Here is a 1,153,433-nt window from a genome sequence, read left to right as displayed (position 1 = left end):
AACCAGACTGAACCCCTCTACTGCATCATTACAAAAACCAGTGAAATCTCTTCTCATGTCTCAATTCACATGAACAATGTATATAACTCGTAAAATAACTTTTGGTTTGTGTGGGACATAATTATGTCTCTCAATGCTTCTTTTGCTCAAATATATGCCCTTCTAAAGCACTCAGATATCGCGCTATATAAAAACGTCAAAATATAAAATAAAAAAAATCACACTTTGAGGGGTGGCAGAACTTTACATCTCATGGAGGGGATGCAATAGATGACATCATACATTATAATTCATCAGACCCCAATTGGAAGGGATGGTTAGTGTGGTCTACAGACTTAAAGAGATATCAAACAAGATTCAGGGGTAGCACTGAAGGGTTTAGTATCCATAGACCAGACCAACACTATGTACAAAGAGAACACCTGGGGGTGGTGACATCATACAGTGCTGGGAAGTAATGCCTCGATTTGCTAAAAACCTCGACACTGCCCCAGGTGAAACTGCACTTATCCTCACGATCCGATGAGGTGGATTTAAGGGATTTTTTATTAGGTCCCCAAAAGCCACGTCAGAAGCATTTCTAATACTCTGTCTATAATGAAATCTGGAAAATCTCTCAACAGGAAGCTGCGGCGAGACTTCGTGAAACAGATAGGATTAACTTAGAAAAGGCGTTAGCTGCAGTTGACAATGATATGACTACATTAACATCCAGGATTTATTCACTGGGCAACGTATCTTCTGCAATAGATGTACTAGAACAGGATTTGTCCATACTACAGCACAGACAGTCTCAGCTACGTTCTATTATGTTGTTAAGCTGGACGCTTACAATAAAGCGTTTTGGTTATGTGCCTTGGTGATTTAGCAACAGTACGTCCTTGTTCTCTGCATACAATCTAACTAAAAAAACAGATAACAATGGCATAAAGAGGAGCAAAATATACAATGCTGCGTGTTGAAAAACGAGACCAATTACCTTTCACTGTGGCAGAGTCACAATCCACAGAATGGTTAATCCATGGCCATATAACATTACCGGTCACAACTTAACAGTTTCAGTATTGCCTAGAACAACAACAGGCAGATGTGAAGCGATGGGTAGGGAATTCATCAAGGAATCTTGGGATCTGCCATATAGATTTCGGTGCAGGAGTGGGGGGCTTGGAAGTGTTTCTAAGGGGTACAAACTGCGAGAACGGTTTGAGTGGATCTTTCATATGCCAGGAGATCATGCTTCATGGGGCCTGCAATGATTTAGTTGCAAACTTATCCTGTCACGGGAAAGGGTCCCGGCTGCTGTGACTAATCCGGGGTTCAAGTTGCTTTCGAATTGGAGTTTCTTGATGCTGAATGATCAAGGTTGTTGTGGGATGCTTCCAGGCATTCCATACCTTGTTTCCTTTATACAGTTTGATACTCGGAGCAGAATGTAAGCCATGCTTTTACAAAAAAACGAGCCCTTAACCTCCGCCGAAGAGACTTTTTTTTTTTTTTTTTTTTTTTTTTGAAACCGTTTATTACAAGACTCAAAAAATTATACAGGTATGGGCCTACAACCTTCCGGCCGGCCGCTAGCAATAAAAGGAGCATACAGTATACATTTCTAAAACACATGGTGCTGCGGCCGAGCATATACAGGAGATAGCATCGTTGCGTGCCACACTATGCAGACCCCATTATACGGTTCCATTTTAAGTATAAAGCACAACAAACACAAACAAACCCACAAGGCAATCCTCAATCGGAATAACAATACGTGCTCCCCTAGAGGGGGGATTCTAGCCATCCATAGGAATCTCAAGAGGGGGGGGAGAGATCAGAACTAGGATTGGGGACACCCAATGCCCAGGTACCGGGGGGATGAGTTGGCTAAGGGGACGGGGCCGGCGACGGATCAGGCAATAGGGGTGGAGCACAGATGCCCCCGCGGTAGGTGTTCCAGGGGCCCCACACTTTCACCCATGTCGCAGGCTTACCTCTCGCCACATACACCACCTTTTCCCGAAACATGCACCAATCCATATGTTCCTTCCAGGCCGAGACTGTCGGGGGGTTCTGAGATCCCCACAGCTGGGCAATATCACGCTTGGCAACCATATACCCCAGAGTCACCCACCACGTCTGCGGCACCGAGTAATCGGTAGGCTCCCACACATTCAACAGGCATCTCCTCGCTTCGGGCAACAGCGCCACATGCGTGACCACCCGCAACACCTCATGCACACCTCGCCAGAACCCCTCCACTTGCGGGCACTCCCAAAGGATATGCAGAAAAGTCCCCAGCGCACCACACCCACGCTTACACAAACCGTCCTCAGCATAGCCCATACGCAGGAGCTTTGGCCCCGTCATATAGACCCTGTGGAGTATCTTGAGCTGGACGAAACGAAGGCGAGCCGGTATGGCCACCTCTTTCGGGGAGGCCACCGCGGAGATCCAGTCCTCGTCGTCCAGCTCCAGCCCATCGGCTACCCAAGCCTCACGAAGGGCAGTAAGCAAGTCTGAGCGATCGTTGATCAGTTTTTTGTAGATCAGTGAGATCGTGCTGTCAGGGACGTGTCCATCCAGCACTCTATCCTCCAGGGGGGAGCACTCCGGGATGGAGGCAACATCCGGAAAGACGGAGCCCAGCGCATGCCGGACCTGCAAGTACCGAAAGTACTCGCTGCCCTGCAACTGAAATTTCGTCTGCAGCATCTCGAACGTTTTAAATCCTCCCCTCGTCCAGAGATCCCCCACTCTGCTGATGCCTATTAAATCCCACTTCTCAAAGCCCTTCGAGGTCCACAAGGAGCCCAACCGCTCAGATGCGTATAGTGGTGACGCCCGGGTCAAACGGTCCTTCCACCCCATTGCAGCATTGGCCGCGTGCCACACTCACACCATGACACGCGTGGGGCCCGTCAGGCGAGCGTCGGGCGCGCTAGAGTAGAGCGCTCGATTATAGTCACCACCTGGAAGTAGCAACCTATCCATTTCATACGCCGGGTTTAAGGCTGGCCCATATAGGCCCTGATTAATTGCAGCTAGCTGGGAGGCCCAATAATACTGTTTAATATCCGGGAGGGCAATCCCCCCATCATACCAGGGGAGCGTCAGCTTAGCCAGGGCAATACGTGGCCTCCCGTCCCAGAACAGGCGGCGCTGCAAACTCTCCACTTCGCGGAAGTAGCGCGCTGGGACGAGGTCCATCGTGTTCTGCAACGCGTATAGGAAACGCGGCAACGACATCATTTTAAACAATGCCGCCCGGCCGAGCGGCGAAAGCGGCAAACGCCGCCAGCGCGCGACATCCTCTTTCAGACGCTGGAGGGGGGAAGCAAGTTCCGATCATACCGAGCCTCCGGGTCTAGAGTAATGAAGACACCCAGGTACCTAAATCCCTACGGGGCGACCTGGATCGGACAGCCCCGCGGGAGGATAGGAGCCTCCCCAGAGAGAACATACACACACGATTTAGCCCAGTTGATGACCAGACCGGAGTTACGACCGAATGAATGCAGAACATCAACTAGTACTATACCGAAGAGACTTTTGATCTTCAGGTCGCAAGGTCCTCAGCTGAGAAACAGGCACTAGTAAGAATGAACTGCCCTTTCCATTTCACAGAAATGGTACAATGTATCTTTAACATGTCTGATACGACTGGTATAGTACACCTATGTCAGACCATAGGTTCTGGACTCTTGAGCACCTTTCAGACAGTCTTCGGAGTTATTCCCAACTTCATACACTCCGTATTCTGAAGCATTTTTGTAGGGCTTCCGCCGATACTGTTCCTAATAGCAGGTATCCTGATTGTCATTTTTCTGCTACGCAATGGACATTCCAGTCACCAAGGAGATGGAAAAAACGCTCTTGGAGAGCCGACACCATGACCGCATGATATTCCATCTGGGCACACCTCCCCTTCGTGAACTGAGCAGGTCTTGGTTCCTATCATTTAGACCAGTCAGGATTGACTGTGTTCCGATGCTTGTTTTGCGTAAAAGAATGCATGTTGGATCTCTAACACTTCCATCGGTTGCGCCACCGGACGTTGATGCTTTACTGGACCCGAAAACAGCCCATGTTCTGCTGTGTCATCAGCGTATTCCAATGTTGATGTCTGCATTCTTAGAGCCACCACAGGATGCTCCAGCTCTTGTTGGTATGGATACAGGCTCCTCTACAAATACTCAGGCCTTGGATTTCACACAGGCTTTCCCAGCATCGGCTGAGGATAATACAGAAGATCAACTGTGCTCGATTGACCTGATCTGTGAGGTGTTGCAGTGACCTCCATCTGCGATGGCAAGCAACAGTGATGTTGCGTCTCCCAGCCGGGACACACAAACATTTGGCTCATCATGTGCTGGGAAAATTTCGACCTTTTTTAAAACAATCAACTTTGGAATTGTAAACAATAATCACTTTTGCTGAGCTGCATGGCTTACAGTCACTCATAGTTGTTCGAACTAAATAAATGAACATATTTCAGTAAAGACTAATATCGCATCAAATATAATTTTTTAGCATTTTTTAGACTTTTTTTAAGTACTATTTTTTATGGATTTATTAGTTGTATATGTACAACACCTAGAATTACATTAGAATTTTTAGTATGTCGTCCAGTCGGATGAGGAGTGGGTGTTATTTTCCATATAGGTACCCCAATATAGGCTCAGGTAGCAACCTAACCTTTTACCTATATTCTGCCGTACCATTACACTACATAACGGTTCTTGGGACTGACCTTTTACCTAGTTACGGTACTGCTTACAGGACGTGGGGTTTTTCCTGAAAACTAGCTTCATCCATTATGCATGAGGATTCTGGGAAACTCAGCAGAACTACCATCTCTTGCACGTAGTCAAAAAGTGTATACATAAATCTTTTCATTGCTTAATGACTCAAATGAATTTCAATTTAAGTAACAACAATTCCAATTGAAATGACATCATATATTGAACTGTGTTTAATACATAGTACAGAATCGCGAACTGAAGTACAATCATCTTGATTCAAACTTCACTCAATTGTGTGATGCCCTATGCATTTTGGGACAAATCATCCCTTCTTCAGGGGACACTGTGAAGATAAACAAAAGGTAACCTCTAATTACTATCACATATCTGTAGACTGTAAACAGTAGCTACCCACTTATCTGACACCCCCTACTGGGCGAATCAACAAAATAAGAAAATCAGAGTTAGTGTCATGCAGAACCCCTCCATGCATACTAAACTTTCAGAAAGTAAAAATTACAAGACTGCTGCAATCAGTCACGTCAGTATCACATATAACAAGTTTACAGTGCTCAATGGAGTGTGAATCGTGGTCACAAAGATACACTCTCATACCATTCAACTAAAGGTGCTCGCCTAATGTAAACAAAAAATGTGAATAACAGTAACATGTGGAGCATAACTCGTGCATAAAAAACATGCTAAATGTGCGTTTAGGACCGGGTGCCGGTGCCGACCGATACTTACTGTCACAATTGGACAGCGTAAAAAATTTAGTAAACAAAGTTCTCCTGAAAACACAACCACATAAACATAGGTTGTCAAAATAATGATGTCTGCTGGAGAGATAAAATACTGTGCATAACCATTGATGAAGATAGTGCTCGGAAAGGGAGTTACCTTGCTGTGTGTCCGCTGAGAAAAACTGAGCCTGTGAGCATAGAGCAATAAATGAAGGATGTGCCAAATATCAACGAGAGTGTATCTCAAATCGGATTGTGCTTACCGGAGCTGAAGCGCGTCCTTAGTATGCCTGCTGCGAGTGAACGAATCATGGGAAAATGCCAAGAGCCATCTCCCGGATATAAACGAAGGTGTCTCCACGTCATCATGTGAAGCGTCACAAGATGTGTGCTCCACCCACAGATGAGAGCCATCTGCCGGTAAGGGAATCTGCGGCTGCCATATTGAATGTGTGAAAGAAACAGTGGATAAATGTGAAAAGGGCACCGTGTCTGTATCAAACTAGCCACACTAAACCTAAGGCCATATGTAGAAAAAATAGCACAAAGAAAACCACCACTGAAGTTATTAAAATAACACAAAAAACGATCACAAAAAACTGTGCAATGTAAAAGTCAATGCGCCAGTCATCAACACAAACGTGAAAAAAGTGACTCGAGTCTAATAGAGTGAAAGTGCAACGATGCCCTGCTAGTTGAATATATGAATAATCATTCAGAGAAAATTGCATGGTGAGAATCAATTGAACATAAAAAATTTCAACAATAATGTCAATACCACAGGACCATGAGATTGTATTCAGTCTAACATGGATATCTAGAACTATACAAGTTGACTTGTAGTCACAGACAGCGATGTTCTAGTTTCTAAAAAACATTCAACAGTAATATCGATACCACATCACCATGATATTGAGTTAAATCTGACATAAATGTCTAGAGCCATACAAGTTGACTTGTAGTCACAAACAGTGTAACCTACAGTATGCCACAGATGTGTGGTAGTGTTATTGTAACTTGAGACCCAGGGACATCATGGCATTACATTTTTTTATCCAGAAGACTTCCTTTTGGGACAAACGTTTGCTAGGGTCTGAAGCCTCTTTGAGTTGTACTTTTTCCAGAACCAAAAATCGTACTTGAGTGATATTGTGACCATGTTCCCTCCAGTGAACAACCAAGTTGGAATTGGTGTTTGTAGTCCAGATGATGCTTTTATGTTCTACAATCCGTATTTTTACTTTTCTTTCGGTTTTCCCTATACAAAGAAATCTACAAGGACATTTAATGCAATAAATTACTGTTAGAACTGGGGGTCTCTAGTTGGCAATGGTATACACCTTTCTCCAAATAGGGACCCTTGCGTCTAAGTCGGGGAAAGGGGATTACACTACTGGATAACCCCTGCTCACCCCCTTGGTAGCTTGGCACGAGCAGGCAGGCTTATCTCAGAGGCAGTGTTTTAAGCATTTGTGAACACATACGGTAATACAGTGAAACCACTACAGATGGACACCACACCGGGTTGTAAAAAAATAAGTATTCTTTATATAGACGTATCACAAGACCACAAAAGACAAAAATCCACAATACTGTAATCACAATTAATACTTCACGATGGTAGAAGTAATTCAACAATAGGTCATTCACTTAATCAGTCTTTAGCAACAGATAACCCCAACTGGAGTTATCAAGACGTCGAGGTCAACAATTTCCCAAAGTACGGCGCAGACCGCGAGGTGTGCAGCGTCGGGCCCGAAGTCAAAACAGACTCCCACAGAACAGTACCTTGGAAAGCGAAAACAAAGACAGCTCACGGCGTCGGGGAGATGCGGTGTCGTTGGCGCGTTGCAGCGTCGGTTCATTGCTTTGGGGGAGATGATGCGTCGGTTTCCTGGATGCTTGCGCAGGCAGGGGAGGCTTCGGTTCCTGACCGGAGAGGAGGTGACGTTACGTTGGCGCCGAAACCACAGTTCCTTACGATGTCACGGTGTCGATGAGTTCTTGGCCACCGTCGTCGAGGATCGGCTCCGCGATGAAGTCGGTTTTGGAGTCGATCCGGCACAGCAGCAGGCATTGGTCTACGTGTACAAGTAGGAGCAGCGCTCACGACTTCAATGCAGATTGCGGCGATGTTCGCTGGCATTGGTGTTGCAGATTCCTTCCCTAGCGACTGAAACAGTAAGTTCCAGAAGCAAACAAACAGAAGGGATGAAGTCTTTTGTATCCCTGAGACTTCAGACAGGAGGCAAGCTCAGTTCAAGCCCTTGGAGAAATATTCTGCAAAATGATGAAAGTTCTGTAACAGTTCCTTCTCCTTTCCTCGGCAATGAAGACACCACTGCAGGCCAATCCAACAACAGCACACTGGCAGAGGGGCAGTCTAAACTCCTACTGCTTCCTTCGGTTCTTCTCCTCAGCAGAGGTTTGTCATGTGTTCCCAGGAGTGATCTAACTTCTTGGGGTCTGGGTCCCCATATTTATACTCAGAAATCCTTTTTCCTTTGAAGGCAGAGGGTCCTATACCCGGTCCAAACCAGTTCTGGGTGCATTCTGCCAGTGCGCAACTTCTTCCTTTGTCAGAGTAGGCCAGGGTCATCCGACGCACCACAGGAGGTGGAGCCAGCATTGTGGAAGGCAGGCACAGTCCTATTCAGGCTCAGGTGCTACTCCTCCCACCACTCCTCAGGTAGATCAGCCGATTCAGCCTAGGACTGACTCACCCTGTCTCCTGGAGCCCCCCAGACCCTGTCACTCACAAATCCAGACATACAATACACACGTTAGCAGAGGCGGCTGGATGGTTAGGTAAGAAAATACTGAATTTCTAAAAGTGGTATTTTCAAACACAGAAGGTTAAAACCAACTTCACTAAAAGATGCATTTTATCATTCTCTTGAGGCATACTAAACTTGAATCTCTACCTCGTCCCCCAGTCAGTTAGGATTATAAGATGTTATAATCAATCCGCCCATTCTGCCCTATGGGGACAGGTAGCCTTGCAATAGTGAAAAACAAAATAGGTTGTAATTTTTCAATCAGGTCATGCCACACACATCAGGGCATGTCCTACCTTTTACATACAACGCACCCTGCCAGTCGGCCTACTACAGGGGGGACTGATATGTAGAATAGGGAAGGTTTAAGGACTGTCAAGTGGGTGCACTCGCCAAGTCGACACAGCAGTCCCAGACTGCGTATGGGCTCTGAAAATGGCAGACCCGAGTTACACTTTACGGGCTGCTTCGGTGGGTGGCACAATCGGTGCTGCAAGCCCCCCAGCAGCATTTGATTTACAAGCCCCGGGCACATGCGGTACACGATACGAGGGTCTGACAGTAAATCAAATAGGTAAATCATGGAGTCACTAATCAAAACATCAATTTACAATAGGGAGAGCATACGCACTTTAGCACTGATCAGCATTGAAAAAGTGCCCAGAGTCATAAAACCACCACCACCAACAGGTCAGGAAAAATACAGGCGGAAGGCAAAAAGTTCAGGGATGACCCTGAAAAAAGGGCCAAGTCCAACAATTACGTTGGTAGTATTGCAGTCTGATGAGTGTTTCAAATTGATTATTTTTCCTGTTCTGGGATGGGTAATGAAATTCTGCTGGATAACGTTGTTGCAATTAATGAAATTGCTAAATTTTTTCATCCCAACATGTTTGATGCTGCATTTGTTTTTTTTTTTAGCAGCTAACAGCTCCTTCAAGTTATAGCTTCTGGTATAGGCAAATAGTGGACGTTCAAGAAAAGAATTACCAAAATCTGGTTCATGTTGTAACAATTCCCACCTCTTCCTGATGACCTTTTTGATGCTTCTGGATCTTGTCGAGAATTTAGATACAAAAACCATACGGTTGGTGACAGATTTTTGTTTAGTGATCAGTAATTTGCTGCGGTCAATATTTTGGATGCGTTCTTCTGCTCTACGTACAAATTCCGGAGGGTACCCTCGTTGATTGAATCTTTGCTTAATACGAGTGATATCCTGATCATATTTCTCTCTGGTTGAAGCAATCCTTCTAGAGCGCAACATTTGCGAGTATGGTAAATTCTGGACCAGATGAGAAGAATAAAAGCTTTGAAATAACAGTGTATTGTTACGATCAGTAGGCTTGACAAATACACTAATATTTATTTCTAGATCATTTTTCTCAACTAGAACGTCCAAGAATGGTAGCCATTGAATGGGCTCTCCTAAAACAGCCTCACAAAGATTTTCTATTGGAATTACTTCAATTCTGCTTGAAATACAGCTACGTTTGCTGGGGTAAAGAATTCTTTGTACAAATAAGTGAGACCTCCATGGGTTTTGGGGGGGCTCCCCCGTATGTGAACATTTTTATGGCTGCTTTGAACAAGAACACATCTTTGAAAATTCCACATGGAGTGAGCATCTTATCATGTATTGTCGATGTATCGATGATATATTTTTAATTTGGTCTCACACAGAAGAATCTTTGAAGAACAACATTAAGCTCTTAAACATCAAAAACAACAGGATTCAATTCACACATACTATCAGCAACACCCAGCTACCATTCTTGGACGTTCTAGTTGAGAAAAATGATCAAGGAATAAATATTGACCACAGCGAATTACTGATCACTAAACAAAATTCTGTCACCAACCGTATGGTTTTTTAATCTAAATTCTCAACAAGATCCAGAAGTATTAACAAGCATTGGCCTAGCCAATAGGTCTCGCCTTCGGGACCTTATAAGTGTTTAGCCACGCAGCACATTATCCCATTAATAATCCGGCCACACAATTTTACGCCCTATGATGTTTAAGGATGCAAGCCCTGTGTGTCATGGACAGAAACATGCTTTGTAATGTACCGTGGTAACACTGGGCTGCAGAAGTCAGTGCAGACTATCAGTCTATGCAGTTCGACCATGTCTCTTAAAAAAACATATCTTCCACTCATGTGGTAAAATGCAGGCGTGTGCAAATGGTGGCAACACATCATACTTAAAGTGCACCAGCCAGAACATGTGAAGTGTTCTAGAAGAATCCCCCAGCAGGGACCTGTCAAGAGCTTCCCCATTGCTTAATGAGCTGACAAGTCACTAATGGAACACACTCAGCTCAGCTCCTGATTTAGGTGTGTGCCAAACCATCATAATCAGGGCCCCTGGAACTGTGCGGCAGGGTACGGCCAAATTATGCAGCAGGGTTGACTAAATTAAGTGGCAAGAAATGGAAAATTATGTGGCATCATCCGGCACATTTTCTGATAGGATTAGTTCATTTTTCTGTCATTGTTTTACACTTGTTAATGCTGTCTGGACATAGGTAGCACCTACCTACTACCAGTTTAACACCCAGACACTGATCATACCTTTAACAAAACCAATACACACTGTGTTGGGAGTAAAAGGCCGCAGTTTAATAAACAATTTAATTCTCATGGCCCCCTTGCATGGCAAAGATTTATTCACGTGAGGTGCTGGCGATGAAGTAAGTAATGTGTTTTTTTAGTCCAAGTTCCCGAAACCTGTATTGGGCTGACGTAGCTATTGCCCCTTTAAACACCAATTGCCCCTTGCCTTTTTCCCTCAACAGCACATCCACAGCCCTCCACAAACCATTTAGAGCAAGGAGATTAAACATGTCACGTTGCCACCCACACAACACCGCACGCAGCCGCGTAATTAGTAATAATGCAGCTCAACGAGGCAGCTTTATTAGGCCGGGCAACAGAGTAGAATGCAATAAACAGCAAGTGATTTTGCGCTACATTAATACAGATAATGCGCTAAACTGATATATTCCACCCAGCAGCTGTGCAGCGACAACTATGACTGTGTAGCGCACTGCAGACATTTTTTTAGCAGTTTTAGAAAGCGCAAACTCAACACGAAGGTATCAGAGCACTTTACATGAGCACCAGTTGCATTACAGATGGACGCATTCATTTTTAGGCGCGGGGAGATTAAGTTATTTGTCCAGAATCACAGGATGTTTTCAGTCTCCAGCCAGACTCGAACCTGGTCCCCCAGCCTGAAAGTCGGCCGCTCTAGCCGTTAAGCCACACATTGCCAATGAGTGGGAAACTTGTCTCCTCTCGGCGCCTGCCCCACATTCATGTTGGCACCCAACCCCTGAGAGTAAGAATGATAGCAGTTTGCTGTACAAATGTTGGGAACAAGACATGAGACCCCGTCATCTAGGATATAACATTTTGGCCTGAAATGCTGCTGACATTTGTGTTTACTGTTGCCCAGGATGAATACAACAGTCTGTAACACTCACATCAAATTGCAATCAGACAGAGGGTTCCGATTTGAGAGCACTCCAGATGTACCATGTGGTGTAAAGGGCCTAGGCTACTGTCAGCAGTGCAGCTGCTGTTTGCAGTGGTGCTGTGCCCCCATAGCGTGAGGTGGCAGTGCACTCTGATTCTTTCTGTCCTTTACTATCCAACTGGTGGGAGAGCAGCTTTTTCCTTGCGTACGGGCTATTGGCGTCCTTGTTACTCACTGTCTGGGTTAAAGGTCACAGGGAACTAGGGGGCCATGCCCTCTCATAAGCAGACATAGATATGACGTGCTTCTTGATTTTGCTTTTAAAATCAACTACAAAAATTCTAACTCAGCAGAAAGGAAGGAGAAGGAAATGTCTGGATCCAAGTAGGCCTGGCGTTAGTGGCAACGCAGCGATAAACCTATGGCTGCAGGCAGCGCAGACTGTCAGTGTCACATATACGAGCCGCGCACTTTGAAACCAGTACGCCAGTCCGCCGTTAGTTAAATAAAAGGAGGAAAGAGCAAGACGCAGCTTAGAAAACGCATGATGTCTGCTGAGCTGAAACAAAGCACACATGTCTTTAGCAAAATCACATACACAGTTTTAAGACCAAAGAGAGAGTATGTGAGCAGATATAAACAAACATACAACAGCTCATGCCAAGAGAAAAACAAACCAGCGTGGCCGTGCGGCGACCGCGCTAATTAGAAACATGATCCCGAACAGATGGCGCCCCTGCTGGTAACCGCAAGCCGTAGGCCGTGGGCAGATACATTTACTGGGAAAGGTGGGACATGCACCAACCTTTGCCCAATTGCGTGCTATCTTTTTGGAAAGATGCACACAAAGCCCAATAGAAATAATGGTGAAAAAAAACCACACGAACAAGCATGTGAAAAGTCCTGAGTGATTCCAAGAGGTTGTTTTCCTGGAGCAGCGCAAACACGCTGTGCTAGGCTCGACCTAAAAATCAGCTTTAAGCACGCCATACCTTGTAAAAACAATAAGGTGCCGATCACGATCCGGTAAAACAATTCCCTGTGCGACTCGTATCCGGGCTGGGGGGGGTACGGTGCGTACATGCGGGGGCTGGGGGGGTACGGCGCGTACATGCGGGGGCTGGGGGGGGTATGGTGCGTACATGCGGGGGCTGGGGGGGTACGGCGCGTACATGCGGGGGCTGGGGGAGGTACGGCGCGTACATGCGGGGGCTGGGGGGGGTACGGCGCGTACATGCGGGGGCTGGGGGGGGTACGGTGCGTACATGCAGGGGCTGGGGGGGGTACGGTGCGTACATGCGGGGGCTGGGGGGGTACGGTGCATACATGCGGGGGCTGGGGGGGGTACGGCGCGTACATGCGGGGGCTGGGGGGGTACGGCGCGTACATGCGGGGGCTGGGGGGGGGTACGGTGCATACATGCGGGGGCTGGGGGGGGTACGGCGCGTACATGCGGGGGCTGGGGGGGGTACGGCGCGTACATGCGGGGGCTGGGGGGGGGGTACGGCGCTTACCGGGCCACCTACTCTGGTCGTTTCGCGCCGTACTTCGCATTTGCGGCACTTTTTGGGTGCCGTGAAAATATTGCCGTCCGGACTGCTGTCGGTTCGAATCGTAATTCCTGGGTCGTGAAACGCTGCCTAGAAGCGTCCCGACGTCACGTCGCAGCATTCCCGGATCACATTCGTATGCATATTTTCGTCGGTCGGTGTTTTTTACAATTCGTACGGAAATGGTGTTTCCGTGCGAATCGTAATTCCATGTTTGTAATGTTTTACAACCGGGTACGAGTCGGACGGAGAATACGCTCCGACCGACGGTTCGTACCCGGTTTTTACCGGATCGTAATCAGCACCTAAGAGTCTTTCTCATAACATAATGAATCAGAGTATTTGAAAAACACCAAGCCTCACCACTTATGGAAAAAGACCTTGCTGGACACAAAAGATCTATCCAACTATGATAATTGCTGTGGGTGTTATAGAAATAGTAGTTACAGCACATTGAGAAATGTATCTAGAAAATGAATATTGCTTGCTATAGGTACAAACCTGACACCAGCAGAGGTAAAACGGTGTTAGAGACAGACAAGTGTGCTATTTTACTGGAAGTGATGCTCAACTTGTTAACCACCTTCAAAACCATTGAAAACACCATCTTGCTGGACAAGATTAAGGCAGCCGCAAGAGTCTCTGCGGAAGTCAATATTTGACTTTCACATTTCTCTGGGATTGAATGTGGGCAGTATTATGTATGGCATGTTCTGAAACTCCTTTGGTTACATCTGTGTGTGTGGTTCCAAATAGGTCATTGCCCTTGAATCAGCAGTTCAATATGCAGTTGCAGGAGAACACTTAATAGGATGGGGAGCAAAGCATTCAATAATTTTCTGACTCTCTGATAATTTCGTTTAGGACCTGAAGCGCTGTTAGGGTATTACTTGGCAAACCCTTAACCTGAATAAGATGGAATATATCATTGTGTAGCCAGACAAAGTCATCAGGAGTTGATCAGAGGACTTTGGAATGTTCCGTATTGATGGATGCTAGATTATGAACTTTAGAAAATTTAAAATCTCTGCAATTGGACTAGTTCACAGGCTCCCCGTGGACCATCATCTATGTAAATGGGTAAAATAATGTAGCTATTGTGTTGACTTTCATAGTAGGTTTGACCTACTGATACACAAGATTGATAGAGATACCCCAAATTGGATAAAGATTTGAATATGGATGAGACGTCTTTCCAGTCGGGGTACCCGCAAATGTCTACTCCAAATACGGAGCTTGGTATCACACATCTTTATCATCTGTGTGTAACTACGAACTCAACATTCTAAAGTAGTCTTCACTGCAATACAATCTATTCATTACGTCATAGTTCTACGGAGTTCATCAGGAACCAAAAGGGTTCCATCATTGTTAATTGCAAGACACTATAATGGATAGCTAAAGTTTTTGAACAACTGAAAAGGCTGCTTAAATGAGACAAAGAGACAAAGAGACAAAATTCAGTGCATGGACAGTTGTTGTATTTTCAATCAGGAACCCTTACTTACATTGTGGAGACAATGCTTAAGTCTGCAAAAATAGCCTGTGAGCTCGGGTGAACTTCAGTAGACAGTTGGCAGTTTGATGTCTATTTCAAAATTCTACTGAGTGGGTATGATACCAGACCATCCTAACCAAAATATCGTTAGACAGCAATACTGTATCCTGTATATAATTGACAAATATCTATCTCCATTGCAATTAACAGTAGAACATCTACACCCAATGGGTCAATAGGTTTTGTACACGATGTTTCAGACACACTATTTCTGCCATACAATGTTTTTGCTAATGATGTTCTAAAATACAACCTGACCAGATGTAGCAGATCCCACTTAATGGTAGAATTGAAATGCTGAACATCTCCCTGTGCAGCTTAGGCTGGACCAGAACGTAAAATCATTTAGAAAAAAAAAGAATAAAAAGTTTTTTTAAGCAATTTAGGCACCTGTCCTTATTGGGCCAAACCATTGGCTGCCATGCGACAACAAAGAAACAAACATCTGACTTAGGTCAAGCACTTAAAATTCCATTAATCATCCAAATAGGCATACGAGTGCAACAACTTCCAGTATCCGCTGTTTACAGATTTTACAAAAAGTCCACAAAAAGAAAGGAAGGTGCACTATATCACAAGTCATACAAAGCCAACACTTGTAGTAGAAATCGTTTTCTTCTTTTATTTGTAGTCTTGATTAAAAGACAGGCACACAGCTGTGTGCCTGTCTTTTAATCAAGACTACAAATAAAAGAAGAAAACTATTTCATTGGCTACCATGCCATCATTTTGAAAAATGCAAAGTACTAACCTAATCTAAGCATAACCTGTGATAAATGAAAGATGGCTGCATCGATTCCTGCCACTGGTGATAAAGAGAGTGTGTGCTCATAGTACATCTTGAAAGCACTGCAGATGAACTATGAGAAGTGCTTGTCCTGTTGGGAACAGCCATTGACACTCTTGTGCCTTGTAAAATTCCATCTGCCACATATTTGTGCATACGCATGTATGTGTATACATGTGCAGGGATAACAAAATTAGTCCTGATAACAAATACGTTCAAAACAGTGTAAAAATAAACAGGTGAGCATAGCCAGAGTACAAGAGTTGGGTATTCCAGGGAATCTACTTCATTGGTGGGAGGGGCAGTAGAGTCAAACTAAAGAGGATGGGCAAATGAATTCATAGGGGTCATTCCAGTAGAGCATTGAATGTTGATGAGTGCAAGAGGGTGGCGATTTGGTCTTTGGTTTAGTAAGCGGTTAGCACGTGGTGTAGACTGGAAGGAGTAGACGAGGGACTCGATGAGCATGATTGGGCTTTGAAGCAGAAGATGATGTTTGCAGCAGGGAGTGCGGCAGCAAATTGAGCCACAATATGCCACCAGTTGGACTGCATAGAGCAAGGAATCGAGACACCAGTGTACTGTCCAGACATGGTAGGAGGGGCATGGATTCAAGCTTCACGTCATGGATTACAAAAAGGGGTCCTGAAGCTGAGCCGATAAGGCAAGCTGTTTTTCACAGGAGTATTTTCGGGAAACACTTTTAATTACAGTCTTTTCACCCTTTTCTACAGATGTATGAGTTTGCACAATGTGTTGAAATGTAAGTATGCATTACTTTATTAGTATCTGTAAACAGAAATCTTTCTGAGAATAGGAAGAAACGGAGAGCTGGACTGAGGAAGTCAGCGAAAAAGAACCTTGTATATAACAATGTAACGTCATCCTGTATTTATAGTATTCCCTCGGCTGAGACCAAAATACATTTTCTGCAGTGGTATTTTGGCATCGCATGATTTCAGACCTTCACATTGTTTCATGGTTTGTTTCCTGTTTAACAAGGTCTTTTCAGGACTGTGAATTATGTTACTTCCTAAGGATGTGCCTCCCAAAGGTCATCACTTCAGCACTGACTAACTCTTAGTTTTCAACATGTGAAGGATTGGCAAGAAGAATGTGTAATTTGCAGTCTGAGCTTGGTATTTTTCATAGGTTCTCATTAAATATTCAAGGGCTCGATGTATCAGAGATTTTACCCATTCTGGGTCAATGGAGACATTTCTTGATACATATGGGGCTCAACTTCCAAGTGGCATTGAATGGCCTCTTTAGAAGCTCTTGCAGACAATGGGCAGTAGATGGAGGTCAAGTACAGTACAAGAACATGACCTAGAGCAGGCAAATGCAAACAGCTCTCTACAAGCACTCGTGAATGTGCTGGCATCGTGCTTGTGCTTGTGCTGGATGCCAGCTCGAGCACGAGTGCTTGAAAAGAGCTGACCAATTTCTAGAGGTCATCTCCTAGTGCAGCGCATGCGCGCTGCCTAGGCAAGACCTAAAAAGGTGATCAGGAAGAGGTGGGAATTGCTACAACATGAACCAGATTATGGTCATTCTTTTCTTGAACCTCCACAATTTGCCTATACCAGAAGCTATAACTTGAAGGAGCTGTCAGCAGCTAAAAAGAACAAAAGCAGCATCAAACATGTTGGGATAAAAAAAATTAGCAATTGCATTCATTGTAGCAACGTGATCCAGCAGAATTTCATTACCCATCCCAGAACAGGAGAAAGAATCAATTTGAAACACTCATCAGACTGCAATACTACCAACATAATTTATTGCATTAAATGTCCTTGCGTATTCCTTTATATGGGGAAAACCAAAAGAAAAGTAAAAATACGGATTGCTCCAGACTAAAAACACCAATTCCAACTTGGATGTTCACTGTATGGAATATGGTCACAATATCACTCAAGTACGATTTTTGATTCTGGAAAAAGTACAACTCAAAGAGGGTTCAGACCCTAGCAAAATTTTGTCCTGAAAGAAGTCTTCTGAATAAAGACATTTAATACCATGATGCCCCTGGGTCTCAATGACAAATTGGACTTGAGTTGTTTCTTATAATAACACCCATGAGAAAAATACCTTCTCTTACCATTCTATTTTTCAAAATTTCAAGATTTACTACCTCACACATCCATGCTCATCACTTTTGTTTTATTATATTCACCTCATGTTTAGCACAGTGGACATGTTGTTACAATAACACTACAATTGGAAAATTCCACACATCTGTGGCATAATGTAGGTTACACTGTTTGTGATTACAAGTCAACTTGTATGACTCTAGACATTTATGTCAGATTTAACTCTATATCATGGTGATGTAGTATCGATCTTACTGTTGAATATTTTTTAGTAACTAGAACATCGCTTTCTGTGACTACAAGTCAACCTGTACAGTTCTAGATATCCATGTTAGACTGAATGCAAACGTATGGTCCGGTGGTATTGACATTATTGTTGAAATTTTTATGTTCAATTGATTCTCACCATGCAATTTTTTTGCATGACTATTCATATATTTAACTAGTGGGGCATCGTTTTACTTTCACACTATTAACTCTATTGTTTGTTTTGATGACGGGCACATTAACCTTTCCGCCGCACAGTTTTTTTGTGATAGTTTTTTTGTGTTATTTTAATAACTTCAGTGGCGGTTTTCTTTTTGCTATTTTTTCTACATGTAGCCGTAGGTTTAGTTCAGCTAGTTTGATAAAGACATGGTGTCCTTTTCACATTTATGAACCGTTTCTTTTACACGTTCAATATGGCCACCGCAAATTCCCTTAACGGCAGATGGCTCTCATCTGTGGGTGGAGCACACATCTTGCGACGCTTCACATGATGACGTGGGAACACTTTCGTTTATATCTGGGAGACGGCTCTTGGCATTTTCCCATGATTCGTTCACTCGCATCAGGCATAGTAAGGACACGCTTCAGCTCCGGTAAGCACGGCCCAATTTGAGATACACTCTTGTTGACATTTGGCACATCCTTCATATTTACGTGCACTTTCATTTATCTCACTATGCTCACAGGCTCCGTTTTTCTCAGAGGACACACGGCAAGGTAACTCCCTTTCCGAGCACTATCTTCATCAATGATTATGCACAGTATTTTATCTCTCCAGCAGACATCATTATTTTGACGACCTATGTTTATGTGGTTGTGTTTTCAGGAATACTTTGTTTAGTAAATTTTTTACACTGTCCAATTGTGACAGTAAGTATCGGTCGGCACCGGCACCCGGTCCCAAACGCACATTTAGCATGTTTTTATGCATGAGGTATGCTCCACATGTTACTGTTATTCACGTTTTTTGTGTACATTCGGCGAGCACCTTTATTTGAATGGTATGAGAGTGTATCTGTGACCACGATTCACACTCTATTAAGCACTGTAAACTTGTTATATGTGATACTGACGTGACTGGTTGCAGCAGTCTTTTAATTTGTACTTTCTGGAAGTTTTGGCATGCACGCAGGGGTTCTGCAGGACACTAACGCTGAATCTTTTATTTTGTTGATTCACCCAGCAGGGGGTGTCAGATAAGTGGGTAGCTACTGTTTACAGCTACATGATAGTAATTAGAGGTTACCTTTTGTTTATTTTCACAGTGACCCCTGAAGAAGGGACGATTTGTCCCGAAATGCATAGGGCAACACATAATTGAGTGAAATTTGAATCAAGATGATTGTACTTCAGTTCGCGATTCTGTACTATGTATTAAACACAGTTCCTTAAATTGAAATCCATTTGTGTCATGAAGCAATGAAAAGATTTATGTATACACATTTTGACTACGTGGTTCCTTTGTGTGTACATGATGTAACATTGTGTTATTCATGGTCAAAATTGTCATATAAATTGTTTAAGCATCTTGTTCAGTAGTGCACACAGTGACTTCAGGCAATTGTTCTGCTTGATCCATTATTTTAAGAACCTCTGAGGGTACATCTTCGGGTATATAAACACCATATCTTGCAGAGACAGACAGAGGAGAAAAGGACTTCCTACTGACACACTGATGCAAGACGCTGAGGTTTCTGCACGCAGACACTCCAGCTCGCAGTGGCCTGACATTATTGCGGGTTGTCCATCTCGAGACCAAGACGTGGTCTCACAGCCTCTCACTTCAGGTAATGGTGTTGACTTTATCTGAGGGGATTCTTAGCTACACAACCTCATACATGCTAGGTACACTTGGGTACATCTAGTTAGGGTTGCATCGTAGGAGTACGCATTATTACTATCATGCATTTGTATACCTGCCTGTATTAATTGTTTGACAGACGCTTATTCTATTGCGCACTCGCTGTTGTTGGCGCTGCTGCTGGCGCTTCGCTTTTTAAAACTCCTGATTTTGTGAATTTGTTTTATTTTACTTTGCTGCACTTCTTCCCTGTTTTTAGCAGGGTCTTGCCCCCTTCCTCATTCCGCATATAATTGGCTCCCTCACCGCCGTTTTGGCGGGCCTGGATCCCGGGGGTGATTCACTGTGGGCGCCATTTTGGGTAGGGCTGTAAATGTAGCTTCGGGCGCCATCTTGGAGCGTCCTCGCGCTAGGATTGGTGAGCCTACTTAATGCTCCCCTCTCCCGCGCAGCGGGACGCGCAGGTGAGGACGCCGTCGCTTAGCCGGAGTCGTGCCAGAGTCCTACCCGTCTGCGCTCGTCCGCGTCGAGGCAGCGCGAGGCGGGGCAGGCTCTGTTTTTTGTCGCGGTGTTGCTTCGCCGCTTCTGGCAGGTATGTTGTCTTACACACGGTCCGAGCTGCTGGACATAGGGCAAATGTCCAGAGGATGTGTCTGTAAGCCTGTGGACCCTTTAGTCGGCCCTTACAGCTGTGCCTGCAAAGGCTGGTCACTTAAGAGCCCTACTAAAATCCGTTCCTTGGAAGATGCTATTCCTGTTACGCGAACGTGTGTTGCACCTCGAGATCTTCGTATTTGGTGTCTAAACATTAGATCGCTGGTAAAACACCACCTGTCCATTTATGATTTGCTTGAGAAAGAGGACCCCGATGTCTTTCTAATGACAGAAACCTGGCTTCAGGATTCGGATTCTGCCATATTGAATCTTGCATTCCCTCAGAACTATACCGTCTTCACTTCCAATAGGACCACAAGAGGAGGTGGTATTGCTATGGCAGTCAAATCCTGTTTTCCAGCTGAATGGAAACCGTCGGGACTACCTGCATGTGAAAGTGCTATTTTCAAAGTCGCTTTTTCCCATCAATTCACTTTTAGTGGTATGCTCATTTACCGTCCTCCCGGCAATGATTCTGTCTTCAGGTCCGCACTGGCCGATATGGTCAGTCCTATAGCACTCGGTTGTGCCAATTTCAACATCGTGGGGGACCTCAACATCCATTTTGATAATGGGTCATCCACTACTGTGAGCACTCTGCTGGCGAACCTTGAAGCTCTTCAACTCACTCAGCTCGTCACCCTTCCAACCCACTCAGGGGGCCATATTTTGGACCCCTTCTTTTCCACACTTGATGGGGTGAGGTTGTCAGATCCGAGGCTGATGGGGTGGACTGATCATCTGCTGGTAGAAGCCTTTTGTCCGGTCCACGATAAGCCTTTTATAGCTGTGGACAGACCTATTCTAAAAAGGCTTTGGCACAAGCTTAGGCTTGAAGAGTTTTATAGCATACTGGAACAGAAACCTCTGAGCACCTTTATTAATGTGGAACAAGGTTACCAACAGTTCTGCGCTTGGATCACCGATGCCCTGGACTCTCTCATACCTCTACGGTGGTCGAAAGGCCGGACAAAAACACCTAGTCCTTGGTATAATGAGTCACTCGCAGAACTGAAAAAAGCTTGCCGAAAAACAGAGAGGGAATGGAGAAGATCCTATGACCCTGCTCTGAAAACTCGGTACTTTACTGAGCTGAAGTTCTACCATAGAGCTATTTGCAGAACACGAGCCGCATTTTACGCTCAAGAATTTGCTACCAGCCCCAACCCATCAAAACTGATCTTTAAGGTACTGAAGGACCTTATGAAAAACAGATCCACCTCAGAGGTGATTTGCACAGACTCCCATTGTGATAAGCTGGCCTCCTTTTTTGTGGAGAAAGTGAAAAAAATCTACCAAGGTTTTGACACACTCCACCAGAACCGAGAGGTTATTGTCCCCGATACGATGGGATATGAGACCCTTGCTATGCTACCTGAACTGACTATTGAGACCTTTGACAGGCTTAGCCTCAGGGTCAAGTCAGGTTCTCCCTCGGACCCGTTAAAGCCAGCCTTTATCAACACACTTTCCCCACTGTGCCGTGACCCCATATTGAATCTTATCAATATGTCATTGTCCAACGGAACGGTACCCACGGCATGGAAACAGGCAGTGGTTACTCCCATACTAAAAAAAGCCAACTCTGACCCCCGGTTGCCAGAAAATTATCGACCCATATCCCTGTTGCCTTGGATTGCCAAAGTAACAGAAGCCCACGTCAACTCTGTTCTGTCTGAGCATCTGGCTCGCAACCAGATATTGGATCCCAGTCAGAACGGCTTCCGGTCGGGACACAGCACCGAGACGGCATTACTCTACATCACGGAACATCTTCGCCAGGTACTGGACTCAGGTCGTACTGCAGCGCTTTTACTATTAGATCTAAGCGCTGCCTTCGATACTGTGTCCCACCATATACTGATCCAACGCTTACAGGAGGCGGGAGTGACTGATCTCGCTCTCCAGTGGTTTCGGTCTTTTTTATCGGATCGATCCTTTAAAGTGGCTATACCACCTGGCCAATCCACCACTTATCCCCTGGAGCTGGGGGTACCACAGGGATCCTCGTTGAGCCCTACTATGTTCAACCTCTATGTGAAACCGCTGGCTGGTGTCGTCAAACAGTGGGGTCTTACGATGGCCTCATATGCGGACGACACACAGCTAGCGGTGACACTTAGTGGAGACCCTGAGGTGGAGGCCCCCAGATTCCGAGCGGGTCTGATGGCAGTAGCAAGCTGGCTTCGCACCAACTGCCTGCAGTTGAATGCCACCAAAACAGAGGTGTTGGTACTAGGGAAGCACGCTGAGCTATGGGGTAACCAGTGGTGGCCATCAGAGTTGGGTGTCACTCCCATTCTAGCTTCTGGAGTGAGAAATTTAGGCATCTGGTTGGACTCTGCGCTCACTTTCAGGGACCACACCAAGAAGGTGGCTGCCACGTGCTATGGCATTCTGCGGGGAATAAGGCCGGTTTTAAAGTACTTTGATCCCCCTACCAGACAGCTTGTGGTCCAGGCCTCTATACTATCTCGGCTGGACTACAGCAGTTCACTGCTGTTAGGGGTGAATCAAGCGGAGGCCTCTAGGCTCCAAAGGGTACAAAATGCCGCGGCACGGGCCATAGTGGGCCTCCCTAGACATTGCTCAGTGTCTGGTACCATCACGGCCTTACATTGGCTCCCGGTCAGACAGTGAATCCAGTTCAAAGCGCTGTGCCTGACCTTTAAAATTTTGAAATCTTCTTCGCCGCTGGCACTTGCCAACCTACTCACGCCCTATATTCCTTTGAGATCCTTGAGATCGGAGGGACTTCATCTGGCTGTCTGTCCACGCTTTAAATTGAGCAGTATGGGTGGCCGCTCCTTTAGGGTGCTCGCGGCAGGTTTATGGAACTCGCTTCCGGTACACATCCGAGCTCTTGAAGACCTGCTCGCCTTCAGGCAGGCGATTAAAACTTTCCTGTTTCCCGTGTTTGTTTAATTTCCTTTTCTTTTATTGTGTGTTATGTTATAGTGTCTGTCAAAGCGCCAGGACGCCCCTTTGCTGGGGCAGCTGTGCGCTATAAAAATATAAATAACATAACATAACATAACACTATGGTAGAAATCTACCATCCTTTTATTCTGTTGATGCTTATAATCACGTATATCTGTTTCGGTCTAATGGTTGTTTCAGCAAACCTATTTTACACTAGGATGATGCTGGTTCAATAAATGCTTATTGAAAACATCCCCACAGTTTATTCTCTTTATCTCTCTGAGACAAAGTGAGTATGAGTGACTGAACGAAAGTAATGCACTGTTTCCACGATCCCTGATGAGACAGAGTTGTCATGTTCGTTAGTTGCCAAGAACTATTCTCTCCTTGGTAAGAGGGGTTTCTAGTGGCACTGTGAGCTAGCTGGTATACAGGCAAACATATCTGGTGGGGGTGTTTAGAATCAATCTGGACTCCAATCCCACAGTCTATGTTGTCTAAAAGCGCAGATCCTATATAGGTTCATAGGAACTACACGACAATTACACATGTATGATTCATTGTCTGTGTATAATGTGTGTGCGATGTAAAGTGCTCTGACACATTACACTGGTATGAGGAGTGCTATAAAACAAATAAATTGCAATTGAGATGGGGGCTATGGAGAGGTGAGGGGCACTGTTGGAGAGTGGTAGTGAGGGACTCCGTGGCGAAAGGAGGTAATTGGGAGGGAGTTGAAAAAGATTACTGCACCGGTGCCACCAATGCTAAAGCCGACCCTGTCCCAGCGTACACTTTTCACAGTCACAGTGCATGTGTGTTTGCCGTTTCAAACCACACAGAATAGTGGATGCCTCTCTGCCTCCTTGTCTCCCTTTCGATTTGCAAAAGATGAGTAATGCAATGCTTGCTTTGCAATTCGAAATTTTATTTGTGAACCCCAAAGCATTTTTATGCAAAGCAAATTCTGTCTTTGCAAACAGAGCATCGTTTGAGAATCAGGACCCTGGTGCCTGGGAACTGGCAATTGAGCTTCATTAACCAAAAAAAACAAGCAGGACAGCAAAGGTGCAGTTAAGGGCTTGAATGGGAACAAAAACAAGCCCTGGAAACGTTTAACACCGGTCCCATATTGTACTAAAGGAACGGGCAAAGCAAGTGAGATCTATAGGAAGGTTTGCAGAGAGAAAAATATTCCATCCCAAAAGAATTTTTGACATATGGAACACTTTATAGTTAAGTATCGGGCGTGTACCTCAGGACTGCACTCCTAAATTGTGACCTGCTTCCACAGTGGCGTAGCCAGCACGTCATGGATGGTCCCTATGGTAAGGATGGAAATGCCCCCCGCCCCTCCCCTAAAATCAGGGTTCAGTGGTCACCTCGGGCATCTGGACCCCAGAGCCATTGCACCTCCTGTACTAATGGAGGCCCTGCCCCTGACTTCCATGCTAGTTTAACACGTGTGGTGTCCAACGGAAGCGATTTCTGCTGCCCATCGACATCCTGTGACTTAAGAGCCTCGCCACTACTCTCCATGGTGCTGAAATATGTTCTGAAATATTTGTGCAGTATTCCACAACGAAAGAACGTCTTTATTTTTAGGTGAAAGAAAATCTCTGGCATGCTTGGTCCTTGTAATGTTGCCTATTACTTTCTCAGCACAAATTTCACTAGTTACAGTGGTAAAATACCTTACATTTGCTATCAAAGGAACAGTATTGCACTTAAAATCTCAGTAAATGCCAGAAGACCAACAAAAGTTTCTTTATTATTGATTCTCTAATGAAACCTCATCAGGGTAATAAGGGAGTGGGGGCTGCAGCACCCTCCCCGCCCTTACTTCCAGCACTGCTGAATATCTTATTTGTCAGTAGGTAAACAAAAGTATTCAAGACGTCATAGTTTCTTTCGATGTGAAGTGAATAATCCACTCCTGTGATGAGACGAATGGTGAGATGTGTATATTCTTTATTTTTAGATCAGCCATATTTGCCTTTTTTATGTAGTACCTTCACCAAGAAAATAAGGTGTTTGATACATCAAAAACCACACAATGCACTTCGGACATCAGGCGTAATGCTCAATCGTTGCACACTTATACAGAGAGCTAGGAAGCAAGGGGAGAACTTAGAGAGCGCTCATGGGTCGGCATTGAGGAAATGTGCCAGTCACACATATGTGACTGACAAACCATACAGCACAGCTGACTTCAGCTGGGGAACTGCTGAATTAGTTCAACCCTTCACAGTTTGGCACAGTGTTCAGGACAATAAATTCTCATTTGCAGCAAATCGTGTCATTTCGATAGGAACACTGACTGAGCATATATGTTGAGAAAAGGAGACGGTGCACTTATAATGTGACTCACCCAAACAAGACTCTAACTGAAATGTCCTTCCTAATCCTAAGCCATTGCAAATAAGTCCAGTTTTCACCTCGTTTTTACCTGTACGTGTCATAAAGTGATGTTCGCAAATTGCCATTCTGAGGTCTTTTACATCATGGTACAGGCCACTAATTCCCTGACAAATGTCCCTAGCAATCGGTTCAAACTTTAAAAAACGTGTCGGAACATGGCAGAAGAAAGGGTTTTAAATACTTGGCCAGGAAATAGGGAGCTGCGTTATAGCCCATCACTGTGCATAAAACGTCATAAAAATGTATGCTGGTCTATTCAAAGAACGGGTCTTATATACAACGGCATATCCGATCCAGCTCAGGAAGGCAGCGCTCGTGCAGGGTATTGTCCTCCAATCACAGAGTTTACAAACCCATGATTCTGCATGTGGAATGATCCATTGTTAGCCAGAGTGACATGAGGGCATCGTCCACATTGCAAGTAAAGCCCAGTTTTAGCTCTAGTACTCACAGTGCCCTAGTAAAGTGAATTGCTGGATTCAGCTTAATGTCATAGAAGTACATAAAAACAATAAGTGCATCAATTAAATATCACTCCAAAAGCAAATACATCAATATCTAGTAAACATAATGAAAACTGGGTGTTATGTAACAGTTAAGATGGATGCAATTCATGGTTATTAAACCTCAGTACTAGTTCTTGATTGCTAGTTCCTAGTCTCGTATATAATTTATGACTGTGAAGCATTCTTTGTAAGGCCCTCTCTATAATACTAATCCTTCCAGAGCAAGGAACAGAAGCAAACATCCTGCGCGCCCGATCTCGAGAAGGGTACAAAAAAGCATAACGTGTGTAGTGCTCTGTGCAGAAGTGTGGTTGCAGGGACAGTTTGGAAGTTTAACAAACCATGTTCCCTGTGGAGGAAAAGCCAAGAGAACGTGCACTGTGCCTAGACGGAGACGGGTGAGGAAACATCTATACTGGGTAGAACGAATCCATATCAGATGATGTTCCAAATCTATAGTAATACTTAAGAAAACATACTGCACTGCCGTCTGCATAGTTTCTGCCTTGGGTTACCCGATATTGCGCCTAAAATCAAAATACAGTTTTCAGACTTTCTCTTTTGAACTTACTTAAATTGAGTCTGGAGTACTAAAAAGTTCTGAAGCTACTAAATCAGTAAAGGGATGTTTCACATTGTGTATCCAACGTCGGCCCCTCTATTAGAGCAGAGGAGTGTCGTTCCCCTGCTGCCTGCGCCGCTGCAAAGGTGAAAAATAAAATAGTAATACAGTTAATTTATCACCATTTTATTTTAAGTTTTCCGCAGCTGAGCCGTGTTTGGGGGCGGGGCCACTGCTGCTGACTGGCAGGCAAGAGGGTAGTGGTGCTCACTCCACCTGTTTACACTGCGCATGTCATTTTGGTCGGCTGTCTTGCAACAGCCAGCCTGACATGCTCAGTCTAAACCTCTCCAGCCCGCTGTCTGACAGCTAAGTGGACAGCAAACACAGGAGCCTTAAGGAGCATCGAGGCAGCCTGCTCCAGCCAATCCTGGCGCTGCTCTGACGCTGCTTATCTGCAGCATGAAAGCAGCATCTGGAGTTGTGTGGAGAATTGCATTGCTGCAGTGAGAGCGCCAAGGGACTCATGAGGACCAGAGGAGACAAGCCAGCAGAGGTAAGTGCATTTTTCTTTTCAATTTTATTTCATTTTCAGCCTCGTCCTCAGCACCAGAGCAGTCAGTTGTGGTTTGGTATAATCACTGTTTATAATGACCCATGACTGACAGCCACATGCAGCTAGTACTCTAAATATTTGTGTGGTTGCCTCACCAAATGTTTAGGGTACCAGCCGCCACTGAGTGTAACCAAGGAATCTTAGACACATTTTTCAAGGGAAATGCAATCCTTTAAAACAAGCCTTCAAAAAGCTTCTTCAGGGCAACTCTAAATCTTAAGCCATAATAATAAAGGAGCTATTTATATTCTATCCTCCAGGTAGCTCATCCCTAATTCCTTATGACAAATAAAGGATGCAGTACTTTTGGGGGCTGTAAGTTGGGGGCTGTAAGGAGTTTGGCTAGGAACATATTTTCAATCATCTGAATTTTTTCAGAATGTTTATATACCCATATTTCTGTCCCATAGGAACCCACTAGGATCTTTTTACATTTATATATTTGCAGCATTTCCTTTATAGGTTTGTGGCCTTATTTGGTTGTCAATTGTAAGGAAGTGGGTTTCTGTTGCAGTAACCCTCCCACTTTTTGCCTGATAACTGATGCACTTTTCCTTGTTGTGCCCTGGGCTCCTGCCAATCAGGTGCCCAGGGCCTGTGTTCCTTCCCTAAAAACTGCCTAACAGCCAAAACCCAATTGGCATCTCTGGGCACATGTCAGCCCCTGGTAAATGGTACCCTAGGTACCCAGGGCCTTGTGACCAGAGAAGGCCCCTAAGGGCAGCAGCACTTATTGTGCCACCGTAGAGGCCCTGTACCCTGACACACACACACTGCCTTTGCAGGCTGAGTGTCTTGGAGCAGAACAAAACAAAGAGTCGACATGGCACACATCCCTGTGTGCCATGCCCACAACACACACTGCCCTGGCATACCTCAGTCACCCCTCTAGCTGGGTACCCTATGCCAGTGGCGTGGGCACAGGTGCATGAGCCCTGTGCCCCTACAGTACCCAGGTCCATTCCTGGGCACTGTAAGTGCAGTGCTGCCATTAAGAGTATATGGTGCTGGGAGGTCGTCAACACGAACTCCACAGCACCATGATGGCTACACTGAAGACTGAGAAGTTTGGTATCAAACTTCTCAGCACAGTAAACCCACACTGATGCCAGTGTGGGATTTACTGTAAGATGCATGACAGAGGGCATCTTAGAGATGCCCCCTGAACCTAACCTACGATCCACGTCTTGTCTGAGGGGCTGCCTAGGTTGCCACACAGCAGACATGTTGCTGGACCCCTGGGTAGAGAGCCATCTGCTCTCCTGGGCTTGCAACAATGCACATCCTGGGTGAGGTGCGAAGTCTCCTCCCCCAGGATGGGCAGGGGAAGCTTCAAAGGCATTCCGCCTTTGTGAGCTTTTCCTGGCCACTTGCTGTACTCAGCAACTGGCCCCTACCGGTTCTGACCCCCACTCTGGCGGGAAGACTGGCCGGAAACCCCAAGGAAGGAAAGGGGGTGTGCCAGCCTCTGCCAACCCCACCCCTCAGGTGGGGGAGGCGAGGTGAAGCACATCTCCGGTCTCTCGCCATCTTGCAGATGGGAAGCCCTGCCCTAACAGGACTAGGCTACTGCCCCCCTCCCACAGGAGAGTGGCAGGATAGGGGGTGTTCCCACCCCTGGGCAGGGACCCATTGGTCCCTGCCCTTTACCTACCTGTAACGCCCCTAAATCTAGTATTTAGGGGCACCCTGAACCTTCCTTCCTTAGATCCAGATTCCGAAACAGCAAAGAAGATCAAGAAGAAAGAAGACATGCCGTGCCGTGCAGCTGCTAACAAGAGGAAGACACCAACTGCTTTGGCCCCAGCCCTACCGGCCTGTCGATCCTCGAACCTGCTCCTGCTAAATCCTGGCATCTCCCGTGGCCAGCCTCACAAACCCCGGAGAACCTGGCTACCTTGTGACTCTGAGCATCTGGGACTCCCACGAGCAGTGGCACTGCTCCAAAGCAAGTAACTGACCCCTGGCATCAGCCAGGAACCACGAACCCTGCACACTCTTCACCCGCCAAGCCTGGCCTGTGCTGGAGTGGACAAAGACCACGAGGATGTCCCCCCAGCGACTTTGAGCCCGAATCCGGCACCCAAGGACCCACCTCGAAGCTCCTGACGATGCCTGCAGCCTCAGAACCAGGGACCCCCCCAACCACAATCAACAGAGGGTAAGATTTCCTGACACCAAAAGGCACCCCTGCACCCGGCGCCCTACGGCCCCCTTTGCACAACTCCTGGGTACCTACCTATCCTCTAACTACCCAACTTACCTCTCGAAGTGGTGGTCGCACCTGAAGAATCTTCGTCCCCGAGCTTGCAGCCTTTCTTCGTTCTTGAGCTTCTCTTGCAATCCATTGAGCGCCCGACGGCTCAAAAGCACCCTGCACCCAGCCGCCCGAGTGACCCTGGCAGTGCAACTTCTACTCTAACCTACTTCCCCATTTGCCCTGAGCAAGTGACCAGGAGCCCAGCTCCCACAGCCACGTGGCCTGCTAGCCAGCAGCCACCAACCACGGGCCCCCTGCCTCCCATAGGATAACATTGGGCCTACCTCACTCTGCACCCGGCTGCCCCTGTGCCGCTGAGGGTGTAACAACTGTACTTACCTGACCCTGGGAGACCCCTGAGTCTATGCCCAGCACCTTAACTCTGCCAGTCGAGTACTTATCCCAAAAGCCGATAACTCACTTTTCTTCCATAGGGTAACATTGGCTGGTGTCACTTGGAAATTCTTCTAAGTGTGGAGTTTCTAAACTTTAAAATATTCACCTAAAATCAACTGAGTAACGAAAACGAAAATACTCACCTGCTATTAGGAGAGATCCCAGTGCTGGATCTTGTAGCACCAGCACTGACCCTGAAAAGTAATTACAACCATACTTACTGCTAACTCAATTTTCTTCCATAGCAAACCATTGACTGTTTTTCTGTGAAATTTCTTGTGTGTTGATTTTTGCAAACTACAAATATACTTTAAAAATCATACCAACTGTGAAAACGTAATTACTTACCTGTTTTAGATAGATGTCCCAGTACTGAGCCTAGGAGCCCAGCACTGGATTACAAAAGTAACGAGAACATACTTTACCTGCAACTTGAATTTCCTTCCATAGGATAACATTGCCTGGTTTTTGCTGAAAACGTTTCTAAGTGTCGGTTTTGCAAACTTACAAATATTCGTTGAAAAAATCGCCTGTATAACCTAAACGCATTCTCTCAACTGCTTACAGGTGGTACACTGGTGCTGGATCCAACACTGAGCTAGAAAAAGTAACAATAACCCCACTTACCTGGTAAGTGAATTTTCTCCCATAGGATAACATTGGTGATTTTATTAGAAAAAGTTTCTGTCAACTTTTAAAATACCAAAATATTGCTTAAAAATCACCACAGTAACTAAAACGTAAGTACTCACCTGTTTCGAGGAACTGTCCCAGGACTGAATCTAGGATCCAGTCCTGGAGTTAGAAAAGTAATCCAAAAAGTAATCAATTGCATTTAACTTGAAATTCCCATTGAGCTCAATGTATTATTGTGTCTGAAATTGTGTTGCCTATTGCAACAAACGGTACTGATTGCAATTAAAAGTCAATTGCCTATGGCAAAGTATTTAACTGAAGCATCTCATTCTGAGAAAGTATATTTTGATACATATTGTTGGTTCTAAAATAAAACAACCATATATTTTTATATACAAACCATTGGCCTAGAGTTCAGTTCTTGAGTGTGTGAGACCATTTGCTGACTGAGTGTGTACAACAAATGCTTTACACTGTCCTCTGATACTGTCTTACTGCTCGACCAAGCTACCACTGTAGAGAGTAAGGTTATATCTAACTTTAGCCTCTGCCAAACCTCTGGGGACTGTGGACTCTGTGCACACTGTACCTATTTGGGAACAGTATATACAGAGCCACTTTCTCACACCAATCTAAACATTGCGTTGTTGCCCCGTGTAAGGGATCTCTGGGGGAAATAACTGTTCCCATCTCATATCTGATTCAAATGTTTTACATTTTTATAGGACCAGCTTTTACCTAAACAGGTTCATGACCATCAATGGTGTGTACCCTTGATTTAGTATCTTTTGGGCCCCTAATCATTGTGAGGGACTTAGATAAATTAACTTTTAAATAAAGATCATTCATAAAAGAAGTAAAAACATCTAAAATAATCTGAAGGCTATTGTTTTGCATATAAAAGAATTGTTAGAGGGCTGTTACCAACCTGTGGCAAATCCGTCCCCTTGTTCAGCATATATTTTTCTATATCATTTATATAATGTAAAAACAGATAGAGTACCATGATCCACCCTTGCCTCGCTGCCTGTTTAGAGTGTATAAAGGGTGTACACTCCCCAGTCCATAGTGTACCTTTACCGTTGTCTCTTTATATAAGTGCCTACGTCTATCCACTAATGAAACGTCATCTCCCACAGTGCCCTTGTAAAACAACTTTACCTTGAAAGTTTCAACATTGTTGGCACAACATATCAGGTGTTTACACATAATTTGGCCCTTTGACCCCTAGCCACCCTCCACTGCTTGATCAACCACATCCTGCTTCCTGGCTATACTGATCAGAAGGCTCTATGTGGGCAACGCGATGTTCCTGCTTTCGCTCCTGGTCCAATCGTTTGTTACATTCAAACAAGCATTCAGTGGGCTTCTCTTGCTGCATAGGTAGGATCCCAGCCTAAGAGCATTTCAGAATTGGAGGACCACAGTGAATTGCACAGTTCTTCCCATCAGTGTCCAAGAGGAAGAAGATCTGAGGGGGTTAAGGGACTCTGGTAACACTAGATCTCACGAACCACGTATTGCTCCAGTGAACAGACATATGGTGATTGATCAGACGCATGAATGTGCAAGTTCAGGCCCATGTACCATGTCGACCCAATTGCAAGCGATGATATCCATGTTCCTTGTACTGTACTCCTTGTTGTTTATTTCTCTACAGCTTGAACTACTGTACCTGTACTTGACTCACACCACTGACTTTGGTCTTCATTGAACTGAAATCACAGTTTGGGAAATGCCTGATTGTTTCACACGATTATCCTGCTCTGATGTTTATGGTGGCCCGTAGTTGTGCAGCACTAGGTATTAACTACACCACCTAGAGGAAGTTTTCCAATGTTGCTGTGATCTCTCCACTGCACAAAGCAGCAACTCTGCAGGGTCTCATCCCGATGAGTGGGTTTGGTTCCCATTATCTATGCTAATTCAGTTTGGGCCCATAAACAAAGATTCTGTTTTGCAACAGCAGGGACCCAAAGAAAGGTGATTGCAGAGGGGTGATAGTAATGCCATTGCAAAGGGGATAATTAATCTTTCAGCGGTTGAGGCTCTTTAAGAAGTCATAAATCACTTGCTGGGCATCTGCCCTAGAAAGGTTTGCAAATCCACTCTGGTTTACTGCCTCCTCAAGGTGGTGGAGATGGGGGACCTCTGAACAGAAAGGACCTGAAACATCCTTACCTGGCACTAGAAAGCAGATCATGTCTACCCCACAAGCGACAGCCTTGAAATCTACAAGGTATTGGCGACTGCTGAGGGCCAGTCCTCTCCATCACTGAGGTGTCGGAGATGGAATGTGATTTGTAACATATTTGAGCAGCAGTATTTACCTCTTCTCCCAACTACCAGAAAGAAGTCCTACACTAGAGGCTATTTATTTGCATTATATAGAGAATAACCCCTATTTTAGCCAATCTCAACACCTTATGATTAAATCAGAGTTACTCTCTTCCTTCAATCAACATCTGCGGTCGAGTGGTAGAGATGAAAGAAAATCTGAACTGTGACCACCAGACCAGTACAATAAGTATTGATGAACTGTACCTCAAAACTGAAAACCTCCAAAATCGTCAATACTGGGGAAACCTATGTCTGTCCAGTTTTAAAGAAGAAGATGGAAGGGTCGGTTGTGGAAGCATTTGTTGTTATTCTGTCATTTCGCTTGGGACAACTGGTGTATTCTTTGCTGCTGGTGGCTGCCTGACGAAGCGGTTTTTCCCATGGCAGAGCTTGAGTTGGCTGTGCTAGCTTGAAAATGAGCATGCCTGACCTATAAAGGAGGTGGGGATGGAAGCCTTTGCCCGGTGGGATATCTGCCAATTGTTGGCAGATGCCTCAATACTGCCAGCCTCTGTAGAATCTCATTGGTTCTCGGAAAAGTTCTGTCCTGTCTGTAATGTGTACGGTGTATATTGGTATTGGTGTTGTGCCTCCTTTAGCGTTGGGGAGACTTTTGCATACAAAGCTTTCTTGAACGTATTGCTTTTGGAAAGGCATTCTGGTGCCCCCTTGGTCTTTGTTTTATCAGCACAGCGTTCTCCTTCAAATTCTAAATAGTTTTCCGTAATTTAGCAAAACTATTCGTAAATCACTGTAACTTTTTACCCAGCATTAGACCAAGGCCTTTAAAAAATAGCCACAGAAATAATGCACCACACTGCTATGATAAAAGCAGGTTTCATCCTATATGAACCTCCTGAAACGTAATCATGCTTAATCAGAAAAAGATCAGCTAGTGTGCGCTCCTGGGCACGGCCCTGCATCAAGGAATCCAACTCAAAACTCGAAGTGTAATTGGCTTGGAAGAATAAGTGCTTACTCGGAAATATAGACAGGGGCGGTAAGATACGTCACAGCAAGAGCGTTACTAACACTTCAATAGAAAGTGAAGAAAGACACTGCCAGCCAATGCCTCAGAATCATATTATCGCATAAAACAATCTGATTCCTATAATGTGGCAAAGGTTTGTAATTAGTTATCATTAACATGTCCTAAAATAGTGCATCTTTTAAATAATAGCACCAGAGCTGACTCGTCTATTCATTAGAGTTATTATAGGGAGATTCAATCACCGCTGATTGAAACGTTAATTGCGCTGTACATGCATGGCGCATGAATAAATACCTTTCACTAGTTCGCCTGCGTATGTGGCTCTAGGCGCTGAACGGCTAATTACCGCTGAAGGAGGAAAAGGGATCAAGAAAAGTGAAAACAAGAATGCAAAAATAATGAATGTCAGGAAATAGCTACATTGGAATATGATAGTTCGAGAAGCAAGAAAAGAGGTAACTCATTCCGAATTATAGGGGCCTGGTGCGAAAGTCCTCCAGAATTATGATGCTTTGTCAAGTGGATAAAGACCACTATTAGAAGAGGAAAATGATCAAACTGTGTGAGAGCGAGTAGGCTTAACCTGGAGACACTATAGTGCGGCTCATTTTGGAGGCGCCTGCGAGCCAGACAAAGTCAGGTGATGCAGCCAGACTTCCACTTTCGGCAAATGCAGGAAGTGTTGTGTCCAGGAGGTGTGATCATGCACCCCGAAGCCTGCAGTTAGCCTTCCGCCCGAGTCTTGAGCTGCGGGTTGCTTTGGAACCAGGCTCTCCAGCCGAGGTGCACCAGTGTTGGTTCTGGATTTCTAGGATCATCAGTGACTGTGTCAATGAGTTCCAGTAATCTTCATTGTTTGAACATGAGTCTTATGAGGATACCCTGAAACTAGAGGCGGGGATCTGGCTCTCCTGGACCTATGCTAGACGCCCCTCTTAGAACGGGCTTTCTTAAACTCTAAGCAGGAGGCTGTTGGCACAGGCTTGACACCACAATCACTGTGCATCTGGTAATGAAAGACACAAAAAAATAAGCTTTTTCAAATGGAAGACATGAAAGTAAACATTTTTGGCATGTAATTTGCCGTGTGCTACAATTTTCTGATATGGTCTTTGCTTATTGAGCTGCATTGATTGAAGAAGCAAAGTCCAGAGACATTCTTTTTCAGGACTCATTTGGAGGCAAACAAACATTTTTGGTTTAGCTCAGCCCAGTTGTAGCCATGCCAATTGCCTTTCTCCTCAACTCTTCGGTGGAAGGCACAAAGATTGATAGCCATCCTGATCAGATGACCTATGCCGCTCGTGAATCTCGATGTGTTGTCTGCATATGAAGGGTCTTGCACACCCCACTGTGGAATGAGAAACACGGCCTAATGCGCACATTAAAGAGGCAATGTGATAGAATGGAGTCTGAGATACCCCACAATAGATCTCTTCAAAGGATGCAATAGGGTGCCAGAAGCTTGTGGTGGCTCCTCAAAGGAGAGATAACCTAGTCCAGGAACTGGCGGTCCTGGTCATCCCTAGTGTGGTTTCTACGTATTCAGTCAACACGGGGTGATCCGCAGCGATGAATGCAGGTAACATTGAGCATGGTGAGGCTTCCACGCTGGGTGCCGAGTGCACTGTGCAGTGCATCCAGCAGGATTCTTTATCCTGTGCTCACACTGGTGCTCTTATTGGGCTGCTCCTAGTGAAAGGCTAAGGATTCGAGGCTGAAATTGCTTCACTCTCCCCTTGTCCTGTAATTTGTTTATAATGGGCAGCCCTTCCGCAGGACAGTAATTCCTGGCATCGTTTGGGTCCAAACTGGCTATTTAGGTCCCAGATTGGTCTTTTTTAGGCACGTGTGTGTGTGTGTGCTTAATCACAATTCAAAACGAAGATCCAAAGGAGACTATGATCGTAATTTTTACATATTTTAAAACCTATCTTTATGATAACTGTTTGGTTTCCATACCTGTTAATGCTAAGCCTTTTTGCTTTTTTATTTGGATTCACGTTTTAGAGGTGCATTTGGTAATCATTTAACTTGAGCTCTTAAGCTTTTCATTTACTTTTAAGGTTCCGAGTACATCCCCGCTTGGCATAAGAAACACTGTGAGATAAGTAAATATGTGGCGATGGCACAGTGTGTGACCCGTTAACCATGGGGACATTTGCCGAGCCGTCTGACCTTTCATGGGACATGACAAGTTCGGTTTGTAAGCCCTTCTGTTTAATGAAATGCTTTCCGCCCTCAGGCTTCATTTTATTCTTTTCATTCGTGCCAAGCAAGCCTGATCGAAAAATGCTTCACTCTCAGCTACATTAGTGGTCAAAGTGAACGCTTTCCAACCTTGTGCCTATGGCAAAGTCGCCAATCAGCTGGTGGTTTCTGCCAAGGGCAGTGGGGCCCCCTATACCCTCCGTAAAAGCAAAGCAATCATAGCAGTGTTGTATGCTGTTTTTAATTTTAAAAAAGACCACCTTTTAAGCTTTTTTAATGCGGGACACTGTTTGCTCCACTCACCCACACTGGCGTTGTTGCTGCACATGTGACGTGACTCTCACGGCGTGCGTTAACTAGGTTGCTCCCCTGGGCTGGCCCAAAGTTTGATTAAAGTATTTGCCGGGCTGACAATCTCACAGCCCTAAGACCTGTGAGGTCATCAGCTCAGCAAAGGCCAGGCATCAATGCCCGTCTCCACGCCCTGATGGCATGGAAGTAAAGTTAGCCCTGGGCTTTTTAGAATCAAGTGCTGTATGCTAAGCCTCTGTATCAATCAAGGAGTGGAAACATTGGGAGGGAGGGGTGGGGGGGAAGCAGGCCACTGACAAAAGACTTTGTGTGAAAAAGGCCGCTTTATTGGAACAGGTGCACATTACAATTTTAAAACCTTGGCAAACAGCCTTCCAAAACTAAACCTCACTAAATACAACATATACCTAACCCCACCCCCCTCCCCTAAATTTTCTTCAAACCCGCCCCCGCCCGTACATTACATCAATATCAAACATTACATTCCTGTATAACCCATCAACAATCTCTAAATCCAAACCTTCCGATAACCAAACTCCCCTGCCTGCCCCTTTACAGCTATCGATCAACCAAACTGTGTAACCGAGCTAAACTTACCCAACCTATCCTTTCCCTGCCGATAACCCAACTCAACAAATAAATCAACCAACCTCCGGCAAAAATGTCAAAATTCGCATAACCCCCGCACTGCACCTGCTCCAAGCGACAAATACATAGCATAAAACAAACCCTTGCGCACCTGTCCCAAACAAAACCACCTGAAAACTCTGAAAGAAAAACAAAAAGAAAATAGAAAACTACAAAAGGTAGACACCGAATAGAACATTTTTTGTTTTTTGTGGGAGGGAGGGAGGGGGACAAAAAACACACCATCTAAATCCCAGCCACCAGGTCACCACAAACTAAAATGGTGGCTGGGAAGGGGCGCCAAAATCCTTTATAGCTTGGGCTATATTTTGGCTATATTTGGGCTACAAAATTTGTAGCCCAAACGCAAAATGGCCGGCGCAGGGCCAGCCACGCCCCCCCACACACCCCCTCCCAAGCCCCCCTTGGGAGGGAGGGGTGGGGGGGGAAGCAGGCCACTGACAAAAGACTTTGTGTGAAAAAGGCCGCTTTATTGGAACAGGTGCACATTACAATTTTAAAACCTTGGCAAACAGCCTTCCAAAACTAAATCTCACTAAATACAACATATACCTAACCCCACCCCCCTCCCCTAAATTTTCTTCAAACCCGCCCCCGCCCGTACATTACATCAATATCAAACATTACATTCCTGTATAACCCATCAACAATCTCTAAATCCAAACCTTCCGATAACCAAACTCCCCTGCCTGCCCCTTTACAGCTATCGATCAACCAAACTGTGTAACCGAGCTAAACTTACCCAACCTATCCTTTCCCTGCCGATAACCCAACTCAACAAATAAATCAACCAACCTCCGGCAAAAATGTCAAAATTCGCATAACCCCCGCCACCCAGAAAGACAGGGGGTGGTATATCCCCTAACCACCCCATCTTTCTGCCCCCCAACAAAGAAAACTTTTAACCCCTAAAACCATGACTCTGCACGTGTACGCACCAAGACAGAACCTCCCTAATTCCAAGCAAATAAAGGTCCATGCCCAACCTAGACAAATGTACACCATCACCCCCAACACCATCACCCCCAAAAACTCCACCGCCTGAAAACGAATATCCTTGTGAGTCACTCTCCCACAACCCAGATTGCGGCAAAATCTGGAAATCTCTGCATTCACCTTCTTCCGAGACCTGTCAATGGCTCTGGGGTTCAACGCCCCTCTCCAAACCCTCCGCGGGACCAATTCCGTCCAAAGTACATGACCACCCGACCAATGCTCCTACAACAAAACCAAATCCCTCTGCATTGCCCGCAACAAGACCACCCCTTTGACGCCACAACGATCATTCTCGCCCCAGTGTATCCACGGAATATCCGAGCATTGACCTCTCACCATGGCATTGTTCAAACACGGGATATACTCCCTCCAAAGCATTCCCCCTTTACCTTTCCCTATAATCCGGAAAAGGCGCTCATTAAATCCCAACATTCCCCCAAAATAACTTTTGCACGCTTGTACATGTGCCCATTTGATGAAGGAATGCCCCACAATCCACACCGTCAATTCCCCCACGTGGGGCCCAGCCACAGAACCTGAAAAGAGAAACAAGAATGAGACTCACAAAAAGAGGGTTGACGCATGCGCTTCCGCTGCATTAGCTCTCACATATTTATGGAAACAGTGTGATGACCAACGCCCTAGACGCATGGCGTCACCCTGGGACCAACCCCGGTTATGCGCTGCAGTTGCCGCCCTGATCCTAAAAGAATGAGTCCCAAACCGAGCCCCATCCAAACCAATCCTCTGTAATCCTTTGCGAAAAACCATACGCAGCTGATAATCCGAGACACGAGAGCCATTCATATGCTTGAAAACCAGATCCCTCCCATAGGATCTTCCATTGCTTTGCCAAACGCAGTGGACAAGTACAACTGAGGGTTCCTGCCTCTAACCACACCCCCTTACCAACACCCCACTGATCCGTTTTTGCACTGGACAACCAAATGTTCAAACCTGTGTCCGTAAAAAACACCTCCTGCCAACAAAGCCCCTCTTTACTTTGGTCCCAAGAAGCTCCGAAACCCGAAAGGCCCAAAAAACATAAAAACCATAAGGGTAGCAAACAACGATGCCTCAAAATCATCCCTGCAGACTACAGGCAAAACTTCCAACAAACGTGCTAACGTCTGCCAAGAAATAGGTGAACGAGACACAAGAGCCCCTCCCCGCTCCCTAGCCCAGCCCTCAAGCATCCTCCTTCCTTATTCCCCAGCAGAAGGGGAATATCCCCAAAACAACTTACCCATAAAGGAAATACCCGCCAACTTCCCAGCAATAGTAAATCTAGACAAACCTTTCTAAATGAGGTCCAAGATAAACTGCACAACATCTTCTGAACTGTGCCAAAACTCCTCCCTCTTACAAGCTCCCGACGCCAAAAATTCCCTCCACGCCAAAGAATAAGCAACACAAGTGGAAACAGACAGAGAACCTACCACCAGTTGAAATACCCTGCGTTGCCGACATGCCAAAGGTGCTCCGGCATCGGGGTCGGTGACTTGTCCGCCCCCTCGGCCAGCCCATGGAATCTCCCCCACTGTGAACGCGACAAAGCATCCACAATGTCATTGTCCACACCTGGTACGTGCAAAGCCCCGAATGAAATGTCGTAGCACAAACAGCCCAGCACAAACACTCTCAACAATTTCAAAATCTGCTCATCCCTTGCTGACTGCCTGTTGACTATATGCACCACTGCCATATTGTCTACACGGAAAAGCACCTTCTCATGCTCCAGCTCTTTGCCCCAAATGGTCAATGCCACCAAGTGCGGAAAAAGCTCCAAAAAAGTAATGCTCCGCCCTCCATTCTTCCAATTCTGCGGCCACTTCTCTACACACCACCGCCCTTGCCAGTAAATACCAAAACCAACACTGCCTGCCGCATCCGAAAACTTTTGCACATCCCACTGTACATCCTCGTCCCTAGCCAGTGGTACTCCGTTAAGGGAGTGCAAGAAAACAGACCACCTGCGCAGGTCCACCTTCACCCCTGCTGACAAGCGCACGTGATGGTGAGGCAAATGCTGACCCGCCAAAGCCCGGCCCAGGCGCCTGCAGAAAATCCTACCTGCCCTGACCACCCTACAGGCAAAATTCAGATGACCTAACAACACTTGAATGTCTTTCACTGTCACTTTCCACTTAGATAACATCCCGTCCCATAAAGCCAACATTCTGCATTTTTCATCCTCAGGCAGACTGGCCTGCATTGCCACTGAGTCAAGCTCAATACCCAAAAGGATATAACAGTATCAGGCCCTCTTGTCTTTTCCGGTGCTAGCGACACCCCAAGCTCTTCCATAAGCTCATGAAAAGTGTCCAGAGCATGCTGGCACTCCGAGGAGCCCGGGAAACCCACAAAAAGAAATCATCCAAGTAGTGCCCACTGGTAAGGCCTTGTCCACATACCATTTGCCTTCAAATTGTATCCCCAGCAAATGCCCATCATCCGGATGAACCGGGAGCAGCTTAAAAGCCGACTCGATATCACACTTTGCCATGCCTGCAGCTGCGCCCGCGGTCACTACAAGTGACATGGGTACATCAACTGGGGAATATGACACCGATGCAGCATCTTCATCAATAAAATCGTTGACTGATGACCCTTCAGGCCATGACAAATGTATCAGCCGAAAGTGCCCTTCCTCCTTTTTAGGCACCACACCAATATGTGAATTGATTAAATTGTGAACTGGCCACTCATCAAAAGGGGCCTGCCATCCTCCCCTCCCGCACTTCCTTGTTCGATTTCCCACGCACAACCAAATTATGCTCTGATGCAGATTTCAAATTATCCGCCACCCAATTAATTAGCGTAGGAGCCCTTTGGCCCAGAAATCTGTGCTCCCCTACCCCCCGTCCACCCTGAGATTGCTGCGCCTTGCCAGACATCTCTGCGCCTGCCTGCTGCCCTTGCTGTCCGCCGGACGGTCTGGTGTCCCAACAGTTAACGAGAGGATGTCTGTTCCCGCACTAGAGCACTCGTGTCGGTATTTGCAAAACTCCCGTGTGCATAAACCCTTGTTAAAATCCCCACATGCCCCAAATCCAATCCAATCCAATCCAAAAATTCTTTATTTCGGTCATATAGACCATAAAAGACACAATAAAAACATTACAGACAATAAAACATTATTAAAATACATTTGAGTAAAAACGACTCTCCCAGCAATGAATGAGTTAAAATTACATTTAAAAGATTCTTTAAAAAGTTCAGGGAGCTTCAGACAATTTTTTCCTTCTAATCAACCAAATGGCCATAAGAAATTTGGAAACAGCAAACACAATGTGGCCCAGGGTACTAGTTTTCAAAATCCTGTATGCTTGTGCAAACTCTCTGAATCCCAGGTTCTTACAGATTGGCGCTATCCAATATTTTCTGGGCCTTTGGTATGCAGGGCACACAAACAAAATATGGGGGTCATCTTCCACATGGTTGTTACAGCAAGGACATATTTTATCGCCCCCATTTGACCACTTCGAAGTGTATGAATTAATAGGTAGTGTGCTATACCTCCACTGAACATACAATTTCCTTGCCAGGATGGGAAAGATAAAATCCATAAAAGGTTCGAAAACATAAGAATTTTTGGATTCTAAAAATTGCAGGGTTAAGGTGCCACTATTTTGAGCAGCCGTCAAATGTGCAAGGGACCTGGCTTTATAGATTTGTGCCAGAGCCTTGCGCGAAATTGCACGGCAGCCTCGTACAGGGTCCTCCCACAGAACGCGGAGATTAATGCCAGACAGTTCGTTTTCCACGAAGGTGAGCCAGGGGATTTTACCGCTAGAATTTAAGCTCATGACATGGGTAAGATCCTCCCTATAATGATGGAGTTCGTCCGTAGACCAGAGCCTGTGCCAGAACTTCACTGGCTTTGTCACAAGCTCCTCTGCGATAGGGGGGAGACCCATGTCCATTCTCAAAGGCTGGAGTGGCGTGGCACTTGGAAGGGCTAGAAGGCGCCTTAGAAAGCTATTTTCCACTATTGATAGACCCTTCACCGTTTTATGTCCCCATAGCTCACTGCCATACATGGCCGCTGCCTTGGCCTGGGTCTTATAGGTTTCAAGGGCCGGGCTTATGGGCTTGAAGGAAGAAGTGTTAGCCACTTTCAGGATTGCACCCGAGAGTTGGGATAGTTTAGCCTTGGATCGTACTATCTGTCGGTCCCATGCCAAGTTTTCCTGCAATATAACCCCCAGATATGTGAAGGTGGACACCCTCTCGAGGCTAATGGTCCCCAGGGTAGGATTAGGCCTAGTTTTAGTTGGTGGGTTAAAGATCATAAACTTGGTCTTCTCTGTATTCACCTCCAACCCATGCTGGTGGCAGAAGAGACCAAAACCATCCAGGATCCTCTGGATCCCCATTGGCGATTTTGAAAGGAGGAGGGTATCATCGGCGAACATGATTGCCGGAACCCTCCTACCTGCCAAACAGGGGGCGTCGTTATCCTTGACGTTTTCCAGATGTGAGATGACATTATTGATGAATAAACAAAACAGGGTCGGTGCCAAGACACAACCCTGCCTCACACCTCGGCACACAGGAAACCTGGATGAGAGTCTACCATCCTTCCCACACCTAACTTGCGCATAGTTGTTCTCATGCAGCCTGACCAAGATGTTAAGTAGCTGGGGGGGAATACCTAACTTCTCCAACACCTCCCAGAGTTTCCTGCGCGGGACTAGGTCAAAGGCTGACCTCAGATCCACGAAGACCATGTACAATCTCCCGCCCTCGATCCTCACCGTCTTCCAGTAGAGGAGAACTAGGCGGAAGATCTGGTCCATGGTCGATGTGTTTCTCCTGAAGCCAGCCTGCAAGGGACTCAAGATGTCATTTTCCTCGACCCAGTCTAATAGGTGGTTCAGAATGAGGCGCGCAAAAAGCTTCTGGGGAACATCTATCAGGCTGATAGGCCTATAATTTGCAGGACTCAAGGGGGACCCTTTCTTATAAATCGGAACTATTTCAGCCCCTAACCAGGAGAAAGGGATCGCCATACCTCCCAAGATGGCATTGAAAAGGACTAGAAAGTACGGGGCCCAAATGTCAGGGTGATATCTGAACAGATCACCGGGTAACTTGTCCAGCCCCGGTGCCTTCCCCAGCGCTAAGCCCTCCAGTGCCAGCTTCACCTCCCCCAAAGAAAATTCCAAGGCCACATCTGGCAGGCAGGGGGACTCTACCATCATCCCCTCCGGCCAGAGAGTGGATTCTTGATATAGAGACCCAAAATGAGCCTCCCAGACAGAGGGGGCAATATTGGGTTCTACTGCAGACAACAAATCCCCTGTTCCATTGTTTACAAGAGCCCAAAATTTTCTAAAGTCTTTAGATTTGAGGGCTCCAGACAGGTCATGCCAGTGATTCCAATCCCACTCTGCCCTTGCGTTGGCCAGTGCTGCCTTGTACTCCCTCCTAAGGGCAGCGATCTTCACCTTATCACTACCATCTTTAATTGCAGAAAGTAGCTCAGACTTAGTTTTCCTACAAATGGAGGTATACCAAGTCGGAGCACGAGCCTTTTTCCTTCTAATGGGCAGGGCCGGGTTGAAGACATCTGCGAGGTCCCTTACTAGGGCCTGGTGAATACCAGATAGCCTCTCATTATAATCTGCGGGTCTAGGTTGGTTTATGAGGGCGTCCACCTCCTGGAACCTAGGGAGTGCTATACCATAGAGGTTTGTTAAAGCTTCTTCTTTCTCAACTATCTTCCCCCATTTCACTCGACGCCTGCTTGTGGTGAGTAATATGTCTCCCTGATCGATTGCAAGATCGGTAGTTGGCGTCCTTAACGTAGGGGCTGGGTGCTGGATCTCCAAGGAAAGGGCATTATGGTCACTGTCTGTCCTCGGGATCACTCTAAAATCTAAAACTTTAGGCCACAGGGAAATATCTATAAAAATGTAGTCCAGCCTTGACTCATGGCCCTTTTTGTTGAAGGTGCACACCGAAGGAGTGTCAGAAGGGGTGCGCCCATTACACGCCCTTAGTGCAAAATTCAGGGTGAGAGAAGTAAGTTGTACTGCCAACGGAGACCAAGCTTTGGGGTGAGGTGATGAAGAAGGAGGGACTCCCCAATGGTCATCCTCGGCAGTAAAAGCACCCTCCATTAGGCCCTCCAGGGGTTCAAAGTGGCAATTAAAATCTCCTCCCATCACTATTTTCAAGTTGCCTGTCAATTGCCCCAGAAAAGATGAGAGATCAGCCAACGTGGGAGATTCTTTGCCCACAGCGACAGGTCGAGAGTAGACATTAACAATAGCCCACGTGCTTTTGTCAGGCCAACTGAGGAGCACACACTGTATGTCCGGTGAAAGTGTATCCATACCAGCCACCTGGCACCCAATGTGGCTCGCCACCCAGATTGCCAAACCTCCCGAGGGTCTCCCTCTCCCATTCGATCTTGCCGGGATTTCAAAAATGTCATATCCCCTCCTAACCTGAGGCGCCCTGGCCCATGTCTCTTGAAAGAGGAGTATGTCACCTTTGCTAACCAAAGTTTCCCACTCTGGGATATTCACCTTACTGGAGATGCCAGCTACATTCCAGGACAGAATGGTCAAACCTGGGCCTTGGAGTTGGGGACCAACTTCACTAAGTGCAGACGGGATATCAAGTGCAGAATTACCCAAGTCACCCAAGCCAATGGTAATGGGCGGCCGAATGGGTAATTCAGCGTGCTCCACCAATTGCTTTGCAGCAGCAGATAATGTATTTGGTGGATCCTCATCTAACACTTGAGTGCTTCCCAATGTGGTCCCTCCGTCTTTTGCAGGGGCCAGGGACCTTTTTTTATTTACGGGATCGGATGTACCTTCCCCCCTGAATGAAGACCCATAGGCAGAAATTATCGGGTGTTGCGGAATGACCCCCCTTATTGGTCAATCTACTAGGTCCAGACAAGAGAATCTATTCTGAAGGACAAGATTACCATGGACAGGCAGTGAATTATACTTGGGTCTGTACCGTGAACCGTCTACGGCAAAGCCCACTCTAGTCCAACTCTGTTCCCTCCCCACTCCTAAATTGGAAACATTTAGATAGAAATGCGAGAGGGACACTACGTCTATGTTGGATTTATCCGGCCTTACCAACCAGTTGCAAATGTACGGAGCAACTAGTGGGCTTTTGAAGCTAATTATGATACAGTCCCCTGCCCTATTTTTGGGGGTAGTTCCAATCCATGGGATCCTTCTGACCATCAGCACATCACCTTTGATGTTAGAAGGGAGGGGCCTGTTAATATTCAGCCAGCTAATTACTTTATTACGAAGTGAGTCCTGTGGCTCTCTGATGCCACCAGTGAGCTCAGGAACTCCCACCATAATCGCTGTATAAGGCACAGCCTCGGGGGGCAAATTAACCGCCCTACGTCTACTATTAGGACTCATAGGGCGATCAGTATAATCATTATTGGCTCGCCCCCCACTCGTTGGGAGGGATGGTGTTGGTTGTTTAGATCTTCTAGGTGCCGGAACAGGGGGCCTAGGCAGTTGTAAAGGGAGCAATGGGGGAGCATGGCTACTTGTAGCACTATCTTGTGCCCCGACCGGGACCTGTATGCTTGTTCCAGCAGTAGACGGTCCAAACCCTGCAGAATCCAGGGGAGCCGTCTGTGCACCTGGACCCAACCCCCTGCTAGGACTGATCCTATTATGTGCATCTTCTAAAGCCTTAAGTCTATCAACTATGGAATCCAATTTTGCAGACAGAGGCTCCAACATGCTCCTAAGGATATCCCTAAAAGAGCCAATCAGAGCCTCTGCTGCATTTGGAGGATTTCCTCCGAATACAAACGGGGCAGAACACCCAGGTACCACTTTAACTAATGGCGGATCTGAATGATCACAGCCAATTCCTGGGGAGATAACCACGGGAGAAGCCGGAATGGCAGAGCTAGCATCTGATATTGGGTTAATTTTATCTACTTTGGCCCTTTTTGCCCCTCTTAGTTTCCTTAACCTTTTCCTTTTTAAAGGGTGGTAGACTCTCCTGCCTACGGGATCAGTTGGCGCTGCAACCTGCCCTTCATCCTGCACTTCAGACATTTCCGCACAATTAATATGCGGAGTGGACTCCGCCACCCCCGAGGGACACAGAGACTCACTATCCCTCAATAGATTGGAAGGGGTCCTAAGTTGTTGGAGGACTGTCTCGATTGTCTGGTCAATACTATCCATGAGAGATAGATGGGTGGCATCAAAAGGTGTTGGAGTACTAATATCAATGGATGAAGAGTCCGAGGGGACCATTGATACTGACACATTTTCCACACTTGCCTCAGGGAGAATGACTGGTGGTGTGCGGCCTTTGCTAGCCGCAGCACTAGTCTTAGGAAAGAATTTGTCCAATGTGCTAGAGCACTGTTGGGCAGCCTTACTCCTGGATACTCTAGTGGCCATGGCGGGCGGGACAGTCAAAGCCACAGGCTAATGGAGTATAAAAAAGAGCCTTGGGATGATGACAACGTTAGAGAGGGGGCCCGGTCCGGTCTCTGCCGGCCTCTAACGGCCTAAAACGGCCCGCTCTTTGCCCGCGCTGCGATCCGCGCTGCGAATTCGCGTGGACTGAGCTAAGTAGTGAAGGGGGCGGGGCTGCCAGAAGAGGAACAGGTGAGCTGGATGAACGGAGCGGAATGCTCCCAGGTCCTCGCAGTCCCGGTGAGTTTGGCAGTTCAAGGGCCCCACAAGCAGCGTAGCGTCCTGGGCAGAGAGAGCAAAAGGAAGACCCAACCTTCAGCGCACCAGCCGAGCCTTTAAGTAGTGGTAGTGATGAAGCCTGCGAGCGGCTCCCGCGCAGTGGGGGCCGCGAGGCGTGGCGTCGGACTGATCAGCGGGAAGAGGAACAGGTGAGCTGGATGAACGGAGCGGAATGCTCCCAGGTCCTCGCAGTCCCGGTGAGTTTGGCAGTTCAAGGGCCCCACAAGCAGCGTAGCGTCCTGGGCAGAGAGAGCAAAAGGAAGACCCAACCTTCAGCGCGCCAGCCGAGCCTTTAAGTAGTGGTAGTGATGAAGCCTGCGAGCGGCTCCCGCGCAGCGGGGGCCGCGAGGCGTGGCGTCGGACTGATCAGCGGGAAGAGGAACAGGTGAGCTGGATGAACGGAGCGGAATGCTCCCAGGTCCTCGCAGTCCCGGTGAGTTTGGCAGTTCAAGGGCCCCACAAACAGCGTAGCGTCCTTCTCGCTGCTGACTGCCGCACACACGTGTGAGCAAATCCAGTTTGTGACGCGGCTGAGCCTCCCACCCCACCACGGGTGGGCTTTCCCTGAATGGGCCGATAAACTAGAGGCAGCCCACTAGCTGTAAAGAAGGTCTTACCCCCTGGCGCCGCCCCCATGGTATGTTGCCACAAATCCTTATCCAACTCACCCCATTTTGCCTCTGAGTCCCAAGCCATCCGAGCCCTGAACTCTCCGTCATACTGTGCCCATGCAAAACCACTACCTGTAATCTGGGCCTTCCGTATGACATCCATATACTTAAATATAGCCACACAGCGCTCAGGGAACTTCTCGCAGTACACACTGGCGGAAATTAAAAATGCCGCTGTCCAATTCTCAATTGTCAACGGTACTTTAGGGCGCTTGGCCAATTCATACTCCTCCTCCTTAGAGCCCCTTAGATCTCACCTCCCTGTGCAAAACCTTCAAAATCTCAACATATTCCCCTTTCCATATGCGCTCCTTTGTTGCGAGCATTAGGTGTGCGCCTAAGGGCTTACTCACCCCCATATAAAGGAGCTTTTGAATTGTCAAGTCGTCACTTACCAACGGCTCCTTGCCACCCACAGCCACTGTGTTAGACCCACTCTCCACTTTAGTGTCCAAAACCACTCCCCATCCTCTGTGCATACTCCCGGGTCCCTTACGTACCTACCCTTATATAATCTCCCTTCCGTCCCACCCCCACTCCCCCCCCCGCCGACCCCACAGACACCATAATAGGTTTGGCCCATGTTAATACGCTCTCACCTGGCTCTAAAAAGGACGCTCGGACCGACTCCGATCTCCGCGCCGGTCTCTCATAAGATTCCCTTCCAGGAAGAGCCCTCACCGATGGGCCGCGCTTTCCTTTGCCTTTCACCACCACCGGCTGCTTTAGGGGTACCGCTCCCTTGGAAACCTGCAAAAACTACAAGAAACATGAGAGGGCCCTCCCTCCTCATAATCCCGCAATTCCCCTTCCACAGGGGTATCCTCATCATCATCAAGCAAGAGTGGCTCTTCCACCTGCAACACCTCATCAAAATCCACCGTGTGGGCCTTACCAGACCCCACATGACCTGTATGACCACTTTGCGGGGGAGCCGACTGTACACGCCGGTCCTACCCCCTCCGATGACTGGCATCACAAACCATTATATCTCAAAAAGCTGTCCACCTTGACTGTAGTGACGTTGGGGCCAGCGAGGTCGCGCCGGACCTTCGTGCGCTAGCCACGACGGGATCCACCATGCGGGCCTTACCAGACCCCACATGACCTGTATGACCACTTTGCGGGGGAGCCGACTGTACACGCCGGTCCTCCCCCCTCCTATGACTGGCATCACAAACCATATATCTCAAAAAGCTGTCCACCTTGACTGTAGTGACGTTGGGGCCAGCGAGGTCGCGCCGGACCTTCGTGCGCTAGCCGCGACGGGATCCACCGCTGGTACGGATGTGCCGCGCCAGGCCTCACCCTCCCTTCTCCTCGGCGCAAATGGGCCGCACCTCGCCCTACCGAGTCTGCTGCGCTGCTACGCTTTTTGTCCTGTAAAGAAAATAGTGGACTGGTGTGCTGGGGCCCTGCAAGCTAACCAAACCACTTGCCTCACGACCACTCGGAAAAACCTCCCTTCTGCCAACTTCCAGAACCCCCCGCATGAAACACAGCGCCCGAAAACGGCGAAGCCCCACCTTCCTCATCCCCACTCCAAAAGAACACCGCCCGAACCACCGCAGACGCAGAACCCATGTCTCTCGGAACCCCGCGAACCCGCGAGCCTCCTGCCCCAACGCGATCCTGACCTCTAACACCAACCCCTGCCCGCACCCCTATATCCAAACCCTCGCCGCGCCCCTGAACGTGAAAAAGCCCAATGCCACCTCCCCGCCAAGGCCCCGAACACCTACAGACCACAAGGGAAAATATGTCCAAACCTTCCCAAGCCCTGTCCCCCCCAGCCGGCTCCAACTCGCCAAAACCAAACCCTCATCCCCACTACCGCCCCCACCTGCCCCTACCCGACCCAGACCCTCCCCAAATACCGTAGAATGCAAACCCCCCCACCCAAAGACACCGAAGCCTTAGAACCCCCGAGTTCCCTGGAAGAAAGTAAAACCTGCTGGGAACCCAACCCCCCTACCTGAAACCCACTCCCCCTCGCCCAAAGAGCTCGCTCCCACAGACCCCAACCCTCCCCTCAAAGATAGAGGGGAAGAAAACAATAAAGGACTCTCACCGCCCACCACCCCCTCCTCACCAGCTCTGTCAGCCATGCCTAGCACTCCAAAATCCTGCTCTTCTCCCAAGTGCCCTGAGAAAATCCCCTGCAACAAACCAATACTGGCCAAGTGGCTCCTTACACCCCCCACGCGGCCGGTCCTGCCACCTGCCTCACTAAAAACAAACGCGCGAGGGGAAACTTCCCCCCGCTCCACAAAACTACCCTCATGACACGCTCCACCGGCACCCTGCATCGTGACACCTCCCGCCTCCTTTTTAACGCGCAAGAAGAGGAACGCTTCTTTGACACACGCCCTCCCCCGCGCCTGCCTCTCGCCGCGGGGGAGGAATACAATCGCACCGCTGAAGCCGTCTCAGACGCCACTAACTCCTCACCGTGCCAGATCTCCCGACCCTCCCCTCTCACTCCTCCCACCTCACCCCCCGTCGCCCGCACCCGCGGCTGCATTACAAAAGCTGGGGCCGTCTTTTAAAATGCTGGCGGCCCCGCTCACTCACCGAGGACAAAAAACACACCGTCTAAATCCCAGCCACCAGGTCACCACAAACTAAAATGGTGGCTGGGAAGGGGCGCCAAAATCCTTTATAGCTTGGGCTATATTTTGGCTATATTTGGGCTACAAAATTTGTAGCCCAAACGCAAAATGGCCGGCGCAGGGCCAGCCACGCCCCCCCACACACCCCCTCCCAAACCGCCCGGGGGGGGGGGAACTCCCTGCGGTCGTCTACCCCCCCCAAACCCCCTTGTCACCACACCCTTTCCTAAATCGTTACTGGGTGTAGGGTGGGACTCCACCCGGTAAAGCTCTGGGAAAGGTTGTGGCAAGCTGGAAGCCAAGAAATTGAGTCTGTGCCGACTCGACTGACAGTGAGGCTTCATCCCGCGCATGGATCTGTTAACCCTGGAGTGGACGCCGTTGTAAGAACACTGCGTGTGTGTCTGTGTTGAGCCAGCCATATTATTTACTGCGTGCTGTCAGCTAATCCTAATGGCTGCTTGCACACAACACTGCAAGTTGCTGCCGGGACTCGTAGGTGTCGTGTGTGGTGGGTTTCACAGCCAAGGTAAGAATAAAAAAAAAAGAAAACAAGCATTTACAATGCATCGGTCTCGCCTCTGGGACCTTATATGTATTTATCTATGCAGCACATTAGCCTGGGTGCCGAAACACCTACTATTCTTTAATATGGAGGGAAAGTAAGCGCCAAACTGCGTGACACACCAGGTATGGGAACACATGTAGAGAAATATTGCATTTCAGCGGGGAATGGTATAGTCCAAAGCTCTGTTTTTAATATAAAAGCAGGGCCTTCTGTGGCGATATCACTGAAAATACAAGCCTTGGGGGAAATAAAAGAGATGGCAGCAGTGGGAAGCAGGGGTCTTATGACACAGACTAAAAGGGGGTTCTTGGAGGGGAATCTTGGCAGAAAACACAGCAAATCCTGGCAGAAACAAAAGAAGGCAGCTGGGTGGAAAGCGTCGAAGGTGAGGCCCTGCAAAACATCTTAGATCTGTGCTTAAACTCATATTTGCAGGCCATTTGCTCTTGATGAATAACTCTACTTTCTGAAGAGTTTCATCCAGTGCCATGGCGGATGCCCATTCATCTTGTGAGATGCTGCCACTGCACATGGAGACGGCATCTACTAGAACAACCACACGATCCTTATGAAAATCGTCTTCACCTTCACTACAATCAGGTAGGGCAATCCGTGAAAGACAATCTGCTTGGACGTTTTTTCCTCCTTGAATGTATTTGACACTGAAATTATACTCTTGTAATTTGGAAAGTAATCTGACAAGTCTTGCAGAAGATTTGCCTAATCCATTGCCAGACAGTAGGGATACTAAAGGCTTGTGATCGGTGAAAACTTCACATCGAGTTCCCCAAATGTAAGTTTTACATTTTTGAACAGCCCAGACAACGGCAAGAGCTTCACGTTCTATTGTGCTGTAGTTGCATTCAGTGGGTGTGAGAGTACATGATGCAAAAGCAATAGTGTTTTCTTCACCATCCACCCACTGCCCAAACACAGCCCCAAGGCCTTTCTGACTTGCATCTACAGCCACAAAAGAATTTGCGTTGGGAACAAAAGGATGTAGTGCAAGTGCATTAATAACTAGAAGTTTAACCTTTTCAAAAATGTTACGAAGAGTGTCACTCCATACAAATTTCAAATCACTTTTTTCCGTAGGATTTTTAAATTATCCCTGGATTATAATCATATATGTATATATGTACTTTTCACTTATTTTTACAAAACAGGAAATCCCGTCACGGAACAAGCAAGAGCAACGCCTACTTGCCTTCTTTTATACAACAAAATCATAAAGATTTTGATAAAGAACATTTACAGTGCATAAACAAAACATAAACACTTGTACTTTTTTTCAATACATAAACCTTATCGTTTGTAAGATCCAATATACAAATAACATCCTGGAAAAACATCAGGCAAAAAGTAGTTCCACTAATTTTTCCAATAAAGAAAATCCAAGGACTGGTTTTACTTTTCTGTCCTCATCCTTCACTACTGTATAAGCCAAAGAGAGGTCCAGAAGTTGTTAAGAACTCAATGATAGAACCCTTCTCAGTGAGCTCTATAGTGTCCAATTTTGGGACCTAACTAATACTTGGTTCTTAAAGGAGCTTCTAAAAGCCAACGTGTTTCGACCTTCTAGGTGGCACGTCTTGATGAGAAGGTCTTCATCAGGGAGAAATATTTTCAAAAGGGACTTGTGTATCTAAGTGAAATGAAACATAAAAATAAAGAACATATCAAAATTCGCATCTTTTGAATCGGGGCCGGAGAGAACCTCTGTCTTATGTTGCACCAATTCATGTTTTCTTGTCTCTTTTCAAATGGGGAAGGCTATCTGCTATTTCTCCTTCACCAGCATTCCAGACAATGTTGGGCGAATCCTGTCACCTCCGCATACTTCAGTCGTAATTGACGTACTTCCTATTGCTCGTGAAATTGTTTGGCGGGCAAAGTTGTGCACTTTAAAAGGTTTCACAATTTTGCCCGCCAAACAATGATACCTTCACTCTGAAGATTGGACAAAAGCAATTTTAGTTCCTCTCTGACACTAAGAGGCACAGGTCTAACCTTATGTACAATGGGAGCAGCATCTTTTTAAAGCACGAAGTGTGTTCGTAACCTTTAACAGAACCACACAGCATTTTTAGACACACTGGGAAAACATTGTACTAGGTTTGCAACAATGGGGTCCGGTTGGTTGATGGATAGACTGCTGGAAGAAGATCACCTAAAATGATGGGAGAATTTTGCCCAGGACGCACGATGATGCCTAGGAGGGCTAAGTCCTTTCATCCTTTGATGTCTTTCCCTTTGACTGCCACATACATTTTAGTTTTAGCAGATCTGCCTAAACACTCCACTTTGTCCCAAAATTAGCCTAGTAGATCGATATCTTGTTCCCCAAAGGCTTTGGGGTTTACATCAGGAGTAAGAAGAACCATGTCATTAGGCCATATTTTGTCAAAAGTGCCATCTGATAGGATAGTAATGGGAGCTCCTGAATCAGACATAGCTAAAATGGTTTTACCATCAATGGAAATGTCAACCAACGGTCCTTTAATAGGTTTATCTGAAAATTCAGGGATGTAAACAGTGACAAGAATGTTATCAAATTGGGAAGTATAATCTTGAATGTCAGGAGTGTCTAACGAAATGTTAGAGACTTTAACTCTACTGGAAGTAGTGCTGGGTGTAATATTCATCCCACCCCTACACACACCTTGAAAATGTCCAAATCTTCGGCCCTTAACACACATTTTCCCTATAGCTGGACAATTAGGATTGTTTCCTATGTGGTTCCTAGAACCATTTCGAAAACAAATCAATTGGCTTCTAGAAGGTTGACTCTTGGGAAACCTTTTATCAGAGATTTGTTTAGCGTTGACGGCATAAACAACATTATCATCGGAAACTAGATTCCCAGCAGAAGAAGGTAGGGACCATAATATGATTGGAGTGACCAGACAAAACTTTGGATGTACGATTGACCTCTCAATGCTTTTGGCAATGACAATTGTCTCAAGTAAAATAGGATTTCGAGAGGTCAAAAGACGCTCCTGAATTTTCTTGGAGTAGCAAGAAGACAAATTGGTCCCTTATGTAGGTGTCGACATTGAGACCAAATTCACACTTTTCAGCCAAAACTCTCAAAGTTGCTACATAATCGTCTACTGATTCTTGAGAGAATCGTTTACACATTGCAAAACTAAACCTTTCTAATAAGACACTTGTGGAGTCAGAATATTGTTTGGCCATGTGTAATTTAGCTTCAATAAAGACATTCCATATAGTATCCTCAGACATAGGTGCAGGATAGCGTGGAAGATTGTTGAAAACTCTGCGGCCAGCTGTGTCTAGATGATTAAGTAATAAGACTAATTTCCGTGAGGGAGAGTAACCATCAGCGTCAATTGCAGTAAGATAATTTTCAAAATCTCCAAGCTACTCTGTCCATTTCAAGTCAGGTTTGCCTGGTTTTTGTAGAAAAGACGCAGATTGAATGACTCCTTGACTGAATGCCATAGTGAGTGAGCAACAAACACAAAGTAAATAAAATAGTACTGGAGAAAGTAAATGGTGTGTGAATCACCGAAGTGTCACACAAATGCACAAAAATAGTTGAAAGAATAAATGACAAGGTTCAGATTCTCCTAAAAATGAAAAGTCATGTACTAGTAAGTAAACTGACTCACTTGTGGAGTGTAAATGTGAGAGGAAAGGTGTGCAAATCACTGAGTGTCGCACCGCAAGTGGTGGTCTGGTTAGAAGGTTGGTAGCAAGTACAATTTTGTTTAAGTTGAATGAGGTGTGCGAATCATCGATCGTGGCGTCGCATGGAGAGAGAACAGCTGTTGAAGGCAAACGGAAGAAAAACCATACCTGACTGATCCAAAATGGCCACCGTGCATGTGACGTGAAGACGTCTCCCACAGTACACAGCGGCAGCTCTTTCGTGAAGCGGTGGCCGGTGACGTCAGGAGAATGAGGAACAGAAGACAGAACTCCACGACTGCAGGAATCAAAAACGCTGAAGGTAGGAGCGAGCGAGCCAGGCAGGCGGTGATTATTTGAATCTGGGCGCGAGTGCACCAACGGAAAGTAAGGTTGGATGCAGCCTAAAAAACGAATTCTTTGACCCACCTTGTGGCAGAGCTCTGGAGAAGGCTGAGGTCGACGTTAAAGTACAAGTAGTGCAGTAAGGCAGGCCGGTGGGCTCCAGCGGTAACGCAAAGCAGTGTAGAGAGACGGCAGCAAAAGTACCCCTCTCCTGGTACCAAATTGTGGTGCACTGGAAAATAACAGGAACACTCGGAAATGTCCTCTGCTATGTCCAAACATTGCTTTATTTGAGTACAACAAATAAAGATATAAAGTAGGGAGCCCACGACAGGACCAGCTGCACAAACAGGAGAAAAGCAGCGACTGACAGAGCCAGCATAGAACGAGACATAACACAATACAGGTTCTATGAACAACATTCCAAAAGTTAAAGAAAAAGTAATTTAATAACTTACCACAGCACTGAACAGGACAGAAACTGCAGTAGAGGAGGGTGTACAGTGTTGATTTAGTAGTGGACAGAGACCGGAGTAAACTAGGGTAGCGAACGGAAGGAGGGCGTTGAAGTAGAGACGAGGAGGGCTAGTGTCTCCCTCACTATGCCGGGCAGCTGGAATGTGTGCGCTGCTCATGGCTCCGAGACAGTGGCTGACACGGTTTGCTTAATAATTAGAGCCTTGTACACATTTCTGCAGGACAGACCGGTACAGCGCAGGCGGTGTTTATTTAATCGGGAGCCGGTGAAATAACTGCCGTTTCATTGTCAGTTTACTGATGTTTGCAGCCCTGTTGTTTGGGCTGTGAGAGGCGCTATGTGGGCAAGTTCTGCCGGACCCCCGCCCAGGGAGCACTGCACCGGCTCCTATTAATGACTGCAGAGCCTTCTGTTTATCAAAGGACCTGAGGGGCTCTCCTTCCCCCACTCTTCCTCCCACCCTCCTTGCCCTCAAACTAGGTTTTAAAAGCATCCCTGTGAAAACAGGAAGAGGGTAAAATGCAAAGGTCAAATCGGAAAACACAACGGAAAAGGCCTAGAATCGGGCCCGTGGTAGCCACATGCACCTCCTAGTCTTTTGGAATGAAACTAAGGACGGAAAATAAAAACAAGCATTGGAAAACGGACTACCATGAGAGTGCTCCAGCGCAAAAACCCTAGCAACGGGGAAACAACCCATACCAATATCCTCCCTGCGTTACAGACCCGACGTCACACTAACTCATTCACACATACAGTCATTGGCGGGGACCATAACACCAACACTCACACGTTACTTCCACACCAGTCTGCACACACAGGAGGGATGAATGATTCAAGCACCGGACATGAGAGGGGTACACCTTATAACCTATAGGGAAGGAAAAGTCATTTACAAATATACATTAATGCCCTTTCGCCTATAGATACTTAATCCCAAAACATCAAGGCACTCCTCCCACTTCGGTCGATCGGACCAAATTAATTGGATTGGTTGATGGTGATTTAGAACCAGCTAAAACACATTTTAAGACTTCAGAATCTATCTCTTAAATGAAACTCATAACTCATAAATTCTCGTTAATCAATAATTGTTTATCTAAAATTTCATAATGATTTTAATATGCATTTGTCTCGTCAAAGTTTTAGAAAGTTTTATACCAAATTTTTTGTAAATCGCAGAACATCATATTTACCTAATATGGCTATTTGGAGTGCTCTAATTCATTGGTTCTGCATAATTTGGTAGTAAATTGTCCGAAAGCAGGCCAAAGCTCAAAGTTCTTTGCTCAGCACGCTACAGTCCCAAAGATCGGCAAAGGACCAGAGACGTGCAAGCATCTATCGTTACCCATAGATTTAGGAAAAGTTCGCAGTCATCAAATGATCGGGCAGCATCCAGACCTTCAAGAATTCAAGAGAACGCTCAAACGAAGCAAGGCAACGTAAAGCGACGTGACCCGAAAGTAAGAGCGAAGCGAACCAACCCTCTCTATTCTATTACTTCTTTTATAATTCAATGAAGTCAAGAAGATACAATATAATATTTTAGGACAGTCGTGATTGGCTGGTTGAGATCGTCCGATGTCAGTTTTAAGTTTCCAGTTCAGTTCAAGGGGTGAGGTCATGAGTATGTCCAAAAGTCGGCTTGTTCCGGTTTATTTTAAGGTTGATTGTTCTCTGGTTTTGACAGACATCCCACTCTGTCCTTGTTCGTGTACATAGTGAACAAAGGTCGTGACGAGGTTTAGGAGAATTCTTGTGTCTGTGCAGCTCACTCCGCACCTCGTGGGACTATGGCCACATCTTCGTGTGGTGTTACCGGCCATCTTGGATTTAGGCCCAAATGCTAACTTAAGTGAAACAAACACAAAAGAGTAATTAATATAGAAATAATTAATCTAATGTTAACCCCTTACTAATCCCTCTATGTGCTTGTATTTATCTAGCGTATAGCAACATTTAAAGCCATTATATTCACCTTTTTGGTCCTCCTCTTGGGCAACATTACAAAAGCAACATATAACATGCAGTATTCTATTTACCACATAAACTACTGTTAATAAGCGTACAGATTTTAGTTATACAGGTTATTTTAGCCATGCAAATGACAATCCGACGTATAATTCGAATTTGAATAATGTTGGTTAATAAACATGTAAACTCGTTTAATAATATTATAGTTAATAGATTATTTAATTAGTATTTTCATGCAGAATAGAGGAGGTATACAAAATTTTGCACTACCCGCTCCATCAAGAGCACGCACCATTTAGGCTTGTCGAATGGCTTAAATACCAAACTGCACTACTGGAGCGACAGCGTCTCTGCCCACACCAAAGAAGCTGTGTCCGGGACCTTTTAATGGCCAGTGGAATTTCATTTATTCGCACAAAGAAAAAACACAGCGGTTCTGTGTTATTAAAAGAACCTATTTAATAGGCGTTACATGTTATATTCATCAGAAATATTTAAAACTCCAAGTATGTTGACTTGGAATCGCCCGGACCCATGAGCTCTTGAAACAGAAGCTCTTCTGCCTTGCATTAACGTTTTGTGAAGCTGGAAGTGTAAACAAATTGCAGAGGATTCGTTTGCTAACTACAAAAGCAGTTTCCCTAAATTCAGCTGCCCTTCACATTTTTTGCCCGCCCATTCCTTGTGTGGCCCCACGGTGCTGCAGTGGCACTAGAAACACACTTCCGCCCGGTATTCTGCATATCAACGGAAAATATAATTGCAATGCCCAATGGGCTTGCAAATTGTATGCCACTGCATTGTCCTTCATGGTGTTGCCTGTCACCATTGCACTTGAGTAGGTTAAAGGGGTGCTCAATGACTATGCTCACCTTGGGGTTCACCAGCCATTTAAGATAGGATGTGGTCCGCTTGCTAGATTATTGACTTTGGTGCAGGAAACCAAGGTTCGAGCCTCGGGGTCGCGTCCACATCCTGTGATTCTGGGCAAATCACTTAATCTCCCTGTGCCTAAATGTGTCCTTGTGTAACGTAACCAGTGCTCATTTAAAGTGCTCCAATACCTTCGGATCGAGTGGGCGCTATATAAAACTGCATAAAAAAAACAACTAAAAACCAACATGGCCTGTACTGCCTCGGTGAATGGATCGCCATTAGTGGAAATGCACCTCGCTTGCCGATCCAGGCGTAACCAGCCAAACGCGAATGTGTTGCGGCATGTACAGGATCATGGGCTAAGTGGTCGCAGCACCCTATCTGGCTCATTACTTGACAGTAGCAAGGCTTCCCTCAGATCTGGTTGCTGCCACTCTGTTCTTAACCTGGACATCAGGCTGTGGAATGTCTCGAAAAGATAACCTTTCGAGGCATTGGGATTTGATTTTTTATTGTTTTGCTTAATATATTTCATTTATTTATTCCCGAGGGATTTTAAGACCTGCCAGGGATCACTTTGTACCGTCGACGCCGGGAGTTGACCTTCGTTACCTGGTCTCCGAGTACCCTACTCTATCTTTTCTGCCCTGGAAGGAGGAGCTTCGTGCCACGTCAGATATCAGCAATTATATACTAACTGCCTACATAATCCTTGGAATGCATTGTTATACGTTGTGTGAGTCTGGGACGTGTTTGCGCCGGTAGATGCAAGTATCCATGAAATCATTTAGCATTCTGCATAGAGAAGTGACCTGTTTTTAATTGACCCCACATTGGTCAACAGACCCATCCTTACCCTAGCAACATTCAGACTGAAATCAGACTAACCACATTTTTCTTAATCCACTGCTGTAACCTTGTGACTGACACAGTGAAGTTAATGAACCCAATTAACCTCCCCTGATGCCGCAGCATAAAAAACTTGTGTTCCGTTGACTTTCGATGACAAACCAAATTGTCCGTCTACAGGACCCAAACCCCAGCGGGAGGGAGATTGAAGTCTAAAATATATATTTTCTCTCCTTGACATTCCATATCTAAATATGTATATATATATATATATATTTTTTTTTTTTTTTTAGAATAGGCGATCTGCCCAGCATCACAGGATGTTTATCCGAGGGAGGGACTGGAGCCAGGCTCCGGGTTAGCAGCTGTGACCCTTAAGGAAACTGGCATCCAATTAATCCGTTGGCCCCTTAGGGTAACAGTTTTGCCCCGAAGGTTTCCTTGCCCGCGATAGCTGATCAAATGAACTAGCAACCCAACAGCAAAAGTGCACAAATGCTCCTGATGGGCTTGCCCCCACGTATACTCTATTATTTGCATATCAGACACCGCGCCTCTACATCACTTTTTGGCCTGTTACAACAAGCAGAGCAGTCATCCTACGGTTAGCCATAATTCTTACTAAGAGAAGAAACTTCAAAAACAAGTCCACAAGAACCAACACACTGCAAGATAAGTATTAAAGTGTGGCTTTATCATGAATATCAATTTACTTAAAAACTATACCACTTACTTGACAGAGACTCACAAGCACCTACTCTGCAGAGACACAGCAAAAACCAACGATATCCCATTAGAAAGAAAAAACAAACAAAACGTACTCACAATGCAACACAATACACATCGAGCAAAATTGCAGAAAGATTTTCACACACAATAAAACAGAAGCTAAACATACTGCTACTATTACACCGTTTATAAAAAACACATTCATACAGGGAAATGATACTCATTTAGAGTGAATAGTGCAAAAAACGTTTCCTTAACAAACACATGCAACTACACAAAGTGCAGAACTACCAGTGACAACACCACAACCTGTAACATCAGTGTAGGAATCCAGGAGGTCATGTAAATTATATATACGGATTTATTGAGCGCAGCACAGTAACAGTGAACTGCAACAGGCTAACTGAACCATTGGAACCTTTGTCAAGACAGCGCCATTGCAATAGAATATATAAGATTTAAAGCAGCATAGCACAGGGTTATCTTAGGCAAGAAGAAGATAGCAAATAGAATGTAACACATCTCAATCCTTAACAGAAAATTAAAAAAAGAACTGAACATAATCCCACATTTTCACAGGAGGTTTAACAACTATGTCTCCCATCTTCACTCTCAAAGCCACAGATTCTCACATAACCGATTAATTCACACCATAATCAGAATCCTCAATGCTGGGATCAACATATTGAAGCCCTCCATCAATCGGTCCAAACTTTCTCACATTATGCTGATCTCTGACCTCACTGTCTCCATTGGTACAATCAGGACATTTGACAACTCTCCTTACATTCCAGACTGTTACATCTTGGGTCACTACGCTGTTTATGTTAACCTTCACCTCTTTAATAGGGCAACTATACTTAGAAGGCCCTTTAACTCTCAAACCCGGTTTAAGTTTTCCTACCCAATCGCCCACCACAAAAGTGGGTACCTTCACTCTCCATTTAGCATTGTACACTTCTTTAATTCTCTCCTGTTTCTGTTTCACTTTCATTGATATGCCTCTCACATCATGATTTTTCATACCAGGTAATTTCCTTTTGATCCACCATGGACACGACTTAGATACAGGCTCTCTTCCTTTCAACAAACAGAACAGACTCACTCTAGTAACAGAATGAGGGGTGACGTGATACATCCACAGCCTCTACCTTTATATGCTCTTCCAATCTCTCTCAGAATTCCTTGCCCATTCTACTCCACCCTTAAGTGCACAGTTACACCTCTCAATCTGGCTATTACCTTGTGGTTCATACAATGCTGTGGTAAAATGCTTATTACCACAAACACTCAAGACTTCCTTCATCTAATTTGATCTCATTTGATCTCAATTGAACTCCATTGTCCATCACCAATATTTCAGGACTGCCTTCACGAGCAAAAACGTCCTTTAAAAACTCCACAACAACCAAGGAAGTGGCCTGAAAAAAACAAACGTAACTTCTGGCCTTTTGGAGTGTTAGTCAATGACCACTAAGGCAAAACGTGCATTCTGTGGTAAAGAGTTGTAAGGTCCGGAAATATCAAATCCTATTTTCTGCCACGGTAATTTTGGCCACGATACAGGTTTAAGTGGTGCAGGAAAAGGCTTTAACATCTTGTCACTCATAATGCACTCACTAAATTCCCTCATAACTCTGTCTGCCATCCTATCCATACCTGACTACCAAATGTTCACCCTCATAAGTCTCTTCTTAGAGGATATACCACGATGACCTTCATGCGCAAGACACAAAATTTCATCCTGCATGTGCTCAGGAGGTACAGATTTACCCTTCTTAAAAGTGAACTCTCCCTCCACTTCTAAGTCACACACAACCTGTTGAAATGGTCTCAATTCAACAGGTACTTCTTTCTCCTTGAGCCAACCCTCCATGAGGTATTTTCTTGAGCAACTTCCAATTCTCCTCCCACAGTTGTTCAATTTTTTTCAGAGATGCTATTAATCTCTTCTGACACAAAATTAATCACATAGGCAAGAATCTCAACCCCTTCATCACACACACTCGAAACTTCATCCCCTTGACATGGAAGATAAGAGAGACAATTAGCAGTCACATTATATCTTCTTGGGATATATCCCAAACAAAAGTTGCACTCCTGCAATTTGGACGTGAACCTGGCTATACGCGCGGTAGCATTCCAACCTCCACCCGGTGAAAGAATTGATAGCAAAGGCTAGCGATCTGTTCTGAGAACAAATCTACTTCCCCACAGATAATTCTGGAAATCTTCTTTGCCCCACACACATTCCAAGAGCTCTCTTTCAATTACTGAATACCTTCTCTCCGTATCACTGATGGTACGGGAAGCAAATGCAACGCACCATTCACTTTTTCCTCACTTCTTTGACAGAACTCCATTAACACCGTACAGACTGCCATCCACTGTCACAATGCACATTTTGCTTACACAAAACAGCTTCAATGCTGGAGCTTGTACAATTTCAATTTTGATTAGTTGAAAAAGAAATTGTTGTCTCTCAATCTAGCAGAAATCAGACTTGTGTCTGGTAAGTTCCATAAGGGGCTCCATTTTGGTAGCAAAATTCTTAATACATTTACTGTAGTATTAAAATAGCCCAGCAAAGGATAAAAGTTTCTCTTTATTATCGGGAGACGGAGCCTTAACTATTGCATCCACCAGTGATTTTTTGGGAACCACTCCATCACCAGAGAGAGAGTTTCTCATGTTTTCAACAGATTCGCAAAACATTTTACACTTGTTCTATTTATGCGTTAATCCATGCATTTACAGGCATTTACAGACTTCAACAACATGTACCTTATGTTCTGTGTGGTTACGAGAAAATACAAGTATATCATCTTGAAAACACTTTACAAAAGCCTCAAGATCCTTGAAAATATGGTACATAGCTCTTTGAAAAACTGACGCCGCAGAGGTTAAACCAAACAGCATCCTCTTGTACTGGAACAACCCTTGCGGCATAAGGAAAGCAGTAAACTGTTTAGAAACATCTGTTAATGCTATCTGTTTAACGCCCTGAACGTCTCAGGATCGTTTAACAGACACGACAATGAGGACGCAACCACTAGTGAAGGGTTAGTTGTTTTAATGAAGGCAAATATAATACAAAGAATAAACAAAAGTTATAGTCACTGGAATCCTCCAGGCTAAGTACGTTACCAGCCCACAGCACGGATGGTCCTAACCGTCCTCTGCATAGACGCCGGTCCCGGCGTATGCCAACAGAGGGCAGAAATGAAATGGCCGACAATGCCAATCGGTAGGCTGTGAGGGGCACGAAGAGTGTTGGGGAGAATCGAGGAGTCAGGGAAACACCCAGCCGGGGTCTCTACCTGAAGGGAGCAGCCGCTCAACCTCTTCCTCAGACTGCACCGGGACGCGGAGTCACCTCCTGGTGATGCGTCACCGATACCCCAATCACAAGCAAGAAGACTGAACCGAGAGCAGCCGCTCGATCGATCCTGTGGACTTCCGAGTCTGTAACGCGGCAAACACCTCCTGGTGTGCGTTACAGCTGGCAATCCCTGTGTCTCTGGTCGGGCTGGGAGTTACGACTCCAACCAGCAAAAGCGCCACTGCGCTTGGACTCAGCCGAGTCAAAAAGCGAAGCTCAATGGTTGACCGGTAGAGCTTCCGGGTCCTTCACAGGTGACGATGGGGCAAGACACGGCCCAGGGAGTAACGACTCGACCTACCTCCGTTCTTGCCTTACTGGAGCACCACTCCGGAACACTGCTCTTCACGAAGCAGGTACGTCGGTGTGAACACAATATCCGACAGCGTTGTACCTCCCGGTTCCTCCCTTTATAGGGCGTGTTTTCCTTGAGTTATGTAACAGCTCTCCTGTTTACATAAGGGCGTGTTTCCCTTGAGTTATGTAACAGCTCTCCTGTTTACATAAGGGCGTGTTTTCCTTGAGTTATGTAACAGCTCTCCTGTTTACATAAGGGCGTGTTTTCCTTGAGTTATGTAACAGCTCTCCTGTTTACATAAGGGCGTGTTTCCCTTGTATGACAGGAATTCTTGACAGTACATCCTCCCTCTCAGCGGCTCCCCACGGGTCCAGCGCTGGCAGGAAAACGCCGATGGAACAAGGAGACCAAGCGCGGAGCATGAACCCCTTCAGCCGGTTCCCATGAATGCTCCTCCGGGCCATAGCCTTTCCACGCAACCAGGTACCACAGCTTCCCCCTGCGCCATTTGGACGCCCGTATGCCCGACACTTCATACTCCACCTCCGACTCCACGCATACCGGCCGAGGTGTCCCAGACGGCTTGGAGGGTGCTGGTTTGAGCAATGATACATGAAAGACAGGGTGTATCCGCAATGACTGGGGCAAACACACCTTCACGTTCACGGGACCCATACACTTGGTAATTCGATAGGGGCCCATGTACTTGGGATGGAACACACTGTTCTTTCGAAACCTCATGTTTCTTGTGGATATCCAGACGTAGTCTCCAGTGCGGTACAGTGGCCCGGGCCTTCTCTTCCTATCTGCCGCAGCCTTGTATCTTCTCTTGGCCTCTATTAGGACAGCCCTTGAGCGCATCAATGTGTCTTTTATGTGTGCCACCCTGTCCGCTGTGGCGGGAATCCTGTCCTCTCTGAACGGATGTAGAAATGGCAAGAACCTGGGATGTTGGCCATAGTTGCTATAGAACGGAGATGACTGTGTGGAGCTGTGAGTGGCGTTGTTATAGGCTATCTCTGCAACCCATAGCAAGTCGACCCATTCTTCCCTGCCCTGGTCCACAAAACATCGCAGATACTGTTTGAGCGTTTGGTTCAGGCGCTCGGTTTGGCCGTCCGTTTGAGGGTGGTAGCTGGTGAACAGGGCGGTCTTAACATGCAGCGCAGTGCACCAAGTCTTCCAGAATTGCGCAGTAAACTGCGACCCCCGGTCCGACACGATCACCCCAGGTAATCCATGCAGTCGTACCACATTCTTTAGGAGTAGTGACGCCAATTCCCCGGCCGTAGGGACTCTCTTGCAGGGGATGAAGTGCCCCATTTTCGTCAAGTAATCCACCACCACCAGTATTGCCGTCATCCCCTGGTCTACCGGTAGGCCCACCACGAAGTCCAGTGATATGCTATCCCATGGTCTATCCGGGGTTGGAAGTGGATGTAAGAGCCCTTGGGTTCGGCCATGGTCGGCCTTCATGGTAGCACACGTAGGACACTCCTGTCCCCACCTCCTGACATCCACTCTCATGGTTGGCCACCAGAAATGCCGTCCCATGCTAGCCACCGTTTTTTCAAAGCCCAAATGACCTGCGCATGGAGAGTCATGGCACCAGATGAATGCTTGTTTCCTTAGCCTAGGCGTGGGTATCAATAGGCACCTGCCCTTCAGGGGTATCCCGTCCTTCAGCTGCCATTCTCTGTGACTGAGGAGCCACCTCCGCCATGCGAATGACCTGATCCCTCTCTTTATTCCCCTCAGGAAAGTATCCGGTTGGATAACCCCCAATACCATCCTCGGGGAAATGATGGAACGCTCGGTCGCAGGCAATGGTTCCTTAACTGCAGATTGACGGGACAGGGCGTCCGCCTTTCGGTTTTCCGTCCCCGGCCGATATGTGATGCGGAAGTTGAACCCCGCAAAGAAGATCATCCACCGCAGCTGCCTGGGAGAAAGGTGTCTAGTGGCCGTCATGAACTGTAGGTTCCGATGGTCCGTGTACACCGATACCACATGTCTTGCCCCCATCAACCAATGCCTCCATTCGGTGAAGGCGTCCTTGATTGCGAGAAGCTCCTTCTCCGCAATATGGTAGTTGCGTTCGGCGTCGTTGAGTTTGCGGGACATGTACGCAACGGGATGAAGCACCCCTGTGTCGTGGTTGCGTTGGGACAAGATAGCCCCCAGCGCCACATCCGACGCGTCCGCTTCCACCACGTAGGGGAGATCCGGATCGGGGTGAGCCAACACCGGCGCCTTACCAAAGGCGCTTTTCAGGGCCTCAAAGGCTTTGTTCGCTTCAGGGGACCAGACAAACTCCTTGGACTTCCTCAGTAGCTGTGTGATTGGGGCCACCACTCCTGAAAATCCATCTATGAACCGCCTGTAAAAGTTGGCGAAGCCTATGAAACTTTGGACGTCCTTCACGCTTTGGGGCACCGGCCATTCTTTCACCGCCTTGATCTTTCGTTCTGCCATCTCCTGTCCCTCTGGACTCAGCATCACTCCGAGGAATTCCACGGATGTGACGTGGAAGTCACACTTGCTGAGTTTACAAAACAGCATGTTTTCCCTCAGCTTTTGGAGCACAGCTTTGACGTGGTGTACGTGCTCCTCCACACTGGACGAATAGATGAGGATGTCGTCGATATATACGACCACGTAGATATCCAACTCCTCTCTGAATACCTCATTCAAAAAGTACTGAAAGGCTGCCGGGGCGTTGCACAGACCGAACGGCATGACGAGGTACTCAAAAAGGCCGAACCTGGTCTTAAAGGCGGTCTTCCACTCGTCTCCGTCCCTCATGCGCACCAGATGGTATGCCCCTTTCAAATCCAACTTGGTGTAGATACGAGCTTTCTTGACCTGTTCCAGAAGTACACTGATGAGAGGCAAGGGGTACCGATTTTTTATGGTTATCGCATTCAATGCCCTAAAGTCCACACAGGCTCTCAGCTCCCCATTAGCCTTCGGGATGAAGAAGAGTGGCGAGGCGGCCGGAGACTTGGACGGGCGGATGAATCCTAGCTTGAGGAGTTTATCCAGGTACCCCGGAGATGCACGTTTTCAGGCTCCGTCAGGGCATACAGCCTGCCGCTGGGAACGCTGGCCCCTGGCACCAGGTCGATCTGGCAGTCAAACTGTCTATGTGGTGGTAGCACTTCCGCCTTCACCACATCAAATACATCCTCAAAACTGTGATAAGCCTGGGGGAGAGCCACATCTTTTTCTGCCGCTGTAGCCACCGTCTGACTCCCGCTCTCATCTGCGTCAAGGGATTCCGTTCTTATTCCACAATGCAGGATGCAATACGGTGACGTCATTTCGATGCGATGTGTTGGCCAATCCACAAAGGGGTTGTGTTTCTGTAGCCACGGCAATCCCAATATGACGCCATATTGGGGCGCTCGGATGATGTTAAAATCGATTTGTTCCAAATGGTTCCACCCATATCTCATCGGAAGGACCCCCGTGTGCTGCCCGATGGGCCCCGTCACCAATCGCCTTCCGTCTACAGCATAGACGTCTTCGGGTACAGCTTTGGGAAGAAGCACTAGCCCTAGCCTGCATGCCTCGTTGTGGTCCATAAACATGCCAGTGGCCCCTGAATCCACCATGGCCACAACGGGTATCCACTGGTCATGCACTCCCACGTGCACCGTGATAAACAGGTGTCGTTGTCCCTTAGTGACCGAGTTGGAAAGTGAAGGGATGGATGAGTGACTCCGAGATGCCCCTTCTCTGGTCTTGGAGTCCTCTAGTTTTCCGCCGGTATGTCCACCACGGCTGTTACCGACCGGTTGGCCCGATAACGTGACGTCTTCGGTTTGGCAGGGCATTCACGTACGTAGTGGCCTTTTATGCCACAATATAGGCACAATCCTTGTTTACGGCGTGACTCTTTCTCCGTGGCTGTGAGGCTCGCTCGTATTGCGCCGATGTCCATGGGTTCTCCCTTGGATGCGGTGGAAGTTTCAGGACTTCCCACCGTCACATAGGATGGAAGGGATTTTCCTTTTCTCCCATGATCCCCCTTTCTTTCACTTAGCCTATGTTCCAGCCATAATACCAGGTTGATAAGGCCCTCACATGTCTTGGGTTGAGGGTCAATATGAGCCACGGCGTCCTTGAGCTCATCGCACAGCCCTTGATGGAAGAGCGCCGTCTGTTTAGCAACAGGCCACTTGGTTTCCGCAACCAGCCTTCGGAACGCGTTGAGATACTGCATCAGGTCGTTGGATCCCTGTCTCAACTCAAGCATTTCACGGTCCGCCGTGTACGAGTCAGCCCTTCTGTCGAATACCTTCAGGAATTCCTTGCGAAAAGCACCCCAATCACATAAGAGGGGGTCGTCCCTGCTCACCAGAGGTACGGCCCATTGTGCCGCGTTTCCAGCCAAATAGGATATAAGGAAAGCCACACGAGCCTGACTCGTGGGGAACGCCTTTGGTTTGCACGATAAATGTAGCGCCACTTGTGTGAGGAATACCTGCACTGTGTTAGGATCCCCACTGTACCTCTCTGGTGTCGCCAAGGGGATGGCTACCGGCATTTCCACTACTACCGCAGGGGTCTGATTCGTGAGGGAGGTGCTGGGCGTGAGCGGGTCCAATTGGATAGCATCCAGTCTGGCTTTTACATCGGCTGTTTCTTGCCTAGAGGCAGCCACTTCAACTTGCATGGCCGCTAAAGCAGCCAGCACATCATCAAGTGTTGCCATGTCTGTTATCGACCGGGAGACAGTTAGTGTTATTAAGGTCGGATATTTTGTAACGCCCTGAACGTCTCAGGATCGTTTAACAGACACGACAATGAGGACGCAACCACTAGTGAAGGGTTAGTTGTTTTAATGAAGGCAAATATAATACAAAGAATAAACAAAAGTTATAGTCACTGGAATCCTCCAGGCTAAGTACGTTACCAGCCCACAGCACGGATGGTCCTAACCATCCTCTGCATAGACGCCGGTCCCGGCGTATGCCAACAGAGGGCAGAAATGAAATGGCCGACAATGCCAATCGGTAGGCTGTGAGGGGCACGAAGAGTGTTGGGGAGAATTGAGGAGTCAGGGAAACACCCAGCCGGGGTCTCTACCTGAAGGGAGCAGCCGCTCAACCTCTTCCTCAGACTGCACTGGGACGCGGAGTCACCTCCTGGTGATGCGTCACCGATACCCCAATCACAAGCAAGAAGACTGAACCGAGAGCAGCCGCTCGATCGATCCTGTGGACTTCCGAGTCTGTAACGCGGCAAACACCTCCTGGTGTGCGTTACAGCTGGCAGTCCCTGTGTCTCTGGTCGGGCTGGGAGTTACGACTCCAACCAGCAAAAGCGCCACTGCGCTTGGACTCAGCCGAGTCAAAAAGCGAAGCTCAATGGTTGACCGGTAGAGCTTCCGGGTCCTTCACAGGTGACGATGGGGCAAGACACGGCCCAGGGAGTAACGACTCGACCTACCTCCGTTCTTGCCTTACTGGAGCACCACTCCGGAACACTGCTCTTCACGAAGCAGGTACGTCGGTGTGAACACAATATCCGACAGCATTGTACCTCCCGGTTCCTCCCTTTATAGGGCGTGTTTTCCTTGAGTTATGTAACAGCTCTCCTGTTTACATAAGGGCGTGTTTCCTTGAGTTATGTAACAGCTCTCCTGTTTACATAAGGGCGTGTTTCCCTTGAGTTATGTAACAGCTCTCCTGTTTACATAAGGGCGTGTTTTCCTTGAGTTATGTAACAGCTCTCCTGTTTACATAAGGGCGTGTTTCCCTTGTATGACAGGAATTCTTGACAATCTGATGATAAGCTGAATGGAGTTCAAAGGTCAAAAATACCTTGGCCCTCTCCAACATCCAATCAACCTCGTTAATGTTTTGTAAAGGATGACTGCTTTTGTCCTATTTTCTTGCCAAAACTATGGGAGAAACCCACTCAGAAGATTCCACCTCCTCAATAATATCCTCAATAAAATCTTGTAATAATTTTCCAAGATCGCTCACATTCACAGGAACCCACTTGAGTTTCTGTTTGACAGGTACAGACCCTTCCTTTACTCTGATTTTATGAATAAAACTTTTAAGTTTCCCAAGACATTCAGAGAATACTTTGGGGAATTGGCTGACAATTTCATCTTTGTTCCCACCTTCAGGTACCACCAAACAGGATCAACTTTCCTAGGATTAACAACTATTCCTACACTCCAGTGATCCTTCCAACTCAAAATATTTACTCCTTTGGCTGCCACATACAACTTAATGTGAGCAACACATCCTTTAAATTCAACATCACCCTCCTTATACCCAAACATGTCAATCCTGGACCCATCAAATGCTCTTGCTACAATGTCAGATTCTTCAAGATCTTTCAGGCATAACAAACCTTCAAAACAACTCAAAAAATATTTTTGAGTGACTATCATCCAAGGTGACCAAGAATCCACCATAAGTTCCACATTGACCTTTAAAATCTGTATTGTACGTTTAGGTGGCTTAGGACCATCTAAATGCTTATCATCCTCTCCAGCATCACAAATAGACAACACTATGCCCGTAGAGGTCATACAATCATCATTCCCTTCACTCTTAATGCAGGAAACTTTGCTCTTCTTAAGGACACCACTTGTATTTCTTTTGGGATCTCTACACACAACAGCAAAATGTCCAATGCGCCCACATTTCTTACATTCTTTACCCAACGCAGGACACCTAGGAACAATTGCCCCATGATTAGCAGTTCCACACCTGAACCCATGAAAGTCTTTATCAAATGTTGTATATGCTTTTTGTCCACTGTGCGAACCACTAGACTTTACACTGCACACATCCTCTATTGCTGCTCTGTTATCTTTGTTAAAAAATGTCATCCACCTTTCAGATTGCTCCATAGCCTTAGCAGTGCTGATGACATCATGTAAATTGGAATCATCCATAATCCAGAATTGTTCCTGTACTTTTTTACTCCTCACATGAACAATAATTTGATCTCGGATCATTTCATCTGTAATTGGACCCAAATTGCAGTTCACGGAAAGAGCAAATAAACCTGTAAGAAAGTCGTCAAATGTTTCACCATCTTCGTGGGCCCTAGTACAACATTTAAACCTGTTTAATGCAATACTGGATGTAGCCTTAAACCTAGTCTCAATCCGTAGCATGGCTTCTTCAAAAACATTCCTGTCTCCACCTCCTTCAGCTTGTGGAAGGGTTCTAAAAACAATTTGGCCTTCTGAACCCAAACAATGAAGAACATTTTTTTTTCCTCTCTGCTGCCAGTCTTTTGCCATCAATTGCCTTAAGGTATGTTAAGAACTCCTCCTTCCATGTGGTCCAAGGGATAGGAGGTTCCCCTTTTTTTGAAGAAACGTGAAGGGAGGGTCAAATTGCATAGTCACATGGAGGATAACAACAAAATCACTGTTTTAGACTGAAATTCACAGAATACATTAGAGCCAAGACGAGAGAGAAAAAAACCAAAACCTTGCTTCTTTGCAGTTCCTCTTCAAAGTACCTTCTTAACTTATGAAAATTGTAGTTTCTGTTTTTCCTTCTAATCTTTTTTACATATGTACCGGTAAAACATTACGAAGAAATCTGAACTCGGAAATGGAAACAGACGTGTGCATAAGGGAACGTGATCACGTCGGCACTCCAGATAGCACGCAAAGTAGAACAATATACAACATATTGTGAGGTAGAATTTTGAGACACTGTAAGTGGTCAGCTGGGCTCACGTAGATATACGCATGTGAGATGTAACTAGCGAGGAGCGTGTTTAAAGAATGCACGCGGAGGAAGGCTTGTGAGCAAACTAAACGAAAAGGTAAGGTTTGAATAATGCCGAGATTGAGGAAACAGCAAAATAAGATAAATGTTCGCAGGCAAACCTTGCAGTCGTAAAAAGGAGCAAAAAGCAAAGTCTCAGTATAGAAATCCAACCGGGAATCCACAGCGTAGGAACAGGAACAAAGAGGTTATTGTAGGTTCTTGAAGATGAAGACAAAATTGCCCTTGTGCTGCAAAGAAGGTAAAATAATTCTCTTCAAGTCATCGCCATCGCCAAATTTGTAGGGAATCAGGAGGTGATGTAAATTATATATAAAGGATTTATTGAGAGCAGCACAGTACCCAGTGAACCGCAATGGGCCGATTCTCTAGCTAACTGAACCATTCAAGATTTTGCCAAGACAGCTCCATGGCAATAGAAAACATAACATTTAAAGCAACATAGCACAGGGTAATCTTAGGCAAGAAGAAGGTATCGCAGATGCAAATAGAATGTATTAGTCAGTCAAAAGAGTAAAAACTTTGAACAAGAATAAAAAGGAGAAATAAAACATTACAATCACAAATAACAAGAAATAAAATAATTAACATTATAAAACGCTATGTCACTACCTAAATGTCAGTCCACAAACACTGCCAGCCGAACTCCAGACACACACACAAAAACTTTCCTACTGTTTAGTGGTTTTCTTCCCCCCTTGGGGCAGATGGGCCTACAAATATGGGCAATCTGCCACTAAGGGGGACAGAAAAACAGCCAAAAATAAATAATAACTGATGGCCCATTCCTTTGGGGCAATCCTTACCCAAGGGACCACCCCCAAACCTAAATACATACATATTCCTGGTGCTAGTGGGTTTTCTGCCCCTCTGAGGGCTGATGGGCCTCCAAATAGGGCCGATCTGCTTCCAGAGGGGGCAGAAAATGTCCCAACGTCATTTACAAACAATAGGGATGATCCTCACCCAATGTTCCACCCCCAAACATAATTACATACATATCACTGGTGCTAGTTGGTTTTCTGATCCACTGTGAGGGCAGATGGGCCTCCAAATAGGGCCGATCCACCCACAGGAGGGCAGAAAATGCCCAAAAGTTATTTTTAAAAATGATACCTCCAATGTGTGCAGTCCTTGTCCAACGAACTGCCCCATGCATACTGTTACAGTATCCCTGGTGCTAGTGGCCGGGGTAGAAATTGGCCAAAAGTACATAAAAAAATGATTAGCCCCCAAACATTAAAGAAATCCCTGGTGCTAGTGGGTTTTCTCCCCCATCTCCCGGTGGGAGATGGGCCTTCAAATAGGGCTGATACGCCAAAAGTTGTTTAAAGTAAATAAACCCCAATGGGGGTGATTCTTGCCCAATGCAGAACGCTAGTGGTTTCTTCTGCCCCCCTGGGGGCAGATGGACCTTTTAAAAGGGCCATTCTGTCCCCAGGGGGATGGGGGGCAGAGAACATCCGACACAAAATGCCCCCTTTTGGAAGTGACCCCTGCCCAAGGGGTCACTTCCATTTACTAAAAAGAAATCCCTGATGCTAATGGGGGCATTTCTACTGCATGACTGCAACCACATGCACGATCGTACAACGGGCAATGAGACATTGGGGGAAAGGAAAAACTGTTTCGTCTCATCTAATGCCTCTGTGCACGCCGAACCCCCCAAGCAGGAAAATCCTACTTGGTTCTTAGACGCACTGGAAGCAAATGGCTTCTAGTGCATCCGGCTGCTCTTCATGATGTTGGCGCTTGCCATGCACGCTGACATCATGGAATTGCAGGGGGGGTTGGGGTGGCAACGGAATCTCTTCCGCTTCCATCCCTGTTTGAGAGGGTTACATGGGCGGCCCATGGGGGAGCGCCAGTGCTTCCCTCATGGGCGGGTGCTAGGATGGAATGGTTCCATCCTCACCACATGCCAACAGTGGTTCAAGATGGAACCCTTTCATCATGCGCACCGAAGGGGTTAAAATTCACTGTGTTATTTACTGCTTGGCAGATTGAGGGCTCCTGCCAAATGGGTGGTAATTCTGTCCAACCTCTTTAGGGTGCATAGCCATGCTTACACTCAACTAGGGTGGTCGGTACATCTGTCTATTTTTGGTAAATTCCCCACATCCACCAAATTTTAAATAATCCCCTCCTTGTCATGATTTCCACGATTTTATAGGTGCTGCTTTTTCCACTTCTGTTAATGATGAAATGGGCAAAAAATTAAATCAAAGGTTGCTTTGTAACTACTTACTTTAGACAGCAACATCCTGAGCAGAGGTAAACCTATTAGGGACCAAGAGTATCAGTCTAGTAGTTACTAACTCTCCTTTGTACACGTTTTCAGAGTGGAACTAGAATCCATATCACCTGGATGCAGGTATCTATCTCATTAGCTTTTCCCTTCAGTCTCTGCTTTGTTTCTCATGTACTTACTAATCTCCTTGTAAAAATATTGAAGAATAAGGTAGTTAATGCATAATGGTCCTGGTGAGGATACCTATATGTAACCTGCAGATTACTGCTTCAAGTTCAAGAAATCTCAGAGAAAACTGAGGTCCTCGGACCCTGCACCTCCGCCTGGAACAACACCTGGTGGCCCTCCACCCTCGGGAGCCCACCCACCCCTACAGACCACGCTCGGAAACTCGGCATCATCCTTAACTCCTCCCTCTCCATGAATCACCAGATCAACACCGTTGCCTCCACTAGTTTCAACTTCATATGGATCCCCCCGAGTGCAGAAGGACAGTCACCCATGCACTCATAACCAGCAGACTGGACTATGGCAATGCCCTCTACTCCGGAACCAACAACTCTTCTACACAAACTCCAAACCATCCAGAACGCCGCAGCCAGACTCGTCCTCGGGACACCGCGCCACGAGCACATGACCCAACATCTACGAGACCTCAACGAGAGATAATCCTTCCACGTACCTGAGAGAAACCTCTGCTCCGCCGACCTCGCCCTGGCAGAGGTCCTCCGCATCGCAGAAACAGAACCGGCGGGAAAGCGTTCTCCTACATCGCAGCCAAAACCTGGAATGAGCTCCCTGTGAACATCAGACGCTCCCTGCACGCGTTTAGGAAGGACCTCAAGACCTGGCTTTTTGACTGATCAGGAGCCGCTGCCTCCCCACCTCAGCGCCTTGAGACCCTCACGGGTGAGTAGCGCACTATATAAACCCCTGATTGATTGATTGATTGAAGAAGGATCAAATGCTTTGAATCTTCTGAAGTTACTAAAATAAGTGTTATTAAATTGGGTCAATGTAACGCATACTACAGAACTCACCGCGCTCTGTGTTATGTTTGATGCATGTAAATGCTGTGTATTTTAAATATATTAAAACCTCATTATTAGCACAATTATCGCACAAATAAATTCTGTACTAAAATATCAAGAATTCTGAAAGATATAAATTTCTGCTTATGATCTTTCATTATTACAGTTGACATCTGAGCTCCCAGGCTAATAGTTTAAGCGCAGATCAACAGCAACGCATGCGTATTTCATCCACTTAATATTTTCAGTAATAGGTCTTCCAGTCTCTCACTTTTTAGCTCATACTTTTTAGCTTTAACTGTTTTAATCTGTATTAACCCTTTAAAGGAAATCTGTCTATTCTGTTTGAGCTCCGAGCCCTGTACCCCGGAGACTGTGACGACAACTGCTGCATCGCCTCCCCGAGACACACGGAAGGACACTTCGCCTGCCACCCCTGCAGGTTCATCTGTAGCACTGAAACCCTCACCGAGCCTTCAGTTCCAACCTCCAATCCTTCAGAACTGCTCTAGTGCATGCTGCACGCCTGTTCCCTCTGCAAGCTTTCCACCGAAATCTGGGACAACATCACCATCTACAGCCCTGACGTGATATTCATCACCAAGACCTAGCTCACACCATCCTCCGCACCTGACATCGTGACCGCAACGCCCCACGGAACACCTCAACTTCCATATTTGAATCATCCCAAACGCTACCATCAGAGGAACCCATGCCTGCAGACCCCCACTTGTACAACACCATCTCTCAGCTCATCGTCTCCCTGGCAATCGACTCCTAGCACTACATCTTTCTTGGTGACCGCAACTTCCACCTTGACGACCCCAATGACACCAACTCCGACAACCTCTTGGAAAGCATGAGCAACATTAGACTCACACAACTAGTCACCAGCCCCACATACCGTTTGACACGACACACCTTGGAACCTATCTTCACGACGAGCAACAGAATCAAATTCAGCCACACAATCAAGCTCATCTGAACGCACCATAGCATTGTCCACTTCTCCATTGCAGGTGCACTACAATTCACCCCCACACATGCACACCGTAATTGGAGCAAAATCACTGAGTCCCATTGGACTACTGCCCTCAATGCCACCAGACCCTTCACCACCAGCAACCTGGAGCTAGCCGTCCAAAACATTTCTGACTGGATCTACAGCTGCACCACTACCATCACACCTGTGAAAGCAACTAGCACCAGGAAACCCTCCAAGCATGTCAGCTGGTTCACCCCCGAGCTCTGCACCCGCAAACATGAGTGTAAGCGATTGGAGAGCCAGTGGTGATCCAGCAGCATACCTGCAGACCTTACTTCCTTCAAATCTGCCCTCAGCAACTACCACCGCAGCCTCAAGGAAGCCAAAAAGGATGCCCTAATCACTGACATTGAAGCCAGTGCCAATCACACAAAATAATTCTCCTGCCCTTCGGCCACCAAGACCACATTTCGCCATTCTCAAACCCTCTGCAACTCCCTGGTGAACTACTTCCACAAAAACATAGCAGACCTCTAGAGCAACTTTGACACGCAGCCTAACAATCTCACCCACTTCCTGACTCACGCCAGCAACTCCTGCAGTCACCTCACTGAATAGACACCACTCACCACGCCAAACACCACAGTGATCAATGCCTCCATACACTCTGGAGCACCATCAGACCTCTACCCCACCACACCTTCAATCTGCGACAGAAGGAAATCAGCAGCGCCCTCACCGACATCCTCAACTCATCCATCACCACAGCCAATTTCCCTGATACCCAGAAACACATGGAGGTGAACTCCCTCCTGAAGAAATTCTCTGCCAAAAACTCAAGAATTACCGCCCTACTTCACTGCTCCTCTACACAGTCAAGATCCTGGAGAAAGCCATCAACAGCCAGCTCATAAACCACCTGGAACAACTCAATCTTCTCGATGCCAGTATAGCTTACGCTTCAACCACAGCACCAAGACCGCATTAAAAGTCGCAAGCAACGAGATCAGATCCATCCTTGACTGTTGCGAGACTGCAGCCTTGATCCTCCTCAACCTTTCAGCAGTCTTCGACACAGTCTCCCACCACATCCTCATTACCAGACTTCACCACGTTGGCATCAGAAGAAAAACCCTCAAGTGGACCACCTCCTTCCTCACAGGATGCACTCAGAAAATCCGCCTGCCTCCTTTCGACTCCAAACCCAAGACATAAACTGTGGAGTAACCCAAGGCTTCTCCCTCAGCTCCACCATTTTCAACGCCTACATGACTCTACTGGCAGACATCGCCTGAACCCACAGACTTGTTGGAATAGGTGAATACAAAGTCAATAGATACCATGATATGTGCAGGCCTGATAACGGCAATAACAATAAATGCAATGCCAATGCATGCCATAACCTGTGCCCCCATGACCATGCCAATACCTATCTATGTAATATCAATGTATGCCATAGCCTGTGCCGGCACAACAGTGCCAACGCTGGCAGTAACTATGTCAATGTATTCTATAATCCATTCGTAAATGACAATGTTATTACCAGTAAGAACAATGTTAACGTACGTTATGACCTATGTAAGCTTAACCACCTTAATGCCACTAAGGACAATATTGATGTACGCAATGACAACTGTTTGCACAATGTTAAGAATGTCAATAAAAATTATACAAGTTACTGCCATATTAGTTTCAAGAGTTCTAATGAACTCTCATCATTGCTGTTGGATTCACCCAAGGTGATCTTCCCTGGCAACTCTGAGTCAGCGATACGTTATTAGGGAGGATCTACGACCCACACCTATTGAATGCCAGGTCACTGGTTGGGGTTTCTCTTAACCCAAATACACATGCGCACACAGGGAAAACCCTGATCGATCCCGCAGATAGTCACACCACAAACAGGTCTGAGGCAAATGGCCCCAATAAAACACATTTGGCCAAATGCTCACATTCCTCAAAAATACCACTTGTAAATCGAAACAATCAGCTAATCAGAACATGAAATGCACACCACACAGAGTGCTCACATGCTCATGTTGGATATCAGGACACATGCATACTAGTTCACACATGCCCGCTCTTGTTAATTTATGACTGAGATGCTGTTTGGAATGTAGAAATAGTTTTATTGTACCTCATAAACTTTATATAATGACGACCAAAACTTTGTACACCAGGAGACTTTGAGCAGACGCACTCTGTCGAGGCTCTCCCGGCTGCAGTGTTTAATTAAACCAACTTGTTCCTGTTCTGCAAAACGCCTCTTGTCTTTTCATTTATTTAAGATACATTTATTTTCAAGCTGCAATTTGACGAGCCAGATAAGAGAGATTGGTTCGCTGAGTCTGACTGCTGTCTATGTAACAACCCCAGCCCAATCGGATTCACATCTGCTCAGAAAGATCGGCGAGCAGATGCCATAATTGATTAGAAGTTCTGCTGAATCCTCGGGGTGGAGGTCAGTCCAGAAACAGCCATCATAGGGCAATAGACTACATCTAATCCTAAATCTCAGTATATGGCGTATGGTAAACTAGGGCAAGCACGCAGATAACATTTTGTATTTCCCCTAGTCAGCACACAAGGTGAAGGTAGCTACAATTTTTGGTATTTGGTCCTGGGTGTGGAGCACAGGGTACACTGGGTGTCAGTAAGGGATAGCCTGGCCCACTAGGCATGGAACAGATGGTCCGCCTCGTGCCTGGGTGTCAGTAAGGGATCACCTGGACCACTGGGTATGGTGCCAAGTATAGAGCTAACATCTCAACCTTATTTTATTAGTCACAAATGTTTTCTTGGTGCTATTAATCCCAACAATAGTAGCGTCCAAAAGAAGTGAGAGGTGTTACCCTTTTTCTTTCCTCTTGGACCACTGGGCATCAGGCAGTTGATTCGCACAACCGCTGGGTGTTGTATAGGGTGTTTTGGGAAATTAGGGAAAATTTGGACCTTGGTGAATCAGGTGTAGCATCTGTCTGGCTGCAGGGGGACGATATTTATCAGGTTACTCCTTTTTTCTCTGCTCATTTTGTGTCCACTGAGCCAATATTGACAGTAAATGAGGCTCACTTAGCTCCGCACAATACGCAGAGCATCCCCTCTCCTCCGGCTATAGGCCTGAGGAAGGGGCCAAGTTTGTTCAGACAAAATAACTATTTTTGTTCTATCAAACCTTTTCTATTTTTACTATCTTCAAAATTTTTCCTATTTTTGCATTTATTGATGTTGTGGTGCTGTTTAAATTTTCCAAAATATGCTGCATGTTTAAATATTATGCCCTGTTAGTGAAACTATACTTTTTGAAATAAAATGTTTTTCCAAATCGGACGTTTATGACTGCTAGTTTGCTGCTTCAAATCAACTCCTACTGCTCTGAACTAAAAATTGCATTCTGTTTCAGGTTTTCACTATTTCATTACATTCGTCTTTTGTTTAGTGTTAAATGTCTATTGTTCAATGCATTGATTGATTATTTTTTATAGAGCTTGTGACCAATAGATTGTTTTCGGTACTACCTCGTGTATACTGTTCCCCAAAATTTGCGTAGAATTTGTAATTATTTAAATAATTTCAAAATTGCAAAATCCTTAAAACAAGTTTCCCAATCCGCTATGGAGACTCCACTAAGCCACATGGAAGCATGGTTCCCCACCCAGGCTAGGAAACTAGAGAAACACTGCCGCCAGTCCATACCAAAGCCCATGCAGTTCCATGGCCTGAGGGGGGAACGTTCGACACCAACACCATAGAACATATAAAGACACACATACCGACCTGGTATACAGGCCATGAGAAGACTACTACAACTATGGGCCATCTTTGAGGTGTCCCTATCCTATAAGACTATCCCAGAGTCTGTAAGCAAGGCATCTGCACCTTCCCCCACCATACACTAGTAGGGATGTGCTCTAAATGATGCTAGACATCTTAGTCGCTGATGTGCTGGGTTACACCAATCCAGCGGTCAAGGAGGCTGCTGGACCTCCCCAGATGGGAAAGAGGCTCACAGGTCCAACCAGCCCGGGCACAGTCATCCCTGGCACAGTCCGGTTCCAGGCCTCCTTGGGGCTTGACCCCTCATTCATCGGTTGCGACCCCTCCGGGGCGAACTGAACATCGAGCACATAGTCCTGAATGCTCCACCGGGTGCCAGTGGGAGATTTGTGGCCCTATTAGAAAGTGATTCAACCATGGAGGGGAAGAGTGTAGCACCACTCCTGCAAAGTCCAACTCCGAAGGGGGAGCTACAGGCTACACTTCATCCAGGCAGGCCCACAGCCCGGAGAAAGCATCAGAAAGTAAGGTTGAAGCCAAGACATTGCCTAGGATAACAGCACATAGCATGGAGAGAAGTTGGCAACCCAGGTGGAAGTTAGAGAAAAAGCAACAGTTAAGGATGGAGAGAAAGAGAGAGCTCTCGCCTGGGAAGCCGTTCAAGGAGGGGGAAACAACTCTCCCTCCCCCAGAGGGAACAGGAGCTCAGCCTTGATCCCTGCATAGAGCTAGGGATGAGCCAGAATGAATGACTTTAATCAAGCCACACACATCATCGGCTGTCGGCAGAGGATAGGGAGGGACCAGGAAATATGTAGTCAGGAGAGCCTGACAGAGACACATTTCAGAGCAGCATGGCACCTTTACGAGTGCACTAGGAGAACAGCGACAAGGATGTCTGCCACTTCCCCCAAATGCACTGGTCAGACCCGCCCCTAGAGAGATAGTATCAGAATGGAATAGTACAGGATTAGTCCCCACATGGCATCCAGGCCCAAAGCCCAGCACAGGACAACACACACACATCACATAAGCAGCTTCAAGGGAATCAGACCACAGCCAACCCACCCGGTGGGTGGCCTAGCACATGTCAAGCTCTGCAACAAACAAGGAATTCAGTCCAACAGGGGCCGGACCCTCAGCCACGTCAAGGTGGGGTGGCTGGGGTGGCAGTGCCCTAGCACAGTCACAGGGTACAAATGCACTATATGTCCAAAACCATCCCCCTAAACGACCTATCCCCTTCATACCACTCCCAGCCACACTTCATTACCTGCCTTCACCTTAAGACTTCAGAACGGCCATACTATGTAGACTGGGAATCCATGCTAGAGTTTGCATCCAGGCACCCAGAGGGGGGCCCAGGGTCTCCCCATTGCTGCTGGTCCCCCGGGAAAGAGTTGGCTCACCATGCCCCCAGGGGTTGGGCAGGCTGATGCTGGAAGGTGCATAAAAACAGGCACCCAGGACCGCTCACCTAAGTCCAATTTTAGGTAGGCTGTGTAAGTCTCAACTGCCTCAGGGTTTACAGCCAAATGGAGGCCCTCCTTTAGTTCCAAAATGAGACGAATGCCCCAGCATCAGTGTCAGGAGCCGGGTTCCTCACCACACAGAGGGCTGAAATGGCTACAACAGCAGCACTATTATCAAAACTCCTAAAGAATCCAATCACACAAACCCAGTCCATAGGAAAATCCATCGAGGATGTTAGTGCCACCTCCATCAGGCCAAGCACATAAAGTCCCAATGAGATATCTAACACTTGCTGAAAAAACACTGCAAACCAACATAGTTCCAGACATTTTGTCCTGCAGGTTCCAACCGGATCCACACACAACCTTCCAACCACCTTCAGTATCATTTGTTAAAATTATCAAGGCCCAAAAGCATAGTTAACCGCCGATCGGGACCTGCATAAAACAGACCAAGGTTCTCGACCCTTCTGGAACAAGAGCATCACCCAGTAGCTCAGCCTACTTAGAGACAAAACCTCGTTCTACAACACATGCTGAGAAGCACACCTTTCAACAGAAACATAAGCCTAAAATTTATCATCCGCCTCTCCTCACAATTGCACAGTCCATGTAGGTCAAAAAAGACACCCCTGCACTGGTTTAAAATCGTACCTTTAAATGGAGCATCCTGCAGGAAAGATAACTGTCACCACTGTAGCAAGGAGAGGTGGCGGGGAACTCATAATACGAATAGCATTAAAACAGTTTAAAAGTCACCATTTCCCCAAATATTATAGCACTCACTAAAATCAATTAAACCTTACCATTCCACTAAAGTTTTATTAACTCCTTCCAGTACCACTAGTAAAAATGCACGCTCAGTAAAACCATGGAGCGTATAGTTTACATAGTTTATAAATGCAGGAATGTTCCAAAACTGCCCAATAATGTGTTTTTTTTCAAGCTAACCTACAAAACGCAGCTCTTATTCTACAGGTCTGTGATCAAACTGCAAGTGCACCAACACTGCCACAGCCAGCCATTTCTTCTGTCAAAACTTTCAAAAGACTTTTCACAAGGCCAATCGTTCAAGTAGCACAGATTCATAACTGACTTTTGCAACCTCGCTTTTAGAGACAATTTTCTGAACCGCACCAAGACAAAGACACCTCTGGGCACCCAGACAACAGACGACAGGTCCAGATGACAGACAACTCTCCTGAAGATGATCCTACAGCCTGCGAATGCTTTCTAAGTTACGTATTTTTCTACATGCTTTCCTTAGACGGGGCGCACTTGAACTCCTCCATAGCCAAAGGTACGCTTATACTTGTGAGCTCCACCTGTACATTCTTACAAAAAATGCTCAGAGACCTCCCTCACCTCACATACACCTACACTGAACCAAACGCTAGTATTCCTCATGCACTACACGGCGCACTCCTACACAAAACCTGGTATCAACACATCACTGATGTCGGCATACAAACTACGAACCGGTCATGTTATATCTAGTCACTTATACCTCACACCGTAGGCACAGACAGGCTTTACTTATCACAGGAGATAGTCACCGAAAAAGCAAAGTGCCTCGTCCACCGGTACTTATGTAGGATCAGGGCAAAGATCCAACCCAATAGAGTAGAACCCCAGAGGACACTGGGAAACATATCCCGGTCTGAGACCAACCCCACTGCACTGTAGCTCATTATCGAGCCAAGTGACACCCAATTCGATGTAGACTGGCTGCGCAGAAAGGGTACCATAGGGGAGGACACATACAAGACCTGCAATGAGGCATCTCCACATTGATGGATTTTTACTGGCAATGCGGCGACCTTGCCTACACCCAGCTTGTTCACGTATGGCGGGGCCTCTGCACCTTCATGACCTTACACACCCCCCACCTTGGTCATCCCTGGAGAAGATCTGTCCAAGCTGTCTCAACAACTGTTAGAAAAGAAAACAACTCTGTTGCATCAGGCTCAAAGGAGAAGAACTACTTATTATTATGGCAAGAACATTTCAGAAGACTTTTAACTGTTCGCAGTGACTCAAGTAAACACCAAAGGGTCCATACCCTTCTTTACCATGCAAAAAAACGCAAAAGCCTGCCGGTTACAGATAGCCAGGTGGGAAATGATGAAAATGATAAATAATACTGAGCTTGGCATAAACACTATCAAAGAAGAACTAAGGCCCATCCGCCTCATGGAGATGCAACATTGATATCTGTTGGACTTGATCGCGATGGAGGATGGGGGCTGTGCCAAGATTGGTGAATCCTACTGTACTTTTATTCCTGTAAATGGCATGGACAATGGGACATTGGCTCTTGTCATCCAAGAACTGCATCATCTGCAGCCGAGGAAGGTGCCCTGGAGCAGGACTGGTTGCAGAATATCTTTTCATTGGTCCCCTTATGGCTGTACAAACTATTCACATCATTAATTTTGGTTCTCGTTATTGTACTTCTGTTCTGTGGTTTCCTATATGTAGGAGTTTCCTGCTATAAAAAGGCAGTCCTCAAATTAAGTAGTATGCACATAGCTAGGGAAAAAGTAACAGACACTACAAACACTTTCAAATAATGTATCTGTCATGATATATGAGGATAAAAGAGTAGTTGAAGAATCAACTAGAGGAGGGAATGTTGGAATGGGTGAATATGATATCAATGAATGCCATTATATATGCAAGCCCGACAATGGCAATACCTATAAATGCAATATTAACGTATGCCATAGTTGTGCCCGCACAGCAGTGCTGACACCGGCAGTAACTGTCAATGTATTCCATGATCCATACGCAAATCACAATGTTATTGCCAGTAAGAACAATGTCAATGTACGTTATGACCTATGATAGCATAACCATGTTGATGCCAATAACAACAATATTGATGTACGCTATGGCAAATGTATGCACAATGTTAAGAATGTTGATAAAAATCATACCAGTAACTGCCAAATTAGTTTCAGTAGTTCTAATGAACTCTCATCTTCACAGTCGGATTCACCCAGGGTGACTTCCCCATCAACCCTGAGTCAGCAATAAATGGTTAGGCTTGACCTGCGAGCCACACCCTCACCTATTAAATACCAGGTCACATGTGGGGTTTCTCTTAACTCAAAGACAAATGCCTGCTCAGGAAAAACCTGATCGATCCCACAGATAATCACACCACAAACAGTTCCGAGGCAAATAACACCATTAAACACATTTGGCCAAAGTCTTGACTTTGGAAGTTTGGCATAGAAAGATAGTAAGAAAGAAAAGAAAGTAAGTAACTTTGGACTTTGACCTGGTCTAGTATGACCAGATACCCGAGGTTGAGGCTTTGTGCTTTTTGGCACATTTTTAATTCAAACTATAAAAATTCATATATTTGGATCTACTTATGGAATTTTTCTCGTGTTGTTTTCACTTCAAAACTGTATGAGTTCTGCATAAATACGTTACAAATCATCTTGAAGTTAAGCCTTACAGCTTTGTGCCATGATACCAGAGGGTTAAGAATACATTTGTTTAATTACTTTAGAGGATTGTGATTATTGTGTGAGGTGCGTTATCACTACCTCAATTAAAAATCTAATTTCTTACAAAAACCATAAACCTATATCTATACCACTACAGATTCCATCAGGTAGTCAGTTGAAAGCATCTTTATTCGGATAATCAAACATCCATATAAGAAAAACCACATTAGGAACACATAAAAAAAATAAAGTTTAAATATGGAATAAAACACAATTCATCACACACAAAAGTGACATATAAAAGCACTACAGTTTCAACGGGGCAATCTTGACTGAGAAACATTATAGCGATTAGCGAACAAACACAGTTCATTACACACAAAAATAAAAGAACCCTATGGCGGCATGTATAATCACTGCAATTTCAACAGGGCCATCTTAATCAGAAAATATAGTATACCAGGCCCGAACTCCCTCTTTAAGAAAAGAGCCTACATATACGTTTGCCTCATCATCCGCCATTTGTAAGGGAAAACTGAATGCCACCTTAAAATCCCTGATATTGTGTGTTTTTAATGAGCGGAAGTAAAAACTGCTTTGTATACCTTAAATAAGATTTGCAAAAAAGTGCAAAGTGCTGCATGGACTGACCAGAACTTCCATCACAGGGGCAAGGGCATGCATCAAGGTTTGCTTGACAACGCAGGGGAAAGCATAATGACTAATTTAATGTGTCAGCCCTAAACCGAAAGAACAAACTGTTCCCAGCGTCCTCTTGCTGTAAAGAGGGAGGTGGTAGGAGGGCTGACCACTGTCATGTTTAAATAAGCTGTCCCTGTTGACTCCTCCCACCCCCATCCATGTTCAATCTAGTGGTACCCTCAAAATTAAACTAGGTTAGCTGTACAAATTTCTTATTTACATTCATAATATTTTGAGGGTCTGTAAAAACACGCAGTAAGCCAGTCTTTCGTAATACATACTCCACAGCTGCTAACCATGGAATTTGGTGTACCCTTCTGCACCCAAGAAGACAGTCCTTAATAATATCCCTGGTTAAGGATGCGTCTGCATTTTTTCATACTGCTAACTAAATTAATGCACGGCATGCTCTAATGTGATCTTTTATATATGGTAAGCCACGTTCTTCATGGCAGATCACATAGGAGGATCAATCAATCAATCAGGGGAATTGTAAGCACTCTGCTCACCCTTGAGGGTCTCAAGGCGCTGAGGGGAGATTAAGGGGGGGTCCGCAGATCTGTTAGCCGAAGAGCCGGGTATTGAGGGCCTTCCTGAAGGTGTTCGGGGAGGGGTCGCGTCTGATGTCTGCCGGTAGTTCGTTCCAGGTCTTGGCTGCAATGTGAGAAAAGGATCCTCCACCTGCTCTGGCTCTGTGGATGCGCAGGGTTTCGGCCAGTGTGAGGTTGGAAGATCTGAGGTTTATTTTTGGTAAGTGGAAGTTGATTCTGTCGTTAAAGTATTTGGGTTAGTAGTTGTGTAGGCATTTGTAGGCGTGAGTAAGGATTTTGAAGGTGACTCTTTTCACCACAGGGAGCCAGTGGAGTCTTCATAGGTGTTGGCTGATATGTTCGTGCCGGGGGATGCCGAGGACGAGTCTGGCGGTGGTGTTCTGTATGGTCTGGAGTTTGCGGAGTAGGGAATTGTTGATGCCGGCGTAGAGCCTGTTTCCATAGTCCAGTCTGCTGGTGATGAGTACGTGGGTAACTGTCTTCCTTGACTCAGGGGGGATACTTTTTAAGGTCTTGCGGAGGATGCAGAGGGTGTTGAAGCAGCTGGATGTGATGGCGTTGAGCTTCAGGCAGCTGGTGGTCAGCCAGACTGCAACAGCTTGCATTCCTTTCTGGAAGTTGAGTTTGGGGGAGGTGGGGTCTTTGATGAGGGAGAGGATGAGCTGGGTGTTGTCGGCGTAGGATAGGATTTTGAGGGCGTGTTGTCGTACGATGGCTGTAAGGGGGGCCATGTAGATGTTGAAGAGGGTCGGGCACAGCGATGACCCCTGTGGGACTCCGCAGGTGAGTTTCGTGGGTTCGGAGAGGAAGGGTGATTGTTGGATACTTTGGCTTCTTCCGGTGAGGAATGATTGGATTCAGTCCAGGGCTGTTCCTTGTATGCTGGCGTCGTGTAGTCTGGTGACTAGTGTGCGGTGGGAGATGGTGTCGAAAGCCGCGGATAGGTCGATTAGGATGAGAGCTGCAGAGTGGCCTTGGTCCAGGAGGGTGCGGATGTCATCTGTGGTGGCAAGCAGAGCGGTCCGTTGCTGTGGTTGCTTCGAAATCCGGATTGGGACGGGTCTAGAACGGCATTCTCTTCGATGAATCGAGTCAGTTCCCTGTTGACTGTTTTCTCTGCAACTTTGGTGGTGAAGGGGAGCAGCGAGATGGGTCGGTACTTCTTGAGGTTGGTGGGGTCAGCTGTGGGTTTCTTGAGCAGGGGCCTGACTTCTGTGCGCTTCCAGTCCTCTGGGAAGGTGGCTGTTTGGAGGGTGGTGTTGATGGTGCATTGTAGTTTGGGTACAATGGAGGCCGCGGCTCTGTGGGAGATGTGAGGAGGGCAGGGGCCGGTGGGGGCCCGAGTGGATGCCTTTCATGGTCGAGGCGGTGTCTTCAGTCATGATCGGAGTCCAGTTGGAGATGGTGGGTTGGCTGGTGTCTCTGGAGGGCGGGGGGGTCAGCTGTGGCGTTTGGTGGGTGGCTGACGAAGTTGTCATAGAGGTTTTTGATCTTGAGGTGTAAGTGGGTTCCAAGCTTGTCGCAGAGGTCTTGGGATGGGGTGATGTCTGTGGCTTCGCTGTGTGGGTTGGTGAATTCCTGAATGACAGTGAAGAGTTCCTTGGAGTTGATGGAGTTGGCGAGGATTTTGTTGTGGATGAAGTTCCTCTTGGTGGTTCTGATTTGCTTGTGGTCGTCTTTCATGGCGTCCCTGCAGGTGGAGTAGTTTTCGGTTGTCTTGGTGTTTCTCCAGTTCTTCTCCAGGCATCTGCAGGTGCACCTGGCTTCTTGGAGATTGGTGGTGAACCAGGCGGCTTTCCTCTGGCGCTGTTTGTCGGGGTTGCGTAGAGGGGTGTTAGACCTGGCATCTTTTGGCGTGGTTACCCCTGACTTTTTTGCCTCTACCTCCTGTATTTTTGATGCTATGCTGGATGTCGTTTTTACTGGTATAGATGCTTTGGGTACTTTGCCACTGCTGATCAGTGTCAGGTGCAAGTGCTCCCTAGGGAAATTGTGATGTAATTGGCTATACATGTTTGGCATATTTGTTCTCCCTGCAAGGCCCTAGTAAAGTGCACTGAGAGTGGCAGGGCTGGTAGTACCCATGCTACTAGTGGGCTGCAGCACTGATTGTGCCACCCACAGGAGTAGCGCTAAAATGATGTCTTAGGCCTGCTTGCAGTGCCTATGTGCAGTCCAGGACTGCCATGTCAACCTGGCCAGTGCAACCACTGACCAGGCCTTATCCTTCCCTTTCTGTACATGTCAGGCATCTCTATGGTGGCCCTAGGTACCCCCCTGGGCTGGGTGCAGTGTATCTGAAAGGTAGGGCATGTACTGAGGTGTGCAACATGCCCTGGTAGTGAATTACAGCCATTTTCGTTTTTCACTGCTGAGAGGCTATCTTGCCCATAGGTCAGAATGGGGGAGGCTGTTTACATGCCTATCTTCCTCTAAAGGCAAGATAGAAAATCCAAGTTTGGTATCTTTGTGTTCAGAATTTAATTATACATCTTTTTAGCAAGATGGTTTTTAAATTCACTGTGTGAGAATAGCACTTTTTAGAAAGTAGCTATTCTCCTGTTTAACCTTCCTGTGTGCCTGTGTGCAGATTGGCTGACTGGTGTCATGTGATGGGCTAGGTGACTCCTGGAGTCTGGATGAGTCAGCAGCAGGGTGAATAGGGAGATCTGCTCTAGATGGGTGGGAGGAGTAGCCCCTGGGTATGAATAGGGCTGCCTCTGCCAGCACAATGCCGGCTCCACCCCCTGCTGGCCAGGCTGAGGACTCTGCCTCTGTCAGCACAAAGAAGGCTCCACCTCCTGCTGAGCGTCTAACGACCCTGCCCCTCACTCTAAAAGGAACCAGGTGCTTCAGGGCAGAGCACACCCAGGAACCGGTTTGAGCAGGGGAATTCCCCCACTGAAACAAAGAGAGACAAAGACTTGGAGGGGTATAAGAAGAGGACCCCAGACACCTAAACTTTAGATCACTGTGGAACTAAGAAGGAACCTCTGCCAAGGAGAAAGCTGGAAGGAACTGAAGAGGAGAAGACTGCCTGCTTGCTGTTTTGCTTTGCTGCCAAGGAGAGGGGAAGGACTTTGCTGTGTCCCCTTCTTTTGATTCTGATCTCCAAGGGCCTGAGGAGAGCTGGCTCCCTGTTTAGAAGTCCCAGGAACAAAAGGACCTCACCACCAGCTCCCCTGGAACTCTGCTGAGGGAGTTCTCACCTGCCTTGGAGTGCTTGCCTAGTCTTGGGGCCTCAGGAGGTCGTTTTGCTGTGTTTGGGAGCTGGAAAGCAGAAGCGTGAACAAGAGTAACTGGTACCCATCGCATCATCCATTTGAGGAACGCATCATCCGGTTGCGAGTCGCAAGGGCGAGAGTGCGAGAAGAATTTCATCGCAGCGTCATCGCAGCACCCGGAGTCCCCGCATCGCCGAGTGCGTCGAGCATCGTCCCGGTGCGTGAAGATTCCTGACGCTGCGAGTGTCATCGCAGAACCAGTTTGCGGGCCACACCACTGTCAGTGCGTGAAAGTATCCAGTCGCTGCGTGTGTCGACGCAGAGTCCCGTCCCGTGACGCAACGAGGGTTGCGGCGCCAGAAGTCAGCGCTGCGCCGCACATCGCGCCGCACCGAAGATCGTCGCATCGTACCTGTGCGTGAAGCTTCCTCCTAAGAAACCTACGCAACGAAAGCCAAAGTCATCGCATCCTCCCCCTACAGATCGGAGCCGGCGCATCCACCTCTGCTGCGTAAAGCAGGGCTGCTGCAAAGCCTCCCCAAGGTCTCAGGAGTATCGCATCGCCTTTGCCATCTTCATTGTTATAGCTTTTGGGAACCTTAGCGCAACTACAGGTACTGTTGGGCACGAAAGTGTCACATTTTGTGCATTGAGAGTCGCATTGTGCAGGACACTGATTTTTACATCCTGGAGTACTCTCTACAAACTCTTGAACTATCTTTAAAGTAACCTTTTTAAGTGTATGCTGGTTTTTCTGTAGTATTTGGTCTTGTGAAGTTTTTAGTAAAAATACCTTATTTTTCTAAAACTGGTGTGGAGTAAATCTGTGGTGTTTTCACTGTGTTACTGTGAGTGTTGGTACAAATACTTTACACATTGCCTTTGATAGCCTAGACTGCTCAGGCCAAGCTACCTAGAGGGTGAGCAGGGATTATCTTAACAGTGTATCCCCCTTGCCCTGACTAGAAGCAAGGGTCCCTAATTGGACAGTGGTACCTACCCTGCCAACTAGAGACCCCCAGATCTAACAAGGGGCAAGCTCGTCTGCGCAGTTGGAGATCCAAATGTGGAGTTCTCTGGCTGCGATGTTAGCGTCGGATGCCCAGGTGTGGTTGTCTCGGGTGAGTTGCAGTGCCTATGTGCAGTCCAGGACTGCCATGTCAACCCGGCCAGTGCAACCACTGACCAGGCCTTATCCTTCCCTTTCTGTACATGTCAGGCATCTCTATGGTGGCCCTAGGTACCCCCCTGGGCTGGGTGCAGTGTATCTGAAAGGTAGGGCATGTACTGAGGTGTGCAACATGCCCTGGTAGTGAATTACAGCCATTTTCGTTTTTCACTGCTGAGAGGCTATCTTGCCCATAGGTCAGAATGGGGGAGGCTGTTAACATGCCTATCTTCCTCTAAAGGCAAGATCGAAAATCCAAGTTTGGTATCTTTGTGTTCAGAATTTAATTATACATCTTTTTAGCAAGATGGTTTTTAAATTCACTGTGTGAGAATAGCACTTTTTAGAAAGTAGCTATTCTCCTGTTTAACCTTCCTGTGTGCCTGTGTGCAGATTGGCTGCCTGGTGTCATGTGATGGGCTAGGTGGCTCCTGGAGTCTGGATGAGTCAGCAGCAGGGTGAATAGGGAGATCTGCTCTAGATGGGTGGGAGGAGTAGCCCCTGGGTATGAATAGGGCTGCCTCTGCCAGCACAATGCCGGCTCCACCCCCTGCTGGCCAGGCTGAGGACTCTGCCTCTGTCAGCACAAATAAGGCTCCACCTCCTGCTGAGCGTCTAACGACCCTGCCCCTCACTCTAAAAGGAACCAGGTGCTTCAGGGCAGAGCACACCCAGGAACCGGTTTGAGCAGGGGAATTCCCCCACTGAAACAAAGAGAGACAAAGACTTGGAGGGGTATAAGAAGAGGACCCCAGACACCTAAACTTTAGATCACTGTGGAACTAAGAAGGAACCTCTGCCAAGGAGAAAGCTGGAAGGAACTGAAGAGGAGAAGACTGCCTGCTTGCTGTTTTGCTTTGCTGCCAAGGAGAGGGGAAGGACTTTGCTGTGTCCCCTTCTTTTGATTCTGATCTCCAAGGGCCTGAGGAGAGCTGGCTCCCTGTTTAGAAGTCCCAGGAACAAAAGGACCTCACCACCAGCTCCCCTGGAACTCTGCTGAGGGAGTTCTCACCTGCCTTGGAGTGCTTGCCTAGTCTTGGGGCCTCAGGAGGTCGTTTTGCTGTGTTTGGGAGCTGGAAAGCAGAAGCGTGAACAAGAGTAACTGGTACCCATCGCATCATCCATTTGAGGAACGCATCATCCGGTTGCGAGTCGCAAGGGCGAGAGTGCGAGAAGAATTTCATCGCAGCGTCATCGCAGCACCCGGAGTCCCCGCATCGCCGAGTGCGTCGAGCATCGTCCCGGTGCGTGAAGATTCCTGACGCTGCGAGTGTCATCGCAAAACCAGTTTGCGGGCCGCACCACTGTCGGTGCGTGAAAGTATCCAGTCGCTGCGTGTGTCGACGCAGAGTCCCGTCCCGTGACGCAACGAGGGTTGCGGCGCCAGAAGTCAGCGCTGCGCCGCACATCGCGCCGCACCGAAGATCGTCGCATCGTACCTGTGCGTGAAGTTTCCCCCTAAGAAACCTACGCAACGAAAGCCAAAGTCATCGCATCCTCCCCCTACAGATCGGAGCCGGCGCATCCACCTCTGCTGCGTAAAGCAGAGCTGCTGCAAAGCCTACCCAAGGTCTCAGGAGTATCGCATCGCCTTTGCCATCTTCATTGTTATAGCTTTTGGGAACCTTAGCGCAACTACAGGTACTGTTGGGCACAAGAGTGTCACATTTTGTGCATTGAGAGTCGCATTGTGCAGGACACTGATTTTTACATCCTGGAGTACTCTCTACAAACTCTTGAACTATCTTTAAAGTAACCTTTTTAAGTGTATGTTGGTTTTTCTGTAGTATTTGGTCTTGTGAAGTTTTTAGTAAAAATACCTTATTTTTCTAAAACTGGTGTGGAGTAAATCTGTGGTGTTTTCACTGTGTTACTGTGAGTGTTGGTACAAATACTTTACACATTGCCTTTGATAGCCTAGACTGCTCAGGCCAAGCTACCTAGAGGGTGAGCAGGGATTATCTTAACAGTGTATCCCCCTTGCCCTGACTAGAAGCAAGGGTCCCTAATTGGACAGTGGTACCTACCCTGCCAACTAGAGACCCCCAGATCTAACAAGGGGCAAGCTCGTCTGCGCAGTTGGAGATCCAAATGTGGAGTTCTCTGGCTGCGATGTTTGCGTCGAATGCCCAGGTGTGGTTGTCTCGGGTGAGGGTGGAGTTGAGTTGTTCATCGGTCACCTTGCTGGGAGGATGATGTAGTGAGCAACAGCACCTTCCTGCAGGATCTTTTTTCTTCGATCTATAAAGCGTTGCAGTTGGAGATACCCCATATCCTCTGTACGTTGTGAGAGGAGTGCATTGAGTTTTGTAAATATGCAACACAGGGCCAAGAGTTCCTTTTCCTGGCAGCTGGGTTAGATTACATAGTGAGCCAAATGCTGTAAACAACTTCGACCTAGAAATATGAGGCATCCATGACCCAGAAAATGGAAAAAGTGTGGGTGCATCTTAAACTATTAGTACCTACAAAAAACGTTGCCAACTGCGTGCTCTTTGGACTGCATGCCATAATGTGGGATTTAACAAAGTTGGTTTGTTAATCCAAGGAACCCATAAAGTTCACAAAGGTATACACCAGCTGAATAAGAGCTTTTGGTGTTCTCACCGTCAGCACTGTGTCTTCAGGTAAAGGAGAGAAGAGCGTGGTAGCCCTTGGATTATGGGTAGATCTGGGGTAGCAGTGACTAAAAAAGGGTGAAGCTTATTAAATAATAATGTAAATAAGAGGTTCCAAAACACACCCTTGTCTCTCCCCCAGTAAAATACTTATATCATTGGACACCTTTCCATCTTTACTTATTCTAACTCTAGCCTTTGAGTCTGTGCAAATACACCATAAAGTGTACCGGTGCTTTGTCCATCGCATAAGAGAGGAGATTTTGGCACAACTTAGAGTGATTGATGCAGTCAAGTGCTTGAGACAGGTCCATAAATGCCAAGTATAAAGGGGAACATTTAGTACAGGATATTTTCCAATAATCAGTGACAAATTTAGACATTTCTCAACAGTACCCAACTGGTTTCTGAACCGGTATTGGCAAGGGTACAGAATAGATGTTTCCTGTATCCACTAATTCATTCGTTTATACAACACCCTCCCTAACATTTTAACAGGTGTGCCTACTGGGGAGATGGGCCTGTAGCATCCCGGTGGGAGGGATCTCCCTTCTTTAAGATGGGTATAATAATTGAGGTTTTCCAGGACTCCAGTAGTGAGGAGTTAACCAAATTGTTTTAAAAAAATCCAGGTTGCATTTTCTAAGATCAATAGTTAGCCCGTCTGGAACAGGGGCCTTAACACACAAACTCTGGCTAATGGCATCCTCTACTTCTCTCAGAGCTACTTGAGTACCTAAGCAATTGTTAACAACCGGAGATGAATCGATATCAGTAGGCAATGGTGCGTAGATTTTGGAGAAATGGGACTCCCAAGACTCAGTAGATATATGACAGCTAATTAAGCTCATAGTTAGATTAATTCTGAGCATTTCTGTCTCAGCTGACAAAAATAGTTTATTGTTCTTTTGTCTGCTGCTACTGCACGGACGTCCCATTGCTGTGTTAACACTTCCCTGCATCACTTGAGAATGACCTCTTTATAATTCCTTTGCAAGTTGCCCACCACTGAGAGAACTCTGGGCTTTGCCACAGATCATTCTCGGTTGAACTACCTAGGTGTGTTAAGTGGGGGGCGAAGTGTCTCGATAGGGCTGATCCTACTCTTCTCCCCAACACCTTTCCTCCCCCAGTCCCTATCACTCCTTTAACTCAGTCTCTATCTAACATTGAAAACTATCTCATTTCCTTGTCTTCTGAACTCTCCCAGCTCAGGAATGTTCTGAACTTGTCGTCCGAACTTTCTCAACTCAGGAAAGATTTTAACTCCCTCTCCTCTGAAATCCACCAAAACCACGTGACTTCCCCAAGTCTTGACTCACCAAACCCCTCCAAAGTCCAACATTGGAGAACCGTCCCCCACTGCAACTGTTCCCATATGCCCCCGTGCCACATACCACCTCTCCCCCTCTGACCTCCCAACCCCTGTAACTCTTACCTCCCTAACTATCCAATCGACCCCCCCACCCTCCACCCTACCATTCCTGTGATCCTGGGGACGAGCAGAACACCTTCTACCCCCACCTACCCTAGACCCCATCACAATTTACTGGTATCCAACCATGCCCTCCCCACTCCACCATCCCTGTGATCCTGGGGATGAGCAAAATCCCTTCATCCCCATCTCCCCCAGACCTCCATCACAACTCTCTGCCATCCAATCCTGCCCTCCCCCATAAACAACCCCTCGCATGCATGCTAGTTAACTGCCGCTCAGCTGTCCGTCATGCAACAGAAATAGCTGAATCTATCTACAGTGATGATATTGACATCGCCTTCCTTACGGAAACCTGGCTCAATGACCACTCTACATCCATCCTTGACATCCTCACCCCCCCGGATACTCCATACTCAGAAAAGATAGACTAGATAAAATTGGAGGTGGTCTCGCCATCATATTTAAAAACCATCTTCAACTTACGCTTGTTAAGAACACTGATCCCACCACCTTTGAATACCTTGATGCAGAACTTATAATTCAGGGCGCCCCTCCTCTTCGCCTACATAATATCTACCATCCTCCTGGCGAATCCCTTCCCATCGCTGAGGAACTTTCCAACCTCCTCACCCAATCCTCACTTTCCAACTCTAAGAATCTCTTCCTTGGAGACTTCAAGCTCCACTGGAATGACATCAAAGACCCTGCAACTAATCTTCTCTTGAATCTTCTGGAGATCAGTGACCTTAAACAAATCTGTCACTCTCCAACTCACTCCAAAGGGGCCACTCTTGATGCCATCATCACTAATGATGATTTGGCCTCCCTTTCCAGCTTCATCCCCATTGACTGGTCTGACCTTCATCTCATCCTCTTCCAGATCAATACTACTGCCCCCCCTTACACGCCAAAAGCATCAAACACAAGAAACTGACCAGAAACCTTCATCTTATCCCACCCGGCGAACTTGAAAAGAAAATCAAAACCCAACTCCTGCTAGCTCCCTTCTCCCAAAATGCCAACACCCTCACCAAACACTTTAATAAATCAGTTACTGAGGTCCTAGACCAAGTGGCCCCCCCAAACTTAAAACCCAAAGAAACATACCTTCCAAATCCTGGTTCACCCTGATGTCAACAACGAAAGACGCTCCCTTAGACATTCTGAAAGAACTTGGAGGCAACACCCATCCCCCTCCCATCTAGCCCTCCTCCGAACTGCTAGGTCCAACTACAAAAAACACATCCTCAATGAAAAGTACACCTTCTTCCGCACTTATAAGGCCAAAAATAAACCTAGAGATCTTTTTATCATCTTCAAAAATCAAACATCATCTGCCCCCCAAGAGTTGACGGCCTCTATTGAGAAATGCAAAGAAATTGCAAAGTTCTTCTCTGATAAAATCACCAAAATAGACCAATCCTTCATCTTAAATCCGCTTTCTCCTAACGCACTACTACGGGCCAGGACGGACCTAGGGCCTGGGACTTTGCCAGTTCTCGGAGGTAAGCCCATTAAATATTCTAAAGCAGACTTAGTTTCGTTAAAGTCTCCTGATTCACGACACTGCCCACATGGCATTAGAACCAATGCTCTTTTTATTCCTTGTGAGTACTGCCTCCTGAGGAGCCAGGCTATCGATAAACAAATCCATGTCAGAGACCCTTGTAGATTAGGACTACTTAATTGTAGATCTCTACCAAAACATTCGTTACAAATCTCTGAGCTGATTCTAGATAAGGGTCTAGATATTTTATTTCTGACCGAAACCTGGACGTCAGCTTCCTCTAACTTTGACTTAGTCAATACTCTGCCTGCAGGCTATCTGATTCACTGCCTCCACAGACCTCAAGGAAAAAGAGGTGGTTTAGCCATTATTTACAGGAACAAGTTTTCATGCCGAGTAGTTAGAGGTCCTATTTTGGATGCTGAAAGTGGTCACTTCCACATACAGCTCTCTCCGAACTTTTCTCTATCTGGACTATTAGTCTATCGCCCCCCTGGGTTGATTAAACAATTTCCCAGTTCTATTCTGGATCACGTCCCCGTCCTAGCAACATCCTCCCCTAATTTTGTACTATTGGGAGATTTTAATCTTCATTTTGACTCGGAGGATAAGAGCTCAAATGATCTCAGATCTGAACTTGGATTATCTCATTTTAACTTACTTAACCTGGAACCTACTCATGTGAAAGGCCACCTGTTGGACTGCGTGTTTTCTAACACTGGGCACCTTCATATAGGTTCCCCTTTTCCCTTGCCTTGGTCGGATCATTTCCTGTTGGTAGGGGAGCTTAATGTTAGCTTGGACCCCTTTCCCTCCCACCATCAGAAGCCCCCCCCCATTCACAAGAGGATTTGGTCCCAACTCCCTATTGATGACCTTTCATGCTCCCTTGCTGAGACTATACCACCCCCGGGTCCCGGTCCCCTGGAAGCTGATATTGCTTTTCATGACTGGCTCTGTCAAGCCTTAGATGCTGTTCTGCCCACCAAAAAATGCATAAACAAAAACAATAGCTACAGGTCGTCATGGTATACTCCAGAACTGGGGCTGATGAGAAAGAACTGCAAACGGCTTGAACGGGAATGGCGGAAGGACTGGGCTGTTAATAGTAAAGACCACTACCGTGAAGCCATGAGATCTTATAAGGCGGCACGCAAATCTACTAAGGCCGTCTATTTTGAGGATAGAATAAATAAGGCAGGCAATTCTTCAAAGGAAACATATAAGATCCTCAAAGAGCTTATCACGGTTCCTGATGAATACAGGCCCCAGCTAGGCCCGCAAGGCACAAGGGTTCGCTCTCCTGTAACGGAATCTATAAGGAAGTTGGCACGGAAACTGCAAAGTACAAAAACAGCATTTATTAACCCTTAAGGGTGGTCCTACAATCCACACAACACCCTTCAGTATTGCATGGAGTAGCACACAGAACTTGCGTACACAGTCCCCTTTTATACACAACAGAGGGGCTCATAAGTGGGTGGATACAACATGAGGCCGAAGAACATTACCATTTATGGTCATTCTCGATACTGAATCAATACATGGGCGGAGCCAACACACTCCTTGAGCCCGCGAAACACATGGTCAAGCAAGGCTAATTATAACAGATGTGGTCAAGTCTGGACATGCGTCAGATGGACAAGAGAGAGCTATTTATAAACTGTTACTAGGCAGATTACAAGAGCAACTAACACAAAGGTCGGACTCTCCTCGTGGCGAACACGTGGCACATGATAATACAAAATGGATTCCGAACTTCGGTCAACATAACGGAGAAAACATGATCTAAAGGGAAAGCATTAATGTCTTTAGTAAATGCTTAATCACATTGCTGTTTTAATTTACAACAGACGACCCTTTCAGCATTTACTGAAGACATCCGGTTTCCAAAAATCATCATATATGTCAATTATCATCATTCCTTTAACCTCTTTAGCTAGACGCTTCTGATGAGCAACATCGGCAATAGCTTTCTTATCCGGGATGCAGAGTGAAATGCATACGGAACAGAACAATGGTCCACATTGAACACACATACAGAAAAAGAACAAAATTGCTATAATAATACAAAGACCAGTTAAGACCTTCCATCCCCAGGCAGTAACCAATGCCCAAAACCATCCAGAAAAGGACCAAGTGCCGTTTTCTGTGTGGATTTCAGCTGCTATTTTATGCAGCTTGTTAATGGCGTTATAAACGGATGGCGTATGATCAGGTATAAACACACAGCAACTACTTCCAATAATTTTACAGGCTCCACCTCGATCAGCTAGCATTACATCTAATACCATACGATTCTGCAATGCAACAATCCTAGTTATTTGTAACTCTTCCGTAAGATTCCCAAGAGCAGCAGCAGTCTGATTTGTCACAGCTTCTACCACTCTTGTTAATCTTCGGATCTTCCTACTATTCAAAGCGGCTCCAACAAAGAAAAACAGTCCTAAGTTAAAATCAATATACTGCTGCAAGCTGGTATCAGTCTGATCCACATTATCAATCGATAAAGTACGTTTATACCTATTTACAGTCACATTATTCAACAATTTCAAATCCTTATGGTAAGATGCTGGTGCTAGGAATACAGGAGGTAATAGGAAGGATACATAACATACCCCAGACCACCCAGCCGGCAAACGGTAATAACCTTTATTTCCGCACACAAAATAGGTATTATGGGACGCTAGGAAGGTACTGTTATTCAATCCATCAATGTTCAAGACAGTTAGGCAATCACTGACACCAACAGGGATAAAACCCACACTCTGGACACACAGGTCCGCTTGAGCCTGTGCCACTTGGATCACGAATTTGTCCTTCCCCACAGTGTCTCTGGTGTTCGTGAAGATATAGGGAATGGATTCATTGTCTGGTCGGTACTCTTCCCATTCCCAAATTGTCCCATTCGCTTGCGGATATCCATTTTTATCCTGATGACATTCTTTATTAAGTCTGAAAAGCAATCGCCCCACCGTCGGTTTCCGAGTGGCAAATAGTAAGGTGTACCATGCTCTACAAGAGCCATTATGAGAGAAAGGAAGTGGTATGAATGGCGTACCTCCTTTCTTCTGATGGGCCGGCATCATCCCACATATCCAACAGTTCGTGGCGTTCGTAGCAACATGGGTATGATGCAGCATCTGAATGAAAGTGTTATTCAAATAAGACTGTCGATGCTTCAACTCTTGATACGGCAATGTATAGAAGTAGTGCTCCGCAGGCACCGGAGTCGTCAACACAAGTGTTTTCCGAGCAGGAGTTACCTCCTCTACAAACCATGTTGTTATTCCAACAATAGCTACTGTTAGCATGAACCCCAACGCACAAAGGATTTTCTTCTTCTCCATGTCAAAGGAAACAATACCCTGATATCTTCCTGAAACTAAAAAGTCTGTCAGAACTCTTCCCCTTGGGCAGCGGTTGATTTCTTCACCAGCGGGCCAAGACGGGTGTCACTACACTAATGCAGGGCTGATCCCCCCCCCTTGCCTCATCGGCTCTCCGTTTCACTAACCCAAGGGCCGTTCTGACAGTATGTCCCGGTACTGGAAACCTCACTTCCTCGGTCGAAGATGATATCGCCTTCCTCCAGAAGTCGCGTGGTCCGGAAAGAGCTCCTCAGTGTCACCCGGCTCCGCAGCACGGCCTGTCTCTGCTGCCAGGATTTCTCGTTGATCGGTCAGCACGGCAGACTCCACCAATCCGGGCGGTACCTTTCGACAGTGCAAGGAATGGATCCAATTCTTCCTGTTCGAGACTCGCACAGCCGTCCTCGTTGCAAGGAGGACTTGCTCAGGGCCCACCCATCTCGGCTCCAAACTGTTCGTTCTGTCGAAGACTTTCACCATGACATGGTCACCAGGCCGGAGACCATGTCCTTCACCGGTAGACCGATCAGGGAGCGCCTCTCGGACCTGTTGATGAATAGAAACCAAATTATCCGTTAACTGTGCCAGATAATCGCTCATCATTACACAAGGTACATCATACACAGCCTTAGGCCTTGGTGGACCCCAAATGTTCATTGGGCGTCCAAATACTATTTCATACGGCGTAAGGCCGGTTCGAGAGTGTGGCACTGATCTAATTGATAATAACGCCAGTGGCAGGGCGTCTGGCCAAGTCAGATACGTTGAAGCTTGGATTTTGGCTATCTTAAGCTTCAGTGTACCGTTATACTTCTCGACTAGTCCTGCAGACTGAGGGTGGAACACGGCGTGGAACTTCTGAGTGATGCCCAGGCCCTTCAAGACGTACTTTATAACATCCGCTACAAAGTGAGGCCCATTATCACTCCACAGAAGTCTACAGACGCCGTATCGAGGGAAAAACTCTTTTAGCAGTAGCTTCGCCGTGGTCATTGCAGTATTGTCTTTCGTAGGGTACGCCTCAACCCATTTACTGAAGGCGCAAACCACTACCAGAACATACTTCAAATTGTTACAGCGCTCAAGCTGGATATAGTCCATCTGCAGAACCTCAAAGGGTGCAGTGGGCGTCGCAAATCCTCCTGCTGGAGTTCGAATACCCTTTCCTGGGTTATACTTCAGACAGATCATACAGGTCTGCACCACCCTCTTTGCCGTGCTAGCAATCTCTGGATGCTCCCAGACTTGGGTAAGCAATTTCACAATTGCAGAAGCTCCAACATGTGCTAGCCCATGTGCCATCTGAACCATAGGTTGTACGAAAGCCGTGGGTAATTTCCATCTATCCATCTGCTTACTTCTCCAACAACCCTCATCATCCAACTCTCCCTCGCTAGCCCATTGCTCCCGCTCTTTATCGGAAGCGGTCCGTTGCATTTCGCGCACTTCCTCCTTCGCATCACGCCATCTTTCCACCTGTGACTTTACTACATACATGGCAGTAGCACCGGGCTGCATCGCAGTCTCCCGCGCTACTCGGTCTGCTAGCGCATTCCCTTCTCCAACTTTATCAACTACTTTCCTATGGGCGCTACACTTAACAATGGCAATTTTCTTTGGGTATGTCAATGCGGTTAAAAGATTGTGAACTAACTCTCCATGCATTATCTGCACCCCATGTGACGTTAGAAACCCTCTCTCCTTCCAGAGTAGGCCGAAGTCGTGCGCTACTCCGAAGGCATAGCGGCTATCTGTGTAAACATTCACACACAATCCTGTACTGAGCTCACATGCTCGTGTTAATGCTATCAGTTCCGCTGCTTGAGCTGACTTCTGTGGTATGCGTGCTGTCTCCACTATCGTTTGTAATGTGGTAATTGCATATGCTGCTGAAGTCGTACCATCTGGTAGCTTCAGACAGGATCCATCCACCCACAGTTCTCCATCTACATCGGAAAAGGGCGTATCCTGGAGATCAATACGACCCTTTGTTTGTTCCTCAGTCACAAGAATACAATCATGCGCTTTCCGCGCCTCAGGCTGAGTTTCGGAGTATGGCAACAATGTTGCCGGGTTTAGTGTTACGCACCTTTTCAACGTAATATGAGGAGCCAAAAGCGTCAACTCATATCCCGTCAAACGGGCACTGGTCAAATGCTGCGTCTTTGTTTGGTTAAGCAGGGCATCAACAGCATGGGGGACTAATACCAACAGCTTATGAGATAACACAATTCCCTCGCTTTGGCGTATTGACACAGCTGTCGCCGCAACCGAGCGAAAACACCCTGGTAATGCTCGGGCGACAGGATCAAGTACAGCCGAAAAATATGCACAGGGGCGCTGCTTGTCGCCGTGCATCTGCACTAAAACTGACAATGCACATCCATCTTTCTCATGCACATACAACGAAAAGGGTTTTGCATAATCAGGGGTCCCTAACACTGGTGCTGAACAAAGGGCCTGTCGCAGTTGCTGAAAAGCAGCATCACACTCATCTGACCAAGGGATTGGGATAGGCGTATCCTTTGTCAAAAGGGCTAACAATGGCTTAGCTATGTGTGAAAACCCCAATATCCACTGTCTACAAAAAGAAACAAGGCCCAAAAATGCACGCACATCCTTCTGCGTGGATGGTCTCGGTGTGTCCAAAATTACTTGGATACGATCCGGTGTGAGTGCACGTCCCTCCTTAGACAAAAGGTGACCCAAATAAGTCACCTTTGGTCTACAGAATTGCAATTTCTTCCGAGATACCTTATGATTGTGGGATGCTAAAAAGGAAAGTAAGGATAGCGTGCTTCTCTCACACAATTCCAGGGTGTCAGCCGCCAACAAGATGTCATCGACATATTGAATGAGGGCGACCCCCTCGAGTAAAACAAAGGAATCCAACTGTCGTTTCAAAGCCTGACTGTAAATACTAGGGCTTTCTGTGTAGCCCTGAGGAATTCTACAAAAACGATAAGATCTATTGTTTAATGTGAACCCAAAAAGAAATCGGCTATCGGGGTGAATGGGAATAGAAAAGAAAGCATTTTTCAAATCAATCACTGAGAACATGGTCGCCGTAGGCGGGACCAAGGTAAGCAACGTCGTGATATCGGAAACCACCGGGTACTGAGGTATCACGATCTTGTTTACCTCCCTCAAATCAATTATGAACCGATAGACCTTTGCATCCGTGTCCTTTTTCAGAATAGGGAGAATCGGACTGTTACAGATATTATAGGGAACTTCTTCCACTACTCCCACTGCGATCAAATCTTGCACAATCTGTATGAGAGCGTCCTCGCCCTCCTGGGAAATACGATACTGCGGGAGGCGCGGTAACACCGCCCCCTCCTGGACACTAATGTGGACCGGAGGAATCACCATTTGTCCCACATCTGTGTCCGAAGTCGCCCATAAAGCTCGAGGGAGGGTGGCCAACAACGCATCCTCTGATATCGTACACATCCGCCCTGACCGGGGGTAGTTGTCATTTAAGATCACCCTCACACCCTCAGGGGAGCAGCGGATCGTAGCCCTAAAGTGCTTTAACATATCAAGGCCCATAATGTTATCCGGTGTATACGGAGCAAGCAGAAACGGACAGGGCGCAGAAAAAGAATCAACCTTAAATGTAAGGGGCTGTGAAAGAGGGCTTCGGGAGAGTGTACCGTCAAACCCTACCGATGTAACCACTGAGCCGGATGGGGGAGCCCCCGGAACCAAGTACCTAGACAATGCACTACGTGTCGCTCCTGTATCCACTAGGAACTGATCAGTAGAACCTAAAACCTCAGCCGATACATAAGGACCCGTCTGATCGACCGGCACCTCAACTGATTCAGACCCCCATCCAACGCATTCCTATGCATGCTGAGAATCATGATATCCTGATCGATCAATCTCCGATACGTGATACTGATGCTGGCGATCGAAAACATTTGAGCTATCTCGGTGCTGCCCAGCGGTATCGAAACGAACATGATCGTTAGAATTCCCTCTAAAGTTCGAGGAACCCCCTCTACCTCTCGGGCCACCCGGAGTATGCCCCTGACGCGAAGCACGCAACACTGGGCAATCCCTGGCCCAATGGCCCAATTGCTTACAATACGCACACTGGTTCCTATTCAAATCAGATCGGCCCGAAGGGGGACCATAAGATCCTCCCCTTCCTCTATTATTACCCCGTCGGGGCGGGCCATATACTTGTGCCAACATTACCTTAGTCTTAAGGTCTTTCGATTTCTTTTCCTCCTGGCCCTTCGCCTCGTGCTCCTGACGCTCATAATACTGAGCGATAGTCAGAAGGGCCGTCGGCGTCGCGGAGGACCAGGAACTCTCGCTCGCTTTTAAACGGGCCGCAACTGCCGGTAGCAGATTAGCCACATATTTGTCCGCGAAAAGGTGGCGGCCCGTGTCGTCAGTAAGCGACTGGCCACTAAAATCATGAAACGTTTCCTCAAAGCGCGTGAAGAAATCTGCAACTGACTCGTCAACTTTCTGTTTACATGCAGCTAACATATTCCAGTCAATCTTTTTAGGGGGAATAATTGTTTTCAACTTAGCCACAATAGCAGCAGGGAGATCTAAAATATTCTGGGGTGGTTTCTGTGCGGGCTTCCTCTCCCTGTCTTCATCCTCAAGCTCAGACCACCGGGCCTTGAAGGCAACCGCATCATCCACCTTTCGGACAGACCGCCACGTGTCCGGTGGTAGAATAAGACCAAAGAACAGGTCTATATCCGCTAAGGTCATAATGCAAGAATTCAAGGCCCCCTCGACTTCTTCATAGAAGGCCGCTGGATTCTTGCGGGGGTCAGGCAATGCATTCTTTAACGCCATAACATCGGCCCTATGCCATGGAGTATAAACCCAATTATACACAAAATATCCCCTAGCATCGGCGGAGTTAATGTCCGAGCTAGTCCCCGCTCCTTTAGGAGGAACATACAAAGGCGCCGCCTCTCGCATTGGTTTAGCATGCACTACGTCATCCTTATCTGACTGGGAGGTGGATGAGTGGCCCCCTGCTGCAAACGAATCCGACTGCTTCTCCTCCTCCGTTTGTTGGCGTGCTTTCTCTCTAAGGGCCAGCACCTCGTCCCGCAAAGCGAACAACCGCCGAGCCGCCTCAGGAGCCTTAGGGGGAGAAAAAACACCATTACGTAATGCTCCGGCATCCGAAGACACTTCGTCAGGCTCAAGGACACTAGAATATTTTCGGAAAGCAGCAATTACTTCATCCGCGAAATGAGACAGAAAATACACCCTCTCTCTATCTTGCCACGACCCCCAAGTATGGAACAACTCCTCCTTAGACATCTTGCCCTTAAGTGCACGGAGGGAAAGTTTCCGAAGCTCAGCCATATGCTCGGCCGATAACATGGACCGTGTGTCTACCTTACCCGAAGCCGGGCCAGAATCTTGCGGCCGCGGAGCAGATGCGCCAACATAAGGGGGCGGAGAGCGATCTAGCAAATAAAAATCATCATCAGGATTATTAAGGACAGGATAAAGTGGCTGGCGAACAACATATTGACCCGAAACTTGTAGCCTACGCTCTTTCTCTTGTCTGTCCGCCTGCTCTTTGTCCTCCCAACGCTTCGCTTCCTGTGCTCGCACATGATCATTCTTCCGTTGGTCTTTATCATACAGCGCTTTCTCACGCTTCTCTCGCTCACGCACTTCCTTCACCCATAATCGCACACACTCAAACATATCCTGACGAGCACGTCGCTTACACATACACTGTTCCACATACTCAATCTTACGTATATCAAACGATCCATACAAAGGCCATCGCAACTCAGGATCCTTCTTCGTGTATTTCCTCCATACTGTGCTGTACATTATGGAAGAAAGACCATGCTTCACATACATATCCCTATTAGGCGTCCCCTCTGGGGGAGCTGGAGCAGATTCCTCGAGGTTCAACCGGTTTCCAAAACAGCAGCACCACTTACGGAGTGCGCTGAAAGCAGGCATGCTCAGAAATAATGCAAAATATGCAATATTATAAAAAAAATGGCGCTTAATCGTCGCGCCGTTCAAAGTTACACAGCTCTGGAGAAATCTCTCCACATTACCTGCCTATATGTGTTGCAACGCATATATTTTCACAAAGACAAATACAAAATATGACTAGTCATCATCAATCAAACTCAAATAGCCAACCCAGGCTTCAAAAACTCGGAGCAAGTACCGTACAACGGTTCTTACCAATCAAGAGTCCAGATTCCAACTGCCAAGCTCCACAATCGCCCAAACGGCTCTCACGGCAGGACCGACAGAAGAGGTCTCAGTCGATGACCGGCGCCACCCAGACGGTCAGCTCGGAAGGGAAGGAAGAAAAACCTCGGGATGCCAGGGCTAAGACGCCGCTGGCAGTGATCACGTCCCCGGCCAAACTCCTCACCTTCGTCGCGACCAGTCCTTCGAGCATCCGAGTCGCCGATGAGCGCCACGTGACGGGCGCCAATTGATGAATACAGGCCCCAGCTAGGCCCGCAAGGCACAAGGGTTCGCTCTCCTGTAACGGAATCTATAAGGAAGTTGGCACGGAAACTGAAAAGTACAAAAACAGCATTTATTAACCCTTAAGGGTGGTCCTACAATCCACACAACACCCTTCAGTATTGCATGGAGTAGCACACAGAACTTGCGTACACAGTCCCCTTTTATACACAACAGAGGGGCTCATAAGTGGGTGGATACAACATGAGGCCGAAGAACATTACCATTTATGGTCATTCTCGATACTGAATCAATACATGGGCGGAGCCAACACACTCCTTGAGCCCGCGAAACACATGGTCAAGCAAGGCTAATTATAACAGATGTGGTCAAGTCTGGACATGCGTCAGATGGACAAGAGAGAGCTATTTATAAACTGTTACTAGGCAGATTACAAGAGCAACTAACACAAAGGTCGGACTCTCCTCGTGGCGAACACGTGGCACATGATAATACAAAATGGATTCCGAACTTCGGTCAACATAACGGAGAAAACATGATCTAAAGGGAAAGCATTAATGTCTTTAGTAAATGCTTAATCACATTGCTGTTTTAATTTACAACAGTTCCCACTCCTTCAACCTCTCAGGTGGTGAATTCCAACAAATGTAATCAGTTGGCTCAGTTTTTTGACACCAAAATTCGGAATATCCTAGCCAGCCTTCCCCCTAGTGCAGGAATTATGGCCATGCCTCCTCCCGAGGGGCCCTCAGCTGCGATGAGATTAGATTTAATATCTCCCATCTCAAAGGAGGACTTTTGTAAAGAGCTCCTGGCACTGAAGAGTGGCTCCCCGTTGGACCCCATGCCTATTCGGTTTCTCAAACAACTTGTGGACCTTATTGCCGGTCCTGCAACTGATCTTCTGAATGCCTCCTTTTCCCAGGGCATAGTCCCTCCTAGATGGAAGCAGGCTATGGTCAAGGCTCTTTTGAAAAAGCCTGACCTTGACCCTGCTGATCTGACAAACTATCGCCCCATCTCGCTTCTGCCTGGCCTGAATAAGATCGCGGAGAAGTTTGTCAACCGCCAGCTCTCCGGTTTCCTAGAAACTAACAACCTACTAGGTCAAACGCAGACTGGCTTCCGCCCAGGCCAGGGAACAGATTCAGCTCTGATAGCAATGATCGAAGAAGGCAGAGTTATCTTAGACTCAGGTGGATCGGCCGCAATGGTCCTCCTGGATCTAAGTGCTGCTTTCGATACGGTGGATCATAACATCTTGATCCACCGTCTAGGAAACATGGGAATAGGAGGGTCGGCTCTTCAGTGGCTTCAGTCTTATCTGAGTAACCGTTACTATCAGGTCTGCGATGGCCATTTTAGATCTTTGCCTACCCCCCTCCGGTGCGGTGTCCCGCAGGGCTCGTCATTGAGCCCGACGCTTTTTAACGTCTATATGGCCCCACTGGAGGAGGTGGTGGCCCCTTTTGGGGTCACAATGGCAACCTACGCGGACGATACTCAACTGTTAGTTTCCTTGTCCCTGTCGGAAACCCATGGAGCGAAATTTGCTGCTTGCCTTACCAACATCATGACATGGATGTCGGACTCCCGGTTAAAACTTAATGGGTCGAAAACGGAACTAATGCTCCTTGGCAATTTATGCTCTTCACTGCCCAAATGTATGTGGCCGGTCAGCCTGGGCGCCCCCCAAACCCCTAAGAGCGCTATAAAAAGTCTCGGGGTATGGCTAGAACCCGAGCTCTCTATGATCACTCAAGCCAAACGAGTGGCAGGGACATGTTACGGACTGCTCCGGTCAGCCCGAAAAGTCATGTCGCTCCTCCCAGACCACTCCAGGAGACTATTGGTTCAGGGATTGGTGCTTTCTAGGCTGGATTACAGTAATGCCCTTTTTCTGGCGGCACCTGAATCGACACTGAATGTTCTTCAAAGAGCACAGAATGCAGCTGCACGGATGCTCACTGGTTCAGCCAAAAGCTCCTCTGCTCGGCACGCTTTGAAGGCTTTGCATTGGTTACCTATCAGAGCGCGCATTATATTTAAATCCCTCTGCATAGTGTTCAAAGCCTTACAAGGATCAGGCCCCCCCATTCTAAGAGATCTGGTCCGCCCTTACAAACCTACGCGAACTCTTCGCTCTGAAGATGGGAATCTAGTAATGATACCAAGAGCAAAAAAGGCAAAAACAGGCGGACGCCGGTTTTCTATTAATGCAGGTCAACTATGGAATGCTCTTCCGTTGGTCTTGCGGAAAGAACCCACTTTTGCAAAATTCCGGAAAGCATTGAAGACCCATCTCTTCCCCTTGTAGGCTTCTCTAAGTGCTGGGGTAATGGCTCATCATATTGTCAGCGCTGGGACGCTCAAGGGCAGCCATGCGCTTTAGAAATTATTTTTCATTTCATTTCATTTCATTCATATGACATTTCTCCTGAATCTCCTTCCCCTTCAAATCCTCCACCTGTCCCTGCGCTTCTCTCGTCCGGTTCCCTCCCACCTAAACCCAACCCTCATCTCCCTCAGCAACAAAAAAACAATGCCTCCTAGCATAATTTTTACCCTGTCACCGAACACGAAGTCTACAACATCATCGCAAAGCTAAAACCACCCTCCCACACCAAAGACCCTCTGCCCCCTAACCTTGTCCAAGACCTAAAATATGTCATTGCCCCTTTCTGGACCACAATTATTAACTCCTCTCTGGCTACAGGGTGTGTTCCTGTCTCCCTCCAACTGGGTCAAATCACATCCATTCCCAAAAATCTTAACGCAGATCCCAACGACCCAAATAACCCCCGACCCATCTCTAACCTTCCTCTTCTCTCCAAAGCCCTTGAAAAATGTGCCCTACTCCAACTTGGTAATCACATCAACACTTTTGACCTCTTTGACTCACTCCAATCTGGCTTTAGAAAAGGTTGCAGCACAGAATCTGCCATACTCAATATAGTGGACGACATTCATCATTCACTCGACAAAGGTAAATCATGCCTTCTCATTCTCCTCGACCTTTCTGCTGCCTTTGATACTGTTAACCACTCCGCCTTACTAAACACTTTTAAAGTCCACTTTGGCCTTAATGGCCTTGTCCTCAACTGGTTCACCTCCTTTCTCCAACACAGAACCCAACAAATCAAAATTGAGAACTGCCTCTCCAACCCCACTCCGATCTCTCTCGGTGTCCCCCAGGGATCCATTCTCTCTCCTGCTCTCTTCAAACTCTTCATGGAACCACTCACCCTCATTCTCAAACAAGCAGGAATAAATTACCACCTGTATGCCGATGACACACAACTTTACTATAAGATTAAATCCCACTCCGATATCCTTCACCTAAATGACACCCTGACCAAGATCCAATTATGGTTCCACCATAATCATCTGAAACTCAACCCTAAAAAAACTGAAAACATTCTCTTCACGCCTAAAAACAACCCACTTCCCATACAAGATAGGATCTCTGACCTTGATGCGCTCAACTGCTCTCTCACCACTTCTAATTCAGTTAAGTCTCTAGGCATCACCATTGATAATAGCCTTACCCTCACCTCCCACATAAAAACCGCAGCCAAAGGAGCACTCTTCACTCTCCGTCATCTCAAGAAAATTAAGCCCTTCATCCCGGCTGATGACTTTAAAACTTTTGTCCAAATGCTGGTCCTGTCGAGAATAGACTATGGCAACGCTATCCTCGCTGGAACACCTAAAGTCCACCTCGCTCCACTCAAATCTGTGCTCAACCTAGCAGATTGTCTTATCTCCGACTACAAACGTTTCGATCACATCTTCCCCACCCTGAAAACCCTCAAATGGTTACCCATCGAAGGCAGATCCACCTATAAGATCGCATGTATCACGCACAAAGCCCTTCACCAAAACACCCCAAGTTACCTCTCAGATAAACTCCACAAAGCAGGCTGCGCACCACTGACGATGAACACTAACGCCCTCACTCTTATCCCCCCCCCCCGTTTAAGAAAAAAGGCACTCAAGTTCGCTCCTTCTCCGGTAACGCTCCCTCCATCTGGAACTCCCTGCCTAAAGACATATGCTGCAACCCCTCCTGCTTCAACTTAAAAAAATAACTCAAATTGTTGCTCCTCAACAAATACTGGGGCCCTTAATTCCTACCCCTGACACTGATCTCAGGCGCTGCGACCACGTCATGTCCCCCTCTACTGTCCTCCAGTTATTTCTCCTCCACCTTCTCCTACCAATCCACCCTCCCTCACACTTCTCTTCCCCCCTCCCCTCTCCCTGCTCTCTATATCTACTTATGACTCCAAGCCTTATGCACGACCTCCCACTGATTTACTACTCCTGTTAGTCAAAGTCAAAGTCAAAGAGCTTTGTTTCGATAAAATTATATCATAAATGCATTGGTATATGGACATATAAAGTGCAATACATCAAAAGAGCGGGAAAGACTTCATGTCTCCAAGGTACAGAATATGACAATTTAAAAAAAAAAAAAATGTGCATTTAAAAGTCAATTTAGAATATATTCATTAAAACATTTATGCAATAAAAACATGTTAAAAAAGAATTCATTGTTGTAAATGTAAACATTTGGCCCTAATGTTCCAAGACCACCCAAGGAATTTTGCCACACCACAAACTAGCACTGGGCTGGTGTCGGAACGTAATATTCTCAGTGCAACCCGGCAGTTCGACGTGCCCAGCAATCGGCATACAGGTCCCAACCATCGACTTCTTGGCTTTTTGTAGGCTGGGCATTCGAACATGATGTGTGCCGTATTTTCCACCAGCCCACTACAGCTCAGACAAGTGGACAGAGTTTGATGGGGTGGCTTCCATTTGCTCATGTACTCGCGGGTTGGCAATGTGTTGAGTCTGAATTGGATGTACAGTGATCTGTCTCTGGGCTTCTGTACAAAATCCAGATACGACTCGAAGCTGACAGCCTGTTTATGCATAAAGAAAGCTTCAGTCAGGCTGCCTAGATTGGGACTACTAGATTCCTGAATGTCTATCCATGTCCAATGAGCTTTCTTCAAGACTGTCTTGCTCAGAGGTACACCTTGCTCCCAAACTTCACTAAGGCCTAGCGACAAGAGAGATTTCTTAATACAGCGTAACCAAGTGATTTTATGGGACCCCGGGGAATTTATTATTTCTCTTAGACCCTCAGTATATTTTGCTAATTCGGGGGTACGCCAGAATCGAGCCCAAAAAGCAGGGGACGTAATCTTGCCATATCTTTTATCGTGCGTCTACCCAAACCTCTAAAAAGGGGCTTGAGTGGGGTTCCCCTTAGGAGTGAAACCAACTCTCTCATAAATTTATTTTCTGACCTGGAGATGTCCTCGAGATTGTCGAAGCCCCAAAGTTCGGCTCCATACAGAGCCGAACCTACAGCTTTAGCCTGGTAAATCACCAACACGGGAGCAATTGTTCTGCTAAGCGAGGTGCGATGTTCTTTGCTAATTGTTTCCGCTGCCCGTTTATGATTTAGCAGCATTTTATCAATATGGGGTCTCCAGCTCAATCTATCAGAGATTCTTATACCAAGATAGTCAAATGTTTTGACAAGCTCCAGGGGTGCACCATCAAGCTTAAGAGTGACATTAGATGGTTTTCGTGAGCTGAATGAGAGAAGCTTGGTTTTTAGGGTATTAATACTCAAGCCTCTCTGGGTACAGAACAAGTGAAACCTGTCCAAGAGCTTTTGAAGTCCTACTGGGGTTTTGGAGATTAGCAAGGTGTCGTCAGCAAATAATAATGTGGGGACTCAATCACCAGCCAATGACGGGGTGTCTGCAGGGACATCTTGTAGGAACTTCACCACCCCGTTTACAAACAGAGAAAAAAGGGTGGGGGCCAATACACAGCCCTGTCGGACTCCCCTGTTTACAGGGATCTTTGCAGTCTTCTAAGTCTGGCTACCCCATCTCACCTGGGCATAGTTGCCTTCATGTAACCGGACCAGGAGGTCGAGAACAAGAGGGGGCAAACCCAAATCCCTCAAGACCTGCCATAAGCGATCTCGGGGGACTAGGTCGAAGGCGGTCTTCAGGTCTATAAACGCCAGGTGGAGGCTACCCCTACCAATCAAAACCACCTTCCAATATAAGAGGAGGAGTCTAAAGACCTGATCGATTGTACTTGTGTTTGGTCTGAAACCCGCTTGATAGTGGGAGAGAATATTATTCTCATTAACCCATATCAGGATTCTTACTAGGAGGACCCTGCCAACGACCTTCTGACCAGCGTCAATGAGGCTGATGGGTCGGTAGTTGGCAGGGTCCTCCCTGGAACCCTTTTTGAATATTGGAATCACCTCTGCTCCTTTCCAAGATTCTGGAATGGACGACCCCTTAGAGAGAGCATTAAGAAAAATAGCAAAATACTTTGCCCAATGTTTGGGGTCCGATCTATACAGGTCACCAGGGAGACCGTCGGGTCCAGGAGCCTTTGCTGGAACGATTTTATTGATGGCAATCTCAACTTCCACCTCTGTGAAAGGATCATGTCCCTCGGGAATGGGGGTTATCATTGCAGTAGATACAGCAAGCCGGGGGCTTTGGGTGTCTTCCCCAGAATAAAGTTTCATAAAGTGATCGAACCACTCCTGGCTCGTAATATGGGTAGGGATTAGATCGGTGTCACAACCTCTTGAGTGTCTGCAGAGGTTCCAGAAAGCATTTCCATCTTTGGCCAGGCTCGCAGCTTTGAGAGCCAACCAACGGGATTCCTCCCAGGCTTTCTTGGCTCCCAGGACTGCCTTTCTATATTCTTTCCTGGCAATTCAGACTTGGTGGCAATCACGATTTTTGACAGCGAGTATTAGATTATTCTTTGTTTGCCTGCACTCGGTATTGTACCAAGAGTCTGGAGTTTTATGCTTAATGGAATTTCTAAAGGAGGTAGGTGCCCAAAAGAGGGACCCAATCATCTCAACGGTATCTTTATAGATATTCCCAGCCCTAAGATACCCATCTGTATCATCACTTACTCCCTGAAGTTCCGTAATTGTATTAAATAAAATCTCCTTGATGGTCAAAAGTTTCTGGTCATGGGAGGAGATTTTAGACCATTTAAGGTGTCTCTTGGAATTTGATGGGGTGACTTCCTTGGTGGACATGATAGGTCTAGTATCAGAGCTTAATGGGTCAGGACACCAAGGGCTCTTTAAGGTCAGACACAAGGGGTTATGATCACTATCGACAGTGGGAGTTATGACCAAATCCACTGCGTTTGGCCATAGTCTACGGTCGATCAAGATATATTCAATTCGAGTAGGGCTGGAGACTCTATTAGCACCTTGAATGTGAGATGGCAATCGGCCATTGGCGGCTCTCAAGCCATGTTCCAGTGTTAGTGCATTTAATTGAATTGCCATTTGGGTCCATTTCTTAATTGGGGGTATTGACAAAGGTGGTATGCCCCATTGTGCATCCTCAACCTCTATCTCCAATAAGTCTTCAGAGGCCAGGGGTTCGTAGGTGCAATTCAAGTCGCCTGCTACTAGAATGAGTGGGAAAAATCCTTTACCACGCAACCATTACAACGCGGTATGGTTACATCGTGGTTTTAACTACGCAAGTCGTTACACCGACTTGCACTGGAGGGCGCTGTAGGATAAGGAATAGTGTGAATTACTTTCCAACACCTTCCCTACTGTACTTAGACTGGAGTTGGAATAGTAATTCACACTATTCCTATGTCCAGCGCCCTCCAACGCAAGTCGATGTAACGACTTGCGTTGTTAAAACCGCGATGTAACATACCGCGTTGTAATGGTACGCGTTGTTACATCATACATCCGAATGAGTGAATCAGATAGACAAGAGGAAAGAGCGTCTCCCAAAGTTGTAATAATCGGCGACTTACGGCCGCCATGGGTACCTCGGATGTAAACATTAAAGAGCTCGATGACGTGCCCACCTTTTGGCCCTCTCAAAGATAGATGAATCACGTCTGGTGATATAATAGAAAACTTGGAAGCCCTACAATTAAGTGCAATATTCACCCATATTATAAGCCCTCCTGAGGGACGTCCTCGTCCAGTGGATATAGCTGGGGCACAAAAACAGGTATAGCCAGATTTGTGCAAGGGAACCAGGCTCCAGGTCTCTTGAAAGATACATATGTCGTAAAGATCAATGTATTGGTTCCAATCTGGAAGAGAAAGTTTATCTCTAAAACCAGCAATATTCCATGAGATTATTTTAAATTTATTATTTGATGAATGGAGCGAAAGGGTGGGCAAGTCAAATGGTGGGGATTCGATCTCAGGGTCCCCATGGTTAAAAGAGACAATGTTGACAGATGGGCAATGAGTCAATTCTGCAGTGGCGCTAGGAGAGCCGCTGGTAGGTATAGACGTTTTTTTAGATGAATTAATGACAGGTGTTAATCAGTCAATGTTATCAAGAAGAGATTTATCAGTTTTCGTTAGATCTAGAGTCCCACCCCTTATCCTAGTTGTGTCAGGAAGGGTAGGGGGGAAACGCCTGAATTGAATAGAGGATGAGTCTGGAGAGGATGATCTGAATTCAAGTGCTAAAAGTCCCTCTGCCACTGCATAGCTAGCCAGGGTGAGCTCAATGGTAGCTGTGTTGTTATCAGCTGATCGTCGTCTATGGGCTCTAATTATATCTTCTCTTATTAGAGACCGGCAACCCCTGGTATGGCGTATCCGGTGGGTGACCTTGTTTTTTAATGATTCCTCATCCTCACGCCCATTTGCCTTGGGGACGCGAACCCTAAAAACCGTAGGGTTATCATTAACTTGAGGAGTTTGTGTTTTATGCTGCAATTGAGTTAAAGGGGAGACAGAAGCTCTGTGGCACGGATTAGTCAACCTAAGATTATTATGAGAAGTTGAAGCCACTTGAGGCTTCATTGGAAGAGTGCCAGGAGTAACCCCAGCTCTAAACAAGGGATTGGTGTTATTCCTGCCGCAAAAAAGTAAAGCGGCAGGAGAGGCCGTATTACTTTCATGGCTTGAGTGAGTTATTTGAGTCGGTTTGGATGTTACGTGGGGAAGGGAATTATCGGTGTAAGTGTTCAGAGGGGAAAGATGTTTTTGTTTAACAATAGACATCAGTTCCAGAACTACTTTCCTCAACTCGGCAATTTCTTGTTTTAATGAATAAATGCTGTCGGCGATTTGCCCCTCACCAATTGCCCCCCCCCCCCCCCGTCAAATTTCTCTCGAATTTCCCTTTCTTTATCCTTCAAGGGCCTATTTTGTTTTTCTGGGTCTGTAGGTAGGTTAGTTGGTACAAACATATCAGGGTTATCAGCCAGTGCCGCATAGCGGTTGTTACAAACAGTAACAATGGGTTCAAGGGGGACTGGATTCACAACAGGGGAAGTAGAAGATGGTGCATCTAAAGTTGCTAATGGATTACTCGTATCACTCGGCCGGTCCTCAGATTCGACAGCTAATTGATGGAGAGGAGCTTTACAAAACATTTGCGGAATAGTAACAGTGCCAGCATGACTTTTGATCATGGACATATTACTTGCAGGTAAGTGGGGAGAAGCATTTTCTAAGATAAGTTCGCAATCATTAACCAATGTGTCTATACGATCCAATGTGGTGGCAGATGGCGATTTTTTCGAAGTTCTTTTAGCCTTCTTCCTTTTGGCTACCCCACCATTGCAAGTTGTAGACCCTCCATTAACATCAGGTAATTTTCTCTTGCCCATCGCAAAGGATGCCAATGAGGGGGGTAGGGTAAGAATACGGAAGCGTCAAATCAGACCAATATTACGAACACAAAGCTAATGTGGAATCTCACAAATAGTCCCCAAAACAATTAATGTACCTTTGGTCACGCATATGAGTTTCTCTTAGCGGGGGCCGTGTACACAAACACTGTTGAGTGGGACGAAAGGGGGGTTGCCCGACCCGGCCACCTCCGGCCCCTGAAAGCCACAGACGGGCCGCCCTTTGCCCGGGCTTAGCCCGGCACGACCCACGCGCGATCCCGCGACGTGGAGCCTGTTGGTTATTTATGGCACCTCCGGGCGCGGGTACAGCAGTGCAGAGCAGGCTGGGAGGTGTAGTCTCCCTTTCCCTCCACTCGGCGGCCACTGGATGGACTACTGCGGCGGCGGGAGGGGGGATAATAGAGTCAGCAGCTTGCAGGTAGGTTTCGCCCAGGGGAACACAGGGGAACACAGCCAAGCTAGAGCACTATTGTTCAGGCGTGCAATGCAACTCCACTTCGGATGCCACGTCAATCGACACAGGTATGGACAGGCGCTGCAAAGCTCCCAACAGTCTTTGTCCCAGAATATGGATGCCTACAAGTGAAGCTGATAGGAGTGTAGGACTGCAGTGCCGCAAATCTACAAGGTAAGTCATCACAGACCTGGTGCATCCACCCCGGGTGCAATCTGCGCTCTAGCCTTGGTATAATAGGTCACCAACCACGCGTGCCCAGTGCAATCTCAGACACCTGCTCTGAGAACTGCAATCCTAACAGCAAGGTGGACGTATTGGTGGCAGTATTGCCAATATCTAACCAGCACATGGAGGTCTCCCAACTCCAGTATTGCAAACAGGCAGAAGAATGTGGCAACAAGCGAGGGGCACTTGAGCGTGTGGTTGGTGCATGCACGCCGAGCTGTGTGTCTCCAATGCTTGGCAGTCAATATGCAAGCGCGGCAGTGATGCAAAGTCAGCAAGGGTCAGGGGCACATCCCGCAATTCCCCTAACGCCTACTCACGTCTTCCCCTCCTTTTTCTCTTCTTCCCCTCCCTTTTTCTCTTCTTCCCCTCCCTTTTTCTCTTCTCTCTCACCCCCACCTACCCTCCCTAACCTAAGTTCTCACTATCCACGTTAGCTTAATATAGTGTTCTGTAAATAGCCTTCGTATTTTATTCTGCTTTCTTTGTTATATTGGCTCTTGTTTTGCTCAAAAGGTTTTGAATACTGTACCTCCTCACATTCCTGTAAAGCACTCTGATACCCCTGGGTCTAGCCAGCGCTATAGAAAACCTTTAAAATAGAATAGATAAATAAATGTCTCCTGGAAGATTTCTGTAAGTACTTTAATTATTTCATTGGGAACACTAAAACCAGACTTAACGAGTAGTGTTGGCAAAACTTTGGGCCTCATTTATGAAAAGTGACGCATCGCTGCGAGAAAACAGCATGCGTCACTTTTCATTGCATCTTCCTTGCGACACCAATGATGCGTCATATTTACAGTATGACGCATCATGTCGCAAGGAGTTACAGATACGTCAGTATTTTTGACGTATCTGTAGGTGCAAAAATGATGCATTGCTGGAGTGTGTCACAAAAGTGACGCAACTCCAGCAATGGGTCATTACAAATTGGCAAGTCCCATGTGAAATGTTCCTGCGTCAGTCTTACGCCTGCCATGAGGCAGGCATAAGATATTGACACATTTGCGTCCTGCGTCACTTCTACAACCCTTTCTTGCGTCGGAACGCCCCCCATGCATACATTATACCTGGCGCAGGTATAATGTGGCGCAGGGGTTTACAAAGTAACGCATCTACCTAGATGCGTCACTTTGTAAATATGGTGCAACAAGGCTAATTTTTTACGCCGCTGGTGTGTCACAAAAAGTGACGCACCAGCGGTGCAAAAGTGACGCAAGGGCTCATAAATAAGCCCCTTTGTATTTATGTAGTAGCTTATTTTCTGTGCATGCGGAAGACCTGAATTATATCCAAAATTATGTCTGTCGTTTGCTCAGAGGGGAAAGATGTTTTTGTTTAACAATAGACATCAGCTCCAGAACTACTTTCCTCAACTCGGCAATTTCTTGTTTTAATGAATAAATGCTGTGGGCGATTTGCCCCTCATCAGTGAAGGAATATCTGACTCAGAGTACTTCTCGTTGATCTGTTTGAATCTATGTTTCCCCCGATTCCTCCACATTGTTAAGAGGAACCACCGAATGATAGCTTGGGGGACTGATGTTCCACAGAACCGGATCTCTGCATTAGTATTATTGTAAACAATCTAACTGTGTGTGAAGGCACTGTCTCATAGAAACATCTTGTTCAGTCCCAAATAATTAAGGTTTGTATAATTTATTTATTATAACTGGATCTAGCCTTGTTCTTAACTAGTCTCCTATTGATTCTGCTCCCACGCATACAGGATATACATCCAATTGCTTTTATTTACTTTATCCACTCCTATATATTAGTGAAACTTCATTATCTTAACGTTAGCCGCTCCATCATATCATATGATGAAGACAAGAATCTGTAGGCAAGCTGTAAAGTTGTTGCACAAGGTGGATATGAGAATATATATTGAAATTACACTGTAAAAACTAGTCTCTCAACCAGAATGGCAGGGAGTGAGAGCGTGTTAGCTACATTACATGGTGTCAATGGGTTATCTTCCCTGACATAGAACATGCATCAAACGGATACCAGGACACCGCGAGTTCACAGAGTGGGTCCGATATACTGAAAGAAGATAAGTGGAATGTTTAGTGTATAATATTTGTTGTGAGAATCCTTCCCTAAAAGGACGGTGACCCTCAACGTCCTTTTTAGAGAACCCAGCACACAAATGTAATAACTGAAATACCTTAGAATACGCCTATTTGGGGCATCTGTTTGATGCATGTTCTGTAAAAAAACCTAGAGCATTGATGTAAATGATTGAAAAGAAGTGTTGTAATTAAATGGTATGAGAAAAGAAAATTGAACGACGTGTCATAAATGCATGGGGGTGGGGATGTTCCACAAAGTGGCCGCAGAATGAGATAAGACCCTCTCCAACTTGCCTTCGCATTACCTTCACTGGTTTGTTACCTTCCATTATAAAAGTAACAAGGTTTGGGGGTAATCAGAGCTAGTGGACCTCTGTCACACAGCTGTGCTCCTAGTCGGCGGCTATCAACCGCTAATTTGATTCTTTATTTTCTGCGATAGCGAAACTCATACCGCAGCAGTAACATTCCCCTCTGAGGGTAGTCCTGCCCAAGGCTGTACGGCCTGAGTGGCAGCTCGTGATTCGTGGGCGTTACAGAGTTATTGAAGCTCAGAGGGTTGACGCGACTAGGCATCCAGGGGAGGCAGTGTCTTTCCAAGCATGATGTTTCCTCTTGACATCAAAGTGCGTTCTGAGGATATTCGTTTTCGTAGTTGGTAAAACACGGAAATATACATTTGAAGTGCCAATTGGAAGCAAGAGATCTCTCGGAAGCTAGCCCTGTTCAAGCACTCAGTCACCAGCCATTTTATTTCGTCTGTTCTGGTATGACCCTGTCTGTGTGTATCTGTAGTGCTGTCCAACCAGGCTAGTAGTGCTGCTGCTACTGCCACTCACCAGTCTGAGCTCCTTTTAATGCTTTGGTTTATATCCCAAGCAGTCCCACCGCCTCGAACAATTGCCAGGTTGCGCTTTCCACGAAGATTTCTTTTGGTAAACCCTTTCCCACAGATCTGCATATCTGTAAACATTCTGTACAATCGTTTAAAATTCCCGTTCATCTGTATTTTTTTTTATCGTCCTCACCTTGCAATGCTTTCAAATGTAATCAGCAAGGTGCATCTCGGCTTATATGACGATATAATGCGCATAACCTCTCTAAAGCCTTCATGGCAATATCTAAGAGCTAAAATAAGTAAGATCTGAATGGAAGATCATGAATATTCATTATTTTCCAATAAAGGTTTGATTTTTCCCCCGAATGGAATGAAAATAAAACGTACATTTTTAATAAAAAATAAGGAAAACATATGGAAGATGATCCAATAAAACTAGGGAGACTTAGCGTCGATGTTTAAAAACCTGCAGTCAGCTCTTCTTTTAATCTTGCTTGTTCCCAAGGAAACAACGATTTCAATCAAAGAGCAACCTACAGGAACAGGAAGTGTAATCGACAGCCACCTATGTTGAACAATCCCTTTTTGTGTTTGCACAAAGTGCTATTCTCAAAGTGCGAAGCCTCAAAGTGCGATGGCGCACACATGTAAAGCTGAGAAAGCTGTGTACACCTGATCATCCCGGTCCTGAAGACTTCCAAAAGTGGGGAAAGGATCCGATGCAGCTGAGGGGAAGCAATTGTGTTCCCCACTGTCAGTCAGGGGTCAGGGGGCAGCGGGGAAGAAGAAATCCATGGAGTGTGACGCCTCTTCCAGGCCTGGTTGTAGATTTGAAAAATGTACACCCTTCGACATGTTCAGGAACCTTTGTACTTTGTTGCAGATACCCTTGACAATGTGGTCGTATTTACATTCGATCAACCATACTATTCACACAAATGTATACATTTAAAAAACACAATTTTCTTAAACTGGCAATAAATTATATCTTCAGCCCGGGTTTTCCTAGGCTGCATTGGACACCATATGAACTTCTTTGCGTTTAGTTAAATTACTTTGTCTTTATTATATCTCGAAGATAAATTCAAAGTGCACAGAGATTTCTATGGCATACCATACCTTTGCAATCTATTGCCGCAAAGAAGCTGATGTCATTGAAATTATATTACTGCGCTGAAAATGAAATTACAATTTTATGGAGAAATAGAAATAATGACTATGGTGTTTCAAATATGGCCTGAGTATATTCAGCGCAACCATTTATGCAATAGGGAATTGATACAGAGCTGTAGCACAAAATGATGAGCATGTGATGAATCCCAAAGTCTTCCATATTTCATAGATATTCATTGACCTTGGACTGAGCAGGGTTCCCTTGGAGGATTGGGGGACACGTGGAAGTTGGGGGGGGGGGGGGGGTCACTGTGCCATAGAAGCCCCCTGAATATATGGCCACAGATATGTGGGTGAAGAGATATCTTGAGCTCTAATTGCCTCATAAAGAATGGTGACATATTAGTGAGGGGAGAATAAGATCTTAATTCCAGTTTCTTTTAATATTATTGTGAGCATTTACTACTACATTCCATATTGCCTCACACTACCCACAGGCGGGAATCGGAACACTTTGCAGTTAACACCTCTTCCCTGGTACTCAGAGTTCGGGATGGGGAGTGGTATGGTTATAAAATGGCACAAAGATGCATGTGTTCACAGCAGATATGAGGTGGAGATCTTCAGTTTACTTGAATATTTGTTTCAGGCATCAGTGGATCAGCAGAATACTTGCAGCATACTCCCAAGACTGATGTCAGAAAAGAAAGCGAGGCTCTCAGGATGAGATCAGAACAAGGGCTTGGTTTTAAACCTTTTGTTTCTTTAGGTAAATCAATAACAAGCATAGAAGTGCCACAATTTAGTGAAGGTTAACAGTATAATTGGCAACTTTGAACTCGTTTGCATTTTTAGGAGAGGAGGATGAGTTGAATATCTGTTTCTCTAAACAGTGCAAGGGAGAACATTGGGGAAGGTTGCACAGGAAAATAAAAACGGTGCATAGCTTTAACTGTTTATGGCAGGCTGTTTTCATCTGGATCAAGAAGAACATAGGAAAAAAGAAAACCCTTTACACAACATCTCTGCCTTGAAAGAAAGCAGGTTATGAGCAAAGTAAGTGCCCTGCAAGGGAAAATAATTTGTAGCAATAAAACATGTTTGATGGGGAACACATGCTACTCCATTAGAAACAGATTTCAAGGACAATCACAAATATGTCACCAGCAGCTATAGACCCAAAGCAATTTTATACCAAATAGATGGTGAGAATAACAAAAGCATATTACAAATGAGTGGCATGATGGTACAGTGCTCAAATGTGTCACACACGGGAAACATATATATGTACCATAAATCAAAAGAACAAATATTTCTTGACTTTTCAATACATTATATGGCCGGGAACATGAGCATCTCCCCAAAAAATATCCGCCCTTGTATCGTATGGACCAAATCTGTGAGACTAGGTCAGCCAAAAAGAGTTCAAATTGTTGGCATTTTGCTCCAAAAACAGAGTGTATTGAATGCTGTTTTCATCAGGACCGCAGGTCTAAGATGTTTGTGTGTCACTTCAATATCTTGTATGTCAGGGTGAAGCAGAGTGTAAATCTAGAAATAAAAGAGCTCAGGAATTAATCTACACTGAAAATCTACGGCATCAGGCTGGTAAAGCACAAAAGGTAATGTATTCTATCCAAAAATACCAGTCCAGAGGAACCAGAGGGTACATTGCTGTCTAATCAGAAATACAAGATTATACAGCCAACGCAAAATCAATAGACATGGACCACCATATGGACCATAACCCCGGGTGGGCTCAGAAGAATGTCCCCGTCTGGGTGTGTCTTGCTTGATCGACTGCAGAATTCCCTAACCTACGCTGGTTGCGTAGGCAATTGAACCACTCCACCAAGGACCACTTACTTTTGCTAGGTGCTAAGCTGAGGCCTTCATACCTCCTGAAATCATGGTTTTTTTCATTAGTTGAAGTGTGACTGAGGTATGTGAAAAAGCAGCTACCATTGAGCACGGTAAGCTCTCCCCCATTATTTAATTTTTAAACCTCTTACTGGTGACATTGTACTTTGCCAAGGTTTCTATTTGATTATTGCTCCAATATGTAAAAGTAGTATCATTTATAATTGTGGCCTTTGCAATTATTGTAGTTCAACAAAGGTTTTATCTTCTATTGTATCCAGTAGTGAATCAATCTATATTTTTGTGTTTTGACAATATACACACACTGAATCACAAACAAAACACACATTTCTATCAAGTCATTACAATGAAAATGTAATCACAGGCGAACGCGCTTAAGCTGACTAAGGAGATTGAAGTACAGATCGGAGTGCCTGGTAAAGGGCTCCTTGTTACATTACTTGCTGTATGTTTAAAAACGGTTGATAATTTGCACTATATTACTCGATGTACTAGAGAGCACCTGGTAAAGGGCTCTGATGTTTTTAGATTGATTTTAAAATTGCATCTTTGCTCTTTGTTTGAATCACCTGCACACTGATAGAACACTCACCCGTTATCCTCCCCGGTCCAGCACGGATTGTTCCATGTTGTCTAGAGGGAGGCGCTGCAAACCGGAAGTGAGACTTGACCGCTTCCCTCCCAATCCCGACGGGAGGTTAGCAGTCCAGAGCTCAATCTATAAAAGCTGATGCCTAGTCAGACGCGCAACGGACACGTGCAGCGGGAGCGCCTCTGGCGCGCCAAAGGCGTGCCTAAGGCAAGCCTGTCTGCGCTCGTCCGCACCTGGACTTCGCCTGGAGCAGGAATCCCTGCCGGTTTTGCCCATTCTGAGTTTAAACAGGTGAGGGGTTCTTATACTTATACGAGTAGAGAGTTGGTTGCGATCAGGAACGTCAATACAAACATAGAAATACCAACCTGTGCCTGCCCCACCCCTACTGAAGTATTTGGATCTTTTTCCTGCAGAAACTGTAAATACCAAAGCGCTCTAGTCCACTCCAAGAGAGCTAATACTAAGCCAAAGCAGAGCATAGACTCTGTTTCCCATCCTACAGAAAATAGGCACTCTGCCAGAGCAGATACCAGCAATGACTGGAACTGTCTCCTGGCCAATGTAAGGTCACTGCCCAAACATGCTGCTAATATATGGGACCTGCTGTCTTCCAACAATCCCCACATAGGGTTCCTAACAGAAACTTGGATTAAACCTCACCCCAATCCTGACATAGCAGTAGCACTCCCTGATGACTACCACATACTAAAACTAGATAGACCACATAGGACAGAGGGAGGAATAGCCATAGTTTATAAAAACTCAGCTACGATTTCCGTCCTAGACCAAGTAAGCAACGATCAGTTGGAAATACTGGTTTTTAGCATGAATTTGCACCACAACCTTAACTGGAAAGGAGCCATAGTCTATCGCCCACCAGGACCACTAAACAATACCACCTCACAGCTTATTGAACTTATTGCCCCACGTGTCATTTCCTCCAGGAATTTCCTTCTTCTTGGAGATTTTAACATACATAGTGAAATTCAAGACAACCCGGAAGCCTCATCGTTTCTGACTGAACTGGCTGCACTCAACTTTGCTGTAATAAACAAAGATGCAACCCACCAGGTAGGGCATACGTTAGACATCATCTTACCTAACTCTCTTGACATATCCTATGTTGCCACGACTCCTCTGACCTGGTCCGACCATTCTATGGTCGAGTTTCGTATTACCAACCACAAAGCTCACCCCGCTCCCAAATGCTATCCAAATAAAAGCTATAGAAAGTGGAATATAATTACACCAGCACACTATGAAGGTGCATTTTGCCCACCTCATCACACGGAAATGGATAAGGTTGAGAAACGCCTAGCCTCCTTCACCGCTAGCCTACTTGCTACTTTAGATAGCTTAGCACCTCTGAAACAATGCCTTACGATAGCAAAACGACGCCAGGCCCCGTGGTACTCGACCTCCTGCAGCTAGAAAAAGGCTCATGCAAAAAACTCGAACGCCGTTGGCGTCGCTCTCAAAACCCTTCAGATAAAGACAAATTTATTACCACCGCAACCTAAAAAATGCAAGGAAGACCCATATCGCAGCCTCTCTCGAACAAGCTGGAGCTCTCAGAAATGCCTCTATCAGATTCTAAAAACCTTCATGTAGGAGAGTAGGATCTGCACTTATGTTGCCCTCACTTTTTTTCTGATGTATACACTGGTTTCTGGCTATAGTCTGGCTGGGTCCCTGCTAATCAGGGCCCAAGTCTCTCTGTTCTCTCTAAACAACTTTGAGTGCATACTAGATGCACTAGTGATTGGATACTGTGGTGCCCTATGAGCCCCTAGTATATGGTACCCTAGGTACCAAGGGCATAGGAACTTCACAGGCCTACCAGGGGCTGAAGCATGTATTATGCCAGCCCTGGGAAGCAGACTAAATCTGACACCACAGGCCTGCTACTGCAGCCTGGGTGAGGTGGTGTTAGCACTCCTCACTGAGGTATAGGTACCTATATCTCACCATACACACACATATAAACCTATCAGTCACCCCTAAGGCAGGCCCTATCAATCCTGAGGGCAGAGTGCTTGGTTTACAATGTGAGAGGGTGCCTCTGCCTGAGCAGGGTACCTCTGCAGATGGCAGGGTCTATTCCTTGTGGCTGTTTTTGGATGCGGTTAAACCATATACTCTTAAGTGCATTATAAATGCTAACTTTGGAATGACTGCATCAAAACATGTCGTGTTTGGTGTCAAACAACTTGGAATCATACCCCCACATCAGTTCATGATGTGGGAGCATGATCCCACCCTTCTAGAGGGGACGACATGTGCCTACTGTGGTAACACAGTAGAAATCTGAAAGAGCCCTGGCATCACAAAATGGATGCCACCAGCACAGACACTGGGCTGCCCTCCTGCTGCTGACTGAAACTCGCAGTGGAGGAGGCCCAACAATAGGCATCCTGTCACAGGGAGGTGTCACCACCTTCCGGACAGGATTTAGTGTATTGGGGCTGGGTGGGTGCACTCCTAGAGTGCTTTGAAGTCCTGCTCTGGGGGAGCAGTAGGCTCCTCTGTGCATATGCCAGCTCAAACCGGTTCAGGGGCTGCCTGCCCCTGCTCGGGCGTGAAACTGGACAAAGGGAAGTGGGTGTAACCACCCCCTACCCTGACCCTCCCAGTGGAGTGGTCATAGAGCTAGTCCCTCTCCTATCTTCAGTATAAGATAGGAAACCTTGCCATTGCAAAGTAGATAACCCTGGACGATGCGCTACAAAGAAGAATCCTGGCCCTTCGACGTTCCACTACCTTTCGAAGACAGAAGAATCTCCCTTGGAGTCAAGGAGTGACTCCCCTGCTTGGCAGGCACCAAAACTTGAATCAATGGTCACAAACTTTCCCGCTCCCGGTGGAGTCAGATGTCCCTGCAGCCCCGGAAGTAGATTTCCTGACTTCTCGATGGCCATTGAGGCGAGTGGACCCCACGAGTGACGAGGAACAGCAATGCCCGGGTACCGTGTACTATTGTCAAGTGCAACCCCTTCACGACAATCTATTAACTTGTGCTTTGGACCACTTGTGGCCCAAGCCTCCAGCAGGTTTTGCAGCGAAAATCAGAGGCCTACCCCATCCCGAGTGACCGTGGGCTCCTGTGAAGCATTTCCTCAAGAGGCGCCTTTGCGATCCCTTGCCCATTAGCTTGTGGGCCCCCCCGAAGACTTTCTTATCAACTAAAAGGGCTCCTGTGGTTGCTCCAGGACTGCCCTCACTCACCCTTGCTGGGTGAGTCCCTCAGATCTTGCTGGTCTGCACCATCGACTTTCTTCACTCTACACAAGACTTGCTGTTGCCAAGGCTTGTTGGCTCCAATCCGATTGCCGACACTGCCATCAGCTGCAGACCTTGTGAGACACTCCGAATCCAGCTGCTGGTCATTGTCAATCTCTCCTGGACTTCGTGAGCGAAGAGTCAAAACACCCTTGATCACCTGATATCACCCGACATCCGTGGGCATCCATCTTCCTGGCCCCGGGTCACTGGCAAGTGACTGTGAACACAGTCCCTTCAATTTTCAGGTCTTCTACTTCTTGAATCCAGCCTTGGATTCCACCGGACACTTCTTCAGTCTTCGCAAGCAGCAGATCTTCTTTGGTCTCCATAGAAAACGGCGACGCGACCCGACACCAAAAGACACCTATGCACCCGGCTTCCCTGGGTGAGGTAACTCGTGCACTCCAGTGCCCTAGTGTGTGTTGGCCCTCGAATTACTTACCTTGTAAGTGGCTTGCTTGTAGACTTCCTCGAAGTACCCTAAAACTTTAAATATCAAACCGTGACTTGCTCCATTGTAATCAATAGGGAACCCGCGGCTGTGTTCACACACTGCATGCGCCTCCCGTGGGTCTGTTACTTACCTGCTTTCACTGCAGTAGTGAAGCCCCAGCGATTCTACAGGCCCTAGGCCTTGTCATTCTGCAAGTCGATTTTCCTACACCTCTTTTTGAGTATATGGTCTGGTACGCCCCTAGGGCCCCAGCCATATTTGTGCTTAACTTATTGTGAAACATTGATATTTGAATGTGTTCCTGGCTTCTAATCTCATAAAGAGATTAGTAGAGTGTGTCTAGAAATAAATACATATATATTTGATATATATACCTGGGTGGTGTCCTTTCATTTGGTAATTCAAGAGATTATAAGGTAAAACAAGCTGCTTTACATTCCTCTGAGACTTAGCCTGAAGGCTGCTCTCCACAGCTACCACTAGGATAGCTTTCTTTAAAAGGTTGTCTTAAACCTACTACCATAAGAGTCGAATTGGACTGGTGCAAGGTGGCCACTATAACTAGTGACCACCATATGCCAGGCCAACTTCTCACACTTCACCAATCCTTTGGCCTGCGACACGGCATCAGCACCATCCCAAACGCTGTGCGATAACATTGCTAGTCATTTCACTAAGAAAATAGACATGATCTATAACAAAATCACTTCTACTATAAATCCCCAACCTAAATTAGGAATTGAACCCCTACACATCCCACCGGTAACCAGCTCCTTAGGAAATTTCCCACTACTCACAATAGAAGATACAGAAGCTCTCTTAAAAGGCGCAAAATCAGGCTCCCCATTGGATCTGATACCTGCAAAACTAACTGCCACCTTGGCCAAACAGCTCGCCGACCCCATTTGTAATATTCTTAACAGCTCCCTGAAGGAAGGAACCCTCCCTCCTGATTGGAAAGCTGCACAGATAGTTCCGATTAAAAAGAACCTTAAAATCTCACCGGACGAATTAACAAACTATCGATCCATCTCGCTCCTTCCCCACCACACCAAAATTTTAGAAAAAACATTAATCACACCTTTCCAACTTCATTGAATCCACTAACAGCCTAGATTCCTCACAATATGGATTTCGCCCCAGATACAGTACTGAGTAAACCTTAGTGGCAGTAACGGACAACATCAGGATGCTGTTGGATAAGGGTTAGGCGGTGCTTCTGGTGCTGCTTGACCTTTCCGCAGCATTTGTTAGACCTGTCAGCCCTTTGGCTGTTCCCTCCTCATTTCTATTTTTCTTTTTCCTCCCTTTACCCTCTCATTTTCTTTTCTGGCCACTAATTTTTATTCCTTGGTGTTGATGTAGAGGCTCTGGGCGCCCGTTCTGACTAGCTGAGGGAGAGGCGCAAGGTGCTTCACTGAAGAGTCAGGGAGAAGGAGGTTAGTCTCACAAAATGGTGGTTCCAACTGTCACCTCAGCACCTGGGCCATAGACTGCCATGAGAGGTTCCGGAACCTACTGGGCCACTCTGGCCAGTCAGGCCCCAGGTGATAAATAGAGGTGAGAGCGGGACGGCCATTTTAGGACTTAGGTGAGCTGTGAGGTAGACAGGAGTAAGGCATCTGAGTAGAGAGGTGGCTGCACTAGATAGGGAATTGACAGGTCCTAGGGTCTGCGCGACTTCCCTCATCAACTGACATCACCCTCAACCTGCTGACCGGTCCCTGAACACCGCCGATAATTCTGGGGGCTATCGTTACCTCGGGGCCCTCAGTGTGGACAGGAAACCTGAAGGAGGACTAGGGGAAGAATCGCTGTCCGGGACTACCTTGGCCCTATTCCTGGTGTTGTCTGGGGTTCTGAACCCCTTTGGCCCCAGTGTCTGGCCCCCGTCCCTGGCTGTAGTTGGGGTAATCGTGCTCAAGAATGCAGAGACTCGAGGGCCTAATCACCAGCTTCATGTGAGTCGGCTCCCTTAATTTCTGCCCCTCCTGACTGAGCCCAGCCTGGGACGCTCACCGTCGCGGTACCGGGTCCGTGGGGTTGCCTGTGGCCCCAGGGAGAGGCCTGGGATCGCCGAGAGGTCTGAAGTGGTGACGGGACCCCGTGGTGGACGCTGGCAGGCATCGCGTCTGGCGGCTGAGTAGAGACCCTCCTCCAGGAAGTACGGGGCGGATTCGGCATTGAAGCCGCCGTCTTAGTCACGTGAGCGGGGCAGACGCCGAAGCGCCGCCCCGCTATTGCCAGCTGGGAGAAGAGGCCGTGCCCCCGCAAGCCGCGCTGCTACTGGCGGCTGCGGGAGCGCTGAGCTGAGGACGCGGAGGAGGATCGAGACCGCGCCTGGCCTGCAGAGTCGGCTAGGAAGGGAGACCAGCGGGCTGTGGGGAGCGTAGGAGCGATGCCCTCACCAGCGGAGGAGAAGCACCAGCAGGGTAGTCCTTCGGGGAGGTGGTCGGTGGGTGTGCCCTGTTTTCGCCTTCCCCCTTTACGAGATCTTCTTGCCAGCGCGGTGAGCCCCGTCTGCCCCGAAGAGGTGGGAACTCGTCTCCATTTCCTGTTGAACCTCGTGAAAGGAGGACACCGAGGAAACAGTAAGCTGGGCATAGCAAGAAGGGGGGAGAGCACTGGAGGGCACGGGAGAGCACATGAGAGGACGCATCTACGGACAGATGATGTCCTTTTAGACCCGATTGCCGGTCCCTGGGGAAGCCAGGTTCGAGGTTATAAATACCGGTACATTGTCATAACCACACGTGACACTGAAGTCTACGTAGCAGAAATCTCAAGCATAGAGCTGGAAATAGCAGTGTAACCTCCAGTAACAGCAAAAGCTCATGTATAATGTTTCAATGTAATGGAATAATTTCTAGTGATAAAGTAATCTACATGTAAACTGCCTAGATGTATCCGATTGATTGCCAGCAGCAGAGTAAATCTCCAGCTTAGCACCTAAATGTAATAGATTGATTACTAGTGACAGTATAAGAGTCAGAAAGTATAGCCGCTAGGGAAACCATCTGTCAGAAGAACACCGTGTAGACCAAAGGATTCTCTGAAATTGTGGAATTTGTAAAGGTTGTGCAGAGCGCTCTCTGGAAGGATCTAACTTAGCGCTACTGAGTCAAGGCAGGATGGGAATCTAGGGGGTGTTTAAGTAGCGGCTGTACAAAAGTAAAGAAGGGAGTGGTACTGTCAAATTAAATGCAATGTAATGTTTTACCCTGAAATGTGAACCTGAGTAACCACGTTTAAGAAGGAAAGATAAAGACTTCTGGTAAACTTTATAATTATCCGGTGTAGTGTCATTTTTAAGTGGTGTGGCGTTAGGGTGTGAGTTGGGTGTGATGCAAACACGATGTGCCGTATTGGGATAAAAGCCTTTTGATCTGAGCCAAGCTACTTCAAGGACGTTAGGTCCAACAAATTGGTGTTCAGCGGTGGGATCCTGAGTCTGTGCTAGCATCCACTCATTAGCAGTTTAGCGCGCGCCACACCCTACACCTGATTGTTTTTATTGGAGTTTTCTCCAGGTTGTCTCCCTGATTGGAATTTTTCAAAATTGTCCTATCCTGTGGTGTACTTCCTCTTAGAGGAAGGGTCTCCTATTGTGAAGTTCTTTTCTGCAGTGTTGGATCCCACCTGGTAGGATGGAGTTTGAGTTGGGTAGGCTGGAAGAGTATACCGTAACCCAACTAAAGGAATTCTGCCAGGAGAGGGAGGTATTTTTCAAGCAGGGGGCGAAGAAAATAGAACTCCAAACTAGCTTGAGAGCCTGGGTTATGGCCCACCCTAGCGGAAAACGGGAGGAGGAGGGATCAGGACCGGACATTACGGAAGGGACCGAATTACCTTTGCCCCCTGAGAGCGGCAACATGGACGTACGACCTAGTGCCCCTTCAAGAGCGGGTAGTAGCGCTTCAGGGGGGAGCCTGTCTTCAGCTGACTTAGTTGACAGGAGGGAGGAGAGGCAGTTCAGAATGGATCTAGCCCGCTTGGAGAAATAAAGGGAGGAGAGGAGGTTCCTCCATGAGCTCCATTTAAAGGAATTGGATCTCAAGGCCCTACAGTTTGGAACCCCCAGCAGTCCCGTTGGTGGCAGCATACATAGAGAGATCACCAGGGAGCCCAGACCCTATCTGCCAAAAGATGTAGTCGCCAGCTATGGTGTCGGGGATGACATTGCTAAATGGTTGGCTGCCTATGAGGTCTCCTTACGAGCCCATGGGATCCCCGAAGCTCAGTGGGGGGGTGGTATATAGGTATATGCCTCCGATGGGGAGGGATGCCCTGTTAGCTCTGGAGCAGCGAGAACAGACCAATTACCCCACCATGAAGGTCGCCCTAATTAGAAAGTTTGGGCTGACCCCTGAGAAATACAGGCAGAGATTTTGGGGTAGTCAAAAGCTGGCCACCCAAAATTGGGTGGTCTTCCTGGACTACGGCAAGAAGGCCTTGGAGGGCTGGGTACAGGGCAGTAAGGAGAAAGACTACGAGGGGTTGTATAACCTGATATTGAGGGAGCACCTCCTCGAGAAAAGCTTTCCCGAGCTGCGTCAACACCTGGTGGACAGCAAGCTAACTAATCCTAGGAAGCTTGCAGAGGAGGCGGATATCTGGGCAAGTACACGGGTATCCTCAAAAGGGACTGAAGGGAATTTCCAAGGGACTGGACAGGGCGCCCCCCAGAAGAAAGAGGGGGGAGACAAAAAGAAGGAGTTCGCTAAAGGCCCCCAAAAGAGTTCGCAAAGAAAGGGATTAGGATTCCCTCCTAAGGTTGGCCCCCACAAACCCCCTTATCCTGACCGTGGTCAGCAGCCTAGGGTTGTCTGTTGTTATGAGTGTGGTGAGATTGGGCACTACAAGGGGGATGCCAAGTGTCCCAAGAGACCACACCCTCCCATTGGAGGAAAGACCCCTGGGGTGGCGAGCGTAGTGCTCGGGGAGGAGTTTCCCCTAGATAAAGGAGGTGAGTGGGCAGGGCTAACCTTAGTGTCCCTAGGGGATTGCGAGATGGTTCCTAAGACCCATGTGCCCTCTAATACTAAAAAGTACAGGCAATGGGCCATCATCAATGCCCAAAGGGTGGAGGCTCTGAGGGACACAGGAGCCAGTATGACTATGGTAAGGAGTCAGCTGGTGTCCCCAGAGCAGGTGGTTCCCAACGTAGTCCACCCGGTTGTGATGGCTGACAACCGAGAGGGTCACTATCCGGTGGCCCAGATTCCCTTTGAGTGGGGAGGGGTTGCGGGTCCTCTACAGGTTGCGGTAAGCCCTGCCATGCCGGTCGACTGTCTGTTGGGAAATTACCTTGAACATACGGCATGGAAGGAGGTCGAGTTCAAGGCTCACATGGAGATGTTGGGGACATCCGAATGGACTTGTGCTAATACACGGTCCGTGACTGCCCGAGGGGGGAGTTCACAGAGGTTGGAGCCTGGAATAAGGGCCCAACCAGCTGCCAAAAAGGGTAAACGGGGCCAGGGGAAACCTACCCCGGCATCTGCACCTCAGAAGGTGGAGGGGGCAACTGAAGTGGTCCCGGAGTCCACAGAGGGGGATGTGACTTCCCTGGAGGGCTTACCTACCCCTGCAGAATGGCAGGTGGAGGGAGGACCTACTAGGGAGGAGTTTTGTCAGGCCCAAAAGGAGTGTCCTACCTTTGAGGGTTTATGCGTCAGGCCGAAGCCCAGGCAGCGGGTAACGATTCGGGGAACTTCCACATATACTGGGAAGATGGTCTCCTTTACAGCGAACCCAAGGCTCCGGTGCATGGATCATCCCGGGCCTTGGTAGTTCCCCAGCGTTACCGAGCCTTCCTTTTGGGATTGGCTCACGGAATACCCTTGGCAGGACACCTGGGACAGGATAAGACTTTTGCTCGGCTTGTCCCTCATTTCTACTGGCCTCAGATGAGGATTACGTCCGACACTTTTGTAGGACGTGTGTAACCTGCCAAGCTAGTGGGAAAACAGGGGTGAAGCTGAAGGCTCCCCTGGAACCACTGCCTGTCGTTGGCATCCCCTTTGAAAGGGTGGGCATGACATTGTTGGTCCATTGGATCCACCAACGTCTGCCGATCACAGGTTTATCCTGGTTCTGGTGGATCATGCCAACCGGTACCCAGAGGCTATCCCTCTGAGGACCATTACTGCACCTGCGGTGGCACTGGCTCTGATGGGGATTTTCACCCGGATGGGGTTCCCCAAGGAAGTGGTGTCAGACAGAGGTACCAACTTCATGTCGGCATATATGCGGGCCATGTGGAAAGAGTGTGGAGTCACTTACCGGTTCTCCACCCCTTATCACCCCCAGACCAATGGTCTGGTGGAAAGGTTTAACAAAACCTTAAAGGGCATGATCCAGAGTCTGCCCGAGAGCCTGCGGAGGAAATGGGACGTCCTCCTACCTTGTTTGCTGTTTTCCTACAGGGAGGTACCACAGAAGGGAGTGGGCTTCAGCCCCTTCGAGCTGTTGTACGGTCACCCTGTTCGTGGACCCCTCAGCCTGGTGAAGGATGGATGGGAAAAGACTCCCAGAAAACTTCCCCCGGATGTGGTGAGCTACATGGCTCGGTTATGGAAGCAGGCGTCTGAAAATCTAGAAGCCAGCCAGACGGTCATGAAGGAATGGTATGACCAAAATGCTCACCCGGTGGAGCTGGAGCCTGGCCAGAAAGTGTGGGTTATGGAGCCTGGGGAGCTTAGTGCCCTCCAGGATCGCTGGTCAGGCCCCTTTGAGGTGATTGAGAAGAAGGGTAAGGTCACATATGTGGTGGACCTTAAGACCCCCAGGCAGCCCCATCGAGTGCTCCATATCAACCGCCTCAAACCCCACCAAGAGAGACCAGAGGTCACTTTGATGATGGTGACTGATGGATCAGAGGAGGAGGACAGTGAACCTCTTCCTGATCTGTTTGCGTCCCAGGAAAAGGATGGTTCAGTGGAGGGATTGATCCTTTCACCATCCCTAACTCCCGAACAGCGGAGAGACTGCCGTCAGGTTTTAGAGCGGTTTGCTTCCTTGTTCTCCCTGATCCCGGGAAGGACTCATCTGTGTACCCATGACGTGGACACAGGGGACAGCCCACGTGTGAAGTCCAAGTCCTACCGTTTGTCGGATAAGGTGAAGGCTAGCATCCATGGAGAAGTCACCAAGATGCTAGAGCTGGGAGTGATTGAACCTTCAAGCAGTCCCTGGTCCAGTCCGGTGGTACTGGTACCCAAAGCTGCCCCGCCGGGCACCACACTGGAACTCCGGTTCTGTGTGGATTACAGGGGACTGAACTGTGTGACAAAGACCGATGCTCATCCTATCCCAAGGGCGGATGAGCTCATTGACCGGTTGGGAGCTGCCCAATATCTGAGTACCTTTGACCTTACATCTGGGTACTGGCAGATCTCCCTGACAGATGGAGCAAAGGAAAGGTCAGCCTTCTCCACACCTGAGGGTCACTACCAGTTCTGTGTAATGCCCTTTGGGCTCAAGAACGCCCCTGCCACTTTTCAGCAGCTGGTGAACCAGGTCCTCTCCGGGATGGAGGCCTTTTCGGTTGCGTACCTGGATGACATCGCAGTCTTCAGCAGCAGCTGGGAGGACCATTTGTGTCACCTTCAGGCTGTCCTTCAGGCTTTGCAGCAGGCGGGTCTAACGATCAAGGCCAGTAAGTGCCAGATCGGGCAGGGGTCGGTAGTGTACCTCGGTCACTTGGTGGGTCGGGGAAAGGTGCAACCCCTCCAGGCTAAGATTGAAACCATCATGGCCTGGGAACCCCCCAAGACTCAGACGGAGGTCCGAGCCTTTCTGGGCCTCACTGGCTACTACCGATGCTTCGTCAAGGGATATGGTACTATCGTGGCTCCCTTGACTGAGCTCACTTCTAAAAAGCACCCTCGACGGGTAATCTGGACCGAGGCGTGTCAACAAGCCTTTGACACCTTGAAAAAGGCAATGTGTGCGGCACCTGTCCTCAGGGCCCCTGACTTCTCCAAGGAGTTCATCGTCCAGACGGATGCGTCGGAGCATGGCATCGGGGCAGTGCTGTCGCAACTCAATGAGGAGGGTCTGGACCAACCGGTGGTTTTCCTGTCTAGGAGACTACTCCCCCGGGAACAGAGGTGGAGTGCGATTGAGAGGGAGGTGTGGGCTCTGAAGAAGCTGCGGCCATACCTGTTTGGCTCGCACTTCCTGGTTCAGACTGACCACCGGCCCCTCAGGTGGCAGATGCAAATGAGGGGCGAGAATCCCAAGTTATTGAGGTGGTCCATCTCACTTTAGGGTGGAACATCGCCCAGGAGTGGACCACGCCAATGCTGACGGTCTCTCCAGGTATTTCCGCCTTAGTGAAGAGAACTCCCAAGGGATTGGGTAGCTCTCCCCACTTTCAGCTGGGGGGGACGCGTGTTAGACCTGTCAGCCCTTTGGCTGTTCCCTCCTCATTTATATTTTTCTTTTTCCTCCCTTTACCCTCTCATTTTCTTTTCTGTCCACTAATTTTTATTCCTTGGTGTTGATATAGAGGCTCTGGGCGCCCCGTTCTCACTAGCTGAGGGAGAGGCGCAAGGTGCTTCACTGAAGAGTCAGGGAGAGGGAGGTTAGTCTCACAAAATGGTGGTTCCAACTGTCACCTCAGCACCTGGGCCATAGACTGCCATGAGAGGTTCCGGAACCTTCTGGGCCACTCTGGCCAGTCAGGCCCCAGGTGATAAATAGAGGTGAGAGCGGGGCGGCCATTTTAGGACTTAGGTGAGCTGTGAGGTAGACAGGAGTAAGGCATCTGAGTAGAGAGGTGGCTGCACTAGATAGGGAATTGACAGGTCCTAGGGTCTGCGCGACTTACCTCATCAACTGACATCACCCTCAACCTGCTGACTGGTCCCTGAACACCGCCGATAATTCTGGGGGCTATCGTTACCTCGGGGCCCTCAGTGTGGACAGGAAACCTGAAGGAGGACTAGGGGAAGAATCGCTGTCCGGGACTACCTTTGCCCTATTCCTGGTGTTGTCTGGGGTTCTGAACCCCTTTGGCCCCAGTGTCTGGCCCCCGTCCCTGGCTGTAGTGGGGGTAATCGTGCTCAAGAATGCAGAGACTCGAGGGCCTAATCACCAGCTTCATGTGAGTCGGCTCCCTTACTTTCTGCCCCTCCTGCCTGAGCCCAGCCTGGGACGCTCACCGTCGCGGTACCGGGTCCATGGGGTTGCCTGTGGCCCCAGGGAGAGGCCTGGGATCGCCGAGAGGTCTGAAGTGGTGACGGGACCCCGTGGTGGACGCTGGCAGGCATCGCGTCAGGTGGCTGAGGAGAGACCCTCCTCCAGGAAGTACGGGGCGGATTCGGCATTGAAGCCGCCGTCTTAGTCACGTAAGCGGGGCAGACGCCGAAGCGCCGCCCCGCTATTGCCAGCTGGGAGAAGAGGCCGCGCCCCCGCAAGACGCGCTGCTAATGGCGGCTGCGGGAGCACTGAGCTGAGGACGCGGAGGAGGATCGAGACCGCGCCTGGCATGCAGAGTCCGCTAGGAAGGGAGACCAGCGGGCTGTGGGGAGCATAGGAGCGAGGCCCCCACCAGCGGAGGAGAAGCACCAGCAGGGTAGTCCTTCGGGGAGGTGGTCGGTGGGTGTGCCCTGTTTTCGCCTTCCCCCTTTACGAGATCTTCTTGCCAGCGCGGTGAGCCCCGTCTGCCCCGAAGAGGTGGGAACTCGTCTCCAGTTCCTGCTGAACCTCGTGAAAGGAGGACACCGAGGAAACAGTAAGCTGGGCATAGCAAGAAGGGGGGAGAGAACTGGAGGGCACGGGAGAGCACATGAGAGTACACATCTACGGACAGATGATGTCCTTTTAGACCCGATTGCCGGTCCCTGGGGAAGCCAGGTTCGAGGTTATAAATACCAGTACATTGTCATAACCACACGTGAGACTGAAGTCTACGTAGCAGAAATCTCAAGCATAGAGCTGGAAATAGCAGTGTAACCTCCAGTAACAGCAAAAGCTCATGTATAATGTTTCAATGTAATGGATTAATTTCTAGTGATAAAGTAATCTACATGTAAACTGCCTAGATGTATCCGATTGATTGCCAGCAGCAGAGTAAATCTCCAGCTTAGCACCTAAATGTAATAGATTGATTACTAGTGACAGTATAAGAGTCAGAAAGTATAGCCGCTAGGGAAACCATCTGTCAGAAGAACACGTGTAGACCAAAGGATTCTCTGAAATTGTGGAATTTGTAAAGGTTGTGCGGAGCGTTCTCTGGAAGGATTTAACTTAGCGCTACTGAGTCAAGGCAGGATGGGAATCTAGGTGGTGTTTAAGTAGCGGCTGTACAAAAGTAAAGAAGGGAGTGGTACTGTCAAATTAAATGCAATGTAATGTTTTACCCTGAAATGTGAACCTGAGTAACCACGTTTAAGAAGGAAAGATAAAGACTTCTGGTAAACTTTATAATTATCCGGTGTAGTGTCATTTTTAAGTGGTGTGGCGTTAGGGTGTGAGTTGGGTGTGATGCAAACACGATGTGCCGTATTGGGATAAAAGCCTTTTGATCTGAGCCAAGCTACCTCAAGGACGTTAGGTCCAACAGCATTCGACACCATATCCCACCAAATTTTACTCAGAAGACTGGGTGACATAGGCATCACAGGAAAAGCTCTGAAATGGTTAACCAACTTCCTATCTGACAGAACACAGACCGTTAACCTAGGCCCTTAGCACTCTAAGACCACCAAGGTTACCAAGGTAGTACCACAGGGCTCATGCTTGAGCCCTACCTTGTTTAACGTTTATGTTGCTCCCCTGGCAAGACTATTGAGAAAACTGGGCTTCATCCCTATATCATACGCAGATGAGACCCAGTTACTCCTCTCACTTGACAAATCCAACCCTAATATTCAAGTCACCTTTGGTGAAGGAATGAAATCTATAGCGGAATGGATGAAAATGAATTTTTTCCAACTGAACGCCACCAAGTCCGAGATAATGCTATTTGGTGATGCCACTGTGAAATGGTCGCATAGTTGGTGGCCAGAGGAACTAGGTCCCACCCCATGCCCTAAACTAGTGGTGAAAAACCTTGGAGTCCGACTGGACCAAAAACTCACCCTGGGAGACCATGTCTCTTCTACCATCGGAGCCTGCTTCCATAGCCTTAGCATGTTCAGAAGAGTTTTCCCTTTCCTACCACTGTTTTCGAGGAAAACTTTGATTCAGGCACTGATTTTAAGCCACTTAGACTACTGTAACACGCTGTTGATCTGTATTTTCTATTTTCCTTTCTTTCGCTTCTCTTTCCTGACAATCTATCTTCATTTTTATATATTTTTGTCTTTTTTCGTATCTTATACTTGCTTTTCTTATTGCTTCTACCTTTATATTGGCTATTCCTTTTTTCTCTACTCACAACCATGTATTGCTTTTCATCTGCTATTCAATGTTGTTGTTCTGTTGCGACTGGTTTTTTAATAGTTCTCATTACCTTTAGGATTTCAATATATTTTAACTACTGTTGTTCTTTGCTTCAAAGATATATTTTTGTGTCTATATTATAGATGGCATTAAGACTTATTGCTTGGAATGTTAAAGGTTTAGGCTCGCCAATAAAACGTCAGAGAGTATTAACACATATATTTAATCTAAAATGTGATATTGCTTTACTGCAGGAAATTCATATTCTTGATAAAGAAATATCTAAACTTAAACAGCAATGGGATGGCCAGGTCTTTGTTTGTCCTAGCACTGAAAAAAGAAATGATGTAACCACTGGATGTCATAAGCGTTTGGATATACTAGTGATCACACAAGATACTGATGTGATGGGCAGATGGGTTTCTATTACTTTGTTGATCAATAAAATCCCCCATGAACATTTTTAACCTTTATACACCCACTTCCCCAGACAACACTTTTTAGCCTGACATCCTGTCCACATTAAGGTCTTACAAAGATAAATATTTCGTAGTTGGTGGTGATTGTAACATGGTTTTTGATCTGATCATTGACTGAAATTCTAAATCTAAATTCATTCCTTCCTTTATGCACTCTGTTTACATCTGCTATTCAACAAAGATCTCTAGTAGATGCTTGAAGACTATGTAACCCTACACTTTTAAAATACACATTCTTGGGGACGTGGCCAAGATGGCGAGCGGGTAAGACGTGCTTTACATCGTCTCCCCGCTCCCGAGCTCCCAACTTCGTCCATTCCGGCACTGTACAGCCCCCGAAGGTCCGGGAGTAAACAGGGGACGTGTCTCCAGCCCGACAGCCATACTTGATGCGGTGAAAGTGGAGCTGGAGGCTGGGCCCAGATGGTGAAGCAACGGAGACTGAGCTTTACCGCCTGCCGCAAGTTAGTACATGATCATCCACTGTAATCGGCAGCCCGGGGTGAGGAGGTCAGTGGGGAGCCCAGCACACACACCACTGCGGCAGCGCGAGGAGACCCAGAGGAGCACGGCCCAACGGAGCTTCGGCCAGGCACATTGGCTGGCGCTCGTGGGGGCAGGATCAAGTGGATGGGCTGCCCCAAGCCCTACCCCGGTGAATTCAGAGCACACAGACCTCAGCAGCGAGGCCGAGGGTGGAGCAGGAGACGGCTTGGGGCTGTGCCCACCGCCGGGAGAAAGTACCCCGCACAAGCATCCACATCCATACAGGAGGATATGCAACCCCTTCCATTGAACATCCAGCAAAAAGACAAAGGGCGGCACACAGGGTCTTAGAGGCTGGTACGCAGTTTTACCCCCACCTGTTGACGCCGTGAATCAGAGGGCCCTGCTTTTAAGGTAAAGCCCGTTGGCGGTGCGGATTGGGGGAGACTGGGCCCTACCGCAAACCCCAAGGGTGTGTAAGAGAGACTGCAATGATCTGAGGCTCAAGGTGAGGAGCTTGGTGGGTCACCCCTGTGCGAGAGGCAGGGCGAGGCCCAGGGCCACGCACGGGGCCCCTGATACAATATAGTAGAAGTGGGCCTAGGTGGCGTGGGAGCGCGATAGCCTGCGGCACAGGGGCACCGGCCAGGCACTCGACTGACACCCGACATACCTTCATAGCTGCACCAAGATCCGCACAGCGGCAGATATCAGCGCACAGCAGGCGCACGCATCGGCCAGGAAGGCACCTGGCAATGCGCCACATCGCTACCGCTGAATGGCCTGATGCTGATGTCCAATTTACACGCATTATAGCGGCACGGCTGAAGTGAGGCCTGGTGGATGGTGAGGGGCTCCGGCGGAGAAGGCTAGAGCAGCGCAGCGACCGGCTCATAGTTCGGCCCAACAGATGGAGTGCGGCTCAGGCGGAAGCGGCAGGAGTGGCCAAGGAACGCGGTGAGGCCCCGGTCGGCCAGGTGGGGTACTGGCCAGACGGTTTGGCTGGTGCTCCTGGGCCTGAGTAGTGGAGTTTGGTGGAGTGGCTTTGTGAAAGGCCAGGCTAGCTGGGTGAGCCTTGTGGGGCCCAATACTACGAGTGAGTAGACGGAGGGGGCCCCGGTCTGAGCGCACATTGCGCACATTGCCTCACAGTGATCTACCCAATGGGGCCCATATCTAGAGTCTCAGTTAGCAGCCGGTAGAAGGCATTACAAGCAGTTGACCCTTGTTGGACTAAATACCTGCTTACACCGGGAGGGGCTTTGGCGCAGCTGATGAGGGGTCCCAGCTGTTGCTTAGCACGACGGAGCATCACACAGGATGCAGAGAGACTGCTCGGGCCCGCAGCGCTGGGGCCGGAATGGGTGAACGTCGGAACTGCCCTGGGGCGGAAGATTGCTCCTAGAGCGGGATTTCTGCCCTAGCTGTTATTGCCTACTTCCAGACTCTAAGCTTGAGCCACATAGCTGGTGGAGGGCGACACCACCCACAACACGCGAGTTGAGCAAAGGGTGAGGGTACCTCTTGCTTCAGCCTTGAGGGAGTGAGGCTACATTGCAGTACCTTCCAGAGGAGTACTGTTGCCAGCCCTAGGGCGATCTGCACCTCAGCACACATGGACAGAACAGGGCGTTGCGAGGGAGTGAGCATTAGCCTGAATACAGTGGGTGTGCGGGGACCCCCAGACCTCAAAGCCTACACTATCAAAATGTCCTCAGTTTGGGTAAAACAGACAGAACGCTGAAAGACTTGCTAACCAAGCCCCCATCAGCAGACGGTGGAGACGACAGGTCTTCCCTCACAAAACAGCTCTCATCAGACTCGGAGGGAACAGAGGCCCCGGTCACCCGCTCCTTTCTAGAGACTTTATTCACCACTCTAAGGGAAAACTGTTGGCCCAGAAGATCAGGGATAATCCCACAATTCTGGGTATCCCGTTCGGAGGGAAAGACATGCAATCAGCCTTTATGCTGATGACATCATCGCATCCCTCGAGGCGCCGGACCTATCGGTTCCGGCATTTCTACAGGAGCTGGAGTTCTTTGGCCAGGTCTCGGGATTCCGGGTCAACGTGGGGAAATCGATGGCCCTCTGGCTGAATCAGCAAGGGACAACATTTCAACCGAGAGGGAACACCTATGTGGGGGTACAAGTCAAGACATCCATTCCATATCTCGGTATAGAGCTGACCCCATCCGTCACCCAAACGGTCAAACTGAATTATTCCAAATTATCCACCCAGATCACTAAGGAATTGCAGCAATGGAAACACCACCCATTGTCACTCCCTCTGGAAGGTCCCGTTCCTTAAGAGCACAGACCGGCCCTTAAATTTGCGGGGATCGCCCATTACACACACACAACACAGGGTTTGTGATGGGGTAGCCATTAAAAAGAGACTGACATCCTTCCCCTTGCCCATGACCCCCTACTGGATAACAGGGACTATACACCGGGACTGGATGAAAGAGCGTTTCCAAGGTGGCAGAACTCTGAATGTAAAGCGGCAGGGCACGTCTTTGACCTTGACACGATTATTTCATTCCCTGACCTTAAAGTGGATTATGGCCTTCCCGAAACGGAGCAGTACCATTATCTTCAACTTAAGCACAGGCTTCTCCAGACAGAGGTACACCCAAAGGTGATCAGGAAACTCACTAAGTAAGAATGATGGCTCATAACCAAGACAACAGATAGGAAAATGATCTCGGAATTAAATGACATGATATGCCCGCAAGCGCCCGAGGAGCCCACGGCCAGTCAGGAAAGATGGGCAGCCGAACTGGGAAGGGACCTCACCAGCAAAGAATGGAAAGAGATCCACTATCGAGCCAACCACGTGGCACGTAACACCGCTAGCAGAGAGTCTGCTGTTAAAATAGCCATGTACTGGTACCTGACACCAGCCCGTCTAAATAAGGGGAACCCGGATCGTAGCCCGACCTGCTGGCGGGGGTGTGGAAAAAATGGCACGCTGGTCCATTTGCTTTGGGAGTGCAAGGAATTAGCAGACTATTGGCAGGTGATCCTAGATGACATAGATAGACAGTTTGAAACGCAAATCCCGAGATTTCCGGTCTATATACTGCTTGGGCTACCTAACCCCCTGACATATCCATTACGATCTAGGAGGGGGAGACAGATGGGAATAGCGCTGGGAGCATCCCTCCAAAACATCCTATCACACTGGGGAACACAGATAAAACCGACCTACCTACAGTGGTTGCACAGGTTGTGGTACATTTTGAGGATGGAAAGGATACAAGCGTCTCTCACTAATTCCACGACCACCTTTAACGAAATTTGGAAGCCAATAGTCTTGTTGCTAGCTACTGAAATGAATGAGATTACATGCCCAAGATACCTCCGCCTTCTCTGGCTTACAGCTCGGGATACAACGCCTCTGTCCTCATGAATGACACACTAGCTCCTGCCAGCTATAACATTCTATTTCAATTAGTCCTCAAGCACACCAGTTTGTGGGTGGGAAGGGGGGGTTCTGTTGGGGTAAGGTTTTGGTTTATGTTTTCCTTTTCTTTGACATTGCTGCATACTAACGACTTCTAGAGCTGCGGGAACATGCAGAGACTCTATGGACTACCTCATTGCTGATGGCAGGACTTACTAGTATGCCATCCATGCAATGTTCGAGGATTTATACATGTATGGCCCTTACAGGGCGGTATTGCTGAGATGTTGCCACTTGATTGATATGTCTGTTATTTCATGGCTGCAGAATGTCAATAAAAACAAAGTTAAACCTAAAATACACATTCTTCTCCCCTGCACATCTTTCCCAATTTTGACTAGACAATCTGTTTCTTTCTAAATCGTTTGCACACACATCACTAGTTCTAGTATAGTATCCATATACAATTCAGATGATGTCCATGTCATTTTGGACTTGGATCTTTTTCCACCTACTCAAGGTACTAGAAGGTGGTGATTTGACAATTAACTATTATTGGATCCCAACTTTAGTCAAAGTTTCAAATCTTTTGCTAATACCTTTTTTCTTGAAAATGAGAACCCGACCATCTCTTTCCATTTTTTAGGGGACACTTTTAAAGCTGCCGCTAGAGATTTCATTATTTCTTTTGTATCTTGTAAAATGAAAGCATTGCTTAATCAATTGAAATCACTTACAGCTCGTATTACACAATTAGAAAAATCAAATCTCCACAATAATTCTAAAGCTTGTTAAGAAGAACTTATCAAATCCACATTCGTCTTTAATAAACTATCCATAGAAAATGCCAATTAGTTTTTACTTAAATCCTCTGCTAAATATTATGGTGATCACAGTCTCCTCTCTCCATCTTTTTCTCTACATCAAGGGGTTTGACAATGTTGTAATCTCTCTTCTCTTCTCTTTCTTCTTGCCCTCGAATCCTTTTTGATTAAGATTTGTCTAAACTCTCAAATTAAAGGTTTTCAATATGGTGATAAACAGTTAAAACTTTCAGTTTATGCCGATGATATTTTACTTTTTATTTCACAGACTCAAATTTCGTTACTGCCCTTTTTATCGGAACTAATCTTTTTTGCCTTAGTATTAGGTTAAAAATTTAATCCGGACAAAAGTAAATTCTTCCGTTAAATAAACTAGGTTTACATGCACATTTTATTTCTTCTCCTTTTTGGTGGAATTCGGATAAAAGTAAATATCTCGGTTTATGGTTTAATTGCTCTATTAAGGAGTCTGTTTCTCTTAAGGAATTATACATGTCACTGAAATACCTCACATCCCAATGGATTCCTCTATTTCTAGCTTGGTGGGGTTGCCTAGATACTATAAAGATGATGTTGGTACCTTTAATACTTTCTTTCAAATAGTCCTATAAATATTCCTTACTCTCAACACAAATTACTTTATTCTAACTTATCTAAATTCTTATGGAATAATAAAAAAGCTTGCATGTCTCTTCATAAACTCAAAAGACCTAAACATTTAGGGGGAGTAAACTTTCCAGATTACCATTCCTATCATACAGCATTTTCCCTCCAACAATCTTCTTTATTACTACAAGAGGACAATATATCCAACTTACCCTTATGGACAAATCTTGAAAAATCCTTTGTTCAACCCTTTTCTTTTAAAGAATTTTTAACTTTTGCACATAGACCTCTATCTTTATCCCTTCATATTTATAAGAACACATGTAAAATTCTTAAACCTATTTTCAACTCTTATCAAGATGCTAAAGAACAATTTTTGCAATCTTCAATATGGTATAATAAATTTCCTAAGATAAATAACAAAATTATATTCTGGAAGGAATGGCATGCTAAAGGAATTCGCTTGGTTCATCAACTTTTTCACAAAGATAAAAGTATCTCTTCTATACTGCTCAAGCACGCTTCTCACTACCTTCCTCCTGTGAATCTCAATATATATCTTTAACCGCACTGATCCAGTCAGCTTATAATCAACTTTTGTCTTTTCCTATTTCTGCGTCTTCCAACCCTACTATGCTCTCACTTTTAACTAGCTCTCCTTTTGCAATCTCAACTATATACACATATAACCTCTCCTCCAGATACTTGGACTAAAACAGAGGTGGAATTTTCTTGGGAATCTGACTTCCAGTCCTCTTTCTCTATTTCTTTTTGGGATAACATTTTGACTGAAATAAGTAAGTCTTCTAGAGCAGCTAATACTACTCAGACATTGTTTTTCATTTATAATAGGCTTTTGTATACTCCTCTTTCATTGTATAAAGAAACTCTACTCTTTCCTCTTCCTGTTGGTCATGCAATGGTATCACAGCAGATTTAAAACATATGCTATTTGAATGTTCCTATACTTACAACTTTTGGTTACAGGTCAGGCAACAAATCAATATTATTTTTCGTACACAAACCCCCTTTCATTTTATTAATGTTTTCCTAGGTAGTGTTTCTAAAGATTATGCTTTCATCCCTGTAATTTTCACATAATTGAGTTACTTCTTACAGTTGCTTTTCAACAAATTACAAAGGCATGGAAGGATTGTACTAAGGTGTCTTTCCGTTCCTGGTGGTACGGTGTCCTCTATAATCGCAGACTAGATAAAGCATTTGTTACTACAGTGTCCTCCGCTATCAAATGAGCTATCCTATGGTGACCCATAACTCATTTTTTTTAAAATGTCTGCAAATAAAACAAGTTTTCATAATTCCTGTATTGAAGCGCCTAAACCCCCATGAATTACTTTTTCGATTTACTATATTGTATTTAGTAATTAACTTTCTATTTATTCTTACTCTTTGCTATTTAATTGTTATTATACAGTGGTTCTGTATAAGTGGATATATATGATTGTCACTTTTTAGTTTTCTCTCTCTTATCTTTATTCCTTCTCTAGTGATTTAATGACCTTGTATATATGGATTTTATCTTGTGTGTATTTACATTGTAACTTTCTATTATAAATAAAATCCTTTCTTTAAACTAAAAAAAAAAGATCATTTTAGAAAACAAAAAGTAGTTATTTAGGGAATTAACAATACATTTATCAATAGTAAGTTAAAATAATGCAAGAGGATCAGAGTAAGGTCTACTTCCAAAGTAAGTAACCAGGAAGAATCAAATATAGTTAAGCAAACCGACTGACAAAGAGTCTGCCTCCAAAGAGTCTGTCAAAAGCTCCAGCTCATCCCCCTAAACATAATCTTTTATAGCGTTTTAGACACAGAAGCCACACTGCTCGTGGTACAAGATGGGACAGTTGGGTTGTACTAGCAATGTAACATTTTAATAAGCCAGTGAACATTTTAATGCATAAGATACATTCAGTAAGATACATCTTGCAACACCACTTTAACGCATATTGATGAATGAGGTGTGCCCAGGAATTGAAATTATATGTTTATTTGATACACAAATGCAATAGAAAGTTCAACGAATGAATGGCCCCTAGAGAGACTCAAGTATAAGACTTGAAAATTACAAAGCAAGGAACACTTCGAACATGACTTCTTCAAGAGGACAACAGATGAATACAGATATTTTTTGCTAAGTAAACAATGTCATGAAATTGCACTGATTTTCTGAAATGTAAAAGCACACAGAAACTCAGGCATGTGAAAAAAGCTCCTGCACATAAAATATAAGTGCACATTTCTTTTTGCAAATAGACATGAGTGCAAGCTGTTAAGGCCTAGTCTTACTTATTGCACCACACCTAAATTAGTGTTAGTGTGTTTTTATTAATTAGACAATAATGACGATCACACCTGGCTTCTTTGGAAGCTTCAGTCTAGTATAGGATAAGTGCAACAAGGAAATGATGTGAAATACAAAACATGGATGCGAAATGCTCTACCCTCTACTTTGTGACTATCCGTTTCAATGCCTTTTAATTTGGTTTTTGTAACATGAAAGCATTTCGCTTTAGGGACACGTGTGCTTCCTTTTCTGGGTCTTTAGTGACTGTACTTGATTCCCATAATACTAATTTGAATACCATTCATGAATGCTGCACCATGGGGTGTTTATAATTCGCTCCTAATAAATCGTGAGCATCCATAGGACAGTACTAGCTCATTTCCCTGCAGCAATCTGTGATTGGATTTTAATTTAGTATGAATCTATTGTTTATGTACCTATCATGCTGCCCAATGTGTCCTTCCTTCTGGTTTTCAATACCTCTTTCTATTTTTATCTCTTAGATTTCCACAACCCCTCTATCTAGGTGCTGTCATTGTGCATTCAGAGATTGTCACTATCCTTTAATCCACCCCTGGTACCTTCTTCCACATTCACCTGCAAGCAGCAGTCATTGCTGCACTGTGAAATATTAGTCTCCTGCATTGTAGGCAGCCATCTCCAAACCCTTCTCCCTTGCAGTATACTATTCCTTTTTCAGCGAAGATTTTACAATTACTTTATCCCTCTCCACTCAGTGACCCTACCATACCACTTTGTTGCTTTTTTGTATTTCCTGTTCAATTTGACACAGTTACTTCGCTTTTTAACATCGTTTAAACTTTGCGTTGTCTCATAAAACTTGACATTTTTGCTGCACGGGCTTCCGGACTGCTGCAGAAGCTGCATCGACATGGTAAGCTTTGATTGCTCCATGTTCCTGAATTCTTTTTTGTCCCGGCGGCCCTTTCGGCCTGGGTAAGCGTTCCTTGCTCCCTTAAGTTTTACCTACCACTTCCCTGGGCCCCGGACGAACGCCGGTCCAGGCTGGATACTGCATGCATGTTTTGCACAATCAACTTAACTCCTTCAGTCCTGGTTCGGCTTGCCCTGGCCACTTACACTAATGGACACAATTGTGTTGCCCTGATCCTCTTTCATTGTCACCTGAGATCTCATATGGGCCCCCTTTACATTCTCAAACAAACACATCCTGAATGCCTCTCCTCATTTCAAGTGAGGTGCAGACTCTTCAGTGGTGCCCCTGATAGTTTGGACATATCCTAGGATAAGTGTTTGATTCATGATTATGGCTGACTTTACAGGCGGCTCTTCACTTCTGTATGTGCGGTGTGAGTTGAGTCTCATTTAACAATCTGAGGGCACATTCTCATACGTGCCCACTCTTGTACTCCTTTTTTCCTTACCTCTATGGTTCCTTCTTCTCGTTTTCCCCTGCCTAGGTATTATTCATCGGATTGAACTGTAGGTATTCCTTACCAACATGACCCCGTCTCTTTGGCATACTCATGTAACATATTAGTGGGACTCCGTCTATGACATTCCCGGAGAGGGCTCCCTTCAGGGCTCTGTTTTCTTGGAGGCTGGAGCTTCTAGTCACAGAGGACTGGTGCTTCAGAGAGAGTGGGACCTCCTGAGATGATTTGTTTGTGTGTCCGGTACATGGCCGAACCCGCATAGAAACCCTTGTGAATTATGCAAGCCAGATCCTATGTGCTCCTGGCCTCATTATGGAGTCAGCTGAGTAGGGTCAGAATAGGAGTGATATGCTTGGATTTTCTTGGACGATAACTGAGCAGGCTGCAGAGTTGATAGAATAGATTGCATGAACACCTGAAAGTAACCAAGGCAGCCAATGGTCTCTGGCTGTGTGACCCCCCCTGCTTTAGAAGCTTCAGTGAGGGTACAATAGTTGATGGGCCTCTTCTGTCTGCAACTCGGCAGACAAACACTCATAATCAATGTGAAGCAGAGTGAGTGGATGGATGGAGGAATAGATGAATGAGTGAAAGAGATGGTGGATGGATTAGTGAAAGGGTGGATGGATGGATAATTGAAAGGGTGGATGGCTTATGGGAGCAAGGATAAGTGAATGAAAGAATGGATGGAAAAGCGAAATTAATGGATGCGTTGATGGAGGGGTGAAAGTGTGGATGGATGAATGAAAGAATAGATGGCTGAGAAAGAGTGGATGGATGAGTGAAAGGTAGGCTGGATGGATGAATGAAAGAGTGGATTAGTAGATGAACAAAAGGATGGATAGGTAAGTAGATGGATGAGTGAAAGGATCGGTGTAAAGTTGAGTCAGTAGAAGGGTGAATAGATGGATAAGTGAAAGAGGTGGATATATGATGAGAGGAAGAATGGATGAGCGAAAGGGTAAATGGATGGAATGAGTGATGGATGGATCAATTGATGAGTGAAAGGATGAATGTGTGAATGAAAGGGTGGACAGGTGAGTGAAAGGGTGGATGGATACATGGATAGATGAATGCAGGAAAAGACGGATGTAAGGATTGAGGAGTTTTATGAATGAACGTATTAGTGAAAGGGAGGATGGATGGATGAAAGGCTGGTAGATGAATGAGTGAAAGGGTGTGTTGGAAATGGGATTTCTGGTTGGCTAAGGCTTGCGCCAAAGCCAGGCAGAAACCACCACTCTAGTCAGGGCAAGGGAGTTACACGCCAAAGATAACCCCTGCTCACCCCCTTGGTAGCTTGGCACGAGCAGTCAGGCTTATCCCGGTGGCAATGTGTAAAGCATTTGCGCACGCACACAGCAACAACATCCCAGGCACACCACAGAAGGAACTCCACACAAGGTTATATCAAAAATAGCCTTTGTATTCTCATAACACATTTGAATAGTAAACACATAATATACACGGTGCCACCTGGCCCTAGAGTATATTTACAAGGGATTATTTACACCTGACAGGGCCAACTGGACCACTGTCAGTACCATCACAAAGTGAACTTAGTAAATGTAGAACTTATCAGAAACATAGAACACAACCAGTAACTACTGGTAATCAATGTCCTTAGCATAGGCCTGTAACATAAACTACATTATGCACAGCATCACATCAGGCCCGAATGACATTCTGTGCCGACCTCACCAGCATAAACACATTATGCAATTCTCTCACAAGTCTAAACACATTAGACCCTAACCTCCTAAGCATAACTCACATTAGGGGCATAAATCAGACAGTGAAACATAATCTCACTAGCATAAACCATAATATGCAGAACAACCTCATAATCATAGGAACACATTTAGAGGTATAGAACAGGGTGCGCAAATCATACTATAGCCATCACATTTCCTTGCACCACATAATTCACATTTTAGCACATAGTCTCCTACAAAGACCCTAGTGGAGGCAGTAATCACATTAGGGCCTGGTGCCCTTTTTACCTCCCAGTCCCCCTGGCCAACTGCCATCTCAGAGGGGCTCAAACTCCCTGTGTCCAGAATGTCAGGGCTGCCGCTTAGCAGCTGAATCCAATTGCGCCACTGCGCAAACCTAAACGGTGCAGCTGGCACTAAGTGCTGCGCGGCTGTGAAGAGAAGGGACAAATTAGTGCATTTCACTCCTAACTTCAGAAAACATGCCCCCAAGAAAGAATAGCCTAAACGGTGCAGCTGCCCACTACTTGCTGGGCAGCTGTAAATATCAAATAAGGAGCACGAGCACCGACAATGTGCTCTGATCTGGGAGCCCCCACTGGGCTCTTGGGACTGGAATCACCCCCACGATGTTGCAGCTGCCCTCTAGCAAGCGGGGCAGCTGTAAGTTAAAGTAGGGGCTTGGCACCCAGGACCCTCTGGCCCCCACAGGGCTTCTAAATAAACTTTGCCCCCCTGTTGGAGCCACGCAGGCTCTAGAAATAATTAGACGAGACGTTGGAGCCACATAGGCTCTGCAAATCACAGTGCCCCATGTTGGAGCCACGTAGGCTCTGAAACTAACACGGCCCACGGAAGGGGAAAAGCATGGGCCCCTCTCGGCCCTTTTAAAATAATTATCCCCATTGATGTAGCAGCCCTCTGTCAAGAGGGGCTGCTCTGGAGAGAGGCACCGGCGTGGTGCCTTGACTTAGCTTCCCCTAGCCGGCTTCACTTACCGGCTCCTCCTGGCAGGGACTCCTCCATCTGTGCTTCGCTGCCCGCGGGACTCCCTCTTCACTACGGGAGTCCCGCCCTGGGCCGCGGCAGCCCAGCTCTTCACCCGGGCCCCCTCCTGGGACCCAGGGCTTTCTACAGCAGCTACTCTGCCCGGCAACACCATGGGAGCCCCGGCCATTTCCTCAGTACTGCCGCTGGCGATGCCATGGGTGCGGGGCTTCCCTCCCCACGTCAGTCATTCTGCTGCCTGACTTCAGGCTCGGTCCGGCGGCGGTGATTTTTCCTTTGTAGAATGCGGGGTGGGCACCCGCAAAGGAGATAAGGCATCAGCGGGGTGGGCACCCGTAATTGATATCCAGATAAGCGGGGTGGGCACCCGCTGAGAGCACCACCACGCGGACAAAGCGAACATAAAGTGGGGTGGGCACCTGCAGTACATGGACAGAATGGGGGAATCCCTACGTCAGGATTCCCTCGGCGGTGATCACAGCCCAGCGCTGCCAGGGGGAGACAGAAGCGCTCCCAAAATAAACAATGTGCACTCCATCAGCTGGGCTCCTTCAGAGACAACGCTCCTCAGCTATCACAAAGGTGCTTCACAAAGTAAAGCCAAGCGCTCCTTCCTCCTGGGGGAAACACAACCAGATTCAGGAGCCACAGCTCCACAGCAACAGTCCAGGAGGGATTCAGGGGCATAGCAGGGCCCAGGGGCCAGCACACAGGGCCCTCCAGCAGGGAGGCAGCCCCCATGGCGGTCCCTCCTGGGCCCTAGCAGCAGCAAGCCCCCTCCGTCAGGAACAAAACAGGAACACTGAACCATTTCATGGGGACACAGCCCCTATATTTATATTACATTTTCCCTTTGTCTACAACTGTAGGGCAAGGGTAGAACCAGATACAACTGGTTCAGGAGCACTTTGTTTTGATCCACTCCCCTCTCTATTCACAGGACAGGCCAGGGACATAAGACGCACCACAGGAGGTGGAGCCAGCATTGTGGAGGGAAGGCACAGCACTCTTCAGGACCCAGGTACAACTCCTCCCTCCCATCTACATGCAGATCTCTCCATTCACCACCGGGCAGACTCACCCTGGCTCCTGGAATTCCCCAGCCCTATCCGCTCCGGTCAATCACAAGCCAGACATGCACTCCACATCAGGCAGGCAGGCACACAGTACACAGAAAGGCCAACTTCTAGAAGTGGCACTTCCCCACCAGCCACCATAAATCTGCGCACACCATTGCGCAGCATTTATTCTCACGAGTTCGCACATACTAAACTCCACCCTGCACTCCACTTACATCAGGAATTACCATGGACACACATATCCCCCATCCATTCCTATGGGAGGGCAGGCCAATCTCATCACACGCACTCAGAGAGTGCACGCACTTTACACTGGACCCCAGTGCTAAAGTGCTCAGAGGCCTAAAATCACCAACACCAGGTTACAGAAAAAGGCTAGGAGAACGCAAAAAGTTTTGGGGTGAACCTGCAAAAAGGGCCAAGTCCAACAGGGTGACTAGATGCATGGATACATGAAAGGGTGGATGACGATGGGAGGGTGGAAGTATGAGTAAATAAAATAATGGATGGATAAGCGGGAGGGTGGATGAATGGATGAGTGGATGGATGGGAGAAAGGGTGGATGAATGAGTGACAGGGAGGATGGATAGACAGAGTAAAATGGTGGATTGATGGCTGGATGAAAGGCTGGAAGGATGAATAAGTGAAAGGATGACTGGATGCATGGATAATTGAAAGGGTGGATGATGATGGGAGGGTGGATGGATGCATAAATAAAATAATGGATGGATAAGTGAAAGGGTGGATGGATAGTAGAAAGGGTGGATGAATAAGCAACAGGTAGGATGGATTGATAGAGTAAAATGGTGGATTAATGGAAGGATGGATAAGTGAAAGGGTGAGTGGATGGATAAGAGACAGGTTGGATGAATGAGTAGAAGGGTAGATGGATGAGTGAAAGTATGGATGGATGAGTGAAAGGGAGGGTGGCTGAATGAATGGATGGGTTTGATGGATATAGGTTTGGAGACGTATTGATAGGTTTGGATATAAATGGGTGGACAGATGGATGGACAGATGAAATGATGAAATATTGAGTAGTGGATGAAAAAATGAATGGATGACCGAATGTAAAAGTGAAATAGTTGATATCAAAGGGTGCATGGAAAGAAGAAAAGATTAATGGATAGATGCTTAGATGCACGAGACAAGAGAACTCTTATGGAGAGGGTCATGATGACTTGCTTCACTTGCTTGGTGCCAAAGGAACTTTATTTCAAAGTTAGGGCTACTCCCTTCCTTATAAATCCATCTGCACTTTTGCATTCATGGAAATAAAGTCAGCCTTGCAAAGCTGGGCAGTCCACTGGTTCTCTGAGTATTTGAGCTCAGCAGAGAAACAATACAGCTTGTTGTATGCCAGGGCTAGATGTGACATTAAATGTCAGTTTCAGATTTAATCTACCCTTGGCATTCACAGCAGGTGGCGTCACCAACTTGTGTTGGCGACAGGGCCCGATTGCCAAAGGAAGATGAGTGTCATGAGAGAGAGTGGATGAAGAAGCACTGTGAGTGAATCTAATGGAGTTAAGAAGACACCATCTGGGCAGGCAGCATAGGATGCAGGAAGACACATATCAGTGTCTTCCCAAGACCATGAAAAAATAACAGACACTCAGTTTTCTGACAATTGCCCACTCCGTTAACTTAGATCAAAATGCACCAGTTCTAGGGTCTCGACCTCCAGATATGGGTAGAAATACAGTTTTGTCATATCGATGCTTTGAAAAACTCAGCCAATTGTGAGAAAATCCCTCTGGAGCCTAGGAAGAAGCTCCAATTTACATTGTGCAGGAGACAGAGAATAGAAGCATTATTTTTGGCAGATGCATACATGGCGAACTCTACCCGAAGGTAATGGAGAACTTTACATGAACACTAGTTACATTACAACTTTACACAACAGCACATTCTTCTTTTTTAGGCACGGGGATATTAAATTATGTGGCCAGAATCCCAGGATGTTAGGCCGATGCCGATACTATAACTGGGTTCCCGTTTCAAAGTGGGCATCTCTCTGGCCGTTATGCCACATCCTCCCACATAAGTGGGGAGTATATGCAAATCTTTTCAATATTAAATGGCCAATAGAAGTGACATGCTTGTGACTGCAAATGTTTGAGGCATGGGCAGTGTAGGCTCTGGGCCGGGGCCCAGCTTTTCTGGGGGCCCACTGATAGATCCAGCTCTGTTCTGCAGAGTCTCTTGCCCTTATCACCTTTAATAATTCTGAAGCAGATTGTTTTAAATACTGTTTTCCTTTCATTTTATTTTTACTGTACGTGCTGTGTGAGAGTCTATTACGGACATTTTACAGCGAAAGTGTTTGTTTCATGCAACATCTAAAAAAATGGTTTAATTTAAACAAAAACAGGACCTCACATATGAGAAATGGAAGGGTGTCACATACATTATTTGCAGTAATATTAGTGAGCTGCTGAGGTGTTACAATATTGAAAACACACATCGCAATCCCTGAATAGTACATGTAAACTCATTCAGAATTTGGAACAGTGTGCCTGTGCACTGCCAGTAACCTGGCCAAAGAGGGCATGAAAGAGCTGAAATTGGATAGTAAATACAAAGCTGTTCCGAATAGGGGCCCCCAAAATATGTTTGGCCCTGGGTCTCCAAAATCCCTAAAATTTCTCTGATTGTAATCCTGGGCTCAAATCTCTGCCTAATGTTGTGAGTGTGTTTTGAGTGGAAGGGCTGAAGCAAGAGAGGAGTCAACAGATTCCTATAAAAGGAAGCAGAAAGCAGAATTGAGTGTTCAATTAAAACTTTCTGGTTCAATAACATATGCTCTTTGATTGATGTAATGGTATTTAGAATGGCACCACATTTGCACTATTGCCACTGGCAAAAGAAAGAGGCCGGTCTGGGATGGTAAATGGAATAGCCAGAGTCCTATTGTGTGGATTTTAGAAACATCCAGGAATCATGTGTTTCAATCCAAATTTTAAAAAAACATATTGCATTTTAAGTACTCCGAGGAAATCACTTGTAAGCCATCAGTGGGTTAAAAACAAGATTACGTTATAGCCATCAAATTCTTCCACAGTGTGAACCCCCTTCTTCCTGTCTTCAGCTGTCGTGCCAGCCTCGTGTAAAAAAACAAAAATATACATCCATATTTACAAACGTAGAACTGATTATGGTCTACCCGCTTTTTCCATTGGTCTATTCAACTGTCATTCACATTTAGCTTCCACACACCACAGCACAGGGTAACAGGTAGCCCACTTCAGCAACTGACTCTTGCACTGATCACATGTGTGCATCCACTATAGTTTACTTTAGTAAGACTCTCTGCTTTCCATTGTTTATGCCTTTTTGCTTTTGTTATTCTTATGTATTTAAACCATACCTTCAGCTGCAGTAATTCTAAGCCAATAGTAACTTTTCTTCGGATCAGTAAGAATCATTCTTCCCGGTGATGTACTTTAAAACTAAAAAGGGATTTACTCAATATTCTAAGTTAACCAGCTGTTTAGGAAGCACTCATACTGTTCTGTTCAGACTATATGAGATGGTTCATTTTTTTCAATGTAAACATGTTATTGCAGGCATATGGCTGCCGCATTTAGGCAGCAGTATTTTTTTCTTCTTTCTGTTTTCTGGAATATGCTTGGAATAACAATGTACCACGCTGCTAGGCTAGATCTATTGGCTTTGCCAATGAATGTTTTTACTAAATCCCACTTGACATTCTTTCTCTAAAGCCTGTCACTCTTAGAAAAGAAGATACTTGGGAAAAAGACGAATACTCCTCAACTTTCAAAGCTGACGTAAGTCGCTGATGCTCACAAATACGTAGGTCACTTCCGGGCATGAAAGCTTTTTTATCAAGTTTACTGCGTGCACTTATTGCACAGTAAATATCCCTGTACGTCACGGGAAGGCTTCCAGTCTCAGTGTAGCTGCGTATGGCATCACGTCACTCCGCATTCTCGACTCGTTTGTCCTCCTGGTTAGGTTCCTTCTAAAGACCTATTTGCACGCATTTGCCGACTGATTGTGTCAATCAATCGCATTACTTAATGCACAGTGTTGCGCTGCTCTCGCCTCCCGTTTTAACCTTGTTTCACGTTACCATAGAGATGGGGCTTGCATCAGCAGACCCACACACAGTGATGATTAGATCCTGTGGAGACATTTCTGCTCGCATTGAGGCTTTAAATATAACCATGATGTGGTCGATCTTTGGGGATAATTTATATTGATAAATAACACAACATCAAAAGAGCACTTTTAAGAAAAAGTATCCGTTTATTTAGACATATATAAAATTATGTTTCTCTATACCTCTTGGAAATAAGTAGGCCTGGGCAAAAATTTCGTTCCGTTCGCGGAAATTGCGATAATTTGACATTTTTGCGTTCCGCGGAGAGCGCGAAAATGTCAAAAATTCCGGTTTCCGCAGCTTGGCGATAATTTGTTTCTTGCTCGCGCTGTAAAATGATACATTCTGGCGCGCGCGCGATCGCCTTACCTGAATCCCTGCGTTCGCCGACAAGTTTTCTTGATCCGGTCGCGTTCTCCATGAGATGTTGTATTGTTTTTAGCCATTTGCGCTGTCTCGCGACAGTTCGCGCCCGCAGTGACGTCATGCGTCGCGCGATCACGTCTTTCTTCTCGCGATCATGCACCGCGAGAACAACTCAAAACAAGATGGCCGCGCCCGCAAGCAACCACATGGGTAAGTTGGCGACCCGCAACCATGCAGAAAATCTCGCGAACATGCCGGAAAAAAACTTCCGCATCTTCGCGATATTTCTGCTTGTTTGCGATAATTTTAAACATTCTCGCGATAATTTGCGAAGGTTAATTCCGCAAATTCCGCCCACCCCTAGAAATAAGTCACTTTGTATCGGAAGGAAATCACTCGCATCGTTATAAGGGAAGTAACCTCTTCTCCTGGTCGTGCTTAAGGACAAAAATCCGACCCCTTTATTCATTTACCTTCTATAGTATCTTATATCGGTTTCAGCTCTAATGACTGCCTCTCTCCTTCTTCCCTATGCTGACCTCTGCTTCACCAGCGCTGCCATTGCACAACAGCAACTGGTAACTGACGGTGCACGACAGCTCAGTGCCAGCAAGCTATGTCCGAGAACAATTGCATTTACAGTACAGAGTGGGACATAGCCAGTGGCGGCTGGTTGCATTTGAAAGTGGTGAGCCGTGAAAGTTTTGGAGTGGTGCATCATTAGGGAACAGAGCGAGTGAGCACAACTGTTATAAGGGTAGCTAGGGGGGTTTCTCCCCCCCCCCCCAAGAATTTGTTTTTAAAAAAGAGTGTGCAAATTGTGCATGTTAAAGTCAATATTACAATCATGACGGTTCATAAAGCAATTTTGAAAGTGTAGACTTGAAATATTGAACAGAGAGCATAAAGTACGCACTCAGAGTATGCAAGTGTGCGGCCAGATTAAAATAGTTTATGATGATACTGTGTCACTTGGCCACGCACAGTATGTCTGATGATCATGTAAGTTGCAGAAGAAGCTTCGAAATTAAAACCATGATGATACTTTTATTTACGGATGCCCTCATTGGCTTCAAAGTGCGCAGACTAAGCCAGTCACAGATTATTTTTGAACACACGTGTGCGCACAAATTCGGATTCAAACATGAAGCGTCTCGGCTGTTTGCAAATCACAACCAAAGAAAATGTTTCTGCATTTTACTAGTTTGATTCACACTAGTAAAATCAAAAACATTTTATTTGATTTAATTTACAAACAATTTACAAACAACAAAGATGCTTTAAATCCCGTTTCATTCTCCACTGATTTTATATTCCGAGTGATCGGATTTCCTTTGGCAGCGGACAACAACAAGCACTGCACCATTTTTAATTATTTTCACCATTTAGGATTTTACAAAGTGGACCTTAAAACATACATGATAGTTGAACAATAGGTAGGCCCCACATAGTTCAAAACTCGCCACACTGATAGCATACAATTAAACGCACTACTGCAAGAAGCCAGGCCACACATCTTCTACCTTGCTCTAATTATTTTTAATTACACCCGTAGTGTCTCCAACTGGGCGACTTCGAGTGCCAATGCCACTGCTGCCTTCCAGTAAGGTCAGGATGGAGCAGGAAAGGTAGGACTCGTCTCTGCCACTCCTTCTTGCGTAACGAGAAGGCAGGAGAGGAATTGAAGACAGCAGTCTGCTTCACCCCTCCTATAGCCCGTCCCCTCTTATGATGAGTGTTTAATTGTTGACACCCACCACCTCGTTCTTCCTATCAGCCTGACACTCCCCCTGCCATTGAAATGAATGGAGTTCTGTGAAATCCTCCCAGGGCCATTGTGTAAGAGCCCAAAAAGAACCCTTATTCACAGCATTGAAAGTCGGCACGCCCTCTGCCATGATGTCACTGCTGTAGCTTGTGCCTGCTGGTCGAAGAATAACTCGCCCAGCAGGCATGCACAGCAGGACCGTACCTCTGCAAAGTTCCTTAGAGCTCCCCTATTATAAATATGAGAGCAGCAAGCAAGTAGGAAACAAGTTTCAGCTGCTTGGCGTTTTGTAATTATTTTCTAGTCTCTCCCCTAAGTGTGGCAAGGCAACTCCCATTTGGCCCATTAACACCAGCTGCCCCTGGACATGGCAGCTCTACAGTTAAGGATGAGATTACATTTCTACAAGCTTCTGACTGGCAGAAAGTGTGCTTCTGCAGAAAAAGGATTATTTATTATATTGGACTTTTTGCGTTTTGTAAAAAATATTTTAAATACAGTACGGCTGAGTTGGTTATGATGAAAACCCAGTGATCAAGGCTTTATGAATAATTGGTTCACTGGGAAACGTTGTGTTACTTACTATAGGTCTGTTCTGTTTATTATTAAAGTTATGACATTTATTGTTGAACCCATATGCTAAAGTCAGCAGGCAAGGGTTAAGATTTGCATTGCCCTAACCCTTCTTTAGGTCTTCTAAGGAGGGACTGCATGTTGTTTTGTCAACTGTAAATTTGTACATATTTGCAATTTTATGCCTGGTGACTTTCTTGTGAGAAAGCTTATGGTCAATAGAGTATGCCTTAATTGTTTGGTGTTGCTAAGTCAGTCATAAATTGGTTCATTGGGAAAAGATTTTTTAGTTGCCTTATGTCTGATCGGATGATTATAGAAAGTTATGGCAAAGGCAGAAGGCCTGATTTATTTATTGTGCAACTCGTATGTAAAAGGCAATAGGCTTTTAACGCCTTAACTGCTGGGCCTTTTCCCCAGAATTGCTGAGCCCTTGTTTGGATATTTGGGGTAGTTTGTGCTTATGGCTCCATAAATGTTACTCCAGATAAGGTATTCACACCAAATTTGTGTCCTTTTTCCAATATCTTGTTGATTCTAAAGGTACCCATGGTTTGTGGATTTTCTTGAAGGGGAGCAAGAAAATAGACAATTTTAGTTTTGTTTGTGAAAAATAGGATAAAAGTGCTCTGAATAAAAGTGTCTGTTTTTTCCCACTGAAAATGGAATCAACAAACAGTTTGCTGTGCTAAAGTCACCATCTTCCCAGCTTTCAAGGAACATGCAGAACTGAATAAAAAAACTTTTTTGTTGACCAGTTTTGGCATTTTTCAGAGAGGTAGCCCATTATTCCTATTTTTTTGTGCTCTCATTCTACTTACAGTTCGAGGGGAAAACAGAGTGAAACCCATGGGTGATCTAGGAAAGCCCATAGATTTCTGAAAAGTAGACACATTCTGAATTCAGCAAGGGCTAATATGTATAGATCCCTCAAGGCTTTTCCAAGGAAATTAACTGTTTAAATAAATACATTTTGAAAATGAGTGGAAAAAAAACATGGCCATTTGTGATAATGTTTTAATTTGTAACATTTTGTCACAATGGCCGATTTCCCAAAAGCAATATACCATTGTGTCCGCTAGACCCTTCTAGTTGTGGGATTATATATGGTTTGTAGGTACTCCAAAAACCCAAGGTCCCCAGAGCCAACAACTGAGCTGATTGCACAATGGTTTTTCATTGTGTACCAAGTATAGACCAATTTACATGGTGTAATGTGTATAGTGAAAAGTGGGTGTCAAGGAAATCTATGTATCTCTGTAATGGTCACAAGATATAGAGTTCAGAAGCAGTGGTAATTGGTACATCGCTGAATTTGTGGGTACATGTACTAGCATATGATTTAAAGGGTATTTTTCAAAATATCTTCTTTCTTACAACACTGGCTTATATTTGGAAGACACAAATGCTTTGAAAGCCTATTGGTAATAACAAATATTCTACTATTCTATGCTACCACGTCTTTTCCAATAAAAATGGTAGCTCACTTGTGTTGGTAGGCCTAGTGTTTGTGACAAGAAATGGGCCAAAACACAATATAGACACATCATATGTTTCCTCTGAAAACTGACCTTTTTTCCAATGTGGATAGTTGTGGATTTTCGACCCTAGCTCAGTCGGCACTTAGGGAACCCTAGCAAGCTTGCCCATTTTTCAAAACTAGACAACTGGGGTAATCCAGAGTGGGATGACTTGTGTGGCTCTTACCTGGTTTCTTTTACACAGAATCCCTTGCAAACCCTTTACTTTTTGACTGTGATTGAAAGTTTTGGAATCTGTGGGGAGCCACAAACTTCCACCCAGCATTCCCCTAAGCCATCTTATAAAAAATATACCCCACTTGTGTGGGTAGGCCTAGTGGCTGCGGCAGGAACAGCCCAAAATGCAACTTGGATACATCACATTTATTTACTCAAAACTGACCCTGTTTTTTGCAAAGTAGGTATCTGTGGATTTTGCGCCCTAGCTCAGGCCGCACCTGGGGAAACCAAGCAAACCTGTATATTTTTAAACCTAGACAGCTGGAGAAGTCCAGAATGGTGTGCTTGCATGAATCACATGAAGTTGTCTTACTCCCAATCCTCAAACTTTGCCTGAAATGAGGCACACTACCCTGGAATCCCCTGGTTGCCTAGTCTAGTGTCTAGTCTAGTGTTCAGAACTATCTGGGTCTGTTAGCTTTTTCTAGGTGGCGGGGTATCCAAGCCCAAAAAGTGCAGCTGTCCACCATTATAAGTGGGATGATATTGAGAGTTAGCAACACTCTCCTGTACCCATAAGTAAAAATAACACCCCAAATAATAAAATGTCCTCTCCCTTGCCATTGGAATGGAATGCTTTAGTCCACAGGGGAGCAGAAAGACTGTTGAGGTTTTAGGGATGACAGTGGGGCCTGATGTTTGAATGTGCAAGACCCACCACAATATTTTATTTAAAAATAATATATATTCCTGCCGTACAGCTCCCCAGGGGCAAATTGGGGCACACCTCCTGTCTGCCTGTGATGGGTGGGGACACCTGTTTGCCCATTTTAGGGTGGGGTGTTGCCAGTGCAAAAGTGCAATGTCACCCACTACTATCTTTTGCATCAAAGGCAAAATCCTTGGTGCCAGGTGGATTTCCTACCTCCCCGGTGCAAATTTGGGGCAACCTCCCCTACTGGAACAAGCTTCCTATCTGACCCCAGGGGGCATAAAGACACTGTTGAATACATTGGGGCAGGGATACGGCTCAATTCCGGGGTAACCCTCCCCATCCTTTTATTTATTTTTGTGCCATTGTGAAATCCTTGGTGTCTCGTGGGGTTTCTGCTCCCAGGGAGGGGAGTTGGCAGATTGGGGATGAATACCCTATCCACCTCTCAGGAGGGGCAGAAAGTCTATTTGGTCCAGGGGAGGGTGGATAGGCCCAAGCCCGGGGGTTATCCCCCCAAAAATTTGCATGAGTTTGAATTTCCCTAGTGTCTAGGGGGATTTCTGCCACACGCCAGGGAACAGATTGGGGGGTTATTGCCCCATCTGCTTTGAAGGTGGGCAGAAAGACTGTTGTCCATTTACTTGGGGTGAAGGCATGGCTATGCCCATACTGGGCCACCTCAACCCTATATTTAAAAAAAGGTGTATAGCGGACTTTCTGCCCCACCCTGGGGGGCAAATCAAGGGTAATTATACCATCTGTCTCCCAAGGGGGACAGAAATACAACTGCCCCATTTAGCTGGGGTGGGGACATAGCCATGCCCATGGTGGGCTGCCAACACACCTATGTTTAAAAACAAATTTCCTGCATTTAGTGGGCTTTCTTTCTCTCCCGGGCAGATTGGGGGTAATTACCCCATCTGCTCCTGATGGGGTGGCAAAAAGACTGTTGCCCCATTTCCTTTGGTGTGAGGACATGGCTATACCCCTGCTGAGCAGCCCTCAACCCTATATTTAAAAAAAGAGCAATTGAATATGGTAATTACCTCATCTGCCCTCTGGGGGCAGAAAGTCTATTGCTCCATGGAACTATTGCCCATGGGGGCATTGCCATGACCTTGGTGGGCAGCCCTCACCCCTATATTTAGAAAAAACTTTCCCTGGGGTCTAGTGGGATTTCTGCTCCTCTGGAGAGTAAATATGAAGCAATTACCCTCATCTGCCTCCCAGGGGGAGAAAGGCCATTTACTTGGGGTGGGGGCATGGACGTGTCCATGCTGGGCAGCCCCACCCCTATATTTGTATAAGGAAAAAATACCTGCTATCTAGTGGGTTTTCTCTTGCCTCAGGAGGGCAGATCAGGGGTAATTGCCCCTCCATGCCCCCACAGGGAGACTGAAAGACTGAAATAATAAATATTCCCTTTGCCCTGGTGGGTAGTGGGTGGATCCCTGCTTGACGATTTGTCTCCCGTGGAGATTCCCAATCTGAAATCTACTGAGCAGATGTCCCATTAGGAAGGGGAGATTCTACCTTTTCCAACAATACCTCTCCCATTAAAATCAGTGCTGGAGAGCTGAAATATGCCCCCGAGCACTGGTTGAGTGAAAATAAAATTAGCCTTTCAGCTTGTTTTACTTTCACTTTAACTGCAACAACGTCAGTGTATCCTACGTGCCGATTGTCCTTGCAGGAAACAAAAGAAAAAACAATCAGGCTAATGAAAAAAAAGAATAAAGGACTCCCTTTGGTGCAGCACCGAAGGGGTCTTTCTAACCCTCAATTACCGACACCCGGACTGGGAAGGAAGTGCGGCTGCCGGCCACACTAAATGTGTTAATGGTGGATTGTTTTGACTAATTTTTTTTTTAAACCTGTAGACATATATTTTATTACAGTGGAAGCTAAACTCTTTGGTGTTGCCTACCCTCTCTGCCAGACCGTGGGAAAGAAGATTTGCACCATGGAAATCCTTCATGGGGCTTCTCAGGAGGTATCTAAATTATTTTGGCAACTTTTTTTGTTAGCTATTGGTGTATTAAAGAACTCTTTTGATCTAGCATGATTGCTAGTGCTATCTGCCAGGCTCTTGTGGTAAAAATCTTTTATACACACACACACTCACATACACACACAGTCACACAGTCACACACCCTCAGACTCACACGCTCACACTCTCTCTCTCTTTCTTTCACTCACTCACTACCTACTGGCAGTCACCAGTAGGTAGTTATAGTTAGGACCATGTTTCCATAGAAAAAGCAGTTTTTGACATGCCTTTATGTTCGGTGCCGTTTCACAAAAGTTTCCCAAAAAAGTGCCATAGTGAGTATTGTTGAGCATTGAACGTTTTGAGGTGATCTGTCCAGCGGGCACCAAGAAAAATAGGTGTAAAAAGAAGTGCATTTCCCATGTTAATTCACATAGGATCTTTAGACATGCTTGAGCCCGAACCGCTGGACGGAATTACACTAAATTTGGCTGAAAGGTAGATTTGGTTACGCAGATTGTGCTTTTCATTATTTGGTGTAAATCCATTCAGTAGTTGTTGAGAAAGTTAAGAAAATACAATTAATGATATCTGTGGCTGTCACATCTTTGCGAAAAATAACGAGTTTGTGCAGGGAAATGCAAAGGGAGCAGGATAGGAATACCCTAAACCCCAAACTAATTGCTATGAAATTGCGATATTCGCAAATTCTCAGGAAAAAAAAGTGCGGGCTCCCACACTTTCTTTTAAATGACTCCCAGGTGTGCCAGCTCCCGGGGGCATAACATGAAAAGAGGAAGGGGTGCTCAAGGCCACCTCCTAGGGTTATGAAAGCCCCAGGGACTGCCAACACCAAGGGGCATAACTATTTATGTCTGTAGGGGGTGGTCATGCAACACCCCCTGTGCCCAGGGGACCGCCACCACCCGAAGGGGCAAATGTATAGAAAGGATGTGAGGGGGCCTATGTGGCCCCACTGCTGTCTTGGGGACCGCCACCTCCCCGGGGCTAAAAATGAAAATCATGCAGGGGCCCACTGGGCACCTTCTCAGCCCCTGGAACTGCCATCTCCCTGGGGCAGTCCATTCAAATTCATGGGTGGCATGCCCCGCATAGCCCTAGGGACCATCATCTCCCTGGGACTTTGTACTACAGTGAAGGAGTGCCACGCAGCCCCCGTCGTGGAGCCATGGATGGCCCTCTGGACCGCCACCCCTCAGGGCCGGCTCCAACTGTCTCCCAGGGTGCCCTTGCCTGGGACTTAGCTGTTTGCTGTGCCTTGGCAGGAGCTTTAACCACTGCTGCCAAGTCACAGCAAACACTCCGCTTTCAGCAAGTGAGAGCTGTAAAAATGCTCTCGTCTGTTTCCCTGTCTACTGTCAAGTGTGCAGGGAAACAGACACATTGCTTTCACACACAGGGGACTGCATGTTTAGCAGCTCCCTGTGTGTGAAAGGAATGCCGGCTCCAGCAGAAGTCAGAAGCCGGCTGGGACCGTGAGGGCCTTAAGGCTCTTGCCGCAGTCCAGGGGGAGAGGAATAAGGAGGCAAAATAAAGGTCAGAAACAAGCGGCAAGATGCAGCATAAAGATCAGCAATGAGCAGAAAGAGGCAAAATGGAGGTCAGAAACGAGCAGCAAGTGTCAGAATAAAGGTTAGAAACTAGCAGAAAGAGGCAGAATAAAGGTCAGCAACGAACAGAAAGAAGCAAAATAGAGGTCAGAAATGAGCAGCAAGAGGCAGAATTAAGGTCCACAATGAGCAGAAAGAAGCAAAATAAAGGTCAGCAATGAAAAGAAAGAGACAAAATAGAGGTCAGAAACAAGTAGAAAAGGCAAAATAAAGGCCAGCAACAAGCAAAAAGAGGCAAAATAGAGATCAGAAGCAAACAGTCATTCACACACCCACAAACAGTATTCACACACCCACTGACACACTCATACACTCAGTCACACACTCACTCTAAAATGTTACAGGTAGGAAATCAAATTTAAAAAACCTTAGAAATATCCTTAAAAAGCCAAAGGTTACAGGGACGTTAAAGTTAGGACATAGAATAAAAAAAACACCTTAGAAATCAACTGAAAAAACAAAGGTTACAGGGACATTATAGTTAGAAAATATAATTTAAAAAAAACCTTAGAAATTCACTGAAAAAACAAATGTTTCAGGGGCGGTATAGTTAGGCTCAGATTTCACTCATAAAAAAACAGTGAAGTTCAACAGTTATAGTTACCAGAGCTAACTAGAACATACGCCCCTGCAATGCACTGCTATTATCCTCACATATTACATCACTCATGAAATGGTTAGTGACATCACTGTGGCTTCTCAAATGACATCATTGACATCATCCACAGAACCATTCAGACACCCACTCACACCCCATCGAACCTCTCATACACCCACTCCCACATAACCCCTCACATGCCCATTCACAGACCAATATCAGTACTCACACAACTGATCACTCATCCATAGAGCCACTCACACACCCACCCACTCATACAGCCACTCACACACCTACTAGCTCACCCATACAGCCACTCATGCACCAACTCAGTCACCAATACAGCCACTCACACATCCAGTCATATAGATTTAAAGGCACTTACACACCCACTCATACACCCTTACAGAACCCTGACAGCCACTCACACACCCACTCAATAACCCATTCAGAAACTCACACAGCCACTCACTCACCCATACAGGTACGCTGCCATTCACAATACAGCTACTTACATACCCACTCACTTACCCATACAGCCACTGGCACAGCCACTCACTCACCCATACAACCACTCACACATCCACAGAACCACTCACCCATTCACACATCCATACAACCACTAACACACCCTTACAGCCACACACAAATTCACTCTACAATACAGTCACTCATACTCACTCACTTACCTATATACACACTCAAACAGCTACTCACTCACCCATACAGCTACTCACATACCCCCTCCCTCACCCATACAGTCATCCACACAGCCAGTCACCCATACTGCCACTCACACAGCTATGCAGTAACTCACACAGCCACTCAATCACCCACACAGTGCCACTCACACACCTACACATACACCTATGCAGCCACTCACACAGCCACTAGCTCACCTTTACAGCCACTCATGTACATACTCATTCTCCAATACAGTCTCTCACACAGCCACTCACTCGCCCATACAACTACTCACAAACCCACTAACACATCCATACAGCCACTCACATAACCATAAAGCCACTCAAACACTGATAGTCACACAGCCACTCAGATGTGATATGTTAGAAATAGTATGACTAATTGCTAGTACAGAAAGAATAGTAATTGAACTTTTACTGTAGCTTTGTATATATCTTTGCCTCAGAAGCATTTATGAAACACACTCGCAGGATGATGTCATCAGTGATGTCACTGCCTGTCATGAGTGACGTAATATGTGAGGTCATAAGCAGTTTTTTTTCTGGGGCATAAGTAATAGTTAGCTCAGGTAACTATAACTGCGGAATTTCACTGGTTTTGTACAAGTAAAATCTGAGCTGAACTATAAAGTTCCTCTGTAACCTTTGTTTTTTTCAGTGAATATATTTATGTATATATATATTCACCGGAAACAACACAGGTTTCAGGGACGTTATAATTAGTTGGACATTCACTCGTACAAAACCAGAGAAATTCGACCATCATCACTGATGACATCATCCAGTGACTGAGTGTTTCTAAAATGTTTAAATATGTTTTATATATATATGCCAAGGTGTATTGAAGAATGAGTGGGTGCACAAGTGTCTGAATGGATGATTTAATAGGTGCATGACTGACTGTATAAGTGAGTGATTAAACGTGTCTTACTAATACATGGGTGACTGAATAATCTGTATGAATGTCTGTATCAGTCTGTCAGTTGGTGTGTAAGTGGCTGCTTGGGTTGGTGAGTAGCTACATGAGTGTCTATATGAGTTTTGATTGGTTGTCTGAGTACCTGAATGGGTGCCTGAGTAGTGGGTGGGTGGGGTGTGTGTGACTCCCTGCATGGATGTGCGAGTGGGTGATTCACTGGGTGTATGGGTTCAAGAGTGCATCTGTGAGGGGCTGTATGCGTGGGTGAGTGTGTGTATGGCTGTGTTGGTGAGTGAATGGATATCTCAGTGGTACATGTGTGAGTAGCTACATATGTGAAAGGCAGTATATGTGAGTGTTGGAGTAAATAAATGATTATATGTGAGAGTGAGTGATTGTGAGAGTGGCTGTATGGATGAGTGTGTGCTTGTGTCAGTGATTGTATAAAAGAGTAAGTATGTGCTAGTATCTATATAAATAAGTGAGGTGGTGTGTGTATAACTGTGTAGGTGAGTAAATGGGAGTATGATTGATTCTTTGCATGACTGACTAGCTGTGTGAGTAACTCTATGGGTGAGAGGCAGTGTGAGATGTATATGATAGTGGCTGTATTGATGAGTGACTGCATATATGAATGACTTTACGTATGAGGGAGTGGATGTGTGTGTAGACCTAGGAATCAGTGAGTGGGTATGTTGTAACTGGTATTGGTGTGTCGATTTCAAGAAATGAGTGACTGTATGGATGAGGGAGTGGATGTGTGTGTAGACCTAGGAATCAGTGAGTGCGTATGTTGTAACTGGTATTGGTGTGTTGATGATTTCGAGAATGGGAGTCTGTATTTTAAAGTGGGTGTATCAAAGGTTATGTTAGGCTGTGAGGAGGTGCATCAGATTATCACATGGATGATGTCATCATTGATGTCATTTGAGATGTCATTTGAGATGTCATCATTGATGTAGCTCACCATGTCATGAGTGATGTAATATGTGGTTTCATCAGCAGTGCATTGCGGGGCGCGAGTTAGAGTTAGCTCAACTAACTATAACAGCCGAATTTCTCTGGTTTTGTACTAGTGAAATGTCCAACTAACTATAACGTCCCTGAAACCTGTGGTGTTTTCAGTGAATTTCTATGGTTTTTTAAGTGCTAATTTCTAACTATAACGTCCCAGAAGCCTATGTTTTTTTCAGTGAATTTTTAAGGTTTTGTAAATGCTAATTTCTAACTATGCCTACATAGGTTGGGCATGTGCAGAAAGAGGTCAAAAAGCACAGAAAGAAGCAAGAGAAGTGCAGAGAGAACCAATAGAGGTGCAAATAGATGCACGAGAGGTACAGCAAGAGGGAAAAGGGATGCAGGAAAGAGGCAAGAGGGGTGCAGAAAGAAGCAAGAGCAATGCAGAAAGAACCCACAGAGGTGCTGAGGGAGGCAAGAGGGGTGCCAAAATTGTCAAGAGAGGTGCAGAAAGAAGCAACAGAGTACAGAAGGAGACAATGGAACTGCAGAAAGAGGCAAGAGAGTTGCAGAAACAGGCAAGAGAGAGAGGTGCAGAAAAAGGAAACGGGTGCAGAAAGAGGCAAGAGAGGTGCAGAAAAGGGAAGAAGGTTGAAGAAAGAGGCAAGAGGGGTGCAGAAAGAAGCAACAGAAGTACAGAAAGAAGCAAGAGAAGTGCCGAAAGAAGGAACAGAAGTGCAGAAAAGCCAAGAGAGGTGCAAAAAAGAGACAAGAGAAGTGCAGAAAGAAGCAACAGAGGTTCAAAAAGATGCAAGAGAGGTACAAAAAGAGGGAAGAGGGATGCAGAAAGAGGCAAGAGCGGTGCAGAAAGAAGCAAGAGCAGTGCAGGAAGAACCAACAGAGGTGCTGAAGGAGGCAAGAGGGGTGCCAAAACCTTCAAGAAAGGTGCTGAAAGAAGCAAGACCAGTGCAGAAAAAACCAGCAGAGGTGCATAAACAGAAAAGAGGGATGCAGAAAGAGGCAGGAGAACTGAAGAAAGAGGCAAGAGAATTGCAGAAAGAGGCAAGAGAGTTGCACACATAGGGAAGAAGTGTGCAGAAAGAGGCAAGAGGGGTACAGGAAGAAGCAAGAAAGGTGTAGAAAGAAGCAAGAGAAGTACAGCAAGAAGCAACAGAGGTGCAGAAAGAAGCAAAAGGGTGCAAAAAGAGGCAAGAAAAGTGCAGAAGGAAGCAACAGGTACAGAAAAAGGCAAGAAAAGTGCAGAAACAGGCAAGAGAGTTATATAAACAGGCAAAAGAGGTACAGAAAGAGGGAACAGGGTGCAGACCAAGGCAAACGAGGTGCAAACGATCCAACAGAGGTGCAGAAAGAGGCAAGAAGGGTGTAGGAAGAGGCAAGAGAAATGCAGAAAAAAGCAAATGAGATGCAGAGAGAGGCAATAAGGGTATAGAAAGAGGCAAGAGAGGAGCAGAAAGTGGCACGTGGGGTATAGAAACTTTCAAGAGATGTGCAGAAAGAACCAACAGAGGTGCAGAAGGAGGCAAGGGGGTGCAGAAAAAGGCAAGAGAAGTCCATAAAGAGGCAAGAGCGTTGCATAAAGAGGTAAGAGAGGTGCAGAAAAAGGGAACAGGGGTGCAGACAGAGGCAAGAGAGGTACAGAAAGAACCAACAGTGGTACAGAAAGAGACAAGAGGGGTGCAGATATTTGCAAGAGAGTAGCAGACAGAAGCAAGAGCAGTGCAGAAAGAACCAACAGAGGTGGAGAAAGAGGCAAGAAGGGTGCAGAAAGAGGCAAGAAAAGTGCAGAAAAAAGCAAATGAGGTGCAGAAAGAAGCAAGAAGGGTGCACAAAGAGGCAAGAGAGGAGCAGAAAGAGGCACGTGGGGTGTAGAAATTTGCAAGAGACGTGCAGAAAAAAGCAAGAGAAGTGCAGAAAGAACCAACAGAGGTGCAGAAGGAGACAAGAGAACTGCAGAAAGAGGAAAGAGAAGTGCAGAAAGAAGCAACAGAGGTGCAGAAGGAGACAAGAGAACTGCAGAAAGAGGCAAGAGTTGCAGAAACTGGCAAGAGAGGTGCAGAAAAAGGGAACTGGGGTGCAGAAAGTGGCAAGAGAGGTACAGAAAGAGGGAAGAAGGGTACAGAAAGAGGGAAGAAGGGTGCAGAAAGAGGCAAGAGGGGTACAAAAAGAAACAATAGAAGTGCAGAAAGAAGCAAGAGAAGTGCGGAAAGAAGCAACAGAGGTGCAGAAAAGGCAAGAGGGGTGCAGAAAGAATCAAGAGGGGTGCATAAAGAGGCATGAGGGATGCAGAAAGAAGCAACAGAGGTGCAGAAAGAAGCAAGAGAAGTGATAAAATAGACATGAGAAATGCAGAAAGAAACAAGAAAGGTGCAGAAAAAAGGAAGAAAAGTGCAGTAAGAGGCAAGACAGGTGCAGAAAGAGACAAGACATGTGCAGAAAGAGGCAGAAGAGGTGCAGAAAGAGGCAAGTGAGGTGCAGACAGAGGCAAGAGGGGTACAGAAAGAAAAGAAGAAAAGTGCAGAAAGAGGTAAGAGATGTGCAGATAGAGGGAAGGGGTACAGAAAGAGGCAAGAGAAGTGCAGAAAAAAACAACTGGTGCATAAAGAGGCAAGAGAAGTGCAGAAAGAGGCACAAGAGATACAGAAAGAGGGAATAGGGTTACAGAAAGAGGCACAAGGATTGCAGAAAGAGGCACAAAAGATACAGAAAGAGGGAAGAGGGGTACAGATTGAGGCACAAGGGATGCAGAAAGAGGCAAGAGGGGTACAGAAAGAAGCAACAGAGGTGCAGAAAGAGTCAAGAGAAATGCAGAAAAAAACAACAGTGGTGCAGAAAGAGGCAAGAGAAGTACAGAAAGAGGCAAGAGAGGTGCAGAAAGAAACAAAAGAAGTGCAGAAAGACAGAACAGAGGTGCAGAAAGACGCATGAGGGGTGCAGAAAGAAACAAAAAGTAGTGCAGAAAGAAGCAACAGAGGTGCACAAAGAGACAAGAGGAGTGCAGGAAGAGGTAAGTTTGGTGCAGAAAGAAGTGAGAGGTGCAGAAAGAAACAAAAGAAGTGCAGAAAGAAGGAACACAGGTGCAGAAAGAGGCAAGAGGGTGTGGAAAGAGGGGTGTGAAAGAGGCACGAGGGGTGCAGAAAGAAGCAAGAGAGGTGCAGAAAGAAGCAACAGAGGTACAGAAAGAGGGAAGAGGGGTGGAGAAAGACGAGCGGTGCAGAAAGAAGCAACAGAGGTGCAGAAAGAGGGGTGGAGGAAGAGGCAAGAGGGGTGCAGAAAGAAACAAGAGAGGTACAGAAAGCTGCAAGATAAATAAAAAAAGAAGCTACAGAGGTGCAGAAAGATGGAAGAGGGGTGAAGAAAGAGGCAAGAGGGGTGCAGAAAGAAGCAAGAGAGGTGCAGAAAGTAACAAAAGAAGTGCAGAAAGAAGGAACAGAGGTGCATAAAGAGGCAAGAGAAGTGCCGAAAGAGGCACGAGAGATACAGAAAGAGGGAATAGGGGTACAGAAAGAGGCACAAGGATTGCAGAAAGAGGCACGACAGGTACAGAAAGAGGGAAGAGGGGTACAGAAAGAAGCAACAGAGGTGCATAAAGAGTCAAGAGAAATGCAGAAAAAAACAACAGTGGTGCAGAAAGAGGCAAGAGAAGTACAAAAAGAGGCAAGAGAGGTGCAGAAAGAAACAAAAGAAGCGCAGAAAGACAGAACAGAGGTGCAGAAAGACGCATGAGGGGTGCAGAAAGAAACAAAAAGTAGTGCAGAAAGATGCAACAGAGGTGCTCAAAGAGACAAGAGGAGTGCAGGAAGAGGGAAGTTTGGTGCAGAAAGAAAGAAGTGAGAGGTGCAGAAAGAAACAAAAGAAGTGCAGAAAGAAGGAACACAGGTGCAGAAAGAGGCAAGAGGGGTGTGGAAAGAGGGGTGTGAAAGAGGCACGAGGGGTGCAGAAAGAAGCAAGAGAGGTGCAGAAAGAAGCAACAGAGGTACAGAAAGAGGGAAGAGGGGTGGAGAAAGACGAGCGGTGCAGAAAGAAGCAACAGAGATGCAGAAAGAGGGAAGAGGGGTGGAGAAAGAGGCAAGAGGGGTGCAGAAAGAAACAAGAGAGGTACAGAAAGCTGCAAGATAAATACAAAAAAGAAGCTACAGAGGTGCAGAAAGATGGAAGAGGGGTGAAGAAAGAGGCAAGAGGGGTGCAGAAAGTAACAAAAAAAGTGCAGAAAGAAGGAACAGAGGTGCAGAAAGAGGCAAGAGGAGTGCAGAAAGAGAAGATGGATTCAGAAAGAGGCACAAGGGGTACAGAAAGAAACAAGAGAGGTACAGAAAGACGCAAGATAAGTGCAGAAAGAAGCAACAGAGAAGCAGAATGAGGAAAGTGGGATAGAGAAAGAGGCAAGAGAAGTGCACAAAGAAGCAACAGACATGCAGAAAGGGGGAAGAGGGGTGCAGGAAGAAGCAAGAGAGGTGCAGAAGGAACAGAGGTGCAGAAAGAGGCAGGAGGGGGCAGAAAGAGAAGAGGGATTCAGAAGGAGGCACAAGGGGTGCAGAAAGAAGCAAGAGAGGTACAGAAAGACAGGATAAGTACAGAAAGAAGCAACAAAGGTGCAGAAAGATGGAAGAGGGGTGCAGAAAGAAGCAAGAGAGGTGCAGAAAGTAACAAAATAAGTGCAGAAAGAAGGAACAGAGGTGCAGAAAGAGGCAAGAGGAGTACAGAAAGAGAAGAGAGATTCAGCAAGAGGCACAAGTGGTGCAGAAAAAAGCAAGAGAGGTACAGAAAGATGCAAGATACGTGCAGATTGAAACATCAAGATGCAGAAAGAGGGAAGAGGGATAGAGAAAGAGACAAGAGAAGTGCAGAAAAAAGCAACAGACATGCAGAAAGGGTTAAGAGGGGTGCAGAAAGAAGCAAGAGCGATGCAGAAAGAAACAAAAGAAGTGCAAAAAGAAGGAACAGAGGTGCAGAAAGAGGCAGGAGGGGGCAGAAGAAGTCGGCAGAGGTGCAGAAAGAGGCAAGAGAGGAGCATTAAGAGGCAAGAGGGGTGCACAAAGAATCAAGTGAGGTACAGAAAGAGAAAAGAAAAGTGCAGAACAATAAAGAAAGATGCAGAAAGAAGCAACAGAAATACAGAAAGAGGCAAGAGAGGTGCAGAAAGAAGCAAGAGTGGCTTGCACACCATTAGTACCAATTTAACACCCATATTTAGCAATAAGTAACACGTAACCATTTTAGGTTTACCAAGGGCCTCCCACCATGCTGTAACACTTGTCGCTACATTTTTGGTAACGTTTGAGCCATTTGAGCTAGAAACAAGGCTTTATTTGTTCAAATCTGCAGATTAAGCAGCAGCAGATGATGGATTATGTGGTTTATGTGGCACATGTATAATTGTGCGAAAGTCAGTGCAGCGGCATAATTCCAGTGGCCCTGCTCATACCTCTGACTAGGTCCAGAAGTGCTCCTCAGTGATTCCTTCTTTTTTTGTCTCATTGAGTTCATAGTTTAGCGTCTATGGCCACGAGGAAGAACAAACCTGAGGTTACCACTCCACAACACAGACTAGCGTACAACATAATTACTCTCAATAACACATGATCCCACTCTACATAATTCCTATACACTAAATACCACATACTTTCTATCCACATAATTTCACTGCACAACATACCACATAATTCCACTACACACAACGTCTATCCACTCCACTCCAAAAAACATTAGTAAAAAACATTTACATTTACAATGCCAATATCTCTAACTCTTGCAAATGCGAGACCTATTAAATTACAAAGGCTTCTTTAACTGGCAGTCACATTTGCTGAGTGTTGGAGAAAGGGGGCTGGGCCTCCAACCAGAACTCAGGAATTCTGCTGCATAGGACTTACAGGAGGTACCAGGAGGGCTTCTTGCCCTTAAAGTTCCTCAGGAGTAAAGTGGACTTCATCACCCAACCAGTACTGTGCCAGGAGGCGTGATGGCAGAGTGATGGATAAAGGGGGGCATGGCCTCTGAAGACCTCCTAGCAATTCCACTGTGTGGGACTTAGTGGAGGTAACAGGAGGGGTAATTGGCCCCCAAGGACATCCTTGGGGGCCATCTACCCCTCCTATTACCTCCAGTAACTCCCACACAGCAGCATTGCTAAGTTCTCATAGCCGGCCATGCCCCTTTTCCCCACCACTCTGCAAACTCGCTCCCTGGTGCGCTCTTGGATGGGGATTAAAGTCCACTTCGCTGCTGGGGATCCTTAGGGGCCAACTAGCCTACCTGATACCTCCAGTATGCCCCAGATAGTGTGATTGCTGATAGGCGGAGACAGACCACGCCGCCTTTCTCCACCACTCTGCAAACGCACCTCCTGGCGTGCTCTTGGTTGGAGGATGAAGTCCCCTTGCCTCCTGAGGGTCCCTGGGGGCCAACTAGCCCGCAAGGAACCTCCAGTAAGCCCCACACAGCCGGATTGCTGAGAGTGGTCTGAGGCCATGCCCCCTTTTTACACCACTCTGCAAACGTGCCGCCTGGCACACTGCTGCTCAGGGGATGAAGTCCACTTCAGTCTTGAGGTCCTCAGGACACAAGAGGACCTCATCCTCCCACCATCAGTGCGCCAAGAGGTGCGTTTGCAGAGTGGTGTAAAAAGGGGCATGGCCGCAGACCACCTCTCAGCAATCCCACTGTGTGGGGCTTACTGGAGGTACTTGGTGGGCTAGTTGGCCCCTAAGGACCCTTAGGATTCAAGGGGACTTAATCCCCAATCCAGAACGTGCCAGGAGGCGCATTTGCATAGTGGTGCAGGGAGGCGGCGGGGCCTCCGGCAAGATGCTGGCTTCTGCTTTTTTTTTATTATTAGAAGGGGGCTGTGTGGCCCCCCTTCTTTTAACATTATGTGGGCCCTGGGGCCCCATGGCCCAGGGCCTGACCTATTAAAAAAAATACAGAAAGGGGGCCCTCCTCGCGGCCCCCCTCCTGAGGCCTTTTTTGGCCCCGCAGGCCTACCCTCAGGGCTGTGAATAATTTTTTGCTTTTTCCAAATTTTATTACGGGAGGGGGGCTGGGTGGCCCCCCTTCCCTGGGCCTCTTTTGGCTTCAGGGACCCCATCACCTGAGGCCTGCCCTGCTTTTAAAAAAATAGTTTTGCAGGGGGGCTGTGTGGCCCCCTCCTGGGCCACTTCTGGCCCCGCGGACCCCATCCTGAGGGGCCTGGCCAGCCTTTTGTTTTGTTATTGGGAAGGGGGGCTCTGTGGCCCCCCTCCTGAGGCCAATTATGGCCCGGGGACCCCATCGCCCGGGGCCTGGACTCATGTTAGGGACCGCGTGGGGAGCCCCAATGCCCCCACGGTCCCAGCTAGCTCCCCGCCTCCTGCGGGAGCCGGCACTGATTTTGGACAAGGGAGCTGTTAACATGTAGCTCTCCTTACCCAAAAGCAATTCTGCTTTGCTTCCTGGAAGCGAGAGCAGGTTTCCTGCTCTCACTTCCATGAAGTAAGCAGAGTTTGCATTGACAGGGTGGGATCATTGCAAACTGCAATGTTCCAGGGGTAGCAGGTGGGGCACCCCGGAACATTGCCAGAGCCGTCCCTGGGGGGTGGCAGCCCCCAGCAATGGAGGGCTCTAGGAGGGGGGCTGCGCGGCCCCCCTCCCAACATGCACATTGCCCCGGGGAGGTGGTGGTCCCCGAGGCCAGGGGTCCGCAACGGACCCTTCGTATCTCCATACAGGGTGCCCCGGGGAGGTGGTTGTCCCCAGGGCAGTGTGGGGGGTCTCGAGCCCCCCACACTAATTATTTCTAAAAGCCCTGGGGAGGTGGCAGTCCCTAGGGCTTGGGGGGTCCGCGAGGCCCCGCCTATATTTTTGGAATGCCCCAGGGAGGTAGTGGTCCCCAGGGCTCTGGGGAGGTGCCGGTCCTCGGGGCTGCAGAAGGGCTGAATGCCCCCCGCACATTATTGATGAAGCCCCAGGGTGGTGGTCCACGGGCTTGGGGGGGCCGCGAGGCCCATCCACCCTAAAATAAACAAAGCACTGAGGAGGTGTCGGTCCCTGGGGCTGCAGGGAGGCTGCTTGCCCCCACACATTATTGATGAAGCCCCGGGAGGTGGCGGTCCCCGGTGCTGTGCTAATTAATTGGACTTTGCCCCTGGGTCCTGGCCCACCCGGGGGCATAAAAAAACGAAGTGCAGGAGGCCACGCTTTGGTTTAAAAAAAATATTTCGGCCAGATTTGCGCACCCAACGTGACTCTGGCCGAAAAGATATTTTAAAATAGTGCTTTTTGGAGCAGGTCTAGGGGGTCAGGGAGTTTCTACCCTGCCCACTTTTCTTGTATTTTACCTTGTTTTTACTGTTTTCTTGTGACTCGGTTTTACCGAGTCAAAGATGGATACCAACACTTCCTGGTTTAAAGTGTTGGCAGTCAATGAAAATGAAGCTGGTGCTCGGGAGGGTTCGCGAACCCTCCTCGGGCCAACAGATATCGATACTTTTTGTCTTTGAATTTCTCAGGAACTACTGAATGGATTTACACCATTTGAAAAAAAGGTTGCTTTCTAAACCAAGACCTACCTTTTTGCCAAATTTGGTGTAATTCCGTTCAGCAGATCGGGCTGTAGCTTTGTCTAAAGTTCCTATGGAAATGAACATGGAGAAAACGCATTTTGGGACCCCCCTTTTTTCTCGGCCCCCGTTCAATGATTCACCCCAAAATGTTCATGACAGGAGCTGACCTGAGTGAACCATTAGTTTTGAAAAGTTTGCTAAGATTCGTCAAACGGCACCAAAGATATTGGCAAAAGTATAAACACTTTTTGAATAAAAACTGGGTCCTAACTATAACTACCTACTGGCGACCGATAGTAGGTAATATGTATGTATACACACACACACACAGACACACACACATATATATGTATATATATATATATTTTCATTTATTCATAGAGGCTTTTTTATTTAGCCCTGCAACTAGCCTTTTCAGTAACATTCACATTTCTTTCTGCCCAAGACTGCCTAGTGCTTTATTACCCTGCTTTATCAACATTTTGCATGGTCACATATGCACATCCACCTCAAAATTAATGCACTGCAGTGCTTGAGCTCGTGGGTGAGTCAATAAGTTTTCCTTGTTCTTCTTTTTAGGCTCGTCTGGGTTGGCTTGGACCGGTCCACGATTCTGGCCGGCACCGGAAGGCACCATGGTGATCTGAGGCATGTGATGGATGAGGGTCTGTACACTGCAGACCTTTTGTGGCACCCTCATTACAGGGCTGATCCGTCCTGCCTACAACTGAGTTCTATTGTTCAGCTCACCTAAGGCTCAGCTCAGCTCAGCTGAAGGGGTGCCCAAGGCTCCTTCTTCTAAGATGAATGTCCTGGAAATTCCTGGCTATAGGATAATGAGTATCTTTGTTATTGATGGCTCTCATGTTTTCCAAAATTCTTTTTTTGACCATGAAAGTAGTGCAACCAATATACCTCAGAGCACATGGACATTCAAGGACGTATATCACAAAGAAGGATCTACAAGAAAATGTGAGATCTTTCTTTTCGCATAGTCCCTGGGTGTCATATACTCCTTTTTCCTGTAGCTTTTGCCCATACTTTGCAGTGGCCACATGGGAAAAAGCCTTGTAGGTTGTGGTCTTTTAGCTGCTCTGTGAGAGTGATATCACCATGTACTAGGATATCTCTCAAACTGCAGCCCTTTCTGTAGGTGACTCTTGGTCTATTGTGTATTGTGTGTCCTTTGATGGGATCACTGGTCAATATGTCCCAATTCTTGGTAAGGAATTTATGTATCCCTTGTGAGTTGGTGTTGTAGGTAAGTATGACCCTGGTGCTGTTGGAAATGTCCTCTAATTCTTCAGTAGGATGCTCTGCTAGCGTGTTGGCTCTGGTGGCCTTGCTGGCTTTAGATATGGCCTTACAGTATGACTTTGTTTACTACTTGATTTGATATATACTCTTTGTCCCAAGCACACACCCAGGCTCATTACAAATTCTCTCTGGGTCCTCCCTCAGACTGACGCTTGTCAAGTCCACTAAAAAAAACAAAGGCTAACGGGATTTTATAGTTCAGTGAAAATCTCACTTACAGCAGAACATTTTAAACTAAACAACACTGAAATTCACCAGTTATAGTTAACTGAAGTAACTATAACTTGAGCCATACAGTAACTATAACCCGCTTCCTCACCACGAACAGTGCTGTCATAAATGATGTAATTTCAGATGTGATCAAAGCTGTCCTTAAACAAGTTAGGAGTGATGTGATATGTGAGGGTTTAAACAGTGCATGGTGCGGTCACGACAGAAAGACAAAAAAAGTATTGCAATTTAACCATGGGGAGTCACTTTGGAACTACTTACACACAAGACCCAGGGGTTCAGGGTACCCTTACCCTGCCCCCTTATATGTTTTATTTAGTTATTGCCTAGGACACAGGGACTGGGATCTAAAATGTTGAGCTCAACTTTTTCTTCAGGTTGCAGCGAGTCCACCAAATCACGTAGTCTGAGCTTGTGGAACTGGAAATCCTTGCATTTCTTCCGAGAAGGCATAGTGGCCTGAAATATACATATATTTTAAGCCTTAATTTCCCCAAACTACTTTTTGGGTATAGATCTAGCTTTCTGCATTCAGTCATTTATTTTTAGTCACTGTTAATTTTTCTTATGGAAAATTACATGAGGAAAACATGTTTTGTGCACCCCTCTTTTTCTCATTCCACCCTTTGACGGATGACCCTGAAACTTTCCAGGAAGGAGCTGAGGTGGATGAGACTCTTTGGGAAAGTTTTCAGAAAATTCATCAAACTGCACAAAAAATATTAAGAAACAAAAAAAATTCCTTTCTAATAGAACCTTGGTCTTAACTATAACTACCCAGCAGCGACTGTAGCATTCTCTCCAGCCTGGGTACCGGCCAATGACTACACCGCACATGAAGTTTAGAATTAAGCATCTTTATTTGTCTGCATGTAACTGTTCATTCAACATTCTAAACCACCCTGCATTGCATTCCACACGAACACTTACGTCACAGCTCTTCGGAGTCAGTCATGGCTAACTCGCAAAACAAAGCAAACACAAGGAGATGATGGACGGAGCGCTGAAACCTTTCAGACATTCACCACCAGTCATAGATCTGGGTTGAATCCATCATCATTCTTTAAATCACTTCGTCACCCCAGTTCAGATCCAGCCATGTGCAAATCAGTCTTGACCCTGTTACTCACGAGAACAGTCCAGCCCGTACTGCCAAGCCAGGTCTTCCGTGGACCTGAAACAAGCCTTCTGGGACCGGTTTCGGGGTAACACCCCTCATCAGCCAGGCTAGCTTGAATCCATTGGCAACGTGAGCAAGGGACACACGTTGAAACAGACCAACATATGTTGACAAGGTTGGAACGTACCTGCTATTTTCTTCCAGTTCCAACTGACAATGACCTTTATTCAAATCAAAGCAAGAGAAGACTTTTGCACCATTTAATTGCTTTATGTCAGCAATGTGAGGACCTGGGTGTCATTCATGTTCAATGGCCTTGTTTGCCTGACGCTTGTCAACGTATGTGCGTACAGCTCCTTCACTGTCCTTTTTTGGCACTACCATTATGGGAGAAGCCCATGGCGTTGGACCAGCACAGCGCTCAATGATCTCATGCTTAAGTAGTGATTCAAGTTCTTTTTCAACAGCTCCTTGAAAATAATATCAATTTGTCTGTGTCTTTGAGAAACAGTACGGATTTTCTCATTAATATGCTACTTTACTTTCATAGTCTTAAGCATTCCTAAACCATGAAGCACCAAAGTGAATTGTCTTACTATTTTGTGGTGAGCATTCATGTTGTAGTTCGCAGAAATCAGTAGCTGGGCTGAAGATGAGTAGACAGCCACTTGGTACGGTATCTTGAAGCACATGGGTGCATGCTGGCACTTTAGTTTTTTTATGTTTCATCATCGCTACAAATGATCCTTGACTTTCTAAGGCATCAGTGCAGCCCATGTATACACTCTGTTTTTCGATTGCGGTAATGGAGACAATTCATTATACTTCTCTGCAGGCATGATGTTTATTGAAGCATCACTGTTGATAAAGAAAGTCATCGAACAACCATTTTCTTTAAGTGTAATCTTCGGACAATGTTTAAATAACTTTGGCGCATTGGCATGTCAACTTTTCTTTGACTGACATTTTTCTTCACATGCAGCCAGTCCAATATGCGCACGCTTTTCTGAGGTAGCATTGACATGGCACAACCATGTTCACTTTCAATTGATACTGATAAAGAAGAACTGTTTGATGATGATTTAAATGACAATCGACTTTGTTCAGTGTCGATTTGTCTTAGCTGATGTCATCGCTTGGCCTTGTCGGCATGCATCAAACATTGCCTCTGGAATGTTCTGGTGGCCAGTTTATCTTCACGCTGTGACGCACTTACTTTTTCCTTTACTTAGCAAACAATCACAAAATGGTTCTCCTCCCCAAACCCTTTACATATATGTCCAATGGTGGGACATTTACATTCATGTGGAAATGAAGATCCACATCTAAAACACAACTTCTTTTTATGTGTAGACATTACTTTGTGTCCTTCAGCCTTTTGCTTTGACTTACTTTTTACACTCATGACTGATTCATTCTGGGTACCTCTGGCTTCCACATCAGCAGCTTGTCTATCAGCATGCTCGTCAACTTTGGCAGCCATTAACACTCGCTCCAGTCTAAGGATTTCTCTTGGCATTCGTCATCTGAATGAATCTGACGAGCATCCATCAATAAATCTAAGACACATAGCTTCATCATCACAAATTCATTGAACTTAGTGTTTGACTATGTCGAGCCCCTCCACATATTCATCAATGGTTTCAGCAACTTTCTGTTGTTCTTGACTGAAAATGTATCTTTCGTAATCAGCATTCGGCATTGGATTAAACTTGAGATTTAAAGCTTCTTTAATCTTACGGTATGTAACTTTGTTGTCAGTTCGCATTTTATTTGACTTCTTTTACACCATCACCAGAAAGATTTTTGAGATACTTGATAATCTTTTTGTTATCAGTCTCTTCAAGTGCATGAATTAGATCATCAAATTTCTCTATGCAAACAATCCGATTTATCACCAATATTTTGATTTTTGGTGGTATCGAAAGGTGGTGGTGATTTAAGGGACACAGCAGTGTTGTAGATTAGTGTAGAACTTACTCAGGTGGGAGGTACCATTCTTTTTGACACTGTTTGATGATCTCAGTAGACTTGTTTGTCCAAACTATGTCTGAGGCCTTGTAATGTGCTGGTCTCGGGGTCATCTTTAACATTGACTAGAAATATGGCTTCTTTCTGAGCTGCCATCTGAAAAATGCCCCTATTCCAAGAGTTGCTCTCTGCTTGTTATTCATCGAAGATTTGTGAAGTTGTTCTGAGCCCACTCAGCAGTTTTGGTGGTCAGTTACTTCGGGTATGGACGGCTCAGCAAGCACAACCCTGGGCACGTCTCCTTGAGCCACTTCAATGAGTGGAGTGGTACCATGACTCTGTTTAATAGCTTTGGTAAGTCAATAATTTTTTTTCCCTGAACGTCAATTTGCACTTTCTAACACCTGGTTCATATCCGCCTTGCAATGCTTCTGTACGCAGGGTTATTTTGCAATTTTTGATTCTCAGTGGCTGCTTTTTGACAATTGGGCTGTACCGCCTTCAGCATTAATGCTTCATATGACATATAACTTTATCTTGTGTGGCAGGCAAGTACCTTTATATATATTGCCTGACCAGCAGGTTCTTAGCCAAGAATGTGTAGATTCTCTGCAATGCTTTCGTTATCTTCAACTACTTCACAGTGGCTGGAGCTGCGCTTTGATTCTACATGCATTAAATGTTGATTCCATACTTCAATGATGGCACATGTGGCACGCACAAGCAGTTTGCTTGGACCACGCAAACTCTCTGAGAGGGCACTTTCAATCTTCAGGTTACTTACCCCCTATCTCGTCACCAGTTGTAGTGTACTCCCCAGCCTGGGTACCTGCCAGTGACTACACCACACACAGAGCTTAAGATTACACATCTTTATTCATCTGTGTGTAGCTGCATATTCAACATTCTAAACCAGCCTTCACTGTATTCTGCTGTAACACTTACATCACAGCTCTACACAGTCCATCAAGAGCCAAAGTGTTCTGTCATTGCTATCTTGCAAAACACTACAGGGACCAGCACTGGCTAATATATATATTCAATGGAAAAACCAAAGGTTACAGGGACGTTATAGTTAGGCAGACATTTCATTTGTACAAAACCGGAGAAATTCAGCCGTTATAGTTAGCTGAGCTAACTATAACTCGCACCCCGCAATGCACTGCTAATGACCTCACATATTACATCACTCATGACATGGTCAGTGACATCACTGATGACACCTCAAATGAAATCACTGATGACATCAGTGATGACATCGTCCACAGCATCTCTGACGCACCCACTCACAACCCTAGAGAATGTTTTATACACCCACTGCCACTCCCACACACACGCATTCACAGAGCCATACCAGTACTTACACACCCACTCACTGATTCATTAATCTACACACACATCCACTCTCTCACCCATACTGCCACTCATAGACCCACTCACACACCAATACAGCCATTAACATATTCACTCATACAGCCATACAGATGCTCACACACTGAATGAGTCCTCCATATAACTACTCACACACCTAAACACTCACCCATACAGTCAACCATACAGTCACTTACTCACCCAAACAGTTACACACCCACCCACATTCTTACTCATACAAATAGTAACAAGTATACAGTATAAGTTATACAGTCACTGACAGAAGAATGCACACATCTATATAGCCACTTTCACATTCACTCACTCAGTCACTCATATAACCTGTCACTCACGTATACTGCCTTTCACAGACTCAGTTACTCACCCATACTGACACATGTGCTCAATCACCGACACAGTCATACAGACACTCACTCTCCCATACAACTTCCCACACACGCAGCAGTACCCCATACAGCCACTGATCACTGATCCATAGAGGCAGTCACACACCTCCTCACCCACAAACACAGACACCCTGACAACCATAGACATAGTCAAACAACCAATGAATCACTCATATAGCCATTCACGTATCCACTAACATACTCATACACACACTTAAACATCAAGTCCTTGGGGACCAACTACACCTCCTATTACCTCCAGTAAGTCCCACACAGCAGGATTGCTGAGTTCTGATAGCAGTCCATTCCCCCTTTGTCCACCACTCTGCAAACACACTTCCCCTCAGCACTGCGTGCAGCCCAGGAGCTTGGCAGCAATTAGAGAGCAGGCACAATGGAGACAGAAAGGGCAAATTAGAGAAATAAAGGAGCAAATTAGGAACAGTAAGGGCAACATTAGAGATCTCCAGTGTGCAGATATCAAGTGTGGGGTTTGCAGGCAGGCGAGCGGTGGAGGAAGGCCTCTGTCTTAGTGCTGAGCAGCAAAGCGGCCATTATGGGAGGGAACTGCAGCAACATGGCCTGCTCAGCACCACATGAGGGCCGACCACGAGCCGGCAGAGCCGGGGGGGCCGCGGGGGTGCACTGACCCAGGAGGACCCATACGATCAGGCAAAGGCAGCAATGAAAATCTTTAGAAGCATTAGTATTACTGTAAAAAGTACAACAGAAACACTACTAATAATAGTAATAATAATAGCAGTAGTGGTACTAGCATTGGTTTAAAATGTGAAACAAGACCAACAACACTAGTGTCGCTACTGATGATGATAATAATAATAATAATGATAGCGCTTTGTCAGCATTTTTCTGCGCCCAGGGCCGGACTGGCAGTTCCGGGCACCGGGCAATCCCCCGGTAGGCTGGATGGGGTGGGGGCCGGTTTTAAGACAGGGGGCCGGTTCTGTTGCTGGGGGCCGATTTGGCCATGTCGGTCCGACCGTGCAAAGTAAAATCAAACATAACATTGCATTAAGCACAACTCTCCGTGACGTGAGCAGTGACCTGCCAGCCGATTTCAATTTCATTTAGGCAGCAGCAGGCAGCCTACAATACTTGACTCATTATAATTTATTTAAAAAAACACCTGACCATGTGATCATTGATCATGATGAGTGAGGTAGACGTGCGCAGCGCGCAGATGTCACCCCCTCCACATCTGCGTGCCGTGGTTTTAGTTAGTTGTGGGGTCTGCTGCCTGGTGATGCTCATGCGCATTTGGCTTGCGCATTTAAAAGTGAGCCTGACTCTCTGAGGTGAGGTCGAGGAGGCGAGGCAGGCATCTCAGAGGCCAAGGCGGGACAGGAAAAGAGCGAGGCACCCCATAATTGTATTCCCCCTGTCTGGACTGCCGTCCGCAGGTGAGCACGTCCAGTCGTGTAAATTGCATGCAATCCTTAAATCCTCCTGCTCCTGGCCTGATCTGATTCATCCGCTGTGGTGGCCGCGGCCTAGGCCCTTGCCCCTTAGGCCCCTTTTGTTTTTAATTCTTTCTGGCCCGGTCGCAAGTTCCGTCACGTGGCAATGTCTGTTGAGAGTCGCAACCAGGCGACAGTGGTTGCCAATGCCATGGTGGCACTGTCTGTGGCCAGAAGTTGAATTATCATGGCTGCGTGCTAATATTATTGAAACACCGCGTGCTGGCTTGGTTTTCCTGTCGAACTTAAGTAAGGGTGCATTGTGCAGGCCCAGGGCATTGTGACATAGGAGATTGGAGGGTTTAAAGAGAGTGAATTGTGTACCAGTTGTCGAGCTCTATTAACTTGTAATTAACTCCTTAGTATTGAATGCGTACAATAAGCAGGGCTGTACATTTGTGGTCTCCCATGCCCAACAATTTTAACTCCTCCATATTCAACATTTAAAATTTAGTCTAAACATATAAATAATGCGTGGATTAGCAGAAGCCACATCAGGTGATAGCTTCATAACTCGTTTGCTTCTATTGATAAATGCTCATTCAAATACTAGGCTCCTCTGCGCTAGTAACTCGGTTTCAAAACCTAATGTACCATCAGTAGCATTCTGCAAATACTGAAAACAACTTTTATGGATGCTTCCACCCACCACGTTGACAACATTTACATTAAAGGTGGGCTGGTTTTGTCGTCAAATATTGTTAATGAAAATGTGCTCTTACCGGTGTGATCTGGGTCTACTGTCCTTATATACAGCAGGCTGGTGCTGGAGCTAGTCTGTGACCTCAACAAAAGGAGCGTTTTCTCTATTCTCAGATAAAACTGCATCACATTACTGATTCTTTATTGTTGAGGGGGAGGTCACCTTTTTGTCCAGCTGGTATTGCCTTTGTTTAGAGGTAAGGATTGGAGCTTCAGCAGAAGGAGCGGATTATGTTGGCAGGACCGCCTCGTCATTACATAGAATTATCTTCCACTGTGAGAGAGTGGACACGTTTGTCAGGCCCAGCCCACAAACTCGATCTAAGCAAAGTTTTTAATCAACGCCTCCATTTTGCCTCCATCTAATTAAACAACACTATTGGAATTAGCATGTGGATATTCTCTTTACTAGAAACAAGTTTCACACAGATGTGGCACTCCTCGTTTTATGGCCTGTCCTCCTGAATTACTGAACCTGGAAAAGCAAAAGGGGCCTAAGGGGCAAGGGCCTAGGCCCGGCCCAGGAGTCGGACGGGACCCGGTCCAGTCCCGGACCTCAGAGGGGGTGATGGCTAAGTTTGCGCTGACGCCCGTGAACATTTGCACGTTCTGCCTGAATTCAGTTGTGCCACAGTCTACCCTACAACAGTGGGTCATTGAGGATGGGAAAGAGTGTCGAAGGAAGAGGAAACAAGAGGAATAAGTGAGAGAAGGAATGGAATCAAGTAATGGGGTGAAAGGAAGGAGGAACAAGGTTAAGGGAGGGAGGAATGAGAGAGCATTAACCAGGATAAGAATTAAGTAAAGAATCTTAGGTGATCATGGAGAGATGGTAGGGAAGAGTGAAAGGGAAAAGAAAGGAACACAATGAAATGAGAGGGAGATTATATTTAGGACATGGGTTAGAAAAAAGGAGAGACAAGGAGGATAAGAACTGAAAGGATAAGAAGGCAGAGGAAAAAGAGAGGTAAATCAAATGGCAAAAAAGGTTTAAGAATGGAGAATTTGACATCAGAGTAAAAAGCGTAGACGGCAGGATTAGGAAAAAGAGTAGCAAGGGAAAGAAAGGTAACTGGGAGAATGCCCTTCTTTCTGGGAAAGAACACATTTTTCAAAAAAGCATGATAAACAGCTAGATGAAGATTATTGAATCTGGCTGAAAGTACTTGAACAGGAGTGAATGTGAAGAAGCCAGTGACATCTCATAGATAGGAAATGTGTTTAATAGCCAAAGTAGTGCAGTCAGAACATCCTATTATATCTGAGCTAAACTTGCAGTTGCAGTTTAGGGAGATAGTGGTCTTGTTGTAACTGGTGCTCATCAGTGAGACACTAGATGCCACCCCCAGTGTATTTATTAAAATTAAGCGTAGGCAGACAACTCCGTTTCGCCCACGGAATGTGCGGAGATTTGCCCTTCCGCCTTCCGCGATAATAGGTGGAGAAACAAGGCAAATCTCTGCACACTCGTGCATAACGGAAGTTGGCCGCCCGCCCACAGTCTTAAATACGTTAAAAAAGCAATTTTTAAATAACCTTACCTTATCGGCGGCGTCCCCGGGCTTCGATCCTTCTCCAGCGTGTCTTCTTCTGGGAACTGCGCATGCGCATTCCTCAGCAGGTTATTTAACAATTGCTTTTTTAATGCGGGTGGGAGGCAGGCAGGAGGCGGGATGTGCGTAACGGAACTATGCGGAGAGTGTGGAGATTGGTTCCATCTCCGTGCCTCTCCGCGTAGGTCCCTTACGCACATTACGCCCACCCTTAATTAGAATGCAAACAGAAAATAAGATGTATACTTTCTAACGCATTCAATCAGAAGAATGGTAATCAGAATAATGGTAATAAAATTGTTCATAAAATGTCAAATTCATACTATGAAATTCATTTTTCTATTTAATTTTAGTTCAGTTCCACAAGTGTTTATCCACACTGAAGTTGCGACCATAGTTTTTTTTAACATCTCAGTGTACAAGTTCATGACATTTAAGACAACAGCTAACATATGTTTCGCAAAAGTGTAATACTGCTTTCTCAGGGCTCTTTCTCTCAATTTGGAAAAGTTACTCTTTCCATCTATTTATCACATATTGTGTTCCAAATTAAAAATATCAATGTATCTTGTTAGGACGGATTATTCTGTTTTATTTATTCGTTAAGTGTTTTTCTTGCCCAGCATTTACTACAATACCTCTTTCTTCACAATACACGCACCAGATTTACCTCGCTTGGTACTGCCTGTGCATATTCTCTACCAAATAGAAGCAGTCTCTACTGTATCATACCTGTAATATAGCATGAGTTCCTTCCGACCTGCAGCATGCCTGCTGTTTGGTTTACCCCACTACTTACCAGTATTCATCGTAGCTTGCTGACTGTACAGTTGTACATGACCTGTGTGGCTACCCAAGGCCATCTCAGCCTACTGCCTGTGCAAATGCATTCTTGCCTGTCCTTGATGCGCCTCTTTCCATAGCCTAACACAGAGTCAATTAAAGCTGTCTCTAGGCCAGACTTAAATAAGAAACACAGATGTGCCTGTGGTGTTGGAAGGCTGTCCACATTTCTGCCGAGCCCATAGCTTTTTCTGATATCCTTGGAAACCAGTCATCATCTTCACAAGGAGCACAATGGAGGACATGGTTTTTCCTAAACTGGAAACAAAGCAATCCCCTCTTTCCAACCAGACCTGTTCTACCATTTGTTGGTTTAATGGTCTCTGGTTAGGCGGGGTTTTGCATGGCCCCAGCTCAAAACCCTCACAGTGCGAACTCAATGTGCGCCCTAAATACAATGAGCTCACTGATGGTGTGATAAACATGTAGGATTTTCCTTGCTTGGCACAAATGTGTGCATAGGCCGTGCGATTATATTATATGATGGTGCACTGTTTTATTTTGAACCTGCGAGGGCTTTATCTTGGATATACTGTGATAAAGCTGTTGGGCCAAACTCTTACAATGTTCTTCGCATACATCTTTGTCCTCTCATCAAAGCTCATCCATCTATCCATCCATTCATCCATATATCCATCCATTTAAATGGGATTACTCTCCATAGTCCCCTCCAGGTTCTTTTGAGATTCAAAAGGCTGCGCACATGCGATGCACATTTAAAGCACAATCCCTGTCATAAAGTGTCCAACAAGTTGTCACACAAGTGAATTGTCACATAAGTGGCGTGCCCTTGAGGACAACCTATGCTTCATGTTCACGGTTTGGCTAAATGGTTGGTGGGGTCTGTATCTATTTTCTGCTGATACAATGGCAGTGGGATATGCCAATTATTAACTCTTCAAAGTAAATGGACATACAGATCTGCTAATCTGCTTCACATAACACTCTGAATACTTGAAAAGAACTTTAAAGAATATGCATCGGTAAACTCTCTCCTGTGTTAAACATTCAAAATTATACTGGGACGTCATGGGGAGATGCTCTTCAAGGATGGTGAGCTGTAGCACTAGTCTTCCACAGGCCTCCCTTGTGAAGTGTTTTTTAGATACATATTGTTCATACTGACTGCTGAGACATGGTTAGATAAGTCCTTGTCAGCCTAAGATTTCTCCAAATTAAATGCAGGTTTGATCTGCTTTATTACATCAAAAGCCATTTTTGTTGGCCCTTAGGGCTCAGTGCACTTTACCACCGCTAACCAGTGCTAAAGTGCTTGCGCCCTTTCTTTAAACATGGTAAAATTGGCACATTTAATTTACTTGTAAGTCCCTAAAAATGTGGTTCTACATGTACCCAGGGACTGTAAATTAAATGCTGCTAGTGGGTCTGCAACACTTATTGTGCCACCCACATAAGTAGCCTATTTAAACATGCGTCATGGCCAGGGCCTGTCACTGTAGTCTGCCTATGCAGTTCTAAAACTGCCATTTTGACCTGGCAATTGGAACCTTTTGCCAGGCCTAAAAATATTCCCTTTTACTACATATGTCACCAGGATGTCACCACTAGTGTAGTAGTGGTTGCTAACAGTTGCGCTTGTTCGCTACACACCATGTGAGCCTGGTCTCACTTTTACTTTGTTCTCTCTGATTCACTACTCGTGTCTATTTTTGGTGCTCTCTGTAAGAATGTTAATGGGTACATATGACTGGGTGGGTAACCTGGTGCTCTTTAAGGTCATCATCTACTATTTACTGTGCTTTGAACATTGATACAATTGAATATATAATGAAAAATGTGCTGTAAAATTCACCATTTTGGTCTGTCTTTTTCCAAAATTTTCTTGGGGGGAAGAACCCCCCCAAACCCTCCTAGTAGCGGTCGGGCTCGCTCGCTACGTTCACTCACTTTGCGCCGGATGGGGGCTGGTCTGGCAAAATTTGCCAGGGCTGCTTTCAGTTCCCAGTCCAGCCCTGCCTGCGCCCTTTTTATTTCATTTTTGGAAGGCTCCACTAATAATTCGTAAATTATTTCCGTGAACCTAAACTCTTACTTTCTGCACACGTGTGTTTTGGTTTGATGGAACTTGCTTGGCGCGGCGTGACAGCCAGCCAGCAGAAGTAGACAGTTATTTTTGTATTGCTTACGGCTCAGCTTCGAAAGGGCCATTGTGTATCTGCAGCTGCTGCACCCTGGGTGGGTGTCCCGGACACTGACGGGTGTGAAAAAGGCTCTGCGGTCTGGTCAGGGGCGAAGGAGCCCGGCTAACAGCTCCGTACTTTGCATTTCTGCGAATTTAGTTACAGGTATTGGCTTGGGTGCTCTCCCACCTCATGCACATGTGGCCTGAGGCTGGATGAAGGGAACATTGTGGCCTTTTTTGGGTGGGCCGGGTGCTGGCGCGTTATTGTCAGACATGGAAATGCCCGACTTTAAATATTGCTAGGATTGAATGCGGTGGAAACACAGCGCTAGCGCACAAGAGGGTTTGTTGTTTTAATACCTTCAGTTCCATTTTATTCCTCACGTTGTCCTTAGCAGGGGCACTGTACAGACCAGGCTGTGCCAGGGCTGCGCACACCTGAGACCGCATGTGTACACTTCTCCTGCAACACTTGTTACTTCCTCTCAGAAGAGAAACAATGCTGTTCCGTTATTAAGTTAAAAACGTTTTATTATTTATATAACACGGCACGCGCCTCCTACGGTGACCCGGAGGCGGAAATAGAGGTCCATAATTATAGTATGGCATAAGGGACACAAGCAGGCACGGACCCGGGGTAGAAACTGAAAGGACCTGACGCCGGACACCTGCACCCAAAGCAGCACAGCATGAGCTTGAGCAGAAGAGAATGTAGAATTCAGGCCTACTACTGCATTACGTTGGGGAAAATTGCCTAACTTTAGGGCAGAACACTTGCAGCATTAGGGCACAAACAATCATAGCAACAGGGCAGAAACATTTACAGCATCCGAGCAGAAATCTTAAAGTCCGAACTTGGGCACAAACCTGCACATTAGTCGGACTGAACAGTAATTGGGTAATACCAGACATAGAATCTGGACCGAAGAATAGGGGGGCAGCTCCTCAGCGCTGGGGTAAGTTAGACATGCACCCTACGAAGCAGGCACACAGTGCCTACCTTAACCATTCACATTCATAGTTCAGACTGAACAAAAATCAGAGTCAAGGTAAGACACAAACTACTCCTGTATAAGTTATCTTTTTTCGAGTGTTCGAAAGTCAGTAATATGCAAATCCCACCAAGGGCACAGCATGTTGCAGCCAAGGGGCAGTTCACATCGACAGGTGTGTCGTAAGAACGAAGAACATATCTTTATCCATAGCTCTCGTTATCAACAATATTTTCCCGTACGCTATACATATACCATTGTATTCGTATGTTTTCAGGAATTTGATATAGCGCTCACTAAGCTTCCAGGAACCCATGGCGCTTGACAATAAACTTCCATCTGGCAGTAGAAGCTTCTCAAGCGACAGCCACTGGACACAGAGCAGTGCCGTGCATTGAGGCGCAAGGTGAGAAAACATTAAATGACATCAGGGAACAAATGAGACACTGAAATTAGACGGTACAGTCAGTGCACAGGAAGGTAAGGTCATTTCCCGGAAATAAAAGTTATTTTCACTTGTGTATTGAAACAGGGAATCGAACCCAGGTCTCTAGCATCTGTTACTAGCCCACATCTCCATATGTTTACACATATAATTCGTTAGCTTCTTTAATTATATATTTCTGAGCAGCTTGCTCCTACTATGGAAAGTTTTTCTTCCTGCCTCCTGATGAGTGCTCTTGGGCACAGTTCGGAGAAGAAATCACTGGTAATTATGTGCAGTCTAGAGTTTCTGGGTTATTTAGATTTTCAACTTGAAAAGGGCACTTAGTTAAAACGAAATGAGAAAATAAAGCCCCGGGAAGGTGGCAGTCACCCCAACTGCGGGGGTGCCCAGTGGCCCCTGCATTTAATATACAAAGCCTTGAGGTGGTGGTCCCCTGAGCTGAGGGGGCCCGTGTAGGCCCCCGCATCTATTTTAATCATTGCCCCGGGACCTGGCCAACCCAGGGGCTTAAAGAAAACAAAGCATATGAGTCTGCATTTCGTTTCTGTTAGGTCGAGAAATCCAGACCTTTTGTAACTTCTCTAGTAGGCTTAAAGCCATCCCCCTACTTGCCAGTGGTCTGTCCTGCCTCTTTGTCCCTCCTTTTTCCCTTCTGTTCCTCCCAGGCAGCATGGACTAAATCCTGTCTCATTCTGCTATGGTCCTTCATGTGTTATCTGGGAGACTATTTTTTCTTTGTTTCCTGGTCTGTTACTGTTTTTCTGTGTTCAGTTTCAACACCATAGCAGCTTAAATGTAAATATAGCCTTCCTCTCTCCCACCGTCTCTTAATTCTACAGTTGTATTAGTGCTACCTCCCCCGCTGTGCGTCCTGCTCAGTTGATTGTATTTATTACGCATTGTTTGCACTTTTCATGTCCACTGACAGTTGGGCTTCTCTTTGGTAGGGTGTTTGTTTTGTTTTGGCCTTTCTTTTTAAGCGGATTGGGCTTGTTAACGTTGTGTCTCCCACTCCCCTTGTGCTTGGTGCTTTTTTCCCCATCTCTCACCACTCTAGCTATTTCAGAAGAGCTGCAGCCTCCTAGGAGCCACCATTATAACTGAGCTCGGCTTGTGAGATGTGACTATTTCTGTCTGAGAAGCTGCTATCCGAGACAGGGGTGGGGGATAAGAAAGAGCTCTCCGAGATGACAGAATTGTGCAAGAAAAGGGAGGAGCCTCAAAGGGAACCGAAAGGCAGCTGCTTCACGAAGCTTCACAGGATGCCAGTTTTCAGCCTGCTTCAGTTTCTTTTCTCTGTGTTCTGTTTTTTTACTGCTTTTCCTGCTATTACCATACCTAGGTTCGGCATCTCTTCTTCCACCTGCTTTTTTTAAATAGTTCCAGCGAGCGGAGCACTGGTTCCCTGCAGCACTTCTGTACATAGTGTCCCTTTCTTGCCACCTACAAGTGGCTACATGTGGTGCTCGACACGCCTGCTAGTCCAGGCTTTTTAGCCAACACCACTGTCCACATTGGATTGTCTGAGCTCATGCTAGCCGTGTTAGGGGAAAACACTACAAGGCCTCGTTACTTCCCCCATTAGCTCCCTGCCCTCCTCTTATACGGTCTACCTCCCAATCACAACCTGCCCAGAAAGGAAATTAAAACTTTCACAGACACGTTACCGAGGCGACTAATGGGAAACTTTATAATTTCCCATGTTTAAAATCATTTCACCTTATATGAAACACACTTGAAAAGAAAAAAAAAAGAAGTCTTTCATGGCAGATTCGAACTAGCTACTTAAGAATCACTGTTTCTCTCTTACAGCCCTCCGCTCTACCAACTGAGCTATTGTAGGTGCTGGAGGTGAGCCTCGGCCTCTCATTATTCATCTCATTACTGCACAGATTCACTGATAGTTTGGAAGTATTTCACCTCGGACATGCACACACTGTTCACTGAGCACACACTGAGAGGTGCAGAGAAAAGTGTTCGGCTGTTTTTATGCGCTATAAATACCAGCCGTTACTGCAGCACAATTTAAACCTGGGTAAGGTTGGCACAAAATCTGGTAGACAAACTTATGCAACTGAAATACAGATGACCTCTTCAGTTTAGAACAGCCACATTTGTAAATGAAACTAAATTATCCCTCAAGAAATTGTGATATCCCAGAACCATTGACTACCAGGGGTGAAGTCAGGACTGCTGGCTGGTGATCCCACTGGAATATTCTTTTTGGGCCTCATATAGGTAGCTAAATACCGGTCGGTAACGGCCGAAATTCGGTAAAAAACCCGTTACCGACCGGTATTTAGGTAGTTGAGATGTAGGAGGCCAAAAACCCATATTCGGTAAATATGAATCGGTAAATACTGATTCATATTTACCGAATTCTAAAATACCGATTCAAATTTACCGAATACATATTTTCCGAATCGGTAAATATGAAGTGGTAAATATCAAGTGGTAAAACGGAAAAAGATATGTAGGTAAATTCGGTAATTAAGAAATCCATGAAAATCGGTAAATAAGAGTCGGTAATTAACACTGATAGAAAGCAGGTGGTAAGCATCAACAGTGCATATAAGCAATCCCAAAATGCAACAGCGTGGTCAACATGGCCTCTCTGTATGTCATTGCAAGGCGGCTACGTCTACAGGCAGCAGGACTGAGGATATGGAGACGGGAGGAACGCATCTACAGACAGCGAATCACACTTTTTCAAATGACTGATGCTGAGATACATGAAAGGTACAGGCTACACCCCCAAACCATCATGGACCTGATAAGGGACCTGCACCCACTCCTGGACCAGCCAACAAGAAGGGCGCATGCCATACCACCACATGTGCAGATTCTCTGCAGCCTACACCTACTTGCATCTGGCAGTTACCAGGGGGTGATAGCTGCGGTGGGCGGTGTATCCCAGAGTTGCCTGTCCCGTTTCTTCAGGAAGTTCCTGGATGCCATGATGCAGAGAATGCACCACTACATCAGCTTCCCAAACACACAGGCTGAACTGCAGAAAACTAAAACTGACTTTTATCACATGGCACAGTTCCCCCATGTCATTGGCTGTATAGATGGCACACACATCCCAATCTACCCACCAGCTGCCACTGAGCACATCTACAGAAACAGAAAGTCCACCCACTCCATCAATGTGCAGGTAATCTGCGATGCAGGGAACATCATCACTGATATCGTTGCCAAATTCCCTGGGAGCACCCATGACTCCTACATCTTCCAGAACAGTGGGATCTACACACGACTGCTTGCGGGAGAATTTGGAGAAGGATACCTGCTAGGTAAGTAACAGTGACCCTCCATAGTACTCAGCGCAAATCACAGTGTATTGAGGCATGTGACTGATGTCTCCCTTTTACTCACCTAGGGGACAGTGCATATGCCGTGCGGTCATTCATCCTCACTCCCTACCTACACCCATCAACCCAGAGTGAGAGACGATATAATGTGGCACACAAATCTACACGCAATGTGGTTGAGCGCACGTTTGGACTATTGAAGAGCAGGTTTCGCTGCCTCCATAAGAGTGGAGGTGCACGCCAGTACACACCCATCCTCTGCTGCAAGATAATTGCCACTTGTGCAATGCTGCACAACCTTGCCACAAAGAGAGGCACAGAGGTCGAAATGACATATATTGAGGACAATGATGATGAGTCTGCACAGGCAGAGGCCAACGCAGCAGGAGTGCCAACAGCAACAGATGGGAGAGTGAGACGGGCAGAGATCACATGCAACTATTTCTGAATGAGTAAGGGGACACAGCCAGTAGTTGGATGCCATAACGTAGTTTAATCAGGTAGCACTACGCCACAACACAAAGGAAAACGTATTCCAACAACAATGAAAAATTAAATTTTGTCAGTTAAGGGTTACTTCACCCAATTGTGTCATTTTTTTGCATGACGCTTTAATGTTTGCGCCCACGCGCACCAGTGCGGGATGGGATTGAGGGAGCGTCCTCACTGGCTGGGGTACCAGTGGCACCACGTTGACGCCTGTTGCTCCGACGAGTGTCTGGGACGGGGGGGGGTTATCCAGCTCCTGCTGGCCGTGTCTTCTGTGTCACCAGCATCCAAAGCGCCAGTTGTTGCAGACTGGCTGGTGAGCAGCACTTCCAGTGCACTCGTGACCCTAACCATCCCCCTGGACACATCTGTGCTGCAGTGTGCAAGGCCCTCCTGCATCGCCACAGAGCGCCTGCAGAGCAGCGATGTGGCAGTCGCCAGCCGGTTCACTGCCCTCGAGGTCAGATCCTTTCTCTGATGTCCCCTGCGCCGTGCTGCCCTGTCCTCATCGTACTTTGAGCACAGCAGCATGATGGATTGGGACATGTCCCGCATGCCCGCTGCCATCTCAGCCATGCCCCCTGCCATGGCGCTGATGCCCTTGTCAATGTTTGTAAAAGTATTATTGAGGCCACGCATTTGTCGCTGTACGGACACCATTGCCCTTGCCTGGATGCGTTGTATTTTCACCATGGTGCCCTCAAGCCCTGAGAACACTCCATGGCCCTGCCCAAGGGGAGGTGGACTCTGCGGCCGAGCCCTGCGGCGCCGTCTGCCAACTGTGTGTTCTCCCTCAGAGTCGGAAGGCACACTGGCATGGGTTACATCCTGGGGTACAGTGGACGTTTCCGGCCCCCTCGAATCTTCGGACGATGAGTCGGTCACATCCAACCTGGCTGCAGGACGCCTCCTCAACCTGTGCAATGCAGGTGGTGAAGATGGTGGTGACACCTGCAGGAGTGGGGATGCTGGCAGGAGCGGCGATGCTGGCTGGGGTGGTGTGACTGCCTGTGGTGCCGTTCCCTGGGCAGTACTGGTGGTGGCCTTCTCTGCGCTGTGTTTGTGGTGTGCCCTCTCTCCCTTGTCATGGGCAGTTCTGTGCGCAGTAGTGCCTGTGGACAGAAAAGCGACATCAGCTAAGTGTACCTGAAGCATTGATTTGATTACATGACAATACATTTTCTGTACAGTATCTCAATGTCCTCTGCCTGCTTCTCGCTACTGTGTGTCACATGCCCTGTTATGCTGTGCTAATCGTATCATGTTTGGGCTTTCAGGGACAACATCTCCCATGATGCATTGCTGGCATGCACTAATACCTGTACTGGAGTGGGATTCTCATGGCACATTTGGGGAGTTGGGATAGGGGTAGGGGGGGGCACATTGCTGTGCAAGCGTCTTACCTTGTTTGGAGGTGCCTCTGGCGGAGCTGTCAGCGTCCCCAATCCCCACGATACTTTCTGGCTCAATGGTTGTCTCCACTAGCTCCTCCAGTTCTGTCAGGGCTGGTGCCCTGTTGCGTCCACCTCCTGTCTGGCTGGCCTCTTTTTTTAATTCTGCCACCTTCCTCCTCGCGATGATACGGATGTCGTACCACCGCTTCTTGAGGACATCGATGTCCCAGGGGGTCACTCCCATGGCATTCAACTGTGCCTGGATTCCAAGCCAGATCTTGCGTTTCTCTGACTCAGGCACTTGCTGTGACTGTTTTCCAAACAGCTTCTGGTGCTGCTTAACGACCTCCTCCACCAGTACTTGCAGCTCCTTTTGGCTGAATTTCAGCTTTCGCTTCCTCTCCCCTCCTTCCCTCTCTGTGTCCTGGCTGGCCATTCTTGCAGTCTCCAGGGCTGAATCAGGCAGTTGCTCTCTTCCTCTCCTCAGCACTCCCAGCCTCTCCAGAGTCTGCTGATTCTGTGCACCTGCCTGGGTGTGGCCACTCCCTGGTTGGGTGGGGTTTAGGTAGCACAGGATTGGCTGATTCAAGTCATGTGTTTTTGAACTACCGATTCGGTATTTACCGATTCGGTATTTACCGATTCGGAAAATACCACTTCGGAATTTACCGAATCGGTAAATACCACTTCGGTATTTACCGATTCGGTAAATTCCGATTCATGTTTACCGAATTTTACCGATTCGGTAATGTTTACCGATTGTTGACCTACATATAACTTACCGATTCTTAAATACCGATTCGGTAAAATTCAGTATTTAAGAATCGGTAAAAATTATTTACCTACATATGGCCCTTTGAGAGGTATTGTAAAGGAGCTGCCAGCTAAACTGTGAAGTGTGTACTTTTAAAAGACGGTGAATAAACAAGCATAAATAGGTCTTGCATTTGCGAGAGTTTGAGCTTTTGGCATTGTAAGTGACAATGCCTTTTAGTTATGTGTTTTGAAAACCTGCAAGCAGTGGATAAACACTCACTTTGTACTTATAGTCCTTGCTTACGATAAGCAAGGCTAGCAGTAAAAGAGGTGCAGTTACTGCCAGCCTTGCTTCTAGTAAGCAACTACTATAAACACAAAGTGCGTATTTACACGCTGATTGCAGGTTTTTAAAACAAATAAATAAAATACATTATAATTTGCAATGCCAATAGCTCAAACACTCGCAAATGCGAGACCGATTGCATTGCAAATGCTTGTTTTTATTCTCGGTTGTAAGTTTTTCTTTAAAAAAATGCTTTTTTTGTCCCTGTGGGACCTCCTGAGCAGGCCTAGAGGTCAGGGTGCTTCTACTCTACTCCCTTTTCTTATTTTTTATGTTTTTTCACCTAATGGCTGCCAACTCTTTCTGGTTTGAAGTGTTGGCAGCCAATCAGATCGCAGGCTCAAGATCGGGAGAGTTCGCGCATCCTCCGCGTCCCTATTTGTATATCTGAGAAATGTTTACATTTCTAAGGAACTACTGAATGGATTTACACCATTTAGCAAAAATAGTGCACTCTGGACCAAGAGATACCTTTCTTCCAAATTTGGTGTAATTCCGTTCAGCAATTTGGGCTGTAGTGGCGTCAACAGTTTCTCATGGAAATTAAGATGGAGATAAAATGTTTTGGGACCCCCCCTTTTTCTCGGCCCCCACTTCACAAATTACCATAGCAGCTGAAGTGAGTGGGCCTTTAGTTTTGATAATTTTGTGAAGATTCATCAAATGGCCCCAAAGATATTGACAAAGGTATAAATAGCCTGTATTATTCCGGATCTTTCATACAGTGATTGCGCGAACCACCCACAGAAATGAAACAACGTGCCAAAAGCGATAAAACGAACAGGAAAGCGCTTTACGTAAGTATTGCCAAGAATCCATTTTCTATGTGACACACTATAATTTGTAAATTGGATTTGAATTCCTTCTACCTGTGTAACCCTGTTTTTCAGTGCAGCTGTTTAAGACATTGAGAATGTACGATCTGCAGTTTTACGTTTTTTCAGATGAAAAGCGATTTCAGCAATTTCCAACTGTGTTGCGTCACAATGAGAGCCCTCTAAAGCAATGATAGGATGGTTGCTATAGTGACTAATGGGAACTAAAATGATCCCAGTGTGATCTGAGGATTATGCGAAGGTCTGCGTTATTCCCTTGCAGTACTTTACAAGAAAGAATAACCCTTGGAACACAGGCTCAGAACCCGAGAGCGTCTGATGGCAAAACTCTTCTATGTTCGATCCTTGACAACACAGGCTCAAAACCTGAGAGTGTCTGAGGGCAGAGGTATGCTATGTTCGATCCTTGACAACACAGGCTCAAAACCCGAGAGTGTCTGAGGGCAGAGCTATGCTATGTTCGATCCTTGACAACACAGGCTCAAAACCCGAGAGTGTCTGAGGGCAGAGCTATGCTATGTTCGATCCTTGACAACACAGGCTCAAAACCCGAGAGTGTCTGAGGGCAGAGCTATGCTATGTTCGATCCTTGACAACACAGGCTCAAAACCCGAGAGTGTCTGAGGGCAGAGCTATGCTATGATCGATCCTTGACAACACAGGCTCAAAACCCGAGAGTGTCTGAGGGCAGAGCTATGCTATGATCGATCCTTGACAACACAGGCTCAAAACCCGAGAGTGTCTGATGGCAGAGCTATGCTATGTTCGATCCTTGACAACACAGGCTCAAAACCCGAGAGTGTCTGAGGGCAGAGCTATGCTATGTTCGATCCTTGACAACACAGGCTCAAAACCTGAGAGTGTCTGATGGCAGAGCTATGCTATGTTCGATCCTTGACAACACAGGCTCAAAACTGATCATTTCTGATAGCAAGCATTTCTCTATTCGATCTTTTCGTGGAATAACTGTTGACCATGCTAGGCGCACTGACTGCCATTACTGGAAGGCACTGAGACTTCCCATGAGTGCTTGCAACGCACATTTGAACCACGTGAGCACCAGACTTAAACCCCGCCTGCTGCCATCACAGAACCTGCTCTGTTTTCAGATTTCCCATCATTCAAGTAGTAGCCCCGTGGGAAGGGGTGCTGCTGCCTTCCTTTACTTTCTGTAGTGGCAGCTACTTCTCAAAACATGGCTAACCGATCTAACCCAAAATTCAATTCCAGGGGAAACATTCTGTTAAACACACATTGTAAAATGAAGTATATCGTAACAGAATTCACATTTGAACCACCCTCAAAACATTCATGCAGAAATTCATGTCTCCAGGTGCTGCAGCTCAATGGACGTCGTTTCACCAAGGGCAGTGGAAGTGACATCACACACACTTTGACCCAAACGACATTAAAGGCAGTGACATAATATGCTCTTTGACCCTGAATGAGAAGTGATGTTACTTGGCCTTAACCTGGATGATATCGAAATAATTAACATCACTGGAGTTCATAATAACTTTTTGATTAATTTATAAACGTCTCTTTTGGATACACAGATATTAGCCGGCTGACATGATCCTTAAAAGTGGTGGGGTGTAATATAATATTTCTACTAAACTGTAGTGAGAGAAGTAAATGCGCCAGAAATCTCCTGGAAAGGTTCATGGGAACCAAGGGGTTCTGAAAGGGCACTTATTAAATATATATGTTCTTTCGTGGTCTACCAGGCCAAGAAAACCTGATGCACCCCAGGAGTCCACCACTTAATTTTTAAAAATGTGCCATGGGTGCCCCTGCATTCCAAAAATAGCATCCAGTGAGCCATGGCCAGTATTTTGCCATGAGTACCCCCATATGCCATCAGTGCCCCTTTATGGCATCAATTGCATACAATATACAATATGTCAGTCCTATAATTTTGCTGCTGATGCCAACCATACCCTATGGGTGATCCTTATGTCAAAATGTACCTCTAGCATGTTAGGGCCAGCATTCTGTCATGGTAGTCACCCTCCTATATGCCACAACCGTCCTCTATAATGCCAAGAATCACTTCCAATGTGCAAGAGCCAGCATTTTTCAATGGGTGTCCCATGCCAAGAATGACCTCTGATATGACAGTAGCAATATTTCGCCATGGGTGGCCATTATGACAGGAAAAACCTTTCGTGTGCCAGCATTTTTCTGTGTGTGTCCTATACCAAGATTTACCTCAAGAATGCCAGCGCCAATCTTATGCTATGGATGTTCCTATGTCAAGTGCTACCTCCAGTATGCCAGTGCCAGTATTTTGTGAGAGGTCCCTGTCATGTTAAGAATAGGCTCCGGTATAGCAGGACCAATATTGTGCCATGAATGCCCCTATAAGCCATAAAATTACATTTGGTATGCCAGTGCCAAAGCCAGAAACTGAATTGCACTCACTCCTACTCTGACTCCCTCATTCTCACGTATTCTCTCATACTCATTTACTGATATTCAGTCTTGTTTATTTCCACTCACAATCTTTCACTTTCAATCCTACACACAAGCTCACATGCCAACATGCATACTTATACATAAACACTCCCTTTCCCACACAACACACTCTCACCCGCAAGCTTTAACACAACATACCTTTAAAAAATGTTTTTACTTGCCTCAGCTGCTGGCAAAGGTCCCATTATTTCTCCTTGTGCCCCATTTTATATTTCACTACTAGTGAATAATATACAATTGTTCACTGTTAGTGTTATGCAAAAATGGACCAAATCCAAAGAGACAAAGGTGCCGATCATGATCCTGTAAAAACCGGGTACGAACCGTCGGACGGAGCATATTCTCCGTCCGACGCGTACCCGGTCTTAAAAACATACAAACATGGAATTACGATTCGCACGGAAATACCATTTCCGTACGAATCGTACAAAACCCCGACCGACGAAAATAAACATACAAATGTGATCCGGGAAAGCGCCGACGTGACGTCGGGACGCACGCAGCCTGCCATTCACGAACCAGGAATTACGATTCGCACCGACGTCATCCCGCACGGTGAATATTTTCCGGCAGCCAAAAACTGCCGGGAAATCAGGACGACGCGAACAAGGAGTACCTGCACGCGACGGACAGACATGGACCCGAACCTACGTGTCATCCCGGCCCTCATAGCAGTCGACCTCCTCTACAGGTTACGACGCAGACGCCGCAGAAGGTCAGAACAACAAAGGGATGGGGGAAAGGGGGGGGCAGGACCAGGGGCAGGCCACAAAACCCCCACCAAAGTCACACAGCACACATGCCCTGGACATACCTGACCCCCAGGCCCTGGTCACTACGAGGGGGTGGGGGCGTGTCTAGCAAAGCCAGCGTCCGTCACAACGGAAGTGCTTGACGACGCGAACCGGCAACACAACAATACAGGTACGTCCCGTACCCACACCTTAAGAGCGTGGGTACGAGTCGTACCACGCCCACACCTACGTCATCCCAACAATGGCGGGACGGCTGTACCCACGTGGCAAAGGCCTGGGTACGGCCCGCACAAGCATCACATAGCGTGGGGACGGATATGTATGGACCGTACCCCCACCCCCGTATGCATGGAGCATACCCCCACCCCAACAGTGTAAGTACGACCCGTACCCTCACCCGCGGACGTATGGAGCGTACCCCCACCCCAACAGTGTAAGTACGACCCGTACCCTCACCGGCGTACGTATGGAGCGTACCCCCACCCCAACAGTGTAAGTACGACCCGTACCCTCACCCGCGTACGTAAGGAGCGTACCCCCACCCCAACAGTGTAAGTACGACCCGTACCCTCACCCGCGTACGTATGGAGCCTACCCCCACCCCAACAGTGTAAGTACGACCCGTACCCTCACCTGCGTACGTATGGAGCGTACCCCCACCCCAACAGTGTAAGTACGACCCGTACCCTCACCCGCGTACGTATGGAGCGTACCCCCACCCCAACAGTGTAAGTACGACCCGTACCCTCACCCGCATACGTATGGAGCGTACCCCCACCCCAACAGTGTAAGTACGACCCGTACCCTCACCCGCGTACGTATGGAGCGTACCCCCACCCCAACAGTGTAAGTACGACCCATACCCTCACCTGCGTACGTATGGAGCGTACCCCCCACCCCAACAGTGTAAGTACGACCCGTACCCTCACCCGCGTATGTATGGAGCGTATCCCCACCCCAACAGTGTAAGTATGACCCGTACCCTCACCCACCTACGTATGGAGCGTACCCCCACCCCAACAGTGTAAGTACGACCCATACCCTCACCCACGTACATATGGAGTGTACCCCACCCCAACAGTGTAAGTATGACCCGTTGTCAGGTGCTGCACAAGACTTACCTCGGTCTTGCGAAGCGATTCCGCAGAGACGACAAGAGCGCCCGCCCCTGTACCCACCTGACCCTCGTGGACCGTAGCACCCAGCAGGGATGAGATGGACGCAGGGAAGGGAGCCAGAAAACAAAGGGTTGCTGTGTAGGGTGTCTCGGAACCAACTAGGAAACAGGAAAAGATCCAGGTAAGTGAGGACCCAAATTCCCACTTGTGATGCAACCAGTACTGCACACACAGAATACCCTGGTCCCCGATTATGGAGACTCACCAGTGCGTGGTAGACCCAGGGACATCGTAGTGCAGATCAGTGGAAACGTTGTCCAGGGAATCGATTTGTCCGCTCCTCAGTACCCAAAAGAAAATGCTCCTATACGTGATGGAGAAGTCATAAAACACCCAGTACCTCTTGTGTGTGCCTGCGATACAAGGGTACCGCAACCGAGAGTCTAAGCGGCCCTGGAATAGTGCTCCAGTGCTGACAACCAAAGGAGGCTCAATTCACCATAAGCGCTCCTGCGCGGCAAACAAAAAATCATCAGAAGCGCTCCTGCGCGGTACATTCAAAATCATCAGAAAACACTATCGTGTGGCAAAACCAAAATCATCAGAAAGCGCTGTTGCGCGGTAAGACCAAAATCATCAGAAAGCGCCATGCGCGGAAAAAACCAAAATCATCAGAAAGCGCAATTGCGCGGAATAACCAAAATCATCAGAAAGCGCTATTGCGCGGAATGACCAAAATCATCGGAAAGCGCTATTGCGCGGCAAAACCAGAAAGCGAGGCCCGCAAGGCTCAGAGTCAGATCAGTACCTTCACTCGTCTTCTTCCATAGTGGTGGAACCCTCAGCATCGGCACAAAGAGAGTCCTTCTGCTTGTATTCGACGCGTCTCGGCTCCTATGAACTGCTCTTCTTGACTCGGGGACTTCCAGTGGAATTCGAAGCACGGAGCCGGCGGGAAAACGCGCTCTTAAAGCGTTTCCCCTGGAAGTGCTTCCGTGCCCTTATGTGTGTGACCAACGACTAGACCGGGACTCGACCTCCACCTGGAAGTGAGTCTCCCGATCGGGTCTGTGTGCACGTGAGCGGGGGGGGGGGGGCGGCAAGCGCCGTGAACACGACAGTACCCCCTCCCAAAACAGTTCCCCCCCCAGATGCCCGCACCTCAGAAAGGGGAAGCAGGGCGCGGGCTCAAAGGGTGACTCAGATGAAAAGCACGAACCAGAACGGGGGCATGACGGACATGGGACAAAGGCTCCCAAGACCGCTCATCCGGGCCGTACCCCTTCCAGTCCACTAGGTAGAAAAGCTTACCCCTGGAACGTCGAGAACCCAAGATGGCCCTGACCTCAAACTCAACATGGTCCTCCACCACCACCGGAGAAGGAGGAGAGGGGACAGCACCATCTGAACGGACCGGCTGCAAAAGGGAGACATGGAAGACCGGGTGAATCTTCATGTGCGGAGGGAGAGAGAGTTTCATAGCCACGGGATTGACCACCTTCTCAACGACGAAGGGGCCCACAAAACGGGGCAACAGTTTCTTGGGGCCCCGCACATTGAGGTGCCGAATAGACAGCCACACCCGGTCACCCAAGCGATACTGGGGCTCCTTCTGTCTATAGGCGTCAGCATGCGCCTTGTAGGTGTCCTTTGCCTTGGCCAATTCAAACCGTGCTTGCTGCCAGAGGTCACGTAAGGACTCATGATAGGCACGTACCGTCGGCAGCCGACTGTTCCGGGGCACCTCCCAAGCAGAGGTGCGAGGGTGACGTCCGTGAAGACAAAAGAATGGGGACATGCCGATGGCCGAATGCCTGCTGTTGTTGTAGGCGTACTCCGCCATCCACAGCACCTCGGACCATTCCTTCTCTACCATAAGCAGCAAACAACGGAGGTACTGCTCCATGGTGTGGTTAGTCCTTTCTGCTTGACCGTCCGTCTGGGGGTGGTACGCTGAGGATAAGCGTACTTCCATCTCGAGGATCCTGCACACTTCTTTCCAGAAACGGGACACGAATTGTGATCCCCGGTCCGTTATAACCACCGATGGAATGCCATGGAGGCGAACCACCTCCTGCATGAAGATCAGCGCCAGTTCCGCAGCAGAGGGTAATTTCAGTAAGGGTACGAAATGCGCCATCTTAGTGAGATGATCCACGATGGTGAGATCCGTGGTATACCCCGTCTTGGTGATTGGTAGTTCTACCACGAAGTCCATGGAGATGGTGTGCCAAGGAGATGGCGGCACAGGAATGGAGCGCAGTAGACCAACAGGAGGCTCCGACCTGTTCTTACTCAAGAGACAAACGGCACAGTTCGTCACGTGGTTTCTTGTGTCAGTCACCATCGTTGGCCACCAAAACTGTCTCCGTAGGAGCTCAAGTGTCTTATGGTATCCGGGATGGCCGGAGAGGACGTGATCGTGGCACAGACGGACTGCTTGTTGCTGACTGGACTGCCCGGGTAGGTATAACTTTTCTCCCCGATACAGCAACCCTTCCACGCAAGTCACCCCTTCGTGTGCCTCTGTCAGAGCCTCTAGGTCGGACCGCAGCGTGTCCCTATTCACCTGATTCATGAAGTCCGAGGACGTTACAACGCCCTGGAAGTGCGTTTCTGACAGTATGGGAACAGGCTCGGTGTCTTCGGCCTCCTCGTCGGAGTCGTCTAGTCGTGAGAGAGCATCGGCTTTGGCGTTTTCCTTCCCAGGTCGGAACGTGATCACAAAGTTGTATTCATTGAAGAATAGCGTCCATCGAAGCTGTCGGGCGGTGAGTGCCCGTGCCGACCGAAGGAACTGGAGATTCCTGTGGTCCGTGTAAATGGTTACAGTGTGTTTAGCGTCTTTTAGGAAGTGGCGCCCTTCTTCGAATGCGGTTTTGATAGCAAGTAGCTCCCTATTGGACACTGTGTAGTTGCGTTCCGCTGGTTGGAGTTTCTTAGAGTAAAAGGCCACCGGATGCAACTGTCCTGTGCTGGTGCTTCGTTGGGAGAGCACCCCCCCTATGGCGTTTTTTGAGGCGTCCGCCTCCACAATGAAGGGCTGTTCGGTGTCAGGGTGCACCAGAACCGGGGCTACGGTAAAACGCCTCTTTAGTTCTTGGAAGGCGTTATCTGCTTCCTGATCCCAACCAAAACGCACTCCTTTGCGCAACAAACGGGTGATAGGAGCTACCATTTCGGAGAACCCTGTGATGAATCTACGGTAGTAGTTGGAAAAACCTAGGAACCGTTGTACCCCTTTTACGGACTCCGGAGGAGGCCATGATAAGATGGCTTCTACTTTTTTGTTGTCCATGTGGATGCCTGCTGGAGTGATGATGTGTCCCAGGAACTCCACAGAGGTGACGTGAAAAACGCTCTTCTCTAGTTTCACGTACAAACGATGTCTTCCCAACTGTTGTAGGACGGAGCGAACGTGCTGCACGTGTTCTGCAACGGTCTGTGAAAATATCAATATATCGTCTATGTAGACAATACAGAAGACGTCGATGTAGTCCCTTAACACCTCGTCGATAAAATATTGGAACGCTGCGGGAGCATTACAGAGCCCGAAAGGCATGACCTGGTACTCGAACAGGCCGAATTTCGTCCGGAAGGCAGTCTTCCATTCGTCACCCTTTCGGACTCTGACAAGATGATAAGCACCCCGTAGGTCAAGCTTGGTGTATACTGAGGCGTCTTTAACCTGTTCCAGGAGGTTGGTGATCAACGGTAGTGGGTAACGGTTCTTTACGGTGATGGCGTTCATCGCTCGAAAGTCTATACAGGTCCTCAGATCACCCTCCTTCTTAGATACAAAAAATAGAGGAGAGGAGACCGGAGACCTGGAATGACAGATAAAACCGTTGTCCAGATATTCGTCCAAATAGGACCGAAGGTGGAGGTTCTCCTTCTCTGTGAGAGAATAGATTCTGCTGCATGGCAACGTGGATCCGGGGATCAGGTCTATTCGGCAATCGAACGACCGATGCGATGGCAAAGTGTTGGCTCCTTTCTTGTCGAAGACTTCACCCAGGTCCTGGTATTCTTCAGGTATGGCTGCTTGGGAAACCATCCCCATACCGTGTAACGGCAGTGATCGTGCTTGAATGGAACGCTCACCCAGGGGGTTATCCTCCGCGTAGCAGGCCCCACAACAGTGTTCTGAGTCCAAATGTATTATTCGGGACACCCAATCAACGCGAGGATTGTGCTTCACCAACCACGGCAGTCCCAATATCACCTTGAATTGCGGGGCGTCTATGACGTCAAAGCAGATGGACTCGGCGTGGTGATTTTCAAAGGACATATTCATGTCCTCGGTTTGATGCCTGATAGGGCCGGAAGTAAGGTCCGTTCCATCGACAGCCTTGACGGTTTCGGGTTGAGCTTTTGACACTCGGTGCATGCCCAAGGCGCTTGAATATTCGGTATCAATAAAACAGCCTCTGGCCCCGGAGTCCAGCATAGCGGTTACCTGCCAGGTTTTGCCCGCATGATTCTGTAAGGAGACGTCCACCCCCATGTGGTGACTGCCGTCGAAAACAGCAGGGATCGCTACAGTGCAAAACGATGAACCCAGAGGACGGATCCCCTTGTCTACTGGGTTATCTCGTTTCCCGTCTTTTCTTCTTTGGTGATGGGCATCGCAAAAGGCCTTCTGCCCCGCGGTTTGGTTGGCTTCACCGGACATTCTCGAACGAAGTGTCCGCTTTTACCGCAGTATAGGCATTGGTTTTGCTTCCTCCTCCGTTCTCTTTCTTGACTTGTCAAAGGCCCTCTTATGCCTCCAATTTGCATGGTTTCGGTTGCCTCGCCCTGGGGAGTGGACTCCTCTTTGGCCTTGTCCGCACCCTTGTCCCCAAAGGACAGGAAACGAGAGTCACTGCCTTTCCCCTTCTCGGTTCTTCTTTCCTGTAGACGGAAATTCATTTTTACCACTAGATCGATGAATGGGCCTATTTCGTCAGGCGGGTCAGATAACTGGGAAATGAGGTCCTTCAGGTCGTCGCGCAATCCCCGATAGAACACCGATACCTTCTTATCCTCCGGCCAATGGGACTCGATCACAAGCCTGCTGAACATGGTGATGTAGTGAAGCAGGTCCTGGTTGCCTTGTTTTAGATTGAGCAACTCGTTGTCCGCTGCTTGTACATAAGTGTGACGAGCGAACATACGTCTCATGGCTTCCTTAAACGTAGGTAGGTGGTGTAGCATGGGATCGTCATGTTCTACCAATGCAATAGACCATTGAGCCGCATCTCCGCCCATGTATGACAGGATGTAGGCTACCTTGGATGCGTCGTCGGGAAAAGCCGTGTTTCTGGCCATGAAATGCAAGTGGCATTGGTGGATAAAGATGCCGTACTTGGTGCTGTCACCGTAGAAGCGTTCAGGTGGAGCTAGCTGTACGGGATGGGGGGCTATGATGCGAACGTCCGTGTTCTGGTTGGTGGCAGCGGAGGACCCCCCAAACACAAAGGTGGGCTGTCGTAAGAGCCCGTCTTGCCTGACCTGGGGGCTAGGGGTAGTTCCCCAGGGACTGGTGACCCCGGCTGCCATCTGGCCCTGCAGGGCGGTCATGTCTTGGCGTAAACTGAGGTTCTCGGCCTGCATGGTAGCCAGCATGACTGCTATGTCTTGCAAGGTAACCTCCGGGTCGCCCATGTCGTCTAGGCGGAATGATTAACGTGGGCTTCGAATTCTGTCAGGTGCTCCACAAGACTTACCTCGGTCTTGCGAAGCGATTCCGCAGAGACGACAAGAGCGCCCGCCCCTGTACCCACCTGACCCTCGTGGACCGTAGCACCCAGCAGGGATGAGATGGACGCAGGGAAGGGAGCCAGAAAACAAAGGGTTGCTGTGTAGGGTGTCTCGGAACCAACTAGGAAACAGGAAAAGATCCAGGTAAGTGAGGACCCAAATTCCCACTTGTGATGCAACCAGTACTGCACACACAGAATACCCTGGTCCCCGATTATGGAGACTCACCAGTGCGTGGTAGACCCAGGGACATCGTAGTGCAGATCAGTGGAAACGTTGTCCAGGGAATCGATATGTCCGCTCCTCAGTACCCAAAAGAAAATGCTCCTATACGTGATGGAGAAGTCATAAAACACCCAGTACCTCTTGTGTGTGCCTGCGATACAAGGGTACCGCAACCGAGAGTCTAAGCAGCCCTGGAATAGTGCTCCAGTGCTGACAACCAAAGGAGGCTCAATTCACCATAAGCGCTCCTGCGCGGCAAACAAAAAATCATCAGAAGCGCTCCTGCGCGGTACATTCAAAATCATCAGAAAACACTATCGTGTGGCAAAACCAAAATCATCAGAAAGCGCTGTTGCGCGGTAAGACCAAAATCATCAGAAAGCGCTATGCGCGGAAAAAAACAAAATCATCAGAAAGCGCAATTGCGCGGAATAACCAAAATCATCAGAAAGCGCTATTGCGCGAAATGACCAAAATCATCGGAAAGCGCTATTGCGCGGCAAAACCAGAAAGCGAGGCCCGCAAGGCTCAGAGTCAGATCAGTACCTTCACTCGTCTTCTTCCATAGTGGTGGAACCATCAGCATCGGCACAACGAGAGTCCTTCTGCTTGTATTCGACGCGTCTCGGCTCCTATGAACTGCTCTTCTTGACTCGGGGACTTCCAGTGGAATTCGAAGCACGGAGCCGGCGGGAAAACGCGCTCTTAAAACGTTTCCCCCGGAAGTGCTTCCGTGCCCTTATGTGTGTGACCAACGACTAGACCGGGACTCGACCTCCACCCGGAAGTGAGTCTCCCGATCGGGTCTGTGTGCGCGTGAGCGGGGGGGGGGCGGCAAGCGCCGTGAACACGACACCCGTACCCTCACCCGTGTATGTATGGAGCGTACCCCCACCCCAACAGTGTAAGTACGACCCGTACCCTCACCCGCGTACGTATGGAGCGTACCCCCACCCCAACCGTGTATGTACGGACCCTACCCCCACCTCGTATGCATGGAGCGAACCCACACCCGTGTATGTTCTAAGCGTACATATCCTGAAATAGGAGGGGTGGGTGCAGAGTCCTCCCAGCAGTGCCCAGAGACAGGAGGGGTGTGTGCAGAGTCCTCCCAGCAGTGCCCAGACGCAGGAGGGGTGGGTGCAGACTCCTCCCAGCAGTGCCCAGACACAGGAGGGGTGGTTGCAGAGTCCTCCCAGCAGTGCCCAGACACAGGAGGGGTGTGTGCCTATCACTCCCAGCAGTGCCCAGAGACAGGAGGGGTGGGTGCAGAGTCCTCCCAGCAGTGCCCAGACACAGGAGGGGTGTGTGCCTATCACTCCCAGCAGTGCCCAGAGACAGGAGGGGTGAGTGTAGAGTCCTCCCAGCAGTGCCCAGTCACAAGAGTGGTGTGTGCAGAGTCCTCCCAGCAGTGCCCAGACGCAGGAGGGGTGTGTGCAGAGTCCTCCCAGCAGTGCCCAGACACAGGAGGGGTGGGTGCAGAGTCCTCCCAGCAGTGCCCATACACAGGAGGGGTGGGTGCCTATCACTTCCAGCAGTGCCCAGACGCAGGAGGGGTGGGTGCAGAGGCCCCCAGCAGTGCCCATGGAAAAAAAGGGTGGAGTACCCACAGATCCAATTGCCACAATTGTTAGTCAGGTGCACAAAGACCCTGCAGTACATGTAACACATGTGTGCGAGGCTGGGAGGACACACATGCATACAGCCTAAAAGGGAACATGTCCACATGAAGTCATGTCAACAGACTACATACACAAGTACAGTGATCACCAAGGATGCCACGAATGATGCAGGTGGAGACATCGCTCTGCATGCATGGCCAAAGTTGAAGGGGTCCGTCACACACCCAGCTAATGTAGACACAGCTCAGCGCAACATATTGGGAACACCCTGCAGGGAAGATGTCAGGGTACACAGAGGAAGGAACACACCTTGGGACAATTTCACCATGCAGTAACTGCTTACATGAACAGAGAAACTTAGCTAACACCTTGTGATGGCACACAGATACCAGGGTACCCCCTATGACCAGCACACTACTACATTTCCCACGCACCCAACACATGATCACCACCCAAAATCATGTAGCAGCCCCACCAACAGCAATACCACAAAAGCAGTAGTGTTCTAAGGAAAAAAAAAGGCTTTATTCAGCATTTTCAAATAAAGTGTGTGTGGATAAAGTTCAATATTTACAAAGCCCATAGGGCAGTCCATGAGTTACAGCTGGATGGGGGACACAGTGTGACGCGTGTCCCCTAGCTTGCCTGCACAGTCAGACTCCTTTGTCTTCCAGAGCGGGGAGGGCATCATGTGGGGGGGAAGGACCAGGCACCGCAGGGACATGAGGGCGAAGGGTAGGCGTCGTGGGTGCAGGGATGGAGGACTCCACCACAGGGGGTGGGGCAGGGCCAAAGGCGGAGGCCAGGATGGCGCTGCACACCTTAGCAAGGTCCTCCAGCGACTCCCCTGCACCCGAAGGAACCACAGGCCCCAAGGAGGGGGGGGGCGGAGGGATGGGTCGCAGCGCCTCTGGGTGAGGGTGTGGACAGGGGGGGGGACTCAACCACCCTGACCGGGGATTCCCTTGACTGCTTGCGGGTGGTGTCATAGTGGGGCTCAGGGACAGAGCGGCCATGAAGGAGTCTTTGCCGGATATGTGGCCAGGAGAGCTGAGGGGAGGGGATTTGGAGGGAGTGGATTTGGTGGAATGCGGACTCCCACTCTGGCTGCGTGACTTACGTTTGCCCCCCGACCCAGTGGGTGTGCCTACTTCATTCACCCTGTGTGTGCGTGCCAGGAGGTGTGCATATGACCTTCCCTGCTGGTGTGGAGCCTGTGTCTGTTGTGGTGGGTGCATGCTGACGTCTGGGTGTACGTGGGACAGGCATGGGAGTGGGAAGTGTGGATGGGTCAGGGGTAGGGGGTTGGACGTAGCGCTGCAGGAGACCCACTGCTGCAGTCAGTGTCGAGTCAATGGACCTCAGCAAGTTGCGTTGGTCAGCCTGCGATGAAAAAATGCCCTCCAAGTATGCCTCCATGTTGTTCAGCACTTGGCTGTGGACATGGAGGACATTAAGCATCGCAGCCTGACCAACCTGCAACTGCCGCTGGATGTCCACAGACTCGGCATTGGCGGCAGCAGTGGAGACAGGGGCAGGGGGTGCGGTGCCTGGCAGGAAGGAGACATGTGGTGACCGGGCACGCTGGGAAGGGACACGAGCAAGTGGGAGACGGCTGATGGCAATGGAGGGGGCGGGGTGAGATGTTGTGCCGCTGTCAGCTGCTGGTGCAGCCTCCGCCCACTCGGAGAGATCATCCTCGGACCCGTCAGCTTCATATTCTGTCGTGCCAGTGGACAGGTCCTCGGCCTCACTCTCCTCCGCCTCAGTTCCACTCAATGTGCCAGCCACGATGTCAACGCTGGCACTGGTGCTCGGTCCCTCTGCTCCGTCTGTGCTCATGTCTCCCTCCGTGTCCCCCGACGATGCTGTGGGCAAGGTGAAGAGACAGCAATTAATCACACACCTGTATACATATGTCACATGAGTCCAATCTACATAGGTTACAGTGCATAGCCTGAAAAGAAAGATCAGTAACATCTACAAAACAAGGTACAGATGTAGGGCATGCAACACACAGTTGGTTGACCCACCATGCAACTGAAAATCCATGGAGAGCATGACACAATAGCAAATGACATGAAATGGAGTTTGACATAGGAGCCAGACCCTGGGGACAATCCAGCACTGCATCTGCACCACACAGCGTTTCCGAAAATAGGGATGAGCAGGGACCATATCCATGAACTTGAGGCACATGCTGCATAGGTAATACTGAAAACATGCCCAACATGACTGGCTCACTGCACCTTGAGTGTATGTCCAGACAAACATCACACACTGGCCAGACCTAGCAAGGAGATTTCAGGTTTTGACATGTAGGCTTTGCCCGCACCAACCACCCCCTACATGAGACAATTTGTTGAGACACAGGTGGCACTTACATCTCTTAGTCTGGGTGAAATACACAGGGGCTGCATAAATGCAAGATTGGACGCCAAATACCCAAGGTGCGCCTGTCCAAATAATCATGTACAAATGGTCATCATCAGATGATTGTAACAAGACACACAGGCACTGGCCACCGTGAGTATGAACAAGGAAAATCAGGTCAGGCTGTACAGTGGACACTTGTACTACATTTTACGTCAATATACATGGTGCCAGGGGACAATGGCACAGAGCACAACCTATGCTGTAGACACTGAGAGTGTCCACGTTTTGTGATGACACACATGACACCTAGGAAAATATGCCCCAGGGGACAGTAGTGGCCACACAACTCCATGGTCCTGAATGGGAATGACTGCAACACACGCCACCATCCCTGCACTATGCGTATTGCACACTCATGCACATCATGTCACAGGCCACAACATAGGACATGCGTGCTGTAAGGCATGACACTTGAGAGACTAACTCCCATGTCTGGACTCAGCATCAGTGCCAACTGACATGGAACCCACATGTACTGAACTGGACAGGGCACAGGCAAGGTCCCAAAACCTGTTACACACCACCCCCACACATGATGCTACAGGCATAGTTCACGTGGAGAAAGCGCCAGCCTACATTACCTTGTGAAGGAGTGACTACACACAGACCAGGGAACACATTGCAAGGAGGGGAAGGGAGGCAGGAGAGCACCGCTATACTGTGGGTAACTGGATCTGCACAGCACCTTTAAACCCTGGCAGTGTATCCATGCAACTGTGCACTTACAAATGCTGGTGACACACAACAAACACACATGTACCTACCCACTTCCTGCTGCTGCTTCTCCTGTAAGCGCCTGTCCAAGTCTGGAAATACCACCGCCAGCACACGATTGTGGATGTGGGTCAGTACATAGCATGTGTGCCACACCTGGACACAATGCCAGAAGTCACAGTCACAAACAAGGGACACAGTCTGTGCTAGTAGACTCTGCACTCACCTGATACCCTGGTCGCCCATACAGCAGGGGGTACTGTGGGAGGATCACATCCAGCAAAGCCAGGTTCTCCTCCAGGGTGAAAGGCTGTGACCTCTCCACAGACCTTGACATGGTTCCAGGGAATCAGTAGCAGCAGCTGGGTCGTCGAATCCAAAGATGTGCAGGCAAGTGCTCCCTCATGGGACCTGGCTGCCTTATATCTGCCTTGCTGGCCTGTTTCATGCACAGGAGTACAGAGTGATTGGTCACTCACATTTGCATCCTATGTTTCCTCCAATCCCTTCAAACCTAGCACAGTCAGTGGGTTCTTATTGTGTTTTTTTCTTGAGCATGATGTCAACTCCAGAACCACATTGCAACAAAGTAGATTCATTCAAACTGACTACTGCTGTGCACCTGCTGAAAAACATTCAAACTTTAAACTTGGTCTCCATGACAACCAGCATACATGTAGGCCTTTATACTTGTCCCTCATGTGTCCCCTATGTAATTTGGAGTTTCACACACAGGTACGGTGCGTACCGGGGCCCTAGGGCACCACAAATGCATAGCAACGGCCCGTACAGGCGTGTGTACGGTCCGTCTCACTATGGGTGTTCTCGCGTATGCGTACTAATAGTGATAGTGAGCGTACGCACGCGTGTACGGTCCGTACCACTATGAGTACGCATACGCGAGAACACCCATAGTGATAGTGAGCGTACAGGTGTGTGTACGGTCCGTACCACTATGAGTACGCATACGCGAGAACACCCATAGTGATAGTGAGCGTACAGGCGTGTGTACGGTCCGTATCACTATGGGTGTTCTCGCGTATGTGTACCCATAGTGGTACGGACCGTACACGCGTGCGTACGCTCACTTTCACTATGGGTGTTCACGCGTATGTGTACCCATAGTGGTACGGACCGTACACACGCCTGTACGCTCACTATCACTATGGGTGTTCAGGCGTATGTGTACCCATAGTGGTACGGACCGTACAAACGCCTGTACGCTCACTTTCACTATGGGTGTTCTCGCGCATGTGTACCCATGGTGATACGGACCGTACACGCGTGCGTACGCTCACTTTCACTATGGGTACACATACGGCAGCACTCCCATAGTGATAGGGAACGTACACAGGCCCTCTGAGCGAATGTACGGTGCCTTTCACACATCACAGTGGTGACAGGCAGCACACCGGAAGGAATAGGGCTGACATACTTGTCCATGGATGGACATCAAGGCATTGTCTGGGCAATACTACATGTGTGGGGCACAGGTGTGAAAGGCTGTGATGTGGCATATTACTCCTGAGTCGAGAAGGCACCAGATGTATGATGAGATGTGTACAGATGTTATGTGTGATGGTGCAATGTGTGCCAGGCATGCCCTTAACTCCTTTGACATGTGTGCATGTGGTACTGCACACTTGGGATGAGCGTCACTGGCATGGCACAGTCAACAACACACGCAAGTGTCCCCTGATGCCCGCTACAGGGGTTACCACACCAGACATGTCACTACCCACGGTGCACGATGTGACTATGTCATGTATATGTGGGGTGTCCCCATTAGCTTGATGTTGGTGCTCCCTCAAATGCATCAGCTGTTGCAGCAACCAACATGTGTCTGTGTGTAGATGGACATGGCACACTGTTACGCACACCAGGCCACATGTGGTATCGGATGTGAGGTGCGTAAGTATGCATGGGACACGGAGTAGCGTAACAAGGACATGTCTGCATCCTCTCTATGAATGTGTGGTGAGTCATTACATGTACACCTTATTGGCAAGGTGTGTGGGCTGTCCTAGTGTAATGTCATGTGACCTGTGACTCTAGTGTTCCGCTACCAGTCTCTGAAATCGACAGCCTACTTCTGATGATGTGTTGATGTATGTCACTCCTGTGTTGCGTCTGGCTGTTCACTTACACTGGGACACAGCTAATCCCATGCCATGGCATGTGGAGGTTTACAATCTCCGTGTGTAGCTGGGTCTTGGTAGGAGTGTCACCTGGCAGCCATACATGTCCAGGGCATGTGGCACATACCTGACTCCGTATGTCGCATATGTGTATTGACAGATTAACATGTGCTCAGCACAAAAAATTGTTGTTGTAGTGCAGTCACTCTTCCTTGTCACTTCCAAATTACTGCAGAGCGCCGCCTCTTCCCCGAGCAATTCCGGACTTGGCTGACATGCGGGAGAATGACTGTATCCGGTGCTACCGCTTCCCCCAACCGTTGATTGAGGAGTTGACGGCGAGGCTGGCACCACACCTGCAACCGCTGCACAGGTATCCTACGGCACTGACACCCAAGCTGTAGGTAATGGCAGCCCTACATTTTCTTGCCACGGGTACCTTTCAAAATACCATAGCTCATGTTGGTGGCATGTCCCAGAGCATGTTCTGCCGTGTGCTGCATGATTTCTTAGAGGCCATGTTGCTTCACCTGGATGAGTTCATCCATTTCCCAACCCCTGAAATGTTGACTGGGGTCAAGCATGGATTCTATGCCCTGGGAGGGATGCCCCATGTCATTGGGTCCATAGATGGGACACATGTGGCTTTGGTACCACCACAGGCACAGGAGGTAGCGTACAGAAATCGCAAGCACTACCACTCCATCAATGCCCTTGTGGTGTGTCTGTCCAACATGGTGATTTCACATGCCTGTGCTCGTTTTCCAGGATCAGCACACGATGCCTACATCATGAGGCGTAGCAGGGTGCCTGAGATGATGACGCAGCTGCGCAATGAACGAGCGTGTGTTGTTGGTGGGTACACTCTGTCTGTCCTGTATTTTGCGTAGACTTCCAGCACGACCGCTTCTCCTGTCCTACTTATGTGCATGTGCTTTCCATGTAGGGGACGCTGGCTATCCCAACATGCCATGGCTGATCACACCTCTCCGCAACCCCATCACGCCGGCCCAGCTCCGCTACAACACCGCCCATGGCCGGACAAGGCGAGTGATAGAGAGGACATTTGGCCTCCTGAAGAGCCGATTCAGATGCCTCCACAAGACCGGCGGTGCCCTCCCATATGCCCCGGCGAAGGTCTGCAAAATCTTCATGGTGTGCTGCATGCTGCACAACATGGCAGTTGAGAAAGCTGTGCCACTCATCCTGGATCAAGATGATCAGGACCATCCACCCGTGGAGGACAAAAGGTCTTGGCAATGGGGCTAGTGATGTGGAGGATGTGGTTCCGCAAGAGGACATCCGGAGTCGGCTCATACGTGACTTCTTTGCTTAGTGGTGAGTACCAGTGTCTGTGTGTGCACGCATTGGTCCCCGTGTGGCATGTGTTGCCATGTGTGTGTCCATCTGCATGGATGGCACGGGAGTCAGAGGTGTGTGTGGATGTGTCACTGGAGTGATGGTGCCAGTGATGAGTGTATTTCCCCAGTCATAATTGTGACCTAGCATGTTGTCATCCTTACATGTGTCGAGTACATGCACATGCAAGTGGCTGTGCTTTTTGTGGCTGACTTCTTGTGTGTCTCTCATCCCCAGGTACTTGCGCATGCCGTCTGCTGGTTGCATTGTTGTGGCACTGCTATTCCTCATGGACACGTCATCGTGTGCTGACTCAGCGTTACACGCACGGACAAGTTTGGAAGTCTCCTTAGGGTAAGGGATGCATCAGGGGTGTATTGGGTGTGGCAGTTGTTTACGATGTGTGCACACTGCCCCTGTCGATGTTTGGTTCCTCTGCAGACATGTCGCATCACCATGGGACACATGACATGCAGCTGGGTAAACCTGAATAGATGGTCAGACTTGTTGACAGTCATCAGTGATGGGATTGTGGATTGTGATGATGGCATCAATGTGTGTTACACTGCCCTCGGACACATACGGTTTGCATTGGCTTGACATGGTGTGGGACTTCCACATCAGTGGATCAATGGTGTATGGCAGCCTCTCCGTGAGCAGCAGGGGGTGTTTAGCTGTTAGCCGACACTTGTGTGCCAGTTCCATGGCTATCACGCATTTGTGCTGCAGAAGGGGGGTTCCAGTGTTGGACCCACATGTTACTCCACATGACCCGTTCATGTGTACTCCGAGTTGCCTCTGCAATCCCGAATACATGACTAATAAAGGTGTCCCTATGCCTCAAAGGTGCCTTTTCTCAGTCAATGCTGGTGTGTTGCCACGGTGCATCCGGCATGTCTGGCATGGTTTTCCGTGATAGTGGCTATGTGTCTATGTGTAGAGTAGCAAGATGCAAGCTGTTTGTGTGGGATTAGACTCTGTATTGTGCATGTAGTCCATGACTGTGTGGGTATTGTGACATGTGCCATCCCCATGCATCCATCGTTGGCCAGGCCACCATTCTCTGCATCCACCTGACTCAAGCTTGCAGTACATGGTTCTGCCACCTGTCCACACATACCTGGGTGCCCCACAGGACACTCCACATGATCCCTGACCTCTGCGCATGGCTGTCGCAGTACTCAATATGTCTGTCGGCACGGTTGTGCGGCCACCCCCTCAGCTGGTTGGGCCCATCACGGGTGTGTATGGTGCTCCATGTCTGTCTTGCATAATACAATGTGACCCATGTGTGTCCTGTGCCAGACTCAGGCCCCAGGGTGTGGATGGTTGAAGTCAAATGAGAACTCAGGCATGGTTAGACTTTACAAGACACATGTAAGGTAATAATTCAATATGTAGGCATCTTCTCTTTATGGTGTAACTTTTTATTTTGGTTGGGGTACGGGGGGGGTATGACATGAGGGGCTTTCCGGGTGTGTGGAATCCAAAGTTCACTAGGGGAGTTGGTGTCCTTGCCATTTGAAATCCTCAGAGTCCATGCCACAGTCTTTGTCAACATTGGTCAGACAGTGACCAGCAAGTCCATGTGGCAGGGAATGTCTTTTGCTGCTGTGCCGCTTTTGGTCCAGTGGGCCAGGTGCCAGGCCAGGTGTCCTGGGAGATGGTGCTGTTGCGCTGACCCTCACGGTCTTTTCCGTGGACGACCCGCCCTCCTGCGGGGACCCTCAGAAGCAGGCCGTGACGATGTTTGGGATGCTCCGTCGGATGTCTCCTCCTCCTCCTCCTGATCCCTCCCTGTGGGTGGTGATGTTCTACGCCTGATGGCACGGGGAGGGTTGCCCATGTTATCGGCTATCCGACGGAGTGTACTGTGAATTCCCCTGAACACCGTCACGAGCTCAGCCTGTCTGTCCTCCATCCGCCCTTGGTGTCGCAGTAGACAGACATGTTGCTCCGCATGTTGCTGGGCCTGCTGGGTCTTGATCTCCTCGAGGATGGACACAACCTGGGCCATGCCCGTGGTGTCCTGCCGGTATGTGTCCAGGATGTTTCGGACATGGGAATATACCGGTTCCGCAGCCAACAGGTCAGGCTCGCGCCTCCGCCGTCCTCCACTCCCACCACCCCTGCCCACTTGCACCTGGCCTGCCCTTGTGGGCACATCGGGTCTCCGGGACCCCTGAGGGGTGGCATTGGCGTTGTCGCCTGCCTCCTCCTGGGTGTCCGGTACACCGTGTCCCTCCTGGCCAGCCTGGCTGCATTGTGGTGGTGGGGCAGGGATCCTGGGTGTCTCCTGGGATGTGGCAGGAGTGGGGGTGGTGGTTGGCCCAGTTGTACCTGACGCAGGTGCTGCAGGTGGTTGGACACCAGAGGGGCCAGGTTGGTCGGGGTCGGGTTCGTCCACAGAGTGGTGAGAGTCGTCGCTGCCGGTGGGTCCGTTATCCCGCCGAGCCGGGTCCTGTGAGTCTTCCCCCCCAGTGTTGGGGGGTGATCCACGACGTTGACCTGTGTCTGAGAGAGACAATGTTAATTTTGTTCCATGCAACATCCATGTTTCATTCGTTTCTAAGTTGGCACATTTCCTCTGGGAATTTGGATATGTCTTGCATTCCACTCACAGTGCACTTGTGCATGGGTATGTCCCTTGGCCACAGCTTTTGCGACTTTACCTATGTGTGGCACAGTCTTACTTGCTGCGTCAATTGTGACTGCAGTCAGCAGTGGAATGAGCAGGTGTGGCAAGCCATGCATTGGCGCCTTCCGTGTTGCACTGTATGTGGGCACATGGAGTTGTTCCACACACTTAGATAATGCAGGTAGCTGGCGTTGTGCTAGTGCACAGGTTGACACATGGCCCAGTGTTTTGCCATGGAGAAGAGGGGGGATTCAGGCACTGGCCACCCTTGTCTACATGCACGCAGTCCACCTGCTGACGAGCAGACATTCCCACACCCCCCACGGCTGAATTGGTCTCCCTGTGTGTCCCTTTCTCACTCCCTCTCTGTCCCCCTCTCCCTCCCTCTGTGTGTCAGCCTCCTCCCTCTGTCCGTCTCCCTGTGTCTCCCTCCCTCTCTCTCCCCCTCTCCCTCCCTCTGTGTGTCACCCTCTGTCACCTCAGCCCAGCTTCCTAGGCACACACTTTTTGCAGATCTTTGACTGGCCCTTGGCTTGTTGATGTGAGTTTGTTTCTGATCAGCAGGCACCCATTGGGTGTAGTGTCTGTGTCTGCGCTGCTGCTGTGGTGGTGTGTGCTGCCACTCTTTCACAGTGTTGGCTGTTCATTAGCTGCTGTCATGTGCACAAACGTGCCGTCACCCCCATGTGTTAATGCAAGGCGTCCGCCATTTGCTGGCAAGTCTTTCCTGTGTGGGGACACACTGTTTGTCTGGCTGTGACCTAGGCCATATGGGCAGGGGGCATTGTTGTCTGCTTCTGAGTTGCACTATGTGATTTTTGTGGCCCACACTCCCGCCATCCGGCTTACCGTGTCTTGTGTTGGTGTTTTCTGTGGCCTGTGACTTTGCATTGTCCAGCTGGGTGCATGGGGCATGGTGGCGCCAGTGGCATGTGCGTGTTCATGGAGTGTGGTTGAGTCATGCGATAGCTTGGGGTGGTTGCGTGCCTGTTTGTGAGTTTGGTTGTGGATGACGTTCCCCCCATGTGAGGTGAGTTGTTTGTGTACTCACCCGGGTCTCGGAGTCCGTCTAATCCGTCCACTGACACCACCGGCAGTTTGGCCATCACCCTCTCCTCCCAGGGATGGTATTGTACGGGTCTGCAGCAGTGAGTCTGTTGCAAAGGCTCATGGTTTGTGTGTGTGGGCCCTTTTTATTGGTCCATTGGTGGGTGTGGCTGTGTTTGAACTTTGGGTGGGTGTGTTATAAGGAGTGGTTTTGTTTTGGGCCTCTGTTTTGGATTTTGGCAGTTGCAGGTCAGTGAATGTGTTGTTTTTGTGCTTGTTGGACATGTTTTGTGGCTTTGTGCCATTCGAATGGTGTATTCTTGTGTTGTTTTGCTTTGTCCTGGTTGTGTACGTGCGTTTTTAGCGTGTGTACGGTGTGTACTTCGGGAATTTTGTTGTACAGTGCTGTCCTTGTGTCTGGCTTGGTACGACTCGTACATGCGCGATGTAGTGTGAAGGTGCTGGTGTTGGGGCCTGGGGTGCGCTCCGTACTTACAATGTTGGGGTGGGGGTACACTCCATGCATACGCGGGTGAGGGAACGGGTCGTACATACACTGTTGGGGTGGGGGTACGCTCCATACGTACGCGGGTGAGGGTACGAGTCGTACATACACGGTTGGGGTGGGGGTACGGTCCGTACATACACGGTTGGGGTGGGGGTACGCTCCATACGTACGCGGGTGAGGGTATGGGTCGTACATACACGGTTGGGGTGGGGGTATGCTCCATGCATACGCGGGTGGGGGTACGTGTCGTACATACACGGTTGGGGTGGGGGTACGGTCCGTACATACATGGTTGGGGTGGGGGTACGCTCCATATGTATGCGGGTGAGGGTACGGGTCGTACATACACGGTTGGGGTGGGGGTACGCTCCATGCATACGCGAGTGGGGGTACGTGTCATACTTACACTGTTGGGGTGGGGGGTACGCTCCATACATACGCGGGTGAGGGTACGGGTCGTACATACACGGTTGGGGTGGGGGGTACGCTCCATGCATAGGAGGGTGAGGGTATGGGTCGTACTTACACTGTTGGGGTGGGGGGTACGCTCCATGCATACGCGGGTGAGGGTACGGGTCGTACATTCACGGTTGGGGTGGGGGTACGCTCCATACATTCACAGGTGGGGTACGTCTCATACATACACGGGTGTACATACACGGGTGGGGATTCGACTCGTACATAGGAGGGCTGGGGGGGTGTTGGGTGCGTATGCGGGCACATGTCTCCATGGTTGCTATGGGAGTTCGGTGCGGACGGTGTTTTTCCATACGGTTGTAATATCGGACGCACGGGATGGATCGTAATTCCGCGGTCGGACTTCACTTTTCACATTTGTACGGTAAATCGTCCGGGGACGTGTCGGACACATTTTCCGACCCGAGGACGTGTGGGGAATGATTCCCAATGCGATTCGTATGGACTTTTTCCCATGCGAATCGTGATTGCCAGTTTGTACGGCACTTGTACGATTCGTACGGTAAAAAGACCGGATACGAGTCGTACGGGGAATTTTTTTACCGGATCGTGATCGGCACCCAGGTCGCAAACTCAGTGGCAGGAGTTGCAAGGGGCAAGCCAGGGGTCACAACTGCAACCGCTGGTTAACCCTAAATTACATCCACGTGCATCTGTAAGTCGTCCCTGAGTTCTAAAGAAGAAACTGACATTCCTATTGGAGGTCTTGCTGCATGTCGAAGTGCCTGAATGACAGCGTGAATCAAAGAAATTATAGAATGGATTAATCTGCTGAGTACTACTATGAACCCCTTACTGCCCTGATCTGAACTCCCAAAAGTAAAAAACAATCGGATTAATCCAAAGAAACAGATCTCTACACATATGTAAGGACTGATCTTTGCACATAAAAATTATTAAATCTAGCCTCAACAGGCAATGAAGGGGATGGGCAGAAATAAGGCAGCATCATTTCCGGGGATCCATTAACACTAGTACAATCCTGCAGCATAATGCTAGCTCTGAACTGAGAAGTGGGGAATCGGGTGCATGGCTAAAAAGATTTCCTAGCCAACAAAGCCCCTACGTTCTAGCAAATATGATTACTACTAAAAATATCACCTTTATGGTCAATAGCCTCTTGATTATTAAGTCTAAGTTTGAAAGTGCATCCTTACCAGGTCTCAGGAACCAGCGCATTGTCCCAGGGGGCCATTAAGTAACTGGAAGAGAAGTAGTGTGTGAACTAAAAAAAGTGCCCAATAACATTGCAACAAGATGATCCACAAAGTCCCTGCCATCTCAGACATCCTTAACTTGTTATATTGCCACTAAATGATCGCAAGGTGAAGTGACCAATAGCTCTAAATTTAATCCATCCTCTAGGAACTGCACAATATCAGTTATTGTGCAGGATACTAAAAACAAAACCTTTGACAAACGCATCTTTGAAAGACCGCAGAGTGACAATGATATATCCTAATAGTGAAGGGACCCCTAGATAGCTGTAAAACCAAGAATAAGTCCAAGATGCCTTTCCTCTATAACCCTTCTCCTTTACCAACTCCATACTGATAGTACTGGAGGCAATGCGTCCCACCTCTACTGGGAACGGTTAGGGGTATTCTCCAGCTGGAGCAACCCCAGCTGCTGGAGCATATGGAACCACTATCTTCAAAGTCACAATGGGACTACTAGGACTATCTTAGTTAGGACTAGAAGAACAAGCAGTCCAACTCTTATACTCTAGAATATAGAAAGTGCATAACAGCGGCATCCAAATTGACCATCGTTTTGGAATGTCAGGGGCCTCAACAACACTAGGAAAGGGAAGCATGTACTTTATTATTTACAGAGACACCAAATAGATGTGGCGTTTTTACAGGAAACCCACCTGCCTAAGTCAGATGTGACACACTTCGCATCTAGCTGGGGCCCGCATCGTTACTTTTCAAATTACAGTTCATATGCTAGATTAACAGCAATACTGATCCACAAGCGTCTTCCCTTCCATTTACACAAAGCTTATTGCGACAGAGAAGGCCGATACACAATAGTAATAGGGAAACTAATGGGTGATATTGTGACATTGGTTTGCCTGTGCGCCCCTAACACGGACTGCCCCGAATACTTCAATGAACTACTGTTGGACTTGGCCTTTTTTTTGCAGGGTCATCCCTGAACTTTTTGCCTTCCTCCTATATTTTTTCTGACCTGTTGTTGGCTGTTTTATGACTCTGGGCACTCTATCACTGCTGATCAATGTTAAAGTGCATATGCTCTCCCTATTGTAAATTGATGTATGAAATTGTGATTCCATGATTGGCTGGTTTGGTTTACCTGTCAGACCCTAGTACAGTGCACCAGGAGTGCCCAGGGCTTGTAAATCCAAATACTGCTGGTGGGCTTGCAGCACTGGTTGTGCCACCCACAGAAGCAGCCTGTAAAAGTGTTTCTAAGGTCTGCCATTGCAGAGCCTGTTTGCAGTCTGGCACTGTCATGCTGACTGGGCAAGTGCACCCACTTGCCAGTCCCTAAACCTTCCCTTTTCTTCATACCAGGCACCCCTATGGTAGGCCCAAGGGCAGGGTGCATTGTAAGTATAAGGTAGGACATGCCCTGGTGTGTGTGGCATGTTCTAATAGTGAATTACAGCCATTTTCGTTTTTCACAATTGCAAGGCTACCTGTTCTCCATAGGCCAGAATGGGCAGTTTGATTATTACATCTAATAATCCTAACTGACTCAGGGAACATGGTAGAAATTCGAATTTAGTATGCCTGAACTCAAAATGATAAAATACATCTTTTAGTGATGTTGGTTTTAACATTCTGTTTTTGAAAATACCACTTTTAGAAAGTAGGTATTTTCTTGTCTAACCATTCAAACCTGCCTCTGCTAGGCTGTGTATTCCTTGTCTGGAGTTTGAGTGACAGGGCTGGGGAATTCCAGGAGACAGGGTGAGGTGGCCCAGTGGTGAATAGAGAGATCTGCATCTAGATGGGTGGGAGGAGCTGCACCTGGGACCTGAATAGGGCTGTGCCTTCCCTCCACAATGCTGGCTCCACCTCCTGTGGTGCGTCTGATGTCTCTGCCCTGCACTCTGAAAGGAAAGAAGGAGTCAGGTAAACAAAGTGCTCCAGGACTGACCAGAACCGGTTTGAACAAGGCAAAGGCCCCTCTGCCCTCAGAGGAAAAAGGATTTTGGGGTATAAGTATTGGGACCAAGAAGAAACTGAGGAGAGACTAACCCTGAAAAAGGGGGACTGGCCTGCAGGGGTTGCCTACTGCCAAAGAAAGGAGAAAGGAACTTTGTGTGTACTTTTTCTCAACTTGTGAAGGCTCTCCAAGTGCTTGGAAAAGAGCTTGCCTCCTGCTGAAGTCTCAGGAACAACAGACTTCACCCCCCAGCTCCCCAGAGTTATTTGGAAGTGCCTGCTGGTGGTGTTGGGCCTTCTGAGGGACTGAGTGTCACAAGGAGCTGGAAGCGCGACTCAAGAAGGAGAAGCGTGCCGCCCTCGGAGCTGTTGTCGTCGCATCGCGTAAAGGGGTGACGCCGCTGTAGTTGTCCATCGAGCGGAAGCGTCTCGCATCTTCGAAGAAGGGTGTCGCAATGCCGAAGAAGCGTGTCGCCATCACAGCCATCGTAGCTGATGCATTGCACCGCATCAAGAGAAGAGTCTCGCATCGAGGAAGAAGCGTGTCACCATCGCAGCCATCGTACTTGTCGTATTGCACCGCATCAAGAAAAGCGCCTCGCATCCACAGAGAAGCATGCCGCCGTCGGAGCTGCTGTCGTCACATCGCGTATAGGGGAGTCTCCGCTGCAGCACTGCATCGAGCGGAAGCGTCTCGCAACATCGGAGAAGAGTGTCGCCGCCAAGGCCGCTGTCGTCGCATTGCGTAAAGGGATGTCGCCGCTGTAGCTGACGCATCAAGTCGAGTCTTCTCGCAATATCGGAGAAGCGTGCCGCATCTGGAAGATCTTCACGTCTTTATTTGTTTGCACCAAAATCTTCATCGCATCAACATCGTTGCAACACTTTCGTTGCCCTGCGTATCGCATCTAAAAGGTACATTAACTTAAAGTGTCACATTTAAGACCTTAATAGAACAAAGCTAAATTCTACCATCTAAAGTAACAGTATTGTGTATTTTTGTCGTTTATGGTCTTGTGGAAAATCTATTTGAAGAATACTTATTTTTGATATAAAACCTGTGTGGTGTCCATCTGTAGTGTTGTCACTTGATTACTGTATGTGTTCACAAATGCTTTACACACTGCCTCTGAGATAAGCCTGTCTGCTCGTGCCAAGCTACCAAGGGGGTGAGCAGGGGTTATTTTAGGAGTGTACCCCTTTACCCTGACTAGAGGCGAGGGTCCCTACTTGTCACATGTGCATACCTGTGCCAACTAGAGACCCCCAAGTCTAACAACTACATTCTCTGGTTTTGCGCGTGGGTACCGAATGTGCACTCATGGGTGGGGATTTTAATCTGCTTTTAAATCCCACATTAGACTGCTCCTCCACCTCATCAGACACTACGCCATGCTCACGACATACATTGATAGAAATGTGTGACTCCCTGAACTTATCAGACATTTGGAGACGGCGCAACCCGACAGCCACTACTTAGGCACACTACTCAGCTCAATCCAACACATGGACCAGGTTAGATTACTGGCTGAGCTCCCCGAGTCTGAATGCATGGTATAAGACCACCATAATAACGCTTCCCAGAACATACTCCGATCACTTCTCAGTGATAGTTAAAGTTTGCATCCCCAAACCAGAAGGACATGAGCGTCAGTGGCGATTCCCAGGTCGGGCCCTTAACGATGACATGTTTCACACTGAAATCAGGGAGGCAGTAGAAGAATACTTTGAATTTAACACTGGCTCAGTTAACACATGGGCGATGCTCTGGGAGGCCTTTAAAGCCTATATAAAAGAAAAATGACCTTTGTGTCGCAAACATCTCAAGAACTATGCTCCAGAGGTGTGCTAATTTTACAATGCGAGTAGTACACGGTCTTGTCTTGAGTGATGTAATATGTGAGATGATAAGCAGTGCGTGGCAGGAGTGCAAGCTATTGTTATCTCAGTATCTTGGTGAATTTCAGTGGGTTTTTTTTTGGTTTATAAATGTTCATTTTTCCTTTATTTCAACAACTAACTTTAACGTCACTTTAATCTTTGTGTTTTATAGTGAGAATACATTATATTCTCACTGATACACTCCCTTTACATTGCAGAAAATACTTTCCAACCTGGGTCTAAGTCAATTCACTATCAAGCATAATGGCAAATGTAGTCCATTTTTATGAAGCATAACATTTAATTTTTAATTTATCTTGTTAGTACATCTGGTTTTGGATTAACCTGTGTGCACAAGATTTTGCAAACTTTACTACTAACAATAAATATCTGACGGGATAAGGTATATTCTATATAAAATATAAAAAGCTATCAGAAATTGCAATACAGTGTAATCAAAAGTGCAATTGTGCAATTATATTCGATCTGTGTATGCATGATATAAAATATGGCATACAAATTAACCGCCCTTGAGTATGCAGTGGTCCATTTGTGTGCCATATTATTTATTTACCAGAGCGCACCACACACGCCATACCTTGCACTGCCTTTCCTTTTGTTCTTTTGATAGCTGTTTTCTTAATTTCGGAATCGTTGGAAAATTGGTGTTTTGAGCATGGAGGCCATCATGAGTTATGCATGTGTTGTCTGCATTTATAATGATAGCAGTTGGATTTCAGTGGGTTTCTGCTTTTGAGCAAGAACCATAACTCAATTTTTAACTGTTCTCTTTTCAGTGAATTTCATTGTTTTTTTTTTATGGTACATTTAATTTTCAACCCCCGCTAAGCACTGCCTTTGACCTAATAGTATATGTACCAATAACTATCACATAAAAATAAAATGCAATTCAATAACAATACATTCATAACCCAATAAATAATAATAGTCAAATAATAGTCAAACCATCATAAGTGGTAAGTATAATTTGATATTTAATTGAATCTGTAAGCTTTTTATGAGAACGTTTGTAATTACATTGGCCGCATACAGGGTGAAGCATAATCACTGCTGTTATGGTGTGAGTTGTGGTTTGCATGGCTGTTGCTCGTGTTGTGGCTTGTGGTCCTAACCCTAACTTGTGTTTCAGTGTTTTTCTGTTTTTGTTCATAAGCATACCTGTACTTTAACTGTGGTTTTAGGTGAATTTCTGAGATGACACCCCTTAGGTAGAGGCTTAATATGCTCCAAAACGGAGACCCTTATACATTGAAGGTTCGCAGTGTTATAGATTGAGAAAAACTTGGGTGTGTTAGTGTATTTTTAAAGAACATTTTGATTATTCACTGTACTTGAGCTTGAACCGCCTGTGCTATAATTAATTACATATATACATACTATGGCGTATGAAGCGAGGCTCATGTTTACATTTCTTTGTGATATGCTTACACATGTTGATTAGTTAAGATCAATTTGATATTTTCAAAAGGAACCGGGTTTGAATCAGTCCCATGGGAGCCCGTTTCTTATTTGGTTCATCAAGGGGAGAAGTGCATTTACAAGAGTTGGCAGGAAAGTGTGCACATACTAATAACTATGATACCATTTCTCAACTAAGCATGAGATTTAGCAAACCATAAGCATGTTTATATTTCTCATGATATGTCAAGTTTTATGCAGATGAAAGGGGAGGCAATTCAAAGAGGAATTACAAAATCGTTGATATGGTGATAACTGCCAGCCCCCAATGGACAAGGCCTACAATATTGATGGAATGGGTTGGCTGTAGACTGGCCAGTATTGTATTTGTAGACACTTTTTTTACCCGGTCTGCACACCAAACTTTGGCACCATTAATTCAAAATTGGCAACTAGAAGCATCTTTGACCAATCTGGGCTTTAATTATTTATATGTAGGTCCACGGAAAGTCTGCAGACTTGGGTTTGAGGACTGCCTGCACACTAATGGTCCACCTGTCTCTTAACCCTTTCAAGCCCACTTATAAATTATTGTAATGTGAATTTCTTGAAAATTACTGAACAGATTTACTCCAAACCAAGCAATAGCACTTCCCTGATTACAGTTTTAATTTAATTCAAAATGTGCTATAATTCCCTTCAGGGTTACTTTGTATAGCAGAGAGCAAAGAATTCTATGGAAGTTAAATTGGGAACGACTGCGTGTTTTTGACCAGTTCTTCAATTGTACCCCCGTTGATGGATATGCACGTAATTTCCCATATCCACATAAGATTAATCATGCTGAATGTCTGCCAAATTTCTTGTGGATTTATCAAAAGATACCAAACGTAATAGCAAATGAACATATTTATGACCTCCCCTTTAAAATAGCCCCATTGACAAATCTACTCACATGTAAACATGCAAAAAGTAAGATGAACATGCTAAGCATCTGCAAACGTTTATGCAAAGTCTTCAAACAACACCACAGTGGCAAATCAAAAATATAGCCTTCCAACTGTCAAGCTATCTCTAAAATGTAACCACTGCATGCCTAACTCGAGCATCTCTCTAAATCTTATTTTCTCAAAAACTACTGAACTGATTTATACCGAACCAAACACAATCCTTCAGTAAAGTTCTAACTTTGTATCACATTTGGTGTAATTTTATTCTACCGTTGTTTCTGTATCAAAGAGCAAAAAATCCAATGGGAATTTTTAGGACCCCATTTTTTCTAGGCCCCCACTTGATGGATCTGCATAAAATGCGCCATAAAGGCCAAAGGTGAAGTAAGTTTTTGAGGGTAAAGTGTCATGCAGATTCTTTGACTGGCCTCCAAAGTTAAGAAAACAAAAATTGCTTTTCCTATGGAAATGCTGACATGGGCCTAACTATACGGCTCTATCGCTGCCAGTATAATATTAATATATATAAGTTGTGGTATAGTGATTCTAAATGTAGTGTTCACAATATATTAACTCCTGATGTACATGGCTGAAAGGTAATACTAACAACCTTCTCTGGAATCTTTGACAAATACTACAAAATCAGAATAGACAATCTGGATGTGTTATGTTATGTTATGTTATGTTATGTTACGTTACAGCTATTTGTAGAGCGCAACTGCTACCCAAAGGTGTCCTGGCGCTGGAAGAAGGCCTAAAGAGGAATCGAGCCAGATAGAGAAATACGCAGGATCAATTAGTGAAGAGCCAAGTTTTTAGTGTCTTCCTAAATGCAAGAAGATTGGTCATGCTTGTTAGGGATAAAGGGAGAGCATTCCAGGCACTTGCTGTGTTGACTGTGAAGCTTCTGCCACCCCAGTTGGCCTTCTTCACCCTGGGTACTGTCACCAATTTGGCGTCAGAAGATCGTAAGGTTCTATTAGGGGTGTACCAGTGGAGTCGCTGTTTTAAGAATTCAGGCCCGGTTCCACGAAGGGATTTAAAAACCAAACACAAGGCCTTGAATTGGATGCATTTCCTCACTGGCAGCCAATGCAGAGCTTTGATTTGGACAGAGATGGAATCAGTCCTAGGTGTACATGTGAGTAGTCTAGCAGCTGTGTTCTGCAGAATCATTAATTTGTTTAGGGATCCTTCATGTATCTTCAGATAGGGACTGTTGCAATAATTTCTCAGATGTGAGAGTGACCAAAAGAATTCAGGAGGCTTTCAATGGAGACCCTCAATTGTAATGTGTGGCTTTCATAAACAATTAAAGACAAACCCTCATCCAACAACCTAGGTGGCAAGATTCATCATCGGGTTTGCCTCACATCCATCAAATATTTTTAGGGGGATGGATGGATGGGCGCACAAATGGTTAGATAGTACTTGGGTGGAGGTATGAGTATCTCCTTATCGTGAGGTTCCAACATAACTAGTTAAACAAGTTAGAACATGGTATTTATTGTTGGATTCTGTTGAGATAGCAAAAGAAAATGAGTGTAGGGATGTTAGGGATATTTATTATTCCTGCGTCCCTCTGGTCTACGTGTCTGCCATTTTAGTACCCCATACGAGGTCCACAGCTTTTTTCTGGACCTAGTACTCGGTATAGTACTATCTGGCTATGTCTCTGTAACCAACAGAGTAGGGGATGATGCTGTCATATACATACTCATGCACACTAGCTAATGCCATCATAATTAGCATGAGGTAGTTAAATACAGTTATGTCAATTACTAAGTGGATGTACTTGTATCAAAAGTGGTAGTGTGATAGGAGACCCTTGTAAGTACATCAATTAGCTATACAGAATTGTTGTGTCATCTTCCATGCAGATGTACTTTTGTCAAGAGTGGTAGCATGACAGGAGATCATATCAGTGTGTCGCATAGTCATGGGGTACCCATGTGTAACCATGGCAACTCATCATTCAGACCATAAATGTGAGTTTTTAGGCGGTACACCCACCTTTATTCTTTTATTAGTTGTAGCCTCTTGATGAATTGTAGCTATTATTGACACTAATCTTTTCTATGATGACCCCACTGATATTGTTCTCACTGTGCTCGAGTTCCAGGAAATGTCCTGTCATTCTGGTGGTGTTACGTTGGCATCTGATGTTACTTTCATATTTCCTAAGTATGTATACTGACTTCCCTAGACGTCATGCTATGTAGCAAAGACCACATGGACACATGATCATATAAATTAGTTTGTACGTGCTATCATTTGTCCAATATAGTAGGAGCTAAAGAGGGAAATCTATATCAAGGGCGTTCTCCACTCAAAACAACTCTAATAACACAAGTGCCCTTGACAGACAACTGACACTTTACCTCTCACTCATAAGGCATCCTAATCTTAACGGATTTCTGTTAAGATAAGGGTCATGGCCCAGTGTCCATATGGAAACAGCCCCTCTGCCTGTGTGTGATACTTTGGCCAGGTTATGTGACCAAGGACATTCATATCATCGCTGTTCTGATTGTGTAAACAAAATGTATAAATGTATAGGAAGACCAACCCCCCCTCCCCAAGCTGATTTTGACCCCAGGGACCCAATCCCCAGAGGCCCTGCCTTTAAAAACAAGTGGGAAAGGGGCATGCAGTCCACCTCCCGGGCCGATTTTGGCCCCAGGAAACCCATCCCCCAGTGCCCGGCTATAATCAAAAAGGGAGAGGGCAGCACGCATCCCCTCGCCCTGACCATTTCACCCGGAGGCCCCTACTGGAGGTGGACAGCTGACTGTGGCCACAGGGGCTCCCCCCACAGCTCCTAACCATAGTGTGGTAGGTGGGCATCAGGGCACCCTCCCTTTGTTGGCCTGGCCCCACGGGATGAGGTTCGTGGGCTTAAATCGGCCCGGGGAGGGGGACTGTGTGGTCCTCTCCCCTATTTCAATACCGAGCCCCAGGGAATAGAGTCCCCGGGGCCAAAATTGGCCTGGGGAGGGAGGCTGCAGGCCCCCTCCTCATTTTTGCAGTATGATCGGGCCCCCGGGAATGGAGTCCCCACAGCCTAAATCAGCCTAGGGAGGGAGACTGTGAGCCCCAATTCCCTATTGCAATACAGCTGGGTCCCAGGGAATGGGATCCCTGGGGCCTAATGGGCCCGGGGAAAGGGTCTTCATGCCCCTCCTCTTTTTTAGTATGGCCGGGCCCCGGTGGATGGGGTCCCCGCTGCTGAAATCAGCCCGTGGAGGTGGCCATGTGCCCCTGCCCCTAAAAAGAAATGCACAAGTTCCAGGAATGGTCCAGGTAAGGGTGCCCATGCCCCTCTCCCCTACAAAATGTGCTGGACCTCGGGGAAATTTGGTGCCAGGACCCAGGGGAGGATACTCGTGGGTCGGCTGCCTTTAGGGGGTTGACCACAGAGCCTGGCCATAGGTTTTTTAATGAAATTTTCTAACTATAGCATCCCTGTAACCTTCATTTTTATTCAGTGAATTTCAATTTTTTTTTAATTTAAAATAATATTTAATTTCCTACGTTAATCCAACCACCGCCACTAGCCATGTAAAGCATGCCAACCCTCCACCATGCATGATCTTCAGCGTCAGTTGGATTAACATATGGTAACTAAACATACGTTGAAAAAAAACCTGGAAATTCACTGAAAAAAACAAAGGTTACAGGGACATTATAGTTAAGAAATAGCATTAAAAAACTATAGAAATTCACTAAAATAACCAAAGGTTAAAGGGATGTTATAGTTTGGAAATATAATTAAAATATCCTTAGAAATTCGCTAAAAAAGCAAAGGTTACAGGGACGTTATAGTTAGGTTCTGATTTTACAAGCATAAAACCATAGAAATGCAGCAGTTGTAGTTATCTCAAGAAACCATAACTCATGTCATAAGGTAACTATAACACACGCCCTCACCATGCACTGCTAATTATCCCACATATTACATCACTCATGACATCTTTTATGACATCATTAATACTACCACTGCAGCATGTGCAATAAAATTATTGATGAGAAAACTGTGCATGGTGGGGGGTGCAAGTAACAGATCAAATGTCTGCTCCCGCTTGCTGACGGTTGACTTGGTGTTTGCTCCCTGCATAAAAATGCTCCTGCCAAGCGAAAGCAAACACAGGTTTGCCTCCCTTTGCGGCTGCAGGTAGGGAAGCTGCTATGTCTCGGGGGTGGGCTCCCCAGAATATAGCCTGTAAACCAGCCCGCAGGGATAGAGTCCCCTGGGCCGTAAATTGCTCAGGGAGAGAGGCTGTGCGTCCTACTCCCTTAAAGTAGTCAGCCCCTGGGGTGGCCTCCCTGGGGCTTTTTTAAGGCTCGGGTGGGGGGGGACACACAGCCCTCCACCATATATAAGGTAATTTCGGCCTTGGGTTGGGCTTCCTGAAGTCTCTTCTGTCACGGAGAAGGTGGCCGCGTGACCCCCTCCCCATCCCATAAAAGGTCATTTCTTGTGGGATTGCTGCATTTGTTGCTATTTTCTTTCTTTTTTGGGCCCAGGGGTCCCGCTGGATTGCCCCATGGGTCCTAGGGGTTTGGGGTAATAAGAATGCTCTGTTTTCAAATTAACACTCCCACCAGAATCTCTGAGACTCTTGCAGACACAAACTGCCAAAACAAAAAATTATTTTTGACCCTTAATTTCTCAACAACTACTGAGCGGATTCACACCAAATCACAAAAGTCATGTTCTGCGTACCAAGATCTAGCTTCCTTCCCATATATGGAGTTATTCCATTTTGTCTAAAGAACTCTATGGAAAAAGCACGGGGATTTTGCATTTTGGGAAAACACTTTTTTCTCAGCCCTCGCTTGTCGGATAACCCCAAACCTTTCCAGGAAGGAGCTGAGATTTTGGATTGTACAGCTCATTAACAAGATGAAATTGTTAGATTAGGCAGCAAAATCGGCATAGATGGTGCACAAGAGGGGTCAGGGTATAGGGTGAAAAATCAGGGGGGGGAAAGAGGAGAATACAAGAAATTAGGATCCAAGATGTAGGCCAAATGTGTGGGTGAGATTGGGTTGTCTTACTACCCAATATGAGTTAACAAGTCAATGAACTGAGATACAAGACGTTGCGATGGCTTGGATATCTAGCACACTCTACCACATAAATCAAGAAAGTTTAAAGTCCTATTAGTTCAATGCCCAAATATTTTCTGGTGCTCAAGAGAAGGAAGAGCCATCCATTCTTCCTCGACTGGATAGGTCCAGGAAAGGACAACAAAAATTCTCCAGGCACACAGAAGATAAATGAGGTTGTGGTTTCAATAGTTCTTTTATACTTCCTCACATTATACACTGTCCTTTGCCAACACATGTTTCACCTCAGGCTGTTCTTGTAACAGCACACTTCCTCAGGTATTAGTATGTCATATCATTACAACCAATTGGTGGGTTCTACTATGATGATGTATCTTTTCACACTCCAAATCCGTATGGAAGGCTTAGGGTTTGTGTAGATGGTGTATATATTGATGAATATTTGCAAAGCATGAATTTATTCTTCCCCGTCATAAGAGATATTAAGCCCTGAGAAAGTAACAAGAACAGCCTGAGACGAAACACGTGTAGGCAAAGAGCAGTGTATAATGTGAAGAAGAATAAAAGAACTATAGAAACCATGACCTCATTTCACTTCTGTATGCCCGGAATTTTTGTAAGTCAATGAATTGAACAAACCGACAGTAAAAATGCTAAAAGTTTTAACTTTTAATGTCAAAGGTACGATAGCATCGAACTAAGCCAGATTTCTCCACCAGTAGCTCATGAGCTATTGGTAGCTCTCCATCTTTGTGTAAGTAGCTCGTCTGTGTACAACCCATCAGTAGCTCATGAGCTATTGGTAGCTCTCCATCTTTGTGTAAGTAGCTCGCCTGTGTACAACACAGCCTACTAATTTAGAAGCTTTTACTTAATTGAAATAAGAAATGTATATAAAGATTGAGAGTCTGTATTCAGGTTGAAAATGTTTGTACTTTCAAAATCATAAGTTAAAGTTTGGAGAAAAACGGCTGAATTTCCAAAACTTTTTAAAGCTGATATTAGAGTGATAAAACGTGTGGCACGTATTACTATATAATTACCTTGGCGCCAGAGTAATTGCCTATGTGACTGTTATGTATTACCCACATAGAGAGCGTATGAAATTGATAAAACCCTTTTTACATTATGCCCTCAGCCCTGCCTGATATACTGAATTGATCACTTCTGGTAATACTGTTTGGGGTGGCCACTAAATAATCTTGTCAGATGCTGATTTAGTCACAATTGCAACATCAGTAATAATAGTAGCTTAAGACGATTTCACTGAACATAAGTAGCACTTATGAAAGAAAAGGTTGGAGACCCAAGGACTAAGCAATTTAAAATTTGGGAGGAAATAAGCCATTTCCAGACGGATATAACATTTCTATAGGCGACCAGGGTGGCATATGAAGTCCAGAATATATTTAAACAATTAGGTGTGAAGAAATGTTATTCAACTAGCCAAAAGCATTTTTAAAAAGGTGCACCTATTTTGATATTTAGATTAGATTATATTAGATACACTTCCGATCCTCAGGGTAGATGGGTGATTATCACTATCAGAATAGATAATCAGCTAATACTTAAATGTACATTGTATGGATCAAATGAGGATGTACTGATATCCTTACTCTAGATACAATCGGATTTTATGGCGCCAGAAGGGTACTTTATTCTTGGGGATTTTATTTGCATAATTGACAGTCATCTAGATGCCACAAATTCTTAGAGGCATACCCGGACCTCTAAAGCACGCAGGGGAATACTGATACTTAAGACATTATCGATCCACGGCGCTACCATCATCCATCAGAAAAAGTATCCTAATTTTATTCTCATAGACATAATCAATATTCTAAACTTGATTTGTTTTTTTTTTTTAGTCAGCCGGGCTCTTATTAATAACTCAGATGTTAGATGTGAGAACTCACACTTTGGGCATCTGGCCATTCTCCTGGTACATTACAAATCCATCTGAATGTTGGCAATCAGACTAATTCACAGTGGACAATTGACCATTCCCTACTTCAAGATGCCGCTTTCATGAAACAACTTAAAACACATATACACTTTTTATTGACGGGAATTAATAAAACTGCCCCAGCCCCAATAATATGGGACACGTTAAAAGTCTCTATCCGCGAATTTGCTATCGAGCTTAAATCCAAACTTCAGAGTATTAAAAACAAAGAAATAGTTGCGTTAAGGAAGCAATTAGCTGCTACCTGGGAGCTGCAGCATAAAATGGCAATATCAGACCAACAACAACCAAATGCATATTGTACAATATGAACTCCACTAGCTTGAATTAGGGCCTATTACAAAACCAAGACCAGCCAACTCCTTATTGTGTCAAGATATTTTCGTTAGGAAAAGAAAGAGAAAGGAGGCACGTTCTTATCTTTTCAGTCTCAAGAGAGGTCTACAAATCCAACCATCACTAAGGTTAGCAACGAGGAAGGTAATAGTTGTATAAGAGCTCCAGAAATATGCAATGCATTCTTTGGCAATTATTCTAAGGTTTTAGGCTACAGGAAACAGCTGCAGAGGAGTGTACTCCACAGCTAGGTCAGATCAAGTTAGTGGCCCTTTCATTTGCACAGTCCCGGATGCTGGTCCGACCGTTTAGACTAGAGGAGCTCCAAGCGTTGGTTAATACAATACCCTGGGTAGGGCCGCCGGGGCAGACGCCCCACCCTGAGAAATTTATAAAATTTTATTTCGTGAAATATCCCTTTTTTTCTTCAACTAATTGATGGGATATGTTTTGGAGCTCATATATCCGATACATTCAAGCTAACAGAATGTGGAAATGTCTTGGGATATAAATTAAATAGTGAAAAAACTCAGATATCATCTGTTGGGCCTTCTATTCTACTTGCGTATGACACATCATGTATAGTAAATAGTAGTAGATGTGTAGGAGTCTGGCTTACATCTGCATTTGATCAAATTAAGCCCGTTAATTGTACACCTATGACTAAAGAATTCAGATGTTTATTATATAGAAGGGAACATCTACCTTTGTCACTTATTGGAAAGGTAAGCTTATCAAGATGATTATTTTGCCTAGAATACTTTACTATTTTCAGGCATTGGCGATCTACCTCCCTAAAGCTTTTTAGGTCTCACCTAAGCCAGCACATGCGCTGTCTGGCGAGACATTTAGTAGCTGGGTTTTAAAAGTGCTACCCACAGGCTTTCGCCGGCCACCAGCTTGCTGTTACGCGCATAAGCGCACAGTTGTCATCTGGCTTTCTGTAATGGCTCATTAAGCCTTACAGCGCGTGCGTGAATCCCCTCCCCAAGCCCCTCCCTTCTCCAACTCCCTCCTCGTCAGCTTCATTTTCCTTTCGCTTTCGTGCGCGTGGCCTTGTCACTTTCACGGCCGCGCGGCCATTGCTTGTTTTTAAAGTTGGCAAGCCTGTGTGAGTGAACTTCTATGATGGTCCGAGCATGGGTCCCGCTTTGTCCGGGAGCCTTCGAGGCTTCATGTCTGGTATCTGTGAGTCTAATGGAGGCCGTGTGTTTGTGTCTTCTCCTCTAAAAATACTGTTATGCTGCTGTTTTGTGAGTGTCCTAATAACTGGTTCCTGATCGACTTCTGATCTTTTCTTTGAATTTCCTCTTTGTGGCAAGTTTTTTCACTAGCTGAGCAACTCAAATGGTGACTCGCTTTCTGCCTCAAAAACACATGCGTATTTTGACCATTCACCAAAAAACAGGCATACATTGATCCAGCGAAGTGCTGTTAGACTGAAGGACATTTCTCCCTACTTGAGTGCTCTAAGAAAACAGTGCATTTTCTTGCAGTGCGTTACTCAGAACCGTTTAAATGCAGATGGCTTGCGGGTAGGGGTGGGCGGAATTTGCGTGATTGCGTTACGCAAATCTCCGCGAAACGGTAAAAAATCTCCGCGAACACGCAGAAATTCCGCGAACACGCGGAATTGCTTGTTCGCGACGCTTTTTTCCTGTTCGCAATTGCTGTTTGCGTGCTCGAGGAGAAATATCTCGCGAACATGCATTTTGAGAACGCGATCAAGCAAAAATTTCGCGAAATCGCGGAAAGCAGACTTTTGAGCAATTTTGCGTTCTCCGCGGAACGCGAAATTCCGCAAATTCCGCAAATTCCGCGAGCGGAACGGAATTTGCTGCCCAGGCCTACTTGCGGGTGGCACACGGTCAAATGGCATCAGGAAGTGTGTCTGGCAGCGCTGCACTCAGCAATGCCCTGATGCAGTTAGCATGCAAGCCGCATACATTCAATCCCACGGCCCGGTGGGTCCCCGAGTGCCAGCCAGGCTCTATCTACAGTGTGCAGACCGCTTGGCGGCTCCACACTCGTAAGTACCATGCCACCTGCGTGTCTTGCCGCGCCACACTCTACACTCTGCTTTGTCGTGGCGCAAAATGTCTGGTGGTGTGTGAATTACAGTGTCACTGTGTTCAGGGTTATGGAGTGGTAGCATTTGGGTGTTACACTTGACAATGCTCTGGCATAGTGTGTCTGTGGACTCTGCATCGTTCCGAGCCATAGTGTCTGACAGTACCACCCGCTTCAGTGTTTGGTGTGACTTGCGCTGCCACACACTTCGGCCCCTTGGCACAGAAGTGCCACATTCGCCCACGTCCAGCCACAGCGTTTCTGGAGGAGACATTCCCCTCAATGCTGTGTATCTGGGGTCTTGGCTCTACAGAATCACCCTTCTAACCCATCTAAAGCTCTGGAAAGCACTGGTATAGATGAAGCGGCCTCGGTACCCCTTCCTTAATCTCGCCCACCCGCGTAGACTTGCTGAGACCTGCATGGAAGCACCCCCAACCCCCTTACGCACAAGGGGTGTCTGCCCTGGCCTCAGGCCCCAGCTCAATCCACGCCTCCTCCCCCCATTAGCCTCCCTCTTTCGTCCCCGGAGGGGCAGTCCCTCCCCGCACATCCCAGCCGCTCATCTCTCATTCTCCGTGCCTCCGGCACATCTCTCTCTGGGGGGCGGCTGGCCCTCCGCCGCCCTCCCTTTCTGCCTTTTATCCATTATCCATGTCATGCCCCATGCGGAGACACCCTCCCGCCCCCCAAGATCAGAGCAGCTCCGTCTCTTGGTGTCGAGAAGTCCCCACACAATGATGACAGATGAACTGAGAGGGCAGGACGGGCATTTGTAACTTGTGCTTTGTACCTTGTGCGTAAAAGCCCCTCGACAGAACGTAAAGCACGTCAAAGAAAGCTAGCCTGCGCCCGCCTTGCACCTCTGCACAGAAGCAACCTCCTTTCACGATCAGGGCACACAGGACTGGGTCTTTCAAGTCGATCATCTGAGTTTTATAATTAAACATGTAAAACCACTCAATACCTACAACAGCCATTCAGAGACCACTTGTTTAAAGCGCATAGTTGCCCTATGTGGCTTTGGCACTAGAGAAATAAAACAAGCATTGGTTTAGCCAATAGGTCTCGCCTTTGGGACCTTAGAAGTGTTTAGCCATGCAACACTTGATGTTGTTGCACCAACGATATTGTGCTGGATAACTAAACACTTATAAATTCCCAAAGGCGAGACCTATTGGCTATGTCAATGCTTGTTTTCCAAGTTAGAAGCACAAATATCAGCATTTATATGGGGGCATAAAAGACCGAGTCGAGTGTCCTCTATCACTTCCCTTTTTCTCTCAAAGTCATGCCAAGGTCATTCCAATATTTGGATGTTTATCGGGTGGTATTTAAAGCCTTTTATACCAATTGCTGCTAAAATGCTCCAGGTTTAACGCCTGAGCTATTGTATGTTATTCCGTGATTAATGTGCCTGTTTTAATTTGAAAGGTGGATGTTATGCCTCTTTGGGAAAATGAATAAAGTTGTTTAGAAAATCAGTTACACAATTGCATTGGAATTTAGAGAGTGAAGCACAATGCTAGATATGATCCTGCTGAGGGTGAGTCAGCGTCCCAGTAGTTGTAAAAAATATCTGTTATTTATAGCACTTCGAAAGAGCAGTAGTACACTATGTAGTCCAATTTAAACAACAGCTTGGCGGTATAGTTAGATTCAGAATGTCTGCTGATAACTGTCAGTGCAAAAAATGCTTCCATATTATCTCCTGTGCAAACTAGTTATGGAAAGATGGTTATGCAGAAGGTTTGATCATCAAATGCCAAACCAGAAAAAGCTGACCTATCAACTACTATTCATCAGACGCCCAAGTCAACTCGATCTATGGACCCTTGGTATGTGTAAATGAACAGTTGCACCTACGTTCATGTATGTGTGAGCAGAACCTCTTTTTTAATTTCAAATATTTTTTATTGAGTTTTCAGAAAGAACCAGCAAAGCAAACGAACAAAGTAGAGTGGTGAAATAAAATAATCAAAGGATGCAGCAATATCACATCGTTTTATAGGAGGATACAGTAGGTGGAGGGCAAAAGCTTTCTATATTCTGACAATGATGCCGGTTGTAACATCAACTGTATTCATACGCACATAGTAGAGGGTTATTCTATACAGTCCCTAATATGGCAATATTTTTATAAGAGCAAATCATATCATGTGAGGGATATACACAGGTGAAACGAAAGACAGAGAAAGAGGACTGCTGGCAGACTGTCGGCCCTGAGTCAAGTAGGAAGAGTGGTGGAGTTAGAACCATTGGAAGCATTGGAGGGCTCCAGTGAGGATGTCATGGTAAGCAGAGCAGAACCTCTTTAACCTCAGATCCGGCTCCAACGAGTCTTTTTTCCTGTCCTATTGGGTTCACTGTCACTCATTACATTCCATCATGCACAGTACATCCATGCCTCTAGTGCGTACATTTAAATATGCTATGCAGACAGACCACTCCCCAGGGGATGATGGCATCTACATGGAATCAACCCTCCATGTGGTGAATCTGCTCTAATTTGTGAGTGCTTAGCTCTATAAACTAATTCTTTTTACAGTCAACCTTTTGGGGGAAATTCTGTTTTTGTAAACAGAGTGGGGGGTCAGGACGACAGGGTCATTAGTATTTCTTTAACATCTTCCATGTTTAACGCATGTCCTCTTAGACTACAGTGTTTTTCACTCGGATTCATGCGTGAATCCAAAGGAGCATCTGAATATATCTTTTGCCTTAAATACCTGAGCTCTTCACTCATCTTTCTTAGGCCAGGGCTCTCTCCCACGAAAGGACTCCATGATCATGTAAAAGGGATTTTCTGTTCTCTGTGATGGAAGGGCACTGAACGCATAGTTATTAATAAAAAAATATATGGCCCATGAAATACCACCAGTGGTGTAATGGAGTTAGGATTTTGAAAGCAGAAGTCTCACTCAACACTACACATCACATGCAGAGTTCCTCAGGATTCCATTGTGTCCCCTGTCATGTTCAATGTTGACATGGGGCTCACAGATGCTTTTGAATGTCTCCTCTGCTCCAGACATCTAATGCCTCAAAAAGTACTTGTGTACCTAATCCAGACCTGGATGTCCAGCACCCACCTGAAGCTTGATCTGACCAAAACAGAGATCCTACTGTTCGCCAAGTACATCAAGCAACAACCAGCCCAACCGTGGCTCAATGACATGAACCTTGACTGACTTGACCCCCCAGCTTTTACCTAGCGCCTAGATATAGTAGTACTGGCACAAATTGACAGGTAACATACATCCCTAGCATGCCTACCACATCAGATGATCGGATTTAAAGATTTACAAGCAGTTGAATAGTACGGTCTATAAACCTGTGGATCATTTAAATGAGCGTAATATACGCTGTTCGTTAATTAATATCTTTCATATAATTTTTCTGTTTATGCACATATATAATCCGAGGGGTCAACTTTTTACACCCACTGAAGATTACATAGATTTTACAAGATAAACACCCAGATAACACAATAATGAAATGTGAATATATTTTGAAACTCGTGGTATAGAGATTATGGCTCTAAATGCAGCACCATACACTTTCAACATGTCTGCCACGTTAGAGGGTTGAACCAATTGATTACAAGCAGTCCTGCACCAAGATCCACGAACATGTGGGTCTTTTTAGGAGCGCAACATACAAACATGACGTACTATGATGAGGCCAAATGCAGTCCGGATGGGTGAGATAACATCAGGGATTATTCAGTGAGCTTCTGTATCATTTTAGTGTTTTAAACACGCGCTCACTTTGATATCAATTACATACCCACATACATTTCCAGATTCACTGGTGGAATCAAAAGGAAACACTTGGGGGCAGATTTTCAAAACTTTTGCGCTGGTTTAGCGTCACAAAGGTGACGCTAATCGCGCAAATTTTTGTTTTGCTATTTTCTGTCTAGCGCAAAACTTGTTTTGCACTGGAAAGAACCCTGTCAGTAGCGCAATGCAGTGCCAAGCACTAAGGTGTGTGCATGGCGCACGGCAGCTGAAATCCGCGCCGGCGCAAGAGAAAGATATGGCGCTCTCCTGCTCCCTCTCTGTTCCGTAACGCGGTGCAGCCTGGGGGGGGGGGAGTGGGGGGGTGAGCTGCGCTGCTTTGCACAACTTTTTTGAAAACTTCCCCTTGGTTTCCGATTACACATGCAATGTCAAAAAACCACATCATGACAGTGGCTTAAATTTTGAATTTTTTTTTGCAGATTTATATAGCGCGAACTCGACCCAAAAGTATTGGAGCGCTTTGCATGAGCACCAGTTACCTTACACAAGGACACATTCATTTTTGGTAGGCACGGGGTGATGAAGTGATTTGCCCAGAATCACAGAATGTGGAATCAACCCTGAGGCTCGAATCTTGGTTTCCCAGCTCCAAAGTAAGCTGTCTAGCGGTGAGACCACATCCTCTCCACTAATTAATGGGATGAGTGACATATGATATCAGCAAAATTCTGCTAAGCGATTTTTTACATTATTTTGCAGCAATCAGTTTAAGTAAGAGCACGTTTATTTGGATTAATACGATTTAATTAAACTAGAAGTCTCAGGATATTGAGAACACTGTGACATTGTTACAGATTTGAGTGCTGAGTTGGAAACGAGTTGGAATGTATATCATACATTAGAGATACAAGGTAAACATGATAATTTTCATCGAACAATGTTTGATAGAAATAGATCCTAAGCAGATACTTGCATAGATTTCAGGTTTGAGCTTGAAGCATGTTGGCATATGTATCATATTCATATACATAGTTAATGTGAAGAATTCCGTTAAACAATGATTGATAGAGACAGGTTGAATGTGGATACCTGCATATAAAGGTAAACATGAAGTAAAAAGTTCACATGAACAACAATGTTATATGATCACTTGAATATTTGATCGCACTACTTTCTCCTTTTTCATGGCATTAATCACCTCCTGATGTAGTATCAGGGGTCCGAAATGCATTGAGGACTTGTTTTGACCAATTGACTTTAAATTGACCAAATGTGGCACAAAACTAAACAACTTTCCAAAGAAACGAGAAAGATTCACAATTATCAAGATAGACATCACTATTTTGTTAACTAGATGTATTTAATTGTTATCAATATCTTATCGAAGGAACCCTCCCTGGGACCATAAGGAGTCCGGGCGAGACTCTACACCAGGCCTGGTATAGTGCACTGGGGAGATTCTTAATACATGATATTGTGTTATGCCTCATGCATCAGTGGTACCAGTCAATAAGAAACCTGCCGAAGGGAGGAACTGAGGTTTGGGGAGGAAGGAGGATGCTCTGGCCACAAGTGCTGCAAATGCTCATCAAAGCTGTGTTTAGTTATGAGTCACTAATCAGAATTCACCTCTCCTCATTGCTAGCTCACTCTGGGTGACAATAGTCTTCACAAGTCCATGTTCTATAAATGCAGTTCTATGTCTGTTGACAAACGACTACAAATGAATATGAAAGCCTCCACTACACTTTTACTACATTGATACTATTTAAGAGCAGTTTATCCCTTAATGGAACCAACTGTAACTGCAGCCTACCCCCACACTCCCACTTATACTAAGTAAAGTTCAGCAAGCTAACTGTGTGATGTACATCCAGCTCTTATATGTGATACCTTCAGCCAGTTCTAACTTTTTAGCCAACCTACCATTCATATAATGATAAGGAGCAAAAAAACGACATCGCTCAGAATGCAACAATTTGATCTTTAGTTAAAGAGTTTTATATAGCACAAACAAGACCCTTTGGGGTGACAGGGCACTTAACAATAATAACGAAAGGAGGTTATGAATCAAACTATATGCTCTGTACAAATAGGTGGAGTAGGTCATGCTGCAAAAAAAAAGTTACATAAGCAAATAATAAAGTCAAAATAATAAGCAAAACAGAACCGGCATACATAGTTGTTCGAAATGTTGGCATGGGCAGAGTCTGGTAGGTGTCGGACAGTGTGTAGGAGGTGGGCAACAGGCACACTGTGTGGATCTCCGAGATGTGGATGGGTGTGATAAATGTAGCCTCACACCGGCAGGCAAACGTCGCACTTGAGGAGAGGGAGGAATGGCCTCAAGGAGAGAGAAATCTGTTGACTAGTAGGAGTTTGACTTTTTTCTGAAGATGGAGGAGGTGGGTTGCACCTGGTTTCCAGAGGAAGAGAGTTCCAAATGTTACGGCCATTCTGGAAAATGATCCATTTTAGGTTTCCTTTTTTGTGTAGCTTAAGTAGTAAGGAACTTATGCTTCTAGAGGTTATGTTTCCACCAGATAGGGTCAATTTCTGGGACACGTAAGAAGGGATGTTGTGATGCAGCGCTTTATGGGTCAGACAGGCAATTTTGCAATGGATCCTGGCCTCATAGGGAATCAATTTCAAAGATTGGAGGTGTGGGGAGATGTGATCTCTTTTTCTGAGCCTGTGATGAGCCTAGCTGCCATGTTTAAGGTAGCGTTCACCAGAGCGATTTTGCTTTTCAGGAGGCCCACAAAGGTTGTACTGCTATAGTCTAATTTCGATATCACAAGTGCTTGGGCCACTGATTTGAGATCTGCAATGAGAAGGAAAGGGTTTTGTTTTCTTAGCGCATGTAGCTGATGGTTTGCTCCTCTGGCGGCACTGATATGGTTTTGCATGGAGAGAGTATTGTCCAAGAATATTCTTAGGGATTTAGCAGAGTCAATGATGTGGGGTGGTACAGTTCAAGGCAATACGATGTGGAAGCCCATCTTTGAATTTAGGGGTGCTATTGGGTGGTGAGATCAATAGGAATTCTGTTTTGAGGGCATTGAGTTTGAGGTGGTTACGAGTCAGCAAGTGGTGCATTAAGAAGTCAGTACTGACTGACGATGTACCATGATGTGACCACTTCACACCTATGATGGTCAACAGCTTGTTCACCTTTTCCTACCTTATATTGGCTGCCAGTGCAGAGAATGACGATTCTCCAATTATTATGCAGAGAGAATCTTGATTTCATTAAAGACAAACGGAGGCTAACATTATGTAAATTATTTGTTTTTTGCTGCCCAACATGCAGCCCTTTAAAGAATGTAACTACATCATAATAAGTAGAACATTGACAACATGACAAGTAGACTGAGCAGGCTCCCATCTTCCTCGTGGGCTGCAATGACACAGCTGACCAACTTGAAAATTCCAGTAAATCCATTTAGTCTTTAACATTGTTATCTGAGAAGAAAAAGACATTGTATAGTGAAATGCATAAAGACCATTAAAAGTAATGTACAGTAATGTATAATAATAGTAACACATTAAAGCATAAACACTACCGAACCCAAACCTCTCAGGGAGAGGAGGGTGGGATAATGTTAGCCTCCGTTTGTCTTTAATGAAATCAAGATTCTCTCTGCATAATAATTGGAGAATCGTCATTTCATTACAAGACCGGAGGCTACCATTATGCATGTTTAAAGCCATGTAAGGCTACGCTGCTAACATGCTCTATTGGTCTCAAGTAAAACTTAGAAAAAGTACTTGCGTTAGACCAATCTGCTGCTTTAAGTATTTCGGGAAGAGAACCTCCTGCTGAAAATACTTTGCTAGCCATTGCACCTCTAGAAGAGTGAGCTCCAAATCTAGAGAGGTCCACTCCAGCCTCATGAATAATCAAGCGGATCCATCTGGCTAGGGTCACTGAGGAAACAGGTCTAAAAGGTCTGACATAAGATAAAATAAGTTGATCACAACCAACAGGTCTAAAAGTTGAAATCTTGTTTTCATAGCATTTCATACAATTCACAAAACATAGTTTTTCACATTCATGAAAGGTAGGATAGTAGATGGACTCAGACATGGTTTTCATTCTTTTCCAGATGTCGAAATGGACTCCTTCGCATGAGTAAAGTGCTCTAATGTCAGATACCCTTCTAAAGGAAATCAGACACAGGAGAGTTGCCAGTTTCATTGAGATTCTTTTAAGGGAGATCGAGTCGTAGCCAGGCCAAGAAAGGAAGAGATTAAAAATAAGGTTAACGTCCCAAAGGGATTGGTAACGGGCCTTGGGAGGTCTTCTTAGTCTAATACCCTTCATAACTCTTTTGATAAGGGAGTTGCTACCAATTGAAAGATTATTAATGAGAGTATGACCTGAAGAAATTGCTGATCCGTAGCAATTGATGGTTCTAAAGGAAAGACCTAAATCAAAGAGATGAGCAAGATCGTTAGCTACCTGTTGAAGAGGACACTGTACAGTATCCAAATCCCTTTCCAGGCACCAACAAGACCATTTTCTCCAAATGCCCCTGTATCTTTTTCTTGTACCTGGTGCCCATGAATCTTCCAATAAGCTTTTAACTTCTCCTCAAAGGTCAGAACATCTCCCTGAATTCCTGATATGCTCCAGGCAAGAAGGTTCATCTTCCCTTCCTAGACTAAAGGGTGTTCTTCTCCGTCTGGACCCAGGAGTAGGCCTAAGGACGATGGAATCAGCAGAGGAAAGCCCACCGCTAACTCCATCACCCCGGGAAACTAAACCTGGGATTTCAAAAAAGGAGTTATCAGAATGATGGCGCAAGACTCGAGTCTGACCTTCCACAATAGTCTCTGAATCATTGAGAAGGGGGGAAAGACATAAGCCTTGATCCCTTCCCAAGACTGGTGAAAGGCATCTACTCCTGAGGCAGAGGGGTCTGGCCTCCAACTGAAGTATCTCTCGACTTGGTGGGTCAACCTGCTGGCAAATAGGTCTAATTGGATTGGGCCCCAAAGCTCTTGTATCTGAGAAAAAATCTCTGGATTCAATTTCCAGTCGCCTGAATCGAGGAGGAAACGTGAGTTCCAGTCTGCCCTCATATTCTGTGAACCCGGGATGAATTCTGCTCTGAGGGTAATCTTTTGGTCCCAACAAAAATATCATATTCGGCAAGATCTCAGAGATTTTTGGATCTCGCGCCCCCAAGGCGATTTATGTAAGAGACAGCTGAGAAATTGTCCAAACGGATTAGGGTATTTGAGTTCTTTAAAAGTTCCTTGAAGCTCATAATCACATTCAAAGCTGCTAGCATCTCGAAGGAATTTATGTGATGGGATTGTTCTTCCAAGGACCACCTTCCTCCGGTCTCTAAATTGTTTAGGCGAGCACCCCAGCCTGGGTTGCTCACATCTGATTCTATAGTAAAATCCGGAACATTCCTGAAAATAGCTTTCCCGTTCCAGGCTTGGAGGTTTTTCAACCACCAATGAAGATCCTCTCGGGCATCTTGTGAAAGAGGTAGAGAGTCTTCGTACCAGAGGCCCTTCCTCAGGCCCAGTGCTTTTAATCTTTGCAGACCCCTGTAATGAAGAGGACCTGGTGAAATTGCTTGAATAGAAGAGGAGAGGAGTCCTAAAACTCTGGCCAGATCTTTTAGGTGGATAGATTCTTTGGAAAGGATAAATGAAACATGTTTTTTTATTTTGGTAACCTTCTTGTGGGGAAGGATTAGGTTTGAATGAATAGTGTTAACATTGAAACCAAGGAATTCTAGTTCCTGTGAGGGGGTCAGAATAGATTTCTCCATGTTTATAATGAAGCCCAAGTCTCGAAGGAGGTCCATGGTCATTTTTAAATGTTCCATAATTTCTAACTTGTCCTGACATATGATGAGGATATCGTCTAGATAGATTATTAAACGAATCCCTCTCTCTATGAGATAGATGACCCCCGGACGAAGGACCTTGGTGAAGCACCAAGGGGCTGATGATAGGCCAAAGGAAGGCTCTGGAACTGATAAAGAGTTCCTTTCCAAGTAAAACGAAGGTACTTGCGACACTCTTCGTCCATGGGTATGGTAAAATAGGCGTCTTTCAGGTCCAATTTTACCAGCCAATCTCTGGTTTGCAAGATGTCCCTCAAAAGATGGATACCCTCCATTTTGAAGTGTCTGTATGTTAGAAATTTGTTTAGATATTTGAGATTTATGACGGGACGCCAACCTTTGTCCTTCTTTTTGACAAGGAAAATAGTACTTAAGAAGCTCTTTGGGATTTCTGAAAGAGGAATTTTTATAATGGCTCCTTGGTCTAACATTTGGGAAATTTCTAGCTCTATTCATTTTGAGTTCTCCTTGTCTAGAGTAATCTCGTTTGGAACCTTTTTTTAAAAGGGCTCTTTCCAAAAATCTATCTTGAAGCCAGTTACAGTTTCCAAGACCCATGGATCTTGGGTGATTCAAAACCAATTGTTTGCAAAAAGCTTGAGTCTTCCTGCCACTTTGGAAGGAAAGGAGGGATTCAGACTTACCTTGGAAAGATTGGTTGGCGAACCTTGATCTGCCGCCACGGCCCCTTGAACTCCTTCCTCTCTGGGGGTAGAAGTTTGAGCGGGACCCTCTGTAAGGACGAGTGTCGCTTGTGGATAAAATTGGGACCTGAAGTAACCACGGCTGACAGCTTGTTCCCTCCTGTCAGCCCTTCCAAAAAGTGGTCGTTCCCCAAAAACTCTTTGCATGTTAGACAGCGCCTTACTAAATGCATTGAAGGTGGCCACATATTTTCCCAAGGATTTGACAAAGTTATCACCGAATAACATTCCCTTGGCGTCGCACGTGTCCGCTTTAGCGGAAAAGTCCGCGAGTTTGGGGTTCATTCTGAGGAGGACTGCCTTCCTCCGCTCGGTGATTAGGTTGACGTTAGCATTCCCAATAAAGCAGATTTCACGTTGGGACCAACCTCTCAAAAGCTCGGTATTAATTGGAGTATTGTTAGTTCTGGCTTCTTCCGTCATATCAATAATTTTTTTAAGAGGACCCAGGACGTCAAGAAGCTTATCCTGACACTGCTTCAGGCATCTTTCAATTCCTTTCCTAGGGTCCTCCCCCGATTTAATAAGAAAGGTGATCAATTCAAGGTCAAGGTTGGGGGTATTGCAAATCGTATCCTCCGAAGAGGGGCGAGGGCACTCATTACGCAGTAAATTGCGTGCGTCTCTGTCCAGGGGTTTCCTGACCCATTTGGATAAATATCTACCAACGTGGTCCATAGGCCACCATTCGTGCTGCTAGGATGACGAATAGCAGTGGGATTGAACATCTCCTCCCCGAGGGAGTCTTTCATTGTAAATGAGGAGGTTGAAGGATGTTCTAAGTCCTCGTCAAGATCCTCAGGGGTATCTTGGGGATCAAAAATAAATTTGTCTTCCTCAAGGTCATTAAAAAAAGGTAAGGAATCATCACTTAAATCATTTGTATTGTATAAAATATCCAAACTAACAAAAGGTGACGGACTCGAATGGTAGCACCTCACTTCCAATCAGTTGCTGCCTTATCAGGCTGTTAGTGCACAAACTCTCCAGCACCATTCACCTAGTGGTGCCTCAGTACAAATTCTGACCAATAATTTACATTGAATGGAGGTGCACTGAACATATACGCAGAAGTCCAAAAGTTGTTTTATACTTTTCTTTGTTTAATTTTTATTTCAAGTTGATAGATACAAAAACCACAGCCAACGCGTTTCGTTCCCTTCAAGATATAATTTCTTAACGGAACTTCTTCAGGGCTGTATTTGGAAAATAGAAAGAATATATATATATAATACAATCATTAAAATTGACGGACATACACATATATTTACAAACATTAAAAACAATTTTAGTGTCATTTTGATCAATCCGGTTATACCGAAATGGGATTTATATTTACAGAAAGTATACACATTATTCCTTTTTCATTCCTATACACTTCCGCTTATAATACATGAACACAAAATTTCCAAAAGTTCATGGTTGAATAAAAAAAAAAAAAAAAAAAAAAAAAAAGAGAAGAACTCTGGTACACCAGCATAGTATTCATAAACTCCGTATTACCTGATTTATATAACATACACAATCTATCATTTTCCGTCTATTTAACTAAAGATATTCCGGCTATCATCTTACCTCAAAGTGACAGCAATTTAAATGCAGGCTTTGGAGTTTCACATTTGGCGAGTAAGTAGTTTAAATAGTAACTAATCCAGAGATCAGAAGAAATTCTAAAAGAAAAAGTGCGACATGGAGACCAAATTAGAACAATCCAAATCAAAAAACGATGTTTGAGAATTGAGCGGAGGAGAGGAGGCGGATGAAGTCAAATATCTCACCAGATGGGTCGTGGAAGGTCTGATTAAAGCCGAAATTACCATTAGTCGAGGTGTGCAATAATTAGATCCAATGTGGATGGTGATTTGCCCAGATTCATAATAAGAATCTGAAATAAGATCAAAGAAAAAACTTGATATATAAAGAAAGGAATAAGATGTTTATTATCTCATTTTTAATTCCTTTTTACTTATTATTGTTTATTTTTTATTATTTTTTATTTTTTATTTTTTATTTTTTATTTTCAAGAGGTAGCGGTACACTTCTTCAAGTTCATAACCGGCTCAAAGATTTCTGCCAATATTTATAGTACAGAATACCCCCTCATTTTTAATTACTTTGTATTTTCAAGAGATAGCGGTACACTTCTTCAAGTGCATGACAGACTAAAGATTTCTGCCAATATTTTTAGTACACAATACCCCCTAATTATTTCTGGGGGTTTCTACTGTCAGAAGGTACATGAAAATAAGAGTTTCAAATTCGAATAACCCTAAGCATAAAGCCAATCCAAAATTTTTAGAAGATAAAATAATCCGGTAGTAGTGTTTGAAAAAATTGGTTTTTTTTAAAAAATTAATTGTTGTGATCTCACCTGTACTGTTCCTGTAAATCTGTTCTTGTAGCAGATTTTCAAAAGGTCATCTATAGTGGATGCTCAGTTTAATATCTGTATATTTATTAAATAAACACCTAAGTGGGGAATATACAAAACACATTAATGGCTTGACACCAACCAGTAGATATTCTACAGTATGATTGGAAGTATCTAAAACATTATTCTAAATCTGAATCATCCAAATAAAGATATCTAGTCATTTACTTGAGGGTAAAACGACCTCTATGTTTTTATTAAAAAGATGAGTAATAGAAAATAACATAATAATACCCAAGTTTTAATATATTTGAGGTGGAAAGCCTTAAGTAATCTTAAATAATCAATTTCCAAAAGGATTTTTACTGACAGGGTATAAATTCAACTTCATATATCTCTAGATTCACAGTCTCTCAAGACTAGAGGCAGCCACAGAGAACCCCCTAATTCCCATGAACTTTTGGAAATTTTGTGTTCATGTATTATAAGCGGAAGTGTATAGGAATGAAAAAGGAATAATGTGTATACTTTCTGTAAATATAAATCCCATTTCGGTATAACCGGATTGATCAAAATGACACTAAAATTGTTTTTAATGTTTGTAAATATATGTGTATGTCCGTCAATTTTAATGATTGTATTATATATATATATTCTTTCTATTTTCCAAATACAGCCCTGAAGAAGTTCCGTTAAGAAATTATATCTTGAAGGGAACGAAACGCGTTGGCTGTGGTTTTTGTATCTATCAACTTGAAATAAAAATTAAACAAAGAAAAGTATAAAACAACTTTTGGACTTCTGCGTATATGTTCAGTGCACCTCCATTCAATGTAAAGTATTGTATAAAATACCATCCTCTATAATGCCGCTATGGACACCTCTTCTACCAGTCCCAGGCAGCTGGGATCTCTCTTTTGTGCTGCTACGAGCACCAACATCTCTTGTAGTGCAAGGGCTACCAAGTTCAACAGCATGGGTGAATGCCTCCTTCAGGTGTTTTCTTTTTTGGAGTACTTTACCCTTTATCTTGGGTCCACTGGTAGAGGGAGAGTCCCCATCAGAAAGAGAAAAATAGATCTCTTCGGGAGGGGAGATCCTCTTCCTCTTAAGCAGAGCAGCATTAACTGCTTCCCTGACGAAAGATTTGGCCTCTTGGTCAATTAGTTTTTCTAAGTTATCCCCCAAAGTCTCCTTTGTGGGCTGCGGCGGGGTATTAGCATTAGGGTTCATAGTCATAAATATTTAAAAATTAAATACTAATAATAATTAGCCTTGATATTGCTCAGTCAGGGACAAATAGATAGTATTAAAAATAAACCTTCTCAATAGCTCGCCTTGGCAAAGCTTACTCACAGTTGTGCAGATTGTGCACTGTAATCGCTTATGGACCTGGTAAATGATAGATTCCTGGAATGTGGGAAGAAGCTGTAGCGAGAAAGAAGGCCACCGGGTGGCGATCTTGTATTTAAAATATACTTTGTTGGAAGAAAATAGGCATAAAGGCTCTGGCTCCGTCAGGTTCCGTTACACGCTCGAGAAGAAGTAGCGCAACTATGATAACCTGATGTCGAGCCGGAGAGAAGCAGTGCGACTTCCTGCTCGCATGAGCCTGAAGCGCGTCTCGTATCCTAGCATGTTGCTAGGATACCAAAGTTCAAAGGGGGCAAGCTCCGGTTCCGGTATTATTATTATTATTATTTTTTGTGTTTAAACCCTATTATCAAAAGGAATCAGTAATGCGCTGAAGAGCTGCGGTAAAAGAAATAAAACGAAACGAAAGGTGAAGCAGGCTGCCCGTAAATGCACGCACGAGCGACACAGGCAAAAAGGAGTAAACCAGCACTTACCTGGGTAAAGAATATGATCGCAAGGCGATCGCTTGGCATGAAATTATGTAAGGTATCGTTCCCCGCCATAAATTGGACAAGGGGAGTGCTGAAAATAAAAGCGGTAAGCATATGATAAAGTATAACACATGATAAATATAAAGACAAGGCTAATATCTTGAATATGGCAATACAATTAATAAAAGGCAAGAATATATATCAACGGTCAATAAATCATAGACAATCAAGAGAAGTTAAACCATGGATGGAAAAGAGTACTTAGCTGTGTCAGAGCAGCGAACATAAGAGGAAGATGGAAGCCTGCACAGTCTACTTTCTCATGTTGTCAATGTTCTACTTATTATGATGTAGTTACATTCTTTAAAGGGCTGCATGTTGGGCAGCAAATAAAAGTATTTGCATAATGGTAGCCTTCGGTCTTGTAATGAAATCATGTAGCAGACAGTGCCAGCTTTTGGCAAAGGAGTGCAGCTGAACTGTTATAATTTGCTGGAGAGTTGACTCCATACTGCAGATAGTTTGATTGTTTAAAATTTTTTACGAGTTCTCTTACTTGTTGGATTATTCCCGGGATGAAAATGTCCTGGAGTGAATGTCATATTAAAATAATTAAATTGTTCCTACTACTAAGGTGCTTGACAGTAACAATATATTTGTTGGTGGGTGGAAGATCAGGAAAATCATATTGATTGTGAAGTCTTATAGGTCACGTCATGACTTTTTTTTCACAATGTGTGTACCATGATTCTAGGCTAACAATGCAGGATTGTGGTGAGTACCTGATGTATTTTTTGCACTAGACCTCAGAACCTGGTACCTTTTCATTAAACAGACGTTTAGTTGGTGTTACATTTTGCACCATTTAAAAGAAAAATTTCCTTGACTAACCAGGGAGAAACAGAACCATAGGCATTCAGGGATGCAATGTGATGTGGTTTTTGGTCATGCCGATTTGGCAATCTTTGACATAAACTGCCAATAAGCTACATCTTATGTGTATTACACCTTCAGCCTGCCTTCGCTTTTAAGCTATGAGCAATTAGAATTCTGGGACTTGTATTTTTGCATTAGCATTGGATATAGCATACAACTTTAATAAACGGAGGAAAAGACTAACAAAATACTTTTTATATTGTTTAATCCAGCAGGACAAATGTTTCCAGTACAATCATGCTAGACAAACAAAGTGGGTTAGCAACCTTAAATAAGCGCTAAAGGAAATCATAGGTGTTTTGAGGCTGTTTCTTGGCCATTATATTTTAAGAACGGCTGCCATTTCATATATTTATTTGACTACCTGGACATAAATGCTGAATCCTACTCACACTAACAGCATCACATATATATAATTGAACAGTCAGACACCAGCACACTGAAAACATGAATTTGTGACACATAGATAAATTGAAAATTTGGTAGGTATGTGGGCAAGAAATCAGGTTCGAGCTGTATGAATGCAGTATGATGGTGTATGACAGGTCAACATCGCGGTGTATGACAGAATTTCCTTTGGGGCGTACAACTGGAAGAACAGTGTTGGTTGCTGTATGTCAGGATGAGGAGAATATAGAGCTGCTTGTGGGTCCCACCACTGGCTGTGGGTGTGAGCTACAGGTGATGACTGGGGTACTTATTGAGTGGCTCGTTCACGCATGAGTAGAAAAAATGATGGGTGTTGCATGACTATTCTGAGGTGCATATGTCCCATTTCGGGGAGAGCAGTGTTGTGTGAAAATGTCAGATTTGAGACGTATGGATGCATATAGGTCCCAGTACTCAAAGTTGTTATAAGTCCTGTCTGAGGTGTTTGGCAGGTGGCCCAAGTGCAGAAGTAGTATTGGAAAGGGTTAGTCAATCAGAACTCAGGCCCCAGTACTGGATTAATGCGGAAGGGTGCTTCATGTGAGACTTAAGATGTACAGCATAGGTTGGTGGTAGTGCAAATATTGTAATAGCAGGGCTGAAGTGAATATCAAAGCTGCCTGTGAGTCCTAACACTGAACTATCAGTAGTTATTGTGAGGGTTGTAGGTCATGAGGAACATGGCTGGGTTGCTCATTGGTTCCCGCAATGGAATAGTGGTAGGTAAGGGCTGGGGGTCAGGAGGTGAAAGGCAGAGCTGAATGTAGTTCTCAGTAGTGGAGTGGTGTATGTGTGAGGTTATGGAATGAGAAAGGCAGCCACAAATTAATTTCATTTCAATAATTTTATATGGATTCACATCTATACCCAGTTCCCTCCCATTCTGTTACTTAAATGTGTCAGAAAAGGCTGAATGAATATTATATAAAGATATTTGGATTCTGTGGTATGTGGTATTCAAGAGATGTTCTGTGGCTGGTGCCAGGTGCTTGCTGTTATAAGAGAACTGTTGCCAGGGATACAAAATGTATTGATGTGGTTATGTGTCAATTGCCTTGAGGTTTTTCTTCCCTAGATTTAACCTCCACTTACCATCAAATTTCCTAACACCCATCCACTCGGGACCTCAGGACCTCACGACCTTTGGAACTTTGTTTGGCACATTTAATTACTTGTGCAACCCCAAAGGGCCATGGAAAGGGTATTGGAAGGTGTAGAAGGTGTACAAATATATCCGGACGACATCCTAGTGTATGCAAGACAAGCAAGAAACATGATGCAAGGTTGTGAGAGGTGTTTATAAAACTTAGTGACAGTGGTCTAATGCTTAAACATATTAAGTGCAAGTTCGGTGTGAATGAAATTGACTATATGAGGCACACCGTTACTGTGGAAGGTATTTGACGAAGGTCTAAGTTAGTGAAAGCAATTGTGGACATGCCCAAACCCACAAACAAAGATGAGTTAGTGAAATTTCTCTTTACAACTGAATAATACAGTAAGTTTGTGCCTAATATTGCAGGGAGGAGTAGCAATATGAGAGAATTACTAAAGAGAGAAACAGAATTTGTGTGGTCTGATGCATATGAAGTTAAATTCCAAGGTGTAAAGGAGGACCTTGAAGGAGCATCTAACTTGTGCATCTTTGAACCTATTGCCAAGACCATTCTGAGGACAGAAGAAAGTGCCCCAATTTTCTTTTGTCAAGAGGTTTGTGTGGTGCAGCAGTGAACTACTCGGTTATCGAGAAGGAGGCCTTGCCAGTTTATTGGGTTGTCAGGAAGTTGAGGAAGTTCATGTGGGGTGCGTCTTTTGAGGTAAAAACTGATCATAAACCTCTGGTGAAAATACTTAATAAGAAAAGGTTAGACACAGGATCCAATAGAAAAAGAGCATTGGTTGTCACACTGCAGGAATTTGATTGGAGGTATCGTACTTGCGTGGGGTGAGAAATATATTAGCGGATTATTGTTCTAGACTTTGTTAGAGGGGAAGAGAGTGAAGGTGATGTAGGTAGTGATGATATTTTTGGAAATGACCAGGTTAACGTATGTTTGATTTCATGTGGGATAGTACAAGCTGAAGAATGGAGGTCTGAACTAGAGAAAGATGATGATTTGCAGGTTGTAAACAGAGAAGGAAGGTTGGACCATCAGAAATAAGATCTACGAATCACTCAAAGGTTACTATTATGCCGAGGATGAACTTTTGGAAAAAAATAGTGTGATTATGAAGGGCTGGTGCCACCGGTGAGCCTCAGGGGGAGGCTGCTTGAAAGTGCACATGAAGGTCATCCTGGCATTTGTAAAACCAAAGAACATGTAAGAGAAAGTTATTGGTGGGCGGGTTTAGATCTCATGGGGGAAAGGGTGGTATGGGAATGCACTGAGTGCAAGAAAAGTGACAAGGCAGGACCCAACCCATGACAATTAGGGACAAGGCAACTGGTCTATGGTTTGAGATTGCTTTGGCGATAATTGGACCATTGAGAATCTCTAGTTCCAACAAATATATCATCACCTGCATGGATACATTTTCTCGGAGGCCTGAGATCAAAGTAGTGAATTTTATAGAGAGCAGTGTGATTGTAGATTTTTGGGAGATTTTTGCAAGTGAAGGATTTCCAGAGTCCCTGTTGATTGACAATGGAGTGTAGTTAACTTCTAGGTCTATGGAAACCTTCCTGTGGAAAAGAGACATTAAACACAAGAAGACGTCTCTTTATTACCTCGAAATGAATGGCATGATTGAGCACTTTAACAAAGTAATAAAAGAGAGCATTCATCATTCATTGATTTGTTGAAAGAACTCAAGACTAAGGTATATGTTTACAGAATTACACCACACTCCACCACCAGTGTCACTTCGTGTATCTTGTTCAAGAGGAGATATCCTAATAGCCAAGTAGATCTCTCATGGGTAAAGAAGTTGGGATCGTCTGGGAGAACTGTTCAACCCATGGGAAGTCAGAATTGGGGAAGCAAAGAAGATGAAGCGGTCTGGAAAAGGAAGGTAACCTTTGATAGGTGGAAGGCAGCAAAGAAGTGTGAGCTGGGGATTGGGTCAGTGTGGAAAATCTGAAATTAGGAGAGTTGGTGGATACATTTAAGCAACCTATCAAGGTCATAAAGGCAAAGACCTGTGACCCCTGCATGTTGAATTTGGGTAGAATTGCATTGTTGGATGCATGCAATGAAGATGGGCGTGTTATTTGTACAGCAAGGAAGGTACCTCAAGCAGAAAAGAAGTACTAAAGTAATAAAGAAACGTGCACGCTTCAAAGATTCTGTATAACTTTCAGTGTGGTGCTACAGTGTTTGATGCAATTTTTCAGGAAGTTTGTTATATATGTCTATTTACATTAGAGGTATTATTTTGTTGTTAAGTGGTATATTGGAAGGGAGGTGTGTGGTATTCCAGAGAGGTTCTACCTATAAATAAAGTTTCTGTTCATGGCAACATGAGAAAAACCTGTAGCCGAGTCCACAGCATAAAAAGTTGTAAAGCAACTATGTTTAAAATAGAAGTTCAGGACAAGTTCAAACCTCAATGTAAGTGTGGGTTTCCCAGGCCAGACTGAGACAGTATCTCAAAAAGACGATTTTCCTGCCTTTTGTTGTCCATCCTTTTTTAATGTATCACATATTTTTACCCCATACACAGTGGCTCATACCGCTTTCACTTTAGCGACTTCTTGCACCTTAATACAAAGCCTTCATTTTGACTCAAAATTCCCTTAACCCTCATCCTATGGATTCATTCAAAACAGGCTTATAGTCTATCCTAGTTAGGCCTGGGCAGAATTTGTGTTATTATATTAGAAAAAGTTGAAAGACACCAGACAAACAGGATTTGGCAGAAAGGTCATTACCTTCTCTGATACGTCTGATTCAGACAATGAAGGACAATCAGGCATCTATGATTACAGAGATACTGGACGTTATGCCAGAAGACAACGCGGCACACAACCTTTTTTAGGGAGGCGATATACAAGACACAGCAATTGGAGACCCCAGTACCAACCACGTCCTCAGACCAACCCACAATACCAACCACGTTTTCAGGGCAATCCAGTGATGGATTTCAACCAATATCTAGTTACCCGCAACGCACAGTATTGGAATAGAAACAATACTGATCTTTAATCTCAGTAGCTCCCCCTTGATTAATTCTACCATCTCATTGCTATCTAAAGGGCTCACATTTGCCCCACATTCGGGTCTTAATAAATTTGAGTTATTTAGAGACCTTATGTCCTTTTTCAGAAAGATTAGGCTAAAGATATTTTTTGCTACCAAAGACAAACAACCAGAAAGTGTCAACCTGTCAGGTCTTGCACCTCCATCCTTGTTCACCCCCACAGTGGATCAACTTCCACCGGAAGTGGCAGTGTTTGAACAAGTAGTATACAATAAAATAATAAATATCACAAAACATGTGCAACGCACTCCTTTTAATGTTAATATAGATGAATACAATGCTCTTCAAGAATTGAAAAAAAACCAGTATAAAACCATCATGGCACGCGACAAAGGAGGAGGCATTGTTGTTTTTGATACACCAGCTTATATCTCCAAAATGGAAATCATGTTAGGAGATACGCACTTTTATTGTCCCATCACTAGAGACCCTACGTCTAACATAACAAACAAAATACGTAGATTGACTAATAAAGCTTTGAAGGATGGTTACATTTGTGATAAGGAATGGACATTCCTTAATAATGAGAAACTGAGAATGGCTAGTATCTATGGCTTACCCAAAGTACATAAAAATGCCATAGATCCACCATTGAGACCAATAGTGACTACAATTGGATCCGCGACTGAACCACTGGCTAAATATGTAGATGCTATACTTTGCACGCATGTATCAAGAACACCTGCTTTTGTTCAGGACACGCGACACATTATCAATTTAATCGAAAATACACCTTTCAATGACAATACACAATATATGGTGACCATGGACATAGAAGCTCTTTATAGTAATATCCCCATAGACGGAGCATTATCATCAGTCCATTGGTTCATTAACGCATATAAAATCAAATGCCCCACTATTTTTGTCCTTGAATGCTTGAAAATAGTCTTATAGGGCAATGTATTTGAATTCAATAAACAGATTTATAAACAAAATCAGGGTGTTAGCATGGGGGCATCTTGTGCCCCTACAGTAGCTAACATATACATGACCCTCTTTGAGAAGAAATTTGTATTTAATGAGATAGCACCATTCTATGAGTCAGTGACCATGTGGTCACGGTTCATAGATGATGTCTTTTTCATCTGGACCGACACACATGACAAACTCTTTGAATTTATCGAATAGATAAATTTATGTGATGACAACATACGCTTCACTCACAAAATGAGCACTGAACAAGTGGAGTATCTTGATATTCTTATCAAACATGTAGCAGGTACCCTGGCAGTGGATTTATATGTTGAACCACTGCCAGGAATACCTTGCTGCATTATGATAGTTTCCACCCGATGATTAAAAAAAACAACATCCCCTTTTGTGAATTTCTACGCCTTAGGCGCAATTGTACGAGCATTAAAGACTTTGATGAGAAATCAGATACTATGAAGAAAAAATTTCAGGATAGAGGCTATCCTAAAAAAAATATACGGGATTCATACAAAAGAGCCCGTTTTTATGACAGGCAGCATTTGTTAACCAACATCAAAGATAAAAAAGTTCCATCCTTGGTCTTCGTTACACAACGTACCATGCTTAATGATCAAATTCGACAGGCAGTCTGCCAAAGTTGGCAAATTCTAAATATAGACATGTCGACTGAAGGAAATTTTATTCCTAAACCTCTATTTGCATATAGACGCAACAAAAGCTTAAGGGATCATGTAGTCAATTCTAGGATTAAAACTACCAATACCTTTTTGCAGACAAGTATTGAGAATAATAGAGTAGTGGTAGGAAACTTTAAATGTACCACCTGTAAATCCTGTGATACTGCCATAGAAGCTTCCACACTTACTTTTAATGGTCAACTTATATCTCCCAAGAATCTAAACAACTGCAAATCGGCTGATGTCATTTATTTAATCATATGCCCTGCCAACTGGGATATGTGGGTGAAACATGTAGCAGTCTTAATACATGACTAATAGAACATAGATCAGCTATCCAAACTAAGAAATTAACAGCGCCCATGGTGCAACATTTTGTGGAGAAAGGACATGCACCTGAAGCTATGCAATGGTACATTTTGGAAAACATTTACCATAAACAGGGCAAAACTATAGAAAAAATCAGAAAGCTAAGAGAGGTCTATTGGATTTTTATCTTGGGTACATCATTAAAAGGGCTCAATCAAGAAATACCTTGGGACCAGGCCATTAGAAATAACATTTAATTAAATAAACAATAAACCACATTCTAAACAATACATCCTTATACATGTATGAACAAGGATTTAGTTACCATCTTGTGGTTCAATTAGATTTTCTGTGTCGATCCCCTTACATCCAAAGATCAGTCTATAATGTGCATCAACTGGATTTATGCATCTTGAAATAGAGTATTGAAGAGTAGCTGATTCCACCATAAGGGTTACTGTGAAATATAAACACCAGTTTTCATAAACTAATAAGACCCACTAATTCTATGAGATTAAGCACCTTTTAAGACCTTCAGTTTAGGTTTAGGGGTCCAATCGTATAATTATACGATATATAACCCTTTCATACTCAGCCGGTTTCAACTATCATGTAGGCAGTCCTAGATGGCGTTAGTTTTATAGATCAGGCAGCGTACTCCATCAGTCCTATTTCCATTTTGGCCTTTGTGCCCGTAGGAACGCGACGTGTATATAAAAGAACGGCTGTATCTCATCCAGCCTTGACGGTTGACTCCATCCAGAGCGAAGGAAGTTCACGCAGCCGGGAGGTAAGACGTAGCGACAGTTTTAGCAGCAATTTTTATTCTATCTAACCGATGTCCCGCCGGACATCAGGAAGTAGCTACCACGCTGTTTACGCACTGTCAGTTCATTAAAAGTAGGTGCCATTAAACTAAAACGCGAGTCTCTGCCTTGTTGGCAACCCCTTAAAGACCGATATTACGGCATATCTTTAGTTTATAGGTTGACTCCATGAGAGCGTAATTTCATTCATTTCATTATCGCGTTGTATAATATGCCATCTTATGTGCTTTCAGCACTGTAGTACTAAATAGATGATTATTTACACCGGTATTTCTTGCTTGTTTCTCAGCTTCATTTAATATAATGACGCATACAGAGATGCCATGAAGCAGCCTTAAACAGCATTCAATTAGAGGAGGAAAGTTTTCTCGTATTACGAGAAGGTCAGTATTCAACTTAGACGCTATAGCATTATTTTAAGCCTTGCTCTCCTGCGTAATATATTATACATCTGCTCCCTTTGTTTCTTATCTTTTTCAGGCAAGATAATCCTGTTTTTAGAGTCTCCCCTGAAAATTAACTAAAATACTCAATATTGAATTCTTGAATGGCCATTCAAAGGTAATAATCTTACTGTTTATATCAGCGTTTGTGTGCAGATTTATTTTCAACCTACACTAAGAGTAGATAATTATCCGCCGATACTTATGCATTGTTCTTTTGTTAATTCCCCTTTTCTTCTACTATGAGTATTAGGTTTGAAGCCTTTTGGACAACTCTAGCCTAGAGCCAAATCCACAAATGTATAGCACGTAGAAAGAGATTCCGAATATTTTCGAATAAGGTATATATTTAATTGATAAAATTAAACTATTATGCCTTAACTCTGTTATATATATAGATTGAGTGATTAACATTAGGATTCTCTCTCCCGTTTCCTTTTCTCAATTTTATCACGTTCCAATCAATCCAGTTACGTGTAAAGTTGACATTGACGTCATTCATATCTATATCTACTCCAGGAGAGTTATGTCAAGACACTGAAGAGGTAGGTTTTAGGAACTTAAGACCTTGCCCATGAGGAATATCTGTACGCATTTTCCGACCACATATCGGTGATTGTGTGTCATTCACTTATCTTCCTTGCAATTTACGCACTGTGGTATGGGGTTGATTGGATTTTACTACTACTATCGCTATTTCTGTACACTCAAGTTAGGTGCTGGTTAAACTAGCAATATCTTTGTTTATTTTCTCCATCTTTAACTTCTTTTATTCATATTTATCATGTAATTAGTTTCTTGTAGATAGACGCACTTTAGATAGACTGTGCAAGTGTATATCTTTTTGTAATCAACAGTTTTATCTGTTGGAATATTGCCTGACAACAGCACCTGAAGCCGAGACTGTCTCTAGTGTGTTTTTAGCTCTAAATTGATTCGTTTTTAGATTGGTCAACTTTAGATTATAATTATGTCCTAAAATATTTTTTCATGTAGTGAACCACAATGAGCGGATTCCTGACGAAGGCTTTGCCGAAATGCGTTGTTTGTCACCCAGCCGCCAATAGCTTGTCAACAAGACGCTAAGATTTTATTGTCTAGCACCAAGTACTGCTGATTTAAATAACATAAAGTATCATATTAAGATGTGATGTATTTAAGTTATATCATGTGCATAAATTCAACCTTAATGTCATGAAAATATAGATTTATGTTCTTGGCTTATGTCTATGGACGTTACCAATTGTGGTTAATTATTCTTTTTCATGTATTAATGTATATTTTTCAATTATAAAAAAAAAAGTAATCTTGTGTATTTAAAAGAATACATTCTAAAGAAGTAATTCTCAAAAAAATGTTTTATTTTTTTTGCTTCATTAATGTTTGTATTTTCAATTTAGATGATCTGTCAGTCTCTAGAGTTGGCGTGTTTTACAGATCAAATACACTGTGCCCAGTGTCTTTCGACTTTTTCTAATATAGTTATTTCCCTGCCTGGGTATTATCAGTTTTTGCAGGGGGTCCCGTTACTTTACCAAACAGAATTTGTATTACACCAGAGTAATCAGAGTAATTTTGTTAATTATGCATTACACTTTGACGTAGACTTAACGCTAATTTTGCAAATACTCTTGCTCATGCAATTCAGAGCAATTTTGTAGATAGGGACATTATGTCTGTTCAATCACTGTCATACTGATAATGGAATCCCAAGGGACATTTAGGGGAAGGCTCATAGCACTGTTTAGGAGATTGTACATGAATAGTTATAGACGAATTAGAAATCATGAAGTATATAAGCTAAAATTAATAATATAACATTATGTATGTATGTAGTATTTCTATAGAGCACACTTAGCAAGAAAGGCAGTGCAGTATCTGTAAAGGGTCAAGACAAGAAGTCTAAAGTCAAAGAGTGATATGAAAGGTAGCTGGCCTGTGGACTGCCATGAAATGATGTACCATATAGTTATAACATGGAACATCTTTGGATCATAGTCCTCATTTTCAGTGTGTGACAATTACTGATGTGACATGAATCATTTACTACAATTGGGATTAGCCCAAAAATCCAGATCATGAGTAGAGAACATTTAGAGCAGATAAACCCTTGCGGAGTGAGATGTCTGTTTTGTTTCATTTCATAAACGTACTGCGCATTCCATTGAATTCAAGAAGCAACAGTTGTGGTACAGTGTTGGATTCTATTTTAGAGCTTGACATGAAAAATTAACACCAATGTTCATCTGGATGACTCATTCAAGTCAAGGGCTTTTTCAAGTCTTTTGGTAACACTGATATAGGACATAAGAAGAAGAATATAGGGAAATTAAAGACACATCAATATGTGGGTGTACTGCATATTCTAATATTCACAGGGGCTAGAGGATAGCAGTTTTTCCAAGGGGTGACCTTTTCCCCTCCAGTAAAAACAGTTTCCAAAAGCTCAGGTATCTTCCGTGGTGTATTCAGAAAATGCATAGCATACTATACATTAACTGCATTGCCAGCATAGTGTGTAGAAACTATAAACGTTTTGTGCAAAAGTAAACAGTGCATATGATTCTGAAAAGCTTGAAGTTTTTCCAAATATAAAATGCAAATAATTGTTTTTTTTAAATATGCATTACAGACGTATATGGCTACCATCTTCCACTGTACTAGGGTCAGTTCCTTTGTTCCGCATGTGAAAATATTATATTTTAATGTTCTCTATATGTATGTGTATCACAATAACTTTTGGCATCAATTTCTATGAAATGTTAGGTTTTGTTTCTCCCAAATGCGCTTGCATTTTCTAAAGTGTTTAAAGAACGCCAGCCACATAGTACAGTCTTAAAGAGAACACAACGCTTATATTTTGACCTATTTTTGCTGCTCAAAATGCCACAAAGTAGCCCTGAGGCAGTAGGGCGAATCTCTATAAATAACTACATAATAACAATGCAAAGATCCAGAGAGGCAGGTGTCCTTTTGACTGACAGCTTGTGAGACTTCTGCTCAAACCATGAGAGACTACAAGGTTTTATTACCAGACAGGGAAATGCAGCTACATTTGTGTTTTGTGTACTTCTCATAGACTTGTGAGAATGTGCACAGCACTATGCACACTTGAGCCGTGAAGGTTAGAATGGTGAGGTCAAGAACCACTCCCTGTAGGTTACAGGTGTCAAAAGATTGGGGCCAGCATGAGTGCTGGGATAAACTTTTACATTCCTGGAGAATTTATCGCCCAAAATACAGTGGCAGTGGCTCTGCTATGGCAGAGGAGCGTCGTCCCACCCTCCACCTTCCACCCTCAAAAGTTGAAAAATAAAATGATAATAAAACAAGCTTAATATAATTTTATTTTTCAACTTGTACGTGCTGTGTTCTGGGGGCGGGGCTATCGCGAGGCAGTCAGGAGAAGGAGTGGTGGGCAGCACTGCCATCAGTGCACATGTGGGTTTGGCTGGCCGTCTCAGGCCGGCCAAACCCACATGCTCACTAAGCAAAGAAGGCTCACTTGAATATGGGAGAAAACAGCACTTGAACAGATGCAGAAATGCAGTAAACAAATGTAAAAGTGCAATAATTCAATTTGAACAGTAACAAAACTATGGGCTACATGCATCACAGTTGTAAATTGCGAATACCTAATTGTGTATTCCTGAGAATCGCAATTAGGTAATCACACTTTACAATGCATGAAACTCAAAGAGTTTCAGATATCGATTCCTATGGGGTCACAAATCGCTCCACCTCATTAATATTAATGAGGTGCATCGTAATTAGCGACCCCCCAGGAATCAATAAAATCAAGGGGATGGTGGCCTTCTGGGGTCAGCAGACCACCATGTCTGTTATTGCTTTTAAATAAAACAATCGTTTTTTTTGTAAAGCAGGCTGTAAAGCAGGCTGTTTTCCTTAAAGGAAAACGAGATGCTTTACAAAAAGAAAAATGAAAAGTTTTTTTAAGACCAGACAGAGGTCCGTGGGAACACTGCCTGCTCTTAAAAAATGTTTTACAAACATTCAGAAAGGGGAAGGGGTCCAATGGGGAGCCCTTCCCATTTGCGAATGGGTTACCACTTGGTAATATGTGAATGTTTTGTGACCGCATTCACGGTCCCAAAACATTCATGCATTCATTCGGTATTTGAAAGGGACGCCCTATAAACACCCCTTCCAAATACCGAAACACAAACCCATTTTGCGATTCGGTAACAGGTTACGGAATCGCAAATTGGGGTTTGCTGCATCTGAAAAGCATTTTTTGCCTTCGCAAACGGGCCGTTTGCCAAGGCAAAAAAGCTTAATGCATGTGTGCCTAAAAGTGAAATTAGGGGCAGTATCACAATCCCTTTCTTTGTAGTGTGCCCACGGTTCTTTTACCTCAAGCTTCACCCAGCCCAGAGAAAAAATAACAAGCTAAGGTGTCAGAAAAGAAGCAGCTGAGTCGTAATTTACGCACGGAGGTTATTTGCATTTTGGTTGCATTCAGAGGGTTTCCTATGATGGACTTATTGTCCTTCTCGATCCTTGTCTTCTTTTTTCTCATTTATTATAATCTCTCATATCTATTTTTAAAGTTTGTGCTACCATTTGGTTCAGAGAGAATGTGTTCATTTTGAATCTTCCAGCTAAAAATAAATATTGTTTTTGTTGTCAATTGGACTGAATTCAAGATCCAGGAAATAGAAGAATTGCTATGGTTACCGTTGAACAAGTAGGCAGCACATTCACAATGTATGTGCAACGTTCAAGGTTTCCGCTTTGAAGATACAGGGCGTGCACAGCACATCTTACCGGGAGCAGGCAGGAATAGCAGCGATCGCGCGCAACTCACTGAATCCTTTGTACTTGCTAAACAATTTGGTGGCCATTTCCGGTTTTGACACCGTGCGCAACGGGGATCATGGGGGAGGGAGAGCCCGGTCGAGAAAGGGGGAAGGCTTATAAAGAGGCGAGTGTGTGATACAACTTTTTTGTGAAGTGGTTCTCTCTGTTTGATGCTATTTTGCATACCCCTGCTCTATGAATAACTATTAGCGAATATAAGTATGAAGAAAACATTATCAGCCTCATGCATCAACCCAAAATCCAGTCGGTAAAATACCGATTCGCTAATAGCTCCCGGTATTAAGTTAAAAATACCCAATCCCAATGCATCAACCCAAAAGCAGAAATCGCTATTTAAGGAATCCTTAAATAGCGATTCTTTAAATAGGGATTCCTTAAATACCGATTCCTTAAATAGGGATTCCTTAAATACCGATTCCTTAAATAGCGATTGCATTTAAGGAATCCCAAAGTGAGATTCCTTAAATGCAATGCATCAAAGTTAAAAAATTAGCGATTTCGCTAATAGGGGGAGCAAATTACCATGAAGATGAACTGCATGGTAATTTGCAACAACTTTGAAAAATGCACTTTTGTGCATTTTTCAAAGTTTCATGTTGCGCACACACATGCCCTTAGAGCATGTGTGTGTGCAACATATGTGCACATATCATTTTCAGGGGTGCTATAGGGTGTCATTTTGACACCCTTGCACCCTTGAAATTGCATGAGCAATTAGCGAGAACCTACTGGTACTCGCTATTTGCTCATGCAATCTCCGATTCATTCCTATGGGCCTGGAGGCCCATAGGAATGATTGGGACGGCATTCCTTAATTGCTACTCGCTATTTGCTAGTAGCAATTAAGGAAAGTTAAGGAATCGCTATTTGAATAGCGATTTCTACATGCATAGCCTTTTGCTATTCCTTATTAGCGAATCCTTATTTTTCGCTAATAAGGAATCGCAAATGCTAATGTTGATGCATATGCCCCTATGTAGTTTCATGAAGTAGCTTTACGCAGCCTCTCATTGCAAGGAAGGTACATGTGCACATAGTTCTGATCGCACGATCAGCATTTACATACTAGAGATATATATACCTCTCAACCTTTCTTCAGCAATTTGGCAGGTGAGATTTCAACATATGGTCGGTCTACCTCAGGCCAACAACCACACGGGGCCTCCGTTTAAAAAAAAAAGAAAATCCTAAAATGACATTCTTTTACCTTTCTGTGCATCTTTGAAGTCTGGTATTTAAATGACTCTGGGTTTTGCTGAGGATTATATTGCTGGATTATGTATCTTTGTGCTAATTAGAAGCACTGAAGAAACACTAATTCGAGCCCCAGGTCATGTTTTTTCAAGCTAACATTGCTTTGATACACGGCCTCCATCTGCTGCCCTTATCGCTAAGCTGTAAAATTGTCAGCAGGAAGTCTGGCCAAGGTGCTCTGATCATTATATGTATGTGTCAGGGCCTTGGAAACGCAGCCGCAATCTGCAGTATATTGCAGAAACCGCAGGTGGAGAAGAGAAGCTAGCAGATGGGCGAGCGTGGAGCTCACCAGGCCGTGTGTCAGCCCCCCACGGGCGCATGAGTTGAGAGCTTTGAAAGAGATATTCCAGTGCCTCAGTAGCCAGCTTAGATAATATCCGCAGAGAGAAGGCTTCATTTCTCTCCCTAACACATGACCCTGTCAGGCAGAGTACCGAATGATGACAGTAAATGTGACACTGTCTACCAATACCCGGGGCTATACTCCATGTTGATGCAGCTACAGTTCCACAGCTATAAACTGGCGCACCCTCCAGGACCATACAACAAGACCACACTCTTCCAACCATACATGCCGAATGGTGTAGCTTTTACCCAACCACGCAAAAGATGGTGTGAATCTGCAAGTGTCACTCTGTCTTACACCTCTCTGCGTCACCACATGCTTAGGCACGATGACAAGTTCAAAACAACATGAATACACCATCCCTTTGAACTTTATGTACAACATACAATGCTGGTAGTGGAAATGGTGATGGCAGTAACTGCTGATAAAGGTAGTAGTGTTATTGGTGGTGGTAATGATAGCAATGTTCATAACTGGTGGCAGTAGAGGTGTCATTGGTAATGGTGGTGGTAATGATATAAGTGGTGGTGATGGTATTAATGGTGGTGGCAGCAGTTATTATAGTTGTGGTAATGATGGCCGTGGAAAGGGTAATAAGAATGCTAGTAAGAATGGTTAAGGAAAGGAAGGTGAAGAGAAGATGAAAGACACATAAGTAACCCTGGGCGTAGTTCGTGTAGTCGCACTATGCTACGCAAAGTGCACTTTGCACTACGTCGCGCTACGCGTAGCTATGCAAACTGCATAGTAAGGTAGGGAAATGATGTTCGCAATGATTGCACAGTGCCGGATGCTTGTCCGCACTGTGCAATCATTGCGAACGGCATCATGCATAGTGCAAGCGGTCGTTTTCTGCCACTCGAGTAGATTTGTACTCGAGCGGCAGCTTTCTCAACGCGGACTGGTAGTTTCCCATCGGGAGCGGTCGGGAGCATACGTGACCACTCGCAATGAGAAACCTGACCTCCCGCGTTAAGAATCTCGCCGGGAGGTTTATTTTCCACGCTCGCGATCGGCAACTTGATGTTGCCAATCGTGAACAAGGAAAAAGTCTCGCCGGGATGTTGATTTGCTCGCTCGAGGTCGCCAACTTGACTTTGAGGACCGCGAACGAGCGAAAAATGCCTGCTACGCTACGCGTTTTTGCACTGTGCTACATGCGATTCGCATATCGCGTTGTTGCACTCGCTACGCACACTCTGCGAGCGTAGTGTAGTTTTCCGCCCACGGTTACACATTAGTGAGAGACCGCAGTGTCTACTGATGAGCAAGGGGGAGAACCAGACAACTAACAGGAGCACCCACCAGCATTTGTTTTGTTCTTCGCTGTTGTTAACATGCTATCCATAGAGTTGTAGATGAAATATGTTGGTATATTTATATGTTGATATTGTTATGGAATTTGGAAAATACATTGAAACATTAGTGCACAATCCTTCATGAGGAGATGAAATTTCAGAAATATGTACTTTTATGCCTATATTAGGAAAAGAGGATTTAAAAAAGTTTTTTAGAAGTGGTGTGTGTTGGAAGGCGGCTTATTACTAACACCACAATCACAATTATGGTCCAGTCAAGTTCTCAATAAATTAATCCTTGTTCAACCTTTGGTAGCTTGGCTGCAAGCAGACTGGCTTAACTTAGGAGCCAGGTTTGTAAAGCATTTAATAGCACCAATACATTAAATAATTAAGGCACAACACACAATAAAAATCCAACACCAATTTATAAGACTAGGAAACATTTCTATGATCAAAATGACAGCAAATCGACTAAAATTCAATGTAGGGAACCAGAGATATGAATTTTTAAAGAATAAATACTTTCTAGTGCCTGAAAGCCAAACGCGGCCAGTTGGGACATGTGGTCTCGCTTCACCGGGACTAAGTCAATGTTTGAGGTTGACCACGATGGAGCGCGGGTCGGATACAGTGAGCGGTAGGACCCAGTCAAGTTTTTACCTTCTGATTTAGGGCCTTCTTTAGATCTCGGGCACAGATATCCTGTGCATCAAAAAATAAATCCCATAGGATATTATAGGATTTATATTTCAGTGGACAGGATATCCGTCATCGCTGTGATGGAGTAACCCATCTGCCATAAGTTAGGCCCTTAGTCACTGTTAGGATCTTTTTCTCTTGACATCAAGTGAGGCTCCTTGTCAGGCCGGCTTGCGAGTTGATGATGGCGGCTTGCTTCAGTACGAGGCCTTGGTGAAATACTGGAGGTCTTGGTGCTCTGGAGCTTTCAGCAGGATGAACCTGAATTTCAGATCGGGCTGCGGTTCAACATCGGTGGCTTGACTCTCGACGACGAGTTGGTCAACTTATGGTGCTTTTTCACAAAAATTCTCCAAATTATTCCAAACTTCTGGATCTTCTTCTAGAAGGTCTTTTTAAGCTCTTGAAGGATCCAGACACCAATGAAAGGATCTTGAATGTCTGAGTTCCCCCTTGGGAAGTTGGAACTACAAGACCCACAATGCACCTGGTCAAATTCTTAAGAGTCCACTGAACGCTGTCCAGCTGGGTTCTTTTTGGTGAAGATGATGCAGGTGGAGCTCTTTTAACCTGTTGCTTTCAGGGAGTCCACTCCTTAAATGTTTAAAGTCAGGCAAAGTCCTTCTTTTGCTGAAGCCCAAAGTGTGCATCAGGTGCAGTCCTTCAGAGTACAGTCCTCTTGGTGCAGGCCAGGGGTTCAGCAGGGCAGTCCTTCTTCTTGTTTCTTCCAGGCAGGGATCTTAGTTGCTGGACAGCTCTTCCATATTTTATCTAGGTTTCTGGGCTGGCAAGAGGGTGGGCACATCTGACCAATGGGGTGCAGGGTGCCACCCTCCATGATGACCACTTCCTCTGATGTGTGGAATATTCTTGTCCCTTAAAGCACTGTTCCTTAGTAATCAAAATGCAAAAAAATTGCTCTGTGAGCTTCAGGCGTGGCTAACTTTCCCTAACACTCCCCTTCCAGTCCCGCTGCTAATTGAATTACAGAGGCTACAGTTTGGCTGGGGGTGCAGGAAATAAGGGTGGGCGTGAGTCTTTCCCTCTTTGAAGACCATTTTGGCTTCCCCCTCCCCTTCCTGCCTTTTGCTCTGCAGCTTGCGGATCTCCTCCCACCCAATGTCTCTTTGATTCCTTTCATGACACTTCACACCTCATCAGAGCAGTTTGGCTCAGTCTGTCAAAGGCTGGCCAATCAAGAGGGGCTGCTCTAGAGCTGGATTCAAGCACATTAGAAAAGCAAGTTCTATAACTTCTTTTTTGTCATAGTTATAATAAATCTAACCTTGGCAAGTTGTTAGATTTATTCTAACTATTATTTAGACACTTTGAATTATTATTTTAGCTCACTCCTGTCAATAGTTAGACTTTATTAAAGTTTAATAAAGCCTTCCCAGGTTAGCCTATGGAGCCAATGTGCTACAATGGAGAAAAACAAAACTGGCAGTTTTTCCTCACATGGGCTTATAAAACTTATTTTATAATGTCCCTGCTTATTTTAACATAGCTCACTACCCTTGGGGCGCCTAGGGTGGACCTTAGGGGTGACTTGTATGTAAAGAAACAGGTAGTTTAAGACTTTGGAAGTACCTTTAATTCCAAAGTCGAATTTAGACATTGTTTTATTTAAGAAGCAGCTTGCAAAACAGGGCCAGCTTTTAAAATGACAGCAGGCAACACAGCAGTGCACACTTAAGTGCATTAAATCTGCTGGGAATCTAAACCTACATGCCCTATCGAATACTAGGGTCTTACAGGTAGGTTGTGATACCAATTACAATTACACCTAATTACCATATACCTTTTAAACAGAGCACTGGCCCTGGACCCAGTTAGCAGGGCCCAGAGCACAATCAGAGTCGGTAACCACCAGTACCGGTCAAAAAAATGGGGGTGATCAGGGCAAAAAGGATGACTTTCTCACAGTGTGTGTATTTCAGTGTGTCTGAAGCCGTCATGCAAGATTATTTGTTTTCTAAGGATAGCACAGCTTTGTTAAAACAGAGTTTGTTCAAAAGAATTGTGGTTGAAAATATTTGCCTGGTGTATTTTTTTTGTCAGCCAGAAAACTTTATTTCGCCAACACAATGTAGGCATAAAAAGTATACTACGTATAAAAAAAACAATTCACAACATTACAACACACATAGAAAAGATCATTACTTTAAAAATACAGATACAAATTCATGATCATTCACACAATAATAAAATCATTTCATTTTGTAGTAATATAATTTCAGATGGTTACTGATCTCTTTTTTAGTGCCAATAATAAAAAAGATGCTAAAGAGAAACTGATAAAAGGATCAGGTAGTAGCTGAAGATAATAAAGTGCTACGCAACACTGTTTAAAATTCATTTTTCGCATAATAGGGATAATGAAACGTTTCCTTTCATTATAATAAAAAGTACAGAAAAACAAAAAATGTATATCATCCTGCATAGATTGATTATCACAGGTACCAAATGGCAGTTCAGAAACAACATAAACATTTTGCGAGGAGTATCCAGCATTAACGGAATATAATTTAATCGAAACCTCACCAAGACATACCTATGTTGCAGATTAGTAACGAAGGTTAGATATGTTCGTTAATTCTATGGTAGGGCACGCCAGGTAAGATTTAACTGTTGGGAGATTAATATGGATTTGGAACTGCAGTTAGAAGGTTCCAAAAAGAGGTAATGAAGCCCAGCCGCCTTCAATGTTATTTTGACATAAGTTAGGCAAGCAATTTTACCTACTCCATCTAGTTTCAGGACATCTTTGATACTCTCTTTGTCAAGGCAAGGGACTCCTTTCGCCATATTGAGTGCCACAATAGGATAGGGGCCATTGCAATTGTATCAGTTATATAAGGGGCACCTAGTTCCATGTGACACTTGTAGTTGGCACATGACTGTGGTAACGAAAGGATCCTTTTTAGGAAATTATCTTCAATAATCTGCAGTTTTGTACAGTCTTTCATGCCCCAGACAGCTGCCACATAGGTGGCGGTAGATACAGCATTGGCTTGGTACGCTGTTTTTATTAGATCTATTGGTTTTAAACCAGTTTTCTTTATAAACTTAGTTAGCGCCCCAATGTTTTTTTCCATCTGAGTTCCTCGATTAGTGATCATCTTTTGCCATTTTGTTCGAGAATCAAACATAATCCCTAAATAATTAAAAGAATCGACAACCCCAATTTTTCCCTCTTCAGTAGTGATTTGCGGATTATTTCGATATTTTGAGCCTGCTACTAAAATAAATGACTTTGAGTAATTCAGTTTCATGCTTAAATTACACATAAATTGTGTATAATCCTGGGCTAGACAATGCAGTGCATTACTAGTACGAGCTAAGAGTACAGCGTCGTCTGCATATAATAACATTGGCACTTGTGCTGAGTTAATATAAGGGATATCTGGTGTAGAGCCCAACAATGCAGATTCCACACCATTAGTATAGAGTGCGAATAGGAAGGGGGCAAGAACGCACCCTTGCCTCACGCCTCTTGCAATTTTAAATGGCCTTGTGCACTCACCATTCCTCCCATAGCGACCACAGGCTGAAGCATCTGTATACAGGTCACGAATAATATTAATAATCTTCAGGTCAATACCCATCTCCTCCATGATCTGCCACAGCCTAGGCTGTGCCATGCAGTCAAAGGCTGCGGACAGATCCATGAAGGCTAAATGGAGATGACCTATTTTTGCAGCCGTGTATTTCGCCATAATTGGGCTCAGGTTCAGACACTGATCTACCGTGCCTTTCCCTTTTCTAAAGCCAAATTGGCATGGGATAATAATATTCTTTTCCAGTGCCCAGTCCTCTAGTCTGTTTAAGATCAATCTGCCCATTAGCTTTGCAGTAGAGTCTATTAAGAAGATAGGTCTATAGTATTTCGGGATCGACCCATCCCCTTTTTTATATATGGGAACGATTACTGTTGTTTTCCAAGATGGCGGTGCTTTTGATTGAACAATTTTATTAAAAACATTTGTTAAAAGTGGAGCCCATAGATCTTGATTATCTAAGAATAACTCTATAGGAACTCAATCCGGTCCTGGAGCCTTTGCTCATTTACATTGATTTAAAGCATGTTTTGTTTCAATGAGTGTAAAGCTGACAGGAGACTCATCAGTCTCCAAAACATGGGGAAAAGATTGAGGGGTTGTCATATCATCCGTTCCAAAGAGGGCTTCAAAGTGTGTCACCCATGCCTCTTGGTCAACATTAATATCTGTAGTCTTAGCCTGCTCATGCTTTAAAAACGGGGCATTAATCATAGACCAGAAAGCTTGTGAACTTTTTAGTATAGTAACCTTTTGCAAGTTTTCCCACCACTCTTCTTTTAAAAACCTCAGCCTAGTGGTCCTTGCATTTTTGTAGGCTTGACGCAAGCCTTTAAAGAGTAATGTATCTTGCGGTCTGGCCTTCAAAGCTACATGCAGACTCTTAAGGGTTTTATCACAATTGTTATCGAACCAACTCAATTTTTTAAGTTGGCCATTCCAGATCACACGGGTTAAATTATTTTTAACATCAGTAAAAATCAAATTAAAATCCAGGAGCATTTTGTCATGCAAATCCAAGTCTAGACAGCGGATTATTTCCCCATAGCGATTAGAGACTAAATTTGCCAAAAAGCTCCCCGTGTCCACTTTTTCCCACTTTAAAACGATACCGTTCTCTCTTGCGATCACAGGATTTATAGGGAGTTTATAAGGATTGATGAATACAGGCCCCAGCTAGGCCCGCAGGACACAAGGGTTCGCTCTCCTGTAATGGAATCTATAAGGAAGTTGGCACGGAAACTGCAAAGTACAAAGACAGCATTTATTAACCCTTAAGGGTGGTCCTACAATCCACACAACACTCTTCAGTATTGCATAGAGTAGCACAAAGAACCTTCGTACATGGTCCCCTTTTATACACAGTAGAGGGGCTCATAAGTGGGTGGATACAACATGAAGACGAAGAACATTACCATTTATGGTCATTTTCGATACTGAATCAATATGTGGGCGGAGCTAACGCACTCCTTGAGCCCGCGAAAACATGGTCAAGCAAGGCTAACTGATAACAGATGTGGTCAAGTCTGGGCATGTGCCAGATAGACAAAGGAGCTATTTATAGACTGTTACTAGGCAGATTGCAAGAGCAACTAACACAGAGGTTGGACTCTTCTCGTGGGAAACACGTGGAGGCATGACAATACAAAATGGAGTCCAAGCTTCAGTCAACATAACAGAGAAAACACGATCTATAACAGAGGAATTAATGTCTTTAGTAAATGCTTAATCACATCGTTGTTTCAATTTACAACAGACGACCCTTTCAGCATTTACTGAAGACATCCGGTTTGTTAGGATAATCATCATATATGTCAATTGTCATCATTCCTTCAACTTCTTTAGCTAAACGTTTTTGGTGGGCAACATCAGCAATAGCTTTCTTATCGGGGATACAGAATGATACACATAATGAGCAGAGCAAGGGACCACATTGAATACAAATACAGCATGAAAACAGAACCGCTACAAGAATGCAGAGACCAGTTAGAACCTTCCATCCCCAGGCGGTAATTAACACCCAAAACCATCCAGAAAAAGACCAAGTGCCGTTTTCTGTATGGATCTCAGCTGCAATTTTATGCAGTTTATTGATGGCATTATAAACTGATGGCGTATGATCAGGAATAAACACACAACAGCTACTTCCAATAATTTTACATGCTCCTCCTCTGTCAGCTAGCATAACGTCTAATACCATACGATTCTGCAATGCAACAATTCTAGTAATCTGTAATTCCTCCGTAAGATTCCCAAGAGCAGCAGCAGTCTGATTTGTCACAGCTTCTACCACTCTTGTTAATCTTCGGATCTTTCTACTGTTCAGGGCAGCTCCAACAAAGAAAAACAGTCCCAAGTTAAAATCAATATACTGTTGCAGACTGGTGTCAGTCTGATCTACATCATCAATTGATAAAGTACGTTTATACCTATTTACAGTCACATTATTTAATAATTTCAAATCCTTATGATAAGATGCGGGAGCTAAGAATACTGGAGGTAATAGAAATGATACATAGCATACCCCAGACCACCCAGCCGGCAGACGGTAATAACCTTTATTTCCACACACAAAGTACGTATTATGGGAGGCTAAGAAGGTACTATTGTTCAACCCATCAATATTCAAAACAGTAATGCAATCACTGACACCAACAGGGATGAAACCCACACTCTGGACACACAGGTCCGCTTGAGCTTGTGCTACTTGAATCACAAATTTATCTTTTCCCACAGTGTCTCTTGTGTTCGTAAAGATGTAGGGAATGGATTCATTGTCTGGTCGGTACTCTTCCCACTCCCAAATTGTCCCATTCGCTTGTGGATACCCATTCTTGTCTTGATGGCATTCTTTATTAAGTCTAAAAAGCAATCGTCCCACTGTCGGTTTCCGAGTGGCAAAAAGCAAAGTATACCATGCTCTACAAGAGCCATTATGAGAGAAAGGAAGTGGTATAAATGGCGTTCCTCCTTTCTTCTGATGAGCTGGCATCATCCCACATATCCAACAGTTCGTAGCATTCGTAGCAACGTGGGTATGATGCAGCATCTGGATGAAAGTGTTATTCAAGTAAGATTGTCGATGCTTCAACTCTTGATACGGTAATGTATAAAAATAGTGCTCCTCAGGCACCGGAGTTGTCAACACAAGAATCTTCCGAGCGGGAGTTACATCCTCCACGAACCATGTGGTTATCCCAACAATGGCTACTGTCAACATGAACCCTAATGCGCAAAGTATTTTCTTTTTCTCCATATCAAAGCAAAAATAAAGCCCAATATCTTCCTGAAACTAGAAGTCTGTCAGAACTCTTCCCCTTGGGCAGCGGTTGATTTCTTCACCAGCGGGCCAAGACGGGTGTCGCTACACTAATGCAGGGCTGATCCCCCCCCCTTGCCTCATCGGCTCTCCGTTTCACTAACCCAAGGGCCGTTCTGACAGTATGTCCCGGTACCGGAAAACTCACTTCCTTGGTCGAAGATGATACCGCCTTCCTCCAGAAGTCGCGTGGTCCGGAAAGAGCTCCTCAGTGGCGTTGGGCTCCGCAGCACGGCCTGTCTCTGCAGCCAAAATTTCTCGTTGATCGGTCAGCACGGCAGGTTCCACCAATCCGGGCGGCACCTTCCTACAGTGCAGAGAGTGGATCCAATTCTTTCGGTTGGAGACTCGCACAGCCGTCCTCGTTGCGAGGAGGACCTGCTCAGGGCCCACCCATCTCGGCTCCAAGCTGTTCGTTCTTTCGAAGACTTTCACCATGACATGGTCACCAGGCCGGAGACCATGTCCTTCGCCGGTAGACCGATCAGGGAGCGCCTCTCGGACCTGTTGATGGATAGAAACCAAGTTATCCGTTAACTGTGCCAGATAATCGCTCATCATTACACAAGGTACATCATACACAGCCTTAGGTCTTGGTGGACCCCAAATATTCATTGGGCGCCCAAAGACGACCTCGTATGGCGTAAGGCCAGTTCGAGAGTGCGGTACTGATCTAATTGACAATAACGCCAGTGGCAGAGCGTCTGGCCAAGTCAAAGACGTCGAAGCTTGAATTTTGGCGATCTTAAGCTTCAGTGTACCATTATACTTCTCAACTAGGCCTGCAGACTGAGGGTGAAACACGGCGTGGAACTTCTGAGTGATGCCTAGACCCTTCAAGACATACTTTATAACGTCCGCTACAAAGTGAGGGCCATTATCACTCCACAGAAGTCTACAAACACCATATCGGGGGAAAAACTCCTTCAGCAGCAGCTTCGCAGTAGTCATCGCAGTATTGTCTTTCGTAGGGTACGCTTCAACCCATTTGCTGAAAGCGCAGACCACTACTAGAACATACTTCAGATTATTACAGCGCTCAAGCTGGATGTAATCCATCTGCAGAACCTCAAAGGGTGCAGTGGGTGTCACAAATCCTCCTGCTGGAGTTCGAGTACCCTTTCCTGGGTTGTACCTCAGGCAGATCATACAGGTCTGCACCACCCTCTTTGCCGTGCTAGCAATCTCTGGATGCTCCCAGACTTGGGTAAGCAATTTCACAATTGCGGAAGCTCCAACATGTGCTAGCCCATGTGCCATCTGAACCATAGGTTGTACAAAGGCCGTGGGTAATTTCCATCTATCCATCTGCTTATTTCTCCAGCAACCCTCGTCATCCAGTTCTCCCTCGCTAGCCCATTGTTCCCGCTCTTTGTCAGAAGCGGTCCTTTGCATTTCTCGCACTTCCTCCTTCGCATCATGCCATCTCTCCACCTGTGACTTCACTACATACATGGCAGTAGTACCGGGCTGCATCGCAGTCTCCCGTGCTACTCGATCCGCTAACGCATTCCCTTCTCCAACTTTATCAACCACTTTCCTATGGGCGCTACACTTAACGATGGCAATTTTCTTTGGGTATGTCAATGCAGTTAAAAGATTATGAACTAACTCTCCATGCATTATCTGTACTCCATGTGACGTTAAAAACCCTCTCTCCTTCCAGAGTAGGCCGAAGTCATGCGCTACTCCGAAGGCATAGCGGCTATCTGTATAAACATTCACACATAATCCTGTACTGAGCTCACATGCTCGTGTTAATGCTATCAGTTCCGCTGCTTGGGCTGATTTCTGTGGTATGCGTGCTGTCTCCACTATCGTTTGTAATGTGGTAATTGCATATGCTGCTGAAGCCGTACCATCTGGTAGCTTCAGACAGGATCCATCCACCCACAGTTCTCCATCTACATCTGGAAAGGGCGTATCCTGGAGATCAATACGACCCTTTGTTTGTTCCTCAGTCACGAGAATACAATCATGCGCTTTCCGCGCCTCAGGCTGGGTTTCGGGGTATGGCAACAATGTTGCCGGGTTCAACGTTACACACCTTTTCAACGTAATATGAGGAGCCAAAAGCGTCAACTCATATCCCGTTAAACGGGCACTGGTCAAATGCTGCGTCTTTGTTTGATTAAGCAGGGCATCAACAGCATGGGGGACTAATACCAACAGCTTATGAGATAACACAATTCCCTCGCTTTGGCGTATTGACACAGCTGTCGCCGCAACCGAGCGAAAACACCCTGGTAATGCTCGGGCGACAGAATCAAGTACAGCCGAAAAATATGCACAAGGGCGCTGCTTATCACCGTGCATCTGCACTAAAACTGACAATGCACATCCATCTTTCTCATGCACATACAACGAAAAGGGTTTTGTATAATCAGGGGTCCCTAACACTGGTGCTGAACAAAGGGCCTGTCGTAGTTGCTGAAAAGCAGTATCACACTCATCTGACCAAGGGATTGGGATAGGCGTGTCCTTTGTCAAAAGGGCTAACAATGGCTTAGCTATGTGCGAAAACCCCAATATCCACTGTCTACAAAAAGAAACAAGGCCCAAAAATGCACGCACGTCCTTCTGTGTGGATGGTCTCGGTGTATCCAAAATTACTTGGATACGGTCCGGTGTGAGTGCACGTCCCTCCTTAGACAAAAGGTGACCCAGATAAGTCACCTTTGGTCTACAGAATTGCAATTTCTTCCTAGATACCTTATGATTGCGGGACGCTAGAAAGGAAAGTAAGGATAACGTACTTTTTTCACACAACTCTTGGGTGTCAGCCGCCAGCAAGATGTCATCAACATATTGAATGAGGGCGACCCCCTCGAGCAGAACAAAGGAATCCAATTGTCGTTTCAAAGCCTGACTGTAAATGCTAGGGCTTTCTGTATAGCCCTGGGGAATCCTACAGAAACGATAAGATCTATTATTCAATGTAAACCCAAAAAGATATCGGCTATCAGGGTGAATGGGAATGGAAAAGAAGGCATTTTTCAAATCAATCACTGAGAACATGGTCGCCGTAGGCGGGACCAAGGTAAGCAACGTCGTGATATCGGAAACCACTGGGTATTGAGGTATCACGATCTTGTTCACTTCTCTCAAATCAATTATGAACCGATAAACTCTGGCATCCGTATCCTTTTTCAGTATAGGAAGAATCGGGCTGTTACAAATGTTGTAGGGGACTTCCTCGACTACCCCAACCGTTATCAAATCCTGCACTATCTGTATGAGAGCCTCCTCACCCTCCTGGGAAATACGGTACTGTGGGAGGCGAGGTAACACCGCCCCCTCCTGGACGCTGATGTGGACCGGTGGAATCACCATTTGTCCTACATCAGTATCCGAAGTCGCCCACAAAGCACGAGGGAGGGTAGATAACAGCGCATCCTCTGACATCGTACACATCCGTTCAGATCGGGGGTAATTGGCATTCAATATTACCCGCACACCAGCAGGGGAGCAGCGGATAGTAGCCCTAAAGTGCTTTAACATATCAAGACCCATAATATTGTCCGGCGTGTTCGGGGCAAGCAGAAACGGACAGGGTGCAGAAAAAGAATCAACCTTAAACATGAGGGGCTGTGAAAGAGGGCTTCGGGAGAGTGTACCATCAAACCCTACCGATGTGACCATTAAGCCGGATGGGGGAGCCCCCGGAACCAATTGCTTAGATAGCGCACTACGTGTCGCTCCTGTATCCACTAGGAACTGATCAGTAGAGCCCAAAACCTCAGCCGATACATAAGGGCCCTTCTGATCGACCGGCACCTCAACTGATTCTAACCCCCATCCAACGCAATCCTATGCATGCTGAGAGTCATGGTACCCCGACCGGTCAATTCCTGATGCTTGATACTGATGCTGGCGATCGAAAACATTTGATCTATCTCGGTGCTGCCCAGCAGACTCAAGACGAGCCTGTTCGTTAGAATTTCCTCGAAAGTTCGAGAAACCCCCTCTACCTCGCGGGCCACCGTGGGTATGCCCCTGCCGCGATGCATGCAACACCGGGCAGTCCCTAGCCCAATGACCCGCTTGCTTACAATACGCACATTGATTCCTATTCAAATCAGACCGGCCCGAGGGAGGACCATAAGATCCTCCCCTACCTCTATTACTACCTCGTCGAGGCGGGCCGTAGACTTGCGCCAACATCACCTTTGTTTTCAAATCTTTCGATTTCTGTTCCCCTTTGCTTCTTGCTCCTGACGCTCATAATACTGGGCGATAGTCAGGAGGGCCGTCGGTGTAGCGGAGGACCAAGAACTTTCACTCGCTTTTAGACGGGCCGCAACTGCCGGCAGCAGATTAGCTACATATTTATCCGCAAAAAGGTGGCGTCCCGTATCGTCGGTAAGCGACTGTCCACTAAAATCATGAAACGTCTCCTCAAAGCGCGTAAAGAAGTCCGCAACTGACTCGTCAACTTTCTGTTTACATGCAGCTAACATATTCCAGTCAATCTTTTTAGGGGGGATAATTGTCTTCAACTTAGTCACAATAGCAGCAGGGAGATCTAAAATATTCTGGGGCGGTTTCTGCGCGGGCTTCCTCTCCCTATCCTCATCCTCCAATTCAGACCATCGAGCCTTAAAAGTGGCAACATCATCTACCTTCCGCACAGATCGCCACATGTCTGGTGGTAGAATAAGCCCAAAGAACAAATCTATGTCTGCTAAAGTCATGACGCAAGAATTCAAGGCCCCCTCGACTTCTTCATAGAAGGCTGCTGGATTCTTGCGGGGGTCGGGCAGCGCATTCTTCAATGCCATAACATCAGCCCTATGCCACGGAGTGTAAACCCAATTATACACAAAATATCCCTTAGCATCGGCGGAGGTAATGTCCGAGCTAGTCCCCGCTCCTTTAGGAGGAACATACAAAGGCGCCGCCTCTCGCATTGGTTTAACATGCACTATGTCATCCTTATCTGACTGGGAGGTGGATGAGTGGCCCTCTGTTGTGCACGAATCCGACTGCTTCTCCTTCCCTGCTCGCTGGCGCGCTTTCTCTTTATAGACCAGCACCTCGTCCCGCAAGGCGAACAGCCGCCGAACCGTATCTGGAGCCTTAGAAAAAGAGAAAACACCATTACGCAATGCTTTAGCATCCGATGATACTTCGTCGGGCTCAAAAACACCAGAACGTTTCCGGAAAGCATCAATCACTTCCTCCGCGAAATGACCCAGAAAATACACTTTATCTCTCTCCTGCCACGCCTCCCAAGTATGAAATAATTCCTCTATAGATATCTTGCCGTTAAGTGCACGGAAGGAAATTTGCCGAAGCTCAGCCATTTGGTCGGCTGATAACATGGACCGCGTATCTACCTTACCCGGACCCGGGCCAGAATCTTGCGGCCTCGGAGCAGATGCGCCGACATAAGGGGGCGGAGGGCGATCTAGTAAAGAAAAATCATCATCAAGATTATTAAGGACAGGATAAAGTGGCTGCCGAACGACGTATTGACCCGAAACTTGTAGCCTACGCTCCTTCTCTTGCCTGTCCGTCTGCTCTCTATCCTCCCGTCGCTTCGCTTCCTGTGCTCGCACATGATCATTCTTCCGTTGTTCTTTATCAAACAGCGCTTTCTCACGCTTCTCTCGCTCACGCACCTCCTTCACCCACAACCGCACACACTCAAACATATCCTGACGAGCACGCCGCTTACACATACACTGTTCCACATACTCAATCTTACGTATATCAAACGATCCATACAAAGGCCATCGCAACTCAGGATCCTTTTTTGTATATTTCCTCCATACTGTGCTGTACATTATGGAAGAAAGACCATGCTTCACATACATATCCCTATTAGGAGTCCCCTCTGGGGGAGCTGGAGCAGATTCCTCGAGGTTCAACCGGTTTCCGAAACAGCAGCACCACTTACGGAGTGCGCTGAAAGCAGGCATGCTCAGAAATAATGCAAAATATGCAATATTATAGAAAAATGGCACTTAATCGTTGCGCCGTTCAAAGTTACACAGCTCTGGAGAAATCTCTCCACATTACCTGCCTATATGTGTTGCAACGCATATATATTTTCACAAAGACAAATTCAAAATATGACTAGTCATCACAAATCAAACTCAAATAGCCAGATCAGGCTTCAAAAACTCGGAGCAAGTACCGTACACCGGTTCTTACCAATCAAGAGTCCAGATTCCAACTGCCAAGCTCCACAATCGCCCAAACGGCTTTCACGGCAAAACCGACAGAAGAGGTCTCAGTCGAGGACCGGCGCCACCCAGACGGTCAGCTCGGAAGGGAAGGAAGAAAAACCTTGGGATGCCAGGGCTAAGACGCCACTGGCAGTGATCACGTCCCCGGCCAAATTCCTCACCTTCGTCGCGACCAGTCCTTCGAGCATCCGAGTCGCCGATGAGCCCCACGTGACGGGCGCCAATTGATGAATACAGGCCCCAGCTAGGCCCGCAGGACACAAGGGTTCGCTCTCCTGTAATGGAATCTATAAGGAAGTTGGCACGGAAACTGCAAAGTACAAAGACAGCATTTATTAACCCTTAAGGGTGGTCCTACAATCCACACAACACTCTTCAGTATTGCATAGAGTAGCACAAAGAACCTTCGTACATGGTCCCCTTTTATACACAGTAGAGGGGCTCATAAGTGGGTGGATACAACATGAAGACGAAGAACATTACCATTTATGGTCATTTTCGATACTGAATCAATATGTGGGCGGAGCTAACGCACTCCTTGAGCCCGCGAAAACATGGTCAAGCAAGGCTAACTGATAACAGATGTGGTCAAGTCTGGGCATGTGCCAGATAGACAAAGGAGCTATTTATAGACTGTTACTAGGCAGATTGCAAGAGCAACTAACACAGAGGTTGGACTCTTCTCGTGGGAAACACGTGGAGGCATGACAATACAAAATGGAGTCCAAGCTTCAGTCAACATAACAGAGAAAACACGATCTATAACAGAGGAATTAATGTCTTTAGTAAATGCTTAATCACATCGTTGTTTCAATTTACAACAGGATGGTGTATTTAAAAAAGACTAGTGTGAGTGCGCAGTGCATGGTGTGTGTGCAAAGCAATTTGTTTACGGAGGGTGGTGGTTAGTAATTAGTAGATATTTGTTTTTATTAGCAATATAATTATTTTAATTCAATATCTCTTTATTTAACTGTAACAATATCCATAAAAGAATCACCAAAACAGAAACAAAATACATTATAGTACATTTCACAATATATGTTTAAAAAAATGATAAAAGTATAAATAATCTATTCATAAACATGTTAAAAACATCTCAAAGTTCACATCGTGTACTACTTTGGGAGTAAATATCTTATTCCATAACAGTATTAGTATCCCAATCTTATATAAAAATACTTCCAGTGATGAAGACCATAGGCAGTGGGGTAGAATACATTAAATACATTTCACACTATTTCATAGTATATAAAAACAGATATGTGGAAAAATGAATATCATAGACAGGAGCAATAACAGAGTAAACCAGTTTATTGTCTGGAGATAATAAGAACAGCTCAGCCACAGCTCGTACCGCTCTTCAACTCCTCACAGAGCCCAGGGCACTTCACATAGAATCGCTTGACCCCAACATTCCAGGGGAAATCATTGGCCCCCAGACAATGAGAGGAATGGGACCAAACAGAATAGAGAAGGGGAGAGGGAAAGGGACACTTGGAGAAATATACATCCCCATGCTGGAAGATACCACACATCCCCTTCTTTTACAATAAGAGCACTCAGGAGGAGAAGTGGGAGAAACAAAAAGTAAAGGGAGCAAATATATGTACAATAAGTAATATACTTCAACAAGTAAAAGCAAAACATGGATAAATGCTGAGTTTCAAGCTGTAGATGAAAATTAAATTGTGTTTACTACATATTCTTTAAGAAAATGTGGATAGCATATTTTCCTCCTGCTAGACCTAATGGGAAACCTGACTTTCTCTGTAGCATGTGCAGTGAGTCTTCTTCTTGACCATTTCACTCTCTTCTGAACGGGACACTTCCGCCCTCATCCTCCTCGACCTATCGGCCGCATTCGATACAGTAGGCCACCGCACCCGAACAACCCGCCTCCACCACGCCGGGATCCAAGGAAAGGCCCTGGAATGGATCACCTCCTTCCTCTCTGACAGAACCCAGAGAGTCCGTCTCCCGCCCTTCCACGCTGCGGCCACCAAGATCATCTGTGGCGTACCCCAAGGCTCCTCGCTCAGCCCTACCCTCTTCAATGTCTACATGAGCCCCCTTACAGCCATCGCTCGCAACCACAACCTCAACATCATCTCCTACGCCGACGACACCCAGCTGATCCTCTCCCTCTCCAAAGACCCCTCCACAGCCAAAACCAGCCTCCAGGAAGGAATGAAAGACATCGCGGAATGGAACTGAACTCAGACAAGATAGAGGTCCTCATCCTCGGACCAGCCCCCTCCGCCTGGGATGACTCCTGGTGGCCACCTGCCCTGGGCACCGCCCCCAAGCCCACGGACCACGCACGCAACCTCGGCTTCCTCCTGGACTCCTCCCTCACGATGACCAAGCAAGTCAACGCCGTCTCATCCTCATGGTTTTTCGACCCTTCGCATGCTCCGAAAGATCTTCCGGTGGATCCCCACCGAAACCAGGAAGGCGGTCACCCAGGCCCTCGTCACCAGCTGGCTGGACTACGGGAATGCTCTCTACGCTGGAACCACAGCCAAACTACAGAAAAGACTCCAGTGCATACAGAATGCATCTGCACGACTCATCCTGGACATCCCTCGTCACACCCACATCTCCGCCCACCTGAGAGACCTGCACTGGCTCCCCGTCAGCAAGAAGATCACGTTCAGGCTCCTCACCCACGCACACAAAGCGCTCCACAACATGGGACCTGAATACCTCAACAACCGCCTGACATTCTACTCACCAGCCCGCCAACTCCGCTCCGCCAGCCTCGCCCTCGTCCCACGGATTCGCAGAACCTCCACCGGAGGAAGATCCTTCTCCTACCTGGCTGCCAAGACATGGAACTCCCTCCCCACCCACCTACGACTGACCCAGGACCACCTCTCCTTCAGGAAGCACCTCAAGACCTGGCTTTTTGAGCAGTAGCAGCCCCCCCACCTCCCCAGCGCCTTGAGACCCGCTCGGGTGAGTAGCGTGCTCTACAAATATTCTTGATTGATTGATTGACACTTCTCTTTAGGATCAAAATATCTCACAACTCTCCTAACCTTCCATATCCTTCCATCATGGGTTTTTACTGCATTCCTAAATAGTTTCACAATTCTCATAGGCTCAGTGAAGCCTGACCACATCGCTCTGCTATGGGTGCCTTAACCTTCACCAGGTCTCCCACATTAAATCGAGTGTCTTTGACTCCATGTATTCTGTCATAGCATATTTTCCTCTTAGCTTGTAGCCTCTGTTCCCTCTGTTTATGTTGTTTTACCCACAGAAGGTCCGACCAACCCTTGTGCCACTTCATCCAACCCGGCATTAGTCTCAAGTTAGGTTTCCTAGCTTTCATGAGCTCGAAAGGTGTGACATTAGTAATTGGGTGTGGGGTCAAACGATGTGCTTCTAGTCATTTCATGACTTCCTCTCTCTAACATAAACCGCTGGCTCTAGTCAAATGAATCCCTTCCTTGATGGTCCTCTTTAGCCTTTCCACCATTGCATTGGTTTCGGGGTAGTATAATGCGCTTAACCTAAGTCTTATACTGTTGCAATGTAAAAACGCTTTCATTTCTTGGGAGCTGAACTGTACCCCATTGTCTGTCTGAATAGAGCTAGGCAATCCTTTTCTAAGAAATACTTCTAGAATGAAATTGATTACGGTCTCAGTGTTGATATCCGAGACAAACTTTAGCTCAGGCCAACATGAGAAGAGATCCACTAACACTATTATGTAGGGGAACTGTTTCTCTCGTGTTAGGTGACCTATAATATCTAAGGCAATATCTACCCATGGGCCCTCTGGTGGTGATCTACAGTGCATGGGTGGTGTGTGTAGTTTAAGTATTTAATCACCAGTGGAGAGGGTATACACTCCTGTATTTTCCTCTCAATGTCCAAGTCTATTCTGGGCCACCAAAAGTTAAAATGTAGTCTCTGCTTGGTCTTTGTGATCCCGAGTTGTCCCTCATGGGCCAATTAGATTAACCTGTCTCTTCCTCATGTCTGTCCTGGCTTATCCACCCCTCCTTTGTTTTACTACAGTAAGAGAGAATCATTTCTCAACTCTTCCTTCCACTGTGTTTCCTCAACTTCTCATTGTGTTATGGCACAGACACTCTCATCTTGCAATCCTGCCTCTTCATCAACCTGTGAGTTGCCAATATGTTCCTCCTCCCTTGGACCCTCTAAGAGGCATGAAAGACAATCTGCAGCTTAGTTTCTTACTCCTGGGACATACTCCACGCCACACGCATACTCTTGCAGACTCACCACCCACCTCCTGATCCTACTGGAGGTGCAATCTAGCACTTTCTAAGTGAAAAATTCAACAAGTTGCTTGTGGTCTGTCTTCAACCCAAATTATGTTCTCCACACAACATTTTCCCAGTTCTTCCCTTACTGCCTCCTGCATAGATAAAAGTAGATTCCTCACTTTGGCCGCAACTGATACCGAGTTTTCTTTTAGTTTTATTCTGTGCTCGTAACACTTTAAACATCCCAATTCAACAGTGAATACTTACTGGGAACGCTTTTTCAATAGAAGTTAGTGTCTGATTCACACTTTGAAGTAGAATCTGAGGATATGTATTGGGGCTGAAGTATATACCTAGATCCTTTTGTGCTGGCCATCCCAAGATGCTGCCCCCCTTGTGAGGAACATACATTTTCGTTACTCTGTATCTGCCCTTATAAGATACAGTTCCCCACCAATAAGTCAACATGTGCATAGGTTGTCCCCCATAAGCTCCAGGTTTAACATCCATTTTGTGCAATGTTTTCCCTTTTCCAAATTTCTTGTCAAACACACTCCTAGATATTATTGTCAACTTTGTTTTGTCACATGTAGTTTGAGAATCACTCTTACAGCATAACCTTAAGTGGCCTTTCTTGCCACACCAATTGCACATTGCTCTCAATGCTGGACAGTATTTGTTGTTGGCTAGATGTCCCACCTTTCCACATCTACAACATTGACCTTTAAAACACCCCACATTCCTATTTTCTTTCACTTCCTTTTTAGCTCCTTTGACCACCATGACTTCACTTATGTCTTCCGTGATCTCACTCACTCCAGTCTTCCTTTCACCATCTTGCTTTAACTCTCGCAAGCAATGCATCATGTGTTCCACCTGTTTCACCTCAATCAACTTTTCCCCCAGAGGCGGATCATCCTTCAACCACAACTCTTCCCATATTCTCTCTATTTTACATGTCAACAAAAATTGATCCCTTGTGTGCTCCTCACACACACCTCCAAATTTGCGAGTTTCTTTAAATGTGACAGAAACGTTTCCACCGTTTCTTCCTCCTTCTGGCCTCTTTTCCCAAAATGATAGCGTTCCATTATGGTACTGATCATGGGTAAAAAATGATTATCCAGTTTCTTTAAACTAATTTCGTACCCATTAAGCCCTCTAGCTTCATTAGCTTCTAACTCTGGTAAGTGTTCCAGTATTTACTGCCCTTCCACACCCAGATAGTACTGTAATAATGCTACTTTTCTTTCCAACTCCAGGTTTGGCCTACACACAATGGCATAGTTTTGAAACACCTTTTTCCACTTGTTCCACTTTAAGGGTGGATCACCAGGAGCTGACATAAAAACAGTGGCAGTGTCACGTTCTGCATAACTTAAAACACTAGTGTAGTCTTCAAATATAAATGAAATCGTCAACTGAAACTTCTCCTCCCTTCCAATAGGTGGTCAATGTAAGTGTTTTTTTTTTTAACAAATTGCCAGTTTTTCATAGAATGGAACTGTAAACACTAAACTGAGCTTCAGACAATTTTTACGTACATGGGAAATGGAGAAAAAAATAATAAAAGAAGGGAAAGTAAATAAAAGAAATCCTACACAGGCTTCTTTGTGAATTTTGAGTTGTCCACCAGATGGCATTGTAGTATGCTGAGTCATAAGACAGTTTCCACAAAACACCTCACTTAATGGCCTCTCTCCACAACCTCCTTCCTGTTCCTGTTATGACTGCATTAGTAGTGGAGAGAGAAAAGTAATTTTAAAAAATCACAGATCCCTATAGAGGAGCTGAAACAGGAGAGAGAGATAGATACGATAGAAATATTAATAAAATGTGCATACAAATTTTTAAGAAAAAGACTGATCAATCCCATCGAGGATATCTCATTTCATAGCACAATTCTCTTCATTGCCCAACCTCATATGGTAATACGTCTAAATGTGAGAGACATTTCCTTCTAGCAATGGTGGATACAATAAAAATAGAAACCGAATAGCTTGTATCCACATTATCTAATGAACAAATATAATTCAAAGTTTTCTGGTAATAAATGTATTTTCCAGATTTGAACAGCGGTGATAAAAATTGCTTTCTTAAGTCTTTATAGAATTTGCAAAACAGAATAAAGTGCATCGTAGTTTGACTAGAAAAACAGTCATTTAGGAAGCTTCTCTGCCCACGGCCTCATTCTTGGAAAAGCAACCCTAAAGTGCAAAATCTATTTATGTAATCTAGTGAGGCAAACTTTATGTTGTGTATTCTGCACAATTAATAGATAATTTTGTATTTCATCCTGTACAGGGCCTGAACAATAGTTACGAACAGTAGACTTACTGCTCTCACGGTTGTCCCTATCAACCACGACTTTTAATTCCTTCTTGCTATAGTGCAAGATGCTAATAGGGTCCTCCACTCCAACATTCCTTTCCACTATTTTGAGGTGGCTATCAATATAACTCAACCATTTATTCCTTTTCCCAAACTCAAGGGATAAACAGTCTGGTATTATTTCTTTAGTAAACTTTGTGCCTACTTTGCCGCATAGACTGTCCCAAAATAGGACTGGCCTGTCCTATATATCATCCTCTAAAAATAGTACTGCCAATTCCTTGTGTATAATGTAGGGTGAGCTAGACTTTGGAACCAACAAAAGTCTATCTAAAAAAACTTGGCGGTCGCTCCATTAAGGCGTCGGAGCGCCGCCATACTGCTTTCTGACAGTGCGAGAAGCAGAAAATAAAATGGTATTTTAAATACCATTTTATTTTCTGCTTCTCGCACTGCGAGAAAGCAGGGGTATGCCTGGTTGGGGTCTGGCGGGTGGGCGGGTCGGGGAGGAGTGGCTTGCACCACTCTGAGTACCCTGACTGTTTGGTCAGCCCTGGGGCGGACCAAAGCAGTCATGCTCACTCTACATTTTCTCTATGTAGGCTGCATGCAGCCTACATAGAGAAAATGGCCAATCACAACGCTGCTATTGCAGTGTTGTGATTGGCTTTCAGGAGGGGAGGGAGCATGCCTGTTCCTGTCCAGGAGCAGAAGCGGTGTGGAACCCTGCCCAGGAGCAGAGGAGGCACGGGACCCGGTCAGGTACGTTTTATTTAATTATTAATTATTTTATTTAATTATTAATTATTTTATTATTTTATTATTTGTTAAAAAATCCTCCCCCCATGTATTGCGAGCCGCGACTGCTTTGGTGGGGAAGCTTGTTAAAAACCGGACTATGCAAGGGGTTGCATTACGCAGAAAAAATGTAATAGAGTCACACTCTTTTACCCTTTTTGACAAACTAGATTTTTGGGAGATTGGAGGTTAGTCGGTTTTTGGTGCCTTCCGTGGTACAGCTCGAGATTTATTTCTGATGATTAGAAATGTAGCTTCACTCTGCAAAGACCCACATATAATTTATGATATTGGATTAAATTCCATGTGCTATTTACCCATTTAGAAAAAAATCCCCTAATTTCCAGGCCAGCTGCCATTGCAACAATAAGCAGCCGGCTCCCACCCGCTGCTGCATATTGATTTGCAGCTGGCCGCGCTGTTGTTTCTCAACACCAGAGCAGTTTAGTGGCAAAGCAATTCTCGCAGAGTTCGTGTATTGTTTGTTCTTTCTCTCTCCCCCCTCTAGACCCATTTTATTTTCTGGAATGCCCTCTACATGTAGTGTAGACCTCTGATCTCGGTGCTGAGTCCAACAACATTCTTGTCTAGGGGGACCTTCAATCTGAGGCCTTACAAGATGTTCACAAGTGATGTCTCTCCCCCTTAAGCAGCCTCCATTAAAGCTGTACATTGTTTGTCTGTTTGGCCAGGAGTTCCCCCTGAAGGCATGTCTGCAGTGTTCCATGAATTACCCGGTGTGTACCTTTGTACTTGTGGGTTGGACATACTGTGTTTTGTAAGTACCAGTACTCATATTATTCCTAACTCGTTGCTATGGTTGGCTCTCCATTACCAGCGCTTGGATCAGAGATGCCATAGTTGAAGATAAAATGGATGGGCAGGCCTGGGTGATAAACAGGCATGTTGTCAACTAGTCCTTTAGGCAAAAACACTATTGCTAACTGTCCAAATTGATAACTAGTACAGAAGAGAATTGTATGTCTTTTCATTCTACGCAGCCTTCTGTGCTCTCGACTTGGCTTGCATGTCTCAAGTGCTGTTTTTCTCATTGCTGGGATTTCTTTTTGTTTATTCCTTGCATTTACCTTAGATTACCTCTTTACTCATATATGCACAGCTTAATAACATCTACTCAGTGTCTCACTCTCAAATGTTTGTGTAGTGGGTGAATTCACCCTTTAAGGTTTCTTACTGGCATCGTGATTCGTGACCTGTAGGTTATCCCGGCCTCACACCCTGCCCTCTAGTCTACAGCAGTGACAACAGCAGATATCCATCTTTCCGGGCTATCACAAGAATTGTCTGGAGCTGCTTTCTTTTTTTAAAAATTAATTCTGTTTATTAAAGATGAAAAAGTGGTCATGCGATACAAATATTCATTTTGTGCATTTACAGGGAACAGTGTCTTTACAGGCGTCGGTGTCTTGCTTTCGTTATCAAAGTACTTACATCTACAGTACATGCAGTTGGTTTCAAACCGTGAAGTGTTCATCAAGGGAGAGGATAATAGGGGGTTCACAGACTCCTCCCCGATATACATTCCAGTTAGTCCAGATTGCTATCCATTTCCTGGGACACCCCCGGGCAACGTACACTGTTTTCTCTCTCGCCATACACCAATCCATGTCCTCCCTTCATCTCCTCACTGTCGGTGGTGTCGCAGCCCACCATAACTGTGCTATGTTGCGTTTGGCAATCATCTGCCCGAGTGTAACCCAGAGCCTCCCCTTCACATTTAAGTCTGTGGGCTCCCAGTTGTTCAAAAGGCATCTCTTAGCTTCGGGCAGTAGAGTCACCCCCCCAGACCGTACTCATACATTTTAGGATTTTCTGCCAGAAATCCTGAATTAGCGGACACTCCCAAAGAACGTGTAGGAAGGCACCCTCCATCCCACATTTTCTCTTGCACAGCCCATCCTCGCTTCTACCCATGAGCATTAGTTGCCACCCCGAGAGATAAACCCTGTGCAAAATCTTCAGTTGTACCAATTTCAGTTTTGCCGAAAATGGCAACTTCTTTTGGCGAGGAAAGTGCCTCCTGCCACCCTACATCATCGATTTCCAGACCGTCCCTCCCCCATTTCTCTCTAAGTACCGTAAGAGGGTCCGGAGTGTGATGGATGAGTTTGTTATATGTTAGGGATATGCATTTTTCTGGTAAATGCCCATCAAGAAGTCTATCCTCGAGAGGGGATGACTCAGGTAGTGACGTCCCAGCCGGGATGTTGGCCTGTAGGGAGTGTTTAACCTGTGCGTATCTAAAGTATTTTGATTCATCCATCTCATATGTCTGCTGTAAGGTAGTGAATGTCTCCACTCCATTCCGCCCCGAAAGGTCCCTTATGTGTGAGATACCTATGAAGTCCCATTTATCAAACCCTTTCCTACGCCCCAGAGTTCCCAACCGTTCTGAGTCCCAAAGGGGGGTCGCCATCGTAAGTCTGTTGGCCCACCCCAGAGCGCGATTAACCACGTGCCATAATTGCACCACATGTCTGGTGGGCCCAGTGAGTGTGAACCTTGCCGGTCTCGAGTATAATGCTCTTGTAAAGTCTCCTCCTGGCAGTAACCACCTATCCATGCCATATGCCGGGTCATCCCCGCTTCCGTATTGACATTGGTTAATTGCGGACAGCTGCGCTGCCCAATAGTACTTCTTGATGTCTGGCAACGCAATACCCCCGTCATACCATCCGAGCGTGAGCTTACCGAGTGCTATGCGCGGTTTCCCATCCCACAGCAGATCCCTTTGCAAAGATTCAATTTCCTTAAAGAACGTATGAGGTACCAGGTCTGGGTAGTTCTGGAGGGCATATAGGAATCTGGGTAGTGCCATCATTTTGAACAGTGCTGCCTTCCCGAGGAGAGATAGGGGCAACGTCTTCCAGGTATCAACGTCTCTTCTAAGCCTTTGCAGGGGTGGGTTGAGGTTCCGCTCATATCGAGTCTTGGCCTCTGTGGTGATAAATATGCCAAGGTATTTAAATCCCTCGACAGCTACCTGTATTGGGCAGTTCCTGGGTATGGAGGGGGTGTCTCCATGGAGAACATAGAGCGTCGACTTGCTCCAGTTAATTTGGAAACCCGAGTTTCGCCCGAAACTGGCAAAGATATCCAGCACCACTCTTAGTGATCGTGAAGGGGATGCAAGATAAAGAAGGATATCATCAGCGTATAACGAGATCCTATCCTCCCATCCATCGGTCCATCGAAGTCCACGGATCGAAGCATCACTCTGTATCCAGGCCGCAAGCGGTTCGAGGGAGATGGCGAACAAGAGCGGCGACAGCGGGCATCCCTGCCTGGTACCCCTGCCCAGTTTGAACACATCTGAAGTTTTATTATGAACCGTCACTTGGGCTAGTGGCCCAGCATACAGAAGGTGTATCCAGCCTATAAATTTGCGGCCAAAGCCCAACTTTTTTAAAACTGTAAAGAGGTATTCCCATTCCAGGGTGTCGAACGCCATAGTTGCGCCTAGCAAGACCACTATCGCATCTTCCTGGATTCCGGGGCATCGCCCCAGCACTCCATGGAGACACCGCAAATTAAGGGCCGTATTTCGGTGGGGTATAAATCCCGATTGGTCAGGATGTACTAGCTTAGCTATAATCAGCCGGACTCTATTGGCCAGTAGTTTAGCGAGTATCTTGGGTTCTGCGTTTAGAAGGGATATCGGTCTGTATGATGTACATTCGTCTTTTGGTTTCCTTTCCTTGGAAATGGTAACCAATGTGGCTATGCGTTGGTCTCTTGGCAATTTCCCTGTTTTCTTGCTATCATAATACATGTCTTTCAAATGAGGTACTATCTTATCTGGCTTGAGCTTGTATAGCTCAATCGGGAGGCCATTAGGCCCTAGCGCTTTTCCCGCGTTGAGATCTCTTATTGCTTTGGCTAATTCGTCATTTGTGAGATCCCCCTCCAGTTTTTCACGGTCTTGCTCAGAGAGGGTCCGCAACTTAATTTCTGCCAAAAAATCAGAGGAGTCTCTCTCCGTGAGATCCGAGCCCCTCTGATACACCTTCCCAAAGTGATTAGCGAACTCTGTAGCTATTTCGTGGGGTTCAGTGAGCACATCGCCCGTAGTGCTTTTCAGTTCAGACACCACTCTTTGCGCTCTCTCTTTTTTGTCTAACCAGGTTATCAGTTTGCCCGCCTTGTCACCCTGGTCATAGATACGTCCATCCCTGTTCCGTGCGAGAGTTTTTGCAGCGTCTGTTGCGATTGCTTTATATTCAGCTGCTTTTATTTGCAGTTGGTGGGATACGGCACTATCAGGGCTGTGTCCGGCTCTCTCCTCTAGTCGGATGAGGTCGCGCTCAATATCAGTCAACTGCTTTTCTTTATCTTTACGTCTTCCTGCCACTGCCGAAATTGCGTGTCCCAGCAACACCGCCTTGAACGCCTCCCACAAAGTCGTGGGGGAGTCCACTGTACCCTCGTTATTGAAGAAGTACTGTTCAATTACCTGCACCATCACGGCTCTGGTTTCTTGATCTTTCAGATACCAGGGATTTATCGGTACAGTACCGCCAATTCTTTTGTCCCCAATAGCTAGGTGGACCTATATGGGGGAGTGATCAGAGATACCCCTCGGCAAGTGTTTAATTTCATATGTGTTCACTTCTGCCTGGACAGGCGCAAGGACGTAGTCAATTCTAGAGAGGGTATGGTGGGATCCCGATAAAAATGTGAATTCCCTGAGAGTGGGATGTCGCCGCCTCCAGAGGTCGACGAGGCCAAAAGCTTCAAGAAAGTTGGGGAGCCATTGCTGCCCCGATCCGATATCTCGCGGCGGATGTCTGTCTAGCGCCCCTGATACAACGGAGTTAAAGTCTCCCCCAATCACGAGGTGTCCCTCGGGTAGGGCGAGAAGAAAAGCACCGAGATCCTTATATGATTGGGCCTGTAGGCCTGGGGGGATATATGCAGCCACTAGTGTGAGTGTACGTCCTTCCCACCGCCCTTTGACCGCCGCGAGCGTCCCAGCGTATCCGCCCATGTGCATTTAGCATCGAAGGGGAAGGTGTGTCTTAAGAGGATCCCCACTCCTATGGACCCAGTTGTGAACCCTGCGTGTGTCACCATTCTGTAGCCCCACCTGTTAAGCGCTTTACATGTATTACCAATCAAGTGTGTCTCTTGTAATAGTGCAGCATCCGGCATGTGTCTTTTGAAGTGTTGTAGCACTATACTCCTTTTTATTTTATCACCCAACCCGTTGACGTTCCAACTTATGATTTTAAAACTTTTATCCCAGTTCATGCCTGTTGTGAAAATAGATCTTGATGAACCATTCATAAAGCCTGCGGCCCGACCCCGTTACCAATGAATTTAAATTGCATGACCAACGATAACCCCCCCGTCGCTTCCCCCCACAACCAACAATATACATCTTGTTACCCACAATCTTCCTATCCCCTTTGTTTCACCCCCCCTCTCTGCTACCCTGCCACGTAGGTTCGAAACTACCCACATCCCCAACTAGCAGAGTGCCTATCGCCCCGATAACTGAACAACTGTGTCCTGGGGAAGTGGGCAATAGCCAATCCCGGTCGCCTGAGGTCCTCCCCCTGTGTTGCTGGAATTAGTGCGAAGCACGGGATCTAAGAGCAGCGCCCCCATAATTGAACAGTATTGACATACAAATCAGGAATGTGTCCTGCATATTATTATTGGCAAAGTGTATACGGGCACCTTCCCAGCATTACAAGGAGTTAGTAAAAAGTTACTTGGACAGTTCTCAATTCTGCGGTCCCCAGCGTCTGTTGCCCTTTATATCGGCACATATCTACTTATACATTACGGTTCGATGAAATAGCCTCCGGCCCTGGTTCTGGAAACCCACTTTTGTCAGTCTCTTTGTGCTGCTGCCCGACCCGGGCTGCTGGACCTTGATCTCCAGGAGCGCATGTCACGCCTCTCCGGGTCAGCTTGTTCCCCGGGTGACCCTGTCTCTCGATTGTTGGGCTCCTTCCAGCTCCCGGTAGCCCCCGAGGTCTTCCTCTGTTCCGCCTTCCCTTCCAGTCAGTCCTGTACCTCAAGGGGGCTGGTGAAGAAAAGTGATTTCCCATCCGCAAGAACTTTAAGCTTAGCCGGGAAGAACATCATGTATTTAAACCCACGTTGTCGAAGAGTTGCCTTCACCCCTTCGAACGAGCGCCGCTCCTGTTGTACCTTGAGAGTGAAGTCCGGGAAAAAACGGATATTAGCGTTGTCTTAGTGCAGGTCCCCTTGGACCCTCGCAGCCTGTAGTATAGCATCACGGTCTCTATAGTTGAGGATCTTAGCAATAATCGTCCTGGGGGCCGCACCTGGCCTGGGTTTGGGAACCGGTGCTCTATGTGCCCTTTCCACCGTGAAGAGTGAGGAGAGCCTTGTTGGTTTGAGGTGATTTAGGATGAGATCCTCCAGGAAGAGATCGACACTCGGCCCCTCCAGTCCCTTCGGAACTCCCACCACTCTTATATTACTGCGTCGGGCCCGCCCTTTCTGATCCTCGAGCTTTATGGCCATTTGACGGTGCTGGTGGGTCAGGGCGTTTAGTCTCTCTTCCAGGCGTTTAGTGGTTGTCTGGAGGTCCTTGACATTAGTTTCATTCTCTTTGACTCGCTCGGCGGTTTTGCTCATATCGGCCCTCATCAAGTTCATCTTGATGGACATTTTGTCCATTTTTGTTTCGAGGGTGGTTCCCAGCCCCTTAATGGCTGCCATTATAGACTGTAGAGACGGCTCAGCTTCCCCCTGCTGGTCCTCCTGCATCTCATCAGCCTGCGGCGTTGTTTTGGGAATGGCATATTTGTCCAGCTTATTGGATTGCACTGTAGCGCTAGTTTTGGGTCTCATATTGGTGGTATGAGGGTCACTTATGTACCTCCTCTGGTGCGACCCCTCCCTTTCCCCTCTGGTGCGACCCCTCCCTTTCCGGTGTTATAGTCTATTTGGGCAGCCGTTTCCACCACAACCCAGCTACCAGGTTTCCCTTTCTGCTCCCAGCAGCACCGCCTCTCCTATATGCGTTTATTAGAGACAACCGGCAAGTGCCCCAAACAGTAGTACCTTCAGTCTTTATGTGTCCACTCCTTCCCGTGAGGTCTGTGGGCCTCCCTCTGAGCGGTCACCCTGGGGGCGCGGTGGGAACACCCCTCGCCGCAGCAACACCAACTCGAGAAGCGCACCATGCGGGCCCACGCCGCCGTCGAAGTGTACCACGTCCACCACACAGTAGCTCCGCGCCCCATATAATGTCACTTGATGCTTGGGCCTTCAGGTTAATATAAAACCCAGACCGCGAAACTCTGTGCTTTAGTGAGGAACAGCGCTGCTACGCCGCTCCACCATAAGTATAGGCGCCTCCCCTGGTCTCCTAGTGCATCGTCAGCCGCTCGTTACCTCACATTCAGTGCTTCTAGCCGGTGGGGAGGAGAAAGGGTATTTCCCAGTCCTCGCTGTCTTCTCCTCCTATACCGCGCACACCGCGCGGGAGCCGGGTGCCACCCCGGTAGTCCCGGTTGCGCTCCTTCCACCACCCAGTCCGCGCCGCTCCCTCCACCGAGCCGGTGCCGCTCGCTTTGTGACTTCACCCATGCAGGGGGCCTCTCATTCAGGTATTTATCGGTGCATGAGGACCTATCCTCCGGCAGGGACACCGCCACTCCTTCGCGCCCTCCTCAGCGTCAGAGCTTCCCGGGGTCCTCCGGTACGGCGCCGGCTACCCTCCGCCGTGCCCTTTATATTTTGTGGATCCGAGGCGGGGGGAGCATTAGAGTCGGCCTCCGCCGCCGCCTCTCCTTCGGCGGTGTAGATAGCGCGCGGGCCGCGTGCCTCCCCGGAGTCTCCCAGGCCGCGATCCCTCCGAGACGCTGCCGGCGCCACGCCCTCCTGGCTTCCGCGCGTTCCCTGCCTCGATTTCACGGCAACTTTGGGGCCCCCCGGTCCGGTCCGCCGCCGCAGGTGTGAGTCGTCGCTCCGATCCCGTCCAGACGGATTTTTTCCCGGATATATTGGGGGTTGTGAGCCCCGGCTCCGGCGGAGCTCTCCTCCTAGGCGGCCATTACTGTCGTCGCCAAGCCACGCCCCCTGGAGCTGCTTTCTTGATCACAAGAAGGAGACACGGTGAATGGTGACGCCGGCACTGCTCGTCAGATGGGGTAGGGACGGAACACAATACATTGTTTAAAAAATGTGGATGGAAGAGCACAAAAAAACGGTTTATTGAATATTGATTTGCGCCATCAATGCATATTGTGCCTTTCTCGAGTAATGCCGAGTGTCGTGTCCGCTGCGCACCCTCTAGTCGCTAGGCAAAAGGGCCTTGTGATTCGCTTTTTACTTCGAACAATGCAATGCAACAAAAGAAATTCTGTCCTGGGAGGAGACGTAACGAAAGTAGCTTTTTCAATTAATGCAGTCAACTGCTGGTGGAGTAACATGGTGGTTGGGTTATCCTAATGCGCATAGACGTCAGTTAGCTAGGCTGTCTGGTGGAGAACAGCCAGGGTAAGCAAGCATGGTGAATGTCCTGATTGGAAGATTACCTGTAATCAATCCTAACATTTAATTGTGCTTTCACTATAGTCACGGTCTGGATTGTGGACTTCCTGCTATGTAACGGTGTCACCTAAAACATATTCAGAATGTTGTAGTGAAGTCACTGTTGCACTTTATTTTTAATGGCATTTCTTGCATGATAACAGAAAATGTATTTAAGGAAATAGTGTCATCATATTGATGTACAGCATTGCACAGTCAATGAATGTATTTATTGTATAGTTAAAACCATTACAAGTGTATCAGTGTGTTCAAAAGTTAATATGGGCAAATGATAACGTCAGCATACGCAGATCTTGTCCTCTATAGCTCATAAAAATTGGCAATTTCTTAAATGATAAATAATTCAATTGTATTGCCTTATTAACCTTCCTGCTTCCTCAAATTTGCTTTAAAATGCACCATTTAGCCACTCTTTTTTCAAAATTTTCTCGGGGAGAGAACCCCTCCCTAGGTTGTTCGGCTTCGCTCGCTCGTCACTGTGCAGCATGGCAATAATTCTATGCCTCACCACTTTCAAATGTCACCAGCCACTACTGTAGAAAAATGTTCTCTTCAGTCTGTAGGAGGGTATGGTTTACACACCCCCATTGAGGAGCCTCATAACTAACATTTAGACGAGAATCCAAAAAGGGCTTCTATCGCTCCTAAAAATGTCAGCTTTCCTGAATGCAGCTGTGTACCCCAACTCCCATCACTAGTAAACTGTATTCCAAGATATGAAAAGGCTTGTTTGATCTCCTGCCTATTTTATTTCTTGATGTAAAATGTGATTTGGGAATTGGGGGGAACTTTTAAAAAAATCTGTGTGTCAGCACTGTGTTTTAGATAATCGCTGCTCACGTTCTAATAACCTGCTAGGAGTGTGTTAGGCTCCTTTGTCTGCTTTTTTGCAATACTGCCGAGGCCAGGTCCGTTCTCCGCACTTTTGACCTGCCTCGCGCTAATTGCGGTCAGCGCTCTAGTCGCTGCATGCTGCACGCCGTCACAGTTCTAACCCTACTTAATCGGGTTCAGTGCGGGCGAGCAGTGCTTTGGAAAAGGCTTGTTTGATCTCCTGCCTATTTTATTTCTTGATGTAAAATGTGATTTGGGAATTGGGGGGAACTTTTAAAAAAATCTGTGTGTCAACACTGTGTTTTAGACAATTGCTGCTCACGTTCTAATAACATGCTAGGAGTGTGTTAGGCTACTTTGTCTGCTTTTTTGCACTACCTCCGAGGCCAGGTCCGTTCTCCGCACTTCTTGACCTGCCTCGCGCTAATTGCGGTCAGCACTCTAGTCACTGCACGCCGTCACAGCTCTAACCCTACTTAATGGCAGCCACACGAACGCGCAGCGTGCACGCCAAAGGCACGCCTAATGCAAGCCCGTCTGTGCCCTTCAGCGCTGAGGCCCAGGAATGCTGTCCGTTTCGATCCCACATCTACCAACATTTTACAGTTAACGAGTGAGTACATAAGAACCTTTAGACCCTCAATATGTTCTTCTCACAGTACCAACTTTCTGTCCCTCGTCTCGTATTTTTCCTGCCCTGATTGTGGCTTCTACTTTACACTCGACCCTCCCATATGCAACACACCGACAAAACCATCAGTGCTTCGGAACATTAGAGCTGCACGTGTCAATGCGAGATGTTTGAGGAAGCACTTTGTCGATATTGCCGACCTGGTATCGGACAATTCGTTAGATCTCTTGTTTGTCACAGAGACTTGGCTGGATACTTCTTCTAATCCCATTGTTGCGCTAGCCACGCTGGGCGGTTATAAATGCCTTCGAGTTGACTGCCCTGCCGGTAGGGGTGGGGGTCTGGCCGTTCTGTTTAGGGACACGTGGGCTCTTCATAGTGATGCATCGAGCCTTTGGGGTGGCTGTAAGGCCTTAGACTTCAGTGTCCAGCTCTCGGCCTACTTCACCCTAGGTGGTTCCCTTATATACTGCCCCCCTGGCCCAGCAGGTGCCTTTCTCCAATCATGGGGGGATGCTGTGGCTGAGCGAGCACTGCGGTTCTCTCATTACTTGGTCCTGGGGGACGTAAACCTCCACCTCGACCAACCTGAGGGGGGCGATTCCGCTGTTTTCCTCGACTCTCTACACATGGTTCAGCTCTCCCAAAGGGTTAGGCACCCCACTCATCTAGGGGGTCACAACTTAGACCCTATTTGTATGAATTTTCCTATCTTGGTTGCCAAGCCCTTGCCTGTTTCCTGGTCGGACCACTTCCCTATTTTCTTTTCCTGGGAAGTCACGCGGCCCTCACAACCAACACCTAGCTTGCGCCGTCCAACTTACAGTAGAATGGATCCTTCACAGTTCATTAGCTCGCTGGCCGCCTCCCGTCCCTCTCTCCATGAAAACCTTGAGGATGATGTGTCCCGGTTCTCCGACTGGATTGCGGACTTGGTATCTGCCCTATCCGCTTCGCGTCCAGCCAAACTGTCAAGAGACTCACCTTCCAAACCTTGGTTCACGCCCGAGCTGAAGGTTTTGAAACATGACTGCAAAGTGCTGGAGAGGGCCTGGCGCTCCAGTGGTAACTGCGGTAAAGCTAAACTCGCTCTGAGAGCTAAACAAAAAAGCTATTATGCTGCCATTGTGGTCGCTAAAGGGCAATATTATACGTCACGCATTGACCTTGCCAATAGTAACTCAAAGGAAATATTTGCGATTGTCCAAAGCTTTATGTCCCCCACTGCTCAGTCTTATGCCACACCGGCGTCAGAGTCTTGGTGAAACATTCTTTCCAAGTTTTTCTTGGATAAAATACGTAGCATTCAAGATACTTTCACGGCCCCTGTCAGTGGGTAGGCTGCTGCCGTTCTGGAACCGTTGGGGGCTGCTCGGGTCAAGTGGTTTTCTACTTTTATGCCTATTGATCACAAATGCTCACTTAAAATTCTTAGGGGCCTCAGGTCAGGCTCTCCAAATGACTCCAGCACTGCTAGACTTCTGGCTATCGCTGCGGATGTTATCAATCCCGAAGTTAATGCATTGGTTAACATGTCTCTCCGGGAGTCCGTGGTCCCAGCATCCTGGAAGCAGGCGCTAATTCTTCCGCTCCTTAAGAAACCCTCTCTTGACCCGCAGCTCCCTGGTAACTATCATTCATCCCATCTCACTCCTCCCTAGCTTGGCTAAGGTTTCTGAAAAGGTGGTTACTAACCAACTTACTATTCATGTTGAGGCTTTGGGGCTCTTGCATCCGTCACAATCTGGCTTCCGGCCTCTGCACAGCACCGAGTCGGCATTGCTGGAGGTGGCGGAAGCAATCCGGGAGTGTCTGGACGCCAGTGGGAGAGCGGCCCTTGTTATGTTAGACCTCTCTGCGGCGTTCGACACGGTGCCCCACTCCTTACTCCTTGGCCGCCTCTCGTTGATTTGGGTTTCTGGTGCTGTGTTGTGTTGGATCAGTTCTTTCTTGTATGACCACTCTCAGCAGGTCGGGCTTCCTCCGTTTTCCTCGGAGCCCCAGCAGGTGGATATTGGTGTCCCGCAGGGGTCATCCCTTAGTCCCCTTCTTTTCAACATCTACATTACTCCCCTGGTCTTTCTAGCGGAATCATTAGGGGCTAAGGTGATGGCCTACGCTGACGACACTCAGCATTTGTTCACTTGGGGCAGGAACGACGACTCAGTTCTTGCGGTACAACACTGCCTTTCCTCTGTGTTTCAGTGGCTTGCTCAGGCGCAACTGAAATGCATTGAGGAGAAGTCCGAGGTCCTTCTTTATGGTCCGTTTACAGCCAACTTTAGAGAAAGATTATGGCCTTCTGGCTTCCCCATGCCTAGTGCAGAGAGAAAGGTCGCAAAGAATCTGGGTGTCTGGTTCGATGAAAATTTGAACTTTTTGACACAGATTAAGAAGCTGGCGGGGACCTGCTTTGGCACCTTGAAGGCACTGAAGACATTTCTTCCTCTTATCCCTAGATCTGCCAAAGAAACGGTGGTCCGAACTTTGATCTTGTCCCGTTTGGACTATGCGAATGCACTCTTCGTGGGTATCCCTGGCTACCTCCTAAAGAAACTGCAAGTGGTCCAAAATTCGGCAGCCAGACTCCTTCTGGGTCTGTCAATTAGGAGTAGTGTGCGTGCACACCTGCACTCCCTGCACTGGCTCCCAGTGGCGTCTCGGATTAAATTCAAAATGCTGACCATTGTTCACAAGGCCCTTTATGGTCTTGGCCCCCTCTACCTACAAAAGAGGTTTGTTTTTTACATGCCAGCGAGACAGCTGCATTCCTCCTCTCAGCTTTTGATGCAGACCCCCAGATTTAACCGCCAAAGGCTGGGCGGGTGCTCTTTTTGTCAGGTCAGCTGCTATAGCCTGGAACCTTCTGCCGCTGACTTTAAGTGGCCTTCAGGATCCTACAACCTTTAAGAAAAAACTAAAAACCCTTCTCTTTTAGCCTCTTTCAGATCTTTGCTTCCTTTTCCATTACTCATGCCGGGACACTCTTCGGAGTAGCCGTGCGTGCTATAAATAAATATAACATAACATAACACAAGTTTCAGTACTATAAAAGGAAATGTGTTGCACTAGTGCTGATGAGTGGTGATACTCTTCCTTTCAAAGTAAAGAAGTGCTGTACCTGCCACAATAAAGCACTGGTTGTTTAATTATTGTCATTTTCTGAAGTTTGCGTTTACATAGTATTTACTACCATTATTATGGTATTGTAGTGCTTTGTGAATATATTTAGTTTGGTTGTAGTGTCAAAAAGAAGAAAAGAGAATGAAGATAAAATACTAAATACACTAAATAATCTGCATTTCCCCCTCTTCACGTCATGTATTACTCCTGTTTGATGCCACTGGTTCAGCACACTAAACTTAAAAACCATTGCAGTAAAAGATGTCAGAACAAATGCTGATTAGGTGACACTGTTCTGCCTGTGTAGTCTACAGTAAGACAGTAGGTCAAGAAGATCTCTTTGCTGTGACCGGGCAATGTCTGGGTTCATTTTTAATGATGTGGTGGTCTTGTGAGCTGTCTTCTCCCCATTGATTTCCATCTGAGTTTGCTGGAGAGAGATACAATTGTAACCAGCTACTTAATGGTTTCTCAACATATGGAAGTAAAGGGCCTTTTTTGTGAGGCCTGTCATGCTTCAGTGCAGAATAAAACATGAAAATAAAAATGCATTACTTCTGTAACCATTTTTAGATTAAATCACTTTTCAGCCAGGCATGTCGCAGGTCCAAGTGATCTAGCATGCTGAAGAGTTTATAAGCACAAATTTGGAAGCACTTAGAGTTGAAACCCTCTGCGAAGAATCAGTATGTTCATATTGCAACACTAAATGCACGGTAGTGTACATCTGCCACTAATGTTACGAAATAGGCATCACTGCTTACGGGTCTGCAATATCATCAGTCAGCAATGGAAAATATGTTTAGCTCAACAAATGTTCGGTGTATGGGTTTAGGTGTGACAATGGAGACATTGAGAAAATATGGGACAACTTGTGAGAAGGGTCATCCTGGATAGCTTGCAGCACTGGGACATAGCCTGTTAAATCCATGTGGACATTACAGCTTTCATGACTAGTATGTAGCCTGCTACTGCCTTCATGTGGATGTGAAAGCTGGCAGCACTAAGATGTAGCTTTCTACTGCATGCATGTGGAGAAGAGTGCTTAGCACTAGGACAGAACGGACTACTGCACTAGGTTGTAGCCTGCTCCTCCAACAGGATATAGAATGATAGCCCACAGCACCAGGATGGAGTCAGATATCCTTGTATCACCAAGATATAGCAGAATACTGAACATGTTTAGCTTGAAGCACTAGTATGTAGCTTGCTATTGCACTTTTGTGAACATGATATCCTGGAAGAAGGATAGTGTGCCGCACCAGGACATAGCTTGCTTTTGCACTCCTGTAGGTATTTAATGTAGTCTGGCATCCCCATACACAGTATTTACAGAGCTCTGCAGTTTCCAAGTTCCATCTGTGAGCAGCATAGACAGTCCAAGCTTGTCTTTGTTTAATTCTGAGACTTGTATTCATCTTTATCACTTTATAAAACCAGTACTATAAGTTCTAAAATGCAAAGATCTGGACTGGCTGACCTACTCATTTGTGGATATAGGAAACTAGAAAGCTCTGCATTTGATAAAATATTACAAATCTCGGCAGTCTATAACATTGTCCCTTCTTGTACTGACTATGGATATACACTACTAAATCGTCTAAAGCAGGTGGAGAAACATAAAATAATGACTTGGAAATTGGCTCTTCCTAAATTATAAAAAAATTATCAAAACAAAAACGGAAATTGGCATTTCCTTTTCATCCTAGCCCGCCTTTCCAGAATTGGAGACAGTCTGCCCCATAGTATCCACTGCTATGTCCTTCAGTATCCATAGGATGTTTCCTAAAGTATAATGCTAGAGGTACAATGACTGCTGTCTCCTGTGGCCATACCCATCCTTCATCAGACAATCAATAGGCCGGACTTTACCCAGCCTCTGAACCCCACTTTGTCTCTTGCTTCTATTCCAGCATGGAACAGACAGAAGTTTTTTCCTCAATTCTTGGATTTAAGACAAGTCAAATTAGTGGGTTCTGTTTATTGTGTGCTATGAACACACCATTGAGCTTTCCACAACATGTCATCCAAAGTTTTATGTCACTCTTTAGCCTCTGAAGAGAAGGGTGCTCCTGTTAGGGTTAGCGCCTTAAGTGGTTCTGCTTCTTATGTGCATCCAATGTAACTGTTGGACCACCTTGGATATGGACATAAACTTAGGGGTACCTGAGAGTATCCTCGCGGCTGCATTCTGCCCCAGTTGCAGTTTCCTTAGAACCCTTTCCTGAGCATTAATGAAAAGACCGTTGCATTAGTCGACTTTTGTCATAAGCAGTGTGCTTATAAGAGTTTTGCATGCACCAACTGGAAGAAAAGTTTTTTTATCATCCTTAGTACATAGAAGGATGAGAAGACTACTGCGTTGGCGTGGTGTATGAAAGACAGCTTGTCGTCGAACATGACACCCAAATTTCTAACCTTTTTGGCAGGGGACGGAGGTTAACCCAACACAGCTGGCCACCAAGTTGAGGACCAGCAGGGGGAAAGGTTGCCAAAAATCATCAACTCAGTCTTATCTGAGTTTAATTTAAGCCCATTATTTGACATCCAGGCACTGATGGCCATCATGCCATCTTGAAATCCTACAGCGACTACTCCTCCATCATTGAGCACCGCTAGCACCAGGTGCTAAGGTACTCCAATTTTTGAGACCCCAGAGGTGCTAGGGGTAGCACCCTATGACTTCGAGTACTTCCTGATGTGGTATTATAAAATTCTGCATATCTTGATAATATCACAAAGAACTTGGCAACAGAAGCTGAAATATGAAAAGACATCTTTATTAAACTCAAATGAGTGAGACTACATCGCACAGAAGCCTTAGCAACTGAATGAGGCAGTCTCTAGAACAAAAAACAGTCTTCCCTTATATACAGATTCTTGTGCTTCAGGCACACATTCTTCAGTTTATGGTATGGTCATTCAAAAGTATATATTACAAACGAAAGAGCAGAGTCATGATGACCATTCCACATTCCAGTTAAGCCAGCCCGCAATTATTTACCCAGCAAGGCTCAGATCCCACATCAGATATCGATAGGCCCCAATAAACATGAGCATCTCCTGTTTGGGAAAGCAAGCCATAAAACAGGAACAGTCAGGTGTGAAAGAGATTAGCTGGAGGCTTGTGTAGGATGAAAAGGCTTTATGGCGTGTCAAGCCCTGATGCTAATCACAGGTGGCCAGGGGACGGGGAGCTCGTGAGACCGGACTGACCTGGTGCAGCGGAGCCAAGCTGCCCAGGTCACAGAGAAGTTAAAGGAAAGTACATGTGTTCTGGAGGCCTGTATTTGTCTTAGAGTGTAGTCTATGTGAGGGCAACTATAAGCCACCGCTCCAAGATGGAACCCACGGAGCCAATGTATAATAACGTATACATAGTGCATTTGGCAATGGGACGTTATGCAAAGCGCTTGTAAATACCGCATTGACCAATCGTGGTTTGCTAATACATGAATAAACAGGGGTAGGGCCCTGTCTCCTACGCGGTCCCAAATATCAAAGTACGACAGACCCTCCTTTTGCCCTTACATAGGCAATCACTATACTCATACTGATCTTAGTCCAGGTCTACATTCACCAGATCATCAAGATGTTACTGATGGAGCAAAATCCTAGTACTTGGTAACTCTTTCTCTGGACAGGTCTCCTTGAACACGAAGGAGCACAAAGGCCACATATGGCAGGACAAAATAAGGAATACCTCTATCTAGGTGGCATAAGATCACACTCTCAACAATTAGTGATGTTCACTACTAACTAGTGTCGATACAGAAGCTGTATAGAAGAATTGCTTGCAAATTCTGATCTTCTAACCTGCTCATGTTCAGGAAAAGGGTGAAAAGAGTGCAAAGAAACAGTAGTGGGAAAAGACATAGGTTGAGAAGCGGATGCAGAAGTCAATTGGGTAGAGAAAAACAATCCCACCCATAAATGACAACGTCATGTTTAAAAAACACTAGAAAACTCGTTATTAAAACATAGAGACAATGGGAGAAAGTAGTAACCACTATTACAAATTAAACAATAATTTTTATGTTCAGGTGAAACAGTGGTGACCCTCATCAATGCTCTGAGGTGAAAATGGGGTACCCTTCCACAGAAAATGGATTTTATTCTGCTTATACTAGACAATGCCAGCAAAACAAACAGTCTTCTAACACCTAGTCTATACAATCACACGGAAACCTCTTGTGAAACCACCTATGCCCAGAGTCCGTTCAAAAAGCCTCTCTGGCAGGCTTCTATTGTCCATCAAATCTTCTTCTGTTGTTTTCTTTTGCATGGGCCTCTTCATTCAAGCCTTTCATGAGAAAAGAAAGTACTGCTCAGTTGGAGTGCCCTCCTAGCAAACACTCACAGCTCACTCGAGGGTCTCAATGTTTCAAGGCAGTGCACCTGTGTCTTTCCTCTGCTGCAGACACTACAAATAATATGCTCTTCATTGGTCATGGGCACAGATCATCTTGTGCAGACCCGGGACCATTCTCAGGATCCAACACTCATCATTCGGTGTCAGAGGACGCTCAGGCTGCTCTTTCATGGGCACTGGAATGTAGTGCCTTCTGTCAATCTTGGATCCGCCGGTGCACTGCACTTCCATTGGAGCAAGGGAAAAGAGGGGGTATGTGTGGCCAAAAACTCAGGCCAAGGGGCTCAAGGGACTGCACACTGTCAGAGGTTACCAGCACATGACAGGCGCTCTTTTGCACTGGAATTCTGGTTCTGTGGCAAAACCAGCTCCTCCTTCTTTTCTGATGTTGAACGCCTTCTGATGAAGCAAGTGCGATGCTTTAAACAGTTCGTTGTATTTCAAGGGGACTGTAAACAGGTGGCCTGCGGTCCTTCAAAGGAGTGGCCACACGCCATGGGACAATTTTGGTCCAGAATACACTGTCTTTCTCAGGAAGCAATACAAATAAAAAGGCAGTAGGCAAAACAGTGCCTCTAAGCTTTTCAATTGGGTTTCCGTGTGAGAGCCTCCATCATCTAAGGGTAGATAACTACACGAGAATTCTATCTAAAATGGATGTCTTCACATATGGTGGCATTGTCTAATAGGGCAAACACATTTTTTTTCCTGAATGATTACATATAAGTGTTTCTAAATTCCTTATCTAGGACATTTCAATAGAGAAATCACATGGTACAGATTATCATAGGCATGTAGAAACCTTTCATATCAGGTGCACTAGGCAATACACAGGCTAATAGTCAGATATGAAAACAAAAGACAAGAACTAGAGGGTCCTGATATTTGCATGATTAGAAACTTCTGATCCCACCGAAAATTAAAGCAGCAGGAACAAAAAGGGTAAAAACCACATTAAAAATAGACATTGAAAATTCGTCATGTTCAAAAGGGTAAACGCAAGATATCTCCTATTGGTATGGAAAACTTGTCTTACTATAATATTGAGTCAGTTAGCCAGTCTATCGCTATCCTGACAGTCAGGCTGGAAAACATTGAAGCAGGCCTAAGGAAAATTCTTGGAAACCAGTCTGGTCATGCAAAAGGGAATTGTACATAATATGGCGGTTCCTGGTGCATCACTGCAGTCTGGAAGTATGTACCTGAACAATACACCTACAATATTAAATGGGTTGACTGGTGAAAGGAATACGGAAAAGGGAATTGGAACTAGGACACAACTAAAATCCCCAATCACTAAGCATAATGCGACATTGGGCAGGGAAGAAACAAAAGCAATAAAAAATAAAAATCTATAGGAAGGACAAGAATTTACTTGGGTGGTAGTCAGGCATGTGACATCACCAAGAGTACGGGTGATACACAAAAGGCCAAAGTCACATACGTTTTAACTCTACCGCTGGCGACTACACCATATACGGTAATCTTAGGTAATGTTCCAGTTCCTTCTGCAGGGAAAAATGAAAACCTAGTTTCCTTTCAAGAAGCAAAGGCCATATGCTACTTAGGAGACAGGACACCATTACCTCATGTAATATAGAAATTAGGCCACCTTGAGTCACAGATCTATAATTTCATCCTTAGGTCCAATCAAGGATACATAAATGTAGGGCTGCCTGTTCCTTTAAGGGAAGGGCAGTAACGTGACAGGTGACAGGTGACAGGTGACACACTTTGATCCTGTAGATCTCTTTTAGTTTTCTGTAATACCATTATAGCCAATTTAGACATGCACTGGTGAAGTGTTGCCTCTCATGTTCACAGCATGAAATATCATTAGCTGTGGAATTTAGTAACCAGAACAAGTTCAACCAACTGTTGCGTAGCGATGGGCATCGTCATGACCATCCCCTTCACAACACAGGTAAACTTGTAATAGTATAAAAAGCAGCAACAAAAACTACGAAAACATGCAAAAAATAATAAAAACGCACAAAACGTCAAGCCATCAGATATACTTGCTGTATATCAAGCACAAAAAGCATAGACAAAACAATAGCATATGTAATAAGCGGTGACACACAAACACCATGTCATGTACTTTATGCGCTGTAAAACTGCAGCCCAAAACCCAATATTTGGGCCTGTTTAATTTGTCAGGTTTAAAATACTTACCCTCCTTTTTGACAGTAGATCACCAGGCAATGGAAATCTGCTGTCAAATATAACTTTACTGTTTCTCTTCTAACATACAGGACCAGCAAGAACAATTCATGATAGCAATTCGTTCACATTTAGGCATGTAGCCTTAAAAAAAATTAGAATCTTTTTGTCTGTTAAAGAAGAGCAACTATAGCAGGCATCAATCTATTTTTTTTAGAGCACCAATGTATCAGCAAAGCATTTAACATGATGTTTGGACTTTCAAAGAAAACCCCTTTGCTATATTTTCCCTTTGGAATTAAGTTCTTTAGTTTTAGTGATGCTATGGAGAAACCAGAAACCCCACCTTTAGAGGCCCGTGTAGCAAGGGCATTCTGCATTCCACAGAGGCAAGTCCCTAATTTAAAAGGTCATAAATGTCAACTCCATTGTTTACGGGAAAGATAGCATCTCAGCAGCGTGACCGAGCCAGCCTCTGCAGCTCTCCCAACCCCCAGCTTCTGACACTCTGAATTCGTCAAAGCCAGAAGGCCTTCCTAATTCCTCCTAATTCGCAATAATTTACTCTATTTTGAAAAATAATTTCCCTTTTTAGGCGCTAAAAAAATTATCCCTATTCCCAGATTGTTAAACTACATGTACTGTGAATAGTTCATAAAACTTAATGACACGCATACCAGTTTTTAGAATAAATGCTTGTTGCAATCCTATCAACCTTAAATGAATAACCTTCTCAGTAGGCCCAGCTAAAGTTAGACTGAACTCCAGCAATTGGGACCGCTTTCTGCCCCAGTCCACTGGCACTGCGAATTGCATTTGCAATGAGTTTTGATATTTTCTTCATCATTTAGTCACTTAGCCTTTATTCAAGCTCCGTTCGTCCCTTTCATATCAGCATATGAAACTCATTGCTTCCTGTTAGGTAATTACAATATTTTCACCCCTACTGCTAGAACCTGCAATCTCATCTTTCCCCTCCTACTTACTCAAACCGATACCACATTCCATTTTATTCCCCTCTTCAATACAACCTTCCTCACGCTACTCTTCATGTCTTTATTACTCCCCTTCATCATCTCTCTTCCCTCCACGGCATTCCATTTTCCCAATTGTTCTTCTCCTTCCTATGTATTACCTAGTTCCTATAACCGTAATTCTACATTTCTCCACCCCTCTATCATTACTGACTTCATCACGTACCTGCTCACAAACATCCTCTATTTCCTTCATCAAAAAAGAATTCTCCATTTCTCTTTCTCTATGTAGGTCCTCACTCCATTAAGTCCGTTTTTTATTAACATCAAAGGGTTGCGGGTTGCGACACCATATTTTATTTAATTTCCCCAAGTTTTTAAAAAGGTCTTGTTTTTCATAGCGTGTTCAGTAGTATCGTGACAGACACAGCTAAAGTTAGAACCTTCAACCCTGATATTAAAACAAGCCTTTGTACTGGCACATTGACTCATTGAATCATAAGAAGGCACAACCTGTAAATATATATCAAAACCTAAACGTATGCATTTACTGAAGCCTGAGACACTTTAAACAGTACTCTGAATGAAAGAAAATGCAATTGAAACAGTCTTTTACCCAAATTCGACTTTGATATTTTAAGCATTAAAAAATGAATATCCTACAATTTTCTTGCGTAATATGCATTACCAGAATGTCTATTACATAACCCATGAGTCAGGCATTGGAAATAATAACTTATACTTTATAAAAATGAGCTTGTTTGCGCCTGCGTCAAGGGAAAATTGTACGCGCGAATGCTTGTCATTTTAGTGATGCAACACAACTTAAATCAAATTTTAATGCTAGGAGGTCATAGTATGAGTATTAAGCTTTATAAATATCAAAAAACGATTTTGAAAAGCACTTATTTTTTTTAAATAATTTTTCCCATGATTAATAATTTTCTTTTAAAAAATCCCAATTATTCGTTTTTGTGATAATTCCATGTATAAAAAACAAGCTGCATCCCTTGCCTATCATTTTGGACACATTTAACTCACAAGCCTAAGTGCATAAGCCCAATTTGAAACGCGTCACATTTTTGCGCCACTTTCATTTAAAAGGACGGTTCTGCCAAATTCCACCCGTGTTTAACTGGGAAAGTGCTGGCTGAAGGAGCATTCCTATCAAATATACTGCAGCTGAAAAGTTTGCCTGTGAACATCTAATACAATGCATCTAAGGAAAATGATGTAAATGTAATTACTTTTGCAAAAATAGATAATTTCGTTTTTGGGGCCTGATTTATATCTATTGAACGTGTTTCTAATTTTATCCTTTAAGCATTTAACGGCAGTTTTGTATATGTGCACAATTGCTCATTCTATAAATTAAAGAGCAACACATAGCTATTGTAGCACATCACATTGTTCATTTCTGGATTTTTGTTTTAAGTTTCTACTTGATATTAATTAACCAGCAATCTACTTAACAGACTGGAAACATCAGAAGACCCACAAACACGTATTGAGCTCACTTCAGACATAAACAAAAAGGGGTTAAACAGACAATACAGCGCGCTTTAGCCATTTTTCATAAATAGCGCCGTCGCAATTTACTTACAGAAGTTGCACTAATGATAAAAAAAACACAGACATTTAAACACACAGTTGACTTACAAATCAATACGCATGACAGAAAGAAAGAACAGCTCACAGACTATACTTGAAACAAACCATTTGCAAATACTGGTTGTAGGTCATATTTACAAGCAACGCTTTTTAATAGTGTTCCAAAAGGCTGCATAAACAGCCCCACAGACAGATGCATGTCCAAGAAGTAGTGAATGCGCTCAATTCACTAGCTCTGCCTAGCAGAACACCACACAAAATCGTTGTGCATATCTTCATTCGTGAAACTGCGCAGAACGAAGGATCCTTGTTTTGTATTATGTCATATTTTAATTCCCTGGGGATACAAAATCACCAAGGAAGAAATATGTTTTTAAATCTAACCTATTTAGATATTTCCCACACTATGGTACCTTTCAAAACAAAAAGCAACACATTTTTCCATGTGAGCTTACAAACAGGCATGCCAAAAATACTGCGGAAAACGCAAGTATTATAATCAAAACCAAATGGAGAAATATCTCCTCATTACCTGCCTACACAAATTGCAATTCGCATATCCAAACCTATACAAACCAAAAGCTACATTTCCAAATTTGCTAAGATCAGGCATCTTATAGCTCACTAATCTAGCTTCAAACTTCAAGGGTTTATCTCTACCAATAAACTCGCAAATATGCGAGACCCTCGGTTTTGGTAATTGCAATGACCAAATCAGAAACCAAGAAACCAACCCCTCGGCTTTGGTAATTGCGATAACCAAATTAAAGACCCAAAGAACCAAAGGACTGGGAGCGACCCACTTATACTTAATTCTTATTCTTAGTAATCAAAAGGTTATCCAAATTCTAATTGTCAAGTTCTACATGTCCAAACGTCTTTTATAATACTCACGCCAAAAGGGTTCTTTTTCTCACCTTTTGAGTGACATCATGTGGAGGATCAAAATCAGGAAGAGCAGAAATATACCGGACTACATAATCAAAGAATCTCCAGAATCCCTGTGCAAAGCCAGCCCGCAATTATTTACCCAGCAAGGCTCAGATCCCACATCAGATATCGATAGGCCCCAATAAACATGAGCATCTCCTGTTTGGGAAAGCAAGCCATAAAACAGGAACAGTCAGGTGTGAAAGAAATTAGCTGGAGGCTTGTGTAGGATGAAAAGGCTTTATGGCGTGTCAAGCCCTGATGCTAATCACAGGTGGCCAGGGGACGGGGAGCTCGTGAGACCGGACTGACCTGGTGCAGCGGAGCCAAGCTGCCCAGGTCACAGAGAAGTCAAAGGAAAGTACATGTGTTCTGGAGGCCTGTATTTGTCTTAGAGTGTAGTCTATGTGAGGGCAACTATAAGCCACCGCTCCAAGATGGAACCCACGGAGCCAATGTATAATAACGTATACATAGTGCATTTGGCAATGGGACGTTATGCAAAGCGCTTGTAAATACCGCATTGACCAATCGCGGTTTGCTAATACATGAATAAACAGGGGTAGGGCCCTGTCTCCTACGCGGTCCCAAATATCAAAGTACGACAGTGCGTGTCATCTGCGTAAGATGTTAGAACCATCCCGTATGATTTGATTACTCGCGCCAGGTCTGACACATATATGTTAAATAGGGTTGGACTCAATGATGATCCTTGCGGCACTCCACACGGGAGAGCGAACGGTGTAGAGTTGAAGTCACCTAGGCGCACTATCTGGGTCCGATTAGATAGAAAAGAGCATAGAAGAGCTTTGACCTTGTGTCTGATGCCAATGGCTGAGACACGGTCGATCAGAGTGGCATGATCGACCGTGTCAAAGGCTGCTGATAGGCCTATCGGCACAAGGACCGTGGCGCCTCCATGGTCTAACACCGTCCTATTTTCAACCGCTGCCTTGATGAGGGGGCTCTCCGTACCATGGTCCTTTCTAAAGCCAAATTGTGTGTCATCTAGTATGTTGTATTCATCAATGAAATGAGCCAGTTGAGTGTACATGATCTTTTCAAAGATTTTTGCTGGAAATGGAAGACATGCTATTGGCCTGTCGCTTTTAGTCTCTGCTGGGTCAAGATTATGCTTTTTTAGCAGAGGCTTGATGATGGCCTTTTTCCAGATGGAGGGATAGATGCCTGTACAAAACATCAAGTTGCAGATGTTTGTAAGGTTAGGGCCTATCAGGTCAGGGATCAGTCTAAGAATAGATGGAGGGCCTGGGTTGATGGTAGTAATCAGATCCATGATCTGTTCCAGAGAGACCTGGTTAAATTCCGAGAAGCTAGGGGTGGATACATTCCTGCTGAGGTCGTCCTTGTGGGTCCCATCCTTCGTTTGGGCAGAGAAGTTGGTGTAAATTTGGCACACCTTTCCTTGAAAGTAGCTGGCCAGGGAATTACAGAGAGATTAGGAGGCCTCCTTGTTAGAATTAATCTCTGGCTCTGTCAGCTTGGCTACTACCTGGTAAAGCTGCTTAGCGGAGTCTTGGGCAGTTTCGATTTGTCTTTGGTAGTAATTGCTTTTCTCTGTGATTATGAGGCGTTTATACTTATTCAGTGCCTCCTTGTAGAGAAGTTTTGGCGCTTCATCATAATCTTGGCGCTAGCGTCTCTCTTGATTCCTGAACCATTGTTTCTCGAGTCTCAGTGCCTCAGAGAACCATGGGGCCGAAGGGGTATTCCTGTTTTTGGAGGCAGATTTGAGGGGTACCAGTCTACCAAATGCGTTTTGGAGCCAATCTGTGTAGTTGGTAGATGCCAACTCAGGATCTTGCCAGGTTTCCTGCTGGGTAGATAGTAGATGTTGTTTAAGACCGGCTTGTTCAATCCTGCTCTGAGCCTTGAACTGTTTGGGGGGAGCGGATCTAGAGTGCTGTGGAGTGTTCCTTCGAGACTGGATGTCAAACAGGACCGCACAGTGATCCGTCCATGTTAGAGGGAGGACGTTCCTTACTGAGATTTGCTCGTTATTCGAGAACGAACCCTCCAGCGTGTGGCCAGCAGAGTGTGTGGGACTCATCACTTTTTGGGAGAGTCCTACCGACTCTAATTCTGTGGTCAAGGTTGATGAGTCCTTATCATCATGGGCCTCCAAATGAAAGTTGAAGTCTCCCAGGATAGTAAAGTTGGGTTCTCCTGCTATGGGTTCAAATAGACTACCCAAGGCAGATAGAAATTCTGCCCGCAAGCCTGGAGGGTGGTACAGGAGGGTGCCCTTAAAAGACTGGGATTGGGTGAGCATTATCTTAAAGATAAATGCTTCACAGACCTTAGAGGGAATTGTCTGTATCCTGGCTGAAAAATTATCGTGGTAAATGAGCGCTAAACCTCCTCCTTTCTTAGGTGTTCTGTCTTGTCTGATGGCGCAAAAACCATTGGGGGTGGCGATACAGAAATCTGGACCTGACGAGGGATCACCCCAAGTTTCTGTGATAAATAGAAGATCCAAATTGTAATTATTTAGGAGGTCCGCTATTTCGCATTTGTGTTTAGGGAGGGAGCGCGCATTTATCAGGGCTGAATGGATTGTATCCTGTTTTGAGTCGGTCGAGTCCCAATATGTGGTTGGAATCTTGTTGTGGACCTCCAGTCTGAACAAACAGTTATGGCAGTGTGCTATGGACTGAGTAACTAGGGACATCATGTTCCAAAATGGGCAAGTCTGTTTGCTATAGATGGTGTTGTAAATGTCCTTTAATTCCTTACTGGTATGAGCTAGCGTTTCACCCTGAGCTCCTGTTCTGTTAGGGCCAGGGGGGCATGGCCCTGGGCCCGGTCCAGGTGCGGACTGGGCGCAGACTGGCTTCCCTTAGGCGCGCCTTCGGCATGCGACGGCGCCATCAAGTATTTTATAAGCTGTGATGGCGGGAAGCCGGGCCAATCCCAGTGAGGCTGGCAACTAGAGCGCTGCCCACGGTCACGCGACCGGAAGAGGAAAGACGAGTCTCCGCCTCCCTTCCATCCACTTAATCAGCCCTGGAGCTGCGGTGGACTGGGGAGAGGAAGGTGCCAGAAATAAAGTGCAAATGAGCAAGTAAGCAAAGAAATCACACACCCACGTGGTGTGAGAGACACAACTTAAGAATAAAAAGTTTAAAAAGTGGCAGAGGTCGCCGTACAATGCATCTAAGTAAAATGGTTTTTAAAATGATTTTCAACTATAGCAGCAGTAAACCTAACAAATTTAAAAGATGCGCTCTGTACAATAAAGTGTTAAGGAGAAGCAAGCTCGCCGCCGCAGTGCTAGCCTTCTAGTTTAAGTTCTCATTTGTGGTGCATATCCCTGCTGTAGAATGGGGCCACGGAGTTTACTGTGCTCTGTACCTGGTGCTAAAGCCTTCTTGGGACTTCCATCCCATTATCTATTCGAAAGATGTGAATCTTTTTGTCCAGTCTTATATTTTCAGAATAAACACTCCATAATCATCATTGCTACTGCTAGCATTTGTCTTTTTTGATTTCATGACCTCAGCTGATATGAGATGCCTATGTTCATGCTCCCATCATTTCTGCATATCAACAGTTTCTGAAGTATGCTAAGTCTACTGGTCAATTCCAGTTTCAGGTCTTTCCCTTGAGGTTGAAGTCCACTCAGTGTGTATTCACCAAGGTTCAAGTTTCTTTGAACATTCTAAACAAAAAAGGAATCCATGTAGGCCCTTACTTCAACAATATGCGCGACTCTTCCTATAGATTACCTGCTCATCATGAAGAACATGTTTTAAATTAGATTACATTTAATCAAATCCCATCTCCAGCCTTGCAGTGACTCAAGTTCAAAGGAAGCCTTTTCAACATCTCCTTTGACAAATATTCTTTCCACCTCATCAGATCCTCAAGCTTCAATTTCATCCATCCATGCTGTCTGGAGGTTATTCACTACAGTGAGGCAATGGTTATAGGTTCATGGGGACCAGCAGGCATTTATCTTCATGGTTCCTTGGGCTTTGTTCCTCAGGAAGCCTCTGGTCTAAATATTCTTCACCACTGGAACTCTGCTACTTTCAGACCGATATAAATCCAAATAAAAGTGCCCATGGCTCATTTATGTCTACTGCCATGAATGTGGAATATGGTGTCCCTCGTGACTCAGCATTCAACCCTTAACTGCTAAGTGTGTACCTGCAATCTCGTGTGGCCATTATTTAAATTCATTGTTTCAAACTTTATTTTTACTCATGCCCAACTATTATTCAGACTCAGCCTATGTAAAATGACTGCTCGCTCCAGTCCTGCTTCTACAAGGGAAGGGAATGGGTGGGTGTGCGTTGTCAGGCGGTGAACCATTACACATCAGAAATTCTGGTCACCAGCGACAGTCCCCCATAATGGTCTGCTGCTTTGTGGTTGGCTGATTTCTTCCACTGTCCTAAATGATCTGCCTCAGCAAAGTATTGGAGTACACATGATATGATGAAGAAAATTCGCCCTATGCTTCATCTGCTCTCCCTTTGAGGATTGCTGTTATCCGGCTATACAGGCTTTGAATGGTTATTGTAATGGCACAGACATGAGAATTGAGCTATCGCTCCTACAAAGAATCCTAGCAATCCAAAATCAAATAGCTCACATATTCCCTCTGGCACCTCATTATTGTCACACTACTCGTCTCCTAGAAGGCATCCACTGGCGTCCCATTCATGCTCACATTTCCTTTGAAAGTGCTTTGTCTTGTTCACTGTGTCATGTAAGGCACTGAACCAAATATGATATTGTCTAAAAACATGTATTCCTTCCAGATCTCTTTTTTCACTAACCCACAATGTAACGTAACATAACATAATTTAACATAACATACAATAACATAACATAACTGTTGGAGGACTCATGCTGGCTTGGAGGACTCATGCATCCACTGTAGGGGCCTAGTGTTCGACCTGATGGTGACGGGTTCATATCCTGGGGGCTGCACTCAGCCTTTCATCCTTATTAGGTCGATAAAATGAGTACCATTGAGTTGGGTAACAATAAACATATGTTATCCAGGACCAAGATACCCTTGGGTGAACCTGCTTTTACAAATACACGTTATGTTAGAACAATTGTAAAACACCAACTGCTCCAATTGATTATTTGTAAGTATCTTGGTGGATCACTCACCTGGGTCTACTGCTAAATTTGCAGAGGAACTAGTGGAAACTGTTATACCTCCCAGCCTGGAGGCATCCAGACTAAAAGTAGTGGATGATTTTAACACATAGGTGGAGTTAGGCACTATACCACATGCAAACAAACTGACCAGGAACAAGGCTAAGATGAGTGTATCCCATTAAGTATCCAGTTCTACGAAGAGACAAAGGACACACTTTGTTCCGAATATTCTCCGGTGAGAGTCAACTATTTATCTACATCAAAATAATCAAATCACCATGAAATCAAAATCAGGCTGCCATTTAGAAGACTGGGTATGTATAAGAAACAGCAATTCCATAAGAAACTGAAATTAAAAGGAGCTAGTAGTAGACTGAAGCTAGATGACATCTCTGTAGATTTAGTTAGTCCCTTTGAGCTTACCCACATAGGTGGAGAGTGGATGTGGATGTGATTCACGATTTATTCAATGTGTGAATTGGTAAGGTCTCTTTGAGTGTAAAAGTAATCCTGATTCAGGCATAAACAGCTGTTTTATAAGTGTTTCAGTAAAAAGATGCATCTTCAGGTTTTTCCCCAGACTCATTTTACCTGTTTAAAGCAGGTAGACTTTATCTGAAGAGAAGCCCTCGGAATGAGGGGATAAGAAATTGATATGCACTGTCAGGGGATGGCATGCCCTAACAAGTATGGTGCTCTTGTTGATACTGCAGGGGCGAAATGGAGCCACCACTCCCTTACTCATTTGCGAGTGCAGACACTAAGTAACTGGAGGCGAGTGACAGTAACTAACATGAGAAGGGAAAATGAGGGTGTAGCCCCCCATTCTGAGAGGAGAACTACTTGCATACCCACGGCTGGAGGGGAGGTCTGCCCAAGGCCCTAGACTGGAATATCCACTTGGTAGTGGATTGCAAGGGGCCACACTCTTGAAACTGACATCCGTAGTCTCTATTGGTTGCTGTCCTTGTGGGCAGAGGTTTTCCTAGGATGGGGACAGACATCTAATTAAGGGGCAGAATGGGCCACCTCACCTTGTTGGCCATGATGGTGTCATCTGTATACTGGATGCACCTGTGAGCAACCTAAGGTTCAGAGCCTCACAGAAGAGGTCTGCAGATAAGAAGTGTTACAAAGGACCCGCACAGTGGCCCAGGACGATGGTGCAAGAGGGGCACTGTTAGATATAGAACAGACAAATACCACTGCAGAAGAGGCAAATTTTCCTCATTTTATGGCTTGAGCATAGAGGCCCATCAAGATATTGATTAGTCGACACTATCTTTTGGCTTGTGGATGTGGGAGGGTTATGTTGGAAAATTGCCCTAGTTGCAGGGTCACCCTGAATTTGGTTTTCCTTTTTGCTGAACGCTATGTTTGTTTGCTATAAAACTCTGTGTACTTTACCCCTGCTAACCAGTTGTAAATTGTGTGTGCGCTTCCTTTCAACATGGTAACAATTGGTATACTCCTGATTGGCATATTTAACTATAAGCCCTGGTATGGTATATGCTACCAATGTGCACCCAGGGCCTATGCGTTAAAGATCACAAGTGGCTTCATCACCCATTGTGCCATCTCCTACATTGGCAATGCAAAGATGACTGGATGCCTGGCACCGATAGTCTGTCTGTGCAGGTTTTAACTGCTAATTCCCCCTGTCAAAATAACTTCTTTTGATAGGTCTTTCCTTTTAAATATTCAAAAGCTGTCCCCTTTATAGGCCGTATTGCCCATAGAGGCACATGTCCTTACAGTGAGAATACCCTCAAAGCTACTTTCACTAAAAAAGATTTGGCTGTTCCATTGGAAAAAAATGGGATTCAGTATTAAACACCAATCCTGTATCTCAGGAATGGGACTAGCTACAAAAATAATCTATTCAGTGGTGTAGTCGGATGTGTTGTAAATTGTATGGAAAATTAACTTTTATAAAGTTACATTTGCCCTTTATTAAGTCTGCTGCTAAATATGCATTTTGTTCTCCTGCTTCAGCCAACCAGCAATTAGCATTCAAATAGATATGAATGAGATGTGAACCTGCTCCTAGAAGCAAAACAACAGGCTGACCTGAATGGGAAGAGATTAGCCCTCTGATCCTGACAGAATATAGAAGGGGGCTGGGATGATCCTTTTTTACATTGAAGTGTCAAGTCCTGCGTGAATGTCACATCCTGCTGATATGTCTTCTAGGGCTTTTCATATGTCACTTGGGACACACTTCAAAGAGGCCTCCCCTGTCACAGGCAAATGTTATCCTACATTGGGCAGGGCCCTTCTGTTTCCTCCCCAGACAGTCAGGCCCCAGTCACAGTGGGCCTCTTTTGACAGTACAGTGTCACAGCATGTTTTACAGGTGTACTGGGTTTACATTTAACATTTGGCGTGCACTTCAGAGGAGGGAAACAGAATGGCAAAACAATTTGTGTGTATCCACTATATTGTTGCTGAATGCTCAGCTTTGGAATGCACTGCCTGGACCCCTGTGAGTCTCTAAGTGCCTCCCCTAAGGTCATGGAGTGGCTTTAGGAGTGTACTCCCGTGGTGGATTGGGAGTTAGGAATTAACGCCAAAAGGTAAAATCTTTGATGAGGATTAACCTGGTTATAGTATCCGACCCACGCTCCATCACGGTCAGTGTCAAATTGGGCTTAGGTTCTATTCTTCCGTGACCATTGACTATCATTGGCACTATGTGCTTATTGTCGCTATTTCTAGGTAAGAGTAGTTCTGGTTTCCCTGAAGGGATATTTGTCATTTTAGTGTCATTTGTTTATCAACTTTACCTCAATTTTTCTAATTAATTTTGGGATGTTTAATATTTTGCATTTTGAATTTATTACTGTTTTATTACTGCCTTAATACTTTACACATTGCCTCTAAGTTAAGCCTGTCTGCTCTGTGCCATAGCTACCAGGGGGGTGAGCTCATGTTTATTTAATGATTTTAGTGGTTCATCCTGACAAGGATTGGGAATTACTTGAGGTGAGTACTTACCCTGTTATGTTTCATATAGGTATCCCAATATAGGCTTAGGGAACCACCTAACCTTTCACCTATATTCTCCCCTACCATTACACTACATAACGGTTCTTGGGACTGACCTTTTACCCAGATACAGTACAGCTTACAGGACATGGGGTTTTCCTTGAAAACTACCTTCATCCATTATGTATGAGGATTCTTGGAAACTCAGCGGAACTACCATCTCCTGCATAATAACTACATTTAAGGGTCATTCCTTCCGTCATCCTGAGTCGACATGACACAGCAAGGTAGAACCCCTGAGGGTACCACTTTGGGTATATAAACACCATAACCTGCTGAGGTAGTCAGAGGGGAAAAAGGACTTCCATGCCAATACACTGACGCGAGACGCTAAGGTTCCTGCAGGCAGACACTCCAGCTCACAGTGGTCTGACATCCCTTGAGGGGTGTCCATCTCGAGGCCAAGACGGGATCCCACAGTCTCTCACTCCAGGTAATGGGGTTGACTTTATCCTAGAGAGATTCTTGGCTCTACACCTACATACATGCTAGGTACACTTAGGTTCATCTAGTTAGGGTCGCATCGTAGGAGTACGCATATTACTGTCATGTATTTTTATACTTGCCTGTATTCATTGTTTTAGCACTATGGTATAAATCTACCATCCTTTTACTCGATTGGTGCTTATAATCATTTATATCCGTTTCTGTCTAATGGTTGTTTCAGCACACCTATTTCACACTACACTATTCGCTCCTTGGTAAGATGGGTTTCTACTGGCACGGTGAGCTCGCTGGCATACAGGCAAACATACTAGATGGGAGTGTCTAGAATCAGTCTGAACACTAATCCCGCAGTCTATGTTGTCTAAACGTGTATCCTACATAGGTTTCTTGGAACTACAGGACAACCCCCTTATCTAAAAACCCAATTTCTAACACAATAAATACATGATCTTTCCAAATCACACGTCTATCCCTTAATCTTGCTGACAAGGTTCTTGCCATATTTCCAACTAGCTCCAAACATTGCCCTAGTCTCAGTCATTTCTTGTTTTGAATAATGTAACAGCCTTTATATTGGGGAGCCAAACAAATCACTGGCAAAACTCCAAGGAGTCTAGAGCAAGGCTGCTTATCTTTAATTTCACCTAAAAGAACATCAGATAATCCTATACTTGAAATCCCTTCACTGGCTTCCTTCCTGTAAATGAATTATTATGTTTCAAAACTTTATGCTTTATCCATATGCCTTTCATGGACACTCTCAGGACTATCTCGCCAAATTGTTCGCCACAAAATTAGAAGCCTACATTCTGACAATTGTAACCTATTATCCGTTTGGCTGAATCACTACAAATCATTTGGTGGTAGATCACTCCATGCTCTGGGCTCCATTGTATAGATCGCCTTCAGAATTGAAACAGACTCAAAAGCTCCTCATGGGAGTCTCCTCATCTACACTATCCTCAAACCTCCCTCCAAGCAAGTTGTTCAAACAGTCAGACAACTATGACTGTCCTCTGCCTGCGTATCTAAGCCTTTGGATACAATTGTAACTCTCAAAGCTTTAGCAGCATACATCGGCAATGCATGATAACCCACCAATTGATTCATTCTTGTGAGAAAGTGGATTACTAGGTGGGGTGGATGGTAGCCAACCACAAGTAATAATGTCACTAATCTTGCTAGGTCCATTTGAAACTGTTTAGCTGGATTCTTCAGGAAAGTGGGTCTTTTACAGGTTTTGTATCCCTGTAGCATTGGAATCCACTTCACAGTCCTGGGTACAAGTAGGAGCAGGTTCAGCCCTTGGGGTTCTGCACTTCAGTCCAACAGCAGCTGCAGTCCTTCTTATGTCATCCACATGCCAAGAGGTGTCCTGAAGAGAGTACCGGGGGTGCCACATTTATGCCCAGTGTCAGCCTGTGGGTGGTGGAAACTACTGCCACGCCCTAACGATGGAGTTAACATTCCCAGGGGGTAATCCTACCCACTTTTGCAGTACTTCCTGTGTGTTTTGCTGTTAACCAGCATTTTCTAAACTATGGTGGGTCGTGAGCTAATTTCTGGGGGCTCGCAAAAGGCAACACAATAAATAAAGATGCCTTTAAATACTATATTTATCGTGTCATCTTTGCTGCTCTTCAAAGTCAGAGGTTAAATGCCAGCTTATGTCTTCTGACAAATCGCTGCTTATTTTTTAACATGGGGATTGGTATTTACAAGCTCCTCTCACTTTACAGTTAGAGAAAGAAAAGGTAAATTATGTGACAATCTTGATGGGGTACAAAAAGTGCGAAAGGAAAGGCTGTATGTAGCATGTTATTTTTGTAATTCACAGCAAAATGTAAATACCTGTAAATGAACTGTACACATTCAGCAGTTAGGTAAGCAAAAGTACAGCACATTTTTTGCAATCTACAAGTATGATTGAAACAAAGATTTTTAGAGGATTTAAACAAATCAAGACACTTTACTCGGTGATGCTCAAATGATACATCCTTACTGAAATCAGATTTCCACACATCATTTGTGCATAGTATAGTGCTATCATTTAAAACTGTATGTCTTTGCAAATTTAGTGGCCATTACAATGGAAAATGCACTGTCTGTAAATTAAAGTGTGCTACCACACAATGCTTTAGTTACATTAAAAAGATTGCCTGTTTCATATCCATTAAAGCTAGGTGGGATGCAGAAGTTTAATGTTTAAAAATTGGATTGTGGTTCTAAATGTTTGGGAAGCACTGCTATAAACTATCCCACAATGCCCTTCTCTATCTAAAATCCAACATGGCACAACCGTTCTTCCTCTGTGCAGAGCTTCATGTGCCCACCCAGAGCATTATCATAGCCAGAGAGGTGTGGCTATGATAATAGGGAAACCCTTCCCTGTGGTCACTCCAAACCAAATCTAGGGTAGCCCTCCTCCCACTGGGTTTAGAGGCAGGCTGGCTATGAAGACAAAAGGGAGGCAGGCCTAGGTGTGAGCTACATCTCCCAGTGACAGGTTCGGCATCCTTTAAAGCTCATGAGTGGGCTGGGCACATACCTTAGGCCATCCCTGTTCAGGGAGGAAAAACATCTCCCCTCACCCAAGCCCTTTGTCCACTGTCTCAGAGAAATCCACATCTCACCACAGGAAAGCCATCAACAGTCAGGTTAAAGTGAACTACTGGCAGAAAGGCATATTTCGCTTAGATAAGAAAATGACACATTTTTAGAAACGGTGTTTTAAAAATAGTAATCTAAAATCTGGCTTGACCATTATATTGAATTTTAAATTGCTAATAAAATGAGTCTGTGATTCATTTCTCCTGCTACTCCAAACTAAATTTAAGCATTATAGGGTACTACAATGTAACCCCGTGCTTTTCTGGGGTGGGGGGCAGGCTTCCACAATGAATAACGACTTTGGAGGTTTTTCATTGCCAGCGCATGTGAAACAAGAAATATACTTGTCCTGTGTTTTAACCACCATGCACCTTGTCCTATGGGTCATTAGGGACCACCTTTGAGGGACCTATGGACTTATAAGTATTAAAAGTGAAGGTTTAGGCCTGGCAAAAAGTTTAATTTTGCCAGGTCATATTAGCAGTTTGAAAACTACATATTTACTCTGTAGGGCCAGCCTAGGAGACATGCTTTGCACACTATATGCTGCAGTTCATCACTGAAATGTAGGCAGTGAGTTCACTTTTGTACTTTACACTAGGGACTTTGGACATCAAATATGCCAATCAATGTCAACATGGTTTGGGGGTCAGAGCACATGCACTAGGGCATGGTTAACAGTGCCCCAATGGGCAGAGTAAAAAACACCAGCAGCATCAGTCCAGAAAAAAATAGGATGACCATACAAAAAAGAGGTATGTTCTTACACATCTTCTATGCTGATTGAATTGTACCATTTTTGCTCCTCTTACGAGACTTTTGCCCTCTACTCCTCAGCTCTGTTTTCATACCCTAAAGCTTTCTGATCTCACCTTATGGTGGGTTGAAGTACTTTACTGAAACCCATCATACATAAATAAACTAAGAAATAAGTGAATAGGCTGTCTTGTTTTTCTCCCACTAGTTCAGCTGTAAAACAGGGGCAGGTCCAAGCCGACGAAGATCCTTCTCCTACTTCGCCGCCAAGACCTGGAACTCCCTGCCTCTCCTCCCCAGGCAATCCCCATCGCTGACCCAATCCAGGAAGGATCTCAAGACCTGGCTCTTCACTGACCCTGTGTCCAGACGGACCAGCCCCCCCCCACCCCACCGCCCACCCCCAGCACCTTGAGACCCTTACGGGTAAGTAGCCGCGCTCCATAAACCCCCGATTGATTGACGGGGAGGCGATTAAGCGAAGTTGAAACATCAATGAAAAAGGCAAAGAGATAGATCATTTTGCTTAATTTTCTGAGTTATTATTTTTCTTCAGAGACAACGCTGCCTTCTCACTTTACCAGCACCGCATACGAATTCCTTGCAGATCTATAGTGCAGGTCATGCACATCATTCTACCACATCTAGTAACAAAAATGTTGGTCTGTCAAATTAAAATGAGCGCCTTTCTTTAAAACCTTTCACTGATTTTTTAATGTACCTTTAAAGCATCATGAACCAACTACCTGTTGGCATGTGAATGGGCAATAAACCGTATAACAAAAACATGCTCACGTACTACTTGTGGCAAGCAGACGCTGTATTGTGTTGATATACGAGTATTGGGCAGTGAGGCGGCGGCCGCAGGTACCGCGCGCCGCACTGGAGAACATTCGCTCGGTGACACTTGAGAGCAGCCGGGGACAGCTGCCACAACTCTATATTTGTCGCTGGTTTTCACGTCACGTATTTCAGGGCAGAGTCTGCCTAAATTTACTCCGGCAGCCCGTCCACCGCCCCTCGCAGAAAACTAGCAGGGCATCGCGTGTGCGTGGAATAATCTTCTGCCAAAACAGAAAAAAACCTAAAATCTGGACCGCCCTACAGGATAGGAAGGACAGGCGAAGATTTCGGACTAAAGCCAAGGTACTGATGAAGTAATCGTTGCTAGTGTGTCTAGTGTACTGATCTGAAATGTCCTCTTTGCTCCAGGACAAAGCAACGCCGCATAGGTGCCAAAAAATGAAATTATTAAGGTTTTTGACTGGAATTTAGTAACTATGCAAGAAGGGTTCACAGCGGCTATTGTTGGTTACTGTGACTGACGGCTGTAAACAAACAAGCACAGTCCATGAATAGTTCTTGCTGCATGTATGAACAAATACTCACATGTGAATAAATGTTTACTGCACATAGCAGCCAATTAAAGATATATGGTGGGGGATATGTCGTATATATGTCGCAATTAATAATGTTTCTGTGGCAAAAAGTATTTCGTGCACTTCACTTGTGTTTCCGCTTTTGGCTCTGCTGCTTATAAAATGTGCCCAACAGTAAGTTGTGTAATATCATATCCACGCTTACTCGCTAATCGTGTTCTGCTGGTTAGATACCGTCCTCACCGACTTGCCATCCGTATGTTAGTTGTTCAGATATGTATTTTGCTGAATTAACTCGTCAGTAGGGCTGGGCTTCTCTGTGTGAGGTTCGATTGATTGGACGGGTCGCGCACATCGCTTACGGTACTCGAGGTTCGTGCAGTCAGACCGCGAAGAGAGATTCGACAAACGCCTTGTGTGGCAAATGTGGGAGAGAGAGGCCAGTATAGTATTCCATGCTGCGCGCGGAAAGGAAAACCCTTTTCTTGATTTTTTTCCCCATGAAAACAATAAAGAAGCAGAATATTTTCAGACTGTATATAATTTCCCAACTCTGCCTTTAGGAAAATATAAGTCTGGCAAGCAAGACGTTTCCACCTTGTAAAAGCAAATATGTTTCTTAATTGACGACACACGGTAAATCCGTCGGCTTTTTTGCCCACTGAGCCACTCAACTCCACGCCATAGGATCAAAGCTGCCCCTCAGCGATGAGACCCAAAACGGCTGAAACCGGTTCCGGGTTGTTGCTTCTGCGCATGTTCAGAGGGGATGTAGTTCGGATGACTCTGCATCTATGGGGGCAGGACCGAGTCTCATTTGCATGTGGCTGCTTCCTGCCTAGAGTAGGGTGGTAGGACAAAAAGAAGCATTTGCAATGCAATAGGTCTCGCATTTGTGAGAGTTAGAGCTATTGGCGCTGTAAATGGTAATGTTTGTTACATATGTGTTTTGTTGTGGATGTATGTTGTGTGGAGTTGAATTATGTAGGTTGTATTGGAATAGTTAGTTGTGGAATTGTGCGGTATGGAATTGTGTGTTGAGTGTATTTCTATAGTGGAACTATGTGGCATATTGAGTAGATAGTGGTGGGAGCTGCAGAGAATAAATAACAAGCATTTGCAATGCAATAGGTCTCGCATTACTGAATGTTTGAGCTATTGGCTTTGCATATAATAATGCAACAACAATAGCTCAAACTTTCAGTAATGCGAGACGTATTGCATTGCAAATGCTTCTTTTTTTAGTGTGTGCTGTGCTGCTGACAAAGGAAACCCTCCGATGCCAATCAGGCTTTTAAATAATGAGTTCAGTGCGAGGGTGATGTACGAAGTTTAAAAAATGAGAGCTTGGCATAACTCCGGAGGCTGAAGTGTCGGTGGTGGGGTTGGTTGGACGAGGGGGGGGGGGGTCTGTGGCCATCCAGAGTCTCCTACCTCCAGTTCGCACAGTCTAGGGCACTTCCCTGTCGTTATTTGCATATAAAGTGATATATATATTTTGCATCGCTATTCAGTGGTGGGTTAGGGGCAGGTGTATCTCCGTCCGAAACGAGCTGAATGTTTTAGTGAGAGCAGGGGGTGGGGGAGATTGACGGGCGCAATTTACGGCGCTCTCGCGGTGGTAGGTACAGTGTCGTCGATATGGCACATGTATGATCGAGCCTTTTATGGTTTCGACATTTATTGATCACACCACACGGGGTTTCTTCGCAAAACTGTAATACGCCCCACTCTTTATGTTTTCAGACGCAGTGTTTTTTAGTGTGTGCTGTGCTGCTGACAAAGGAAACACTCCGATGTCAATCAGGCTTTTAAATAATTGAGTTTGGTGCGAGGTTGATGTACGAAGTTTAACAAGCAGTGTTCTTTACACTGTTACATGGGAAGCAAACGAAAATGAAATGAATCACATTCTATGGCACAGAATGAATAATCACACTTGCAAACATTGTAATCAGCTGGCAGAAAGGTGTGACTGATTACTGACACGTCGTTACGATTTAAGAACACTGCTATTGGTGGGGAGCTGCACTTTGAAGAAGTTGGCTGTGCAGTACATGCTAAGTGTATCCAGTTGTTGGAACAGAACAACTGGCGCTGAATAGAGGCACAGCCGATAACAGCACAGCGGCAGAAAATAACCGCAGAGAGGCAAACTGCCACTCGGAGGTTTCATTGACACATTGTTCACAGCCAGATGAATTGCCTGTGATTAAAATAAAGCCGTAAGATAGTGTTACATGCTCAAAAACACCACCTCCCTGTCCAAAACCAACTTGTAGTGCACTACACTTTTAAAAAGACGTACATTAGTTTGATTCAGTTACCCAAAAACACACGAGTATTGGCTTCGTAATAAATGTAATGCCTGCACAAAAATACGTTTAAAAAAAGTAATCGTTTGTTGTAAAAATAATTTAAATGTTTGAGTTCTTAGGGTCAAATTTGTATCATAAGACCAAAGATGCCAACTTTAAATTTGGAAGGGAGCAGGCTCAAGTCACAGCAGTACCTCACCATGCTATAATTGTAGACATCATTCGAACCCCCGCTAAAGGCTAAAGCCTAAAGTGTTCCGTCTGAAGACGTGGTTTTCGGGGGCTAAAAGCAGACAGAAAGTCTGCTAGAGTGTGATGTTTTCAGAGTGAAAATCTACACTTGAGAAAGGAAACAATGTCAGGCTAATGAAGCGCTAAGAAGCAGAGCGAGACAGATCGCAATCTATTCGTAGGCAGCATCTGTGGGATGTCGAACCAGCACAGCAGGACGGTAAATTTGTGTTCACACCATCAGCAGGCCGGCAACTATCTAAAATAAAAGCATTTGATGTACATCTCGCAAAAGTTAACCAAACCTCTTTAGCAAGAATTAGTTTATACATTTTCTACAAATGTACCGGGTAAAGCTTTGAACTTTCAAAAACCCAGTATCTCTTCGGCACAAATTAAGCAGTACAATATCATTCAATGCTTAAAATCCACAACGCCCCCAGCTTGTGATGTAGTAGGCTGTTAAATATATATCTTGCTAGCAGAAGCCCCTGTGTGCACCTAAATAAAGCACTAAGGTTTAAACGTGTGAGGCATATGTAATAAATAACCGATAATAAATAAAACGTTAAAGCTAAAATTCAATGTTCACCATAGTATACCGCCTAACTAAATTTTTGCTATTCCGATTAGTGCACCGAAGCAGGTTTGAGTCATAGCCTGTCTTTAAAAAAAATAACGCTAACGTTTTGTTTGTGTAATGTAACTAGTGGCTAGGTAAAACGGTGCAATACTTTAGGGCAGAAATGCTGCAAAGGTAACATATATTTCTTCCCCTCGTATGACGGTGAAAAAGGAGAGTCCGATTGACATCACTATGGCAATTTGTAGATGTTAGCATACTGTTGCGCGAAACTGGCATGTTTCTACGCCGTTCACCGCAGCCATATATATAACCAAAATGAAAACATAGCTGCACGCAGCCATGACTGTTCCTATGCAAATAGGGGTCAAATAATGAAACGTTTCCTCGACATATAGTAAACAAGCTACAGTTCAGTCTGTGTGGCTGAAGTCATGTTTGTGAACCAAACACTATTTTATTGCACGGACGGCTCGCTAAGCAATGTTCAAAGCACCTGCCCTGGAACGTCAAATAAATCCAGCGCTGCGCTGAGTATGTTAAAAAAAAAATACAAGTAATATCGCACGAAGCGCTTGAAAGTTTAATTAAATAAAAACATCCCGCAAAGCGTGCGCTCTGAGCATCCCCCCTACATGTTTTAAAAATAAAAGTAACTACGTGATGTATGTGAAGCGGGCGCCATAGTATTTAAATGTTTTAAAAACATCAAAGCGGGCACCATACTGAAACACATAGCGGCGTCCGTGTATTTAAAACGTATGCGCGTGACAGACTGTAAAGCGCATGGCGCGCTGAATGTTGGAGGAAAGCATGCCTTGCCTGCAGTAGGAGAAACGCATTGAAGAAATTAGTGCTTACAAATGAAATAAGACGTACCGTGTAACAAACGAAGTACAAGCGGACGCGAAAGTGATCGCAATCGCGATCAAACATCAAAGCGGCCATGAAAGTGAAAGAAAACGAATGCTTTCAGGCTGCCAAATGGTGCGCGTGCCCGGAGCACATGCACTGTAGTTGGCGGCCTGAAATGCACTCGTTTCCACTTCCAAAAGTCGCTTACTATAAGTCTCGCCAGAGCAGCGCTAAAGCGCTGTCTCAGGCGAGACCTAAAAAGGAAGAATGAGAGGGATGGGTAGTTTGTGTAGGAAGTGATATTGAACTTGAGACAGAGGAGCAGAACTAGTGTGTGAAAAAGATAGAAAGAAGGGGATAGCAGGCCCTAGATGAATAAAGAGAGAGGTTTTGTGTACGCAGAAGTTATCCTAAGAAGAGGAGAAGAGCATGGGTTTGAGGGACGGAAACGTAAAAAAGTTACCGGATAGAAACTCTGCTTTAAGACCTGAGAGAGGCAGGAATAGTGCATGAGAGAGCTGGCAAAATGGGTGAGAGAGAGAGTATGAGAGAGAGAGATAGAGGGACAAGTGGAAGGGTCAAGGGGTGGCTAGAGGTGGACTAGTGGTCAGCATCAGGAGGTACAGGAAGGTAGCATGTGTGAGCAGGCAGTATAGAGACAGGTAGTGTGTGAGAGGGATAAGAGGGGGCATTGGTTGCGAGTTAAGAGTAGGTAATCGGAGTGTGAGAGAAATGAGAGGGGCAGTGGGTGTTTGGGGGAGAAATGACAGTGTTGGTAGAAGTGCAAGGGAGTGATGTGTTGTATTGGAACTATTTGTTGCGGAATTGTCTGGATAGTAATTAAATTGTATTAAGTGTATTGGAATTATGTGCAGCGAGAATATGTGTAATGGATTTAATTATGTGTAATTGTGTGGAACGGTATTGTGTGTTGTGTAGTGGCATGTTGTGGAGTAGATTTATGTGGTGTGTTGTTACATTTTATGGCATGACGTGAAAATGTGTGTTGAATATTGAAGTTATGTGATGTGTTGTGCAATTGTGTTGTGTATTTGGAATATCTGGCTTGGGGTGGAATTATGTGGTGTGTATTTGAAATGTGTGAAGTTGAATTGTGTGGTGAGGAATTGTGTGGCATTTAGAGAAATTATGCATCTTTGAATTATGTGTCATGGTGTGTAGTGCATTTATGTGTGTTGCTGGCATGCGACATAGAGTGCATTTATGTGGGGTGTATTTATGTTGTACTGAGTAAAGTGTAATTATGTGTAGCATGATTATGTGGTGCTTAGTGGTATTATGTGGAGTATAATTATGTTGTGTGGTGCACAATTGCGTGGCATGGATTTGTGTGGAATTGTGTGTCATGGTTTGTAATGGTATTAAGTGGCATGGTGTGAAGTAGTATTATATTGTGTGGAATTATGTGGCATGTTGTCAAGTGGAAATTGTTTTTGTGGAGTGTAATTATGTGTTTTGGAATTCAGTGGATATATGTGCAATGTAAATATGTTGTGTGAAATGTAGGTTGTAGTGTAATTATGTGTAGTCTAATTATCTGGAGTTGTATTGTGTTGTGTGCAGTATAATTATATGGTTTGTAGTGGAGTGTAAATATGTAGCAGAGTGTCAGCACCAACAATAGAATACACAAGAAATATTCTTGGTACTCCACACAAAACATTCAAGTACTAGGGGGCTGCAAACATCTGCCCACTGCACCGTCCGAGCACCCAGGGTTGAACACATACAGAAAACTTTTAGAAATAGTGTGTTTTGCAAAAAATAAAGGAACACACATCAAATCAAATATCTAGAACTCCCTGAAACATTTGCAGCGCAAGTGGAGGAGAAAAGCACAAGGACAAGAGCGCAGTATGTCCTTGGTAGTCTTCAATTCCTATAGACAACACAACCCCCACCCACTCTGCAGGCACAAGGACTCCTTTTTTTTTTAAAGCACGGGGAAAATAAGTGATTTACTCTGAATTACAGGATTTTGAGTCAACGCCGAGACTCGAACCTGGTTCCTCTGCTCCAAGTTCAATAGCTGTAGCATTTACGCCACCAGCTCTCCTTTGTTAGCATGTAACTATACATGCCAGTAGTTGTCAAATGTTCACAAGGTATCACCCACAAACATAATAGAATGAATATGAGGCAGAATAAGACAAAACACTATTTACACCAACCCTTCTGTCCTTTGCGGTAACTGTGGTCCAATCAATATAAAAGTCAGTTTCAAACAACCGCCCTGTCCTGGCAGGTAACTGAGAATGATTCAATATAACGCCGTGTTTGTCACACAGGGGGCTTCGGGACAAAAACGTCTTAAAATAAGGCATCAAAGTTAAGCTAACAAACAGGCCAAAAGTGCTTCTCTTCTGTAATATATCTTTACAAAAGGCGCAGAAAAGGGCATTGTTGGACCTTTATATGACATCACCGTTACTAATTTGCAGTATAAAAACGATAAGCTTGAATACCAGCAAAAGGCCTTTAGCATACCTTTAATTAGTTATACGGGAGAGATGTTAAACATTTGTGAAATTGTGTCATTTAAATATGAAAAAGAAATGTAGTTCACGCTGAAGTTTAAGCATTTTTAGGTATATTTCATCAAATAGTGTCTTAGCGCATTTTGTGTTACAAAATCTTCTTACAACTTTACTTAGCATTGGAAATTTTGCTTTGGACGTGTTTGAAATTTTGTTTTTTTAATTGTAGAAGGAAACACAATCCTTTGTTGTTTTACTGTTGCTAACAAAAATCATGTAATTCTTTTAGTATCCGACGGTATGTTTTAATGTAAATTAACAATAAAAAACAGCAAATGTGGCTTGATTTCGACCCCTACAAACTTGCTAGCTTCTGAACTAGGTTCGAGTGTAAGTAGGAAGCTTGGCAACAGGTGATTTAGGGCAATTCATGCAACGTGTACTGACAACAAAAGCCACATATTGTTGCAGGGATTCTGCTGATACACAGAACTATGCGTAGAACCCCAGGACCTCAGTGAATTGTGGTGTACCAGAAACTCACCTCAGAACCCAGAACCCAGTATCCGGCTAGCATAAGTGTCCCATTCGTTATCCGAGATTTAGCTCGGCGGTCCCAATGAAAAGACAACCCAGAACAAGCGACTCAGTGTACTCTCAGGAATGGTGGGAATCGGAAGTACCTGTTCGTATATTATTCTCACATCAGTCCACAACAAGAATAAACAGAGACACGGTGAAAATAAAAAGAGTTTTTTTATAGACCACGTGTCCTAAGATGCAGTACTTTGGCTAATACAAGCAGACAAATGATTATAATTAAAACCATCAGCATCGTTACAATACCATAGAATATAAAGGGAGTGATCATGTTATAAATGACAGTGGATACTACCACCTTCCCTTTAATAAGAAGCTAATATTATTATTATGCTAATAAAAGGTCTCTTAGGCTTGAATGGGGGACCCCATACCTCAAAGATCAGCTTAGTGAAATCACATCACAGGAGCATCAGAAGTCTTCTCGCAGGAAGGCTCGTCTTCGGTCTGAATATTAAACATGATGTCTGCAATATTAAAAGCACCAACTTTCAGGTATTCGCAGCTGCCTGTGTGTTATGGCTAAATAGTGAGTCGATCAACCTAGAGTGGAAAACATGCATTGTCTAACGACCCAGACTGTTCTTGTTACACCATGTACAGACCAAGGTCGCTGCGCAGAGCTTGGGATGGTAACAACAGATTGCTCTCATGTGAGGCAAAGCGCGAGCCAGCAGTTTGTTTAAACAATAACATGTAGATGCAGTGTCGTGCGCATCCCAGCAAGATGGCTTTCTAACATCTAACGTGGTTATGCTAACTTAACAATGTATGTACGTATTAAGGGATTCCTTACTACATGCCCCCTTGATCGAAGCACTAACCAGTAGGGAAGAAATGAGAGAACGCAGAGTTCAAATTCGATAGAGCAGAACAAGGTGTATTCAAATTGAAACCAAGTATCGGTTCAGAGAAAGGTTCAAAAAAAGAAAAAAAGAAAAGCAAAAAAACCTCAAAAAGGGAAAGGAAAAAAATTGAAAAAGTCTGCTTTAGCCAGCAATCCAAAGTCACAGGTAATGTTCAGGACATGGTAGAAAAAACATAGAGGATGACAGTTCACTCAATCCATGAACGTGTATGCAGCATACGTAGCAACAGCCTCCAACAGGAAATCGTTGGCACGGCCACTAAAAGTTTCAGCCATCCAATTAATCAAAGAAAAGGAACATACATGTTTTTCAATAAGCGGAGCCTCTAGCACCATCAGAGGGCACCCGACGTGTTCCTCCAGATAACTCATATCCAAGAAGTCATAGGCAGCCCTTGCGATGTCCCAATTGCCCAGGATACCATGCGCCGCACCACAGGCCATAATCCGAACACCAGAACAGGCAAACTCGTGAGACACTAAGGGTCTCATCAGTCGATCATAATCCGGTACCGGAGGCACCGTGTTGGTCAAGCACAAATCCAGAGGCCATTCAAAGGGACAATCTAGGCAGTGAAAGACAGGTTGTACGCAGGTAAAGTAGGAATACCGGAAGGATAATCCATACGCCAGGCTCAAAGTCGCCAATGGCAGCGTACCATAATAATCAAGTATCCTGTCACGAAGAAGATGCAGACGGGGCAGGTTGCCGTGAGGCACAGAAAGTGCAGCCATTCCGTAGTATGAAAAGTAAAAGTAGCACACCCGCCACCAGCGCCAGAATCAGCGGGACACCGCCAAAGATGCTCGAAAAAATAGAATGAAAAAATGCCGGAATCACACCAAAAACAGTTTGGAAGGAGGTCACGAGGCCTGAGCCCACAAGTTTAAAAAAATGAGCCAGGCCAGTTGTTGACGAGGCATTGAAAATTGTTTGGATCAAAGCCCAAAAATGCAGGGGGAGGTCAGTATTCAAAAGCGGCTGTACCTCAGTGCGCGTATTTGCCACGTGAAGGACAAATGTTTCTCGGGAGGAAGTCAATGGCACCTCTTTTTGGGACAATAGAGCTCTTATTCTGCTCATCTTGTTGAACTCTGCTTTCAAGGTCGGAATCGAAGGCCAGATGGAAACATCCAGCCGCCCATGCGGGTGTGGAAATAGAACATTATTGCAGCAGACTACTCTCTGCGATACAGTTACTATATATGGGATTCCCACCAACATCCCGCAGCAAGCTTCATTATTCAAAATTAAATAACTACCGTTTGCAAGCAGCGTGAAAGATGGTGTAATCACTGGCACAGGGACACCTTTGAGGACGCAGGCCAAATTTGGGGCGTGTACATTGCATGCACCGTGTAACTGAATGTGCCTACATACTACAGAATGATCAGGTGTCGAGGTACACTCCTCACCTTTCAGGTAAACCTCTGTACCGTCTCTTGTACATCTATACGTAAAAGGGAGAGACCAAACCTCATGTAGGAACGCGGTACCCAACCGTTCATATCTACCCAGAGCATAGTGTTTCATGCATGACGTAAACTTAAAAAGCGCGAAAGGGAGCGTGATCAACCCATGGACTAACCACACGGCTGAATTCAATTCCGCCACAGAGAAAGGTAACGGCTCCAACTTTTCAATGTGTAACAATGAATATGTAGCATCTTTCATGGACATGAACTGTTGCTTTACAGTAAGGTTAAATGGAAGGAATAATGATGTCGTATTCAGATAGTCCCAGGGGACCTTTCCTGCCTTTAACGTTTGTAATGTCCATGCAAACTGCATAACAGAACGCAACTGGTTTTGACCATGATACAATACAGACATATCATCATGTACAATATCAACAATTGAAGAAACAATATTGTCTAATGTATAAATTCTGGAAGAAAGAGTGTTAATGCTGTTATCTATAACGGCCAAGACCTTTTCCATATTTGCTTGATCAATGGCCCTCAATCTTGAAGCCGCTTCAATTTGCGACAATTTCCATACTTCGTTGTAAATAGCATACGCCCACCTCTTGGGTCTGCCACCCACAGGACCTTTAACAAAATCATTCAAATCTATTTTGTCATGTAATTTTGATAAATGAACTTTGACAGATGCCAAGGTGGAATGTTGCAGTCAGGATTGACATAACTTCCCTACAGAGTAGGTAGTTACTGTATGAGAGGACTCAAACCGAGGGTCTACGCGCTGCTGCGTATACCCCGGTTTCAGACCTTGAAAACGACGTTGACATGCATCTGAACTGCTTTGCCAAATTAACCATCCTTCACTACTAAATTTCGAAATATTGAAAGATGTATTAGAGACTAATGACTGCAAAGCAGGAAGGGACAGATCTGTTTGGTTATCCCAATTTGGGTAAGCGCCCAGATCTGGAACAGAGGGGAAATTCAGTTTTTTAGAAGTGGCCAATCCGAAACAGGTGGTCTGGAAGATGGTCGAATTCAAAAACAACATATGATTTGGTACAAGACAGGCACGATGTAAAGCTTCAGTTCCCTGAACCTGCCACGGTTTGGAACCCCAAACCGATTTAAGATCAATAGTAGCCTTCCACAGATCATAACCTTTGATTGACAACTCATCCATAAAGGACTTAGAATATAGTAATTTGGTGTGTGTCAGTCTAACCTTCGAGGCAGACTCAGACATCACTTTAAAATAAAAGGATGCTGGGCTGGAAACACTGATATCAGTAAAATAAGTATTTTATCAACCAATGTAGGTGAACTGCCTAAAGATGGGGTAGGACAGTGTTCCCATTGGGTAAAATTTACAAAATTTCGAAATGTATTAGCTTTATGCAGGAAGTGATTGCCATAATGTTGAAAACAATACTGTTCTGCATAGTTAGCCGCATTTTCATATAAATCTTCTGCATCAAAAGCGGCATAATATTTCAAATCAGAAAACAGTGCTTCAATGGCATGAACATCCCAATCATCAGAACGAATGTTCTGCTTAACCACATCACCCATAGAAACACGAAATACATTAGGTACATTGATGACCTCGGTAGAACCACGAATTTGGAATTTAACAGCATCCCACGCAATTCCATCCAAAACGGGCCAGGCAGTAATATTCACAAAAGTCTGGTCCTTTTTCATGATGTGGGACGAGGAGTGGGGGGCCAAAGTTCCATTGATAAGTCTAATTGTAGATCTCTCCTTGAGATAGTGGCCATTCACCAGACGGAAAAATACTATTACAAATCCAATGGACATGAACAAAAAAATACTTATAAGCACCAGCCAAATGTATGTCCAAGGGGGAATCAAAAAATGTCTTTTGAACCAACTAACAAAAATAGCAATGTTCGAAGGGGAAGTAGAAGGCAATGAGGTAGTGTCAAAGGAGAAACGTGACTGGTTAACCGCCGTAGATTGTAAAACAGGCGAGTGACCATTTGTAGGATAAGCATACTCAGTCTCTTCGGGCAGACCACCCGCCGGCGGTATTAACAAGGGATCAGTAACTGACTGCATCTCGATGGCAACATCAGACAAGGTGGTAGAAGCAGGAACCAACACTGAATTTCTTTGCATCGTCTGGCATGAAACTGCTGGAGTCATACTAAGAAGTATCGGCCACTCGCTGAAGTTTGACATTGTCAATAGAGATGTACCTGTTTTCTTTGCGACCAGGAAGTGGAGGTAAAATGACTGTTCTTGTACCCTGCACTCCAAGCACTGGAACTGGTGCACGATAAGAGGGGCCGAACTCCTTCTTGTTCTCCACCTTCTCACGGACCAGGTCTCCAACTCGGGGTAGCCAGCCGACTACCGGAATCTGAAGCTCAGCATCAGACGTGGAGGGCAAGTGTTCCTTCGATAGAGTGTCTCTGGCTTCTTGTAGGGTCTGCAAAACAGCACAGTGATCATCTACGTCAAAGGGTGTGGTCGACGCCGCCATGTCTAGACCATCAAGGTCTGGGACAAACATTCTGATTCCGAAGAGCATCATGTATGGGGTCCGCCCACCCAGAGACCTCCTAGGGAGATTATTAAGTGCACGTTGGACGTTATACAAGTGGGCTAGCCAATTCCGGCCTGTGCCTAAAACTCGTGCTGTCAAAGATTGCTTTAAATCACGGTTCATTCGCTCCACCACACTATTACCCTCAGGTCGGTAGGGGGACGAAAATTTGACTTGGACCCCCAAATTTCTCATAGCCTCCTTGTAAGCCTTAGAGGCGAACGCAGGGCCCTGATCAGAATGGAAGGTACCACACACAAAAGTTCCCACAAAGACACGCAAATCCCTGATGACAGTCCGTGAATCAGCACTCCTTTGTGGCCATACCCAAAGAAAACGAGTGCACGAATCCACTGCAACCAAGATATACTTGCATGCAGTATCAGAAGAAAAAGGACCGCAGTGATCTAGATAAACACAACCAAATGGTTTATTAGATATGTACAACTGTGTTTGTGGTGGGCGCGCAACAGTGGAAGGTTTAATCTGTTGGCAAATGTCACAATCAAGAACATAAGCGCGCGCTTGTTTGTATAAACCGAACCACCAATAACCTTGTTGTAACAGAGATATAGTAGCGGACACGCCGGCATGGGCAGATGCCAACCCCTCGTGCGCTGCTAGTATCAGAGCTGGTCTGCAGTCCGCGTTGGGAATAATTCTGTCACCAACGTCGTTAATCCTCACTAACGGGACGTTATCAGGACTTAAGTGATACAAATAACGAGACGGAAAACCCTTCGGGTAATCACTTCCCGTCTCTGTAGCAGCAATAGCTGCCAAGATGTCATCATCAATCTTACTTTTAGATCTTGTAACTGCTGCCACTAAGTATGTAGCCACTGCTGTTTTTGCTGCCTCGTCAGCCAAGCTATTACCGACAGCATGGACACCAAGTCGTTGGTGACCAAGAGTGTGAATAACATTCACGAGAGGGAGACGTTCTTTAAAGTCTGCCACTCGAACCCAAAGCAATTTATGCTTAATTGTGCTACCTTTGGTATCGCGATATTCGTTTTGAGACCAGAAGTGTAAATTGTCATTGTAGGACTGGACACAATAAAAGGAGTCACTTACTATAAGAGTAGTGACTCGGGGATCAGCAAACTCCAGTGCAAGCACCAGAGCCCGGAGCTCCGCCAGTTGCGCGGTACAATCACCCAATGTCTGCGTATGCACGGCATCAGATTGGAATTCACCATTCACGAATGTACCCACGACAATTGCGCAAGCCGCTGAATAGGCATGCTTCGATCCAATCGCCGGCTGCGCTGAGCCGTCAGTGTAAATGACACAATGGTATTCTTCGAGCGGGCGCAAAGACAGAGGAGCCGGATGAACGAATTCATACTGCAAGTACTCCTGAGTCTGCAAAGAGGCGTCAAAGATATAAGTGACATCTGGTGATGTCAGAGTCGTGGCCCATTGTATCCACCATGGATGCAAAGCTTTAGACTTAGGTACACTTGCTTTTGTCACTGCCTCTAGGGCAGGATACGGTGTTACAACCAAGATGTGTTTTCCATGTGACAGTGCGCGTTCTTTAAGGATCGCCATCTGTACTGCCGTCAGAACTTTCTCGACAGCGGAAAAACGCAACTCAGCAGAGGTGAACAAGTGTGATTTATACGCAATGGGGACTGTATCGCCCTCATTGAACGTCAAGTACGTGAAACCCACCGCGCCTGGTACTATTCTTATTACCAGGTTAGTGCGGTTATCACGCATCAATAAGTATTGTGAAGCAAGAAGATCAGCCTGTAAAGACTGTAGGATAGCAGAATGTTCTAGCTGCCAGCTAGACTTCGAAAAAGAAGGCTGTACCAAGGCATAAAGCGGCTTGATACGCTGGGCATAATCAGGAATATACGTACGTCCGAAATTCAGAAAGCCCAGCAAAGATTGTAATTTTTTCAGTGTTGTAGGAGCACGCAGGTATGCGCACTTCTCCAGAAAGTGAGGAGCCAATCCCTTACCTTCATTGTTGAGCTCGTAGCCCAAAAACAACACTGTATATTCCGCGATGTGAGACTTCGCAAAATTAAATTTGTAGCCATAATCCGCAAAACTCACAATAATATTGTCGACTCGAGACAGATGTGGCATCAGCTCATCATCCGTGAGGTAGATATCGTCAACATAGGAGTATGCGTCGGGGTCTATTCTCTCTAAGAGAGAGACCACGCGAGCGGCAAAGACGCCAGGGCTGTTTTTATAGCCCATGGCTAATCTTGTGAACTGTTTTTGTTTGCCGCCTGAAGTAAACGCCGTCCACTGGCTACTCAGTGTGGACAGGTTATGGCTAAAAAAGCCATTGGAGATGTCAAGTGTCGTTTTAAATCTCTTACGCACGAGACTGTTGACAAGAGCCGAGCTGTGAGTATTTTGTACCGCGCAGGTCCGGCAATGCGAATTTAAGTGCCGGTAATCCAAAACTAAACGGTACGACCCGTCAGGCTTCGTCACAGTAAATAAAGGGTTATTCATAGGGGACACACAAGTTTCAATAACACCCTGATATTCCAATTGGTCAAGGATTGCAGCGACGTGCGGTCTAGCTTCACGACGCATAGGATATTGGGGCTGTGGCTGGGGCATAGACCGCAATGGAATCTCATGGCAGGGGGACAACCGGTCCCATCCCACCTGAGTACGATACACTGCCGGCGCAAGCGCCAGTGCCCACTCCTCAGCGTACACTTCAGCCTGGTCCTTAGGCACTGTGTGCGCAAAGGACGGGAGGATTACCTCCTCCCCTCTAGGAGCTTCTAAAATGAAAGCTGGGGGCCAATCTGCCTCCGCTAGGAGGATATCATAGGTGGTAGTCATATTATCCTAAAAAATCCCCTTTATTGTACGTTGTATGTCACCCTCAATTAGTAAGACTATTTCGTAAAGTCTGTCAGGGGGAGCCACTCTGGTGTCAGCTGTCTCAACAGTAACCAATGTATCAGTTGCTGTCGCCGCCAGAAATGGACGCAGAGCTTGACGGACTATGGTAATTTCCGCTGCGCTGTCCAGTAGCGTCAGCGCCCATGTCCGGTTCCGAAGCTGTGTCCGCACTATCTGAGGCATATCTTGCCGTCAGGGCAGCCACTTTCTTCTTCTGAAACGGGGGTCTTTGTCGTGCAAATTCGTCCTGCTTGCCTTGACCTTCAGTCTGTCGGGGTTGGTCAAAGTTTGTGGAGCACCCCAACCTTTGCCACCGCCTCCGCCTCCGCCACCGGACTGTGAAGCCGATGTTTCCTGTGAAGAACGAGGAGAACGTTGTTCAAAAACCTGAAATCTATCAGGAGACTTAATAGTAGCACGATCACGCAGATCATAAGTGCGCTCACTACCTGACTGAACGGGAGAGGCAGGCCGAGACCCCTGTTTCTGCAGCTGCTTTCCCTGTTGTTTTGACCGCCAACTCTGTTTCGGAAAGTTTGGACGGTCATCCTTACCAGAGACATCTGCCTTACCCTGCTGCTTAATTTCGGGAGTTTTCACGACAGGTTTAACTCCTAAAGAGCTACGACCCAAATCTCTGTATGCCGTCGAGATTATTTTCGCGAACTCCCGCGGCTTATCCTCATCAGCAACTTTCTTCAGTTCATTACGAACCTGGAATTGCATAGCATCACCCTTAAGGTTACACATTACCATGGTAGCCACCAGGTCAAACTGTCCGAGGAGCCGCATGCCTAATTCTATCGCAGACTCCGCACCGTGGTTATCTTGAACACGTTTAATAACGGAGGGCAGTACCGACATAGACGGAGTGCCAAAGCACTGCGAGTACGTCGCTGCAAAGACCTTGCCCCAGTTTACACAATCATCAATGTCGGGGACCAAGTCTTTAGGCAAACTAATGGTAAGGATCCTGTGTTTCTCCACAGGAGATGTATTCGGGTAAACCGCTTCTATTTGGTCAAATTTCTCAGCAAGCCAAAAAGGGAAATCATCCCTATTTTGGGGGCGCTTGCCCATAACAGAATTAACCATAACAGGACTAATGACCACCGCGTGGTGGTCAGTAGGCTGCCCCGCAACAGCAGGTGCCCCCGCCTGCACATTGCGTGACACGTACTGTACCAAAGCCCTATGTACTGTAATAAGGGCAGTGTGCAGTACATGCAAATCAGCCACCGGCACCGTTCGGTAACGGGGATGAGGCGTATATCCGGCTAGTACTGGCCAAGTGGCCCCTGCAATTGACAAAGGCCCCATTCTCGGCGGTATAACCGCATGGGGGAGTGCGCCATTAAACCAAATAAGATGCTGCCAAGCAGATATTGGTATTTCTTGTGTCCTATACGGTGTATAGTTCGCAGGCACGGCAGTGGCAGTGTAAGTATGAAAAGAGTTATCGTCCTCACTCACCGCAGGAAGCGTCACCCAAGAGTAAAATAACTCATAAGGATGAGCCGCATCGGCTCCTACCACAAAGATTACGTTCATACCAGTGTCCGGCACCCCATACTGCGTCAAATGACGTCTCAGAGGTGCTCGACTGTGCGCCGCGATGTCGACCGCCATAAGGACAAGCTACACTCGAAGTAATCAGTAGCACAAGGGTTCAATAACCTTTTTAATGATCAAGCTTGAAAAAACCTATATCAACAGAAATAGGTAGGTCTAAATCCGTCAGACTTGTTATCCGGAAACAAGAATGAGGGTGTTGTGGACTAATATAAGCACTACTAAGGCGTTTCAACTCATAGACCAAACGTTAGGTGCGCCATGTTGCAGGGATTCTGCTTATACACAGAACTATGCGTAGAACCCCAGGACCTCAGTGAATTGTGGTGTACCAGAAACTCACCTCAGAACCCAGAACCCAGTATCCGGCTAGCATAAGTGTCCCATTCGTTATCCGAGATTTAGCTCGGCGGTCCCAATGAAAAGACAACCCAGAACAAGCGACTCAGTGTACTCTCAGGAATGGTGGGAATCGGAAATACCTGTTCGTATATTATTCTCACATCAGTCCACAACAAGAATAAACAGAGACACGGTGAAAATAAAAAGAGTTTATTTTATAGACCACGTGTCCTAAGATGCAGTACTTTGGCTAATACAAGCAGACAAATGATTATAATTAAAACCATCAGCATCGTTACAATACCATAGAATATAAAGGGAGTGATCATGTTATAAATGACAGTGGATACTACCACCTTCCTTTTAATAAGAAGCTAATATTATTATTATGCTAATAAAAGGTCTCTTAGGCGTGAATGGGGGACCCCATACCTCAAAGATCAGCTTACTGAAATCACATCACAGGAGCATCAGAAGTCTTCTCGCAGGAAGGCTCGTCTTCGGTCTGAATATTAAACATGATGTCTGCAATATTAAAAGCACCAACTTTCAGGTATTCGCAGCTGCCTGTGTGTTATGGCTAAATAGTGAGTCGATCAACCTAGAGTGGAAAACATGCATTGTCTAACGACCCAGACTGTTCTTGTTACACCATGTACAGACCAAGGTCGCTGCGCAGAGCTCGGGATGGTAACAACAGATTGCTCTCATGTGAGGCAAAGCGCGAGCCAGCAGTTTGTTTAAACAATAACATGTAGATGCAGTGTCGTGCGCAAAAGCAGCAAGATGGCTTTCTAACATCTAACGTGGTTATGCTAACTTAACAATGTATGTACGTATTAAGGGATTCCTTACTACAATATGCTGGTTTCAGCACTGATAGAGATCTTTCCAGCTATAGTAATATTCACACTTGGGATCTAAGGATTGACTCCACCAGGTACATACTAATCCCACTGTTACATGCAACTCACACCTAAGTACGCCTGGTATTGTCATACATAGTGGGCTAGAGGCTAGTTCATAGCCCGGAACTGTTCCCTGTATTGATAAACCTGTGTGTAATCAAATTGCTTTAACGGAAGAGATCCTTCTTAGGACGAGAAACTTCACTCACCCGAGGGTGACATGCTTCATCGTTGGGTCCCCTCCTCACACCCAGACTTTGAGGTCCATGGTGTGGGCTATAACTATCCCCATTGGGAGGAGCAGAGGTGTCCTGGAACCCCTTCTTGGGACCACCTGCGGGCAGAAACATGTTGACCATTGAGAGGGGTGTATTTGGTTCACAACCGTGGTCATCTTTTTAATCCTACCCCGGTGGACCTACAGTCCGGATGTGAGGAGGGGACCCAATGATGAAGCATGTCACCCTCAGGTGAGTGAGGGTTCTTGTCCTAAGAAAAATCTCTTCCATTAGAGCAATTTGATTACACACAGGTTTATCAATACAGGTAACAGTTCTGGGCCATGAACTAAACTAAACTGTATCCTAACAGACTCCGTTTCGTATGTAAAACAAATCCCAAAGAACAAATTAAAGAGAAAGCTCGTAACTAAAGCAACAAATACCCCAATGACAGACAAACAAAAAAGGGATTGCAGAATGCAAAGACATTAATTCAAAAAGGAAAGTTGCCTGTCATTTTACACAAAAGCACTAGGAACGAGTTTCCTAAGGAATTGATTTTCCCTAATGTTTACAGCCGTATACCTCACAGCCAAAATCACTTTTCTTTCTTTCTGCGAAAGAACAACAGCCTCTGTGTCCTTGCTTGTGACTGCGGTTGAATAAACATAACGCAGTGTTAGTTTTTGTTAGTTTTACAGGCGGGTTGATCAGAAGACCATCCTAAAACTGGTTCATTAAATTTAAGCTGGTGTAATAAAGTTTATGAAAATACGAAAAACAGGGTCGGGTGAAGGAGGGGATCGACATGGGGAGATTAGGCACCTCTGCAGGCATGCAGGGGAGAGAGGCACCCCAGGGTTCTAAGTTGCATACAAAAATAATAATAATGCGACCTCAAAAGAGACAAGGAATAGTAGCCAACAACATGTGGATGCTCCGTGGCAGGAAACAAAGGACAATAAGGAGGTACAAAGAAGGGACATTAAACAATTGCAGGCAAGACGTTTTAAGGGACAATCATAATAACCAATAAAAAGCCAATGGGCGGGCTGTTAGCTCACAAATTGTATACAACAGACCAAGAGACAGTGCAAGTGCTGTTGAGCCTCAACCTAATGAAGGTCTGGGATGGGGCCTAATAAAACTCCCAGTGACTGAGAAGTTTGCAATCATTCTACCCATCACCTTTTAAGGTCTCAATTTATAAGTGCAACATTTATGTGAAGGACAACAAGGTGTTTGATCCATACAATAAATATCATGAGTCGTACAAATCACATAAGGAGTTTGAGTTGACCACTTCAACAAATATTGTGCGGATGGCTATTGTAGCAATAGCTTCCTTCATCAATATGCTAAATGATCAGTACTTGAATGAGGAGCTAATTTGGAAAGCCCACCATTTAAATCTGGTTTACATTGGGCTACCTGGAATTTGAGAGATATACATTGTATGAAACGTTGCAATAAAGTAGAAAAAATTAATTTTATTTATTTATTATGGAGCTTTCTGTAGAGTGTTGCATATTGCCTTATGATTACTTCCAAGCAAAAACTACATGCTGTAGACAATGAGACCAAGCGGTAAATTTAATTCCTTATCTGATATTCACTATTGCTACCCCTATTAGGTTGAACTATGTTACAGACAAATCAGAAAAGTTACGTTTTCAGCTGCTTCTTGAAGCGCTTATAGTTTGGATCAGTCCTCGGGTTTGAATTCAAGGCATTCCACAATCTTGAACCCTAGACTCAGAATGCTTTCCTAATACGTTTCAGCCATTTGGAGACTCTTTAGATGATCGTGTGTTGTAATTGAATATAAGAGCCAGTGCGGTGCACAGTCGAGTGTAAGACCCTATAGGTATGCTTGTTCCTTACTGCTCTACTCTTTGGGCACAGTACAGACAACTTGATTTGATTCTTGGATCCACTGGAGGGCAATAGAGTTCTCCCATGGTTTCATGTGGTCTTTTCTCCATAGGTCCAAGCACAGTTGAGCAACTTGAATTTGTGGGCCTTTGCAGCGTATTAATGAGTTTTTTCAGAAGTCCATTGTATGTGATGTTGCAATGACCTAAATGCACCAGAACAATGACTTTCATTAGCTTCACTAGGTGGTTTGTTTGGAGGAGTGTGAGAATTTTCCAAAGCAGGAAAGCTACAAATTGACTTTCTTGACTGCAGTAATAACTTGGGAAAGCAAATAAGTTTGCTGTCTTGGGTCCTTAAATGCACAGAAAGCTCTTTTTCATTGAAAAAGAATACGAGGTGCAGGAAGAATGTGTTGCTATCTTGGTTCTAACTTTCCCGTTGAAGGTGGATTTAGGTGTCCCACAATTACATCTGGTGGTTCACCTCCTATTGATCCTGGAGCTGAAAATGGTGGTGCATCTAAATGCTGAAACAAATGAAGGATGGAGGAAGACTGAAGGCACTCCACTAGACACTATGCAAGAGGAAGATTAAAACTCTCTATTTTGACTTGTTGACTGATGTTGCATAGAAAGGATAGGCTTTCCAACACAGTTCTGGACAATCAAGCTCATTCCTTGAACCTACACAAAAGTACATCATGGGACAGAGTACTGGAGGCTGCTGAGAGGTTGAGGAGAAAAAAATGGGTGTAAAAAATCTGTATCTGTGGTTTTCTAGCATTATTACAATTCCATGCTTCAGGCGGTAACTCCTGTTGCCACCTGAATCAGGAATTATGGGGCATTCAAAATGAGGATCTAAAATGAAAGTGTATTGCAGAAGGGCATGTACATAGACAGGTATGACACCAGCAAAAGTTTTATTGATTAATTCAATATGATAATATAGTAAGGGGAGAAATATGATCTGAACCATTAAATGCCATAAGGTAGCTACTGCCAGCATTATATTGAGCACTAGCATTTGCCATTTCTTGGTTTCATTTTTATCATGGATCAGTATCAGCAGGGGGTCTGATGAATATACCATGGCTTTGCAGAGGATTTGTTCCATTTGGAATCCCACTCTCATAGCAAGAGAGCCCACACTTACAATAAAAGGGCCAACTATGAACACATGAACTGTAGTTTGCCATCCTTCTCAGACAACTGCTGAGGCAATGATAATATATTTTTATGATTTTCAAAGAAACCCATGAGTCTATAGGTGTTGAAGGTGGAACCATAGCAGAATTCACTCACTGGTAATTTAATGTGCAGTTATTATAGGTATCATGACATTTCCACTGGGTTTTCTCTCAGTCTCACTCCTGCTGTGAAATTATTTCATATCCACAGCTATTTTGAGAGAGGTGTTACATTCATGACTCCACTCAAAAGAGGGCTTGTTGTTTGCACTGTGAATAGTCTGTAAGAAATTGGATTGCTGGTTGAGGGGGTGAACTCCTACTCAAGCAGAAACCACAGTCCTTGTCAGGGTGAAGTCACAAGCAAACTCCAAATTAACTTGTGCTCAACCCTTTGCACAGAGCAGTCAGGTTTAACCCAGAGGCAATGTGTAAAGTTTTTGTGCAATACTTCAAGCAGTAAGACAGTGAAAACACACCACAAAAGGGCCCCCCCTCCAGATTAGAAAGATAGGGCTGGTTTTAATAAATAAAACAAGACCACAATTCCATAAATCCAATCAGAAGAACTGGGGATATGCAAATTTAAAGATTTCAGTGAACATAGCACCAAAAAGCACAAAGCGCCAACTGTGCATATCTGGTCGCGCCAGACTGAACAAAGTCACAAGTTCAGGTCGAACTCAATGGAGCATGGGCTGGTTACAGGGACCAAGTAATGCCACTGAACAAGAGGACCTTCCATTCTGGTTTCGGAATATGCAAGGCCCTACATCAAGGATGCGTCGCACAGCTGAGTCAATACATTTGTTCCAAGGAGTTGTGAGCCTCTGATGCAAGGTCGTCGAGGATTGCTTGGACAAGAGCTTGCGATGCGAAGTTCGGCATCAGAAATGGTCTCGTAGTCGAGGCGATGTGTCGGTTCTGAGGAGCTGTGAGGCTGCGATGTGAGAGCCTGTAAGCAAAATAGCCCTGCACACTTCCAATGGTTAAACACATGTACATGTCATTAATTAGACTATATCCATAATACAAATAGTTTTCAGTAAACAGTTGTTTTCCCAAATGAAAAAAGTCGATCAGATCTTGCGATGTTAAAAGTTATTCTTTATTCATGTCCTTTAAAACTAGAAACTGCCAACGCATTTCGACCTCAATCGGACTTCTTCAGGGCTACAAGGTACACAGACAAAACACTATTTACAACATTGAATACAAACATTAAAAAATATATGAACCAGATCATTATTAGAACAAATGCAAAGATCATTCCTTGTCCATTCATTGTATTTGGAATACCCTTTTGTATAACATCAGTAGACAATAGTAAATAGTATATTTTATCAAAAAAGTGTAAGAAATGACTTGACTTAAATACATACAGAAATCACACCATAGCTAACTGCTATGTATTACATAAACGGAGGAGACATATATACAGAGAGCATACCATTTCGAGGTAATATGTATTTCTCAAGAAAAAGGAAGGAGATATCATAAACATAGTAGACAAAGTTTACATAACCGAACATACTGCCCAGTTTAGCTATATAGCATCTCATGACAGTCTATATCAACAAATGTGTATATACCTTGAAAGTAAGCGATATTAGTTCATTTAGTTATTGCCAATGAATAGAACCCAATCGATCTATAGGGAAATGGTGTAAGGATATGCAAATGTATCAAATTACAACTTATATCATCAGATATCACCAGTTTAATCTAGATCATATTGTTGCTATTTTAGCGAACATCAGATGAATCTTTATGGGTATTTACAACCAAGATCTTATCATATCCTAATTAGTTAGTGCTAGTCCTTAAAATAATTTCTCATTGTAATCATAAAAATTCTTAATGTCTATAGTTTATCTAAACTCACTATTGTGATCTTTTTATTGTAAAACCTAATTTTTGGCAAAAAACATAAATCGCAACACATGCTTGAAGAATGTATATTCAAGCATGTATACTATATCAGTTCAGTAGCTCAGGAAATGAAAAAAGTGTTATCCTGAAAAATATGTAGAAAAAACCATATATAAAAGGCACCATCTTAATTCTCCCTTAGATATTGACTAGATAGTAAATATTAATATTTATCCAAATGCTAACAGTGACCAAATATAGATCAGTTATCCACATATTTAAAGACCTGGAATATCAAGCTTAAGCCCCTAATGAGATTTGCCCAGATATTTTATTCTTAGACAGAAGTACCATGGTCTAAGTTCGTATCCACCCCAAAATAAAGTCACTACGGCGGCCATCTTGAAGTATATAGAGTTTAAGACAAATAACGAATCACTCACAGGCCTATCTACGTTAAAATATACCATCTTCCTATCCATATATCACCATTTGTGCATATTGAGAACATATACGCTATTCCATATAATTATTTCACAAATCTTAGTGTGAGATATACTCCGAAAAAGGAACTCCGCACATCATTACACATGCGTTAAAAAATGGAGATTAACATGGTGTTTACGCATAAACTGCCCAATCAAAAATCACTATGCCAGCCATCTTATAGTGTGTCAAATTTTAAGACAGGAAGAGTTTACTCGTTAAATAATCTGTAATGGGAATTCGAGAGAACTGAACCACTGGCACTAGCCAAAAGGTCGGCATAAAGCCCACAATACCCTCACCTTAGCAATATGTATTTAGGCTCTAAGTATACTCACGGCGAAAGGTACGCCCGTCTCCATGCAGTCATCTGGTTCGGCAAGGTTTCACAAACGTACAAGAAACCGCACATTTTTAAATGTTTAGTAAATTGGTTAATTATCCAATTAGAAAAGATTATCCCGCACCGGTAGTAAACGTCGCACAGAAATGACGCGTATCAAATAGCATAGGAAGCGCCATCTTGAAATGGACTACTAGTATATAGCACGCACTAGACTAGGCTAGTCTGCCCACAAAGAAACTCATAAACGGGACCTGTATCTGCACTTATGTAACAACGATCATAGTATACGTAGGTTAACAGAGCGGTCGCAAGATTCCATTTTAATTTTGTGAAAATAAACTTGTGCCAATACTAAGCGACGTACACAAAGTGAATCGTATATGCACGTACAAGAGGCGCCATCTTAAAGAGACTATTCTATCTAAAAAGAAATTTATAAACGGGACTAGTATTTACATATTTACAACATCTGTCAAAGTATATGGATTTAGAAAAAAATGCTTACAGGAAAAACGCGCTATCGTTTAATATCAATCACACACTCACACAGTCCCTAACCCATCTGATGAAGGCACATTTTTTCACCGCCATCTTTAAAACCTGCGTTGTCTACTGGACATTATGTAATTTATCATAAAGAATTCATTATGTCTCAAAAATCTAAACCTATATTGCGTTTTCTTTTGTAAAAACAATTCAATCCCAAATAGCTATATTCAGGTTTATTGTTTATCAATAGTATCAGAATCCTAAAACTATTTAGAGCAACAATCCTCAATTTCACCTGCACTATGTTAGGCGATACGCTACATCCAAGGCGCCAAATACGCTGGCAACAAAGAGACGTGTATCATGGACGACAATAAGTGCCATGCAAAGATATGTAAAGTATTATTATCTTCTAACCTGTCCATGCTGTCACATTAAAGTGTCAGTATTGATACCCATCAGATAATTAGTCCACTAACACCCGGAATTCAAATCTAGGTAGGTATAGCAACCTTTTAGAAAGACAAAAATATGCCAAAAATCGGACAAGAAAATGTATTCGAACCGTATGAAGATATTGTACCAAACATAATACTTCCAACTTTAAATCAGGTCAAAATCCACATTGAATGTGCAGCCCGAGCCAAGATTCAAAACAAGACAAGAACAGTTTTTTAAAGTACTCTTATAGAAAGTAATGGAATTCATTATTAATATTCAAACCTAGAGTTACTGATCTTAGTTTACAGATCCAGCGGGCTTCCATCTGTCTTAATTGTAGGGTCCTGTCACCACCTCTAGCATTCACACCCACACTGTCTATTGCATGAAAAGTGATGTCACTGTTGTTTGGGTGGGCATCTCTAATGTGTTTTGCCACAGGATTTCTCATATCACCATTCTTTATACTTCTCACATGTTCTTGGATCCGAATTTTTAAACTTCTGATGCTACTCCCTACATAAATTTTCCCACAGGAGCAATTAATCAAATACACAACATGTGTGGTGTTACAATTGATAAAGGACATTATTTGATAATTCCTGGGAGCATTGTATTTGAAGGATCTCTTCTTATTTACACCAAACTTGCAGATAGAAGTTTGTGAGAGCCTGTGTTATCCTTGAGGCTGCTGTCATCAAAAATTTGTGATGCAAGGGCCTGCATCCGGAAAGTCACACACAGCAACTGTTCCGATGCGGGATGCAAGGTTGATGCACAGTTTTTGCGCTAGGAGAAACCTCGCAGCAGAGGCAATGCGTCGGTTCGGTTCTGGATTGTGCCCCGCAGCAGAGAAGATGCGTTGGTTCTGGTGATCCACAGATGGGCTAGCAAAGCACCATCAGGCCCACTTCCAAGGGTCAAGGACTAGGGTGACACCACTTGGCAGGGTGGGACTCACAGATGTTGGGTTCAAGGTTATTGGAACCTTCTGTCCCTGATGCTGGATTCAGGAGGCCAGCCAACAAGTCCTTGGAGTCACTCTGGGGTCCTGGGTTCAACAAATGCAAGTCCAGTCCTTCTCACCCAGGCAAAAAGGCCGCAGTCTTTCAGAGTAATAGTCCAGCAGAGTGGCAGTCCTTTCAACAGCACAGCAGTCCTCCTTCCTGGCAGAGTATCCAGGGGGCCAGAGTGCACCGAAGTGTGCTTGTCTGAGGTCCAATATTTATACCTCGGCCTTCATTTGAAGTAGGAGAAGCTTCTAGAGGTTTCCTTTTTAAGTTTACGGTCTACCTGCCCTCCCTGCCCTGGCTCCAGACTAATTCCAGGTGGAGTGCAGCCCTCTGTGTGGAGGTAGGATACAGCCTATTTAAGTGTGAGTAGGGCTGTGCCTAGCTCTGCCCTCCCATCCTGCCAGTGATGGCCCACCCAGGCACATATAAGCTGTGTATTGTGTGTGGCTGTTTAGGAGGAATACACAAAGCCCATCCATCAGCGAGACCCAGTCATGATACTCAGGGACTAGCCTGCAAATGACTAAGACAGGAAAATGCCAACTATATAAAAGTAGAGTATAAGAGCATGGAAAACCCAATATACCCTTGGATGCTATATAAAAGTGACATTTTCAAAATTCTATTTTAAAATCCAACTATACCATATGAGAGGGTTTTTTATTACAATTCTAAAGACATCAAACATGAACTGGTTATCTGTTTCCATATGGAAGTGACAACTTTTTAGACGTGGCATACTGGCATGGCTTTCCCTGACTTTTTGCCTTCAGTCTTCCTGTTTTTGCTGACATCGTTTTTGTTCGCTTTATGACTCTGGGCACTTTACCACTGCTAACCTGTGCTAAAGTATATGTGGACTCTGCTTTAAGCATGGTAACATTGGCTTATACACAATTGGCAAATTTAATTTACATGTAAGTCCCTATTAAAGTGCACTACATGTGCCCAGGGCCTGTAAATTAAATGCTACTAGTGGGCCTGCAGCACTGATTGTGCCACCTACTTCAGTATCCCTTCAAACATTTCTCAGGCCTGCTATTGCAGAGCCTGTGTGTGCAGTATTAAACTGCCATGCCGGCCTGGCAAGTTAACTCTTGCCAGACCCAATTCTTCCTTTTTAATACATATAATTTACCCCTGAGTTAGGCCCTAGAAATCCCAAGGACAGGGTGCAGTGTATTCAAAAGTAGGACATGTACTTTTAAGTTTTAGCAGTCCCAGTAGTGAAAAACTCTTACATTTCTTGTTCAGTACTGCAAGACATATCTGTCCCGTAGGTTAACATTGGAATTACCTTATAAGATCTTATAAGTGTACATTCGAATTGAGAAGAGATGGGACCCCCAAGTTTGGTGTCTCTGGAATCACAATTTAAAATCCGACTGATGGTGGAGTTAGATTTTAAATTGTAATTCCCAAAATGCCACTTCTACGGGTATGCAGAGATGTTGGTCCCGTGCTCTCCATACCACTGAAGTCACGCTAACCTGGCTGATGAGGGGTTAAACCCTGTAACCGGTCCTACGAGGCTTGTTTCCAGTCCTGGGAGGACCTGGCCTGACAGTTCAGGCTGGACTGTTCCCATTGGACGCAGTTTCAAGACTGATTTGCTGGGTTCAAACTGGAATAGAATGGGGAGTAAAAAACGATGGATTTAGACCCAGATCTCTGTACTGGGGTGAATGTATGACATTGTTCTGCATTCTGTCCATCAATTCTTCTTTTTGCACTTTTAGAAAGTTGGCATTTTCTTACTTGATAGCCATTTGTTGCCTTCTACCTGTCTCTGAATACACATCTGGGGTAGGTGACAGCTTGGCTTTGTGCATTCCCTCTAGACAGCCACACACAAAAGGAGCTTAGGTGTGACTGATGGGTGATCCACATCCTGATGGACCACTCTGTACAGGATGGGTGGAAGGAGTTGACACTTACACCTGAATAGGTTGTGTCCTGTCCCACGCAGAGGGGTGCATATTCCCCTGTAGCGAGTCTGGGGTCAGGGCATGAAGGGCAGGTGCTCTGTGCACTTCAAAGGCCTCTCTTTGCAGTCTCCATCACTTAAAAGCACAACTGGGTATAAGTACTGGACCCCTCACACCACCAACTCACACACTTCTGGACCTGTGAATACTCTGCCGGAAAGAAATGCTGCTGTTCTGCTTAAAGACTGTCACTGTGCTGGATTCTTGCTCTGCTGTGCTGAACTGCTGCCGTCCTTGCCTGAAAGTGAGAAGGACTGGACGTGCCTGACTCCAACCCAGAACCAAAGTGACTCCAAGGGCATGCTGGCTTGTCTCCTGTTTGAGTCTCAGGGACATCAAAGACTTCCAACCCATCTGCCTACATCACCTGAACTCTGCCATCTGAGAGTCTTGCCTTGCCAAGTGGTGCCAATTCAGTCCTAGGCACTTGGAAGTGGGTATAAAGTGCTGCAACTGTCAAAATCCATGCATCGATACCATTGTGTTTCTTAGAACAGGTGCATCTCTGTCAATGCCGACGCATCACTGCTGCTGCTAGGATCGAGTGCATCACATCTCCATCGATGCTGATGTGAGGATCGATAGCATCGCATTGCCGATAGTGTGGCACATCGCCTCCATTCCTGATGCTTCTCTGACTTTGCGCGGTTCTGAACCAATGCATCGCCTACATCCTAAGGATTGACGCCAACGCTTCACTTCCATTGTTCCTCGCGTCTCACCCTCGATGCAACCGTAATCCAAAGTACTGTTTCAGCAGGTACAGGCTGGTCCCTGTATCCGACCCACGCTGCATTGTGGTCGGCCTGAACTTTTGTATTTGCCTTGGTCTAGCTTGACCAGATAGTCCCAGTTGGCGCCTGATGCTTTTAAGCACTACATTTCAGCGTATTCTTTAAAAATTCATATTTCCGCTTATAGTTATTGGAATTTTGCCGTTTCGGTCTTGTTTTTTATTATTCTAACCAGGTGTGGGATCTTTTTGAGTGGTATTTTTCACTGCTTACTGTTTGAAATTTTTACAAATACTTTACACATTGTCTCTTAAGTTAAGCCTGATTTCTCTGTGGCAATCTACCAGAGGGTGAGCACACAGGTTAATTTAGGCTGCGTATCTGACTTACCCTGACTATGATTGGGGTTCCTGCTGAGACACAGTGCATACCTCTGCCAACCAGAAACCCAATTTCTAATACAGCTTATTAAATGTAATAAGGTAACTCCAATGTTATGATATGGGAGGGGTAGGCCTTGCTGTAGTGAAAAACGAACAGGTGTTTCACTACTAGGACAAGTAAATCTTAAAACCACATGTCCTGCTTTTTTAATACATTGCACCCTGCCCTGGTGGCTGTTTAGGGACTACTTAGGGGTGATTTATAAGTATTAAAAAGTAAGGATTGGGCCTGACAGACTTAAGACATATGTAAAGGGCTACCTAAGTGGGTGGCACAATCAGTGCTGCATGCCCACTAGTAGCATTTAATTTGCATGCTCCTCCGAAAGTAGTTCCACTTTACTAGGACTTACAAGTACATTAAATATGCGGATTGAGGATAAGCCAATGTTACCATGTTTTAAGTGTGAGCACATACACATTAGCAGTGGCTACTAGTCGTAAAATGCACAGAAGCCTAAGGCCTGCAAAAAGGAGATCGGTAGAAATAGGAGGGGGGAAGGAAAAATGTTTGGGGGGAGACCACTCCAAGAAATTAAAGAGGAGTCCAAACAGATCCTTGAGAGGGCCTGACACTATAAACATATTTGCTGGGTTAAGGCCGTTATTGGGGGATGTGCATCTTCTCAGGCTTGGTGGTGAGCACATCCTTCATTTGTGTGCTCCAGAGTGCTGTCCACTGTGAACAAATAGTCTTAAGAACCCTAAGAAATAAATAGTACTCTGCAAGAAACCATGAAGAATTGGTGCATGACTTTCTCTATGTAGATGCTGCTGCCCTGTGTGTGGGAGTGTTTCAAAATTAGGCAGGTGGCTCCCCTCTACACATTACAAACTATTACACATTGATGAAGTGCCTTATCTATGGCTAGGAGTACAGGCATAATAAATGGGTGCTCTCAGGGTCATCAAACCTTGCCATTCTCATCATCATACATATCATCAACCAACTTCCCACTGCTACTATTAAGTGTTAATATTAGCACAGCCATTACCCTTAGAAGGATGTGGAGCTCTGCTGAGAGTGCTATATCAGGCGCATACCTCCCCTACAGCCCCAAATGTGATAAAAAAAGTATGAGGGCTGCTGGACCTGCCATCCCAGACTACACCATGCATATTAGTCAGAGGCAGTGGTGAGGCTCTGCTGAGAGCATCAGATCAGGTGCATACCTCTCCCACAGCACGGAATGCCAACACACAGTCTGGGAGCTGCTAGACTTGACGTCCCAAACTGCACCTTGCACATTACCCCGAGAAGAAGGCTGGGCTCTGCTGAGAGTGCCCTGAGGACAAGGGTGGCCTCTGTGGAGTGTGCCGTATAAACCGCATACCTCTCCTGCAGCACACTTAAGTAACCACACCCTCCGCCATGGTCTGTGGTTAAAAAAATTTGAGGTATTGGCAAAGAGGAAGGCATTCATGATTTCCAGTGGTAATTAGCCCATTTCATCTCCCTCAATTACATTGGTTTTGTCAAATGCTATTGGGCCATTAATAAAGAGATTATGGGGCATATGTACAAGGGAAGTAGCAGAGTGAGGCGTCAGCCTTCCTGGCTTAACACCTCACTCTGCCACTTCAGAAACACAGGGCTGCACCATATTTACAAGAATGTGGTGCATCCGTGTATTTCCCTCTGTGCTAGCGCTACACTTTACAGCCTAGCACCAACGCAGGCACACTAGCACCATAGTGTAAGGGTGTCTGCATGCAGGGAAAGATTGTTTATGTGCAGTAAGTCCCCCCCCATTGCACATAAACAATCTTTAAATGCCACTTTGTAACTTCTATGTCTGCTGCTTAAGGCAGCACGCACAGATGTTGCAAAATGGCATTTTAAAAAAATGATTGTTTATGTGCTGGAAGGTGGATCTTTCTGTACATAAACAATCATTGACCTTTTGCTGTTTTCATGTGTGCTGCACAACACAGCACACATGAAAACAGCAAAAACAAGGAAAAATGAAACATTTCTCCCCGTTGCGCCAGAGTAAGATGAAGTTTTCTGGCGCGGCCTCCTATTTACGCCTCCCTTGTAAATAGGAGGCAGCATCAGAATCAATGGGTGTTGCGGTGGAACGCCCACTGCAATACCCATTGCCCTCCCCTTTTGAAAGGGGGCCTTATTTACAAGGCAGTGTTAAGCAACATTAAGTGGCTTAACGCCGCCCTGTAAATAAGGTGAGGCCCCTATCGCCATCACAGCATCACAGGAAGTGACGTTGTGAAGGCGATAGGGGCTTGTACATATGCTCCTACATCTGTTGAGGAGAGTTTGGAAGCAGCTAAGACTCCAACCACAGACAGCACACTCCACTTATTTTCTAAGAATGGGGGCCTACTAGTAGTCAATCCACACTCCACAGGGAGCCCTTATAAACTCCTATTTATTCAAGGGTCTGGTCACAATTGACCGCTCTACAGTTAGTTCTGTATCTAACTAAAGGAATGTTCAAGGAAGAAATATGTTAAGAATCCTGTTTCCAAAAAAATGGACCACCTCTACGATTGGAGCCTCAATGAGATCCGGACTCCCCGGACTCCACCCACCAACATGCCCAGACTTTCCAAATTCCCTTATACCTGCATCTCGCCCCTGGTGACCAAGACTCTTCGAGCAGCTCAACAGTCCTTTTCGAAAGTCACTAGAAACATTCAGAGCTCCTGATACCTTCCAAGCAAGAAGGTTCAATACCCTCTCTACACAAACGGATGTTCGTCTCCTCTATTCAATAGCAAACCTTCCCTTGCTGGAATCATAAAAGGTTCTTTGCAAGTCAACTCCATCACTGTCAGAACCCACACCTGGGACACCCAAAAAGAAGTCACTAGTTCCAGGTCACACCTCTTGCTCTTCACCTAAAGCAAGACTCTCTGTCTCATTGCAAACGGTGGAAACACGCATGCTCTCATTCCTGTCACACACTGTTGAAATGCATCCACTTCCCACATGCCTCTGTCTGTTCTCCAACTGACACATCTTTCAACTTAGAAAGTGAACCTGCTCGCAAAAAGGTCTACTCCTAGAGGCCCCCATTTGTGAGAAGTTGGCCTGATATATGATGTCACTAGTTCTAGTGTACACCTTGTATCAGTCCAAACAACCCTTATGGTGATTGGTTGTAAAGTCAACCTTATAGACCAGCTATCCTAGTGGTAGCATGGACAAGAGCAGTCTTAGGCTAAACTCTGAATGGCATGTGAAGCCAGCTGTTATACCATATGTAATCCCTTGAATACCAAATGAAAGGACACCACAACAGATATATATAAAATAAAGTGTATTTATTCTAGTCAAACCCTCAGCACTCTTTATGAGATTTGAGGTAAGTACAATACAGTCTTATTCAAGCATACATTAAGTCACACAGGTAAGTAATACAGTTAGGCCCTGGGGGCCAAGCAAACCATATACTAAGTAAGTGGTATAAGGACCACTGTCACGGAAATAGGATAGGCCTAGGCCTAGGGAATCGCTGGGGCTACACTATACTACCCAAGGTTAGGAATTGGGAGGCCCACGGGAATCAGGTGCAGAGTGGAAACACTCACGCGTAATGCGTATAATCGATAGAAATAGTACAGTTTAGAATTAATAAGATTTAGGACACTTCTGGAGTAACTAGGAAGTCGAGACTTGAGAACTAGACACTAGGATAGTCAATACCCTGATGAGCACCGGAGTACCCAAGTTACCTAGCCCACGGGCTGCGGGTGCATAGGTGCGAACTTGCGTCGGGTTTCGTCGTCGACTCCTATGGATGCCTGAAGGAAAGATGCTGACAGGCAGTCAGTAAAGAGTGTCCGGTGGATCCCAAGGCCGGGATCAAGAAGGAAGGATACCTGCAAGCAGAAGGGACAGAGTCTGGGTCACTAGCCAGTGACCACGTGGAACCAGGAAGGAACCAGGCGATGTCGGGAGATTGCAGGTGAAGAGGTGAAGCTTGTCGCAGCAGCCACGGGTACCAGGAGACATCGAGGACGACCAGGACCAGGAGGCAAGCTGTCCCAAAAAAAGGTTTGTGCTGTCGGCGGCGTCGAAGTCGAACTAGGACTCACCAAGCCTTGGCAAGCGGAACCCACAAGAATGGAGGACTTGCTTCTAGTGCAGACCAGGAAGGTCTGGGGTGCTTCTCTTTTACAGAGGAGCAGGAGCCAGTCTGGAGGAGCCAAACCTGCAGTGGAAAATTGAAGGTGTGTCGTCGCAAAGGTTACTAGCCACCGGGCAAGCAGCCGGACAGACGCGGCAAGCAAGAAAATGCAGAAGGGCCCCACGCAGGACTCGTGGAGTGTGGGGGGGCTGATCTTCGGTGCAGATGGTGCTTGGGGTTGGGGCTTCTCAATCCCCGGTGCACAACCTCGAGGGTGCCTCAGAAGCTGCGCTGGAAGATACTCGCCACTTTTCCCAGGTAGCCAGTCCCACGTCTCTCGTCTCCTCCACGGATCTCAGCTCGGCTGTGGATGTGGATCAGGGTCGGAGAAGTCTGGAAGTCAAGGCTCTGGTCAGGCTCTGCAGTTGGTCCCTCGTAGAACTTCAGCAAAGCAAAGGGTAAGTCTCTTGATGGTGCCTGTTCGCACAGGGTGGCCACTCCTTGGCCACAAGGGAGATTTCTTCAGTCTTCTTTTTTCGTCGAGTGTCGAAGGTCCAGAGTTTCTGTTCAAGTTGCAGGTTCAGGATAATCTAATTTAGCAGGGCCCAACTAGCTACTAATATACTGGGCTAGTGGGCTGGGCTACCTGCAAGGTCCCTCCTATAGGTGGGACCAGGAAGGGGAGTGGCTACACCCCCTTTCCTTTGTCCAGTTTCACGCCAGAGCAGGGGCTGGAGTGCCCCAGCACCAGTTTGTACTGGACTATGCATGGAGCACCTTGTGTGCCCCAGGCATGTCTCATTCCTTTCAGCCCTCCCTGCCCCAATACACTAAAGTCTGTCTGAGGAGGTGCTAGCACCTCCCCAAGCAGGAAACCTATTGTCCAGGCCTCCCTGGCTGGGAGGGCTCCCAGCAGCAGGAGGTCAGACTCGTGTCTGTGGCAGCAGCATCCATTTTGTGATGCTGAGGCTTTGGTGAGAGTTAAACAGCAAAGTAGGATTTTAACATGTCTCTCCCTCTAGAAGGGAGGAATAATATCCTCATCACCAGAAATGGTATGGGGGTATTATTCCAAAGTGTTAGACACCTTAAGCCAAATCATAGTTACCATAACCGTTTAAGATTATAAGGTACTTTAAGAGTATATGGTAGGCTATATCATAGAACAGCTATAAGGACATGGTTCCGAAAGCTGCAGACAGGCTCAGCTCATGCTAGAGCACCATCTCACATGTTACCAAGCACTCTGCCTCCAGGATTGTTAAGGCTTGCCATAGGAGTGGCGGATAGGTACACATGTGTCTATTTTAAGGGCAGATATAGGTATACTATATCTAAGCAAGGGGTGATTACACAACCTTGCCCCAGCTGAGTGATCAGCCAGTTGTGTCTGATTGGAAGGCCAGACCAGGGGTGGCATAATTCATGCTGCAGCCCCTGGGAGGCCTAGGGTACACCTCTGCCCTGGGTACCTAGGGTACACTGTACAGGGTCCAATAAGGTGATCTTTACCAATTGGTTATGTACCTAGGGTACATGGAGTCCATTTTAAAGAGAGAGCAGACAGCCTGAGACCCTGAATGGCAGGATCTCAGGCCAACTAAGTCGAAAAACCAGCTAGACACTAGGCAAAAAGTTGGGGGTAACCATAGTCAGATATCCACCTTCCTACACCATTCTTCCTTGAATTTTCATAAACTCATCTGACACACCTTCCAATCGCTGAAATCTTTCTGATTGAATGAATTCCAATCAACAATCATATTTGGCTGTCTTGGCATACACTCTGCTTTCACACCTATTTTGGGTTCCAAGCAGAAATACCATAGTTTCTTGGCTAACTCTGACAACCCCCAGGATCTTATCCCTCCTAATCGAATTATTTATGCTACTACTTACACATTGTCCATCCTCATCAGAACTGTCTGGCCTTTCAATTTCGTCTTGAAACTCTTCAAAGCATACAAATCTGCCTGCAGCTCCAGATAATTTATGTGCTGCAATCTTTCCATCCCTGACCATTTCCCTCCTTTTGTTTTGCTCTCCTAATCTCGCTCCGGAACCTATTAAATTGGCATCAGTCTCTAGAACCAAATAAGGGGCACATGCAAAAATGTAACGACCATTCCATGCTTCCAAATTGTTTAACCACCATCTTAGCTCCTCTCTTACTTCCTGATTCAACTCTAATCTATCTCCATACCACAGTCCTTGTCTCCAGGCTTCTACCTTTACTCTCTGTAAGGCCCGATAGTGTAGGAGAGCAGGAAATAGAGCTTGTGTTGAGAAAGAGAGCAATCCTATCAATCGAGTCAACACCTTTAATATAAACATTGTCTTCTTCAAAACCTGTCCTATTTTCTTCATGATCATTTTCACTTTCTTTCCTAGTAATTGCAACACAACCTTTACAGGATCTATCTAAAATCCTAAAAAATCCATATGTTGTAATGGTGTTAAATTCGAATTTCTTCACTTATTATGAAACCTACATTCTCTAAAAGGCTCCTTACCAACAGCAATTGCCTTTCCAATTTCATTCCCTTCTGAGACATGATCAATATATCATCTAGATATGCTATTAACCGGACTCCTCTCTCCCTATAGTAAGCTACTACCAATCTCATTACTTTGGTAAAACACCAAGGAGCAGAGGAAAGACCAAAAGGTAGATATGTAAGCTGATAGAACTGTTTCCTCCATCTGAATTGTAGGTACTCCTGATTCTTGAGCTCTATTGAAATTGAAAAATACACATTTTTTAGATCTAATTTCACCAGCCAGTCATTTTTTAATAGCATGTCCCTCAATAGGTTGATTCCTTCCATCTTGAAGTGTCTGTAAAGAACAATTTATTTAAATCCCTCAGATTTATCACCGGTCTTCACCCTTTGTCTTTTTTTTCCACTTGAAAAAGGTTGCTCACATACTTTCACAAACTCTCCTCTACTGCCATTATTGCACCTTTGAATATTAAGAATTCTATTAGTGAATCTACCACTGCCTCTTGCTCCTTCATCATGTATCTTTCTTGGTTCCCTTCTTGAAGGGGTAACCTTACAAAATCTATTTCAGATCCCTGAACGGCTTTTAATACCCAGTGATCTTGAGTTATCGTCTCCCAAACCTTCACAAAATGCCTTAGTCGACCACCCACTTTTCCTTGGGAAAAAACAAAAGTATTCATTGTACTCACCCTAGAAACCTGAATGGGATTGGCCTCGTCCCCGAGCAACTCTTCCTCTTCACGATCTTCCTCGGTTAGGCTAGAAGCTTGAGGAGGCCTGGAAGCCCCTTTCATAACCTCTATTTTGGTAGGAATACTGGGACATTTGTACTCTTTGGCCTCATGTTTCCCCCGTCGCGCAGCGGACGAGCGCAGCGGGCGTGCCGCTGGTGTGCCAAATGCGCGCCTAAGGCAAGCCCGTCTGCGCCCGTCCGCGGTCGGCCGGGGCCAGGGGCCACACACTATGCCCGCACCACCTGCTATTCGGAATCAGAGCTATATTCCCTCCAGGGTTTATGGGCCATTGGCACCACTAACACCCTAGACAAACTGGGGATTCTGTCATATAAGGACCCTGCCACTAAATTACCCATCAACCCACCCGTACAAAAGCCAACAACTCCTCCTAAGGGCTTTAACATGAAATTTAAAAATTCGACCCCCCTTATCTGCTCAGGACTAGACAAACTGTCCATCTACTACCTTAACACACGCTCGATGGTCAAACACCAATTAGAGATCTTCTATCTCTTAGATACCATCAAACCTGACCTACTTCTTCTGTCAGAAACCTGGCTCACAGACGACTCCAGCCCTGACATCTTGGCAGCTATCCCTGACAACTACTACATTCTCCAGTCCAACAGGCTGGAGAAGAAAGCAGGGCCCGGAGTTGCTGCCATAATATTGCAGTCACACATATTCACCTCCCTAACTACATTGACCATACCCTTCATTGATAGTCTTCTTCATAAGTTCAATTCCAACTTCTACCCTTTTATCTGTGCACTCTTCTATAGGCCCCCTTTCCATATGCCCATATTCTCGCAGTCATTCGGTAACTTGATAGCAGAGTTGGTCATAAATCATGCCAGAGTGTTGATCATCGGCGACTTTAACTATTGGCCCCATGATGTGCGGGAAAGCACATGCTCGGCTGAATTCACTGAACTATTAACAGGTATGAACTACTCCCAGCACATCAAGGTGGCTACACATATTAAAGGACACACCCTTGATCAGGTTTAGACATCCAATCTTGAGGTAGCCGACCTCCAAATTCTCCCTTGCACTCGGTCCGACCACCACTCTATTTCCTTCTCTATTCCTTTTACCCCCCCACCATAGCCCCTTCCTCTGACACCGCCATGGTCAGAAACTGGAGCCGGGAGTCGCTACACGGCACTTTGTGCCACTCTAGCCTCCCCTATGCTCCATAACCTCATGCTCACTGGCCGCACGGTCTCCCCTCACATCCAAGCGGAAAACATCAATGCCTGGCTAGCCTCGGCTAGGGACAGACTAGCCCACCTGAAAAAGATCAGAAACATGAGGTCCCACGACGCTCAACGTTGGTTTACCATTGACCTGATGGGGGTAAAAAACTAGCCCTACGCCAACTTGGACGCAAGTGGAGACTAGATTACTGCCCTCTAAAAAAGGCAACTTTCACTATGGCTCTGAAAGACTATAAAAATGCCATCCTCATAGCCAAATCTGAATACTTCTCTTCAAAAATCCTCGCTTCCACGAACAAAGCTAAAGACATTTTCTCCATTGTGGATGAACTTGTCAAACCTGACCGTGTCACCGCTAAACCCATCCCCTCTCAGTCCCTATGCGACTCCCTTAACTCTTACTTTACTGATAAAATCAATATCATCAAAGCTAGCATTCCCAAGGTCACCCTACTTCCAGATCCTGACTGCTCCCCATCGCCTAGACCAAATATCACCTATCACTCAGGAGATCTTTTTCTCCCTTCTTACTCAGGTTCGTTCCGGCTCCCCTACGGACAGCTGTCCCCCTCACATCATTCGGGAAGCCTTCCTTCACTTTCCCGAACCCCCCCTATCGCTCCTTAACAAATCCCTCACGGAGGGTATTGTCCCCAACCTCTTCAAGAGCGCAGATGTTGTGCCTATCCTAAAAAAAACAGGCTCTGACCCCCTAACACTCAGCAACTTCTGTCCTATATCTCTATTACCTTTCCTTGGTAAAATCCTGGAGGCCCATGTCACCAAGTGCTTGAGCACCTTTGTTGAGCACACCCACTACCTTGACTCACATCAAGCGGGCTTCAGACCCGAACACTCAACAGAGTCTATTGTCCTGGCAGTCCTCGACGAACTTAGGGAGGGGGTAGACCACAACATCTTGCAGGCCCTCGTGCTCCTGGATCTGTCGGCGGCTTTCGACACCGTCGACCACGATCTACTGGTCGACCAGATTGATAGTGCCGGGATCCGGGGGCTCCCTCTGAAGTGGATCTCCTCTTTCCTCAGCGATCGCTACAAGCAGTTCGCCTTGCTAACTTCACCTCGGAGAAAAGAAGACTGTCCTGTGGAGTCCCGCAGGGCTCCTCTCTTTCCCCTCTCCTTTTCAACCTGTACATCTTTCCCCTGATCCTTGCCCTCCACAAGAGAGAAGTCGTCACCTTTAACTATGCCGACGACCTCCAGCTAGTCTTCACCATCGACTCTTCTCCCTCCTCAATGGAAAACTTTCAATCCACTATGAACTTTATCAGTAACTGGATGAACTTAAATCAGCTCAAGCTCAATCCTGATAAAACCGAGCTAGTTCTCACTGGGGCCCCTGCCAACCCTTGGAACTCCAACTTCTGGCCCAAATCACTAGGATGTCCCCCCTCTCCAGTTAGCTCGGTTAAGAGTCTTGGGATCATAATCAGCAGTGATCTTACCATGAAGTCTCATATAAATTCTGTGGTCTCCACTTGCTTCTTCCATTTAAGAAGAATTCGTAAAATTAGCAGATTCCTTTCCACGGAGGCGCTCATCCAAGTGATCCTTGCCCTTGTCATATCTCGCATCGATTACGCTAACTCCTTGTACTCCGGCATTCCGGCCCACCAATCCCACCGCCTACAACTAATACAGAACCAAGCAGCCAGGCTTGTCTATGGCCAGCCTAAATCCCACCACGTTAAACCGCTGCTTAAAAGCCTCCACTGGCTCCCCGTCACTCAACGCTGTCTCTTTAAACTTGGCTGTATGATCTATCAAGCCCTTTCATCCCATGGACCAGTTTCAGCAATATGTCCCCTCTCGAGAGCTTCGCTCCTCCTACATGAACCTCTTGACCCCCTGCCCTTTTAAAAGGTAAAAACATGGCGGTCTAAGATTTTCGACCTTAGCCCCACAGTTCTGGAACTTCCTCCCACCCGAACAGCGCCTTACCTCCCCTTACTTAAAATTTAGGAAATCTCTCAAAACATGGCTCTTTACCCTGGCCTACAATTAATTGACTGTTCCTCACTGTGATTGTTTTAACTCGTCTCTGCTCAAGCGCCAAGAAACCGTTGGTGATCGTGCGCTCTAAAAGTCTTTTTAACATAACATAACATAACATTTGGCCAGCAGAAAGTCCCCTTCTGGCATCCCTTCCGAAAACACCTCCTCCGAACATCTTTCGCATATTAAACTGAGCTTTGTCAAAAGCTGTGAATATTGGCACATACTTCCCTATACTCTTAACCAACCTTTCTCCAAAAAGCAGTCCTTTTGTATTTTTTGTGGCTCTCTGGTGTTGAAAAAGCAGACCTCTATTTGGCCCCCTCAGTCAGAGCTATATGTCAGTACACTGATCTCAAATTAAAGGTACAGAGGAACTTGGCAGCACCCAGCCTGACAATGAGCTCATCAGCTTGGTCGGAGGATGGGGGTGTACTACAGTCCTGGTGAATGAGTTGAGTCCTCGGTAGTCCATGCAGAACCGGAGTTATGGTGTGGCGCACAGTGGGGCAGCCTTTGATACCAACACTACAGGGCTGTACCAGGGACTATTAGAGGGCTAAATCATTCCTAAGGTTAACACCTTGGAGACTTCCTCCTTGATAATGGCTCTCACCCTGACTGACAACCTGCACATATTGTTCTTTACAGGGGAGTTGTCCGCAGTGTCAACATCATGGATGAACAGATGTGTGAGTCCAGGGGTGAGTGAGAACAGTGAGACAAACTATCCCAGCAACTGGTATCAGTCCCTCTGCTGTTCTGCGGTCAGGGTGGAAGAGCGGTTGACACTTTCCACTAACTTATCGTGCTCCTGTGCAGAAAAGAGGTCAGGGAGAGGTTCACTCTCCTCTTCCACACTCTCAACGGTCAAAAGGAGCATACTTACTCTGCACCTTTCAAAGTGAGGTTTTAGTCTGTTTACATGAAGCACCTTTAGAGGGTTTCTAGGGTCCTGGAGAGCCACCAAGTAGGTGATCTCCCCCGTACGCTCCTCACCTTCATATGGGCCAGTCCAACAGTCCTGGAGAGCACTGAGCTCTACTGGTTCCATGACCCACACTTTCTAACCAGGCTGAAACTCCACCAGAGTGGCCTTCTGGTCATAGCAGAGTTGCATACCGTCTTGGCTTTTTTTAGCCTTCTTCCAGCAGCGGTCCATCTGGTTGCAGAGGGCCAGCATGTAGGTGACCACATCCTGGGGGCTTCCTGGGAGCTTGCTCCCACCCCTTCCTGACAAGACTCAGAGGTCACTTAACTCCTTTCTGTGGCACCTCCCTGCAGGCAAAGAGAAGGAATGGCAAGAGGACGTTCCACTTACGTCTCATGGGCTCAGGCAGGCCCATGTACATGCCCTTCAATGTCTTGTTGAATATCTCCACATGACCATTGATTTGGGGGTGATAGGGTGTAGTGAACTTGGAAGTTACACCACACTCATTTCACATGGACATCACGTATGCAAACAGAAAGTTAGTGCCTCTTTCAGACACTACCTCCTTGTGGAGCCCAACACTGGCAAAGATCCCCATCAGAGCTCTAGCCATCACAGGTGCAGTCACTGACTTCAGAGGGATGGCTTCTGGGTAGCAGGTGGTATGGTCCACCAAGACCAGGACAAACCTGTTGCCTAGAGCTGTCTGGGGTCCAAGGATCCAATTACATCAATGCTCATCCTTTTAAAGGGGCTGCCAATGACAGGTAATTTGATCAGGGGAGCTTTGTGCTTTTTCGCTGATTTCCCACTGGCCTGGAAGGTAGGACAGAGCCTGTAAAATGCATCTGAGGTTGTCTTCAGTCGGAGCCAATAGAAGTGGGAGACAGGCCGAGTCAGCGATGCGGTGAGCGCAAGGTAAGTGTTTTTATTTTTTTACAGTAAATTTTTCCTATCCCGTCATCTATTGACTAGGATTGGTTGGGGAGCTTCTGACTTTCCCTGAGTCTTTGGCATTACTTCTCAGAGGTCAGTCTAAATCAAAATGGTCTTCATAGGAGTGTACTTGGTCTTTTCCCCAACCTCTAATGTCAGAAGTGTATTCCTCCCAAGCGTTGGCACGTGTTGCCACAGTCTACCCCCACTCCCCTGTGCACCTTCAGTGCAATCTCAAAGCAGAAAACCACTTATCAATGTCATCTCCCACCACATAACTGGGCACCAAATCCTTGGATATACAAACCCTTTTATCTCGATCAGATACTGCATGTACGCTGCTACCATCAATGCTGGACCGAGAATGCCTGGCGTTGAAGTCCAAAAAACACACAAATGATGTACCGAATGCGAAATAAATCAAACATTCACCCCCAGTCAAGAGATCTGGGTTAAATCCATCATTCTTTTGCTCACCATGCCATCCCAGTTTAGACCCACCCTTCTGGAAATCAGTCTTGACCCTGCTCCTCATGGGAACAGTCCAGCCCAAACTGCCAAACAAGATCCTCCCTGGACCAGAAACAAGTATCCTGGGACCCGTTTTGAGGTATCACCACTCATCAGCCAAGCTAGCTTGAATCTAGTGGCACAGTGAGCCCGGGGCCCATGCCTGGGCATACCCAGAGCACTTAAGGCGTGAAAGCAAAAAAACACACAAATGATAGACTGAAAGCAGAACAAATTAAACATTCACCCCCAGTCAAAAGATGTGGGTTAAATCGATCATTCTTTTGCTCACAATGCTACTCCAGGTTAGACCCAGCCATATGCAAATCAGTCTTAACCCTGCTCCTCATGGGAACAGTCCAGCCTGAACTGCGAAGCCAGGCCTCTCCTGGATGAGAAACAAGTATCCTGTGACCAGTTTTGGGGTATCACCCCTCATCAGCCAGGCTAGCTTGAATCCAGCTCTTTTAGACTCAGTTCATGAGCCAGAAGTAGTTTCATCTCTGGCTCTTTCTGCCTTTTTCTCCTCAGCTTCCATCTTTAGTTTTGCCAGCTGCAGTTTGAATTCTCTCACCTCCCTCCTCTCAGCCAGTTCCTTAGGGGACAGGCCATGGGAGGAAACACTGCTTCCGGCTGTCACAGGGAGCTCAAACTCTGGGATGTCTCCCTCAGTCAGTCCCAATCTATCACTTTCCTTGGAGCATGCTTCTGCCAGGCCCCCAGTGCCTCTTGAAATTCCACCTTCATGTGGCACTCTAGGCAGGAACCCCGATTTCCTTGCAGACGTTTTTCAACTGAGCCGCTATTTAGACTTCCAAGATGGCCAGCTCAAACTCCATGGTTCCATTTGTAGAAACAGCCAGGGACAAGATTTTGAGGAAAAGTTAAAAAACTGCAAAACAAAGACATTCCTAAATGTTCTTGGATATGAATGGGTAATGTAACCTAGTTACTGTTTGGCACTGCAAAAATAAAAGCCCTATCCTTACAGATGATTACCAATGTTAAAAATTGGGTTTCTGATTGGCAGAGCTATGCACCCTGTCCAAACAAGAACCACAATCCTAGTCAGGATAAGTCACAACACACACTAAATTATCCTGTGCTTATCCACTGGTAGCTTGGCACAGAGCAGTGAGGCTTAACTTAACAGGAAATGTGTAAAGTATTTGTGCAACACTTCAATCAGTAACACAGTAAAAAAAAAACACAACAATGCTCCATAGCAGGTTAGAAAAATAAAGAATAATTGTATAAATAAAAGTAGACCAAAATGAAAAAAATCCAATCAGTAGAAGACGATATATGAATTTAAAAATAATTTATGTAAAACAGCAGTTAGAAGCAACACGCGCTTAAATGGGATATCAGGTCACGCTGGACCGGGGTAAAGTCAAAATTTCAGGCTGACCACAATGGAGCACGGACCAAATACAGGGACCCACTTGGGCCCGCTGAACCAAAGTACCTTAATCTGGGATGCGTCTTTGTCAACGAAGATGCGAGGTGCAGCAGTAGCGATGCATCGGTGTCAAGCCATGCAGTGGACGAGATGTGTCAATGTTCTCCACACAACTGTGGCGATGGGGTAGTTCAGAGTATGAAGCACTGGTTCTGAATGCAATGCGTGAATGCTGCTTTCACAGTAGGTAATACGTTAATTCCAAAGGTAATCCATTGGTTCCGAAGGCAATGCGCGGGGTCAGCTCCATGAGGATGCGCTGGTTCTGACTCATGCAAAGGCGAAGATGCACCGATCATGGATGTAGAAGCATCTTAGGCCTCACTTCTAATGGTCCAGGACTGGGGTGGCACCACTTGGCAGGGTAGACTCAGGTTGTAGAGTCCAGATGCACATAGTTGATGCCTTTGATATTCCCGAGACTTAGAACAGGAGGCAAGCTAGCAAGCCCTTGGAGTCACTCTGGCTTCAAGTGATGCAGGTCCAGTCCTTCACACCCAGGCAGAACAGCAGGCAGCAGGGCAGCTCTGCAAGGCAAGAGCACAGCAAGGCAGAATTGCAGCAAAGCAACAGTCTAGCAGAGTGGCAGTCCTTTCAGCAGAACAGCAGCTCTTCTTTCTGGCAGAGCAGTCACAGGTCCAAAAGTGTTCTGAAGTAATGGTGTCCGAGGTCCAGTATTTATACCCAGTTGTGCCTTGAAGTGAGGGAGACTTCAAATAAAGTGCACAGAGACCCTCTCTTCCGGCCCTGGCTCTAGACTCACTGCAAGGGGTTATGCAGCCCTTTGTGTATGGACATGTGACACAGCCTATTCAGTTGTAAGTGTAAGCTTCCTTCGCGTGTGGCTGTCTAGAGAGAACACACAATGCCCAGCTGTCACCCAGCCCAGACTGAACAGAGACAGACATCAGGCACCAAACGGTTAAAGTAAGTAAATGCCAAGTTTCTAAAAGTGACATTTGCTAAACTGTAATTTAAAAATCAACTTCACTACTAAGAGATGTAAAACTTAAAAGTACATCTCTTTTAAATACATTGCACCCTGCCCTGTGGGTCCTACAGGGTCTACCTTAGGGGTGACTTATATGTATAAAAACTAAGGTTTAGCCCTGGCAGGAGGTTTATCTTGCCAGGTTAAAGCGGCAGTGTGAACTGCACATGCAGGCTTTGCAATAACAGGCCTGAGCCATGGTTAGAGGGATACTAAAGTGAGTGGTACAAGGAGTGCTGCAGGCCCACTAGTAGCATTAAATTTACAGGCCCTGGGCACACGTAGTAAAGTTTACTAGGGACAATTGAGTAAATGAAATATGCTGATTGGGTATAAGACAAACTTACCATATTTATGGGGTCAGAGCACAAGCACTTTAGCACTGGTTAGCAGTGGTAAAGTGCAGAGAGTCCTAAATCCAGCAAAAATGAGGTGAGATAAATGAAGGAAGGCAGAAAAGTGGGAGGAGACCACCCTATGGCAGTCAGGGCTAACACCAATGCATTGCTATTTTGTACAACATGCCCCCTCGGTTTGGACCCAGCCATATGCAAATCATTCTTGACCCTGCTCCATTGGTAAAACAATATTTGGTTGACTCTCGCTGACAGGGAAACATATAATTGCTCCTGCTCGATAAGAGCAGAAAGAAAAGCTGCCCCCACTGGGTGAGCGCAATGCCAACTCCTTCAGGACAGGTACTGGCAAGGAAACCGCTGGAGCTGCAGAGGCCTTGGGGACCCCACCCAGCTCCCACCATAAGAAATGCTGTGGGGGTTGGGAGGGGTCTTGTGTGTTGCTGCCATCTGCCTTGCTGGGATCCGGCAGAGCCCAAATGTAAAAAGTGTTGTGGGCTGCCCTGAGTGGGCACCAGGGCACTCCCGAAATGAAAATAATATGTGTTTACTGCGTAGCTCATGTGGTGTCTTGTTGGGAGCAGGCAGGGCTGCAGGGGTCTTTGGGCTTCTCCTGTGACCCCAACAAAATGTAGAGATGTGGGTGTCCCAGGTGGGCAGGCAAAAAAATTTTAAACAAAAGAATAAGATTAAAAAATTAGCATCATAAGCCACTTATTTAGTATTCATTGCTCTGGCATTGTGCGCCCCATTATGCTCTGTGAGGAGCTGTTATTTAGATTTTTCGGGATCCTGGTGTTGCCCCTAAATGGGACAGGGGCACCACTAAGTATTTGTATTAATGTTGTAGGGGGCTGCAGGGAATGCAACTGGCTCCCAGCAATATTTAAAAAAAATCAGTAAGTCTCCTTGGTCATGAAATCCTTGACCCCAGGAGAGCTTACCATATTTGTTTAAAGCACTCCAAGTTGGAGCTCCATGCTCTTCCACCCATACCAAATAAAACCTTCTTACACACTATTTAAAGCTATGCATGGTTTTTAAACTGAATATGTGGTTTGGCAAACCTAATACACCCCACCCCAGAGAAATCCACACTGGCCTAGACACTCTCACTCTATCATCTCTTACCCATACCAACACACATTGCAGAATACACCTCAGATGTCATTTTCACGAATGCAGAGCTAATCAGCTTACAAGGGATTATTCCAGTAAAAGGGTCAGACCACCACCTAGTGGACCTCCAACACAAGAAAACCACAACTTGCCCCAACCGAATTCACCTTACCTGCAATTACATATCAACCTTGGAATATGCTGATACCAACCCAGTTAATTCCAGCAATGACCTAGACACAATTAATTCAGTTAAAAACACTACACATGGCTTCATGAAGCTTTTGATAGGTTAATACTACTAAATATCTAATCATGACAAAAAAGAAGCCCTAGGAATGAATGCAGAATTTAAAAAGCTAAAACAGCAAATTGCAAAGCTTCAATGCACCTGGGTCAAAACAAACAGCCCTCAAGACAAACTATGCCGACATGGCCAGAACAGAAAGTCAACAATCAAAATAGCAAAAAAAAGTTACTATTGAAGCAGAATCCACAATGCAAGATGTGCCAATAAAGAATTTTATAAACTGCAGAATTTCGTAAACCAAAATGCACAGAAGGAAGCCATTCCATTTCATAAGACTTTTGTGACAAATTGCCAAATCATTACTCAACAAAGCAGATATGTTGCATTCTCATTTAACCCCTTCAGTGCCCATGACGAGCTGGACTCGTCATGGGCTGCGGTGGCGCTGTGCCCATGACGAGTCCAGCTCGTCATGAACTCCGCCCGCTAATGGAAGGCGAGGCACTGGGCGGGGAAAGGGGCGGGCATGCAAGGGGTTAACTCCATCAAGAAAACCAACAACATTATTCAATTTCCAATAAACCCCTCGCACTCTTTTAAAGAACTATCACCAGTTGATTTGCATTATCTTGTCAAGGCAAGCAGGTCAACTGGCTGCCCTTCTGACCATTGCCCACCACAAATCTTCAAAAACATTATTTTAGCAACTTCAGCCGCCATCCCAGTCAGAGCACTGATCAACAAATCCTTATTGATAGACATTTTCCCAGAAGACTTAAAAACGACATACAAACTCCCATTATTAAAGGAATCAAATCTGGACCCTCAATACTCAAACAATTATAGACCTATAGCAAATGGACCATTCCTGGGCAAACTTATAGGAAAGGCAGCCATCACCCAGATGTTACAATTCATTGAGGATAACTCCCTTCTTTACAATTTCCAGACAGGATTTCATCCAGGGATAAGCATTGAATCAGCCCCATTCGCCATCTGGGATGACCTTTAAAACACAGTAGACCAGTATGGGGTTGCTGCCATACTTTTCTGTACCTTTCAGCTGCTTTTGACATTATAATGTCTAAGGACATTATAATGTCCAAAATCTTTAGTTGCCTCTTGGCCTTTGATTAGTTGATGAAACAAAGCCACCACAAATTGAATTAATCGAAAACTGAAATTCTCACCTGTGGCACTGGAAGCCTTATGACTCGCTCTGTGCCTGAAGTATACATAAAAGTGACGAATAGAAAGCTTGAAATAACCTCAGCCACTGGTGATTACTCTGAGCCCATCATAGCCCATTGAGGTGGTATTGTGTGCAAAATAACAGTTTGGATGTAGCCATAAGCAAATAAGTATTACCTCTGCTATAATGGGTTCAGATCAGCTCAGACTGCCAGGCCCTCGCTGAACCAGAATGCAAGCAACCCAAGGCAAGTTTTGCCCTTATTTTGGCTCATTTGGAGGATGTAGTTTGGTTTCAGTGACACAGGGTGCACAGGATCCACGTCTACCAAGGGTGTTGCACTGAACTATACACAAAAGTGATGGATCGAATGCTTGAAGTAATCTCAGCCATTGGTAGTTACACATGGCCTGTTCCCAGTCCATTGTTATTTTATACAACATGCCACCTCAGTTTGGACCCAGTCAAATGCAAATCAGTCTTGACGCTGCTCCATTGGGAAACTGATCTTGGGTTGGCTCTTGCTGGCAGGGAAACATAGAAGTGCTCCTGCTCGGCAAGAGCAGAAAGAAAAGCTGCTTCCACTGGGTGGGAGCAATGCCTGCTCCTGCAGCACCCAGGATGGGAACTGGCAGGGAAGCTGGTTGAAGAGGGGTCCTAGGATGCTTGTTTCCGGTCCAGGGAGGACCTGGTTTGGCAGTTTGGGCTGGACTGTTCCCATGAGGCACAGGGTCAAGACTGATTTGCATATGGCCAGGTCTAAACTGGGATGGCATGGTGAGAAAAAGAATGATGGATTTTACCCAGATCGCTTGACTGGGGGTGAATGTTTTGATTTGTTCTGCATTCCGTCCATCAATTGTGTGTCTTTTACGTGCACAGAACAGGCAGAGTCACAAGGGTCCTGGGACTTACCCCGTAGCCCCCAACAAAATGTAAAGATGTGAGAGTCCCAGGTGGGCACAGAGGTACCCCAAAAATGTATATTTAAAAAAAAAATAATAATAAATGAGCATCAGGAGTCTTTCATTTGTTATTCACTGCTCCGGCATTGCACACCCCATACTATCTACGTGTACTTGTTATTCAGATTTTTTGGGATCCTAGTGGTGCCCCTTGATGGGGAGGGGCACCAGCAAGCATTTGTATTAACCTTGTAGAGAGCTGCAGGGAGTGAAACAACCTCCAACATTAAAAAATATCAGTAAGTCTCCTGGATGATTAAATCCATGACCCTATAAGAGCTTACCATATTTGTTTTTTAAAGCACTCCGAGCTGGAGATCCATGCTCTTTAGCTTAAGTGCATGGCCACCTTGTGGTTGTTTTTATAGCTGTATTCTGTGGGATGAAAAGAATTAAAAGAAAGACTCAAAGACATGTTTTTTTTTTAATAAGACGTTAGTAAAAGAAAATATGACTGTCATTTTTAGTAAACAATGCAATATGTGATTTAAAATGAATGAAATATACATTTGATTATAATTATTGGTGAGCTGTTGACAAAGACAATAGGTCTGCTTTATATATGTTGGATTGCTGAACCCTAGATAAAGTCAATAGGCCCCCTTTTTCATATTTTGGTGTTCTGACCCTTGGACAAAGTCAGTAAGTCTGCTTTAAAAAACACCCTTTATATTGTAACATCAAATAGTGAGCACTGCTAATTACCTTACGCAATACATCACTCATGATATGTTTTATGATATAATTGATAGCATCACTGCAACATTTGAAATTACATCATTGATGGCTTGATGGGAGTATGACATATAGTTACTTTGGGGCATGAGTTATAGTTACTAGAGATAACTATGGGGCATATGCATCAACATTAGCATTTGCGATTCCTTATTAGGGAAAAATAAGGATTCGCTAATAAGGAATAGCAAAAGGCTATGCATGTAGGAATCGCTATTCAAATAGCGATTCCTTAACTTTCCTTAATTGCTACTAGCAAATAGCGAGTAGCAATTAAGGAATGCCGTCCCAATCATTCCTATGGGCCTCCAGGCCCATAGGAATGAATCGGAGATTGCATGAGCAAATAGCGAGTACCAGTAGGTTCTCGCTAATTGCTCATGCAATTTCAAGGGTGCAAGGGTGTCAAAATGACACCCTATAGCACCCCTGAAAATGATATGTGCACATATGTTGCACACACACATACTCTAAGGGCATGTGTGTGTGCAACATGAAACTTTGAAAAATGCACAAAAGTGCATTTTTCAAAGTTTTTGCAAATTACCATGCAGTTCATCTTCATGGTAATTTGCTCCCCCTATTAGCGAAATCGCTAATTTTTTAACTTTGATGCATTGCATTTAAGGAATCTCACTTTGGGATTCCTTAAATGCAATCGCTATTTAAGGAATCGGTATTTAAGGAATCCCTATTTAAGGAATCGGTATTTAAGGAATCCCTATTTAAGGAATCGGTATTTAAGGAATCCCTATTTAAAGAATCGCTATTTAAGGATTCCTTAAATAGCGATTTCTGCTTTTGGGTTGATGCATTGGGATTGGGTATTTTTAACTTAATACCGGGAGCTACTAGCGAATCGGTATTTTACCGACTGGATTTTGGGTTGATGCATGAGGCTGTTGGTTTTAAATTAGCAAAACCACTGAAATTTACCAGTTATACAGCCTCATGCATCAACCCAAAATCCAGTCGGTAAAATACCGATTCGCTAATAGCTCCCGGTATTAAGTTAAAAATACCCAATCCCAATGCATCAACCCAAAAGCAGAAATCGCTATTTAAGGAATCCTTAAATAGCGATTCTTTAAATAGGGATTCCTTAAATACCGATTCCTTAAATAGGGATTCCTTAAATACCGATTCCTTAAATAGGGATTCCTTAAATACCGATTCCTTAAATAGCGATTGCATTTAAGGAATCCCAAAGTGAGATTCCTTAAATGCAATGCATCAAAGTTAAAAAATTAGCGATTTCGCTAATAGGGGGAGCAAATTACCATGAAGATGAACTGCATGGTAATTTGCAAAAACTTTGAAAAATGCACTTTTGTGCATTTTTCAAAGTTTCATGTTGCGCACATACATGCCCTTAGAGCATGTGTGTGTGCAACATATGTGCACATATCATTTTCAGGGGTGCTATAGGGTGTCATTTTGACACCCTTGCACCCTTGAAATTGCATGAGCAATTAGCGAGAACCTACTGGTACTCGCTATTTGCTCATGCAATCTCCGATTCATTCCTATGGGCCTGGAGGCCCATAGGAATGATTGGGACGGCATTCCTTAATTGCTACTCGCTATTTGCTAGTAGCAATTAAGGAAAGTTAAGGAATCGCTATTTGAATAGCGATTCCTACATGCATAGCCTTTTGCTATTCCTTATTAGCGAATCCTTATTTTTCGCTAATAAGGAATCGCAAATGCTAATGTTGATGCATATGCCCCATAGTTGTTTATTAGAACACTATGGGGAGGCAGAGGTTTGGTGCACAGACTCGGAAATTAGAGAGGGAGGAGAGGGCAGAGGCAGCAAGTTCACCACGCTGGGCAGGCAGAAGGGGCATTGGCAGCACAAGGGACCATAGAGGGCGGTGGGAAGAGGAGCAAAGGCAGCAAACCACACGATGCAGTACAGGTAAGAGAATCTGTAGCAGCACAACGGACCACTGAGAGCAGAAACGGGCGGCAGTGGTAGTTCAACCATACACATACATGCCAACCCTCCTGAATCAGGCGGGAGACTACTGATTTCAAGCCTAGGCTCAAGCCTCCCTATTCCTGCATGCAAAAACCCAATTCCTCTGTGGGCTTCAGATAGCAGGAACTGGTCTTGTGTGACTTGGATTATGCACTGCCAGTAACCTGCTCCAGTATGCAGGTGCACAACATTTTTGTCACACTTTCTCTGCCGCCATAGCAATTTTTCTCTGTGCGCTGGAAGCCCAACACACCATGAAGGACAACGGGGATCCTATAAGGGCTTACACATGGATAATAGAGGGAAGGTGGAAGGGGGTCACGGACAGCAAGGAGAGCACGCAGGGAAGGTGGGAGGGGAAGTGGCATTACAAAAGGAAATGCATGGCAGGTATGGGGGTTAGTGGCAGCACAACGGCCATGGAGGACAAGAGGTAGTGCAGGAGCATACACAAAGGGGCACGGAGGGCAGAAGGGAGGGGTAGGGGCTTGACACAGACAACAGAGGGCAGGAGAAGGAGGAAGGTGGAAAGGGCTTCATAACAGACCACGCAGGGTAGGCAGGAGTAGCAGTTGCAACACAACAGAGCTTGGAGAGCAGAATAAAGTGGCAGCAAAATGGATCATGAAGGGAAAGAGAGAGGGTATAGGGGCATAGAATTCAGACCATGGAAGGTAGGGTGAAGTGGGCAGGGACAGACAACAACCATATGACCATGCAGGGCAGGCAGGAGGGGCAGTGGCAGCACAACAGAATACTCAAAGTAGAAAGGAAGGGCAGTTGCAGCTCCATGGAGCATGATGGGCATAACAAAGGGAGGAGGGTTGTGCACACAGACATTGGAGGGCAGGAGGAAGCAGGGTAGGGGCAGCAAGCTAAAGACGTTAAGCAGGAGGGAAGTGACAGGGGCATAGATTTGGGCAATGGAGGGAAGGTGGAGGGGGCAGGGACAGTAAGCTAATTAGAGCGCAGTGGTAGCACATCAGACAATGCAGGGCAGGAGGGAGCGGGCAGGTCCATGGACTCGTACAACAAAGGGCAGGGAAGAGGTGGGTATGGGCAGTAAGCTAACCATGCAGGACAGGCAGAAAGTGCTGTGGCATAATAATAGTATAAGGAAGTGAGGGACCCAATATACCCTTGGAGGCTTGGGCAATCAATATGATAATGTGTACAGAGATGCCTGCAAGGGATTTTTTGAAAATTCTTACTCTAATATAAAATACATGTAATTGCTTTTATGTTCAACCCCAAATGGTCTTAAGCCTTTTGAACAAATCAGTACATATATGACGCTATTAAAGACATATACAATCAATGAGTACAAGAAAATTTAAAAAGCACGGGAGAATCTTTTTCCAAAAGTACAAAACTTTTATAATATAGATAAAATTGAAAAGGGTACATTCAAATATAACAATGCAACATGATCGAGGATGTATGAAACTATCTACAAATCATGAACATAATCATCTATTCCACATAGTTTAGTAAGTGAGGAATCTGAACATACAGAAAACATTCACTATTATACAACAAATGTTAGGGAAATAGATGAAAAAGTCAACGTTTCGGTCTGGTGTGGCAATAGTCCGTCAGACCATCTTCAGGACGTATAGTCGATTGTTTAAAGAGTCCCCTATATAAAAATAATGCATAAAATCACATTTTGTGTTGAAAAAGAGGTCTAACATACCAGACTTGGTCAAAGGAAAAAAGAGAGACATCCCGTGCAAAGAGATTAAAGGAAAAGTATGGCCAGATTCTGGCCAGATGGTGTATTTGCTTGTACATCACCCCAAGAATGTAAATACAGTGAAAAATAGATAACAAATTTTAGTGAATCTCAAGTAGAATGTGACAACCATCAACAAAAGAACTTGATAATGTTTGATATCAGAAATCTTTTGCTTACTTAACATCAGTCCACTGTTTAATTAGGACCCTAAGAATTGTGAAGAAAACACACTGAAGTGTTCTTTAGGATCTGTTCACTGTAAATAATACCCATATAATCAGTGATTATTAAACAAACATATTCTTAATCTATGCATTGATTCTATTTTCAAAGAACCTAATGAAGGGTTCATGAACCTAGTCATTAGATGATTTAATTATTTGTTTATTGAATGAGATGACAACATCCTATCCATCTAAGAACTCAATAGTCAATTATACTTGAGTTGTTTTAAAATTAGAGAAAACAAGGCTAATGAAGACACGTGATACACATGTCTAATTTTAGAGAGCTGTTGGTTGTCTTCAAATTGGTCACTGATATAAATCAATATGTGATATAAGCCCCCTATTCTGGATAATTTGTGACCGCCCCGTTTAAAGTACAGCACTGTCCTGGAATGCCACCTAACAACATGGTTAGTTAGATTGGTAACGAACACCTTTCTAGCATAACGAAGGGAGCAGGTTTGTGCACACAGACATCGGAGTGCAGGAGGAAGCAGGGTAGAGGCAGCAAGCTAAAAACAGAAGTTAGGCAGGAGGGCAGTGACATGGGCATAGACTTGGGCAATGGATGGAAGGAGGGACTGCAGCTAATTAGAGCGCAGTGGGAGCACATCAGACAATGCAGGGCAGGAGGGAGCGGGCAGATCCATGGACTCGTACAACAGAGGGCAGGGAAGAGGTGGGTATGGGCAGTAAGCTAACCATGCAGGGCAGGCAGAAAGTGCTGCGGCATAATAATGGCCAAACGGCTGGAATGAGAGGACAGTTTACTGAAAAAGACAATGGTTAAAGGGATGTTATAGTTAGGTGAAAATGTTACTTACAGCATACCATTTGAAACTGACAAAAGTACTGAATTTCACCAGTTATAGTTATCTCAAATAACTATAAATTGTACCCTTGAGTAACTATAAGGCGCGCCTCCACCATGCACTGTATTCTTAACAATTATGTAATTTCAGATGTGATTAGGGATGTTATAAATGTAGTCAATGAGTATGTCATCAGCAATTTAATATGCAAGGGTAAAAGCAGGGAAATACAGTCCCTGGGGCCAATTAAGGGTCGGGAAGGGGGCTGCACGATCCTCTACACTTGATGTATATGTTTTGACCCCAGACCAACCTTATACTGTGCACACCAAGAGCTGTCCATGGTGTGACTTTGTCAGCCTGTTGGGGGTTTGACGGCAGGGTCGCAAGACCTAGAGGCAGGCTAAGCAGCATGGCCAACCCCCGCTGCACACATCCAAAGGCTGTGTGCAGTTTGAGGTTGGCTGCCTGCGTTGAGTTGGAAGCAGAGAATAGCTGCAAGACATGTCCTGCAGCTAACGCTCAATGAGAGGCCTTTAACTGAGTCGTGTTGGCTGCCTGCGGATGTGGATGACTGCCCCCAAGTAGGTTAGCTGCAGGGCCATGCACAGCAAAAGTTTGGCTACCTGTGGGGTGTTTATCAAAGGACTTGGTCGCAGGCAAGGCACCACAGCCAACCCTCCGCCGCTTGCGGCCGAAGTACGGTGGTGGTTTGCCTTCACCTATGGTGATAAAATATTTCCTTATATTAACAAGACCCTAGAAATTCACTGAAAAAAACAAAGGTTAAAGTAACGTTATATTTAAGTGTGATAAAAAGATCCGTTTTTATTTCAAAAGAAGCCTTAGATATTCACTGAAAACATGAAAAGTTAAAGTAACATTAGAGTTAGGTGAATATGTCAATGACAACATTAACGTTTTGAACTAAAAAAAAACACAAAAATTCACCAGTTATATTTAGTAGAGCTATCTATAACCTGCGCCTCTGCATGCACTGCTAATGACCCCACATATTACATCACTCATGACATGTTCTATCACATAGTTCATGACATCACTGATGTAATCTCAAATGACATCTCAAATGACATCACTAATGACATCATCCATGCTTCTTTTGTACACATTACTCAAAACATGGGCCAGAGTCAAATTGAAAACAACTCAACAATCTACAACAAGATCAGGATAGAACAAGGAGTCAAACAAGGGTGTGTTTTGGTTCCAGACTTTTTTTAACCTATTTTTGAGCGACTTAGTTCCTGCCCTCGATGCGGTCGTCAGTGATGCGCCAAAACTGGGGTATCGTCATATCACTTCCCTTCTTTACGCTGACAACTTTGTCCTCGTAAGCCAAACAGCGATGGGGTTTCAAAGGCTGCTGGACATTTTATTAATACATAGCACGACAAATGGAAAGACAGTGAATTTCAGGGAGACCAATGTTGTGATCTTTGGACAGAAAAAGAACGAACATGGTACCTCAACAAACACCGACAATCCGGAGCCCCCAGATACAAGTACCTTGGATGTTGGCTCGATGTTGGGAGGACACTTATCGATGATAAGGGAGGACACTTAACCCATGAATATTCACTGAAACCAAAGGCAGCATTGTTACAATACGCATTTCAAACCATCTTCAAACACACTAAGACTCCCCCTTTAGAATCCATGCTGAAGATAGTAAAAGCTAAACTAATTCCCACACTGGCATACGGCTCAGAAGCCTTCCCCAGCAGGTTGGGCTCCTTTCTTAACACATCTCAGAGTCAGGTGTTTATAGCATTATTCAAACTCCCAAATCACTCTGCAGCCACCCAGATTAGACAATCAAGACCTGGCACAAAAGGCCTGCACCCTTAAGCTTAAATATTAACATGCCATGTGTGCTGCCAAAGTAGGAACTGAAAATTTTAATTTGGCAAGAGGTATCCAAAACGAATCATCCAGTTCCTCAAAGCCCTCGGACTGTTGCCCTTTACGATGCACTCAAACTTAAAATAGCCACAGCTCTCTGGACCTAAAACCTTCCACATCAAACTTTTAAGAAGGTGTCAAACAGAGCAGTTCAAAAGGCATATTTGTGCAAGACTGCCAGAAAATACAGCCATCTTATACAGAGAAGCTATAACAAAAGTGAGATGCAAAAATATCTCACAGACACTTTTGCTGTGCATCTCAAAATTAAGTATTGCTAAGTCAGGATGGGAAACTTCTCATCCTTGGATCTCTTACCGCCATGGTCGACGCGTCCAGCGTCTAATGAGTGTCGGCTATGCGGCCAACCTTGTTAGAATGTATCTCATCTTCTTTGCACCTGTCCAGCCCTAATTGATGACTGCCGGAAGTTCCTTCGTCAAGCATGGATCAAACAAGGGTCTTGTAGAATTTGAGCAGCCGTAGATTTTCATCTCAATGACTCACATCCTCAAGTTATCTGTGGCCAGGTCAAATTCTTGAGCAAAGCGGATAAAATGTTAAGAGTCCTCTCTCCATCAGTTACTACCGGAACGTACATTGCTACTCACTATTCCCATTTGCACTTAAATTATGCACAAATGCACGAAGCATCGATAAACAGGCAACAAACACGATCGCTCACCAAAAGCGCACACCATCAACTAAAGGGCAGAAACTGGACACTAGGACTTCATACTAAAAACTCAAGAAAGACCTGAGCATAATCGAGTCAGCAAGGAACAAGCTTATGTCTTGATGCACCGGCACTTTCAGTTACACCAAATTGAGAGCAACGGCAGACTGAGATTTTTTAAAGTGCACTTATATCACTCTGAATTTTAGGTTCAAATGTTTCAAAACAGATACTAGTTTAACATACCAAAATTACAAAAAACAACTACGGCAACACACTGACTGCACTCTGAATGAACTTCTTTTAATAATGATGAACTGATTTTAATGTTTTTACAAGTGGTGCTACTGCAGTGTCCGACACCGTATTTTATTGCTATCAAGAAATTCCACATGTGATATCTATTGGCAACCAGCACTCTATTACTCAACTCAACGCTATGTTACGTTTTTTGATGTTTCGATCAATTTTCAATGGCTTTTATTAGCTGAGCATAAATAAATAAAACTAAACTTGTACACATTACCCTATAAAGTGGTATAGCATTAGAAGCCTGAAGTAATTACAAAATAGCTCAGGATAATATGAAGCATCAATAATGTCATCACAGATACAAATCCAATAGGTGTAGCAAGTATGTGTTATGTGCAACATTGACCCTATACCATACACTTCACTGGTAGCCTAGTTCACATTAACAATCAACCACAGATATATGGGAAGCCCTCATTGCAAGCCAGGTTCAATATGCATACAACTGTTCAGAGAAAGCCAAGTTCCCCAAGATGCTGAATGTCTGTTCCAAAATGAGTGTCCTACTACAGAGAGTTTTTATGTGTGTCAAACCCCTCACAGTCACTAAACTTACATTGAGAAATGAAATTGATGTAAGTAGGAACGTGGATACTGTAAACATTGTTTACTCTATGGAGTGAGTTTATTTTGTACCACACAATTGCAGACAGTGAAGCTACCATGAGAAATACACCACAGAGTTTTTTAAAGTATCTACTAAGAATAGTATACACTCTAAGCAACACTTGTCAAAACATATATTATTCACTTAAAATAAGCAAGCCTTGAAGGTGCTAAGCATTATACTACCTTCAGCCTTCGTAAAGTGTTGTGAACATTTTACAGATATCCCATCTTTTGAAGCACAAAAAGCACATGTAAATAGATTAGTATCTGGTGCACACAGTTTCCTACGTTATTTAGAAATTATCATGCTGAGCGGATTTTGTCTGATGACTATTGGCTGCTTACAATATTTAGGGGTATATTTATGAGTTCGTCACGCAGCGTAGCAAGTCACCTTGCTGGGCTGCATGACAGGAAAAGGGCAGGAATGCACTATATTTAAAAGAATACGCTGCATTCCTGCCTTATTTCACCTGTGCTGGTGCCGTTTTAGTTGCTTTGTGCCAATGCAGGCACCCTTGCACCAAGGTAATAGGGTGCCTGCATTGTAAGGTGGATTGTTTTTGTGCAGGAAGGGGCAAAAAAAATCTCCTGAGACATTTTCCTCTGCAGCACACATCGCAAGAGGAAATAATTAGGAGAAATGTAACTATTTCTCCTCATTAAACCTCACCTGGGAAGGCATACGTTTTTTGCACACCACTTCTAGTATATCTGGGAATGCGTCAAAATCTATGGATGTTGCATGGGAAAACCCATGCTACGCCTCTCTGGGGCAGAATAAGGCAACGCAGCGATTTGCATTGCGTTGCTTTACTCAAGCTTTATTAAGCCAGTCAGGGCCACACAAGGAGGCCCTGTGTGGCTTCATAAATCGATTTTTTGAGTTGCGTTGCTATTGCACCACGTTGCGCGGTGCATGAGCGATGCAACAGGCTCATAAATATGCCCCTTAATATCTACTATGTTGAATCATTGCCCTGTTGAAAACTTTTTTACAGAACCCAAAAACATGGGTGGAGCATACTGAACACAAGTCGGCAACTGTCATCTGCACACAGAGTTAGTCTTCAATACAAAGATTTATAATGTGTTCAAGACCTCTACACACTTATGATGCATTAGAAGCGTTTTGTAAACACTTATACCCATTAGCTGGACACAGGCTGTACAAAATTAAGTAGAAAAATAATATGGTAGCTACCCACCACTATGTAAACAATAAAACAATTAATATTTGCCATCAATGATGTCATTTGAGATAAAACATACAAAAGGTGATGGGAGGCTGCTTGCAATATGTCTAACCACTGGCAATCATTCTTTTGCTCATCATGCCACCTCAGTTTGGAATTAGCTTGGGTCCAGTGATACAGTGAGCATGGAACCGATGTCTGAGCACACCCATGCCACTTAGGGCGGTATATGAAATACAAAAAAAAGGTGATGGGAGGCTGCTAGCAATAAGTCTAGCCACTGGCAATAGCTCGGGGTAGCACTTCACCCATCATTCTTTTCCTCACCATTCCACCTCAGTTTGGGCCCAACCATGTGCAAAGCAGTTCTTCATTGGAACAGTCCATCCCGAACTGCCAAGCCAGGTCCTCCCTGAACTGGAATGCAAGCAACCGGTGGCTAATTTTGCCCTGGTTATGGGCTCATCAGCCCCAAACAGCCTGGTTCCAGTGACACAGTGAACATGGGTCCCATGCCTGGCAATACCCATGCCACCGAGGGCGGTACTTGAAACACACAAAAGATTGTGGGAGGCTGCTTACAATAAGTCTGGCCACTGGCAGTAGCTCAGGATGGAACTCCAACCCATTGTTCCTTTACTTAGCATGCAACCTCAGTTTGGATCCCGCCATTCAATCAATCAAACAATCAGGGGAAGTATAAGTGCACTACTCACCCGTGAGGGTCTCAAGGCGCTGGGGGGAAGATCAGCAGATCAGAGTCAATTGAAGAGCCAGGTCTTCAGAGCCTTCCTGAAGGTGTTCAGGGGGGGGGGTGTCTGATGTCGGTAGGGAGTTCGTTCCAGGTCTTGGCCGCGATGTAGGAGAAGGATCTTCCCCCTGCACTGGCTCTGTGGATGCGCGGGGTTTCGGCGAGGAGGAGGTTGGTGGAGCGGAGGTTTCGTTTCGGTACGTGGAGGGTGATTCTATCATTGAGGTATTAGGGGCCGGTGTTGTGTAGGCATTTGTAGGTGTAGGTGAGTATCTTGAAAGTGACTCTTTTCTCAACAGGGAGCCAGTGGAGCTTGTGTAGGTGTTGGCTGATGTGTTCGTGTCGGGGGAGCCCGAGGATGAGTCTTGCGGAGGTGTTCTGTATTGTCTGGAGTTTGCGGAGTAGAGACTTGTTGATGCAGGCGTAGGGGGCGTTTCCGTAGTACAGTCTGCTTGTAATCAGTGCGTGTGTGACTGTTCTCCTTGCCTCGGGGGGATCCATCTGAAGGTCTTACGGAAGATGCGGAGGATGTTGAAGCAGCTGGAGGTGATGGCGTTGGCTTGCCGGTTCATGGAGAGGGAGTCGAGTACGATGCCGAGGTTCTTGGCGTGGTCCATGGCAGTAGGGGGGGCAAGGGCGGTGGGCCACCAGGAGTTGTTCCATGCCGCAGGGTTGGTTCAGAGGACGAGGACTTCCATCTTCTCCGAGTTGAGTTTTAAGCAGCTGTCGCTCATCCAGGCTGCGACACCCTGCATTCCCTACTAGAAGTTGAGTCTGGTGGTGTTGTGGGTCCTTGGTGAGCGAGAGGATGAGCTGGGTGTCATCGACGTAGGAGACTATGCTGCAGCTGTGCTGTCGGATGATGGCAGTGAGGGGAGCCATGTAGATGTTGAGAAGGGAAGGATAGAGTGATGATCCCTGTGGGACTCCGCAGTTGATTTCAGTGGGTTTGGAGAGGAAGGGTGGCAGTCTGATCCTTTGGCTCCTGCCGATGAGGAATAATCTGATCCAGCAAAGGGTGGTGCCTTGAATGCCGGTGTTCTGTAGTCTGGTTGCGAGTGTGTTGTGGGAGACGGTGTTGAATGCTGCTTATAGGTCGAGTAGACGACTGCATATCAGTCATGACCCTGTTCCTCATGGGAACTGTGCAGCATGAACTGCCAAGCCCTGTCTTCCCTGGAACGAAACACAAGCAATTCAGGACCGGTTTCTCCCAAGTTATGTGTTCATCAGCTAGGTACAGCTTGGATCCAATGACACAGTGAGTATGGGTCCCACGTCTGGTCATACCCATGCCTATTAGAGCAGTACATGAAACACACAAAAGGTGATGGGAGGCTGCTTGCAATAAGTCTAACTATTGGCAATAGCTTGGGGTAGCATTTCAACCCATCGTTCTTTTGCTCACCATGCCACCTCAGCTTGGGCCCAGACATGGGCAAATCAGTCTTGACCCTGTTCCTCATGAGAAAAGTACAGCCTGAACTGCCAAGCCAGGTCTTCCTGAACCAGAATGCAAACAACCTAGAACCGGTTTTGCCAGTTACAGTTTGGTTCCAGTGGCACAGTGAGCATGGGACCCACATCTAGGCATAGCCATGCCACTTAGGGTGGTATATGAAACTCACGAGGGAGGCTGATTGCAATGAGTCTAATCACTGGCAATACCTTGGGGTAGCATTCCAAACCATCATTCTTTTTCTCAGTATGCCACCTCGGTTTGGATCCAGCCATATGCCAATAAGTCTTGACTCTGTTCCTCATAGGAACAGTCCAGGCCGAACTGCCAAGCAAGGTCCTCCCTGAACCGGAACTCGGATGACCCAGGACCTGTTTTGCCCTAGCATGGGGGTCATCAGTCAGGTACAGCTTGGTTCGAGTGACACAGTGAGCATGGGACCCATGTCCCATCATGATAGAACATGTCATGAGTGATGCAACATGTGAGGTCATAAGCAGTGCACTGTGGAGGTGCAAGTTATAGCTAGCTGTGCTAACTATAAATGGTGAATTTCTTTTTTTTTTTTGTTCAAAACATTACTATTGTCACTCACATATTCACCTAATTATAACGTTACTGTAACCTTTGGTTTTTTCAGTGATTGTGTTTCCATAGGAAATGCCTTTTTTGGTTTGCTTATATCTTTGGCTCTGTTTGACGAATCTTCACACATTTTTGCCATTCATTTTTTCCACAAGACCAATATACACAACTATAGGCCAAACCGCGGAGTGGATTTGCACCAAATTTGGCAGACAGCTCGATCTTGATACAGATAAAGGGTCCTTTGTGATTTGGTGTAAATCTGTTCAGTAGTTTCTGAGCAATTAATGCTCAAAATCCTTGTATAGTTAATGCCATGGAGGCTCCGCAGGTCAGAGAGATCTCCTGCTGAGATCTGATTTGAGGCCACTACATCAACAATGATGTTGGGGCGGACATCTTAGGACTCGGGACCTCATCCCCAAGGGCCAGCTCAATTACTCTGTCTTGGGGAGCCCACGTCCGGGACGGAGTACTTTCCCTACCCGCACCAGCATGTGCAGGGAAACATATGTTGATCCCGCCTGGCGAGTGCATTTTTAAATCTACTGCCAGGCGGGAAAACAAATGCGTTCTCTGCCTTGAGGAATGCGGGTAGGGATAGCAAGTCTGCTCCCACTCGGCAGGATATTCAAACATGCTCCCACTGGGTGGGACAGATTTCTGTTTCATCACTGAGGGAGCAAACATAAACAGCTGCTTCTGCAGGAGAGGAGTAATGCCGGCTTCCGCAGTGTGCCCTAAGGCTCGTCCTACGGCCCCAAACTTGTGGTTTGTGGGTGACCCAGGTGGGCACTGGGGCACCCATCTATGGGCCGGGGGGTGGGGTTCCCTGGGTTAAAGAAGGTTCAATGAGGGGGCCATCTACCCTTCTCCCCTTATGAATGCAATCTGGCCCCGGGTTACGGTGCCCAGAGGCCTAATAAGGCTTGCAAATGGAGCCGTGCAGCCCCCTCCCTGTTTTTACGACATTTGGTCCCAGGGCATCGGGTGCTCAGTGCCTAGTAACGTAATGTTTTAAACATACAAAACCACTGAAATTCACTAGTTATAGTTAACTCTGGTAACTAAAACTAGTGCCCTAAGGAAGGTAACTATAACTCACGCCTTCACCATGCACTGCTCATTACCACACATATTACATTACTTATGACATCTTTGATAACATCACTGCAACATTTTCTATTAATTTATTACCAAAAAAATGTGAAAACTGGTACAAAGTTTTTTTTAATTCACAAACGGCTCATCTGTGAATCAGGTCGTTTGAGACCGCAAAAAGGCCTTTTTCAATGTAAAAGGGGCATGTTTTATTACCGATTCACAGTGGTATGTGTGAATGTTTTGCGGCCGAAATGCGGCCTCAAAATATTCACATTTTCCAACCTACTTCAAGTAGGTGAGGGATCCCCTTTGTAAATTTTTTTAAATAATTTTGTAAGCTCAGGCACTGTTCCCACGGGCAACAGCCTACTCTTAAAAAATTAAAAGAAAACTTTTCATTTTTCTCTTTAAAATGCATCCTGTTATCCGTTAAGGAAAACAGGCTCCATTTGAAAAAAAATGCTTTATTGAAAGCAATCATAGACATTGTGGTCAGCTGACCCCAGCAGGCCACCATCCCTCTAATTTGTGTGATTCCCAGTGGGTCTCAAACCAAGACCTATCTTTCGAATATTAATGAGGTAGGTCTATTTGCAACCCACTGGGAATCACTAACTGTGTTAAACACACATTTGCATTTGGGTTCTTGTGATTACCAAATAGTGAATCACAAAAATGTACTATTTGGTAATCACAAACACTTTGCTATGTAAATCATAGTTACCTTAGGGCACGAGTGATGTTACAAGTTACCAGAGCTAACAATAACTGGTAAATTGCAATGGTTCTGTATGTTTAAAATGTTATGTTGTCACTGAAATTCTCACCTAACTATAACATTACTTTAACCTTTGTTTTTTTCAGTGAATGTAGCTAGATATATTATGTATGAGTCTAGCCAAACCTATGACCTAAAGGGACTAATCAAAAAGCCTGATCTTCAGCTTCTTGCAGAATTCAAGAAGTGAGAAGAAGGCTCTCATGTTTAGCGGCAGGTTGTTTAACGCTTTAGAATCGATTTAGGAAAGTCCTGGCCATTGGATATGGTGTTCTGGATTTGTGCAAGTAGGAGTCCAGAAGAGTGGTAGTTTGTGAACACAGGTGTGCTTGTTGAAGTGTCCTGGGACAGTGTTATATAGTGTCCTGAAAATGTGGACGAAGAGTTTGTATTGTGTTTTTTTCTGTATGGAAAGACAGTGAAGCTCCTTCAGGTGTGGTGTGATGTCAGTGCAGCATAGGAGGTTGAGTTTGATTCTGGCACTTAGTTCTGAATGGTCTGCAGATTTCTGGTGAGTTTTTTTGTTGATCCCAGTATTGAGGGTATTTCTGTAGTCCAGCCAGATTGTGATGAAGGAATGCATGACAGTTTTACTTCTGCTGATTGGGAGACACTTCAAAATCTTCCTCAGCATCGTCAGGGCATCGAAAAATGAGGTGGCGAAGGCACTGATTCAGGAGGTCAGGTTGAGTTTGATGTGTATGATGATCCCGAGGTTCTTGGGTGGTGGGGGTGGCTGTTGGTCCTAGCTCTGTTGGTCAGCATTGTGAAGTGTACTTCCCGTAGACCACAATTTCAGTCTAGTCAGTGCACTAGGTTTTGTGCTAGCAAAAAGGGGAAAAGCTCAAAAGTGGAGTAGCCCTGCTGCCACAACAAAACAAATGTGTGCTGCTGGAATGACTGCCTGCATGGAGGAGGATGGGGCAGTCTATGAACACATTTGTGAAGATAGGAGGAAGCTGAAGAGCTTATCATTGCATAGACTGGAAGACCCGATCACTCAGGGGAATGACCTCTCACAACAAATCCTGAGTAGTACCACACTCCCCTGTAAGGGCAATCAATGAGTCATTGGAGCAGAAGGAAGGTAGGCTCAGTGGGTGAATCTCAGAGCAACACAAGCAAACAATGGTGTTTACATTAATAATTGTACTGGAGTTGTGCACTGTTGATATAGTGTGTAACAGATTGTGGGCATATTCACAAGAGCATTGCACCACCGAAGCATATCAATTTTGACAACACTCCAGTGGCTCAATGCCCTGCTCCATATTTACAATGCTGCGGTAAGCCACTTTGCATGGCTTAACGCTGCATGATATATATCGAGCCCTTTTGCACAGTTTTCTGCATCAAAGGGGCACGCAATGGGTGTTGTTCTGGGTATTCTACTGCAACACCCATTGCTTTTTGACACTGCCCCAGATTTACAAGGATCTGTAAATCTGTGCCGCAGCAAAAACAAATGACATTGAACAGCAGGTGTTAGAGTGGCACAACGAGGAGAAATACTTTCTCCTCGGTTTTTGCTCTCTCTATGTGTGCTGCTCTCTGCAGCACACATAGAAGGAGCAAATCTATATTAATTATTGTTTATGTGCAAGAAGGTGTTCCTTCCTGCACATAAACATTCATTCCTGTAATGCAGTCATCGTTGCAACATGCCGCAAGGGTGTCTATGTTGGCGCTAGGCAACCTTTTTTGCATTGCGCAAGGGAAAACACAGGGGTGCGTCATATTCTTGTGAACACTGTGCATCCCCGCATTTTTTTTAATGAAATAGTGCTGCGCTACTAAATTGCTTGTAGCGCTAGGCCATTTCTTTATAACTATGCCCTTGTGTCTTCATGTTAAACTAAATGATAAAACAGTTATTAAAAAATTGAGAACATATGTATGTAGATGATATTTATTAACAAATAATTCACAGTCCATGTATATTTGTGCACAATACACATGTAAGTGTCTGACCATGTAAATATTACTACATGTATGTAAATATTGGGTTCCTCAAAACAAAGGCAGTTGTGGCCCTACTGCACCGCACAGGTCAATACCTTATTTTTCATAAATAGTGCAAACTCCCTGAGGTACAACTGTTATCAAACCTCTAACCACATGGAACTGCAAATCTAAAAACAGGGAGGACAATCTTTGTCTTAAAGTATCTTATCAAATTAGAAAGCAAGTTCATCCAAACATCCAACACAGATGGTCAGGAGTCATTTCATATGGCAGTTTGTGGCGAAAAATAGAATGTCCGCGCACAGAAACTTTTTAGATTCATTATTCATATATCTTACAATTTCTCCATACTGTGTTCCGAAATAAATGGCCCAGCTAACATGTTTCGTCCCTGAAATGGGACTTCATCGGGCATCGGTTATAGTAGCAATCTCAATAGCAACTTGCAAGTCCACACAACCCTGTGGTGGCAATTCATATTAAAGCTGTTTGCAGGATACTAGTTCGGCACCGGCTAATCACTCGTTCATTCTGTCGGCAGCAAAGATGACGTTGCCTATATAGTTCTCGCTATGTACATGAGAATATGCTTCCATTTCTATGGAGTTACATAATATTTAAATATTTCACAAAATTTGAAAAATAAAACATTTAACAAACAACACTTTGTATGTATATTTATGCACAATACACATGTAAATGTCTGACCAAGTAAATATTACTACATGTATGAAAATATGCGTTTATATATGGGGGGTTGGTGCCTTATACATAAACTTTAGCAAGTGTGATGTGTCATATCTTCATTTATGTATATATATATATATATATATTGCTATATATTTAGATGAGTGTGCATCTCTCTGTACATGTATACATTAATTTTACCTATTGACTGAAAAGCAACCTCTGTCTATACCTCCACTCTCTCACTCATCCCAAATTTTTTTCCCTATTATGGACTACCAAACAGCCTTTCCAAACTCTTCCCTCCGTCATCCAATTCCTCCAACTTACAGGCCCACATATACTACTCCCAATAACACCTAACATCTCCTCTTTACTAACTCACTTCAATCAATCTATCCCTTTCAAAACAATACAATACATACATGAGATCTCAAGAGCACAAACATAACACATTTACCACAACTAATCCACAAGGAAAAGTAGCATGTTACTCACCGCAAACCACTTCAAAGCTTCATCATGGGTAGTAAGCACTGCATAAATACAACTTCCAACTACAGAAACAAATCTGAGGAGATCAAATACATTTTAAATTTAAATCTACCCGTCGTCATTCTAGTTTTATACATATTGTAGCTAAGAAATAGTAGAAAACTAATTTGGTTATCATATGGGGATTTTATACACAACTCTTTCAACAACATTACACTGAAAGTTTTAAACTTAATTAGTTTCGGCAAACTGGGACATGCATTTCCTCCATCAAACCTCATGTATTTGGGAAATACAGAAAGATGACTGAGCCTTACTTGAACTGCAAGCAGCAATCACAATGTATGTGTATAGTCTATTGTTGATAGCTCATCTGGTTAAACCTTCTTCATATTTTAATGGCACGTGGCAATGTTTGTGTTGTTCTGTCTTGATGGCTAAACCTCACAATGTTATCATGGGGTCAGTTAAAGAGATGATTTAGAAAGTGAGGAAACCTATCTCATTATTGGTACAGGCTGCAGGCAGAGTCTTACTTCACTAATCTACTAAATCAATTTATCGGTCAAACATTTGTAGATTTTTTTTCTAAAACATTAAGTATACTGCTCTTTTACCAGTTAACTCTTTACTTTAATGACTACAAATACTTGTGTTAAATTTTTCTTTCGAAGAAGTGTTAAGAACTTCAATTGGTTGAATACAATTTAGATTATTTTTCTAAAACATTACATATACTGCTCTATTACCAGTTAACTCTTTACTTCAATTTTTAAAAATGTTTGTGTTATATTTTTCTTTTGAAGAACTGACAAGAACGTTAATTGGTTGAATATACGAGGACTATAAAGTGTACAAAGAAAAAAACATCACAGTCTACTGCCATTATGTGTGATGAAACATCCACCGAATATGTGGACCTTTCTTACGTGGCGGCTGATGAGGAAACATCTGAAATGTCTGATGAATGCACTGAACCTGAGCCGGAGCCTGAACCTGAAGGTTTAACATTCTATCACATGGATCTCTACGAGTCTAGAGACAGACTAGAGATCTTTCCCGATGATCAATTCATGAAGATGGGAAGAGGTGCTGATTTGGCTGAAATAAGTGAACCTGAAGGAGCAGGTGGAAACCAGGCTCTGAGCGCAGAGCAGGCAGAACATGATTTACAAAAGGAATTGGAGGAGCTAGCCCGGCTATATGGAATAGAGGAAGACAAAGACATAGGGGAAGGCTTCTTAGGATATAGTGCACCAACAAATAAGGAAGTATCAAGTCGGCAGCCGCTAGTACAAAAAAATGATGTGGAACTTGAAAAAGCAAATATCCAAGTGAAGGAACAAGACAACCAAGATGAACACGTTGAGCAATTTATTCAAAAAAATAGTAAAGATCCTGACAGTGAAGAGCCGAGTTATGAAAAATCTGGAAATGAAGAACTTTGTGATGAACAACCTTCTAACGAAGATAATAATAATGAAAAACATATTAGTGAAGGCCCTTTTAAGGAAGAATTATGTCAAGAAGGTCCTTGCAGTGAAGAGCCTTGTAAAGAACAACCTTGTAATGAAGAACCACATAGCGAAGAGTATTGTATTGAAGAACTGTGTAATGAAGAGTCTTGTAATGGAGAACCGCATAAAGAAGAAATTTGTACTGAAGAATCTCATACCAAGGAACCTTGTAATGAAGAACCCCATAGCGAAGAGGCTTGTGCTGAAGCACCCCAGAATGCAGAACCTCATAGTGAAGAAACATGTGATGAAGTAACTTGTAGTGCTGAACCTCCTAAAGAAGAACCCAACAGTGTATCTTGTAGTGAGGAACCTCATAGTGAGCCTAGTATTGAAGAGCCTCCTGGTGAATCTTGTATAGGAAAACCTTGTGGAGAAGAATCTCAAGGTGAACCGTCAAGTGGAGAACCTCTAAATGATGAACCTTGTGGCAAAGAACCTTGCAAAGAAGAACCTCATGGCACGGAGATTAGTATTGATGAACTTCATAATGAAGAATCTAATAATAATGTAAATATTAGCAATGATATTATTCCTATGCAAGAGGACACTGGTGAGGAGCCTTTAGATTATGCCACAAACCAAAAAGAAGATCAGCTGACAGTTGACAATCAGAATATAGAAGATAGTGAGGATTGGCAAATGAACGAAGAGGTTGACCATAAGGATGAAGAGGAAATTCCAGATATTTACTGTGTTACCTGTAAAACTCCAATTAGAGCTTTTGATAAATTGTTTGGTAGCCATAAAGAACATGAAGTGTCCCAACTACCTAGTGCTGTGGAAGATGTCAAGGTAGATATCCCAACATTATTTTCCATTGTTTTTCTAAGCTTAATTCTCAAATGTGTTCCTTTAACTGATCAATAAAACATATTTTATTAGGATGAAATTCACAAAAATATGTGCAGATTGGAAGAACAGATTGCTCAGATGGAAATCTTTGCAAGTCACTTGGAGGAAATTTTCATAACAGTAGAGGTAAGAAAAGCGATGCATTGTGAGCAAAAATGTAATGTGTAGTGAAATAACTCAGCAATGCTAATTGCTTGGCTGTTTTTAACAACTCAAAACTGCTAACAATTCTGCCATCTGCTGCTCACAACAAAATATGGCTCTGACAATGTTTAAAACTGTAGTCCCTATACTTTATGTGTTACTTTACTGATGTTGCCCATTGATATTTTAAATAAGCTATTTTTTTTTCTACAGAAATAGATATCCAGGATTCAGCTTTCTAACAGTTAGCACACATTTTTGTAGAAAGTAGCATACCATGAGTGAATGGCTTTACTATTAAAATAGAGTAATAAAGTCTTCATGGTTGTAGATTACAAAATGTGATATTTAAAACTGCTATGAATAACTTTGACACCCAAATTGTGTTGCACTTTGCCCATTACTGCGAGTACTAATGATAAAGTAACCAAAACAATGCAACAAAAACAGATGCAAATGCATGCACTAATGCAGCCTTGAAATAACAATACACAGAACTACAATATCCATACATCTTAAGAGCAAATTTACCCACCCACTGACAGAATTTAGATCCACAAATACGAGCGAGAAGCATAGGGTTTTTTTTATTTTGAGTGCAGTATCTTGCCCTTTGGGGCTCCCTTCCCACATCCCCATAGGGTCAGAGAAAGCATCCATAGCTTTCTTATAACCCCACTGTTGTCTTGTTTCAGGTCTTAGGCTTTGAAGTCTGGCATCCTGTAATGGTGACCGTAAAGCAAATTTTCAGTTGCTGCCACATAAATAGATTGCCTTGATCGTCAAATCCTCTGACGGTTGGCAAACTACACTTTAGATTACAATGCTGATTCTTCTAATGTGATTTGATTATTTTTCAAATGTGTTACCCTTGGTCATCAAAGGCCCATGTTACCGCTTTGAAACACTAATGAAAAGATTTACTCAAAACCGAGCAAAGGCACACACTACTCTGAGTTAAGTTCTGGTTAAATTCCAAGTGTTGTAGTTCTGTTAAGCATTTTTATTGAAGCAGTTTCCTCTGGGAGATAACAATGAAAAAACAATTTTTTTGACCTGCCTTGATCCATCTTCCCACCCCCTGAAGTATCTGAGCAAAATGTATCAAAAGTTTCTGCAGATTTGTCAAATGGTGCCATCCCTCCGAGGGTGAATTTTTATAAACAAATCCACGTTTGGGGATCTCTTTTTGAAAAACCATAAACTTTGGTGCATTACCACCTAAAGAACAGCAGCCACATACCAAAATTGTGTGTCTCCACAGGCACCACCCTAGTGGAGGCACCTGTGATCACACAGAGATCACTGCTAGGCTGGGGTTGATCTCTAAATATGGTGGTCTTCTGTCACTGAAGGCTGCGGTAGTAATGCCCTCCGCCACTTTGACAGACAGAGTAAAGACCACAATACACTAAATCAGGCCCCACATGATATAGTTTAGACTGTAGAATTTTAGAAAATATACCCTTTACATTATTAAAAAACGTATTCTGCCGGTAGATGGGAAAGGTTTTGTTACGATTGTTGAGTGTGGAGAGAGGTCATGGCTCATGAGAGACTGGAATAGGTCATGATAACCCTCCTCTCTCTCCATAATGCTTGTGTGGTACCAGAATATCATGACAAAATTAATGTCTCTAAAATATTGTTTACATAAATATTACCAACACACAAAATGTGATGAAAGCAATGCTTGCAAATAGTCTAACCACTGCCAATCGCTATGGGTAGCATTCCAACCCACAGGCAGCAGTTTGGGCTGGGCAATTCTCATTCGAGTAGGGTCAAAACTGATTTGTGTACGGCTGGGTGCAAACTGATGTGGCATGGTGGGCAAAAACACAACGGGCCAGACCGCTACCCTGAGCAATTTCCAGTGGTGTGACTTATAGAAAGCGTTCCTCCCATCACCTTTAGCTTTTTGATGTAATGCCCTAAGTAGCATGGGTAACCCCATACGTGGATGCCATTGTCACTATGCCACTTGAACCAAGCTACACCAGACTGATGAGACCCTATCAGAAAAATACCAGTCTTGGATATTTTGTGCTATGTTTCAGGGAGGACCTGCCCATGTAGGCTGAATTTTTCCTATTAGAACGGGGTCAAGACTGATTTGCATATGGCTGGGTCCAAACTGAGGTGACAGGGTGAGTAAAAGAACAATGTGTTGGAATGCTACTCTGAGCAAGTGCCAGTCCGAGTCTGGGGTCTAGATGATAAGCCAGGAATTTGGTTTCTTGTGGTAATTGAGGACTGAGCAAAATGGCTCTGATATGGAAGGTTAGGTCCTTCCAGGCCTTTGGTGCAAGCTACATGAAGATACAGCCTTGGGCTCTGGCTCTGTGGATGTGGGGGATTGGGAGCAAGCAGGAGATTGAGCGATCGTAGATTTCTGGTCTGGGTGTGGAAATTGATGAAGCTTTTGAGGGTTGCAAGCCCCTCAATGGCAATGTTAGACCTAGGTGTAAACTTACCCGTGAAGGGGTAAATCCTCTTATATGAGGGTAAAGTTACTACTAGTAACTGTACACACATAGCTGAAGATCACGACCACCATGGCAGATATCTAAAATCTGTAGAATAAATTTCCAGGGTGTGAAAGGATTGGATCGGAGTATGGGATTATCCACAAACAAATGTTTTGTGTTTGTTTCTGAACGTCAAAGGCAAACCCTGTCTTGCACGTCCCAGTTCCAACCCTTTCATGTGATTTACAACTGTGTATTTCTCCACAATAATAGAGTAGGCATCCTCAGTAGTAAATCCTTGCCAGGAATCTCTTTGTAATTTGCTGACAGGTATAAATTGAGGTATTTTCAGCCGCTAGTGCCTTCATGAGTAGGTCCCACATAAATTTCCTAACTTGCTTTTTCACACATATTGTGAACTTTTTTATTGATTTCACAACATTATAAAGTTCATTTAAAAACCCCTTGACTATTCCATAACTATTGGCTAAAACACCAAGAGACCATACGACCATACAAGACCATATGTGGATTGCATGCATTATGAATCATATATACATAGGGACTCCATACGAAGTCGGGCCGACTCACGTCTGCCTGAAACCATTGCGGTCTCGGGACTGACCGACCTCTGGTCGGCATTCCCCACACTGCTATTACAATGCAACTGCACATGGTGCGGTCACATCCTCCCATTTCTCTATGGATGATTGTGCTGCGGCCGTAAACTGGCTGCAGCGCAAGCGTCCAAGGAGAAATGGGAGTTTTTGTTAATTCCTGCACTGCGTGGCAGGCACCGCACGGTGCCTGCCACTCGGTGCACGGATTAACAGGGGGGCACCATATGTGCCCCCCAGGACATCAACTGGAGCCCACTTATGCAAGGGGGCCCTGCTAGAGGCCCCCAAAGTCACTTTTCAGAAAGCCTGACAGAAAAAGTCTGTGGGAAACCGACATCCTAATCCCGATGGTGGAAACGCCGTCCCTAAGGGTCGAAAGTGAAGCTGAAGATATTGGTCGGACTGACATCAAAATAGAGCCCTTAGTGTGTATTTTTTCAAGTCAAAAGCATGTTAAATCTGTGTAGTTTATTCATTGGTGGGAAAAGGAAGGGGGCAGCAGAGGTGGAGAAGAAAAGGCCAGTAGAAGCGAGCCTTATGGGGACTAACTAGTTAGGTGACTGTCACAGCTCCCAGAGTCACAGTGCAGTCCCAGTAGGCCTTGGGCTGAGAGTCGTTTATTTCTCTGAGATCAACAATATGGCGCGGATGCTTCAGAACACAAAGAGAATGATGACATTAGCTGAATAATGAAAAATCAATGAGCACGTTTATTTAATTTACTCCTAAAATTTCATGATATATAACTGAAAAACTGTTCAAATAAAATATATGCTGATATGTCAAGGGCACCTACCCTTTAATCATCCCCTTCATTATCCTGCATGTGAAGGTGTGAGAGCAGCCTTTGGGTGTGAGGTAGAGCTACGTAACGTTCAACTACAGAATGATTAGGAATATAAAATGATTTACACTGCTCATATTTGTAACTCCCCATAATACGAGCACCTCTCCTTTCTTAATTCTCGCAGGACCCAGGGGCATTTTGGTTTCACCAAAACGTTGTATTCAGCTGCAGAGTAACCAGCTGGTTGGTTATTCCAAGGAGAAGGCAGGCTATTTGTGATAGAACAGTATTAATCAGCTTGGAGATTAACAGAAATGTTTGCTACAGACATAAAGAACTAAAATAATATCCAAGTGGTCAAATAAGTTAATTTCATATTAATCGTGTGTGCGCGTGCGTGCGCGCGCGCGCCTGCATGCCTGCCTTCTTGCCTGCCTGCCTGCCTGCTTGCCTGCGCTTGCCTGCCTGCTCGGGGCATTCATGAACGTCGGCCTGCTTGATCAGTGTCATTTATTAAAGCTTCCTGGGATCCTGAGCAAGACATATTTTGAGGCCCCGTGTTCCGAACAATCTTGAATGTTATTAGCCATTGTCTGCTAACTGAAGCGAGCACAATGCCCAAAAATATTAAACTATGTTAAACTTTGAAAAAAAGAATCACAAAAAAACAGCTGGTGTATGTCTTCCGTGGGGTCCTAAATATTCTCAAGATTACACTGAACAGAGGGAAAAGTTGAGATAAAGAGACAGGCCTGATATAGAGAGAGACCACTAGGGCTCCTCTGAAGCTGTGGGCCCGGGCCCAGTGGCCTCGAGGTGACTCTGGCTTACATTCGTTTGTGATGGATTTACCACAGAGTAGAATTAAAAACAGCCCTACTTTTGCACTGGCAAAGGTTTGTGATCCCTAGTTAGCCTGTCAGTGCATTCATAGTAAGCCATCAATAAATGCTGCCAATTATACACGTTTTGATGATTCACTTATTAACATGATGCAACATTCCACAGGAAAATTTTGGAAGACAGGAGCAAACCTTTGACATGCACTACACTGAAATAATGCAAACTCTTGCCCAAAGATATGAAGAGAAAGCTCAGGCGCTGGAGGAAGAAAAGAAGCTGAAGCTCGAAGCGCTATATGGGCAGCTCGTGGACTGCGGAAAGACTCTCGACACGTCCAAGGATCTGATGGAAACTATTCAGGCGCTGTTTAAGAGCAAAGACAAGGTTGCTTTTGTAAAGGTAAGAGAGCCAGCGCAGAGAAGCTGTAACTCGCGTCATTGACTTAGTAATGCTACATTGTAAAGCAGAAATGATTTTCTCAGGTTGTAGTGAGATCAGTTAATTTAGCTTCACCCTTGGGTATAAACGTGCACTTTATTTTTTAAATACGTTCATCTATATGTATGCGAAACAGATTACGAACTGCATATGAGAATGTCTGAAAAAACGACTGCCATTAACATTCAGAAATATATGAATGGATTTCCAGTACACAGCGATATTCCTGAGCTGGACGTTTCAAAGGTTCCAAGTCTCTATTTTGGAATTCAAAACTCGGTTGAAGAAAACTAGCAATGGTTCTTGTGCTGTTGTGTTTTTTTCTGAAAGCATGTGTCATCATGATGTGAAAAGATTATGTTTTTCAGGTACATTCATAGGTTTAATTTGAAAGGACCGTTTTCTTAAAGGAAAATGCTGCTCACTTGGTTGCAAAGCAAACTATACAATTTTTCCCGTTTTGCGTTTCAGTGACCTGTCTATTTTCAACACCTTCTCTGACTTTCATTCATGCCCCTGTCCCACAAAATAGAAAACAATGGTTAATTTGTGCCGGTGATTGCTGGTGGCCGTCACTGGTGCTTATTTCAGGGGAGCAGGATTCTTTTATTCTTCCCACAGACAGTGCCCTGACAAACATGTGCTTGTTTTGGCCCTTCACAAGCCTCTCAGGCACTCAGTTATTGACATGGGTGCACCTGTTATATGGTTCCCATTGGAAAAGTTAGGACTGTGTATTAGGACAACAGGACTTCAAAATACAAGGACTTAATCCATCGACACCATCGGGAACTGTTGGCCCAATTCCTAGTTACCTCACAGTGGCTCACCCAAACCCCTAACTATCCTGGGGTGGCAGATGATTTTGCCAACCTCAAACATGGCTTTGATCCCCAAGGGAATCATGGAAACATATCTTACCCCTTTCATTGTTTACCTATGCATGCCCATGGTAAACACAAGGGAAAATACAAATAAAGTTTTTAATACATTTATTGAAGCAATCGTAATGTTGCATAGAAAGAATGAGCTGTGATAATTAGGCAGATAAAACAGAGCAATGTAACCAGCATTATTAACATGGTGAAGACAAGTACCAGTCCAACCATGGAATATGATTTCTATATATGTCTACCTATCACTACCCCTACTCTGAGAGCATAGTGGGTGTACCCTCTGCCCGATCTCTTAGGTTAGCCTGCGCTCCATACCTGGATAACTGGACCAATGAATCGGCCTGATGTGGAATTGCCAATCCCTCTCTGTAGGATTGAAGATCAGCTTAAGCGGAGCCTCATGCCAAACACAGCAGTTGTTCTAGGATAGTCATAGTCGGAGTGTCCCTTTTGCCCATAAAGGGACAGTGCACTGTTTATATAATAAAACCACTATGCAAGAGGTACAGCTCTGATGCAATGATATGTCTAGATGTTATTAGCGGTCTCCAAACCATCCACACAAACACTAGGATATCTTTTCTTAACCTTGAACAAAGTGTACTGACAATGTAGCAGAAAAGGCTTAATAAAAACAAGCAGCATGTGCAGTGTTTTCTCAGAAATAATATTGTGCAGGCATAATCTAATTAAATAAACTTTTTTAAATTAAGTCTGCTAAAACGAATAAAACTAAAAGGAGAACCAAAGTGGGTTTAAAAGGGCCTCACTACACATCTGTTAAGTGCAGGATAGATGAGGACAGGTTGGGAAGAAAGAGACCAGATTAGGTTACAGCACCCACTTATTATGGCTTGCTTCATCATTGGTACCTTACTCCTCCGATAAAATAATACTATCAAGATACACTCATCCCCCAGACCCTAAACATGGGATACATGTTCCCTTATCCTTTACCCATTATTGCCTTAGCCTGTAGCCCTTGCCTTTTCCCTTAAGGCCTTACCTTTATCCTTCATGTCTAACCTTATACCCTCCCCCTTTACTCCTAACCCCTGCTCTCCTTGTCCGTTTACCTATATCTCAGTACCTTAACCATTTGTCATTAATCTCTTTCACTTACCTTAAACCCGACCACTTACTCATTTAGCTCATCCTAAAAGAAATTATGTTATAATATTACTGATACATTTTTTATTGTATGATTTACAATGAAATGACAAACAATGAGATGTCTACGATGAAATTGTAGTCAAGGAGAAATGGCATTGCAATTAAATAGATGCAAGGAAATATTACGTAATACCTTGTTCACAGTAGTTAAACTAGGATCATACAGCTGTGAGGTAGTTGAGTAGAGATAGTCTTAGTAGCTTCAGGAGATTCTGAACATATTAAAGTCTGAGGATGGTGGTGCATTAAATTGCAAATTATTAATCAAAGGAGCAGTAGTTTTCTAAACTAGAATAAACAGGCCCGTAGCGCATAAATGGGATAGAGACCAATGCCTGCTTTTGTGTTTGAAAGTTAGGTTTGTCTTACAAAACTTTAAGAATTCGTTATCTTTGGCTCTGCATTACAATGTTAAAGACAGATGATTAAAAATATTTCTATTTTTAATACATTTAATAGTAGCAATTTGTAGTAGTTTAAATATGCAAAGTTTGTACTTATAAGATATGCAAATATATTAAATGGCCTTTGATAGAAAATGGTTAGAAGGGATTTGCCAATCAACTACATTTGAAGTTAATTGATTAGTTAAGGGTGTGGTGTTTGCGAACCGGTGTAATGATTGAGATTTCTCAACTGGTAGTGTGAATAGGTTTAAGGTAACATTATGGAAATATATATTAGAAAAATGAAACATTTTCTTAAAAAAAAAAAAAAGAATCCCTATTGGTGTGTTAAAAAAGTTTATTTTAAAGTTCAGTAAAGTTAAAGCTGGGGGAGTCCCATATATGAATGAATGAATGAAGGAAAATTTATAATGCGCAACTAAGCCAAAAAGGCATCAAGGCGCCTAATACAAAAGGATCAAACAGACCAGGAACCAGAACTATGGGTAGGCCTTTGCAAAGAGCCACGTCTTTAATGCCTTCCTAAATGTAGCAATCGTGTGTTGAGTTTTAATTTCAAAGGGGCAGGTATTCCACAGTTTTGGGGCTAAAGACGAAAAGGCCCTCCCTCCCCACTTAACTCTTCGAAAACGGGGAACTGAGAGCAAATTCTTTCTCGAGGAGCGGAGGTTTCTGGCCGGGACATGAGGTACCAGCAGGACCTTCACCCCCTCAGCTCCCACGCCGGATAGAGCACCATAGGTCATGCAAAGGATTTTCAAAATGATCCTGTCTTGGATCGGAAGCCAATGCAGACTCTTCCTGGCACCGGTAGCTGAGGAAGTCCTGGGAGCATTAAGCACAAATTTAGCTGCCGCATTCTGAGCTGCTTGCAAAACCGCCACAAGGCCCTTATTTATTCTGGCATAGAGAGCATTGCAGTAATCAAGCCGCGAGGCGACCAGTGCGACAACAATCTGTTTGCGGGCATGCGGAGCCAAATAATGCCTGATTTTCCTCAAGATTCTAATAATACCCCAACAAGTAGCAACGGTCCTATTAACCTGCTGCAACATGGAGAGGGCAGGATCGATCAGAACCCCCAGAATACGAGCCAAATCCGTGGGTCCAGGGCACACTCCAAGAGAAGGGGACCACCACTCAGAGGACCAGATGTCCCTATTTCCACCAAAAATAAGAACCTCGGTTTTTTCTCCGTTCAGCTTTAGTGAATTGTAGATCATCCACTGAGAAACTGCCTCCATGCAGTTCCTGAAGCTGAGTGCGGAGGTACTGCCCGAGTGGGAAAGGGACACCATAATCTGGGTGTCGTCGGCATATGATACCACCTCCATCCCATAAGATCTTATTAGCTTAGCAAGTGGGGCCACATAGATGTTGAAAAGGGTAGGACTTAAAGCCGACCCCTGGGGGACCCCACATTGAACAGGACGGGATGGAGATAGGTATTCACCCAGTTTAACCCTCTGTTCCCTCTGGTCAAGGAAGGAGGCCAGAAGGCTCAAAGCCGAACCTTCCACCCCTACCTCCCTAAGGCGAGATATTAAAACAGAGGGAGATAGGGTATCGAAGGCGGCTGTCAAATCCAGCAGGACCAGAAGGGCGGTATGGCCCTGATCGACGTCCTTACGGATGTTATTAAACACTACCGTCAGGGCCGACTCCGTACTATGATGTCTCCGGAACCCATGCTGGAAGTGATCCAGACAGCCCGAGAGGTCCAGAAAAGCCGTCAGATGCTCATTAAGATGTGTTTCGAGCATCTTTGCCGGAGCGGGAAGCAGTGAAATCGGGCGAAAATTTTTCAGGATTTCAGGATCCAGAGTTGGATTCTTTAGGAGAGGCTTAACCACAGCACTTTTCCACAAAGAGTGAAAAGTGCCCTCCTGTAATGCCCGGTTCATGATACTCAGGAATGGGGGCAAAAGATTCTTCCCACATTCCTTAAAAACTTTAAGAGGACAGGGATCCAGAGGGGACCCTGACCTAGTCTTGCTGAGAAGCAGATCAAGCTGTTGCAAGGAGAGCAGTGGAAAATTGGACAGACAAGCAGGGGGGGCCACCATTCCATCACCCACATCGGGTATGGCCAGAGGGAGGGGAGGCAACGCAGCTCTTTGCAATTCAAGGGCCGAGTAAATGTCAACTATTTTCGAGTGGAAAAATTGGGCGATCTTATCGCAGAGATCCTGGGAGCTAGGGATAGGGTCGGGTACTTGCAGAGTACACAGAGAATCTGCAATTTTAAAGAGTTCTCTAGGAGATGTAAGGGACGTAGTCAAATTGGAAAAGTACTCCTGCTTTACTTTGATGACCTCCGCTTTATATCCCTTAAGAAGGAGTTTATGTTTTTCCCTTTCCTGATAGTCCCAGCTCGCCCTCCACAGCCTTTCCTGCCTCCTACAGCCTTGTCTTAGAGCTCTCAGAGACTCAGAGAACCAGGGGGCTGAAGGACTCTTCCTAGCGGTGTAACGAAAAGAGACCGGAGCCAGCAAATTCACCGCCTGGGCAATAGAAGTAGTCAATTCAAGCGCCTCTATGTTGACGTCCTTTAGTGTGGTAGTTGTTGGGTTAGGGATTAGGGGAACAAGAGTGTCGTTAGAGATATTCCCCTAATTACGCCTGGGTTCTCTTTTGCTGGGACCCCTCATCTTCGTATATACCGGGGAGGCCAAAAGCTTCAGAGGAACCGTTAGGTGATCAGACCAGGCCAATGGTATGGGGACATCTGTCGTCAGCCTCGAATCATTAGAAAACACTCCATCCAAGATGTGGCCTGCCCGGTGTGTGGCACTGGTAACCAGCTGCTGAAAACCACAGGCGGACAGTGACTCCACAAGGGAAAGAGTTTCCCTGGAGTCTAGATTTTCAAGGTGGAAATTTAAGTCTCCCAGAACAGTAAGTTGGGCGCAGCCAAAATGGGGCTCTAGGAGCTTAAACAAAGAATGGCAGAAATCCACTCTCGGTCCTGGTGGCCTATAGATCAATATGCTGGCAAAGGGAGCAGCGGAAGGGGAAGTTATCAAGAAGTGCAGGGCCTGATGAGTGTCTAAGGGGACAGACAGAATAGAAATACGGCAGGTATGAGAATTCTTATAAAGGATCCCCAGACCTCCTCCCCTGCGTCCCACTCGGTCCGACCTGGCCAGCGCATAACCCTCCGGGATAGCATCCACTAAATCGGGCCCAGAGGACTTCACTGAAAAAACCATAGGTTTCACACATGTTATAGTTAGGTGGATATTTCACTCGTAAAAAGCCAATGAAATTCCCCCGTTATAGTTAGTTGAGATAACTATAACTCGCGCGCCCGCAATCCTCTGCTCATGATGTCACATATTACATCACTCATGATATGGTCAGTGGCATCACTCTTGACATCACTGATGACATCATCCTTGTGATAGAGTGGCGGTCGCGCGAGTTATAGTTATCTCAACTAACTATAACGGGGCAATTTCATTGGTTTTTTACGAGTGAAATATCCACCTAACTATAACATATGTGAAACCTATGGTTTTTTAAGTGAATTTGCAAGGTTTTTTAAATGCTAATTCCTAACTATAACGTGTGTGAAACCTATGTTTTTTTCAGTGAATTTGTACGGTTTTTTAAATGCTAAGTTATGTATGTATTATATTTTTTTATATATTTATTTTTCAATAAACTACTTTTTAAAATGTATTTTTTTTTAATGGTTTTTCACCGTGCGCGCACGGTGCGCGCACCTCCGCGATTTAAAAAAAAACATTTTAATGTCAGGAACTCTCTACCCTGCCCCCTTTTCACGTTCGCCACCTTCCTTTTCCACTCTCGCACTGAAAACAAACAAATTGGCGGCCAACACTTCCTGATTTCGACCGATTCGAATGTTGACTGACATGTAACAACCAATCAGAATTACGCTCGTGCAAGTTAGGGTGCGCGCACAGTGCGCGCACGGTGCGCGGCTATAGATATGTATGTGCTTTTTACTGCAATTTTCTCTGGAACTACTGAACAGATTGACTCCATATATGCAAAAGGCACTTCCCTGACCTGAGGACTACCTCTCTGCCAAATTTCAAGTAATTCTGTTCAGCCGTTCGGGCTGTACCTTCGACTAAAGGTCCTATGGGAAAATGCATGGGGAAAACGCGTTTTGGGCCCCCCCTTTTTTCTCAGCCCCCGCTTGATGAATCCCCCCGAGACTTTCAGGGTAGGAGCTGAGCGGAGCGCCCCATTAGTTTTGAAAATTTCGCGTAGATTCGTCAACCGGCGCCAAAGTTTTTCAAAATAGAATTTTGAGATTTCCTATGGAAACACGGTCCTAACTATAACTATCTACTGGCGACCACCAGTAGATTGTGTATATATATATATATATATCTACATCCCGATTCATTGACATCTTCCTGATGAACTATGTCACAGCTTTACCATCTTATCTGAGGGACACAATGGATTTTTTACAAAAAATTGACAAATTGGATTGGAAAGAAAATTACATCATGGCCTCCATTGATGTATCATCCTTGTACACCTCCATTCATCATTCAGACGGAATAGCAGCAGTGAAACAGTTCCTTGATACCAGACCAATTTGCTTTTTGGAACATTCTGATATGCTAGTACAAATGCTCACATTCTGCTTAACACACAATATTTTCCTTTGCAGAGGAGACCTGTTCTTGCAAAGACAAGGGACCGCGATGGGGACTTCTTTTGCCCCAACGTACGCTAATCTTCTTATGGCCGTATGGGAAACGGAGGTCTTGAAAGAAGAGAAAGCAAGGAACATAAGATCTTGGTCTAGATACATCGATGACCTTTTTATCGTTTGGGAAGGCGACAACGATAGCCTCACGACCTTCCTTGACTCTCTCAACATCAATAAATATAAACTAACTTTCACCTCCACCATAAGTGCCACCAACATTGTATTTTTGGACGTCGAAGTCTATATAGCAAATGGCAAAATCTGCACTAAAATGCATAGAAAGCCGACTGCCAGCAACAGCATTCTTCATGCCAATAGCGGACATCCAAAAAATCTCAAATGGAGCATCCCCTATGGGGAAATGCTAAGAGCAAAAAGAAACTGTTCTGAACTCTCTGACCTCAACCCACAACTACAAGAAATGAGTCAACGTTTCCTACAACGAGGATATCCTTCGGAAGTTATCACCACAGCAAAAAACAGAGTCAGTTCAAAAAACAGATCTGATCTTCTACAAACCAAGTTGGTAAATCACAGACCAAACAATGGAGAAGTTGAAATAACATCCAGGCTAATTGTTTATTTCAATAACCAGAGCGATGACCTACGCAAGATTGTACGGAAACATTGGGAAATATTGTTACTTGATGAAACTGTCAATAAAATCTTATCCCCGAGACCCAAGATCACCTACAGAAAAACTGCCTCTCTGGGTGATCTATTGACACATAGTCACTTTGAGATCAAACCAGCAACAACGACATCCTGGCTGAACACTCCGGGTTTTTGGAAGTGCTCAAAGTGCAAAGCATGTGAACATGGAAAAAACACAACCACATATCAACTACAAAATGGTCACGATGAAAAAATCAAAGATCATATAACCTGTGAATCTAAATTTGCAATTTACATTTTGGAATGTCCATGCAAAAAATTATACGTAAGGAGCACCATTAATAAACTTAAACTCCGCATTCTGCAACATCTCCGCGCCATCAAAAACTGAGATTTCTCATACCCTATGGCCAAACATTTCTCTGAATTCCACTCTTGTGATTGTAATCATCTAAAATATTTTGGCATTAAAATGATCAAACAGAAAGAGAGGGGTGGAAACAGAATTCTAGAGCTAAGAAGGGCGGAGTCAAGAACAATCTTATCAATAGGCACCGAGAAACCATGGGGCCACAATTTGGACGCTGAACTACATGTACACCTATAAATCATGGGAACTCCCACTGAAAAGAAGGACATGGACACCCCTAAGAATGATGATCCTTGCCTAGTTCTAATCAATCTCATTCTTATATCTTTGATTCTTGCTACATATAACTGGGAACTGTACATCGCTTCTACTCTCATCACCCCTCTCTGTGACAGACAAGATTGATAATAAATTTTTGCAAACTGGTTTACATTAGGAAGGAACTCATTGGATGAAGTTACCCCTGTTATTAACATTCCATTGTGCCAACTTGACCCCTTATAGAGATATACATCATGTACTTTACTAGCACACTATTCAAAAGTATATATCTCTCTAGAAAAATAATTATTGTCCAAAAGCAAAAAATCAAAAAATCATGAATTTCTTTCTTCACTTAATAAGAACTTTATTTCTTTTTTTTTTTTTTTTAATTTTTTTTTTTATTGAGCAGAGCAAGGAGATGCTAAAATACACATTTTCATGCAAAACAATTAAATCACAACAACTCAAGACATCATTGCAAAGCATACGAAATCAGATATGTCTCAGATATAATATAAAATTCATCTTAAATCGAATAAGAGACAAATTAAGTACTTAATTTACAGTGCAAATGCAATAGCAGCCAGTAATTTACTTTAGAAAAGTACAGTACTATTAACATCAAATCTATTTTTTCATAATTTGCCCCAAAAAGCAAGCTGATGAATAAAGTGCAAATGCAAGATAAGGCTACGGAATCGCATGTATCTCAAATGTGATATAAAATTCATCTTAAGTCACTTAAGACACCAATTGAGTTCTTGAAAGTGGAAAATGCAATAGCAACTGGTAATTGATTTTAGCAAAATACAGTACTATTAACAATAAATACAGTGTTATCACCATATAAAGTGCAAGTATGATAGCAACAAAACTTGACTTAAAAGATAACCATAGTATTTCAATCATAAAATACAACATACAAGGTTAGCGAGATATAGTGCAAAATACAAATAGCAGAAAATAAATAACATACTAAAAAGAACCTTAACGATAAATCACCATTTTTTCATGATTGAACCCCGGAAATTCTGCGTTGCTAAACATGTAAGACTTATATCAGTAAGAAATCGTTGCCTGGGTCCCATTCAGAAATGATTTATGATCTAAACTGCCACATTAGAAAGCCCGTGGCAAGTCAACGACCTATCCTTAAGTAAGAGTAATTCTTCGAATCTTTTCCAATTTTTTTCATATTTCCTTATGCCGCCAACACGCTTGGCGTATGCCTCTTCAAATTTCCAGATCCTTTTCATTTTGTTAAACCAATTTAAATGATTTGGAATAACCTTAGATTTCCAATTTTGAAGTATCAAGGAACGGGCCACCATACAAGATATAGCTAAAAAAACCTTATCAGAGCCGGATAAGTTGGCCTCGTCCCTTGAATACCCAAATAGTGCAGTTTCCGCCTGGGGAGAAACACTCATGCCTAGAACTATTCCCATATCGTTGAAAATCTCCCCCCAGAACTGCTCCAATTGTGGACAAGAAAAGAAAATATGTAGCCATCCTCCTTCCTCCTCCTGATGGCAACGAAAACAATTATTAAGATGGTCGGGATATCGTTTCTGGATCCTAGCCGGGGTCCAATAAGCGAGCCATCTTGAAAGAAAGGACATTCTTTTAAAATTAGCAGCGCGTAGGGATCTGTGCCCTAAAAGACATATTTTTTCCCATTCTTTAGGAGTAAATCTACATCCAGTATCCCTAGCTATTTTTTCAATGTGGCAGACTATCCCCTGGGCCTGTTCGTCCTTCCGCAATACAGAATACCATTTCCCAAGTCCCAAGAGCTTGAAATCGTAAAGGTCTGCCATGGTATTATTTGGAATGTTGAAAATGCCCTCAATACTGGAAATAAAATGAGTTATCCGCATATATTCGAGGAATGTGGGCTTTCTACAACCTTCTGCCCTAACCATAATTTCTTGCCAAGATACTATTTTATTATGGATAATAAAACATTTGAGTTTGGAGAACCCACACTCTCCCCATATCTCCAAGTGTCTTTGTTGCAGATGAAGGCCAAGGCTGTTACACTCACCGAGACCCAAATATTGAAAGCCTGAGGAACTATTTTTTTTAAAAACTGTTTGAAGCCTAAACTGAACTTCTCGTAGAGATTTGTAACGGGTCTTCTTTGGCAGCTTAGCTGTTTTTAAGAAGGCAGGCATTTGTGTTCCCCCTTCAAGTGCCATTTTATCAAAAAAAAAACTATCGTAGATGCACTTATAATATAATAGATCCACCACTAAATTCATTAAAGCCGCCTGATAATACGTCCGTACTTGCGGGAATGCAAGACCCCCTTGATTTATGGGCAACTGAACTGTAGCTAATTTTACTCTAGGAGCCTTTTTTGCCCAAATAAATTGCCTAAACAGTATATCTAGCTCATTAAAATAAAATTGATTAAGACGAATAGGGACATTCAAGAATAGAAAAATCAGTAAGGGAAGAATAGACATCTTAATCAAAGAAACTCTCCCTATTATAGTAAGTGGGAGTGCGGACCATTGTTCAAGGAGGCTTTTTATCTTCTGCTTAGTTCTAAGATAATTTAGTTCGAATAATTTCTGATACTGGCTCGTAACATAAATACCCAAATATCTTATCGGGTCTGTTTTCATGGCCTGGACCCTCAAATTATTAGGAAAGACATTGGGATCAATATTAAGAGCCAGTATCTCAGTCTTTTTTTCATTTATTTTATATCCACCAATTTGTTGAAACAGAAAAAACTCTCTAAAGACTAGCTCTAAATTCTCTTTCGTCGGGGTTAAATATAAAATAATATCGTCAGCGAACAACTTAACTTTTGACATCCCTGATATAGGAGAAGAGATAGTAGCATTATTACGGATTTGTGAAACCAAGGGTTCAATAAAAAAGGTGAAAAGTAGCGGGGAAAGCGGGCAACCCTGCCTGGTTCCCCTTTTAATTGTAATTTCCCCTATTTGTTCCTGATTTATAACTACTTTTGCGCTAGCACTATAATAAATATTCTTTAACATCTTAATAATCCGTTGTGGAAGACCAATACGACTTAAAGTTAAAAACAATGTTTGCCAATTAACAAGATCAAAGGCTTTTTCAGCGTCAACCATAATTATTGCGGCAGGAATTTGATTAGTATTAAGGAAATCTATGGCATGAATTAAAAATTGGGTATTAGTAGCCATTGAACGACCTGCTATAAAACCTGTCTGGTCCTTATGAATTATTTCTTGAGCGGCAGGAAGGAAGCGCTGAGCCCAAACTTTCATTAAAATCTTGTAATCGGAGTTAAGTAAACTAATTGGCCTAAAAGAGTTAACATCTAGTGGATTCTTATCTTTTTTCACAAAGGATATTATTATGGACTCTTTAAATTCAGTTGAGACAGTTCCACCCGTTCTAATATCATTAAAAAGTTTCTTTAGGGGAGATGCCAGTTCTTTGATAAAAACCTTATAAAATTCGATAGGAAAGCCATCCTGCCCACATGCCTTACCCCCTGCCATAGAATTAATTGCATTTTTAATTTCTTCTTCCATAATTTCATCGTCTAATTCTTTAATTCTGGCCTCTGAGAGTCTGGGAAGATCAGCATCCATCAAATACTTCCAAATTTGTTTGTCGTTAACCGGATACTCTGTTGAGTAAAGCTGTCCATAGTGGTGGAGGAAGACCCGTGAGATGTTGTCCCTATCTAATACAACCTGTTCTGTGACCGGGTCCCTGATGGAGGTGATTAGGGAGGATTCCATTTTTTTCCCCTGGTGGAATTGGCTAACAACTTCCCCATTAGCTGGCTCTCTTCATACATTTTTTGCTGGTAAATTTTATTTCTTGATTAGATTGTGTGAATAAGACATTATATGTAGATATATTTAGAGAAAGATTGTATATATTCCTTACTAATAGGGTCATAACCAGTACTAATTGGAGACACTTCTTACGTAATTATGTTCCTCATTCCCTCCAAAATTATTGTTGGTACTTTACCCTGATTTTGAATTACTTTATAAACCAATTACAATTTATAATTATTTGTTTTCCTTGTAAATTGCCTGAAACAATGGATAAATTGTAGTAGCAATTAGAACAAATCAACTCTTTACTTTAAAAATGTTTTGTCGATGCAACTATGTCCAGTATGTCTTCACTGTCTACTCTAAAATTTGCACTAACACTTTAAATAGACACTCTGGGCTTTGAGACTCTATGGTCCAGTTGAAGGCCGAGTGCCGAAACGCGTAGACCGTCTCTTGCGTGGATTATGCCCCGTTTCCATCTTAAATAAACATCATTGGAGTGTTCTTTGTGGTGCTGTGATTCTAACCGACGACGTACCTTTGAATAACCGAAGGAGAAGCGAGAGAATTTTTTCGATATATATATATATAAAGGGTTTATATATATATATCAAAACAAAACCCTTTCAGGCATTGAATGACATAAATTATGCAAAAACGAAGCAGAGAACTCTGGGTAGTTCTCGAGTTTATGTGGAAAGCAGCTCCTGTATAGAGCACTCTCAACACCAGTGACACTCTAAATTTGCTCACTTTTAATGTCTGCTTTTCTATCAAAGTCTATAAGCATAGGATTAGCTCAGTGCCATCAAGTGCCATCCATGCCGACAAAGTATTTTGCCATTTCTACAGCAATGTCTTTAAGCATAGGATTAGCACAGTTATGTTATGTTATGTTATATGCCTTTTATATAGCACAAATCACCTTCAGGTCTCTAAGCGCTTATAGAGAAAAGTGAGCAAGTCACTAGGGCAGATGGAAAGGCAGCAGCGGTGGCAGAAATTACACAGTAGTCAACACCTCTCTAAATAGGAACGTTTTTAAATGTTTCCTAAAAGTGAGGAGAACCAGTTCCCTGCGCAGGTATTCAGGTAAGTTATTCCAGATTTGCAGAAGTAAAACAGAAACTGCTCTACCCCCTTTAGATTCAGTGGTGTACCTGGGGGGAGCTAAACAGCAGGCCTCATATGATCGCAATGTCCGGCCAGGAACATATTTCTCCAGGCGGTCTTTTATATACCTAGGTGCCTGGCCGTAGATTGCCTTGTGGGCAATGCATAAACCCTTAAACTGAGCTCTGTGTTTAATGGGACGGCAGTGTTGTTTATATAGCAGAGGGGTAGCACGTGTCTTTCTAGGAAGTCTAAAAATGAGCCTAGCTGCATTCTGCACCACCTGCAATCTCCTTATAAGTTTCTGGGAAAGGCCAATGTAGAGGGCATTCCCATAATCCAGCCTAGAGATGACAGCGGCGGAAACAATTGACTGTAATGAAGATGTTGATAAGAGAGGAGCAAATTTCCGTAACTGCCTTAGTAGTCCTATACAGGTTCCTACCACCGTGGTGACCTGGCTGGACATAGATAACTCAGAGTAAATTTTCAAACCTAGGCTTTTTACAACCGGGTCTGGTACCAGGACTGCACCTAGTTCCGGAGGCCAAAAAAGATCACACCAGGGACTATTACTTGTTGGAATGACGAGCACTTCGACTACTAAGGCAGTTACGGAAATTTGTGTCTTTCTAGGAAGTCTAAAAATGAGCCTAGCTGCATCATTCTGCACCACCTGCAATCTCCTTATAAGTTTCTGGGAAAGGCCAATGTAGAGGGCATTCCCATAATCCAGCCTAGAGATGACAGCGGCGGAAACAATTGACTGTAATGAAGATGTTGATAAGAGAGGAGCAAATTTCCGTAACTGCCTTAGTAGTTCTATACAGGTTCCTACCACTGTGGTGACCTGGCTGGACATAGATAACTCAGAGTCAATTTTCAAACCTAGGCTTTTTACAACCGGGTCTGGTACCGGGACTGCACCTAGTTCCGGAGGCCAAAAAAGATCACACCAGGGACTATTACTTGTTGGAATGACGAGCACTTCGGTCTTATCAGGATTTATTTTCAGTGAATTGGCCGTCATCCAGTTCACTGTGATTCTGAGCAGCTTTTTGATCGACTCCTGAGCCTGGCAGGCGTTACTAATCCAGATAAGGAGTTGAGTTTCGTCGGCGTAATTAAAGACCTGACAGTCCATGTGTGTCAAAGTCTCCACAAGAGGATGCAGATAGATATTAAAAAGGAGTGGAGATAATGCGGAGTCCTGGGGTACACCACAGGCCAGAGAGCCCAAGTCCGATGTGTACTCACCCAATTGAACCCTCTGAGTACGGTCAGACAGAAATGACTTTAGCCATTGGTATGCTAGCCCGCTGATTCCCAGGTTGGTGAGACAGTTCAGCAGTATGTTGTGGCTGACCATATCGAATGCCGCTGATAGATCTAATAAAATCAGGGCACTCAGCTATTTATTGTCAGCCATAACTCTGAGCTCGTCAAGAACGGACAGCATCACTAGTTCAGTGCTATTATGAGCTCTAAAGCCCGCCTGTCTAGCTTGGAGTAGCTGGTGGTCCTCCAAGTAATTTGAAAGTGTCTTTAGTACATGCTGTTCTAACACCTTGGCCAGAAAGGGGAGCTGTGAAATGGGTCTATAGTTCTTTAGAGTCAAAGCATCTGCACTTGGTTTCTTCAGCAGAGGGATGACCCTGGCTTCTTTTAGATTAGTCTGTAGATAGCCAGTATCCAGAGAATTATTTAGTAGTTCAAGGATCTGCTTTTCCAGCCCTGGCAGGGCCATTTGAAAGATCCTCGGAGGGCAGGGGTCTGCTCAAGAACCTGATTTAGTGTGGCTCGCTAATAATGATCGGGTGACTGAGTCAATTTTAGGGAAATTAGGGGCATGTCAACAAGGGCTTTATCTCTGCTTTTTTGGCTTTAAAAGCCAAAAAAGGAGAGATAAAACTAGCGCCCTATCAACAACAGGGTGCTAACATGCAAATTTGCATGTTAGCACCCTTTTACTCTACGCTTCCCCTTGCATCTCTAATGAGATGCAAAGGGGGCGTTCCAGAGTAAAATAAGAGGAGAAATGGCGCTAAGCGACATTTCTCCTATTATCAAGAATGTCGCTAACCCTGTTAGAGACAAAAAAAGCAGTGTTATCCGCGGTTAACGCTGCTTTTTTACGTCTGGTATTTTTCTGACTTAGCCATAATATCCTATGGAAGGAGGATATCATGGCTAAGTTTGCCTGTCCCTATCAACAAGGTAACGTGAGATTATCGCTGGGTTTTCAGCGATAATCTCACGTTAGCCTGTTAGCGTGAGGATTTTTATCGCTGATGAGATGAGCGTTGCTAATAGCACGCTATCTCAGCGATAAAAATTCACGCTAGCCGGCGATAGTTATCCTAGCGCTAAGTGCGCTTAGAGATAATTATCGCCGGTTGTTGTTGATATGCCCCGTAGTGAGTTGACTGCCGAGACAGGGAGGGAGCTGGGTCTGATGGAGGGAATTGAGGTCGGTCGGGGTATTAGCAATTTCCAAAATTATGTCTTTGACTTTCTGAAGAAAGAAATCCTTGAAGACATCACAGTCTAGAGCTGCGACTGTAGATTTCTTCTCGGCCTTTTGGCTCAATTCTTTCAAAATTGCGAAAGTCTCTTTCTGTCTGTTCGCTGCCGCGACAATCCTTCCCTCATTATACTCCGCTTTCCTTATTAAAATGGCTGATTTGTATGAGGTAAAAGGGGCTTTGTAGGCATTCAGCTCTGCTGGAACATAGCTTTTCCGCCACTGCCTCTAAGCTTGGCAGAGATATTGTTTTTTTTCTCTCAATGGTTCATGGAACCATGGAGCCCCCTTTCCTTTGTGTCTGACTTTTTCTTTCCGTTCTGGTGCCACTATATCTATAGCTTGTCGTAAATGGGTCAGTAAAGCTTCGCTCTCCTGGTCAATATTTGCTATCTTAGTCCTTGGGGGCTGAATTGAGTGCAGAGTAGCTGTTAAACAATCTGCCTCAATATTTTTGCTACAGTGCTATCAATGCCGAGTTGTAAAATGACTAAAGCCTTTGACCACTTCAAGCACAGTATTACAGCTTTGGATTGGTAAAATACCATTCAAGCCAACCTGAAATGATTAAAAACAACCCCTGACGCTTGTTTCACTCTCATTAGAGCTCTTCAGAGAGGTATAGCTTTGTCCAGACACAAGGGTGCACCCAGTATAAGTCAAAACAAAACCTTTTCAGGCAAAGAGTGACGCATAAATTATACAAAAAAGAAACAGAGAACTCTGGGTAGTTCTCCAGTTTAGAGCTCTTTCAACGCCAGCGACACTCTAAATTTGTCTAATCCTGTCATCTGTGTGTAATTATTAATTATTGATCGGAAGCAACACTCTATGCGTCTGTGGGAATTATCTAGTGCTGCTCTCTGCACCATGTGTTTGTGAGATTTGTTTAACTTTCCATTTTACAGCCTGCCTCTTCCAGGCAGACTTTTAGACAGGATGGAAAGGGTCAGGTTGGAAAAATGAAGTCAAGAAAGGTACTATATAGAGTTTGCTAAATCATAGACCATGTGCACCTGCATGATCAGATTTGTTTTCCCACATCTAAGACATCAAGCGGTTTAGCCAATTTTCCAGCATCATTTCTCAAAGACCTATTGGGGTAACTAACCCCCAATAACCCATGGAACTCTAGGGCAAGTCTACCACGCCTTCGAAGAAAATCAGGGATCGGTAGAATCCCAAATTAATCTGTGGGAGGCATACAAGACGGTGCTAAGGGGTTTGGCCCAGGCATTGGTCGGGGCGCAGAAGAAGGAGGAATCTCTCCAAATCAGGCAGTTAGAAAATGAGATTGAGCAACTGGAAAGAGATAATGAGACTGCCTCCTCTGTGGACCTTCCCCACAGATTGACGCTGAAACAAAGAGACCTTAGGGCCCTAGCCGAGGGAGAAGCACGAGCCTATGTGCTGGCCACACAGCACTGGATCTATGATGTGAGAGACAAGGCCTTGAAGCTTCTGGCGAGATTAGAATGCCGGGATAGAGACCGCTCATGGGGGTCTGAAGTAAGGGATGCGTCTGGTTCTCTCCACTCGACTAGCACAGACATAGCAGAGGCTTTCATGATGCACTTTGAATAGGTATATTCTCCAGTATGCACTAGGACCGTAACCGACTTTGTGGAATTTTTGCGAGACTTTGCATTGCCCACGCTGTCCACTGAAATGAGTGAAAGACTCGAGGCGGGCTTTATGGAGGAGGAGCTTGGAAATGCACTAAACTCTCTACAGTCTGGTAAAGCGCCCGGGCCTAATGGTCTCCCGGTGGAGATCTACAAGAGACAGGCGGCGATCATAACGGCCCCTCTTCTTTGGATGTTTTCTGAGGCATGTGAGGCCGGGAGGCTCCCTCCTGACCAGAGAGAAGCATTGATTGTGGTGATCCACAAGGCAGGTAAGCCAACGGACCAGTGCTCTTCGTATCGCCCCATATCTTTAATAAATGCGGAGGCTAAGGTCTTGGCCAAAGCTTTAGCAGATAGGCTGGTATCCGTTATCTCGGAACTAGTTCACGTTGACCAATCCGGATTTATGCCCCATCGAAGTACCAGCCACAACCTACGACGATTATATGGGGTACTGTACATGACCGAGGATGTTGGGGATACCCAAACGGTATTGATGGCGCTAGACGTTTCGATTGCATTTGATAATATCGAATGGCCCTACCTGTTTATGGTTCTCCAGAAACTGGGCTTTGGTCTGATCTTCTGCAGCTGGGTGAGACTCCTGTACAAGCAGCCCACGGCTCGGGTGAGGGTAAATGGGGCAATATCCAGGGCCTTCCCCCTCCTGAGAGGTATCAGGCAGGGTTGCCCCCTGTCTCCCCTCCTCTTTGCTTTAGAACTGGAACCACTGGCTCACTGGATTAGGAGGGACCCTGTGATCTGGGGACTGGCAGTGACGGACTGGTGAGATGAGCGTTTCTCCCTCTACGCCGATGATATTGTCTTATATTTGGCGAGACCATACCATTCGATAGCTCAGGTGCTGCACCTCTTTAAATTGTTGGGCAGCTAGTCTGGCTACACAATTAACTGGTCAAAGTCTGTGATCTTCCCATTGTCAGGTCACCCCCCTCGGATCCCAACTCAGTGCTCTGCCCCGGTGGTGAACACGAGTTTTAAATATTTAGGAATCCATATCACGAGAGACAAGAAGGAGTTCTTCGCTCGAAATCTTGAACCCCAGCTGACTCGCCTGAGTGCCGACGTGAGTAATTGGCGTTCTCTTCCACTCTCCCTTATGGGCAGGGCGGCATTATTTAAAATGCTTACATTGCCGAGACTCCTTTACATTTTACAGAATACACCATATCCCCCCGGGGGTGTTTAACCGGATATCACAGGCAGTACGAACCTTGCTGTGGGATGGAGGGTCCCCCAGAATAGCGTTGCACAAGCTTCACAGGGAGTGTATGATGGAGGATTGGCGCTCCCAGATATCAAATTATACTATTGGGCCTCACAGCTCCAGGTGATAAATGACTGGGTATATACAGACAGTAGTGAACCTGCATACAGGGTGGATAGGATGGTTATGCCTGGGGGTAACTATGAACCTCTCCTTTATACCCAGAGGCAGCGGGCGGTGTGGCCTGACCACACCAGAGTGGTATTGCAGTGCTGGAAAGAGGCTAATAAACTCTTAGGATGGGCAGACACACCGACAGGGAGAACCCCACTGTGGCTAGGCGAGCAACTGAGAGAGGTGACTGCGCTAACAGGCTTCAAGAGGTGGAAGTTAATTGTCATCGAGTACTTAGGTGACGTCTGGAAAGGGGATTCTCCCCGCTCCTTTGAATACCTCCAAAGGGAATACAATCTACACCAGTCACAAAGATACCATCATATGCGGCTCCTTCGTGCCCTGCACTCTCACATACATAGTGGCCCGTCAATCCCAGAATACTCCCCGTTGGAGGATAGATTGTTACTGGACTCCATTTAGGAGAAACCCACATCTACCATCTACCGTAAATTATTAAACAATATGCCTGACCCCCTGACCACTCTTAGGGTGGCTTGGGCCAAGGATCTTGGCAGTCTCGACGATGAAGACTGGCAGGATGCCATACAGAGTCCTCGAGATATAACAATTGGCTCAAGGTTCAGATTGGGGCAGCTAAAAATCCTTCACCCCACATACTACCCCCACACCTGTATGCATGGGGTAGGAGTCAATCGGCATCATGTGTAAGGGGCTGTCCACAGGAGGGCACCTTCTTTCATATAGTATGGGAGTGTCCGGAGATCATTCTCTGGACTAGGGTCACGGACACCATGTCTGAGGTGGTGGGTGTGACGGTTTCAATGGAGCCTAAGTGGCTTTTATTGATGATTAAAGGGGACTCGGACTGGTCCAGGTATGTAGAGATATGGCTTGTCCTGGCAGCGGGGGTGGCGAAATGAAATATTGCCAGGGGGTGGGGAGTGCATATGCCCCCGCAGTGGGAGGGATGGAAGCGAGGTCTCGACTGGTGCCAAAGGGCCGAAGAAACTGTATACAACAGCAGGGGGTGTACTAAGAAATGGAAGAAAGTGTGGGGGCCATGGCTGAAATTCTGAGAAACGGGCGGGGGAGTGGTGGATGGATGAGGGAGGTGGTATTTTTTGATTGTCCTTGCTGCTCCCAAATAAGTATTATGTTGTCCTTTCATGTGATATTTCCCAAAGTACTACTTAGATATTGTTTTGTACTGAATGGTCTCATGAGCATTGTTAATCAAAAGAATTAAAAAACAAATAATAAATAAATAGGTATGCTGGGCGTCACTGGGTAAAGCCATTCTGTTTTAATATTGGTAGAATGTATCTTTTCAGCTGGTGAGTATAAAACTTTCAAAAGAGGATCACATGCATTGTATCCTGGGGCAGCAAATTGTCGCAAGGACAGTAAGTTTTGCAACGCAATCATTCATTTTCGGGAAACTGACTAGTCGATGATGAAAATATCTAGTCTTAGGCGAGTTAAAACAAATCTGTGTCTGTCTGCAAAAATTATTTAAGATAGGGTTGCATATTGAAAGCAGTTACAATTAGTTGGTTCTTTAATACACTAGGTTTAGGTGCTTCAAGTGTCCATCTAAGGTTCTCTAAATGCATCAAGCCTTTCTCTTTCAGGATTATTTTACTAACGGTGCGAAGGGTGTCTGGTCTTTCATAATACTCGCGGCAGCCCATATCGTGAAAAAACATTGAACATACACTAACCATAAAATCCTTGTATGAGAACTGAGTTTTAGACAGTCCCCAATCAATGCTTGATTAAGTGCTGTATACTCTGAGGTCCAAATTTTAGCCAGAGGAGTATTGGTTGCAGCTTTATCGAGTCTGTGACGTATTGTGCCCCCAGTTCCGCGTGAGTAACATAGGCTGATGCGCTTTTAGGAATGACGAGTAAGTATCTAAGAAATTCATTTCCCACCGTTTGTAAGTCTGTGTAATTTCTATACCCCCACAGTCCTGCCCCATATGTGGCTACGCTCAGAGAAATTTTCATCGTTACCTCGCGAGGATTTGTGCCCAAACGTTTTGCAAAACACCTAAGGGCCATACAGGATTTACTAAATAGTAACTTCCTATTAGCAATGGCTTTGTTCCACAAACAATCTCTGTCAAATTAAACTCCCAGGTAAGAGAATATATTGGTAAAGCCAATGGGCGTGTCATCAGTTCTTATATCTCTACATTTTGTGCTTGTCCTACCGCATTTCATAATAAATGTTTTCCCTATATTGATCAAGGGGTCAAGATCTTTTATGTATTGTGAGAAGTTAGACAGCAGGGACTGCAGAGCTAAGGGTGTGCGGGCCATGAGAACGGCATCATCAGTGTGGGCGAGGGCCGGGACAGGGCACGTTCCTATTTGTGGTAAATCTTTGGTTGATGTTGCGAGTACCTCCCCTACACTGTTGATGTAGAGTGAAAACAGGAACTGGGCCAGGACGCATCCCTGCCTCAGCCCTCTCTTGACGCTTAATGCTTCAGTGCATTCTCTTTTACTGCCATATCTAACCCTGGTTTTACAGCCCAAGTAGAGGTCCCTCAATAGACTGATGATTGGTGCCTTCTCTCCCATGTCCGTCAGTTTTTGCCAGAGCTTGGAATGTATGACACAGTCAAAAGCCGAAGATAAATCGACAAAGGCCAGGTATAGGTTCCCTTTCTGGACATGGACATACTTTCCAATTAACATGTTTAAATTAAGACTCTGCTCAATCGTGCCAATTCCCGCGTGAAAACCATATTGTAAGTCTGACAGCATGTTTTGTGATTCCGCCCAGTCCTGCAACAATTTTAGGATTAACCGCCCGCTATCTTAACAAGAGAATCGAGGAGTGAAATAGGTCTGTAGCTGACGGGATTGAGGCGGTCACCTTGTTTAAAGATCGAGACGTTGATGGACTCTACCCATGTAGGCAGCTTCCCTTTTAAACAACAGGCCTAGAGATCAATATTACCTTTGTATAAATCAACCGGTATTTGTCCGGTCCCGGTGCCTTACCACTCTTGCTCTCTAGAATAGCATTTTTAACTTCTTCCAATGTGAAAGGAGTAACGGAAGAAGTTTGAGATAGGGTGCTAATGGTGTATCAGGCACGGCTTAGGCCTTAGAAAAATGGCTAATCCATTCTCCCTCCAGGACGGCAAGCTCCACTCTGGGAACTTCAGGATTAGCAAATGGTGCAGAATTAATTACCCGCCAAACAGCTCTCATATCATTACTGGCGCTTGCTTCCTGTAATGGGTATGGAATTCCCAGTAAAACTTCGTTGGCCACAACCCTTTGAGAGAACCCACTCCCCAACACACTTTTATCATCCCATTTAACTCAAAATGAATACTTACTCTGCTACAAGAAATGTGAAACCTTGCATAGGAACTACAACTAGGAGGCATGTAAAGTTATGAGGTGCACACGGGAGCAACAGTTCTGTAAGGGCTGATTGACTTGGAACAACACAGTGAAATAATAGTGCTTGAAAACATTTGGGGGATGAGCAGGGGCAAGCAAAGGAGGAAATGACGAGTGTCTTGTTAGTCCCAGGCAGTGACTGAAATGGAAATATATAAGTGCTAGTACACAATATCTCAAAGTCCCATTTGTTAACATGAAGTGCTGGTACTCTCCTATCAAAAGTATTTAATCTCTATTGAGAAATGTAGATTTTCCCCCTTTCAAATTAATTAAGTGCAGATTCTCAGTGCCTGTTGTTTAGAGAAATGGTCCCAGGGCGTGCTTTATTAATACTAACTTGCTAAAACAGTACCCCAACAGCCTGTAATACAAGGGAGAAGACGTTAAAATACTTAGGGCCAGATTCAGATTTCAGCCGAAGGGTTACTCTGTCACAATGATGACGGATATCCCGTCTGCCGAAATATGAATTCCATAGGATATTAGGGGATTTATATTTTGGTGGATGGGCTATCCGTTACCATTGTGAAAGAGTAAACTGTCCGCCGAAATCTAAATCAAGCCTTTAATCAGCTTTAAACATGCAGAAAACCATCACCGAAAAGTTGCAGGCTCCATGGACAGCAGGGGCAAAGATCGGGCTGTATATATGACGTTTTTCAGAAATACACTCATGCTATTAAGTGGAGGATTTCCCTTAGTGGAGATACATTTCTACCTGCGCTGCAGGTCCAGCAAGAGCTCTGGCGAGCCAAACTGTCACTGAGAAGCTTAAGGGCAGCATCATGGTGTCAGCGAAGAGAGGAGGCTCAATCTATACTATGCTAGGGGCAGTTCTTCTTTGCTGATATGGGAAGAGCATATTGCCAGCTTCAGTGTCTCGCAATCACAGAGTAAACAGATACAGGGTGCACCCATCCTGGAGCCACTGAGGGTGTTGCACCCGAGCTACATGACCCAACTACAGGATGGATGGGTAAAACGTTTGAGCACAGCTCTGCATATCCCCCCTTAGTAAACTGTACAAGGAGGCAAGACAGCATTAAGTGACCCTCAAACATCTAGTAACCTCTTTCTACATGATCTTAAGAGCACCTTACCGGCACAAAAGCCCTGCCCACTCCCTGACCCAGATACAGCTTCACAATATTTCTGGCGTCTCCCTCTTTTATCAAACAGAGCAGAGTGGAATGTCAGATGCAGTTGACCTCTAGCCACTCTCGATCTGGAGCTCAGAAACTGCTTGTCAAAACCCAGAGCTCACACTGCTGTTATCTTCCCCTGTGATGGAACTAACTCTCTGACTGTCTGGAGGTCTGCATAGAAATAGAAAAGGACCCAGCTTAGATCCAGTGAACATCATGAGAAAAGACATTTTATTACCATTGTTACCATTGTACTATTGAGCTGGTAAAATGTCATATGTATGGTGCAGTTCAAAAATTTAATTTATGATGCTGGAATTCAGAAATACGTCACTATCCCAAGAGGGCTGCCGCGTTACATTGAAATGTCTGTGTGCCACAGAGATGGACCTTTTGATTCCATGGTACCTCATGCAAGTTTGTGCTGCCTGCAAATAGCACACATGGCCTCCTTCGCTCTGCCCCACTGCCTGAGGGATCACAAGGCCTCAGACAGAGGTAATGGGGGCAACAAGCAAGGGAGCGGGATGTGCGGATGAGATGGCAGTAACAACAGGGGAAGGAGGGGTTGGGAAGGGAAGATGAAATGAAATGGTGGCACCGAAGCTGTACACACACCCACAGTGTAACTCGAGCAGGAAAGAAATTTTAAAACGTCTCCCGAACAACAGATAAACAGCCAAAGTGTAATAATACAGTACTTGGTCTATGCTCCATGGGAGGAGACAGAACGACAAAAAGGAGGAATAAAGAGAATGATTGACCACTAGCAAGCAAGGATTTTTTAAGCACACTGAAACAAACAAATGAAAAGCAGTGGGTGGGATGTAAGCCCTCAAAGAAGATTACACTAAAGTATATCCAAGAGGCTGTGAATGCTCAACCTAAAAAGGGAGTTTAGTTAACAGGAGTCTGTACTGTAAACAAGAAGAAGGCAGTGGGTTATTGAGCAGAATGGAAGAAAAGCTAGGGGTAGGAATAGTACAAGCAAGAAAGGGAAGAGGGTGAAAGAGTAGATGCAAGAAGTGTAAAGTAACACAGAGGACAGTTGGCTAGCTCAATTGTAGTGAGCAACAATCGTAAAGGGAAGGTAGAGTAGATAGTATACATGGTAGAAGGGAAAATAGTAAATGGTAGGAAGAGAAGAGAACATGAAAGGCAGAGTAAGGAAACAGTAGAATGCATGCAAGGAAGAGCACAGGAAGCATATGCAGCAGGCAAAATTACCGGATCCCAAGAGGCCATGGCACGGGCTAGGGAGAGTGGGCAGTAGGCAAGCATGAAGGAGAGCAGTCAGAGTAGAAGGTAGGAAGTATAAACATTGCATACCCAAATCAGTGGTAATTATCCTGTGGCTTCTGATCCAGATGATAACATGACAAATACTTAATAGCATAAACGAGTGACTTTTTTTGCACTCTCTCCACCCTTACGCAAACGCATCTCTTTATTATCTCCATTCTATATTCTTTGTCTTAGTGCTTGCTCTGAGGTTGAATCTTACCTTGGAACCATACAAGTACTTTGTGACCCCTGAAAAAAGTATGTATTTTAGTTTGCCCCGATAGTTACATAAAGACTCTCCCCACCCCATTCACATCCTGTTCTTTCTGTTTCCATCCAGAGATGGGTTGCTTCTTTCTAAGCTGCTTGTTAACTGTGTGTTTCTCAGGTGTTTTCCCATTATTACTGTCCTTCAGCAGACAGGTATGTTGTGCCTCAGGCTACAGATTGGCTTTAGCTGGTGCAGATCTTGTCTAATGTGTCATACATGCCAACATTTGGGGACAGATGAGATGAGATTTAGAAAACCAAATCGGTAATCTTTAATTTTCTAAAGACTAACATTAAAATGCAGAAAGTGTGAAATTAGGTTTTTGTTCAAAAAATTGGACGTTCTTGCCTGAATTGAGAGTTTTGTCATGGAGGGCTACATTGGAGGGGTCTCCTCTGGCCTTAGAGCAGTCCTGCTTCAAAAGTACCAGCTCCATCCCTTTGTGTTTGGGTTCCTAGTGCAAGGCTCTCTCTGGATGGATACTGACCCACTCTCTCTGGGTTCTTGGGCATCTACAGGCCTTCTCTTGTTGATTCTGGGGCTGGTTTCTGTTTGTTAAGGGCCTAGTTTTTGAGGTCTGCCTTAACAGCTCTCCCATTTGGCTTCCCCTGCACATGATCACTTGGCTGTGCTTAGTGGTGTTTGGAGCCACTTTTGTCTCTGCCGTAGCAACATGGGTGTTTTTGATATGGATGATACGTTTCTCTGTTTTGCTGCCTGCCCTCCTCTCAGGGATATGTATTTTTCTCTGAGAGTGTTGCCTTTGACTTCTTGATTTAATTTTGTGTCTCTCTCCTTGAACCAGGCCTTTCTTCCTTTTCCTGGGGCTCCCAATACATCCCTTTCAGCTGGAGGGACCGACATGCTCTGCTTGGCTGTCTTTTACAGTGGATATGGCTGCTGTTTGCCACATGTTTCAGTTCTCATGACCCCCTCTTTGTAACCTTGTCCTCTCCTAGACTGTTTACTCGTGCACTGTATTATGCTAGCTACGCTCTGCAGCACCCTACATTTGTGTGCATTTGGAGTTGCCTAGCTATGTCTCTCTGGAACGTTACCTTCCTTTGGCTTCTGCCCCAATGGTTTCTTCCTTGGGTGTTAGAAAGGTTGCTCGCCACTTACTTTAAGCCTGGCTATTGTGGGCTTGTCTTCCTCACTGTTCTTTGGAGCATGGTTCCTGTTGTCACTATCTTCAGATATTCCTACTCTCACAGCGCTCTCAATGGGCAGGCTGGGTCCTTGTCAGCTCTTTCAATTTTCCCTCCCTGCTTCTGTTCCTGGCTTGTGACTTTGCATCTATGGCCATCCCTGAGGCCTATCTGCTTACCTCTCTATGACTTGTTTTGCTGTGATCTAGGGTCGCTGGTCTGGTACTTTTATGAATTGTGTTGCCTTTTGCACTTCTTTGATTGCTCTGGTTGGACTGCTGGTGGGGGTTGCCCTGACAGATCCCCTCAGTTGATTACATTCCGCTTGGTCATAATGCAGGTGTCTGAGTCTGTGGCCGGTAATGAACCGTCATGCCTTCCACAGTGTCTTTGCCATTTCCACCCTGGATGGTGGCTCTTCCTTTGGGTTCTCCACATGTCCAGCCTCTAACTCTGGTATTTGTGTCTGATTTTCGGAGGAATTTGGTGTCTCTTCTACTCCTCTGAAATTTGTATTTCTCAAGCGGCTGATGTTTCAGAGTTCAAGGAAGTGGCTAAGTCCCCCCAAACCTTACGGATTTTGGGCATATGTCCCCTGCATCAGTTACAGTTGCAATTTTACAAGTATGCTCTTCTTCTGTTCTGTACTCTATTCCATCTTTTTGCTTATGGTTTGTGGGTTTTACCCAGCTTTAGCAGGTCATCTACTTGCCTGTGATTACTTTTGTTTGGTAGACATGCTGTGGTTTCTGCTTTCAGTGAATTGCTCTGTTATTTGTGGTACTCTAAGGTCACTGGGCCAGGCTGTAGTGGCCTCCAGTCCTTCCTGGATAGTCATTGTTATGGTTTGTGTGCTGTTTTCCTTTTCTTCTTGCTCTGTGCATGTGCTCAATAGTTTGTGACATTCTATCAGTTACATTGTGGCTTTCTTCCTAAGGACCCTTCTTTGTGACATTGGTCTCTCCTGGACTGTTTTCTGGTGCGCTGTGTTATGCTGGATTGCTTTGTGGTTTGCTATAAACAGCTTTTTATGGTTCTGGACACGGATCTGCCTTCTAATGTTTCAGGTCCTTCAATGGATTTTCTGATGGTGTCTGCTTGTATGTCTGATAATGCATGGTGACAACCTGATTAGTGCATTTGATGAGTTGTTCATGTTCTGTAGCTTGTTTGGGCCTGTAATTTCCTGATTTGGCCTCTTAGATTTCCCAGTCCCAGTCCATATCTGCTCCTGCATCTGTGTTTGGCTTTGCGCCTGATTTTTGCTTGGTCTTTACACCCACTGCTTTTTGCTCCTGTTGGCTGGTTTCTTGTCCTTTTGTCCTGGGTCCTTTGATGTCTATTATTTTTGGGGGTTCCCTCTGAGAATTTCTTGGTATGTGTGGTTCGGTGCATTCTGTTCCATTACTGCTGTTGTTTTGTGGAATAGTGTGATTGTTCTGTTGCTTTTGGGGGACCATTGATTGTTCTGGTGAATCTTGTGGTGTCTGGTAGCATGGTGGATAGTGGTGGTGTTATTACACACTCACAGAGAACATGCCAGGTGAAGCATGAAGGGCAAGGAAAATATGGCCCAATTATCCACTGGCAGTCCTCAAGTTACTCCAAGTCTTGGTTGTCCTCATTCCAGTCTTATACTCCCTCTGCCCATACCCTTGGTGCCTTTCTTGTATGCACTGCCTAGCTTGCTAATACACAGGACATGTAAGTGAGGGGGATCCTTTTGTAGCCAGGGTAAGAGGGACAGAGCAACATTCTATATTTTGTGGGGGGCAGAAAGTAGTTGTGTGTCTCCATGGTGAGACTTGCACTAATAGAGCCAGTTTGGAATGTGGATGTTGAACTTGGAGTAATCAAGCAGTGGACCTGTCCAGCACTGGTAGTTTGAAGAGATTGCTGTGAGGTGAGATTAGTAAACCTGTCCTTTGTTGGTAGCTTGGAACAGTCCTGCCAAGTCCTTACTGTTACAAAAAAGTTGTGTAATATTACAAATCTTTCCCATTTAGTTCCTTTCATTAATGGTACTTTCTGTGGCTATGCTATGCAATGAAACTGTCTTACAGTGGTAAGAGCAAGTTTCCTTACCATCAGCATTTGTCTTTGGGTTTGGTCAGCATGGTGGGTAGCAAGAAGTGGCTTTTTCTATCAATGATCTATGTCCTTTGTGGTGCTGAACAGTCAACCCAGTCAACCCTCCTAATCACTGCTACCAAATGGTGCCTGACAGTGGATCTCTTACTGTATCTTTTTCTGGTAGCACTGTCCCGGCGGGCAGAGTGGATAGCGTAGGTTTGTGCACCATGGGGTTACTGATTTTGGACTTGTAGCTGCAGGTTAGAGATCGCAAAGGGAAAGAGTACATCAAGACCAATGAAACAGAGCTGAAAAAAACAGCAGCATCATCAAGTCACTAGTGGGAGTCGTGGAAAAAAGAGTAATGAGTGCAGAGGGGAAGACATTAAAGGTGTTTGTAGAGTAAATGAAATATTATATCTGCGTAGCTGATCCTCTGAAGGTACCCCACCAAATTTTCAAGATGCCAACATCGATTATATATATACATGTTTTTAGTGTGCCCCTCAATTCTACCGTAATTGCCCATTTCCTCAGAACACACATAAATGTTTCCAGCTATTGGGCAAGTCTGTAATGTATGCAAAATCATTTGCTGCTTTGGCTGTGCCTTATTTGCACATCTACACTCATAGCTACATTGGCTGAGGTTGTAGTGAACTCCAGCAACTTTGAAGGAAATCCATACACAAACATTTGACATTATTAGCCAAATCCTCAATTCATAATAACCACAAGAGCTAATACCCCAAGTGTCAGTGAGCACTTATGAACCAGATGTTTTTGTTCGTCTTCAGCATAACCTTAAATCCTGTTCACTGTTATCTTATTCTCAAGGACATTCCTACCCCCCCCAACATTATTGGTCATGTATCTGGAGTACATCTTAACTATCCCTCCTACTGGTGATGTCTTTGGAGCACCCACTGAGTGTATTGACTTTCTGGCTGAGGCACAGCTAAACCTCTACTGCTCCTAGATGTTTAGCAAATGTTTATCTGAACTGTGGATGATTGCTACTAACCCTTTCCAACTATTTCTCTCACACATTTGTTGGAGCTAATCCCCAAGTCTCGTATAACTTGCTTTATCCTATATGTCAATGTTCACACATGTTATGGGTCCAATGTACTTTTGATGCAGCATTTTCCACATTATTTGAAAAAGCTCCTTTGAGTGAGAACTCATGAGCCACATGTAGAGTTTTCAATAAACGTCTTCCATTTGTCACAAAGATGGTTATATGCTAACGCACAACAAATGACTAGCATTTTCCAAACAATTCCTTGGAGAGACTGCTTTTCTGGTTAAATTGTTTACAAACGCTAATGTTTTTCACTTAACATGCTTTGAAATGTACTATTTTTCAGAACTTTCTCCCAAACATCATTGGTGGAGAACAGTATTGTAGTACAAAACTACAAATGCACTATATGCTTTAAAACCTCCCTAGTGCTTTAGCATTATTACAACAATGTTAAGGAGATAGCAATTCCCTTCCCCGAACCTTCCTTATTTTTGTTATCACTGGGGTCCATGTCCTCCGAAATAAATATCCTTGGCCACGGCCCTAGTGTGTAGGATTCCATAATGAGTTGCCAGTGTGAAGTATGGGAGGCATGGAGTAGGGCATTACCACCATCCTGATGCAAGGATAAGAGGCCTTCAACAGCAGTTCTAAAGTCACTTTCTGGAAGAAACTGTTTGACTTGCTGGTACCAGAAGTTCTTTGTTTATTTGGGAATGTGTTCTTTGAGGGTGAAGACGGTATCCAAGATGAATCCAAGAGATATTTCATCTGTAAAGTTTGAGGTTTGAAGCTATCAATGTTCATGTTCTTCAGCCAGATTTCTTGCTTGCTATTAATGGCAAATAGCAGGCATTCCATATTGGTTGGGTTGAACTTCAGGTAGGCACTGCAAATCCAGGCCATGATGAAGTGCATGCAGTGCTTAAGGCGCTGCATGTCTGAAGCAGAGGAGACTTTCAGGTAGAGTTGTGTATCATCTGCATTAGCAAATCCTATTGCTGTTTTTTGTGAGGTTAGCTCCAAGGGGCTCCATGTAGAGGTTAAAGATGACAGAACCCTCGTATGGAAATCTTTTGGGACATGGAGGTGTCCATGTGAACAAAGAGGTGTTCATTGGAAAGGTAGGAAGAGCACCAGCGAAGGACATTGCCAATTAATCTCATCTGCATCTCCATGGTGTGAATTAGGGTTGGCTGCTCAACTGTGTCAAAACCAGCTGAGAGGTCCAACAGCATCAAGAGGCAGGAGTCATCATCATCTGTGGTCAGGAGAGTGTTGTCTACAATTGGTAAGGTAGCGGTCTCTGGTATGTATACAGAATATCGAAGAGAAAATTGAGTCTAAAATATCGTAATATGGAAATATCGTAAGCATGAATATCGTTTTTAAGGTAAGTAATACTGATTTTTAAAATATAGAAGTCATTATTATCATTTAAAAAAATATAGTTGTTTAAAATATCGTTTTTTAATTAGTGTCATGTATTTTAGTATAAATTTTGAATGTATATGATGTAATGTTTTTGTAAATGTTTTGTTTGTTTTCTAATATATGTGTTAAATTATTAGTAGTAATTAAATTCAATTTAATTCAATGTTGTGTTTTTCAGTTCTGTAGCGGGTTGTGGGCTTATAGGGGTATAGGGTGGGAAGTAATTTAATTATAATTAGGGCTCCTGGTTTTAAGGTATTTAGTATTTTTTAACATTTCCATCTGTATTTATCCATATTTATTTTTTGGCCATCTTATTGGTATTTATCCATATTTATTTTGTGTTTTGAGAATAAATGGAGAAGTAAAATGGTATTTTTCTTCATTTATTTAACTGGAAAACATGCACTCTTACTTCGATGCCTGCCACGGTTTAGCTAATACCACATCCAAATATAACAAAACACTACACTCACAGGTTAATGTTTGCATTACATACAAACGTTTATTAACATATGCCTTCATTAAGGAAATTTGATGTTGTGTTTTTTAATTCTCCATGATGTCTATCTGTTCAGCCGTTGGCCCTGAATTCATGAAGGACAGCATTGAGAGTCAGTCACAAGAAGCACAATTTTCTGTATTTTTCCACTTTTAAAAATAAATACAGACAGGAAACACATTGTTTTCTGTCTGTATTGATCTGTAAAAATCTGTAAAAACGGAAAACTGGGAGTCTTAATTATAATAAATTCATGACTATTTTGTATTTAATATTATTTATTTAATTGGTTTTTAATTGTGTTAATTGTGCTTTTCATGTTTTGGGGTAAATGTTATGTGTGGGTAGTGGGGTTTCAAAGGGGTAAAGGGTGGAAAGTAATTATGTATAACTGATTAATAATTAGTTGTTAATTAATATTAATCAAATGATAATGATCATAATTGTGTAAAAAAATTTTAGGTGCGGTTTATGGGCCATAGGGTGAAAGAGTGGGCAGTACGTTTTAATTCATTCATTAATAATTAGTTTTCAGGTAATATTAATTAATTATTTGATAATTAATTGTGTTTATTGTGTAATCATTTTTGTAGGTGCAGGTTGTAGAGTTTATAGGGGTAAAGTGTAGGAAGTAATGAATAATCAGTTGATGATAATAATTCATTGTTAATTAATTATGTTAATTGTTTAATTAAATTGTTTTTAGGCATGGGTTTTGGGTTTATAGGGATAAAGGGTGGGAAGTAAATACATTTTAATTAATTTCTATTTAGTTGTTAAATGCTATTAGCTATTTAATTGAAAATGTATTTTAATAGTGTAATTCATTTTTTAAAAGTTTAATTTCAGGTTCGGGGTGTGGCGATTATAAGGGTAAGGTGAGGGAAGTTAATTAATTTTAATGAATTATATTTTGTTTTTTAATTAATGATCTTTGTTTAATTTAAACTAATTATGGTAATTGTGCAATTTTCTTTATCTTTTTAGATTTTAGATGTGGGTTATGTAGGGGTAAGAGGTGGGAAGTAAATTAATTTTAAGGAATTAATAATTAACATTAATTATTAATTCACTAATTAATTATGTTAATTTTGTAAATAGTTTTCTGTTACATTTTAGGAGGGTGTTCTGTGTTTTGTGGGGGTATATTGTGGGAAGTACATTAATGATAATTAATTAATAATTAATATATAATTACTGAAAATTAGTTTGTTGATGAATATTTATATTAATATAAATAATTTTTCAGGTTCAGGTTGTGAGTTTTGTGGTGCTATAGGGTGGGAAGTAACTATACTAAATGTATGTAATAAATAATGTTTTGTTAAATGATTTCTGAATAAATATATTTTTTGTATGAAAATAATTTTTGTATTTTATTTATAATAATATTTGTAGGTATTTCTGATCTGTATTTAACATTGTATTGTGTTTTTATTTTTTTACATTTTTAATATTAAATATATTTGTATTATATTTGTCAACATATTTTTTTTAATTTACTTAGTTTTTTTAAATATTTTTCTTTTGTCGACAATATTTTGTTTGTTTTTAATGGTGAACTGACTGGAGTGGGAATAGTAAATTTTACCCCTCTGGTATCCAACACTTTCCCTACTGTTGCGCTTATTGGAGTGGGAATAGTACATTTTACTACTCTACTATCCAAAACTTTTCCTACTGTTGTAGTGGTTGGAATGGGAATAGTACATTTTACCCCTCTGCTATCCAACACTTTCACTACTGTTGTACACTCTGGAGTGGGTATAGTACATTTTCCCCCTTCGCAATCCAACATTTTCCCTACTGTTACAGTCATTGGAGTGCGAATAGTCAATTTTACCCCTCCGCTATCCAACAATTTGCTTACTTGTGTACTGACTGGAGTGAGAATTGTAAATGTTACCCTTCTGTAATCCAACATTTTCCCACTGTTGCACTGATTGGAGAGGGAATAGTAGATTTTACCCCTCCAGAATCCAACACTTTCCCTACTTTTGTACTCACTGGAGTGGGAATAGTAAGTTTTACCCCTCCACTATCTAACACTTTCCCTACTGTTGTACTGACTGTAGTGGGATAGTAATTTTTACCCCTCCACAATCCAACACTTTCCCTACTGTTGTACTGATTGAAGTGGGAATCGTACTTTTTACCACTTTGCACTCCAACACTTTTCTTAAGAGTTTACAGACTGGAATTGGTACAGTAAATATTACCTTTCCGCAATCCAACGCTTTTTCTATTGTTGCATTTATTGGAGGGAGATTTGTAAATTTTACACAGTTTTATTATTTTTGCATTGTGTGACGTGGGAGTAGTACATTTTTTATATATTTATTTTAATAGTTTGCATAGTTTCGTATAAATTGACGTAGGGATAGTGGATGTATTCAATTCTATAATTGTTTTTATGCTGTTATAATTTATATTATTATGTTTTTGTATATTTAAAAGATATATTTAATTATTAATCTTTATAATGTGTACAATCATTTTTATTAAATGTAAAGAATTTTGACCAAGTAGGCACCCTTGCTTCTAGCCAGGGAAAGGGAGTTACGCCCATAGACAACTCCTGCTCACCCCCCTGGTAGCTTGACACAAGCAAATAGGCTTATATCAGAGGCAGTGTGTAAAGCATTTGTGCACACATAGAGTAATACAGTAAAACACTACAAATAGACAGCACACCAGTTTAGAAAATAAGTAATCTTTATCTAAACCAACAAGACCAAAACGACAAAAATCAAACATACAGTTCTCAAGATATGATTTTTAGAAGGTAAAAACAGTTCTGTCCATAGCAAACTATAGATGCGACACTTTCAACATAAAGTACCTTGGATGAGTCAAAATCATAAACAAAAACAGAAGCAGGTTTTATGTTAATGGTATATGTATATATATATTTATTTGTTTTTCTAATGTTTTCTAATTATAATATACATTAAAATTACTAGTTTAATGACTTTATATTAATTATATATATGTGTTTAACTTTTTAAAATTACGTTTATTTGTTGTATTTGTTAAGATATATATTAAATATTCTTTAATTTTTTAAGATTAGTGTTACTATTTAATATATTTAATATTAATGATATTGATATTTTTCTTTACAATATTTTTGTACTTAGCATAATAAGTATATAAAGGCAATATTTTTGACATCGATATTTTGGTCACGATATTTTGGTATGAGAATATTTTGGGTGGCGATATTTTGTCAGTGAACCGCGGTGATGCAGCATGATCTGAAGAGAGATTGGTAGTCACGCAAGAGATGGCTAGCATTGATCTTGGAGTTGAGCGTATACTGACTTTTAATGATCTGCCGGTGAAGGTTAGGTGAGTGATGGGTCTAGAGTTGACAAGTTCATCGGTGTCTAATGTAGGATTCTTTAGAAGTAGGAAGATCTAGCCTATCTTGAAAGGTTCTGGAAAGACGCCTACAGTGAGGGAGGGATTGACAATGGCAAAAGTAAGGGTGAGAGAGCATCCCCAGAAAGGTCTTCTATGAAGGTTGCAGAAGACATAGTCTTCATCCGAAATAGCTTTGAGGGAGTTGAGCAGAACGGTGAAATCTAGGGGATGCATAACGTTGAAGGATAACTATTGTGGGATTCTACACCAAGGGATGGGTGTAAGGGGAGAAGCTGTCATATCTTTATTTTTTCACGGAAGGAGAAGTTGGTAGCATTGCACTGGTCTGTGTGGGATAAGTGGTTCAGGCAAGGGAATGATGCAGTCTTTGATAGTCTTGAAAAGTATTCTGCTTCTGTTGGTTGCTTAATTGTTGGTGTTTGTATGGTACTTGCATTGGCAGATATGATGAGCTGTTGCCGTGTTGCACTGGATCATGTTTTACATTCAAATGTAATTTTGTGTGAAGACAGGGGAATCAAGTGTGGAGAGGAGGCCAGCAAGCCTACTAATTTGCCTAAAATAAAATCAGAGGACTCAAGAAGTGCACATATTTTGAAACCGGAAGGAGTTGGAGGGATCCTAAATATGCCTATACAGACTTCTTTTCAAGACATCTGTCTCTAGACACACCCTCAAATTTGGAAGTGCTGATTCTCCTGAGCTGCCAGATAAAAAGCTGGGGAAAGCTCATCCAGAAATGTGAGTACTTGTTTATTTGAAGGGCATACAGAATAATGGAAGCAGAACAAAATGTCTTGGCAGGAAGAATAGACAAATTCCATTTCTTAAGTATGAAAATACTTTACTTTACAATTAAGTGCATCCTGACAGATCCCCTTTCAGAGGGCCATGGGGCAAGCAGGGGTTACTGGGCCCAAATGTGGGTGTTGAGGCCTTTTGCTCCTAATGTCCTGAGGCCTGACTTACTATGGATTCTGAGTAACTGGGCCAAGTACCCCTTCTACACTTGACTCCCAGGGTAAGCGTGCTCCGAGCAATCCAAGGCTCCTTCGAGGATGGGGGAGATGTTGGGGCTGGAAAGGTGTGGATACAGGATAGTGCACATGGGCTCACAACTCAAAATACGTGCAGCAACAGCAATAAACCCTGGTGCAGCCAAATACTCAATTGTATGATTATTTTTTATTTCTACAGCTAATCAACACAAAGGGAAAATATGAAATCCACAAACAATGACACAGTCCCCCTTAGGGTTGAGACACTACTGTTTCTATGGTGATTCCTTGTCCTACTCCCTCCTTGAGTTAGCAATAGTGGTTATTCACCTTACTATTAGTAACATCCAGGGTACGCCCCACTAGATGCCCTAGTCTCAAGAGTCCAATTTGACTCTAAGTTAAAAGTCAACAGTGTGCCTCAGTGCCACTAGCAGCAAGTTCCCCAGAGACAACTGTCTGCGGGTGCTTGCACACTGCAGCTGAGTTTAGTTGAGTCAGTTGCACACGGTCCAGGTGGCTACACCCAGTGGCTGAAGAGTCTCTCACTTGCGGCCACACTCTCAAAGTGATCAGAGAGTCTCTGCAGCTTCTCCTATGGGGTAAGAGTCCAGTTCCTCTCCCATTGGGGGGTTATGATTATCCGATCCTGGATCCCTTGCTTGGGGTGATGGTGTGCAGGTGCTCTCTCGCCATCCTCACTTCTCTGGTGGGTGGCAGCAGATCAGGTCGCAGTGCTTGATATTCCCTGTGGCTCCCTCTGGCATACGGGATCACTGTGTCTTACCGAACATGGGCTCCTGCCCAATCAGGAAGGTGACATTCTTGACAGTGGCCCCTCCTGGCATATTGGACCACCATCCACTACCCCACAAGGCTACAGTCCTTATCACATGGCAGCATTTTGCACATCAGCCCCTCCTGGCTCACATGATTGCCGTCCACTACTGCACAAAGCCATAGCCATTACACAGCAGTCTTTTCCAATGTGACCCCTTCTTGCATACTGGGTTGCCGCCTCAGCACTACACACAGACTCTAGCTTGATCGATGCAGCATGCCACCCTTCCGTGTCAAGGATTACGATCAGGCGATATTTCCCTGGGCATGATCAAGATCCTTTTGTATGTAAGGGAAACAATAGTGACCCTCTCCATGACCCTGAGATGGTTACCCCAGTAAGTACTCTGCAATAAGGGGGGCATTACCAAAGCCCATTGAGTTGGGGGTCCATTTGTATACTGCAGCAAGGATGCCACTTGGGCCTGGTGCTTCACTTGGATTCATTGCTTTGATGGCTGTCACCATTTAGTCCCAGCTTATTGATGTCATGTCAGCATAGTCTTGGCTTTGTGATGGCATTAACACGTTGGTGCCCTGTCGGGGTGCTTCGATCTTACTGCTATCTGCTGCTTGGTCTACTTATAAGCTTTTAATGTAGGATTCCCATTGGGCAGGGGGAATGTTAGCTGCGATCGCCTGGCATTTCTTTGGGTTGAGTTATTATTGCTCTATAGAATTTCCTCTGGTTTTTGGACTTAAAAATTGTGTGATCCCAACCACATTCTGTCTTCCTCCTACCCTTTTTGGAAGAATAAATATCTCCTGTATTTTCCCCTTATAGTGGCAATCTGATTCTGCCACCAACTAGTCTCCCCATTATGACGGCTGAGGTTTTTCAGAGGTTTATATAGTTGTTTATGGGCAGCTATTGCATTACTGTTTTGGTTCATCCTGTTTGAGCTAGAAAACTCCCAGCTGCCTAGCAGCAGCTGGTCCTCTGGTGGAGTGAGTCCTGATGCCCAAGAGGTGCTATCCAGGTCTGGGATCCTTGGCTGGCATCAGAGTGTCTGCAATAACTGCTAATATGAGACTCCAGCAAGACCTGCACTTCGCGTTTACCAACCACGCAAAGCTCCAGTGACGACCGCCTTTCAAGCTATAGCAGCAGCTGTCCACCATGCCCGACCTACTCCTCACGCCAACAATGACCTCCTTTGCACCTCCGCCAAATCGAACAGCAGCTCCTCACGCAGACTTGAGAAGGTAACTTTTTAGCAGGCTATACCTGCTCCCTGTATCTGAACCGCACTCCATCACAGTTGGCCTGAGCTTGTACCTTTACCCCAGTTGAGGCCAACCAGGAGTGGTGCTTTGTGCTTTTAGGTGCTATTTCAGCCTAAAGCTTTAAAAACTCTCATCACCAGTACTAATGACTGGATTTTTGTCAATTTGTTGTGATTTTATTTGGTTAGGAATTTTTCTTATGTTATGTTTCGACTTCAATACTGTTTGAGTGCAGCGCATATACCACTTTGATACTGTTTGAGTGATGCATAAATATTTTACACATTGCCTTTAAGCTAAGCCCAACTGCTTTTGTGCTAAGCTACTAGATGGCTTAGCAGAGGCTTACTTAGTTGTTTTTGTGGGTTACCCTGACAAGAACTGTGTTTGATATTTGAGTGGGGCTTCCAACCCTTTAAACTAATAACCCAATTTCTTACAGCGAGTAAGAATCTTGTGCAGTCACATTTGTAGATTGTAAAGGTCCATCATGTGTGAATATGTACCGACAATTGTTGGAAGGAATTAGTGAAACACTAGGCCGCTAGGAGCCCCCTTGCCGCCTGAGGAGATTGACTCCTATTTGGCTGTCTAATTCACATCGCGAATACGTCATGCAGCCGTTCGATGCTGAGGACCTTAAGCTCGCCATAATGTCCCTATGGACCTGTAAGACCGCAGGGATGGATGGGCTACCCAGCGAGTTTTACAAGGCCTATGTATCAGATCTTGCCCCCAGACTTCTTGAAGTCTATGCAGAGGCTTATGAGAAGGGACAGCTGCCGCCTACTCTTAAAGAGGCTTTATAGGTCACTCTACTGAAACCTGATAAGCCCTCAAATATGTACTAGTCCTACCGACCTCTCTCGATTATTAATATCGATGCGAAGATCCTGGCAAAAATGATTACCACCAGGCTACAACTGCTGGTCCCTCTTCTTGTCCTGCCTGACCAATCTGGGTTTGTAACTGCTCGCTCCACAACTCATAATTTACCCACTGTTTATTCCACTTTACACTATTTTGACTCGGACTTCCAAGCCGTTGCAGTGCTGCTCGATGCAGCAAAGGCTTTTGACTCTCTCCAATGGACCTTCATCTTTACGGTCTTAACTGGAATGGGTTTTCCCCTGTTATCCCTGCAATAGAATAGAGTGTTCTATGACAATCCGGTTGCTCGGTGCGTGTTAATGGTTGGGTATCATCGGTGTTTCCTATAGAAAGAGGCACACGGCCGGGGTGTCCCTTGTCGCCAATGCTCTTCTCCCTCGCATTGGAGAACCTGTGAGCTCCGCCAGAAGCATGCGGCTGCTGCGCTGCGTTTTTAGCAGAGACCACTCGTGGTCTCCCTATATGCGGATGACATGTTACTCTATGTCCGAGAGCCCACCACATATCTATACGCACTGCTCAAAGAGTACGTGAAGTTTGAGCGATATTCCGGTCTCAGGATTAATTGGAAAAAGTCAGTGGTGTTTCCGCTGACGGCAGGTACGAGAGAGGTGGAGCTGGACTTTCCCCTAACCTGGACGTCAGATCCCGTGAAATATCGGGGGTGTGGCTACATAGTGATCCAGATAAGGTGATCACTGAGAACTATTGACGTACCGTCAAGCGTATCACTGAACTGGCTGAGAGGTGGGCGCACTTGCCCCTCTCCTTAGCAGATAGGATGGTGTTGTAAAAATGGCCTTCCTCCCCAAACTGCTCTACTTTTTTGTTAACATCCCCATAAAGCTGAATGTGGCGTTGTTTAAAACACTTCAATCGTTGCTGCTGACATTTGTATGGGGCGCAAAGAAGCTTAGATGCCGGTGGGATCTTCTGGTTCAGCCTTTTGACCGAGGTGGGTTTGAGGCCCCCGACCTCAGACTATACTATTTGTGCGCGCAGGAGCAATTTGCGCATTATTGGCATTTCCCACAGTGGTTTCAACCTCACGTAGCTATTGAATCTGATGCCGTTCTTCCAATGCCACTGCAGGCGACTACCCTGTCTGGAGGCTTTGGTGGCCCACGGACTGAAATGAACCCCGTACACTGCACGGCATGGGCTTGGCGAATGCTAGCAAAAAGGGCTCAGCTACCATATTTATATGCTCCATTGCTGCCATTGGCCTTGTAACTCAACATCTCTGCGGCACGGGAGCAGCCTGCTCTCCATGAGTTGACTAAAGCTGGTGTCTCCCGGATGGAGGACCTGTACACGCATGGTCGGTTCAGGACACTGCAAGAGATACAGGGGGGGCGGATCGTGGTTTTATGTTCAGTTTTACCTATGTCCGAGTCCGGCAAGCTATTAGAACTATCTACCCGGACTATCCGGTGGAACCCACGACTCTACGGGCATTGCAGGTGATGCTAGCAGGGGAGGCGCGCAAGGGCTTCATTAATAAACTTTAGAATGCTTCCTTGCTAGAGCGGAACTGGGCGACCATCCCTCCTGTCTCAGATGGCAGGCAGCGTTGGAGACCACCCTCACGCCTAACACTTCGAAGGCATGTTGTTCACTGTTTGCCTCACAGCGAACTATAAGCTCAGAATAATTCACTTCAAATTCTTACACCAACTATTTTCTCCCCCGTTACAACTATGTGGGTAGGGTCTGCACGAGTCTGCTAGCTGCGTGTGATGTGGGCGGGCTGATGCTGACTTCCTGCATGTGGCATGGTTGTGTATGGGTGTGTTTGCCTTCTGGTCCGGGGTGGTGCGGATACTTACTGATATTGTGCTAGAACCAGTGCATTGCACTCCTGAGATTTGCCTCCTTGGGTATGTTAAACGCCTTAAGCCTTGTAACAGACGTATAGTTGCAGTATCCACTTTGTTTGCAAAGAGAGCAGTCGCGCAATGTTGGGGAGCTAGGACTGTTCCAGTGGTAAAGAAGTGGCTCCGGGATCTGCTTTACTGTAGGGATCAGTTGTTGATCTATGAGGAGGAGTTACCCAAGAAGTCCCGCCCCAAGGATTTCTGGGCCCCGCTCACTGCATACCCATTGTCCCACCCGAATTTGATGTAATCTATGGAAATGTATGCCTTTTTAATCTTTATGTAACAGCGACATTATCATGAAAACTTGCCCACTGCCCTTATCTTTGCTGCTCCTTACATGTAGCCTAAGGTCCTGTACGCCCTTTACTCTGTTTGCACTAGGGGCTGTACTGCGAGAACTCACCTACTGCCTTGGACTTGCCACTCTGTACATGTCTGTTTCTGATGCACAGGATTTCTCATAATGTACAATAACTTGTCATTCGTTCTACCTGGGGGAGGGGAGGTTTGTTCCCAATTGGCATTCTATATCTGACTTGCATTTATTGTCTGCCACTATGCCTATTGAAACTAATAAACATATTTTAAAAAAACCATTAGTGAACACTCTCTTACACCCTCACCCAACAGAAGTGGTGGGAACTATAATAATACATTTACCAAGAAAAGGTTGTGACAGATTGAGTTGAGCGATATTACGGAAAGGGAAATAACACAGAAGATGGAACAGAGTCTAGTCTTTTAAGCAAAGTTAAGTATACTGGTAGACTGAATAAACAGCACAGTTCTTACCTGCCACCACATTCCACATTCTCTAACTCTGCTTCTCTCCTATAGCCCTGTATACCAAATAAATAAATTATATATATATATATATATATATATATATATATATATCAACGAGAATTGGAGTCCCAACGCGCTCTCGGAGACATACAGAATCACCAGGGAAACGAAGGTCACTTAGACACAGGTAGGTTTATTAGCATCATAAACCTGCTGCAACGCGTTTCACCCGCGAACGGGCTTGTTCACACAGCGTGTTCAAAACAATTGCCACAATACATACTGTTTCGTAAAGTAGTCATAGAAAGAGGACTTCGAAAAGTCTACTCATAGTACATGTATCAACAGAAACGGTTAATAACACACAGCGCCATATTGTACTCTGTTTCGTTTCGATAATCAGTGTTGAATAATAAACCAAACATGTCCTTTAGTCATCGCACATCATGATTTTTCAGTCGAAAACAAACATTTGACACGATAGTGTAAATAACGATTAGGCACAGTGAAAACATTAAAATGGCCACAAAACATGTAAGTTCCCGGCAAGGTGGCGCATAATGGCTCTAGATTGACAATATCAGTTGGACCTGCGCTCTATCAAGAATGGGATCTCTATTATCTCTGTGCAATCAAACAAGTTTACATGTTTGTACAAATGAAACTTTATGCGAGCACGTGATCGCACAACATACGCTGTTCATCTAGGCAAGGGTACTTGCAGTTAGTGCAAATAAAACTTTATGCGAACACATGATCGTATAACGGACATTGTTCGTCTAATAGTGACTGGGAATAGCCTATAATAGGCTCAGACAATGAAACTCATGTGAGTAAAAGGACAAAGCCGCAGTGAGTAGGTGGATACACGAATAACATGTAGATTTTAGTGAATGTAATATTTGCCCAATAGTGGCACAGAACCGACTCTACTACACTAAGAAGGGTGCGTAAAACATGCGGAGATGTTTGTATGTATCTAATTGGTGTATCTACGAGTGTCCGTCTAGAGCGATCACCTTGTGGTAAAGGTGGTCTGGACCTCTCTCTAGGGTCCCACACTGAAGTTCATTAGAGTATGTAAGTGGCAAATTGAGTTGCCCTGTTTAATCTTAGTTCCTATAAACACCCATATGTGTAAATCAAAATTAAATGTAAGAACGGAATCAAATCATAAAGAGAGAGAGAGACTAGAGTGCATCGTGGTCCTGTTGGCAATCAATAATAAACATCGAAATTAAAGTTTAATCATAGCTAATTAGTGCATCGTAATATAGAATTCATGGTTATCAAACCAAAATCTCAACTACTATAAAAGTACTTGATAATAATCAGAATACTTGATAGTTGTCAAAGGCCCAGTGGGATAGAACAAATCTTACCAAACAAACGTGGGGGGGATCGGACCCTACGGCTCAGACAAAGGGAATCAAGACACATCATTGGGATGTGTACCAGATTCCCAAATGGGCATAATTTGGACGAAGAGTTGTCAATTCATTTACAATCTGATTGAATGACAGGCAGTAATATTGTGACATGTGTACTATTCCTTTTCTCTTTTTTGTGTTCTTTTAAAGATTCCGTTATGGTTTAAATCGTTCTATTTGCTTAAACCATGTTTAGTATGAGGGAGTTAAATGTTAGCTTTGTGAATAGCATCATAGCCTACTCTAGAGTATTTTATCTAGCAACATGTTGACATGAATCCCTTTACTGAACCATGTTGTACAAGACCATGTATTTTAATAACTATTGACTCTCTTTTTGCTTTCTCTCATTATGCTTCTTTTCTCTCTTTTATCTTGTTCTTCTGTCTGCAGGAGGAAGGGAAGGGACTGTTGCCTAGAGGAACGAGGGGGCCCCTATCCTTTTCTTCGTTTTTACTTCCAGCCACTGGGCCTTTGACAACTATCAAGTATTCTGATTATTATCAAGTACTTTTATAGTAGTTGAGATTTTGGTTTGATAACCATGAATTCTATATTACGATGCACTAATTAGCTATGATTAAACTTTAATTTCGATGTTTATTATTGATTGCCAACAGGACCACGATGCACTCTATTCTCTCTCTCTCTTTGTGATTTGATTCCGTTCTTACATTTAATTTTGATTTACACATATGGGTGTTTATAGGAACTAAGATTAAACAGGGCAACTAAATTTGCCACTTACATACTCTAATGAACTTCAGTGTGGGACCCTAGAGAGAGGTCCAGACCACCTTTACCACAAGGTGATCGCTCTAGACGGACACTCGTAGATACACCAATTAGATACATACAAACATCTCCGCATGTTTTACGCACCCTTCTTAGTGTAGTAGAGTCGGTTCTGTGCCACTATTGGGCAAATATTACATTCACTAAAATCTACATGTTATTCGTGTATCCACCTACTCACTGCGGCTTTGTCCTTTTACTCACATGAGTTTCATTGTCTGAGCCTATTATAGGCTATTCCCAGTCACTATTAGACGAACAATGTCTGTTATACGATCATGTGTTCGCATAAAGTTTTATTTGCACTAACTGCAAGTACCCTTGCCTAGATGAACAGCGTATGTTGTGCGATCACGTGCTCGCATAAAGTTTCATTTGTACAAACATGTAAACTTGTTTGATTGCACAGAGATAATAGAGATCCCATTCTTGATAGAGCGCAGGTCCAACTGATATTGTCAATCTAGAGCCATTATGCGCCACCTTGCCGGGAACTTACATGTTTTGTGGCCATTTTAATGTTTTCACTGTGCCTAATCGTTATTTACACTATCGTGTCAAATGTTTGTTTTCGACTGAAAAATCATGATGTGCGATGACTAAAGGACATGTTTGGTTTATTATTCAACACTGATTATCGAAACGAAACAGAGTACAATATGGCGCTGTGTGTTATTAACCGTTTCTGTTGATACATGTACTATGAGTAGACTTTTCGAAGTCCTCTTTCTATGACTACTTTACGAAACAGTATGTATTGTGGCAATTGTTTTGAACACGCTGTGTGAACAAGCCCGTTCGCGGGTGAAACGCGTTGCAGCAGGTTTATGATGCTAATAAACCTACCTGTGTCTAAGTGACCTTCGTTTCCCTGGTGATTCTGTATGTCTCCGAGAGCGCGTTGGGACTCCAATTCTCGTTGATAGTAATTACCGGTCGTCTCTGCCGGTTCGCGCCACCCCTCTTGGGGCTTGAACTTCAGAAAGAGTGACTTCGTGAGCAAAATATATATATATATATATATATATATATATATATATATATATATATATAATATATATATATATTACTCTGCTTCTCTCCTATAGCCCTGTATACCAAATAAATAAATTATATATACATATATATATTACCTACTGGCGGTCGCCAGTAGGTAGTTATAGTTAGGACCACGTTTCCATAGGAAAACCTCAACATTCTATTTTGAATAACTTTGGCGCCGGTCGACGAATCCTCGCGAATTTCTCAAAATAGGTGGGGCGCTACGCTCCGCTCCTACCCTGAAAGTCTCGGGGGGATCCGTCAAGCGGGGGCTGAGATAAAAGGGGGGTCCCAAAACGCGTTTTTCCCATGCATTTTTCCATAGGACCTTTAGAACGAGCTACAGCCCGAACGGCTGAACAGAATTACTCAAAATTTGGCAGAGAGGTAGTCCCTAGGTCAAGGAAGTGCCTTTTGTAGGTTTGGTGTAAATCTGTTCAGTAGATTCTGAGAAAATAGCCTTTAAATCAATATATATATCTGAGCCCGCTTACGGTACGCTTACCGTACGCTTACGGTAAGCGTACGGCGGCGTGCGCGAGCGCGATTCTGATTGGCTGTTAGATCTTAGTAAACATTCGAATCGGCCGAAACCAGGAAGCGGCGGCCGCCATTTTGTGTATTTCACTCTGAAAAAAAAGAGTGAAAACAAGGAAAGGGGGCAATGAGGAGAGTTACAGACCCCCTAACATTTGTAAGGGGGTCAAAGAAGGACAGAAAAGTACAAAAAAAACATTTATTGATTTTAAAAAAAATCACGGGGTACGCGTACGGTAAGCTTACGGTAAGCGTACGGTAAAAAAATAAAAATAGATAAATGAAAAGCAGATTTAAGAGTTTAGAAATTAGGGAGCTCTAAAAAGAGCTGTTGTGTTTATGAAGTCATTTTTTTAGTGGTACCTACAAGTAAGTACCGATGCAGAGTCTAAGGTTCAAGAGGAAGACTCTGTTCCCTTCATCATTGAAGTGCACACCATCTCCTCTATAAATGTCTTGCATGTCATAACGCAAGTTGTTGTGGTAAATGGCACCCATACCATAGTCACGGAGGAAAGCAGAAACAGATTTGTTGACGTGCTTTCTTGCTTTGTCAATCTGTGGACAGAAATGATTGGACCAGTTCCATTTTTGCCTTTGGCATATGTTGGAAAACACAAAGGCAGTTTTAGGGAAAAGTGTAAACAGTTGTGCAAAGGTGTCCTTCATAAGCATTTCCAGACCTACCCCAGTCAAAGTGCCTAGGTCATTGCCACCACAGTGCACTATTATGAGGTCAGGGTGTTGGATTTGAATGAAGTATTTCACCAATGGCATCAATTGGTGCCACTTTAACCCTCTCTGACCAATCCATTTAATGTCTACATTTGGCAAAGCAAGGTCTCTCACCATATCTGTTTTCTCTGCAAACTTTTCACTCCAGAAGACATAGCTGTGCCCTACAATCCACACTGTGAACATCTTCAAAGGAGAACTGGATGCACTCAGGAGGTGTCTTTCAGTAGAATGGCAATATGAAAAGAAAGACAGTTTGGAAATGGAGGCATACATATTTTTTTTAAACAAAAAGAACTGATTGGCTGTTTCATACCATTCTAGAATAAAAACTAGGCTGTATGTGAAAATTAATAGAAGCATGTTTTGTATTGGTACAAAAAAATGTGTAACCAAAGAACAGTACTATGGATTTGCTGTTAGGTTTGAAAAGTCAAGCACTCTTGCTCTGTGGAATTGAAACATTGTGTGTCGAACTTCTGACCTAACTGCACACAGCAGTGTTCCATGAGCTGTTGCTATGGTAGCAGGCAGAAGTCAAGTTGGGGGAAGGGTACTAGGCAGAAGTCAAGTTGGGGGAAGGGTACTTTTGGAAAAGGGTTCGTTTTCAACCAATAGAAATGTGTGATTACATGTGAAAAAAAGGGGGAAGCACTGAGATTTGAAACTTACATGTATATGTGTGGAAAAATAGAGGGAAAGTTTGCCATTATCTGGTTCTGCTGAGAGGAGAGAGGTGAACACAACAGAGATCCTGGCTCTGATAATCTGCTGTTTGAGTGTCACATTTCTTTCACAACTAACTAATTTTAAAGGTGAGTTTACAGTTTGAGAGGGTATGTATGTGGTAACTTAAGAAATGAATAATAGAAATGGGAATTGTTTTTGTTGTAGTTACACATGGTGGTTTCATAATGTGTCTGTGTGTAAAAGTGATTTACACTTGCCCCGAAAAAAAAAAGAGCAGTAAGTGTGCTTTCAAATTGGCAAAGAAATTTCGTTTTGGGACTAATGTGAAAACATGACTCTGTGTGCATAGAAGAATTATAGGCAGAGATTTATTGCGTCTTGCTCTGGTGATTTCACAGTTGCATTAGATGGAAAGGGGGAGCGAATTTTTTGGGGAAGAAGCAGAGGCTTAGCACACACCCATGTGCTTGCCATGTATAGTCATGCACAGTATTTAGAAGCCAGTGGGGTTTTCAGGTTTAAGTCTGTAATGCAAATACATTCAGCATCACTAAGGCTGGTTGCCCTTGGTGGAGTGTAGGCAGTCACAGAGAATGCACATGGTGGTGGTCTGAAAAAAAAACAGCTTGGACACGTGCAATTAAATACATCAAAAATAGTGGTTTCATAATGTGTCAGTCTGTAAAAGTGATTTCAAATTGTAAAAAGAGATTTTCACTTGGCCCGAAAAAAAAAGAGCAGTAAGTGTGCTTTCAAATTGGCAAAGAAATTTCGTTTTGGGACTAATGTGAAAACATGACTCTGTGTGCATAGAAGAATTATAGGCAGAGATTTATTGCGTCTTGCTCTGGTGATTTCACAGTTGCATTAGATGGAAAGGGGGAGCGAATTTTTTGGGGAAGAAGCAGAGGCTTAGCACACACCCATGTGCTTGCCATGTATAGTCATGCACAGTATTTAGAAGCCAGTGGGGTTTTCAGGTTTAAGTCTGTAATGCAAATACATTCAGCATCACTAAGGCTGGTTGCCCTTGCTGGAGTGTAGGCAGACACAGAGAATACACATGGTGTTGGTCTGAAAAAAAAACAGCTTGGACACGTGCAATTAAATAAATCAAAAATAGTGGTTTCATAATGTGTCAGTCTGTAAAAGTGATTTCAAATTGTAAAAAGAGATTTTCACTTGGCCCTAAAAAAAAGAGCAGTAAGTGTGCTTTCAAATTGGCAAAGAAATTTCGTTTTAGGACTAATGTGAAAACATGACTCTGTGTGCATAGAGGAATTATAGGCAGAGATTTATTGCGTCTTGCTCTGGTGATTTCACAGTTGCATTAGATGGAAAGGGGGAGCGAATTTTTGGGGGAAGAAGCAGAGGCTTAGCACACACCCATGTGCTTGCCATGTATAGTCATGCACAGTATTTAGAAGCCAGTGGGGTTTTCAGGTTTAAGTCTGTAATGCAAATACATTCAGCATCACTAAGGCTGGTTGCCCTTGGTGGAGTGTAGGCAGTCACAGAGAATGCACATGGTGGTGGTCTGAAAAAAAAACAGTTTGTACACGTGCAATTAAATAAATCAAAAATAGTGGTTTCATAATGTGTCAGTCTGTAAAAGTGATTTCAAATTGTAAAAAGAGATTTTCACTTGGCCCTAAAAAAAAAGAGCAGTAAGTGTGCTTTCAAATTGGCAAAGAAATTTCGTTTTAGGACTAATGTGAAAACATGACTCTGTGTGCATAGAGGAATTATAGGCAGAGATTTATTGCGTCTTGCTCTGGTGATTTCACAGTTGCATTAGATGGAAAGGGGGAGCGAATTTTTTGGGGAAGAAGCAGAGGCTTAGCACACACCCATGTGCTTGCCATGTATAGTCATGCACAGTATTTAGAAGCCAGTGGGGTTTTCAGGTTTAAGTCTGTAATGTAAATACATTCAGCATCACTAAGGCTGGTTGCCCTTGGTGGAGTGTAGGCAGTCACAGAGAATGCACATGGTGGTGGTCTGAAAAAAAAACAGTTTGTACATGTGCAATTAAATAAATCAAAAATAGTGGTTTCATAATGTGTCAGTCTGTAAAAGTGATTTCAAATTGTAAAAAGAGATTTTCACTTGGCCCTAAAAAAAAAGAGCAGTAAGTGTGCTTTCAAATTGGCAAAGAAATTTCGTTTTAGGACTAATGTGAAAACATGACTCTGTGTGCATAGAGGAATTATAGGCAGAGATTTATTGCGTCTTGCTCTGGTGATTTCACAGTTGCATTAGATGGAAAGGGGGAGCGAATTTTTGGGGGAAGAAGCAGAGGCTTAGCACACACCCATGTGCTTGCCATGTATAGTCATGCACAGTATTTAGAAGCCAGTGGGGTTTTCAGGTTTAAGTCTGTAATGCAAATACATTCAGCATCACTAAGGCTGGTTGCCCTTGGTGGAGTGTAGGCAGTCACAGAGAATGCACATGGTGGTGGTCTGAAAAAACAGCTTGGACATGTGCATTTAAATAAAAGAAAAAAAAGTGGTTTCATAATGTGTCAGTCTGTAAAAGTGATTTCAAATTGTAAAAAGAGATTTTCACTTGGCCCTAAAAAAAAAGAGCAGTAAGTGTGCTTTCAAATTGGCAAAGAAATTTCGTTTTGGGACTAATGTGAAAACATGACTCTGTGTGCATAGAGGAATTATAGGCAGAGATTTATTGCGTCTTGCTCTGGTGATTTCACAGTTGCATTAGATGGAAAGGGGGAGCGAATTTTTTGGGGAAGAAGCAGAGGCTTAGCACACACCCATGTGCTTGCCGTGTATAGTCATGCACAGTATTTAGAAGCCAGTGGGGTTTTCAGGTTTAAGTCTGTAATGCAAATACATTCAGCATCACTAAGGCTGGTTGCCCTTGCTGGAGTGTAGGCAGTCACAGAGAATGCACATGGTGGTGGTCTGAAAAAAAAACAGTTTGTACATGTGCAATTAAATAAATCAAAAATAGTGGTTTCATAATGTGTCAGTCTGTAAAAGTGATTTCAAATTGTAAAAAGAGATTTTCACTTGGCCCTAAAAAAAAAGAGCAGTAAGTGTGCTTTCAAATTGGCAAAGAAATTTCGTTTTAGGACTAATGTGAAAACATGACTCTGTGTGCATAGAGGAATTATAGGCAGAGATTTATTGCGTCTTGCTCTGGTGATTTCACAGTTGCATTAGATGGAAAGGGGGAGCGAATTTTTGGGGGAAGAAGCAGAGGCTTAGCACACACCCATGTGCTTGCCATGTATAGTCATGCACAGTATTTAGAAGCCAGTGGGGTTTTCAGGTTTAAGTCTGTAATGCAAATACATTCAGCATCACTAAGGCTGGTTGCCCTTGGTGGAGTGTAGGCAGTCACAGAGAATGCACATGGTGGTGGTCTGAAAAAACAGCTTGGACATGTGCATTTAAATAAAAGAAAAAAAAGTGGTTTCATAATGTGTCAGTCTGTAAAAGTGATTTCAAATTGTAAAAAGAGATTTTCACTTGGCCCGAAAAAAAAAGAGCAGTAAGTGTGCTTTCAAATTGGCAAAGAAATTTCGTTTTGGGACTAATGTGAAAACATGACTCTGTGTGCATAGAGGAATTATAGGCAGAGATTTATTGCGTCTTGCTCTGGTGATTTCACAGTTGCATTAGATGGAAAGGGGGAGCGAATTTTTTGGGGAAGAAGCAGAGGCTTAGCACACACCCATGTGCTTGCCATGTATAGTCATGCACAGTATTTAGAAGCCAGTGAGGTTTTCAGGTTTAAGTCTGTAATGCAAATACATTCAGCATCACTAAGGCTGGTTGCCCTTGCTGGAGTGTAGGCAGACACAGAGAATACACATGGTGGTGGTCTGAAAAAAAAACAGCTTGGACATGTGCAATTAAATAAATTTTTAAAAAAGGTTTCATAATGTGTCAGTCTGTAAAAGTGATTTTCACTCGGCCCGAAAAAAAAAGAGCAGTAAGTGTGCTTTCAAAATGGCAAAGAAATTTCGTTTTGGGACTAATGTGAAAACATGACTCTGTGTGCATAGAGGAATTATAGGCAGAGATTTATTGCGTCTTGCTCTGGTGATTTCACAGTTGCATTAGATGGAAAGGGGGAGCGAATTTTTGGGGGAAGAAGCAGAGTCTTAGCACACACCCATGTGCTTGCCGTGTATAGTCATGCAAAGTATTTACAAGCGAGTGGGGTTTTCAGGTTTCAGTCTGTAATGCAAATACATTGAGCTTCACTAAGGCTGGTTGCCCTTGCTGGAGTGTAGCACTGTGGACATGGGCTTTTTAAAAAATCTGAAAAGTGGTTTCATAATGTGACAGTTTGTAAAAGAGATTTTCACTTGCCCAAAAAAAAGAGCAGTTTGTGTGCATTCAAATTGGCAAAGAAATTTTGTTTTATGACTATTGTGAAAACAAATGTAGTAATATATTTAAATACAATAAAGGATTTTTTTTTTAGTTTTTTTCAGGTATTGCTGAAGAACAGTGAACAAAATTTAAGATGCCTACAAAATCTCGAGTTCAAAAAACGCTAAAAAAAAACTATATTTGAAGACAACTGGAGGACCAAAGTTAGTAGAAGATGCTCATGTTGGGAAAAAGAAAAAATCTTCTGGTAAGCAGAAAAAACAATTTCTTAACAAAATATTCAAAACAAAGAAAAATGTACAAAATGTCTGTCCTCGGAAAAATGTAACAAAACATAGAGAACAGCAAAAAATTGAGAATTTAGTTAATGCAAATATACCTTCTGCAATTGAAAAGTTTAACATAAACAGAAAAACAGCGTTTAAAGAGATACGTAGAAAAATGTTTCAGAGAAGAGTTATGTCCAATTTGATAAAGGATGTAAAGAAATATAAGCAAAAGGCAAAATATTACAAGAGAAAAAAAGAAATTGAAGCCATTGCAGCAAAAGCATTAGAATTAAAAAGGAAACTATTCATATTAATTTTGAATAGGATGCGTACATTAGATAAAATGGTTAATGTACTGAAATCACAAAGCAAAAGCAAAAGAGTAGTGAACAGAACAAACTTTTGTAAAGTGTTTTTAGGAAAGTGGATGCATAGTTCAAGTAGTGAACCTTTTTTTAATGAAGAGAGCTATTTTCAAAGTAATAGTTTGCTGCATGCAGTTGACACCAGAGGTCGTTCATACGAAGTAAAAAATGGTTGCATAATGGAGAAGGAGATAATGGTTCCAAGAGATGAGGTACAAGTGATGGCAGATGAGGCAATGGGGAGACGTCCTAAAGCCCCAGTGTACACTTGGAATTGTAGTAGTATTTGCACTGTGCGTCAGGAATCTATTGACAGATTTCGAGAGTTTCTAAGAGAATATAGTAAAAAAAGTGTAAAACAAAAGATTAAGGTGCTTCAAAGTCTGGATCCATGCAGAGTGAGAGAGAATACTGGTTTGCAGGGTCATTCTCTTGCTTGTCTATCTAGAAAAGTGTGCAATAGTGTTTTCCATCATTTTAGGATGCTGGCTGTTCATCATACTGAAATGAGAAAGTTTGTGAGACGGTTGTATTTTGCCAAAAGTCCAGCAATAAAGTTAAATGAATTGAATAGGGCTCTGTTCCGAGGAACGGTATCAGATGTAGAGAAGGTTGTTGATGAAATTCAGTTTTGTTACTTTGGTCCTGAACAAAACAGTGCAGAGAAGGACACAGTAAATGAGGCAGAAGTGGAAGAGAATGTAGAACCCTCTGTAAGTAACACATTTAATGATCACATAACAAAATTTGCAATAGTCTCTAATGAAAGACCAAATGTTACTTGTATTTGTTGCCGCAGAACTCATTATAGAAAACAAACTAGGAATGTTGATCTCTACAGAAAGAGTGAAAATGAAGATAATTATAAGTGGATGGATTTTGCCACATATATATTTCTTGAAAATTGTTTTGAATTGGGTGAAGATCAGCGTATTTGTAAATACTGTTACAACAAGTTAGAGGAAAATAGAATGCCGACCAGAGCTGTACATAATAATTTAGAATTGGATGCTATTCCTGCTGAACTTTCTGAATTAAATACATATGAGTCTATACTCATTCAATGTGTTCATCCGTTCCAGACCATAGTACGTATGGAGCCCAAAACTGGTAAATTACCTCCTTCAGATTTACTGAGAGGTTTAAAAGGTAGAGTGGTGTATTTGCCCTTGGATTTGAAAAAAAATATGGAAACTATTGATGCGGATACTTTGGAAACTGAACCATTAATTATTCTGGTTAATGGTGTACCTACAAAGAATAAGAAGATTTGGCAGGAGCTGGTAGATGTGCGGAAAGTACAAAGAGCAAATTTGTATTTGAAAAAAAATAACAAATGGTATGAATCAATTTATATAGAAGAAGAAGAAGAAGAAGAAGATTTTCAAGAACACACAGAAACACCAACTGGACAAATTGAAAAAGTGGACAAGTCAAAGGAAGAAGAAATTTATGAACATTTTAGCATACATCCTCTCCATTCGAAAGAAGTTATGGGAGACAATATTGATCTCTTTCAGATGAAGAAAGCAAAAGGAAATCCCGTGAGTGTATGGGAGGAGAGCTTGGAAGCTCGATGTTTTCCCCAGCTGTTTCCTAAAGGAAAAGGAGGACGATACGATGAACGTCCAGAACAGATTCCAGCTTCAGAGTATCGGACTACAAGACTATATGCTGAAGATCCCAGATTTCGACAAAGTATTCCTTATTTGTTCCATCTTTTATTTGAAAGCGACTTGTCTGCACTGTCTTATGCAGTAAATCACATTTTAAAAAGTGGAGTACATTTACAAAATGTGTCTGCTAAGGATTTTATGGAGAAAGTGCAGCACCGAGATGATCATTTGGAAACACAACTGATCAATCTGATGGCTTGTCAGCGTGGGACAAATGAATATTGGTACCGACGCCATGGTGAACTAAAATGCATGTTACGCAATTTAGGAACACCAACATGGTTCCTTACCCTAAGCTGTGCCGAGTACGCTTGGGATGATTTACTGGATTTTCTACGAGAGGCCAATTCAAACATTAAAAACATCGAATACAAGACAGCAGGAGAACTGTGCTCATTGGATCCGGTTAATGTTTGCAGATATTTCAATCATAGATTTGAGGCTATGATGTCCTTCATCTGCAATAAAAAAAATCCACCCCTTGGAGAAGTAGTGGATTTCTTTTGGAGAAAAGAGTACCAGGCAAGAGGTGCTCCTCATATTCATATGCTGCTGTGGATCAAGGATGCCCCAAAGTTTGGAACAGATACTGATGAAGCAGTGTTATCTTACATTGAAGAATATGCAACATGTGGTATACCAAAAAGCACAGAAGAGAACAAGTTAAAGGAGCAAGTTCTACGTTTCCAAAGTCATCGGTGTGGAAAATACTGTCGACGGAAATACAAGAGCAAAGAAAAATACTACACTAAATGTCGATTTGGATTTCCTAGACCTGTTCTTTCAAATGGAAGAGTCAACAGTTTTATGTCAGCTGTGAGACATACTATCACAAGAAAATCACCTAAGAATACCTACAACCTTAAAAGAAAAGAAGAATCAAAAAATATAAATGACTACAACCCAGTCATTTTATCCATGTGGAACGCTAACATGGATATACAGTATGTAGCTGACAATTCCATTGCTGTTGCACGATATGTAACGTCTTACATTACGAAATCAGAAAAAACAGAATTGAAGGAAATGTGGGAAGAGATTTCTCACGAGAAGACTGTCAGTAAGAAGCTGTACAGTTTCAGTTTGAAGATGTTATCGCATCGAGAAATTGGATCCTACGAATGTTCAGATAGGTTATCTTCTGCAAGTCTCTACTCGAAGTCAAGAAGAATAATTTGGGCAAGTTTAGGCCTTGCAGCAATGAGAAATCGGGTACTGAAATCTGTTGGAGAAATTGAATATTTGGCTGAGAATGACCCAGAAAGTACAGATATATTGAAAACAAACATGTTGGACACATATTATCCCAAGAGAAGTCATCATCTGGAGAACATGTGTCTCTATGAAGTGTTGCAGAACTACATTTATTCACGGAAAGCTGCAGAAGACATCAACAGTGGAAAATATAAAGTTGTTGGTGAAGAAGGATGTTTGGTGAAGCAAACCAAAGGAAGTTTGATAAATCACCGGAAGCTGAGTTGCGACACTACCGACAAGAAAGAATTTTACTACTTGGCTCTTTTACAGTTGTTTAAACCATGGCGTACAGAGGATGAACTACTGGGAGAATTCCAGAGCTATGAAGATTCTTTTAATGCTTGCAAAGACAGCATACAATGCAGTACATTCTCAACTTATCTGCAAATGTTAAATGAAGAAATTGAACAGGAAACTACAATTGCAGCAGAAATAGCTAGAGACAGTTCTCAGGACAGCCAAAGTTCAGGAACATACAGTCAAGATCCCCTAGGACAACCAATCGTTGAAAATGAAGCATCAATAGCCATGAATGAAGTGGAAACGGCTATGAATCAAGCTCAAGAAGAATTTATAGACTTACAAAATTTGGAAAGACAACTGAATCAAGAGCAGCAACACATTTATGAAGAGATCAAAAACAAAATTGATCACGGATTTCTACATATAAAAAAAGAGTGCTCATGCACATCATTTCATCCAATCAGGATGTATGTAAGCGGACAAGCTGGCACTGGAAAAAGTTTCCTAATTAAAGTCATCAGAAGCTACCTAAAGCAAAAAACGGATTCTACTTTGTCTTGTGTGGTTACTGCTCCAACTGGGTTAGCAGCATATAACATAAAAGGAATCACCTTACATCGTTTGCTAATGTTACCAGTGGAGCATGAGAACAAAATACAATTCAACAAGCTAACTGGAGAAGCATCCTTGGAAGTTTCAAGAGTATTGAAGAAGATGCAAGTTCTCATTATTGATGAGGTGAGCATGGTATCAAACTTAATGCTTGCCTTTGTGCATTTAAGAATGCAGCAAATTTTGAAGACAGACTATGACGTGTTATTTGGTGGAAAACACGTCATAGTTTTTGGGGATCTTTTGCAACTTACTCCAGTTAAAGGACAACCAGTGTTTAATACTGTGACACATGAAGACACGAAGAAGTCATTGGGAAGCATTGGAAATACAAATATTTGGTCCTTCTTTGAGTACAAGGAACTTACAACTAATATGAGGCAAGCAAACGATGAAGAATATGGAAGTATTCTGAAAGATATCAGAATTGGACTACTCACAGAAGTTGGGAAAAAAGCATTACAGAGTCGGCTGCTACATAATTTATTTCCAAAGGAAGAAATAGTTGCAGAGAAAATATACAAGAATATTGCAGAAAACAAAAGTGTCATCTGCTTAATGCCAACTCTACGTGAATGCTCAATATTTAATGAGGAGCTTTTGAAATTGGAAAAGGAAGAGATCAGGAAATTGGAAGCAGTGGACAAAATTGAGGATGGAAGAATTACTGTCACAGTAACAGGCAAACTGAAAAATAAATTGGACTCACTAGAGAAGAACATCTCCAAAACAGCAGGATTAGAAAAAAATCTATATGTTTGCATGAACTGTAGAGTATTTTTAAGGAGAAATTTGGATGTTGAGAAAGGCTTAGTGAATGGAGCGATGGGAAGAGTTGTGGGTTTTATTAATTATCAGAAAAAAGAAGGAATTGAATGTTTACAGATAAAATTTGATCAGATAGATGAAGTTAAAGATATTTGTCGTTGTACAGTTCGTTTCATGCTTGTGAAAGACTTATATGTACGTAGGAAGCAGTTTCCGTTTTCGCTAGCATATGCTGTAACTATTCACAAGTCTCAAGGATTGACTGTAGATTGTGCATTTGTGAACATTGGTTCAACTGTGTTCAAAGAAGGTATGGCATATGTAGCTTTGTCACGAGTCAAAACATTATCAGGTTTATTCATGATAGACTTTGATGACTCAAAAGTTAGTGCTGATACAAACTGTGTAAAGGAGCATAATAGATTAAGAAGAAGCTATGCTCCTCATTTAGGTCAGTATCCTGTGTTGGAGAAACGTGTAGTTTCTCGTAAAAGGAGAAATGAGAATATCTGTAATGAAGATATAGAGAAGAGGAAAAAAAAGAGGAGTGATGTAATTGCAAGCAAAAAGAAAAAGGACAATGAAGAACAGGTTGTAGGATGTCATTTTGAAAATAGCTCTGGTGTCAACTGCTACGCAAATGTAGTGCTGAATGTTGCATTTTATCTGGAAAGTTTGCAAGAGCAGATAATAGTAAATCAGGGAAAAAGATTCTGTTCAGAGCTGAGTCTCCTTTTTCAAAAGTTGAGTAAAGATAAAACTCAAATAGAAAGTGCTACTGACATTAGAAAACTTTTAGATGTATGTTCAGGACGAACACAGTTTTCTCAAAATGAACAGCAAGATGCACATGAATTTTTGATGTATTTTCTTCAGGTAGTGGAAGAAGAAGGAGTTCCCATTGACATTTTTTTTGGTCTCTCTTATAAATGGGAACATAGTTGTGATAATTGTTATAATATATGTGGCTCTATTGTTGATAATGAAAGGTTTATTTATTTGACATTGCCAGAGAGTAAAACAGTCACTTTTGCAAAATTAGTTAAAGATGCTAATCATAGCATGAAATGTGGTGAGTGTAATTCTGACATGTTTTCAACATTAATTTTAAAGGAATACGGACAGTATGTAATTTTAATGATGCAACGATGTAGAGCTGATGGTTCAAAATTGGATACTTTAATAAAGAAGTTTACAGGACAGCAATTATCAATTTCAGGAAAAACTTTTGTAACTGTTGCAATAATTTTCCATGATGGACCTACTGTTACTTCTGGACATTACACAGTTTATCTAAAATGTGAAAAAGGCTGGACACTGTGTAATGATTCCCAATTGATTTTCAAACAACGTTTGCCTTTTGATTTAGCAAATTCCTATCTAATCTTCCTGAAACCTAAATTTTAGAGAGACTTGGCAAGATCTGGACAAAATAATTTTACCATTTTACTGGATTACCATTGCAATTTTGTAAAAAAAAGATTTTTAAAATTATCATTTGGCCTAATGGAAAGATAACCAATTGTAATGTGGACTTTTTTAATTTTTAATGCAATTTTGAAAAACCAATAATTTAGAGATTATCGGTAACTTCTGCACATTTTAAATTTTGGAATGTTATTGGACTGCCATTGGAAATTTTTTCAAAAATGATTTAAAAAATTACTATTTGGCCATGTGGAAAAGTAACCAATTCTATTGTGGACTAAATAAATTATTCAAAAAATTTTCGTGAACCAAAATGTTACAGAGAATCGGTGAGATCTGGACAAATTAAACTTTAGAATTTTATTGGATTTCCGTTGGAAATTTATTCCAAAAAAAAAAAAAAATTACTATTTGGCCTAAAGGAAATGAAATCAGATGTATTTTGGAGTTATTTGAGATATAATATTGTGATTATAGTTCTGAAACAAACATATCAGACGGTATTTTAAAGAAATAAGTATTGGTATTAGATGATATTTTTTTACAATATTATGCATTTCTATAATGTTAAGTTTAATTAAAAAAAGAATCAGGGCTTTTTTAATACAATCTTTGTGATTGGTATTTTTTTTTGCCCGCTGTAAAATGATGAATGCAATTGCTTTCACAATTTATAGTGAAATGCAATATATTCTGAAAACAGCAAAAATAAGGCAAAAAGATTTTTTGGTAAAAAATGTAAATATGTGTACTGTATTATAAAATGTTTAAAAAATATTAATACTTTTTTCATTTTTTCCAGATAGATATAGAAAATTTTCGAAAACTACAAACATTTTTAAAACTATTTCTTAAAAAAAGAAATGAATAAATATTTTTTCAGTGAGTATGGTAAGTCAATAATAATAATTGTAGTCTCTCAAGGACAATGTAATGTGATAAATGATTTTTAGTGTTTTTTTAAAAAAATTTAAAAAAAAGTACGCGCACCGTACGCGTACGGTAAAAAAAAATAAAAAAAAGTTTTTAAAAACATATGTAAAAAAAAGATGAAAGATAAGGTTGGCTCTTAAAAGAACCGTTGTGTTCATGCAGGGACAGAGGAAAGGAAGCATGGGAAAATTATTCAAAGCGACAAATGTGCTGATCTATTTTGTTGTTCACTAGGGAAACACTGGTCTCCCTATGGCAAATTAGATCTTTACAAAATGTGCAATGAATATCAACCTTCCGAAATCGAGGGTTCATTTCCAGAGGGCCAGCAAAAGGAGATTCTCCCCCCACAGATGAAGGGCTCACCTGACCTGCAGAAGAAGGAGTAAGCCCTGCAGGTGATGGTCCAGGCTGAGCTGCTGTGGATGTACTGGCTCGTCTTTCTGAAGAGTTACCTCCAAAAAGATGACCATGTGTCCTTCTGTGTACATCCTGGAGGTGTCTCTTCATGGTGTGATTCCCAAAGGAATACTTCCTGTTAGGATTACCTCTAGAAAGTACACGCTGACACAGCTTGCAAGTAACTAAGGGTGCATTCACCTTTTGCTGGCCTTCTGGAAAAGTAAAATAATCCCAAACATAAGAAGGCTTTTGTTTCCTCGATCTCTGCCTCAAGACAGTGCTGCTAGTGCTAGCCTCACTCTCAGAAGAGCTCTGCTGTTCTGCCATCGTATCCCAAAGACAAACCAGCTCCTTCTCCCAAGGGATCACAAGCAGAAATGAGGGGAATGGGTGTGGTGTAGGAGAGTTCTAGAACTGAAAGTAGTTTCAACCAATCAAAAGTTGTGTTTCAAGATCACATGACCTACCGTACGCTTACGGTACGCTTACGGTACGCTTACGGCAAAAAGTACGCGTGCGCGTAAAAAAGACACGCGCTTGCGCGCATGCGCATAACAGTCATTTCCCGGCACTTCCGCGTAACGTGCGCGTGTGGCGTAAGCGCGCACGCGTCCCACGCGCAGTACGCGCGGCTACGCAAAGTGCGTAACTATACGCAAGCAGCGTAGATAGACGTTGCGTAAACCGTACGCTTACCGTGAGCTTACGGTACGCGTACCAAAAAAAAATAAAAAAAATAAAAAAAGAACTGGAAATAAATTTTACATGTTTATTTTAAAAAATATATTAAAAAAAAATATTTAAGGATTTTAAAAATTAAAGCATAGTCTTTATAAAAGGTAAGTAAATTAAATTAAAAATATGTTTGAAAAAATTGAAGAATAAAAAAAAAATTAGCATTTAAAAAACCTTGCAAATTCACTGAAAAAACCATGGGTTTCACACACGTTATAGTTAGGAATTAGCATTTAAAAAACCTTTGAAATTCAGTGAAAAAACCATAGGTTTCACACACGTTATAGTTAGGAATTAGCATTTAAAAAACCTTAGAAATTCAGTGAAAAAACCATAGGTTTCACACATGTTATAGTTAGCTGGACATTTTACTCGTAAAAAACCAATGAAATTGCCCCGTTATAGTTAGTTCAGCTAACTATAACTCGCGCGCCCGCAATGCACTGCTGATGACGTCACATATTACATCACTCATGACATGGTCAGTGACATCACTCATGACATCACTGATGACATCTCAAATGACATCACTGATGACCTCATATATATATATATATATATATATATTATCTACTGGCGGTCGCCAGTAGATAGTTATAGTTAGGACCCTGTTTCCATAGGAAATCCGCAACATTCTATTTGGAATAACTTTGGCGCCGGTCGATGAATCCTCGCGAAATTTTCAAAATAGGTGGGGCGCTACGCTCCGCTCCTACCCTGAAAGTCTCGGGGGGATTCGTCAAGCGGGGGCTGAGAAAAAAGGGGGGTCCCAAAACGCGTTTTTCCCATGCATTTTTCCATAGGACCTTTAGACACAGCTACAGCCCGAACGGCTGAACAGAGTTACTTGAAATTTGGCAGAGAGGTAGTCCTCAGGTCAAGGAAGTGCCTTTTGTAGGTCTGGTGTAAATCTGTTCAGTAGTTCCTGAGAAAATAGCATTTAAATCAATATATATATGTGGGCGGAGCCTAACCACACATCTCATCCTGAGATCTGATTGGCTGTCAGCACTTCATCCAAGAAGTGTTGGCAGCCATCTTGGGACCAATATACATGATAGCACCTCATTAAAAAGCATTGCAGTTAATAGAAGATTTTAAGACTTTAGTTACATTATAAATCATTTGTTGATGGTACCATACTCATTTTAGGAATTGTGGTATGTTCTAAGGTGATTTCACCATGTGAAAAAGCCTTCTGCTGGGATATCATGATTGAGAGAAAAATATTTTCTCATGCTTTTACCACAGAGGTTTGGAAGGTGATCTATAAGCTAAACTGAGAGCTTATTTTCTGTAAATTCACATTATCTTTCTCAGTCATGTGAGAATGAAGTCTGACATTCTCAGTAAAACATGTACATCCAACAAGGGCAGAGACTGTCAGTTGATTCCTTTGTGTTCTACTGCAGCTTTCCAGAGTGTTCCAAAGAACTACTAGAGCGCTAACCGTCCTACTTATGATAAATGTATGGCACACCTGAAGCCATCTTGCTTGGATTAAAGTGGTAACTCTTAAAACATTTAATTTAAAAAGGAACAAAATGAGGTGGTTCATTTTTCCATAAAAAGTATGATTAGTGCTGCATAAAGAAAAATTAGGGCACATTTTGAGTGACTTCTCAAATCCTGGCATGCAGACTGAAACATGCACTTTCAATACCAGCAGCAGTTTTCCCTGGTGAGCAGTAGCTTTACTACAGTGATCTAATGAGCAAAAAGAGTGCTAACATTCTGATTTTATGGCAAATGTGTGACACATTTGAATGCCTTCTTGATGGAATCAAAGTAAAAAACTGAAAGTATTTCCTACTGAGGAGACTGCAGTAAATGAGGAAATTAGGAAACTTCATAACAAATAAGTCTCCCAAGATGGCCACCAGAGACAAAAGAGCCCAAATGTAGCCCAAATATCACCCAGATGTAGCCCAAGTATAGCCCAATGACAGAATGTCCAAGAATGTTCTTAAAAACAACTAGAGCACTTACTGTCTTCATTATGACAAAAGTATGGCACACCTGAAGCCATCTTGATTGGAATAAACTGGTAACACTTAAAACATTTAATTTAAAAAGGAACACAATGAGGGGGTTCATTTTGCCATAGAAATTATGATTAATGCTGAAGAAAGAAAATGAGGGCACATTTTGAGTGACTTCTCAAATCCTCTTCTATTTCATTAAAAAATTCTGACATGCAGACTGAAACATGCACTTTTAATACCAGGAGCAGACTTCCATGGTGAGCAGTAGTTTTACTACAGTGATCTAATGAGCAACTAGAGTGCTAACATTCAGAATTCATGGCAAATGTGTGACATATCTGAATACCTTCATGATGGAATCAAAGTAAAAAACTGAAAGCATTTCCGACTGAGGAGACTGCAGTACATGAGGAAATTAGGAAACTTCATAACAAATAAATCTCCCAAGATGGCCACCGGAGACAAAAGAGCCCAAATGTAGCCCAAAATCACCCAGATATAGCCCAAATATAGCCCAATGACAGAAGTGTGCAAAACACTTATTATTTTGTGTTTTTGCAGTGTTGTAGACATGGGGAGACTAAGTGATTTGACCAGAATCACAGAATGTCGAGCTGAAGCAGAAACTTCAACCTGGTTCCCCAGTTGCAAAGTCTGCAGTTCTGGAAGTAACACCACATCCTCTCCCCTAAGTGCAACATTTAATCAAGTTGTCAACTAGATAAAAAAACATAAAGATAACAAATAATTTAAAAGTGCTTTGTCGCTATTTGAAAACTCAGAAAATATGTCCTTATTTTAGTCTTTTAGAGCACTAACCATAATTTTGATGCCAATAAGACCCTCTCATATATGTAATTTCTAAAGGAATGCTCTAGGTATTACAGTTTTGATTTCATCAAGATGATGTCAGGCGCTCCACACTTTTGTAATAAATATAGAATGTTAGCAATCTAGTTGTTCATTAGGATACTGTTGAGAGGCAGAGGCCAGGGGCACGGACTCTGAAAATTGAAGGCAGGTAGGAGGGTGCAAAGGCAACAATTTAACCACACTGAGCAGGCAGGAAGGGCCGTGGAAGCACAACAGACTATGGAGGGCAGTGGAAAGGGGGGCAGGGGCAACAAACCAACAATACAGGACTTGCAAGAGAGGCTGTTGGAGGGAAGATCTATTACGGGTCAAGGAAGCTAGGGGCGGTCCCCAGAGCCCCGGGAGCCACCACAGAACTGAGCAGGAGAGTGAGTCAGGGACAAAAGGGGCACCTCAATTTGAGCCGGGGTGCCTAGGAACGCTTGCTCCAAAAATGAAGAAAACAGACATATGAGTCATGGAATTGGAGGCAGAATACAATGGCAGTTTAATGAGAAGATGCAACTTCAAAGAAACCGCAGAATAGAGACCTAAAGTACAAAATACAGAATCCAGATAATCATACAGCTGTCATGATATTCTCTGTATCTCAATTAATGGACTGACAGAGAGAGAGAGAAAACACATCTATAAATGCATCATGAGAAACAAGTTACACCAAGGAAAATGTTACCTAGGGACACTCACATTTACTCTTAGAGCAAGCATTCCTGCAATTACAATACAACATCTTTTAAATGCAAAAGTAAAGAGAACAATGGTTAAACATAACATGACATTTCATATAGGTAAAATAGAATAAGATACTTCAAGCAAAGCCGAGCAAGACATTTTAAGCAAAGGAAGACAAGAGCTCCCAGTTCTTGGGGAAAACCTGCACAGCCTGTTAACCTACATACAGACGGCGAGGTTGTCCGTCGATATCTGTGGGTGCTCCCTTTTTATATCATTTTGTGGGCTCCTTTGCACGCTACATCTACCTACGTATGCTACCCAAAAGCTTCGTCTGCAGATTTTACCAGACATTTCGTCATTTACCCACTTAATGCTGACAATGGACTGGGTGAAAAGGTCAGTCTCTCAGGCCAATCGCTTATCGTAAGTTCCATAGAGCAAGCAGAAAATAATGGGTATTGTACAGGAATTCAATATATTCATGTATAAAATCTCCTCAGTTCTCCTAACTTGACGCTCTGCGGTTGCCACTTCCTTAAAAGCGGGAAACCTGCCCAAGAAGCAAGTACCAGTCCAGGATGCAGCCTACTGTATGTCGACAGCTTCAGGGGGATGTTGAACTTTGATACCGAGCACGGAGCACTCGGGTAGGGTGGGGGCTACTAGTTTGGAGCAGAAGGCCTCGCAGACCTGCCTTCAGACTGCTATACACTAAAATTGCAGAGCTATGGTCAATTTAACAAAGAGGCCTACATATTGAACAGAAGGGCCTACACAGGGGTTTTATGCTGGCTGAGTGGTAAGGATGTCTCAGGATAATTATATAGCAACACAGGACCCGCTGGTCAATTTAATACGGCCTACAAATGCGGCTGGCAGGGCAAGGACAAGGGTCTCATACTTCAGGTGTGGACAGAACGGGCCAGGGGCCCCCTGTGATACAAAATCTACCCTCCTTCAAGGCTGTGGCAATGTAATAGACCATTGTGGGCAGAAGGAAGAGGCAATGGTAGTACAACCATACATGCCAACAGACCCGATTCAGCCAGGAAACGTCCAATGTTTTTAAGCTCAAATGGGCTTTATTTGATCTGTCTCCTGTCTACAATATCCTCTTTTTCAATGTAACTCAAAGGGGAAAATCAATACCCCAGTTTTTTTTCAAAATCTCCCTCTTACCAAGTTCAAAATGTTCGCAAGTATGGTACATTGGATCATGGAAGGAAATGGGATAGGGACATGGACTTGGATAACAGAGGACAGGAGAGACATGGAGAGGTGCACCAAACTGACCCTGCAGGGCAGGCATCAGGGTTTGCAGCAGCACAATACACCACACAGGGCATGCAGGACGGGAGTGCAGCACAACAATCCATAGAAAGCAAGAGGGAGGGGACAGGACCATGCACATGGACAACAGAGAACAGAGGGGCAAGAGGCAATGGTAGCTAGCTGACCATAATGGACAGACAGGAGAGAAGGCTGCAGCATAACAGACCATAAAGGGCAGGAGGGACGGATCAGGGGCATTACAATGGAACAGACAAGCCAGGAGGGAGGGAGTAGGGGTCTGCACATGTAAACAGAGGGCTGGGGGCAAGGGGGCAGGGCAGGAGCAGCAAGATGGCCATGGAGGTCAGGCAGGATGGGCACTAGAAGCAAGACACAACATGAAGAGCAACAGTGAGACTGTGATGGCATACACACAGACCATGGAGGGAAGGTGGGAGGGGGTCAGGGGCAGCTAACTGACCACACAGGGAAGGTGGGAGGGGCCATGGCAGCACAGAAGACCATGCATGGCAAGTGGGAGGGTTAGTGGCAGCACAATGGCTATGATGGGCAAGAAGGAGGGTGCAGGGGCATGCACAAAGGACGATGGAGGATAGAAGGGAGGGTCAGGACCTGTGCACAGACAAGAAAGTTCAGGGGAAGGGGCCTCACAACAGACCACACGGGGCAGGCAGGAGGAGCAGTTGCAGCACAACAGACCAGGGAGGGCAGAAGGGTGTGGCAGTACAATGGACCATGTAGGACAGGAGGAAGAGGATAGAGGCATGGCATGTGGACAGGCAGGGTGGAGGTGGCAGGGACAGGTTACAGTCATCTGACAATGCTAGGCAGGTGGGAGGGGAGTGGCAGCTCAACAGAACACTCAGAGTAGATAGGAGTGGCAGGTCCATGGGACATGGTGGGCAAAAAGGATGGAGCAGGGGCATGCACAAAGACATCGGAGGGCAGGGGGAAGGAGAATAGGGGCAGCAAGCTAAGCACAGAGTTTAAGCAGGAGGTCAATGATGGGGCATAGGATTGGGCAATGGAGGGCAGGAGGAGTGGACTGGTACATCATACTAAATTGAGGGCAGTGGCAGCACATCAGACCATGCATGGCAGGAGGGAGGAGGCTAGTCCATGGATTCACACAACAGAGGATAGGGAGGAGGGGGATGGGGCAGCAAGCTAACTGTTCAGAGAAGGCGGGTATTAGAAACTTTATTGTTTTTAAAACATTTTGTCTGTGCAAACTACTTAAAATATGAACAAGTATGCAGCATAATCTCACTTTTATTCAGGAAGAAGAAGACGTTAGTGACTGTGACTCCGGGCTCACTTGGCAAAAACACCCCCTGACCCTCCACCCCCTATCGCAAAATGTAATGCCCGTGAAAAGGGTAGGTGAACACAGTGTTATATAGAACATAGTCCTGAGAGCACGATTGAAAATGAAAACTAGATATAGTGTATGGTATAAACTATGCACCAAAAAGTGTGATATAAGATGAACCAGGCGTGAAATATAATATGCAATACATTGTGCGCAATGACAGATTCATTGGAGAGCGCGAGATAGCACAGGCACTAGCGTGTGCTATGCGATATGCGCCTTGGAGTGTAATATGCACAGGGCAGTGTTGTGTAACCTAACTAGTCTCTAAAGTTGTAATATAAAATATGTGCTGGGGAGTGTAACGTTGCATATGCACTGTGACAAAGATATGGATCCCAAATTGTAATATGTATGGCATAGCACTGTGCGTTATAACATAGGCATCGAGGAAGGCACGTTAGATGGGGCAATATAACCCGTGCGAAGACAAGTGTGGCATGACATTTTCACGGGGTGGTGTTACAGTGCACATGGGCTAGAGAGTGTCATAGCATATGCACTAGCTAGTGGAATACAATACAGAGGTGTGTGGCACTCGGCAGGCAATGGTGGGTGTAACACAACATTGGGCTCTGTCAGGAGCGCGCTGTGACTCGCAAGTGATGTTCGTCCCCTTTCCAGAGAGTAAAATAAAAAGTATTACACATCCGGCAGTGGATGTGTGTTTTATTAACTGTGAGGGGGGTTTCTTGCATAGTTTTGGTCGAATTTTTGTCGAATCCCCTTTGAATGGCTTGGTGTGCATGTGTATTAAATGTGCCCGTCAATAGCTACCCATGTTTGTATAAATAAACGACAAGGGTGTCTACCGGGATTAGGCACGGTAGAGCATCAGACATGTCAGAGCTTCACTAGTGGTGTAAATACATTCCACGTGGATTAATTGCATGCATAGTCGCCTTTTAATGAATATCACGCAAATCGTCATGGTGATAGGTACGTACGGTTTGTCCAGCATGTCCTAGGTGTGTCTATAAATATATATTTTTTAAAAATAATAAAAAACAGTGGCCGGCCCTGGGGATTGGGGTCAAAAAAATATAATTAGGAGACAGGCCCTGGGGGATGGGGTCATCAGGGCCAATAAATTAGAATGAGAAGGGGAACCACACAGCCCCCCTTCTTAAAAAAATAAAATAAATAAAAGACTGGCATCGTGCCGGAGGCCATGCCCCCTCCATGCAGCACTCTGCAAACGCGCCCCCAACAGGCATCTCCAGTATGCGCCAGGGAGCTGCGCTGCAGACAGGTGTTCTGAGGCCAAGCCCCTTTTTACACCTCTCTGCAACGCAGCTCTGTGGCGCTTACTGGAGGTACCTAGTGGTCTAGTGTGACCCTAGGGACCCTTAGGATTCAAGGGGACTTAATCTCTCAACTTAGAACAGCCACAGGGCGCGTTTACACAGTGGTGAAGGGAGGGGACGGGGCCTGAGGTGACGTGTGCAAACACGTACCATGGCACGTTTTAAATTGGGGATATAATTTCCCTTCAATACTGAGGGCCCCTGGGGGCTAACTAGCCCACCAAGTGCTTCCAGTAAGCGCCACTGAGCTGCATTGCAGAGAGGTGGTCCAGGCCGTGCCACTTTTTACACCTCTCTGCAACGCAGCTCTGTGGCACTTACTGGAGGTACCTAGTGGGCTAGTTGGACCCTAGGGACCCTCAGGACTCAAATGAACTTAATCTCCCAACTAAAAACGGACACAGGGCGTGTTTACACAATGGTGAAAGGAGGGGACGGGGCCTGAGTTAACGTGTGCAAAAACGCCCTGTGGCCTGTTTTAAGAGGTAGTTTTAATCCCCATGCCCTATTATATACTAGGGGCTTATAGAGGAGGTAAGGCTAATCACAGGGGGACCCCAACGCATAATGTTCCCTAGTGTATGTAGGTGTTTTCACTGTATTCTAAGTGTCTTTTAACATAGCACTGGCTCTAGGACTGGTTAGTCAGACTCAGTTACCACCAGTATCCGTCTGAAAAAGTTGAGGGTACAGGATGATTTTGCAACAAGGCTTCTTTCTGCTCTTCTTTTTGTTCTTTCTGCACGTTATCCTTCTTCCTGCACTTATCTTCGTATTTGAGGACTTCTGTTGCTTCTTTCTGCACTTCTTTTGTTTCTTTCTGTGCATTTTTTCTTCTTTCTTCACATGTCCTATCTCTGTAGGCATAGTTAGAAATTAGCATTTAAAAAACCTTTGAAATTAACAGAAAAAACCATAGGTTTCAGGCACGTTATAGTTAGCAATTAGCATTTTAAAAACCTCAGAAATTCACTGAAAAAACCATAGGTTTCAGGGGTGTTATAGTTAGCTGGACTTTTCACTTGTACAAAACCATTGAAATTCCCCCATTATAGTTAGTTCAGTTAACTATAACTCGCGCGCCCGCAATGCACTGCTGATGACGTCACATATTACATCACTCATGACATGGTCAGTGACATCACTCATGACATCACTGATGACATCTAACTACCTACTGGCGGTCGCCAGTAGGTAGTTATAGTTAGGACCACGTTTCCATAGGAAATCCGCAACATTCTATTTTGAATAACTTTGGCGCCGGTCGACGAATCCTTGCGAATTTTTCAAAATAGGTGGGGCGCTACGCTCCGCTCCTACCCTGAAAGTCTCGGGGGGATTCGTGAAGCAGGGGCTGAGATAAAAGAGGGGTCCCAAAACGCGTTTTTCCCATGCATTTTTCCATAGGACCTTTAGACACAGCTACAGCCCGAACGGCTGAACAGAATTACTTGAAATTTGGCAGAGAGGTAGTCCTCAGGTCAAGGAAGTGCCTTTTGTAGGTTTGGTGTAAATCTGTTCAGTAGATTCTGAGAAAATAGCCTTTAAATCAATATATATATCTGAGCCAGCTTACGGTGCGCTTACCGTACGCGTACGGTGGCGTGCGCGAGCGCGATTTTGATTGGCTCTTAGCTCCTAGTAAACATTCGAATCGGTCGAAACCAGGAAGCGGCGGCCGCCATTTTCTCTCTCGCTCCCTGAGTTGGGCAGCAAAAACGACCCCCAAAAATGTGTAAAGAGGCAGTTTCATGAGATCCTAACCACCCAGCATTGATACAGGGGTCCCCAAACCACCCCCAAGGCCAAAAAAAAAAATTTCTATTTTTTTTCAGAAAATCGCCGATTACGCTTACCGTACGCGTACGGTAAAAATTTATAAAAAAAAAAATTATCCACATTCTCCACACCCCGTGTGCAAACGGTGACTGAAGGGCACCATTTGTGCATGGCATATTACAACTATGAATTTAACAAAGAATACATTTCACAAAGATGCGCATAAAATGTTCCCCATGTGCGCACGGTGCGCGAAGCGCATCGTGCGTACATGGCCCATCCCGCTTAACGCGGGCACGCGGTGCGCTGCGCGCACCGCGTGACCACCGTGCGTGCACGGCACTAACTGCGTAAAGTGAGCGCGCGGTGCGCAAAGCGCACCGCGTGCTCACTGTGCACGCACGGTGCGCGAAGCGCACCGTGCGCGCACGGAACGAACTGCGTTAACTGGGCGCGCACGCCACGAATGGCGTAAAGTAACTTAGCATTTAAAAAACCGTACAAATTCACTGAAAAAACCATAGGTTTCACACACGTTATAGTTATGAATTAGCATTTAAAAAACCTTGCAAATTCACTGAAAAAACCATAGGTTTCACACATGTTATAGTTAGCTGTACATTTCACTCGTAAAAAACCAATGAAATTCCCGTGTTATAGTTAGTGCAGGCAACTATAACTCACGCGACCGCAATCTTCTGCTGATGACATATGTGTCTTTATGAAAAAAAAATATTTGTAATATATGTATAGCTAAAATTTAATGGAAGAAGACATGGGCAAATAAGTGTCGAAATACAGTATTAGCATCAGCAGAGGATTGCGGTCGCGTGAGTTATAGTTGCCTGCACTAACTATAACGCGGGAATTTCATTGGTTTTTTACGAGTGAAATGTACAGCTAACTATAACATGTGTGAAACCTATGGTTTTTTCAGTGAATATATATATATGTATATATATGAGTGTCTGTGTGGGTGTATGTGGGTGGGTGTGTGTGTGTATATATATATCTATATATATCTATATATATATATATACATATATATATATAAACACCTGTAATGTAAAACCAAGGAAACATACGGTCGCAATGTACTTACCTGTGATGTAATAAGATGGATGAATGCTAAGGCCACCACCTGAATGAATAAAAGTGAATTTGGAGAGAGAAAATATGTTAGAGGGCGTTTGGGAGAAGATTTGCAGACCCATAAGCTGGTTAGGGACAACTTGAGTCAGTCTGTTTTCCTCAGCACATGGGCTGGCACGTGTCTCTGGACTAGTCCTGCATTTACAGGACGCCATGTCAGCTAGATTACAGCAAAGGGCCCTACAGTAACTAAAACCTGTAGATTTAGGCTCCTCCCGGCTTGCAGGCTTCAATCTGATGACCCCTTTGTAGGTTAGACTTTTTGGTACTTTCCCCATTCAAAGAAAACCACTACAGTCCTCAAAGAGAGACAGAAAGGGAAAACATCAGCCCCTCTCAGCCATTAATTATTGTAATGGTTTGTCACAAACAAATCATTCCACAATCATCAGCCATTGCTGTATGTGAACTGTCAGATCTGACTAAGGGTGTCTTTTCTCTTCAGCAGCATTTTCTTGGAAGATTGGGTGTAGGAATATTCACAGGGAGAGGTGGACTATTTTTATTTTCAAGCCATGTATATGTTATTGATGGCACTTTGGTGCATGTATCATTGAAAGCAGTCTCAGGAACTATGCCTCCTCACTGTGCAGACAAAACAGAATACCTCACCTGCGGTCCACAAAAACGACCATGGAGGTAGGCTGTGACTGATGTCAGAAAGGCAAACCGCAGCTCCGGTGCTCTACTCGCAAAGCACAGCTCTGAGGCCATATCATGATTTTATTTGGGTTTGGTCATGTGCCCTTTTCAATGAAAGCACACTGCTGATATTAATTCATTGCACTCAATTACATGATCTCATTAACCTATAGTGCATAAACCACAGAGGCACAGAACTGTGCTGTGTGCACTGGTGCAGAACAGGATCATGGTCTGGCCATAGATGCTTCTAGGTCCAAGAGATGCAGCTTGGCAGAGGGTTGATCAGTGTAACAGGGCTTCCAGACTGCAGAGAGCCCCTGATGTTTGGTACTACTTGGGGCCATTTTATTCTGAACACTAAAACTAACTCCTATACACCAATATTAATTTCCACCTGGCCCCATTAATGTTTTTTACTATCTGGAGCCACTGTTATTTACTGCTGACCAGAGCCATTGATGATCATTACTGGCTTGGGCCAGTAATGATGCACGTTTATGCCTAAGGCCATTGATGCTCCTTACTGGCAGTCTACATAAAGGGTTCACTATTTGTTGGGGGCCATTGATGATGATTAATGCCTAGGCCAAATGAGAATTATGTAACAGGCCCTTGAGGCCTGTTAATGCTTGGGACCATTGTGCTTCATTAGAAAGATCACAGTTTAATTTTTCACAAGTCTGCTGGTCTGTGTGGGTTGGTGGTTGCAGGTGAGACTGTCAACAAGGGTTTGGCATGAAGAGAAGAAAAATCCTTTTTGCAGGGTCATTCCTAAACTTTTTGCCTTTCTCCTAGCCTTTTTTCTGACATGGTGTTGGTGGTTTTAGGACTCTGGGCACTTTAGCACTGCTGTTCAGTGTAAAGTGTGTGTGCTCTCTGGGTTAAATATGGAAAGCTTGGTCTACACCTGTTTGGCCTTTTTAGTTTACCTGTCAATCCCTTGTAAAGTGGTATCTCATATACACAGGGCTGGTAAATTAAATGCTACTGGTGGGCTTGCAGCGCTGGTTGTGCCACCCATCAAAGTAGCCTTGCAAAACCTATCTCAGGCCTCTGCCATTGCGGGGCCTGTGCGCGCAGTGTTACTGCTGCTGTGACATGGCACCTAAAGTGTGTGCCATGTCTATGACCCCCCCCTCCTTTTACTGCATGTCAGTCACCCATAAGGTAGGCCCTAGCTAGCCCTATGGGCAGGGTGCATTGTAGGTAAAAGATTGGTCATGTACCTTAAGTGAGTAACATGTCCTGGTAGTGACAAACAGCCATTTTGGTTTCTCACTACTGTGGGGCAGCCATCCCATAGGAATGCATTGGGGATTCACTGATAAGTATTTCAGTGGTAATTCCTGATATGAGAGACGCAGAGATGTCAAGTTTGGTATGTTTGGAATAGTGATAATAAATGCTACGCAATGGTGTGTGCAGATTTATTATAACTATTTTAGAAATGCTACTTTTAGAAGTTAGCATTTCTGTGTGCTATGTGTCTGCCTGCCTGATGTGGATTGCATGTCTGGCTTTTGAGTGACAGGGGCTGGTGAGGTGTGTGTTGCTCCATGAGGGGCAGGGTGAGTCAGAGCTAGGCTGAATGAGATATCTGCATTTGGAGTGGTGGGAGGAGAAGTCCCTGGTCCCTGAATAGTATTGTGCCTGCCCTAGTGAATGCTGGCTCCACCCCCCTGTGATGTGTCTGATGGCCGAGCTCCCATCTCCCAAAGAAGGGTGTGAGCACTGTAAACAGAGTGCTCCAGAACCAGTTCTAGCTGGTCCCTCCAAGCCCTGTGCTCTGCAGACAAAGGAAAATGTGGTATAAATGTAGGGGCTGTGACCCCATGTTTCTGGTGCTGTTCCTGACCTTGCTGGGGCGTGCTGCTGTTGGGGCCCAGGAGGAATCGCCATGAGGGCTTGCCTCCCTGGGCCCAGCCTTGACCCCTTGATTTCTGAGGATTTTTCTGCTTTTGGAGCTGTGGCTCCTAAGCGCCTCCTGAGCGCTATATTCTAATTTCCAAGGAAGAGGATTGTGGGCTTCGCTGCACGGTGCCGCAGCCCTGTTGGAGGGAATCCCGACGTAGGGATTCCCCCGCATTGTGGTGCTTAGCGGGAGCCTACCCTGCTTTATGGATATTTGAAAATAGCGTGTGCCCACCCCACATTATGGCGCCTTGGGAGCGGGTGCCCACCCCGCTTTGTGCATGTTTCTAGGTGGGTGCCCACCCCCCATATATTGTATTCAACGCAGGTGCCCTCCCCGCACTACGCTGCTGCTGAGAATCACCGCCGCAGCCCGATCGACCCGGAAGTCAGGCGAAGCTGCCTGTGGTGCCAGAAGGAGGACGGGAACCTACCCCTCCTCCGTATTCACCAGTGAGGATGGCCGAGCAGTTCCCGGGTTCAGAGGAGTCCCCGGAGGACGGCGCATGCCTGCGCGGGGCTCCCGTGAGTGAAGGATAGCCCCACGGGTGCCCTGAAGGAGAGAGAGTCACCGAGGAGTGGGGGCTCTCCTGAATGTGCCGCCTTCAGTGCGAGAGGAGAAGAGGAGCAGACGCCCAAAGAGTCCCGGTGAGTGGGGGCTCCATGTGCGCATTTGTGGTGCCTTTCAAGGCACGGTGTCGGTGCTTGGTCTGGGCGGTCCCGCAAGAGAGCGAGCCACCCCAATGATGGGCATATTTGTTTTTAGAGCCCGTGGGGGGTCCAGAGGGCACAGTGGTGCCGGGCCCCCTTTATGGGTATTGTCACAGCTGCGCTGCCGTAGCAGGCAGCTGCAACGTGGACATATTTGTTTCTAGGGCCCCATTGGGGGTCAAGAAGGCACCGAGGTGCCCGTGCCTGCTCTTTGTTTGCTCCCAGCTGCCCCGCCTGATAGAGGGCGGCTGTAACGTTTTGCGCAGATTAGTATAGAAGTCCCTGAGTGGGACAGGAGAGGGCACAGTGGTGCCAGGCCCTCTTTGCTTCACAGCTGCACGGCAATTAGCGGCAGCTGCAACGTTTAGGTCATCATTTCTTTGGGGGCATTTGGGATAAGACAGGAGTGAGATACACTCCTATGCCCCAGCGCAATTGCACACTTGTGGCTTCTGCTGCCTTGGCAGCCAGCCCTGACAGTTGGGACATAGAGCATTTGAGCCCTCTGAGAAGGGCAGTTGGCTAGTGGGGACAGTGTGAGGTTGATAGGGCGCCAGGCTCTACTGTGATTTATGTTGTGCTAGGAAATGTGATTTACACACCATGATTTATGCCTCTAGTATTTATGTTTAGGAGGTTTATGCATAATGTGTTTATGCTGGTAAGGCCTATTGCGTAATGTATTTATGCTAATGAGGTTTGGGGCCTTATGTGTTTTATGCCTTCTGCTTATGCCTAATGTCATGTTATGATATTTTAGGATGGTGTCTAATGTTAATATGATAATGCTTAGGTCATTATGGTACAAGTAGTTACTGGTTGTGTTTTACATTTACTTACCTGTTCTGATGGTTCTGCCCCTGGCCCGATTGGCCTGGTCCTCTATATAATCCCTTGTGAATATTGCCTAATGCCAGTTGGCATAGTGTAAATGTGTGATTATGTTTCTAATGTGTTTATGATAATACAAAGGCTATTTTTGATATAACCTTGTGTGGAGTTTCTTTTGTAGTGTGCTTTGTAGTGTGCTAGTGTGTTGCTGCTGTGTGTGTGTGTTGCGCAAACGCTTTACACTTTGGGCCCGATTCACAGAATTAACTTAAGACAAAATCCTAAACTTACTACTTTTGGTATTCACAGAATGCACTTAGTACTTTTGGTATTCACAGAATGCACTTACTACTTTTGGTATTCACAGAATGGATTTACGACTACTAACTTTACGTCCGCACTCGGGCCGGAAATTCTGGCCTGAAGGGGGAGCTTCTGGCCCGGAGGCGGGGCTTCCGGCCCAGAGGCGGAGTTTCCAGCCCAGAGGCGGAGCTTGTAAAAAAAAGAAAGCATTAAATAGTTTTTGTGTTACTTTTCAGAAATCATTTTATATATTAGTTAGCAAAGAGTTTAGCTGGTCTAGTAGCAGAAGTAGATAAGAACAGCTACTCATATGACATATGTACACTAAAATTTACAAACAACAAACTTATATAGTACTTCATGTACTGGTAGTAACAATTTTCCCTGTGTTTTTCCTATTTGTTTTCAGACTGCAGTGGAGACAACTGACAGGTGAGGATTTTGTTTTGAATCGTCTGCCTTTTATAGCGTTTTAGTCCCAATGTAAACTTGGTTTGGTCAGCATAACCTTCTGTAGGCCCTCATGCCCTGAATGTCCTCCAAAGCTCGTGGGACTTCCACCCAGCTCAAGATATTTGCATCAGTTTGCCAGCCCAAGTGTTTTTTCTTTTTTTTTGTGCCACTTTATACTACGGGCTCTGCCTGAAATGTTATAATCACTAAGGAAAAATACTGACAATAGTACAGTTTTCGGCGTGTAGAGGTGTCATCAAATGTTTAATATTTAGAACGAGCGTTAATAATGGGAGCGTCTCAGCCATTTGCCACCCTTTAATTCGTACATAAAATCAATACAATGTTTCATCATTGGAATTGCTGATTGTTTAAATTTTGTATACTTTGATTGCTAGTTTGTATGCTCCTGACGTCTTCTGCCTTCTCATTGTCTTCTGCAAGAACTATTGTTACCAATGATCTTTTGAAATTGTAAATATGAATAGAGCGGATGTATGACATTACAACGCGGGTTTTTACCACGCGTGCAGTTACATCGCATGCGTAACAACGCATGCGATGTTACAACGCTATGCCATTCCAACGCAAGTCTTTACATCGACTTGCGCTAGATGGCGTGCTAACATTAAAAAAGTGTAATTTACTATTCCAACTCCAGTCCACTTAACAGTAGGGAAGGTGTTGGGATAGTAAACTACACTATTTGCAATGTTAGCACGCCATCTAGCGCAAGTCGATGTACAGACTTGCGTTGTAATGGCATAGCGTTGTAACATCGCATGCGTTGTAACGCATGCGGTAACTGCACTGCGTGGTAAAAACCGCGTTGTAATGGCTGTTCCCCTCTGCCACCTATAGAGTGCTTGCATCTCAAAAGTACATTGAATTATCACACTTTAAATGATTTATCTCATGAATGTATTATATACAGAACATTACTGTTTCTTATTCGGTTTTTTTCACTGCCTGAAGCTGTTTTAATGCTAAAATCAAGACTCAAAAAATAAGCCATGCCTCTAGGCTTTACCAGTGATTGTTAGAATACATGTCACCTGCTCTGTTCCCTTTTATTCTGATCGAGTAGTTAAAGTTCACTTCTAATGCAAGTGTGAAGGCACAGGAATGAAAAGAGTTGTTCAATGCTGCACGTTTTATGCCCACAGTGAGAAAGCAAAAACAAACCATAAAAATAATTGTTGAGATTAAGGGGTCCATTAGGCTGGCGTGCGGATCGCCCCCGCCAGGCCGGCGATAGCAGCCGTTGGCCCGGTGGGAGCGATACACCCGCCATCCTTACCTGATTGACCACCCGCCATATTAGTATGGCTGGGGGGTCCGTGGTGGACGGAAAGACCATCCGCCGCTTTTCCGATGGTCCATTCGTCGACTGGGCAGAAAAAGGGCATGATATGGTGGCGGTGTCTGCAAGACACCGCCATCCATATCATGATGTTGGCGGAGATGTGCCTTTCCATGGTGGCGTTGCCGCCATGGAAAGGCATGCGGTTTCTGCTTTTGGGGGCCGGTTGCGGGCACCCAGAGTGTTGGGGATGGAGGATGCACATGGGGGTACCTATGGTACCCCCTACATTGGCGTGGACAAGGTAGCAGGCACCGTGCAGTGCCTGTCACCTTGTGCATGCCAAAGCACAACGTGCATCCACAGCATTGTGGTGGGCGGTGCTGTGAGCACCACCCGCCACAATGTTGTGGATGGGGATGATTTGAGTCTGTCCAAGAGTAATTGTAAGACTAGTCAAAAGTGGAAGCAGAAGGGGAGGTATCTAATAATGGAGAAAGAGCAGTACATTTTGCTGGGGTCTTGGAAGTATACGGTAGCGCAAGAAGATATTGGTTGAGAGAGGGATATAAAATATCATATTGTGATTTGAAGGTAGCTGGTAAAGAAAATTTAGTTTGAAGGTCAGTAAACGAAAGGGGTTGATCATCAAGTAGAAGTTGAGACATCCATCACAAACCCTTAGAATGCCAATTTTTCCAATAAATGGTGTGGTTCTTAATTTGTAATGATTTATTAGGTTGGTATTGATAATAATTAACTGAGGGATAAGATGATGGTAGGAGAGGAGCCAAAATAATAGGAGAACATAATAATGAGATGTTAATAGTAAAAGCAAGGATCTACTGAAAATCAAAGGGGCAAATAAGAGATTTCTCTATTTGTACCCACAAGGGAGGATATGTAGGGAGCTCCAAAGAGAGCCACCGGGCAGCTTGTTTTCGGGAAAAGGCAGATTGATATGTTTTGAAATCGGGGAATCTAAGACTTCGATTAGATTTATCCTTTTTTAAAGAAGTTAAGGCAATATGAGGGGGTTTGTTTTTCCATAAAAATTTGGATATGGGAGAATAAATGTATATCCAGGAATGTGAACCGGAGTCAAAGAAATAATATATAATATCAGAGGGGTGAGCATAATTTTAATCAAATCCATTTGGCCCCACCAGTAGAGAAAAAGAGGATGCCAACGTGTAATAGTATCATTTAATGTTTTGGTAATGTGATCAGAATTTAATTTTAATGTTTCAGGAATTGTCAGAGAAAACCACAGGCCTGGATATTTTATTTTAGAGGGTTGCTAAGAGAAGCCAGAGTGGTCAAAAAGATGCTTTTGACGTGAAACATTTAATGGTAGAACTTCACATTTTTCAGCATTAAGCCGATGACCTGATAGCAGAGAAAATGTATTAACTTATTGAAAAAAAGGGGGGGGGAGAGAGGTTACAGGGTTAGAGCAAAAAAGAGAATGTCATCAGCGTAAAAGTACATTTTAACCTGATGAGGACCAAATTGAAAGCCTGAAATACGAGCATCCTGCCTGATTTTAAATAGAAAGGGTTCTAGCGCGATGACAAACAATAGAGGTGATAAGGGACACCCTTGCCGTTCCCCCCTAAGTAAAGGGAAGTAATCTGAGGGTCTACCATTTACAAAAATTGAGGCTTTGGGACCTGAATATAGCAGAGGAATTAATGAAACCAATTTAGGTGGAAAACCAACCTATTTCAATCCGTGAAACATAAAATCCCATCCAAACCTGTCAAAGGCTTTTTCCACATCCAAGGCAATAGCAACAATAGGGTGATCCAAATATGAAGCCTTGCTAAGGACATTGAAAAAGACCTGAGGATTGTCAGAGGCTAAGCGTTCTTTAACAGTGTCGGTTTGTTCAGAGCCTATCAGTTCGAGCAGGATGGGGTCAATGCGCAATGCTAGGATCCTGGCAAAGGTCTTATAGTCAGTATTCACTAAAGAGATGGCACGGTAATTCTTACAGAGAGAGAGAGATATCTTTATTTTCTTCTGGAATTAAGCAAATCATGGCTTCTTGGAAAGTCCCTTGAGATATCTTTTTATGAATAAATGAATTAAATAGAAGTAATAGATTGGGTAGGAGAAGTTTTGTTGACGTAACACTGAGACTGCTTGGGTAATCTCAGCTAATGTAATATCAGTTTCTATTGAGTCAATATCAATGAGATTGGAAGGAGTAGAAGGAATGGACTGAAAATAAGCGGAGAGATCAGACTGTACTGGTTGCATTTCTAGAGAATATACGTTTTCATAGCAAGAAAAATTCATTTAGAATATCATTATTTTTAAAAAGAGGAGTCCCCGCAGGGCCCTGTAAAGATTCTATCCTAGTTCTGTCCCTTTTTACTTTTAAATAATTAGCTAGCAGTTGCCCATTCTATTCTGACCCCCATAGTACAGAGTGCTACTTTTCAATAGATAAGAAGAGGCAGCATCCGTAGATAAGCTGTTAAAAGTGAGTTTAGCATCAATTACACTTTTCAAAGAAGACTTATCATTGGAGTGATAGTAAGTATATTCAAGCTGTTTGATTTTATTAAGTAGTTGGGTAGATTGGGAATCTAAGGATGTTTTATTTTGTGAGACGAAGTTTATTATAAAACTGCTTTGAAAGAGTCACATATCATTACGGAAGATGACTCTGGGGTTAAGTTGATAGCAAAAAATTCAGAGACAAAGGAACTGAATTGTTGTCTAAATTTAGAATCTCCGATTAAGGAGTTATTAAAGCGCCATCTGCCTGAGTGCAGAGAAAAAGGGATGAGGTCTAAGTCCACATGTACTGAAGCGTGATCTGATGGTAAAATTGATTCTATCTCAGCTTGAAGAGCATGTTGAGCTAAAGATTTCCTCAGAAAAAGATAAACAATACGGGATTGTGAATGGTGTGGAGCTGAATTAAAACTGTACTCCCGAAGGTCTGGGAGGCAGAGTGGTCATATATATTTCAACAATTTACGGTATACAGTGGAAGTAAAATGTGAGTGCATTTTATTGGGAACAAACTTAACTGTCGAATGTTTGTCCAATATGGTGTCATGAATTTGGTTACAGTCACCACCAACTATAACATAGTCATCATCATATAAAAGCAGTTTGTCAGAGATCTTTGTCCAGAAAACCTTATCAGCAGAGACAATGCTATATACATTTATAATAACTAAAGGTGTCTTATCAATAAGGAGTTTAACAACAACCCACCGACCCTCAATATCAGATTCTTGATGAGTAACCGAAACATGTAACTTTTTATGAAAAAGAATCAGAACCCCATTTTTCTTACCTAAAGCAGGAGAATTGAACACATGACCCACCCAACAATTCTTTAATTTGAAAGCTTCAGACTCAGAAAGATGTGATTCTTGCAGCAGTGCAATATCAGCTTTTAAATTGGCTAGATGAGATAACACCTGTTGTCTTTTTATAGGGTTACCTAGCCCTTTGACATTCCAAGTAGTAACCCGGAAAGTAACTTAATGGTAAGAACATGAACAATCAATATGCTTACAGTAGCGGGATTAAGATTAGAATAAAACAGATATGAAAAAGAAAAAAGATAGAAATAGAGCGTGTATTTAATAAGAAAAAGAAGAAGAGGAATGATGTAGTAGACAATAGAAAAAGGGAGGTGATAAAAAAGAGCAAACAAAAAGACAGTACAAGTCATACAAATGACGGCTGAAGAACATACCTACAAAACACAAAGACAATATTGGGGGGTGTCACCAGGAGACGGCGACGGCAGCACTCAAGTCCCACCGAATGTCAGGGTTACCTTGGATGGGTAAGGATATCAACACTAGAGGAGACCATTTGGGAAATGGGGTATGAAAATACACCTGTATTAGGAAGAAGAGAGATAGTATGAATTAATACTTTTATAAAAAGAGAAGAAAAAGAGAAAAAGGAGAAAAGAGACTAATGAATAAGCATCTTAAATGTGAATCAAGAATGAAACAACATTCAAAGAATCATACAGAAAGGGAAACACCCATATAAAATAAACAAAGTGACAATCAAGTAGACTTTGAAGTGTCCATGACATCCGTTGCATATTGCTGAAGAAATTCACGTAGCGCAGCCGGCTCATCAAAAGTGGTAGACTTATCCTTATAAGTGACTTTAAAGAGGCAAGGGTGGATTAGACCATATCTGGCATATAGTTCTTAGCTAAGGTCGAAGATCCAGGAGTTTGCTTCCGACGGTCCGCTGTGGCTTTAGCAACATCCTGAGAGAAAAACAATCGATGTACCTCCCCAAAAAATTGCTTTTCGGATTTGACAGCTGACAAGACTTGTAATAGGTCAGTATATTGCAGAAAAAACATAACACCACGTGGTTTTGTTGAGACCCTGGGATCAAGTCTATGAGTCCATTGTATGTTGAGAGGGGCAGTAGTAGACATGTCCAAAAAGGTCTGGAATAAAAATGTCAGATTGGAACCCTCCATATTTACAGGGAGTCCATAAATGCAGAGGTTATTTCTGCGATTCCGATTCACCAAGTCATCACTGTGCTTTTTAAGAAGAGATATCTCAAACTCCAAAAATGAGATGCGAGAGCAAATAGATTGAAGATATTCTGCCCTGTTCTACAACCATCACATGTGATTCCAAAGAAGACCATTTGTTATCCAGATGTTGTAGACTTTTCGTAGTTTCCTCCATGAAGGGTTTTAGTGCACAACTTTCTTCAGGAATCATATCAATGGAGGTTGACAAGGTGTGCACGGGGTATGCGGGGCTTTTTTTGGTCTTTTAGAGGTTCCCACAGGCATCTTGCTTTAGAGTTGCGATTTTGGAATGGCGTTTGGTGAAGGGTCAAATTTATCCTCCATGTCGTTTTGTATGGAATCTCAGTTTACAATGTGTTTGGAGGTAATTGAGAGTTTCAGATTTCATAATCTCTCCATATACAGGAAAAGAACTGCGCAAGCTGCATACAGAAGGCAAAGCCCCCACAAATGTAAAGCAATTTCAGTCATACAGCGAGGAGGAGAAAAACCGCAACCAAAAAGCACTCAGAAATATAGAAGAACACCGCAGGGTCGACCTCCCTTGTCAATAGTAGAGATGAGGGTTCAATAGACTGTAACTAGTGTCCATATGATAACAGACAATGATATATCCGTCATAAATTGAAGAAATGCTCCACAGGGGTGAATTACTCAAAATGGCGGGCGCAACCTTATCCTGAGGAGAAATCCCCGGGGCCATTATGGCCCTTAAAAGTGCAGAGGCGGGAGTTGTAGAGGGCTCTAAATAGTGGCCCCTAAGCTCTAACCAAGATTAATATTCTTTAAGAAATAAACTACAAAAACACAACATCGTTGAAAAATCAAACTCTCTAAGGGAATGTAAGATTAAGTAAAAAGTGTGAAATGTAACCATAAACTACAACACTGACATGGATCATTAACAACATCATTATGGGGCCAGTCAAAGACCGGTTTCAATGTCCTTTTAGGTCTCGCCTGACCCAGCGCATGCGCTGGTCTGGCGAGACTTTTTGTGAGGGCTTAAAAAATTGCTACCATGGCCGGCCTAGAGCTACAGTGCATGTGCGCGGGCACGCGCCGCGCTTGATCGCGATCACTTTTACTTTCGCGGCCGCACGGCCGCTTTGATGTTCTCCGTGAGTCAATCTCCGCAGCAGACTGCCTTTTCTGGAGCCAATCAACCCAGGCTGTAAATATTCAACATTCCTGCGCGTCAGCCAGACCGGGAGACATGTCCCGGCTCCAGGGCATGCCCGTTAAAGCCGCAGTCATACCCTGAGTGCAAGCAAGCTGTGGAGAATAAAAGCAAAACAAAAAGACATACAAATATAAACTGCGTCACATGGGTCAAAACATTTTTGTTTTCAGTACAAGACAGGAATGGAATAGCCAATCAACATCCAGCATCTTAGATCAAACAGAAAACGCTGTGTTGTGATGTTTTTCATTTGGAACTTGATACATTCTCGGTATGAACAAAACAAGGGCACATGAAAGAGGAGCATCCACATAAAACAAACATTGGCAATGCCAATGGGTGTCGCTTACAAGAGAAGTATTAGCTTTATCAGTGGTTTTATTTAACCATGTTGCCCAGCCGCTCAGCATGTGTGCATTAGGGCTGAAAGTTAAGAAATTGAAAACAGTGTGAGGCAGTCAACTCTTGCTATGTCATAACGCTTTTTTTACTTTTAGCCATGTTGCAGAGCGGCACGCTGCTGTGCAACAGGGTTTAAACATATAGACAAATCCAGTAGTTCTCGTATAGGCAAGACTTATTGGCTTTGCCAGTGCTTACTCAGACCAGCATCCCCAGCACTGTTTGAGAAAACATACTGCACCTAGGCCGCACATTTCTGGGTTTTAATTAAACTGTACACGGCCTGAGCATTCCAAAAAGTGAAATAAGAAAACTCCCCAGAGCCGAGCACTGCACGAGCCTCAATTGTTTTAATGGCTCCAGCATGTGGTGAACCCTTCTTGTTTTTACATGGCGCCTGATTTCATCAAATGTGGCGACTTCGGGAGGCCGGGCGCTTTTCATTGCACCAGTAAAAGATTTTTGTTCCCACAATAATGTGCTGCATGGCTAAATACTTAGGTCCCAAAGGAGAGACTGATTCTATTGCAAATGCCTTTTTCAGTTTGTGAGTGGTAGCCTGTGGGCAGTATGTGCATGAGATCTCTTGGGTCCTGTGTCTGGCCGTTGCTCTTCTGAAACTGCTTAATTGCAGACCAGAGACAGGCCCTAATAGTCAGACTGGTGCACTGAGCAGCAGTGGCACATTGCAAATGCTGCTCAGATTCTAGTACTGCTGGTTTTAGCAGTGCTTAGTAAGGCTGCTTGATGGGATGCTCAGGAAGCTGCTAGATCTGTGATTTTAACTCTTTGAACCGGTTTCAACCATTATGGGCCCCTGGGCCACTGATATATGAGGGAGCAGAAGGAGGAGACGACGTAACCTGATGTGACGTGGGTGAGGGCTGGGATCGGAGGCAGCTCCTCATTAGGGGTGGGTGGAATTTGCGAAATTCACTTTAGAAAATTATCGCGAAAATGTTAAAAATCTCCGCAAACACGCGGAAATATCGCGAAGATGCAGAAGTTTTTTCCCGCCCGTTCGCGGTATTTTCTGCGTGGTCGCGGCTCGCCAACTTACCCATGCGGTTGCTCAAGGACGCTGCCATCTTGTTTTCACTTGTCTCTCGGTGCATGATCGCGAGAAGAAAGACGTGATCGCACGACGAATGATGTTACTGCGGGCGCGAACTGTCGCGAGACAGCGCAAATGGCTACCAACAATCCAACATCTCATGGAGAACGCGACCGGACCGGGAAAACTTGTCGGCGAACGCGGGGATTCAGGTAAGGCGATCGCGCGCACGCGAGAATGTATTATTTTACAGCTCGAGCAAGCAAAAAATTTCAGGTAAAATGCGGTTTGCGGAAATTTTGACATTTTCGCGCTCTCCACGGACCGCGAAAATGTCAAATTATTGCAATTTCCGCGAGCTGAACGGAATTTTAGGCCAGGCCTACTCCTCATTGTCCTTGTAACCGGAAAAAGTTAAATACAGCGTGCCAGGTCCATGCTGATTTCCATAGCAACCGGTCACCCCTCTTCGACCTAGGCCCAGCTCATACTTATGCCCAAGGAGTACCTCAGGGGTGCTGACTGCTGAGTTCATTTACCTAAACAACTGCTCTCCATGCTGTAGCGCTTCATCGCGCAAAGACAGGGGCCACCTAATTATGCGCAACTTTGGCATTTTAGTACGGTGATGTGGACACCAGCACTAGAATTCATTGGTCTAACCAGTGGTGCATGGTACTTGGCAGGACTGCACTTGTTGGGTTCGTGCACATTGCCTCAGTCTGTGTACTGCAGCTTTGTTGTGTTGGACCGCGGACATGTGTGCTAACTAGATCTCTGGTCTTCTGGTGCATGCAGTTGTGGGAGCAGAGTTTCAAAATATTGTTTCTAATTTAGATTTGCATTAGTTAGCGCGATTAGGCTGTACTAGGCTGCAGCATTTAAAAGAGGGATTGTTTACTTGTGTGAACGAGCCCTTCATGTTTGTTTTAATTCTATTTCAGAACATTAGCTGCAGTTTATGGTGTGCTTCCTAATGCAACATTCCTCTCTGCTTTCCTGGTAGAAAAGGTTATGTCTGCTGTTATAAAACGTGCCGGAGCAGCTTAGTGTGTGAAGTTTCAAATTTGTGTTTATTTCATATGTGGATACATTGTCCAGTAGATATCATATGGAAGAAAGCGTTAATAATAGTTTAATTGGTTACTATGCGATTAACATTTCAGTATTGCCCAGTTACATAACGTCATTCTATGAAAATTGTGTGCTTCCTTTGTCCAGATTATTATAAAAAGATGTGCGTTTTGGGAAACCGGCTCATTTCTCTGAGACTCTATTAGACTCTTTTTCATTCTATTCCTTTAATGCATTGCAGTTGTTTAGCTTTCACTTGCAGTTCAATAGAGATTCTACCAGATTCTTGTAGAGCAGTCAAGCTTTTTATGCCTTTTACTTTTAGATTCAGGTCAGTGAGGGTTGGAGCGTAGATGCAATCGTCCTAACTTTGTACTTTAAATGAGATAGACATTCGGTACGTCTGCTTAACAGGGCTAGCTATCTACTTGTAGCTTTTTGATTATTATTATTATTTTTTTTGCATATTTATATAGCGCGAACTCGACCCGAAGGTATTGGAGCGCTTTACATAGCACCGTATTTACATTACACATTCAGGCACGGGGAGATTAAGTGATTTGCCCAGAATCACAGGTTTCCTGCAACAGAGGCGTCAGCGCAGCCGACTAATTCCTGTGATTGATTAACGGTCCCTATTTCTTTCTGTAATTATTATTGTAATATCTGAGCAAATGAACAAAACTGAGATTAGTGTCGCTAACCTTTTCGTTCAAGTTACTGGCTAAATATATGATACCAGCATTTCTGTCCTTCTGTGACCTTACTTCCATAAAATTAGATGTTTCTGCTTGGCCCAGGGCATGCAACTAGGACACTAGGGCTCTGTACCGTATGCTGACAAATGGAGGAATTCACCAATCTAAGGCCTGCAGTGTGGGGGGCCATACAAAGAGACTTGCAGTATGTTCACTAGATCTCTGTACTGTTTGCAAAGTGCCGAAGGGGCAATGCAGACATGCATGCCATTTAGCCCGGATCCATGTGGACCTTCTTAGTGCTACTACCTCTATTAATGGCACATTTTCAGTGCAATAGAACACTGCTCTGCTACGGCATGCAAAGAGACACACAGCATATGCAATTAGCTCCTGCACTTCTAATTACAACAAACATTGGCATTGCCAATAGGTCTCACCTTTGGGACCTTATAAGTGTTTAGGCATGCAACAGTTGATGTTGTTGCACCAAGGATATTGTGCTGGATAACTAAACACTTATAAGGTCCCAAAGGCGAGACCTATTGGCTATGCCAATGCTTGTTCATAATTACTGCCATGTCTGTAACTTGATAGATCCCGGCCCACTTTAAAGCCTGGGGAGGTAAAGGGGTGCAAAGAGAGAAAGGTAAATATGGACAGCGAAAAGGAGAAAAGGACAGAGGAACAAATAGAGAAAGATGGACAGAAGACACAGAGACATGAAGTGGGACACGGACAGACACAGGCCATGAAAGACAAGCATTTGCAATGCAATAGGTCTCGCCTTTGTGAGAGTTTGAGCTATTGTCATTGTAAATGATAATGCCTTTCATTTATGTGTTTTGCAAACCTGGAGGCGGTCCGTAAACACGCACTTTGTACAAATAGCTGGCAGTAAAAGAGGCACAGTTACTGCCAGCCTTGCTTCTCGTAAGCAACGACTATAAGTACAAAGTGTGTGTTTATGCACCGCTTGCAGGTTTTCAAAACGCATAAATAAAAGGCATTGTCATTTACAATGCCAATAGCTCAAACTCTTGCAAAGGCGAAACCTATTGCATTGCAAATGCATGTTGTTTTTGTGTGATTGCCACCTATTCTTTTTATTTTACTTTTTCAATTTTCCCATTTGTATCTGTAACGTGCAAGTTGGTCCATTTCCTCATGTGTCGTACTTGGTTCTATTGTGAAGCGCTCTGACTTTTTTGGGTATAGTCCACGCTATATAAAAATGCATTAAATAAAAAAAAAATCTTTCTACATCTGTCCCTTTCCCAGAGCTCACGCTAGCTCTGTCCCTTCACACCAGCACTACCTCTGTCCCTTTTTCACTCATCACTAGCTCGGTCCAGCACAAAAACACTGTTCCTTCACCCCGCTTCCTTTCCTCTCTCAAGTACTAACTCTGTCCCTTCTCGCTTACACCAGCTGTGTCCCTTTTTCAATCCAGCACTTTATCTGTCCCTTCACAATTGCACTAGCTCTGTCCCTTTTCACTCCCGCACTAGCTCTGTGCCCTCCACCTGCACTAGCTCTGTCCCTTTTCACTCCCGCACTAGCTCTGTGCCCTCCACCTGCACTAGCTCTGTCCCTTTTCACTCCCGCACTAGCTCTGTGCCCTCCACCTGCACTAGCTCTGCCCATGTTTGACTCCAGCACTAGCTCTGCCCCTTCCCCCTGCACTAGCTCTGTCCATTTTTCAATCCAACACTAACTCTGTCCCTTTTTCACTCCAGCACCAGCTCTGTCCCTTCACACCAGCACCAGCTCTGCCCCTTCACACCTGCACTAGCTCTGTCCCTTTTCACTCCTGCACTAGCTCTGTGCCCTCCCCCTGCACTAGCTCTGCCCATGTTTGACTCCAGCACTAGCTCTGTCCCTTCCCCCTGCACTAGCTCTGTCCATTTTTCAATCCAACACTAACTCTGTCCCTTTTTTACTCCAGCACTAGCTCTGTCCCTTTTTTCACACCTGCACTAGCTCTGCCCATTCACTCCTACACTAGCTCTGTCTCTTCACACCTGCACTCGCACCAGCTTTGTCCTTTCCCTGCTCACGATCTCTGTCTCCCCTTTGCTCCACCATAAGCTCTGCCCCGTCTTCAATACTGTATTAGCTCCTCCCCTTTATCACTCTCGAACGCACTCTGTCCCTTTCACTCCAGCACTAGCACTGTCTCTCCATCCAGAAATACCTCTGGCACAAAGCTCTCTCCCTTCCCTCATGCACTAGCTGAGTCCATCCAGCGCTCTGTCCTTTCACTCCTGCAGTAGCTCTGTCCCTTGACCCCAGGGCTGCCTCTGTCTCCTCTTCACTCCTGCAGTGTTGTTGTCCCTTCGTCACTCCAGCGCAAAATATCTGTCCCTTCATCTGTCTCTTTACTCCAGTAATACTTCTGTCCCTTCGCTCCTGCACTCCCACCTTCGCTCGAACACTAGATCTGCGATTCCTTCGTTACCGCACGCTGAACTTGGCCTTCTGTGATCTTCCATCCTTGTCTCCTGTGGGTGTCTGCAGGGGTTCTCCTCACCCCACCTCTGTCCATGGTTTACACATCGCGTGCCCGGAGCAGATGCACGCTCATGAGATGAGTTGGGACTCAGAGGTTTGGACTGAGTCCATGGCATGTCCGCCTGCACGCGATCACTTGTGGACAAGGAGATAGTCAGACCACTTGCTTCACAATCTTTCGTATGACTCAGACATCCTGGCCAGTGGTGGAGCTCACCTGGCGAGCGGCCACATTGGTGGGTGTTGCTCAAAATGGTCAGAGGTCAAGACCTAATGAATCCAACACAGAGCCTCCTCATCATTTGAGTCCGGGCGCTTTGGTGTTAGGCAGGGCCGGACTGGGAACCAAAACCGGCCCTGGCAAAGTGCTCGGCCGGCCCCCCGGGGCTTGGTGGTGCCTCCGAGCTCTTTGCGAGGGCCGGTTTTCGGCCGATTTTGTTACAGGGCCGATTTGCCGCTATGCTGCAAAAACGGCCCTGTAACAGAAACGGCCCCCAGGGGCCCAAAACCGGCCCCCGCCTGTGCTTCGCACCCAGGGATTGCCCGGTGCCCGCTACGGCCTGTCCGGTCCTGGTGTTAGGTCATCTGTAAAACGAAGGCCTTATTAGCATGCCCCGACGTGTTCTAAATCCCACCTCGCTTCGGGTTTCCAAATTCTGCTAAGATTTTGTAGGCATTTTATAAATCAGAAAAAATACACAGGCCACGTTTAAGAAACTAGTTTTAGGAAGCTACCTTGTACATCAAACCAAACCTGTCACGAAACAGATTCACAAAAAAAAATATGTAGAACTTCGCTCATGTAAATTTCCACCCACGTTTTGGATTAAACTCCTGATTTGTGTGAATTCCACACTGATTCCAAAAGCACACCTGGGAGGCTCTGGCAGTCACATGTTCCGACCGCCACCATACATACACCACCTGCAGGTGTGTCCATGTCATCAAAGCCCCACAGGGGACCCTCTCATGCGGCGGTTTTTGTTCCCGCCTCTTTATGACGGGTCTGTGACAGGGCCCGTCATGGCAGCTTTTCACCCAGGCCCCTCTTTAGTGCACCTTTCACGGCGGCGGACAATGCTCTGGGTGCTGTTAATCCGGGCACTGTTCAAGCCCAGGATGTGGGAGGACGAGGGAGCAATGCAACGATTAGACTCGTAACACCACACCCGGGGTACGACTCGAGAAAATACAGAGAATTATATTTTCTTCCTGACTTGCAGAAAAGTGGGATCTTTCAAGCGGAAAAAAAGTAAAACAAATAAAAAACATTTTTGGCTGATTACTCGAGGCTGACTCCTAAATACAAAGAGGTGGCATGCATGTCTTCCTATTTATTGATTTAGGAGCACAATTAATACATTACAAAAATAAATAATGATTTCCCGAATGTGTACCAAACACACTACAATCTAAAGTTATTAATGACACCAGACCCAGGGTAAACTGCCGTCTGAGCTGAAGACAAGGGAGGCCGGTGGGGAGATTTGGTGGCTGTGCTGAACGTGAGCAAAGAATAAAGACATCTTTATGTAGCAGTTCACGCTTATCTTAATGGCACTCATTGTATCGGCCTCGGAAGGTTGACATGCTGAGATGGCTTTGCCAGGGTTCATACCGCAGCACTGAAGATCCCCCCAAATGTCAGCTACAGTTGTAAGCGCATGCGTGCTGCTAACGCCAGACGAGACCTAAAAACATTGGCCAAGACTTTTTTGCTTTGGCAATATTTTTTCCTTCTCCTGTCCGTCCTAGTCTTTGACTAGAAGGGTCATTCAGGCAAGCAAGACTTTCGCTGCTGTTTGTTTTAATAGGGGAGGAGGACAGGCGGTAAAGAAGAGGAATACTTTCCCAAAGATAATCCCTATCTATCCTTTCAGTCGTACTCGATTCGTACAGAGTCGTACAAGAACACTTGAAAACTCAAGTGAATTAAATTAATGTGCATTTCAAATACTGTCACGACACCGAGGGACGAATATGTTGCCACCAACTGACATTCTTCTTCGCGAGGAGCTCGGAGCGCTAAACGTTGCTTCTCAAAAAATACAAGAAAGCCACCAAAACACTCTTTGGCATTTTGTTGTGCATTATTTGTTTTTAGGGCACTTTGAAATCAGAACAGAGTAACGTGTTGAATTCTGATCATACCACGCAATGTATTTGTTCCTTGTTATCATTTCTTATTGTTTATTACGTTCTTTACAGAAATGCGTACATGTTGAGGATAAAATAAACAGTTTAATGTGGGTTTCGCGCACTACTTGAAAATTAGGGCTATTAAAGCCCTCACACACAGCCACAACTCCAGAGACACCGCCCACCTGGTGATTATTAAGACAAGCATTGGCATAGCCAATAGGTCTCGCCTTTGGGACCCTATACGTTTTTAGCCATTTAGCCATGCAACAGTTGATGTTGTTGCACCAAAGATATTGTGCTGCATAACTAAATACTTATAAGGTCCCAAAAGCGAGACCTATTGGCCAATGCTTGTTATATTATGTGGTAATGCTCTTTTCGAAATTCATCAGAAAGGAGATTGAGTGTTCCCTATTTAAAACTTCAATGATTGTCGACCCTCGTTGTTTTTCTACAATACGCACCTCTTTGATTCATTATTTATGGAGGTTTGAAAGTTGTTCTTCATCGATGCAAAAATGTCACTGTTGCATCAGCATAAATAAAAAACAAGCATTGGAAATACAATCGGTCTGGCATTTGTTTGTTTTAGAGCTGTTGGCATTGTCAATGGCAATGTCTTTTATTTATGTGTTATGGAGTGTATGTATGTGGTGTGTAGTTGAATTATGTGGGTTGGATTGGATTAGTTAGTTGTGGAGTTGTGTGGCATTAAATTGTGTGTTGTGCAATTATGTGGCAGCCTGTCCTGACATTTTAACCATCAGCTCTTTCAGGCCAGGAATCGCATGCCTAAAATGTGAACTGCAAGTCCCAGAATGCAATCTGAAGTCAAGCCAGAACTGACCGATGGAATTACACACAAGTATGCTCATAGGAACTACGCAGTGGTAATGTACAGATAAGCAAAAGGACAAGCCTAGCGATCAGGGGTCATTGTAAAGCACAAACCACAGCAGTGGTCCACTTCTGATTTTGAGCAAGAGAGCAAGGTGTGTGGGGAGTGTCTGAAACATTACTGAGAAATCATAGTAGCGGAGGCACAAATTATATGACTGCATTAAAAGTGAAATGGGGATACCATAGATACTGAAGTTAATTAATTCTTCAGCACTATAAAGCAAGGTCAGTACTTAATGAGTCTTTAGTGATGGAATATACTTAGGGACGATACTGGCATGTTATCAACTGTAAAGTTCATCTACAATCCCCATGCACTCAGTACTAAAGGTAGGGGCTGTCATTTCATGTGTCATTTATACTGGAATGCTAGCACTACAACTTTTTGTGTGACCAGTCCTGGGACCATGTATACTTCCCTTAATTTCAGAATTAAACACAAGCGTGGTCCTTTGATCGGGCATCAATGCTAAAATTAGGGTACTGTCCCTATGTGTGTGCTGTCACTACTGAAAGCCATCTACAGTCCTAGTTTGGGATTTTAATATGCAGGAGCTGTCAGCTGTTCTGCATCTATACTTAAAATGCAGGTGCTACCCCCTTGCTGTGCCATCAGCCCTGAACGTAGGAGCCCCCCCTTGCTGTGCCATCAGCCCTGAATGTAGGAGTCCCCCTTGCTGTGCCATCAGCCCTGAATGTAGGAGTCCCCCCTTGCTGTGCCATCAGCCCTGATGCAGGAGCCCCCCTTGCTGTGCCTTCAGCCCTGATGTAGTAGCCCCCGCTTGCTGTGCCATCAGCCCTGATGTAGGTCTACTCCCTTAACATTCTATCAGACCGGAAACACGGGGGGTGCTGTCCTGGACAGCCAGGTGCAGATGGAGTAACCAATGTTGCATCAACACTGAAGTGCAAGATCAGTTTGCAAGTGCCTAGAGGATGCTATGGCAATGAGGAAACAGATGTTATTTCCTTATTAGAAAAATAGGATCTTTTGTTTTTCACTTATTGAAGTTGCACCCCTGTCCAGAGAAAGGCCCCACTCAAGAGATAAAAGAGGTACTTCTTAATCTAGAGTTGATCTTTGACAGTCCAGCCCTTTATCCCTTGGTCTTTAGTGGGAGGAGATGTAATAACTCTGCTCTGCAGTGCATTTTCTGCATGTCTGTATACGCCGACAAGCAACAGCCGCCTGGTAGCAGATTAAAGAAATATGAAGAATTCCTCATGCAGGAGGCGTGGGAGGAGGCGGAGACAGCCAACGCTTAAAAGGGCATTTATCTCCTTCTCTGCACGGAGAAGGAAGATGCCTTGGCCAGGGACAGACAACCGCCTCTACTTTCGGAAATGAAACATTGCCTTATTTACCACCCACAAAAGCACTTGGTGGTAAACAATCCTCGCCCACCCACCTTTCTGATGGTAGGAGAATTATCTTCTCTTTCCTACGTAGTATTAACAGGCAGTAGTTGCGGTTCTGAGGCTCCACATGGTGTTTTATAGATGAGAAGGAAAATAATTTAAAAAGTGAAGCATTTGTGGGCATACAAGGAACAAAATCAGCATTTTGGATGACTGCAGATGCAAATGTGTCAGGCTCTCAAATCATACGAGGTGCCAGTTACGGAGCTGACAAGTACTCCTGCTCTCTCGTTTATGCGCTGCCACTACTATCTCCTACCTGCTGCCAGCCCGAAAGCATCCTGGCGAGATGCTCGTCTAACACCTCAGGCTCCTCACTGTTCCTGTGGAAGAACGGTCAAGCGAGCTGGAGGAGAGGCATGGAGTGCGTGCTGTTGCTACCTATACATGCCGTGCTCCTAAGGGAAGGAAGGGCGCTGGCTCTTGGCCACGCTGATCACTTCAGGGTTAGGGTCTAGGCTCACACTATCCCGCAAGTCAGGTGATGGGTAAGACATACCACTTATAGGCTAGATTGCTCCTAAGGAGACAGAACCGGCACTTCTCTGCAGGGCAGCAAGTAATATTTCTAGAAACTACAGGAACTTCTGCATTTCCGTAATTACCAGGGTAGGACAGTAACAGGACTGCTACTACTCGTGAGGAGTGCACGTGAGTCAGTGCCTCGTCAGACCTAAAAGTGCTATGCAAAATGCAAGTATATAGCGTAAAATACAATACTTTTCATGAGGAGGAACTTCGACTTCACAAAAGGCTGCTTCTATTAGGGACACTCTCTAACTTTCCAATTCAGACAACATGATAAACGTGATGCAGAAAACAGGCATCATTCGAAGGGCTGCGGACACCCCTCAGAAGGCAGCTAAGCTGTATGAGCGCGGAGCATGGCCCCTTCACCCCTCCTGCAATGACCTCAAACACCAGGAACGGCACGCGATGGCAGTGCCAATTAACTTCCGGTGTGATTGCTGGCACGGATAGCCATATGTTTGGAACAAAAGAAGCATAAAAAATGATTACCTAACAAATATATTTTGCATGTAAAACATGCTTCGAAATCCAGTCTTCGCAAGCTTTTTCCTCAGTCACGTCCTGGGCCCTGCGAGACTTAGAAGGAGGAGTTTAGCTCCGTTTGCAGGGAGGGGCGCTGCTGGGGCTGGGAAAGCAGGGAATGCTCCTAATGGGGGTTGGTTTGTCCGGAGACAAGAGAATGTGCTCCAAGTGCCCAAAGATTGGTGTCTGTGTTGTTTGGACCCAGAGTTAATGAGATGTTGAAATGGTCCACTGTGACCAAAACCGGTAGACCTTCTCACTGCCTCTAATCCCAAGAAATTAGTGAATAACAAATAAAAACAAGCGTGCATGCGCCTCGTGCTAAAAGTGGGAGGGGTGAGGGGAGTGCGGGAGCGAGCCAGGGGCACCATGTGTTTGTACGCTAATTACAAACATATGGTGTCAAGCTCGCTCCCGCAAGGCAATCGCCACACGTGCATGCAATGCCATTGAAGGCAATGGAACGCATGTACGTTTTCGGCTTAAAAGCCGAAGCGATTGCAAAAGGTCTTTTTGCCTATGCAGCGCATGTGCGCTGCATAGGCGAGTCCTAAAAAATAAAACCATGATGGTACAGCAGATGGGTGTTTAACCGCTTTGACCTCCTCAGCGCTACCTCCATACTGCAGAGGATTTCAACAGGTCATCCTCCGTGCATGGAAGAAAATTCTTCTGGTAAAAACATCAGAAGCATTTTCTTTTTTTAAATCAATCTTGGGCCTTGAGGGAAGAGTTTCCTTCTTGTCCAAGTATTTTTTTCTTGTTTTGCTATAATAAAATACACTGACATCACAGTAAAACAAAAGTGAAAGCAGATAACACTAATGGGGCAGGATAAAAAGAATAAAAAAAGAAGGGGTGAGGTTTGCCTGTCCAGGCATCGAGCAGTACCCCTACCTCAGAAGAAGTCCTCCAGGAGTTGATGATGGGATAAAAAGTGCACTAGACACTAGAGGGCAGATTTACGTTCCCTGGCGCATCCCTGCAAATCAGCAGGGATGCGCCAGGGAAGATGCGTCACGCAAGTTTGCCCTTGCGCCACCGCAGATGCGCCGCATTTACAATGCGGTGCATCATGGCGCAAGGACAAGGCAGATGCGTGACGCATCTGCCGGCGTAAGGTTGGCGCAGTGCTGAAGTTGTGTCACAAGCGCGACGCAACTCCAGAACTGTTCCAACCTGCCCTATCCCTAACATGGTGCGTCACGCCTTACGCCTGCTTGAAGCAGGCGTAAGGATTTGACTCACCAGCATCGGAAAAGTGACTGCGTGAAATCTTGTAGATTTCACTGCATCACTTTTCCGAGGCTTTTTCCGACATAACGCCCACCCTGCATACATTAAACCTGACGCGGGTTTAATGTGGCGCAGGGCTTTACAACGTGACGCATCTCCCCAGATGCGTCATGTTGTAAATCTGTTTCAGCATGGCGCTAGCTTTGCGCCGCTGCTGCGTCACAAAAGTGACGCAACGGCGGCACAAAAGTGGCGCACGGGGCTTGTAAATCTGCCCCATGGAATGTAGTTTCATGTATTGAAAACAATATGGGGTGTGGGCAGGCTGCCCTGGTATCCTCCACTCCAAATGACCCAACAGTCTTTCTGTCTGCCTGGGGCACCGAGCATTCCTGTCCTCATACCTATGGCAAGCAAAAGGAAATTTTGATTCTTTTGACAGTAGTTTTGACATATGGATTGGCAGAGTGGGTGTGATTCACCTTTCCTCTTACTTGCCATGCTGCATGGCTGCATTGTCCTGGCTTGTGCTCAGCCACTACCTGGGGAAATCTCCTAAACCCAGAAACTTCTGAAACATAGATGTCCAGGGTGATGTGCCTTGTATGGATCCCATGATGATTTATCCATCATGCCTTGCAAAACCCAAACTTTATCTAAAACACACATTTTCCTCACATTTGTTTGTCAGAGATGTCTGGAATCTGTAGAGATCTGCAGAATTCCTACCACCCAACATTCCCATTCTTTTCCCAATAAAAACGCTACTATACTTGTGTGGCTTGGGCTAGTGTCTGGGTAATTCTAGCCCGGGCTCAGATTCCACCCAGAGAAGCTTGTCAAATACAGAGATTTTTTAAATCTAGGCACCCCTGGGAGTCAGGGTGGCATGCCTTGTGTGGATCCCACAATGTTTTCTTACCCGCAATGCACTTCAATTCATAAACATGGGCAAAAAATATTAATTTTTCTCACATTTCTTTTTGGGAAAGTTCCACATGTGCAGATGTTAGCCTACTTGTGTGGCTGGGCATAGTGTCCACAACAACAATGGATCAAATCAGGTACAATGCAAGTTTTTCATGAGGATTCACCATGTCTTTAGTTTGATCCAGCCCAGCAACTTAAGTGACGTAGCATTTATATCCGGCTAATGTGTGCACTCTGGTTGGTATGAGTTTTGTGGATCCCTACAGATTCCGGAAGTTATCATCAGAAAAATGTGTGATTTTAAGAAAAGGTCGAGGTTTGCTGGACATTGTGGGTATTAAAAAGTTGTGGGTTTCATGCAAGGCACACCGCCCTTGACTCCCCTGTGTGTCTAATTTTCAGGATTGTCTGGGTTTGGTGTGTTTCCCTTGCTGGCGTCCAGGCCCAGGCCCAAAGTCCATAGCTACTCACATTGCAAAAAAATAGTGGGTTTCGAATGGGAAAATGTTATCTCCCCATTTTGGATTTTGGGGCATTTCCTGTCATTGAACTGGGTCTGCCAACACAAGTGACAAAGTGTTTTTATTGGTACAAGTGTGGAAGCACTAGGTAGTCGATAATTTGCAGATCTCTGCAGATTCCTGAACTTTCACATACTAAAAAGTGGGGGAAATGTGTGTGTTTTAACCACAATTTGAGATTCCATGTGTTTTGGGGTAACAAAAAAAACTTGATGAGAACCTTGCAAGTCACACCATCCTGTACAGCCCCTCAAGCGTCCAGTCATAAAACATTTCTGAGTTTTGGTATGTTTCTCCAAGTGAAAGGTGAGTGAAGGCCCAAATTCTGCAACTGCTAACATCGTAAAAAAGCATTGATTTTACTGGGTGAAATATGATATTCCAGGTCACGTTTTGAGGTGTTTTGTTGCATAGGTCCTAGGCCCAGGCACACATGTGAAGTAATGACATTTGGGAACACAGAATAGAAGCATTTGTTATTATCAATTGAATTTCTCTGCATTTTATTCTTCCAAATGTATTCAAGTATGCAACAAAGAACACATTTTCCTAAATTCAGTATTCTGGGAACATTTCAGAAATATATAGGTTTCCTTCATACCTATTTTTCAAACAGTATATTTTACCATCTGAATTGAAGTATGGTCAGTACACAATGATAAATCCTTATATGCTGCAGCTCATTTATTGGCTCAGTATAGTGTATATGTTAGATAATCTATAAACTCTGTATATCTCTGTGACCAGAAGGGTCTATTGAACATGATGGTATATAACCTATTTAAATCAGCCATGCTGCCAAAACATTAGAGATGAAAATGTCACCAGTGGCTATTTTTTACTACTGATGTTCGTTGTGTTTTATTATTACAATGATTAGTATCTTTAGGAAAACTTTTACGGACCCACACAAATGGCCATTTACTAAATTCAGAATTGTATCTTCTTTTCATAAAGGTATAGCTATCTGGGATCACCCATGGGCTCCACACCTCTTTCCACCACAAAGTGCAAGTAGATTGAAATCACAAAAATTAGTAAAAATGGACTACCTCTTAGTAAAATGCAAAACCTGTTGGGAAAAAGTTGTTTTCTATGCAACTCTGCTTTTTCTTGAAAGACGAAAAGATAGTGATCCTAGGTCAGCAAACTTTTATGTCATTATTAGAAGAAAAAACATATGCTTTCTTGGGCCCATTTTTTGTGTGAAAAATTAGAAACATTTTTTATATTTTCTAGATTCCCTCTTGGGCAATACACAAACCCCTGGGTACCTTTAATATCCCCAGGATGTTTGAAAAAAAGGCACAATAAAGACTGTATACCTTTGGTGGGAGAAGTTATGATGGGCTACGCGTGAGGCTCCACAAATATCAAAAAGGGCTCAACTGTGTGGTTAGAAAAGCCTCAGCAGCTAAGGTGGTATAAATAGTTAGATGTGATGGGGCAGGCAGAGTAACGTAGAGCCATGGAGCTAGAGGCAGACAGAGATGCTTAGGTAGAGGCAGATTGATGCAGAAAGAGATAGGTTGAGGCAGATCGAGGTAAATAATGGCAGATTTAGAGATAGATAGATAGATAGATAGATAGATAGATAGATAGATAGATAGATAGATAGATAGATAGATAGATAGCAGTAGGCAAAGTAAGATGGATCATTTTAGATGTAGACAGATGAATGCATAAAAAGATATAAAGGGTGTAGTTGAGGTACATAAGGATGAATAGCAATAGACAGGTACATAGATAGATGCAGTTTAGAGTTTGACCTATTCACCCCCTTTCTTCCACACTCTGTCTTTGTGTGCTTCTATCATCCCTGTCTTTTATGCCCCTCCTTGTATTCCTCTCTCTCCCTGTGTTTTTCTTCCTCCCCTTTTCTTTCTGTCTTTCCCTCTCCCTACCTTTGTCCCCCTGCTTCTCTCTGTCTGTATCTCCCCATCTCTCCCTCTCTCTCTTTCTGTCTCTTTCCTTCTTTCTCAGTCTCTGCCTTTCTCTCATCAATTTTCTCTCTATCCCTCATTCTATCTGTCTTTCCTTCACTGTCTCTCTGCCCCCGTATCTCTCTCTCCATCTCTATCTCAATCTCCCCCTACCTCTGTATCGTCTGGCCTTTCTTTTCTTTTCTCTCAACCTGGCTTGTCTCTATCTTTCCATGACTTCCGCCTTTCCTTGTTCAAGACTCTCCCCTCTCCCCTCTGTCTCTTTCTCTTAGTCTTTCTCTGCCTTTCCCGGTTTTTCTCTTTCTCCCTGGATTTTTCTCTAATTTTCAGCTTTTTCAGTCTGTCCCTAGCTTCCTTTCCATGTATCTCTCCTGCCTGCCCTTATCTCTTTCTCTCCTTGTATTTCTCTCCCCTTGTTTTTCTCTGGCTATGTCTTTTCCTATCTTTCATGTTCCATGTCTCTCTCTTTCTGTCTCTCTCTGACTTTCTTTGTGTCACCCCACATTTCCCCTATTTTCCTTGCCCTAGGTCAGTCTTAAAGGTTCAAATGAAATCTTCAGGTTTAGATGGTAAATATAAAACTTCCTTTCTGAAAAGCTCTAGGTGACTTTGGCCATAGATCTGTTAAGATTAAAATGATAGGTGAATGATTTACATGGAAATTTAAATGCTTTTGCGTGGGAATACTGTGAGTGGCCTGTCTGCTTGGGCCAAGCGATCGTCCATATCTCCGGGGTAGGAATGTTTTTGCGGCACTTTCTTACTCCATATCTGCGGGGACAGTAGACAATTGGCTCACTCAGCACAAACAGTACTAAGTGGTGCTGTTTCTGGATGGGTCACAGTTTAATTAAAGCCAGATGTACATACTTCCAACAGAATTTGCAAAACGTCTACCACACACCGATTAGAGATACAGACCATAATACAAACAAATGCTGCAGATGCACAGTGTGTAGAATGAGTGTAATATGAATGTTTACATGAAGTAGTCCCTCTGGCTATCCAACTAAAGAATGATGTTCATTTCCATCAACTCAATAATGCAAACACACACCAGCTCTCTGAAGAAAATGTAAGGATTGGTGTTGTGTCCTGAGTGCCGGAAATCCGACGACACTGACACCAATATAATACTAAGTTACGTTTTGGTATATACGCCATCACTATTACATTTTCCCTACTACTGGGGAACTTATCTCCACCCGATCTGTACCAGCGATGCCCTTCGTTGAATGCCCATTGACTTCATCCTTCCCCACACTTCCCGTCCAGTTTTTGGGACAGGAAATGATGTCTTCTGTCCTAAGGGAATCATGTACTGTAGGGTCCTTGAGTCTTCATAAAAACATGACAATTAGGACCTTTGCTTGGACGTGAGCTTGCCACTCAATAGTTACTCTTCTCTGTAATTCAACAGTCCAGAATAGCAGGATTGGCTACATGTGTTTTGATGCCATTGCCGGGTCTCCATGAACATAATTGCAGTCTGTAGAACCTGTTGTAACTCAGTGCCTACATTAGACCACCCCAACACACTTTAAACACAATTCTTATTGCTAGAATCCATCACATTAAGTATCAAAGCACATTGTTTTCAGAAAAAGCTCACTGTTCTAGATGCCACTTCTGATTTGTGTATATTAAAGCCACACAACAGCTGTGCAATAAAGTTGTAGCGATGAGCACGTTTTGGATAACTACCAGAAACCTGACCTGGCAGTTCAGGCTGGACTATTCTTATAGAAGCAGGACCATAACTGATTTGCAAGTATCTGTTCTCTGTACCGAGTGGCACAGTAGGCAAAAACAAATGGACTGGAATACTGCATGAGTACTCACTAGTGGTTGATATTTCTTCCATGGCTTAGTTGGTTGTTACTGTAGATTCTATAAGAGTGACCAGTATGTTGAGATAAGGGTCCCGTGTTCACTGAGCCATAAGGCTCAAATTGCACCTCATTAATAAGTCCCAAGTAGGCTGAAAGCAGTCCAGGTTGCTCGTGTTCCTGGCTGGAGAGGATCTGACTTTGCAATTCGGGCTAAAGTGTTTCTGTAGGAGCAGGACCAAGACTGATTTCCATGTGGCTGGTCTGTGTCTAAAGTGGCTGAAAAATGATGGGCTGGAATACTCCCTAGAATTAAGTCAAGCATTTTTTCCATCACTTTGTTTGTTGCAGTAGATGCGTTAAGTAAAACATGTATTTTCAGTCTTGGATCCCAAGCTCATTGTGCCAATACATAAGCACATCTGTATACACCAATCAGTAAGAAAATTCACTGCTCTACAAGTCTTTCACTCAACATAGGGCTTGTAACCCTGTGAATCCCAGCCTTGTTTGTAAATTATTTGCAGCACCTGCCCAAATCATTCCCTCTAATCACATGCTCTGTGGGAATGGTTCTTATCTACTTAGAGTAAGTAAAAGCTTCTACAGAATGCCTCCAGAGTTTACCTTCAAGTTAGGTGTTTAGAAAACAGTAAAATGTTGTGGTATTACCTTGTATCCTCCTCCAAGGAAATTGTTTAAAAATAATCCATGGTTGAAAATAGGCATGGTAAATGTGCACTTTGGTAATTAAATAAGCTTGTTGCAGTTTTAACACAAAAAGTAGTGTATTTGACCACTACCGCAGAAACACTTGTCTTGCAAACAGCTTAGACCGCATTGGGAATCCAACGACTACTACAGACAAAATTTCCAAGACATTTTGCTGACTTTACACTATTTCATTCATCGAACATGACAGGCCAAGTCTTTATAACCATTGGATCTGACCTATTGACAGGATTTAAGACTATTTTTGGACTAATTTCTTCTTTCTTAAGTTTATAATTTTCAAATCTATTTTGTGGGATTTCAACTACATTGATGATAGTTTTATTTATTTAAGTGGTTTGTAGAGCGCGTGGCTACCCGAGGGCTCCCCAGCACTAAGAGACTGATGCTAAGCGAAGACTAGAGGTAGATGAGTGGTACTGATTTAACATCCACGTTTTGATCGACTTCCGGAACGCTGCTTCCTTTGTCAGTATTCGAGCCTCGTGTGGTAATGTGTTCGCCACTTGGGTGCCAGGTGAGTGAAGGTTCTACCTCCCCACCTGGCTCTCCTGATTCTTGTAGTTTTTATCAGTCGCTCAGAGCCGGATCTCAGGCTCCTGTTTGGGACATAGAGGGTCAAATGATTTCTGACTTTACTTGGACCCATGTTGTGTATTGTGTGAGGCATAACGAGTGCCTTGAGTTTGATTCTGGTCTCCACCGGGAGCCAGTGGAGTGCTTTGAGATGCTTCCTAGCTGATTCCTGGATTGGGGCCTTGCACAGTAGCCTTGCTGCTGCGTTCAGGACCACCTGAAGTCTGTTAATCATGTATTTTGAAACCTCTAGGAAAAATGAATTTCCGTAGTCCAGGCTTGATGTGACCAGGGAGTAGACTACTGTCTTTCTAAGCTGTATGGGAATACGCTCCAGAATTTTACAGAGCATTCTAAGTAGTCCAAAACATGTACTTAGTAGTTTCTTGGTTTGGGTCACCATTGCTAGATCCTTGTCGAACCAGAAACCCAGATTCTTAATAGATTCCTTCGGAATGGGAGGTCTACCTAGGCAGTTGGGCCAGCTGATTGAAGGCCTGGGGACTACCTTATTCTCAAGGAGCATCAGCTCAGTTTTATCCCTATTCAATTTTAAACAGCTTTTTGTCATCCATCCCATCACTCTTTCCATACAGAGAGCTAGACTATCGGAGTCCCCTTTGGTTCTAGGATCTAAGGAAATCACCAACTGGGTGTCATCAGCGTAGGATGTCGTGAAAACATCAAATTCTTGGGCCATCCGTGCTAACGGCTCCATATAGATATTAAACAGTGTGGGACTCAGCGAGGCATCCCGCAGGTCAAAGGCATCGTTCTGGAGAGGAGATTGCTTTCCATAACTTGGAAGGTTCTCCCTTCCAAAAATGAAGCCAGCAACTGTAGGGTATTACCTTGGACACCAATGTCCATCAGTCTATTTCGCAAAATGTGGTGGTCCACCTTGTTGAACGCTGCGCTCAAGTCCAGAAGTAATAGAGCTGCTGAGCTTCCCTTGTCCATAGACATTTTAAGTTCCTCTGCCACTATTAATAGTGCTGATTCTGTGCTGTGCAGAGAGCGAACTCCCATATGCGTAAGGTAGAGGCATTGGTTTGTTTCCAAGAACTCTCTCAGCACTCCGTTTACATATTTTTCCAGCAGCTTCCCAACAAATAGCAGCATTGAGATGGGGTGGTAGTTCCCTAATTGAGCAGGGGTCTGATTATGGCATGCTTCCATGCCCCTGGTATTACGCCCGACTCCAGAGAGAGGTTCATGATCTTAACTAGCGTTGGTAGAAGGGTCTTTGTGACTTTTATGAGAATATGCGGCGGGCTGGGTCAAGTGCCCAGCCTGACCTCACCTTATCAATTAATAGTTTCACATCCTCTGTGTGGACTGGAGGGAAGCTGGAAATGGTTTGCAGTGGGCGTTCTACGCCTGATCACCTTCCTGCCTTGGGGGTATTTCTCTCCCGGTCATGAAAGTGCTGTAGACGTCTGTAACTTTTGTGAGGAAGTAAGTGGCTAGGTCATTGCATCACTCCTCCGAGGCCTCCATTGGATGAGTATCTTGTGCTGGAGAGGTTAAGGCCTTGACTACTGCGAAAAGTTCCTTTGAGGAATTCTGTGCCTGGCTATTTTTTTCCTCAAAGAATTTTAGCCTGTGCTTCTTTGATGCTGTTGTGATATAGTTTAATGGCCAACTTATAATTGGGTTTGATTTGTGGATCGTACGTTTTGCTCCAATCCCTTCCAATTTTTTTGCAATTATTCTTTAAGGAGAGTAGTTTGGGGTTAAACCAAGATGCCATTTTGGGTCTGGAGTTTGATTTAAGATAGGTTTTGGGGGCTATTTTGTCCAGTGATTGAGTAATCCAATTTTCCCAGCTAGAATAAGCTTCTTCAACTGTATCCTGTGTCTCGGTGTTAGGTGTGGTCATGGCCGCTAGGACATTCCCCCAAGCCTCTGCATTTAGCTTGGCCAGCTTCTTTTCTTCATATCTACCTTCCCTCCTACACCATTGCTTAGATTAAATTAAAAGAGGTGGTGGTCTGACTAGGGCGCTGGTGTTGGCAGGGCGACTACGATGTTAGGGTTATTTGATATTACTAAGTCAAGTCGTTGGCCCTTGATATGTGTGGCGGACGTGACCAGCTGGGAAAGTTGAAGGCCCTCGAGATCTAGCTGCAGCCTTTTCACACTGGGGAGTTTCTGGTCCTGGAAGTGTAAATTTAGGTCCCCTACTATGGTGATATAGGTTTTCTTTAACAAAATACTGGCTAGAAAATCAGATAGGCTGTCTAAGAACTCTCCATAGGGGCCCGGCGGTCTATAGATTAGAAGCCCAGAAAAGGTATATGTTAGTGAAAAGGTAATTGAAAATTGGAGACTTTCGCAGCTCTGAATAGGAAGGGCATTGATAGTGCATTTAAATTTGCTTTTTATCAAGATAGCAAGTCCGCCCCCCACCTGCCCTATGCGGTCCAATCTAAATATTTTATATCTTGGTGGGAGGGCCATTACAATGTCTGGGGTGGGACTATCAGTAAGCCTGTTGCTTGTGCAATTTCCATTTTTCTCCTAGTAAAATAATTAAGTCAGTATGAATGCCAACGTGAATGGCAGTGACTTCTAGCTGACTGAAATACAATGCTGGGAAACAATGGCATCCTACTTCAGAGGAGAATTATCGTACCAAATAGGTGAAAATTGGACTTTGTAATTATGCAGATTTCATGTTCCTTGAGTGAACCCTGCTTTTTGGTATAGTAACTGCTTTAAAAACAATTTAGTTTGATTTTCCATTGGAACAATGACCAATAGTGATTTGACCACTAAGATTACCTTAATCATACCGTACCGCTATGCAGTTAGCAATAATAATTTATGTAGTAAATGATGACCCACATTTTTGGTAATTACAAGAGCATTTATCCCACATTGAATAACAATTACAGCGACTTGATGTTTGTTCTGTGATTATGTGTTTATCTCCACAGATTTTTTCCTTTCGACGAATGGAACGAAGAGATTCCTAACCGTGAGTAGATGGTTAGGTTTTGAATGACCAAGGGCAGGGTACACCTTAGCGAGTGTACACCCCCCGGGTCACGTTCACTGGTCCTGACGAAAACCTGGTAATAACAACTGATGTTTGAAACATGTAGACCGCCTTTTTCACTATTTACCCACTAGATGATACTGTAGGTCAATTTAACCTAACACGGTATCCCCTGAATTTTTAACATTGTCCAAATTGCCCTAGAATAAATAATTTGGATTGGGTTTAATTTGGCCAATTTTTAATCTACACCTTTTTACTCACCTTCACAAAAAAAACAGCTCCACTGTAATCAGGTGTCGCAGCACGCATGGATGGCATTTGGCTGTCCAGGTGGGACGCCGATGATGAAGCATGTCACTAACCAGGTTGGTGAGTGAGGGGTCTTCTTAAGAAAGAAAATCTTTCTCTTATGCTCCACGTTCCAAACACCATTAAGACAGGTTCTGTCTATTGGGTTTACTCCTCATCTTTGTTTGTTGTAAATGATGACCCGCCATACTGGTGGCACCTCATCCATCACCTTTGATGTTGGCTCTAAAAAGAGTCAGTAGATCAATAGTGTCTGCATCCTCGGATTCAACTAGTATTGCATTTCATTGTGCACACTCTCTGACCTCAACAACAAGATCAATGCTCATGGATTCAGTTGGTGTTGTTCTAAAAGCCATTATAGCTCTGCTTTCATCATCAGATGGTCCCTCAAATTGGATACCTTTTCCACCTATGGTTCCAACATCTTAATGTCCTGAGAGACTAATGTCACCATGATCAAGATGTAGAAAAAATAAATAAAAGTACACCGAAATTTAGAAAAGTATGAATTTCTACAGGTTTCATTACAGAAGAAAACACGTAAAGCGGTCACACAAAAGGAGCTTATACCTTTGTAATGTTTTCTTTGTTAAATCGTTTTGTACCCAGCCACAATAGTAATTAAATTAAAAATATTATTCTTGCCTCTTTCTTTTTTATATTTTTACTTATAAGCACATGTATACAAATTGTTAGACTTGGGGGCTCTAGTTGGCACAGGTATGCACTTGTGACAAATAGGGGCCCTCTCCTCTAGTCAGGGTAAGGGGGTACACTCCTAAAATAACCCCTGCTCACCCCCTTGGTAGCTTGGCACGAGCAGACAAGCTTATCTCAGAGGCAGTGTGTAAAGCATTTGTGAACACATACAGTAACCAAGTGACAACACTACAGATGGACACCACACAGGTGTTATGTCAAAAATAAGTATTCTTTATATAGATTTACCACAAGCCCTTTAAACGACAAAAACACACAATACTGTTACTTTTAGATGGTAGGATTTTGCTTAGTTCTCTTAAGTTCTTAAATGCGACACTGTAAGTCAATGTACCTTTTAGATGCGACACGCAGGGCAACGAATGTGTTGCAACGATGTTGATGCAATGAAGTTTTTGGTGCAAAGAAATAAAGACGTGAAGATCTTCCAGATGCGGCACGCTTCTCCGATGTTGCGAGAAGACTCGACTCGATGCTTCAGCTGCAGTGGCGACACACATTACGTGATGCGACGACAGCGGCCTTGGCAGTGACACTCTTCTCCGACGTTGCAAGACGCTTCCGCTCGATGCGATGTTGCAGCGGCGACAGCCCTTTACGCGATGCGATGACAGCAGCTCCGACGGCGGCACGCTTCTCCGTGGATGCGAGGCACTTTTCTTGATGCGGTGCAATACGACAACTAAGATGGCGACACGCTTCTTCCTCGATGCGAGACTCTTCTCTTGATGCGGTGCAATGCATCAGCTACGATGGCTGCGATGGTGACACGCTTCTTCGGCGTTGCGAGACACTTCCTGGATGATGCGAGACGCTTCCGCTCGATGCGATGCTGCAGCGGCGACACACTTTACGAGATGCGACGACAACAGCTCCGACGGCGGCACGCTTCTCCTTCTTGAGTCACGCTTCCAGCTCCTTGCGACACGCAGTCCCTCAGAAGGCCCAACAACAGCAGCAGGCACTTCCAAAGAACTCTGGGGAGCTGGGGGGTGAAGTCTGTTGTTCCTGAGACTTCAGCAGGAGGCAAGCTCTTTTCCAAGCACTTGGAGATCCTTCAAAAGTTGAGCAAAAGTACACACAAAGTTCCTTTCTCCTCTCTTTGGCAGTAAGGCAACCACTGCAGGCCAATCTCCCAGTTTCAGGGATAGTTTCCTCCTCAGCTTCTTCTGGTTCCTCCCTCAGCAGAGGTGCTTCTTGTTTTCCCAAAGTGATCTAAGTTCTTGGGATCAGGGTCCCAATATTTATACCCAGAAATCCTTTGTACTCTGAAGGCAGAGGGGCCTTTGCCCAGTCCAAACCAGTTCCTGAGCACTCTGATTACCAGACTTCTCCTTTCCTTTCACAGTGCAGGCAAGAAACATTAGACGCCCCACAGGAGGTGGAGCCAGCATTGTGGAAGGCAAGTACAGCTCTGGAGCACTTTGTTGACAGGATTCCTTCTCTTCATTCACTGTGCAGGGCAGAGACATCAGCCGCTCCCCAGGAGGTGGAGCCAGCATTGTGGAAGGCAGGCACAGCCCGATTCAGGTCCCAGGGGCAACTCCTCCCACCCATCTGGATGCAGATCTCTCTATTCACCACTGGGACACCTCACCCTGTCTCCTGGAATTCCCCAGCCCTGTCACTCAAACTCCAGACAATCTAATACACACAGCCTAGCAGAGGCTGGTTTGAATGGTTAGACAAGAAAATGCCTACTTTCTAAAAGCGGCATTTTCAAACACAGAATGTTAAAACCAACTCCACTAAAAGATGTATTTTATCACCCTGAGTTCAGGCATACTAAATTCCACCATGTTCTCTGAGTCAGTTAGAATTATAAGATGTAATAACCAAACTGCCCATTCTGGCCTATGGACAACAGGTAGCCTTGCAATAGTGAAAAACGAAAATGGCTGTAATTAACTATTAGAACATGCCACGCACACCAGGGCATGTCCTACCTTATCCTTACAATGCACCCTGCCCTTGGGCCTACCATATGGGTGTCTGATATGAAGAAAAGGGAAGGTTTAGGGACTGGCAAGTGGGTGCACTTGCCCAGTCAGCAACACAGTACTAGACTGCACGCAGGCTCTGCATTGGCAGACCTTAGACACATGTTTACAGGCTGCTTCTGTGGGTGGCACAACCAGTGCTGCAAGCCCACCAGCAGCATTTGGATTTACAAGCCCTGGGCACTCCTGGTGCACTGTACTAGGGTCTGACAAGTAAACCAAACCAACCAATCATGGAATCACAAATCATACTTCAATTTACAATAGGGAGCACTTGCACTGTGGCACTGGACAGCAGTGGCACAGTGCCCTGAGCAACTAACACCAGCAAAAAATACATGAGGCACAGCGAAAAATGGAAGGGAGACTCACGCCAATGTGCCAGGTCTAACACAAATATATTATTTAAATGTATCTTTTTTATCTTTCTGGGAATGTTATAAATGTGATGTTTTTTTCTTTTCCAGGTATCCCCTTTTTAGGTTACATATGTTAATCATTTACTTATGAATGACAACTATACAATGCATGTTTGCTTGATGGCACTTTTCTTCGCAATGTAATCATAAAGACTGCTTGAATGTATTCACAGTATTTAGTCTGATCTGCATTCCCTGTTGGAAAATAATTTTTGCTCAGTTGTGAAGAAAGATTCATGAAAACTGGTAACATTTCTTGTTTGTCATTATTAATCAAAGGGATAAGTATCAAAGAATGAAAATAAGTAAAACAGCATCAGGCCGCTTTCTACTAATTGTTTGTTCTGAAAGATTCAACAATGGAAAGATAATAGTATATAAGTGGGGAACCGAGTAAGAATGGGAGAAAGGAAATTAGTGCCAAAAAACTGTGCCATGACAGGCCGTATTACCTCATTCTGCTGAAGGCTATACGTGAGGCGGATTCAACCTTCTATTTCCAGGCATATCAGACTGCCTTCTAACACAGATCAGAACAGCACACAACTCTTTTATATTGAACAGTATTTTCTTTGTTCAAACAGGTATGCGAATGTGAACCATCTTTGAAACTCAAAATTGATTTATCTTTTTTTGGTACTGAGTTGAGATTAGTAAGACAAAGAAATGAGGGTGGGATTGATCTAAAATCACAAATTCAATACGTTGGAATATTGTCTGCTATTCATACTTCTTGTAAATGTTGTAGCTGCTATTCTGTTAGTTTTCTTATAGGTACAACTCATATCACATGAACTAGTATAGCATTTTAATTTTAAAATACATCTTAAATATATCCATTGTTGGGGAGCACTAAAGAGCTTGAATGAAGATGGCAGGTCTTTGAAACTGTTCCGTGCCGCAGAGCAAAGATTCTGCAGGTTGATCCTGTAAAGCCACACAGCTGCCACCTCAAGTAAGCCTCTCCGAGGAAGTGAACCAAAGGTGAAGCCCTCTAAGCTGCCGTCGGCTTCAAGGGTGTGTCATGTGCTGTTTAGCTAGAAGAAGTCCAACCGCACTATCGCCTGATCAGTCCCTGCTAGAGGCCGCAGCAAGGTGGGCGTGCCTGCGCATATCTCCCAGAGCTGAGAGAGCTGGCGCTTGCGGCTGCATGCAGTGGCCTACAAGGATGACAAGCAGCCATGAAGTAAAAGAAGAGGAGCAGACTCCAACCCATGAACAATGTGGGCCCGGGCCACCTGTCTCTTGAGCGGGGTAGGGAAGTCCCCTTAACTGTTGCTACCGCCAGTCATAGCATCTGCAGCAGGCTGACTGCCCTCGGCCACGAGACCCATGTGGGCGACCGCCGATTCTAAGCTTGCGGCTGAAGAGTCTGTGGATGCTAATAAGAGTGCAATTACATCCATACACTGGCCCAATAATGCACAAAAGGGGACCTGCACTGCAGCTAATTCACAACTGCTGAGAGCCTGTGGTAACATCTCCCACCAAGCAAGTGCCCCTGTGGAAACTCACGGTTTCGTAGACCTGCTGCTGGGTGGGCGCCTTAATAAGGCAGGTCTGTGGGCCCTGGGTCAGGACCAAATCCCATGCAATCGCTGTCACTACCACTGTTTTGCTGTCAGGTGACCTGTTCAGGCAGTGGCAAGGGGCTCCCTGCTCAGTGAAGATGCCTGAGGCCCCTCAGTTGCTAAGACACAACTGCTCAGAAACAGGATTGTTTCTATTATTGGATAGTCAGACAAACAACCCAGTCTCAAATTGAGGCTCATAGGAACCAACAACAGCCACACCCTGACCACCAGGATGTGGGGCAGCTGAGAGCAGGGTTTCATTTTCCTCTGAGGAGGATCCCTCTCTTCTAAGGAAGGTGAAAACCAGTCTATTCACTATCGATTCCAAAATTGATTTACTTACCTGCCGGTTGGACAACATGAAGGCTGGTTTGCCAATATGTGCAAATAGGCATGGCTGAACACAGATTATCAGATGCAGAGGATGATGCGGCGCACTATAACACGCTCCTAAAAGAGACGGTGGTGGAAATGGAAAAGATCTAACTGAAAAAAAAAGATTTGGAGGCACGCTCATGCAGAACCAATATTGAAATTCTGGGAGTGGCTGAGTCAACAGCAAAGGGGCAAACAGGAGATTACATAGAAACATTTCTCTGAAGATATCTTTGGTGCAGACTCACTAGCCTGCATGCTAGTGGTGGAAAGAGTGCACCAAGCCCTGACCCTCAGGCTAAGCCCAGGAGTTCCACCGCATCTCCTTATTCAGAAATTCAAACTATAGAGACAGGGATACCAGTTTGAGACTCGCTAGAGACAAGTGCACTGTCCAATATGGAGGGATGACACTGTCGTACTTACCTGACTTCACTCAGAGTGTGCCGGGTGCATGTCTCAAATTTGCATACATCAATAAAAGCTCCAGGATACAGAGATCCCATACCCTATGTTGTAATGGACAAGGCTGTGATTTTCATTAAAGGGTGAAACACTGACTTTCACTGAACCTAAAGATACGGCCTCATTCCTCAACAAACACTGCATAGACACGGGCCTCTCTCCTTTAGGACTCATGAGTCATGAGAACAGCGCCTAACTGACATAGGGTAATTTATATGGACTCTTGATGCTGGAATCTTGAAACCATAGGAACTGTACGCATGATACATCAGCTGAGTGTGATATGGGCTTCTTGGCTGTTGCCCCAAATGGAATGAGGGCCCACATGCCACTGTCGAATATCCTTTTCTGTTATTACACTCCTGATTAGATTATACACCTCTGTTTCGCATGGACAGAGACAGATAACACAATTAATTTTTCTCTGGCCCCTCTAGGCTATGTGCCACCAGACTTCATTGCAACCTGCTAATGACAATGTTTCTGTTCTTTACTAATCCTTTAGGAATGGGCTTTTGGGAGGGCTTCATAGGGTGACTGGGGTGAGGGATGGCGGGAAAGGTTGCTTACAGTTACTTCTATTCATTGTCAGCCTTCAGCCTACAGCATGGCACACTTATAGCAAGCTATCAGCCCAACAAAGCGACACATGTAATTCCGCAACTATGGTCCTGTCTAATTTTTTTGTTAACTCCACATGGCCCTAAAATTAATCTTGTGGAATGCTAGGGGTCTAGTTAACCAATGCAAATGTTGTCAGGTTTTGGCATAAATGGCCGTGTGTCAGGTCCTTCAGGACACTTGACCTCAACACATGGCCCACTCTTTGCAAACATCTTGGGGAGAAAACACTACTTTGCCTCTCATTCGACCTACTCCATAGGAGTAGCTTTCTTAATTCACAAGTCAACTAAATTCTGCCACTTACACACAATAGCATACCATTACGAGCGTTACCTTGTAATCCAGGGACTATTTGGCCCCACCCATGTCACCCTAGGTAACTCCTATGCCCCTAATACAGACAGTCCAGAATTCTTTACGCACCCTATTTACCACATTTGAATGCTGCACATTCACTTCTTGTTATGGGGGGGAGGTTAACCACACTGCCCTATTAGATCTATTACTCAACTGCATCAAGGGATTAGCCAACAAACGTAACAAGGCGGGGGACACCATAGCCACTATCCTAAGAAAACATTAAATGGCGGACATCTATAGGAAGATTCATCTCCCATGACCAGGAATACATATTTCATTCATGAGTGCATGACTCCTCCTCCAGCCAGATTCAATTGTGGGGTCAGGGGCTCAGCATTACACTGGTTGACCTCCTTCCTCCCATCGCAGAGCTTTCAAGTTGCTCAGCACCCACACACTTCTAAGAGCATCCCTCTGTTGAAGGGAGTCCCACAGGGCTCGATTTTAAGTCCTTCTCTGGTTAACCTCTACATGAGCCCCCTTCCAGAATTAGTGGAAAAACACAATGTAACTGTTGTATCACACGCCAATGATAGGCAACTTATTGTTGTGAGAAGTTGGCCTGATATATGCTGTCATCTAGTTATAGTGGGCACCCTGTATCAGTCCAAACATCCCCTTACTGGTTATAGGTTAAAGACAACCTTTATTGAAAGCTGTCCTCGTGGTAGCTATGGAGAGCAGCCGTCAGGCTAAGTCTTGAAGGAATGTAAAGCAGCTTGTTTTACCAGTCTATAATCTCTTGAGTCACTAAATGGAAGATATCCACACCAGGTATATATATAAAATATATGTATTTATTACTAAACACACCCTCCTAGTCTCTTTATGAGACTAGAGGTCAAAACACATAAGTTACACTTCAATAATCACAGTAAAATAGCACAAATACACGTCAGGCCGTAGGGGTGAGCCAAACCATATACTAAAATAGTGGTATAAGAACCATGACTTAACTAGACACAAGGCCTAGAGCCTGTAGAATCGCTGGGACCCTAAGGAACCACCCAAGGTAGTGATACAGGGGAACCACCGGGGCCATGTGCAGTGTGTGAACACAGCCGTGAGCTCCCGTTAGCATCTATGGGAAAGTCGCGGTTAGATTTTTAAAGATTAGGGACACTTAGAAATGAGTCAGGACCAAACCCTTTTGGACTTAGGAAGTTCTAGGGCTAGCACCCACGGGAGCACTGGAGTACTCGTGTTACCTCACCCAGGGAAGCCGGGTGCATAGGTGTCTTTTGGTGTCGGGTCGCGTCGTCGATTTCAATGGGAGCTGGCGAAGAAGTGCTGCTGCTGTGAAGATACGAAGTGTCCAAAGAGATCCAAGCCTGGATCAAAGATGAGAAGAACCTGAAAGCAGAGGGGACAGAGTCTGGGTCACTAGCCAGTGACCAGGAAGGCGATGAGCAGATGCCCACTGATGTCGGGTGATTTCAGGTGAAAGAGGTGAAGTTTGACTCTTCAGCCACGAGGACCAGGAGGCGTTGAGGACAACCAGGAGCTGGATTCGAGCTGTACCACAAAGAATGTCGAGTGCTGCAGTGTCGGTGCCCAGCTTGGACACAACAAGCCTTCGTAACAGCAACCCATGCAGAAACGAGGAAGATGCTTCCGTGCAGACCAGCAAGGTCTGTGGGACTCGCCACTTGGTAGGGAGTCGGGGCACGTCTGGACCAACCAGGAAAGCCCAAGGAAATACAAAGTTACCCCCTCAGGGACCCACCAGTCAACGGACTAGCGATCACAAAGGGACCTCAAGACAAAACACAAAATGGTGGCCCACGGGTCACTCAGAATGACCAGGCCGACAATCTTCAGTGGATTCAGTGCACGAGGTAGGGGCTATAAGTCAGCCCAAGCACGACTTCAGGAGACGTCGAGAAGTTAACGCACTTGCAAAAGTGCACGGTGACCAGGAGTTCCGGTTCCGCGCTACTCACGAGGGCTGCGGGTCTCAGCTTTGCTGGCGACTCGGGTCGGCCTCTGAAATGTCTGGAAATCCTCTTCCTGGGCTGCAAATACTTCAGAGTCCAGCGGGAGCTTTAGAAATGCAGACCAGCAAATTGCTTCGTTGGTGCCTGCCAAGCAGGGGAGTCACTCCTTGACCCCAAGGGAGATTTCTTCAGTCCTCTGGTCTTGAGCAGAGTGTCGAAGGTCCAGGATTTGGCTTCAGAGTTTCGGCCAGGGTGACCTAAAGTCCTAAGGACTGGGGTCCCATCCTTATACTAAGGTAGGGGGTTGGACATACTCTGGGGACACACCTATGGGAGGGTTTGAAAAGAGGGGTGGCTACACCCATTTCCTTTGTCCAGTTTCGCACCAGAGCAGGAAGCCCATGAACCGGGTTGAGCTGGACTATGCACAGGGACACCAAATGTGCCCCCAGTGCAGGACTTCAAAGCACTCAGAGAGTGCTCCCACCCAGGCCCAATACACATAATCCTGTCTGGAAGGTGGTTACACCTCCCTGTGATGGGAAACCTATTGTCCAGGCCTCCCCTGCCGGAGTTTCGGTCAGCAGTTGGAGGCCAGACTTGTGTCTGTGGCTGCAGCATCCATTTTGTGATGCCAGGGCTCTATTAAGTTTCTACCGGGTATACCAGTGCTGTCAAGGGGAAACGGCCACTACAACACAGCCGTTTCCACGCATGACCATAACCACGCATTCATTAGAACGCATGCGTGGTTGCAACGAAAAGCCTTTACCACGCATACCTTTACTATGAGATTCGTAGTAAAGGTATGTGTGCTGAAGTTAAAAGAAAAAAAAGGGGGGATTGGAGGGGTTGGGGGGGGTCTCCTCCCCACCAAAAAAAACCATGGGATTAAAAAAGTGGGCTGGGGGGGGCACCCCCCAAAATAAAATATTTAAAAAACGCACCTGTTTTCCTCTTTTAAAGAAAGAGATGTGGAGGCAATCGGCGTCGTTAGGGGAAACGGAAGGACACTGCCGCTTCCTCTTAACGACGTGCAACGTTACCAAGGAAGATAGAGGAGAGGTAAGGGGTGGTGTCGCAAAGGGTTACATTTAAAGGGTACATTTTAAGTGTGATATCCTTTAACATGAAAATGCCACTAACATGCATAATTTAACAACGAAAATATGTGTGTAAAAGGCATTTTCGTGGTAAAGGATATGCGTGGTGATGGCATTCGCATTGTAACGCAGGCGTGGTAAAGGCATGCGTTACAACGGAATGCGTTGGAAAGTCATACAACCCTGTCATGTCTCTCCCTCTAGAAGGGTGGGATCATACTCCCACACCAGTTACTGGTGTGGGGGTATGATTCCAAGGTGTTTGACACCAAACACGACATGTTTCAGTGCAGCCAGTCCAAAGTTAACATTTACCGTGGTTATAATGCACTTAAGAGTATATGGTCAGGCTGCACTACTGACAACCCCGGAGAAGAGATTTCGAAGGCTGCAGAGGGGCTCAGCTCTTGACTGGGCACCCCCTCACATATAACCAAGTAGCCTGCCTTCAAGATTGATAAGGCCTGCCATAGGGGTGACTGATCGGTTTGTATGTGCAGTATATGGTGAGATATAGTGAACCTATATCTCAGTAAGGGGTGCATGCACCACCTTACCCAGGCTGCAGTAGCAGACCTGTGGTGTCATTTTGGGTGGCTTTCCAGGGGTGGTATAATGCATGCTTCAGTCCCTGGTAGGCCTCTGGGGTACCTATGCCCTGGGTACATAGTATACCATATACTAGGGACTTATAAGGGCACCTCAGATCCAATCTGAACTGTACCTAAAGTACATGGAATCATTTTAGAGAGGAAGCAGCTAGACTGGGGCCCTGAAGAGCAGGGTTCCAGCCATACTAAAGTCGAAAAACAGTGAAACACCAGCAAAAAGTGGGGGTAAGCATGTGAAGCAGATCCTATTCTCTTACAATTGTCACCTTGTATCAGGACTCGGCGTTGGCTGCTAATCAGTTCTCTCTTTACTTAGAGGAGCTAGCCTTATGGATGTCCAACCACTGCCTAAAACTTAATGGCAACAAAACTGAGGTTATGATAGATGGTAAGGCCCCCTCTATATGGACATGTGCATGGTGGCCTGAGGCACTAGGGCAAATTTCTGCCCCGAAAGCAGAAGTGAAAAATCTAGGGATTTGGTTGGATTCCAAACTAACATGTGAAAGTCAAATCTGGAAGGCGGTGGGGAAATATTTCGGGACTCTCAAAGTCCTAAGGAAAGTCCTTGATCTATTACTGATTGCCGCCAGAAAAACTATTGTGCATCCCTTGGTCACCTCTCAGATAGATTATGGCAGCATCCTCTAACTGGGAGCATCAAAAAAGGGATAATGAAGCTTCAATCTATTCAAAATGAGGACGCTCGCCTAGTCCTGAACCTTCCAAAAAGAGCAGCAGCTGTGAATGCTCTGGCAACCCTCCATTGGTTACCCGTGAAGAAGAGGATTACTTTTAAGGCCGTGTGCTACTGTCACAGAATTCTGTAGAATAAAGGACCCAGATATCTCCTCTCTAAAATAACTGCCTAACCGGCACGGAAGTTAAACCCAAAGGCACTTCCTTGGTCGCGGTGTCAAGAATTCAAAAAGTCACGATGGGAGCTCGATCTTTTGGATACCTCGCAGCCAAGAGCTGGAATATTTTGCCAGTGTCAGTGAGAACTGAACCTTGCTAAAGCACTTTCCACAAGGGATTAAATACTTGGTTGTTCCCGCCTTGTAGCTAGAAACTAGATCACTGAGAGCAGCTACATGTTCTGGGGACTCATAACTTGCAGCTTCTCTGCCGGCTCCACTTAGAAGTCTGTGTTAGTGCAGGGACACACCGGTGGTGTAACCATGCGCTTTATAAATTGATAAAATGAATAAATAAATTTGGCAAAAAAGATGTCCTGGCTCGGATGGCCCACAGTCTGCACCTTCCTCATTCATTATCAGACCACTCTCTAGTGCTTTCGGGCCTGTCTCTACCATTAGTGCTCCTCATCATTTGGCGAAGGCACCTGCGACTAGAACACTTGTTGGATAAGGTGTTTCGGGAGGAAATACACACAGCCACTAGGAAGTACTTTACCAATCTCATTGACTCTGTGGACTCCACATCTGCTTTCTGGGAGGTGAGGGGAATGCATCACCCCTTCAGGCAAGCAGTCTGAATTGGAGAGAGAAATCAAAACACTGGAGGACCAGTATGCCCACGGGCAGGGGGCTGGGGCAGAGCCACTGCAAACCAAAATCCGTGAGTACAAAGCAGCTGACAGGAAATCCATTTCTGTAGCAAAAAAAACAAGCATTTGCAATGCAATAGGTCTTGCATTTGTGAGAGTTTAAGCTATTGGCATTATAAATGACAATGCCTTTTATTGGGGTTTTCAAAAGCAACACATTTATAAAAGGCATTATCATTTACAATGCCAATAGCTCAAACTCGTGTAAATGCGAGACTTATTGCATTGCAAATGCTTGTCTTGGTATGTTCCTGGAAGCAGTTAGGCTGTAACGTAAATTGTGTTTTCTAGCCTTTGTATATAGGATACACCCACTATTCAAACTAAAAGGTGCACATGATGTCTCTAAAATAGTGCATCTTTAACTGTGCATGTTTCTTAATCTTTTTTATATAGCTTGTTCCAGTGTAAAAATATACCTCTCATTTTTACCATGTAAACATATTTTGTTTAATTGTACAAAAAAGTTTAAAAGTGTCCAAAAAATGTTTGCATTTTAGAAACTGCTGGCCGAGCCTGGCAGAAAGTAAATTTTCTCTTTTTGATTATAATATTTACGTGTTAATATAGTTACAACTTCCATATTTCGAAGACAGTTCGTATAGGTCGAACCTGATGATAAAACAATATTTTCTCGTCTTGTGGGAAATAAACCCACTAAACTAGAACCTGTGTGAAAGAAACTGTACTTTTTTGTTTTCGTCCCTTTGTCATTCCTACACAGGTCTGGTGAATCGACCCCCACTTGAACCTGTAAAATAAAAATTATGGCTGTAGTTAATCCTTTGTACATGCAATCCCGTGTATGCACACAAACATTATTTCGCCATCTTTAATATGCCTCTTGACTAAAGATATTTAAGATCCAACCAGAAATTATGCTATGGTATACAAACGGACCACAGATTGCATTCAAACTTGAGAATGAATATTCTTTTAAGATAGGTATGTAAACTATAACTAGACAGGCTATGCGTTGTCTCTCTCTGGTTCCGGAACTTAGCAATGTTTTGTGAAATAGAGTATGTGAAGAGTTTTTTTCTGCTAAATTAGGCAAATGCACTGAATTTACTAAAAAAAAAAAAAAGCATTTTGGCGACGTAGCTAAACCAACTGTAAATCACGCCAATTATATGTGAAAAACTATTCAGATACGCAGATCAAATTCTGTCCTTTACTTCGAAGGCCTACGCCGCAACACAAGCTTTGAACTGTTATTGGAAGACAGAAATGCCTTGGAAAGAAATCACCATTAATGGAAAACCACGTGTGAGATTCCAGATCTAGGTGCGCGCAGGGAAATATGCCAACTGAATTATGGTGACAAAATAAGTCATAAAATCATGTTTGAACAATAACAGATTAAAATTACAAACGCAGGAAAATTAGTCAATGTATTCCAAAAGGTGCGAAAGTTGTGTGTCTTTATGCACCGGAAAAAAAAGAATCTCGTGCAATGAAAAGTGTAACTCAGTAAAGCATGAGTGTAATTTCAGGGGTAACTGAAGGGACAGGTAGACAGGTAAGAGGGGTCTTGTGAATCGGGGAGTGCCGATGCAGCGGTTCTGTGAGAGTGGAGGAATAGAAAGGGGGGACAGTGAAAACACAGGGACAATGAGACTCTGAGAAAGTAAGATTGGCTCAGTTTAATGTCCAGCGCTATGACTGTACGACGAAAAATTAGTGAACAATATATTTAAGGTGAGAAAGGACAGGGCAATTATAGGTGCACAGGACAAGCAATCGAAACATTAAAGAGTGGGTGAGTACTACACTGTACAACAAGCATTGGTCGCGAGGAATGCAGAGATGGGGGCTGCAGTGGGAGAGGGAGGCGTGCGCGCGCGCCGGCAGAAACGCGAGTGGTGCGCGCGCAGCAGTGCCCAACGTGAAATTAATTGCACGTTCACGCGAGCGTGAACGCAAGCATTAGGCCAGCAATGCCAGTGGGAAGCACTTTTAAATCCCACTTACAAAAGTCGAGCAACAGCGCATGCGCTGCTGTAGGCTCGACCTAAAAAGGCCACATATATGGCAAGGGTGAATGTCCTGGACATACCCTTGCTGCTCTGCTGAAGCCAAACTGGGCTACGCAATATGTCACTGGGCTCGCAACTGACGATAGGCAGGTCATGCACAGCTCCCAAGATGTGCTAGAGAGTTTCACCTTTTTGTACAAGCCCCTATACAGCTCTAGATCAGTGGAATCTGCATGTGACATTCATTTTTTAAATATATTTTATAGAGATTTTCAAAAGTATTAGCATTTTACATTAAACTCCAAGGATTGGCAAAACTTGTTACATCAGGTATGATTTAAGGGTTACAAGGGTCACAGCAGTCTACATAATAAGTGCTATTTAAGTGTACTATGTAGGGTTTACCTATAGTATGCCGTCATACCCATGTGAGGGCAAGCAAACTGCCTTTGACCATAACGTGTTGTTGCTGCGTTACTGGTGGCACATGATGCCCGACGGCAGTTTAAGGGGGGACTGCATGTGACATTCATGAAATGATGTGTCAGCTGGGCCCCATGTGAGTATTTTTATTCTTCTCACTGTTGTTTTGTGCACTTCACCGACTAAGTCTTCAGTTGGTTTAAATTCTTGAGGTATAATCCTTCTCTTTTCTATTTCCTTCTCTCTCAAGTTTTGCGTGTATCTTTGCTCAGTACATCTTCATTATTGTATTTTCGGTGTCCCCCATTTTCAGGTCCTGATGAGACCCCCCATTAACGGTGGGGTCGAAATGTAGTTGAATGGCATATAAACAAACCATTTTTCAGTCTTTGTAAAGAAATAACAAAGCCTATTGATCATTGTTTAAATTATAATGGTCGTTTCCATGTATTAGGAAATCACTTTGTATGTCAACATTTGTTGTCACTCATAATATGTTGATTCTATTTTCTTTTGGGACACTGAGCACTTCTTACATGCATTTTCTAAACACAGAAATGAGTTCGTGCTAACAGTATTTGGTTTGCTGTTTGTATTCTGCATAGACGTCCCTCTCTCTCAACAGCGTTTTCTAGCAATATTTGCCATTGTGCATGATTATTATTAGGTTTGCTTATAGTTTCCACAAGAACCATTATGTTTTTTGAAGTAAGTTCCTTGCACTGGTTCCATGTGAGTAGGGTTGCCTTTGTTTTCAAGCCATGTACACAAATCACAGCAGAGGATAGTCCACTTGAAAAGTGGCAGCTCTCCCGAAAGCGGCTTCCATCTGGCCATATTGTACAGAGAGTAGGCTGAAGAACTGATTCTGTTTTTGCTGTCTGCCTATGAAGAGAGATTCCAGACCGGTCAACTCCCAAACTCAATGGCGGCGGCAAATGTTCTAATGCTCTTTACACCTGGGAAACTTCTTGATAAACGCAACTCATATCACCCTTTGTCCCTAAATAATGAGGATAGGAAAAGACTCACCAAACTCCAGCACAATCAGCTTCTTGTGCTGATGCCCACCCTTGTGTGCCAGACCACTCAGGGTTCATTCCTGGCCGTTCCATGGTGGACAGTCAGTGTATGCTATTTGTAATCACTCACCAAATATACCCCAGATTGGAAGTTGTGGCGACTTTCCTGGATGCTGAGAAGGCATTTGATTCATAGTGCTAGAAAGCATGGGAGTAAAAAGGGCCTTCCCATAATGGATTAAATTAATATATACCTCCGCCAAGGCAGGGATAAGGGTCAATGACTTGCTAACTGAGCAATTTGAGATTGTCAGGGGTCGAGGCATGGAGGTCCTGTGTCCCTGCTTCTATTTGCCGTTGTCACGGAGCCCTTGGCTTGCCATCTAAGAGATCGACACCCCCATCGGGGATTCGATTTGGCAAACGCGATCTCCCGATATTAATGTATGCAGATGACATTCTTCTTTTGGGGAAAAAACAGCCCACAACCTACACCTAATTAAACGGGACGTGATCAGTATAAACAGTGGTCGGGGTTACAACTAAACTCGAACAAGTCTTTACTGGTTCCCCTCACAGATGCCACTATGCTGCCAGAGCTTTAATTCAAACTGTGCTGGACGACAGAACTAGTCAGCTACTTGCTCATAATGTACCGCAGAGACATTGATACTATCATATAAGTGAATTACGGGATGTGTATCTTTGCGATCACTGACTCAGTGCAAAAGTGCATCAGGCTTCCCCTAGCGTTGGCCAATAGGATCGCCTTGATGAAAATGGTGGTGCTGCCTAAATTATTATATTTATTCCAAAACATTACCATTACCCTCCTCACAGTGTTCTTCCCCCAGTAGAGATCCCTCATGATTACCATGGCCGTGCCTGGGAAACAACCACAGATCAGCTGGTCCAAATTACAGAAACCTGATTACCAACGCTGCCTATGTGCTCTAAACTTCGAGCTCCACCATCTAGTAGTACATACCCAATTCGCTTATCATGGACTACATAACTGAAGATGTACTCCACACATAGACCTGGGTGTGTTGGAACAAATTCAATCTAAACTATATTATAGATCACCTCGTCCAGAACGACAAATACAGTTGATAGCATGCTCGGGCTGGACACTAGCACGTTTGCTAAGCAAGGATCTACTCAAGTGCGCTTCCCATGCTGAAATCACATACTATTTATATACCCCACACAGAACACAACCCCGTTTCCATTAATACGACACAAGCAATTTCGATATATAGGGAACTTATTTCCGAATAAAAAAAAATACCACTGGAGGAATTTTTAACCAAGACACTTTCCCCTCTATAGGACGCACCAGGGTATCATAACCTCAAACAAGTGCTGAAGCGCTTGATCTCAGCATTTCCAGAAGTCCCTGCAGAGTGGCTTTTCTTATTAGAGAACCAACCCCAAACATCTTCTAACATGCATTTATAACATAGTGGCCAGCTCAACCTCACAACTTGAAATGCAAGCCAGTACACAGTGGTGTATTGAGCTGGCCATGGAAATTAATGGTCCTTCTGCTGCACGCAAACCAAAGGGATATCCTTGGATTGGAAATATAGAATTATCCATTACAAATACTTACACAGGACATATTACACTCCTGTAAGCATGATGAAATGTGGCATATTGGCAGACTCTAACTACTGCAGATGTGCTGCCTCATGCACACATTTCTTACATTTGGCATGGTCTGGCCAAGAAGTTGCCACATTTTGGTCACTGGTAACTCATGCATTGGACATAATGAGAAATTGATGCCTCTATCTACTAGGATGATAATGCTGGGGTACATACTGGATGCCCTTGAACACTGAAGAAAGCTGCTGGCAAGGGCAACTCTACCGGACCAGTGATGGGTGGCTTTTACATGAGGGGGCAAAGGGGTTCCTCAATTCAAAAGTTGGATGAAAGACATGATCATGTCCAGTGAACTGGTGGAACTATATGCCGACAATTTGCCACCTGCCTCTAGACCGACAGACTTCTGGGGCCTCTCTGCGGCTATGTGGTTGGCTTGGATGTAAGTGCATACCTTCTCCATTGCAAATCAGTTACCACCTCCTTTGATATGTTAGTAACTGATCAATGACTTTGGTCAATAACTGTTGGTACACGTCATACCAAACCATAAGTAAGAAGGGTTGCACCTTTCATTCCCCTTACTCATTGTGATTCAGTATCACTCACTAAACCTGTTTTGCAAGTGGGAAAGGTTTTTCTGACTCACAAAATGGGATTAACACACATCTAATTAGTATTATGCAGATGCAAACACTGTGATTTTGCAAAGTGCAGGGTTTGCAAACACAAATGTCTAGCATTTTTAGATGGGATGTTTTCTTTAATTTCTCATTTTCATTTTTTGGCTTATGCTTGCAATAAAAAATAAAATAACGATTGCACCAGCTTGCTAAGGACAGACCAAGGACAGACCAATTGGCTTTGCCAATGCTTATTTTCTCTAGCAGTTGTCGTTTATTTTATAGCAGATACTTAAATGTTTTTAATTCAACTGTATATATTTGTCCATAGTTTAATTCAGTAATTTGTTTTTACATTTTGCCTGTCGGTGTTTAAGCGCTTGGAAAATTCAGAACACCTGGAGCTGCTGTGAAACTCTGTGTTTACCTGTGCATTTACATGCGATTACAAACTATTTACAATTTGTACTGGACGACTTGTATCTGGCTCGTAATAGGTGATGTTATTAGTTCATAAAGCAACTTAGAGGCCTTCCTAATGTTAGCATTCCTTAGAGTGTCTGATGACTCACCAGTGCGGTTTAACAATTGGTTAGAATGAAGTCAAGCTTAAATGCCTCCTCTCAAATATCTCAAACAATCTGATGATGCCCTCTGATTCAAAGGGAGAAGATTTGCAATTAGGAAACATGGTAGAAGAAACTGTGTCTTCCAGCTGTAGCCTTTCTAACTTTTGATTTAAGTTAGTGCCAAGAGCTCAGTGCGGTTCCTGTAATATATGATTTAGGCATAGCTTCCAGAAAGGTATTTTCTGCAGTTAATAAAGTTCTAAATGCAGCACACATGGTATTGCAATTTACATGATTAGTCACTGGAAGCTCATGAAGTTTTTGTGATGTCCTGAGATTGATTCTTGACACTCAAGTAAGTAGCTACAAAATTCCACAACTCACAACTTTACAATATAGTTTTGAACCTTTGCAAGCCTCAGCTACCATCCACAGGAGCTGCTATGATGAGTTGCTCAGGGCAACAGGTGGCCTGGCTCTGCTTGATAGCCACCCCCATCCAAGTGCAAAACCCAAACCCCACCTCCCCCGCACTAGCATTGTCCAGCTGTAGTTGAGTCCCTTCCCCCAACAAGGATCAAACTCTGCTTAGTATTTCCTGCCAGCCCTGACTGCTGGCACATCACTACCCAGCCTGTGGTGGGATCCCTGCACACCAACAGGGTTTAATGGCCCAGCCAGTACTGCTTCCCATTGCCACAATATACCATTACTTTTAGCATTTGGCACTGCACACCATTCCCGGACACATCTCGGCACAACGTGACTGCAGGGAGCATTCATTTTAGGCTCACAACATTTCCTGCTCCAAAATGGACGTCCTACCACAGGAAATCAACATAAGAGATGTGCCAAAGAGGGGTATGAATATGCTTAGGTGATTCGGGTCAAGCCGGAGAGCGTTGGCTGCCTTTACCAAGGGCATCCTGACTTTGACTGAATACAGTGAGGTAGTAAAAAACCTCAAGGTGAAACCTTTCATTTTTATTCTTTTTATTTAAAACGTGCCCAGTAGACAGTACATTCAGGAGATAATTACATCAGAATGCCATATCTTCTCTTCTGCATCTTCGATGTTACTTAAATCTGTACAGTGGATATTCAGTACATGCCATGACAATTCCTATGCTATTTCCTTTATAAACCTCTATAGGTCTGCCGGGCTCCCCATATCTTTTCCCATTTCCTCGGGCACCCCCTAGTCTTGTATATTGTTTGTTCTGCTTGCTAGCACCAATCTAAACCAGATTTACACTCCCCTATTATTGGGATGCCGGTTGCCCCACATTTCCTTGCCACAGTCTGCTTTGCAACTCCCAATGCTGATGCTAGCCTTGGTCTTGGGTGTCTCGGCCAGTCTTCCTCCCCAGTGATCATGAGTATAAACCATTTTGGCGCCAGCGATACCTCTACCCCTGTAACTTCCACTAATACTTCTCCCACTCTGTGCCAAAATTCTTGTAGCTTTAGACAGTTCTCATAGCAAGTGATAAAAAGATCCCTTCAAGCCACACCATCTCTGACACTGTGTATCTTCACTCCGCCCCAGTCTATGCAACACTGTCCTGGGAAAATATACCTGATGAAGAATTTTCAACTGAATCAAATGGAATCTCACCCTTATCGCAACATCTCTTGGGCCCTGCAATGCCTCCATCCACTCTTCATCTTCCAATGATCCAATATCACCCTCCCTCCCAGGTTGCTCTTAGCGGACCAAGGGGCATATCAACAAGCAGGCGATAAAAAATTATCGCCGCTTTTGCGGCCGTTTTCGGCCGAAAAGCGGCGATAATTTTATCGCCTAATCAGCAAGGTCACGCTAACGCGTGAAACCTTGCTTTAGCGTCAGGATTCCTAATGCCCAGCTTTGCATCTCTAATGAGATGCAAAGTGGGTGTTCCTGACATGGCATGACAGGAGAAATGTCGCTAAGCGACATTTCTCCTATCAGCAAGCCTAACGCTATGAAGCATAGCGTCAGGAAAAGTAGCGATAACCCCTGTTATCGCTACTTTCCTTATGCCTGCTTCAGGACTGACTTAGCCATGATATCCTATGGAAGGTGGATATCATGGCTAAGTTTGTGAGCCCCTATCAACTAGCTAATGTGAGATTATCGCTGGGTTTCCAGCGATAATCTCACGTTAGCCAATTAGCGCTAGGATTTTTATCGCTGATGAGATAAGCGTTGCTAATAGCACGCTATCTCAGCGATAAAAATCGGCGCTAGCCGGCGATAATTATCCGAGCGCTAAGTGCGCTCAGCGATAATTATCGCCGGTTGTTGTTGATATGCCCCCTAATCTTTCCGGGGCGTTGTTGACTATTTTTTTTAAAAGAAAGGAGATGGCCTTTTCATGTATTGGCTCGGTCAGTGTTCTGTCTTCCAAAGGTGAAGCCTCTTCCAGTGTCTCCCCTTCTGTGAGATAGTTTCTTATGGCATGACCCAGTTGCAAATACCGCAACCATTCCCCTTTTCCCAACTCATATTCAGCCTGCAGGGTCACAAATGTAATGCACTATCTGTCTCCTCCAGATATCACCCAGAATCTCAAGGCCTAGTAATTCCCATTTAGCAAACCCCATAGTTCGCTCACCTTTCCTAACTTGGTACTGTTCCACAGTGGGGTCATCCCTGTAAGCCTTTCTTCCCAACCTAGACATTTTGTGGTAGCATGCCATGCCAGCGCCACTGTTTGGATATGCTGTGGCAAGCCCTTCATCAGTTCCTTAGTGTACAGCAGTGATTAGGGACCTCCCTAATCTGTCTACCCTATATGCTGCTTTGGATCTCTCCTCGAACATCTACCCATTGACTGTTACTAATTGAGCCGCCCAATAGTAGCATCGGATGTCCGGAATTGCTAATCCTCCATCATAGACCGCTTTCTGTAGTTAGCATAGCGCTATTCTTGGCGCACCGCTGCCCCACAGCAAAGACCGCAACTCCGCCTCTACTCTTTGAAAGAATAATGGGGGTACCACACATGGCGTATTTTGCAATGTATATAATAACCGGGGGAGGGCCATCATCTTAAATAATGCCACCCGCCCCATCAAAGTGAGCGGCATGGTCTACCAGTGCCTGACGTCTACGTTGAGTATGTCCAACTGCACTCCCAGGTTACGGTGATAGAACTCTTGAAGCGTTTCAAGTTATATAGATTCCTAGGTAAGAAAACTCTCCTCTCAATCCGCACCACACATCTCGAGGTTAGCTCTGGGGTGCCCCCAGCCAATGGGAAAAGTAGTGATGTACCCCAATTGATTTGATACTCATAGTACTCCCTGTAGATGCGGAATATCTGCAGTGTTTTGTCAATTGACTGCCGTGGTATCCTAACATACAGACAGATGTCATCAGCATACAGAGAGATGCGTTCTTTCCATTCCGCCCCAATCGGGATCCCCCAGTTCAGAGGGTCTCGACGTACCCACGCCGCGAGGGGCTTCAAGGCCTGGGCAAATAAGAATGGGGAGAGTGGGCATCCCTGCCTCGTTCCTTTCTGGAGAGGGAATACCCGAGACACCGCTGCAAAAGAGTTTTGATACTTCGAGAAGTTGAACCACTTGTTGGGGAGCCCAAGCTTCAAGGAGATTCCAGCGGTATAATGAATTAGAGCAGAATTAGTCAACTTTATATGTGCGTCTTTACGCAGAATGGGAAAACATTTTATAGGAACTGTATGGCCAAAACAGCAAGATCTTACAATTGCATTGATCCAAGGAGGCAGGGTAAAGTAAAATGTACAGCCTAATCTTCACACTGTTAATATATGGGTAGCCTCAGTTGTTCGACAACGTTTTTTAGAGTACCAGGCATGGGATAAACTACGCATAATCCTAACCTCTAACAGCAGTCACGGTGGTAAATTTTACCAACAGATCTATCATAGAAACGCAGCCACGTCAGTGACATCTAAAATTTCTTAAAGCTCTCCTAGGATTGCCAACAGAATTGTTTAGTGCTACGCACAGTAGCACGCTACATAATTTTACATGTACTGGGCTTCAGGTATGGACCTCATAGGAGAGGATGAAGTTCTTAGCCATTTCAATTTCCACACGCTCATTTGTGGAGGAAAATAAAGAAACCGGGTGATGGTTTTGGGCATTTTTTGATCTAATGAAGCCTTTTTAAGAACTGGTGAAAAAATAAGAAAAAGAAAGCTGACACGCAAAAGTGTTTTTTGTGCTAAATGAGTAACCTCAAAGTTTGCACATAAAAGCATTTCCGTTCTCTGTTGTAGATATATGAATAAATCGATACACAATGAATTTGCAATTTTGAGCCTGACTGTTGTATAAAATGTTAAATTACTTTGCTGAGTAATTGACAGTGAAACTTGAAATATTTACATTATGAATAAATATAATCATTTGTGTAATTGCAGATTGGAAGAATTCTTGAAAACAGATGTAAATTTCCAGACTGTTACATATCCAGAATATGAAAACAAAACTATAGATTTCTCAGAGGTCCAACAGTTATTGAACTCCATCAATACACTGCCAGGTACTCCTTTCGGTATATACTTTCCTCCGCCTCGCATGGGGATGTAGTATGTTTAGCTATTAATGTTTTGCTTGCAAATCACAAAGTTTAAATGTGCAGTTGGATGTATTTTCAAAGCAATCCGCCTGTACACAGCTCAAAATGTTGGTTCATTAAGATTTTGTTGAAAGACTTGACTACTGTCAGCTGGTTTAGAGGTGTGCCCATGCCCGTTTAACGCCCACAACATGTTTTATATTTTTCTGTGAGGGTTTATTCCACGGGTCCCATGTGTCTTTTGAAAATCAATGCTGTCACCATAGGTTTTGATATCCATCGGAGGTACTTACAGTTTAGCTCAGATGGTAGCGGCACTACAATTTAAATGTTAAGTAAGTCACAAAAGGTATATTGTTTTCCTCAGTGCCATTGTATTAAAACATGCTAGTCTTAGTCTTTCAAAAAGCATTATTTCAGAATTAATTTCTATAAAGTCTAACACACCAAAAAAGACTTTTACTATATTACTTTCAGATTTCTGCTACAATGTTACCGATAATACGACTTTGACTGAAATTGTATCTATTATAGGGCAGTCCATGGGATAAAATATTAAAAGCATTTTTAAATCCACTTTGCTGCTGACAGTAAATAGGTCATGTAAACATAAGCAATTGCATAGAGCAACTACTAGACAATCTAGCAGCTCTGCATATGAATTTTGTTGTGCAAAACTCGACTTTCTCTACCTTGGTGTATTTACCCTATATGGTGGCGTACTCATTGTAGTTATGACGGAGACCAGGAGAAAAGCTTTCAACCTAAGCCTGCTTTATGTAGGACACAGGACTCATGTGTATGTGGTAGGACAGGTAAGGTAAAGACTCCTGTCTCAGTTATACTCTTCACCCATCATCTATTCCTTTCATTTGTCACCTTTGTAAGGAAACTGTGCCTTCGGCAGTAAAGGTAAGGAATTGAGTTTCAGAGGGTCTTTATTGGTACACTCCATTGAAATACCCTCCTGATTGTTTTTTGCTATTCTGTTTGTCCCAAGTCAAGGTAAGACTGGTGAGCAGGGGAAACTGTGTACAGTGCATGCCCTAGGAGTTCAATTCACTCTCAGTCATGCCAAATGACTTAGACCAGGAGGAGAGATATATCCCACATTTGGTTCCTATAAGGCTTTTGGGAACATTCAAAGTCCTAATTTTCATGTTATAATAAATTATAATTTGATAGGAAAGCAGAGTTTGGATTGTTCCAACAGGGCTATCGAAGGCTTTGCGGCTCCTGTTCTGGAGTGGTGGCAGAAATCCATACAACATTCTTCTGGCAGACCCTGATAAACTATCCAGTAATATATATCTTCTATGGCTCTAAGCATTAGACTTCACCTGTCATCATGGCAATACACTCACGAGATGTCTGGCTATCTTGCAGGGCAACAACACCTCCTGATTGCCATAGCATTGGCCCAAGTGAAGTTACCCATCCCTGCAGATAGTGAGGTCCTGCAGTAGTTAGTGTTTATACTTAATTTCCTTTTGGCTCCACGTAACTTTTGCACCATGAGACAACCTTGAGATGGAGCTCCCAACATTCAGGATAGATCCTCTCTTATGTCTGAATTGAGGGATAACTTAAACAAATTGGAGGTCATACTTTGGTCAGATGCTCATGCAGTTATCTTTATAAAAGAGTGGTGTTTCTACATTCTGAACAAAACTTACCCAGAAATCCTAACTAAAAGTAGGAGAAATACAGCATCTAGGGAGCACCAGCGGTATACAATGAGTTGGCATATGGATCAGCCCAAACCATCCAGTATCAAGAGTTTGAGATCTATGACTGTGACGGGGCCGGATTCTTGCCTACCTGGTTATCTCCAAGAATCCTCTCAGGTCGTCAGGATCTTTTTATCTGCTAAATAGTGTAGAGGGGAGGAAATGCAATTATCAAAACATAATCACCAAAATTAGATTTCATTTGGAAAGGACCACTGACTCCGAATCTAAAATCTATAGGATTTTATTACAACCAAAAATAGCTGAACATACAGACACCTCAATACAAGTTGTAGAAGATAAATGGGCACTAATACAAAAGCAAGTCTACGGAGGATTCTCATCCGGCTCAAGATAAAAAGAATCACTGACTCCAAAATCATCAAGAAAGCAATAGTTAAGCCAATATCCAAATTAGGAATCATTAGTCTAAAAGGGAAAGCGTTAGTCTATCCCTACACTAACTCTAAGGTGACATCCCTACTTAATTTTTATTTATTTTTGATTTTTTTAGGTTTTTATAGAGCGCGTAGTCACCCTCGAGTATCCCAGCGCTGAAACCTCGGACTCCTAAGGAGGGGGCAAAGAGAAGCTGCTGACGAATCAGGGAAAAAGAAGGGTTTTGAGGGACTTCCTGAATCGTAGGAGGTTTGGTTCAGCTCTGAGACTCGGGGGGAGCGCGTTCCATTTTTTAGCTGTGTTGACTGAGAAGCGGCGGCCACCTATGCGGGCCTTCTTCACCCTGGGGACAATGATAAGGTTTCCCTGTTCTGACCGGAGCGCTCTCTTCGGTCTGTATGGAGTGATCCAATTATTCAGAATAGGGGGGCCGGCGTTGTGCAGAACCTTGTGGGCCAGGCAAAGGGCTTTGAAAACGACTCATTCCCTCACGGGGAGCCAATGAAGTTTCCTCAGAGCTGGTTTGGCTGATGTTCTTGCTGGGGTGTTCGTGAGTAGGCGAGCTGCGGCATTCTGGGTCTTTTGCAGTATTTACTTAACATTTCCCTTCACAGGCTAGGGGCTCAAAAGGTGTCAGAAGTGAAGACTTCCTGAGAAGTACATTCACTTAGTCAGAGCTCAATCTAAGTTGATCTTTCTAGCTTCCCGTCTAAACCTCAACTGCTCAACCCACGGGGCACTGTCCCTAATACAAAACCCCAAAATCGTAGAACACGCCCTTCGGCACACCTCTTCAGCCAGGTCTTCTCCCAGTAGTTTTCTTACAAGTTTGTCTGGCATCCAACGACGGTTAGCTTGACCTTGGGTCCCAGGCACCTTCTCCGCTGAAAGTATCATCCTCACATTCCAATGTACTCCCCTGTTGGCTTCTCGCAGCATCCTAACTCCTAAAACAAAGCCCTAGTCTCACTAACGAGCTAAATGTCCTTGCACCTGCAACAGAAACATGGGAACGAAAAACATTTCACGTCTCCAAGATTTTAAGTCTCCCTGCAACCCAAAGCCTTTACCAAGGGAAATCATTTTCGGCCTGTAACGTTAGCTAACATAAGAAAATGAACAGGCCTTTCTCTTCTAAAATATATGCGATCAGGCCTTTATAATTTAAACACACTATTAAATCACACTCTAAGCATTAGTTCACTATTCTCATATACGTGATTAAGCAACCTACACGTGTAACTTTAACATGGAACACGTTTAACCTAATACATTGCATTGCACGAAACTAATCATTATGCATTTTACTAAAATACATTCACAATGATCTGCAGCACTACTTATTCTGGAAAGCATGGTTACATTTCTAATCACTTCTATGTTAAACGATTCTAGTAATACATGTCTATGGCACCCTTAACCTACATCGATTAATATGCGGGTGCTGACTAACGGTGGATATGATGCACCCCTACAAATTTCAGAATCACATGACGCTCTATCAACTGTCCAAAAAAAATAACTACATTCAAAGTACAATTTCGGAGAATCTTTCACGTTGTGGATCATGTGCTTGACTAGAATAGTGGTATGAAGCAAATAAAGAAGCAGTGTGCAGAACAGGTTTTGCTTACAGAACTTAGAGAAGTTTGATGTGGTGGAGCAGGGGCATGAGGGAGCAGTGTTGTCCTTAAGCAGAAGTAAACTGATACAATATAGACACAATACAGCAGACAGCTGGAGAGTGTGGGAGCAAAACAGTACCCCCAACATTTCGACAATCCAGAATTTACCTCAATTGATTCTACCACTTTACTGAACCAGAGACTTCAGTTTTAGGAGGCAGTGTGTCCCTACACTAAGGCACCACCCCAAACATTCATTAGCAAAGTAACTCAGTTCATTAAATAATGGGTTCCACTCAATTAATTGAGTTCCAGATCAATGAAAAGCTAAAGAGTTGTATCACAAAGATTCAAATAAGCAGTACAGTCACTGCCAGGAAGGCTCTAAGATTCAAAATTATATAAAAGTATGTAAAAATCAGAAAACATTCTAAATTGCAAAGGGCAACAAAATCATTGAAAACCCGTCTGCAAGGGTCCTTTGTGAATGAGGTACTATCAGATGCCTTCCCCATCAGGAGGAGGACCCGTCAGGGATGCCAACTCTCCCCTCTCCTGTTTGCTCTGGCGATAGAGCTTTTGGACTGTGTCATATGTGCGGATGAGCAGATACAGGGGTGGCGCTGGCATGCTCCCATGAAGCCCGGATCACCCTGTATGCGGACGATGTTCTGCTCTTTTTGGCCGATCCGGCCCAATCGGGACCATGATGCCTTCAAATACTCCAATCTTTTGGGGAAGTGTTGGGTTTGCCTCTTAACCCAGCTAAATCCAACCTGGTGCACCTCCACGCATCACAGGAGTGTGTGGACTGGCAAACGAGCATGCCCTTACGGAGTCTCTCCTTTAAATACCTTGACCTGTGAGTGGCCCTGCTCCTGGAGCTGACTTAGACCCTCAATGTCAACCCGCTAATCAAGCGTCCAAAGGACGATCTCTGTCGGTGGCCGTCCCTCCCGCTCAACCCCCTTGGCAGGATCGCCCTGTTTAAGATGATGATTTTGGCCCGTCTCATGGACATCCTCCAGAACCTCTCTCTTCACCTCTATTGCAGTTTGTTCAAAAGACTGGATGGTATACATGCGTCCTTCCTCTGTGGGGGCGCGTGTCTACGCCTGGCTCTCCCACTTTGTCAATGACCCCCGTACGATGGGGTAATGGGACTGGCAAACCCATTCCTGTACTACCTGGCCACCCGCCTGCTGGTGATCCACAATTGGTTCAATAGTGGATGGTCGGATTGGGCCTATTGGCTAGAATTGGAGAGCCTCAGGTTCTCGCGGGTCCAGGCCCTGTTGTATGGGGTACCAGTTTTTCGCACTTTGCCAACAGTCACCCAGATGACGTTCCTAGCATGGGCACACTCAATGGGACTGCAAAATTACTTTACAGACCCCCTTTGGCATGGCACATGGCTGCGGGAGGTTGGGACACTAACAGGTTTCCACAAATGGGACCTCATCGGTATCACTCGCCTGGGAGACATCTGGAAGGGCAGGCACTTGGCCTCCTTCCAAGAGCTGCAGCAAACATATTCCCTACACCCCACCCAATTTTACAGATACCTCCAACTACGCCACGCTTTGACACCTCACATTCTTGATTGCTCTGAAGTCCCCGAGTTTAGCCCGATGGAAGCTAAGCTCCTCATGGGGAACCTAGGGAATGGGGGAGTGTCCCAAATATACCGATCACTGATAAAAAAACCCCATCAACCTATAACCCCTTAGGAACAGATGGGAACAGTGGGTTGGCCCATTAGAGGAGGAATACTGGAGAGACGCACTGATGGCCCCCAGGGTATTAACCATGTCAGCCAGGCTCCATCTCATTAAAATGTACTATCTTCACTGTGAATATCTTACTCCCATGAGGCTTTACAAAGCAGATTTTCTCCCATCCCCTCAATGCCAGCATTGTGGGGCGGACCCAGCTGACTTCTACCACATGGTCTGGTCCTGTAATATCATCTCTAGCTAGTGGAAGTGTGTTGTAGTGAAATTAAGTGGGATACTGGGTTGGACTGTCCCCCTTAGCCCTCTTGCCCTTCTCCTGGGAGTGATCGATAGGCTGGATGGTTCCCACAATGATAAGCTGTTCCTGGGGACTGCCACATTGATGGCCAAAAGAGACATTGCAGCGGCCTGGAAGGACTCGGCGGCTCCCTCACTGGCTAAATGGCATAAAGGGGCGTATTGGTGTGCCATCCAAGAAAGATCTGCTTATGAGGTGTGAGGCTCCCTGGCCAGACATGGACAGATTTGGGGCAAATGGTTGACCCAACTGGACTGAATGGTCACAGTCAGTGGTTGGGGGGCTGGTGATCATGTTAGATTTTATCTGTCCCGAGACTAATCCGGCCAGTCTCCATGATTGTACTGAAATGTCTAACATGTCCACAGTGTCGATCTGTTCTGTTTGATTGCTATAAAATCCAATAAAATTGATTATCAAAAATCATAGAAAAATCAGGCAGCTTCCAGAGCAGCATAGGAAAGCTCAGGAAAACCGTTTGCTCATCCCCCAAATCAATGGGTTTTTATACACATTTTTTGCATAGTAAATTTGAGAAACTGCAAGATCATCATGGTGTGAGCAAAAGTATAATTTCTGTAGCAAATCAGAACACAAGAATAATGCATGTCATTCCCTTAACACTTAAAAACCATTCAGTTTCTAAAAAATGTATTCTACACCTATATGTTAATATCCTCCAGAAATGTTCGAACAAATATGATACCCTGACCAAAAAAAAAATTCAGTGTGCCAATAGACAATAGACTAGTAATCACAGACGAAAGCAGCGGAATGTCATAGAGAACAGGCAGAAATTATCAAAAGCAATGTAAGTATAACTTTACAAATAAACTACTACACATCAGTTTGATTGTCCTCCCAGGAGACTGTGGGGAGAAGATGCGTACAGAGGGGGTCAAACAGTAGAAACAGGAGTGAGTGACAGACATGGCATCCATCTTGTTTAAAATGTCGATTTAACTAAAAAACATTAATAACTTAATTTCTTTACAATATTTCTGATGATATGTGTACTTGCATTTTGTGTCTCCATTGTGAGCTGATTCTTCAAAATTTTAGACCTAGCTGCCATATAATCAATATCCGATAGAACCCTATGTATACATATATGCCTGCATTACTGCTGAACCATTTGAGAATTCTTTTATGTCCTGAAAGTCGATCTGAGCAATAAATGTGAGATATTATCCATATATATGATGACATATTTTGGATTCCTATACAATGTTATATTAAGGACAGTGCCATTCTAATATGCTTTTGTTGATACCTGTGTCCCTCTTCAATGTTTGTGTTTTTGCAATATATATATATGGGTGTCTTATGACAGTGGTAGTCATGTAAACAAGGCCTTTGGGTAAAATGCATCATGTGGGGACTCCAATAAACTTGGAATTATCTATATTCTTCTTATCTACTCCCTGTGGTGAACGGTGACTTCTTTGTATGTTGGTGAACCTTTGTCGAGTTTGCTCCCCTCAGCTGTCATTCCACCTCACATGAGGTTGGAAGTTTCCCGCATGGGGAGAGCTTTAGATTATATGTATATATATATATATAGTAGATAGTTATTGTTACAACCTAGTTTACATAGGAAATCTCAAAATTCTATTTTGAATTAACTTTGGCGCCGGTTGACGAATCCTCGCTCCTACCCTGAAAGTCTCGGGGTGATTCGTCAAGCGGGGGCCGAGAAAAAGGGGGGGTCCCAAAACGCGTTTTCCCCATGCATTTTTCCATAGGACCTTTAGTCGCAGCTACTGCCCGAACGGCTGAACAGAATTACGTGAAATTTGGCAGAGAGGTAGCCATAAGGTCAAGGAAGTGCCTTTTGGAGGTCTGGTGTAAATCTGTTCAGTATTTCCTGAGAAAATAGCATTTAAAAGCATATCAATATCTATACGTGCGCACCGTGCGCGCACTGTGCGCGCACCCTGCCGTGCGCGAGCGCAATTCTGATTGGTTGTTAGATGTCGGTAAACATTCGAATCGGTTGAAACCAGGAAGTGTCAGCTGCCATTTTGTCTCTCGCAGTCTGAGGGGGTGAAAAACAAAGGTGGAGAACGTGAAAAGGGGGCAGAGTGGACAGTTCCTGACCCCCTAGCCTTGGTCAGGGGGTCACAGAAGGACCCCCAAGGGAGAAAAAAACATATATATTTTTTTTTTAAATCGCGAGGTGCGCGCACCGTGCGCGCACGGCACGCACTGTGCACACGGTGAAAAACCTGAAAAAAATAAATAAATAATAAATACATAACTTAGCATTTAAAAAAACGTACAAATTCACTGAAAAAACCATAGGTTTCACACACGTTATAGTTATGAATTAGCATTTAAAAAACCTTGCAAATTCACTTAAAAAACCATAGGTTTCACACATGTTATAGTTAGCTGGACATTTCACTCGTAAAAAACCAATGAAATTCCCCCGTTATAGTTAGTGCAGGCAACTATAACTCACGCGACCGCAATCCTCTGCTGATGACGTTAGATATTACATCACTGATGACATATGTGTCTTTCTGAAAAATAAATATTTGTAATATATGTATAGCTAAAGATTAATGGAAGAAGACATGGGTAAATAAGTGTCTAAATACAGTGATGTAATATCTGACGTCATCAGCAGAGGATTGCGGTCGCGTGAGTTATAGTTGCCTGCACTAACTATAACGGGGGAATTTCATTGGTTTTTTACGAGTGAAATGTCCAGCTAACTATAACATGTGTGAAACCTATGGTTTTTTAAGTGAATATAAATATATATATATATATTCACTGAAAAAACCATAGGTTTCAGGGGCGTTATAGTTAGCTGGACTTTTCACTCGTCATCAGTGATGTCATGAGTGATGTCACTGACCATGTCATGAGTGATGTAATATGTGACGTAATCAGCAGTGCATTGCGGGCGCTCAAGTTATAGTTAGCTGAACTAACTATAACGGGGGAATTTCAATGGTTTTGTACGAGTGAAAAGTCCAGCTAACTATACCGCCCCTGAAACCTATGGTTTTTTCAGTGAATTTCTAAGGTTTTTTAAATGCTAATTCCTAACTATAACGTGCCTGAAACCTATGAAACCTGTGGCCGTTTTTTAAGTTGGGAAATTAAGTCCCCTTGAATCCTGAGGATCCCTAGGGGCAAAATAGCCCACTAGGTACTTCCAGTAAGCGCCACAGAGCTGCGTTGCATAGAGGTGTAAAAAGGGGCGTGGCCTCAGAACACCTGTCTGCAACGCAGCTCCCTGGCTCCCACTGGAGATACCTGTTGGGCTAGTTGGCCCTCAGGGACCCTCAGTATTGAAGGGGAATTAATTCCCCAACTTACAACTGGCCTGGGGCGTGTTTGCAGAGTGCTGCAAGGAGGGGGCGTGGCCTCCAGCGCGATGCCGGTCTTTTATTTATTTTATTTTTTTAAGAAGGAGGGCTGTGTGGCCCCCCTTCTTTTTCAAATTTACTGGCCCTGGGGACCCCATCCCCCAGGGCCTGCACCCTAATATTTTTTTGTTGAAAAAAAAAACAATTGGCCTTCATCGGCCCCAGGGACCCCAACCCCCGGGTCATGGCCTTTTTTTAATTTAAATTCTTTAGGAGGGGGCTACGTTGCCCCCCTCCTCAGGCCACTTATGGCTCCCGGGACCCCATCCCCCGGGGCCGGCCTTTGTTTTTTATTATTTTAAAAATATATATATTTATAGAAACACCTAGGACATGCTGGACAAACCGTATGTACCTATCACCATGACGATTTGTGTGATATTCATTAAAAGGCGACTATGCATAGAATAAATCCACATGGAATGTATTTACACCGCTAGTGAAGCTCTGACGTGCCTGACGCCCTACCGTGCCTAATCCCGGCGCCCCCGCCGGTGGGTACTCTCCAAGTAGACACCCTTGTCGTTTATTTATACAAACATGGGTAGCTATTGACGGGCGCATTTAATATACACGCACACCAAGCCATTCAAAGGGGATTCGACAAAAATTCGACCAAACTATGCAAGAAACCCCCCTCACGGTTAATAAAAACACATCCACCGCCGGATGTGTAATACTTTTTATTTTACTCTCTGGAAAGGAGACAAACCTCACTTGAGAGTCACAGCGTGCTCCTGGCTGAGCCCAATGCTGTGTTACACCCACCAGTGCCCGCCGATTGCCTCACACCTCTGTGTTGTATTCCACTAGCTCGTGCGTATGCTATGATACTCTCTAGCCCATGTGCACTGTAACACCACCCCGTGAATATGTCATGCCACACTTGTCTTCGCACGGGTTATATTGCCCCATCTAACGTGCCTTCCTTGAAGCCTATGTTATAACGCACAGTGCTATGCCATACATATTACAATCTGGGATCCATATCTTTGTCACAGTGCATATGCAACGTTACACTCCCCAGCACATATTTTATATTACAACTTTAGAAACTAGTTAGGTTACACAACACTGCGCTGTGCATATTACACTCCAAGGCGCATATCGCATAGCACGCGCTAGTGCCTGTGCTATCTTGCGCTCTCCAATGAATCTGTCATTGCGCACAATGTATTGCATATTATATTTCACGCCACAGTTCATCTTACATCACACTTTTTGGTGCATAGTTTATACCATATACTACATCTAGTTTTCATTTTCAATCGTGCTCTTAGGACTATGTTCTATATAACAGTGCGTCCACCTACCCTTTTCACGGCCATTACATTTTGCAATGGGGGTGGAGGGTCAGGGGGTGTTTCTGCCAAGTGAGCCCGGAGTCACAGTCACAAACGTCCTCTTCTTCCTAATAAAAGTGAGATTATGCTGCATACTTGTTCATATTTTAAGTAGTTTGCACAGACACACATTTTAAAAACAATAAAGTTCCTAATACCCACCTTCTCTGAACAGTTAGCTTGCTGCCCCATCCACCGCCTCCCTATCCTCTGTTGTCTGAATCCATGGACTAGCCTCCTCCCTCCTGCCATGCATGGTCTGATGTGCTGCCACTGCCCTCCATTTAGCATGATGTACCAGTCCACTCCTCCTGCCCTCCATTGCCCAATTCGATGGCCCATCATTGACCTCCTGCTTAGCCTCTGTGCTTAGCTTGCTGACCCTATTCTCCTTCCCCCTGCCCTCCGATGTCTTTGTGCATTCCCCTGCTCCATCCTTTTTGCCCACTATGTTCCATGGACCTGCCACTCCTATCTACTCTGAGTGTTCTGTTGAGCTGCCACTCCCCTCCCACCTGCCCAGCATTGTCAGATGACTGTAACCTGTCCCTGCCACCTCCACCCTGCCTGTCCACATGCCATGCCCCTATCCCCTTCCTCATGTCCTCCATGGTCCATTTTACTGCCACACCCTTCTGCCCTCCCTGATCTGTTGTGCTGCAACTGCTCCTCCTGCGTGCCCCGCGTGGTCTGTTGTGAGGCCCCTTCCCCTGAACTCTCTTGTCTGTGCCCAGGTCCTGACCCTCCCTTCTATCCTCCATGGTCCTTTGTGCATGCCCCTGCACCCTCCTTCTTGCCCATCATTGCCATTCTGCTGCCACTAACCCTCCCGCTTGCCATGCATGGTCTTCTGTGCTGCCATGGCCCCTCCCACCTTCCCTGTGTGATCAGCTAGCTGCTCCTGACCCCCTCCCCTCCATGGTCTGTGTGTATGCCACCATAGTCTCATTGTTGCTCTCCATGGTGTGTCTTGTTTCTAGTGCCCATCCTGCCTGACCTCCATGGTCATCTTGCTGCTCCTGCCCTTCCACCTTGCCCCCAGCCCTCTGTTTCCATGTGCAGACTCCCTATTCCCTCCCTCCTGGCTTGTCTGTTCCATTGTAATGCCCCTGATCCGTCCCTCCTGCCCTTTATGGTCTGTTATGCTGCAGCTTTCTCTCCTGTCTGTCCATTATGGTCAGCTAGCTACCATTGCCTCTTTCCCATCTGTTCTCTGTTGTCCATGTGCATGGTCCTGTCCCCTCCCTATTGCTTTCTATGGATTGTTGTGCTGCACTCCTGTCCCGCATGCGCTGTGTGGTGTATTGTGCTGCTGCAAACCCTGATGCCTGCCCTGTAGGGTCAGTTTGGTGCACCTCTCCATGTCCCTCCTGTCCTCTGTTATCCGAGTCCATGTCCCTACCCCAATTCCTTCTGTCTACCATGATTCAATGTATAATACTTGCGAACATTTTGAACTTGGTAAGAGGGAGATTTTGAAAAACAACTGGGGTATTGATTTTCCCCTTTGAGTTACATTGAAAAAGAGGAGATTGTAGACAGGAGACAGATCAAATAAAGCCCATTTGAGCTTAAAAACATTGGACGTTTCCTGGCTGAAACGGGTCTGTTGGCATGTATGGTTGTACTACCCCTGCCTCTTCCTTCTGCCCACAATGGTCTATTATATTGCCACAGCCTCTCTTTCCAGTCCTGTATTGTTGGTTTGTTGCCCCTGCCCCCCTTTCCACTGCCCTCCATAGTCTGTTGTGCTGCCACTGCCCTTCCTGCCTGCCCAGTGTGGTCAAATTGTTGCCTCTGCACTCTCCTACCTGCCTTCAATTTTCAGAGTCCGTGCCCCTGGCCTCTGCCTCTCAACAGTATCCCAATGAACAACTAGATTGCTAACATTCTATATTTATTACAAAAGTGTGGAACGCCTGACGTCATCTTGATGTAATCAAAACTGTAATACCTAGAGTATTTCCTTTAGAAATTACATATATGAGAGGGTCTTATTTGCATCAAAATTATGGTTAGTGCTCTAAAAAACTAAAATGAGGACATATTTTCTGAGTTTTCAAATAGCGACAAAGAACTTTTAAATTATTTGTAATCTTTATGTTTTTTTATCCAGTTGACCACTTGATTAAAGGTTGCACCTTGGCGAGAGGATGTGGTGTTACTTCCAGAGCTGCAGACTTTGCAACTGGGGAACCAGGTTGGAGTTTCTGCTTCAGCTCAACATTCTGTGATTGTGGTCAAATCACTTAATCTCCCCATGTCTACAACCAAAATGAATTTGATCTTGTGTGATGTAACCAATGCTCATGTAAAAGCATTCCAATACCTGACAAGTCTACACTATATAAAACTGCAAATACACAAAAAATAAGTGTTTTGCACACTTCTGTCATTGGGCTACATGTGGGCTACATCTGGGTGATATTTGGGCTACATTTGGGCTCTTTTGTCTCTGGTGGCCATCTTGGAAGATTTATTTGTTATGAAGTTTCCTAATTTCCTCATTAACTGCAGTCTCCTCAGTAGGAAATGCTTTCAGTTTTTTACTTTGATTCCATCAAGAAGGTATTCAGATATGTCACACATTTGCCATAAATTCTGAATGTTAGCACTCTTGTTGCTCATTAGATCACTGTAGTAAAGCTACTGCTCACCACGGAAGTCTGCTGCTGGTATTAAAAGTGCATGTTTTAGTCTGCATATCAGAATGTTTAATGAAATAGAAGAGGATTTGAGAATTCACTCAAAATGTGCCCTAATTTTTCTTTCTTCAGCACTAATCATAATTTCTATGGCAAAATGAACCCCCTCATTGTGTTCCTTTTTAAATTAAATGTTTTAAGTGTTACCAGTTTATTCCAATCAAGATGGCTTCAGGTGTGCCATACTTTTGTCATAAGTAAGACAGTAAGCGCTCTAGTTGTTCTTAAGAACACTCTGGGACATTCTGTCATTAGGCTATACATGGGCTACATCTGGGTGATATTTGGGCTACATTTGGGCTCTTTTGTCTCTGGTGGCCATCTTGGGAGATTTATTTGTTATGAAGTTTCCTAATTTCCTCATTTACTGCAGTCTCCTCAGTGGGAATACTTTCAGTTTTTTTATTTTGGTTCCATCAAGAAGGCATTCAGATGTGTCACACATTTGCCATAAATTCTGAATGTTAGCACTCTAGTTGCTCATTAGATCACTGTAGTAAAACCACTGCTCACCACGGAAGTCTGCTGCTGGTATTCAAAGTGCATGTTTCAGTCTGCATGTCAGAATTTGTTTATGAAATAGAAGAGGATTTGAGAAGTCAAAATGTGCCCTAATTTTTCTTTCTGCAGAACTAATTATAATTTATATGGCAAAATGAACCCCCTCATTTTGTTCCTTTGTAAATTAAATGTTTTAAGTGTTACCACTTTATTCCAATCAAGATGGCTTCAGGTGTGCCATACTTTTGTCATAAGTAAGACTGTTAGCGCTCTAGTTGTTCGTTAGAACACTCTGGGACATTCTGTCATTAGGCTATACTTGGGCTACATCTGGGTGATATTTGGGCTACATTTGGGCTCTTTTGTCTCTGGTGGCCATCTTGGGAGATTTATTTGTTATGAAGTTTCATAATTTCCTCATTTACTGCAGTCTCCGCAGTAGGAAATACTTTCAGTTTTTTACTTGGTTCCATCAAGAAGGCATTCAGATGTGTCACACATTTTCCATAAATTCTGAATGTTAGCACTCTAGTTGCTCATTAGATCACTGTAGTAAAGCTACTGCTCACCAGGGAAGTCTGCTGCTGGTATTCAAAGTGCATGTTTCAGTCTGCATGTCAGAATTGTTTTATGACATAGAAGAGGATTTGAGAAGTCAAAATGTGCCCTAATTTTTCTTTCTGCAGCACTAATCATAACTTCTATGGCAAAATGAATCCCCTCATTGTGTTCCTTTGTAAATTAAATGTTTTAAGTGTTACCACTTTATTCCATTCAAGATGGCTTCAGGTGTGCCATACTTTTGTCATAAGTAAGACTGTTAGCGCTCTAGTTGTTCGTTAGAACACTCTGGGACATTCTGTCATTCGGCTATACTTGGGCTACATCTGGGTGATATTTGGGCTACATTTGGGCTCTTTTGTCTCTGGTGGCCATTTTGGGAGACTTATTTGTTATGATGTTTCCTAATTTCCTCATTTACTACAGTCTCCTCAGTAGGAAATACTTTCAGTTTTTTACTTTGATTCCATCAAGAAGGCATTCAGATGTGTCACAAATTTGCCATAAATTCTGAATGTTAGCACTCTAGTTGCTTATTAGATAACTGTAGTAAAGTTACTGCTCACCAGGGAAGTCTGCTGCTGGTATTGAAAGTGCATATTTCAGTCTGCATGTCAGAATTTTTTTATGAAATAGAAGAGGATTTGAGAAGTCACTCAAAATGTGCCCTAATTTTTCTTTCTGCAGCACTGATCATACTTTCTATGGCAAAATGAACCCCCTCATTTTGTTCCTTTTTAAATTAAATGTTTTAAGAATTACCACTTTATTCCAACCAAGATGGCTTCAGGTGTGCCATACGTTTGTCATAAGTAGGACTGTTAGCGCTCTAGTTGTTCTTTAGAACACTCTGGGAAGCTGAAGTAGAACACAAAGGAATCAACTGACAGTCTCTGCCCTTGTTGGATGTACATGTTTTACTGAGAATGTCAGACTTCATTCTCACATGACTGAGAAAGATAATGTGAATTTACAGAAAATATGCTCTCAGTTAGCTTATAGATCACCTTCCAAACCTCTGTGGGAAAAGCATGAGAAAATAGTTTCCGCTCAAACATGATTCATGATATCACAGCAGAAGGCTTTTTCACATGGTAAAATCACCTTAGAACACACCACAATTCCTAAAATGAGTATGGTACCATCAACAAATGATTTATAATGTAACTAAAGTCTTAAATCCTTCTTTTAACTGCAATGCTTTTTAATGAGGTGCTATCGTGTATATTGGTCCCAGGATGGCTGCCAACACTTCTTGGATGAAGTGCTGACAGCCAATCAGATCTCACGATGAGATGTGTGGTTAGGCTCCGCCCAGATATATATGTGATTTTACTTTTGATTTTCTCAGGAACTACTGAACGGATTTACACCATTTAAGCAAAAGGCACATGCCTGACCTGAGGACTACCTCTTTGCCAAATTTCAAGTAATTCTGTTCAGCCGTTCGGGCTGTACCTTCGACTAAAGGTCCTATGGGAAAATGCTTGGGGAAAACGTGTTTTGGGACCCCCCTTTTTCTCAGCCCCGCTTGACGAATCACCCCGAGACTTTCAGGGTAGGAGCTGAGCGGAGCGCCCCATTAGTTTTGAAAATTTCACGAAGATAAGTCAACCGGCGCCAAAGTTATTCAAAATAGAATTTTCAGATTTCCTATGGGAACTCGGTCCTAACTATAACTATCTACTGGCGACCGCCAGTAGATAATATATACATATATATATATATACATATATATATATATATATATATATATATATATATATCTATAGTGAAAAGGTGGAGGGGCCTGTGAGATGGGGTCCCTGGTCCCAAATTTGCCTGTGGGGGCAGCATGCCCCTTTATAATATGGCTCTGCCCTGGGAGAATAGGTCCCCGGGGCCAGAAATCAACCCGGGGACGGGGTCTATGTGCCCGCCTCCCCTTTTACAATATGGCTGAGCCCTGGGAGATGGCGGACCCCAAGGCCAAAAGCAGCTCGGGGAGGGGGGCTGCATGCCCACATTCATTAATCCAGCGGTGGATGGGTTCCCCGGGCCAAAATTGGACCAGGGATGGGGGCCACTAATCCCTCTCCCCCCCAAAAATGCACAGGCCCCAGGGGATAGGGTTTCTGGGGCCAAAATCAGCCTGGGAAGGGTGGCTGCAAGCCCCCCCTCTGGGTTGGCTGTCTTTGGTGGGGTTGGCAACAGGACCTGTCCACAGGCCAAGCCTAGTAGCCAACCCTCTGCCGCACACTGCCAGAGGCCATACGTGGTGTGGGGTTGGCTGCATATAAGGGGCTTGGGGCAGCAGCCAACCCTTCAGCCGGGTGCAGCATGTGGGGGATTGGTGTGGCCAGGCCCTTCGTCCTACCACCCCCATTACCATATGTTAATTAAATATTACTTTACATTTAAAAAACCTAGAGATTCACAGAAAAAAAGGTTACAGGGATGTTATAGTTAGGAAATACCATAAAAAAATGTCAAAATTCACTAAAAGTACAAAGGGTACAGATACATTATAGTTAGGATAAAGAATTAAAAAACCTTAGGAATTCACTAAAAAAACAAAGATTACAAGGACGCTATAGTTAGGCTTAAGATTTTACACACACAAAACCATTGAAATTCAGCAGTTATAGTTGTCTCAAGTAACTGCAACTCATGCCCTAAAGTAAATATAACCTGTGCCCTTCCTATGCACTGCTAACTACCCCACATGTTACATCAGTCATGACATCTTCTATGACATCATTGATAACATTACTGCAACACAGGCAGAGAAATTATTGATAAGAAAACTGTGCATGGCGGGGGTGCGAACTATAGTTATCTTAGGGCACGAGTTTTAGTTACTTGAGCTAACTATAGCTGCTAAATTTCTATGGTTGTGTCTGTGTAAAATCTGAACCTAACTATAACTTAACTGCAACCTTTGTTTTTTATGTGAATATATATATATAACTCATGCGGCAAAGAGGCAGCAGAGGAAAACCCCCAGAAAGAAGACAAGAAAAAAAAGCGAAGAGTGGGCTTCAGCAAGTACAAACCAAGGTGTAGCCTCACAAACTCGCAGCAAGAGGGGGACACACTGATAGATCCAGTGAAGGGTCTAACAATTATCATTCTAACACCACGAAAATTAACAAAATTGGAGGAAACAACATTGAAAAAAGGACTGCCTTTTTGTCCTACTCAGGGCTTCGAATTCACACAAAAAAGGATTGATCTTTACCTCTTTACTTGAAAATTAAAACTTTAGAAATTCTTTCAAAATGAAAAATTTACAAAATCTAGGCAATAACTCTCCCATGGTGGAAGGATCCAGAGAACCAACAGATATCCTTGATGGAGCTGATTTACTTACACTTCAAATACTGGCAAGTCAATTGAATGGCAATCCTCTGGAGGCAGCAGACAACCAGATATCTAATGTTGAAAGTTTTTGGATTGCTAAAAAAACAGCCAAAACGGATTTTAGACCAAAATTGATCTTCACACCTATTACACCGTTTAACACAATTGACGTCTTTGAAGAAGCCGTAAAGAAGGATTTATTACAAATGAGATTAAAAAAATGAATAAATTCAGAGGTTCACATGACAATCTGACCATTGACCAGAAAAAAGCTTTGGAAAGCATACGGACAGACCCAAACATAATCTGTAAATCCTCAGATAAAGGAGGTAACATTGTCTAATGACTCAAAAGAGGCATTACGACAACTATCAGACTCTACCTGTTATAGAAAAATTACCAAGGAAAAATACAATGTCAGTATTAGAGAACATCATGAAATGATTGAAAAATGGCTGAATAAGGGTATGATAGACATAAATGAATTCAAATGTTTAAACTGTCCATACCCAGTGACGCCTACATTTCATCTTCCCAAGATTCACAAGAACTCTGTGACACCACCTGGCCGGCAAATCATCTCATCTAAAGGCCGTTTAATTGAAGTGATGTCCCAATACATTAATTTCCTTTTGGTTGACTTCGTAAAAACATTACCTTCCTATATCCGTGATACAAAAGACTTTATCGGGATAATTTCAAACATTACTTGGGAACAGGACATGTTGATGATAGTGCTGGATGTGACCAGCCTCTATACCTGTATAAGTCATGTCAAGGGTTTTAACACAGTGAGGTATTTTGTGAAACGAAGGTCCCTGAAATGTATTGAGCACAATGATATGTTAATTGATTTCCCCAGGTTCTGTCTGACTAATAACATCTTCTTATTCCAAAAACAGCATTACAGACAGGTTAAAGTGACGGCGATGGAAACCTGCTTCGCCCCCAGCTATGCGAACTTGTTCGTAGGCTGGTGGGAGAAGCAGGTGGCCTGAGCCGAAGACATGCATCAATGGGTTACATCTGTTATTAGCTGGTACAGGTACATCGATGACCTGTGTATTCTTTGGAAGGGTCCACAAACAGAAGCAGAATTATATATACAGGCCCTGTAAGAAAAAACAGTGAATTTACACTTTAGCGGACATATCAGTTCCACAGATGTAACATTTTTGGACTTAAAGGTATTCATCAAGGATGGACAGATGTACACTTCTCTGTTTAGAAAAGACACAGCAGGGAACTCGATTCTTGAGGAAAGCAGCAGTCACCCCACACCTTTAAAAATAGCATTCCATATGGGGAACTGTTACGTTTGAAAAGGAATTGTTCTGACAGTGACTTCTCGATGGCAGCCTATGATGCAATCGAAAGATTCAAAATACGCGGCTACTCGACTCAATTGTTACAAAAAACCTTAGAAAGAGTGAATACAATTTCCAGACACTGTCTTCTTACAGATAGACAAGAACAAGGTGATGAACAAGCAAATACATTTAGATTCATCACTACCTTTTCAAAAGACTCCAAAAAATTGCAACATGTGTTGACGAGAAATTGGCACATTTTGCAATCCGATCTGGTGATTGAGAACAATTTACCAGATCACCCCAAAATAACATACAGACGCTGTCACCCTTTAAAAGACTCATTGGTGCAAAGTCATCTAGAGTCAATTCCCTTTAATCCAGGGATTAAGTAACGTGACCGGATTTTTTCAATGCTCCAAATGTAAAGCTTGCAGGAATAGCGTAACAACTCTGACATATCAAATTCCTGGTATGTCATGTCCTAAAAAAATCTCTAAGTTTCTAACGTGTAATACACCATTCTGCGTTTACTGCCTGGTATGTTCCTGCAATTTGCAGTACATAGGTAGCACCATACATCCTTCAAAATGCAGAATTCTGGAACACGCAAGGATTTTACATATCCTGTAGCAAGGCATTTTGCCCAATTTCATCAGAGCAATAGAAATCTATTGAAACTTTATTGCCTTGACCATGTCCCCTTACCTGAACGAGGGGGGAATAGAGAATTGAAACTTCGGAGACTGGAATCCAGGTTCATAGTAGACTTACAAACCAAGGCTCCACAAGGCCTAAATACTGAAGAAGAATTGGCGATAAAATTAGGCTAGAGCCTCTCTGGTACTGTAACTGTCTCAAAGTGTAACTGTTTATTTCATTTTTTTTATGTTATCATAGTGTTATTCTTGATTTTTGGCTGATATTATTTTATCCCTGTCACTTTGGAAAATATGTAATTATTTTTGATCAATTGGAGCTAGTTGTAAATAGGAATTATAAAGGCCCATAATCTAGCAGGTATACCAGGATACTTAGATAAACTATATGAGCTTGGACACAGACAATACACGAGCCATCTGAACATTAGAAGTTAGTGGCAATGACGGTTCTATTAGCGACATTTGCAATTATGAATAATGAACCCAAGGCCCATCCAGGGCGAGCTATTGTCTTGAATTTGTTTTTGCAAATGGAAATAATTTGAGAATGTTTTAGCAGAATGTTTCTCGTTGTTTCAACTGAGATGAGTTTAAGCTCATTCAGAGCATTATAAACCTGACTTCTAATTTAAAATCAAATTTAAAGCATGTTTATCAATATTTGATTAAAATGAATATCGTTTGAATGAATAACTGCAGTACAAATGTATTTACATGCGGATCTTTTTACTATTCAAAGATGGCCAACATATATTGTGCCCAAAGTCCGCTTTTGATTTTGATTGTTAAACCTGCACCGGAAACACTTTCACTATTACTGTGTAAAAGAATGGCGGTGTTTCCTCTCTGTTTGCAGTGGAAAAAATGCGCGAAGCCGAAATGCGTCCTGTTTACCTAACCCGATAAATAAAATACCGAGTTTTTCACCCTCAATTGAGTTCGGTCTCTTCACTTGGTTCACGAGTGGGGTTTGAGCTAAATGTTATATATATATATATATATATATATATATATATATATATATATATATATATATATATATATATTACCTACTGGTGGTTGCCAGTAGGTAGTTATAGTTAGGACCACGTTTCCATAGGAAATCCGCAACATTCTATTTTGAATAACTTTGGCGCCGGTTGACGAATCCTCGCGAATTTTTCAAAATAGGTGGGGCGCTACGCTACGCTCCTACCCTGAAAGTCTCGGGGGGATTCGTCAAGCGGGGGCTGAGATAAAAGGGGGGTCCCAAAACGCGTTTTCCCATGCATTTTTCCATAGGACCTTTAGACACAGCTACAGCCCGAACGGCTGAACAGAATTACTTGAAATTTGGCAGAGAGGTAGTCCTCAGGTCAAGGAAGTGCCTTTTGTAGGTTTGGTGTAAATCTGTTCAGTAGATTCTGAGAAAATAGCCTTTAAATCAATATATATATCTGAGCCAGCTTACGGTGCGCTTACCGTACGCGTACGGTGGCGTGCGCGAGCGCGATTCTGATTGGCCCTTAGATCTTAGTAAACATTCGAATCGGTCGAAATCAGGAAGCGGCGGCCGCCATTTTCTCTCTCGCACTCTGACAGGGGGTTGAAAAACCAAGTGCAAAAACATGTAAAGGGGCTGTTTACACAGCTCCCAAGCACCTAGCCATGTCGAGGGATTCCCCAACGATCCCCCAAGTGAAAAAAGGCAATTTTAATTTTTTCGAAAATTTCGCCGACGCGTACGGTAAAAAATAATAATAATAAAAAAAAATATCCACATTCTCCCCACCCCGTGTGCAAAAGGTGCCCGAAGGGCACCTTTTGTGCATGGCTTAATAGAGCTAAACAAAACATATATTTTACCTGTCACAACGATGCTCATCATATGTCCTCCATGTGCGCACGGTGCGCGAAGCGCATCGTGCGTTCATGGCCCATCTAGCGTAACGTGGGCAAGCGGTGCGCGAAGCGCACCGCGTGTTCACTGTGCGCACACGGTGCCTGAAGCGCACCGTGCGCGGACGGAACGAACTGCGTTAAGTGGGCGCGCACGCCACAAATGGCGTAAAGTAACTTAGCATTTGAAAAACCGTACAAATTCACTGAAAAAACCATAGGTTTCACACACGTTATAGTTAGGAATTAGCATTTAAAAACCTTGCAAATTCACTGAAAAAACCATAGGTTTCACACATGTTATAGTTAGCTGGACATTTTACTGATAAAAAACCAATGAAATTCCCCCGTTATAGTTACTGTAGGCAACTATAACTCACGCGACCATAATCCTCTGCTGATGACATATGTGTCTTTATGAAAAAAAAATATTTGTAATATATGTATAGCTAAAATTTAATGGAAGAAGACATGGGCAAATAAGTGTCTAAATACAGTATTAGCATCAGCAGAGGATTACGGTCGCGTGAGTTATAGTTGCCTACAGTAACTATAACGGAGGAATTTCATTGGTTTTTTATCAGTAAAATGTCCAGCTAACTATAACATGTGTGAAACCTATGGTTTTTTCAGTGAATATATATATATATATATATATCAATTCTACAATCCAATCAGGACCAGACCACTCCGTGAGTAAGATGAAAAATAAAGTGCTTATAATCCTTAATTGACAGCAGCATGACGCGTTTTGACCGGGAAAGCCGGTCTTGTTCACATGACATGGCCAAAGACCATAGAGTTTAAATACAGTGAAGTTGATCGCCAATGCTCCACCCACTAAGTAGTGGACAATGAAAAAATACTGACGGTAAAAACAAAACCTTCAATAGGATTCCAACTGACAAAAAAGGCAAGCTACATAGTCAGAACCATTCTAATACAGAAATAATCATTATTTGAATGTAAGTACATTGAAATAAATATATATATATAAATATAAATATATATTATCGCAATAATTCTGAAAAAATTCATAGAAGGTACTAGACAAATGGTGGGCAAGTGCCCAAAGATTGCCTCATAAAAAACTGAAATCAAAATACATTAACACCTGACAGTAAATATCATAAAAGGGGTAAAAATAGTTAGGAGCAAAGCAGTACATAGTAATAAAAATAAGTGCAAAGTGCAATAACAATCGAGTATTAAATCATAATCGATTAAAAAATATATAAAGTCGGACACCTCAAAAGACAACAGTGCAAAATATCAAGTGCTAAAAGTGCAATAAATTCTCCAAAATAAATTCCAAATCACTAACACTAATATTCAAGTATATATCAAGAATGTATGCATATTATGGAAACAGAAAATTAAAATGCTTTTCAGTGCAATAGATTAATCATAGTTGTAGACAGAATACATCCTATACAGTGATGAGAGAACAGCAGGATCAAGAAATTGGCAAAAAATACTATTGGATGAAATCAGCAACCCAGTACCATATAATAAATCCAATCTCCGCCAAATAAATAATTACCCAATCTACAGTTATATATATATAAAAACACAGTCCTGCTCCCAAGGAAGAAGGTGCGTACACAAGGCTGTTAGGATAAGGCTTTTTTATTATTATCTTGGGTCTCCCTCGACCCCGAGATTAGAGAGACGCGTTTCGGCTTCGCAGAAGACTTTATCAATCTAATTGGCACCCAAACATTAATGAGTATTTATAGCCCTTCCCATTAAAAGGCATAGACATAGAAAAGGTATTGTTTCCTTGGTACAGTGCACTGCTATCCACACATAGCAATATCGAAAATGCCTATACATAGAAATGATGTACCTAGTATGCAAATATACGTAATATAACTGAAGCACAAAAATAATTGAATACATTGAATATATATATATATATATATTTCAAAAGAAAAACACATACTTTTGCGCATGTGTAAAACAGGCCACTCCACACGTGAAGAGATATTCTTTGTTTATTTAACCAAGTTTCTGGCATTACGCGTTTCAACTCCACAAGTCTTAGTCATATGCAACCACTGACAAAGTACACCTGTTTGTTCTTTTTAAACAGATTACCATCAACAATGAGGTAGGACGACAATGTCTGGCATTTCCTGTTGATATATTAAAGTGGTAGTGGGTCAGTTTATAAAAAAGAAATCATTACTAGTCTCCCCATGAAAAAAACAATGTCACATTTCAGGTAATTACTGCTGTTGGTGTTAGCAAAGGATTTCATTTCGCTTTCAACAGTCTTTCTGCATTGTTTTAAATATTTAGCATCTCTATGCTGGAACTAGGAGACCACAACTCCCATGCTTTATAATTGTCCTTAATATCTCAAATGATTAACCTCTTCTCTCTACTTGTGCCAAAATCAACCACAACATGCCTATAAATGATATAATTCCGATTATGGCAGGGTTTATTCGACAACAACGTTATGTCAGAGATACAGTCATTTTACTTATCACAGTACAACACTTCCCTGGGTGAGAATTCATGAACACGGTGCACAAGTGATAATACCCCTACGAATTCTGGCTGTTTTGCAGTACTTTCCAAGTTGAGTCAGGCCTCTACACGGTGGCCCTGCTATCATCACTCCGTCAGCCAGCGGGCTTCCCTTTTTGCAGGCAAATCCAAAAGAAAACTGACGTAAGGGATGCCCAGCCTCTCGGATCGGGCCCGTCAGGTATGTCACACATAGAGATATATATTCCAACAATATCCTAAAGGAATATATATATATTTATATTATCTACTGGCGGTCGCCAGTATGTAGTTATAGTTAGGACCTATTATCCATAGGAAAATCGTAACATTCTTTTCCCAATAACTTTGGCGTCGGTTGACGAATCTTTGCAAAACGTTCAAAACTCGTGGGGCGCTCGGTCAGCTCCCATCTTTAATGTTTCAGGGTGATTCGGCAAGCGGGGCAGAGAAAAAAGGGGTGTCCCAAAACGTGTTTTCTCTATTTTAATTCCCATTATCTTTCTCAGTCATGTGAGAATGAAGTCTGTCATTCTCAGTAAATCATGTACATCCAACAAGGGCAGAGACTGTCAGTTGATTCCTTTGTGTTCTACTGCAGCTTCCCAGAGTGTTCTAAAGAACAACTAGAGCGCTAACAGCCTTACTTATGACAAAAGTATGGCACACCTGAAGCCATCTTGATTGGAATAATCTGGTAACACTTAAAACATTTAATTTAAAAAGGAACATAATGATGGGGTTCATTTTGTCATAGAAAGTACGGTTAGTGCTGTAGAAAGAAAAATGAGGACATGTTTCAAGTGTGATCTGAAATATCTTCCTGTTATATTTCAACAGGAGCAGCCTGCCAGTTGATGCCTTTGTGTTCTACTGCAGCTTCCCAGAGTGTTCTAAAGATCTACTAGAGAGCTAACAGTCTTACTTATGGAAAAATGATAGCACACCTGAAGCCTTCTTGATTGGAATAGACTGGTAACACTTAAAACTTTTAATTAAAAAGGAACAAAATGAGGGGGTTCATTTTGCCATAGATATAATGGTTAGTGCTGCAGAAAGAAAATGTAGGGCATGTTTTAAGTGAGATCTCAAATCCTCTCCTATTTCATTAGAAAATTATGACATACAGACTGGAACAACCACTTTCAATACCACAAGTAGACTTCCAGTTAACTCCCTGGTGAGCAGTAGCTTTACTACAGTGATCTAATGAACAACTAGAGTGCTAACATTCTGAATTTATGGCAAATGTGTGACACATCTGAATGCCTTCTTGATGAAATCAAAGTAAAGAACTGAAATCATTTCCTACTGAAGAGACTGCAGTAAATGAGGAAATTAGGAAACTTCATAACAAATAAGTCTCCCAAGATGGCCATCAGAGAAAAAAGAGCCCAAATGTAGCACAAATATCACCCAGATGTAGCCCACATATAGCCCAATGACAGAAGTGTGCAAAACACCTTTTATTTTTAGTTTTTCTACAGTTTTATATAGTGCAGACTGGTCAGGTATTGGAGTGTTACATCTTACTTGGACCCCTTATTGCGTATTTTGCACGAAGTACATGAGGTTGATCTTGCGAAACATTGAACTTTACGATTCTGTTAACCTGAAGTTGCTCTGAACCGGGCTTTGTAACACCCGTTTTTACCTACTGGTTTTAATTAATTCTCACTGTATTGTATTAGTAAAGAGGATTTACTGTTTTTACGTACACTTTTATGATCAATGTTTCTAAATCAGATCGAATAAAGTTTAATGAATTCTATGGCAGGACGGAGGCGAGAATTATGCATATCTTTCCTCACTTTATTTGCATAGCAGTTCAAAGAAAACATAACACAACAATCATTAAACAAAAGACTACACAACCCATGAGCCATTAGGGGGGTAGTCTCCAAGGCAACTATAGTCCAATCATATGACAGTCCATCATATATAATATTGTGACATCCCTTCCGCTTCCTCTTTCTTCACTGCTCATCAGTTAATTACATTCCTTACATTCTTGGCTTAATCTGACGCTGTTGCTGTTTGTATAGCGGTTTCTTGTGCACGTTATTAGCATTATTGCCTTGGTATTGTTTCATATTACCTGCCCAGCAGGCTCTTGTCCGAGATCCTTCTCCCCCTCGCAGTTTCTCCTGCTGTGCGCTCTGCGCGCGGTGAGATCCTGTCAGGCGCGTCTGGTCTGAGCGAGGCTGCTCCGACGAGTGCTCCCACAGGTCTTTACGCGCATTTGGGAATCCGGTCACTCCTTTAGTGTCCGCTTGATTCCTGACCAACCCTCGCTTAATTTTGACACCGCCACGCGGGGATTTCCCCACACAGCCACATTAGTGACCAGCACCACCTGGTGGTGGTAATTGGTATTGCGCCTCAGTCTATTCTTATAACAGCTTCGGGGAAAGCCCAGCTGTTGGAGCACCGGTGAGGGGACTGCCTTAAGGATTTTAAGGACATTTGTTCTGTGCTCACACCCTCTGCTATCATGTCTTCTCCAGAAGACCATTTTTACTCCTACTACCAGGAAGTGGAGGAGGAATGGCCCCCAACTTCTCCCTCCAGCAGTGGACCAAGCCCTCTCTCTGGCTATTTCTAGGGTGCTGGCTCCTCTTAGGAATCAGGTTGATAAGCTGGCGAAAAGCATCCCTGGGGTGTTCAGTGACCCAGGTCTGGTGGTGGCGGGTCCCAGTAGCTCCCAGATGGGGAATAAAAGGGCCGTTAAGCATAACGCGGGGCACTTGGAAGGATTTGATAAACTTACGGAGACCTTCCTCAAGAGTGCCAAACTCTAAACCATGCACCCTGCCGGGAGGAGGAAGAGTCCATAGAAAATTGCGACGCTGTCACCACTACTGTAGACCCCGACGGCGGGTTTCCCTTAGAGGGAGAGGGTGTATCGGAGGACGATTTCTCCTCCAATGAGGAGAAGGACTAGGGGCGTCCCTGGCATCCAGAGTCCCACTCCTCTCAGTCCTGGGTTGGGGACGGGGTCCACTCGGACATGTTCAAGCCTACCCAAATTTACCATCCTAGGTCGGAGGAGTGGACCCCTGACAAAGTGGCAGAGTATGTGGTGGGGAAAATCCATCAACCCCTTGAAAGGGAGGTCAGGAATAGGATGAGGGGAGAATGCCCCAGGCCCTCACTGAAGGGGAGGGTGGCAAACACACCTGAAATTGATGACAAAGTATGTACCTTTTTCTCCAAGTATATGAGGAATCTAAAGAAAGAAATTGATAGGTCTTGGACGTAGTAGGGCCCTTGACCCAAATTATTCAATTGGCGGAGCGTTGAAAATAGTCAGGATCCCCTTTGTCAACGGATATTTTGGCTGGTTGGGCGCACTACCCTAAACCCTAAAACACTACCCCCTCCACTACCCAAACACCAATGCACTACCCTAAACCCTAAAACACTACCCTCAGCACGACACCCTACACTACCCAAACATAACTGCACTACCCTAAACGCTAAAACACTACCACCAGCACGACTCCCTACACTACCCAAACACCACTGCACTACCCTAAACCCTAAATCTACCCCCAGCACAACCCCCTACACTACACAAACACCACTGCACTACCCTAAACCCTAAAACACTACCACCAGCATGACCCCCTACACTACTCAAACACCACTGCACTACCATAAACCCAAAAACACTACCCCAACACGACCCCCTACACTACCCATACACCACTGCACTATCCTAAACCCTAAAATACTACCCCCAGCACGACCCCCTACACTACTGCACTACCCTAAACCCTAGAAAAAAAAACACACCATGCCCAATCCCCCTTACCTCTCACTCCTCGTGGTTCCTCTCGCCTCATGGTTCCTGCTTTACCTCATCTCTGAGGGGCGGTGCACATCGTTGTGAGGAAACGGAAGAGGCTCTGTTTCCTTACAACAACGTGGATCGTCTACATGTTTTTTAGACTGCATGGTCATTTACCATACATACCTTTACAACAAAATTTGTTGTAAAGGCATGCGTGGTAAATGACCATGCGTTCTACAAAAATGTGTAGTAATGACTTTGCGATGTACAACGCATGCGTGGTAATGCATGCGCTGTAATGGTATCGCGAAGTAAAAAAGTCGTTGTAACGGCTGTTTACCGATCGAAGCTGGCCCCAGTTCTTCAGTGAGACGTTTATTTGATTAATTAGGAGGAAGGAATGTGTTTTTTTTACCGAAAAGTACATTCCCAGCTGTTGTATTGTGAAAGTGTACGTGTGGCATGGTTTCACTTCTGGTGAGAAAGTGGAAGAGTCTGTTTGGATCTAAAGGAGTTCTGTTGTTGGACGGGGCCGGCGCGACACGTCATCAGAAAACATAGCTAATGGAAAGCGTCCTCCCTGAAGTGTGGAGCAGTGCCATGGGAGATCAACGAGTGTGAGTCCCACCACAGTATGACTGTACCGCGTGACCCATGTGCCGCCTGCAGGGTATGGGAGGCAGAAGCGGCATCGCAGGTCCTCTTGAAGACCATTGTAGCACTAATTCTACATTTTGGTACTAGGGCATTTTAACTTTTTTGTTCCTGCCAGATGCAAAGAGAAGATCCTGTGTTATTCAGTGCCCACGTTACCTTTTTTGTGGGTTGTGGTGCTTGTCACTTCACTTCCCCGCTGGTGCACACAACTGGGCACCCCACCTAGTGCGCCATCTGCAGGGCCTCTGCCCTTGGATCACTGGTTTCGGTTTCTGGAGTGGCAACATAAACAGTTGCTCCCAAAGGACTAACCTGAACACTTAGGTGAATATCCCCTGCACCAGCATTCCATGGAAATTCTTTCCTAGCTCTCCCACGTCAATGAGGACGTCATAATAGCACGGCTCCGCTCGCGACACCGTATGATGTCATTGGAGCCATAAGAGGGCCTCGTCAGCGTGCTGATGTCAGTTCCACCCATTTTTAGGTCTCGCGAGCCAAAGGCTCGAAGAGACATTTTATATCTGGGCTTTTCAAAGTGCTGCCGTGGCCTAAAGCTACAGTGCACGTGAACGTGCACGCGCGCAGCGCCATGTGTCTTTCCTCCATAGCGATCGTAATCACGATCACTTTCACTTTCACTTTCGCGGGCTCCTCTGTTGCTGGCATTCCCCCCTCCCTTCTCGCCCAGCCCTTCTTGTTCTTCGTGCCTCTACTCTCTCTGCCCCCTTCACTATCTCTCTTTGTTCTCTCGTCCCCCCGTCTCTCCACCCGCCAATCCGTCTTCTTTCCTGAACTGTGGCGTTTGTCTGAGACTCACCCGACCCCTCCCTCTCTCAGACCCTGTCTTGAAGAGAAAACCTTTTCATGCATTGCTGCGCCAGCTTGTTTGAGGTTCTTCGTGACAGCTTAAAGGCATTGTCTTTCAGTCCATTTCCCTTATACGTAGGCGCTGCTTTTTGTTTTAACCCTATGCCCCCGTCTGTTTCTTGTTTGTTCTTTCACCCTGTGCTGCTCTGTTGATTTTACAAAGCCGTCTGAAATTCGTCTGTGTGTTGAGCACCTCCTGATTGTTTCATCCATTGCTGTGTTTCTGCAGCCAGAGCTGTGCTTGTAGTCGGTCTGTGCGGAGTTCCTGCAGTCAGTCCATGTCATGCTCCTGCAGTGAGTGCGGCGCTCCTAAAGTCAGTGCGGAGCTCCTGCAGTCTGTGTCATGCTCCTGCTGTCAGCGTGGAGTTCCGACGGTCTGTTTCAAGCTCCTGCTGTCAGAGCAGAGATTCTGCAGTCTGTGTTATGCTTCTGTAATCTGTTTGGAGTTCCTGCAGCCAGTGCGCAGTTCCCGCAGCCAGTGCGGAGCTCCTGCAGTCAGTGCGGAGTTCCTGCAGTCAGCGCGGAGTTCCTGCAGTCAGCGCGGAGTTCCTACGGTCTGTGTTAAGATCCTGCAGTCAGTGCGCAGATCCTGCAGTCAGTGCGCAGATCCTGCAGTCAGTGCGCAGATCCTGCAGTCAGTGCGCAGATCCTGCAGCCTGTGTCCTGTTCCTGCAGCTAGGGCGGAGCTCCAGCAGTCAGTGCAGAGTTCCTGCAGTCTGTCATGCTCCTGCAGTCAGTACAGAGATCCTGTAGTCTGTCATTCTCTTGCAGTCACCGTGGAGATCCTACCGTCTGTGTCCTGTTCCTGCAGTCAGCGCAGAGTTCCTGCAGTTAGTGCAGCGTTCCTGCAGTCTGTTTCATGCTCATGCAGCCAGTGCAGAGACCCTGTAGTCTGTGTTCTGCTTCTAAAGTTTCTCCTGAAATATTTTACACTATGCTCTTGCAGTCATCATAGTGCACATGCAGTACATCTTGTGCTCTTTCAGTCATGCTATGCTCCAGTAATCTGTGTCAAACTCTGCAGTTTGTGCTGCAGTCCAGCAGTTTTCTGTGCTTTTACAGTCTCTGGAAAATAACAGTATTTGGGCACACAAACAAAACTGATGGACAATCAGAGGCCGAGTCTCCGTAAAAAGGCTGATCAACAAGAGAGGAGGTAAAGATCCTGTTTGTACTCCTTTTTTCGCTTTCTGGTTCTGGCAACAGACCGCTTTAGCCGTCTCTCAAATATTCTCATTCATTTTTAAATAAGATAGAAGAGGATTCAGAGGAATACGCCTTTCCCCTACTTTGCTGCTAGCTGGCAGATGTCAATTCTGCCTCTAAGAGAGTTCTTGTATTGAAATGTATTAAATAATAATGAACGTTGAAGATATCTTGAAAAGAAGTGTTCTCCTACCAAAGGTACAACCTGGTGCATGTTAGGCATAAACCTGCTTGAAGTATGGTTATAGATCAGAATACGGTCAGGTGTCATTTGTAAATAGTTTTTTCTGGATGTGAAATAAAAAAAGGTTACATCAAATAAACAAATTACTTTATTTAAGCAAGCATTTGCAATGCAATAGGTGTCGTTTTTGTGAGAGTTTAAGCTGTTAGCATTGTAAATGACAATGCGTTTTATTTATGTTTTAACTAAACAAACACAACATAAAAAAAAAAGGGATTGTCATTTACAATGCCAATAGCTCAAACTCGCGTAAATGCGAGACCTATTGCATTGCAAATGCTTGTTTCTGTGCCACCGAGGCAAACAGGCGGACCGAGACATTTTCACATGTGTACATAGTATAATAAATATATATATATTCACTGAAAAAACCATAGGTTTCAGGCACGTTATAGTTAGAAATTAGCATTTAAAAAACCTTAGAAATTCACTGAAAAAACCATAGGTTTCAGGGGCGTTATAGTTAGTTGGACATTTCACTTGTACAAAACCATAGAAATTCCCCCATTATAGTTAGTTCAGCTAACTATAACTCGCGCGCCCGCAATGCACTGCTGATGATGTCACATATTACATTACTCATGACATGGTCAGTGACATCACTCACTTGCCCTCGTCGAGACAGTCTTACGAGAAGCGCGAAGGACATGTGCATGGAGCTTTACCTGCCCGCAATAAATAATTTCCTTTCAAGTTGATTCTCCTTCGCAGCTATGACATTGGTTGTTTTACTGCGATAATTCACGGAGCCATCCATGCGCGTAGCTGGACTCCCTTTCATCCAAGGCATATTAAACAGTGTGACCGACAGGGCCCCAGTTCCATCGTCGAGGAAGTCATTTCCTGGGGCGTGTTTTTCCTGCATACTTCCAAGAAAAACTAGTAAATCGCTGCACAGCCATCAAGATCTGAATAAGGAATACTCAGCCGGTCGAAACATCCTAGGACTCTATGCATATTCAAATGCCATGATGTATAGTATACTGTCGTCTCTCTTCTCGACACCACGTCAGATGAGTGAAACCTAGTCCAACGCATTTATTAGAAATTGCGTCTGCCTTTGGCATAATAGAAGTCACGTGCCATATTGCTCCAGTTGAAATCTGAAGAATGAAATCTCTACCTGTTTTCTAAATAGTTTCCCTACTCGGTACAAATCCAACGACACTGTACCACAGTTGGGCGAGGTCCTGATGAAGGTGGTACATTCCATATTATCCCACCGAAACGCGCGTAGACCACGTGCGCCCTGACCTATCTAGGTTATTTTCATCATAACCTATTATTGGAGATGTCTTGTTATTCTGATACTCCCCATACCCTTAAAGTATAAGTGTGTAGTATGAATGTGAGTGTATTTGAGTTATGAGTGTGGTCCTGAATATTGATTGGTTTATTGCTGAGTAGGGTTTTGATGTCTTACAGATTTTGTATAAATTCCAAAAAATTGTTGTATATGTTTACTTGAACAGAAAATGATTCATCACATGCTAGAAAGCAATGAAAATTGATGTATAACAAAAATGACATTGTGAAATGAATAAAATGAATATATTTTTATAAAAAAAACAAAAAGTCTCTGTAAATGTGATTTAATATGCAAAGCAATTAGGCTCATAATTATTGGTCAGCCCATGCATTAAGTATCTTTTGAATAAAAGGAATATAGGTCAGAGAGGAGTTTTTTTGCATATTACTGTTTACTTTCCCCTCCAGCTCCTAGACCTTAATTACTTGCGAGGGGGTCCCTTTATTTACCAGTGACATCACTCATGACATCACTGAAAACATCTCAAATGACATCACTGATGACATCATCCAGTGGATGTGTGTTTTTCTGAAAATTAAATATGTTTTATATATGTATATCTCAAGGTTGATGGAAGAATAAATGGGTATATAAGTGTCTAAATCGATGATTTTATTTTGTAGAATTGATTGTATAACTGACTGATTAAGTGTATCTTAGTGAATAATTGGGTTAGTGAGTAATGTTTAAATATGTAAATATCTGTATCAGTCTCATACTCTGTGTATAAGTGGCTGTATGGGTTGGTGAGTAGCTACATGGGTGTCTATATGGGTTATTAGTTGGTTTTTTGAGTATCAGTATGAGTGTCTGAGTGTTTGTATGGTTCAGTGGGGCTATTACTTAGTGCATAGATGCATGAATGAGTGACTCACTGTTTGTATGTGTTGAAGACAGCATGTGTGCAGGACTATATAGGTGGATGAGTGTGTGTATGGGTGTGTTAGTGAGTGAATGACTGTCTCAATAGTGTCTTTATGAGTAACTACATATGTTTTAAACTAGTATATGTGAGTATTGGTGTATATAAGTGAGTATATGTGAGAGTGAGAGATTGGAAGAGTTCCTGTACAAATAAGTAGGTGTTTCTATAAGTGATTGTTTAACCCCTTCGCTGCGGCGCGAATTCTGCCGCAGCGCTGGGGGGGTTTGGGGGGTTTGCGGCGCCGCTATGCTCATGACGGAACCACGCCGTCATGAGTCACGGGTGAGCTGTGCTCATGACGGCGTGGTTCCGTCATGACTCAACCCACTTGCGCTAATCGCCCGCACAGGCGGGGAATTAGCGCCACGTGGGCGGAGCGGTCGCCAACGGCCGCAGCATGACGGAACCACTCCGTCATGAGCACACGGCGCCTGTGGCTCATGACGGAGTGGTTCCGTCAAGGGCATGCAAGGGGTTAAGAGAGTAAGTATGTGTAAGTTTCTGCAGAAGTAAGTGTGGTAGTGTGTGTATAACTGTATATGCAAGTAAATGGATGTTTGATACTTTGTTTGCATGTGTGACTATGTGTGTGAGTAACTCTATGGATGAGTGGCGGTGTGTAACAGGATATATAGGTGTATGAGTACATATGATGAGTGAGTACATGTATGAGTGACTGTATAGGGACTGTTGGTGAATGAGTGGATGGGTGTGTAGATCTTGGAATTACTGAATAGGTGTGTTGTAACTGGTATTGGTATGTCCATTGTTTTGAAAATGTTAGTTTGTATTTTTGAGTGTGTGTATCAAAGGTTATATTAGGGTGAGAGGAGGTCTGCCAATCACAAGGATGATGTCATCAGTGATGTCATTTGAGATGTCATCAGTGATGTCATGAGTGATGTCACTGACCATTTCATGAGTGTTATAATACGTGACGGCATCAGCAGTACATTGCGGGCGCGCGAGTTATAGTTAGCTGAACTAACTATAAAGGGGGAATTTCTATGGTTTTGTACGAGTTAAATGTCCAACTAACTATAACGCCCCTGAAACCTTTGGTTTTTTCAGTGAATATATATATATATATATATTCCCAAACACCACGTCTCTGGAAAAAACGTGCGGCGCACTCAGGCTCAGTCAAAAGAAATTGGCTTTATTAGTTCTTCTCCGTGAAGACTAACACACGCGTTCCGGCACCCTGTTTGGGAATAATTATTTGCGCTATCGCCCGCGCAATCGACGCACCCGCACTGCAGAGAGCAAAGGAGAGGGGCGGTGTTGTTTTTTGCATATATATATATATATATATATATATATATATATATATATATATATATATATATTCACTGAAAAAACCATAGGTTTCACACACGTTATAGTTAGGAATTAGCATTTAAAAAAACCTTGCAAATTCACTGAAAAAACCATAGGTTTCCACAAGTTATAGTTAGCTGTACATTTCACTCGTAAAAAACCAATGAAATTCCCCCGTTATAGTTAGTGCAGGCAACTATAACTCACGCGACCGCAATCCTCTGCTGATGCTAATACTGTATTTAGACACTTATTTGCCCATGTCTTCTTCCATTAAATTTTAGCTATACATAGATTACAAATATTTTTTTTTCATAAAGACACATATGTCATCAGCAGAGGATTGCGGTCGCGTGAGTTATAGTTGCCTGCACTCACTATAACGGGGGAATTTCATTGGTTTTTTACGAGTGAAATGTACAGCTAACTATAACTTGTGGAAACCTATGGTTTTTTCAGAGAATTTGCAAGGTTTTTTTAAATGCTAATTCCTAACTATAACGTGTGTGAAACCTATGGTTTTTTCAGTGAATTTGTACGGTTTTTTAAATGCTAAGTTACTTTACGCCATTCGTGGCGTGCGCGCCCAGTTAACGCAGTTCGTTCCGTGCGCGCACGGTGCGCTTCGTGCACCGTGCGCGCACAGGGAGCACGCGGTGCGCTTCGCGCACCGCGCGCCCACTTTACGCAGTTAGTGCCGTGCGTGCCCACGTTATGCGGGATGGGCCATGTACGCACGATGCGCTTCGCGCACCGTGCGCACATGGGGGACATATTATGCGCATCGTTGTGAAATGTATTCTTTATTAATTTCGCAGGTGAAATATGCCATGCACAAATGGTGCCCTTCGGGCTCCATTTGCACACGGGGTGGGGAGAGTGTGGATAATTTAAAAAAAAAAAAAAATTTTACCGTACGCGTACGGTAAGCGTAATCGGCGATTTGGGGGTTGTTTGGGGACCCCTATATCAATGCTGGGTGGTTATGATCTCAATATACTGCCCCTTTAGACATTTTTTGGCTTTATTTTTGCTGCCCCACTCAGAGTGCGAGAGAGAAAATGGCGGCCGCCGCTTCCTGGTTTCGACCGATTCGAATGTTTACTAAGATCTATCAGCCAATCAGAATCGCGCTCGCGCACGTCACCGTACGCGTACGGTAAGCGCACCGTAAGCGCACCGTAAGCTGGCTCAGATATATATATTGATTTAAAGGCTATTTTCTCAGAATCTACTGAACAGATTTACACCAAGCCTACAAAAGGCACTTCCTTGACCTGAGGGCTACCTCTCTGCCAAATTTCATTTAACTCTGTTCAGCCGTTCGGGCTGTAGCTGTGTCTAAAGGTCCTATGGAAAAATGCATGGGAAAAACGCGTTTTGGGACCCCCCTTTTATCTCAGTCCCCGCTTGACGAATCCCCCCGAGACTTTCAGGGTAGAAGCGGAGCGCAGCGCCCCACCTATTTTGAAACTTTGGCGAGGATTCGTCGACCGGCGCCAAAGTTATTCAAAATAGAATGTTGCGGATTTCCTATGGTAAGAGGGTCCTAACTATAACTACCTACTGGCGACCGCCAGTAGGTAATATATATATATATATATATATTCACAGAAAAAACCATAGGTTTCAGGCACGTTATAGTTAGGAATTAGCATTTAAAAAACCTCAGAAATTCACTGAAAAAACCATAGGTTTCAGGGGTGTTATAGTTAGCTGGACTTTTCACTTGTACAAAACCATTGAAATTCCCCTGTTATAGATAGTTCAGCTAACTATAACTCGCGCGCCCGCAATGCACTGCTGATGACGTCACATATTACATCACTCATGACATTGTCAGTGACATTACTCATGACATCACTGATGACATCTCAAATGACATCACTGATGACATCATCCAGTGAATGTGTGTTTTTCTGAAAATTAAATATGTTTTATATATGTATATCTCAAGGTCGATGGAAGAATAAATGGTTATATAAGTGTCTAAATGGATGATTTGTTTTTGAAAAATTGATTGTGTAACTGACTGATTAAGTGTATCATAGGGAATACATGGCTTAGTGAGTAATGTTTAAATATGTAAATATCTGTATCAGTCTCTCACTTTGTGTATAAGTGGCTGCATGGGTTGGTGAGTAGCTACATGAGTGTCTATATAGGTTATTAGTTGGTTTTTTGAGTATCAGTCTGAGTGTCTGCATGGTTCGGTGGGGGTATTACGTAGTACATAGGTGCATGAATGAGTGACTCACTCTTTGTATGTGTTGAAGACAGCATGTGTGCAGGACTGTATGGGTGGATGAGTGTGTGTATGGGTGTGTTAGTGAGTGAATGACTGTCTCAATAGTGTCTTTATGAGTAACTACATATGTTTTAAACTAGTATATGTGACTATTGGTGTATATAAGTGAGTATATGTGAGAGTGAGAGATTGAAAGAGTTCCTATATGAATAAGTATGTGTTTCTGTAAGTGATTGTTTAAAAGACTAAGTATGTGTAAGTTTCTGTAGAAGTAAGTGTGGTGGTGTGTGTATAACTGTATATGCAAGTAAATGTATGTTTGATTCTTTATTAGCATGAGTGACTATGTGTGTGAGTAACTCTATGGATGAGTGGCATTGTGTAACAGGATGTATAGGTGTATGAGTACATATGATGAGTGAGTACATGTATGAGTGACTGTATAGGACTGTTGGTGAATGAGTGGATGTGTATGTGGATCTTAGTATTATTGAAGAGGTTGTTGTAACTGGTATTGGTATGTACATTGTTTTGAAATGTTTAGTCTCTATTTTTGAATGTGTGTATCAAAGGTTATATTAGGGTGAGAGGAGGTCTACCACTCTATCACAAGGATGATGTCATCAGTGATGTCATTTGAGATGTCATCAGTGATGTCATGAGTGATGTCACTGACCATGTCATGAGTGATGTAATATGTGACGTCATCAGCAGTGCATTGCGGGCGCGCGAGTTATAGTTAGCTGAACTAACTATAACGGGGGAATTTCAATGGTTTTGTACAAGTGAAAAGTCCAGCTAACTATAACACCCCTGAAACCTATGGTTTTTTCAGTGAATCTCTGAGGTTTTTTAAATGCTAATTCCTAACTATAACGTGCCTGAAACCTATGGTTTTTTCTGTGAATTTCAAATGTTTTTTAAATGCTAATTTCTAACTATGGCTACAGAGATAGGACATGTGAAGAAAGAAGAAAAAATGCACAGAAAGAAAAAAAAAGTGCAGAAAGAAGCAACAGAAGTCCTCAAAGACGAAGAAAAGTGCAGGAAGAAGGATAATGTGCAGAAAGAACAAAAAGAAGAGCAGAAAGAAGCCTTGTTGCAAAATCATCCTGTACCCTCAACTTTTTCAGACGGATACTGGTGGTAACTGAGTCTGACTAACCAGTCCTAGAGCCAGTGCTATGTTAAAAGACACTTAGAATACAGTGAAAACACCTACATACACTAGGGAACATTATGCGTTGGGGTCCCCCTGTGATTAGCATGACCTCCTCTGTAAGCCCCAAGTATATAATAGGGCAGGGGGATTAAAACTACCTCTTAAAACAAGCACACAGGGCATTTTTGCACATGTTAACTCAGGCCATGTCCCCTCCCTTCACCACGGTGTAAACACGCCCTGTGTCCGTTTTTAGTTGGGAGATTAAGTTCATTTGAATCCTGAGGGTCCCTAGGGTCCAACTAGCCCACTAGGTACCTCCAGTAAGTGCCACAGAGCTGCGTTGCAGAGAGGTGTAAAAAGTGGCACGGCCTGGACCACCTCTCTGCAATGCAGCTCAGTGGCGCTTACTGGAAGCACTTGGTGGGCTAGGTAGCCCCCAGGGGCCCTCAGTATTGAAGGAAAATTATATCCCCAATTTAAAATGTGCCATAGTGCGTGTTTGCACACGTCACCTCAGGCCCCGTCCCCTCCCTTCACCACTGTGTAAACGCGCCCTGTGGCTGTTCTAAGTTGAGAGATTAAGTCCCCTTGAATCCTAAGGGTCCCTAGGGTCAAACTAGACCACTAGGTACCTCCAGTAAGCGCCACAGAGCTGCGTTGCAGAGAGGTGTAAAAAGGGGCTTGGCCTCAGAACACCTGTCTGCAGCCCAGCTCCCTGGCGCATACTGGAGATGCCTATTGGGCTAGTTGGCCCTCAGGGACCCTCAGTATTGAAGAGGAATTAATTCCCCAACTTACAACTCGCCAGGGGGCGCGTTTGCAGAGTGCTGAAAGGAGGGGATGTGGCCTCCGGCACAATGCCAGTCTTTTATTTATTTTAATTTTTTAAGAAGGGGGGCTGTGTGGTTCCCCTTCTTATTCTAATTTATTGGCCCTGATGACCCCATCCCCAGGGCCTGTCTCCTAATTATATTTTTTTGACCCCAGTCCCCAGGGCCGGCCACTGTTTTTTATTATTTTTAAAAAATATATATTTATAGACACACCTAGGACATGCTGGACAAACCGTACGTTCCTATCACCATGACGATTTGCGTGATATTCATTAAAAGGCGACTATGCATACAATGAATCCACGTGGAATGTATTTACACCACTAGTGAAGCTCTGACATGTCTGATGCCCTACCGTGCCTAATCCCGGTAGACACCCTTGTCGTTTATTTATACAAACATGGGTAGCTATTGACGGGCACATTTAATACACATGCACACCAAGCCATTCAAAGGGGATTCGACAAAAATTCGACCAAAACTATGCAAGAAATCCCCCTCACGGTTAATAAAACACACATCCACTGCCGGATGTGTAATACTTTTTATTTTACTCTCTGGAAAGGGGACGAACATCACTTGAGAGTCACAGCGCGCTCCTGGCAGAGCCCAATGCTGTGTTACACCCACCATTGCCTGCTGAGTGCCACACACCTCTGTGTTGTATTCCACTAGCTAGTGCGTATGCTATGACACTCTCTAGCCCATGTGCACTGTAACACCACCCCGTGAATATGTCATGCCACACTTGTCTTCGCACGGGTTATATTGCCCCATCTAACGTGCCTTCCTCAATGCCTATGTTATAACGCACAGTGCTATGCCATACATATTACAATCTGGGATCCATATCTTTGTCACAGTGCATATGCAACGTTACACTCCCCAGCACATATTTTATATTACAACTTTAGAGACTAGTTAGGTTACACAACACTGCGCTGTGCATATTACACTCCAAGGCGCATATCGCATAGCACGCGCTAGTGCCTGTGCTATCTCGCGCTCTCCAATGAATCTGTCATTGCGCACAATGTATTGCATATTATATTTCACGCCCGGTTCATCTTATATCACACATTTTGGTGCATAGTTTATACCATACACTATATCTAGTTTTCGTTTTCAATCGTGCTCTCAGGACTATGTTCTATATAACACTGTGTTCACCTACCCTTTTCACGGGCATTACATTTTGCGATAGGGGGTGGAGGGTCAGTGGGTGTTTCTGCCAAGTGAGCCCGGAGTCACAGTCACAAACGTCCTCTTCTTCCTGAATAAAAGTGAGATTATGCTGCATACTTGTTCATATTTTAAGTAGTTCGCACAGACACACTTTAAAAACAATAAAGTTCCTAATACTCACCTTCTCTGAACAGTTAGCTTGCTACCCCATCCCCCTCCTCCCTATCCTCTGTTGTGTGAATCCATGGACTAGCCTCCTCCCTCCTGCCATGCATGGTCAGATGTGCTGCCACTGCCCTCAATTTAGTATGATGTACCAGTCCACTCCTCCTGCCCTCCATTGCCCAATTCTATGCCCCATCATTGACCTCCTGCTTAAACTCTGTGCTTAGCTTGCTGCCCCTATTCTCCTTCCCCCTGCCCTCCGATGTCTTTGTGCATGCCCCTGCTCCATCCTTTTTGCCCACCATGTTCCATGGACCTGCCACTCCTATCTACTCTGAGTGTTCTGTTGAGCTGCCACTCCCCTCCCACCTGCCTAGCATTGTCAGATGACTGTAACCTGTCCCTGCCACCTCCACCCTGCCTGTCCACATGCCATGCCCCTATCCTCTTCCTCCTGTCCTACATGGTCCATTGTACTGCCACACCCTTCTGCCCTCCCTGGTCTGTTGTGCTGCAACTGCTCCTCCTGCCTGCCCCGTGCGGTCTGTTGTGAGGCCCCTTCCCTTGAACTTTCTTGTCTGTGCACAGGTCCTGACCCTCCCTTCTATCCTCCATCGTCCTTTGTGCATGCCCCTGCACCCTCCTTCTTGCCCATCATAGCCATTGTGCTGCCACTAACCCTCCCATTTGCCATGCATGGTCTTCTGTACTGCCATGGCCCCTCCCACCTTCCCTGTGTGGTCAGTTAGCTGCCCCTGAACCCCTCCCACCTTCCCTCCATGGTCTGTGTGTATGCCATCACAGTCTCACTGTTGCTCTTCATGGTGTGTCTTGCTTCTAGTGCCCATCCTGCCTGACCTCCATGGCTATCTTGCTGCTCCTGCCCTGCCCCCTTGCCCCCCAGGCCTCTGTTTACATGTGCAGACCCCCTACTCCCTCCCTCCTGGCTTGTCTGTTCCATTGTAATGCCCCTGATCCGTCCCTCCTGCCCTTTATGGTCTGTTATGCTGCAGCTTTCTCTCCCGTCTGTCCATTATGGTCAGCTAGCTACCATTGCCTCTTGCCCCTCTGTTCTCTGTTGTCCATGTGCATGGTCCTGTCCCCTCCCTCTTGCTTTCTATGGATTGTTGTGCTGCACTCCCGTCCCCCATGCCCTGTGTGGTGTATTGTGCTGCTGCAAACCCTGATGCCTACCCTGCAGGGTCAGTTTGGTGCACCTCTCCATGTCCCTCCTGTCCTCTGTTATCCAAGTCCATGTCCCTACCCCATTTCCTTCCATGATCCAATGTACCATACTTGCGAACATTTTGAACTTGGTAAGAGGGAGATTTTGAAAAAAAACTGGGGTATTGATTTTCCCCTTTGAGTTACATTGAAAAAGAGGAGATTGTAGACAGGAGACAGATCAAATAAAGCCCATGTGAGCTTAAAAACATTGGACGTTTCCTGGCTGAATCGGGTCTGTTAGCATGTATGGTTGTACTACCATTGCCTCTTCCTTCTGCCCACAATGGTCTATTACATTGCCACAGCCTCTCTTGCAAGTCCTGTATTGTTGGTTTGTTGCCCCTGCCCCCCTTTCCACTGCCCTCCATAGTCTGTTGTGCTGCCACGGCCCTTCCTGCCTGCTCAGTGTGGTTAAATTGTTGCCTTTGCACCCTCCTACCTGCCTTCAATTTTCAGAGTCCGTGCCCCTGGCCTCTGCCTCTCAACAGTATCCTAATGAACAACTAGATTGCTAACATTCTATATTTATTACAAAAGTGTGGAACGCCTGACGTCATCTTGATCTAATCAAAACTGTAATACCTAGAGCATTTCCTTTAGAAATTACATATATGAGAGGGTCTTATTGGCATCAAAATTATGGTTAGTGCTCTAAAAGATTAAATATATTTTCTGAGTTTTCAAATAGCGACAAAGCACTTTTAAATTATTTGTTACCTTTATGTTTTTTTATCCAGTTGACCACTTGATTAAATGTTGCACTTAGGGGAGAGGATGTGGTGTTACTTCCAGAACTGCAGACTTTGCAACTGGGGAACCAGGTTGGAGTTTCTGCTTCAGCTCGACATTCTGTGATTCTGGTCAAATCACTTAGTCTCCCCATGTCTACAACCAAAATGAATTTGTTCTTGTGTGATGTAACCAATGCTCATGTAAAGCACTCCAATACCTGACAAGTCTGCACTATATAACACTGCAAAAACACAAAATAATAAGTGTTTTGCACACTTCTGTCATTGGGCTATATTTGGGCTACATCTGGGTGATTTTGGGCTACATTTGGGCTCTTTTGTCTCCGGTGGCCATCTTGGGAGATTTATTTGTTATGAAGTTTCCTAATTTCCTCATGTACTGCAGTCTCCTCAGTAGGAAATGCTTTCAGTATTTTACTTTGATTCCATCATGAAGGTATTCAGATATGTCACACATTTGCCATAAATTCTGAATGTTAGCACTCTAGTTGCTCATTAGATCACTGTAGTAAAACTACTGTTCACCATGGAAGTCTGCTCCTGGTATTAAAAGTGCATGTTTCAGTCTGCATGTCAGAATTTTTTAATGAAATAGAAGAGGATTTGAGAAGTCACTCAAAATGTGCCCTCATTTTCTTTCTTCAGCATTAATCATAATTTCTATGGCAAAATGAACCCCCTCATTGTGTTCCTTTTTAAATTAAATGTTTTAAGTGTTACCAGTTTATTCCAATCAAGATGGCTTCAGGTGTGCCATACTTTTGTCATAATGAAGACAGTAAGCGCTCTAGTTGTTTTTAAGAACACTCTGGGACATTCTGTCATTGGGCTATACTTGGGCTACATCTGGGTGATATTTGGGCTACATTTGGGCTCTTTTGTCACTGGTGGCCATCTTGGGAGACTTATTTGTTATGAAGTTTCCTAATTTCCTCATTTACTGCAGTCTCCTCAGTAGGAAATACTTTCAGTTTTTTACTTTGATTCCATCAAGAAGGCATTCAGATGTGTCACACATTTGCCATAAATTCAGAATGTTAGCACTCTAGTTGCTCATTAGATCACTGTAGTAAAGCTACTGCTCACCAGGTAAAACTGCTGCTGGTATTGAAAGTGCATGTTTCAGTCTGCATGTCAGAATTTTTTAATGAACTAGAAGAGGATTTGAGAAGTCACTCAAAATGTGCCCTAATTTTTCTTTCTGCAGCACTAATCATACTTTTTATGGAAAAATGAACCCCCTCATTTTGTTCCTTTTTAAATTAAATGTTTTAAGAGTTACCACTTTAATCCAAGCAAGATGGCTTCAGGTGTGCCATACGTTTATCATAAGTAGGACTGTTAGCGCTCTAGTTGTTCTTTGGAACACTCTGGGAAGCTGCAGTAGAACACAAAGGAATCAACTGACAGTCTCTGCCCTTGTTGGATGTACATGTTTTAATGAGAATGTCAGACTTCATTCTCACATGACTGAGAAAGATAATGTGAATTTACAGAAAATAAGCTCTCAGTTTAGCTTATAGACCACCTTCCAAATCTCTGTGGGAAAAGCATGAGAAAATATTTTTCTCTCAATCATGATATCCCAGCAGAAGGCTTTTTCACATGGTGAAATCACCTTAGAACATACCACAATTCCTAAAATGAGTATGGTACCATCAACAAATGATTTATAATGTAACTAAAGTCTTAAAACCTTCTATTAACTGCAATGCTTTTTAATGAGGTGCTATCATGTATATTGGTCCCAAGATGGCTGCCAACACTTCTTGGATGAAGTGCTGACAGCCAATCAGATCTCAGGATGAGATGTGTGGTTAGGCTCCGCCCACATATATATATGATTTTACTTTTGATTTTCTCAGGAACTACTGAACAGATTGACACCAGACCTGCAAAAAGCACATCCCTGACCTGAGGACTACCACTCTGCCAAATTTCAAGTAATTCTGTTCAGCCGTTCGGGCTATACCTTGGACTAAAGGTCCCTATGGAAAATTGCATGGGGAAAACGCGTTTTGGGACCCCCCTTTTTTCTCAGCCCCCGCTTGACGAATCCCCCCGAGACTTTCAGGGTAGGAGCAGAGCGGAGCGCCCCACCTATTTTGAAAATTTCGCAAGGATTCGTCAACCGGCGCCAAAGTTATTCCAAATAGAATGTTGCAGATTTCCTATGGAAACACGGTCCTAACTATAACTATCTACTGGCGACCGCCAGTAGATAATATATATATATATATATATATATATACACAAGCACGCATGCACACACACACTAAAGTAATGTTATAGTTAGGCATGATAGAAAATATCTTTTTTTTTAAACCTTAGCAATTCACTGTAAAAACTAAAGGTTTAAGAAATGTTATATTTAGGTGAATATGTGACATTAGTGTTTTGAACTAAATTCACCAGTTAAATTTAGCAGCGCAGACTATAACTTGCGCCCACCATGCACTACTTATGAACTCACAAATGACATCACTCATGACATGTTCTATGGTATCATTGATGACACCACTGATGACATCATTGATGACATTATCCAATGAGTTTGTTTGTTTTATAGCTTAGACAGTGACGAGTGACTACCATATTACTTTTCCACTTATTTTTTGTGGAGCCTGGGTCCAGCTAATGGGTGTGTTTACAAAACTCATGTGCTCCTAATGCACCATAGGTGTGTAGAGCTATTGAAAGCATTTTAAATCTTTGTATTCAAGAGTAACTCCGTGTGCAGTTGTTAGTTCTAGTGAATTTCTAGGGTTTCTTGTAAAGTAATATTTAATTGCCATACGTAAATACAAACCCCCTAACCCTCCACATGCGAACACCTCTCTCTTGGATAACAGCGTGCATAGAAGGGTGTAACAGGGACTGGTCCCTCCACTGAGACCTGTCTCTGTATGACAGACGTGCATAGTGGGTTGTGGGGAGGGATTGACCTCTGTCCTCAGACCTCTCTTTTGGATGGCAGGTGTGCATATTAGGGGTGCAGGAATGGACTAGTCTTTCCTTTCATATCTCTCTCACTTAGATGATGGGTGTGCGTAGTAGGGTGTAGGGAAGGACTGGCCTCTCGGTTGAGACCTGTCTCTCAGATGACAGGTATGCAAAGATGTGCATGGGGAGGGACTTGCCTCTCCTTTAAAACCTCTCTCTCAGATGACAGTTGTGCATGGTAGGGTATGGGGATGGGCTGGCCAGTCCTTTAAGACCTCTCTCTCAAATGACAGGTGTGCTTAGCAGGGTGTATGAGAAGCGACTGGCCTCTCCTTTGAGACTTCTCTCTCAAATTTTGTGTGTGCATAGTAGTGAGTGGGGAGGGACTGGCCTCTACTTTCAGACCTCTCTCTTAGATGATGAGTGTGCGTAGTTGTGCATTGAGAAGGAATGGCCTCTCCTTTGAGACCTCTCACTCAGTAGATGGGTGTGTATAGTACGATGTAGAGAAAGGGCTGTCCTCTCCTTTTAGACCGTTCTCTCTCAGATGACGGTGTGCATAGTAGGGTGTGTGGATGGAGTGACCTCTCCTTTCATATTTCTCTCACAGATGACGGGTGTGCATAGTAGGATGTGTGGAGGGACTGACTTCTCTGCTAACACCCCGATAAAAGGTGTATTTAGTGCTGCGTGTAGGAAAGTTGCCTCTGCTGACAGCTTTCCTGAGAGCATCAGATGTAGGTGATAGGGGATAGGGAGGGACTAACCTCTCCACTAACACCCCTCAACAGTGTCATAAGTATGCATAGTAGTGTGTGAGAAGGAACTAGCCTCTCAGCTTACAACCCGCTCTTGGAGGATGGTGTTGGGTAGGATTGCGTGGGTAAAGACTGGCCTCTCTGCTTAGTCATTTTTTCTTCGTTCAATAGTTCGTTTAGTTGGGTGTAGAGAAAGATTGTCCTCTCCGGTGACACCGCTCCTCTCCTGTGACACCCCTCTAATGTGTGATGGTAGTACACGTTAGGGTGTGGGGAGAGTCTTAACTCTCTACTCACAACTCATCCCTAACCAATGGGCATATATAGTAAACTCTGATAAACACCACCTCTAGTAACACTCCTTCCTACACCAACAAGTGTAAATAATAGAATGTATTCAAACATCACTAACTCCTTTTTATTTTTCACGAACCCGCAAGAGTCTTTCAAAATCATAGAATTTAAAAAAAAGAATTAATCTTTTACTCAGCACATTACTTATCTCTTATACACTTCACAAGGGCCACAATATGCATTTTTACTAGTAGACTGCATTGAGAACTCACACACTCCTCTTTACTACTCGCAATCCTGAGAGAGTCCCGCAAGATCATAATTGTTTTTTTTTAAACAGGATAGATTTATTTTCATCACGGTAGTTATCTATGAGCAACCTTGTCTCAAAATCTAAAAAGACAGGATACCTTTCCGCTGCCCCCTTATTTAGCTTTATCACTTAATTTCTACAACACCTCGAACATTTCACACTCTACAGTAATGGCAGCCATTTCATTTCTAAAACTCCAACAACCAGCCAATCAGAGTGCTGGCGGGACTACTGGGGAGAGCCTCTCACTTCCACGAAGGCTCACAGGAAAAACAAGCGTCTCAACCAATCACGGGACTTCATTTTTAGGTCGGGCTTAGAGTCCTCGTGCATGGGATGCTCTGCAAGACATGCTTGCTGTTTCTCCTCTAGGAGCATCGATAACGCTCCTGGCTTTCCATTTTTTCCTTTGTGTGCTTTTAGAACTTCCCTTTGTTTCATCGGCTAATTTTCACGTTTGTCTCGCCTTTCGGTGGGTGGTTCCCGTTGCTGGCGACTGGCCCTGTTAGATGTAGTATTGCTTTTCTGTTTTATTTCATTGTGTCTCATTGGACTTCTCTTTTTGTTTTCTTGCTCTGAACAGCTCTTCCTGCATGTTCAGGCGCTTCCCTTTATCAGCATGACACATCAATTCATCTTTAACCATGGTTGCCGCTTCAGGAGACATATCAATTTAACCATATCTCAACAGTCCAAATTTGTAATTGTTTTCATAGGCTGTTGTTCAATACTCTTGCAGTTGCACACAGACTGTTATAGTGCTGTTGATTTTAAACTAGTTAATTGTCTTTTTGTCTGAGTGTTAACAAGCCTTGTGTTTGTTGCATCTCATTCTCTTTGCTCCCCTCCCTCATAGTTATTTTAAACAGTAAAATTATATTTACCATGACTGAATGACGGTGCTGTTGTTTAAGCTGATTTATATGTATGTTTGTTTTGTTGTTTTAGCTGCCAACGTGATACACTTTTTTCCTCTTCAGAGGGTTTGAGACATTGTAAGCAGATGGAATTCAGAAAAGAAATATCAGATTATAAAACGCAAATTGCGCAGTAAATCACCTGAACTGTGCACCAGCTCAACATCAGCACAGCACCACCGCCGCACCAGTGCACCACAACCAGGGCAACCCCACCTCAGCACCAGCACAGCCCCACCTCAGCACCAAGGCAGCAACACCTCAGCATCCGTGCAGCACCGACTCAGCATCAGGGCAGCACAGCATCACCTCAGCTCAGCACCACCTGAGCACTAGCTCAGCACCACCTATGCACCAGCATCACTCAGTATCACTCAGCACCAACTTAGCAACAGTTCAGCACCACCTATGCACAAGCACAGCACCACCACCTCAGCATCACCCAGCACCAGCACAGCAACACTTTAGCACCACTGCAGCATCAACACAGCATCAGTGCAACACTACTTCAGTACCACTGCAGCACCACCTCAGCATCAGCGTAGCACCACTTCAGCACCAGTCAGCGTCACTCATCACCACTACAGCACCACCACCACAGCACCACCTGAGCATCACTCAGCAGAACTTAAGCACCACCACCACACCAGCACAGCACCACCTCAGCATCACTCAGCCCCAATGCAGCACTACCTCAGCACCAGCGCAGCATCACTTTAGCACCACCTGAGCACAACCACAGCATCAATGCAGCAACACCTCAGCACCAGTGCATCAGTGCAGCACCCCATCAGCACCACGTCAGCATCAGCACAGCATTAAACGTCACTCAGCGTCATTTCAGCAGCACCACCTGAGCATCACTCAGCAACACCTGAGCACTATCACAACACCAGCACAGCACCACCTCAACATTACTCAGCCCCAGCGCAGCACCACCTCAGCATCAGCACAGCACCACTTCAGCATTAGCACAGCACCACCTCAGAACCAGTGCAGCACCACCTCACTACCAGTGCAGCATTACCTCAGCATCAATGCAGCACCACCACCTCAGCACCTGCACAGCATCACTCCGCACCACCACAGCATCACTCAGCACCACCACAGCGCCAACATCTCCTCAACATCACTCAACAACACCACAGCAAGACCTCAGCATCACTCAGCACCACCTAAGCACCAGCACAGTATCACTGGAGCATCACCAAAGCATCACACAGCACCACCTCAGCATGAGTAAACACCACCTCAGTATCACTCAGTACCACCTGAGCAGCCGCGATCCGTGCAGGTAACAGTGGTGGGGCCGGATGGGGGGGATATTTTGAGGGACGATGCCGAGGGAAAATGTAATTAATAATAATTTTCCTTCTGCTTCGTCCCTCGAAATCCTCCCCACTGGGCCCCACCACTGTTACCCTCAAGGACTGTGGCTGCACCTGAGCATCACCTCCACATAAACACCGCACCACCTAACACAGCACCACTTCAGCCTCAGCCCAGCACCACCTCGGGATCAGCACAGCATCACCTCAGCACAAACCAACTCAGCATCACTCAGCACCAGCCCAGCACCCCCTGAGCACCAGCTCAGCACCCCCTGAGCACCAGCACAGCACCACCTTGGCATTACTCAGCACCTCCTCAGGATCACTCAGCACCACCTCAGAATCATTTAGTATCACATGAGCATCACCTTCACAGCAGTACACCACCACCTCAACATCACCTCAGTCTGCTCTCGGGATCTGGCACCTGTTGATTCTTCAGTAGTATCCTTCCGCTGCTCGTGTTGTAATTCAGGTACTATTTCCCAACCTCCACCCTCCTGTTGTTTAAATCCTCCCCAATGCCAAAATATATATATAACAAACACGCATTAGAACAGGCAGGAAGACGTTACCAGCATTGCATGGATAGACAAACTAGAACACATTGTATATGTTAATTTTTTTTTAATAGGTTTGGTCAGCTGTACATAATGTCTACTTGGTTATATATAAAGTAACAAAAATGCTTATAACACTTTATTATAACTTTTCAAAATGCTGCACAGCAGCCACAAAGATCTACAACATACCTTGGAGACATTGGCAAAGCCAATAACTCTGGCTAAACACTTAAGGTCCCACAGGGGAGACCTATTGGCTATGCTAATGCTTGCTAAATTTGCGCTCTTGCAAGACTCTCACGAAACTCTTGTGGACCCAACAGCCAAAATATACAAATGTTTTTGCCCTAAATTTTTCAAAAAGTACTAAAAGATTTACAGCTAAATTAGGGTACTTCTGTTCAGCAGTTTGTGCTGTACCCCACCCCATCTATGGAAAATGCAAGGGGATTTTGCATTTTGGGACCCTTCTTTTTTCTCGGTCCCCGTTTGATGGATCACCCCAAGACTTTCCAGGAAGGTGATGAGGTGGATGAACATTGTTTTTGGAATGTTTTGTGAAGATTCGCCAGGGTCAAAGTTGTTAGCAGACCAAAATAATTCTCTTTCTACGGAAAAGCAGACATAACTATACTACCTAGTAGTGACCGCCACTAGGATATATAGATTTCTGTGTAAATACATATGCTATACCTTACCGCTATCTGTATTCTTCATTGTATATATATGGATTTGTTCACTATTATGTATTCATCTTAGATACCTGTATATACATCCCCTGTGTACTACCAGCTATACCTCTTTTTTGTACCATCTTACAATTTCATTTTGTTGTGTCTTGAATAGCCATTGCGCACTAGCGCTGTGATCTCGACTTTAACACTATTCTGCTTGTTAGCATGGTAGACCTATTTCCATGCTTAACTTAGGGAGACCTATGTCGATTGCAATCACTTGTTAATGCTTCCAATTCCTTTAAGTTCATTGAGATATGTGACACAACCTTGGTCTCACGTGGGGTGAGCCTTATACCCCCTTCCTGGGATACATAACGTATCTTTATATTTATTTTTTATTTATTATTTCTTGCTAGGTAAGGTTGTTTAACCGAAACTGTAATAGTAAAGACTGGATTCATTTATCTATAACCCTGACTTTGGTTTTCTTAGGGTTCATTATCCTGACTTCTTACATTTACATTCACTCATAAATTGAACCACCCATAGAGCACCGGTGAACCTGCGCCCACAGTAACCAAGCGCCGGTTTTCTTTAAATGAGCATGTCAGGTTCTCGACTGTCGGCACCACGTTATTTAGCTTCTGGTAAAGTACTACGTGCTTTCCCTTCACCTTCCCTCTCCCCTCTCTCCCTTTACTACACGTATTTAACACATAATGACTCATTTACTAATCACCATCTATGTGTAACATTATATTTGCCAGCATTAAGTAGACGCTCTTTTTCTAAATAATTAATTAAAATTATTTTATTTTATATATCCGTTTTTGACCAGCGCTCGCTCACTATTTTTTCACAAGCGATTCCCCATACTTTGACACACATGTGCTATACTAAGATCTCCATCTATACTTAGCTTTGGCCAGGTCAAATAGTACCCGTGTTTGCCTGCTATATATTACATTAATCACCTAAATATACTGGCTCTCTTTTCATAGTGTAAAAGATTTGAGCTTACCGCAACTGAGCATTATATTGGCAACTTTGCCTCTGGAGCTCCATAGTCCTTAGCCGCAGGCACATAGCACACCTTGTTGCACTGCCATCAATCGTCCAACTCACACTAGTACTTCCTTTATTAGCCTCTAGTGCCACATGGCACAGTTAGTCTTTTTTCCATATCGCTTGATGAGTCACAATCCTGGACTTACCGCAATCTCTGACAGTAAAGCATTTCTTCTGCTGTAAAAATGCACGGTCATCTTGCAAAACGTCTACTCACTGCATGAACATAGTAAAGTTACTATTCTTTTTATGTGTCACCATGTATGTGTATAAATGTTACTCACTGCTATGCAGCCCAATGTGTGAACAAGGCCGCATGTCTGGCGGCCGAAACGTGTCACTTTTGGATATCTTTATGTTGGAATAAAGACACTTGATTCATCATCACTTGTGGAGTCTGTGCCTTCGTGTTGCGCTGGTGTTACTGGACCAGCCCTAGGATTTTCTTTGGATATATATATATATATATATATATATATATATATATTCACTGAAAAAACCATAGGTTTCACACATGTTATAGTTAGCTGAAATTTTACTGATAAAAAAACAATGAAATTCCCCCGTTATAGTTAGTGCAGGCAACTATAACTCACGCAACCGCAATCCTCTGCTGATGCTAATACTGTATTTAGACACTTATTTGCCCATGTCTTCTTCCATACATTTTTAGCTATACATATATTACAAATATTTTTTTTTCATAAAGACACATATGTCATCAGCAGAAGATTGCGGTCGCGTGAGTTATAGTTGCCTGCACTAACTATAACGGGGGAATTTCATTGGTTTTTTATCAGTAAAATTTCCGCTAACTATAACATGTGTGAAACCTATGGTTTTTTCAGTGAATTTGCAAGGTTTTTTAAATGCTAATTCCTAACTATAACGTGTGTGAAACCTATGGTTTTTTCAGTGAATTTGTACGGTTTTTTAAATGCTAAGTTACTTTACGCCATTCGTGGCGTGCGCGCCCACTTAACGCAGTTCGTTCCGCGCGCGCACGGTGCGCGAAGCGCACCGCGCGCCCACTTTACGCAGTTAGTGCCGTGCACGCACGGTGGGCCACGTTACGCTAGATGGGCCATGTACGCACGATGCGCTTCGCGCACCGTGCGCACATGGAGGACATATGATGCGCTTCGTTGTGAAAGGTAATATTTTAATTTTTCACATCTGTAATATGCCATGCACAAATGGTGCCCTTCGGGCACCATTTGCACATGGGGTGTGGAGAGTATGGATAATTTTTTTTTTTTTTAACTTTTTACCGTACACGTACGGTAAGCGTAATCGGCGAAATTATCGAAAAAATTAAAATTCCGTTTTTGGCCTTGGGGGATCTTTGGGGACTCCCCCAACATGGCTAGTTGCTTAGGAGCTGTCTAAACAGTCCCTTTACATGTTTTTGTCCTTTGTTTTTTAATCCCCACTCAGAGTGCGAGAGAGAAAATGGCGGCCACCGCTTCCAGGTTTCGACCGATTCGAATGTTTACTAAGATCTATCAGCCAATCAGAATCGCGCTCGCGCACGTCACCGTACGCGTACGGTAAGCGCACCGTAAGCTGGCTCAGATATATATATTGATTTAAAGGCTATTTTCTCAGAATCTACTGAACAGATTTACACCAAACCTACAAAAGGCACTTCCTTGACCTGAGGACTACCTCTCTGCCAAATTTCAAGGAACTCTGTTCAGCCGTTCGGGCTGTAGCTGTGTCTAAAGGTCCTATGGAAAAATGCATGGGAAAACGCGTTTTGGGACCCCCCTTTTATCTCAGCCCCCGCTTGACGAATCCCCCCGAGACTTTCAGGGTAGGAGCGGAGCGCAGCGCCCCACCTATTTTGAAAATTTGGCGAGGATTCGTCGACCGGCGCCAAAGTTATTCAAAATAGAATGTTGCGGATTTCCTATGGTAAGAGGGTCCTAACTATAACTACCTACTGGCGACCGCCAGTAGGTAATATGTATATATATATACATATATATATATACATATATATATATACACACATACGCACACACACAAACACACACACACACACACATATATATATATATATATATACACATATATTTGTTTTCTCACCTAAGGATTTACCCCACACTCCAGGAAGGTAAAGTGTTAAATTAATGTATTTTCAACAACACACCACCACCGACATGTTTCAACCACAATGTCTTGCTCACAGTTGTGTTAGTCCATTTACCTTTTCAACTATTTATATTCATTCCACCATAGACCATTATAAGGCATTGTGGGATTTGTAGTAGGTACAGTTACATCCTTAAAAGCAGTTGCAACACAGTGCAATATGTAGTGGCATTCTTTTTGTGTAGACAGATTTGAATGGACATTCATCAATGAAAATTCAGTCTTATTTGTCATAGTGTTTACTTAGGATTAGTGTTTGAGTCAGAGCCCACTCTCTATATATATGTTGCACATTATTGGGTAGGGGAATATGTGTTTTGTGTGATTCTCTGTATAGTGAAAAGTTCTGTCATTTTCCCTATACTATTGGGGAGATACTTTTTACTCAACATAACTGTGTTACAAGTGTGACAACGTTTTGTTAACTATAGCAAGATGATGACTAAATACGTTCTGTCCTCACAGTGCTTAGTGCCCCTTAGTTCACGATGGCAGATTGTTGATCTAGTTTTTGTTTTTTGAGCGCTGTTTTGTATATATTCCAATTGCATTGTTACTTATGTGATTTCATGTTCTCATTCTCCTTGCGCTACAGTTACCTTCTTATCCTAATGATTGTGTTCCTACGCAGAGTTTTTTTGACCATATGCAATTCTCAATATCTTGGATGGAAGTCTCATCAACCCAGACGTGGGGGTCGCCTTCTTCTCTTCATTGTTCCTAGTATTTTTCATCCTTCTTTTCGTCAAAATTCAGGAGATGAGCATGACTATGGAAACGGAAGAATCCTTTCATTTGCAAAGAGATTTGACATCCTAAACCAACAACTACACACAGAGCCAAAGACAAGGGGTGACATTCAGATGCCACGGTCAGTGAGTCAGACACAGATCTGAGTGAAGGCAAGTGACCATCACGAATAATCCACAAAACTACATTTTTAGAGGAGATGCAGCTTGTGTATATAGATCAAAGACCAATGAGAGGAAGATGAAGGGGTCGCGGACGGGGAAGAGGATGATCACCAAGCCAAACAAACAAAGAAAATCAAGAAGGAGGTCAGGAAAAAACAAAAAGCTACCCCCTACGCAATCGATAGAAGAAATAATGGAGACTGCTGGAACCCTGACTAATGAAAACCTAGTCATCAATCTCTTCAACTTTGCAATAACTAAAGATTTAATGAGCCTTTTGAACAAAGGTCTGACTTTCTGCCCTGAAAAACATCACGATTATGTAGAAACTAAAATAGAACTATATAAACTTTCCCGCAACTAAAACTACCGGAATTGTTTGCAAGGAGACACTCAATCAAAAACAAATAAGTAAAACTCAGTCCGCCGAACCATCCCTGAAACTACAAATTGATCAAATATCAGATGTCAAAGGGGTGTGGCCAAGCCAGCGACCAAGAGAGCCGCGTGGCACTGACACTCTACATGCCCATTTCCCATCTATCGGGATACTACTTACCCGAAATTGGACCCAGCCGGCTGGGGTGCACCAGCAGTGTCCTGGAGAGGTGCTGACCCTGGCTGGATGGGAGCTGCCAGATCCAGAGGCACACTCTACCTGATCCTGCTGGCAGCCGGGTGGCAGTCCATGTCTCGCCCCAGAGGCCCTGTGGTGACAGGGGCCGTGGAAGAGCTTGAGGCCGGGGCTATTGAGCCCCATTGGACCGCGCTGCCGGCTTCACGTTGTGCCCTGGACCACGCTGTTGGCCGCTGGACAGTGGTGGGCCGCATGATGTAGGGGTGCTGCTGAGGAGGAGGCGGTTTGTCGCGGACCAGGTGAGACACCCGACATTGACGCTGTGAGGCCGCAAAGGTAGGTGGAGCCGGCTTGCCTTGCTTGGTCTGGTGGCTGCCTGATGCTGTAGCTGGCCTGTTTTCATGGTCGGCAGGGCTGTGGATGGCTTAGGACCCCAGAGTGACTGGTGAGGAGTGGTCGGGCACACAGTGGGATGTTAGGTGGCAGCGCTCCTGGGCCTGGGGCACGGGCTGCAGAGGGATGGAGGCCTGGGCCTGTGGCCTTGGGTCTGCCACCCTGCCCCCATACCAGAGCAGTGCAGCTTCCCTTTAGGTTGAAGTAGTTCGCCCCCTCCCCTTTGCAGCATTTGGCACATGGCGGGCCCTGATGGACCTTGTGGGGCCCTTGCTGCTCTGTTTGGGCCTGGCCTGAAATGGATGCTGGAACCTGGGTGAGATTCTTTGGTGCGGGGCTCCTGACTGTGGTGGCTGCGCCCTTCCAGATCTGCAGCTGCTGCCCCTGCATGTGCCCTGGCATGGCCTACTCCATCCCAGCACACACTCTTGGTGACAGTACCTGCTCACTGCGGGTGCTAGTCACGGACACAGGTGACTTCCTTGTAACTGACTGGGGTCGAGATGGGCCACACAGGCCCAAAACAGTGCAAGCTGCAGTTTGAGTGCACTGGCAGACAAGAGGAAGTGAGTAGCCTCAGAGAGATGGAGAGGGCTGTGGGGGGATTCATGGAGCTTACAAAGCCCGACACCGTGGAGGACCTTGGTATCCAAGATCAAGTGGGGTTTAGGGCCATTGATTCACAGTTCGACACCCTATCAGGCAGGTTGGATGGAGCAGCTGAGCACCTCGACCGACAAACAGGCTCAGATCGAGGGAGATAGCTGAGGAACGTGTCTTGGTGTTGGAGGATGGTGCGGCAACAGTGTCAAAGTGCCTGGAGAAGCTTGAGCATCAACTCAAGACCATAGCTCTGAAAAACAAAGATCTCTAGGCCTGGTCACGCCACAATAACCTTTGCATAATTGGGATTGCAGAATCCACAGCCACCTGGAAAATGAACCTGTTAGTCAAAAAGCTGCCGGTTGAGCTGTTCAGGCATGAAACCTTTTCTTCTTTGCATGCTTACTCAACTTCAGGGACAGAGATACCGCTCTTCGGATGGTACGTGGACAAGTCCAATTCCAAGGCACGTAGATATCTTTCTACCCAGATTTTACCTTGATGGTACAGGAGGTTCGCTGCAAGTTCTCGCTATGAAGGCCTCGTCTTCGCATGGATATCCAGGGAAAATCGCATGTGTTTGACAACCCTGCGGAGACCCAGGAGTTCTGCCAGAGGCAGGCCAGGGAGCGCCAGAACAACCATGGGGCTTGCCTGCGCATCCCCCCTGACTTACAGGCCACAAAAAACTTGGATCTCTTTCCTGCGGACTAGACTCACCCCATCCTGCTTCTTTGCTGCTCCAGTGATGGGGTCCTGCCTGCCTGACCTAGACTATGGCTATACACCCATGTCTGCTCCTAGTGACATTGTCCTGATGGCTGAGCTGTACTGTACTCACCTTACAGTCACTACCCCAGAATGGTGGGTTTGTCTACTACACTGCTGCGGCTGGTGGGCTGTGCCCCGCTATGTTGCTCGACCAGGAACTTTGGTATGCCCCCTCAATAATGTCTTCTATCCCATTTTATTAGTAGTTAAGTATGTTTACAACGGGAACCAGCTGTTGGTGTTTTGCCCGCTCCTCATGGTGTACATCAATATGTCCCGTGCACTAGTTGAGGAGTGTTTTTTGGTTCTGTTCCTTGTTGGAATGTTCCCCTGTGCTTTTTTGCCTGGGATGGGTGGGGGAGGAGGGAAGAGTGGAATTTTTGTTGTTGTCTTTGAATGCATACCACCTTATGAGAATGTTTCTGACATTGCAACCAGAAGGGCCCATCAAACCAATTTCGTACATGACTGTGGCTGAACGCATGACGACCTAAGACATTGAGGTGCCCCTCATGACCTGGAACATCAGAGGCGTCAACAAACACCACAAAGTTAACTTAGTAGTACTGTATTTGATCAGGCATGGGGCTAAACTTGCCTTTCTACTGAAAACTCACCTATCCCTGGGCACCTCTCCGACCTTTGCTTCGGCGTGGGGCCCACATAGGTCTTTCTCTAACTACAGTACATATTCCCACAGAGTCTGTATATTGATTCAGCGCTTATTCCCTCTTACTCTTACTACATTTTCTCCGACACAGAAAGAAGGTACGGTGCCATCATTGGCTGCCTAGGAGGCAAGTCGGTGTTCCTATTAAATGTTTATGTACCCAACATGGACTCTCCTGAGTTCTTTCACACACTGATGGAGCTCCTTGACAGGACTGATGTGAAACACACTATAATAGGGGGCTACTTCAACTTATATCTCTATCCAGAACTGGATTCATGTGCGACGGCCCCGACTGGTAAGCCCCGGGCCGCAAGCATCTTGCACGACACCTACGCCTCGAGTTCCCTTAGAGATGCCTGGCACCACTGACAGACTCAGCTCCCAAATTACACATTTTATTCTGACCCCCCTCCCCCCACAGCACCTGGTCACTTTTGAACAACTGGTTCCTCTCACTCTCGTACCTCCCTCGGCTGAGGGAGGTGACATGCCAACCCCGCACATAATCATATCACACTCTGGTTCGCATACTTCTCAACATCTCGCTCCCCGGTGGCATGTTGAGAATGTGGCACTTTCCCAGTCAGTCCCTCATAGATTTGAGTATTCGCGAGGAACTTCGCTCAGCCATTATGGATAACTTTGATCTGAACAAGGGCACGGTGGCTACACAGGCCACCCTTTGAGAGGCCTTCAAGGCATATATCTTTTGAATGGCGATCACTAAACATGTCGGTGTATTACGTGACATACTGCACTCTTTGGAGCACGTGGAGGCTACCATTTGGAGGTTGGACTCTACGGCCTCGGGGGGGGTCGCTGAATGAGAAGTTGTGACCCGAGCTATGGCGATGGAGGAATTTTTAGATCTTCCGAACCACGAGGGGCACTTCCTAGGGAAGTATGCCAGCTGATACGGTGTGGGTGAATGCCCAGCCCAACCCTTGCAAAACTGCTTTGCCCACAACAGGGGAGCGACTACATATTGGAACTCGTTCTTGGAGATGGAACATGGTCCACAGATGGAGGGGAGATCCAGGCAGAATTGCTGCACTATTATACTCAACTTTATGCCTCTAGATTAAATGAAGAGAGTAGCAGTCTGGAACTATCTGTCTGCGGTCGCCATGGTCTGCCTGTCCTCCCTGCAGCAGCACTTCCTCATCGAGCCGATCTCAGTGGAGGAGAAAGTAGCCGCAATCGACTCCATGGATGGCCCTTAGATCCAACTGGCTGACAGGCGCATTCTATAAGACTTACAAACATTTGCTTGCTCCACGGCTGCTGGAACTTTATGCCGAGTCCCTTTATAAGGGAGAGCTTTGCCCCACACTGCATGAGGCAATTGTGGATTTGCTATTAAAACCTATCAAGGACCCACAATATCACCAGTCTTCTAGACCGTTGTCCTTACTGAACTTCGATACTAAACTACTAACAAATGTTCTGGCAGGTAGATTGTCGTTCCTTCTCAAAACCCTCATCTCCCCACTCCATTCGGGGTTCGTTCCCCACCACTCTACTTCAATAGACTTGTGGACGTTGTTCTTCGTGGTCAAAATAATTTCTCCTGAGGTGCTGGTAGCTGGGCCCTGCTTGACGTTGAGAAGACTCCCTTTAGTGGCCATTTCTATGGGCAATGCTGCAGAAACTCGGTCTCCCTAGTGGCTTTATAGCTCTGATTCAGCTTCTCTACTCTTGTCCAACTGCCAGCATCCGTGCCAATGGCTTGCTGACTGCTCCATTCACGCTGGTGTGCCCACTCTCTCCGCTCCTCTTTATAGTGGCAATGGATCCACTAGTCCGGCACCTGCAGGAGAAGCACATCTGGTGCGGGTTACAGTTTAACACTGGCCCGCTGCAATTGTCGCTCCATACCAATGACATCTTCCTTTTTCCTTCGACACCCTGCCTCGCACCTAAGTCAGGTGTTGAGGAAGATGCAGAAATTTGGGCTATACTCGGGCTTCAGATCAACTGTAGTAAGTCTGAATTGTTTCAAATCACTGAGGCTGCCCAGCAGTTCCACAGCGCCTTTACACTGCGTTAGTGTGCTGACAAGGTTAAATGTGTGGCTATCCATGAATAAGGAACAGGTTCTCTGCCTTAACCCATGACCCCGCTGTAGACAAATCGTCATCGCAAATAGAATGATGGACCAGTCTGCCATTGTCAATCGCGGGATGCATCACGATAATTAAAATGGTTGTACTGTCTAGATTTCTTCAACTGTTTTTTAACATACCAATCCTTCTTAACGCTTTCTTTGCCACTTTGCTGAGTTTGGTCTGGGCCGATCGCAGGCCACGTGTTGGCTGGTGCATGCTTACACTCCCTTGTGCGCAGGGAGGATTTGACGTACCCCATTTCCATCTTTACTACTTAATGCCAGTATGTGCACCATTGGTACCATGGAGATGCCAGAATCCCATACAGAGATCTGGCGTGCTCCACAACCCTCAATATTGTCCTCCCCATTGGCTTCCCTCTGCACCCTAGGGACATTCATCCCCTGTCCACCACCTGCTGGGCAAGGCGCTGATTACAGTGGTTCCTGGGGGTGGAGCACCTGTACTAGCCGGCACTCCACCTCGCAGGCAATCGCTGACCCCACCGTCAGGCGCACACTTAGTAGATTTACGTTGTCTACCACTGGAGATTTATTCCCTGAGGGCCATGCTATCTCATGGTCAGAGGATACCCGCTTCACCGACATCACACCGCTGGACAGATTTTTTATGCTTTGAGTGCAGAGCGCCCTGAGGGTCCACGTTCCAAACTATCCCATCACACTTGACGACTTTACTCCCCTTACTGCCCTTATTGAGAATAACATAGATGAACACCTGGTTTCCAAACTGTACCATATTTGCCTAGAACTATTGCAAACCATAGATGGTCAATTACGGGTGGCTTGATTGGAGGGCCTACTGCACCCCATACCAGGTGACATCTGGAATTACTGTTGGCCGCAAACCAAGCTAGTCTCCCCTAAACATAGACACCAACTGCTAAATTTTAAATTTTTATGATGCACATACATGACACCTAGCCTCCAGGACAGGATTGACCCCACCTACTCATCGACCTGTACCAAATGCCATGCCTCTGAAGGGGATTTCCTGCATATGGCCTGGATGTGCCCTCGGATAGCCAATTATTGGACCAACATTTTTATACACATTTCCCGGCTGTTGAACACAACACTGACACCAGCGCTTTGAGACCCTCACGGGTGAGTAGCGCGCTTACAATTCCCTGATTGATTGATTGATTGATTGATTGATTGATTTGCTAGGACTATTGGGCTATGTAAAGGACATCCCGAAGGGAACCAGGCGATTTGTAGCCAGTGCACTCCTTCTCACAAAACGTGAAGTGGCCATGTGCTGTGGAAATGCACGACACCCAACTATAGCAAAAAGACTTAGGAGCCTTATCTTTTGCCAGTGAGCTATACGCCCAGACGCAACCACCAATGTCCCATCCCTGAGAAGTCTGGTAGCCTCTCTGCATGTACGTACTACACTCTACCACTACTTACACCAACTGATATCATGGGATTTGGGCTTTGTATGCCCTCTGATGCTTCACTAAGGTGCATGGAATCTCACCGACCAGGCCTTCCCCCGCAGTTTAGATTCAGACCGTGTTGCTTGCTGTGAATTTTCATTACATTGTATTCGTGTACAAATATCTTTGTCATAATTGCTATATGTACTTAGTGTCCATATATGTGGTATACCTACTATAGTGAAATGATAAAGATTTTAAAAAATATATATCAGATGTCAAAACAATTTATGACCTAGCACATAATCTTCAAGATGCGGAATTCACAGAAACACAGATACTGGAAGAACTTGGTATCAACACAGAGGGCCATAGGCATACAGATCTAAAAATCAAATCGAAGTTTTGCCCCTCCCTAACCCCAGGGAGAAGAATAGACACATACTATGATCTAGTGGCACATGGTTTGAAACAACTCTGAAACACCAAACACAAGAAGTAGAATCTGACCTTCCAAGAGTGCAATGCACTTCAAGAACTAATGAATGTGGACAGAATTGAAATTAAACCGGCAGATAAAGGTGGAAATATAGTCATCTTAGAGAAAACGGACTACATGAAAGAAGCAAAGAGACAACTCAATGTAGCCAACAATTACAAGAAGTTGGAAAGAAACCCCATAAATGATCTAACAATAGCATTATAAAAAGATCTCAAGAAATTTCAACATCAGGATCTATTGAGTGAGGAGGAGGAAAGCTTTTTGAACAATGAAAGTCCAATCATTCCAACCATATACTTCCTTCCTAAAATACACAAGACACTGGACAAACCCCCAGGGAGACCAATCATTTTGGGCTACAGATCCCTGCATGAAAATCTATCCACCTATGTTGATCACCTCCTAGTCCCTATAGTAACCACACTCAGCTCCTATATAAAGGACACTGAAGAATTTTTAAGGATATTGGCAAGCACATGGTGGCAGGAAGGCTACCTATTTGTAACCATCAATGTAAGGTCACTGAGATTGGCCTAAAATCTGTGAAATATTTTTTACAACAGAGGAACATTAAAGAGCTAAAACATTCAAGCATGCTCTTGGAAAAGATTGAACTGTGTCTTAGAAACAACCTCTTCTTGTTCGATCATCAGCTCTACTTCCAGGTCTGTGGGACAGCCATGGGAGTTTCCTTTTCTTCGAGCTATGCAAATCTCATGATGTGGTGGAGGGAGAAACCCATAGCTTGGGGAGAAGAGAACGAGGAATACAGGGGTAAAGTAGTTCTATGTCTTAGGTTCATAGACAATCTTTTTCTGATCTGTAACGGCATAGAAGAAGACTTTATGAAATACTTTGAGATGCTAAACATGAATGAAGCGGGATTACAGTTCACATGCAATAAAACACAACCTCAGTACAATTCCAGGATGTCACGGTATACATTGACGAACATCATATACAGACTACAGTTTACCAGAAACCAACAACTACAAACAGCATCCTTCATGGATAGAGCTTTCATCTGATCTCTTTGAAAAAAAGCATTCCCTATGGTAAATTCCTTAGAATTAAACAGAACTGCTCGAACACGAAAGAAACAGAAATTTAATTTAAAGAAACTGAGTGCAGATTTCTACGAAGAGGATTTACATATCCTGATATTAGAGAAGGGAAGAAACTATCACAATCTTTAGGACAATACCATCAGGATGATTCTGACATACAACAAAGAAAATGAAAAAATGGTTGGGATCTTAAAGAAATATTGAAGCATTTTGAAAAAGATCCATACATTGGTGAAAGTTTGGGGTCAAAACCCAAATTATCTTATCGAAGAGCTCCCTTATTAAAGGACAAGCTAGTACACGGTCACTTCAGAATTAAAAAACCCAAATAGTTGCTGTAAAAACAACGAGAAGGCTTAAATCAATGTGACAAGTGCAAGGCATGTCGTATTGTAAAAAACATGAAACAGCTTATTGATTTCAGAAGAAACACGTTTACAATTGAAGACAGAATAAACTTCGAAACCACATATGGAGTATACATAATAGTATGAGAATGTGGACTCAAGTGCATAGGGAGTACCATCTGCACTTTGAGAAAACATATACTAGAACACATCAGAGCAGTCCAGAACAAGGACATGAACTATGCCATAGCGAAACATCTGAGCATGCATCCGGGGAAAAACTGGCAAAACATTAGATACGATGGCATAGCATGTATACCGAAAATTGAAAGAAGAGGAGACAGAACTCTCAAACTCACATGCCTAGAATCACATCTAATTATAAGATTCAAGACCAAAATTCCATATGGGTTGAATGGGAATGAAGAAATGTACATTCACTTGTGATCGAAAACATTGTAATCTCCCTAGCCAAAAGAAACAATTCTGAAAATTTTGACTAAAAAGAAAGGAGAAAAATGCTAGAAGCAAAGAAGAGAAGAAGGCGACCCTCACATCTGGGTTAAAGAGATTTCCATCTAAGATATTGAGAACTGCATATGGTCAAATAAACTCAACATAGGAAAACAATCATTAGGATAAAAGGGTAACTGTAGCCCAAGGAAAAGCAGAACATGAAATCACATAAGTAGCAATGCAATAGGCACTAAGCTAAAATTAACAGAAGTACAACCAAGGCAGGAGAGCTCCCACTATATACAGACAGAATAAAGAGGCGGTATCATGAGGTGCTGAGACCGTCATTATAAAATAATAGGGTCCTATAACCTATACAAAACCGCGGTCAAAAACTAGATCAACTATTTGCCATGGTAAACTAAGGGGCACTAAGCACCGTGAGGGCAGAACATATCTAGTTAACATCCAGCTCTTAATAATAAAACATCATCACACTCGTAACACAAAGGTGTGTTGAGAAAACAATAACCCCCTAATAGTAGTAATAGAATACTTTATTTCAGTTACCGTGAACAATCAAAGTGAACATGCAGTAGTACAATAAAATACAGCTTTATAAATAAGTACACAAGTAGATAAAATGGTGTATGCCCAAATCGGTTAGAATTTTATTCCCTGTCTGTGCAACTATAAAATCTCAATAATTACATATTTAATTCCTATAAGTAATTGAACAATACAAAAACAGCTTAAAACTGAGTACAAATGAGCAGTTAATCAAAAGATTAAAACCTCGGAGAATGTTTAAAACATTATAATTGTGAATTAATGTATAGTCCAAAAGTTATATGTATAGTTGGTACAGAACATATATCAGCTTACTATTTCTTTTAAAATTGTACTGCGCCTATGCCAAACACCTGTAAGAATTTGCTGACAGCAAAAACAGTAGTGGTAGATGGGTCACTTTTTAGGATTCTATGGGCTACTAAATATCTTGTCAAGCCCAAATACCGACATATTGGGCGAATCCATTTACAGCGAGACCCAAGATATTCTAGACAGAAAAACAGTATAAAAAACAATGAAAGAGTGTATATAGGGGGAGATACAACCAGCCGGTTGTTCTCTTAGATAAAGTACTGAGTGCCAGTGAGACAAAATCAATCTGATATTAAAGTAAAACCCTCACTCACCAACATAGTTGGTGACATGCTTCATCATGGGGTTTTGCCAGTGGTGCCTTGTGCACCTCTGGTGTGCTTCGACGCTTATAGTATGGCGGAGCAACTGTTATCAGATCAAAAGATGAAGTGTACAATGAGTGGAAATCAAATGTGAATTAAAAGTCATATGTCGTCTGCCAAAATTTTTTAATGATGGCGACATATGAACAATATAAAAATAGTGGTGGATACCAATTCCTGACTTTAAATTGGTCAGGCCAATCCTATTTATGATCAAGTGGTCAACATGTTTCAGCTTATCTATGTGTTTCACCAAGCTTTCGTCAGGACCTAATCATGAAAAGCACCTTGGCGGTATAAGCACGCTAAGGCTTATCCAAACCTCAGGTGTAAAGAACCGATACACTCACGGTTACATCGGGGGTCTTCCACTAATTCAAAGGAAACCTCGTATATCTGTAAGAGATGTATATGTGTTAGAATCAGCATACAGACATTGAATACGATATGTATATCAAAAAACAGATCAAATGTCAGACACAGCACTCATTCCCATAGTCCCTGTAGTTTTACATGACTCATAATAAACCACGGTGATATCCGTGAGAATAGAGAACTCTATTTACTTTAGATCTGCCAGACACGTCTGAAGCTAATTAGGAACAAACGAACATTTGAGCCAGTTCGCTCAAGAGTCTGGGCATAAAAAATAGCTTATTGACTCTGTGTTGATCTCTTTTAAAATTGGCACATGCAAATATATGTCGATTAAGAGGGACAAAGGATGATCCCAGAAATCACGACATAGTTTGGAAAACAGGAAAAATAAAATTAAATAAAATCAAGGCTTACGTAAATGAAGTCGAGGAAATGCTCCTTGGGCAAGAAACTGACCGAACAGAAACGAAACCGCATTCGCACCATTTTACATGGCACTATACTAACTGAGTACCTACGTAATAATGTAGCGCCAAAGGGTCTATTGGTCACTAATGCCCCTCGCATATTCCTTGATGATCCAGTTTTCCGTAGGGATTGGGCCCAAATCGCCTGGCACTGCACCCGCGATTGGTTCGTATTAATTATAAAAACTGCTCTTAGGCTCTCAGAGGCACTAATGGTGGAAATTCAATTAACAGAAACACATTTCCGGACAGTTTTGACTGGTTATAAAAAGAAATTGGATGAGCTTAATAAAGAGATCAATGAATACAAGGACACTTTAACACAGTCAAAAGCTCAGAAATTTCAGAAAGATCTTAAGCGTTTCTCATTTAACAAAATCTACCCTTATGCAAACCCTGATTTTGTCCCCCCAACCGACAGCAATGACCAGACACACAGCGCTGATGACAATGACTCTTTTTCTAGCGGTTCTAGTAACGAGAGTACAAAATCTAGACAGCGAGGCAGAGGCAGAAATAGACCTTACCACTTTCAACCAAATTGGCAACCCTTTCCTAACCAAGGGGGTCAGGGATATTACAATCAATTTCAACCACCACAGTTCCCAATGATGGGTTGGAATCCTGGCTATGCCCTAATGCCTCCCTTTCCAACCAATACGTTCCGCCCTCCTTTTTTAGACAGAGGCCGACGAGGACGAGGGCGAAGAAGGGGAAACAGTCAGGTTCACTGGGAGCAGGAAGAAGGGATGGGGAACAATACACAGAGCAAGGCCGGAACCAGCAATCAGAGAGTCTAGTGTTTAATCTTTCCTCAGTGACATTGACACAGACAGAGAGTAAAGTACTCGAAAAAGGACTAGGTTTTGTGCCTACAGCACGCTTGGACCGCTTCCGCTTGCAGTGTGAACTTTCTGAATTTTTCAGAAAACTAAAACTTAAATCTTTTTTTGAAAAAAATCAACCTAATGTCCATGTAGATCATCCCAGTGACACTGCCTTACGCCTGAAGTCAACATTCACACCCCCTCCCCATTTGGTTCCAGCAGAAATCACTGCTTTTGAACAAGCAGTTATTAATGATGTCGAAGCCTTCCAGGACCAAGGAGCTTATAAGAACATGAGTGCCCTGGAGTTTCAGGCTCTTCAATCGTTGCAAAATAACCCTGCCATCGTGATAAAACCCGCGGATAAGGGTGGAGGTATCGTAATCCAGAATGCAACAGATTATGATTGTGAATGCAGGCGTCTTCTAAACGATTCTAAGAACTACATCCCTTTAACCACTGATCCCTCTCTGACTTTGAAAACTACTATATGCAATCTTGTTGAACATGCCGAGACAAGTGGATTTATAAGCAAACAAGAGGCTGATTTTTTGACAAAAGGAAAAGGCATAACTCCGTATTTCTATACTCTGCCAAAAATCCATAAAAATAAGTTACCCCCTCCGGGTCGCCCAATTGTATCGGGCTTTGGCTCTCTTTTAGAGCCCCTGTCTATTTTCTGTGACTTTTTTCTAAAACCCATAATTCAGGACACTCCAACGTACCTTAAAGACACCAAAAGTTTTTTGCCATCATTACAAGAACTAAGGATAGATCATGACAATACTATACTAGTCTCTCTGGATATCGAGAGTCTTTATACGAGCATTCCACAAGACAACACCATCCAGGTTATTGGGGAAGCTCTTGACTCCGTTGATTGGTCGTTTCAAACACCCAAAGGCTTTATCATCGATTGTGCCACTCTGGCCCTAAAGAAGAATTTTTTTGAATACCAAGGCACACTATACCTCCAGTCAACTGGTACTTCAATGGGCAGCACTTTTGCGCCAAGTGTGGCGGGACTTTATGTTTTTGATTTTGAACGTAAATTTATCCTAAGTCCACGTAATCCTTTTTCTTCTTATCTTTCCTTTTGGAAAAGATATATTGATGACATTTTTATCATCTGGCAGGGCCCCGAGAGTATCCTTCATGATTTCTTACTATGGATAAACACCTGTGACCCTCATCTGTTATTTACCAATTCTTTCCATAAGCACAAGATGATATTTTTGGACGTGGTTGTCACTAAAATGGATGGGGCTTTAGTGACAAAGACCTACCACAAACCTACAGCCAAAAACAACCTTTTGGCCTTCTCCAGCTTCCACCCTCGACCACTCCGGGAAAATCTCCCCTATGGCCAGTATTTACGCATCAGGCGGAACTGCAGCAAGGTGGAGGACTTTCGGAAACAGTCCAATGAACTGACACAGAAACTAAAACAGAGGGGCTACCCCGATATAATTCTAACAAAAAGCTATAAACGAGCCAGAAACCAACCTAGAGAGGTCCTGTTGCAAACCTTTCCCAAAGAGTCCACAGACTTACCATTGACGTGCGTAACGACTTCCAACGTTGCCTCCAATGCTGTTGCAAAATCTATTAACAGACACTGGAGGATTTTGACGAGCAACAATAAGAATTGGGAAAAACCTCTTTTTGCATACAAGAAAGCCACGAGTATAAAAGACTCCCTTGTCCATACAAGACCGAGGATTCCGAGGAAGCCTATTGTACCCTCCGTTCTCGACACCTGGGGCTTACCACCTGTTTTGGGCCACTATCCCTGTGGGTCATGCAGTGTGTGCCACCTTACGTCCCCTACTAAAACTTTAGCTCTGGAAATGGGTAAAACCTGGACTCAACGTAGTCACACCAATTGTAACACGACCGATGTGGTCTATTTAATCACATGCCCTTGTGATTTGAAATATGTGGGCATGACCACTCGTAAGGTCAAGTTACGTATTGGGGAGCATCGAAGTAACATCCGATGTAAAAAAAGCATGACAAAACTAACGGAACATTTCCTACGCTTCAATCACACTGCGGATGATCTACATTGGACCATCATAGAGCAAGCAAAACCTTCCCTACTGTTCGAAAAGGAACAACGGTGGGTCTATCGTCTATCGACACACCTACGGGGTCTCAATGATAATATTCCGTGGGGATCTGTGTTGAGACGTACTAACTAATGCTGATTGGACCACTTAGTCCCTCTGTCCTGGTATTATGTTTCTGAAAAGACCTAGGTCCCTGGCCGCTTAATTTTTCCAATCTGATTGGCCTTTCGAAAAGAATCCCTCATTTTACGCCCACGATCGTGATACCCTGAGGGTATTCAACACCTATTTGGGTATAGACGATAACTGAAATTTACGGGGCATAAGGATATATTATACATCATATGCCGTCCGTTTCTGAATATTGTTTGCGCTAATCTAGCATGTCGATATAGTTTTGTGAGAAGGGAAATTGACACGCTGTCCCTCTTTTCGATCAAGGACTAGCGGCTTAGTCTTTCTTCCCTATCTACACTGCTGATGCGCGCGCATACTGGCAGACGAAGACTCTTCCTGGTTTCCCGCCACGGTTGTCAGTATTTAAACGCTAATGCTCGCTTTGATTTTGACTCCGGGCTCGGCGGTCATTCTTAGTTGAAATCACCTGGTTGTGGACTTGGACGACGTGAGTACCGCTGTTAAAAAATCTTTTTTCCTCTATGAAGCGGAACTTTCTGGCACAATGGGATAACGGATTACAGGGGTTGATATTCTTCCGTTTGTCCTTTTTACCACAGTTTTTCTGTAGTCCCACCACCCGCCTTCTTGCCCAAGGAGCATTTCCTCGACTTCATTTACGTAAGCCTTGATTTTATTTAATTTAATTTTTCCTGTTTTCCAAACTATGTCGTGATTTCTGGGATCATCCTTTGTCCCTCTTAATCGACATATATTTGCATGTGCCAATTTTAAAAGAGATCAACACAGAGTCAATAAGCTATTTTTTATGCCCAGACTCTTGAGCGAACTGGCTCAAATGTTCGTTTGTTCCTAATTAGCTTCAGACGTGTCTGGCAGATCTAAAGTAAATAGAGTTCTCTATTCTCACGGATATCACCGTGGTTTATTATGAGTCATGTAAAACTACAGGGACTATGGGAATGAGTGCTGTGTCTGACATTTGATCTGTTTTTTGATATACATATCGTATTCAATGTCTGTATGCTGATTCTAACACATATACATCTCTTACAGATATACGAGGTTTCCTTTGAATTAGTGGAAGACCCCCGATGTAACCGTGAGTGTATCGGTTCTTTACACCTGAGGTTTGGATAAGCCTTAGCGTGCTTATACCGCCAAGGTGCTTTTCATGATTAGGTCCTGACGAAAGCTTGGTGAAACACATAGATAAGCTGAAACATGTTGACCACTTGATCATAAATAGGATTGGCCTGACCAATTTAAAGTCAGGAATTGGTATCCACCACTATTTTTATATTGTTCATATGTCGCCATCATTAAAAAATTTTGGCAGACGACATATGACTTTTAATTCACATTTGATTTCCACTCATTGTACACTTCATCTTTTGATCTGATAACAGTTGCTCCGCCATACTATAAGCGTCGAAGCACACCAGAGGTGCACAAGGCACCACTGGCAAAACCCCATGATGAAGCATGTCACCAACTATGTTGGTGAGTAAGGGTTTTACTTTAATATCAGATTGATTTTGTCTCACTGGCACTCAGTACTTTATCTAAGAGAACAACCGGCTGGTTGTATCTCCCCCTATATACACTCTTTCGTTGTTTTTTTCATTGATTTCGGGGGATTAAGAGTGCAACTCGACCCTCTCTCTCTTGTTGTTTCCAATTATTTAGGCAGCGCACAGCTGCGAGAGTTCCTTATTCGACCCAAGTGATTTGATCTCATTTTGATATACATATTTTTCTGGCACTACAATGGAAAACACAGGGCTTACGTATACTGACGCAGAGGTTGACGCACTACTAGCTGATTCCTCACTTTTTGCTGACTCCTCGATAGCGCAAACAATATCACAGATGAGTGAGTGGGAAAAACTGACCGAACAGAAACGAAACCGCATTCGCACCATTTTACATGGCACTATACTAACTGAGTACCTACGTAATAATGTAGCGCCAAAGGGTCTATTGGTCACTAATGCCCCTCGCATATTCCTTGATGATCCAGTTTTTTGTAGGGATTGGGCCCAAATCGCCTGGCACTGCACCCGCGATTGGCTCGTATTAATTATAACAACTGCTCTTAGGCTCTCAGAGGCACTAATGGTGGAAATTCAATTAACAGAAACACATTTCCGGACAGTTTTGACTGGTTATAAAAAGAAATTGGATGAGCTTAATAAAGAGATCAATGAATACAAGGACACTTTAACACAGTCAAAAGCTCAGAAATTTCAGAAAGATCTTAAGCGTTTCTCATTTAACAAAATCTACCCTTATGCAAACCCTGATTTTGTCCCCCCAACCGACAGCAATGACCAGACACACAGCGCTGATGACAATGACTCTTTTTCTAGCGGTTCTAGTAACGAGAGTACAAAATCTAGACAGCGAGGCAGAGGCAGAAATAGACCTTACCACTTTCAACCAAATTGGCAACCCTTTCCTAACCAAGGGGGTCAGGGATATTACAATCAATTTCAACCACCACAGTTCCCAATGATGGGTTGGAATCCTGGCTATGCCCAAATGCCTCCCTTTCCAACCAATACGTTCCGCCCTCCTTTTTTAGACAGAGGCCGACGAGGACGAGGGCGAAGAAGGGGAAACAGTCAGGTTCACTGGGAGCAGGAAGAAGGGATGGGGAACAATACACGGAGCAAGGCCGGAACCAGCAATCAGAGAGTCTAGTGTTTAATCTTTCCTCAGTGACATTGACACAGACAGAGAGTAAAGTACTCGAAAAAGGACTAGGTTTTGTGCCTACAGCACGCTTGGACCGCTTCCGCTTGCAGTGTGAACTTTCTGAATTTTTCAGAAAACTAAAACTTAAATCTTTTTTTGAAAAAAATCAACCTAATGTCCATGTAGATCATCCCAGTGACACTGCTTTACGCCTGAAGTCAACATTCACACCCCCTCCCCATTTGGTTCCAGCAGAAATCACTGCTTTTGAACAAGCAGTTATTAATGATGTCGAAGCCTTCCAGGACCAAGGAGCTTATAAGAACATGAGTGCCCTGGAGTTTCAGGCTCTTCAATCGTTGCAAAATAACCCTGCCATCGTGATAAAACCCGCGGATAAGGGTGGAGGTATCGTAATCCAGAATGCAACAGATTATGATCGTGAATGCAGGCGTCTTCTAAACGATTCTAAGAACTACATCCCTTTAACCACTGATCCCTCTCTGACTTTGAAAACTACTATATGCAATCTTGTTGAACATGCCGAGACAAGTGGTTTTATAAGCAAACAAGAGGCTGATTTTTTGACAAAAGGAAAGGGCATAACTCCGTAATTCTATACTCTGCCAAAAATCCATAAAAATAAGTTACCCCCTCCGGGTCGCCCAATTGTATCGGGCATTGGCTCTCTTTTAGAGCCCCTGTCTATTTTCTGTGACTTTTACCATAATTCAGGACACTCCAACGTACCTTAAAGACACCAAAAGTTTTTTGGCATCATTACAAGAACTAAGGATAGATCATGACAATACTATACTAGTCTCTCTGGATATCGAGAGTCTTTATACGAGCATTCCACAAGACAACACCATCCAGGTTATTGGGGAAGCTCTTGACTCCGTTGATTGGTCGTTTCAAACACCCAAAGGCTTTATCATCGATTGTGCCACTCTGGCCCTAAAGAAGAATTTTTTTGAATACCAAGGCACACTATACCTCCAGTCAACTGGTACTTCGATGGGCAGCACTTTTGCGCCAAGTGTGGCGGGACTTTATGTTTTTGATTTTGAACGTAAATTTATCCTAAGTCCACGTAATCCTTTTTCTTCTTATCTTTCCTTTTGGAAAAGATATATTGATGACATTTTTATCATCTGGCAGGGCCCCGAGAGTATCCTTCATGATTTCTTACTATGGATAAACACCTGTGACCCTCATCTGTTATTTACCAATTCTTTCCATAAGCACGAGATGATATTTTTGGACGTGGTTGTCACTAAAATGGATGGGGCTTTAGTGACAAAGACCTACCACAAACCTACAGCCAAAAACAACCTTTTGGCCTTCTCCAGCTTCCACCCTCGACCACTCCGGGAAAATCTCCCCTATGGCCAGTATTTACGCATCAGGCGGAACTGCAGCAAGGTGGAGGACTTTCGGAAACAGTCCAATGAACTGACACAGAAACTAAAACAGAGGGGCTACCCCGATACAATTCTAACAAAAAGCTATAAACGAGCCAGAAACCAACCTAGAGAGGTCCTGTTGCAAACCTTTCCCAAAGAGCCCACAGACTTACCATTGACGTGCGTAACGACTTACAACGTTGCCTCCAATGCTGTTGCAAAATCTATTAACAGACACTGGAGGATTTTGACGAGCAACAATAAGAATTGGGAAAAACCTCTTTTTGCATACAAGAAAGCCACGAGTATAAAAGACTCCCTTGTCCATACAAGACCGAGGATTCCGAGGAAGCCTATTGTACCCTCCGTTCTCGACACCTGGGGCTTACCACCTGTTTTGGGCCACTATCCCTGTGGGTCATGCAGTGTGTGCCACCTTACGTCCCCTACTAAAACTTTAGCTCTGGAAATGGGTAAAACCTGGACTCAACGTAGTCACACCAATTGTAACACGACCGATGTGGTCTATTTAATCACATGCCCTTGTGATTTGAAATATGTGGGCATGACCACTCGTAAGGTCAAGTTACGTATTGGGGAGCATCGAAGTAACATCCGATGTAAAAAAAGCATGACAAAACTAACGGAACATTTCCTACGCTTCAATCACACTGCGGATGATCTACATTGGACCATCATAGAGCAAGCAAAACCTTCCCTACTGGTCGAAAAGGAACAACGGTGGGTCTATCGTCTATCGACACACCTACGGGGTCTCAATGATAATATTCCGTGGGGATCTGTGTTGAGACGTACTAACTAATGCTGATTGGACCACTTAGTCCCTCTGTCCTGGTATTATGTTTCTGAAAAGACCTAGGTCCCTGGCCGCTTAATTTTTCCAATCTGATTGGCCTTTCGAATAGAATCCCTCATTTTACGCCCACGATCGTGATACCCTGAGGGTATTCAACACCTATTTGGGTATAGACGATAACTGAAATTTACGGGGCATAAGGATATATTATACATCATATGCCGTCCGTTTCTGAATATTGTTTGCGCTAATCTAGCATGTCGATATAGTTTTGTGAGAAGGGAAATTGACACGCTGTCCCTCTTTTCGATCAAGGACTAGCGGCTTAGTCTTTCTTCCCTATCTACACTGCTGATGCGCGCGCATACTGGCAGACGAAGACTCTTCCTGGTTTCCCGCCACGGTTGTCAGTATTTAAACGCTAATGCTCGCTTTGATTTTGACTCCGGGCTCGGCGGTCATTCTTAGGTGAAATCACCTGGTTGTGGACTTGGACGACGTGAGTACCGCTGTTAAAAAATCTTTTTTCCTCTATGAAGCGGAACTTTCTGGCACAATGGGATAACGGATTACAGGGGTTGATATTCTTCTGTTTGTCCTTTTTACCACAGTTGTTCTGTAGTCCCACCACCCGCCTTCTTGCCCAAGGAGCATTTCCTCGACTTCATTTACGTAAGCCTTGATTTTATTTAATTTTATTCTTCCTGTTTTCCAAACTATGTCGTGATTTCTGGGATCATCCTTTGTCCCTCTTAATCGACATATATTTGCATGTGCCAATTTTAAAAGAGATCAACACAGAGTCAATAAGCTATTTTTTATGCCCAGACTCTTGAGCGAACTGGCTCAAATGTTCGTTTGTTCCTAATTAGCTTCAGACGTGTCTGGCAGATCTAAAGTAAATAGAGTTCTCTATTCTCACGGATATCACCGTGGTTTATTATGAGTCATGTAAAACTACAGGGACTATGGGAATGAGTGCTGTGTCTGACATTTGATCTGTTTTTTGATATACATATCGTATTCAATGTCTGTATGCTGATTCTAACACATATACATCTCTTACAGATATACAAGTTTTCCTTTGAATTAGTGAAAGACCCCCGATGTAACCGTGAGTGTATCGGTTCTTTACACCTGAGGTTTGGATAAGCCTTAGCGTGCTTATACCGCCATGGTGCTTTTCATGATTAGGTCCTGACGAAAGCTTGGTGAAACACATAGATAAGCTGAAACATGTTGACCACTTGATCATAAATAGGATTGGCCTGACCAATTTAAAGTCAGGAATTGGTATCCACCACTATTTTTATATTGTTCATATGTCGCCATCATTAAAAATGTTTGGCAGACGACATATGACTTTTAATTCACATTTGATTTCCACTCACTGTACACTTCATCTTTTGATCTGATAACAGTTGCTCCGCCATACTATAAGCGTCGAAGCACACCAGAGGTGCACAAGGCACCACTGGCAAAACCCCATGATGAATCATGTCACCAACTATGTTGGTGAGTGAGGGTTTTACTTTAATATCAGATTGATTTTGTCTCACTGGCACTCAGTACTTTATCTAAGAGAACAACCGGCTGGTTGTATCTCCCCCTATATACACTCTTTCGTTGTTTTTTTCATTGATTTCGGGGGATTAAGAGTGCAACTCGACCCTCTCTCTCTTGTTGTTTCCAATTATTTAGGCAGCGCACAGCTGCAAGAGTTCCTTATTCGACCCAAGTGATTTGATCTCATTTTGATATACAAATTTTTCTGGCACTACAATGGAAAACACAGGGCTTACGTATACTGACGCAGAGGTTGACGCATTACTAGCTGATTCCTCACTTTATGCTGACTCCTCGATAGCGCAAACAATATCACAGACGAGTGAGTGGGAAAAACTGACCGAACAGAAACGAAACCGCATTCGCACCATTTTACATGGCACTATACTAACTGAGTACCTACGTAATAATGTAGCGCCAAAGGGTCTATTGGTCACTAATGCCCCTCGCATATTCCTTGATGATCCAGTTTTTCGTAGGGATTAGGCCCAAATCGCCTGGCACTGCACCCGCGATTGGCTCGTATTAATTATAACAACTGCTCTTAGGCTCTCAGAGGCACTAATGGTGGAAATTCAATTAACAGAAACACATTTCCGGACAGTTTTGACTGGTTATAAAAAGAAATTGGATGAGCTTAATAAAGAGATCAATGAATACAAGGACACTTTAACACAGTCAAAAGCTCAGAAATTTCAGAAAGATCTTAAGCGTTTCTCATTTAACAAAATCTACCCTTATGCAAACCCTGATTTTGTCCCCCCAACCGACAGCAATGACCAGACACACAGCGCTGATGACAATGACTCTTTTTCTAGCGGTTCTAGTAACGAGAGTACAAAATCTAGACAGCGAGGCAGAGGCAGAAATAGACCTTACCACTTTCAACCAAATTGGCAACCCTTTCCTAACCAAGGGGGTCAGGGATATTACAATCAATTTCAACCACCACAGTTCCCAATGATGGGTTGGAATCCTGGCTATGCCCAAATGCCTCCCTTTCCAACCAATACGTTCCGCCCTCCTTTTTTAGACAGAGGCCGACGAGGACGAGGGTGAAGAAGGGGAAACAGTCAGGTTCACTGGGAGCAGGAAGAAGGGATGGGGAACAATACACGGAGCAAGGCCGGAACCAGCAATCAGAGAGTCTAGTGTTTAATCTTTCCTCAGTGACATTGACACAGACAGAGAGTAAAGTACTCGAAAAAGGACTAGGTTTTGTGCCTACAGCACGCTTGGACCGCTTCCGCTTGCAGTGTGAACTTTCTGAATTTTTCAGAAAACTAAAACTTAAATCTTTTTTTGAAAAAAATCAACCTAATATCCATGTAGATCATCCCAGTGACACTGCCTTACGCCTGAAGTCAACATTCACACCCCCTCCCCATATGGTTCCAGCAGAAATCACTGCTTTTGAACAAGCAGTTATTAATGATGTCGAAGCCTTCCAGGACCAAGGAGCTTATAAGAACATGAGTGCCCTGGAGTTTCAGGCTCTTCAATCGTTGCAAAATAACCCTGCCATCGTGATAAAACCCGCGAATAAGGGTGGAGGTATCGTAATCCAGAATGCAACAGATTATGATCGTGAATGCAGGCGTCTTCTAAACGATTCTAAGAACTACATCCCTTTAACCACTGATCCCTCTCTGACTTTGAAAACTACTATATGCAATCTTGTTGAACATGCCGAGACAAGTGGTTTTATAAGCAAACAAGAGGCTGATTTTTTGACAAAAGGAAAAGGCATAACTCCGTATTTCTATACTCTGCCAAAAATACATAAAAATAAGTTACCCCCTCCGGGTCGCCCAATTGTATCGGGCATTGGCTCTCTTTTAGAGCCCCTGTCTATTTTCTGTGACTTTTTTCTAAAACCCATAATTCAGGACACTCCAACGTACCTTAAAGACACCAAAAGTTTTTTGGCATCATTACAAGAACTAAGGATAGATCATGACAATACTATACTAGTCTCTCTGGATATCGAGAGTCTTTATACGAGCATTCCACAAGACAACACCATCCAGGTTATTGGGGAAGCTCTTGACTCCGTTGATTGGTCGTTTCAAACACCCAAAGGCTTTATCATCGATTGTGCCACGCTGGCCCTAAAGAAGAATTTTTTTGAATACCAAGGCACACTATACCTCCAGTCAACTGGTACTTCGATGGGCAGCACTTTTGCGCCAAGTGTGGCGGGACTTTATGTTTTTGATTTTGAACGTAAATTTATCCTAAGTCCACGTAATCCTTTTTCTTCTTATCTTTCCTTTTGGAAAAGATATATTGATGACATTTTTATCATCTGGCAGGGCCCCGAGAGTATCCTTCATGATTTCTTACTATGGATAAACACCTGTGACCCTCATCTGTTATTTACCAATTCTTTCCATAAGCACGAGATGATATTTTTGGACGTGGTTGTCACTAAAATGGATGGGGCTTTAGTGACAAAGACCTACCACAAACCTACAGCCAAAAACAACCTTTTGGCCTTCTCCAGCTTCCACCCTCGACCACTCCGGGAAAATCTCCCCTATGGCCAGTATTTACGCATCAGGCGGAACTGCAGCAAGGTGGAGGACTTTCGGAAACAGTCCAATGAACTGACACAGAAACTAAAACAGAGGGGCTACCCCGATACAATTCTAACAAAAAGCTATAAACGAGCCAACAACCAACCTAGAGAGGTCCTGTTGCAAACCTTTCCCAAAGAGTCCACAGACTTACCATTGACGTGCGTAACGACTTACAACGTTGCCTCCAATGCTGTTGCAAAATCTATTAACAGACACTGGAGGATTTTGACGAGCAACAATAAGAATTGGGAAAAACCTCTTTTTGCATACAAGAAAGCCACGAGTATAAAAGACTCCCTTGTCCATACAAGACCGAGGATTCCGAGGAAGCCTATTGTACCCTCCGTTCTCGACACCTGGGGCTTACCACCTGTTTTGGGCCACTATCCCTGTGGGTCATGCAGTGTGTGCCACCTTACGTCCCCTACTAAAACTTTAGCTCTGGAAATGGGTAAAACCTGGACTCAACGTAGTCACACCAATTGTAACACGACCGATGTGGTCCATTTAATCACATGCCCTTGCGATTTGAAATATGTGGGCATGACCACTCGTAAGGTCAAGTTACGTATTGGGGAGCATCGAAGTAACATCCGATGTAAAAAAAGCATGACAAAACTAACGGAACATTTCCTACGCTTCAATCACACTGCGGATGATCTACATTGGACCATCATAGAGCAAGCAAAACCTTCCCTACTGTTCGAAAAGGAACAACGGTGGGTCTATCGTCTATCGACACACCTACGGGGTCTCAATGATAATATTCCGTGGGGATCTGTGTTGAGACGTACTAACTAATGCTGATTGGACCACTTAGTCCCTCTGTCCTGGTATTATGTTTCTGAAAAGACCTAGGTCCCTGGCCGCTTAATTTTTCCAATCTGATTGGCCTTTCGAATAGAATCCCTCATTTTACGCCCACGATCGTGATACCCTGAGGGTATTCAACACCTATTTGGGTATAGACGATAACTGAAATTTACGGGGCATAAGGATATATTATACATCATATGCCGTCCGTTTCTGAATATTGTTTGCACTAATCTAGCATGTCGATATAGTTTTGTGAGAAGGGAAATTGACACGCTGTCCCTCTTTTCGATCAAGGACTAGCGGCTTAGTCTTTCTTCCCTATCTACACTGCTGATGCGCGCGCATACTGGCAGACGAAGACTCTTCCTGGTTTCCCGCCACGGTTGTCAGTATTTAAACGCTAATGCTCGCTTTGATTTTGACTCCGGGCTCGGCGGTCATTCTTAGGTGAAATCACCTGGTTGTGGACTTGGACGACGTGAGTACCGCTGTTAAAAAATCTTTTTTCCTCTATGAAGCGGAACTTTCTGGCACAATGGGATAACGGATTACAGGGGTTGATATTCTTCGGTTTGTCCTTTTTACCACAGTTGTTCTGTAGTCCCACCACCCGCCTTCTTGCCCAAGGAGCATTTCCTCGACTTCATTTACGTAAGCCTTGATTTTATTTAATTTTATTTTTCCTGTTTTCCAAACTATGTCGTGATTTCTGGGATCATCCTTTGTCCCTCTTAATCGACATATATTTGCATGTGCCAATTTTAAAAGAGATCAACACAGAGTCAATAAGCTATTTTTTATGCCCAGACTCTTGAGCGAACTGGCTCAAATGTTCGTTTGTTCCTAATTAGCTTCAGACGTGTCTGGCAGATCTAAAGTAAATAGAGTTCTCTATTCTCACGGATATCACCGTGGTTTATTATGAGTCATGTAAAACTACAGGGACTATGGGAATGAGTGCTGTGTCTGACATTTGATCTGTTTTTTGATATACATATCGTATTCAATGTCTGTATGCTGATTCTAACACATATACATCTCTTACAGATATACGAGGTTTCCTTTGACTTAGTGGAAGACCCCCGATGTAACCGTGAGTGTATCGGTTCTTTACACCTGAGGTTTGGATAAGCCTTAGCGTGCTTATACCGCCAAGGTGCTTTTCATGATTAGGTCCTGACGAAAGCTTGGTGAAACACATAGATAAGCTGAAACATGTTGACCACTTGATCATAAATAGGATTGGCCTGACCAATTAAAAGTCAGGAATTGGTATCCACCACTATTTATATATTGTTCATATGTCGCCATCATTAAAAAATTTTGGCAGACGACATATGACTTTTAATTCACATTTGATTTCCACTCACTGTACACTTCATCTTTTGATCTGATAACAGTTGCTCCGCCATACTATAAGCGTCGAAGCACACCAGAGGTGCACAAGGCACCACTGGCAAAACCCCATGATGAAGCATGTCACCAACTATGTTGGTGAGTGAGGGTTTTACTTTAATATCAGATTGATTTTGTCTCACTGGAACTCAGTACTTTATCTAAGAGAACAACCGGCTGGTTGTATCTCCCCCTATATACACTCTTTCGTTGTTTTTTTCATTGATTTCGGGGGATTAAGAGTGCAACTCGACCCTCTCTCTCTTGTTGTTTCCAATTAAAAAGAAAAACAGTACATGCATCTCGGTTTCGCTGTCTGACCCACAAGAAGGACAAAGGCTTGTTACCAGATCCTTATTCCATTTATCAGTAAAGGATCTCAATGGGAGAATACCTAAACGAAAATAGACACACAGGCTTTTGGCTAGGCGCAGAGATATTGAGTCTAAAAATTTTTCAAAACACGGCACCACTTCAAAATCAAGGTACATATTAGAGATCTATCTGATTCTTTTCTTATGTAACATTCATGTATATGTGCCCAGTAGCAAATTGTCAGGTTAGTGTTGTCAGCTCGAGATATAGCATTTGCGCATTCAATAACCTGTTAATACCCAGCCTCTTGAACCAATTTGAAACAAATAGGAGCCAGGGAATTGCCTTTGCATCCATTATATTTAATAAATCTTCAAGCACATCTCTGTTATCACTTAACTCAGGTGTAGACCAGAGGCGAACTGAGTACATTAGGGGTTTAAGTGCTGCCCCGTAGTTAATTCTCTTCAAGCCCAATTCAAAATATAGTGGAATTAGAGGGGTGCTATTGGGGATGGATATAAGCTTTCTTGCAAATTTATTTTCTGCAATAGATAATGGATGGACATCTGTACAGCCCCAGATCTCAGCACCATACAGCGCAGCGCCCTGTGCTTTTAGACCTCTAGGGCTGGTGAAACAAGGCGTAAACTTGTTTGCTTATGTAATCTGTTAATAACATTTGATCTCTGTTCTATTAACATGACACTCCTTGTAGTTTGTCCTGACCATTTGAAGCTTTCCATTAACTTAAACTCAAGATAATTGAAATAGTGCACCTTCTCTAGTGCAGCCCCGCCTGTATGAATGACAGAGCTTTTGACCAGGCCCGTTCCAAACACCATATATTTCATTTTATTTGCATTGAGCATTAGGCCCCTTGACTTGCAAAACCCTTGAAACTTCTCAATTAGGATTTGAAGCTCCATCAGTGTTTTGTAGATAAGTAGAGAGTCATCCGCAAATAAGAGACTAGGAACCTTCCTCTTACTCAGGGCGGGGGATTCATTTTTACAGGCTAACAATACATCCACTACATCATTCCTATATAGGGTGAATAATGTAGGATCGAGAACGCATCCATGGCAAACACCACGCTCGACAGGGATGCGTTTGGTTAATTAACTCTGTCTGTCAAATCAGAAAAGTTCTTAGTATGGCATCTGGTCATAAGCTGAATAAGATAGCTAGAGACCCCCATAAGTGACAAAACCCGCCACAATTTATTTCGTGGAATGAGATCGAAAGCAGCTCTAAGATCTACAAAAGCCACATATAGTTTTTGTTTAAGTATTGTGACATATTTCCAATATAGCATAGCAAGTCTAAAAATGTGGTAGCAGGTACTGATCTTTGGGCGGAATCCAGCCTGGAGGGGGTCATGATAATGTTAGATTCATCCCAATCTAGCAATCTATCTAGCACGTCTCGTGCAAAGACCTTTTGCAAGTTGTCGATCAAACTGATTGGCCTGTAATTTGAGGGAATGCATGCATCAACTTTCTTGTAAACACAAAAAAGTTTGTCTCCTCCCAATGATTCTGGTATCTCACCCCTTGCCGCTAATGCATTTGACAATAAGTTTATATACGAAGTCCAAACTTGTGGCTCACTCTTATATAAGTCCCCTGGAATTGTATGGGGCCCTGGTGCCTTGGCTGCTATTAAAAGGTCAATTACTCTGGCTGTGTCTTCATAACAAAAGAAAAATAGAATTCTGGGCAAGCTAGAGATGACAGATCAGTAACTGTAGCCTGATCGCCACTTGTTGGTAGGTCATTAAGATCTTTTGCAGCTAACAGTTCTGAGAAATGTGGCACTCTTGTGTCCAGTTGAATATGGCAATGATAGGCTTTCGCTTTTTCCGAATTTACCTGAGCAACTGCCCACCAGAAAGACCAAGGATCATTCGCCTTAGAAGCAGCTAGCATATCAAGCCAGGTTTTGCCCTTCCAGTTTTTCCTAATGATACTCATAGTTGTTTTTTAGTTGAACCTGGCCTTCAACAATTGTTATCCTATCGCCTCCTATTACAGCTGTTCTCAGAAGTGTCTTGGCCTGTATACAGGCGTGATTAAACCACTTGTCTTCTTTAGCTACAGCCCTTTTTATATGGGCCACCTCTGTATAAGAAATATTATACATCATACCGAAAACTTAATTATGTATTTTTAATATGGGAATATTGACATTCCTTGTCCCTGTATACTTCAATAGGAAGACCAAGAACAGCTCATATATTTGTGAATATAATTGTTTGTTCGATAAAAAATGTGGCCAAGTGACATAACGAGGATTGCTAGCTAACTCTGGTTCTGGTACAAGTGTATAACTTGTGCTATTTATCCTTTTCAAGGATTCCCCAGTTAACAACAGGTTAAGTGAGTTATGGTCACTATCAGTGCGCAACTTCGCTTTCATATCCACTAAGAGTGAACATAACATCACATCTAGGATAGCATAATCTATAACACTGGTATGGGAGCCTCTTTTGAATGTGGGAGCCATTTCAGGGTCTGAAATAGTACGACCATTACAAGTCCTTAACCCTCTGCCTACTGTTATAGAAATTAATTTAGGAGCGTGGCAGAGGGTTTTTCCTAGGATTTCCTGTCAGCAGGGGTATTCACCACAATTCATCCTCCACTTCCGGTAACTCATTATTATGTAGAGATGGTTCAAAAGTGATATTGAAATTACCTTCTAGCACTATTTTTGTATTTGGGTCCAGGGAGTCCAAGACCTCTTCCAGATGTAATAGAGTCGGGGATTCAGTATTTGCCGTAGATGATCTTATATAAATGTTTAATATTGCCATGCAATAGCAAGTTGGAAAGTTAACAACAATACCCATTAGATCTGGGCATTTTATTTGCAGCAGATTATAGGAACATAGAATATCGCTTTTAATCAAGATTAAAAGACCACCAATAGCCCTCCCGAATTTAACGGTTGGTTTTGCTTCTACGCTAAATGTGGTAAACCCTTTTAAAACCACTTTCTCTGTAGCCCAATTTTCTTTACATACATCTTAGTACCCAATATATGATACCCAGTCAGCATCAACCATTTCGACATTATGCCAGCCACATTCCAAGAAAGTAGGGTAATAGATGAGTAACATTTCCTGGCCTTTTTATCGGATAATAATGCTCTTATTAACCTTGCCCCCGAGATCGACCACTGCGATCCATATGGTCCCTGTCTCGTGCCGGACTCACACCCTTATTCCTGCAGGACTCGTACCCTTCTTCCAGCGCTGATTTAAGCTTCTTCACTGCGCTGTACGGATACGTGGTCCTTCGACTACCAGCCGTCCCCGGACGTGCGGACACCCATCAGACAACACCGCCATCCCCACTAACTCCGAATTCAGACTGCTCACTATATATGTCCTGAAGATGATCTTAAGCCAATAAGATCGAAACACCATCGACCTCATAGAACAGGAACTCCTTCCATTGTATAAAATTATGTGGTGTTCCAACTGTTTTTCAATGCGATGTTATGTTTTTTAACCACTATCACCTTGCCACATCACGCACACTTTCACTTTGTATGAGCACCTGCACACTACTTTAAGTTTAAAGTACTAAGCTAACCGTATGTAAAATAAATTATCTATTTTACACTATTTATGTCCCCCTACTTCTGTGTTCCCAGATTTATTAATTGTCTTATTCAAATTATTTCTGAGTGTCTCCTCCTGGGACCTCACTTTTTGCTCTGGACCCACTGTGGCCAACACTGAACCATTGTTTTCTTAAACACATGTCAACCCCAGGTTCACATATTGGGATACCCTTGTTCTCCCTTACTACTCTCTCTCTCTACAGCACTGTAAAGTTGCATACACCCGATTGGCACATGTAATGTATTGGTAAGTCCTTAAAAAATGGTACTATATGTAAATGAAATGCTACTAGTAGGCCTGCAGCACTCACTGTACCACCTATTAAAGTAGCACTTTAAATAATGTCTTATGCCTGCCACTGCAGTCTGTAGTGCAATTTTAAACTGCCATTTTGACTTGGAAAAATAATCTTTTTGCCCCACCTAAACCTTCCTTTTCAATACATAAAAGACAACCCTAAAGTAGACCGTAAAGACTCACAGGGCAGGGTCCATTTAATTTTATAAGTACAACATGTGTACTTAAGTTTTACATGTCCTGGCAGTAAAAAACTCCTAATGTCGTGTTAAGGCCTGTCATGCCGATTGTCTAACACATGGTTACCTTACTGCCCTTCATAAGTGATAACTCTGGAATTGGAACAGAAATATACAGTTTACACTCAAATTAAATGTCATTTAAAATCCTCTTCACCAGTAAAGTCAGATTTTAAGTCAAAATTCTGAAAATGACACTTTTAGAAAGTGGCAAAAAAAACAATTGATGGACAGGGTCGTGGACCAGGGTCAAAACGGACTCGATAATTCTCGCCTCGGTACCTACTCTAACCAGGAACACACTCGGCAACTCTGGGCATTAGCTTGCCTCATCTCCACAACGGCCCCCCACATTCGCCGGGGATGCCTGGTTTCACCTTGGAGATACCCAGGAGGGACCATCTCACAGGGATAGCCAGGACGGGTTCCCCAGCGGTCTACAGCGCCACGACGCCTCAGGGCAGCAGTGCGCTTTACAAGACACATACATTTACATTTACATTTACAGAATGTAGAACTATGTCATACATTCACCCCAAAACAGAGATCTGGGCCTAAATCCATCCTTTTTTTGCTCACCATGCCATTCCAATTTGAACCCAGCCATATGCAAATCAGTCTTGACCCTGTGCCCATTGGGAACAGTCCAGCCTGAATTGCCAGGCCAGGTCCTCCCTAGACTGGAAACAAGCATCATAGGATCGGTTTGGGGTTTTACCCCTCATCAGCCAGGATAGCTTGACTCCAGTGGCATGTAGCGCATGGGACCAACATCTGGGCATACCCGTCCCACTCGGGGTGACAAATGCAAAAAGAATAATTGATGGACAGAATGCAGAACAATGTCATGCATTCACCCCAGTACAGGGATCTGGGCCTAAATCCATAGTTTTTTTGCTCACAATGCCATTCCAGTTTGAACCCAGCCATATGCAAATCAGTCTTGACCATGTGTCCAATGGGAACAGTCCAGCCCGAACTGCCAAGCCAGGTCCTCCATGGACTGGAACCCAGCATCCTAGGACCGGTTTCGGGGTTTCACCCCTCATCAGCCAGGATAGCATGACTACAGTGGCATGTAGAGCACGGGACCCACATCTGGGCATACCCGTCCTACTCGGGGTGACAAATGCAAAAAGAAAAATTGATGGACAGAATGCAGAACAATGTCATACATTCACCCCAGTACAGTGATCTGGGCCTAAATCCATCGTTTTTTTGCTCACCATGACATTCCATTTCAAACCCAGCCATGTGTAAATCAGTCTTGACCCTGTGCCCAATGGTAACAGTCCAGCCGAACTGCCAGGCCAGGTCCTCCCTGGACTGGAAACAAGCATCCTAGGACCGGTTTCAGAGTTTCACCCCTCATCAGCCAGTATATCTTTAACTCCAGTGGGATGGAGAGCACAGGACCCACATCTGGGCATACCCGTTCCAATCAGGGTGACAAATGCAAAAAGAACAATTGATGAACAGAATGCAGAAAAATGTCATACATTCACCCCAGTACAGAGATCTGGGCCTAAATTCCTCGTTTTGTTGTTCACCATGCCATTCCAGTTTAAACCCATCCATATGCAAATCAGTCTTGACCCTGTGCCCATTGGGAACAGTCCAGCCCGAACTGCCAGGCCAGGTCCTCCCTAGACTGGAAACAAGCATCCTAGTACCGGTTCCGGGATTTCACCCCTCATCAACCAGGATAGTTTGACTCCAGTAGCAGAGTACGGGACCCACATCTTGGCATATCTGTCCCACCTGGGGCCGGCAAATGCAAAAAAAAAACAATTGATGGACAGAATGCAGCACAATGTCATACATTCAGCCCAGTACAGAGATCTGGGACTAAGTACATTGTTATTGTGCTCACCATGCCATTCCAGTTTGAACTCAGCCATATGCAAATCAGTCTTGACCCTGTGCCCAATGGGAACAGTCCACTCCGAACTGTCAGGCCAGGTCCTCCCTGGACTGGAAACAAGCATCCTAGGAACGGTTTCGGGGTTTCACCCCATATAAGCCAGGATAGCTTGACTCCAGTGGCATGGAGAGCACTGGACCCACATCTGGGCATACCCTTCCCACTCGGGGTGACAAATGCAAAAAGAACAATTGATGGACAGAATGCAGAACAATGTCACACATTCACTCCAGTACAGAGATCTGGGCCTAAATCCATCGTTTTTTTACTCACCATGCCATTCCAGTTTGAACGCAGCCATGTGCAAATCAGTCTTGACCCCGTGCACAATGGGAACAGTCTAGCCCGAACTGCTAGGTCCTCCCTGGAATGGAAACAAGCATCCTAGGACCGGTTTCGGGGTTTCACCCCTCATCAGCCAGGATAGCCTGACTCCAGTGGCATGGAGAGCACAGGACCCACATCTGCGCATACCCGTCCCACTCAGGGTGGCAAATGCAAAAAGAACAATTGATGGACAGAATGCAGAACAATATCATACATTCACCCCAGTGCAGAGATCTGAGCCTAAATCAATATTTTTTTGCTCACCATGGCATTCCAGTTTGAACCCAGCCATATGCAAATTATTCTTGACCCTGTGCCCAATGGGAACAGTCCAGCCTGAACTGCCAGACTAGGTACTCCCTGGACTGGAAACAAGCATCCTAGGACTGGTTTGGGATTTCTTTTGCATATGTTGCCCTAATGCCTTGATGCAGATAAGCCAGACTTGTGTTTCATTACTGAAACCTGGCTTTCAGACTCTGCATTACCCGACATTGCTGTAGCCCTTCCCCATGAATACAAAATCTCAAGGCTGGATAGAACGAATAAAAAAGGTGGAGGAATTGCAATCGCCTACAGGTCGAACATCAAACTTCACCTCACAGATTCTCTTGCTGACTGGGGTGAAATTTGTACCTTCACAATTACCCTGGGGAGTAAAGAGTCTTGGAAAGGAGCCCTACTCTATAGGCCGCCTGGAACCAAAACGAGCTTTGTAAATAAACTCACAGAAACTATTGCCTCCCTTGCTCTTTCCTCTGACAACTTCTTTCTCCTAGGAGATTTCAATTATCACGCTGAATCTCTACAGGACCATCACACAAACGAACTCATCACAAGTATGAACACATTAGGCCTAAACCAACTAGTGACCGGCCCCACCCATATTGCCGGTGACACTCTGGATCTCTTATTTACCAAATCCAATAAATTAAAACTGGATCAACTTTCACCGGTCCTCTGGTCCGACCACTACACCATCAAATTCCTGATCCACCTTAACTCTATCCCTTCCCCTCCCAAGAAAAGACTCAGCACAAGTAGACCCTGGAATAAGATTAGTCCGGAAGCCTTTTCCACGCATTTTTCCCCTACACCCATTGTACCTCTAACCGATCCTAATCAAGCTGCGATTTATCTTGACCAAGCTATTACCGCTGCTCTAGATACCATTGCCCCCAGTAAACCCAGCAGATGTCCAACTAAACTATCCCCTTGGTTCACCCCTGAACTCAAAATAATGAAATCTGCTGTCAGGGTCCTTGAACGTAAATGGAAGCATTATAAAAACCCAGACGACAGAATACAATATAAAAAATCCCATTGCCAATACATGAGGGACATTGCCTCTGCAAAAAAAGTCTATCTGGGTGCCAGGATAGATCGGGCAGCTAACTCCCATGGAGAACTCTATAAAATAGTCAAAGAGTTCTCCAGTCCTGCGTCCTGTCTACCTGCCACAGTCGCTTCCTATGAATGGGTCAATACTCTCTCTTCATTCTTTTATAATAAAGTAAATGATATTTATAAAACTTTTGTCAACTCCGTCCCCACTGACCTACCTTGCAAGCAACCAATAAGCTTAATTCCTCCCACTCCGTCGACCATTTTGAGGGATTTCCATTCATTTACAGAACTTGATGTAACATCTACACTGTCTAGAATTACTTCTGGCTCCCCCACTGATCCGGCATCTTCCTCAATTATTTCCAAAGTTGCTCCCATCCTCATTCCTTACTTGACCAGAACCCTTAATCTTACACTCTCCTAATCGACCGTGCCCTCTCACTGGAAGAAAGCCGTCATCAGACCCATTCTGAAAAAAACATCTGCTGACCCAACCCTGCCTTTAAACTACCGCCCCATCTCCCTCCTTCCCTTGTTTGGAAAGGTCCTGGAATCTCTGGTCAATTCCCAACTCACCAAACACTTAGAAACCAACGAATTGTTGGATCCCTCTCAGTCTGGATTTAGAGCATTTCACAGCACTGAAACTGCTCTAATTGAAATGGTGGATAACATAAGACTCGCCCTCGATGTTAAGCAGCCCTCCATCCTGGTTTTACTCGATTTGTCTGCTGCCTTCGACACCATCTCACATAGTATTCTTCTGAAACGCCTTGTGGAGGTGGGTGTCGAAGGCTCAGCTTTAATGTGGATCAAAAGTTTCTTGACTGGACGTAGCTCTAAAGTTCAAGTCGACAAATTCTCCTCTTCGGATCAGGAAGTAGACAAGGGCGTACCACAAGGCTCCATATTAAGCCCCACGCTTTTTAATCTCTATGTGTCTCCATTGGCTAGATTAATCAAAGCACACGGTTTTGAAACCGTGTCCTATGCCGATGACACACAAATTCTCATCACACTTAGAACTGATCCCACCAATGTCAAACTCAGATTCCAACAATGTATGATTACAGTAAAAGAATGGATGTCAAATAATTATCTGTTACTTAATGCAGACAAAACAAGATATTACTTTTCGGAAACGCTCATAAATCTTGGAGCGACGACTGGTGGCCTCCAACCTTAGGCCCGTGCCCCCCTCCCAAAACGTCAGCCCGAAATCTAGGGATAGTGTTGGACAACAAACTATCTATGTCTGACCATATTAATAGCATTGTACGCTCCAGTTTCGGGCTTATGCGCAACCTGAAGAAAATTTTCAAATGGATCCCTCTTCCTTCCCGTCTGCCCCTAGTCCAGGGACTAATTATTAGCCGACTGGACTATGGTAATGCGCTCTTTGCATCCATTAATGAAAATCTTTTGAACAAGCTCCAGGTCCTGCAAAACACCGCTGCTAGGATGGTCCTCGATCTCCCCTCTCGCACCTCCTCGGCCCCCAGTTTGAGGTCGTTACATTGGCTTCCTATTAAAAAGCGTATCGAATTTAAACTCTGTTGCCTGGTTCACAAAACTTTAAACAGCAAAGGCCCTCTATATCTCGCCAACAAGCTCAGAGCCTATCATTCGACTAGAACTCTCAGATCATCCTGCAAACACCTCCTCTCCATCCCCAAAGTTCTGACGGTTAGAAACGGAGATAGATCCTTTTCTAAAATAGCCCCGCTGATCTGGAACTCTCTCCCTCTTCCTATGAGACTTGAATCTAACCATTTGAAGTTCCGCAAACTTCTGAAAACCTGGTTATTTTAACACTGTCTGACCACTTGTTCTTCATTGGAGTTTCTGCGGGCGCTTTGAAACCTACGGGTGATTTATGCACCTTATAAATGCCAATACAAATACAAATACAAAAAAGTGGGAAGGGTATGCCCAGACATGGGTCCCTTGCTCGCTACACCACCGGATTCAAGTTAACCTGGCTGATGAAGGGCGATGTCCTGAAACCGGTCCCAGGATGCTTGTTTCCTGTCCAGAGAGGACCTGGCTTGGCAGTTCAGGCTGAACCTTTCCCACAAGGGACAGGGTCAAGACTGATTTGCATATGGCTGGGTCCAAACTGGGATGTTGTGGTGAGCAAAAGAATGATGCATTTTACCCAGATCCTTGTGACTGGTGGTGAATGTTTGCATTGTCCAGCTTTCCGTCCATCAATTGTTTCTTTAGCACTTTTAGAAAGTTGCCATTTTCTTGTGCAAATCATTTGTGACTTCTGCCAGTGTACTGAGTCACATGACTATTAATGACTGTGCTATTGGGGTTGGTGCATGGCTTCCAAATAGTAACACAAAAGGGGCTTAGGTGTGGACAGGATGGGGCATTCTGGCAGGATGACTGGGAGAGGCTGTACCAAGCCCCACTTACGTTTCAAAGGGCTTTGCCTCCTGAACAGACAAAGGAATCTTTTGTCACTCTAGGCTTCTTGGACCCTTGAGAGGGGAACTTTCCAGAATCAATTGTGTGGGCTCATATGGAGAATGCCCCCATACTTGAAATCTGGCACCAAGTATAAATATTGGACTCTCAGAGCAACTCTTCTGTGCTTTTCCTGGACCTGTGGACATTACAGAAGAATGACTACTGTGCCACCAGAGGACTGTCCTCCTGCTACCAGAGGTCTGCCCTGCTGCTTGAGGATTGCCTTGCTCTCTGAAAAGGAAGACTGGACCTATTCCTTTCATCCCAGGCTAACCTGAGTGACTCCAAGGGTCAGTTTGCTGACCTCCTATCTGAGTTACAGAGACACATAAAGCTCCTCTGGACTCCCAACAACTGCACTAGACCTTCCTGAGCCCTGCTGCCTCTGCTGGAGTGAGTTCCTGATCCCCAAGAGATACTGCCCAGATCCTGGACCCTTGTCTGACATCAGCTGATCTCTTCCTAAGAGGAAAGGTGAACTCCTGAAAGTTTGAGCACTTTGTGACCGCAAATGGGCCTGTCCTCGTAAAGACTCTGCTGCTCACGCTGGCCAACAATGCGAAGCTCAGGTGAACCAGACTCTTTGTGGAATTGCAATCGGCAGCAAAGAACGTCCATGAAACCCAACTAGCTCTTTGCACTACAGTGACGACAGCCCACACTCCCCTGCCTAGTCTTTACACTACAGTGACAACCATCCATGATACTCTTCCATCTCCTTGCTGCCTCCTCCTCAATGAACTGAACTCTTTGAGCTGAACTTCACATTTCACCACACCTCAGGGAACTACACTGGTGTTCAAAACACAAACAAGCCTAATTCAAACTCATCACAGACACATTCAAGACACTCCACAGCTCTGGCCCCACCTACCTGAACAGTCACATCTCCTTCCATCAACCATCCAGACACCTCTGCTCCACAGGACTCCTTCTCGCAACCATTCCACTCATACACAGAACCAGATCAGGAGAATGAGCGTTATCTTACATTGCTCCTAAAGCATGGAACGACCACCTCCTCCACATCAGAGGGAGTGGTGTGGCGCAGCCGCCAGAGCGGTTGACTCTGAAACGCAAGGCTCGCGGTTCAATCCTTGGGGCTGGTTGTGGTGCTTTATCTACCTAAAACATTTAAATTGCATTTCTCCAGTTCTACTAATTGGATGATTGTGGTTCTGGTATCATGTTAGTCATCAGAATTTACTCTATTGTTCTAAATGGGTTTGGGATTTTTCTTGTGCTGTGTTTTCACTTTATTTCTGTTTGTGTGCTACATAAATAGTATAACAACTGCCTCTAAGTAAAGCTTGACTGCTTTATGCCAAGATACCAGAGGGTTAAGCAGAGGCTAATTTAGTAACTTTTGTGGTTCACCCTGACAAGGATTGTGGTTGTTGCCTGAGTGGGTTTTCCAACCCCCTCAACCAATAAATCAATTTCTCACAATTATGCATTGGTATTTTATTTCACACTATGCACCCTTTCAAAGTTTACTTTCAGGCAAACTCCGTATTACAGAATGAGACCACAATAGCCTCCATAAATCCCAGAAAATCAGCCATCTCCTCTTTAAAGCTGCTCTAAGATACCAACAGCTGTGTAGAAAGACTCCATAACTTAAGTTCCTAACAAGCCCTGGCATCCTTTCACGAATGACACACTGGTCTCACTGCACTTTAGTGAACAAAATGAAAAATAACTGTTTCAAAAAGAAACCCCACAAGGGTTATTTAAAAACAAATCCAAACTAGAAAAAAATCTCAAAATAGATTAAAAACAGTACAACTATGATAACAAAGCTTTATCTAATCTGCCCCAGCCAATCAAACAGAAAGAGCAGGATTGGAAATATAATCCTAGCCTCCCTGTCCTTAATTTAATCCAAATTCTCTCAAGGCACTCACTTGAAGAATCTACATTTAATTTCAGACCTGAGTCTAGCATTACACATGTTCAAAACTTCTTCTAGACACTGAAGACACATGTTCCATTGGTCTAGGTTTAAGCATTGCAAATACTCTTGCATTTGACAAATCGTCAGCCTAAAATATCTCCACCAAATGACCTCCTGACATAGACACTTTTCGAGCCAAGGTCCTCGCACCAAATGAACTTGAAAATACTCATTCCACTCCTTTTTCACGTGTCATTTTCACCCATCTGACTATAGTTGCTGTAAAAATGGGCCGATAAGGTTTTGCATGAGACTATAACAAGTGATGCACGCCAGCCCCTGAAATTCACTCATTCTGCGTTCATATTCCTTATGATATTGCACCACACACGAATGAGGATTGTCATCAAACCGAGGATAAAAACCTGATGAAGACATAGGGGCAGATTTATAAGCCCCTAGCGCCGCCGGTGCGTCACGTTGCGTGGCGCAGCGCAACCTGCTGCCTGATATTTACAAGCACACGTAAAGCTACCCTGCGTGGCTTTACCTGTGTTTGTAAATATGGCCCCTTTCAATGCAACACTTTGCGTGTTAGGGGCATGACATGGGTGTTGCTGTGGGTGTTTCCCATGCCACACCCATGTCCAATGATGCATTTCAAGATTTACAAGCAATCGTAAATCAGGAAATGTGTCTGAATGCTACAACACCATGCAGAGCGAGGTGCAACGAGGAGAAATGTTTACATTTCTCCCTGTTTATTTCCTCTTTCAATGCTTGCTGCATTATTAAGCACACATTGGAAGAGGAAATCACCTCAATTGATTGTTTTGTGAAGGAAGTTTCCCCTTCCTGCACACAAACAATTTCCTCACAACGCAGGCATCCTTGCATCATGGTGCAAGGGTGTCTGCGCTGGTACATGGCAGTAGTGTGTGTGCCAGCGCAGGGAGAAGCACAGTGATGTGACATATAGTTGTAAATATGTTGCATCCCTGTGCTTTGAAACTAACGCAGCACGGCGCAGCAAAATGTCTTGCGGTACCGCGCTGCGTTAATTTCTAGTAAATCTGCCCCATAGTTCCCTTCATTATATGAAACCAAACACCATCACGGTTGTAAAAGCGATTACTAATGCTTTAACATCTGTCACTATTCTGAAGGAACAAAGTTGACAACTTACCATACAACTATCATAGAGGATACACCTAGTTGAAGCCCATCCCTCGAACCTTTCAAAAATTAAAGTAACATCCTATACATATCTATGGTTAGCTTAGGATGTCTATGTAATTTTCTAACTTTCATTACTCTGCAGATCAAATTATCCTTCCATATTGATCTTCCATCTACCAACCTATGTCTAACTGCGTCTGGTGACCCTATAACTTAAACCTTTCTCAACGAGCTCATATAGAAAATGTTATAGCTCTCCTGCAAAAGCCTCCAAGGGATCTGAGTCACTCCCCATACCCCACCGTGCCAAGGGCCATCCATGCTCTAATATACGTCGTTCTTGCCGCTGGTGCTCAAGATTCTCTGAGCAGCTCAATGGCTTAATTTGCATGGCCCTCAAACTGGACTCCACCCCTGAAATCCTACAAGGAGTAGGGTTCAGGCTTCCAATGACAAGCAAAGGATACTCTTCCCTGCATGGACCCACTAATAAACCTCCAGTGATGGCAATCAAGAAGGGTTCCCCCACTGCTGACTCCATCACCCTTGGAAACTATGGTTGAATCAGCATAAAGAGAGTGGCATGATGCTTCCTCACCATGGGAAGGATGCTCAAAGTCATTGCAAAGTCAAGACACAATTCCCTCCAATTCTGCTGAAACTCATCCACTCATCCAGATCAGGTCTAAAACTGAAGAACCTCTTCAGCTGCCACGTTAGATGAGCTGCAAAAAGATGTACCGCAAAGGTTCCCCTTTGTATCTGGTCTTGCAGTGTCATCTGGGTTATTCCTCTGGGAGAGCGATCTCTACCCGATCGTGCCCTCCCAGGGAAGAATGCAATGGCTGACTGGAAGCCTCTAAAGGCACTTTTCCCTTATTGATACTGGGACTTGTTGAGCGAACAGCCAGAGAAGCGTTCTCTTACTCCCGCCTTGCAAAAAACACATCCTCCAAAAACTGTCTGTAGTGATGTCTGGGCCTCGTCTAATGCTGTGAATGTAGACACATACTTTCCTGCTCTTTTCACCAGCCTACCTCAGAATAGGAAATTTATAAGGCCCTCACTAGGCTCCTTTTTGGGAAAATCACCCAGTTTAGGGCTAATCCTCATCAAAATGTCCTTACACCTCTTAACAATAAAGGGTGTGTGGTACCTAAAAACAGATTGCACATTGAGTTCATCCTCAAAGCTGCTCTGTGTGCATGTACTTCCTTTAACTTGGCTTTCTTAGGCATATCAAGGATCCAAGCATTGCTTCAGTGCTCGCTCTCTCCAGCCCCTTTCTAGGGTCCTGATCCATCTTAAATAGAAAACTGATCAAATCTGGGTCGAAATCCAGGACAGATCACACTTTAATACCAATCATATGGTGAGAACACTCCACCCTCAGAACGTTTCTGGTCTACTTTTCCAAAACCTACACCTTCAAAATGTAATGCACTCTGCTGCATGATATAGCAGCCACCAAACACCCCTCTCCTGTGGGTACCTAATATTGTCAGGACAAAACTTGTATTTTCCCTAAGAATCCTTCATAGTCCTCTTCACTCTATAAACAGCCTCTGTCACGTCACTGTGCAAATCCCAACCTTTATTACCAGTGGGATCAAACACATATTCATCATGACCAAACTTAGCGATGCCTTCGCTACTTCAACATGAATTGGATTCCGGATCAGGCTGTGCCGGAATCTCATTTGGGCCACAAGGGACACTCACCAACGAGCCACGAGGGACACCATCTGCCTCCATGGTGCTTAAATCACCTCTCTCTAAAGGGGACAAAGACCCTCTTTCTCTTCAGAAATACATTTTCGCTTCATCTTTTTCTTTCCAACACTTTTTCTGGCTTCTCTTCTATCTCCCTCATCTAGTCCTCATCCACATTAGAGTAATTGGCTAACCTCTTTTCTTTTCAATAACAGAATCAACATCCTCCTTAATGGACGAATGAACCTCTTTCTGTATGAATCCCCTGAACATCTTTTTCTCACCCTGTACACTAGATCTACCAGTTTCCGCCATTTCCACCAGGCTAATCCATTCACAAACAAAAACCTTAAAATACACTTAACTTTCCTTTCTTGTAACAAAAGAATCCCCCTTGTTAAATTAATACTGCCTTCTGTCAGAGCGCAGCAACCACTGACAGCCTACGAGAAAACAGCTGCCATGTGATTCTTGAGACGCCCCTCACCACAAATCAATCTGACCGGACGCCACTTACCTTCAAAAGGGGAAAGGCCTAAATGCACAAAACAAAGATGATGGAGGCAGACGCGCAGCCTGCCTACCATGCCTCTTCCATTCTGTTGCACGCCTCACCCCCTCCTGCTTCCTAAGGACATCAGGACAGATGCGTGCAGTGCCTGTCAGTGGGGAACTCGACTCGTTAGTGTTCCTCCAAATGTGGTCACCATGTTTGTGCCCTCAGTATCCTTTAACAAAAGGGTAAGCAATCTCAATTGAGCAATTTCCCACAGAAACATGTAGTACAGGAAATATATTCAGCACAAAGAAATACATATCAACCTTTTGAAATAAAGCAATGAAAAAAGGGTACTTAACTGACACAAAACAGCAATAAACAAAGGAAGATGGCTGCTGTGCTTAGGTTTATAAAGGCAATTATTTATGTTCTAATTCTGAGTTTGACTTAAAGTTAACTTTGAAAGGCTGCACGGAGTAGCAATAAAAGACTAATGCATAATGCTAGGCTCCACTATTGCCCTCACATTATTCTAATGGTAGAGCAACATGGGCGGGTTGAGAAAAAAAGGGCAGGTTCAAGATCACAGAATTCAGGAGAAGAGCATCCTAATGGCAGTGCAAGCAGCAATCGACTGTGAAGCAGCGGTGGGGCTGGTTGGTAGAACTGGGGATTGCCAGAGCCAGCAGCAGAGTTAGTCTGGTGCACAATTGCAGGCTGGGAGAGCCCCAGCAGAGGCAGAACACAGCAGGAGACTGTTAGGGAAGCTGAGGTTTGTAGCACAGTAAGACGAATGTAGAGCAGTCTTGGCATCAAAGAACAGGAGAGCATTGTTGCATTGTATTATGGCACTTGAATAGCTATTCTTACCCCATTGCAGGATACAGTAGCACATTAATAGACAAGTCGCACACTACAACATCAGGGAGTGTGTGGTTTTAAGAATATTGTATTTGTTCTGAGCCAATGTAGGACGAGTTTTGCTGGTGTGCTCTGCTTGTTTTGGGATGCAGCATATAGCAGTATGATGATTATTTTTGTATTTAGCTGCCATTTATAATTTGTTTTGCAGGTCCCATGTTATACATAGGGGTTTCAGTATGGTCAAAAAAAGAGATCTATCTTGAAAGTCTGTTTACAGTCATCCTTTATGTGACTATGTGAAGTTTGGGATTGGTTGAGGGCATTGTGGTGATCAAGATCTACATGGCTGGACTATATGAGGATCCTCCTGGTGCAAGCTATATGCATCAATCCAGTGACACAGGATCCTGCAAGGGTCATCTGAAGATTTGAGATTCTTTTAATTAAAGCAAGAGTGCTCAAATTTGCATTCAGCGTGTGATAGTGTAGTGCGTCTCTTCACATGCGTGAGTAATTTTCGGTCCAAGCCAGTGATTTTTTGCTTTGCCTTGTGTGAGTGATTGCATATTGGGGGAACAGAACTCCCAGAATACAAGCAAAAACCTGTACCAACTGATGGTAGAGTCCATGGGAAAGGAATTCCGTGGAGTTTTTACTCCGCCGGTTCCGCTCACCTCTGCAAATGTCGCATCAGCAACGTAACAATGTCCAGTAAACCAAATGACAAACCAAATGACAAACCTGTCCACCTATTCACCCCCACTTTGAAACGAGGGGCTTAATGTGGTGGCTTTGAAAACATCACGCAACTAATGGAGTTAGTATATTTCTTTCACGCAATCAAGACAAGAGAACCTCTTTGCTTCACAATTATGAGGCACAGTTGTGCACATGTGTGGAAGTCTGGAAGCTGCCTGCTGACTGTCCTGATAAAATCCCTTTAGGTGCATCCTACATTATTCTGAGGCATCACACGGGGCTTCAGCGGAAATTAGGAGTAAACTGTTTCAGCATGTTTTGAGAATGTGTCAAAGTGTTAGACTTTTGGAAGTACCTGAATAAAGAATTTTCATAGTAGCTTTGTCCAGAGCTTAATTTGTGTAAGAATGAGTACCTGTAATCAAACCTGTGCTCAGAAGTTGCAGCCGACGCAATTAAATGGCAATGTTACAAATACCAATGGTATACAGTCTTGAATATAGCTGATGGCTCTTTAATCCACTACCACATTCCTTGACCCTGTATCTCGCTCTTGCTGGTTCCTGCTTTAAACCTTTGTTTTCGGTCTTTCTCTTCCTCCTTCCTTTGTGCTTTTTTCCTTGCTTGCTCTCGGTAAATGTCTAATAAGATGAAATAAGTGCCAGTCCCTAAAAATTGGTGCTGATGGGCCACACTGGCTCAAATTAAACACTGTCCGGATCTTCTCTAATCTATGATAGCAAAGTTGTACTCTTTGGTACGATGAGGCCAACACTTGACAGCCGCATACAGTCTCTGGTCATTACATGCATATTAGTCAGAAAAGTGATAATCCTGCAAATTAGGAAATCACTCTGGACTCTGAAAATTAACACAAATAGGCAATAAAAAAATTGTCTTCAATAAGAAGAAAACAAGAATAGGCTCATGAACAGATCTGGAAATTATATTGAGACCTCTGTAATGAGTACACTGCAATAGTTAGCCATGAATTTTGCCTTTGGTGTCATCATTTCAAACTGGGCCTGTTTCTCAAATGTTTTGATTGTTTGCATTTCTACAGCAATCCTATCATAGTGAACAATGCGTTTCTTTGTGCTTTTGTCAGATCATGTGCCTTTTATATACTCTATTCCTGCCACCTCTGTTGTAGTCTTGCCTTTAATTCATTATGCTCTCTTGAGGTTCACTTTGTGACCAATGACTCAACCCCAGAAGTTTAATGATTTGACCTTTGAAATCACATTGTTTAGCAATAATGAATTGTGGAATCCAAAGGATCAACTGCTGCTTTAATTGTGTTTTTCATCATTGATAGAGATTTGGGGGGCATATTTATCTACATGTAACACAGCTATAATTAACACAATACGATACATTCCACCCTTTTTCCAGTCCTGGCACACAACTGACTGCCTAGCGCCAATGTAGGCACCCTTGAACCACAGTGCATGGAGGATTGTTGTTGTGCAGGAAGGGGCACACTCCCTCACAAAAATAATCCCCTGAGGCATTTTCCTCTATCTATTTGTGCTGCTGAATGTGGCACACAAAAAAGAGGAACTAATAAGGAGAAATAAAGATATTTCTTCTCGTTACGCCTCCCCTGAGAATGCATAGCATTTTGGCGCATTTCCATGTATACCAGCAATGGTAAATCTGGGAATGAGCCAAAACCCATGGGAGTTGCAAGGGCAGAGTAATGTAAAGCAGTGATTTGCACTGTGTTGCGTTACTCCTGCTTCATCAAGCCACTCAGAGCCATGCAAAGTCACCTTGCGTGGCATGATAAATCACATTTTGGGGTTGCGTCGCGCATGCACCACTTTGAGTGGTGCCAAATCGACGCAACCCCTTGATAAATAAGGCCCTTTGTTTTTACTAGACACAAAAGAGAGATGACAATTATTAAGTTAACAAATTACTTTGTGGAATCCACCACCAATCATAACTCCACATTTACATAGCAGACTGCAGGGTGAGACTAATTATAATTGTAGAAAATCTGCCTCTTGCTGTACCCTATATTTTGCCTATATTTGTGCTGTGCTGTTTATCCCTGCTAACTAGTAGTAATGTGCCTGAACAACCCCCCCCCCTTTAAACATTGTCAAATTGGCATACTTCTATTTGGTATAATTAACTTGCATATAAGTCCATAATATATGGTACAAAATTCACTCAGACCCAGAAATGAAATGGCACAAGTAGACTGCAGCACCTATTATGCCATTTGCTACAGTGGCAGTGCAAACATGGATTCGGACCTGCCACTATACCTTGTCTGTACCAGTGCAAAACATGCACTGTGGGCTGTCACAATAAACCCATTTGTCAGGTAAAAGCCTCCATTTAAAATACTAGTACATCATGCCTATGCAAGCCGTGCAGCCCACTAGGTAGGATGCATCGTAAAGTGGGAAATTTAGAAACATTATTATTACCCTGTCCTTGCAGTGTCATTGCCATGAAAGCCATTTTCACTATAGCAAGTCTAGCTGTCCTATGTAGAAAACCAGACTACATATTACAATACCAAAACTATATATCGGAATGGCACCAACTAAAAAAAATAATTAAACAACTCCTTTTAATAGTTAATAATAATTCCAATTCAATGGTGAAGTGGTATTTTTAATACATATGAAGTAAATTAACTTTTAGAAAATTACCTTTTTCTTGCATGAATATTTGGAGAACATTTTACATTAGCTCTCGAGCTTCTTTTAACCAGTGATTAGCTTTCATTAGATGTGGAACCAGATGCAGAGTGTGGGCTGTGGCCGGCCTTTTTAACATTCTGGTGTCAAATCCTGCTTGAGTGTCAAATCCTGCTTAACAGATCTGCTGGGTTCACATATAAAACTTGAGTAAGACTTGAAAGGGAGAAAACAGGAAGCCAGGACACGGATCCTGCATTTTTCCTACCAGATTACTGGCTGAGTTTGTTGTGGGTACATTACCTGCTGCAAACTAGATTTTAGAGTTAGTGTTAGATGTGGTAGGACACTAGGATTATAATAGTACATAATATACATCCCAACACATACTCTCAGCCCCCAGAGCCCAAGTTTAGTGTGGCTGAATACTTTCATTATCTTGAAAATGCACTCACACACTACAATTTGGGCTTGTTTGTAGTAAGGCCATCAGGAACTACTGAAAAAGTGGCAAAGTTGACCTGGGAACTTTGACACCACAAGTTAGGGAGGGCCCGGGAGTTACCCCACCTACTAGCTCATGCCAAACATAAATGTGGCATCTTCAGGCACCCTCTGCAGAACTCTTTCTTCAAAAAAAGGTCTGGCCCTTCTGTCTTTGACCTGAGTGGAGCCCTGAAGGACTGGACCGATTCCCTTGTGTACCTAGAACTAAGAGGTAGACTCTAAGGGTCTGTTGGCTGACCTCCTGTGGGGCTACAGGGAGGCAACAAGCTGCAAGAGGCCTTTTCCCAGAAGTACCCAGCTGACTAGTGGCAACTAGACAAGAATTGGTCCCTGCTGTTGGCTTCTGATTGACACCCTGTGAGAGTTCTAGAGGACTTGATAAGAGTACTCCTGTGGTGGATTAGGACCTAAAAGACTAAGTAAGAAGGTGAACTCTTTGACTGGGACTAGCCTGGTTGGTGTATTCAACACTGTTAGACTTGGCCTTTTTTGGCTAAAGTTCCCTAAACTTTTTGCTTTCCCCCCTAGACCTTTTTTCTGACATGGTATTGCCAACTTAGATGCTTTGGGCACTTCGCCACTGCTGATCAGTGTCAAAGTGCAAGTGCTCCCTGTATATAGTGTAATGGTAATTGGTTGTCCATGATTGGTATGTTTGCCTTACAAGTAAAGTCCCTAGTAAAGTGCACTATGTGTGCCATGGCTGGTAATGCAACTGCTACTAGTGGGCCTGCAGCACTAATTGTGCCACCCACACAAGTAGCCTTAAAGAGGGAACTCATGCCTGCTATTGCAGTGCCTGTGCGCAGTTTGTTAAACTGTCATGTTGTTCTGACAAGTGCACCCACTTACCAGACCTTACCCTTCCATTTCTATGCTCACCAGACACCCCTATGGTAGGTCCAAGGTACCCCCTGGGCAGGGTGCAGTGCATGTGAAAGGTAGGACATGTACTAAGGTGTGTACCATGACCTGGCAGTGAAATAATCTCCATTTCGTTTTTTTTTTTTTTTTTTTTTTTTTTTTTTCAAAAACCTTTATTCAGCAGATAGCGTCAACACACGGCTTAGTGCCTACAACCTCGTCGGGCCGGCAGCGTAGCATGTTAGACAGAAGAGTATAGGCGTACACAGCGGTTTGCCAACAACCCGAAAGGGCCGGCCGCGTCACAGTATATCTGTGTTTCGTTTCCTTGTTTTGTGCGAGGACATTATAATGGAACACTATCACAGCGTACATTGTGCAGCAGAGGAGGGAGGAGCAAAGAAAAACAAATGGGCAGTCCGTCACCGACATCGCGAACATCAGGGTCCAATCAAGGAAGTGCAGCAATAGTTGCTCAAAAAACGAGGCATCAAGGAATTACACGTCTAGAGGGACCACTCCGCTCTCCATCCGTCCGTCCACTCCACTATCTCTCTCATCCATACAGGGATCGCTTTGCACGGGGGTGGGGGGAACACACCTATCCTCCACAGTCAGCAGCCCGGCGGGCTTCTCCGCAGGCTAATGCGAGGGGGGGGGGGCCCAGCTCCGTGCAATCCACCCTACTCTGGTGCCCCATCAGGCATATCAGGCGTTGCGGCCGCTAGGTAGCACCGTAACGGAGCCCATATGTCCGTGGGACGGGACGTTGTTGGCAACAGTTCAGAATATGTGCTAATCTGCTCTTGACAGTAGGCAAGGTCACGAATCCAGTCCTTGAACTTCGGGGCTCTGCCCCTACCCCTTCGACAAGCAACCCGTCTTTTAGCAATGAGGAAGGCAAGCGCGATAAATTTGTGGTACCCCGCACGTATGGGCTCTACATACCCCAGCAGAGCAAGGAGGGGGGAGGGCTCCACCACGGAGTCGACCATTTTGGAAAGTGCTTCACATACTTGACACCAGAAGCGGTGTACTGCTGTGCATTCCCACGCAAGGTGCAAAAAATCCGCCCCGGGGGCCCGGCATCTATCACATCGGTCATTATCCCGAAGCCGAAAGCGGCAAAGTCGCGCCGGGGTACAATACAGTCTGTGGACATATTTGTAATGTATTATCCTAAATCTACTGCTAGCAGAGATGCGTTCCGTCTGCAACAAACAGAATTCCCACTGTTTATCCGTGAGCGGGGCAGGCAGCTCTTGGTCCCATTTAACACGAGCTGCCAGTGAAGGCGCCGGCATGGAGGAGTGCACCGAACGGTATATTTTAGAAACGAGTTTGGTCGGGACGTCGTCGCGCAGGATGCGGTTCAACGGTTCCATGGGCGAAGGCTCCTGTGGAAAGTCAGGCACAAGCGCCCTCATCCCTTGTCGGAGCCGGAGGTACAGGAAGACGTCGAGTGGAGAGGGCTGTATGCCTGCATACAAGTGGTCCATCGATCGAAAGGTGCCATTATGGAACAGCTCCCCCCATGTCGAGACGTGGATGTTGTGCAGTAATTTGTGGAAACCCGCTTCCTGCAGTAGGGGCATGCCAGGGTGATAAGCCAGGGGCAAGAGCGGCGCGTATAGGAAATTCAGTCCTACCTTAGCAGTCAAGTGAGTCCACGCGGACACCGTACTGAGCAAAGCCGAGGGCGTTTTATCTCTACTTGTCACCGGGATATACAATGCGCCCTCTATGGGGACCGGGTGCGCCAGCCAGTGTTCGGCCGCAAGTTGGGGCATATATCTGGGCTGTTTTATCCAGAAGAAAGTGAAATGCGCCTGAGCTGCATAATAGTACAGTTCAAAGTCGGGGATGCCAAAACCTCCCTGATTATACGGCTTTATTAGAGTCTCCCATCTCAGCCGAGGCGCCCTGCCACCCCACACGAGTCTAATAAGCTCAGTGCGCAATTGCCGGAAAAAGAAGGCGCCCGGATGAAAGGGAACACTCAGGAATAGATACAGCAATTGTGGCAGTATCACCATTTTGACCAAAGACGATCTGCCCGCCATAGAAAGAGGAAGGGAGTTCCAGCGCGTCACATGCTCCGCAATGCGCATAATCGCCGTACCGTAATTAGCCCGCATGAGTTCCTCCCTGTTTTTTTCAACGCGTATGCCCAGGTATTTAAAGTCACCCTCACACCAGGCGAGGGGGAAATCCATTTCGAAACGCTCGGTAGAAGGCGTTAAGGGGAATAGACAAGACTTGCCCCAATTTATCTGGACCCCAGAAATCTCACCAAAACGGATAAACTCCCTGAGGATCGTATTGAGATTGACCACAGGGTCCCGTATGTAGAGAGTGATATCGTCTGCATACATAGATACCAATATCTGTCTCTGAAAGCATCGTAACCCCTTGTCTTTATGGTGTTGCCGCAATCTCGCAGCCAGAGGCTCCATAGCGAGGGCAAACAGCAGAGGCGATAGCGGGCACCCCTGCCTGGTGCCCCTGGATATGGGAAAAGGAGCAGATAGCCGACCATTCACCAACACCTTGGCCTTAGGGCCAGTGTATAGTAATTTAATCCAGGAAATGAATATACTGGGGAACCCCATATGCTCTAGCACTTGGAACGCATAATCCCATTCCAGGGAATCGAAGGCCTTCGTGGCATCAAGGAAGACCGCGGCCATAGGAAGGTCATCATGCACCGAGTTCAGAATGGAAAAGAACGTGCGCAGGTTATGGGACGTCGCCCGGCCGGGCACAAAACCAGCTTGGTCAGGCAAGATCAAGTTGGGGAGTAAGAGATTAATGCGAGTTGCTATGAGTTTAGCTAGTATTTTCACGTCACAGTTTAGCAGAGAGAGAGGCCGGTAAGAATCAACGTTATTAGCCGCTTTGCCTGGTTTAAGCAGGGACGTGATGAGGGCCATACGCATGGATGGGGGCAGGGAGCCGACCTCCAGAGCATCTTCATACACTTCTCTCAGGACAGGCGCCATAAAGTCGATATAGGTCTTATAAAATTCAATGGGTATCCCGTCAAGCCCTGCAGTCTTACCCGACCGCATGTGCATGATAGCTTCCCGCACCTCGTCCAGTTGGAAAGGGGTGCTAAGAAACTCCTGTTGCGTAGGGCTGAGCCAGCCAAGCGAGACATTCCCTAAGTATTCCTGCAAGTGGAGACCTCCGGCTCGGGTAGACGAGTAAAGCTGGCGGTAGTGCGCAACGAACCTATTAAGGATCTGTGTGGTGTCTCTGTACAACACGCCATCCTCCCCCAAGAGCTCCACGATGGTATTAGAAGGCCGCATAAGACGCACTGTCGCCGCCAAAGCTTTACCCGGCCTCTCACCCTCGCCATAGCGGCGAGCGACCCAGTGCTTGCCTCTGAATTTCACCTCTCTAGCGGCTTCATCTGTGTACTCAGTAACCTTCTCGCGGATGCTCGCAAGCGTGGCATCATCGGGATTGGCCGCCAGCGACGTCTCGAGCGTCCCCAAGTCCGCCTCCAAGAGGCGAAGGCGCGCCAGTATGCTCTTCAGTACACCCGACCCTTTGGCAATGCACATGCCCCGTAGCGTTACCTTAAATGCATCCCAAATGGTTGCGACGTCTTTCACCGAATCTTTATTGCGACGGAAAAAGTCCAGACATTCTTCACGCAACTCTTCCTGAAATAATTCGTCCAACAGCATCGTGGGCTGTAGACGCCAGGCCGTCCTCGGAGGGCCAAGGTCAGGAGCCCGCAGGGTGACTCTGACCGGCGAGTGGTCAGAGAAGGTGCGGGGGAGGTGAGCCGCCCGGACGAGTGCTGCAAGAAAACGAGGGGCCAAGAGGATATAGTTGAGCCGCGCCCACGATTTCGCCTGAGCCGTGGTGTGCGTACCCTCCTGTGAAGTAGCGTGGAGGTGCCGCCACGCATCAATCAAATGGTGTTCTGCAAGTATCCCCAGCAGCGCTCTGCGGGATTTGGTGAAGTGATGGGGAGCAGGGTGGGACCTATCGATCTGCGGATCAAGAGTGGTGTTGAAATCCCCTCCCCATATGAGGTGCTGCGGGCCGGCACCTATTATGGATGCCTCAAGGTCTATGAAAAATTGCGGATCATCTACATTGGGGCCATAACAGCAGACTAGGGTCACCGGCAGCTGGCCAAGCCTGCCCCACATCAGACTATACCCGCCCTGGGTGTCACTCTTACAGCCAGCCAGAACGAAGGGGGTCCCTTTTTTCACTAATATCGCTACGCCTCGCGAGTAGGAGGAGTAGGAGGAGAACGCCGCGTACTTAGCCCATCGACAGGCGAAAGTCGGAGCAGTCTGGGTGCCAAAGTGAGTCTCCTGTAGGAACGCTATGTGTACGGTATGGCGGTCTAGGTAGGAGAGAATCTGTCTACGTTTCCTCGGGTCCCCCAAGCCTTTAACGTTCCAAGTCAGTATGTTCAGGTCAGTGTCTCCCATCCGAAGTTGGGTGAGAAGAAGGAACAAGGCGCAGTGGCCAAGAAGCCATTGCCCGGACATCTACCCAAGGGACACATGTCAATCTCACACATCTCACATCACCGCTAGCAGCGTAGTATGCCTCATGCCGCAAAAATGCACCTATACGCAGTCCTCGGAGATAAGAGCACAACCAGTCCGTGAATAGCAACATCCTGACATCATCTGCGCACCAAAACGTACCAACATAACAAAAAAGAACCACACCCCCACCCCTCCCAACCCGCGGCCCAACCTTGGATCTGTAACCTGTTGCAATTATGGTCTCAGCTATCGACATGTACGTAGATAGCACATAGTATAAGAATAGGGAAGAAGTGATAAAAGGAGAGGAGCCGCTATATATCCAAGCAGGTACATACCCTGTAACCCCCTCCCCCACCCACTGAAGCAGCCCCAACTTGCCAGAAAGTACATCCCACCCCCCTCCCCAAATTACCACTACACAGCTCAACAGGAGCAACATAGTCAATTCGTCCATAGGGGAACACCCTTCGGGGGACATCCAGAGGACACGCGTAGCCACCCTTTGCGCCAAGCTCCCCAGCACAGCCAGAGGAACGGGGGAGGGTGGTGCCTGGAATATCTTACCGACCGACAGCCATCAGCCAACCAGGACAGCGCAATGCCGCCTCGAAGACAACATCCAAGCGGGCATGTGTGAAGGACTTCCATAAAAGCGTCCTACAGTCCTTCCCTGGGCCCCGCTGCGAGCACCAGAAGTCAGAGGGAAGGCAGTCACTGTTCGTCATCTTGCTCAGTACTATCCTCTCCGCGCTGCCCATTACGTGCATGTTTCAGGGATCTCAGAAAATCGTCCACTTGCTGCGGGCTTGTAAAGAAATGTTGCTTCGCCTGATGGGTGACTCTCAGCTTCGCTGGATAGAGCAACGCATAGTCAATTTGAAGGGCCCTAAGTTTCTTCTTCACATCTATGAACTTGCGCCGCTGTTCCTGGACGACAGGAGTGAAATCCGGATAGAGGGTGAAGTTGACACCATCATAGGTGAGTTGCTGATTATGGCGCGCACCCCGCAGCGCCGCGTCTCGGTCTCTATAATTCAGTAGCCTCGCAATGATGGGCCGAGGTGGAGCCCCTGGTTTGGGACGCGGCCCAAGCGAACGATGCGCTCTCTCAACTATGAATTGCTTGGAGAGTGCCTCAGAGCCGACGGAGGCCAGGAGTATTTTCTCCACATAGTCTTCCATGCGCCCTGTGTTGGTGGACTCCGGAACCCCCACCACGCGAATGTTATTACGTCGGCTGCGAGCCTCCAACTCCTCGTTTTTAGCTGCGATAACTCTCAACACATTATCCATTCTTGAGAGTTGCGAAGTATGTGAAGCAGTGACGTCATCATTGTCGGAGATCCGTCTTTCAGCCTCGGCGATATGTTCTTCATGAACGTCCAGCTTCTGCGCAAAAGCATCCATGCGGGAAGAGATGCGATCTACTTTGTCGACCACAGTAGCGAAGCCCTGTCTCATCTCTTGCATCAGCTGCTGTATGTCCGGCGGCGGCGAGCCCGGCCCAGCGGCAGTCGCCGGGGGGTCGGCTGGGCCCCCAGAGTCAGGAGTGCCCCGCAGTCCCTTCTTGGCCGCTGGGGCCTCGAATGAGAGCTTCGGTTGTCTGCTGTCCTGTTTCCCCATTACTGTTCCTCCGGAGAGGGGCGATGTAGAGCCAAGGGGGAGGGGGGGGGGTAGACGCAGAGCACACCGGTCGGTCACAATCCGCCAGCAGGCACCTCTCGATACGCAGCCGACTGTTGCACAGCTACAGGGCCCAGCCAGATCACCAAGGCAATGACCGGCAGGGAGATGTCACCTCAAGGCCACCGACACGGACAGCCGCCGTCCCCAACTCACAGCAGCAGCGGGAGAGCGGTCGCCGCCGCAGTCCGCAACCAAAGTCACTACGTCGCTGTATATGCAAGGGACAGACACAGGTATTAGGATACCCCACACGCCAGGAACCTCCCGGTCGTGTCGCCCAGGGCTCGCCGGTCAGCCGCTTCACGCACTCGGCCGCCGTAGCACGGCCCAGAGGAAGGCCCAGGGAGGCAGATGACCTCAATAGTACGCCACAGGGACCAGAGCTCCACCAGTAGCCCCCAATCCGGTACTCACATATCAGCAAGCGATTGCCATCCGCTCCAGGGGGACACTAAGATTCGCCGAAGCTGCCACTCCGCACCTCACCGTCACAAGGCTCTACGCACGGAAATGTGCAGAGGACCTGGGAGAGGCCCGCACAGCAGTGATCCGTATCCTCCTCCGGCGGGGCCCAGATGCTCCTGCTCCCCTCCGGGCCGTCTGAGGTGAGGGGGGGGAGACCAGACAGCACGCTCCCGGTTGACACGGGGACACCACAAGTCGAGGGGGGGAGCGCTCCAGCCGCCTGCAGCACTCGGCAGGAGCTCCGGACCCCGTAGGACCCAAGTACAAGGGGGGGGGGCCCAGCCACAGGACACCCACTCCGGCGTCGCAGCGATCCCCAGGCAGCAAAGTCGATCCACTCTCCGGAGGCAGAGGGGGTGTGTACTGAAGGATCACACCGCGGGGCCCACCTTCCTCGTGGCGCGCCACGGACTCGCGTAGACCAGCCGCCCAGCCGCGGCCGCGCTCAGCTGGCGCACGGGTCGCGGTCTCGCTCCAGCTGCCTCTATCCTCGCCGCAATAGGCTCCACGGCCACCAGATTCAGACCGGAGCTGCAGGGGGCTAGCAGGAAAACAGCCCAATGGTTATTGTCAGTCCGTCAGTCGGAAACAACAGGATAGATGTAGGATTCCTGATCCAGGCTGCAGGAGCCTCACAGGAGTGCGGCCATTCTGCTCGCGCGCCCTCTAGCGCCCCCCCTCCATTTCGTTTTTCACTGTGGAAAGACCATCTTGCCCATAGGATAAAATGAAGAGGCTGTGTAATATAGTTTCCAGCCTATATTCCTAAAGGCTTAAGGGGGAGAGTTGAAGTTTTGTGTGCCTGAACTCACAATGTAATAACACATCTTTTTATGAAGGTGGTTTTTGCATTGTGTGTTTAGAAGCCACTCTTTAAGAAGTGGCTGGGTTTTTGTGCTCTAACATTTCTGTGTGTCTCTGCTTGGTTGTGGATTGACTGTCTGGATTTGAAAGTGATAGGATCTGGGATATGTCTTGACCCAGGTGAGGAGGTGAGACAGCAACAGTCTGACCTGCATCTGGAGTGTAGGGGAGGAGTAGCCCCTAGAGGTGAAGAGGCCTGAGTTGCTGCCATAAAACAATGGTCCCATCTCCTGCTTAGGGATTGGGAATCCAGACCCCCACTAATCAAAGGAAGGTGTCACTGGCAGGGAGGCACCCAGAACTGGTTTCAACAGGGGTCAGTGCCCCCTGAACACAAAGACTTCAAAGATATTTAGGGGCATAACTATGAGAGCTGAAGCCCCTGAACTTTGAAGAAATGGATTGACCAAGATTGAACAAGACTGAATCTACTTCGTGGTCAAGTGGAACCTGTACCAAGGAAGAAACAACTGAAGAGACTGAAGGAAAGGACTGACCCTTGCTGTGTGTTCTGGGGCTAGCCTGCAGTTTGCTGTTTTAACCAAGGAGAGGCTAAACGGACTTTGCTGTGTCTCCCTGCTTGAAAGGACTTTGCTGTGTGCTGTGTCCGGAAGTAATTTATCCCCAAGGGCCTGAGGTGAGCTGGCTCCCTGACGCGGAAACTCAGGAACACAAAAGTTTCCAGGAGGGTCTCAGCGATGCTGTGTGTGTGTGCTTTTTGCAGCCTGAGACCCTCGTAAGAAGTGCCCTGTGATCGTGAGGATTGTCCTGTGATCGTGTGCCCCGGTGTCTAAGTGAGTCTCAGCGACGCTGTGTGCGTGTGCTTTGTGCAGCCTGAGACCTTCGTGAGGATTGCCTTGTTATTGTGCATACGCATAGTCCAAGTGAGTCTCAGCGACGCTGTGCGTGTGCTTTTTGCAGCCTGAGACCTTTGTGATTGCCTTGTTTTTGTGTACCCGGAATTCAAGTGAGTCTCAGCAACACTGTGTGCGTGTGTTTCGTGCATCCTGAGACCTTCGTGAAGAGTGTTGTGTGATCATGCACCTGAAGCTCAATTAAGTCTCAGTGGCGCTGTGTGTGTGTGCCCTGTTGTAGCCTGAGATCTTTGTAGCATCAGCGGCTCGGACCGGCAGCCCTGGAGGAGCTGAGCCGCCGGCCCGAGCCCGCCGTTGCCAGAGCGGGACCTCGAACCAACCTCGTCGAGGGATGGCCCGAGTCCTACTGCCCGGAATTTACAAAGATTGCATCGGAGGCCCAAGTCGCTGGAAGAGGAGAGGAGAGTGAGGTCGCACCGCCCAGGTAATGTGTGTCGACGCCTGGGGCGGGGTGCGGGCTCGAAGGGAGACGCTCTCTGCCTCTCCCATTCCTGCAGTGCGAGCCTCTGCTTCGGTTCGTATTGCGGCCTGTGCTTGCCAAAGGAGTGGCAGTACCGGGGACGGAGTGCGGAGCTGCACTTTTTGTTTACACCATACCCGTGTGGGGGCAACAGCTGACAGAGGCTGACTGCGATTCAGCACGGGTGCGGAGAGACCGCCTAAGACACCGTGATGGGTGCTGGAGTGTATTGCACATTGCATTATTTCTGCATAATGAACTACCTGATTGTCGTATTACGCATTGCATTATTTCTGCATAACGAACTACCTGATTAGTGTATTACGCATTACATTATTCCTGCATAGCGAACTACCTGATTGGTGTATTACACATTGCATTATTTCTGTATAACAAACTACCTGAGTAGTGTATTACGAAATTACATTGCAAAGTGCCTGATTCTAGAATTACGAACTGCATAGCATTACAGTAGGACTGCAGTGGAAAGTTTAGAAGTGTTCATTAATAGCGCCAGAACTTACAAGGGCTGGCTGGCCTAACAACCGGCCAGGAGGAATATTACAAATACGTATAGGTAGGATTTACATTGTGTGTCTTATCGTATATCTTTTTATATAAATGTATACTAGTTTTTATGAAACTCGTGTGGAGTCCATTTGTGGTGTCATCATTGGGTTGCTGTGAGCGTGGTTGCAAATACTTTACACATTTGCTTTGAAGATAAGCCTGGCTGCTTGTGCCAAGCTACCGAGGGGGTGAGTGGGGGCTATCTGAGAAGGTGTCCTTCCTTTCCCTGACGTGGAAACGAGGGTCCCTATTTGGCCTAAGGTACCCACCTCAGCCAACCAGGGATCCTGGGTCTAACAAACACATGCTCCCTTGTGTTCAGGTCCAAATTGCACCTGAGTCCCTTACTACTACGATCATAGATAATAACTGGCATCTAGCACTTTTTGGTGCTATTCCTTATTAAGACTTCAAAACCTCATATCTCCAGTTCCTCTTATAGCATTTATGTATATTTGTTTATTAAATGTTACGCCATATTTTGCCTTTTGACATTATTACTATTTTGGTACTTCCTTGATAAATACTTTACACATTGCCCTAAATTAAGCCTGTCTGCTATGTGCTATAGCTACTACTACTAGGGACTACTACTAGGGAGTTGAGCTCAGGTTAATTTAGTGACTTTGAGGATTCTCCCTGAAAAAGGTTAGGATTATTCCTTAAGGTGGGTAGTAACCCACCCCAAATAATAATCCGGTTGACCTCGAAGCTGGGGAACCAGGTTCGAGTCTCGGCAACGACGCTCAACATCCTGTGATTCTGGGCAAATCACTTAATCTCCCAGAGTCTAAAAAACATAATGAATGTGTTATCATGTAACAAAACTGGTGATCATGTAAAGTGCTCCGATACCCTATGTCTCGGGTCTAGTTCGCGCTATATAAAACTCTAAAAAACAACAAAACAATTATGCTTTGAGGGGTAACTAATATATTTGCCTGCAAGAGCTGCCTTTATCAAGAATCCTTGCATGAGCTTTGAATGTCTTCAAGCTAAATAGGATTGTCTTCAGAATTAACCAGTAGGTATACACTAAACTATCTCCAGAATCATAGGGAGGACTCGTTGCTTTTTTCCACTAAAGTTCTTTTTGAAAGAAGTTTCTGGGGCCTGCATGTGGTTTCAAATATTTCCCACAAAATGGTTTGGGGGAGCTAGTTATTATCAACCCTCGTCTGACAACTGAGACTTGTTTTCATTGTTGTTTTGGCAATAGATTCTTTTTGCCAATTTTTATCTGGAACTACAATATAAAGCACCTGAAGTGAATTAAGACAGTAATCTTGTTCTAGTAACTTGGGGAAGCCAAACATGAAGAATTTTAGAAGAAAAATATGGTATTGACAGCGCCATACATATCATTGATAAATCTTTGGCTAAAATGTCCTGCAGAACACTAAGGCCTTGATTATGAGTACCTTGGTGATTTGTAACACCCATGCAAATATTTGTTTTCACAGGTTTCAGAATTATGAGTGGGTTTCAACATAAGTAAAAGTTGAGCTTAAACACACATTTCTGTAGGTTTTGATATTGTTTCAGAAGGTGTGATACACTTATGTCTAATAATTTACAATCAGCGATGAACTCTATAGAATAATTACTTTTGTGGGCCAACAGAAAGACAACCGCTGCCTGTAGAGGGAGTTCACAGACATCCCTTCACTAAAGAAATGAGCAGTGGTAGAAGTGAGTAGGGTATTATTCCCTCGGGCAGAAAGGTGTTAAACATCTTGATGTGAAGTTCCTTTCATTGAAGAGAGTTTTTTGGAGCTCTTAATCTCCAATGACCAACAGGAAAGCTGGCAAGTGTGATTCACAAGACAGGCTGAATGCCTTTACCCCCTTTAGATTCAAAACTGGACATATTGTTGAGTATTCTATTAAGAGAAGACATTTGCATTTTAGGAAGTTTCCCACTCTGTTTTATGTCAAGACTACTCTCTGGAATTCAGATAGCTGAAAGGTAAGTTACAAATAACTGAAGATACATCATATTATTGTAAGAATTGGTGTGTTTTCGGACCGAATTATTTTAGGATTGACCCGTTATCCTTCATCAAATGACGCATGCGAATTTTCCTTTAAGGACTGCCCTCAAACATGTATATAGTTTCATAAATTCAGTTTACCACAATCACCTATCCTCTATTATCCTACCTTCCTTTTTAGGTCTCGCCTACGCAGCGCACATGTGCTGCATAGGAGGGGACCTCTTGTAATCGACTCTCTTTTTTGGCAAAAAACGTGCACGCGTTGCATTGCTTTCAATGGCAACACATGCACGTTTGGCGATTTCCTTGCAGGAGCGAGTTTGAAACCATCTGTTTGTAGTTAACTTGCAAACAGATGGTGCCCTTGGCTCGCTCCCGCAAGGGAAACGCTCTGCAAGTCTCGCTCGTTTAACTTTGAAACTGAGCGCGGCGCCGATTCCCGGACACTGCGCTCGGTTTAGTTATATATTTCTTATCTTTAGCACTGAGCGCAGTGCCCGCTTCAAGGACACCGCTCTCAGTCTTGAAGTTAAGAAATATATAAAGAAACCGAGCGCGGTGTCTGTGAAGCGGCGCCGCGCTCAGTTTTAAACTTAAGCATTTGCAATGCAATCGGGCTGATTACATTGCAAATGCTGATTTCCAATCAAGGGCCGTGTCGTCTACGTGCCATCCATAGGTTCCTATACTGAACAAGACTCCGTCACTTTCTCGTGCAATGGTAGAACTCTCCTGTTCCCAAGCCCCCACTCATCATCTGTGTGCGTATATTGCTACCGCCATGTTAGTGCAGGCTCAAGCGTTTTGGGTGCTGTAGGGATCAGTCGCAATGCCGCTCCGTAGGGCAGGCGGTGCGGACTGAACGCGGCGACTCCCGTCCAAAGCTGAAAGCCAAGTGCTGTCTGCTGTTCGCCATGTGCCACCCCTCCTCGGCCTGGGTAGGGCTGGACTCGGGGAAGGCGGGCGGCTGCAGGAAGCAAGGCGGGGCAGCTGCTGCTGGCGGCTGCGGTGGCCGGAGCAGCGCCCTCTGTAGCAGGGATTTTGCCCTCCCCGGTACAGGGCGCCTCGGGCGCCGCTGCTGGTTCCTCTGGCCGCTGAGCTGACGGCCCTCTTTGAGTGCAGTGTCAGGCTGGATACTTGGTGAGCAAGCAGTGTCACCAGAAGCTGAGCTGCTGTCCCACCTGCAGAGGCCCGCCCACCCCCAGCATCCATAACCTGGCCATGGAGAAAGTGGCCTCCACTCGTCCCTTTCCCTGCAAGGTGAGTTTCTGGAGGTGACGGAGGGCAAGCTATTGGAGAAGGTGGCTAAGCGGAATAGTTTGGATCAGCATTTAATACGTAGGGCGTTAATTTGATCATGAGGAGACTGAAATCTCATTTTTTCAGAAACTATATATGTATATGAAATTGTCAGAACAGAAATATTGCACGCTTATTGGGCTTACCTGAATGATTGGCAAAAAATAACTGACCTTGTTACTTATGGACATGCTAGCACTGTTGGATTTTAACGAAGAATCTACGCCCCACTCCACCCAGTTCTTAAAAGAATCCTCCAAGAACATAAATATGGTGAAACGCTACATTGGGACTCAAGTACTGATAATACATGAGACCTGATGTTTGCCCACACAAACTGCACCGAAACTATGGAAGGAACGGTATATGCATAGCAAGGTATCCGTGTATATTGTCTATGGTAATAAGTGGCGAGAAACTTTCATCCACGAACAGCTCAGTTATAAGTCTCGTTCTAAAACTGCCTTTGTCGTGGCTAAACAGGTGCGGCGCTATTTGGATAGCAACTTGTGATAGGAGTCGTGTTAATTTGTCTAGATAAGCCCCTGACAACTTGTGCGTACAAAATGACAGAACGCGGAACTGTTGCCAGAACGGGATTAATAAAAGTTGAAGAAATGTGTTACGACACATAAAAGGTTTACGCTTTTTTCTATTGTTGTGTATTTATTGTATAAAAGCTGATACATGACAATAATACGAAAGATAAGTAAAACTATAACATTATTAAGGTAGACTCCCCATGATTCACTGTTAGGTGTAGTGTTGCGCTCTAGTGTTTCCGTGGTCACTAGTAGCGCGGGGGTGATTTCCGGGGATTGTAGCCAGGACAGCCTGTGAGTGGGAGCTTCTCCCCAGCGCTCTCTACATAGATTAAATATACTTATAGAACACCACGTGTCTGTCTCGTTTGTACCTCAAACGCCTCACTACAAATTGGCGACGAGGCTGGGGAGGCAGATACGTCACAGCCTGGCCACGACGCGGCAACCAAGCACACGCGGTGGCGAAGGCATCGAGAGAGAGAGCGCGGCAGGGGAGCGCGGGAGCCGGCACACGGACGCGGAAAGTGGCGCCGCAGGAGATAAGTGGAGCACCACACCGGCAGCAGGCAAAGCAGCTGTCCAGCCTCACACCTTTGCCAGAGGGAGCGGCAGTACCGTGAGTAAGCGGTGCCTCTTTCCCACAGTGGGAGCATTGGAGCAAGAAGCGGGTGGTGCGTGCGCCAGCATCCACGCGGAGGATGCAGTGGAGGCCAGGAGCAGGGCACAGAGACCCCTCCCCCGAAAGCAGGAAGGGCGCCACAACAAGGGCCAGAGTACAGGGTCCCACAACAGCCACACAGCAGACACCGGTACCAGGGTGCAGCAGCTAGGGGAGGGCACCTACCCTGACAAGGAAGCACATCCAGTCTCCAACTCGAGGGGTGTGGACGGTACCCTAAGCCACCGCCCAGCCAGTCTCGAGCACCAGGTCCCCCAAAGACGAGGGCACAGGCCGCAAGTAGTTGGTGAGAACTACTCAGCATGAGTGGGCACCACAGAGCAGGACAAGGCGAGAGCAGACCGGCCTGCCACGGGGGAGCAAGTAGCCAGGAGGCACCACCCTATACCCCACGCAACGGCCAGGAAGGAGGCAGACCCACATTGGAGGTTGGGGAGACCAGAAGCAGCTACGCCAGGCACCCACGGACCTGTGGGGGGAAGGCACGCTGAACAAGTGGACAACCGATCCTGGCGCACCAGGTTCAAGGCAACATGTCTGAAGACCTCAAGGCCCAGGTAGACATTGCGGATTTGTTAGACCAAAGCGCACCAGGGAGCCCTCCGCACAGAGCGGATGACGCCCCACCTAGACGGCAAGCTGCCATGTGTGCCCAAACTTTCTCCCTCACAAACCCCGTCCCCTGCCTACCGAAACCGGGGGAACCGGCCATGAATTGGGAGGATTGGAAGGAATACTTCCTGAACTATTTGTCAGCTCTGGAGGACGAAGGCGGTAAAGTTTTTTCGAGCAAGCGGAAAAAGAAGATCCTTTTACACAACTTGGGTCCGGAAGGCATCGGGGTGTACATGAACTTGGTAAAGAAGACCAGGGCTCCAGAGGACGATGATGTGTTTCCACACGCCATTGAGGACTTGGACAGCCATTATCAGCCAGTGGTGTGCATTGCAATAGAAGTTTCAACTTCTTTCAACGGAAACAGAACGTGGGGGAATCAGTGGATGACTACATAGCGGCGTTAAAAAGACTAGCAATCACCTGCAAATTCGGAGTACTCCACGATGACTTCATCTGAGATCAAATCATCATGCACACGGTGAATACATCCCTACAGGAGAAGTTGTGGGTCAGCAGAGAAGCCCCCCTCAAAGAAATAGTGGCCATGGTTAAAAAAGCGGAACTCTCAAAACTGTGCGCGGAAGCCGCAAAGAAAGAAAGTGCCAGAAAAGCCATAGTGGGCAAAGTATCAGATGCCACCCCTCAAGAGTGCAAGCAGCCAGTCACGGGAAGCTCAAGACAGTCCAAAAGGTATGCTCCCAAGGCACCTACGAACTGGAAACCCCAAGGGGAAGACCAGAACTCTTGCTAGAGGTGCGGTAGTCAAGCACACGCTGCCAACGACAAACATTGTCCCGCCTTCATAGCCAAATGCCTGTACTGCGGTATCATGGGACACTTCGAGAAGGTCTGAAGGCGCAAACCCAAGAAAACGACAGTCAAATACGTGGCCCAAGACTTTGAGACTGAAGAAGATGGGGACGACGACGACGGAAGTGTCCTGTGCATAGACGACCAGGTCTTAGGAATAGACTGTTCATGCACGCGGAAGCCGTTGTGCGAACTTTCAATCGGGGGAGTCCAAGTAGCAATGGTGGCCGACTCGGGTTCCCCATACACCATCATACGACGCAGCATCTGGGACAGAGACTTTGCGCAAGCCATAGGCACACACCTCCTGGCCCCGGACATCTGCCCAGTCACCTTCACAGGGGAGCCCATTCCCATGGTGGGGTACTGTCCCCTCCAATTTGAATTCAAAGGCCGCACGGCGGAAGGAAAACTCTACGTAGCAGAGAAAGGACCCTCAGTTTTAGGATGGGTGGACCAGGGAGAACTCGGAATCCAACTGAATCCGGGAGGCACAACACAAGTCCTGATGACGTCCCCAGCGCAAGCATATGAGGCAGACAAATGGAAGGCAGAATTCCCGACGGTGTTCGGAGGAACCATCGGCAAGTTTACAAAGTTCACTCATAAGATCTGCCTCAAGGAAGGAGCGAAACCAGTGAGCCACAAAGTACGGAACATTCAATTTCAGAGCAGGGAAGCGGTACAGCAAGAGTTACAACGTTTAGAAGATAATGGAATTATAGAACCAATCGAGATCGCAAAATGTCTGGCGCCCCTGGTCGTAGCCAGGAAACCCAACGGCAAGGTACGCCTCTGCATCGACTTGCGGGAGCTCAACAAAAACATCTTAGTGGATAAATTCCCATTGCCCAGGATCAATGAGATGTTAGCCCTGACGAAGGGCATCATATGGTTTTCCACCATAGACCTGACCTCGGCCTACCATCAGATCGCGCTGCACCCCACCTGCAAGAAACTAACCTCCTTCATTACACCATTTGGATGTTACCAGTTCCAGCGGATGCCATTCGGCCTAGCGTCTGCCGCTGCGGTCTTCCAGAAACGTATGCATCAACGTTTCCGACACACAGACGGGGTGCAGTACTTCCAAGATGACATCCTAGTAATGGGCAAGACCAAAGCAGACCATGATGCCAAGCTCTCCACTGTACTGCACATACTTAAGCAGAACGGCCTCACCGCTGAATGGGACAAGTGCAGGTTTGGAGTGTCCTCGGTCACTTACCTGGGACATGAAATAAGTGACAAAAGCATCGCACCAAAACAGGCTAATCCGAAGGCTATAAAGGACACATCTACCCTCAGGAATAAGGATGATGTGCGGTCATTCCGTGGAATGGCAGAATTCTACAGCAAGTTCGTGCCTCATTTTGCCACCAAAACACACAACTTGCGTCAGTTATTAAAGGAGAAAACCGCCTTCACTTGGTCAGAAACAACGCAGGAAGAATTCGAGCAAATCAAAGAAGACATATGCGGGGCCGTGCCCCTACATGGATTTAACCAACGGACGTTGTCCATTCTCACCACCGACGCTAGTGACAGAGGATTGGGAGCGGTCCTGATGCAGCAATCTGCAGACGGTGAAATATCGACAGTCAGCTTTGCGTACCGGTTCTTGACCCCGAATGAAGAAAAATTCAGTGTGGTAGAAAAGGAGATGTTAGCAGCAATTTGGGCAATGGAAAGATTGCGCCAATTCCTGTGGGGCTCCAGATTCCTGCTCCGGACGGATCACAAGCCGCTAGTGAAGGTACTTACCTCAAGTGGACATTCGACGGCTACGCCTCACATAGCAAAAATGACACTGCGGCTCTTGGATTATGTATACGACGTCCAATACATTCCTGGCTCCAAGAACAAAGTGGCCAACTTCCTCAGCAGGGCAGCAGCAATGGAGAACGCACCGGTGTCAAAGGAAGAGGATGATTACAGCATAGCATTCATGGAGGACCAGGAAGCGGACATAAGTGCACAAGAATGGAAGATAGCAAATGAGGAGGACACAAGCCTCACTGCAATCAAACAGTTCATAATCATGGAATGGCCGGAAAAGAAACACTGAACAACGGAAATTCTATGAAGTACGAGAAGAGCTGTCAGTAGGAGACAACGAGACGTTCGTGCTCAGAGGAGATAAAGTGGTGCTCCCAGGACAACTGATAACCCGGTTGCTTACTATTCTGCATGAAGGACACTTGGGAATAGTGAAAACAAAACAAAGAGCCAAACAAGCAAACTGGTGGCCGGCGCTGGATAGCCATGTAGAGAGGCATGTGAGAGAATGTAAACAGTGCAGCAATGCAGAAAAAACACAGTCCACGATGCGACCCCCGTTGGGCAAGTTCTCCAACCCAGCTAATCCATGGGAAGCATTGTCAGTGGACATATTGGGCCCCATATTAGATGCAAACAGTGTACCCAAGTATGCCATCGTGCTCGTTGACCGGTACCCCAAGTGGCCGGAAGTTGAGATATGTGAGACCGTGGACACCGATGCAACACTGGCCTTCCTCACATCCACATTCCTGAGAGAATGGATTCCACAAGTCATAACGTGGGACAATTGACCCCAATTCACGTCTGCGAAATGGAACGCATTCATGGAAAGGAATGGAATACAGATCAAACAAACCCCGATATACCATCCAGCAGGGAATGGCCTGGCCGAAAGATTTAACAGGGTCATCATGGGATCCATCTAAGTGGCCATCAACGTAGGGAAGAACTGGGAGAAGAAACTCAAGTGCACTGTGCGGGCCTACCGAATCACTTCCACTAAGACAGGGTACAGCCCATTCAAAATATTGAGAGGCCTGGACCCATTCACCAAAGACAATGTGGCGTGGAAACAGCGCACAGTACAAAGCAAATGGTCCCCGGCGGTAGTGCGCAGCAATCTGGAAAAAGCGCAAAAGATCTACACGGACCACTACAACAAGAAGCACAATGTCCAAGAAGCAATGCTGGAAAAGGGGGAATGGGTCAGAGTGAAGCTCGCTCAATTGAGGAGGAAAGGCGACAGCAAGTACAGCGCACCCCTGCAGGTCACAGAAATGTACACCAGGTCAGCCTTATTGAGTGATGGGAAGATATGGTCCCTAGACAGAATGTCCAGGTGCAACAAGGTTATGAAGTGGGCCAAGACAGAAGAGACCCCACTGGATGGAAGTAACTACGGGAACCGGGCGGAAGAGGAAAATAACGGAGACGCAGAAACACATAGCGGGGGCGCAGAAGACACCAATACAGAAGAGGCGAACACCACCACGACACAGGTGAATCCAGGAGACGCTGAGTGGCAGGCAAGACAAATTGAGCAAGGTACGAGCAGCACTGTCACCAGTGACCCATCACAGGAAACAATCAACGTTCCCCCCACGGTGGCAGTTGAGAGAGACATGAGGGAAGGCGCCCCGCCGAGACAGACCCACACAGGTAGGACCGTGGTACTGCCCAAAAAGTATCGCAAGTTCGACTAGAAGACCTAATCATATCTGGGACTGAATTATCTTAGTCATTACCCAGAAGTTTTGTATTTTTTGTAGTGTTGTTAAAGGGGGGAGATATGTAGTGTTGCGCTCTAGTGTTTCCGTGGTCACGTGACGGAAGACACTAGAAGCGCGGGGGTGATTTCCGGGGATTGTAGCCAGGACAGCCTGTGAGTGGGAGCTTCTCCCCGGCGCTCTCTATATAGATTAAATATACTTATAGAACATCATGTGTCTGTCTGGTTTGTACCCCAAACGCCTCACTACTTTAGGCCATTCTCAATATACTCGTTCAGCTTTTATAGTTAAAGTTTGTAAACCTTTTCATGCTGATGAAAAGTTGACAAAGTAACTACCCGATTGCCTAATATTAGTGGTAGTCCTGCCATTTTAATGAGGTAAAATGGTTAATCTGAAGTATAGCGAGAAAAAAAACAAAAGACACCAAAATACAACGCCTCTTTAAGCCGTTCGACATGAGCATCATGGGGGAAACGTCTTGATGGACGATTTAATTTTCTAACAGTTTAAGTATAGTTGCCATGGCGTATTAGATGCATGTGTTGTGAATTCCTAAGGTCCTATTATGTAACTGAACTTTAGGGAAACTGCTGTACTAATACTGTTCTGTGGTTAACTGTGTGTTGTGTGTGTAGCAAAGGCACGTTTATGATAGTGTAGTGCTTCAACCTCTCAATGATGTGCCAGCTTGAAATTTTGGATAGTATGAACTCTACTCCGAGTGCTGTGCATGGAAATGTGTTGGGTGATGCTTTGATGCTTGTTAGTACCAGATTTGTTCTGTTACCGTACTTTGTCTGTGGCCTACGTGTGAATTTGAAATTAAAAGGAGTGAGGTATGACATGTTAAATTCTAGGTTATTAATCGGTAGAAAGTGACTGCAGTGTGGCCTTTGTACTAGTGTATGACAGATACTGCCCACCCTTTCATAGCAAGCCTGTAGCTGCAGTTACACCTTGTAGGATAAAATTGTACGCATATCCAGTCATGTATGTGAATATATGCTAGCATTTGGTTATTTTGTATCATGCCCATTGTACCAAATTCAACATGTGGCATAATAGTGTTGAGAGGTGAACAGCCCAACTTTGATGACTCAGGCTTGCATTAACTATAGTCTATAGTTAGTTGCTTCACAGTGGACTCATTCCTATGGAATGCTCAGTATCGTTTTCTGTAGGCTCCTGAGGAGCATCTGTCATGGCACTTGCGCTGTTGAGTCCTCCCAGAAATGGCAGAGAGCAGTCCATAGTAGTAAATTCTGTACATCCATCCATCCAGCCATAGTTTGTGTTCCTGGGAGCTAGTCCAGCATTTTGAATGCGACCCATCTACAACCAGCCTGGTTTTGGATTTGAAAAATAAACATAGGAGCAACTCAGAGAATCATCACAACATGCACAAATTGGACCGTGAGAGCTTTCCAGGAGCTATTTTAAAACAGCATTATCGAAAAAAAAGCACAATATTTGCGGACGCGTCGCTGCATTGTTAAACAGCCAAAATGTTTGTTTGTGTAGTAGTCCAGGCTCTTGGGGCTCGCACGACCCAGGGGCGTAACTCAGGTCTTCTTCTGGGTCCTAATTTAAGCCGGGGTCTACCGGTGCTCACATTGGCACTGAGCATTGGAACACTTTTTGTGTGATTCTTAACTAAAGTAAAGTAAGAGGATGATTTCACCAGTATGAGCCAGTTCCACTTCAACAACAGCAGTGTAAGGCAGATTCGAGTCTCAGCATCGGCTCAACATCCTGTGATTCTGGGCAAATCACTCAATCTCTCCTGTGTCTACCAAAAATGAATGTGTCCTTGGGTAATGTAACTCGTGCTCATATAAAGCGCTCCAATACGTTCGGGTTGAGCTTGCGCTATGTACAACTGCTAAAAGGGGCCAAAAACACAGCTGTCCTCCAAAAGTAAGTGGAGAGGTACTGCGGGGGTGTTGTCTACTTCCATTAAAGAAGCTGAGTGTTTTCACCACAGCCCCAGGGACAGATTAACCAAACCATTAAAAGTGAGGTCATGTGAGTCAGGGGACTTTAAAAAAGAAACAAACTTTCAGTATCTGAAGTTAATAATAATATTAGTAGTGTCTGAAATGATCGGCCCTGTCTCATGACTGTCACTCTTCTCAGAGACCTATTGGCTATGCCAATGCTTGTTAATGTTTTTCAGACTTCTAGTGCATCTCACTCTCTATCCTTACAACCCTATGGGTCATCACTCCAAAAGGCTCAAGCCCCATCAACTCGCTCTACACCTCTTCACTTGGTATTATGATCCCGTGGTATGGAGTTTCCTATTGTTTCTACACAAGTGATACATCAGTGTTTTATCCTATATAGTTTCAATCCTCACCTTCAGGCACAGATCTCAGAATGCCTCACAGCCACCACCACTGGATGGTGGTTCGCTCACTGATGCAAAATGTGTCCATAACAAAAGCAACTTACTCTCCTGCTCCCTCAGCACCCGCCTACCTGCCAAGCCCTTTCCATTTCCCCCAATTATCATGGTGACAGCTTCATCAGCCATAATATAGATGTACATTTCCCACCACCAAGGAAGCTGAACACATTCAATATCAATTCAGCCACAGTAACCAGGTTTCAATTAATGGATATTAAGGAAATGTACTCTCACCAGAGCCAAGAGTCTCCTCTCCTAACTAATCCTTAACATACTTCACTACTTTAAATATCTTGTAGTAAATCATCCCGGAATTATTATTTCCCCACAGAATAAATCTCTAAATTTCATTATAGGAATTGTCTTCAGTCTCATCAGCGATATGGCTGCATCAGAGTACCACTACTGATTCATCTAGTTGTTACTTAAAAACATGGGTCTGTTCAAGCTGATAATCCTAGACATCAATGTCCAAAACTGCTAGTGTTCACATAACGAACGCTCAGCCAACAAAAACCTTCTGCCAACAACTAAACATCCACATACAGCTTCTAAGTTCCGTTTCTTTCTACTACATGGACCACTGCAATGGAACCCTCTCCAGCTGAAAATCGCTTAGTCACTCTGCTAAGATCATTTAAAACTGCTCTCAAGCAATACTACATCTTACAAGTACTGTCTTAAATACCAAATTTAAACACAAAAGTGTTAAGCTGTAATTCAGGGAAGGAATCGATCACATCAGCAGGTAAATAAACCAGAATATTCTTCCGGTACACAGCTTAGAATCCTATAGTCATCAGAAGGAACAACATTTTCTAAGTGTAAAGTTTAGAATTCCCCAACTCCACCACTCAGTACATGATATCACCATGGTATAACTCCTGGCAACATACATTCTATCAAGAACATAACACACCTCCTTCCCTTAATATATAAAAAAATGCAAACAAAAACCATTAACAAGTAAAAACCAAATAATAGTTACAATAGAAACAAGAATGAATGTGTTAAACAGGACCTGGCTCATAAAAGAAATTAGATTATAAAACATGTCATAAGGCATGCAATCTATAACAGAATTTAGCACAAATACATCATAACCTTTCCGGATGGCCAAATGTTTGCCCCCTTATACATGTGATACTTAATTACTGAAATAAGAGGTTAGAAGAACTCAACCTACATGATAGTGTCTATGCAAAGTTGGTGTTTGCCTTACTCTTTCACTTCCCGATCTCTGAAGAGAATCTTCAGCTGCAGGAAGACTATTGGACCAACTGTTTGTTGGTACTGATGTAACACTTTTCCTATTAGGTAAATTAGGGGCTCATTAGGATGGCGGGCAGACCTGAGTCCGCCCGCCATCCCCTCGGTTGTGGGACCGACCGCCAGACATGCGGCGGTCCAGCACTGCGAATTAGGATGTGACCGCCACCATGGTGGTCGCATTCTGCAATTTAACACTGCGGCAGGAGCTGCTGACAGCCGCACCCGCCGCGATGTTAAAATCACATGTCTGGAATTTTACTGCACCACATGGTGCTTACCACTTGGTGCAGCGAAATGTAGGGGGCTACCATAGGTACCCCTCAAGAGCACCCCACCTCCCCCAGACACAAGGGGGGCCCGCAATGGGCCCCCAAAATCAATCCCTGCCAGCTATTCCAGGCCTTTCTTGTCCCATATCCTAATATGGCAGATGGTGCCTGCCAGGCACCGCCACCATATTAGTGGCCCTGCGCCGCCCGCAATGCAATCGTTAAGATTGCCACTGGCGGAAAAGCGATACCCACAGCCATCCAAAGATGGCGGTAGGTACATCTCATTGCGATGGCGGAACGATCGCCACCGCCGGCCCGGCGGTGGCGATCGTTCCTCCATCGTAATGGGCCCCCAAGTCTTCACCAATCTTGACATGCTCCACACATATCCTGAATCAAATAGTACCCCATTTTGCGTATATCTCACTAATTATAAAAGTGCCCATAAATCTGGAACATCTCTTTTTCACAAACCCTGGCTTCTTGACAAAAACAGCATTCAGTAGCAACACATTTTCCTTACCTCACTATTTTTGAAAGTGCCCATAAAACTAGAACATACATTTTTCACAAACCCTGGCTTCTTGAGAAAAACAGCATCACCTTCCTACCATACCACACATTTGAAATGTTTCCCCTCATCATATCTTACTTTATATTTGTTTTGATAACTTTGACATCGTTTGCAATTCTTTTTCATCAGATAACAATTTAAAGTCCTGTTAATTTCTACCCACTTTCAGCCTTGCAGGATTGAGCCTTGAATTTGGTAACCTTTTTTTTTTCCAGAGATAAAAAAACTGACTCTAATGTGACACAATTGGGAGTGAAGCAATGTGCCCACCAAGTTTCTTGTCAGAGTTTCCCCAGATTCCACAGCTCTTTGCACACCTGTGGAACATACAGTGCAGTTTTTAAATGCACAATAGCCAAACTATGCATAATATCACCCAGATCCTGAGAGTTGAAGTGTACACTGTTGTCTGTGACCAACTCCAGGGGAATACCCTCCAAAGTAAACTCTTCCTTCAAAAATTCTATCACCACCCTGGTATTTAAACCATTAGCACATTAGTAATAACCCACTTGGAGGTGTTGGGAACTAGAAGAAGAACAAAACATGTTTTTGTCATTCTTAGCACATAGCCAACAATACTGTACCACATGAAGGAAGTGACCCGATTAGGGTCACCCGGGTCCTATGACCATCTCTTGGCCTTACGTACCAAAGAACCAAAACAAACTCACCTGATTTCAGTAGTACAGCACAAACAAGCCCGTTCTCCACTGCCGACTCTTCAGACGAAATGGTCAGATCCAAGAGTTTTGCCGTTTAGGACTCCAGTCGGGATGACCAATGGGCGAGACACCGTCCGGCAGGATGGAAGGGGCAGCTGCGAGCAATTGATACTCCTCATGCAGGGATCCCTGAACCGTCATCCCGACACGACAATGGCCTCGACCTCCCCCTGTCCGCGTAAGGGGATAGGTCAATCACCTGAAGGAGTCCCTGTTCGGGTGCTAACTGAACGAAGTGACCCGATTAGGGTCAACCGGGTCCTATGACCACCTCTCGGCCTTCCATACCAAATGAAGAATCAGTCAGTCAGTAGAGAATACCAACCAATAATTATTTATTTATGTGTACTTAGAGTGGAGCCCCATCTGTCCAGCCACTAGGAGTGATACAGAGGGAACTGAAATCAACAAGCATAAAGATACATTATGTACGTTTCATAGCCGGGTAAGAACACGCCCACAATGGAATTTTCCAGGCATCTGCAGATAAGCAGTGAAAAAAAGGTTTCGACTCTTATGTCTTGCACAAATTATCTACTACCCAAGTTCGTTCTATACGGCCCGCCACTAGACAAATGGGAGAGGGCCTCTATCTAGTTAGAAAGGTATGCACTAATAGGAACAATGTACTCATTACGAGAACAAGTCTAATGTGGCATAAACTCACAGTGGAGCATTTCTCAGAATTAAACTAGGTCAGTTTCGAGCAGCCTAAAATGGCGCCTGAAATAAGATGGCTCAGCGAATGCTAACTTACATAAGGAAATGCACAAACAGGAACATTTCTATTCTAACACACAAATCTTCAATCTGTCGGTCAATACCAGGCCACCAGCACCATTGCAGATGTCTAGATTTTGTAATGTTCCACCCAAGATGTCCCTTGCGGGCCAAGTTAATGAACTTCTCCCACATCCCTTCTAGTGGAATTAGCCTTGAACCTCTATAAACTTTGTCTTAACAAACATTTAACTCATCAAGAACATTCCAATATTTCTTCAGAACTGAAGAGACATTCCACTCTTCTGGCCAATTCTCAATGATGAACTCTTTGACTTCTTTAGGAGTTACATCCTCAGCACACATGTTCCTCCACTTATCTTTTTTAATAGCATATTCATTTGGCCAACCAACCAAAGTCTCATCCTCTATCAAACTCTCACAATCAATAGGAATTACGGATAGTCAGCCACACGATTCTTCACTCCTATGATATTTTCCACATAGAAGATGTATTTAGCTAACCTTTCTGCCCAACTTTTCAACCTTAATGATTGATTATCATTAGTTTTCGAACTAAAACTCTAACTAATGGCCTGTGATTGGTCCTAACCACAAACGGTATTCCCCTACAAAAAGAACTTGAAATGTTGAAGAGCCCTTGATACTTCTAATTCTTCACATTCAATCATGGAATAGCGCTCTTCAGCTCCCCTAATTGAACGTGAGGCGAAAGGTATCACTTTTTTCTTCCCATCAACCATTTGTGAGAGAACAGCACCAAGGCCACAAAGACTGGCATCAGTAGTCAAGAGTTCTTTTCCTTGCATAAAATTGACATAAACTTGGCAAAGTATCAATATGCTTCTTAATAGATTCAAAAGCTACAGTACACTCCACTGACCATGTGAATTTTGAACCTTTCTTGAGCAAAGACCTTAAAGGCAAAGTCAGTCAATCAATTCAATAGTTTATTTCTGCTTTATAACCATAAAAGTTCATGCAACGTACAAACAATTTATGACCAACATTAAGTAAAACAGTCAGACCTCCTAAAATCATAGACAAAGTCATACTGGCAAAGTTAGGAATACATTTTTAACAGAATTTTGCAAGACCCTAGAAAGAACATACTTGGTCCTTATTCTCCAGTGTAGAATTTTCAACAATGCTTTCTGCTAGATCAATCTTAGGGCAGATTCCTTCACTAGAAATGGTATGGCTCAAATATGTGACCTAAGTCACACTGAATTAGCATTTGTTTTTTTTGTGTGTGAGTCCATGCTCTTGCCATCTACCCAAAACCAAATTCAGAAGGATATCATGCTCAATTGTGTCTTCTCTGGATATCAAGATGTCATCCTGGAACACCAACACTTTTGGTATTCCCTCCAACATTCTCAAAATCACCCTTCGAAAACACTCTGCAGGGGATGCAAATTCAAAAGGCACCCTGAGGAATCTAAAAGACCCCAAGGGAGTCTCAAAAGATGTTAAATTTCTTGACTCATCATTGAGGGGGATCTGATGATAAGCTGCGGATAGGTCCATCATACTGATAAGTTTGCCTAAACCCAAAGTAGCCAAGGTTTCTGGGATATTGGTAAGTGGCTGCCAGTCCATCCAAAAACATTAATTAAGGTAAAAAGTACTGGGACCAAGTACTCATAGGATTCAACCTCCTCCAAGACACCTGCTTTGAGTAATTACTGCAACTCATCCCTTAAAGGGCCCAACATCAAATTTGGAACCCTTCTCACTTTATGAACACCAGGGAATTACAACTGGAATTATCAAACAATAACACTTTATCCATAGCATTGGGATTGACCATGATACCCATGTCACCTTGGTGTCTCCATCTCAACAAACTGTCACCTCTTTATGCTACATATACTTTCTCAACTTCATCAAAGTATACCCTAGAATACCAATGTTAACACCACCATATCCCACTGGGTTCATATCTGGTGCCAACAATTTGATCTTATCCACACCTAAGATGTCTTCCCAATTTTTATCACCTATCATCGTATACGGTGAACATAAATCAGGCAAGACCTTCACCGAAATTTGCCCAAAAACAATCTTAGACTCAGCATCGCCAACGGTTCACTGTCAACACACCATCATTCACACTCAAAACAATTTTCCTTTCCCCTTACTCCTGTGATACATTTTGTGCTTTATTACGCCTACACACCCTGGCATAGTGACCTTTCTTGCTGCATTTTTAGATACCACCGTACTAGCAGGATAACACTTACTATTGGAATAGTGGCCTTCACTGCTACAACTGTAACATTTACCACATATTTCTTTCACTTTGCTATCCTTGCTGGTACCCTTTGCATTACTTGTCTCACGTTGCTCACTATCACCCTATTCACTCCAACAACAAACTTCACTCACAACATCTTTAGACTCAGGAACTTCTCTGCTACAACCATCCCTCATTTCACACACCACACAATTTGTATTTTCCATGCTCTCTATTATTACAATAGCTTCTTTCAAATCGGAGTTCCTAGTTAAAGGTTTTTCTTGAACTTTTTGAGTATTGGTGCATCTTACTAACTCATCCCTGATTAAGGAATCAGCCAAAGTTTCAAAGTCACACATGCAATCCTATGTCTTTAAAGAAGCAATGTAATAGCCAATCTTTCCTTCTTCCCTAGTTCTCTAGTAAAAAATGTGTGTCTTTCGAGCACCACATTAATGTGGAAACCAAAATGTTTTTCCGACATCATCACAGACATCTCATATTGATCATTAGGTTCCCTCTCCACTCTTCTCATGGGTATCTCATCCAGACTCTCATAGATATGTCTCCCCTCCATTCCCAGATTATAAAAAAGCGCCTACTGTTTCCTTATCTCAGAAAACTTCCATCCACAAATGGTGAGGCGATAAGAGTCAAAGAGTTTCTTCTACTGCTTCCAAGGTAAACAATGATCCCTTTTCCTGAAAGTAATTGCGGAGGCTGTGACATGTTGGCAGCAGCCATGATGATTTCTAGTGAACTGAACTCTTAAATCCAGTGAGACACACTAACCCATCGCTGATGGCAAAAGATCTCAGATCCTTCAACTTGGTTGTCAAAAATCCAGGATAAGTACACAAGTAAGCTGTTTGGTATCGCTCTTCAAATTGAGAAATAAAAGGGAAAAAAAGACAGAAATATAAATAATTCAGCTGAGATACTGAATTGTTCTGGATTTTCCTGCCCACATCGTTATCCAGGCAAAATCTCTGGTGCTTGGATAGTTTGATGATGTCTCCCCCAAAAATGGCCACCATGCCAACCATAGGATGTGTTGTTTCTAGGGGTGATCAAGCACAAAAACTAGACTACACACTAATTTTGTTGACCAACCTGACAGCGCCAGTCTTTTGTTTCAGTGGGCGGTTGGGCAGAAGAACTAGATTGCTGACTGTTCCTGAAGATGATCGGCCTACACCACTAGGCCTTCCATGTTTCACTTGTTTCCAAGGTCAGTACTAGACCGCTCACTGTTCCTTAAGCTGGTGGTCTTCACCACTACGCCTCCCAAGTCACACTTGTTTCTGAAGGTGGTTGGGCACAAAAGCTAGAACTCCAACTCCTTTGTATTGGAGAAATGTTTCTTAGGGTGGTAGGCCATAATCCCTCTGCCACACTCAGTCCTCATATGACATCTCTCAAAGTCCTCGAATCAATGCTATGATGGCGCAGTCAAGGCTTGTCACTACTTGCTGTCCTTTGGCTGATGATTCTAGAAAGTCAGCAGTACCGCCCACATCTCAGTGAAGGGCATATAATTGGCTAGCAGTGCTCCAACTCTAAAATGAAGCATGCCCAGAAAACCAGCACAGTTAAGGACGCATTCTAAAAACTGCCTCCAGAATCATTCCTCCTGCTGTGATGAGTCTCCCTGATGACCAAACCAGTGGTTTTATTATAACTTCATAAAAAAAAGCAGCCGTCGTCACCAGTGTTAAACTGTAATCAAACGAAAGGAAGAGCTGACATCAGCAGGTGAGTAAATACGTTTAATCTTTGGGTACACAGCTTAGAAACTACCAGCCATCAGCATGAACAACATTTTCCAACTGTCAAGTTTAGAATGCTCCAACTCCACCACTCATTGCATGACATCACCATGATAGAACTCCCAGCAACATACATTTGATCAAGATCGAAATAAAAACGTTTACTGCAATTTTTATAAATGTACTCTTCTGTGTTGTTCATTATTCATCATCTAACAAGCCCCCACCAATTTCTATGCACCCACGAAAAAACTGCTATGATGTCTTATACGCTGTGTTCTGTTGCTTTGCACATCATTTCTAATCAAAATATTCTGTTACTCTTAAATACTGAAAAAAAAATAAAGCAAGAACATGCCCACTGCAGCCTCCCTTTCCAACTAAAATTCTGTAAAAAAAATTAAGCATCAAGTTTCTTGTTGCCACTTTGAAGGAAATAACATTGCGTTTCTGAGAACTTGCACATGAATCCTGTCTGTGGATTTTGTACTCCGATGGATGTGTGAAAACCTTATTATTTCATGGAGATGAACATATTCACTGGTAAAATACCATGAATGTCTGTGAAAAATATAACAAAGAATCAGAATGTATTAGGATACTAACGGACTTTAGCTCAACAAATAGAAATTGTAAACACCTGTGGGCTTTAGTGACCATGTTTGATCAAATATTGTTTTATTACAGAATATTTTCATCCTTGTCCTGATTGCCCAAAAATAATTCAGCATGGTTTTGTTGCTTTATTTTTCCCCTTTTAGATTTTAATTTGTAGTTGATCAGTTTCACTTTAGCTCTACCTTTACCCCTTACCTATTTTACGTAATTGTTTACTTATTTTGCATAATATATTTCAATATTTCATTTAAACTAGCTTTGCACAATGAAATTCCGCATTTCTTATTGCATTGCTGTGATTTTGGTTTGGTAAGCACTGCAATTCCATGTATTTTTTTTAAATGTGCCTACTTGCTTAGTCCAAGCTCCCAGAAAGGAGCAAAGTTTACCATCTTTGGAACCGGTTTTGACTGGTAACCTGTAGGGCCGGACTGGGAAAATAAAGCAGCCTTGGCAATTTTGTAGTCCCAGCCCCAGGGGGTTGGGTTGGGGGGTATAAAGGAGGGGAGGGGTGCGGTGCAAGTGTGAAGCATTGCTGCTTTTGGTACTTGGGGCCGATATTGCAGCACTGCTGCAAAACCGGCCCAAGTAAAAAATAAAACGGCCCCCCTGGCTGCAAAAGCAGCCCCCATCCTTCCAACCTCTGGGAAAACGCCCGATGCCCTCTATGGCCAGTTCAGCCCTGGTGTGCTGTACTGTAGGGCTTTACTCAACACCTCAGTTTCTCACACCTGTATACTGTATGCTTTATCTCTCAAAATAGTCTGAATTCTTTATGTTGTTTCTTGCTTCCTCCTGCTAGGTTAGCCTTGAGATCAGTGGAGAAGTCTAATGGTGAGCCAAGAGCAACTTATTTAAGGGTTTAATATAGCGCCGGCTAGACCCGAGAGTATCGTAGTACTTTACCTACGTAAAGTACTACACACATGCTCATATGGGGCGAGGCTTGCAGGCCGATGAAGATGGACGCGTGAGCTCAGAGCTCCGCGCCAGCCTTGATGATCATCCCGAAATAATTGCTCGTGCCCCGCTGCCGGGGGGGTCTACCGACCCTCGCTGACACCGAATAATCTTTGGGCTCGGCAATTGAAGGTCCTGGGCACCAGAGGCGCGGCATACACCGTGCTGCGCGGAAAAGAAGGCTTGGGCTCTGTGAGACCAAGATGGCAGTGCTCAGTGGTTAGGAGCGCCCAGAGGCCGCATAGAAGTTCTTCCTGCCTTCCGGGCTTGCTTACCTGACCCCGGAGAATAAACAGGGAACCAGAGTCCCTGTCCGATTGCTGGAGGGGTGATCTGGGTGAGAGCCGGGTGGTGCTCCTCTCGCCCGGCTGTGCCGAGCCTCCTTGCAGAGTGTGGACGACCCCCTTGGGTCAGCACCATTTTGGAGGTGGGTGCCCTCTTCCTTAGCGCTTTTGGAATGCAGCGGAGCTTGCATCGATTGTGGAGCCATTGGGACTTTCCTGACCCTGGTGGCTGGAGCTTGGATCACCAAGGGTAGGCTGCTTTTCCAGTCCCAGCTGACGACTGTACCTCTTCCCTTGAAAAAGTGTGGAAATGTGCCTTTTTAGGGGCACACCTGTGCACGGGTCACCCTTATCTTGTCCATGGGTCCTTAAACCAACAAAGAAGAGATTTGCACTGAAGCTGGAATAAAAAAAACAAGTTTATTAGTCACTGATGTGTGGGAGTACATCAATACAACACCCTCAGGCGCTGTAGGAGGCAGTACATGGAATACAGAAACCATGGGTCTTTTATACACAGTTTGTTGCTGAGTAAGCAAGTAGACTCAAATAGAAGGTACAAGCATACACAGGAATAGCTATCGACTAACATGGGCAGATGGACACCACTTAGTCAGCAAATTGGGAGGGGTGACAAAACTGCTTGCATCAGTAAGATATGGTGGACAGTTATATTCTCAAACAGGTGCATTCTAGCAGCTACAGGCCTTTCTGAGCTCATGCATCGATCCAGCTCAGTACAGAAGGAGTTAACTAAAGCTGATGACTGAAGTAGAATAGAAAAACAGGCAACAGTAAAGACGGCTGCATCACAAGGCTAACAAAATGGATGCTGCAAACAAGATGGCTTCAGCTCATGCTAACAGCAATTATTTTTGATTTCCACAAAAGGAGTGCTGGGGATCATACTCGGAGCTGCCCACCATTGTACCGCGCTCCCTTCCCTCCCACCTGGAACATACTGCTGTGGCCCCTTGGGTGGTGCTGCCCAGAGTTGTATGTGTTGCCCGGAGGGAGGTGGGGCAAGCAACAGTGGAGACCTTGAGGGCGCTGACCGTGGTCTGCCCGTGGTACCTGGACATTGGTGTTTGCCTGCTGGTACAGCGCACAACCAATTGGTGGAGGCACTTCCTGGTGGACAGCTTCGCATTCTTCTGTGAAGTTGTGATTCGCACCTGTACTGGTGCTGCACGGCTCGGCACCATTGATCCACCTTTGCTGGACTGGTGGCTTTGCGCTCCTAGAGGCATGGGGAAACCCAGGGGCAAACAGGCGGGGGCTCCCCAAGACAAGGAGGAATCAGCATCAGACCATAGAAGACAAGATTTACCCGAACCCCCAGCCGATAATTTAGTCTGGCAGCAGCTGGCCCAGATCTTGCAGGCCATAGCGGATACCAAAGACACTCTACATCAGGACATTGCTAATGAAGCGGTGGGGCTGGGGCGCCTACAGGCAGAACACTCCAAGCTAGCTGACCGGGTGAAGCAAACAGAGTCCTCTCTGGCAGATATGGCACCAGTGCAGCAGTCCCTCACTGCTCAGATGGGGCATATCTCTCACAGACTTGCAACGCTGGACAAAAGAGCCGAGGATGCGGAAGGCCATAACCGCAGGAATAACATAAGGGTGCTGGGACTTCCGGAGGGAGTGGAAGGGTCTACTATGCTTGACTATCTGGAGAACTGGCTTCGGGATGTGGTGGCCCCTGCTGGACTGACCCAATTCTACACTTTGGAGAGGGCTCACCGATTCCCTGCCCGGCCTCCGGCATTAGGGAGGCCCCCGGGCCCGGTGGTTGCTCGTCTCCTCCATTACAAGGATAGGGATTTTTTGCTGCAGCATTTCACGCTCTTCTGGGCCGTATACAGTGGACAATAGCAGAGTGTCGATTTTCCCTGACTATACACTGGAGGTCAAGCATCACTGCACGTCCTTTTTAGCTGTCAAGAAAGCAATGCGTGATGAAGGGCTCCTGTACTCCTTGATGTTCCCGGCTCGACTGTAGATGTTTTGGATGGTAAAACTCACTTTTGTGATGACCCCAAGGAGGCTTGGGACTGGATGGACTCCTACAAGACAGGCCGCGGGCCGACGGAGAGACGGCACACGCCTCCCCCGGGGGAGCGGCGCTTGCAAAGAGCCAGGCAGACAGGGCATCGCCGCAACCCCCTGCGGACACCTAGTGCCTCCCAGACAGAGAAGGAGAGGGCTGATGCACTGAGGGTGGTGTCGGAACTGTTGCAGGACCATAAAATGCCATCTGGAACGGACACTGAGTCGAAGAAGGCCTCTACTGGGGCAGCCTCGGATGAGTCTCAGGCTGACAGTGTTAAGTTGCCACATGTCACTCCAGGGACAGCAGATGATCTTATTTTATTGCTTTAATGCCTATTACTGCCTCTCTTTCGCTCTCCCTCTTTCTGCTGGGCTCTGACTCTTTATATCTGTTTTATGCTGCTGGGGTGGAAGGGTAGCGGGGGTAGTTTTCTAGGCCCTTTGCTGTGAGCTCCCAAGCACAGAGCACTTGGTGTTATTAGAAGCATGGGCGCTGCTCTGGTTGTCGTTTTTGTTGCAAAGCAGCGTCTGCTTGTAGCCACCTCCCCCTTAGATCCTCTGTAGCTGCTAGAGGATAACGATTGTGTAGTGGGTTTGGATGGGTACTAGCGTTGTAGTGCTTGTTCTGGGGAGGGAGTGTTGTGGGTTTTTCTTGTTTAGTATTGGGATGTTCTTGGGGCCTTGGCGTATCTCCTTTAAAAGGTTTCTAGGGTACTGTGCACTGCTTTATCATGGGATTATTACTTGAACTAAAATGTATATCATATAATGTCAGGGGCATGCATAAGATATACGCATACTTGGTCCGTAGGGGGGTCCAGATTGCCTTCCTCCAAGAAACGCTCATTACATGGCAGGACGGGACAACAAGAGGGGGAACATTCCTGTTAGAAGGGCGCTCTCCGGGGAGTCAGAGGGTGTCGGACTGACCACCCCGAGAGCCACCGTTCCGTAGGAAAGTAGCCGAGCGCCGCTGAGAAGCCTCCTGGGCGAGGTCCTTCCCCTATGATCGTACCAGCCAAGCACCCCCACCACCACAAAGGGACACAACACTGGTATCAATTCTCACAAGTCTTTATCGGTAGTAAAAGGCAGGTTTCTGTGGCAATATTTACAGGCGGATCGAGGGATCCCAAAGAGTCTCGGGGTCGTTCAGGGACGGGGTAGCGGGACAGTCTCAGTACCAGCCTGGTACGGGAACACCCTGCGCTCAGCTCTCAATCCTCGAGCTGGGGGGTTCCGGGAGCCGGGACGTCGTCCGCAGGGCTCGGAGGGTTGCCTCGATGAGGTCGCGGCGCGACGAGGTCAGCAGGGCTCTGATGGTTACTTCTGCGAGGTCGAGCCGCGACGAGGTCAGCAGGGCTCCGATGGTTACTTCTTCGAGGTCGAGCCGCGATGAGGTCAGCAGGGCTCCGATGGTTCCGTGAGGGTCTTCTTCTCAGCAAGGAGGAGCCGCGACGCAGTCAGCAGGCCTCGAGTTCCAAGTTCCAGGCAATGAGTCTCTCTCCGTAGGGTCAGCCGCGATCCGATCAGCAGGGCTCTCGACTCCAGGATACAACTGCCGTCCTGGTTTTGGGCTGTCCCAGATATAGGTCTAGAGCCCTTTGATGTCCGGACCCTCGCGCCTGGGGAGGTCGGAGGGGCCGGGAGAAGAGCGTCCAGACACCCAGCGGGGGGTGGAGCCAGCGCCCAGGGAGGCTGGAGGGCGATCGCAACCAGGCGTCGGTGGACGGCTGGAGGCCCCATCGAAACTCTCCTCCTCCGGAATCTGTGGAGTGGCCACTCGACCCCCTCCGGTCAGGTCTTGGCGCCTTGAGGCCAGGGCTTCGCGGGGACCGAGGCCGGGGGCGGGTCACGTCGCGACAGCTGGAGGGTAGCGGGGTACAATCCAGGGGGACCCCGAAGGGTTCGGGTAGCCCCCGTTTAGTCTGGTAGGAGGGTTCGGGACCACGCCACGAGGCCGGGTCCAACAGGCGTCCCCCCCATCTGAAGGCAGGGAGAGTCACCCATCGTCTTGGGTGTTCTCTTTGCCGAGGCAGAAGAAGCGGGACAGGCCGTCGGCGTTGGCGTGGTCGTTGCCGGGCCGGTGGTCTACAGTGAAGTCCATCCCCTGCAGAGAGATGGACCATCGCAACAACTTTGGGTTCTCGCCTCTCATCTGCATTAACCACCGCAAGGGTCGGTGGTCGGTTTGGACCCGAAAGTGGGTGCCGAAGAGGTAGGGCCGGAGTTTCTTGAGGGCCCACACCACGGCAAAGGCCTCCCGTTCGATGGTGCTCCATCTCTGCTCCCGGGGCAGCAGGCGCCGGCTGATGAAGGCCACTGGCTGGTCAATCCCCTCAGAGTTCACTTGGGACAAGACAGCCCCGACTCCGCACTCCGAGGCATCCGTCTGTACCACAAACTCTTTGCTGTAGTCGGGGGCTTGTAGCACGGGGGCGGTACACATCGCTGTCTTGAGGGTCTCGAAGGCCGCCTGACAGAGGGGCGTCCAGTGCACCTTCTTTGGTTGCTTCTTTGATGTGAGCTCCGTGAGGGGGCCCACAATGCTTCCATAGTTCTGAATGAACCGCCTGTAATAGCCCGTGAGTCCCAAGAAGGCCCTCACAGCGGTTTGGGTGGTTGGGGGCTCCCAGGCCACGATGGCGTCGATCTTTGGCTGGAGGGGAGCCACATGGCCGCTCCCCACTTGATGTCCCAGATAGGTTACGGATCCTTGGCCTATCTGACACTTGCTGGCTTTTACGGTGAGTCCGGCCCTTTGGAGGGCGGTCAGGACCTCCCCGAGGTGCCTTAGGTGCTCGGCCCAGTGGCTGCTGAACACCGCAATATTGTCCAGGTAGGCGGCGCTGAACGCTTCTAGGCCGGCCAGTACCTTATTCACCAGTCTTTTGAAGGTCGCCAGGGCATTTTTCATGCCGAAGGGCATCACTCGGAAGTGGTAATGGCCATCGGGGGTGGAGAAAGCGGAACGCTCTTGGGCGCCTGGGGTGGCCCGATCTGCCAATATCCGGCGGTGCGGTCAAAGGTGCTAAGGTAGCGGGCTGCTCCTAGGCGGTCGATCAGTTCATCTGCCCGAGGAATGGGATGGGCATCGGTTTTGGTGACGGCGTTCAATCCCCGATAGTCCACACAAAACCGGAGCTCCGGGGTGGTGCCGGGGGCGGCAGCTTTCGGTACCAGGACCACAGGGCTGGCCCAGGGACTGTCGGAGTGTTCGATGACCCCCAGGGCCAACATCTTGGCGACCTCGGCTTGGATGCAGACCCGTACCCGTTCGGGGACCCGGTAGGCTCGGTTTCGCATGGGGGGGCTGTCCCCGGTGTCGACGTCGTGGATGCACCCTCGGGTGACTCCGGGAGTGAGGGAGAAGAGAGCAGCGAAGTGATGCAGCAGTCCTTGACAATCTTGGCGCTGCTCTGGAGTCAGGGTGGCGGAGAGGAGGACTCCCTCTATGGAGCCGTCCTTTTCTGAGGTTTTCAGGAGGTCAGGCAGGGGCTCGGAGTCGTCTTCGGCCCCATCGTCCGTAGCCATCAGCAGGCTAAGTTCCGTTCGGGCAAAGTGGGGTTTGAGCCTGTTGGCATGGAGGACCCGGAGGGGGTTCCTGGGGGACTCCAGGCCGACCAGGTAGGTGACGGGGCTCTTCTTCTCGACCACCTTGAAGGACCCGGTCCACTTGTCTTGGAGGGCACAGGGGTCGACGGGCGACATGACCCAGACCTGCTGTCCTGGCTCGAACTCGATGGAGGAGGCATTCTGGTCATACCAGCGTTTCATTTCCTCCTGGCTGGCCTCGAGGTTGGCTTCGGCCAGTTCCCTGAATTTCCGGGTTTGGTTTCGAAGGGTCAGGAGGTACCGGTAGACGTCGGGGGGAGCATCTTGGACGGTGGTCTCCCAGCCTTCTTTGACCAGGCTGAGGGGGCCTCGGACAGGGTGTCCATACAAGAGTTCGAAGGGGCTGAACCCCAGAGACTTTTGCGGGACCTCCCGATAGGCAAACAGGAGGCAGGGCAGCAGGACGTCCCATTTGCGTCTCAGGGGCTCCTCCAGGCCTTTGATCATTCCCTTCAAGGTCCGATTAAATCGTTCGACTAGTCCGTTCCCCTGGGGGTGGTACGGGGTGGTGAACTTGTAGGTGACCCCGCATTGTTGCCACAGGGACCTCATATACTTGGAGATAAAGTTTGTGCCCCGGTCGCTCACAACCTCCCGGGGGAAACCTACTCTGGAGAAGATTCCCATCAAGGCCCAGCCCACCACGGGGGCCGTCACCGTTCGGAGAGGGATGGCCTCGGGGTATCGGGTGGCATGATCGACCAGGACGAGGATGAAGCGATGTCCTTGGGAGGTTCGGGAGTCCAGGGGCCCCACGATGTCGATCCCCACTCGCTCGAACGGGGTGTTTACTATTGGAAAGGGCTGGAGAGGGGCTTTGACTCTTCCCCCACACTTCCCGCTGGCTTGGCAGGTCGGGCAGGTTCGGCAATGATTGTCCACGTCCTTCCGCATTCGGGGCCAGTAGAAGTGAGTCACCAGGCGGCTGTATGTTTTGTCTTGTCCCAGGTGCCCGGCGAGGGGCACATCATGCGCCAGATTGAGGAGGAAGTCCCGGAATCGGAGGGGGACCACCAGCACTCGGCTGGCCCCCAATTCTGCGGTCTTCTGCTCGCTGTAGAGGAGGTCATTGTCCCAATAGACCCAGTGGGTCCCCGTCTGATCTCCGGCGGCCTGGGCGGCTGCTTGCTGTCGGGTCCCTTCGAGGGAGGGGCAGGTCTTCTGTTCTTGGCGGAACTGCTCCCTTGTGGGGCCACCTTCTTGGTGCCATTGGGTGAGTTCGGGGAGGTCGCCGGGCGCGGCGACCTCGTCCGGGGCGAGTTCTGGCAGCCCGGACTCGGCGTTGGCTTCTTCTTCGACGGAGGGAGGTGGTGGCTCGGGCCACTCCGGCTCTTTGGGGGGAGCAGCTACGCTCGGTTGGATGGCCCGGGCGGTTGTGGACTGGGTGGTTGCGCAGGCCCACTCGGGCAGTCCCAGCATCCCCAGATGCTCGCAGAGCCTCGACGTGGGCCCAGGGGGAACTTTCCAGGTCGTTCCCAAGGAGGCAGTCTACGGGGGCGTCGTCGCGGACGGTCACCTTCAGCATGCCCGACACTCCCCCCCACTCGAAGGGGATCCGGGCCATCTGGCACAAGCTCTCGGTGTTGTCTGCCGACCGGACGGGGCACAGTACATTAGGCATGATCTGTTCGGGGGTCACCAAGTGGCAGCGGACGGCTGTCACGCTGGCTCCGGTGTTGCGGAGGGCTTCGGCCCGGCGTCCATTAATGGTGACCCACTGTTGGTACTTCTTGGTGTTGCTCAGGATGGGAGCCCGGGGCACCATGTCCCGGCTGCCCAGGCATACCAAGGTCATGGCGGCGGGTTCCCACTCGGTTGGCCCGGCGTCGTAGTTCTCTTCCTCTTCTCCCCCTTCCCCCAGGGCAGCGGCCGCCAACTGGCGGGGGGGTGGCCCGGTGGTCCCAGCTCGTCGGTTCACGGGGCAGGTTGGGTCACTGGCATAGTGCCCTGGCTGTTGGCAGTTGTAGCACGTTACCGTCGGTCGAGGTCCTGGTCGGGCTAGGGGGGCCCCTCTTCGGGCGAGGGTCGGGGACGTGCGGTTCGGGGGCGGTCCCCGGGGAGGACTCCGGGCCGGCCCTGCTGGGAAGTCTCTGTTCCTGTTCGATCCCCCTCCTCCGCCACGCTGGCGGGGGGGCCCCGTGGTGTTCCGTTGGTACTCCCCCATCGAGTTCCGAGGGACCCGGGTGTTCACCCATCGATCGGCCTCGGCGGCGAGCTTCCGCGGCTTGGTCAGCTTGCTGTCGAGGAGGTGCTGTCTCAGCTCGATGAAGCAGTTGTTGGAGAGGTGTTCCCATACAATGAGGTCGAACAGCTGTTCGTAGGGGGTGACCTTGCTGCCCTTGATCCAGCCTTCCAGGGCTCTGCTGAAAAAGTCTACGTATTCCACCCAGGTGGTACCGGGGAGCTTCTTGCAGTCCCGGAAGCGCTGGCGGTACATCTCTGAGGTGAGACCATAGCGGGTGAGCAGGGCCTCCTTCATATGGTCATAAGATGTCATCACTGCATCTGGGAGCTGTAGCAGGGTGTCTCTGCCTTCGCTGAGGAACCGTCCCCATAGGCCGGCACCCCAATCTTTTCGGGGTACCCGATGGGCGGTCATGGCGACCTCGTAGGCCTTGAACCATTGTTGGATGTCGTCGTTCTTGTAGTACTCTGTGACGACATCCTTGGGGATATGTACTTTCGCCTCGGCCGGCGGGTGGGTGTCCCTGTTTCCGGGGGTGCCGGTCTCCCCATTCTTGGATTTAATTTCAAGTTCTTTAAGGCCCCGCTCATGCTCGAGGGTTAGCCTCCTCTCTTCCAGTTCTCGGTGCCGCTTTTTCTCCTCTCTTTCTTCTTGCAGCCGCAGTTGTTCTAGGGCCAATTTATTTTCGGCTAGTAGGAGTTCGCCGTCCAGGCGGAGTCGGGCGAGCTCCAACTCGTGGGTCCTGACCCTCTCCCGTTCTCGTAACTCTTCCGGGGAGAGGCCGGTCTCCATGCTGGTTCTCCTCCCATCTGCCGGTGCTGCGGTTGGTTGCTGGTGCGCGTTTGGCACCGGGTTTTCTTCGGTTTGGGGGGAGGCCGCTTCGGACTCTACCCAGGCCTTTAGGGCTTCTTGCAGGTCCTCTTTTGTGTTTAATCCGGTGGTCGCGATGCCTTTGTCTTTACAAAACTGTTTTAGCTCTTTATGGATATATTCCTCCAACCGTTCTTGTTGGAACTCCGCGGTTGGGGTGGTCTCTTGGTTGCCCATGGTCACTCTGTGTCTGGGTAGGTAGTGGGTGAGTTACTCGCTGTACGGTTTGCGTCGGGCTCGGATCGCACCGCTGGCCACCAATGTTAGAAGGGCGCTCTCCGGGGAGTCAGAGGGTGTCGGACTGACCACCCCGAGAGCCACCGTTCCATAGGAAAGTAGCCGAGCGCCGCTGAGAAGCCTCCTGGGCGAGGTCCTTCCCCTATGATCGTACCAGCCAAGCACCCCCACCACCACAAAGGGACACAACACGGGTATCAATTCTCACAAGTCTTTATCGGTAGTAAAAGGCAGGTTTCTGTGGCAATATTTACAGGCGGATCGAGGGATCCCAAAGAGTCTCGGGGTCGTTCAGGGACGGGGTAGCGGGACAGTCTCAGTACCAGCCTGGTACGGGAACACCCTGCGCTCAGCTCTCAATCCTCGAGCTGGGGGGTTCCGGGAGCCGGGACGTCGTCCGCAGGGCTCGGAGGGTTGCCTCAATGAGGTCGAGCCGCGACGAGGTCAGCAGGGCTCCGATGGTTACTTCTGCGAGGTCGAGCCGCGACGAGGTCAGCAGGGCTCCGATGGTTACTTCTTCGAGGTCGAGCCACGACGAAGTCAGCAGGGCTCCGATGGTTCCGTGAGGGTCTTCTTCTCAGCAAGGGGGAGCCGCGACGCAGTCAGCAGGGCTCGAGTTCCAAGTTCCAGGCAATGAGTCTCTCTCCGTAGGGTCAGCCGCGATCCGATCAGCAGAGCTCTCGACTCCAGGATACAACTGCCATCCTGGTTTTGGGCTGCCCCAGATATAGGTCTGGAGCCCTTTGATGTCCGGACCCTCGCACCTGGGGAGGTCGGAGGGGCCGGGAGAAGAGCGTCCAGACACCCAGCGGGGGGTGGAGCCAGCACCCAGGGAGGCCGGAGGGCGATCGCACCCAGGCGTCGGGGGACGGCTGGAGGCCCCATCGAAACTCTCCTCCTCTGGAATCTGTGGAGTGGCCACTCGACCCCCTCCGGTCAGGTCTTGGCGCCTTGAGGTCAGGGCTTCGCGGGGACCTAGGCCGGGGGCGGGTCGCGTCGCGACGGCTGGAGGGTAGCGGGGTACAATCCAGGGGGACCCCGAAGGGTTCGGGTAGCCCCCGTTTAGTCTGGTAGGAGGGTTCGGGACCACGCCACGAGGCCGGGTCCAACAATTCCCATAGCAAATACCATGCACAGTGTTTCTATGTATGCCGACGACCTTTTAATATATATCAGAGACATCACTGAGGATTTAACACCTATCTGGGCCACACTGGTAGAATTTGCAGAAGTCTCCGGGTTACGCATAAACTGGGAGAGGTCCACGGTGTACCCGCTGCACCCGAACCTTCCCCCCCGGGTCGTCAGGCTAGGAGACCAAACCATCGCTTGGAACGCAGAGGCTCCCTGATACCTCGGGGTCCGTCTCTATCACACTCCGGCCGACATTTACGACGGTAACCACCGTAGGGCTCTGGCTGGCATCAGATCTTCGGTAGGATTCTGGAAAAATCTCCAGTTAGCTCCAATTGGCCGAGTGGCCATTGCCAAAAGGATAATGGTTCCGTGACTATTATACTACTTCACGAACTTGCCAATAATCCCGCGCAGAACCTTCTTTCAAGAATTAGACGCACTCCTCGGCTCGCTGATATGGGGGACAAGTAGACATAGGATAGCACTAGCTAAGTTACAACTACCCACCACACAAGGAGGACTGGCCGCCCCATCCTTCGAATCCTATTTCTTAGCTGCACAACTGCAGTGGCTCTCCTACTGGACAGTGGGCAGACACATAGGGGAGACACACATCACGAATGGTCCCGTGCCCATTCCGGAACTCCGGCGACTACTCCTACTAGGCACCAAACCAATCCGTACATATCCCGTACAGGTAACAGTGGCACGCAAGTGCATGCAAAGGATACACCGTATGTCGTCAGGGAGGCCTCCATATTCCCCCCTTCTTCCACTGGTCGGATGGCCCAAACATGAACACTGCTACACACCTAACATGTTACATACATGGACAGACTGCGGCATTACTAAGGCGGAGTCGCTATTTGAGGATGGCCAGCTCAGGCCCTTCCATCAACTGATAGAGGAATATGATCTCCCTGCCGGTCAGTTCTTACTCCACTATCAACTGCTCGCAAACTATCGTCGTTACCATGATCTCTCGACAGGTGAACCACCCACACACACGGTCGTACACACAATATTACACATGGGAATGGGACGACACTTGGTCACATGGATCTATAAAGCCATCAGGGAACTCGGGAACAGACCACTAGAGACCCTACGGGCCACCTGGGAAGAAGAATTTGGCCAATCTCTACACGATAAAGAATGGGAAAGAGCTCTTGAGTACCCTAAGAAGGTGTCTTGAAACGAGCGATTCAAAAATATACAGTTCGATATCCTACACAGAGCGTACTTGACACCAGCACGTCTCCAACGCTTTTACCCCGACACCCAGTTCTTATGCCCCAGATGTCAATCGCAGGCGGCGGATTCCCAACATATATTCTGGAGCTGAACCACATTACAATCATACTGGCAACACGTTCATAAGTCATTCAAGGATTCACATATCTGAGTACATAGGAAGCCTGTGCGTTGGGTATCTATCAGAGGAGGAAACAGCACAAAGTGCCCCTCTGATTTGTCTCACTGGCCATTTTATTAGCCAAACGGAACATAGCCATGCACTGGCAGTCCCCTACAGGCCCTCCGATTGCTGCATGGGTGGGGGCGGTATACAAATGGGCACTAGCGGAGGAAGAAACATTACGGGAAGAAGAGGTGAAAGGAACACAGAAACACCCTGTATCACTAGACTGGGCAATCCTACTGAACCAATTCAAACAATCACTAACCCATGACGACCCGGAGAGAGTCCCTCACACACCACGAGACACACAGTCGCAGTTGCAGGCCGTGACCACGGATATCAGATCCCTCGCAGTGCACAGTTAAAGTCACTAGGTATAAGGGCCAGGCTTCCCGCCTTAAGCGCAAGCTGGACCCCTAGGAATAGACCGACCACAGGTCCCGTCCCCCCCTCGCCCCTGGTAACTTGCGGAACCACCGTTCACCGAGTCACATGCCACCCTAAGACCTCATCTGACACCTGTACCCTGAATTCCATGAGCGCCCCTCTCCCAGTTTGTTCTTTCACCCCCCAGTTAAATTCAGCAATTCTCCGTAGAAAGGTCTCAACAGTGACTAGAAACTCGACTATTCACCGCACAAATCACAAAGCATTATGATATCAATACAAGTAAATGTGTTCTGAAGAATCGCGATATGATGCACAATGTCAATGTTTAAAAAAAAAATACATGGCAGGACGGTCTCGCACTGCAGCGTAGATGGCGGGGTCAGCATTTCGCTATAATTTATTCTGCCTTCGCGCGGGGAGTGTTAATATGGATTAGGGCGGGGGTGCCTTTTCAGCCTTTGCAACAACTGATGGACCCAGAGGGGAGGTATGTGATGGTTGCGGGTCGACTTAATGGCAGGGATATAGTGCTGAGCAACATATATGCAACCAACGCGGAGCAGCCGCCTTTTTTCATTCAGCTGTCTGGAAAATTGGCACCATATCTGACTGGGTCGGTGATTATGGGTGGAGACTTTAATTCTGTTCCTGACTTAACCCTGGATAGGTCTCATCCCCCTCTTCCAGATGCCCCTATTCATAAGATTTCTAAGGCAGAAGGGATTGGCAACATAGATGGGGGTTAGCTGATACATGCAGGGTACCTCACCCGGGTGTGCGCGATTATTGCTTCTTTTCAGCACTGCACGAACTCCATGTTCGCTTAGATGTGTTATTGTGTTCCCCAGATATTTATGCAGCAGTCAAGTATAGTGAGTACCTCACTCGAACAATCTCAGATCATAACCCGTTACTCCTACGGATACATTGGGCCCAAACGTATCCCACAATACCGACGTGGCGTTTAGCCCCAGAACTGTTAGAGGACCAGGCCTTTTGTGAGGTGGTGAGGGATGGCGTTACCTCGAGAATACTGGGACGGCATCCTCAACTGCTGTGGAATGGGATGCCTTTAAGGCTGTGCTACAGGGTCATTGTATTTCCAACATGATGGGGGTGCGTAAGAAGTTCTTACAGGACATAGAGACTGCGGATCAGCGACTGCGCGAGGCCGAGCAGAGATGATCCGGAAAGGCAGCAGTTTACTAGAAGCGAGGGAGGTGGTCGCCACGCGGGTTGAGCGGCTGCTCTGTTTCGATTATAAAAAAAAATGTAGCACGCGCTCATGCATGAGTGCCACAAATGGGGACCGTTGTTGGCATGGCTGACCAACCTGCTAGGCGGGGTGCAGTCATTTTTAGAATTATGTAGCCCATCGGGGGAAATTTGCCATACCCAGCAGGAGATTAATAACCAATTCCTTGCGTAATATACGGACCTCTATCGGTGCAAAGTGACGCCAACTGATGCTGCTCTTGGGGAGTTTCTAGCTGCAGCTGCTCTTCCAAAACTAGATAGGACAAAGGCAGAGTTGCTAGGCCAAGATATAACACTTGGGGAAGTTTGGGGAGCAATTAAACATATGGTGCGGAAGAAGACTCCTGGGGCGGATGGTCTACCGATTGAGTTTTATTTGACTTACATAGATCTTTTGGCTCCCAAATTAGTAATACTTTATAATGGAGCAAAGCGCGCAGGACAGCTGCCTGTCACCACTCGCGAGGCCATTATTATCCCACTTCGGAAACCAGGGAAATCACCATCGGATAGGACCGCTTATCGTCCACTGTCTATGCTGACTACCGATTATAAGATCTTAAGTCGGATCTTAGCGTCCCGGCTGCTTCCGCATAAGATCCATTGAGTTCACAGTGACCAGGTGGTATTTATCTCAACTAGGAACACAGCCATCAATGTGAGACGCCTTATTCGTGTATTGGTAGCTGAGACTTATCCGAAAGAGGCTGCCGCCATCCTATCAGTTGACATAGAGAAAACATTCGATAGTTTAGAATGGCCTTATTTATTTCAAGTAATGCGTGGGTTCGGCTTGGGAGATGCTTTTGTTGATGGAACAGCGTTGTTGTACGAGCATTCTACCGCTCGGGTGAAAATGGGGAGGCTTGATTTCGGCCGCTTGCTTTGTGGGCCGTGGGACGAGGCAGGGCTGCCAGCTCTCCCCGTTGTTGTTTGCCCCGGCCATGGAGCCCTTAGCAGCCAGGCCAGGGTGGGGCAACGATATCCGGGACTCTGTGTGCAGGGTCAAATCCATTATATTGTCCTTAACGCCGATGATCTACTCATGTTTTTAGCTAATACTGGTGACGCGCTCGCCGGAGCAAAGCGGTTGCTTCATGACCTTGGCGCTGTTGCTGGACGCCAGATGAATTGGTCGAAGTATTGCCTATTCCCAGCTGCGCCAATGGCGGGTGTTCTTCCAAGTACGGAAGGGGTGCAGTGGCAACATCATTGTCTACCGCACTTGGGGACCCGAATTTATTATGCGCAGTTAGATTTCTTGGAAGGTAATGTGGGCTGGGACATCCAGGGCTTTAAAAGTAGCTTGGACTTTTGGGACACCCTACCCGTTTCAGTGGCTGGCCGGGTGGCCCTACTTAAGATGGTGACCCTCCCCAGGCTGCTGTACTATTTTAAAACCCTCTGGGTCTGGATACCGGCATCAACTTTTAAACAGCTCCAGTCCCTGGTCTGCTGGCAGATGAAGAGTGGCATTGAAAACCCTAATGCGGCCAAAGTCTGAGGGTGGACTGGCGGTCCCTGATTTCGAGACCTATTACTTGGCGGCTCAGCTACAGTGCCTCACCCAGGCAGTCGTGTTGGAATTTAGAGGATTGGACAACCAGGAGGGAATGCGGGGCTCTAGGCAAGTACTCTCTCGCATTATTTTGCAGCGACCGTTGCAGCTGAAGGCACTTACTCACTCACGAATTCAGGACGTTTCGGCTCTGTTGGAACAGGAGCCAGAAAAGAGCACAGATCGCGTGTCCTTATGCTCCTGAGATCCCTTTGGCCATGTGCACTGTTCTGCCGCATGGGGGCAGGTGGGCTGCATTGACCGACTGGAAGGAGAGGGGTCTGCACACACTGGGGAACTTGTATGAGGATAACGCCTTGCTTCCCTTCGGTACATTGCGGGACAGATACAACCTGCCTCGTGGGGACTTTCAGTTTAATTCGGCCCTTGCTGCGGCCATACAAAAGCATTGGAGGGAGGGACTGTCTGAATACACAAATCTCAATGGTCTGCCAGTATATAGTATTAGCAGCGGGCACCTTTAAGGCAGTTACCTGCCTATATAGGCGTATGACGCATGAAGCCATAACACCGTTGCTGGCACTGTGACAGAAGTGGGAGGAGGAGTTCGGTGAAGAAATTCCTGAGAAGGCGTGGGCTGAACTAGTAGAGCGGGCATGGAAAAGCACCAGAAATGCTCGTTTTCAACTGGTGCATTTTTTTTTTCTCCACCGGGCGTACCTCACCCCGGCAAAAATTAAAGCATATTTCGCCAAGGATTCAGCAATGTGCCCATGCTGCAATACGAAGGGTGCAGGTTTCTGTCACATGATGTGGGCCTGCCCCCAGCTCTGGATGTATTGGGAAGAGGTGGTTACGCTGCTGTGTCACATCACGGAGAGGGACATAGAGCCCACAATAGGTACTTGTCTACTGCACTGGTTCCCTCATACTTCTAAAAACAAGATCACTTGTAAGTTCTTGGACTTGGGCCTTCTCTTGGCTAAAAGAGATATTACTGCACATTGGAAATCCAAGAAGGGTCCAAGTGTTCAGAGATGGAATGCTGAACTCCTAAAATGCAAAAACAACAGTTGATGGACAGAATGCAGAACAATGTCATACATTCACCCCAGTACAGAGATCTGGGCCTAAATCCATCGTTTTTTTGCTCACCATGCCATTCCAGTTTGAACCTAGCCATATGCAAATCAGTCTTGACCCTGTGCCTCATGGGAACAGTCCAGCCCGAACTGCCAAGCCAGGTCCTCCCTGGACTGGAAACAAGCATCCTAGGACCGGTTTCGGGGTTTCTCCCCTCTTCAGACAGGATAGCTTGATTCCAGTGGCATGGAGAGCACGGGACTCACGTCTGAGCATACCCGTCCCACTCGGGGTGACAAATGCAAAAACAACAATCGATGGACAGAATGCAGAACAATGTCATACATTCACCCCAGTACAGAGATCTGGGCCTAAATCCGTCGTTTTTTTGCTCACCATGCCATTCCCGTCCATCACCACCCCCTTTTGTACCGCTTTGTTCGCCATAAGTTGGCAGGGTATGCTCAGACGTGAGTCCCTTGCTCACTTTGCCACTGGATTCAAGCAAGCCTGGCTGAAGACGGCTGAAATGCCAGGAACCGGTCCTAGGAAGCTTGTTTCCGGTCCAGGGAAGGCATGGCTTGGCAGTTCGGGCTGGACTGCTCCCATGAGGCTCAGGGTCAGACTGATTTGCATATGGCCATGTCTGAACTGGGTTGGCAAAGTGGCCTAAAGAACGGTGATGGATCAAACCCAGATCTGTTGACTGGGTGTGAGTGTTGGATTGGTTCTGATGCTCCGTCCATCACCACCCCCTTTTGTACCGCTTTGTTCGCCATAAGTTTTCAGGGTATGCTCAGACGTGAGTCCCTTGCTCACTTTGCCACTGGTTTCAAGCAAGCCTGTCTGAAGACGGCTGAAATGCCAGAAACCGGTCCTAGGAAGCTTGTTTCCGATCCAGGGAAGGCATGGCTTGGCAGTTCGGGCTGGACTGTTCCCGTGAGGCACAGGGTCAGACTGATTTGCATATGGCTATGTCTGAACTGGGGTGGCAGAGTGGGCTAAAGAACGGTGATGGATCAAACCCAGATCTGTTGACTGGGTGTGAGTGTTTGATTGGTTCTGATGCTCCGTCCTTCACCACCCCCTTTTGTACCACTTTGTTCGCCATAGGTTGGCAGGGTATGTTCAGACGTGAGTCCCTTGCTCACTTTGCCACTGGATTCAAGCAAGCCTGGCTGAAGACGGCTGAAATGCCAGAAACCGGTCCTAGGAAGCTTGTTTCCGGTCCAGGGAAGGCATGGCTTGGCAGTTCGGGCTGGACTGTTCTCATGAGGCACAGGGTCAGACTGATTTGCATATGGCCATGTCTGAACTGGGTTGGCAGAGTGGGCTAAAGAACGGTGATGGATCAAACCCAGATCTGTTGACTGGGTGTGAGTGTTTGATTGGTTCTGATGCTCCGTCCATCCCCACCCCCTTTTGTAATGCTTTGTTCGCCATAAGTTGGCAGGGTATGCTCAGACGTGAGTCCCTTGCTCACTTTGCCACTGAATTCAAGCAAGCCTGGCTGAAGACGGCTGAAATGCCAGAAACCGGTTCTAGGAAGCTTGTTTCCGGTCCAGGGAAGGCATGGCTTGGCAGTTCGGGCTGGACTGTTCACATGAGGCACAGGGTCAGACTGATTTGCATATGGCCATGTCTGAACTGGGGTGGCAGAGTGGGCTAAACACCGGTGATGGATAAAACCCAGATCTGTTGACTGGGTGTGAGTGTTTGATTGGTTCTGATGCTCCGTCCATCACCACCCCCTTTTGTACCGCTTTGTTCGCCATAAGTTGGCAGGGTATGCTCAGACGTGAGTCCCTTGCTCACTTTGCCACTGGATTCAAGCAAGCCTGGCTGAAGACGGCTGAAATGCCAGAAACCGGTCCTAGGAAGCTTGTTTCCGGTTCAGGGAAGGCATGGCTTGGCAGTTCGGGCTGGACTGTTCCCATGAGGCACAGGGTCAGACTGATTTGCATATGGCCATGTCTGAACTGGGGTGGCAGAGTGGGCTAAAGAACGGTGATGGATCAAACCCAGATCTGTTGACTGGGTGTGAGTGTTTTATTGGTTCTGATGTTCCGTCCATCACCACCCCCTTTTGTACCGCTTTGTTCGCCATAAGTTGGCAGGGTATGCTCAGACGTGAGTCCCTTGCTCACTTTGCCACTGGATTCAAGCAAGCCTGGCTGAAGACGGCTGAAATGCCAGAAACCAGTCCAGGGAAGCTTGTTTCCGGTCCAGGGAAGGCATGGCTTGGCAATTCGGGCTGGACTGTTCCCATGAGGCACAGGGTCAGACTGATTTGCATATGGCCATGTCTGAACTGGGGTGGCAGAGTGGGATAAAGAACGGTGATGGATCAAACACAGATCTGTTGACTGGGTGTGAGTGTTTGATTGGTTCTGATGCTCCGTCCATCACCACTCCCTTTTGTACCGCTTTGTTCACCATAAGTTGGCAGGGTCTGCTCAGACGTGGGTCCCTTGCTCACTTTGCCACTGGATTCAAGCAAGCCTGGCTGAAGACGGCTGAAATGCCAGAAACCGGTCCAGGGAAGGCATGGTTTGGCAGTTCGGGCTGGACTGTTCCCATGAGGCATAGGGTCAGACTGATTTGCATATGGCCATGTCTGAACTGGGTTGGCAGAGTGGGCTAAAGAACGGTGATGGATCAAAACCAGATCTGCTGACTGGGTGTGAGTGTTTGATTGGTTCTGATGCTCCGTCCATCACCACCCCCTTTTGTACCGCTTTGTTCGCCATAAGTTGGCATGGTATGCTCAGACGTGAGTCCCTTGCTCACTTTGCCACTGGATTCAAGCAAGCCTGGCTGAAAACGGCTGAAATGCCAGAAACCGGTCCTAGGAAGCTTGTTTCCGGTCCAGGGAAGGCATGGCTTGGCAATTCGGGCTAGACTGTTCCCATGAGGCACAGGGCCAGACTGATTTGCATATGGCCATGTCTGAACTGGGTTGGCAGAGTGGGCTAAAGAACGGTGATGGATCAAATCCAGATCTGTTGACTGGGTGTGAGTGTTTGATTGGTTCTGATGCTCCGTCCATCACCACCCACTTTTGTACCGCTTTGTTCGCCATAAGTTGGCAGGTTATGCTCAGACGTGAGTCCCTTGCTCACTTTGCCACTGAATTCAAGCAAGCCTGGCTGAAGACGGCTGAAATGCCAGAAACCGGTCCTAGGAAGCTTGTTTCCGGTCCAGGGAAGTCATGGCTTGGCAGTTCGGTCTGGACTGTTCCCATGAGGCACAGGGTCAGACTGATTTGCATATGGCCATGTCTGAACTGGGGTGGCAGAGTGGGCTAAAGAACGGTGATGGATCAAACCCAGATCTGTTGATTGGGTGTGATTGTTTGATTGGTTCTGATGCTCCGTCCATCACCACCCCCTTTTGTACCGCTTTGAACTCCTAAAATGGGCAGAAAGTGAAGGCACAGTTAGAGTACAGTTGGCTCGGCGAGCGAATAGTGAGAAAGCTTTGGAGACAGCAAGTGCTTGGAAAGCGTTAGTAATACTGCTGAAAGACCTGGAGGTTGATCAGGATGCGGACTTCCCAGCTGAGGATTAGGCTATTGTGATCTGATCAAGGAGTATTTACTACTTGACTACCTCTATTTGGGGTATTCCTGTGTTTTTCTTTTCTTTTTTTTGCCTCTGACAGCGTTGTACTCCCTGCTACTGGTTGCAGTTTCTCTGTAATGTATTCTTTTGGTCTACACCTTGCCTTTACCATAATTTTAGAAATGTGTGATACGCTGGGGAGGGGGGGGTGATTCATTTTGTGGTTTTGAATGTGTGGCACAGGTGCTTTTCACATGATTTTCATTGATAATTGGCCTTTATTGAAAGGACTGCTTTTGATGCTTTTGCTGATTGTTGCAATTAATATATTGGGGAACGCTACACGATTTTGGTTGCATATGGCTTGGTCAAGAATACCTGGGTGCGAGCAGGGTATGTTGTTGTTCAACCAGTACCTGATTGCCTTTTCATTCTGCACATGATGGAATGTTTTGTTTTGAAAACAATAAAATATATATTTTTTAAATAAAATAAATCAATACATGCTCATATCAATATGATGAGTATATCAGAACAGCTGAGATTAATCAGATCAATCCAATTTTTCCTTAGATTAAGGGAGAAAAAACTAGCATTGGTAATGCAATAGGTCTCTCATTTATGAGAGTTTGAGCTATTGTCAATGCAATAGCTTAAACTCTTGCAAATGCGAGACCTATTGCATTGCAAATTACCAACCCCCATGCAGTGCTTTCACATTCATGTAGGCCGTGCCCCCTGCATTAGACAAGCCGCGTCTAAAGTAAGTGTGCTTAAAGTAAGGGGCGTGGCCGACATTAAAGTGAAACCGCGGCATGGGGCACTTTGACAAAAAAAGCATCTGTTTGTCAAGTTGACAAACAGATGTTTTTTCACTTTAATAGCTGTGGGCACCTTGATTTAGATGGGGCTTGTCTTAAGAAAGGGGCAGAGCCGCATGGGCGCTAGTAAACAAAAATAAATAAATGAGATTGGCCGCTATACTTAAAGCGGACCGCCATTAGTAAATATAATCAAAACAAAAGCGTGCGGCGTGCTGCGACGTAGTGGGTAGTATTGGGGTAAATCATTAAACAAAATAGTGCGCACAGCCAAGATAAAGCAGACAGTGTAAAAAGACAAGTAAAAGGTCCAGTCGTAATGGGAGGTAACAAATGAAGATAAGGCGGTACCAAGGAGGGATTAACAAGCCTAATAACGATTCGGAAGGCAGAGTTTACAAAGGATAATGACACAAGGCAATTAAAAATAGTGGAGAGTGGGTGGGGCTTCAAAGCCATACTCCAATACTGCATGCCTGCCAAGGCTTGACCTAAAAATAACAAGGAAAGAGGGTACAAGGAGAACTGGGGGGAAAGGTCCTGTCTTGTTGATTCCACTAGTACAGTTGCCGGTTGAGGAGGAGATTCTTTAGTTGTTTCTTGAAGGAGGTGTTCATCCTGATATCTATTGGTATGGAGTTCCAGATTTTAGGGGCAGTGTTCGAGAATGTGCATGCCAGGGTTTTTTGTTTGTGCCCTGTAGGTGGTATGAGGAAAAGGGTGTTTGAGCTTCTCAGATTAGAACTGACCTGCCTTTCTGAGTTTTCAGGCAAGGAAGGCTGGTTTACCAGTCTGAATTGCTTTGTGAGTAAGACAAGCAATCCTGAAGCTGCAGCGAGTTTAATGATAAATAACTGAATCCAGGTTCTGTGGAAACATGAGCAAAGTGCATTAGGACTTCTCTTTCCCTCCCACTTCTACCAAGTCAATGACAGCCACAAAATGTATCTACTATAGAATTATAACCTACTCTGAAAACATCTGATATATAAGATTTGTAGAAAGGTAAGTTTACTTAATATTTAACATATTTTCATATTTCAGCTCCTTCCGCTCCAGTGATCAATCCACAAACCCACAGCTCAGCTACAGGAACATCAGTGAAAGTGTGCTGGAGCCTATTTTCAGATGATACAGTTGAAAGTTACCAGCTCTACTACAAACCTGTGAGCGACGACACACCTAGTGAAGCACAAGCCGGTAAGGAGGACCTGGTGCAACCGTTATGTGTAGTTATGGATTGATTCCTGTTGCATCACGTGTCATGGACAACTAACAACTCTTGGGTTTTATCCTTGACAATAAACGTAACCTCCAATATCAAATTTCTTCCATGGCATGGACTGCATGCTATCAACTCAGATTGGTCAGAGGTGTCAGGCAGATTATACTTCAACAAGACCATAAGACCTTAGGAGAAACCCTCATTCTCTCTAGACTTGACTACAACATCTTTCTCCATTCTGGCCAAACAGAACTCCTTTCGTCAATATTACATACAGCAGTTTGCTTTGTGTCTGGGGGCAAACAAAAAATATGTTATCACACCTGTACTTTAAGCTGACTGTTTCCCATTCTAAGCTCCGGCTCAATTTAAGATAGATTGCAAAACCTTGTGCTTGTCTGTTCAGATTTACTTGGCAGAAATCTTGAAATCTTGAAACTTTCTGGTGGCCAACAGCTCTTGTGCAGCTAAGTCTGTCACTTCCCCTTGAGCCTCGGGCTTTAATGAGTGATCTTTGTCCAATTCATTTAATGGCAGGGTACAAAGATTCTAGAATTCACATTCACTGGCCCTAGGCGCCCCTCCATTTTTTTTAACATTAAAAAAGGAACCGAAAGCCTTCCTGTTCCAAATGCATTTTGAGGATGGTCCTAAATAATCTCCAATCTTGAAATCTCCACTTGATAGATATTCCAGACCTCTGCACTGAACCATATGAATTTGTTACCTACAGCACTTAAATGCCCTTATTCCGAAATTGTCTCCTGTGTCATTTCTAGACATTTTTTTTCCTTCTTACTTTGCCTCTGTTTCCTTATCACTTTCATGTATTTTCCTCTACCCTCTCTGCCCCCTTATCAACGTTCCTTCTGAGTGCTGCCCTAACTTCCTACTAGCCATTTTCTCTCTATGTTGCCCTCCTATCCATTTGCTAGCTCTGCTAGCTTTTTTCTCTAGATGTCATCCTTTCTGTCTCTTACCCCTCTACCTTCATGAGGACCATTTCTTTTATCTTTTCAGTCTTTGCTTCTATAAAATACTATAATGCTCCACTTTTATTGATTGATTAATACTTCACTCACAGGTGTTCAATGTGCCTACTCTGCTTATTTACATTTCTACTACTTTAGTTATATTTGTAAAATGATTGTTTTAACGCAAGATCTTAGGGTCATAGTCTCACTTTTTAAAACTGCATAAGAAACAAAAAATACAAAACAACTGTTGCAATTTAGGTTATTGGTTGAGGTAGGTGAAACCTTACTCCAGCAGCAAGCACAAACTTCATTAGGGTGATACACAAATAAACCCCAAATTAACATGCGCTTAACCCTCTTGTAGCTTTGCACTAAGCAGTCAGGCTTAACTTAGAGGCGACATATAAAGGGGCAGATTTATGAGGTTTTGCCGTAGGGAAGCGCAGCAGGCCTTCCTGCTGCGCTTCCCTACTGCAAAAGAAAAGGGCAGGGATGCGCGGTATCTATAAAATGCAGCGCATTCCTGTCCTTTTCCCCTGCGCCGGCGCACAATGGGCTGCCTGCGCCAACGCAGGCACCTCTGCACCATGGTGCAAGGGTGCCTGCGTTGCGGAGATGAATATTTTTGTACAGGAAGGGAAACCTTTCTGTACAAAAATAATCACAAGAGGGTTTTCCTCTTTGTATGGGTGCTGCAGAATGCAGCACACATAGAAAAAGGAAAAAACGAGGAGAAATAAAGATATTTCTCCCTGTTGCGCCTCCCTTACACCTCCCCTAGGAAGGCGGAAGCTTTTGGCGCTGCCTCAGATTTACGATTTCTCGTAAATCTGGGGCAGTGTCAAAAGGCCATGGATGTTGCTGGGAACGCCCCCAGCAACACCCATTGCACGCCCCTTTAACGCAGAACACTGCGTTAAAGGGACTGATATTTATGAGGCAGCATTAAGCCAAAAAAAGTGGCTCAGTGCTGCCTGATAAATATCACGCAGGCTTCTGCGCCACGGAACGTCACAAAAAGTGACGTTCCGATGGCGCAACGGGCCTCATAAATGTGCCCCAAAGTATTATGAAGCACTTCAAACAATAATAAAGTGGAAACACAGCACAAGACAAATCCCACAACAATTTAGGGAAACAAAGTAGAATTTAATAAATGAGTTGAGATACAAATGACATAAAATCCAATCCATGGAACTGAAGATATGCTAGTTTGAAGATATAACCAGAAATACTGCTTAGAGGCACAAAACGGCAACTGTGTTTTTCTGGTCGAGCCAGACACGATGGCGCACAGGACTATACGGGGACCAAGTTAGGCCCACTGAATAAAGTACCTTAAATACTGGTTTGCAGAGATTCCGCGTTGAGAATGCATTGCGCAGCGGCAGTTCCTAGAAAGAGCTGGGTTTGCAAGGCAGAGACCTGTGTCATCACGAGGATGCCATCTGTGAGGGGCTAGCGATGCGAAGTCCTGCATCCGAGATGCGTCACACACAGGCGGTTCCAAAGAAGCACAGGGCTGCAATGTGGTGACCTGCATCGTCATCGAGGATGGCATTGATGAGGGTATTGCGATGAGTAGGCTGGCATCCAGGATATGTTGAGTAGCGCCTGTTCAGAGGAGACTGCGGGCTGCATTGCGAGATCCAGTGTCGGGGATGTGTCAAGCTGCGCAGTTCCAATGCAGCTTCAAGCAGATGCTTTGGGCTGCATTGGCTCTGCTTACAGGACCACAGCTGGGCTGGCACGACATTTTCAGGCCCACTTCCAAGGGTCCAGGACTGGAGTGGTACCACTTGGAAGTTAGGACTCACAGCAGGACTCACAGTGGACAGAGTCCAGGTGCTGGGTTCAAGGTGGTTGGAGCCTTTTCTGTCTTTGAGGCTCTGATCAGAATGCCAGCCAACTAGCCTTTGGAGTCACTCCGGTGGTCCTGGGGAAACAGAGTAGCACAGAACTTAATTTGTAAAATATTGAGTGCCAGGGCTCTGACCAGGAGGCCACGGCAGCTTGCAGCACACATCGCCCTTGTCAATTGCTGCCAAAACAACTACTTACCATCTCTCTTGCATGTCAATGCTACAGTTTAGATTATTCCAGGTCCCCGAAGCTAAAGGAATGGCTAGGGAGGCAGGTATTAGCAATTGTTTAATGTCAATTGTTTTCCTAAACAACTGTTATACTGCTCGTCTCTAAATTACATGAGCAGCGCCACCATGTGGCAGACTGCCCTAAGTGTGGTGTTGACAATTAGGTGCCGTTGCAGAGCACCGGAAACCAATTAAGCACCTGCTCAAATTAAGCACGGGAGTAGCAATTTATTCTTGCAGAGCAGCACAGCAGCCCTTCCGAGTTTTCCACAGGTCCATTATTTCTACCAAGTGCCCACTTTGAAGTACAAGAAGGTTCTGGAGGTTTCCATCCCCAAAGGTGTTTGGAATTTCCTGCCTCCCTGCCATGCCCCTAGCTTGTCTGTGGCACAAAAGACTAGTGTCAAACCCTTTGTGAGTGTGCTCAGGCAGAGGCTTTGTGATATGATGTGATGTGCAATTGTGGTAGTTGACAGATTCTCCCCATCCACAAGTCAGAGATTACCCATCTTGACAACCCCTATTCCTGCTTTGTTTCACTGACTAGGAGCAGACACAAAGACCAGCTAACTGCCAGCTACAACTAGTCATGTGACCCAGGATACAGGAAGCAGGCACCAAATGGTTGGGACAAAAAAATGCCAACTTTCTAAAAGTGTCATTTTAAGAATTGTGGCTTAAAATCCGACTTTTAGAGAGGGCTTTAAATCATTACAATTCTTTAGAAACCAAACTCGACATAACTTCCTACTCCCACTTTAAGGTTATCACTTATTAAATGTAAAACGTTAATCCAATGTTATCCTATGAAAGAGACAGGCCTCTTAGTAGTGAAAAACAATATTCTGAGCTTTTCACTACCAGGGCATGTAAAAGTTAAAAGTACATATCTAACTTTTCAAATACACTACACCCTGCCATATAGGCCATTTAGGGTCTACCTCACAGCTGATATGCATTAAAAAGATGGTTTATGCGTGGCAAGAGATGTATTTTGATAGGTTGAAATGGCAGTTTAAAACTGCACAAACAAGCTGCAATGCAGTCCTAAGACATGTTTAAAGGCTACTTAAGTGAATGGCGTAATAAGTGTTGAGGCTCACCAGTAGTGTTTAATTTACAGGCCCTGGATACAGGTAGTACCACTTTACTAGGGACTTACATGTAAACTAAATGTGCCAATTTGATGTAACTCAATTTTGCCATGTTTAGAGGAGAGACCACACACACTTTAGCACTGATAAGCACTGATTAGCAGTCGTAGAGTGCGCACATTCCTAAGGCCTATAAAAAAGAGATTGGCAAAAGTGGAGGCGTAAGGCAAAATGTTTTCAAGATGGCCACCATAAGACTGACAGGTCTAACAATAAAAGACTGACAGGTCTAACAATAACTAAGAGGAAAATAGTTTAGGTTTCTCTTACATTATTGCAGAATCATTTCTAGACACAAGGCAGATAAGCCATATACCTGGCAGCCCCTGCTACAGGACACCAGTAGGTGCAACAGGGCTCTATAGTGGTCAATCACCATTATTCCTGCACAATATGATAATATGTCTTACCAACAATATATGGTTTAAGTGAGGAGCTGTCTAGCTCAATTGGGCAGTGAATTAAAAAATAATGTAAAGCTAACCTGGTATCTTTCAGTTTCAATGAGATGAGGCTGATAATACATTAATATAGCATTGCGTTTTGAGGAGAGTGAGGTTCAGTAAATGTGTTTTGTAGGACTATTCAGTCCTTTGCTTAAGGAGTCAGCTTGAGTCTCCTGAGGATGGCATTCATTGTGACATGAGCAAGATAATAGCTTGCACGAGGGAGAGAGCAGGACTCAGTCAGTTGGTAGGCACCAACACTTGATCACTATTAACTCTATATCTACATATGAAAGAGTGCATTATAGGGTGGAATAATATGGCGCTGTACACAAAGGAAATAGCTTGAAACAGCACTACATTGCTTCCCACATATTTCAGTGCTCTCTGTGGGGGTCATCCCTGGCTAGATAGTTGCCAAATCATTAATAACTACCCTGAGCAGCCTTTTTTCAATAAGTTGCTTTTAAAGATGTAAATACAATGAGAAAAAAATGGACGTTGTTTGCCATTAACCGCTTTAATGAGAAGATCAATCATCACACGGATATCTGGAACATTTAACTTTGAACTTGCTTTATAAATTGTAGCTTAGAAACAGTTATATATTCTCGCCACACATTGGCTAACCTCTTTCTCAAAATATGGCAAAATCCAGCATTTGTAATGATGTAATTGCCTTTGCACTGGGAGAACTGAAGAGAGAGGCAACACATAAGTTGGACATAAGGGATGTACATGTTTGGGCAATAGCAGACAGACAGACATAGATTGTTCGATCTGCCTACCAGAGGAGCCAGAAGCCTGCCAGTACCAGCATCATTCCACATGAGAAGTAGGTGTTGGATGGCTTTTGGCTGGACCTGACACCAGTCATAGAGACAGTGACCTCTACATCACTGCACTGAGTATGGTTCTTTCTCCCTCCCATCCAAGGGACCCTGAGATTCTAGAGAGACAGGCCTGAGATGAGCATGTAAACAGAAGCATTTCATGTGATGCATCAGAGAGCAGGGAGCCCTCTTCCACCTATTCTTAGCAAGCTCTAGCCATCACACGAGACATCCATGTATGTTGAAAGCAATGTGTTAAGCATTAAACATCTGCATGTTACTCCCCTTTTTTTAGATGAACTCGTAATTGGAAGTTATTTATCATACCAAGTCAATTCAGACCCTGAAGAGTTAAATTTCGTGATGTGCGATGAATATTGTCCCAAACACGGGCCACTCATAATGAGGTTCCTAAGACATACAGCAGTATATTGAACGGCGGATTCTGTACCCAAAACACCAAATAACCATTTACGCCGCTTTGCTTCGTGCAAGTGCCTGAGCTGCAGTGTGGTACATCTGGGTCCTGGTGTCTTAAGGGATGACAGCAACTAAGAGGGCGGTTGTCAAACATGCTGTCTCGTATTTTGAACAAGGGAATATTTAACACTCACACAAAGCTGTCCACACTATCGAAGGTTGATGTGCTCCACATGTTGAACAGAACAATAACTTAAGGTGCATCCCAGGGATGTTCACAAGGCGGCTACATGAAGGAGAAATTAGACATAGTGACCTTATGGACATTCAATAGGCAGGAGGATCCTTGTGCTAGTAAGAACTCATGGCTTAAGGAAGACCGGAGCCATCTCTGAACATGAGGTTAATTCAGTCCATTCTAAACTGAAGCAGATGAGGTGGTTATAGAGTAGATTTTGTGGGTGAATCAATCCATGCTTAATACACCATATGCCAGAAGGACGGGGTCAAGCTCGTAGATCAGGAAATTACTCGTCAACAAAAAGGCCTATTTCTAGCTGAAGTATCATATTGTTGCACTAGTTTCAAGATAATGAAATCCAGAGGGAAGCCAAAAAGAGAGTGCAAAAACCTGGCACCCCATTTATCCAAGAACTCTTCCCACGAAAAGAGAGACCTTAAAATACACCAAACACTCTCCAAGAGTATAGAGACCCCAGTCCTCCCCGTGCCCACTTCCAGCTAGGGCTGGCTCTCACTGGAAGCTATGGGAAGACAGGAATCTATAGATGCATGCAGAAATGTGAGTTTATTAGTAGATAAGAGAGATAGTTCCCTGAAATGGGATGTGGCACACAGGACTAGATCACTGCATGCCACATATCATCAGAGTAATGTCCCAGTTAATGTACCAAATTGAGATTAAGTGACTCAACTAATTATAACCCACTAAGTCTTCATGTTGAGGAAAATAAATAATGGAACTTTGTTTAATACTGTTGTCAGACGTTTTTCAGACTCATGCACACAGTGAATTTCCAGCTGGCTGACACTGGCCTGGTAAACGAAATGGAGATTGCCTTTTGGGAACTGCCATTTCTGTAGCTTATGACCGTGGTCCCACCACACCCAAAACAACCTTTGTGCCAGGCTGAAAACTGTGCATCCTACCATTCATTTATTTGGGTTTTCCCTTTCAGTTCTTGCAGCAAGTACACAGAGTCATTTCACCGGCCATCACCAAAACCAGATGTTGGCAGTAGAGCTCAGAACGACATCTTATATGACCTGTTGTGAGCGAGGGAGAGAGGATTATCAACTTCCAGTAATCAGAGATAATGTTTCTTCTCTTACTGTGGAATGGTCCCTCTCTCCAGGGGGAAAGTGGGAGCTACATTTTGCTAAAGAGAGCAGTTTTGCATTGGGAGGGTGCACTAAATTGCATGGTGCACTACTAGTTCAGAAGCAAACCAGTTAAAGCATATTCAATGTCAAAGCCACAACAACTCCATAAGTACCAACGTGGAAATGGCGGGAGGGGGGCAAAAGGTCCCATTTAGGCCAACTAAGTGGATTATTATTTGGGGTGGGCAACTACCGACCTGAAAGGAAAATTATCACTTCTCGTCAGATTGAACCCTGGAAGTCACCAAATTATTCTTAGCTCAACGCCCCGGCAGCTATGGCTAAGAGCATACAGGCTTAACTTAGGGCAATGTGTAAATTATTTATGTATTAAAAATATCAAGCAGAATTAAAAAACAAAGAGTCACATTTAACAAACAAAATGACACCAAAACAACACAATATCAATAAGGGGAATGGGAGATTTGAATTCTTTTAGGTTTTCAGTAGAAATAGTGCCAAAAAGCACTAAGCACCAATTGTAGTCAATGGAGTCGGAAGACTGGGAACTGTGCAGGGTTTCAGGCTTACTGCTATGGAGCCCTGGTCGCATATGCCAAGCGGATTGGTCCCAATGGAAGTCTAGAAGTCAAAAACATCGAAAAGTTTCTAAGTCCCACTTCAGAAAATGGACTTACATTTTTTTGGAAGAAAAGCATTGAATTTTGTTTCATAAGTCCCAATACAAGAAGAAAAATCCTCCCTGCGCAGGCTGCCACTGAAATTGTAGCTGCCACTGTGGAAGTTAAGGCTGGATACCTGAAACAGGTTGGCCACACTGGAGCTCTGGAGCTTTGGAGATTTCTTGCTGAACATTTTCAAGTCCCAATGCAGAATGGAACTTAGTCATTTTTTTGGAGGTGTGAAGATCTTTGAGTGGAATCCAGTCAAATGCTGTGGCACTGCTGGTTAGATGCTTTTTCTGGCTTGTCCTGCAGCTGAAGGTTGAGCTCCAGAGAAAAGGTTTTTAGAAGGTTCCAAACTTTTCCCTGGTGCCCAAACAACCACAGGAGTACACTTCAAAGGCCTCCAGGAACTCAGTAAAAGGCAGTAAGAGACTGTCAGGGTGTCAGGTAGAGGCCAACAAGCAAAGTCAATTTAAGGTCCAGTTGCCACAGTTCAGCTGAGCACTTCAGGGAAAAAGCCTCTTGCTGCGTCCCTTTAACTACACAGAACGTCAGCCATTTTTGTGTTTTTAGTACAAGAGGGAGCAGGTCCAGTCCTTCAAGGCTCCCCTCAGGTCACAGACAGCAGGTCCACCCCTCTTCTGATCTTCGGCAGATCCAGAAAGTGTTCTGAAGATGGTTTCTGGGAGTGCCAAATTTATGTCTGGCACCAGCAAGTGGCTGAGGTAACTCTTCCCCAACTAATGGGGTAAATGTTCTCTACCCACGTTTACAGCATTTTCTATTTGCTTAAAACAAACAATCCCACAGTGCACCTTATTACCAAAATCCAAGATGGGGAAATCCTTCTCCCTTGTACAAAGCTTTGCCTGTGTCTGTGCAGAAGTGTGGCCACTGTCATCAGCAGTCCCCTTCTCTGTGATCACTCAAAGCCAGTACTAGGGGTAGCTTTTCTGCCACTGGATTTGGTGTCCGTCTGACTATGGGGACAACGGCTGGGCCTTTCAATGTGTAACCTAACATTTACTTGTAAAAGGGCAGACCCCTTTGAAGTTAATTAAGTTACTGGGCCTAGCCAAACTGGTCTCCCTGCCAGGGGAAGGAAACACTTCACAACTCCCTGCCTATTGTCCCTTCTCTGGAATTAGTTTTCACACCCCGTTTACACTTCATTCAGGCTAAGTACAGGTTGGGCAGTGGCTGAAGAGCTAATGCAAAATTAGCATCCAGCAGCTTTCGAGGCAGGGTAAAGGTAAAATTTAAACGTTACAATTCCAATACACTTAATAACAATCTGACTTTCCCAGTGGATTGGATTTTAATTAAATATAAAATAAGTATTTGAATTGTGTGTGTAGCTGGTACAGCTCAAACGTTATAAATTAAAACGCATAATCTATGTTTTGACTTTTCTTTTGTGCCAGTTGCAGCCTGACCAGTGACAATGTCGTTTAGTCTCTGGGGTAACATGCCCTTTCTAATGTCAAACATGTTCCACTCTAAATATTATGCTCCCTACCTTACGGGCAACAAAGGGTGCTTAGGAGTGACCTATTTATTATTTTAAATTAGGTTTTCGGCCCCTATCAAAAGGGTGATTTTTGACTGGTCTGTGCAACAGAGTTCAAACTGCTACTGTCAGTCTACACATGGTAGGCCTGAAGCCATATTTTCTAGGCCACCCACTGTATTGACGGCACAATAGGGGCTATCATTCACATGTGACATTTAACTTCCCGGCCCTGGTATATTTTCACTACTATATACTAGGAACTTATAGGCAAGTTAAATAAGTCAATTAGAAATAAGCCAATTTAACCATGTTCAAAGGAGTAGCACAGACACTGTACTTCTGTTAAGCAGCAGCAGTAACCAGAGTTCTAAGACCAGCAGAAATAGGGTCCAGAAAAAGTTGAAAAATCTGGAATGACCACGCAGAAAAGACAGATTTCCTACACAGACATAATATCTTGATTTAGGTTTTGAGGCATGGATGACATAACCGCCTCCATCCTGACAGACTACTGATGCAGCACGGGCCCAATAATTTGGACAGGGACAAACGTTCAATTATTTAATTTACTTTGGCCTATACACATTCACCCAAGTGCCTGTGGCGCTGGTGTCAAGTTTGCAAATTTCTTACCACTTCATATTCAACAGTTGAAATTTAGGAAGTTCATAATCTACACAATAAACTTTCTTGTTCAAATTTCCATCTTCTTGGTCGATGGACCAATTAGTTGAAAAATTAAAGGTAACAGTCACTCAATTAATAAACGAATAAAAATAATCACAGACTCATTGTTTGCAATTTGTTAAATTTATCTAACTCAAAATGCATTAGTCTTAGAAAATACCTCATGAGAGAAAATACACTCTAAACCGTCAACAAATAATCAATCTCAAGAAACATAGGTTACACGGAGGGGATAGATGAAGAGACATCAGACATGTGCATAAATCAATTCTCAATTCGGAAAGATAGATGAAGAGACAAAAGATCATGGATTATAACTTCGAGATATCAAAGATACCAACCTAAAGAATAAGAACGAGGAAAACCACCACCCAGGCCTAGGAAGCTGCAGGGGACCCCCAGACGAAGAGTCAGGGATCAAAGACTCTAAGATCAGGATAAGGATAGGACTGGAACAGCTAGGCCTCCCTGCAACCCGACAATCAGCCACACACCCTTTCTCTCCTCACGCCAAATGCAGCAGCTGCATCTGCCGCCCTTGCTTCTAACCCCGCCCAAAAATCACCTATTCTTTATACCCTTACCATACAGATTCCATCCCACTTTATTGCTCAAATCACCCTTTCTAGCTACGGGAATGGTCAAAAAGTGGGGCGGATGATCACCCTATCATTAAGTCATACTACTTTGACTAAATCCATTGTTAGACTTTTCGGTCCCACATATTCAGTATACATCCCTATTCTCTCATGAGGTGAAAGTAACAAATTAAGGACAGGTTTTTATACATTCAACATTTCATGGATTTTCCCACGGAGTCACTGGAGTTGGCTGCATGTCAAACGTCATGTCCTTCACCGTGCCATGCTCTTTCAGCTTGTTCAGCGTTTTCAGCCACTCAGTCACGTGGTTTATGCATACTGCAAGTTTCACACATCACAGTTCGGCTGACTTAACCCAAAATGTAGACTCGTCCATTTACTAAAAGAGCAGAAAGCAGACATTTATTAATAATGTGGTAATGAAATCTTCACTGTTAACCACTCACCTTAACTCTAGTCCATGTTAACAGTTATCCTAGCATAGCATAAGCAGAAAGCGGCATTAATAATTATGACAAAAGCAACACACGTCATGCTTTTTACTACATATACATGCAATGTGTCATGCAATACATTCATAACACATTCTACACACCATATTATTACATTTTCGGTTATTTACGTAGTGTTAGGATTAATTTCATGCATATTGAAAAGCAAAATCTCCCTAGTGTGATATGTGTTTGCACGTTAAAATACTTACTACTTAAAATTAGTACGTATTACAGGGGTACTTGATACAAGCGGGTTTCTTTTTGCAAATCCCCGCTCACGACCATCTACCAAATTTAGAGATGACCACTGGCCCAGCAGTCATCTCTGTACTTGAAAGGAACTGCTGTTATAGAGGTCCCCTTCAAGGTACAAATATTTTGGTGGGCAGCCGCCATCGGTTTTGACAGTCGTCCACCAAAATGTTAAGTTTTTTGTTTTTCAAAAACAAACTCTCATTGTGGGAGTTTGTATTTGCAAAAAAAAACTAATGACCGCCACATAATGGAAGTTTTTTGCCAGCGTGTGAGGTCTGTTATTTGTTTTTTTCTATCCCTCACAGGTGGGGTTTTCCTGGCGGTGATGGGCAGAAGAAAGAGGACTTTACATCATCCACCCTGACAAGGGTGGATGGTGTAATGGGGTGTACAATGTAAAGCCCTTCCTACAACTGCACCTATTGTGTCAGGACTTCGGAGGAACTTTTCTATCAGCACAGCCAATGAGGGTGCCGTCAACAGAGGCTCCGATCTGGCGGCCAGCCAACTAGCCCATGGAAATAGGCTGCAGGCACCAAATGGTTGAGACAAGAAAATGCCAATTTTCTAAAAGTGGAATTTTCAGAATTGTGACCTAAAATCCAACTTTACCATTATTGAGGACTTTCATTTATAATTCCTTGGGCACAAAATATGCTATTCCTACCTGCTCCCAAACAAAAGTTATTACTTATTAAATGTAATAAGGCAAGCCAATGTTATCCTATGGGAGAGGTAGGCGTCACAGTAGTGAAAAATTAATTTGGAAGTGTTTTACTACCAGGAAATGTTAAACTTAAAAGTACATGTCCAACATTTCAAATCCAAAGTACCATGCCCTATGGGCTCCTAATGGCCTATCTTAGAGGGGACATATGTACTAAAAAGGGAGTTTTAGGTCTGGCTAGGCGAGACCTATTGCATTGCAAAAGTAGGCATCCTGGACAACAGGAGGGAGGAAGGGCTGGGGGAAAGAAGGGAGAAGGCACAGACAACTTTAGAAGGCACGCACAATGGGAGGGCGGGGTGGGGGAAGATGGCATGGAAAACAGGAGGGGGTAAAGAAGGTACCAAAGCATGTCGTGCCTGCAGTAGGAGAACTTCATTAACGAAAATAGTGCTCACAGTCTAAATATCACGTACCGTGTAACACTCAAAATAAAGGGGCCAGTCGCAATGGGAGGTGACAAATGAAGAGGAGGCGGTACTAAGGAGGGACTAACAAGCCTGTTGACAAGTCAGAAGCCAGCATTTTGGACGGACAATGACACAAGCCAAACGCAAATATGGGCGGAGAGTGGGCGGGGCTTCTATTTGCTACTCAACCACGACAAGTTTTGCAGAGCAGTGCATGCTCACTGTCTCTAAACTCGACCTAAAAAGGGAGTTTTAGGCCTGGCTAGAGGTTTATTTTACCATGTCAAATTGGCAGTTTAAAACTGCATAAAGGCTGCACTGGTAGGCCTGAGACATGTATTAAAGGGCTTCTTAACTGTGTGGAAAAACAAGTACTGTAGGCCCAAAAGTACCATTCAATTTACAGGCCCTGGGTACATGTAATACAACTTTACTAGGGACTTATAAGTAAATTAAAAGTGCCAATTGGGTGTAAGCCAATTTTGCCATGTTCTAAGGAGAGAGCACAAGCACTTTATCACTGCTTAAAAGTGGTAAAGTGCACTGAACCCTAAGGCCAGCAAAAACGAAAACAGCAAAGCAAGAGAGAAGGAGGAAACATGATTGGTGTAAGATCACCCTAAGGCTGACAAGTTTAACACAGAAGATTAAACATTACTTTATAAGGCACTTTACAATACAGACAAGGTTAACATGCTATAGCAGCCATTTATACAGTGAACTGTTTTTATTTCCATATGAAATTTGCATCAACAAACAGACTAGCTTGTCTTTGAGTATCTCAAGAACGTCATAACATCATTGACCGTGCCTGTGTTATACTTCAAAAAGATTGGTCTCAACCACTCTCTTCTCATTTCAGCAAGAAAAGAAACACAATATTGTTTCAGTAGATACAACTTCATATTTACAAGACACTATTAAGTGGGAATTTGTGTTATTGTATCACAGTGCTGATACAGATGTAATTGGGGATTCACTGACTTAAACATTAAAAACAGTGTTCTTAAAGGTAGAGGGTACATTGATTTAAATTTGCTTTCTTATCCATACTTGGCTTTGCAACTAGGAAGTTGAGTTCCATTATGGTGGACCATGCTTTCTCGAAACACTTAGCCCCTCATTATAAGGTATGGGATGCATATAATTCCCGAGTCATTCATAAACTTTGTTTCTCTATGGATCAGGAATTATAAGGGATGCAGGATAAGCACATTCCCAGTATCTCCAGCCCTTACCCCTTCTGGGACATTTCACCAGATAAAGCTACATAGAGATAACAAGGTACCTACTCATAGACCTTTTACCAGAAGTGACCACAGAGGAATACTTTTTAAAATAAAACACCATAAGGGGTCGCTAATGCTATTGACAAATTAACAACTCATGAAGTTGGAACATGGACCAAGGGAAAACAAGAAGGCCCATATGTTGATGGCCGAATGCAGTGGAAGCATCGGAAGTTATAACAATCAACAATTACCAGAAATGCCTCACCAACACCAATAATTTCCACCGCACTAAGTGCTTCATAGGTTTAGGTCCCCGAATCGCTCTATTTTATTGTATGTATAAGAGATAGATTTCTGAATGGAAAGAAGGAACATACCTTCACAACAAATTCCTCAACATTTATTCTCTCCGTCAAATAGGAGTGGATTTAGCTCTCTTCCTAGAGTAGAACTCACCTATGGGCCCACACACAACCTCACATGGTGACCCTCACAGATGTGTTTCTGTAAGCCCTTTTCTGTCACTTTTCCAACTACCTGACCAGGCACACCTCCCACATCTTTTGCATTGTAATTGTTGCTCTGTGTGCTTTTATGTTTTTTATGGTATCAACCAATTGTTTTAATTAACTAAACACACAGAGAAGTAAATCATACCGCACCTCACCGACCAGAAACCTGCACTAAGCGACTGAACACTTGATTTCCAAACAAGTCGTGCAAATGATGCACCTTAGAGGAATAGATGTACGTAAATGCCTTAAAATCAAACTGTTACCACTTGCCTACCACTGAATTGCATGCAAACAGCTGTTGTGGCTGAAGAATATTGGTTTGCGACCCTCTATTTTCTGAATGGACTTACCTTCCCTGCCTACAAATTGTGGCAGCGTTTCCAAGTGACTGGAAGGTGATGTGCAAACATGTAATAAGTAATTTGTGAATGAACAGATATATAAAAAAACAATCATGTGTTTAAAGATAACGGCATACAATTAAAAAACGAATTGTAGATAACCGCAGGAACCAAAATACCTTGTATGCTTCTTCGTACATGTGAATATTAAAATTCATATACTCAACCTAACGTTAGTGTGCATGCGTCTTTTATATGTAGAGAATGACCTCATATATATGCCTATAGACATGCTGTGTCCTTCTCGTTACAGAGTTTGTGGTGAATGTAAAAGAAACCTACTGCACAGTGGAAAATTTGGTACCTAACACTCAGTACGAGTTTTGGGTTACTGCGTTAAACACCACCGGTATTGGGCCAGCAAGTGAAAGGGCCGTTTACATGACAGGTATATACATTGTTTTGCAATATATCACAAATGAGATTTTAGTTGTAATCAAAATTTGGTGAAATTGATAAAATTGAATTAAAAGTAGAAATTATTGTTCCTTTTTCCAATATATAACACATGCGGCTTTATATCGTAACTAAAATAGTTAACGTTGAATTGATTGTAGGAAATTATTGGGCCTTAAATTACCTATGTAAAATCTTTCTTGCTGCCTGACGCAGGCATTAAACAAGGAAAAGGATGTATGGGCTTTCTTTTGTTGGGTTCAGCACCTTCACTTTAACATAAATACATTTTACTCTTTCATTCTTGTAGCAGTACAACAATGACACTTTCAGCAAAAATACCAAACAAATGTATAAATCTGAGACCCAAAGGGTCAACAAAGCACAATGATAAGAGTAATATAATGAATAGGTTATATTAGTAGTTCTAGAGACATGGGGGTAGATTTACCAGAAACTGAACCATCTGCAGAAATGTGTCATTTTCCCTGCGCCACCCTGGGACACCCTTGAGCCACCATGGATGTGTGGTAAATAATTTAATTACCGGGACTTAATTTGATACAGAACATAATAAAAATAGCTCAGTAAATAAGAGGCAGAATCCGTGGTATTAGAGGTTCGGAAAGGGCTTTATTCCAATGGACGATTTCGAAATCGTGGCCTCCAAGTTCCATCACCACGGAGGTTCAGGAAGTGAAGTACATACATTATTGATAATTATTCACTTTTATACAATAGGCATTACAGGGAAGTAGATGCAAGAGGCGTAACAATTGATAGCAAAGATAACATTTCACATGCGTAGCATAAAGAGGCGTAATTGGGTGTAACAAGGAAAACGTCATTGGTTATGATGTCACATATGGGTGGACCTATGAAATAATTTCGCAATGTCAGCAGAAATACTTGGCAGAGATGCGTGCGCAGCAGTATGACGTGTGATTGACGTGCAACTAGGGGGTGAAGGGGACTTGACATTTAGCTCTACATGTGGCGACAGAAGTCTGGAGGGTCAAGTCAACCTAATCCCAAATCATATCTAACATCCTATGTTTAAAGAACTATGTTATCCAGAAGAGAGGTCTCTTAGAGTAGAATCTTATTCTATACTGACTATACTGACTGTTAGTGCGTGTACAAGCGTCTAAGTGTCTACACTAGGTGCGAGGGCAGGAATCTTCCATAGTAACAGGGCTATGAATTACTTGCATAAAGACAGAGAAACCGGGCCTTTGCTCGGTAGCTGGAAGAATGTTTACTGAAACTACTAGACAGGAATGCATTGAGCAGGGAACGGAGCAGATAATTTCGAAGGTGAAATACAGTTCTTGGCAGGCAGCAAGCTGATGTCAGGCTTCGTGAGCCGCGCAGGGAATGAGACAAAGTTCATGGTCACAGATGCAGGCTCAGACTGGAGCTTCAGAGGCAGAAAGCAAGAAAAACTTGATGACTTGAGTTTGAGCCTACTCGTCTGAACTGTAAAATGGCATAAGTGAACCATATAAAGGCGGTGGCCTTTTGTACTTAGGAATGGAATATCCGGCTCATTCATGGCGGATCTGAAAGAGGACATGTTAACGGTGGACGCACATGTATTTGCGTCTTCATAACTGGAACTGGAGGGAACATACATGTACTTGTAACATGCACATAGAACCGTTGGGGTCCAAGATTGGGGACATAACTGACCAGAAAAATCCATATTTCCACAGATGCGCCGTATTTACAGTACGGCACACCATGGCGCATCTGACACATCTGTTGGGGCAAAAGTCACTCATTGCTGGAGTCGTGCCGCAAGCACGTCACCATTCCAGCAATGCATTTTGAGGCCTATTCCCACTACACTGCATCACTCCTTACACCTGCTTCAAGCAGGCGTAAGGTTTTGACGCAGTGGCGTTCTAGAAATGATGCAGTGAAATCTTGTAGATTTCACTGCTTCACTTTTACAAGGCTTTCCTGCGTGGGAACGCCCATCCTGCATACATTATACCTGACGCAGATATAATGTGATGCAGGGCTTTACAACATGACTCATCTCCCTAGATGCGACACGTTGTAAATTGGCTGCATTTTTTATGACGCCGCTGTATCACAAAAGTGACACAGCAGGGCGCAAAAGTGTTGTAAGGGGCTTGTAAATCTGCCCCATAGACTATATGCATCCACATATATCAGCACCCCTTCTCTATGGCATCATTTTATTCATATTATACTCCAAAAGAGATGTAACATTTCCTCCTCATCCTCTTCCTTTTTCCAGTCACAAATAATACTCCTCAGACCGTCATTGTATCCTACTTCCCCTTCCTGAAAACAGAATACTTCACCTTCTTTACCACCCTCAAGGGGGAAACCACGAATCCATAGAACATCTTTTTAGTTGGTTTGGACACACCAGAGCTTCCTCCACTCCACTTTTAGCTATTGTGATTTATTCCTCAGACCACAAGTTTGCTGTTTCAGTGCAAAGGTTTTCCAATGCATGTGAATGCATGGATAATTGATATCACCCAGGTATTTTGACTTCTGTAATTAGGCTTAATAAATATCAGCTTTCTGTTGTTACAAAGAAAAACAATCAAGAGGCTATACATTTAAGCACATATTTTTTCAGAGGTTGACAAGGAAAGCTTGGATTAAAAATGAAGGATTAATAGTGAATTAATCATTTTGCTCTGGTATTTTAAAGCTAAGGACAAATGTATTCAATATTTCAAAGACAGTTTTGGCAGAACCAATTATGAAAGATAAAAATAAATCCAATCTTTGGCTACGAAGGATATCAAATTTTCTTAACCAGTGGCCTCCCCAAAAGACATAAAATGACATAATAGTAAAACTTGGAAGTAATATCTTAATTTATGTTTAAAAAAAGTCTTTCACTAACATTCTTTTGCTCCCCCCTCCCCGATTTAACTGTGTACCCCTTCTCAGATCCTACATAAGAACCTGCTCAATTTCAAGTAGAATCATTACAAGACACTAAAGTTATTAGCAGATCAATCAATGATTGCTGCCAATTTATTTTTGGCCTCCTTGTTGATCTGCATGCATGAAACGTTCCAAGGCCACAGAAGATTAAACATGATAAATATATGTCTGATTTCATGTAAATTTGTCATATTATGCCATATGTTTGAGCCAATGAACTTGTTGCTGACCTCCCCACTTTTTAAAGTCCCCTCTCCTTGACAAATCTGCAGAAATGTAAAAAGGACAAATGCCATGCAAGTTCATCAAACAGTTCTAAAATTATGGGCCAATCAAAAATACAAATTTCGAACTAAAAAGATATCTCTAAAATGCAATCTCTTCATACCAACCCTGAACCCCTCTTTAAACGCTCATTTCACAAACTATTGAACGGATTAATACAAAACCAACAAAAGCTGATGGAATTCAAAAAAGATGTTGAGTGAAAATGTCTCTTCGTGCGTGGTATCAAGCCTTTTTAGGTCTGGGCTTAAGCTCTTGAAATTAAAACATAAGAGATCAACAAACAGTACTACAGAGAGGTATGCATTGGCCATGTGGATGCTGTATGACATTTTGGCCAATTCCATTGCTTTAAAATGCGCAATTTGGGCCCATTGTTTCAAAAGATTCTACCTGCATAACACCAGTGAACCTCCTTCAGGAAGGCAGGCAACAGTGGCGCCATTGCTAGAATTGACCAGTAGGGGATGTGGGTAGCGGCCTCCTAGGAGAATGTTTGTACTTCTTCACTTAGCTTTTTACAAATTATGCATTAGTTGCTGCATAGTTTGTGCTCTAATCTTGTTAATATGTGAAAGCAGTTTCCTCTTGAGGTATTAAGGACGCTATTCAGATTTCATGCTCTCCAGCATTACATTTACATCCTCAGAACTGTTGCTGCCTTCTTTCTTGCACTGAGGTTTTTTTCAAAACATCCATTTCTTCTTTTGTCAGCTCTAAGAGTATATTTTTTATCACCATTTCTGCAGGCACACACTGCTGCTTTTAAATGGTTTTACTTTCTGTTTGTTAGTTGCTTGCCTGTGCGTTGAAGAACTCGCACAATCTTACCCTAAAAAAGTAAATATTTTATGTGAAGACATTGAGCTTTTATTTTTGAGGGAATGACTTATTAATAAGATGACTTGCTTTAAGTGATTTACCCTGGATTTCATGGGTGGAGGGTGTTCTCCATTTGAGTGCGCTAAAATTACTTTTTGTTTTCAAACCTCCACTTCCGGTACGTGAATGCTACAAAGTGAATGAACTAACAGGGCTATTTGTAGAAGAACAGGTGTTAGACCTCGCGAAGCAGTTCTAGCTTGATTACTATTATTAGTGGTGCTTTACATGGTGTAAACATCCTTGTATCCATACAAGCGCAGAAATACATAATTGACCAATACCGCAGACACCCTTTTATACACAGTAATACAAATAAAGAACGTATTCACCTAACATAGCTCCGACATATTGGATTTGCCAATACTTGTTTGTGACTGAAGTTGCTTGTTTTTTTAACTCTGCACTCTGCACATGGGGGCACCACTGACCAGTCCCCAGTGTGTGTGCTCTGAATTGTTTTCTTTAATTGGCTAATCCACAATTGACGTTTAATTTTTCTTTAATTCCAACATAAAACATTTAAAAAGTTCTGGAAAATGCAGTCTTCAGTCCTTAATTTTACTGCTGCAGCTGCAAAGCACTGGTCTGGACAGGAGCCAGAGGAAGGCAAAGCCTGTGCTGACGGGTGTTAAGAGTAAGCAGACAGCACTCTGCTGCAGCTACCCTATGGTCTGAGTTTTCCCCAGGTTCATAGCTAAATTAAAAACACAGGGCCTTATTTATAATATTTTGCCATATGGCAGCGCCGCAAGCCTTCCTGCTGCGCTGACAATGGCAAAAGGGGAGGGATATGCTGTATCTATCAGATATGGTGCATTCCTGCCCTCTTTCCTTGGTATGGTGCTCAATTGGCTGCCATGCGCCAAAGCAGGCACCCTTGCAACATGGTGCAAGGGTGTCTGCGTTGTAGGGATTATTGTTTTTGTACAGGAAGGGACACCTTCCTGCACAAAAACAATCAATGGAGGCAATTTCCTCTTTCTATGTGAACTGTTGAATGCAGCATATAGAGAAAGAGGCAAAAACGAGGAGAAATAATTATATTTCTACCCGTTGTGCCTCCCCTACGCCTTCGCGGGGAGGCGTAGGCTTTTGACGCATTCCCAGGTTTACAAAGTGCTGTAAATCTGGGAATGTGAACACCCACCGTAACGTCCATGGCACGACACCCATTATAGTGCCAGGCAACGCAGTGACTTGCGCTGCATTGCTGCACTCCATAGCTATAAGGCGGTGAACAGCCAAGCAGGGTGGCTTTACGTGGCCTTGTAGAAATAGTTTAACCCTGTGCGCCACCATAACATCACATAAAAAAGTGACGTTGCAGCGACGCACAAGGCTTGTAAGTGAGCCCCAAAGAGTGGTTCTTATGTCAGTCAGGTGAGTGTGGTCAGCAACAAAATGATGACTGATTTAAACGCCATCACCCCAGGCCGAATGGAGAATGCTGCGGCATGTGAATTTATGTGGGTGAATTTCCTGACCTACCCCAAAATTGGTTCTGGTCAGTTCTTTTCCTCCTGGTCCAAGATCCAAACTGTCGAGGGTGACAAGCCTGGTGTCATGTTCCTTTGTGTGTGCTGTAGGCAAACTCTTTAAAGTGTAAGAGGGGCTGGGTACAGCCCCTCCCTAGCCATCCTGTCAGGATGGCTTATCCTATCCATACCTAGGCTCATTTTGTCTCACTGTCTGGAAGCAATAGACAAACGCCAACAGCAGACCCATTCACAGTCATGTGACCAGGACACTGGCAGAAAGGAACAGTTGGTTGGGACAAGAAAATGGCAACTTTCTAAAAGTGGCATTTTCAAAACTGTAACTCAAAATCCGACTTCACCATTAAAGTCGGGTTTAAATTAAAATTAATTTAAGTGTAAGCTGCACATCTGTATCTGCTCCAAATCTGAAGTTAGGACCTATTCAATGCAATAAAGTAACCCAATGTTAGTCAATGGGAAAAATAGGCCTTGCAACAGTGAAAATTACCTTAGGAGTTTCTCACTGTCAGGACATGTAAAACTTAAACTCACATGACCTACTCTTCAAATACGATGAACACTGCCCTACGAGCCTCTGGGGACTACCTTACTGGTGACTGTTAAGTATTAAAAAGGAAGGTTTAAGCCCAGAAAAAGGTTTATTTCATTAGGTCCAAATGTCAGTTTAAAACTGCACATGCGGGCAGCAGTGGCAGGCCTGAGGCATGTTTTACAGTACTACTTCAGTGGGTGACACAATGAGTGCTACTGCCCACAATTAGCATTTAATTAAAGGTGCCAAATAGGAGTAAACCAATTTTGTCATGTTTGAAGGAAAGTAAACAAGCACTTTAGCACTGGTTAACACTATAAAAGTGCACAAAGTCCTAATGCCAACAAAAACCGTATCAGTCTCCCAAGAAATGTTACCTTCCGTAACATTAATGAATTACATTCCCGAGTAGGGTATTATTCGATTTATTTAACAAAGGTTAAAATCTGGCAAATATCCCAACGTGTTTCAGTCCATCCGAACCTTGTTCAGGGACTGTTTGTTTAGTCCTTTCTCAATGTTTATATCTTTTTACTTTGATTCGCTCATTTCTGAGTTTTTCCATTCCCTGTTCTAGGAATTGCGGTTCACAGTTTATAGTTCATTAAAATTATTTAAAGTGCTCCATGTGCTCTTAATCATAAATTTATGTAAGCGCTCAACTTGTAGTGAAAATTTAAATGTGTCCTTATTTTGTTTGTCGAAAAAAGGAAAACAGAGGGAATGTTTCAATAGAGTGATCTTTTCTTTTTCAGCATACAATTAGTTTTGATTATTAATTTGCACAAATATATGAGTACTTTTTCTTCTTCCATGATGCATTCTAGTTAGTGTGTTTTTTAGATCAGAGAGACGAGGAGTTCAAACTCGGGGAAATACAAAACGATTAAACAATCAATAGACAATGAAACTCAGTAACTAAATGTAATAAACTTATCAAATAGAATATTAACAGAATCAGAAACTACCCTACTCAAAAAAGGTTTGAATTTCTACCTGACTTCACACATGGATATCACACAAACTAGAATTGATGTATATAAATATATACGTAAAATAAAATTGGCAAAAATCTTCTTGGAGAAAGAAGGAAAAATCAAAATGGACAAACAAAGAGAAGAATGTAACAATGTAGGAGATAGACCGCTTCTAGTCACCCTAATGACTCTGGATGAAAACAATGATACAGAAGAAGTAATATCATTAGATGAAGATACTAGTCACCCTAATGACTCTGGATGAAAGCAATGATACAGAAGAAGTAATATCATTAGATGAGGATATAACTTCATTGCCATCTTAGTGGCAATAAAGTAAATTCTTTGTTTTACCCAAATCTCCCATCAGGAAGAAAAATAGATATATTCCATGAAGCAGTGGTCCATGATTTTTATGAAGTACAGAAAATACATTTGAGACATAATTTAACAAAACAAGAACATTAAGGGCTTTACAGGAAGAGGAAACTGTTGAGATCAAGCCCACAGATAAAGGAGGAAATATAATTCAGAACAAAACTAACTATGTAAAAGAAGCCAATTGTCAGGTAAATCTTGTTATATCAAATGGAGAAATAATCCAGCTCAACATTTAAGACATGATTTACAACTGAAATTAGGAGAATAGGTGAACCAGGATCCTATTGATATGGATGAACAAAAATATCTGACAATAACAATAAAGATCAGAAAAACCCACTGGGAAGACCTATAGTCCCTGCAAATGGATTTTTATTGGAGCCAATTTCAAATTACATTGACACTTCCTATTTCCATTAGTGAAAGATCCGAGGGGGTCATTAGGATGGCGGGCAGACTCATCCTAGCACTACAAATCAGGATGTGGCCGCCACCATGGCAGCCGCATTCAGCATTTTAACATTGCGGACGGTGCTGCTGGCTGCAGCACCGCCGCGGTGTTGAAAAATGCATGCTGTGCATTTCCATGCACAGCGTGGTAGGCACCACTCGGTGCCTGCCACCTTGTGAATGGAAATGTAGGGGGTACCATGGGTACCCCCCAGTGCAGTGATTCCCCCCCACAAAGGGGCCCGCAACGGGCCCGCAAACCCAATCCCAGCCATGGAAAGGCAACTGGCCACACACATCCTAATATGGCGGACGGTGCCTGCTTGGCACTGCCACCATATTAGTGGCCCTGCTCTGTCCGCCTGGCAATCGGCGCGATTGCCACTAGCGTAAAAGCGGCAGACGGACTTTGTGTCCACCGCCATACCCACCGCCATCCTAATATGACAGTGGGCTGAATCTCAATGTGATGGCGGAAAGATGGCCACCGCCGGGCCGCCATCGTAATGAGCCCCTAAGTTCCCATTTGAAAGATACAGGAGACCTATCACAACATTTACAAAAGACACCATGGCAATCAACGTCTAAATTAGTGACAATGGATGCCAGTTCATTATCTACAAGCACAGAACATCAAATAAGACTCCAGGCCTGTGAGTTTTGTCTTGAAAAAAAAGAAGCATACATTGTATTTTAAACATAATCAAAGGCTAATGAAGATGATTGAAATATGCTTACATAATAACATACTCCTTTTAATAAACAGATATATAAACAAACAAAGGGAATTTTCTCTCCAGGCTATGCAAATTCAACAATGGGCTGGTGGGAATAACAAGTGGAATGGTCTTTAGAAAATGATGAATTTGTGGAAAAAACTATCATGTGGCTGAGATTTATATTTGATCTTTTCCTCATCTGGGATGGTACAGAAAAAAAATTTGAGAAATATTTCATCATACTAAAGAACAATACAGCCAATTTAAAATTTACATGTGAAATAATTGAATCACGATTAACATTCTTAGATACAGAAATATATATACACATGAGGAGACTTCAAAGAAAATTTTCTGCCAAAAAGTCAGTCCTAAACATGGACAGCTTTCATCAAACTACCTTCAAATGGAGGATTCTATATGAAGAATTCCTGCAAATTCAAAGAGACTGTTCGCAAGAAGATGAATATGAGAAACATAGCTTTGAAACAAGCAAACACTTTCAAATGAGAAAATATCCTAAAAAAGTTATTCAATCTGGTCTACTGAGAGCAAAATCAAGGATAAGAAATCATATTCCACAAAGAAAGAACAAAAACTTGAGTCTATAGAAATCAGACTAATAACAACGTATTTAGCAGTGGCAAGTAAATTACAAGACAAGCAAGGCTGCACAGGACAGGCTTGTCCAGGATTGTAAATACCCACCTATGCAACAGATTTTTTTAAATCTTTTTTTTCTTTTCATTGTTTTTAAGGAGGTGTTGTTTTATGTTTACCCCCATTTTCTTGTTTTTGTTGTACCCTTTTAAAATAAAAAATACAAAAAATGTAAAAATAAAAAAACACAAACAAATACAGTTGTCAAAAAGTGTTATTTAAAAAACTCTTTTCAGAGCTAGCCTATATTTTCATTATGTATGTTGGTTGTACTTTAAAAATGTTTTCCTCTCATTGACTCTTGTCATGATGCTCTCTCATACATAGTGTGGTTATAACTCTAAAGGGCCTCTCAAAAAAGCCAGGCGTACAGTCTTCTGTGTCCACTGCGAGGGGGCAGTGTTTGCTCCTTTACACATGTAAGCGCCTTGCGAGAGCGTACTTTCACAATGGAGTTTTTATTTTCATTAAACATATCCTGTAGTTAAATGCATAATTAATATGCATCAGATTTTCGCTACTCTTTATACAATTTCACTAGAATTTTGTGAGGAAGAATTTACATGTTTACATTTTCCTTCAGTGATATATTTATCTCTTACAATCCCCACTCCTAGACTATGGGGAAAGACTGGCCTCTCCACTTATACCTTGTATGAAGTTAGCCAGTGAGTGGAGGAGGGTGTAAAGAGACACCTCGGCTCCAATCACATCTCTCCCCAGACTCAATAGTATGCATAGAAGGGTGGGAAAGGTACTCACCACACATGTAAGACCTCACTTTTCCATAGTAAGTGTGCATAGTACTAACCACCCCACTGACCTCTCCGCCCAGTCAAATAGCCATATATATTAGCGTGAGGGAATGGATTTCCCTGTCCACTCCTGTCTGTCTCCCTAGCATGACAGACATGTACCGTAGTGTGTAGAGAAACAGGGTCCTCTACACTAACACCTATCTACAGGACAACATGAAAGAGCAGAACAGTGTGGGCAAGCAGTGGCCTCTCTATTGACACCTCTCCCTAGATAAACAGGGGTACGCAGTTGTGTCTGGGAAGAGAGTGACTTGTCCGCTAATACATGTTACCAGGGTGAGAGGTGGCTGTAATAGGCGTTCAGAATTTTTTTAGTTCTTTATTGCCATTTCAGTGATTACAAAATTGTTGAAGTATGATACATATTTGTGGCAATACTCTGCAATTCGCAATTCAAACAACAGGGGGGGGACAAGGGACACATTATCAGTTACATATAAACCCTGCTATTCATGCATCCAGCGAGGAGAGAGAATTGTACAGTTCACAGTCTATCTCTGTTTACATCTGTAGAGTGACACTATGATTATAATTAGGGCTCCCGGTTTTATGGCATTTATTGTTTTAACATTTCTGTCTGTATTTATTCATATTTATTTTTTGCCCATTTTATCTCTATTTATCCATATTTATTTTGTGTTTTGCGTATCAATGAAGTTGTAAAATATTTATTTAACTGATAGATGTGCACTCATACTTTGATGCCTGTCGTGTTTTAGCTAATTAAGCTGCCAAATATTACATAACAATACATCCACTGGTAAATACTAGCATTATGCCACAAATGTATATTGACACATGTCGATATTTATAGAAATGTCATCCTGTTTTTTAATTTCCCATGCTGTCCATCTGCTCAGCTGTTGGGTTATAATTCATGAAGGACACCATGGAGAGTCACTTAAAAGCAGCACAATTTTCTGTATTTATCCACTTTTAAAAATAAATGCAGACAGTAAACACATTGTTTTCAGTCTGTATTTATCTGTAAACATCCGTAAAAACCGAAAACAGAGAGCCTTAATTATAATGCACCTATTAGCTAGTTCCAAGTTGGTCTGGCCTATAGGTTGGGGTTATAATCCAAAAGAAACCCATAAATGCATAAGTACAACCCGGCAACCCCAACCTATAGAGCAAAAAAGAAGAGGTATCCACGAAAACGGATATGGGCAGTGGATCCGGGAAAGCAATAATCCAAAGTAACCCTAAAAAGGAAATATATCACCTGCCCAGAATATAAAGAAGCGGAAATATCTCGCAATAAATAGAAAATGTAATTTCAAAATGGAGCAGGTTTGAATTAGATGAGAAAAGTATTGTTCCTTATTTGTATATTAAAGCATTTATTGTTTTCATTAGATTGATATGTATTGATAAGTATACAAAATGTATTATATATATAAATATACAACATACATATATATTTAATATAGATAAAAACAAACACAGTTATATACATACATTGAATAACAACCCTGCATATGTATAGGTCGCTTTTCTCCACCCCTCATATCATTCATACAAATCCAGTCATACCAATGCAAATCTTACCCGCTTGTGCAATAATTCACATCACATTCCAATATCATACAAATCAAGCTAAGAAACGTAGACAGGAAAATACAACCTAGCAATCGACCTACTAGTGCTAGATAGGTATGTCAATGTAACATTACTTGTGTCTTGTTCTAACATAATTTGTCAATGGGTGATAACTTTTAATCAGAAATTGCACATAGTCCGTTGATTGCACATAGACTTTGTTGTCCCAATTATTTCAAAGATAGATAAAGTATTCCTGTCACGTCATTGCTGACACGCGTTTCGGTTGAAAGCAAAGAAATGGACCAAACCTTCCTCAGGGCCAAATTGGTAATATACTTGGTAGTTCCAACCATTCACAAAACAGGAGAAGAGACCATCTGATCACCAAACATCATGTCTAGGAAAGGAGCAAGGAAGCAAATCTTTTATGGGTGTTGGCCGACCAGGCTTCATTGATAAATCTGTGAGCCTCTCCTGAAAGGCCTAGGACCTTCCATCTGTCCCTGAAACCCGCCTTGCTACAAGAGGGAGTTGACCCGATAGCACCAAAGGATGAGGATTCTGTAGAGGGTCCAGCAACAAGTTCCCTAACCGAGGAAGAAGAATGGGGCCTGCACAAACCATTCCCAGAAGAACCGGGAACCACGCTTGCACTCTCCATAACGGAGTGATCAGGATGAGTTCCGCCAAAGACAGATCAGGTTCTGAAAAACCTGGGGAAGCAGCATCCAGTCGCTGAAATCCTGCAGATGTAGCCCGGCAGATACTCCGCCACTACTGATATTCTATTCTGAAGACAGAAGTGCCAGAAGTCCATGGTGATCTCTGCCAACATTCGGGACTTTGTACCTCCCAGTTTGTTGACGTAACGTACCGCTGATATGTTGTCCATCCGAAGAAGGATACAATCATCTGTCTTCTGGGGAGACAAGCATCGGATCGTAAAAGAAGCAGCTAATGGTTCCAGGCAGTTGATATGTAAACATAGCTCTTCCGGTGACCAACGACCACCCGTGGACAACTGGCCACATCGAGCTCTCGAAACCCCACCGGCTGGCATCGAATTTGATTACCACATCCAGGGCTGAACCAAATAGATCATCTCTAGCCTCACCTCCTCTGAGAGGGAAATTTGTTATGAGTAACCGAAGCCTTTTTGAAGATGACGGATCTTAAGCTATTGAAGGGTTCCGTAGTGAAGAGGGCCTGGGAAGATAGCTTGAATTGAGGAAGCCAGCAAGCCCAATACTCGGGCTAAGGATCTCAGGGATATCGTCTGCCTGTGGAGTGTAGACCTCAACTCCCGTTTGATAGCTCTGATCTTTTGCATCGGAAGTAAGAGTTGACAAGTCAGGGAATTGACTAAGAAGCCCAGGAACTCGATCGATTGAATTGGGATCAGTATCGACTTCTGTGGATTCACAATGAACCCCAGATTTTGCAAGAGATTCATCTCGCAATTGAGATGTAAGGTTACTAGTTGGGGAGAGGTCGCCATGAGAATGATGCCATCTAGATAGACAATGAGGCAAACCCCCATCCCGGGCTCGTAGAGATTCTACCACCGGTCGAAGAAGCTTCGTGAAGCACTATGGTACTGACAATAGACCGAACGGGAGAACTTTGAACCCGTAACAAATCCCTTTCCACAGAAACTGCAGGAACCGATGATGAGGAGTGAAAATGGGAATGGACAAATACGCTTCCTTCAGGTCCAGCTGGACGATCAAGTCCCCTTCGCGGAGGAGATCGCGCAGAAGATGGATGCCTTCCATCTTGAAGTGTCTGTACACGATCCAGGAATTGAAATCTTTTAAGTTTAAAACAAGTCTGGATCCACCCCCTTTCGTTTCCACAAGGCATTGCTGAGGAAACCTCGAGGGTGGAGAGTGGGGATCACTATGGCACCTTTCCGCAGGAGGGACTTGATTTCTGCTGAGATAAAGCTCTGATCTCGTTGGGAAAAACACATCGGAGAGGGGCGTATGTCCTAAGACGGGGAATCGTAGAATTCTATTTTGTACCCCTGCACCGTTTCTAACACCCAAGCATCCTGAGAGATCTTGCACCATTTATTGAGAAAACACATTACTCTTCCCCCCAATATCACTTCGGAACAGGGAATCAGGCTCACCTGAGTTTCCGGAATCTTGTTGACCACTGGAATTGCCACCAAATCTGCCTTTGCGGAACCTGTTCCATGATCGTCGAGTGGGGTAGAAAGAGGAGGTATTGGAATTGTTGTCTTGATAACTTCCTCTTTGCTGGCCACGCGGGGTGCCTTGGCTGTAACCCCGTCTGAACGAACACCCCCGAAAGCTTCCGGGCCCTGCCAAACACCGGGTGAAAAGCCAGTTTGAGCGATCCTTGGGCCTTATCTAGCCCACTGAAGGTGGACACAAATTTGGTTAATTCTTTCAAGAAGGGTTGTCCAAATAACAGACCTTGGGCTAGTGGGCCCGCTTCAGATGTGGACAGTTCGGCCGGTTTGGGGTCCAGTTCCAGGAGAATAGAACGGCGGCATTCCGACAAAAGTGCACAGTTGGCATTGCCAAGCTGGCACACTGCCCTCTGAGCCTAGCCAATCAACTTGTCAGGATCAATGGCGAGAGCTGAATTTTTGGGCTCTAAAGCCAAGCTCAAGAATTTTGGTCAGGGGGTCGGTTATATCTAATAATTTGTCCTGACAGGACCTCCAAGACCTGTAAAGGCCCTTTTTGGGGTCCTTCGAGTACTTCTTTAGGTAAGTTAGCATCGAGGGGTCCACCGCGGGGGTTTCTGCTACCTTATCCGACAGGTCAGGCCTATGGCATTCCGACCGAAGTCTTGCCCGTACCTCTTTATCGCACACCTGGCCTAAATGCAACTGGACATAATCCGCCACCTCTTGGGGTGGGAACCAAGCAGTTTAATTAGAGTGGATGATGTCAGCAGGCTCAAAATTGAGGACTCTAGGGGACGGAGTCGGTTCACAGTGTTTCTCCTTCCTTGCCTTTTTTGAAGGTCGAGGAATCTCCCCTTGGTCAGTGGAAGGGTCCGAGGACGTGTCCTGGTCATCGTCATTCTGAGAGATCTCAGTGATTGTGGCCTCCCTGCTAGGGGTAGGTCGTTCCTGATCTGCCATGGATTTGGCCAATCTAGCGAAGTCCTGTAGAGGGGAGCCAGCCTTGTTGCTTGGCATAGGTGCAGAGATGACATTTAAGGGGTGCAATTGCCCGTACCAGCGCCAAATTTATGGAATGCCGGTCTTGCTCTATAGATCCAGAGGGTTCCTCCTCATAATAGTAATAGTCCTCCTCGTAGTACTCAGCCATCTTAACACACAAAGTGTGGATTCACCGACCCAGGAGAACTGCCTTCCTAGTGTGCCCCCTAGTACCACCTATCTACCGTCTGGGTCTACCAGTTTGTGATGTATATTCCACCCAAGGCCTCTGCGGATTAATATGGCCACTCCTCTGGCAAAAACTGAATAGGTCGACTGATAAGTATCCCCCCAACGTTAATGCCGAAGATTGGTATCTGTGATGTTGAGGTGCGTTTCTGGTAAGAAAGATATATCGATGTTATGGAGAGCTAAGCATGTCTGTATGAGTCACATTTTTCTGTAATCATTTGGGCCACAGATGTTCCAGGTTATGAAACTATAGGTGGTCATTCAGAGCCTAAATAAGTAGTGTGTAGTGTGTGTGTGTGCGTAGTTTGGTCTGGTCGGCATACTTGCTCATTGTCTCATAGTGTAGTTGTGTTGATAAGGTTCAGTTGTGAACATAATTCCTGCCCAGTCAGTTGGTGAATAGCAGCGTGGTTGCTTCCAAGTGCATGTTGAATTACACCATACCCACTGCTGCCCCCAGCTAAACAGTATCCTGTCTACTCCCTCCCACTCCCCACCCACACCAATCCCCCAAACAGGTTGTGGAAAATAACCCTCCCTTGAGCATAACAATGCTACAAACTTAAAGTAAGAACAAAATAGGGAGGGCTCCCTGGGGACCTGGAGTGACCTGTGAACTGCCCTGCCTAAAGGCGGGATGGCCGAGTAGTCAGTAGATAGACTAAGGAACAAGAAAAAACTTGGTTTCTACTATAGAGAACTACGTGGCCAACATATCATGAACATGTACAATACGCCTTCCGTTCATTTTGCCATGCTTCTGTGCATCGATGTCTTGTTTATCTCACGCTGTACAGTTTTTGCGCGCTGTCGTATCATTCTATGTTGCTGCATCCAGCACCCTGAGGAGAGCGCTGTGAGGGCTCCAAGGAACGCTTCTTGCCTCCGATATGTTTTGCAAACTTGAGGGGCGATTTGACGTCAGTGAAGAAATTAGTGTGTCCGTCATATGTTATCATGAGCTTGGCTAGGTATAGTAGGGCATATGGTACATCCACCTGTTGTAGAATACATTTTACTGGCATGAAGTCTCGGCGGGCCACCTGAACAGTGGGGGAGAAATCGGGAAGAAGGATATGTTGTTGCCCAGGTGATTTATGCTTCCTCGTTCTCTGGAGAGCCTGAGGATCGTGTTGCGGTCTCTTTAGTTGAGCAGGCGGGCTAGAATTGGTCTGGGTGTTGCTGCCACGGGGGACCTGGGTCTGAGAGATTAGTCAGTCCGCTCAAACACGAAGGCAGCAGAGAGGTCAGGGCCAAAAGGCATGCATGTGCAGCAGGCCTTCAACATAGGCCTCCATTTTGGGGATATATGTGGTTTCTGGTATTCCCGTAATGCAAAGGTTGTTCCCACATGAACAGGCCTCGAGATCTTAATTTTCGGCTTTTACATCGAGGATTTTTTCCATTTGTAGCCAATGTTCTTTGGACTCTGCTTGGTATTTGTGCGCTTCAGAGGTTTGTTTTTCGAGTTGGTCCAATGGAGTCTCATGGGTGTCCACTTGTTGTTTTACCTGGTCCAGTCTGGTAGTGAGTATATCTAGCTTAGAGTCAATCACTTTGAGACTAGATTTGACATCAAGCATTATAGTTCGGAGGTCGTCGTCTTGTTTTTCAGTTATGTCCCCGGGGTCAAACTCTGAGTCAGACTCAGCCCCCGTATCTCTGAGCCGCGTCAGTCTCTTGTTTCTAATGGGAGCTTAGTCTGCTTAGCGTCCTGCTTCTTGTCAGAGTACCTGAATCTCTACAGAAGCAGAATGGTGCTAATTTCCCTCCTACTACTGAAACTCGCTGATTGTTCCTGGCCAGGTGCACCAGCAAGGGGGAAAGGGGAATGAGATTGAGAAGAGACAACTCCAGACTGCTGGTGGCCCTCCCTCTCTTTCCTGCCTGGATCCTCACTTGGGTAAATCTTCTTTACGGAACCCGTACCGATCCCTTGAGGAGAAGAATATCTAATGCACATAAGTGGGATAAAACAGATAAATCCAAGCTACTCTAGAAATTCCTTAATTCCTTATCAATCACTATGTTAACAATCCTAACAGTGTCTTTCGGAGTTTTATCATCTCTTCTGTGTGGATTTTGTGCAAGGAAAGTCTTCTGTTCTTTCATTAAATCCTGAAGGCTTTTCCAAGATGTATCTGAGCAGATATAATACTCTTGAAGAAGTCTCTGCTCCCAATCACCTGAGGGAGCGCTGGTGGATAACCGCTGCTCAAAAAGAGAGACATCGCTCTCTAAATGGAGAGCGGGATCACTAGGGACTCAAACTAGAGAATATCTTGGAAGTTCAACATTTTTCAGCCTCACACTCAGAAGTAACTGAGGGAGAACAGCCAACAAACACTCTCTAGTCAGGAATTTAAAATTGAAGTGTGCAGAGAAGCGCCCGTGCTCGCGCTATGACTCGTAAATTCTCTCGAGAGTGCTCAGGATGCAAGGTGCCGCAGAGACTTGGAAAAGGCAGTGGCCATCTTATAATGTTAAATCTAACTTAGCTCTGCAGGTTCTTCCAATGATTAATCATTGGAGGTTTCACTATAGCCCTACCACTTTGTTTCTGACTCTTCCTCAACTTATTCTGAATAAGGGAAATGGCATTAATCTGATTCCTGACTCTTCCCCATATTGTATCGGTATGTGTTGCAGAGCCTCCTTCCTTGGTTTTGTTTATTTGTCTTCCCCACTGCGGTGCCCGTGTGCGAGCACACCTGTTATGCCCTGTGGAGCCATCTGACTCCGGGCCTCTGTATGCTCAGCAACCAGGCACCAGACAGGCGGGCACCAGAGAACTGTGTGAGATATTCCTTGGCTCTTCTCCGTGCACCAATACATAGGGGTAGCTTGTGTCTTTTTTTGTTAGGGGGGTATTGCCAGCATCTCTTGTGTGTGAATATTTCAACCCTGCGGTGTTCAAGAAGTTTATTGCCTTTCCGCTTGCGTTTCAGGAGTGTTTGACGTCTGATCACGGGCGAACAGGTAACTACTGTCCACCGCAGGGCCTGGACAGCACGGTACAGAGTAGGCCGCAGTCACACATGCCCCGTATCTGCCGGCTCCAGCTTGGTGCTCACCGGTGTCCTGTGTCGGCAACAGAGGCTGGTTGGATGTCTAAATTTATTCCTCCCCAGGGCCAGGGGTCAATGCTAAAATGTTTTCCTCCCACCGTCCGCCTCCGGTGCCTGATTCTACACCTCCAATGTAGCTGCAGCCCGCCCGCGGGCCAGAAGTCCCCAGGTGACCCAAGCGCAGTCCACCGGGTCCCGGAACGCCTGTCAGGTGCCGTCTTTGGGGTGCCCCACCGCACACCCTGAACAGCCTTCTCTCCGGCTGGCTCTACAAACAGGGCACTCCGGAGCAAAGCTTACCAATTTTTTATCCAGCCGCCTGGGATATGTTGCCTGGCACCACTTGGCTCTCAATGCGGTCAGGCCTTCCCGGGTGCAGCTTCCTTCCACGGGGCCCCGTGGGATCCATTGATCTCTTTCAGGTCCTCAGCCACCAGAGCATGACCCCAGCCACCAAGACCCTCTGTCTCCTTCAGACAGGGCGCTCTGGCCCAAGACGGTCAGCAATGAGGGCCGGTCTGCAAGGCCGCGACAGCAACTGGAGGTCCCCTACCACCCCGAGCTCACCATAGCGGCCCGGTCCGCCCAGACCTCCCCGCACACCAGTCGCTGCTCTCAACTCGGGGCCTAGCAGGAGCGCTGATTACGCTTCAGGTACTCTTCGGATCACAGTAGCTAGCACCTTGTGTCCTCAGCCTTCTCCAATCTCCTAGACGCCATAGCCGGGAGGCCTCTGCCATTCCAGGCTGAGCCGGAGCACACCAGATCTCTCGGCACAGCCGCTCCCCCAATGAACAGGCCGGAGGCCACTCAGTGGTCCCAGCGCCTCCCCCAGTGTCCCGCTCAGCACGGATGGCGCAGGCTTTTACCTTGTTCCTATTGCCTCAGGTTGGAGTTAATCCTTTAGCCAGGATTAATAAGCGATCTTTTATTGGCTGGCAGAGCCCTCTTAGCGAGCGGCCATCTTGCTGCTCGGTGAGACCATGCCCCCCGGCTTTCAGAAAAATGGATCTCTCTGCTCATACCTCTACCCATGCTGACAGGTATACATAGTAGGCTGTGGAGAGGAACTGCCCTGTATACTACAATGTGGGGAGAGACTGGCCCCTCCTGTGACCTGTCTCGTGAATTGTGGGTGTGCAAATTAGATTTTGAAAAGGAGCTTACCTCTCTGTTCACATCTCTCCACAGGATGACATATACAAGTAAATTGTAGAGATGAAATTACCTCTGTGCTTAGAAGTCTCTCTTGTATAACAACTATATACAGACTATAGTATGGAAACACACTGACTTGTCAGCTGCGACATCTCCCTAGAGTAACATGCATGCAAAGTAGACTGTGGGTAGAGACAGTTCTGTCTGAGCATACCTCTCTTCATAGTGATGAATGTCTTGCACAACTAGTGTCCATACTTGATTGTAGGGACATACTCACCTCTCTTTCAGATATCTACAAATGGTGACAGTCATACGTAATACTGTGTGCACAGTAGATAATAGGAGTGTGTAATAGAGTATGAAGATACACTGCTCTCCCTTCATTCAGAGGTACCTATAATATAGCTTGGACAAGGACTGATCTCTCTACTAATACCTCACTGTTGCATGACAAATCACCATAGATGCATAACAAAATAATGACTTTCTCCATTACCAAGTGTCTCTAGAATAAAAGATGTGCATACTACCATAGGGATACATATACATGCAGCAGCATATTTACAGTCCCTGAAGATGCAAGTGACAGTTTCGGTGAACATTTCAATACTATAATTAAATTCATAATAAGTTTAAGCATAAAAATCAAAAGTAACAATTTAACAACAATACAGAACTACAACAATTATATTAACAAACTGTTGGAGTTGACCCTTTTTCCCTGAATTTTTTTGCTTTACCCTTTTGGATAACTCCTGAGTGAAATAAAATAAACATGTCATGTTTGGTGTGTCTGACCTTGCAATGTTAAATGCTGTGCAATGGTGGGCGTACATTTATTTTCACCATGGTAGAAATGTTACTTTTAAAATGGATGCCATTTCTGTCGGTTGGTGACGCCTGCCTGAGGTGGGTTGACGGTCTAGTGTTTGAAGTGACAGAGTGCCCTACACCTCCCCCACAGTGACAGTTGGGACTGAAACTGCCAGGAGCCTTCTGGAAGTTTCTAGCCCTTGCTGGTATGTGGGAGGAGGGGTGGATATCTAGCGGAGCTGGGATGCCATGTGCTCAGACTGAGCATGGACCTGAATGAGAGGGGGCACTCTGCCTGGAGGTACCGCCGCATGGGCCTGTGTGCTGGCCCCTGTGCCCAACTGTACCCCTCTGCTGTCCACAGGGCTAGGGAGAGCCCGCTGCTGGAGTGTAGACTGCTGTTCCAGGAGGAGTGCCACATTATGGGAGATGACTGCTTCTAAGAGCTGCTGTCCTGTACTGATGAGTGCCCACTTACTGCTGATCTAGCCCAGCCTTGCCTGCCTGCTCTCCTGCCCTAGCGCCTCGTGAGCGCTACGTGTGGAGTGCTGAGAGAAGAGGAGCGCTATCATTTGCTGGCCTGAGCTGTAAGGAGAAGAGAAGCGCTTTATGGCCCTATCCAAAGAGAAGAGGAGCGCTGCCTTGTGGCCCTGAAGCTCCTGGTGGGAACTAGTGCCGGGAAAGCGCTGTATGCAAGCGGCCAGTGAAGAAGGAGCGGGGATCCTGCAACGCTGAGGCTGCGACGTGCCTTGAGGGATTCCCCCCTGTGCTCCTGAAACTAGTGGGAGCCTACCCCGCGCTTGCGCCCCCAGGAGAAGAAGCCATAATCCCAGCGGGGCTCCTGTGCGTCAGGGAGAGCCCCGCATTTCAACGAAGAGCGCGTGCCCACCCCGCGTGAATGCTTTACCGAGCGGGAGCCCACCCCGCGTTTTGCCACCTTTAGCGGGTGCCTACCCCGCTTTATGCATATTGAAGTAGAGGGAGCCCACCCCGCGTGTGAGTTCTTACTTAGAGGGAGCCTACCCCTCATTGTCACCGCAAATCCACCGCAACCCGGGCCCAGAACAAAATGAGCTGCCGCCGCCACACACGACGCGGAAGCCTGGTTGTGGGCGGGGCCTGCACGTCGGAGCTGTGCGGAGGCCATCTTCGCCTCCCCCTGCCTGGGTGAAGCCGGCCGGAGCCTCACGGGCTCCGCATCAAAGTCTCGGGTCCCAGGAGGGGGCCCGGGTGAAGCCAGAGAAGCGCCGGAAGGAACCCGGAGCGGGAGCCCACCCCACAGGTCTGTTCCCGGAAGTCAGGGGCTGCGCTGCCGTTTGCAGGGCCCCCGGGAGCAGATGAGAGACCCACGTGCCGCCCAGCCGGTAGCTGGAAGGAGAAGAGTACCGGAAGAGCCGGTGAGTGGGGCTTTGTGGCGGGTCTAGGGGGGTTGGTCGAGGCACACTGTTGGTGCCTTCCCCCTGTGTTCCCGAGCCCCAGAGGAGGGCCCCTCGTGCCCAGGGCCGCAGTCTGCACCAGCTGCGCCACCGTAGCGGGCAGCTGCCATGGGGGCAGAATATTGTTTTAAAGTGCAACGTTTTGGGACCTTTTGGGCATTATTAATCTGAGAGTCCCAGAGGAGGGGCTCCCACATCCCCAGGACTGCCCAGTAACTTGGTGACTGCATTTCCTACAACTGCCCTGCTGGGCAGTGGGCAGTTGCAACGTGGGGCACATTTGTTTGCACAGCAAGAAGGGCAGCTACACCTAACGGGCAATTGTTGTTTTGGGAGTCCAAGTTGGGCTTCCCCGGCACATGTAGTACCAGTGCTGGTTTGGGCCTGATTCCCAGCTGCCCTGCGAGTGCGCAGGCAGCTGCAACGTATTGGGGGGCATTATACCTCCCAGGAGAAGGGCAGTTCTGCATGCACAATGTCATTTAGGCTGATCATGCTTTTCCCCTAATGCTCTTATACATTCATTCATTCAAAAAGCTTTATTTCGATAAAAATTTATATCATAAAAGCATTGATGTACAGGTATATAAGGTGCAATACATCAAAAAGAGGGGCAAAAATTCTTGACGCCTAGGTACAGAATATAACAATTTGAGGAATGTGCATTTAAAAATCAAGTTTAAAATATATCATTTAAAAGTAGAAAGTATTACATTTCATAATTAGAAGATAATTTTGCTAAAACATCAGTGCATTAAAAAATATTTAAAGAAGGATTCATTGTTGTGAGTGTAAATATTTAGCCCTAATATTCCAAGTCCACCCGAAAAATGTTGCCACACCACAGACTAGCACTAGACTGGTATCAGAGCGTAATATTCTGAGTGGAACCCGATAGTTTGGCGTTCCCAGCAATCGACATACAGGACCCAACCATCGACTTCTTGGTTTTTTGTAAGCTGGGCATTCAAACATGATGTGCGCCGTATTTTCCACCAACCCTCTGCAACTCGGGCAAGTTGGCGGGGTTTGATGGGGTGGCTTCCATTTTCTCATACGCTCGCGGGTTGGCAGTGTGTCTAGTCAAAATTGGATGTACAGTGATCTGTCTCTGGGGTTCTGTACAAAATCTAAATACGGCTCAAAGCTGACTGCCTGTGTATAGAAAGCTTCAGTCAGACTACCTAGGTGAGGGCTACTAAATTCCTGGGTGTCCTGGGTGTCTATCCATGACCAATAAGCTTTCTTCAGGACTGCCTTACTCAGGGGTGCACCTTGCTCCCAGACTTCTCTAAGGCCTAGTGACAGGAGAGACTTCTTGATGCAAGGTAACCAGGGAATATAATGCTCTTATACCTAATGGGGTGTTCCGGTTTTCATGCAAATGTGATGTATGCTCTTATTAGGGTTACGAGGGGGCCCTGCTAAGGATTTCTGCCTCATGCTAATAGGATTACACCCAGGCTCAGGATGTGTGCCTAATGTTATGCTTTTATGCGACTGATGAGGTCTAATAGGCTGTGATGTGCTAAGCATGCGCCAGATTACGTTTTTGCACCTAGGGAGTTGAACCATGACTTATGCCAAATGATATTGTCGTTATGCCTCATGTGTTCAGGCCCAAGGTGACCTATGCCTATTTTTATGCATAGTATGATGGTAGGCCTAATGTTGCATCTTATACCAATGCTAATATGTTTATGCATTTTGCATTTCTATGCCTAACCTGACGATTTCATTCCAGGCCTACGGCAAATGTGATTTATGCCTGAGTCTAGAGTTATAGGGCTGCACGTTCCTGCCGGATTACGTCTTCAGGACCTATGCTAGTGATGCTGCCTCATGTTTAGGCCTAGTGTTTATTGCAATGTTGCTAAGTACCTGTTTACACCCTATGCTAAAATGCTGATTGCAAAGTTGCTACCTTCATTGTTTCACCAGTAGGTACTGGCCGTTATACAGTAATCTCCTGAGGCTTGAGCCGGGAGGTAGTGTACATGCTCACTGTTTTTAAAGCGAATGCCATTATTGCATTGTGTTTATCGCATTTTTTTTTTGATGTGTTTTTAATCTCGCCGCATTGCCTTACCTCTGTTGCCAAGTTGGGCCGCTAAGGTGAGGGGTGAAACCAGACCGGCACTCTGGCTTCATTAGTGGAAGTCGGGGGGACGCCATCTTGGGAGAAATCTGGTTCACGTACTAGCTTTCTTTTCTCAGCAGTCACAAAAGCGGATGCTGCCGCGAGCACCAGGGAGTTTTTGCTATCTATTGGTCAGCGCATAAATCCCTGTGGTCTGTATCCAAGGATAGTGACAGAAGGGCCTTTCTGCTGCTACAAGTGTGGTTATAATTCTTATCCGTCATTACCCTTATCATCTCCAGTCTCTACCAAGATCCCTCTGAAATTCTTATGTTTGAATGTGCGTTCTCTAGTTAAGCACTACAAGGAGATCCATGACCTCATTGAGAATGAATCTCCCGATGTGTTTTTTGTTACCGAAACCTGGCTTAATGAGGACACAGTGGCCGAACCTGGCCTTGCACTGCCTATGGGATTCAGTATCCAAACTATTAACAGAGAGACCAGAGGTGGGGGACTGGCTGTTATTTTTAAATCTCACCTTCACTGCACTTTTGCTAAGGAAGATGTCACAGGGTGCGAATGCGCCCGCTTCACCATCTTACTTAGTGCACACTTTTCCTTTTCTGGCCTTCTAGTATATCGTCCCCCTGGCTCCACATCAGAATTTAAACCAGCTATTATGAAGGCTGTTCACTCATTAGCACTGAGAACTGCTAATTTTAGTCTCATTGGCGATCTAAATATCCATTTTGATCGTCCTTCAGATCCGCAAATCAGTACCCTGATTGCGGATTTTCGTGCCTGTCAATTAAGACAGCTGGTAGTGGGACCTACCCACACAGCTGGACCTTTACTTGACCCAGTTTTCTCCAATATCCCCTTTCTTCTGGTCAAATCTCCCAGCCCTGTGTGCTGGTCTGATCATCATCTTATATCCATTACCCTTCCTCCGGTGGAGGCAACGTCCAGAGCTGTTTCTAGGGCTACCTTCAAACGCTGTTGGCACAAACTTAAGTTGGATGATCTCCTTGCCTGTTTGGCTTCCTGCCCTCCTATCCTTGATACTAACCCGGATCAAGCGTATGAAACAATCTGTGAGTGGATACATGAGGCACTAGACACTCTCATTCCTGCTAAATGGTCCAAGGGCCGTAGCTCCGGCTCCAACCCTTGGTACACGGACTCTCTAGCTGTCATGCGGACTACATGTAAACAGCTAGAACGAGCCTGGAGGAAGAACTATGACCCCACAGAGAAAAGGCGGTAACGGGACGCTATCAAATGTTACCATAAAGCTATACATTTGACCCGAGCTGCCTATCTCGCCAATGAGATAGCATCTAGTAAAAACCCCATGAAATGCATTTTTAAAATACTCAGCGATTTTAAAAGGAGGAAGGATCTGCCCACCTCAACTATTACATCTGAGCAACAATGCGAGGATCTAGCCACCTATTTTGTTCAAAAAGTAGAAGCTATTTATAAATCCTTCCTTAATTGCCCCAGGGACCTGGTGAGCCCTTTAATATCAAAGCCTAACACCACACTGAAAGTTATACCTTCCATCTCCCAGGACGAGTTTCTTGCCTTGAGCACCAAAGTCAAATCGGGCTCCCCTCATGACCCTATGAGGCCGGCCCAATTCAGAGACTGCCTACCCATACTTCTCACACCTTTATGGCAGACTATTAATTCCTCTTTCAGCAAGGCAATGGTCCCTTTGGCTTGAAAGCAGGCCAAGGTGCTCCCCCTCCTAAAAAAAACGTCACTGGACCCCATCAAGCCGGAGAACTTCCGACCTATTTCTCTTTTGCCCTGGGTTGCCAAAGTTGCGGAGGCCCATGTCAATAAAGTCCTTTCGGACTTTTTGAATAATGATAAGATCCTAGACCTTTCCCAGAATGGTTTTTGCCCTGGTCATAGTACCGAAACAGCGCTCATCCAGCCTGCAACCGCCTCGAGACCATTCCGGAACTGAGTAGCATCTTGGGCATGATCATCCGAGAGAGCTACCACCATCTGGGTATCCCCCCTGTTTATGGCTACCTAGTGCCAGTTGACACGGTGTTAACAACTGTGATTGCATCCTACTGTGTTTGATATAATACACAAGTTATTTTTCACCTAAACTGGTGTGGAGTTTCTTTCTGTAGCGTGCCTTGTGTGTCCACTGCGTGTGCTGCGCGGATGCTTTACACATTTCCTCCGGAGTTTGGCCCACCCGCTCTGCACCACGCTACCCCGTATCTAACACAAACTATATACGCAACTCTTAAACAAACACCTACATTATTTTAAACATTTTGTTTTTACAATCATCAGCACACGCCAATGAATCCTCCCTTTTTGCTCTATTTGCCTGCTGGATTTGATTCATGTAGCACTTTTTGTCCAGTCTTCTAGCCACCTTAGCCTGCCAAAGAGCTTTCAGTTTCAAGTATATATTAGCAGGCTAGGTGGCTAGAAAGTTTCAGCAAACACCATATCTATACATTACAGATCACAAAGCCTAGATTGTGTTGCTGAATTGCACAACTGTTCAGTCACTGCTTCATCTTTCCAACTTGAAAACACTGTGCTTCAAGAGGTAGTCATTCCTGAACATCATAATAATACCGCTTTTGTTATCAAGGCTCCTTTTTGCTGCTTACGTAAGCAAATAATTATTTCCTCTGAGACATGTTTCCATTTTCCTCCTAAAAAGACAAAATAACCAAAAAGGTAAAAGTTACATACTGTCAATAATTGGTTAACAGTGATACATAAGTATATTTTCTAAACCTTTCTACATTTTTCACCCACAGTCAGATAATTACATCTAATGCACCAGTAACTTATTTCTTTCTGCTGAAAAACACCACACCCTCAACCTGTCTATTTTCATATGTTTGCAAATAAATTATGTTAAACAACAGGAGGGACTAGGGGCTAGTTTAACGAGGTCCAGCGTACAAACCCCAAGAGGCTGTGTTGCAAGAGGGGTACGAAGTTCCTCTGTATCAGTGGGTTCGAGAGGTTAGGAGCCTGAACCGGTAGTAGGGTCACTGGGGAACCACTAATGTGTGCAGGAAGGAGAGGGAATTCTCCTTGTTGGAACTAGGGCTTTCACACACCCAGCGAAGCTAGGTGTCATGCTTCATCATTTGAGCATGCTCTCATCAGGTCAGCGCTGCAATACCTGACGGGCACCCTGAACTGGGGCTCTTTATCAGGGATCTTTTGTTCCTGCCGGTGGGTGCAGTGGGGATGAGGGGCCTAGTGTGTGTAGAAGTAGGGAAAATGTGAGTTAAAAATAGGTCAGTTAGTCCTATTCGAACTTTATTATAAAGGTAAACTGCCTAATTAAAAAGTGGAGAGGGGCCAAACCTAGTCGTGAGGTGTCTAGTGGTGAGAGCCCTGCTCTCCAATGATCAACATGTTTTGTATCTCAAAAGTCAAAAAATGATCGGGACACTTCTTCAGGATCAACGTTATACTATCTACACTACAAGGTAAGTGTAAAACTAAATACCCTGTACTTTCAAAGAAGACCTGAATGTGGAACAAAAAAAGGGTAAGGGATTCTGTTAAAACCACACATTAATGAACACATCATTACAAATTAACCATTACTATCCAGTAAACTGGTGCTCGTGGAAAGGATCTTGTATTAGGTGCTCTGTCACACAGAATCATAGTGAGTGATGAGTATTACATAAGGTATCTTAAATATTGAAAACATACTCTGAAAGTGTCACCCATTCTTAAGGTTGAAGCACTATATTTTTAAAAACTATGAAAATTGGTAATCAGGACATAACAGGACTCACCTAAACTGTCTGCAAAAATGATACGCTACAGTAGCCGGCGGTTTAAAGGACACCGATTGGGTCCTAATAGGGAAAAGAGAAAGGAAGAGGGAGCAGCAATTGCACTCCCGTTAAAATGCCACCAGTATTGGCCAGAAGTGGCAGCTCAGGTATCATAAATCAGGTGAGGTCATCCAAATGGTGGCCTCGCACCACCGAAGTAACAACCAAATGCCGTGAGTCACGGGCAGCGCCGAACCACCGCCTCCAGTGTGCACCACCGCAGCACCTCCAGCGAACCCAGAGTGTGTCACGCCAGTACACCACAATCAGAGCAGCCCAACGTACCCGCGCTAACCCAGTGTGCCATGAGTTGCCATCTCAGTGAGTAAACCTGGAAATGGAATGAGCCCAGAACTTCTGTAACTCACCTCCGGATGAAGAATACAATTCAGGAAACTCACCAGCGTGTGGTACGCTCGCAGGCGTATGACCTACCCTGCCGCCGACACCGGGATGGTAGAGGTACGTCAGCGGCGGGTCTTGAAGTAGTACTAAGCCGGTCGTGTGATAGGTCACGTGTGTGAACAGAACCAGGGAAATGGAAAAAGGACAGTGTCCATAGGTTAGGACTGCGGTGGCGGCCATCTTGTAGAGGGGTTTGTTCGTAGTGCATATGGGTAGTGTTGGGTACAGTAAGTCTCCACTGACGTCATAGAGGCTAGCCTGTTGATGGCTACACTGGATAATAGGCGCCACTGGCTTGTGTGAATTAAGTGGTAAACTATTACCTTAGTCATCAGCGGTAAACGCCAATCCATACATCTTGGTCTTACGAGTGGCAGTAATATTTTGATTTTAATTTAGTGAACAGTGAATCGATAATTTCACTGAGTAAATGTTTAAGGGACTAAGATGGTAACAGTAATTTTCACTGGGTAAGTGTCTACGGGACTAAGATGGTAACAGTGTCCTTTAGAGAGACCACAAAGCTTTAGTGAACATGGTGCCAATGCGATAGTTCAACAATTATATAGAATGAAGGAGTGAGTCATATGGTGCAGTGGTTTGTATCTCAAGGGACCAAGAACCCGGGTTTATACAATGATGTAGTCAGAGATGTGTATTATCCAGGCAGTTACATGTAAATAAATTATAACATGCCATTAACTCTGCTTCCATAACAATTTCTAAAGTAATACTATCATCTTGACACACCTTTGCTAACACTCAGAGTTCACACTAGAAATAGCAAATTCAACACTAAAACATTGTATAGTGCAAAAATATACATACAATAAGGTTCGCAAGAACTGTAGAGCTTGTATTATTACATTCTAGTTTAAGAAACAGTACTTTCTTTGATGACAAGTAAATACAGTTGAAAAACACAATCTTCAAACCTTGCTCACATCTCTCTACATTATAATGCATAGCTTTCAAAAGCTGTATTACCACATCTACACCTACCCAAACGGATTTCCACTCTGTAAACATAGTGTATAATAAATATACTAACACTTACTGACACTTCACAACAACGTTTGTAAAATAGATAATTAAATACCTGAACTTGGAGTTCTTTCTTAAATGCAGATAAACACACCAGTCTCTTTCAGCTCCAAATAAATTCACTTCTGCTGAGCAAAACTCAAACAGACTTCCTTTTCTTCCAAAGCACTAAGGACTCACTTAATATATCTGGTTGTCCACGCATTCACTTCACAGCATTTCTTCAACCATGTAATAAGAATGGTAAATATTGGTTGATCCTTGGCCCTTTTTTTGTACTTCCTTCCATACAGTATTGTGAGACTCCTACTACAGAATTCTAAAATACTTTGTGCAGGCCTAGATATTTCTCATGCATGTCTTGCGGGATGCTCGCAAGATCGAATGAACTCCATAGAAAATAACCATCTACTTATCACAGTATGTTACGTTATGTTATGTTACAGGTTTTGTATAGCGCACAGCTGTACCAGCAAAGGGTGTCCCAGCGCTAACTAGCAGAAGTTGGGGTGTAGTGTAGTTCCTATTTACCTTATAGGCTCTGTGCATTGGAATAATATACACTATAGTTTTTGCATAGGACTAAGGTCAGTATGCTCCTATCGAGTACATTAAACTTAATTACTTGTGTGTGCCAGCTAACTCAGAGGTCACTAGAAACTTCTTGAATGAACAAGAAGGGAGTAGTTTCTGACAACCGCATAAACATGACATGCGTCTCAGAATCGTGGAAACAATAGATAACAGTTTCACTCAGTCAATCGTGCATGCTTAGTTTCTTCAGAGTTACACAGAAATAGACAGACGGGCGTTTCAATAAAAGGGTTTATTATACAGTCTGGTTTCTTGTGTAAAAGATATGAGCTGTTACAATCGTTAGACAGTAAGCAAGATATAATACGCACAGCGTAAGCAGTAAGAAGAAATAATACTGCAATAGCAATTTCTTTTAGCTATGACATCATATATACATACATAAATAACACAGGCTAAAAAGTGAATACTCGTCTGATGCTTCTAAAATAGTCCTACCCCAGTGTAACTAACCTAAGTGTACTATGAGGTAAGAAGTAGGTGCTGTTTTCTATAGTATGGTATATACTAAGTTTAGTATGCCAAGAGTCCCTCTAGGTTATAGTCGGCTCCATACCTTTAGAATGAGCGAGGTGGGAATCTCTATCCGGGTCTCAAACTCTAACACCCCGCGAAGGGAGTCAGAACACTGGAAGCTGGATTCTCTGCGAGCAGGGATAACACCGTCTGGTCAGTGTGTCAGGCCGGAATATGATCTCTTCTGAACTTGCCGTGGCGAACCGTGCAGTCAAGTCGGGCTGAGTAGTGCCGTGGTAAGGGAAGGCATATTTATACCTGGAAGGTGCTTAGGAATGCTAGCATTGACGTAAAGTCGGGCAGAGGAAGACGTCATGGATGAACCCCTAAGGAATAGTAGTTCATGCATAATATATGATTTCTTGGAGAAATCAATAATCCTAGCTAGCGAAAGTCCCGTTCGGCTTAAGGGTCTGGTTTCTAAGAACTCGTTGTGACGTGGGATGGACGGATGTAGGTGACTATGCCTGTATTTGGTTAGCATGGCTAATGCCTAAATAAGGACTGGAATTCTATGCCTAAATAAGGGCAATGTGAATTGTGCCTATATAAGGACATGATTCAGGGAAACCTAAATACGCGTATCTACATCAAAACACAACAGGGGAGCTGCTAAAAGAAGGCAGGGCCTACAGCAAAGGGAAAAGGTGTGTTTTAATGGCCTTGCGGAATACCAGGTATTTGTTAATGCTACTGATGTGCGCAGGAAGAGAATTCCAAGGTTTTTCAGCCAGGGCGCCATAGATCGTAGTTGGCGAGTAGGTGTATAGGGTGAAAGCAGGTTTGCCAGGGTATCTGGGGAGGAGAGATTCATGATTTTATAGGCAATGCAGATGGAGTTGATCACAATGCGCCTCGCCACCGGCAGCCAATGTAGTCGGCGGATGGCATTGGTAGTAGGGCAAGTTCCTAGGGAGGCCAAGAAGGGTTCTAGCAGCCGCATTTTGAACCCTTTGCAGACGTAGGATTTCAGCTTTGTTAACCCCCAGGTAAAGTGAACTGGCAAAATCCAGCCTAAACATAATGGAGGCCTGGATGATGATTTGACGGACTGTGTGATCAAAAATAAACAACAGCGGTTTGAGCCCTCGCAAGAGTCCAAAGCAGGTCCCAGCAACTTTTTGGGTTTGGAGCTGGAAGCTGAGGACCAAATCAACCCATACACCCAGGTTTTTGACCACCTGTTTGGGGGCGGGTACGCAACCCAAGGTTGCAGGCCACCAGCTCTCGCTCCACAGCTCAGTATCTCCGATTTGCTAGCGTTAAGCTGGAGGCAGTTGGCAGTCATCCACACTGCAATGGCTGCAAGATCGCTCCTGAACTTAAGAGCATCCTGCGTGGAGTCATCGAAGAGTGCTGCTAGCAACTGTCTATCATCAGCATATGATACCACCGTTAGTCCTTTCCTCCTGGCCACCGCTGCTAGAGGTTGAACATACGGGTTAAATAGCGTAGGGCTCAACGCTGAGCCTTGTGGAACCCCTTGTTTGATAGTGTGTATCAGTGAGGTGAAAAGGGGGGGCCGCCACCTGGAAGGTTCTCTCAGATAGAAAAGAGGCGAACCATCCCAGGGCCGAGCCCTCGATGCCAGCCTCTTCCAATCGTTGCAACAGAATCTGATGGGATACCGCGTCAAATGCGGCTGTGAGATCTAATAGTATCAGCGCTGAGGTATGTCCGGCATCTAAGGCCTCAGTCAGGTGTTCGGTCACAGCTAGGAGAGCAGTCTCCATGCTGTGATCCAGGCGGAAGCCAGTACTTATCTCTTACACACTTTCTCTCAAAATAAGCACCACAATATGCCTTCCTACTAATGGAGTGTATTGAGAACTCATCTATTTCTCATCTACGGACAGTCCGTCAAGATTGTAAAAATTACTAAAAAACAATATACATTTATTTTCTATACAGTAGTTATCCCTTAGACACCTCCTTTCTAAACTATGCCTTTCTGCTAACCCCTTATATAGCTTTTTTTATTTCATTTCCATAACACCTCCAAATTTTCACAGTAAACCATAAGGGCAGCCATTTCATTTCGAACATTCCAACAGCCAGCCAATCAGAGCGCTCACAGACTCGCAGGAGCCTCCCACTCCCATGAGAGTGTGAAGACTCACAGGAAAAATAGGCATCTTGACCAATCAAGGGCCCTCTACCCGAGTCTTGTTCAGCCCTGGGTACTTCATCCCTTAGGGCACTGATTTCAATAAAGGGGAGGGGCAGTGTGGCCCCTCTCCCTGAGCCTATTTGGGCCCTGGGACCCTATACCACAGGGCCTATGTTAAAAGGGTAGGAGGCCATGTGACCGCTCCTCCCGAGCCGTTAGCAGCCCCGAAGACACCATCCCCTGAGGCCCTTGTCAGTTAGATCATATTTTGGCCCCCCTCCCAGAGTCTCTGAAGGGCCCGGGAGCTCTCCGAGAGGCTGAAATTTTATGAAATTGAGACGGGCCACATGGCCCTTCTCCCCGAGCCCCTAATGGCCCTGGGGAACCCACCCCTGGGGCTGACCATTTACAAAATGGTGAAGGGGCCTCATCACTCCACTCCACAAACCTCTAATGGTCCCAGGAAGCCCACCCATAGGGTTGAGATTACTGAAAATGGTGAGGGGGCCTCATCCCAGAGGTAAAAAGCACCCGGTGCCTTTTCAGGCTTGGGGAGGGGGATCCGCATCTCTCCATTTTTTTACATTTTGACCCCAGAGGTGGGCTCCCTGGGGCATCTGCAGGTTCGGGGAAGGGAACACGCAGTCCCCATCCCCATATAAACCAATTTAAGGCCTGGAGTTGGGTTCCCAGTGGCCCCTGGAGTTTTGGGAAGGGGGACACACAGCCCTCCTCTCCTTTATGAATTCAGCCTCAGGGTAGGCTCCCCGGGACATGAACTCAATAAATGCGGCCGGGGCACCAATGTTTTTTTTAATCTTGCGGGAGTCCTGCGAGATAGCAGCATTTTTTCCCAAATGTATTGCTTTTTTGGCATGGTGGGGGGTCCCTCATAGGGATTAGGAGGTCGAGTAAGCCTACCATGCCCCCTTATATATTTTTTTTAACACGTTCAGGACAGGACCCTAAGGTCCTTACTACAAGTTTGGTGGTCTTGTAAAGGGACTGCCACGCCAGTGGTCCCAGGAAGACCACCAAGCTTGTAGTGAGCCCGCCCATCGGAAGATGACTTTAATCTAGGGCGGGTTGGTGGCTGGTGTGGCGGCTTCCTGCACGGTGTGACATGCACCATATTGTGCATGCCACACAATAAAGGGAGTGTGCAATTTCAGGGGGGGCACAACATGTGCCCACCGAACACACCGCCAGGCCCAGATGCACCCTGGGCGCTGTTAGAGCCCTTTTATCTGCATGTCCGCCACCCTTTAAATGGAGGGTTCCCAACCATGACAGGGCAGTGGATATGCAGGTCGTAATATGCTCGGCAGAGCTAGCATTGGCACCGCCAGGATATTCAGGCCATTTGCAGACTGCCGCCACAGTGGGATTCCGGGTCCCGGTTGTGGCAGCGGTCTCGTGGCGTCCCACCTAACATTCATTAGACAGAGGGCAGACCTCCCATGTTGGTGGTGGTCGGACCACCACCTCGAGTATGGTGGTCTCAACTGCCGTACTCATAATAAGCGCCTCATTTTCTGAGTTCTGTAATGGCTACCAGCAACCTTTTCCTCATGTTGCTGGCAGTCAATCAGAGCACTCACTCCCACAGGAGTCAGACTCCCACGGGAGCTAGATGGCCTAGGGAAATAAAGCTCCATGGGCCAATCAAAATACTCTATTTTTAAATGGGTGCCCTTGCAAGAGTCTCTTGAGATTCTTGTGGACCAAAACCATCCCGATCTACAATTATTTTTCAGTCTTAATTTCTCATAATTTACCAAACGGATTTATGCCAGATCACAAAAAGCACAATCTGTTCACCGAGATCTAGCTTCCTGCCAAATTTGGTGTAATTCCATTTAGCAGTTTTTGCTGTAGCCTTGACTAAAGTCATCTATGGAATATTCATGTGGATTTTGTGTTTTGGGACCCCCCTTTTTTCTTGCCCCCCACTTGACGGATCACCCCGAAATTTGTTAAAAAGTAGCACCTTTTGGGAAAGTTTCATGGAGATTCGTCAAAGAGGGTGACAATTTTCTTAGCAACACAAATATCGTTTCTCATATGGAACAGCTGACATAATTGTTATATATATTTATGTGAACTTCAGTTATGACAGCTATGAATATATATTTATATATATATAATATATATGTATATATATATTATATATATATAAATATATAGTCACTAAAAAAGCAAAGGTTACAGGGACATTATAGTTAGGGTCCGAATTTACACGCACAAAACCACAGAAATTAAACTGTTGTAGTTAGAGTCATTTCAGATAACTATAATTTGTGCCCTAGGTTACTATAACTTGCGCCCTCGCCATGCACAGTTTTCTCATCCATAATTTTATTGTAAATGTTGCAGTGATAATATCAATGATGCCATAGAAGATAATAATAATGATGTAATAATTGGGGTAATTAGCTGTGCATGGCGTGAGTTATAGTTACCTCAGGGCTCGCCAATCAGTACCTTACTTTGATGCTTGTATCAGCAGATCCTCCGGGCGGATCCACAAAGAATTTCCGTCCCTAGATATCTATATTTCTTTTTCCTATAATAACTCCAAAACTACTGAATGGATTTACACCAAATCAGTAAAAGGGCACTTTCTGGACCAAGAACTATCTTTCCGCCAAATTTGGTGTAGTTCCGTCCAGCGGTTCGGGCTGTAGTTGTGTTCAATATCCAAATGGGAAATTAGATGGGAAAAAAGGCGTTTTAGGACTCCCCCTTATTCTCGGCCCCCACAAACTTTCCAGACAGCAGCTGAAGCAACTGGCAAACTAGTTTGGAAAATTTTGTGAAGATTTGTCAAATGTCGTCAAAGTTATTAGAAAAACAAAAAATGTTTTTTCCTATAGAAACTAGGTCCTAATTAAAACTACCTACTGGCATACGTCCCTGTAACCTTTTTTTTTTTCCAGTGATATATATATTTATATATACATATATATTTATATATATTTTTTTTCAATGGAAAAAAAATTGCAGGGATGTTATAGTTAGGAATTAGCATTTAAAAAAACCTTAGACATTCACTGAAAAAAGCAAAGGTTACAGAAATAGTATAGTTAGGCTCAGATTTCACTCTACAAAACCAGTGGAATTCAGACGTTATAGTTAGTGAGCTATATAATTGAGTTAGACACTAAGGTGCTGATTAGGATGGCGGGGAGACTGCCACCGACAGGCTGTGCCCCCCAACAGATCCCTGTACCAAGTGATAAGCATCGCATGGTGCCTGTAACATAGTACAGGGATGTGTTGCACATCCCTTTTTTCCATTGCGGCGTGAGCGGCAGCCAGAAGCAATGGAAAAGCTGTACAATGCGACTGCCAACGCGGCAATCGCACTGTAATTTGGCCTGTGAAACCCCCAACACTATGTCAGGCGGTCCCCATCCCCGTTTGGTTTTCCGCCCGCCATCCTAATCAGGCCCTGAGACCCCAGGTGGCCTCAATGTGAAGGAAGATCTGTACACACACATATAATCAGATGGAATATAGTTCTAGCTAGATCAACACCTCTCACACCAGGAAAGATAATGGGTTTTAAATAAGAAGTATATGTAAGGTTAATATGATTTTAATTCACATTTAGCACACATGGGGTACACTTTAGCAGACTGGTTGTAATGCAATTGACAATACTTGGAGCAACATCAGTAGAAAATTGAGTAAGCCCACCTGGGCAGAATCACGTTTAAGAAAATTTGATGCATTGCGGCTGTGACCAGGGAATGCAAAATAATGACAAGGTTGCAAGTTGCATATAGGTTAAGGATAAATGGTACTACCCTTAGTAAAGGTGTAACCATTACATTGGCTTCACAAAGCATAATGCCTTTTAAATAATTTCAATTGAAAGGAAAATGATTAATCATGTCATGAAATTTATTATTGTGTTTGAGGGATAATTTAATGCCTATCCTATAATCATATAATACTCCGGTAAAATATTGTAAACAGAAGAAAGACTCTGGTATTGTTGAAACAAAAACTATCAGTCTGTTTTTATGTCACAATTGTAACAAACAAAGAATGGTTACAATCGTGCCTCGGCATCAGTGAGCAAGACTGTTTACAGCCAAAGCGCCTACGATGGTGTCCAGACATTAAGAAATTGCAAACAACCAGACACTACGTCATCATCCTTTGTGTGAAGGAAAACTGGATATTTCAGGGACCTTGTTGCTTTGTCCGAAGAGGTGACGCGCCCTTCTTTTTAGTGCGTGCAGCAGTTAGCAAAAGCTTATTGTGAAGGCATTGATATAGAGATATATATAGATAGGTATACACACATAGGTATACTTCTCTGGAATACTGGTTGTAATGTCCTCTGATGCATCACTTTCTTCCCAGGTATCAGAGCCCTGATCAGATGACAGTTGCTCATGCCTCAAATGGTTGATAGTCTGTCATTCCTGTTTACAAATACTGTTATATAATTTGCAGAGTATCAATAACCTTCCCATTTATAGTTAGTCAGTTCTCTTATAAATTTCCTTTATTTACTGTCCTTGACTCCCACTTTCAGCCGCTTATTTATGTTTGCCAAAAAGTCATCAATCACATGATATTTACTCGAACGGGCCGTGTAATGGAGATCCACGCCTCCACGCGCACCTGAGGATTCCCGGTTCCTGACTCCTCCCTTCCTCCTCGAGGCAGTGCAGGTTTTCAGCGGCGGCTGATGGCGGATGGCGGTTAGCGTTCTCGAGTGGATCGTTGGGTTTCTGCTTGAGGCACGAAGGCGGGAAGCAGTGCGGCGCTTTCAGCTGGAAGGAAGCAGCTTCTTCGATTATTGTTCTCCGGGCGCTTTCGGCATTCTTTCAGCCCTGTGCCTCGCATCGCTGCTCATGCCTGAGGGTCTGTGGATGCGGCAGTAGCGGTAAGAGCAAGCTGGGCTGTAAGCGGCAGTGGCGTACCGGAAAGTACTAACAATGCCTTTCCCCGCCGCTACGGATCAGCTTTTCTATTAAGTTGCGTTTGCAGCAGCAGCATGGCGCAGGCGACGTTCAAGTTGTTGGCTTACCTGAGGTCCTGAGATTACGGATGAACAACACCTGGTGACGAGGATCAAGGCTTTTTTCCGTTTTACCGAACGTTGGATGCTCAGAGACTTTGAGGTATCTGAGGCTCATAATTTAAGAGAGTCATTATCAATATCAATATCGGTCAATATCGTTTTTTTTTTTCTGTCTCAAGATGGGGAAATTATTGAATACCCGTAAGGCAAAGACTTCGCGTATCCAGGCTAAAGAAACGCGGAACGCCGCCAAATTAATAAATAAGGGGGCCCTCGGCGATGGTAAGGCAAAGGAGAAAAGTGATAGTGCGGGAAGTTCGGAAGAGCTGGAGGAATCTATCAGTGAGACCCCGTCTCCAGTCTTGAAGGCCTCTCATTGCGCAGAAAAGGAGCGTTCCTCACCCATCAAGGATTGGTCATCTACGCAGGCCAGCCCAGTGGAGGTGCTTAAGGGCAATAAATCATTCCCTCTCTTTGATAAGAAAAGTGCTGCACCCTGCCAAAGGAACTCCGCACAAGTTTCTCCTTCTCTTTCTTCTTCAATTATTCACCCTCCCAATTTCCTGCTTAAATCTAACACAGGGGCATCTTGTACACCATCTATGCCTTCTACGCCTTCGCTCAAAGATAACCCCTTAGTACACTCCTTAACAACTACGGAGGATGTATTGACTTTGGGAGGGATACACACAGTGACATCACCTATTGACAAGTCTTTAATTTCCCCAGCTAAATCTGTCTCTAATGTGAGTCACCTCAGTCCTTTGCTTGATTTAGATACTGAGACCGTCGGGGAGATTAAGATGTCAGTCAAGGATATGTTAAATTTAATCCTCGACGAGGTCCGTGAGCTGAAGAGGTTTCAGAAATCTGAGCTCGCCTTAATCCATCAACGCCTGGACAAAATGGAGGATCTTTTCTCCACATTCCCTGTTCGACTCCAAGAAGCTGAAACCCGCATCTCTAACCTGGAGGATCAAATGATTAAGGTCAAAGAGGATGCAAATCAGCTCTCCCTCCCTTCACGTACACTTGAATCTAAATTGGACGATTTAGAGAATTATAATCGTCGATCTAACCTACGCATAGTGGGGGTTCCCGAGGGTCTTGAAGGGCCCAGCACGCTGCAGTGGGTCACCTCTTTTTTAAAATCTAAAGTGATCCCCAATCACGAGGGTGACCTGTCTATTACGCGAGCACATCGCGTTCCCGCTCAACCTTTCCCAAATTCTTCTCTCCCTCGAACAATTCTATTAAATTTTTCTGACACACGGATTAAGGAGACTATTCTCTCAACGGCAATTCAGAAAAGACAATTTCTGGTCAATGAAACTGTGAAATGTCGGATTTTATCAGACATGTCTGCGTCTGCTGCTCGGAGAAGAAAAGAGTTTGTCCAGATGCTACAATTATTTAAAGCTAAAGGAGCTCAAGCCACAATAGCGCAACAATCCAAGCTTAAAGTCTTAGTGAAGGCAAATTCTTTATGTTATCTGATATTGCAGCAGCACAGGACTTGCTTCAGGACATTTCTAACTCTTCATGAGGTTAAATTTAGGAAATTTATGGACTTTTTCTTCTGTGTTTTTTGTTTCAAGATATAGGTTGATAGATGTGATAGATGCGCTATGCTGGGAAAGCTTTCCTTTTTTTCTGCTGGAGGGTCTGAGTGTGGGGGGGGGAGCAACAGTTGAGCAAGGTGGAGTGCGGAATCCATGGGGCCCAGGGGGTGCAACATGTCACCCTAATGGCGGTGGGTAGGATCCGATGGTCAGCGTGGGTTGGGGATGTTTGGCCATTGGTGGGGTTGGGGGGGAGGGGTTACGGGGGAGGGGTGAGGGTGGTGCTGGGGTTGTCTGGGGTGTGGGTGGTGGTGGGTGCATTGAAACAAAAAGGAAATTGATGGTGTCTGATTATTTTTACTTATTATTCTACTTCTCAGCATGTATTCATTGTATTCATTGTTTTCAAGGGGCACGGAGTGGCTCGGTGTTAATTTTTTTTAGTCAATTTAATTTTGATCTCAATGTCTAACAAGGAGAGTTTGAAGTTGCTTTCTCTTAATGTCAATGGCTTAAACAATATTAAGAAAAAGCGCGCTATGGAAGTTTGGTTAAAGGCTGAAAATCCTTCCGTTATTTTGTTACAGGAGACTCATATTCCCTCTTCCAAACTAGATGGGTTTTCAATGCTCAAATCTTGGGCCTCGTTTCGGTGTTTCGCATCATGCGACGTATCTCAGCGAGGGGTGGCAATATTCTTGAATAAGAACTTATGTGCTGATATTATTCAATCAGAACAGGGAGGCTCAGGACGTTGGTGCTGGGTCTCATGTAGAGTTAAAACCAGGCAGAGACCTTTTATCTTCGTATGTTGTTATGGGCCTCTAACAGACGATGCTAGTTTGTATGAAGACTTGTTTCAATCTCTATTAATGGTGTCAGGAGATATTGTGATTGGTGGGGATTTTAATGTGCTAATGGATCCGCATTTGGATACATCATCTCAATCATCCAAACAACTTAAACCGAAAGTTTATCAAACCATTTCACATTATATCAAACTATTCGATCTTTCTGATCACTGGCGGGTAGATAACCCTTCTAAAAGAGATTATACTTGCTGGTCGGGTAGATTCAAATCCTCATCCCGTATAGATTTTATTTTAGCTTCATGTAGCCTTAAGCTCGGCTTTTTCAATACGGTGTTTAACGTATTCTCCGACCATGCTATGTTTATTAGGGAATTTATTTTGGGGGAAATCAAAAGATCCCCCAAAAAATGGGTGTTAGAATCCGGGTTCTCTGGTTGGCACAGGTAGGTACTTGTGACAAGCAGGGAACCTTTCCTCTAGTCAGGGTAAGGGGTTACACTCCTAAAATAACCCCTGCTCACCATCTAGGTAGCTTGGCGCGAGCAGACAAGGCTTATCTCAGAGCGTTATAGGTTAAGCATTTGTGAACACATACAGTAACCCAGTGACAACACTACAAATGGACACCACACAGGTAGGTATATTAAAAATAAGGATTCTTTATATAGGATTATCACAAGACCATTAAACGATTAAAAATACACAATACGGTTGCTTAGTTGGTAAAAGGTTGCTTAGTTTCTCTCAAGTTCTTAAATGCGACACTTTAAGTCAATGTACCTTAGATGCGACACGCAGGGCAACGAAAGTGTTGCAGCGATGCAGATGCGTTGAAGTTCTTGGTGCAAAAGAAATAAAGACGGGATCTTCCAGATGCGTGACGCTTCTCCGAGGTTGCGAGAAGGCCCGACTCGATGCGTCAGCTGCAGCGGCGTCACCTTTGACGAGATGCGACGACAGCGGCTTTGGCAGCGGCACTCTTCTCCGACGTTGCGAGACGCTTCCGCTCGATGCGATGCTGCAGCGGCGACACCCCTTCTGCGAGGTGCGGCAACCGCGGCTCCGACGGCGGCACGCTTCTCCGTGGATGCGAGACACTTCCGGACGATGCGAGACGCTTCCGCTCGATGCGATGCTGCAGCGGTGACACTCTCTGCGAGATGCGACGGCAACAGCTCCGACGGCGATACGCTTCTCTCCCTTGCATCGCGCTTCCAGCTCCTTGCGACACGCAGTCCCTCAGAAGGCCCAACAACAGCAGCAGGCCCTTCCAAAAGACTTTGGGGAGCTGGGGATGAAGTCCACTGGTCCTGGGACTTCGTTCAGGGGGCAAGCTCAGTTCAAGCCCTTGGAGATCTTTAAGCACAAGTTGAAATAAAAGTCTTTGAAGTCTTTTCTCCTCTCCTTCAGCAGCAAGGCAACCACTGCAGGCCAATCCCCCAGGTCAGGGACAGTTACTCCTCCTACAGCTTTTCCAGTTCCTTCCCTTCTGGCAGAGGTTCTTCTTGTTTCAGCAGGATCTGATCTAATTTCTTGGGAGCAGGGTCCCAATACTTATACCCCTAATTCCTTTGTTCCTCTGGGGTAGAGGGGCCTTTGCCCAGTCCAAACCAGTTCTTGAGCACTCTGTTGACATGACTCTGCCTTTCTATTCAGGGTGCAGGGCAGAGACATCAGCCGCTCCGCAGGAGACGGCGCCAGCATTGTGGTGGCAGAGCACAACCCTATTCAGAGCCCAGGTGTACTCCTCCCACCCATCTGACTGCCAATCTTCCTATTCACCACCAGGCTACCTAGCCCTGCCCCTCTGGGTTTCCCCAGCCCTGTCACTCACACAACCAGACAGGCAGTTACACATCATAGCAGAGGCGGGCTGAAATGGTCAGGCAAGCAAATACCAACTTTCTAAAAGTGGTATTTGCAAACACAGAATATTAAAATAAACTTTACTAAAAGATGTATTTTATTATTCTGAGTTCAGGCATACTAAACTCGAATTTCTACCATGTTCCCTGGGTCTGTTAGGATCATAGAATGTAACAATTCTGACAGCCCATTCTGGCCTATGGAGAACAGGTAGCCTTACAATAGTGAAAAACGAAAATGGCAGTAATTCACTATTAGGACATGCCACACACATCAGGGCTTGTCCTACCTTATGCTTACAATGCACCCTGCCCTTGGGCCTACCATAGGGGTGACTAATATGAAGTTAAGGGAAGGTTTAGGGACTGGGAAGTGGGTGCACTTACCCAGTCAGCATGACAGTACCAGACTGCACGCAGGTTCTGCAGTGGCAGACCCTAGACACCTTTTACTAGGCCGCTTCTGTGGGTAGCACAACCAGTGCTGCAAGCCCACCAGCAGCATTTGTATTTACAAGCCCTGGGCACTCCTGGTGCACTTTACTGGGGTCTGACAGTAAACCAAATAAGCCAATCATGGAATCCAACCAACATAAACATTTTAAATAGGGAGCACTTGCACTGTGGCACTGGTTGGCAGTGGCACAGTGCCCTGAGCAGCTAACACCAGCAAAAACATATGAGGTACAACGACAAAATGTGGAAGGGAGACTCACGCCAAGGTGCCAGGTCTAACACGTGTCCCCTCCAGCTGAAAAGTGGGGAGAACTACCCTACCCCAGGGAGTTCCTCATCACTAAGGCGGAAAAATCTGGACAGACCGTCCGTATTGGCGTGATCTGTACCAGGGCGATGTTCCACTGTGAAATCCATACCCTGTAGGGAAATGGACCACCTCAACAGCTTTGGATTCTCACCCCTCATATGCATCAACCATCTGAGGGGCCTGTGGTCTGTCTGAACCCGGAAGTGAGACCCAAACAGGTAGGGTTTTAGCTTTTTCAGCGCCCAGACCACAGCAAATGCCTCACGCTCAATAGCACTCCATCTCTGTTCCCGTGGTAGTAACCTCCTGCTAATAAAGGCTACATGTTGATCTAGGCCCTCCTCATTAATCTGTGAAAGAACAGCCCCCACACCATGCTCTGAAGCGTCTGTCTGGACGATAAACTCTTTGGAGAAGTTGGGAGCCAAAAGCACGGGCGCCGTGCACATAGCAGCTTTCAGGGCCTCTGCTTCCTTGAAGTCAGCGCCGTCAAGGGGGCAACGATGTTGCCATACCCCTTGACAAACCTCCTGTAGTACCCGGTGAGACCTCGGAAGGCTCTCACCTCTGTCTGGGTTTTGGGCGACTCCCAATTCAGGATGGTTTCTGTTAGACCTGTCAGCCCTTTGGTCCCTCCTCTCCATTATTTATTTTGTCCCACTTTTGCCTCAAGCCCTGTTAGTATTTTTCCTTTTTGGGAACCACCAGACTTTTTAGTATTGATGCAGATTTAGGGAGCCATTTTATCTACCCCTGGAACTTCTGTCTGAGGGCCTGGAGCACAAAATGGTGGCCACCTGTGACATCATCAGAACCCACTGGAACCTACTTGAACCTTCTGCAACATTCTGGAGCCCTGTGACAGTTGGAGGCGGTTTAGAATGTTGGGAAGCTAAAGCCAGAGTTGACAGTTGGAGCTGGCAGTTGGCACCTGACTGGTGAAGAGAGAGCAGCAGAAACCTGAAGGAGGAAGGAGTGAGGCAGCAGGGGTGGAAACTTGTGCCTGGAGTGGGGTCCATAAACCCACCCTTGATACTAGTCCCTACTGACTGAGCCCAGCCTGGAGCCCTGTGTGGGAAGAAGCAAGAAAAACCATCTTAAGGACCTGGACAGCAGGAACAGGCCTTAGAAGCAAAGAACAGCAAAGTCCTGACCTGATTATTGGTTTTCCTGGAGTCCGACGTCGAGAAGCCTAGAGACCCGGAGCCCGAGGTGGAGAAGCGGCGCTGACTGGAAAAGCAGACGTCGTACCCGGAGCCGCCAGAGGTCGAGAGAGGGCGCCGACGGAGGTCGTGGAGAGTACCAGAGGTCGAGGAGTAAGACACCTGAGGTCAAGTGAGCGGCGTCGACGGGGGAGTGAAGTCCGCCCTCCGGAGTCGCCGGAGACCGAGGCGAAGCGTGCCGGAGGTCGGGAGTGGAGATCGCACTCCGGAGTCGCCGGAACCTGAGGAGAGGAGCACCGGAGGTCGGGAGTGGAGGTCGCACTCCGGAGTCGCTGGAACCTGAGGAGAGGAGCACCGGAGGTCGGGAGTGGGGATCGCACTCCGGAGCCGCCGGAAGTCGACATCGAGCCAAGGCCGGCCGACGTCATCGAACCTGAGGTCGCCATCGGACCGGAGCCGCCTGAAGTCGACATCGAGCCAAGACTGCCCGACGTAATCGAACCGGAGGACGAGATCGAGCCGAGGCTGCCGACATCGAACCGGAACCGCCTACCGGCGTCGTCAAGAACTGACATTGCGCCGAGGCCGCCGACATCGAACCGGAACCGCCTCACGGCGTCGACACGACTCCAGCGGCGTCGGAGCTTCAGAAAAAGGGCAGTAAGTGGAATAGAGGGCGCCTAAGGCCCTGTGGAATCCTGAGAGACTACCCTAGGAGCTAGAGAGGTGCTGGAACCAGCTGGATTGTGCCAGGGGAGAGCTGAGACTAATTCAGAGGGGTTGTGTAGAGTGAGGGAGCCAGGTCTCTAGAATTCCCCCCTTGAACTACCTCAGTTTGGGCCTCAGCCTTGTCCAAGCCAGGGAATGGACACCCTCAAGCCATCCACCCAACCACAAGCTGTGACTGGGCCAAATCAGCCCATAGAAATCTAAATGTGATCTGATTCTATAAGTGTCACTGTCAGCTTTTAATTATTTTTTGAGAGCACTGTATTTATTGTATTTAACCTATTTATTGCTTCACTGTATTTATTGTTCCATAGTATTTATTGTCGCACAATATTTATTGGCTTGCAGTATTTATTGCCTCATAATATTTAATTGCCTGTATGTAATGCACTTATATTTATGCCTTAATTATTTATGATCTCCCCTATTTATTGAATCATTAAGACAGTATATATTTGACGTACCCTTCCACAGAAAAGCCTTGTATATGGTGATTGTGTTATTATTTATTTAATCAGTAACTAAGAGAAAAAGAAGATAAACAGAGATATTTTCATAATTTTTACGGTGTAGAGTCGTTTTTGGAACGGATGCACGCATGGTTATTGTATGGGTATGACGTATGCTTAGCACGGTGCCTGATTCCTGACCACTCGAGCCAAGCTACCACTGTGTATGTCTGGAGAGACCCCGTTACCACCACCCTTTCCGGTGTGGGAGTGGGGTTTTTCCAACATAGTTGGTGTTCAGCGGCGGGATTGAGCTGTGCCTACGTATACTCAACAATAACTGTGGGTAGTCCATAGGCCTACACCGGGAGTTTTCTCAAAGCGGCCTTCCTAATTGTGAGTTTTTGTTTTTCCAAATTTACTCTGGTGGTGGGAGGAGGTATTATATAAGGTACCCCCCTGCATAGTTACTGCAAATAACTGTCCTCTGACCTGAGTGGGCAAGATGGAGTTTGTACTGGAGAATTTAGAAACGTACACTGTGGCCCAACTCAGGGAGTTTTGTCAGCGGGAGGGGGTGTATTGTCCCCCAGGAGCAAAGAAGGGTGCACTCCAAACCAGCTTAAGGGCTTGGGGGGAGGCACGCCGAGAAAGCAAGGCTGAGGAGGAGGACAGGGATAGAGAGCCCGACAGTGAGGGAGCTGGTTTGAACCAACCTGAGGTGGGGAACCTGTTAGCAGGGCCCAGGACACTTTCCAGGAAGGGCAGCAGTGCCTCTAGCGGTGGCTTGTCTGAAGTGGAGTTAACAGACCGGAGGGAGAAAAGACAGCTCACATGGGACTTAGCAAGGCTGGAGAAAGAGAAGGAGGAACAGAGGATGGCTCATGAGATAAGGCTGAAAGAGATAGATCTTCAGATCCTGAGAATCGGGGCACACCCTGTACCTAACGGTGGCAGCGAAGAACGAGAGTACACCAGGGAACCCAAATCCTACCTGCCAAAGGACATAGTAGCTAGCTATGGGGCGGGTGACGATATCGCCAAGTGGCTAGCGGCCTATGAGGTCTCGTTAAGGGCCCATGGGGTTCCAGAGAAGTACTGGGGAGCGGGATTGTACAAGTACATGCCTCCAGCTGGTAGGGATGCTTTATTGGCCTTAGAGGAGGATGAGCAGACCCACTACCCCACCATGAAACTGGCGCTCATAAGAAAGTTTGGACTAACACCCGAAAAGTACAGACAGAAGTTCAGGGGTAGTCACAAACTGGGCACACAGAATTGGGTGGACTTCCTGGACTATGCAAAGAAGGCACTAGAGGGTTGGATTCAGGTCAGTGAAGTGAGGAACTACGAGGGGTTGTTTGATCTAGTACTGAAGGAACACCTGCTCGAGAAATGTTTCCCTGAACTGCGTCAACACCTGGTGGATAGCAAGCTGACCAGTCCCCGGAAGCTTGCTGAGGAGGCGGACATTTGGGCTAGTACCCGGGTGTCCACAAGGGGGACTGGAGGGGATACTCAAAAGGCCGGACAGGGCGCCCCCCAGAAGAAAGAGGGAGGGGAAAAGAAAAAGGAGTTCTCCAAAGGCCCCCAAAATAATTTCCAAGGGAACAGGATTCACCCCTAGGGCTAACCCACCCAGAAACCCTAATCCTGGCCAGAGTCAGCAGCCAAGGGTTGTCCATTGCTACGAGTGCGGTGGCGTTGGACACTATAAGGGAGATCCGAAGTGCCTGAAATGACCACCCCCTCCCATTGGAGGAAAGACCCCCGGAGTAGCTAGTGCAGTGCTCGGGGAGGAGATGCCCTTAACTAAGGGAAGGGAGTGGGCGGGTGTCACTTTAGTGTCCCTGGGAGAACGGGAGATGGTTCCTAAGATCCAGGTGCCCGCAAATACCGTAAAGTATGGGCAGTGGGTCACCATCAACGGCCAAAGAGGGGAGGCTCTGAGAGACACAGGAGCCAGTATGACTATGGTACGTAGCCAACTGGTGTCTCCAGAGCAGGTAATTCCCGATGTACTCCACCCAGCCGCGATGGCTGACGGCAGAACAGGCCACTATCCGGTGGCCGAGGTTCCCTTTGAATGGGGGGGGGTTGCAGGTTCACTTCGAGTTGCCGTAAGCCCTGCCGTGCCAGTCGATTGTCTACTGGGGAATGACATGGAGCACAATGCTTGGAAGGAGGTGGAATACCGGACTCATACTGAGATGCTGGGTACACCTGACTGGGCCTGTGTGAGCACAAGGTCCGCGACTACCCGGAGAGGGAGTTCGTTTCGGCTGGAGCCTGGAACAAAGGCCCAGCCAGCTGCCAGTCAAGGGAAGAACCGAGGACAGGAGGAGCCTGCCTCGGCGTCCACACCCCGTAGGACGGATAGGCCACCGGAGGTGGTGGACCAGGAGTCTGCGGTGGGGGATGTCACCGAACTGGAGGACCTACCCATCCCGGCCGAGTGGCACGTGGAGGGAGGCCCGTCCAGGGAGGAATTCTGCCAGGGCCAGAGGGAGTGCCCTACCCTTGAGGGGCTAAGGCGTCAGGCCCAAGCCCAGGCAGCAGGGAACGTTGAAGGGAACTACAGTGTTTACTGGGAGGATGGCCTCCTCTACAGTGAACCCAAGGCACCCCTACACGGATCGTCACGAGCCTTGGTAGTCCCTCAACGTTATTGAGCCTTCCTTCTGGAGTTGGCTCACGAGATCCCATTGGCAGGACACCTGGGGCAAGACAAGACCTTCGCCCGTCTTGTCCCACACTTTTATTGGCCTCAAATGAAAGTGTCGTCCGATACCTACTGCCGGACATGTGTGTCTTGCCAAGCCAGTGGGAAAACAGGGGTGAAGCTAAAAGCTCCCCTGGAACCACTTCCTGTCTTTAGCACCCCCTTTGAAAGGGTGGGTATCGACATTGTGGGTCCGTTAGATCCACCTACTACAGCTGGTCACAGGTTTATCCTGGTTCTGGTGGATCATGCCACACGGTACCCAGAGGCAATACCTCTGAGGACCATAACAGCACCTGTTGTGGCTAGGGCCCTGATGGGAATCTTTACCCGAGTGGGTTTTCCCAAGGAAGTTGTGTCCGACAGGGGGACCAACTTCATGTCAGCGTACATGCGGGAGATGTGGAAGGAGTGTGGAGTGACCTACCGGTTCACAACTCCTTACCACCCCCATACCAATGGTCTGGTGGAGAGGTTTAACAAAACCTTGAAAGGCATGATCAGAAGTCTGCCTGAAAGCCTGCGGAGGAAATGGGACGTCCTCCTACCCTGTCTACTCTTTTCTTACAGGGAAGTGCCACAGAAGGGAGTGGGCTTCAGCCCCTTCGAGCTTCTGTATGGGCACCCTGTACGTGGACCTCTCAACCTGGTGAGAGACGGATGGGAAAGAACTCCCAGAAAGCTTCCCCAGGATGTGGTGAGCTACATGCTGGCCTTCCGGAGCCAAATGGCTAAGTTGTGGAAGCAAGCTTCTGACAACTTGGAAGCCAGCCAAGCAGTGATGAAGGCGTGGTATGACCACAATGCTCACCCGGTGGAGTTGGAGCCTGGCCAGAAGGTGTGGGTGATCGAACCAGGAGAGCTTAGTGCCCTCCAGGATCGCTGGTCAGGACCCTTTGAGGTGTTGGAGAAGAAGGGTAAGGCTACCTACTTGGTGGACCTGAAGACCCCTCGTCAGCCCCTACGGGTGCTGCACGCCAACCGCCTCAAACCCCACCACGAGAGGCCCGAAGTCATCTTGATGATGGTGACTGACGGAGCAGAGGACGCGGAAAGCGAGCCTCTCCCAGATTTGTTTGCGTCTCAAGAGAAGGATGGGTCGGTGGAGGGAGTGATTCTCTCCCCATCTCTAACTCCTGAACAGCAGGAGGACTGCCGCCAGGTCCTGGGGCAGTACTCTTCGTTGTTCTCCCTTGTCCCGGGTAGGACTCACCTGTGCGTCCATGACGCGGACACAGGAGACAGCCCACCTGTGAAGTCCAAGATCTACCGGATGTCAGACAAGGTGAAGGACAGCATTCACAGTGAAGTCACTAAGATGCTGGAGCTAGGAGTGATCGAACCTTCTAGCAGCCCCTGGTCCAGTCTGGTGGTACTAGTACCAAAAGCCGCACCACCGGGTGCCCAACCGGAACTGAGGTTCTGTGTGGACTACCGGGGACTGAATTCAGTAACCAAAACTGATGCTCATCCGATCCCTAGGGCGGATGAATTGATTGACCGGCTGGGAGCTGCCCAATATCTAAGTACCTTTGACCTTACTTCTGGGTACTGGCAGATCTCTTTGACTGATGGAGCAAGGGAAAGGTCAGCCTTCTCCACGCCCAATGGCCACTACCAGTTCTGTGTGATGCCCTTTGGGCTCAAGAACGCACCTGCCACGTTTCAGCGCCTGGTAAACCAGATCCTCACCGGAATGGAGAGTTTCTCTGCTGCTTATCTGGATGACATAGCCGTCTTCAGTAACAGCTGGGAGGATCACTTGCGTCACCTGCAAGCTGTTCTCCAGGCCCTGAGACAAGCTGGATTGACGATCAAGGCCAGCAAGTGCCAGATCGGGCAGGGGTCGGTAGTGTACCTTGGACACTTGGTGGGTAGGGGAGCGGTGCAACCCCTCCAGGCGAAGATCGAGGCCATCATGGCCTGGGAACCCCCCAAGACACAGACTGAGGTCCGAGCTTTTCTGGGCCTCACGGGATACTACCGCCGCTTCGGGAAGGGGTACGGTACCATCGTAGCCCCCCTCACGGAGCTTACGTCCAAGAAACAACCTCGACGGGTAGTCTGGACGGAGGCTTGTCAGCAGGCCTTTGTGAGACTGAAGAAAGCCATGTGCGAGGCCCCGGTCTTAAGGGCCCCAGACTTTTCCAAGGAGTTCATTGTCCAGACGGATGCATCAGAACATGGCATTGGGGCAGTGTTATCGCAACTCAATGAAGAGGGTCTGGATCAACCCGTGGTCTTCCTATCCCGGAGACTACTTCCCAGGGAACAGAAGTGGAGTGCAATAGAGCGTGAAGCCTTTGCAGTGGTATGGGCTCTGAAGAAGTTGCGGCCATACCTGTTTGGCTCGCACTTCCTGGTTCAGACCGACCACAGACCCCTTCGTTGGCTGATGCAGATGAAGGGGGAGAATCCCAAGTTGTTGAGGTGGTCTATTTCCCTACAGGGAATGGACTTTCAGGTGGAACATCGGCCTGGAGTGGACCACGCCAATGCAGACGGTCTCTCAAGGTATTTCCGCCTTAGTGATGAGAACTCCCAAGGGGTTGGGTAGCTCTCCCCACTTTCAGCTGGGGGGGACGCGTGTTAGACCTGTCAGCCCTTTGGGTGGTCCCTCCTCTCCATTATTTATTTTGTCCCACTTTTGCCTCAAGCCCTGTTAGTATTTTTCCTTTTTGGGAACCACCAGACTTTTTAGTATTGATGCAGATTCAGGGAGCCATTTTATCTACCCCTGGAACTTCTGTCTGAGGGCCTGGAGCACAAAATGGTGGCCACCTGTGACATCATCAGAACCCACTGGAACCTACTAGAACCTTCTGCAACATTCTGGAGCCCTGTGACAGTTGGAGGCGGTTTAGAATGTTGGGAAGCTAAAGCCAGAGTTGACAGTTGGAGCTGGCAGTTGGCACCTGACTGGTGAAGAGAGAGCAACAGAAACCTGAAGGAGGAAGGAGTGAGGCAGCAGGGGTGGAAACTTGTGCCTGGAGTGGGGTCCATAAACCCACCCTTGATACTAGTCCCTACTGACTGAGCCCAGCCTGGAGCCCTGTGTGGGAAGAAGCAAGAAAAACCATCTTAAGGACCTGGACAGCAGGAACAGGCCTTAGAAGCAAAGAACAGCAAAGTCCTGACCTGATTATTGGTTTTCCTGGAGTCCGACGTCGAGAAGCCTAGAGACCCGGAGCCCGAGGTGGAGAAGCGGCGCTGACTGGAAAAGCAGACGTCGTATCCGGAGCCGCCAGAGGTCGAGAGAGGGCGCCGACGGAGGTCGTGGAGAGTACCAGAGGTTGAGGAGTAAGACACCTGAGGTCAAGTGAGCGGCGTCGACGGGGGAGTGAAGTCCGCCCTCCGGAGTCGCCGGAGACCGAGGTGAAGCGTGCCGGAGGTCGGGAGTGGAGATCGCACTCCGGAGTCGCCGGAACCTGAGGAGAGGAGCACCGGAGGTCGGGAGTGGAGGTCGCGCTCCGGAGTCGCCGGAACCTGAGGAGAGGAGCACCGGAGGTCGGGAGTGGGGATCGCACTCCGGAGCCGCCGGAAGTCGACATCGAGCCAAGGCCGGCCGACGTCATCGAACCTGAGGTCGCCATCGGACCGGAGCCGCCTGAAGTCGACATCGAGCCAAGACTGCCCGACGTCATCGAACCTGAGGACGAGATCGAGCCGAGGCCGCCGACATCGAACCGGAACCGCCTACCGGCGTCGTCAAGAACTGACATTGCGCCGAGGCCACCGACATCGAACCGGAACCGCCTCACGGCGTCGACACGACTCGAGCGGCGTCGGAGCTTCAGAAAAAGGGCAGTAAGTGGAATAGAGGGCGCCTAAGGCCCTGTGGAATCCTGAGAGACTACCCTAGGAGCTAGAGAGGTGCTGGAACCAGCTGGATTGTGCCAGGGGAGAGCTGAGACTAATTCAGAGGGGTTGTGTGGAGTGAGGGAGCCAGGTCTCTAGAATTCCCCCCTTGATCTACCTCAGTTTGGGCCTCAGCCTTGTCCAAGCCAGGGAATGGACACCCTCAAGCCATCCACCCAACCACAAGCTGTGACTGGGCCAAATCAGCCCATAGAAATCTAAATGTGATCTGATTCTATAAGTGTCACTGTCAGCTTTTAATTATTTATTGAGAGCACTGTATTTATTGTATTTAACCTATTTATTGCTTCACTGTATTTATTTTTCCACAGTATTTATTGTCGCACAATATTTATTGGCTTGCAGTATTTATTGCCTCATAATATTTAATTGCCTGTATGTAATGCACTTATATTTATGCCTTAATTATTTATGATCTCCCCTATTTATTGAATCATTAAGACAGTATATATTTGACGTACCCTTCCACAGAAAAGCCTTGTATATGGTGATTGTGTTATTATTTATTTAATCAGTAACTAAGAGAAAAAGAAGATAAACAGAGATATTTTCATAATTTTTACGGTGTAGAGTCGTTTTTGGAACGGATGCACGCATGGTTATTGTATGGGTATGACGTATGCTTAGCACGGTGCCTGATTCCTGACCACTCGAGCCAAGCTACCACTGTGTATGTCTGGAGAGACCCCGTTACCACCACCCTTTCCGGTGTGGGAGTGGGGTTTTTCCAACAGTTTCTATCTTGGGTTGAAGGGGTGCCACCTGGCCACTCCCAACTTGGTGTCCCAAGTACACCACTGAACCCTGCCCGATCTGGCACTTACTCGCCTTGATCGTGAGGCCTGCCCTCCGCAGCGCCATCAACACTTCCCAGAGGTGGTGCAGATGTTCCTCCCACGTGGAGCTAAACACTGCGATGTCATCCAGGTAGGCTGAACTGAACGAATCCAGCCCAACCAACACCCGGTTGACCAACCTCTGGAAGGTGGCAGGGGCATTTTTCATCCCAAAGGGCATAACCCGGAACTGGTAATGCCCATCAGGGGTGGAAAATGCTGACCTCTCTTTGGCCCCCTCGGTTAAGGCGATGTGCCAATACCCAGACGTTAAATCAAACGTACTGAGGTAGTTGGCAGCCCCTAGCCGATCTATGAGCTCATCAGCTCGGGGGATGGGGTGTGCGTCAGTCCTAGTGACCGAATTGAGTCCTCTGTAGTCCACACAGAACCGGAGGTCGGGTGTGGCTCCCGGCGCGGCAGCCTTTGGGACCAAGACCACTGGGCTGGCCCAAGGACTGCTTGAAGACTCAATAACCCCAAGGGCAAACATCTTGGAGACCTCCTCCTTGATGCAGGCCCTTACCCTGTCAGTCACCCTGTAGGCCTTGTGCCTCACAGGTGTACTATCCCCAGTGTCCACATCATGGACGCACCACTCTGTGACACCGGGAACCAGGGAAAACAGGTCAGAAAATTGTCCCAGCAGCTGGCGACAATCATTCTGTTGCTCAGGGGTCAGGGTGGAAGAGAGGATGACACCATCCACTGACCCATCTTGCTCTTTGACTGACAGGAGGTCAGGAAGAGGCTCGGTCTCCTCCTCCATCCCAGCATCTGTTGCTAAGAGCATGCCCACTTGGGACCTCTCCAAGTGGGGCTTGAGGCGGTTGACATGTAGGACCCTTAAGGGGTTCCTAGGAGACTTCAGGTCCACCAAGTAGGTAACAGGACTCTTGCGCTCCACAACCTCAAAGGGACCGGTTCACTTATCCTGGAGCGCACAGGGCTCCACGGGGGCCAAGACCCATACTTTCTGTCCAGGCTGAAGCTCTACCAGAGTGGCATTCTGGTCGTACCACCGCTTCATCTCCTCCTGGCTGGCTTCCAGGTTTGCCTCAGCAAGTTCCCTGAAACGCCTAGTCTGGTTTCTGAAGGCTAGCATGTAACTATATACATTCTGGGGAGGTTTCCTGGGAGATTGCTCCCAGCCTTCCTTTACCAGACTTAGAGGTCCTCTCACTGGGTGTCCGTACAGCAGCTCAAAGGGACTGAACCCCAGAGACTTCTGTGGCACCTCTCTGTAAGCAAAGAGAAGGCATGGTAAGAGGACGTCCCACTTACGCCTCATGGGTTCCTCGAGACCCATTATCATGCCCTTTAGGGTTCGGTTGAATCTCTCAACCAACCCGTTTCCTTGGGGGTGGTAAGGTGTGGTGAACTTGTAGGTTACACCACACTCTTGCCAAAGGGACTTCATATATTTAGATATGAAGTTGGTACCTCGGTCAGACACCACCTCTAGAGGGAATCCCACTCGGGAGAAAATTCCCATCAGCGCACGTCCCACCACGGGGGCCGTCACTGTCCTCAGAGGTATGGCTTCCGGGTACCGGGTGGCATGGTCCACCAGGACCAGGATGAACCTATTGCCCATCGCTGTCCTAGGGTCCAGTGGCCCTATGATGTCAATCCCCACTCGCTGGAATGGGGTACCGACCACAGGGAATGGTTGGAGTGGAGCCTTCTGCTTCCTTCCACTCTTCCCACTTGCCTGGTAAGTTTGGCATGTTCTGCAGTGAGTATCTGAACTCCTGCGCATTTGGGGCCAAAAGAAGTGGGTGACAAGCCTTTCAAAGGTCTTGTCCTGCCCCAAATGTCCTGCTAATGGCACATCATGAGCCAGCCCCAGTAGGAAGGCTCTGAAGCGCTGGGGTACCACCAGCACACGGGCTGACCCAGGCTCAGCAACCTTAGGCTCAGAATACAGGAGGTCGTTCTCCCAGCAAATGAAGTGTGTTCCAGACTGGTCACCGTTGGCCTGGTCTGCAGCCTGCTGCCGCATACCCACAAGAGAAGGGCATTCTTTCTGCTCCCTGCAGAATTATTCCCTGGAGGGTCCTCCTTCCTGCTGCCAATGGGTCAGCTCAGGCAGGTCCCCCAGTTCAGCTATCTGTTCCCCTGTAGGTTCCAGGGCATCCCCCTCAAGGTCTGCTCCCTCCTGGACCGTGGGAACTTCAGGAGCCGGTTTCCCGCGCCCCCTGCTCCTTCTCTTTAAGGCCGGTCCCTGGGCCTCCCTCTCAGGCTCCAGGACCTCTTGAGTACCCCTACTGGCTGCCATGGACCGTGTGGTGACACACGCCCAATCCGGCATACCCAAAATCTCCAGGTGAGCACTCCGCTCCACCTTAGCCCAAGGTGAGCTCTCCAAGTCGTTCCCTAACAGACAGTCAACAGGCATGGCGGGCCTCACAGCTACCTGAAGAGTACCAGAGACCCCCCCCCCCCCCCCCCACTGAAAGGGAACCTGAGCCACTGGGCAGTGACTCTCGGTGTTGTCGGCGGCAGCAACCGGATAGAATGCTCCTGGGACAACCTGCTCTTGAGACACCAGGTGGCGCTTGACAGCCGTCACACTGGCTCCTGTATCTCTGAGAGCTTCAACCCTATGGCCATTTATGGTCACCCACTGCCTGTATTTTTTAGTGTTCTCAGGCCGCTGGGTTTGGGGGACCACTTCACAGTCTCCTAATGAGACAAGGGACATCTCTGAGGGACCCCACCCACCTTGGACATTCACCTCCTCCCCCAGGGCTACACTAGTCCCCTGCCGGGATGGAGCACCAGTGGGTGCGGGTTTACCAAATAATGGATACTTCACATCAGAGGCAAAATGCCCCAGGTTACCACACTTGTAACATCTGATGGGCCCCTTCTGAACAGGTGTACCTGTCGGGGCCCCGGTCTGCTTCTGGGGTGGGGGAGGCTGAGAACCTTTCCCTTGGTTCCCTTGGGGATTACTTTGGGGCCCCTTCTGGAACTCCCTCTGTTTACCCTTGTCCCCCCCACTCTTCTGCTGGGGACCCTGCCCACCTTTGGCGGAATCTCCCACTTGACCCTTGTGGACCCTGGTACTGACCCAGCGGTCCGCCTCCTCAGCAAGCTTCCTAGGGTTAGTCAGCCTACTATCAATCAGGTGCTGGCGTAGCTCAGGAAAACAATTACTAGACAAGTGCTTCCATGCCATTAAATCAAGAAGCCCTTGAAAATCATTAACTTTGCTACCCTTCACCCAACCATCCAGTGCTCTGCAAAAAAAAGTCACATACTCAACATACGTACTGTTTGGAATCTTAGTGCAACCCCTGAACCTTTGTCTATACAACTCAGGGGTCAACCCATACCTAGACATCAAAGCAGCCTTCATATGGGGATAGGAATTATAATCATCTGAAGGCAAATCCAGCAGTGTATCCCGCCCCTCACTAAGGAACCGTCCCCACAACCCCGCTCCCCAATCTTTCTCAGGGATCCGGTGGGAAGACATGGCTACCTCATAGGCCTTAAACCACTGCCCTATGTCATCATTTTTAAAAAATTCCTTCACTACATCTTTGGGTATGTACACTCTAGACTCTACCTGCACTGGGGGTGTGCTGCCACCAGAGGGAGTGCTTCCCAAGCCCTGGGCTTTCAAATCCAGCTCCCTCATTATTCTGTCATGCTCCATTTGGATTTTTTTCTCTTCCATTAGCATTTTTCTCTCTTCCATTTCCATTCTTTTTTGTTCCATGGCTAACTGACTATTTAGTTTGGCCATCTCTATTTCATGAGCTCTGGTGTCTTTCCTGTCTGCCAACTCCTCTGGAGATAAACTTTTGTCAGAGACACTGCTACCTGCAGGGGAAGGGCTTCTCCTTCCTCTTGAACCCACTGGCTCCTCTGCATTCTCATCATCACTGGCATTCCTTGCTTCTACCCAGGCCCTCAGCGCCGTGTAGAACCCTGTTTTGTTTTTACATCCAGTTGTAGCAACATTAAACTTTTTGCAAAAGAATTTCAGCTGTGATAATGTGTAGCTGTCTAGTTTCTCTTCTTCCCATTTAAATTCAGTATCCACAGAGACTATGGATGATGCTTTCTCCACCATGGTTAAGCTTGGCAGTGCTCAAAAATAGACAGTCCAAAAAAAGAAATCTACCAACAAGTATTGGTTGCGTTTAAGGTCTGCACTCACTAAGTAGTGTTCACCAATCACTGTACATGAGTCACAAATGCAAATACAGAATCCTCACCGCTTTCCACCAATGTTAGAATCCGGGTTCTCTGGTTGGCACAGGTAGGTACTTGTGACAAGCAGGGAACCTTTCCTCTGGTCAGGGTAAGGGGTTACACTCCTAAAATAACCCCAGCTCACCCTCTAGGTAGCTTGGCGCGAGCAGACAAGGCTTATCTCAGAGCGTTATAGGTTAAGCATTTGTGAACACATACAGTAACCCAGTGACAACACTACAAATGGACACCACACAGGTAGGTATATTAAAAATAAGGATTCTTTATATAGGATTATCACAAGACCATTAAACGATTAAAAATACACAATACGGTTGCTTAGTTGGTAAAAGGTTGCTTAGTTTCTCTCAAGTTCTTAAATGCGACACTTTAAGTCAATGTACCTTAGATGCGACACGCAGGGCAACGAAAGTGTTGCAGCGATGCAGATGCGTTGAAGTTCTTGGTGCAAAAGAAATAAAGACGGGATCTTCCAGATGCGTGACGCTTCTCCGAGGTTGCGAGAAGGCCCGACTCGATGCGTCAGCTGCAGCGGCGTCACCTTTGACGAGATGCGACGACAGCGGCTTTGGCAGCGGCACTCTTCTCCGACGTTGCGAGACGCTTCCGCTCGATGCGATGCTGCAGCGGCGACACCCCTTCTGCGAGGTGCGGCAACCGCGGCTCCGACGGCGGCACGCTTCTCCGTGGATGCGAGACACTTCCGGACGATGCGAGACGCTTCCGCTCGATGCGATGCTGAATCCCGCATACATACACTTAGCGTTGAAAGGCAACAAAATCCCTCACGATTGGTTAAAGAACAATTAAATGAAGCTAAACAAAAATACACCACTTTTTATATGAGCAGGGCGAGGCATTTTTTCGTATTCAATATCAGAAAATATATGAAGAAAGTAACTTCACTGGGAGATTCTTGGCCTGGCAGGCCAAGGAACAAGCAGCATCTAATCTAATTCGGGAGTTAAAATGTCCGGTTTCGCATCAAACTACAACTGATCCAGATAAGATAGGTGCGATAATGCATTGTCATTATCAAAATATATACTCTCATCAGCTTAAAATTAACCAGTCTAAATTAAATTCTTTCTTACGGCAGGCTGTGATCCCTTCTCTTTCCCACTCCGAAGAATTATCCATGGCAGATGGATTTTCTTTGGAAGAGATAGAGGCGGTGGTGAAAGATCTTCCATCAGGGAAAGCCGCTGGTCCGGATGGACTACCCGCAGAGTTTTTTAAGGTTTTCTTCCCCTCTTTTTCAAATTTGTTTCTACTTTTGCTTAACTCTATGTTGGCTGGAGCCTCAATTCCCGACTCTTTCCACGAGGGCACTGTGGTCAGTTTTTTGAAGAAGGGGAAAGATGCTACCGATCCTAACTCATATCGTCCCATTACTCTTTTAAATTCGGATTACAAGATCGTTACTAAATTATTGGCTATTCGATTTAATCGAATTTCTTCGGATCTGATCCATAAAGACCAAAACGGTTTTATTACCGGTAGACAGCTCATGACTAATACTCATTATCTGGCAGAAGCTTTGGATTACTTTGAGACACGGCAGATCCCTGCACTTATTTTGTTATTTGACGCGGAAAAAGCTTTTGATTTGGTGGTTTGGGAGACACTTTTTATTATTTTGCACCATTTTCATATTCCATCCAACGTTATTAACTTTATTCGTAATCTTTATTCGGGTGCTAAAGCTAATATTATTATTAATTCACATTCGGCTGGATCAGTTTCAGTTAATCGTGGAACCCGTCAGGGTTGTCCCTTATCACCCATTCTTTTTGCTTTTTTTATCGAACCCCTTGCAATAGCTATTCGGAAATCTGCAGAGATCTCACCCCCAATTCCATTTATGTCGAAGATCAAACTTTACGCTGACGACATCATGTTACTCGTTAAATCCGATTTGCAGTCTCAAGTTCAGGCATTTCAGATTTTCGAGCAATATGAGACTTTTGGGGGTTACCGGATCAATAAAAACAAGACCGAAATACTGATTTGTGGCAATCACATCCCCGAATTATATCCGGATCTACGTGGCTGTATCAATAATAAACCTAAAAGATATTTGGGGGTGTTTTTCTCCTCTACAGTTAAAGATCTTTTCAGTTTGAATTTTGCTCCCCTTCTTCAAAGGGTTCGCTCGATGCTAACTCGCTGGAATAAACTACCACTATCAATACTGGGTAGAGTCGCCCTGATTAAAATGTCAATTTTACCATTATTTAATTTTCTGTTTGCAACAATTCCGTGTTTTCTCCCAGGCTCATTTTTTTCGAAAATAGAATCCTTATTCTCAAGCTTTCTGTGGTCACATAAAAAGCCCCGGATAGCAATGACTACTCTTTATGATGGTTTAGATAATGCTGGCCTTGCACTTCCAAACATTAGAGATTATTACAACGCCTATTTTGCTCAGTACCTGACTCGATTCAAGGTCCCTACTCCGAACTCAAATTATTATATTAGTTTTTTCTTTGATTTAATTTTTTCAGAGAGTCAAATATTCTCTCCTCTTCAAATACCTAAATCCCCAAAATTGGTTAGGTATAAAATAATAGCTTGGTTCTTCAGGAAACGTTCGGCCATGATTAGTAGATACTCTCTCTCTCTTTTTAATACCTCCTCTTCACTGACTAACTTACTCTCTTCAAGAGGGCAGGGGGTAAGCTCGCATTTAATGCGTTATTGGATTAAGGCCGGCTTTAGCAAAGTGGGCGATTTTTTACATTATTCCAGGTGGTTATCTCCGCCCGAGATGCGTTTACTACTTTCAGGAAATTTTTTGCTAGCCGGGTCTTATAATATAATTTATCAACTTTTGCAGCAGTTTGCTCCCACCTACTTTACTCAGATTTCCCCTTTAAACAACGATCTTTTTTTTAACAATACTTTAATAAGGAAACCTGGTGAGTGGAAACGTTATCTTGCCCAGATTAAACAAGACGATCTAGGATCCAAAGTAGTTAAAAAATGGTGGGAACACGAGCAACATGTTTTATCTTTAACGACGTGGCGGACTATTAATAAATATAATTTTTCCACATTAAGGGGAGCCAATTGGCGTAGAATGATATTTTTTGGTAAATGGCTCCTCTATTACACCCCGGCAGTGATTGCCAAAATGTTTAGCAATTATATACCGATTTGCTTTCGTTGTCAAAGTTTCGCCCCTGCTAACTGGACACACGTCATAGTTGAATGTGGTATGGTCAAAGAGTTCTGGGTGGACATTTTTGCTTTTTTATGTTTTACTTTTCATATCCAGATATCTATAAATTCTAATTTGATGCTTTACGGCTTTGATCAGAATCTTAATCTTTCTCTCTCACTCGCTAAACTCCTATTCATCTGCATGGCAGTGGCCAGATCATTGCTACTTCAGAATTGGCGATCTACTCAGACACCATCTTTTCATGAATGGCTACGTAAAATGCGAAGAGTCAAAATTAGTGAGCGTAACTACGCGGCGAGGATTGGAGGGTTGAGAAAATTCGAAAAAATATGGGGAAACTTTTTTTGACTCTCATTTTATTAATGTTATGTTAAAATTGTTTTTGTTATTTGAGATGGATATTGGTTCACTGTATCTGAGATGTTTTGGTTTTCGTAATTTTATATTTTCTGTTTTGAACTTTAATGTGGTATGACACCTTTCAGTTTCAATAAAAAAATAAAAAAATAAAAAAAAAATAACATGATATTTACACATTTTCTTAAATCTTCCATGATTTTGTCAATCTCCTTTAGACAATTCTCCATCTTTCCATGCATATTTCACTAGAATTTGCAACATGCCTTTAAATCACATCTTGGAGTTCTCTGCCCATTCCTCCAACATCCTAGGAACCAGGGTCTAGAATGAAAGAATAGGTCCTCTCTGTATTCTCCCATTATCAGCATATTTCTGGAGGGATGTAGCCTCCCACTACATGTTTACTTCTTGCTTCATACATGTTTTCAAGCCTGTTAATTTTTTGTTTCACTGACGTGTTCATATTTATATTGTTCTTCGAACAAATACAGCTCTTACCACCACAGTCAGTAAATAGCAGTTGTGCAACGGTCATTGACTGTCCAAACTGGAGGAGCATCTGATGACAGACCTCAGTCATATTTCATGGTTATCTTCTGCTGCTCCAACTTCAAAAGGAGATGAAAAGGCAGAAATCAGTGGAGATAAGGGCACATTAAGCCCTTTTTAAGGGATCAGGGACAGCATATATATTCCAACAATATTGAGGTACAAAAATATTGAGTACAAAACTATTATTTCCCTTTACTTATAAAGGTAAGCACAAAAATATTGAAAATACATATTGTTTTACACTAATATTGTTTAAAAACATGCACAAATGTTGTTTTTTAATATTTATATAGTTTAAAACAGCAAATCCCAAATATTTAAATATATAAAATTAATGATGTAAATTAAATAAATGTAAGTAACATTTAACACTATATATAAATATATACTTATATATACTTGTGTAAAAATATACATATTTATACAAATAATAAAAAATTAAATTAACAAATAATAGTATTAGATACATTTAAAAAACATGAAAAAATATTAAAATCTGGGAACAAAACATATACTATGCCCACTCTACTCTGTGCAACAGTAGTGAAAGCGTTGGACTCTGGAGGTGTAAAATTTACTATTCCCACTTCATTGTATGCAACAGTAGAGAAAGTGTTGGACTTCGGAGGGGTAACATTTACTATTCTCACTCCATTCTTGGCAATAGTAGGGAAAGGGTTGGATTCAGCGTGGTAAAATGTACTATTCCCACTTCATTCTGTACAACAGTAGGGAAGGCATGGCACTCCGAAGGAGTAACATTTACTGTTTTCACTCCAGTCTTTGCTACAGTAGGGAAAGCTTTGGACTCTGGATAGGTAAACTTTCTTTTTCCTACTCTGGTCTGTGCAACAGTGGAGAAAGTGTTGGACTTCAGGAGGGATGCTAATCAGACTGTATATCATGTCTTACAGGATGCAGGTGCTCTGCACCGGCAGAACGGGCCTGTTTTTGGCAGCACAACAGGAATCAATGATGAGGCGCCAACCTTGGCACCGGGTAAGGAAATGCGGGGCACATGCTGCCAAAACGGTGTCCGTTGATGTGGAGGTGAAGGAGACTCAGGAGAGTGGGGAGGCCTACCTAAAGAATGGCAGCTATGTGAATGTAAGGCAGGGCAAACACCGTCAAAAAATGGTGTCCATTTGTGAGGAGGCCATGAGCCTCAGGAGAGCGGGGATGCCTGCCTAAAAAAGGTGCTGTTATATGAATGCGGGGTGGAGCAAACCCTGCCAAAATGGTATCCATTGGTGTGGACGAAGGAGCCTCAGGAGAAATTGGAGGTCCGCCTAAGAAATGGTTGTTATGTGAGGAACACATGAGTAGTTAGTGAAGAGCAGAGGTGGAGGGTAAAATAGAAATAGCTTCAGGTCCAGGGGAGGGTGCACGGGTGATTCTGGGTCAGTGGAGGAGAAGACTCAGAAAGGTGGAGAGTACTCCGGGGGGTCCAGTGAAGCTGCAGACAAGAGAGTAGGCAAGAAGGCAGGGGGAGGCAGATAGCCAGGGGAATGCAGGTGGACCTGAAAGCAGAGCACTGAAGATTTAGAAATTACCGTACATGGGGATGCCCAAACCGTTAGGGACAAATCTCAAACCTTAGGAAAAGATATGAAAAGACAAATCTGTACAGATGCTAACTCTAACTACCTCATAGAGCACTGAGGGCCAAGGAGGGCTCTCAGGAGGAAGAATATGAGCTGTCCAAATGGCCTAAATTGCGGGTGACTATAAAGAACTGGACGACAGCCTGTCTCAATTGAGCCAGTGGGTGCTGAACAAAATGTACCAGTTCCAAGCCTGCAGGGTTTTAGATCCCAAGGTGCAATGGGGAGAAATTGACAATGACTTGTGGCAGCACACAATGGGGCCAACCAAATATGGCAAAACAATTTTTACGGCCAGCGGCTTGACAAAGGTACATCGGCCCTTTTAGGGGTGTACCACCCGGGGTGGGGTGAAGGAGTAAAGAAAAGGACAGAGTAGCCAAGCAGGAGGACAGAGTGGACAGGAGGGGGCGTATTGGGGTCTCAATAAGAGCCCTCTCACCCTGGAGCTGATTTATTTAGGGAGTTTATGCGAGCTTGCCTTTTGGTGTCACTGGGCGTAGGCTTTATATGGAACAGATGCACAAGGGAGGTAACAATGTATGGTTGTTGCTTTGAAACAGTACCAGAGCGGTTGGCCAAGAAGAGGTTCATAATTGTAGTAAAACTGAAGTACCGGGTTTTTAGAACCCAGCGGTGCAGGGGAACACACCCTAAGACTTCGGGTTCTTCCTGTTTCAGACCCACAGAAACACAGAGTCTTCTAGATGAAATCAAAGATCGTATTTATTGGCTGCAGACCAATCACAGGTATCCGAGAAGTACAACACGATGTATGTTCTCAGGAGACTGCTCCCGAACCAAAACCCAGTCTTTACTTATATACACAAAATTACGCTTTGGGGCAACACCGCCCCTATTTTACAAGTGGTCATTCACATATTTTAGTTTCAAAGAAACAGCAGAACCATAATGACAATCCCACATTTCAGTTCATTAAGCATACAGTCATTGTACCCAGCAAGGCTCAGAACCCTCATCAGATAACAGCGGACCCCAATAAAACGGGCACCTCCTGCTCGTAAAACAAGCCATAAAGTAGGAAACAGAGTCAGGTGTGAAATAGCTTAGTCAGAGATCGTGTGCGAACAAGGACTTTATGATGGGTCGAGCCCTGATGCTAATCACATTAGGCCGCGAGAAAAGAAACTGGCCGGACAGGATTGACCTCAGGCAGCGGAGTCAGTTTGCACAGGTCAGAGAGAAGTCACAGAAGGTGTACGTGTCCTTTAGGCCTAGGCAGGGCCTTAGTGCGCAGCCTATGTGAGGGCAACCACAAAATGGCTACTGTTCTAAAATGGAACCCAAGGGTTCAATATGTGGTATCGTATGCACGGTGAATTCATCAGTGAAACATGACGAAAACACTCATACATACCGCGTTACTCATTTGCGGTTTGCTGATACCAAAATTGGCATGGTGGAATCCGAATTTTACAGTACCACAACTCTAAGGGAGTTTAAAGGTTTCAGGCAGAAAATCAGCACTGGAGGAAGTAGAGACTTACAGAATTAAGTTGTTGTGTGGGGGAGGGACACTCAGGGCTGGGGGCTACTTAACATAGGTGAACAATTTTGTATAGTGAGGTTTGTAGTTTTGTAAGGCATAAGGCCCAAGGTTGAGTTTTGTGATGTGCACCTGTTTCAATAAAGCGGCCTTTCTCACACAAACCTGGTGTCAGTGGTCTGTGCTGCACCCCCTCTTCCTCAATGAAGGCATCTGTACCGACTGCGCTCATTCATTACCTGCAACTGCATTTGAGCTGTGCACATGGTCACTGTTGTTTTTGGCGCTCTGCGATTTCTCATACAGCTGTGGCCAAAGATAGAATAGAATTGGGAAAAGAGACTAAAATGCAAATATCGACTGCCGATCACAGAAGTTATCTTGGAATTGCTTATTTGCCCTTAAAGACATTTACACATCATAATTACATAGTTATGAAGCTGTTTTACTGTAAACTAGGGGGCACATCACAAAAATATTAAATTATGGGGCTATTTTCCCATTAGCATGGGGGCACCTAATGTTGTTAGTTCCCATAATCCGTAGGATCTGCGCTTTTGTTGGACAACATAAACTTTGGATGAGGTGCCTAGACTGATTCCGAGCACCCTTGCAACAGTCACTTATGTTCTTTTTTTTCAGAGAAATATAGAGAGAATACACACTGGGACGATTTCAATATATTTATTGAACGGTTATTCTTGTATAAAATACATGTGCTGCGATAATTAGGAGACCGATGCAGATGAAAGTGATTACAAGAACCAAAAGAGTAAATAGTAGATACAGTTCTACCACAGTGCTAAAAAAGTGTATATATGCAGGCATATAAGACAAGGTAGAAATAAGGTGTACTCCTGCTATGCAAACCCTACTCTGGGTGTACCTAGAGTGTATATAAGAGTGAAGCTGAGAATCCCCCCAAGGGACGATCCAACCCTATTACCTGGTGGGAGAGAATGTAGGACCCTGTCTTCGTCATGAATTGGACATCCCTCACAGAGATGTCAGACCTCTGCGTGGTGAAGTCTCAGCAAGCAGAGACCCTCGGTGTCAGCTGAAGTGCCTCCTCTATTAATACTATGAGATGCTGAATATTTATAATAAAAATCATCCTTGCGATGTACATGTAGATTAGCAATGTTATGGATATGTAGATAGCCCTGTCCCAACGTGGATGAAGATAGAACGACATTTGTACATTCATGCGTAAAGGCCTTGTACTTGGTGTTCAAGGCATCGTGATATTTGTTATGTGAAGCCAGATGTGTATACAGTAGTAGTTTCAGAAAAACGAATCCAACATTGTGACGCACGTGAATATGTGCAAAAGTTTACATCAGTAATGTTATTGTGAAAAATATGACAATGTAAGAAGTGAGCAGCTTCGCTACATAGGCCTAACCCGGACACATAACACCCATTCCTCATACTAAGGGTTGATATAAAAGCTATCTAAAAAGGAAGCATACCATAACAATATGTAAACTAAAACAAGGTCTTAAACCCATCTTTTTAATCATTTAAAAGCAAGCTTCCCTTTAAAATATTCCTAAAAGCCATTAAAAGTCATTATACTGTTTAAAACTCCAAGCACTCAGAAAGCCATGGTACCTAGAAAAGCAGAAAAATATTGTTTTGAATTATTTTGTAATGAAAAATGGGTCAAATAGTTCACATCACATGGAAAAGTCAATTGTTTAAGTGTTCCGAGTGGTAGACGCAACATTGTTGCTGCTGCCAACCGCAGATGACGTTCCAAGAGACGCACTTGAAAGGAGGTTTATGGACCAAAGGTGGTTCCATCCAGTTCCCACAGTAGCCACTGAGAGAGGGACTGCATCCTGTAAGTGTATCGTAGAGACAAAATCGAGTTCACTAAGAGCCAAAGCTGGGTGGCTCAAAGAACACATTCATCAGAAATACACTGGGGACAACAATACCCATGGGCCTTTAAGGGGTCCATCAGTATTTCAATGTCGAGTGTCGCAACAATTTCTGATCCGAGACATAGATCCAATATGCATTCATGGCTGCAAAGCAGGCAGCGGAATACAGGTTATACGCAGTGACGCCAAACAGGCCTGAAAGACAAGAAAAAGAACCAGCGCCCCTTCAGTTCTCGAAGCTGAGGTGTGCCGAAGCAGTGTATCATGCATTCATGGCATTGCAGCACAGCCAGTGCGGCTCCTTTTCAGGTTTAACCGGGATGTTCAATGCAGAGCAAAAAAATGTAAATCTGCCACAATTAGCAGGACAAGTGTGAAACCTACAAAAACACTTTCCAACGCAGCGTGTATGAAAGAAGTTATAATTCAGAAAATCGTCTGAAATGCACTGACCGGTCCAGAGCCAATACATTTTAAAAAGTGCGCTATTACCTTCCTATCAGACATTTTAAAGATACGGTAAACAAGCTCCCCAAAATGCAGCAGAAAGTTAGTACGAAGTAGCATCTGCATCTCAGATGAGGACCTTGCAACCTGGACATCAAACGTCTCTGTGACTGATGTTAAGCCCAAATCTTTTTTAAAAAGCATGGCTTTTAGTTTGCTCAGAGAATCAAAGCGTATGTTGGAAACATTTATCGAAGGCCATAGCATTGCCTCCCTAACTCTGAGGGCAGGTGGAAAGAGCACTTGTGTGCAACAAGTGACTATGGAATTAACCGTTACCAGATAATCGATGCCTGGTTCTATTCCGCAGCAACCTTGATCATTCAGCATCAAATAGCCCCCATTAGAGAGCAGCTTGAAAACTGGATGAATCACGGCAGCCGGGGAACCCTTCAGATAACAGGACAGGTTCGCAACTGAAGCATTACATGCCCGATCAACTGAAATGTTCTTGCAAACTAAGGACCCGCTGAAAGCATCCTCACATTCAGAACCAGTAAGCAAAACGTCTGTGTCTCCATTCCTGCATCTAAACCTGAAAAGTATTTCCTAGTATTCATCCACATACCCTTTCCCTATCGCTTCATATCTGTCTACTTCGTGGTATTGTAGACTATATTGGAATTGAAAAGTCATGACTGGTAGGGTGATGTAACCATGGATTAGCCAGTCTGTGGATGGTGTATCATCCACAGTGAAAGGTAATTGCTCTAACTTTTCAATGTGCAACATGGTATATTTATCATCTCTCCATGCCATTAATATCTGTCTTTTAGTCAGCTTGTATGCAGAAAACAGACTCATGCTGTTGATATAACGCCACGGCACATGGCCAAAACATAATGTTTGAATTGTCCAGCTTATTAATACAATGGACCATAGTTGTGATTGCCCATACTGTGAGAAAGAAATATCTTGTTGTATTATGTCAATTGCAGAAGGTACTATTTTGCCCAGTGAATATATCCTGGATGTTAATGTAGTCATACTGTTGTAAACCACAGCCAAAGCCTTTTCAAAGTTAACCCTATCAATCTCGTGCAGTCTCTCAGCTACCTCGTGTTGAGAAACTTTCCACAGCTTGTATATTGCATATAAGAAGCGCTTTTGACGTGGGTTCCGGGGACCTAACAAGAAATCCCTGAGATCCATATCACGAGAAAGAAGGACCAAGTGTGGTTTCACCTGAGAAAGTGTTGAGGTTTTTAGCCAATCAAAGCACAAATTCCCAACACTATATAATGTCACCACCCAAAGTGTTCTGATTGTACGTATAGTTGGTCAGGCCTATTTACTTTAAACCCTTGGGTATTGCTCAGGAATCTAGACGGACACTCATTAGTGTCCACAGGCCAAACCAACCATCCCTTCCAAGTGGGGTCTGATGAATTGTAAGAACCATTTCGTATAATGAAATCTAGTGTATCTTAACTGTATTTTGTGAAATGCTGTCAAACAAGAGAATGCGGGAATACGAGGTGTGTTGAAAATTCTTCATCTTGGCCATTCCAAGGCAGGAAGTGTGTTGCACTGTTTTATTCATGAAAATCATCTGATGGGGTAAGAGACATGCTCTAAACAAGGCCTCAATTCCCTGAACCAGCCAGTCTTTTGTCCCCCACAAAAAGTTTGTGTCTATAGTTTCTTTCCAAAAGTCAAAACCCTGTACAAACAGCTGGGAAAGAAAGGAGGCAAAACCAAAGGGGATGATGGACGGAGTGTTGAACATTGCATGCACTCACCCCTAGTCAACCGATCTGGGTTTAATCCATCATCATTCTTTAGCTCACTCCACCACCCCAGTTCAGACATGGCCATATGCAAAGAAAGGAGGCAAAACCAAAGGGGATGATGGACGGAGTGGTGAGCATTGCAAGCACTCACCCTCAGTCAACTGATCTGGGTTTAATCCATCATCATTCTATAGCTCCCTCTGCCACCCCAGTTCAGACATGGCAATATGCATATCAGTCTGACCCTGTGCCTCATGGGAACAGTCCAGCTCGAACTGCCAAGCCATGTCTTCGCTGGACCGGAAACAAGCATCCTGGGACCGGTTTCTGGCTAATCAGCTATCATCAGCCAGGCTAGCTTGAATCCAGTGGCACAGTGAGCAAGGGACCCATGTCTGGGCATACCCTGCCAACTTAGGGCGAACAAAGCAAAACCAAAGGGGATGATGGACGGAGTGTTGAACATTGCAATTACTCACCCTCAGTCAACCGATCTGTGTTTAATCCATCATCATTCTTTAGCTCACTCCGCCACCCCAGTTCAGACATGGCCATATGCAAATCAGTCTGACCCTGTGCCTCATGGGAACAGTCCAGCCTGAACTGTCAAGCCATGTCTTCCCTGGACCGGAAACAAGCATCCTGGGAACGGTTTCTCAGCAGTCGTCAGCCAGACTAGCTTGAATCCAGTGGCAAAGTGAGCAAGGGCCCCACGGCTGGGCATACCCTGCCAACTTAGGGCGAACAGAGCAAAACCAAAGAGGATGATGGACGGTGTGTTGAACACTGTAAGCACTCACCCCCAGTCAACCGATCTGGGTTTAATCCATCATCATTCTTGGCTCACTCTGCCACCCCAGTTCAGACATGGTCATATGCAAATCAGTCTGACCCTGTGCCTCAAGGGAACAGTCCATCTCGAGCTGCCAAGCCATGTCTTCGCTGGACCGGAAACAAGCATCCTGGGACCGGTTTCTGGCTAATCAGCCGTCATCAGCCAGGCTAGCTTGAATCCAGTGGCAAAGTGAACAAGGGACCCACGTCTGGGCATACCCTGCCACCTTAGGGCGAACAAAGCCAAATCAAAGGGGATGATGGACGGAGTGTTGAGCATTGCAAGCATTCACCTCCAGTCAACCGATCTGGGTATAATTCATCATCATTCTTTAGGTCACTCCGCCACCCCAGTTCAGACATGGCCATATGCAAATCAGTCTGACCCTGTGCCTCATGGGAACAGTCCAGCCCGAACTGCCAAGCCATGTCTTCCCTGGTCCGGAGACAAGCATCTTGAGACCGGTTTCTGGCTAATCAGCTGTCATCAGCCAGGCTAGCTTTAATGCAGTGGCAAAGTAAGCAAGGGACCCACGTCTGGGCATACCCTGCCAACTTAGGGCGAACAAAGCAAAACCAAAGGGGATGATGGACGGAGTGTTGAACATTGTAAGCACTCACCCCCAATCAACCGATCTGGATTTAATCCATCATCATTCTTTAGCTCACTCCGCCACCCCAGTTCAGACATGGCCATATGCAAATCAGTCTGACCCTGTGCCTTATGGGAACAGTCCAGCACGAACTGCCAAGCCATGTCTTCTCTGGACCGGAAAGAAGCATCCTGGGACCGGTTGCTGGCTAATCAGCCGTCATCAGCCAGGCTAGCCTGAATCCAGTGGCAAAGTGAGGAAAGGACCCACATCTGGGCATACTCTGCCAACTTAGGGCGAACAGAGCAAAACCAAAGAGGATGATGGACGGAGTGTTGAACATTGCAAGCACTCACCCCCAGTCAACCGATCTGGGTTTAATCCATCATCATTCTTTAGCTCACTCTGCCACCCCAGTTCAGACATGGCCATATGCAAATTAGTCTGACCCAGTGTCTCATGGGAACAGTCCAGCCCGAACTGCCAAGCCGGACCTGGACCGGAAACAAGTTTCCTGGGACCGGATTCTGGCTAATCAGCCGTCATCAGCCAGGCTATCTTGAATAAAAGGAAGGAAGCAGAGTATATCAGCTTGGTGTGTTTTAGTATATTTTATTTTTCAGGTGTAGGTGCAAGCCTATAGTAGTAAGAGGCTGTGTCTGACAAGTCAAAAACAGAAAAATAAGCAAACCTTTGTGCAAATGTTTTTGAACGACCTTTTGGTGGTGTTGGGCAGTGTTCCCATTGGGGGTAATTATAAACAGCGCATGGGATACTAGCTTTGTGTAAAAAATGGTGGCCATTACGTTGATCACAGAACACGTTACCATAATTAGATGTACCATCATACAATTCATCAGAAGAAAACACAGTAAATTGCTCTAGATCTTCCAGCATATTATGCGCTGTATCTAAGTCAGAGAAAGTGCTGGAGGTGATAATATCTTTTAAGGAGATTTTAAATTAATATATTTGTAAACCTTCAGTAAGACCATACACATCATATGATACTGGAACTGGAACTGCTTAATGCTCACTAGGGACAGGTCACTTTGTTCAAGGTGCGATGATGCATGTGGTTTCAGTACTAAGTTCACAAATTGTACTGCAATGTGTTTAGGGAGATAGTATTTATTAAGAAGCAGGAAAAAGACAGTCACCAAACCAATCCAAATGACCAGGAATAGTAATCCGATTGTAATCCAGAGGTGTAACCAAGGAGTAACAATGTATGTATTTTTCAGCCAAAGATAGCAAGCACGCATGTGTAGCTTGAAAGGTAGAGGCAGAAGAAGTACAGTTCTGGTACCTTTGGCAGCCAGGACAGGTGCAGGCGCACTGTAAAATGCCCCAAATTCTTTCTTGTCCATTATTTTTTTTTCCTGACCAGATCCCCAATCTTCGGGACCAGCCAGGTCTTGCCAGTACAACCTTCACTTCTCCAGTGGCAGTACTTTTTGCTTGGACGTTGATTTGTGCACCCCGGAATTCATTAAGTTCCTGTAAAACAGGCACAGGGTCAGACTCACATTCTCACTCCAAACAGGATTTCATATGGAGTACGACCACCTAGGGATTTTCTTGACATGTTATTGAGTGCTCTCTTGACCCCACATAGGTGATTGATCCAACTCTTACCCGAGCCTAATATCCTTGCTGTTAAGGACTGCTTAAAGTCACAGATTTTCCTCTCAGCTATAGAATTTCCCTCAGGCTGATAGGGGCAGGAGTATGGAAAGATCGCACCCGAACCTCCCATGGTTTCTTTGTAAGCCCCAGAGCTAAACGCTGGACCCTGGTCGGAATGTAGTGTGCCAATTGTGTATGTCCCGATGAAGACTTGCAAATCCTTGACAAAAGTTTGGGCATCAGCTGAACGCTGTGGCCAAACTCACAGGAATCAGGAGCATGAATCCACTGCCCCCAAGATGTACTTGTCAGCCTTGTCTGAGTGTAAAAGGCGCTGCAGTGATCCAACTGCCAGAGGTTTGTCTGAAATCAATAGAGGTATCTGTGGAGGACATGCTATTACCAGGCCACCAATAGCGCTGCTTCACAAATAAAACTGTAGCAGTAACCCATGCGTGATGAACCCAGAACCTCCTGTGCAGCTTGTATTAACCCCAATCTGCGATCAGTCATTTTTAATATGACTCTATCCCCCAATATGAGCATATGGAATATTTTGTGCATTTAACTTATAGGACTACTTGAGTGGAAAGACTTTTGGCAGGTGTGTATCGTTGCGAGAAGCAGTGACAGCCACCATGATGTCTTTGTCTAATCTCGTACTAGAACGAGTGATTTCAGCAATGGCAGCAGTGCAAACTGTTGCCTTAGTGGTTTCAGCAGGCATGGAATTCCCTGCAACATGAACGCCAACACATTGATGACTCAGTGTGTGGATAACATGAGCTCGTGGCAAGCATTATTTCAGCTTCTCCACCTATTCCCAAAGCATCTTGTGCTTGATTGTGCAACCCTTAGAATCTCCAAATCCATTCTGGCCCAATAGTGAAGGTATTCATTATAGGACTGAACAGGGTAATATGAACACTATAAGTGTGGGAAATCCATGATCCGTTTTTTCTAGGGCCAGTATCAGGGCTTCCAGTTCTGCCAGCTGTGCTGTATAGTCCCCTAGGGACTGCATGTGTGTTTTTTCAGGATGGAACCTTCTGTCATGCATGCGCCCCTTTACGATTGGGTACGCCATGGAGTATTGGTTTCCTGCACCTTCGGCAGGTTGAGCAGACCCATCAGTGTAGATCATATAGTCATATCGATTTGGAGGCACATTTAATTCCGCAGAGAATATTCTTGTTCATACTGCAAAATTGCTTGTGTTTGTAATGTAGAATCAAATCTGTTGCAGTGAGAGAGTTAGCCCATTGTATCCATCACAGATGTAATGCTTTGGCATTTGATATGCTCGCTTTTGTTATGGCCTCTAAGGTAGGTACTGGAGTCACGACAATTATGCATTTCCCTAAGCGAGTGCTCTCTCTCTCTCACTACAGCAGTCTGTACCTCTGTGAGAATTTATTGTCTCAGTATGTGCAAAACGCATTTCAGTATTTGTTTGAAAATGTGATTTATATGCAATGGGTACCGTAGCACTTGCATTGAAAGTGATATAAGTGTACCTTCTGGGTCCAGCGATACACAGATCACCAGGTTGGTTGTGTTTACATGTGTGTATTGGAAGCTATCATGTCAGCTTGTACGGAACATAAAATGTTTGTATGTTCCTCTGTCCAATGTGTGATTGAAAGATCAGGTCTAATTAAATCAGAATGGTTTTACCCGTTCTGCATAATCCAAAATGTATGTTCTGCCAAATTTTAAAATCCTAAAATGAACTGTAGTCTCTTCAGTCACTGGAGGTTGGAGCAACATGCATATTTCTACAAAATGCGCCACCAGGCCTTTGCCTTCACTCGTATCCCAAAAACAGGACATTGAGATGAGCTATTTTAGATTTTTTTTCAAATTAAATTTGTAGCCCAGGTGAGCAAACCTTAGAATTCAACGGTCTACTCTAGCCAAGTGTTCCATTAATTCAGCATTCGTCAGATAGATATCCACATAGGACAATGCCTCCTCATCAAAATTTTGGAGTAACACTCACTCTGGTTGAAAACAGCCCAGGGCTATTTCATACCCTTGAGGTAAACAGCAAAATTGGCTCTGTGACCCTAGCGCTGAACTTGCTGTCAAATATTTTCTTTCAGGCGTTATATTGTGGCAGAAGAATCAATTTGAGATATCTAGCGTTGTTTTGTATTTCTTCTGCACTATGTTATTTATTAGTGCAGCACTGTGTGCATTTTGTAATGCAAATGTACAAATAAATGTGTTTAAATGCTGGTAGTCTAAAACTAGACGTTATAAATTATCTGGTTTCATTACAGGAAACAAGGGATTATTCATTGATGAGGTGCAATTTTCTATTACACTCTGGTATTCAAGTTGTTCTAATATTTCCCTAACTTGTTTTTTAGCTTCATGTTTTATTGGGCATTGTCTCTGGGGTTGAGGAATTGATTTTGATAGGAACTCATGATGAGGTGACTCAACATCCCACCCAAAATGATTGGGGTAAATGGCAGGAGCTAACACCCACTCCTTGGCGTAAGAAAGCTTAATTGATTTCGAAAAGTGGTTGGAAAAAGATGGTAAAATTACCATTTCCCCGTTTCGGCATTTCATTGCGAACTCAGGTGGCCAGACTTTTTCAGCCAAAAGAATATCGGAACCATAAGTACATTTTTCCCAAAAGAGAGCCTTGATGTTCCTGGGTATGTCCCCCTCCAATTGGAATGTTATTTCGTATAAACGATGGGGAACACTTAACCCAGTACCAGATGGTTCTATCATGATATGCTCACTCAGCGCTACTGCCTCCAGATAATCCATCAGGTTCTGGTGAGCTATTGTGACTTCTGCCCCATGGTCCAGCATTTCCCATTCAGAAGCAAAGTCCTCAGTAGCCTGAGTATGTCTTATTTTAATCCTAGCTACTTTCTTCTTTTTAAATTGCGATTTAGTATTCTTTAGCTCATTTTCTTTCTTAATTATGTAGTCTGATGATTCCTTCTTAGGTTTCACTTGCTCTTTTGATCTGCTCTATGACCATCCACATCTTTCCGAACTTGTATCTGATGACCGTTAAAGGAATGAGAAGAACGTGTATCAGTATCCTAATACCTGTCTGGCTTTCTTATATTAACACAGTTCCCAAAATTGTATTTCTTTTCAGTGGTTTCCTGTTGAGGGGACCCACCTAGTGTTTGTGTTTCGTTTTTTTTGTTTGCTTATTGTCCCATTTCTTCTTGGACAAGTCGGGTACTTGTTCAGAATTAATCTTAAGTTGGGGTTTCCCAGGTCAGGCTCCCAAATTATCTCCACCTAGCGTAGCTTAGGTTTCTTAGATAATTTTAGGCAATTCCCGCTCCTACTGTGCAGGAGTGAGTTCCTTTAGGCGTTGGTGTATAGCCAATTCTTCTGCCTCCCCCTTTATGTTACTTAACATAAGGACTGATACTGCAGTAAAATTGCCTATCAGTTTAATTCTCAAGTCCAGGGCAGGTGCCGCCCCGTACTCGTTCTATACCTGTTTCAGTACTTTAGGCCAGACAACCAGTGAAGGGGTACCATGCGTTCTGGTGTAAACAGCAGTAAAAACTGTACCCTAAGTGGCACAATCTTCCACCTGTGAGGTCATCCCCATTGGCAAGCAAATAATCAATATTTTGTGTTTTTCATGTGGGCCCATATAGGGAAATACTGCTTCAAGTTGTTTTTATTTTGCTCCCGACTGGTGGAATCTTTCCCATAACGGCATTCAGCGTTTGCGCGCTGATACCTGTGGTAGCCATTTGTGGTTGTGCAGCCTGAGCAGTCCTCACAGGGTTAACTATGGATAAATGTAAGTGTTCGCATTATTAACTGTGCCAGAGTTCTGTAAATATTTACTAGATCTCTGTATAGTGTACACAATTCTGCTGCAGTTAAGTTAGCAGTGTTAGGATGCAGTGTGTATGCAGCTAAGACCCGCCATGTCACTTCTTCTACACTAAGCAGACCAACTCTCACATTTTCTGTAGTGTGGGGGAGGGCGCCTTTAACCAATTTATATGTTCTTGGTAAGATAATGGAATTTCTATGACCACATGTTGAATGTATTCCTCTGGTGTTTCATCTTCAATATAAGTGTGAAACAATTGTGTATTGGCATTTGCAGCTGGAAATTTAACCCAGGAATAGAATACCTCTGTTCTGAATGCTTCGTGTGCCTCAACCATGAGGTTAATGTCTCCACCCATTGCCGAGAGACCATATTGTAATCTTTTTATACTAACAGCATGTCTGCAGTTTTCTGTAATGTTTAGAGCTTCTACTTCTTCAACAATTTCTCCATTTATGGACATCGTATGAGGAAAGAAGGTATTTTTAGTAAATGATTTTATGGAGCAAGGGTTTACACAATGTGGGACGTTTTTATCCTACAAGCTTGAATCAGTCAATACATAGGTATACCTACTCAGCTGAAGCGGATTTCCCTACCATCACAGATGTCTCCAGTTTGGAGGTGAATAGGGGTCTCTGAGAAAGCACAACTGAACTACTCAGGTAAACCATTAAATCAGAACCCCACCAATGCTGATGGTGCCATGTCGCGTAGTTCCCAAGAATCTGTAGAATCTGCATGTTTGTTTTGACAACATAAATTTTGGGTGAGGTGCCTAGACTGATGCCTAGAGACCAGCTAGTTCACAATGTCACTATAAGCACCCCTAACCCTACCAGGGAGTGAATAGTTTCTGGCAACCACTGTATAGCAAACACGCACATTCTGCAGTTTATTCTTCTTCATTATTTCTCTTCATATGTTTCCACAACAGCGACCCCCAGCATAATGAACATCCCTACAGTATTTTCCTAGAACTCTCCCAACACCACATTCCATTTACATCACAGCCTGCAAATAACATTCTATGAGGTGAAGAATCTCCACACGTCTTCCCTCCTATAAAATACAATAACATGCAAAACTTAACAAAGCAAAAACAGGTATATGAAAGAACACACCAAACAATATAATTAAAAAAACACAGTACTAAGATCTTGTATTTGCAGTCAATGAATTCGCAAAAATAACCGCAAAAAGTCCTCATCCTTCTCTACCACAAGGCATCCATATTTTACATACGTTTCCCACACTCCACTCTTTCTCATTCTCCAATTTCACAACAGAATTCATCACGTTCAACACTTTTTGCAGTTGCAAAACTTTAATCTCCCCTTTCTTGCATAACCCATCGTTCACAAAACCGCCCAGTCACCTTGCTTCATATCTACATCCTTCACTCCCTTCCTATTATCATAATCAATTTTGTTACGTACTTGACTGTCCATTACCTGCCTTTCCATGAACTCATGATCCACCCACAATTGATCCTTCTGACGTAACCACATGGGAGACTCTTTAGTTGCCGGTTCTCTACCTCTAGGAGCAATAAAAGGAGACGCACCAGTCATAAAATGAGGTGAGAGCCTATTTGCCCACATCATTTTATTCAACTCCTCTTTCCACTCCAAACCATTTGTTAAAGACAATTGTATATTGTCCATTATAAAGCGGTTCACTCTTTCCACGAGTCCATTTGCCTATGGCCTGAACAGTGCAACCCTCGCATCCTTTATGCCCATATTAGCAAGGAACTCTGCCCTTGCACTAGAAACTAGCTGCACACCATTGTCCACAACTAGGACTTTGGGTATCCCCTCTTCAAAAAATACATCTCTCATAAATTCAAATTTTTTGTTGCAATTCATTCCATAGTCCTGACCACAAACCATTTGCTGTGATAATAAACATGAACTGCAAAAAGCCTGTTTATTAGACCCAAACTCTCCACAGGACCCACAAAATCCAATGGCAATTTTTACCACGGACAAGTAGGAAACATCATGCAACTCAAAGGCGTTATCTGAGAACCCTTCCTTTATCACTGTTACTACAAGCATAACACTCACTCACAACTGCAACCACACCCTTGTCCATTCTTGGCCTCCAAAAGAACTGCCTTAACCTTTGTTTAGTCAAGTTCCTACCAAGGTGTCCCTCATGCATCTTCAACAGCTTTCCTCTCAATTTCTTTGGTGGAACAATCCTATTGCATCTCAGAACTTTATCTTCATGAATACTCAATTCATCCTTCACCACTCAGTACAATTTCAAATCTTCACATAAATCGACCTCCTTTACCCAACCAGTACTTCCAGTATCTTTAAGTTTTATGTATTCCTCATCGACCAACACTGCATTTTCCCATTCTTCTTGGTTCAAAGCTAACTCCCCAGCCATAGAGAACAAAATTGATCCAACTTCCACAAAGGAAGAAAAGTCATCATCCTCCTCTTTAACAGGCATGCCTGATAAACAATCAGCTACCAAATTTTTCTTTCCTCTGACAAATTCCACATCAGAATCAAAATCAATTACTGACAACAACCACCTGGAAATACGGGGCATAACATTCCCCTCCAAACCTCTACCACATTTAACTATATGCAGTAGAGGCTTATGATCAGTTTTGCCATTATGAAATGATGGGGTAACCCAATAAGTGTCACAGGACCTGGATACAGTATATTATGAAAAATGTGGTCCTTGACTGATTTGAAGGAGGTATTTAAATAGGAAACATTAATGATATAGGGGTTGCCAGGAGGGTCAACCACAGGTAATGAATACAATATACATATGAAAGTACACCCTAGAAAAGCAATTCATTCCTCAGATAATGCAAAATGTATATACAAACTACACCCAGACGTATTTCAATTGTGTAAGTTCATTGTTTTATATTTTTTTCTTAGTTGAATACAAACATTAATCAGTAGGTAATGATATAACCACATGGAGTTGATAAAAGGTTGCACAAGTGAAAGGAAAAAGAAGTGCTCGTGAGAAAAGAGTGAAGATCAGGAAGTTTGGAGATACACACTGTTCCTTATTACAGAGGGTCACTGGTCTATATAAGAGCAAGTATTATCAGACCTGTCCACGATCTTTATTTACATCTATTTACATTTTTCATGAGTGCATGAATGCAACCTCAGATTTGTAGGGGGTAAATAGTGGTACAGGCACTTGCTGGGGAGATGCGTCGATGTGTCAACCCATCTTATGCGAAGAGGGTGACTTGAAACCTCCACGTGCGGGTCTTCTTCAGGACAAGGGAGTGAGGCAACCTAATATAGATGCCACTGTTGGCGTCAGTATTTTAGTTCATGGTAGCCAGGTGTCAATGTAGGGCGTGCCCGGTATCTAATCCCTTGAGTGGAAGGTCCGCAATTTACGGTGTAACAGCGCTGGGGAGGCAACCAGTAATGAAGTATGATAGTCCAAAGTAGCCAGGAGACAATGTAGGGTAAGCCCGGTATCTAATCCCATGAGTGGAGGGTCCGCAAGTTGCGGTTTAACCGCACTGAGGAGACAACCAGTAATGAAGTCCTCAATTGGGAGCTTAATCCGAATTATTTAAAGTAGGGGATCCAATCCTCGAAGATTACAGGAGCGCCACACCACAGGAAAGCTGTTCTGTCAGGTGAACCGCTGAAGGGCTTTTGAGTATATTCCTTTTTCATAATGAATATGTAGCAGATGGTCATGAGAAACAGTATAAAAAGCCGCTGTTATGTCCAAAAGGATCAATGCGGTGGCTTTCCCTTGGTCTACCAAGGTTCTGATGTTATCTGACACTGCAAGTAGAGAGGCTTCTTGTTATTGTTGATGTCTCTAAAGCCTCTGGGAGGGGTCTAGCAATTCGTTAGTTTCCAAGAAGTTTACCAATTGCTTGTTCACCAGTTTCTCCAACACTTGGACAGATAAGGTAGTTGAGAGATTGGTCGGTAGCTAGCAGGGTTGTAAATTTCTAGACAGCTTTTTTTAGTAAGGGAAATACTTTGGTTTCTTTCCATATGTCCGGGAAAGATACTGAGTCCAGGGATTTATTACAGATGCGAGTGACATGCAGGCTTAGGACTGAGGCAAGTTTTGAGAAAATAAAGTGAGGGCAGGGGTCGAGAGTAGAACCTGTTTTAACCTCCATCATAGCTTTAGTAACTTCTTCTTCTGAAAAAGGGCCCAGGTTGCTTAAATAAGCCTGCGTTTTGGGGTGTGGTGCTGATGTCTCCTTATCTGATTTATTGACTGTGAATTGGCTATTGAAGGAGGAGTATATTTTAGTAACTTTATCGATGGTGAAGTTGTTGATTATATCGCAGTTGTCAACAGAAGGGGTCATAGTGTGGGTCATGCTAGCTGGTTTGCAGAGTTCCTTCACTATCTTATGTTGATCTTTAGAAGAGTTACAATTATCTTCAATTCATTTTGCATAATAGAGGTTTTTGCAATTTTGAGGGCATTATGATAGGTTTTTGATTCCTCTCTGAAGACTCAATGGGTTAAATAATCTTAAAATCCAGTAACTTATCAAGGTCTTTCTGAAGTGGCTCTCTCATTAAATGGTATGACTCTCACTTTATGTACTGTAGGAACTGCTTTCTTCTTTAAAATTATACAATGGGTGAATGTTTTCAACATCCCAAGATTATCTGTAAATACATGTGGAAATTTCTTAATCAACTGCATGCCCCATTCGGTATCAACATCATCTTGAGTTAAGGCCCTCTATCATTGTAATCTTTAGATAGTCTCCACTTGTGTTCTACGGATTTACATCTCTTTTTTTGTAACTTTAACTCTAATGAATACCATTTCTCAGATGGTGTTTTCCTGTGAGATTAATTTATTACACTAGGGGCGCACAGATCCAATGCATTAATAATTTCATTATATTGTTCTTCCCTCATCATTCACTCTTTGGGTCAACACAGCCCCAAGTGCCAAATTGCTAGCATCAGTCGTCACGATTGTCTTTCCTTTAACGTCAAAATGTCCCAATGTTTGTGCATGAGCAAGTGAATGTTAAACTCTTTGAATGCTTTCTCACACTCCTCTCTCCAATGGAATATCACTCCCTTTTTCAGTAATACTCTCATAGGCTCCACCACAACTGCAAAATTTGGAACAATATTCCACAAGCCCTAAAAGGACTTCTTCTGCTTCTTATCACCTGGTTGAAGAGCATCTTCTATTGCTTTCACTATACTTTTTTTTGGTCTTATCCCTTTTGCAGAAACCTCATGCCCTAAATACTTCACCTGTTCTCTCCTTAACAGCCATTTCTCCTTCATCACAGTAAGACCATGTTCTCCAATCCTTCACGGTACCTCATGCAACAGCTCATCATGTTCATCCACAGACTTCCCAACCACCATAACATCATCCTGGAAACACAACCCTCTGTCCATTGCCTGGAAGATGTTTTGCATGATCCTCTGAAAAACCACTGCAGCCGATGCCAAACCAAAGGCATACAGCAATACCTGAGCGCACCCAAAGGTGTGACAAATTACGTTAGCGGCCTTTAATCTGGATTCAAATTCACCTGATGATACGCTGCCGACATATCCAAAACACCAAATACCTTTCCCCACCCATCACACTCAACATGTCTGTAATATTGGGTAATGGCTGATGATCCATACACATATTTTTGTTCATGTCCTTCAAGTCAATGCAGAGACGAATCTTGTTGACTTCCTTAGGAGCAACGACAATAGGAGCAAGCTACTCTGAAGACTCAATGGGTTAAATAATCTTAAAATCCAGTAACTTATCAAGGTCTTTCTGAAGTGGCTCTCTCATTAAATGGTATGACTCTCACTTTATGTACTGTAGGAACTGCTTTCTTCTTTAAAATTATACAATGGGTGAATTTTTTCAACATCCCAAGCTTATCTGTAAATACATGTGGAAATTTCTTAATCAACTGCATGCCCCATTCGGTATCAACATCATCTTGAGTTAAGGCCCTCATATTTACAGATTCAGCGACTATGACTGGGTCTACAGAATTAGGATCTAAAGTAACATTCAAATCCTTCTGGTAACGCCATCCTAAAAGGTTTGACCCTTTTTCAGTTATATACACCTTACCATGCACACTATTCTCTTTAAGAAAAATGTCCATGCACTTCATTTCTATTAAATTGATCCTTTTCCCTCCATATCCAAAAGCCTTACCATCTGTTTGCATTAAGTAAAAAACTTGTTGTTTAAGATCACCTTCAAAGGTTTCCCTAGATATTAAAGTAAATAAACTCCCTGGATATTCTAGTACTTCACTAGTCCATTCCCCAAAGTGATATTGCAGCAAGGTTTCTCCAAATTTCCTGAACTTTCTAGTTTTACACCCTCATGAAATATGATGTCACATTCTTGTAGGTCACAATTCTTATCTTTCCCTACCATCCTCAGATCGGAATTCCCTTCCTCTTCTACAGTCAATATGATTTCTTCTCAAAACTCACTCAAATCATCCATTATTTTGACACTGGTGTTGTGCACTTTTCCATTTGACCTACACACTTTTGCCAAGTGACCTTTCTTCCCACAAGATCTACACGTGACACCCCTTACCCCACATGCCAAACTCAAAGCGATGTGTCCTGGAGCACCACATCTGTAACATGCAATTCTTCTCTTCTCTTCCTACTTGACACTATCATTGAATTCTGTAGTCTTAAAAGGTTTATTTTCTTTAATCCTTTTCACCTCACCCACAGAAGTGTCTCTCTCTGAGTGCCTTACTTGCAATTTACTCATATCAATTTCTTTCATTCACATATCTGTGTGCTCCATACTCCTAGCAATTTGCACTAATTCTTCAAGCGTGCATCCATAGACAAAAGTCTTTCCTCCACTTTCTTATTATTTGTTTACCTCACAATCTGATAATAATCAAAGATTCAGTCAAATCTTTAAAGTCACAAGTTACTGTTAGCCCCGTCAGTACAGCAACATAAGTCATTATGTCCTCATCGTGATTTTGCATGCGACAAAAAAACTAACTATCAAAATCGATACTAACTTTGGGTGTGAAGTGTCTCTCTAACATTTGTAATGACATATCATAAATCATTGGTTGACCATTCCCTAGTCCTAAAGACACTTCAGGGAGATCGTCATAGATCCTTCTTCCTTCCGTCGCCAGATGGTGCAACAACATAGCTTGTCTCTTCAGCGGACCATATTTGTCTCCACCTATGGCTATCACATAAGTAAAAAATACATTCTTCCATATTTTCCAAGGTGTACTTGGTTCCCCTGGTACTGCTAAAAAAAATCATTGTGGAGTAGCCAGGGTCTGTTCTGCCATACCTGCAAGAGAACAACAAAAAAACTATAAAAATATACTAAAATATTTATTTATAATAATTAATTAAAACAACATTAAAACAATGATCTAAAACAACAAAATCTAATACTTGTTTTGTAGTATATGATAAGGAGTCTGTTTTCAGATTTTAAGAAGAAAAGTCTTGTCCTAGTGAATTGTACAAAGTCCTTCTTTTGATTTGCTATTCATAACACAGATTGGGGAAACTCGGACTTGCTGGAGCCAGAGGAACTTGAATAATCATCATAAGGTAATAAAAAGGCTGTCACTCATTACCTTTTTCTGTTTTCTTCATTCTACTTTTTTTCCTTGTAAGCATAGCCCCAACTTCACTGGGGCTAAAGCGTAACAATACAGGTGGCACACGAGAAAAAATGCAGGGCTCACGGTTGCAGCAGTGAGGCAGTGTACATCGTAAGGAATGCAGGGCTCGCCGCTGCGGCTGTGTAACAGTGTACATTGCGAGGAATGTAGGCCTTGTGGTGTGCACACAACGGCATATAACGTTTAAAGAAAGGCCTCACCGATGACAACAAGAAGGGTCTCTCGGTCAATGACAGCGCCTCGTAATGAGAAATTTAAATAATGCCAGTAAAAAGTGTTGGGAATATCTGCCCCACCAAATTAGAAAAAGGCCCTGAGAAGCTTGTATGATGCATGAGCATTCTTGCCGAACTCTTTCCAGTAGAACATTCCCACCCTCATCGCCAAATTTTGTAGTAAACTTGCAGATTCTGTAGTTCAATCTCTTCATGTTTTTTCACAAAAGTGATCCCCAGCATGAAGAACATCGCAACAGTATTTTCCTAGAACTCTCCCAACATCACATTCCATTTACATCACAGCCTGCAAATAACATTCTATGAGGTGAATAATCTCCAAACACTGAACATGACAACCCTGACCCCTCAGGGATCGTGGTAGCAGAACCTCTCACTCAGTCACTTATGCTCTTTTGTTTTCAGAGAAATATACAGAGAATGCACACTGAGACGTTTTCACTATATTTATTGAACCAATGTTATTCTTGTATAAAATACATGTGCTACGATAATTAGTAGAGAGAAGCAGATGAAAGTGATAACAAGCACCAAAAGAGTAAATATTAGATACAGTTCTAGCATGGTGCTAAAAAAGTGTATATATGCAGGCATATATATCAAGGTAGAAATCAGGCATGCTCCTACTATGCGAACCCTACTCTGTGTGTACCCAGAGTGCATGTAGTGTGAAGTTAAGAGTCCCCCCCAAGGGATGATCCAAACCCATAACCTGGCGGTAAAGAATTTAGGACCCCATCTTGGTCATGAACTGGACACCCCTCACGGAGATGTCACACTTCTGCGTGGTGAAGTCCCAGCATGCAGGCACCCTCGGTGTCAGCTGCAGTGCCTCCTCTGCTAATCCTATGAGATGCTGATTATTTATGATAAAAAACATCCTTGCGATCTACATGCAGATTAGCAATATAATGGATATGTAGATATCCCTCTCGCCCCATGGATGAAGATAGAACTACATTTGTACATTCATGCGTAAAGGACTTGTACTTGGAGTTCAAGACATAGTGATAATGTTATGCGAAGCCAGATGTGTTAACAGAAGTCGTTTCTGAGAAACCAAACCATCATTGTAACGCATGCGAATATGTGCAAAAGTTCACAGCACTAATGTTATTGTGAAAAAGAGGACAATGTAAGAAATAAGCAGCTTCACTACATGGGCCTAACCTGGGCACATAACATTAACTATAAGAAATTTCTAGCTGCTACTGCCAGGAAGGGGACAGGAGGTAAATTGATTGTTGGGTTGTTTAGTATGCGGAAAAGGGTGGGGCAGGAGAGAAACCTGTTACACCACATCCGCCTCCCAAGATGCTGCATTGCACCAGCAGCCTTGCCCACCAAGAGGCAGTATTGAAAGCAATCACCGAGTGCAACGTGCTAAAAATTTCATTACGACAGGTGGTTGGCTGAAATAGCATGTTAGCGCATGTTCAGTGGCCAAAACGGTGTGTTGTAGTATTGCACCAGCTGTCTGGTTTGTTGTCTGTAAGGGACAAGAGTGAATGTGGTGACGAGTTTGTTTCAAATTGTGCTAGAAGTGCCTGAAAGCTGTCTACTGCTGTGAATGTGCAGGGCTCCTTTTGCTTCTTGCATGTCTAACATGGAATCGCAGTAAATGGGTAAAATGCAATCACTCAAAGTATTTGACTAAGCAAACACTGAATGGTTGTCCAGTAGGTTAACCCAGACATCTCTTATAGGGCATTAAACTAAAGGGGGCTGATCAGTTGCCCCATTCTGTGTATGCTGTCTGTGGGCTGATCCATCAATGGGACTTAGTCTAACCAATGACACAAGTGGGATGTCCCAAAGCCCATTTTTTGTAAGTATGATAAGTCTCTTTTATTTCAGAAAACATGAGGCTGCTCAAGGCCAGACCTAATGAATAACAGTATAATAAAAAAAAACAGCTGACAGGTGGAAATATTGTTATCCTCTCTGAAGAACAATACTTTCAGGAAGCACACAGGCAATTAACATACAGCCATACTACAGGAAGGTTAAAGAGAAGCCAATAGGACACAATAAAGAAAAGTATGGAGCCAAACTCATGAGTGAGAACGAAATAGGCACCCTTAGTGAAGATAAAGTATTCTACCAAACTGTGGACATTCCAATTATGCCTGCAATGTACTCCTTCCCTAAGGTGCATAAAAATACAAAGAATCTCCCTGCTATGCTGATAGTCTCCAGCATTGGGCCTTTATTTGAGAAATTATCAATTTATCGAGATATTTTTGGCACCAAAGTTTAAACAGTTTAGCTTATCTTTAGGAGACACATCAGATCTCCTTTATAACACCTACAAAATGTCCCCTCCAGCAAAAATTATAACAATGAATGTTACTTCCCTATATAGATAAATAAACCAAGAGTTGGGCCTAGAACCACGCAAATACTGTTTGAAAAATGAAAATAACAGCAATTTGGAACACACCAACATGCTACTGAAAATGATTGTGACTACACTTAAGAACACCAAATTTCTCTTTTTCAATGGTACTTACCATCAAAGCTGTGGAATATCATTGAGCAATCCTTTCACCTCCAAGTTACACCAATTTAGCTGCGGGTTAGCATAAAAAGGCATTTACATGGACTGGCAAATATGAAAAATATTTAGTTAATGTAACTTGGCTTTATTTTGTGAATTATATTTTTGTGATGTGGGATGGAATAAAAGAACTTTTGAGGTCTTTGAGGTGATGCTGTCATTTGGGTCATTGTTACAAATTACTGGGGTAACCCAAGAAGGCCATAGGACCTGGGTAGCATATGGTACGTACCAACAATGTGGTCCTACTGCAATCCAAAGGAAATGCAAAATTTAATTTGCAAAGTAGGCGAGCGAAAAGCAAGATTATAAATAAATCACACCTAGTAATGAGTCAAATAATTAAACCAATTTTTAAATATCAAAATCATTCATAATATGTATAATACTCCTAGAGTTTATTCTATAGTGGTTGCTCCACAAAGAGTGTAGAGAAAAGTGTTAAAAGCTTAAGAGCTTAGGGGCATATTTACAAGGGCTTTATCTCCGCTTTTTTGGCTTTTCAAGCCAAAAAAGCAGAGATAAAACTATCGCCCTATTAACAAGAAGGTGCTAACATGCATTAGCGCATGTTAGCACCCTTTTACCCAACGCCTCTCTTTGCATCTCTAATGAGATGCAAAGTGAGCATCACTGGGCAGGACAACCTTGTAAATATCGCAATATTTACAAGGCTGACCCAGCATTTTAGCAAACGTTAGTTATTGGAGAAAACCGCTGTTTTCTCCAAAAACTAACGTCTGCTAAAAAGCAGACTTACCTATCCCTAACACTAGGTTGGATGATGCTGATACGACCCTGTGGGTCGTATCAGCAAGGTTATCGCCGTTTTGCAAGGAACATCGCTGGTTTTCCAGCGATGTTCCCTGCAAAACGGCGATTTCCCTGCTATCTCTGGAATTTTTATCGCCCTGGAGTAACGCGTTGCTAATAACGCGTTACCAGGGCGAGAAATTCCAGAGATAGACGGCAATAAATACCAAAGCACTAAGCGCTCTTTGCGTTTATTTATCGTCGTCATTGTAGATATGCTCCGGAGTCTTTCTTCTTTATGGGCCCGCATTGAAGCTTGAAAATTATATCCAGGGGCAAGGGTTGCGAAAGGAGGTGGAAACCTGGGTGGCACTGAATAGAGCTAATATAATCCGAAGTGCCATACATCTATTTCAAATATAACAGCGTAATCAAGCCCTGTGGCTGTAGGGAAGAACATGTCACAATGCTACAAAGGTTAAAAAAAAAGAGGGTATTCAGATAGAATTCTGTCCCAAGCCACTACCAAGCTAAAAGATGTTAAACAGACAGATGTCCTATTTAAAAGTGATAAGATATCTCTTAAGAATCAATCGACCAATGTCCCTAGAATGATCACTACATATAATGCCAGATCCAATAGACTGAAATCCATCATGAGAAAGCATTGTGGTCTTATTCAGGCGGATCCTATCATTGGGAAAAGCGTAGGCAACTCACCAATAGTAACCTACAAGATACCAAGACCTCTCAGTGATAAATTGGCCCACAATTATCATCAGGCTGAACCTACCACCACTTGGCTGCAAACCAACATAGGATTGTACAAATTTAATGCATGTGAGGCATGTAAGAATAGCCAGAGTTGTAACATTTTCAAAACTTTTGATGGCAAGGGGAAATCCATTTCCAAATTTATCACCTGCACTACTGAGTATGTGATTTATGCTCTTGAGTGTCCATGTGTTCTCCAATATATAGGAAGCACCAAATTGCCGGTAAAAAAAACATATCTTGAACACCAGAGAGCAATAGCTAACTTGGATTTCAATTATCCTGTAGCTAGACATTTAAATATGCCCCTAAGCTCTTAAGCTTTTAACACTTTTCTCTACACTCTTTGTGGAGCAACCACTATAGAATAAACTCTAGGAGTATTATACATATTATGAATGATTTTGATATTTAAAAATTGGTTTAATTATTTGACTCAATGTCCACAACAGTAACAACAAATTACTCAAGTACATGGGTCTTGACAGGGTACTGAAACACATCAGAGGAGGGGACAGGGGAAAAACAATTGCGGATCCTTGAGTCTAGGTACATCATTGATTTAAATACCAGAATACCCTTTGGTTGGAATAGGGAGGAGGAGTTGGCAACACATATAGGGGTGTAATCACCAGTTGTTTTCCTATAGGTTTATCAATTGGTTTTAACATTTTCTCTTCTATCGTGTAATTCTTCTCTGGGTATTTCTTATTGTAATTTTATCATGGGTGCACCGAGTATTCATCTCATGAAGGTTGGATCCTATCCGGGTTATTGTACTGTGGAAATTTAGCGTGCAAACTGAACATTATCTGCGCCATCTTGCCTCTCCCCAGCACCACGCACCGCGAATGCACGGCCGCCATTTTTAGGCACCCCACTCTCTCCCCGCTCATTTTCGATCACCAGCGCTTTCCCCTAGCGCTGCGAGCATCCCCCCGCGCGCCGGCCACCCCCGCTCTCTCATACAGGCCATAAACCCTCTCCTTCTGCGCGACCCTGCTACGGAACCACATCCGACCGACATCCCATACATGGTCATGCCTCTCCTTTGATAACCCCCCTTCCTCTGCGCCCCATTGTCCGAACTGGTCCCAGGCCATCACCTAGCCCTGCGGATGCAGTTTATTGCCCCTACTGTAAGGGAAACACCCCGCATCAAAGGGATTACAGTAGATCAAAGCCCCTACCCCCTGAGACCCGGCCGGTTGCACACACCCCCGGGAATTAGCGGAATTCCCTGCTGCGCGATAGCCATCTCCCACTGCGGGTAGGGTGGGAACCTCTACTGTAACTATGTGTGGGATCGGATCTGAGCCGGGGCTTCAGGATATGTTCTTTCATGCATCAAGAGAATCTCAAGAATGTACTATGTGTAATAAAGCAATAAACCGGTGTATAAGAGACCAGGTCTCAGAGATGCGGTTAGAGCACCTCGTGACGATACCTTGCTGTCTGATCTGATGTGTTCTGCTCCGACGGAATAAAACTTTGTTTCCTGCCTTCCAGTCTCCGGCGCCTGCCTCTTTCATTGGTAAATTATCGAGTGGTATAAGAGGCGATTACCGCCGGGCAAATACTTGAAAGGTTATCGACTGAAACTGCCGCTACCATTTAACAATTGGCGTCCCAAACGTGGGGCCCATCAGCGACACGTGGATCCAGTGGGAGAGGTCCCGACGACAGAGTGAACGACTGCAACGATCGGGAGAGCTCCTGCCCAATAGACCCTCGTCTGGCAGCCGATCATCCGAACTTCACTGGTTCCGAGCAGACCTCTCTCGAGTGATCTACGGTCCTGACTGGGAACCATCAGGAGTGCCGCGGCAAATACGGAGAGTAGAGGACGATCGGGCGCTGGAGGCGGAAGACGAGAAACTGTCCACGCGGTCCGGGTAAGGTCGTGATACATGACAAATTGAGAAATAATTGATTGATTGTTTGAAGCTTTGGAAATACTAGTATTGCTCATTGATTGTTCTTTTTGAGATATTCGCTGTCTACAAACGGGGAGGAGTAGAAATACTCTCTCTCTCTCTCCCTTTGCAGATAGTGAAGGGTAGGTAACGCAGACTTTTGTCCCCGTTGAAACCCGTCGTGCCTATCTTTATCTCCCCATTGATTGATTGTCCGAACATTGATTGTTTTGAAGAATAGTGCTTTTTGAGATATTCTCTGTTTGCAAATAACGTAGAATAGGAATATTCTGTCTAGTCTTTGCAAATAGTGAAGGGTAGGTAACGCAGACTTTTGTCCCCGTTGAAACCCGTCGTGCCTATCTTCTCCCCACTGATTGGTAGTTGGTTCTGCCCGGACCGCTTATTAGAGGTGAACCACCCGGCTCCACTGGAAGGCACCCCTAATAAGGACATGTTCACTAAATAAGGGTAGGTAACGCAGACTTTTGTCCCCGTTGAAACCCGTCGTGCCTATCTTTATCTCCCCATTGATTGATTGATTGATTGTCCGAACACTAGTTGTTCGATATTGGTTCTTTGGAGGTATTCTCTGCTTGCAAATAACGAAGAATAGAGATATTCTGTCTAGTCTTTGCAAGCAGTGAAAAGATAGGTAGTACTGACTTTTGTCCCCGTTGAAACCCGTCATGCCTATCTTCTCCCCACTGATTGGTAGTTGGTTCTGCCCGGACCGCTTATTAGAGGTGAACCACCCGGCTCCACTGGAAGGCACCCCTAATAAGGACATGTTCACTAAATATGGACTAGTCGCCGTAGCTTATAGCAAGCTGTGGCATAAATATACCAAGAAGGACCCCGAAAGTCAGTGGCCACTGATGGGATCCTTCGACGACCATAAGATAGAAACACTAGAAATAGCTCTGCGTAGCAATAAGACGACGCCTACTATGCTTGACAGTATCGGCATGTGGCGCAAAGAAGCAACGCAACGGAAAAAGAGGGAAGAAGTAAAAGCAGAAAAGGAATTACGAAAGGCAGCTCACCTTGCCGCTAGAAGGTTAGAAGAAGACATAAAGGAGAGAAGGGAAACTAAACTAAGACAGGAGCCCGAAACCTCAGGCCAGTATGCTGTTAGGACCCCTTCTTTGCTCTACCCTGAGTTGTCCTCCAAGCAGCGAACGAATGATGAATTACTGTTAGGTCCCCCGATCATTTACATGCCCCCTCCATATGCACCCTCCCAGTCAGTAGTGCAACATCTACAACCCCCGAACACGAGCGAAAGCAGTACAGAGGCCTCGGTCCTCACGGCCTCCACGCCGGCCGAGCCTCCTGTGCTGGACACAACGTCGGCTATAACGTTAGACGACCCAGAGATGAGAAAGAAAGAGTCCACCAGAATGAATCGGCTAGCGAAGGATGAACGAACAGGAATCGACAAGATAGTAAAGGCACTGGTAGGATCCTTTTTGACCTTACAAAAACTAAAATAACGCTAGGAGTTAGCCCTTTGTGGGACATATGAAACCAAGGGAAGGAGTCAAGCTCACGGTCGAGACGACCACGAGGTAGCCCGACTCCATTACTCTCGCTACCTAAACATGTCTGCCCTACTGCCCACCCCGCCCAATAAGCATGACAAAATCCCGCACAAACGGAAGCCTGCTGACACCCACCATCGACGTCACCAAACTAGGGCTAGATCGCGCACAATTGGGCTATGTTATTTTTCCGATTGCACAGTAACCTCCTTGTGCTCGTCATCAGATTGCAAATATGTACAAACACTCCAACGAAGTAGTATAGTTATAACATTTTAATAACTTATAGGATATAACAAACACACCAACAGGGTAAACAGGTTAAAACACGTTTTAAAACAACTATTTACATGACAGTCTGCTGCAACCTCCATCCCAAAGCCTTAACGTCCACGTGACACCGTCCTCGCCTCTCCTTCCTCGAAATTGCAACATTGGCCTGTTTTGGGCGGTTCTTTTAGTCGGCTTTGGGCTATAAAAGCCATGCAAAAATCCATTGACCTCAGTGGCGGACGACTGTGCGAATAGGCCGGAGGCTATACGAAGCGCCGAAGTTCTGGCAACCCCAAGGCGTAGCCCGCCACGCTGTGTGGGCCTTTCCGCTTTCTCTTCTTCTTTCTTTAATGAGGGCTGATGCCCTGGCGGGGGGAGGCGACGCAGACGGGCCTCCCCCACCTCCCCAGGTGGAGGCTCGCCAGCAGATGAGGGCACCCCAACCGTCTTTGACTCACCGGCCAGCTAAGCTGCACCCAACCGTCTTTGACTCACCGGCCAGCTAAGCTGCACCCAACCGTCTTTGACTCACCGGCCAGCTAAGCTGCACCCAACCGTCTTTGACTCGCCGGCCAGCTAAGCTGCACCCAACCATCTTTTTCATCGGTCTGCTGGATCGCACCCTGCCACGTCGAGTGGATCCTCCCATTCTTTTCTTCTTCCTTCAATAACGGAGGGGTGCCCTGGCCGGGGGAAGCGACGCGGACGGGCTTCCCCCGCCTCCCCAGGTGGAGGCTCGCCAGCAGACGAGGGCACCCCAACCGCATCTTTCACACGTCAGCCAGCTGAGTTGCGCCCTGCCACTTCATTCGCCGTTCGGCTGAGCCGGCGCCCCTGCACGCGGCCGTCAGGCAACCACCCAAGCACCGGGTTCACCAGGACTGCCGCTAGCACCCGACGTGAGGAGTGGGCCCCCGCAGCAAGGTAATCGGGGACCCACCCCGGTGGTGATACCATCCAAACTGCTGTCGTCGCTGCTACTGGAATCACCCCGGTAGCAGTACCATCCGAACTGCCGCTGTTACTGCTGCTGGCTCCTCTCCGGTGACTGTACCGAAGAGCTGCTGCTACTGCTGCCCTTGAACTCCGGCGGTCGACTCCTCCGGATCCAGGCCTAAAGCCCACCATGAGACAATTCTGGACTCGAAAGCTTGTCTGCTTGGGCAGGGGCCCCACCCTTGACAAGATGCTCCCCTCAGCCTTGCAGAATCGGCTGGAGTCATTTGACACTCGACTCCCGCGGACTTCCGGTAAGGACAAACCGCCGCCATTGCTCTTTGCCCCGGACGGCAGCCACCTTGCCTCCGCTTAGTGCAGTGAGAAAGACTGGTTCGAAGCGTTGGCGGAAGAACCCGCCTCCTGCCCCGCCCCAAGAACGAACCATGGCATTTCTACGGGGTCGCAGTGACGCCATGCTGACGCAAAATTGACGCTAACGAAAGTTCTCGAACTACTGAAAGGGATTCTGGTCCAACAGCAAATTCATGGAAAGACTTAGACTGTACTCTGGCCCGACTTCGCCCCAAGATGGCGCCGATGTAGGATAGGCCTACACACCCTTGTGGCGTCCCAGTCACGTGACATTTGTGTTAAACAGATATATATATATATATGCGATGCTTCGACACATGATGGTCGGGGAGGGGCGGCAAGGGAACCGATTTTATGCCGTAGTAGCGTTGCTCATGACACTCGACGCCTCCCCACCACGTGGCCGGCCTGAACGGTTGTAGGCCCGTATCTTGTATGCTGACATTGTTTTAAATAAAGGGTCTCTTGAAAGAATTACGGAATCAGTGCCATGACTAATCACATAGGTTGATAGAGATCTCTTCATTTGAATAAATGATTGTTACCCCCAAGCAATAGAAAACAGATAATGCAGTCCCCATTTGCCTGAATCTTTTTGATTAACGGAATTTGTACCCATCACACCTATCTTTTCCAAGAGTTGTTAAACCATGGTCAACCATAGCTCAGGGTATATGCCGAACGCAAGGTATGGTATCTTGCATCCTAATACACGACCGATTGAGAAATGCATATATGACAAGGGAACCTGAATTTAGGAAATGAAATAAATTAGAGCATCTTTGTCTCGGACAAAGAGAATAATAGGTCTGTGGTATCACCCATTCCTGCGACTAGCCTGGTACGTGGTAAGTAGAACTTTTTCGTGTCTGCGCGCGCTGGGGTACTTTGAATACTGCACATCCCCTCCCCTCTTTTTTCCCCTCTATAGGTCACGACAAAGTTCCGACTGAAGAGTGGAATGGACATGGACCGCACAGAGTTCAATATCAGGGAAAAACATAGACAAACGTTGTGAGATAGTGCGTAAAATTACAGACCACCATTAGGAACATGAAAAAGTGTATGATATGATTGTGCGTGTGTTCTACGATTATACGGCATGAATGTGTATGCGTTTTATATTTGGGTCACTTGAAGAGAGCGTCACTGTATGATTGAAGCACTCGTCCACCGATCAAAGGGAGGAGAATAAAGGGTCCGACACCCCCTAGGATAAACTACAAAATACTGAAAGTACGCAGCATAGAAAAAGAGGACAGGAAAGGAGAGGTCCCGATGCTCAACGTAGCCCTGAGTCTCCATCTTAAGTTTCTGCACTTGATGCATGTACTGTCACACCCTATCCGGCATTTGTGTGTACGTGATCACCGAACTTATGTCTTTTCCCCGCTTGTGTTTTCTTACATGGAACAGACCCATGCTACTCCATGTTGTGTGTGCACCAAGTAGCCTATTTTCTTACCCATGTCTCTCTCGTTTTGTGTCGTATGTATGCAAAATAGCCTACTTGATGCACATCTCTCCTCTCTCTCTCTCTCTCTCTCTCTCTCTCTCTCTCTCTCTCTCTCTCTCTCTCTCTCTCTCTCTCTCTCTCTCTCTCTCTATCTCTCTATCTCTCTCTCTCTCTCTCTCCCACTCCCTCCCTCACTAAAAAGCCTTCTTACCCTCTTTTCTGTTTGAATAAATTAACGACACATACCTTTTCGGTAAGTGTATAATTGGCCTGAACACGGTGGTGTTCGAACAAATTGACAGAAACAAAACGACCATACCACGTTACTACCTCTCCTTTTTGCAAATGTTGAGCCTAATCGGCTGAGAAAGAAAGGACAGGTAAGACAACTGATGTCCCCCAATCTGACCCTCAACACGGGGACTATATGTCAGTGGTTTTTGTTTTTTTTAAGGGACACCATCTCCACCGCCCAGAATTACCCCCGCCCAATTACCCCGAAATAGAACGTCTAAAGCACCCCGCCCTCCCAAGATAACCCCAGCCCTATATTAGCCGCCTCACTAATAATACATCGCCTAAACTGTTAAAGGGTTACCTATTGTCGCCAGCAAAAATAATGCTTAGCCTATGTCCCTCCCCGAAATGGATACTCGTGAACCCGTGACAGTAGCACCTCGCACTTTCTTTTCATAAACTTAGCAGTCCTCGGAAGGATATATATATTAACAAAACTTGTGTTGAGACGAACAAGCCTCTGCCGGAGAAGCCGGTTCGAATTTTTAATAGACTAGAAGGTTGACAGATGTCAGGCTTCCTGCAACCAGTATCGGGCGCAGGAATCGGCACCTAGGGGGCCAGACGATGGACAGAGACACCCACAGAAACTTGCACCATAGCAATGATTAATAGATTAATAACGCACACACTAACATCAGAGTTAAAAGACACCAATCATGCAGCAACCGATAAAAACATGTCCGCAACTACTCGGTGGTTGGGAGAGAGGATGAAGTATGTAAATGTCTTCCCTGCCAACTCTCTAAGACTTTTGTTTCTTGTACCCATTTAAAGATAACGTGCTGCCATCGGAAGGGAGGGGTCGGACGTGACGCACAGCCTGGCTGCAGACCTTGGAACATCTATGACATCGACCAAGGGGGAGGCTACGAAGCAAAAAGGGCGTGGGACGAGACACCATTTTCAGGATGATAAGCGCGAGGGGCTACATCGAGACCCCCTGTTCACCGACCAGCGTGCCTGAAGTCTCAACCCGTCGGGCCCGATTGGTGGGCCCAGTGCTGGAAGATTCTGCTCCCCTTGGTCCACATTTTTGATCTGATCCCACTCCACCCCCTCTTCCCTCGGCGTCCCGAAGCACGTCACACCCTTCTCTCTCTCACCATCTTTTATATGGATTATGAATCTGACCTACCCACAGAAGAACAAAAGGCAGGTACCCTGTCTCAAAGTACATATGGTGAACTGTGTTAATGAACAGGGCTGTGATCGGAGAACAATGAATGATCACACCCTGCAACGTGAGAAATTGGATTTGAGCTGGACCTTAGCTCCACCGCCGGTGCTCAACAGTGCCAACGAAAGAAGAACAACAATGAGAGCTTACCAGTGATAGCTCTTCATAAAAAGGACACTGGAAAGAAGAACCCATGTCAAAGTCGAAAATCCTCTCCCAACCACCTTTTTATACTAACTATCTTCTTATCAAGTTTTTATGGTGTTGCATCAATCACTTCCGACTGTACACTGAGAAGTTAAGGAAATGTAACTTTGTATAGTAACATCCATACAACACCAGCCATGTACACGACTACACTGTAACTCTGTATGTATTACCTCCCCGCCTACTTTATCACCTGTAAATAACTATAAGCAAATATGTCAGATTACTCCTGCATGCCCTAAAAACTCTGTATCTTTAAGGAATGTACGAAAGACATTAACGATATTATAGCTGAAGGTTAACGAAGAATAAATGACGGCCAGGCAAGCTGGCGAGACATGTTCAAAGGGAGGACTGTGGAAATTTAGCGTGCAAACTGAACATTATCTGCGCCATCTTGCCTCTCCCCAGCACCACGCACCGCGAATGCACGGCCGCCATTTTTAGGCACCCCACTCTCTCCCCGCTCATTTTCGATCACCAGCGCTTTCCCCTAGCGCTGCGAGCATCCCCCCGCGCGCCGGCCACCCCCGCTCTCTCATACAGGCCATAAACCCTCTCCTTCTGCGCGACCCTGCTACGGAACCACATCCGACCGACATCCCATACATGGTCATGCCTCTCCTTTGATAACCCCCCTTCCTCTGCGCCCCAGTGTCCGAACTGGTCCCAGGCCATCACCTAGCCCTGCGGATGCAGTTTATTGCCCCTACTGTAAGGGAAACACACCGCATCAAAGGGATTACAGTAGATCAAAGCCCCTACCCCCTGAGACCCGGCCGGTTGCACACACCCCCGGGAATTAGCGGAATTCCCTGCTGCGCGATAGCCATCTCCCACTGCGGGTAGGGTGGGAACCTCTACTGTAACTATGTGTGGGATCGGATCTGAGCCGGGGCTTCAGGGGATGTTCTTTCATGCATCAAGAGAATCTCAAGAATGTACTATGTGTAATAAAGCAATAAACCGGTGTATAAGAGACCAGGTCTCAGAGATGCGGTTAGAGCACCTCGTGACGATACCTTGCTGTCTGATCTGATGTGTTCTGCTCCGACGGAATAAAACTTTGTTTCCTGCCTTCCAGTCTCCGGCGCCTGCCTCTTTCATTGGTAAATTATCGAGTGGTATAAGAGGCGATTACCGCCGGGCAAATACTTGAAAGGTTATCGACTGAAACTGCCGCTACCATTTAACAGTACTATACCAATTGGTGCATGATAGGATATTTTGGCACTTGCCTTGAATATATTCCCGTCCAATACAGTTCTTCCAGAATGGGGTGTTACCGGATGGGCAGCATAATTGGATACTTCATTATTGTTATTGATTTAGGTCTAAATCTAGGAAGACCCTACTCTGCCCTAGTGATCTTTCCTTGCTGTGGAGATAATTTATTGTATATATATATATATATATATATATATATATATATATATATATATATATATATATATATATATATATATATATATATTCACAGAAAAAACCATAGGTTTCAGGCACGTTATAGTTAGGAATTAGCATTTAAAAAACCTCAGAAATTCACTGAAAAAACCATAGGTTTCAGGGGTGTTATAGTTAGCTGGACTTTTTACTTGTACAAAACCATTGAAATTCCCCCGTTATAGTTAGTTCAGCTAACTATAACTCGCGCGCCCGCAATGCACTGCTGATGACGTCACATATTACATCACTCATGACATGGTCAGTGACATCACTCATGACATCACTGATGACATCTCAAATGACATCACTGATGACATCACTGATGACATCATCCAGTGAATGTGTGTTTTTCTGAAAATTAAATATGTTTTATATATGTATATCTCAAGGTCGATGGAAGAATAAATGGGTATATAAGTGTCTAAATGGATGATTTGTTTTTGAAAAATTGATTGTGTAACTGACTGATTAAGTGTATCATAGTGAATACATGGCTTAGTGAGTAATGTTTAAATATGTAAATATCTGTATCAGTCTCTCACTTTGTGTATAAGTGGCTGCATGGGTTGGTGAGTAGCTACATGGGTGTCTATATAGGTTATTAGTTGTTTTTTTGAGTATCAGTCTGAGTGTCTGCATGGTTCGGTGGGGGGTATTACGTAGTGCATAGGTGCATGAATGAGTGGCTCACTGTTTGTATGGGTTGAACACAGCATGTGTGCAGGACTGTATGGGTGGATGAGTGTGTGTATGGGTGTGTTAGTGAGTGAATGACTGTCTCAATAGTGTCTTTATGAGTAACTACATATGTTTTAAACTAGTATATGTGACTATTGGTGTATATATGTGAGTATATGTGAGAGTGAGAGATTGAAAGAGTTCCTGTATGAATAAGTATGTATTTCTATAAGTGATTGTTTAAAAGACTAAGTATGTGTAAGTTTCCGTAGAAGTAAGTATGGTGGTGTGTGTATAACTGTATATGCAAGTAAATGTATGTTTGATTCTTTATTAGCATGAGTGACTATGTGTGTGAGTAACTCTATGGATGAGTGGCATTGTGTAACAGGATGTATAGGTGTATGAGTACATATGATGAGTGAGTACATGTATGAGTGACTGTATAGGACTGTTGGTGAATGAGTGGATGTGTATGTGGATCTTAGAATTACTGAAGAGGTTGTTGTAACTGGTATTGGTATGTCCATTGTTTTGAAAATTGTAGTCTCTCTTTTTGAATGTGTGTATCAAAGGTTATATTAGGGTGAGAGGAGGTCTGCCACTCTATCACAAGGATGATGTCATCAGTGATGTCATCAGTGATGTCATTTGAGATGTCATCAGTGATGTCATGAGTGATGTCACTGACCATGTCATGAGTGATGTAATATGTGACGTCATCAGCAGTGCATTGCGGGCGCGCGAGTTATAGTTAGCTGAACTAACTATAACGGGGGAATTTCAATGGTTTTGTACAAGTAAAAAGTCCAGCTAACTATAACACCCCTGAAACCTATGGTTTTTTCAGTGAATTTCTGAGGTTTTTTAAATGCTAATTCCTAACTATAACGTGCCTGAAACCTATGGTTTTTTCTGTGAATTTCAAAGGTTTTTTAAATGCTAATTTCTAACTATGCCTACAGAGATAGGACATGTGAAGAAAGAAGAAAAAATGCACAGAAAGAAACAAAAGAAGTGAAGAAAGAAGCAACAGAAGTCCTCAAATACGAAGATAAGTGCAGGAAGAAGGATAACGTGCAGAAAGAACAAAAAGAAGAGCAGAAAGAAGCCTTGTTGCAAAATCATCATGTACCCTCAACTTTTTCAGACGGATACTGGTGGTAACTGAGTCTGACTAACCAGTCCTAGAGCCAGTGCTATGTTAAAATACACTTAGAATACAGTGAAAACACCTACATACACTAGGGAACATTATGCGTTGGGGTCCCCCTGTGATTAGCATGACCTCCTCTGTAAGCCCCTAGTATATAATAGGGCATGGGGATTAAAACTACCTCTTAAAACAGGCCACAGGGCGTTTTTGCACACGTTAACTCAGGCCCCGTCCCCTCCATTCACCACTGTGTAAACACGCCCTGTGTCCATTTTTAGTTGGGAGATTAAGTTCATTTGAATCCTGAGGGTCCCTAGGGTCCAACTAGCCCACTAGGTACCTCCAGTAAGTGCCACAGAGCTGCGTTGCAGAGAGGTGTAAAAAGTGGCACGGCCTAGACCACCTCTCTGCAATGCAGCTCAGTGGCGCTTACTGGAAGCACTTGGTGGGCTAGTTAGCCCCCAGGGGCCCTCAGTATTGAAGGGAAATTATATCCCCAATTTAAAACGTGCCATAGTGCGTGTTTGCACACGTCACCTCAGGCCCCTTCCCCTCCCTTCACCACTGTGTAAACGCGCCCTGTGGCTGTTCTAAGTTGAGAGATTAAGTCCCCTTGAATCCTAAGGGTCCCTAGGGTCAAACTAGACCACTAGGTACCTCCAGTAAGCGCCACAGAGCTGCGTTGCAGAGAGGTGTAAAAAGGGGCTTGGCCTCAGAACACCCGGCTGCAGCGCAGCTCCCTGGCGCATACTGGAGATGCCTGTTGGGGGCGAGTTTGCAGAGTGCTGCACGGAGGGGGCATGGCCTCCGGCACGATGCCAGTCTTTTATTTATTTTAGTTTTTTAAGAAGGGGGGCTGTTTGGTTCCCCTTCTTATTCTAATTTATTGGCCCTGATGACCCCATCCCCCAGGGCCAGTCTCCTAATTATATTTTTTTGACCCCAATCCCCAGGGCCGGCCACTGTTTTTTATTATTTTAAAAAAATATATATTCATAGACACACCTAGGACATGCTGGACAAACCGTACGTACCTATCACCATGACGATTTGCGTGATATTCATTAAAAGGCGACTATGCATGCAATGAATCCACGTGGAATGTATTTACACCACTAGTGAAGCTCTGACATGTCTGATGCCCTACCGTGCCTAATCCTGGTAGACACCCTTGTCGTTTATTTATACAAACATGGGTAGCTATTGACGGGCACATTTAATACACATGCACACCAAGCCATTCAAAGGGGATTCGACAAAAATTCGACCAAAACTATGCAAGAAACCCCCCTCACGGTTAATAAAACACACATCCACTGCCGGATGTGTAATACTTTTTATTTTACTCTCTGGAAAGGGGACGAACATCACTTGAGAGTCACAGCGTGCTCCTGACAGAGCCCAATGCTGTGTTACACCCACCATTGCCTGCCGAGTGCCACACACCTCTGTGTTGTATTCCACTAGCTAGTGCATATGCTATGACACTCTCTAGCCCATGTGCACTGTAACACCACCCCGTGAATATGTCATGCCACACTTGTCTTTGCACGGGTTATATTGCCCCATCTAACGTGCCTTTCTCGATGCCTATGTTATAACGCACAGTGCTATGCCATACATATTACAATCTGGGATCCATATCTTTGTCACAGTGCATATGCAACGTTACACTCCCCAGCACATATTTTATATTACAACTTTAGAGACTAGTTAGGTTACACAACACTGCCCTGTGCATATTACACTCCAAGGCGCATATCGCATAGCATGCGCTAGTGCCTGTGCTATCTCGCGCTCTCCAATGAATCTGTCATTGCGCACAATGTATTGCATATTATATTTCACGCCCGGTTCATCTTATATCACACTTTTTGGTGCATAGTTTATACCATACACTATATCTAGTTTTCATTTTCAATCGTGCTCTCAGGACTATGTTCTATATAACACTGTGTTCACCTACCCTTTTCACGGGCATTACATTTTGCGATAGGGGGTGGAGGGTCAGGGGGTGTTTCTGCCAAGTGAGCCCGGAGTCACAGTCACAAACGTCCTCTTCTTCCTGAATAAAAGTGAGATTATGCTGCATACTTGTTCATATTTTAAGTAGTTCGCACAGACACAATGTTTTAAAAACAATAAAGTTCCTAATACCCGCCTTCTCTGAACAGTTAGCTTGCTGCCCCATCCCCTTCCTCCCTATCCTCTGTTGTGTGAATCCATGGACTAGCCTCCTCCCTCCTGCCATGCATGGTCTGATGTGCTGCCACTGCCCTCAATTTAGTATGATGTACCAGTCCACTCCTCCTGCCCTCCATTGCCCAATTCTATGCCCCATCATTGACCTCCTGCTTAAACTCTGTGCTTAGCTTGCTGCCCCTATTCTCCTTCCCCCTGCCCTCCGATGTCTTTGTGCATGCCCCTGCTCCACCCTTTTTGCCCACCATGTCCCATGGACCTGCCACTCCTATCTACTCTGAGTGTTCTGTTGAGCTGCCACTCCCCTCCCTCCTGCCTAGCATTGTCAGATGACTGTAACCTGTCCCTGCCACCTCCACCCTGCCTGTCCACATGCCATGCCCCTATCCTCTTCCTCCTGTCCTACATGGTCCATTGTACTGCCACACCCTTCTGCCCTCCCTGGTCTGTTGTGCTGCAACTGCTCCTCCTGCCTGCCCCGTGTGGTCTGTTGTGAGGTCCCTTCCCCTGAACTTTCTTGTCTGTGCACAGGTCCTGACCCTCCCTTCTATCCTCCATCGTCCTTTGTGCATGCCCCTCCACCCTCCTTCTTGCCCATCATAGCCATTGTGCTGCCACTAACCCTCCCACTTGCCATGCATGGTCTTCTGTGCTGCCATGGCCCCTCCCACCTTCCCTGTGTGGTCAGTTAGCTGCCCCTGACCCCCTCCCACCTTCCCTCCATGGTCTGTGTGTATGCCATCACAGTCTCACTGTTGCTCTTCATGGTGTGTCTTGCTTCTAGTGCCCATCCTGCCTGACCTCCATGGCTATCTTGCTGCTCCTGCCCTGCCCCCTTGCCCCCAGCCCTACTCCCTCCCTCCTGGCTTGTCTGTTCCATTGTAATGCCCCTGATCCGTCCCTCCTGCCCTTTATGGTCTGTTATGCTGCAGCTTTCTCTCCTGTCTGTCCATTATGGTCAGCTAGCTACCATTGCCTCTTGCCCCTCTGTTCTCTGTTGTCCATGTGCATGGTCCTGTCCCCTCCCTCTTGCTTTCTATGGATTGTTGTGCTGCACTCCTGTCCTGCATGCCCTGTGTGGTGTATTGTGCTGCTGCAAACCCTGATGCCTGCCCTGCAGGGTCAGTTTGGTGCACCTCTCCATGTCCCTCCTGTCCTCTGTTATCCAAGTCCATGTCCCTATCCCATTTCCTTCCATGATCCAATGTACCATACTTGCGAACATTTTGAACTTGGTAAGAGGGAGATTTTGAAAAAAAACTGGGGTATTGATTTTCCCCTTTGAGTTACATTGAAAAAGAGGATATTGTAGACAGGAGACAGATCAAATAAAGCCCATTTGAGCTTAAAAACATTGGACGTTTCCTGGCTGAATCGGGTCTGTTGGCATGTATGGTTGTACTACCATTGCCTCTTCCTTCTGCCCACAATGGTCTATTACATTGCCACAGCCTTGAAGGAGGGTAGATTTTGTATCACAGGGGGCCCCTGGCCCGTTCTGTCCACACCTGAAGTATGAGACCCTTGTCCTTGCCCTGCCAGCTGCATTTGTAGGCCGTATTAAATTGACCAGCGGGTCCTGTGTTGCTATATAATTATCCTGAGACATCCTTACCACTCAGCCAGCATAAAACCCCTGTGTAGGCCCTTCTGTTCAATATGTAGGCCTCTTTGTTAAATTGACCATAGCTCTGCAATTTTAGTGTATTGCAGTCTGAAGGCAGGTCTGCGAGGCCTTCTGATCCAAACTAGTAGCCCCCACCCTACCCGAGTGCTCCGTGCTTGGTATCAAAGTTCAACATCCCCCTGAAGCTGTCGACATACAGTAGGCTGCATCCTGGACTGGTACTTGCTTCCTGGGCAGGTTTCCCGCTTTTAAGGAAGTGGCAACCGCAGAGCGTCAAGTTAGGAGAACTGAGGAGATTTTATACATGAATATATTGAATTCCCGTACAATACCCATTATTTTCTGCTTGCTCTATGGAACTTACGATAAGTGATTGGCCTGAGAGACTGACCTTTTCACCCAGTCCATTGTCAGCATTAAGTGGGTAAATGACGAAATGTCTGGTAAAATCTGCAGACGAAGCTTTTGGGTAGCATACGTAGGTAGATGTAGCGTGCAAAGGAGCCCACAAAATGATATAAAAAGGGAGCACCCACAGATATCGACGGACTACCTCGCCGTCTGTATGTAGGTTAACAGGCTGTGCAGGTTTTCCCCAAGAGCTGGGAGCTCTTGTCTTCCTTTGCTTAAAATGTCTTGCTCTGCTTTGCTTGAAGTATCTTATTTTATTTTACCTATGTGAAATGTCATGTTATGTTTAACCATTGTTCTCTTTACTTTTGCATTTAAAAGATTTTGTATTGTAATTGCAGGAATGCTTGCTCTAAGAGTAAACGTGAGTGTTCCTAGGTAACATTTTCCTTGGTGTAACTTGTTTCTCATGATGCATTTATAGATGTGTTTTCTCTCTCTCTCTGTCAGTACATTAATTGAGATACAGAGAATATTATGACAGCTGTATGATTATCTGGATTCTGTATTTTGTACTTTATGTCTCTATTCTGCGGTTTCTTTGAAGTTGCATCTTCTCATTAAACTGCCATTGTATTCTGCCTCCAATTCCATGTCTCATATGTCTGTTTTCTTCATTTTTGGAGCAAGCGTTCCTAGGCACCCCGGCTCAAATTAAGGTGCCCCTTTTGTCCCTGACTCACTCTCCTGCTCAGTTCTGTGGTGGCTCCCGGGGATCTGGGGACCGCCCCTAGCTTCCTTGACCCGTAATAGATCTTCCCTCCAACAGCCTCTCTTGCAAGTCCTGTATTGTTGGTTTGTTGCCCCTGCCCCCCTTTCCACTGCCCTCCATAGTCTGTTGTGCTTCCACGGCCCTTCCTGCCGGCTCAGTGTGGTTAAATTGTTGCCTTTGCACCCTCCTACCTGCCTTCAATTTTCAGAGTCCGTGCCCCTGGCCTCTGCCTCTCAACAGTATCCTAATGAACAACTAGATTGCTAACATTCTATATTTATTACAAAAGTGTGGAACGCCTGACATCATCTTGATGTAATCAAAACTGTAATACCTAGAGCATTTCCTTTAGAAATTACATATATGAGAGGGTCTTATTGGCATCAAAATTATGGTTAGTGCTCTAAAAGACTAAAATAAGGACATATTTTCTGAGTTTTCAAATAGCGACAAAGCACTTTTAAATGATTTGTTATCTTTATGTTTTTTTATCCAGTTGACCACTTGATTAAATGTTGCACTTAGGGGAGAGGATGTGGTGTTACTTCCAGAACTGCAGACTTTGCAACTGGGGAACCAGGTTGCAGTTTCTGCTTCAGCTCGACATTCTGTGATTCTGGTCAAATCACTTAGTCTCCCCATGTCTACAACCAAAATGAATTTGTTCTTGTGTGATGTAACCAATGCTCATGTAAAGCACTCCAATACCTGACAAGTCTGCACTATATAACACTGCAAAAACACAAAATAATAAGTGTTTTGCACACTTCTGTCATTGGGCTATATTTGGGCTACATCTGGGTGATTTTGGGCTACATTTGGGCTCTTTAGTCTCCGGTGGCCATCTTGGGAGATTTATTTGTTATGAAGTTTCCTAATTTCCTCATGTACTGCAGTCTCCTCAGTAGGAAATGCTTTCAGTTTTTTACTTTGATTCCATCATGAAGGTATTCAGATATGTCACACATTTGCCATAAATTCTGAATGTTAGCACTCAAGTTGCTCATTAGATCACTGTAGTAAAACTACTGCACCATGGAAGTCTGCTCCTGGTATTAAAAGTGCATGTTTCAGTCTGCATGTCAGAATTTTTTAATGAAATAGAAGAGGATTTGAGAAGTCACTCAAAATGTGCCCTCATTTTCTTTCTTCAGCATTAATCATAATTTCTATGGCAAAATGAACCTCCTCATTGTGTTCCTTTTTAAATTAAATGTTTTAAGTGTTACCAGTTTATTCCAATCAAGATGGCTTCAGGTGTGCCATACTTTTGTCATAATGAAGACAGTAAGCGCTCTAGTTGTTTTTAAGAACATTCTGGGACATTCTGTCATTGGGCTATACTTGGGCTACATCTGGGTGATATTTGGGCTACATTTGGGCTCTTTTGTCTCTGGTGGCCATCTTGGGAGACTTATTTGTTATGAAGTTTCCTAATTTCCTCATTTACTGCAGTCTCCTCAGTAGGAAATACTTTCAGTTTTTTACTTTGATTCCATCAAGAAGGCATTCAGATGTGTCACACATTTGCCATAAATTCAGAATGTTAGCACTCTTTTTGCTCATTAGATCACTGTAGTAAAGCTACTGCTCACCAGGGAAAACTGCTGCTGGTATTGAAAGTGCATGTTTCAGTCTGCATGTCAGAATTTTTTAATGAAATAGAAGAGGATTTGAGAAGTCACTCAAAATGTGCCCTAATTTTTCTTTCTGCAGCACTAATCATACTTTTTATGGAAAAATGAACCCCCTCATTTTGTTCCTTTTTAAATTAAATGTTTTAAGAGTTACCACTTTAATCCAAGCAAGATGGCTTCAGGTGTGCCATACGTTTATCATAAGTAGGACTGTTAGCGCTCTAGTAGTTCTTTGGAACACTCTGGGAAGCTGCAGTAGAACACAAAGGAATCAACTGACAGTCTCTGCCCTTGTTGGATGTACATGTTTTACTGAGAATGTCAGACTTCATTCTCACATGACTGAGAAAGATAATGTGAATTTACAGCAAATAAGCTCTCAGTTTAGCCTATAGATCACCTTCCAAACCTCTGTGGTAAAAGCATGAGAAAATATTTTTCTCTCAATCATGATATCCCAGCAGAATGCTTTTTCACATGGTGAAATCACCTTAGAACATACCACAATTCCTAAAATGAGTATGGTACCATCAAAAAATGATTTATAATGTAACTAAAGTCTTAAAACCTTCTATTAACTGCAATGCTTTTTAATGAGGTGCTATCATGTATATTGGTCCCAAGATGGCTGCCAACACTTCTTGGATGAAGTGCTGACAGCCAATCAGATCTCAGGATGAGATGTGTGGTTAGGCTCCGCCCACATATATATATGCTTTTAAATGCTATTTTCTCAGGAAATACTGAACAGATTTACACCAGACCTGCAAAAGGCACTTCCTTGACCTTATGGCTACCTCTCTGCCAAATTTCAAGTAATTCTGTTCAGCCGTTCGGGCTGTAGCTCGTTCTAAAGGTCCTATGGAAAAATGCATGGGAAAAACGCGTTTTGGGACCCCCCTTTTATCTCAGCCCCCGCTTGACGTATCCCCCCGAGACTTTCAGGGTAGGAGCGGAGCGTAGCGCCCCACCTATTTTGAGAAATTTGCGAGGATTCATCGACCGGCGCCAAAGTTATTCAAAATAGAATGTTGCGGATTTCCTATGGAAAAGGGGTCCTAACTATAACTACCTACTGGCGACCGCCAGTAGGTAATATATTTTCACATTTTCACTCGTGTATTCATTTCTTTTATGAATATATTCTTTCATGAGCCCGCAGTCTGCTTGTTTCACGTCAGGATGTTTTTTTACTTGGTCAATATTTTCCAATCTTGAGCATGAAGTGGACCATTTTCCGATTTTTCTTGAAATTTATTATCCAATTCCCCATGATTTACAAATGTGACTTTTTTATTAATGTGCACTATATGAATTAATATGGCTATTACGATTCTCCGAATGTAATCATGTGGGTCTAATATATTGTCGAATCTATCGTATGTTTCAAAATTACAAATTGGTTGTTACCTGGGGGTTTTATTTTATCACTACTGTGGTCGCCATTGCGTAATATGCATTTATAGAGCGGCTGGGTTGGTATTTGACCTCCTACCTTGTATGTTTAATAGAAATACCCATTACTAATGTTGACCTATTTTCAGAAATGTCACTATTATTGTGGTCTTTTTCATAGCAAGGGAAACTTAAATATTTCTACCATCTCTATTGAGAGGTGAGAGGTCAATCGAGTGTGATGAACCATGTTTCATAGTCCCGCATGTCATGGAGTCTATTTTCTCATTTTGATTTTGCGGTTGAATTTATGTGCATTTTTAAAATTGAAATGAGCTGGAATATGAATGTAAATATGGTCAAAATATGAGATACCTCATGTTCCAGACCGGCATTGTAGATCTAGAAATATCACTGCACTTTAAGATTTCTTTGATTTCCATTATGACGCTGCGTGTACTTAATGGCTACGTTTGGCTCATGTGTGACAAAGGCCACTCTGGCCGAAACGTGTTGTTTTGCACAATAAACCACTCGTAGACAGAATTGGTATGCAGCCTCCTTTTGCTCACATTTAAATGTACAATAGGTTTCAGCAGTATACAGTGCAATAGCATTACCTGGAAAAGACTTGCATTGTAGATTAGCATAAATAACTGTAGACCTGCACTTAATTAAGCTTAATTAGGAAATCTATTGTCTTTTTTTATTTGTTCTACCTCTCAATCTGTACACCTACTGACCTGGCACTCATGATTGACAATAGAAAAAGTGATCCAAAGAAGGCCTATTTTCCGTATTTTTCTGTATTTAAAAATAAATACAGAAAGGAAAATAAGTAGTTTTCTGTGTGTATTTATCTGTAAAAAACAGACAAAAAGGTAAAATAGGAGCCCTATTTATAATTATGGTTTTTGCTCGCCTACTTCGCAAATTAAATATTGCATTTCTTTTGGATTGCGTGCCAGTAGGACCACATTATTTGTACGTGTCATTTGAGTCATCATCAATAATGTAACATTTCATTACCACACCTAATTATAACGTTACTTTAACCTTTTTTTCAGTGCATTTCTGGGATTTTTTGATCAGATTCAAACTTGATCATATGACCCAACCCCACAGGCAACCTGCTGCCAGATTGGGCTGGCCGCAGGGCTTAGGCTCCGGCGCCAAACCTGGACGTGGCCACCTAACCACCCTCTTACTCGCAGCCTTCAATTATTTTTTGGGTAACACGCTACTACTGCTGTGCCCACTACACAAGTGTTCCCGCCCCTCCCTTTGGATCACCCTCACACTTGACGTATTAGCATGAAAGTTTCCATGACAGAGTCGAGGTGGATGAACTTTTTTCTTGAAGTGTTTCATGCAGATTCGATCGTTGTTGGTTCCAAATGTTCAATGCAAGGAAAGTCGGCCCAAAAGTTGGGGAATTCAAAGAAATGTTTTGAGATTGAATAAGTTGAATTTTTATTTTGAGTGTTTCTAATATGGGTTTCTTGAAGTTGCAAGTTGTACTGAAGATGTACTTATGCACACATGGACACCGCAGGACAGAGATGACAAATCCAATATAACAGAGAATTCTTTACTGAATTTTCTCCTTTTCCATTATGGTTTGGTTTCATTGTTTTTGGAGTAATTGCCCACTAGAGTGTCAGCATTTCTTCCATTGACATGCAAGGTCTTAAAATCCCGTTTTTGTTTTAAGAGAAACTGTAAGTCAGCACGTCTAAAGGTTATCTTTGGAGACCAACCTACCTCACTCCAGTGTCATTATCCAACGGTTACACTGGTCAGCGTTTAGTCTTTATTTTTAGGATTTCATTAGCATTATTGCAGTGAGCAGTAATCATCTTGGTTATATTGATTTATTTTTTGCTTGCTTTCACTGTTTGTTTCTTGGTAATAAGATCAGAGGTTTTATGTCTTTGGCTCTTTCATAGCTAAGTTAAGCATATTTAATAGCTTTTTTTGCTGAAATCTTCTAGCACAGTTCTTTTTCAACCATTACGGGTTTCTCTGGAATGCAGTTTCTTTTTTCTCTCTGGCTATCTTTATGGCAATGTCTAAGAATGTCTCACCAGAATAACTAATGTCGTAAGGGAAGTGCACATTCAGAACGATTTTATAAAGAGTTGACATAAATTCGTTGATAGTGTCCCCATCTTACACAAACAAGAGGTAGCTGTTGTATCTAAGCCATAGTATTTCATGCTCCAGGTGGACCATGGCAGTGGGACCCAGGGCAACGTTCTCCTGCTGCCACCTTTTGTTACTCATGGTAACTGTTGGTTCCATCTACCTCATGCCCCGCTGTTTTTTCCTAACATTCACAGCCTTTTACAGGATAGGATTTTCCTTCCAGTGTGCAAATATTGCCTAGGTTCTAGTGGAATTGTAGCTCTGTTGGTGAAATTTGGGGGCATTTTTACAAGAACTGATGCTTCAGCATTGATGCGTCAGATTACTTGAGCCTGACGCAAATGCCCTAACAACATCATGGATGCGCTGTACAGTGCTCCATGGCACAAGGATTCATCGATCCGTCAGAACTTCTTACGCATTTTATGGCAAAAAAGTGACGCATTGCTGGAGTTGGCCGTAAGACTGACGCAACTCCAGCAATGCATCAGAAAAAAGAGGCGAGTCTCATGTTAAAAGCCCTGCGTCAACCCTTACGCCTAGTTTGAGACGGCTTAGGGTTTGTGACAGTCAAGTCATAGAGTGACACAGTGAAAAGTTGTAAATTTCACTGTGTCAGTTCTACATGGCTTTTAAAGTGGGAACACCTACCCTGCATACATTATATCTGGTGCACGTATAATGTGACGCAGGCCTCTACAAATCGACACATTTGGCCCAATGCGGTAGCTTGTAAATATGGAGCAGTGGGAGCACTGATTGCACAGTCTTTGCCTAAAAAAGATTATGCTGCAGTGGCTCTAGCTCCTAGTAAATATGCCCCTTGGTTTACTATTTTACTGGTTAATTTATAGGTTAGCTACAATTGATCGAATGATAATTTAAATACAAGTGAATATTATACATTTGTGTCTCTTTCCTAGCTCCTTCGCCTCCTCTTTTAAAATATAAGCAGTGCAGAAGCTGTGAAAATGGAGCACTTATTTGCTGGGAATCTGGTGAAAACGAGAATCCTGTTGACTCATACACACTGGAACTATGCAAATTAACAAATGGAGAACATGGAGATTGCGTTACAGAGTAAGTGAATATTCTATTCTTGAAAGAGCATTGAATCTGAAGATGTATGAAGATAGGTATACATAAGAGGGTTGTTTACATTGTTCATGCGGTGATGGAATTGTAAATGTGTCTAAACAACTGGTTTAGAATCATCATTTGAGATTCACTGGCACATATCATCACATGTGTGTGTTTTATCTTGGTTGGAAAATACAACCAAGGATGAATGCTTGTACACTACCCTGTATCGAAAATAGACTAAGCAGAATTTACTACTCATGTGTAATAGTCACCAGCTATCGGCCCTGAGGTGCAATCACCCATTTGGCGAATTTTTGAGACCATACAGAAATCTAAAGCTCAAGGAAGATTACTTTACATGTCAGAGTCAATCTGCACACTACTTTTGGAAATAGGCTGTCCTCGTAAACTAGTAACACAGACATGAAGATTGTGTTAAAGCAGTGCTTCCCAAACATTTTAGACCCACGACCCAATTTATAGAACAATAAACTTTCACAACCCACCTAGCTTTAATGGGCATGAGATGGGTGATTTGTTTGATGTAATTAAAGTATTGTGTGGCAGCTCGCTGTCATTTACAGACAGCACATTTTACATTGATGTGGCCATTAAATTTGCACAGAAATACAGTTTTACTGATAAAACTAAATTGCACACAAATGATAATGTGTGGAAATTGGGTTTCAGCGAAAATGTTCCTTTTGGGCATCACTAAGTGAAGTGTCTTGATCCTATCCTGTCTTGTTTTGATCCTATTAAAATCTATGCTTCCATCAAACTTCAGAATTACAAACAACACTCTTTCTGCTAGAGACTCTATTTAGCCACAGATTTCCTACCTTTTGAATATTCCCCAGACATCACACTGGATGAGGAAAAATGTCAGTAGTACCTCTGCGTGCCAGAAGGTGGTGACGTGCGGCCACTTGCTGTTCTACTCCGGAAATGACGTGGAGGGGCCTATATAGACACCACACCTTCATACTGACGTCAGTTGCTTTAGAGACTTTTGTCGTCCCCAGACATAGAGCCCCAAAAGCAAATTGGTACACAGTGTGCAGATTCCTAGATTTGGGATCCTGTACATGGATAGAGTCCAATTACAGAAAGGGAAGGAGGGAAGGTTTGGTTAGGAATCTCTACTAGAAAGAGCATTACTAGAGGTAAGTAACTTGTTCTTCTAGTAGAGACTTCTAGCAGCAGAGTCCTTACGTTCTGAGTAAATACTAAGGAAGTACCTATTTGAAGGTGGGTCCCTGAGTGGACTCAAAAGAGAAAGTCTAGCAGTACCGAGCAGACAAAATGCCCTTCTCGTCAAACCTGACTGTCCGGACAATAGTGCTTCATGAATGTATGTAGGGACGCCCAAGTAGCTGCCTTGTATTTGTCTAGGACAGGCACTCTGCATGCTAATTAGACCCTCTAGCATTTTCGTGATTTCGTGATTCACGAAACAATTGCGAAATCGGCTGATTAGCGCGATGGCCGCGATATTTGCTATTGTGGGCGCTAAAAAGGGTCTCCCAGAAGTAAGAAAAAAATGATGGCTTCTTATTGGTTGCACGTGCGCACACGTCACTGCGTGCCGCTGTGCAGCTGTAAAAAAGCTGCTTCCTAATGAGTTCAAGTCCATTGCTAACTTTTACAAGTCTTCTCTGCCTTCAAGGAAATGGTAAGGGTAGTGTGGTTCAGTTTCACGGCCTAGTGCGTGCCTGCTAAGCATAGTTGGACTCGTTTTTAGGTCTCGCCTGATCCAGCGCTTGCGCTGATCTGGCCGAGACATTTTGTAAACAGGCTTTTTCGAAGTGCTGCCGTGGCCTAAAGCTACAGTGCACGTGAACGTGCACGTGCGCCCTCCGTTTCACGCGATCGTAATCGCGGTTGCGATCACTTTCACTTTCGCGGCCGCGTTGCCAAAGCTTGTTTTGTTTTTCTTTTCAGTTTCGCAACTCTTGCAACCGATGAGTGCCAGCCATACCCATCAATAGAGAAAACAATAAAGAAGCACACTATGGAAGACAAAAAGCCCCTCTCACAGGCCCATTTACTTTGCTACTGCACTTATCTCTGATCAAAGCCACTAGGATCCTCGCTGTCTCCTGCGCCTTGGCTTTTTCATGTGAGTGAATCTCCCGAGCAAGCAAATTATCTGGCTACAAAGCAGTTATGATAAGCTACCTCCCCGAAAAAACTTGACATTTTATGAACATGAAAGCAAGCGATGTAATCTGCATCCGCGGTTCATTCAGCAGCAAAAATACCCCGTTAAATATAACGCATTCTTTAGGCTGCAGTCAACCTCCATGAAGATACAGTTTTCGTTAAGCCTGCGCGCGCTTTTTAGGGGATCGTGCCACGCAAGCAGAAGCCGAACGAAAGAGGCGTCACAATGCCACAGGACAGTAAAAATTGTATTATTAAACATTTCCATAGTGATGCGTGAGAGCAAATACAAGTACTGGGTAATGGTTGATGAGCTAACTGAGTGGGTTAAACATGGGATGCATCTGATGCTTGCAGTTAAAATGTTTAAATCTCTGAAAGGCCAGCACATCCTTCTGATGCTCGTAAAAGGAGTGCTACTCGGGCAGGCAATACTAGTGCGACTAGGACTTTGTTTGAGTCAACAATTAGTAAACCTCAGTTGGCTTTTCAGAATGGCCACCAAGTATGCAAATAATCTCCAGTGAAATTCATTATATGCACATTTTCCTTCTGCATAGTCATTGTGCATGGCCTGAGTCAGGGTTTTACAACTTACTGGTTTTACAAGCATGGCTCTGTGGGCAACACAATTTGTGGAGCACACGTATACATGGTAAATCCGAATATTATTATTTATTTGGAATGGGGTCGGAGCCTCCCATGAGAGCAGAACTGTGCAATTTTGTCCTTATTGTTTGGGGATTTATTGGTGTGTTCTAGAACCAAAAATAATTTGCAAATTTCACGTTCTATTCGGTCAAGTAGGAAAGTAATGTTGGGATTCATACACTATATAGATAGACAATGGGTTGATGTGCCTGGATGCATGTGGTAAAATAACGAAAGGGGGCATGTTCAGCCTTGCAATTACAACTGAGCTTAAAGAGATTGTGAAGTTGTGAGAACTACTCACCGTGAATAATGTGGAAATCTGTGTTAGAGGAAAATCATTTTATGGGGATTTTACTTGTTGCTGTTTTTCTTCCCATTTAATCTAACATACACTTCCCTCAAGTGTAGAACTCCGGCCATCCCCGTCCTTCTCCTGTTTGTTAGGTCTCGCCTTGCTATCGCGTAAGCGATCGCAAAGCGAGACTATTGTAAGCGGGTTTGAAAAGTGCTCCCAAAAAGCGGATTGCATGGCTAGCACGCGCACAATCACGTGCATCATACCGCCATGCAATCTGCTTTTTGGGAGCACTTCAAAGGGTCCGCTCCCCCGCCTGGAATGCGCTCCCCCGTCCCCAATCGCGCACGCGCGCCACGCTCCGGCGGGCTTTTTTTTCTTTTTGTTTTTTTTAACTTTAAGCGCTAGGCGCGCGTGCGGCCAATGCTTGTTGGTAGTGTGCTAGGCTAGCTAGGTGAAGTCGTAGTGTTTGGCCTAAATAAATGCAAGCATGACAATTTATAAATGCAGCTAATTTTAGAACGGAACCAAAGTCCATGCATGCGTCATGCATTCAAGCACAAAGGATGTCACCCGTCTTCCCTCATAAAAAAAACACGTCATACTCAAACTGGTGCATTTAGCAGCACTGGAAGGCGAGTGGCTCGCGCTCAAGTCTGGTCATAAATAAATGCAGCGTTTTAAATAGCACTAGAGCGGAGTCCACGTCTGTGCCAGGCTGACCAGACCACGGATGACCCCCCTCCCCCCAGGCTGAAGAGAAACATTTCCCCGTGCTTCGGCAGTGATGTCTTGGAAGGTGCGCGGCGCGAGCGTCGCGCTCAAGTCTGGTCATAAATAAATGCAGCGTTTTAAATAGCACTGGACGCCCCACTCTTCTCATCAACCCACCGCTTCCAGCTGCCTCCCCCCTTTCTCATTTCCCATGGATTTTTAATTTAGCTTCGAGAGCGATGGTTCTCACGTTATAGAGCCCTCCCGGAGACGGTCGTGGCCACGTGGGGCGGGCGCTGCTTATCTCTGACTGGATGTGACATTCTGTCCAAAGGTGAGGGGGCGGGGGCTGTCGCCACTTTGTCCTTTACGAGCGGACACACCGCAGCTTCAAAGGGACCTCCCTTCCTGCATCAATCAAACCTTTCCCCGCTGAGTGCTTTTCCAAGACCAAAGCCGCGTCTGGGCCGCTGACTTCACGTTTCCCTGCCATGGGAAATGGGGTGTCACAGCAGGAGGTGCCTTCTCGCCTGCAACTAGTTAATGGGAAGGGGCGGGGCCCAGGGTGAAGTTCACTGTAATGGTACCCAGGGCAGGCTGTTCTTTTAATTGCCCCCACCCCTTGATATGTGCAGCGTTTACAACCCTTCCCAGACTCAAATGCATTTTGATCTTCATTCCTTGCTACACGTTGTGTGTGTGTAATGTGCAAAAAGTGCGTGCAATGTAAAAAGAAATGTGGTCTGCATTAAATAGCGGTTTCGTTGCTTTAATTCCTCGTAATTTAAAAAAACAACTTTAGGCCAGTTTGGTTGTTCAGGTCCCACCCCCCCCAAATATGTCCCAGTAGTGAGGACTGAGGCAGTGTAATTGTGTTCTACTGTATTCGGCTCATTCTGTCACCATCTTTCCTGCACGAGGCCTTGACTGATATGTCGTTTTGACAGTGCATCGCTTTCTGTATATATAGAGGAGGCGTTGGGTCCGCTCCTCCAATCACTGACTTTCTTCAACCAAACAGTTTCAGCCACTGGCTAGAGTCTTTGTCAATCAACTCCTGCGTCGGCCCCGTGGCCTATCCATCTCTCACCTAATGGTATTGCCTCTTTAGATATATCCTTCTGCCGCTACTTGAGTCCTTCCATTGATCTTCAAGTGGGACTATTTTACAGCTATAACCTTCTGTATCTGCTGGCTCCCTTGTGCATCTTGCACTAATGTTTTAATGCAGCATTAGTTTAGCACATTAAAGAGAGAACTATTGGGTTTGCCAGTGCTTTTTCAAGTGAAAATACAGTGCTGTGTGCTTGTAATGGGCGAGGCAAAGGACTTATTGCAGACCTCTGCAGCCCCAGCAGTCAAAGATCTATGAATATCTATGCGATATGGGGTTCTCCTCGCCACATTCAGAGCAGGGTCCCCTAATTATTTCACGTTAACCTGCTGTTGGGCAGGGCTCAAAGACATACTTGGCAGAAGGAAAGAGGTCCTGAGTCGAAGCACCAGTGCTTAATTTGAGCGGGGGGGGGGGTTCCGGGGCTCAGCACCGGCACTTACTCATCAACACCAGTGCTTGAGCACCAGTTAAGGACACATTCATTAGTCCTTAGGCACAGGGAGATTAAGTGATTCACCCAGAATCACAGGATGTTGAGCCAACGCCATGAATCGAACCTGGGTCCCGAGCTCGGAGCTCCGCAGCTCTGGCCACTGCGCCACATCCCCTCCCACTTGTAGTTTTGTTGGTTCTGTGTTAGGCCAGAGCTAACAGGAAAAATAGACTGGTGTAAGCTGCCTCCTGACGTGAGCCACAGCACTTATTTTTTATTACAAATTAACCACTGCAAAGCACCGCACCCCCAAGCATTTGCAATGCAATAGATATCGCATTTGCCAAAGTTGGAGCCATTGGCATTGTAAATGCCAATGCCTATTATTTTCTGTTTTCAAAAACAACACATAAATAAAAGGCATTGTCATTTACAATGCCAATAGCTCAAACTCTTGCAAATGCGAGACCTATTGCATTGCAAATGCTTGTTATTGACTGTTTTTTCTTCTTTAACACCGAGCTAGGGCACCGGGGGCGGGGAAGGGATGTACAGCCTTGACTTTTGTAATCTCAGCATGAAGCGGCATGGGCAATGTGACCGAAGTGTAAGTTAAAATATATCTGTAGCAAGCGTAGAGTAGAAGCTGGTATATTAAAGGAACAGTTGCGGTTGTCTGAAATTTAAAGTTGATCATCTTTACAGCATTTCATTTTGTTCAGCACAGCTGAGGATGCCATTTGAGCTTGAGCTAATTCTAAAAAATAAAAGTCAGGCTTTCTTTCCTTTCGCAAAGCCCTTAGAACTCGTCTCTTTAACCTATGATCCTTTCGGTTCTTAGATGCGTGCCCTGCTCATTCCCCTGTTTCCTCTTTATAATCTTAATTTTCATTACTAATATATACTTCATGTTAGTCCAGCATAGTTTGCAGCTGCTTGTGCCTTTCATTTCCGATCCACTAGCAGATATGTGACAGTTACTCTTTGCATTGGGTGTGACACTGTGCGGTACCACATCACCAATATGTGGCAGACTGTCATCAGTGCAGATGTTGACAATTAGGCGAAGGTGCAGAGCACCGGAAACCACTGGCTCAAATTAAGCCCTGTTGCTACCCTCCAACAGTGCTGCTTGACTGACAAGGAACTCTGCAGCACGTGCTGACTACTGGACATGCAAGGATCTCTCAGCAAGTGCTTTAAACCAATAAATTATTTTTAAACACAGCGCCCTCTGCCCAGGTGAGCGCCAGGTTCAACTGCACCAGTTGCACCACCCTAAAGACGCCCCTGACCATATCAACTCATCCTGCAGAGGTTGATAAAATGAGTAATGATCACTTCCAGAACCAACAGTGCATACCTAATTTGTAATCGAATAAGTGCAGGGCCCAAAGCTTTTCTTATAAGTCCACTGTCAAATGTCAGAGTTACGAACACCTCGTCTGTGTAGTCTAGATTCCACCTCATGCCTCTTTCATCCACAACGAAACACTCCCTGCACCTTATCTCTCTTACAGGTTCATTTTCATCTTGCTTTCTCCCTTTTTTATTTCTTAATGTTTTTCCAACTTTCTCTTCGCTCTTCTTTCCACTTTTTATGCCTTTCCATCTCTTGTTCAGTGTTAACAGGGCCGGCTTTAGCGTTGGTGGAGCCCTGTGCGACAATGTTTGTTGGCGTCTGTTAGAATCCAGGTTCTCTGGTTGGCACAGGTAGGTACTTGTGACAAGCAGGGAACCTTTCCTCTAGTCAGGGTAAGGGGTTACACTCCTAAAATAACCCCGGCTCACCCTCTAGGTAGCTTGGCGCGAGCAGACAAGGCTTATCTCAGAGCATTATAGGTTAAGCATTTGTGAACACATACAGTAACCAAGTGACAACACTACAAATGGACACCACACAGGTTTTTATATTAAAAATAAGGATTCTTTATATAGAGTTACCACAAGACCATTAAACGACAAAAATACACAATACTGTTACTTTAGATGGTAGAAGTTTGCTTAGTTCTCTTAAGTTCTTAAATGCGACACTTTAAGTCAATGTACCTTAGATGCGACACGCAGGGCAACGAAAGTGTTGCAACGATGCTGATGCGATGAAGTTTTTGGTGCAAAGAAATAAAGACGTGAAGATCTTCCAGATGCGTTACACTTCTCCAAAATTGCGAGAAGACTCGACTCGATGCGTCAGCTACAGCGGCGTCACCCATTTACGCGATGCGACGACAGCGGCCTTGGCAGCGGCACTCTTCTCTGAGGTTTGCGAGATGCTTCCGCTCGATGCGATGCTGCAGCGGCGTCACCCCTTTACGCGATGCGATGACAGCAGCTCTGATGGCGGCACGCTTCTCCATGGATGCGAGGCGCTTTTCTTGATGCGGTGCAATGCGACAACTACGATGGCTGCGATGGCGACACGCTTGTTCCTCGATGCGAGACTCTTCTCTTGATGCGGTGCAATGCGTCAGCTACGATGGCTGTGATGGCGACACGCTTCTTCGGCGTTGCGAGATACTTTCGGAATGATGCGAGACGCTTCTGCTCGATGCGATGCTGCAGCGGCGACACCCTTTGCGAGATGCGACGACAACAGCTCCGACGGCGGCACGCTTCTCCTTCTTGAGTCGCGCTTCCAGCTCCTTGCGACACGCAGTCCCTCAGAAGGCCCACGTCAGCAGCAGGCACTTCCAAAAGACTCTGGGGAGCTGGGGGGTGAAGTCCACTGGTCCTGGGACTTCGTTCAGGGGGCAAGCTCAGCACAAGCCCTTGGAGATCTTTTAAGCACAAGTTGAAATAAAGTCTTTGTAGTCTTTTCTCCTCTCCTTTCCGCAGCAAGGCAACCACTGCAGGTCAATCCCCCAGGTCAGGGACAGTACTCCTCCTTACAGCTTTCCCAGTTCCTTCTCCTCAGGCAGAGGTTCTTCTTGTCAAGCAGGATCTAATTTCTTGGGAGCAGGGTCCCAATACTTGTACCCCTAATTCCTTTGTTCCTCTGGGGTAGAGGGGCCTTTGCCCAGTCCAAACCAGTTCTTGAGCACTTTGTTGACATGACTCTGCCTTTCTATTCAGGGTGCAGGGCAGAGACATCAGCCGCTCCACAGGAGGTGGAGCCAGCATTGTGGTGGCAGAGCACAGCCCTATTCAGAGTCCAGGTGTACTCCTCCCACCCATCTGGATGTCAATCTCTCCATCCACCACCAGGCTATCTAGCCCTGCCCCTCTGGGTTTCCCCAGCCCTGTCATTCACACAAACCAGACAGGCAGCTACACATCATAGCAGAGGCGGGCTGAAATGGTTAGGCAAGAAAATACCAACTTTCTAAAAGTGGTATTTGCACAAACAGAAAATTTTAAAAATACTTTACTAAAAGATGTATTTTATTATTCTGAGTTTAGCAAACTAAACTCGATTTTCTACCATGTTCCCTGGGTCTGTTAGGATCATAGGATGTAACAATTCTAACAGGCTGTAATTCACTATTAGGACATGCTACACACATCAGGGCTTATCCCACCTTATGCTTACAATGCACCCTGCCTTTGGGCCTACCATAGGGGTGACTAATAGTAAGTTAAGGGAAGGTTTAGGGACTGGGAAGTGGGTGCACTTGCCCAGTCAGCATGACAGTACCAGACTGCACGCAGGTTCTGTAATGGCGGACCTTAGACACTTTTTACTAGGCCGCTTCTGTGGGTGGCACAACCAGTGCTGCAAGCCCACCAGCAGCATTTGTATTTACAAGCCCTGGGCACTCCTGGTGCACTTTACTGGGGTCTGACAGTAAACCAAATAAGCCAATCATGGAATCCAACCAACATATACATTTTAAATAGGGAGCACTTGCACTGTGGCACTGGTTGGCAGTGGCACAGTGCTCTGAGCAGCTAACACCCGCAAAACACATGAGGCACAGCGACAAAAAGTGGAAGGGAGACTCACGCCAAGGTGCCAGGTCTAACACGTGTCCCCTGCAGCTGAAAAGTGGGGAGAACTACCCTACCCCAGGGAGTTCCTCATCACTAAGGCGGAAAAATCTGGACAGACCATCAGCATTGGCGTGATCTGTACCAGGGCGATGTTCCACCGTGAAATCCATACCCTGTAGGGAAATGGACCACCTTAACAGCTTTGGATTCTCCCCCCTCATATGCATCAACCATCTGAGGGGCCTGTGGTCTGTCTGAACCCGGAAGTGAGACCCAAACAGGTAGGGTCTTAGCTTCTTCAGCGCCCAGACCACAGCAAATGCCTCACGCTAAATAGCACTCATCTCTGTTCCCGTGGTAGTAACCTCCTGCTAATAAAGGCTACAGGTTGATCTAGGCCCTCTTCATTAATCTGTGAAAGAACAGCCCCCACACCATGCTCTGAAGCGTCTGTCTGAACGATAAACTCTTTGGAGAAGTTGGGAGCCAAATGCACGGGCGCCGTGCACATAGCAGCTTTCAGGGCCTCAAAAGATTTCTGGCAGGTGTCAGTCCAAATCACCTTCCTGGGCTGCTTCCTTGAAGTCAGCGCTGTCAAGGGGGCAACAATGTTGCCATACCCCTTGACAAACCTCCTGTAGTACCCGGTGAGACCTAGGAAGGCTCTCACCTCTGTCTGGGTTTTGCGCGACTCCCAATTCAGGATGGTTTCTATCTTGGGTTGAAGGGTTGCCACCTGGCCACTCCCCACTTGGTGCCCCAAGTACACCACTGAACCCTGCCCGATCTGGCACTTACTCGCCTTGATCGTGAGGCCTGCCCTCTGCAGCGCCATCAACACTTCCCAGAGGTGGCGCAGGTGTTCCTCCCACGTGGAGCTGAACACTGCGATGTCACCCAGGTAGGCTGCACTGAACGAATCCAGCCCAACCAACACCTGGTTGACCGACCTCTGGAAGGTGGCAGGGGCATTCTTCAACCCAAAGGGCATAACCCGGAACTGGTAATGCCCATCAGGGGTGGAAAATGCTGACCTCTCTTTGGCCCCATCGGTCAAGGCGATCTGCCAATACCCAGACGTTAAATCAAACGTGCTGAGGTAGTTGGCAGCCCCTAGCCGATCTATGAGCTCATCAGCTCTGGGAATGGGGTGTGCGTCACTCCTGGTGACCGAATTGAGTCCTCTGTAGTCCACACAGAACCGGAGTTTGGGTGTGGCTCCCGGCGCTGCAGCCTTTGGGACCAAGACCACTGGGCTGGCCCAAGGACTGCTTGAGGACTCAATTACCCCAAGGGCAAACATCTTGGAGACCTCCTCCTTGATGCAGGCCCTTACCCTGTCAGTCACCCTGTAGGCCTTGTGCCGCACAGGTGTACTGTCCCCAGTGTCCACATCATGGACACACCAATCAGTGACACCGGGAATCAGGGAAAACAGGTCAGAGAATTGTCCCAGTAACTGGCGACAATCGTTCTGTTGCTCAGGGGTCAGGAGGTCAGGAAGGTCAGGAAGAGGCTCGGTCTCCTCCTCCATCCCAGCATCTGTCGCTAAGAGCATGCCCACTTGGGACCTCTCCAAGTGGGGCTTGAGGCGGTTGACATGAAGGACCCTCCAGGGGTTCCTTGGAGACCGCAAGTTCACCAAATAGGTGACAGGGCTCTTGAGCTCCATAACCTCAAAGGGACCAGTCCACTTATTCAGGAGCGCACAGGGCTCCACTGGGGCCAAGACCCATACCTTCTGTCCAGGCTGAAGCTCTACCAGAGTGGCATTCTGGTCGTACCACCGCTTCATCTCCTCCTGGCTGGCTTCCAGGTTTGCCTCAGCAAGATCCCTGAAACGCCTAGTCTGGTTTCTGAAGGCCAGCATGTAGCTATATACATTCTGGGGAGGTTTCCTGGGAGATTGCTCCCAGCCTTCCTTGACCAGACTTAGAGGTCCTCTCACTGGATGTCCGTACAGAAGCTCAAAGGGGCTGAACCCTAGAGACTTCTGTGGTACCTCTCTGTAAGCAAAGAGAAGGCATGGTAAGAGGACATCCCACTTACGCCTCATGGGTTCCTCAAGACCCATTATCATGCCCTTTAGGGTTCGGTTGAATCTCTCAACCAACCCGTTTCTTTGGGGGTGGTAAGGTGTGGTGAACTTGTAGGTTACACCACACTCTTGCCAAAGGGATTTCATATATTTACATATGAAATTGGTACCCCGGTCAGACACCACCTCTAGAGGGAATCCCACTCGGGAGAAAATTCCCATCAGCTCACGTCCCACCACGGGGGCCGTCACTGTCCTCAGAGGGATGGCTTCCGGGTACCGGGTGGCATGGTCCACCAGGACCAGGATGAACCTATTGTCCATCGCTGTCCTGGGGTCCAGTGGCCCTACAATGTCAATCCCCACTCGCTGGAACGGGGTACCGACCACAGGGAATGGCTGGAGTGGAGCCTTCTGCTTCCTTCCACTCTTCCCACTTGCCTGGCAAATCTGGCAGGTCCTGCAGTGAGTGTCTGAACTACTGCGCATTTGGGGCCAAAAGAAGTGGGTGACAAGCCTTTCAAAGGTCTTGTCCTGCCCCAAATATCCTGCTAATGGCACATCGTAAGCCAGCCCCAGTAGGAAGGCTCTGAAGCGCTGGTGTACCACCAGCACACGGGCCGACCCAGGCTCAGCAACCTTAGGCTCAGAATACAGGAGGTCGTTCTCCCAGTAAATGAAATGTGTTCCAGACTGATCACCATTGGCCTGGTCTGCAGCCTGCTGCCGCATACCCACGAGAGAAGGGCACTCTTTCTGCTCCCTGCAGAATTCCTCCCTGGAGGGTCCTCCTTCTTGCTGCCATTGGGTCAGCTCAGGCAGGTCCCCCAGTTCAGCTATCTGTTCCCCTGTAGGTTCCAGGGCATCCCCCTCAAGGTCTGCTTCCTCCTGGACCGTGGGAACTTCAGGGGCCGGTTTCCCGCGCCCCCTGCCTCTTCTCCCTAAGGCCGGTTCCTGGGCCTCCCTCTCAGGCTTCAGGTCCTCTTGAGCACCTCTACTCGCTGTCATGGACCGTGTGGTGACACACGCCCAATCTGGCATACCCAACATCTCCAGGTGAGCACTCTGCTCCACCTTAGCCCAAGGTGAGCTCTCCAGATCGTTCCCTAACAGACAGTCTACAGGCATGGCGGACCTCACAGCTACCTGAAGAGTACCAGAGACCCCCCCCACTCAAAGGGAATCTGAGCCACCGGGCAGTGACTCTCGGTGTTGTCGGCGGCAACAACCGGATAGAATGCTCCTGGGACAACCTGCTCCTGAGACACCAGGTGGCGCTTGTCAGCCGTCACACTGGTTCCTGTGTCTCTGAGAGCTTCCACCCTATGGCCATTTATGGTCACCCACTGCCTGTATTTTTTAGTGTTCTCAGGCAGCTGGGTTTTGGGGACCACTTAACGGTCTCCTAATGAGACCAGGGACATTTCTACTGAACCCCACCCACCTTGGACACCCATCTTTCCACCCAGGGCAACACTAGCCGTCTGCCGGGGGTTGCACCAGGGGGTGCTGGTTTACCAAACTGGCGACACTTGGGATCATTGGCAAAATGACCCAGCTCACCACATCTGTAACAGGTAGGGGGCCCTCTTTGAACAGGGGTACCTGTTGGGGCCCAGTCGGTTTCTGGGGTGGGGGAGGCTGAGAACCTTTCCCTTGGTTCCCTTGGGGATTACTTTGGGGCCTCCTCTGGAACTCCCTCTGTTTACCCTTGTCCCCCCGCTCTTCTGCTGGGGACCCTGCCCACCTTTAGCGGAGTCTCCCACGGGACCCTTGTGGACCCTGGTACTGACCCAGCGGTCCGCCTCCTCAGCAAGCTTCCTAGGGTTAGTCAGCCTACTATCAATCAGGTGCTGGCGTAGCTCAGGAAAACAATTACTGGACAAGTGCTCCCATGCCATTAAATCAAGAAGCCCTTAAAATTATCAACCTTGCTACCCTTCACCCAACCATCCAGTGCTCTGCAAAAAAAAGTCATATACTCCACATACGTATTATTGGGAATCTTAGTGCAACCCCTGAACCTCTGTCTATACCTTTCAGGGGTTAACCCATACCTAGCCATTAAAGCATCCTTCATATGGGGGTAAGAGTTATGCGAATCTGAGGGCAAATCTAGCAGTGTGTCCTGCCCTTCACTCAAGAACCGCCCCCACAATCCCGCTCCCCAATCCTTCTCAGGGACCCGGTGGGAGGACATGGCTACTTCGTAGGCTTTGAACCACTGCCCTATGTCATCATTTTAAAATAATTCCTTCACTACATCTTTGGGTATGTACACTTTGGACTCTACCTGCACTGGGGGTGTGCTGCCACCAGAGGGAGTGCTTCCCAAGCCCTGGGCTTTCAACTCCAGCTCCCTCATTTTCATCTCATGCTCCATTTGGCTTTTTCTCTCTTCCATTTCCAGCCTTTTTTGTTCCATTACCAGTTGTCCATTTAGTTTCGCCATCTCTATCTCATGAGCTCTGGTTTCCATCCTGTCTGCCAATTCCTCTGGAGATAAACATTTACTAGAAACACTGCTACCTGCAGGGGAAGGGGTTCTCCTTCCTCTTGGACCCACTGGCCCATCCAGCTGCTCATCTGCATTGTTATCATCAGTGCCATTCCTTGCTTCTTCCCAGGCCCTCAGCGCCTTGTAGAACTCTGCCTTGTTTTTACATCCAGTTGTAGAAACATTAAATTTCTTGCAAAAGAATTTCAGCTGTGATAACTTGTAGCTTTCCAGTCTCTCTTCTTCCCATTCAAATTCAGTATTAACAGAGACTATGGATGCTGCTTTCTCCACCATGGTTAAGCTTGTTAGTGCTCAAAAATAGACAGTCCCAAAAGAAATCTACCAACAAGTATTGGTTGTGTTTAAGGTCTGCACTCACTAAGTAGTGTTCACCAATTACTGTACATGAGTCACAAATGCAAGTCCAGAATCCTCACCGCTTACCACCAATGTTAGAATCCGGGTTCTCTGGTTGGCACAGGTAGGTACTTGTGACAAGCAGGGAACCTTTCCTCTAGTCAGGATAAGGGGTTACACTCCTAAAATAACCCCAGCTCACCCTCTAGGTAGCTTGGCGCGAGCAGACAAGGCTTATCTCAGAGCGTTATAGGTTAAGCATTTGTGAACACATACAGTAACCAAGTGACAACACTACAAATGGACACCACACAGGTTTTTATATTAAAAATAAGGATTCTTTATATAGAGTTACCACAAGACCATTAAACGACAAAAATACACAATACTGTTACTTTAGATGGTAGAAGTTTGCTTAGTTCTCTTAAGTTCTTAAATGCGACACTTTAAGTCAATGTACCTTAGATGCGACACGCAGGGCAACGAAAGTGTTGCAACGATGCTGATGCGATGAAGTTTTTGGTGCAAAGAAATAAAGACGTGAAGATCTTCCAGATGCGTTACGCTTCTCCGATGTTGCGAGAAGACTCGACTCGATGCGTCAGCTACAGCGGCGTCACCTCTTTATGCGATGCGACGACAGCGGCCTTGGCAGCGGCACTCTTCTCCGACGTTTGTGAGACGCTTACGCTCGATGCGATGCTGCAGCGGCGTCACCCCTTTACGCGATGCGACGACAGCAGCTCCGACGGCGGCACGCTTCTCCGTGGATGCAAGGTGCTTTTCTTGATGCGGTGCAATGCGACAACTACGATGGCTGCGATGGCGACACGCTTCGTCCTCGATGTGAGACTCTTCTCTTGATGCGGTGCAATGCGTCAGCGACGATGGCTGCGATGGCGACACGCTTCTTCGGCGTTGCGAGATACTTCCGGAATGATGCGAGACGCTTCCGCTCGATGCGATGCTGCAGCGGCGACACCCTTTGCGAGATGCGACGACAACAGCTCCGACGGCGGCACGCTTCTCATTCTTGAGTCGCGCTTCCAGCTCCTTGCGACACGCAGTCCCTCAGAACGCCCAACAACAGCAGCAGGCACTTCCAAAAGACTCTGGGGAGCTGGGGGTGAAGTCCACTGGTCCTGGGACTTCGTTCATGGGGCAAGCTCAGCACAAGCCCTTGGAGATCTTTTAAGCACAAGTTGAAATAAAGTCTTTGTAGTCTTTTCTCCTCTCCTTTCAGCAGCAAGGCAACCACTGCAGGCCAATCCCCCAGATCAGGGACAGTACTCCTCTTACAGCTTTCCCAGTTCCTTCTCCTCAGGCAGAGGTTCTTCTTGTCAAGCAGGATCTAATTTCTTGGGAGCAGGGTCCCAATACCTATACCCCTAATTCCTTTGTTTCTCTGGGGTAGAGGGGCCTCTGCCCAGTCCAAACCAGTTCTTGAGCACTTTGTTGAAATGACTCTGCCTTTCTATTCAGGGTGCAGGGCAGAGACATCAGCCGCTCCACAGGAGGTGGAGCCAGTATTGTGGTGGCAGAGCACAGCCCTATTCAGAGTCCAGGTGTACTCCTCCCACCCATCTGGATATCAATCTCTCCATCCACCACCAGGCTACCTAGCGCTGCCCCTCTGGGTTTCCCCAGCCCTGTCACTCACACAAACCAGACAGGCAGATACACATCATAGCAGAGGCGGGCTGCAATGGTTAGGCAAGCAAATGCCAACTTTCTAAAAGTGGTATTTGCAAACACAGAATATTAAAATAAACTTTACTAAAAGATGTATTTTATTATTCTGAGTTCAGGCATACTAAACTCGATTTTCTACCATGTTCCCTGGGTCTGTTAGGATCATAGGATGTAACAATTCTAACAGCCCATTCTGGCCTATGGAGAACAGGTAGCCTTACAATAGTGAAAAACGAAAATGGCTGTAATTCACTATTAGGACATGCCACACACATCAGGGCTTGTCCTACCTTATGCTTACAATGCACCCTGTCCTTGGGCCTACCATAGGGGTGACTAATAGGAAGTTAAGGGAAGGTTTAGGGACTGGGAAGTGGGTGCACTTGCCCAGTCAGCATGACAGTACCAGACTGCACGCAGGTTCTGTAATGGCAGACCTTAGACACATTTTACTAGGCCGCTTCTGTGGGTGGCACAACCAGTGCTACAAGCCCACCAGCAGCATTTGTATGTACAAGCCCTGGGCACTCCTGGTGCACTTTACTGGGGTCTGACAGTAAACCAAATAAGCCAATCATGGAATCCAACCAACATATACATTTTAAATAGGGAGCACGTGCACTGTGGCATTGGTTGGCAGTGGCACAGTGCTCTGAGCAGCTAACACCCACAAAACACATGAGGCACAGCGACAAAAAGTGGAAGGAAGACTCACGCCAATGTGCCAGGTCTAACAGTGTCCCCCCACTGACCACCTCCACCACGGATTCTCTCACTAGCACCCTGTAACAGTGACCAAGTCTCGATAACCACACTCTCTCAGAAGCATTGAATTAGTTATATAGAGCCACTCATACCATTTAGGGTATCAGAGCACTTTACATCTAACCCTGGGCAGACAACTACACTACGCTGGCGAAGTTTGCATAGTTTGTGCTACTTCACGCTACGCAAATTGCACGTAGCACAGTGCAAAATCACGTAGCGTAGTTGGCATTTTTTGCTCGCTCGCGGCCCTCAACGTCAAGTTGGCGTCCTCATTCGCGATCAGCAACATCAAGTTGCCGATCACGAGCGTGGAAAATAAACCTCCCGGCGAGGTTCTCAACGTGGGGAGGTCAGGTTTCTCATTGCGAGTGGTCGCATATGCTCGCGACCGCTCGCGATGAGAAACTACCAGTCCACGCTGAGAAAGATGCAGCTCGAGTAAAAATCTACTCGAGCGGCAGAAAACAGCAGCTCGCACTGTGCAAGATGCCGTTTTCACTGATTGCACAGTGCGGACAAGCATCCGGGACTGTGCAATCATCGCGAACAGCACACTACGCAGTTCGCGTAGTGCTACGCGTATCTCACATAGTGCGAAGTGCACTTCGCGTAGCTACGCGTAGCGCTACTACGCGAACTACCCCAAGGGTTATTTACATCACACACACATTACACAGAGACAATCAATCATACGTGTGTAATTCAGTGTATAGGAGATGTTACATAAGTCAAAGGACTAAAAGTGTAGGAGTCACATGTCATCCATACTGGCAGGCAGTATAGTTTAACTCCTTCCGTGCTCATGACGGAACCACGCCGTCATGAGCCACGGTTGCCGTGTGCTCATGACGGAGTGGTGCCGTCATGCTGCGGCCGTTGGCGACCGCGCCGCCCACGCGGCGCTAATTCCCCGCCTGTGCGGGCGATTAGCGCAGTGGGCGGAGTCATGACGGAACCACTCCGTCATGAGCACAGCCCAACCGTGGCTCATGACGGCGTGGCTCCGTCATGAGCACCGGGCCACCGCGCTGCCCCCCGCACCCCCCAGCGCTGCGGCGGAATTTCCGCCGCAGCGAAGGGGTTAAGAGTGCTTGGTGTGGAGAAGCACAAACTCAGAGTCGAAAAAGAAACAGCATAGTTGGGGGTTTTCTTCAATAATAAGAATTGATTTCTCGCCAAATAAACCTTTTATGCAACATTAATCAATGTTAGAATGTATACTTTGCAGTGTGTAGGCAGCTCTATGATGAAAGCTAATAGCTCACTGTTGAATATTAGGACTTTAAGTTATAAATTGCAAGTAACAAAAGGATGTCTCTTTTAAAAGCAGTAACCTGCTGATCTGTTTACATTATATGGACTCTGTAATGAACTTGGTACACGTTCTTTGCAGCAGGCATATTAACACTCTGCGCTAACTTCACATAAGTCAAAACCTCAACTATACAAAACGCTTATCTCTCTCTCCAGGAAGATAATTAATCACACCAGCTATCTTGACATTTTTGTGAGGCCAGGCAATTCCCGAGGAAAGAAACGCTGCAGCAGGTGCTTGAAAAACATACTAAATTTGCAAACACAGCGCCCCCAGGAAGCCAGCACCCGGTGCGGTGGCACCGTTCGCACCGCCCTAGAGCCGGCCCTGAGTGTTAATGTCTGATATTGGAATTTTCGGTCCCCACGAATGAGTGACAGTGGGCCCCACCTGCTACCACAAGCTCACACTAAGCACAGAGAACACCTTTTTTACCTGCATGTGTTTGGCCCTGAGCCAATTAAAGCCATCTAAGGTACAATAAAAAGAATGTTAGCACAATTTTTGGATGTGCTATTTCGTTTTTACTGTGCAAGAAATAATTGTGAGCCGCTTGTAAAGGCAGGTGGCCACTCAGGGACTCTGCCCTTTATTTGGGGAAGCATGGGTCTTTGGACTGCAAAAGAGGAGGTGAACCCTGCTGTTTGGAAGGACTGGTGCCTAAAGAAAAACGCAAAAACTGTTACGAGACCCCACATGTGTGGCCCCTTTGACTAGTCTAGTTTTTCGCCAACAGCAATTTGCACGCGATTAATTGGAGGGGCACACGTCTAATGGGAATATGATACTACAGGTCCCAGAATGCAAAGAGCAATTGACTAGATATACAGCAGGACTGTATGATGGTGTGACATACGGAAATGAGCCTCTCAACGTTTTTGCTGCATCCTTTCCATCTGCCTATGTATTGAACTTGAACGGTGTCTTGACAGGCCCATTTACTTCCTACATAGTCCACAGGTTTCTACCCCTTAAAATATTATGTTGTGTAATTGTAAATACTGGTCCTGCCATCTACAATGGATGGGAGCAGGGAATGATGCATTCTGGCACATGGCAGCAAACACCGGTGCATGTGCCTGATTTTTACTTTAGAATGCTACCCAGAGGGATGGAGGCATGTGCGCGAAACCAGGGACAACCCTGTTCTCGATAAAATGAATAAACCTGTTTTTTAAAACTCTGAACGTATCAGACTTTTAATCTTTGAACGACATACTATGTTTATAAGACATGATACCTATTTTGAGCTAAACATACCAGAAGCAGAAAACTCAAGTGGCATAAAGTTAAACAATTGTAACGTGAAATAGTACCTCAATACAGATTTTTTTTTTTTCATTGTGCTTCATGATGGTGGCACTAGAGACTTGGTATAACATGTAAGCAAGTCAAAGTGGGCATTTTCACATTGTTTTATATACTCAGTACTTTATTCAGTTTTGATTTATTGGGTTTTTCTGAAAAGTGATGGGCATGATTTGAAAAATCCATAATGAGAATGTAGGAAAAGTTGTTAGTAAACATCCCTAAGGACAGCTGCATCTTCCTGGCATGGTTTATCTCAACCAAGTGTAGCAGTGCACCTCTACCAACTACCATCCGCACCCTATGGTGCCTGATGACGAGGTGTCATGCCTCATGGGTCCAGGAGGTAGAGGTGCCCCCGCAGGGGTGTGTACATGGGCGCTAAAGCATTCCAGGGAGAAATAGGGCCCCTCGCACGAGGTTAGGATTAGAGCTGTGCTTCCGTAGAGTTGCAGGCACTTTAAAGATGCCTATTTCAAAGTGGAATACTGTGCTAAAACAGTTTCTATTGATTTAAGACTGAAAATGAATGATTGTGAGTAAAATAAAGTGCCGCAATAATGCCGCTGAATTTCCATTTTTGTGCCACTAAATGTAATTTTTGTGCCACTAAATTTGCAAATCTATGCCGCAATAATCTGGGGGGTCTGCATTAGCGTGGTAGCAGCTTTGACCCTGGTAGAAGGAGGACGTCGGCCTTTTGGGGACTGCTTTTTGGCCAGTGAATAGCAAGTATGATCCATCAGGAGATGGTTCTCTTCTGAACTGCCTTGCCTTGTCACTTCAGAAAACCCTACAAAAAGCTGATCATCCACCCAGCGGTCTTTGGTATGATCTATGTAGAAGTTCAGCACTCCCTTGGGTCCAGGCGACACAGTCTCTCCTCCTCATTAGAGGGGTGAGGTAGAGCTTAGAACGCTGGCAGGGTGATAGTTTGATTGACGTGGAGCTGCATCACAGCTTTCAGCAGGAAGAATGCCAGAGCTGGTAGAACCAGAGGTCTGAGTAAAAAGAAAAGTATGGTGCATTGACACAAAGAGCCTTAAGCTCACTCACATGCTGTGCCAAGGGAATGACAATGAGGAACATAGTCTTGATAGTAAGAAGCCGTAAAGGACAGTTGGGATGCAGCTAGAATGGGGTGCACATCAGGTAAGTCAGGAACAGGTGGGGGAAACATATGTCACTGGCATGACAAAGGGAGAATGGGGAAACCTTTGTTTGTAAGTCTTTCAAAAATTGCATGACTACTTGTGACTTAAACAATGAGGGCTCATTAGGCAACTGTAAGAGGGCTGAAAGATAACCCATAACTGTGCCTAAAGCAAAGTTTTGCCAGGCAAGAGACAGAACAAATAACAGATCGTCAAATAAATTGTCTGGAGGGGGTCAATCTGATGTGTGCTGCACCAAACCAACATTTATCGACAGGCATATACAGATGACCTCAACCACCTCCAAAGGAAGGTCAAAGGCATTAAGCTGTCACTGCTCAATCACCAAGCATGAAGTTGGAGACTGCGAATGTCTCGGTGCAGAACCCTACCTCTTTCCTGCAAAATCAGGTTCTCCCGAAGGGGCTGCCTGATCGGAGTACATATACTCAAGCTTATGAGTTCTGGATACCCTACTCTCCGTGCCCAATCCGGAGCCACTAGGATGACTTGGGCCTAGTCTGTCCTGATCTTCTTGAGAACTCAGGGCAAGAGTGGTATCGGTGGAAAGGCATATATGAGGATCGAATTCCACTTGAGGCAGAATACGGCAACAAGCTAGAGATACCTTGGAAAATCCAATGCACTGAATTACTGATATTTCACATTCTCAGTGGTGGCAACAAGATTGAGCTAAGGTTCTGCCTATTCATGGAAGAGACCTTGTGCCACCTACAGGTGTAACTGCCATTCATGTTCCACTAAAGGTCGACAGATGAGCTCATCTACGCAGACATTTAATGATCCTGCCAGGTGGTACACAACCAGTAAAATTCCTTGATGCCCAGCCATTTCCAGAGGCGCAAAGCCTCCTGGCAGAGGATCCATGAACCCATCCTATTTGTTACATCACCACAAGGCGGTGGTGTTGTCTGTGAACACCTGTACTAGCCTCCCCTTGATGGAAGAAAGACTTTCAATGCCAAGTGGATGGCCCAGCTTTAAAAGGTTGATGTGGAACCAGGACTCCACCAGAGACCAAAGTCCACTGATCTCCACCTCTCCCAGATGGCCGCCCAAACCCAGAAGCAATGCATCAGTTACCACTGTCAGCTCTGCAAGGGAAAGGGGTCTGTCGCATGCCCAGCAACCACCATTGCAGATCTCTTGTAGTCTCCTCCAAAATGTGAATGTGAATGTGGTCGGAGAAGTCCCCTTGCTGTTGGGCCCACTGAAACTTCAGATGCTACTGCATATGCGACTTAGCCTGCACAAACAGCAGGACACGGGAGGCCATCAGTCCCAGCAGCCTCAGAGTCGCCCCCACTGAAAACCAAAGCTGAGGCAGAAAAATCCGGATCATAGCCTGAATGCCCTGGCAGTGGGGGCTTCCAGCTTTGGTGGTTTCATAAAATAAAAACAATTATGTAAATAAAATAAAAATGTACTTACCATGGTTGCTGCTGCGTCCTCCTTGATCCGGTCATCTTCGCTCATGACTCAAGGGCCCCAGCTAACTGTCTTAACCAAGCTTGGTGCTGCTCTCGTGCTCTTAACCAGCGTCAGAGCAGCACCAGGATTGGTGGGAGTGTCCTGTAGCAGCACTCACAAGAGCACTGGAGACTTTTCCTTTCTCAAGCCCAGCTGTGGTTTAAACAAGTGCAAAGGCAGCCCACCCTCCTCTCTTCTGCTGCTGCCATTCAGCAGGCCTCCCCCCATCCTAACACTCCGTTCAGGACAGGGTGCCGAAAAATAAAATGGTAATGAATTAGATTCTTTACCATTTTATTTTTCACCTCTGAGGGCATTTCAGTGGAGCAACCCTCCTCCACTATACCGGAGGAGCCGCCCCTGTGTCCTGGGGGAAAGGCATAAAACTAAACCATGTCCAGAATGGTTCCAATTAAGGGGTGCATCTGAGAAGGAGTCAGGTGTGACTTCAGTACGTTGCTAGTGAACGCTAAAGATGACAGGCGTTCACTGTAGGCTAGAAGTGGTTGTCGACTGCCTGGGGTGAGCCTGTCTTTAACAGCTAGTCGATGGTGTAGTGAAAGACTTGTATCCCTGATCTCAAAAGGTGTGTTACCACCACTGCCAACCCTTCCCTAAACACCCAGGGCGCTGGTGGGGCCAAAGGGAAGCACATCAAACTGAAAATGCTTTTGTACCACCACAACCTACAGGTAGTGCCGATGGGTCGGCAGGTCAAGTTGATGGAAATAGGCATCCTGCAGGTCCAATGCCACCATCCAGTCCTCAGGGTCAAAGGCAGACAGGACCTGGAACAGGGTGAGCATTTTGAATTTCTCCTTACGGGGGAAGGTGTTGAGAGGGTTGCAGGTCTAGAAAAGCCAGAAGACCTCAATCGATTCTGGGCACCAGAAAGTAGCGAGAATAACAACCACATCCTATTTGTGCACCAGCACCCTCTCAAGAGTTCCTTTGGCCAAAAGGGCTTGCCCTTCCTGCCACAAAATAGAGAGATGGTCCTCCGTCAGTAACTACGGGGGAACAGAGAAAGGTGCAATGGAGAAGGAAGAAAGGGTAAGGCATATCCCCTGCTAAACATTTGTAGGACCCACCTGTCTGACATGATCCCTTTCCAGCTCAGTTAGAATTGGTGGAGTCTGCCTCCCACCACATGGTTGTGTTCCTGCAAGGGTACGCTAAAGAGCTTTTTCACGTGGGGCTGCAGAGGGGGACGGTAGGCTGGGAGGCACACTGACCTTGGCTGCATGAGCAGTCAGGACCATGGCCTCTACAGTGAAAATACTGGATTACCTGGGGGCGCTAGACAGGCTAGAAGTAAGGGGCTCTTCGGCTAAAGCCACGAAAGGAGTGATGGAATTGCTGCAGTTGAAGAGGATGGGCGAAAAGGCCCAGAGAGTGAGCCATAGCCTTGTTCTCCTTATAACACTCGAGAGGTGATCAGCTTTGTGCCCGAACACTGTAATCTTATCAAAGAGCATGTCCATCAGGGAGTACTGCACATCACCAGAGAACCGAGTCGATCGCAGCTTCGCATGGCAGCCAATAGCAATGCTGGTATGTATGGTACACCCAATGTAATTGTGGTGTCCAATACACAACGAATCATGAGCTTGGCTGCATCACAACCATTTTGAATTGCCTGGGACAGCACAGTGTAAAGGTCTTCGGGCACACCAGGGAGGACTTGTGACATCAAATCCCACAGGTAGTTTGAGTAGTGTCCCAACAAACAGCTGGCATTAACAGAGCACAAGGTCAAGCTGGTAGTGTAAAATACATATTTGCCTAATGTTTCACTCAATTAGATTCCCAATGAGAGGGAGTGGTGGGAAATGTCTTGGTATTAGACTGGATGGTGGAAGCCCTGCACCACTAGGTTTCCTGGTGCGGGGTAATGCAAAAGAAAAGCCAAATCACCGGAAGCAGGCCAAAGGTGCCTACCAATCTGTCGATTGACGTGTGCGCCAGGGCACGGTTTGGCTCAAGGCACCAATAAGGTATCCATCACTGCTTAGTTTAAAGTAAGAAGTGGCTCCAAAGATGTCTGCCCTGTTTGAAAGATCTCAGTGGGGAGCTGTATGTCAAGAACTTCAGCCCCCCACAGAGCACCATGGCATAGGAAGCATATTTAACTGTGGCTGGTCCCGGGACAGAAACAAGATCTATCTCCGAGAGGTATTGAGCTCACTAGGCTCCTATAAATCCTTGTACCAACTGTCATTGTGTTACTGCTGATCTAACTCATCACCCAGGTCACAGTCATTATCCGAATCAGTCCCACAAAGGAATGCAGAGAATGTTGTTGACCTTGTGGAAATTCAAGTGGGGAAGCGATGTCTTAGGTGGATTTAGGGACAGTGTCAGTTGAGGTCGCACTAGCGTTGGAGAGAACAATTGGGGCCACGTCATTAGGTGTCAAATTCAGCATTTTCATTGATGTGTCCGGAACTGGAATGCGTTGTGGTGCCAGAAGTGGAGTGAGAACAGGTTTGTAGGGCTCAGCTGGTGCCAAGAGTTAAGCCACAGGTGGTATACCAGGTGGAAGACCTCTCGGCTTCTTGGGGTCCGAAGGTGCACCAGAGGGAGTCCCTAGGAATCCAAAGAGCGGCAGCATGGTTGAGTGAAACTCTTCAACTGACATGGCCTGGCTGAGGACCCCAGAAACTCGGGTTATGTCAGAATCAGCTGCAGTATTGGCTCTGAAGTCAGACAACTTTGGGAGCAAAGTTAAGAAAGGTGGTTCCGTCACCACGCTTGCTCAGGTGAAGGCAAGTGGCACAAGGGAGCGGTTCCCACTCCAATTTCCTGTCCATCCTACGCTTACCTGTTTTGCTTGGAGCACGAACAAGACTGATCTGTAGAACAACTCTGTCGACTCCAGGAACGGGACCAAAATCGAAACTTGGACACAGGGGTGACTTGAAATGGTCCCAGTGCAGAGTCTACTTATGCTTGGCAATTTAACTTTTCACCTAGCATTCCCTGATGGCCTTCAGGTTCAATCACATGCAGTCACTCCAGGCCTTGGCGTTGTGGCTGGACCTCAGGTACCACAGGCACACCTGATGGGGATTCATCACAGACATTTGTTTGCAACAGTCCCTACAGGTCTTAGAGCCTGTCGTCTTAGGAGGTGACATCCTTTGTGCACTGAAGAAAATTTGTATAAAATATTGTGCCTAATGTCTCTGAAAGACAAGTGGGAGCTCCAGTTACACATCTGGTAGTGTGGAAAGAAAAGAAATGACGTCAGCGCACATGACTGGCACCTACATAAGCCCTGCATGTCATTTCCGGAGTGGAACGGTGTCAGTGCAGACCTGCATGGCGCCACCTTCCAGCGTACCGAGGTATTGCAGAAAAGTTTGCAAGATCCAGTCTAACATCTGGAGAATATTCAAAAGGTGAGGAGTCTGAGGCTAGAAGTTTCTATCACAATTGACTTTTCTTTCTCTGACTGCAAAGTGATAGGTGTTTGTAAACATCAATTTCCATTGTTAAAAAAATAAGCAGCAATTTGTCAGAAGACTTAGCCTGACATTTGACTACTGTTTTTGAAGATCAGCAAATGTGACAGATAGATACAGAATTTAAAGGCATCTTTATTTATTGATTTTACTTTCATGACCCACCAGTGGATAGTAACCCACAATTTTGGAGATGCTCTGTTAAAGCACTGCCACATTCTTTCTGCCCTGAACATACAGATGGAAAAGCCCCAGTTTGCTTACAAGGAGAAAATGAACACACAACTTAATGTGGTAAAACTCTAGAAAACCCCAAAAAACGCTTCCGCTGACCTCCATATGATGTCGTACTACCTATCATAGGACATTGCAAGTTTGGTGATTGTGTTGCCTGTAATTCCACCATTAGCCAGTAAGAACTCTGAATTTGACTTCTTTAAAAAGATACTGGCGAGGAACACCTGATATCCAAACTCCACAAATCATGCCTTCACTTGCTTCCTTCATGAGACGCTGGGGTCCGTGCTGCATGGAAACGAGATCTAGGATGCCGGCTAAACGATTTCCAATGGCACAAGTGCTGTACGCAAACGTGATTAGTATCCCTTAACCATCAACACAAAATGCTCCACTTTAATTTCCTATGGCGAGCATAACCTACACCGACTAAAATACATAAAATGGATACCCCCTCCACCATTCCTGCCCCAAGTGCCACTTACCATCAGCTGATTTTGCCCATATGGCGTGGCCCTGCGAGAAGGTGGCCCGATACTGGTGGACCATTTTCGATGAGCTGATTCGCATGACCTGAATGATCCTCACACCTTCGCCCTCAATGGCGCTCCTGGGGTTTGTTCATGATGTCCCTGTTGCCTATCGCCACTTCATTTTTATTGCATTTCTGCTCACCAAGAGGGAGGTTGCCATACACTTGGGTAGCAACCACCCACCCACAAGTAATGCTTGGCTTGAAAGCTTAATACACTGCAACACAAATTGAGAATTGTAGACACACTTACAACCACCCACATCCTGGCACGATCTATGGCAACCGCTGTGCGACTATCTTCTCAAGTTTGAGGGCACTGCCACCTCACAATCCGCGTAACACTGTGCGCTACCCAAGCTCATGGTGTTGGTGCAGGGAAACACTATTTGCAGCCAAGTGGACTGTAGAGGCACCCGTGCTGATTAGCTGTGGAACCTGAGCTCCACAACTTGGGGTATAAATGTTCCTGCCATTGCTCATTGTACGTCTACATGAAAAATGGGATGAAACGATTTGCTTGTGTTGTATTTGTCGACCACCTGAATGTGATGTACCTTTTTAAAAGGTCTACAATAGCTCCCCAGAATCCCCCTTAATGACTTGAAGAATGTAGTGATAGGTCTGCCGCAAGGTTTTACTATTTTAAGGGAAATTTTAAAGCGATCATAAACCCAAAAACACAGCCGTGTCCTGAGCTATGCGGCCACATGAGAGCACTGCTTTGGCTGACAGAACTTCAAGGACCTGTGTGATGTATGTTTGGTGGGGAATACACCCACATCTCAGCCACTAACAAAATCATATCTAGAATTGATTTCTTTTTTTGGCTTGCTGCAGCCATGTCACCCACCAACGCAGCACACATTCTCCCCTGGGGAATATCTGACCCCTCACATGGAGTAATTAAAATTGGCGTCCCTAGGTTAGAGGAACGCCCCATGCGGCTGAATACCTGGTGCTTGACAGCCCCACAGCTCACTCATTTTATCATACAGAAACTGAAAATATCTTTCAAACTCAACGATGGCTCAGTGGAGCCACCTAGCATGTTGTGGCAGCAGAGAAAGCAAACACGCTTGGCAAGTCCAAAACATTTTGTTAGGGGGAACATTTTTTAGAGGAAAAGAGAGAAAAAAACCAATGTATCTCTGACCTGGAGGTGAGAGATCTTGCACTTAAACCTGAATATCTCACCGAGCGGGAGGAGGGGCTTTAATGCAAACAAGCATCAGACAGGGCAGACAGTAGACTGGAGACACAGACTCCTTGGAACAATGTCCTTGAACAAAGCTAGGCATCTCTGGCTTGCCTCTACCAGGCAGCTCTACGAACTAGGGGACAAAACCGTAAAACTACTTTACTGGCTGGCCCATAGAAACACTCTTGCAGGGTGATGCCACATGTAAGGGATTTGGATTGGAATGTGGTCATGTATTCATCAATGTGCTATAATAACAGAAGATAAAAGTTGCATTCAATAACATCTTCTGAATTTAGAATGCCTTCCAGTGAACAATCATTTTCACACATGTATACTATGAAATCCGTTGAGTAAGAGCCAGGATTGCTGCTACGCGCTTTCGTAATGAAATGCAAATAAATGCTGAGTAGCAGTCAAATGAATCTTGAAGCTGTGTACCTGAAGGACAATTTAATTAATTTCACAACAGAAAGACAATTTAATTAATTTCACAACAGCACGCAAGTTCAGGAGACACCAGATCCCTGCCAGTCAGGGTCCTGAACTCTTACTCGATGGATACCCTTGGGGAGTGCCTTTAAATTGAATAGCCTGGGCAGTGGGCAAGCGTAATGAACTTTTGCTGATCCCACTATAACCAATCAGATTTGGAACCCCCAAGAGACATTAGTAAATAGAGGTTCACATTAGAGAGAATGACAGTGCTGGTTACCTCTGTTAATGCACTAATATGTTTCTTTAAAGCACATACACCTTTGGTGTTTCATGTATAATGATTTGTTATTTGTGTCACGGTTCAGTTCTGAGCAGTCTTGTCTAAGACTTTGGGGCAAATCATGTATATGTAAAATGTTTAGGTGGTTCCTTTTCATGACATGTTAAAAATCTCTCTTACGTGTTGAAATGATAATGAAAGATATGTGATTAAATTCAAGGTCCAAGAGGAATTAATTTTCTTGTCCTTGATTCCAATCTAGCTGGTTAGGTGCCCAACCCCGTGGTACCTCACATCAGAAATACGGTGCAGAGGCAAAGTGAGTCCCTCATTTGCATGGGGCCATGCTCCCAATAAGCTGGGGAAACGCACCCTCATGTTAGCGCTAGCGCTACATGTGCGCCAGTGATATCATAATTACAGAGAGGGACGCACAAGCGTCTGCAGACCCTTCTGTAATACCATTGTGCCCCAGGGGTGCACAAAGTTGGTATACGCCTGTTGCTCCCCCTGAGGAACTTTCTGTAATATGGCCCCTGGAGCAGTGTCTCTACCCTAAAGACAGGCCACCCGCTTCTTCACCAGCAGCAAGGTCACCGATGTGAACCACCGCACGCTACCGCCTTATAGCTATATTACAAATTGCAGAACTCAGACTAGTTTTAGACTTAATGAGTGTTTTTCAAAGATTATGCCCAGATTATCAGATAGCTTTATTCTGTGTAAATTCCTTCTGAGGACACACTCGGATTTAATATTCAACTGGAAACTAAAAAGGTAAAAATGAATACCTAGCTATTGTCTTACCTTTTCGAAAAATGAGGGGAGAGCTATCATATAATTTGGATTGCCTTAGAGAATTACCTTCTAAATGGATGTGCTTGATTTTGTTTAGCAAGTGTTAAAAAACGTTCATCTAAGACAACCCCCACACTCCTGTACACATTAGAGAAGATACAAAATATAAAATGCATTTGAACTCAACGCCAAAAAATGCAACCAACATGACAAGAGCAAAAACAAGCGTAATAAGTAAAACAAAGTAGGAGACTCTGCAGCAATACCAGTAGTACAGCCAACTCTATTGATCGTAACATGAAATGTGTAAATAGTTCCTGTCATTTACGAATTGAACAACACGGCGCCGCCTGACCTGAAAAGAGTGGGGGGCATATCAGCAAGGGCCGGCGACAATTATCGCTCAGCGCTCTTAGCGTGAGGATAATTATTGCCAGCCAACTCTGAATTTTATTGCGGAGACAGTGTGCTATTAGCAACGCTTATCTCCAAAGCGATAAAATTCAGAGCGCAAGCTGCCAAATGTGCGATTATCGCTGGAAATCCAGCGATAATCACACAACTTTTGCCGATAGCTTGCTGATAGGGCCTCACATACTTAGCCATGATATTCGTCTTCCATAGGATATCATGGCTAAGTCAGTTTCAAAGCAGGCGTAAGGAAAGTAGCGATAACAGAGGTTATCGCTACTTTTCTTGTCGCTATGCTGCTTTGCGTGAGGCTTGATAATAGGAGAAATGTCGCTTAGCGACATTTCTCCCGTTATCCTGGGGAGGAACGCCCACTTTGTATCTCATTAGAGATGCAAAGATGGGCGTTAAGGGAAATGGTGCTAAGGCAAGGTTTCACGCGATAGCGTGATCTTGCAAATAAGGCGATAAAATTATCGCCGCTTTTCATCCGAAAACGGACGCAAAAGCGGCGATAATTTTTTTATCACCTGCTTGCTGATAGGCCCCCAGGTTCTGTCAACAACAGCATCTTGGACCAGAGCTGGAGAAAATGCCATTGCCAGAAGAAAACCAATGAAGCCTGCAGAAAATATGCGGGACACCACACCTTCCAAAGACAAGACTGATCTAGCATCCATACAATACTGATGAGACAAAATGCAATCATAATTCTTATATTAATTCATGCATCCCTAACTGAGAGCTGGATTGAAAATCACAATGATGTACATCATGTCTATTGAAAACGCCTGCAGCCATTCTACACCACGCTTCTTCATGGACCGATAAAAAAATGTGAGCTGGGGCGTAGCTATCATTGATGCAGCAGGTTCAGTTGAACCAGGGCCGACAGCCCTGAGGGGCCCATTGAAACCTGACAATGCTGTAGTCTACTACCAAAACGGCAGTAAAAAGGGCCATTTTCCGTGCTTGCCCTAGGGCCCCTGGCATCCTTGCTAAACTGCTGACTCTGCATATGCCAGGGTGAGGCCCTTATCACACACATACATCCATGTACATGCAAATCAGGCAGGGTAACTGTTTCATTACCCATAAATGGCCACAGGAAAGACATCAAATGTAGTACTGAATCGTAATGGTATGGGAAAGCACGTGGAAAAATAGAAGCACTCCCAGAAGGAGGATAGGAGCATCATCACCAAACACTGGTTGCTGCAGTAACAAACATCTTCTTAACTATATTTCCTGAGAGCTAGTATGAGGGACATAAGCAGAAGCTGATGAGGAGGCACAAGTAGCTGCAAACACAGTAGCGTAGGAAGGGAGGTGCGGTGGGTGTGGGCTGCCCGGGTGTCATCACTGAGGGGGGTGACAAAATAGCAAAAATATATGTTTTAAACATACTTTTGCCATTTGTCAAGCCGGGGTGACAAGAAATCACTGAGGGGGGTGACAAAATGGCAAATGCTATTTTATGAAGCTGGGGGTGACAAGAAATCTTCCGCACCGGGTACCACCTGACCTTGCTACGCTACAGTGCAAACAGTGCTAAAAAGGTCGGTCTGAAGAGGCAGGTGGTAGGTGCGAAGCTTCCATATTTCACCGAAGATAAAATACACTTCTTGCAAATGAGGTGCGGCTACTTCACAAATCCACAAAGGAGGACATTTGCAGATGCTTCCACCACCAAGCATTTCAAAGTCGCACAGGAAAAAGGCAAAGAAAGACTGACAGTCAACAGAGCCTAGTACAGACAATATACAGAAACATGACTGAGCGGGAAGAGGTGGTAACATCTGGACCAAGTGAGTCCAAACTGGAGAAGTTCTGGTGGCAGAAACAGAGAAAAAATGTGCCCACCTACACACGTCACTAAAGTTATATTCATTTCTATGCTAGAAGGAGGAGGGCACGATATATTTGCCAGCTCCAAACTATAATTCCCATTATGGTACTTTGGATACCATGGTCAAAGAGCAGGTCCACCCATGACGACTTCAGTATACACTGTTGTCCTACCACGACCCACCATGGCCTTCCATTGCTGAAATGGCAAAGTACAGCAGTATTGTGCTCTGCCTTGAGGACCCAGATGTGTATATATGCCCATAGCTGTCATGCTTTCCCCCTTACAGTATGCCAAGGCTGGTGGCACAGTGGACTGATGCGTTCACTCCACAAACCTGTAATTGGTCCACTAAACATTTCATCCTTCTGAGGTTGAAAAAATTAGTACAATTGGATTGGGTGACAATAAACACCTGCTATTCAACGCCAAGATGCCCCAAGTGGTAAATGTGTGCTTTACAAGTACAGGTAATATTGTTATATGTCTTATACACCTGGTGTCAGACGCTAATAAGGCACTGGAATCTTTGCATGCCTTATTGTATAACCCATGTTATATTGAAGTGTTACACCCCCTAATAAATGTATTCTCTAATAAAAAGTTGGATGCAGGTGCTTTCAGTCAGGTATGGCGAGATGTGTGTTGGATTTCACCTGAGATTCTTATATACACACACAGACAAAAGCACATACACACACTCTCGCCTCTGTTTTGAAGGTCTTAAAACAAGTTGGTTATTTTCCAAAATGATGGGTTTTAATTACCCCTAGCCATCAGCACTCTTCCCCCTTTTCACTGCCCCTTAAGTCCCCTAAAGCATGCTTCTCATATAATGTATTTTAACATGATAGACCAGAGTGATTGTTGGAAAATCAACCCCCCTAACCTTAATCACCAAGCTACGCCCCAGCCCATGGGTGAGCTCATGTTACATTTGTCTTGCATATGAAACAATGTTATTGGAGGATTGTAAAATATTGAGTGGACGAGAGACAGGTGTTATGTTATGTTATGTTATGGGATTTGTATAGCGCATGGCTGCCCCAGCGATGGGGCTTCCCAGCGCTAGATCCACAAATTACCACACCGAAGAAGGGGGCAGATCAGAGGATTATTAAGGGAAGAGCCAGGTCCTAACTGCCCTCCTCAAAACCCCATGATCCTGCATGCTACTGATAATGCATGGGAGAGAATTCCAGAGAAGGGAAGCTAAAGCCCAGAACGACCGCCCGCCCGCCCGTGCTTGTCTAACACGAGGAGCACGTAACAGATATTGATTAGAGGAGGGGAGGGCACGTTCCAGTACATAGGGGATGAGGAGATTGGCTAGAACGGGAGGAGCTTGGGCATGGAAAATTCTATGAGAGATACAGAAGGACTTGAAGTGAATTCTCCTTTCTACCAGAAGCCTGTGCAACTTACGTATGAATTTGAAGGTAGGGCAGGATTTTGGGAGGGCGAAGATGGTCCGTGCTATGGCATTCTGCACCCTCTGAAGACGATTGAAGCCCGCTTTATTAGCACCCAGGTAGAGAAAATTGCAATAATCCAGCCTAGAAAGGATGGTAGACTGGATAATGGTCTGGCGTGTTTGTGCATCGAAAAACCCAAACAGTGGCTTCAGTCCGCGTAGGAGTCCGAAACAGCTGTCAGCCACTGATTTTGTCTGTGCCTGAAAAGTATGTGCACAGTCAAACCAAACGCCCACGTTTTTTACAGTTTCCTTGGGGGTAGGGAGATCTCCCAACACAGCAGGCAACCATTGATCACTCAAAAGATGCGTGTCTCTTCCTAGAAGAAGAATCTTAGATTTGCTTGCATTCAACTGAAGGCAGTTGTGGCTGCCATCCATTCCGTGATGGCCATCATAACATTTCGGAACTCGGCAATTAGTTGGTCAGAATTGTTAGCTAGAGACATCACAAGCCGAGTATCATCAACATATGAGACCATGGGAAGACCCCTACTTATTGCAACTCCCGCTAGGGGTTGATTGTAGATATTAAATAATGTTGGGATCAGAGCCAAGCCCAGCGGAACCCTGTGATGTGCGAACAGCACCTGGGAGCCATAAGGAGGTAAGATCACTTGGAAGGATCTGCCTGATAGGAAAGACACAAACCAGTTAAGAGCGGCATCTCCTAAATTAATCTCTTGTAAACGTTGCACCAGAATTTTATGCGATACAGTTTCAAAAGCAGCACTAAGGTCAAGAAGAATCAAGGCAGAGGTGTAGCCCTCATCCAATGAACTCAGCAGATGTTTAGTAACTGCCAGCAGAGCTGATTCAGTACTGTGTCCGGCTCTGAAACCATTCTGCGCAGGGTCCAGTATATTGTTGGACTCTATAAATTTGGTCAGAATCGAACTGATGTAAGACTCAGTGACTTTAGCCACTAAAGGAAGTAGTGAGATTGGGCGAAAGCTTTCTGATTTGGAGGCATCCAAGGTAGGTTTTTTTAGCAGAGGGAAAACCTTGGCATGCTTCCATGAGGCTGGTACAACTGTAAATGCTAGGGATAGGTTTATCAGCTCACAGAGTGTAGGTAAGAGTTGGGGTAGGAATTGTAGGAGCTGATCAGGTTTAAGCAAATCAGCTGGTGATCCTGATTTAATTTTATAGTAGAGAGTCCTTAAAGCTTCATATGATAGTGCCGGGAAGGAGGATAGAAGAGTACCTGAGCAACTAGTGTGATCGATGTGCCATTAAATGCTAATCGCGGACAGGAGCGATTTATAAATGTCCTCAACTTTTTAAACAAAAAAAGTGGCTTAGGCCTCATATTGAGAGTTAGAGGTAATGGTGGGTGCACTTGCTGGAGGGGCATTTCTAATATCATTCAGCAAGGAGAAGATACTTTTGGCAGGACTATTACTGTTTTTGATTTTTTCTGTAAAGTATTCAGCGCGGGATTGCCGTGTAGATTTATTATAGTCCTTAAAGGCTGAACAATATTGTGTCTTGAGAGTCAGATTATATTGGCATATCCAAGCACGTTCTAGAGCTTTGCAATTTGTTTTCATCTAGGTTAGTGTCTCATTAAACCAAGGACTGGTGTAAGTTCTGCGGCAAGGCGTAAGTTTAACAGGGATATGTTTATCAAGGAAGTGTGTGAGCCATTCATGGAAGCGGCTGTTAGCTGCCTAAACATCACCAGACAGTTGAGGCGTTTGGGGGCGTAGAGTGTTCTGAGAGAAGATTGGCGTCTAACTTATGCCAATGGCGTTTTAAGATGAGCTTAGGGTGAGTGCCCGAGGGCGGATTTTCACTGAGGAGTGCCATGGAAATGAGAAAATGGTCAGTCCATGCCATAGGGAGGGTGTTTCACGTGGCAAGACACTGACTGAATTAGCAGAGATGCTCAGTGTGTAATGGGGATGTATGAGCAAAGAGACTTCTCATGTAGTAGTTTGAGGCCATCAAAGGGCACATTTCAGTCCTTAATCAGGACTTGGAGACTAGTTAGGTATCTGGCATGCTGCTGTCTTTATAGGACATGATGTTTATGTGCACATCAGTGGGGCGCATAATATAGAATAGTGCACAGATCTTTGCCATGCAGTTCGACAGCATAAGTGCAACATTAATCAGGCTTAGAGGAGAGGCGGAAAGCTATGATAATACTGTCCACTGGAATGCCGCAAGCGATACAAGCAAGCGTAGACTTCTATTTTAGTCAGCAGGCATGTCCTCTGTACCGTGATAGTGAAAGGAGAAGAATTCACCTGTCTTTGTGTGACCTTTCACAGTCCCCTCTCAGTCTGGTAGCATGTCTTTTCTGCAAGTATTTACCCTGAACATGTTATACGGTTCCTATGAATTTAATAGGACTGTGTATTGGATCAATAAAATGTCAGAATACAGAGACTGAGTCTTCTTATATAATCAGTAAATGATGGTTCAGCTAGCTTACAGTAAAGCATCTAAACCCCTAAACCTTAAGAGTTGTAGATGTTGTTGGTAACCTCGAATATGACTACAATGATTCCCAAAGAATTTGTGGAAACAGATCTAACCCTTTCGTTTGTCACTTTTGCATGCCCATGGGGTTACAAAGAAATGAAGCAATAAGACATTTTCAAATGTTTGTTGAAGAAATATACTTTTTGTAAATAAAACATGAACTGCGATTATTAGACAGATGAAACACATCATTGTTATAAGCATTATTAGAATAGTGAAAAACACAAACAATTCAACCATGTTAATTGTCCCTAATGTTGCTCCTATCAATCACTAATACCTCTAAACTAGCGAGAACATGTTGGAAGTACCTGTATGGCAGATCTGTTGGAATTATCTAACCCAGTGGTTCCCAAACTGTGCACCGCGGCACCCTGGTGCGTCACCAGAACTCACCCCGGGCACTTCTTGAGAATGTCGGAAAGGTAGCAGGTTCTATCAGTACGCCTCAGTTCTAAAACATAGTATTGCATATTTGAAATGTGCATTTGCGGGCCCCAGTAGTGGCACGTGCAAAGTAGGAATGTCTTGCGGGGGAGTTTCGGAAGCAGCACCTGTCAGCTTCTTTAATGGGTTGGACCAGTGTGTGGCGTATTGCAGGGCCAGGCACAAACAATCGGGACAGTGATGCTGAGCGTTATTACGGCCTATTTTCTGCAGAGACTGTAGCAATTGCTTCGACCAGAAAAATTGGGTAATCATTATAAATGTGAAATTGCTTGATTAAAAGTTCTTGTGAATTTCCAGAACAGCAAATGACTTCATCGCCCTTTCACTCCCAGAACGGGTCCTTCATGTGTATCCGCAGATATGCAGTGAGTGAAGGTGACTGACGTGTACAAAGAATGTCGGATGTGAAGAAGAGAGAGGCCTTGAAAGGAGGGCTGCAGCTGTTTATTCTAATTACCCTTCCTCTGAATACACATCACAATAATATCCTAGTCATGTATGCCGCTAATTTACAGATCACTGAGTGAGCACCGTGCAAATCATTCAGGTTTATCACATATAGTCCTGCCCTTGAAACCTAGGACCGGACCTGCCAATTTCAACCCAAGAAAGAAACACACAATTAAATATTAATTCACTCCATGCACTGACAAAAGCAGGAAAATAACGCCCATTTTCTATCAGCTGGTTCCAATATTCAGCTCAACAATATAAGAAACAAAAATGATGGTGGTGCTGAACAAATGGGGAAGTACATCACGTGTGTACTGTATATTTTTTATTTATTTGCGCATGAAAACCATTATGATTTTCATAATTCGAGATATCTGGGTAACATTGCCAAGCCCTTGCATCTGCTTCTCTGTTGCGCTTGGAAGCTAAGAGCGCTCCGAGAAGCCTTGAGCTGGCATGGCTGAGAAATGAAATGTTTTTCTAACAAACTTCTGGGGTCACATCACATTCAGCTGTGCGTGTTCGTGGAGGTTTAGGGGTGTTTGAAATGACTGGAGAACTATGTTGTGGGAGTTGAAATCTTTTCTGCCAATACAAACAAAATACTATGTTGTCAGTTGGCTTATCTTCAAAAATTAAGACTTCAACCTGCCTCCGCTACCTCCCCATTCTTTCAAATATTCACCACTATGTAAAAGTTTTGGAATGTGGTGGCATACGTGTGTGCATAAACCCCCACTCATCTATAGTAGAATTCGCTGACACGTGTGACTCATGAATCAGCACGTGTCCGTTCGAAGGTGAGCGCACAGCGGTGATAGTTTTACTTTTCACACTGGGAAGGTCTGCTCCTCTGTCAGCTACAGGGCTCCACAGGCAGCAGCACTGCATGATGGTGCTTACTTCAGTTAATAGCCACGGATCATTAACACAACTCTAGAATACATTTAAAAGTGATCTCAAGTTATAGTTGCTGTTTGTAGTATGTGCAGATCATAAGTGCTATACAAATACCAGCTTTGGGAGGGTCTTGTTTATTTTTGAGCCAGCTGGGACATCAAAATACTGGTGGTGCTGATAGAAAACCGGCCAGGTGGCAACTCTAACTGGCTCATTTATTGACTTACTGTTTGGGTTTTTGTGTACCTGTCACTTTCTGTTATGCGGAACGCTCCTGTGTTTTTTGAACATCCATTGGATGTCTTGGTAAGCAAGTAACCAACCACCAGACAAAAGAGAAGAAAAATGGAAGTACTCCAGAGGCTTGGCTTACATTCTACTCACCCAAAAAAAAACGTTACATAATGAGGAGCCGCAGACAACTGTCAATAGATAAAGGGGGTCACAGGTCGAAAACGTTAGGGAACTTATCTAACCCCATACCCTGGAATATATAATATCTCAGGAAGCTTGAGCACAGGCTTGCACACTACGACTTGCGCGGCTATCTTCCTTCTTAGGATGAAGATCGGGGCCTGCAGAGCTGCATCTCACTCGCAGCAGCTTCCATTATAACTCTGGTGTGAAGTGCCTCTCCCAGAATTCATCATGAACGCTGTTTAAATAATGAAACACCAGCCTTATCGCACTGTGGCAAAGCCGCAGAACAACGTCCTTAGTTAACCTGGAGGGAAATAATCCTCTACAAGTACAAAAATAAAACAGTGACATCGTGTTCTAATATGTTTTACCCTGGAACTAACAGTGCACTATAACACAACAATGTCTATGCAGGAATAAATGTATGCGTGGTACTTTCCCGTTTTAGTGAAAACATGCACAAACCACCATCTTAAAAAGATGCTTGATAAAAAAGAAAAGCTAAAATGGAAAATAAATGTTAAAAGGGAATGCTAACATGGAGACTAAAAGTAATCTCTACAACAAACATTACCTTGGCCTTATCTCCTCCCCCACTCTCCAGTGCAGTAGTATCAGTTTCCAGCGCTGTTTCTGTTGGTGCGAGCAGCCCTGTGTCATCTGGGCATATTTAAATTGGCTGAAACATGTTGGCACATTAGGGATGCCAGAATTGATAGGCATCAGAATCTTAGTTTTTATCATGGTACAGGTCCCCAAAAAATAAAGTTATTTGGGTAAATCCGTAACCATTTTTATTAGGTCGAGGACTACCGGTCTGCCGAAGGCAGAACCGGAAGTCGGAAGATTTAATGTTTTCTAGAGTGGCTATTTAGCCCACCTCTCTTTTTGCTTCTCCTCCATTGGCTGGCTTCCTAAACGGAGGCCAGCCATTGGAGGAGAGAGCCGTCCCTCCAAATAGGCTCCGTCTTTTTCAGATTCGGGGGCGTGTTTCTTGCTGTTCTTTCCACTTTTTAGCCACGCCCTTTTAGAACAGCAGGAACACGCCCCCGAATCCGAAAAAGTTTCGGAGCTTCCATCCGCCATTTTTTCCCTATCGTCTGGCCGTGAGGATCCATCCGTCCGGCGCCGTGTTCATGCCCCATGCAAGCAAGTGTGGGATGATGCTCACTGCCGGGAGATGGCGAAGGCTGCTTCTGTGCAAGTCCCAGGATCTAGTGCCCGGGGCCGTTGTTTTTTTTTACTTCCAGCAGCGATTGGAAACGGAGATCTATCTGAAACAAGATTCAGAAAGCAAAACTTCCGGTGTTAGAAATTTGAGTGCCAGTGCTACGAAGTTCCGCCCAGCAGCTACACTCCGCCCTTGCCTCGCTGCGCGTCACTTCTTCGCGGGGCTGCGACCCTCCCACACTCCCTCAGCTTCTTCAAACAACAACCATGCAGATTTTGAGGAAAAGCGGAACGTCGCGATTTTCTTACTCTAGCAGTCTTTAAGGGAAACGGTTATTTGGATTAAGAAACGTGATACCACTTTTTTTGATACGTATCTTTCAGTAGAGGGGAGAACCTCGACATGCAGCTACACGCTGGGCTTCTCCTGCTATTTACGTCCACCCCCGAGCATCATCTTCGTCTGAGTCCTGCCTCCATTGATGAAGAAATTCCCAGGCACCGACCGGGTCGGGCTTCAGACTGGTGGGAAAAAGCCCTTTGGGCAAAAAGGGATTCAGATCCCCCCCCCACCCCGTCGTGTAACCAAGGCTCGCCTGCTGCATCTACCGGTTCTCGTTTTTGCTTCAGTATTCTCTGTGAATTCTGGGCACGTCACGTAATTTCTCCGTACTGGAAAAATGAATGCGATCTTGTGTAATGTATGTGGTGGCCATGTAACTCACCGCTGTACACACTGCGGTAGATGTTGCATTATTTAATGTTATGGAAGGTCAATTGGTTAATGAGTTAATTGCAGATGTCATTGTCTCTGTGTATCCAGAGAGAAAACTGAATTCTGGTTACTGAGCTGGACATGTTTAATTTATAGCGCGACGAGGTCCCAGGCTGCAACTGAAAGCCCTGCGAATATGCAAGTCATTTTAATTTGTTTTATTGCACACGTTATAAGATAGGCTGCTGCAAAATGTACAAAGAGATTCAGATCCCCCCCACCCCGTCGTGTAACCAAGGCTCGCCTGCTGCATCTACCGGTTCTCGTTTTTGCTTCAGTATTCTCTGTGAATTCTGGGCACGTCACGTAATTTCTCTGTACTGGAAAAATGAATGCGATCTTGTGTAATGTATGTGGTGGCCATGTAACTCACCGCTGTACACACTGCGGTAGATGTTGCATTATTTAATGTTATGGAAGGTCAGTTGGTTAATGAGTTAATTGCGGATGTCATTGTCTCTGTGTATCCAGAGAGAAAACTGAATTCTGGTTACTGAGCTGGACATGTTTAATTTATAGCGCGACGAGGTCCCAGGCTGCAACTGAAAGCCCTGCGAATATGCAAGTCATTTTAATTTGTTTTATTGCACACGTTATAAGATAGGCTGCTGCAAAATGTACAAAGAGATTAAAAATGAACATTCACTAAAATGTGAGGTAACACAACACCGAAGCCAAAGTTTATATGCTGCATCAAAGGGAGAGTGAAAATAGTGGCATTTCTATTAAGATATGGTGCTGTTTTTATTTCCCCCAGCACTGGCACTCTTTAGGCTACTAGGCGCTAATGCACAACCCCTTGCACCATAGTGCAAAAGTGGCAGCGTTCTCTCATGCATAGGCTTTGTACTGGAAGGATATCCTTCCAGTATAAAAACTATGCTTTAATTGAGGGGTCTCTGACAAGAGCCATTTCTGACTGCTGAAAATAGCCCAAGTCACAAATGACTCTGACAGTTGTTGCAGTAGCGACCACTTTAGAGACAATCACAATAGTGACCACCCCTTCTAAGTTTCCTTTGAGATATATAAACAGTGACCATCCAGCTGTATGTCACTATATTGAGTGATGCCAAAAGACCACATCCAGAATATTGACGAATACAATAACATGAAGGTTCATACATATAGGTAAGTATAGATTTGCAATTCTAAACTCCACATCTGCACTCCTTGAAGCTGTATACATCTTCAAGATAAATAGATGTGGAGTTAAGAATGTAACTAACATTATACTTATTTATACTTACTTTCATGAAATTGCGGTAGTCTACAGTCTGGAACAATATTTTGACTGGGCGATATTTAAAATTCTATTTTGTAGTAGAACACCTCCCACCCAAGTGCCTAAGACCGAGTTATTAACAGCAATTTCAAGGAAAGCTTTTTCCTAATCAAATGCCTTCTCATGATTAATGAAATAACCACTGCAGTGCCCATTAGCACAGAGGAAGAAACTAAAAGCTATACATTTCTACAATTCGGTATTATCATTCAAAGACCAGCTTAAATATATTTTAGATTTTCATTATTTTGTTTTTAAATACCAGCATATCTCAAAATGTGAGATATTGGTTTTCTATCAAATACACACTTTAAAAAAACTTTTGCGTAGAAAATCAGATTTCATGCATGATCATTAAAAGTCAACTTGTCATTTCCCTAGTACAAATGCATCACACAGACAGATTACGTCTCACCTGTCCAGAGTTTACCATCACTCACCTAGGATGCCTTCCATAGTGCCGAAGATGGCTACATCATATCAAGTATGCACTCCATTATGTCAGGACTACAGTTGTGCCACTGCCGCTTACCATAATTCTAACAAACCCCACATGTCAGCATTGGACATTTTTCCAACAATAGCCACAATTTTTGATAGATTTCAACCATTGGGCCAAGCATACCCAAGATATGGCAAGGATAGTTACCATGATTAGTCCAAGAATGCCTGGCATGTGTCAAGATTTACTATTATTATGCCAGTGTCAACATTATGTCAATAATAGGCAACATTTTGCAAGACATTAAAGCCCTTATATTTGGGGCACATGATACATTTGGTGTTCCCTGACAACACGACCATCTTCCAGGAAGAGGAAATGCCTTTCACGAAGGGTCACAACACCAGACAGATATACAACCTATATATAAAACATAAATGTGCATGCACACACACCCTGAAACATTTAAACAAATACGCTTACATACTTGCACCACTCGCATTACCTAAAACAAACAGTGCCGTTACTTGACTCCACTCTCACTCCAGCCATAGCTCTACCTGGCTACAGGATGGCTAACATATGGTTCTCACACATTTCCATTCTGTCTCAGGTAGTCCCGCACACGTTAGCGACTCCAGTTTGGCTATTGCACTTTTTTTCTGGTCCGATTTTCACACACATTGTATGACTGATAGAGTGGGGCTTTTAAAGTGACCATTTTGTATGTGACTGATTGAGAGTGAAGACAGGTAGCCATGTTGCAGGTACTGTCACAGTGTGTGTTTGTAAGCATGTAGCACTGCCATTGGTTTGACTACAGATCACGCCAAGGATACAGAGTTGTGTAGCGTTGCCTTCTTTAATAGGGTTAGATCTTCTAAGTTATGTACTATGCTGCGCTGTACTTTAGGGAGCTACTTCCAGGGTACTGGTGAGCTACTGGTAGCTCTCGAGCTATCCGTTGGAGACCCCTGCTTTAATACTTTTCCCACTATGAATGTGTGCTGTACAGTGCAACACACATGTAAAGATTGAAAAGTTAAGGCAAAGAGGTATGCCATCCAGCGATAATAATATCACCTAATGCCATAAAAGGCATTTGATTCCCTTGAATGGCCTTTTTTCGGGATGATATTACAACAGATGGGCTACACCCCTAAATTTATGTCCGTACACAACCAATGGCAGTTAGAGTAAACTGTTGCCAGTGCTGTCCCTAGATGTGATTTTTAGGGGCACACACTGGGCCATAGATAACAAGCATTTACAATGCAACGGTCTCGGCATTGTTAAAGTTAGAGCTATTGGCAGTGCTCATGACAATGCCGTTTCTTTAAATGTTTTAAAAACAAAAACATAAACAAAAATAAGGTCATGAGCAATGCCAATAGCTCTAACTTTACCAATGCCGAGACCATTGCATTGTAAATGCTTGTCTTAACTGGACCTCTGGAAATGTCCAGAAAAAATGAAAATTAAAGAGGTCCCAAAGGCAGTTGAGCCCGCCGTAGTGATACTGTCCAGTCAAGGTGTGAAAAACGGCAATGATGAAGCATGCCACCATTTGGTATGTCAGATGTTTTTTCATAATAGTTGTAATATTCTTGTAGGATGTGGCACTAAGCAAAACCTGGAATAAATCCTTCGGCTTTCACATTTTTTTGCTGCGATTAGTTGTACTACATGGGAGGATATGTGAAAGCATTATTACCTCTCACATTCTCTTGCTTGTGTTTAAGAAGACTAATGTGATTACCAACTCCAATTCTATAACCAACTACCTCTCTGGTTCCATGGGATTACTTGACAGTGAAATCACAAATGTTGAGGAAAGGGTTTTGGCAATCCAATGGATGAGTCTGGACAAATTTACAAATAATAATCTAGAAGACTTAAATAAGTCACCAGTAAATACATGTACTACATTTTGTAAAAATATTTGTGCTACAAATACTCAATTGGAGATTATAGCATCGTTCCCTCCACCAATGGCTACTTCTTTCCTGTCAAAAAAAAAAGAAAATGGGACAAATTAAGGTAACCTGCACTAGACTAAATCACAACAAAGTAAATGGTTGTGAAAGGACGATTGTGAATCTTGACGAAACTGTTATGAAATCTAATGCAGATATTGGTCTCAAAATGTATGGGAAGAGTTATCCTTGAAAGACTGGAATTATAAACTGAAGAGAATACCTAATTTAGTGAATTGCAATATGGGTTCAGCAGGAGTTACGGTACTGTAGAACAGTGTTTGAATCTAAAACTCATTATAGGTAAATGCAGTAGGGCCCAGGTAGGTCACTTAAACATTTGTTTTATATATCTGAACAGTGCCCTTGACCTTGTTAATCATGGGAAACTATGGCAAATCATGCTCTGAGGGCATAGTTAGGTTTTTAGCCTAAATGTACAGCAATCTCACTGCCAAGGTACAATATGGGCCAAATGGAGAATGTACCCACCCATTTAGGGCAACAAGGAAGTTAAGCCAGGGTTGTGCTCTCGCCCTGTTTCTTTTTTTTCCATTTTTAGAAATTGAGCTGACAGAGAGCTGCATACCCTACACACAGACTCTTCTAGAATAGGTACTTGGTCTGTTTAGGTTTTACTGTACGCAGGACTGCAAATGGGCTTCAACTATTTATTGATTGTTTTACTTCATATATAAAAGACAGAGATATAAATGTTAATTTTAAAAAAGACCTTCTGTGGTAGGGGAGTACTCAAGACCCATCTACATCATATCAAAGGTGACCCCTAGAAAGAGGTTCATCTTTTCCCTTCTGGGGTTAGTTTACTTCCACTGATACTTGGGACAAACTTAAGGGAGTATGCCATGCACAACTGATGAGCTCAATTGAGGGTCTGTTTAGATCTGCAAAAAAAACTTAACAATAAACCAATCCAAGAAATGCTTACTATTTACAGAAGCAAATGCATATTGGTGGGTGTATTTAGGGGTGTCCTTTGGGGTTTCGGCAATACTGATATCTTACAAACTCAATAGAATCACTTTATGCGGCATTTGCTCGCAGCCCCAAAATCAAGAACTACATACATTGTACACACAGAATTGGGAATTACCTTAATTGAGGATAATTTATACTTGAAGCCTATTCGTTCATGGCACGCTATCTGGAGACCTCATTTACTAAAGCCACTCTCGCGGACTGTATGCCCTTGATAGCAGTGTAAAAAATCTCCCAGGGCTGCAACTCATAGTTAGGCCCGAGGATGCTTAACTGATGTTTTACTTACATAACCATTATCAATAACCCATTTTTCGAAAAGAGATTTAAATTGGCTATTTGCAAGCACCAGAAATGATCTGAGAAGTTCGACAGATTCAATGAAACATATGTCAGGTGTTAGTTACCTGTTTCGCAGCTAGGTAGTGAACAAAACTATCGTTTAACCGTTCTAAATGCACACCATAATTTTATTTTGACTCGGCTTCGTACTGTGCCTAACATGGTTGCATTTTCTTAAAGAGATCGGCGGTGTAAAGAAAGGCCGAACTGTCTGCGTCCTGGGACCCAATACAAACAACTGTGCACTTTACTCTTTTTCGTCCATTTCATATGGTCTTAAGGAACCGTTTTTTAAAAACCATTATTTATTAATAGGAACATTGTTGATTTTAGAATGGCCTTTTTATGTAGGTGCCAATTGGAAGCTATGCAAGTATGCTCAGTGGTAGTGTCTTTTGTTTTAGGAGCATTATAAGAAAGAAAGTGGCTCACCAATTTAGAGAGTCTGACTTAAGAATCTGTGTATTAATATTTTTAATAGAGATTGTATATTAAGCTGCTATTTTTTTAATGATGTTAAATATTGATGCACTTTTATTGCTTATTTTGATTGTAAACTGAATAAAGTATTTGAATAAAACAATTAGATATGATCTAATCAATATTTAATAATCACCACCCTGACTTATAGCCAGCTTTTGTCCTAACACTGTTTCTGCTCTAGATCAATTGTTGGAATTCCTACCTGTGAATCTTTAATCCAGCTACAGCCAAGGGAATCCTATAATATCTACGTACGAGCATCTAATGTGGGTGGATCTAGTGAAAGAAGCTTGCCAGTCACTATACATACCACAGGTATGGTATTATGTCCTTCACTTTTCATTGCTGAAATATATACAATGTTAAAGAAGTGTCACCATACTATTACATCACTGGTTCAAGGATTTTACAGACAGGTATTTTGTTACATGGATTCAAACAGACTACCATAGTTGGCAAGAATTGTAATGTTGATTGCCCTCTGTCACAGAGCTTTGGGGTAGAAGATTTGCACTTCATATGTCAAAGCCAACATGCCTTTAAGGGTGGGTTGATATTACACTGTCTTCAAGCCTATATACAGGTTTTCTGTTGCATTGAATCTCACAGATTACTGTAGCAGGCTAGGATTTTGGTTTTGTTACCTCGTCTGACAAAATATGTGGGTAGACAATTTACATAAGAGGATAATCCTTGCCTACCCCCTTAGGAGGGCATGGGAGGAATCGTTATCTGTAAGAATTCTTGGGTTAGTCAATTTGCACAGTGATAATCCTTGCTTTATACTCTTAGGAGGGCCTGGCAGGTGTAGTTGTCTGCCAGGCACCAGTAGTAAAAAGAAAAGCATAAACAAACACTATATGCATACATCTACCTACATCAAGATTCTTTGGGTCAGCTCACTTCAAGTGTCAATTACATTCTGCTGATCCCCATGATGGCATACTATATGGGCAGTGGTTTAGCCCATTTCTGCCAATGGCTCAATTGCCTTGTAAGTGACAACATTTTGCCTAATTAACTGTGCACATTTAGCTGAAAATGTGTGCCTCTGTGTCTGCTCTATGGGCCAGGTCTTTAGTTTTCCTGTTGTGGGTGACATAAGAAACGAGCGGGCACTTCTATTCAACCCTGTAACTAGCCTAACTACCATTGCGGCCTGAGGGTGCAGCATCTGGAGGAACCTGAAGATGGGGCACAGAAAAAGCAGGCCTCATCTAAATGGACGTAACTGTGTGAGGGTGTAAACGACAACCAAATGGGGAAAACGGACAAAGCCCAAGCAAAGCTACCATTTGAATCAAGAAAAAGCATGAGAAACCCCACAGAGACTAAACCAGAGCAGGACGTGGATGCCTCTGGCCAGCCCACTAGTGCACTGGAAACCACTCTCCTGACAATGCAGCAGTCTGCAGTCGATTGATGGTATAATTGACGAGCTTAATCTACATATGGATCACCTCGGAAAAACCTTGAATATGGAGAAAGTACTTGAGATCATCAGGGCCAAAAGATCTAGAAGCCCGATCTCAATAAAACAACGTAGGCAATGCTGGCATTCCGGAATCAACATGGAACTGTTTGTGGAAAGTCTGCTCACAGAGACATTTGGAACGGATGCCATGTCGCATTTCCTAGTGGTTAAAAGGGCGCACAGATCCCTGGCTCCATGCCCTCCAGTGGGAGTCCAGCCACGCCCGATCATAGCCAGATTACTCAATTACAGGGATCGAGACACAGTCTTGAGGTTAGTGCGGGAAAAAGGAGAAATACAGTATCGGGGGGAGTTCAGTGTCATTTTTACCGGACTTCACAGCTACTGTGCAGGCAGCATGGAAAGAATACATTCTGGTCAAGAAGAAGCTACACAATGTGAAATTTCAGTGTGCCATGCTATACCCAGCGAGACACTGAATTGAACACCAGGGAAAATCAAAAGTCTTTCAGACCCCTCAAGCAGCGATGGAATATGTTAAGAAGCTGTCTCCACATAAATATGGTCACTATGGATCGGAGGTGATCGGATCTGGAGATTAATGAGATAATTCCATGACATCCTCACTCAGGTCCATCTCCTCTGTGTCCAAGGTATGGCAGGATGTGGGACGACGAAGTGTGGATCTCCGGCTATGAACTAGAGATGCTGGATCCTGGTGAGAGGACTGGTAGACCAATACCTTCCTTGATACAAATGAGACTCACACTGGGGTATTGTAATAACAAGAAGTGCTATATATATGGATGTATACTGGTGTAAGGGGCAATAACGAGAAGGGCTTCTTCCATCCTGTGGGAGACACACAGTGCTGCAGATCGGAAACATTAGCATCCCTCAGCCACCCCTGTTCACCGGGAGGACTGGGCACCTAGCGGCCCCCATGCGGGTGTACCTCACAAGGACGTGTGAAACATATTCAGTGTAAACGTCAATGCGGCACATATCAGTTCTACCACTGTTTGTTTTTGTTGTTTCCCATTGCGGGTTCTTTTGCATGATTGGGAGGTTGGGATGCTGAAGTGGGTGGGGGGAGGGAAGTTGACAGGTTTGTTTGTTACTTTCAGCTCTACACCTATCGATAAGATGCACAGGATCGCAGGCAGGACAAGGACAGTACTCATATTGACACACAGGTACAGTAGGAATGAATAGGATACCACGGGTAGGCACGAACACCATGATAACATGGAATGTGCGTGGCCTGAATAACCCATGCAAGATGTGCCAGGTGCTGGCCTATTTGGACAGACACTGTGCAGAATGTGCTCTTACAGGAGACATACTTAACAAAGCACACAGAAAGTGCTGTGGGGGCAAGATGGGCCAGGATTAGGCTGGCCTCATCCTACTCATCATATTCAAGGGGAATGATGATATTGATCAAAAGAGGTGTTCCTTTTATGGTCACAAACAAACACGTAGACGATCAGGGTAGACGTATCATTCATTAGGGATCTCTGGGGGTTCCCTTGTCACCTTGGTGAACCTATATGGCCCCAACACAGACGACCCCTTCTTCTACAAAAGTATCTGGAATACACAACGCAACCTTCCTTGATCAGAAATACTCTGGGGAGGAGGCCTGAATACCACACTAGACATGTCCTGTGACTGTTCATCACCACCCGCCAGGTTGGTCAGAGTGTCGCCAAAAATGCTGCGAGAAGGATTGGAGTATTTCAACATGGGAGATGTGCGGAGGGTAGGCAACCCGGAAGGAAGAGAAAAGCACGTCCATTTCATCAGTGTATGCAATGTGGTCCCATCTTGATTACTGCCTTGTGACCAGGGCAGTCAGTGCCTGGGTGACGGACATACAACATCTCCCGAGAACGCTGTCGGATCACAAGCCAGAAAAACTGATGATTGAGGTCCCTACAAACACTCCTCGCCGCCCCCATCCAAATGGAGGTTCAAAGCTACCGCCTTACTGGACCCAGTATATAGGGAGACAATTTGGAAAGCAACCATCAAGTATTTCGCTATAAATCTGAATTCAGAGTCTGCTGCAGAAATTCTATGGTAGGTCTTTAAGGCTACGATCAGGGGGGTCTGTATAGATACTAATGCAGGGACTTTAAAAAACATCAGAACGCAAATTAAAAAAGAAATGTATATTTGTCGGTTAGAGGAGGAGTACGAGCGTGAACCAAGAAACAATACCCTGGTTCCCATTCGGGACCTCATCTCCAATTATCAAGATCTGGCAGAGCGGAAACTGAAGTATTTCTCAAGCAGACATGTGGCACAGACCTACAGAGAGGGAGGTAAGCCTGGACGTGTGCTGGTTGCCAAACTGAAACCCCGAGGAGGCCCGCCGCAGGTGATAAAAAGAACGGATGATAACGGGGAGGATCATTACGATACGCCAAGTATTTTGAAGGAATTTGCAGACTTCTATGAGACTCTGAATGACTTGCGTGTAACTTCTATTCCCGAAGAAATCAAAATCAAAAAAAAATTAGATGACATTGCCTTGGCATGGCTGTCAGCAGGGCAAAGCGAATACCTAGCACGGCCAATAGAGCGGGAAGAAGGTGCGTGAGGCCATACAGACATTACCTAACAGCAAAGCCCCTGGCCCAGATGGGCCCACATGCCAGTTCTATAAAGAATTTGGCGACTTGATTGCACCTTATCTCCATGCAATGTAGGAGGATGCATATAACAGGCAAATTCTCCTCCCGACATTACGTGAAGCCCTAGTAGCCACACTCTGGAAGCAAGATAGGCTTCTGGAGCACTGAGAGTCATACAGGCTCCTCTCCTTAATAAATGTTGATGTAAAAATCGTAGCAAAAATCCTCGCTAACAGGCTCCAACCACTTTTGTCTAATTTGGTACTACCAGACCAGTACGGATTTGTCCCAAAGTGATCCACTGCGCATCACCTATGTATGATATTTGCACTCCAACACGACTAAACCCAAAGCTGGAGGCTGCAGCAAAATTACTCAATGCAGCCAAGACCTTCGACTCGATAGAGTGGGAATACATTTTTACAATCTTCGAACGCATGAATATGGTAGTTTCAATAATAAGGTGGGTCAAATTATTATACACGGGGCCTGCGACAAGGGTTCGGCTGGTTGGGCACATGTCGCTGGTACTACACATACATCGAGGCACCTGACAGGGCTGTCCTCTTTCACTGCTCCTTTTCACCATTGCAGTAGAACCGCTGGTATGCATAGTACATCAAAGTCATGCAGAGGCAGCACTTCAATGTGATCAGCACCCAATAGGCCTGTCTTTGTATGCAGATGATATGGTCCTCTATATCAGACAACCATCAGTGCATATGCCACCGCTGCTCAGAGAGTACATTTGGTTCGAAGGATACTCTGGACTTAGTGTGAATTGGAATAAATCATTTGTCATTCTGCTGACTCCGTGCACAAAACCCCTTCACTTGGAATTCCCAGAGAGGTTGGTCAGGGAAAACTTTGGTCTAGGCCTAGTCAAACTAGAACAGGTGGATGGATGGATCAGGATGCCACTATCTATGGCGGACGGAGTGGCTATAATGAAGATGGTGGTATTGATAGAGATCAGGGTGTATATAATATCCCTACTTCCACGGATAGAGTAATCTCACAGTTACACGCACATACATTCTTCATACACTAGGGCCCATTTCACTAACATACGCTCAAATACTCTACCAGCAATAACCTGTGGAAAGAAAAATTCCTAAACACCCTGCATCTATATCGGGGTCGATAAGATCTAGTTATTGAGACTGTCCTTAAACATAATCTAAACAATCTATACAATAATAATCAAAATAGGATACTCAATAATTGACAAGAAATAATAACCAACACCATATTCAAAATTATATTGCTTTATCTAAAATTAGTCAAAGAAATCAATCAGAATAAATCATTTTTCTCATAGTTACCTATTCTAGCTAAATGTCAGAACGGGTCAGGACAAGTCTCTCGGTAAAGTCTCTCAAGACGAAGTCCTCTCAGCAACAATCTTCACCAACGCAGATTCGGAACGCGGCAAAGGCAAATGGCAAGTGGCAAAAACCCTCTCTAGGCTAACAATTCTTATAGTAAATCAAACAAAGAAAAATATAATTTGTATTGACTTCTTCCGTCAAACCTCTGAGCAAAGCGAGAAGGAAAGGATGTAGCATCGCTACATTTGAAAATCTCCGCTCAGGAAAAATCACAAAATAAACATAACGGAACAGGAACCAAAAAATACATTTGTATCTTGTAGTTTCCACGTCTCCTCGGCAATGAGATCATAATTCAGAGTCTTTCTTTAAAGCTCCTTTGTTTCCCAAAGCTGCCAAGGACGCTTCATTTCATTTGGAGATCGCCCAAAACTGCTGCTGTCCTCACGGAAAGTTTTAACCAGGCAAAGCAAGGACTGTGGTCAGCTGACTTCAGGACCATATTCAGCAAGGCTCTCTCTCATCACAGTTTTCTACTCGAGGCCAGGCTTTACATATCGGCCATCTTTATTTAGGCCACAATAGGCCACAATAGACCATCTTAATTAAAAGAAACAAAAACAACGTTACCACAGCATAGTGATTGAACAGTGTTAACCCCACTAATACCCTTATGTGTATGCAATTATCTAGCTCTTGCAACATAGGAAAGCATTAATTCGAAAAGCGTTTTGTGCTTAAAATAAAACAACACACAGCAATCTTTAAACATGTAAACACGCACATTATTATTAAACAGCACACTTATGCGTTCCCACGTATAATTCTCTCTTGTTAAAACAAACGAGTTGATTAGTATAAACACTTACACAAGACAAATAATTAATAATTAATAATTAATAAATTAATATAACAAATAGACATGCCAGAGCTTCAAAACCCAGTTAATTTTCAAACTGAAAACTCTGCTCTAGCAATCCCCCCTTTGGTGATTTTATCACCAAATAAACCCCAAAAAAAAAAAATTAGTGAAAATTTAGTCCCATTTTAGGAGAAATCGGAAATGTCTTTTCCTCCTTACACAACGCTACACACCAGTCACTCTTTCATCATCCCTCTTTGTTTCTAAATAAACACTCTCCCTCAATTCTTCTAATTCAATTTCTTGTGGTTCTCTTCTCAACCTTTTGTTTTTCTTTTCTTTATTCAATTTCTTCTTCCCTCCCCTGTTTTTACAACACACACACACACTAATCTCAGTATCAATAAAGCAATAATTATACAAGTTAAAGGAAACAATATTCTACCTATAATAGTACTACCTATTTTTGCAATAAAATTTTAACAGCTATCACCTTATTAGCTATTTTAGTCCATAAACTCTCAGCTTCAAGTGGTACTAATTCTTCATGCAAATCAGTAATATTTTTGATATAGACCTTCAGGTCTTTGCTTTCGTCTGGAATGTAAGTGCAACAATGTTGAACTTTCAGCATTCCACAAACTCCACCCTCCGTGGCCAATAAAATATCAAGGGCAAGTCGATTTTGCATTGACATGGCACGTACGGCACTTAATTCCGTATTCACTAAAAGAAACCCTCCAGCGGTATTTGTCGATAAGCGATCCACCACTTTTGACAGTTTCCGAATTCCATAGGCATTTAAAGAAATTCCCACTGCTGGAATTAAAACCCCAAAAATATCACCCACTATTTCAGACCAAGTTTCTCTCTTGAAACGCATTAGTAAATTAATATGTTCTACATCTCTTATTTTTTTCTATATGGAAAATCTTTGGAAAGACCAGGCCCACATAACACGTGCCATACCAATGGTCAGGCAACTTGTAATAAGCCTTGTTCCCACAAACATAATACACTCCTTGAAAAACTGTATCTTCTCCACCTCTGAAACCCCAACCTGTTGCAATGAAGTATGTATCATGGCACTCACTAGTCCCAACAAAATATGTATCATATTGGGATTTCCTCCTTGTAATGCATAGCTTACCCTTCTGTGGTACATCTAGAGCTAAAGTTGGACTAACCCCATTTCTCAATTCTTTTCCCATTTCAATGTCCCAAATTGTCTCACTCACTTTATATTTCCCTGCTTTCTCATGCATGTTCAATCTCCTTTCCTCTACCATATCCAGGAAAGCTTTCTCCTCTTCTCTCAAACTGCAAGTTAAATTATTCTTAAAAATGTAATCTAATGTTAATCCTTTCTCTTCAATAAAAATTTCACCAAAAGTGTTAGCTTCTTTAGCTGGATTCAGCTCTTTGTTCATTGGCAAATGCCCAAAAATACTATCTCTGTTAGACATCTTATAATCTATTTTCCCTAACAAATAGAAAACACTACTTAGTATACTACATGAAATACCATATGTAGCTGGCAAATGATGATAAGTAACACCCTCTGAAACGGATGCAGGTAATTGCATACAAACGTAGCAATCCCTAACTTCCATTGTTTTCACATATTCATACAACAACTTCGAAAAAACATTACTAGAAAAATTATTAATTGACCTATCTTTGTGTATGTAAGTATTACTGATTCTAGTCGGAACTACTTTTTGCGAATTCTTCTCTATATCTGTCATATTTTCTGTATGCATCTCAAATGTAACTTTAAAAGTAACTAATAAAACTAAAACTCCCCACAGTAGCATTAATAATCCAGTACAGCAGCAGCACATTCTACACCATCTTTTAAAGAAGGCACATCTACTTTGATTATCCTCTATGTTAGTCATTTTACTACTTTGACCTTGTCTTTTGACTTAGCCTCTACCACTCCACTACTATTATTTCTTTGGATTACTTCAGACAACTGAATTTCAGACATTTTTCACTTTTCCTCCAAGTGATTTTTCAGTTCACTCAATTTGGATATTCATCAGTTTTCACTCCTTCTTCTTCAGTAACATCAAATTGTATCAGATCATCAACAACATCTTGTGCATCTGACTCATCTCCAATGTCAGTCAAGATAACTTTTAAGATTCCTTCTTTTTCCTCAACCACTTTTCTCAAGATCCCCTCCGGATTATCTCGAGTCACTGTTTTTTCTTCTCCTTCTTCAGACAGTGCCACATAAGACCATTCCGGTGATCTGTACTTTTGGTTGGGTCTTCTTATTCTTTTTATTTCCTCAGGTTCTCTTGATTCTTCTTGCTCCTTTCTTTTTACTTCATTTTGACTCGATACTTCATTCACTTGTTCAGCTTTTGATGTATTTGTTCTTATTACTCTGTATCTCAATCTCTTTACTCTGTTGTTAGGCCAACGATCTCCTTTTATCACCTTTTTCGGCCTAATTTCTTTATTATTTCTTTCTCCAATCCAAGTTCTCTTTCTCAGAACTCGACCCTCTGTTTGTTCATTCTCACTCTCATCCAATTCTGTTTCAAGTGCCTTCTGTTTTCGTTTTCTAGCAGTTTTCTTTTCTTCCACAGTTTCTTTCACCACTATTTGAGACTTCCCTACTCCTGTCCCTCCTCGGGTTTCCAACACGCAATCTTCTTGCTGTCTACTTGTCCCTTCACCTAGCTTGTCAAGAATGTTCCCTACACCTCCTCGGGGGTCTTCCGCAATCTGTCCCTCTCTATCTTTTTCTGACCCTGTTTCTTCAGGTATAATCTCAAGTGGTTCTTCAGTCTCATCCTCTTCTGATTCAGGAGTAATCTCTGTGGAATTGCTCTTTTCTTTTCTTTTTTCTTCACTGCTTTTTGAAATTTCAGGCTCTCTTACAGAATCTGATCTCCTTTCTGAGACTCCCAATGGTTCTCTTGGAGCTTTTTCTGCTTCTTTTCTTACTGGTTCTGGGTCTTCATCATCACTGGAATCCGATTCTTCAAAGTACTCTTTACCAGTTCCCTCTTTTGGGTTTGGAACTCTCAGAGTATGACTCGCATGCACCCAGTTTTTCACACCAGCACATTTCACTGCAGTTGTCGTAGTTAGAATGACTTGTCTCGGCCTTCCCCACCTTGGAACTAAGCAATTTCTTCTTCTGTGCACCTTAATCCTCACCCAGTCTCCTGGACTCAGATCATGAGCTTGCTTCTTCTCAAGTGTGGTAGCTTCTTCTCCAACCTGGTGAAACACAGAATGAACTGCGTCAGCCAGGCCTTTACAGTAATCCAAAATCATGTCATCAGTTATTGTCATCAACTTATTGACAGGTACAAATGCATGGCGCATTGCACGTCCCATGATTATTTCGTGCGGACTTAAACCAGTAGTTCTATCTGGAGTAGATCTAATAGTCATTAGCACTAGAGGCAAGACGTCCGGCCATTTCATGCCAGTGGCTAAGCACATTTTACCAATCCTGTTTTTGATTGTGCCATTTATCTGCTCAACCACACCAGAAGCCTCTGGTCTGTATGCACAATGTAGCTTCTGCTGTATGCTTAATGCTTCACAAATCAAACTCATGAGTTCATTATAGAAGTGTCCACCTCTATCAGACTCAATCGTTACTGGAAACCCATACCTAGGAATCAACTCCCTTAACAGTAATTTTGCCACTGTTATTCCATCATTTCTCCTAGTCGGATAAGCTTCAACCCATCTTGAAAACAAACAGACTACCACTAGAACATACCTCAGTCTATTCACTTGGGGCATTTCAATGAAATCAATCTGCATTTTTGTAAAAGGACCTCCTTCTCTGCCTATTGTCCCCAGACTCACCTCTGTCTTTTTCCCAGTGTTAAATTGCTGACAAATCAAACACCTTTGACAGATGCTTTCTGCAATTGTCCTGAACTTTGCATTGTACCAGGTCTGCTTAAACGACCTAATCATCGCATCCCTCCCCAAATGTCCCTGGCCATGATACATCCTTGCCATTGACGACAAAATGGAGTTTGGCATTACTGGTCTGCCATCCCTATAGACCCAAACATGGTCTGTTTCTCTTGGGGCACATCCTGCCTTAATCCAATCTTTTTTCTCTTCCTCTCCTGCCTCATCCTGCAACTGCTTCACTTCATCCCATGTCTCTAAGGCATTAGTAAACATCACAGAGCAAAAAGACATTTCCCCCTCTCGTTCCCTATTAATAGACTGATTGGATTTCGCACAGTATTGAGCAATGTCATTCGCATAACGGTTTCCAACCGTTATAAAATCCTCCCCTTGTCCATGGGCAGCACACTTTACAACTGCTAACTCCTTAGGCAGCTGTATCGCCTCAAGTAATTTCCCAATCACTTCAGAATTCTTTATTGGAGTTCCACTCGATGTCAAGAAACCTCTTTGTAGCCAAAGCTGGCCAAAATCATGCACCACTCCAAATCCATACTGACTATCAGTCATCACAGTCGTCCTCAAATCTTTCCCAATTTCACAAGCTTTTGTCAATGCCACCAATTCAGCAACTTGTGCAGATTTCACTCCTTTCAATGGTGATGCTTCCATAACCTCTGAAACTTTGCACACCGCATATGCTGCACATAGCACACCATCATCATTTCTCAGGCATGAACCATCCACAAACAACACATGATCACTCTCATGTAAGGGAAGATCCCTTATGTCTGGTCTCGGTTTTGTACAGTAATCAAGCACATCCAAACAATCATGATCATCTTCTGTTTTCACACCCACATTTTCAATATCCGGCAAAAGTGTCGCTGGATTCACATTTACACATCTCTCAAGAGTCACATTCGATGCTCCTAAAATCACTTTCTCATATTTAGTCAACCGACTATGTGACATGTACTGAGTTCTGCTTCTTGTCAAAAGAATTGCCACATTGTGAGGTACAAATACCCTTACAGGATATCCCATTATGATTCCCTCACTCTGTTCCAGACTCCTGCATGTTGCAGCCACAGATTTCAGACAACCTGGTAAACCCACAGCTACAGGGTCAAGTGTCGATGAGAAGTACGCAATAGGCCTTCTCAGTAATCCATGCTTCTGAATTAACACTGAAAGTGCACATCCATTTCTCTCACTGCAGTACAATTCAAACTCCTTTTCGTAGTCAGGCATACCCAAAGCTGGAGCCTCACACATTCTATTTTTAAGCTCTTCAAATGCCGCCATTTGTTCTCCATCTAGTTCCAATGGGTCTGTCATCTCACTTTTTGTCAGTTTAATCAGTGGCTTTGCTATCAGCGAAAAATTAATTATCCACTGACGACAATAACCCACCATCCCCAGAAACATTCTCACTTCTCTCTGGGTCTTTGGGGCTTTCATTTCCCTGATGATTCTGATTCTGTCATCAGTCACTTTTCTCAGACCTTTTTCAATATTGTGTCCAAGATAATGCACCTCTTTCTTGCAAAATTGCAATTTGGCTGGAGATACCTTTAACCCTCCATCTGCCAGATGATTCAGTAAAGCTATGGTATCTACTTCACAAGCCTCACGTGTCTTTGATGCCACAAGTAGGTCATCAATATATTGTACTAGTACTGAATTTTCAGGCATGATCAAACTCTCCAACGATTTTTTCAACAACTGATTGAATATCGAAGGACTCTCTGTATACCCCTGTGGGATTCGACACCATGCTAAAATACGCTGGCCAAACCTAAATGCAAAAATCGGCTGGCTATCATGATGCAATGGAATTGAAAAGAAAGCATGACACAAATCAATCACTGTATACCACTCAGCATCATGTGGAATCTGATACAGGATCACTGATGGATTTGGCACAATAGGACAACATGCCACCACAATCTGATTAACTTTTCTCAGATCCTGTACGATCCTAAATTTCCCATTAGGCTTCTTTAGCCCCATTATCGGTGAATTACACGGACTACTCAGTAGTTCTCTCAGGACTCCCTGCTGAATCATTTTCTCAATTATAGGAGTTATTCCTTCAATTATTTCTGGTGTCATTTTGTACTGAGGAATGTTAGGATATGTAATTCCCTCTTTCACTGCAATTTTCACTGGATCTACATTATTCATCAATCCCACATCCTCTCCAGTAAAATCCCAAACTGTCCTTTTCACTGTGTCCCTCAGCTCTCGAGGCAAATCCTCTGGATCAAACACAGCAAATGCACCAATTAACTCACTTTCCCTATTTTCTAGAGTCACTCGGTACAAAAGATCCTCATCTGGTGTTTCAAAAGCTATTCCATCCGGTGTACAAAAAATTGTGCAGTTCATCTTGCACAACAAATCCCTACCTAACAGGTTCACTGGACTCGTGTCACAGACAATAAATCTGTGCATGTCTGAAAATTTCCCTATCTGTACTCTTACTGGTTCCGTAAGACGTGTTCTGATTTGTGTATTGGCTACACCAACTACTTGGATTGCTTCATCCGAGAGAGGAAGATTTCTAACATCTGTTGACCTGACAGTTGATCTTGTCGCACCTGTGTCTACTAAAAAAGTAACACTCTCTTCATTTATTTTCCCATCTACAAATGGTCCTGCCTGGTCTATTTCTAGATTTGCACCAAGTATGCACTCTTCCTCCTCTCTTCGGCACCGTCAATAATCACCCTCAGATTCACTCCCTTCATTCTTTAACAAGTACTGTTGTACCTGATTAGAACGCTTTGGTTTGTTTACCTGTTCATCATTGTAGAATCCTGAATCCTGATTATATTTTTGTGCTCCTCTATTCTGCGGCAAGGGCGGTTTTGGCTCTTGACTCTGCTGTCTCACAACTTTCTGCTGTTGCTGCTGTTGATTTTTCCCCTCGTTCTGCACCTGTTGATTCAAGGAATTTCCCTCATTATTCACTAATGGTGGATTGGTACACTCCGATCTCCAATGCCCCAATTGGCCACAGTTGTGACAAGGAAACTTCTTTTTTGCTTCCTCAAGATTCCCCTTTCCTTTCCCTGCATATCTAGGTCTATTCCCTGCATTATTTCCTGGATTATTCGCCTGTTCCATCAACTGTGCTTCCTGTCTTTCTGCAACTTTCACTTGTGCCCACATTGCTTTCTCTTTCAGCTTTCTTTGTTTTGCTTCAATTTCATCACTGAAGTATTTAGCATGTCTCAGAATCTCATCTATCTTCTTACTCTGCCAATCCACTGTGTGCTCACGAATTCTCTCACCAATTTCAGGTCTCAGGCCATATACAAATCTGTATACAAAATGACTCAAATCTTTGTCACCCAGGTGTTCATCTCCACTGAATTGTTTAAACGCCAGTATCAGCCTCTCGTAAAAAGCATGAACTGATTCTTTTGCTTCCTGTTGTGTTCTATCTATTTTTACCCAGTCTGTCTCTTTTGCAGGTACTTTACTCTTCAGGTATACCATTACCTGATCGTACTTTCTCATTACCTCTGGATCTGGTGCTCCTGTTCTTGGATCTCTTGGATATTCCTCAGTAGGCCAACTCACAACTATTTTACACTCAGTCCACAAGTCAGCTGGAACAATTATATCAAACAGACTATTCAGGTCAATCCACAGCACTTTTGACAATTTCACAAACCTATCTACCTGCCTATACCACTCGACGGGCTTTTCTCTCAATCAAGGGAAATCATTCGTAAATGATAAAATATCCTGTCTGGTCCATGGAACATGTACATATCCTCCTCCAGGTATTTCTCTCATAAGATAATTATCCACTGGTTTCTCTTTTTCTCTCACTGGAAAAGCTGAATAAGTTGTTCTATCTTCAGATTCCTCTTTTCTTATACCACCTATCCTTCCATTTTTCTACATCTCCCCATCTTCGCAATAATGCAACCATTACTTTAATCTGTCCTGTTCTACCAGTTGCATTTAAATTTTCAATATCCTTTTCTGAAAAATCCATCCTGTAGGTTTTTTGCAAAGCTTTCACTTTATCAATGTCAACTCCCTGCTCATTCGCTATTGCTCTTAACCTGTCATGTGTATTTCTCGCTCTCCAGGTAATGTTTTTACACATGAACATTAATTCACCATCATGATGACTTTTAAGAATTTCTGTTGGAACTGTCCCTGTAACAAGCTCTTCTAATTCTACACGTAACCTAGCCACATCAATTGCTTGTGAATCTTTATCCTTTTTCTGAAGAACTTTCATCCAATCATTCAAATCTTCAGCTGTTATTGCAGTAGTTTTTCTCACTGGAACCACTCTCTTTTGCGGTTCTAAAATTGGCATCCCTGAACAACTAGCTTCACTAGCATCTAATATTTCACTACATGTGTCATGTCTGGATTGTCTCAGGTCACTACTTTCTGTCCTTTTTCCTGAATCTCCTGAAGGACCAATTGAACTTATCAAATTATTCCCAACATATGGAATCACCAAACCATTTTCACCTATTCTCTGCTTGTCAAACACAGGCATAACCGGACCTATTGTTACAGGCACCGTAACAGCTTCCAGATTCTTCGTTAACTCCCTAATCTTTTCAGTCAGCTCTGTTGTAGTTCTAGCTAATTCTCTTGCATTTTCGTCACCACTTCGATTCACTTTCTCCCTGAAAGAATTACCACTTCTCGATTCAGATGTCACATTTTCTGTCTCAATGATACAAACTGTATCTCTTATTGGAGAAACAACTGGTGTACTCTCATCTGGTTCTGGTCTATATGGAGGTGGTCTTTTGTAAATCATGTCATTCAAGACCTCATCCTCATATTCATTAACTCCATATCTTCTCATTTCTGATTCAGGAACCCTCTCTGCTCCTTCTTCAACTGTTCTCATTGGATATAATCCCTCTGACATACTAGCATCTCGCCACCTTTTCATTCGATCATGATGAGTCTCACGATCATGTCTCCTCCCAAACATGTACCTGTACTGTCCTCCAGATCTCTGTTTTTCTCGCTCATGTACTTCCTCTTCCCATTCCACTAAAGCCTCAAACTGTGTAGGTCTTGGTTTCGGGTCAAGACATAACATCTTTTCCCGTAAATTTCTCAACACGGCCAAATTAAATGAACCATGTTCTGGAAATGCTAGAACACCATCCTCTTTGGTATACCTAACCCAATTCTCCAACCATATACAGGTATGATACCCATATCTTGCAGCCATGTAGGATGCAGGTGTTTTCGGTGGAGGTAACAATTCACCCTCTCTCGTCTTAACATCTTTATCCTTGTTAAACCAGTTTTTAATTTTTCCAAAGAATGTTTTCTTCTTTTTCTCTTCTTGGTAATACATTTTAGTTTTTACCAAAACTTCTACTCTTTTCCCGTATTATAAATATACAATACAGATTTTCAACCAATAACAGCGCGACTCACACTAACGCACCAATCCTGGAGCGTCTACGTCACTAGAATAGCTCTTCCAATCCTTGCGCGGCTCACACCAACACACCAATCCCAGCGCGAACACTATTCTGATCTATTATCCAATCAGAGCGCGGTCTTCCTGACGTCAGCAGTCGCTGCAGTCGCTTGTCTCCTGTCTCCTGTCACTCGTCTACCCCTCCTTTACAAAATCTTTTCAGTAGACTTCGTGTCAAAATTTCTACAAAATCTATTAGTTACAACATATAAACATCTCCATTGTCTGCTTCGCTAACCACAGAATAGTAAAAGAAATCTATTTCACAAGAACCATCAAACTTTCATACATCTCTTAACTGTTTCCTCCAGGACTTATCCAAAGAGTCTTACAATCAATTAAATGTATATACATTCACGCACATTCATACAAGAGAATATAGTACATACACACAGAATCCTGCTTCCCGAGAACAGCGAACAATCTGCTCCACTACAGAATTATAACACACATTAACCAAAGCAGCTTACCCTGCCCAGTTCCTCAAACAAGCTCAGAGAATACCTATTACTCCTCCCACGATAAGCTTTAACGGTAAACCTTACGGATCCCTGGGACTTAAGACCAGAGTTTCACAGATAACCTTCACTACCATACACACTCCTTTTATACCAGAAATATATTCTAATAGTAACATACAATAATGTCACTGATTCCGAACTCAGACAATGTGAATTTTCCTGCATACATACAGGACCAACAATCCCGTCTTTCCCTAGAGCAGCATATACTTCCCTCTGCCCTACTACGGAACTGCTACCAGCTTCCAAGTTCCAGAAGCACTACATATAACTCAACATGACAACTCCAACATATAGTATTAGTACATATACCAACATCAATAATCAATAATCAATATGTAATCTAATCAGATCAAGACAATCATCAATAACCATCCTCTGCTACCAGGAAATTGATAGAGATCAGGGTGTATATAATATCCCTACTTCCACGGATAGAGTAATCTCACAGTTACACGCACATACATTCTTCATACACTAGGGCCCATTTCACTAACATACGCTCAAATACTCTACCAGCAATAACCTGTGGAAAGAAAAATTCCTAAACACCCTGCATCTATATCGGGGTCGATAAGATCTAGTTATTGAGACTGTCCTTAAACATAATCTAAACAATCTATACAATAATAATCAAAATAGGATACTCAATAATTGACAAGAAATAATAACCAACACCATATTCAAAATTATATTGCTTTATCTAAAATTAGTCAAAGAAATCAATCAGAATAAATCATTTTTCTCATAGTTACCTATTCTAGCTAAATGTCAGAACGGGTCAGGACAAGTCTCTCGGTAAAGTCTCTCAAGACGAAGTCCTCTCAGCAACAATCTTCACCAACGCAGATTCGGAACGCGGCAAAGGCAAATGGCAAGTGGCAAAAACCCTCTCTAGGCTAACAATTCTTATAGTAAATCAAACAAAGAAAAATATAATTTGTATTGACTTCTTCCGTCAAACCTCTGAGCAAAGCGAGAAGGAAAGGATGTAGCATCGCTACATTTGAAAATCTCCGCTCAGGAAAAATCACAAAATAAACATAACGGAACAGGAACCAAAAAATACATTTGTATCTTGTAGTTTCCACGTCTCCTCGGCAATGAGATCATAATTCAGAGTCTTTCTTTAAAGCTCCTTTGTTTCCCAAAGCTGCCAAGGACGCTTCATTTCATTTGGAGATCGCCCAAAACTGCTGCTGTCCTCACGGAAAGTTTTAACCAGGCAAAGCAAGGACTGTGGTCAGCTGACTTCAGGACCATATTCAACAAGGCTCTCTCTCATCACAGTTTTCTACTCGAGGCCAGGCTTTACATATCGGCCATCTTTATTTAGGCCACAATAGGCCACAATAGACCATCTTAATTAAAAGAAACAAAAACAATGTTACCACAGCATAGTGATTGAACAGTGTTAACCCCACTAATACCCTTATGTGTATGCAATTATCTAGCTCTTGCAACATAGGAAAGCATTAATTCGAAAAGTGTTTTGTGCTTAAAATAAAACAACACACAGCAATCTTTAAACATGTAAACACGCACATTATTATTAAACAGCACACTTATGCGTTCCCACGTATAATTCTCTCTTGTTAAAACAAACGAGTTGATTAGTATAAACACTTACACAAGACAAATAATTAATAATTAATAATTAATAAATTAATATAACAAATAGATATGCCAAAGCTTCAAAACCCAGTTAATTTTCAAACTGAAAACTCTGCTCTAGCAGTATTACCATACTTCCTTTACTTATTTAGTAACATTCCCATACAACTACCACAGAGCCTCTTTAGGACTCTATGGACACTATTGATAAGGATGGCGTAGGCGGGAATGCGACCTCAGATTGCTTGGCATGTACACCCGGGGCAGTTTTAGCGCACCAGATTGGTGTCTGTATTATTTATGTGCACAGGCGCAACATGTGCATTACCGGTATCAACCTCATGGCTTACACCTCATGTGGCAATTGAAGCAGGAGATGTGCATCCTATACCGCTCCATATACCCTTCTACACAAGAACAGGGAGCCCACTCGTGCTGAAGTAAATACTGTTAATTGTACCATGCTGGCTGGGCACATCATAGGAGTGAAAGCCCCCAAATTACCTCTATATGCCCCCGCACTTCTGTTAGGACACCATCCGGCTATCTGAGTGATGCAGGAAGAGGGGAGCCTCTCCCTTCTAAGACAAGTGGGTATTGTAACAATGGGTGACATGTATCTCAATGGGAAATTCTCAGAATCCACAGACCTAGCATTTACCAGCAACACTTCACCGTTATTTCTTTTCACATACCACCGCCTCCGCTTGGCAGCAAAAACCCGCTATCCCTCGTTGCCCGGAGCCCTCTGTCCTAGAGGCACTGCAGATATTGATCACTAGTCCCACCAGACAAAACTTGGTGACTAAATTGTATAATGCTGCACAGGCAGACACTCCTCAGTGCTCAGAGGCTGCTCTGGAGTGATGCAATAGGGGGCTAGACACACCCTTAACACAGGAGGAATGGATTGTTTGCTGCACTGCTCACCCTGAACTGTGATTTGTTCTTAATACATGTTAGATACCCACAACAAATGTTGTATACACCTCTCAGATCGTATTGATATGGGCTGCATGAAGACACATGCTGTCAGAGATGAGGGGTACAAGATGCAGATTCCGTGCATCTTGCGTGGAGTTGTGCAGTGGTCCAGGTCTTTGGAACAGGGTGTTGCGGGACCGGTGTCTGATGACGGCGGGCTCGACCGGATGTACTATTCAGGTATGTTTGCTGGGTTCACATAAGCAGCTAAAGCCCCAGGGGGGCGAGTCGTGGCAGTCCGGCTTCTACTGGCTAAAAGACCGGTTGGCTATACACTGGGTCAGCTTCTTTCACCAAAATATGAGAGTTGGCTGAAAGATGTGGTGTGTTGTAGGGACACTCTAGCAACGTACTCAGAGGAAGTACCCATGACGTCACGACCAAAGGACATATGGACTCATCTTACCACATATCTGCTTGGAAACCCGGAGGCTCTCCATGATATCTAATGGATAGATGTTCGCAGACTGTCCGCCCTACATGACCGCCTGCAATAATACATAAACATGCTGATGTTGGGATGAGGATACCGATGTATTGACTGGTTTTGTTTGACTTTTTCTTTGTTGGCATTCTCTGCTGAGCAAATGTATTTCAATAAAATTAATTTAAAAAAGAATATGTGGGGTTATGTCCCTTCCAGCCAATCTGTTGGGATGCTGTTTCGTTTCCTATCTTTAAATAGCAAGACCGTGTCAAGTTTGTCCAAAATTATAAACATTTTTGATAATATAATTCTGTATATTGTGCCATTTCAAAATAAAACTACTTGCAAATTCAAGTTGCACAAGCATTAATATTATATAATCAATGTCCTATACAGTACTGTATGTACTTACGAGTTTACAGGAGATAATTGTGTTTAACCCTTTGGACTTTCCCAGGCAAGATCCTTCTCTGAAGACGTTTTCTTTCATTGATACTTAGTTGGTTCGATTTTTACTATAAGGCTTTGTACATATGCTCCATTATTCTAACTAAACTGTGAAAGTTGCATACTAATTCTAGAATTTTCAATTATTTGTTTAAGATACACTGGTCCTGGTTGGCAGATACTACACACTTGCACAGTGGAAACGCCCACAGTCTGCACAGAGGGAGGAAAGTACTGTACACTATGTTTTATCTCTGGTTTTAAAGGTTTGTTTACCCAAAACTGTTTAAAATTAATTTCAATTATTGAAAACTAGGGAAGAACAGCAGTTGTCCTCACCATTAGCAAAAGTCCTGTCCTTCAGTAGAAAATCCCCTCTGCGGGTGCTTAAAGGTGTGGATGAGTCTGATACTCTCTGGTTTCTATTGTCTGACAGACATTATGGCTCCACTGATGTGTGCTCTTCAAATTGTTGCCGGAGCAAGCGTTTGGGCACTCACTCATTTCATAGGATATAATGCTTTTAGTTCCATAACTCTTCTAAACAAGCATTTGCAATGCAATAGGTCTCGCATTTGCGAGTGTTTGAGCCTTTGGCATTGTAAATGACGATGCCTTTTGTTTATGTGTTTTGAAAACCTGCAAGTATTGTGTAAACACGCACTTTGTACTTATAGGTGTTTCTTACAACAAGCAAGGCTGGCAGTAACTGTGCCTCTTTGTACTTGTAGTCTATGCTTACCAGAAGAAAGGCTGGCGGTAAAAGAGACGCAGATACTGCCAGCCTTGCTTCCTGTAAAGAATTTGTGTTTACGCATCATATTACAGGTTTTGAAAACACATAAATAAAAGGCATTGTCATTTACAATGCCAATAGCTCAAACATTCGCAAATGCGAGACCTCGCATTACTGAAAGTTTGAGCTATTGGGGTTGCATCATAATTTGCAATGCAAAATAGGTCAAACTTTCAGTATTGTGAGACCTAATGAATTGCAAATGCCTGTTTAATCTTGATCTTAATTGTGTTTTGTATTTGCTAGACAGAAAGAACTTAGTATTGCAGTTTGTACGGAATGAATTTTGTTTGTATGTGTGTGAGACAGCCATAAACAGAGAGATAAGTGTGCATGAGAGAGAGGAGACATAATAGAATGTGCATTATAGAAAAAAGTGTGTGTGCGCAAAAGAGCAAAAGCCAGTGAGAGACCCTGGGGCATATTATCAAGCCAGGCGATAAAATTGTCGCCGTTTTAGCAGCAGAAAACTGCCGCTAAAACGGCGAGAATGGGATTGATAATATACTCTATGGAATTCCAATTGAAGCCCATGTTAGATGTCCTTCACTTCTAACATGGGCTTCAACTGGAATTCCATAGAGCATATTATCAAGCCCATTATCGCCGTTTTAGCGGCAGTTTTCTGCCGCTAAAGCAGCGATAATTTTATCGCCTGGCTTGATAATATGCCCCCCTGTACTTTATGGAACAAATCTTTTATTTGTTTTGAAAGACAATTCTGCGACAGGACACAGCTGTGTGCCTACAACTAAACTGGCCGTCAGCATGGGATTTATTTACGAATGAAAGTTACACAGATTGAATGTCTAAACCCGGAGGCTGGCAGAGATGTCTGGATTGCATAGGTACATCTACCTACAAAAGGAACAAAACAGTGGCAACACATGAAGGAAAAGACAGATCCGCCTCTCTCCCCCCGCCCCCGAAAAGAAAAAGAAGAGAGGGGATCCTGCACCGGTGATGAACATGGTCGTTGTGATATCACACCCTCCCGTCTATCAGGCCACGCTTAGACCCTGCGCTTTAAAGACTGACTGCACCATAGTGAGGGAAAGTGCTGGAATATACAACTGTGTTTTTTTCTCAAGCACATTTAAATGTCACTGCACAGATGTGTTTTGTGGCAATGAATAACAGCATGCAAGCAGTGGCACAGTTAACAAAATATGAACATGTTATAAATATATGTAGTCTAAGCTAATAGTTTTGTAATGTGCTCATTAAAGTTGTGTAAATGTGTGACTCGTGGCAACTAATGTAGGCATTTTTTGGGTAATTCCTTTGGGTTTTAGGGCCTTTTATTGTGGTCCTCAAAGGTGCAAGACTGGGACACGTTCGCTGTTAGCGTAGCTACATATGAGAAAAGAGTAGGAACTCAGGGTTTACAAACATGTGTAAAGTTTCCATAAATTAGTAGAAAGTAATATGATTTCCCGAAACAAATGTGCACATTATAGCATAGTACAGTAAGTATGCCGCTGAACACATTTCACACAAGCTGTAGAGAAATAAATCTGTTAAAACACTGCTGTAAATATAAAAATGTTTTCCCTTGCAAGCTGTTTGGAACTTATTGCGCAATTGCCACGAAAACAGTGGCAACCTGGTAAATTCCATATTTATTTTTCCCATGCCTTTCGTTTACCATAAATCGTATCATGACAACCAGGCACACATGAGCGCCCCACTGCCCCTTCTCAACTTTCCAAGATTGCTGCTGTGTGTGCATATGGAATTGAAGGAATGATGACGGATGCATAGGAGTTGTGACGGATGGGAAGGATTGTGACATATATATTCTAATGCACATAAGCACAATGACGCATTTGACAACATTTTAATTTATGGTTCCAACATGGGCACATGGAAGCAGAGCTCAGTAGCCACAGCAACACAGACGTTTGTATAAGTAGGTAACTCTAAAATGCAGGACTTTGCTAAGCTAGAAGATAACGCTTATGATCTAAACCTAGTAGAACCTGCTAACCATTTAAAACAATGGAGTTTTCAACAGAGAGAATTTAAATGAAAAAGTCTCCCCAAACTATGAAGTTTTTGTGCAGTCTATCAGTGCAGAATACAAAGAACAAAACATAACAGACCAGCTGCTGCCAGCACAGACTGCAGCTCCACAGCTGTGCCACCGCACCCTGAGCCAGGCAGCAAAATCGGAGGCCCGGGAGCAGCGTTCAGGAAGTAGTGCCCCGTACAGTAGTTAGATAGTGTTTGGTATATCGTGCACTCCACACTGACTCATGGCCTGCGGCGCCATCTAATACAAACCCAGCCCACCTCCCCTCACTGCGGGGCCATGGTCACCCGTGACTGCCACACACCAGCAGCCCTGCTAAAAAGGTATTGTGACTGAGGTCAGTATATTCAGCACACACCCCAAACAATGTACAAGCGACCAAGGGAGGGGTGGGGCGCCATTTAACTCTGCCCTGTTGGTGCAACCAATCTGAGCTGAGGCAGGAGATGGTGGTGGTGGAAGGGAGAGTGCAACCGGAGGAGACGCAACGCCATGTGTGCTGCAGAGGCGGGGACGGACTAAGGGATGGTTTGGCTAAAATAGGAAATGGAAGGGCAGGTTTAAAGCAGCACAGAAAAAGACACCCTCAAGCCTAAAATCACTGCGGCCCGGTTAATAAATGCAAATAAAAGGCACGCCATGAAGAGGGAAGGGGGTCAGTATTACGTAGTTCACAGTTGTGGTTATTGTGATTAAAAGTTTATCAGTATAGCAGCCAGCTACACACTCCGAGAAAGTGCCATAAACTCCACTGACAGAAGCAAAAAATTGTCTTCCCCTCTGACATTTCTGTTAACACAGGGCAACAGTCTACTTACACACACAGCATTGCTAAGTTTTGAAACGATTAGGGAGGAGATAAGACTGACATCAAGAGAGCTATTATAGTAAGTACTATAAAAGCGTGCATGGAAGGGGCGGAGCTATGTGGTGTCTGGTGATATGCGCTGGGAATAGGCAGGTGGTATTGGTATTTTTTTAACCAGTTTTATATAGCGCGAACACGACCCGAAGGTTTCGAAGTGCTTTACATGAGTGCCAGTTACGTTAAACAAGGACAAAGACCGGGGGAGGGTTATGTACTGTAAGCAAACTCCAGAATCCAAACTGATGCAGCGTACGGTAATTGAGTTGGCACTCTGTTAAATACAGTGTATTTTGTGTATCGTACTGGGGAGTGCGTGTGTCAGGATTTCATTAAAATGTACCGGAACGTCTGATCGGAATTAATTTTAGTTTCAGGGTCAATGAAAAAGGAGGATAATTTGTTAAAACAAAACAAAACCAATAGCACGTTAAGTGATTAATGCCAAAACTGCTTTCACTTGACAAGTTCAGTGTTCATTGCATGCACGAACCTGCACGAGGGAGTCATTTTGTTCAAAAGTTGTAACAAGAGATTCCGCAAGCTGTACATTAACCGCGGCTATTTACCATTAGTATAAACAGTGCTATTGTAATAAGTTTTGTGATGACAGATGTTCTGTGTTCAGTGAGTGTACAAACATACACAAGGGAAACGCTTCCTTTGACCTGGGAGGGCAGAAGCAGTAACGACGGAAAGTAACTGCGCGCACGAAAAGCAACCTTTATAGCTACTGTGGTGCAGTTAAGAAATGCAAATGAAAGGCACGGAATGGGGCGGGAAGCAGTTTCAGAAGGAAGAAGGGGAGTTACCGTGGGCGAGGGTGAGTGCACAGTCATGACGACGGCCGCCATTGTCTCTGCTTTGAAAGTGAAAGCGGGCATGGCATGCTGAGCGCGTGAAGGGGAGAAGCTACACATGAAGCAAAGCAGTTTCAGATGGAGGAAGGGGAGTTACCGTAGGCGAGGGCGAGTGCACGGTCATGACGACGGCCGCCATTGTCCCTGGTTTGAAAGTGAAAGCGGGCATGGCATGCTGAGCGCGTGAAGGGGAGAAGCTACACATGAAGCAACGCAGTTTCAGATGGAGGAAGGGGAGTTACCGTAGGCGAGGGCGAGTGCACAGTCATGACGACGGCCGCCATTGTCCCTGGTTTGAAAGTGAAAGCGGATTAAAAAACAAGTAGTCCCTAAATGAATAGCTAACAGCCAGCTGTGGAACTAAACTGTAGTTGGTCGGTGCTGCTTCCTGCAAAACGGAAGCAGAACGGAAGTGACGTTTGGGACCATCAGCCAATCATTGAGCTACATAAAAAGAGCAATGCCAGATTTAACCAATGGCAAGCTAAAACACAAATAAAAACACAATGGGTGGAGTTTCACCCCTAATACTGACTATTTGATGCCTCGTAGAGGCAGCGCATGCGCTGCCCTATGCGAGACCTAAAAAGGGCCTTCAAACTTTCGAGATTGTACATGTTACAGGTGGGCTTTCTCATGGTGGTCTCTGAGCTTTCCAAAAATAGCTGCTACCCCTGTGGAACTTATTTTCGTTTCCATCAATCACTGACTATACTATTGAAAAACTATATTTCCCCACGCCACTTCATTTTGGATTTTCAAAGTCATCCAGGTTTTTTAATAATGAAAGATGCTAAAAAATAATAAATGAACGTGCATGTTTCTCAAAAGGTATTAGAGCCTACTTTTACTTGTTTTAATCCTATGCACATACTCATGCTCTTTTATATTGGAGAGAAACGTTTGGGACATATCCAGAAATAAATATTTCAGATCCATTCTGCACTATTTTTGCTTAGGTATTAAATATAAAAACAATGGATGGAATTTTTTTTGCTCAAGTCCATGGTACATGCGAATTGGTACCCGGGAACTAAGTGTAGCAATGGGGTGCTAGAGTATGTTTGAGGAAATTGATGCAAATTATTCTGCATTATACTTAGTCCCATCGTATATACTTGAACGTGTACTAATACAAACAAATCAGAAGCATACTCCTAAATGGTTTATCCTATGTTTAGAATACATTTCCAATATATTTGATTCAACTTAATCAGCAGCAGCGCGTTTAATGGGTCCAGGGGGCACGCCCCCTCATTTTTCCCCACAAAGCAGATTGTCTCTCAGACTAAGCAAAAGTTAGCCTGACAGAAACTCTTCTTGTTCAGGTCAGGCAGCCATAATCTAGACCTGCGCTGAATGTGCACGTTCCTGGCCACCTGAGCTGAACTTTGCTGGGCTGAAGATGTCACAGCTCCTGTGGGCTTGACCTCTTCAGCTTGGCAAAGCACCTCAAGGCTTTCCCCCTCATGACACAGGAGAGCGTAACTGATTGCTTTGGACATGGGCGCTTCAGTTATAAACCCTGAAGTGCCCAGGGCCAAGTGTCAATCAAGGGCACCTCGATACAGAGTGGGGTGGGGTAAGCAGTGAATAGACAACGGTAGTCATTGAAGTGATGTTAATTCAACATTGTTGCTTGAAATTAAATTAAAATTCCTTTGAAAGGATGATTGTTCAAACCCGATGGTAGTTCAAACCCAGTGCATTTCGGGCGAACCCTTCATCAGGGGAAATGATGTCTAAAAAATAATGAAACGGAAAACTGCTGATGTAAAACAAGCTCATGTATGCATCGGGAGATAATGTGAAACACCTCGTTGTGATGTATTGTAATATTGAGAAATTAAATTAAAAAAATTAAAATAATAGATTAACCTGTGGCAAGTGAACCAAGTGAGGATAAGCCATAAAAAACGGTGTAAGAACTAGAAAACTGTCAGTGAAAGATTAATCAAGCATGGCTGGTCAGGCATGGCTGAAGTGAAATGAGCAATTGGCATATATAAGACCTTCAACAGGCAAGAAAAGAAACGGTACTAAGCCATCTGAGGTCAACGAGTGGATTATACGGCGAAACGGACATGGGACGTATAGTGCGTGCAGAGAGTTGCTTTAACTGTGGGTGTTGATAAAACATGCAGAGGATAACAAAGTGCAGACAATCTTATCGCAAAACCGACTTTCCAACAAGGAAAGTATGGTGCATGTAAAGAGTTACGACAACTGTCAATGCAGATAGAAACATGCAGAAGATGACAAAAGGTATTAACAAACATTCTTACTGCGCAGTGGCGGCTGGTGACATTTGAAAGTGGTGTCATAAAATAATTGTCACACTGCACTGTGGTGAGCGAGCGTAGCGAGCGAGCCCAAACAACCTAGGGGGGTCTTCGGGGGAGAGCTCCCCCAAAGGAAATGTTGGAAAAAGAGTGGACAAATGGTGCATTTTGAAGCAGATTTGAGAACTTAAAATAATAATAATAATTCATTTAAATGACCCAACACATGAAGTCAAGTTGAAATTAAGTAATTAGAAGTAGCAATGAGAAGTAGACCTGAAAACATGTAAAATAAATTACCGCATGGGTTTTAATGAAATGTAAGGTGTAATATAATGACTTTCTCAAGTGAATGTGTTTGAGATTAGGCTCCCAAAAGAGTTGATCTCTTATTCTGTACAAGAGTATTGAAAAAGTAGGGAGGCTTCTGGATGAGAGTTGATAACCTGGGGGTGTGGGATTTGAGTCTTGATATTCTGTACCCTGAAATGTTTTGAAAATTAATGGATTAAGTGGTTGGGCTCCATACAATGCACTTTTGTTAAGCCCATCATAAAAAAGGCCTCCTCTTCTAGCAGCGCATTAGGCTGGCACACAAGCATCAAGATTTCTGCAGAAGATTTTCTATAGTGGAGAGTATTCTACAGCTCTAGACAATACCTACTGACATGAACGTTTTTGGAGTTTACTGTACCCTGAGGTAGTTTGAAGCAATTTGTTATAGTTCTAGTCCTTACGAACCCCCAGAGTGTAGGAGGCATAAAAAACTGTGAATTATTAAGTTTTAGACTATGAAACGGAAATTATTAAAACTATATACATGTCAAATCATTGGTGCAAATGACAAATGAAAGAAGAACAGCAAACATTGAACCAATACCTCTAATTCGAAACGTAAAGCACGCAATCATTAAAATGTACTTTCTTCTTATGTTTATAGAAGTGTCTAGGATCAAACGTAAGTTTGTGTGCAATCGACTTAACCTTTTAGTCCTGACCATCTCTTGTCACCCCCTGTAAAATTAAATGGCCAGAGCACACTACTCCAGGGTAAACCCTAACACCTCAATTATGCCTGCCTGGTCAACTCTCGGTTTTAATACGTAGACTGAAATAATAAGTTACATAAATCAGGAAATACAAGCGTGTGTTTTTCACCAACAAACGAAAAGGAAGGGGTGTTTCCCCGGAAGTAAACACTCTTAAAGAGGCATATAGAGTGTGAAACGGCACCGCCATTCACTAAAGGTAATACATGCTTATACCCTTTTAATAACATTGTCCTGCCACAGTTAGTGGGGACGGCCTGGGTAGGAGGGTTTATTCCTTCAAAAATGTCAAAAATGAACTTGTCAGTAGATTGCGTGAAATTTGAACATGAGGGCATACCGCTACCATTGGGAAACCTATAAATGCTTTTTACTATATCTGGGAAGAAAAAAAATATATAATCTGAAAATACAGCTCAAACTACCCATCTGGAAGTTAAAAACTGAGACTGAAATGTGAATGAAAGCTCACTAAGCACAGCAGAACCAGTCACTCGTGGTCACAATTTTATCAGAACCAGGGACATAAGCATTAGACGTTAACATAAAGCCTGGAGCAGTTGAGGTGGAGAAACAACAGCAAATAGAAAAACAGAATCAAGTGGAGACCCAGAACAATAACTCTGTTCAAGAAGGAAAGCAGCTTGTGTCAATCAAAATAAACCAGGAACTATTGCAAAACAGTCATGCCTTGTATCATGGTGATAAAACCCATTGCAACAAACACAATATGAATATCGCGCAAAACATCTGCTTTATGCAGAATAAATATCCTGATGACTTAAAAGAGTGGCATAGAACCTTTGAAAACTTTGCCGGAAAGAAACCAAGTGTCACCTAATAGCAGAATCCTACATGTTGAGGGGATCAAATATGAAATTAGTACATCATTAAACTTCTACCTAGATTCGAATCAAAAGGAATACGTGTTACACGTGATCAAGGTAACATTGCCCGACTATTAAAAGCGCATGAAGAATTAGCTCATTTAAACACAGCCCAAATAAGAGCAATAGAGTTTCAGCAACCACTGGCATTGCAAATCAATTAATCCACCCTGGTTACAGGTATGGTTATTCAAGAAAACACATATTTAAGAAATGGGGAATCAAAGTAACCAAAGTCACAGAGAACGCTGACATCTTGGCGCCGATTCTAGAGACAGCCCCACCAAGAAAAATCAGTCTTCAAAAAAAAGAAATTTGTGTTAAAAATGAGCATATAAACGTAACCTCAATATTAAGGAATGCTGCAGGATTGAAGAGGGAAAAAAAAAAGTTACGGACGTGATGATCCTTTGTATTCACAGACTGGGAAGGTGCTGCACCATGAAGGAAAAGAAGAACCGGCACACTAAGGAAAAGATTTGCACTGCGCTAGCCACTGTCAGCACTAATAGCCCCACAAAAAAGTGAAGTCGGGGTCATACAGCAGGAAAACCACCTTTTAGAAACATACTAATTTGTTCATGGAATGTGGGTGGCATAAAAAGAATTATGCAAGACCCAGAAGTAAATGTTGAACATGATGTGGCCATACCTCATGGACAAAAAAAGTCATGCGAGCGAGATACTGGCGGGGGACTTATGGTATGACGGGCGGATGGGGGGAGTGGAAATGGGGCCATCGCGGGGAGAGGGAGGCGACTGATTAAAAGAAAAGAATACTCATTGCGCCGCCTCAGCTCCTGGCCGGTCCCAACTCCCGCAGTCCCGCATTTTCCTGCTGCTCTCCTCAGGAAAGCCACCTACAGGCAGCCTTCCTCCCCTCCGCCAATCACAATGCTGCAATGGCAATGTTGTGATTGGTGCTGTGCAGGCGCACTGCGCCCCAGCCGGCCGGCTAATGGGAGGCCCTTTTCTCTATGTAGGCTGCATGCAGCTCATATAGAGAAAAGGGAGAGTGCACATGACTGCATTGGTCGGCCACAGCAGTCAAGGCCCACAACAGTGGACAAGCCACTCCCCCCCTTGCCCATGAGCGGACCGCCCATCCGCCCGCCCACAACCAGGCACTTCTGCTTTCTCGCAGGGCGAGAAGCAGAAATATAAAATGGTATTCGCCCGCACAACCCTATGGAGGAGCTGCCACTGTTACTGCAATTACGACATTTGAACTGTTTCCCGTGATGGAAAACAAATGCTTGTGCGGCGTAAGTAAACAGAGGAATAGAAATAGAGAGCGTACCAGAAGCGAGACGCAGTGGAGATACCGAATACACACAGAATCAGTCAGAACTAGTGGACAAATCACCTTACAGACATGAATGCAAATGTTACAAAGACAGGTGGTGACATAAGAGAAAAAAGTAAGAAGTAAAATGAAAACAAACTCAATCCACTGATAGTGGGAAATGGGGGCTATCTTGGAATGGTCAATCCAAGCAATAAAGTAAGTCAGATGGAAGAAGCAAAACCATCTTGAAAAGCTAAATCAAGTGAATAGGGCGAATGGGAAAAAAGGATTTGAGTACTATCAAGGGTGGAAAGAGGCATAGTGAGGGAAGGTAAAAACAAACATATATATGAACAGAAGGTAGATGTGAGAAAAATTGAAAAAGTTGAGGTGAAGAAGGTGTGGAAAAGAAGTGGGGTAATGTCAAGAGTTAAAGCAGAGTACAGTGGGGAAATGGAGCCACCATTGCCAATGTTACCAAGAGGTAGAAATTTACAGAAGTCATTGCAATATAAAGGAAACAACTGTATTCAATGTGATCATTGAGTCCATTCGGTATAATGGTATCCAACAGTTTTGTCCAAAAGATTTCTCTTTGAAGAAGGTATTTGTGAATATTTCGACCTTCACATATGTCCACGGACCAGTACCAGGAATCTGAGTTGAATGATGTTGTGCTAGGACTCCAAAAAGTGTGTAGCAATGACGGATTTCTGATTCATGGTCCTAATGTTGCTCTTATGTTCAATCAATCTGGTTTTGATTTTCCGTTTAGTTTTCCCTACGTATCCAAGGCTGCAAGGGCATTTCAATAGATAGACCACGTTTTTGGTGTCACAAGTAGCGGTAACCTTAAGTTTGATTTTGTTGCCTTTGCGTGGGTAAGTTTTAAAGTTGCCTTTGATGATGTTGTTACAATCATTACAGTTTGGGCACGGAATAGTGTCCTGGTGTAAGGGAATTGCGTTGTTCGATCTGGGTTTTGAAAGCATTTCTTTGATGTTTCTTCTGCGTTCATATGCAAACAAGGGTGGTTCAGAGAAAAGTCCTTTGAAGTGTGGCTCCAATTGTAACATCGGCCAATGCTTTAGGATGACTCGCTTAAATTTCAGACTCTGTTTGGAAAATTTTGACATCAGGACCATCCGGTCTTTTTTGTTCTGTTGAGTAGAAGTTAGGAGCTCTTCTCTAGTTTTGATACTAGATCTTGTCAAGGCCAGGATGAGGATTTCTGGAGGGTATCCTCAGTTACTAAAACGTTGGAGCATCTCTGAGGTATTGGTAGATAGTTTGACAGGATTGGACGTAATGCGTTTGACACAGAGTAGTTGAGAGTAGGGCAGATGTTTCTTTAACGAATGTTGATGAAAGCTGTTAAAATGCAGTAGATAGTTATGATCAGTGTCTTTTCTAAAGGTGATAGTTTCCAATTCATTGTTGGTCTTGATGATAGATACATCTAAGAAGTTAATGGTGGTATCACTGGTGTTATGGGTGAATTCAATCCGATTATTAACACGATTTAACTCTTGTATAGCTGTTGAAAGTTCTCGATGAGAACCTTTCCATAACAGGAAGAAGTCATCTATGTACCGGACGTACATTGAGAGATTGTCAATCCATGGGTCAGTAGTTAGAATGTGGTTGAGCTCGAATTTGTGCATAAACAGGTTAGCGTAGCACGGAGCTGAGCAATTGCCCATAGATGTTCCATTCGATTGAAGAAAATATTATTTTTTACACATGAAATAACTATGGTATAGTGTGTAGTGAAGCAGTTCAAGCAGGAAGATCTTCAGGTCCTGATCCAACTCTGTGGTAGTTAGAAAGTACTCAAAGGCGTCCATGCCCATGTCATGTGGAATAGATGTACATAGTGACTTGACGTCAATGGTGCATAGTAAAACGTTTTGGGTGTCCTCCATGTTGATGGAGCGGATCTTTAACAGGAAGTCATTGGTGTCCTTAATGTAAGTAGAAATTTGTTGTAGCAGGGGTTGAAGGTGCTTGTTTAAATACTTCCAGACAGATTCATGGATAGTCCCAGATGTAGATACTATTGGTCTAAACGGAGGTGTTGTGGGATTTTTATGGATTTTCGGCAGCATGTAGATCCTGGGACTCCTGGGATTGTCCAACAGTAAGAATCATTTACCACGTTCAGTAATGGTCCCGTTCAAGAATGCAGTGTCCAAGATCCTTTTGAGGATGGTTTTAAATTCCTCTATGGGATTTTTATACGACTTCATGTTAGTTAAGGGACTTTGAATGTGTTCCTAGACATTCTGTATGTAGTAACTTGAGTCCATAATCACAAGTGCTCCTCCCTTGTCTGCTTTACTGCATGTTATGGCAGGATTGTTAGCGATTTTCTCCAACATCCCTGTTCTTTGATGGTGAGGTTAGAGTGTTTTCCTTTGAACATATTTAGTGTGTCCTGTTTGATCAGGATTTCAAACGAATCAAGGATTTAATCCTATGAGAGTTCCTGTTTCATGGTGAGGTTGGTTGTCCATCACATTGCTGACCAAATGTTTGAGTTGGAGCGTGTGCATGAATATGAATAAACTAACTTCAATTTCAAGTGGGTTAGAATGATAAGTTGGGACGGAAGATGTGCCTTTTTGGAGGGTATTAATTTCCACTGGGCTCAATGAATGAGAGGAAATGTTAATGACTAGCTCTTGTGCTGTAAGGTTCTGTGGCTCCTTGTTACCCTCTTGAATGACGTGAGATCTCTTCTTGTTTCTGATTTGGTGTTTGCTCCGTCTGGCTCGTCTAAAGCGGGCTGGCTTAGTCCTAAAAAAGAAACCTGGGAAGAATTCAGCTTATCTGTTGATGGCTGGTTGATGGTAAAGGTAAGTGGAATGTGGAAAGTGGAATGTGGAATGTTCACTGTGCCGCTCCTTTCGGTTTCTAGTGCTAGACTCACCGTCAGTGGACGAGGTTTCCGTGTCCGAAGTTTTGTAGGAGGGTCTGTTTTGGCATCTTCTTGCATACATTTCAGCCCAGTTGTATACATCTCCTAGTTTATAATCGATACTGTCTCTTTTCAATTTGCACATCTTCCATTCCCTAACTCCTTGAGTATGTTTCTCAAGTTGGGAATTGATATCATCCAGGGTTTTTTGCCATTCTTCTGCAGTTAGTTTGGTGGACAGTTCTTGTTTGAGTTGGTGAATTTCACTGCTTAGTTTATCGAGTAGTTTGGATAATTCCTCTACGATCAGTAAAATCAAATCAAGAGAACTCTTGTCCAGGATGGCATACCATTTTTTTGATGAATTTAGAGTTCTTTTTGCAAAGGCAAGGTTTCAAAGGAATTCTTAATCCTCTCGGGATGTGCTGAACTCGATGATACTTGATGAGAGTGCTGGCGTGTAGACGCTGGTTAATTTCTCTCTTGGTTACATACAATAGTTGTTTGATATTGCTTTGAACGTTGCCTGTGCTGGAGCTCCGCTTCATTAATTAACGCATAAATTCTTTGTGCTTCACACTCAGAGAATTGCAAAAACAACAGTTGATGGACAGAATGCAGAACATTGTCATACATTCACCCCAGTACAGAGATCTGGGCCTAAATCCATCGTTTTTTTGCTCACCATACCATTCCAGTTTGAACCCAGCCATATGCAAATCAGTCTTGACCCTGTGCCTCATGGGAAAAGTCCAGCCGGAACTGCCAAGCCAACCCTGGACTGGAACCAAGCATCCAAGGACCGGTTTCGGGGTTTCACCCCTCTTCAGCCAGGGTAGCTTGATCCCAGTGGCATGGAGAGCACGGGACTCACATCTGGGCATACCCGTCCCACTCAGGGTGACAAATGCAAAAACAACAGTTGATGGACAGAATGCAGAACAATGTCATACATTCACCTCAGTACAGAGATCTGGGCCTAAATCCATCGTTGTTTTGCTCACCATGCCATTCCAGTTTGAACCCAGTCATATGCAAATCAGTCTTGACCCTGTGCCTCATGGGAACAGTCCAGCCTGAACTGCCAAGCCAGGTCCTCCATGGACTGGAACCAAGCATCCTAGGACCGGTTTCGGGTTTCACCCCTCTTCAGCCTGGATAGCTTGATTCCAGTGGTATGGAGAGCACGGGACTCACGTTTTAGCATTCCCATCCCACTCATGGTGACAAATGCAAAAACAACAGTTGATGGACAGAATGCAGAACAATGTCATACATTCACCCCAGTACAGAGATCTGGGCCTAAATCCATCATTTTTTTGCTCACAATGCCATTCCAGTTTGAACCCAGCCATATGCATATCAGTCTTGACCCTGTGCCTCATGGGAACAGTCCAGCCCGAACTGCCAAGCCAGGTCCTCACTGGACTGGAACCACGCATCCAAGGACCGGTTTCGGGGTTTTACCCCTCTTCAGCCAGGATAGCTTGATTCCAGTGGCATGGAGAGCACGGGACTCACGTCTGAGCATACCCGTCCCAATCAGGGTGACAAATGCAAAAACAACAGTTGATGGACAGAATGCAGAACAATGTCATACATTCACCCCAGTACAGAGATCTGGGCCTAAATCCATCGTTTTCTGCTCACCATGGCATTCCAGGTTGAACCCAGCCATATGCAAATCAGTCTTGACCCTGTGCCTCATGGGAACAGTCCAGCCCAAATTGCCAAGCCAGGTCCTCCCCGGACTGGAACCAAGCATCCTAGGACCGGTTTCGGGGTTTCACCCCTCTTCAGCTAGGATAGTTTGATTCCAGTGGCATGGAGAGCACGGGACTCACGTCTGAGCATACCCGTCCCATTCAGGGTGACAAATGCAAAAATAGCAGATGATGGACAGAATGCAGAACAATGTCATACATTCACCCAGTACAGAGATCTGGGCCTAAATCAATCGTTTTTTTGCTCACCATGCCATTCCAGTTTGAACCCAGCCATATGCAAATCAGTCTTGACCCTGTGCCTCATGGGAACAGTCCAGCCCGAACTGCCAAGCCAGGTCCTCCCTGGACTGGAACCAAGCATCCTAGGACCGGTTTCGGGGTTTCACCCCTCTTCAGCCAGGATAGCTTGATTCCAGTGGCATGGCGAGCACGGGACTCACGTCTGAGCATACCCGTCCCACTCAGGGTGACAAATGCAAAAACAACAGTTGATGGACAGAACGCAGAACAATGTCATACATTCACCCCAGTACAGAGATCTGGGCCTAAATCCATCGTTTTCTGCTCACCATGGCATTCCAGGTTGAACCCAGCCATATGCAAATCAGTCTTGACACTGTGCCTCATGGGAACAGTCCAGCCCAAACTGCCAAGCCAGGTCCTCCCCGGACTGGAACCAAGCATCCTAGGACCGGTTTCGGGGTTTCACCCCTCTTCAGCTAGGATAGTTTGATTCCAGTGGCATGGAGAGCACGGGACTCACGTCTGAGCATACCCGTCCCATTCAGGGTGACAAATGCAAAAATAGCAGATGATGGACAGAATGCAGAACAATGTCATACATTCACCCAGTACAGAGATCTGGGCCTAAATCCATCGTTTTTTTGCTCACCATGCCATTCCAGTTTGAACCCAGCCATATGCAAATCAGTCTTGACCCTGTGCCTCATGGGAACAGTCCAGCCCGAACTGCCAAGCCAGGTCCTCCCTGGACTGGAACCAAGCATCCTAGGACCGGTTTCGGGGTTTCACCCCTCTTCAGCCAGGATAGCTTGATTCCAGTGGCATGGAGAGCACGGGACTCACGTCTGAGCATACCCGTCCCACTCAGGGTGACAAATGCAAAAACAACAGTTGATGGACAGAACGCAGAACAATGTCATACATTCACCCCAGTACAGAGATCTGGGCCTAAATCCATCGTTTTTTTGCTCACTATGCCATTCCAGTTTGAACCCAGCCATATGCAAATCAGTCTTGACCCTGTGCCTCATGGGAACAGTCCAGCCCGAACTGACAAGCCAGGTCCTCCCTGGACTGGAACCAAGCATCCTAGGACCGGTTTCGGGGTTTCACCCCTCTTCAGCCAGGATAGCTTGATTCCAGTGGCATGGAGAGCACGGGAATCACGGTTGAGCATACCCGTCCCACTCAGGGTGACAAATGCAAAAACAACAGTTGATGGACAGAATGCAGAACAATGTCATACATTCACCCCAGTACAGAGATCTGGGCCTAAATCCATCATTTTTTTGCTCACCATGCCATTCCAGTTTGAACCCAGCCATTTGAAAAATCAGTCTTGACCCAGTGCCTCATGTGAACAGTCCAGCCCGAACTGCCAAGCCAGGTCCTCCCTGGACTGGAACCAAGCATCCTAGGACCGGTTTCGGGGTTTCACCCCTCTTCAGCCAGGATAGCTTGATTCCAGTGGCATGGAGAGCACGGGACTCACGTCTGAGCATACCCATCCCACTCAGGGTGACAAATGCAAAAACAACAGATAATGGACAGAACGCAGAACAATGTCATACATTCACCCCAGTACAGAGATCCGGGCCTAAATCCATCGTTTTTTTGCTCACCATGCCATTCCAGTTTGAACCCAGCCATATGCAAATCAGTCTTGACCCTGTGCCTCATGGGAACAGTCCAGCCCGACCTGCCAAGCTAGATCCTCCCTGGACTGGAACCAAGCATCCTAGGACCGGTTTCGGGGTTTCACCCCTCTTCAGCCAGGATAGCTTGATTCCAGTGGCATGGAGAGCACGGGACTCGCGTCTGAGCATACCCGTCCCACTCAGGTTGACAAATGCAAAAACAACAGATGATGGACAGAATGCAGAACAATGTCATACATTCACCCCAGTAAAGAGATCTGGGCCTAAATCCATCGTTATTTTGCTCACCATGCCATTCCAGTTTGAACCCAGCCATATGCAAATCAGTCTTGACCCTGTACCTCATGGGAACAGTTCAGCCCGAACAGCCAAGCCAGGTCCTCTCTGAACTGGAACCAAGCATCCAAGGACCGGTTTCGGGGTTTCACCCCTCTTCAGCCAGGATAGCTTGATTCCAGTGGCATGGAGAGCACAGGACTCACATCTGAGCATACCCGTCCCACTCAGAGTGACAAATGCAAAAACAACAGTTGATGGACAGAATGCAGAACAATGTCATACATTCACCCCAGTACAGAGATCTAGGCCTAAATCCATCGTTTTTTTTGCTCACCATGCCATTCCAGTTTGAACCCAGCCATATGCAAATCAGTCTTGACCCTGGGCCTCATGGGAACAGTCCAGCCCGGACTGCCATGCCAGGTCCGCCCTGGACTGGAACAAAGCATCCTGGGACCGGTTTCGGGGTTTCACCCCTCTTCAGCCAGGATAGCTTGATTCCAGTGGCATGGAGAGCACAGGACTCACGTTTGAGCATACCCGTCCCACTCAGGGTGACAAATGCAAAAACAACAGTTGATGGACAGAATGTAGAACAATGTCATACATTCACCCGAGTACAAATATCTGGGCCTAAATCCATCGTTTTTTTGCTCACCATGCCATTCCAGTTTGAACCCAGCAATATGCAAATCAGTCTTGACCCTGTGCCTCATGGGAACAGTCCAGCCCGAACTGTCAAGTCAGGTCCTCCCTGGACTGGAACCAAGCATCCTAGGACCGGTTTCGGGGTTTCACCCCTCTTCAGCCAGGATAGCTTGATTCCAGTGGCATGGAGAGCACGGGACTCGCATCTGAGCATACCCGTCCCACTCAGGGTGACAAATGTAAGAACAACAGTTGATGGACAGAATGCAGAACAATGTCATACATTCACCCCAGTACATAGATCTAGGCCTAAATCCATCGGTTTTTTTTGCTCACCATGCCATTCCAGTTTGAACCCAGCCATATGCAAATCAGTCTTGACCCTGTGCCTCATGGAAACAGTCCAGCCCGAACTGCCAAGCCAGGTCCTTCCTGGACTGGAACCAAGCATCCTAGGACCGGTTTCGGGGTTTCACCCCTCTTCAGCCAGGATAGCTTGATTCCTGTGGCATGGAGAGCCAGACTGGGGGTGAGTGCTTGCAATGTTCAACACTCCGTCCATCATCCCCTTTTGTTTTGCTTCACTCTCAGAGAAAGCTAAAGTATTGGCGCAATTCTCTGTAAGATTAGAGATATCGTCATATGACATTCTGTCAATAGGGTGCTAAATACAAGGTCAGGGATAAGAGATACTGGAATGGTGGTAGATGCACACCAATAACAAGGACTGTGGTTAAACAGTTTAAATTGATTTTCTCTGTCCCCCTGATCCTGAGGTTCCCGGAATACTGTACTCTTTATGCTGATTGTTCTGACTTCCCCGCTGCCTCCCCCCCCCGGGTCATCTTTATTGACCTCCTGATTCTTTACCTGGTATGGTGGGGTCCCCCCATCGGCGCTTGACACCGTCTGGACTGTTTCTCGCCTTGAGTTTTGTTTTCTTGTTTCTTTGTTCTTTCTTTTCTTTTAAAATTTAAAATATCTGTATCCTGCCTAACTTCTGAGTTGCCGAGAATAACTTTTGTAATCCTGCTGCGCCTCTGGGGATCAGTCGCTGCTTTGTGACGTCAAGTAATTGGTATGCATATACTAGCGGCCGGCCCTGGTGGTTGTAGGCCCATGTTTGTACTGCTGGTTTTCTGCACAATAAAGTTTTTTAAAAAAAATAAATAAATAAATAAATTGATATTCCATGTGCGACCACGATATTGCTGTCTGATCAACCTGATCATTATTTTTTAGACATAATTGCCCCTGACGAAGGGTTCGCCTGAAATGCATTAGGTTTGAACAATCATCGGGTTTGAACAACCATCCTTTTGGAGGAATTTTAATTTGATTTCAAGCAACAATGTTGAATAAACATCACTTCAATGACTACTGTTGTCTATTCACTGAATAATATTGGATGAACCTCCCCATCGTCTGGCTGTGCAATCAGGGGACGATACCTGGTTGGACAACGCTTACTATTCCTATTGAACCTTTACGCTGGTTGATCAGATAGTGATACCCTGGTCACACGCAGTATATCAATTTAACCTGTTTAACCACAGTCCACGTTATTGGTGTTCAGTGGGGTCAACAGTTTCACTGACCCTATCCTACTCTGTGACGAGTAAGGGAATTCTGTCTTTCCTCTTTGCTGACCTGAGGGAAGGCAGCAATCCCAACCCTCCAGGGACCTTTGAGGCAGAGCTACGAATGTAAGTGGGATTTGTTTTTTTAATTTGGTGCATGGGTCCATGCATGAATATTTGGAAGTGAGTGTTGTGAATGGATGTGTGTGTGCGTGTGTGGGTGGGTGGGTGCATGTGTGTGTGACTGCATGGGTATGCATCTATGTTTATGTGTGCGTTTGTGTCCCATCCACCCCCTGCCTGCTAAAAGTACAGCTGCCACTGGATTTAATTCACCTAGCAAGTAGTGACAAGTATCCAGGTGCTCTCCATGGAAGGATCCGTGAATTTTCATTCAAGACAATGCAGAAGCATGTTTGTATGCGTAATTGTATATAGAGTTTTTTTTTCTTTAAGGGGAAAATATTTTTCCTATAGAAAAAATTCCTTCTCCTGGACACCCACCAAATTCAGGGATGGTCTCTTTCTTATTCTGCCATTAGAATGTGTCTTTATAAATGAATAATCATGTAGTGGGTATGACAAATTTTGCTTCGCACTCATAACAAAATGCATTTGCTCTTGTCAGTTCTACTTATGTGCATAAATGACCTCTTGAATTAAGGACCCAGAGTTACTTATCACAAAAATGGAAGTGATAGTGTATTTTAGAAAATTGATTATTAGTTGGTGTGGGTGGTAGTCCACCACAAATAATAATGTCACTATTCTTGTTAGGTCCAGTTAAGGTTTTAGTAACTAAACCTGGGTTCAACTCATGGTAACTATGGCACAGAGCAGACAGGCTTAACTTAAGAAAATGTGAAAAGCATTTAGAAGTACCAAAAGTGTTTAGAAAAAAGTCAAAAACACATCCCATTAAAACTCTTACTCCAATTTATAAAAATAGAGAATAATGTAATGAACATGAACTAGTGATATGAATTTTGAAAATGCTAAATAAAAAATTGTGCCAAAAAGCATTAAGTGCCAACAGTGGTTTTCTGGTTGCACTTGACCAATACCTGGGCATGGTTTAGGGTTACCGAGATGGAGTGCTGGTCGAATACAGAAACCAGGTTCAACCTGGTCAGACATTTTACCTTTGGACTTGGTTTCTGAAATGGGAGTCTAATATCTTCAGCTGGGCAAGGCAGCAGGCTGTGCCAAGAAGGGCTGTCTGAGGCCGGATACACATCAGACAAGATCCTGTTAAATCTGTTGACCTTTGCTGGGAAAGGTCAAAGTGGTAGAAATTCAAAATTTGCACTAAAGAAGGTCCTTTTCCTGCTGGATACTTTAGATACCTTCACCCAGTGAAAAAAAGTTACTAAGTTTGGACTTAGTAACTTTTTTGAGTTCAGATTCCTCCTTTGGGGCAAGTCTGCAAGTTGTAGGCAAACAAGGAGACTCCCTGCTGAAACTGATGTACCTGAATCTTTGGCCCATGGATAAGGCACCTTTGTCGGGTTGACTTGGCAGGTTTTTCCCAGAGCTCGGGAGGTCTATGGAACCAAAAGGTTTCCAAGTCCCATGTTTTTCAAGGTTTGGGGGAGTACAATGGCACAGCCAATGGTCCCAGGACGTCAGGAACAGCATGTGAGGGTCAAGACTCACTCCAGCATAAGCCACCAGCAGGGTCCAGGGTAGGTCCAGTTGGAACTGGTCACTTGAGCTCTTCAAAAAAGGGGCTTCTTGCAGCTAGTTTGTCACAGAAGCCTAAAAGGAGGTCAGCCAACTGACCCTTAGAGTCCACGTCTTTGTCCTGGAAACAAGTGGGAGCAGGTCCAACCTTTCAGGTCTCCTCACGGGTCTTAATAGCAGGTGCAGTTCTTCTGCTGTCTTCCACAGCATCAGAGTGTTCTGGACAGGGTATCCAGGACTTTCACATTTATGCTTTGCACTAGCCTGTTGCTAGGGTTGACTCCTGATCCATCCCCTACCAATAGGAAAAAAGTTCCCAGGTGTCATCCTACCCACTTTTGCAGCAGTTCCTGTGAGCTCTGGTTCAAACAGTCCCACAGTATACCTCTCTGCCAAATCCTTTTCCCCTTGTGCAGAGCCTGTGTGCCCACCTCGGAGGCGAGCCAGGTAAATGAGCAACCCCTCCGCTGTGGTCACTTCAAAGCAGTTACTGAGGGCAGCTTTGCTCCTAGTGGGCTTTGTGTCTGACTGACTGGAGGAACAAAGGATGGCCCTGTCCAGGTGTCATCTAACATTTACCTGTGATAGAGTAGGCTTCTTTGAAGGTAAAAAGGTTCCTGGGAACAGCCCTAATGGTCATCCTGCCACAAAACCAGGGTGCCTCCCCACAAGGTCTGGGTCTCAACTCTTGGAGCAAGTATCCACCTTAGCCAGGGAGCTATTCAAGGGGGTTATTCTGCTCCTGGGCAATAGTGGGAGAACATGCAAATTGGCTTCCAGAGGCTTTAGGCAGAGAAAAGTTGACATTTTAAAAGTACCTTTTCCAAAATATTTATTACAAATCCAAATAAGGCATGTAATAAATATTTTTCAAAAGTCCAATAATTACATTTGTGGCTATTTCCTAGCTGGAGAGAACATTAATAAATGTAATATGGGATCCCAATGCTTTCCTATAGAACAGACAACACTGCTACAGTGAAAATAGCTTTTCGTGCCTTTTCAGTTTAAGGACAGTTTAAAATGAAAACTTTACAAGCCCTACTTTACAATGCCATGCACCCTGCCTTATTGGTGGTAAGGCCTACTTAGGAGTGGCATTAATATTTAAAAGGAAGGTTTTAGGCCTGTCAAAAGGGGTTATTTTGACAGATCGAATTTTCAGTTTAAAAACTGCATGGCCAGGCAACAATGGGAGTCAGGCAGAGATGTTTGCACTGTCACTGCAGTGGATGGCACAATGGGTGCTGCAGACCACTTGCGACATTTAACTTACAGGCCTTAAGTACACTTTGTATCACATACCTGGGACTTATAGTTAAGTTAGATTTCCCAATTAGGAGCGTAGCCAATTGCACTATATTTTAGGGGTCAGAGCATATGCATTGGTGCCTGGCTGGCAGAGTCACCGTGCACAGAGTAAAAATACAGCAGCATCAGTCCAAAACAATGGGGGTGATCATGCAAATAGAGGCATTTTCCTACAGTGAAAAATCAGTTTGCGTCTGTTTTTGGACCTGTTCATATCTTTGAGGACAATTCACAAAGGCATTTATGAGTACTACTCCACATATTCGTAAATGCCTTTGTGAATTAGCCTAATAGTTTGGACTGTAGACCAGTACGAAAAATAGTTTGTATGTGTGCTAAATGAGTGATAATTGAAAAGAAAGCCACCAACACATTAATTTAAGCTTAGCTTAATGATTATGAGGGTAAGTCACAAAAGCATTTATGAGTATGTGAAGTAGTACTATTTCACATACTCATAAATGCATTTGTGAATAGACGTTTTATATCATATTGTCAGGGCTAAAGGAATCCTGTTTGCCTCCAAAAATATTACCAAATTACAATTCCATTCTCTGCCGAATCTTATGCACTATGATTAAGCCCTTGTTTTCAAACTGATGTGAGGTTATTTTTAGTTCTAACTGCCATAATTATGTATCTTGCCATTATGAAGTGTCCTAAACAGCATGCAAACTTACCTCTGAACATGAGGAAGCCATAGTAGAGCCTACATTTTACTTGTTGGGAATCCCCGTGATAGAACTTTTGTCCAGAATGCACCTCACTTATGGTACTACTAGGGTGTAGCTTGCTTCTAACAGGGAGAAGAGGTATGTCACTATGGCTTGCACCACCATGCTGACTGCATTACCCTCCATTCTTCCATATGACCCAGCTGCCCCAGTAAACAGGGACAATTTTTACCAGCAGCTTTGACAGGAGAATGGAAGGGTTGTGTCCAGACGAACGTCTGGACAGAGGGGGTGCCTTCATCTGGTTCCAGACATAATTAATGCACTGTACTGTAACCTCAAGTTGGAGAAACTCACCTTGCCAGCTAAGGGGGACAATAGCCAAAAGACCTATATGTGATATGGCTCCTCAACCACAACAATTTAGTCAGAGCAGTCTGCAATAGAAATATCAACTTCTCCCTGAAGAGTGATCTAGTCTCATTTTAGTAGGTTGGGCAAGCTTAAAGGCTTGCTCAAGCATGTTAACAAGCATTGGCAAAGCTAATAGGTCTTGGCAATCCGAGAGCTATAGGCGTTGTTAATGTCTAACGGCTTTGTCAATGCGGTCAATGCTAATGGCACATCAGCGCAGCCATGAGCACTCAATGCAGGTGAGGTCTGCACTCCTCACAACATCACCCACGGAGCATGTAATGTGCCCTTGCCCCTTCAAGGGCCGGAGCGCTGAAAGCAGCACAGCAGACATGAGTCGACATAGAGAAGCAACATCTCCAAAGCAGTTCTCCTCTTATAAATGGACTCATGTAATGACAATGTAATTACAATGTTATTTACATTAGTTGGCATAATGTACGCAATTGTTTTTTTTTATTGTGGTCTCCCTGCATGCATGGAACAATGTATATGTTCCTACTAAGTATGTTTGTTTCCACTATATATTTCTCGTTCCATCATGTGAAAGAGATTAATATAAGGTAAATAAAGCAAATGTATGTTGGTAAATATAACATAGTCATTGTTGTTTCCTTGCAATGGTCAGTTTTTAATTTGATGGATGTGACAATTGAAAAACAAGCAAACATGCAAGAAAAAATAATATGTCAATGGGAGATGTATATATAAACTCGCACTTCTGTGTATTGCAGAGAGGCTTTCTGTGAGTGCATGTCTGAAACCTGAAACCGATGTAAAGCCTTTTTTATGCGAGTATTTCGAAAGCAAGTCAGAATTAAAAGTAATGTTAAACTGACAAATCATGCATTTATTTGTACCCTGATTTGCTGGTGAAACATTTTGAATTGTGATTACGTCCAAAACATGTGCTTCTATCACTGCAATGGAAAGAATTTATTCAGGTACATATTGACAAAGATAATCATGCAAATAAAAGCCTTTGTTTAAGCATATGTTGTGCAATTAAATCAGAAGCACTCAGAATTAAAAGTGATGTTCCACCGGCAAATCAAGACAAAAAAATAAGTGCACTATGTTGAAAGTATTTACCTTTGATTAGCCAGTGCAATATTACAATTAAATATGAATGCATATGAACTTTTACAACATGTGCTTAAACAAAGGCTTTGCATCGCTTGATTTTGTTTGTAAACATGCACCCAAAAAAAGTCTTTAAATTAAATTGATAGAAGTGTGATTCAGCCACGTGTTTTGTAAGTCAATCGCGGGCCGTGAATTTACAAGTATATCATACCGATGCCGGACCTGAGTGTTGACGTGCACCAATCATGTGTAAAATAGCTAAACAGGTGCCCTCGGAAAACAGCGTCTCACATTTGACCTCGATCTTTGAATGCACAGCAAATGTGACGAGATAAGAACAAGATTTACAGGCCTGTTTACAGAGGAGCTTGGAGCAGCAAATGGAAATATCAGCACTTGTGTTAAGCTTTCTTCCACAAAGAAAAAAAAAGTAGTTCCAGAAACAGATCCTCAAATGGAAGCAGTGGAGGGATAGTGTAATTGATCCATGCTTTCAGGGAGAGATAAACACAAGAAGAGGCATGACAAATGCATGCCATTGAGAAATGGGGAGAAAGAATATGAGAGCGACGATGGCGACTGCAAATGGGAAGCCTGTGGGCAGGCTGAAGCCCACAAAGTATATACAACATGTCTCTTTGAGACAGTGCATGCGCTGTCTAGCCAAGACTTAAAAAGGGCATGAGAAACATTACTTCAAGCAAAAATTGAATTAGGAGACAAATGACAAAGATTGTAAAGTAATGCTTTATGAAAGAGTACAAATGGATGTCCTGGTCCCTCAGTCTAACTTGACCCACCGTGGAGTGTCCTGCTGGTGTCCTACCTTGCCAGCGCCGACCATTTGCTGTCCTGCAGTCCCCCGCCGCCGCCATTCACACCAGCGGCCGCAGAGTGGGGACAGAGCCGGAAACTACATCCCCCAGCATCCCAAGCGCCACCGGACCCGCGGACGTCCCGTTCGCGCCACGAGGCGCTTAAAAGAGCGACGCTGCCTCCGCGTCGCGGGACGCGCACGGGCGACGCCGGGCTGAGCCCGGGCAGAGGGCGGGCCGTCTGTGGCCGTCCGGGGCAGGAGGAGGCAGGGCAGGGCCACGGATCCTTGATTATCGACGGACTTGTAAGTGATCAGTTCCACGCTTATACCTGTCTTACAGGTTATTGCATTTGTCATCATGATGTCGAAGTCTAAGTCTTCTAACCAATCTGGCACAGGAGAAAAGAGGACTATGGATAACTACCTGGTAAAAGTTGTAAATAAGATCAACAAAGATCGGAGACTCTCATTGGGTAGATCGAGCCTTGAAGTATCCCCAGTGGACACATTAGCACCTAATACTGAAACATCTTTTTCAGAAAGTGGTAGGGCTAACACTGACTCTGACACTGTAGATGTGATTGCCGATGTACCCCTTGATGTGGTTAATGTTGAAAGCATCGATGAACCTATTTCCTTAAATGACTCATCCCCCCACAGACTATAGCATCCTGTTCAAAAACCACCCCAACTCCTTCTCCTATGCAGAGGAAAGTGCGGGCGTGTAGGAAAGCACCAGTGAAGAGGGTGGTGTCTCACAAGTCTAAAAAGCAGGGTACATCTCAACCAAGTAGGGGGGTTACACCAGATTCGTTAAAAGAAATATTGGGGACTAATGATAAAGCTGAGGGGGTTTTCCTTCATACAGCCTCAATAGGACATCTGGTATCAATCATTGAGTCTAAACTGGAGGCTTTAATTAGCCCCTTGTTGGCGAAGTTAAATTCAGTCTCTGCAGAAGTAGACAGTTTAAGGGGTCTCTTGGCTTCTTATGAAAATCGACCTTCTTCTTTGATAACTTCTAAACCGGCCGTTTCGGCATCTGAGGTCCATAATCCAACAGATGGTGCCTTGGGACCCACTTTGCATTTGTCGGGTATCTACAGTAAGGGAGCTTCTATGACTCCCGGGGATAGCAGCCAGTTAAGTCGGCCTATAAAGACGTCATCCACTGCGATACCAGTACCTTCTTCTTCTTCTATAGCCACTTCATCAGGCAAATCATTCTCTGCACGCACACGCCCACAGAATATTCAGAAGCCTGTAGCTGAGGGAGATGCTGGGTTTATCAATTACAAGAGAAATCATATAGTTAATCTCCCACCACAGTGTGCACCTTACGCAGTGGTATTGATTAATGTTCCTGAGGTCGACTCTAGTATGCTTAACTCCAGGCAGGAAACTCACGACTCTCTAAAAAATAAGTCACTTGCCTGGCTCAACAAAAACTGTGGCTTTCCGCTGGCATTTTCTAACGATATTTTGTCTACCCGCAGAGTTGGTTGGATAGGGGAAGGCAGGAAAACTACCAGAGGGGACTGTATCATAGTTAATTTTAAATACCCACAGCACGTGGCAACCGTCCTCCTAAGAGCCGCCTCCTTACCCAACCAAGTTAATTCAGTCTCTGCTAGACCTCTGGGTTATTTTTATAGTTATTTGAATTGCTCGCAACTACCACGGCCCCAACAGGATGAGCATTATGAACCTGGTTTAACTAGGGGGGGGTTGGTTGCCCTCCTAACTTGCCACCGAGAGCCCCGATGTATTTTAATAGAGGGGATATACACGGAAATGAGCCATCTAGCATGCAGAGGGATTACACCCTCCCCCTTTTTAATCGATATTCTGCCCTGTCCTCATTGGAGGAAAACGACTGACTGTTTGATAATACCATGCAGTCGAACGATAAACAAGCTATCTGTGACCTGTCTAAGATAGTAGCGACTGTCCTTTCGCCCTCTCCACTTGAATCTAATAAAGTGGATGCTGTTATGGTGAGCATAGGAACTAAACGGTCTAAGATCATAACCTTGCCCTCCATCGCAGACTCCCTTTTAAATTCAGATCCCTGCCTTGTAGAACGAGTAAACGATTGTATAGTGGCAAACTGTGATTCCAATACAGGTTACAGCGTTGTTACGTGGAATATTGCAGGTTTGAAAAGGAAGTTAGATTCCCCTTTCTGGAGGGATTTTATTAACATAGGGTATGATATAATATGTCTTCAGGAAACTTGGTGCGAGGAACCTATTTTTATTGAGGGATATTCAGCACACAGTTTGAATGCAGTGAGTTCGATCGCTGGAAGAGCCAAAGGCGGTCTCTTGCTTTTAATATCAACTAAATTAAACTCCTGCAAAATTAAAAGTTGTGTTTCAGTGGATGTCTATTCTCAGGTATTATGTTTAGAGTTTGACAAAGGGAAAGATTTGTTGCTGATAAATTTTTATAATAATGTATTCACTGCTGACAGAGGTAAAATCCTGATTCAGCTAGAAAAAGAAATTGTGAGGACTCAGGCGGTTTCAGGCCATCAGTCGATCGTCCTTTGGGTGGGTGACTTCAATATAAGTCCTTGTCCTTTTGCCATGAGTAACTTATGTGGATTAAGAAGGGAATGCGGTAATATGGAGGAAAACGATTGTTTACACTTCCCACATTGTGCGTATGGCACCGCCCTAAATATGATGCTAGCTAAGTTTGACTTGGATATGTTAAGTTGCACGAAAAACAGGACTAACGAAAACTGTCCAACTTTTACTGGAAGAGGAGCTAACTCATATATTGACCACATTTTACTGTCTAATGATTGTGCATACTCTAATTTGTGTGTTAATGAACAAACTTTAAGTGATCATAACAGTATCTCTTTATCACTGCATAATTGGGGTTACAAAAACATGGATGCCAACAATTGTATTAATAATATCGAGGCAGTAAGACCTAATGGGTTTAGGATTAAATGGACAAAGGTTGTCCCACATGAATTGTTGGAAGAGGTCTTAAGAAAATGCAACATGGAGGTAAATTATTGTATTGGCGATGAGGTACACTCGCATGTTGTACTTGACCACCTATGTACAATTAATGAAACAATTGACAACCTACTTACAAAACCTTATAAGGGGAAAAAAGAAATCAACGCTGGTTGGTTTGATGAAAGCTGTACTCAGGCTCTCCATGCTTTAAAACAAGCGTTGAGCTCCAAACCTCGAAACTGTACAATAATTAAACATTGTCGTGTTGCTTATAAAACATCACTTATTAAGAGGAAAAAAGCTCTCCAAGAGGAGGCCTGGAACAATCTCAGCTTTGCGGCCGAAATAAATGATAGTAAATTATATTGGCATACTATAAACAGCCCTTTTTTAAAAAATGATATAGTGCCTGAAATAACTTCTCACGTTGACTGCAAATCGTGGATGCATCATTTTTTAAATATTTTTAACCCGGATAGGTTAATTTTAGATTCCCATCAGGATAATGAGTTTACCTGGCCAAGATTGCCCCTGGCTATTAGCCTGGACGAGGTCTATGAGGGCCTAAGTAACAGCAAAGGTGGCAAGGCGCCTGGCCCGGATGGGGTCCCGCTGGATTTATATAAGTCCGAGTTACATCTGTGGGCCCCCATTCTGACCAGGTTATTCAACGCAACAGTGGAGGGACAGATGCCAATTTCCTGGGGACAGTCTATAATCATTCCCCTTTTCAAGAAGGGCTCCAGGTCTGAGGCAAGTAATTATCGTCCCATTTCCCTATTAGACGCATCTATAAAAATTATGAGCAGAATAATTTTAAATAGACTTGAGACCTGGGCCAAGGACAATTCGATAATTTCAAAGGCACAATACGGATTCAGGAAAGGTCTGGGGACGTTGGAGCAGTGCGTTAATTTAGACCTCCTTATACATAGATACACTGTTGCTAAGGATGGTAATCTGTTCCTCTGTTTCGCTGACCTAAGCAGCGCCTTTGATCTTGTAGATCACAATATTTTATGGGACACCCTGTTAGACCTGGGCGCCCCGAAAGAGTGTGTATACTTTCTGGCCCGGTTATACTCCGGACTTTCATGCAAAGTACGATATGGTCCTATGGGAGAATGCACGCCCTTTTTTAAAGTTGCTAGAGGAATTCGCCAGGGGTGCGTCTTGGCTCCGTTTTTATTTTCACTATTTATAAATGAAATTGATTCGATTTTAAGCAAATTGCCCTCAGACGCCCCTGTGATTGATGGAAGCGTTACTCCTATTTTATTATACGCAGATGATGCCGTTCTTTTATCACGAACACAGAATGGCCTACAACGCCTAATAGATAGATTTGTATTATTTACCAAAGATAGGAAACTGATAATCAATAAGACTAAGACTTTTGTTATGACCTGCGGAAAGAGGGTGAAATCTAATTCTTCCTTCTTTATTGATAAAGTTAAAATACAATCGGTCAACAGTTTCTGTTATTTGGGGATAACATTTTCCAGGGATGGGAAATGGACTAACGAGGACGAGAATGTGAGGTTAAAGATGAATAGAAATACCAGTAGTATTTTTAGATTTGCAGCTAAATTAGGGCAAAAGAGAATGAAAGATATGCTGGCTATTTATAAAGCTAGGTGTATTTCATCCGCTTTATATGGAGCAGGAGTATGGGGACACCATCCTATTAATAGCTTACAGAATGATGAAAATAAGTTTTGGAAGAAACTGCTATGTGTCCCCCCCTCAGTTCCCAATATTTTAACTCATATGGAAGCCGGTATTGACTTTATCATGGACCTAGCTGCATTACGCCCATTGTTACTTTGGCGCTCCATCTGGTCCAAAACCGAGACAGTATTTACACAAACAATCATTAAGGATTGTTTGAACCTTGATAATTCGTCTCGTATACCATGGCTGAGCTATATTTACTACTGGTTTAATCTTCTGTTTGACTGTAATATTCGTCTGAACCCTGAAGCAGCTGCACTGATACCAAAGAAAGATATAAAATTGAGGTTTCTAGCACATAAGAATGCGGCTAGAGAGAATCAGTCCAATAATTTAATAACTGTTGCTTCTTACCTTGATCTGAATTTAAGGAGAGGTTTCCAGACATATCTTGCGATTGTGACTTATAACTCCCACAGATTTGTCCTAACCCGCCTAAGGCTAGGGATTGTGCATCATTTAGTCTCATTCCCGGATATGAAGATCAAATCTAATATGCTGTGTCCTTGTGATAACATTTCAAAACAAAGCTGCTGTCACTTTTTATTGTTCTGTAAATTTTATTGTCATTTTAGGAAATTTTATTTAAAACCTATCCTTTTAAAACATAAGATACGTTCTACCAAATCAGCAATGAAGTTTTTAACAACTCTGGAAAGTCCTGATACCTGTTTTTTTGTGGCATCTTATGTGCTAAAATGCATGAATATAAGGAAGTCCATAGTCTGTGTCGATTAGTTATATTTTGTTATGTACTTTGCACATTTAGGTATCGCTCAGACTTTTATATGCACTTTGTAGTTTGAGTGAACTCTGGATGAACATTGTATTTTTGGTACTGTTTTTATACTTAGCATCTTTTGCACATCTGCACATATTAGACACTTTATATGGAATCTGCACTTTGTTAAAAATATAATGTAGATGCTTTGTTGGCAAACTAAGTTTAATTGTGAACTGCTCAAGGAAGCACTATGCACTTTAACAATGTTTTTACATATTGTCTTCTGTCATGTTCAGTGTACAAGATATTTTGTTTGCTATGTATTTTATGTGTTTTGTTCCGCTTATATGGTTGTATTTTTACATACCGAATAAAGCTTTTGAACTTGGATGTCCTAGAAACCACAAGAATGTAAAGTTACGATATGGACCAATACCTACATTCTTCAAAATCTTAGGGGGTAACAATTCCCCTCTGCATGGCTGAGGTAACTTTTTGACCATTTAAACAATGAGGGAGAGTGTGTGAATGACTGCAAACAAACGGGTTTCTGGGTTCTCACAAACAGAACCTTGTAGCGCCCCTCTAAGTATATTGGATACAGTTTACATTTCTTGAGTGTCAGTCTGGGAGACCAGGAGTCTGCCCCCTGAGCCTCTCCACCCTTAATCCATCGATTACTCAAACCTGTCTGGGTTTCACTCACCAATGTTGTACTTCCACCAGGATTCAGTGTTGACTGCCATCTGTATCTCATGTCGAGGACATTCCATTCTGGATTATAATTGCTCCTACTGAGTCCACAGGGTTATTTCTGTTTCATCCTTGGTATTCTTTATGTTTCCTCTGAGGAACCCTTCCTCTGGTTGCCTCCTCCTCCAAGAGCTTTTCATCTTCAGGGAGACTTTTTGCTACTTCCTTTAGTAGATCTCTTATGCAATGACAGCACTGCCTCATGATATGAATCAGTGCCTAACTGAGCAACTTCCCTCCAGCAGTCCTCCATAGTCGCATCATACACATTTGAGATACCAAAACCAGGGCCTCCTTTAACAGGCATCTCCTTATGTTTCATTTTGGCAGCCTCACATATATTATCATATACTCATGATGCCCACATTTTGTCACCATCCTGGAAATGTGCAATTCACTTCTGTGCAGGATCATAACAAGAGTGTGCTTTACATACAACAATGAATTTGATTGCTAAACCACCAATCTACATGACTCTCACTTATTCCCTCTGCAAGCAACACTCCTCTCCAATTGCTTACTGGTCAAACTGCTTCTGTGTTGATTCCTCACACATGACCTTTTGTCAGACTCTCCACCCAATTTAAGCTCTGTGTGTCTCGCCAACCACCCATGTCTTCCCAGCTCCTTTCCCTCTGACCCGGTGGAAAGCATAGCAGGCACGTTTCCTGGGACTCACTGTTAGGGGATGCTTAACACTTCTGTGATCCCATAGCAGGTGCCCGTTGTTGGATGAACTGTGCTACAGGTGAAGCATGAAGCAAGTCTGAACACGATGCTGGTTTTCCTTCCAATCTGCACAAGCATAGGCTTGAAGACTGTACTCCCCCTTCCCCGATATGAACACTCTGCAGTGAGGCCAGTCCAGGTCCTAGCCCAAGCCAAGATGGCGGACCTGGAACTTAATGAGAGAGCATAAGGAGGCACAATTTCAGCTGTAGCAGTAGCTCTGGGTTGAGATAACCTCCCCCATTTGTAAAAGTGGTAATTTTCTTTTTTTTCTGCAGGTACTTTCTTTCGCCTTAATGAAAGAACAGCTCACCCCTTGCTATCAATACTTGATGATGGTTTTACAATCTCATGTGAGGAAGAGGAAAGTTTAGGAGATTTGCTATATCACTATAACAGCTTTACAAGGTATGTATGCTTCTAACATATACTCCAGAATTGTACCTTAAGCAGTAACATATCTCAATGATTTAAGTGATTACTGCTGACTTTAAGCTTGCCTTTGACCATGTAAAGCGCTCTGCTGCTTTTTGACTAGGTTTTAGAAATACTATAAACATACAAACATACTGGTGACATCTGTGTGCAACTTGTAGGGCACAACTTCAAATTCATTCAAGCTTCCTTAATTCTAGCTCAGTATAAGGAAACTTTAGTCAAGTAATAGTAACACCTGCTATTAACAGTTTTACCTAATAGAACACCTGTTAATATATATGTATATATATTGCTATTAAATCATCCAGCCACGCATGGCTTGGAGCGTCAAGATAGCGGTCTCACTCTAAGAGTGCTCCGGACCCCTCCGTCATCCGCCCTGAATCATGCAGCAATCGACAACCCATTTTTGTATCCTGGGGCCAATCTCACCGCCCCGGACAGAGACACCTCACACCCAGGTGGAAACTAACCTTGCAGAGCCTGCTTGCTACGAAAACGGCAGCACCCTGCCCTAGGGCCTACATCAGGACCCAATAAAATGGCAGACGCGGCCTGCTCCCGTGGACATGCTACGGCCTGAAGGTCACCCATTTTGAGGCATAAGACCGGACAGTAGCAGGGACCCAACCTGCGAACTATGGACGATATCTGAGACCGATGATCCGTGCCTGTCCGCTGCTGCTTCCTGCGATCTGTGTCTCTTCCCCAGCCCCACGCAACAGCACAACCAACCGGAGGTCTGGGGGGCAGGCTGGGAGAAATGGCGCGGGTCTGTCTCCCGTGAGCTGTGGCGGCGGAGAGCTGCCTGATACACCGCCGATTCTGCTTGCACCCTGCTCCAGTACCGGACAACGAGGCGACCCGGGTCCCACTCCCGGGGAGCCCCGTGCGCAGAAAGGTGCTCCGATGAAGAGGCCGGGTCCTGGGACCTAGTACGGTGATGGTCTTCCCGCTCTGCCTGTGACTCCTGAGCAGCCGACTACGAGGAGGGAGCCTGTCCGGAGATCTAGGTGAGTCCAGCGGTCCCCGCCCCTCCTCCCAAGCCCTAGCAGCCGAAGTCTTTCTCCAGGCCTGAGACATGGACAAAAGGATCTGAGGTGCCCACCACCTGGAACCTTGGGTGGCACGACAGAGGGGCGATGTTGCGCTATGCCCTCAACCGATGGACTGAAGTAAAGGCCGTGGGGTTCTGGAGCAGCCTCAGAGGTCAGAGTGATTCACATATGACCCCCTAAAGTGCCCTGTGTTCCCTATCTACCTTCCAAGCCTACACAGCGAAAATGGCCCCTGAAGCGGCAGTGAGACTCTGGGGTGCGGACTGAGACCCCTTGTCCCCGGCACCCAGCCACATTGATCAGCAACCCGTGGTGGCTGGAGGACTCCTAAACACAGGAAGGTTTTGGACCGTTGGTACAGGAGTCGGGAAGGCCTCAGAACAGATCCATGCATAGGAACTGACCTAGAGGGCGGCCGAGAGAGAGACTCCAGGGGACCAACTTCCACCTGCTCTGGGCCTCCCAGACGTCCGCCCAACCTAACTTGCTGCAGCCTGAGACCCCACAGAGACGCTTTTGCTGCCTCTATCAGACAGAGGGGAAACAGGCCACTCTCAAGACACTCCCCCCATCCTGAACTCCGTCATTCTTGAACCCAGGGCCCACCTGAAGTGTTCCCAGTCTGGGGGGTCCAAATCCAGCAGCCCGGGCGGAGCCTAAGACTCCTCGCAGCACCCGGTGAGTGTTGGGGTAACGGCTGGAAGACATCTGGGCCTGTCTGGCGCATTCCCTCTCCCGCACCACCGACTGCTTTGGGGGCAGGATTGGGTTAGTGGTGGATCCGTCTGCACCAATTGAGCAGCGTGGGGTCCTGGGAGAGGGCCCCCTCCACCAACTCTCCCCCCCCCCCTTGGTCCTTGCAATAGCTTTCCTAGACCCTGGGCGGCCCTAAAACTCAGCGGGCCCAGTCCTCCCATATCCAAGCCATCCACTGCAGTCCGGGCAGCGTTAAAACCCTGAATCCACGGTCCCCAGAGACCTGATATCTGCGCCCTATGGAGCCCTACCGGGAGCCCAAGTGACACATTCGCCTGCCCTGACGCTACAGTGGGCTGACCACTGGACTTTCCCTCCTTGATCTGCCTGGGCCCACAACTCCTCAAGGTCCCGGTCAAGCTCTTGTTCCCCTGGCACTCGCGGGTGGGCATGAGAAGACAGGCGGGCCCTACACGCACACCCCCTTGTACTGTGTCCCCAGGGGTCCCGCTGGTCAGAGCGTGGAAGGCCCAGGGACGAGACGAGCACTGCCTGCAGCCACTCGGTCCCCTATTGCACGTCGCCCATCCCCGGCCCCAGGTGTGCTGGGCCGTGGCATCATGCGGTGTTGGTCTCCCGGAGGAGGCCTGGCCTCACCTACTGCAATATCTGCACCCGCCGATCGCGGAGTGGCGCAAGCCTTGGGGTCCACTATCCTCCCACCTAGCTGGGTACTATCTGGGCACTTGTCGCTAAAACCACATTCGTTCCCCCCCTGGGTACGTCTTTCTCCTCTAGACACCCCCTGGATTGACCCTTCGCCTGCGGCTAACCGAAGATCTGACTTTCTTAGATCTAATGTGCCTTTCCATCTCAAGCATGGGGAGAGAACGTGGGCCGAAATCCTCCGCCACCAACACGCAAACTAAAATGGACCAATTCACCACAGTGGACCAAAACCCCCCGAAAGGGACTGTGGGGGGCCCATCCCTACCGAGCAATGACCTGGCTGCCATACTTCAAGCCATAGATGCGTTCCGGACTTCAGTAGAGGAGAAGATTGGAAAAGTCCGGGTGGATGTGACTGTCATCAGACAGGACTTGCGTAATGCCACTGCCCGCATCTCAGAGGCCGAGACTCGCCTCCCACAGTGGAGGAAATCATCCATCAGCTACAGGAACAAGTGGCCCGCTTGCAATCCCACACCACAGACCTACACAGAAGAGCTGAGGACGCGGAAAATCCCTCGCGTTGCAACAGCTTGTGATTGGTGGGCTGTCCGGAGGACAGCGAACGGGGTCAGATGGCCACCTTCATCAAAACATGGATATCGTCCTAGATGCCTAAAGACATGCTCTCTCCCTGGTTCGCGATCGAACAAGCCCCCCGGTCGCTTGCTCCCAGGCCTCCTCCTGGAGCCCCCCACGGCCCGATCATTGCCCGGGTGTTTAACTTCAAAGATCGAGATGCAATCCTAAACTAAGCTCGGACCTTGGGCCAACTGAAATTCCAGAATTCCACCATCCTGGTCTTCCCAGACTACACCAAAGAAGTACAGACTCAGCGGCGCTCATACGCAGAGGTCAAGCAAAAACTGAGGAACCTTGGCCTCCAGTACAGACTTCTCTTCCCCGCCCCCCTCCGGTTCATCTTCAAAGCTAAGACCCAATTTTTTTAATCCCCCTCAGGCTGTTTGGACTTGGCTGACTGAGGAACACCCCCTGGATCCTCCTCATCCACCCATTCTGGCCCGCAGACCTCTCAACTACTGTCCCCCAAACAGCGCAGGAGACACACGCAATCTCGAAGACGGCAGGGGGTCGCACCAGCATGCCCGGATCTGTGAGCCCGACTTGCCGGGTTCCTCGCAACAGGCCCTCCTCCTCCACTTCTCATCCCAGGCAGAGGCAAAGATCAGCTGATGACTCCCCTAGGGAGCGTACTCCCCGGGTTGCCCCAGACAGGGCGGCCACAGACTCAGACCTCTCCCGCAACCCAGTTCTTTGAAATTCCCCGAAGGGGCAACAACGCCAACACGGAGAGACATCACCACCCCAGATATGGGTCTATGGATCCTGTAATGTTGTACTGTAGAATTTTACACTGCCGATGCTGCTTTCACATCCGACATAAGCGGAGGGGTCCACCAAGCATCTCCTGTACTAAACACTATTGTTTGCTTGTTTCTAACACGTTATGGGACTACAGATGCTTCGGTTCCAGAAGTATAGGGTGGGAGGAGGAGGGGTTTCAGGACCATTGTCCTATGTTTCTTATTCAGTTTTGCATAATATTTTCCACTACATTCAGCGCACTGCACTTTCACGACACCGCATCCCAATCACACGGTGACCTTGCACGATGGACGCAACTAGAAGCTTCACGCTCACTTATTGCCCCGGCCTCCCGCTGGGCCCAACCCAGGAGGCCCTCTATATCTCTCACCCTACATGACGTTCACACCCCAAGAACACTACTCTCTCCGAGTCATGTCCTGGAATGTAAATGGTCTGCTTGACCTTATTAAACGTAGGTGGGCCTAAAGTACGCCCAGAGACACTCTCCTGACATTCTCTTGCTCCTAGAAACCCACCTCATGGGAACACACGGTGCCTTTCTAGCACGCTATTGCTTCGATAGAGTGTAGCAATCCGGCTTCAGCAGGGGCTCTCGTGGAGTTGTCATTCTCCTCCGCAAGTCCTTCCCACTCGTTCTCTCCCAAGTCACTGAAGACCCACACGGTTACTTCGTGATTCTCTCGGGGACGCTGGGCGGGGCTGCCCTTCACCTCCTTTCTATCTATGTCCCACCCATGACACTTGCCTCCACACTACAGCATCTTACGAACAGCATCTCCAACCTACCCGAAGGTCAGATGATCCTCGGCGGGGACTTTAACTCGGTCATGCAACCCACTTTTGACTGTACAGGTATCCCTTCCTCTACCAGGTTGCATCAGGCCAAGAAATTGTCCGACTGGGCGACCAACTTGGGCCTATGTGACGTATGGAGGGTCTGGAACCCACGCACTCCAAAATACATGCATAGATCTGCGGCGCACCATTCCCACGACCGAATCGACATGATTCTTATGTCGGCCCATGACTGCCAAAGCGTGGCCAATGCCTCCATTCTTCCCCGCGGAATCTCAGACCACTCAGCAGTGTTTTTGCATCTAGGCCACAGCCCCACTGTGCTACGCCCCATATGGCGTCTGAACGCCTGGTTCCTTCAAAACCAAGGATTTCGCAAGGACGTCGGAAAAGAACTTAAACAGCATTTCCTCACAAATCTGGGTTCGGTGACCTTGCCTATTATCCTTTGGGAAGCAGGTAAAGCTACCATCCGGGGTGAGGCCAAGGGCCCCCTCCGAGCGCAGCAACGGACCCGAGATAGTCACCTCGCCCTCCTCGAAGCACAGGCACTACGGTTGGAGACTGACCTGACTGGATCCCCGAACGAGCCCCGAGAACGGCAATGCGGGATGAGATTGAGCAAACCGCACTGGAGTCGGCCAAACTGCTGTGGCGCTCATCCGTCGTCCGTGTATATGGGTGGGGGGACAAAAAGGGGACACTTCTCCACTGGCTGGCCTCCTACCCCCTGGCATCTTGGATAATCCCCAAGGTCTGAGACCCCTCAGGCACCGTTTGCCGTACCTCTCCAGAGATTGCACAAGCGTTCGCCGGTTTTGACTCTTTCCTGTACTCTGCGTGACAACTAAACGACACTCTCATGGACTTCTTTAGTCCTTGCGCCTCTCTACCCCTCCAGGGAATGCTTCGACTGGCAGTCTACTATCCCTATTAGAAGGCAGACATTTAAATACTTCGGCATATGGGTGGCTCTGCTCCTGGAATTGGAATGGGTGCTGAACGTCACCCCGCTGGTTAGGCGGACCAGGACAGATCTCAGTCGCTGGCAAGCTCTGCCCCTTAACTGACTCGGGCAGGTTGCATTATTTAAAATGATGATCCTCCCTCGCATCATTCAAAACAAACATTTCCATTACCCCCGTAGCTGGTTCAGAGAGATCGACTCCATGACCACACGATTCTTATGGGGCACGGGCAGGCCGCACATGTCCCTCGACTGTTGCCGTACTCCGTCTTTTGACGGAGGAATGGGCATGACTGATCTGTACCTGTACTACCTAGCAACAAGGTTGCTTGTCCTCCATGACTGGTTTACAGGGGGATGGTCTGACCCCGCCTACCAAACCATACTTCGAGGCATGACCTTTCCTCCGATCCAAGCCCTCATTTACGGCTCCCCCGTCCCCCAAGTGCTCCCAGCGGTGACCTGGACGGTCTTCCTGGCCTGGCATTCAGCCTTACGTCACACGCGCTGGGAAACTAAATTGACTCAGCAGATGCCACTCTGGCAAGGTACATGGCTTGGCGAGGTGGCGGCACTATGAGGGTTTACACACTGGGATCACATTGGAATCTGCCTGCTGGGCAATGTGTGGGTAGGAGATCACATACGATCTTCTCAGGACTTACAGAGTCGCTTCTCTCTCCATACCTTACAATTTTACAAGTACACACAAATTCACCACGCCCTCAATTCGCATATCCCCACGGGTATCACACTTCCTGAATTCAGCCCCCCAGAGGCGCAGGTCATGATGGGGAAGGGAGGCATATCCCGCATGTACTGCACTCTCACCAACAACAGCCCCACATTTCTGGACGAGGAGGGCTCGCTGGGAGGGTTGATTGGGCTCCCTCGAGGAGGAGGACTGGCGGGACGCTCTGATGGCCCCCAAACAGATCACTACCTCAGCCAGACTCTGTCTCGTCCAGACTTACTACCTCCACACCGCATACCTTACTCCAGACCAGCTGCACAAATCAGGTCTGCGGCCTTCACCTGACTGCGCGCGATGCGGGCACCACCCAGCGGACGTCTTCCACATGGTTTGGTTGTGCCCTCTCCTCGCAGGATATTGGGACAAAATAGAAATGGAACTTACCCACATTTTGGGGTGGCAAGTACCTCATGATCACTGGGTCTCCTCCTGTGCATCACAGACGGTCTAAACGGGACCCGGGCAGACAAATTGTTCCTGGGCACTGCTATTGTGATGGTCAAACAGGACATCACCATGGCCTGGGCGTGGCCTGACCCATCCACGATCGCTAAGTGGCGCCGGGGGATAGAATGGTGCGCCGCTCAGGAAAAACCCTTATTTGAGGCCAGGGGTTGTCCAGCCAAGTATCAACGGTGTGGGGCAAATGGGCATACCCGATGGGTTAGGGGACCGAAGAGGGGAGACACTTGTTCTTGTCATGATGCTAAGTGCTCGTCTGATGTGCCTACCGTGTGACTTCACATCAGATGTTTTCTATTGTCGAATGCATGATTTTGCATTCAGTGCTGTCAATGTAACTTTGTCTTTGTTCTATAAAATCAATAAAGTTGATTGTCAAAAACAAAAATCATCCAGCCACTGTCAAAGGTGATGAGCAAGTCTCCCTCACACTATTGTGCTGGAACGTCAGCTAACTAAACTGCACCCTGCAACAGCGAAAACAAATTAAAATTCTCTCCATTTCACACAGCTCAGTGTAGCAATTCTGGCTCTTGCGCTGCCTAAGTGAAAAATTTGTAAATCTGCCACTAAGAGTGGGTTATTTATATGTTTGAGCAAATAGGCACAAATATTTAAAACAATTAAAAGGCAAGCAGGAGTTTTCACAAAACCGATGGGCTTAGTTGTACCAATGCAGGCAGAACGCTCTCAGATATGTTATGTAACCATATTAAAAAATATTGAGGTACATAAACCATTTACCCAGTTCCGATTTCCAGATTTAATTAAATTAACTATTAATTCCACTATAATAAATCGTAATATAGGTAAACTAAGAATTGAAAAACTGGTATAATAATAAAATAACGTCTATCATTTACTTTGTTGAAGGATTATGTTACATAATTACATTAAATAATGACTATCAAAATGAAAATTCCTTAAACTTCAAGAGCCATATTCACAAGGAGCTATCGCTGAATTAACGGCACTTTATCGCAGCCAAAGTCGAGATAAATGTACCTCCCCATTCACAAGCTGGTGCCAACAGCCCACAGCACCAGTTTACCTGCGATAGCAGCCGCAAAAAACATCGCCACAGAGGATCCCCGCAACTATCGCTAATGAGATGCAGAGTGGGCGTTCCTGTGCCAAAAGCTGCGACCACACCACTCCTCAACATTCTCAACGACCAGACAGATCGGCGATAAAAACACAAAACAGGCGATAAAGCGCGTTAGCACCAGGAAATCTACACCTGCTCTGACCTGGTGTTAAGTTGGACGGCAGCCAGCACCACAAAAGGGAGACCAGCCCAGGGCCACATCGGGAGTGCAACAGATGTCAAGGAGCCACTCATCATGCGGCCCAGACACCCAAGAGGGCCACAACACCCGTCGACACCACCCCAGGACCCCACCCCACACTCAGAACAACCACAGAGGCAGCGCAGACAAAGACAGCAGACCCCAGCAAACGCACCAGCCTCACAGACCCAACATCTGATAATGTCACCGCCCACTACAGGCTGAAAGGGACAACCATCCTACGAATCCTTACCATCATCGCCTAACAGGCCTACGGCACCAACATAGCGGACACCAAACATCCCACCCTACACCAAGCTGCTGGATTGGATGCACCTGTTGGCCCCTGGCACCCCCCAAACAACACCCGCCAGAGTCGGAGGAGACTCACAGCCAGCCACATTCAAGCCCCATTGCAGGCCGCCACGGATGTCATTCACCGTTTTGTCGAGACTCCATCGAGCTCGTTACAACAAACGGACAGCCACTGTTGCTGCCGCCCGCCCTCCGTTTCAGACGCGGATTGAACATTTCTCATTTGTAGCCCCAATTGACAAATACCCAGGGTTTTAACTTGAACAAGCCACCGTTGCTGCCGCCCACTTGCCGCATCCAACGCGGAAGAACTTGTCTGACTCCCCGATCGGAACACAATTTAAGGTGTTCCTAAGTGCTTCCCAGGAGCCACCGACCGCTCTTCGCACAACCGCCCTGACGCTACCATGAGTAGCCTCACTTGCCGATTCCTAGGCATTGTATTCATACCAGGCGATTTTTTGTAATCTTGAGTCCTGATGATGATCCCACTGTACTAGGAGCTAGGGATCGAAACGTCGACTTTCTATAACAGTACCACATTGTATCCACTGTGAAAATGTATTGTGGTTTCTGTTGGTCTGAGCTTACTTAAGTCCATTATTGTACTGTAAGCCCCCATGTTTGCTCCCAAATCCTTTTGCCTGCCATTTCTTTCTACTTTTATCTTACTTTCTTCTCCTTTTTTGAAAACTTGGTACAGGATTGTGCCCTTGTTTCATCATTCTCCATTATCCTATGTTCTAACTTTTTGAAATTGAAGAATAAATGTTCCTTTGTCCGGCTGGACACAGGAGGAATACACATAGGTCTCATTGAAGTCTATGTTGAAATAGTCACCTTAATTAAGATTATGCTAGGGACCATTGTTCTTAAAATACATTCAAGTCCCCCATCACTGGACATCACCAACACCCTGGTACCTCAGTCCCCATACATCCCACACAATGCGCAGGATCCGCTGGAGACCAAGCAAGGACCATACGCCATAGCAGGATGCACGCACGTGTTGGGGGCAAGCCACAGCACACATGTCACACCTGTGCCCCCGGTGACACAGCACACAATCACCGCAACAGGAAGCACACGTCTCACATCAATGTGCAGGCAACAACAGAACACCGTGGAACCTCCAACAATGTCGCCTCCAAATACCCAGCCACTGTGCACGATTTCTTCACCCTCCAACAGTCCATCAGCAACCAGTCTACCCAGGATGGCAACAATGGAAATGCACAGCCCCATGGCAAGTTTCAAATGGACCCCCTACTCACCTCAGCTCCACAACCATGCAACTCACAACCCTGGCAATGCACACATCACAAAATCACTACCAACATGCACAACAACATGACCACCCACAAGACATGACAGAACTACTCACAATGGTTACCTGGCCAAGACGTGAACATGAGCCATCAACGACATAGCACCTCAGCCACACAGCAGCCGAATGTGGGGAGAGGTGGCAACCAGGCATGTGTGAAGGATGCAGTAGAACCATGATTGGGAAAGTACACAATGCCAAGAGGGGTGGAGATGTGGTGGACAGACCGCAGTATGCAGTACACACCCATATCCATGGCGACACACACCTCTGGTGTATGGAGTCTAGTGGACAGTGGACGCAACCATTTCAACCCAGCCAGTGGGGGAGCTTGCGGAAATGTTGCCTGTTACAACCCCCTAAGCGTGACTGGAGTGGGATGGCCCGGCACACGCCACGCCAGCGTAGGGGTGTGAATAAAGAGCACGTAGCCCTGGGCGTGGTCCTCTTCCGGAAAGCACAACGTCTCTGCCAGGGCGGCGCCTCTCACCAAGCCATGAGGCCTAAGTCATTAGCGTGAGCTGAGTTGCCTGCGCTGCTGTGAGTGTGCTGGACCCCAACACGCTGGACCCTGAAGCCGTCATGCTCGCCCCTGCGCAGCCAGACCACACTGATCACCTGCCGACACCGGCGTGTGTCAAGGAGGGCCCACCACATGCCAGCACAAGCTCCAAGCCCGAGGACCGCGACCTTGGCAGCCTCCTCAGTCCATCACGGCCTCCACGACACAGGCCCGCTAGAGTCCTTTCTCGTTGACCTACTCTACTGCCGCCTTCGGACTACTCTTTGGCCCAGTTGGTCACATGTGCGAAAATGTGTCCAGATTCATGAATGGTAGTGACTCAAATTGCGGGCCAGCGGCCACAGCACGAGACCCACCACGATCAGTGAGGCATAGTTCCATATGGGCTATTTGCGACACGTGGTGCCACTAACCCTGTTCAACACCAGCCTGCGACACGTGGTGCCACTAACCCTGTTCAACGCCAGCCTGAGACACGTGGATGGGGGACCAGGACTGCCCTGCGGACCAGTAGGTCCCACATCCAGCACCTAGGCCCAAAGCACAAATGGCAGAGTCCACACCAGTGGTCGCACGGAGAGGAGTAAGAGGAAGATGCAGCTCAGTCCGTAAGAACCCCAGGTCACATACACAGAGGTGTCCCAACACGTGGTGAAACTGAACCTGAACTGAACCGTGCTAACTGCTGCCTCAGGCCTACACCACGGTCAGGTAGGTCACATATTTGAAACTGAACATCGATTATTCAGATAGCAGAATACATGTCATCGCACGCACAGAGAGGCATAAGAGGATGACGCGTTGCAGTCCGGAGGGAACAAGATCATCGTTACAGAGGTGATTGAACACTACCGACAAATGCCCTTGTTTCACTAACTCTGTGCCTCGCCAGCCAACGACACGTGGCTGTGGGCCACCGCTGCCTCCGGCCTACACTGCGGTCCAGTAGGTCACAGACTCTTCATTTTGCAACGCCTGAGTTCATATCAGCGTACCAGCATCATCGCAGACAGCATCCCCCCTCACCCCCGGTGCCACTAAGTCTGGTCCCCGACAATCATGGACACTCTCTGGTCGAACTTTGGTGGCATCTGAGTCTATGGCAGAGGGGGCAGTTGTCATCCTCATGTAGCTGATACCTAATTGGTGGTGGCAACAAGGCTGTCGCATTCCACTCCTACATTTGCTGCTTCGGGATAAAATCAAACCTATCGGTGGTCCTGACAGACTTATGGAGTTGCTCAGACCTGTCGTGTATGCCATCATCGGCCTGATACCCTGCTCAGCACTCCAGGTGCCAGTGACTCAGTGCAACAATGTCCGTTGCTGATTGACATTTGTGCTGTGGTGATGTTGTGCAGCAATATCACCTCATGCAGTGGGGAAGTGCTGGGACTATGATGAGGAAGATTTGTCAAGTGTGCAGACAGGAGATGGCACAGACAATGGGAGGGGAGGAGGCAACATCCCCAAGGCAGAAATGCAGACTGGAGGTGGTAGTCGAGCCACACCCCCGGAATCATTACTGGGTATTGCGCTGTGGACTGCACACGCAACAGTCACCTCAGGCAGTGTGGGAGACCTGGGACGTTTATGAGAAAGTTGATGCTGGTGTAACACACCCCACTGCATCTGCATCAGGACTAACACGAAGAGACACAATCCTAGCATTACCTTCCATGAGCACACTCATCTCTAGTGCCCCACCTCAGTGCACTGCAACTCACGGAACCCCATGGCTGAATATTGGGTGACCTCCGTCCTTACTCCGGCTCCTACCATGTTGCTGTGCAGTAGACTCTGTTATGCATGTGTTTTCTGCTTCTGTTGCACTGTTGTCCAATATTCAAGTTGTTGCCAGCACCAAGCATTCCATGCAGACTGGCTTACACTCACCCCACACACATCCAGCACAGGTGTCACACATGTGGCCTGCCAATAAAGGGTCCAGGCGCATGTGCCCGTAGCCAGCTCAAAATGATATCGGCGTGTGTCCCTGTGGTCTTGTTGTATGCATGAGGGCCCTGGGCCCTGCGACATTACATTGTGCTGTGTACATCGGATGAAGACACGTCACCGCAGGCAGCGGGTTGTAGCTTGGACATGTAGCTTTGTCGTCACCCACTCAATTCGTAAGGGGAGGGTCCAGGGCCGTCGTACGCAGAGCCAACATGGGTGTGTGACTTCTATTTGAGCGCCCCTGCCTCTGTACTGTGAATTTGCATCTCCATGTGTCTATGCGGCAGTGTGGGTCTCCTTAGTGGGGTGTTGGTGGCCCCTGAAGGGTGATGGACACCTACGTATGTGTCCTGGTTCGCATTCCATGGGTTCGGCCCCCACCAATACCTGTTGGGCCACCTCCTTTCTGGCATGCAGGGACATGGGATTGGGGTGCGATGTGTGGGTGGGAGAAGTGTCGTGAGCCAGCGGTGCTTGCGGGTGCTTCCTGCTGTGTGGTCTGTTGCAGGCTGGGTGTTCTCCTCTGAGTAGCTTGGCTGTCCGGGTCCTGGTGGGGGGTTGCGTGGGATATCCATGTGCTGTTGTAGGGCGCCGGTGTTGTATTCTGTGCTCTGCTGTATGTGTTGTGTGCCCCTCTGAGATGTGAAGGGAAGGTGCGTTTTGACTTTGTGTTGACATATATGTTGGCGCATTGTGCAGGTTTGCATGCAGACTGTATTGCAATGTACAGTGCGACTGTTTGGGGTGTGCAGGATTCTTCTGCGGGACAGTGTACATTTGGTCTACATGACGGATGTGAGGTTGTACACGTACATTTCCATTTCACAGTTGCCGCCTCCGTCAGATGTAGTAGCCATGTTTCTGTGCATGTGCGGAGCCAGTTGTGCCCTCTGTTCTGCAGTAGTGGCTATGCGCGTTGTTCCTCGCTGTCGTCAATGTGGGTGTGCTGTTCGTGCTACATGAGTGTGATGCAGTGTGCCAAGGAGATCTGAGCCATGGACCTGGGTGATTGTGGGTGTGCAGTGTGGTACACCTCGTTGTGCATGTGTGCCATTGTGCCCACTCCCCCCCGTTCCCCAAGTTCCTATTCGTTGCACTCCCTGTTAATGTTGTGTCAGGTCCTCTCGAGCTGTGTCCGTACTCTCCTGTCGCCGCTGCTGCCTTCTTGTTGGCAGCGGGTTTGTGCCTGGTTTAGGTAGTCACGTAATGCCGGTGCCTATTGGCCTCCTGGATTGGCCTCCTCGGCACTCCGCCTCCAATCCAGGTGGTCTGCATGTGGGTCAGTTGCTGGTTGTGTTTTGTCACCTCCAGGACGCTGGTCATGTTTTCCTGTGGTCTGCACCCTGTCTTCCTCTCCCTCTTCTCCTTGGCCTTCCTCGGCCCAGTTGTTCCTTGCTGCTAGTCTGTGGGGGATGCAGGGTTCGGGTTGGCCCCTGCGCTATGACAGGGTGCATCCATGTTGCTATGCACTTTGGATTGTTTTTAGTGTATTTTTTCTGTGGTTTTTATAGTGAATTGTTCCGCCAGAGGCATAGGATTTTCAGACCTGTGGCTGGTTTTCGCTACGTTTTGTACCGCGGTTCGCCTCAATGCATGTTTTATTGCAGTCACGTATAGCATTTATGCGGCGTGACGTTGATTTTGACATGGACAGTTGGTGCGTTATCTGGTGACTATCGTATGCTACCGCCTTGTTGTGAATCCCACGTTGTCACAGGGTTTTTTCCCGCGATAGGCTGCGATATTGAAAGTTGCGTTATGCTACTGTTGCGGTAGTAATCACACGTTCTTGTGAGTATACCCCCAAGATGGGGGAAAATATCTCAGGAATGTCGAAGAGAAAATGATTACATGTCACATGTAAAAAAAATTGAAAGTAGTTGATAAGGAATTTGTTTGCGTACAATTGAGCACCAAGAGATTTCTATGGGTGATCTACATTATGCCTCAATATGTAAAGCATGTAACCATTAATAACGTGTAATTACATTTCAGCTAATAGCAGTGTTGCTTTTAGCTGGATGAGTAGTAAAAAATGAATTATACAAATCCCCACTTATTGCCCCAGCCCAAAAGAGTTTTTAGGTTAACTCTGCGGATTTTCGCAGAGTGAAATTCCGCGAGCTCCGCCACTCCTAAATACAGGGAAGTATTTCCACACCAATACCAAGTCATTACGAGTTTTTACAACTAGATGGGAGACTCATGTTGCTTTCTTAGTTAAAATACAGATTTGTCCAGGTTTCCCTAATTTTGACCCATTTTTCAGACATAGCACAGTCGGCTTTCTGCAAGTTGGTATGTACTCAGAAACACTGGGTCAAATGCAATCCTGTTTCGGACAAAAATGCGAGATATAGGCCGAAAACAGAATTTGAATTACCAGCCCCTGCAATTGGTCACGTCCAATTCCAAAGGGTCTTATAAAGTGCACGGTGACCCAAACATGGGCTTCCCAGTGCTAACAGGTGATCTGAGCGATGAAGAGTGATTTCAGGAAAACAGATACGTTTTCAGTTGTTGCCTGAAGCTGAGCAAGTTATCGTTAGATCTTAAACATAACAGGAGTGAAGTCCAGAGACTGGGAGCCAGGTAGGCAAAGGAGCGCCCTCCGATTCTGACTCTTTTTATTCTTAGTATAGCCAGAAGAGATTGATTGTTTGATCGTAAGTCCTGTGCGTTCTGGTAAGGAGCAATGAGTTGGTTCAGAATGGGTGGCTTCTGAACATGCTTTTACTTTGTGGACCATACTAAAATACTTAAACTCAATTCTCTTCCTTACAGGCAGCCAATGAAGGCTTGCCAGCGCAGGTAATGCCAAATGGAATTTAGGGATATTCAGCAAGACTCTGGCCGCAGCATTTTGTATCACTTGTAGTGTTTTAGTGACAAACATAGGGATCCCAAGATGGAGAGAATTGCCATATTCCAGACGTGAGAAATACAAAGAGTATGCAGTTCCTAATTTTAGAAATAAGGGGAAGAAACCGGCTAGAGTGGTCTACAATTACAGGAGGAACGGGTGTTTTTAGGGCCCTCACACACCCGGCTGGGTGTCATGCTTCATCATAGGGCGTGCTCCCCGTCAGGTCGGCGCTGCAATACCTGACGGGCTCCCTATTAGGGGCTCTTTGGTGGAGATCTTTTATTCCAAATCACTGTAAGGTGACGTGGGAGTGAGGAGTCTAAGAAGTGTAGATGAGGTGAGTGAAGGTAAGTGACTCGAAGAAAAGTTAAAACAGGAAATGGAAGTGTCACCCCTGTTCCTCCTGTAATTGTAGACAGCGCTACCCAGTTCGGGCACGTATGCTGGACCTGAAAAAAGCCCTCAGTCCCTCTTTGTTATTCATAGTCCAGATGTAACATAATAAGTCCTTGGATGACAATTCTACGGATGTCAGTAGGAAACCATTTGATAGTCTTCCTAAGGGCTCTTAGAAGTCCAAAGCATGATCGAGCCAATTTAATGGCTAGTGCTGCCATTGTACGATTCTTATCAAACAGTAATCCCAGGCTTTTGATTTATTCTTTTGGGGTGGTACGATCACCCAAACATAAAGGCCAGGAGAAATGTTTCCAAAGAGAGGTATTATTTCCTATTAGCAAAACCTCTGTTTTGTCACCATTCAGTTTGAGGTGGCTGTTAATGCATAACAGCCACCTCAAATTGAATTTCTCTTGGCCTTTATGTAAGGGTGATCATCCCATCCCAAAAGATGAGATCAAAAACCTGAGATTATTGTTTGTTAAGAATCTCACCATTGCAGCACAAGCCCCACATTTGTACCTGCTCCATACATTCCATCAACTTGATCTCTGTTGGTCTAATATTGGAGGTGAGGGAGACAACGATCTGTGTGTCATCAGCATATGAAACCACTGCAAATCCTGCTGAACAGATGATGTCAGCTAGAGGACGCAAATATGCATTAAAAAGAGTAGGGCTCAGGGATGAGCCCTGGGGAACTCTGAATTTAAGCTGATGTACTTCTGATAGACAGTGTCCCTCCTGGACCTGAAAGCTATTGTTTTCCAAGAAGTAAACCAGCGCCAGATCAATGCTTTATTCTTGATTCCTAACGTTTCCAGCCTGCTTTGCAGAATCAGATGGGAAACAGTGTCAAAAGCTGCGCTCAAATCCAAAAGGATGAGTGCAGCTGAGTCCCCTTGGTCCAAAATTCACCTAAGATCTTCAGTGGCTGCTAGAAGAGCTGTTTATGTCCCATATCCTGATCTTAATCCAGCTTGAGTTGAACATAGCAGATCATGAGATTCCAGGAAGTTGGCCAGCTGGCTATTGACCATCTTCTACAGAATTTTGCTTACACCCATAAGCAGCGAGATAGGTCTATATTTCTCTGTCTTGTCGGGATCTAAGGGGGGCTTCTTCAGCAGTGGACTAACGATGGCGTGTTTCCACCGATCAGGGACCTGGCCTTTTTCTAATGATAGATTAAATAAATTGGTTAAAGCTGATAGAATATTATCACCTCCTTATAATAGAATGTCAATGACGCCAGAGTATAAAGGGGAACCCGACTTAAATTTCTTTGCTATTACCTTGGTTAGGCTGTTTATTAGTTGAGAGAACAAACCCAAGATGGGAAGGTCTCAGCAAGCTAAATTGTGACCTTCTTTGGTAGTTTGGGTCGTCTCCTGCTTTGAGACGTTCCACAAAGAATCATAAATGAGACTGACTTTACTAACAAAGTAATAGACAAGCTCCTCACAACACTCTCTAGAGGAAGGCGGACCTGTCCCTGTGACTTTCAGTTTAAAAAAAGAATTCACCATGCTGTTGATTTCCCTAGAAGCCTGTAAAGACAGTGTAATTCTCTCAGCAATATCTATTCATCTAGCTTTCCAAATAGCATGTTGATACTTTTTCACTGCTTTTTTATAAGTTTCCTTTTTGTCAATGTCTTAATTTCATCTCCAATTCCTTTCTTCCCATTTGCATGGTCTCTTCACATCTCTGATTTCAGGTGTAAACCAGGTGACATTTGATCTAGTATTGTGAGACTTTGACATTTTATTTGGGAGCCTGAGTCGCCAGAGATGAATCTGCCCTATCCTCAAATGCCTTATAAGCGACTTTTACATCTCCATCTTGTGAGTACCCTAGATCCTGAAGAGAATTTATCCATTGAGGATGTTGATGTTAGACCATTGACTAGTTGACTTATGGCACGGTATGTATGACTTAGTCCTGTCTATCTTGTTTATCCCGAATTCGATCAAGGAGTGGTCTGACCAAAACACAGGTTGTGGGTTGCGAACCATTATGTTGCACATGTTAGAGAATATGGGATCTAATATATGCTCCTTACCATGGGTTGGATGTTTGACTAGATGTTCAAGCTGAATGGCAGCTAGGGCATGAAGCCACTTTTGTGACTGACTACAAGCAGTGTCATCTAAGTGTATGTTTAAATCTCCCAAAAGGGGTGGGGGGTGTGGCTAGCAGCCAACGAGCATGGCCACTAGCTAAGAGAGCTCCCGCATCCCCGCCATCTATCCTAAACAATGAAGCTGCAATCTTGCTCGGTGTGTGATTCACGGGCTGGGCGACCCGCTGAGGGCAAAGCGACGGGGAGAAGAGCCCTCTACGGCACGCCAAACGAAATCTGCACGGACGAAGACGGAGGAACCATCATGGCGGCACACAGACCTAGGAGAGAGGCGTCTCGATGGGAGTAGCAACTGCGCGCCACAGACCCATCAAGTTACATATCTGAGTGCTGGTCAGGGAAGGTGGCTGCTCCGGCGGAAGAGACGAGTGAGGTCCAGGGTGTAGCAGTGGCCCACCGGAGGTAACGGGATGGTCATCTCGGAGCGGAGGGTGCAAATCGAGGTCCTGGCTCTGACGACCTGCGGGGCCTCAACCGGGACCTGACGGAGGTGCACTGCCTGTGAACTTGGGGATGGCGGAGGGGGGGATTAGAGTGGACCGGGGGCAGGAGAAAGGAGCAACAGACGTCGAAGAGGCTGTCAGGGCATAGTGCCCCCCCCTCACCTCCACACGTTGCTTGGATCAGAGACCTGGCCTCCGCGGCAAGTGTGGCGTACAATTAGCAACCCAGCCAGGGCCGTGAGACACGAGCAGCCCACTCAGGCTGTATGCCCTCCACATGTGTGCCCACTTGCAGACTGCGGCCCCTGGATGAGGGGCAGTGACTCCTGGTGTGACCTGGTCCGCACAAGTGAACCACTTGTAGAGACACTGCGACCCAGATAACAACGAATGGTAAGATCCCTGAGACGGGAGTGGATCTAGAGGCGGCCAGAGTGGACTTGGAAAGTGAGGGTCACAAGGTGTGCCTGACGGTGCGTGCGACCGCTAATATCAGAGGTGGCACATTAATTGAATGACGTGAGTGGACCTCCCCCCTTCTTGGCCAGGGGAGCCAGCAGCCCCTTGAAAGAAAGCGGCGAATACTTCGAGCCAGCCCTGGCCCATGAGCAGTGACAGTTGAAGCAGTGATCGGAAATGACACAACCCCACCTAATTAGAGATCCCTAGGAAGGTGAGGCGATTAGTGCGCAGTTTATAGAGCCCCCACTGCCGAGGGGTGCCCAGACACAGTGAATGCCCTCGGATGGAGAGGCGACTTGAACGGTGGGAGCCGGAGAGAAGGGACCCTAGGGAAACCCGACAGGACAACGGCGAGAGAGCCTAATTCGCTGGGTAGGCGGCGGGAATTACCGGGGCTGTCCCTCATTTTATCACCTCTTCATGAAAATTCAAGGCGCACACATGGCATCAGGCAGGTGTCCGAATGCCAAACAAATTTGCCAAATTTGCCTGGAATAAAACAGGGGATGACGAGAAGCGCACCAAATAGACAAAACAGAGGCGCAGGGTGCCCCCAAACCGGGGTCGGAACCAACGCTTCACGACGTCTTGGCGGCCATAGGCGGAGTGCACACCTCTCTTGACTCAGTTAACGTAGAAGTGCCTCTCATCAGAGCGGATTTCCGCAAAATGGATGAAAGAGTGAAGGAACTCAAAATTGTCACTACTGATACTTCCCAGCTCCAGACACAGGTGGCTGAGCTACAGAATAGACAGGAGCGGATGGCGCAACAACTTGACGAATATGAAGGACGGGCCCGTCGCAACAACATACATATATTGGGTGTTACGGAGCGGGCTGAAGGGCCAGCAGCCGACCTGTATGTGCTAGGAATTCATAACCACGCAACTACAACCCATGAGTCTGTCACAGTATTTCTCAATTGAGAGAGCACATAGGGTGCCAGGAGGCAGGCCCAAACCTGGGGCCCTCCCAAGACCCATCATCGCCCATGTCTTTAATTATAGAGACAGAGATATCATACTGCGGACAGCAAGGTCCGGCCCGCCTCTTAAGATTGATAACAACGAAGTCACATTTTTCCCGGACTTCACGGTCAAAGTTCAAGCCCAGCGACGCAGCTTTCAGGTAGTAAAAAAAGAGCTTCGGGAAGTGAAATACGCCATGCTCTTTCCCGCGAAGCTCAGAGTGGAGTCTGACGGCAGGACATGGTGCTTCACTTCGCTTGAGGAAGCGTGGGACTGGCTGGAGGGGTGGCGGAGGGTCAGGGGCCAGGGAAGAGAGCGCAATGGAGGACCCAGGCCGCATAAAGAGAACTCGGACGATCCATCTGCAGATGGCTCTGCTGCCATGAAGGGGAAGTAGACGGTGCACGCATAGACCTGGTATCCGAGGAATGAATGCCTGTAGTTCTACAACAACGCAAATACTGCAGCGTTGGTGAGACTGTTCTTAAGACTTACATAGAAATGTGGTCGCTTGGGGACTTGATTGTTGCAAAAATGTTTTATGCGCACCTCACTGAGGGAGGTCACTTTACTATTTCAGACAACGGATAGACTGCAACAGGCAAGATGTAATGTGCAACTAGCGGGGATGGGGGTGTACTAAGCCCGCACCTTTCAGTATCTTTGGGGGGGAGAGAGGCACTCTGTCTAGTTGGAGAGTCAGTAGTTTTAAATCCATGGGCAGGGGGGCAGGGAGGGGCGTGGGTGAGGGTAGGAGGGATAGGTGTTCACTTTTTCAATGTTTGATTGACTTGCAACATGAAAATAGTATATCGCTATGTGCCGGTATTCTGGCTGGTTTCAGCAGCAGGGGAAATGAGCAGGGTGGAGTTACACTAGTTCAGCTGGTATCAAATGCAAATTGTTCACTATCATTGATTTACTGTATTGTGATTCTCGACACGATAGATGATGGGGGATGAAAGAGATTTGTCACTCTCTGTTCTAACCTGGAATGTGAACGGGATGGGGGATAAAATTAAAAGAGGAATTGTCCAGCAGTACTTGAAGAGACAGTCTCCAGACGTGGTACTACTGCAAGAGATGCACTTGGTTGGGCATAAAAGCAAAGCCCTTACTAGGTGGGGGTACACACTCCTAGTACATGCAGATTACACCACAAGCTCTGGGGGAATGGGTATCCTGGTCAAAGAAGAACATACCTCTTACTGCGCACCATACGTGGGCAGACCCTGGGGGGACGATTTGCCGTTTTGGAGGCCCAGTGGGAGGGGAGAGCGCTTAACGTGATCTCACTGTACCTGCCGCCAGCATTAGGTAAGGAAGCTCTGGCAGACCTTGGTAACATACTTACCGACCTTCCTGTGGGCACCTTAATCCTGGGTGGAGATTATAATATAATGATGGATGATACAATTGATAGACACCCACAACGGCCGGGAGCGAGACCGAATGTGCTTATGGCAGAATTCACTACAGCTATGGGTTTAACTGATGTGGGGCGCGCATTACTGTAGCAATCACCAGCGCGATAGCGCAAACATTGGCCCAACAGCGTGGCGCACGAGAGCCCCGTTCCAGGCTCCAACAGCATAAACCTCTAAGAAACTACGTTTCCCTGCATGCACCGGGGCGCAAACCCCGGAAGACACTACATAAGCACTGGAAGCGGAAGGTGCTTGTCAATCGGATTCGCTGGAGACAAATGGCAGAGGGTGTTCCCCGCCGGATTTCAGCTTGAAGCATTTTCAGCATTTCGTCCAGAGGAGAGACCCGTCTTCCCCGGAAGACAACGACGAGAGATGAGACAAGACGAAGAAACCCGCGGAACAGACCAGGTAACCCGGGAGAGATGCCCGGGAGATCCTCTCCATGTCCGCTTCCTGCTTTAATTACTAGGAACACTGAGACAGGCACAGGCGTGCTGAGCCGTGCATTTGGGGTATCTGTTATTAGTGTTCTATCGCGGCGCTCAGAACTAGTGCGCTTCCTTCCTGACACCCCTTTTGATTATGGCGGGACCAGGGTCAAGAACTCTTCCCCGTCCGCGTGAACTAAAGCATTCGAGTGTGAAGTAACACTCCTCCTGGCAGTACTATCGAGACATTGTGAGCAGTACTAGCCTATCATTTTTTCCTACAGTAACTGAGGGGACGGCATTCTGGGATTCCTATCTGAGACGCTACCAAGTACGTGTGATATTCATAGGGGATAATCTCTGAATTGATTCTCAGTAAACGAAATCCTTCACCACGCCGGAGGGTATGTTCCAGGACTATTAGGAGACATGCAGGGAGAGTAGCACGAAGGGACTTCCTCTCTCTCGATTGTTACCCACACCTCCTGTGTCGTAACAGGTGGGTATAGTACAAGGAGCGTGAAGCTTCAATACGTGAGTGTCGAGATTATCACTACATCCTTGACTCTCGCTTTCTCGTCCCTGGAGGTTGCAAGCCTCCCAGGAACGCCCTACCTCCCAGCACCTACTCCGAAGGGATTCTCCTCCTCCCAGCCCCGTGTGTTTTGGTTCTTCCTTTCCCCCTGGGTCCAGTCTCCGGCAGTTGAAGTGCCATCCTCCTGCCGGGGTTGTACTCTGGGGAATTGGGGATATTATCTGCACTCATCGTCCCCGCTGAGATCAAGACAACAGGTCAGTGGCGATCGAAGTGTGTGCAACTGACAGTCTGACAAACCTGACAATTACAACCAACAGACACGCAATATACTTACTTCTCCAACACACACAAGAGCCTCTCTCTTATCGACTATTTTCTAACACATACAGCCTCAGTAGGTAACTTTAGACATCCTCAAGCTTGCCGGGAGGCATTTCGGATCACTCTCTGGTCAGGATCGAATACACACACTGGGAACGGCAGCCACGTACCACTATTGTTTTCAACCCGTGGCTGCTGAAAATTCCTGACATAAAAGAGGGACCATGCACCCAAACCGGTAACTATTTCAAATAAAATCTGGGCTCGGTTGATTCGGCACAAACTATATGGGAGGCATATAAACTGGTTTTGAAGGGCCAAGCCCTGTCCTTAAAAACTGAGTATATTCAAGCGAAGCGCCGATTATTAGTTCAGGTGGAAGAAGAACTCCAACAGCTGGAATTAGACCACGCAAATAGTCCATCGGAAGACACTCAGCATCGCCTAGCACTCAAGCCAGTAGAATACAGAATCAAAACTAGAGAGCATATGATGGCCAAACACCTCAATACCCAACAAAGACTGTACGAATTGGGGGATAGGGCCGGTAAAACCCTGGCATGGTTAGAGAGGCGTGAACAGGGAGATAGGTGGGTGCCCAGGCTAACACTGCCAAGTGGCAAGACACTTACCCACCCCAGGGACATAGCGGAGGCATTCGCAGACCACTTAGAGAAGATATACTCCCCCCACTACCACGTACACAGAAGAAGACTCTTGTCAACTACTCTCAGACAGTGCCTTGCCGACACTCTCGGACTCAGATAAGGACACCCTCGATGGCAAGCTGACAGATGAAGAGATTGAGAGGGCCATTGGCCAAATCCACTCGGGAAAAGCGATGGGGCCAAATGGCACTCCCATAGAGTTTCTAAAAGTAACGGCCTCACAAGTAGCCCCACACCTGCGAGCTATGTAAAATGAAAGTTACGAGAGGGGAAAGGACCCGCGTCTGGCCACCATAGTGCTTATTCGTAAGCAAGGGAAGCCTGGGAACAATTGTGCCTCGTACAGGCCTATCTCGCTGATTAATGTAGAGGCTAAAATCCTAGCGAAAGTCCTGGCCATAAGACTTGTTGCAGTTATCTCCTACCTAGTCAACCCCGATTAATCTGGCTTTATGTCAGGGAGAAACACAGCACTCAATATCCGTCGTCTCCATAACGTGCTCGCGCGCAAAGAATTTCTGGAAGAGAACGCAGTGGTGCTGTCGTTGGATGCCTCCATGGCATTCGACTCTATAGAATGGCCATACTTATTCAAAGTTCTAAGCATGTTGGGATTTAGCCCAAAGTTTCTGGGCTGGGTGAAATTGCCATATACAGACATACAAGGGTAAGTGAGAGTCAATAACTACACATTTTGCGCATTCACACTACAGAGGGGAACCCGGTAGGGCTGTCCTTTATCTCCTCTGATATTTTCTCTAATATTAGAACCACTCGCTGCCTGGATATGTCGAGACGTAATGGTAAGGGGGCTGAAACAGGCACAAGACCAGGAACACCGCATATCCTTGTATGCTGATGATATACTATTGTACCTTGCCTCCCCCTATAAATCCATACACGCTGTCTTAAACATATTCATGAATTTCGGAAAATACTCTGGATATGCACTCAGTTGGAGTAAGTCGATATTGTTTATGCTTCAGGGGCAGGTCCCTTGTCTCCCAGGGAATTGTACGATAGAAGTGGCTAGAGAGGTATTCCGGGACTTGGGAATATTTGTAACATCAGACCCAGCTCTCTTTCACAACCATAACTTAGCACCTCCACTAGCCAGGCTACGAGCGGATGTAAAGCACTGGCGGTCCCTACCCTTGTCCCTAGTGGGCCGCATCACCCTCTTCAAGATGCTGGCTCTCCCGCGTTTTCTCTATATTCTTCAGAACTGCCCCAACCGTGTCTCGGATGCATATTTCAAAGCAGTGGAAAGTGAGATCCGTACAGTTGTGGGATGGCAAGGCCCCTCAGGTTGCAATGAAAAAGCTAACGAAAAGTTTGTATGACAGGGGCATAGCTTTACCCGACCTTAAACTTTATTATTGGGCCTCACAATTGGTAGTGGTAAACCACTGGATGAACCACATCCCTAGTGATCCGGCATATGTTCTGGACAGATACCAAACAGACCGCTTGGGTTATCTAGGAGCCCTGTATTCAAAAACCAGAAAACGTAGATATTTTGGACACACCTCTCACACAATAGGGATCTGGCACCAGGTGAATTCTTGTCTGGGCTGGACTAACACCCTCACAAAAACGACGCCATTGTGGTATGCCCAGAAACTTGACATGCTATGCTATCAACCAGGGTTCGACAGGTGGGACATAATTGGAATTTCGGTGGTAGGAGATTTGGTTAAAAAGGGTTCTATCCTCAGTTTTGAGGAACTCCGAGGACACTACTGTTGCAGGGATTCTGCTCATGCACAGAACTATGCGCAGGAAACCAGGACCTCAGTGAATTGTGGTGTACCAAAAAACTCACCTCAGTACCCAGAACCCCTATCCGACTAGCATCAGTGTCTCATTTGTTCTCCTTATTATCTCGAAGCTACCAATGATTAGACAACCCAGAACAAGCGACTTAGAGTACTCTCAGGAATGGTGGGAATCAGAAACACCTGTTCGTTATTATTCTCATATCAGTCCACAACAAGAGTAATCAGAGACACCGTAAAGTTTAAAATGTTTATTTTATAAACTACGTGCCCTAAGATGCAGTACTTTGGCTAACATAAGCAGGCAAATGATTAAAAATAAAGCCATCAGCATTGTTACAATACCATAGAAAATGAAGGGAGAAATCATATTACAAATGATAGTGGAATACAACCACCTTCCCTTCATTAGTAAGCTAGTGTTATTAAACTAATAGAAGGTCTCTAGGTTTGAATGGGTAACCCCATACCGTAAATATCAGCTTAGGTGAATCGCATCACAGGATCAGCTTTGCTCTGTGTCTGGAAAAGGTCTTCTCCAAAAGTGTCTGAATCATGCATGCAAACTGCAATATTAAAGGCACTCGGGTTTCAGATATTTGCAGCTGTATGCGTGTTATGGCTAGAGCGTGGGCCGATCAACATGAATTCAAAAGCATACATTGTTATTTGGCCCCGACGGCTTCTGCACACAGTGTTCAGACCAAGGTCGCGGTGCGCGTCTAGGGATGTGAACAACAGACTGTTCACATGTGAAAAAAAATCAAGCAAGCATTTTTCTTATAATAACAGCTACCTGCAGTCTCGTGTGCAAAAGCAGCAAAAGTGGCAAGATGGCGTTTTAAATCTAAGACGCTTATGCTAGCATAGCAATGTGTGTACCTGGAACTCTGTCTCCACTACACTACCAATTGGCTCAGGGGGAATTGTTCAGGTACCTACAAATACGACATGCCCTACAGACGGCTTTTCCAAACCTCAAAGATATACCAGAATCATCATCACTAGAAGATCGATTGCTAGAGGGGCCATTAAAATCGAAAGCCATTTCTTTAACTTATAAAAAACTGTGTAACAATCTGCCCGATACCTTTAGTAAACTTAGAGAGCAGTGGCAAAGAGACTTGGGGCCTATTGATGATGAGGACTGGCAAACGGCTCTAATGTCCCCCAGAGAAGTAGCCATAACACCCCGCTTCCGACTGATACAGCGTAGGATTTTACACCGGTCCTATATGACAGGGACCACCTTGGCAAAAATAGACGCAAGAACTGATGACCTTTCTCTTAGGAGTTGCCAACAACCAGCCACCTTCTATCAGACTATCTGGGATTGCCCTGTTATACGGCATATATGGGAGGGAGCCACAACTCACACTCAGACTGCACTGGGGAAGGAGGTAGTTCTTACACCACAACTGGGTCTGCTAATCATCTGGGCAGCGACGGACCTTACTGAAATTGAGCAACAGCTGGTAACGTTAGGATATACTCTGGTCAAGCGGGAACTGGCGAGAGGGTGGGGGGGCAACCCCACCATCCACTCTGGTATGGGCGAAAGAATTAGACAAGTGCATAATAGCGGAGAAGGAAGTATTTATAACTCGGGGTGCCCTAAAAAATAGTACAGGAAATGGAACAAATGGAATGTCTATTGTGGAGACATATGTATATCCCCAATGGAGGAATTGGCAATGCGCAGAAGCAGGAACAGAGATGTAACCAATTAGTGTCTGTGCCTTGTTGACCCCTGAATGCTGTACAAAGTATGGATAACTGTAATGTATGCTAACCGGTATTGTATGTATGATTACTATTGAATTTAATAAACAGATTTAAAAAATCTCCCAAAAGGGGAGTTAGACTTAGAGTGAATCCATATCTAAGTGCCTTTGCAGTTTACCAAACAGCTAATTTCACTGCGATTCAATTGGGCAAATACAGGAACCCTGCAGACTTCAAAATATCAATGTCACCTTTTGTTCTCTTTTTCTAAAAAGAGCCTAACTCAAAACGATTGTTGCTTCTTGGCATCTGCTGGATAAGTGTGTATAACGTGCTGACATATTGGCAAAACCTATATAGTACATGTTGTCTATTCATACAATAAAGGTATCAGCTGGAGAACTGGTTGTGCTACTTCAATTCCATTCTAAGTTAAGATGAAATTATGTGTGGCTTCACCCTACAGGACAAATGCATTTGTGACGTGGCACGTGATACAATAGGATCAATACATTATGACAGTGATCTGGGCCAAGCACTGTTTAGGATTTACTACGCCACTGCGTGGTGTGTAGCTGATGACCACTCACCACCTTGATGAAACGTCATCCAATCACCTTGCACCATCTTCAAAATCAGGTGCCAAGCCATCATGGCTGGTACCCCAATTATCTGGCTGACAACCTCACCACTTCAGGGCTACCAAGTTTTAAGTCTGTGTGTGACATTCCATTGTTTGCAGCAGGCTTCAGGTGTGATACTCTGAGTCACACCTCAGGGAAACCGTTGTCTTGGACCCAAGCAGATAATGTTTATGCACATGTAGCAGGAATTTTCTCTGAGACACATTCAAGGACACTTTGCGGGTAAGCATGTGGCCTTACGGCTAGAGCGGTCGACCTCGACGCTGGGGAACTGGGTTTGAGTCTCGGCAGGGATGCTCAACATCCTGCGATTCTGGTCAAATTATTTAATCTCCCCGTTCCTATAAAAAAACATAATGAGTCCGTCTGCAACCGGTGCTCATGTAAAGCACTCTGATACCTTCTGGTCAAATTTGAGCCATATAAAACTCCGTAAAAAAGACTTACCCTAACTATGTCAGGAATTGTACCTAGCAGTACAAATTGACTATGTACTCACCTTTCACAATATCATGACTCCCCTTTCGGCAATATTTCCCTTGCGGCCGCCTGGTATGATTATAATCTGTCCAGAAAAATCATGTGCTTGGTCCCCTTCCTCGTAGGCCCACAGGCACTGATTCGGAATTACGGACTGCCTTGCTATACACAAACGAAGGATTTTAGTTTGGAAACCTAAGAAAACGAGAATTGTAATGCTCCTGAACATTCCTGCTATGGAAGCTACCAGTATGAAAACTGCATATGTGTACACAAAATCATCCATTAGATCTTTTACATTGACTATAATAGGAAAAGCAAAATAACAAGGACCCGCGGTTGCAAAATAATGCATCTTACAAGAGAGCGGTTGAGCTCTCTGCTTTACAATCCTGCAAATTAATATGGTTATTTAAATGTTGAATTCACTGAATTATTTTATATAACACATTGGCAATTTGCTTTCTTGACTACTTTGGTTCAAAATAAAATATAAAAAGCGCTTGAAAATATTTAAGTAAAGCTGGTCACTTTTGCTTTTCATTGCTATGCTTTTATTAGTACATATTTGTCTATTTTTAAACTATATGTATCACATAATGCTTTTAACCTTTGCCTGACGCTGTATTCAAGGCATGCCCAAGGAAAACAAGAACTCTGAGGTTCTATCCAGATCCTGTGCTTGCAATCGCTAGCAATTACTGGCATTTAATGTCCTGGCTGGTATTTACTTTCCCTTTATTTTTCCCTTATCAATAAAGGTGTGCCATGTACAGGTCGATGTGATTTGTTTACTTCATCTATGCCTGTGGTCTGCTCCTTCTGTTCTTTTTAGCTGCCTAGCTGTACAATGTTTGCAAACATCTTACAAAACTTCTCCAATTGTAGTATAAACTCCACAAGTACTTTTGGTGGGAGAGGCGGCCTTAGTGAATGTGCGTTCTCCCCATGAGAATGCACTCCATATTCATGAGCTTCCTATGGGTGAACATTTGGAAACATGGATGAGTTATTGCTCTTTACCAGACATTGCGTAGCGATTCTTGAGAGGTATTCAGTAGCTCACATTGAAAGTGTTGGTAAGGGGGGAGGGATTGCCATAACCACAAAGCAAAATTTAAAGATTAGCTCTTTTGAGATTATTGAATTGATGGGGCAGAATTTTGGGGCTTTTGCCACTCGCCTTAAGCAAATATGTCCCTGGCAGGAGTGTTAATTTATCACCTGCCCTGGCCATGCTGCAGAATTTGTATCCTACTTAGATGATTTTCTTTCCATATATATACTAAAATATTCCAATTTATCTGTTTTCGGAGATCTGAATATACATTTGCACAAGGCTGACGATCACCATACGTGCCGTTTTCTGGACAATATATCAACGTGGAATATGAGGCAGTTTGTGGACAAATCTACTCCTTCTGCAGGCCACTTGCTTGATCCAATCTTTTCTAACTGTCACATTCAGGTGACGGGCGTGTTGAGTAACACCTGGTCAGATCATGCAACAACATTCTTTAGTTGGAGTTTAGAACAAGGCCCAAGGAGTAGAAGGCTGAATTCCTTGCTACCCCATCGAAGTTGGGCTAATATTAATACAGAAGAGACTATGTCGATCCACAACAAGAGTGCTCCATCTTTATCTGTTGCAATTGATTCGGATCCATTGGTAATTACTGCCTGGCTGACCTGGTGGCACCCATTAAAACATGGTCTGGTGGCCTAAGATGTCCCTCAAATCCCTGGCTTGATGAGGAGTTCACGTTAATGCGCCAACAATGCAAAAAGCTTGGAATTTCCTGGCGTATGTTTTATCTACCAGCAGATAAAGAACTTAAGAACCTAAAGAGGTTTTTAAAATCATAAAGACATTCTCTAATTCTAGTATCCTAGCTCAGCCTAGAACAAAGAATGGCAGCTAGCTAGGTACACATTACAGCACCACCCAGTATAGTCACCGACAAGTAGCAAATTCTATATTGCCCACCTCAAATGACCAGCTGCCACATTGCCATAAATCGGAGACAATTATAACAAAAAATTATGAGAGGCAATTTCTTCACAGACAGTGAAGAATCTGGGTTCCAACAATTTGAGTTCACAGTTTAGGTTTGAATAATATAATTCTTTATTCTCTTTGCAGTCAAAATTCTTCTTTATCGGGCATCCAGGCACTGTGGACTCAAAGTGTTGGAACTCAGATTCTCCACTGTCTGTGATTATATTGCCTCTCATATTTTTTTTTTATAATTGGCCTAGCTCAGCCCCTGGAGGCTTCCCCAAAATGATGCATGCATCTTTCGGACTTTTTTGACAATAAAATCATGGATACTGTGGTTGCTCTAAATACATCTGGTGTTAATACCGGTGTTGATATTAATGGATTAATTCCAACTTTATGGCCATGCTCACTGACAGAATTCAATACCATCACGTTGGAGGATTTTGCGAAAGCCCTTAAAGAATGTAAATTTGGTTTGTCTGATGACCTTTGTCCCCATCATATACCGGCTGCCAATGCTGAGGCCCTCAATACTATTTTGAATACTCTTTGCATCAGTCTACTGTCCCCAGCTGTTGGAAGAAGACCAAGCTGAGCCCGCTGCTAAAAAAAGCCTTCTGCAGACAAATCTATTCTAGCCAATCATAGGTCTATTACTTTGTTGCTAGCATTCTCGAAGATTCTCAAGAAATTCATCAATGCCCAACAGTTTAGCTACTTGGACTCAGAACAGTTGCTGCATCCATCACAACCGGGCTTTCATTCGGACACAGCACTTAATATACTCTGTTAGAGGTCTCAGATGCTATCAAACTGCCCGTGGACAGTGGGAAGCAAGTTGCCCTATTGCCATTAGATCTATCCGTGGCATTTGATACAGTTTCCCATGCTATTCTATTATAGCATTTGTGGAATATTCAGATAGGTGGGGCCGCCTTATGCTGGTTGAATTACTTTATGTCGAGCAGATGCCAATCAGCTTGGATGCCGCTATTTGCTTCTGACTCCAAACTGTTAAAATTCGGTGTTCATTAAGTCCAACATTGTTTATTGTTTATATATGGTTGCTGGCAGTCCAGGTGAAATCTTTTGGAGTTCAAGTTGTCTCACACGCTGAGGACACAGATTCTTTTAACTTGGGATGGTAACATCTTTACTGCCTAGAATAGATTTGAAGCATGACTGTCAGCAGTATTTCAGTGGATGCGCTGGAGTAATCTCCAGTGCAACAGCAAAACAGAAGTCCTAGTTTTCGGTTCTCCCACTCCTTTAATGTTTGGCCTAGCTCTGCTCTGTCTCCTCAAAACTCCCGCCACTGTAGTTCGGAATCTTATGATGAAGTTTGACAATAAATTTTCCTTCAGCTCCTAGGTGGACAGTGTGTTGGGGGCCTGTTTCGGACTTCTCAGATCTTTGAGGGAGTTTCTGATTCTATCCCCCTCCCCCCCCAGTGCCAGAAGATGGTAATGCATTCCCTCATAACCTCGCGGTTGGATTATGCCACTGCTTTTTACTGGGGCCTCCCATTGTACCATCTGAAGAGAACGCACCAGCTCAGCTTCTTTTAAATATTCGAAGAAAAATTCAATCCATGCCCATCTTAAGGAATTGCATTGGCTGCCAATTCTGGAGAGAGTGAAGGTTAAGGGACTGGTGTTGGCCCACCAAGCTTTTTATAAATCAGGTCCTGCTTATCTGGCCAAGACTTATTCATTACCATCCGGCTAGAACAGTGCGTTCCTCGAATGCATCGCTGGCAGAAATACCTAAAACTAAGAGGAAGAAATGGGGTGGTATCTCCTTCTATGCCCTGGTCGCTTCCCGGCTGGAATGCCCTTCCTTTCTACTTACGTGCTGCTAAGGATGAAGGTTCATTTTAGCGGAGTCTAAAAACCTGGCTGTTCAATAATGCCTTTTAATGTAGTTGTTGGATTAACAAGATCTTAGTGCCGGTACACTCTGTAGAATAGCTGTGCGTTTTATACATTTTATTTGATTGATTGATTGAATGCATACCTTTAACAGTTAATGTAAGAAGAAAACACTTTGCAATGTGTTTAGAAGCCCTAATAGCCCCTGACTGATAACTTAAGTAAACAAAGACAGAAAGGTGATGATATAATAAATACAGATCATCTCATATAAAGTTCTACTGAAGAATGTGAAGGCTTTTGCGGAATTTTAACATGAAGAGAAAGAGAGAGCTGTCATTTTTCTCTGCAAAAGGTGGCAACCCTACCTCTGCTCCAGTCAGTTCTGTGCTGCATCTTCCCCTCTACATGAGCAGTGCTCCGTCGATGACGCTCTCCTTTAGGGCGCTCCAACCACTCACGTAAGGTGCCTGGCAGGCTGGGATGGAAGAGAAACAAATAAGTTATTTTGTTTCTTTTCAGTCCTGGGTCAGCGTGTTGTTAGCTCAGAGCATGTTGCACACTGCAGCTGCTTTAGAGATACACGCTGCACAGACATGCTGATGGAGCACCCTTCATGTAGAAAATACTGGGCCCCCGCCACACTTCGGGGGCTGTGGTGGTGTCTGTTATGCCCCTGAAACCATGCAGCTTTGCCTAAATTCATAGGCACTATCTAGGATTATATGCTCTACATTATATTATTCCATTGTCTTCTTAGTCCAAGAAACTAACTGCATACTTATTTTCGAAAGTTTACTGGTGCCTGCTCTAACCTGTAGACCTAAGCAGAATGTAGGTACTTGACTTACATAACACTTGAGTGGAAAAACCTGCCATTTTCCAGCCACAGAAGAACTGATTTCTCTAAGGAACATTTTTAAAGAGGCCAATTTGTTGCCAATATCAATCATTGGGATGTTTCCCTGTCTAGCAGATCTTCCAAGGAAAATAACCTCATTAGTACTAGGGGGTTTATGTGTGGAAATATTTTACTCTGACCCATTCAAGGAACAAAAGAAATCTTCTTCAAGCACCCTTTTTTTTTATTTTACTTTTTAGGGAAAAGCCTTCCACTTTGCTATGTTTTGCGAGCTAAATATCATACTTGTGGAAGAGTTTCTATTGCATTGGTCAGAACTCCACGAATATGAATGTTTCCACTGACTTTCCTTGTTGAACTGAATATTCTGCTGGCACCGAATTTCTGCTATAGGTTCTACCAAGGTATACGGTTCTGTTAACTATAGATCCTTTTCAAAAGTATCGATATACACGCTTCAACCCAGAGGCTTATTTTAGGAGGCTGCTCCAGTATGATTGATGTGCTACCAATTACAAACCATGGGCCACTCAAACACAAACCTTAGATTGAGCTGGTACACATTTTTACATTTATAAACCAATTGCTGTGAGGCTGGCTAAATGAGCTGAACTTTTACCACAGACAAAGGCAGTGCTTTGACGGTCATGACTGAATCCTAGTAAAGCAGACTCACAATTCCATCCTTGTGTAAATTGAGTAACATAAATAAGAAAACATTAACACCTCTTATTTACTTTTCTTAGAAACAACAGAAATTTAGAGTTAAGTGCTAAGCAAAGACAAATGTGTATTATTGGCTATTTTTCCCTAAGGAGTTAAATTATTCTCTATGCTTTGTAGATGCATTGCAGTTATGGGTAATCTAATCCCTGTTCGAGGAAAACATTACTGGGAAGTGGAAGTTGACGAAAGCACTGAATACAGAGTTGGCGTGGCTTTTGAAGACACAAACAGAAATGGTTACATTGGTGCAAACAATACATCCTGGTGCATGAGGCACGTCGTCACTCCATCAAGGTGAGCAGAGTTAATTTCTAAAACATTTAATGTTACATTAGGAATAAAATGCATTTTAATGCATTTAAAGTAATACATGTATGTCTAACATAACACAGTATTAGCATTATTGTAATTGTATTTGCATTCATATAACGCTTACTACCCCGAACGAGGCGTCAATGCGATTTTTCGGCGAGGAGCATGCTACTCAAGAAACCCAAAGAGGATTAGTGGTGAACTAGTATAGGGAGATTTGAAATTAATTTGAGCTTGTGTTCTGTGTCGTGAAATCGTTTTTTTTTCATATTTATGTAGTTAAAGGGCTCTACTTAGAAAGCCAAGTTCAGTTCTCATTTAAAGAACAGCATTTTTAGGTTGAGCCTAGACAGCACTTGCACGGTCTCTTCAAGAGTTGTTGTATATACTTTGTGGGCTTCAAGTCCGCCCATTGCATTTCATTTGTCTATTTCAGTGTCCTATAAAAATCCTTGCTTCCACAAGGTTAACATGTCTTATTTTTCCCTCCTTTTTGTAAGTTATTTACTCCCACAGTGTAGCGCCCCAGTACTTGTAGCCATCCACTTGTCCCATGTTAGCAACTATAAAAGGGACTATTTTTTCCTTTGTCCTAGAGCATTGCTCATGAGTGCTCGATCTTTTTAGTTGCTTCGACCTCCAACTTCCGTTTCTACAAACAGGGCTGTCATTTTTTTTTGGATCTCGGAGCTCCAACGGCAATCTAAACCTTGCATTCCTTTCTTTTATTATCCTTTCTGCTATTTCGAGCTAATTCGCTTATTTATACTTTCTCTGTTTCAAAGTTAGCACGCTTGCTTATTCGTTCTGTGCTTACTGCGCTAGTCATTCCTCTGTGTCCTTCGTGATGTTGCTCATCCTCTTTCACCATGCTTGTTTATTCTTTCTGTGCATGCTGCCTTAGTCCTTCCTCTGTGTCCTTCATGTTGTTGCTCATCCTCTTTCACTGTGCACTTGATTGCCTGTGTTTGATCCCTCTGCTCTAATCTGTGAAGCCCCGGTTTATTCCTTTATCCCTGTTTATACGGCCTCTTCTCTGCCATGTTGTGGCCTATGCATGTGCACGTCCGTCTCGGAGGCTTGCTGAGGTACCAGAGCCGTTGAGAGCAGGAACAGCATAGGAGGCAGTGAGCCGCAGCCACATGCGGGAGTACAAGCCTACAACCTGGCCAATGCCCTTCTCACTCAGCCCTGGCTCTGGTGGGGGGGCTGCGGCAGAATTATTAAGTGAGTGCAGCCAGTGAGGATCAGTGCCTAGGAGGACAGGGAGGCTCCCCTGTTTTTCAGGGCTTGGGGTGGAGCAGAGTGCGCTAACGTACTTTGGACTTCTCTGTGTTTTCGGGGCGGCTCAACTGGTAATTTGATATTCCTTTTTTTTGCTGGAGGTGAGTGTCTTGAAGGCTTCAAATGGGAGCTGGAGTGGGTATGTTGTTGTGTTCTATTTCATTGCTGGTTGGCGCACGCATGTGGTAGTCGAATGTTTGAAGGGTGAGTTGTAGTACTGGGGCTGGTGGTTGTGCATTAGTTGAGGATATGTGATTGCAATTAGACACCCTGCTGCCTTGTCTTTGGTGACTTGTAGTGGTCTAACAAAAATACCAACCAGGACTTTAGCTCAGAAAATTAATTGAGACTATTTGATTGTATACTGTGGTCAGTCACTACTTGCAACTTAATATCATTACAATCCTGTTTCTCATCTGACTGTAAACAAATGTAACACATGGCAGCCTTGCACACTATCTTATGGCCACAAATGATACAATGGGTGTGCCTAAGTATGCAAGAACTTGAAACTCGCACACAAACCTCTGCTGGAAATTTATGTTTTCATACCTCACAGTGTGACCTCTTCGCATAGCACACCAAGCTGTTGCTTACTGCTGGCTGATTTCAGTGTTTGACATTCATTTGCCAAATGTATGCATACCTAGCGCAGTTCTTTTTGGTCTTTTCAGGACAAAAGGATGGCATATTAAACCTTTTACCAGCATGCCCAGATGGCCTCCAAAGGCCTACCTGATGAAGGGAAATGAGCTGTAATCTGAAATGTGCTACAGGTTGTGTCTGTGTGCATAGAAATGTAGACAGTACAGATATATATCTTAGCAACGATTCGGCATAAATAATGAAGGACGTCACATTGTCCGATACGTCGACATTTGTGGAAATGTGAAGTTTTGTGTTGCTCTGGCCCCCTACCCTAAATGTTTATGTATTCAAATTCCAAGTTTGATCAAAATCATACCACTGTTATTTGTTTTGGGCTCTAAGTGCATATGCTTTATTGGTCTTGTTTAATGTACTGTAGCTTTAAGGTGTTACCTTCATTATTGAGTTTTTTTCTTAACCATGACACTATTTTACTATTTGGGAAAATACAGTTTCAGGCAACTTTATTGGTTTTTTTAAATGCCCAGGACTATTCGTGTGCAGTTTGGACTGCTGATATTAGTGCCAAGGAGAGAACTGGGAATCAGATGGATTGTTCATCATTGAGGTGATGTGAAAGAACTTATGTGGTTGAAGTTTTTTTTTTTATAACATCATTTATGTCATATTGTATTAGTCCCTGGATAATGTGCTGCATAGCTAAACACTTCTAGGATCCAAAAGATGAGACCTATTGGCTATGCCAATGCTTGTTCAGTTTTAGGTGCTTGGGGCCAAATGATAGAGTTTGTGTTAGGCGGTGTTATGCACCTAAGTAGTAGAGGGGAGTTAGCCAACACATTTAGAGGAAGCCTCTGCATGAGCCGGGCCTGAAAATGTTGCATGTAAATCATGCAACAAGCCTTACGTAACACACAATAAGGTCTCTTCAAAATTCTGAAAAGTGCATTTCTTTAACATGCGGAAGCTTTGACATTAATGTCACATGATATCAAGTCACTGAGAGGTACATATTGTAAAAAGATTGGGGCAAATTTATTAAACTGTAACACAATGCAGGACAGTACGCAAAGTTGATGAGCTGTGTTGCGTGAAAGGGACAGAGCAGAAGTGCCCCATATTTACAAAAGTATGGAGCCTTTCTGCTCTTTCCTTATGCTGGTGCACTGTGTGCTATCTAGTGCCCACCAAAGTGCACGGGTGCCTGAGTTACAGGCAGGATTGTTTTTTTGGAGGAAGGGAGATATTCCTGCACAAAAGCCATCGTTAGAGGTATTTTCCTCTTTCTACGAGTGCTGCAAAAGGCAGCATACATGTAAAGAGGAAAAAAGGACAAATAGAGATATTTACTCTGCGTTACTTCTCACTTGGGAAGGCGTAGAATTTAGAGGCATTACCAGGTTTAAAAGTGTTTGTAAATCTGAGAATGCACCAAAAATCCATGGGTAGGTGCATGGGAACGCCCATACTTGGCCCATGGAAAGCCTCCCAAGTTGAAATGTAACATAACACAGTGTTAGCAACTGCTATACATAAAATTTACATACATTACATTTTATTTACAAAGCCACGCGAGGCCATAAAAATCAGACTTTGCTTGGCTTTGTAAATATCAGTGAAACCTTTGAGTTCTCCTAGCGTTGCTTTCGTTACGCAAGGGCAGTGCAAAAGCATCATAAATATGAGCCATAGTGTTTAAGCATGATCTTAGAACCAGTCCTGCTTCCTCCCTGGGGACAATGCCATTTGTGAACTAAGAAGCAATTTCAGTGTCATGTGGCCAAGATTCTTATTGACAGACCAACATTATAATCTATTAATTTAAGCCCAATATGTTTTGTACCATATGTATTCTGAAGTCACGTACTTGAAGGTGCTTTCATATGCACTAATGAAGTAAAAGTAGGTGGGGGCAATACAATATTTGCCTAGGATCAAACAATTTGGTTAAGGGGAAAGCCAGGATTAGTCCCATGTTTTCTGCCTACACACCCTACAAATCAGCCAGTAAATGAGTATTTATTTATCCCTCCTGTTTATATCAAATGTTAAAACTTTGCTTTTAACTCTTTTTGCATGAAGATAGAGTTTCAAGGAGAACCTGAAGCTTAGCTAGATCCAGGCATCTGGCTCGAGCTTCCAGTGGCTCACCCACCCACCTCTAAAAAACACTTCAGAAGTTGTGTTTAAGTGGCTCACCCAACTCTAACAAACACTTCCGAAGTTGCAATACATTATGACCCATGCAAAACTTGCCTGTGCGTATTAACACTGACATTACACCGTGTCACAAATTTAGGCTTCTGATTGGCAGAGGTATGCACCCTGTCCATGCAGGAACCACAGTCACAGTCTCAGTCACGGTAGGGTACAACACAACCTAAATTATTCTGTGCTCACCCTCTGGTAGCTTGGTACATAGGAGTCAGGCTTAACGGCAGAGGCAATGTGTAAAGTATTTGTGAAATACTTCATAGAACACCATAGTAAACACACCACAACAAGACTCCAGGTTAGACAAATAGATTATGATTTCATAAATAAAACAAGACCAAAATGACAAAAATCCATCCAGTTGAAGTTGAGATATGAATTTTTAAAGATTAAATGCAAAATATAGCACTTAGATGCTAGTAGTGCCTAAAGAGTTAATTTGTCATGCTGGACTGGGACAAAGTCAAGATTTCAGGCTGACCATGATGGAGCCCCGCCTTGATCCAAGACCCACGCAGGACCTGGAGCAAAAGTACCTTGATCCTGGTCACTACAGCAAGATGCGTCAGTGATTCGCACGCATTTGATGTATTGCACCGAATTTGTCCACGCAACTGCTGCGATGCGTCAGCTCTTTGAGCAAAGCGTTGGTTCTGAAGTTCAGTGGTCCCAAATGCGGTGTATTGGGTTCCTTCCAGCTGCAGAGGCGATGTGTCGGTTCTGAAGCGATGGTTCTGAGTGCGATGCACCAGTTCAGTTCCAGTAACAGCATTGATGCGTTGATTCTGTTCTCACAGCAGAGGATGCATCGGTTCCACTGGAGCAAACCCCTAGGCCCACTTCCAAGGGTCCAGGGCTGGGGTGGCACCACTTGGCAGGACAGACTCACAAGCAGATGAGCCTAAGGGTTGGAACAGGAGGGTTCTAACTGGCACATGCATCAACAAAGACTTTTGCGATTCCTTAATTGCGATTTTTAAGGAATCACAATTAAGGAATTGCAAAAGCCTATGCATGTAGGAATCGCTATAAAAATAGTGATTCCTACAAATTCCTTAATTGCTACTCGCAATTTGCGAGTCGCAATTAAGGAATGCCGTCCCAATCATTCCTATGGGCCTCCAGGCCCATAGGAATGATTTGGAGATTGCATGAGCAAATCGCGAGTACCAGTAGGTACTCGCAAATTGCTCTTGCACCCCTGAAATTGATCTGTGCACATATGTTGCACACACACATGCTCTAAGGGCATGTGTGTGCGCAACATGAAACTTTGAAAAATGCCCAAAAGTGCATTTTCCAAAGTTGTTGCAAATTACCATGAAGTTCAACTTCATGGTAATTTGCTCCCCCTATTAGCGAAATCGCTAATATTTTAACGTTAATGCATTGCATTTAAGGAATCTCAATTTGGGATTCCTTAAATGCAATCGCAATTTAAGGAATCGCTATTTAGAGATTCCTTAAATTGCGATTTTTGTATTTGGGATGATGCATCCCAAATGCAATAATACCGGTCGCAAAGGGGCTGATTCTGCTAATCTGCCCGTTTGCGACCAGTTTTCTCGTTGATACATGTGGGCCTAAGTCTTTTGTATCCCTGAGACTTAGGCAACAGGAGGCAAGTCAGAAAGCCCCTGGAGGCACTCTGGATTCAAGTGATGCAGGTCCAATCCTTATCAACCAGGCACAGAGAGCAGCAGGGCAACACATCGAAGCAAGAGTTCACGAAACAGCAGTTCCAGCAGAGTGGCAGTCTTTGAGCAGCACAGCAGATCCTCTTCTTCCTGGCAGAGCGCTCACAGGGCCAAGAGTGTCTGATTTGGTAGTAACAGAGGTCCAGTACTTGTACCCAGTGGAGTCTTTGAAGTGGGGGAGACATCAAAGAAAGCGTTGAAGTGCATAGAGGCTCCCCGTTCCTGCCCTAGCTCCAGTCACACTACAGGGGGTAATCAATCCTTTGTGTGGGGACAGAACACAGCCCTTTCAGGTGTAAGTGTCAGCTCCTCCCTCCGATCCTGTGCAGGGTTGCCCATCACGGACATGGTGGTCTGTTGACCCTAGAATATTAATGAGGTAGGTATATTTGTGACCCACTGGGAATTGCAAAATGTATCAAAGACACCTTGGTGTTTGCAATTACCAATAGTGAATCTAAAAAATGTGCTATTTGGTAATCATAAACGATTTCCTACGTACATCTGGCCCCAGATGGCTAAAGCAAGTAAATGCCAACTTTCTAAAAGTGGCATTTGCCAAACTTTAATTTAAAATCCAACGCCACCATAAGTTGTGATTTTAAATTAGGAGTTCAGTGACACTAAACTTGAAATATCAATCTCTTCACAATTGGTAGTTACACTTAAAAGATGTAATAAGGTAATCCCAATGTTATCCTATCGGAGAGATAGGCATTGCAGTAGTGAAAAACGAAATTGGTAATTATTCCCTACCAAGACATGTAAAGTCAAAAGTACATGTCCTGCAATTTAAATACACTGCGTTGTGCCCTGTGGGTTATTCAGGGCTCACCTTAGGGGTTGTGTATATCTATGAAAAGGGAAGGTTTAGGCCTGGCAATAGGGTTTACTTGCCAAGTCAACATGGCAGTGTGAAACTGCACACACAGCTCTGCAGTGGCAGGCCTGAGACATGGTTAAAGGGCTACCTGTCTGGTAACAAAATCAGTGCTGCAGGCTCACTTGTAGCATTTACAGGCAATGGGCATTTGTAGTCCACTTTACTAGGGACTTATAAGTAAATTAAATATGCCAATTGGGAATGAACCAACATTACCATGTTTAGGGGAGAGAGAACCAGCACTTTAGCACTGGTTAGCAGTGGTAAAGTATGCAGAGTCCTAAAGCCAGCAAAAACAAGGTCAGAAAAATGGAGGGAGGCAAGCATAAGTGGGGAAAGACCATCCTAAAGCTGTCAGGTCTAACACACCCCAAACGCTTTAGATAAGTGTTTTTAGGCAAATTACAATGTTTACCCATACAATTTGTCAAGAAGCTCATTTACAAGAGTACAAATCATTTCTGTGACAAACTATGACTTTTAAAATATGAAACATATAACATTTTGTAGTTTGCTTAATACATAAATTTGCACCGCAAATATTTCACAAGTTATTAAGCAATGAAAAAACGAAAACTCCCTGAACATTTTTTGCATTCCCTTTTTAGCACTCAATCAATCAATCAATTAGGGGTCTGTAAAGTGCAGCTGCTCATCTGTGAGGCTCTCAAGGTGTTGGGAGGGGCTGCAGATACGTCTGAGCACAGGGTTTATTTGAAGAGCCAGGTCATGAGGTCCTTTCTGAATTGGGACAGTGATGGGGAATGCCTGAGGCGGGGGGTATGGTGTTCCAGGTCTTGGCTGCGAGGCAGGAGAAGAATTTTACTCCGGTTCTGGTCTTGCGGATCTGTGGGACGGTGGCCAGTGACAGTTGGGCGAAGGGGTCTGTTGGGTGCGTGGAATGAGAGGCAGTGGTTCAGCTACGCTGTTCCAGCATTGTAGAGGGTCTTGTATGCGTGGATGAGGAGCTTGAGGGTTATTCTTCAGTCGACTGGGAGCCAGTGGAGTTCATGCAAGTGTTGTGTGATGTGGCTGTGGTGGGTGATGTTTAGGACCAGTATAACCACAGCGTTTTTGAAGTTCTGGAGCTCCCAAATCGAGTTTCTGTGTGATGCAGCCGTAGAGTGCGGTGCCATAGTTGAGTCTGCTGTTGAAGAGTTCATGGGTGACCGTTTTCCTGGATTCAGTGAGTATCCATCTGAAGGTCTTTCGGAGCATGATGAAGCATGACAAGGAGACAGTGTTGATCTGGCGATCATTGGGAGCAAGGAGTCCAGTGTGATGCCGAGGTTTTGTCATATGGCCGTTAGGGTCATTGTTGACATTGCTAAATTAGCATGAGCTCTGCTGCAATGATGCTGTTTTTGTGCACGTTAATACATGACTTTATTTGCAAGACTCTTTTTGTGCCTTTGAAATGAGAACTGTCTGCTTTCTGCATTCTCTCTCTGTTCCCGGAGTTTAGTCTGAACACTGTGTGAAAGGTCGATTAACGATGCCCCTTGTTAATCTGTTCTGGTCAGTCCCTAGAAGCTAGACAAAACATACTAACACAGCTGCTATTGCTGGAAACACATGCTTTGATATTATGGGGTTGCATGTTGTTCTAACACACACTTTGAGAAGGACCTTTCCAGGAAGAAGAGCTATGCTGTTCCTATGATGTAAAAATACCATCTAGGCACTAAGGTATGGAGTTTGCTGACAAAGCCCAGAGATCTTCTTTCATATAATTAAACTGCTTCTAATCAAGACGTGGGTGGTTAATCCTTATAGTCCTTTATCCACTGTCTGAATACAATGACGTCCCCCTTTATAATTTATGGAATAGCAACAATGCTAACTGTTTTAGGATTATGCATTTTGCTGCTGGTAGTAGAACATATACTGCATTATAAAGCACTATATTTAAAATAAGCATTTCAAACTATAACAGTGACTCTGTCAATTCTTATTGTGGACAGGTACGAGTGAGTGAGAGAAAGTATACTTCCTGCTACCGCGATTAGTGAGAGAGTCGGTAGTGTTGTGTTCTGGGTTGTCTAATCATTTGTAACTTTGTGATTATGTAGGAGAGTGAATGAGACATGATAGCTAGTCGGTTCTGGGAATTTGGGTACTGAGCCAGTAGGAAGGCTCAGCCCCTACACAACTAGGTCCTGTTTTGCTGCACATAGTTCTGTGTATGTGCAGAATTCCTGCAACATGGCACTGCCAACGTTTGGTCTGGTACTTATCTGCGGGAGTCCTGAGTAGTGCTTCTGCTTGTCCACAATCCCCTCACATCTGCTTCCAGAGACAGTAGTGACAGTGTAGCCTCCTATATTGAGATATTATTGTTTTTTCAAGCTTGAATTCTAAAAGGTCCTTTTTCTTTCTTTTGTGGTTATTGCGCTGCCCCTTGTAGGTTGTTATTCTCTTGCTTTGATTATGGCAGTTGCCATAGTGGGTCCTAACCGCGCTCCGGTTACCGCTTATTTGACTCAACATGGAGTCCCTAATGCCGGTGCTGATCTTATCTTTGTTGTTGAAGTGAATGCAGCACATCGCTTTGAGGTATTTTACTCTTGGGTCACCTTTACTGCAGTGGATGGTACTGATAATTTCTTTCAAGAATATACTGCCACCACACTTCTGCTGGATTATCGACCTTATCGATCTCTTGAAGTTCCGTTAACAGCTTGGCAACACACCATATGGTTTAATGGCGCTCTTCCACACCCTTTGACAGCGGTCCGTTTAGGCCACTTAACAATTGATGGGGCCACGTGGCCCATTCTGGCAGGGTATACCCTCTATCCAAATTATCTTAATGTTACAGTCACAGAGCTACGCGTATGCATACTTTGTTAATATGTGTACATATGCTGTTATACAGTTCATGTCACGCGACATGCAGGTGGGACCACCTGGAGTTGCTGCACAACCACCGAGACCCAGTGGTGTAGTTATCAGTGCTGTCATGATTAATTCAGTGATGGGCAGTAATCTGAAAAATAAGGACGAGCTTCCTTATTGGCTTGCTGAAACAATTGGGCAACTCAAGGCTGTTTTTCCAAATACCACACCTGTGGAGAAGCACAGGATTCTGACCATGAGCTTACCTAAAGGCCTTGTTCCCGAGTTAGCTGATTGTAACACTTGGGTTAGACTGTTTGCAGCGGTATATTTGATGTGTTTTGGCACTCACTCAATGGCCGTTCACCCCGTGATAAAACGTGTTCAGGATGAACATGGGGCCGAAGCGGCCCTGGAGTTGGGGATGAGACTGGTGAGGGTGTTCGATATTGTTTGAAATATGATCCTTCCTAATGTGAAGGGTGAAGCTGTAAGCTTACAAGTGGCACAACGTTTGGAGGCTGTTGCTGAGGCAGACAAACAGCACATATTGCCAAAGATTATTGCTAAAGCTTATAAAACCTTAGGCGCAAAAGTCTGGGAATTTAGCCTTTTACTCAAACGCAACCTCAACAAAAAGCTCAAACTGATAACGATGGGCGCTCGTTCTTTCCTAAAAGGAAATGGAGAAATAAAAAAACAGGGGCAGCAACAACAGAAGCAAGGTTAGCGTGCTGGTTCACCGACACCCAATTCTGCTGAGCAAACTTATGATTTGCGCGACCGCGTGAAAAGTAAGACCATGATAGATTACAAGTCCCTGATTAGCGCTCTCCTCGTTCTTTACAGGACACATCGGACTCTCACATCGGTGGTGGGGAACGCCAGGATCACAGCAAAGGTGCGACCACTCAACAGGGACGGGATCAACCTCAACAGTTTGGCGTAAAAGCCAAACAAGAGGGACTGCCTCGTTTTCGAACCCCGTATTAAAAGAAAAAAGTTGCTGCTTTCACAGCAAAGTATGCCTCAGATGGTGAGAACACTACTCTTAGTCTGGAAATGGGCAGTGACTCTGCTCAATAGCGTGGTGGAGGTTACCATAGTGAGGGAGGCACTGCGTCCCTGTCTGGAGGCGAGAGCAACTGATACATTTATTACAGTAGAAACAGCAGATGCTCGGGTTGTGCCCACAAGTATACTCTATAAAATTGTCTTCCAAATTGAGGGTGATATACAGCGTACAATTACAGTGACATTGGAGATTTCCAATGGTTTCCACAGTCATAACTTGGCTCCTGAGAGCCGTGACATGACAGCATTTAGCACTGCCAGAAATCAAAAAATATTTACGCGCTTGCCTATGGGGTGTAAGCACAGCCCCGGGGCTTTTGCTGCACGTGTTGTGTCTTTGTTGCACAGCATAGATCCAGATGCGTTCTCGTACGTAGATGATATTTATCTGACGGACGACGAGCTGATACCGCATCTTGTCCGATTCGACCAAATTATTCTGTTGTTTGTCAACTATGGATAAAATTTAAATTTTGCTAAATCATACATCGCTTGTTTTGTGGTGCTCTTTTTGGGCTACCTGCTCAATAATGAAAGTAGGAGGTTAGCCCCGCACTTTCTGGAGAAATGTGCACAATCGCAACCTCCATCTACACTGAAGAAGCTTCAGTCTATGCTGGGATTAAATTTTGGAAGGACATACATCCCCGATTATGCCAGTGTATCAGTCCGCTCTATGCGTTGATACAACCTACATACTCTTGTGCCTGCTGGCTTCCAGAACATACCTCTATTCTACAATCTTTGCAGTCAGCTCTACTAGCGACTAACTACTTGTTGACGCGTGATAATTCCACGAACCTGGTCATGCATATTGTAGCGGGGATGGTGGGTTTCACTTACTTGACGTTCAACGAAGGCGACACAGTACCTATTGCATACAAATCACATTTTTACATGGCAGCGGAAATGCTATTTTTGAATGTTGAAAAGATTTTGACTGCGGTCAAATGGCGATTTTGAAAGGACGCTCGCTGGCGCAGGGGAAACACATTCTTATGGTTTTGCCTGTCTCTGCTTTAGAAGCAGTGACTAAGGCGAGTGCACTGAATCCTAAAGCTTTACATCCCCATTGGATATAGCTGATATCACATCTATCTTTGATCCTGCTCTTCAGACACAGGAGTTTTTGCACTATGAACATGTTAATCCTCCTCAGTTGTCGTTGCTTCCTTTGGATGAGTTCAAATGGACTGTATGGTACTTCAGTGTGGGACTCATCTGCAGGATAAGCATACTCGACGTCTGGGTTGGAAGAGGATGAAGGCACAACGGGCAAAAGGTCAATAGTAGTCTCCATCTCACCCTCAACGACACATGCATCAGTCGAAGAAGCTGAAGCCATTGGATTCAAAGAAATAGCGTTGCATGAAACACTAGGGTCACACTATTCAGAATCGGCCAGAAGGTGTAGTTTGCCATTGTCAACTGAAATGCGTCGGTTTTCTTTGCGACCAGGCAAAGGTGGTAGAATCACTGTACGAGGACCCATCAATCCAAGAACTGGGACTGGTGCACGATAAGAGGGACCACATTCTTTTTTGTTCTCCAGCTTTTCTCGTACCAGATCTCCAATCTTAGGAAGCCAGCCAGCGACCAGAATCAGCATTGCCGTGTCATTGGAAGAGGGTATATGTGCTGTAGCGTTGCTGTCATGGGTCTTTTGGAGGTCCTGTAATATAATAGAATGGTTATCAACGTCAAATGTTGCAGCTGCCACAACGTCTAGACCATCAAGGTCTGGCACACAAATTTTAATAGATAAACAAAGAAAGAGTGTGTCCGTCAGAATAGGACCAGTGCTAAGGTATTTCAAAAGGCACGGGGGTGAATCACTATGTTTTTAGAAGAACCCTCACTCACCAGCCTAGCTGGTGACATGCTTCATCATTGGGTTCCCACTGGAGAGACCGAATGTCTCCCCGGTGTGCTGCAACGCCTGATTTACAGCGGAGCTGGATTTTTTGTGAGTGAAGACAGTGCAGTCAGTGATGGTGCTGGTTAAAATGTGTCACAATTTAAACCAATAAACGACTTTAATAGTGGTCAACTGGACACAGTTTAAAAAATATAGTGTGGTGGACGTGAGAACTCTGGTAATAAGTTGACCAGCTACGTCCTAGAGAAGGTGCAATATAAACAGAGTGGTCGACATGTTTCTGCTTCTTACGATATTACATGAAGCATTCTTCAGGACCTAGTGTTGGACCACCACGGCGGTATACGCTCGCTAAGGTGTACTCTGACCTGTGGGGTCTGGAACCGTTAGAACTTACGGTTGAAATGAGATAACCCTTCAGGATTTCTGAGAGCTTTCGGTTCTGTTGGAGCAAAGCAGAGGTGATAGGGAAAAAACAAAACAAACAGTGATTCACAGAATACATAAATATTCACAGAGAACAGACCATGGACACTCAAACAAATTTGTGAATGAACTTCGTGCTCACAAACGGTGATTTTCCATAAAACCTGGAACACTGGGAAATAACGTTCGTCTCAGCCCGTGCCGGTGTTGTGAATTTCTGTAACGCCCTGAACGTCTCAGGATCGTTTAACAGACACGACAATGAGGACGCAACCACTTGTGAAGGGTTAGTTCTTTTAATGAAGGCAAATAAAATACAAAGAACAAACAAAAGTTATAGTCACTGGAATCCTCCAGGCTAAGTACGTTACCAGCCCACAGCACGGATGGTCCTAACCGTCCTCTGCATATACGCCGATCCCGGCGTATGCCAACAGAGGGCAGAAATGAAATGGCCGACAATGCCAATCGGTAGGCTGTGAGGGGCACGAAGAGTGTTGGGGAGAATCGAGGAGTCAGGGAAACACCCAGCCGGGGTCTCTACCTGAAGGGAGCAGCCGCTCAACCTCTTCCTCAGACTGCACCGGGACGCGGAGTCACCTCCTGGTGATGCGTCACCGATACCCCAATCACAAGCAAGAAGACTGAACCGAGAGCAGCCGCTCGATCGATCCTGTGGACTTCCGAGTCTGTAACGCGGCAAACACCTCCTGGTGTGCGTTACAGCTGGCAGTCCCTGTGTCTCTGGTCGGGCTGGGAGTTACGACTCCAACCAGCAAAAGCGCCACTGCGCTTGGACTCAGCCGAGTCAAAAAGCGAAGCTCAATGGTTGACCGGTAGAGCTTCCGGGTCCTTCACAGGTGACGATGGGGCAAGACACGGCCCAGGGAGTAACGACTCGACCTACCTCCGTTCTTGCCTTACTGGAGCACCACTCCGGAACACTGCTCTTCACGAAGCAGGTACGTCGGTGTAAACACAATATCCGACAGCCTTGTACCTCCCGGTTCCTCCCTTTATAGGGCGTGTTTTCCTTGAGTTATGTAACAGCTCTCCTGTTTACATAAGGGCGTGTTTCCCTTGAGTTATGTAACAGCTCTCCTGTTTACATAAGGGCGTGTTTCCCTTGAGTTATGTAACAGCTCTCCTGTTTACATAAGGGCGTGTTTCCCTTGAGTTATGTAACAGCTCTCCTGTTTACATAAGGGCGTGTTTCCCTTGAGTTATGTAACAGCTCTCCTGTTTACATAAGGGCGTGTTTCCCTTGTATGACAGGAATTCTTGACAGTACATCCTCCCTCTCAGCGGCTCCCCACGGGTCCAGCGCTGGCAGGAAAACGCCGATGGAACAAGGAGACCAAGCGCAGAGCATGAACCCCTTCAGCCGGTTCCCATGAATGCTCCTCCGGGCCATAGCCTTTCCACGCAACCAGGTACCACAGCTTCCCCCTGCGCCATTTGGACGCCCGTATGCCCGACACTTCATACTCCACCTCCGACTCCACGCATACCGGCCTAGGTGTCCCAGACGGCTTGGAGGGTGCTGGTTTGAGCAATGATACATGAAAGACAGGGTGTATCCGCAATGACTGGGGCAAGCACACCTTCACGTTCACGGGACCCATACACTTGGTAATTCGATAGGGGCCCATGTACTTGGGATGGAACACACTGTTCTTTCGAAACCTCATGTTTCTTGTGGATATCCAGACGTAGTCTCCAGTGCGGTACAGTGGCCCGGGCCTTCTCTTCCTATCTGCCGCAGCCTTGTATCTTCTCTTGGCCTCTATTAGGACAGCCCTTGAGCGCATCAACGTGTCTTTTATGTGTGCCACCCTGTCCGCTGTGGCGGGAATCCTGTCCTCTCTGAACGGATGTAGAAATGGCAAGAACCTGGGATGTTGGCCATAGTTGCTATAGAACGGAGATGACTGTGTGGAGCTGTGAGTGGCGTTGTTATAGGCTATCTCTGCAACCCATAGCAAGTCGACCCATTCTTCCCTGCCCTGGTCCACAAAACATCGCAGATACTGTTTGAGCGTTTGGTTCAGGCGCTCGGTTTGGCCGTCCGTTTGAGGGTGGTAGCTGGTGGACAGGGCGGTCTTAACATGCAGCGCAGTGCACCAAGTCTTCCAGAATTGCGCAGTAAACTGCGACCCCCGGTCCGACACGATCACCCCAGGTAATCCATGCAGTCGTACCACATTCTTTAGGAGTAGTGACGCCAATTCCCCGGCCGTAGGGACTCTCTTGCAGGGGATGAAGTGCCCCATTTTCGTCAAGTAATCCACCACCACCAGTATTGCCGTCATCCCCTGGTCTACCGGTAGGCCCACCACGAAGTCCAGTGATATGCTATCCCATGGTCTATCCGGGGTCGGAAGTGGATGTAAGAGCCCTTGGGTTCGGCCATGGTCGGCCTTCATGGTAGCACACGTAGGACACTCCTGTCCCCACCTCCTGACATCCACTCTCATGGTTGGCCACCAGAAATGCCGTCCCATGCTAGCCACCGTTTTTTCAAAGCCCAAATGACCTGCGCATGGAGAGTCATGGCACCAGATGAATGCTTGTTTCCTTAGCCTAGGCGTGGGTATCAATAGGCACCTGCCCTTCAGGGGTATCCCGTCCTTCAGCTGCCATTCTCTGTGACTGAGGAGCCACCTCCGCCATGCGAATGACCTGATCCCTCTCTTTATTCCCCTCAGGAAAGTATCCGGTTGGATAACCCCCAATACCATCCTCGGGGAAATGATGGAACGCTCAGTTGCAGGCAATGGTTCCTTAACTGCAGATTGACGGGACAGGGCGTCCGCCTTCCGGTTTTCCGTCCCCGGCCGATATGTGATGCGGAAGTTGAACCCCGCAAAGAAGATCATCCACCGCAGCTGCCTGGGAGAAAGGTGTCTAGTGGCCGTCATGAACTGTAGGTTCCGATGGTCCGTGTACACCGATACCACATGTCTTGCCCCCATCAACCAATGCCTCCATTCGGTGAAGGCGTCCTTGATTGCGAGAAGCTCCTTCTCCGCAATATGGTAGTTGCGTTCGGCGTCGTTGAGTTTGCGGGACATGTACGCAACGGGATGAAGCACCCCTGTGTCGTGGTTGCGTTGGGACAAGATAGCCCCCAGCGCCACATCCGACGCGTCCGCTTCCACCACGTAGGGGAGATCCGGATCGGGGTGAGCCAACACCGGCGCCTTACCAAAGGCGCTTTTCAGGGCCTCAAAGGCTTTGTTCGCTTCAGGGGACCAGACAAACTCCTTGGACTTCCTCAGTAGCTGTGTGATTGGGGCCACCACTCCTGAAAATCCATCTATAAACCGCCTGTAAAAGTTGGCGAAGCCAATGAAACTTTGGACGTCCTTCACGCTTTGGGGCACCGGCCATTCTTTCACCGCCTTGATCTTTCGTTCTGCCATCTCCTGTCCCTCTGGACTCAGCATCACTCCGAGGAATTCCACGGATGTGACGTGGAAGTCACACTTGCTGAGTTTACAAAACAGCATGTTTTCCCTCAGCTTTTGGAGCACAGCTTTGACGTGGTGTACGTGCTCCTCCACACTGGACGAATAGATGAGGATGTCGTCGATATATACGACCACGTAGATATCCAACTCCTCTCTGAATACCTCATTCAAAAAGTACTGAAAGGCTGCCGGGGCGTTGCACAGACCGAACGGCATGACGAGGTACTCAAAAAGGCCGAACCTGGTCTTAAAGGCGGTCTTCCACTCGTCTCCGTCCCTCATGCGCACCAGATGGTATGCCCCTTTCAAATCCAACTTGGTGTAGATACGAGCTTTCTTGACCTGTTCCAGAAGTACACTGATGAGAGGCAAGGGGTACCGATTTTTTATGGTTATCGCATTCAATGCCCTAAAGTCCACACAGGCTCTCAGCTCCCCATTAGCCTTCGGGATGAAGAAGAGTGGCGAGGCGGCCGGAGACTTGGACGGGCGGATGAATCCTAGCTTGAGGAGTTTATCCAGGTACCCCCGGAGATGCACGTTTTCAGGCTCCGTCAGGGCATACAGCCTGCCGCTGGGAACGCTGGCCCCTGGCACCAGGTCGATCTGGCAGTCAAACTGTCTATGTGGTGGTAGCACTTCCGCCTTCACCTCATCAAATACATCCTCAAAACTGTGATAAGCCTGGGGGAGAGCCACATCTTTTTCTGCCGCTGTAGCCACCGTCTGACTCCCGCTCTCATCTGCGTCAAGGGATTCCGTTCTTATTCCACAATGCAGGATGCAATACGGTGACGTCATTTCGATGCGATGTGTTGGCCAATCCACAAAGGGGTTGTGTTTCTGTAGCCACGGCAATCCCAATATGACGCCATATTGGGGCGCTCGGATGATGTTAAAATCGATTTGTTCCAAATGGTTCCTCCCATATCTCATCGGAAGGACCCCCGTGTGCTGTCCGATGGGCCCCGTCACCAATCGCCTTCCGTCTACCGCATAGACGTCTTCGGGTACTGCTTTGGGAAGAAGCACTAGCCCTAGCCTGCATGCCTCGTTGTGGTCCATAAACATGCCAGTGGCCCCTGAATCCACCATGGCCACAACGGGTATCCACTGGTCATGCACTCCCACGTGCACCGTGATAAACAGGTGTCGTTGTCCCTTAGTGACCGAGTTGGAAAGTGAAGGGATGGATGAGTGACTCCGAGATGCCCCTTCTCTGGTCTTGGAGTCCTCTAGTTTTCCGCCGGTATGTCCACCACGGCTGTTACCGACCGGTTGGCCCGATAACGTGACGTCTTCGGTTTGGCAGGGCATTCACGTACGTAGTGGCCTTTTTTGCCACAATATAGGCACAATCCTTGTTTACGGCGTGACTCTTTCTCCGTGGCTGTGAGGCTCGCTCGTATTGCGCTGATGTCCATGGGTTCTCCCTTGGATGCGGTGGAAGTTTCAGGACTTCCCACCGTCACATAGGATGGAAGGGATTTTCCTTTTCTCCCATGATCCCCCTTTCTTTCACTTAGCCTATGTTCCAGCCGTAATACCAGGTTGATAAGGCCCTCACATGTCTTGGGTTGAGGGTCAATATGAGCCACGGCGTCCTTGAGCTCATCGCACAGCCCTTGATGGAAGAGCGCCGTCTGTTTAGCAACAGGCCACTTGGTTTCCGCAACCAGCCTTCGGAACGCGTTGAGATACTGCACCAGGTCGTTGGATCCCTGTCTCAACTCAAGCATTTCACGGTCCGCCGTGTACGAGTCAGCCCTTCTGTCGAATACCTTCAGGAATTCCTCGCGAAAAGCACCCCAATCACATAAGAGGGGGTCGTCCCTGCTCACCAGAGGTACGGCCCATTGTGCCGCGTTTCCAGCCAAATAGGATATAAGGAAAGCCACACGAGCCTGACTCGTGGGGAACGCCTTTGGTTTGCACGATAAATGTAGCGCCACTTGTGTGAGGAATACCTGCACTGTGTTAGGATCCCCACTGTACCTCTCTGGTGTTGCCAAGGGGATGGCTACCGGCATTTCCACTACTACCGCAGGGGTCTGGTTCGTGAGGGAGGTGCTGGGCGTGAGCGGGTCCAATTGGATAGCATCCAGTCTGGCTTTTACATCGGCTGTTTCTTGCCTAGAGGCAGCCACTTCAACTTGCATGGCCGCTAAAGCAGCCAGCACATCATCAAGTGTTGCCATGTCTGTTATCGACCGGGAGACAGTTAGTGTTATTAAGGTCGGATATTTTGTAACGCCCTGAACGTCTCAGGATCGTTTAACAGACACGACAATGAGGACGCAACCACTTGTGAAGGGTTAGTTCTTTTAATGAAGGCAAATAAAATACAAAGAACAAACAAAAGTTATAGTCACTGGAATCCTCCAGGCTAAGTACGTTACCAGCCCACAGCACGGATGGTCCTAACCGTCCTCTGCATATACGCCGATCCCGGCGTATGCCAACAGAGGGCAGAAATGAAATGGCCGACAATGCCAATCGGTAGGCTGTGAGGGGCACGAAGAGTGTTGGGGAGAATCGAGGAGTCAGGGAAACACCCAGCCGGGGTCTCTACCTGAAGGGAGCAGCCGCTCAACCTCTTCCTCAGACTGCACCGGGACGCGGAGTCACCTCCTGGTGATGCGTCACCGATACCCCAATCACAAGCAAGAAGACTGAACCGAGAGCAGCCGCTCGATCGATCCTGTGGACTTCCGAGTCTGTAACGCGGCAAACACCTCCTGGTGTGCGTTACAGCTGGCAGTCCCTGTGTCTCTGGTCGGGCTGGGAGTTACGACTCCAACCAGCAAAAGCGCCACTGCGCTTGGACTCAGCCGAGTCAAAAAGCGAAGCTCAATGGTTGACCGGTAGAGCTTCCGGGTCCTTCACAGGTGACGATGGGGCAAGACACGGCCCAGGGAGTAACGACTCGACCTACCTCCGTTCTTGCCTTACTGGAGCACCACTCCGGAACACTGCTCTTCACGAAGCAGGTACGTCGGTGTAAACACAATATCCGACAGCCTTGTACCTCCCGGTTCCTCCCTTTATAGGGCGTGTTTTCCTTGAGTTATGTAACAGCTCTCCTGTTTACATAAGGGCGTGTTTCCCTTGAGTTATGTAACAGCTCTCCTGTTTACATAAGGGCGTGTTTCCCTTGAGTTATGTAACAGCTCTCCTGTTTACATAAGGGCGTGTTTCCCTTGAGTTATGTAACAGCTCTCCTGTTTACATAAGGGCGTGTTTCCCTTGAGTTATGTAACAGCTCTCCTGTTTACATAAGGGCGTGTTTCCCTTGTATGACAGGAATTCTTGACAATTTCTCGTAGTGCTAACTAGCACTAGACAATTGTGCTAAATAGTGCTGCACCCTAGTGAGAGATAATTGCGACTAGGGTGAACTTTCACGTGAGGTGCACTCAAGGTACAAAAGACTTCTGGCCATCAAACTCATAATCAGCATTATACTCCAGTTGACTAGGGGAGGCCAAATAAATTAGACAAAAATGTTAATGCCAAAGAGAATTTCGTATGGGGTCTGCCCACCCATAGATCTTCTTGGGAGATTATTAAGTGCACGTTGAACTCCATACAAATGGGCCAGCCAGTTCCTGCCAGTTAAGACTCTAACTATCAAAGATTGCTTTAAGTCACGGTTCATTCGCTCCACTATTGAATTGCTTCAGGCCTGTATGGAGATGAAAACTGCACCAGCACCCCCTTAGACTTCATCGTGTCCTTGTACGCCTTAGAGGCGATTGCTGGACCTTGGTCAGAATGGAGGGTGCCACAGGCAAACGTCCCGACAAAGACACACAAATCTCTAATTACATTTTGAGCGTCAGCGTTGCATTGTGGCCAAATCCATAGGAATCTAGTGCATAAATCAACTGCAACAAACATATATTTATATGCAGTATCAGAAGTCAATGGACCGCAGTGATCAAGATATACACAGCCAAACAGCTGATTTGAAATATATATATGTGTTTGTGGTGGTCATGAAACCATAGACGGTTTGATTTGTTGACAAATGTCACAAGAAAGCACATAATTACAGGTTTGTTTATATAAACCACGCCACCAATAACGTTGCTGTAAAATAGAGACAGTCGCAGACACCCCCGCATGTGCAGAAGCCATGCTCTCATGTGCGGGTATGATCAAAGCAAGCCTGCGGCCAGTGGTAGGCCGTATGTTGGTTTTGTAATTGTATTGCTTCTGTTAACTGTTTTTTTGTTTAGTTTTTCATTCCTCCTTTCCCCTTTTGTATTCTGTGCCCTGTGCCCTTTTTTGACTTCAGTTCCTTCGCCGTTCCTACCCCCGTTTTCCCGCCGCTGCGTCCCCTGCGGCCCCGCCCCCGTTCGCTTCACTTTTGCCTTAGCATAATTGTGCTGCTTTGTTGTCACTGTTTATTTTGTCCTCATTCCATTCCTCCTTTTCCCCTATCTTGCCATTCTGTGCCCTTTTTTGCCTTCTGTAGCCCTTTCGTTCCTCACTCCCGTTTCCCGCTGCTGCGTCCCCTGCGGCCCCGCCCCCCGCTCTCCCATTCGTCTGCTCCCACCTCCCAGCTGCTCCTCCCTCCCACCTCCCCTTCTTATGGCGGACGCGCACAGCGGGTACGCCGCTGGCGCACCAAAGGCGCACCTAAGGCAAGCCCGTCTGCGCCTGTCCGCACCTGGACCACGCCCAGCGCCACAACCCCTGGCCCCTGCGAATACAACAACGCCCGTCTCCGCTACGATTCCAGCACCCTCCACGCACTCAATGCCAGACGATCACGCACCTGCTGTCTGGCCGCCCGAAGCGCACCCAAGGACCCTTCTCCTGCTGGAACTGCAGCTTCACCAGCATCCAACCCGCCAACCCACCGACCAGGATAGAACCCAACTACCTCAGATGCATTCTTCTCAACACCCGCTCCGCCCGCAAACACGCCATTGAACTCTGGGACCTACTCGACTCAACCTCCCCAGACATCGCCTTCCTGATGGAGACCTGGCTGAACCCCTCCTCAGCACCCGACATCGCCATAGCCATCCCCGACGGCTACAAGATCTCCCGCAGAGACCGCACCAACAGAGTAGGAGGAGGAATCGCCATTGTCCACAGGAACACTCTCAGAGTCTCGACCAACACCGACGACACCCTCAGCACCGCCGAACATCTGCACTTCCAGATCCACACCGATCCCAACACCACCCTCAGAGGAACCCTCGTCTACAGACCCCCCGGACCCTGGCCACAGTTCAGCGACTCCTTTGCCGACTTCATCAGTACACATGCCCTTGCCTCCACAGACTACATCCTCCTCGGGGACCTGAACTTCCACCTCGAGAACAACAACGACACAAACTCCACCACCCTGATCAACAACCTCGCCAACCTTGGACTCAGACAACTCGTCACAACACCGACCCACTCTGCCGGCCACACGCATGACCCCATCTTCGCCGCAAACTCCCATGTCTCCTTCAACCACACCACCGAACTCCACTGCACCGACCCTCGCTGCATCCACCTCACCTTCCGGAAACCCACCACACACCACCACACCCAACAGATCCCCCGCCACTGCAGGAGAAAAGTCACCGAAGACCAGCTAACCACCACCCTCGCCCAGAGCTCACCCGCCGACCCCACCGACCCCGACACCGCCGCCTGCAACCTCAGACAGTGGACCGATGACTGCGCCAACACCCTCGCCCCGATCAAGAAACCCTCCAACAGTCACACCAGCAAGAAAACCAGCTGGTTTACTGAAGACCTCCAGGCCTCCAAGCACACCTGCTGAAAGCTTGAGAAGAATGGGCACCGTGAACGGACACCGGACAGCTACGCAGCCCACAAGAACGCTACCCGCAGCCACCATTACCTCATTAGATCCGCCAAAAGGGCCTCCTTCAAAAACCGCCTAGACAACAACGCACACAACAGCAAAGAGCTCTTTAACATCGTGAAGGAACTCTCCAACCCCAGCTCCAACACCAACGACATCCCACCCTCGCAAGACCTGTGCGACTCCCTTGCCACCTTCTTCCATCGCAAGATCACAGACATCCACAACAGCTTCAACGCCACGACTGCCCCGACAACCACTGAGACCTCCGCCTCCACGGCCACCATCTGTAATGACCCCCTGCTCTCCAGGACCAAGATAAACGACGACGACACCATCCACTCCGGATCTCCGTCAGACCCCTGCCCACACCACACCTTCAACAAAGCCAGCACCACCATCGCTCCCCATCTAAAGAAAGCCATCAATATCTCCTTCGAGACAGCGACCTTCCCGGAGAGCTGGAAGCATGCCGAGATCAATGCCTTACTCAAAAAACCCAAGGCTGTCCCCAAGGCCCTCAAGAACTTCCGGCCAATCTCCCAGCTCCCGTTCCCGGCGAAGGTCATCGAGAAGACCGTCAACAGACAACTGACCCGCTACCTCGTGGAAAACAGCATCCTGGATCCGTCCCAGTCGGGGTTCCGCAGCAACCACAGCACCAAAACTGCCCTCATCGCCGCCACCGATGACATCAGAGCTCTGCTAGACAACGGAGAAACCACGGCCCTCATCCTCCTGGACCTGTCAGCCGCCTTCGACACGGTCTGCCACCGCACCCTATGCACACACCACCACGACGCTGGGATCCAAGAGAAGGCCCTGGACTGGACCACCTCCTTCCTCTACGGCAGAACCCAGAGCGTCCGCCTCCCCCCTTTCCGCTCCGCAGCCACCGAGATCATCTGCGGCGTATCCCAGGGCTCGTCCCTCAGCCCAACACTGTTCAACATCTACATGGCACCGCTCACCCACGTCACCCGACTGCACGACCTCAACATCATCTCCTATGCCAGTTGATCCTCTCCCTCACCAAGGAGCCCCACACCGCCAAAACCAACCTCCACGAAGGAATGAAAGCCGTCGCCGAGTGGATGAAGACCAGCCGACTGAAGCTATACTCGGACAAGACGGAAGTCCTCATCCTCGGATCCACCCTCTCGGCCTGGGACAACTCCTGGTGGCCGACCGCACTGGGAACAGCTCCAACAACCCCCTACCACGCATGCAACCTAGGGTTCATCCTCTACTCTACCCTCTCCATGACAAAGCAGGTCAATGCCGTCTCGTCCTCCTGCTTCATCACCCTCTGCATGCTCCGCAAGATCTACAGGTGGATCCCTACCGAAACAAGAACAGTCACCCAGGCCATCGTCAGCAGCAGGCTGGACTGCGGATATGCCCCCTACGCAGGAGCCTCGGCCAAACTCCAGAAACAACTTCAACGCATTCAGAACGCATCTGCACGCCTGATCCTCGACATCCCTTGCCGCAGTGACATCACACCCCACCTGAGAGACCTGCACTGGCTCCCCGCCAACAAGAGGATCACCTTCAAGCTCCTCATCCACGCACACAAGGCACTCCACAACACCGGACCAGCAAACCTTGACAGACAACTCAGCTTCTACACCCCCAACCGCCAGCTCCGCTCTGCCGACCTCGCCCTCGCCACAGTCCCCTGCATCCGAAGAGCAACCACCGGCGGCAGATCGTTCTCCCACCTCGCTACCAAGACGTGGAACACCCTCCCCATCCCCCTACAGCAGACCCAGAACCTGCTAACCTTCAGAAGACTCCTCAAGACCTGGCTATACGAGAAGGAGCAGCACTCCCCCCCCCCCCAGCACCTTGAGACCCTCACGGGTATGTAGTGCGCTTTACAAATGTTCTGATTGATTGATTGATTGATTGGGGTCCATGGTGGGAATCAGCCGATCCCCAACAGGCTGAATTGTAGCATAAGGAACTTGAGCGGGAGATAAATGATAAGAATACTCTGAAGGGAAGCCGTGCGAGTAAGCAGTTCCATCCTTCATAGATGCTAAAATTACATTATCTATCTTAGTCATGGATCTTGTAACTGCTGCAACGGAACATGTGGCTACTGCAGATTTGGATGCCTCGTCAGCCAAAGAATAACCAACAGCATGTGCCTCAGAGTATGTATAACCTGTGTGAGTGGCAGACGTTCTTTAAGCTCTGACACTTGAACCCAAAGCATTTTATGCTTTATTGCGCTGCCTTTAGAGTCCCGATAATCATTCTAAGACCAAAAGAATAAGTTGTCATCAAAAGACTGGACACTGTAGTAAGAATCACACACAATAGTAGTATTCACATTGGGATCTGCAAACTCGAGAGCTAGATCAAGAGCACGCAGCTCCGCCAATTGCACCGTACAGTCCCCAAGTTCCTGTGTATGCACAATTGAAGACTTAAATTCACCAATTACTATTGCACCAGCCACAATAGCTCAAGCTGCTGGATAAGCATGTTTGGACCCGATGGCCAGTTGAGCCGAGCCATCGGTATAAATGAAACTACTTAGCTACTGCCAAGAATCTGAATATTTCATCCCTTCCGTCATTGGCGGAGTATGATAATTGGCGTAAACACACTAATAGTACCATCGATGTATTACAAGCTCTGTTTCGAAATGACAGTTTCAATATCTCTGATGCTGACCCCTCAGGATAGTTGTTGTGGCAAATCAATTCAAATGCATGTCAACTGCGTTTTTATAATGCAACGACCAATTTCACACAAACTAGACCTGATCCCCGCTACCCACATTCACACTCTGTCACCACATATTCAGTGGGAAAATTGTGCCAACAATGGTTGGAACACTCTACTCTGTCATCGGTGAGACAACACCTGTCCCTCTTGTCGAGTGACATCAGTTTGGCTGATTTTAGATTTGGTCCTAAAACTCCCAGAACAAAGAGATTCATCTAAGAGGCTTACAATGAATTATGGAAACTTTTGCAGATGGAAGCAGCGTTCCGTCTGCGCCAAATTGACAAAGCAAATTTAGAAAAAGTCCTTGCAGTAGTCGACAATAGCATGAATACACTGTCTTCCCGCATTTATAGTTTAGATAATATTGTTTCATCTGTTATTGATATTGTTCAAAGTTATGTATCTGTGTTATATCATGGTCAAAATCAATTGCGATCTGTGATGCAATTTGCATGGACGTTACAAACTCTCAAAATGGTAAAAGTATCATGGGATTATTTGAACACTTCTGCTTTGTTTTTACCATTTAATCTAACTGATAAACAGAGATTTATGTCTATGAAAGACGCTACATACACGCTGTTACACATTGAACAATTAGAAAACTTGCCATTTTCTGTGGCGGAGACCGATTCTGCTGTATGGTTAACTCACGGTGTTATCCCTCTCCCATTTTTGCTGTTTCAATTTGAATCTTGCATGAAACATTTCCCAATTGCCCACTTGGAACCCCTGGGTAGTCTGTTTCTCCATGAATTGTGGTCCCTACCTGACACCTACAGATGTCAACCAGAGGGTAAGGAAGTTTTCCTAACAGGGAAGGACACTCCCTAGTATGCAAACAAGTTAAGTTGCACGGCGCTTGTAATGTGTCCGCACCTAATCTGGCTTGTTTTTTAAAAGGGACACATGTACCGGCAATAATTCCCGCTCTCACGTTGTTTTTCAATGGCAGTTATCTTATTTTGAATAACCACGACTGCTGTCGTTTACGGGCAGGCATCCCGTATATAGTAACAGTTTCACAACATGTTACTTGTTGCAGCAATGTGCTTTTTCCACCCCCGTATGGGAATGTACATAGTTCCATTTGGCCTTCCATTCCGACTTTGAAAACAGATTTCAATAAATTAAGCAGACTAAAAGCGCTATTGTTTCAACAAGAAGTGGCTCTGACTTCGGCTTGAGAGACCTTTGATTTGCAGGTGGCGAGAAGATCTAGTGAGATTCAGTCACTGTTGAACACGAATCTCCCACTTTATTTTGGGGAACTAATACAACAAATATTTAATGTGTCTGACACAGAAGGCCTTGCTCATTTCCTTAAACTTTTGGGATCCGGCCTTTTGACTTCTTTTCAGATGATTTTTGGAGTAATACAGGCCTTTATTCATAAGTTTTTTTCCAGCGCCTTTGGAGTGTTCCCCTTAATACTAGCGCTGGAAGGTGGCATCCTTATTCTTTTGCTTCTGTTACGCAATTGCTGCCCATCATGTGGTGATGCACGGACCCAGCCAATTGCAACTGTACCGTGACTGAATGCAACAACTTTTTGGATGCTTGCCATTAGCGACGCTTAACGTGAGTTATGGTCTAACTTTTCGCTTTGCCTACTTCACTTGCGTGCAACCTGTGTTCCACTGCCTGCGGTGCCCTTTCTATTGGGCCTTGGATTTTTGCCTTTCCAACACGTCATGCACAGACCAGATTATAATCTGTTAGTGGGTCCATTACTGTCCCATGACCAGGCCTGTTCTTGGGATGACCTTATGGCACGTCAACTGCACTAGGAGTGTTGGCTGAGTGGAATATCTGTGCGGCTGCACAGAGCCTCTTGCAACGGAGTTTCATCGAATACCACGCAAGTTGCCCGGATATGCTCTTGGATGCATCGGATTATGAGGAACACGTGTGTTCCTTCGGACTACTTGATTGGATGGCATCCCTTTTTGCTATGAACAATAGGGATGACCTTTTGGAATTAATTGCATTCTTAGGTTCAGGTACTTTAATGGATTTTCCATCTCCAAATTAATCCCGTTCTCAATGAACAGCAACCTTTAAATGAAAACATTTTTTTCACTCCAAAATATATATATTTTTTTCAATATGGTTATTTCAAGTGCTTCTAGACTCTGCTTACCTTTGAACTCTGTCTGGGTCTTTTAACTATTAGCTACGACCTGGCCAAGGGAGGGTGTCATATGGCTGTTAGGGTAATTGTAGATATTGCTAAATTAGCATGAGCTCTGCTGCCATGATGCTGCTTTTGCGTACGTTACTACATGACTTTATTTGCAAGACTCTGTTTGTGCCTTTCACATGAGAAACATCTGCTCTCTGCGTTCTCTCCCTGTTCCTGGAGTTTAGTCAGAACACGGTGTGCAAGGTCGATAAACAATGCCCCTTGTTGTTCTCTTCTAGTCAGTCTCCAGCACCTAGACAAAACATACTAACACAGCTGCTATTGCTGGAAAATCATGCTTTGATATTATGGTAACAAAGAACAATGTCTCAACTGGTCAATCATGTAAGGATAACCATTTAGCACAAAGAAATCAATCAGAACAAACAGGGCACGGGAGACCGAATTGAAAAAATGCAGGTTGTTATTTATAATTAGAAGTACAAAAAACTTAATTACAGTAACCATAACAACCGTGTGAACACTGAAAGTGAAGTGATGGGTGAAGACGGCGCAGTGACACAAGGGTGCAAGAGCAACGTGAGGTGGCGCAAAATTAAGTTAACAATAAGAGTCGCGCACAATATTTACAAAACATTGATCATCACAACATTATTTTATGATTTAGGCACGACCATTTACAGGACCGCAAATAACGTTGAAAGGTCGACGGCGTTTCGAACTCGTTAAATTGAGTTCATCATCAGGACTACAGTTACAGTTGCTTCAAACAGTACTTCTAAAAATTAAGCAAGAAAAAAAAATCAGTAAAGGACCCTGGAAAAGGATCAGGAAAGGGGTGAGACAGGACAGAAGGTATACCTGATATCCACCAGTGGGTGAATTGCTGGACCAGTCTCAGCAAGGTACAACGTTGGGGATGTAATAGGAGAGATTCTGAACACCCAAGTCAGGAAAGACGCTGTGTCAATCCGAGTGGGATACCGAGTTCCAGACGTAATTAGGGTGGCTCTAAAGAATAACATAGATGGTATTACTAATACTGGCTTGCGTTACATCAGCAACACCCAAGTCCTGGTACTTTCCACATAAGCGCTTACCCAAACTGAATCAGGGCGGTTGTGACCTCGGGGGACAATCAATGTAGGCAGAGCTTGGGTCGGCAGCTGTTCAGAAAATAAATAGGATCTGTTAATGATCCAGAATGTATGTTGCATATCCCTATATCGCAACTAATTCGTAAATTTAAGCACTTGCCGGCTAAAATCAAATAAGGGTGACAAGTATTCATTCAATTGATACAAGGGGCAAAACTACATCGCAAGTGGCTCGTGAATTAAAACACTTGCTGGCTGACATCAAAAGGTGACACATATTCGTTCAAGAAATTAATTAAGCGGGCAAAAAGGACTAAACCTAATTTACAATTAACCACAGACCGTGAGCAGCTCACAAAAGTTGGAAGCAAGTGACTCGTGAATTAAAACACTTGCTGGCTGACATTAAAAAAAAAAAAAAAAAGGGGGGTGACACGTATTCCTTCGTACACTTAATTCTGGGGGCAAAAAGGACTAACCCAATTTATAATTAACCACGGAACGTGCAACGCTCACAAAAGTTGGGAGCAGAGTCTAAACAACGATAGCCGGTATCACGTAATCAGAGCCTAAGTATACATACAAGGTGTCTTAGTGCTTCGCGAGTAATTTGTAAAAAGCGCTTACCGGCTGGAAATGAATCAGAGAGACACGAAATTCGCTCAGGAATTCAAGAACAAAAAACGGACTCAATCCACTTAGTTGTTAGTCCAGGACACGAGTGAAACGTGTTCAACTAACAAACGTTTAGAGCATGGGATAACCGGTGATAGCCGGTATCACGTGATCAGGGACTGAGGAATCAACTAGAACAGGCAAGAAAAAGCCCACAAAGGTGCCCCAGGGGGGAGAGTGAGGATGTGAATGCCCTAGAAAGATGGCCGAATACAACAGCAGAACAACAAGATATGAAAGTATTTACAACATCTTTGTTCTCGTTAGACATTAAGATAAAATGTATAACACTCTCAATAAAAATTAAACCAAAAATTATATACATACAATTTTTAAAGACAAAAATCATGTAACGTTAAGTACATATTACAAAGACAAATTGATATTGTAAACAAAATAGTTTTTTGGATGACAAAGAAAAATTTACAATTGTACAATATTACAACCACAACGGGAAGGGAAGAAACATGAATAAATTATATGAAATTAAAGCAATACCAAGACAGTTTTTAAAAAAAAATGTTTTTTTTTTTTTTAAATTCTTTTTATTTATTTTTTTACAGTCAAGAGGAAACCCTATCATATTGAACCAAGTTATGAGAGAAACAGTCTTAGATGTACACGATAGATGCGTTCCACTCATCAAGGGAATTTAAACCATGCTTTACCAACTTACAGCGAGTAATCCATCTACATTCGTACTTATTAAGTAGAAGTTGAAGGTTACCTCCGCGGATGGACAGTTGTGGTCGGTCTATAACTTGCCATATCATATCCTTTTCTATAATGTGTTACCAACGGTGCAGTGGTGCGATTGCATCTAATGCGACTCTTGTGTTGCGAGATGCGCTGTTTAATCATCTGTGTTGTCTGCCCAATGTAAAGCAAATGACATGGGCAGCGAATCGAGTAAATCACATTGTTGGTGCGACAGTTTGAGAATTGTTTCAACGGATAAGTGTGTTCAGGAGTGACAAATACCTTGGTGTTAAGTGTCAATTCACAAACGTTACAATTCTGGCATTTGAAATGACCTATGACCGGTGGGAGCCCCCACAGGGTCGTCACAGATAAGTCACGTTTTCCTTTAGATGGCCAAGTAATGGCATGAACCAATTTATCAGAGAGATTCTCACCCCTTTTATATGAAAGTAACGGGGGTCCACAAAATGTGGAAAAGTACGGAGCAATGGGCAATTTCTTTTAATAATGCTCCCAACCTTGTTACTTGATGGACGAAAAGTTGAAACAAAGGGAATCCGCATATTGGTACGTTTGATGGTAGGTGTCAAGATAATATCTCTATGATTATACTAGCCCGTTTAAGGGCTCTCTTGACCAAATGTTTTGGATAACCACGGCTAGTCAGTTTTTCCGAAAGAATAGCAGCCTCTCGAAAGTAATCCTTTCGCCATTTACAATTTCGGCGAATCCGAAGAAATTGTCCATATGGTAATCCATCGCGTAAACCACGCGGATGATAACTGGAATACAAGAGTAACGTATTCCGTTCTGTTGGTTTACGATATAATGTAGTACCGATAGCACCTTCTTCAACGTGTAAAACCAAGTCAAGGAAAGGAAGGTCATTTTTACGGATGTCTGAGGTAAAAGTCAAGTGTGGTTGGGAATTATTGAGCCAAATGACAAAGGTTGCTAATGCATCATGGGTACCATGCCATAATAAAAGAATATCATCTATATACCTCTGCCACAAAAAAATATTGGTAGTGAAGGTATTTTGAGCTGATAGGATGATAGTCTTTTCTAGATGATACACATAAAGGACCGCGAAGTTAGGGGCAAAACAAGCACCCATAGAAACTCCTTTAGTCTGTAGGTAGAAAGAATCTTTATACAAAAAATAGTTGTTGGTCAAAGCTACATCCAACAATTCAATCAAAAAATTAGTTGGAATACGTATAGGTCTTGGTCTGGTGTTCATCAGATCTTCTATGACTTTAAGCGCATCAGACTGAGGAATGTTGGTATACAACGATTCTATGTATAGGCCCGCCATCAAATCAGATTCTAAATCAAAAGGAAGATCCTCTATAATGTTGATTAAGTGGGTACTATCTTTAACAAAAGTATCAGTTAATGGGACAAACTCCTTTAGGATGGAATCAATATATTTGCCTAAGGGCTCGAGTACAGAACCACAACCAGACACTATTGGTTGTCCAGGAGGTGTAGAGACATTCTTGTGAATCTTCGGTAAGGTGTATATTACCGGTGTCCTAGGATGTAGGTTATTAAGAAAAGCATGTTCCTTCTTACTAATGATGCCCAAGTGAAGTGCCTGTATGGCGATCGTGGAAATTTTTCTTTGAATGGCAGTAAGGGGGTCCGATGGGAGCTTACGATAATGTATGGCATTGTTAAGTTGGCAAAGAATCTCAGTGTCATATTTATCATGATCCATTATCACTATACCACCACCCTTATCTGCGGGTTTAATAATGATGTTCTCATTGTCGCTAAGATGACCAATAGCTAATTTCTCAGTAAGTGGCAAATTATAAGGCACAAATTCAGATTGTTCTTGTAATTGCTTGATGTCATGTAAAACAATTTTCTCAAAAGATAAAATTTCATGTGGCATCATAGATGCAGGCGGCAAGAAAGTAGAAGGAGGTTTAAATTGTGTTCCGCTACAAAAATTGTAAATCCTCCTGTAACTTGAAAAAATCACTATGTGCCGTTGGAACAAAAGAGAGACCTTTACTAAGTAAAGAAATCTCATCAGTAGATAAAGGATATTTAGACAAATTAAAAATAGGTATAGTTGTATCCGAAATCAAACCAGTTAATTGGAATGACGCTGCTTGAGCTGGCATGGTAGGTACAAGCGGGACACAATCAGTATTGTTAGACAAAATCAAATCTAAGGGCACAATCGTATTCATTACTGCTGTGGCCCCCATTGATAGAACTTCCGGCGGGTCTGTCTCTCACCTGCGAACTGGTAGTAATAATTCTGTCTCCTGCGTCCGCGTCCGCGATCCGTTCCTAAAAAATTTGTAGGAAGAAGAGGAGGTAAAGGACGTCTAGAGGGACCAGTACTTGTGCCCTCCCTACTGTCTGAGTCTTCTACAGACATGTTGGAGGAGTCAGAAAAAGTAATTGCCTGGTTGTTACGGAATCTCCCCCAATTTTTGGTCCTAGCAGGTTGGTAAGGTGTATTATAGAACGTATCCAGCAAATATGGATAAGTTTGGTTTTTATTGTAATTCTTGATGTCTCTTTGTATTTTATTTATTTTTTTGTTCTGTTCAAAAGTATGGAAAGTGGTAATAGTTGTGATTACCTTATCCAAAAGGTTTTTTGCCTCCACAATAGTGGTATCCGCTAAGATAAGCTTTTCTAATTCAGCTATCTCCTCTAGCTCTTTTTTACTGTGTTCGATGGCAGTATCAATACCTAGAACCATCCAATGTCTAGAACATGTATTGGCCAGGTGATTAAAACCAGTGCGAAATTTAGGATCTTGAGTAAAAATTGCAGGGACGTTGCGGATTTGTAGTCCTAATGGTATTGTATTAGATTTTAGATATTCTGTCAGCAGGCAAGCATGGAAATCAGTACGAATCTGCTTTTTCTTAAGATTTTCCAATCTCTCAAGTAGCACTCTCGAGTTGTTGGAAGCTGAGCTTATGGGGCTGCATGTTGTTCTAACACACACTTGGAGAGGGACCGTTCCAGGGAGAAGAGCTATGCTGTTCTAATGATGTAAAAATACCATCTAGGCACTAAGGTATGGAGTCTGCTGACGAAGCCCAGAGATCTTCTTTTATTTAATAAAACTTCTTCTAACCAAGGGGAGGGTGGTTAGGCCTTCTAGTCCTTTATCCACTGTCTGTATACGATGACATCCCCCTTTATAATTTATGGAATTGCTACAATGCTAACTGTTTTAGGTTTATGCATTTTGCAGCTGGTAGTGGCTCGTATACTGCATTATAGAGCACTTTAGTTAAAATAAACATTTTAAATTATAACAGTGACTCTGTCAATTCTTATTGTGGACAGGTAAGAGTGAGATGAGCGGAAGGGTACTTCCTGCTACCCTGATTCTTGAGAGAGTAGGGAGTGTTGTGTTCTGGGTTGTCTAATCATTTGTAGCTTCGTGATTATGTATGAGAGCGAATGAGAAACTATAACTAGTCGGTTCTGGATTTTGGGTACTGAGGCGGTAGGAAGGCTCAGCCCCTACACACTTAGGTCCTGTTTTCCTGCACATTGTTCTGTGTATGTGCAGAATCCCTGTAACAGTTTTATGTGTGGTACGTGAGTCGGGGGTTGTTCCCAGTGCTGCAGGCCACCAGGAGACGTTTCAAGCAGAGGGTGTGAATCCCAGGATGAGGTCTTCTGTCTTGTCTGAATTGAGCTTGAGGCAGCTGTCTCTCATCCAGGTGGCGATGGCTTTCATCCCTTTGTGGAATTGCTCTTGGAGACTGTGGGTTCATTGGTGAGGGAGAGGATAAGCTGGGTGGCGTCAGCATAGGAGACAATTTTGGGTCAGTGGCTCCTGATGATAGCTGCGAGTGGGGCCATGTAGACGTTGAAGATGTTGGGGCTCAGGAAGAAGCCCTGAGGCACTCAGCAGCTGATCTCTTTAGGTCCTGAGAGTTACAGTGGTAGTCTGACCTGCTGTGTTCAGTCGGTGAGGAAGGAGCCGATCCAGTCCAGGGCTTTGGCGCAGATGCAGGTGTTGTGGAGACTTGTGCTTAGGGTGTGGTGGGAGACAGTGGTGAAGGCCGCCGAGAGAACCAGGAGGATGAGGGCTGCGGGTGGGGGAGGGAGCGGATCTCGTTGATGGCAGCCAGGAGTGCAGTCTTGGTGCTGTGGTTGCTTCAGAAACCAGATTGGGAGATGTCCAGGACATGGTTGGCTTCAATTAAATCGGCAAGCTGGGCGTTGATGGCTGTTTCAATGACCTTGGCTTGATAGGGGAGCAGGGAAATGGGCCTGAAGTTCTTCAGGTCCGTCGGGTCAGTGGAAGGCTTCTTCAGTAGGGGGTTGATCTTGGCGTGTTTCCAGTCATCGGGGAAGGTGGCGGTCTCGATGGAGCAGTTGATGGTGTAGCGTAGCTCAGGTGTGATGGCTGGGGCGGCTCTGTGCAAGATGTGGTGCGGGCAGGGATCCAATGGGGCTCCAGTGTGGATGTTCTTCATGGTCTTTATGGTGTCGTCCGTGGTGATCGGGGTCCATTTCAGCCGGATCTGCGGGGGCACGGCGGCTTTAGTTGAGGTGGCAGCAGGGGCAGTGGGGTGGTCTTGGTCGTTAAAGCTGTCACAGATCTGCTTGATCTTGTGGTGAGAGAAGGTGCTGAGTTTCTTGCAGAGGTCTTGGGAGGGTGGGACATCTGTGGTCTCACTGTTGAGCTTGGGGAACACCTTGACAATGACAAAGAGTTATTTGCATTTTGTGTGCTGGTATTGATCCTGTTTTGGAGGGCCCTTTTCTTTGTGGTTTTGATAAGGTGGTGGTGTGTGGTGGCGGATGCTTTGAAGGCGGCGTGGGCTGCCGGAGTTTTGTTGTTTCTCCATCCCTTCTACAGCCTTCTACACAAGCTTCGGTACACTTGAAGGGCGGGAGTGAAGCAGCTTGCTCTCTTGACATGTTGTTTGCCAGGGTCTTCCTTGAGGAGAGCCAGGGTGTCAGAGAAGTAGGCAATCCATTGGTGGACAGTTGGTATCTGTGGATGTCGTTGGTGGGGTTCTGCTGGGGAAGGTGTTGAGATGTTCTTTGGTGACTTTACTCCATCGTCTGTGGGAGAAGCGGTGGGCATGGTGGTGTACGGTATGAGTTTTGTGAAGGAAAAGTGGATGCATTGGTGTTCGGTCCAGGGGAGTAAGGTAGTGCGACTGATGGTGATGCTGGCGGTGAAGACAGGGTCAGGCATGTGTCCTGCTGTGTGCGTAGGCGAGGTGTCTTGCTGTTTGAGTCCTATGTCGGCAAGGTTCTCTTGGAAATATGAGGTGTTCTGGTTGTTGTCAAGGTGAAAGTTGAGTAGGGTGGATGCGAGGGACTGGGGTACATCTGAGTGGGTAGTCAGGCGAAGGGTGTTTTTGTCGGATGGCGGATGGCGCAGACCTTGCAGATGATCTTGTAGCCATTGGGAATGGTGGTGGCAATGTCCAGAGCTGAACTGGGGTCGGTCCAGGTTTCCATCTGGAAGGCTATGTCAGGCGAAGCGGAGTCAAGGAAGTCCCAGATCTCTGTGGGGTGTCCGTAGAGGGAGCGAACATTGAGGAGGATGCAGCTGAGGCATTTGGGTGCGGTGGGGACCGGTCAGGCTGGTGGAGAAGCTGGAGTGCAGAGGTGGGTGGGGGTGCAGCAGCAGTGGTGGCAGGAGAAGGGGCCGTGGGAGTTATTCAGCGTTGTGAGCTGGCAGGCAGAGTTAAATCCGAAGTTGAGTGTGTGGACGGTGCTGGAGACATAGCTGTGGCGGGTCGGAGGAGCAGGGTCCATGGCACTGGGCGCAGTCCAGGCACAGACAGGGGCAGACAGGCACAGATAGTCTTGTCATTGGTGCGCCAGCAGCGTGCCCGCTGTGCGCAGCTGCCATTAAGTGAGGGGTGAGGGCTGGACAGATGGAAAGTGGGGAACGGGCAATGCTGCGCTGGAAGGAGGCGGGGCAGCGGGGGTCCACAGAGCTGTGAGAACAGTGAAGCGAAAGTGGAAAAGAAAGAGAGAAAAAGTGGCAAAAAAGCAGAAAAAAAGGTGTAAAGGAAGGAGAAGGGAAGAGGTGGCTGAAAACACAGAGACAGAGGGGAGAAAACAGCAGACGAGCAGAGACGCTCTAACACTGGACCACCTGGGATGAGGCGCAGACGGGAGTCTGTAGATGGAGGAGGGCCTCAAACTCACTACCCAGCAAGGGTCAGTGGGTCTGCAGGGCAGCAACTACTTGGGGGAGCCGCGCGGGAGGGGAGCAGTTCACTGACCAGGTCAATGGGATTGCACCTATCTCTGCGCAGCGGCCTCCATTAAGTAGAGTGAAGGGGGAGGGCTGGACAGCTGGGAGGCGGGAAGGAAGGAGCGGGAAACGCTGCACTGGAATGGGGTGGACCATGGGGGCCACAGCAGCACGAAAAGGGTGAAGTGAAGTGAAAGTGGAAAAGAAAAACAGAAAAAGTGGCAAAATGTGGCAAAAGTAGAATAGCAGAAAAAAAGGTGGAAAGGAAGGAGAAGGGAAGACGTGGCTGAAAACACAGGAACAGAGGGCAGAAAACAGCTGCAGAGCAGAGACGCTCTACCAATGAACCACCAGCCATGAGGCGCAGGCAGGAGCCTGCAGGTGGAGTAGGGCCTCAAACTCCCTTTAAAGCCCTGGAATTAAGCAGGAGTCCAGCAGAGTGGCATTCCTTTAGTAGCACAGCAGTACGTTTTCCTGGCATAGTATTCACAAGTCCAGACGTGTACTTAAGTGGTGGTGTCTGAGGTCCAGTACTCAGACCCATTGATGTCTTTGAAGTGGGGGAGACTTCAAAGACAAGCCTTTGAAGTGCACAGATGCCCTCTCTTCCTGCCCTGGCTCCAGACCCATTACAGGGAGGTATATTTTGTGTGTGAACAGAACACAGCTTGTTCAAGTGTAAGTGAGGCTGAGCCCAGCTCCTCCCTCCCATCCCATCAGGATGGCCTATCAAGTCACACCTAAGCCTCCATCGTGTGTAGCTGTCTAGGAGGAATACAAAAAGCCCACTGCTAGCTACACCCTAGTCATGTCATCAGAAACAGGCTACAGACACCAAATGGCTAAAGCAAGAAAATGCCAATTTTCTAAATGTAGCATTTTCAGAATTGCAAGTTAAAATCCTACTTCACCGTATGTTTGTATTTTAGATTATGATTCCAGAGACACTAAACTTCCTATTTGGACATTACACTTAAAAAATGTAATAAGGTAATCCCAATGTTACTCTTTGGGAGATATAAGCCTTGCAGTGCAGTTGTGAAAATCTAAATTAAGAGATTTTCACTACCATAACATGTAAAATTTAAAAAGTGCATGTCCGGCCTTTTAGACACATTGCATCCTGCCGTCTGTGTTGTCAAGGGCCTACTTTAGAGTTGAATAATATGCATGAAAATGGAAGTTGTGGGCTTTGCAAAATGTTTATTTTGCCCTTTCAACATGGCAATGTACACTGCACACAGAGGGCACATCTGAGACATGGTTAAAAGACTACTTATGTGGGTAGCACAATCAGTGGTGCAGGCCCACTAGTAGCATTTAATTTACAGGACATAGGTACATGTATTACCATTCACTAGGGACTTATATGTAAATCAAATTTGCCAATTGGGGATGAATCAATGTTACTATGTTTAGGGGAGAGAGCACATGCACTTTCAAACTAGTTAGTAGTGGTAAAGAGAACAGAGTCTCAATGGCAGAAAAAATGAGGTCAGAAAAGTGGAGAAGGAAGACAAAAAATTGGGGGAAAGGCCACCATAAAGCTGTCCGGTCTAACACATATTCATCTACCTTAGGTTAATGTGTTTAAACTGCCTCCCTTTCCTTTCTAACTTTGAAGTCCTGTCTTGGCTTCCCCAACACTGCCATACACCATTTACAGAGTGATACTTTGAAGAACTCCTTGTCTGGTCTTCAATGGTGTTTTTTTTTTTATTAGGCAAATTAATGATATTTCCCAAAGACAAAACTTTTGCTGCTTTGAAACAATAAGACTTGCTCTTCCATTCACTGCTTGCTTTCCACATAGATAATAAATTGCAGATTGCAACTCATCCTAACCTCAAAGCATTAGTGTTATTTCACCCCTATTGCTTTCCTGTCACAGGCACAAGTCTACAGATATTTTTCATGGGTAATTGCCTGTTCGAAAGTGCAGTCTTATACTTTGAATTTTTTTTTTAAATAAAATGTGATGGCTCAAACACTTCAATCAAATTGCTTTGCTTGTTCTTTGCTCTACTGGTTTTCGCAAAGTACCTTTAACTCATGTTATAAGGCCTCCTTATCACAACATTCCATACACATTTTTTTAGAAGCAGCTTAAAGTTTCAGCATTGTTTGAAAAGAGCCTTCAAGATCTTCATGACCTTCTCAAGGTAGATCAAGTGATCCTGCCAGGTAGAGCTAAAGACAGCAATAGCATCAAAATAAGCTGAACTGATGGACTCCAGCCCAGCAAGAACTTTGTTCACAAACCTCTGGAAGGTGGCAGGGTCATTCTTTAATCCAAAAGACATCACAGTGAACTGGAAGTTCCCATTTGGGGTTGAGAATGCAAATTTATCTTTTGCTCCAGGGGTCAGACCTATCTGCCAGTACTCTGATGCGAGATCAAAAGTACTCAGATATTTGGTTACCCCCAACCTGTCAATCAGTTCATCAGCCCTAGGAATTGGATGTGCATCAGTTTTTGTGACGGCTTTGAGGCACGCTATAGTCCACACAAAACCTCATTTCTTTCTTTCGACCCTGGGAATGAGACTTGGGGACTGTAAGAAGTGGGTTGGCCCAGGGACTCTACGAGGGTTCGGCGACATCCATTTCCAGGATCTTGCTTACTTCACCCATGATGCTTTCTTTGACATGGCCAGACTGCCTGTAGCTTTTATTTTTGCCAAGTAGGCTGACACCAGTGTCCACATCATTTGTACATCAGTTAGTCGGACCATGGGTCAAAGAAAAGAGCTCAGCAAACTGATTTAGAACTTACCTGCATTCAGTCTGCTGTTGGGCAGTGAGGGTGTCTGAAAAAACTACTCCTTCCACCAACCCATCTTTATGGTTGTGAGAAAGGAGGTCAGGGAGATGTTCACTCTCTGCTTTCTGATCCTCATCTGTGATTATGAGCATGGCCAGGTCAGCCCTGTCATGATAGGGTTTTAGGTGGTTTACATGTTTGAGCCTCTTGGGGTTCCTACATATGCCAAGGTCCATCAAATAGGTGAGCTCCCCTTTTTTTCAAGGGTAGGGTAGGGCCTCATCCATTTGTCCTGGAGGGCCCTAGGAGCCACAGGCTCCAAAACCCACACCTTTTGCCCTGGTTGGAACTCCACCATGGCAGATTTTTGGTCATACCAGAGCTTCTGGAGCTCTTGGCTGGCCTCAAGGTTTTTGTTGGCTTTTTTTCATGTATTGACCATCCTGGAACAAATTCCAAGTACATAATCCACAATATCCTGCATAGGGTCTATGAGAGGTCTCTCCCAGCATTCCTTTACAAGAGTGAAGAGGGTTTCCAAACAACAGTTAAAAAGGGACAAACCCTACTCTCTTCTGCGACACCCCTCTGTAAGCAAAAAACAGGCATGATAGTTAAATATCCGATCTCCAACTTTTCAGGGAGTCCTCCAATCATACCTTTCAGGGTCTTGTTAAATCTTTGAACACGCCCATTTATGGATGGTATGGGGTGGTGAACCTATAGGTCACTCCATACCCAGACCACATGTGTTTTAAAATATGCAGATATAAAGTTTGTACCTATGTCTAATACTACCTCCTTTGGGAACCCAACCATACAAAAAATACCAAGAAGGGCCTTTGTCACTGCAGGAGCAGTGGGGCTCCTCACGGGAATTGCCTTGGGATACCTGGTGGCATGATCCACTACCACCAGAATAAACCGGATCCTTATGCTGACTGAGGGTCTAGGGGACCAACAATGCCAATCCCAACTCCCTCAAAGAGCACTCCAACCACTAGTAGGGGAATTAAGAGGGCCTATAGGCAGCTACCTGTCTTGCCACTGGCTTGACAGGTTACCCAGGAGCTGCAAAATTCCTTTACCTCCTGGGACATTCTCGGCCAGTAGAAGTGGTTCACCAACCTGCTCCAAGGTTTGGTCTGGTCAAGATGTCCAGCTAGGGAAATGTCATGGGCCAATGTTAGGAGAAAGTCTTTAAACTTCTGAGGTGTTTAATTGAGTTACTATGAGAAGACACGCGTTAAGGTTCTTGCAGCGGCCTCTAAAGTCTGGAAGCAGGTCCGTAGATATAATCAGATTGAGAGGATTTGTTATTATACACTTACTTTTGCATCATCGCTATTACCCTCTATCTTTTGGGATACTATTATGGCTAAATGGAGACAAAAGGGGTTAACGATGGTAGGGGATTTCTACTACAAAGATCATACTGTCCCATTCTCTGCTTTGGTAGTAAAATACTCTCTCCCAAAAACAGATCTTTTAAAGTTTTTACAGATTCAGGATTTCCACCAGAGAAAGCTGAACTGGGGCATAGTAGTCAAAAATACTTTGATTGAGGGAATTAGGCGGAGAGATAGGATCGGCAACCTCTATAATTGAGGCTCAAAATCTTAAATGGAATATTATGTTGTAGCAAGGTGGTGAAATTCTGCAGTAATCTATTAATTTGGCGGATGACATCTTGATTTCTTCTACCTTGAAGGCACAGCATTTTAAAACTATTGTTAACCTTTATTATATTCTGGCAAAAATGTTTCTATGGGGTGGGAGGAATTCTGGTAAATGTTTTCGCCGTGGGGCTGGTCAGGCCAAAATTCTCCATATGTTTTTTCATGTGCTTTAAACAAAGGCAATTAGTTAGGGGTATGGAGCTATTGTTGACTGATATGATTGGCGCAGAAGTTATTATTACACCCACAGCAAAGTTACTGGGCCTGGCGGAGCGGTCTGTGACTGGTCGGTAGCCGCAGCAAGGTGGGTATTTGATATTTATTGCAACTGCGGTAGCCCGACTATGCATAGTCTTTTCCTGGCTACAGAAGCAATCCCCCTCCTTCAATATGTGGAAAACAAGATTGTACGCCATTTTAAACCTTGAGTATAGCTTATATTCTTTGAAAGGGTCAAGGAGACGTAAATTAGGTTTAAGGATCTGGGGGTTAATTATTGATCATATGAACGCTGAATGAAATGTGGGCCTCTCCGCTTTTAATTATTTATCCCTCGTTGTGATGATCGTTTTAATCAAGTATTCTATGAATCTGTATGAATTGTTCTTATAAGGTATTCTAGATGAGTTTTTGTATGCTCTAACTGGAATGTTTATTGATTAGGTAATGGCAATACATTTTTTTTTCTAAAAAGAGCCAAGTTAGATCATACAAGCTAAGCCTGATATACCTCCATCCATTTCTTTTTTTTCAAAACAGATTATATTTGGTTATTCCGGTGAAATTTGGGCAGGAGCCCTACGAGTACCTATAATAAAGCATAAGTAGACAGGAATACCATTGTTTCAAAATATTTTCAATACCTGGGAACATGCAGGGAAGCCCAGCACAAACACTATGCAGACAGTTCCAGACTCAAGTAAACAAACCCAGGATATGGTTGCAGATTGACAGACAAGCATAATGTGGAAATAAATAGGTCCAGATGAATGCACCTACATAGTGACTTCAGTTAGGGCTCCGTTGATGATAGAGGGAGAGCTCAATCATGTGATACGTTGCCCAGCGGGCCAGATTTTTTGGTGTTTTTTGGGGCAGCCACGTGCCAAAAATACTGTAATCTCCGCATCCATACATCTATCCAGCTCTGCCTTCCACTTGCCCAAAGTCGAGGGGTAAGTCCCTTTCCATAACTGTGTAAATCGCGTTTGACGATAGTGAGGGCTAAAAAGAGTAAATGCTGCTTATATTTATTGCCCCCTATCCCATCTGTACTATGCAAAAGAAAGAGTCGTGGATCGTGTAGGAGTTTCCATGATAATACATTACTGACGCAAGAGGATACCCTGAGCCAGAATGGTTGCAACGCGGAACAACCCCAGACTGTGTAGAAAAACGTCCCATCTTCCCTGTCACATCTCAAGCATGCAGGGGATTGGATAGCGCCCATTTCCCAGAGCCTGGTTCGGGTGTTATATGCGCAGTATAAATATTTGAATTGTAAAAGACGATACCGTGTAGAAACTGCTGCACCCCGAAGGCTGGCAATGGCCTCTGCCCAGTCATTGTCCGTTAGGTCGGGAATGTCCTCCTGCCACGTGCGTCTGGTATTGTCTAGGGTAGTCTGGGTGTGAGTTGTCAACGTTAGGTTTGTCTGATTTTCTGTTGGCCCAGGTCCCCCATTAAGAGGCGTTCTTCAAGAGGATGGAAATCCGGGTGGGATTCTAGGTCCTGGATCAGGGGAGGGTCAAAGCATGCTGGAATTTAAGGTATTTATAGAACTGGGTTTTATGTATTTGAAAGTCTACTTGAAGTTGCTGGAATGATTTCAATGTGGTACCCCGCATTACATCTCCTAGGGTCGAGATCCCCACCAGGTCCCACCCACGGAAACCCTGTATGGCCGCCACAGGACGGACATATGTACCATACCACAGGGGGGTCATTTGAGTTAGTGTCACACACGTCCCATCTGTCGAACTGTAGTCCGCCAAACCTGGAGCACCACTTTACTTGCTGAAGGCAACAACTCCAGGGTGTTAGAGCTATAGAAGAGCTGGAGAAGAAGGGTCTTTTCCATTGCAACATACTCGAGCGCGAAAGCCGGGTCAGTTGGAGAGTTATACCACCATTCGTTAATTATCAAGAGGTGAGAGGCTACGAAATAGGCATAGACGTCTGCCGCTGCAATTCCCCCACAGTATGTGGACTGTGTGCAGGTGTGAAGCACCACTCTGTTCGCACCCCATTCCAGAGACATTTATTAAGTATAGCATTCACTTGTGCAAACCAGGATCATGGAATCTTGTAAGGGAAGTTTTGCAATCTATAGATAATTCTGGCTGACCGGCCATATAATGTTAGTGGGAGGGAGGACCATATTGTTGTTTCATTAGTGAGAATTGCTAGCAGCAGACTAATTTTGTTGGCCCATGATACCCTAGGGCATGGCGATATGAAGATTCCCAAATATTTGAAACTCTCTGTCCCATGTGACAGCTGTGTTGCCAAAGTGCCCCGTTGCAGCATACTGGAAAGAGTACGGATTTAGTGGGATTAGTGTGTAGACCAGTAGTTTACCCAAACACTCTAAGGATTTTTAGGATGCACGGTCCTAAAACCCACGGGTCAGTCATAAAAAAGAGGAAATCATCTGCATAGAGTGCGATGCGATCTGAGTGCGATTGGGACCGTTCAAACCCTCGGAGCACCAGATCGCCACGAACCCAGGCTGCTAAGGCTTCCACCGCTAGGGCAAACAGCAGTGGGGATAGAGGGCAGCCCTGCCTTGTGCCTCTCTGGATGTGGAAGAAATTTGAGTGATGCCCAGCTATGCAAACAGAGGCTGTTAGATTAGTGTAGAGTAGCTGGACATATGTTATAAAGCGAGGGCCAAAGTTTACCGCCTCCAGTAATTGGAACACATTGACCCAGCTGAGCGAATGAAGAGCTTTATCTATATGCGCTAATAATAGGGCTGCTGGGCACCCAAAAGTAGGGGCCATCGCCATGGCACAATGTACTCTCCGTATGTTGTGACGGGTAGCCCTATGGGGTATGAAGCCCGACTGATCTGGGTGAATTAATTCCGTCACACACGACCAGAGGCGATCTGCTAGAAATTTCCGTAATAATTTAGGCTCGAAGTTAATGAGGGAAATGGGGCGGTACGATGATGGGTCTTCAGGAGGGTGCCCTGGTTTAAGGAATAAAACTATTTCTGCATGTCCCCAGTCCCAGGGTAAAATACCCTGTTCATGTGCATTGTGTGTGGCAGCAAGTAGGTGGGGGCCTAATATATACATATTCGACCGTAAGAACTCAATAGGGGAACCCATTGGGTCCGGGAGACCGCCTCAGGCGAATAGCATGCAGTGCCGCGGTTAGCTCGTCTAACGTAATAGGAGCCTCAAGTTGATCTCACACGTGGTCTGCGAGTCGACGTGGTGATATATGTCTAAGAATTTCCGCTATTTGGCCCTCTGCCAGCTGATCACGGCGCTCGTATAGGGAGGAAAAATGCCGGGCGAATTCCCGGGCCACCTGGTCCGGCGAGGAGCATAGGCCCACGTCGGCATCCCATTAGGTAGGCACTATAGCGGGGGATTTGTCGGCTTGGCATAGCCTGTGGAGCATTTTACTCAACTTATCGACCCACTAATATATCCGGTGCTGTGATGCTTCCCAGATCTCTTTGGCCTCCCCCATTAGATACTGTTGTATTTCCTGTTGGGTTTGTAGCAAATAGAGGGATGTGAAGGATCCTCCTTGACCCGCTTTATCGCCCAATGGCTCACAGATCTTATGCCGACGGAATTGCTATCCACATGTTTTGCCGTCATCGTCAAGCAGTCCCATCGGGCGCTAACCAAAAAACCAACCCCGGGTGAAAACTGTTGTATTTCCTGTTGGGTTTGTAGCAAATAGAGAGATGTGAAGGATCCTCCATGACACGCTTTATCGCCCAATGGCTCACAGATTTTATGCCGATGGAATTGCTATCCACATGTTTTGTCGTCATCGTCAAGCGGACCCATCGGGCGCTAACCAAAAAACCAACCCCGGGTGGAAACCCTCGACCAGCAATTGCAAAACTTCTGAACTATGCTGACCAGAACGCTATCCTGCAATACGCCATGACACATAAAGAAAAGTTCCATTATTACTCGAAGCCTATAATGATTTTCCCGGACTATACGCGCCTGGTGCAACAACAACGCCAGTCCTTTGTGGTCGCAGAGCACAGGTTACGACACCTTAACCTGCAATATATGCTTCTGTACCCTATCAGGATGTGAGTCATATTTAATTCCAAGTCCTTCTTCTTTGACTCCCCTGAGGCAGTCTTTGCATGGACTGATGAACACTCTCATCTCAAGCCACATACTCCTCCGCCACGAGAATCAGACTCCTCCCAGAGCTCACAGCGCAACAGGCCTCGCAGGACCAAATCGAAAAGGCGTCATAGATCCGGCTCTGACAGGTGATCCTCCAGCCCAGAACATATTACCTGAGCTGCCCAGTTGTACCCCGGCAGCAACACTTGCTAGGCATGTACCTCTATTCATGGAGATTATCCTAATGTTAAATGTCTCTGTAAGGGGCGTGGGTGCCCAGCCATAGAGTGGCTGCGCCTCAGACATCCCTATCCCCCATCTTTAAATGTTTTGTGGGTGGGTTGGGTATTGTTGGAGTGGGGGCCTGGGGTCTCCATGTTGGGGGCCCGGAGCACCCTACACTGTGACAGATGCTCCTAGTTTTCAGCAGTGTCGGGTGGGGGAGGGGGGCATCTTGGGGAATTTAGTTGTAATGTTATTGGACATGCAGACTCTACATCAAGATTCAGACATTATCCCTACAGTACCTTCAGAGATGAGGCCAAGTACTGTGCTGGATCTCACCGTAGGGGGCATGGACCACGTGGTGAACTTATGGATTTTAAATCAAACACCTTCTATCCCCTCCGCAAGTCGTTGTTACGACTTGTGGGGTAAACGACTTGCGAGGTAATGGTATGCGTTGTTACAATGCGGTTGTTGTAACGACCGCGTTGTAATTGCATGCGGGGTGACAGATTTGTTGAAAGGGCTGTTTACCAATGGGAGCCACACAAGTTCGCCATTTATGGTGGCCTATAATTGTTAGAAGGTGTCATGCTGTGATAGTGCATATTTTTCATATTTAGGATGAGCCTTGAAGTTTGTAAAAGGTAATCCTTTAGGTTCTGATTGATCTGAAAGACTAAGATTGGGCTTTCTATTTTGCAAATGTCCAGGTTGCTTCTTGTGTTTTTTTAACTCATTTGAGCCTGATTCAACCGTTATTACACATAGAAGGAGTTGTGTGATTTTGTGGGTCTTCACTCACAGACCAGTACTCAAGGTTTGCAATATGTCCTTTTCCTTTCTCTTTTGAGTAACCTTTTTTCATAACCTCAGTATCTCAGATAGTTTCTCAGGATGTCTAAATTCTCAAATTAGTGATATTTTTGGGCAGTTTCACCTAATCCACAAACAAAACTGAACAGAATATTGCCTCTGAAATTCCTGCATGAAAGCTGCAATATTAAAACAGCATATTGTTGTCCATGCTCTTGTTCTTCTAGGAGCTATGTAGTGGACACTCTTGATGTTTTATTTAAAGATCAAGAAAATAAATGTCCTTTACATTTGAGTACAATGCAAACATGATGTCAGCAGATCTTACACTAGACCAATGGCAGAACATTTCTAGTTTTTCTTGTGTGCCTGTCCATGCACACAAATACCACCTAACAATACTTTATTATTGTTTTGCTAAGGATTGTTAATAAGAATCCAATTTCTTAGCAATATGCCAAACAGAGACTGGCCACTTAATTCACAAAGGAACAGTCTGTTGAAGTTTCGTTGACGTATATATGAAACTATGAACCTATACCTAGAACATGAATGATGCCCGTTGCCTTCTGGACAAGGAAAGCTCTTGCTTATTCATACTCATCAAATTACCTGCGGCGTTCGACACAGATAATTACAGCATCTTACTAAAAACTCTCAAGGAAAGAACAGAAAGAAAAGATACAGTTCTAAGTTGGTTTCTCTCACCTGAATAACTGGTCTCAGTAAATAAACTAAACAGATCCTATCTAATATTGCTCCAGTCACTCGAGGGGTACTACAAGGATCTACACAATCCCAACACCTTTTTAAGCTGCAAATTGAACCTTTGACCACAATCATAAAATATTCAAAACTATGCTACCATCTTTATGCCAATGATACACAGCTATATCGTGTCTACGGAAGACATAGTCTTTCAAGATCAAACCCTAAAGGACATTCAAGCTTGGCTATCTTCCAGACTCCTGAAGTTAACCCCTTTGAAGATCAAATTCCACTTGATCTCCCCACTTTACTGTTCCACCCTGTCTAGTACTCACTGGAGTCACTAGACATTCTAAGCTGCAAAACCAAAATCACTGAATGCCCTAAATCTTTAAGAATAAATCTTAACTGTTATCTAAACCTCCAAGCGCACACACATGCCACAGCTAGATGTGTCCAATATTACTTCAGGCTTCTAAGAAATGTCAGACTTTTCATCCAAGAATCAGATTTAAAAATTGTAGAACAATCTTGCCATCTCGAATATGGTAATATGTACTCACTGGAAGCCCAAGTCTCACCAAGCTCCAATGAAGGAAACCCTTAAATCTGCAGTAAGACTGATTTCAGGAGTGAGACACTCTGATTACATTGCTCCAGCGCTGTCATCACTCAACTTAGACCTGACGCATATTCAAAGTAGCCTGCATTACACACTAGGCTGTGCACTTTGGCACCCTGAAATACCTTGAAAAAACGTCACACTACTGGAGGACAATGGCTGTGCACAGTACCAAACCTTACTCCTAAAATGTCCATGATTAAAAAAACCATAGGACCAGCTACCGAACCCTCTCCGGAAATACACCCTGAATATAGAATTCAGTCTCTTCAGAAATACACAAAAACACTCATTTGATGCATTCAAGAAGGAATGATTTTACATATCCAAGACAAATAGATCGACAACGATCCATTTCTCCTATAGAACTCAATCCCTCAAGAGATGCACACATACCCCTCACAAGAGGCTTCCAAAAAGGATCTAAAACTGCTGATCATACGGTATTATTAATGAAAATGTTCACCCTACTCTTGGTCACTTTGTAAATAGAATCTGCTTTTTTCTCATTCACTATTAGTGATCACACAGTAAATACTTGCTGATGTATTACTTAAGTAATATTATTACTATTCTAACTTCCTTAATTATACTACAAAGTGCTTTAACTTCAATGGGTCGGACATGTGCTATATAAAACTGCTAATAATTTTTAAAAAGGTGAAACTCCTCTTGGAAAATAAATCATTATATGGCAAATTCCAAGATACATTATGTTGGATGGTCTGAGGTTTTTCTTCCAATTAAGGGGCATATTAACAACGAGGCGATAAAACATTATCGCCGCTTTTGCGGCCGTTTTCGGCCGAAAAGCGGCGATAATTTTATCGCATTATTTACAAGGACACGCTATCGCGTGTTTCCTTGAATCAGCTCCTGTTTAGTTCACGCCTCACTTTGCATCTCTAATGAGATGCAAAGTAGGCGTTCCCTGCAAAAACTAAGGGAAAATTATCTCTAACTGCCCTACTCCGTATTTACAATACGGCCCAGGACACCCTTAGCGACGTAAAATACAGCGTTAACCACTGTTATCGCCGGTATTTTACGTCTGCTAATTTACATGACTACCCTATCTATGACATGGGAGGTGGATTCAGTGGCTGAATCCACATCTCCCTATCATCAAGGTTTCTTCTATCGCTGCGGGAATATCGCTGGTTTACCTGCGATATTCCCGCATAACGCCACTTTTGATGGAAAATTTATCGCCCTGGAGTAACGCGTTGTTAATAACGCGTTATCCAGGCGATAAATTACAGCGATAGGCAGCGATAAATATAAAAGCGCTAAGCGCGCTTTGCGATATTTATCGCCGTCTGTTGCTGATATGCCCCTATATTTCTAGACCTCAATTGTCTACTTTTATTGCATGTTGGTATAGAGTACTTCCATTTCCATCGTAACCGTTATTGTATTGGAATCAAATTCATCTTCCTCTAACCTGTTTGTTGTGCCACTGTGTCCTAAGCAAATGACTCCTTATTGAACACAAGTGTGTTTAAGATTTTATTTAAAAAACGTTATTTCTTGGTTTTCAACAATTAAAACAACATCTCAGCATGTTCATATAAAACAGTTCAGCAGTATCTTCGTGTCATGAATCTGTGTGTGTGTAAATCTAAAGATCAGCCTGTTTATGGATTTAAGAACAGATTGACAAACATTTAAAAACCGCTTCAAATATGCAATCGTATATGAAAACAATAGACCCTGTGTGAGGTTCTCAGCTATTTCTTTTCATTTTTGGGAATAGTGTCAATAATTGGGACAAGTGGGTGATTTGTACGTAGAAAATCATATTCTTTCTGGTTGAGCCAGCATGTTTCTCTTGCTTTGTCAAAATGTCTTTTAGTTGTGCTTGTAGTTCTTTGGTTGGAATATTGTGTGTGTGCCTGTATGTGTACTGCCTGGTTCATAAGTATATTGCCTGTGACTACATATTGCGTGGTGTGTCCTTTTATATTCCTTGTCAACTTTTCATTGCAATGTATTTATTGATTTTGATGTCATTGTAGGAAAAGACTCCTTTTTGCATTTTCACCCTCCACCTTTTGCTAGATTTTTCTGGTGCTCTTTTTGGACTCTGCACACTGGGACACTAGTCCACTGCCCAGCATATGTACCCTGGCCCCTAAAAACATGTCAAATCAGTGTACAACTAATTTCAATTTCATATTTTTTTTTTTCTTTTTTTTTTTTTTTGAAACCGTTTATTACAAGTCTTAAAAGTATACAAGTATGGGCCCACAACCTTCCGGCCGGCCGCTAGCAATGGTAGGAACATACGACATACATTTATGGAACACGTGGCATTACAGGAGGAGCATTTCACAGTAGGTAACAATGTCAAAAGCCACATCATCCAGGCCCCATTATGCGGTTTCATTTTAAATGAAGAACAACAAAAATTAAAATCACACCCACAAGGCAACCCACAATCAAAAATAGCAGCACGTGCGCCCCAAGAGGGGGGATCCCAACTATACACAGAAATGTGAGGAGGGGGAAGAGAACAGAGCGAGGACTGGGGGAACCCAATGCCCGGCAGCGGGGGGATGAGTCGGCTAAGGGGATGGGGCTGGCGAGGCATCAGGCAGCAGCGGTGGTGCGCAGATACCCCCTCGGTAGGCGTTCCAGGGGCCCCATACTTTCACCCATGTCCCAGGCTTACCCCTCGCCACATACACCACCTTTTCGCGAAACATGCACCAGTCCATGTGTTCTTTCCAGGCCGAGACCGTCGGGGGCCTCTGGGATCCCCACAGTTGAGCAATATCACGCTTGGCTATCATATATCCCAGAGTCACCCACCACGTTTGCGGCGCCGAGTAATCAGTCGGTTCCCACACATTCAACAGGCATCTCCTCGCTTCAGGCAACAGCGCCACATGCGTAACCAGTCGCAGCACCTCATGTACACCACGCCAGAACCCCTCTACCTCCGGGCACTCCCACAAAATATGCATAAAGGTCCCCAAAGCACCACACCCACGCTTACACAACCCATCTCCAGCATAGCCCATTCGCAGAAGCTTTGGCCCCGTCATGTAGACCCGGTGGAGTATCTTGAGCTGGACGAAGCGAAGGCGAGCCGGTATGGCCACCTCCTTCGGGGAGGCCACCGCGGAAGTCCAGTCCTCGTCGTCCAACTCCAGCCCGTCGGCAACCCAAGCCGCACGAAGGGCAGTCAACAGGCCCGAGCGGTCGTTTATGAGCTTTTTGTATATAAGTGAGATCGTGCTGTCCGGGACGTGCCCATCCAGCAGTCTATCCTCCAGGGGGGAATATTCCGGGATGGAGGCAGCGTCCGAGAAGACGGAGCCCAGCGCATGACGGACCTGCAAATACCGAAAGTATTCACTGCCCTGCAACTGAAATTCCGTCTGCAGCATATCGAACGTTTTAAATCCTCCCCTCGTCCAAAGATCCCCCACTTTACTGATACCTATTATGTCCCACTTCTCGAAGCCCTTAGAGGTCCACAGGGAACCTAACCGCTCAGACGCGTATAGAGGTGATGCCCGGGTCAAACGGTCCTTCCACCCCATAGCTGCATTGGCCACGTGCCAGACTTGCACCATAACACGCGTGGGGCCCGTCAGACGAGCGTCGGGCGCGCTAGAGTAGAGCGCTCGATTGTAGTCGCCACCTGGCAGGAGCATCTTGTCCATTTCAAATGCCGGGTTTAAGGCGGGCCCGTAGAGGCCATGGTTAATGGCAGCGAGCTGGGAGGCCCAATAGTACCGTTTGATATCCGGGAGGGCAATCCCCCCGTCAAACCACGGGAGCGTCAGCTTAGCCAGAGCAATGCGCGGCCTCCCGTCCCAGAACAGGCGGCGTTGCAGACTCTCCACCTCACGGAAGTAGCGCGCCGGGACCAAGTCCATAGTGTTCTGCAAAGCGTACAGAAAACGCGGCAGAGACATCATCTTGAACAATGCCGCCCGGCCGAGCGGCGAAAGCGGCAGGCGCCGCCAGTGTGCGACATCTTCCCGCAGACGCTGGAGGGGGGGAAGCAGATTCCGTTCATACCGGGCCTCCGGGTCCAGAGTAATGAAGACACCCAGGTACCGAAATCCCTGCGGGGCGATCTGGATCGGACAGCCCCGCGGGAGAATAGGAGCCTCCCCAGAGAGAACATACACACACGACTTAGCCCAGTTGATGACGAGACCGGAGTTACGACCAAACGAGTGTAAAACATCAACTAGCACTATAAGTGATTTACGAGGGGAGGCTAGGTACAGAAGGATGTCATCAGCGTATAGGGATACGCGGTCCTCATACTCGGGGGTCCAACGGAGACCACGGATGGAAGGCTCCCACCGCAGCCACTCCGCCAGGGGCTCCAAGGCAAGCGCAAAAAGAAGCGGCGACAAGGGACAGCCCTGTCGCGTGCCCCGGCCCAGCTCAAACGGGGCCGATACTCTTCCGTTCACGACCACCTGCGCCAATGGGCCCGCATACAACAGTTTGACCCAACTAATGAATCCTGGGCCAAATCCGAACTTCTCAAGCATCGCCCAGATGTATGGCCACTCAAGCGTGTCAAACGCCATGGTGGCGTCTAAGGACGCCAAAATGGCCGGTTCTCGTATAAATGGGACGCGCGCAAGCACCCCATGCAAACGCCGCAGATTAAGGGCTGTATTGCGATGGGGAATAAAGCCAGACTGGTCCTGATGAACCAGATCTCCCACCACACCGACCAGCCGATTGGCGAGTACCTTAGCGAGAATTTTGGGCTCCGCATTCAGTAATGAGATAGGCCGATAAGAAGTAACCCGATCCCGAGGTCTCCCTTCCTTGTGGATCACCACGATTGTAGCCAGACGCTGGTCAAGCGGTAGGGAGCCCAGCGAGTGGGCCGCGAGGAACATTGCGCGGAGGTGAGGCGCCAATGTATCCGGTCGCAGCTTATACAGCTCGATAGGGATACCGTTCGGGCCCATGGCCTTGCCAGAAGCGACCGAGCGTATGGCGAGGGCGATTTCGTCGGAGGTGGGAGCGGCATCCAGCAACACCCTGTCCTCCCCGGACAGGGAAGGCAGCGCAATATCCCTGAGCAGGGTACGGGAATCCTCTTCCGAGCAAGAAGAGACCGGGGAATACACCTCGCGGAAATACTCCGCGAAACAGGAGACAATTTCTTCTGGCTCAGTTACACACACACCATTCGATTTCTCAATCAGCGGGACCACACGATTCGCTCTCTCCTTTTTATCCAACCACGCTATCAGTTTACCAGCCTTATCACCCACATCATACAGTCGCCCCTGTTGCTCTCTACTAAGGCCCCTGGCCGCCTCCGTAACGAGGGCCCTATAAGCCGCCTGTTTGAGCTGGAGGACATGTAGTGCAGCATCCGTCACCCCATCTTCTAGATTACCCTCCAGCTCAGCTATTTCAGCCTCCACCCGGGTCACCTCCTCCCGCTCGCGCCTCCGGGCGTGGGAAATAAGGGATAGGGCCTCCCCTCTAAGTACTGTTTTGAAGGCCTCCCACAGGGGGATAGCTGAAGGCACTGACCCCACATTCTCCTCAAAATAGCGCTGGAGGGAATTAATCAAGTCAGCGCGAATGGTGGGGTCGCGCAGGTACCAGGAATTGATTGGGACTACCCTGCTCTCAGCCCTCGGAAAGACATCAAAATGCAACAATAGCGGGGAGTGGTCCGAGATACCCCGTGCCAAATGGCGCACCTCCCCCACCCTCCCGACATGGGCCGCCGGGACAAGGACATAGTTAAGCCATGAGAGACTACCATGGGCCCCCGAGTGGAAGGTGTATTGCAGCTGCGTGGGATGTTTTAAGCGCCAGCAGTCCACCAATCCCAGTGTATCCAAGAGGCCGGATAGCCACGCCTGTGCCCGGGGGAGGTCCCTAGGGGGGTGACGATCCACAATCCCAGAAACCACCGCGTTGAAATCCCCCCCACCACCAGAAGCCCCCCCGGAAGGCCAAGGAGGAGGCGCCCCAGATCTGCAAAGGTGGTCGACTGCAACCCCGGTGGGACGTACACTGACACAAAGACAACCACTTTGCCCTCCATTCTACCCACCAAGACAGTGTAACGTCCCCTGTCATCGTGGAGCACCTCATCAATTTCTAACGGGAGCGAGTTCTTTACCATGATACCCACACCCCTCGAGCCTGACGTGAAGCCCGAGTGGGCCACGAGGCGGTAGCCACGCCGATTCATGGCGCAGAAGGAATTGCCAATAAGGTGTGTCTCCTGCAGGAAGACCACATCAGGCGAGAGTCGCTTCAGATACTGTAGGACCACACCTCGTTTGATCCTGTCCCCCAGTCCATTGACGTTCCAAGACAACAAAATTAACTCCCTACCCCCCATCATACACAGAAACCATCCTTCGTCCCCCCGAGAGCACAGTAGAACCAACACAAAAAAAGGTTGCCTTATGAAAATAACGAACAACACCCCATCCCTGCCCACCCACCCCAACCAAACTCCCCCCTCCCTGCACCCCTGCATGAGCCCAGACAGCCCCCCCTTCAATTTCATATTTAACTTACCTATACATCCCTAGTATATGGTACAAAATTTACCCAAGACCAGTAAGTTAAATTTCACTAGTAGACTGCAGCACCCATTGTGTCACCACTAAAATGGCAATGCAAAACTTGGCTGCATGCCTGTCAACTGTAAACTGGCTGTGCAGGTTTAAACTACAAATTCGACCTGTCAAAATAATTCCTTTTGACATGCATAAACCCGTCTTTTAAATATTAATAAGCCACCCCTAAGTAGGCCCACAAGGGTAAAAAATTTAAGTTAAACGTGTCCTTACACTGACAATATACTAAAAGCTATTTTCACTCCTGCAGGGTTAGCTGTTCTATAGTAAAGCATTTGGATACATTATTATAGTTAATAATGTTATCTTCCCCTAGAAACCAGATTAAAAGTTAAGTCTTAGAATTTATTGAAGAATTTATTACAAATACAATTCATTGGTAAGGTCAGATTTGTAACAAATAATTCAATAAAAGGCCAAAGAACTTAACTATCTTTAAGCGAGTCTGCCCTGTCACAGGCAGATGTAGTTGACACCTGGGCCTGATCCTTTTATTGTCCTTCCTGCCAGACTGGCACCAAAACCAGTGGGAGAGAAGCTACCCCCAGAATCAGTTTTGAGTGTGAACCGGTGGGGGGGTTGCTCATTTCCCTAACCACACCTCTAGGGTGGGCACTGGAGCGCTACACGGGGTAGGAAAGGTTCTGCCATCTGGAATTTAGTTAGAGAGGGGTACTCTTGAATTGGTTTACTTCAGACACACAGGAACTACTGCAAACGTAGTTAAACATTTACCCTTAGGAACGTATTTCTTGTTGGTTAAGGATGGGACAGGCATAAATGTGGCGCTCCTGGGCACCCTCTTAAGAACACTGATGGACCTGTGGAAGATAAAGCAAGGACTGCAGCTTCTTTTGAGTCCTGTGAGGAGATCCCTAAGGGCGGGACCTGCTCCCACTTGTACCCAGGACCCAGAAGTAGACTCCATAGGTCAGTTGGTTCACAAAAACTGCAAGAAGATCACTTATCTGAAAGAGTCCAGCTGACCAGTTTCATGTGGCCCTGCCCTGGACTCTGCTGGTGGCATCTTTTGTAGTGAGTCCTGACCCCCAAGAGTTGTTTCTGAGGTCCTGGAATCCTTGGGCTGGTGTTCGATTGTGCTCCTCCAGCCCAAACTGCAAAATCTGGAACTTATAAGCTTCTTTCTAACTTTCTCCCTCGATAACTGACATAGACAGAGATCGATGTCGAAGCAGCAGCCGCCAATGCCAAATCACCAGTTGATCTCAGCTTGCTGGTTTGCCTCGCTGAAGGAAATATAACGTCCAGAACAGTTTTAAGTCCAAACATGGAGGACTTCGACAGGGCTGGTGTTGAGCAGCATTCTACCGACGTCAAGAGATCTTCCTGGACACGGACTTTACTCACTTGGAGCTTTCCCGCCTCCATCTACGACTGCACCAGGATGGCACTATTTGGCAACCCGTCATCATCAAGCCTCGCTTTTGATCTGGCTTGCCCCAGCGACTCATCGACAACAGATTTTTCTCCATAAAAGTGTGAATGAAAATCTTTGACCATGACTAACCTAGTCCTGGTCTACAACCCACGCTCCATTATTGTCAGCCTTAATACTTACCTTTTTCCCAATCTAGAGCAAACAAATGTCTGCGATTGGCGCTTTGTGCTTTTTAGTGCTATTTTTATTTTAAAAAATTGGAAATTTACATTTTGATTCCCCTTATTGGATTTTTGTTGTTTTGATGCCATTTTGTTCATTAAAATTCTCTATTTTTATAAATTGGAGTGAGATTTTATTGTGTTGTGTTTTCGACTTTTTTAACTGTTTTGGTACTTCTAAATGTTTTACACCTTTTCTTAAATTAAGCGGGTTAGCTATGTGCAATGGCTATCAAGAGTTGAGCTCAGGTTTAAATTACATAAACTTTTACTGACCCTAACAAGAATAGTGCCATCACTACATTTGGTGGGCATCCACCCAACCCAAATAATAATCCACTTTCTTACAGTCATTAAATGAAGGGTAAAAAAACATACAATCAATTTCATACGAAAGCAGGCCTAAAAAGCTGGGACCTCCATATTCTACTATGAAATATATCCTAAAATATATAAATATTAAAAACACATACACAGATGCTGAATCATATATAAAACTCATTGACTGCTCTACAGAGCAATTCTTATGTCCATTTTGCATTGTTCATAACTGCTATATATTTGGGCAGAGGAAGTCAACGTTTTTTAATCGTGAAGCAGAAATTTAAATATAATGCAAATAATATCAAGTTGCAAAATTAAATTCCAATTTCCAATATTAATCACCGGTTAAGCTGTAGAATGCTGATATGGCATTCTTTTGAAGAACTTGCCTATCTTATGTACACTTAGCAAAATATTGGTGCACACATTTTTTTCAGTGCTACAAGTACAGAATGCTCAGGGTCTTGGGTGAGTCCATCATGCGATAGTGTATTAGAGTCTAATGGTAAGGTGGAACCTTGTCCGAAGTTTTAATGGCTACCCACTTTTTATGTGTAGCTCAGTTGTAGGTGAGTTTGAAGACCTCAATTATAAACAGTTTTCTAAATTGCATGTAATTTGGTTCAACTCTGAGGTGCACGCACAAAGGTGCATTGGGTTATGCGGTGTGTGGTCTTAGAGTATATATTCCTTGGTGATATGTAATGGGGTATAGTGTATTATGAATGTGGTACTTTCACCCAGTGAGCTTTCTGAACTATACAGAGGAACCCCAACGTTAACCAGTGCTTAATTTGTAAAATATGAAGTGCAGGTGCTCAAATGTTTGTTGGAGGCCACACCTACTTTTCTTCGGCTCCACCCCTTTCCTCCACTGGCTCCACCCACTCGATTTGATTTGTTATTTATAAAGCGCGGTGAATCAGCCCCCGGGGGGGTATCTCAGCGCTCAGATACGGCAGTGGAGATATAAGAGGTACTCAGGCTGGGAACAAGACGGTTTTGAGAGCCTTCCTAAATTTCCAGTAGTCGGGGCATTGTCTTAGGGCCAGCGGAAGCTGGTTCCAAATACGGGGGGCCTGATAGGAAAAGCATTTCCCTCCTGTGCGTGCTTTCTTAATCTTAGGGATTTGAAGGAGTGACTGGGAGCTAGAGCGGAGGGATCGGATGGGGGTATAGGAGTGAACTTTCTCTGCTAGATAAGGAGGGATTTTTCTCCAAATAGCTTTGTGGGTGAGGCAACAGATCTTAAATTTTATGCGGAGACGTATAGGGAGACAGTGTAGTTGATGGAGGAGGGGACGAGAAGCAGATCTGTTTGGGGCGTTTAAGATCAAACGTGCAGCTATGTTCTGTATTACCTGCAGGCGGTCCAATAAAGACTCGTTGGCTGCTATTAGGAGAGCATTGCAATAATCTAATTTACTCATCACTAGAGTCTGAGTGAGAGTCTTTCTAATGGAATCAGGGAGATAGGGAAGTGCTTTCCTCAGTAGACTTAGGATGTGGAAGCATGAGCTTACAGTGTATGACACGTGTTTTTTCAAGGTGAGGGCCTGTTCGAGAAACACCCCGAGGTTTTTTACTGAAGAACTCTATTGGCTCCACCCACATCCTGAACTGGCCCTGCTAAAAGTCAGATGTAATACCCGATCGATCGGAATTTCAGCAAGGGATGATCACGCATTTTCATCACCCACAGTTAGAAGTTCTAATTTCCTGTCTGTGCCATCTAAAGCAGCGAGACAGGATTATGGCACTGGCCCAGGATGCCGGCGTGACGTGTCGCGTCTGTGAACTTATGATGTGGTGGAAACACCATTCTGAAAAGGAAACCTGATCAGTAGACTGACTGATCTAGTCAGATAATACATTTCTTCCCATCCCAAGGCTTTCTGTTCAGTTATTCAATTGTTCATAGGCACAGGCCAGAGGCAGCAGATTGCATTAATGTGCTTCAGCAGTGATAGGCAATTTAGGATTTGCATTTCTACAGATCGGACAGAGCCAGAGGGAGATTTATTTTTGTAGCAGTTGGTTGGTGAAAATGTCTTTTAATGCACTTTTTAATTGTTGCAAATTGTGCTGCACAATTGCCATTAATGCCTCAAATTGATGTAATTTGGCCCCACTATTTAGCCTCTGCTTGCTTAGGTCTCGTGACACCTGAACTGCGGTCTGTGGGCGTGAAGTGAGCATGTACTGGAGTATGGCCTGCAGCTGGTCAATAGAGGCTATGAGCTCCACTGCAAAGACAGAGATGTAGCCACAGAGTGCATTCTCCTGGCTGCCTGTAAGTACTGTGTCTGTGTTGTAAAATCATAGATATTCCATCCATGCTGAGTCGCATGCTTGCAAACCTTTGTTGCAAGAAGTGCTTTTAGAACGGACTGCCGGTGCGTGCGTCGTCGTGTGTGCGAAAGGTTTCAACTTTAAAGCCTGAGCCACTGCCAGTGACCCTGATGATTCAAACTGGAGTATGCAGTACTGGGAATATGGCCAGTCAGGAGGGCTGGGCCTGGGTATTATAGGATTCTGCCAGGCTGGCCAGCGGGTGAGTGAGCCCAAACTCCTCTTTAATAAAATAATTTTGGAGCGCATGCCATGCGCTCAATTCCAGTCAAAATGTGTCAGTGACGCCTCAGAAATTCGGACGGAGGGTTATTTTACAGTCCGACAGTAGACCATCATCAGTTCATGATTTTTTAGTAACTGTCTTGCATACATAATTGTACCCCTGGTCTGATGGAAGGAAGAGGGAGTCGGTGTGGGCGTCGTACATGCACAAGAACTGGTTTCAACTTTAAAAAAGCCTGAGCCAGTGAGCCTGATGAATGAATCTCAATCTGGATTGAATATATATGCAGAATGCAGTACTGTACAGTACTAGGAATATGGAGAGGAGGGCTGGTATTACAGGATGCCGATGTTTCCAGGCCAGCCCGCCAAGCATTTGGGCGAGTGACTGAGTGAGCCCAAAGTACTCCTCTTTAATAAAAATTCTTTTGGAGTGCATGCCAAGATTCCAATCAAGATTTGTCAGTGAGTGACGGCTCCAAAATTCGGACGGAGTGACAGTGTTATTTTACAGTCCGACAGTAGACCATTAACAGTTAGTTCACGATTTAGTACCTGCCTTCTTGACTTGCTTGCATACATAATTGTACCCGGCCTGGCATGATGGAAGGAAGAGGGAATCGGTGCGTGCGTCGTGCGTGTACAAGAACTGGTTTCAACTTTAAAAAGCGAAGCCTGAGCCAGTTTATTTTATTGTTTTAATTTTAATGCAGATTTATATAGCGCAATCTCGACCCGAAGGAATTGGAGCACTTTGCGCTATACATGAGCACCGGTTACGTTGCAGGACACATTCAGGCACAGGGAGAAGATTAAGTGATTTGCTGATGGGAGGAAGAGCGAATGTATGCCGCCTCTTGCCTATATTTTAGGCAAGGCTCGGGGTTACTCGGAGCATGCATGCCCAAATTAATTACCCGGTGGTGGTAGTGCGGTACCCAGCCATTTGTTGAATGACAGTGAGACATGAGACCAGCACTTCCTGAGACGGGGTGGCCACACTGAGAAAGTGAAGCCAAACTATGTTTAATTAATTTGTGCGCGGGTGCGCGCCATGTTTGGGCAAGTCAAGTCAGAGTCTCAGAGAGCCAGGGGCTGGCCTGGGCGGGCAGGGCCTGCCTTGCCTTTTAAACTTACTTCCAGTACTGCGGCGCCGGAAGGCCCTAGGCTATCCGCGGTGCCCATCGAGATGACCTTAGGCCGGCGGGTGTGCTGTGCGGCAGCTACTACTTGCAATTAGTTAATCTGAATTAATGATCATCACGCACAGACAGACCCGGCTCCAGGAATTTTTATTTGGGTGGGCCAAGGGTGCATTTGGGTGGGCCACACTGGCTCGATTTGTTGCCTATATGTCTAGCCAGGCCTGCTTCAGGGCCCTCCTTTATCTCCCCTTAGTCTTACAAGGCCTAGTAAAACGCACTCTTTTCCAAATCTCTTTCTAAATATTATCACTCTCAAAAAGTGTTTTTTCCATGTAATGTTCCTTTGATGGGAAGAGGAGGTTTCTGAGGTGGGAGTATCAGGCTCCCTCTGTGCGAGCCTTCAGGGTGAATCCCTCTTCCCGTACTATGCAACGCACTCCCATACAGGCTTGATTAACACTACTCCTCTCCAGTGCACCTTATCTCCCAGCTGACCTTGGGCCCCAGCCCCATATCGGGCTCCACTTTCATTTTTCCCGGTAAAACCATTAGTAAAAGCACCTTCAAACTTAAAACATTGAATATAGCAATCACACTGTTTTCCAGAGAAATGGCTATATATTGTTGTGAAAAAGTGTTGGATCAATTTGAAAGTGAAGGCATCAAATATTGAAATATTTCCTTTCACTGTATTTTAATTGTTGTAATTTGAAGTACCCTTTTTTGAACTAGAAATATAAATTCACTTTTTATATATACACCCTCTTGTTTCTCCTCCTTTTGGTTTATTGAATTTATTGTATTCAGGTTAATATGTGATGATTCACTCACACCTTATTCAATCCTGATTCTGACAAACTAAGCTGATTTAAGTATTGAAAAAGTGATAATTAATAAATTTGTAGGTATATAACTGCCCTACCTTTAATTAAGAATCGAAATTATACAAATTATTTACTAAACAAATCCCTTGAAGGCACCTTTCTACCTGTTTACCCTTCAAAAGTGCCCCTCATCGCTCCATAGCCCCTCCTACTACCCCCTCTTCGGGTTCCCTCACTGCCAGCCCCCAACAGTGCCCCTCATCTTTACGTAGCCCCTCTCCCATATGCATTTTATTTCTTGTATAGCGCTACTCATACCAGTGTAGTGTGTATCAGTACTTTAGACCACGCACACATTATATAGAGACAATGAATCATACAAGTATGTAAATCAGTCTACAGGGAATGTCACATAAGCCAATGAGGATTACAAGGTGTAGGAATGACATGTCATCCATACTGGTGGGCAGTATATTTTAAGAGGGTTTGGTCTGGGGATACACAACCTTAGGATTTAAAGAGTATTCCATGGGGGTCAGCTTTACTGACAAAAATGTATATCTGCCCAAACATACTCATTTTAGCAACATTAGAATAATGAAAGACTGGGGAAGTTCTAACTATATCACAAAACAAAAACAGTGAAGTTCTAACTATACCATTCATACCATTCATGTTTGTATGCAGCTCTTTGATAACAGTTCATTGGTCACTGTCCTATGTTAGGATTGTAACTTCTGAACTGCAAGGGATGATCACGCAAGGATCTCTATGACAAAGGCAGTAACCCACTGAGCTATCCACATAAAATACAGTTAATCTGCATTTAAAAACTACTAACAGACAAATGATTGCTCTCCAGCAGGATCATTAATCACCAGAGTTATCTGGGCATTTTATATTGTCTTATTTTCCTGCATCGGCCATGATAATGATAAAAACTGTTTATTTGAAGCACACACGAAGTATGTGTCCTGCTGGGCCTGCGTAGATTTTAAAAATAAAAACAAATTGTGACACATTCTCTTACCTACTCCATTAGTCAAACTTTGTGTCACAGCCTGATGTGATAAGCAGCTGCAGGAGTCAGGAAAGGTGAATAGGAAAAAACAAACGTATTTTCTCCTGCGCTGCATAGAAAAAGAAATATCCACGCAGCAGGACAGTAGGCAAAGGTTACCCTTGTCAAAGAAAGGATTTGTCCCTTTCGCCATGTGGAGATGAAGGGGTGAAAAAATAAACAAAGCCTTGTTAACATGTCAATGGTCTTTTAAAGACCTGTGAAGTACTCGGGTGCCGCCACGATATTCTCAAACTGTCTGTGTGTGTGTGCACCCGGGAGCCTGTCTTGGCCCCGGCTGACACACATGAACCGGGGGGGGTGGCGGTAGGGTTTGAAGCACTTTGAGCCCAATGGCGTTGCGAGCCAACCTTCAAGCCTCACTGCGAGGGCCAAGGCTCCTGTTTGGGTCGGCCAGGCTCATGTTTGGGTGGGCCTGGCCCACCCGCTAGAACCAGGCCTGCACACAGAACTGATAATCGAATCTTGTGCCGGAGGCAAGCTGCCTACCACCACCACGGTGATCCGACGACCGGACGGACAGTCCGTGCCACCATGCTCCGAGTCCGAAAAAATAAAACAGCGTTGGTTTTGGCATGGCATGGCATGTAAGACATCACATCGCTAGTTGGCTACTACTCTAAGTACTAAGTGATTAACTTCTTACCTTTACTCGTGGTGGGCCGTCAGGGACACACACTGGCTGCACTAGTCCCACACTGTGACTGCCTTCAGTCTTTATTAACTTATTAGGCGACCTGTACGCTACGCTAGTACCAGACAATTCTGGCTGACTGATGCCTGCCTAGGCTCAGGCTCAGGCTGCCGCTGTCCTGCCCCTTCCCTCAGGCTCAACCACGTCGTCGTCGGGCAGGGTGGCGTGGGGGCTAAACGAACGAGGATGATTTGTGCTGAGCTGCGCTGCTACGGTGGTTATGCGGGGCCCTGGGGCGTGGCAACGTAAAAAATATCTGCGCACGCTGCCTGCAGCATAGCCCACCCCACCTATTCCGAACCAAAATCTAGCCCAAAAATCTTGAATCTCCTTTGACTTGGGGGCTCGCTCGCAGCTCAGGGCAGGCTAAGGCTAAGTCACAGTGACTGAGAAGAGTCACAGCCGCAAGTTGCATTGTTAAGCACTGGTCCGTGACTCACTCGGGAGAGCGGAGACCTAGACGTGAAAAACAAGCTGCGGCTGCACCGTACAGTACAGGGTAAATTAAATATATATATCGAACATCGTGCAATAAGTGACGTGCCCAGCAGATGCGTGTAGACCCGGCCCTAATAATTAAGTGCCGGTGCTAAGCACCGGAAAGCACCGGCACAAATTAAGCACTGACGTTAACACTTCTTCCACCAGGAACCAATGCGGGACTTTTAGCAATGATGCTATGTTGTAACACTTGAAAAGGTTCAAGCGTATTACGGCTACCCTAATTTGTAGTCTTTCAAGCCTGTCAGTGAGATATTTAGGGAGCCCAATGTAGATAGCAGTGCAATAGTTGAGGCGTGCGATCACAAATTCTCTTGAAATGTCCAAGTGGTGTTGGTTTAGAGGAGTGGGAGAATTCTCCATAAAATGGACTGTAAGTTGACCTCTTTAGTGATAGTGTTGACCTAGAAAATGAACAAAACATCACAATCCAAGATGATTCCCTGGTATTTACCCTTTGGTAAGGTAAATTAGGATGTTCCATGGCCACAGGCTCAGGGTAAGACGTTGGGTTCAGTCACTCCACAAACCCGCATTCATACACGTACTCCTTTATCTAGTGGAATACATGATCACATGTGCTATTTCCCAGCGAAAGTTTATTTGGGTATTTTTGGCGTACATTTGGAAAGTCACTCGGTGGTGTTCCAGGTGACAGGCAAGAGAGATGAATAGATATAAGTAATGATAATAAAGAAACCTCAACCCTACATTAATTGAGCATGGGGAAATCCTTTAGCCCAACAGAAGACATTCTGGTATTCAAAGAGTAGCAAAACGCCAACAATGAATTGCGAGATAAGCCAAAAAATATTTCAAAAGCTGTTTAGATCTGCTGTTGGATATAATAAACTATTTATTTGATTAACAGGCACAAATACGAATTTCTACACTGCGGCACCACCCCAGATGTCCGGATCACAATACCACCACATAGAATTGGAATTCTTCTGGACTACGACAATTGGAAATTATCCTTTTTCAACATGGAGCCATTTCAACATCTCCACACCTTCGACAGCCATTTCCAGCACTTAGTGCTTCCGTGTTTTGCTTTGGAAAAGCCTGGAGTTCTTAGAATCCGTAATGGTATTGAAATTCCCAAGGGTGTCCTTCAATCATAAGAAAAAGCCCATTTGCTCAGAGAGGGGAAATGAAAATAAAACTGCATAACGTTTCAACTTTGCAAGAAATGTATTTATATTTTTACCAACCAAAAGATATTAACATGTGCTTTGTTTTTGTATCTTATGGCTTTTAAAGAGCTTGGAAATGTAGAAAATTCCCACAGTGGAAAATATAATTCCCAGGCAATGTGAGATTATCAAATCAACAGTATAGTACAGGAAATGAGTTAAACAACAAATAATAAAAAATCACAAGTTTAATTAAGAAAACATATACAGTGACATATTGTTAAAAATACATGATCTAATATCACCAAAAAGTCTATTTAATATACAACAATGGCAGAAATAGAATCTTCTAATGACATCAATGGATCTATTAAAATACAAAGGTGGCAGAAATGGGTTTCTTCGACGCGCGTTTCGGCACGTGAGTGCCTTCGTCAGGAGTAGCCACAACACACCTAAGATTTAATTAAAACAGTATTTAAGAACTCATTCCTGTAACATAGGACAGTAAATCTCATTACATTTGAATCTCGAAAAGATGTGTTGCTGTCTGCTAAAGTTTAATAGATTTACAGATTAAAATTTCAGAGTCTAACATTTGCGTGATATCTGTACATATAATCAAACACTTTAGAACACATGCATAGAAAAGAAAAAAAAGGGAAATTAGATAGAAACGTGCAGAGATAGACCAGATTCCCTATATTGCTCATTATTTATTCCACTAAATCACCAGTGTATTTATGGAGAGAGCCTATTCATGGAAGTGAGACACATGATGCTTACTTGTCTCTTATTTTATATGTAGACGTAATCCTCTGATTAAAATCTTAAGGGTACCGTAAAAAGGATCTTGTTCTATGGAGTATAACCATGATAACATTGTTAGCTTAGTAGGATGCTCTAGATAATATTAACTTTATGATATTTAAATATGTGAAACATGATGCTTACTTATCTCTTATTATGTATAGACGTGATCTTCTGGGCAAGAACCTTAGGATACAGTAAGTAAATATCGTACTATGGAATATAAACATGGTATAGTGATTAATTCAATAAGATGTTCTGTTATGTATTATCTTTATAACATATAAATGCTCCATATTAATATAATGTGACCTACTTAAGTAAAGCCGGATGGACTTTTTGCCAAGGAACTGAAGGAAGGAACTTCTCTTTCAGATTTGTTTTTGTTAAGTTAAAATCTGTATATGAAAATTTAAAAAAGATGAAAGAAAATATTGACTTATTGTGTATATTTTGACGAGCACTGTATATGAGTATTAAAGTGTCTCTAATATATTAAAGTTACTAATGAGGTAAATAACAGGTCAAGATTGTTATTAGCAAAATATACATTTGCTCTCCTGTCTATGAACTAATGAGAGGAACCATTGTGGCTACTTCTGACGAAGGCACTCACGTGCCGAAATGCGCGTCGAAGAAACCCATTTCTGCCACCTTTGTATTTTAATAGATCCATTGATGTCATTAGAAGATTCTATTTCTGCCATTGTTGTATATTAAATAGACTTTTTGGTGACATTAGATCATGTATTTTTAACAATATGTCACTGTATATGTTTTCTTAATTAAACTTGTGATTTTTTATTATTTGTTGTTTAACTCATTTCCTGTACTATACTGTTGATTTGATAATCTCACATTGCCTGGGAACTATATTTTCCACTGTGTTAGTGCCCTGTCCCAGGAATTATATTATTCAACAGGGGGTCCTTGATACCCACATGCAATGTAGAAAATTCCTACACTCTTCAGGGGTATTAATAGTCCGAGCCCTACCTAGAATGAAAGGTCATTAATAGAGTGCAACTAACAACCAAGAAGCTTTTTATAGGTTTCGTCTTTGTTGCAGATGCTGTTCAGCAAAGTTTGAAGTTGTTAAAATGTTATAATGTTGTTTAATTGTGTAAATTATTTTAAATGTTGAAAAAAGAAGACCGTATCTGTAGGTGTTTTCATTTTTGAAAAATGCTCAATAAAATGCTTTTTCGTTTAAATACTTTCCTATTATCTAGTAAACATATAGATGTCTAAATAAAAATTAGACTTTAAAAATGTAAGTAATGCAGTAAACAACAAGGCGTTACTTCGCTATTCTAATTATTTTGTAAACTTAAAATGCTGTTGTTAGTATGTGACATCTGACTAGGTCAGATGGTGGAGACAGAAAACAGGTAGATGAGACAAAGAAAGATATATAAAAAATAGGTATAGACAGTCAGATAGGCGAGAAAGATTGAGAGGCGCAGGGAGAGGAATATAAATAAAGACAGAAACATACAGGAAGACAAGGAGAGAGAGATAGTTGGTACAGTTAGAGACATGTAGATAGAGGGACTTAGAGAGGCGTATAGCTAAAGTGTGAAAAATATAAAAAACTAAGGTAAAGAGTCATACAGAGATAGGGACAGATAGGGACATACAAAGTCAGATAGAAATAGAGAAGTGGCGACAGTCTAAGGGACATAGAAATAAACACAGATACGAGATAGAGATAAATATAGAAATAGACACAGAGACAGGAAAATAGTCACTGATAGAGGCAGAGAATAAAGACATATAGATAAACACCTATAGATAAACACAGATAGATAGGCATAGACGAAGATAGAGCCAGTGATGGATAGAAAAAAGCAAAGCAAAATAGAGACAAATAGGCAGAGACTGACAGATAGGTAGAGACAAACAAAGGCAGTCAGAGGCAGATAGAGACATGAGGAGAGAGAGGTATATAGACACAGATAGAGCTCAAGATGCACACTATAGCACAAGATAGTGACAGACAGTTAGCTATTGAGACACACAGAGCCAGATATAGAAAGATCCTGTTAGAGGTTGAAAGACATAGAGACAGGCAGAGATCCCCAGACAGTGACAGATGGTTTGAGACAGTCAGAGAGACACACATAGAGACAGAGATAGACACAGACAGGGTCACAGAAATTAAAATATAAGATGGCAACAAAGAGATAGCAACAGATAAAGGTAGGAAGTTAGTGATTGAGACGGGTTGAAACTGAGAGAGATAGAGACAGATAGGGGCGCAGAGACAGATATAAATACAGACTTAGACAGATAGAGACAATACAGAAGGAGGAATCAAAACATCCAGTAACACAAAAGTGAGGAGAGGCGAGGTGTACCCTGACTGCAAGTTAGACATGCAACAAACCTGCCAGAAGCCTACATGAATGTTTTTATTCGTTTTGAGTTGCCACCACCCTTTTCCCTAAAGTGGGCATATACAAGAAAGACACTGCTTCTTTGTGAAGCAATATATGAACAATGTAGAAATAAAAAAACAAGAAAGATATATACATTGCGAAGACTCCTTTCATTTCTAGCACTAACTAATAAACACATTAGCACCGAAGGCTTCCCATTTTACCAGGGCTCATATTTAAATGTTTGTCGTCACATACCTGAACTTCATTTATATTTTCCAGCCCACTGCATGTCTGAGGACAAGGATAGATTGTGTCTATGAGGCTGTATTATGTATCTGGTAACATCATTGGTACACTAACTGCTCTACAACTTGTGCTCTACACCTTCTGGAACCGCTCTACACCTTCCGGAACATCTCTACACCTCCTGGAACCGCTCTACACCTTCCGGAACCGCTCTACACCTTCCGGAACCGCTCTACACCTTCTGGAACCCGAAACTCCTATCTCCCAAAGAGAGATCCAAGGTTCATTTTATATAATTTCTTGACATTATTTTAAGAAAAATACCTTTGTGATAAATGATGCATATGAACTAATCAATAATTTCCAATGAATAAATAACATTTGAGGCCGTATGTTGAATGAGTAATTGCACAATACTAGGACTCTTGGTAAGCATGTAGAGCAAAACACAATACCCCAATGGAATGATAGTAAGCATTCTAGTAAATATGTAAATATATGTATTCAGGGCCGGACTGGCCGTAGCGGGCACCGGGCAATCCCGCGGTGCGCCGCACCGCTGGGGGCCGGTTTTGGGCCCCTGGGGGCCGTTTTTGTTACAGGGACGTTTTTGCAGCATAGCTGCAAAATCGGCCCTGTAACAAAATTGTCCGAAAACCGGCCCTTGCAAAGTGCTCGGCGGCACCCCCAACCCCCCGTTGGGGGAGGGGGGGGCAGCCGAGCACTTTGCCAGGGCCGGTTTTGGTTCCCAGTCCGGCCCTGTATGTATTCACATCAAAACGTTTTATATTTCAGTATATGTTCGTGCACAATGAGAAAGCAGTCTTAGGGCTGATTAAAAAATGCAGCAAGGTGCAAAATCAGGAGCACAAGCTGGAAGCAAAGCTTGGCTATATTGGTACCAGCGGCAGCTGGAGACACTTGTGTTTTTTAAACTGAGTTCTGTAAAATAGACAAGCATAGAACCTCTAAATCAAAATTGCCAACAGTTGATTCAGTTGTATGAGTGAAGATGAAAAACAAACCTTGGAGTTCATCAGGCAAAGCTGGAGAGACAACAGGAGGTGCAGTTATCGATGAAGTCATCAAAGGTGACAGAAAATCGTAGTTAATGACAGTGTCACGAGGGCATCATATTAGCTGCAAATGAGCAAATCATCGATGACACAATAGAAGCCAACAAGCCAGAGACCAGCGAATAAGGAGACGTTGAAGGCATATCATGAGTTAGTGGGGCATAAGGTAGCGGCAACAGTGTTTCATAAGCAGAAGACGTGATGATGGGAATTTGCGAAGCACCACAGAACAAATGGTGGATCAATTCTCACTGATTGTTCGAATGGAATGAATGATTAGAACTATCGTGTCAAAATGCAGCATTGAAATAAAGGTCTTAGCGCAGGTAAAAGTCTGAGATAGCTCAAAGTTCATTGCACATCCAGCCTGGAAAGCAACTCTAATCCCAAGTAGAAAGCAATAGCATGATGCCAGCTCTGCTCAGATTGGTACCAGCATCAGTTTCATTATATTAGTATCATGATTACCATGACCACTGAACAAGATTGTAGCTGGTGAGTAGGAAAATGAAGGCAGTCAACAATCCTGCACCTAGCATTTTAAAGAAATTAACAGTAGCTACTGAATTGACAGCATTATAGACAGAACCAAGCAGACCAGTAAAATGAGTCTGAAACTCAGTTTTCAAGAGAAGCGGTATCTTCATCTCAGAATGTCTTCTCTGAAAGTCTTTCTGTGTTAGAACAACAAAAAACATATTCGTTTTATCAAGACACGTAGGAATTAAATTAGCTTTTAGCCAAAAAGGAACACCACAACCTTTGCTGGAGGAGGATATAATACCACACCACTGCATTTTACAGACCTTTGCACAATATAGAAATAAACATAGCTGGACCCAACCCACAACACGAAATATTAGCACTGAAAACATGCCTACCTTTATTGAAAAGATCATATGAGTCGAAAGAACCATGTTTTGTAATTGAAATGATATTACAGAGTGAATGTCATCAACTATTAATACATGAAGATTTGCTAATAAGGACCGAAAGCTACATTGAGCAAACAATGATGTTGGAACGGAAGATACCACTAATGTAAAAGATATGTGTTGCATATTGGTCCATAACATTCCATAGAGACGTGTCTTTTATACCCATAAAAGTGTGAAGTGGAGATGGCACTTGATTTAGTCCCATGTATCAATCGCATTAGGCTAGAATTGCCAGCTGGAATGAGGTGTCCCCTCTATTTGTCCTACAGAGAGTAGATGATAGGCTGTGTCTTCGTAGCGAAGTACTGCAGATGTGCGGTGACATTGTAAGGCCCAAACAGTGCAGTTACATTGAGGAGAGGCTAAGACATACTGTGCCTGTAGAGCCCAGCCTAGCTGGGTAACGCTAACTGCATGCATTTGAACTTTTTCTTGACATAATGGAGACAAAGGGGCAAATTCACAAGAAAATGGCACAGCGTGGTGCTGAAAGCAATTTTGCTGCGCCGAACTGCGTAATCTTTTAAGTGCAGGAATGCAGGAATGCGTGGTATTTACAATAGACAGCATTCCTATACTCAAGCAGGCACAAAGAGGCAGCCTAGCACCGGCGCAGACCCACCATGGTGCAAGGGTGCCTGCGTTGCAGGGATGATCGTTGTGCAGTAAGGGACATCTGCACAAAAACAAATGGCTCTTTGCTCCTTCTATGTGTGCTGCAGAATGCCGCACACATAGAAACAGCAAAAAAGCATTTGCAATGCAGTGGCTGTAGCATTTGGAACCTTATAAGGATTTGGCAATGCAGCACATTGTACAGCCCCGGAGCTTTCAGTGTGGTGAATCGCTGATGAGCAAGATTCACACTGGTCAGAGCATGGTAAGGCAAAGGGCGCTGTTAAACTAAGAGCCTTGTCCACAATCCACCTGATAGCAGCCTTAAATGCCTTGAGATTAGGCAGCGCCAAAGACACGAGCAGGAGTAGCTGGGGAGCTGCACCATCGGGACGACCAGTAGGAACCATGAATTCATAGGGGGAGTGGCAAGGAGTGAGGGCAGGGAAAGCACCAAAAGCAAAATAAACATGAGTGCCAAAGAGCGAAGCCCAGCTCTCACCATGGGAGGAATGAGCCAAAGGAAAGACAATTACATTAATAGACCAATAAAAGCAAGCATTTCAGAATGCCACAGAAAACAAACAATAGCAATTGATGGGCATGCCAAAAGCCCACAGAAGAGAAACAGCATGTCTTGCAAACAGCACATACGCTCTCTAGGCTTGACCTAAAAACGAGGAGAAATAAAATTATTTCTCCTTGTTGCGCCACTCTTACCCCTCCCCTGGGGAGGCATAGGTTTTTGGCACTGCAACACTCATTGCATGCCCCTTTGCAGCAGAAAACTGCGTTGAGGAGGGCCATATTCACAAGACAGCATTAAGCCACTCAAAGTGGTATAGCGCCACCTTGTAAATATGGAGGAGGGCACAGTGTCATCGGAGCATCACAAAAAGTGACTTTCCAGTAGCACCATACCCTTGTAAATATGCCCCAAAATCTCTTTGACTTGATTTAGGGGCTCACCTCCCGTAGATCAAAACCGTCAGCTCCCTGGTTTACCCAGGAATTAAGGGAAAACAGAAGCAGTTGCAAAAAACTGGAGCGCCTATGGCGCCGGACCTATGACCCGGCAACCAAATCTCTTTACAGACAGGCCCTCAAAGAGTTTCATAAACTCAAACGTAATACCATGAGTCTATACTTTGCAGAAACTATAGTTAGCGCAAAAAACTCCACTAAGGCCCTCTTCAACATCGTTAAAGAGTTTACTAATCCTACTTGTAGGAGAGTAGGGTCTGCAATCCTATGATCACCCAGATTTTTTTGCTTTTGCTTCATTGGTTTACGACTTTCTCCGGCTGTGGGCCTGCCAATCAGACCCACAGCCTAGCTGTTCTCTCTCGAAATTAACACACATGTACATTAGGTGCATCCACTAATTGGAACTGGGCCGCCTTGTCAGTCCCTGTCTCAGCATACCACAGGTATCCAGGGCATCGGTGTACCCAGGGCCTACCAGGGGCTGAAGCATGTATTATGCCACCCCCGGAATGGCCGCCCAAATCTGACACAACTGGCTGCACGACAGCTGGGGCCACGTGGTGTAATCACCCGTTGCTGTAGGTGTAGTATTCCTACACCTAAACCCTAAAATGGACACATGGATTCCTATCAGTCACTCCTATAGCAGGCCTTAACAATCCTGAAGGCAGAGTGCAGGGAATCATGTGGGACGGTGCTCTGGCGCGAGCTGAGCCCGTCGACGGCTTGCGGAACCAAGTCCTAATAGCCGTTCCATGGTGACGCGGGCCAACTACTTTTAATGCATTATAATCCTTGCGGTTATTTGCTAACTTTGGCATCGCATCACCTATACATGTCGAGTAAGGTGTCATACGAATGGGAATACGAACCCCTCGCCAGTCCTGGTGACGGGGTTAGCATTCCCCCCTTTTAGAGGGACACGACATGGAAGTAACCTTGAACCCCGGTTAAAGTTGACTCAAGCCTCAGCATCACAAAATGGATGCTGCCACCAGACACAAGTCTGACCTCCTGCTGCTGGGAGACCTTCCAGCGAAGGGAGCTTGGACAAAGGGTTTCCTGTCGAGGGCGGTGTTAGCACCATCCCAGACAGGGTTTGTGTATCCCAGGTAGGCAGGGCTGAAAGGAAGGTGATTGCCAGTGGCACCCCGGTGCTCACTGTGCATAGCCCGGCTCAAACCAGTTTCGGGGGCACACCAGCCCCTGAGCTGGCGCGAAGCCGGACAAAGGATAGGGGTGTAACCACCCCCCTCCTGGCTCCACCCATAGGTAGAACCTAGTCACGGGCCAGCCCCTTTTTCTTAGAATAAAGGTAGGAGCGAGTCCCCTTCCCAAATTGGATAATCAGATAATCGGATAACTCCGAATCACGAACTACTTTCCACGAAAGGAACTCTTGACTATTTCTGAAGACTCTCCCTTGTGGCTAAGGAGTAGCCACCCTGCACCAGCAGGCACCATCTAAGCGCTTGCGGTTTGCTGTAAGTCTCTCCTACGGATCAAGACTGCCCAGCTCGACGAGACCCGAGTTCCCTGCCATCTCTGACCTTTTACCTCCCTCATCAGCTCAGCTGAGAGTCGTAGGTGTGACGAGACCTGCGGGACCGGCTATCTTCAGAACCTGCACGACGCTTATCTAGCACGCCCACCGAGGGACCCTCGAGTGAGTACACCTAGGGTTTGAGAAGCCCTAACCCTGAGCAGCTCCAGCATCGAAGTCTGCCTCCCCAGCATCCCCGAGATCTGCGTGGGGGCCCTTCCGCTCCTTGTTGTTCACCGCGTTGTTCGACCACTTGCCGACCGGCTTGTGGCCCTCTTCACGACGCACCACGATTGTTTCATCACTAGTCTGGTTGCTCCAGACTGGCTCTTGCTCCCCTTCAACAGAGGAGTACCACGGACCCTCCTGGTCCACTCCCGACGCCATCTTGACTCCCCCGCTTGGGTGGCCACTGCCAAGATCCGCTGCCCCTTCCTGGGCCCAGCATCATCGACAGCAGACACCTTCGTGGGACAGCTCGCCCTCCATCCTGGTCGCCGCCGCGCCTCCTGGTCCGAGGAACAGCCGAGTCCGACGTCACCCACTCACCTGGTCGAGGTGACTTCAGCCGGTACCCTCCTGGTACCCACACGATCGCTGGCTAGCGGTTGAGAACTGAGTCCCCTCTGCTTTCAGGTTTTCCTTCACCACCGATCCAGGCTTGGATCGCTCTGAACATCGTCACTGGTCGCCTGCCAGCAACTTCTTCTTTCAGGCTCCTGAGACTACACGAGGACTCCCGACATCTTGCCGAACTTCACGCAGCCGCAGCCTCCGGGCTAGGTAACTCGAGCATCTCGGTGCTCCATCGCAGGTTCGCTCTACAAGTGTCCAGTTCCTTTTTCGTTTAGTCCCACTGATCGGATCACTCCGGAATCAGTATCTCCAGACTCTAACCATTCGCATCTCACTGTTAGTGTAGATGGTTTCTCGTGCCCCTCGGGCATTTGTGTAAATTGTGCAACTGAAGTATTTTCCTAAGAGTTTTGTAGTGTGCTTAGCTCCCTGACTCATAAAGAGCCAGGGTAGTCTTGTTATAAATAAATGTCCTTTTATTTTCATAACAACTTGTGTGGTGTCCTTTCACTTGGTGTTCAAGGGGTATATGTGATGGTAAACAGCTGGCTTAACACGCCCTCTAGAGTTTAGCCCAAAGACTGCTCGTATCCACGCTACTAGGATAGCTGGTCTAAAAGGTTGACTTACAACCAATCATCAATAAGGGTCGTTTGGAATGATACACAGTGATCACTAGAATAGTGAGCACTACATATCAGGCCAACTTCTCACATTGGTGAGCAGCGGTTGGGATTTGAGCATGCTGTTGTTTTACCACACACGTATCCTAAGAATATCGCAGTGAAAGATCACATAAGTACCCAGGTACATATAACTTAACTTAGAATACTCCGAGTTCTACTGAACCGGCTGTTGTAGTGTAACAGGGCTTAGCACACCCTGACTACAACTCTTAGCAAGGGATCAGTAGGTAAACCCATAGTGTAGGTAGGTGCAACACTTACACCTCACTAGAAAAGCATGTCGGTCCACGGAGAGTCTGCAGGGACTCCCTTAGTGGTCAGTGACCCCCCACAGGTCGTGTCACGATATGCAACTCTTAGCTTCAAGGAGATGCGACAACTGTGTGCCTCCAGGAAGCTAAACCAAGGTTCTAACCCTACCATCGCAATACTGATAGGTCTCTTAGAGGCGTACGATGCTAGGAGGTCCTCTAACCCAGGTCCCCCCAGTGCAGATGGGAACATGCCTCCCTTAGAGGGAACCCTCGGTGACCCAGACCTCGACCTCCACACAGAGGAGGAGGACGAGGACGAGTTATCGGGAGACGAGGCAGACAAAGGTCCAGTGGTAGTCGGCAGGCTTACAAGGACCAACTTAAGCAGGCATGAGAATGGAACTGGGGGAGCCCCGGGCCCACGCTCAAGCAGGCTTAACCTTGGGAACGGACGAGCTAGGTCTCTCTCCAGAGGCTCTGGCAGATCGGTTCATACACATGTCTCTCAGGCACCTTCTCAGAGAGGAATGACTTCCCCTCAGAGGAGGGAGCATGAAGCGAAGATGCGGGAGGTCAATCTGAGGATCGAGCGGGAAGAACTTGCCCTCGCCAAAGAAAGACTTGCCTTAGCCCGAGAGCAGAAATTAAGTGGGTTAGATCCCACTGGTGGCAGCATTCTCAATAGAGAGAAAGACAGGGGTATAGACACTAGACACCTGAGTAAAATAGTGCCCCCCTTTAAACAAGGGGACGACATCCACAAGTGGATAACTGCCTTGGAGAGGGCCTGCACTGTCCAGTGCGTCCCCCCAAGTCAGTGGGCAGCTATACTGTGGCTTTCCTTTGAAGGTAAAGGAAGGGACAAGCTCCTCACTACAAGAGCTGAGGATGCTAACAACTACCAAGTCCTGAAGAACACACTGATTGATGGGTTCGGCTTAACCACGGAACAGTACCGGGTGCTGTTCCGGGACACCCAGAAAATTCAGTCTCAGGATTGGGCTGACTTTGTCGATTGTGCCACTAAGGCTTTGGAAGGCTGGTTGCTGGGTAGCAAGGTTACTGATTACACAGGATTGTACAATCTTATCATGCGAGAACAGATTTTAAACAACTGTCAGAACCAATTGTTGCATCAGCACCTTGTCGACTCGGATCTGACCTCTCCCCAAGAATTGGGAAAGAAGGCAGACAGATGGGTCAGAACAAGGGTCAAGCAGAACCAGAATCAGAACCAGGGTGGTCAGAAGAAAGCAGACCAAAAGGGTAACAAGAACGAACAAAATGACCAGAAGTCTTCGACAGGTCCCCAACAAACCAAAGAGGGTGGGGGTCAGGCTTCACAGAAGAAGAAGACTCAAGAAGGCCAGTCAAAAAGGTGGTGCCAATACTGTAAAAGTAAGACTCACTGGTTTAGTGAGTGCACCAAGAAAGGAGGGCAAGCTCCTACCACTGCAGCCCCTAAGGCACCTGCGCCCCCTAGTACAGTCAGCAGTGGTAGTGCGCCTCCCAAGGCATTAGTTGGGTTAACCTTGGGAACCGAGGGGAGTGACGACTTAGTCGGCACGCTCACTCAGGCCGTCCTTGTCTGTACAGGGGATATGGATATGTCCCCTGATGCCAGTCCCAATACTTTGGGCAAATACAGGCAGACACCTTTGATAAATGGAAAAGTGGCTCAGGCCTACAGGGACACGTGTGCCAGTGTCACCATGGTGACGCCTAACTTCGTGGACCCTGGACAGATCATGCTAGGTACCAGTTACCTAGTGACCAATGCCAGCAACGTCACTACCAATCACAGTATGGCAGTTGTTGATTTCTCCTGGGGAGGGGTAAGTGGCCCGAAAAAGGTTGTGGTTAGTTCAGACCTCCCCGTAGAATGTCTGTTGGGCAATGATTTGGAAACGTCACAATGGTCAGAAGTGGAGCAGAGGACTCACATGGAAATGTTAGGTTTGCCAGCACATGTCCTTGCTGTGACCAGGTCACAGGCCAAAAGATGCCCCACTGAACAGGTGCTGGATCCTGGAAGAACGGACCAGACACCTTCCAAGAAAAGGAGCAGTGAGGGTAAGGCTTCGCCTTCCCCCTTGCCCCAGGTCGTGGATCAAGTCTCCGAGGAGGCTGACCTTAAAGAACTGAGGGAAACTGAGCCGCAAGAGCTTGAACCTGGTCAGGTTGAGTTTCTGGGCTCAGGGGGACCCTCCAGGGAAGACCTGGGGAAGGCACAGTTAGACTGCCCCTCACTTGAACCCCTCAGACAGCAGGCCGCTGCTGAGGCTGCAGGGAACGCCACAGGTACCCACAAAGTGTACTGGGACGATGGACTCCTGTACTCTGAGGCAAGAGACCCCAAACCTGGTGCGACCAGGAGGCTGGTCATCCCCTTGTCTCTGAGAGGTTTCCTTCTCACCTTGGCCCACGAGATTCCCCTTGCAGGTCACTTAGGCCAGAATAAGACTTGGGACAGAATTGTTCCACACTTTCACTGGCCCCACATGTCCGAAGATACGAAGGAGTTTTGCCGCTCCTGTGTCACTTGCCAAGCCAGTGGTAAGTCAGGTGGCACGACAAAGGCCCCCCTCATACCACTACCAGTGGTGGGGGTACCCTTTGAACGAATGGGGATCGACATTGTCGGACCAATGGAACCCCAGACAGCATCAGGGCACAAGTTTATACTGGTGGTGGTGGACCACGCCACCAGGTATCCTGAAGCTATTCCCCTTAGGACCACTACAGCACCTGTGGTGGCACGGGCCCTACTTGGAGTGTTCTCCAGAGTGGGCTTCCCTAAGGAGGTCGTCTCAGACAGAGGTGCAAACTTCATGTCGGGATATCTGACTGCTATGTGGAAGGAATGTGGTGTCAACTACAAGTTCACCACACCCTATCACCCACAATGCAATGGGCTGGTTGAGCGATTCAACCGGACCCTAAAAGGGATGATTCACGGACTACCTGAAAAGCTTCGGCGGAGATGGGATGTCCTGATACCCTGCCTCTTGTTCGCCTACAGAGAGGTCCCGCAGAAGGGGGTTGGCTACAGCCCTTTTGAGCTTCTGTTCGGACATCCTGTAAGGGGACCCCTTTGTTTGGTAAAGGAAGGATGGGAGAGACCTCTCAGAAAGCCGGCATCAAACATTGTGGACTATGTGCTCGGTCTCCGCTCGCGGATGGCGGAGTACATGGAGAAGGCGTCTAAAAACCTTGAGGCGAGCCAAGAATTACAGAAAGCTTGGCACGACCAAAAGGCTGTCCTAACTGTGTATCAGCCTGGACAGAAGGTGTGGGTGCTGGAGCCAGTGGCCCCAGCAGCACTCAAAGACAAATGGTCTGGGCCCCACACGATCATTGAGCAAAAGGGAGAGGTCACCTACTTGGTAGACCTGGGAACTCCCCGGAGCCCCCACAGGGTGCTCCATGTAAACAGGCTCAAGGCATATGTCGACAGGGAGGGCATGGGCTTGCTCATGGCCACAGATGAGGGACAGGAGGAGGAGAGTGACCCTCTCCCAGACCTGCTCTCTCAGAACCCTGACGATGGATCAGTAGATGGTGTTGTCTTTTGTGGCAGCCTCTCTGGACATCAACAAGAGGATTGTAAACAGGTTCTTCAATCCTTTCGACATATGTTCTCTCTGACACCCAGTCAGACCAAGTGGTGTACCCACGAGGTCGACACTGGGGACAGTCTGCCCGTAAAGAGTAAAATCTATCGGCAACCTGATCATGTCAGAGACTGCATCAAGACAGAGGTGCAGAAAATGTTGGAGCTGGGAGTCATTGAACCCTCGGACAGCCCCTGGGCTAGTCCCGTAGTGCTCGTGCCGAAACCTCACACCCAGGGCGGTAAGAAAGAGATGAGGTTTTGCGTGGACTACAGAGGTCTCAATGCGGTCACTAAGACCGACGCCCACCCGATACCAAGAGCAGACGAACTTATCGACCGGTTGGCCTCGGCCAACTACTTAAGTACGTTTGACCTGACAGCTGGGTATTGGCAAATCAGGTTAGCTGAGGAGGCCAAGCCCAAAACAGCATTTTCTACCCCGGGTGGGCATTATCAGTTCGTGGTAATGCCCTTTGGTTTGAAAAATGCACCTGCCACCTTCCAAAGGCTGGTGAATCGAGTTCTCACTGGGTTGGACGACTTCTGTGCGGCGTATCTGGACGATATCGCTGTCTTTAGCTCCACCTGGGAGGATCACCTGGTCCACCTGAGGAAAGTGTTAGAGGCCCTGCAGAAGGCAGGCCTCACTATCAAGGCCACCAAGTGCCAGATAGGGCAGACACAGGTTGTATACCTGGGCCACCTTGTAGGTGGAGGCCAGGTTCAACCATTGGAGAGCAAAATACAGGCCATCCAGGACTGGGCTCCTCCAACCACCCAGACTCAGGTTCGAGCTTTCTTGGGCCTGACTGGTTATTACCGGAAATTTGTCAGAAATTATGGATCCATTGTGACCCCGCTAAACGACCTGACAAGTAAAAAGATGCCAAAAAAAGTTCAGTGGACAGCAAGCTGTCAGAAGGCATTCGATGACCTAAAGCAGGCCATGTGCACAGCACCTATCCTAAAGAGTCCAGACTACTCCAAACCATTCATTGTCCAAACAGACGCTTCGGAGCTGGGTGTGGGAGCTGTTCTATCGCAACTGAATTTTGATGGTCATGACCAGCCCATAGCTTTTATTAGCAGGAGGCTGACCCCCAGAGAGAAGAATTGGTCAGCTATTGAGAGGGAGGCCTTTGCTGTGGTTTGGGCCCTGAAGAAGTTGAGGCCATACTTGTTTGGCACTCACTTCAAGATTCAGACCGACCATAAGCCCCTCTTGTGGCTAAATCAAATGAAGGGTGAAAACCCCAAACTACTTAGGTGGTCCATTTCCCTACAGGGGATGGACTTCACAGTGGAGCATAGACCTGGCACTGATCATGGCAATGCAGATGGGCTCTCCAGGTATTTCCACTTAGAGCAAGAAGACTCACCTGGTCAAGGTTAGCTTATTGTCCCAAAGTTTGGGGGGGGGTCATGTAGGAGAGTAGGGTCTGCAATCCTATGATCACCCAGATTTTTTTGCTTTTGCTTCATTGGTTTACGACTTTCTCCGGCTGTGGGCCTGCCAATCAGACCCACAGCCTAGCTGTTCTCTCTCGAAATTAATACACATGTACATTAGGTGCATCCACTAATTGGAACTGGGCCGCCTTGTCAGTCCCTGTCTCAGCATACCACAGGTATCCAGGGCATCGGTGTACCCAGGGCCTACCAGGGGCTGAAGCATGTATTATGCCACCCCCGGAATGGCCGCCCAAATCTGACACAACTGGCTGCACGACAGCTGGGGCCACGTGGTGTAATCACCCGTTGCTGTAGGTGTAGTATTCCTACACCTAAACCCTAAAATGGACACATGGATTCCTATCAGTCACTCCTATAGCAGGCCTTAACAATCCTGAAGGCAGAGTGCAGGGAATCATGTGGGACGGTGCTCTGGCGCGAGCTGAGCCCGTCGACGGCTTGCGGAACCAAGTCCTAATAGCCGTTCCATGGTGACGCGGGCCAACTACTTTTAATGCATTATAATCCTTGCGGTTATTTGCTAACTTTGGCATCGCATCACCTATACATGTCGAGTAAGGTGTCATACGAATGGGAATACGAACCCCTCGCCAGTCCTGGTGACGGGGTTAGCATTCCCCCCTTTTAGAGGGACACGACATGGAAGTAACCTTGAACCCCGGTTAAAGTTGACTCAAGCCTCAGCATCACAAAATGGATGCTGCCACCAGACACAAGTCTGACCTCCTGCTGCTGGGAGACCTTCCAGCGAAGGGAGCTTGGACAAAGGGTTTCCTGTCGAGGGCGGTGTTAGCACCATCCCAGACAGGGTTTGTGTATCCCAGGTAGGCAGGGCTGAAAGGAAGGTGATTGCCAGTGGCACCCCGGTGCTCACTGTGCATAGCCCGGCTCAAACCAGTTTCGGGGGCACACCAGCCCCTGAGCTGGCGCGAAGCCGGACAAAGGATAGGGGTGTAACCACCCCCCTCCTGGCTCCACCCATAGGTAGAACCTAGTCACGGGCCAGCCCCTTTTTCTTAGAATAAAGGTAGGAGCGAGTCCCCTTCCCAAATTGGATAATCAGATAATCGGATAACTCCGAATCACGAACTACTTTCCACGAAAGGAACTCTTGACTATTTCTGAAGACTCTCCCTTGTGGCTAAGGAGTAGCCACCCTGCACCAGCAGGCACCATCTAAGCGCTTGCGGTTTGCTGTAAGTCTCTCCTACGGATCAAGACTGCCCAGCTCGACGAGACCCGAGTTCCCTGCCATCTCTGACCTTTTACCTCCCTCATCAGCTCAGCTGAGAGTCGTAGGTGTGACGAGACCTGCGGGACCGGCTATCTTCAGAACCTGCACGACGCTTATCTAGCACGCCCACCGAGGGACCCTCGAGTGAGTACACCTAGGGTTTGAGAAGCCCTAACCCTGAGCAGCTCCAGCATCGAAGTCTGCCTCCCCAGCATCCCCGAGATCTGCGTGGGGGCCCTTCCGCTCCTTGTTGTTCACCGCGTTGTTCGACCACTTGCCGACCGGCTTGTGGCCCTCTTCACGACGCACCACGATTGTTTCATCACTAGTCTGGTTGCTCCAGACTGGCTCTTGCTCCCCTTCAACAGAGGAGTACCACGGACCCTCCTGGTCCACTCCCGACGCCATCTTGACTCCCCCGCTTGGGTGGCCACTGCCAAGATCCGCTGCCCCTTCCTGGGCCCAGCATCATCGACAGCAGACACCTTCGTGGGACAGCTCGCCCTCCATCCTGGTCGCCGCCGCGCCTCCTGGTCCGAGGAACAGCCGAGTCCGACGTCACCCACTCACCTGGTCGAGGTGACTTCAGCCGGTACCCTCCTGGTACCCACACGATCGCTGGCTAGCGGTTGAGAACTGAGTCCCCTCTGCTTTCAGGTTTTCCTTCACCACCGATCCAGGCTTGGATCGCTCTGAACATCGTCACTGGTCGCCTGCCAGCAACTTCTTCTTTCAGGCTCCTGAGACTACACGAGGACTCCCGACATCTTGCCGAACTTCACGCAGCCGCAGCCTCCGGGCTAGGTAACTCGAGCATCTCGGTGCTCCATCGCAGGTTCGCTCTACAAGTGTCCAGTTCCTTTTTCGTTTAGTCCCACTGATCGGATCACTCCGGAATCAGTATCTCCAGACTCTAACCATTCGCATCTCACTGTTAGTGTAGATGGTTTCTCGTGCCCCTCGGGCATTTGTGTAAATTGTGCAACTGAAGTATTTTCCTAAGAGTTTTGTAGTGTGCTTAGCTCCCTGACTCATAAAGAGCCAGGGTAGTCTTGTTATAAATAAATGTCCTTTTATTTTCATAACAACTTGTGTGGTGTCCTTTCACTTGGTGTTCAAGGGGTATATGTGATGGTAAACAGCTGGCTTAACACGCCCTCTAGAGTTTAGCCCAAAGACTGCTCGTATCCACGCTACTAGGATAGCTGGTCTAAAAGGTTGACTTACAACCAATCATCAATAAGGGTCGTTTGGAATGATACACAGTGATCACTAGAATAGTGAGCACTACATATCAGGCCAACTTCTCACACTACTGCTCTGTCCGTTCCCATTACCCCCAGCCAAGCACTTAGTGAAGGCCAATCTGATTTCTTTTCTGAAAAAATTGCCAATATCACGGCAACAATCCTTCAGAATCGCATAGAAGTAACCTCAGATCTTGACACCACCTGTATCAAAGTATTTACTTCTTTTAAACCACTTACTAAAGAGGCTTGTTGCCTGTACTCGGGTTCTTGCAATTGAAGACACGGAGAGGTGTGTGATTAACTTAATCGGATCTTAAGACGGGGACGTCATGCAAGACATAGTTTGATAATAGTACGTGGAAACACTCGGAAAGGAGGAATTCTGGATTTCTTTTGTGGAAAGAGTGAAAACGTCGCTGATCTTTTAAATAACTAAAATATTGGATATGATACAGATGGACATTAAGTAGTAAAACATTGATCTCACTTGGAGTGGAAGCGTTATTTATTTCTGGAGAAAGATTGGAAAATATTGATACTACGTGGACAGAAAACTTAAAGGAATGTGGACAAATATATGAGAATACAAAGCCCTGAAGAAGCCGTAGGTTTTATCCCGACCACGGTGAAACGCGTTGGCACAAGGGATTGGAATTAACAGGATTAAATGAAGATGTTTACCGGAATCTAAATTGTGTTTGGATTGATATTTTGTTGACATTGATTGTATAAGCTGTGTGCTCTGAAAAGTATAGTTAATTTACTAAAGAGTATGCTATGACTCTATTTTTAAAATGTAAATCAGGCTCACCGCTTGATCCAGCCCCGGCACTGATCTTAAATGAGATTGCCCCGGTAGTAATTAACCCCCTGCTTGAAATCTGGAACTCCTCCCTTTAGTCGGGTGTTGTCCCTTCTTTATGGAAACACGCGTTGCTAATCCCTATTCAAAAAAAAGCTGGTGTCGACCCAATGTGTCTGAGCAACTACCGACCGATTTCACTCCTACCCAAGCCAGCCAAAGTGCTCGAGAAAGCGGTACAAGAACAACTGTCTGACTATCTTGAATCAAACTTGCTGCTCCATGACTCTCAGTCAGGATTCAGGCCGGACTTCAGTACCGAATCAGCTCTACTAGAAGTGTCCGAGTCGATTCGTGAGTGTACAGATAGGGGAGAGGAGGCCATGCTGGTCCTCCTCGACCTATCCGCAGCATTCGACACCGTCTCCCATGAAACTCTACTAATACGCCTTCAGGAGGTGGGAGTTAGTGGGATCCCACTCGCCTGGGTCAAATCATTCCTTACGGATCGATTTCAACAAGTGATGCTGGGCTCTTTCTTTTCCACCAATAAACCGTTGACATGGGGGGTTCCACAGGGATCTGCCCTCAGCCCGCTCCTGTTCAACGTATACCTGAAGCCTCTGGCAAAAGTGGTGGAATCATGGGGCGTCAGAGTGATCTTTTATGCTGACGATACAAAGCTGGTGTTTTCTTTCAAAGATCACTCTGAAAGCTCTTTGCTAAATTTTCGCCACTGCATGGTGAATATCGCCTCTTGGATGTCCTCAAATAATTTAAAACTGAATACGGATAAGACGGAAGTCTTATTTTTTAATCAGAAATCCCCCATCTCCACTAGCCTCTGGTGGCCGGCTGAATTAGATCCTCCCCCTGTACCTGTCCAAGCTGCCCGCAATCTGGGCTTCCAATTTGACACTGCCCTCTCCTGCAAAACCCAAATTAATAAAGTCACAGCGTCCTGTTTTGGAAAGCTCCGTATGATCAAAAAAATCATCCCTTTCCTACCATTAGATTCACGCAAGACAGTAGTCCACGCCCTTATAATATCCCATTTGGACTATGCAAATAGTCTGTACGTTGGAGCCCCGGCGTACCTCATTAATCGATTGCAGACAGTACAGAATTCAGCGGCCAGGTTGATTTGCAATGTTCCCTACCGTCATTCCATTTCACCTCACCTGATCAAACTGCATTGGCTCCCAGTGAGACTACGTATTCAGTTCAAATCCCTGACCCTTGCTTTTAGAGCTCTTAATGGCCGAGGCCCCGCTTACCTGAGACACAGACTGAAGATCTCACAAGCATCTCGGAATCTTAGATCTAACCATCTTCGCCTAATGCTCTGCCCCCGTTTTCGTCTTGCGCGTACGGGAGGAAGGGCCTTTGCAGTAGCCACCTCCAGACTATGGAATCATCTGCCATTGGAACTGAGATTTCTGACTTCAGAGCCTATGTTTCGAAAGAAACTTAAGACCTGGCTCTTCTCCTTGACCTAGCCCATTCTTTTTCCCCCTGGACATCACTGAACCTCACTAGATGTTGTCTTCAGCGCCGGGACACCCCCGTTGGGGGTAGCTGAGTGCTTAACAAACTTCTAAATAAATAAATAAATTGATAGCAGAATTAGAATAAATGTGTTTAGATAGTGTGTGCATGAAGTTACCTATCATATATAAAGTATTTTGCAATATTTCTTTATTACGTGTATCAGCTTCTTTTGAAGAATAAGATGCAGAATGATGCAACAAAGCATACACTAATAGAGATAATGGATCACTCTTTACCCTAGCAGGAGATAGACCTATAAGAAAGTCAGTTATACTCATGTCGTCATGTACTTTCAGCATGTTTTCTCACAGAATTGAGGTCAAACTTTGATAACCATTATTGGCATAACTTACCAACACTATATCTAGTAACTGTTACATGTGAATACCTAGGATGAGGTTTATATGACAAAGGATCAGAAAGTTCCGATACGAATCTTCAAGTAGATTTGTTAGTACCGATCAGCCAGTGTCACTCTGCATGAGGTATATGATGACATATTAAATGTGCCATTTCAACTTAATTGTTTCATCTCATCAGTCATCTAGGATATGTGCAATTATCCCTAGGAGCCAATGAAATATCTGTCAATCCTTAAGGGAAGTTAAACCCAGTCATGTAGTTTGCTGAACAGTATTTTATTCTCTTTGATACAGGAATGCAGAAATTATGTATTAAATGCCACAACCTGACAGGATTAAGTGTTCTAGAAAATTGTACTGCGATAGTATCCAGCAAAAATGTTTAGCTTTGTTCTAAAAGAACTCAAGAAATTATGGGACTACATAGCTCCATGTTGTGTGAATAAAATTATTGGCAATATTTTCGGGATCTTTTAAATACGAATAAGCAGATGAAAAATATTGTCTATCAATGTCAAAATAAACGAACGTTTCCCGCGGGGCCCTATTAGTGTCATCCAACAGCATCTCACAGTTTTTCCAAGGAGTGAAATCATACTTGCTATTCGATTGATGACTGTAATAGTGTCCATAATTGAAAACAAGACACTTCTGTGTAATTTTCTGTATCAAGGTAATGAGTTCTGCATCAAGATAAAGATCTTCATAGTTGAGTGAAGCCTATTAGGTAATACGATCATTCAGGAGCTGCTCAACTATTCTAATGTCCCATGAACTTGCTTAAGAACCTGGTATGATGGTGATAACCAATAAAATATGCAAAGCATATGGCATTTATAATGCTTCCCTAGGACCGTCAATTTGATATTATAGACGCCACCCATAAATGCCATCAGGCAATAGATATGCAGTGATGTTAACAACATGGTGGCTACTTGGCACGGTATGAATGTAGCTGCAACTCTTATATTGCTGGAGATGGTGAAGAATACTCCAGAAGGATGTATGACAGAACCATGCACTCCATTACCACGCAGTCTTTACCAAACAATACCTTTAACTTTACCATGCATTGCCTTTACCATGCAAGTCGTTACCACCAGTATGCCATTACCATACATATGTTTACAATGAAAATGTAAGTATATATCAGGTAAGTGAAAACATATATATATGCACCGGCTATGTGTTCTGTGGGGTGTTTGGCACGAGTTTGAGTTTTCAGTGAGGATCCGACACGGGTATTTAACCCGCTGGTCTTCACTGTGTTAAAACTACAAAATAGTGCAGGCACCACCAATAGTGCACATGCTAGGTGGTAGGAGTTATGGTATTTAAGTATGAGCTGGGTGTGCATTAAATATGTTTGAAAGTTGAAAATGTCAAATTAATGTTGCATTTTAGTTTTGTTTTCTTTCAATCATGTTTATGCATCACGTGATTTGCCTATACTATATATGATGAGCTCAATATGGTGTCCAAATTATGAGTGACAAAGGCTGGTGCCTCGGTCGAAACGCGTTCATGTTGGCTGAAACCTTGAATTAAATTCTCGGTGGTTTCTAAGCTGGGGTCCTGTGCTGTGTCAGAGCCTGTCAGTATCCATGGACGGGTCTTGATGGTAATGTGTTACCGCGCTGTTGGTTTCGTTGCTGACACGCCCCTTTGGGAATTCCACGCGCCCGGCCCGAGCTGGTATTGAAATGCACTGCGGACTGCCTGCGGTCTAGACGTCGGAAGGCGTTTGAAATTGCCGGTCACAATGCAGAGGTAATTGGAGATATTGAGGAGGGCTTGCAGCATTCATCTGTGAAGACAGTTATGCCAGCGCCACCGAGACCCAATCATGCAGTTTTAGCAGCTGTTTACACCTCAGAATGGAAGGATGCGAGATTTTATCAAAGGTCAGACTCTGTCTCGAGAAAAGGAGTTGAGTTTACCACGTACGGCTGGGATTCTATTTGGGATCTCCCTAGCTTGGTTACACAGAGTTTATTTAAACAGATCTAATTTCAATGTCGGGTGCACATTGCAAAGGTTGCAGGAAAATACAAAGTTACGGGGGATTTTTAACCTTGAGGATTATAAACATTGTGGCATTTGACATTGTTTGTGGTTCAGCCATTATTTTTATTACTTACTCCGTGGTACCGACAAGAGAGACGTAGGACTTTCCTAAGGTGTCATTTAAAATCAATGACTGAAATGAACATTTTTTGTTCAAGCGGCACCTGGAAATTAAAAAAAGAACTCCTCTTTAACTGTTTTGTTCTTATTTTTCATGTTACGAAAGGACAGTGTCTGGCAAATGATTATGAGTGAAAATATTTTATTAGTTACTTTCCTTCCGTCCTTTGAGCAACTTAATTTCAAACAGGGCACAATGTATTCACATTTCGTAGCATAATATGCAAACAACGTGACCCAGGCTTTTTAAATCTGCGCACCGGCTATGTGTTCTGTCAGGTGTTTGGCACGAGTTTGAGTTTTCAGTGAGGACCCGACACTGGTCGTTGGTATTTAACCGGCTGGTCTTCACTGTGTTAAAACTACAAAATAGTGCAGGCACGACCAATAGTGCACATGCTAGGTAGTAGGAGTTATGGTACCTTAATATGAGCTGGGTGTGCATATGTTTGAAAGTTGAAACTGTCATGATTTTAAATTAATGTTGCATTTGAATTTTGTTTTCTTTCTTTCATGTATATGCACCACATGATTTGCCTATACTATATATGGTGAGCTCAATATGGCGCCCAAATGATGTGTGACAAAGGCCGGTGCCTCGGTCGAAACGTGTTCATGTTGGCTGAAACCTTGAATTAAATTCTATGGCAGGACCGGAGGCTCAGATTATGCTTTCTCAATTTCTTTACTACTCAACAGCAGCCAATGAGAAAAAAGTATACATTACAATAAACTACGTTTCCCATGAGGCTCCGCAGTCAAGATAAGTGCCTCATTATTTTGTTCATGCTCTGACTGTGATATTGAGCATTGCAACTTCTTAAATTACTGGTTTTATTGATTTATGCTTTGTATATGAATACGCTTGTTGCAGTATATCAGTGTTCCTGTAGCACTCTCGTGCCGTGCTGCAATTGGCACGTGCGATCCCGCTGTTTGCTGTTTTCGCCTCAGCGCTTGTTGCGCTGTAATCATATGCTGTTTATTGCCCCTTTTATACATTTTTGGCCCAGTTAAAGTTTTACTCGCTGCGCCTGTGTTCACGCTCTTGCACGCTGCCTGGGGGTGGCCCCCCTCAGGGAGTGAGGCGCACGCCGGAGCCCAATCGGGAAGTCTGCGTGCAATTTGGGAGCCTGCATGCGTCTGTGCACGCATGTAGCCCCTTCGTACACACAAGCTGGAAAGACGCCTCACCCAGGGCTGGCTCTTGGGGAAACACGCAGCTGGCAGACTGCCGAGCATCCATAAATCAGGCAGCATTCTTTCTTTCACCGCTTGGGAGAATATTAACCCCTGAATTCCCAGTTTCACTGGGGAATAATTTTTGGCAACCCTTGGCCGAACAGACAGGTAGGGTTTCATACCCTCCATTAGTCCTATCTGCAAGGGCCATTTTTGGTACCTGTGCGGCCCCCACTGCCCCAGCTTTGCTCCCAACCGACGCCCAATCTCTTTGAGAGTTTGGGTTGTAAAATTTGAGCTTCTCTCTGGGGAATTTTGAGATATATATATATATATATATATATATATATACAAGCTCCAAGTGTTCCCACCAGTTTACCATGCACTCCAGCAGCAGAGATTCCACGCAGGTCTCACAATGCACAGGCTGTAGCCGACGCGTTTCGGAGAGATTCCTTTTTCGAGGCTGGTTCACCGGATGCACAAAGTTTCCAAACCGCACCTCTTGTAGCCATATCCGCCTGCTGATAGGCTGATCGGTCAAGCTTAATGAAGCAATGCCCCAAGGTCTTCTGGGACTTGAAGTGCGGTTCTTGCTACCGCAATCGGTCGAGTGCATCTGGGTCCCCTGATCAAAACCCTTAGATGGGTCCCGTGATATGTGGGCCTGATGATTCTGGGGTCTGCTGTTCCCAACAGGCTTAGCTGGATGCTAAGCCATGGCCCGCTGTTTCCGCGGTGGTGCATGGACCGCGGCTGGGAGGCCGCGTGAAAAATACAAGCTCCAAGTGTTCCCACCAGTTTACCATGCACTCCAGCAGCAGAGATTCCACGCAGGTCTCACAATGCACAGGCTGTAGCCGACGCGTTTCGGAGAGATTCCTTTTTCGAGGCTGGTTCACCGGATGCACAAAGTTTCCAAACCGCACCTCTTGTAGCCATATCCGCCTGCTGATAGGCTGATCGGTCAAGCTTAATGAAGCAATGCCCCAAGGTCTTCTGGGACTTGAAGTGCGGTTCTTGCTACCGCAATCGGTCGAGTGCATCTGGGTCCCCTGATCAAAACCCTTAGATGGGTCCCGTGATATGTGGGCCTGATGATTCTGGGGTCTGCTGTTCCCAACAGGCTTAGCTGGATGCTAAGCCATGGCCCGCTGTTTCCGCTAACAGCATCCAGCTAAGCCTGTTGGGAACAGCAGACCCCAGAATCATCAGGCCCACATATCACGGGACCCATCTAAGGGTTTTGATCAGGGGACCCAGATGCACTCGACCGATTGCGGTAGCAAGAACCGCACTTCAAGTCCCAGAAGACCTTGGGGCATTGCTTCATTAAGCTTGACCGATCAGCCTATCAGCAGGCGGATATGGCTACAAGAGGTGCGGTTTGGAAACTTTGTGCATCCGGTGAACCAGCCTCGAAAAAGGAATCTCTCCGAAACGCGTCGGCTACAACCTGTGCATTGTGAGACCTGCGTGGAATCTCTGCTGCTGGAGTGCATGGTAAACTGGTGGGAACACTTGGAGCTTGTATTTTTCACGCGGCCTCCCAGCCGCGGTCCATGCACCACCGCGGAAACAGCGGGCCATGGCTTAGCATCCAGCTAAGCCTGTTGGGAACAGCAGACCCCAGAATCATCAGGCCCACATATCACGGGACCCATCTAAGGGTTTTGATCAGGGGACCCAGATGCACTCGACCGATTGCGGTAGCAAGAACCGCACTTCAAGTCCCAGAAGACCTTGGGGCATTGCTTCATTAAGCTTGACCGATCAGCCTATCAGCAGGCGGATATGGCTACAAGAGGTGCGGTTTGGAAACTTTGTGCATCCGGTGAACCAGCCTCGAAAAAGGAATCTCTCCGAAACGCGTCGGCTACAACCTGTGCATTGTGAGACCTGCGTGGAATCTCTGCTGCTGGAGTGCATGGTAAACTGGTGGGAACACTTGGAGCTTGTATTTTTCACGCGGCCTCCCAGACGCGGTCCATGCACCACCGCGGAAACAGCGGGCCATGGCTTAGCATCCAGCTAAGCCTGTTGGGAACAGCAGACCCCAGAATCATCAGGCCCACATATCACGGGACCCATCTAAGGGTTTTGATCAGGGGACCCAGATGCACTCGACCGATTGCGGTAGCAAGAACCGCACTTCAAGTCCCAGAAGACCTTGGGGCATTGCTTCATTAAGCTTGACCGATCAGCCTATCAGCAGGCGGATATGGCTACAAGAGGTGCGGTTTGGAAACTTTGTGCATCCGGTGAACCAGCCTCGAAAAAGGAATCTCTCCGAAACGCGTCGGCTACAACCTGTGCATTGTGAGACCTGCGTGGAATCTCTGCTGCTGGAGTGCATGGTAAACTGGTGGGAACACTTGGAGCTTGTATTTTTCACGCGGCCTCCCAGCCGCGGTCCATGCACCACCGCGGAAACAGCGGGCCATGGCTTAGCATCCAGCTAAGCCTGTTGGGAACAGCAGACCCCAGAATCATCAGGCCCACATATCACGGGACCCATCTAAGGGTTTTGATCAGGGGACCCAGATGCACTCGACCGATTGCGGTAGCAAGAACCGCACTTCAAGTCCCAGAAGACCTTGGGGCATTGCTTCATTAAGCTTGACCGATCAGCCTATCAGCAGGCGGATATGGCTACAAGAGGTGCGGTTTGGAAACTTTGTGCATCCGGTGAACCAGCCTCGAAAAAGGAATCTCTCCGAAACGCGTCGGCTACAACCTGTGCATTGTGAGACCTGCATGGAATCTCTGCTGCTGGAGTGCATGGTAAACTGGTGGGAACACTTGGAGCTTGTATTTTTCACGCGGCCTCCCAGCCGCGGTCCATGCACCACCGCGGAAACAGCGGGCCATGGCTTAGCATCCAGCTAAGCCTGTTGGGAACAGCAGACCCCAGAATCATCAGGCCCACATATCACGGGACCCATCTAAGGGTTTTGATCAGGGGACCCAGATGCACTCGACCGATTGCGGTAGCAAGAACCGCACTTCAAGTCCCAGAAGACCTTGGGGCATTGCTTCATTAAGCTTGACCGATCAGCCTATCAGCAGGCGGATATGGCTACAAGAGGTGCGGTTTGGAAACTTTGTGCATCCGGTGAACCAGCCTCGAAAAAGGAATCTCTCCGAAACGCGTCGGCTACAACCTGTGCATTGTGAGACCTGCGTGGAATCTCTGCTGCTGGAGTGCATGGTAAACTGGTGGGAACACTTGGAGCTTGTATATATATATATATATACTACAATATGTCAGACTGTGAAGTCTATGAGGAGGAGGTGGCTGCGTTTGATCCCCCGGAAGACGAAGATTTCTATTATGATGACTGTATGGAAGCTATCATTGACAAGAGACTAGACTCTAAGCTAGAAAAGGTCCTCTCCTCCTCCACCTTACTGCCTATTTCCCAATGCCGGGAACAGCTAGTTGGTAGTAACCCTGCCCCCTCTGGTAATCCTGCACCTGCCCCCCTTTCCTACCCCGAGCCACCTGGGCTTCCTTGGCCTCACGTTCAAGTTTATTCCAATCTGCGCAGTTATAAAGAACATGTCCACTGTGACATTCCTGCCCCTTCCTCTCCTACTACTTCGCCCTCTGTCCCTGTTCCCACCACAGATACTAACACGGATACTGATTCATCCCAAGAATCACAGCCTCGCAAACACGCCAAGAAGCGCAAACATTCTTCCTCACCCGTCCAACCTTTCCCCTTCTCTTATGATCCTTCGGATATAGTCCATCCCTGTTCCTCAGACTGGGCTCCCGCCCCGGCAGTGGTGGAATATATGCAAACCCACTTGCGCAACAGCATCGATAAAGAAGTTAGAGCCCACCTCAGATCTGAATGTCCCCGCCCTGACCTGGCTCACAAGGTGGCCCTCACCCCAGATATTGATTCATCTATGACCACCTTTCTGAAGAAGTATAAGAAAGATCCTAAAAAGGGCATATATTGCGCCCTTAGGGCGTGCCAGGATAAGTTTTTAGACATTGCAGGTCCCCTAGCAAAGATCCTCAAATTGGTCCTTCAAGCACAAGAGACCGGGGCTGCTATTCATCTGGAGGTCCTGGCGGGGTGGACCCAGAGAGCTATTTGCCTCCTCAGCAACGCCAATTGCGCTCTCGCTTCGGAGAGGCGCAAGTCAGTCTTTTTGCGAATCGACCCGCAACTTGTGGAGTTGGCTTCGGTCGAACCAGGCCCTCTGGCTGAGGGTCAACTTTTTGGGGAACGTTTTGTCAAGGACATAGTGAAATTCGTCAGCACTTTTGCATCTTTAGACAAATCACAGTCCTCGCTCAAGAGGGTCTTCCACCCAGTCCCTGGGAGGGCTGGTCATGGCAGGGGACGCGCGGCCGGCCGCTACAACAATCCAAGTCCCCAGCGAGGCTTCGCCCCATGACGTAGGGGGTATACTCAGAAACCGGAACAAGCTGGCCTCTACCTCTCCAGATCCAGAGGCTTCCGTGGCCGGTATAACAGGGGGGTCAGCAGGGGTTACAAGAACTTTGATGCCCAGTCATCAGGTATATTCGCCACTGTTTCCAATGATCCCCCTCGGGGCAGATTGTTACATTTTGTTATGAATTGGATACAGTTAACCACGGATGAGTGGATTCTCCACACGGTTCAGGGTTATCAGATAGAATTAACAGATTCCCCTTGCCAAGTGGCTCCCCCTTTGTGAGAAAGTGGCTCTGTATATACTGTTCCTTAATAGGTACAGGGTGTACAGAGTCCACAGTCCCCAAGGGTTTGACAGAGGCTAAAGTTAGATATAACCTTACTCTCTAAAGTGGTAGCTTGGTCGAGCAGTAAGGCAGTATCAGAGGACAGTGTAAAGCATTTGTTGTACACACTCAGTCAGCAAATGGTCTCACACACTCAATAACTGAACTCTAGGCCAATGGTTTATATATAAAAAATATATGCTTGTTTTATTTTAGAACCAACACTAGGATTTAAAATATACTTTCTCAGAATGAGATGTTTTATATAAATACTTTTGCAATATGCAATTGACTTTTGTAAACAACTCTATTTTAAAAACAACAATGCATTGAGTTCAATGGAAATTTCAAGTTATTTGCAACAGATTACTTTTAGGATTACTTTTGGAATTCCAGGACTGGATCCTAGATTCAGTCCTGGGTCAGTTCTTAGAATCAAGTGATGAAAGTCGACTTAATTACTGTAATGATTGTTAAACAATATTTAGCTATTTTAAAAGTTGACACTTAGAAAATATTTCAAAGAAAACAGTCAATGATTCCCCTATGGAAGAAAATTCAAGTTGCAGGTACAGTATGTTCTCGTTACTTTTGTAATCCAGTACTGGGTGCCTAGACTCAGTACTGGGACCTTTATCCAAAACAGGTAAGTAATTACGTTTTCAGATATTATACGATTTTTAAAGAATATTTAAAGATTGCAGAAATTGACACAGAAGAAATTTCACAGAAAAACAGTCAATGATTTCCTATGGAAGAAAATTGGGTTACGGGTAAGTACAGTTCTAAGTATTTTTCAGAGTCAGTGCTGGGCACCAAGATCCAGCACTGGGAGCTCACCTAAGAGCAGGTGAGTAATTTCGTTTTCGTTACTCGGCTGATTTTTGGTGAATATTTTAAGATTTGAGAAGTCGACACTTAGAAGAAATTTCAGGAAAAAGCCAGTCAATGTTACCCTATGAGGAAAATAGAGTTATCGGTTTAAGGGTAAGTACTCGACTGGCAGAGTTGAGGTTCTGGGCATAGACTCAGGGGTCCCCCAGGGTCAGGTAGGTACAGTTGGTTCACCCTCAGCAACTCTAGGGCGGCCGGGTGCAGAGAGAGTTAGGCCCAATGTTATCCTATGAGGGATAGGGGGGCCTTGGTTGGTGGCTGCTGACTGGCAAGCCACGCGGCTGTGGGAGCTGGGCTCCTGGTCACTTACTCAGGGTAGGTGGGGAAGTAGGTAGGTGTAGAGTTTTCACTGCCAGGGCCACTCGGGCGGCAGGGTGCAGGGTGCTTTTGAGCCTTCGGGCGCTCAATTGATTTCAACGGAAATCTCCGGTTTAGAAAAAGACTGCAAGCTCGGGGACGAGGATTCTTCAGGTGCCCCCACCACTTCGAGAGGTAAGTTGGGTAGTTGGAGGATAGGTAGGTACCCCGGGATTGGGCACAGGGGGCCGTGGGGCACCGCGTGCAGTGGTGCCTTTTGGTGTCGGGAAATCTTACCCTCTGTTGATCGTGGTAGGGGGGCACCTTGTTCTGAGGCTGCAGGCTTCTTCAGGAGTGTCGAGGGAGGTCCTTGGGTGCCGGACTCAGAGTCACATTCGCCGTGGGGTTGTCCTCGTGGTCTTTGTTCACTCCGGCACTGGCCAGGCTTGGCTGGTGCAGAGTGTGCTGGGTTCACGGTTCCGGGCAGCTGCCAGGGATTAGAGGTAGGTTTTGAGTAGAGCCTCTACTCATGGGAGTCCCAGGGGCATAGAGCCAAAAAGTAGCCAGGTCCTCTGGGGTTTGTGAGGTTGCTGGCCACAAGAGATGCCGGGTTGGAGCAGGAGCAGGTTCGAGGGTCGACAGGCCGGTTGGGCTGGGGCCAAAGCAGTTGGTGTCCTCCTCTTTTTAGCATCTGCATGGCAGGTCTTATTTCTTCTTGCTCTTCCTTGTAGTTTGGAATCTGGAATCTGGGGAAGGAAGGTTTAGGGTGCCCTAAATACTAGATTTGGGGGCATTACAGGTAGGTGAAGGGCAGGGACCAATGGGTCCCTGTCCTGGGGTGGGTACACACCCTATCCTGCCTCTCTCCTGTGGGAGGGGGCAGTAGCCTAGTCCTGATAGGGTAGGGCTCCCCATCTTCAAGATGGCGAGAGCCTGGAGATGTGCTTCACCTCGCCTTCCCCACCTGAGGGGTGGGGTTGGCAGGCTGGCTCATCCCCTGTCCTTATTTGGGGTTTCCGGCCAAAGCTTCCCGCCACAGTGGGGGGTTGCAGTGGCCTGGGGAAGCTCACAGAGGTGGCATGCCTTTGAAGCTTCCCCCTGCCCATCCTGGGGGAGGAGATTTAGCACCTCGCCCAGGATGTGCATTGTTGCAGGCCCAGGAGAGTAGGGGCTCTCCCACCCAGGGGTCCAGCAACATGTCTGTTGTGTGGCAGCCTAGGCAGCCTCAGAGCAGACGTGGATTGTAGGTTAGGTTTAAGGGGTCATCTCTAAGATGCCCTCTGGGGTGCTTGGTACATTCAATCCCACACTGGCATCAGTGTGGGTTTAATGTGCTGAGAAGTTTGATACCAAACTTCTCAGTCTTCAGTGTTGCCATTATGGTGCTGTGGAGTTCGTGTTTGACGAGCTCTCAGCACCATGTACTCTGAAATGGCAGCACTGCACTTACAGTGCTCTGGAATGGACCTGGGTACTGTAGGCGCACAGGGCTCCTGCTCCTGTGCCCACACCATTGGCATAAGGCACCCAACTAGAGGGGTGGCTGATGTATGCCATTGCCAATTGTTTGTTTTAGGGAAGGGACATAGGCCCTGGGCACCTGATTGGGAGGAGTCCAGGGCACACTCAGTCAAAGTACATTCAGTAATTCAGCAAAAAGTGGGGGCATACCATGCAAGAAATATGGCACTTTCTCACACCCTTTCCTCTCCTTTTTCCCTACAAGAGCAAGCTTTTATCGATTCAGAGCTTCAAGAGCTCTTGGCCAAGCAGGCGATTGCCGTAGGATCCTTTAGTCCCAGAGGGTTTTGCAGCAACGTTTTCTTGGTGCAAAAGAAGGGAGGATGTCAGAGATTAGTTTTAAATCTCAGGGACTTCAATCGCTTTGTGGTATACCGACATTTCAAGATGAAAGGTATCCATCTGTTGAGAGATCTTCTTTTAGAGAAGGACTGGATGGTCCGTTTGGATCCAAAAGACGCTTATCTCACGGTTCCCATTTGCCCCTCCCATCAGAAATGTCTCCAATTCGTCTGGAAAGGACAATGGTACTAGTATCTTTCCCTTCCTTTCGGCCTGTCCTCAGCCCCTTGGGTGTTTACCAAGCTACTAATGACGGTGGTCACTTATCTGCGGGAGATGGGAGTTCGCATGATCGTCTATCTCGACGACATGTCACTTCTGGTGCAGGACCGGGACCTTCTGCTCACACATTTAGGGTTGACAACCTCCCTGTTGCAAGAGTTAGGGTAAGTGATAAACCTCCAAAAATCAACGACCACCCCGAGCCAACAGATTTACTTCCTGGGGTTTCAAATAGATGAGGTCAACGCCCAGCTACTCCTGCCTATGTCCACGATCAAATCGATAAAGAGAGAGATCCGCTCCACCCTGTTGAAACAGATGATCTCATTGAGATCCCTAGTGAGGATTGTAGGCCTACAGGTGATGGAGCAAGGTTTCAAAATAGAAGGCTTGCTCGGGCGCAATCCTCTCAAATAACGCAGAACACTATAATCAATCTGTTTTGTGAATATTAATATAATATTAAACACGACATATAGTATCCAGGGGAAGCTTTCCTATGTGTATTACTAACAAGTAACCCGAGCGTCTTAATATGGTCACCAAAAAACGCGGGAACTTCATTGCGCATGGATCTACTGCATCTATGTAGTATGATGTATTCTGCCGCTTGGTGGGAAAACTTTGCAGCTGCACAATAGTTTTTAAGATGGCTGCTTGAAACTCACACTTTAACGGATATGCTACTGCTAAATTAAACCTCGTAAGTTCTACTAAACACAAATGCAAAAGATTAATATAAGTAAATGGGGATAGAGTAGAGATAAGTGGTATACAGTGAAATCATTTGTTCCGTGTTCTAACGTATCTCTTTCTGATTTTATTATTAGTTTTTATTTGGGCCTCGGAGGGTGACTGAAATCCCTATCCCATCTGACCAGCGTGCACGCGCATAAAGACTGGCCGGAAACCCATGAAGGAACTTGAATCACATCCAAGGCCACCTCAAGCTGAAGTTGCCTGGGAAACTGAACTTGTGGACCTAAAGCTTGAAACAAATAATTGTTGCGAAGACTTATTGAACATAATGTGAAATGCATTGTGGAAATAAAGCTATGGTGTGATGAACTCACCTCTCGCCCTGACCAATTAGAATAAGGGAAAGCACAAACCTGGATACATTGGGGGTGGTACATGAATAAAGAATGATATAAAAAAGGTAAGTTAATTAGATAGTTTGTCAGACTTGTCAGATCTGCCATTCCGACTCGTCACCGACCCAACGTGTATGCTGCTATTCTGTCTGAGGCGCTGTCTCAGACCCTGCTGCTGTCAGAAACTCTGCTCGAGAAATTGATTTACTGATCGCTAATCTGGTCATCTAGAAGGGAATTTCAGAAGAGGGACACCCGAGGAGAGTAGTATCAGAGAGGGGTGCGACGCTGGTGTTATACATAAAAGAGGTCACCTTCGCAGATCTGAATCTGTCCAAATCCTCTGTCTGCATCTTGTCCTGGCAGATTCTATCAGGCTCATCTTCAAAGAGTTGGGTTCATCTATCACCTTAGGTAAATATAAATCTGAGAAGACTGTCATTGTACCTGCTCTCTCTCTTTTTCCTTTTTCAGGTACCGTCTTCATTGATCAATTATTTTGACTATGTTTTGTTTGACTTAATTTTGCCTCTTGGAATAATGTGTTTAAGTTGTCATTGCTTTTGACTCACAAAATTATTAATTTAGATAAAGGTTTTCCAAACTTTCTGAGGTTGTGGTTATTTCAAGTATAAGATAAATGTCATTTTCTACCTTAAACTATCTCAGAAACTTGATTCATCGAGAAAGAAATCATTAAGGAGATAAAATTGGTAAGACTTGGTAAAGGTGAAATTAAAATTGCAGGTAAAACTCAATATTGATATTAGCGGGGTTTGCTAGCTCAATTGTGTGAATGGATTGGGCCCAGGTAAGTATTAGGTACATGTGTGTTTAACCTGAGCTGGTGACCTGCGCTCTATCATTATTTCTTTTGGTAGCAGAGGTATGGTTAGGTTCTAGTATGTTAGGTAGAAAATATTGTGGATTGAAATATTTTTGTTTTATGCATTAACAACCACTATTCGTTAAATGTTGTCCCGAAATTCCCGGGAATATTGAATAGTGGGTGGCGAATGGAAGCCATACCGCAGTGAGGTTACTTGTCTGGATCAGGAAAAGTGCTGAAAGTTACGCAGGACTAGAAGCACTGATTTAGGGATTATTTTCTTTCAAATAAAAGTGAGAGTAATTGGTAGCAAAGGAGTCCGCTGGTGAAACTTTGGTCTTATACCACCTAGAAAGGGTAATACTGAAGGAGTAGCAGGTTCTTTGATGCTTGTGTGAAGAGAAAGCGGAAAGTTTTACTCGTAGTGTATGAAGAGTAAGCAGAAGGGTTTTACTCGTAGTGTTTGAAGAGTAAACAGAAAAGGTTTGCTTGCAGTCAAAAGGTTGACTAGTCTTTGAATTTAGAATATCAGACACAGTAGCGAATGTTTCTATGTTGTGGATTAACCTCTTCCATGCTCATGACGTCTCCCAGCCGTCATGAGTCACGATGAGCGTGTGCGGACGACAGCCCGGAGACGTCATGACCACGCCCGCGATCGGAATGTCAGCACTGCAGGAGCGCTGCGGCGGAATTTGCACCGCAGCGAAGAGGTTAATAAAAATGTTGTTAAATTTGTGAGAAAAATAAGTTATCGTATTACCTCGCAAAGGAGGGATTTGTTGCGGGTGCTGCACTGAAGTCACAGAGGGCCGTGCTGGGATTGGTTGAAACAGCGGGCGTGTGACTGTCGTAATGAATTGTAAAGGAGGGGTCAGTAGTGAGGAGTGATACTGACGTCATAAAGAGCGGCGCTAGTATTGGCTAAACACATAGCAAAACAGAATCAGACTGGTGAGAAGAAAAGAAGCCGTGCTGGTATTGGTCAGTTGTTAAAGTAAAAGCGAACATTTGATTCGTTGAAAAATAAAAGCCATAATAATAATTGATAGCGGGTCCTGCATGTGGAGACACGATCCTACATTAATAGGGAATCGCCCAGACAGAAAGTATTTAGGTTTTGCCTACAAATAGTACATAAAAGGAAGATCACGCAAAATGTATGGAGAAAGAAGAAAATTGTCATTTATGCAGAGAATTAAGAATTATTTTGAAAAGGATAAACCTATTAAGACTAGAGAGAAAATTCTCATTACTCCTCCGAAAACTCCCGAATCCTACATGATGGTAGAAAGAGGTTATCATACTTGTGTATGGATAGAAAATTGGATAGAATACATAAAAGAAGATGGAATATTGGCGTTCCCAGAGAATGGAACATTTAATGGAAGAATTTTGCATAACTTACGCACTAGAATGAATGAGTTAGAACCAAGACCCAGATTAACTCAGTATGAAGCCCTAGAAGAATGGGAAACTGAGGCATTTGAGCGAGATAGACTTAGGAGTGACAGAAATTTGAGCAGATATTATCCAAAATTTCCCCGTGAAACTCGAAATAAGCAGATGAAACAGTGGAGACAGGCCATGTTAACTGTAGGGTTATACCCTGTATTGGTGACAGAGGAACAAACAGGAAGCAAGTGCACAGAAAAGAAATAGCATTTAACGTTAACTGGCTGCAGGGAATCAGAAGATGATTATTTAGAAAATATTTTAATGAAAAATCCTCCGCCTTATCAAGAAAGACCTAATAGAACTACCCTGAGTGCTCTGATTCTAGATACACCCTTAGTGCCACAAATAGTACATGAAAGAACAATGGAAAGGGTACTTCAGGAAAAAGAAAGGGAAGCGATAAATAAGATTAGAGACAAATTAATACAGAAGATAACACAGTTAAACGCACATCCCAAAGCTCTGTCGATGCCAGTGGCTATAGGTCCTGTTGTCCCACTGTACGGGGATAAAACAAATTGTCCTAAAACACCTGTCATGGCTACACCCATTATTGGGCCAAGAAAAGAGAAATTAGTAATTGATGACTAAGATAGTGATTGTGAGTCTGTAATTTCATTAATGGACTTACCGATAAGAGGGCAAATAAATGACACACCCAGAAGAGTCACCCCAAGTTGCTCAAAAGAAGTACGAATTGAGACAGCCACCGGATCGAAAAATGCCACAATTGTAACCCCAGAGGAAATAGAAAGATGGGCACAAGAAATAGAGAAACAAAGCTCACCACCGAAAATATTAGATATATTCAAATTGAAAGTTGAATTAGTTGAATTAGAAGAAATGATAGCTGGGAATGTAGGACTAGATAGGTAAAATACCTATAACGAGGAAGAATTGCTATTCATTTGCAGAAGCATAACACAAAACACTAAAACATTTCATGAAAAATTGGTAAATTTAGCCTCTGAAATGGGAACAGAAATAGGGCGATCCAGAGTATTGCAAAAACCTTATAGAGCAGAATTTTCTGATAAAGATTTAGAAAATATGTGTCAGGAAGAAAATTACAGGTTAAAGAATTAATGACGATATTGCAGAAATGGGGAGATTTGGACAGGTGGAGAGTTCGGTGGTCGAAGAAGAAAGAGGAAGCCCAGGCAAATCGGGTCACAGCTGAATATTTAGTAAAAGAAACAGAAAAGGCAGAAAGGTTGTACCCAATGAGAGAGGTTCCAGGAGGGGGATATGTACATGTCCCATGGACCCGACAGGATATATTATCATTTACAAATGATTTTCCAAAATTGAAAGAAAAACCAGTGGAATGGTACAGGCAAGTTGAAAGGTTTGTGAAGGTATCGAAAGTTTTGTTGAAAGATTGTGATGGTCTTTTTGATATGGGGGTGCCTGCTGATTTGTGGACTGAATGTAAAATCACAGTTGATTGGCCTAAGGATGAGTACCCTAGAAATTAGAAAACAGGAGCTCCTTCAGAGGAGGTCATGAAGAAATATAACCAAGTAATAACTTTCTTGAAAGGTAAAATTCCCCCAAAGGAAACAGATTGGATAAAAATAGATAGAACAACCCAGGAAAAGGATGAAACTGTACATGCGTATTATGAGCGCCTCCTACAGGTGTTCAAACAGTCTGGTGGTTTTGAGAGTATTGGGGACAAGGACATGATGCATTTTGTGTATTGATTTGTGTCAGGGTTAGGAAAAGAAATATCTGAAATGATTAAGCAGCATAATGTTTGCTGGCAAGCAAAGCCAATACACAAGATTTTAAAATATGCAAAATATTCCGGAGATTAAATTGATAATAGATGAAAGAATTTAGAAGAAAAAGTGATGTGGGCTCAAGTGAAATTGGCAGAACAGCAAGAACTTCAGTTCCAAATCAGGAAGGAAATGCAGGAAGAAGGTAAGGTCAAGGGGAAAATAATGGGGGTAAACCAAAAGGACGGTTAAGTAGGGAAGAGGCAGAAAAGAGATGTCCCTGTCATGGGTGCGGAAAATTGGGGCATTGGAAGAACAAGTGTAAAAGCATACCAAATAATAATGGCCCAAATCAAAATTTAAATCTACAGACGCAGATTGAGGTGCTAATGAGTCAATTGCCACCTGCCCCTTTGCCAAATTTTGTGAGTCAAGCCAAGTATAGTGCGGACACAGGATTCCAAGAAGGAAGTGGTAAGAAAAACTATGTAACATCGCAGTTTCTTTTGCAGGATACATATTTTGGAGATCAAGATCAATGACGGTGCCTGGGGGGGGGAGAGGAGTGCGTACTTGGCGCATCCTTACCGGTAGATCAGTCAGGTCTGTACGTTGACGGAAAGGTAGAAGGAAATGACATCACCTATTTGTCAGACACAGGTGCTACCCGTTCTACAGTGAGAACAGCAGCCATCCCAAACCTACTCCTCTCGAGAGAAGCGATCCAAGTAGTGGGCATTTCTAATAATTAGGACCCCTTTTACAAAACCAATGGAAGTGTGTATTGGAAACTTTAAAGAAATGCACAAATTTGTAGTGTGCGATTCTAGTCCTGTCAATTTATTAGGAAGGGACTTTTTTTGCACACCGGATGGTGTTGCCATATAGACACCTGATGAAGATGGAGTATATAAAATTATGTTAGCCAAGCAAGGAACAGGGGTGGATGAATTATATTCAGTGATGACCAAAGACGACTTACCCGATGAAGTCAAAACAACAGTGAATACTGAAGTATTGGATTTTACAGGAAAAGAAGTGGGGTTAATGACAGACGTAGACCCTGTTAAAGTGACTGTAAAGGAAGGTGCAGTCTATCCAAATACTTGACAGTACAAGATGAGTCCCGAAGTAAAAGCAGGTGTTGCTGCAGAAATTGATCAAATGGTTGAACAGGGCATTTTAAAGGAAATCATGAGTAGTCCCTGAATTTCCCCTATAATTGGCATTAAGAAACCGAGCAGAAAATATAGGGTAGTTCAAGATTTAAGAAAAGATCAACAAGACTGTTGTGCCATGTTGCCCTATAGTACCCAAACTTGCAGTGATTTTGTACCAAATACCATGGAACGCAAGATGGTTCACTGTAATTGATTTATGCCATGCGTTTGTCTCCATCCCATTGCATCCTGATAGACAGTTTTTATTTTCCTTTAAATTTGAGGATCGTGTCTATGTTTGGAATCGCGTTCCTCAAGGATACACAATTTTTAACCAAATCTTGAAAAAATGCCTTGAGACATTGGCACTGCCTAGGGAATCAGTTTTGGTGCAGTATATTGACGACCTATTGGTCGCGTCTAAAACAAGAAGTGATTGTGTAACTGATTCCATTGCCTTATTGAACCATCTAGCAAAGTGTGGACATAAAGTGTCCCCTGAAAAAGTGCAATTCTGCAGAAGCGAAGTAAATTATTTAGGACATCAAATAGAATGAGGATCAAGAAGAGTGACCACTGAGAGAATAAAAATAATAAAGCAAATGAAGCTACCACAGTCACAAAAAGAAATAAGAATGTTTCTTGGTGTTGTGGGATATTGCAGGCAATGGATTGTAGGGTTTTCTCTACTGGCAAAACCCTTGATACAAATGACAAAGAAACAAGCAAAAGACCCAGTAGAGTGGGATGATCTGAGCATGCAATCTTTTGTAAAATTGCAAAATTGTTTATGTGAAGCACCTGCTCTAGGTATGCCAGATGATTCGAAATAATTTGCATTGTTCTGTTGTGAGAGAGAAAACGGTGCCCTTTCAGTTTTAACACAGAGACATGGTCTAATGCGACGTCCAGTGGCGTATTTTTCTGCTACCCTAGATACTGTAGCATCTGCATTGCCGGGATGCTTAAAAGCTTTGGCTGCAACATGTGTAAGTATAGAACAAAGTTAGTCAATTGTAGTGGGACATCCTGTTAAGGTATTCGTCCCTCATGCAGTTGAAATTCTGCTAACAAGAACACATACTCAGTATCTCACCCCGAGCAGATTAACCAAATATGAAAGGATCATATTGGGAGCAGAAAATGTGACCATAATCAGATGTACAATTCTTAACCAGGCTACCTTGTTGCCAGACCGATACAATGAGGAAGTGAAAGCTGAAGCTGAACACAAATGTCTTGAACTCAGTACCAAACCCCGACCAGTCATACAGGATGAGCCTTTGAAAGATGCTGAGCACAAACTTCTTGTAGATGGCTTGTGTATGCACCATGAGGAAGGAGGGTTAAGTGCTGCTTATGCTGTATGTACATTGGCTGGAATAGTCGAAGCATCCTATTTACCAGGAGTCAAATCTGCACAAGTAGCCAAATTGATAGCTCTAATTAAAGCCTGCAAAAATGGGAAAAATTGGAGAGTAACCATTTACACTGACAGTCAGTATGGTTACGGAGTTGTGCATGATTTTGGCCAGCTTTGGATGCAGCTGGACTTCTGGACTTCTTCAGGGTCTCCCATTAAAAACGGAAATTTTGTTAAAGAGTTGCTCGAAGCAATACAATTACCAAAAGAGGTGGCAGTGGTCAAATGTGCCGCACACAAGTCAGGAAATGACCGTGTGACTGCAGGCAATCGGTATGCTGACCAGGTTGCCCAACACTGTGCTAAGTTTCAAATGGTAGTAAACAGGAAAGTTGAAAATTGTGGAATTGGCTGACAACTTATGCTATTGTCAGGTTTACAAACATGGAGAAAAGTAAGAGAACTTCAAGATAAAGCAGAAACAAAAGAAAGAGAAGAGTGGGAGAAAATTGGTTGTCAGAAAAGGGCAGAAGATGGTGTATGGGTTTACTTAGATGACAGACCTGTATTGCCAGACTGTATGCTTGCACCCATGGCTAGGATGTATCATGGAGAAACCCACATAGGTAGAGATGTAATGATTAGACTTTTTAGACAGGATTGGTTTAATCCAAGGTTTAGGAACATTGCAGGGAGCCTTTGCCAAAGATGCTTAACATGTCAGCAAATGTATCCTGGCAAGAGAACAATAGTCTATACAGGGAAAATTGGAAAAGCTGAAGGTCCCTTTATAAGACTTCAAATTGATTCAATTCAGTTGCCTGTTTGTCGAGGATTAAAGTATGTACTTGTCATCGTTTGTCTATTTTCAAAGTGGGTGGAGGCATACCCACCAGAAGAAATGACAGCTTGACATTGGCCAAACTCCTATTAAGAGAGTTCATATCGCGTTTCGGTTTTCCAGTAACTATTGAAACAGACCGAGGGTCTCATTTTAATAATGAAAGAATTCGATTAATTTGTGAAGCCTTTAAAATTGAACAAAAACTGCACTGTGCTTACCGCCCAGACGCATCTGGAGTGGTAGAACAATTGAATGGCACAATTAAGTCAAGACTGGGAAAGGTATGTGCATCCACTCCACTGGATTGCCCTGATGCTTTACCTCTTGTTCTGAGGGGACTTAGAAGTATTCCAGACAAGAATACCAGATTGAGTCCCCATGAAATAATCATGGGAAGAACAATGAGGCAGGCATGCATACCAGGACACAAGCTGTTAAATATAAGTGATGATATGGTACTGGAGTATTGCAAAGAGTTGGCTGACCAATTGCGTTCTATATCTCACCGGGTTGGAGAAGACGCAGTCCCCAGGCAGCCGAACCCAGCGCATGATCTGAATTCCAGTGACTGGGTTGTAGTGAAGAATCATACTAGAGAATTGTGCCTAGCACCCAGGTGGGAAAAACCACATCAGGTTATATTAATTACAACAACAGCAGTAAAATGTGCAGGTTTGCCTAATTGGATTCATGCAAGCCATACAAAAAGATGAAGAAAAATCTCAACAGACTCCAGCAGGAGAAGGGGCGGAAGGTTGTACAGCTGTAGGATCACAAGTAATAAATCCTGAAGTAGCTGAGCAAGAACAACCAAGCACCAGTCAAGATGATTGGATCCCAATAGTAGAGATACCTGAAGAAATTATGAGGACAAGGAGCCAAACTAGATTAGCTAGTCAGGAAAAGAGCGAGGATCAGGTAGGAACAGAAGAACACGCTCAGGTAAGTGAAATCACGATTGTTAGGGAACCTGAGCAGGACCAGATAAGGAAAGAGCAATCTACTCAGACAGACGAAGTTGAAGTTACAGTTCCAGTGTCGGAGGAGGGACAGATAGGGCGTAGAAAAAACATTCAGGCAGATGAAAATCTAGAAACAGAAAGACCTGAGCAGGACCAGACAGGCAAAGTTGATCAAGTTCAGGTAAAGAAAGAAGAAAAGCCAATTAAAACTGAACCTGAACAGGGTCAGATTAGGGAAGAAGAACGTATCCAGGTGGAAGACATCAAAATAAGAATCTCTGGACAAGGTGAGGTAGAGAGGAATTCGGAGAACAAAAATAACCAAGTTGTGCCACAACATAGTGAAAATAAAAGAACTCTTGAAGAAGGTGAAAGAACAGTGCAAGCTAAAAGAATCAGGAGAGGTGATAATTGGTCTAGTGTCATCAAAATTGTGAAGTACCGTTTTAAGCCCATAACAGCGGAACCAGAACAAGTAGACGAAGTATCCAGTCAATCTGGACCATCATCAGAAATGCCAAGATGAAGAAGTCCACGATTGAAAATAATAAATAACAAATTCAAGGGACCTGAATGGACTGATTTTGTTCTTGAAGATTTCGAAAATTTGGAAATAATTGGAGAAGATGATGAAAGTTTAAATGCAGAACCAACTGAGAAAGAAGTGAGACCAACTTGAGAAGAATTTCCCTTTATGTACTGTAGCAAAATTAAATACCTAAGTAAAGAAGAGAAATCTTCTTATCCCAATTGATAAATGGCTGACAATAGAGCTGCTGGAAAACTGAATTGTGTAAAGAGATGTTGAAGAATATGTATAGGTAGTATATTTTTTGTACTCATACTATGGTTAGTACTAACTGTGGCCATTCCTTATTTGATGGTTACAAATGTAAAAAATAGCACTAATACTCATGGAAAGGTACATACCATCAAAGCATACAAGGTAGAATTAGAAGCACCAGATGAGTTAGATTAACATCACACTGTTAACAAAAATGATACAGACTTGAATGTTTTTACCAACTTGTTAGTACAATATGTAGAAACAATGGAGGTTAGTGATTGTTATGTATGTATGAAATTACCCGCATCTGTAGCAGAAGGAGTAACATATCATTATTTACCATTGACATATGGTATTTCGTGTAGCGTTTTAGCTAGTTTACTTTATAGAACAGGAAATTGCAGTATTATTATTCTAATGTAGATGTAATTTTTTCTGAGGTTCCTATGCGAAAAAGTATGAACCCTGTCCTTAGTACGAAAGACTCACAATTTATGGTTGAATATTTCCTAACAATGAAAACAATAGATATAGCCGAAGCACACACGCACAATTTAACTTGCAAATTGCACGAAGAAGAGAAAATATTTTTGAATTTATTTGAGGGAAGGAGACAGGAATTTCAGAAGAGAGCTGCTGAACCTAAACCTCAGATACCTAAGTGGGCTGAGGAAGAAGAGCATTATGCAATTGGCAAGACTCATGCTGCAATGTCTTTGGATCTTGAAAGGAGGGGAAAAATCTGTCTTCATAGGTTAAAGACTGAATATAACCATATGTTTATTGGTTCCAGTGAATGTGAACATAACTTCTGAGTAGTTTGGGGATGGGGACTAAAAGGAGGGACAGATCCAGTATTTCCTGGAATCTATTATGTTTGTGGTAATAAAGCCTACTTTAGGCTGCCTGACCATTGGTATGGGAATTGCTATTTTAGAATAGTGTTCCCTAAAGTGTATCATGTAAAGAGAATCACTGGAAGCAATGAAGACAATAATGAACTAACGCGTGTAAAAAGAGCTAGTTTTTCAGAAATAGTAGGTGACATTTTTGGTGCATTGATACCTTCAGAGGGAGTTCTTCTAAATTCACTGAAAATTTGTCAGTTGTCTACAGTAGTTGATCGGTTATTTACTGACACTGCGGGAGGATTCTTGATGATTAACACTGAATTAATTGCAGTCAGATCTAAGGTTATGCAAAATCGACTTGCTCATGACATGTTATTGGCAAAAGAGGGTGGAGTCTGTAAATTATTGAAAGCGCAACACTGTTGCGCGTATATTCCAGACAAAAGCATTGAAATTGGGAAATTCATTAAGAATATTACGAAATTAGAAGAAGAGTTGAAACCACTGGAAGTTGAAAATGTTTGGACAACATTGGCAAATAGCATTACTAGTATAGGTAGTTGGTTTTCTAACATAGGTAATGGTATTCTAGGTCATATAATACTGCCCATAATGGGAATAACACTGTTAGTATTAGCTATAATGTTCTGGCATAAATGCTGCAAAGGGAGAAAGAAATATGAAATGAATAAAAGAGGTAAGAAAAGAAAATTAAAGGAAATACAACTAAAAGAATTAAAAGGAGATTTTTATAAAAGAGTGAGAGGATTACAGTGTAAGAGGGAAAAAGAAAGGAATGAAAAGGTTGAAGAAGAAATTGAGATGTGCTAAAGTTGCCATCTGATTTAGTAGAAATTAGTGATGGCATTAAATGCCATCAGAGAGAAGATAGTTGGAGCAAGGTTTCAAAATAGAAGAGACTTGCTCGGACGCAATCCTCTCAAATAACGTGTAACACTATAATCAACCTGTTTTGTGAATATTAATATTACATTAAACCCGACATATAGCATCCAGGGGAAGCTTTCCTATGTGTATTACTAACAAGTAACCCAAGTGTCTTAATATGGCCGCCAAAAAATGCGGGAACTTCATTGCGCATGCGTCTACTGCATCTACGTAGTATGACGTATTCTGTTGTTTGGTGGGAAAACTTTGCAGCTGCGCAATAGCTTTTAAGATGGCCGCATGAAACTCGCACATTAACGCATATGCTACTGCTAAATTAAACTTAAAGTATGTTCTACTAAACACGAATGTAAAATATTAACATAAGTAAATGGGGATAGAGTAGAGATAAGTGGCATACAGTGAAATCATTTGTTCCGTGTTCTAACGTATCTCTTTCTGATTTTATTAGTAGTTCTTATTTGGGCCTCGGAGGGTGACTGAAATCCCTATCCCATCTGACCAGCGTGCATGTGCATAAAGACTGGCCGGAAACCCACGAAGGAACTTGAATCACATCCAAGGCCACCTCAAGCTGAAGTTGCCTAGGAGACTGAACTTATGGACCTAAAGCTTGAAACAAATAATTGTTGGAAAGACTTATTGAACATAATGTGAAACGCGGGTGGGAATAAAACTATGGGGAAGTAAATTAAGGGGCGGAAACATGGAACAATAGTCCACAGTAAAATTATTACTTTTAATATGGTGTGATGAACTCACCTCTCGCCCTGACCAATTAGAATAAGGGAAAACACAAACTTGGATACATTGTGGGTGGTACATGAATAAAGAATGATATAAAAAAGGTAAGTTAGTTAGATAGTTTGTCTGACTTGTCAGATCCGCCATTCCGACTCGTCACCGACCCAATGCCATTCAGCCATTCACCGACCCATTCAGCCTTGCGCATTTCTTTGCAGTGCTCTGCTTATTGGCTAGCTCTTGCTGATTTTTAACATATTCCCGTTTTGTCATTTAGGTTAATCTTGGTTAATACTATTTCGCCCCTGTTTTTAAACCCTGCCGGCCACGCATACCTGCTTGCTGTCCTCCTAACTTGCACGGTAATTTGAAATCACCGCACTTCGCGGGTCCCTCGCCACTGTCTCGATTGGCGGCCATATTAGGTGAGGGGTGAGATACTCCGTGGTCTAGTCCTCATTTAGGAGGCGTGACCAGCATAAATAGCAGGCAAATTACTAGCGAGCTCTTATTCAGCCTTGCGCATTTCTTTGCAGTGCTCTGCTTATTGGCTAGCTCTTGCTGATTTTTTTTTTTTATTCCCGTTTTGTCATTTAGGTTAATCTTGGTTAATACTATTTCGCCCCTGTTTTTAATCCCTGCCGGCCACGCATACCTGCTTGCTGTCCTCCTAACTTGCACGGTAATTTAAAATCACCGCACTTCACGGGTCCCTCGCCACTGTCTCGATTGGCGGCCATATTAGGTGAGGGGTGAGATACTCCGTGGTCTAGTCCTCATTTAGGAGGCGCGACCAGCATAAATAGCAGGCAAATTACTAGCGAGCTCTTATTCAGCCTTGCGCATTTCTTTGCAGTGCTCTGCTTATTGGCTAGCTCTTGCTGATTTTTAACATATTCCCGTTTTGTCATTTAGGTTAATCTTGGTTAATACTATTTCGCCCCTGTTTTAAACCCTGCCGGCCACGCATACCTGCTTGCTGTCCTCCTAACTTGCACGGTAATTTGAAATCACCGCACTTCGCGGGTCCCTCGCCACTGTCTCTATTGGCGGCCATATTAGGTGAGGGGTGAGATACTCCGTGGTCTAGTCCTTATTTAGGAGGCGCGACCAGCATATATAGCAGCCATGCCCACGCGCAGCGTCATCGCGCAGCGGAATTGCCGGACTTCCGCCGGAGTTACGCCTGAGTTCAGCCCGTCTGCGCCTGTCCGCGCTAAGGACGAGCTGCAGGGCGGACGTGACCCGGTGAGAACTTCCTTTCATCTGCAGGGAGTACCTAGGCAATACTCCCTGTCGGAACTTCTGACATACAGACCACCAGCGCAGCGATGTTCTCATCGTTTCTCTCCTGAAGGTATCTTATACTCCCAGCGATGCATGACATGCAGGGCTTCCTTCCGGTGCCCTGCTCCCAGTGCTATCAGATCTCATCCGCGTTCAGGGCGCCTTTCCGTTTTAACCCGTATCAGATTCACCAAAGAGGTAGTGTCTGACAGAGGTACTAACTTCATGTCAGTGAATATGAAGTCCATATGGGATGAGTTTGGAGTACCTTATAAGTTCTCCACACCCTATCACTGCCAAATCAATGGTCTGGTGGGGAGGTGCAACAAGACCTTGAAGGGCAGGCTTAATAGGCCTACCTGAGCCCATGAGGCGTAAGTGGGACGTCCTCATTCCATGACTACTCTTTGCCTAGAGGGAGGTGCCACAGAAGGGAGTGGTGTTTAACCATTTGAACTTCTCTATGACCACCCTGTTAGGGGACCTCTCAGTCTTGTAAGAGAGTGGTGGGAGCAACCAGGGTGAGGTAAGCTACATGCTGGCCCTCCACAACCAGATGCACCATTTCTGGAAAAAGGCTTAAAAGTAATCTTGAGGCCAGTCAAGAAGTCATGAAACTCAGGTTCGACCAGAAGGACACTCTGTGGTAGAATTTCAACCTGGCCAGAAGGTGTGGGTTATGGTGCCTGAAGAGCCCAGAGCTCTCCAAGATCGCTGGGTACGCCCATATGAGGTGAAGCAGCGGAAGGGGGAAGTCCACCTACTTGGTTGATCAACAGTCCCCTAGAACCTCTTTATGAGTGACTCAAACCGCACTTGGCATGCTCCTGGTGACAGATGGAGTAGAAGAGGAAAGCGAGCCTCTCCCTGGCCTCCTGACTGCCCAGAAACAGCAGAGTGACTGTCGCCAGTTACTGGGGCAGTTCGCCTCTCTGTTCTCCCTCCCTCCTGGTCCATAACACAGACACGGGAGACAGTCCACCTGTTAAAAAACAAGATTTACAGGTTGTCAAACAAGGTGAGGGCTAGTAACAAGGAGGATGTCTCCAAGATGCTGGCGTTGGGGTGGTTGACCCCTTCAATGTTACAGCCATGTGGTGTTGATACCCAAGGCTGTCCCTTCGAGCACCACTCGAGAACTTAGGTTAGGGCCTCAATTCCGTCATGAAGACTGATGCACATCCCATCCCTGAGCTGATGAGCTCATAGATAGGCTGGGCGTTGCCAAATTTCTCTGAACTTTTGATTTGACATCAGGGTACAGACAGATCACTCTGACTGAAGTGGCAGGTCTGCATTCTCAACCGCAAGTGGACGCTTTCAGTTTAGGGTGATGCCCTTTGGTTTGAAGAATGCCCCCGCCACCTTTCAGAGGCTGGTCAACAGGGTCCTGGTTGGGAAGAAGTCATTCTGGGCCGCCTATCTGGATAACATAGTTGTCTACAACTCCAGCTAGGAGGAACCCCTGTACCACCTCCGGTGTTTCAGGCTCTGCAGCAGGCTGGCCTGACTATCAAGGCTAATGAGTGCCAGATAGGGCAGGGATTCCATGGTTTGTCTGGGCAACACGGTAGGCTGGGGCAAGATGCAGCCCCTTAAGGCCAAGATTGGGACTATCATGGCCTGGCAACCCCCTTGAACACAGACAGAGGTGAGGGCCTTCCAAGGCATAACAGGATACTATAGGATGTCTGTTAAGGGACACAGCACCATTGTTACCCCCCTTAACAGCATCCCAGACAGGTTTTCTGGACAGAGACATGCCAGAAAGCCTTTGGTACCCTCAAGAAGGCCATGTGTACAGCACCCGTACTCAAGGCTCCTGACTTCCCTAAGGAATTCATACTACAGATAGATGCTGCAGAGCATGGCATAGGGGCATTTTAGCACAGTTAAATGAAGAGGGCCTAGACCAACCGGTAGTCTTCATTAGCAGGAGGTTACTTCCATGGGAACAGAGGTGGAGGCCTGTGCTGTAGTCTGGGGGTACTGAAGAAGCAGAGACTGTACCTGTTTGGGACTCACTTCCAGTTTCACACAAACAACAGACCCCTGAGATGGCTAATGAAGTTGAGGGCTGAAAATCCCAAACTGTTGAGGTAGTCCATCTTCCTACCGTCCTGGGTCAGACCATATAAATGCTGATGGTCTATCCAGGTTCTACTACCTTAGTGACGAGAGCTACCAGTCCCAAGGGGCTGAGTAGTTTTCTTCATTTTCAGCTGGATGACATGTTAGACATGTCAGCCTTAGGGTGGTTTTTCACCCAACCTTTTACCTTTCTCCTCCATTTCTTCTGATATTGTTTTTGCTGGCATTAGGACTCTGCAAACTTTAGCACTGTTGACCAGTGCTAAAGTGCATGTGCTCTCTCCTCTAAACATTGCAATATTGGCTTATCCCCAATTGGCATATTTACTTTACGTAAAAATTCTTAGTAAAGTGGTACCACTGGCAGAAATGCCACTAACACAATACAGGGCTCAGACAAGGTCTCAGAAATGTATTCCCATGCTCAACCCTTGGTAGCTTGGCTGCGAGCAAGCAGGCTTAACTTCAAAGAAAGGTATGCAAATCATTTCAAACATCAATTCAGTAAATAATTAAGACCCAACACACAATAAAAATCCAACATCAATTTATAAAAGTAGGAAATAGTTTATCTTTAAAATGACACCAAAACGAAAGAAAATCCAATGTAGGGAACCGAAGCTATACATTTTTAAAGATTTAGCACCATATAGCACACAGCAACCTACAGCGCCTATTGGGACATCTGGTTGCGCTAGACCGGGACAAAGTCAAAGTTTCAGGCCGACCACGATGGAGCCCTATGCGTCCTTCCTTCGCGGTACATCTAGATCAAAGTTTTTACCTCCTGACTCAGAAGTTTTTCTTCCCAGGATCCCTCAAAGCTCTCTGCCAGTGCGGATTCGGTGAGGGTTCGCCAGCTTGCCTTGTGACAAGCTTCCAGTCAAACCTATGGAAGTCAGACTTTCAGAACTTTCCTGCAGGACAAAGCAGAGAACCAGGCCGGCTCGCGGTTGAAGGTGGGTGGCTTGACTCACGCGGTTGGTCCTAGTCACGTTTTCTACGTTCGGACTTAAAAACTTTCATGAAGCTTTTTCTCCCGCGGTCACTCGATGCTCTTCTCCAGGCTGGATTCGGTTTGGGTTCGCCGGCTTGGGTTTCAACCAACTCCCGCTTGGCTGGCCAGGTTGAGTCAGTCCACCTATGGAGATTTTTTAAAAAGTTGCTCCAAAGTTCTTCAAACTTCTGGAACTTCTTCCTGAAGTTTCTTTTATGGTTACAAAGTGTCCAGAACTTACTTCAAGGATCTGGAAGCTGCAAGATGGTCCTTGAAAGTTAGGGGCTTCAATTCCACAATCCACTTGGACAAAACCCTTACAAATCCACTGGCAGTACTCCAGGCTGCGGATTCTTGGTGGTGATGGTCCAAGTGAGCACTGTTAACCTGTAGCTTGCAGGGTGTCCACTCTTTAGTCCTTTCGAAGCAGGTTTGATCTACAGGGCTGTAGTTCCAGATTGTGCAGCAGGTGCAGTCAGTCAGAGTGCAGGGCCTGGTTGGTGTAAATCAAACTTCTCAGCATGGACCCTTCTTCTACCTTTAATTGCAAGCACCAGACCGGAGAGGCACTTCCCCTCTCAGATACTTATTCAGTGTTCTCTGGGGTCACACAGGAGGGCACTCCTGTCCAATGAGGTGCAGGACAACACCCCAGGCCATAACCATTTCCTCCAAATTCTCCCAGTAGGTACTATTTCTCCAAAATTCAATATGGCTGAAGTCTCAGCAGAGAGGCAATAGCTTGCTAAACCAACCTCCAGGATGGCTCATCTCCATAAACCCTAACCCTGGCATCTGCACATTCCTTCCTGAAGCCTGCCATCTGCGTGGGTTCAGATTGTAGAGGCGTAAAGGAAACTGGTTTCTATAACCTGTCTTCTCCTTCATTTGAAGATCATTGTTTATGACCCCAATCAGGGCAGATCACTGGAAATCTGAATTTTGGCTTACAGACAAGAAAGTCTAATAACTTCTTGCCTTTACATTTTAGAATAAATTCAACAACAGCATATTGTTGGATTTATTAATACTTTCTAGTGAGTCCTTGAATTATATTCTCTGTTTCTTGTTGGGAATGATTAATTAATAACTTATTGCCATGTTAACCTATGCAGTTGTGGCTCTGCAATAGGGAAAATGAACTGGGCCATTTCTCCAACACCATGGCTTATAAAACATCTGTTATAAGGTCCCTGCCTATATCTACAGGACTCCCCACCCTTGGAACACCTAGGGGAGACTTTAGGGGTTCTGAATATGTAAAAAAAACACAAAAGTTGATTTTGGGAAACACTGTACTACAACGTGGGAGGTGAAATGTGCAATTTCACTAAGCCCAATGCATATCAAACCTTCTTTTATAAGGGTCCTCCTTATAAATAGCTGACCTCTCACAACTGGGACACCTAGGGGATACTCTCAGGGTACCTAATGTGCCAAAATATTGTAGATTATTCATTTGGGAGTGCCCTAAAGTCGAATTTGGGCACAATATACATGTTAAAAGCAGTCCTGCAACACAAGGCTGCTTTTAAACTGACCTCAGGCTTCAGCAGTGCGCAAGCGCAGAAAGGACTGCTGGCCTCTAAACTTCCATGCCCTATTATATACTAGGGACTTACAGGTAGTTTTGGCAATCCCCGTCCTAATATGTACCAGGGCCTACTATGGGGGGTCATGCCAATCATAGGGTTACCCTAACCCTCTAGTGTATGTAGGTGTTTTCACTGTATTCTAAGTGTGTTTTCAGCATAGCACTGGATCTGGTCAGGCAGAGCCCAGGGAGAGTCAGTCACCACCTGTACCAGTCAGAAGCAATATGGGGGTGCTCAGGGCACAGGATGACTTTGCAACAAGCACTGATTGTGCCATCCACTTAAGTAGACCTTTGAACAAGTCTCAGGCCTGCAATTGCATCCCTCAGATTCGTTTTGCAGAAGTTTCACCTTCTCATATTTTGTGCCAAGGGTCCCGTTAGCGTTGGAGAGGGTCACTAGGAGCAAGGAGAGCATCGAGGGAGGAGGTCGCGTGGTGCAAAGAGCAGACCAGGCATCATGGACGGGCGGGTGCTTTGTGGTGGCGGTCTTCCTAAGGCGATCGATGTTTGCTGTGTGAAGAGAAGGGCTGACAGCAGCTTGCTCTGAATGTTGGTGCAAGCAGGGTGCTCTAGGTGCGAATGAGCCCATTTGCGGTTGCAGAGAGCCCAGAAGCTTGATTTAAGAAGCCTGTGAGCCACACCAAGGGTCCAGGACCTGAGAGGCACCACTGAGAGGTCAGGAACTCACTGCAGCTCAGTCCAAGAGCTAGTTGGAAAGACTTTTATGTCCCTGAGGGCAGCAGACTAGCCATTTCAGCCACTCTGGGGTCCTGGGTTCAAGATGAAGTTGCAAGCCCAGTTCGTCCCCGCACAAGAGGTCTGCAGAGCAGGGCAGCAGTCCAGGATAGCGACAGTTCTTCCAGCAGCACAGCTGTCTTCCTGATGATGGCCCATCCAGTGACATCTAAGCTCCCCATTGTGTGTGGCCGTCTAGGAGGACTACACAAAGCCCAACTGTCAAGCACTACCAGTCATGTGGCCTAGAGAAAGGCTGCAAGCACCAAATGTCTAGGGCAAGAAATGTGGCATTTTCAAAATTGTACTTTGAAATCGGACCTCACCATAAGGTAGGATTTTTTATTGCAATTCCAGAGACACCAAACATGAACTGGCTACCTGGACCCATTTGGAAACTACACTTATAAAATGTAATACTGTAACTCCAATGTTATCCTATGAGAGAAGTAGGTCTTGAAGTAGTAAAAATGTAATTTAAGAGTTTTTCACTACCCAGAAAAAAACACTTCCATAATACATGTCCAAATGTTTAAATACATGGCACTGTGTGTAGTTCCTACCAATCCGTAGGATATACTCAATGTTTGGACAACATAAACTAGGGGCTGGTGCTAAGGCTGATTCCTAGACACCCCCTTAAGATATGTTGTCTATAGCCCAGCTACCTCACAGTGCCACTGGGAGCCCCCCTAACCTATCAGGGAGCAAATGGTTTTCTGGCAACCACTGAACAGGACAACCCTGACCCCTCAGGGATCGTGGAAACAGTACAGACCCTTTCACTCAGTCACTCATGCTCACTTATTCTCAAAGAAATATACCTAAAATACACAGTGGGACGTTTTTAATAATATTTATTGAACCAACGTTATTCTTGAATAAGATAAGTGTGCTGCAATGATTAGTAGACAGAGGGAGATAAACGTGATTACAAGTACCAAAAGCATATATAGTAGAAATACGCCTGTTTACATGCCTCCTGGTTCCTGCAACACCTTCCTAAAGACTTTCCCTGACCTTATAGCAACTACTATTGCCAGTTAAGGATCCATGACTGTATTAGGGGACTTCAACCTACACCTAGATGAACAGGGTAACACGTCCACCAACAGATTCACACATGATATGGAAGCCATGCAACTTAGTCAACTCGTGAGATCTGGCACACATGAACAAGGGCACATATTAGATGTAATTTTCTCCAATGAACCTAAAATAAAGGTAGGGACTCCTTTGCCAGTTCTGTGGTCTGACCACTTCTTTATTCCTCTTACCCTAGCTAAAATTCAGTCTCAGTACCCAGTCCATGACTTCATTAAGGCAGGTAGAAAATGGCCAATATTCATACCAGAGGGTATGGTTAGTGCCTCGGAAGCCCAGGTCCCGAGTCTGGCAGAAAATCTTGAGGAGGCAGATAATATATGGTCCGATTGGCAGAACAGTGTACTTAGAAAGACAGGCCAAGAATCAACCGACCCAGGAAAAAATCCGCATGGTTCAACCCACACCTAGCCTCACTGAAAAAAACATGTAAAAAAATTTAACAAAACTGGAGGAAAACATATGACCCCACTACCATAAGTCAATATCAGAAGGCCATTAGACACTACCACAATGAGATCAAACAAGCCCAAGCCAAGTACTTCGAGGATAAAATCAACTCAACCCTCAACTCCTCCAAGGAACTTTTTAAGGTCGTTCGATCCTTAACCTCCATTGAACAGGAGACTTCCCCTCAATCATCCTCCAAAGAGAGATGCGACTAGCTTGCGACCTTTTTCAAAAACAAGTTGGAAAAGATCTAAGAATCCATGCAAGGGAGCACTGATACAGACAGCACAGATGCCCAACCAGGATTCTATGATCTTCTGGAAATGTCTACAGGGCCAAGCTTAGATCATTGCCCATTGTTAAGTGGGGAGTCCACAACCATGATTTTGCAGAATATTAAATCTGGCTGCCCCCAATACCCTGTTCCCCCACACATCCTACTGCAGAGTGGTGATGTAACACTGACCACTACATCTGAACTTCTCTTGCTTTCTCTCACACAAGGGATAATTCCCAAAATATTCAACACGCTATAGTTCCACCATTGCTGAAGAAACCTCATTTAGACCCTTGAGACCCGGGAAATTACCAGCCAATCTCACTATTACCACTGTTAGGAAAAATAGTGGAAAGCATGTCAATCATACCCTGTCACAGTTTCTGGACAAAAACGAGGTGCTGCAACACACCCAAATGGGCTTCAGAACACAACATAGCACAGAGTCTGCCCTGCTGGTGGTCATGGACGAACTCAAGGGAATCCTTGATCAGGGCGGTGTAGCCTCAATCGTGGTACTTGATCTTAGTGCGGCCTTTGACACTGTGATCATAACACCATGATCCTCAAGTTGAAGGAGGCAGGCATTAGAAACAGTGCTCTAAACTGGCTGTCCTCATTCTTAGAAGATAGATCCTTCCAGATAATGGAAGGCGAGCACTTTTCAGAAGCCCAATAGGTATCATGTGGAGTCCCACAGAGATCCGCCCGGAGTCCCACATTATTCAACCTATACATGCAACTTTTGGCAAATATAGTACAGAAACTTGGCCTCTCCATCGTATCATACGCAGATGATACCCAGTTGGTACTATAAGTGACGGAGGGCCATCAGTTGAATCACAACCAATTGGCCCCCTGCATGAAAAAGGTAGCAGAATGGATAACCAGGTGCAGCCTAAAATTGAACGGAGACAAAACAGAACTGATGGTCCTGGGAAATAAGTCTGTGCCCAGAGACATTATTTGCTTGCCTCCAGAAATGGGCAGTCCCCCTATTCCAACAAATTACATAAAAAACCTGGGAATGTGGCTAGACCACAGCCTTTCTATGGAGATACAAGCCAAAAAGCTGGCAGCCACATGTTTTGGAGTACTCTGCATGATTTGGAAGATTTTACCTCTTATCCCTGAGCAGAACCGGAGAACCATGGTTCAGGCCTTGGTAGTGTCATGGCTGGACAATGGCAACTTCCTGTATCTGGGCTCCCCCAAATAGATTGTGAACAAACTACAGGTGGTTCAAACCGCCACAGCCAGGATACTCCGTAGCATTCCCAGACAAGATTCAGCGGAAGCCGCACTGAAAATACTGCACTGGCTTCCGATCCAAGCCAGGATTAAATTGAAATCTCTGTGTATAGCCCACAAAGCCATGAATAAAAAGAGTTCAGCCCTACTGGGAACTCTTGTCACCCCATATGTTCCTGGTAGGTCTCTGAGATCCTCCTCAGATCCACTCATAAAAATGACAAGAATAAAGAGATGAAGATGGGGAGGAATATCGTTTTCACACTTGGCTCCCAGTCTGTGGAACTACTTACCCAAAGAAATGCAACTGTTAAGTGATAAACTCATTTTTAGGAAAAAATTAAAAACATGACTCTTCCTCTGATAACTCCCCTTCTCCCTGACAGCACCTTCTCCTCAGTGGTGGGAAGCCTTTGGGCAGCCATGCGCTCTATAAATCCATAAACATTAAACATAGTCTACCATGGAGCTGACACAATGTAAGTATGCAGGCATATAAAACAAGGCAGTAATCGAGCGTACTCCTACTATGCAAACCCTACTCAAAGTGTATCTAGAGTGTGTGTTGGGGTAAGGCCAAGAATCCCCCAAGGGACAATCCAACCCCATTACCTGATGGGATAGAGTGAAGGACCCCGTCTTGGTCACGAACTGGACAACCCTCACGAGATGTCAGACCACTGCATGGTGATTTCTCAGTATGCAAAGACCACGGTGTCTGCGGAAGTGTTTCCTCTACTAATTTATCGGGATGCTAATCATTTATATTAGAAAACAGCCTTGCGATGTGTGCATAGATTAGTGATGTTATGGATATGTAGATAGCCCTGTCGCCCCATGGATGAAGATAGCTATGACATTAGTACATAGAGCAAAACAAGATATTGTACATGATGTTCTGGGCATTGTGATAATGTTGTGTGAAGCTAGATGTAAAAACAAGTTTAGTTTCAGAGAAACTAATCCAACATTGTCATGCGTACAAATATGTGTACAAGGTAACAGCTGGAAATGTTATTTGTGAGGACAATGTAAGAAATAAGCTGTTTCGCTACAGGGGCCTAACTCGGGAATATAACACCCACTCCTCATGCTAAGGTTTGATAACTAACAAGCTATCTAAAATGCCAGCAGATCATTTAAGAACATTAAAAACTACTCTTTAAAAGTATCTATAAGCGGGCTTACCAATAAAATAGGTATAAAAAATTATTTAAAGTCATTATATTATTTGAGATCCCAAGCACTCAGAAAACCATGGTGTCTAGAAAAATAAAACCTGTTGTGGTAAATGTTGTTAAAAAAAAAAGAGGCCAGATTGTTTCCACACAGAAAAGGCCAATTGTTTATGTGTTCTGAGTGGTAGACACAACATTGCTGTTGCCCACATCCAAAGACGTTCCCAGAGGCACGCCTCATAGCATGTTTATGGAGCAATGGTGATTCCATCTAGTTCCCACAGCAGCCGCTGAGGGAGGCATTGTATCTCACAAGTTTTCTGCAGAGCCGTTGTTCACATCACTAGGAGCTGAAGCATCCCAGGGTGGCTCTAGGAATGAATTAATCATCAATGAAATACGCTAGGGACAGCAATTCACATGGGCCTTTCTGAACCGAGACATATATATCCAAGACGCATTTGTGGCTGCAAAGCAGGCAGCAGAAGGCAGGTTGTATGCAGTCAAGCCAGACAGGCCTGAATGATAAGAACCAATGTTCATTTCGTTCTTGAAGCCAGGGTGTGCAGAAGCTGTGTATCATGCACTCACGGCAATGCAGCACTAGCAGTGCTGTCTCCATTCCAAGTTGAACGGGGTCATCCATTGCGGTATCCAAATCAGTATTCCCGCCACAAGTAGCAGAACAAGGGGGCTGGCTTGGTGCACGGCAAGATGGCCGCACACTAGTGTAGCTCTGCCGGCCGCCGTAATTATCCTCTCATTATCCTGCTCCTAAAGTGCCATCCACCGGTGAATATAGGACGACAGAGATCACTGACATTGGGGGCGTGCTATCGGTGATTTGAACGATGGTGAACTCGACCGTGGGGCCCACGGAACGATCGATGGGCATCATGCCTGCGGCCATGATGGCAGCCGAGAAGCGGATGTCGCTTGCATTTTCCTAGACTCGCTGCCAGCGCCACGGAGGTCTGAGCGGTACCTTGGTGCGATCTGGGACCCGGAGCGACCTCTGCTGCCAAACTGAGCGGTGCGATCCTGGCCCTGGTGGTGAGTGTTGGTGGTCCGGGGGACGTGCGGGTGTGGGCGCTGCAAGGTACTCGGCGCCCTCGGCTTCGATTTGGAAGGTAGGTCGCTGGGAGGTTGCAGCCATCGGTCTCATCTGCTGTGAACCATCCGATTGGTAGCTGTGTGGTCACCTGAACTGTATTTCACAATATAAGGCATCTGGTATGGTGCATGGCTGAAGCTGACCGTCGCCTTTATCTCCCTGTCGCTTAGAGAGCTCCCCCCGTGGGCTCCTGGGGCTCCCGCTACCTGCATCAACATTTGAGGCTTGCCGCCACTGCGTTCTGGGGGTGCCGCGCGGGTGGGTCTTGACCACAGAGCTGCTGGTAGACACACTGACCTGTCCTCTCCGCCACGGGGCACTGGGAATAACGGACGCACCTTCATATCCTTCTGATCGCGTCATCTCGGCCGGTATCGGCGCTGCTGCACAATAACTGCTTGTCTCACGAGGACCACACACTACAGGTCTTGCCACGTTGATCACCGCATGCTGGGACGCCCTCTCTGTACTTATAGTCACTTGGATGCGCAGTCGCGATTCCCGCACTCATTTCCTTTGAAAGCGATGGGCAAACCAGATAAAAATCAACACAGGCTGACCTTCGACTTGCGCAAGGGCGGCAAGTCTTCACAACTGCTGCCTCGGACTCAGAGCTGTACTCTGCGACTCCAGTCTCCACCATGCAGCGAGGATCGGAGGGGCCGAGCAGCGAATTTCAGATGCCGAAGATGGCTTACAACGGGTGTCAGCTAAAACCACGGACATTGCAAAGTTGCTGGCTGTTATACAGGTGAAAAATGAGGATATTGAAGCGCGCTCAAGGCGCAATTATGTGCGCATTTTGGGCCTGCCGGAATCAACGAATGTTGGACGCCTGGAGGATTATATTGAGACGTTATTGCGGGATGTCTGTGGAGTCGACAACCTTTGCAACATGTTTGCCGTAGAACGAGCCCATAGGTAATTGGCGGCGCGCCCGTCACCTGGTGCCCCCCCCAGACCAATCATCACCCGATTATTGAACTTCAGAGACAGAGATACTGTATTGCGCATTACTCGCCAAAAGGGCACCATAAATTATCAGGGTAATATCTTATCGTTTTATCCTGATTTCACGGCCTCGTTGCAGGCTGCGCGTTAGGAGTTTCAGGGGGTCAAAAAACTGCTCATGAAGGAACAAATTCAATACGCAATGCTCTACCCAGCTCGCCTGCGCATAGACCCAGAGGAAAATGCTAAGACTTTTACGAACCCGAAGCTGGCTCTGGACTACGCCAAATCCCTGCGCCGCCAGCGTCATTCCACAGCCTCTACCTCTGAAATTGATGATTGATTAGTGAATGCTCTCGCTGCTCCTAATGGTTTCTCCTATTGCAACAGGCAGCATACTAGTCCATAATACTGCATCGTTGTGCTGCATTCTAAGTTGGATTTGTTGAGCCCGCATAGGGCAGTTGTAAGTTCATACACTATGATGCACAGTTGCTGTATGATTTCTCCATTTTTGACTCTTTATAGTGGACCCATGCATTCATGTTTGCCCGATGTGTACGGGTGGGGTGGGCTACCCCCTTGCTTACGGGGGTGGGCTGTGCTCAGCTTCCTTGATTTATTATAGCTCCTAAGTTCGATATCAGGGGCATTGCCTGAACTTACAATGTCGTCAGACATGTCAATCCTTTGAGGTTCAGTTGGGTGGTTAGTGGGAGGGAATTTATCCAACTACAGAGGCGGCCCCCTCCCGCCTTCACCTGGGAGTGTTTTTTTGTCACAACGTCCCCCAAATGGGAATACCCCACACACTGTTCTATGAGATACTGTATTTGTTGGGACTGTTCTTGGTATTGGGATTTGTCTTTGGCAAATTGGGGTTGCTAAAGTGGGTGAAGGGAGGGTTGGGTTTCTTTTTCTTTACAGTTGAAGGTACATTGATCAGATTGCTCGTTACTGTTTGGGTCCGCATCAAAAATTTACATTACCTATCACCCATCCAACACTCAGGGGATGTTGAATACTGGGCGGCAGGTGGCGGGCAGCTGTGCTTCGCCATGGCGTGTGCGTAGCGCTGCCTGCTACGCCTACTTCGTAAACCGCGAAGCAGGCAGCGCTACGTACACTCCGTGAGTGGAGAGGAGCACTACGCCCGGGCTTAGTGAAATGTATAAATGCATACGTGGAATATACGAGGTCTCAACACCCCCAAGAATATTCGCCAAGTGTTAACGTATTTAGACAGACACGCTGTACGAATCACTTTATTGCAGGAAACACACTTGAGTAAACACACAGAGGCCAGGGTTGCACACAGGTGGGCAGGTTTCCATCTGGCGTCGTCTTACTCTAACTATTCCAGAGGTGTGCTCATTCTTATCAAAAAGGGAGTATCATTTCTGCCCATACATACTTGCACAGATGCTGCGGGCCGCTGGGCCATGGTACAGGGCAAGCTGGGAATGTCCTTAGTCACGATTATTAATATGTATGGACCCGTGGTGGACGACCCTACACCCTTTCTGCACATGCTCAATGTTTTGCGTACCTGGCCTGAATCCGCAGTCTTATGGGGAGGTGACTTGAATACTCACCTCAACCCACAAGTAGATAAATCCAACCCAGCAGGGGCTCGCACTATTAAAGTGGCCCAGTGCATGTGGGGAAGCTATGGCGGAAATGGGTCTAGTAGATGTCTGGCGCTTGTGCAATACGATAGGTTCTAGGAGGCACACACGTCACTCCGGCGTTCAATAGCTGGTCACGGCTAGACTACTGGTTGCTGAGCAAAGAAGCTAATGGGTGGGTTACACATGTGCATATTCTGCCGCACACACTGTCAGATCACAACCCTGTCAGCTTAAGTATTTGCATCCCCACAAACCCTCACCGCCCTTTCACCTGGCGATTCCGGGCTGAGGCGCTACTTGATCCTGTATACAATGACACCATAAGGAAAGCTATTGTACAATACTTTGAGCTAAATGAGGGCTCGGTAGATAGTCAGGCCACCCTGTGGGAAGCATTTAAAGTGACGTTACGGGGAGTGTGTATTAGTACCCCAGCGGGGATTCTAAGGGACATTAGGGGCCAGTTGTCAAAAACAGAAAAGGCCTTAGGGGAACTGGAGAAGCAGTATCTTGACACACCTTCTACAGAATTGCTAGTGCGTGTCCACGAACTCTTGACGGAATACAACACATTGACTGACACAGAGGCGTCATGTGGCTCGTGCATATGGTGAAAGAGGCCGTCCTGGTAGGAACCTGGCCTCTAAATTGCGATTCCGGTCTGACCACCACCAGATTGACCAAATAATCGATTCTCATGGCAGGGCACACTTTACTCCTCAAGAAATCGTTGATCAGTTCAGACACTTCTATTCTGATATCTATACCACTCGGGGTGGAATGGAAGATGAGGCACTGGACGAATATCTATCAGACATAGCTTGCGCATTGCTATCGGACGCCCATCGGGAATATCTAAGTCAGCCCATAGACGAGACTGATCTGAAGGAGGCTATTCTCTCGCTCCCTATTAACAAGGCCCCCGGGCCAGACGGCCGAACTGCAGAATTCTATAAAACTTATGCAGATCCCCTTGTCCCCCATCTCTTAGAAATGTATACGGAGGCTCATGAGTCCGGGATACTTCCCCCCTCCCTCAGAGAAGCCCTGATTATCATCCTTCTTAAAAAAGATAAATCGCCCACATCATGCGAGTCATACCATCCCCTCTCATTGATTAACTCAGATGCAAAAATATTAGCGAAGGTATTGGCGACAAAAATCCAACCTCTGATGCCTCTTCTTGTGCTCCCGGATCAATCCGGGTTTATCCCCAGAGCATTCCACTTCTCACAATTTACGCACTATCTTTGCTATGTTTCACGTTCTCAATCCAGAGTTATCAGCAGCCGCGGTTATGCTCGACACGTCCAAAGTGTTTGGTTCCATAGAATGGAGGTACAAGTTACATATACTACATAGACTGGGATTCCCTCCTGTATTGACGAGATGGATACAGGTTCTCTACACGGACGTGTTGGCGACGGTGCGTGTGGGTGGATTCACCTCGGAACCATAGAATATCGAAAGAGGCACTAAACAAGGATGTCCCCTGTCCCCTCGTCTTTTTGCCCTCGTTTTAGAACCGTTGGCCTGCAAAATTCGCCAATGCCATATAGATGCTGCTCTAAATTTTAATCATCGACCATTTGGAATCTCCATGTACGCGGACGATATGGTCCTATTTCTCCGTGACCCTCAACAACATCTATCCCAAGTCATCCGCGAATATATCCGATTTGGCCTATTCTCCGGACTAAAGATCAATTGGGAGAAATCGGTTATTATCCCTCTGATGTTAGTCACGACTCCGCCCCAGCTCGAATTCCCTTTGGTATGGACCGCGGAACCGGTTAAATATCTTGGTGTCGGGGTACATCGTGACCCAGACACGGTAATTAAAGGTAATTATAACTCAGCCCACAGCACTCTAGTGCAACAAGTGGATAGGTGGTCTCATCTCCCGCTGTCCCTGGCAGACTGCATCGCAGTGATTAAAATGGTAATCCTTCCACGATTTTTATATCTCTTTTGTAATATCCTGATCATACTCACTAAACAATTTTTTTAAACGGTGCAAACCCAACTCTTGAGATTGGTATGGGTTGACAAACAGCCCAGAATTAGCTGGCGCACGCTAACGCTTGCTTATGACAAAGGAAGGTTTGCCGCTCCTGCCTTCTATGTATATTATCTCTGTGCACAGGCCCAATACACTTATTAATGGTATCGGACACATGATTTTATCCCACACATTGCGGTGGAGGATGGGGATGCACACCCTGGTCCACTTGCGAGCATCCTCATGTACACTCATAGACACGCGCCTAGGCTTGAGATTAATACCATTGACACGACCATTGCAGCTTGGCAGGCGATCGGCAAACGCGCACATAAACTCCCGCTTTAAACACCTGCTCTACCTCTAGTTGGTCATGAGGCCCTATCTGTAACTCAGGAACAAGGGCCCATAAAAGCGCTGAAGGAGGCTGGCATCACCCACATGAGCGACCTCTTTCCTGGGGGCAGTTACCTCACAGGGGATGACCTAGATTACATTCAGAATCCCACTCTACTTTTCCAGTACTCCTTTTACCGCCTAAAACATGCGCTCAAGGATCACTACCCTGACTTCCCTGCTGAGCCCACTACTCTTCAATCGCTTCAATTATTGTTAGTTGTCCCTACCAGGAAGAAACTGATTACTAAATTATACAAGGCGGTACAAGCGGAAACGGTACGTGGGCCAGACAATAGTCTGGAGCGGTGGAACTCTATATTGACTCCCCAGATCCTCCCACAAGAGTGGGAACAGATTTGCACATTAACTGGTCGTCTCACGCCTTACGGCAATCTGCGTACCATACATTTTAAATGTATTCATCAAATGTATCATTCCCCTGTTAAACTGTACAAAATGGGCCTTAGAGACTCTGACCAATGCAAGCGCTGTGGGCTACCAAATGCTGATTTTATCCACCTGGCATGGCAGTGTGCACTCGTGTTTAAATATTGGGAAGGTGTAGTTGCACGCGTTCACTCCATGACAGGAATCACACTGCCATGTACACCTTTGGAGTGCCTCCTTGGCTATGTCCTTCAGCTGAATGCCACTCTGGGCAGGTTTGTTAGGGTGGCCCTCTTGCTTGCCAAAAGGCGGATCATGTTCACTTGGGAAAGCAAACTTGCTCCAAAAATTGATGACTGGCTTAAAGATCTAGTGTACTGCCGTGAACAGTTGGAGTTGTATGCCGAGGAACTGCCTGTGACATCCAGACCTAAAGACATTTGGGTACCGTTAAAAGACTATTTATTGCTACAGACCAATAATGAAACTGTGTGACCTGATTGGCTATCTGTACTGTTGTGTTCTCGTATCACTAGGACTGCATAGAATGCCTTATTGTGATGGGACCGTACTGTAGCATGTATTGTAACATCTGATCACATTATATACCTCTAATGCGTTTGTTATTACTGTTTTGGTTTATGCTGCTTGATGTGGCAGACTGCTTCTATGGTGCTGTGAAACATAAAAAAACAGAATTTAAAAAAAAATGTTTTTATTTTAAAGTAGCAGAACAAGCGGGAGCCCGCCAAAAAATGCTTCCCAACACAGAGTGTATGAAGGATGGTACAACTCCGAATATCATCTGAAAGGTGCTAACTAAACCAGAGTCAATACATTTTAAAAAGTGCCCTGTTCCTTTCGTATCATCTATGTTAAAGATAGGATGGACCAGCTGCCCAAAATGCAGCAGGAAGTTAGTGTGGAGTTAAGTCCACATCTGTCTGCAAAAGCATGGCTTTCAGTTTGCTTAGGAAATTAAATTTAATGTTGGAAACATTTATGGAAGGCCATAGCGCTGCCTCCCTAACTATGCGGGCAGGTGGAAACAGCACTTGTGTCCAACAAGTTACTATGGAATTAACCGTCACTAGACAAGCGATGCCTGGTTCAATTTCGCAGCAACCTTGATCATTCAGCATCAAATAGCTCCCATTTGAGAGCATCCTGAATTCAGGATGAATCACGGAAGCTAGTGAACCCTTCAGATAACAAGACAAGTTCGCGATTGAAGCATTGCATGCCCCATGGAGAGAAATGTTCTTGCAAACCAAGGAGTCACTAAAGGCGTCTTCACAGTCGGAGCCACTAAAAAAGTCTGTGTCCCCATTACTGCATCTAGACCTGAACCGTAATTCCCAATACTCGTGCACATATCCTTCCCCCAGCGCTTCATATCTGCCTACCTGTTGGTATTTGAGAAAATGTTGGAATTGAAAGGTCGCAACCAGTAGGGTGATGTAACCATAGATTATCCGGTCCGTGGATGGTGTCTCAGCCACGGCGAAAGGTAATTGGTCTAATTTTTCAATGTGCAACATGGTATATTTTGCATCTCTACGTTCCATTGTTATCCGTATTTCTGTTTGATCGTATGCTGAAAACAGATTTGTAATTTTGATGTAACACCATGGCATATGGCTAGAACGTAACACTTGTAACGTCTAGCTCAGTATTTACTATTGACTGCAATTGTGATTGCCCATGTTGTAATATAGACATGCCTTGCTGTATTATGCCAATTGCAGAAGACGCTATGTTGCCCAGTGAATAAATTCTGGATGAAAAAGTAGTCATACAGTTGTCAACCTATCAATCTCATGCAATCTCTCAGCAGTTTCGTGTTCAGAAATGTTCCATAGCTTTTTATATATTCTGTACAGAAAGCACTTTTTACATGGATTCCGGGGTCCTAATAAAAAGTCCCTGAGAGCCATGTCATCAGAAAGAAGGGACAAGTGTTGTTTCACCTGGGAGAGTGTTGAGGTTTGTAGCCAATATAGTATAGGCATAACTTCCCAGCACTATATGATGTTACCACCCCTGAGTGTTCTGTTTGTACATATCGCTTATCCTAAACTCTTCGGTGCTACCCAGGAATCTAGATTGACACCTGTTTGTGTCCACAGGCCAAACCAACCAACCCTTCCATTTGGGGTCTGATGAATTGAAAGAATCGTTTCATTGTATCTAGCTTATTCTCACAAAAGTGTGTAAAGTGCTGCCAATTCTCGAAAAGTGAGAATGCAGGAATACGTGGTGCGTTCAGATCTTTAGTTTTTGCTAAAATTAGACATTAAGTCTGTTGCACTGTCTTGTTCAGGAAAATCATTTGATGTGGTATAAGGCATGCTCTAAATAAGGCCTCAGTCCCCTGAATCTGCCAATCTTTTGTCCACCAGATAGACTTTGTGTCTATCGTTTCTTTCTAAAAGTCAAAACCCTGTATGGACAGTTGGGAAATAAAGGAAGCAGAGTCTATCAGCTTGGTGTTTGTCAGCATAATTTTCTTGAAGGTGTAGGTGCAAGCACATAGAAATACGAAGCTGGGTCTGATTCTTCAATACCTGAAAAATAAGCACACTTCTGTGCAAGTCTTTGAACTACCTTTTGGAGGTGTTGGGCAGTGTTCCCATCGTTCGTAATAATAAACAGTGCGTGGGATACGAGCTTTATGTACATAATGGTGACCATAATGCTGGTAACAGAACATGTCCCCAAAATTGCTTGTACCATCATACAATTCACTATTAGAAAATGCAGATGATTGCTCTAAATCTGAAAGCAAATTATACACAGATTCAATGTCCCAATCACCAGAGAAAGTACTAGAGGTGATGATGTCATTTGAATACATTTTAAACAAATAAGGAATTTTCAAAAGTTCAGTAGGACCATATACATCATATGATACCCTGTCCCATACAATTCCTTCAGGAACTGGCACTCCTGTAATGTTCACCAGGGACATGCCTCTTAGTTCACAGAAGTTCACGAGTTGTACTGCGGAGCGTTCTGGGAGGAAGTGTCCATTCAGAAGTAGGAAAAAGACAGTTTCTATACCAATCCAAAGTACCAGGAAAAGTAACCCAATTGTAATCCAGAGATGTATCCAGGGAAAAACGAAGCAAGTCTTTTTCAGCCAAAGATAGAAAGCATAAACTCGTAGCTTGAAAGGGAGAGGCGGTGTTAGCAGCTCAGGTTCACTTGGATCTGATGAGCAATCATCATAATGCAGGAAGTAGCCAAATGCTGTCAGGTCTATTCTTGGCAGCTCAGCAGGTTTTGTGGAACTGGTAGATGACTCGATCTGTGGATGTTTACATAGACGTCGTCAATTTTTCAAATTGAAATTTCTGTACTTGTTGATTGTACAGTTGTGGTTGTTTCAACAGGAAGAAACATAATTTTATTGTTGTGCACATGTTCTCTTTGGGAAGTGGAGTCTTAAGTTGAAATTAAAGCTTCCATCTGAACTTCCTATACAGGAGTGAGAGGAGTGAAGCGGCTGCCCAGGAGCCCGATAGTGTGGTTTAATAAGATTAATTGAGATAAACCTTTTGTCTTAGCGACCGGTAAGTGGCAGAAGTGCAGTTCTAGTACCTTCGACAGCTCGGACAGGTACAGATGGCCAAAATTCTTTCTTGTCCACAATTTTCTCTCTGACCAGGTCCCTAATCTCCAGGACCAAGGCAGTGCGTTTTACCTAGATGTTGCTTTGTGAGGATCTGTATTCTTTAAGGTTATGTAAAACATCCAAACAATCATTGATGTCAAATGGGGTTTTAGCCACCACCGTGCTGACACTATCGAAGTCGGGTACCCACATCCTCACTACAACAGGATTTCATAAGGTTGTACGACCCACTAGGGATTTTCTTGGCATGTTAGTAAGTGCTCTCTGGACCCCATATAGGTGATTGGCCCAACTGCCACCTGAGCCTAATAACCTTGCTGTTGAGGATTGCTTTAAATCACAGTTTTTCATCTCGACTACCGAATTATCCTCGGGATGATCGGGGGAGGAGTACCGCAAGCCCACACCCAAACTTCCCATGGCTTCTTTGTAAGCCCGAGAGCTAAACGCCGGACACTGGTCGGAATGTAGTGTGCCAATTGCATATGTGCTGATAAAGACTCGTAAATCCTTCTCTGGAGCATGAATCTACGGCCACCAAGATGTACTTGTAAGCCCCATCTGAGCGTAATGTGCTGCAGTGATCCAAATATACATACGCAAGAGGTTTGTCTGAGATCAATAAAGGTGTCTATGGTGGACGTGCTACAGAGGAGCCCTTCATCTGCTTGCAGATGTCGCATTTGAGGACAAAGTCCTTGGTCTGGTTAGGTGGACTTGCCCACAAATAGTGCTGCTTTAGTAGTACAACTGTAGCAGTGATCCCTGTATTTTTTGATCATAAACCCTTGTGTGCGCTAGTATAAATCCGAATCTGCGATCGATGTTTGGTATTTTTCTATCCCCCACTCCAGGAGTGGGGGATAGCCAAGGGAATGTTTTGTGCATCTAATGTGTAGGAGTACTGCAGTGGAAAGCCTTTCGGCAGGGCTGCGTTGTAGCACATGGCATTGACAGCTATCATACGTGTTCCGTCTATTCTCGCACTAGAACAAGTTATTGCAGCAACAGTGCATACTGTTGTCTTGGCGGCCTCATCCAGCATTGAATTCACTTCAACATGAATGCCAATACTTTGATGACTCAATGTATGAAAATGATGAGCCCGTGGCAGGCCTTCTTTCAGCTTTGCCACTTTTTACCAAAGCATTTTGTGCTTTACTGTGCAACCTTCGTAATCCCTAAATCCATTCTGGCCCCAATAGTGCAAATGTTCGTTATAGGACTGGACACAGTAAAATGAATCAGCCACTGTGAGTGTGGTTAATTCACGATACGTATTTTGTAGTGCCAGTATCAGAGCTTTTAGTTCTGTTAGCTGTAACGTGCAGTCCCCTGGAGACTGTGTTTTCCCAGGAAGTACTTTCCGTCCTGCATGCGCCGTTTTACAATTGCGCATGCCGCGTAATATTGTTGTTTCATTCCTATGGCCAGCTAGGCAGATCCATTGGCATAAACGATACATATATATCGATCTAGAGGCATAATTTAATTTAGCAGAGGATATTCTTATTCGTACTGTAAGAATGCTTGTGTTTGTAATGTACAGTCAAATCTGTAATCTACATCTGTTGCAGTAAGAGAGTTAGCCCATTGAATCCATCGTGGATGTAATGCTTTAGCGTTCTGGATGCTTGCCTTTGCAAAGGCCTCTAGGGTCGGTATCGGGATCACCACAATTATGCATTTCCCCAGCGCTAGTGCTTTCGATCTCACTACAGTAGTATATACCGCTGTGAGTATTTTTTTCTGTTGGTGCAAAAGGCTTTTAGGCATTTGTGTACAAATGTAATTTGTATGCACTAGGAACCATATCACCTTCATTGAGCGCGATATATGTTTATCCAGTTGGACCAGCGACTACGCGGATCACCAGGTTAGTTGTGTTAACACACATGTGCAAATGTTTGGAAGCAATCATGTCAGCTTGTACGGAATGTAGGATAGCAGTATGTTCCTGCGTCCAATGATGCACTGAAAAATCAGTTCAAAGTAAATCGTATAAAGGTTTCACTCTTTCGGCATAACCAAAATGTATGTCCTGCCAAAATTCAAAAATGGATTGTAGTCTTTTCAGAGTCGTTGGAGGTTGGGGCAGTGCACATTTCTCTAAAAATTGTGCTGCCAGGCTTTTGCCTTCACTTGACAATCTGTAGCCTCCAAATAGAACACTGAGGTGGGAAATTTTTGATTTTTTAAAATTAAATTTGTATTCCAGATGGGCAAACCCAAGAATTATGTGGTTCACCCTAGACAAGTGTTCATCGACCATCAGATAGAGGTCATCTACATAAGACAATGCCTCCTCATCAAAATTGTGAAGTAACTCTGTTACCCTGGCTGAAAACAACCAGGGGCTATTCATATACCCCTGGGGTAATCGACAAAACTGGCTCTGAAAGCCTAGTGCAGAGAATGCTGTCAAATGTCTGTTCCCAGGCGCTATATTTTCCAGAAAAATCCATTTGCGATGTCAGTGTTGTTTTGTATTTTTTCCGCAAGATGTTATTCATTACTGCGGAAATATGTGTATTTTGTACTGCCAATGTGCATGTGGATGCGTATAAATGTCTGTAATCTAAGACCAGACAATATGAATTATTGGGTTCATTACGGGAAACAAGGGATAATTCATAGATGAGGTGCAATTCTCAATCACACCCTGATACTCAAGTTGATCCAAGATCTCCCTGACATGTTTCTTTGCTTTATGCTTTATTGGGTATTGTCTCTGTGGTGGAGGAATTGAATTTAATGGGATCTCGTGATGAGGTGATTCATCATCCCACCCAACATGATTGCGGTAAAGTGCAGGAGCTAGCGCAAATGCCCAGTCCTGTGTGTATGAATTTTTAACTGATTCTGGTACGAGGTTGGAGAAAGTAGGTAAAATAACTTCTTCTCCCATTGGGCAATCCAATATGAACTCAGGTGGGCAATACTTTTTGGCCAAAGAATGTTGTAACCATAGGTTAGGTTCTCCCTAAAGAGATATTTGGAGCGTTACTTTGTATAAACGATGTAGAAAACATACTCTTGCATCAGGTGTTTCCACTGTGATTTGCTCATTACGCACTGCTACCCTCAGATAATCCATCAGGTTCTGGCGAGCTACTGTGACTTCTGCTGCACAGTCCAGCATCTTCACTGCCTATTCCCTGCTCAAAAGTAGAGTCCTCAGTAGCCTGGGTAAGTCAAATTTTAATGCCCGCTACCTTCTTCTTAAATTGAGGTTTTGAAATCTTTTGTTTGTCTTTCTGTTTAATGATGTAGTCTGAAGTGTGATGTGTTTCCCTCTTCAGCTTGAAGTGCTCTTCCTTTCTGTACTCTGATTGTCCGTTTCTCTTTGAATGCTTTTCGGATGTCTCCTGAAAGGAAAGAGATGAACGTATATCAGTATCCTGATACCGGTCAGGCTTTCTAATATTGTCACGGTTTCAGAGATTGTATTTTTTTTCTTCTATGTGTTCCTGTTGAGGAGACCCACCCCGTGACTGTGTTTTATTTTGTTTATCTTTTTATTATCACATTTTTTCTTTGAAGAATCGGGTGCTTGCTTAGAGTTATCCTATTCAAGATTGCTCTTAACTATAGGTTTCCCTCTACAAAGCGAAGCATATGTATCTTCGATAATCTTTGGCAATTCTCGCTCCTGCCATACTGGAGTGAATTCCCTCAGGCATTGGCGTATAGCCACCACTGCTGCTCCCATTTTATGTTACTCAACATTATGGCTGATACCTGGGCAACATTTCACATCAGTTTCATTCCCAGATCTAAGGCTGGCTCTCCCACGTACTCATCCTGAATCTGTTTCAGTACATCTGGTATGATTGCTATTGAATAGGTACCATATGTTCTGGTATATATGTCAGAGAAGATTGTACCCCAAATGACACAATCTTCTATCGGGGGAGGCATCCTTATTGGCAAGCATATTGCTAGTATTCTGTGTTTTTCCTGCTGACCTGTATTGGGGAAAACTGCTTAAAGCTGTTCTGTTTTCTGTGCCATCCAGAACAGCTGGTGGGATCCTTTCCTATAACAGTATTTAGTGTGTGTGGGCTAATACCTGTAGTAGCGAAGTGTGGTTGTGTATCCTGCGAAGCTCCTGCAGTTGGGACTGTAAATGTTCTCATTACGTATTAAGTAGGGATTCTGTAAATGTTTACTAAATCTCTGTAGAGTGTACACACTCCTGCTGCTGATAAGGCAACAATGTTGAGATGCGGTGTATATGAAGCTAAGATCGACCAAGTCGCTCCTTCTCTGCTGAGCGGACTCAGTCTCTTTTGATCTGTGGTGTGGGGTAGGGAGCCTTTAAACCAATTAATGTGCTCTTGGTAAGTTAACAGGACTTCTAAGTCCACGTATGGGAAATACTCATGAGGTGATTCAACTTCAATGTATTTATGAAATAACCGTATGTGTGTGTCTGCAGGCGGGAACTTAACCCAAGCATAAAATACCTCTGTTCTGAATGTTTCGAGTGCCTCAACCACGAGGTAACATCTCTAACCGTTGCCTGGAGGCCATGTTGTAATAATTTCATGGTAACTACCTGTCTGCAATCTCCTGAAAATTTAGTACAACTATCAGAGAAATATACAGAGAATACACAGTGGAAGGATTTCAATAATATTTATTGAACCAAAGTTATTCTTGCATAAAATAAGTGTGCTGCAATGATTAGCAGACAGAAGCAGATAAACGTGATCACAGCACCAAAAGCGTATATGTAGATAGAGTTCTACCATGGTGCTGAAACAATGTATATATTCAGGTGTGAGAAGTTGGCCTGGTATATGCTGTCCACTAATTATAGTGGGCACCCTGTACCAGTCCAAACAATCCCTTATTGGTTAAATACAACCTTTATTGAAAGCTATCCTAGTGGTAGCTATGGAGAGCAGCCTTCAGGCTAAGTCTTGAAGGAATGGAAAGCAGCTTGTTTTACCAGTCTATAATCTCTTGAGTGCCTAAATGAAAGACAACCACACCAGGTATATATATAAAATATATGTTTTTATTTCTAAACACACCCTCCTAGCCTCTTTATGAGACTAGAGGTCAAAACACATAAGTTACACATCAAATATCACAGTAATAATCACAAATACACATCAGGCCCTAGGAGCGAGCCAAACCATATACTAAAATAGTGGTATAAGAACCACGACTTAACTAGACACAAGGCCTAGAGCCTGTAGAATCGCTGGGACCCCAAGTAACCACTAAAGGTAGTGACACAGGGGACCCACGGGGGCCGTGTGCAGTGTGAGAACACCGTCGCAAGCTCCCATTAGCTTCTATTGGGAAAGTCGCGGTTAGATTTTCAAAGATTGGGGACACTTAGAAATGAGTCAGGACCAAGCCCTTTTGGATTTAGGAAGTTCTAGGGCCAACACCCACGGGAGCACCGGAGTACTTGAGTTACCTCACCCAGGGAAGCCGGTGCATAGGTGTCAAATGGTGTTGGGCCGCGTCGTCGATTTCAATGGGAGCTGGCAAAGAAATGCTGCTGGCGGGAAGATGCGAAGTGGCCGAAGAGATCCAAACCTGGATCGGAGTCGAGAAGAACCTGAAAGCAGAGGGAACAGAGTCTGGGTCACTAGCCAGTGACCAGGAAGGCAACTGGCGGATGCCCACCGATGTCGGGTGATTTCAGGTGAAGGAGTTGAAGCTTGACTCTTCAGCCACGAGGACCAGGAGCCGACGAGGATGACCAGGAGCTGGATTCGAGCTGTCCCACGAAGGATGTTGAGTGCTGCAGTGTCGGTGCCCGGATTGGACACAACAAGCCTTGGCAACACAAACCCACGCAGAAAGGAGAAAGATGATTCAGTGCAGACCAGCAAAATCTGAGGGACTCACCACTTGGTTGGGAGTCAGGGCACGTCTGGAGCAACCAGGGAAGCCCAAGGAAAATCACAGTTACCCCATCAGGGACCCACCAGTTGACGGACCATGATCGCGAAGGGACCTTCAAGAGGAAACACAAAATGGCGGCCCACGGGTCACTCGGGGTGACTAGGCCAACAATCTTCGGTGGATCTTCTGCTCGAGGTAGGGGCTACAAGTAACCCCAAGCACGTCTTCAAGAGACGTCAAGAAGTCAATGCACTTGCAAAAGTGCACAGTGACCAGGAGTTCTGTTTCCACGCTACTCACGAGGTCTGTGGGTCTCAGCTTTGCTGGGGACTCGGGTCGGCCTCTGAGATGTCTGGAAATCCTCTTCCTGGGCTGCAAATACTTCGGAGTCCGGTGGGAGCTTCGGAAATACAGACCGGCAAAATGCTTCGTTGGTGCCTGCCAAGCAGGGAATCACTCCTTGACCCCAAGGGAGATTTCTTCAGTCCTCTAGTCTTAAGTAGAGTGTCGAAGTTCCAGGATTCAGCTTAAGAGCTTTGTCCAGGGATATCTAAAGTTCTGGTTACAGAGGTTCCTTATTTATACCTAAGGAAGGGGTTGGACTAGCTCTAGAGACCCACCTATGGGAGGGTTTGGAAAGAGGGGTGGCTACATCCATTTCCTTTGTCCAGTTTCGCGCCAGAACAGGGGCTAGAAGCCACTGAACCGGTTTGAGCTGGACTATGCACAGGGAAACCAAATGTGCCCCCAGTGCAGGACTTCAAAGCACTCAGAGAGTGCACCCACCCAGCCCCAATACACATAAGCCTGTCTGGGAGGTGGTTACACCTCCTTGTGACAGGAAACCTATTGTCCAGGCCTCCCCTGCTGGAGTTTCGGTCAGCACCGCTATTTCTGGTATATCTATACGGTTCTTGGATGAAAAGGATTTTTTAATATAAAAGTGTTTAGGTGTTGCTAGATGTGACAGGATAACGGCCGCAAATTCTGGTGAATAATTGGTCACGAATACGACTCCGGGACCGAACTATGATTAAAAGACTTATGAATTCCTTCTATCGAGTACATGACGAGACATTTTGAACAGAATATCTTTTTAAAAACAAGTATTCCCTGGGCTTTATCGTTTCTGAATACATCCGTGGTCCTGATGAAGGTGGCACCTACGCCATCGAAACGCGTCGACCATTGACCTGACATTACTATTCTGCTCCTGCAGTTGTTTTGTTAGTCACAGGAGGCTATTATGTATCTTGTACCTCCAATATTCAATTAACGATACCAAAAAATTATGCCTTTTTTTCTATGTTTTTATGAAATGTGTATGAATGTGGAACGATGTGGTATGTGTGTAGATGTGATTGTGGGATAATACAGATCCTTTGTGATCTATATTAGGTTGTCCCAGGGACTACTGTTAGTTATTAATTAATATGATGTATACTCACTGTAATGCATTCAGTCAGTGAAACTTAAAAGTTTAAATCATATTTTTGGGACAAGAAAAATAAATATATTGAATTTTCCCATGAAAAATATAAAATGGTAAATGATAAAAAATAAAAAAGTAAAAAATTGTAAAAATTTTTTTGTGTTTTGTATCACTATTGTGTAGGCCCTTGTGTTTCCCTTTCACAATTAATTTGTCTTCCATTAATAGAGGTCGTGAGGGAAATTCTCTGATATGATTGTTTGTTTTCCCCTTTTTCCCTGACCTGAAGTAAATCCTAAGGGGGTCCCATATTTGTTGCTTTGGAGTTTCGGTCAGCAGCAGGAGGCCAGACCCGTGTCTGTGGCTGCAGCATCCATTCTGTGATGCCAGGGCTCTATTAGATTTCTACCGGGTATACCAGTACTGCAATGTGTCTCCCTCTAGAAGGGTGGGATCATATCCTCACATCAAGAACTAGGGGTATGATTCCAAGGTGTTTGACACCAAACACGACATCTTTCCGTGCAGCCAGTCCAAATTTAGCATTAACCGTTTAAGATATGATGATATGGTCAGGCTGTACCACTGACAACCTCAGAGAAGAGATTCCGAAGGCTGCAGAGGGGCTCAGCTCATGCCTGGGCACCCGCTCACATATAACCAAGCACCCTGCCCTCAGGATTGATAAGGCCTGCCATAGGGGTGACTGATAGGTTATTATGTGCAGTGATAGGTGAGGTATAGTGAACCTATACCTCAGGAAGGGGTGCATGCACCACTTTACCCAGGCTGCAGTAGCAGACCTGTGGTGTCATTTTGCATGGCTTTCCAGGGGTGGCACAATACCTGCTTCAGCCCCTGGTAGGCCTCTAGGGTACCTATGGCCTGGGTACATAGTATACCATATACTAGGGACACACAAGGGTACCCCGGAATCCAGTGGAGTGTACCTAAAGTACATGCAATCAATTTAGAGAGGAAGCAGCTAGGCTGGGGCCCTGAATAGCAGGGTCCCAGCCAGAATAAGAGTAAAAGTCGGAAAACAGTGAAACACCAGCAAAAAGTGGGGGTAAACATGTGAAGCAGATCCTACTCTCCTATACAACCCCCTCCCCCAAACGCAGGGACATTAAACTAACCTTGACCAGTTGAGTCTTCATGTTCTAAGTGGAAATATCTGCATTGGCATGGTTACTCCCAAGTCTATGTTCCACTGTATAGTCCATCCCCTGGAGGGAAATGGACCACCTGAGAAGTTTGGACAATGGCCTATGGTCTGTCTGAACAATGAAGTGAGTACCAAACAAGTATGGCCTCAACTTCTTCAGAGCTCAAACCACAGCAAAGGCCTCCCTCTCAATGGCTGACCAACGTTTCTCTCTGGGGGTCTTCTGTTTATGAAAGCTACTGGTTCATCATTCAACTGTGACAGTACAGCCCCTACCCCCAACTCAGATGCATCTGTTTGGACAATGACCTTTTTGCAGTAGTCAGGACTTTGCAGAATGGGAGCAGTGCACATGGCCTGTTTCAGGTCATCAAATGCCTTTTGACAGCTAACTGTCCACTGAACATTTTTGGGCATTTTCTTAGAGGTTAAGTCATTCAGGGGTGTCACTATAGCTCCATACCCCTTGACAAATCTTCTATAATGCCCAGTCAGGTCTAAGAAGGCTCTCACCTGAGTCTGGGTAGTGGGAGCAACCCAGTCCATTATGGTCTGGATTTTGCTCTGCAATGGTTGAACCTGGCCTCCACCTACAAGATGGCCCAGGTACACAACCTGACTCTGCCCTATCTGGCACTTAGTAGCCTTGATAGTTAGGCCTGCTTTTTGCAGGGTCTTCAAAACATTCCTCAGGTGAACCAGATGATCCTCCCAGGTGGAGCTAAAGACAGCAATATCATCTAGATATGCTGCACTATAGTCTTCCAGGCCTGTAAGGACTTGTTCAGTTCAGTTCAGTTCAAAAATAATGTTTATTTAGACCATTTGGTCTTTAAACCACAGCTTTTACAATAACATTTAAACATTTCCACATTGCTAAATTACGTTCTTAAACATTAAGAATCATAACATCCTTAAAAGATCATTCTTAACAATTTTAAAACAATTTTACAACGGATAATTTCATTTACAATTATAAGGCACTAGCTACTCTTACGCCTCTAATGAGGCAGGGAACTTATATATGCCCTGCATATATTTCCCAATGGCTATTGCAATATCTAAATTTTCCATATCAGCAAGAAGCTCCCATGCTTGTAAGCGCGCCCTTACACCATATTTTAAAAATATCGGACGGAGGAATAATTTACGTAAATTTAAAAATCTTCGACAATCTAATAAAATGTGTAAAATGTTGCATTTCAATCCTATCTTACACATACACTTGCCGTCAGGTTGCATTAAAACAGATTTTATTGCGCAATTTATTATGACTGGGTTAAGGCCAATTCTTATTCTAAGTACTTCCATTCTTAACCAACGGTTCGGTAGTAAATCGAGGTAGGGAAAGCTAGTATCTTTCTCCCAGCTAGAACACATGAATTTTACAGAATCTTTCTTGCTCAAATACTCTCGATCTGTTGCTCTAGAAAATTCTTTACCCTGCTTTTTAACTACACTCTGTATTACATGTAAGGACTTGATTCACCAACCTTTGGGAAGTGGCAGGTGCATTCTTCAAACCAAAGGGCATTACCACAAATTGATAGTGCCCACTAGGGGTAGAAAATGCTGTCATTGGCTTTGCATTATCAGCTAGTCTGATGTGCTTAGAAACTTGGCTGAGGCCAAAGTATCTATTAGCTCATCTGCCCTGGGGATGGGATGGGCATCAGTACTAGTGACTGCATTGAGACCCCTGTAATCCACACAAAACCTCATCTCTCTCTTGCCATCTTTGGTGTGAGGTTTAGGTACCAGGACTACTGGACTAGCCCAAGGGCTATCTGAGGGTTCAATGACTCCCAAATCCAACATCTTTTGAACTTCTGTCCTTATACAGTCCCTTACATGGTCAGGTTGCCTGTAGATGTTATTCTTCACAGGCAGACTGTCCCCAGTGTCCACTTCATGAGTGCACCAGGTGGTCTGACTTGGAGTCAGAGAAAACATATGTCTGTACTGAATGAGAAGCTTTCTGCAGTCAGCTTGCTGCTGGACAGTGAGGCTGCCTGCCAAGGCTACACCATCAACTGACCCATCATCAGGGTTCTGAGAAAGCAGGTCAGGGAGTGGGTCACTCTCTTCCTCCTGTCCTTCATCAGTAGCCATGAGCAAGCCCATGTCTGCCCTGTCAACATATGGTTTAAGTCTGTTGACATGAAGCACCCTGCGGGGACTCCTAGGGGTTCCAAGGTCTACCAAGTAGGTGACCTCTCCTTCTGTTCAACAATTGTATGGGGGCCACTCCATATTCCCTGGAGGGCTGCTGGGGCCATAGACTCCAACACCCACACTTTCTGTCCTGGCTGATAGACAGTAAGTACAGCCTTTTGGTCATGCCAGGCCTTTTGTAATTCCTGGCTAGCCTCAAGGTTTTTAGTAGCCTTTTTCATGTACTCAGCCATCCTGGAGCAGAGACCAAGTACATAGTCCACTATGTCCTGTTTAGGGGGTTTGAGAGGTAACTCCCAACCCTCCTTCACCAGACACAAAGGACCCCTAACAGGATGGCCAAACAAAAGTTCAAAAGGGCTGTAACCAACCCCCTTTTGTGGCACCTCTATCTAGGCAAACAAAAAGCAGGGCAAAAGGATGTCCCATCTCCGCCTAAGCTTCTCTGGGAGACCTTTGATCATGCCCTTTAAGGTTTTGTTGAATCTTTCAACTAAACCATTGCATTGTGGGTGATAGGGTGTGGTGAACTTGTAGTTCACTCCACACTCCTTCCACATTGCAGTTAAGTAACTAGACATGAAGTTTGCATCCATATCAGATACTACCTCCTTAGGAAAGCCCACTCTTGAGAATACACCCAAGAGAGTTCTTGCCACCACAGGTGCTGTAGTGGTCCTAAGTGGGATTGCCTCTGGGTACCTAGTGGCATGGTCCACCACCACCAGGATAAATCTGTGCCCAGATGCAGTTTGAGGATCCATTGACCAACAATGTCAATCCCAACCCTCTCAAAGGGAACCCCCACCACAGGTAGTGGTATCAGGGGGGCCTTTGTGGTTCCGCCTGCCTTGCCACTGGCTTGGCAGGTGACAAATGAGCGATAAAACTCATTAGTGTCTTCAGACAATTGGGGCCAGTGTAAGTGAGGGACAATTCTGTTCAAAGTCTTGTTCTGGCCCAGGTGTCCTGCTAGGGGATTATCATGGGCTAGTGTCAATAGGCAGCCCCTAAACTTCAGAGGTATAACCAACCTCCTGGATGCACCAGGCTTGGGGTCTCTACTCTCTGAGTAAAGGAGTCCATAATCCCAATACATTTTATGGGTGCCATTAGCATTCCCAGCAGCCTCATCCGCAGCTTGCTTTCTGAGGGGTTCAAGAGAGGGGCAGGTTTTCTGCTCCTGGCTCAGATCAGACCTGGAAGGGCCCCCTGTCCCCAAGAACTCAACCTGGTCAGGTTCAAGCTCCTCTGGGACAGTTCCTTCTTCAGGCTCAAGATCATCTCCCTCAGGAGACTGATCTGCACTCTGAGTCAGGTGGGAAGGCACTGCCTTAACCCTACTGCTCCTCCTCTTGGGAGGCACCTGGTCCATTATTCCAGAATCCAGGGCCTGTCCAGGGTTAGACATTTTGGCCTGTGACCTAGTCACAGCAAAGACATGAGCAGGGATCCCTAACATTTCTGCATGTGTCCTGAGCTCCACTTCAGCCCAAGCCGAAGATTCTAGATCACTACCAAGCAAGCACTGTACTGGTAGGTCTGCACTTACCACAACCTTCTTAAGGCCAGTTATCCCTCCCCAAGAGAAGTCAACAACTGCCAGAGAATGGTCTGTTCTGACATTGCTAGCATTGGTCACTTAGTACATTTAACTAAGTATAATCTGCCCAGGATCCACAAGATATTTTGTCACCATTGTGACACTTGCTCCTGTGTCCCTGAATGCCAAAGCCTCTTTTCCATCCATTAAAGGCTGCTGTCTGTATTTGCCCAAATTACTGGGACTCACAAAGGGGGACATATCAATGCCCCCATCACAGACTAGGACAGCCTGAGTTGGAACTCTGACTAGGCCAGAGTCCATCGCAGAACCCAGGGTCAACCCTACTACACCCTTATTCTGAACATTACCACCACCAATTGTAGCTGTACTAGTGGGAACAGTTGCCTTAGGGGAAATGGTGGCTGGAGTTGATTCTTTGGACTTGGTGCGTCACTTGTCCAGTGAGTTTTCTGCTTACAGATTTTGCACCATGTTTCTTTTGGCATTTTCCCTTGTTAGACTGTGAATCCTCTCCTGAAGAAGATTTGTGGGGCCCTTGTGAAGATTTCTGGTCTTTACCTTTCTCCCCACCCTTGTCAGAGTGTTTAGGATCTTGCTTCTTGGGTTCACCACCTTGATTCTGTACCTTCTGCCTCACCCTGGTCCTGACCCACTTGTCTGCCTTCTTTCCCAATTCTTGGGGAGTGGTCAGATCTGAGTCCACCAGGTACTGCTCACTCATAATCAAATTGTACAATCCTTGGAAGTCATGCACTTTGCTGCTAAGTAACCAACCCTCCAGAGCCTTAGTAGCCCAATCTACAAAGTCTACCCAGTCTTGATTCTCTGCCTTTTGGGTATCCTGAACTTTAAGCTGTATTGTTCAGTGGTTAGGCCAAACCCTTCAATCAATGCACTTTTCAGACTGGTATAATCATCTGCCTCCTCCTCTTTAACAGTGAGGAGCTTATCTCTACCTTTGTCTGCAAAGGAGAGCCATAAGATTGCTGCCCACTGCTCCCGGGGGACCCTTTGAACTTTACAGGCCCTTTCCAGTGTAGTTATCCATTTGTGGATGTCATCCCCACTCTGGTAGGGAGGGACAATCTTATTCAGGTTTCTATCGTCATGAGACCTCTCCCTATCTCTAGGGATGTTGCTGCCACCATGGGACTCTAGTCCCAACTTTTTTCTAGCTCTGTGCAGCTCTAGGGCCTCCTTATCTAGGGCTACCTGCTTTCTTCTGATTTCAAGCTGAGCTTCCTCATACTTAAGCAGTCTCTCCCTCCTCTCCTGAGAGGTTTCCCCTCCTATGAGAAGAGATTGAGGTCCCTATATACACCAGAATGGTTAGACTCCACTGAGGGAGATCTAGACCTTCTAGGCCCACCACCAACTCTTCCAGGAGGGACAAAGAGGGGGCCAATGTGGCCCTCCCCTCATCGTCCAGGGAGCTGGATTTTCCAGGTCAAGATCCTTGTCATCTTCCTGTTCAGCATTAGAGGTCAGGTCATTGGGAATTTCACCCCTAGGCCCTTCCTCATGTGCTGTCCCACCCACTCTATAGGTCTTCTGAGATCATCCAGCCTGAGTACCTCTATGAGATGCTGGGTGGTTGGACTTTTGCCTGTCCTCAGTTTCCTAGCTGTGCATAATGCTCTCAGTTCCATGAATGGGAGGTTATCATACTTGGAAACTAGAAGCCCATTGGCTTCTGGCAGGGACCCACTGGTTCCAGGCCTTGAAGATATTACTAGTGAGGTGTGGTGTATTGCACTACCACCTACTCTAGTGTGGCCTATTAAACTCTCTTGAGTTGTAGAAAGGGTGTGCTAAGCCCTTAACACACAACTCTAAGTTCAGTAGAACTTACTGTATTCTAAAGCTTGTATTATATGTACCTAGGGTACCTTTAGTGGTTTTCAGTTAGTCACTCAATTGAGATTATCAGGTAAAACAATAGCAAGCTGGAATCCCACCGCTGCCACCAATGTGAGAATTTAGCCTGGTATATGCTGTCCACTAATTATAGTGGGCACCCTGTACCAGTCCAAACAACCCCTTAATGGTTAAAGACAACCTTTATTAAAAGCTATCCTAGTAGTAGCTATGGAGAGCAGTCTTCATGCTAAGTCTTGAAGGAATGTAAAGCAGCTTGTTTTATCAGCCTATAATATCTTGAGTGCCTAAATGAAAGATAACCACACCAGGTATATATATAAAATATATGTTTTTATTTCTAAACACACCCTCCTAGTCTCTTTATGAGACTATAGGTCAAAACACATAAGTTACACTTCATATATCACAGTAATAAGCACAAATACACATCAGGCCCTAGGGGTGAGCCAAACCATATACTAAAATAGTGGTATAAGAACCATGACTTAACTAGACACAAGGCCTAGAGCCTGTAGAATCGCTGGGACCCCAAGGTAGTGACACAGGGGACCAACGGGGGCCGTGTGAAGTGTGAGAACACAGCCGCGAGCTCCCGTTAGCTTCTATGGGGAAAATGGGTTAGATTTTTAAAGATTGGGGACACTTAGAAATGAGTCAGGACCAAACCCTTTTGGACTTAAGAAGTTTTAGGGCCAACACCCATGGGAGCACCGGAATACTCGAATTACCTCATCCAGGGAAGCTGGGTGCATAGGTGTCAAATGGTGTCGGGTCGCGTTGTCGATTTCAATGGGAGCTGGCAAAGAAATGCTGCTGCAGGGAAGATGCAGAGTGTCCGAAGAGATCCAAGCCTGGATCGGAGTTGAGAAGAACCTGAAAGCAGAGGGGACAGGGTCTGGGTCACTAGCCAGTGACCAGGAAGGCAATAGGTGGATGCCCACCGATGTCGGGTGATTTCAGGTGAAGGAGGTGAAGCTTGACTCTTGAGCCACGAGGACCAGGAGGCATCGGGGACAACCAGGAGCTGGATTCGAGCTGACCCACGAAGGATGTCGAGTGCTGCAACGTCGGTGCCCGGATTGGACACAACAAGCCTTGGCAACAGCAACCCACGCAGAAAGGAGAAAGATGCTTCGGTGCAGACCAGCAAGGTCTGAGGGACTCACCACTTGGTTGAGAGTCAGGGCACGTCTGGAGCATCCAGGGAAGCCCAAGGAAAATCAAAGTTACCCCCTCGGGGACCCACCAGTCGACAGACCAGGGATCGCGAAGGGACCTCGAGAGGAAACACAAAATGGCGGCCCACGGGCCACTCGGGGTGACTAGGCTGACATTCTTTGGTGGATCTTCTGCTCGAGGTGGGGGCTATATGTAACCCCAAGCACGACTTCAAGAGACGTCGAGAAGTCAATGCACTCGCAAAAGAGCACGGTGACCAGGAGTTCCGGTTCCACGCTACTCACGAGGGCTGCGGGTCTCAACTTTGCTGGGGATTCGGGTCAGCCTCTGAGATGTCTGGAAATCTGGGCTGCAAATACTTCAGAGTCCGGCGGGAGCTTTGGATAAATGCAGACCGGCAAAATGCTTTGTTGGTGGAGGGGAGTCACTCCTTGACCCCAAGGGAGATTTCTTCAGTCCTCTAGTCTTTAGTAGAGCTTCGAAGTTCCAGGATTCAGCTTCAGAGTTTCGTCCAGGGATATCTAAAGTTCTGGTTACAGAGGTTCCTTACTTATACCTAAGGAAGGGGTTGGACTAGCTCTAGGGACCCACCTACGGGAGGGTTTGGAAAGAGGGGCGGCTACACCCATTTCCTTTGTCCAGTTTTGCGCCAGAGCAGGGGCTGGAAGCCCCTGAACCGGTTTGAGCTGGACTATGTACAGGGACACCAAATGTGCCCCCAGTGCAAGACTTCAAAGCACTCAGAGAGTGTTCCCACCCAGCCCCAATACACATAAGCCTGTCTGGGAGGTGGTTATGCCTCCCTGTGACAGGAAACCTATTGTCCAGGCCTCCCCTGCCAGAGTTTTGGTCAGCAGCAGGAGGCCAGACAGAAACGGTTCTGTGGCTGCAGCATCCATTTTGAGATGGCAGGGCTCTATTAGATTTCTACCGGGTATACCAGTACTGCCATGTCTCTCCCTCTAGAAGGGTGTTATCATATCCTCACATCAAGAACTGATGTGGGGTATGATTCCAATGTGTTTGATACCAAACATGGCATGTTTCCGTGCAGCCAGTCCAAAGTTAGCATTAACCGTTTAAGATATAATGCACTTAAGATTATATGGTCAGGCTGTACCACTGACAACCCCGGAGAAGAGATTCCGAAGGCTGCAGTGGGGCTCAGCTCATGCCTGGGCACTCTCTCACATATAACCAAGCACCCCGCCTTAACGATTGATAAGGCCTGTCATAGGGGTGACTGATACAGTGATAGGTGAGGTATAGTGAACCTATACCTCAGTAAGGGGTGCATGCACCACCTTACCCAGGCTGCAGTAGCAGACCTGTGCTTATTTTATAGGGACTTGCAAGTAAATTAAATATGCCAAATGGTTATAAGACAATAGAACAAGTTACTTACCTTCGGTAACAATATATCTGTAAGAAACATAGGTTAATTATAGATTCCTTACTTTAGAAATACCCCCAGGCGTCAGACTGGATCCGGAAAGTTTTTCCATCAGCAGTACCCTTGCGTGTCAGAAGGTAGCGTCAGTTGACTCCACGTTCATCATTGGCGTTGTGGTTAATGGGATGATGTCACGGTAGCTACTTAGACACCGCCCTCGGGCGCTGACGTCAGTTCTGTACAGGACTTTCCATGTCAGAAGCGCAGAGCCATGCAAGACACTGACTACCGGTGCACAAAACTAGGGCCCTGAAAGAAAATCCTTAACCCTAGGAGTCAGTTTGCACAACGGGGAGGATGGGTGGGGCGGTAAGGAATCTATAACTAACCTATGTTTCTTACAGATATATTGTTACCAAAGGTAAGTAGCTTGTTCATCTGAAAGAAACAGTTAGTTCTAGATTCCTTACCTTAGAATAGATACCCCAGCAATACCAAACCCGGAGATGAGTCTGCAAACCAAGTTCACACCAGAAAGTCCTGGAGAACAGAACGGCCTAGACAGCCAAGTCTCTCCGGACTTGGCTGTCTAGGCAGTAGTGTTTGGTGAACGTGTGCAGCGATTCCCACGTAGCTGCCTGACAGATGTCATTTAAGGGGACTCCTCGTCCCAAAGCAGTGGTAGCTGCCTCGCCCTGGTGAAATGGGCGCGCAGTCCCACTGGAGGCTCCTTCTTTGCCAAAGAATAGCAGGCTTTGATGCAAAGAGCGACCCACCTGGAGATGGTCCGTTTGTGCACAGCCCGACCTTTCTTAGAGCCCACATACCCAACAAGGAGCTGGTCGCCCACCAGGAATTGTTTGGTGAGATCCAAGTAGAAGGAAAGCGCACATTTTAGATCTAGACAATGGGGCTTCTCTTCCTCTTTCAAAGGATGCGGAGGCGGAAAGGTGGTGGGCAAAGTGATGGTTTGGCGAATGTGGAAAGAAGTAACCATCTTGGGAAGAAAGGAAGGTCTAGTTCTAAGGACGACCCTGTCCAGATGGACAACCAGAAAGGGTGGCTTGGAAGAAAGAGCTTGTAGCTCACTCACCCTGCATGCAGAGATGATGGCCACCAGAAAGGCAGTTTTCAAAGTGAGAAGTCTGAGAGGACATTTATGTAGCAGCTCAAAGGGGGCGTTTATAAGATATTTAAGGACTAAGTTCAAGTCCCACTTGGGCATTACGAAGAGAACAGGAGGAAAAAGTTATGCCCTTAAGGAATCTATTTACAACAGGGGACTTGAAAATAGAAGCCTGATCAGGAAGGCTGAAATGGCCGAGAGGAAGCCCTTTAGAGTGCCCAGAACAGAACCCTGCTGGGCCAAAGAAAGGAGGAACAAGAGAACCTCAGAAAGAGGGGGCGGAAAGGGGATCTACAGCCTTTGCTGTGCACCATGCCACAAATGTGCTCAATCTGCAGGCGTATACTGTCTTAGTGAGGGACGCCTGGCTGCCAAGATAACATCGCAGACTTCAGAAGGCAGGTCAAACGACGTCAACTGCCACCGATAAATCTCCGGGCAAGGAGGTGGAGGCTGGACAGGTTTGGGTGGAGGACCGTCTCCTGCTGCTGCGATAGAAGATCCTCCCGAAAAGGCAGTCGGATCAGAGGATCGATGGCCATGTTGAGCAGCTCAGGATACCAGACTCTTCGTGCCTTATCCTGAGCCCCAAGAATGACTTGGGCCCAGTCGCGCTTGATCTTCTTCAGCACTCTGGGCAGGAGTTGTAAAGGCAGAAAGGCGTATAGAAGACCTCAACTCAACTCTAGACAAAAAGCGTCCCCAGTCGAGTGCCGCCTTGGACATTCCAATGCGCAGGACTGCTGACATTGCGCGTTCTCTTCGGTGGCGAATAGATTTAACTAAGGGTCTCCCCACTGCTGAAAGAGACCTTGCACCACCTCCGAGTGATCCATCATGCACCTGTGGCTGAGTTCATCCACCCTGGCGTTCATGGAACCTGCCAGCTGTTGAACCACCAGGGATATGCCCTGATGTTCCTGCCATGTCCAGAGGTGGAGGGCCTCCTGACATAGGGCCCACGACCCCACCCCGCCCTGTTTGTTGCAGTACCACATGGTGGTGGTGTTATCCGGGAACACCTGCACTACTCTTCCCCGGACAGAGGGAAGGAATGCTTTGAGTGCAAGAAGGATCGCCAGAAGCTCCAGAAGGTTGATATGGAGCCCGAACTCCACCAGAGACCAGAGGCCTCTGATCTCCGCCTCCCCCATTTGGCCTCCCCATCCCAGAAGTGATGCGTCGGTCACCACTGTGAACTGTGTTTGAGGAATGGAGAGGGATCTGCCATTGACTCAATCCTAGTTTGTTAGCCACCACTGCAACTGGTGTGCAGTGCCCTTCGAGATCTGGATGCAATTGGACAGGTTCCCCTGATGTTGGGCCCACTGGAACTTCAGGCCCCACTGCAGAGCCCGCATATGCCATCTGGCATGATTCACCAGCAGGATGCAGGAGGCCATCAGACCCAGTAGTTTGAGGGTCATCCTTACCGAAACCTGGGATAGAGGCTGAAAGATCGGAATCATAGCCTGAATATCCCAGACTCGCTGTTCGGGAGGATAGACCCAAAACTGCGTTGTGTCTAGAACCGCTCAGATGAATAGGTGCTTCTGAGGGAATCAGGTGTGATTTCGGCACGTTGATGGTAAACCCCAGCAAATGCAGGAGGTCGGCCGTAGTCTGGAGATGGGAGACGACAGCCTGGGGCGAGCCCTCCTTCAACAGCCAGTCGTCGAGATAGGGGAAGACTAGAACCCCTAATCAGCGCAGAGGAGCTGCGACCACCGCCATCACTATTGTGAACACCAGAGGGGCGCTGGTAAGGTCAAAGGAGAGATAGTAACCACTACTACAGAAGGGGGCCTATGAAGGCAGATAACAGGCAGGATGGACAGGGGAGACAACCAAATACAATTTAGAGAAGACCCAACCTGCCTGGATATGGATAATAAAATACTAGTCTAGCGCTATATATCCCTGTGATGCATCGCTGTAATTCCCTGGCATCTGTTTAGTTTTTGGACCATTTCACGCCTCGCAGACTAATACTCAATACCTGGTGACCATTTATGTCACCCCTGTAGAGAAGTCTCTATAAACTTTTCGATCTCTCAGCTGTGTCCTCCCGGGTGGCATCTCTCTTCCCCTGAGTCATTACTTAGTTTCTTACCTTGTGTGTGCTCATTTGTTTTGTAGATGTACTTTGAACACTGCTGAATTTGCGTCATTGAGCGATATTCTTCTGGAGATTGGACCAATTCCAAAAGCTATCTCTCTACAGTTTTGAATTACTCTATTAGTGGACTTGGATGAATGTTCTTTTTATCCACTCTTCAGCTGTATTTAGTCAATTATTTTGGTAAGCAGAACAACATTTGCTTAGATCTCTGTATTGGCGTATATATTTTTGAGACTAGTCTCCTTTTCTCAGGTCTATATACGTTGTTCTTTATCACCCCAGACCCTATTGTTGGGCCTCTTCTCAACCCACTCTTTTACTGCTGGTGGCTTGCCTAGATGCCCCTAATGCAGGTATATTTTGTAATTGTATTGTACTTTATATGTTTTTGAATCTATTATCATCACCATATTCAGCTCTCTTTCACTCAAGGAATTTCGGGTGAACTTTTAATTAGCTCACAAGTTTCTCATTATTGGGATTTCTTGGACCTTCCTTATATTTTTGCACGTTGCTGCCTATTTCTTCTGTGTGCACACTGTCCTTCTATTTAAACAAATTGACCCTATCCCTAATGATCTACCTTATTTCGCTGCAAACGTTTTAATTCTCCCTCTCATATGTTGCATAGATGGGAAATGTATTCTCTTTGAGATATACTGATATGACTTTTGTTATATGATACCCTGTGTTTACTTCATCCCATTGTCCTCTTAGGCGCATCTATTCCTGTGTCCTACATTTTGATCTGACCTCCCTGATAAAGGTGCGACCCATATCGGGTTAGTCACTGAAACGCGCGTTGGCGCTGAATTACCTTGTGCCTCTGTTTGCTTCCACCTTCTCTTACAAGAAGACACTTGAATGATTATTGACTATTTGATGTCTACTATGTATTTTATATCATGAATGTTAATCGATTTGATTTTGATTATATCACAAATGTTAAATTTCTCTTGAGTGTGGAGAGTGTATGAGTATGCTTGGAACTGTGTTTGTTAGTGTGCATTGAATGTGGGACAGGATATATATATTTATGTATGTTGGAATGATATTATGCTACATGTCACCTTTATGAATTTTGATAAAACATTAAAATAAAAATCATATATATATATATTTTTTCTATTACCTGTTCCTCATTCTTGTTTGCATAGCGATGTTATAATGTATTAGTGACTTTGTTAGCACTTTATTATCCATATCCAGGCAGGTTGGGTCTTCTCTAAATTGTATAATGCCAAAGGGGAGCACAGTAGACTGAAATTGCTCGTGGCCTACCTTGAACCACAGGTAGCGCCGGTGGGCTGGCAGGACCGGGATGTGAAAGTAAGTGTCCTGCAAGTTCAACGCTACCATCCAGTCTCCAGGGTCGAGGGCAGACAGTACCTGAGCGAACGTCAATATTTTGAACTTCTCCTTCCTGAGGAAGCGATTGACGTTCCTGAGATCCAAGATAGGACGCAGGCCTTTGTCCTTCTTGGGCACCAGAAAGTAGTGGGAATAGCAACCACGACCTACTTCTGGGACAGGAATGTGCTCAATGGCTCCCTTGGCCAAGAGTGCAGAAACTTCCTGATGGAGAAGGGGCAGATAATCCTCCGACATGCGATGGTACTGAGGTGGCATGGATGGAGGGGCAGTCTCGAAGGGGAGCGAGTAGCCCCATCGGACTATCTGCAAAACCTACCTGTCCAACGTGATGGTGCGCCAGTGGGGGAGGTGATGGAGAATCCTGCTGCCCACTGGCATTTGGTGGCCCTGATAGGTAGGACTCGGAGGGTTTGGAGGCTGCTTCAGAGGGGGCGGTGGTGGACTGGCCCACCCACTGGCCCCCAGAACCACGGCGCTGGGTGCCACATCCCCAGATGTGCAGAGGCTGAACAGCTTGCGCCGGCCTGTGGCCCTTGGCGGGACGTGGCGGGGCACCCCTTCCATTGCCACGAAAGGGGTGAAAGGAAGACTGCGCAGGACGGGTGGTGGAGAGGCCCAAGAACCTGGCCATAGCACGAGAGTCCTTAAAGCGCTCTAGCGCGATGTCTGCTTTGTCGCCGAAAAGGCGACGGCCATCAAAGGGCATGTCCATAAGAGTGGATTGGACATCTCCGAAAAACCAGTCAACTTCAACCAGGCATAGCGCCGAAGGGCTACCGACGTGGAAATCCTCCTGCCTAGTGAGTCGTCGGTATCCAGCCCACAGCGGATGGTAAATTTTGCTGCGTCTCTCCTCTCGGCAACTGCACGGGAGAGCTAGGCCTGGGCCTTCTCCGGGCACTGGGGAAGCACCTGTGATACCGTATCCCACACAGAGTGGGTGTAACAGCCAAACAGACATGCAGTGTTTACAGACTGCAGTCCCAAGCTGGGGGAAGAAAGCATTTTCTTCCTAAGGTGGTCCAGCTTTTTGGATTCCCTATTGGGTGGTGCATTAGGGAATGCGCCTTTGGAGGTGGAGGCTTGGACCACCAAGCTCTTAGGGGTGAGGTGTTGGGAGAGGAAAGTGGCGTCACCCGGGCAGTGGAGTCGGGTAATCACCCTGTCCACAGGAGCCCCTGCGTTGGGCCTGGACCAGGTGCCCAAAAGGATGTCCGTGTGGGCATCATTAAACAGCAGCAGGGGCTCCGAAGAGCTCACTGCCGGTAGAAGCACCTCTGTCAGGAGATTAGTCCTGACTGCCACCGTATGTAGCTCGAGGTGGAGAGCCTCGGCCGCCCTACGCAACACCACCGGATATGACGCTCCCTCCTCTGTATCCACGGTAGGCAGAGACAACATGCCAAGGTCTGGGGAGGTATCCAGACCACTGGCTTCCCCCAGTTCCTCTCTCCAGTCCGGTTCATAACCTAACTGGTCGGTTAAAGGGTCCCCAGACCACTCCCAGTCCTCCTCACCGCCTTCTGGCTGCCAATCTGGTCTCAAAGAGCCAGGGTAGAACAGGGGCACAAAAGTACCCATCGGCATCAGATCTGGCGTCGGTCGACGCGGGTTCGGCTCCATGTCTACCTCGGGGTGGAAGCCTGGGTCGACGTCGGCTGGGGATGTGGTGCCGGAGGAATCGGCGCCGGGAAAGGCGTAACAAGGTCGACCGGCGCAGATCCAGATGCAGGCCTGGATCCAAGGGGACCCTGCGGCGCCAAGGCCTAAGCCGCTGGTGATGAAGTCCCAGGGCCCCCAGCCGAGTCTGCGGGGTTGAAGGCACGCCGGCGAAGTCGGACTGCCCAAAGATGGCATGCATCGCTCCATAAAACTGACAAAGCTGGGCAGGGGTCGCTTCCGGTCCCGGGAAGAGGAGGAAACCCGTAGCCAACCCTACAGGCTCCGCACGCGGAGCTGCAGGAGGGGCACCACCTGCATCCCTCATCGCATCGGCCAACAGACGGGGAGAAGTCAAAGAGTGACGATGCTTCTTTGACTACTTCTTCTGCTTCGACTTACCTGACCCGAGTGCTAAGACTTGAATAAAGAATGGTGTTGGCTCCGCGACCGGTCCCTCGACCTCCTATGCGACCGGGACCTCGAACGGCGCAGTGCCGACTGCCGGGCCTCGAGTAGCTTTCGGGACTGCTCCCGCAAAGACTTCGGAGCATGACTTGGAGTCGTGTTCGCACTCCAGCCAGTAGAGGCACACACAGTGCGGATCTGTCACCGACATCAGTCAAGAAAAAGTCAGTCAAAAGTGACTGGAAGGTACCGCTCTCAATCAATCAATCAGGAAATTGTAAGCACGCTACTCACCTGTGAGGGTCTCAAGGCCCTGAAGGGGGGTCCGCAGATCTGTTTAGCCAAAGAGCCAGTTCTTGATGGTCTTCCTGAAGGTGTTCAGGGAGGGAGCGCGTCTGATGTCTGCCGGTAGCTCGTTCCAGGTCTTGGCTGCAATGTGAGAGAAGGATCTTCCGCCTGCTCTGGCTCTGTGGATGTGTGGGGTTTCGGCCAGTGCGAGGTTGGAAGATCGGAGGTTTCTTTTGGGTATGTGGAAGTTGATTCTGTCGCTGAGGTATTTGGGTCCATTATTGTGTAGGCATTTGTAGGCGTGAGTGAGAGTTTTGAAAGTGACTCTTTTCTCCATGGGGAGCCAGTGGAGACTTCGTAGGTGTTCACTGATCTGTTCGCGTCAGGGGATGCTGAGGATGAGTCTGGCGGCAGTGTTCTGTATTGTCTGGAGTTTGCGGAGTAGGGACTTGTTGATGCCGGCGTAGAGTGCGTTTCCATAGTCCAGTCTGCTGGTGATGAGTGCGTGGGTGACTGTCTTCCTTGACTCAGGGGGGATCCACTTGAAGGTCTTGCGGAGGATGCGGAGGGTGTTGAAGCAGCTGGAGGTGACGGCGTTGACCTGTCAGTTCATGGGTAGGTATGAGTTGAGTACGATGCCGAGGTTCTTGCCGTGGAATAAGGGGGTAGGTGGGCTTCCGAGGGCGGTCGGCCACCAGGTGATGTCCCATGCAGAAGGGGTGATACCGAGGACGAGGACGTAGGATACGATGTTGAGGCCGGGTTGTCAGACGATGGCTGTGAGGGGGGCCATGTAGATGTTGAGGAGGGTGGGGCTCAGGGATGAACCCTGTGGGACTCCGCAGGTGATTTTCGTAGGGTCAGAGAGGAAGGGTGGGAATCTGATCCTTTGGCTTCTTCTGGTGAGGGATGATCGGATCCAGTCCAGGGCTGTTCCTTGTATGCCTGCGTCATGTAGTTTGGCGACTAGTTTGCGGTGGGGGACGGTGTTGAAGGCCGCTGATAGGTCAAGTAGGATGAGGGCTGCGGAGTGGCCTTGGTCCAGGAGGGTGCGGATGTCATCTGTGGCGGCGAGTAGGGCGGTCTCGGTGCTGTGGTTGCTTCGGAATCCAGATTGGGACGGGTCGAGGACAGTGCTCTCTTCAATGAAGCGTGTCAGTTTCCTGTTGACTGTTTTCTCTGCAACTCTGGCTGTGAAGGGGAGGAGCGAGATGGGCCGATAGTTCTTGAGGTCGGTAGGGTCAGCTGTGGGCTTCTTGAGCAGAGGTCTGACTTCTGCACGCTTCCAGTCATCTGGGAAGGTGCCTGGTTTGAAGGTGGTGTTGATGGTGCATTGTAGTTCATGTGTGATGGCAGCCGCTGCTCTGTGGTAGATGTGATGGGGGCAGGAGTCAGTGGGGGCCCCCCGAGTGGATGCTTTTCATGGTCGAGGCGGGGTCTTCGGACGTGATCGGTGTCCAGTTGGTGATGGTGGGCTGGCTGGTGTTTCTGGGGGGTGGGCGGCAGCCTGTGGCACCTGGTGGATGGCCGATGGAGTTGTCGTAGAGGTTTATCTTGAGGTGGAAATTGGTTCCAAGCTTGTCACAGAGGTCTTTGGATGGGGTAATGTCTGTGGCTTCGCTGCGTGGGCTGGTGAATTTTTGAATGACACTGAAAAGTTCCTTGGAGTTGGTGGAGTTGGCCAGGATTTTGTACTGGATGAAGTTCCTCTTGGTGGCTTTGATCTGGTTGTGGTAGTCGGTCATGGCGTCCTTGTAGGTGGTGTGGTTTTCAGTTATCTTGGTGTTTCCCCAGTTCTTCTCCAGGCGTCTGCAGGTTTGTCTGGCTTTTTGGAGAGCGGTGGTGAACCAGACGGCTTTCCTGGGGCGTTGGCTGTCGGGGTTGCGTAGCGGGGCGAGCTCGTCTGCGCAGTCAGAGATCCAGGTGTGGAGTTCTCTGGCTGCGTTGTTTGCGTCGGGTGCCCAGGTGTGGTTGTCTTGGGGGAGGGTGGAGTTAAGTTGCTCTTCAGTAACCTTGCTCCAGTTCCTTCGTGGTGGGCGTGGGGCTGGTTTGGGTGCCTTGGGATTGTTGATGGCGAAGTGTACGCAGTGGTGGTCGGTCCATGGCAGCTGCATTGTGTGGCTGAATTGGATGCTGTTTCCTGCTGCAAAGATGGGGTGGGGGGTGTGTCCTGCTCTGTGGTTCGGTGTGTTGACGAGTTGTTTAAGTCCGATGCTGGTGAGGTTGTCACAAAGGATAGTGGAGTTGGGGTCGCTGGGGTTGTCGAGGTGGAAGTTCAGGTCTCCAATGAGTATATAGTTTCTTGAGGCAATGGCGTGGGGTGCGATGAAGTCGGTGATCGTGGGGCGGGGGGGTCTGTAGACGAGGGTTCCTAGGAGTGTGGCTTTGTGGTGGTCTGGATCTGGAAGTGGCGGTGTTCGGCGGAGGGGAAGGTTTCACTGGAGGTGCAGCGGTGGAGGGTGCTCTTGTGGGTGATGGTGAGGCCCCCTCCTGGGTAGTTGTGGCGGTCTTTCCTCTGGATCTTGTATCCGTCTGGGATGGCAGTGCTGATGTCGGGGGTGGAGGATGAGTTGGTCTAGGTCTCTGTAAAGAAGGCGATGTCGGTCGAGAGAGAGCCAAGTAGGTTCCAGATTTCCATGGCGTGTTTGTGTACGGAGCGTACATTGCGGAGGATGCATGTTAGGGTGTCGCCGGTGCTGGCATCAGCGGTGTTGGAGGACGGGGTGGCGGTGAGGGTCTGGTGGCAGTGGAGGCAGGAGAACTGGCCACAGGTTGTGTTCGGCAAGGCCTGTTGGCATTCTTTAAGTCTTCCAGGGTTGAGTGCGAGGAGGGTGGTGGTGTCATAGCGATAGGTAGTGGGAGGTCCAGCGTTCCTGGTGCTGGCCGCGGTCGGGTCGTGGACGGGCACAGACGGGCTTGCCTTGGGTGAGCCTTCGGCATGCCAGCGGCGCGACCGCACAGCGGCCGCCATTAAGTAGGGGAGGTGGGAGGGAGGAGAGGCTGGGAGGTGGAAGTGGTTGAATTCCGGGCAGGAATTCCCGGGGTGAATTCCGGGGGGGAGGGGAGGCAGGGGCAGCAGTGGCAAAATGCGAAAGGAACAGGCAGGCACGAGAAAATAAAAACAGTGGTGGAATTAGAGCAAGACACAGATGGGCACAATAACAGTGGCACAACAGGGAAAAATTAAGAAAAAAAAAACGGCTGAGAAAGGTTACGGTGGTTGCAGGTAGTCTGGTTCCAGTTGGAGCGGGCAGCAGACGCAGGAGCGGACAGCTGCCTCGAACCTCCCACGGATGAGGTCTGGGTCTGGAGGCAAGAGACGGCAGAGCAGAGCTGCGGGGAAGAGAGTGGACCTAGACCGAGAAAAAAGACAGCGGAAAAAGAAAGTACTGACGTCAGCATGGGAGGGCGGCGTCTAACTAGCTACTGTGACATCATCCCAGTGAGCGCCTGGTGCAGCAACAAAGGCAGTCTTTTACCACAGCAAAACGGAGGCTCAGTGAACTCAACATCACTTATATGTTCCTTTATCCAGCTAGGCTCCGAGTGATTTATAACTCTAAAACATTATTTTTCGACTCGCCTGAAGCAGATTTAGCCTGGACTGATGAAAGGATACACCTGGCGCCGCATTCCCCGCCACTGCTGGAGTCTGACTCCTCAGTGGGCTCGCAGCAGAATCGATTCTGCAGGACGAAGTCCAAGAGACGACATCGCGCTGGCTTGGATCATTGCTCCTCCAGTCCTGTGCAAGCTTCGTGACTGACCCTTGGCCGGTGATATTCCTATTAACAGATAATTGATTCTCCAAGGGTTAGACTTATCCCGATCAGTATACACTGCGTGGGGTTGGACGTTACGCGTGGTGGCTGGCCTGCACTGCCACTAGCTCCCCAAGGTTCATGTTCTATGGAGTGGTTGGGATCCATTGGAGGGGGGGCCTTGGGGTCCGTGGTTTGGGTCTTGAGGATCCTCTCACTGCAACAGATGCTCCTTGTTTCTAGCAGGATCTGTTGTGGGGAGGGGGGATGTTGGGAGGTGGGGTTCCAGATTTGTGCAGTTATGTTTTTTGTTGTCAACACACGCAGGCTCACATCCCACTCTTCACCTGGTAGATCATTACTGTTAGACCCTGACTAGATATATGGCCTCTCCGACTATGGCTTCCCATATTGGTGAACTGACAGTAGTGACGTGGAATGTCCGGGGGCTGCTCAACAAGGTGAAACGCAGGGCTATCCTCAGGCAGGCCAAACGATATGGGGCCGACATTCTTCTTCTGCAGGAGACTCATCTCCGGGGCAATAAGGCTCACTGTCTAGCTAGGATTGGATTCCAACAAGTTTTTCATGCCGGTTTCACCAGGGGTTCCCGTGGGACTGGCATTCTTATTCATGCCCGTGTCCCCTTCCTCCATACTAAAGTTTGAACAGATCCTGGGGTAGATACATTTTCCTGAGGAGGACACTCTATGGTGAACAACTCACGCTGGGCAGTGTCTATGCTCCTCCGCCTCTCTGAACTACGTTTGTGGAAGGTCTGACTCGGTTTTGGGGTGAGCTCCTTGAGTGACTGTCTGTATTGGGTGGCGACTGGAATGACGCTATTAGTCCATTTGATAGGAGACGGGGATCCGGGGCTGCTCCCCCCGCAGGCACCTCTAAACTGTCATCGCTTGCAGGGGCACTGGGTTCAGCGACCTATGGCCGGAATACCATACAGCCGAGATAGACTACACATGCATGTCGGTGGTACATGGCTCCTTGTCTCGATTAGACTACTTGTTTACACCACAGAGTTACGTTCACAGGTTCCCCCAGGTCTGACATCTCCCAAGAGGGTTGTCTGATCATTCGCCTGTCATGGTGACACTCCTCCTAAATTTTCAGAAGCCCCCGTTTCAATGGCGGATATCCCCGTGGCATCTACGTAACCCTGAGTACCAAGAGTGCATCCCCACGGTGATCCATGACTATCTCTTCCTGAACATTGACTCCATGCCTTCCAGAGTTACCCTGTGGGAGGCCCTGAAACCTACCATTAGGTTACGGAATATGCGCTGGTGCCCACCCCAACCCTTGAGATGAACCTGTACCTTGCACAACAGCAGCTGCACCATCATCTGGCTGAAGAGACCAAGGAAATTTGGTTGCCGTCCCAATATCAGATATACCAGCGGGGGGAATAGCCTAGCAAAATGTTGCATAGATTATGTCAAGCTAGGCAGAGCCCGCGATGGCCGACGCCATCAGGGGTGAGGACAGTGCCTTACGTACCACCCCCGTGGGAGTGCTGGAGGAATTTGTGCAACATTTCTCCGCGCTGTATCCCTGGAGGGAACAGGTCTCAGGAGAACTCATTGCGGAGTTCCTACAAGATATTAACCCTCATCAGTTGTCAGCTCAGAGAGATCAATTAGATGCCCCCATTACATTGGACGAATTGACTGCGGCAGTCAATGTGCTGCACCCGAGTCAAGCCCCAAGCCCCAATGGGTTCCCTATGGAATTCCTTCGCTCTTATATGGCCGCGCTGGGCCCACACTTATTGGGTACGATCCACGAGGCCCTGGAACAGCTACTACTGCCTCGGGACTGGCATCAGGCCGAAATCGTCCTCTTCCTAAAGCCCGGCCGCCCACCAGAGGGTCCATCTTCGTACTGCCCTATCTCCTTAATCAACTTAGAATCCAAATTACTGGGGAATGTCCGGGCGAACCACCTGCGGTTGTGCATTCAGGAACTGGTCCATATGGACCAATCCGGGTTTATGCCACATTGGGCCACCCGACTTAACATTCCTTGGGTCCACAACGCTATGGGCTGGGAGCCTGAGTTGGGACACCCCACAGCCCTACTCCTGGCAGGTATTGACAAGGCCTTCAACTCCCTTAGCTGGGAGTAACTTTTCCGACTCCTAGAAGCGATTGATTTCGGTCGTTGTTTCCTAGCCTATGTGCGCCTACTATAGACTGATCCTATGGCCTCTGTGCGAATTGCCGGCCATCGTTCCCCCTTCTTCCTAGTTGGCCGAGATACGCGTCATGGCTGCCCTTTATCCCCTCTCCTCTTTGCCTTGGCGGTGGTTGCCCCTGGCGGCGTGGGTTCATGGGGACACCGTGCTCAGAGGCTTTGACTGGCCACACTCTCAGTTGGACCGCACTGCACTCTACGCAGACGACGTTCTGTTTTTTTTATGACCGACCCCTGGACCTCGGGTCCATGCATTCTGCAGATCCTCCGGGCCTTTGGCCAGAACTCTGGGCTCCACACTAACCCTGCTAAATTGGTGCTGTTCCCAGTATATGGCCATCAGGTCAGAGGCACTTGGGCATCCCAGTTAAAGCATGCTACGGATGGATTTCAAAATTTGGGAGTATATATGTCCCCCTGTCCGCAGACTTCATGGACGCGCAATATAATTCCACTCCTCGCCAGCCTCTGCGACGACACAGCTGTTTGGTCTTCCCTACCACTTTCATTATAAGGGCGATCTGTCATCTTTAAAATGGTCTCTCTTCCCAGGGTTCTTTACCTTTACTGCAGAACTATCCGTACTATATACCGCGGGCGTGGTTTGCACAGGTTAATGCCCTACACAATAAATTCTTATGGGGGGGAGGAGTGATTTGTGTCGCACTTCAGACATGCACGCAATCCACATATTGTGGGGGCATTGCTGCTGCAGATGTATACTCCTATTATGTGGCGGCGCATATGTTAATTATCAATGATTGGTGGTATAACTCACCCACGGATCCGATATTCGCACTAGAGCATATGGCGATGGGGGAAGACTTCCCTCTTGCATTTACTTTACAGTGTGCAGAGTCTTGATTCTTTACCTCATGCCAGTCGGAAAATAATGAGGTTGTGGAGGTATACGGTTCGACGAATGGGATGGCACGGGCGGCTGACGCAGGCAACACCCTTATGGCACGGCAATTATTTGCGTCAGGTGGTCGCTCTGAGGGGGTTCCACCAATGGACCTTGGGAGACATTATGCAGGGCACTGTCCTTAAATCGTTTCAGCGCCTCCAGGATGAGTTTCAGTTACACAAAACTCAGTTCTATATATACCTCCAATTGCGGCATGCCTGGACTCCCTCACTGGCGAACATACCCGATCTCACTGAATTTCATCCATTAGAAGGTCGACTTCTTATGGGGGACCTAGGAGCATAAAAAATAAGACAAATATATCAGACGCTGACAACGCACTCCCATATCACCTTGCATAAGACGAGGAGGGTGTAGCAGGATGACATTCCAGACCTGACGGACGATGACTGGGCGGAGGCGGTAGTTAGTCCCTGTGGTGCTGCGGTAGCTTTGAGATACCATCTTATACAGTTTCAGTACGTGCACTATGTGTACTATACTCGGTTGCGCCTCTGGAGGATGGAAGTTGTGGCGTCCCCCCAGTGCTTACCCTGTGACAAGGAGGAGGGGACATTTTTTCATACGGTATGGAGCTGCGCGGCTCTACAGCCTTTCTGGCGTTGGGTATTGACCTGCCTTAAAGAGGTGCTCTCCTGGGACCTTCTGCACAGTTCCCGTTTGGTCCTACTCCATAGTACAGAAGACATAGGTGGTAACCGATATAAGGAGTATTCACTCTTTCTTGCCCTTACCATCTCCAAACGGGATATTGCTCAAGTATGGAGGGGCACCTCTCTCCCTGACAATGGGAAAGTTGCGAGGAGAACTAGATAAGTGCATGGGTGCTGAAATGGCTGTCTTTCAGGCGAGGGGTTGCCCTCAAAAGCACAGAAAAATCTGGTCTCGATGGTCCGCATACAGGGGTATTGATCTTCCTCCCCTTCCATCACAATCCCCGTAATAGTGACCCAATGGGAGGTTCACAGATTGCTATATACAATGTGTTATTTTGTTTTTCTGGGTGTATAAAGGTGTTGACATACGCTTGCCAATGTGGGTGGGGTGGGGAAGTCTGCATACAGTTCTCAGTGTGTTTTCTTTTGTTATGTATACAAATTATAGTCACGGATGACTCCACACTTGGTAATCCTTTTAATAATTTGTCTGTATGTGGTATTTGACGGGCTTTCGCCCATGTGGTACTTTCAAAACTTAATAACATATGTTTAAAAAACAAATCATGCACTTTCCCAATACCCCCGGGCCTCCTAAGGCAGTACTAGATCTCAGACTCTAGTGGGAACCTAAACTCCTCAAATACCTAAGGGGTTAACCTATACCACACAGATGACATCAGAGAGGGCAACGTTGGAGAAGTGCTGCTTGTTCTGCAAGGTACTGCTGCATTTTGGAAGACGCTGAGACTCTATTACGGCACACATAGCACTGACTAAAATGGTCATGCTGTCCAGTTTTCTTTAACATTTCATTAATTCGCCCATCTGTATACCGAATGGGTGTTTTCAGTCTATCAATGGTTAGCTTCACGAGTTGATTTGAGATGGGCAGCGCACCCGGGTGTCCCTACGCCCTCCCCAGCGACTTACCTCTTGAGCAGTGGCGGCTGGTGACATTTGGAAGTGGTAGGGCGTAAAAGTTGTTGATGAGTGTCGTGTTGCGAGAATTTTGAAAATAAGTGGGAAAATAGTGCATTTGAAAGTACATTTGATGAAGCAAGATGGTTTATAAAGCAATTGTGACAGTGTAGATTTGGAATATTGAACTATTAAAAATACTCCATATTTACAGTTAAAATTGCTTAATTACTGATCGTAATGGCAGGTTACAAACAACATTACAGCAACAACAGAATATTTAAGACATCAGCGACAGCAAGTGCGAATAATAACAAACTTTAGGAGAACAAGAGAGCCATTTAAACCACGAGAGGGATCGATTGAAAGGGGTTAGTCTGATAACGGATCAAGTGCGTGTCTGTTCACCTCACCTACCGACCGAATCGATTGATTTATCAATTTATTTCACCCTCACTTAGTCTTTCGTTCGGTCTGACTCAGCCGGTCTCTCTCGAGCCCCCAGCACCTGACTCATTTCTCCTCTATCTATCTAATTAACTAGCGGACACTGTCTGTCTCTAACCCACTCTTTCTCCACCTTTCTCTGTTGCCACACATACAATGCACACACGCACACATGGCTCTGGACTGTCATTCTTAGGGCACCCGCTCCGTTCCCAAGTCCTCGGAGCTGACGTACCCAAGGGGGTTGCAATCACGAAGCATTCGGTCCCCCTAATCACTGACTTTGCCACTGCAAACCCTTCAGGCTCAAAGTATTAGAGGCACCAAGACTCCTAACTACCTTTGTGACGCACTATGTATGAACTGAGAAGAAGAGGGGGCGGGGTGTGAAACGAAATCTATCGGGTTTTGGAACTGCGAGTTTGGTCGTCACCCACTTTGACATTGGACTCCTCAAAGGGTGGTACTGCACCTGAGAAATGGAAGCTGCTCTTGTATCTCTCTCTGGCCCATGATTCCACCCATATCTCTTGTTCCTTGAAGTGGTGGCGTTATTTAGTGGCAAACAGCAACAGTTAGCCTTGTAAGGCAGCGAGTGGCAGACGCACACCACACCAACACAAAAATAGCGCTGGATAGAAATAATTCCCTGGTTATATCTGCAATGAAAGCATAACTCCCACCTCAGCGGCATAAAGGAACAGTGCTAGATAGCAAAAATTCACCTGATAAGGAAACAAGAGCATAATCACATCACAGCGGCATAAAGAAGAGTGCTAGACAGTGGCGGCCGACATGCGGGGGGGGGGGGGGGTGTCGGGGTGGGGAACAAACAAACAATTAAAAGAAAACATTAAACCTCCGCTCCAGGCCGGTCACTGGTGAGTCCTCGGGTTCCTGCTGCAGAAGCAGGCAGCTTCCTCCTTCCCTGTCCTACGCAACGCACTACGCACACCAATCAAAACGCAGGTAGGCACAGCAGGCGAGCGCCCCAGCCGGGACATTTTCTCTGCATAGAGAAAAAGGGAGAGTGGGCGGTCCCGCTCGAGGGCAGGGGGGGGGAGTGGCTTACCCACTGTTGTGGGTACTGACTGTTTGGTCGGCTCCATGGCGGACCAGGCAGTCAGTACCCACAACAGTGGGCAAGCCACTCCCCACCTGCCCTCGAGCAGGACCGCCCACCCTCCCGCCCCCAACCAAGCACAGAGGCACTTCTGCTTTCTCGCAATGCGAGAAGGCAGAAACATAAATGGTCGTTTTTACCATTTATGTTTCTGCCTTCTCACATCGCGAGAAAGCAGTGGGGCAACGCCACTGCTCTTGAGGCGTTCTTGGTGTCGCTGACTGAGCTCTACTATTATGCAGCACAGTTAAAGTGGATTGCTCGCTGCCTAGCGGGGCTCAATCTGGCTGAACTGGGGGAAATCTGGACTATATGCAGAGACAGGGTATTAACAGCCATGATGTTGGGTGTCAAGCTGATTCCATCCTGCCAGATTCAGCTCCTTTGAATAGCTCTCCGTTGCTTGGGAGAGGCTCTCTGCTGTGAGTGCCTAGCTCTACTCTATGTCCCAACAATACCATTAGTAGTGTGCCCAACAACCAGAGGAAGGAGTAGTTTCTTTTCTGTAACTCCAGTTCTGTAGTAGGGGTATCCCTGTGATAGTCATAATCTAGTGAATAGTCCCGCCCATGTGCGGGGACCCCGGAGCAATAAAAAATAATCTCTTAAGGTGTCAAATCATGCAGACCTGCATCCACCTTTAAGAGAGAATTTAATTTAAAGACAGATAATGCAGCCTATACCCACAGGCTACACTGTCCAGTACTTCAACTAGAATTTCACCAACATCCACAAACAGCACTGCCTGTCCAGCTTTTCTCCACAAGGGAAAAAACACCCTGCCTCTCCCAGCAAAAGCCTCTGGAATGATAGAGAGGAAGGAATGGACAGACAAGCCCCATAGGCTGCCATTATGTGGCTAAGAACAGGATACTGTGCCTTTAAGAAAACTTTCCAGAACTTTCCCAGTATCCCAGAATGCACAGCAGGTCCCTTTTACTTTCAGTTCTTTTTGAAGGCGTAGCACGCCAGACCTGTAGCATTCCTTACATGAATATTCATCTCTCCACCAGGGAGGAGGGCGGGCGCTTATGACTATCACAGAGATACCCCTACTACAGAACTGGAGTTACAGAAAAGAAACTACTCCTTCTGTAGTAGGGGATCTCTGTGTATAGTCATAATCTAGTGAATAGAATGGCAAGCCCATCCCCACACAACAACGGCGGTGGAGAACACACAAGACTACCACTACTGTGCGAACAAATTTTGCAGCGAAGCCTGCCCAACCTGAGCATCTGCCCTGGCATCCGTGTCCAGACAGTAATGCGCAGCAAAGGTATGGAGCGACTTCCAAGTGGCCGCCTTGCAGATTTCCGCAATCGGAACATTACGCAGCAAAGCCGTCATGGCAGCTTTGCCCATGGTGGAATGAGCCTTAGGTTTACCCCCTAAGGTCTTATTAGCCTTTTGATAACACAATTGTATGCAGGACACAATCCACCGAGAAATGGACTGCTTAGAGGTCGCGAGACCGGTCCTGACTGATCCATAATTAACAAAAAATTGGTCTGACCTACGAATATCCTTGGTTTTATCCAGATAAAATTTCAACACCCTCCGAACATCCAGGGAATGGAGAGACCTTTCTGCTGGCGAAGAGGGATTCTGAAAGAACGTAGGTAAAGTTATGGTCTGGTTGACATGAAAATCAGAGATAACCTTAGGAAGAAATTTAGGGTGAGTACGCATCACAACCTTAGCAGCATGAAATACAGTATAAGGTTCTTGACAACATAATGCCTGAAGTTCACTCACCCTGCGGGCCGACGTAATGGCCACTAGGAACGCCGCCTTCCAGGATAGGTGCTGCAATGAAGCCTTGTGAATGGGTTCAAAAGGCTCCTTCATCAGTCTGGACAGCACCACATTCAAGTCCCAGGAAGGCGAGGGAAGTCTGACAGGAGGAAACACTTTCTTCAAGCCTTCCAAAAAATCCTTGACCACAGGGATCTGAAAGAAGGAAGTCTGTGAAGGGCATTTCCTGTAAGCAGTCAAAGCAGCCAGATGAACCTTAATGGAATGGAAATTAAGGCCAGACTGCGCCAAATGCAAAAGGTACGGAAGAATGACATCTTCCTTACATGTCGTAGGATCAAAGTTCTTGGACTTACACCAGATACAGAACCTCTTCCACTTATAGGCATAGGACGGCCTGGTGGAAGGCCATTTAGACTCCTTCAGTATTTCCATACAATATTCTGGTAGATTCAGATGGCCATTGTAGGAGAGTAGGGTCTGCTTTCTATGTTCACCCCCACTTTTTGCTTTTGCTTTACTGGTTTTCGACTTAGATGTGGCTGTGGGCCTGCTAATCAGACCCACAGCCCTGCTGTTCTCTCTCTAAATTAATACTATGTACTTTAGGTGCATAACCCATTTGGATAGGATCACCTTATTGGCCTCTGTACAGTGTACCCTAGGTACCCAGGGCATAGGTGTACCCTAGGCCTACCAGGGGCTGCAGCATGTATTATGCCACCCCTGGCCTGGCCTTCCATTCTGACACCACTGGCTGATCACTCAGCTGGGGCAAGGTCGTGTAATCACCCCTTGCTTAGGTGTAGTATTCCTATACCTAACTTACATATAGACACATGTGTACCTATCAGTCACTCCTATGGCAGGCCTTAACAATCCTGGAGGCAGAGTGCTTGGTAACATGTGAGATGGTGCTCTAGCATGAGCTGAGCCTGTCTGCAGCTTTCGGAACCAAGTCCTTATAGCTGTTCTATGATATAGCCTACCATATACTCTTAAAGTGCCTTATAATCTTAGACGGTTATGGTAACTATGGTTTGGCTTTATCGAAACATGTCGTGTAAGGTGTCTAACACTGTGGAATAATACCCCCATGCCATTTCTGGACATGAGGATATTATTCCCCGCTTCTAGAGGGAAAGACATGTTAAAATCATACTTCACTGTTAGCCTCTGACCAAAGCCTCAGCATCACAAAATGGATGCTGCTGCCACGACACAAGTCTGACCTCCTGCAGCTGGGAGTGATCCCAGCCAGGGAGGCCTGGACAATAGGTTTCCTGCGTGGGGAGGTGCTAGCACCTCCCCAGACAGCCTTTAGTGTATTGGGGCAGGGTGGGCTGAAAGGAATGAGACATGCCTGGGGCACACAAGGTGTTCCTTGCATAGTCCAGTTCAAACCGGCGCTGGGGCACTCCAGCCCCAGCTCTGGCGCGAAACTGGACAAAGGGAAGTGGGTGTCACCACCCCCTCCCAGGTCCTACCCATAAGGCGTGACCTAGCAGGTATCCCAGCCCCCCAGATTAGTATAAGAGTGGGAGTTGGGCCTCAAGACTTTAGATTATCCTGAACCTGCAACTTGAACAGAAACTCTGGACCTTCGACATTCGACGAAAGAAGAAGACTGAAGAATCTCCCTTGTGGCCAAGGAGTGGCTACCCTGTGCAAACAGGCACCATCAAGAGACTACCCTTTGCTTTGCCCACGTTCTACGAGGAACCGACTGCAGAGCCCGACCAGAGCCTTGACTTCCAGACTTCTCCGACCCTGATCCACATCCACAGCAAAGCTGAGATCCGTGGAGGCGACGAGCGACGTGGGACTGGCTACCTGGGAAAAGTGGCTAGTAACTTAAAGCGCAGCTTCTGAGGCACCCTCGAAGTTGTGCACCGGGGATTGAGAAGCCCCAACCCCAAGCACCATCTGCACCGAAGATCAGCCCCCCACACTCCACGAGTCCTGCGTGGGGCCCTTCTGCATTTTCCTGCTTGCCGCGTCTGTCCGGTTGCTTGCCCGCTGGCTAGTGGCCTTTGTGACGACGCACCCTGAAATCTTCTGCGCTGGTTTGGCTCCTCCAGACTGGCTCCCGCTTCTCTGCAAAGAAGAAGCACCCCAGACCTTCCTGGTCTGCACCAGAAGCAAGTCCTCCGTTCTTCGTGGGTTCCGCTTGCCAAGGCTTGGTGAGTCCTAGTCCAACTTCGATGCCGCCGACAGCAAGAGCCTTCGTGGGACAGCTCGCCTCCTGGTCCTGGTCGTCCTCGACACTTCCTGGTCCTCCTGGCTGCAGCGACAAGCTTCACCTTCACCTGCAATCTTCACGACATCGCCTGGTTCCTTCTTGGTTCCACGTGGTCACTGGCTAGTGACCTTGACTCTGTCCCTTCTGCTTGCAGGTCTCCTCTCTTCTTGATCCCAGCCTTGGGATCCACCGGACACTCTTCACTGACTGCCTGTCAGCATCTTTCTTCAGGCATCCATAGGAGTCGACGACGAAAACCGACGCATCTTCACCCCTATGCACCCGCAGCCTGTGGGCTAGGTAACTTGGGTACTCCGGTGCTCATCAGGATAGTGACTATCCTAGTGTCTAGTTTTCCAGTCTCAACTTCCTAGCTACTCCGGAAGTGTCCTAAATCTATCGTTTTCTAAACTGTACTATTGCTAGTGACTTTTACGCATTACGCGTGAGTGTTTCCACTCTGCACACGAATTCCGTGGGTCTCCCACTTCCTAACTAACGCTAGTGTAGTGTAGCCCCAGCGATTCCCTAGGCCTAGGCCTATTCTATTTCCGTGACAGTGGTCCTTATACCACTTACTTAGTATATGGTTTGCGTGGCCCCTAGGGCCTAACTGTATTACTTACCTGTGTGACTTAATGTATGCTTAAATAAGACTGTGTTGTACTTACCTCTAATCTCATAAAGAGTGCTGAGGGTTTGACTAGAATAAATACACTTTATTTTATATATATATCTGTTGTGGTGTCCTTTCATTTGGTATTCAAGGGATTATATATGGTATCACAGCTGGCTTCACATGCCATTCAGAGTTTAGCCTAAGACTGCTCTTGTCCATGCTACCACTAGGATAGCTGGTCTATAAGGTTGACTTTACAACCAATCACCATAAGGGTATTTGGACTGATATAAGGTGTACACTAGAACTAGTGACATTATACATCAGGCCAACTTCTCACATTGGTGAGCAGCGGTTGGGATCTGAGCTTGCTGTTGTAATACCATTGTAATCTTGAGATACTAAATTGAAAGATCACACAGATATTGTCTAGGTACATATAACATAGATTATAATACTTAAGTCCTACTGGACTTAGTAGTTGTAAGTTGAAGGGAGTAACACACCCTGACTACAACTACTAGAGAGGTTTAGTAGAAACAACTAGTGTAGGTAGGTGCACACACCACACCCTCACTAGATCATGTCTCTGAGAGGAGATCAAGTAGATGCTCTCTCAGGAGGGTCAGGTCTGCAAAAGACCCCCTCTAGATATGATACCTTAACATTCCAGGAGATGAGACACTTGTGTACCTCCAGAGGAATACAACAGGGTGCAAACCCTACCCTCCTTCAGTTAAGACAACTCCTAGAGGAGTATGATACTCTTAGGGCATCTCAGGCAGGTACCCTAGGTACAGAGGAGGGTCTACCCACCACAGAGGAGTCAGATGGGGCTTCAGATGGAGAGGTAGACAGCCAGGGCCAAGTAGGAAGACTTAGCCAGGCTAACCTAAGTTTACATGGGAGTTTGCATGGGGTCCCCCCATACAGACCCCCAAGTGGGCTTAACCAGAGAAACAGGAGGGACAGATCCCCTTCAAGGGAATCCATCCACTCCCATGTCTCTAGCATCTCTAGTGTTTCCTCTCACAGGGGAATGACTTCCCCTGAGAGAAAGGAACATGAAGGTCAGAACCCACTGATGGCAGCAATATCCCTAAGGATAGAGACAGGCACTATGATAATAGAAACCTGAGCAAGATTGTCCCTCCCTATAAGTGTGGGGATGACATCCACAAATGGATAACTGCTTTGGAGAGAGCTTGCAAAGTACAGCAGGTACCCCAAAGTCAGTGGGCAGCTATCTTGTGGCTCTCCTTCTCCGAGAAAGGTAGAGACAAGCTCCTCACAGTTAGTGATGAGGATGCAGATAATTACACTGTCCTGAAGAGTGCTCTGATTGATGGGTTTGGCCTAACCACTGAACAATACAGGTTGTTGTTCAGGGATACCCAGAAGACACAGACTCAGGACTGGACTGACTTTGTAGATTGTGCCACTAAGGCTCTGGAAGGCTGGCTAATGGGAAGTAAGGTTAAGGACTATACAGGATTGTATAATTTGATCATGAGAGAACAAATACTTAACAACTGTCAAAACCAGCTATTGCATCAACACCTGATTGATTCTGATCTGACTTCTCCCCAAGAATTGGGAAAGAAGGCAGATAGATGGGTCAGGACTAGAGTTAAGCAGAAAAACCAGAACCAGGGCGGTGATCAGAAAAAGGCAGACCAGAAGGGTAATGATCGGAAACAAAAAGACCAGAAGTCTTCACCAGGCCCCCAAAAGGCTCAGGGGGAGGGTGGTCCCAAAAAGGATAAAAAGAAAGATGGCCAAAAGAAACCATGGTGCAACTATTGTAAGTCCAACTCACATTGGTTTAGTGAGTGCACCAAAAAGGATAAGCCCCCAGCCACCATTGCCCCTAAGGCAACTGTACCCCCTAGTTCAGCTGTAAGTGGTGGTTCCCAGCAAAAGGGTGTAGTAGGGTTAACCCTGGGAACTGAGGAGGATTCTGGCCTAGTCAGAGTACCTACTCAGGCTGTTCTGACCTGTGATGGGGACTTAGCTTTGTCCTCTACTGTAGGCCCCAGTAACCTGGGCAAGTACAGACAGACTCCTTTTATCAACCAAAGAATGGCTCAGGCCTACAGGGACACTGGAGCTAGTGTCACAATGGTGACACCTGCTTTTGTGGACCCTGGACAGATCATACTAGGTGAGAATTACCTAGTGACCAACGCTAGCAATGCCACTACCTCCCATAGTGTGGCTATTGTTAACTTCTCCTGGGGAGGGGTAACTGGCCTCAAGAAAGTTGTTGTTAGTTCAGACCTTCCTGTAGAGTGTTTACTGGGCAATGATCTTGAAACTTCAGTTTGGTCTGAAGTGGAGTATAGGACCCATGCAGAAATGCTGGGGATAGATGCACATGTCCTTGCTGTGACCAGGTCACAGGCCAAAAAGTGCACCACTGAACAAGTGCTGGATCCTGAAACTATGGACCAGTCACAACCCAAGAGAAAGAGCAGTAGGGTTAAGGCTGTGCCTTCCCCCCTGCCTCAGGTGGTGGATCAGCCCTCCCAGGAGGATGATTCTGAGAGCCCTGAAGGAACTGTCCTAGAAGAACTTGAACCTGATCAGGTTGAGTTTCTTGGGACAGGGGGACCTTCAAGGGCAGATCTGAGGCAGGCTCAATTAGACTGCCCCTCTCTTGAACCCCTCAGACAGCTGGCTGCTGCTGAGGATGCAGGGAATGCTCAAGGTACCCATAGAGTGTATTGGGATGAAGGGCTACTGTATTCAGAGGCTAGAGACCCCAAGCCTGGTGCATCCAGGAGGTTGGTCATACCACTGAAGTTCAGAGGCTTCCTTCTTACCTTGGCCCATGATATTCCCCTTGCAGGACATCTAGGCCAGAACAAGACTTGGGACAGGCTTGTCCCTCACTTTCACTGGCCCCATATGTCAGAAGATACTAAGGAGTTTTGTCGCTCCTGTGTCACCTGCCAAGCCAGTGGCAAATCAGGTGGCACCACAAAGGCCCCCCTCATACCACTACCTGTGGTGGGGGTCCCCTTTGAAAGAGTGGGCATAGATATTGTAGGACCAATGGACCCACAAACAGCATCTGGGCACAGATTCATACTGGTGATAGTGGACCATGCCACCAGGTACCCAGAAGCAATTCCCCTGAGGACCACAACAGCTCCTGTTGTGGCAAGGGCCCTGCTTGGAGTATTCTCCAGAGTGGGCTTTCCAAAGGAGGTCATTTCTGACAGAGGTGCCAACTTCATGTCAGGATACTTGACTGCAATGTGGAAGGAGTGTGGTGTTAACTACAAGTTCACCACACCCTATCACCCACAGTGCAATGGGCTTGTTGAGAGATTCAACAAGACCCTAAAGGGAATGATAAAAGGATTACCAGACAAGCTTAGGCGAAGATGGGACATCCTTTTACCCTGCCTTCTGTTTGCTTACAGAGAGGTCCCACAAAAGGGGGTTGGCTACAGCCCTTTTGAGCTTTTGTTTGGGCATTCTGTAAGAGGACCCCTGTGTTTGGTGAAGGAAGGATGGGAGAGACCTCTCAGACAACCCAAACTAGACATAGTGGATTATGTGCTTGGTCTCCGCTCCAGGATGGCAGAGTATATGAAGAAGGCTTCTAAAAACCTTGAGGCAAGCCAAGAACTCCAAAAAGCTTGGCATGACCAAAACGCTGTACTGGCTGTTTACCAGCCAGGACAGAAAGTGTGGGTGTTGGAGCCAGTGGCCCCAGCAGCACTCCAAGACAAATGGTCTGGACCCCACACTATTGTTGAGAAAAAGGGAGAAGTCACCTACTTGGTGGACCTTGGGACTCCCAGAAGCCCCCACAGGGTGCTTCATGTCAACAGATTAAAGGCATATGTTGACAGGGCAGACATGGGGCTACTCATGGCTACAGATGAGGGGCAGGAGGAAGAGAGTGACCCTCTCCCAGACCTGTTGACTCAGAACCCTGATGATGACCTCAGTTGATGGTGTGGTCTTTTCTGACAGCCTCACTGTCCATCAGCAACAGGACTGCAGACAAGTTCTGCAATCCTACAGACATATGTTCTCTCTGACCCCAAGTCAGACAAACTGGTGCACCCATGAGGTGGACACTGGTGACAGTCTGCCTGTGAAGAGTAAAATCTACAGGCAACCTGACCATGTCAGGGACTGCATAAAAGTTGAGGTACAAAAGATGTTGGAGCTGGGAGTCATTGAACCTTCAGAGAGCCCTTGGGCTAGTCCTGTAGTTCTTGTGCCAAAACCTCACACCCAAGGTGGTAAGAGAGAGATGAGGTTTTGCGTGGATTACAGAGGTCTCAATGCTGTCACTAGGACAGTTGCCCACCCAATACCTAGGGCAGATGAGCTCATTGACAGACTGGCAGCTGCTAAGTTTTTGAGCACATTTGACCTGACAGCAGGCTACTGGCAAATCAGACTAGCTGAGAGTGCAAAGGCCAAAACTGCTTTCTCGACCCCAGGAGGACATTATCAATTTGTGGTAATGCCCTTTGGATTGAAGAATGCACCTGCCACTTTCTAAAGGTTGGTGAATCAAGTCCTTACTGGGTTGGATGATTATTGTGCAGCTTATCTTGATGATATTGCTGTCTTTAGCTCCACCTGGGAGGATCACCTGGTCCACCTGAGGAATGTTTTAGAGGCCCTGCAAAAGGCAGGCCTCACTATCAAGGCCACTAAGTGCCAGATAGGGCAGAGCAAGGTTGTATACCTGGGCCACCTAGTTGGTGGGGGTCAGGTTCAACCACTGGAGAGCAAGATCCAGATCATAAAGGACTGGGCTCCTCCAACTACCCAGACTCAGGTCAGAGCTTTCTTGGGCCTGACTGGGTACTACAGAAAGTTTGTTAAGAACTATGGGTCCATAGTGACACCACTTAATGACTTGACCTCCAAGAAGATGCCAAAGAAAGTTCAGTGGACAGTAAGCTGTCAAAAAGCATTTGATGACCTGAAGCAGGCCATGTGCAGTGCACCTATTCTGAAAAGTCCAGACTACTCCAAAGAGTTCATTGTCCAGACAGATGCTTCTGAGTTAGGTGTGGGAGCTGTTCTTTCACAACTGAATGTAGATGGTCAAGACCAGCCCATTGCTTTTATAAGTAGAAGGCTGACCCCTAGAGAGAAACGTTGGTCAGCTATTGAGAGGGAGGCCTTTGCTGTGGTTTGGGCCCTGAAGAAGCTGAGGCCATACTTGTTTGGCACTCACTTCAAGATTCAGACAGACCATAAGCCCCTCTTGTGGCTAAATCAGATGAAGGGTGAAAATCCCAAACTTCTTAGGTGGTCCATTTCCCTACAGGGGATGGACTTCACAGTGGAACATAGACCTGGGACTGACCATGCCAATGCAGATGGACTCTCCAGATATTTCCACTTAGAACATGAAGACTCAACTGGTCAAGGTTAGTTTAATGTCCCTAAGTTTCGGGGGGGGGGTTGTGTAGGAGAGTAGGGTCTGCTTTCTATGTTCACCCCCACTTTTTGCTTTTGCTTTACTGGTTTTCGACTTAGATGTGGCTGTGGGCCTGCTAATCAGACCCACAGCCCTGCTGTTCTCTCTCTAAATTAATACTATGTACTTTAGGTGCATAACCCATTTGGATAGGATCACCTTATTGGCCCCTGTACAGTGTACCCTAGGTACCCAGGGCATAGGTGTACCCTAGGCCTACCAGGGGCTGCAGCATGTATTATGCCACCCCTGGCCTGGCCTTCCATTCTGACACAACTGGATGATCACTCAGCTGGGGCAAGGTCGTGTAATCACCCCTTGCTTAGGTGTAGTATTCCTATACCTAACTTACATATAGACACATGTGTACCTATCAGTCACTCCTATGGCAGGCCTTAACAATCCTGGAGGCAGAGTGCTTGGTAACATGTGAGATGGTGCTCTAGCATGAGCTGAGCCTGTCTGCAGCTTTCGGAACCAAGTCCTTATAGCTGTTCTATGATATAGCCTACCATATACTCTTAAAGTGCCTTATAATCTTAGACGGTTATGGTAACTATGGTTTGGCTTTATCGAAACATGTCGTGTAAGGTGTCTAACACTGTGGAATAATACCCCCATGCCATTTCTGGACATGAGGATATTATTCCCCCCTTCTAGAGGGAAAGACATGTTAAAATCATACTTCACTGTTAGCCTCTGACCAAAGCCTCAGCATCACAAAATGGATGCTGCTGCCACGACACAAGTCTGACCTCCTGCAGCTGGGAGTGATCCCAGCCAGGGAGGCCTGGACAATAGGTTTCCTGCGTGGGGAGGTGCTAGCACCTCCCCAGACAGCCTTTAGTGTATTGGGGCAGGGTGGGCTGAAAGGAATGAGACATGCCTGGGGCACACAAGGTGTTCCTTGCATAGTCCAGTTCAAACCGGCGCTGGGGCACTCCAGCCCCAGCTCTGGCGCGAAACTGGACAAAGGGAAGTGGGTGTCACCACCCCCTCCCAGGTCCCACCCATAAGGCGTGACCTAGCAGGTATCCCAGCCCCCCAGATTAGTATAAGAGTGGGAGTTGGGCCTCAAGACTTTAGATTATCCTGAACCTGCAACTTGAACAGAAACTCTGGACCTTCGACATTCGACGAAAGAAGAAGACTGAAGAATCTCTCTTGTGGCCAAGGAGTGGCTACCCTGTGCAAACAGGCACCATCAAGAGACTACCCTTTGCTTTGCCCACGTTTTACGAGGAACCGACTGCAGAGCCCGACCAGAGCCTTGACTTCCAGACTTCTCCGACCATGATCCACATCCACAGCAAAGCTGAGATCCGTGGAGGCGACGAGCGACGTGGGACCGGCTACCTGGGAAAAGTGGCTAGTAACTTAAAGCGCAGCTTCTGAGGCACCCTCGAAGTTGTGCACCGGGGATTGAGAAGCCCCAACCCCAAGCACCATCTGCACCGAAGATCAGCCCCCCACACTCCACGAGTCCTGCGTGGGGCCCTTCTGCATTTTCCTGCTTGCCGCGTCTGTCCGGTTGCTTGCCCGCTGGCTAGTGGCCTTTGTGACGACGCACCCTGAAATCTTCTGCGCTGGTTTGGCTCCTCCAGACTGGCTCCCGCTTCTCTGCAAAGAAGAAGCACCCCAGACCTTCCTGGTCTGCACCAGAAGCAAGTCCTCTGTTCTTCGTGGGTTCCGCTTGCCAAGGCTTGGTGAGTCCTAGTCCAACTTCGACGCCGCCGACAGCAAGAGCCTTCGTGGGACAGCTCGCCTCCTGGTCCTGGTCGTCCTCGACGCTTCCTGGTCCTCCTGGCTGCAGCGACAAGCTTCACCTTCACCTGCAATCTTCACGACATCGCCTGGTTCCTTCCTGGTTCCACGTGGTCACTGGCTAGTGACCTTGACTCTGTCCCTTCTGCTTGCAGGTCTCCTCTCTTCTTGATCCCAGCCTTGGGATCCACCGGACACTCTTCACTGACTGCCTGTCAGCATCTTTCTTCAGGCATCCATAGGAGTCGACGACGAAAACCGACGCATCTTCACCCCTATGCACCCGCAGCCTGTGGGCTAGGTAACTTGGGTACTCCGGTGCTCATCAGGATAGTGACTATCCTAGTGTCTAGTTTTCCAGTCTCAACTTCCTAGCTACTCCGGAAGTGTCCTAAATCTATCGTTTTCTAAACTGTACTATTGCTAGTGACTTTTACGCATTACGCGTGAGTGTTTCCACTCTGCACACGAATCCCGTGGGCCTCCCACTTCCTAACTAACGCTAGTGTAGTGTAGCCCCAGCGATTCCCTAGGCCTAGGCCTATTCTATTTCCGTGACAGTGGTCCTTATACCACTTACTTAGTATATGGTTTGCGTGGCCCCTAGGGCCTAACTGTATTACTTACCTGTGTGACTTAATGTATGCTTAAATAAGACTGTGTTGTACTTACCTCTAATCTCATAAAGAGTGCTGAGGGTTTGACTAGAATAAATACACTTTATTTTATATATATATATCTGTTGTGGTGTCCTTTCATTTGGTATTCAAGGGATTATATATGGTATCACAGCTGGCTTCACATGCCATTCAGAGTTTAGCCTAAGACTGCTCTTGTCCATGCTACCACTAGGATAGCTGGTCTATAAGGTTGACTTTACAACCAATCACCATAAGGGTATTTGGACTGATATAAGGTGTACACTAGAACTAGTGACATCATACATCAGGCCAACTTCTCACAGCCATATTGCACTATTTCAGGAGCCATGCCGCCAAACTCAAAGACGAGAGGTTGGGGTGCACCATCCGCCCCCGAACTTCGTGAGAAGGTCCGGCCTGCACGGCAACCGTATGTGAGGAAGGAGAGACCGGTGAAGTAGGTCCGTGAACCACCACTGTCTGGGCCATTCCGGGGCGATCAGGATCATCCGCGCCCTGGACTGGGACAGCTTGATGAGCACTGCCGGAATCAGGGGAATGGGTGGAAAAGCGTACAGAAAGCTGTTCGACCAATCGATCCATAACGCATTCCTCAGCGTCCCTCGCTGGTAGTACCTGGATGCGAAGTCTCGGCATTTGCTGTTTTCGGCAGTGGCGAACAGATCTTCGTCTGGAGTCCGCCACCTTGCGAAGACTTCTCCTAGTACTTCATCGTTTATGACCCATTCGTGGTTTTCCTGAATCAGCCTGCTCAGTGCGTCCGCCTGAGCATTCTGTACCCCTGGCAGATGCGTGGCCGTAATCGTCAGTCCTCGGGCCAGAAGCCAGTGCCAGATCGCCTGCGTCTCCTGCGACAGAGTGCGCGATCTCAACCCCCCCCTGCTTGTTGAGGTAATACATAGTGGTTGTATTGTCCGTCTGTATCAGCAGCGAGTTGGTCTGGAAGGACGGAAGGAAGGCCTTCAGTGCCAGGAAGACAGCTCTGAGTTCCAGGAAATTGATGTGGTACGTCGATTCCAACGGGGACAACTTTCCTTGAATCTGCAAGTCCCCAGAATGCGCTCCCCAGCCTTGGAGAGACGCATCCGTCACGACACTCCTCGTGGGAATGTCCTTGTGGAAGGGAACCCCTGAGGAGGTTTTCCGCCGAACACCACCACTTCAGAGACTGAAGAGCATGTAGAGACAGCCGTATCTTGTCATCCCAAGAACCTGTCTTCTGATCTCACTGATCCTCCAAGCACTCCTGCAGTGGTCTCATGTGCAGCCGTGCGTGAGGCGTGAGGAAGATACAGGAGGCCATCGATCCCAGCAGCGAAGACACCTTCCTCACTGTCGTCGATGGAGCAGTCCTGAGGTCCTGAGCCTTCCGAAGGAGTGATAGCCGTCTCTCCTCCGAAGGAGACACGCTTGCTGACCGCATATCGATGGAGGCTCCCAGGTACTGTATGCACTGGACCGGAGTCGGGACATGTTGAAGTGTAACCCCAGCTTGTGCAAGAGAGCGCACGTCCACCGGAAGTGTTCGTGCGCTTCCGAGAAGGATGATGCCTTGATCAGCCAATCATCCAGATACGGGTAGACAAACACCTTGTTCCTCCGCAGGTGTGCCGCCACCACCGCCATGCACTTCGAGAAGGTCCTGGGCGCAGACTTTAGCCCGAATGGCAGTACTGTGTATTGATAGTGATTGGCGCCGACTTGGAATCGCAGGAACTTCCTGTGCTTCCGTGCGATGGGCACATGGAAGTACGCATCCTGTAGATCTATGGCACAGAGCCAGTCTCCCTGTTGCAGCTGAGGGTAAATCTGATGCAACGATAGCATGCGAAACGTCTCTCTGCGAATCCATTTGTTTGCCTGTCGCAAATCCAGAATGGGCCTGAACTCGTTCTCGTCCTTCTTGCGAACGAGGAACAACCGAGCGTACAGACCTCTTCCCCTTTGAGACAGAGGTACCTCTTCTACCGCCTTTTTTCTCAACAAGATGTCTGCCTCCGCCTGGAGCTCTCGCAGCTGAAACTGAGAGCTTACCGGCGGAATCGCTGAAGGCGGGCTGATAAACCGAAGACTGTATCCATTGCAAACAATATTCAGCACCCACTTGTCCTGAGTAATTTTTCTCCACTCTGCCGGAAAAAATTGAATGCTTCCCCCCACTGGAGTGGGTAACGGTTGAGGGGGAAGTAGTCGCTCAGGGCCGAGACCCGGCCGGGCCCTTGGTAGTGGTAGCAGCCTGCTGGCCTCCTCTACCCCTCTGGCGTTTCTGGAAGGGCTTCCGGAACTGCTGCTATTGGTGCTGCTGCTGTCCCGAACCCTGCCCACGACCTCTGTGTGAGAAGTTGGCCTGATGTATGATGTCACTAGTTCTAGTGTACACCTTATATCAGCCCAAACAACCCTTATGGTGATTGGTTGTAAAGTCAACCTTATAGACCAGCTATCCTAGTGGTAGCATGGACAAGAGCAGTCTTAGGCTAAACTCTGAATGGCATGTGAAGCCAGCTGTGGTACCATATATAATCCCTTGAATACCAAATGAAAGGACACCACAACAGATATATATATAAAATAAAGTGTATTTATTCTAGTCAAACCCTCAGCACTCTTTATGAGATTAGAGATAGGTACAACACAGTCTTATTCAAGCATACATTAAGTCACACAGGTAAGTAATACAGTTAGGCCCTAGGGGCCACGCAAACAATATACTAAAGAAGTGGTATAAGGACCACTGTCACGGAAATAAGATAGGCCTAGGCCTAGGGAATCGCTGGGGCTACACTACACTAGCAACAGTTAGGAAGTGGGAGGCCCACGGGATTCAGGTGCAGAGTGGAAACACTCACGCGTAATGCGTAAAAGTCGATAGAATTGCTAGCAGTTAGAAATTAACAGTTTAAGGACACTTCTGAAGCAGCTAGAGAGTCGAGACTCGGAAACTAGACCCTAGGATAGTCGCCACCCTTGTGAGCACCGAAGTACCCAAGTTACCTAGCCCATGGGCTGCGGGTGCATAGGTGTGAACTTGCGTCGGGTTTCGTCGTGGACTTCTATGGATGCCTGAAGGAAAGTTGCTGACAGGCAGTCAGTGAAGAGTGTCCGGTGGATCCCAAGGCTGGGATCAAGAAGAGAGGATACCTGCAAGCAGAAAAGACAGAGTCAAGGTCACTAGCCAGTGACCACGTGGAACCAGGAAGGAACCAGGCGATGTCGTGAAGATTGCAGGTGAAAGGTGAAGCTTGTCACTGCAGCCACGGGTACCAGGAGGCGTCGAGGACGACCAGGACCAGGAGGCGAGCTGTCCCACGAAGGCTCTTGCTGTCGGCGGCGTCGAAGTCGAACTAGGACTCACCAAGCCTTGGCAAGCGGAACCCACGAGGAACGGAGGACTTGCTTCTGGTGCAGACCAGGAAGGTCTGGGGTGCTTCTCTTTTACAAGGAAGCGGGAGCCAGTCTGGAGGAGCCAAACCAGCAGTGAGGATTTCAAGGTGTGTCGTCACCAAGGCCGCTAGCCAACGGGCAAGCAACCGGACAGACGTGGCAAGCAGGAAAATGCAGAAGGGCCCCACGCAGGACTCGTGGAGTGTGGGGGGCTGATCTTCGGTACAGATGGTGCTTGGGGTTGGGGCTTCGCAATCCCCGGTGCACAACTTCGAGGGTGCCTCAGAAGCTGTGCTGGAAGATACTCGCCACTTTTCCCAGGTAGCCGGTCCCACGTCTCTCGTCGCCTCCACGGATCTCAGCTCGGCTGTGGATGTGGATCAGGGTCGGAGAAGTCTGGAAGTCAAGGCTCTGGTCGGGCTCTGCAGTCGGTCCCTCGTAGAACTTCAGCAAAGCAAAGGGTAGTCTCTTGATGGTGCCTGTTTGCACAGGGTAGCTACTCCTTGGCCACAAGGGAGATTCTTTAGTCTTCTTCTTTCGTCGAATGTCGAAGGTCCAGAGTTTCTGTTCAAGTTGCAGGTTCAGGGTAATCTAATCTCCTGGGGCCCAGCTACCACTCTTATACTAATCTGGGGGGCTGGGTTGCCTGCTAGGTCACGCCTTATGGGTGGGACCTGGGAGGGGGGTGGTTACACCCCCTTCCCTTTGTCCAGTTTCGCGCCAGGACTGGGGCTGGAGTGCCCCAGCACCGGTTTGAACTGGACTATGCACGGGACACCTTGTGTGCCCCAGGCATGTCTCATTCTTTTCATCCCTCCCTGCCCCAATACACTAAGGCCTGTCTGGGGTGTTGCTCGCACCTCCCAAGGCAGGAAACCTATTGTCCAAGCCTCCCTTGCCGGGATCACTCCCAGCAGCAGGAGGTCAGACTCGTGTCTGTGGCAGCAGCATCCATTTTGTGATGCAGGGGCTCTGGTTAACTTTAACCGGGTAAGTAGGTTACAACATGTCTTCTCCCTCTAGAAGGGAGGGATAATATCCTCATCCCCAGAAATGGGATGGGGGTATTATTCCAAAGTGTTAGACACCTTACACGACATGTTTTGATAAAGCCAAACCATAGTTACCATAACCGTTTAAGATTATAAGGCACTTTAAGAGTATATGGTAGGCTATATCATAGAACAGCTATAAGGACATGGTTCCGAAAGCTGCAGACAGGCTCAGCTCATGCTAGAGCACCATCTCACATGTTACCAAGCACTCTGCCTCCAGGATTGTTAAGGCCTGCCATAGGAGTGGCTGTTAGGTACACATGTGTCTATATGTAAGTTAGGTATAGGACTACTACACCTAAGCAAGGAGTGATTACACGACCTTGCCCCAGCTGAGTGATCAGCCAGTTGTGTCATAATGGAAGGCCAGGCCAGGGGTGGCATAATACATGCTGCAGCCCCTGGTAGGCCTAGGGTACACCTATGCCCTGGGTACCTAAGGTACACTGTACAGGGGTCAATAAGGTGATCCTATCCAAATGGGTTATGCACCTAAAGTACATAGTATCAATTTAGAGAGAGAACAGCAGGGCTGTGGGTCTGATTAGCAGGCCCACAGCCACATCTAAGTCAAAAACCAGTAAAGCAAAAGCAAAAAGTGGGGGTGAACATAGAAAGCAGACCCTACTCTCCTACACTCTGCCCGTAGACCCGAACCTCCTCTGGAACGGGCGCTTCTTCTTCTCGGCCTTCTCCAACCCGACAGCCGTCAGGGTCTCCGCCTCCGCCTTCATGCGGGCCATCTCATCATCCGCATGTTTTCCAAACAGGGTTTCCCCCGAGAAGGGCAGATTGGCTACTCTGTGCTAAGCCTCTGGCTTGAGCGACGTCAGGCGCAACCAAGAGTGACGCCTCTGATGGACACCATGACAGTAAGAGTGCGCCGCCAACAAGGAGACATCCGCTGCCGCACTGATGACCTGGTTCGAAACCAGCATCCCCTCTCGCACCGTTTCCAGGAAGTCCTCCTTCCTGTCCCGGGGCAGCAGGTCCGCATACTGTTGGAGGGACTCCCACAGGGCCCGGTCGTAACGCCCCAACAGCGCCCCCGCACTTGCCGCCTTCATGGTGGTAGACGCGGTCCCACACACCTTCCTGCCCGCCGAGTCCAGCCAGCGGCTTTCCTTGTCGGGCGGGACCGTCGATGAAGGTGCAGTCGCATGCTGCTTCCTCGCCGCCTTCACAATGACAGAGTCCGGCTTCGGGTCCATCTGTAAAAAAGCAGGGTCCGAGTCCGGGGCCCGATACTTTTTCATGAGCCGTGAGGGAGCGGATTTCGTCACCGCGGGGGTGAGGAACAACTCCAACGCGGGTTCCACCAGTCCCGGCACTAGAGGAAGCAGGGGGCGAGACAGGTGTTTTTTGTGTAGAGTCTCGAATATCACGGACGTCGTGGGTGTCGGTACCGTCACCGTGATGCCCAACTTGGCTGCCCCCCGCAGCAGCACCTCCTGGAAGGAGACCAGATCATCCACCGGAGATACCCTAGTCCCCGGTGAGTCCGACAGCGTCGGTGAGAAGTCCCTGGCCGAGGACCGTGTGCGTGACCTGGACCTGTGCCTCCTATGGCGCCGTCCTGATGTCGACGACGACGGCCTCCTATGGCTCCGCGACCTTCTCCTCCTGACGGAGCGGGAGCGCGACCTCCTCGGCTTCGGCCTGTCCGACGGTCTTGCCGGGCCCGGCGACCGTGGGTGACGCGGCCTCGGCGTCCCCTGCGGTGGAGTCGGATACCTGGGCAGGGAGACCGACCGAGGTGGAACTAGATAAGTGCATGGGTGCTGAAATGGCTGTCTTTCAGGCGAGGGGTTGCCCTCAAAAGCACAGAAAAATCTGGTCTCGATGGTCCGCATACAGGGGTATTGATCTTCCTCCCCTTCCATCACAATCCCCGTAATAGTGACCCAATGGGAGGTTCACAGATTGCTATATACAATGTGTTATTTTGTTTTTCTGGGTGTATAAAGGTGTTGACATACGCTTGCCAATGTGGGTGGGGTGGGGAAGTCTGCATACAGTTCTCAGTGTGTTTTCTTTTGTTATGTATACAAATTATAGTCACGGATGACTCCACACTTGGTAATCCTTTTAATAATTTGTCTGTATGTGGTATTTGACGGGCTTTCGCCCATGTGGTACTTTCAAAACTTAATAACATATGTTTAAAAAACAAATCATGCACTTTCCCAATACCCCCGGGCCTCCTAAGGCAGTACTAGATCTCAGACTCTAGTGGGAACCTAAACTCCTCAAATACCTAAGGGGTTAACCTATACCACACAGATGACATCAGAGAGGGCAACGTTGGAGAAGTGCTGCTTGTTCTGCAAGGTACTGCTGCATTTTGGAAGACGCTGAGACTCTATTACGGCACACATAGCACTGACTAAAATGGTCATGCTGTCCAGTTTTCTTTAACATTTCATTAATTCGCCCATCTGTATACCGAATGGGTGTTTTCAGTCTATCAATGGTTAGCTTCACGAGTTGATTTGAGATGGGCAGCGCACCCGGGTGTCCCTACGCCCTCCCCAGCGACTTACCTCTTGAGCAGTGGCGGCTGGTGACATTTGGAAGTGGTAGGGCGTAAAAGTTGTTGATGAGTGTCGTGTTGCGAGAATTTTGAAAATAAGTGGGAAAATAGTGCATTTGAAAGTACATTTGATGAAGCAAGATGGTTTATAAAGCAATTGTGACAGTGTAGATTTGGAATATTGAACTATTAAAAATACTCCATATTTACAGTTAAAATTGCTTAATTACTGATCGTAATGGCAGGTTACAAACAACATTACAGCAACAACAGAATATTTAAGACCTCAGCGACAGCAAGTGCGAATAATAACAAACTTTAGGAGAACAAGAGAGCCATTTAAACCACGAGAGGGATCGATTGAAAGGGGTTAGTCTGATAACGGATCAAGTGCGTGTCTGTTCACCTCACCTACCGACCGAATCGATTGATTTATCAATTTATTTCACCCTCACTTTGTCTTTCGTTCAGTCTGACTCAGCCGGTCTCTCTCGAGCCCCCAGCACCTGACTCATTTCTCCTCTATCTATCTAATTAACTAGCGGACACTGTCTGTCTCTAACCCACTCTTTCTCCACCTTTCTCTGTTGCCACACATACAATGCACACACGCACACATGGCTCTGGACTGTCATTCTTAGGGCACCCGCTCCGTTCCCAAGTCCTCGGAGCTGACGTACCCAAGGGGGTTGCAATCACGAAGCATTCGGTCCCCCTAATCACTGACTTTGCCACTGCAAACCCTTCAGGCTCAAAGTATTAGAGGCACCAAGACTCCTAACTACCTTTGTGACGCACTATGTATGAACTGAGAAGAAGAGGGGGCGGGGTGTGAAACGAAATCTATCGGATTTTGGAACTGCGAGTTTGGTCGTCACCCACTTTGACATTGGACTCCTCAAAGGGTGGTACTGCACCTGAGAAATGGAAGCTGCTCTCTGGCCCATGATTCCACCCATATCTCTTGTTCCTTGAAGTGGTGGCGTTATTTAGTGGCAAACAGCAACAGTTAGCCTTGTAAGGCAGCGAGTGGCAGACGCACACCACACCAACACAAAAAGAGCGCTGGATAGAAATAATTCCCTGGTTATATCTGCAATGAAAGCATAACTCCCACCTCAGCGGCATAAAGGAACAGTGCTAGATAGCAAAATTTCACCTGATAAGGAAACAAGAGCATAATCACATCACAGCGGCATAAAGACGAGTGCTAGATAGCAACAGTTCACCTGCTAAGGCAACCAGAGCATATGTCACACCACAGCGGCATAAAGAAGAGTGCTAGATAGCAACAATTCACCTGCTAAGGCAACCAGAGCAGAAGTGACACCACAGCGGCATAAAGAAGAGTGCTAGACAGTGGCGGCCGACATGCGGGGGGGGGGGGCCGGGGTGGGGAACAAACAAACAATTAAAAGAAAACATTAAACCTCCGCTCCAGGCCGGTCACTGGTGAGTCCTCGGGTTCCTGCTGCAGAAAGCAGGCAGCTTCCTCCTTCCCTGTCCTACGCAACGCACTACGCACACCAATCAAAACGCAGGTAGGCGCAGCAGGCGAGCGCCCCAGCCGGGACATTTTCTCTGCATAGAGAAAAAGGGAGAGTGGGCGGTCCCGCTCGAGGGCAGGGGGGGGGGAGTGGCTTACCCACTGTTGTGGGTACTGACTGTTTGGTCGGCTCCATGGCGGACCAGGCAGTCAGTACCCACAACAGTGGGCAAGCCACTCCCCACCTGCCCTCGAGCAGGACCGCCCACCCTCCCGCCCCCAACCAAGCACAGAGGCACTTCTGCTTTCTCGCAATGCGAGAAGGCAGAAACATAAATGGTCGTTTTTACCATTTATGTTTCTGCCTTCTCGCATCGCGAGAAAGCAGTGGGGCAACGCCACTGCTCTTGAGGCGTTCTTGGTGTCGCTGACTGAGCTCTACTATTATGCAGCACAGTTAAAGTGGATTGCTCGCTGCCTAGCGGGGCTCAATCTGGCTGAACTGGGGGAAATCTGGACTATATGCAGAGACAGGGTATTAACAGCCATGATGTTGGGTGTCAAGCTGATTCCATCCTGCCAGATTCAGCTCCTTTGAATAGCTCTCCGTTGCTTGGGAGAGGCTCTCTGCTGTGAGTGCCTAGATCTACTCTATGTCCCAACAATACCATTAGTAGTGTGCCCAACAACCAGAGGAAGGAGTAGTTTCTTTTCTGTAACTCCAGTTCTGTAGTAGGGGTATCTCTGTGATAGTCATAATCTAGTGAATAGTCCCGCCCATGTGCGGGGACCCCGGAGCAATAACAAATAATCTCTTAATGTGTCAAATCATGCAGACCTGCATCCACCTTTAAGAGAGAATTTAATTTAAAGACAGATAATGCAGCCTATACCCACAGGCTACACTGTCCAGTACTTCAACTAGAATTCCACCAACATCCACAAACAGCACTGCCTGTCCAGCTTTTCTCCACAAGGGAAAAAACACCCTGCCTCTCCCAGCAAAAGCCTCTGGAATGATAGAGAGGAAGGAATGGACAGACAAGCCCCATAGGCTGCCATTATGTGGCTAAGAACAGGATACTGTGCCTTTAAGAAAACTTTCCAGAACTTTCCCAGTATCCCAGAATGCACAGCAGGTCCCTTTTACTTTCAGTTCTTTTTGAAGGCGTAGCACGCCAGACCTGTAGCATTCCTTACATGAATATTCATCTCTCCACCGGGGAGGAGGGCGGGCGCTTATGACTATCACAGAGATACCCCTACTACAGAACTGGAGTTACAGAAAAGAAACTACTCCTTCTGTAGTAGGGGATCTCTCTGTATAGTCATAATCTAGTGAATAGAATGGCAAGCCCATCCCCACACAACAACGGCGGTGGAGAACACACAAGACTACCACTACTGTGCGAACAAATTTCGCAGCGAAGCCTGCCCAACCTGAGCATCTGCCCTGGCATCCGTGTCCAGACAGTAATGCGCAGCAAAGGTATGGACCGACTTCCAAGTGGCCGCCTTGCAGATTTTCGCAATCGGAACATTACGCAGCAAAGCCGTCGTGGCAGCTTTGCCCATGGTGGAATGAGCCTTAGGTTTACCCCCTAAGGTCTTATTAGCCTTTTGATAACACAATTGTATGCAGGACACAATCCACTGAGAAATGGACTGCTTAGAGGTCGCGAGACCGGTCCTGACTGATCCATAATTAACAAAAAATTGGTCTGACCTACGAATATCCTTGGTCTTATCCAGATAAAATTTCAACACCCTCCGAACATCCAGGGAATGGAGAGACCTTTCCGCTGGCGAAGAGGGATTCTGAAAGAACGTAGGTAAAGTTATGGTCTGGTTGACATGAAAATCAGAGATAACCTTAGGAAGAAATTTAGGGTGAGTACGCATCACAACCTTAGCAGCATGAAATACAGTATAAGGTTCTTGACAACATAATGCCTGAAGTTCACTCACCCTGCGGGCCGACGTAATGGCCACTAGGAACGCCGCCTTCCAGGATAGGTGCTGCAATGAAGCCTTGTGAATGGGTTCAAAAGGCTCCTTCATCAGTCTGGACAGCACCACATTCAAGTCCCAGGAAGGCGAGGGAAGTCTGACAGGAGGAAACACTTTCTTCAAGCCTTCCAAAAAATCCTTGACCACAGGGATCTGAAAGAAGGAAGTCTGTGAAGGGCATTTCCTGTAAGCAGTCAAAGCAGCCAGATGAACCTTAATGGAATGGAAATTAAGGCCAGACTGCGCCAAATGCAAAAGGTACGGAAGAATGACATCTTCCTTACATGTCGTAGGATCAAAGTTCTTGGACTTACACCAGATACAGAACCTCTTCCACTTATAGGCATAGGACGTCCTGGTGGAAGGCCATTTAGACTCCTTCAGTATGTCCATACAATATTCTGGTAGATTCAGATGGCCATATTGCACTATTTCAGGAGCCATGCCGCCAAACTCAAAGACGAGAGGTTGGGGTGCACCATCCGCCCCCGAACTTCGTGAGAAGGTCCGGCCTGCACGGCAACCGTATGTGAGGAAGGAGAGACCGGTGAAGTAGGTCCGTGAACCACCACTGTCTGGGCCATTCCGGGGCGATCAGGATCATCCGCGCCCTGGACTGGGACAGCTTGATGAGCACTGCCGGAATCAGGGGAATGGGTGGAAAAGCGTACAGAAAGCTGTTCGACCAATCGATCCATAACGCATTCCTCAGCGTCCCTCGCTGGTAGTACCTGGATGCGAAGTCTCGGCATTTGCTGTTTTCGGCAGTGGCGAACAGATCTACGTCTGGAGTCCGCCACCTTGCGAAGACTTCTCCTAGTACTTCATCGTTTATGACCCATTCGTGGTTTTCCTGAATCAGCCTGCTCAGTGCGTCCGCCTGAGCATTCTGTACCCCTGGCAGATGCGTGGCCGTAATCGTCAGTCCTCGGGCCAGAAGCCAGTGCCAGATCGCCTGCATCTCCTGCGACAGAGTGCGCGATCTCGACCCCCCCCTGCTTGTTGAGGTAATACATAGTGGTTGTATTGTCCGTCTGTATCAGCAGCGAGTTGGTCTGGAAGGACGGAAGGAAGGCCTTCAGTGCCAGGAAGACAGCTCTGAGTTCCAGGAAATTGATGTGGTACGTCGATTCCAACGGGGACCACTTTCCTTGAATCTGCAAGTCCCCAGACTGCGCTCCCCAGCCTTGGAGAGACGCATCCGTCACGACACTCCTCGTGGGAATGTCCTTGTGGAAGGGAACCCCCTGAGGAGGTTTTCCGCCGAACACCACCACTTCAGAGACTGAAGAGCATGTAGAGACAGCCATATCTTGTCATCCCAAGAACCGGTCTTCTGATCCCACTGATCCTCCAAGCACTCCTGCAGTGGTCTCATGTGCAGCCGTGCGTGAGGCGTGAGGAAGATACAGGAGGCCATCGATCCCAGCAGCGAAGACACCTTCCTCACTGTCGTCGATGGAGCAGTCCTGAGGTCCTGAGCCTTCCGAAGGAGTGATAACCGTCTCTCCTCCGAAGGAGACACGCTTGCTGACCGCGTATCGATGGAGGCTCCCAGGTACTGTATGCACTGGACCGGAGTCGGGACATGTTGACGTGTAACCCCAGCTTGTGCAAGAGAGCGCACGTCCACCGGAAGTGTTCGTGCGCTTCCGAGAAGGATGATGCCTTGATCAGCCAATCGTCCAGATACGGGTAGACAAACACCTTGTTCCTCCGCAGGTGTGCCGCCACCACCGCCATGCACTTCGAGAAGGTCCTGGGCGCAGACTTTAGCCCGAATGGCAGTACTGTGTATTGATAGTGATTGGCGCCGACTTGGAATCGCAGGAACTTCCTGTGCTTCCGTGCGATGGGCACATGGAAGTACGCATCCTGTAGATCTATGGCACAGAGCCAGTCTCCCTGTTGCAGCTGAGGGTAAATCTGATGCAACGATAGCATGCGAAACTTCTCTCTGCGAATCCATTTGTTAGCCTGTCGCAAATCCAGAATGGGCCTGAACTCGTTCTTGTCCTTCTTGCGAACGAGGAACAACCGAGCGTACAGACCTCTTCCCCTTTGAGACAGAGGTACCTCTTTTACCGCCTTTTTTCTCAACAAGATGTCTGCCTTCGCCTGGAGCTCTCGCAGCTGAAACTGAGAGCTTACCGGCGGAATCGCTGGAGGCGGGCTGATAAACCGAAGACTGTATCCATTGCAAACAATATTCAGCACCCACTTGTCCGGAGTAATTTTTCTCCACTCTGCCGGAAAAAATTGAATGCTTCCCCCCACTGGAGTGGGTAACGGTTGAGGGGGAAGTAGTCGCTCAGGGCCGAGACCCGGCCGGGCCCTTGGTAGTGGTAGCAGCCTGCTGGCCTCCTCTACCCCTCTGGCGTTTCTGGAAGGGCTTCCGGAACTGCTGCTATTGGTGCTGCTGCTGTCCCGAACCCTGCCCACGACCTCTGTGTGAGAAGTTGGCCTGATGTATGATGTCACTAGTTCTAGTGTACACCTTATATCAGCCCAAACAACCCTTATGGTGATTGGTTGTAAAGTCAACCTTATAGACCAGCTATCCTAGTGGTAGCATGGACAAGAGCAGTCTTAGGCTAAACTCTGAATGGCATGTGAAGCCAGCTGTGATACCATATATAATCCCTTGAATACCAAATGAAAGGACACCACAACAGATATATATATAAAATAAAGTGTATTTATTCTAGTCAAACCCTCAGCACTCTTTATGAGATTAGAGATAGGTACAACACAGTCTTATTCAAGCATACATTAAGTCACACAGGTAAGTAATACAGTTAGGCCCTAGGGGCCACGCAAACCATATACTAAAGAAGTGGTATAAGGACCACTGTCACGGAAATAAGATAGGCCTAGGCCTAGGGAATCGCTGGGGCTACACTACACTAGCAACAGTTAGGAAGTGGGAGGCCCACGGGATTCAGGTGCAGAGTGGAAACACTCACGCGTAATGCGTAAAAGTCGATAGAATTGCTAGCAGTTAGAAATTAACAGTTTAAGGACACTTCTGAAGCAGCTAGAGAGTAGAGACTCGGAAACTAGACCCTAGGATAGTCGCTACCCTTGTGAGCACCGAAGTACCCAAGATACCTAGCCCATGGGCTGCGGGTGCATAGGTGTGAACTTGCGTCGGGTTTCATCGTGGACTTCTATGGATGCCTGAAGGAAAGTTGCTGACAGGCAGTCAGTGAAGAGTGTCCGGTGGATCCCAAGGCTGGGATCAAGAAGAGAGGATACCTGCAAGCAGAAGGGACAGAGTCAAGGTCACTAGCCAGTGACCACGTGGAACCAGGAAGGAACCAGGCGATGTTGTGAAGATTGCAGGTGAAAGGTGAAGCTTGTCACTGCAGCCACGGGTACCAGGAGGCGTCGAGGACGACCAGGACCAGGAGGCGAGCTGTCCCACGAAGGCTCTTGCTGTCGGCGGCGTCGAAGTCGAACTAGGACTCACCAAGCATTGGCAAGCGGAACCCACGAGGAACGGAGGACTTGCTTCTGGTGCAGACCAGGAAGGTCTGGGGTGCTTCTCTTTTACAAGGAAGCGGGAGCCAGTCTGGAGGAGCCAAACCAGCAGTGAGGATTTCAAGGTGTGTCGTCACCAAGGCCGCTAGCCAACGGGCAAGCAACCGGACAGACGTGGCAAGCAGGAAAATGCAGAAGGGCCCCACGCAGGACTCGTGGAGTGTGGGGGGCTGATCTTCAGTGCAGATGGTGCTTGGGGTTGGGGCTTCGCAATCCCCGGTGCACAACTTCGAGGGTGCCTCAGAAGCTGTGCTGGAAGATACTCGCCACTTTTCCCAGGTAGCCGGTCCCACGTCTCTCGTCGCCTCCACGGATCTCAGCTCGGCTGTGGATGTGGATCAGGGTCGGAGAAGTCTGGAAGTCAAGGCTCTGGTCGGGCTCTGCAGTCGGTCCCTCGTAGAACTTCAGCAAAGCAAAGGGTAGTCTCTTGATGGTGCCTGTTTGCACAGGGTAGCCACTCCTTGGCCACAAGGGAGATTCTTTAGTCTTCTTCTTTCGTCGAATGTCGAAGGTCCAGAGTTTCTGTTCAAGTTGCAGGTTCAGGGTAATCTAATCTCCTGGGGCCCAGCTACCACTCTTATACTAATCTGGGGGGCTGGGTTGCCTGCTAGGTCACGCCTTATGGGTGGGACCTGGGAGGGGGGTGGTTACACCCCCTTCCCTTTGTCCAGTTTCGCGCCAGGACTGGGGCTGGAGTGCCCCAGCACCGGTTTGAACTGGACTATGCACGGGACACCTTGTGTGCCCCAGGCATGTCTCATTCTTTTCATCCCTCCCTGCCCCAATACACTAAGGCCTGTCTGGGGTGGTGCTCGCACCTCCCAAGGCAGGAAACCTATTGTCCAAGCCTCCCTTGTCGGGATCACTCCCAGCAGCAGGAGGTCAGACTCGTGTCTGTGGCAGCAGCATCCATTTTGTGATGCAGGGGCTCTGGTTAACTTTAACCGGGTAAGTAGGTTACAACATGTCTTCTCCCTCTAGAAGGGAGGGATAATATCCTCATCCCCAGAAATGGGATGGGGGTATTATTCCAAAGTGTTAGACACCTTACACGACATGTTTTGATAAAGCCAAACCATAGTTACCATAACCGTTTAAGATTATAAGGCACTTTAAGAGTATATGGTAGGCTATATCATAGAACAGCTATAAGGACATGGTTCCGAAAGCTGCAGACAGGCTCAGCTCATGCTAGAGCACCATCTCACGGTGGTCTGGCCACGCAAGAAGATGGCCGCTTAGAACCGGAGCTCCGGCTGTGGGGAGCTCCGGACCGGCAGCTGCAGCTCTTCGGTGGCATAGAGATGATTTATTCACTGCTTCTGTGACAGCGGAGAGAGAGCGGATGAGACAGTGTTATTTTTTTTCTCAAATGAAGGCACCTGCTGCTTGTTGCAGCCCTTGTAAATAATTTCTCCAATGCTGACAGGAAATCACCTCACGGACTGCGGAGCGGCTGACGTGTGGAAAGACCGGAAGGTGAGGCAGTGGCTTCTCTTTCCTTAGGAAGAGCTCTTTCAGCTGAACTTAAATTTAAGCTATTAAATTAAAGCTACTAAAATTCACACTCTGTGTGTGAGGCTGCCTTGTGAAGCCCGGGAACTGTGCTAATGAGGTGATTTACTCAGGTCAAGGGTTCGCGTCAGCTGAGGAAAATCTGGAGAGCTTCTGCTTGAATTGCAACATTGAATGCCAGTGACTTGTATTTGACCCTTTTGTGAAGGGAAGGGTTCCAACTGAAGACAGGAATTCTTTGGCAGCTTTTACCACAATTTATTAACAGTGGAGACTTTCAGAGTAAAACGATAGTTTCTTTCATTCTATATAATGGTGGAAGTCTACAGTTTAAAAATAAATAGACTGTGTATTGATGATTTAACACCTCATTAAACACAGAGGCTATGTTGATGAGGTAATTTATGTGAACCACTTATAACAACATTTGACTTTCTGCTATACCACACTGGCCCTTCAGTCATTTGCAACAGCAATATTGTAAAGAAAGGTTATTGACCACTGACTTCCTCAGACAGAAATTCACTCTTTGAAACACTTGCCTACTACCCCGAACACCTGGTATGTCTCATCTCTGAAATTAAAGGTGATGCTTTCACAGAAAGCAGCTGTCTGGATTTGTGCCTCTTGGAATACAGGTACAGTGTTGCTCTACAAAGTTATAATTATTCTGCCCTAGCCCAGCTTCATTTGAATGATTGGCAGAACGTGGTCCTGTCTGATGTATTTATGGGCAGGCAACCTGTTATGGTGTTCTGGCAGTTAATGGAAGCAAACTACAATTGGAGTGCCTTTGAAATGCATGGAACACAATAGAACTGTTTAATAAAGCGCGTCTTTTTCCTGTCGGACAGCGTGTTTCATGATTCGGACCATGAGGTGAGCTGGAACCTCATTATTTCCTGGTTCTGAGGCGTTTCCTGCATGCTGCTCGGCGGTACCAGCTCTGGCTCCTGCGCAATTACCCGCCATTTTCTCCGCCGGCTGCGTCTCCTCACGGCGGCCGGCTGAAGAGCCTCGCATTTCCTTTTATGGAGTTTGCTGCCCTGTAGTTTACAGGGGAGGTCGCTGACAGGACTTGCCAACCCGGGAGATGTTTCACAGGGCCACAACTGTGTTTCCTCTCATACATTTGTTATTTAATTCTATTTCTGCATGACCATGCTTGCTTTCGCTGCGACTCAGCACTGCTTCGCCTTGTGGTGACCTCAGTCTGTCTTTCATGTTTGCCTGTCTTCCTTGGTCTCAGGTTTCCTGTATTTTCATCATTGACCTATTGCTTTCGTTCAACTGACTCTCAGACTCTTCATGGGCAAACTCCGGAATTTAAAGCTGGCTACTTCTTCTCAATTACCTGTGGACTCAGATTCGGATTCTCCTCCTCAAGACATGGAAGACGCCATGGCACCAAAATCAGATTTAATACGAGGAGCCATCCCAAAAGCGCGCAACAAAGGAAAGCTGGCGTCCTCTCTAGCTTCCTCTAAACGCCTGAAGAAGGATCCACCATCCCCAGGGAGTAACTCCTCATCCTCTTCCATGGATCTCATTTTGGAAGAACTTCGTGCGTTCAAACCCTTTATGGAAGCTACCACAAAGAACATGCAGGCTATGCAGGAAAAATGGTCGTCTCTGGAGTCCCGTGTTCAAACTTTGGAAACGTCTACAGACTCTTTGCAATCCTCTTGTTCCCATATTCCGTCAATGGAGGCGGAGATACTTCTACTTAAACGTCAGACGGAGGATTTAGAAAATAGGAATCGGAGGAACAATCTACGCCTATATGGTCTTCCAGAACTTACAGAGGGGTCAAACCCCACCGTCTTCTTCCAATCCTTTCTTGCCAAGATCTTAGATGCTCCGGCCTTAACTTCCATTAACATCCAAAAGGCTCATCGCCTTGGACCGAAGGTCGCTAGTAAGCCTAGAGGTGTCATTATGTTATTCCTGCAATTCACTGACCTCCTACAGGTCCTTTCAGCTGCCAAGCTCAAGAAGCAAATTATGTGGGAAGGTCATCGCCTCTATCTTTCACAAGATGTCTCCAAGGCCACTGCAGATCGAAGGAAGAAGTTCTTGGACATGCGACCTCAACTACGGGCCCTGAATGCTAGATATGGACTACTACATCCTTGTCTCTTCAAGGTCACATATAAAGATAGAACAACCACATATGAAGACCCTGCAGCCTTGCAGGCGTTTCTCCAACGGCAAGGCCCAGATGTTATGGATGTATCCAGACCTGGTTGACAAGACCTGCTACTCTCTTCTTGGAACAAGTTGTGTTATGCTTCTATTGTCTCTCCATTATCGCTGATGTTGTGAATCCCCTACTGTCTCTTCTTCCGATAGTCGTTTCACTCTCATGTGTCCCCTATGTAGTTCAATTGTTTCCTGTTCCCCTGTGACACGTCTTTCCCTTCAATTGTATATCTCTCTTGTTTCTACAGACATCTCCCTCCTCCCTCCTACCCTGATGTGCCATGCTACTTTTTATATGCTGCGTTTTTGGATCCATGGTAGTTGAGGTTTGATATCTGCTCTGGATGTTGTCGTCGCCGTTGTCTCCCGGCGCCATCACCCCCTCCTCGTTCTTGAGTTTTTCGTTCTGTAAGTATGTTTTTCAGTCGTTCGTTTCGAACGTGTACTGTCTTCTTGTTGGTTTTTGTTTCTGTCCTTTTTCCTACACTTCATCTCTTACCTTTTGCTCTTTCCTCTCTCTTTTCACTTTCTTTCACCTCCCATCTCCCCTTCTTGCTCCTTCCTTTCCTTGGATTCAGTATTATATTCATAGTGGTTCCTTCCTTTTTTTTCCTTTCCTTTTCTTCTTCTTTGCTTTCTCTCCTTCTGCCCTCTTTCTTTCATCAATTCGTTACAATTCTCTCAGTTTTCTCAAGTTATTTTTTCTGCAGTATTAAGCATGTTGCTGTTAGCTGTTTTTCTTTGCTGTTCCATTCCGTGTTACATCGTGGAACGTTAAGGGTTTAAACAATCCCATTAAAAGGCAAAGGGTTTTATCACATTTAGCGAGACTTAAGTCTGATGTTACCCTCCTTCAGGAGACTCATCTCTCTGAAACGGAGGCTCTAAAACTCAAGCGTTGTTGGGTGGGTCATGTTTTTTGCTCCCCCACAGTTTCCAAGAAAAATGGTGTTGTGATTTTATTACATAAAAAGTTAAATGTTTCCTCAATTTCTCACGAATGTGATGTTGATGGTCGATGGGTTATTGTTACACTGCTCATAGATAATATTCCTATCACTCTTTTTAATGTGTATGCCCCAACTGGAATTGACAGGTTATTTTGGCCCTCTATTTCCACTAAGCTGTCCTCCTTTTCTGGAGATTACATACTTCTCGGGGGAGATTGTAACCAAGTTGTTGATCCCATCCTCGATCGTCATTCCAAGGTTAAATTTATCCCCTCTAGAATGCACTCTCAATTTGTTAACACCTTTCAAAATAATGCCTTGGAAGATATCTGGAGATTGTGTAATCCTGATCTTCGGGAGTACAGTTTTTACTCTCCTCCGCATCAATCACAATCCCGCATTGATCATATCTTCCTTAGTAAATCCCTATCCCAGCACGCCATACGCTCTGATATTGGTTCCATCCTAATCTCGGACCATGCTCCGATTCATGTGGACCTTGACCTAATTCCTTTTTCCCCTCACTCTGGCAGATGGCGTTTCAATAATGCTTTGCTTTTGGAACCTACTTTCTGTTCTGAATTTACTGCCTTTGCCACTGAATTTTTCCTTCTCAATCATACCCCTGATTCCTCTTTTGTTACTGTTTGGGATTCTTTTAAAGCAGCCTCTAGGGGTTTTATTATTAATTTTGTAGCCCGACAAAAGAAACTTCGAGTAGCCAAGTCCGAACGCATTTTAGCCAATATTAAGAATTTAGAGCTTGATTATCACGCCTCTAAATCTGAGATTTCTCTTAAAAAGCTTATTGATGCGAAAATTTCCTTCAATAGGTTTACAACTGATGCCGCTTCTAACCTTTTGCTAAAATGTAATTCCAGGTATTATGGGGGTAAAAACAAAATGGGGAAACTTTTGGCCAATTACTTAAAGATAAGAAAGGAGCGTACAAAGATTGAGTCCATTAAGACTTCCACTGGGAACACTTACTTTAAAGATAAAGACATTCTTTCTGAGTTTGTTAAATTTTATGATAATCTTTATACCCCCGAGCACATCCCGGAGTCTACGGATCTTCTTTCATATTTTCATTCGCTTCCCTCCCCCCGGCCTCTTCCGTTGATTTTGCTGCCCTAGAACAGGACATTTCGCTCTCTGAAATCTCCCATGCTGTTTCTAAATTACGACACAGTAAGTCCCCAGGCCCTGATGGGTTCACTATTGAATTCTACAGCCACTTTGCCTCTCTACTTCTCCCTAAACTGTTACTATTATTCCAATCCTTCCTTGCAGCGGGTTCTTCCAGCGGCTCCTTCCAACAGGCTCTAATCTGTTTAATCCCCAAAGAAGATAAGGATCATTCGTTGTGCAAAAATTACAGACCAATTTCCCTGGTCAATACGGATTATAAAATTCTGGCTAAAATTCTGGCATTGCGCATGGATCCCCTTTTACCCGACCTCATTGGCCCTGAACAATCAGGCTTTGTTAAGGGCCGTCTCTCTTCTGATAACTCCCGTGTTTTTCTTAATATACTTAGCAAGGCTCCCTCACTGTCACTTCCCTTCGCGGCTATTTCTTTAGACGCGGAGAAAGCATTCGACAGGATTGGATGGGATTTTATGTTTCAGTCCTTACGCTGGATCGGCTTTTCTTCCAAATTTATCTCTATTATTTCTTTACTTTATTCTAATCCGCAGGCTTCCATTTTTGTCAACGGGTTGACCTCGGATTATTTCTCGCTGCACAGAGGAGTGCGACAAGGTTGTCCTTTATCCCCCCTACTTTTTGTTTTAGCCTTGGAACCCTTTCTTACCAAAATTCGTCTGGACAACAGTATTTCTGGTTTTAAATTTGGTTCGCGTCAGGTTAAACTCTCCGTCTATGCTGACGATATTCTTTTTTACTGCTCTGATCCCGTTTCCTCTATTCCCTCTTTTCTCCAACAGGTGTCTTCCTTCTCTGCGGTTTCTGGTTATCGCCTAAATGCTGATAAATGTGAGATTCTACCTCTAAACCCTATTTGTCAAAAACATCTTTTTTCCCAAACGGGTTTCTCATGGCAACCGTCTAAGATCAAATATTTGGGTGTTTGGTTTGCTCCTCTCTTGTCTGATACGCTCAAATTTAATTTTGATTATGTCTTCAAGAAAATGGACACAGCTATTCAACGTTGGCACCCGCTCTTTCTGTCCTGGTGGGGTCGGCTCAATTCTATAAAAATGATGTTATCCCCTCTTCTTCTCTATACTATTTCCATGCTTCCAGTGCATATTCCAGTTTCCTTCTTTAAACGGATTGATTCCTTGTTGCTGAAATTCTTATGGAATAACAAGCGTTCTCGGATAGCTCTGGCTTCATTGCGCAAAGATAAGGCCCAGTCTGGTGTACGCTTTCCGGATTTTAGAGAATACCACCGAGCTTTCTCTTTGAAACAATCGACCCGTTGGTTCTCTTCTGATCTTCCGCTCTATCCGCCTGTCTGGCTAAGTATGGAATCTTCCTTCCTGTCCCCCTTTACTTTTCGCGAATTCTTATCCTTCACGTCTTCTTTAATTCGCTTTCGCACACCTGTTATTTCTCATTCCCGTACTCTCCTTCTCCCTTACCTAATATCATCTTATCCCTCCCTTCTTTCTATTCACGAACAACCGATATGGCATAATTCTCTTTTCAGAATTCGTAATCGTACCATATTCTGGAAGACATGGCATTCTCGAGGATTGTGTTGGATCTCTCAATTAATTTCCCAAGATATTCCTCTCTCATTCCAGGAACTTCAATCCTCTTTCTCCCTGCCCGCTTCTGCTCGAATGCAATACAACACCCTTCTCCCAGTCCTGCTCCTATATCTTCGCTCCTTGGAACCTTCTACCAATATTCCTTTGGCCCGCAAAGCTACTTCTCTATTATTGAGTGCGTCTCCCTCAGCCTCTGCTATATATAACTCTTTCCGATACACCACTGACAGACTAAAGTCTAAAATCGAGAATACATGGGAATTGGATCTTTCTCAGGATTGGCCAATACCTTTCTGGGACAAAATATGGACTAAGCTTCATAAAACCTCTAGAGCTGCTAATACTACCCAAACCTTATATTTTATTTATAACAGAACTTTATGTACTCCACATGCTTTATCCCGTTTTTCGCCTGACACAACCTCTATTTGTTGGTCCTGTTCCTGTCCCGTTGCTGATCTCAAACACATGTTGTTTGAATGCCCTTCTATCTCCAAGTTCTGGTACCTAGTTTGGACGCAAATACAAAAAATATTCCAACTTCAAATTCCCTTCTCCCCTTTACAAGTTTTTCTAGGTTCCCTATCACCGTCTCTTCCGCAATCTCCTTCCCATTATTTACTACTTGACCTCCTAGTTGCTGTGGCTTTCCATACCATTACTTCTAATTGGAAGCAGGCTGCAAATGTTTCCTATCAATCTTGGTGGAATGCAGTCTGCTTCCATCACCGCCTAGACACCAATTACGTATCTCCCGTTTCCCTAGCAATTAAACGCGATCTGATTTGGCTCCCTTTGGTATCTTATCTCTCCTCCTTTGCTCCAGCACATGCCTCTCCAGACCCTGACACAGTTGAGGTACGCAAGCCGCCATGATTTTCTTGTTTCCTTAATGCCTTTTTACTATGATATTGCGTTCTACTACATTATACAGTATTTTTCATTCCTATACGTAGGTTCTGTTCATATAAACCTCATGCTTGTTACTTTTGCTTTTATTGAGAATTTTTATTGAAATGCTTATTCTTTGTATATGCTTACCATGATGATTATACCCCCTCTCCCCTCCCTTCTCCTTCCCTTCTTATTTCTTCAATAAACTCAAACTTAAAAAAAAAAAGAGCACCATCTCACATGTTACCAAGCACTCTGCCTCCAGGATTGTTAAGGCCTGCCATAGGAGTGGCTGTTAGGTACACATGTGTCTATATGTAAGTTAGGTATAGGACTACTACACCTAAGCAAGGAGTAATTACACGACCTTGCCCCAGCTGAGTGATCAGCCAGTTGTGTCATAATGGAAGGCCAGGCCAGGGGTGGCATAATACATGCTGCAGCCCCTAGGGTACACCTATGCCCTGGGTACCTAAGGTACACTGTACAGGGGCCAATAAGGTGATCCTATCCAAATGGGTTATGCACCTAAAGTACATAGTATCAATTTAGAGAGAGAACAGCAGGGCTGTGGGTCTGATTAGCAGGCCCACAGCCACATCTAAGTCAAAAACCAGTAAAGCAAAAGCAAAAAGTGGGGGTGAACATAGAAAGCAGACCCTACTCTCCTACACTCTGCCCGTAGACCCGAACCTCCTCTGGAACGGGCGCTTCTTCTTCTCGGCCTTCTCCAACCCGACAGCCGTCAGGGTCTCCGCCTCCGCCTTCATGCGGGCCATCTCATCATCCGCATGTTTTCCAAACAGGGTTTCCCCCGAGAAGGGCAGATTGGCTACTCTGTGCTAAGCCTCTGGCTTGAGCGACGTCAGGCGCAACCAAGAGTGACGCCTCTGATGGACACCATGACAGTAAGAGTGCGCCGCCAACAAGGAGACATCCGCTGCCGCACTGATGACCTGGTTCGAAACCAGCATCCCCTCTCGCACCGTTTCCAGGAAGTCCTCCTTCCTGTCCCGGGGCAGCAGGTCCGCATACTGTTGGAGGGACTCCCACAGGGCCCGGTCGTAACGCCCCAACAGCGCCCCCGCACTTGCCGCCTTCATGGTGGTAGACGCGGTCCCACACACCTTCCTGCCCGCCGAGTCCAGCCAGCGGCTTTCCTTGTCGGGCGGGACCGTCGATGAAGGTGCAGTCGCATGCTGCTTCCTCGCCGCCGTCACAATGACAGAGTCCGGCTTCGGGTCCATCTGTAAAAAAGCAGGGTCCGAGTCCGGGGCCCGATACTTTTTCATGAGCCGCGAGGGAGCGGATTTCGTCACCGCGGGGGTGAGGAACAACTCCAACGCGGGTTCCACCAGTCCCGGCACTAGAGGCAGCAGGGGGCGAGACAGGTGTTTTTTGTGTAGAGTCTCGAATATCACGGACGTCGTGGGTGTCGGTACCGTCACCGTGATGCCCAACTTGGCTGCCCCCCGCAGCAGCACCTCCTGGAAGGAGACCAGATCATCCACCGGAGACACCCTAGTCCCCGGTGAGTCCGACAGCGTCGGTGAGAAGTCCCTGGCCGAGGACCGTGTGCGTGACCTGGACCTGTGCCTCCTATGGCGCCGTCCTGATGTCGACGACGACGGCCTCCTATGGCTCCGCGATCTTCTCCTCCTGACGGAGCGGGAGCGCGACCTCCTCGGCTTCGGCCTGTCCGACGGTCTTGCCGGGCCCGGCGACCGTGGGTGACGCGGCCTCGGCGTCCCCTGCGGTGGAGTCGGATACCTGGGCAGGGAGACCGACCGAGGTGGAACTGCAGGTGGCCCCAACGGAGTGCGAGGCGGTATAGGACGCGGAGGGGGAGGTGGAGGTGGTGATGCCGGCCGTGGTGGCAGTGGCGGTGGCGGTGGTTGCGGAGGAGGAGGAGGAGGAGTCGGCGGTCGTGGTGGCGGAGGTGGTGATGGCGTAGGGTTCCGAGGGAGTGTATACACCACGGAGTACCCCGATCCCGGCGACTCCGTTCCCCTCTTACTCCTGGCGTCAGGGCTCCCCCTGCGCCGTCTCGACGTCGACCTCCTCGACGTCGAGCGTCTTCTCGACGTCGGCCGCCTCCTCGATGCTGACCGCCGCCGCGACGTCGATCGCCGCCGCGACGTCGATCGCCTTCTCGACGTCGATCGCCTTCTCGACGTCGATCGCCTTCTCGACGTCGATCGCCTTCTCGACGTCGATCGTCTTCTCGACGTCGATCGTCTTCTCGACGCCGATCGTCTTCTCGACGTCGATCGTCTACTCGGCGGCGATCTCTTCGACGGCAGTCTCGACGTCGATCGCCTCGACGGCGACCGCCTCGACGGCGACCGTCGCCTCTTCGCCGATGGCGAGCGGCGCTCCCCCTTCGACGGCGAGCGCCGACGCCGGGCCTGATCTCGCCGTCGATGGCTCGACGGCGTCGTCGCAGAAGATGCTGATGTCGTCGACGGCGGCCTGTTCAGCTCCTTCGACGTCGATCGTCGACGCCGCTTCTCCCCAGAGCCCTGGGGAGATGGCGAACAGACCGTAGTCATCCCCCTCGACGCTGCCGTCGACGCCCTCGACGTCGACGGGGAGTGGGGATGCTTGCTGGTCTTCCTGCCCCTGGGGAGCCCCCCAGAGGCCTCAGCATGGGCAGAATCAGCCCCTCCAGACCCACCTCGTGCCTTCAGCCTTCTGTCCTCCAGGACCTGGAGCCTGATCTTCTTCCTCTCTCTCAGGGTCCTGGCTGAAAAAAAGCAGCAGATCTCACACTCCTCAGGCACGTGGGACTGGGGAAGGCAGACGATGCACACCCTGTGTGTGTCTGACTTAGCCTTTTTTCTTCCACAATCAGGACACTTGTCGAACAAGCCAGTCATTCTGATAACACCAGAAGGAAAAGGACTTTCTAACACTTGAAAAGTAACAAATAACCCTTGAAAAGGGAGAGCTCAATGCTCCAGGGTCCTGCTAGCAGGAGCCGGAAAAAAGAACTGAAAGTAAAAGGGACCTGCTGTGCATTCTGGGATACTGGGAAAGTTCTGGAAAGTTTTCTTAAAGGCACAGTATCCTGTTCTGAGCCACATAATGGCAGCCTATGGGCTGGTCTGTCCATTCCTTCCTCTCTATCATTCCAGAGGCTTTTGCTGGGAGAGGCAGGGTGTTTTTCCCTTGTGGAGAAAAGCTGGACAGGCAGTGCTGTTTGTGGATGTTGGTGGAATTCTAGTTGAAGTACTGGACAGTGTAGCCTGTGGGTATAGGCTGCATTATCTGTCTTTAAATTAAATTCTCTCTTAAAGGTGGATGCAGGTCTGCATGATTTGACACCTTAAGAGATTATTTTTTATTGCTCCGGGGTCCCCGCACATGGGCGGGACTATTCACTAGATTATGACTATACACAGAGATCCCCTACTACAGAATTTATTTTACAAACCAGCGGCTAAATTCCTGTACAGCAACGGGCATGGAGATACTGGGGGGCTTAAATTATAAGGTACTTCTTTTTTCATGGTGGAGACCGAGATTGGTGTACAGGGAGCTCGATATTTGACATACAGGGCACTGATGCTGGCAGTATAACAGATGTACGGAGCAGTGGAGCTGGAACTCCACGTTCATAATCTGCTGCAGACCCTGTTGACTTTTGGTCAGTGGAGCCACTTACTCTCCTGGCTATATAAAATTGCACTTTCCATGGACACTGATGACATACCACATCTGCTAGACAAATGGGAGACTGATTCGTAGGGCTTTCACCGGGGAAGGAGTGCGGCCATACCCTAGAATGCTCTTACAAATAAACCTGTAACACAAGATTTAAATTCACACAGTTTAACTATCTGCAATGAACGTATCTTGCACCACAGATTGAATGTTATGTTCCACAGCCCTGACTTAGGCTGCCCTATATGCTCTGTAGTTGATGCAGACTTTTTCCATATGGTGTGGAGCTGCCCAATCATTGAATACTTCCAGATGCAGGTCACGATGGACCTGGAACATACTTTAGGCCACCACCAACTACACACAGCAGACATATGCCTTATAGGGTTATATCTAAATGATAAGATCCATAGCAAGATCCTAGCAAACAGGCTTCAAACCCACCATGCGGCCTTGGTACACAAAGATTAAAATGGGTTCATCACTAACTGCAACACCTCACACAACATGCAAGGCTTGCACCTCATTCTCGACAAAACATCTGACAAACAGTACCCAGAGGCATTGGTGTTCTCTGTAGTCATACAGAAAGCCTTGGACACACTGCAGTGAAACTACTACTTGCATGCAGTCATGCACCGGATGGCTCTAGGGAAGGGGTGAAATAGATGGGTTGCGCTGCTCTACAAGGACGTGGGGGCACGTGCTCACATAGGCATGTGTATATCTAATGTATTTGCGAGGCATGCAGCAGTGCTGTCCTCTCTCCCCCATGATATCTGTGCTGGCAGTAGAACTATTTGCTGGCTTGCTGGGGAAGGGGGGTCTAGGCAAAGAGGTCTTGTTGTCTGACAGGAAACACAGTTTCGCTCATCTTTATGAAAGATGCAGGTACAGGTATTTCGGGGAGCATGTCTTGGAGGATTTCGGCCAAGTTTCTGGTCTACAGAAAATTATCAAAAATCATGCCCTTTCCCTGTGCCAAGCCTCCACTGAAGGTGCTAGATGCTAGACTCCAGTGGGAACCATAAATGCCTCAAATACCTTGGGGTTAACTTGTACCACACAGATAATGACATCAGAGAGGGCAACGTTGGAGGAGTGTTTCGCGCCCTCCACGGTACTGCTGCGTTTTGGAAGGCATGCATAAAACTAAAATGGTACTGCTGCCCAGGTGTCTTTAATATTTTGTCAATTTGCCCATCTGGATACCAAAGGTGTGGTTGCAGTCCATCAATGGTTTGCTTCAGGAGCTGATTTGAAATGAGCAGTGTACCCTGGTGTCCCTATGCACTGCAAGCTCCAGACTCACCTTAATCCTCTCCATCCCCTACTCCTTACCTACAATCCTTACGCCTTAGACACTATTGGGGGGGATTTGAAATTACTTTAACTAAGGCACACATTTCCATAGCGACTACCACTGAGCAATCTTTTCTGTTACCAGTTGCATTACATGTTTACTCTTCTTTATTTGGTGAGAGATGGCAATCTGGAAGTCCGCATGCTGATTATGAACTATGCTGAAGCGACTGACACATTTGCCTACTAATGCTGAAGGCCCACAAGAACACTACTGACATCAGCACAGTGACAGCAACATGCTGCATACTGAAAAAAAGGAGTCTCAATTATACATTGATGACCAATCGCATTTTGTGTTCTAAACCTTGAATACCTGTATTGACTCCTGCACTGCACTGCACTGTACTTTTTAAAAAAGGACCCCATAGTAAGCGCCACTGAGTCTGCAATGTTGAGCTCGGACTTAATGTGGTCTGAAGTATTCTGCCCGTCTTTGATGGCCACCAAAACAGGCTGCTTGATAATGTCAGGGACAAGGGGCATGACCAGTTTTGCCATACCCCACAGGGCATGATTCTACCCCACTAACAGACAAGTGGCATTCAAAGATTTTAATGTCATACTTCCAGCAGAGAAAGAATTCCTGCCTCAAGCCTTCAGACATTTGGATTAACTGTGGAATAGTGTCATAAGAAAAGTCCCCAATACCTGTCCCACTGAGCAAGAAGTCTGAATAACCAGGGTCTCTGGAGATGAGTGAGAGGATAGAAAGGGTGGGTCCTAAGATGCAGACTGATGGCCCCTTCCCATTAATCTATTTATTGCCAGCACTGAAGCAAACATCTCCCACGCTCCACCTGGTGCCAACAAGGCAACATTAAAATGGAGCAAGGGCTCCAAACTCTGGGTCGACAGTAGGAGGAGCTCTGTGAGAACAATATTTTTTACATCCCCAGAGGGAAGTGGCAAAAAAAACACCTGTGCAGTCTTCCTCACCACTGTTTGGAAAGATGTGGGTTCTGGGGGCTCAGGCCCGAGGCCCGAAATGGAATTCCATCGGCATTTCTAGGGAGATATCCAGATAACTGGCTGAAGAGATGCCAACAAATTCAACAAGCTGATCAGAGGCTTCCTCCAATGCAGACAAGTTGAGGGGACCTGAATCAGAGACGAAGAGCTCATGAATTGTTTGGCCACAGGACATGGTTTCATTATGGTATGCCTCTTTCTCCAACAGTCTTTGGACATCTCTTCTGGATTTGCGTTGTGGTACTGGTTCCGCTATGGTGGCTCCTGAAGCAGTGCCGGAAGTGTAGAGTCTGGCACCAGTGGAGCCAATGATACTGTGGGAGGCAGCAGCATTGGTGGCCTCTGTGGTTGAGCCTGCCACAGCGTTGGCGGTAGATTTGGAGCTGAGAAATCTCTGTCAGCATCAAGAGGGAAACATGACCGGCAGCCGGTGGCAGACAAGTGGCTCTGAACGGCACTGAAGCAGAAGGCATGAACAGAGGCATACCAGAAGGCCCTATCAGATGCGAAAACGTGCCAGAGGCGGCCTTCAGATGAGAAAAATATTATAAGATATTGTAGAGATCAGACCTCAGTGCCGGTAAATCTGGGTAGACTAGTATCAGCACTGGAGGGACACAGAGTGGCTCGAGGGCCAACTTTGTTGTGGCTCACCAGGTAGAGCATCCGCCAGCTCCACCACTACTAACTTCGGCTCTGAGGATGAAGATTCTATGGGATTTGCAGGGTGTCTAGGAGACTTAATATTGGAATGTTTCTGGTGCTGCCTATGCTTTTTCCTTTTACTGGCGGAGTGAGAGGAAGGTGACCTTGAGTGGACAACATGACTCATAAGATTTGGATTCATGGTCTAACCACAAACATCGGAGACAGAAAGAGTGCAGGTCGGTGAGGGACACTTGTCCTTTGAAGTCATTATTAGACTTTAAACCTGAACACTTTGGGGGAGACATCTCCTAGCTACTGGTATTTATTTTTTGTGAGGAAAAGTCTCACACAAACTTGATCAGAGACCATGCTCCAGATCCATGTTGAAGGTGCAGTAAAAAAACAAAACTGGCATAGTTGTCTCAGGGCAGGCACTATAAAGCTTTGTTGATGTCTTCTGGCGTTGATACGAAGCCAGAGACCACTACCACAATCATAGATTTTGGGAATTTTCTGGATTCAGCTGATGAACAAGTAACTTACCTTGTTGATGTGGAGTACTGATTCCGCCAGAAACAAGAGTCCTCTGATCTCCACCTCTCCCAGATGGCTGCCCCATCCCAGAAGTTAGGCATCTGTCACTACTGTGAGATCTGGATAGAAGAGGGGTCTGCCTCTGACCGAATCGCTGTTCGTCAGCCACCACAGGAGGTCTTATGCAGTTCCCTCTGAGATCTAAACCATGTCTGAGAGATTCCCCTGATGCTGTGCCCACTGGAACTGCAGGTCCCACTGCAGAGCCAGCATATCGCATGTGTAACCAGCAGGATGCCGGAGGCCATGAGGCCCAGCAGCCTCAGTCATTCTAACCAAAATGTAGGATAGAGGTTGAAACATCGGTATCATATCCTGACTATCCTGGACTCGCCACTCTGGAGGATAGGCCTGAAACTGCACTTTGTCCAGAACAGCTTCGATGAAAGAGAGCGTTTGAGAGGAAATCAAGTATGATTTTGGCACATTGATACTGAACCCTAGTAAATGCATGAGGTCCGCTGGAGGTGGGAGACAACAGCCTGGGGTGAGCCCACCAGTTGTCGAAATAGGGGAAGGCTGGCACCCCTGTTCTCCGCAGATGAGCTGCGACCACTCCCATCACCTTGGTGAACACCCGAGGGGTGCAGGTAATGCCCAAAGGGAGCACAGTGCTTGTGGCCAACCGCAAATTGCAGGTACCACCTGTAGGCAGGCAGGACAGGTATGTGAGAATATGCGTACTGCATGTCCAATGCTACCATCCAGTCTCCTGGGTCCAGGGCAGACAAGACCTGAGCCAATGTGAGCAACTTGAATTTCTACTTTTTGAGGAAGCAGTTGAAGGCTCGTAGGTCTAGGACAAGACGAAGGCCCTTGTCCTTTTTCAGGACCAGAAAGTAGTGGGAATAGCAACCACAGCCTACTTCTGGCGCCGGTACACTCTCTATGGCTCCCTTGCCCAAGAGAGCCATGACTTCCTCTTGGAGCAAAAGTAAATGATCCTCCGTCAATCAGGTGAAGGATGGAGGCATGCAGGGAGTGTTGGTCTCGAATGGGAGGGAGTACCCCTTCAGATAATCTGGAGAATCCACATGTCCGAAGTAATGTTTTACAAGTGGTGGAGGTGATGGCGGATCCTGCCACCAACTGTACGCCCTGGTTCTTGAAGGGCAGACTAGGAGGGCTTGGAGGCTGAAGCTGCCAGGGGGGTGGTGGCATGACCGGACCTCTGGCTACCCAACCCAAGGGTCAGACCAAACTGCACTCTCGTCCATGCAGAGGATCTGGAACTTGTGTGACTCAGTGGCTGAGGTAGGACTAGTGTGGTTGAAAGCCCCTTCTGTAGCCACAAAAGGAGCAAAAGGTAGACGGGGGACAGGAGGCAGCTGAGAGGCCCAAGAACTTGGCCATAATCAGTGAGTCCTTAAAGTGCTCCAGCGCTGTGTCTGCCTTGTCTCCAAAGAGACGGTGCCATCAAAGGGCATGTCCATGAGCAAAGCCTGGACATCTCCTGAAAAGCCAGATGGTCACAGCCAGGTGTGGCGTCTAACAGCCATCGTCTCAGAATTACTCTGCCTAGCGAGTCAGTCGTGTCTAAGCCACATCGAATAGTGAACTTTGCTGCATCTCTCCCATCTAACATGGCTTGGGAGAGGGTAGCCCTGACCTCCGCCAGGACCTATGGCTGCACTTGCGCAACCGTTTTCCACAGAGAGTGGGAATAACGGCCTATTAAGCATGCAGAGTTCATGGACCCCAATGCAAGGCTAGCAGAAGGAAAAAATGACTTGCCCCAACTGTCCAGCCTCTTGCATTCCCTGCCCGGGAGAGCTGCAGGGAACGCACCATGGAAAGTGGAGGCTTGGACCACCAAGCTCTCTGGGGTGGGCAGTGCAAAAGTTTGGGTTGCTCAGGGCAGGAACCCCTGTGCTGGGCTTGGACCATGTTCCCAGAAGGATGCCCGGGAGGGCTTTGTTGAATGGGAGCAAGGGTTCCGAAGAGGAAGCTCCCGACTTTAACACCTCTGTCAAGATGTTAGTCTTGACTGCCACTGTGGGTAGGTCAAAGACCTCACTTGAATTGCGCACCACCATTGCATAAGATGCACCCTCATCCGTAGCCACGGTAGGAGGAGAAAGCATGCCAGTGTATGGGAAGGTATCCAGGCCACTGGCCTCACCCACTTCCTCATACCAGTCCATTTTCCTCATAATGCTGGTCTTCTAAAGGGTCCAGCGACCCCTCCCAATTCAAGTCCACCAGAATAAGGCTCAGGAAACTACCTAGGACCTATTGGTTCTGTCGGCGCCGCAATCGGTTTCGATCAAAGCCATTCCAACTAGCAGTAAGTAGTCAAAAGATCGCAGGGGGAGCAGGAATACAAGTAGTTGTAGGGTGTTTAAACACATCTGTGCCATCTTGTGCGACTCATAAACGTTTAGAATACCTTGTGTCTTACTTCCACTATTAAGTAATCCATTGAGAATGGAAGTGAAAAGGCTCAAATATCAGTCTATTTTTTAGTAAAACTGCTAGAATTACCAACGAAGGCTCCTTGAGATTTCTTTAATCTATTCATAACATTTGCATATTTCAGCATACATCTCTAAGAGGCAGATGTTGTATATTATTGCTCTACTGAATATACAATGTCTCTCCTATAAATGTTATAAATGTTGTAACGCCCTCCGATACCTTCGGGTCTGGCCAGTGCTATATAAAACTCTCTTTGGGACAACCTCACAACGAGCTGTTGCCGTGATGAAAACACAAATGCAGCAGAGGGAAATGGTTGTAGCCGTGTTATTGCTGCTGATGTCTGCTGTCTCATGCACAGGGTTTGTTTGCAAAGTTAAAAGTTGTGAACTTCATGGAAAGGTGAACACCTTTACAATTTGATAACACACTGCTCTCTCCTAGACTCCAATAACATAATACTAGGTGACCTGACCCTACACTGGAACGAAGAAAACAACATGCTGATCCAATTCTTCAACGAACTTCTACATAACAACAACCTCATCCAACACTGCATGGACCAAACCCATGACAAAGGCTCAATCCTAGATGCCATTATAGCTCAAGCAGACACAATCACTAATGACCATATCCTGCCGGTAGACTGGTCAGACCAGCATATCATTCTATCCCACATCAACCAAACGATCAAACTGCGACCTCGTACACAGGAAGACACCCACTAGATGAGAAATCTAAGACAGGTCCCCCCTACCGACCTAGGAGAAAAGATAAGTTCACTCCTCCCCATCACCACAGGCGACCTCACCTCAACTGAACTCACCACACACTACAATTCAACAATGACTTCCATACTTGACCAATTAGCTTCCCTGAAACAAAAGAGTGTCAGAAACATTCCATCGAGATCTTGGTTCAACACAGATCTAAACTCTGAAAGAAGACAACTAAGAGATACAGAAATACTCTGGAGGAACAACCCGTCCACAATCCTCCTCGATCGGCTCAAATCTGAACGCAGGAACTACAATAAACACATCAAAAATGAAAAAACTTCCTTCTTCTGTGATGCTCTAGACAATACAAAAAATTGGCCCAAAGAACTCTTCAACCTCTTCAGGCAACAAACTTCCAAACCCCCATCATCCTCAGTTCTGGCCTCCAAAGACCTTTGTGAGAACTTTGCCAATGTCTTCAATGATAAAATCACGAAGATTGAGATCTCCCTGGCTGTTCACCACAGACCCCCCAACACAAGCGCGCCCCAGGGAGAGAAGATATCATACCCAAACATCCCCCAAACTTCTGGAAATCCTTCAACCCCGTCTATGAAGCTGAGATCATCGAAATGATTACCAGTTCCAAACCCTCATCTCACTTCTCGGATCCCATTCCTGCCCACCTGGCCAAAAAGCTCAAACTCAACCTAGCTCCGCTCTAGACCAAGATCATCAACAGCTCCCTGGGAACTGGAGTCATGCCTGATTGTCTCAAAATCAGCCAAGTCACGCCACTACTAAAAAAAGCCAGGCACTGACCTATACGATCTCAACAACTTCAGACCCGTCTCCAATCTCCCATTCCTAGCTAAAATCGTGGAAAGATGTGCTCTCCTTCAACTCACTCAGCACATGGACAGTAATAATCTAGACCCCCACCAGTCGGGCTTCAGAAAAGGCTGCAGCACAAAGACAGCGATCCTGAATGTCATAGATGATGTTCACAAATCACTTGATACGGCCTGATGCTGTCTACTCATACTATTGGACTTATTGGCAGCATTCGACACGGTTGACCACAAACTACTCATTAAGGTACTTCAGGAAAGGGTCGGAGTGGACGAGGTGGTCTTGCAGTGGTTCACCTCCTTCCTGCAGAACTGCACTCAAAGAAAAAAAAATCAAAAACGTCACATCTGACCTACGACCCATAAGCAAGGGTGTCCCCCAAGGCTCAGTTCTCTCCCCACAACTATTCAACATCTACATGGAACCCCTCACCACAAAAAAGCCAACATCCCCTTCCACCTCTATGCGGACGATACCCAGATCTATCTCGAAACCTCTTCCATTGGTGACATTCAGAGATTAAACAAGGCTCTAAGAGAAGTTCAACACTGGCTATCCCTCAACCACCTGAAACTCAACCAAGACAAGACGGAAATCCTCCTCATCTCCAAGGAACAGACACCTCAAATCACAGAATGGATGAAAGCTATTGGCGCTCTCAATTGAAATCTCACCCTAGCCAACTCCATAAAATCACAACCTCAAACTACTCAAGAAAATAAAAACCTTCATCCCTCCCAACGACCTCAAACAAGCCACTCAATCCCTGGTGCTGTCCAGACTGGACTACGGAAGCGCAACCCTCACGGGAACAGCAAAATCTCACTTAGCTCCCCTCAGATCAAATCTAAATGCAGCAGCCAGAATGGTCTTAGGAGTAATGAAATTTGAACACATCTCGCCCGCTCTCAGAGAGTTAAAATGGCTCCCAATCGAAATGCGTCCCAACTTCAGAACTGCTTGTCTCATGCACAAAGCTCTGCACACGGGGAAACCCGCCTACCTAGCATCCAGACTCAAGAAGGCAGGTCAGACAAGAAACCTTAGGAGTTCCAACACTCTACTCCTCATTCCTCCGAAAACACACAAGCAAAATATGTTATCCAGATCCTTCTCAGGAAATGTACCTAAAATCTGGAACTCCATCCCAGTACACATCAGGACTACCCCCTCCTTCTCAAGATTCAAAAGCCTGCTCAAAGACCTCTTCCTCAACCGATCTCTTCCGAAGGGATAGCTGCCGGCAAACGGGGAATCATGCCCATCGCAGCACAATGACACTTAATCATAAAGGCCTTCCCTGAACTAAATTCGTCATGAGTGAATGTTGTATATTATTGCTCTACTGAATATACAATGTCTCTACTATAAATGTTGTAACGCGCTCCGATACCTTCGGGTCTGGCCAGTGCTATATAAAACTCTCTTTGGGACAACCTCACAACGAGCTGTTGCCGTGATGAAAACACAAATGCAGCAGAGGGAAATGGTTGTAGCCGTGTTATTGCTGCTGATGTCTGCTGTCTCATGCACAGGGTTTGTTTGCAAAGTTAAAAGTTGTGAACTTCATGGAAAGGTGAACACCTTTACAATTTGATAACACACTGCTCTCTCCTAGACTCCAATAACATAATACTAGGTGACCTGACCCTACACTGGAACGAAGAAAACAACATGCTGATCCAATTCTTCAACGAACTTCTACATAACAACAACCTCATCCAACACTGCATGGACCAAACCCATGACAAAGGCTCAATCCTAGATGCCATTATAGCTCAAGCAGACACAATCACTAATGACCATATCCTGCCGGTAGACTGGTCAGACCAGCATATCATTCTATCCCACATCAACCAAACGATCAAACTGCGACCTCGTACACAGGAAGACACCCACTAGATGAGAAATCTAAGACAGGTCCCCCCTACCGACCTAGGAGAAAAGATAAGTTCACTCCTCCCCATCACCACAGGCGACCTCACCTCAACTGAACTCACCACACACTACAATTCAACAATGACTTCCATACTTGACCAATTAGCTTCCCTGAAACAAAAGAGTGTCAGAAACATTCCATCGAGATCTTGGTTCAACACAGATCTAAACTCTGAAAGAAGACAACTAAGAGATACAGAAATACTCTGGAGGAACAACCCGTCCACAATCCTCCTCGATCGGCTCAAATCTGAACGCAGGAACTACAATAAACACATCAAAAATGAAAAAACTTCCTTCTTCTGTGATGCTCTAGACAATACAAAAAATTGGCCCAAAGAACTCTTCAACCTCTTCAGGCAACAAACTTCCAAACCCCCATCATCCTCAGTTCTGGCCTCCAAAGACCTTTGTGAGAACTTTGCCAATGTCTTCAATGATAAAATCACGAAGATTGAGATCTCCCTGGCTGTTCACCACAGACCCCCCAACACAAGCGCGCCCCAGGGAGAGAAGATATCATACCCAAACATCCCCCAAACTTCTGGAAATCCTTCAACCCCGTCTATGAAGCTGAGATCATCGAAATGATTACCAGTTCCAAACCCTCATCTCACTTCTCGGATCCCATTCCTGCCCACCTGGCCAAAAAGCTCAAACTCAACCTAGCTCCGCTCTAGACCAAGATCATCAACAGCTCCCTGGGAACTGGAGTCATGCCTGATTGTCTCAAAATCAGCCAAGTCACGCCACTACTAAAAAAAGCCAGGCACTGACCTATACGATCTCAACAACTTCAGACCCGTCTCCAATCTCCCATTCCTAGCTAAAATCGTGGAAAGATGTGCTCTCCTTCAACTCACTCAGCACATGGACAGTAATAATCTAGACCCCCACCAGTCGGGCTTCAGAAAAGGCTGCAGCACAAAGACAGCGATCCTGAATGTCATAGATGATGTTCACAAATCACTTGATACGGCCTGATGCTGTCTACTCATACTATTGGACTTATTGGCAGCATTCGACACGGTTGACCACAAACTACTCATTAAGGTACTTCAGGAAAGGGTCGGAGTGGACGAGGTGGTCTTGCAGTGGTTCACCTCCTTCCTGCAGAACTGCACTCAAAGAAAAAAAAATCAAAAACGTCACATCTGACCTACGACCCATAAGCAAGGGTGTCCCCCAAGGCTCAGTTCTCTCCCCACAACTATTCAACATCTACATGGAACCCCTCACCACAAAAAAGCCAACATCCCCTTCCACCTCTATGCGGACGATACCCAGATCTATCTCGAAACCTCTTCCATTGGTGACATTCAGAGATTAAACAAGGCTCTAAGAGAAGTTCAACACTGGCTATCCCTCAACCACCTGAAACTCAACCAAGACAAGACGGAAATCCTCCTCATCTCCAAGGAACAGACACCTCAAATCACAGAATGGATGAAAGCTATTGGCGCTCTCAATTGAAATCTCACCCTAGCCAACTCCATAAAATCACAACCTCAAACTACTCAAGAAAATAAAAACCTTCATCCCTCCCAACGACCTCAAACAAGCCACTCAATCCCTGGTGCTGTCCAGACTGGACTACGGAAGCGCAACCCTCACGGGAACAGCAAAATCTCACTTAGCTCCCCTCAGATCAAATCTAAATGCAGCAGCCAGAATGGTCTTAGGAGTAATGAAATTTGAACACATCTCGCCCGCTCTCAGAGAGTTAAAATGGCTCCCAATCGAAATGCGTCCCAACTTCAGAACTGCTTGTCTCATGCACAAAGCTCTGCACACGGGGAAACCCGCCTACCTAGCATCCAGACTCAAGAAGGCAGGTCAGACAAGAAACCTTAGGAGTTCCAACACTCTACTCCTCATTCCTCCGAAAACACACAAGCAAAATATGTTATCCAGATCCTTCTCAGGAAATGTACCTAAAATCTGGAACTCCATCCCAGTACACATCAGGACTACCCCCTCCTTCTCAAGATTCAAAAGCCTGCTCAAAGACCTCTTCCTCAACCGATCTCTTCCGAAGGGATAGCTGCCGGCAAACGGGGAATCATGCCCATCGCAGCACAATGACACTTAATCATAAAGGCCTTCCCTGAACTAAATTCGTCATGAGTGAATGTTGTATATTATTGCTCTACTGAATATACAATGTCTCTACTATAAATGTTGTAACGCGCTCCGATACCTTCGGGTCTGGCCAGTGCTATATAAAACTCTCTTTGGGACAACCTCACAACGAGCTGTTGCCGTGATGAAAACACAAATGCAGGAGAGGGAAATGGCTGTAGCCGTGTTATTGCTGCTGATGTCTGCTGTCTCATGCACAGGGTTTGTTTGCAAAGTTAAAAGTTGTGAACTTCATGGAAAGGTTACCAGTATCCAAGGCGGAAGTAAGGAAGAAAGGAAGGAAAAACCTGATAAGCAGTGGAAACCCAGCAAAAGTGTTCACTTTTTGCCCATTTTCTGCTTTGGTTCAGAGAGATCTTGCTCTACATACTGTCAGGGCTTAATTCTTCATGGTGGTTTGGTGTTCCGGCCCATGATGTTGGCGGACATTTTGCTAGAAGTTAAAAGCATGCACCAGAATTATCAGTGTTAATAGCTTGTGTATGATTTGTTGCAACAGGAGATGAGTTCTTGAATCCCCTTTGATGCAGCACCTTTAGAGTGAATGACTCCTTAGCCTGCGATAAATCAATTGTTTTTAGAGTTATTTTGCCATGTATATTGCATGTGCACAGAGTGAATTATTGCAGAGTCTGTTGTGTCCCAGATTAGTAGGGTCTGTAGGTTTGGTTCTACCCCAGTCATTGGCACATTTTTCTGCTTCTATGTCATATGGTTAAGGTATCATCATTTCAACTAGTGTGTCCAAGCCCCTCTTATTTCCAATCTCTGACTGATTGCTGGTGTCTCTTTCAATAGTGATCCATATTGAGTTTCAATTATCTCAAAATGCAATACACTCTTCGTTCGAGGCATGCATAATATCCATTGCTTCCACTCTATTCTCTGTATAACTCTTCCAGTTTTGTTCTCCCCCTGGGCACTGTTGGTTGGTGATCGTGTCAGATAGAGTAGATACTCATACTTCGATGGATGTATCATTGCGATTCTCCTGACTGAGCTCTTGTTGATACATGATAATCCCTGTGATTGTAGTGTTTAGTATTTGTCTTTCATCTATTTCAGTTGTTTTGGATGTTTCACTGAATCTGGATTGATTGTTCTCAGTGCGGGGAGAGATATTGCGTATGGGATAAATTGCTTCTTTTGTCCAGAGGGTTTGTCGCCTGGGTATTCTCTGGGTTTATCAATAGTGCTGTTGTTCTCATCATCATTGTTCATCTTGTCGGATAATCCAGTGGGTAGGATTTGAGTTTTTTCCTACCGACCTCTGCCTTTACCTATGCTTAACTTGCACAGCTCTACAGATGTTAGTCTACTCATTGTATTAGATCTTGAAGCAATCAGATCTAGTTTATATCTGACCGTTAGAAGGTCTTTAGAAGCTATAAAATCATGTGTTTGTCTGCTTAATTATTTGATCATGTGTCACATATTTAATGCATCACTTTTTTTTTTAATCTCGTTGCACCACCATCTATCTTTATAATTACTAACACAGTCTCTCATTCTTTTGTTAGTTAATCACGTTTGGTTGTCGGTGTCCTGTTTCTTCAAAACTAAGGTTGTGATAAGACTAAGATCCAGCTCCATGCCTGCGTACCTCCAAAACCCACATTGGTCTGTGCAGGTCCATGAATTGCGAGTTGGGTCAAGTAGCTGAGCAGGCAGGGTTCACTATGAATAGCTGACCGGAGTCTCCTCAGCATCTGCGCCCATAGCTTCAGGCACGAGGCTGTTGACATTCTGCAGCAGCACTGACACATTTCATATGGTCAGTGATTGCTATGCCCTTTTTAGTGAGTTGCTGATGATCTTTGGAGGGTAATCTGGGGGACTTCCTCTCAAGAGTTTAGCTAGAGCTCTGTGTGCTTCATGCCTGGTTAGCCACTATGTTGCCCATTTCCACCAGCTGTCTGGAGTGGAGGCAGCGTCCTGTCACCCCCTAAGACACCCTTCAGGCTCAGAGAACATAACTAATCTTTTACATATGAAGTTGTTTGAAATAAGCTGCTGTAACATAACATGCATATTTGTAAAGCGCACGTTCACCCGTAGGCATCTTGGCACTGAATAACAGATGCTTATTTTTACCCAACTCAATGGTTCTCATTTTATCGACCTCAGATGAATGAAAGGCTGAGTGGAAATTCTGGGATTTGAACCTGTGACCACGAGGTTGAACACAGGTCCCCGTCATGGAATTAGTCCACTGAGCCACCAGACCCTAGAGGCACACAAAAATGGGACATGAATTTAGGGGAAAAATAATGAAGTACATTGTCCAACAAGTGGTCCATCCTCAGTTACATGAGAATACATTTCGGCTATTGTTGACCACTATTGATTACTAATCATTAGTAGGGCTTAGGATGTATGTTCACAAAGACTAGACATAGTATCATTCAATATCACTCAGGAAGGCAGAGCCCACCTCTAGCCAGCCATCAAGGCCATGGTTGCTTCCAGGATTCTTCTCAATATGCAATGACTGATAGTGGGTCACCAAAAAAGACACCTTTAAATTCAGATTGATCTTCAGCTGAGCTGGGTAGAGCAGGGTAAAGTGAGCTGCTGGCATTGACATGCTTCTTAATATATGCATGACCTACTGTGGGATACCGATCAAATGCACCTTTCACTACAGGTTTATGTTCAGTTGAGCATTTGATTATAGCACAGAATATGTTCACTACCTGAAACTTGATTTTCAAAATCATTAAGCCTTGAAATCCATTTGCTCTACAAGTGTGAATCATGGAAGTTGGAATCTGTTGCAGTAGGATAAGTCATGTTTCCCTTTCAGAAGTTCTTGTCACTTGCTATGTCAAATGATAAATTAGATTGCTTCTGGCTCGCTCTTATGTATTTTGGCGGTTGAGGTGGTAGGCAGGTGAGAGTAATGCTGGATGGCTCGTCTTGTCCAAACTTCACTTGTGGTGAAATCGTCTCATATCACGATTTTGTCTTATTGCAAAGATCCAGAATTTTTGCCACCAGAGATCCCTGTGACATAACAATTAATGAGTGCTCGGGTTAGCGTTCATTAGCGACAGAACATGACATTTCTCCCCAGATGTTGCTGTATTGAGGAGCGGTCACCCATGAGGAGCAACAGCCCCAAGAGATGTAACAGTATACATTCAAGGCAAATTAAGAAGCATCAAGGCTTATCTGGTTGGGTCCATTACACATCTTTCTCATGGATTGTCTTAGCTATTTGTTAACTAGCACTAGGATTTCTGTGCTACGAGTGATTTTAGGGGAAGTTATCTTCATTCTGTTGCAGTTCCACATTCCAGCCATGCCTCTGACTCAACTAATCAGGCCACTCACACACAGGAATTTGGATATTTGAGAAGCAGCTGTATGTCCCAGGGCAGGTGGTGAGACATGCCCCCAGGAAGTCAGCACCCAGCTTCTTAAGGGAGCTAGCTCAGCAGGCTGGGGATCCTTGGTTGTGCCTCGATAACAATTCCCGGCAAAGGTCTCCAAGCACCCCATGGAGTCTCCCAGGTGGCAGCCTTCCAAGTACCAGCCTTGTCACCAAGGTACAACAAACCTGTAGGCCAGGAAGTAAAAGCTGCTGCTCATTCAGTGTTTCTCCAGCAAGCCAATCCATCAGTACCCAGTCACAGCTCGCTCCTTTGTCCTCGCAGCATTCATGAAAGTGGACTTGACCAGTTGGATGCGCTGTTGTCTCATTACAGGCCCGGCCAGCCCAGTGACATGGGCATGGCACCCAGCGTGGAGGCTTGCCAGCAAACCATGGTACTGTCTACTCTTCATAGACTGAGCTGCCCTGTTGTTAGGATGGCCACTTTCTCATTGACCTCTGAGAGTGCCATTGTGTGTGAAACCAGAGTTTGCTGGCAACCAGTTGTGTGCCTCAGCCTGCTCCTCAATGATGAGCTTCCCAAAGAGAGAGCATGGAGGCAAATTACGGGCAGATGGTGCTGGCTATCGTTCCCAGCTGGAGGAGCCCCACTACAGTATGCCAATCTTAGTGTCAGGCTCTCTTACGCACCACCTTTTTTAAAATAAAAATTGTGGAGCAAAAAAATTACGAACTGCTGCATCGTTTGTGTTGAGTCACTGATACAGTAAATTATTGATCTGTTATATTTGAAGCCATAGGGACGTCATCTATACCGTTAAAGCATTAATTTTAATTTAAGGTGAGATCTTTATTTAGATAGCATTGAGTTTCCACATGGGGCACCTTGAATGCTATAGTGTATGTTTGAATAAGATATCTGTTTGCATTTTGTTACCTGTACTGAGTGCATGCGCTTTTCAGAAATGTGCGCATCTTTGACAACCTCCTTGTTTTACAGAGCATAAATTGAGTGCAAGGGCTCACGTTGAACCATGTTGAATCAATCTCCCTTATGTTTTGCCAGACTTACCATTTTATAGGTGATATTTTTGACAGCTCATGAAAATTATCTCCTCGAAGTGATGCCATGTGTATGCAGACATTCAGAAGAGAGTGGAGAATGCTAAATGCTGCGGATGTATACAATTTCACAGATGCTCTTATCTTTGCTATATGTATAAACAAAACATATGTATGAATTTTTGGCAAACCCCCTAAATGTATGAGCAGATAAGAACAAAAGGAGCATGACCTGAAAGATATTTACATTTATTTTGAATTAAACTATGTCACCTGAAATAAAATGCATTTTTAAATCAGTGATACCTCATGTTACTTTAATAGATATTTCCTGAGTGCACTCTGTGTACCACAATGAATATTAACTTGTATCACAGTTTCAAAAGATCACGTGCGATACTTTGCAAGCCTGCAAATAGAAACCATGTTTTAATGTACATGTCATTAAATCTGATCCTGGTCATTGCATGCCTGTGTCTTATAATGCATTAATCTAATGTTAAAATATAACTGCTTGGAATTTTATCTGGCTATCATGAAAATATACAGAAAATATACAGAACACAAAAATTACATTTCTACCAATAAAAAATGGACCCGACCCTTATGAAGCAAATACTTTTAAGAACCCGATTTCAAATGAGTTCATAATCCTGTTCGTTGTGTGTCTGAAGCGATATTACAAATAGCCCAGTGTTTTTGGGTATATCTCCAGCTGCGAAAAGCAGGTGGAAGTATGCCTGGAAAAAGGTGGTGCATTTAATAGCAACACTTTCCCCATATTAATCTCCATTCCATATGTCAGAACTTCTAATCGCCCCGTACATGGTCAGTAATGTAATATGGCATTTGCAATACCGGGTGTTTTATTATCGGCCCTTATTTCTGGATCACGTGTGATCTATCACTTATTGTGTAACTTGCGCAATAGAGCTCAATCCTCCTCAGCTCACCCCTGCTCTAGATACAGCAAGTGCAGTTAGTCGCGCTACATGTTGCTTTCTTCCTTATGCAAGCCTCTGTCTATGCCCATCCAAAGACTCCTGATGTCCCCGAATTAAGCTTCTAACCGTTTCCTTTGTTCTTCACATGATGTCACGTGGACGTCTTCTCGTCAGAAATCATGAAGTGGCGATCATGACTACTTTTAAATGTCTGTTATTGACATTTCACTGGATAGTGACTGTTAGACCTGGCATCTTTGGTGTGATTTCCCCAGACTTTTTGCCTCTACCTCCTGTACTTTTGACGCTGTGCTGGATTTCATTTTTGCTGGTTTAGATGCTTTGGGCACTTTGCCACTGCTGATCGGTGTCAAAGTGCAAGTGCTCCCTAGTTAAATTGTTATATTGATTGGTTATCCCTGATTGGTATATTTGTTTCACTTGTTAGCCCCTAGTAAAGTGCACAGAGTGTGCCAGGGCTGGTGATTCAAATGCTACTAGTGGGCCTGCAGCACTGATTGTGCCACCCACAGGAGTAGCTATAAAATGGTGTCACAGGCCTGCCACCGCAGTGCCTGGGTGCAGCTGCTAACTGCCATGCTGACCTGACCAGTGTCCACACTGGCCAGGCCTAACCCTTCCCTTTCTGTACACATTGGACACCCCTATAGAATGCCCTAGGTACCCCCCTGGGCAGGGTGCAGTGTATGTGAAAGGTAGAGCATGTACTGGTGTAGGTGACATGCTCTGGTAGTGAATTACAGCAATTTCGTTTTTCACTATTGAAAGGCTATCTTGCCAAAAGGCTATAATGGGGAATGCGGAGTATAAAGTTTACCTGCATATCTTCCCATAGGAGCAAGATAGAAAATTAAAGTCTGGTATCCCTGAACTCAGAATTTAATAACACATCTTTTAGGAACGATGTTTTTCAAATCCTGTGTTTGAAAACAGCACTTTTAGAAAGTGGCTGTTTCCTTTGCTGCCCTTTCTGTGTGCTTTGGCATGTTTGTGAATTGACTGTCTGGTTTGTGAGTGACAGGGACAGGGGTGGCTCCCAGAGGCTGAATGAGTCAGCCCATGGCTGAATAGGGAAATTCTCCTGTAGATGGGTGGGAGGAGTAGCACCTGGGCCTGAATAGGGCTGTGCCTGCCTTCCACAATGCTGGCTCCACCCCCTGCGGGGCAGCTGACAACCCTGCCCCTCTTTTTCAAAGGAAAGAATAAACCAAGTAAACAGAGTGCTCCAGGACTGGCCAGAACTGGTTCTGACTAGGCCAAGGCCCCTCTGCCTTCAGAGGACAAAGGATTTTGGGGTATATGTATTGGGACCCAGACTACAGAAAATTAGATCATCCTGGAATCAAGAAGGAACCTCTGCCAAGGAGAAAGCTGGAAGACTGAAGAAGAAGGACTGACCTGCTGTAAGGCTGACCTGCAGTTGCATTGCTGCCAAGGAGAGGGGAAGGATGTTGCTGTGTGCTTTGTCCCCTGGCTTGAAGGAATCTCCAAGGGCCTGAGTAGAGCTGGCCTCCTGTTAAGAAGTCCCAGGAACAAAAGGACTTCACCCCCAGCTTCCCCCTGAACTCTGCTGTGTCAGTTCTGCCCTTCCTATAGTGCTTGATCCAATTGTGGGGCCTCTGGAAGTTGTGCCTGCTGCTGGGAAGCTGACCAAGAGAAAAGAAGTGAAAGATCTGCAACTTTTTCACGCACCGCCGGCTTAGC

At 45.3% G+C, this 1,153,433-nt stretch overlaps 1 protein-coding gene and 1 long non-coding RNA gene across 3 annotated transcripts; one reads left to right on the top strand and one right to left on the bottom strand.

The window, feature by feature from the left end:
- Positions 1-325,306: 325,306 nt before the first annotated feature.
- FSD2 (fibronectin type III and SPRY domain containing 2) lies at positions 325,307-1,000,277 on the top strand. 2 transcript variants are annotated; one of them, XR_014978815.1, is made up of 14 exons: positions 325,307-325,520; positions 392,649-394,154; positions 394,245-394,340; positions 399,245-399,478; positions 474,227-474,249; positions 526,030-526,151; positions 678,752-678,907; positions 693,975-694,109; positions 803,100-803,256; positions 848,248-848,381; positions 900,028-900,157; positions 933,287-933,463; positions 996,673-997,348; positions 998,356-1,000,277. XR_014978815.1 is itself a non-coding variant. In XM_085644270.1 (13 exons), the coding sequence occupies exons 2-13, from the start codon at positions 392,730-392,732 to the stop codon at positions 996,923-996,925; spliced, it is 3,042 nt and encodes a 1,013-aa protein (XP_085500396.1). In that variant the 5' UTR covers positions 325,348-325,520; positions 392,649-392,729; the 3' UTR covers positions 996,926-1,000,277. The 2 variants fall into 2 exon arrangements, 1 of the variants encoding a protein (XP_085500396.1); XM_085644270.1 differs by having other exon boundaries at positions 325,348-325,520; positions 996,673-1,000,277.
- On the bottom strand, positions 689,193-722,138 carry LOC146860402 (uncharacterized). Its single transcript, XR_014978816.1, has 3 exons — positions 721,989-722,138; positions 720,421-720,465; positions 689,193-690,066 (listed from the first exon to the last, which is right to left on the bottom strand). It is a non-coding gene; the product is annotated as an uncharacterized LOC146860402 (long non-coding RNA).
- Positions 1,000,278-1,153,433: the final 153,156 nt, after the last annotated feature.

This window comes from Triturus cristatus, chromosome 3_1, assembly GCF_964204655.1.
Source record: "Triturus cristatus chromosome 3_1, aTriCri1.1, whole genome shotgun sequence".
Taxonomy (NCBI): Eukaryota; Metazoa; Chordata; class Amphibia; order Caudata; family Salamandridae; genus Triturus; species Triturus cristatus.
Note: the sequence above shows the minus strand (reverse complement) of the source record. Positions and strands in the feature narration are given on the sequence as shown.

Coding starts and splice junctions, on each gene's coding strand:
- FSD2 (XM_085644270.1), top strand. CDS start 392,730: ATGTGTGATGAAACATCCACCGAATATGTGGACCTTTCTTACGTGGCG. Junction 399,479..474,226: donor ACAAGGTTGCTTTTGTAAAG/GTAAGAGAGCCA, acceptor ATTTGTTTTCAG/ACTGCAGTGGAGACAACTGA. Junction 848,382..900,027: donor AGTCACTATACATACCACAG/GTATGGTATTAT, acceptor TTTTTTCTGCAG/GTACTTTCTTTCGCCTTAAT.